Source organism: Zalophus californianus, chromosome X (assembly GCF_009762305.2).
Source record: "Zalophus californianus isolate mZalCal1 chromosome X, mZalCal1.pri.v2, whole genome shotgun sequence".
In the NCBI taxonomy this organism is placed as follows: Eukaryota; Metazoa; Chordata; class Mammalia; order Carnivora; family Otariidae; genus Zalophus; species Zalophus californianus.
The window spans coordinates 39,059,896-40,154,468 of NC_045612.1; the positions used below are offsets into that span (position 1 = coordinate 39,059,896).

Sequence of the window (1,094,573 nt, forward strand, 5' to 3'; positions counted from 1 at the left end):
ATTTGATGATCATTTGGGAGGCTGGAAGGGTGACCTCTATACCAATAAGGTAAATGGAGGCATCTTACTTGATTAAAGGTGTTGAAACTCATATGGCCTTTGAGATCTTTCCCTAGGTCTAACTCCCTCTTTTCCATGTTTATCTTGAGTTGATAGTCATTCTGCCAGAGTTTGTTTAATTGCAAATGGGAAACTGAATGGAATTAGATGCAAATATTTTATACTTTCTACCCTTTATGAAATAGATTCCATGTGACCAAATGAATTTCATCCAGGTCTTAATGGATAGAGACAAAAGTAAGAGAACTTTCAGAGGAAGCTGCTCTGATACAAAGTTGAATAGACAGATATCACTGGGTGGCCCAAGATGTCTGAGGACTATTATCCTAGAAGCCCGTTCAAAGAGCTTTGTAGGGTACATGGGGTTTGTTTTACCAGACGCTTCACAGAAATGGACAAGTATGAAAGAAACAATTGTCATTTAGATTTAACGATGAGAAAATATACGGGATAAATATACATAGTCTGGGGATGGAGCATGGGTTTGGGATCAAGGGTATTCAAATGACATTGGACTGGGGCTCATGAACTTTTACACTGTGACCATAAACAGTATTGCTCCAAGAACTTAAAGTTTAAAGGGGAAAAAGAGATGAAGTTAAAGGTGTCAATGTGTCAAATGTTAGATAATGTTAAGAAGTAAGGATGAGGGGCGCCTGGGTGGCTCAGTTGGTTAAGCGACTGCCTTCGGCTCAGGTCATGATCCTGGAGTCCTGGGATCGAGTCCCGCATTGGGCTCCCTGCTCAGCAGGGAGTCTGCTTCTCCCTCTGACCCTCCCCCCTCTCATGCTCTCTCTCTCTATCTCATTCTCTCTCTCAAATAAATAAATAAAATCTTAAAATAAAAGAAGTAAGGATGAAGGATGACTCCATAATATTTACTAAGCATCTATTATGTTCCAGATTCTTAAAATGTATAGTTCCAAGGGGTGCCTGGGTGGTGCAGTTGGTTAAATGCTCAACTCTTGGTTTTGGCTCATGTCGTGATCTCAGGGTGGTGGGATGGAGGCCCATGTCCAACTCCTCACATGGTGTGGAGTCTGCTTAGGACTCTCTCCTTCTCCCTCTGCCCCTCTGGCTCATGATCTTCTCTTTCAAATAAATAAATAAATAAATAAATAAATAAATAAATATATATATATATATATATCTTTTGAAAAATGTATTGCTTCAAAACAAACCTATAAACTAAAGGTTACTTTACCCATTTTTAAAAAAGATTATTTGCTTAAGGAGGGAGGGGTAGAGGAAGCAGGAGAGAGAGAATCTCAAGCAGACTTCCCACTGAGTGTGGAGCCTGATGCCAAGCTCCATCTCATGACCCTGAGATCATGACCTGAGCCAAAATAAGAGTCGGATGCTTAACCGACTGAGCCACCCAGGTGCCCTGTTACTTTACCCATTTTAACGATGAAAAAACTGAGGCTCAAAAAAGTAGAGTAACTTGCCTAAAGATACATAACTGTAGTTGGATGAGCTAGGATTGAACAGAGATCTCACTGACTCCAAAACTCATGCTTTCTGTTAGTATATTAAGCCACTCTTTAAGGATGGGTTCTTCTTGGTATGTACATAGAGAAAAATAGCTGGAAGAAAAGTGTTTTTAAAAAACAGTTAATAGTCTGAAGGAGGAAGACTTAAGTATGTGGGCAGCAATAGGATCCTAGATTGGTGCTGCCAATGACAGGGAATGTTGGAGGAGAATTAGGTAGTGTTTTGAACAGAGATTATAAACTAGTGGCCCGTTGGCCAGATCCAGCCAATGCACATGTTTTGTTTGGCCTACACCGTGTTTTCTAAAATATCAAATTTATTGCCAGTATTTGAAAAGGAATTTTTCACATAAAAATTCCAGTTTCTAGCTTCTCTTAAAAAATAAGATCTGGCAACATGGGGCCTACAGTCCTGCATGGCAAAATCAACTGGAGCCAGGTTGCACATATACTGGGTACTTGCTTTCCAGTTTTCCAAAGTCTTCAGCACATTCTACACTTGAGCAGCTTTATGCATCAAGTTATCTGCCTAGTCCCTATAAACATTTTGATTTATGACTAATAGTTTAGATGGTCATACTGGATGGCTCCCTGTTTTCTCTGAAGAAGGTGCCATCTTCTGGAAGAGATAGCAATGAAAGCAGGGCAAGACACTTTTCATGAGGTGACTCAAAGTGCTGAGATGTCTATGTGGTTCATTTGATTAATGTCTGAAAGGAGCTAGAACCATTGTGGTGTAGCCATCAACCTTGCTGGAGGTTGGTATGTTCCTCTTTAGTTGTTCAGCTATTTGGGTACAGGAGTGGGGGTATTATTTTTTTTTTTCTTGTTTGTTTGTGATTTTGGATTGGACTGTAAAACAGTTTTCAGTTAGCAGGAAGAGTAGACAGTGAAGACATCCACTGTCTTTGATAAGGTGGACCTCAAGATACCAACAGTAGGGCCTCTCATCCATTACAAAGAATCAATGGTGGTCAGCGGTGTTAATGTCTTTCTGAAATGGAGGCAGCAGCCTAAAAGTAGTAAAGGTGTCAGAAAGAAGATTGCTTATTAGGTGTTGGGAAGAAACGTGGAAAATAAAATAGTGATCCAGGAGGATTTTATTAATTTTTTTAAGATTTCCTTATTTGAGAGAGAGAAAGAGAGAGAGTGAGAGAGAGAAATTGCAAGCAGAGGGAGGGGCAGAGGGCGAGAGAGAATCCTGAAATGGACTCCTCACTGAGCATAAGGCTGACACGGGGCTCAATCCCATGACCCGGAGATCATGACCTGAGTTTACTAAGAGATTTGTATGTAGAACTATTACAGCTCAATAATAAAAAGAAAAATAGCCCAATTTGAAAATAAGCAAATGATCTGAATAGACATTTCTCCAAAGAAGATATACAAATGGCCAATAAGCACATGAAAAGATTCTCAACTTCATTAGTCATTAGAGAAATTTAAGACGAAACCACAATGAGATAACATTTCACACTCATGAGGACGGCTTTAAGTGAAAAGACAGATAATAACCAGTGTTGCTGAGGATGTGGAGGAGTTGGAATCTTCATTTATTGCTGATGGGGTTGTAAGATGGTGCAGCAGTTCCAGAGAACAATCTGGTAGTTCCTTAAAAGGTTAAACATACAGCTACATATGACCCAGTAATTCCATTCTTAGGTGTATACCCAGGAAAAATGAAAATACATGCCCACACAAAAACTTGTACATGAATATTTATAGCAGCATCATTCACACTAACCAAAAAGTGGAAACAACTCCACTATCCATCAATAGACAAAGGACAAACAAAATGTAGTATATTCATACAATGGAATATTATTCAGCAATAAATAAGAATGAGGTACTGGTAATGCTACAATATCAACAAACCTTGAAAACATATATGCTATGAAAGCATATATGCTAAGTGAAAGAAACCAGATCAAAAAAAAGTTGTATGTAAAACAGACATTTCTCCAAAGAAGACATACAAATTGCCAACAGGTATATGAAAAGATGCTCAACATCATTTATCAGGAGAATGCAAACCAAAACTATAATGAGATAGCATCTCATAACTATTAGAATGGCTACTATTAAAAAATAAATATAAGTATTGGCAAGGTTGTGGAAAAATTGCTAGGTAGATAATGTAAATGTTGGTAAGAATGTAAAATGTTATAGCAGTTATGGAAAACAGTATGGACATTCCTCAAAAAATTAAAGATAGAACTACCAAATGATCTAGCAATCCCACTTCAGGGTATATATCAAAAAACTGAAATCAAAATCTCAAGAGATATCTGTACTCCCATGTTCATTGCAGCATTATTCACAATAGCCAAGATATGGAAACAACACAAGTGTCCATCAACAGAAGAATGAATAAAGAAGATATATACACATACAATGGAATATTATTCAGTCTTTAAAAAGAGAGAAATACCGCCACTTTGAAAACATGGATGAACCTGGAGGACATTAGGCTAAGTGAAATAAGCCAGTCATAGAAGGACAAATAGTGTATGATTCCACTTATATGAAGTATCTAAAATAGTCAAAAACATAGAATCAGAGAATACAGTAGTGGTTGCCAGGGACTGGGGAGGTGGTGGGAGAAATGGGGAGTTGTTATTCACTGGATATAAAGTTTCAGTTATGTTAGATGAATAAGTTCTAAAGATCTGCTATGGTCAACAATATGGTATTGTGCAGTTTAAAGTTTATTAAGAAGGTAGATCTCATGTTAAGTGTTCTTACCACAATATTGTGACCACAAAAGGGACACAAGGAAACTCAGGGAGTTGTTGGATATGTCTATTATCTTGATTGTAATGGTGCTATCATGAGGTTTACATTATATCAAGCTCATTAAATTGTACACATTAATTATGTGCAGTTCTTGTATATCAATTATACTTCAATAAAGCTGTTAAAATGCTATATGAATCCATCTATATGAAATGTCTAGAATAGGTGAATCTGTAGAGACAGAAAGTAAACTAGTCGTTGCCCAATAATTGGGAGAGGTTTTGGAGGGAATGGGGAATGACTGCTAATGGATATAGTTTCTTTTTGGGGTAATGAAAATATTCTAAAATTAGATAGTGTTGATGGTTGCGCAACTCCATGAATATACTAAAAGCCACTGAATTGTATACTTTAAATGAATGAGTTGTATTCATTATGTCTCAATAAATTATATCTCAATAAAGCTGTTTAAAATATGGATTTATAAAACAGACATAATTGTCTGCATTTCATTGTTTCCCAAATTGGAAAAAGAGAAAAATTAAAAAGACTCTGTCCCATGAACATAACATAATAAAATAAAATTAAAAAAAGAGACTCTGTCCCTAATTGGATCCTCTATTCTTTTTTTAACTCCTGAAGAAGCCTTTAGGCCACTGCCCCTCAGGAATTCAGCTTAAGTAAGTTAGTAAAGAAGCCTGAATATAGTTGCTCAGCTCAGACCTTCCTTTCAAATCGTGTGTCCATCTGAAGTCTCTCTTGCCTCAATGCTCATTTGTATGCTCACCTCATCTTTTACTCCTCAGTATATCCGGTTTCTTCTTGAGTATAGTTGAAGACGAACATCACTGAATACAAAAACTAACCAACTAAGCAACCCAAAACACCACATAGAATTCCCAAAGTCTAGTATTGGAAAGGACCTTGAAATGAAGTATATTCTAACAATCCTTTACAAGAACATATGTACAATGAAAACAATTTCATAGTTTCTTTTGATATGGGGTACAGTCAGTCTCCCTGCATATCTGGCAGTTTTTTCTATTGTGAAACTTAAATACAGTACTGAGAATCCTCAGAATATCTGAAAGAGGAACTCTGGGCCTCTAGGAAAAGGCCTGATGGCTCTAAGAAAGCAAGTGGGGTGGAGAAAAGAATGGCTATCTTTTGGGGATGGAAGGGACTTATCATTACTGAAGACCTTATAAAGAGCTCTAAAGAGTCAGACAACACTTCACCTCTAAGACCACAAATAAATAACCCTAGCTATGATAAAAAGCTTTTCTACTGATGTGGAAAAACAACTTTAAAGTGGAAACTCCTTAGGCAATTCCTAGTTTTATCTAAGACTTCCCTTTCTCCATTTGAAACTCAACGATTTCCTCCTGTGGTTTTATCAATGGGCCAGAGGTCTGATAAGATTGCTTCCTTCCTGCACTTGGAACTCTGCCATCTCACTTGGAAGAGGTAATACACTTGCCTTTTTGGCTGGGCTCAGAGCTCAGTGGAACAAGAGGCACAGGAGATGTAGGGCCACAAAGAACATAAGCGATGGTATGACTAGCCCATGGGTAGACTGGAGTGGACTTGAGTCTTCTATCTTCACCTCTGTGAATGGCAATCATCTTGCTTTGCCCAGCTAGTCTGTGAGCTGAATCAAGAGCATAGTTTTAAAGTGACCATTATTTAGGCATGCTTCTGGGAAGTAAGCCTGGCCCAAGAGTCTATCTTTTCTGTCATTGGTGTTCTCGTTAATACAGCTTTAGAAAATTTAGTCAGCTGAGTGTATGCCGTGGCAGGAGATAGCCATTGTAAAAGTTCCTGGAGAGCAATTAGACTAATATGGTAGTAAGTAAAACTTCCATTGGCTCTGCCCTCTCTTTTCCTAACCAGTTTAAAAGAAATCACAAGGTAACCTTCCAGATTTGGGAAATATCCCTAGTGATCTGATAGTGCTATCCTCATGCCCAAGATCAGCCTTTTCCAGAAGGAGAATAGGCAGATCTCCTGTGCCAGAGACATCATTTACAGTCATGCTTATTATTCTGTCATTTGAGGGCTATTCCTTTGGTTTAACCACTATAAAAATGCAATAGTCACACAAGGGAAGAGTGACACATTAAGCCATCAACTTTATTTAACATGTTTGTAAGACTTCACTTGCTGTTTAGCAGAAGGAAAAACAGGTCCCTGAGGGGTTAGGAAAAGGCATGCAGTAGAGATATCTTGAGCCAGGGGGCTGGAAAGAGGGAATCAGGATCAAGGAGGACAAGGGTGTTAGAAGGACAGGTAGAAGGATGCCAAGACAGCCCTGCTGTAGTAGGACTTGAGCTCAGAGGAGAATCTTAGAAAAGGGATCCTTCTGCCCTTCTGGCTCACCCAAGAGAATGGAATGACATGATTGCAGAGAATAGCATGGCAGCAAGAGATTCTGCAACAAAAGGGATCTACTTGCAGTGTGGTATCTTTGTCAGCCACTAAAAGATAGGTGACAGCTGGCTTTTAACCAAAAAGGGATTTGACATGTCTTGCTGTTTATGGATGTGTGGGGTTTGGTTACCCTGACAAAGAATATAGGGAGAGTAAGATAGAAGGAACAAGAATAAAGGTGCAGTGAGTGGGGAGTGGGATGGAGAATGGAAAGCTCCATGGCATCAAAGGCCCTCATTTGAGGCCCTCTGAGAAAAGCTTTGCTGTTTCTTTTTCTCCTTTGTCCTTCCCTTCTTTCCTCTCCCTCTTCTTTGTCTGCTCTCTTGCTCTTATTCTCCTAGGACTTCCTGCCTCCTCCAGACTTCTCCCCTAGCTGTGTGTTTTAAGAATGCCATTGGTCCTCTTGAGTCTGCCATTGCCTCTGACCCTATCCCAGTCCCAGCTGGTGTCCCTCAGGACTAGAGGCTGCTGGCAGACATTGTTTTCACAAATCAACTCACATATTGGGCCCAAAGTCTACATACGCAGTGTTAATTATCAGCCCATCAATTAATGGTGAGCAGCTGTATGCTTTGTGTGTTTTTCCAGAGCGGCACAGGGAGCCCTGGTAGCTGCTCACTGGCTTGGGCTTTGGTTCCCAGTGGAGTTGGAAGGAACAATTTGTTTTGGCTGTGGGTGATCTGTTAGAATAGAATTTCTCTGCTTCTCCTTGGTGTCCAGACTGTTTCCTATTACCTTGTCTGATAGTCAATAAGGACTTCTCCAGCATAGGATGCAGCTTTGATAGCAACCTGAACAAAGAGGATGGGAGCACAGAAGGAATCTCACCTTACCCAGCAGTCCCTTCCTTTTATTTTTTTAAAGATTTTTTATTTATTTGACAGAGAGAGACACAGTGAGAGAGGGAACACAAGCAGGGGGAGTGGGAGAGGGAGAAGCAGGCTTCCCGTAGAGCAGGGAGCCCGATGCGGGGCTCGATCCCAGGACCCTGGGACCATGACCTGAGCTGAAGGCAGACGCTTAACGACTGAGCCCAGCAGCCCCTTCCTCCTTCCTAGGCATCGACCTCCTCTTCTCACTCCCCATAATACTAAGCTGTTTTTTGTTTGTTTGTTTTTTGTTTTTTTGCACAATAAGTTACCTCCTTGTGGATTATGGGAGGTTAGGGGAGCCATGCCTTCCTTTGTACCCAAGAGGTCACTGGGAAGGGGATGTGGGTAGAAAGACTCCTTATCTGTAGCCTCTTCTTTCCCCTCCCAGATACTGGAGTAATAGGTAGAAAACACTTTGTCATATATGTTTCAAAATTCAGGCATTAGGGCACCTGGGTGGCTCAGTTTCCCTTCTCCCTCTGCTTGTGTTCCCTCTCTCAGTCTCTTTCTCTCTGTCAAATAAATAAATAAATAAAATCTTAAAAAAAAAAAAACTTCCATTATTAAAAAAAAAAAAGTCAGGCATTTCCTTGAGGCTTCAGAGTACCCTGGGTCTTCCTGCCTCCTTTGGCTGTTTCATTTAGGAACTTTGCTGCTGTCAAAGCTAACATCTGGCATGAAGAGGCGGAAGGGGCCAGGGAATCTATTGGTCCCCATGAACTAAACAGTGTTCTAGTAGTTGAAGGAGCTGGAAAGAGGTAGTGGGAGGTCGGTGCATGGGGAGGAAGAGTAGAAGGCCTTTCTGAGACTACTTCAGAAAGTTTAATGATCTCCACACATTCTACATGTACTACTTCAGCTTCCTGTGCACATGGTAGGTGCTCGAGAAATGCTTACTGAATTGAAAGGGAGAATGAAGTCTTTGAAGTCACCACCTAGCTTTCATTAAGTCCTTACAGACTTCTTGAAGAGGGGCTAGAAACAGCTTTGTATTGATCTATAAGACTTCCCAAATCACATTGTATATGGGCTATAGCCATGATAACACGTCGGAGAAAATCCTCTTTTGACAAAAGCAAGTACCATTTGTAACATGTGTTAAACCTTAAATGACTGATGGATTGTTTCAGATTCAGAGAGATGAAGTAACTTATTGAGCTTCTATGGTAGGACAAAGAGGAAGGTGAAAACATAACTCAAATATTCTAACTCATATTACTAAAAGAATAACTTTTATCGCCCTGGTTACAATGGTGAGAATGGAAATTTTGTTTAACAGTTCTGCATATTGTTAATTTAAAGATGGTCAGTTCACCATAAGCAGGAAGAGGGAAGTAGAAATATGTTGACTCATCAGCTGCAAAATGCTTACCCCCACCCTTCCCCCAACTAAATTGTATTTCTAAGCACTTCATAAAGAGTTGTAACACTGCTAATTATAGTAATACTTTGCATATGTTCATGATTATGATCCTTCAATGTTTCACCTCTTATGTGTTTCCATGGCACATTTCCCTTTGAATGCAAGTATCTTTTTCATTTTACGTAATGCTAAGTACTACAATGGTTCTTTTTGCACATTCATTTCTCTTTCTTGAAAAAAAATTTTTTTAAAGCTTTCATTCACTGATTTATAGAAGCATGCTTTACTTTTAATGACACTGTATCTAAGTTGCTAACCAGACCTTAATTATGTTCCTGTTTTTTGTCCCCCCTTCCTTTTTTCTTTCTTTTTTTTTCTGTCTTATAATTATAAATAGTGTAATGTTCAACTTGACTGGTTTGCATTTAGCACTTTCCCCAAAGACCCTAGCAGAGGACCTGGGGATGAGCCAGTATTTCACAAGTTTGGTTTGGACATGTACCCCAGAGGTTTCCCAAGTCTCCAGTCTGCCAAGTTGGCCTAACAATCTCCCCAAAATCACTTCTCCCACTGTGCTCTACCCCTTGGACTTCCAGGGGATCTATTCAATTGCGTCCTTGTCTTCTAAGAGCCCCAGGTATGCCGGTATCTGAGGCATAGCTAAACAAACCTAGCAGGGAATGGGGAGCTGCCTGTGTTACCATCATCATAAGAGCCATTCCCCTAATTCATCTTTCATCACAGTTCCCAGCAAACATTAAGCACTTGGTTGCAGAGGAAAAGACACATTCCCTGGACTCCTGGGGCTCCTGTTCTGTGAGGGCTAGGGACACCCTCAACTAACAAACACACAAAAGTGAACAATATGCCTGGGAAATGCTGAAGGGGCAGCACTGAAGAGTGGTGTGTGTATGTGTATATGTGTCCGTGTGTCTGTGTTTCGAAGCTATATAAGTTGAGGCAATTTTTCTAGGTCTTTTGTCCATTTGAGATAATTTGGGGCAGGAATGTCCATAATCTAAATGGGTCTCTTACCCAGTATTCTTCTAGGCCCATGTCTATATATTCCCTCTCTCACCATCTCTTTCTTAAGAAGGGAAAGAAAGTCCTGTAGCAAAGCTGTGTGCCACCATATTTTTATTTAGTAGAGGCAGAAACATAACCATCTTAGTTACATGTGTTGTCCCTTCTCTCCTATCTTTTCTTCCTCTTTCCAGTGCCTTCTCCAGCCTTTCCCCCCTAACTTCTCAGTCAATCTGCTCTCCTCTCTTCCTTTCTTCACCCCTAAGAGTATCTCTTCTAGAGATTATAGCTGGAGAGAGAGAGAGAGAAGGGAAGGGAAGGGAAACGAAAGGAAGAGAAGAGAAAAGAAGAGAAGGGAAGAGAAGAGAAGAGGGAATAAGACAAGGGTAGCTGAGAGCTTTATAGAAGGGCAAGTGTTTCTCCAGTTCTAAGCATATAGCTTATAGATTCTCTGGCTTCCTTTCATTTTCAAAGACACTAATAACAATTTGTACCATACAATGAATACTTATTATGTGCAAGTGCCTTTGATACATTATTTTATTTCATTCTTATAATAACTCTGCAAGTGGGCATCATTGTTCCCATTTTAGAGGTGAGAAAACTGAGGTTCATCAAGGTTAATCAAACAGAGCCAAACAACTGGGGTTTGAATCCTGGATCTGCTATCTACTAAGTAAGTGAAATTGGGCATGTTGCTTTCCTCTCTGTGTCCTGATTATCACAATTTCTCTATTCTAGAAAGTCACATAGCCTATATTGCACTTGCCAAGAGCCTGTACTTTACTCATTTGTTAAATTCCTAGGTACCCATTTGCTAATTGGAGAGAACCAATCTAGATGTACCCCAAGACTCTCCTTCTCTTCCCATGGGTTTCATGAACTAAGCCAAAAACCTTCAGAAAATTTGATTGGTGGGCATTTCAGGCCACTCATTTTTTGCACAATTAAACAAATGAAAAAACATACCTACTTGGTGTTAGCAATGCCAGGTGCAGAGGATATAGTGGTGAACAAGAAGACATGGTCCCTGTTCACATGGAACTTTCATTCTAAAGGTGAAGGCAGACATTAATTACATTATCACACAAATACATGCAAAATTGCAACTGTGGTAACCATTATGGTACTATAAGTGAGGGAAGCAGGGAAAACTCTTATTGAGAAGTGATCATGGAGGCAACAATATCTGGAAAAAGATGGGGAGTTAATTCTCAAGAATAGAGAAAGAACTTGCCAGAAAAGTAAATTATTTGTACCTTGTAACAGGAGACAGTGGGGCAAATATGAAGAACTGAAGGCAGGTGAGTGTAGCCAGAGTGCAAGGAATGAGCAGTGTGTGGTAAGGTATAGTCAACATGTTAGGCTAGTGGGCATTGTTTTTGGACACACAGGCACAGGTGGCACCTTTCCATTGTACTATGGTGATGGCACATCAAAGATTTTCAAGGGCATTAATGAATTCAAATATTCCATTGTGTTGCTGCCATAAGCACGTTCATAGCATCAGTTCACATATTCTAATTTATCATTTAAAGAATATGGTAGCTGTATGCATTCTCAGTTCCCTGCGTCATGTCTACTTTGTGGGATAAATGGGTTGGCCATAGGAAGTTTCCAAATAATGAAGGGGGATTAGGGATTAGTATACCATGAAGGAGGTGGAGGCACTGGCTAGATATATTTATCATTGACTCTTTATCACATATTGATCCCCCTTTCTGTTTTCCAACCTCCTACCACCTTGAGGGGAGGAGTTTCCTGGGACAGTAGTTTGAATTGACCAGGGTAGTGACATAGAACTGTAAGGAGCAGGAAGACCTAGGGAATGAAGGCAAGCCTGTTCTTAGAGAGCACTGAAAGAGAGTCAAAAGCTAAGCATGGAAAGCCTAAAGGGTGAATAATGCAGGGCCACAAATAGAAGAGAGTTCCAAGAAGGTCTGGAGCCAGGTATGCAAAGGAACAGAGCAGGAAGTAAAGAGGAAGGGTAGGAGTGAAGTAAGAAGGTTTAAGGCAATGCCTCGAATGAGGCCCTGAGGTCTGTGACTCATTTTCTTTGGCCACCTGCCACACAGTGTGTGGGTGAGTTGGCCCAGTATAATGGCATGGGGCCGGGACTTCCCCTGGTTTGCCCAGTGAGAAGTTATGACTTGCTCAGGAGCATTCCTGAGGTGGGAGGCTGGTTCTCACCAGTACTCTGTTAATTCACAGCCTTCTTCTTGCACCAGCTCCTGCAGCCGGCCACTTAAGAGCTGAGACTTTGAGCATTTCCTCTTCTCACAGTGCCCAGTTGTCATGAAAGGGCATGGGCCCATAGGGAGGGATATGGGTAGACTGGGCTTGACCCAGAGTACTGGAAGCCACCTACTTACTATGAGGGCGGGGTTAGTAGAAAAGAGAAGTCGAATGTGTTCACAATTTCTTGAACTGTAAATAGGTCCAACAAGTTCTTCAAACACTTAGTAGGGCGGATATAATGTAAACTGGGAACCAACAGTGTTCAGTAGTTAAAAGTGTGGGATTTAATGGCATACAGACTTGAATTCAAACCTCAGCTCTGCCATGTGATAACTGTGCAATCCTAGGTGAGTCACTAAAGCCTTCTGTGGCTCAGTTTCCACAGTTGGAGAATGAGGATAAAAACACATAAGACTGTTGAACAGCTTAAGTGAGGCTATGCATGTAAACTATTTAGCGTTGTGCCTGGCACATAATAAATGTTTAATAAGTAGTAATGATTATTTTTTAAAGATTTATTTATTTATTTGAGAGAGAGAGGAAGAAGGGGAGGAGAGAGAGAATATGAGCGGGGTGGGGGTGGCAGAGGGAGGAGAAGAGGAGGAGCAGACTCCCTGCTGAGCATGGAGCCTGACATGGGGCTCAATCTCAGAACCCTGAGATCAGAAACCTGAGTAGAAACCAAGAGTCAGTCGTGGTAGTAATGATTATTTTATTGGGAAGAAAGCTGGATCTGCTATCTGATTTTTCACCCCAAGTACTTAGAATCTATGGAAGTTAGGGTGGTGCTTAGTGATGCAGAAAAGTGGCAAGGATGGAAATGGCCATTGCAGTGGTTGAGTTAAACGTGCATTCCAGATGTAGAAAGTTCCAGAATGGGAACTCAATGGTAGTAAACTGGGAAAATCGGTTATATGGCTGCACAGCATGTGCTCTCAGAGGTTTAGTCTGATGGCCCTTGGCAGTGGCCCAAAGCTGCCTTATTGGGAGCTAAGTCTGGGGTTTGCCTGATTAGGGAATAGCTAAAACAGCCGGGGAGAGGCAGAACAAAAGATAAATGTTAACCTTTGCCTAGGAAGCACTGAGATGGTCAAGTGTGGGAGAGCTGTATAAGGACAGATACAGCCTAGAGAGCCAAGGTCAGGAGGAAATTACCCATAAAGACCAGTTTAGAGTGAATGAAGAGCCAGAGCAAAAGTAAAGTGAGTGAGTTCAAGACAATTGCCATAAAAAGGCCCTGAGGGCTGGTATTTGGCTTTATTGGCTGCCAGCTAAACAATGTGTGGGTAGGTTGACTTGAATTGTTTGGTATGGGCTGGGGCAGACAGTAATAACAATCCTGCTAGGTAGATATAATTTCTATTTTATAGGGGAGGAAACTGAGATTTAAAGATGCCCAGCAATTTGTCTTATGTCACATAGCTCATCACTGGCAAAGATGGGAAGGTGGGAATGATCCCTAAGAGGACAGATGAGGTAAAATGAAAAGTAAAACAAAGTTTCTTCATGGAGGGTGCTGTGGGGGCAGGAGCCATAAGTACAAGAGAATGTTGGCAGTTGTTATTCTCTCTGAGACTGTTTTGATTAGAATTGCCACATCATAAGAGATGCAGTATGATTTTGTGGTTAAGGAGTACTTCTGGAGCCAGACTGCTTGGTTTCAGAACCTAGCTCTGCTACTAGTCAGCAGTATGACCTGGAGCTAAAATTACTTAACCTCTCAGTCCACAGTTTTTTCATTTGTAAAATGAGCAAATAATAGTACCTACTTTCTAGGGTTGTTATGTAATTTAATTAGCTAATATAGTTAAACCACTTAGAAAGTTCATAAAAAGCACTATCTGAAACTTAACTATTAGTATTAATAATAATAATAGGGTTGTTGCAAGAACTTAGATAATACATAGAAAATACTTAGCACAATGCCTGCATGTAGTAAGTGCTCCATAGATGAATTATTATTATTACTATAAATATTTAAAAACACTTAAGATTATGTAAGCATTGGCCTCAGAAGGACTGAAGTAGCTTCACGAAACCCACCGTGGAGACTAGCTTGATGCTAGAAATCTGAGAGGTTCCCATTCCTCTCCTTGCAAATACCACCCCTTCTCTCTGATACACTGTTGTTGTTTTGTTGTTGTTGTTGCTGTTTGATAGGAGGAGGAGAAGGGGCAGAGGGAGAGGGAGAAAGAGAATCTTAAGCAGGCTCCACATCCAGTGCAGAGCCCGATTCTGGGCTTGATCTCACAACCCCGAGATCATGACCTGAGCTAAAATCAAGTCTGATGCTTAACCAACTGAGCTACCTAGGTGCTCCTCTCTGATACACCTTTTTAATCACAAAAAGTGAACTGTCTTAGGAGGCAGAGTGCTCACATCATTGCAGACACTGAAGCATCATAGTTTGGCTAACTGCTATTCAGGGTTGCTGAATACGGAATTGACAGATAATAATGATAGTTAACAGTGATATAGGTACTCTTATTATCCCTCTTTTACAAGTAAAAAAACTGAGACACAGAGCAGCCAGGCTCTTTGCCCAAGATTATATAGCCACTAATTGGCAATGGTCCCTTCTAAACCCCGGACATCCTCCTGTGAGACATAGCAGATTCAGTACTAACACTGTAATATGAATAAGATTATTAGCTCCCCTTTTCTTTTGGCCAGGAAGAAGGGGAATGGTGGTGAGTTCTGGATTAGAGGATTTAAAATAGGAAAAAAATATATAAAAACCCAGTAAGGCTGGTGGGACCATTAACACAAACTTGGTCATCTCATAATTTTCTTTGGGGCATCCTTAAGCCTTGAATCTAACCTTGTGAGATTAGCACTGCCTGCATTCTCTCTCCCAGGAGTCCTTAGAGGACCTCAGGATCAGAACTGGCCCAAGTGCCCACACAAAATTGTTCTGTCAGATCTGCAAGAAGGTAACTTACATTCTGCTTGCTGAAATGGGCTCATTTCAGTCATCAGTTTGATCTCCTGCTAGAGCTGGGTTCACAGAGTAGGGGGAGAGAAAGAGGGGATTCCTGGCATGTAGGACAGCTCAGAGACAGAAGCAAACAAATCATATTTACTCACTCAGAAAATAACATTGTTTGGGTGGAACAATGAGTTCAATCGGACAGTAGCAAGAACTGAAGAAAGTTCAGTAAGGAGGGGTTTGTTAGAACTTTGACACATAAGAAAGTTAAACTTTCTGTGAGTGGTGATTATCTGTGCAAGAGGATGACATCAAAACACTCTAGAAAGATTCTTACTGACCTACACACACTGCAGTGAAGGGAGGTAACACAGAAGTTCAAAGAGAAGACTTGGAGATGGGGAGGCTGTGTAATAGCTCAGCCTGAAGGGAACTTGACATGGGACTAGATAAAAATGGGGAAAAGGCCACAGGAAAAGAACTGGCAAAAAATGGATAAGAATTGATCAATACCAAGGAAACTTCTGTTTTATTTCATCACATCTTTACTAAAGATAAGTCTTCGGCCTGGAATCCACTTCCTACCTTTCTTTATTTTATGCACACTCATCTTTGTAGACTTAATCCATCCTTCAGATTGTATTAAAATGATTTGTCCATGTATCTGTTTTCTCTACTAGATTTAGAGCTTCTTGAGGATAATATCTATGTCCATCCTTTCTCCCTCTCTCCCTCTCCCTTCTCTCTCTCTCTCTTTTAAGTAAGCTCCATGCCCAGTGTGGAAACCAACATGGTGCTTGAACTCACCACCCTGAGATCAAGACCTGAGCTGAGATCAAGAGTCAGATGCTTAACTGACTGAGCCACCCAGGCACCCCACTCTTTCTTTCTTTTTTCTTTTCTTTTCTTTTCTTTTTCTTTCTTTCTTTCTTTCTTTCTTTCTTTCTTTCTTTCTTTCTTTCTTTCTTTCTTTCTTTCTTTCTTTCTTTCTTTCTTTCTTCTTTCAATAAATATTTTTTGAATACCAACTACAGTCCAAGGAAATCAAAAACAAACTTGGGACAGACATTCTACCTGATTCTGAGCTTAGAAATTGATGTGAATTATGCGAAGCTGTATTAATGACTACGAGAAAAAAATGAAATCTTCTGCTGTCACCACCATAAAGGGTGTGGCATAATGAAAACATATATTTGGCCAAAAAATAGAAGAGAGGGAAACTCTTCCAAACACATTTTATAAAATCAGAATTACCTTGATACCAAACCAGAAAAGAATGCCACAAAAAAGAAAATTACAGGAATATTCCTGATGAACATACGTGTAAAAATCCTCAACAAAATAGTAAACCAAATTCACTAATACATTAAAAGGATCATATGCTATGATCAAGTGGGATGTAATCCAGGGGTGCAAGGATGGTTCAACATCTGCAAATCAGTCAATATGCTATACCACATTAAGAAAATGAAGGATAAAAATAATATTATCATCTCAATAGATGCAAAATAGCATTTGACAAAAGTCAACATCCATTTATAATAAAAACTCAACAAAGCAGGTATAGATGGAATGTACCTCAACATAATAAAGGCCATATATGACAAGCCCACAGCTAACATCACACTCATTGGTGAAAAACTGAAAACTTTTTCTCTAAGATAAGAACAAGATAAGAATGTCCACTCTTGCTACTTTTATTAAACATAGTATTGGAAGTCCTAACCAGAGCAATCAGTCAGGAAAAAGAAATAAAAGCATCTGAATTGGAAAGGAAGAAGTAAAACTGTCACTACTTGCAGACGACATGATACTGTGTATAGAAAACCCTATAGACTCCATCAAAAAATGTTAGAACTAATAAACAAATTCAGTAAAGTTTGCAAGATACAAAATCAATGCACAAAAATTTGTTGCATTTCTTTACACTAATAAACTATCAGAAAGAGAAATTAAGAAAACAATCCCATTTATAATTGCCTCAAAAAGAGTAGAATATGTAGGAATAAATTTAACCAAGGAGGTGAAAGACCTGTGTATTGAAAACTATAAGACATTAATGAAAGAGATTAAAGAAGACACAAATAAATAGAAAGATGTGCACGTGGATTAGAAAAATTAATATTGTTAAAATGTCCATACTACCCAAAGCAGTATACAGATTCAATGCAATCCCTATCAAAATTCCAATGGCATTTCTCACAGAAATAGAATAATCTTAAAATTTGTATGGAACCACAAAAGACTCTGAATAGCCAAAGTAATTCCAAGAAAGAATGAGGCTGACTTCAAACTATATTACAATGCTATAGTAATTAAAACAGTATGGTATTGGCATAAAAACAGACACATAGATCAATAGAACAGACTAGAGAGCCCAGAAATAAACCCACACATGGGGTCAATTAATCTAGGACAAAGGAGCCCAGAATATACAATGGGGGAAGAACAGTCTTTTCAATAAATGGTGTTGGAAAAATTGGATAGCCACATGCAAAAGAATGAAACTGGACCACTATCTTACACCATACACAAAATAAACTTAAAATGGGTTAAAAACTTGAATGTAAGACTTGATACCATAGAACTCCTAGAAGAAAATGGGTGGTAAGCTCCTTAACATAAGTCTTGGTGATGATTTTTTAAATCTAATACTAAAAGCAAAAATAAATAAATACACACATCAAACTTAAAAGCTTCTGCACAGCAAAGAAATAAACAACAAAATGAAAAAGGCAACTTAGCGAATAGGAGAAAATAATTGCAAATCATCTATCTGATAAGGTGGTAATATCCAAAATATATAAAAACTCATACAACTCAAAGCAAACAAACAATTCAGTTGAAAAATGTGCAGAAGACCTAAATAGACATTTTTCCGAAGAAGATACATAGATAGCCAACAGGTACATGAAAATATACTCAACATCATTAATCATCAGTGAAGTGCAAACCCAAACCACCATTAGATATCACCTCACACCTATTAGAATGGCTATCAAACAGACAAGAAATAACAAGTGTTGGTGAGGATGTGGAGAACAGGGAGCATTGTGCACTGTTGGTGAGAATATAAATTGCTATAACCACTATAGAAAACGGTATGAAGTTTTCTCAAAAAATTAAAAATAGAATAATTTTTTGATGCTGCAATAGATCCAGCAATTCCACTTCTGGATATTTATCCAAAGAAAATCAAAACACTAATTTGAAAAATATGTGGACCACCATGTTCATTCCAGCATTTTTACAATAGCCAAGGTATGAAACAACCTAAGTGTTTATTGATGGATGGATGGATAAAGAGATACACACACACACACACACACACACACACACAATGGAATGTTATTCAGCCATAAAAAGTAATGAAATCTTGCCATTTGCAACAACATGGTTTAACATTATACTAAGTAAAATAAGTCAGAGAAAGACAAATACAGTATGATCTCTCTTATATGTGGAATCTAAAAACAAAAACAAAAATAAAAACAAAACCCCAAGCAAGTTTACAGATACTGAGAACAGACTGATGGTTGCAAGAGGTGGGGGATTGTGTGTGTGGGGTGGAATAAATGTGTAAACTTTTTTTACTTTAAATAAATTGAATAAAATGAAACATACATATGTATTTATCTTTGTCCCCTGTTCTTGGCACAAAGCTTTAAAAACCCTTGGAATTTTCAGTGATAGGAGTGTCCTTGGTATGCTCATGAGGTGCTTCCCTGGTGAGGTGGACTAGTTTAAAGATGGGAGGCTGGTTGCCAGGAAAACCAGCTTTGTGATTAGAGAGGTGGAACTTTCAGTCCTAACCCCTGACCTTCCAACTGGGAAGGGGGCCTGAGATTGCGTTCTGAAGTCCCATATAAAAACTCTGGAACTATGAGTTTCAGAAACCTTTTGGGTAGGAGAACACATTAATATTCAGGGAGGTTGGCATGCCCAGATTCCACAAGGAGAACCTATGGAAACTCTGTTCCATCCAATTCCCTAAGGAAGACCTTGCCCCACATATTTGCTCATTTGACTAGTTCATTTTTATCCTTTATAATAAAATAGTAGTAATAAGTTTAGCGCTTTCTAGGAAATTATTGAACCTGAAGGAGGGTTGTGAGAACTCCCAAATTTATAGTCAGCTAAGCAAAAGTGTGAGTAGCTTGAGGATATCTGGCATTTGCTACTGGCATCTGAAGTGGAGGCAGTCTTGTGGGACTTTGTCCTTAACTCGTGGGGTCTTTGCTAACTCTAAGTAATGTCAGACTTGAATTGACTTGTAACACATCCAGCTGGTGTCAGAAAATTGGTGTAAGAACAGTAAAGGGCAGTTCAAAACATGTGTATTATTGAGTTCCCTCACAAGGCTGTATAGATAAAAGGTCCAGAATGGAGACTTGGTTAGGTGGTGATGGAGGCAAGTGGTGAAGAAATATATCCACAATTTGAAAAGGATCCAGATGTGAGTTTCCAGTGTATTGATCCTCTTTCAAGCCCAGTTTCAGTTGCATCTTATGGTAGGCAGAATAAAGGCCTCTCAAATATGTTTTTTTGTCCTACTCCCAGAATTTATGAGTATGTTACTTTATATGGCAAAGGGGAATTAAGGTAGCAGATAGAAATATGGTTGGCCTAAAAAAAGGGAGAATATCCTGGATTATCCAAGGTGGGCCCAATATAATTTTAAGGGTTCATAAATGTGGAAGAAGTAAGCAGATAAGTAAGGGTCAGAATGATGTAACGTGAGAATGACTCAACTGGTCATTGCTGCCTTTGAAGTAAGATAAAGAAGACCATACCCTGTGGAATGTAGGTGACCGCTTGAAGCTGGAAAAGGAACACAGCTCTGCCAACTCTGATTTTATCCCAGTGAGCCTCATTTCAGGCTTCTGTCCTCCAGAATAGTAAGATAATTTTGTGTTGTTTTAAGTCACTAAATTTGCAGGGATTTTTTTGCAGCAACCATGGAAAACTACTATAGACTTAAACCCTCTTCCTTGTCCACTCTTACTCACACTGGCTTATATTTTCTCTGCACATAGTGAATTCAACTCAATTTATCACCATATTATTCATGAAGCATTTCACTGATATGCTTGTCTTCCTAGCTAAATTGTGAACTCTTGGAAAGTGGGAATCATGTACTGATGGCAGGAGTTAATATTATTATTCTCATACAATAATAATAACGATAAGAAGAAGAACAATAGAAACAGCAAGTTGAGCTAAGCACTGATTATTATAAGCACCGTACCCATATTAATAGCTCATGTAATCCTCACAGCAGTCTTCTGAGGTGTGTACCATTATCATCTTAATTTTATAGATGAGGAAGCCAAGACACGAAAAAGTTAAATAAGTTGTGTAAGATCACACAAGTAGCAAATGGAGGAGAAGGATTTAAACCCAGGCACCGTGGCTGTAGAAAAATGCAATTAACATCTACACTACATTAAATGCAAATTTAAACAAATATATGTAAAAAAAGAGCCTTCTTTTAGCTTTTATTATATTAAAAAAATCTCAGGTATTAGAAAGTATTTAAACTTAGATGCCCAACCGAGATGGAATAGCAGGTCCAGACTTACCATACCACCTAACTCAAACAAATAGAAGAACAGAAATAAAAGGAAACAACAGTTTCAGGATATTGGACATAAGGCAATGAAGGATAGTAATTCCTGAGAAACAAAACAAAAGTGGTGAGCAAGAAGATTTCCTGATCAAGAGCTTACTGCTTGAGAGTGTTACCAGGTTGTAGCTCAGGGAGGGGAACTCAGGTGGAGCCATCAGACTTCCTGAATTGAGAAGATAGAGTTGAGAGTCCAGGGAAACCAAGGTATCTAGAATTTGTAGGACAGAGTACCACAGAGGGGAGAGATGCACAAAAAAAGAACTCCAGAGATTTGTGAAAGTTTCCTCTCTAGTACTCAGCAGAATACTGATTAGCACATGCATGTGAGGAAACCACTAGATGCTGATAAAAGACCCATTCAAAAAGATTAGGAGAAACAGTACTCAGCACTCACACAAGGCTGGAAATAAGCTTATTTCCAGCAGCCAGATTAGAAAACCTTATAATTTGTAAGGCATTGTTTAGAGTTTTTAGAAAGGATCTTTCCTCAGTAGTAGAGAATAATTAGTCCTACACTAAACACTGACTGCTCTGGACCAGCCTAACAAATCTTTTTTTTTTTCTTTACCTAAAAACTTTTATTTTATTTAATTTTAATTTTTTATCATTATGTTCATTTGGCCAATGTATAGTACATCATTAGTCTTTTATGTAGTGTTCAACGATTCATTAGCAGCCTAACAAATCTTAAAAACAAGACATGAAAGATCAAAGTATTGTCAAGTAACAATTGCATCTCAGAACAAAGTTCAAGAATGTTTATTGTTATATAAAAATATTGAGGAAGAATGACATCAGTAAAATGGCAGAATAGGTGTTTTACTGTCTTGCAAAGGACACCAATTTTGACAATCACCCATGACAAGAATGCCTTTGTGGAAGTCCAGGATTCCAGCACAGAAGTTCAGCACACTGTTGTAGCAAGGAAAATCTGAGATTGGACATACTGAAGAACACAAGAGGAATAGTTTCACTTCACCCACCTCACCCTTGCCCCAAGGTGGCACAGCTCAGTGCCAAGAGAGATCTTCTTGGCCTATGATTTTTTCCACGGGGAAAGTGAGAGTGTGTGATCGAGCATCTGGTTTCTCCAACTGTGTGGGATGCTGTCAAAGAGGTGTACTCCTGTCTTGCACCATCCAGAATACTGAGGTATGTTGCACAACTGGGGGGCAAGGAGGAGCTTGGGAGAACAGCAGCCAGGACTTTCAGAGGATTTCAAAGGAATGAAGGTGTTACTAACTGCTTCATGAACTCCATCAAGAAGCCTACGTCAGAGGCAGTGGGGAATACCTTACCTGTGGATTCCCCAACTGGCCCAGTCAGCCCCAGTGCTCCACACACATTCCCCACCTTGTGGTCAGCTCCTGGGGCACATGAGGGTGGCAAGTATGAGCCTTTACAGATGGCTAGTGGGCATACACAAAAAGCCAGCCTAACTTTGTGGGATTGAGAGAAAGCACACAGAAAGCATTCAGCACTGCCCTCAAGAAAGCATACATCAGGCTATCAGCACCTGACCTGGCTTTGCAGGATTGAGAGAAGGCATAAAATTTTAAGAATCTCCCTCCCCTTCAAGAGGGACAAGAAGTGTGGAACAGGTGTATCCATAAAAAATGTCTGAGAAAGCCTTAGAATCCCTACAGGGTAATGGAAGACATTTCTCTCTTAAAGCTGCCTTCCAGTTAGTAAAAACTGGAGAAGGTCAATTCTACCTCAAATACAAAGACAAGACACAAGACTCCAAGGAGCATAAAAATCAAGGAAATATATTACCAAAGTAACCCAATGTTCTAGAAACTGCCCTCCCAAAAATAGAGATCTATATTTGTCCAATAAAAAATTCAAAATATTTTTTGAATGCAATCAATGTTAGGTTGTTATCCAGTTAAAATATACTGTTACATGGAATATTACTCAGCCATCAGAAAGGATGAATACCTATCATTTACATTGATATGGCTGGGACTGGAGGGTATTGTGCTAAGTGAAATAAATCAATCAGAGAAAGACAATTATATGGTTTCACTCATATGTGGAATATAAGGAATAGTGCAGAAGATCATAGGGAAAGGGAGGGAAAACTGAATGGAAAAAATCAGAAAGGGAGACAAACCATGAGAGACTCTTGACTCTGGGAAACAAACTGAGGTTTGCAGAAAGGGAGGTGGGTGGGGGAATGGGGTAAGTGGGTGATGGCATTAAGGAGGGTATGTGAGGTGATGAGCACTGGGTGTTATACACAACTAATGAACCATTGAACATTACATCAAATAAATGATGTATTATATGTTGGTTAATTGAATTTAAATAAAGAAATAGACTGTTATAACTATAAACTATTTTATGTGAGCCTCATGGTAACCACAAAGCAAAAAACTACCATTGATACACAAAAGATAAAGACAAAGGAATCAAAGCATGCCAGTATAGAAAATCATCAATTCACAAAGGAAGACAGCAATAGAGGAAGAAAGGAACAACAAAAAAGCCAGAGAACAATAAAATGGCATTAGTAAGTTCTTATATAATAAAAAATTACTTTAAATGAAAATAGATTAAATTCTCCAATCAAAAAACATAGAGTGGCTGAAAAAATAAGAACCAAATATATTCAGCTTTGAGGGTACATACAGGTTCAAAGTGAAGGGATGAAAAAAGATATTTCATGCAAATGGAAACCAAAAGAGAGCAGGGGTAACTATACTTCTATCAGACAAAATAGACTAAGTGAAAAATTATAAAAAGAGACAAAAAAAGTTATTATATAATGATAAAGGAGTCAACTCATTAAGAATACATAATTATAAATATATATGCACCCAACATTGGAGCACCTAAATATATTAAGCAAATACTGTGAGATTCAAAGGGAGAACTAAACAATAGTAAGGGACTTCTATACCATACTTTCAACAAGGTATAGATTACTGAGACAGAAAAATCAATAAAGCAACATTGGACTTGAACTATACTGTAGACCAAACTGATCTAACAAACATATACAGAACATTCCATCTAACAGCAACAGAATACACATTCTTCTCAAGTACATACAGAACATTCTCTGGGACAGATCATATATTAGATATCAAAACAAGTCTTAACAAATTTAAAAAGACTGAAATCATACCAAGTACCTTTTCCAACCATGCTGGTATGAAACTATAAATCAATAACAGAAGGAAAACTGGAAACTTCACAAATATGTCCACACTCCTGAAAACCAATGGGTCAAAGAAGAAATCAAAAGGGAAATTTAAAAAGTCTTGAAAAAATCAAAATGGAAACACAACATACAAAAACTTATGGGATGCAACAAAAAGTCTAAGAGGGAAGTTTATAGTGATAAATGTTTATATTAAGAAAAAAGAAAAATCTCAAAAAAAAACCTAACTGTATATTTCCAGGAAATAGAAAAGGAAAAATAAAAAACCCTAAAACCAAGGCTAGCATGGAAAAATAAATAACAAAGATTGGAACAGAAATGAATGAAATAGAGATTAGAAAAACAAAAGAAAAAATCAAAACTAAGAGCTGGTTTTTTAAAAAGATAAAATTGATAAACCTTAACCTAGAGCAAGAAAAATAGATAGAACACTCAAGTAAATAAAATCAGAGATGAAAGAGAGACATTATAGCTGATATCACAGAAATACAAAGGATTATAACAGATTACTACAATTATATACCAACAAATTGGATGACTTAGAAGAAATGGATACATTCCTAGAGACATAACTCCTACCAAGATAGACTCATGAAGAAAGAAAATCTGAAGAGATCAATAATGGGTCAAGAGATTGAATCAGTAATCAAAAACCTCCCCAGAAATACATTCCAGGACCTGACAACTATATTCATGAATTCTATCAAACAAAAAAATAAATAAATACCAGTCCTTCTCAAACTCTTCCAAAAACTGAAGAGGAAGGAACACCTCTAAACTCATTTTACAATGTCAGCATTACCCTGATACCAAAGCCAGACAAAGACACTATACAAAAAGAAAATTACAGGCCAACATCTCTTATAAATATAGATGCAAAAGTCCTCAATGAAATACTACCAAACCAAATTCAACACACCTTAAAAAGTATCAAGTGGGATTTATCCCTAGGAAATAAAGATGATTCAATGTACACGAACCAATAAATGTGATTCACAACTTTAACAAAATGAAGGATAAATATCACATGATCATCTCCATAGATGCAGAAAACACCTCAGGAAATTCAACGTCCTTTTATGCAAAAAAAAAAATGGTATAGAATGTACCTTAACATGATAAAGGCCATGTATGACAAGCCCAGAGTTAACATAGTCAACAGTGAAAAACTGAAAGTGTTTCCACTAAGATCAAAAACAAGGCAAAGATGTCCACTCTTGTGACTTATATTCTAACACAGTACTGAAATTACTAGCCAGATTAAGTAAGCAAGAAAGGGGAATTAAATGTATTCAAATCAGAAAAGAAGTAAAATTGTCTTTGTGTGAAGATTACATGATCTACTATATATATAGAAAACCTTAGAGACTCCACAAAAAACTCTTAGAATAAATAAACTCAGTAAAATTGCAGGACACAAATCAATGTAGAAAAATCAGTTGCATTTATATACACTTGCAATGAACTATCAGAGAGAAATAAGAAAATGATTTCATTTACAATAGCACCAAAAACAATAAAATGCCTAAGAATAAATTTAACCAAGGAAATGAAAGACCTTTACACTGAAAGCTATAAGACATCAATGAAAGCAATTGAGAAAGAAAGAAATAAATGGAAAGATACTCTGTGTTCATGGATAGGAAGAACTAATAATATCAAAATATCCATACTACCCAAAGTGATGTACAGCTTCAAGGCAGTCTCTATCAAAATTCTACTGGCATTTTTCACAGAAATAGAAAAAAAGAACCCTAAAATTTGTAAGGAACTATGGAAGATCCTGAATAGCCAATACAGTCTTGAGAAAGAAGAACAAAGTTGGAGGCATCACACTTCCTTATTTCAAACTTTATTACAAAGCTAGAGTAATCAAAACAAGCATAAAAACAGATGCACAGACCAATGGAACAGAACAGAGAGCTCAGATATGATCCCACACGTATATGGTGCACTAGTCCTTGCCAAGAGTTCCAAGAACACTCAATAGGGGAAGTGTAGTCTCTTCAGTAAATTGTGTTGGGAAACTGTATATTCACATGCAAAATAGTGGAACTAGACTCTTAACTTACACCACTCACAAAAATTAACTGGGTTAAAGAATTAACTGTAAGACCTGAAATTATAAAACTCCTGGAAGAAAACCTATTTGCAAACCATATTACTGATAAGGGGTTAATGTAAAGAACTTATACAACTTAATAGCAAAATAATAATCATCATCATCCAATTTAAAAATGGGCTAAGAGCTTAGACATTTCTCCAAAGAAGATATACAAATGGCCAACAGGTACATGAAAAGGTATTCAACATCACTAATAATCAGAAAAATACAAATCAAAAGCACAATGAGATATTACATCATGTCTGTTAGGATGGCTTTTATCAATAAAATAACAAAGAACCAGGGTTGGTAAAGATATTTTAAAAAGAGAACCCTTGTACACTGTTGGTAGGAATGTAAATCAGTATAGCCATAATGGAAAATGGTATGGGGGTTATTAAAAAAATAAAAATAGAGCTATCTCACTTCTGGGTATATAGCCAAGAGAAACTAAATTAGTATGTCAAAGAGACATCTTTACTCCCATGTACATCTCAGCATTATTCACAATAGATAGATATGGAAACAACCTAAGTGCCCATTAACTGATGAATGGATAAAGAAGATGCGGTATTATTCAGCCACAAGAAAAAATGAAATCTTGCCATTTGCAACAACATGGATGAACCTAGAGGACAGTATGCTAAGTTAAATTGGCCAAAGACAAATACTGTATGATCTCACTTATATGTGAAATTAAAAAAAAAAAAAGCTAAATTTATAGAAATAGTAGAATGGTGGTTACCAGGGCCTAGAGATAAGGAATCACTGTTTAAAGGATAAGAGACTTCAGTTATTAGATTAATAAGCTCTGGGGATCTAATGTACATCATGGTGACTATAGTTAATAATACTGTCATGTGTATTTGAAATTTGCCAAGATAGGAGACATTAAGCATTCTTAGCAACTACAACAACAAAAAATGGCAACTATGTGAGGTGATAGATGTGTAATTAATCAGACTGTGATCATGATTTCACAAAGTAAATCATTTCACATGTCAAATCATTGTGCTTTACATATATAATTTTAAATATCATAAAATACAATTGTATGTATCAATTATACCTCAATAAAGCTGAAAAAAATCCAGTACAAAACAAGATAAAATTCACAATGTTGCACATCCAATAAAATAATTATCAGGCATAAAAGAAGCAGGAAAATACATCCATAATGAGTAGAAAAATCAACAAATCAGAACAAATCCAGAACCGATAGAGATATTAGAATTAACAGACAAGAGCACTAAAATAGCTATCTTAATGCTATTCCATTATTATTACTATATTCCTAATGTTTAAAAAGATAAATAGAGATATAGAAAAATCCCAAGTAAAATCTAGAGATGAAAGATACCATGTCTGAGATGAAAAATATACTGGATAGTATAATGGCATACTAGACATTGCAGAAGAAAAGATTAGTGAACTGAAGACATATTGATAGAAACTAAGAAAAATAAAAGTCAGGGATAAAAACCAAATGAAAAGAGCATTAGTGATTTGTGGGACTACTTAAAGTGGCCTAATATACATGCAGTTGCAGAAGCGGGGGCAAAAATTTCAAGAAAGAGTCGCTGAAAATTACCAGAAATAAAGAAGGCTATCCCATAATGATAAAGATTTAAGTTCATCAAAAGCACATAACATCCTAAATGTTTATGTCCCCAATAACACAGATTCAAAGTACATGAAGAAAAAATAATAAAACTGCAAGGAGAAATAGAAAAATGCACAATTACAGTATAAGATTTCAGAATCTTTTTCTGAATAGCTGATAGAATAGAGAGAAAATCAGAAAGAATATATGCAACTAATGAATCATTGAATACTACATCAAAGACTAATGATGTACTATATGTTGACTAATTGAATTTAAATAAAAAAATAAAGGGTAAAAAAAAGAAAGAATATAGTAGAGTTGATCAATGAAATCAACCAACTTGACCTAATTAACATTTATAGAACACTGCATCCAACAACAGCAGAATACACATTCTTTTCTAGTGTAAATGCTCATAGGACATTTGGCAAGATAACCCATATTCTGGGCCACAACAAAAATCTGAATGTATTGCAAAAATCAAAGCAAAAATCAATGGAACAGAAAACAAAAACAAAATAGAGATAAATCAATGAACCAAAAGCTAATTCTTTACAAGACTAAGAGTACTAAGAAACCTCTAGCCTATCTGATCAGGAAAGAATAAAAGAAGAAATAAATACCAATACTGAGAATGGGAGAAGTAACATCACTACAGATTATACATACGGTAAAAAGATGCTAAGGGAATATTTTGATAACTTTATGCTAAGACATTTGACAACTTAGATAAAATGAACAAATTCTTTGAAGAATGCAGCCTAACAAAGCTTAATAAAAAATAAATAGAAACATGAGTAGTCTTATAATTATTAAGGAAATTGAATTTGTAATTAAAAACCTTCCCAGAAAGAAAACTCCAGGCTTAGATGGCTTCACTTGTGAAGTCCATTAAATATTCAAAGAAGAATTAATACCAACTCTTTACAAACTCTTCCAAAAATAAAAGAGGAGGGAATACTTCTCAAAGTATATGTTACCCTTATACCCAAACTAGAAAAAGGCATCATAAGAACACTATAGACCAGTATCTCTTATGAATGTAGATTCAAACATCCTCAGCAAAATACTAGCAAATCAACTTCAGCAACATATAAAAATAACTATACACCATGACAAGTGGGACTTATCCTAGGAACGCAAAGCTGGCTCACATAGTAAAATCAATCAGTGTATTACACCATGATAAGAGGACACAGGACAAAAGCCATATGACAGTCAATAGATACAATTTACAAAATTCAATAATCATTTGTGTTAAATACACCCATAAACTAGGAATGGAAGGAAACTTCCTAAATCTGAGAAATGGCTTCTATAAAAAACCCCCACAGCTAATACCACATTTAATGGTGAAAGAGAATGATTTCCCCCCTAAGTTAAGAAATAAGATGGATGGGGGCCCCTGGGTGGCTCAGTCAGTTAAACATCTGACTCTTCAGAGCATGTCATGATCTCAGGGTCGTGAAATTGAGCACTGCATGGGGCTCCATACCAGGCATGGAGCCTGCTTAAGATTCTCTCTCTCCCTTTACCTCTGCCCCTCCTACCACTCTCTCTCCTAAAAAAAAATAAAATGGATGAATGTTTGCTCTCACCACTTCCACTTAACATTGAAAAGAGGTTCTGACCAGTGTAATCAGAAAAGAAAAAGAACAAGGTACAGAATGGAAAAAGTAGCTTTCTTTTCATTCATAGATGACAGGATCTTCTATATAGAAAATCCTAAGGAATTCACAAATGAATTATTAGAGCTCCTAAATGAGTTCAGCCAGAATGCAGGATACAAGATCAATATTAAAAAATCCTCAATAGCCAGACTATGGAAAGAGCTGAGATGTCCATCAACAGATGAATGGATAAAGAAGATGTGGTATATATATACAAGGTAATATTACTCAGCCATCAGAAAGGATGAATACCTACCATTTACATCAACATGGATGGGCTGGAGGGTATTATGCTGAGTGAAATAAGTCAATCAGAGAAAGACAATGATCATATGGTTTCACTCATATGTGGAATATATGAAATAGCACAGAGGATTGGAGAAGAAGGGAGGGAAAACTGAATGGGAAGACATTAGAGGGAGACAAACCATGAGAGACTCTTAACTATAGGAAACAAACAGGGTTGCTAGAGGGGAGGTGGGTGGGGGGATGGGGTAATTGGGTGATGAGCATTAAAGAGGGCAAGTGATATGATGAGCACTGAGTGTTATATGCAACTGATGAATTACTTAACTCTACCTCTGAAACTAATGATGTTCTATATGTTTGCTAATTGAATTTAAAAAAAGAAAAAATTAACTGTACTTCTATATGTTAGTAACGTGAATAGAAAATTAAAGTATAAAAATAAAATTTAAAATAGTATAAATATATTACATATTTTGTGATAAAGCCAACAAAAGATGCACTAGGCCCACACTGTGAAAACTACAAAATGCTGCTGAGAGAAATTGAAGACCTAGACAAATGGAGAAATGGATGTTGTTCACAAGGCCAGAACCCTAAACATTAAGATGCCAATCTTCCCAAAATTGATCTATAGATTCAATACACTATCAACCAAAATCCCAGAAGTCTTCTGTAGAAATTAATAAGCTGATTCTAAATTTATATGGAAATACAAAGGCCCTAGAATAGATAAAACAACTTTTAAAAAGTTTTTATTTTATTTTTAAAGAAGTCCTAGCCACAGCAATCAGACCACAAAAAGAAATAAAAGCCATCCAAATCGGCAAAGAAGTCAAACTCTCACTCTTTGAAGATGATATGATACTGTATGTGGAAAACCCAAAAGACTCCACCCCAAAACTGCTAGAACTCATACAGGAATTCAGTAAAGTGGCAGGATATAAAATCAATGCACAGAAATCAGTGGCATTCCTATACACCCACAAAGAGACAGAAGAAAGAGAAATTAAGGAGTCGATCCCGTTTACAATTGCACCCAAAACTATAAGATACCTAGGAATAAATCTAACCAAAGAGGCAAAGGATCTGTACTTAGAAAACTATAAAATACTCATGAAAGAAATTGAGGAAGACACAAAGAAATGAAAAAACTTTGCATGCTCATGGATTGGAAGAACAAATATTGTGAAGATGTCAATTCTACCAAGAGCAATGTACACATTCAGTGCAAACTCTATCAAAATACCATCAACTTTTTTCAAAGAAATAGAGCAAATAATCTTAAAATTTGTATGGAACCAGAAAAGACCCCGAATAGCCAGAGGAATGTTGAAAAAGAAAAGAAAAGCTGGTGGCATCACAATTCCGGACTTCAGGCTCTATTACAAAGCTGTCATCATCAAGACAGTATGGTACTGGCACAAAAACAGACACATAGATCAATGGAACAGAATAGAGAGCCCGGAAATGGACCCTCAACTCTATGGTCAACTTATCATCAACAAAGCCGGAAAGAATGTCCAATGGAAAACAGTCTCTTCAACAAATGGTGTTGGGAAAATTGGACAGCCACATGCAGAAGAATGAAATTGGACCATTTCCTTACACCACACACAAAAATAGATTCAAAATGGTTGAAAGACCTAAATGTAAGACAGGAGTCGGTCAAAATGCTAAAGGAGAACACAGGCAGCAACCTCTTCGACCTCAACCGCAGCAACTTCTTCCTAGAAACATCGCCAAAGGCAAGGGAAGCAAGGTAAAAAATGAACTATTGGGACTTCGTCAAGATAAAAAGCTTTTGCACAGCAAAAGAAACAGTCAACAAAACCAAAAGACAACCGACAGAATGGGAGAAGATATTTGCAAATGACATATCAGATAAAGGGCTAGTATCCAAAATCTATAGGGAACTTGTTAAACTCAACACCCAAAGAACAAATGACCCAATCAAAAAATGGGCAGAAGACATGAACAGACATTTTTCCAAAGAAGACATCCAAATGGCCAACAGACACATGAAAAAGTGTTCAACATCGCTCGGCAATCAGGGAAATCCAAATCAAAACCTCAATGAGATACCACCTCACACCAGTCAGAATGGCTAAAATTAACAAGTCAGGAAACGACAGATGTTGCCAGGAATGTGGAGAAAGGGGAACCCTCTTACACTGTTGGTGGGAATGCAAGCTGGTGCAGCCCCTCTGGAAAACAGTGTGGAGGTTCCTCAAAAAGTTGAAAATAGAGCTACCCTATGATCCAGCAATTGCACTACTGAGTATTTACCCCAAAGATACAAATGTAGGGATCCGAAGGGGTACGTGCACCCCAATGTTTATAGCAGAAATATCCACAATAGCCAAACTGTGGAAGGAGCCAAGATGTCCATCAACAGATGAATGGATGAAGAAGAGGTGGTATATATATATACAATGGAATATTATGCAGCCATCAAAAGGAATGAAATCTTGTCATTTGCAATGACATGGATGGAACTGGAGGGTATTATGCTGAGCGAAATAAGTCAATCAGAGACAGACATGTATCATATGACCTCACTGATATGAGGAATTCTTAATCTCAGGAAATAAACTGAGTGTTGCTGGAGTGGTGGGGGGTGGGAGAGATGGGGTGACTGGGTGATAGACACTGGGGAGGGTATATGCTATGGTGAGCACTGTGAATTGTGTAAGATTGTTGAATCACAGACCTGCACCTCTGAAACAAATACTACATTAAATGTTTAAAAAAAATAGAAGAAGATAGCAGGAGGGGAAGAATGAAGGGGGGGGAAATCGGAGGGGAGAGATGAACCATGAGAGACTATGGACTCTGAGAAACAATCTGAGGGTTCTAGAGGGGAGGGGGGTGGGAGGATGGGTTAGCCTGGTGATGGGTATTAAAGAGGGCACGTTCTGCATGGAGCACTGGCTGTTATATGAAAACAATGGATCATGGATCACCACATCTAAAACTAATGATGTAATGTGTGGTGATTAACATAACATAATAATAAAAAGATTTTATGTATTTATTTGAGAGAGAGAGAGCAGAAGCTGTGGGGAGGGGCAGAGGGAGAGGGAGAAGTAGACTCCCTGCTGAGCAGGGAGCCTGATGCAGCACTCGATGTGGGGGCTCAATCCCAGGATCCAGAGATCATGACCTGTGATGAAGGTAGACGCTTACCCAACTGAGCCACCCAGGTGCCCCTAAAAAGTTTTTATTTTAATTCTAGTTAGCATATAGTGTTATATTAGTTACAGGTATACAATATATTGGTTCAACACTTCCATACTTTACCCAGTGCTTAATCCCCATCACCTATTTAACCCATCCCCCCTACACCTCTCCCTCTGGTAACCAACAGATTGTTCTCTATAATTAAGTCTGTTTCTTAGTTTGTCTCTCTCTCTCTCTTTTTTTTCCCTTTGTTCGTTTTCTTTCTCAAATTCCACATATGAGTGAAATCGTATGGTGTTTGTCGTTCTCTGACTTATTTCCCTTAGCATTTTACTCTCTAGATCCATTCATGTTGCAGATGGCAAGAATGCATTCTTTTTTATGGCTGAATAATATAATATATAACATATATTATATATATTTATTATATATATATATCTCACATTGTATTTATCCATTCATCAATTGGGCTGCTTCCTTATCTTGGCTATTGTAAATAATGCTGCTATAAACATAGGGGTACATGCATTCCTTTGAATTAATACTTTGGTATTCTTTGGGTAAATACCAAGTAGTGCAATTGCTGCATCATAGGGTAGTTCTATTTTTAACTTTTTGAGGAACCTCTATACTGTCTTCCACTGTGGCTGCACCAGTTTGCCTTCTGCCCAACAGTACAATAGGGTTCCTTTTTCTTCACACCCTTGCCAACACCTGTTGTTTCTTGTGTTGTTGATTTTAGCCATTCTGACAGAGGTGAGGTGATATCTCATTGTGATTTTGATTTGCATTTCCCTGATGGTAAGTGATGATGAACATCTTTTCATGTCTGTTGGCCATTTGTACATCTTTGGAGAAATGTCCATTCATGTCTTCTGCTCAGTTTTTAACTGGATTATTTGTCTTTTGGGTGTTGAGTTTGATAAGGTCCTTATAGATTTTGGATACTAACTTTTTATCAAATATGTCATTTGCAAATATCTTCTCCCATTCTGTAGATTGCCTTTTAGTTTTGTTGATTGTTTCCTTCACAGTGCAAAAGTTTTTAATTTTGATAAAGTCCCAATAGTTTATTTTTGCTTTTTTCTCCTTGTCTCAGGAGACATCTAGACATATTGGGCTATGGCCAATATCCAAAGAAGTTACTGCCTTTGTTCTCTTTTAGGATTTTTATGGTTTCAGGTCTCACATTTAGGCCTTTAATCCATTTTGAATTTATTTTTGTGTGTGGTGTAAGACAGTGGTCCAGTTTCTTTCTTTTGCATGTGGCTGTACAGTTTTCCCAACACCATTTGTTGAAGAGACTGTCTTTTTCCCATTGGATATTCTTTCCTGCCTTGTCAAAGATTAATTGATCATATAGTTATGGGTCCATTTCTGGGCTTTCTATTCTGTTCTCTTGATCTATGTGCCCATTTTTATGCCAGTATCATACTCTTTTGATCATTACAGCTTTTTAATATAACTTTAAGTCCAGAATTGTGATGCGTCTAGCTTTGCTTTTCTTTTTCAAGATTTCTTCAGCTATTTAGGGTCTTTGTTGTTCCATACAATTTTAGGATTGTTTGTTCTGGTTCTATGAAAAATGTTGGTATTTTGATAGGGATTGCATCAAATGTGTAGATTGCTTTGTGTAGTATAGACATTTTAACAATATTTGTTTTTCCAATCCATGAGCATCTTTCCATTTCTTTGCATCATCTGCAATTTCTTTCATCAGTGTTTTATAGGTTTCAATGTACAGGTCTTTCACCTCTTCCCTTATGTTTATTCATTTAGGTGTCTTATTATTTTGGGTGCCGTTGTAAATGGGATTGTTTTCTTAATTTCCCTTTCTGCTACTTCATTACTAGTGTGTAGAAATGCAACAGATTTCTGTACATTGATTTTGTATCCTGCAACTTTTACTGAATTTGTTTATCAGTTTCAGCAGTTTTTTAGTTGAGTCTTCAGGGTTTTCTATATTTAGTATCATGTCATCTGCAAATAGTGAAAGTTTTACTTCTACATTACTGATTTGGATGCCTTTTCTTTTTCTCTTTTTGTCGTCTGCTGTAGTTAGGACTTCCAGTACTATGTAGAATAAAAGTAGTGAGAGTAGTTATCATTGTCTTGTTCCTGACCTTAGGGGAAAAGCCCTCAGTTTTCCCCTTTGTGGATGATTTTCACTGTGGGTTTTTCATATAAGGCCTTTATTATGTTGAGATATGTTCCCTCTAAATCTATTTTTTTGAGAATTTTTATCATGAATGGATGTTATACTTTGTCAAATGCTTTATCTACATCTATTGAAATGATCATATGGTTTTTATCCTTTCTCTTATTGATGTCATGTATCATGTTGATGGATTTGTGACTATTGAACCACCTTTGTAATCCAGGAATAAATCCAACGTGATCACCGTGAATTATTTTTTAATGTATTGTTGGACCTGGTTTGCTCATATTTTCTTAAGGATTTTTGCATCTGTGTTCACCAGAGATATTGGATTGTAGTTCTCTTTTTCTTGTGTGTGTGGTGTCTTTACCTGGTTTTGGAATCAGGGCAATGCTGGCCTCATAGGATGAGTTTGGAGGTTTTCCTTCCTTTTCTATTTTTTAAAATAGTTTGGGAAGAATAGGTATTAAGTTTTCTTTAAATGTTTGGTAGAATTTGCCTATGAAGCCATCTGATCCTGGACTTTTGTTTTTTTGGGAGTTTTTTCATTACTGATTCAATTTCTTTGCTGACTCTTGGTCTGTTCAAATTTTCTATTTCTTCCTGTTTTAGTTTTGGCAGCTTTTATGTTTCTAGGAATTTATCCATTTCTTCTAGTTTTTCCAATTTTTTGGCATATAGTTTTTCATAATATCCTCTTATAATTGTTTGTATTTCTTCATTGTTGTTATTTTTCCTCTCTCATTTGTGATTTATTTAGTTTCTTTCTCTTTTTTTCTTGATAAGTCTAGCTAGAGGTTTATCAATTTTATTGATTTTTTTCAAAGAACCAGCTCCTGGTTTCATTGATCTGTTCTATTATTTTTTTAAAATTTCTATTTCATTTATTTCTGCTCTAATCTTTGTTATTTCCTTCCTTCTTCTGGCTTTAGGTTTTATATGTTGTTCTTTTTCTAGCCCCTGTAGGTGTAAGATTAGAGTGTTTATTTGAAAATTTTCTTGTTTCTTGAATAGGCCTGCATTGTTATAAACTTCCCTCTTAGAACTGCTTTCACTGCATCCCAAAGATTTTGGACCATTGTGTTTTCATGTAATTTTTTATTTCTTCTTTTATTTCCTGGTTGACCTATTCATTGTTTAGTAGCATGTTATTTAACCTCAATGAATTTGTGGTCTTTCCAGCTTTTTTCTTGTGGTTGATGTCTAGTTTCACAGCACTGTGGTCTAAAGCAACTTTTAAAAAGAAGAACAGGACATGTGTGGTGATGAGCACTGGTGTTATATGCAACTAATGAATTGTTGAACACTACATAAAAAACTAACAATGTACTATATGCTGGCTAATTGAACATAATAATAAAAAATAATAAAATAAAATTTAAACAAGCTTTAAAAATGAATAAATAAATAAATCTGTAAAAATAATAAAGAAATTAAAAAAATAAAAGGAAGAACAGGGATGCATGGGTGGCTCAGTTGGTTAAGCATCCAACTCTTGATTTTGGCTTCAGGTCATGATCTCAGGGTTGTGAGACTGAGCCCCACGTGGGGCTCTACACTCAGTGGGGAGTCTGCTTGTCCCTCTCCTTCTGCTCCTGCTCCCACTCTCTCTATCTCTCTCTCATGGAAATAAATAAATAAGTAATAAATAAATAAATAAATAAATAAATAAATAAATAAATAAAATCTTTAAAAAATATAAAAAGAAGAACAATGTTGGGAGACTAACATTACCTGATTTCAAAAATTATCATAAAGCTACTGTAATCAAGACAGTGTGGCATTGCCATAAAGATGGATAATAAATTAATATAACAGAATAGGGAATTTAGAAATAGACACACACATATTAACAACTGATTTTTGACAAAGATGGAAAAGTAATTTGTTGAAGAAAGGAGACAACTGGATATCCAAATGCAAAAATATGAACTTTGATGCTTATCTGGCATAATATGCAAAAATTAACTCAAAATGAATGACAGACCTAAATGTAAAATCACAATTTTTAAGATGTCAACAGAGGATAAAATTATCATGTCCTTGGGTTATGGAAAAGATCTTGTATATGGCAGCAAAAGCAATCCATAAAAGAACAAATTAATAAAGTAGACTTCATCAAAATTAAAAAGTAAAAATTTCTGTGAAAGACACTGTTAAGACAGTGAAAAGACAAGCCACCCACTGGGAGAAAATCTTTGTAATGCTTATATCTGATAAACAACTTGTATCCAGAACATATAAAGAACTCTCATAACCTAACAATAAGAAAATGATCAACTCAATTTAAAAAAATGGGTAAAAGTCTGAACACATATTTCACCAAAGAAGATACACAGTAACAAATAAGCACATGAAAATATAAAGATGTTGATCTTAATTAGTCATTAAGGAAATGCAGATTGAAACCATAATGAAATACCACTACACAATATTAGGATGGTTGAATTTTTTAAAAATATAGCAGGTGTTGGAGAGGATGTGGAAGAACTAGAATTCTCATATTTTCCTGGTAGAAATGTAAAATGCTTCAACTAGTTTGGAAAACAATTTGGCAGTTCCCTAAAAAGCTAAATCTACACCTACTTTATGATCCAGTCATTCCTCTCCTGACTATTTACCCATGAGAAATTAAAGCCTATGTCCATGCAAAGATTTGTATGTGAATGTTTATAGTAACAAAACTGGAAATCAACTGTCTATCAATGGGTAAATGAAAAAAAAAAACAAATTTAGTGCATCTATACACTGAAATACTACATAGCAATAAAAATGAACAAAGTATATAGATACACGCCACAACATATTCGAATCTCAAAATAATTATGCGTAAGGAAACCTAACCAAGAATAGTATATACTCTATGATTTGATTTATATAAAATTCTAGAAAATGTAAACTAATTTGTATTGACAGAAAATAGATTAATGGTTGTCTATGGGAGGAGGAGCATGAAGGAAGGATTACAGAAGATCAAGAGCAAACTTTGGAGGATGATGGATATGTTCAACATCTTCATTGTTGTGATGCTTTCATGGAGATTACATATATATTATATATACACATAATATACACACATATATATTTGTACACTTTAAATATGTGCAGTCTACTATACATCAATTATATCTGAATAAATCTTTTTAAAAGATAAAGGAAAAAAGCAAATGAAAATAGTTAAATTGCTGATATAACTAGAATTGTACAACCTTCATAGTCCAAGTCAAACATTTACCTATATAGCTCCAGCATTAATTAGCAGGCAATATTTTTAAGGTCTCAAATTACTGCTACTCTTTACCTCTGTGAAAATATAACAAATCAAGATTATGACCCAGCCATGTTTTCCAGGGCTAGACAGAACCTCAAACACTTCCCTTATCTCTACCCCGCCCTGCCCAGTTCCATAGCTTTTCTTTGTCTACAAATATTTACTGAGCATCTACCATGTGCTAGACACTGCACTAGGCAGGAGTGGGGGTGAGGGCGTCAGATACGAAAGTGAATAAGACATAGTCCCAGAGCTTAAAAAGCTTTAGTGGTAAATAGGACAAAACCATATCCAACATCTAAGTGTGAAATCAGCAATACGTGTTTTCTAAGCTCCAGGGAACTGCTTTCTTCCTCATTCTCCTTATTAAAGAAAAGATTGATCAAAACCTCTCTGACTCTTGCCTGAGCTCACAGATTTTATTGGAACCCTGGCTCTCAACCTGCCTGAAAACATGAAGATCCTCTGGATCCAGAGTCCATTGAAAACTCCACCTGGGTTTTCACCTCTCTACCTATCTGGCTTCTAGTCCCATAAATACAAATCAGAGCTACCACCTCTCCCTTCACAGGCCTCCCCTGCCCTGGCTTTGAACTAACCCCCCAACACCAATCTAGCTGAACCAGATGGCCCAAGATTTGTGCTGCTAGGAGTCCCTTGGATTCCCAGGGCTGGTCTTTCAGAATGAGGGACAAGGAGAAGCTGACTATTCAGACAGTAGTCAGGAAGGGAAGCCCAGGGTTATGAGAGAATATGAAGGAATAAGAAATGCCAGATGACTCAGCCCAAAGTCGAGGGAAAAAAGAAAAACTAAGCAATTCACTTAGCTATATATCAAAATTTAAGGAATTAGTCATTTATTTTTTTATTTTTTTAAAGATTTTATTTATTTGAGACAGAGAGAATGAGAGAGAGAGAGCACATGAGGGGGGGAGGGTCAGAGGGAGAAGCAGACTCCCTGCTGAGCAGGGAGCCCAATGCGGGACTCGATCTGGGGACTCCAGGATCATGACCTGAGCCAAAGGCAGTCACTCAACCAACTGAGCCACCCAGGCGCCCTGGAATTAGTCATTTAAATTGACTTCCTAATATATGCTTCCCAATGACCACAAAGCACAGTTATTTCTATGCAGACAATTCAATATATATACATCAAAATAACTTAGTTATAAGCTGCATTTGACCACAACAGCAAACTCTGTTCATAAATACTCAAGTTCCACAGTGGTTGCTTCTGTACAACTACTTGAGGACCCATATTTCTTTAAGGCACAAGGAAGTGGTGTTATACCCTGGTAATGTTGAAGAAAGAAACACATCATTTTTGAATGCTGAAAAGGTATGGTAAGCCCAGAATGTCTTTTCCTGGACATCTTCATTAAACAACTGTCTTTTGATACCATACAAAATGAGTGTGGAGACACAGCAAAATATATCTGCTTAATGCATTTTTGCACTTTGAAGGCCTTTCACCTTCCTATGATCAGGTTCTGCATCTCTTCTTAACATATGTACACCTTTCTAAATTGCTAAATCACCAGTTATCTCCACCTCCTCCTTGTGTTACAGTCATAACCTCAAAGCACACACCATGATCTGTGTGGTATCCCTAGGAGAAGGGTGGCCACCAAGGTACAAATGTATCTAGGCAAAAGAAAATCTCTTTCCTCCAAAGCTATTCCTGTCCCCTGAGCACCTTAGAAGATGTAGCTTACTCTCCAACTCTTCCTGATTCTTCTGGAAAAAGGGGTATCTGAAGAACCCCTGACATTGGGAGAGCTATCTCTCAACTGAAAAGGGGAGGGAAAAGTTACAATTATGTTTGGAGTGGAGTTCCCACAAAGGTGGGCGTTCTAGAAAACCCAAGCAGGTATGAAGCCACTGTATCCTGGGTTCTAGCACAGAGCCAACTCCTCATGCAGTCTGCTGTGTGCGTCCTAACTTGTAGGTGTCAGGGTAAAGTGCCCTTTGAGTGGAAATTAGGCTGCATTGAACATTTTGAGCCATTTATTTGCTCCTTTTTTAAAACCTGGTGTTTTTTCCCCTCCATTACATTATGTAAGTTTACTTGGGAAAAATGATTCTGGGCCTTTAAAAAGATTTACTAAGAAGGAGGGAAATACCACTGTTTTTTCACACTGTGCTATACCGAGCTGTAACATTTTCTAGAGTTAACCAGGACCAATGAGTTCCATCCCTAGACTTTGCATGCTTTCTATATTTAAAGTTGTTCAAAGAAGAAGCATCGCATTTTACTTTGGGAGACCCATTCTATTATTTTCCAAAGTTCAGTGCAGTACCGAGGATAGGGGAACATTGGCCTGGGGTTAAACTCTCTGAGCCTCACTTTCCTCATCTGTAAATCAAGAGGATGAAACTACATCTCTAAATTTCTTCTCTATGAAGTTTCTTCCATTTCTGACATTTGATGATTTTTAAATTCATTTACAGACTCACTTAGTTATTAAATATTTACTGAGCATGTAACATGTGTTAGACATTGTATTGGCAGGGGTAGGATGGGGGTGTCAGATACAAGAATGAAAAAGACACGGTCCCAGCTCTTAAAAAAATTCTAGTGGGTTTTTTCATGTCACCTTAAAGGTCCTGAGCCTTTTCTTTATCGGGGGATGAGGAGTCATTGATGAGTTTTTGTGTGTGTGTTGGGGGGGAATGGTGTTCGTTCACATTGAGAAAACCAAATCATCCAGTAGAAATCACTGAAGAGCTTGTTGCAGTGGGTCCTGACAGGGGTGAGGAGGGCTTGAACTAAAGAGGATAAAAAGGAAGAGACCCATTCAATAGCTAGCCAGCAATGTAAAATTAGTAAAATTTGAGGGCCATTTAAACACATAGCCTTGTTACCACTATAGAGCATGCAAAATGGTATGAGGGTCTGCCTTTGCCTTCATGGCTTGAGGAGACAGTTATACGCTCCCTTGGAAACTCAAGCAAAACAAAAATTTCACGGTGGAGTGACAAAGCTAGGAGAGATAACTTGTAAGACAAGAAGGTGTTTGAAGCCAATTGTGATGATTAATTCTCTTTTCAAAGTAGATACAAAGTACTGTAGGAGTTCAGGGGAAGAATGAAATCCGCATCAACTGGAGTGGTCAAGTAAGTTTTCCTAAAGAAAGAGGCTGGCATATGTGCAGTAAGGGAAGAAATACATGAAGGCAACAAGGCATAGGCTGGGAGTGCCAAGTGATTTTTTGTGGGAAAGCATGTGGTTCAGTTGGAGAGTAGTATGAGATAGATGGTTAAGCTATAATTATAATTAAGTTTAGATTAGATAAATGGGTATCAAATCTGGAAGTGTGCCCAAAGCCATGCTAGATAGTTAAGACTTTATTCCTAATGTAGTGGGAAGCTGCTGAAAATTTTGGAGCAAGAAGAGACAATCCGATGTGGGATTTAGGAAATGAATTTGATGGCAATGTGGAAGATGGATTGAAGAAAGGAAAGATTGTGGAGGTCAATTAAAAGGGCCTTGTAGTATAGTATTTCTGATCATTCTGCCGGGTTGCTTTCCCTCCCTACACACAGGCACACATACACACCAACTATTTTTCTATTCCCTGGGTCCTGATGAAGCAGGTCCTTTTCTGTCTGGGTCCTAGGTCCGATTTCAGCAGCCTCAGGTTGGAATCACCACTCCTGATCTTGGCACACAGAAAAGGTTTGTTTTGGTGCTGGTTCAAGCCTTCCCCAGCACCACTGAGTCGAACCTCCCATTGTGATAGGCACACAGCTCAGAGTGAAATACACATTTGCCTGGCATGAAATTCTTCTCTCAAACTAATGCCTTTCCCAAAATGCCCAAGATTTCCCTTTAACATTTACACAAAATATCATATCTGTAACTTCAGGTCCACTATGCCTAGCTGACAGAACAGGCCCACAGTGACTTCTGGAGAGAAGGTAGTCATAACAGGCATCTAAGAATTGGGGTGGAATTCTCACAGCTGGTTCAATTAGCTCAGGGTGGAGAAAATTCTCTTCCCCAGGGCAACATCTCTGATTTCCTAGAATGTGAGAGCTAATGGGTTCATTAGAGAGTATTCTTGCACAGATGAGGTGACTGAGACCCAAAGAGGATAAGTAGATTTTCCTAGATTACCCTGCTAATTAGTGACAGAACTGGGACTAGATGCAGTTTCTCAAGCTCCAGATCAGCTCTCTTTTCATTATATTCAGCACTCAAGGCGATGTTCTGATTCCTGTTGCTGCACCCTAGAGAAAAATTTGCTCTTATGCAGCCATTTTTCAGGAAATTGAAAATCTAAAGATAAGGAAGATTAAGAGACCTATAAGATTGATTAATCAGCTACTCAGAATTTCAAAAGAAAGTAATAAGAGGTAACACCTTGAAGATTACAGAGTGCCCAGGAGCATAACAGCAATGGCAAAAAAATATTTTAAAATATTTCTGAATTAGTAGAATACAATTCAGTGAACCTAATATTGTCTTTTATTTGTTGTTAGTGGTCATTCAACAATTCAAATATCTCTTTTAATTAAACTTTTATTTTTGAGGTAACTGTAGAATATCATGGAGCTATAAGAAACAATAAAGAGAGATCTAAATTACACTTTTTCCAGCTTTCTGTAATGGTAATATTTTGAAAAACTATAGTACAATATTGCAGGATATTGACATTAATACAGACAAGATATAGAATATTTCTGTCACCACAAGGATTCCTTATGTTGCCCTTTTATTGGCACACCTACTTTCCTCCTGCCACTTCCTCCCACCCAGCTTCCATAACTCCAGACAACCACTAATCTAATTTCATTTACATAATTTTGTCATTTCAAGAATATGTAAAAGGAATCTTACAACATGTAACCTTTTGGAATTGGCTTTCTTCACTAGGCATAGTTCTCGGAGAAAATGTTCATCCAGGTTATTTCATGTGTCAATAGTTTGTTTCTTTTTATTGCTGAATAATATTCTGGGTGTGGATGTACCACGGATTGCTTATTCATTCACCCCATTGAAAGACATTTGAGTTATTGCTAGTTTTTGGTTATTAGAAATAAAGTTGCTATGAACATTTGTGTACAGGATTTCTGCAAATATAAGCTTTCATTTTTCTGATATAGAAGCCCAAAAATGTGATTACTGGATCACATAGTAGTTGCATGTTTAGTTTTTTGAGAAACTGCCAAACCGTTTTCTAAGTGGCTACATCACTTTATATTTCCACTAGCAATGCATGAGTGGTCCAGTTTCTCTGCATCCTTACCAACATTTGGTGTTGTCACTATTTTCTATTTTAGACATTATTATAGGTTTTTAGTGATATCTTTTTGTTTGTCCTTTTATTTATTTATTTTTTCTGGTTGGAAGTGACAGTTATAACAGAAAACTGATTACCCCAGAGCTAGTCCTTTTTTTTTAGCGTTTTTAAAAATTTTATTAAGTTATTTTAATCACCATACATTACATCATTAGTTTTTAATGTAGTGTTCCATGATTCATTGTTTGCATATAACATCCAGTGCTCCCTTCAGTACGTGCCCTCTTTAATACCCATCACCAGGCTGACCCATCCCCCCACCCCCTTCCCCTCTAGAACTTTCAGTTTGTTTCTCAGAGTCCATAGTGTCTCATGGTGATATCTTATTGTGGTTTTAGTTTGCGTGTTCCTAATGGATAATGATGTTGAACATCTTTTCACGTGCTTATATTCCATCTGTATGTTCTCTTCAGTGAGATGTTTTGTCACCTTTTTTGGTCAGTTTTATAATTGGATTATTTGTTAGTTTACTGTTGATTTTAGAAAATTCATTATATATTCTGGTCATGAGTACTTTGTTTGATATTTTATTTGCAAACATATTCTTCCAGTTAGTGGCTTGTCTTTTCATCTACTTTACAGGGTCTTTATTTTTTCTTAAGAGTTTTTATTTAAATTCCAGTTAGTTAACATACAGTGTTATATTAGTTTCAGGTGTATAATATAGTGATTCAATACTTTCATACATCACCCAGTACTCATCACAACAACAGCACTCCTTAATCCCCATCAGCTGTTTCCCCCATCCCTCCACCCACTCCCTCTCTGGTAACCATCAGCTTGTTCTCTATAGTTAAGAGTCTGTTTCTTGGTTTGCGCTTTTTTCTCTCTCTCTCTCTTTTTTCCCACAGGGTCTTTCTGTAAACAAAATATTTTTACTTTGGTGAGGCTCAAGGTATCAATTTTCCCTTTTCTGAACTGGGCTTTTTTTTTAAATAAAGATTTTATTTATTTGACAGACAGAGCACAAGCACGGGGAGCTGCAGAGGGAGAGGGAGAAGCAGGCTCCCTGCTGAGCAGAGAGCCCAATGCAGGGCTCGATCCCAGGACCCTGGGATCATGACCTGAGCTGAAGGGAGACATTTAACCAACCGAGGCGCCCCTGAATAGGGCTTTTGGTGTCAATTCTACAAACTCTTTACTAAGCCCCAGATTCTGAAGATTTTCTTCTATGTGTTTTTCTAAAAGTTTTATAGTTTTACAGTGTACATTTAGGTCCATGAAACACTTTGAGTTAATTTTTGTATATGGTGTAAGACAGGTCAGGGTACTTTTCTTTGTTTTTTTTTGTCCATGGATGTCCGCTTGCTCCAGTACCGTGTGTTTAAAAAGAATCCTTCCTCCATTGTATTGCTTTTGTATCTTTGTTAATAATCAGTTTGGCATATATGTGTGGGTGGATTTCTGGGTTCTCAGTTTTATTTCATCATTCTGTGTACCTATCACTCTTTCGGTATCACAATCTTGATTATTCTAGCTATATACCGTCTTGAAATTGGGTAGAATGATTCCTCCCACTTTATTCTTATTTTTCAAAATTGCTTTAGCTATTCCAGTTCTATTGCTTTTCCAAATAAAATTTAGAATAATCTTGTCTATAAAAAATCTTGCTAGGATTTAGGAAGAATTATGTTAAATTTGTACATTAATTTGTGGAAGAAATGACATCTTTACTTTGTTGAATTTTTAATCCAGGAACACAATGTCTTTCCATTTGTTTAGATCTTTTATTGGCTTTTTATAGTTTTCAGTATACAAGTTCTGTACATATTTTGTTAGACTTATACTTAAATATTTCATTTTTTGAGCAACTGTAAATGGTCATGTATTTTTAATTTTGGTGACCTCATGTTCATTGCTAGTATATAGAAACTCTATAATTGATTTTAGTATGTTTGTGTTGTATCCAGTGATATTACTGAACTTACTTATTAGTTCTAGGAGTTTTTTTTTTTTTTTTGTAGATTTCTTGGGAAATTCTATATAGATAATCATGTCATTTTCAAAAAGGAAGTTTTGTTTATTCCAATCCATATCTTTTTTATATACCATTCTTGCTTTATTGCACTGTTTTTGAACTTCCAGCATTATGTTTAATGAGTGGTGAGAATGGACATCCTTGCCTTGATTTTAGGGGGAAGGCAGTCATTCTTTCACCATTCAGTATAATGTTAGCTCTAGGTTTTTTAAGATGCTCTTTATGTTGACGAAATTTCCTTCTGTTCCTATTTTTCTGAGAGATATCATGAATGGATGTTGAATCTAGTCAAATTCCTTTTCTGCATAGATTGATATGATCATGTGATTTTTCTTCTTTAGACTGTTAATATGGTGGATTACACTGATTGATTTTCAAATATGAATCAACCTTGCATCCCTAGAATAAATTTTACTTGGTTATGGGGTTTAATTTTTATTGCATATTCTTAACATTTTGTTAAGGATGTTTGCATCTATAGTCATGAGGAATCTTGTCTGTAGTTTTTCTTTTTGTACTTTGTCTGGTTTTGTTATCAGGATAATACTGGCTCCATAATATTCTCTTTTCTACAAGAGAATTTTAGAGTTGGTGTTAATTCTTCTTTAAGTGTTTGGTTGACTTCTCCAGTGAAACCATTTGGGTTTGGGGATTGCTTTTCAAGAGCTTTAAAACTAGGAATTCAATTTACTTAACAGTTTATGGGGCTATTCAAATTATCTATTTCATATTGAGTGAGTTATGGTAGTTTGTATTTTTTGAAGGACTGATTTATTGCATCTAAGTGTGTACGATTTTTTGTGGCAATTCTCTTATTTTCCCTTTGATGGCTACAGGGTCTACAGTGATATCCCCTGTTTCATTCCTGATGTTGGTAAGTTGCATTTTGTCCCTTTTCTATTTGTCAGTCTTGCTAGAGGTTTGTCAGTTTTATGGATCTTTCAAAGAGCCAAGTCTTTGTTTTATTGATTTTTTTCTATTTTTCTGGTTTTTAGTTGTATTGATTTTTGCTCTAATGTTTATTATTTTCTTCTTTCTGCTTCTTTTGTGTTTATTTTGTTCTTCTTTTACTAGGTTCTTTAGGTAGGACTAATATTATTGATTTGAAATTTTGCCTCTTTTCAAATGTAAACATTTAATGCTATAAATTCTCCTCTCAGGATTGCATTAGCTATGTCTCACACATTTGCATATTATCTTTTCATTTTCATTCAGTTCAGTATATTTTTAAATTTCCCTTTAAACTTGTTCTTTGACTCATGGATTATTTAGAAGCATGTTCTTTACTTTCCATGTGTTTAGATATTGTCCTATTAATTTGTTAGTTTGATTTCATTGTGGTTAGTGAGCACACTCTGAATTATTTCAGTTCTTTCAGATTTGTTGAGGTTTGATTTATGGCTGAGAATGTGGTCTAGTTTGGTAAATGTTCTGTGGGATCCTGAAAAGAATACACATTTAAAATATGTATTCTGCGGTTATTGAGTAGAGTGTGCTATACATGTCAATTAGATTTTGTTGATTGATGGTGTTGTAGAATTCTTCTGTGTCTTTGTTGATTTTTGGCCTAGTTGTTCCATCAATTGCTGAGAGAAGGGTGTTAAAGTCCCAAACTATAATTCCATATTTGTTTATTTCTTCTTTCAGTTCTGTCAGTTTTTGCTTCACATATTTTGTAGCTCTGTTGTGTGGTGCATGTACATTTAAGATTTCTACATCTTCCTGGTGGATTGACCCCTTTATCATTTGTAATATCCTTCTCTGTCCTTGGTAATTTTATTTGCTTTGAAGTCTACTATATGTGATATTAATATAGCATTTCTTGCTTTCCTTTGACTAATGTTAGCATGATATATCTTTTCCCATCCTTATATTTTCTGCCTGCATGTATTGCTTTAATTCATTTGAGTTTTCTGTAAATAACATATGGTTGGGTCATGTTTTTAACTTATTCTTCCACTTCTTAAAAATTGTATACTTAGATTATTTATAATTAATGTAATAATTGATATCTCAGGGTTTATGTCTGCCTATTTACTTTTTGTTTTCTGTTCTCTCTGTTTTTTTCATTTTGTCTTTTCCTTTTTCTTTACTGTGGGTTATTGGAGTAGACATTTATAATCACACTATACAGTGTTATGTCTTCAAAGATCAAACATAATTAGAAAACTCAAGATGAAAAGGAAAATGTATTTTACTCATATTTTGGTTCTTTCATTTGTTTTATCTTCCTGAAGTTGAAAGATTCTTTCATTTATTGTTTCTTTTCTGTTTAAAGATTTTTTTTGTGCCATTCATTTTTACAATAGGGCTCCTGGCAACGAACTCTCTTAGTCTTCCTTCACCTCAGAATGCTTCAATTTCTCTTTTATTCCTGAGTGATATTTTCACCAGATATAGGAATCTGGATTGACAATTCTTTTCTTTCAGTACTTGAAAAAGGCTGTGCCACTTCCTTCTGATTTCCATGATTCCTTATGAAAAATTTGTGTCATTCAGATTGTTTATCTGTTATAACTAAGGTGTCATTTCTCTCATTGCTCTCAAGATGCTTTTTTGTCTTTATGTTTTCAGAAGTTTCACTATAATGTATCTTGGTGTGGATTTCTTCGGGTTTTTCTTATTTGGGATTCAGTTAGCTTTCTGAATGTGTAGTTTTATATCTTTTGCCAATTTTTGCAAGTTTTCAAACATTATTTCTTTAAGTAGTTTTTCCATCTTGTCCTCTTTATTCTTTCCTCTAAGACTCTAATGACATGACTGTTAAATCTGAGACTCTGTTCACTTTTATCCCCAACTATTTTCTGTTGATTAGGCCCTAATCAATACAGACATTAGTAAAATGTCAGAACTAGAGTTCAGAATGAAAATTCTAAAGATAGCTGGGCTTGAAAAAAGCATGGAAGATACTAGAGAAAACTTTTCTGGAGAAATAAACTAAAATCCAACCAAGTCGAAATCAAAAAGGCTATTAATGAGGGGTAATAGAAAATGCTAGGATAAATGAGGCAGAAGAGAGAATTAGTGATATAGAAGACCAAATGATGGAGAATAAAGAAGCTGAGAAAAAAGATAAAAAAACCACTGGATCATGGGGCAGAATTCGAGAGATAAATGATACCATAAGATGAAACAATATTAGAATAATTGGGATCCCAGGAGAAGAAGAAAGAGATAGAGGGGCAGAAGGTATACTGGAGCAAATTAGAGGAGAAACTTTCCTACTTTGGGGAAGGAAACAGACATCAAAATCCAGGAGGCGCAGAGAACGCCCCCTCAAAATCAATAAAAATAGGTCAACACCCTGACATCTAATAGTAAAACGTACGAGTCTCAGAGACAAAGAGAAAATCCTGAAAGCAGCTCGGGGCAAGAGGTCTGTAACCTACAATGGTAGAAATATTACAGGGCAGCAGACCCATCCACAGAGCCCTGGCAGGCCAGAAAGGGCTGGTATGATATATTCAGAGCACTAAATGAGAATAGGCACCCAAGAATACTATATCCAGCTAGGCTGTCATTGAAAATGGAAGGAGAGATAAAAAGTTCCAGGACAAACAAAAACTAAAAGAATTTGCAAACACGAAACCAGCCTAAAACCACTAAGGAAATTGAAGCAGTCATCAGAAATCTCCCAAAAAAGAAAAGCCCAGGGCCAGATGGCTTCCCAGGGGAATTCTACCAAACATTTAAAGAAGAATTAATACCTACTCTTCTGAAACTGTTCCAAAAAATAGAAATGGAAGGAAAACTTCCAAACTCATTTTATGAGGTTAGCATTACCTTGATCCCCAAACCAAAGACCCCATCAAAAAGGAGAATACAGACCAATATCCCTGATGAACATGAATGCAAAAATTCTCACCAAAATACTAGCCAATAGGGTCCAACAGTACATTAAAAGGATTATTCACCACAACCAAGTGGGATTTATTCCTGGGCTGCAAGGTTGGTTCAACATCCGCAAATCAATCAGTGTGATACAATACATTAATAAAAGAAAGAACAAGAACCATATGATCCTCTCAATAGATGCAGAAAAGCATTTGATGAAGTACAGCATCTTTTCTTGATTAAAATTCTTCAGAGTGTAGGGATAGAGGGTACATACCTCTTTGTATGTACAAATATCATTCTCATTGGGGAAAAGCTAAGAGCTTTTCCCCTAAGATCAGAAACTTGGCAGGGATGTCCACTATCACCACTGTTATTCAACATGGTACTAGCCACAGCAATCAGACAACAAAAAGAAATAAAAGGCCTCCAAATTGGCAAGGAAGAAGTCAAACTCTCACTCTTTGCAGATGATATGATACTTTATGTGGAAAACCCAAAAGCCTCCACCCCAAAACTGCTAGAACTCATACAGGAATTCAGTAAAGTGGCAGGATATAAAATCAATGCACACAAATTAGTTACATTTCTATACACCAACAACAAGACAGAAGAAAGAGAAATTAAGGAGTCAATCCCATTTACAGTTGCACCCAAAACCATAAGATACCTAGGAATAAATCTAACCAAAGAGGCAAAGGATCTGTACTCAGAAAACTATAAAATACTCATGAAAGGAATGGAGGAAGATGCAAAGAAATGTAAAAACGTTGCATGCTCATGGATGGGAAGAACAAATATTGTGAAGATGTCAATGCTACCTAGAGCAATCTACACATTCAATACAATCCCTATCAAAATACCATCCACTTTTTTCAAAGAAATGGAACAACTAATCCTAAAATTTGTATGGAAACAGAAAAGACCCCGAATAGCCAGAGAAATGTTGAAAAAGAAAAGCAAAGCTGGTGACATCACAATTCCGGACTTCCAGCTCTGTTACAAAGCTGTAATCATCAAGACAGTATGGTACTGGCACAAAAACAGACACATAGATGTTTACCCCAGAAATGGACCCTCAACTCTATGGTCAACTGATCTTTGACAAACAGTAAAGAATGTCCAGTGGAAAACAGACAGTCTCTTCAAGAAATGGTGTTGGGAAAATTGGACAGCCACATGCAGAAGAATGAAATTGGACCATTTCCTTACACCACACACAAAAATAGACTCAAAATGGATGAAAGACCTAAATGTGAGACAGGAATCCATCAAAATCCTAGAGGAGAACACAGGCAGCCAACCTCTTCGACCTCAGCCTCAGCAACTTCTTCCTAGAAACATCACTAAAGGCAAGGGAAGCAAGGGCAAAAATGAACTATTGGGACTTCATCAAGATAAAAGCTTTCTGCACAGTAAAGGAAACAGTCAACAAAACCAAAAGACAACCTACAGAATGGGAGAAGATATTTGAAAATGACATATCAGATAAAGGGCTAGTATCCAAAATCTATAGGGAACTTGTTAAACTCAACACCCAAAGAACAAATGACCCAATCAAGAAATGGGCAGAAGACATGAACAGACATTTTTCCAAAGAAGACATCCAAATGGCCGACAGACAGATGAAAAAGTGCCCCCAACATCACTCGGTATCAAGGAAATCCAAATCTAAACCTCAATGAGATACCGCCTCACACCAGTCAGAATGGCTAAAATTAACAAGTCAGGAAATGACAGATGTTGGTGAGGATGCGGAGAAAGGGGAACACTCCTACACTGTTGGTGGGAATACAAGCTCGTGCAGCCACTCTGGAAAACAGTATGGAAGTTCCTCAAAAAGTTGAAAATAGAGCTACCATACGACCCAGCAATTGCACTACTGGGTATTTACCCCAAAGATACAAGTGTAGTGATCCAAAGGGGTACGTGCACCCCAATGTTTATAGCAGCAATGTCCACAATAGCCAAACTATGGAAAGAGCCTAGATATCCATCAATAGATGAATGGATAATGAAGAGGTGATATATATATATATATATATATATATATATATATATATATATATACACACACACACACACACACACACACACAATGGAATATTATGCAGCCATCAAAAAAATGAAATCTTGCCATTTGCAATGATGTGAATGGAACTAGAGGGTATTATGCTAAGTGAAATAAGTCAATCAGAGAAATACAAGTATCATATGATCTCACTGATATGAAGAATTCTTAATCTCAGGAAACAAACTGAGGGTTGCTGGAGTGGTAGGGGGTGGGAGGGATGGGGTGGCTGGGTGATAGACATTGGGGAGGGTATGTGCTATCGTGAGCACTGTGAATTGTGTAAGACTGTTGAGTCACAGACCTGTACCTCTGAAACAAATAATACATTATATGTTAAAAAAAAAAGAAGAAGATAGTAGAAGGGAAAAATAAAGGGGGGAAATCGGAGGAAGAGACAAACCATGAGAGACTATGGACTCTGAGAAACAAACTGAGGGTTCTAGAGGGGAAGGGGTAGGGGGATGGGTTAGCCTGGTGATGGGTATTAAAGAGGGCATATACTGCATGGAGCACTGGGTGTTATACACAAACAATGAATCATGGAACACTACATCAAAAACTAATGATGTAATGAATGGTGACTGATATAACATAATAAAATAAAATTTTAAAAATAAATAAATAAAATATCTATCAGGTAATTCTAATATTTCTGTCATCTTGGTACCTATTGACTGTCTTCCTTTAAACAGATTTACTGAGGTGTAATTGATATACAGAGGGCTGTATATATTTACTGTGGACATTATGATGAACTTGAGCATATGTAAACACCTATGATACCATTTTGTTCAGTTTGGGATCTCGGTTCTTGGTATGATTGGTGATTTTTTAAACTGAAACCTGGATATTTGGGGTATTATTATATGAGAGCCTGGATCTTGTTTAAATCTTCTACTTTGCTAGCTTCTCACACTCCTCTGGCAGAGAAAGGGAACACACCTTGTTACTGCCGGGTGGAGGTAGAAGTCCAGTTTCCCACTTACTTAGCCTCCTTTGACACTCAGGTGAGGTGGGATTCTCATTATTGTGGGGGGGGGGAATTTTTGGTTTCCTACTACTGATATCTCCCTGGCTAGGAGGAATAAGAGTGCCTTATTATGCTTTCCACATGGCATCTAATGACACAAAAGGGTGGAGTGGTCTTATGACTGCTGGTTAATGGTGAAAGCTCTTACTCTCCACTAGTTCCCCTTTGATACCACCACAAGCAGGGAGGGTAGAAGTGCTTCATTACTGCTGGGTGTGGGTGAAAGTTCAGTTTCCCCATGTAGTCTCCCCTGACACTGTGGGGGGATGAGGGTTTGACCTTGTTATCAGCTGGCAGTGATAAAAGTTCTAGTTCCCTATTTGGCCTTCTTTAACTCAAATCTGGTGAGGGTGTTATGCTGGTTATAGACCCCTGAGAGTTGTAGATTCGCTACTTGTCCTTTACTGGCATGGATAGAGGTAGGGCCACCACTTTTTCTGTAGTGTTTAGCTGAAATAAATCAGTTATTACCTAAAATGCTTTCTGTCTTGCAAAGCTGTCCCTTTCCTGGCCATTTGGCTAGAGAGAGCACGCGTTTGTTGGGATTTTTTGTTGTTGTTGTTTCTACCTGTAGGCATTTCCCAGTTGGAGACGTCTTTATTCCCATGTCTATGATATGTGAGGCAAAAGGAAAACCCAGAAACTCAAGAAACTCACCACTATGTCATTCTTTGGGTCTTAAGTTTCCTAGCCAGTCTGCTTTCTTCTCTCTAACTTTCAGAGTCTTCTCTTGTTTGTTTTATACATGATGTCCAGAGATTTTACTTGTAGTTTATTGGAAGGAATAGGAGAAAGTAACTCTACTCCATCTTCCCACAATCAGAAGTAATCAAATATCTCTTTTAACAAAATTAATTTGTGTGTGTGCACATTCACACAAACACATGCCTTTTTTTCCTTTTGGTGGATTTTCCTGGGCCTCTGGCCATCCATGGAGTGTCCTGGATTTCAGTGGCCCTATACTAAAAAATTGTCTTGTATCTGAATTAGTACAACTAATAATTCTAATTCTAAACAAAATCTTGTTTACTTGTCCAAGAAGGCATATTACATTGGCATAAGGCAGTATTGTGCAGTGTTTAGGAATACAAACTTTGGAGCCAGACACCTTGGGTTTGAGTCCCAATTCTGTTGCTGTGTGAACTTGGGAAGGTTACTTAATCTCTCCATACCTCAGTTTCCTCATCTCTAATATGGGGATAATGACAGGACTTATCTCAAAGATGGGAGTCAGAACTAAATGAGCTAATAACTGTAAAACATTTAGAACAGTATCTGCTTTATTATTAGACAAAATAATATATAAAGTGTTGTGCTTGCATTCTATACCATTCTTTCCCTCCCAAGTTCTGAACCTTGCCCACCTCTCCAGTATTATCTCACACCATTATCAATTAGTTCTCTATACTCCAATTGCCCTGGGTATTGTTCAGTTTCTTAAACAAATCACATGCTCTTTCAGCTCTGGGCCTCCATACTATATCCTACTCACTCTTCAGTTCTCAGGGAGGCCCTTTCTTGCATTACAGAGCAGTTCGGGTCTCCCTGCTTTGCGCTCCTACAGCATCTGGCACTTCCTCTACCATTTATGCTTCTGACCTCAATTAGCTTCAGACCCAGCAGAGAGTGAGCTCCAGTCCCTTGTGGCCCCAACTCATGGCCCATTATCAGCAGTTTGTGATAATAACAATTCTGGAGCTAGTGGGGCTGAGGCTGGGACACTAGTTTGAAAAAGGTTTGAACATAGCTTTGAGTATACAAATTTGCACAGGAAGCTGGGGAACAGAGCAAAACAAAAGAGAATATAAAAGGAACCTCACCAAATCTGCTTTATAATTTCATTTTAAATGCAGCTTCTTAGTCTTTAAACTTTTAAAGAGAACTTCACATGCAACAACAGTTTAGTTATACTGAAAGAGAGTTTTTAAGTGGAGAAATTTATTATTGGCATGCAAAGTCTGAAATTGAGTGAATAAATGCTGACTTGGCAAACCAATTCTGAAAGGTTGCCGACCTCTGGCTTAGATGCCAGAAGGCCCAGCGTGTGGCCTTCCGTTGCTGATAATCACCATTGCCTTATGCCTCCCAACTTAGAGGTCGGGTGCACCTGACCCATTTTTTTTTTTCTTTCCCCAGGATTTTTCTCCACTTCTTTCCTTCACCTGTAATCTTTCTGCCTGTTAGTCTACCTGTGTTAGACTTTTGATAAATATCCCATCCATCTTTCTTTTGTTTCCCATACCCTTCCAAGGTCTATCTGGCTTTTTTTTTTTTTTTTTTGGATGCATGCTGGGGGCAGATAAAATATGCAGCAACTGTTTATTATCATAGCTTGCTGATTTTTCTCCCTTAATATCTCCTGCATATGACATTGGATTCCCACCATCAGCACAATTGGTCAGGCCCCCTTTAGCCAACTGCTTTTCTTGCCTCCAGTATCTACATTCTCCAGTGTATCCTGATTGCCATTGCCAAATCATTTTCCTACATGGCACCTATTATCACACCATTTTATCCTTTTGCCTCCATGGTAAAGGCCAAAAGCCTTAATCTGATTTCAATTCCCACCACAATCTGGTCCCAATTCATTTTTAAGCCATATCATACACTACGTCCCTACCCAGAGCATGAACCTGGAAATGGTATAGCATTTTCTTCAGTTCCCTACAGAGGTTTCTAAATTATATCTTTTAAAAACCTCACTCAAAACCCTCTCCTCTTTAAAAACCATTCTGTATTTATCACCTCCTCACCTTTTTAATTGCCTATCCTCCCTTCCCCAATGTACAAATACACACGTTCATTCAGACTTTTGATACTTAACCTACAATGCTACTCCAAGTCCCGCTCTCTCTCCTGAATGTGGCTGAGACAGTACTCACAAATACTCCTGACTCCCTTGTATTTCTTAGACTTCCTTGCAATTATTGGGGGCATGTAAATTGTATTGACCAATGAACTGTGAGCTGAAATGACATATGTTACTTCTGATCTGACACCGTTAAGAGCCAGTAGGCCTTGTCCATCTCTTCTCCTCCACTGCTGTTAACAACCTTGGAAACTATGTGTTATATTGGCAGGATTTCAGCAGGAAGGAGTTTGAATTTTAAGCCATTTGATGGAGGAGAACCAACCCCTACCAACCTGCTCCTGACTCTACATGAGGGCAAAACAAACCCTTGTATTGTAAATCTGCTGATATTTCCTGGTTTATCTGGTGCTAAAGCTAGCATTAGTTGTTCTAATTCACTGGGTAACTTCAGAAATGTAGCCTTATGATTTCTTGAGCTCACTTAGTTCCAACAAATATCACTTCTGCTTCACTTTAGCAAGTCTGTAACCACATCCTAGAGCTTGTCATCTTGTAAAATTTGTCTATCTCCAGAAACTTTAATTCAGTTATCTCACCCTCTGATCAAAGCATCCTAATCTTCCTCCTCTCAATTTTCCCCACTCCCACTAAACTTGTTCTTCAATATCTTTGAGGCTTCTAAATCTTTGAACCTTCTCTGTTGTCAGAGTTGCTCACTCCTTGCTGGCTTCATGTTCCATGCAAAGCTGGAGCAAATTGTCATTCCTTTTTCTACACCCTCACTTTTGCCCTTAATTTCTTTACCTACTTATCTTTCCATCAGCCCTGCCCTGCAAATATCCAAAATTAGATGCACATAAAGATCCATTTTCTTTACTTTTAATCTTAGGTTGCAAAGCGCTACTGCAGAAAATAGCACAAGCACACTGGTAGGCACCATTTCCAAAGTTAAGCTTTCTTTTTTTTTTAAGATTTTATTTATTTATATTTCAGAGAGAGAAAGAGAGAGACAGCAGAAGCAGGGGGAAGGACAGAGGGAGAGGGAGAAGCAGACTCCCCACTGAGCAGGGAGCCTGATGTGGTGCTCCATCCCAGGACCCTGAGATCATGACCTGAGCCGAATGCAGACGCTTAACCGACTGAGCCACACAGGCACCCCTAAAGTTAAGCTTTCTAATCTCACATGTACTCTCAAAATTGCGGACACTTCTGCTTTTGTTCTAATGAGTTTTCTTTCATTTGTCACTAATGTCTGTGACAAATTTATCCTACTATTCTTAAAACCCCTAAGTGCACTTCTCAGATGATCTTGCCTCCTTCACAGAGAAATTAAAAGCCACCCAGAGGTGCCCTAAACTAACCATTCTGTATTTATTTCCTTTCCTCTTGTCATATAGGAAGAACTGCTCTTACCTTTTCCAAGACAAATCATTCCACTCATGATTTGCGTCCACAGAGTCATTACTCCATCAATTAGCCCCCTTACTTTTTCTATGTCTTTAAGCCTTTTTTTTGCACCAGCTTTTCCCATTTTGCATACAAACATGCTCAAATACTATCTTAAATAAATCACCTTCCTTCAAGAATGTCTCTTCCTCAAGCTATCACCTTATTCCCTTAATTTTCTTTGCAGCTAAGCATCTTGAAAAAAGCTGTTTGTACTCAACGACTCTATGTCTTTGTCTCTGACTTATTACTCAATCTACAGCAATATGGTGTCTGCTTTTGTCTGCTGAAACCGCTCTCACTAGAGGCACTAATGAATTAAACCAAATCAAATTGCCTCTTTTCCTCAAGTAGGATAAACTACTTGACCTCTCAGCAATATTTAACACTGTTTATCACTCTCCCCTGGAAGGTCTCTTTTCTGCTTTCCACAATATTAGTCTCCTGGTTCTTTGACATCTCTGACTGCTTCTCTTTCTCTGTCTGATCCTTACATGTTGATACTACCAAATGGTTCCACCTTTGGTTCTCTTCTCATATGAATAGACATATTCTCCTTCTGCCCTATCTACTTTTATGCCTTCGACCCTATCTATTTGTGAATGATTCCCAATTCCATCCATCTTACTTCCATCACTTCTCTGCCTGGTTGTTCCACAGGAACTTCAATCTCAATATGTCCAAAACTATATCCCCTAAGGTGGTGTTACTGCTATTTATATCTCAGAATGATATCAATTCAATATTCCCCCTTTTACTCAAGCCAGAAAACCGGATATGATTTTCCTCTTCTTCAACATTCTCATTCTCCCTTTTCCTATACTCCTCAAAATCCTTGCACCAAATAATGTCAGTTTCACTTGAAAATTTTTTGAATTTGCCTTTTTAAAAATCCACTGCCCAAGTTTGGGCTTTTGTCCTATTTCACCTTGACGTCTCCAAAGCCTCACAAATTATCTCCCTGAATTTGATATCTCCTGCCTGCAAATCACTGTCCATCCAAATTGGCCTTTCAGAAACACTAATCCAATCTTGTCAAGCACTCATTCCAAAAGCTTAGGTTGTTTTCCATCACCCATAGGATAAGGTTCAAAATCTTTAGCATAGTATATGAGGTCCTTCTTGATTGACCCAAACCTAATTTTATAATCTTATCTTCCAGCATTTTCCCTCCTCTCTCTATGCCTCTAACCACATTGAAATATTGCCATTTCCCAAACACCTCATAATCAAAACTACTGTGCCATTTGCTTATATTATTCCTTCAGTTTGAACATTAATGAACTACTCTTTATTAATCCTGTTTCACTCTTTATTCTCTCTGTGCTTCATTTTTAAATTTTCTGTTATCTCTTCAGGTTCACTTTTTTTTCTATAGTACCTAATCTGCCCTTACTTCCATACAGTGATTTTTTCAGACTTTGTATTTTTCAGCTTTATAATTTTCATATGTTTCTTTTTAATAATTCCATTTACTTTCTCATTATGTTCATGTATACCCCTAAACCATAACCATATTTATAATAGCTGTTTTATGTTACTTCCCTGCTAATTCTATCACCTCTGTAATTTATGGATCTATTTCTATGGAATGATTTTTCTCCTAGTTATAGGTCACATTTTCTAACTACTTTGCATGCTTAATAATTTTTTTATTGGATGATGGAATTGTGAATATTACACCGTTGAGTACTGGATTTTCTTGTCTTCTTTAAAGACTATTCATCTTTGGGGTGCCTGGGCGGCTCAGTTAGTTAAGCATCCAATTCTTTTTTCTTAATTTAATTTTGTTTTATTATGTTATGTTAGTCACCACACAATACATCATTAGTTTTTGATGTAGTGATCTATGATTTATTGTTTTTGTATAACACTCAGTGCTCCATGCAGTACGTGCCCTCTTTAATACCCATCACCAGGCTAACCCATCCTTCCATCCACCCCTCCCCTCTAAAACCCTGTTTGTTTCTCAAAGTCCATAGTCTCTCATGGTTTGTCTCCCCCTCCGACTCCCCCCCTTCATTGTTCCCTTCCTTCTCCTAATGTCCTCCATGCTATTCCTTATGTTCCACAAATAAGTGAAACCATATGATAATTGACTTTCTCTGCTTGATTTATTTCACTTAGCATAATCTCCTCCAGTCCCATCCATGTTGATGTAAAAGTTGGGTATTCATTCTTTCTGAGGACTGAGTAATATTCCATCGTATATATGGACCGCTTTTTCTTTATCCATTCATCTATTGAGGGGCATCTCAGCTCTTTCCACAGTTTGGCTATTGTGGACATTGCAGCTATGAACACTGGGGTGCATGTGGTCCTTCTTTTCACTACATCTGTGTCTTTGGGGTAAATACCCAATAGTGCAATTCCTGGGTCATAGGGTAGCTCTATTTTTAAGTTTTTGAGGCAAATCTACACTGTTTTCCAAAGTGGCTATACTAACTTGTATTCCCACCAACAGTGTAAGAGGGTTCCCTTTTCTCCACAACCTCTCCAACATTTGTTGTTTCTTACCTTGTCCATTTCTGCCATTCGAACTGGTGTAAGGTGGTATCTTAATGTGGTTTTAATTTGAATTTCCCTGATGGCTAATGATGATGAACATTTTTTCTTGTGTCTGTTAGCCATTTGTATGTCTTCTTTGGAGAAATGTCTTTTCATATCTTTTGCCCACCTTTTGACTTGATTATTTGTTTTTTGGGTGTTGAGTTTGAGAAGTTCTTTATAGATCTTGGAAATCAGCGCTTTATCTGTAGTGTCATTTGCAAATATCTTCTCCCATTCTGTGGGTTGCCTCTTTGTTTTGTTGACTGTTTCCTTTGCTGTGCAGAAGGTTTTTATCTTGATGAAGTCCCAACCTAGCCTTTGCGGACGTGTCTTGAAAGAAGTTGCTGTGGCTGATGTCGAAGAGGTTACTGCCTATGTTGTCCTCTAGGATATTTTTTAACGATTTTTTTTTATTTATTTGACAGAGAGAGGCACAGTGAGAGAGGGAACACAAGCAGGGGGAGTGGGAGAGGGAGAAGCAGGCCTCCCAAGAAGCAGGGATCCCGTTGCGGGGCTCGACCCCAGGACCCTGAGATCATGACCCGAGCTGAAGGCAGACGCTTAACAACTGAGCCACCCAGGCACCCCTCCTCTAGGATTTTGATGGATTCCTGTCTTACATTGAGGTCTTTCATGCATTTTGAGTTTATCTTTGTGTGTGGTGTTAGAGAATGGTCGAGTTTCATTCTTCTGTATATAGCTGTCCAATTTTCCCAGCACCATTTATTGAAGAGACTGTCTTTTTTCCATTGCATATTTTTTCCAGCTTTGTCAAAGATTATTTGACCATAGAGTTGAGGGTCCATATCTGGGCTCTCTATTCTGTTCCATTGGTCTATATGTCTGTTTTTGTGCCAGTACCATGCTGTCTTGGTGATCACTGCTTTGTAATATAGCTTGAAATCGGGCAACATGATGCCCCCAGCTTTGTTTTTCTTTTTCAACATTTCCGTGGTGATTCAGGGTCTTTTCTGATTCCATACAAATTTTAGGATTGTTTGTTCCAGCACTTTAAAAAATGTCACTGGAATTTTGATCGGGATGGAATTGAAGGTATAGATTGCTCTGGGTAGCATAGACATTTTAACAATGTTTATTCTTCCAATCCATGAGCAAGGAATGTTTTTCCATCTTTTAGTGTCTTAAAATTCTTTCATGAGTGTTGTGTAGTTCCTAGAGTTTAGATCCTTTACCTCTTTGGTAGGTTTATTCCGAGGTATCTTATGGTTTTTGGTGCTATTGTAAATGGAATCAATTCTCTAATTTCTCCTTCTAGAGTTTCATTGTTAGTGTATAAGAAAGCAACTGATTTTTGTGCATTGATTTTGTATCTTGCCACATTACTGAATTGCTGTATGAGTTCTAGTAATTTGGGGGTGGAGTCTTTTGGATTTTCCACATAAAGTATCATGTCATCTGCAAAGAGAGTTTGACTTCTTCTTTGCCAATTTGAATACAATTTATTTCTTTTTCTTGTCTGATTGCTGTTGCCAGGACTTCTAGTACTATGTTGAACAATAGTGATGAGAGTGGGCATCCTTAACGTGTTCCTGATCTTAAGGGAAAGGCTCTCATCTTTTCCCCATTGAGGATGATATTCTCTGTGGGCTTTTCATAGATGGGTTTTATGAACTTGAGGAATGTTCCCTCTATCACTATACTTTGAAGAGTTTTAATCAGGAAAGGATGCTGTATCTTGTCAAATGCTTTTTCTGCATCAATTGAGAGGACCCTGTGGTTCTTCTTTCTCCTCTAATTAATGTGTTCTATCACATTGATTGATTTGCGAATGTTGAACCACTCTTGCATCCCGGGGATAAATCCCACTTGGTCATGGTGGATGATCCTTTAATGTATTGTTGGATCCTATTAGCTAGGATTTTGTTGAAAATTTTGGAATCCATATTCATTAGGGATATCAGTCTGAAATTCTCCTTTTTGATGGGGTCTTTCCCTGGTTTGGGGATTAAGGTAATGCTGGCCTCATAGAATGAGTCTGGAAGCTTTCCTTCTGTTTCTATTTTTTTGAAACATCTTCAGGAAAATAGGTATTATTTCTTCTTTGAATGTTTGGTAGAATTCTCCAGGGAATCCATCAGGCCCTGAACTCTTGTTTTTTGGGAGGTTTCTGATCACTGCATCAATCTCGTTACTGGTTATTGGCCTATTCAGGTTGTCAATTTCTTCCTGTTTCAGTCTTGGCACTTTATAGGTTTCCAGGAAGGCATCATTTCTTCCAGGTTGCTTAACTTATTGCCATATAGTTGTTGATAATAATTTCTAATACTTGTTTCTATTTCCTTGGTGTTAGTCATGATCTCTACACTTTCATTCATAATTTTATTAATTTGGGTCCTTTCTCTTTTCTTTTGGATAAGTCTGGTCTGTGGTTTATCAATCTTATTAATTCTTTCAAAGAACCAGCTTCTAGTTTCATTGATCTGATCTACTGTGTTTCTGGTTTCTAATTTGTTGATCTTTGCTTTAATCTTAATTATTTCTCTTCTAATCCATGGCTATGCATAGTTTGTTGCTTATTCTCTAGTTCTTTAAGGAGCAACGTTAGTTGGTGAATTAGGGATTTTTCTATTTTTTTTGAGTGAGGTTTGAATGGCTATGTATTTCCCCCTTAGGACCACCTTTGCAGTATCCCATAGGTTTTGGACCGATGTGTTTTCATTCTCATTAGTTTCCATGAATTGTTTAAGTTCTTCTTTGATTTCCTGGTTGACCCAAACATTCTTGAGCAGGGTGGTCTTTAGCTTCCAAGTATTTGAATTTCTGCCAAATTTTTTCTTGTGATTGAGTTCCAGTTTGAAAGCATTATGGTCTGAGAGTATGCAGGGAATAATCTCAATCTTTTTGTATTGGTTAAGACCTGATATGTGACCCAGTATGTGCTCTATTCTGGAGAAAGTTCCATGTGCTCTTGAGAACAATGAGTACTCTGTTGTTTTAGGGTGGAATGTTCTGTATTTATCTATGCAGTCCATCTGGTCCAGTGTGTCATTCAAAGCTCTTGTTTCTTTGTTGATTTTCTGCTTAGATAATCTGTCTATTGCTGAGAGTGGAGTATTGAGGTCTCCTACAATTAACGTATTATTATCAATATGACTCTTTATTTTGCTTAACAGTTGCCTTATGTAGCTGGCTGCTCCCATGTAGGGGGCATAGATATTTACAATTGTTAGATCTTCTTGTGGGATAAACACTTTAAGAATGATATAGTGTTCTTCTGTATCTCTAACTACAGTCTTTTTTTTTTCTCCCAACCCCCTCCCCTCTAGAGCCCTCAGGTTGTTTTTCAGAGTCGATTGTCTCTCATGGTTTGTCTCCCCCTCTGATTTCCCCCCCTTCATTCTTCCCCTCCTGCTATCTTCTTCTTCTTCTTTTTTAAACATATATTGTATTATTTGCTTCAAAGGTACAGATCTGTGATTCAACAGTCTTGCACAATTCACAGCGCTCACCATAGCACATACCCTCCCCAATGTCTATCACCCAGCCACCCCATCCCTCCCAACCCCCACCACTCCAGCAACCCTCAGTTTGTTTCCTGAGATTAAGAATTCCTCATATCAGTGAAGTCATATGATACATGTCTTTCTCTGATTGACTTATTTCGCTCAGCATAACACCCTCCAGTTCCAACCATGTCATTGCAAATGGCAACATCTCATTCCTTTTGATGGCTGCATAATATTCCATTGATATATATACCACCTCTTCTTCATCCATTCATCTGTCAATAGACATCTTGACTCTTTCCACAGTTTGGCTATTGTGGATATTGCTGCTATAAACATTGGGGTGCACGTACCCCTTCAGATTCCTACATTTGTATCTTTGGGGTAAATACCCAGTAGTGCAATTGCTGGAAAGTATGGTAGCTCTATTTTCAACTTTTTGAGGAACCTCCACACTGTCTTCCAGAGTGGTTGCCCCAGCTTGCATTCCCACCAACAGTGTAGGAGGGTTCCCCTTTCTCTGCATCCCCGCCAACATCTGTCATTTCCTGACTTGTTAATTTTAGCCATTCTGACGGGTGTGAGCTGGTATCTCACTGAGGTTTTGATTTGGAATTCCCTGATGCCGAGCGATATGGAGCACTTTCTCATGTGTCTGTTGGCCATTTAGAAGTCTTCTTTGGAAAAATGTCTGTTCATGTCTTCTGCCTATTTCTTGATTAGATCATTTGTTCTTTGGGTGTGGAGCTTAAGAAGTTCTTTATAGAGTTTGGAAACTAGCCCTTTATCTGATATGTCATTTGCAAATATCTTCTCCCATTCTGTTGGTTGTCTTTTGGTTTTGTGGACTGTTTCTTTTGCTGTGCAAAAGCTTTTTATCTTGATGATGTCCTAATAGTTCATTTTTTCCCTTGCTTCCCTTGCTTCCCTTGCCTTTGGCGATGTTTCTAGGAAGAAGTTTCTGCGGCTGAGGTCAAAGAGGTTGCTGCTTCTGTTCTCCTTTAGCATTTTGATGGACACCTGTCTAACATTTAGGTCTTTCAACCATTTGGAGTCTATTTTTGTGTGTGGTGTAAGGAAATGGTCCAGTTTCATTCTTCTGCATGTGGCTGTCCATTTTTCCCAACACCATTTGTTGAAGAGACTGTCTTTTTTCCATTGGACATTCTTTCCTGTTTTGTTGAAGATTAGTTGACCATAGAGTTGAGGGTCCATTTCTGGGCTCTCTATTCTGTTCCATTGATCTATGTGTCTGTTTTTGTGCCAGTACCATACTGTCTGGATGATGACAGCTTTGTAATAGAGCTGGAAGTCCGGAATTGTGATGCCACCAGTTTTGCTTTTCTTTTTCAACATTCCTCTGGCTATTCGGGGTCTTTTCTGGTTCCATACAAATTTTAGGATTATTTGTTCCATTTCTTTAAAAAAAAGTAGAGGGTATTTTGATGGGGATTGCATTGAATGTGTACATTGCTCTAGGTAGCATTGACATCTTCACAATATTTGTTCCTACAGTCCATGAACATGGAACGTTTTTCCCATTTCTTTGTGTCTTCCTCAATATCTTTCATGAGTATTTTATAGTTTTCTGAGTACAGATCCTTTGCCTCTTTGGTTAGGTTTATTCCTAGGTATCTTATGGTTTGGGGTTTATTTGTAAATGGGATTGACTCCTTAATTTCTCTTTCTTCTGTCTTATTGTTGGTGTATAGGAATGCCATTGATTTCTGTGCCTTGATTTTATATCCTGCCATTTTACTGAATTCCTGTATGAGTTCTAGCAGTTTTGGGCTGGAGTCTTTTGGGTTTTCCACAAAAAGTATCATGTCATCTGCAAAGAGTGAGAGTTTGACTTCTTCCTGGCCAATTTGGATGCCTTTTATTTCTTTTCTTTCTGATTGCTGTGGCTAGGACTTCTAATACTATGTTGCATAGCAGTGATGATAGTGGACATCCCTGCCATGTTCCTGACCTTAGAGGGAAAGCTCTCAGATTTTCCCCATTGAGAATGATATTTGTTGTGGGTTTTTCATAGATGGCTTTTATGATCTTGAGGTATGTACCCTCTATCCCTATACTCTGAAGAGTTTTTATCAAGAAAGGATGCTGTACTTTGTCAAATGCTTTCTCTGCACCTATTGAGAGGATCATATGATTCTTGTTCTTTCTTTTGTTAATGTATTGTATCACGTTGATTGATTTGCGGATGTTGAACCAACCTTGCAGCCCAGGGATAAATCCTGCTTGGTCGTGGTGCATAATCCTTTTAATGTACTGTTGGATCCTATTGGCTAGTATTTTAGTGAGAATTTTTGCATCCATGTTCATCAAGGATATTGGTCTGTAATTCTCCTTTCTGATGAGGTCTTTGTCTGGTTTTAGGATCAAGGTATTGGGGGCCTCATAAAACGAGTTTGGAAGTTTTCCTTCCATTTCTATTTTTTGGAACAGTTTCAGAAGAACAGGTATTAATTCTTCTTTAAATATTTAGTAGAATTCTCCTGGGAAGCCATCTGGCCCTGGGCTTTGTTTGTTGGGAGATTTTTGATGACTGCTTCTATTTCCTTAGTGGTTATAAGTCTGTTCAGGTTTTCTATTTCTTCCTGGTTCAGTTTTGGTAGTTGACACATCTCTAGGAATATCTAACTACAGTCTTTAACTTAAAATCTAATTTGTCTGATATAAGAATTGCTATCTCAGCTTTCTTTTGAGGTGTTGGTATGGAAAATAGGTCTCCATCCCTTCACTTTCAGTCTGGATGTATCTTTAGGTTCAAAATGAGTCTCTTGTATACAGCATATGGATGAGTCCTTTTTATCCAATCTGCAGCCCTCTGCCATTTTATGGGAGCATTTAGGCCATTCACGTTGAGAGTGATTATTGAAAGATATGAATTTATTGTCATTATGTTGCCTGTGAAGTCCTTGTTTCTATAGATTATCTCTGTAAATTTCGGTTCTATATCATTCTTGGGGTCTTTTTCCTTTTATAGAACCCCCCCTTAATATTTCTTGCAGGGCCGGCTTAGTAGTCACATATTCCACCAGTTTCTGCTGGTCCTGGAAACTCTGCCTCTCTCCATCCATTCTAAATGACAGCCTTGCCAGATAAAGTATTCTTGGATGCATGTTCTTCTCGTTTAGTACACTGAATATGTCTTGCCAGCCCTTTCTGGCTTTAAGCGTCCAATTCTTGGTTTGGCTCAGGTCATGATCTCATGGATCATGGGATCAAGCCCTACATTGGGCTTTGTCCTCAGTGGGGCGTCTGCCTGAAGATTTTCTCCCTCTGTCCCTCCCCCCATGCATGCACAAGCGTTCTCTAAAATAAATAAATAAATCTTTAAGAACTATCAAGACTGTTGAATTTTGTTTTGGGAGACACTTGACTTACTTGTGTATCAGTATGATCCTTTCAAAGCTTTTAAGTTCATGAGATAAGTGTAGGATAGTCTTTACTTCTGGGTAATTTAGTCCTACTCAAAAGGCATGATGCTTCTTGGCTCCCTACTACTCCTGAGCCCTGGGTGCTAAATAGTCTCCTTACTCTCGCTGGTAGGAACTTAAATGTCTCCAAGTTCTATGTGAACTCTGAGAATTATTTAACTCACAGATCCCTGATCATTCATTGCCCAGAATTATACAGTTTTGCCTAATGCATGCAGGGCTTATTATTTTAGCAACAGACTCCAGCAGACCTCTAGGCAGACTTCTAGAGTTGTTTTTATTTTTCTGTCTGTAGTTTCCTCTTCCCCAGCTACCTCAGCCTTCTTGAATACTGATCTCTGTTCTCAACTTGGTGAAATCACTATGCTCTACTTGGATTCCTCTTCCCTGCAGCATGGTCTGGAAAGTGCCTCAAGGCAGAAAGCCAGGGTTCACTTCATTTGTTTCCCTTCTCTCAGGAACTATAATACTGTACTTTCTGTTGCTCTGTGTCTGAAAACAAATGTTTCTTTCTCTTCCTCATTTCTACTCTTTAGGACTTGAGAAAAAAAAGTCTCTTCAGTAGTTAAGTCACCTGACTGCCTTAGCAACAAGGTCATATGGTCATGCCATTCAATTTCCATCCTTTGAGTCCAAAAAGCAGTGTTGAGACATTAGTTTCATGTATCTTCAAAAATCTTTTTTCCCAGATAAAAAATATTCAATTGGAGGGAATTAATATTTCTGCTATTCCCATACTCCTGCCTTCTACTACACGTTTGCAGCAGACCGTGTTGAGTATATTCATCTAGGGAAGCCAAAGTCTGAGAAAGAGAGAGACAGAGAGAGCTATTTGTCCCACTTGTCTTTAATCAGTACCTTTTACAGATGAATAATCAGGATTTTATTTCTACTATCCTTACCAGATCCAAGTGATAGCCATGGATGGCTCATGGCTAGACATGTGTTGTTTCATGGTACAAAATCATTTAAACAACCATGGCACAAGTCCAGCTGAAAAGATAGATGCCATGATGCAGAACATCTGAGCAGCAACAGCTCAGAGGGGCTCCAACAAAGATCACAGAAAAGGTATTTGGTGGCCTGTGCATAGTATTGCTAATCAACAGTCTAACTTGCCTCCTGCTAGATTGACAATGTGCTTTGGTTGATAATGAGACTTCTCAAAGCCAAGGAGATTTAGAACAAGTTGTACTGGCAGGTTGCCATAGTACTGAGTGATCTTATTCTTGTGGGATTTCAGAGTTCACAGACACACCAAGTCACTTCTCAATGATATGACAAATGTAAAAAAAAGATTGAAAATGTCAGTCTTGACATTAAATGAAGATTTTAAATTAGTATGCAAGAGAAACTTTGTTTACAATGCAGATGTGATCTACTAAAATTGGATGACAACTACCTACCCTCTCCATCTCTTGCTCCCTACATTTTTTTCCTTCTCTCTTAATTCATCTATTCTTTACCCTACCCCCAACCCATTTAAAGTCAGTCAGATGAGAGTTGTGGCATGTTTAGTTTTTGGACTTACTGAACTTCCATCAAGTTGATGGATGACAGGGCCAGGAAACAGAATCATAGATGCTTTAGCTTGCGGGGCAGAGCCCATACTCATCATCTATCTTGATTTGGCAGGTGAAGTAAGGGCCAAAAACAATTGAGACGATCCTGTCTCCCACTTAATACCCCATCTGCTGCTACTGGCTTCTCGCTAAGTTCCAGAACATGTTGCTTAAAAAAAGCTAGAAACCAGACAAAAAATATATACAAATACATAAAATGAACTAAATCCAAAGTCAAAACAAATCAACCAAACTAACCCCCCAAAAGAATGAGAAGAGTAAAATGGACAAAAAATTCACTTTGTCTATTTAAATCAGGAGGAGAACTCCTGTTCCAGAAACGCTCTGATTTCCATTCAGCAAGTGATAGGCTTTATGTCCTCTGAGCCTTGACAACAAGAAACTGTGTCTTGTTGAACTTAGAGGAAGGTTTTGTTGGAGTAATTGCTGGGCACCTATGCACTACTGTTGTAATTTGATAGGCAAAACTGACATTCCACTGCCAATCAATAAAATATTTACTTACTCAGCACAGTACTAGGCTTTCCCACAATTCCCCCACTTTCCTGGATTGTGGCCTCCATTTCCTTTTTTTAATTTCAATTCCACTCTAGCTAACATATAGTTTTTTTTAAATCGGTTTCATATGTACAATAGTGATTCAACAATTCCATATATTACTCAGTGCTCATCAACATAACCGTACTCTTATCTCCTTCACCTATTTCACTCATTCCTCACCCACCTCCCCTGAGGTAACCTCTGTTTGTTGTCTACAGTTAAGATTTTTTTTGGTTTGTCTCTTTTTTCCCCCTCCTTTGTTTGTTTTGTTTCTTAAATTCCACATATGAGTGAAATTATATGGTATTTGTCTTTCTCTGACTGACTTATTTCACTTAGCATTATACTGTCTAGATCCATCCATGTTGTTGCAAGTGACAAAATTTCATTCTTTCTTATGGCTGAGTAATATTTCATTGCAAATATATACCACATCTTCCTTATCCATTCATCTAGTTTTAAAAGATATTTATTTATTTATTATTATTATTTTTAAGTAGGCTCCATGCTCAATGTGAGGCTTGAACTCATGACCTTGAGATCAAGAGTCACATGCTCTACCAACTGAGTCAACCAGGTACCCCATCCATTCATCTATTGATAGACATTTGGGCTGCTTGAATAACTTGGCTATTGTATATAATGCTACAATAAACATAGGGTCCATATATTCCTTCAGATTAGGGTTTTTGTATTCCTTTGGTAAATACCCAGTAGTATGATTACTGAATTATAGGGTAGTTCTATTTTTAAATTTTTGAGGAACCTCCATACTGTCTTCCACAGTGGTGCACCAGTTTGCATTCCCAACAGTGCTCAAAGATTCCTTTTTCCGGGGCACATGGGTGGCTCAGTTGGTTAAGTGACTGCCTTCAGCTCAGGTCATGATCCCAAGGTCCTGGGATTGAGCCCCACATTGGGCTCCCTGCTCAGTGGGAAGCCTGCTCCTCCCTCTCCCACTCCCCCTGCTTGTGTTCCCTCTCTCGCTGTCTCTCTCTCTCTCTGTCAATTAAATAAATAAATAAAATATTTTAAAATAAAAGATTCCTTTTTCCCCACATCCTCACCAACACCTGTTATTTCTTGAGTTTTTGATTTTAGCCATTCTGACAGGTGCGAGGTGCTATCTCAGTGTCGTTCTGATCTGCACTTCCCTGATGAAGAGTGATGCTGAGCATCTTTCCATGTGTCTGTTGGTCATCTATATGTCTTCTTTGAAGAAATATCTGTTGATGACTTCTGCCCATTTTTAATTAGATTACTTATTTTTTGGTTGTTGAGTTGTATAATTCTTTATATATTTTGGATACTAACTCTTTATTGGATATGTCATTTGCAAATATCTTCTCCTATTCAGTAGGTTGCCTTCTACTTTTTTTTTTTTTGAGAGAGAGAGAGAGCACACATGGGAGTAGGGGGTGGGGACAGAGGGAGAGAGAATCTTAAGCAGGCTGTATGCATAGCACAGAGCCCCACAAGGGGCTCAATCTCACGACCCTGAGAGCATGACCTGAGCCAAAATCAAGATGACTTAACCAACAGAGCCACCCAGGCACCACAGTTGCCTTCTATTTTTGTTGGTTGTTTCCTTTACTGTTGGTAGCAGAAGCTTTTAATTTTGATGTAATGCCAATAGTTTATTTTTGCTTTTGTTTCCTTTGCCTCAGGAGACAAATCTAGAAAATGTTGTTATGGTCGACATCAGAGACATTACTGCCTGTGTTCTCTTCTAGGATTTTTATGGTTCCAGATCTCACATTAAGGTCCTTAAACCACTTTGAGTTTATTTTTATGTATGATGTAAGAAAGTGATCCAGTTTCTTTCTTTTGCATGTAGCTGTCCAGTTTTCCCAACACCATTTGTCAAAGAGACTATCTTTTTCCCATTGGATATTCTTTCCTGCTTTGTCTAAGATTAATTGACCAAAGAGTTGTGGGTTTATTTCTGGCTTTTCTATTTTTTTTAGAGAGGGAGAGAAAGAGGGGTGAGGGGCAGAGGGAGAGGGACAGAGAGAATTTTCAGCAGTCTCCACACCCAGCATGGAGTCTAATACGGGGTTCACCTCATGACTTGAGCTGAAATCAACAGTTGGACACTTAACTGAATGAGCCACCCAGGTTTCCCTGGGCTTTCTATTCTGTTCCATTGATCTATGTGTCTATTTTTAATGTCAGTACCATACTGTTTTGATTACTACAGCTTTATAATATAACTTGAAGTCCAGAATTGTGATACCTATAACTTTGTTTATCTTTTTCAAGATTGTTTTGGCTATTCAGGGTCTTTTGTGGTTCCATACAAATTTTAGGATTGTTTGTTCTAGTTCTATGAAAAATGCTGTTGGTATTTTGATAGGGATTCCATCAAATGTGTAGACTGTGTTGTGTAGTAAAGACATTTTAACAATATTTGTTCTTCCAATCCATGAACATGGAATGTCTTTCCATTTCTTTATGTCATCTTCAATTTCTTTCATCAATTTTTTTTTCCGTCAATGTTTTATAGTGTTCAGTGTACAGGTCTTTCGCCTCTTTCCTTATGTTTACTCATTCATAGGTATCTTATGATTTTGGGTGCAATTGTAAATGGGATTGTTTTCTTAATTTCCCTTTCTGCTGCTTCATTACTAGTGTATAGAAATGCAACAGATTTCTGTACATTGATTTTGTATCCTGTGACCTTACTCAATTAATTTATCACTTCTGGTAGTTTTTTGGTGGAGTCTTTAGAGTTTTCTATATATAGTATTATGTCTTCTACAAGTAGTGCAAGTTTTACTCCTTCCTTACCAATTTGGATGCCTTTTATTTCTTTTTGTTGTCTGATTACTGTGGCTAGGACTTCCAGTACTATGTTGAATAAAAGTGGTGAGACCAGACATTCTTGTCTTGTTCTTGACCTTAGGGGAAATGTTCAGTTTTCCCCATTGATTATGATTTTCACGGTGGGTTTTTCATATAAGGCCTTATTATGGTGAGGTATGTTCCCTCAAAACCTATTTTGTTGAGGATTTTTCATCATGAACAGATATTATACTTTGTCAAATGCTTTATCTGCATCTATTGAAATGATCATATTATTTTTATCCTTTCTCTTATTGATGTGATGTATCATGTTGATGGATTTGTGACTATTGAACCACACTTGCAACCCAGAAATAAATCCAACTTGATCATGGTGAATTTTTTTTTAATGTATTGTTGGACCTGTTTTGCTAATATTTTGTTAAGGATTTTTGCATCTATGTTCACCAAAGATATTGGCCTGTAGTTCTCTCTTTTTGTTGTTGTTGTTGTTGTGTCTTTATCTGGTTTTGGAATTAAGGTAATGTTGGCCTCATGGAATGAATTTGGAAATTTCCCTTCCTTTTCTGTTTTTTAATAGTTTGAGAAGAATAGGTGTTAAGTTTTCTTTAAATATTTGGTAGAATTCACCTGTGAAGCCATCTGGTCCTGGGCTTTTGTTTTTTGGGAGTTTTTTGATTACTGATTCAATTTCATTGCTGACAATTGGTCTGTTCAAGTGGGCTCCATTTCTGCTCACTGTTTTACTTATTGCTCTTAAGGTGATAAAAACTGTTAGAGACCCCAGGTGTTGCGCTCCTATTATCAAAGTTTTCCCAACTTCAGTTATTCACATATCACTTCTCAATTTTTGTCACAACAGCATAATACCAATACTTAATATTTATCTAACATATCTTTTACTATCAACTCAATTTTAAAAACAGTTTCCCCAAGTTATAATATAATTATTTATTTTATAATTATATATGTATATATAATATATACATATTTGTGTGTATGTGTACACACACATATAATTTGACTTGTGTAATTGTGTACCACTTAAAACCATCTCCTGTAATACCAGCAACACATGGGGTATATATGTCTTAAACTTTGGGAAAAATTGCTTTAAGGAATAGTTGAAAGGACTGAATGAAATAAAATGCAGCAGCCCTTCTCTTAAGTCACCTTGAGACTGAGGAACTTTGTGTTAAAGACTGCTCATTTGCCACCAAAATCCATCCTTCCCTTCAATAATGTGCATTTGTAACTTGAAAGCAGCTGCCCATCCAGGACTTCTTGCATCTAAATGTATGTGGTTTTATGAGTATTTATTGCCAATGAATGTGAACAAAAATGATATGGCCACTTCCAAACCGAAGCTTGTAAGAAATAGTTGTAACCTCTTTTACATTTTCTTTCCTTTCCTCCAGCTGGATGCAGAGATAACGAGGAAGTCCTGGGGCAAATGTTCTCTACACTGGCTATAGGTTAGAATCACGAGAGGGACTTTTTAAAACATACCAAGTTAATCTTAGGAAACAAACTGAGGGTTGCTGGGGGTGGGGGGATGGGGTGGCTGGGTGATGGACATTGGGGAGGGTATGTGCTATGGTGAGCTCTGGGTGTTGTGTAAGACTGAGAAATCACCGACCTGTACCCCTGAAACAAATAATACATTATATGTTAATTAAAAAATAAAATAAAATATACCAAGTTCCATCCCAAACCAACTACACCATAATCCCTAGAGATAGAGCCCAAGTGATATACCAGGGTTATGGATTCAATGTCTCAATGTTGTTAAAAAGTCAGTAATCCACAAATTGATCTTTACAGTCAATATGATGCAAATTAAAATTCCAGCAAGGTTTTCTTATAGAAATTGACAAGCTAATTCTAATATTTACACAGAAATGCAAAGAACCGAGAATAGTCAAAGCACTGTGGAAAAGGAAAACAAAATTGGAGAACTTTACCACATACCACTTGATTTCAAAACTTATGATAATGCTACTTTAATCTAGACAGTATGGCATTGCCATAAAGATTGACATGTACATCAACCAAACAGAATAGAAAGTATAGAAATAGCCCCATACATGTATGGTCAATTGATGTTCATCAGAGGTGAGAAGGGATTTCAATGGGGAAAGAAAATTCTTTTCAATGAATGGTGCTGGAAAAAAGCAGATGTCCATATGGAAAGAATGAACCTTGATCCTTAGCTCACACCACGCACAAAAATTAACTCAAGGTGGAACATAGACCAAAATATAATAGCTAAGACTATGAAATTTTTTAAAGATTTATTTATTTGTTTGTTTGTTTATTTATTTGAGAGAGAGCACAAACAGGGGGAGGGGCAGAGGGAGAGGGAAAAGCAGACTCCCTGTTAAGCAGGTAGCCCGGCATGAGGCTCCATCCCAGGACCCTGGGATCATGACCTGAGCCAGAAGACAGATGCTCAACCAGCTGAGCCATCCAGGCACCCTAGACTATGAAATTTTTAAAAGAAAATATAAGAGAGTATCTTTATAACCTGCACACAGACACAGACATGGAGGGCAATAACCAAAACCAAAATTATTTATAAATTAGACTTTGTCAAAATTTAAAACATCTGCTCACCAAAAGACCCTATTAAGAAAAAGAAACTGATGACTGTGCTAGTCACAGTATGGGTGAAAATATTCACAAGACATATCTGACAAAGGGCTTATATCCAGATTATATGAAGAACCCTTAAGACTCAATGATAAGATAAACAACTTATTTTCAAGGGCAAATATTTGAACAGACAATTTATAAAGAATATATACAAATGGCCTATATATATATATATATATATATATATACACACACACACAAATAAATGATCAATAAACATGAAAATATTCTCAGTATCATGAGTCATTAGGGAAGTGGAAATTAAGAGCACAGTGAAATATCACTACACAGCCATTAAAATGCCTAAGATTATAAAGCTTAGCAGTTCCAAATGTTGGTGAGAATGCAGAGCAACCAGAACTCTCCTACATTGCTAGTGGGAATGTAAAATGGCACAGCCACTTCAGGAAAAATCTGACAGTTTCGTTTAAATTAAACATACATCAGGGTGCCTCTGTGGCTCAGTTGGTGAAGCGTGTCTGCCTTCGGCTCAGGTCATGATCCTAGGGTCCTGGGAATCAAGTCCTACATCAGGCTTCCTGCTCAGCAGGGAGCCTGCTTCTCCCTCTCCCTCTGCCGCTCCCCCTGCCTGTGCTCTCTCTCACTCTCTCTTTCTCTCAAAGAAACAAATAAAATCTTTTAAAAAATTAATTAAACATACATCTATATGACTAGCAAGTCCACTTCTAGGTAATTACTCAAGAAAAAAGAAAAAAGAAAACTTGTTCACTGAAACTGTTGTACATGAATATTCATTGAAGCTTTATTCACAATCACACACAACTGGGAAAAAAGCCAAGTGCCCATCATTAGGTGAATAGATAAATAAATTATAGTATAGTTCTATAACAGAATACTACTCAGTAATGAAAAAAAGAACAAATTAAGCACACAATGGCATGGATAAATCTGAAAAAAAAATTATGCTAAGTGAATAAAGCCAGGAATGTATGATTCCATTAATGTAAAGTTCTGGAAAAGTCAAAATAATCTATAATGATGGAAAGCACATCAGCTGTTGCCTGGAGATGGGCATGAGCGCCATTGACTGTAAAGGGGCACATGAGCACTTTGTGATAGAAATAATCTATATCTTGATTATGATAACTACGTGGGTAAATACATTTTTTAAAACTCATAGAAACGTACACTTTAAATAGGTGCCGTTTATTTTTTATAAATTACGTCAACAAAATTGATATTTAAAAAGTTCACCAGGGGGCGCCTGGGTGGTGCAGTCGGTTAAGCATCCAACTCTTTGTTTGGGCTTAGGTCGGGATCTCTGGAGAGTGAGGTCGAGCTATCCGTCGGGCTCCTCACTCAGTGCAGAGTCTGCTTAAGACTCTCTCTCTGTTTCCTTCTGCCCCTGCCCCCCCCTCAAATAAATAAATAAATCTTTTTTGAAAGTTCATTAGGCCACTGTTATGTACAGTCAGGTTTGATAGCCATTGCTCTATGGTCTTGCTTCTCAAAGTAAATTCCTTAGATCAGTAACGTCTGATTCCTTGGGAGCTCATTAGAAATGCAGAATCTCAGGCCTCCTCTCCCCCACCTAGAGCTACAGAATCACAATCTGCATTTTAACAGGATCCATGGGTAATTTAAATGCACATTAAAATTTGGGAAACATTAGCCTAAGGAATAATAAAATCTTGAACTGGAGGCAGCCTGGCACCTGAATCTCTACATGGAGGAAAGCCACCTGCTGACCAGGAACACTCACCTTATACTCTAATGTGAATAAGGAATAAACTTCTCATGTAGTTGAGGCATTTTAATTTTGTGTCTGTTTGTTATGGCAGGATAGCCTATCTAACTATAACAAGACTGAAATTGATTCCTAGAGGGTCTAAGGGCAAAGCACAAAGTGGTCTCAGTGGAAAATAACTTTGAAGTCTCATGGTCATGCTTCATCTTTAAAACTCACTCAAATCCCTTTCTATTCCATGGTGTATTTGTTGTTTGAATGTAATAATAATGTTTTCAATTATGTATTAATTAAATTACTTCACTTTCTTCCTCTAAATCTGGAAGTAAAACTGAAACTCCAAGAAGATATGCCATATCTATCCTGTTGCTTTCCTTTCTTCCAAGGGTTAAATGTTCACTGTTTAAGAAGCATGGGATTGGATAGAAAGTATATGGCACAGAGAAGAAAATAAGTGTTTTTCTTGTTGTCACAGGTAGGATGGTCAAATTTGAAAGAGAATTGTCTGCAAATAGTACTTTAAACAGTAGGAATAACTCTCTGGTCATCTGACTCTCTAGTCTCTAGTATGCTATTTCAGACTTTAACAGGTTCAGCAAGGAGAGGAAATCATGCATACTCTATACAATTAAGGGCCATAAATACTTCTGTATATTTATAAAAGTTGGTGTGAGGATCCATAGCTAAACCATTGAGCCCTTACTATACACCAGATCCTATGCTGGGCACTTGCCTGCATATGACTTTATTTGATACTAGTCACAGCTTTAGATATAGTATTATTTGCCCCTGATTTTGAATGAGGAGAGTGAACATCTGAGGCATCAGGTAGCATGCCAAACCTCACAGTGAACTGAATATTAAACTGTCTGACTCGAGCACCATCCTCTTTTTGCAACAGCATAGAGCCCTGGGCAATCCCTTATCTACCTTTTTATCCTTCTGTATTCCCATTTATAAAAGAGATGGGGCCCTGAGACAGAAAGAAAGATCAAGAACCAGTGAGCCAGGGGCGGAGCAAGATGGCGGAGGAGTAGGAGACCTGGGTTTCGTCTGGTCTCAGGAATTCAGCTGAATAGGGATCAAACCATTCTGAACACCTACGAACTCAACAGGACATCGAAGAAGAGTAACAACACTCTGAACAGAAAAGCGACCACTTTCTGGAAGGTAGGACGTGCGGAGAAGTGAATCCGAGGCGATATTCGGGAGGATAGACGGCGGGGGAGGGGGCCTCCGTCGGCCGCATCTGGCAAGTGATAGAGCCGCGGAGCACAAAATTGGAACTTTTAGAAGTCGGCTCCGCTGAGGGATGTCGCTCCAGTGGCTAAGCGGGAGGTGGAACCCTCGCGGGACAGTGGGGTCTCAGGACCCTCGGGGTCACAGAAAGACCGGAGGTGCCTGAGTGCAGCAGAGCTCCCAGGTATTGGAGCGGGGAAGCCGGCTGCAGAGATGGAGCCGAGGCGCGGGCACTCAGCTCGGGGTGGCCATAGACTGTGATCCGCGGCCCAGTCGGGCCACTGCTCCTCCAGCAGGGACCCAACAAGCGGCAGATCCGGGGAGACTCCCCTTCCTCCCCGGGAGGAGCGGCGCGGGAACGCACCACAGGGATCTGCTGGGTTTGGAGACTCCACACGGGGTCGGGTGCCAGAGATAGAAACGCTTGGTCACAGGCCAGGTGAGCACGCAGTGCAGCCGGAGACCGGGGAGATGGGAGTGACTGACTGCTTTTCTCTGGTGGCGCACTGAGGAGCGGGGCCCCGAGTTCTCAGCTCCTCTGGGCGGAGATTGGGAGGCTGCCATTTTCACCCTGGTCCTCCAAAGCTGTACTGAGAGCTTGCAGGGAACAAAAGCTCCTGAGAGCAAACCGGAGCAGCTTGCTTAGCCCGGACTCACAAGGGCGGGGCAATTCCGCCTCCGGCAAAGACATTCGGGAACCACGGCAACAGGCCCCTCCCCCAGAAGATCAGCACGAACAGCCAGCCAAGACCAAGTTTACCGATCAAGGAGAACGGGAGAACTCCAGCGCTAGGGGAATACTGCACATAGAATTCATGGCTTTTTTTACCATAATTCATTAGTTTTTCAAAGTTAATTTTTTAACTGTGTTTCTTTTTTTCAATTTTTCTTTTTCCCTTTTTCAAACAACATCTTATCAAACCCTTTTTTAAAAAAACATTTTTTATTTTTCATTTTTAGAGTCACATTTTTATCCCTTCATAGTAGTTACCCTTATTTTTGGCATAGATATATAAATTGTTCTCTCTTTAAAATTTTGAGATACAATTTCTTCTAACAGATAAAATATACCCTAAATCACTAGTGTATGGTTTGTTCTATTCTCCTGCCTGATCACATTCTCTCCCTTTTTTCTTCTTTTTTTTCTTTTTTCTTTTGCTTTTTAAACCTTCTTCTTTCTTTTTAAAAACAACTTCTTATCTTATCAATTCCTTTTATAAAATCTTTTATAATTTTCATCTTTACAGTCATCTGCCATCCCTTCATTGTATCAACCCTTATTTTGTACATATATAAATCTTTCTTCCTTTAAAATTTTAGCAGGCACTTTCTTCTAACAGACCAAAATATGCCCAAAAGCTAGTGTGTGGCACTGATCTATGCACTAGCCTGATCATATTTGATCATATTCTGGTTTTTTTGTTTTGTCCTGTTTTTGTTTGTTTTTTTCTTTTTCTTTTTCCTTTTTTTTTTCTCTTCTTTCTTTCCCTTTCTTGTTCCCTGGTTTCAGGTCTTTTCTGATTTGTATAGAGTATATTTGCTGGAGACGTTGTTAACCTGGTAGCATTCTGTTCTCTCATTCATCTGTTCTCCTCTGGACAAAATGACAAGACGAAAAAAATCACCTCAGCAAAAAGAACAAGAGGTACTACCGTCTGCCAGGGACCTACTCAATACTGACATTAGTACGATGTCGGACCTAGAGTTCAGAATCATGACTTTAAAGATACTAGCTGGACTTGAAAAAAGTGTGGAAATTATTAGAGAAACCCTTTCTGGAGAAATAAAAGAACTAAAATCTAACCAAGTCGAAATCAAAAAGGCTATTAATGAGGTGCAATAAAAAATGGGGGCACTAACTGCTAGGATAATAGAGGCAGAAGAAAGAATCAGCGATGTAGAAGACCAAATGATGGAAAATAAAGAGGCTGAGAAAAAGAGAAACAACTACAGGATCATGAGGGCAGAATTCGAGAGATAAGCGATATGATAAGATGAAACAACATTAGAATAATTGGGATCCTAGAAGAAGAAGAAAGAGAGAGAGGGGCAGAATGTATATTGGAGCAAATAATAGAAGAGAACTTCCCTAATGTGAGGAAGGAAACAGGCATCAAAATCCAGGAGGCACAGAGAACCCCTCTCAAAATCAATAAAAATAGGTCAACACCTCGACATCTAATAGTAAAACGTACGAGTCTCAGAGACAAAGAGAAAATCCTGAAAGCAGCTCGGGAGAAGAGATCTGTAACCTACAATGGTAGAAACATTAGACTGGCAACAGACCTATCCACAGAGACCTGGCAGGCCAGAAAGGACTGGCATGATATCTTCAGAGCACTAAACGAGAAAAATATTCAGGCAAGAATAATATATCCAGCTAGGCTATCATTGAAAATAGAAGGAGAGAAAAAAGCTTCCAGGATAAACAAAAACTAAAGGAATTTGCAAACACAAAACCAGCCCTACAAGAAATATTGAAAGAGGTCCTCTAAGCAAAAAGAGAGCCTAAAAGCTGCATAGATGAGAAAGGAACACAGACAATATACAGTAAGAGTCACCTTACAGGCAATACGATGGCACTAAATTCAGATCTTTCAATAGTTACCCTGAATGTAAATGGGTTAAATGCCCCAGTCAAAAGACACAGGCTATCAGATTGGATTAAAAAACAAGACCTACCAATATGCTGTCTGCAAGAGACCCAATTTAGACCCAAAGACACCCCCAGATTGAAAGTGAGGGGGTAGAAAACCATTTACCATGCTGATGGACACCAAAAGAAAGCTGGGGTGGCAATCTTTATATCAGACAAATTAGATTTTAAAACAAAGACTGTAATAAGAGATGAAGAAGGACACTATATCCTACTTAAAGGGTCTATCCAACAAGAAGATCTAACAATTGTAAATATCTATGCCCCTGACGTGGGAGCAGCCAATTATATAAGGCAATTAATAACAAAAGTAAAGAAACACATTGACAACAATACAATAATAGTGGGGGACTTTAACACCCCCTAACTGAAATGGACAGATCATCTAAGCAAAAGATCAACAAGGAAATAAAGGCTTTAAATGAAACACTGGAACAATTGGACTTTACAGACATATTCAGAACATACCATCCCAAAGCAACAGAATACACATTCTTCTCTAGTGCCCATGGAACATTCTCCAGAATTGATCACATCCTAGGTCACAAATCAGGTCTCAACTGGTACCAAAAGACTGGGATTATTCCCTGCATATTTTCAGACCACAATGCTTTGAAACTAGAACTCAATCACAAGAGGAACATCGGAAAGAACTCAAATACATGGAGGCTAAAGAGCATCCTACTAAAGAATGAATGGGACAACCAGGGAAATTAAAGAAGAATTTAAAAAATTCATGGAAACCAATAAAAATGAAAACACAACTGTTCAAAATCTTTGGGATACAGCAAAGGCAGTCCTGAGAGGAAAGTATATAGCAATACAAGCCTTTCTCAAGAAACAAGAAAGGTCTCAAATACACAACCCAACCCTCCACCTAAAGGAGCTGGAGAAAGAACAGCAAATAAAGCCTAAACCCAGCAGGAGAAGAGAAATCATAAAGATCAGAGCAGAAATCAATGAAATAGAAACCAAAAGAACAGTAGAACAGATCAACGGAACTAGGAGCTGGTTCTTTGAAAGAATTGACGAGATTGATAATCCCTTGGCCAGCCTTATCAAAAAGAAAAGAGAAATGACCCAAATCAACAAAATCATGAATGAAAGAGGAGAGATCACAACCAACACCAAAGAAATACAAACAATTATAAGAACCTATTAGGAGCAACTCTATGCCAGCAAATTAGATAACCTGGAAGTAATAGGTGCATTCCTAGAGACGTATCAACTACCAAAATTAAACCAGGAAGAAATGGAAAACCTGAACAGACCTATAACCACTAAGGAAATTGAAGAAGTCATCAAAAATCTCCCAACAAACAAAAGCCCAGGGCCACATGGCTTCCCAGGGGAATTCTATCAGACATTTAAAGAAGAATTAATACCTATCCTCCTGAAACTGTTCCAAAAAATAGAAATGGAAGGAAAACTTCCAAACTCATTTTATGAGGCCACCATTACCTTGATCCCAAAACCAGACAAAGACCCCATCCAAAAGGAGAATTACAGACCAATATCCTTGATGAACATGGATGCAAAAATTCTCACCAAAATACTAGCCAATAGGATCCAACAGTACATTAAAAGGATTATCCACCATGACCAAGTGGGATTTATCCCTGGGCTGCAAGGCTGGTTCAACATCTGCAATCAACGTGATACAATACATTAACAAAAGAAAGAAGAATCATATGATCCTCTCAATAGATGCAGAAAAAGCATTTGACAAAGTACAGCATCCTTTCTTGATCAAAACTCTTCAGACTATAGGGATAGAGGGTACATACCTCAAGATCATAAAAGCCATCTATGAAAAACCCACAGCGAATACCATTCTCAATGGGGAAAAGCTGAGAGCTTTTCCCCTAAGGTCAGGAACGCGGCAGGGATGTCCACTCTCACCACTGCTATTCAACATAGTATTAGAAGTCCTAGCCACAGCAATCAGACAACAAAAAGAAATCAAAGGCATCCAAATCGGCAAAGAGGAAGTCAAACTCTCACTCTTTGCAGATGATATGATACTGTATGTGGAAAACCCAAAAGGCTCCACCCCAAAACTGCTAGAACTCATACAGGAATTCAGTAAAGTAGCAGGATATAAAATCAGTGCACAGAAATCAGTGGCATTCCTATACACCAACAACAAGACAGAAGAGAGACCAATCAAGGAGTCGATCCCATTTACAATGGCACCCAAAACCATAAGATACCTAGGAATAAACCTAACCAAAGAGGCAAAGGATCTGTACTCAGACAACTATAAATACTCATGAAAGAAATTGAAGACACAAAGAAATGGAAAAACGTTCCATACTCATGGATTGGAAGAACAAACATTGTGAAGATGTCAATGCTACCTAGAGCAATCTACACATTCAATGCAATCCCCATCAAAATACCATTCACCTTTTTCAAAGAAATGGAACAAATAATCCTAAAATTTGTATGGAACCAGAAGAGACCCCAAATAGCCAGAGGAATATTGAAAAAGAAAAGCAAAGCTGGTGGCATCACAATTCTGGACTTCCAGCTCTATTACAAAGCTGCAATCTTCAAGACAGTATGGTACTGGCACAAAAACAGACACATAGATCAATGGAACAGAATAGAGAGCCCAGAAATGGATCCTCAACTCTATGGTCAACTCATCTTTGACAAAGCAGGAAAGAATGTCCAATGGAAAAAAGACAGTCTCTTCAACAAATGGTGTTGGGAAAATTGGACAGCCACATGCAGAAGAATGAAACTGGACCATTTCCTTACACCACACACAAAAATACACTCCAAATGGTTGAAAGACCTAAACGTGAGACAGGAGTCCATCAAAATCCTAAAGGAGAACACAGGCAGCAACCTCTTCCACCTCAGCCACAGCAACTTCTTCCTAGAAACATCGCCAAAGGCAAGGGAAGCCAGGGCAAAAATGAACTATTGGGATTTCATCAAGATAAAAAGCTTTTGCATAGCAAAAGAAACAGTCCACAAAACCAAAAGACAACCGACAGAATGGGAGAAGATATTTGCAAATGACATATCAGATAAAGGGCTAGTATCCAAAATCTATAAAGAACTTATCAAACTCCACACCCAAAGAACAAATAATCCAATCAAGAAATGGGCAGAACACATGAACAGACATTTTTCCAAAGAAGACATCCAAATGGCCAACAGACACATGAGAAAGTGCTCCACATCGCTCGGCATCAGGGAAATCCAAATCAAAACCTCAATGAGATACCACCTCACACCCGTCAGAATGGCTAAAATTAACAAGTCGGGAAACGACAGATGTTGGTGGGGATGTGGAGAAAGGGGAACCCTCCTACACTTTTGGTGGGAATGCAAGCTGGTGCAACCACTCTGGAAAACAATATGGAGGTTCCTCAAACAGTTGAAAATAGAGCTACGATACGATCCAGCAATTGCACTACTGGGTATTTACCACAAAGATACAAATGTAGGGATCAGAAGGGGTACGTGCACCCCAATGTTTATAGCAGCATTGTCCACAATAGCCAAACTGTGGAAAAAAGCGAAGATGTCCATCGACAGATGAATGGATAAAGAAGTGGTATGTATACACAATGGAATATTATGCAGCCATCAAAAGAATGAGATGTTGCCATTTGCAATGACGTGGATGGAACTGGAGGGTGTTATGCTGAGTGAAATAAGTCAATCAGAGAAAGACATGTATCATATGACCTCACTGATATGAGGAATTCTTAATCTCAGGAAACAAACTGAGTGTTGCTGGAGTGGTGGGGGGTGGGAGGGATTGGGTGGCTGGGTGATAGACATTGGGGAGGGTATGTGCTATGGTGAGCACTGTGAATTGTACAAGACTGATGAATCATGGATCTGTACTTCTGAAACAAATACTGCAATATATGTTAAGAAAAAAAAAAAGAAGAAGAAGATAGCAGGAGGGGAAGAATGAAGGGGAGTAGGTCGGAGGGGAAGACGAACCATGAGAGACTGTGGACTCTGAAAAACAAACTGAGGGTTCTAGAGGGGAGGGGGTGTGGGGGGGATGGGTTAGCCTGGTGATGGGTATTAAAGAGGGCACGTTCTGCGTGGAGCACTGGGTGTTATGCACAAACAATGAATCATGGAACACTACATCAAAAACTAATGATGTATGGTGATTAACATAACAATAAAAATTATTTAAAATAAAATAAAGATGCCAAGAAAAAAAAAAGAAACCCTGAGCCAGTGAGAGTTCTTTCCTGTATAGAGAAGGAGCAAGGGAACCAGTTAAAAACAGATGGGGCAGCCCCCTCATCACCCTCCCCACTTCCCACCATTCTGAGGCTCAATGCGCCTCACACCTGTCTCCTCATTCTTTCTTGCTCCTTTTTCAGTCTCAACACCCTGCCCTCTCTGCAATCCCTAGGCTTTTCTCCCTTGTCTCCAAGCCACCTCATTTCTCTTTCATTTCTTTTGATTCCTAACCACTGGCACCAGGACCCCACCCTCTGTCACCATCCTTTGCACTCCCACCCCCACTTCCTTTACTCCTTCTGCTCTCTTTGCTTCTTTCTCTTCTGCTCAGCTTTCAAGGCCCTATTAGAGCCCCACCATTGACTCTGCTCTTACAATGGCTCAGTGGTTTTGAGATGAAGTAAAACGTCACTAATTTGTTCTAATTGGGGGGAAAGGTCAGTCTGCCTTAAATGAAAAGTATGAGTGATAGGATATTTGGTGGGAGAAAATGCAATCTCATTACTTTCAAGTACATAAAGTAATCCCAGTGACCAAGACAAGAGGATAAAAGGCAAAGCTATATGTTTTTGGAGATCTGTAAGTGTTTGACAAATAAGTGTGGCTCATTTATAATTAGGATATTCAGTTTGGGGATACAAATGCTGCTGCTGAGGTCTTTGAACTGAAGTAGGCTAATATTTCTCTGGTTTACACAATTAGTTTGTGAAGAGTGCTTTTTCATTACAGATACAGGTACAATCTCATTAGAAGGATCAGCATTTTAGACCCACTTCCTTATGTCACATGGTGTGTGGGATGAGTGCTTTGTTCTGCTAATTCTCCAAAAGGAGTAATGGTGAACAACAACAAAAATATTCATTTCTCTGGTTATCTTCTATGCAAGAGTTACTATCAATGATAATAATAAAAAAAAACCCAAGCCTGTTTGGGGATGAGGATTAGGAGGTGTAGGGAAAGAACTGAATAGATATAAGCAGAGCCAAATCTCAAATGATCTTAGTTTAGAATCTATTAATTCAGAATTAGTGAAAATTGAGGAAACAGCCTACTTTATTTTTATGCTCTAAGAAGCCAATTTGCTAAGCTAATTATAATTGTAAACAAGATTTTCCTGCAAAGATTCATAAAATTCCTTAAAACACCAATTTTCCATGCATTATCTAATACTTTGAAAGTACCCCCTTTGCTTATGTGTAATTGTTAAGCTAATTAGTTGAACTTTCTACCAATCTCTGGAAGCAGTTCCCTAGAGGAAGTCCTACAAGGAAACCCTTCTTCAGCTTATTTCATTTCATGATATATGAAAGCAAACAACCATACTTAATTTCTTTTTGAAGAGTTTATAATTAAAGTTTCCTGACAATTTGAACGAGCCTTCCCCCACCTTCCTTTATCATGGCTCAGCAATATTTTCCCCCTGGGCAATAAGCAAGAATGGGAAGAAAGGGGGCTAAGTTCTTTCCAAAGTCTCTCTGAACCATTCGGAGGCCAGGATCTGTGAACTCCCATAAATCCTTATCCTCTATCTCTGACAGCGTGGAGAAAATGTGGGTAACTGGCAAAAAGGAACATTCCACCATAGTTTACCTTACAGCCTTAGAGGGCTTCTCTGCCACTCTGAATAGAGCTATGCCTTGGTATAGAAACATAATATGATATTTGTGGAGATTTTCTTCAGTTACTAGGAGAATCAATTGATGTGAAACTACTACTTTTCCGAAAACCGTAAACTAGGAACTACTACTTCTTCCAATTGTAAGATTTTTCAGCTTTAAATTAATAAAAGGATTCATGGAAGGGTTCCTTGCAGTTGTTCAGCAAGCCAAAGCTAGGGAGATAAGGGAGCAGCTTTTATTTACAAAACGATTGGAAGTAAATTTGAAGGGAATAACTTTGAAAGTCACTAAAATTGCTGAACAAGGTTATGAGGCTACTTCAAACTAGTCTGGATTTTGTGCTTTAGAGTTCCTACAAACACCATTCTTGGAAAGGAGCAACAGAAATTATTCACTAGCAAAGTGTATTGAATGGGATGAAGGTATTGGATTCAGAAATAGTGACCCATACCTGGCAACTTTCAAGGCATGATCAGAAGGAAAGCCATTGCCTGGAAATTTCAAAGGGAAGTATTCTAGAGACTATTAAAAATGAGAATATGATGGCTTCTATTTGTGACTTTGGGAAGATAAAAAGGTCCGACGGCCCCCCTCTATTTTCCCAAGTGCCAAATTAACAGGGTATTTTAACGGTGGCACAATCAAATTTAATGTAGTATAGACATAAACCAATATTTTTCAGAAAAGTGTTTGCTTTTAAATGAAATCTGGGCTGCATTCTAAATGTATTTTGTTCATATTGGGGTTCCAATGTTTTCTGTGGCACTTTTGACACTAGAATACAACTCAAAGGGAAAATAGAATTTTGTTTACAAATTTCTGCTTACCAGTCTGTATGAATAACTGTAACATGACTGAGGGTCAATTGAAAGATTTTAGAAGAGTATATCAAAATTAGTCAAATACACAAATTGAAGAATTACAGACTAACAAAATCATTTGGCATCCTTTCCAAGCATACGTTTTCTTAAATGAGACACACCTAATTTCTGGAGATAGTCCCATACCTTTGGGCTTTAGGGTTAGAATCAGAGACATTCTGACTAATAAGGAAATTTAGAGATTACCTAGTGAGTGCAGTAATTTTTTTCAAATTTCTTTTCTTTGAGTTTCTTCAATCAAAATTTTGCTTGAAAACCCAACATAGGAACCTGGTAAAAGAGGAAAGTCTCTGATTAAAGTAGAGGTCAAGGGGCCTTAAACTTAGTCTATTTCCATACCATTCCTTCCCCCACATTTTCTGACTGGAAAAGCTGAGGTCTACAGAGAGTAAGTGACTTCGTCAAGTTCACTCAACAAGTGATATGGATCTCCTAATTTTCTTTCATCTTCACTTTCATTTTCTACCCCCTTGCACCTCTAATAAAAGAAACATTTCTGTGCATATGCACACACATGCCCCATCCCAGGTGGTCAGTAGGAGCTTCTCTTGGCTCTCACAAGCTACTAACACTTCATTGTGAATATCTTTATTGTAATCTATCCCAGGAATATTTGAATTTACGAAGAGAAAAGTGGGAAGAAGGCAATGGTGGAGCTAGTGAAATAAATGACTTAAGATAGCATGACAGCACTGTGGCAAATTGTGCTGTGTGTGGGCTTCCTCGAATCACACTCTATAGGCATTCTCATATTTCCCCAATATTTAAGGCTAACCCTACTGGCTTATTTAAAAAGAGTGGCCTCAGTCAAAACCTCAATAGGAATTTGCATTTAGACCATTTTGATCTTGAGATTTGAACAAACAGAATGAGGGTGAAAGGTACTCCCATTCTTATTTAGTGGTTTCCATTTTACTGCACTTCTTTCTGAATAGGTGCAATGTTCCAGAATACTTTGCTTTGTTTTCTCTATGGCTAGCAGACCGCCCTGTGTGTATGTGTGTGTGAGCGAATGAATATGTGTGGTTTGAGGGAGAGATAGAGACACTCATAGAAAGGGACACATACAAAGAAACAAATGCCAACACATAGAGACACAGAGAAAGACACAGAGAGTGACTGACATTCACACATACACAGATATACACACACAGAGGGGGAGAGAGAGAGAGAGAGAGAGAGAGAGAGAGAGAGAGAGAGAGAGAAGAGATAAAGAAATACAGTAACAGTGACAAAGAAAGACAGCAAGACAGAAACAGTGACACACATATTACAGAGTGAAACTGAGAAAGGATAAGAATGAGACTGACAAATTGAGAGAGATCCATACAAAGAAATAGAGTGAGAGATATACAAAGAGAGACACACACAGAGACTAAAGAAAACAGCAGAGAGGGAGTGACAGAGAGACAGAATGATGGAGAAAAACTGAGGAAAATAATGGTGATAAGGGAAGAGAAAAATCACCCTCATTTTTTTCTTCCCCATTGGAAGCTTTCAATGTTTGTTTCTTTTGTGTTCCATAAAAATTGGAAATTAAATTTTAGTATCTCCTTTTCAGAGGCAACTACTCTGAGCAGTACCTGCTGCTCAGAGGCAAATACTTTAATCTGACTATAGAAAATATATTTTTCCCATTATATTTACCAAATTTAATTGTTTGGGAATCATAGGAGCATGGGAGCTGGAGCTGACATGGGATCGACATGATGAATTGACCAGCAGTTTTCCAGACCTCCAATGCCTGACATTCATATTCCCTTGACAACCCTGCTGTTCTATGTGCTTTCTGGGCTTATTCCCCATGTAAGGCAGATACAGGGGCTGGATGTACCCCATTTCTAGTGTCTGTATGCCTGGCACTCATTGCAGTCTTAAGATCTTCTCTATGCTCTTGGTGGGGGGTGCTCACCTCAGCAGGAAATTCTCCATCTTGCCTATTCTGCCAGGAACTTTCCCACTGCTGTCTAACACTGGATGCTGTAATAGTTTCCATGTAAAAATGAAAAAAAAAAGAGGCTCAGACAGTCTCACAAGTCCACACACTGTAAGTGGTTCTGACGACCAATCAGATCTAATAGTCTGCAGCCACTATTCACACACACACACACACACGTGCACCCATGCATGCACACACACATACCAAAGAAATGAATGCTTATATGTACCAAAAAATGTGTGCAAAAATGTTCAGAGCAGCTTTTCTCATAATAGCTCCAAACAGGAAACCATCCAAATATACATAGTTGGGCGAGTAAATAAATTATTGATAACTAATTATATATTCATACAGAAGAATACCATGCAACAATAGTGAATGAATTACTGATACATAACATGGTTGAATCCCACGAACAGGAATTATGAATGAAAGAAGTCAGACACAAAAGAGTACGTATTGTATGCTTCCATTCATATGAAGTTCAAGAACAGGCAAATGTAATGAATGGTAATAGAAGTCAGAGTGATGGTTACCTCTGCAGGGAGGGTATTAACTGGGAAGGGGCTTGAGGGAGACCTCTTGGGGCTTGAAATGCTTTGTCTCTTGATCTAAGACAGGGGTCAGCAAATTATAGCCTCGGAGCCAAATTGGGCCACCACCTAGTTTTTGTACATCTGGGAAGCTAAGGATAATTTTATATTTTAAATATTTGGGAAAAAATAAAAAATAGAATATTTCATGACACGTGAAAATCATATGAAATTCATATTTCAGCGTCCCTAAGTGTTTATTGGCATATAGCCACACCCTTTGTTTACATATTGTCTAACACTGCTTTTGTGTTACAAAGACAAAGTTGAATAGCTGTGAGAGACCATATGGCCTGCAAAGCCTAAAATATTTACTCTCTGGCCTTTACAAGAAAAGTTTGCTGACCCTTGATCTAGGTCATAGTTACTAGGGTATAGACATATGGAAAACCTCATTGAGCTGTGCATTTAAGATTAGTGCACTATATGCACTTTACTGCAAAGAATTTTTTCAAGATATAGAGAAAGGGAGATTAATAAAAGGCACTGCTCAAATGCTTGATGTACATTAGGTTCAAAAAAAAATGCCAAATTCAGTTCCTTCTTTACTTTCTTTCTGATAGATGAGAATTACTCCTTTATACTCCTTGTTTATGACCAAGGTATTATGTGAAGCAACAGGAGAAGCAGCTTTGATATAAATTAACCAATCAGGAAAGTTCCTTCAAATCATGAAACTTAGAGTGATGTCTTACAAGTAGAAAAAAATATAATTAATATGTCATTTCTCATTATTTTTTAAAGAATAAAATAGTAAAATGGAAAATTGTTTTGGCAATAACAGAACATCTGACTCTCATTGGTGGTCCACCTCTGAGTCATTTATTAAATCATTGTTAAAGGTCATCATGACTTGTCTGAACAGGCATTTGTGTTATTAACTAAAGAACTGCTTTAAAAAAAATGCTACTCTCTCAAGAAAATATCTGTTACTCTGAAGAGCCCACTGTAATCCAAATGACAGTGACAAATGCTCTATTAACATTTCTTGTTGAAAGCTTGAAATGATGCAATTTCTTTACATTGTCAAATTTGCTCCTAACTTTACTTTCATATTTTGGCTGTTTCCAATATTTATAAATTATAATGTATGTCAAGGAGTACATTTCAGTGTGAAAAAGAAAAGGAGAGCTGGAAAATATATCTACAACCTGGCTTTAGGGTGGAAATGCATTTGTTTCTAAAAGGCACAATATAAGTTTAAAATTACAGGCTGGCAGTCCCACAAGCCAGTAGACAGCCTTTTCATTAAATCTTGGCTAAATTGTATAGTTATGCTGTTGTTGTAGTTGATACTATTGTTATAACCACAGTTGTAAACCAAACAATATGGGAGTGATTCAAATAGAGTGGCAAGACGATGCAAGTCGATTTTGTTAATCAGCTGGTGTTCCTTTTCCTCCTATTAGTGGCATTTTATATTCACCTCAAATCTGCATTCAGCCTCCAATATTCCAACCAAGCATATATCACCTGTGTTGAACTACCTGGCAGCTTTTAAATTTGGGTTGCAGGACTTCTCGAGTCTATCTCTGATTTCTTTCTTGTGAACCCTGATCCCATTTCTTGAAGCGATGGGAGGTTTTAGCTCCAATTTGAAGTCTGCCTAGCTTTAGAAATTCATTTTTACATAGGAAATATCCCACTATGGTGCTGTTGGAAGATTAAAAGAAATAATGTATGTGAAGTTCTAGAGCACAGTAACATTCTATAATTGATACTGATGTCAACTTTGTAAGAAATCCATTGGTCTTTACACCTAATTTGGTGGTAGTTGGATCTGAGCAATGGAGTGGGGCAGAGAATGGAGCAAGAGCAGTGCTGTTTAATAGAACTTTCTGTGATGATGGAAATGTCCTGTATCTGTGCTTCAGTAGCCACTAGCCGTAAGTGGCTATTAAGCACTTGAAATGTGCCTAGTATGACTGATGAAGTGAATTTTTAATTTAATTTTATAATTTTATTTAAATTTATTAATTTAAATTCAAATGTAAATAGCTGCATGTGATTAATAGCTACCATACTGGACTATACAGCCTTAGGTCCACTAAATTTTACTTGTTAAAGTAGCTTTGGGTTCGATTTTTTTTTTTTTTTTTGAAGTACCATGGGCCCTTGGGAAGTCTGGTGAAAGTACTGGACAATTTCTTGTCTGGTAACCATCAGTTTATTCTCTATAGTTAAGAGTCTGTTTCTTGGTTTGCCTCCCTCTCTCTTTTTTCCCCATTATGCTCATTTGTTTTGTTTCTTAAATTCCACATATGAGTGAAATCATATGGTATTCGTCTTTCTCTGACTTATTTTGCTTAACATAATACTCTAGCTCCATCCATGTCATTGCAAATGGCAAGATTTTTTTGTTATGGCTAAATAAGATTCCATATCCCATATTCTTTATCCATTCATCAGTCAATGGACACTTGGACTGTTTCCATAATTTAGCTACTATAGATAATACTGCTATAAACATCAGGGTGCATTTATTTGCATTTTTTTTTGCTTTTAAAGATCAAGCCAGTAATGCACAGTAGGATCAATGTGTCCACTGCTTTAGAAAACTGCTTCATGGGGCGCCTGGGTGGTGCAATCAGTTAAGCAGTGGACTCTTGGTTTCCACTCAGGATGTGACCACAGGGTTGTGAGATGCAGCCCTGTGTAGGGCTCCACACTCAGCAGGGATTCTCTCTCCTTCTTCCTCTGCCCCTCCCCCTGTGTTCTCTCTCTCTCTTTCTCAAATAAATAAATAAATCTTAAAAAAAGAAAGAAAACAGCTTCAGGAGCCATGCACTCTTTTCTTGATTGCAAACAGGGGCCTCATAAGTCAAGCTTCTCACCTCCTCATCCTTAGAAAAACCTTGAATCGGTGGAATCATGTACTACAAATGGTCACGGAAAAAATAACTCTCAGGAGTGGGGCAGTCCACAGAATTTATACTTTAGAGGGAAAACTGGTTGAGAATGGGGTAGAGTTGGGAGAATGGGCAGTTTTATGTGGACGTCGGCAGAGATAAATTTAAGAAATTGACTTACAGTGAATTACTTTTTGACAAGTTGACAATGAGAAGGTCTTATGGTCAGAAAGCTTCTTCTCTACCTCCTAATGTAGGGTCCAGAAAGTCTAAAGGGAGTGGAAATGATCATCAGTCCAAGTCAACAGTTGGATCCAGCAACAATGCATCCCCTCAACCCCAAAGAGGAAAGGGAAAAAGAAGTGAATTTGGAAAACCCCAAAAAAGGAAAACAGAACGTGAAGTTAAAGAATTCACCACAAATAATTCCAGCGATATAATTTTTTCTCTGGACCCACAGAAAACACTCCTTATCATCATATCTGAGAGTTTTCAAAGACTTTTTGTGTATGAAAGATTCTTCTGTTTTTCCTGCTAAATTTCTATTTGTAATTGGAGGCTGTGTACAAGGACATGTGTTTTGAGAAAAATATTTCTTGCAGTGGTCTTATAGACAAAAGGTAAATTTTGTCATCCTTTTCTTCTACTGAGAGGGCTTGATTAACATTTTTACCAACTACTATTGATGTTGGTCTCTCTTACTTGTGTGTCTACAACCCCTGTCCACATTTATCATGAGTTACTTCAGTCACAGATCCCTTTCCCCAAAAACATGTTTTATTATTTTTACTGACATCCAAGAGAATACTACACACACACAAAAAACTTTATCAATAAACAGTGTGTACTGCCCCCAAAAAACACACCAACTACTAGGCAATTTCTTAAAAATCTTTTTTCATTTCTTTTTAAAAATGGCTTTATTGAGGTTTAATCCACATACCATACAATTCACCCTTTTAAAAGTGTATAATTCAGGAGCGCCTGGGTGGCTCAGTCGTTAAGCGTCTGGCTTCTGCTCAGGTCATGACCTCAGGGTCCTGGGATCCAGCCCCGCATTGGGCTCCCTGCTCAGCAGGAGGCCTGCTTCTCCTTCTCCCACTCCCCCTACTTGTGTTCCCTCTCTCTCTCTCTGTCTCTCTCTGTCAAATAAATAAAATCTTTTTAAAAAAGTGTATAATTCAGTGGTTTTTAGCATATTCACAGATACATGCAACCATTACCACTGTCAATTGTAGAACATTTTCAACACTTAGAGAAGAAACCACATATCATTTAGCTATTATCCCCTGTCCCCTCACCCCTGTCTCTAGCCCTAAGCAATGAATAATCAACTTTCTGTCTTTATAAATTTCCCTATTCTGGATTTTCACATTGTTAAGGGTTGAATTGTGACTCAAAAAAAAAAAAAAAAAAAAGGTCCTAGCCCCCAGTACCTAAGAATGTGACCTTATTTGGAAATGGGATCATTGCAGATACAATTAGTTAAAAAGAGGTCATCTAGAGTAGGGTGGGTCCCTAATCTAATGTGGCTGGTGTTTTTATAAGAGGGAAATTTGGACACAGACACATACAGAGGGAAGATGATGTGGAGACACAGGGAGAAAACAGCCATGTGATGATAGAGGCAAAGATTGAAGTGGTTCAGACCAAGGAATACAAAGGATGGCTTCCGAACGTCAGCATCTATAGGAAGCAAGGAAAAATTCAACTCTGCATGTTTCAGAGGAAGTATGACCCTGATGATAACCTGATTTTAGACTTCTAGCTTCCAGAACTGTGAGACAATAAATTTCTGTTTTAAGCCACCCAGTTTGTGGTACTTTGTTATGGTAGGCCTAGGAAATTAACACACATATAAATGGAACCGAATAATATGTGGTCTTTTGTGACTGGTTTCTCTCACTCATCATAATATTTTCATAGTGCATACATTAGCATGTATCAGTATTTCACTCCTTTTTATGGCCAAATAATATTCCATTATATGGACATATCACCTTTGTTTATTCATTTGTCCTTTAATGGACATTTGAGGGTTTTTTTTTTTAATTTTTTGGCTACTATGATTAATGCTGCTATAAGCATTTGTGTGCAAGTTTCTGTGTGGACATATGTTTCATTTCTCTTGAATATATACCTAAGGGTGGAAATGCTGGGTCATTTGATAACTCGATATTTAATCATTTGTGGAACGGTCAAGACTTTTTTCCAAGGTGGCTGGACCATTATCACGAGTGGAATATGAGGGTTCTGTTTCTCCATATCATTGCCAACACTTGTTACCTGACTTTTTGATTCTAGCCATCCTAGAGGATGTGAAGTGTTATATCCTTGTGGTTTTAATTTCCATTTCTTTAATGACTAATGATGTTGAGCATCTTTTCATGTGCTTATTGGCCATTTGTATATATTCTTGGAAGAAAAGTCTATTCAGATCCTTTGCCCATTTTTAAGTGGGTATTTGCATTTTATTATTGAGTTTTAGAAGTTCTTTACATTTTCTAGATAAAAGCCCCTTATCAGCTACATGATTTACAAAATTTTTCCCTGTTCTGTGGGTTGTCTTTACACTTACTTGATGGCATCCTTTGACATAAAAGTTTTTTAATTTTGGTGAAGTCTAATTTATTTTCTCTTTTTGCACCCATGCTTTGGGTATGTGAAAATCTGCCGGCAAATCCAAGGTCATGAAGATTTACCCCTATGTTTTCTTCTAAGTGATTTATAGTTTTTGCTCTTATATTTAGGTCTTTGATCCTCTTGAGTTAATTTCTGTATATGGTGTGAGGTTAGACATCTAAATTCATTATTTTACATGTTGATATCTAGTTATACCAACAATTTGCTGAAAAGACTATTTGTTCCCCAGTGAATAGTCTTGGCACCCTTGCTGAAAATCAGTTGACAACAGATGTATGGGTTTATTTTTGCACTTTCAATTCTTCTCCATCGACCTATATTTCTATCCTTTTGCCAGTATCACAGTCTTGATTACTGATGCTATGGAGTAAGATTTGAAATTGGGAAGTGTGAATCTTCCTACTTTCTTCTTTTTCAGGACAGTTTTGGCTATTCTGGATCCCTTGCCAGATTTTAGAATCAGTGTCAGTTTCTATGAAGAATTCAGCTGGGATTCTGACAGAGATTGCACTGAATCTGTATATCGCTTAAGGAAGCATTGCTGAATTAAAAATGTTAAGTCTTACAATCCATGAGCATGGCATATTTTCCCATTTATTTGGATCTGTAATTTCTTTTGATAATACTTTGTAGTTACCTAAGTTTTGCCCTTCTTTAGTTAAATTTTCTCCTAAGTATTTTTTCTTTTTATGCTCCTGTGGATAGAATTGTTTGTTTGTTTTTTTTTATTTTCATTTGCAGATTGTTCTTTGCAAGTGGATAGAAATACAATTGATTTTTGTATAATTCGTCTGTATCCTACAACCTTGTCCAACTCATTTATTAGTTTTAACAGTTTTTTTTTTTAAAGTGGCTTCCTTAGGATTGCCTATATATAAAACCATGTGATCTGTGAATAAACAGTTTTACTTCTTCCTGTCCAATCTTAATGGTTTGTATTTCTTTATCTTGCCTAATTATCCTGGATAGAACCTCCCATATAATGTTGAATAGAAATAGCAAGAATGGACATCCTGGTCTTATTCCTGTTCTTAGGGGGGAAAGCATGCAGTCTTTAACCATCAAGTATGTTAGCTGTGGGGATTTCATAGATGCTCTTTATCAGGCTGAGGAACTTTTCTTCTATTCTTAGTTTGTTGAGTAATTTTTTTTATCATGAAAGGGTGTTGCCTTTTGTCGAATGTTTTTTCTGTGTCTACTGAAGTGATTATGCAATTTTATTCTATTTATGTGATGTATTTCATTAATTGCTTGTTGGATGTTAAAACAATCTTGTATCCCTAGGCTATATCCCACTTAGTTTTGATGTTTAATTCTTTTCATGTGTTGTTGGATTCAGTCTGTTAGTATTTTGTTGAGGATTCTTGTACCCATATTTATAAGAAATATTGGTCTGTAGTTTCCTTGTGATATATTTTTCTAGATTTAGAATCAGGCCAATACTGGCCTTATGGAATGATTTAGAAATTGTTCACCACTATTCTACTTTTTGGAAGAATTTGTGTTGAATTCGTATTAATCCTTCTTTGAATGTTTGGTAGAATTCAGTAGTGAAGCCATCTGGGCCCGGGCTTTTCTTTATGGGTAGTTTTTGATTACTGATCAATCTCTCCCTTTGTTATAGGTATAGTCACGTTGTCTTTTTTTTTTTCTTGAGTCAGTTTCAGTAGTTTGTATTTCTAGGAATTTGTTCATTTCAGCCAAGTTATCCAATGTGTTGGCATAAAATTGTTCATAGTATTCCTTTATAATACATTTTATTTCTGTAAGTTTGGTAGTAATATCCACTCTTTCACTTCTAATTTAGTAGAGTCTTCTTTTCTTTCTTAGTCAAACTAACTAAAGTTTTGTCAGTTTTGCTAATCTTTCCAAAGAACCAGCTTTTGGATTCATTAATTTTCTCTATTTCATTAATTTCTGCTCTACTCTAACTTTTTCCTCCTGCTTGCTTTTGGTTTAGTTTGCTCTCTTTTTTTTCAGTGCCTTAAGGTAGTAGTTTAGGTTATTGATATGAGAACTCTTTTATCTCTTAATGTAGGCATTTTAGAGCTATAAATTTCCCTCTAAGAACTGCTTTAGCTGCATCCCATAAATTTTATTAGTGTTTATCTTGATTTTTATTCATGTCAAAGTATTTTCTGGTTTCCCTTTTGTTTCTTCTTTGATACATTGGTTATTTAGAAATGTGCTGTTGATTTTCACATGTTTGGGTTTCCCCAAAATTTTCCATATATTGACTTCTAATTCCATCCCATTGTGGTCAGAGGACATAATTTATATTGTTTTTAACCTTTTTAATTTATTTAGGTTTGTTTTATGGCCTAGCATAGGATTTATTCTGGAGAATATTTCATGTGCATTTGAGAAAAATGTATTTTAGGTTATTGTTCACTAGGTTGTTCTATAGATATTTGTTAGTTCTAGTTGGTTTGCAGTATTGTTCAAGTCTTCTATATCCTCATTGATCTTCTGTCTTTTTGTTCTATCCATCATCAAAAGTAGGGTATTGAAATCTCCAACCATTATTGTTGAATTGTCAACCTTTCCCTTCATTTCTGTTGGTTTTACTTCATGTATTTTGGTGCTGTTATTTCGTGCATATATGTTTATAAATGTTACATCTTTCTGACAGATTGACACTTTTGTCATTATAAAATGTCCCTCTTTATCTCTAGTACATTTCCTGTTTTAAATTCCATTTTGTCTGATGGTAGTATAGTCACCCTAGTTTTCCTTCATTTTGTGTGTATGTGTGTGTGTGTGTGTGTTTTCTTTGTTTTTTTTTAAGATTTTATTTATTTGAGAGAGAGAGCAGAGAAAGACAGAGAGAGAGAGCAAGAGAGTGCATGAGCAAGGGTGAAGGCAGAGGGAGAGGGAAAAGTGAACTCCCTGCTGAGCAGGGAGCCTGATGTGGAGCTCGATCCCAAGATCCTGAGATCATGACCTGAGCCAAAGGCAGATGCTTAACCAACTGAGCCACCCAGGCACCCCCCAAGTTTTCCTTTATTGCTATTTGCATGATATATCCTTTGCCATTACTGTCAATCTATTTTGTCTTTGAATCTGAAGTATGTACAATGTAGACATCATATAGTTAGATCATGTTTTTTAAATTTATTCTGACAATTTTTGCCTCTTTTTTGAATTATTTAATTTATTCACATTTAATGTTGTTGATGATATTGTTGGACTTAGATCTATTATCATAATTTTTGTTTTCTTTTTCCCTCTCTATTCCACCTTTACTGCTTTCTTTTGCATAGAGTGAATGTTTTCTACTGTAGCATTTTAATTTCATGAATGATATGTTTACTTATTTTTGATATTATTTTTACTGGTTGCATCTTAAGTTTTCAAAAGCTGCTTCAGATTTATACTAGCTTAATTCAAATAATGCATAGAAATATTACTCCTGTATAGCTCTTCTCCACTTTTATCTCCTCTTGTGACATTATTCTTATACATGTTACATTTAACAATGGCTATGAACAGTACAAACACACTCATACATTGTTATAATTGTTATTTTACCATCTGTTGTCATTTCTTTAGCCCATTACAGCTTTTTCACCCACCTCCATTGTGCTGTTTTGGTAAATATATTACACAGTATTACATTTCTGTATGTCATAGGTCTAACGACACATTATATACACATTATTTTACACAATTGCTTTTTAAATGAGTTATGAAAAGAATGAATAAAATGCATTAATTGTCTTTTGTAATTACATAATTACCTTTACTGATGCTCTTTGTTTGTTCATGTGGACTTGAATTACCATCTGGCATGACTTGCTTTCAGCCTGAAGAACTTCCTTTAGGATTTCTTTCTCTCGTTTTTTTTTTAAAGATTTATTTATTTATTTATTTTAGAGAGAGAGGGAGAGAGAGAGTGAGCATGAGTAGGGGAAGGAGCAAAGGGAGAGAATCCCCAGGCAGACTCCCCACTGAGCACGGAGCCTGAGGTAGAGCTTGATTCCATGACCCATGGAATCATGAACTGACTTGAAACCAAGAGTCAGACGTCCACTGACTGAGCCACCCAGGTGCTCCTAGTATTTCTTGTATGGTGATTCTACTAACAACAAATTATCTTAGTTTTTGTTTATCTGGGAAAGTCTTTACTTCACAATCATTATTGAATAATGGCTTTTCTGGATATGGGGATCTTTGTTGACTGTTTTTTCCTTTGAGCATTTTGAATATCTTATCCCACTGCTTTCTTGCCTCCATTGTTTCTGCTAAGAAGTCAGATATTATTCTTATTGGGGCTCTTTTGAAAATGATGTGCCATTTTTCTCTGCTGTTTTTAAGATTTTCTCCTTGTCTTTGAATTTCATCATTTTTACAATAATATCTCTGTTTGTATGTCTCTTTGAATTTATTTTACTTGGAGTTCATTGAGCTTCCTGAACATGTAGGTTATGGTTTGATCAATAAATCTGGGAAGTTTTCAGCTATTATTTCTTCAAATATTTTTTTCTTTCTCTCTCTCTTCTCTGGTATTCCCGCTACATGTATGTCGATGTGCTTCATGAGGTCCCACATTTCTCTGAGATGTTATTTTTCTTTATTCTTCTTTCTAGCTTTTTTTTTCTTTTTTGGCTTACATAATCTGTACTGATTTATCTTCAACTTTGCAAATTCTTTTTCCTGTCAGTTCAAATCCATTGTTAAACTCCTCTAAAGAATTTGTTTTTGTTTCAGTTAGTTTGCATTCCAGAATTTTCATTTGGTTCTTCTTTAAAATTTCTATCTTTTTATTGATATTCTCTATTTCATGCAGCATTGTCAACATATTTTGCCTTACTTCTTTAATCAAGCTCTCCTTTAGTTCTGTGAACATATGTATAACAGCTACTTTGAAACCTTTTTCCATTAAATTGACATCTGGTCACACAGGCTTTCTGTTGCCTGCTTTTTCTGGTCCATAGGTCATATTTTTCTATTTTATTAATTTTTTATTGTTATGTTAATCACCATACATTACATCATTAGTTTTTGATGTAGTGTTCCATGATTCATTGTTTGTGCATAACACCCAGTGCTCCACGCAGAATGTGCCCTCTTTAATAACCATCACCAGGCTAATCCATTCTCCCACCCTCCTCCCCTCTAGAACCCTCAGTTTGTTTTTCAGAGTCCATGATCTCTCATGGTTCGTCTCCCCGTCCGACTTACGCCCCTTCATTCTTCCCCTCCTGCTATCTTCTTCTTTTTCTTTTTTCTTAACATATGTTGCATTATTTGTTTCAGAAGTACAGATCTGTGATTCAAGAGTCTTGCACAATTCACAGCGCTCACCATAGCACATACCCTCCCCAATGTCTATCACCCAGCCACCCCATCCCTCCCACCCCCCACCACTCCAGCAACACTCAGTTTGTTTCCTGAGATTAAGAATTCCTCATATCAGTGAGGTCATATAATACATGTCTTTCTCTGATTGACTTATTTCACTCAGCATAACACCCTCCAGTTCCATCCACGTCATTGCAAATGGCAACATCTCATTCATTTTGATGGCTGCATAATATTCCATTGTGTATATATACCACTTCTTCTTTATCCATTCATCTGTCGATGGACATCTTCGCTTTTTTCCACAGTTTGGCTATTGTGGACATTGCTGCTATAAACATTGGGGTTGACGTACCCCTTCGGATCCCTACATTTGTATCTTTGGGATAAATACCCAGTAATGCAATTGCTGGATCATATGGTAGCTCTATTTTCAACTGTTTGAGGAACCTCCATATTGTTTTCCAGAGGGGCTGCACCAGCTTGTATTCCCACCAACAGCGTAGGAGGGTTCCCCTTTCTCCACATCCCCGCCAACATCTGTCGTTTCCTGACTTGTTAATTGTAGCCATTCTGACTGGTGTGAGGTGGTACCTCATTGAGGTTTTGATTTGGATTTCCCTGATGCCGAGCGATGTGGAGCACTTTTTTATGTGTCTGTTGGCCATTTGGATGTCTTCTTTGGAAAAATGTCTGTTCATGTTGTCTGCCCATTTATTGATTGGATTACTGGTTCTTTGGGTGTTGAGTTTGATAAGTTCTTTATAGATTTTGGATACTAGCCCTATATCTGATATGTCATTGGCAAATATTTTCTCCCATTCTGTCGGTTGTCTTTTGGTTTCGTGGACTGTTTCTTTTGCTGTGCAAAAGCTTTTTATCTTGATGAAATCCCAATAGTTCAGTTTTGCCCTGGCTTCCCTTGCCTTTGGCGATGTTTCTAGGAAGAAGTTGCTGCGGCTAAGGTGGAAGAGGTTGCTCCCTGCGTTCTCCTTTAGGATTTTGATGGACTCCTGTCTCACGTTTAGGTCTTTCAACCATTTGGAGTCTATTTTTGTGTGTGGTGTAAGGAAATGGTCCAGTTTCATTCTTCTGCATGTGGCTGTCCAATTTTCCCAACACCATTTGTTGAAGAGACTGTCTTTTATCCATTGGACATTCTTTCCTGCTTTGTCAAACATGAGTTGACCATAGAGTTGAGGGTCTACTTCTGGGCTCTCTATTCTGTTCCATTGATTATGTGTTTGTTTTTGTGCCAGTACCATACTGTCTTGATGATGACAGCTTTGTAATAGAGCTGGAAGAGCGAAATTGTGATGCCGCCAGGTTTGCTTTTCTTTTTCAATATTCCTCTGGCTATTTGGGGTCTCTTCTGTTTCCATACAAATTTTAGGATTATTTGTTCCATTTCTTTGAAAAAAGTGGATGGTATTTTGATGGGGATTGCATTGAACGTGTAGATTGTTCTAGGTAGCATTGACATCTTCACAATGTTTGTTCTTCCAATCCATGAGCATGGAACGTTTTTCCAATTCTTTGTGTCTTCTTCAATATCTTTCATGAGTATTTTATAGTTTTCTGAGTACAGATCCTTTGCCTCTTTGGTTAGATTTATTCCTAGGTATCTTATGGTTTTGGGTGCCATTGTAAATGGGATCGACTCCTTGATTTGTCTCTCTTCTGTCTTGTTGTTGGTGTATAGGATTGCCACTGATTTCTGTGCATTGATTTTATATCCTGCTACTTTACTGAATTCCTATATGAGTTCTAGCAGTTTTGGGGTGGAGTCTTTTGGGTTTTCCACATACAGTATCATATCATCTGCAAAGAGTGAGAGTTTGACTTCCTCTTTGCCGATTTGGATGACTTTGATTTCTCTTTGTTGTCTGATTGCTGCGGCTAGGACTTCTAATACTATGTTGAATAGCAGTGGTAATAGTGGACATCCCTGTCGCGTTCCTGATCTTAGGGGGAAAGCTCTCAGCTTTTCCCCATTGAGAATGATATTTGCTGTAGGTTTTTCATAGATGGCTTTTATTATCTTGAGGTACGTACCCTCTATCCTTATACTCTGAAGAGTTTTGATCAAAAAAGGATGCTGTACTTTGTCAAATGCTTTTTCTGCATCTATTTAGAGGATCGTATGATTCTTGTTCTTTCTTTTGTTAATGTATTGTATCACGTTGATTTATTTGCAGATGTTGAACCAGCCTTGCAGCCCAGGAATAAATCCCACTTGGTCATGGTGAATAATCCTTTTAATGTACTGTTGGATCCTATTGGCTAGTATTTTGGTGAGAATTTTTGCATCCATTCCATCAAGGACATTGGTCTGTAATTCTCGTTTTGGATGGGGTCTTTGTCTGGTTTTGGGATCAAGGTAATGGTGGCCTCATAAAATGAGTTTGGGAGTTTTCCTTCCATTTCTATTTTTTGGAACAGTTTCAGGAGAATAGGTATTAATTCTTCTTGAAATGTCTGATAGAATTCCCCTGGGAAGCCATGTGGCCCTGGGCTTTTGTTTGTTGGGAGATTTTTGATGACTGCTTAATTTCCTTAGTGGTTATAGGTCTGTTCAGGTTTTCTATTTCTTCCTGGTTTAATTTTGGTAGTTGATACATCTCTAGGAATGCACCCATTACTTCCAGGTTATCTAATTTGCTGGCATAGAGTTGCTCATAATAGGTTCTTATAATTGTTTGTATTTCTTTGGTGTTGGTTGTGATCTCTCCTCTTTCATTCATGATTTTGTTGATTTGGGTCATTTCTCTTTTCTTTTTGATAAGGCTGGCCAGGGGTTTATCAATCTTGTTAATTCTTTCAAAGAACCAGCTCCTAGTTTCGTTGATCTGTTCTACTGTTCTTTTGGTTTCTAGTTCATTGATTTCTGCTCTGATCTTTATTATTTCTCTTCTCCTGCTGGGTTTAGGCTTTATTTGCTGTTCTTTCTCCAGCTCCTTTAGGTGTAGGTTTAGGTGGTGCATTTGAGACCTTTCTTGTTTCTTGAGAAAGGATTGATTTGCTATATACTTTCCTCTCAGGACTGCCTTTGCTGTATCCCAAAGATTTTGAACAGTTGTGTTTTCATTTTCATTGGTTTCCATGAATTTTTTTAATTCTTCTTTAATTTCCTGGTTGACCCATTCATTCTTTAGTAGGATGCTCTTTAGCTTCCATGTATTTGAGTTCTTTCCAACGTTCCTCTTGTGATTGAGTTCTAGTTTCAAAGCATTGTGGTCTGAAAATATGCAGGGAATAATCCCAATCTTTGGTACCGGTTGAGACCTGATTTGTGACCTAGGATGTGATCAATTCTGGAGAATGTTCCATGGGCACTAGAGAAGAATATGTATTCCATTGCTTTGGGATGGAATGTTCTGAATATGTCTGTGAAGTCCATTTGGTCCATTGTGTCATTTAAAGTCTTTATTTCCTTGTTGATCTTTTGCTTAGATGATCTGTCCATTTAAGTCAGGGGGGTGTTAAAGTCCTCCACTATTATTGTATTGTTGTCAATGTGTTTCTTCGCTTTTGTTATTAATTGCCTTATAAAATTGGCTGCTCCCATGTTAGGGTCATAGATATTTATAATTGTTAGATCTTCTTGTTGGATAGACCCTTTCAGTAGGATATAGTGTCCTTCTTCAACTCTTATTACAGTCTTTGTTTTAAATTCTAATTTGTCTGATATAAGGATTGCCACCCCAGCTTTCTTTTGGTGTCCATTAGCATGGTAAATTGTTTTCCACCCCCTCACTTTCAATCTGAGGGTGCCTTTGGGTCTAAAATGAGTCTCTTGCAGATAGCATATTGATGGGTCTTGTTTTTTAATCCAATCTGATAGCCTGTCTTTTGATTGGGGCATTTAGCCCAATTACATTCAGGGTAACTATTGAAAGGTATGAATTTAGTGCCATTGTATTGCCTGTAAGGTGACTGTTACTGTATATTGTCTGTGTTCCTTTCTGATCTATGCTGCTTTTAGGCTCTCTCTTTGCTTAGAGTACCCCTTTCACTATTTCTTGGAGGGCTGGTTTCATGGTTGCAAATTCCTTTAGTTTTTGTTTGTCCTGGAAACTTTTTATCTCTCCTTCAAATTTCAATGATAGCCTAGCTGGATATAGTATTCTTGGCTGCATATTTTTCTCGTTTAGTGCTCTGAAGATATCATGCCAGTCCTTTCTGGCCTGCCAGGTCTCTGTGGATAGGTCTGTTGCCAATCTAATATTTCTACCATTGTAGGTTACATATCTCTTCTCCCGAGCTGCTTTCAAGATTTTCTGTCTCTGAGACTCGTAAGTTTTACTATTAGATGTCGGGGTGTTGACCTATTTTTTTTTATTTCGAGAGGGGTTCTCTGTGCCTCCTGGATTTTGATGCCTGTTTCCTTCCCCACATTAGGGAAGTTCTCTGCTATTATTTGCTCCAATATACCTTCTGCCCCTCTCTCTCTTTCTTCTTCTTCTGGGATCCCAATTATTCTAATGTTGTTTCATCTTATCGTATCGCTTATATCTCGAATTCTGCCCTCGTGATCCTGTGGTTGTTTATCTTTTTCTCAACTTCTTTATTTTCCATCATTTGGTCTTCTATATCACTGATTCTCTCTTCTGCCTCATTTATCCTAGCAGTTAGTGCCCCCAATTTTGATTGCACCTCATTAATAGCCTTTTTGATTTTGACTTGGTTAGATTTTAGTTCTTTTATTTCTCCAGAAAGGGTTTCTCTAATAACTTCCACGCTTTTATCAAGTCCAGCTAGTATCTTTAAAGTCATGTTTCTGAACTCTAGGTCCAACATCGTACTAATGTCCGTATTGAGTAGGGCCCTGGCTGACGGTACTATCTCTTGTTCTTTTTGCTGAGGTGATTTTTTTCGTCTTGTCATTTTGTCCAGAGGAGAATAGATGAATGAGAGAACAAAATGCTAACAGGTTAACAACGTCCCCAGCAAATAAACTCTATACAAATCAGAAAAGACCTGAAACCAGGGAAAAAGAAAGGGAAAGAAAGAAAAAAGAAAGAGAAAAGAAAGAAAAAGGAAAAAAAACAAAAAGATAAAAACAAAAACAGAAGAATACCAAAAAAGAAACAGAATATGATCAAATATGATCAGGCTAGTGCATAGATCAGTGCCACACTCTAGATTTTGGGCATATTTTGGTCTCTTAGAAAAAAGTGCCTCCTAAAATTTTAAAGGAAGAAAGACTTATATATGTCCAAAATAAGGGTTGATACAATGAAGGGATGGAAGATGACTGTAAAGATGAAAATTATAAAAGATTTTATAAAAGGAATTGATAAGATAAGAAGTTGTTTGTAAAAAGAAAGGAGATTTAAAAAAAAGGAAAAAAAGGAGAGAATGTGATCAGGCAGGAGACTAGAACAAAGCCATACACTAGTGATTTAGGGTATATTTTGATCTGTTAGAAGAAACTGTATCTCAAAATTTTAAAGGGAGAACAACTTATATATATATGCCAAAAATAAGGGTAACTACTATGAAGGGATAAAATATGACTCTAAAAATGAAAAATAAAAAATGTTTTTTTAAAAAAAAGGATTGATAAGAAGTTGGATGAAAAAGGGAAAAAGAAAAATTAAAAAAACAGTTAAAAAATTAACTTTGAAAAACTAATTAATCATCGTAAAAAAAGCCATGAATTCTATGTGCAGTATTCCCCTAGCGCTGGAGTTCTCCCGTTCTCCTTGATCGGTAAACTTGGTCTCGGCTTGCTGGCTCTTCTGCTGATCTTCTGGGGGAGGGGCCTGTTGCCGTGGTTTCCATATGTCTTTGCCCGGAATTGCCCCACCCTTTGTCCCTCCAGGCTAAGCAAGCTGCTCGGGTTTGCTCTCAGCAGTTTTGTTCCCTGCAAGCTCTTGGTACAGCTTTGGAGGGCCAGGGTGAAAATGGTGGCCTCCCAATCTCCACTCGGAGGGGCTGAGAACTCGGGGCCCCGCTCCTCAGTGCGCCACCAGAGAAAAGCAGTCACTGCCGCCTCCCCGGTCTCCGGCTGCACTCAGTGCTCACCCGGCCTGTGACCGAGCGTTTCTATCTCTGGCTCCCGACCCCGTGTGGTGTCTCCAAACCCAGCAGATCCCTGCAGTGCGCTCCCGTGCTGCTCCTCCGGGGGAGGGAGGGGAGTCTCCCCGGATCTGCCGCTTGTTGGGTCCCTGCTGGGGGAGCAGTGGCCCGACTGGGCCGCGGATCACAGTTTATGGCAACCCCGAGCTGAGAGCCCGCGCCTCGGCTCCGTCTCTGCAGCCGGCTTCCCCGCTCCGATACCTGGGAGCTCTGCTGCACTCAGGCACCCCCGGTCTTTCTGTGACCCCGAGGGTCCTGAGACCACACTGTCCCGCGAGGGTTCCACCCCCCGCTTAGCCACTGGAGCGACGTCCCTCAGCGGAGCCAGCTTCTAAAAGTTCCCGATTTTGTGCTCCGCGGCTCTAGCACTTGCCAGAAGCGGCCGGCGGAGGCCCCTCCCCCGCCGTCTATCCTCCCGAATATCGCCTCGGATTCACTTCTCCGCACGTCCTACCTTCCAGTAAGTGGTCGCTTCTCTGTTGAGAGAGTTGTTGCTACTCTCTTCTTTGGTCTCCTGTTGAGTTCGTAGGTGTTCAGAATGGTTTGATCCCTATTCAGCTGAATTCCTGAGACCAGACGAAATCCAGGTCTCCTACTCCTCCGCCATCTTGCTCCGCCCCCATATTTTTCTATTTCTTTGTATGCCTCACAAGTTTGTGTTGGAAACTGGACATTAGATAAAATATTGTAGCTACTCTGAGTACTAGCATTTCCCCTTTAGGGCTTGTCATTTTTCTTTGCTTGTTTATTTGTTTAGTTACTGACTGAATATTTTAATGGAGTCTAGTCCCCCCCTCCCGTTCCACAGTGTTAATTCTTTTATATTGCTTCTCAGGGAATCACAGCTTTGGCTCTGACAACAGTCATCCTGGGAACATAGTGTAACTGGTAGGCTCTTTTCTACCCTTTCTCTGACCACACTCAGCTGTTAGGCTACATACTCAGCTGTTAGACTCCAATTGCCTGTTGATTGCTCTACTAGCCACAACAATGCCCTGGGGCATGAATTCCTTTGCAAACTAATCTAATCAGAATAACTTCTGAGGTGAGTACTTAATATTTGTTCTGACCCCATAAGATTTCCTCCCAGCTTTCTTCTTACCCTGATGTCTCCTGCAAACTAGCTGACCTATAGTCAAGACTATATCAACATTAGATTCACAAATCTCCCACTTCCCTTCACCACAATGTCCACTTGTTTTTAGATTTAAATTTCTTCATGCTCTGTTGCAAAGGACATCAGTTCCTAAAACAGAAGCTATCTGCTTTACAGACTGCTTCTCCCCTTCTCTCCCTCCCCTCAGGAAAATCTATGAGCCTGGGCTCTAGACTGGTGGTGAGAAAAATGGTAAGCTTCTCTTTGAGTGACACTGCCAATCTAGAAGATGAGTGCTCAGTGGAAGGGGGTGAGCAATCTCAGGTCTTCTTGTCTTACCTTCCTTTGTATGGAAACACCACCTCATTAACTGGGTCAAGAGCTATTGAGACCCCAGTATTCTCAGTGTGACATACTCAAGGTAGAACCACTGTTATATAAGTGGAGGTTAAACAGAAGAAGTGAATCACCACCTCTTGAATGCACTGTCCAGGACTTAGTCTCAATAACAGGCAGCTGGGGGCAATATGAGAAACACTGACATCCCGTTCCTCTTGGAAAGAAAGTTCTCCAGCTGAGAATTGCAGAGAGAGGGAGCCCTGTGCTGTTGGCTGCAGCAATCTGGAGTGTAGTCTTACATCACTGAACTGAGAAGGCAGAGGGAGAGGCACTCTTGGCTCAAATACCAGACTTCCTTAATAAATTTCCATAGATTTTCTTGAATATATATTTCTTTCTTTCTTTTTTGCCCTTATGACTATTTCCAGAGGCATTAAATGGAGGTGTGTGTATGTGTGTGTGTATACATATTTTTCCCCCATTTTAATAGTGAGTGGCTCAGTGGAGTTTCTCACACTGTCACGCCAGAGGTTGACCTTCTCTAAAAGTCTCTTCAAATACATAAAATTAAATACATGGGATTCCAAAAGAAACTAAGCATTTGAAATACAGTTTTAAAAATTAAAACACAGTATATTACTATATGTACTTTTCACTTTATTTTATTTTTAAGTTTTAATTCCACTGTAGTTAACATACAGTGTTATATTAGTTTCAGTTTCACAGTATAGTAATTCAACAATTCTTTTTTTAAGATTTTATTTATTTATTTGAGAGGGAATGAGAGAGAGCATGAGAAGAGGGAGGGTCAGAGGGAGAAGCAGACTCCCCACTGAGCAGGTAGCCCGATTTGGGACTCGATCCCGGGACTCCAGGATCATGACCTGAGCCGAAGGCAGTTGCTTAACCAACTGAGCCACCCAGGCGCCCGCAATTCAACAATTCTATATATTACTCATTGTTCATCAAGATAAGTGCACTTTTAATCCCTTTCACCCATTTCACCAGTCCACTCAACTCCCCTTCGGTAACCATCTGTTTTTTTTTTTCTCTATAGTTAAGAGTTTGTCTTTTGGTTTGTCTTTTTTTTTCCTTTGTTCATTTGTTTCTTTTTTCTTAAATTCCACATATGAGTGAAATCATTTGGTACTGGTTTTTCTCTGACTGACTTATTTTCCTTAGCACTATGCTATCTAGATCCATCTGTATTGTTGCAAGTGGCAAGATTTCATTAATTTTATGGCTGAATAATATGTATGTATATATGTATACATACATATATATATAGCTCACATATTCTTTATCCATTCGTCTATCAATGAACAGTTGGACTGCTTCCATAACTTGGCTATTGTAAATAATGTACAGTACACATAGGGGCATATATTCTTTTGAACTAGTGGTTTTGTATTCTTTGAGTAAAAATTCAGCAGTGTGATTACTACTGGATTATAGGGTAGTTCTATTTTTAAATTTTTGAGGAAACTCCATACTCTTTCCCACAGTGGCTGCACCAGTTTGTATTCCCATCAACAGTCCAAGAGGATTCCTTTTTCTCTACATCCTCACCAACACTTGTTTCTTGATCTTTTGATTTTATCCATTCTGACAGGTATGAGGTGATATCTCATTGTGGTTCTGATTTGCATTTCCTAGAAGATGAGGGATGCAATGAATCATGGAACACTACATCAAAAACTAATGATGTAATGTATGGTGATTAACATAAAAATAAGAAATTTTTAAAAAAGAAGAGGGATGCTGGGCATCTTTTCATGTGTCTGTTAGGAATGTGTATGTCTTCTTTGGAGAAATGCCTTTTCATGTCTTCTGTCCATTTTTAGTCAGATTATTTGGTTTTAGGGTATTGAGTTGTATAAGGTCTTTTTATATTTTGGATACTAACTCTTTATTGGATATGTCATTTACAAATATCTTCTCCCATTCAGCTGGTTGCCTTTTACTTGTGTTTGTTTCCTTTGCTGTGCAGAAGGCTTTCATTTTGATGCATTCCCAATACTTTCTTTTTATTTTCCTTGCCTCAGGGGACCTATCTAGAAAAAAGTTGCTATGAATGATGTCAGAGAAACTACTGCCTGTGTTCTCTTCTAGGATTTTTATGGTTTCAGGTCTCATACTTAGGTTCTTAATCTATTTTGAATTTATATTTGTATATGGTGTAAGAAAATGGTCCAGTTTCTTTCTTTTGTGTGTAGCTATCCTGTTTTCCTAACGCAATTTGTTGAAGAGACTGTCTTTCTCCCATTGGATATTCTTTCCTACTTTGTCAAACATTAATTGACCATAAAATTGTTGGTTTATCTTTGGGTTTTCTATTCTGTTCCATTGACCTATATCTACTTTCAATGCCAGTACCATACTGTTTTGATTATTACAGGTTTATGATATGACTTGAAGTCCAGAATTGTGATGCCTCCAGCTTTGTTTTCCTTTTTCAAGATTGCTTTAGCTATTCAGGGTCTTCTGTGGTTCCATACAAATTTTAGGATTGTTTGTTCTAGTTCTATGAAAAATGCTGTTGGTATTTTGATAGGGATTGTATTAAATGTGTAGATTGCATTGTGTAGAATAGACATTTTAATAATATTTGTTTTTCTAATCCATGAGCATGGAATGTCTTTCCATTGCTTTGTGCCATCTTCAGTTTCTTTCATGAATGTTTTATAGTGCTCAGAATACAGGTCTTTCACCTCTTTGCTTTTATTTCTATACATTGATTTCATATCCTGTGACTTACTGAATTTGTGTATCACTTCTAGCAGTTTTTTGGGGGAGTCTTTAGGGTTTTTCTATATATAGTATGATGTCATCTGTGAATAGTGAAAGTTTTTCTTTTTCCTTACCAATCTGGGTGGCTTTTTTTCTTTCTGTTGTCTTATTGCTGTGTCTGTGACTCCAGTATTATGTTGAATAAAAGTAGTGGGAGTGGACATCCTTGTCTTGTTCATGGCTTAGGGGAAAAGCTTTCAGTTTTTCCCAATTGAGTATGATGTTAGCTGTGGGGTTTTTATATAAGGCCTGTATTATGTAGTGGTATGTCCCCTTTAAACCTACCTTGTTGAGGGTTTTTATCATGAATGGATGTTGTACTTTGTCAAATGCTTTTTCTGCATCTACTGAAATGATCATACAGCTCTTATCCTTTCTATTATTGATGTGATATATCACCTTGATTGGTTCATGAATATTGAGCCACCCTTGCATCCCAGTAGCAAATCCCATTTGATCACGGTGAATGATTCTTTTAATGTATTGTTGGGTTTGTTCTGCTAATACTTTATTGAGGATTTTTGTATCTATGTTCATCAGAGATATTGGCTTGTAGTTCTCCTTTTTTGTGGTGTCTTTATTTGGTTTTGATACCAGGGTAATGCTGGCATTATAGAATGAATTTGGAAGTTTTTCTTCCTCTTCCATTTTTTTGAGTAGTTTGAGAATAGGTATTAACTATTCTTTAAATATTTGGTAGAATTCACCTGTGAAGCTGTCTGGTCCTGGATTTTGTTTGTTGGGAGATTTTTGATTACTGATTCAATTTCATTGCTGGCAATCAGCAAATTCAAATTTTCTGTTTCTTCCTGCTTCAGTTTTGGGAGGTTATATGTTGTTTCTAGGAATTTATCTATTTCTTCTAGTTTGTCCAATTTGTTGCCATATAACTTTTCATACTATTATCTTATAATCTTTTGTATTTCTGTGGTGTTGACTGTTATTTCTCCTCTTTCACTTCTGATTTTGTTTATTTTTTGTCTTCTCTCTCTCTCTCTTTTTTGATGAGTCTGGCTAAAGTTTTATATATTTTGTTGATTTTTTAAAAAGATTTATTTATTTATTTGAGAGTTAGAGAGAGAGCATGAACAGGAGGGGCAGAGAGAGCAGGAGAGAGAATCTCAAGCAGACTCTGCACTGAGTGCAGAGCCCAACATGGCGCTCAATCGCACCACCCTGATCACAACCTGAGCCAAAACCAAAAGTCAGACGCATACGCAACTGTACCACCCAGGTGCCCTTATTGATCTTTTCAAAGAACCAGCTCCTGATTTCATTGATCTGCTTTATTGGGTTTTTGTTTGTTTCTGTTTCATTTATTTCTGCTCTAAACTTTATTTCCTTCCTTCTGCAGGTTTTAGGTTTTGTTTGTTGTTCTTTTTCTAGCTCCTTTAGGTATAATGTTAGATTATTCATTTGAGATTTTTCTTGCTTCTTGAGATAGGCCTGTTGCTATAAATTTCCCTCTTAGAACCACTGTTGCTGCATCCCAAATATTTTGGACCATTGTGTTTCATTTTCATTTCTTTCTGTATATTTTTGGATTTTATCTGATTTCTTGGTTGACCCATTCATTATTTAGTTACATGTTCTTTAACCTCCATGTATTTGTGCTCTTCCCAGATTTTTTTCTTGTGGTTGATTTCTAGTTTCATAGTGTTGTGGTCAGAAAAAAATGCATAATATGACTTCAGTTTTTTTGAATTTGTTGCAACTTGTTTTGTAACCTAATGTGTGATCTATTCTGGAGAATGTTCCATGTACACTTGAAAAGAATGTGTATTCTGCTGTTTTTGGATGGAATGTTCTGAATATATCTGTTAAATCCATCTGGTCCAATGTGACATTCAAATCTATTGTTTCCTTATTGATTTTCCGTTTATATGATCTGTCCATTGATATAAGTTGGTATTATAGTTCCCTACCAGTCTTGTATTACTATCAATAACTTCCTTTATATTTGTTACTAATTGCTTTATGTGTTTGGGTATTCCCATATTAGGTGCATAAATATTTACAATTGTTATATCTTCTTGTTGGATTGTCCTCTGTATGATTACTATAGTGTCCTTTTTTGTCTCTTTACAATATTTGTTTTAAAATCTGTTTTTTTTTTAAATATAAGTTTTGCTTCCCTGGCTTTCTTTTCACATCCATTTGCATGATAAATTCTTCTCCATCCCTTCACTTTTGATCTGCATGAGTCTTTAGGTGTGAAATGAGTCTCTTGTAGACAGCATATAGATGGGTCTTGTTTTGTTTTTTTTAATCCACTCCATCTCTCTTTGTCTTTTGATTGGAGTGTTTAGCCCATTTATATTCAAAGTAATTATTGTTAGGTATGTACTTATTGCCATTTTGTTACTTATTTTATGGTTGTTTTTCTAGTTTTTCTCTGTTCTTTGCTTCCTTTGCTCTACTCTCTCATGATTAGTTTGCTTTCTTTAGTGATATATTTGGAATCCTTTCTCTTATTTTTTGAATATCTATTTTGGTTTTTGATTTGTCATTACCATTTGGTTTCCACATAACATCTTCTGCATCTAGCAGTCTATATGAAGTTGGTGATTGCTTAAATTTGAACCCATTCTTCACGCCTCTCTCCCAACCCCACATTTTAGGCATATGGTGTCATACTTTACATTCTTTTATTTTGAGAGTTCCTTGACTGATTTTTACAGATATACTCATTTATTGCTTTTGTGCTTTCTACTTTCTTTTTCTTTAAAGTTCTTATTTAAATTGCGGTCAGTTAACATACAATGTTATATTAGTTTCAAGTGTACAATATAGTGCTTCAACACTTCCATACAACATGTGGTGCTCATCAAAGTGTACTCCTTAATCCCCATAACCTATTTAACCTATCCCCCAGCCCCCTCCCTTCTGTTAACCATCAGTTTGTTCTCTATAGTTAAGAGCCTGTTTCTTGGTTTTCCTCTCCCCCCCCTTTGCTTGTTTCTTTTGTTTCTTAAATTCCACATATGAGTGAAGGCATATGGTATTTGTCTTTCTCTGACTGACTTATTTTGTTTAGCATAATACTCTCTAGCTGTTTCTAAGTCATTGCATATAGCAAAATTTTATTCTTTTATGGCTGAGTAACATTCCATGAGATATATCATGTCTTCTTTATCTATTCATCAGTTGATGGACACTTGGGCTTTTTCCATAATTTGGCTATTGTAGATTATTGTAGATAATGTTGCTATAAGCATTGGGGTACATGTATCCCTTTGAATTAGTATTTTTGAATTCATTGGGTAAATACCTAGTAGTGCAATTGCTTCCTTTTTTAAAAAGATTTTATTTATTTATTTATTTATTTATTTATTTATTTATTTATTTATTTGACAGAGAGAGACACAGTGAGAAAGGGAACACAGCAGGGGGAGTGGGAGAGGGAGAAGCAGGCTTCCCGCTGAGCAGGAAGCCTGATATGGGGCTCAATCCCAGGACCCTGGGATCATGACCTGAGCCAAAGGCAGACACTTAACAACTGAGCCACCCAGGCTCCCCAGTGCAATTGCTTCTTATTCTTACTTATGGTCTGTCCTTTCCACTCAAAGAGTCCCCTTTAACATTTCTTTCAGGACTGGCTTAGAGGCCATGAAATCCTTTAACTTTTGTTTGTCTGGGAAAATCTATCTCTCCTTCTCTTCTGAATGATATCCTTGCTCAATAGACTATTCTTGGCTGCAGTTTTTTTTCTTTCAGCACTTTGAATATATCATGCCTCTCTCTTCTGTCCTGCAAAGTTTCTGCTGAAAAATCCACTGATAGCCTTGTGGGGTTTTCCTTGCATGTAACTGTTTTCTTTTGTCTTGGTACTTTTAAAATTCTCTCTTTATCATGATTTTTTGCCATTTTAATTGCTATGTGTCTTGGTGTGGACCTCCTTGGGTTGGTTTTGTTGGGGGCTCTCTGTCCCTTCTAGACCTGGATTTCTGCTTCCTTCCCCAGATTGGGGAAGTTTTCAGCTATTATTTATTCAAATAAATTTTCTGCCCCCTTTCTTTTCTGTTCTCTTTCCTGGATCCCTATAATGTGAATGTTGTCACACTTGATGGTGTCACTGAATTTCCTAGGTCTATTATCATCTTCTATTATTTTGTTTTCTCTCACCTGGTTGGTTTGATTGCTTTCCATTACTCTCTCCTCCAGATTGCTGATTCATTCTACTGCTTTCTCTAGTCTACTATTTATTCCATCTAGTGTATTTTTAATTTCATTTATTGAGTTCTTCACCTCTGATTTTTTTTTATGTTTTCTATCTTTTTTTAAGGGTCTCACTGATATCCTCCACTCTTTTGACAAGTCCAGTATGTATATTTATGATTATTATTTTAAATTCTCTATCAGCATATTACTTGTCTCCATTTTGCTTAGGTCTCTTGTGGTTTGGTACTGTTCTTTCATTTGGACATATTCTTCTGTCTCTTCACTTTCTCTAACTCTCAGTGTCTGTTTCTATGTGTTAGGAATGTTAGCTACATCTTCTGCTCTTGAAAGTAGTGGGTTTATAATGAAGAGGTCCAGCAGTGCCCTGCAGTGCAGTGTTCCCTGTTCACCATAACTTGGAGCTTCAGGGGTGTCTCCTATGTGTGTTGCATGCATCCTTCTGTTGTTGCTAAGTTGCATTTGTCTTCAGTCTAGTCATCGGTGGTGGATGACTGCATCTTTGCCTGTTGTGCACAGTGTTTGGCCTCTGTGGTGTTTGTGGGCCAGTCAGGGGTCACCTTGGGCTTGAGTTAAGTTTGACCAGGCATTTGCCAGAGATGCAGTAGCACCAAACTGCAGGGCACTTTCACTGTGTTGTCTCCTGAGAAGCTTTCACTGGTGGGTGAGGCCATGCAGTCAGACCAGCTCTCTGCCCCCAGCCCACTGCTGGGGCTGCAGTCTGACTGATGTGTGGGTTCTCTCCCCCTCACCCAAGGGCGGGAGTCACTTTGGTGGTGCTGGCCCCTGTCAGGGTTGCTTGCACACTGCAAAGCTTGTGGAAATGCTTTGGATGAGCTTTGGCCAAGAGTGTGTTAGAGGGGGTGGATCTGCAAAGCTGTGGGGCTGGACATGTGTTGTTAGCAAGGTTTGCACTGGTCCTCTGGAAGAGGGGACCTGCAGCTGTTGGGACTGAGGTAAGCTTGCCTAGAAGGGTTGGATCTGCAGAAGTGCAAGGGGGGGCATGTTAGCAAGTTAAATAGTGAGTATGGGCACTGTTTTGGTTCCCACAGGTGTCTGTGTGTCTAGGCTGAGGTTTGGGGGAGAGAAATGACAACTGCCAGCTCCTTTGTTCCTGGAGAAGTCTTGCAATGATCCCTGACCTTCCAGCACATGCTCTGAGATTAGTAGACATATCTCCCATATACTCCAGGCATTTTTCAAACTGCTGCTTCTATGCTGTATTTCTGTGTGCTGTTTGTTGTGCTGTCTATATAAGGGTGAGAACTTACTTTCCTCTCACCCTCCTGGCTCTCCCTGAGCCAAGCCCACTGATATTTAAAGTTCCAGGTTTTAAGTCCTGCTGGTTGTAAGAACTCATGAAATTAGGCCCCTCTGATTTTCAAAGCCAAATGTTATGGGGACTCATCTTTCCCATGCTGGCTTCCCAGTGTGAGGGTCTGTTTCTTTCCCCTCTCCACATTTGCAGCATCCCTCCCTCCTGCAGATGGCCCATGGTCTATTTAGCTCCTGATTATGGGTCTGCCCTCCTTACTCTCTTCAATGTGGCCTTTTCTCTACATTTAGTTGTGGAGTGTGTCCTAGTAGTCTTTGGGTCATTTTCTGGGTTATTTGCACTGATCTGAGTGTTACCTGGTTGTGTCCATGGGATGAGGTAAGCTTAGGATCCTTCTATGTTGCCATCTTCTCCAGAAGTCTCCCTATATGTACTTTTTAATTAATGCATTAAATAATAAGATATAGTGATGTCTAATAAATGCCATAACTTAAAAATAGCCATGAATATAAACTGTATTCCAAAATATCTGGTAAAACATTAATATAATATATAAGTATCTATGGGGCACCTGGGTGGCTCAGTCAGTTAAGTGTCTACCTTCAGCTCAGGTCATGATCCCAGGGTCCTGGGATCAAGCCCCATGTCAGGTTCCCTGCTCAGTGGGGAGTCTGCTTCTCCCTCTCCCTCTGCCCCTCTCCCTGCTTGTGCTCTCTCTCTCTCTCTCACTCACTCTCTCTCTCTCAGATAAATAAAATCTCTTAAAAAAATGCAAATATCTGTGATTATTATTAGTGTAGAACAATTATAGGGATGGTTAAAACTACTATAGTTTTTCTTTCGCCTGCATTCATAATTAAAGGAAATGCTACATTTTCATTAGATATTAGTGAAAACAAAGATGTAAATTTTTTCCCTACAAATTCATGGGCTCCCTGAATTATATTTATGGACTCTTTGGGCAGTCCATTGGCCAAGGATTCAGAACCCCTGCTCTAACTGTTCCCTGAAATAGGGAGAAAGTGTTGAATCCTAAGAAAACTCATCCTGTTCCATAATCAATAAAGAACTACTAAGGCACAACTAAGATTTAGGCTATGGCAAAATCTAAGTGTCTTTTCTCACAGTTTCCTTAATCTCCATTCCTTCTTCATCTAGACAGCTGAAACAATGATTTATATTTTTATCATTTCTTTCTCTGTTGTGTTTTCTCTCCTTCATATCCAATCCGTCTTCACTTTCTGAAATGGCTCAAAATGTTTTTGTTAAAATTCTCTTCTGTTCTTGTTACCATGGTCACCTTACACAAACCCTCTTCAAACCTCTTCACTGACTCCCAAATTGCTTGCTATCAAGAATGGGACCTTATTATCTTTATCTGAAAAGCTCACTGTCAAATCACTTTGCTTCCATCTCTCATTTCTTCTCCCACAAGGATTGGCTCAGGATGTGACATGTGCTGTGGCTGAAGGCACTCATCATCTTATAATGTTTTCAATGGAAAGTCCTAGCTTCAGTTTAACTAGGATCCAAGGGGAATCTGGTTCTGTCATGTCTCAAGGAGATATCACTCTGGACAAACTCACACTGCCATTTTTGTTTGTTACTTTGGGATGCCATTGTTATTTGGAGGACTATTTTTCCAATCCTCTGCCAAACCTTTGTTCATCTAACCTGCTTCTTCCCTCCCCCCTTTTAAATCTTGCCTTAAAATGACTCTGATTTTTAAGGTATTTCTTCCTTTTTCTTTCACTTCTGGAGAAAATCAGTGATTAATTCATAAATCCAGCTATCAACACTGATCTCCAGAACATTTTTCTGTGCAACAAATAATTTCAACTTTTAGAAGCATATCCTAGTCTCGTTCATAAAATTGTAAACTACATAGAAGTCTGCACATATGTTCTGCTTATTAAGGCCATTTGATTACACATCAATCTCTTAACCACACACTTTTACTCTTCAGCTAGGTTCTGTAGCAATTGTATTGGGGAGCTATCATTAAATAGAAAAGATAATATGCATAGGCAAGTGATGGAAGAAAAGAACAGAACAATAAGCAATTCTGTTTGGCTCTCAACAGGTAGGGTTATTCTTTTTTTTTTTTTTTTTGGTAAAAGCTTCTACAGGCAAAATATGGCTGTATAACTATTGGGTAACAGTACAATGGAACCATTTCTGTGCCTGGGTAGATGACCCATTTAATATTACTTTGTTTATCAACTGGTTATACAAATTCTCTACAATGATAACTTTGTACAAAAAGACTCCCCCTACCTGTGATAGTCTTTTTCCATAATAAAAATACCTGATTCTATGCTTTTTTCATTATGTTCAATTAGCCAGCATATAGTACATCATATGTTTTTGATGTAGTGTTCAACGATTCATTAGTTGCATATAACATCCAGTGCTCATCACAACATGTGCCCTCCTATGCTTTTTGCACTATGTTGAGAAGAGGAAGAGAGTTAAACTGAAGAAGGCTCTTCAGTGCTCATTTGTTTTGGTATCAAGTAGAAATTTCTGCTCAATTACTCTTCTTGTGGAATTCTTAAAATATTTCTGACTCACCCTCCCCCAAAACCCAGCCTCCCAAATCACTGAAATAAGACAAAACAAATTTTGAGATGGGTTTCATGTGCATAATGCTTTCCATATTTTCTTCTGGTATTTGTAGGCTAGGATAGGAATAGCTAAAGCATCAATAAAGCAAAATTCTGATCTAATGAACTAGTCAGACTGAACTGTATATAACAACATAAAGTCAACAGGTGGGAAGAGGAAAGAGTCAGAGTGGCAGGTTGCCAGTTTCTTTTTGGACATATTAAGTTTTAGAGTCTGGCATAATATCGTGGAGATGTCCAGCAGGATGTCAGAAATTCAAGTATATTTTTATTTCACAAGTTTTATGTTTTACACCAAACACCCAACTCACACTCTAAGATATTTACAGTATCAAATGGACTTGAAAGCTTTACTTAGACAACTTCTCTGTGGTAATAGAAACAATATGTGAAAAAATGAATTAATGAATTTATTATTATTTTCTTGGTTCAGTCTTTGGTCCTTAAAACACATAAGTCTTGGGAAAAAAATGGCTGTATATAATACACCTTTAGTCCTCACACTGTTTTACATAACAAAATGTTGACTTACATCCATATTATTATGACATCATGAGCACCCCATTTTGCATTCTATTTTCCAGAAGCAACAATTATTATCTCTATTATTTCCTTCATCTAAACATTTCCTCTGAGCTCTAGAGTTCAGCTACCTTTCCAGGAAGTTGAAATCTGAAGGCTGGCCTCTTACAGATAAAGAGAAGTATGTTTAATTATCTTAGAGAATTAAGCACATTGTATTTCTAATGACACTAATAAAGTCAATAAAATTAAATAATCTAATTGTCTCTCACCTGAAAGAAATGTCCCTAGCACCCTATTTATATATCTACCATTACCTAGGTAATTTACGCAAAAAGCTTCTGCTTTTATATGAATTACTTTAGATTGTTATGTGGTTGTTTTCAGCCTGAATTGTCCAGATTGATATAGTGTAGGTCCATGAAAGAAAAGCAGGCTGCCTTCAAATAGATGTGGGAATGGGATTTTATGCATTAGGTGCATGTCATTCATCACTGCTACCTTTGATGTTTCCAAAGAATACCTTTTGTGGAGTACACAGAAGACATGGTACATAGAAGCACTTAGGGATCTTTATACCCAAATCTAAATGATAATAATGGAATATAGATTATTGTATAGGCTTTGATGAAGAAGTGCACAGCCTAGACCAAATATTTGAGTGATGTTAGCTTTACTCTTATGCTGGTTACTTTTTGGGATCATATTGAATATCTTTGCAACAGACATTTTGCAAAATGTCAGTCAGGGAAGGAAATTGAAAGTGAAGCTGGTTTAATACGTTGATTTAAAATAAGATGATCAGATGACCCATACCAATCCAGTCTATACCATCTTAGTATGGGGAACCATTAAGTGAATTGTCAAGTAACCATAAAAGTCCCACATTTGGGTTCACTCAAGAGTCATGTTACCCTGAATCTAGTTAAAGACAAACCATGAAGGGCTTTAGAAGGTTTTGTAAATTATAATACTTAAATCAAGAAGAATATTATTGTGAACAACAACATGTAAACAAAAAATTCACGAGTATTCTTTATGGGTTTTGAGCCCCTGATCCTGAACTTGCCAGGAAAATTTGGAGACTTAGACCAAGATTGGTGTTCTCTCTTTAGACTGGGGTTAGTGGTGAAAGTATGAGCAGAATTCTCCTGGTTACCTTGTCCTGGCTGCAGCAATACTCTCCCCTGACTCTGTAACACTTGCCAGACTCAACCTGGAAACCGTATAAAATATTAAGGAATTGTCCTGTCCTGTAAATTTAGCCCATGGTGATTGGTCCACAACATGATGGCTTAAATTCAAGAGCATTTGTATTTTCTGTGTGCTTCCACATTACTAACAATTCCATACTTGATAAACCAAAGCTTATGAATTGTAATTTTCAAATGCACACACATCTCTCAATAATGTTATGCTAGAGAGTATTAATTACAGTCAACCAATAAATAGGAATGACCTCAGCAATATAGAGTTAGTTGACACCAGAAACCATGATCAATATTGAAAGCAGTAGTCAAATCTGGCCTTGGAGTATAGAAGGACTCCAATAAGTAGTTATTTGAAGAAGACTTTTCATGACAGGAAGAATGGCATTTTCTACATATATAAAGTATATTATATACATTATATATATACATTATAATCCTTAAACGTTATGCTGAATAGTTATTGAAACAATTCTCATTTTGTAATATTTGATGGATTAAGCATCTCAGCATTCCTTACTGAGTATATGATAAAATACATATACAAAGAATGATATTTTCAAACCAAGCTAAAAGCTGAATCAGGTTGGAAAATGTAAAAACATTCCATCTACCCAGGTCTTCCTAGAGATTATCAGCAATAGTTATAGCAATAAATAGGGAGTCTACCACTAGGGTCACATGATATGCTAGTTAATTTTTATTTAAAGTGAATGACACTGGGGGCACCTGGGTGGCTCAGATGGTTAAGCGTCTGCCTTGGGCTCAGGTCATGATCTCAGGGTCCTGGGATCGAGCCTTGCATCAGGCTCCCTGCTTGGCGGGGAACCTGCTTCTCCTTCTCCCTCTATTGTTCCCCCTGCTTGTGCTCTCTCGCTCTATCAAATAAATAAATAAAATCTTAAAAAAAAAAAAGTGAGTGGCACTGTTCATAATCATCCACATTTCTGAGATAGGCTCTGAAGTCCTGATGAATGGAATCTTGGCTTATGGTGATCTGTTAAGAAAAATTCCAGCAGCTGCTTCTAATATTTATAAAAACATCAATGTGGGAAAAGCAAAAATAATAAGCATGGCCAACCCCATCATTTCTTAGGAGTGGAGGTACCCATGTTCAGGCTTGGACACTGAAGTAAGCTGATGGAAGAAGTGCTTCAAAATGAAGACTTTTCAGAACTATCAAGAGGAATCACATAATTTTATATAGTATGGTTTTAAAATTATTTGCCCTATTACTCAACTGTCTTTTGTGGCTTTTACACGGTCGATTCAATTTGTAACTTGTTTACTATATGTGGCCTTGAGCTTTCAGAGGAAATTGAAGTTCTCTACGTTAACTTCTCAGGTTTTACTTACTGTGATAATTAATTTTATGTGCCAACTTAATTGGGCTACAGGCGCTCAGATATTTGGTCAAACATTATTCTGAGTGCTTCTGTAAGGGTGTTTTTGGATGAGATTAATGTTAAATCAGTACACAGGGTAAAATAGATTATTCTCCCTAATGTGAGTGGCTCTCATTCACTCAGTTGAAGGACTGAATAGAACAAAAATCTGACTCTCTTTCAAGTAAGAGAGAATTGTTCCTGTCTTACTGCTTTTGAACTGGGACATTGGCTTTTTCCTGCCTTTAACATCAGCTCTTTCTGGGTCTTGAACTTTCTGGGTTTCAGACTGGAACTATGCTGTCAGCTATCCTGGATCTCAGGTCTCCAGACTCAGACTGGAATTACACCAGCAGGTCTCCTGAGTCTCCAGCTTGCTAACTTACCCTGTGGATCTTGGGACTTCAGCCTCCATAATTGCATGAGCCAAATTCTTATTATATAAATATATACAATAAACATATTTTGTTTAATATAAGGATTATAAATCCTTATTATATATGTTTATATATGTATATATATATTCCTATATATGTATATATATGTTTATTATAAGGATTTGGTTCATGCAATTATAAAGGTTGAAGTGAAAGATAAGAGACTTGGAAAGATAAGAGAATAGGCATGGCTTAAAAAGCACTGGGAAGTGTATTAGTCAGGGTCCTCCAGAGAAACAGAACCAATAGGAAATATATTACCAGTCCTTTTTGAGCCATGCCAATCTTCTTATCTTTCCAAGTCCACAGAAAGAGAAGTTCTTTTATCTAAGCCTAGACCCTCCATTTAGACCCTTTATTTCTTTAACATCTCCAACCTCTCCCTCTCCATTGACTACTTTCCATATGGCTGCAATCATATTTGGTCTTTCCTATCTAAACAAAAACCATGCTTGAGACTTCCCACACTCCACCCACATGCCACCTTATTTCAGCTCCCATCTTATGGCCCTCTTCTTCACTGCTAAATTTCATGAGAAGGTGTGTCTCTGCCTTCAAACCTTCATTGCCCACAGAATACTTAATATCCTGCAATCAGGCTTCTGTCCACACCCAACAAAAGTGGTTTTTCAGGAATTTTTCTAATTACCAATTTACAAATCTGGATTTTGAGGACAGAGTCAGACTGTCGTAGACTGAGTATCATATGGGAAGTAACGAATTAGAGACAGCAATGGGCTATTCTCTTGAGTGTTGAACAAGGAGAGAAGAAAGGGAATGAAATCAAGTGGGGGACACCAAGTCGGGTGGAAGCTTGCTTGCTTCAAAGGGAAGAACATGAGTAAGAGTGCAGAGAAAACACAAAAGACAGGATAATTGATAGAGCAAGAACCAAGGGAACTTGACAGGGGAGACAACCACTTTGCTATTTTTTAATAAATTCAATTAATTAACATATAGTATATTATTAGTTTCAGAGGTAGAGTTCAGCGATTCATTAGTCTTATATAACACCCAGTCCTCATCACATCATGTGCCCTTCTTAATGTCCATCACCAGTTACCCCATTCCCCCACCCCCTTTATTTAGCAACCTTCAGTTTGTTTCCTATGATTAAGAGTCTCTTATGGTTTGTCTCCCTCTCTGATTTCATCTTGTTTTATTTTTCCCTCCCTTCCCCTATGCTCCTCTGTTTTATTTCTTAACTCCATATATGAATGAAATCATATGATAATTGTCTTTCGCTGACTGACTTATTTCGCTTAGCATAATACCCTGTAGTTCCATCCACATTGTTGCAAATGGCAAGATTTCATTTTTTTGATGGCCGAGTAATATTCCATTGTGTCTATATACCACATCCTCTTTATACATTCATCTGTCGATGGACATCTTAGCTCTTTCCATAGTTTGGCTATTGTGGACATTGCTGCTATAAACATTGGGGTGCATGTGCCCCTTCAGATCACTACATTTGTATCTTTGGGGTGAATACCCAGTAATGCAATTGCTGGGTCATAGGGTAGCTCTATTTTAAACTTTTTGAAGAACCTCCATCCTGTTTTCCAGAGTGGCTACACCAGCTTGCATTCCCACCAACAGTGTAGGAGGGTTCCCCTTTCTCCGCATCCTTGCCAACATCTGTCGTTTCCTGACTTGTTAATTTTAGCCATTCTGACTATTGTGAGATGGTATCTCATTGAGGTTTTGATTTGGATTTCCCTGATGTCGAGTGATGTTGAGCACTTTTTCATGTGTCTGTCGGCCATTTGGATGTCTTCTTTGGAGAAATGTCTGTTCATGTCTTCTGCCCATTTCTTGATTGGATTATGTGTTCTTTGGGTGTTGAGTTCAATAAGTTCTTTATAGATTTTGGTTACTAGCCCTTTATCTGATTAGACATTTGCAAGTATCTTCTCCCATTCTGTCAGTGGGAGACAACCACTTTGAAACACCTTTTATACAGAGTGAACAAATTAATGGTGCCTGGAATATCACTTTTCCTACAACTGATTTTCCTAACCCTTTTAATCAGGAAAAAGGGAATCCTATATTCTTCTGTAAGATTGTGGGATAACTTGAATACCAGTTGTGTTTGACCATATAAGTAAGGCTCTAAATTCCAACTAGATGTGGTTAAAAGAGCATTATTACTCTCTTCAGCTATACTACAGGTGTAAATAGGCTTTTATAATCTAGTTTGGAGATTGAACTACCACTGTTTTGATGGGGGAAACTCTTTCTCTAGCTTCTCTAAAAGTCATAGTATCCAAATTGGGACCTGCCTGTTGATAGCTGGGAGGATGTCTACCTATTCCATTGACACTAACATTGGAAAAAGAACTTGGCAACTCATGTAGAGAAATTGCTTTCAAATTTGTCTTCCAAACTACTTAGGAAAAGCAGCCTTATTGATTTTTGGGCACACCTCAACTTAACCCAAACGTGCCATTACTCAGCTTGCTTGGCTTTCTTATTTACCATCCTTGGCTTCAAATGTCTCTTAACTGTTCCCTGAAATTCATTTCACCCTCTCAGTGGAAATATTTTTGGCCCCTAAGGAAATTCCAAAAAGTGGATCACAGACTTTGAAGGTAGTATTGAAGATGATTTCCAAGGATCACTTTGAAGGTAGCCACTTCAGAATAAGTTTACTCCAATGGTACACCTTGAAGTTGTGAGAAATCATTTATTTTAAGTTTTGATATATTTGTTTGAACTTTTCAAAAAGCATAGACTATATTTTAGAGGGTTTGCTAGTTGGATTTTTCAGGGATTGATTCCTTTTCTACCCAGCTAGATCATAAGTGCTAAGAGCAAGGGGCTATAGTTTCTTTGTAGCCTTATTTGTAGTCCAAATCATGCATTGCAAAGAATTGATGTTTAGTGAATGTTTTAGATTGATAATATGACTCATATTTTCTTGAGTCTGGTATTTATAATCTAGGCATGGAAATAGTAGTAAATCTCATCTTGCCTGTTTTTGAACAGAACATAGTACATGTAATAGAAAAAACTTGCAAAAAATTTGAAAGAACATATAGAATGGATGATGGCACAGTGCCAAAATTAGCTTTTAATAAAAACCAAATGGAAGAAAACAAAGAAGACCCTAGAAGATGGAAAGATAAATCTCACTTTTTGAGCATAAGAACAGAACTACATATTGAAACTTACAACTCAATCTGACAACTTGGGCATAACTCTCATTCTACAAACTACTCTACCTTTCTCCCTCAATTCTTGAGCCTTCCCAAGCCCCCTCCCCAAGTCCCATACTGTTGACTAGCTCACCTCTGATATTTAATTCTTTAGCTCTTACTTCATTTCTTTGCTGAAAATTGCTCCAAATCTCAAAAAACAAACTTATATTTTAAGATTTTATTTTTATTTATTTTTTAAGGATTTTATTTTTAAGTAATCTCTACACCCAACATGGGGCTCAAACCCACAATCCTGAGAACAAGAGTCACATGCTCCACTGATTGAGCCAGCCAGGCACCCTTCAAAAACAAACTTATTATCTTATTGTTAATTTCTGTAGTTTGTTTCTAAATTGTCCTGAATATATCCTAAAGAGTGACATTTTCCTCAATTTATAAAAGTACACCAAAATGCAGGTTAATAAAACTAGTACCTTAATGAAAAAAAATTCCACAAATTGATATTTTAATACCTATATTATATCCTTTAAAACATGCAAATGAAATCTGAATTGTTATTGAAGAGATAAAAAATGAAAAATGATGATGTTGGCAAGAACAAGAGTACGAATATTCATGAATAAGGACAAGCATATATTTCCCTAAAATGTAGTGCTCTCCTTCCCAGGAGAGGCCATCTGGCCTCTTTGATTGCTAGTTAAAACCAATTAGCACAAAACGGGATACTACCTTATTGGGTTTCACCACGAGCTTTCTGGTTTCATCCTTAATCTTATGGTTTCCTCTTAAATGTTTTCTGTTAATGGTACAAATTGAAAACAACAACAGCTACAACTTATGTTTAAGCTGAGTACAGTCTACCAGGACTCAAGCAAACACTCCTCATTAATATCTATAATCATTGCCTTATCCCAGAGAGGCAGAGATGATCAAGCTCAAGCCTGCTCACACACACAAACTGTTCTCTTGGCCATTGAACAGCCAGGCAGCCAGCTAACTGCTTACTCTTTGTCTATGCTGCCAGCACCTGAGGTTCTGGGAGTCTCTCAAGTAGAGTGGCAGTAGTGTCAGAAACACTGATGACCCTGATTTCACACATATTTCCTCAAAGTGAGTCATGGTAAAATTGGAGTGAAAGAAGCTGGCATTGCTTTACACTGAACACAAGAATAATAGTGACCCAAGTTAGCTACACATAATAATCACAGATACGTAATTCCAAGTCCCTCAATAGTGCCTATTTTCTCAGTGTTTTGGCCCAAGCTTCCTCCCTTTAACTACTTACCAGTGAATTCTATTCTCTCAGTCTAAATTTTCTTCTTAATAAAACATTTCCCCCCTGGTTATTTTCTATTAGTCACTTCTCACTTTTTCTTATATCTGGACTATAGCCACTTCTTTAGATAGTCCTCACTACTTTGCAAATTAATTTATTCTTCTGGAGAAGATAAAAAGAGACAGCACCTAACCACCCAAGTTTTAATCAGATTTATCCACTATCAAATTTGCATGCAATTTTGATAAATTAACTATATACAAATAGTATAGAGTAGATCAGTGTTTCCAAAGAATGACACGCATACCTTTTGTGAGATGTAAGATGATTTTAGGTGGTACATGGACCAATATTTTTATGATAATACTTATATATTTTATTTTATCAATATACACTAACACACATACATATATATGGCTAGTACTAGAAAACTGTGATTATTCAGATTCTACTGCCTAGGATAAAATTAAGGTTTTTAAAGAGGAGGTAAGCTATTCTTTAAAAAAAAAAAAACAAAAACAATAAATAAGGGCACCTGGGTGGCTCAGTTGGTTAAACGTCTGCCTTTGGCTCGGGTCATGATCCCCAAGTCCTGGGATCAAGCCCCACATCGGGCTTTCTGCTCAGTGGGGAGCCTGCTTCTCCCTCTCCCTCCTGCTCTGCCTACTTGTGTGTGCTCACTCACACTCTCTGTCAAATGAATAAAATCTTAAAAAATTTTAAAACAAGTAAATATGTTAACACAAATATGGCAAAATCATGAAAATGGTACCACAAAGACCAAAGTTTGGGAAACATTTGTGTCGTGGTTAAGAACTCTCCCACTCTCTCATGTTTGTTTTTTTTAAGAACTCCCCCACGTTTAATGCCCTGCTCTGCAGCACTTTACCAGCTGTGTGACTTTGGGCAAGTCTTCCTCATTGAGTGCCAGTTTTCTCATTCATGAAATGCATTGGTAAAAGCACATCTTACAGGGGTGAAAAACAACAACAACAAAAAACCCCATAACCTTACATCCTGAAATAGATAGATACACCCAAATTTGGGATTGAGCCTTAAAATTGGTCATTGAAGATAGTGTGAAAGGAAGGGAAACTATAGTTAACAGATAAAGCATAGCAACATCTTATAGCATAGGCATGAGGGAGCAATTTGAAGAAGGATAGTAGAGGCTTTGCTCAATCTCCTAGGACATCAGAAACCATTTTTTTGGTAGAGTTTGAAAGAATAGGTTAGGTTGCATAACAGACTCCCATCTGGAATAAGAGACTGCTCTTCAAACAACCTTTGCATACCTCTGCACTTACCATATTGGTTTAAAAGTTATATGTTTCTTTTTTTTCTTCCAAATGTCTATTTAAATTCTAGTTAGTTAACATATAGTGTAATATTGGTTTCAGGAGTAGAATTTAGTGATTCATCACTTACATATTATATGTTTCCATGCCTGTTTCCCCCATCAGCTTGTGAGCATCTTTAGGACAGCAACCACATCTATTTATCTTTGTATTCCATCATCTAGCACAGTGTTTGACTCAATATAATGGCTTAATAAATGGCTTTTAAACTGAAAATAGTAAGGCCGATTTTGTGTTTTTAAAATTAAAACCCTTAAAACCCTAGTAACTTTATGACATAATGTGCTATGTGTTGACTTACATGTTAGTGAGAACAGAGATTCCCTTCTTAACTTTTAAATGGCCCCAGAATACTAGAGGAATGTGTGTTTGTGATTGAACCCAGATATAATGAAAATTGAAAGACTCCTGGGTGAATATAAAGACTGAGATGGTGAATATAATGAAAAGGAAAACCACATTATTCCCCAAACAAAATAAGTGCTTTGAGAAATGCCAGAAATCCTTGGGGAAAGAAGAGAAAACTTTGCTACCCGTAGATGACAGACTCCATATCCCATTTCTACAATTTACTTTACTGATAAGAATAAATTTCTATCATTTCCTTAATGTAATCTGGTAATTGAAGCATGATGCCCAAAAACATTGTGCCTTCCCATATAAACTGCTCTACTTTCCCTTCTGATTTAAGCTAATGAGTAAGAAGGGGAAGATAATCTTTATCATTGCTAACTAATAGAGAAATATATCTAAAGATTGAAGTACTGTTTTCTTATATTTGGAGTTAGGAAACAGATCAATTGCTCCATTATTTTCCCAAGATTTTTTGGCACAATTTCAATAGGTTTTCTGCTTGCTTAGAAGTAGACAATTTTGAGGGATAAAAATAGCACCTAAGACTACAAGATCCCTTTTAATATCAGGTTTCTTAGAACCTTAGCCTACTAATTATTGAGAGCTTTAACAAACACCGGCTAGTGATTGTGGCTTGCTAGTGTGAACATAAATTTATTAAAATTATATTGAGACATGGTGACTAACTTATTTCATATGTAAAATTAACAACAAAAGATCTATGCTATAGGAAAGACAAATATTTTAGACACTATTTATTGAATTGTGGCCAAATTAAGGATATAGAGATAAAAGTCTAGGTACTTTATCATCTATTTAAATATTTCCTTCTTTCATATAAAAGCATTGATATATTTACTTAGGAGAGATATAATACATAAAAAAGACCTGGGAGGCACACCTAAGAAAGGGTTATAATAAGATTTTCTGGTCATCTCAGGTATAAAATGTCACAAACCCCTGGGATGTGGTTCTGAATTTTATGCTATGGTAGGTGCCAGACTGTCTAAAAACAAACAAACAAAAGTCCAAACTTGAGGCATCCCAATGACAATCCTCTTCTTAACTAGACGTGGTTGAAAGAACATCTTTTTGACCTAAGTTATCACCTCTGACATTTTGAAAAGCAATAAAAGGAACAGAGTGGGAGGCAGTAGGCCTGGATTCTAATACTTAGCTGTATCTTTAACTTGTTTTACCCTGTCTTTTGACCTTTTTGAAACTTGTTTTTTTCCCATCAGCATACCAAAAACATCTGCTTCACAGGATGGGCTTGAAAATTAATGAGATGATGTCTGAGAAGTACTTGAATATCAGGTGTTCTGTGAATTCTAGGTACTGTTATTCAATATTAAAATTCATTGCCCTTCTCAGAACCACCTAACTAACCCTCTGTATCTGTGATCTGATCTCAGCACATAGACGTAAACAAGAAAACGTCAAAACTGGATGCCATGTTCTTCTCAGTTTAACCAATTATGGTCAAGTTTCATTAGTAACTAACAGATTTTACTTCCTTGAGTTTTTTATTCAGAATGTTGAACAAGTAGAGTTCATTAACAGTGCATGGCCACCATAGATAAGTATTTTGCAAATTGGTTGTTCTTCAATGTGAGTTCTTAGCAATACTAAGGATGAAGGATTTACACATGTAATTTTGAGAAAGTCTACCCTTGACCAATTTTTTCTCTCTGCAGAGGAAAAATGTGTATTTCCAATATCTAAGCATAATCTCTTACAGTAACTAAAATATCATGAAGGAATAAATATTACAGGGTTGAAGTTGTAAATTAATACAATAAAGACCCCAATTTTATAATTAGATAATTTTCCTAGTAGTCTTGACCTGGACTTGACAGTTCCCTGGAGGAATGTAATTTTTTATTTTAATAAACTAAAAACTTGCATCCTGAAATAATGACAATAATGATAAATGATTTTTAAGCAGGTACGTTTTAATATATTATTTCATTTGATACATGATAAAAACATTTCTATGAGAAAAATGTTACTAGCCTGGTTTTCAAATATGGAAACCAAGGCTCAGGAAGGTTTGCTACCTTGCCCAAGTTCATAGATTTAGTGAGTGACAGATCTAATATTTAACCCAAATTATCTGACTAAAAATTTGATGTATTTTCCATTATACTGTGGTAACTGAATATATAGATCTTCCCGAGCTCCCCCTCCAATCTTTTACAGTGAATCTGTAGCTCTTCTAGTGAACCAGAATTCTATTCAAATGACTTTCACCAAGGATTTATATAGGGTTACCTAGTTTGTTACCCAATCTGCCTTTCCTTTATGAGTCTGTCTTTGATTACCTTCTTCAGAGCTAGGATTGTAGAACATTAAGGAATACAGCTTTCAAGAATGTTTCCTGTTGCTATGCATAAACAGCCTTCCAGCAACTCAATCACATTGCTTTCTTTGTGCTTCTCCCTCTTCTCTCTGTATTTCTTTTTCTCCCTCTGTTTTCACAAATTCTTTTGATTGTTTTTCCTCTCAGGCCCTGTCCCTAGCAAAGTTTCCACTTGAAGTGTAGCTATTTCCTATAAGAAATTCCAGGATATGTACAGTCATACCATCAAATACCATATGCTGTAGCTCCAGCAAAAAGATCTCACAAAAAACAGTGTTTTCACTTCTAACAATGTCCCTTCTACTCCAGGAGCCTAACTCCTTCACGTATTGCTTTTTTTTCAACTTTAGTCTATATTTCCTTTGTCAATAGACTCTTGTTTCCTCTTTTTTTGGGAGGGGGGTGAAGACATGTGAAGCAAGAACTTCTGGTGAAAAAAAAGGCAAAAGTTAGCCAACTAACTGAACTAGGGGAAAGTTGAAGGGGAAAGACTTTAAGAAAACATTCTTAGTATGGATGGTTAAGTAGCAACAGGGGATAAATGTAGGACACAGGTGGTCAGCATGTGTTTTGAGTAAAGGCAACATTATCCAACAGACAGCAGAATTCTTTTAGAATATTGCCATTTGCTATATAGGCTCAGAGGGTTAGAGGAGAGATTGTTAGAAACAATCCAGGCAATTGTTTCTATTGTGTCAGGTTGCATTACCCCAAGCAAAGCCTGACTAAAATCCTGTCTGGTCTGTAACAAGACTGTATTTTAATTCCACTGCCACACCAACCAGTCCCTATGAGTCTGCAATCATAACTCAGTCCAGGGAACAAAAACACTGCCTGGCACAGTGCCTCCTGACATACATCACCCACATCCTCCTTCATCTAAAATATCATCTTTAAACTGACAAGGGAGATCTGTTGTGGATATCAGCTGTTGTATTATTCTAGCAAGTGTAGAAATTCTGGGTGACTCCATTTTGGCCATCTCAGGAGCTAGAAAAGAATTACTGTTTTCTTCATTTTGTTGTTCTGATGTGTCCTCCAGAGGTGGTAGCTAAAAAATCAACAGATGACTCTAGAAAAGATGAGTCTAGTGGTTTGGCTGTTAACAAATCTCCCCAGGAAGATTATTAATATTGATCATTATGGGGCGCACCTGGGTTGCTCAGTTGGTTAAGCATCCAGCTCTTGATTTCAGCTCAGGTCATGATCTCAGATTTGTGAGATCAAGCCCCAAGTTGGGCTCCATGTTGGGCATGGAGGCTGCTTAAGATTCGCTCTCTCCCTCTGCCGCTCCTCCCCCCTCTAAAAAAGTATATTTGTCATCATGGTAATGCCACACCTGCCTATGTGACTCTGCACTCATATGACCCAAGGTCTTTTACCTAAATTAGCAGAAACTCACCTTGGTTCAGCTCCTAACCTACTAGCAGAGACAAAGTCTTATGGTACAAATGAGTGCTGTGTGGCCACATAGCCATTCATTTATTTATCATCTAACATTTATTAAATGTATACCATCTGTTAGTATGTTGTTCTAGGTGCCAACAGAGTGGCATATGGAATTTGAACTTTTAAGTCCTCATCTAAGTTTGGACACAGGGCAAGGCTTGAGATGTCATACCATTAGTAAATCAACAAGCTTGCCTCATTACGTTGAACATGAAATGACAAAAGAACCAATTAAAGACCTAGCGAGTACTGGCCAGTCTCCTTGAATAATCCACTTCAGTGCATTCTTAGTTGTCTTCACGATTCTTTGATCATGACTGTTTGCTTGAGGGTGTTGAGGTGTAATGGTAACAGTTCGGAAAATGCTTTTGACCACAAATTTCTTATACTCAGTTGCGGAAGGTGTTCTGGCAAAAGACGGTGGACTGAGCACATGTATTTACTTCTCCTCCTTTCCATAGTCTCATTGAAATGATAGAAAACATATTTTCAAAATAATTAAACCAAAACAGGGCTAGAAAACAAAAAAGGCATGCAGCAAGAGCTTAGAAAGTTTGAGGAAATCCCTTAAAGATAGAAAGCAGATGGGATCTGATTAATGGAGGAAATAGAAGAGGGAAAACTGCAACCGTAAACTACCGTTGTAAGAGTACTTTCTTCCAAGAGAGCTCCAAGAAGTGCCAAGCTCAGAACCAGGAAACACAAAAGCATAAGTGGGCATTTTTCAGGGCAATTAAAGAACTGCTTTTAGGACAGCTAGGCCAATAGAGCTCCTCTTCCTTCCCATAGCCCTCTCTCCCATTCAGAGCAAACTGGCTGGCAGTTTAGATGCCTCCAGGATTAAACCTAAAAACTGCATCTGCATTAGAAAGAGTGTAAACTACCTGCCTAGAGTGGAGAGACTCCAAGGGGGTTGGGGCCTGAAGAGGGTTTGAGGTAATTTAAGATCCCCATAACAGGTATCTCTGAACCAATGATTCTCAGCCCTGCTTTCATATTAGAATCATGTAGGAAGCAGTCAAATTGAAATCAACTGCTCTAAAGCAATCTTCCTAAACTTTAATGTGCATATGAACCACCTGGGGAGCTTGTTAAAATGCAGATTTTCATCCTGCAAATCTGAGGTAGGGCCTGAGATTATGTATTTCTACCAAACCCCCAGGCTCCCTAATTCTAAGGATGTTGGTGGAAGGACCACACTTTGAGTGGCAAGAACCTAAAAGAATCACAAATCTTATAGTTTCAAAAGAGAATGTAAATATTATCTAACTTTATCGTATGAAAGTAAAGGTATAAATATAAATTGCGAAGTGGGAGGAGGATGGAGGGTGGAGATAAGTAAAAGGATGTTAATTTCATTATGTTTTATATCTCACCTTTTATATCTTCACCTCTCAAGAGACACTGTCTAAAGTTAAAAAAAGAAATATAGATTTAATTTGTTATTGAAATCCATTTTTAAAACCCTAAAAATATCATAAATATGAGGGAGTAGAATGGAAATAAGAAGCCATGAAAGTGAAATAAAATTTTTCTCTCAATAAAAATAGTAACATTTACTGAATTCTCAGTAAATATTAAGCACTATTCTACACATCTTTCTTATATCAACTCATATAAACTTCACAACAACATTGTGAGATAGGTACTATTATTACCCCCATTTTTTTTTTTTTTTGGATGAGAAAATGAAGGCCCAGAGAGATTAAGGAATTTGCTCACAGTCACAAAGCCCGGAAGTAACAGGGCCAGGATTCAAACCCATGCAGTCTTGGCTTCAGATTCTATGCTCCTGAAATGAAATGAATCCCTAGATGCTCTTTAAAAGACCAAGAAATAGAAGAATGAGCATATTATTTAATGCTAAATTTGAAACCATCTGAAGAATTACATACCTAAGTGGTATCTCTATCTGAGGAACTCAAGGGCACTAGGGGGAATGGAGTTGAAGATACGGTTTTACGTTTAATTTTAGACACTTTTGAGTTGCTTGGAAGTGTTTTGTCATGTGCAAAGTTATTGAATTTTTAAAAACTAGTTTAATACTTTTTAATGTATTGAGAAAATAGGGAAGAAACACCAAAATATTAATGGTAATTGCTTTCTGAGGGTGAGTTAGGGCTGGGATTTTTTTTTCTCATTTTTTTCAACCTCTTTGTGTTTTCAAAATTTTCCAAAGTTACTTTCATCTTCTAAATAGTGAAACAAATTTATAAAATCTCAATGTGCAGGCCACATTGTCAGAGACAGTAGTACATGTTAATTCATATATTAAAAACAACTGGCACAACAGAAGTTGGAGGTGGTACTGGGATCCCTTTGGGACATTTTGAGAGGGAGTCTAGCTCAATAAAGAAATTATTATCTTAGAATGGCTCTCCAAAATCAATACGCATTCTTATCTAAGTCATCTTGATCCCTCTGCTTCTCCACTCTGCCCCCCAAATGGAAAAGTAGGTACCTTTAATAGGTTATGCTAAGTAGCTTGTCACAGGCTACACTCTTTTACAGTCTTTTAAATATCAGAATCAATTCCAGGACATCAGAAATAGCTTCTATCTAAGGCTTTCATGTAAACAGATCCCGGATATGCTACATTTAGCGTGGCCAAGATAACAAGAAAGCTGCCTTCTTGAAAAATGCTACAATTCCCCCATACAAGGCATTCTTTATGGACAGATAACTCATCTTGACAGCTTTGAAGGTCTTAAATTCCTTGGGTGGTTCCCTTATGGATACCCCCTTCTGGTCTAGTTCAAGACCCTGGCTAATCTGAGATCCTTTGCAGTTAATTATGCAATTTGATCAGCCTAAAGAGCTGAATCTGGGAGATCTTTCAGCATCAAAATTTTCAATGGAGTTGGCTCAGTATAATCTAGAATTCTCAGGAACAGACAGCTCAGGATATCAGCATTTAACCAGCATAACTAGGAATTCAGCTAGGCTCTCCAAACTTGTTAACTAGTCACTTGATACAAAGCCTATCTCCTCCTGATTTGAAAAGTAATCCCCAGAGAGAGTTGTGATTAGTACAAATAGTAAAGAAACAGTCATGGAACTACTTGTGGTTCTTCTTGATTTCTATTACAACAGGGTTGCTTTGACAATTTGTGCAGAATTCTTATGTATCGATAATATTGCTCTTAAGTTGAAAGCAAGTGGAAATGTTGGTGTAATCTAAGCAGAAGTAGGAGGAGATGGCTGATGATGACCCACCATTCTAGCACACACATAGAAGCCAATGATTTCCTTTTTTTTTTAAAGAAGCCATTAATTTCTTGACTTAATTTGAAAAGTGTACATATTCTGATAAACCAAACCACATATTTTTTCTTGTTTCCTTCTTTTTTAAAAAAGATTTTATTTATTTATTTGAGAGAAAGAGCACATGCGAGATAGAGAGCATGAGGGGAGTGGCACAGAGGGAGAGGGAGAAGCAGGCTCCCCGCTGAGCAGGAAGCCCAACACAGGGCTCCATCCCAGGGCTCCTGGATCATGACCTGAGCAGAAGGCAGATGCTTAACCAAGTGAGCCACCCAGGCGCCCCCCACATACTTTTTTTTCTCAGTAGACAATGAGGTGACTCAGAAATTCTTGACTTTTGTAAAAGAAAAACACAGTAGGGATTGAGTTGCCCCCAGGGAGGATTATAGATCTTGCTAGTTTAAAGGAGAGGATTCCCCTGCATCTCCTTTTGCTACAGATGGGTAGGATGGGATAGGGCTGATACCAGCTGCCTAAGAAAGTAACACTGAAACAATGGAAGTTTACTTTCCTGTTTCTTGTGTTTAATTAATCAAGTTGAAATAATGCCCTTAGATATCACTGAAATACATTACCACACCTGGAATCATGAGATAGAAACTTTATGATACTTTATGAAACACTAAAAAATTCCAAAGAAGATGGAAATTCAACTCATGACAGGTACTTGATTCAGAAGGCTCCTAATGAAAATGGTTTTATAGGTATCCTCAGGAGTATGATCTCGTGATGCTTGATTCACTTAGAAAAGGGCATTTTGCTGAGACTTTCCCAGTAGCAAGAATATTAAGGAATTGCTTGACTCCTAGAGCTGGCTGCAGGGGTGGGGATGGGGTAAGTGCCTTGTTCACAGGGCACTTATAGTCTCTGTACAGTATTGCAGGGAAAACACTTATAACTGTTACAAAAACTTGATGAAATGTTCAATTTCTTACTTTTGTAACACTCAGAATAAAAGTCAGGGTGAATTGGTGTAATGGCTAGAACTACATTGAGTAACACTGGATACTTGAAAGTTCCCAGGTCTTTGGAGACTATCTTGAGAAATCTGTTTTACAGCTTACTCTAGTTAAAACATCCTCATTTTATAAATGTCTTTGACACTGATTTGTGTGGGTATGAGCCAATTCCTTCTCAAGAGGACTTTGTACCATTCAGATGCTTCCCTGACAAAATGCATAAAACAACAGTTTTCAAGCACTTGATAGTGGATATGCACGTCTGCTATACTCAAGAGAAGAGAAGCATTTAAGTTGAGGTCTACATACTCCATAGCTTTCTGCCTGCAGACAATTTCCAAACTGTAGTGCAGAGAAGTAGAGCCCAAACAGAAAGTAAAAGTCTCATAGGGGTGAGGAAAGAGAGATCAGAGTTATGAGTTGCTACACTGACTGAAATCTACAGGACAGTTACTTGAAATGAGGAGGTTACAGGAATCTTTGTAGGAGTACTCCCCCATTCCTTGGCCAAATCCTCAGCTGAACAAAGATTTCAGAACTCACACAGTACAGAGGATATATTATTAGAATTCTGACCCATCCAGAGTAAAAAGACCTTGGTTAACATACCAAGCATTCCCTTGAAACCTGAGAAAGACCACACTTTAGGTATAAGAACAACAAACTAGAAATAAAGACTATACCTTGGGACTGGAGGCAAAATAGAAATAGCCCCCCTCACCCAAACAAAGCCTAAAACCAGGCCTTGACAGGATCAAGATGATTCTCTAGTAATTTAACACCTTTTCAAAACAAAACCCAATAATCTTTGAGAGAAGATAACATAATCCAGAGTCTCTCTAACATATCATTCACAATATCCAGTATACCATAAAAAATTAATAGACATATGAAGAACCAGGAAAATGTGAATCATAATACTAAAAACAAAATTCATTAGGCAGAAATCTAGAAATCATCTAGCTACTGGAATTAATGGGGAAAAGAAGAGTTTGAAATAGTTATTATGTTTTAAAAGGTAGAGAAAATATGGGAAGAGTGTAAACAGATGTGAGAATGCAGCAGAGAAAAGATATCTCCAATAAAATCAGATAGAAATTCTAGAGCTGAAGAATGCAATATCTAAGATAATTAATTGGAATCAAAGAGCGAACATAACAGAAAGGGACTGGTGAACTCAAAGATCAGAAATTACCTAAACCAAAGCAAAGAGACAACAACAAAAAAAAGAAAGGAGAAATAAACCAGAACAGAATATCTGAGACCTGTAGGGCAGTATCAAATGATCTAGCATATATATAAAATTAGAGTCCCAGGAGGAAAGGTTTGAGAGAACAAAGTGTAAAAATATTTGAAGAGATAATGAGTAAACATTTTTTGAAAACTGATAAAATACCAACCCATCAATCTAAGAAGCTCAGCAAGCCTCAAGCAGGATAAATATACAGAACACACTTAGGGAAATCATAGTCAAATTCTGAAGACCAAAAGTAAATAGAAAATCTTGAAAGCATCCAGAGAAAGAAGTAACATTTCATATAGGAGAGCAATGATAAGAATGATAGCTGCTTTCTTATAAAAAATAATAAAGGCCAGAATACTGTAAAAATATCCTTGAAAAATGAAGGTTAAATAAAGATATTTTTGTACAAAGCTGAAAGATTTTGTCTCCCACAGACCTGCACTAAAAGACATACTGAAAGAAATCAAATAGGCTGAAGGGAAATGTAATCAGATAGAAACCTAGTTATGCAAGAAGAAATAAAAACCATCAGAAAGAGTAAATTGGTCAGTAATATACATAACCTTTAAACATTTAATCTTATTTTTAAATATATATGTGTTATTAAGTTTATTTAAAGACTGTTGGATATTTAATATGAACATAACAATGAAGGAATATGAAGTTTACAGCTTATGTGAAAACAAAATATATGACAAGAACCCAAACGGTGGGAAAGTATTGTTACAAAATTATTAAATAGTTCATCAAATAATATATTTTGAATGTATAATGTGATAAGTTAAAGATATATTTATAATTTCCATCATAATCATTAAAACAACACCAAGAAAAATAACTAAAATATCAATGGGAAATATACTGAAATACTTAACAAATTTGATTAATCCAAATGAGTTGAAGAAAGTAGAAACAAAACAATAGAGAACAGGTGAGATAAATAGAAATCAAGCACCAAGATGGTAGGAATAGACTAAATACCCCAATTAAAAGACAAAATTGTCAAATTGGATGATAAAGACCCCACCATGTTTCTTCCTTCATACACACAATTAAGACAAAAAAAAAAAAACACTGAAAATGAATAAAAGAAAAAAGATATTTCACACAAACCCTAAGCATAAAAAAGAATATATATATACTCAGCCATAAAAAAGATGAGATCTTATTTGCAATAACCTGGATGGACCTAGAGGGTATTATACTAAGTGAAATAAGTCAGACAGAGAAAGACAAATACCATGTGACTCCACTTATATGTGGAATCTAAGAAACAAAACAAATGAACAAAGAAACAAAACAGCAAACAAACAAAAAGATTCTTAAATATAAAGAACAAACTGGTGGTTGCCAAACTGGAGGTTGGATGGGGGGATGGGTGAAACAGATAAAGGGCATTAAGAGGCACAAACTTCCAGTTATAAAGTAAGTCAGTCACTGAGATGAAAAGTACAGCATAGGAAATATAGTCAATAATATTGTAAAAATGTTTTTTGGTGACAGATGATAACTATACTTACTGTGGTGAACACTATGTACAGAATTGTTGAATCATTATGCCATACACCTAAAACTAATGTAACACTGCATGTTAATTATACTTCAATAGAAATATGTTATGGCTATATTAATATCAAATAAAATAGAACTCATGATGAAGAGAAATACTAGAAATAAAGCAGGACATTTCATAATGATAAAAGGGTTAATTGATCAAGAAGAGATTACATTCCTAAATTTGTTGCACCTAATGAAAAGTCCTTAAATATATGAAGCAAAAATTGTCAGAAAATAAAGTATAGACAAATCTACAAACATGAAGACTTTAACACCATGTTCTCAGTAATTGATAGAACATGTAGAGAAGCAGTCAGAAAGAATATAGAAGACTTAAACACATCATCAACCATTTGACCTAATTGACTTTTATGAAACATCAGACCCATTAATAGCAAAATACAAATTTAGTAAAGAACATTCACCAATATAGACCACATGTTGGGTCATAAAACAAGTCCCAGTAGATTTCTAAGGACTGACATCTGACAGAGTATATTATTCTCCAACCACCTAGGTATTAAAATAGAAATCAATAACAAGATCCATAGACATTCCCCAAATATTTTATATTTCTTGTAGTAAAATCTTAATGATTATTTTAAAAAGATAAATCCAAGGATAAATCCAAAAGGTTGGACAATAGACAATAGGAGTTCCAGAAACAATAGAGAAATGGAGGGAAGGAAATTATTTAAGAAACCATGCAAGAAAACTTCTTAGAACTGCAGGACACTAATTACTAGATTGAAAAAGCCCATCAAGTTTCCAGATTAGTAAATGAAAAAGAAACACACACGCACACACACAAACACACTAAATCTTATAATAACAAATTTTCAGAATACCAGGAACAGAGAAATTCCTAAAAATTTCAAATTAAAAGGAATAATTTTTAAATGATTTTATTTATTTATTTATCTGAGAAAGAGTGAGTGTAAGAGATGAGGGGAGAGGCAGAGGGGGAGGACGAGGAGGAGGGAAAGAATCTCAAGCAGACTCCACGCACTCAGGGCAGAGCCTGAGGTGGGGCTCCATCCCACAACCCCGAGATCATGACCTGAGCCAAAACCAAGAGGCAGATGCTCAACCAACTGAGTCACCCAGGTGCCCCCAAAAAAGAACAATTTAAAAATAAATGAATAGGGTGCCTGGGTGGCTCAGTTGGTTAAGCGACTGCCTTCAGCTCAGGTCATGATCCTGGAGTCCCAGGGTCGAGTCCCGCATCAGGCTCCCTGCTCGGCGGGGAGTCTGCTTCTCCCTCTGACCCTCCCCCCTCTCAAGCTCTCTCTATCTCATTCTCTCTCTCAAATCAATAAATAAAATGTTTAGAAAAAAATAAATAAATGAATAATGCTAACCAAATAAGTCAGTCAGAGGATGAGAAATACCATATGATTGCATTCATATGTAGAATTTAAGAAATAAAAATGGGCAAAGGGAAAAAAAAGAGAGTGAGAGAGAGACAAACCAAGAAACAGACTCTTAGCTATAGAGAACAACCTGATGGTCACCAGAGGGGAAGTGGGTGGGAGGACGGGTGAAATAGGTGATGGGGATTCAGGAGTGCATTTGTCATGATAAGCACTGAGTAATGTATAGAATTGTTGAATCATTGTATTGCATACCTGAAACTGATATAACACTATATGTTAACTATGCTGGAATTTAAAATAAAGTAAAAATGAGTGAAAAAAATGAGACTCAGGATGGCTTTCACTTTCTCTATAGTTTTGAATACTTGAAAGATGATAGTGCAATACTTTCAAAATTTGGAGGGAATATTATTTTCGACCAAAATTTCCATATCCAGCCAAACTGTTAATCAAATGAGATTCACCCTCATGCACCTTTTCTTTTTTAATTAATTAGTTAATTAATAGCTTTTGGCTTTTCTTTCCAGTTTTTATTTAAATTCCAGTTAGTTCACATTTAGTGTAATATTAGTTTCAGGAGTAGAATTTAGTGGTTCATCACTTTCATACAATACCCAGCGTTCATCACAACAAGTGCACTCCTTAATACCCATCAGCCATTTAACCCACCCCACCCCACCCACCTCCCCTCCAGCAACCCTCAGTTTGTTCCCTATAGTTAAGAGTTTGTGGGGCTCCTGGGTGGTTCAGTCGTTAAGCATCTGCCTTCGGCTCAGGTCATGATCTCAGGGTTCTGGGATCGAGCCCTGCATCGGGCTCCCTGCTCTGTGGAAAGCCTGCTTCTCCCTCTCCCGCTCCCCCTGCTTGTGTTCTCTCTCTCGCTGTCTTGCTCTCTGTCAAATAAATAAATAAAATCTTAAAAAAAAAAGAGTTTGTTTTATGGTTTTCCTCTCTTTTATTTTCCCTTATGTTCATCTGTTTTCCACGAACCTTTTCTTAGGAAGTTAGCTGAGAATGAGCATTAGCAAAATAAATAAATAAATAAATAAATAAATAAATAAATAAAAATGAACAGAGACAATAGATATGAGAGTCGGGAAGTGGTATATCCAATCTAACGAAACAGTCAAGGGTGACAGCTATGGGGAGAGTAATTACACAGTTGAATGCAATTGGACAGAGGGTTTAGGAGGATTTTTCCTGGAAAGATGGGGGTTAGGATAGAAGACCTGTTTCGAGGAAGCTTTGGGAAATAAAACAGGAAGACATTTTAAGGAAGACATTGCAAAGTGAAAAGGGAGAAAATTAGGAACTCTAGGAAAATAGCTGCTCAGCCCCTACTATATTGCTAAGCTTGCCTCTGAAGTGAAAAATATTTGAGTAATCCAGAAGAATGTAAACACTGTTTTTTGATTTAACTAAAAAGAATGCGATAACTACAGAAGGACACTGGGGACCTGAAGTGGCAGTAGAGGAACAGAATGAAATCCTCATATGTCATTATCTGGAAATAAATAGGTGCTATCTAAGACTAAAATATTAAAAAAATAATGGTCTAATTTCTTCATCGATCTACAGCCATTTGGACTTTTTTTTTTTTTTTTTTTTGGCTTGTTCAGGGCTTTCTTACCTGAAGGTGTCTCTACTTTAAGGCTGTTCCCTTTGCCCTGAGTGCCCTTCCCCAGACCTTATCCAGGTTGGCTCCTTCTCATCATTCTATTTGCTCAAATCAAAATGATCTTCCCTGATTTAGGATCCCATGATTTTAGGGTCAGATCAGACACCTTCCCTGACTAGTTTCTCTAAAACCTCTCACCAGATCTCTGTATCACATTACTCTATTTTCTTCCTAGAACTTAATACTCTCTGAGATTGCCTTATTTATTTGTTGCCTTGTTTATTATTACTAGACTGTCCTTTTGCTATTGTGCCCTTAATACCTATCTCTTCCACTTATTCTTTTCTCTATCATGTCCTTAGTGCTTAGAATAGCACCTGGTGCAGAGCCCTCTAAGTGCTAAAAAACTACTGGTCTGGGGAGGCAGGAATGCAAAGAGAATGGAATGGGTTGCAGTAGATAAGAGACTTCAACAAATTTCTGGAAGCCAAAAAAGCAGATGAAGGAATGGTAACGGGTAAAGTAGAAAAGAAAAAGGCATAGCCTAGCACAGGAGAGGAGCTATAGTGAAGTTGGGCAATCTTTTCATGAAAACTTTAGAGTGGGAGTGAGAAGTAAGCTAAAAATGGGGAAATTGATGCAGGTCTCTATATGGAAATGTTGACCTCTGGCCCACACATTTCCCATTCCCCCACATAGATTGCCATGAAGCTGAGCATTTACCCTCAGGCAGAGACTGCCTGAAAAGAACCTAAAGAGCTAGTGTGAGAGTTTGCATTTAAGAATAAACCCTCCTCATTCTGGCTTCTAGGGTTCCCCAGCATACCAGCTAATTCACTACCTGTTCACCCAAAGCAAGGCCTGACAGACCATAAGCCCTGCTTACATATACTGAGCTTCTAGTCAGCCTTTCTATTTTCTCATTCATGAATATTGATGGATAACCACCTATCACAGGACAACTGAGGAAAACCTCTAACCTAAAAGAAAAAGATCTAAGTCAGAGGGGGAGACGAACCATGAGAGACGATAGACTCTGAAAAACAAACTGAGGGTTCTAGAGGGGAGGAGGGTAGGGGGATGGGTTAGCCTGGTGATGGGTATTAAAGAGGGCACGTTCTGCATGGAGCACTGGGTGTTATGCACAAACAATGAATCATGGAACACTACATCAAAAACTAATGATGTAATATATGGTGATTAACATAACAATAAAAAATTTTTAAAAATGATCTTTGAGGAAATAGAACATGTGGAACTGAAGATAACCCCAAAATAATAACCACCATCATAAAATTCCAAAACACCAGGAATAAAAAGAAGATTCTAAGAATTCCTAGTGAAAAAAAAAGTTTACCCCCAAATGAACAAGAATCAGAGGGTGATAGAACAAAACCTACAAAGTTCTGAGGGATAGTTATATTGAGCCTACATTTTTTTTAAGATTTTATTTATTTATTTGAGAGAGAGAGAGTGAGCATGAGCGGGGTTGGGGGGAGGAGCAGAGGGAGAGGGAGAGGCGGACTCCTTGCTGAGGGGGAGGGACTCCCGGGACTCCAGGATCATGACCCGAGCTGAAGGCAGTCGCTTAACCAACTGAGCCACCCAGGCGCCCTGAACCTAGAATTTTTAACCAAGCATATGTATCAGCTAAGTAAGATGATAGAATAAAAGCCATTTTCAGATATGAAAAGACTGAGAAAGTTGGCCTCCAAGGCATCCTTTCTTAGACATTACTTGAGAATTGTTACAGCAAAATGAAAGAGCAAAGAAAAAGAAAGTTGTGGGATCTAAGAGAAAGTAGATCTAAATCAGAATAGTAAGAAAGAGAAATCCTAGGACTGTCACTGTGCAGGGACCCATATTGGGAGATAGAAGATAGAAGAGGACTCTGGGAAAACAGTCACTAACATTGGCATACCAAGGGCCAGGGCAGTAGGAGTCATTTTCTCTGAGTGTAGCCAAGAAGAGGATGCATTTTTTATAGAGAATTAAAACACCATAATGAAACTGAGTAAAAGTTGGTCAGCTTTTTGTTACCACCATGTATCAGCAATTCCAAAAAATGTCAGTGATAAAATACTCCTCCCTAAAAACAAACAAAACAAAACAAAACAAAACCTGTGGGTGTAAAGTTGTTTAATTGTTGCAGTTACTGTTGAGTCATGGTGACTGCTCCCACCACCCTGTGCTTGGTATGTCGATAGTATCCAGGAAAAAAGCAGGGCACTGATGTTATGACTGAATGTTTATAATGACTTGAGGGTATGATCACGGCAATTGAGTGGAGTATAATAGTAAGTGAAACTATTTGAACTTGATCCTCAGATTATTCTCCATTGAATGGGGTACAGAAGCATAGCATTGGCCCTTTAGAGTAGCAATTATAATTCCAGCACACAATGTAGTTATGCTGTGAATAATATAGTTATAATCATGTAAACAACTGCTTGTTGGTATTCAATGTTTAGAACAATTCATCTGACAAATTACAAGACATTTAAATATGGTCACCTAACAGAATGTGAATGTTATCAACCTTAATGATGTAAAAATAAATGTACAGCTGACAGTGATTAAAGGGTAGGAGATGAGCAGGAGGAGTGAAAGGAAGAGTAGGAATGTTAATATCTTTATCTTACAAAGTGGGGAATCATGAAGCATGGAACCAGAGATGGAAACTTCACCATAGTTAAGATTTCAGAGGTAACTAGTGGTAGAACTGAGAATAGGGATATAAATTATAGTGGGAGAAGGACAGTTGGGCAGGGATTTATGTAAACTCCCCACATCCTCACCTAGCTTAGCATGATGTCAATAAACCGTGCCTAAAGTCACTTAAGAAACAGCAACATAAACATATTACCAAAGAGATAGGGAGATTATATGAGAAAAATTTAAAATATTTGAAAAGGTTAAAAGTGATTGCCATTGGGGAGCAAGGTTGAAGGTGGGCAAGGGAGGATTACCTTTTTCCCCATATAAGCCCTTCTCTGCTATTTGATTTTTTAACTATGTATTTAACTCTATCACTGTGCTATAATTTTCTAAGGTCTTAAAAAGGAGTATCTTTGAAGGATTTGACAATAAACTCTCTATAGAGAGAACCTACTCTATATATTCTACCATGTTAGCTATGAATTCTTTAAAATTGTCTTGTTAAGGTAGCACAGCTCTACAACTAATGTAACAATGCCCTTGCCAGACTATTATAATTCTGTTTGTTTCAGTCACTGAATAATGATTGATGCTGAAGAGCAGTGAGCTCTCCATATGACAAGCAAGATAGCAGTGAGAGTGGCGTATGCTGTGCCACCATCAATGTTTAGAAGGACGCCATGTTTTTCTTAGGCCTTGGGAAAAGAATGTACCTTAGCATGTAAATCTTTGGGAGCAAGCTAACTTTGAACTCTTTAAGATAACTCCTATCAGCCATTTTATGTAAAGGATTTGTTTTTTATTTTAATATAGAGAATCTTCATGTATTTATTAGTCTTACTAAAGTATTTATTAGTCTTACTAAAGAGTCTTATACAACATACGAATGCCCAGATTTTTAAAAATGGGAAACCAGAATGCCATCCTCAGAACCATAAAAATGTTGGTATTGAGGACCACTAAGGCAGGCTGTGGACAAACTGTTAAAAAGAACAGTTTTTATAGCTACCAAACTATTCTCTTTATTTAAGTTTATTTATTTATTTATTTTTAGTAATCTTTACACCCAATGTGGAGCTCAAACTCATGACTCTGAAATCAAGAGCCACATACCCTTCTGACTGAATCAGCCAGGTGTTCCTATACCTACCAAACTATTCTGAAACTAACTGTAATCTGTTATATAACCATAGTCACTAAAAGGAATGGAAACAGTGACAATCAATGCATGTTCACCATTTCATGGGTGAGGGTTTTACCCAGAATATCTGAAATCTGAACTTTAAAAAAAATTAAATAATGCTTTTAATTCATTCTTTATATTTAAAACTCTTGGGCATAATTCATCGTCTTGCTATTATAGGATGATAATCAGAATTGTTGCTGGCTATTCCTTCCTTATGTATTTCTCTTCACCTTCCTTCTTTTTCATCTTCATTTTCAACTGCCTCACTTGTTTGCTCTTTTCTCTTCTTCTACCCAAGTCTTAGGCCTACCACTGGCACCCAGTGGCACCCCATGGCATTGCTGATTGCACTCCACAATTTTAAGTGATTCTTGACCACTATCATTATTTCTTTACTAAGAAAAAATCTTTTGCTCTTTTAGTTGGATATTAATTTTTTTCTTTAATTTTCAGATTTAATTTTTCCTCTACTATAACATATGACTTTGTCCTATAACACATGACTTCGTTTCTAGATGTCACTGCTTGGTTGTCTCTTTTACTAACACATTTTCCAGTACATGATTACCACCTGTCTTCATTCGAAATTTCTTTAACATGGTTAAAAACATCAGTCCACTTACCCTTCCCCCCCGAATCAGAGTCACATAAGTCTTTGGCTGCCCTTCGAAATACTTATCTTCTCACAAATTTATTTTTTAGGCATGAGAGGTGAGAAATAATGCAGTAGCTTAAGAAAATAAACTTGAAAGTCTAGCCATACCTTGGCAAACAAACTCCAAATGAGATGCTTATTAGAAAAACCCAGTCCTTCAAAAGTGAGTTGCCAATGAGGCGAGGAAATGGGTCTCTGAGCTAAAGGAGCCTGCTAATGGAAATCAACACTAGTTTCTAGTTTCTGTTTGTAGAGGCAGGTCAGCAGGATACCTTGAGAACTCCCATTCTGGTATCTACTTAGTGCACTTCTGAAAAGATACTGGGCATTTTTCAGCTACTTCTCTGAAAAGATAACTTGTAGACAGCTCAAGTACACCGACCAGATTTACCCATTCCTACTTTCATTTTATATCTGGCAGAAAAATTGCCCATATGGATGTCATTCTAAGTGCATACTGATATTTATTTTATTTTCCAAAACTCAGTCACTGAAGAAAATTTAAAAATAAGATTGGTCTTCCTACTACTCTATTAGTACTTATCTCCCATTGTACTGAATGTTTTCCTCAGAGAAATGTTTTCTTGGCTGATAAATACAGAAAGGTAACATAATACCCTCTCATGATAGACACCTCTGACAGAAAAGAACATTGTGCAGTGCAGTCCAATTCTTAATTAACCAGGGTCATCGGGAACAGGCAAAGTATGGATTAAGTGTAATTCTACAGGTAAGTCCTACAGTTCATTTTTATCCATTAATTTCAATCTCTTTCCTAATCACAAGTTTTATCAGAGCTCTTGACAATTAAGTAAATGTAGAGATTTGTGTTTCACTTCCTTTCTTATCCTTGTCTAATGAGTAGGGAAATAGAGAGTGGGGAACAAGGGGAAGAGGTATTATCTTCTAATATGATAATCAGTCACTGAATCTGAGAGTAGTCTGTTGGCTCATTATATAGCCTTAGTTTTTCCTGATGTTTCTGTTTTTTTTTTTTTTTTTTTTTTTTTTTTTTATTAAGACTGGACCCTGGGGCAGCTGGGTGGCTCAATCGGTTAAGCGTCTGCCTTCGGCTCAGGTCAAGATCCCAGGGTCCTGGGATTGAGCCTGCATCGGGCTCCCTGCTTCTCCCTCTCCCACTCCCCTTGCTTGTGCTTGCTCTCTTGCTTGCTCTCTCTCTCTCTCTGTCAAATAAATAAATAAAATCTTTAAAAAAACAGACTATACCCCAAATCAGGAACCAAAAAAACAAAGCAGAGGTCAATTAAAAAAAAAACAGAATTGTATCAAATGTGTGAAATAAAGCCTCTAGATATATAGTTCTGGCATCTAAAACTACCAATGTTGGCAATTTCAATCCTAGTCCTAGTGCCACTTTTGTCTTTCTGAGCAATTTTTCTATTCCCAGGCTCTAATTTCCCATCTGTGAAACAGGGATTTCTCCAGACTACTCTAGGTTTATTTGAAGAAAAACTGATCATGAGTAAAGAGCATATTTGGTGTAAAAAAAAAAAGAAAAGAAAAAAGCATAATCGATGTGATTGTCAGTGAGCTGAGTTCTAGAAAGACTTTGGTTCCAGCAGGCTACCTTGGGAGAGTATGACTAGCTGAGGATCCATAGAGTCTCTGAGTCTCATCTATGTGAATATAAATGTGGGCACAGGTCACTGCAATCTTCTGTGGGTGTTGTGAGTGATCCCAGGCCTGTGTGTTGATCTCCCCTTCCTGGAACAAACAAGCAGTCAAAGCGATTGTATATGTGAACTGTGTGCTAATAAATAAGATAGCTCAAAAACAGGAGTATTTCTCCCATTTCTGCACACACACACACACACACATGTGCCTGTAAGCGCACATACACACAAACCCTTACTTAGTCTGGAATTTCCCTCTCTCTTGACCTAATTCACTCCCTATCTGTAAAATGAGGAGGTTGGACTGGATGATCTCTAAGTTACCATCTAGCTCTATGAGTCTGTGCTGCTGCTTATAAAAACTTGTAACTGCCCTTTTTCTTCTTTACTTTGAGCCTTGCCCTCAGCAGAAAATCAAAAAGTCAGAAGTCAGTTCAAGCTGTATTGCTGCATAGGGAAAAAAAAGAAGCATAGCTTTTTCTTTCCTCTTTGGATGCTCTTATTATACTTTGAAAACCAAAATAAGTATTGAAAGTAATGTGGGTGTAGACTATAATTTCTATGCTCTAGTTCAGTTTCTATGTTTGGCAGTTTAACAAATTTTACCAAGGTGAGCCCATATGTTAAATGAAACTGGAAAGAATAAAATACTACTTTACAGTGATGACCCAGTCTGATCTTGATAATAAATAAATAACACTTTTTCAGTTAAAAAAATGATGTTATTCTGGTTTAAGGAGACGTTACATGTTTGGAAAGAATGGACCACTATCATCCAGTATTCCAGAATAATATAGGCATATATATATGTATGTATGTATGTGTATATATATATATATATATATATATATATATATATATATATATATAATGGACACCAATTGGGAATGATTTTCTTAAGCTAGTTTGCTAGAGACAAAAAAAACTTGTAAATAGGTAAGTGCACAAAATATGTCTACATATGGCATAGAGGGCATCATGAAAGTGTAGGTGATCAATTTGAACTAAAAGCAGAGGAGGTGGCTAGGACAGAGGGGAAGATGGGAAAGTAAGTTTCAAAAGCCAGATCATGAAAGACCTTATAAATACCAGTAAAACTTTTTGGCTTGATCTCAAAGACCAGTGTGCCCCAAAGTGTGCTATATATATGAGGAATGGTATATGGTATATTTTTAATCATTTGGCATTTATTTTAAAGTGTATTAGGAAAAAAATTAAACCTTCAAACCCAAGGTTTGCTCAGGACAAAAAGCTAAAACTTTTTTCAGTGAATATATTTAGATAAAAATATTACCTAAGTAATAGTATAGATGGTACACAGACAGATACAGCAAAAAATTGTGAGGGTGATGTACAAAATGACAGATAATTGGGAATAATGTCTATGTGAGCATTATTGAAGGGTTTTAGGCAGTGGAGTAAAATTATTACATTTATTGTTAAGGAAGATCAATCTGTGTGCAGCATGGAAGACAGATAAAAGAGGAGCTAGTTAGGAGAGTACTGTAGTAAAGCCCGAACTAGGGCAGTAGCAGTGAGACTGGAAAGTACAGACAGATATGAAAGATGTTAAGGAGACAGCATTTGTAATGCTTGGTGAATGAGTGCCTTAATCCATGGTCCAAACAGGAAGAGAGAAACCCCTCTAAGTAACACAAAAGAAATTATATACAATAATAGGTTACATTGATGACGGAAGAACTGAGATGACACATGGGGTGTGTTTTTTAATTTAAATTCAATTAGTCAACATATAATACATAGTTAGTTTTTGATGTAATGTTCAAGGATTCATTCGTTGTGTATAACACCCAGTGCTCATCACATCACGTGCCCTCCTTAACATATGGGGTATGTTGAAGATATACAAAGATTAGCAAACAGCAGGAAGCCCCTACCACTCCCAAGGCTGAAAGGACAACAGGAAGGGAAGTTTTTACTAGACACCAAGAGCAGAGGTCACCCCATGGAAGCTGGGTATGATGGAAGCTTGTCTAGTGTTAGCTGAAGATGTGGAGAAGACGCAGCTGCTGCCAAGAAACACTGGATTCCCCTTTTCTCCTATCCTGCAATTTCCTATTAGTGTTTCCTATTGGCTGAAACCAATCAAAGCCTCCTAACATGGAAACTTGGGAAACACAACCTGCAGGATCAACCCCTCTGCAAAAATAGCAGAGCAAAGAAAGGTGAAGAATGGATCCAAGGGAAAACAAGTCTATGATTGGCACAATGTGGATGGAAAGTGAGAAGACAGAAACATCTAAGACAAAACCTAGGTTTATGGCTTGGTTAGTGTTACTCTCTGAGATAAGAAATATAGGAGTAGAAAAAAGTCTAGGGGTAAGATGAGTTCATTTCTTTTTTTAATTTAAATTCAATTAGCCAACATATAGTACATCATTAGTTTCAGATGTAAGATGAGTTTCATTTCTTAACCTTTGAGTTACCTTTGAGGTATCTGTGGAACATCCAAGTGGTGAAGACCAAAAGTTGAAACACAGTGGGAGAGCTAGCTAGTTATGGAGATTTAACCATCTTATGGATGGTAGTTACAAACATGAAGATATATTACATAGATTAAGGAGACAAGAGAGCAAGGAGGATGCTTTAGAAAAAAACTACCATTAAAGACAATAGACCAAAGAAGAGAAGCCAACAAAGGACCCTGAAAGGTAGGATTAAAAATAATTTCCCAGGAGTCAAAGCAGGACAGAGTTTCAAGCAGGGAGTCTTAAAACAATGCCAAATTCACCTGGAGTGATCAAGTAATATGAGAATCAGGAAAGAGTCTATTGGCTCTGGCTATTAGGAGATCCCTAGTGTCCTTTACAAGAGCAGTTTCAATGGAGAGTTAGGGCTAAATAGCAGTTTATAATGGTCTGAAGAGAAAAATGGGAAATTAGGAAGGAATTGGAAAGAGTGGTGTGGATCACTTTTCAAGAAGCTTGTGAAAGAAGAAAAGGGGAGAGAGAGGGTAGAAATTGAGGGAGATGCAGAGTCCAGAGAAGGTTACTGAATTTTCAGCATGGCAGCACTTGGACTTGTTTCTATGTTGATAGAAAGGGATAAGATATATTAAAGACACAAAGAAGAGAGAGAACAGCTGATACAATGAAGTTCTTGAAGAAATATTAAGAGATAGGCAACAAAGCCAGGTGGAGATATTAAACTTGAATAGGAGAAGGAAAACTTCCTTCTGAGACCAGAGGGAAGGAAAGGAGAGTGGACACACATAAAGATAATTTTTAGGTGTGGGAAATTTAAAGAGTCCATCCATAATAAGCTCAATTTTCTTTGTGAAATAAGAGTTAAAATAAGCTTCTAAAGAGAGTGGAGAGACCGTGGGGAAGGAAGTTTTGGAATTGTCACTATAAGGTTTGAACAAAGGTAGTGAGTGACCAGAAGTCAAACTGGAGAACACAAATTTGCTGTAATGCCAACTTGCAAAGCTGTGCGGTTTCCTCTAGCAGACTCAGTATTACTGGTTGTAGAAGTTGAGAAGCGGGTATTTGGAATGATCCAAAACTAAGGTTTAGCAAAGTAGTTACGTCAGAAAAACAAGAAGTGGAAAACATGGAAATTTTTCATCAAGACAGAGGTTTCAGTGAAGTACTATGAAGTCCAGGCTCAAAATGGAAGGGATTAATGCAATAAAAGAAACTGGAGACTCAATTATTGGACAAAGTCTTCCTCTAAAATTTATAAATGTGACACTGGTACAGTGTTGGCTTCATCTTGGTTTATTCTATTTTAGTTTTGTGGCCTAAGAAGAGGAAGAAAATAAATGAATTTGAGAGCTAGCTATGTGGTATGTCCTAGCTACATAAAATACATTATTTTAGTAATTTTCACAACTATTTTATGAAATAGATATATTCATTATGCAGAGGACACAACTGAAGCTCACAGAGGTTGAGGAAACTTGTTGAAGTTAACCACAGCTAGTTATTAGCACAGAAAAGGTTCAAGTTCAGATCTGTCTGATTGAACATTCAGTACTCTTTCTACTATTTCCTGTTGTCTCTCTACCAAAAAATGAAGAGAAGAAAATTCTAAGTTAATTTACTCTATGATCAAATAAGCATGAAGTACTCTTGGAAAGCAACACTTCCCAAAATGGAGCAACCAAATGGGGCTACCAGGGTCTCCAAAGGTTATCCTGAGTAGGTCCATCAATTGATCTCTTTTAGTGTTGACTAACACTAGTCAACTAGTCCACGTAACAACTTGGAGTATGACAAGGCCTCTACTTTGGTTTCCGGCATGAACACATAATTCACTTATGATATTTAAACCAGACATCATCTCATTGGTGTCTCTTTTAAAGTAGTGCCAGGCTTCCCATTAGTTTTAAGGAGTTTTGGTATTGTTTTGGGGGTTTTGTTTTTTGTTTTTGCCTGTGGCAAGGAAGAGTTGGAGGTGCAGGTGATCCACTGAGGTTTTACCACTGGAAGAGGTCCACAGACTGAAGCAGATGGAAAGCCATTACATCAGTGTCCTGGAAGCTGTGGCCTGCCCTCAGGGCTTAAAGAGGTGACTGTGTATTTGAGTGAGGTAATGTTTGACACTCAGAATCTTTTTTTTTTTTAAGATTTTATTTATTTGCCAGAGAGAAAGAGAGAGGGAGAGCACAAGCAAGGAGAGCTGTAGGCAGAGGGAGAAGTGCTCCCTGCTGAGCAGGGAGCCCGATGTGGGACTCAATCCCAGGACCCTGGGATCATGACCTGAGCCGAAGGCAGACGCTTAACCGACTGAGCCACCCACGTGTCCTAGCACTCAGAATCTTGACTAGAGTCAGTAAGACCCTAGAGTCAAAAACACATTAAATTAGCATAGCATTCAAAGCTGGAGATCCAGAATCCAGCATCCTCTCCCCAGAAATCCTCCTGGTCCCTGGCTTTGAGTTTCAGTGAACATAAAACAGCTGACTCCTCTAGGCTCCAGTGATCAGTACTAAAAGCAGGAAAGAGTATCCTTTTCTCTTCAGACGTAGAGACATCCTCACCCTGGGGAGAAAAATACATTTATAATTTTAATATGATGAATTAGGCAGTAGACACTTTGGAATATATCAGCGATTCCCCTCTTCCACTGAAATAAAAAGAAGCAAATATTTATTGAACACCTAATGCATGCCAGGCACTCATTGTATCCTCATCATAAAACCCTTTGAAGCAAGCATGCATTATTACCCCATTTTACAGTTGAAAAAAATGAGACACAGAGAGCCAAATTAAGGTTCTTTAAGTCAGGTAACCAATAAACAACAGAAGTGGGACTTGGACTTACATCCACATGACTCCAAAACTCCTTATAACATAAGGCATTAAGTAATAAGAAGAAGGTAGACATTTCTGATAATGATCTAAGCAAGGAGACTGTAGCTTGTCCATCCTGGAAGCTATTTATAAACAGGAATGCTACACATTTACCTGAAATCCCTTGCAAGAGTTCCTAACATTTTTTGTGTGTATGTGCCATGGACCCCTTTAGTATATGGTAAAGCCTATAAAACACTTTTTAAATGCATAAAATAAAATACATAGGATTACAAAGAAAACCTGTCAAAAAAATTTAGTTATCAAAATTTTTAAAACACTCATATGGCAATATATGTACTTTATATGGTTTTTTAAAGATTTTCTTTATTTGGGAGAGTGAGCAAAAGACAGAAAGAGAGAGAACACAGCAGGAGGAGGGGCAGAGAGAGAAGGAGAAGCAGACTCCTGCTGAGCAGGGAGCCCGACCCCAGGGTCCTGGGATCAATGACCTGAGCCGAAAGCAGATGCTTAACCAACTGAGTCACCCAGGTGCCCCTATATGGTTTTAAATACAAGATCTAATGGTCGGCCTACCTATAATTTCAAAGGACATTCACAATCAAAGGAAATGTAGACATTCACTTGGAGGTTAATGAAAATAAAGATGTAATTTTTCTTAGAAGTTTAAAAAAAAAAAGCCTAAATTCTAATCATGGGCCCCTTAACACGCTCCACAAGAAATCTACATCATGTTGTGTTGGAGCTAACATGAAGTGGCTTGCAAGAAATTATTGTTGAATTTTCAGGCAGTTTGGCTGTTTGCTAAATGCAGCTATTGTTAATCAGTAAGTTATACAAATTTACAATTCAATAAATCATATTAAGAAAAGTAAATAAACACTCAAACCTCATCACTTCTTAATTATGTCACTGCATTCTATTATTGTCTATGTTCTTAAGGTTATTTATTTACATCTATTTTATCTGTATGGCAAATTACTATATAACAGCATATTACCATGCCATCTTTTTCCAACTCCATATTTGGTGACATCAGGCTTGAAACTTGAAATTAGACATGGAAACCAGCAAATGCTACAAACCAGGGCTTTTAACCAGCAGAGCCAACTATTAGATATTTAATAGCACACTACTGTGTTCAGGGGGCTCTGAGTTAAGAACATCTGGTAGGACAAGTAATACTCAGGAAGATCTCTAGGGAACTCTTTCAAATCAAGGATTCTAGGATAAGCATAACAAAGAATTTTTAGATACAACACCAAAAGCATAATCCACAAGAGAAAAGAGAAAATACTGGCATTCATCCAAATTAAGAACTTCTGCTCTTCAAAAATACTCTTAGAAGAATGGAAGGACAAGTCAAGGACCAAGGAGGAAATTTTTGCAAATCACATATCTGATAAATGATTTATATCTAAAATACATAAAGAACTGTCAAAACTCAATAAAAAAAACAACCAAATAAATGAAGTGGACAGAAGATTTAAACAGACACTTTGCCACAGGAGATATATGGATGACAACAAGTAAGCCCATGAAAAATGCCCAATATCATTAGTCATCAGGGTGATAAAAATTAAAACCACAATGCAATGCCACTATGCATGTACTAAACTGGCTAAAATTAAAAACATTGACTATACCAAGTGTTGCTAACCAAGGGGAGCAACTGAAATTTTCATACATTGATGGTGGGAATGTAAAATGGTACAACCACTTTGGAAAATAGTTTGGCAGCTTTTTTTTTTTAAGATTTTATTTATTTGACAGAGAGAGACACTGTGAGAGAGGGAACACAAGCAGGGGGAGTGGGAGAGGGAGAAGCAGGCTTTCCACGGAGCAGGGAGCCCAATGCGGGGCTTGATCCCAGGACCCTGGGATCATGACCTGAACCGAAGGCAGCTGCTTAAGGACTGAGCCACCCAGGCACCCCTTTGACAGCTTCTACTAAAGATAAATATACACCCGCCATATGACCCAGCCAGTCTAGTTCTGGGTATCTACGCCAAGAGAAATAAAAGTATATGTCTATACGAAAACTTATACATGAATGTTCATAGCAGCATTATATGTAATAGCTCCAAACTGGACACAACCCAATTGTTCCTCAGCAGATAAACAAACTGTGGTAAAATTATACAATTGAATACTACTCAGTAATGAAAAGGAATAACCTACTGATACACGTAACAACTTGGATGAATCTTAAAAAGAAATTATGCCAAGTGAAAGAAGCCAACCAGAAAAAGAGTACATACTCTATGATTTCATTTACAGCAAATTCTAGAAAATGCAAACTAATCTGTCATGGCATAAAGCAGATCAGTGGTTGCCTGGGGATGGGGAAAGATGGGGAAGGGCATGAGGGAAGGATTACAAAGGGGCACGAGGAAACATGTTCATCATCTTGATTGTACTGATTGTTTTGTGGGTGTATACATATGTCAAAACTTATCAAATTAAACACTTTAAACAGATGAAGTATATTTCATGTCAATTACTGTCCAAAATCAAGCTTATTTTTAAAGAGTAGGACTGATCCTACTAGCAAAAGTTTTAAACAGACATTTCGACAAAGAAGATAATATGGATGGCAAATAAATCTATTAAGCAGAGTTATTTTTCCCTAATTAATGTTTTTTTTTCTGCTCATCTGCTCTTTATTTTTTTTTATTTTTTTTATTGTTATGTTAATCACCATATATTACATCATTAGTTTTTGATGCAGTGTTCCATGATTCATTGTTTGTTCATAACACCCAGTGCTCCATGCAGAACGTGCCCTCCTCAATACCCATCACCAGGCTAACCCATCCACTCACCCCCCTCCCCTCTAGAACCCTCAGTTTGTTTTTCAGAGTCCATCATCTCTCATGGTTCATCTCCCCCTCTGACATACTCCCCTTTTCTTCCTCTCCTGTTATCTTCTTCTTTTTCTTTTTTCTTAAAATATGTTGCGTTATTTGTTTCAGAAGTACAGATCTATGATTCAACAGTCTTGCACAATTCACAGCGCTCACCGTAGCACATACCCTCCCCAATGTCTATCACCCAACCACCCCATCCCTCCCACCCCCAACCACTCCAGTAACACTCAGTTTGTTTGCTGAGATTAAGAATTCCTCATATCAGTGAGGTCATGTGATACATGTCTTTCTCTGATTGACTTATTTCACTCAGCATAACACCCTCCAGTTCCATCCACGTCGTTGCAAATGGCAAGATCTCATTCCTTTTGATGGCTGCATAATATTCCATTGTGTATATATACCACTTCTTTATCCATTCATCTGTCGATGGGCATCTTGGCTCTTGCCACAGTTTGGCTATTGTGGACATTGCTGCTATAAACATTGGGGTACACATACCCCTTCGGGTCCCTACATTTGTATCTTTGTGGTAAATACCCAGTAGTGCAATTGCTGGATCGAACGGTAGCTCTAATTTCAACTGTTTGAGGAACCTCCATACTGTTTTCCAGAGGGGTTGCACCAGCTTGCATTCCCACCAACAGTGTAGGAGGGTTCCCCTTTCTCCACATCCCCGCCAACATCTGTCATTCCCTGACTTGTTCATTTTAGCCATTCTGACAGGTGTGAGGTGGTATCTCATTGAGGTTTTGATTTGGATTTCCCTGATGCCGAGCGATGTTGAGCACTTTTTTATGTGCCTGTTGGCCATTTGGATGTCTTCTTTGGAGAAATGTCTGTTCATGTCTTCTGCCCATTTCTTGATTGGATTATTTGTTCTTTGGGTGTTGAGTTTGATAAGTTCTTTATAGATTTTGGATACTAGCCCTTTATCTGATATGTCATTTGCAAATATTTTCTCCCATTCTGTCGGTTGTCTTTTGGTTTTGTGGACTGTTTCTTTTGCTGTGCAAAAGCTTTTTATCTTGATGAAATCCCAATAGTTCATTTTTGCCCTGGCTTCCCGTGCCTTTGGCGATGTTTCTAGGAAGAAGTTGCTGCGGCTAAGGTCGAAAAGGTTGCTACCTGTGTTCTCCTTTAGGATTTTGATGGACTCCTGTCTCACGTTTAGGTCTTTCAACCATTTGGAGTCTATTTTTGTGTGTGGTGTAAGGAAATGGTCCAGTTTCATTCTTCTGCATGTGGCTGTCCAATTTTCCCAACACCATTTGTTGAAGAGACTGTCTTTTTGCCATTGGACATTCTTTCCTGCTTTGTCAAAAATAAGTTGACCATAGAGTTGAGGGTCCATTTCTGGGCTCTCTATTCTGTTCCATTGATCTATGTGTCTGTTTTTGTGCCAGTACCATACTGTCTTTATGATGACAGCTTTGTAATAGAGCTGGAAGTCCGGAATTGTGATGCCACCAGCTTTGCTTTTCTTTTTCAGTATTCCTCTGGCTATTCTGGGTCTCTTCTGGTTCCATACAAATTTTAGGATTATTTGTTCCATTTCTTTGAAAAAAGTGGATGGTATTTTGATGGGGATTGCATTGAATGTGTAGATTGCTCTAGGTAGCATTGACATCTTCACAATGTTGATTCTCCCAATCCATGAGCATGGAACGTTTTTCCATTTCTTTGTGTCTTCTTCAATTTTTTTCATGAGTATTTTATAGTTTTCTGAGTACAGATCCTTTGCCTCTTTGGTTAGATTTATTCCTAGGTATCTAATGGTTTTGGGTGCAATTGTAAATGGGATAGACTCCTTGATTTGTCTCTCTTCTGTCTTGTTGTTGGTGTATAGGAATGCCACTGATTTCTGTGCATTGATTTTATATCCTGCTACTTTACTGAATTCCTGTATGAGTTCTAGCAGTTTTGGGGTGGAGACTTTTGGGTTTTCCACATACAATATCATATCATCTGCAAAGAGTGAGAGTTTAACTTCCTCTTTGCCGATTTGGATGCCTTTGATTTCTTTTTGTTGTCTGATTGCTGTGGCTAGGACTTCTAATACTATGTTGAATAGCAGTGGTGATAGTGGACATCCCTGCCGCGTTCCTGACCTTAGGGGAAAGGGTCTCAGCCTTTCCCCATTGAGAATGATATTTGCTGTAGGTTTTTCATAGATGGCTTTTATGATATTGAGGTATGTACCCTCTATCCCTATACTCTGAAGAGTTTTGATCAAGAAAGGATGTTGTACTTTGTCAAATGCTTTTTCTGCATCTATTGAGAGGATCATATGATTCTTGTTCTTTCTTTTGTTAATGTATTGTATCACGTTGATTGATTTGCGGATGTTGAGCCAGCCTTGCAGCCCAGGAATAAATCCCACTTGGTCATGGTGAATAATCCTTTTAATGGACTGTTGGATCCTATTGGCTAGTATTTTGGTGAGAATTTTTGCATCCATGTTCATCAAGGATATTGGTCTGTAATTCTCTTTTTTGATGGGGTCTTTGTCTGGTTTTGGGATCAAGGTAATGCTGGCCTCATAAAATGAGTTTGGAAGTTTCCCTTCCATTTCTATTTTTTGGAACAGTTTCAGGAGAATAGGTATTAATTCTTCTTGAAATGTCTGATAGAATTCCCCTGGGAAGCCATGTGGCCCTGGGCTTTTGTTTGTTGGGAGATTTTTGATGACTGCTTCAATTTCCTTAGTGGTTATAGGTCTGTTCAGGTTTTCTATTTCTTCCTGGTTCAATTTTGGTAGTTGATACATCTCTAGGAATGCACCCATTTCTTCCAGGTTATCTAATTTGCTGGCATAGAGTTGCTCATAATAGGTTCTTATAATTGTTTGTATTTCTTTGGTGTTGGTTGTGATCTCTCCTCTTTCATTCATGATTTTGTTGATTTGGGTCATTTCTCTTTTCTTTTTGATCAGTCTGGCCAGGGGTTTATCAATCTTGTTAATTCTTTCAAAGAACCAGCTCCTAGTTTCGTTGATCTGTTCTACTGTTCTTTTAGTTTCTAGTTCATTGATTTCTGCTCTGATCTTTATGATTTCTCTTCTCCTGCTGGGTTTAGGCTTTATTTGCTGTTCTTTCTCCAGCTCCTTTAGGTGTAGGGTTAGGTTGTGTACTTGAGACCTTTCTTGTTTCTTGAGAAAGGCTTGTATTGCTATATACTTTCCTCTCAGGACTGCCTTTGCTGTATCCCAAAGATTTTGAACAGTTGTGTTTTCATTTTCATTGGTTTCCATGAATTTTTTTAATTCTTCTTTAATTTCCTGGTTGACCCATTCATTCTTTAGTAGGATGCTCTTTAGCCTCCATGTATTTGAGTTCTTTCCGACTTTCCTCTTGTGGTTGAGTTCTAGTTTCAAAGCATTGTGGTCTGAAAATATGCAGGGAATGATCCCAATCTTTTGGTACCGTTTGAGACCTGATTTGTGACCTAGGATGTGATCAATTCTGGAGAATGTTCCATGGGCACTAGAGAAGAATGTATATTCTGTTGCTTTGGGATGGAATGTTCTGAATATGTCTGTGAAGTCCATTTGGTCCAGTGTGTCATTTAAAGTCTTTATTTCCTTGTTGATCTTTTGCTTAGATGATCTGTCCATTTCAGTCAGGGGGGTGTTAAAGTCCCCCACTATTATTGTATTGTTGTCAATGTGTTTCTTTGCTTTTGTTATTAATTGCCTTATATAATTGGCTGCTCCCATGTTCGGGGCATAGATATTTACAATTGTTAGATCTTCTTGTTGGATAGACCCCTTCAGTAGGATATAGTGTCCTTCCTCATCTCTTATTACAGTCTTTGTTTTAAAATCTAGTTTGTCTGATATAAGGATTGCCACCCCAGCTTTCTTTTGGTGTCCATTAGCATGGTAAATGGTTTTCCACCCCCTCACTTTCAATCTGGGGGTGTCTTTGGGTCTAAAATGAGTCTCTTGCAGACAGCATATTGATGGGTCTTGTTTTTTAATCCAATCTGATAGCCTGTGTCTTTTGATTGGGGCATTTAGCCCATTTACATTCAGGGTAACTATTGAAAGGTATGAATTTAGTGCCATTGTATTACCTGTAAGGTGACTGTTAACTGTCTGTTGTCTGTGTTCGTTTCTGCTCTTTGCTGCTTTTAGGTTCTTTCTTTGCTTAGAGGACCCCTCTCAATATTTCTTGGAGGGCTGGTTTCATGTTTGCAAATTCCTTTAGTTTTTGTTTGTTCTGGAAGCTTTTTATCTCTCCTTCTATTTTCAATGATAGCCTAGCTGGATATAGTATTCTTGGCTGCATATTTTTCTCGTTTAGTGCTCTGAAGATATCTTGCCAGTCCTTTCTGGCCTGCCAGGTCTCTGTGGATAGGTCTGTTGCCAGTCTAATGTTTCTACCATTGTAGGTTACATATCTCTTCTCCCGAGCTGCTTTCAGGATTTTCTCTTTGTCTCTGAGACTCGTAAGTTTTACTATTAGATGTCGGGGTGTTGACCTATTATTATTGATTTTGAGAGGGGTTCTCTGTGCCTCCTGGATTTTAATGCCTGTTTCCTTCCTCACATTAGGGAAGTTCTCTGCTATAATTTGCTCCAATATACCTTCTGCCCCCCTCTCTCTCTCTTCTTCTTCTGGGATCCCAATTATTCTAATGTTGTTTCGTCTTATCGTATCACTTATCTCTCGAATTCTGCCCTCGTGATCCTGTAGTTGTTTCTCTCTCTTTTTCTCAGCCTCTTTATTTTCCATCATTTGGTCTTCTATATCGCTGATTCTCTCTTCTGCCTCATTTATCCTAGCATTTAATGCCCCCATTTTTGATTGCACCTCATCAATAGCCTTTTTGATTTCGATTTGGTTAGATTTTAGTTCTTTTATTTCTCCAGAAAGGGTTTCTCTAATAACTTCCACGCTTTTTTCAAGCCCAGCTAGTATCTTGAAAGTCATGATTCTGAACTCTAGGTCCGACATCGTACTAATGTCCGTATTGAGTAGGTCCCTGGCTGACGGTACTACCTCTTGTTCTTTTTGCTGAGGTGATTTCTTTCGTCTTGTCATTTTGTCCAGAGGAGAATAGATGAATGAGAGAACAAAATGCTAGCAGGTTTACAACGTCCCCAGCAAATATACTGTATACAAATCAGAAAAGACCTGAAACCAGGGGAAAAGAAAGGGAAAGAAAGAAAAAAGAAAGAGAAAAAAAAAAAGAAAAAAAAAGATAAAAACAAAAACAGAACAATACAAAAAAAGCAGAATATGATCAAATATGATCAGGCTAGTGCATAGATCCGTGCCACACACTAGATTTTGGGCGTATTTTGGTCTGTTAGAAAAAAGTGCCTCCTAAAATTTTAAAGGAAGAAAGACATATATGTACAAAATAAGGGTTGATACAATGAAGTGATGGAAGATGACTGTAAAGATGAAAATTATAAAAGATTTTATAAAAGGACTTGGTAAGGGAAGTTGTTTGAAAAAAGAAAGAAGATTTAAGGAAAAAAAAAAAAGGAAAAAGGGAGAGAATGTGATCAGGCAGGAGACTAGAACAGAGCCATACACTAGTGATTTAGGGTATATTTTGATCTGTTAGAAGAAACTGTACCTCAAAATTTTAAAGAGAGAACAACTTATATATATATGCCAAAAATAAGGGTAACTACTATGAAGGGATAAAATATGACTCTAAAAATGAAAAATAAAAAATATATATTTTTTTTAAAAGGGATTGATAAGATGTTGGTTGAAAAAGGGAAAAAGAAAAATAAAAAAAAAAAACAGTCAACAAAAATTAACTTTGATGAAATAATGAATCATGGTAAAAAAAAAAAAAAAAAAAGCCATGAATTCTATGTGCAGTATTCCCCTAGCGCTGGAGTTCTTCCGTTCTCCTTGATCGATCAACTTGGTCTTGGCTTTGCTGGCTGTTCGTGCTGATCTTCTGGGGGAGGGGCCTGTTGCTGTGGTTCCCAAATGTCTTTGCCGGAGGCTGAATTGCCCCGCCCTTGTCGGTCCGGGCTAAGGAAGCTGCTCCGGTTTGCTCTCAGGAGCTTTTGTTCCCTGCAAGCTCTCCGTACAGCCTTGGAGGACCAGGGCAGAAATGGTGGCCTCCCAATCTCCACCCGGAGGAGCTGAGAACTCGGGGCCCCGCTCCTCAGTGCGCCCCCAGAGAAAAGCAGTCACTTCCGTGTCCCCGGTCTCCGGCCGCACTCTGTGCTCACCTGGCCTGTGACTGAGCGTTTCTATCTCTGGCACCCGACCCCGTGTGGTGTCTCCAAACCCAGCAGATCCCTGCGGTGCGTTCCCGCACCGCTCCTCCCCGGGAAGGAAGGGGAGTCTCCCTGGATCTGCCGCTTGCTGGGTCCCTGCTGGAGGAGCCGTGCCCCGACTGGGCCGCGGATCACAGTTTATGGCAACCCCGAGCTGAGAGCCCGCGACTCTGCTCCGTCTCTGCAGCCAGCTTCCCCGCTCCGATACCTGGGAGCTCTGGCGCACTCAGGCACCCCCGGTCTCTCTGTGACCCCAAGGGTCCTGAGACCACACTGTCCCACGAGGGTTCCACCCCCCACTTAGCCACTGCAGCGACGTCCCTCTGCCGAGCCAACTTCTAAAAGGTCCGATTTTGTGCTCCGCGGCTCTAGCACTTGCCAGAAGCGGCCGGCGGAGGCCCCTCCCCCGCCGTCTATCCTCCCGAATATCGCCTCGGATTCACTTCTCCGCACGTCCTACCTTCCAGTAAGTGGTCGCTTCTCTGTTCAGAGAGTTGTTGCTACTCTCCTCTTCGATCTCCTGTTGAGTTCATAGGTGTTCAGAATGGTTTGATCCCTATTCAGCTGAATTCCTGAGACCAGACGAAATCTAGGTCTCCTACTCCTCCGCCATCTTGCTCCGCCTCTCCCTAATTAATGTTTTTGAGGCACCTTCATTATGTTAAGCCACTGGAAGCCAATTATTTGAGGAGATAACCATTTCAGATTTGCTAGATGGTTTCCTCATAAAAGTCTAAAATATTCTGTCTAAAGTAAGTCACATACTTTCCCCTGTATTTCCTACTTATTAAGTGAATGTATGCAGAAGGAGAAAATAGAGAGTGTTTTCCTTTACAGGTGGGAAAGCTGAGACAGAGATACTAAGCAACATATCTTAGGTCACTCAATAGGTCAATGGCAGAAATGAGACTAAAATCTGGATCTCCATCTTCTTAGTCCAATAATTAAGGAAAAGTTCTCTGTTGGAAGAAAGAGTCTTCTGTGTGGCTCCACAGGGTGATTGGAATTCATGGCAGGTTACTGAAAGGTAAGCCTGACTGTTGGAGGAATCTGTGTTCTGTTCAATTTTAATACACCCTTGGGAGAGATTTCTGTATAATCAAACAAACTTGGTGCTCTGAAATGTTTAAAGCACGCTTTAAGTTTGGTAGCATTTTTGCTTCTTAATCAAAAGGTCTCTTATCAATATACTATTGCTTGATACTGCTAATCTGTCCATTTAGTACACAGAAGACTCACATTCATCCACAGATCCAGGAACAATATCTGAGCCAACATTTCATTAACTTGTATATTTTTCCCAAACCAATGATTGGTTGTATCCCCCCCACTCCCCGCACCACCCCCTTTCCCTTCAGATGTTGCTGTGGAGATTTTGGCACAGCCTAGGAAAGGGAGGAGGGAAATGGTAGGAAAAGGGGGAGTTCAAGGGCGAGTTACCAGGGGCCACTTCTCTCAAAACAGACAAAAAGGACGAAACACAAGAGAGGGAAAAACCCTTCTCTCAGAGTCAGGGCCTCCTTATGTGGGAATCCTGCCAGAAAATTTAAGGTAGCACTGAGAAGGAAGGCAACAAAGGATTAAGGATGTTCTTACACTTCTGTTTAAGGACCATTTACGGGGTATAGGCAGCCTATTACACCCAAACCCCTATTCTTCAATGGAAGACACACACAGTCACTCACCCATGCATACACAATGGTAAACAGAGACCGTAGCAACTATGAAGACACGTGCACACTCTCGGGCAGAAACAAAGGGACAAAGGGACCACATCCAGAAAAGCACACATTTTGTAAGCCCTCAAAAAATTTAGTTAGGCACAGAGTACAGTTAGGGGAGAAAGAGTAGGGAAAGCCATAGGTGGTAGGTGAGGCAGGGGTAGAGGTGAGAGACTGGATTAACGGTTAAGTGTGAAAGAGAGAGCGTAAATGAGTTAGTCTGATTCCATAGAAACCCCACCTAAGGGTGGATTAGAACAGAATGAGACACAAATCTCCTCAAATACTAGTGTTTCAAAACTAGAATTTTCTCTCAAGCCTCTGCAGTCCCCACACTAAAATAAAATCTAATCACTTTTTCCAGTGATTTTTCAAGTGATAGATACTACTTTCTCTAGTAGATTCACTTCCCAGCATAATTGTGCAAGTGCAAAATGATCATATTAGCACATACATCTTTAGATTTATTTTATTTAAATAGTCTAAGCCTTTAAGAAATATATTTCTAAGGAAATGAGCATGTGTCTCAGGTGATAGAAGGCAAAAAAGGTAAAGGTAAAATTAGACAAAGGGAATAAAAAAACCTATCTTTTTTCTTTTTGAATTGTTTTCAGCATTGGCACACATTCGAAGGCACACATACAGACATCTAAATCAATGCCCAATATAATCTCACTATTGTGAGTCACTGGAGGCAGGGCTAAGCTGTAGTAGTGGAAAATCTGAAATACACAATATTTTTAAAGCCATGCATTTTTATTACTTTCAAGTGCAAACAGTTACTCCAACTACGTTAGGACAATTTTGCCTGATACAAGACCCACTTTCCACAAAGAGTTCAGAATTTATTGTTTAGTACAATTGCAATTGCCTTGAACTGAGCCATAAGAGTTTTTCTTTTTTCTTTTATTTTTGCATCAAACATACTTTTTTTTTTTTATTATGTTCAGTTAGCCAACATAGAGTACATCATAAGTTTTCAATGCAGTGTTCAACCATTTATTAGCTGCGTATAAAACCCAGTGCTCATCACCACATGTGCCCTCCTCAATACCCATCTCCCGGTTTCTCAATGGAGCAGATTCTACCTAGACACTTCATCTTTTGGAGAAATAACAATAACTAATGTTTATTGAGTACTTCCTATGTAGCTGGCAAGCACTGATCTAAGGAGTTTACATGGATGGTCACATTTATTTCTCACAATTACTTTGTAGGTGCTAGTTTACTTTAAAGTAGGTTCGATGGCTATCCCCATTTTACTGATGAGGACACTGAGACTTAGGGAGAGTAAGTGTCTTTCTCAAAATCATACAGTTAGTAGAGAGTTAGAGCCCAGATTTGAATCCACATAAGCTGACTCCAGAGCCTGTGCTATTAACTAGGGTACTGTGCTGCCTCAGATAAACAACCTTTTGCCTCAGGTAAAAAATCTGATATCAGGGATTTATTTTCAACACGAAAGAAACTTCCAGAGTATGTTTTGGCATCAGCACACACTGAACCCTCTCTTCTACATCCTCCAGTCTCTGCAGCTACATATGGGGTTCCAAACAAAGATCACTGACTTCCAGAGTCATTAGCCTCGGGGACTGCAGGATCCTCTGGCATCGAAGAAAGAGCCAGTTATCTTCAGGAGACTGTATTGCTAAAGCAGGCAAGTAAACTAGCACCTTTCAGAGGAAATTTGTAACACGGGTTGAAATATAAAGGTTTTCTGCTTAACTTTCGGTTAACCAGGAAAATAAATTAATTACAACCTCCCATCCCTGAGCAGTCGTATGCATATGAATACGATTTAAAATTCGCACCTCAATTGTGTCTGCTTAGCAAACTTTTTTCCTTTAGTACAGAGATGAGATTTGGTCCAGCCTTGCCTTATCACAATGCTCAAAGATCATTAATTAGTGGAGTCAGGATTATGAAGATTTATGTATTTACCTTTGATGAAAAATACTTAGTGACAATCTAATATAATCATTCAATGCTTTTATTGTGTAGGGAGAAATAATGCCATGTGAACTGGGAACGGTTATGACTAGAGACCAAAAGCGCAGAGGAAGAAAAATTGAAAGAAAACTAAAGAAGTCATCTTTTGATAGGTTGAAAAGTTAAAAAGCTGCTGGGCAAGTTGCCATGGATACCATGTCCTGAATGTAATACTGGGCTTTTCCTCACAGTTAAAGACTAAAGGCCTGACTCTCCAGCTGCACACATCCTTTCTGTGCAGAGAGTGGCAACTACTTGAAATGGAAATTCTGTAGTTTGATGAATGAGAATGCAATGGGAAATTTCCTGTGCGAGAATCCTAATCTGCTGAAAAGGTATTTGAATAAGATTAATTTCAAAAGCATTTTTATCCCATTTCTATATTACCCAAGCCTTCTAAATCATACTGCACAACGACCTTTACAAATCTACAGTAAAGAATCAGAAATCAGGAACTGGTCATAACCACAATAGACCTACATGGCCCTTTTTCATCAGTGGCACTTGCCACCCAATGGCACACATTCTTACTGCCCATTTATTGAAGCTGTATGGGGTCTGAACAGAACAAATAACATGGCAAATCGGGAGTCCCCTCCATAGATCATAGAAACACTATACCAGAAACCTATACCAAAATAAGTTACTGTGTCAAGAGTTCACTGCTTTCTTCATATTCTTTGGATTTTACAAAATGACTCAGACATTTCTGTCAAATTACAGAGTAAAAAATGAGCACGTAAGAGGGCTCATAGAAAAAAATCAAAGAAGGAGCAGAAGGAGCCCTGTGTGTAGCGCATGGGTTATAGGGTAAAACAGAGTCTTATAATAGGTTTAAATCCCAGCTCTGTCAACTTTACTAGCTGACGACCTTGGGTAAATTACATAATTTCCCTAAAACTCCATTTTACTAACATTTCTTTCTTTCTTTTTTTTTTTTAAAAGCAAGCTCCATGCTCAACGTGGAGCTTGAACCCACAACCCCAAGATCAAGAGCTTCATGCTCCACTGACTAAGCCAGCCAGGCGCCCCTTGTTTTACTAATTTACAACATATGGACAATAATAGTACCTACACTATAAAGTTACTGTGAGGACAGTGTGAGTCATATATGTAAAACCTTAGAACAGTGTTAATTCTTTACTAAAGGGCAACTTTTAATATTATTCTCCCACAACTCCAAAGCATTTATTTCATTCTGGCTATGGAAAAAAATACAAGTTTATGGTGGTGCTAACATCCAGTTTTCATATTCTGGGAAAGCACTGGCAAAATCCTCATTGCTTACCTCCTTTTGCATGCACATTTTACATTCTCTCCCTGACATCCTGCCACCTCCACCCTGCCCTCCATCAATTTATCCATTAATTTACAAATCTCCAGGCTTTCTGCCTTCCCACCACCCACCCCTACTTCTCCTGGCAATGCCTTTTATGTAGCTCATGTTCTTCACTGTCCTTCTCTGTTCCCTGAGAAACAGAACCTGCCTTTTGTGTGGCCCTGTATCTTCTCTGACATTGTTATATCAATTAGTGATATTTCACAGTTTTTGAGAATTTATCTTGTTTTCAAATTCCTGACTCACTGTCCCTTATTTTTATTTTGCAAACCCCCTGACTAATCCTAAATGATCCCCTCTATCTCTGGGGAACATCCCTAACTGTTTTTGCTTATCCATTCTATCCTACCTCTCTATGAGCCTTGTGAGTTGCTTCTTTCAGAATCTTCATATACTGTAAGCAAGTCTTCTATACACTTGAGAACATAGACGCATAAATCCTAAATGAAATGAATTAAATTTTAAGAAGTATGATCAAGAAAAATAAAAGAGAAGACACAAATAATATAAACCACAAACCAAAAGAGAAAAACTATAAATAACAATGAAATTATAAAATTATAAGATAATACTACATATTACTTTATATAAGTTAATCTGAAAACTTAGATAAAATGGAAATGTAAATAAGATGACCCAAATTGTCCCAAAAGATATAGAAAATGTGAATAGACCAATACGTACAGAAGAAATTTAAACAGTAGTCAAACATATATTCCCTAAAAAATACATGAGGCCCAGATGGTATTATGGGCAAACATTCAAGAAACATAATTTTTATCTTATACAAACTGTTCCAGAGCACTGAAAAAGATGGACACTATCCAACTTATTTTTCTTATCTTACGTTCCTAGAGAAAAAGATAGCACAAGGAAAGAAACTATAAGGCTAATATCACTTATTTATTTATTTAATTTATTGTGTTCAATTAGCCAACATACAGTACATCATTAGTTTTTGATGTAGTGCTCAGTGATTCATTAGTTGCGTATAACACCCAGTGCTCATCACAACACGTGCCCTCCTTAATACCCATCACCTGGTTATCCCATCCCCCCACACAAACCCCTCCCTTCTGTAACCCTCAGTTTGTTTCCTGGGGTCCAGAGTCTCTCATGGTTTGTCTTGATGGGAAAATCCCAAATAAAATATTGGCAAATAGATATCAAAATTAAAAAAAAAAATAGTATCTTCTCTCCCCCGCCATTGTAAAGCTGTAAGTATATGTGACAATGGATGTGTTAACTAACCTTATTATGGTAATCATTTTACAATATATACATATATCAAATTATCCTGTTTTACACCTTAAACTTACAAAATATTATGTCAAATATATCAATAAATTTGGGGAAAAAGGATAGTCTGTCATGATAAATGTTAGATAAATTCTAGAAAAATCTAACAGTGAAATTTACATATTAACTAATTGCAAAGGAAAAAATGTCATAAAATCATCAATAAATTTGGGGGGAACAATAAATAAAAGTCAACATATATGCATCATTTTAAAAAAATTATAGAAAATTAATTAAAGCTTCCTTAACTTCACAAAGGATATTTACTAGAAACCTACATCAAGTATCATACTTAACTGTGAATCGTTAAAACTCTCCCCATTAAAATAAAAAACAAACAAGGAGGCCGGCCATTAGTATTTTATTCAACATATTACTAGAGTCTTAGCTAAGAAATGATAGTGAAATGAAATGAAAGGTACAAAGTTTGGCAAGGAAGAGGAAAATGATTATGAAACACTCTTTTTTTTTTAAAGATTTTATTTATTTATTTGACAGAGGGAGACAGCGGGAAAGGGAACACAAGCAGGGGGAGTGGGAGAGGGAGAAGCAGGCTCCCCACTGAGCAGAGAGCTCCACATGGAGCTCCATCCCAGGACCCTGAGATCATGACCTGAGCCGAAGGCAGACGCTTAACAACTGAGCCACCCAGGTGCCCCGATTATGAAACACTCTTAGGGGGAAAAATGTCATTATTTGCGGAAATATTATCTACATAAAAATCCTTAGAGATAAAAATTAACAAATGAATTCAGCTAAACAGAGAGTGAAGAAAAGAAGTAGCTGTAATATTGGCATATAGAAACCAATCTTTCATGCCAGCAATAACCTATGTAAAAGTAATGGAGAGACAGAACAATGGAATAGAATAAAAGTTCAGAAATAGATAAAATCATCTAATCACATTTGTATGTGATAAAGGTGGCATTTCAAATCTTAGGGACAAAGATGGGCCTTTTATTAGTGTTGGGAGAAATAGATAACCATTTGGAAAGGAAAAAATTGATTCCATACCTCACACCATAGAGAAGAATAAAATTCAGCAGATGAGAAATTCTATGTAAAAAATTGAGATTATACAAGCTGAGTATGGGGAAAGACTCTCTACCATGACTCAAAATCCAGATGCAATAAAGGAAAAGATTAATGAATTTAACCATAATTTTTAATGCACAACATAGAACAACATAAGAATAATCAAAAGACAAATTACAAACTGAGAGAAAATATTTTCAGCATATGTTATAGTATCTCTACTACATAAAGAACTTGTAAATTAGAAGGAAAAAATACCAAAGCTCAATTTTAAAAAACAGGTAAAAGATAGGAACAGATAATTTTAAGTGATAGGAATGGCCTTTGAAGATATGAAAAGATGTTCAATTTTACTCATAATAGAAGACATGCAAATTAGAACCAATCCAGGATATAATTTCCAAACTATCAGATTGGCAAAAGTTCAAAGGCTTAATAAAACATTGTTGAAGAGGCTGTTCATAAAAGTCACTCCCATACATGGTTGGGCTGAATACAAAATGATACAACTTCTATGGTGTGGTGAGGGATTTCACATTATTTAACAAAATTACAATTGCTTTTTACTCAGCAATTCCACTTCCAGAAACTTACTCGGACGCAAAAACCCCAACACAGTTCTTTATTGGGGTATTAATTATAAATGTAAAATATTGGAAACAACCAAATACCCATAAAAAGGAAATTGATTCAATAAAATACAGTACATCCTCACAATAGAGTATTATGAAGCTATAAAAAAAGAATGCAAAAAATCCCTATAAACTTGTAAAGAGTGATTTCCTGGATAAATTGTTTTCCAGGGTAAGTTAAGTTTTTTTTTAAAGATTTTATTTATTTAATTGACAGAGAGAGACAGAGAGAGAGGGAACACAAGTGGGGGGAGTGGGAGAGGGAGAAGCAGGCCTCCTGCCCAGCAGGGAGCCGGATGCGGGGCTCGATCCCAGGACCCTGGGATCATGACCTGAGCCGAAGGCAGTCGCTTAACCAACTGAGCCACCCAGGCGCCCCCAGGATAAGTTAAGTTTAAAAAATATTTTAAAGCAAAGTGCAAGCAAGTGTGTATATTGCCCTGTCTTTTGTGTGAGAAAGAAGGGGAAATAAGAATACACACACATACACTCTGGGTTTTGCAAAAGGAAAAATAGAAACTAGTGAAATTGGCTGCCTACAGGAGGTGGGTAGGAACTGGGTAGAATGTATAGAGAAGAAAGTGACTCTTCTCTGAAGATAATTTTTGTATAGTTTTGACTTTTTGAATTGTGTTGTTTTACATATTCCAGAAATAAAATAAATAGGCAAGAATGGCAAATAAACTAAAAGAAAATCCAAGCAGAAACAACTGAGCTTAACTGTTTATTAAACTGATACCATAATCACACAAAAGAAAAAAATGAAGAGCTAATTCATAAAAATGTTGAGCATAATACTTTGAGTACATATCTTCAGTCTAAAGACAAAAACTGCTATGAAATTTTGAACTTCACTTGATGTGTTTATTTTGTCCAGGAATTCTGAAACCTTTGTGTGTATGCACGTGCACTGTAGGGTCGAGCAAATAAGTAAATATACTAATATATCCATGATACTGGCAGCAAAGCTTCTCACTGTGGGAAAGAGATATAAATACGTACATATATAAAAATTGGAAAGAAAAGAATAGACCTTGTGTTGTTGGGCTGTGGCTAGAGGTGTTAGTTGAACTCAAATTATAAACATAGTATTTTGGTACAAATCTTAGTCAGTGTAACAGTAATATAAAAAAATAAAATGTTTAATGATTGGAAAGGAAGAAAAACAAGTGTCATTATTTTCTCATGATATGATTTTGTACATAGAAAATTCAAAGAACCTACAAACTATTAAATTTAACAAATAAATTAAGCAATGTGGTTGGAATCAAGGTTAATATACAAAAATCTATTTTATTTCTATATACTTCCAGCAAAAGATTGGGAAATAATTTTTTTAAAAATACCATTACAATAGCATCAGCAAATACAAAAGAGTTATGGTAAGTGTAACAAAAATATGCAAGTTCTTTGCACTAAAACAAAACATTGCTGAGAGATACTGAAGAAATACCAAAGATATAAGTGGCAAAGCCAGATACAACCCAAATGTTCTTCAATGAATGAGTGGATAAACAAACCAGTAAATCCATAAAATAAAATATTACTCACCAATACAAGGAACAAACTATTGACACACAGAATAATATAAGTGAATCTCACTGCTAAGTGTGAAAAGTCAGGCTTTTCTATTTATACGACATTCTGGAAAAGGAAAAAAACAATAGGGACAGAGAACAGACCAGTGGTTGCCAGAGGTTAGAGGGAGAGACTGAGTAAAAAGGTGAAGCACGAAAGAAATTTTTAGGGCATTGTAAAGGTTCTATATCCTATTTGTGGTTGTGGTTATAAAAATTTATGAATGGTGAGTTGTTAGTGTTCTTTAATATTCTGGATACAAGTCCTTTATAAGATATGTGGATTATGAATAATTTCTCCCTGTCTAAAGTTTTATTTTAAACTTATTTGTCTTTTGAAGAACTGAAGTTTTATTTGTTTGTTTATATTGAGGTAAAATTGGTATATAACGTTATATGTTTCAGGTGTACAATATTATAATTCGACATTTGTACGCACTACAAGGTGATCACCACTAAAAGTCTAGGTACAATCCATCACCATACATTTTGCCCACCCCTATCCCTTTCCACTCTGCTAACCACCAATCTGTTTACTGTATCTATGAGTTTTGTTTTGTTTGTTTGTCTTAGACTTCACATATGAGTGAAATTATATGGTATTTATCTTTCTCTGTCTGATTTATTTCACTTAGCATAATATCTTCAAGGTCCATCCATGTTGTTGCAGATGACAAGATTTCATTCTTTCTTATGCCTGAATGGTATTCCAGTGTTGTGTGTGTGTGTGTGTGTCTGTGTGTGTGTGCGTGTGTGTGTGTGTGAGAGAGAGAGAGAGAGAGAGAGAGAGGGAGAAAGACAGACATCTTCTTTATCCATTCATCTTTTGATGGACATTTAGGTTGTTTCCATATCTTGGTTATTGTAAATAACAGTGCAATGAACATAGGGGTGCACATACCTTTTCAAATCCGTTTTTTCATATTCTCTGGATAAAACCCAGAAGTGGAATAGCCGGATTATATGGTAGTTCTATCTTATTTTTTTGAAGAATCTCCATACTGTTTTCCATAATAGCTGCACTACTTACATTCCCACTAACAGTATATGAAGGTTCCCTTTTCTCCACATCCTCTACAAAACTTATTATTTCCGTCTCTTTGATAATAGCCCTTCTAACTAACTGGTGTGAGGTGATATCTCATTGTGGGTTTTTTTTTAAAAAAGATTTTATTTATTTATTTGACAGAGAGAGAGAGACAGAGCACAGGTAGGGAGAGCAGCAGGCAGAGGGAGAGGGAGAAGCAGACTCCTTGTTGAGGAGGGAAGCCCGATGAGGGGCTCGATCCCAGGACCCTGGGATCATGACCTGAGCCGAAGGCAGACACTTAATTAACTGAGCCACCCAGGCGCCCCTCATTGTGGTTTTGATTTGAAAAAAAAAAAAAAGTAATGTGAAACATCTTTTCATGCACGCTTTGGTCATCTGTATGTTTTCTTTGGAAAAATGTCTATTCCGATCCTCTTCCCATTTTATAATCAAGTTGGTTTTTATGTTGATGAATTGTATGAGGGGTTGTGTTTTTTGTTTTGTTTTGTTTTGTTTTGTGCTTATGTGCTTATATTTTTCCTTTTCCAAACTTTTATTTAAATTCCAGTTGGTTAACAGTGTAATATTAGTTTCAGGTGTAGAATTTTATGAGTTCTTTATATATTTTGGACATTAATCCCTTGTTGGTTATGTGATTTGCAAAATCTCCCATTCAATGGGTTGTCTTTTCATTTTGATGATTGTTTCTTTTAAAGTACAGAAGCTTTTTAGTTTGTTTGTTTGTTTTTGCTTTTGTTTCTCTTGCCTTTAGAATCAGATCCACAAAAATATTAAGACTGATGTCAAGAATCTTACCACCTATGTTTTCATCTATGAGTTTTATGATTTCAGGTCTTACATTCAAGTGTTTAATCCAAGTTAATTTTTGTGTATGGTGTAAGACAGTGGTCTAGCTTGATTCTTTTGTATGTGACTGTCTAGTTTTCCCAACACCATTTATTGAAGAGACTTGTCCTTTCCACGTTGTATGTTTTTGGCTGCTTTGTCATAAATTAATTGTCCATATATATGTGGGTCTAATTCTGAGCTCTCAGTTATATTTTTTTTATCTGTGTGTCTGTTTTTGTGCAAGTACTATACTGTTTTGATTACTATGGTTTTGTAGTATATTTATGCAAAGAAAATGAAAACATTAATTCAAAAAAGATATATGCACCGCTATGCTTATTGCATCATTATTTACAATAGCCAAGATATGGAATCAACCCGTGTCCATCAATAGGTGAATAGATAAAGATGTGATGCATATATATGCATATATACCTCTCTATATATACATATATATACATACATGCAATGGAATATTATTCAGCCATAAAAAAGAATGAAATCTTGCCATTTGCAGAAATGTGGCTGGAGCCTGAGACTATTGTGCTAAGTGAAATAAATCAGTCAGAGAAAGACAAATACCATATAATTTCACTCATATGTGGAATTTAAGAAACAAAACAAATGATCATGGGGGAAAAAAGAGAGGAAAACTAAGAAATAGGCTCTTAATGTATAAAGAATAAACTGATGCTTACCAGAGGGTAGGTGGGTGGGAAGATGTGTTAAATAGGTGGTGGGGATTAAGGAGTGCACTTGTGATGAGCACTGAGTATTGTATGTAAGTGTTGAATGACTAAATTGTACAGCTAGAACTAATATTACACGGCATGTTAACTAACTGGAATTTAAATAAAAACAATAAATAAATAAATAAATAAATAAATAATAAAATGTAAACATCTGATAAGCCAGCAGTTGCATTTCACAATAGAGAAATACTCATGCACATGCTCAAGCGGGCATATATGAGGATATTTGTTCATTGTAACACTGTAGTCGTGAAAAAAAAATGGACAAAATCTAAATGTTTCTCAACAACAGAATGACTAAATATACCATGGCATACTTATGACTACCTTGCAACAAGTGAAATGATGAAGTTGGGATTGTTTGTACTATTATGAAAAGATCTCAAATACACTCTTGAGTGGTATGGAAGCAAGTTTAACATGTACCAAGTGATATTATTTTTATATTTTTTAATGGGAACATTTTCATCAATATAAAAAATAAATTCCAGGTGAATTAGGCTTAAAGTTAAAACAATTTAAAACTATTAGAGGGAAATTTAGCAGAGCATTTTTATTACCCAGGGTATAAAATTGGTAAATATAAGTACATCAAGATTTCAAACTTCTGTGTGGTAAAATGTCTATCAATAAAATTAAGTATAAATGAAATGTGATGTAGTTATATGATGGAATATAGGGCCCAAATTATGTATTTCATCTGATGCAATTAATCTTCACCTATCTTCTGGGCTTTCAACCATCTGTTCAATGGAGAACTGGGCTAAGTGATGGCATGACCTCCATTGCACCTCCTGAGGTAAGAACTACAGCAACTTCAGGACCTCCTGAGGTAAGAATTACAGCAACTTTAATACCAAGGCATGATCCAACTGGATTCATGGAAGTTCTGGCTTTTGCCACCACTTTCAGATTCATATGAATTTGAATGCAATGGGGCATGGGATCTGGCTTCTCCAGTATCTGCTGGGAAAGTCCAGATGACAAAATGTGGAAATATTTGTATAGAGGGCCACAGGGATAACACTTTCAGGAACAAATATAGATCCATAAAAGACAGCAAATAAATTCCTCCTTCCCCCCCTTTTGCTTTCCTTTTCCTCGCTCTTGATGTCTTGGGATTTCACTTCCCAATAGCCTTAGTGGAAAACCTTTGCCTCAGGTTATTTCTAGGAACAGAATTTAGCAACTAAAGAGAATGAACTAAGAATTTAAGGATAAGACAGAATTTATCAACTAGGAAGAATAAACTAGAGCTATATCAGTGTGGATAGATCTCAAATATATAATACTAAGTTAAATTAGGAAGATATAAAACAATATGCTTCATATCATTTATGTAAATTTAAAAACATACATAATAACACAAAGTATTATATATTAGTTATAGATAAAATATGTATGTATAGAAAAAGAATTATAAAGATATGTATCAAATTCTGATAGTAGTTTCCCCTTGGCAGATAAATACATGCAATACAAATGGAGGTGGTCCTTAAAGGAGATTTTAACTACATGTAATTTCCCATATATTTAAAAAAGACAGAAGACCAAAGGTAAATATTGCAAAAGGATAAGAGTTATTAATTTTGAGTGGTGGGAATATGACTAATTGTTCATTTCTCTATATTCTTTTTTAAAAGATTTTATTTGAGAGAGAGAGAGAGAGCATGAGTGGGAGAGGGGTGGGAAGGGTCAGAGGGAGAGGGAGATGCAGACTCCTGGCTGAGCAGGGAGCCCGACATGGGGCTTGATCTCAGGACCCTGAGATCATGACCTGAGCCAAAGGCAGGGTTGCGCTTAACCAACTGAGCCACCCATGGTCCCCTCTCTGTATTCTTTTTTTTTCCTGAAGTACAAAGTGAATTGCAAATTTAAAAGGAAAAATGCATTTTCTGGGAGAAGACTTAACTTCTCTTACCTTCTAAGACAAAATGAAAGGTAAGTAAATTAACCTTACTCTTAAATTTTAAAAACATCTTGGAGCTATTTAATGAGGACTTTCTCAATGAGTCTATAGAAAGATAGAGTGACATAATGGTATAGACTAGAAGTCAAGGGACCAGGATTCTAGAGACCTGGATACTCAACATTTCTCTGGGTTTCAGTTTCCTTTCTTTAAAATAAGAGACTCAAGGGCGCCTGGGTGGCTCAGATGGTTAAGCGTCTGCCTTCGGCTCAAGTCATGATCCCAGGGTCCTGGGATCGAGTCCCGCATCGGGCTCCCTGCTCCTTGGGAGCCTGCTTCTCCCTCTGCCTCTCTCTCTCTCTCTCTCTCTCTCTCTCTCTGTCTCTCATGAATAAATAAATAAAATCTTTAAAAAAAAATAAGAGACTCAAACAAGATGGTATTTAAAATCTTTTCTCAGTATAAAAATATATATGCAACAGCATATATGCAACAGCAATGACCAATAAAAGGGAGAATATCACTAGATGTGAATTTATAGGCCAGTATCTTCAAAAGGGTGAAGCTCTGGGGAGAAGAAAATAAGGAAAGTTGGCATGGTCATTCAAGAAAGGTGTATCAGTTAATGCTTTTGATTTCCAGCAAGAGAAACAGGCTATAATTAACTTAAACAAAAAGGGTATTTGTTGGAAGATCATCAGGAACTCAGGTTAGGGAAGTTTTTCACCATTATTTCTTCAAATAAGTTTTTTGCCTGCCCTCCTTCTTACATCTCTATAATATAATGTTAATATGCTTAATGTTGTCCTAGAGGTCCCTTAAATTACTTTTATTATTTTTTTTTTCCTTTTTGCTGTTCTGATTGGGTGGTGTCCACTATTCTGTCTTCCAGGTTGCTGATTCATTCTTCCATATTATCTAATCTGCTATTGATTCTCTCTAGTGTGTTTTTCATTTCAATTATTGTATTCTTCAGCACTGATTTTTTTTTCTTGTATTTTCTAACTCTGTTGAAGTTCTCACTGTGTTCCTCCGTTATTCTCCTGAGTTTGGTGAGCATCTTTATGACCATTACTTTGAATTCTTTATCAGATAAATTACTTCTCTCCATTTCATTAAGTTGTTTCCCAAGGTTTTATCTTATTCTTTCATTTGGAATATATTTTTCTATCTTCTCTCTTTTTTTTTTTTTTTTTTACTTTCTGTGCTTCTATGAATTAAGAGGAAAAGCTAACTATCCCAGTTTTGAAAAAGTGGCTTTGTGTAGCAGCATGCCCTGTGTTGACTGCATATGCCTGGTGGCTTTGGCAGGCCATCTAGAGCTGGAGCCAGCACAGGCTGGGGGGAGGTTCCTGAGGCATGCTGCATCAAGATTACCTTGGTGGGACAATTAGAGTTGGCATAGGTGTGGACTGAGAAGTTCTGGGGCACCTTAATGGGATAGCCAGAACTAGAGCAGGCATGGGCCAGGACTGTCCCTGGGCATGACATACCAGGGTCATCCCAGCTGGATGGCAGGAGCTGCAGTGGGTACAGGCTGGGACCCTGAAACACTCCATGCCAGGGCTGCTCCAACAGGATGGCTGGGTTTGGAGTAGGTACACAAAGAGGGATATCAGGGCACACCATGTTGGGTCTGCCTCAGCAGGATCGCAGGAGGTGAGTGAGTGTAGGCCATGGGGTCCTGGGATGCACTATGCCGGGGTTGCCTTGGCAGGATGGCTGGATTGAGCACAGGTTGGGGGGTTCCTGGAGTGAGCCATGCAAGGGCTGCCTTGGGGATACAGTTAGAGCTGGTGTGGACTAGGGGCCTGGAGCTTTCTGGGGCAGCTATGGCAGGTTGACTAAAGCACCTGGACCCTGCTCTCATCTATGTTATCAAGGTGAAGGGGGAATATAAAAAGTGATGCTCACTGGCATCTCTAAGCCCAGATAGAGTTCCAACAGTTCCCCACCCATTTGGTGGATGCTTTAAGGTTAGTAAATGGATTTTCTTCATTGATATTCTAGTTGTCCTTTAAGCTGCTGTGGATTTTTTTGCTATACTCTAAGACAGGCAAGCCTGCATGCAGACGCCTCAGTGATATCCCTCCCTAAGGCAATACACTGCATTGAGGGTGGTGTTTCCATTGTTAACGTCTCTCTTTTACCCTTCTTCTATGTGGTCCCTCTATCTGTTGTGCAGAGGTGTTCAACCAGCCTTCAGTTCTTCATGAGGAATTGTTCTATATGGAGATGTAGATTTGGTATATCTGTGGGAGTGGGTGAACTCAGGGTCTTCCTACACTGCCATCTTGGGCCATTTCTCTTCAATAAATAATTTCTTTGTTTTTCTTGTGTTGAATTTTTTACAATGAGGATATATTTATATATTACTTTTGTAATGAAAACATAAATTTAATTAAAGAAAAAGTCTCCTGGTAAAAGAGTGAAGTCAAGTTGTTAGATGAACATTTTGGGTAACTACAGGTCAAGTGCTATGTCTTCGAGGACAGCCTCAGCATATAAACTTCATCGGAAGATAGCCAAATTTGAGATGCTAAAAAGACCATGAACTCTATGGTGGAGTAAATCAAGATGGTGAAAGAGGGTCCTGGGAGATATACTCAAAGGGATTTAATGTTAAAGTTTGAAGAGTAATAGTAATTACTAAGCCTAGTTAAAAAAAAAAAAAACTAGGCTTGAGAGAGTGAGTGGGGAGAATGGAGTGTATGTTAAGAGGAGAGAAACATAGGAGAAAAGATATGAAGCCATGAGTAAGTATCTGGCATGGCAGCACACATGATAAGAATTGGTAAAAATAAAAATAAAGCAAAACAAAGAGTGTATCATTTAGAGTTCTTAGCTGAAAACAACAAACCCCACTCTATTTAAAGCAACAAAGACATTTATTAACAGATACTAGATGGCTCACAGTATCATTGGGAGGGCTGAAGAAACAGGCATAAGGCTGGGCTTCCTGGAATAATACCCAAAACTGCACCACAGAACTGGTCTGATGAGTAGGAAATTGCCGTCTCTGCCAACGCCAAACACTAAGTGCTAGAAACAACTTGACTGCGACTGTTGCTGCTGCCAGGACCAATGACACTTGTGTGTTGCTGCTGCTCCTGAAAGTTGGATACTTCTTGTGCCAGCAAAATGAGAGCTTTACATAGAGCCAATTCCTTCATGTTACTCACTTGCAAATCAATGTCTCATGAGTGTGCTTGTTTGGCTGATCCTAAATTAAATGCCTGCTTCCTAGCTGCAAGGGAGGCTAGAAATGTGAGTTCTGACATCTGTAAAGAGTAACCTTAATTACATTGATGTTTTTCTAAATATAGAAAACCCATTCAGAAGATGAGTCAGGGCAGGTAGATCAGTTGGCAAAGTATTGCAGAGAGATAATAATAAGTAATGGAGAGGAGAGGGATCTCCGTGCTACTATGGAGTGGAACTAATTAGAAGTGAGTGAGGGAAAAGAGATCAAAGGTTGCAGTGAGTTTTTTATCCTGGATGAATGAGAATGGTGTTACTCACCCATTTGACTAATTAGGTAACTTCAACTTAGGTAACTGGGTACTACCTAATTAGGTAACTAATTAGGTAACTTCAACTTCATCCTCTCACCAGGAAAAATATTTAGTGATTGTTACATAGACAAAGACAAAAAGTTGGAACAGTTACTTAGATAATTTGAATGGAAAAACATGCCTTTAAGGGAAAAGGAAAATTTTCATACCTAAATTGAAGAATTCCATCATCTAAATCACTGAACACTTTTTATCATAATTACGTAGACAGAGCTGTGTGAACTCATGACAAATGAGGAACCATATAACATTATTTCCAAAATTCCTCATTCTTCACTAATTAGTAACATATTATATGTTATTACAATAGGGTATTTAAGTTTTATAAAGACAAGAACTTTGCCTGTATTGTTCACTGCCATAACAAGACGTCTACCATGACAGGAAAGAAAAGTAGAAAGAATGCAAAAGGAAGGAAGGAACAGAGAAAAAGAAGGTAAGAGGGAGATAAATAAAGGGGAAGAAAGAGGGAAATAAATAAGAAGGTGAAAGTAGGATGAAGGATGAATGGTAGATAAGAAAGAAAATAAGGATAAATAGCAGAGTGGGGTAGGTGAGTTAGAACATGATGAAAGGAACTACTTGAGGGCATTCTCCATTGACAGAAAACAAAGCTGAGAGATTCAAAACTGTAATGTGATTACTGTCAAGGACCAATTTTCTCTAGAAAGTGAAGTCAGCAAGATGGCAGAGTAGGAAGCCCTGGAACCCTCCTTCTTCCCATAAACACACCGGTTCAGCAACAATTCGTGAACAAATTATCTTTGTGACAAATCAAAATCTAATTGAAAGTCTCCTGCACCTTGGGTGAATACAAAACCACCTTCACTGAAGCTGGTAAGGAGATTCAATACATCCTCTCACCAGAATCTCTGTCCCCGGTGAAGCACCATACAATTAAGAAGAGACCTAGCTCCCAGTTTCACCCAGGATTGGTTCACATGTCCAGCATCCCAACTTTTCTAAGGGGGATTCCGAGGGGACTGATTTCATCTTTCCAGTCTTGGAGCTCTGATGGGTCTGGCACAACTAGCCTCCTATGGGAGAATGGAGGTAGCATCCTGGGCTGGTAGACACCATAGCTCATCCCTTCTGTCCCCTCAGCACAGAGCAAACAGACAAGAACTACAGCTCCCTGCTTTTCCCTGAGGATTGAGAGTTGGTAGAGGCCTCCAGAATCTCTGGCAGAGCTGTGCTGTGGGTGTCTTCTCCTGTATGAGCTCAGTCCATGGCCCTTTCTCCGGGATAGATAACATGCTAGGTCACAAAACAAGTCTTAAAAAGTTTAAGAAGATTGAAATCATGTCAAGTATCTTTTCTGGTCACAATGGGATAAAACTGGAAATCAATAACACATTGAAGGAAAACAAGAATCACGAATCTTTATAAATTAAACCACACACTCTTCAACAACCGTTTGGTTAAAGAAGAAAAAAGAGAAGTTAGAAAATACCTTGAGACAAATGAAAATGAAAATACAATATACCAAAAGGTATGGGATGCAGCAGAAGCAGTACTAGGAGGGAAGTTCATACTGATGAATGCCTACATTAAAATAGAAGAAAGATTTCAATATACAACCTAACTTTACCCCTCAAGGAATTAGAAAAAGAAGAACAAACTAAGCCCAAAGTTAGTATAAGAAAGGAAATAACAGGTTAGAACTGTAATAAAAGAAATAGAAGATAGAAAAAAATAGAAAAAGTCAAGGAAACTGAGTTGGTTGTTTGAAAAGATAAACAAAATTGACAAACTATTAGCTACCCTAAGAAAAAGAGAGAAAATTTGAATAAAATCAGGAATGAAAAAAAGACCCATTACAACTGATGCCACAGAAATAAAAAGGATCATAAGAAACCACTATGTATAATTTTATGCCAACACACTGGGTAACTCAAAAGAAATGGATAAATTCCTGGAAACATACGTTGTACCACACCGAATCATGAAGAAATAGAAAGCCTGAACAGACCTGTAACTAGTAACTAGTATGGAGATTGAATCAATAATCAAATCCTCCTAACAAATAAAAGCCTGGGATTACCTGGCTTCATGAGTGAATTCTATAAATCATTTAAAGAACAATTAATGCCAATCCTTCTCAAACTCTTCCAAGAAATTGAAGGGTAGGGAACATTTCTTACCTCATTTTGTGAAGCCATACTTACTGTTATACCAAAACCAGACAAAGACACCATAAGAAAAGAAAACCACAAGCTGATATTCCTGATTAAGATAGATGCACAAATCCTCAACAAAATACTAGCAAATAAAATTCAATTGCACATTAAAAGGGTCATACACCATAACCAGGTCCAAGTGGGATTTATCCTTGATATATAAGGATGCTTCACCATATGAAAATCAATTAATATGATATATCACATTAACAAAATAAAGGGTAGAAATCACATGGTTTTATCAGTAGAAGCAGAAAAAGCATTTAACAAAATTCAACATTCTTTCATGATAATAACTCTCAACAAACTAGAATTGAAGGAAATTATCTCAATGTAATAAAGGCTATATATGACAAACCCATAGCTAACATCATACTCAATGGTAAAATAACTGAATGTGTTCCCCTAAGATCAGGAACAACACAAGAATGCCTGTTCCCACCACTTCTATTCACCATAGTACTGAAAACCCTAGCCAGAACCATTAGGTGAGAAAAATTAAAGGCACCTAAATCAGAAAGGAAGAAGTAAAATTCTTCTTTGTTGCAGATGACATGATCTTATATATAGAAAACCCTAAAAACCCCATAAAACTTAGAACTAATCAATGAATTGAGTAAAGTTGCAGAATACAAAATCAACATACAAAAATCCATTAAATTTCTATATGCTAACAATAAGCTATATGAAAGGGAACTTAGGAAATCAATCCCATTTACAACAGAACTGAACAAAGTAAAATACCTAGGAATAAACTTAACTAAGGAGGTGAAAGATTTCTATACTGAAAACTATAAAATATTGAAAGAAATTAAAGAAGACACAAACAAATGGAAAGACATTTCATGTTCATGAATTGGAAGATTAATATTTAAAATGTCCACACTATTTTTAACTTCTTGAGGACCCTCCATACTGTTTTCCAGAGTGGCTGTACCAGTATGCATTCCCACCAACAGTGTAAGAGGGTTCCCCTTTCTCCGCATTCTCCATAGGGAAAGGCTTCGAAGGGAAAATAAGATGAAAATTGAGAGGGAGCAAACCATAAGAGGCAGTGAACTCTAGGAAACAAACTGAGGGTTGCTGGAGGTGGAAGGTGGGTTGGGGGATGAGATAATTGGGTGATGGGCATTACGGAGGGCAGTTGATGTAATGAGCACTGAGTATTATATGCAATGATGAATCACTAAATTCCACTTCTGAAACTAATTTTTTAAAAAAGGTCCATACTACCTGAAGCCATATATAGATTCAGTACAATCCTTACCAAAATTCCAAAGGTGTTTTTCACAGAAATAGAGAAAACAATGCTAAAATTCATATGCAACCAAAAAGACCACAGATAGCCACATCAATCTTGAGAAAGAAAAACAAAGCTGGAAATAGCACAATTTTTATTTCAAACTATATTACAAAGTTACAGTAATTAAAAAAGTATGGTACTGGCATAAAGACAAACACATAGACCAAAAGAACAGAATAGAAATCTTAAAATAAATCCATGCATGTACAGGCAACTGATCTTTGACAAGGCTATGAAGAATATACAGTGAGGAAAGAATAGTTTCTTAAAAAAATGGTGCTGGGAAAACTGGGTGTCCAGATGCAAAAGAATGAAATTCAACCCTTTCTTACACTATACACAAAAATCAACTCAAAATGGATTAAAGGCTCAAACTGTAAAACTCCTAAGAGAAAACACAGGGGGAAAATCTTCATGACATTGCTTTTAGCAAGTTTCCTTATTTTCTTGTTATTTTCTGTGATTTTGATGTCATATCAATGAAATCATTGCCATCATCCAGGCTGCTATAACTAAAGACTGGGTAGCTTTTAACAAAAGACTGGGTAGCTTATAAAAAACAGAAATTTATTTCTCATAGTTCCGGGAACTGGGAAGTCCAAGATAATGGCATGAGCAGTTTTGGTATCTGGTGAGAGGTTCCTGGTTCAGAGATGGTCATTTTTTTTTCTTCATCCTTATTTGGTGGAAAGGGCAAGGGATCTTTCTGGAGCCTTTTTTTTTTTGAAGATTTTATTTATTTATTTGACAGAGAGAGACACAGTGAGAGAGGGAACACAAGCAGGGGGAGTAGGAGAGGGAGGAGCAGGCTTTCCGCTGAGCAGGGAGCCCGATGCGGTGCTCAATGCGGGGCTCGATCCCAGGACCCTGAGATCATGACCTGAGCCGAAGGCAGACGCTTAATGACTGAGCCACCCAGGCGCCCCATCTGGAACCTCTTTTATAAGAGCACTAATCCCACTCATGAGGGCTCTTCCCCAATGACTTAATCACCTCCCAAAGGTCCCACCTCCTAATCCCATTTCCTTGAGGTTTAGGATTTTAGTATATGAATTTTGGGGAGACACAAACATTCAGACCATTGTAGGGACTACATCAAACTAAAAAGATTCTGCACAGCTAAGGAAATAACCAATAGAGTGAAAAGGCAACCTATAAAATGGGAGATAATATTTGCAATCCATGTATCTGAAAGGGATCAACCTCCAAAAATATGGCGCTCCTACAACTCAATGGTAAAAAAAAAAAAAAAAAAAAAAAAAAAAACCAAGTAACCTGATTTTTAAATGTGCTAAGGACTTAGAGATTTCTACAAAGAAGACACACAAATATCCAACAGGTATATGAAAAATGGTCAACATCACTAATCTTCAGGAAAATGCAAGTCAAAACCACAATGTGATATCACTTTGCCCCTGTCAGGATGGCTATTATAAAACAAAGACAACAATTGTTGAAGATGTGGAGAAATTGGAACTCTTTGGTAGTGGGATGCAAAATGTTGCAGCTGATGTGTAAAACAGTATGAATGTTCCTCAAAAAATTAAAAATAATGCTGCAATAGCCAAACTATGGAAAGAGCCCAAATGTCCATCAACTGATGAATGGATAAAGAAGTGGTGTATATATGCAATGCAATATTATTCAGCCATCAAAAAAAATGAAATCTTGCCATTTGCAACAACATGTATGGAGCTAGAGTGTATCATGCTAAGCGATAAATCAGTCAGAGAAAGACAAATACCATATGATCTCACTCATATGTAGAATTTAAGAAACAAAACAGGTGAACTTACGGAAAGGAGGAATAAAAGGGAGAGGGAAACAAACCATAAGAGACTTTTAAGGATAGAGAACAAACTGAGGGCTGATGGAGGGAGGTGGGTGGGGGGTGGGCTAGACGGGTGATGGGTATTAAGGACCGCACTTGTTATAATGAGCGCTGGGTGTTGTATGTAAGTGATGAACCACTGAATTCTACTCCTGAAACCAATATTGCACTGTATATTAACAAACTGAAATTTAAATAAAAATTTGAAAAGAAAAATAAATTAAAAATAAAATTACTATATGATCCAGCAATCCCACTTCTGGGTATTTATCCAAAAGAATTTTAAAAGATCTTGAAGAGATATTAGCAATTATAAGTTCATTGCAGCATTATTTATAATAGCCAAGGTGTGGAAACAACCTAAAATGTTCACTGACAGATGAGTAGATTAAAAAAATGGGATATATACATAATATGGAATACTACTCAGCCTTAAAAAAAACAAGGAAATTCTGAAATATGAGACAACATAGATGAATTTGGAGGACATTATGCTAAGTAAAATAAGCCAGTCACAGAAAGATAAATACTTCATGATTCCACTTATACAAGTATCTAAATTAGACAAATTCATAGAATCAAAGAATGGAATGGTGGTTGTCAGGGGCTGTGGAGAGGGTAAAATGAGAAATTACTAATCAATCGGCATAAAGTTTCAATCAAGATTAATAAGCTCTAGAGATCTGCTATATAACATTGTATCTATATTCAACAATAATATGTTGTACACTTAAAATGTTAAGAGGGTAGGTATTGTGTGTTCTTTCCACAATAAGATAAAGTAATTTTCTCTAAAGATAGGAAATCCCCTCTATCCCATAAATAAGTAGCTATTTAAGACATCATGGGGAATTTGAAACTAATAATAGAATCAATAAGGATAATATTCTAATTCACTATGCTACAGAGTATAACTTATCCAAATCTGTCTCTGATAGGGTTTGCTGAATGTATTAACAGGAAGTTGAGTTTCTTACTTCATTAACTTGTGTAGGTAATACTAGTTTGATGTTTCTTGCTTTAAGATTCCTCAAATATCCACTAGCTTTAACTACAGCTAGGCATCTGTGCATACAGGGTCACAGCCAATCAGACTTCAAAGTTCTCCTCTTATGAGGAGTACGATGTCTCCAAGGAAACAACACAGGACAATTGTACCAGCTGCTGTTTGGGTTCTTGAAAAGCTCTTGGAAATAAATTCTTTTAAAATTGAGACTTTATTGAACTTTACTGTACATTTTTCTCCAAGGACATCAGCAGGAGCAGCACTTTATAAGCAAGATCATTATTATCTGAGAGTGGGTCAAAAGCACTGCACATTTATTTGATTCAATTTTAACAGTCCCCTTCTGCCCATCCATCTTCTTTTTCTTTTCAAGAGTAGTTGTGGTGTTCTTGTTTGTGCACAGTAGGGCATGTTTACTAAATTTTAAATAAGGATGATACTTTATACCACTGTAGAACTTCCTATGGAATGGATCAAAGTGTTTTTTAGGAAAAACTTGCTGATGTTGCCATATTCAAAAGAAATTATACAGGTTGGTTTTCTTTTGCACACTTTAAATAGCTTCTGTAATCAATAAGGAATGCCAGTACAAATAAATGGAAAATAATGAGAATAGTTGAAAAGGACTCCAGGCTACATGCTTAATTCCAATGGGGAAAGAAGGGACCATGAGATAAGAGGTTGCTTCTTAAAACACTTCAATAAATAATAATATCTTGTTTCAGATAAGCTCCTTGTATTAATTGCCTTTACAACAATTCATTAATTAATTGAACCTCATAGATTCCTACCAGGTAGAGTAGGTATTAACCCATTTTCAGATGATAAGCTAGAAACAAAGATGTTAAATTATTTGCCTGCTAGCACATGTGCAAAGAATACCAGAACCAACCATGGGTCTCAGAGCCCTTATAAAACATATCAGTGATTCTTTTAAATATTTTATTGAAGTAGAACACACATGCACAATAGTGACCAAAAACCTATTTTTAGCTCAGTGAATTTTCACAAATTGAATGCTCTCATGTAACCAGCATCCAGATTAAAACAAACAAACAAAAAACAGAACAAAACTAGCATCCCAGAAACCCCTCTCAAGTCTTCTTCAATCACGCCGTCATAAAGGGTAACTACTATCTGGACTCATAACATCATGTATTAGTTTTGCCTATGTTTGTACTTATAAAGAAGAATCATGCTGTATATAAACTTTTGTGTAGTGTTTTGGCATACTATAAAGCATTTATCCTTAGTGTTGATGAACATTTGAATCCAATGTTTACCTGTTACAAATAGTGCTACTCTGAGCATTCTTTTTTTTATGTTATGTTAATCACCGTACATTACTTCATTAGTTTTTGATATAGTGTTCCATGATTCATTATTTGCGTATAACACCCAGTGCTCCATGCAGAATGTGCCCTCTTTAATACTCATCACCAGGCTAACCCATCCCCCCACCCCCTCCCCTCTAGAACCCTCAGTTTGTTTCTCAGAGTCGATAGTCTTTCATGGTTCGTCCCCCTCCGATTTCCCCCCTTCATTCTTCCCCTCCCGCTATTTTCTTCTTCTTTTTTTTTAACATATAATGTATTATTTGTTTCAGAGGTATAGGTCTGTGATTCAACAGTCTTACACAATTCACAGCGCTCACCATAGCACATACCCTCCCCAATGTCTATCACCCAGCCACCCCATCCCTCCCACCCCCCACCACTCCAGCAACCCTCAGTTTGTTTCCTGGGATTAAGAATTCCTCATATCAATGATGTCATACTCTGAGCATTCTTGAATATGTCTTATGTTAATCAAATAAGAGCACTTAGGTTGGTTTAGTACCTAAGAGTGAACTTGCTGGGTTATAGCACATACATATACTCAGCTTTAGAAGATAATTTGAGAGTTTTCCAGAATAGTTTTCTGAATTTATGCTCCCACTAGAGTGTATGAGTTCCAGCTGCTCTTGATATCCACTGTCTTTCTCATTTTAGCCATTCTGACTTTTGTGGTAGTATGTCATTGTGGTCTTAATGTGCATTTCCCTGATTACTAATGAGATTGAACATCTTTGGATATTTATTGACTATTTAGCTATCCTCTTTGGAGAAGTGTCTATTCAAATCTGTTATCCACTTTTCTATTGGGTATACTGTCTTTTAAAATTGATTTGTTGGTGTACATTATATATTCTGTATGTGTCCTCTGTCAAATATATGAATTGCAAATAACTTTTTTTTTTGCAAATAACTTTCTTATTTTGTGGCTCACTTTCACAATGACAGATAATTGTTAAACATCAATAGTGCCTTTTTAAAAAGACACTCTAAATATCTAATTTATCCTCAGCCAGCCCTTTCAGATAAGCAGGGGAAGGAAATTCTGTCCATTTTCCAGATAAGGAGCACCAATGGCAAAGTTAAGACATTAAAGCTGGAACTGGAATCTTATTACTCTGCTTCTGTTGGTGTTTCATTAATACCAGATTTTATTTTAGATTCCTCTGTTTTCAGCAGTTCCTTCATCCCCTCCAATGACCACATGTCTACATACAAGTTGATTGCACATTTGATTTCCTCTTGGAGAAAGACTAATTTTGATGTCAACTGTAACCAAAATCAGTTTCTGGTTCTCTATTCCACTGTATGTTTCCAGAAAGATTACACAATCATTAAACCAGTCACCAATTAAACAAATGTATAATAATGTTAAACTGGAATACTGGCAGAAAAGTGCCTCACACATTAAAAGTACAGTAACTCTTATTTAATAACAGAACATTCACACTGGAATTTTAAGTTTAGCTGAGGCAAGAGACAAAGATACACAGATCTACTTCTGAGGAAAAAAAAAGTGCTTTCAAATGCTTGCTCAATATTCATCAAATGTTAGAAATGAAGAGAGGTTTGCTTTGTATCTGAAGGGGCCCTAGAAGACTATAGGTCTTCAGTAGGACACATTTACTCACACCATAATAAAGAACAATCCTTCAAACTTTGACAAGACTTTTTGTCAGAGTGGGAAAAAATGTATACCATCACAAGGAGGTGAACCCAATATCCCGACATCCATGCTCTTCACCGAGGACAAGGCTGATAAAAGTCATATTTATTGCCTTCTAAACCAATGAGTAATTTCACAGATCTAAGGAGCATCCATTCCACCTCAACCAGGCATTTGGCCATCATCTGGTTGAAAATACAACCAAAATTTTTATTTTCTACTTTAAGTTTTTAGCTTTATTAAAATTAAATTTGGGTTTGTGGCGCCATAGTATAAGGAACATTCTTTGAAATTCTTTCAAATACTTTCCTGAGAACAGATTTGGATGAGGAAAAATATGAAAGGAAAAGTAACATATTTATTGGAGGCCTCTAAGATACTGGGGCTTAAATTGAAGATAGAGATTTCAGTAAATCTTTTGGTTTAATGTAACTTGTTCTGTGTCTAGGCCCCTTCTAGGTGAGCTGTGGTCCAAGTTTGATTCTATACTCTTTTCCCAGTTTCAGTTCCTTCCCATGTCATTACCGTCAAGGACATATTGTAATTTAATGTAAGCTAATGAAATCTGTATCCTAAGAAAAGTCCTTAAGGAAATCTGCTTTAATGAAAATAGACAAGAATGATTGTTAATTAGGATATCAATTATTTTATATAAAACCCTTTAAAATTTTTCTAGGGTCCTTGAATACAGTAACTATTATTTTGCAAAAATGAAGAGAGCAATTTCTAACCCAGGTAATCTTGATGCTGGTTCATCTGGATTATCTCAATTTCTGAATTAGTATAATCAGAATTTATGAGGTTTCAAATGTCTAGATTATGTAAGTACCTCATGTCTGATTAGTTCATAATACATCCTGTACAATATCCAGTGCAGTGGGCACTTAATAAAAATGATTTACATTTAGGAGGACCTGTTTATTAATCCATTTTATAATTATTATTCATAACATAATGTATTCATGTTTTAAATAACAAATTAAGCACCTATTCCAGGCACTGTTCTAGGAACTGAGGTTATAAAATACATCATTCTTGCATATGAAAGCTGACAGACTACTGTGGGGGACATTCATGTAAATAAATCATTGGAATATAAATTGAGAAATTCTACAGTTTTAGCAAAACATTATAAGATCACACACAAAAAATCCACTATTTTGGGTCTAGGATCAGAAAAGGCTTCTCAAGGAAAGCAACATTTGGGGTGGTTCTTTTTTTTTTATGTTCAGTTAGCCAACATATAGTATATCATTAGTTTTTGATGTAGTGTTCAACAATTAATTAGTTGCCCATAACACCCAGTGCTCATCACAACACATACCCTCCTTAATACCCATCACCTCCTTAATACCCGTCAGGCTACCCCATCTCCCCACCCCCTCCCTTCAGAAACCCTCAGTTTGTTTCCTGGAGTCCATAGTCTTTCATGGTTTGTCTCCCTCTCTGATTTCTTCCCCTTCAGTTTTCCCTTCCTTCCTCTGTGGTCCTCCGTGCTATTCTTTATGTTCCACATATGAGTGAAACCACATGATAATTGTCTGCTGGACTTAGTTCACTTAGCATAATCCCCTCCAGTTCCATCCATGTCGATGTAAAAGTTGGGTATTCATCCTTTCTGATGGCTGAGTAATATTCCCTTGTATACATGGACCACATCTTCTTTATCCATTCATCTGTTGAAGGGCATCTCAGCTCTTTGCACAGTTTGGCTATTGTGGACATTGCTGCTATGAACATTGGGCTACATGTGCCGGGGACTGGGTTGGCTCTTAAAGGAAGAGTAGAAGTTGGTCAAACTGTGAAGGGAGTGGGAAGTAATTGTGTAAGCACTGACACTAGCATTGTTAAAGGCAGTGACAAGTCTAGGAATTATGTATAGGGGAACTTGGGACAATAATCTAAATGGTACGAAGGTCTAGGGAACTTCTCTTATAGTGACAAAGCCACTTTTTCATAGAAGACACATCACTTTGAAGGGTTGCTGGAGATTATGGAAGCTCTAAAGCTCTCCAAAGTTCTACCTACATTAAAGCATATATTTAGGAAATAACAAAGAATTGGTTTATTTTGGCAGAAGCATTTAGGTGTGGTGGGGTCAAGGAAAGGTAAAAACTCCCCTTCCCAGTAGAAAGGACAGGAAATGAAGATTTCAATACAGCAAACCAACCCTGAAGGACAAGGAACACATTCATAAATAAGGAACAATCTCCCTTTTTACAACTAAGACCATTCATTTGTTTGATTTTAGAAAGAGAATCTGCCTTCATTTAAGTCATTAATTCCTATGGTTAAAAAACAGCATGTTTAAAATTTATATCAATATTTGAAGTTCATGTGTCTTATATTTCATAGAATAGGTAACAGATTCCATCAGTAATTTTATATATTCATTATAATCAAGGCATAACAACTAACTTTAGCTAATAAATGATTATTTTTCACATTACAAGTATAATCTGAACTCCAAATCATAAATTTACTAATTGTTCCTCCCTATGGAGGACATGAACTCCTGTCCATGACTATCATCTGGCTATCTATAAATCAATACACCTTAGTCTAGGTTGACCTACCAAATTCATATAAGTACAGATCTTTCAACTGGAGTATTTTCTCCATTTTTCTATATACTACATGATATAATCAAAGATAAGAGTAGCAATTAGGGCCTTTGTTATTAGGTATCATTTTCTTCCATTAAATTGCCAATATTAAAGCAGAACATGTTAACCACTTCATTTTTTTTCTTCTCTTGAATGAGTCAGATCTGTATTGGGAGAGAATACAAAAAATACAAGAAAAGACCAGGGAAGTAGCAGAAATAGCATAAGGTGTGACTGATATGCTTACCAAGATTTACTATGGGGCACAGAGTTAGCTTACCTGTCCAATTGGGAGCAATGAACCAGTGGTAGATAGGCAAGTATCAAACAGAAAATTTAGGGATAAAAACTTAAGAGGGTTGGTTAATAGGCAAAAGCAGATACATAAGCAGAGACACATTAGCATGGTAGGCAAGGTGGGAAATACACCACAGATAGGAAGATAGTTGAAGAGGTAAGGGCATACTAATTAGCTAGAGATTGTTACAGAAAATCCTGGAGATAAGGATTAGTGAGTTAGACATGAAGTTCTGTCATCAAGAACTCAAGAGCTATAAAAGATGCAGAAGTGAGTGATGATGTCCAGGCTGGAAAGGGAGTCCAGCAAGGCATAAAGAGAATCAGCGATCTAAGTGAAGTGAGTATAGTCAGAGCAACTGAGTATTAGTGAAATCAGAGAGCTTGTTATGAAGATTGTGATTTGAAATAGATCCAGGCTGAATGAAGTTTTATTATTGTTGGTGAATGGCAAATGTTGCATGAAGGCAAACATTAACAAAGTTTAGAAGAGCAATGACTCATCTGTCTGTGGCATCTGACAGATCACCAACAATAAATATTGATGGCTAGACTGTTCAGCATAAATTTTGCCAACAAAATGGCAAAGGAAGAAGTAGAGGGGGAAAAAAGGATCTTCTAAGTACTAGTTATCCACAAAAGAGAAGGTGATAAAAGGTAGAAAGGGCAGAAGTGGGTCCAGGCTACCATATTTATGATTCATATATGAATGAACCTTGATATATACACAGATTAAGTAAAAACCTCTGGGCCTCACATTTTTTCTCTGAAGAATGTGGTGTGGGGAGGGTTGGACTAATAATCAGTAAGGTCCTCATTTAGCTTTGCTACCTCATGGTATATGTTCTATGATGAAGCTCTGAGTGTGCTACCACAAACTTCCTCAATTCCAGTGACTTGAAAGGATCTCCGTTGAGTTGAAAAAGACCTCCTTAGTGAGTTAATAACGACATCTGGGTTTGCAGAAGAGAGCCAGAGTTCCACTCTGGTGAAATGTACTAGAGAAGTAAGAGGAAATGGGTTCTAAGATTTGGTAGGAATTTGGGGTTGTCCTGCATAATCGATTGGAATAAAGAGAGAGATGATAAAGAACAAGGATGGTTTCAGGGATGTAGTAGAAGAGTGCTATGGGATTATTAGGTTTAAAGAGTGGACCTCAGTAATGAGAGGTTTGAAGTAGGAACGATAACAATACAGAAGAGGGATAATGGAGGGACTTTATTGAATAATACAGTAAAGATCAGGGGTCAGGCAGGCAGAAATAGTGAACTCAGGAACACAGGAGGGATATTAGTTTGAAATGAAACAAGTGATCTTTCATTCTCAGCCTTCTCTTCTAGTTCCTTTTCTTCCATCTATAAGCACAAACACTTGACTTCTTCATTTCTCTAAGGCAATATGGCATAGTGCAACACAGGAGCATTAGAGCCAAACAAGTTTGGTTTGAATACAGCTGTGCACTAGCTAGATGATCTTGAGTGAGTTACTTCAGTGCTCTGTACCTTATTTTTCCTCAGCAGCAAAATGGCCATAGCTCATACATCGCAAAATTGTTGTTAAGCCTAAATAAGTTAAGACTCACTAAGTATAAGGCTTCTGTCCTCTCCTCCAACCTACAACCAACCAGCTCCCCACAACTGCTACCTGATGTTACCCCTGTGCCCAAAGTAGGGTCCTAAAGGATAAAAGGCCGGTGGGTCACAAAATCCTGTTAAATGTCCTGTGGTCAGCCTCTTGTAGTGGAATGCACGCTACATTTGGAATAAGACAGAACTAGGTTCAACTCCAAGTTCTGTCACTTATAAGCTGTTTTAAGCTTGCATGAGTTACTTAACTTCTCTGAGCCTTAATTTCCACACTTTTGTTGTGAGGAAGAAATAAGATAAAAAATATAAAGTGGCAGGCACATAGTAGGCATCAATAAACTTTAAATCCATGTTTCATCACCAAATTTCTGAGTGAGTTGTTAATAATCCCGTGTATTAAAAATCTTTGGACTTGCCTACCCTCAACTTGGCTTATTAAGGTCACTGAAAACCTCAGTGCCACATCAAAAGATAGTTTTTCTTTATCACATCTACTTCTCTGCTGCTGTGGATACCATGAATAACTACATAATCCTAAACACCCTCCCCAATCTGGGCCTCAGGAATATTAGTCTTCATCTGGCTTGCATCTCATATCTTTGGCTTCTTCTATAGTATCTCTTTCCATAATTCCACATCAAAGTGTTTCCCACTGGCCTCAAGACTCCCATTTGGGCTTTTCTATTACTATACAAATGAGGCCCTGTCTGTTCTTGGAGGAACTGTTAGAGACCCCCAAATCACTTCACTACGGGAAAAGGAGAAAAATTAGTTATTCTAAAAGATGTCAACAAGGGAGATGGAGGTACCTTTTCCTTGACTGAATTAGTTAATTGGCCAAGCTAAAAGTGCTATCAAAAGGGATTAGCAGTTGCGTGCTGATTGCCCATAGCACTGGCTTCTGCTGAAATTATGAAACCACCAAGTTGCGCAATTCTGAACATGGTGGGTTTACTGTACCAGGGTCAATACCATCTGTCTCCTGGATTCAATTATCGTCTCTGTGGATGACACACAAATCTACTTGTCTGCGCTGAGCTTAATCCCTGGGTTCAGTCCTGTATAACTAAGGCAACCATATTTTCTGCACCAAAAATCAGGAGACACATGCATGGCCTGACGAAAGCTTTTTTTTCCTGATCTGTGAATTATTCATATGAAGACTTTCAAAGATACAAAAATTCAATCACATTTAGTTGTACTTTTAATGAATTTATTTTACCGAAAAGATATCTAACAGATGTCTATCGGTGTCATGATCAGCGTGAGCATGCATTTATTCTTTGTGGCTTCCTTCAGGCTAAACTTCTCTATCATAAATAGGAAATTTGATCATTGTTTTATATCCCGAGTGAGGTAACTTAGGGTAATGTTTAACTCCTCTAAACCCTTGCTGCATACACTTAATCGGTTTTCAAATGATCACTTTTTTGGGAGAAAAATGCTTTTTTCTCACTACCTCATTCTTCCTAATTCTCATACAGGCTGGTGGTTCCTCACCTTATATGTGCACCAGACACAACCGGGGAAGCTTATTAAAATGACAGATTCCTGGGCTCCACCTCCACCAAGATTGATTTGATAAAGCTGCAGTAGGGCCCAGAGATTTGCAGTTTTTAACAAGCTTCCAGTTGTTTCTGGTGCAGGTGGTCCAAGTACCACACTCTGTGTAACACTGTTCTATGTGAACTATCTACTGGGTTATTAGTGTTTGAATTCAACTGTTTTAGCAAAGTCTTATATTTTTGACCATAAAAAGATACTGAGGGGGAAACTAATGTCTTGATAATAAAACATGTGCCTTGTAGATGTACTCATAAGACTGTGGACAAAGTCCCTGATGAAGACAAAATAGCCCCTTGAGGGCTAAGACTGCATATCAAGAATCACAGCATTATAATGGTAATAGTACAAGCAAAACTTACAAAATGGACACATGAGAGCCTGATTGCAGCTTGTTTTCATTTTTATTTCAGTCTTACTTGAGACCTTTTTAATATTATTAACAAACTGCCCATGTTCAATTAATAGTGACTCTGGGTCCCTGCGAATGTGCATCCTAGTATACAAATGTGCATAGAGGCCACAATCTTTATACGGTACACTTCCTCACCTACCATGGTGGGGACATCCAAGGCCAGAGGAGAACTGGATGTTTGTGAGCCTCAGTTATAGAGAAATATGAAGTAATCTATTGCTCCATCTCAGGCTATCTTCCTAGACTTCCTATAGACTACCTAGACACTGCCTACATATCAATTACATCTGCACAGGACCACACTTCAGGAAACACTGGTCCAGGTTCTCCTGTATTGTCTCCTCTAGTGTAGGACCTATACTCTTGAAATCTTCCTACTCAGCCTCAGCAGCTCCTGCAGTATCTCCCAGTGGTAGGCAGGTCCTTTTCTACCACTATCCAGTTGTGTCCACTGCTTACATTTTACCTTGTTTCCCCTGTAATCATTGCTTACTCAGACATACTCTGTTTAGTTCTGTAGGCATCCTTGCAAAAGTAATCCTTTACTATCATTATACTTGTAAATGTTTCAAGATAAAGTAAAAATCTTTTTGATGCTTCTTGGCTCTGGTAGGTTATGTTTTCCAACTCACAGGCATGCTGAGGCCCTTTGTCACCTCCTTATCTTATACAAGATGAACAATTTGTCCTGTGAGGTTATCATTCTGCTCCTGTACTTTTGGTTTGGAGAGAAGAACGACAGATATAGTCTTCTTAAAATTTTCTTTCTCTAAATGATAATATACCATACACAATATTCTCTATATTGCTTATTTCACTTAATCTATCTTGGACATCTTTCCATATCAGTAATAGAGAGCTGCCTCTTTCTTTTAAACTACTGCCAGGTATTCCACCGTAAATATGTACAACAACTAATTTAGCCAATCCCCTAATGAAAGATGTAAGGTTTTCTTCAATCTTTTGCTATTACAAACAGTGCTACAATAAACATTCTAGTATACACATTATATGCACATGTGCCCCTACAATATGGAACCACAGGATATGTGCATTTTTATATGGATACATATGGCCAATTTACTCTCCACTGAGTTTACATCCCACTGATGTTTTAAAACTAACGGTAAAAAGTTCTTTCCTTACACACACACAAAAATCTTCCTCACACTACATTATTTTAACATTTTGATTTTTTTCAAAATTAATATAGTCTTCCTTTAAAATTAAAAAAAAAATTAGAGTAAGCTAACTCCCCTTTTACCACCATTCCCAAATCAGGTCTAATCAGTCCTGTCCTCAAAGCAATCACATTTTGAGTGTGCATGTCATGATGTGTATTCCTCTTGACTCTTTTCTGTGCATTGGCAATAATATACATTAAGTGTAACTATAGAGGATATATAATTACTTTGTGGTTTGATTCTTTTACATAAATGGTATATTATGTATATCATTTTGCATGTTTTTTAACTTAGTAATTTTTTGAGTTCTCTCTACATTGATTGATGACTGAAAAAGGTATTATTTTTTGCTCAAGATGCATGTCCATTGAGGGTTAGAGAGCTCTGCTCATTGGACTTAGGGACCCAAGGTGCCGAAGCAGTCACCATTTTGAACACTGACAGTTTCCATGGCATAAGGAAAGAGAGCTCTTCAGAGTTTCCCAGTTGACACAGAAGTAACAACTCACTGACCAGAATTACACATATTGGTCTAAGCAACCATGGGAGAGAGCCACTGAATGCTGTCCTACTGTGTGCCCAGAAGGCAAGGTGAACAGTGAATAAGACTAATTACTCTAATAATCAGTAAAACTGATGACTTGCAGGACATACACATTTCCCATGTTAATATACACTCCCAAATTATACTCCAAAGTGGCTATACCACTATCAGACTGTGAGCATGTGTATCTCTCCATATTCCTCTCCACACTTGTTATTAACATTTTTTTTCAAAGTTTTCCAGTCTGATGAGGGGAAAAATGATGCTAATATAATTTGTATTTTTTTCTTATTGTTAGTGTAGTTGAGCATCATTTCATTTTCATCGGTCTTCTGTACTTCTTCTTTCTGTAATTTACATGTCCATGTCATTGGCCATTTTCTATTAAGTTGCTTTTAAGTATTCTAACCAATTTGTAGAAGTGCTTTATATATTATGGATATGAATCCTTATTGTTATGTAGGTTGCAAATTTTTTTCCCAGATTGTCATTTAAAGTCCATTTCCTTTTTATTATCCTCCATGGGCACAGAAAGCAATACTTTGCATCTCTCACATAAAGTCCGCTGAAATATTTGAAAATAGTCATCAAGTCACCCCCTAGTTTCCTCTTCTTTGGCCTAAATAGTCCGAATTCCTTTAACCTTTCCTCAGAAGACTGATATTTCAATTTTTTAATCACATTTCTACTTTGTCCACACCTTAATACTATAGTGGCTTACTATAAACACCATACACTTCTAAACTGTGTAACTGGCCTGATTTTTTTTCTTTCTTCTTCCCTTTTTAATTAGCAGCTAGTAAGCTTAAAGCTAAATTTGCTTTCCACCAATAGAAAGAACATATTTCTTCACAATTTGCATTTTGAGCCCCATTCCTAGTCTTCTTATATCCCCATACTTGTTTCTCTCTCTTATTTGCCGTCTATTTTTAAAATTTACATTATATTTTATGTGTCATTAGATGACTATTTTTCTGGTAAAAGGAGAGGTATAAATAAGTGGGTAAAGGGCAGAGAAATAATGAGAGAGCTCTGAAAAATTTATAATATAAAAGCTCATCTCCCAGACGTATTTTATCTTAATTTTAGCCTGGTATTTGGTTGGATACTTTTCCCACAAGAGCTTTATGTTATAGATTCTGGTAAATTCTGATCCTTTAAACTCTACTCGCTTTTTTTTTTTTTTTTTGACAGAGAGAGACACAGCGAGAGAGGGAACAAAGCAGGGGGAGTGGGAGAGGGAGAAGCCGACTTCCCATGGAGCGGGGAGCCCGATGCGGGGCTGGATCCCAGAGCCCTGGGATCATGACCTGAGCCAAAGGCAGACGCTTAACGACTGAGCCACCCAGGCGCCCCTCTCACTTTTGTTTCTTTTACACAGGTACCTAACTATCAGTCCGTCCCAGAAGTAACAGCCTGTATTTTTCCCTTTTAAGTTTTATCCTGTATCTGTAGGGGCATTTTCCCTAATTAGTCACAGTCATTTTGAATTAAATGCTGTCCTTGAGAACATTTAGCAGCCCCTGTGTCATTTAGCATCATATGCAAACTTGGCGAGTTTTCCTTCAAACATGTATCTTAGGCATAATAAAATTACATACTTAGACTATCATCATCTTGATAGTTTGATTAGAATTTCATTGTTTTCTGATTGCTGAGGATTTCTAGTGGCACGGCTATTTATTTCAATCTTAGTTTGCACCATCAAGTGGTGTTCCTGCTAAGCAGGATCACCAGAAATACAGTGCCCCTTACAAGATAATGCACCCAGGCCTGCTGAGAACAACTGGGGATCCCAGACAGATCTCAGATGAATTTCTGTGGCTTTGTCCCTTCTCACTCCAGGTAGTGCCTGGGTCAAATACCTTAGAAGTTATTGTGCCTTCTTTTCAAAAACTCATTATAGCCATCACTATTGCTCCTTGTCTATGTCATCACCAACACTTTGTGCCATGGTTAATTGCTTAGTTTCCTTTATACTATGAGATCACTATGTAGTAGAATGCCATCTTGTTCAGTGTTGTTCCCGTAAGATGAAAATTAAGGCAAGCAGATTTCAGTTTGTTGTAAGCAAAAACATTCTTACAATCGGAGCCTTTCCAACAATAGAACAGACTATTTCTTAAAGTAGGTAGCTCCTGAACCTCAGAGGTATTCAAGCAGAGGTTGGAAAGCTCTCATTACCCACGCTGCCCCCGCAAATTATACCATGTCATCATTAAAATCAATTAATTAAATTTTTAAATGGAAATATCTATTTTTTCCTGAATATCCATGAACCTTTAAAACATTAAAATTGTATAGAAAAGATCACCCTGGTGCAGAGTAGAGCTCCTGTTGAACAAGGTAAGAGGTGATTCAGGAGAAACATTTAGGAGGTGTGCCAGTCATTAAGTTATGGTGTCTTAACTGAGACCTACTCTATACTATGCAATGTGATGCTGAGGCTGGGAATCAGAAAACTACATTTCTACATTTGACAACTGGATTCACATCAGGCTCTGCCAATAGCAAGTGCTAGAAAGAGACTGCAAGCTGAAGCAGGAAGAGGGGATTTGCTCATTCTTGTCTGTTCCATTTAGCAAATTTCAATTATACAATACAGTGTTACCAACTATAGTCACCGTGTTATACATTAGATCCTAAGACCTTAAACATCTGATAAATGAAAGTTTGTGCCCTATTACCAATGTCTCCCTATTTCCCCCACCCCCCAACCCCTGGCAACCACTTGTCTACTCTCTGTTTCTATGAGTTCAACTTTTATTTTTTTAGATTCCACGTATAAGTGACACCATACAGTATTTGTCTTTGGCTAATTTCACTATAATGCCCTCCAGGCTCATCCATGTTGTTAGAAATGACAGGATTTCCTTCATCTTTAAGGCTGAATAATATTCTGTGATACATTATCACACACATATATATATATATGATATAGATATATCACATTATCTTTATCCATTTATCTATCGATGGACAGGCACTTAGGTTGTTTCCATATCTTGGCTATTGTGAATAAGGCTGCTATGAAGATCTGAGTGCAGGTACCGCTTCAAGATAATGATTTGGTTTACTTTGGATATATACCCAGAAGTGAAACTGCTGGGTCATATGCTATTCTATTTTTAATTTCTGGAGGAACCTCCATACTGTTTTCCATAGTAGCTGCACTAATTTACATTCCCATCAACAGTGCACAAGGGTTCCCTTATCTCCATATCCTCACCAGTACTTATTATCTCCCATCTTTTTGATAATAACCATCCTAATAGGTGTGAGGTGAGAGCTCATTGTGGTTTTGATTTGCATTTCCCTAATGATGAGTGATGTGGGGCATCTTTTCATGTACCTGTTGGCCATTATTCTGGTTTTGTTTCTGAAAAATGTATATTTAAAAACACTTTTTCCAGTTTAACTGAAAAATAATTGACATATATCACTGTATGAGTTGAAGGTGTGCAGTGTGATGGTTTGATTTACATATAATATGAAATGGTTACCGCAATAAGTTAACACCTATCATCTCATATAGATACAATAAAAAGAAAAAAACTATTTCTCTTTTTGATATGAACTCTAGGATCTACTCTCTTAACTTTCCTAATATATCATACAGTAGTGTTAACTATAGTTACCATAATGTACATTACTTCCCTAGTACTTATATGTCTTATAACTAGAATTTTGTACCGTTTGACCACCTTTTTCCAACTCCCCACCCCCACCTTTGGTAACCACAAATCTGATCTCTTTTGCTCTGAGTTTGGTGGGGTTTTTTGGGTTTTAGGTTTTACACATAAGTGAGATGATACAGTATTTGTCTTTCTCTGACTGATTTATTTCACTTAGCATAATGACCTCAAGGCCCATCTATGTTGTTTCAAATGGTAGGATTTCCTCATTTTTTATGGCTGAAATATATATACTATATATGTATATTTTATATAAAACACATATATAATATACATATAATAAATATGTATTATATACATATACTATATATATAAAATACATATATATCACGACTTCATTCGTTCATCCATCAATGGACACTTAGGTTGTTTCCATGTCTTTTTACCATTTTTAAATTAGGGGTTTTTTGATATCGAGTTGTATAGGTTTCTTATATATTTTGGATATTAAACCCTTATCAGATATATGGTGTGCAAATATTTTATTCCATTCTGTAGGTTACCTTTTCATTGGGTTGATGGTTTCCTTTGATAAGCAGAAGCTTTTTAATTTGGTATAGCTCCACTTGTTTATTTTTGCTTTTGTTTCCTCTGCTTTTGTTTTTGGTATCAAATCCAAAAAGTCATTCCTAAGACCAATGCTGAGAAGTGTACCCCCTATGTTTTCTTTTTTTTTTAAGATTTTATTTATTTATTTGACAGAGAGAGACACAGCAAGAGAGGGAAAACAAGCAGGGAGAGTCGGGGAGGGAGAAGCTCCCTTCTGCCGAGCAGGGAGCCTGATGCGGGACTCGATCCCAGGACCCTGGGACCATGACCTGAGCTGAAGGCAGATGCTTAACGACTGAACCACCCAGGTGCCCCCCTCCCATGTTTTCTTGCAGGAATTTTATAGTTTCAGGCATTACATTCTTTAAACCATTTTGAGTTGATTTTTGTATATGGCGAAATGAGGGGTCCAGTTTCATTCTTTCACACATCTCTTTAATTAGATAAAATTCACATACACTGAAATACACAAATTTTAGTGGTACCATTTAATGAGCTTTAACAAATACATACACCCATGAAACCCAAGCCCCATTGAGATAGTCACATTATTTCAAAAATTCCTGCTGCATGCTATTTTGTAGTGCACTCTTTTTGCAGTTAAAACCACATTGGAATGATCATTTGTTGTCTATAATTGCAATGAGCACTGGGTGTCATATGCAAATAATGAATCATGGAACATGGAAAATAAATAAATAGAAGTGAGATAGATAGATGATAGTGTTTTCTTTTATATTGTAAATGTAAAATATGTCCATGCTGTAAATTCAAGTGGTCTTTTTCTCCCAAGTGGTAAGAACGTATAAACAATACTGTTTTGCACATTGGTTTTACTTTTATCACAATCATCCCCCTGTTAGTGAACATTTGAACTATCCAATTTTTCACTATGACAACCAGGGTTACAATGAAAAACTGTAGATATTTACCTTCACCCTTGTTTTATTTTATCTAAGAGTCTCAGAAATGGTATAACAGGACTTTTAGGTAGAGTTCATTCTCACACACATCTGCACACCCTGAAAACAGTGTATGTGATTTCTATTATCTGAGTGTGTGTTTTTCAGGCTTTTAAAGCTAGGAAGATAAAGCTTATATTCTAAGAATGAGGAGTCAAGTTAAGGATCAAAGGATGGAAAAACAACCTGGGGCTTCTGGTCTAGGAATCCAAGCATTATAAAGCACAGGGACAAGGGAGCTGGAACAGTCTTTTTATATAATAATAATTGTTAACACCAGAAAACAATATATCATTATCCCCATAAAGGAAAAATTGAGGAAGGAAGATAGGTGATTATCCAGGGAATTTATGAAGTTCAGAAATGTAGAGCAGTAGTTCGTTTTCAAACTTGAATTCACTCAGAATCACCTGCAGGGTTTGTTCAAAACACAGATTGCTAAGCTTCACCCCAAGAATTTCTGATTCAGCAGGTCTTTGGTGGGACCTAAGAATTTGAGTTTCTAATAAACTATCAGGTGATATCAATGCTGCTGGGGCAGGGACCTTTCTGAGAAGCACTTATCTAGAGAGTAGAGACTAGAAAGATAATTCTTCTATTTCAATTTATATCAGCCAAAATATTGTTCCAATTTTCATTTAGTTCACATAGACAAATTCATGTAGGTAGAGATGTAGTGATAACTATTTCTTCATCTTTTGTTTGGATCTCCTTTTTTTTCTGTGTATAAAACAATGTCAGTTCCTCTTTAATCTCTGCTCCCTTAATGTTCCATATCTCAAAATCTTTATTACAGGACTGATATTAGAAATTTAAAATTTGATGAAAAACATGTTCAGTAACTGAATTTATCAAGTGACCACATCTGAAATGTAGGAACAGATCTTTGTCACATATGCCCGCGTGGAGACTGCCTAGAAAAAATGCACAGATTTAATATTTCTACTGGAAAGTTGAATTAACTACCTTTCTCTAGATGTAGTGTGTATTAATTCCATTAATTTATAAGACTACATGCCAAAATCAAAATCATGTTGAATCAGAAAAAGAAAATTACAACTATGAATACTTATGTATGCATGTACACGTATTTCTTAGGGCTATTTAACTTTTGACACATCAAATTTACTAGCTTTTCAGGAACATGCCATCTCCATATGTCATAAAATTTCCTGTAAATCATCTATATCTATCTATCTATCTATCTCTCTCTCTATATATATAATAAATGCAAGATTACATGCCTCATTCTGCTATTTATCTTATTTTCATGATTGATGTCCTAAATAAAACTAAACTTCACTTCTAAATAAAAAGAGTAGCCAAAGTAATATCAGATTGTGTAGTTCAAAAGCACTTATGTTTCCCACATTTACTGAATACCCACTATGTAATATTTAGTAGGTGCTAGGAGTACAAAGAGATGAGAGTTTCTGCCCTTGGGTGGTTCACAGTCTGGTGGGGGCAACAGATATAAATAAATAACCACAAGGCTATTTAGAAAGGGCTATTATAGAGGCATGAATACAATGTTGTGGAATCACAAAGGAATTAACTGCTATTTTTTTTTCTTGAGGAATCAGAAAGGTCTTCATAAAGATTATGACATTTGAATTGAGTCTTGAAGGAGTTGCCTGGTGAAAAGATAAGAAAGACAATTTTGGGGGCACCTGGGTGGCTCAGTCAGTTAAGCATCTGCCTTTGGCTCAGGTCATGATCCCAGAGTCCTGGGATTGTCCTGAGTCGGGCTCCCTGTTCAGGGGGGAGTCTGCTTCTCCCTCTCCCTCTCCCCCTGCTCATGCTCTCTCTCTCTCTCTCTCTCTCTCTCTCGTACTCTCTCTCTCAAATAAATAAATAAAATCTTTTTTTAAAAAAACAAAGAAAGAAAAACCATTTGAGCAAAGAGACTTATGCACAGGCAGAAGTTTGGAGGTATGAAAGAAATTAATGTGTTCAGGGAAGTGCAAAAAATTTGCTATGGCTGGGTTCTAGGTGATAGGAATGGAAAGGGGGGAGATGAAGCAGAAAATATGGGCAGGAACTAGATTATTAAGAACTTTGGAACCCATGTTAAGAAGTTGGGACATTTTAGTGAATGGTAAACCTTTGAAGGAAACAGTGTTTTTCTGTTAGAGCTAAAACATCTCATTCCACCTGTCTAAGTGCTTCATTCATTTACTCATTCATTCAACATATATTGAGAACCTACTAGATGAAAAGCACTATCCCAGATCACTTTGAGAACTACATAAATGAATCAGTCAAGTAAAACGCTCCCTAATCTTGTATCCTAGTGAATTGTTTTGGACACACACACACACACAACATGAGCAGGAATAGGATAGAGACCTATGGACTCAATTATCTGCCCCAAAATTCATATGTTGAAGTCCTAATCCCCCATGTGACTCTATTTGGAGATAGAGCTTTTAGGAGGTTAAAAGAGGTCACAAGGGTGGGGTCTTAATCCAATAGGATTGGTGGCCCTTATAAGAAGAGGAAGTAAGAGAAATTCTGTCTCTCCAGGCACATGCATGGAGGAAAGGCCACGTGCAGATACAGTGAGAAGGTGGCCATCTGCAAGCCAGGAAGAGAGCCCTCATCAGAGTGTGACCATGCTGGCACCCTGATCTCAGACTGCCAGAACTGTGAGAAAATACATTTATTTTTGTTATTTATGTCACCCAGTTGATGGTATTTTGTGATGGCAACCTGAGCAGACTAAGATGGAGAGAAAGGGTTTTGCCGAATTGATTTCGCACAAGAAGTCATGATAAAAACTTAAAGTAAGTCAAGACCTCTGAACTCATCTAGACCAAGTGTCCACTGAGTGCAAGAATCAATTCTACAGTATACCTTGGCTTGAAGCTATCCAGTGATAAAGGATTCATTACCCAATGAGGCAGCCCATACCATAATGGATAACTTTGGTCATTTGAAGTCTTATACCAAGATGCAATCTGTCTTCCTCTAATTGCTGTTGTTTTCTCCATTTTGCTCTCTAGAGCCACCCAGCACAGATTGATAACTTTCAGATTGCTAGCTCTAAGAAGCAGCAGGATTCATTTTAAAAAGCTGAGATCCCTTTACATTTTTACAACTTTACATTTACAAATTGGCCTGAGGTTGAAGATTTGTGCTTGCCCCAGGAACCATATTTGGAAAATGTACACTGACTAGGAATTCCTATCAGAAAATTTACTTTAAGTCATTTACCTGATATCAGCAACACGGATTCCTCCAATAGGTGCTGCTGCACCCAAGCTATGTCCTATCTGATTTTAACACATGGGTTGAGGTCCCCCCTGGCTGAAGTTTCTCTAGCTCTTTAAGAATTCTCAGTGTTGCCATAGCATGCTGTAGCATGCAGGCATTCTGTTATTACAACAAATTCCTTTCTTTGTACATAAAAGACTAGAAGTTTGATTGGATTATAAAGTACAATCTAATAGAAATACCCTAAGTTATTGTTCAGAAAAACTGGGCCCTCTCTTTGTATTCAATTGGAAATCACTACTTGGAATGGGGAAGTGTCTAACACTTCTGTGCCTCAATTTTTTTTATTTCTAATACATGAATATTATTTCCCTTCCATTATGAGTATGTAGTGAGAATAAATTGAAAATTTCTTAAGAAATAGTCTACACTGATTTGTTCTAAAACCTCTTCAGAGACTTATTTTTCTAAGAAGGTGTAATGGACATACTTTTCTCTATTTCTTCTACCTCTGCTAAGTTCAACTTTATATATGGAATATACATAGTTGTATATGTATACATTGTGTGTATATGTCTATATATAGATATACACACAAGAAAGGAAGACAGAAGTCAGACTGACTAGATACCTCAGGATCTGAAGAATATCATGATGGTGAGTTCCCTAGGTTTTCTTTTTGCCTCATATATCCCAGAAGGTGCTAGAGGAGCCAGCAACCCAAAAGCCCCACAAAAATATTGCATTCTCTAGCCAAAGGGTCAGGAAAGAGACAGCCTAGTAAGACAAAAAACTTTTAGACAACAAACAGTCTATGCTAGCCAAACACCACAGGAAAAAGCTGTGGTCACATACACACCAGCAAAGGCCAAGTAGGAAGTCAAGTTTTCCATGCTAGCCAGGCTATAATGAAGTGCCTCAAAACCCTTGCTAGGGTGTGGTCACAGAAGGCCAAGCAAGGAGCTGGGACTTCATCCCTGCTGGGAAGTAATGAGGCTCCTCCTCCCCACCACCTCCTGACTCTTGCCACCTCAATGTCAGTGGAGACCATGTGGAGAACCTGGACTTCTTCCTCCACCTGACAATAAGAAGGTAACACTTCCCCTCCTCACTTAGGGTGGTGTCAGAAAAGGTTTAGAGAAGAGTCAAGACTTTCACCACCACCAAGTGGTAAGGAGGTTATCATCTGGTGGTGTCAGTGGATAACACTTGGGAAAAGCAGTAATGAGGAACACCTAATCCTCCCATTCAGGTAGGTATCACTGTAGGCCTAATGGGGAAGACAAAACTTTACCCTCTTAAAGAAGTAATGAAGAGCCTCCTTTTGGGCATCAAAAAAGACCAAGTAGGGAAATGACTTCTACTTCCACCTGGCAGTAATGAAGTGGCATTCCCACTTCCTCTGATGGAGTGATCTTAGAGGAGGCCAGGTGAAGTAGAAGATTTAAATAGAAAGCAGAGCCTCATAATCCAGGTTTCAATCAAAAGTCACTTGTAGGGGTGCCTGGGGAGCTCAGTCAGTTAGGCATCTGACTTAAGGTTTCAGCTCAGGTCATGATCTCATGGGTTGTTGGATTGAGCCCTGCATGGGGCTCCACACTCAGCAGAGAGTCTGCTTGAGATTCTCTCCCTCTGCCCCTCCCCCACTCATGCTCTCTCTCTCTCTCTCTCTCTCTCTCTCTCAAATAAATAAATCTTTTTTAAAAGTCACTTAATCAAGAAGATGACTAACTAAATAAAATAAGACAATGTGTAGATGTCAACATGAAGATAAAAGAAATATCAGGATGATCTGACAAAAGTTTTAGAGTAGCTGTCATAAAAATGTTTCAATAAGCAATTATGAACACATTCAAAACAAATGACCAAAAAGAGCCACAGGAAATAAAAAGAATATCTCAGCAAATGGAAAGTATAATAAAGAACCAAATGAAATTTAGCAAAGTTGTAGGGTAAAAGATCAACACAAACATTATTTGAACATCTGTATACTTGCAGTGAACAATCTAAAAAGGAAATTATTTCAAATTTTCACTTAAAATAGCATCAAAAATAGTAAAATACATAGGAATAAATTCATTTATAATTACCAAATTTCAAATTCCATTTTTATTACCAAATAAGTACAAAATATATACAACTAAAAATTATAAAATATTGCTGAAATAAATTAAAGGAGATCTAAATAAATGGGAAAACATTCTGTGTTCATGAATTGAAAGATTTAATATTGTCCAAACGGCAATACTCCTCAAAGCAATCCACAGATTAAATGCAATTCCCAACAGCCTTTTTTTCCACAGAAATGCTAAAGCTTATGCTAAAATTCATATGGATTGCAAGGTACCCAAATAGCCAAACAACCTTGAGAAAGAACAAAGATGGAGGATTCACACTTCCCAATTTCAAAACATATTACAATGCTACATCAATCAAAGCAGTATGGTACTAGCATACAAATAGACACATAGATCAATAGAATACATTAGAGTCCAAAAATAAACAGTCAAATTTATGGTCAATTGATTTTCAACAAGAGTGCCATAACTATTCAATAGGATAAAGCTATCCTCTTCAATGAATGATGCTGGAAAACTGGATGGCCACATGCAAAAGAATGAAGTTGCATATACTTCACATTATGTACAAAAATTAACTCAACACGATCAAAGAATTAAACATAAAATTCTTAGAAGAAACCATAGGGGTAAATCTTCATGACTTTGGGTTTAGCAATTGTTTCTTAAACATAACACAAAAAGCACAAGCAACAAAAGAAAAAATAGATATATTAAATTTCATCAAAAGTAAAAACATTTATGTACCAAAGGACAACAAAGAAAGGGAAAAGACAACATATAGAAGGGAAGAAAATATTTATAAATAATATATCTGATAAGTGTTTCATATCCAGAATATAAAAGAACTCTTACAATTCAACAACAAAAAGACAACCCGGTTAACAATGGGCAAAAGACTTGAATAGGAATTTCTTCAAAGATATACACATTGCCAATAAGCACACAAAAAGATGCTGAGCATCTTTGATGTAAATCAAAACTGCAATGAAATATCATTTCACCCCCACTTGGATGGCTATAATAATAATAATAATAATAATAAACAGAAGGAGTTTTGATCCAAGATGGTGACATATGAGGACCCTGAACTCACCTCCTCCATGGGACATACCAAATCTACACCTATTTATGGAGCAATTTTTCCTGACGAAAAACTGGGGGCTAAGTGAACAGCTTCTGTAAAACAAAAGATAAAGAAACCATATAGAGAACAAAACAAATGGAGACATGGTAACAAAAGGAACACTCACCCCTGACATTGCAAACTGCAGTGGGGAGGGATAGTATTGAGGGACCATGAGTAGATTCATCTGCCCTGGAGCACAGAAAAAAAAAAAAGATGTGTTTAAAAGGGCAACCAGAATATAAAAAATCCAGCCCTAGAACCCTGCCAAACAGTGCAAGAGCTGCTGGAACTCTCTCCAGGTCAGAGAGGCTGGTGAACATCATGGTAAGCATACTTTCAGCCTCCAACTTGATAGCATAGACAGGAGCAGGTTCCAAGCATTCTAGCCAGCCTACTGCCTCAGTAAGCCTGGGAACCCTAGCCCACACCAGCCCCAGCCATCCCGCTAAGGTAGTCCCAGTGTGGCACACATTGGGACAACATTGGTGAGGGCTCACTATAGCTCCAGCCATCTCACCAAGGTGGCTCAGGTGTAAAGATCCAGGCCCACATCAATTTGGCTCCAAACAACTTTCCAGGGTACCCTGGTATAGACCACACTGGGAATACCTGTCTTCAGCTTCCCCACTGCCCACTGCATGGAAAACCCCAGGACTCCTGCCTTCTGGTTCACACCCACCTTGGCTGCAGCCACCCCACCAGGTGCCCCATGTGTGGAGCACACTGGGACCCCCCCGCACCTGCACTGTCTAAGCTCCTGCTGCCCTGCCAGGGCACCCCCTGTGCTGGGCACTCTGGAACACACCAGCTTGCACCCACTTCATCTTCAGTCATCTTGCCAGAATGCCCTCTGTGTGAAGAGCCCCAGTACTCCTCACCCTGTACCCACTTCACCTTCAGCTGTGCTGCCAGAGTGCCCTCTGCACTGGGAACCACCCCAGTCCAGGTCCACTTCAGCTTAGGTCATTCCACCTGGGAAGCTCCAGCACAGAATGCCCTGAGAACACCAGCCCATGCCAGCCACAGCTCCAGCTAACCAGCCAAACCAGGCACACACAGTCCACACAGGGGACAACAATACAAAAGACTATTCCTTCAAGTTAGAAGTAGTTGTTCCACTTAACTCATAGAAACAAACACAGAAAGTCAAGAAAAGTGAAGAGACAGAGGAATATGCTCCAAATGAAAGTACAAGACAAAACCTCAGTAAAAGAACTAAATGAAATGGAGAAAAACAATCTACCTGAAAAATAGTACCAAGTAATGGTCTAATGGTCATAAAGATGCTCAGAAGACTGGATGAACTCATTGAGAACTTCAACAAAGAGATAGAAAAATATAAAAAAGAACCAATCAAATTTGAAGAATACAGTAACTGAAATGAAAAACATACTAGGAATCATCCTACCTAATTATCCTACCTAATCTACCTCTAGTAGATTAAAGGATGCAGAAGAACAGATCAATGATCTGGAAGACAGAGTAATGGCAAGCACCCAAGTTGAACAGCAAAAAGAAAAAAAAAAGTTTTTAAATGAGAGTAAGTTAAAGGATCTCTTGGAACACATCAAAAAAAAAAAAAAAAAACCCAAACTTTTGAATTATAAGAGATCCAGATGGGTAAGAGAGAGAGAGAAGCATAAAACTTATTTGAAGAAATAATACATGAAACCTTCCTAACCTGGAGAAGAAAACAGACATCCAGATTCAGGAAGCCCAGAGTTCCAAAAAGATGAACCCAAAGAGGTCCACACCATGACACATAGTATTTAAAATGTCAAAAATTAAAAATAAAAAAGAATTTTTTTAAATTTTATTTTATCATGTTATGTTAGTCACCATACAATACATCCTTAGTTTTTGATGTGGAGATCCACGATTCATTGTTTTCATATAACACCCAAGTGCTCCATGCGGTACGTGCCCTCCTTAATACCCATCACCGGGCTAACCCATCCCCCACCCCCCTCCCCTCTAGAACCCTCAGTTTGTTTCTCAGAGTCCATAGTCTGTCATGGTTCATCTCTCCCTCCGATTTCCCCCCCTTCATTTTTCCCTTCCTTCTCCTAATGTCCTCCACGCTATTCCTTATGTTCCACAAATAAGTGAAACCATACGATAATTGACTTTCTCTGCTTCACTTATTTCACTTAGCATAATCTCCTCCAGTCCCATCCATGTTGATGTAAAAGTTGGGTATTCATCCTTTCTGATGGCTGAGTAATATTCCATTGTATATATGGACCACATCTTCTTTATCCATTCATCTGTTGAAGGGCATCTCGGCTCTTTCCACACTTTGGCAATTGTGGACACTGCAGCTATGAACATTGGAGTGCATATGGCCCTTCTTTTCACTACATCTGTGTCTTTTGGGTAAATACCCAGGAGTGCAATTGCTGGGTCATAGGGTAACTCTATATTTAATATTTTGAGGCACCTCCACACTATTTTCCAAAGTGGCTGTACCAACTTGCATTCCCACCAATGGTGTAAGAGGGTTCCCCTTTCTCCACAACCTCTCCAACATTTGTTGTTTCTTGCCTTGTCAATTTTTGCCATTCCAACTGGTGTAAGGTGGTATCTCACTGTCGTTTTGATTTGAATTTCCCCGATGGCTAATGATGATGAACATTTTTTCATGTGTCTGTTAGCCATTTGTATGTCTTCTTCAGAGAAGTGTCTGTTCATGTCTTCTGCCCATTTTTTGAGTTGATTATTTGTTTTTTGGGTGTTGAGTTTGAGAAGTTCTTTATAGATCTTGGATACCAGCCCTTTATCTGTAGTGTCATTTGCAAATATCTTCTCCCATTCTGTGGGTTGCCTCTTTATTTTGTTGACTGCTTCCTTTGCTGTGCAGAAGCTTTTTATCTTGATGAAGTCCCAAAAGTTCATTTTTGCTTTTGTTTCACTAGACTTTGGAGATGTATCTTGAAAGAAGTTGCTGTGGCTGATGTCCAAGAGGTTACTTCCTATGCTCCCCTCTAGGATTTTGATGGATTCCAGTCTCACCTTGAGGTCTTTCATCCATTTTGAGTTTATCTTTGTTTATGGTGTTAGAGAATGGTCGAGTTTCATTCTTCTGCATGTGGCTGTCCAATTTTCCTAGCATCATTTATTGAAGAGACTGTCTTTTTTCCATTGCATATTTTTTCCTGCTTTGTTGAATATTATTTGACCATAGAACTGAGGGTCCATATCTGGGCTCTCTCTTCTGTTCCATTGGTCTATATGTCTGTTTTTGTGCCAGTACCATGCTGTCTTGGTGATCACTGCTTTGTAATATAGCCTGAAATCAGGCAACGTGATGCCCCCAACTTCGTTTTTCTTTTTCAACATTTCCTTGGTAATTCGGGGTCTTTTCTGATTCCATACAAATTTTAGGATTGTTTGAAGATAAAAAAAAAAATATTTTAAAGGCAGCAAGAGAGGAGCAATTAGTTACATACAAGGAAAAACCCCATAAGGCTATCAGCTGATTTTTCAGCAAAAACCTTACAGGCCAGAAGAGAGTGGCATGATATATTCAAAGTGCTGAAAGGGAAAAACCTACAACTAAGAATACACTACCAGGAATGGTTATCATTCAGAATCAAAGGAGAGATAGAGTTTCCTAGACAAATAAAAATTAAAGGAATTCATCACCACTGAACTGGTCTTATAAGAAATGTTAGTTATTTCTTTAAGGGAAAAAAAGGCCATAATTAGAAGTAAAAGAAAAATTATGAAGGTAAAAATTTCATGAGTAAAAGCAAACACACAGTAAAGATAGAAAATCATTTATAAAGCTAATATGAAGGTTAAAAGATAAGAGTAAAATGAATTATATCTAAAAAATTAGTTAATGTGATTCACAAAATAAAAAGTTATAAAATATGACAACATATGCATAAAAAGTGGAGGGAGGATAAATTATTTTAGAATGTGTTCAAACTTAAGTGACCATCAAATTAATATTAACTGTTATATACTCAGGATGTTATATATGAACCTCATGACAAACCAAAACCTATGACAGATACACACAAAAACGAGAAAGAAAGGAAAGCATAACACTAAAGACAGTCATCAATTACAAGGAAACAGAAAGAGAAGAAGAAAGGAATATAGAAAACCTCAAAAACAATTTGAAAACAATTAACAAAATGGCAATAATTACATACCTATTAATAATTACTTTACATATAAATAGTCTAAATGCTCCAATCAAAAGACACAGGGTAATGGAATGGAAAAAAAATACCCCTCTATATTCTGCTTACAAGAGACTCACTTCAGACCTAAAGACACACACAGAATGAAAGAAAAGGGATGGAAAAAGATATTCCATGTAAATGAAAGTGAAGGGAAAAGAAATCCAAGGTAGCAATACGTATATCAGACAAAACAGACTTTAAAAGAAAGAATATAACAAAAGACAAAGAAGCACACTACATAATGATAAAGGGATAAATCCAACAAAAAAAGATATAATAATTGTAAATATCTATGTATACAACATTGAAGCACCTAAACATATAAATCAAATATTACATACATATAGGGAGAAATTGATAGCAATATAGTCATAGTAGGGGGCTTTAATATCCCACTTATATCCATGGAATAGATCATATAGGCAGAAAATCAATATGGAAATAATGTCTTTCAATGACACATTAGACCAGATGGACTTAATAGATATATACACAATATTCCATCCAAATACAACTGAATACATATTTTTTTCAAGTACACATGGAACATTCTCCAGGATAAATGACATGTTAGGTCACAAAACAAGTCCCAATAAATTTAGGATTGAAATCACAGGGTAAGGGAGGGAAAACAGAATGGGAAGAAATCAGAGAGGGAGACAAACCATGAGAGACTCTGGACTCTGGAAAACAAACTGAGGGTTACAGAAGGGAGAGGGATGGGGGGATGGGGTGATTGGGTGATGGGTATTAAGGAGGGCACATGTTAGGAAGAGCACTGGGTGTTATGCGCAACTAATGAATCGTTGAACACTACAACAAAAACTTATGATGTACTATATGCTGGCTAACTGAACATAATTTAAAAAAAAAAAAGAAATCATATCAGGCATCTTTTCTAACCAGAATGGTATAAAACTAGAAATCAGTTATAAGAAAAAAAACTGTGAAAAAAAACAAACATGTGGAAGCTATATAACACACTATTAAGCAACCAATGGGTCAACAAAGAAATCAAAGAAGAAATTTTAAAAAATACATGGAGACAAATGAAAATGAAAACACAATGGTCCAAAATCTTTGAGACAGAGTAAAAGCAATTCTAAGATGGAAAAAAATTTATAGTGATACAGGCTTAACTCAAGGAACAAGAAAAATCTCAAAAAAACAAACTAAACTTACACACACACACACACACACACACACACACACACACACACACACAACTAGAAAAAGAAGAACAAACAAAGCCTGAAGTTAGTAGAATGAAGGAAATAACAAAGATCAGAGTGGAAATAAATGAAATAGAGATTAAAAAACAATAGAACAGATCGATGAAGGGGCACCTGGGTGGCACAGTGCGTTAAGCACCTAACTCTTAGTTTCAGTTCAGGTCATGATCTCAGGGTCATAAGATCGAGCCCTGCATTGGGCTCCATGCTCAGCACAGAGTCTGCTTAATACTCTCTCTCCCTCTCCTTCTGCCCCTCCACCACCATTCTTTCTCTCTAAAATAAATAAATAAATATTTTTTTAAAAAGAAAAGATCAATGAAATCAAGAGCTGATTCTTTGAAAGGATAAACAAAATTGATAAGCCTTTAGCCAGACTCAACAAGAGAAAAGTATAAAAGACCCTCAAAAATAAAGGAAAAGAGTAGAAGTGACAACTAACACCATAGAAATACAAAAGATTTTGAGACTAATAGAAAAAATTATACGCCAACAAACTGGACAACCTAGAAAAAAAATGGATAAATTCCTAGAAACATATAATCTTCCAAAACTGAATCAGAAGAAATAGAAAATCTGCACAGGGCAATTACTAGTAACAGAATTAAATCAGTAATAAAAACAACTCTCAACAAACAAAAGTCCAGGACCAGATAGATTCATAGATGAATTCTATCAAATATTTAAAGAACAGTCAATATCCATTTTCCTCAAACTATTCCAAAAATTAGAAGAGGAAAGCAAGTGTTCAAATACATTCTACAAGACCAGCATTACCCTGATACCAAAATCAAACAAAGACACTACAGAAAAAAGAAGAAAGAACAATATCCTTGAGGAACGTAGATGCAAAAATCCCCAATAAAACATCATCAAATCATATTCGACAATACATTAAAAGATCATTCACCACAATCAAGTGGGATTTATTCCAGGGATGCAAGGATGGTTCAATATTCACAAAGCAACGTGATATACCACATTAAAAAAACAAAGAATAAAAATCACATGATCATTTCAATAGATGCAGAAAAGGTATTTGACGAACTTCAACATCCATTCATGATAAAAACTCTCAACAAAGTGAGTTTATAGGGAATATACCTCAACATAATAAAGGCCATGTATGACAAATGCACAGTTAACATCATACTCAATGGTGAAAACCTGAGAGCTTTCCCTCTAATATCAGAAACAAGGCAAGGATGTCCACTCTCACTAGTTGTATTCACGTAGTACTGGAAGTCCTAGCCACAACAATCAGACAAGAAAAAGATATAAAAGGCATCTAAATTGGCAAGGCAGAAGTAAAATTGTCACTACTTGCACATGGCATGATAATGTACATAGCAAATCCTAAAGACTCAACCAAAAAATATTAGAAATAATAAATGAATTCGGTAAAGTTGTAGGATGTACAATTAATATACAGAAATCTGTTGCATTTCTATATACTAATAATGAAATAGCAGAAAGAGAAATGAAAAAAATTCCACTTATAATCGCAACTAAAAGAATAAAATACCTAGGAATAAACTTAACCAAGCAGATGAAAGACCTGTAATCTAAAAACAATAAAACAGGGGCGCCTGGGTGGCTCAGTTGGTTAAGCAACTGCCTTCGGCTCAGGTCATGATCCCAGGGTCCTGGGATCGAGCCCCACATGGGGCTCCCTGCTCGGCGGGAAGCCTGCTTCTCCCTCTCCCACTCCCCCTGCTTGTGTTCCCTCTCTCTCTGTCTCTCTCTGTCTCTCTGTCAATTAAATAAATAAAATCTTTAAAAAATAAAATAAAATAAATAAAAACAATAAAACATTGATGAAAGAAATTGAAGATGACACAAACAAATGAAAGATATTCCATGCTCATGGATTGGAAGAATTAACATTGGTAAAATGTCCATATTACCCAAAACAATCTACAGATTTAATGCAATCTCTATCAAAACACCAGTGGTATTTTTCACAGAACTAGATCAAATAATTCTTTTTTTTTTAATTTTTTAAAAGATATTATTTATTTATTTGACACAGAGAGACACAGCAAGAGAGGGAACACAAGCAGGGGGAGTGGGAGAGGGAGAAGCAGGCTTCCTGTAGAGCAGGGAGCCCGATGCAGGGCTCGATCCCAAGATCCTGGGATCATGACCTGAGCAGAAGGCAGACACTCAACGACTGAGCCACCCAGGTTCCCCTAGATCAAATAATTCCAAAATTTATATGCAACCACAAAAGACCATGAATAGCCAAAGCCCTCTTGAGAAGAAAACAAAGTTGGATGTATCACATCCCAAATTTCAAGATATACTACAAAGCTATAATAATCAAAACGGTATGATACTAGCATAAAAATAGACACTTAGATCAATGAAACAAGATAGAGAGCCCAGAAATAAAACCACATCTACATATTCAATTAATCTACAACAAAGGAGGCAAGAATATACAATGGGGAAAAGACAGTCTCTTCAGTAAATGGTTCTGAGAAAATTGGACAGCTATATGCAAAAGAGTAAAACTAGACCATTTTGTCCCACCATGCACAAAAATAAGCAAAATGGATTAAAGACCTAAATGTAAAACTGGATATCATAAGACTCCTAGAAGAAAACATAGCCAGTAATCTGACATTGGCTTTAGTAGCATTTTGCTAGGTATGTCTCCTCAGGCGAGGGAAACAAAGGCAAAAATAAGTATTGGGGCTACCCCAAAATGAAAGCTTTTGTACAGTGAAGAAAACCATCAACAAAAGAGAAAAGCAACCTACTGAATGGGAGAAGATATTTGCAAATGATATATCTGATAAGGGTTTAATATCCAAAATTTATAAAGAACTGATACAACTCAACACCAAAAAATCATTAAAAAATGAGAAGACCAGAATAGACATTTTTCCAAAAAAAATATACACATGGCCAACAGTCACAGAAAAGATGCTCAACATCACTAATCATCAGGGAAATGCAAATCAAAACCACAACGAAATATCAATTTTTGCCTGTCAGAATGGCTACTATCAAAACGTCAAGTAATAACAAATGTTGGTGAGGATGTGGAGAGAAAGGAACTCTTGCACTCTGTTAGTAAGAATGTAAATTGGTGCAGCTACTGTGGAAAGCCATACAGAGTTTTCTGAAAAATTTAAAAATTAAAAATACCATACAACCAGTAATTCCACTACTGGGTATTTACCCAAAGAAAATGAAAACACTAATTTAAAAAGATTAGTGTGCAGCCCTATGTTAATTGCAGCATTATTTAAATAGACAACATGGAAGCAACAAAGGTGTCCATCAATAGATAAATGGATAAATAGATAAACACACACACACACACACACACACACACACACACACACACACACACACACACACACTGGAATATTACTCAGCCTAAAAAAGAATGAGATCTTGTCACTTGCAACAACATGGATGGACCTAGAAGTTATTACGCTAAGTGAAATAAGTCAGACAGATAAAGACCAATATTGTATGATTTCACTTATATGTAGAATCTAAAAAACAAAGCAACCCAACAAACAAATCAGAAATAGACCCATAAGCACAGAGGACAAACATGGTTGCTAGAAGGTGGGATGGGTGGAAAGGGGAATGAGCAAAATGGGTGAAAGGCAGTGGGATGAATGTTATGGAATGAATAATTCACAGAGATGAAAGGTACAATATAGGGAATGGAATACAGTCAGTGGTATTGTAATAGTGTTGTGTGGTGACTAGTGGTAGATATGCTTGTGGTGAACATGGCATAGCATATAGAGTTGTGGAATTCCTCTGTTGTACACCTGAAACCAATGTAACATTGTGTGTCAACTATACTTCAATTAAAAAAGAGGATTATAAGTGTGACAATGTGGGGATATGGAAAACTTCATTCATTGCTGGTGGGAATGTAAAAAGGTGAAGCTCCTGTGGAAAACTGGTGGTTCCTCAAAAAGTTAAGCATGGAATTATTATATGATTCAACAATTCCACTCCTGGATATGGTCCCCAAAGAATTGAAAACAGGTGTTCAAAAATATATACACAAATATTCACAGCAGTATTATTCACAATAGCCAAAAGGTAGAAACAATACACATGTCCATAAATTATCAATTTGGATGATCAAAATGGATAAACAAAATCTGACATATCTATACAATGGAATATTATTCAGCTATTAAAAGAAATGAAGTACTTATGCATGCTACAACATGCATGAACCTCAAAACCATTATGCTAGGTGAAAGAAGCCAGACACAAAAGGTCGCATATTGTATTATTCCATTTATACAGTATATCTAGGCAAATCAATAGAGGAGACAGAAAGCATATTAGTGGTTGTCTGTGATTTAGTGGAGAGAGGAGTTTTAAGTGACTACTTAACGGTTAAGGGGTTTCTCCTCGGGGTGATGAAAATGTTCTGGGACTAGATAACAGTGATGGTTGCACATAGTGAATATATGAAATATCTCTAATGGTAAAACTTCTGTTATATGTATTTTATCATAATTAAAGAGATAGAACCAAATTGAAGTTTTAGAGCTAAAAATAAATACAATAAACAAAATAAAATACACAATGGATAGACTAAAGAACAGAATGGGGAGACAAAAAATAGTGAAATTGAAGTTAGAACAATAAAAATGACACAATTTGAACATCAGAAAGGCAATACATTTTTAAATTGAACAGAGTCTTGGAGGTCTGTTACACAGTAATAAAAATTCTATGATTTGTCTCCCTGGACTACTGGAAGCAAGAAAGAGAGCAGTGCTGAAAAAATATTTCAACCAATAATGACTGAAAACTTGCCATATTTGGCAGAATACATAAACCTGCAGATTCAAGAAGAGTTTCACATCCCAAACAAGATAATCCCACAGAATCTACACCAAAACCTCATGGTAAGACTTCTGAAAATTAATGAAAAAATTAAATTGGATAGCAGTGAGAGAAAAATGACAGTCTGCCTCTGAGGAGCAAATAATTCAAATGATAGTAATAATATCTTCATCAAATGTAAAAATGGTCTGATAACATCAATTAAAAGATATGGATTGACCAAACCATTTGCTGCTTAAAAGAAATTCATGTCAAATATATATACATAGGCAGGTAGAAAGTAAAGTAATGAGAAAAGATGTATCATATGAAAATTAATAAAAGTAAAGCAGGAGTAGTTATTTTAGATAAAGTGGACTTCAGAGCACAGAAAATTACCAAAGGCAGAAGGGACATCATATAATTAAAGGGTTAATCCACAAAGAAGACATAGCAATCCTTAATGCATAGCCACCAAATATGGAAATATGCAAAATATTTAAAGAAAATACTGATAGAACTGAGAGGAGAAATAGTCAAATTAATAATTATAGTGGGAAACTTAAACATCCTTCTCCCAGCAATGGATATAACAACTAATAGAAAATAAGCAAGTATATAGAAGAACTCAACATCATCAAAGCTGAAAGGATCTTAGAGACATCTACAGAACACTTCATCTGACAATAGGAGAATACATACCCTTTTCAAGTGCCTACGAAATATGTGTCAAAGTAGACCATAACCTGGACCATAAAACAAGCTTCAACAAATTTAAAGGAGTTGAAGTCATAAAGGTGTTTTCTCTGACACAATGGGACCACATTAAAAATCAATATCAGAATGATAACAAGAAAATCTTCAGACACTTGGAAGTTAAACAACACACTTCTAAATAATTCACAGGCCAAAGAATAAGTCTCAAGTGAAACAGAAAAATACATTGAAGAATAAAAATGACATATCGAATTTTGTAAGCTGCAGCTTAAGCAATGATAAGAGAGATATGTATAGCACTAAATGCTTACATTTAAAAAGAAGCAGTCTCAAGTCAATAATGTAAATTCCCACCTCAAGAAACTAGAAAAAGAAGAGTAAAACAAGCCAAAGCAAGAACATAACAAAGATATGAGCATAAATCAATGAAATTGACAATAAAACAATGAAAAAGATGTTTTTTCAAAAAAAATGAATAAAATTGACAAACCTCTAGCAAGATTGACAAAGAAAAAAAGAAGACATCAAAAGGATAAGAGAATAGTAAAAACAACTCCACATAAATCAGTTTGACTACTTAGATAAATTGGACGAATTCACCAAAAAATACAAACTACCACAACTCATCCAAAATGAAATAATTTGAATAACCCTATATTTATTAAGGAAATTAAATTCTTATTTTAAAATCCCCCCTCAAAATTTCCAGGCCCACATGGTTTCACTGGAGAATTCTACTGAACTTTTAAAGAACAAGTTTTGCCAATTCTACACAGCCTTCCAGAAATTAGGAGGAAATATGAGAATTATTTTTATGAAGCTAGTATTACCATGATATCAAAAGGAAATGCCAGTACAAAAAAAAATTTCGGGATGCGTGGGTGGCTCAGTCAGTTAAGCATCTGCCTTCCGCTCAGTCATGATCCCAGGGTCATGGGATGGAGTCCTACATCAGGCTCCTTGCTCAGGGAGCAGCCTGCTTCCCCCTCTGCCTGCCACTCCCCCTGCTTGTGTGCTCTCTCTCTCTCTCTCTCTCTCTTACATATAAATAAATAAAATCTTTTAAAAAAGAAAATTTCAGACCAGTAGTCCTTATGAATATAGACACGAAAAATCAACAAAATATTAGCAATAACATTCACTAATATATAAAAGGATTATCCACCATGACCATATAGAGATTATTCCAGAGATACAAGTCTGGTTCAATATCTGGAAATCAATCAGTATAATCTACCATATTTCCAGGCTAAAAAAAGAATTGCATGATCATATCAATCAGTGCAGAAAAATAATTTGACCAAATTCAACATTTATTCATGATTAAAATAAACTCTCAGATGGTGGAGTAGGAGACCTGGATTTCGTCTGGTCTCAGGAATTCAGCTGGATAGGGATCAAACCATTCTGAACACCTACGAACTCAACAGGAAATTGAAAAAAAGAATAGCATTAACTCTCTGAACAGAAAAGCGACCACTTTCTGGAAGGTAGGATGTGCGGAGAAGTGAATCCGAGTGATATTCGGGAGGATAGACGGTGGGGGGGGGGGGGGGGCTCCGTCGGCCGCTTCTGGCAAGTGATGGAGCTGCGGAGCACAAAATCGGAACTTTTAGAAGTCGGCTCCGCTGAGGTACGTCGCTCCAGTGGCTAAGTCGGGGGTGGAACCCTCGTGGAACAGTGTGGTCTCAGGACCCTCGGGGTCACAGAAAGACCGGGGGTGCCTGAGTGTGGCAGAGCTCCCGGGTATCAGAGCAGGGAAGTCAGCTGCAGAGACGGAGCAGAGGCACGGGCTCTCAGCTTGGGGTTGCCATAAACATGTGATCCGCGGCACAATTGGGCCACTGCTCCTCCAGCAGGGACCCAACAAGCAGCAGATCTGGGGAGACTCCCCTTCCTCCCCCGGAGGAGCCACGGGAGGGCACCGCAGGGATCTGCTGGGTTTGGAGACTCCACACGGGGTCGTGTGCCAGAGATAGAGACGCTTGGTCACAGGCCGGGTGAGACAGGAGTGATTGACTGCTTTTCTCTGGGGATCACTGAGGAGCGGGGCCCTGAGTTCTTGGCTCCTCCGGGGCGGAGATTGGGAGGCCGCCATTTTCACTCTCCTCCTCCAAAGCTATACGGAAAGCTTGCAGGGAACAGAAGCTCCCGAGAGCAAACCCGAGCTGACTCCTTAGCCCGGACCAAGGGTGGGGCAATTCCGCCTCCGGCAAAGACATTTGGGAACCACGGCAACAGGCCCCTCCCCCAGAAGATCAGCAAGAACAGCCAGACAAGACCAAGTTTACCAATCAATGAGAACAGCAGAACTCCAGCGCTAGGGGAATACTGCACATAGAATTCATGACTTTTTTCCCATGATTCTTCAATCTTTCAAAGTTAATTTTTTTAACTGTCTTTTTTTTTTTGAAGTTTTCTTTTTCCCTTTTTCAACCAATATCTTATCAATCCCTTTTTTAAAAAATATTTTTATTTTTCATTTTTAGAGTCATACTCTATCCCTTCATAGTAGTTACCCTTATTTTTGGCATATATATATATATATATATATATATATATATAAGTTGTTCTCTCTTTAAAATTTTGAGATACAGTTTCTTCTAACAGATCAAAATACACCCTAAATCTCTAGTGTATGGCTTTGTTCTAGTCTCCTGCCTGATCACATTCTCTCCTTTTTTTTTAAATCCTCTTCTTTCTTTCTTCAAACTACTTCTTATAAATTCCTTTTATAAAATTTTTTATAATTTTCATTTTTACATTCATATTCCATCCTTCCGTCATATTAACCCTTCTTTTTGTACATATATAGGTTTTTCTTTCTTTAAAATTTTGGGAGGCATTTTCTTCTAACAGACCAAAATACACCCAAAATCTAGTGTGTGGCACTGATCTATGTACCAATCTGATCGTATTTGATCATATTCTGTGTTTTTTTTGTTTTGTTTGTTCTTATCTTTTTCTTTTTTTTTTTTCTTTTTCGTTTTTCTTTCTTTTGCTTTCTTTTCCCCCGGTTTCAGGTCTTTTCTGATTTGTTTAGAGTATATTTTCTGGGGACATTGTTACCCTGTTAGCATTTTGTTCTCTCATTCATCTATTCTCCTCTGGACAAAATGACAAGATGGAAAAAATCACCTCAACAAAAAGAACAAGAGGCAGTACCAACTGCCAGGGACGTCCTCAATACAGACATTACTACAATGTCAGAACGAGAGTTCAAAATGAACTTTTTAAAGATACTAGCTGGGCTTGAAAAAAGCATGGAAGTTATTAGAGAAACCCTTTCTGGAGAAATAAAAGAACTAAAATCTAACCAAGTCGAAATCAAAAACGCTATTCATGAGGTGCAATAAAAAATGAAGGCTCTAACTGCTAGGATAAATGAGGCAGAAGAGAGAATTAGTGATATACAAGACCAAATGATGGAAAATAAAGAAGCTGAGAAAAAGAGAGCTAAACAACTACTAGATCATGAGGACAGAATTCAAGAGATAAGTGATACCATAAGACAAAACAACATTAGAATAATTGGGATCCCAGAAGAAGAAAGAGAGAGAGGGGCAGAAGGTATATTGGAGCAAATTATAGCAGAGAACTTCCCTAATTTGGGGAAGGAAACAGGCATCAAAATCCAGGAGGCACAGAGAACCCCTCTCAAAATCAATAAAAATAGGCCAACAACACAACGTCTAATAGTAAACCTTACAAGTCTCAGAGACAAAGAGAAAATCCTGAAAGCAGCTCGGGAGAAGAGATCTGTAACCTACAATGGTAGAAACATTAGATTGGCAACAGACCTATCCACAGAGACCTGGCAGGCCAGAAAGGACTGGCATGATATCTTCAGAGCACTAAATGAGAAAAATATGCAGCCAAGAATACTATATTCAGCTAGGCTCTCATTGAAAATAGAAGGAGAGATAAAAAGCTTCCAAACAAACAAAAACTAAAGGAATTTGCAAACATGAAACCAGCCCTCCAAGAAATATTGAAAGGGGTCCTCTAAGCAACGACAGAGCCTAAAAGCAACATAGACCAGAAAGGAACACAGACAATATACAGTAACAGTCACCTTACCGGCAATACAATGGCACTAAATTCATACCTTTCAATACTTACCCTGAATGTAAATGGGCTAAATGCCCCAATCAAAAGACACAGGCTATCAGATTGGATTAAAAAACAAGATCCATCAATATGCCGTCTGCAAGACACTCATTTTAGACCCAAAGACACCCCCAGATTGAAAGTGAGGGGATGGAAAACAATTTACCATGCTAATAGACACCAAAAGAAAGTTGAGGTGGCAATCCCTATATCAGACAAATTAGATTTTAAACCAAAGACTGTAATAAGAGATGAGGAAGGACACTATATCTCACTTAAGGGGTCTATCCAACAAGATCTAACAATTGTAAATATCTATGCCCCTAACATGGGAGCAGCCAATTATATAAGCCAATTAATAACAAAAGCAAAGAAACACATCGACAACAATACAATAATAGTGGGGGACTTTAACACCCCCCTCACTGAAATGGACAGATCATCTAAGCAAAAGATCAACAAGGAAGTAAAGACTTTAAATGACACACTGGACCAAATGGACTTCACAGACATATTCAGAACATTCCATCCCAAAGCAACGGAATACACATTCTTCTCTAGTGCCCATGGAACATTTTCCAGAATAGATCACATCCTAGGTCACAAATCAGGTCTCAACTGGTACCAAAAGATTGGGATCATTCCCCGCATATTTTCAGACCACAGTGCTTTGAAACTAGAACTCAATCACAAGAGGAAAGTCAGAAAGAACTCAAATACATGGAGGCTAAAGAGCATCCTACTAAAGAATAAATGGGTCAACCAGGAAATTAAAGAAGAATTAAAAGAATTCGTGGAAAACAATGAAAATGAAAACACAACTGTTCAAAATCTTTGGGATACAGCAAAGGCATTCCTAAGAGGAGAGTATATAGCAATAGAAGCCTTTCTTAAGAAACAAGAAAGTCTCAAATACACAACCTAACCCTACACATAAAGGAGCTGGAGAAAGAACAGCAAATAAAGCCTAAACCCAGCAGAAGAAGAGAAATAATAAAGATCAGAGCAGAAATCAATGGAATAGAAACCAAAAGAACAGTAGAAGATATCAAGGAAACTAGGAGCTGGTTCTTTGAAAGAATTAACAAGATTGATAAACCCCTGGCCAGACTTATCGAAAAGAAAAGAGAAATGACCCAAATCAACAAAATCCGTCCATCAATAGATAAATGGATGAAAGTGGAGAGATCACAAGCAACACCAAAGAAATACAAACAATTATAAGAACATATTATGAGCAACTCTATGCCAGCAAATTAGATAACCTGGAAGAAATGGATGCTCTCCTAGAGATGTATCAACCAGCAAAACTGAACCTGGAAGAAATAGAAAACCTGAACAGACCTATAACCACTAAGGAAATTGAAGCAGTCATCAAAAATCTCCCAAGAAACAAAAGACCAGGGCCAGATGGCTTCCCAGGGGAATTCTACCGAACATTTCAAGAAGAATTAATACGTATCCTTCTGAAACTGTTCCAAAAAATAGAAATGGAAGGAAAACTTCCAATCTCGTTTTATGAGGCCACCACTACCTTGATTCCCAAACCAGACAAAGACCCCATCAAAAAGGAGAATTACAGACCAATATCCCTGATGAACATGGATGCAAAAATTCCCACCAAAATACTAGCCAATAGGATACAACAGTACATTAAAAGGATTATTCACCACGACCAAGTGGGATTTATTCCTGGGCTGCAAGTTTGGTTCAACATCCGCAAGTCAATCAACGTGATACAACACATTAAAAAAAGAAGGAACAAGAACCATATGACCCTCTGAATAGATGCAGAAAAAGCATTTCTCAAAGTACAGCAACGTTTCTTGATCAAAACTCTTCAGAGTATAGGGATAGAGGGTATGTACCTCAATATCATAAAAGCCATCTATGAAAAACACACAGCAAATATCATTCTCAATGGGGAAAAACTGAGAGCTTTCCCCCTAAGGTCAGGAACGCGGCAGGGATGTCCACTATCACCACTGCTATTCAACATAGTATTAGAAGTCCTAGCCACAGCAATCAGACCACAAAAAGAAATCAAAGGCATCCAAATCGGCAAAGAAGAAGTCAAACTCTCACTCTTTGCAGATGATATGATACTTTATGTGGAAAACCCAAAAGGCTCCACCCCAAAACTGCTAGAACTCATACAGGAGTTCAGTAAAGTGGCAGTATATAAAATCAATGCACAGAAATCAGTGGCATTCCTATACACCAACAATAATACAGAAGAAAGAGAAATTAAGGAGTTGATCCCATTTACAATGGCACCCAAAACCATAAGATACCTAGGAATAAATCTAACCAAAGAGGCAAAGAATCTGTACTCAGAAAACTATAAAATTCTCATGCAAGAAATTGAGGAAGACACAAAGAAAAGGGAAAACGTTCTATGCTCATGGATTGGAAGAACAAATATTGTGAAGATGTCAATGCTACCTAGAGCAATCTACACATTTAATGGAATCCCTATCAAAATACCATCCACTTTTTTCAAAGAAATGGAACAAATAATCCTAAAATTTGTATGGAACCAGAAAAGACTCTGAATAACCAGAGAAATGTTGAAAAAGAAAAGCAAAGCTGGCGGCATCACAATTCTGGACGTCAGGCTCTACTACAAAGCTGTAATCATCAAGACAGTATAGTACTGGCACAAAAACAGACACACAGATCAATGGAACAGAATAGAGAGCCCAAAATGGACCCTCAACTCTATGGTCAACTAATCTTTGACAAAGCAGGAAAGAATGTCCAATGGAAAAAAGACAGTCTCTTCAACAAATGGTGTTGGGAAAATTGGACAGCCACAGGTAGAAGAATGAAATTGGACCATTTCCTTACACCACACACAAAAATACACTCCAAATGGATGAAAGACCTAAATGTGAGACAGGAGTCCATCAAAATCCTAATGGAGAACACAGGCAGCGACCTCTTTGACCTCAGCCGTAGCACCTTCTTCCTAGAAACATCGCCAAAGGCAAGGGAAGCAAGGGCAAAAATGAACTCTTGGGACTTCATCAAGATAAAAGGCTTTTGCACAGCAAAGGAAACAGTCAACAAAACCAAAAGACAACTGACAGAATGGGAGAAGATATTTGCAAATGACATATCAGATAAAGGGCTAGGATCCAAAATCTAAAAAGAACTTCTTAAGCTCAACACCCAAAGAACAAATGATCCAATCAAGAAATGGGCAGAAGACATGAACAGACATTTTTCCAAAGAAGACATCCAAATGTCCAACAGACACATGAAAAAGTGCTCAACATCCCTCAGCATCAGAGAAATCCAAATCAAAACCTCAATGAGATACCACCTCACATGGGTCGGAATGGCTAAAATGAACAAGTCAGGAAATGACAGATGTTGGCGGGGATGCGGAGAAAGGGGAACCCTCCTACACTGTTGGTGGGAATGCAAGCTGGTGCAGCCCCTCTGGAAAACAGTATGGAGGTTCCTCAAAGAGTTGAAAATAGAGCTACCATACAACCCGGTAATTGCACTACTGGGTATTTACCCCAAAGATACAAATGTAGGGATCCAAAGGGGAACATGCACCCCAATGTTTATAGCAGCAATGTCCACAATAGCCAAACTATGGAAAGAGCCAAGATGTCCATCGACAGATGAATGGATAAAGAGGATGTGGTATATATAAACAATGAAATATTATGCAGCCATCAAAAGGAATGAAATCTTGCCATTTGCAACGATGTGGATGGAACTGGAGGGTATTATGCTGAGCGAAATAAGTCAGTCAGTGAAAGACATGTATCATATGACCTCACTGATATGAGGAATTAATCCCAGGAAACAAACTGAGGGTTGCTGGAGTGGTGGGGGGTGGGAGGGATGGGGTGGCTGGGTGATAGACATTCGGGAGAGTGTGTGCTATGGTGAGCTGTGGGAATTGTGTAAGACTGTTGAATTCCAGACCTGTACCTCTGAAACAAATAATACATTATATGTTAAAAAAAAAAAAAAGAATAGTATAGCAGGAAGGGAAAAATGAAGTGGGGGAAATCGGAGGGGGAGAAGAACCGTGAGAGACTATGGGCTCTGAGAAACAAACAGGGTTCTAGAGGGGAGGGGGGTGAGGGGATGGGTTAGCCTGGTGTTGGGTATTAAAGAGGGCATGTACTGAATGGAGCACTGGGTGTTACACGCAAACAATGAATCATGGAACACCACATCAAAAACTATTGCTGTAATGTATGGTGATTAACATAACACAATAAAATTAAAAAAAAAGAATTATCAGCAACTATATGCCAATAAATTAAGCAACCTGGAGGAAATGGATGCCTTCCTGAAACCTATAAACTACCAAGACCGAAACAGGAAGAAATTGACAATCTGACTAGACCAATAACCAGTAACGAAATTGAAGCAGTGATCAAAAACCTCCCAAAAACCAAGAGTCCAGAGCCTGATGGATTCCCGTGGGAATACTACCAAACATTTTAAGAAAATAATACCTAGCCTCCTGAAGCTGTCTCTAAGCTTTTCATGATGAGGCATTATTATGGTTCTCAACCAAACTAGCAGAGAAAGCTGCTGCTGAAATCTGAGAGATCCCCAAAATCTATCAAGAGAGGCAAAAGGTGGAAAGCATGACACTAGCATTTCAGGCATGAGGGTATGGGAGCATCGTAACTCAGTGTTAACCAGATTGGACTTTGTGATAAACCATAGGGTGTATCTGACCACTAGATGATATCTTTAGAAGAGATTCCTATGTGATTCTTTTTTCAGTTGTTCTGCAACCAACTAAAAGCCTCATCATCGTGTGCAATTAAGTGCATGTCTCAATTTTCATGCAAACTGCATTAATCTCTTATGCTTTGCTTTAATTTTTTTCTCACAGATCTAGGTGAGTCATAGTTTCTGATTATAATTAAATACTTCAATGCTAGGCATCAATTTTCAACATTATTTTTACCCAAATTTCATTCATAAAATGAATTGACTATGAATATGTTATATTCATTATACCACACCCCAAATTCATGTACTCTAGATGCTTTGAGCATCTGTATATAATTTGGTTAATATACAAATATAAGCATATTAAGGATCCATCTCTACCCACCATTTACCTTGCAGGAGAGAGATGGCCAACTATAAATATCTCTCATCTACCCCAATTTCACGGTAATTACTGATATCAGACAACTTCCTTCCAACCAGCATCACTCTGTTCTCAGATTTCTTCAGCTGCTGGGCAACTGCTGCAGATCCCTGTTCATGGCATCATCACCGTCTTTGTTTACTCTCATTCTGAGTAATGCCTGCAGCTACAGGAGCTGGAAATTTAGGATGTTCGAAAGTTTTCTCCTCACACTCACTATTAAGAAATCTTTATCAAAATATTCCATTGAAATCATTACATCCAGAGGGAGCTTCAGGGTAGATTTGTAAGCACGAAAAAAGGACAACTAGGTTTTCTGGGTGATTTAAATCAGCCCCAAAGATCAAGCCATTCAATCTTCATGTAAAGTGAGCAAAAGGAAAATCATAGTTTGATATTTGGATGAAGTCAACTTTATATCTCTTTCTGAGTAGAAACAACACAGTGGAGACTTATTTTTGTATGTATTATAACCATCTCATTTCCCAGATCATCAGATTCACTTATTAACTTAATATTGGTAACATTAATAGTAGTGATTAAAATGTATTGAGCACTTACTATATGCTATGCATTGTTCCTAATATCTACATGTATAGTGTCAGGCGCTCTTATATTTTATGAATCTCAAATAAGTACAACACAAGGTATAGTGAAGTATACAAGATGATTAAAGATAAGTCCAGGGGCACCTGGGTGGCTCAGATGGTTAAGCGTCTGCCTTCAGCTCAGGTCATGGTCCCAGGGTCCTGGGATCGAGCCCCACATCGGGCTCCTGGCTCAGGGGGGAGCCTGCTTCTCCCTCTCCCTCTGCCTCTCTTCCTGCTCATGCTCTCTCTCTCTCTTTCTCTCTCTCTCTCTATCTCTCTGTCTCAAATGAATAAATAAAATCTTTAAAAAAAAAAGAAAAGAAAACCCAGGACTTAAAAAAAATAAAATAAAAAAATAAAGATAAGTCCAGTTTTTCCGGACAAAATTTAGCATCTACAATTGTAAATAGAATATAAAACTAAAAGATTCCAAATGGCAAAGACAACTTAAAAGACACAGCAAACAACCAATGAGAAAAAATATTTGAAACATATATGACAGACAAAGGGTTAATATCCTTATTTTAAAAGTAGTTCTTTTAAATAAATAAGAAATAAGAAAAATAACACCTTAATGGATAAATGGGCAAGGACATGGATTAATTTACAAAAGAAGAAATACGAACGCTTAACAAAATACTAGAAGGGCACGTACTGCATGGAGCACTGGGTGTTACACGAAAACAATGAATCATGGATCACCACATCAAAAACTGATGATGTATGGTCACTAGCATAACATAATAAAATAAAATTTAAAAAATACTAAAAGTATATACATTCTCAATAATATTCAAGGAGATGTAATTTTAAATAGCTATGAGATAACTACTTCCCACACATCAGATTCACCAGGATAAAAAAGGATATACTGGGGCACCTGGGTGGCTCAGTCAGTTAAGTGTCTGCCTCTGGCTCAGGTCATGATGCCACGGTCCTGGGATCAAGCCCCGCATCGGGCTCCCTCCTCAGTGGAGAGTCTGCTTCTTCTCCCTCTGGCCCTCCCCGCCCCCGTCCCTGGCTCATGTTCTTGCTCTCATGCTTTCACTCTAGTGCTCTAGCTCTTGTGCTCTATCTCAAATAAATAAAATCTTTTAAAAAAAGGATATACTCAGTGATGCCTGAGTATGGAGAAATAGGCACACTCATATATTTCTGGCAGGCGTATAAGTTGTTATAACCCTTTAGGGATGGCTATTCGACAATAAGCACCAAAAAAAGAAATCAAATATAAAAATTTATCATAAGAAAATAATATAAAAATTTGCAAGGCTATATATACAAGAATATTCATCCCAGTTTTGTACATAATACTGAAATATTATAAACAAATGTTAAAACAGGGAATCCACTGAATACAATATAGTGTATTCATAGAATATTATATAGTCATTAAAATATTTTGTCAATTTATATTTCTTGGAATAGATAGACATTCTCAATGAATGAGGTGAAAATCAAATTTAAAACAGTATGTCTTATATGTCTATAAAATACGTGTCTACCTATGCATGCACATAGAAAATACAACACAACATACACATCTAAATGCCAACCGTGGTTATAATTCTTTTTCCATTTTAAGTCAACTTGGTTAAAGTATAGTTTTCTGAAGATAAAATATATGGATTTTAGGTAAAAAGTTCAAGGAGTTCTTAAACTCCTTTTTAGAATAGCTTTAATTGGCATATACTGAATATACAATAAACTGTACATTTTTAAATTGTATAACTTGGTAAGTTTTGACATATTTATACACCCATGAAACTATCACCACAAATGAGATAATGAACACATTCATTATCCCAAAAAGTTTCCTCATGCTTCTTTGTAATCAACCCATCCTACCTCTCCCACCATCCTACCACCATCCCAACAACTATGACCTGGTTTTATGTTACTATGGATTAGATTTTCTAGAATTTTATATAAATGAAATGTATTGTTGTCTGCCTTCTTTCACTGAGAATAATTATTTGAGATTCATTCATGCTATTGGGTTATCATCCCCTTTTTTCTGACTTGTATTTCCTTCTATAGACAAACTAACAATTTGTTTATGCATTTCTCTGTTGATGGACATTTGGGCTTTTTCCAGTTTTTACCTATTACAAATAATGCTGCTATAAATATTTATGTATAAGATTTTATAGGGACATATCCTTTCCTTTCTCTTGGATAAACTTCTAGGAGAGGAATAGCTAGGCCCATATGGTAGGTGAAATAGTTGCCTTTTTAAGGAACTGTCAAACTGTTTTTCAAGTGACTGCATTATTTTACAATACCACTAGCAATGTCTGAGAGTTCCAGTTTCCTCCATCTTCACCAATATTTGATATACTCAGTGTTTTTAATTTTAGCTATCCTACGGCATAAGTAGTGATATCGCATTGTGGTTTTAATTTTTATCTTCCTATGACACATGATATTGGGCATTTTTTCACTGGCTTATTTACCACCCATGTATCTCTCTTGGTGAAGTGTCTGTTTAAATCCTTTGCCCATTTTGAGGAACTGAACAGACAGCTTTCTAAAGAAGACATACAAATGGTCAACAAGTACATGAAAAGATGCTCAACACCACTAATCACCAGGGAAATACAAATCGAAACCACAGTGAGGTATCACCTCACACCTGTCGGAATGGCTAGCATCAAAAGACAAAAGATAACAAGTGTTGGCAAGGGCATGGAGAAAAGGGGAACCCTTGTGCACTATTGGTGGGAATGTAAATTGGCACAGCCACTATAGAAAACAGAAGGGAGATTCCTCAAAAGATTACATATAGAACTATCATATCATCCATCAATCCCAATTCTGGGTATATATCCACAGGAAATGAAAACAGGATATTAAGGAGATATGTGCATTCCCATGTTTATTGCAGCATTACTCACAATTGCCAAGATATGGGAACAAGCTAAGTGTCCACTTATGGATGAATGGATAAAGATGTGATTGATCACACACACACACACACACACACACACACACACACACACACACACACACACACATTGGAATATTATTCAGCCATGACGAAAAAGGAAATCTTGCCATTTGGGACAACTTGGATGGAGCTTGAGGGCCTTATGCTAAGGGAAATAACTCAGACAGAGACATATATGTTGAGAGTTTTTATCATGGAAGGATGTTGAATTTTGTCAAATGCTTTTTCTGCATCTATTTAGATCATCATATGATATTTATGATATAAATAAGATAAATAAGAATAATAGCACCTTAATAGAAAAATGAGCAAGGACATGAACAATTTGCAAGAAGAAATACAAATGCTCAAAAAATATTACTTATTAGCATTTCCCTTTTGCTGAAGAATTTCTTTTAATACTTTTTTTTTTTTTAAAGATTTTATTTATTTATTTGAGAGAGAGAGAGAATGAGAGAGAGAAAGTACGAGAGGGAAGAGGGTCAGAGGGAGAAGCAGACTCCCTGCCGAGCAGGGAGCCCAATGCGGGACTCGATCCCGGGACTCCAGGATCATGACCCGAGCCGAAGGCAGTCGCTTAACCAACTGAGCCACCCAGGCGCCCTCTTTTAATACTTTTAGAGAAGATCCACTGGAGAAAAATTATCTCTGATTTTATTCACTAAAAAATGTCTTTTTTTAATTGTCATGTCTGAAGATTCTTTTTTGATGGATGTCAAATTCTGGATTGACAGTCTTTTTGTTTGTTTCTCTCATACAATTCCATATACTTTGGGCTTGCATTGTTTCTGGTGATACATCAGTCCTTTTTTATAATTTTTTTCCTTTGTGTATAACTTTTACTGCTTTCATTTTTTTTCTTTATTTTTATTTTGGGCAGGTTGTGATGAAACTAGGTGTGGGCTTCTTTGTATTTTTTTATTCTTTGAGTTCACTTAGCTTCATGGATCTGTAAGTTGCTAAATATCACCACCTTTGAGGAATTTTCAACCATTATTTCTTCAGATATTTTTTCTGCTTCATTCTCTCTCTCTCGTCTCCATCTGGGATTCCAACAGGTCACTGCAACTCTGTTCATTTTTTTTCCTCAATCTTTCTCTCTGATCTTCAGATTGGCTCACTTCTATGGTTTTCTCTTCAAGTTCACTGTCTCTTCCTTCTTCCATGTTCAATCTGCTATTAAATTCATCTAGCTTATTTTCTTATGTTCTATTTTTTACTTTTCATTCCTAAAATTTCCATTCTGCTATGATTCCTCATCTTTATGTCCATTAAGATCATATTTTCCGTTGTGTCTTTGAACATATTTAAAATTATTAAATTAAAGTCCTTAACTAATCTTTTACAATATCTTGATTATTACAGAGTTTTTTTCAATTGACAGCATATAGGGTCTTCATTTTGGTTATATTTCCTGCTTCTTCATATGTCTCATGATCTTTTTTTATCATCTGCCAGTTATAGTGAATGATACATTTTGAGGAGTCTGGATTTTTCTTCTGTTAGAGTGATGGCTTTTGTTCTGATATGCAGTTTATTTAGTAGTAGTTCTCCTTTAACCTGTAGAGGCTTGATTTTAAGCTTTTTTGTGTCTAAAGTGGCCCTACCTCTAGGCCATAGTCTTTACTCTTCAGAAATGGCCTTTCTGAGGCCTATTTTGTGTGGCTAGGTTTTAACAAGGTCTCTCCACTCTGGCTGGATCAGAATTCCAACATCTCCCCACATTGTGTGACCTCTAGTATTTCCTTTCTACTCACAACCTCTAACAGCCACACTCTGCTAGGTCTCATGGTAACATATTCTGCACTTGGGCAGTTCAGACCTCAGCCAAACAACTGAAGGAAACCCTTTCACAAACTCTGGTCTCTGTGTCATTGTTGGAAAACTGTTTTTAGGTAGAGAGATGGGAGAATGTGAGGCTTACATTCTCTGAGAATTACATAAATTACATTTATCTCCTTTTCTCAGAGTTCGTATTTCTGTACTGCCTGTTGTTCAATTCCTGAAAATAGTGTCCTCAAATATTTTTTCTAGTTTTATTGCTGTTTATAGCAGGAGGCAAGTCCATCGCCAGTTACTCCGTCATGGTTGCAGAGGATATCTGGTTATTATTTATAGTTTTCTAAAGTTTTAATATTTTATTATGAATATGTATTGTTTCAATAATCAAAAGAAAGAATAAAGGCAATTTTTTATTTTTTAGAACCATAATAAAGTAAAATATAAGTCACAGAGAAAATACTACTTCTAAATCAAAGGTAATATTAGATCTCTATGTTATACCTTCTATTAGCAAAATGTTGTTACAGATACAAAGATGGAAAAATACAAATAATTTAATTCTTATGTTAGATTGTTGATAACATTGCTTCATTGAATTGGCTGAATACTCAAGCTGAAGAAAAGTATAAAAACATATGAATGGAAGGTTTTGCATGCAAGTCAGTGTAACATAGAAGATTCCTGGACCTTTGAGAGTATTTATGGATGCATGTACAATGTGAGTGTGTAAAAGGAAAGAGATATGATTGATGTAACAAAAGAAAACATGGGGAAATGGAGGCAAGATGTACATTGAGGAAATAATGCTTTTAAAAGTAGAAAAAGAATACAGATAAGTCTAGAAGATATTACTCTCCTTATTATGTGTATTACATATTAATTTATTCACAGTATTGTCATTGATTTGGGGCAGCTGGACACACAATAGGGACTTAATGAGAATATATTGGTGTAATATTTCATTCATTGTTTCTAAAATCCTCTACTATTGTAGCCTAGTTCTTCAACATCACTTACTCAATTAACAAAGAAAGGTATTTTTTTTGTAAATGAGTGTGCTTGACTGTATTAACTACCTAGGAAGGAAGGGTTAATAGCTGATGGATGCAGGGAAGCATGAATTGAGAATGATTTAGACAGTAGGAATAATAATTAGACTCTGAGGCCCAGGAGGCCCAGCTAAACAATGGATGGAAAGAAAAGCTTGGGACCAGGTGGGGGAGTGAAAGAGAGTGGGTACTAAATGAAAAAGTCAGTTAGGGACCCATGAATTAGTGCAAAAGTCAGTAGGCTTCTCTCACACTGCTTCTCCTTTTATGTTTTTGAATTCTCTGTCTCTGGCTCCTCCAGCTTTCCTTTTTCCTCCCTCTTATTCCCTCTGGCTTTCTCCCAAAATCCAATTACTGCCCCCCACCCATTCCCCTTTGTACTTACTCCTTTAGGGGAGTTCATCTATTCACCCAATTTTGGCTACTCCTTGTATACAAATGAATGTAATATGTCTAACACCAGCACTGACTAACTCTATTTTCTTATTTTCTTTCTTGTATTCTAGCTTCAGTTACCCAAAATATATTTTTCCCTTGGGTTTCCTTCTGTCCCCTGAAACTTAATATATCAAAATTTTAATTACTCTCCCTTCTCACTCTCCTGACCCTTTTCAAAACAAGAAGTCCTCCTAGCCTCACCATTACCATCAAAGGCACCATTCAGTTTCCAGTGTCTCATCCTTGAAACTGTGGAATATTTTTGATTCCCCTCAAATAAAATAAATAAATAAATTTAAAAATAAATAAATAAATAAAATTTGTTTTAAAAAAGTTAAAAAAAAGTTTTGCATGTCCAAGATTTCACCTTTGGAACTCTTCTCTCATACTGTGCCTCCATAGTGTCTTATCTACTACCACCTGTTCAACACATTCAGATATTTGGATAACTTTGACACCTAGTTCTAGGCCCCTAGAAACCTCTCCGAAATGCCTAACATGCATTTCCAACTTAAATATACCTTCCAGTATGTACTTTCTGTGATTCTCCTTTGGGGATAAATGAGAGCAGAGTTTGGAGGGACATGGATAGAGAGAGAGTTGAGGTAAGGTACTGAATTCTAAGCTGAAGAGTTTAATTTGATAAGGTCAGCAGACCAAAGGGATTCTGAGAAGAAGAGTAACATGATTTGAATTTAGCATCTTGGAAGGATACGCTAGAACAAAGAGAAGCTGAGCAGAGAAGCCATATAAGAAGATAATTATGAAAATTTTGATATTATTTGATGTGATTCTAGAAAGAAAAAATGAATCTAAAATCCAAGGAACTTTATAGGGAAAGGATTAGAAAGCCTTGGCAGCATACTGGATGTTATACCACATCCAGTTTCTCAAATTCCTCATATCAGTGAGATCATATGATAATTGTCTTTCTCTGATTGACTTATTTCGCTTAGCATAATACCCTCTAGTTCCATCCACTTCACTGCAATGGCAAGATTTCATTTTTTGATGGCTGCATAATATTCCATTGTATATGTATACCACATGTCTTTATCCATTCATCTGTCGATGGACATCTAGGCTCTTTCCATAGTGTGGCTATTGTGGACTATAATCATTGGGGTGAAGTCCCAATAGTTCATTTTTGCCCTTGCTTCCCTTGCCTTTGGCGCTGTGTCTAGGAAGAAGTTTCTGTGGCTAAGGTCAAAGAGGCTGCTGCCTGTGTTCTCCTCAGGGATTTTGATGGATAACTGTCTCATATTGAGGTCTTTCATCCATTTTGAGTCTATTTTTAAGAAAGCAATAGGAGGAAGACCCAGCAAAAATGATTTTAAAACTCAGTCACAGGGGCGCCTGGGTGGCTCAGTCAGTTAAGCGTTTGACTTTTTGATTTCAGCTCCGGTCATGATCTCAGGGTCATGAGACTGACTCCAGCGTTGCACTCCATGTTGGGCATGGAACCTGCTTAAGATTCTCTCTCTCTCCTTCTGCCCCTCCTCCACCTGCTCATGCACGCTCTGTCTCTCTCTCTCTCTCTCAAAAAAAAAACCTCAATCACAAAAGGTGGGGGGAAATGACTTAATTAATCCCTATTACATACACAATGAGTGTTAAAGTGCATTTCAAGAAGAACCTATTCTCAAACTACTCCAAAAAATATAAAAAGAAGGGAAAAAACTTCGCGCTGAGCAGGGAGCCCAATGCGGGGCTCGATCCCAGGACCCTGGGATCATGACCTGAGCCGAAGGCAGACGCGTAACGATTGAGCCACCCAGGCGCCCCTTGTTAACCCCTTTTTAGAGATAAGACAACAACAACTACAACAACGGTGGCTCAAAAAAAAAGTTACATAGTAGCAAGGTGAGTGTCCAAATCCACATTGGTTTTGATCCAAAATCTGTGCTCTTTCACCAAAACCTATTACAAAAGCCAAGATTGAAGAGGACTAAAAATAGGCTTTTGGATTTGGTGAGAAAGAGGATGTTAGTAACCATCCTGAGTTCAGTTTTACACAAAAATGAAATTGGAAGTCAAATTGCACGTGGGTTGAAACAGAAAAAGCAACACGACTCTCCTATGAAATTTGATAGAGGAGAGAGATGAAGCTGTTGCTTGAGTATGTAGTAGGGTTAAAGGAAGGTATTTTATGGTAAGGGAGGCTTGTGCATACTTGTCCCCAGAAGAGCAGGAGCCAGCTGAAAGGAAGGGTTTGAAAGGGTTCTTGCATGCAAGAAAGGGAATCAAGAGAGGAAGAGATGGGAATAAAAAGCACAGGTAGAGAGGAATCAGCCTTGACAAGAAGAGAGAAATAAGATTTTCTTAAAGATGGAATATAGCCAAGAGAGAGAGGAGGAAGTCAAAGATTTTGAAAGAGAAACTATGGAAGTCTCTCTGAATCTCTTTACACTCTTGAGAAGTCCAGCCAGAGGGTACTTAAGGAAAGTAGGAAGGAACTGAAGAAACATTCCACAAGGGCCTATAATTTCCAAGCTCCTTATACATGCTTTCTCTTTAAACCTGTAGAGCCCTATTTATTAAGTATTTTATATAAGAGGTAATCACAATGAAGGTAAACAACAGGCAGCAGAGGGAGGATAAGAAGTGTATGGATAAATCTTCTCTCCACCTCTCACCATTCCCTTTCTGGATCGCATTTTCTGGTAACAGTTCACTCTGTTCCAGCTCCTGCACATCTTCCCTGGGCCTTAAAAAATGTCAGGCATGCTCCCACCACAAGACCTTTGCACTAGCTATTCTATGTGCTGCAAAGCTCTTCCCCCTATCCCTTGGAATCTGCATTATTTGCTCTCTCAGCTCCTTCAAGGTTTGGCTTAAATGTCACCTTCTTTGTAAGGGCAAATCAGACTACCCTGCTTAAAATTGCAATTTTTGACACTGGACTGCATATACTCCCAATCTCTATTACTGTGTTCTACTTCATCACCTTCTAACACAGTATATCATTCACATGCTCTTTATGTTTCCTGCTGGTTATCTGTCTCCCCACATTAGAATACGAGCTCATGGGCAGAAATCTTTGTCCCTTTTGTTCACTGATATATCCCTCACGTCAGGAACAAACAGTAACTGACACATGAATATCCATCACTAAATATTTGTTGCATGGATGAATGAATAACTGAATGAATATGAGGGTATAGTAAGGGAGACCAAAATTCAGAGTTTGGGAAAATCATGGAAGTAGAAGAGCTATGAGTGGTAACAAAACCTGAAGGCTTGGCCTTCCCTGAGCAGGCTGAGGGAGCAGTGAGGAGGGTCACTGGAGTAAGGAAGCCAGGTCACTGTGGTGTCGGGGTGTTTACAGGGGCACCAGGGAGACAGTTTGAGAATTACCTGAGGAATTACATATCCTAAAATTGCTGGACTCACCGAAGAAGACTACTCTCTTCCTTACTGTCACCTTCACAAGGCTTTTTCCTCAGGTTTCCCTCACTGACTCTTCCTTAGCACCTAGTAGGGTGCTGGGCACATTTCCCAAAGGTGTTTTGACTTAATCATGAGTGAGTATTCCCGTAAGGAAAAACTGAGAAGGCTATGGATGGAGAAGAAAAGACGGGATTAAGACATAACTGGCTGAGGATTGAGATTTTGCTTTGAAATCAGAAAGAAAATAAAGAAGGAGGAGGTGGAGGTAAGGAAAGAGAAGGAGGAGACAAAACAAAAGGAAAACATGGTGAGAGAGAACTCAAAGATCTGTATTAGGAGAGAAGTGGGGCTGAAAAAAGATCTCGCAACCCCATTTTGAGAATTACTAATGTATAGAGCACACATTCTTTCTTTTTCTCACATACACACATACAAATCACACACAGCTCTATACTCACAGAGTCAAACTGCAGTTTTCACAGACTCTCTACCCTTCACGCAATTGTTTATACAGGTTCGCTCATACATAAAATATGCCCGTAACCATAAAAGACTCGGATCTCAGACACGTACATCCTGACACCTATATGCTTGCTGACCTAAACACACATGCAGGTATTACCATGCCTTTATCCACACAGACACACAGCCAGACTCCCTTATGTAGGCTACTATACATACAATCCTCTGAAGTCCTCCTCCCTTGTATAAGTGCTTACTAATAGACAGCCAGGGATGTGTGCACAGACACACAAATACATACATCTACATGGCTCGGCTCCAAAATAACTCATCTCCACTTCCCTCTCCTGTTTAGCATCGGCAACGGAAAGAACTCACAATCTTTATAAAGGAATAACTATTAAATAGATAGGGACCTGAGAAAGCATTTATTGTACATTATCGTTAGCAATTTTTGGTAACCAGACCAACAAAGCACTGGTATAATGGACCATCTGCAGTGACATGGAAATCAGGGCTATAAAGAACTTTTGTAATAGGATTTTACCTGTAGCTACGAAAAGAGGTCTCCTACTAGATTCTGCGTACAGATAAGGGAACTAGCCCATTTAAGAGTGAGGGCCTTAAGAACTGCATAATAATGCTAATTATATCTCTTTGTTAGAGCACTTATATGACTCTTAGTTAGCAGTATTACTGGATGTACTTGAAAGTAAAACAATTATATTTCTTTCCAAATGTTCTATTACTTCGATTTTTCATTAATTCAGACTGACCTTAACTCCGCCCTTTCTCCCACCCGTAACTCCCCTTGACAACTGGGATGAATTAGAGCAGTTTCAGTGTATGTAAGGATTTAAGGTTTTTAGCCTTTTCTGCCTTGTCCTAGAAGGAAGGAAGAGAGAGAGCAGAACATCAACACTGAGGCCCTGGAGGGGAGAAATCTGGGAGGTCTGAGCAGATGGATCAGAAGGAAGAAAAACAGGAGGGGGATTAAGAGGGAAGGGAGGAGAGTGGGAGAGAGGGGTCCAGAGAATTGAAGTGTTGAGAACAGGACACAAGAAGGGAGGGCAGCAGGGAGAAAGAAGCTGAGAAGGAAAAGTGCTGAGGACCTGAAGCAGAGGGAAGCGGGGAACCGGGAAGGGGGCAGGGAAAGCGGGAAACCCTATAGGAGAGGTGAGGAACAAGGGCTGCAGAAGGAGAGGTTTGGGAAGGCAGCAATGAAGGGCATTCAACGCTGGTCTGCTTGCTAAATTCTATGTGCCTCTAGGAATTTTACACACACACACACACACACACACACACACACACACACATTTTACTCACATTTGTTTGGCTCGGTTAAAATAGAGGTAGACCAAAGAGAAATTGTGCCTCCCTCACCATTGTGTCCGAGATCAATTGTGCACATAAATACAGCACACAAACACTGCCCCACCTCTTCTTGGGCTTGAGAGAGTCTGCAATCACTCTGCTACCTTGAGCAGACTGAAACCCCATGGCCTAGTTGCCTGTGACCATATATACTCCACTTTCATCTCCCAACATTACAGCAATTGCTTAGGCACTACCTCGCTGACTGATCTGTTTTCTCTTCATGTTTCTCCCACAACCCCCCTGCAACCTTCCCTCCAAATTCTTTCCGCGCACTCAATCCTCTGAAGTAGCCAGATGACGCTCCGCCCCTGCCCTGGCCTCACAGCAGAAGCCGCTGGTAGCTTGTGGGTGTGTCAGGGCCCAGCTGTGGAGCTGCTCGAAAATGTGCCATATCCTTGGGGTCGACACAGAGGCAGCAAGCTGAAACTACTCTTTCTGTTCCTGGCCTGAGGTGGGGCAGATAGATACTCACCTCGCTAATATTTCCAATTTTTCCTGAGGCTCCTAAAGGGTAATCTGCTTTGTAGGCTCACAGTCCCCTCTGCTTAAGGCCTTGGGACAAGCTGTCAAGAGCTGGGGTGGACTGAATTTTACCTACTAAGTGCTCTTCCTGAAAATGAAGTGAGCCGGGATGTACTCCAGAGCTCTCAATACTCATCCACCTCTGGGTAAAATCCTTTCTCATTCTTGACACCATGACACGCTCCCCCAGAAGGTGGAAAGTAGGGGACGTCTTTTTGTCCTCTCTTTGACCTACAATATTAATTTCATTGTCCTATAGCCTGACCACTGGTCCCCAAATCCTCTTCACCATTTACCTCACACAGGGCTGGTAGTCCTGATACAACTACACCTGCTAACAACAGTTGGTCATGAAGGAAGTAGGGACGGGGGGGTGAGATGAGTACCTGCCTCCCTCTCTGCATGCCAACCCAGGCCCTCACTATATTCTTCTCTGGAATCCCCACAATCATCCAAACAGGCACAGGGAAAATAAGGAAGTGCCTAGTAGTCTAAATAGGGCAACCAAGTCACTCCAAGACTTGGTTCCCGGGATGGAGCAGGCTTCCACATGCCAAGCACTCTGGGCTCTGTGGGTGACAACATTTCCCGGCCTTGTGCACCAGAGATAAAGATGTCTGCCAAGTTACAGGTAATACGGTTTTCCAGCTGCTTTGCCCCAGTACCTCTGTCCTTAGGACTACCTTCCTGGGGAATTTCCTCAACCTAGCTCCCTAGTTTCCTTGAGTGCTAGTAAAGGTGTTCTGGGTCGGGCTCTTTCAGAGCCTGAGAGGCCCTATCCCAGATCCCCGGCAGCTAGGCGAGGGAACCAAAGACTTCAATAGTGCATCTCCAGCTGCAGGTTCAGTGAAAGGGGTGGGGAAGAAGAGATTCTTAGAGATGGATGAGGAGATGAAAACTGTGAAACCCTAGATTAGCAGCATCTCCAGTGACAGAGACAAATGGGCACATACTTATGGGGTGAGAGAAAAACCATAAACATGTCTTTTTAAAAGTTATTTATTTCAGGGAGTGTTCCCCTGGAGACTTCCTCAGTACTGCAAGTTTTCACCAGGTGCAAAATGCTCCATGTCCTGTCAGCACTGGCACCTGAGCAGCAGATGAACAAGCTGGAGTCACCTGGGAATGAGAGGTGCCCCTAGCTCATCAATCCCCTGGGCAAATAAGCTTTGGGGAGGACCATAACTGGCAGGCAAGATGCCTGAACCTGAGAAGGTTGATGTCACTGTTGTTTGAAAGAACTCGCAAAGCAAACCCACTCTTTACTGTCTTCATATCTCAACAGGGCCAGGACTAGGGTGAGACAAAAGGAATGCCAAAGACACAAAATGCAAGACGGCGTTCACTCTCAGGGTCATGCCATTGCCACCCATGTACTCCCATGACCCTGAGAATGAGTGCCTCCTTAAATTTGCACCCTGACTGCCTCTCTTAGCTCATCCTATCCCTGGCCCTGTATTTCAGTCTAAAAAGCAAACCTCAGAAGGCCACATCTGGAGCAGAAAAAACAGAAAAGAAGTCCACTGCCTGGTCTGCATCAGATCGCACTATGTAGCTTGCACAAGCAAAGGAACTTGAACAAAACACTGGGACCACACAACCAAGAATTAAGACAGGGCACATTTTGTTGGGATGTTATTTACTCTGCTTTATTCCTTCCCACCCTGGAGAGCTCTGAAGCTGCTGAAGCTGCTGAAGCAACTCATTCCATCTTTGGTCAGTTCTATTAGAAACATCTTCCATTACTAAGCAGTAAATCGCCCCTTTCCAAGGCTTCTACCCATTAGCTCCTAGTTCTAACACACAGAAAAGCTCATCCCATCTTCTATAGGACATTCATTCGAATACTTGAAGAGAAGTAAAATATTCATGCATCCTTACGTGTACACAGAGTTGCCATTTATTACACACCTACTAAGCCCCAGCACTGGGTGCCAAGCCAAACTTCCCACATGCATCGTGTACCATCTCATTTCATCCTCACAGTGATTTTTATCAGGTAGGTGCTATTATTAACCCCATTTTACTGGTAAAGAAACTAAGACTCCATAAGGGCAAGGACTAGGCTTGTTTACATCACCATCATAGACCCAGTGCTTAGCCCAGTGCCTGACATATGGCGGGAGTTCAGTAAATATTCATTGATTTGAATGAATGAGGCTCAGTGCCCAAGTCACACAGCCAGTAAGTGGCAGAGCTGAGATTCAACTTCCAAGTCCAAAGCCTGTTGTCCTTTTGTTATTCCCACATTTCTAATTCCTTCTTCTGATCTTCATAAGACATTTTTTTTAGTCCCTTCATCCCGATGACTCTCCTCAAACACAGGTCTATATGTATTTTAATAATGACTGGTGGAATGTTAACTAACTGGAATTAAAATAAAAATTAAAAAACAAAACAGAATGAGGGGGAAATCACAGTTGGTGGAACTGACCAGAGAATTCCAGCAAGCTCTCCCTTTTGACAGCACAATTCACAAATTTTCAGACAGGTGTACATAGTATTGATGTAACTTTGCTCCAAGACATCTTGCAGTAGGCTTTCCTGTTAGCCCTCCACTCCAAATTCCAGCCAGAAGTTCTATTCCATCCCTGTCTCAATGATACTAATGAGTTCATGTTTAGTGTGATTTGTTCTATTACAAATTTCACTTTATTACACATACTGTGTCTGGGCATTAGCTTTCTCATGTTAATCACCAGTTAACTCCTAAACTTTGTTTTCCCTTTCCCGTCATACCTGCTATCCGCCATTATAACTAGACTTTGAAGTGTATCTGGGCATTTTTCTGTTATTTGACACAATCTACCTCACCAGGCAGCTGTCTTCCAGATCTTGTTTACACTTCTTCCAAAGGCCCAACCTTCGAAAAGAAGAAATAGAAAACCAAACCAAAAAGAACCTGTGTTCCTAGGTTCCCGGGCCCTTCAATTCACTACCTCAAATTCCACAATCTTTAAAGATATCTCCATGATCTTCTGATGGTGTCAAAGAATCACCAGGAATAGGTAATAATCAACAGCTTTGGTAAGTTTCTGCAGGCTCTATGGCACATCCCAGATTAGGGTTGCCCATATTTGATTTACACTCAACTGCCTCTGTCCTTTCAATGAAAAAATCCTAGTGACCAAGACCTTGAGGGTTTGTAGCACACACCCTTGCTTCTAATCATGCTCAGGAATCCTTATAATTTATGCTTTTCAAGACGGTCTGGTTCACTCCATTGTGATTAGAGTCACATATCTATTATGTTTCACACATATTTATGTCTGTATCTATTTACAGTGGTACAGTGATTCCTCTCCTCTTCTTCCTTTTTTTGTGAACCCTTCTCCCACTGCCCCCCCATGACTCTGTCTTTGATACCTTCAGCCATGGCATCTTTGTCCTATGGATCCTCAGATGCTGCTGCTTCTTTAAAAAAATGAAATCTTGCCATTTGCAACAACATGGATGGAACTAGAGGGTATTATGCTAAGCGAAATAAGTCAATCAGAGAAAGACAAGTACCATATGATCTCACTGATATGAGGAATTTGAGAAACAAGACAGAGGACCATAGGGAAAGGGAGGGAAAAATGAAACAAGATGAAACCAGAGAGGGAGACAAACCATAAGAGACTCTTAATCTTAGGAAACAAACTGAGGGTTGCTGGAGGTGAGGAGGGTGGGAGGATGGGGTAACGGAGTGATAGACATTGGAGAGAGTATGTGTTGTAATGAGCACTGGGTATTATATAAGAGTGATGAATCACAGACCTGTATCCCTGAAACATATAATACATTATATGTTAATTAAAAAAATCAAGCCTCATGCTCGGGATAAAAGGCTTTACACCTATTGCACATGTTATATACCTCACTGGGTCAGGGTGGTTTATTTCTCTTTTTCCTCATCTGCGACACATTCAACTAAAATACAACTTGAGCAGGCCATTGTGTTAGGGGCTGTGGATACAAATCCATAATTGCTAAAATTAGAAAAGCTGGCAATCTTGCCTAAGCTTTGAGTTCTTTCTATGTTATTAGAATCTAAAACTCCTTTGTTTTCTCTTATTAATATTGCTTCAATTGTTGTGGATGCTTTTCACCCTCCCTGATAATATGAACTCCACAGAGATGTTCTGTACAACTTTTGCCTACTCCACAAGCATGGCAGCTAGATGGCTTTTGGTAGTGCAGCCAGTGTTTAACTCTAGAGAGAAATATACTCCCTGCAAGTTACTAGAGAAATCTAAAGGATTTTCTCCTCTCATTTTGGGTTGAGAGTCTACATGAATCCTCATCGTTTATGGGCACCACTGGTAACCAACTCACTCAACAACAATAATATGCCACGTTTTCTGTTGCCCTGGTAATATGAGCTTCTGCTCAGTACTTTGTAGGAAAAAAAAATGTTTTTTTAAATAAACAATTAATTACACACATAAATACACAAGTAACATGCAATTTTATACAAAAGTTCTATAAGCACATAACAAGCTGCCTTGTTGAGGCAGGAATTACTGAGGATAGTGGAGATCTTGAAGTTGAGACTGCATGACTTACTGTAAGGGGTATTATAGTGGAGATTTCTACATGGAGTTGGAAGCTAGTCTAGCTAATCTCTAAGATTCTTCCAACCCTAAGGTTTCATGTTCAAAAACCAATCCTTAAAGTGTATACTTCATGCTATATGATCCAGAGCTAAAGTCCTAGGCTCTGGGGGCCCTCTGCATGTGTTGTAAGTGTCTGGTATTCTTGGCATCCCTGATACTCTGAACTCTGGGATAGCATTAAGAGAATTTCAGGGCTGTGCAACTGAATACACTGTTCCTAGGTGGGCTACATCTTCATATTCCCCCACCAAACTAAGTACAGTCACACATAAAGTAGGAATAGAATGAATGCTGGTTGCATCTGAATTTTCAGATCTAAAGATGTCACCGAATACCTACTTTCTGCCATCCTTGAAAGTCATGGTGGCATGGTGATGACACAGGTCATATCCACTGGCCTGGGCAATTTGCAAGCATGTGCCCCTCTATCATGGCATTCTTTAGGGTGGCATGAATCCAAGAGTCATCCAGAGGAGGAACTCATGAAGGAAATCACACCATGTGCTTCCACCCAACCTCTCTTCATATTCCTAAACCTACTTAGAGTAAAATAAGATTCCAATGTCCATTGGAGATAACATTCGATGAAGGAAATAAAATTTTAAAAAATATGTTGGAAGTGAGGAGGAGTAGTCCAGTTACTTCACAGTAGAAGTAACTGGAGATTTTATGAGATTAATTTTTTTTTGTTTTAAAGTCTCAAATAATTTTAGTGCTCATGAAAGGAATCACTTCTTCTCCCTCACTACCTAGTCCCTTGTTTGGCGACCCGGACAATTTTAAATTCACAATGCCAAAAGGGAAAACTCTGCCCCAAAATCATTACTGATTTTTTATTCAGTTGCTAGGATGTTGAGTTCTTTCCAGCTAAGATCCTAGGTTACACCACTTACCAGTATGTTTACTGGTAGTGGTGAAGTGATAACTTCAGTTGTTTCAGATGGAATATGGTTTGGTGGGAAGGTAGGTAGAACAAGAATGGAACAGATGAATGGACAGGTAAATGGAAGAATAGCACTGGAAAGAATGGTTTTGTAGGTAGATGACACAGATTAGTGTGGGCATCTTAAAAAGGTCACCCTTTCCCTGCCTGAAATCTGTATCTATTGTGAAATAAGAAAAAACACTGAGTTTTTATTACTGATAAGAGATTAATCAAGTCCAACTGTTGCTCCCAAACCCATTAACTGTGTCACTCCACCTCTCATGGAGAGGAGTAGTAAAAGATGGAGAGAGGCCAAGTACATCACAGTGACAGCCATCTCTCTACATGATAGGAAACATCAGGAGTAAAGAACAAATGTATTACATACCCCCATAGCCCAAGGTGGGCTTTTGGGGAGAAAATTAGTGGTTAGGAGTGACCATAAAATATTAGCCATTTGTGCTGTTTGAGAAATACTCTTAGCAAGATCCACAGCGTGCTATTACTTCAACCTACAATTACTTATCTGAATTCAATTAACTCAGTAATTCAGAATTATATACTACAGTGATGAAAAAGAAAGGCCTGGACACATTTAAATATTATCTATGATCTAGAATCCACCTTGCCCAGGGTGATTTTAGCACATACATGATAACAACTTTTGCCCATCTTAATAAGAGATCCAAGGCCCAGAGTGGAAATAAAACATCAGTATGCATAGAAAGTGGCTGCCAGTGATAATGGATTCCAAATATCTAAGAAACTTGTATAATTAATACCTGAATTCCTCTGAGACTGATCCTTTACTGACAAGCACATGGGTAGGCCAAGTTGTCCCTTGAATTTTATAACAACAATCATCTATCCTAGAGGTTGATAGGAAATTAATATTTTTCATTATCCTAAGAGAGCAGCCACACCAACAAGACAAAACTTAATAACCTTGTCTATCAATCAGTTTTCAAAGATGGGCAACCCAGTATTGGGCTTAAAATTGTGAAAGAGGATGTTAGAAAGAATTGCAAACAACACAACAAAGATTTAATAATATTGCCTGAATTATGAACCAATCTCCATCAGCATTTTTAGGATGAGTTCTGGCTGGAAGCTATTACTTTTAACATGGTTATTTTCAAATTTTAAATTAAAAATATATTTCCTTAATCACTGCACAGAATTATCACTGCATTATTCCTCTGCAGGTTTAAAACATGGCATGCAATGTAAACCTAATTTAGCTAGAGACAAAACTGATATTGATATCAGGCAGAGACTAGTTTATAGTAGAACACACATATTATGTGCCATGCCGATTCTGATCCTCTCCACAATGACTAGGCCTCTTTCTTCTTAGATTAGATCAAACTTCCAAATGGAACAAATGGAAAAGATGACTAGGAGCTTTCTTTTGATTACTACAGAAGCTACAATAAAGACAAACCATTGATGAGAGAAGCAATTAAAAACATCACCATTAGTTGAAAGTTATACTCTCGCTCCAAACCTCCAACACCCATGAGGAAAACCAACAGCATAAAATAATAATAATAATAATAATAATAATAATAACTGTGAAAAAAAGATTAGCTTTAATGTTGGTAATTAACAGCTGATTTTTAATTACCTTCTTGAGTTTCTAGGAAAATCAAATCAAAATTGAATGCAAAGGGAATTTATGTGAAAACAAATGATTTTCCATGTAGTTAGATATGTGGTATTCTAGATGCTGTGATTTGTTGGGTACAATAAATATATTTCCTCCATGGACGACTAAAATTCCACTCTTTTCTTTGGTTGTAAGAACTCCCTTTTTGGCTTTTTACTTTCCATTAGTCTATAAAGGCAACAAATATTTATTGAATGCTGACTGTTCCAGACAGTGTACAGGTTGCTGGGGTTACAAAGATGAATAAGAGCTATTCTCCACCCTCAGGTAGTAAAAATACTCCTCAGAGAAGTATCTTTAAATCCCTACCACCTAAGTGAGAATTAGTTTTATCGATTCCTTCCTGCAAGAGACTCTGAGGGATGAAAAGGTAGTTGGAGGGTACTAGTGTTCTGGATTTGAAAAGACAGGGAAAGGAAGAATTTTGAAAGGAGCGTTTGGAATGCACTTCCTACTAGCATTAATGCATGCTTTCCTTCAGAGTCATTAATCCCTTTCAATTTTATCAAGAATAAAATTTAAATACATGAAATAAAACAATAATTATATAAAATCTCTAGTTGCCCCAGTAATACAAAATCCTATTTCTTTCAACCACTGGATGGAAGTAGGTTCTATGGCCACACTTAAATTATCAATAAAAAATGGGTTTGGGATAAAGTGATGAAAGCCCTTGCTTTAGAGGCAGAAAGGCCTAGGTTTCAATCCTAACCCCGCCATTGACTACCTGTGTGATCTGAACCTCTTAATGGCCCTGAACCCTGTCTCCTCGCCTATAAAATGAGGATAATAATAAATAATGTATGCAAAGTACTAAGCACAGTGCCTGGCTCATGGTAGGTATTTCACAAATTCTGTGTCTTTTCCCCTATACCAGTAATATAAAATTGCTGTTCTCAGTGTGGTCTGGGGATTCTTGAGTGTCTTTGATACTTTTTCAAGGGGCCCATGAGATCAAACTTATTTTCACAAAAATACTAAAATGTTATTTGTCTTTTTTACACTCATCCTCTTAGAAGTTTACAGTAGAGAGGGATATCACAACAGCTTGGATGTGGATATAACAGCCCAGCTGTCTTCTATTAAGCCAGATATTAAAGAGATTTGCAAAAACATAAAATAATGTCACTTTTCTCATTTTAAACTATTATTTTTATAGTTTCTGAAAACACAGCTATTTTTTACAAATATATATTATTTTATTATTTTTTTTTTAGAGAGGGTGAGAGAGAGAAAGGGAAGGAGAGGTGGGGGGAGGGGCAGAGGGAGAAGGAGAGAGAGAGACTCTCCAGCAGACTCCCTGTTGAGCATGGAGCCAACACGGGGCTCAGTCTCACAACCCTGGGATCATAACCTGAGCCGAAATCAAGAGTCAGATGCTTAACCGACTAAGGCACCCAGGTGCCCCTACAAATATATATTATTATGTGAACATATATTGTTCATTTTAAATGAATTAAGAAATAAATATTTTAATCTTTCTCAGTTTTAATTTCCAATAGAGTAGATATTAACGGATGTAATTCACATGAAAAAAACTTTTTGGGCTCTCCTGTTTCAGAACCACTGGGGATAGATCATTGAAATCCGTAGCATGCCCCCAGAATCTAATTTTAGACCTTGGTTTTCTGATATTTACCTCTATACTTTCCATAATTAATAAGTATCAACTGATTTAAGGTTTTACCCCATTCTCATTTAACCTCCATCACTCTTTGGCAGAAGCGTGAATTCTCCAGTAACCAACCAAAATGTGGACAAGAAGAGAAGCCAAGGACCTAGAAATTTCACCAAATGGTTAATCATCCTGGACTAATTGTTCACTGTAGTGGTTAATTTAGTATCTTGCAGTGTGTTTTATTAAAGGGAGATTTATTGAGATACAGTGAAATTTACCTTTTTGGTGTACTATTCTATGAATTTTAACAAATGTCTGTGGCTGTGGAACTACAATCATAATAAAAAATATTCCCTTTTTAGTGAACCCTTCCCCTCTCCCTCAGCCACTGGTTTGACTTGTTGTTCTTATAGTTTTTCCTTTTCCAAAATGTCATATCAGTGGAATTAGACTGTAGCATTTTGAGTCTGGTTTCATTCACTCAGCAACACAAATTTAAGATTCATCCATGTTGTTGCATATGTCAATAGTTTGTTCCTGTTATTATTGAATTTGTATTCCATTGTCTGCATGGATCAATCAGAGTTTGTTTCTCCGTTCACTATTTGATGGATATTTGGGTTGCTTTCAGTTTGGGCAGTTATGAATAGAGCTGCTATAAATAGTTGTATACAGGTTTTGGTATAAACATGTTTCCCTTTCCCTTAGGTAAATACCTACTAAGAAATATTCAGACTACTTTCTAAAGTAACTGCAACAGTGACTTTTTCATCGTGTATGCCATTGATAAAAGATTTTAAGATTTCAGTAATAAAAAAGTCTATCTCCTATTGGAGAGCTATGTTTGTAAACAGTAAAGGACAGACACTGGGAAATATATATGCATTTTGCTTCTCATCTTGAAATTTATTCTGAGAAATGGAGTTAACATTTCTATATATCATTCCGCTTTTCAGCTTTTGTTCATTACAGATATGTTGTTTTCATTTGATTATCCATAAAACATTTGATGTCTCTCTTTTGTCTCTCTGTCACCATAAAATATAAAACAAAACATGGGGGGAAACATTCCCTTTCACCTCCAAAAAAGGGAGTGAACACAGAAGAGTTATTTCTTATTTAAAATTATGAACCTAACAATGTGGCCTTATCCATAATTTTCAGTAAAACATTAATAAGCCATTCAGAATCAATGTTTAGACAGTGGAATTATAGTTTTCTTTGCTCTTAAAACCACACAGAGCCAAAGGGAATTATTCCCAAGATAGGAAACCTGAGACCTGGGGAAAGCCAAATTTTTTAGAATTTAGGGGTTTTTTTTATCAGTAGCTAGAAATTTGTTTTTTTTTTTTTATTTGCTATTAGAAGAGAGATACTCAAAAACTCATAAGCTGCCTCGAATTGCAAATACCTCTTTCACATGCTTCAAGACCTCTAGTTTCTGTATTAAAATATTAGATTGCAAGACTACTACAGGACATACTGCAGTCAATCATGTGCCTCTTTTGTTAATGGCAGTTACAAATGTAGCTTCAGAATCACGTAATGATGATTTGCATCCATAAGAGAAATTGTCTTTTGAATAGCCACAATAAGGTTCTAATCACTTGGTTTTAAGATAACTATCAGTGTTCAAGCAAGCCCATTTAGGTATATTAAATGAAATCTGAGCTCTGATAATATGTGTATAGAGGAAATTCCTGCTTTAAAACCATTGATTGTAAATCTATTCTCTTCAGTTGCTTTGGCAGATGTAAACCTATCTTTTCAAAATTTGAAAGGCTCCAACATTTGCCATTCCTGAGATACCGTTAAGCTTTGAAATCTTTGAGCCAAGATTCAGGCAGCTATCCGTATTCATTTTGTATGGTGTATCAGTTAATGTGTCAGAGGAAACGAGGCAGGGAGGTTTGGATGTCCACTAGGGCTAATGGCAAAATTGCAGATTATGCCAAATTGGTTTTGATCCTTCTCATCTTTTCTGATCCCCACCAGCACTTCCAGTTAGACTCTCTTCACCACTATCCATGGCCATTGTATTATCCCATTGTCTCTGTAAGTTCAAAGCAACCCAGGATGTCCTCCTTGAGAGTGATTTATACTAAAAATAATCTCCTTCTCACTCTTCCCCCTCCTCAAGATCTTGTTCTCTCAGCTGACTAGCCAAAAAGGAAATAATTCTGCTAATTGAATAAAATAATTGATGTTAATTAGGGCAGGAATGATTGATAAACTCAAAAGTCCTGAGGTAACCATTTTCTATAGTACCCCCAGATCCATTCCCACCCTTTTCCATCCTGCTCTATGGCCTGAGAAACTGGGCTTTCTGGGCTGCATCAAGTAATCTTGCCCTCTGGCTTCCCAGTAGGTTTGGCCAATGGGGGATACTAGCAGATGTTTGAAGGGCATCATAGTGAGATCAGGATATTTATTTCCCAAGTTCCTTCTCTTCTAGATCACCAAGGCTTGTCTAAGTCAATCGAACAAAGTCCATACCTTCCATCAGGCAGCCTTTTCATACAACTTTTTATGTACTCTGGTCACAGTGCAGGCCTCTTGCCCCTCTGGGCCTATAGGCCCCCCACTGTTTCTAGTTCTAGGATCTTGTACCATCCTTTGTTGGATTTTCCCAACCCTGCCCACACCTCTGCTAACAGCACCTTTAATAAACTTTCCTCAATTACACCATTTAGGCATGCCATCTCTTGCCTAGTAGGACACTGACTAGGTCTGCAGGTTATTTACCTTGCTTTCTTCCTGCTCTGCCCTTCCTCCCACAAACAGAAATTAGACACCCAGATTCTGAAAGTTATGAAACCTAGATGTGGAAAGAAACCTCTGCTTCTGGGCCTATTGATATGTATACCTTTCTTAAAGATTTAAGGAATGTATCTGAATGTCAATCGAGACAATAAAGAAAAGAGCTTATAATGATAGTTCACATCAAAAAAATGATAGTTTACATAATTTGACCCTTTGCTATGCCCTAGGCAATCTCTATGAATTACACTAATTAATCTTCATAATGACCCAATGTTTATTATCTCCATTTTAGTTTTTGGAAGTTTACTTATCATGTATTTTGACATGGATTTATTTAGGTTTATCCTGGTTGGGATCCATTCAGCTTTTTGAATCTATAGTTCTATGTCCTTGGCCAAACTGGGGGAGTTTTAAGCCATTAGTTTTTCAAACACACTCTCAGCCTCACTTCCTTCTCTTCTCCTTTCTGGGACTCTGATGATAAGACCGTTGGATATGTTGTTTTCTTTTAGATTTTATTTTATTTATTTGAGAGAGAGAGAACAAGCAGGGAGGAGGGGCAGAGGGAGAGGGAGAAGGAGGCTCCCCACTGAGCAGGGAGCCCAAGGCAAGACTCAATCCCAGGACCCTGGGATCAGGATCTGAGCTGAAGGCTGTCACGTAACTGACTGAGCCACCCAGGCACCCGGCTCTGTTTTTTGTTGTTGTTTTCAGTCTATTTTCTCTCTGTTGTTCAGGTTAGGTGATTTCTATTGGTCTATCTGCAAGTTCACTAATTCCGTTTTCTGTCATTTCCACTCTATAATGAGTTCATCCAGTAAGGTCCCCCCCCGCCCCGCCCCAAGGGAGAGGGGAGTCTCAGGCCCAGGAGATCAAAGGACTACAGACCTGAACACATTTTGTGGTATGGTCCCTCTTGCTGGTGTCATCCATCTGCCCAGGTGCCTCTGGGCAGTAAAAGGAAGTCTCTGGTCTGTAAGGATAAAAAGGCTTCCCAAGCCAGACCACTTTTAGTGGTGGGGCCCCTCTTGCAGGTGCCTGCCACTCCAGTATTTCTCAGTGGTAGAGTAGAATTTCAGGCCCAATCTCAGGAGGAGAACACTTCACCTGGCTGCCTATTGTCAGCAGGACTGTCAATCAGTTAATCCTCCTTGCTTTGGCTTCTGGGCTAGCCGGGTCTTGGTGGGACTTCTGTTTAATCAGAGAATAAATAAGCCTACCTGGACTGCCTTCTGTCGCTAGGGTGAGAGTCAGGAAATTCTGCACTTGGGTCACCTTCTTCTGTTGGATGGTTGTACATACTGTCCCTATGTTGTTTCTCTAGTCCTTAGGTCCCAAACCAATTCCTCTTCCTCTTACCATTATTTAGAATTATCGTTTTGCATTATTTCCTGGATTTAAAGTGGTACTTAGTGGGGAGGATCAAGGAGACAAGTCTATGCCATCTTGTCCATACTGTAAATCCTCATTCCTATTTCATAGATGAGGAGACTATATCACAGAAAGGCTAAAGTTGTAAAGCTAGTGAATGGCAGAGGCAGGACTCAAATCCAGGTAGGTTTTTTCCAGAGTCCATTTTGTCACCTTCAGATTTGGGGAAACTCATCAAATAACCAAGGCATAGAGACTAAAATATCTCCTTTATTGTACATGGAGGGAGTGAGCCCTGAATATAATTGCTTATCCTACAGTATGATCTAGGGGATGGTTTCAGTTCCTTCCAAGAGTATAGTTCATAGAAAAGAAGAATTTGAAGGCATAGAGTTAAGAAATAATGACTTTGATTTAATTGAACCATTTCTTCCCTTCAATGTGCACTCTATATAAAAAAGAGGAAAGACTGGATCATTTTATAAACAAGATCCCAGTACATAATTATTAATTCTGAATGGATAAGCAAACATATGCTTCCCACATGAGAATCTGGGGAAAGGAAATTTTATTAGTTTTTCCCCACTTCTGAACTATGAGGGCATTTTGCTTGAAGCCTTCCAGGTATTGGGGAAGACCACTTCTTATTTCCAGGAATCTTTATTGGTAGTCATTAAAAGTTATCAGGAGGGATTAGCAGACATTCCACGTAACAGCCTATCTATTTCCACCCCCTTCCACAATTCCTTACGTAAATTATATACAAAGGAGGTAATTTGTTTTATCTCAGCCCTATTCACAAACGTGCAGTTCACTTTACATAACCATAAATTGCCAGCAACTGTTTAAATCATGTGATGAAGTTCACACACTCACCCACTTTCATCCATGTGTTTATGGGATAGTTCCCCCTTATTAACTGGTTTTAATATTATCAGCTCCTGCTCATAGTGCTAGTGTTTACTGGAGAAGGGATCAAGGAGAAAATTGGTCACTGAACTCAATAAAGTTTCCAAACCTCAAAGGATCAGGCATGCAACTTCACAAATAAACAGGTTCCATGGCTTTCAAATTATGAGTTATTATGCCATAATTTAAACGTGATGATAATATGCCTGTATTGCAAACTACAAATAAAAAGTGTCCTTATGATCCTTCCACCTTCCTGCTCACTCTACATGATGTGACCTTTCCTAATCAAATATAAAATCTATATTTGATTTATAATTTCTTCTCTTTTTCTTTTTTGATGTTAAAACGTGGGGCCACAAAATTTCAATTTAGCTATGTAATGATGTACAGCATTTTCCAAATGTATTCACCTATCCATTATCTTTATTTTCTGCTTCCCTCCACCCTAGTCAACAACAATAAAAAAAAAAAACCTTCATCAGGCAACAAAAGAAAACTTGAAGTCCCCATGTATATTAACTCATGCAAATAGTTCCCCTTAAAGGTATTTAAATCTACAAAGACTGGTTTTGTAGCACACATTGGTTCTACAAACTACAATCCACTTTAGGTAGAAATAGAGCACCCAGCTGCATTTATAATAATGAGACAGTTGGAGGCAACCTAAATTGTCCAATCACAGGGAAAAGTTTAAATAAATTATATTTCTATATTCATACAGTTGAATAATATCCCGCCTTTGAAAAGAAAATAGTACTAAAAGGAAACAAGGAGAGAAATGGCTGATTTCAGAGATGGGGCAGATTTGGTAGAAGCAGAGCCTTATACATACATTGTTATGCCAGAAAGTAAGGAAGTGCTTTAAAGAGATGATGGGAGCATGTCAAAAGTACATAGGAGCCAACTTGAAGGAGATACCACTAGCCAAATCTAGAACAAATTAAGGATAGAAAAAAAAAAAGGACAGTGATTAATTATAAAACATTGAAAAATAAGGGTCACCTGGGTGGCTCAGTCCATTGAGCATCTGACTCTTAACTTTGGCTCAGGTCATGATCTCAGGGTTGTGAGATCAAGCCCCGCATCAGGCTCCATGCTCAGCAGGGAGTCCGCTTGAGATTTTCTCCCTCCCTCTCCCTCTTCGCCTCCCCCCTGCTCGCTCATATGTTCTCTCTCTCATAAATAATTCTTAAAAAAAACAACAAAACATTGAAAAATAAGAATCCATGAATCCACACTGATAACAACTAGATCAATAAATAAATCAGAGAGGAAGGAGGTCTCTTGCTTACCTAGAATGCTGAATGTCAACTGGTAAATGTGAAAGGAATGACAGAATTGGAAAATTACGATTTTGTAATCATTATGATAAAGATTGGTCCAAGCAGGAATCATCAATGGATGCTAAATCTAGGGAAAATGTTTAATGAGGGGGATATTTTCATGTTCTGAAAGTGTCTTCCTATGCATTGCTCATTATTTTCAAGGGGAAATACTAATTACACTGTAGAAAATCATATAACATCTCGACTAGATGACCACAAGTAACATCACCAAGGAAAAACAGATGGGCATTGTATGCCCCCACATATGGTATCTTAAGTAGGACATAGCATCACTTACATACTATTCTGGCTAGGAACGCATAAACTGAATCTAATTATGAAAACATATCAGAAAAAAAGAGAAACCACCTATTAAAAAAGAGAAAAGCGGACTATATTCTTCAAAATTGTCAGTGTCATCAAAGACAAAAATAGTATCATAGCTAACTGCAATACCTGATCCTAAACTGGCTCCTCTAGTAGAAGAATAAATGCTAAAAGGGGTAGGTATTTTGGGGTCAATTAACACAAACATGATATGGCTGAGCCATTAGGAAAAAATACCGTTTTGATGTTATATTTACTGAAGTTGGAAAGTGTACTGTTATATAAGAGAATATACCTATTCTTAAGAAACATACAGTGAATTATTTCTCGGAGTAAATGGTCATAATGCAACTTACTCCAAAACTAGCATGGTGGGGGTACAGAAATAGAAAATAGAAAGAGTATGCACAAATGATAAGAGTAAGTGGAATACGTTGTTAACAATCAGTGAATCTCTGTTTGGCTAAAGAAAAAAAATGAGAACTCTATACGCTGCCATGGAAAGATATTCACCATATATTGTAAGGGAAGGAATGCAGAATGTAATATATAACTAGTATCCCACTTTGTAAAGAAAAATATGTATATATGAGTTCATATAGGCATAATAAAAATCAGGAAAAAATAAAATAAAATTACAATTCTGAAAAAATGTATATATAAGTTCATGTAGGCATAAAAAATATAGAATATACACAAAACAATTAACAAAGTTTCTTTTTGAAGGGTGGGAATCATGGAGACTTTCACTTTTTACTTTATACATTTCTGTACTGTTTGTATTTGTATAATGAACATGAATTACTTTCCAGAATCGTAAAAATATTTTCCACCTAAAAGAATTCACATGGGTAAAAATCTTCTGAATTCCAAGACAAAGAGCAAATCACTCACAATGAAGTTTGACTAGAAATATAAGAAACTAAAATCAATTCAAAATACACATACAATAGAAAAGCATAGCATAGATATTCAAGCTATCAGTGATAACATTGTAAATATCAAGTTGCAGCTGGATTTTCTTGCAAAATAAATCCAGACCAAATCCAAAGCGAGTCATTTTTTCTAGTCAGAGTAAAACTAAATATTTTTGAGTGTGTTAAGGACCTTTGTGAATAAAACCACAAAACTTCACTGAGAAACAGAAAAGACACAAAAGTAGACTTGAATGGAGAGATGTATTATGTTTCTCAATGGAAAGACTTAATAGTATAAACATGTGACCATTCCTTTCCTCTTGAAACACATTCCTCTCCTGACATTTATGCTGCAACCTTCTCCTGTTTTTATTTCTACCTTACTGCTTGATCTTTTTCAGTCTCCCTCTGTGGGTTCTCTTGCCTGGAACCTCTGAAGGAGTTTGTCCTTAATCATCTTCTCTTCTTTCCAAATGAATTCACCCTCTTTGGTAATTTCAAATACTATTTATATATTGATGACGCCAGCCCTGACATCTCCCTTGACTGCCAGAGTCATTTTTCCAACTACCTACTTGACATTGTCTCACTGATGAATCAATCTTGGGCATATCAAACTTGAAAGGTACAAAACAGAACTCTTGATTTTTAACTTCAGCTTGGGATACTTATCCTCCAGATCTTCAAAAGGCTCCTTCTCATCACTCAGGTCACTTAAACTGTGTCAATTCCCCAGGCCACCTACCTAAAAGACCCGTCTCTGGGGCGCCTGGGTGGCTCAGTTGGTTAAAAGACCCGTCTCCATTTGCTGAAACAGATATTCATACCATATTGCCCTATTAAATGTTTTTCATGGCATTCATTCTTTTATTATTATTATTATTATGTTATGTTAATCACCATACAATACATCATTAGTTTTTGATGTAGTGTTCCATGATTCATTGTTTGCGTATAACACCCAGTGCTCCATGCAGAACGTGCCCTCTTTAATACCCATCACCAGGCTAACCCATTCCCCCCACCTCCCTCCTCTCTAGAACCCTCAGTTTGTTTCTCACAGTCCATAATCTCTCATGGTTCATCTCTCCCTCTGATGTCCCCCCCTTCATTCTTCCCTTCCTGCTATCTTCGTCTTTTTTTTTTTTAACATATAATGTATTATTTGTTTCAGAGGTACAGGTCTGTGATTCAACAGTCTTACACAATTCACAGCGCTCACCATACCACATACCCTCCCCAGTGTCTATCACCCAATCATGGCATTCATTCTTATCTGAGCTTATCCTGTTGTGTATCTATTTACTTATTTATTACCTACTTTCCCACCACCACTACAAACTAAAATGTAAGCTCCTCAAGAGCAACGATCTTCTTGTTTGACTTGCTGATTGACTTGTTCACTTATTCCCAGTATGTATGACAGTGTCTGGCACATAGTAAGTTCTCAAATATTTATAGAATGAATAAAGGGAAAATAATGTATAAATTTAAAATCATTTCAATCAAATCCCAGTAGTACTGGGGGAAAGGGTTCTTAACAAAGAGATTATTCAGTCTTTTGGAAAAAAAGGAAGCATAATAGAATAGTTAAGAAATTTTTGATACCCATCACCAGGTGTTAAAGAGGGCACATATTGAATGGAGCACTGGGTGTTATACGCAAACAATGAAACATGGAACACTAGATCAAAAACTAATGATGCGATGTATGGTGATTAACATAACATAATAAAATTAAAAAAAAGAAATTTTTGAGAAAAAAAGAGAAAGAAGGGAAATTTGCCACAGCAGGTATTTTTTTAGTGTTAAAAATTTAATAATGACTAATTGAAACAGTATTGTGCTGGTGAGGTATTGGAGCGGTAAATGCATAGAATACAATAGAAAGTCCAGGCCACAGCCGAGGATATATAAACATTTAATATACAACAAAGGCAGTATCTTGCATGAACCGTGGCCAGTAGTGAAAGGTAGATTATTCAATGAATAACGTGGAGATAACTTGTTAAGTCTCCCTTTCTCCTGTGTACTGCAACCTCCCTGGAGTGATACCAGTTTCTTATGTATCTTTCCAGAGATCACCTCTGTACTTTCAAAGATTTTATATTTATTGATTCCTTTTGCCCCACACAAATGGTAGCATACCACAGTGCTCTGCATCTTGCTTTTTTCAGTTAAAATTATCTTGGATACCTTTCCATATAACTACATATTGAGCTGCCACATTCTTTTTAGTAACTGTAGAGTGTTCTATTATATAGATGTACCATAATTTAACTAGTTCTCTGTGATGGTTGTTTCCAAAATTTTACAAGTACAAACAAGGCTGCAATAATTATTCCACTCAAATGTGACTACATTTGTAGGATAAATACTTAAGAGTGGAATTTCCAAGTCAAATGGTTTGTCCCTTTTTATTTGTGATATGTTATTTTCAAAATTCCCTCCATTGAGGTTGTGCCAATGTGTTTTTTCCCATTTTATTAGGATATTGTTGACATATAACATTGTATAAGTTTAAAGTATGTGACATGATTTGATGTATGTATATACTGTGAAATGATCACCACAATAACTCTAATTAACATTCATCATCTCACATAGTTACATGTTTTTCTTGTGATGAGAACTTTTAAGATCTACTGTCTTGGCAACTTTCAAATATACACTACAGTATTATTAACTATAATCGCCATGCCATACATCACATCCCCAGGACTTATTTATCTTATAACTAGAAGTTTGTACCTTTTGATCATGCTCACCTATATCCCCCATATCTCAATTCCTACCTCTGGTAACCACCAATCTGTCACAAATCTGTTCTGTTTCTATGAGTTGTTGTTTTTGTTTTGGATTCCACATATAAGTGAAATCATACAGTATTTGTCTTTCTCTGAATTATTTCACTGAGGGAGTACCAATTTAAAACTCACATCAGAAATGCATGAGACTGCCTGATTCCTCTGAGAGTTTCCAATACAGAGCATTCATAAACTTTACCAATATGATAGGAGAAAAATGTTATCTCACAGTTGGTTAGTTTGCATTTCCTTTATAATAAGTGAGTTTGATATATTTCCATATGTTTAAAAGCCATCATTTTTATTTCCTTTAGAGAGGGGAATGGGGAACTATTGCTTAACAGGTATAGAGTTTCTGTTGAGGATGATGACAAAGTACTGGAAATTGCGAATGTACCTAATGCAACTGAATTGTATATTAAAAAATGGCTAATATGGCAAATTTTGTGTTATGTATATTTTACCACAATTATAAAAAGCAGATTGCAAATAACTATGTATAACATGATCCCATTTTGTGCCTACTGTATGTGTATATATTCACCGAAATGTCCAGTTGATTAAATACCATCATGTAAAGAGTCTGGTGGTGGTTTTTTATGCGTGATGCTATTTTATTTTTTCTATCTACATTTCTCCATATTTTTTTCTTTCATGAATGTGCAATATTTGTGGATTTTTTTGGTTTTTTGTTTTGCTTAATAGCTAGTTTTTTAAAAAAGTTTTTATTTAAATTCCTGTTAGCATACAGTGTAATATTAGTTTCAGGTGTACAATATAGCGATTCAACACTTCCATACAACACCTGGTACCCATCATAGCAAGTGTACTCCTTAATCTCCATCACATATTTAACCCAACCCCCCACACCGCTCCCCTCTGGTAACCATCAGTTTTTCTCTATAATTAAGAGTCTGCTTCATGACTTCTCTTTTTTCCCTTTGTTGTTTGCTTTGTTTCTTAAATTTTACATGAGTGAAATCATATGATACTTGTCTTTCTCTACTGACTTATTTTTCTTAGCATAACACTCTCGAGCTCTATCCATGTTGTTGCAAATGGCAAGAGTTCATTCTTTTTGATGGCTGAGTAATATTCCCTTGCGTATACATACCACATCTCCTTTATCCATTCATCAGTCAGTGGACACTTGGGCTCTTTCCATAACTTGGCTATTGTAGATAATGCTGTTATAAACATTGGGGTGCATGTATCCCTTGGAATTAGTATTTTTGTATTCTTTGGGTAAATACCTAGTAGTGCAGTTGCTGGATCATAGCATAGCTCTATTTTCAACTTTTTGAGGAACCTCCATACTATTTTCCACAGTGGCTGCACCAGTTTGGATTCCCACCAACAGTGTAAGAGGGTTTACCTTTCTCCACATCCTTGCCAACCCCTGTTGTTTCTTGTGTTATTGACTTTAGCCATTCTGACAGGTGTGAGGTGGTATCTCATTGTAGTTTTGATTTGCATTTCCCTGATGATGAGTGATGTTGAGAATCTTTTCATGTGTCTGTTACCCATCTGGATACCTTCTTTGGGAAAATGTCTACTCATGTCTTCTGCCCAGAATATGTAATATCTGCATCAAATATTTTTAAAAAGTAAAAACTGATAAGAAATATCTGATGGGTGAAAGTACAGATTTAAAAAGCAGAAATCTGCAGACGTTTGGGAGAAATAAAAACCAAATATAATTCTTAGTTAACTTACATTTTCCAAACAACAGAGTTTACTCTGTACTAGCCTTTGGAAGTGGGTTCTCCACTCTGTGTTTACAGGCTCTTTATTAACCTATATAAATCTTTCCAAGTAAGTCTTAAGGTTTTATTTCCTTTAAAAACACTACTAAATACTACTTTAAGAAGAATGGCTAGCTTCTGCAAATTTTTAGAAGCAAGAAAAAGCTTGAAAGCTTCAGATCTAGTAGTGAGTGAGGAAGAACATAGCTAGAGTGTAGGAAGGGAATGAGGAGGAAAATACAGATGGAGAGACTGCAGCCAGATCATGCAGGGCCTTTTTGGCATAATAATACTCTTAAGCTCAATACGAAGCCATTGCAGGGGATGACATAATCAATCATACCTTTTTAAAAAGTCACTTTCCAAAACTTCCTTTGCTGTAGTTATAGCCACTAAGTTTTGTGGGAGCACTTGAAAGTTTCCAAGGCCTATCCACACATGCCATCTTTCCCCATCCTATTTGGTAGAGATCACTTTCTCCATTTTACTTAGGAGGAGACCTAGGTTTACAAAATGATAAGTGAGCTCACTAAGATCATGCAGTTAAAGGGCACAATTGTGACTGTAGTTCAGGTCTTCTGACTCCAAATCTTATACCCTCTATTACCCTACTTTGAATAATAATAAATCACTAGTATTTAATTAACCACAGCATCTTTTCATTAGCTTTATAGAAATTTAATCTTAAAAAGATAGGACAAGACAACTCTTTGAGATCCACTTAATTTTTCAAATAGGAAAATAAAGTCCCATGGATTTGGAAAAACTTCAGTGCTCCACTTAGGGGAAATCCAGATAATAGGGAATTATTTGTACAAGATGAACTGCCCTCAATATGGCTAATGCTTTTTTCCAGAAATTTGATTACGAGACATGAAAAATATAATAAAAAAATGAAACAGAAAAAGGTTAAGGCAGATGCACACCAAATAGGGTACAATAGTTAATGTAAGTAAACACTGCAAAATGGAAAGCACTTACCAGTAACTCAAATGTAACCAATTATTAGAGAATGTTTTCCATAGAAATGGTTTTAATAGTAGCTATAGCTAAATAAAAAGATACATCTTCAAAAACATACCTAAACTATGGAGCATGATTTGGGTACATACAGATAAGTACTATTTATCAGCAAGGCTGTATCTATCTGTAAGCGCACAATGAACGAACTGAAGTCTAGCCAATCCATTTATTTTGGTTATCCTCATGATTGATGTGGAGATCCAAATGATTGAGTGAACCAGAGAAATCAGCATCAATCTTGAGGATGACCAGAATGAACAAAGTGGTTGCACCTAACTCAACAAGTCAATAAGTCAAGTGAACAAGTGCTTGTATACACTGGCTGTATGCCCAGAAATGTTCTAGATGCTGTGGGAGCTATAGTTAGAAGACATAGTCTGAAAAAAAGAAGACATAGTCTGTGCCTTAAATGAACTTATAATTTTGTTGGAGTCACAAGTTCTAAATATATATAAGTACCAAAACAGTATAGCCCAAGTAGAGTACACAATATGGTACATGCTATATGGCTTCAGAGATTGGTATGAGACAGTGAACAAAATTAAGTTAAACATCAAAGAAAAGATAAGATTTGAATTGTTGAAGAGAAAGAGAGGGAAACTGTAGCACACTTTTGCTGACTGCCTCCAAAAAAATCTTTATCTCCTTTCTCCTGGCAACAGCACTGAATTCTTGTTTGGGAAACCATTCCATCCGCAATTCTCAGCCAAGTGCTTTAGGCAGAGTTGACTCTAGCTCCAGGTGTGCATCATAATTGTCTTAAGTCAATCAGGATATTCTATCCTCCTGGCACTAGTGACTGCCTTAGGGACAGGCATGTAACTCAAGCCTAAATGAATTACTGCATTTTATTCTGCTGGGCCCAGTAATTAATTTAAAGTAGATACTGAAAGGATCATATCAGAGTAAATTTCTGTGTGTTTTCTGGGAATGCTGGAATACAGATTTTGTCTTCTACTGGATAGTATATTGTGAATATTCAAAGCTTCTAGCCATTTAAAACCAAATAACATGTGTGTCGTGAAGAGATACTGGAGTTACCAAAGATCTACTATCTGGACCCTGTACAGATACAGTACTTATCTGTATGAACACCATTGAAAGCAGAGTAGAAGAGATTCAGAGTAAACCTGGATCCTTGGTAACATCACTAAGATGCTAGATTAATCTTTGCCTGAAGCCAGAATTATCTCTGGATTTTTTCAGTTATATGAGCTAGTAAATTCCCTTTATTTGGATGAGATTATGTTTTGTCCAACTATTCACCTGAATAGAGCAAAGGATTCATACTGGTGAATAGTGGACAATTATACTGGACAATGAATAGAGCCCATATTGTAAAGAAACTCAAGTTAACAGAGCTAGGATTTGGGACTTGACTTGATGGACAATTAGGAATTATAACTTGTTCTTGAAAAAAGATAATGATGTGAATAAAATGGTGGCCTAGGAATATTGATCAGACCAAGGTGAGAAGAATGGATTGCAGGAAAAAGAATAGAAGGCAGGGAAATCCTTTAGGAGGAATTGAGGCCCTGGCCTATGGTGGTAATGATGGAAATATAGAGAAAAGGATGGAGGAAAGGCAATAAAGTATATTGGTTAATAATATGAGTTCTGGAGACTGATTGCCTGAGTTAGAATTGGGAATCTGCTATTGCTACTTATAACCTATATTACCTTATTTTGAATACCAATCATATCATTTCTATTCAACTATGCATATCATTTCATTATGTTTGAAACTTTTATCATAGGAAGATTACATATCTTCTGGTAAATTACTTAGTCCTTTATGCTCCTCAATTTTCTCATCCGTAAAATGGGGATAAAAATAACCCCCACATCTTGAGTTATCATTATGACTAAATATGAAAATACATAGAAAATACTTAGAAGAATGTGTAGCACATAGTGATTGTCAATAAATGTTAGCTATTATTCAAACACTTTTTCAAGGCAGACTCTATAGTACCTGGTGACTGACTGAAGGAAACATAAAAAGCAAAGAGGACCAGATTAGGACACTTGTATTATAGTTCCAGGTCTGCCACACCAGCTGTTGTGAACCTGAGCAACTTTCAACCTTCTTGGAGACTGATTAGTCATCTGTAAAAATGTGTATTTGGATTAGATGATCTCTAAGGCTGTCTCCAGGTTTAATACTTTATGTGTCTATGAAATCTAAGTTACAAAAATATACAGTATTATAAATACTATATATTATATGCTATATACAATATAATGGATAGCATTAACATATTAGCATATATTTATATGTAGTTATATAGTAAACATTTATATAATACTTTGAATGCATTAATTAATTTAAAAGCCAGTAGTTGGGGCACCTGGGTGGCTCAGTTGGTTAAGCGTATGCCTTCAGCTCAGGTCACCATCCCAGCATCCTGGGATTGAGCCCCACATTGGGCTCCCTGTTCAGCAGGGAGTCTGCTTCTCCCTCTCCCTCTGCCTGCTGCTCCCCCTGCTTGTGTTCTCTCTCTCTCTCTAAAATAAATAAATAAAATCTTTAAAAATAAATAAATAAATAATAAATAAATAAATAAAAGCCAGTAGTCACAACACTTTTAAATATGAAGACAAGAAAATACAGTCTTGGAGGCCAAACTTCGTGCCCTAGAAAAGAAATTCCAGTCCAAAATCTCTATGTTGGTGCTTTCTAAAAAGCATCAGTTCCATGCAGAGTTAAAAAAAAAAAAAAAAAAGGTGGACACTAGAAAGTCTCCAAAACCCAGAACAACTTTTGTTGTAGGCCACACAGGAGGGCTAGGCTCCTCTTAAACAAAATGTCACCAGGAATCTTGTATTAAAAAGGGAAGACCATGAGGCAAGTTATGAGAAAAGCATAATATACAGACCAATGTAGATCTCACTGGAGTAAAAGAAACTAAACAAAGTTTGAACACGGGTCAGGGCTATGACAGTGGTATAAAGAAAATTGAGGGCAACTTAGGATGCCAACCTTTTAAAAAGTGCAACTGACATATGTAGGAAGTGGTTAAAATTAAGCAAGAATGTAATATACATACCTGTATTTTTACACATTTTCTAGAAGCTTTAAAAGGAAAATAACTAAATTGGAATGTGGGCCAGCATGTGAGGATATATAACTAGCCTGACAGCAATTTGGTAGAAGGAGGAAAACCAACCATTTACAATGCCAAGTTACAGACTGCGGAAATGCCCAGCTTGAGCTCATAGGTAAGTACGCTGCTGTGTGCATAAGGGCCAACATACATAGTATAAACAGAATATTTGAACAAGGAAAGAGCACTAAAAATTTTGTGAATGCAAAAATATCATTTAAAAAATGTAAAATATGTTAACAAAGTTAGTAGAGTATGTCTACTTTACAAAAGACTTGACCAGAATAATACAATTTTCTCCCCAAAATAGAAATTAGGCAGTTATAATTTTGGAGATTTTTAGTTATCTACAAATAAATTCATAAAACATTTCATTGAGATGAAATACAGAATTAAGAATTGCTAAAACAAATGACCACTTCATATAATGAGATTTCTATGAATCTAAATAAAAGAATATGATTTTGAGAGGAAAGAAATTGAAGAAGACAAAAATAAGTGGAAGAACATCTGTATTCATCGATTGGATGAGATAACATTGTTAAAGTATCCATGTTACGCAAAGCCATCTGTAGATTCAACACAATCCCTATCAAAATTCCAATGGCATTTTTCACAGAAATAGAAAAAGGAATCCTAAAAATCATATGGAACCACAAAAGAGTCTGAATAGCCAAAGCAATCTTGAGAAAAAACAAAGCTGGAGGCATCACACATCCTGATTTCAAACTATATTACAAAACTATAGTAATTAAAACAGCATGGTACTGACATAAAAATAGACACATAGATCAATGGAACAAAATAGAGAACCCAGAATGTATGTAGAGGAAGTACTTGAGACAATCTTATTTTAAATGTGTGATAGTAAAAGGTTGTCAACATTCAGGGAAACATGGAAGCCATGTGTTGAAGACTGGTGTGTTTTCTCAGCTAAGTCTTGAATGACAACGTAGAGAAGAGCTAGTCCACCAACGTGAAAAATCTCTCACAACTGTTAAAAGAGAAATAAAATATTTATACAGTGCTAATGTGATGAAATTTGGGGATCTATTTGTTACTGCAGCCTGGTATATCATGACTAAAAGGAAGGAGCCTGGGGAAGTAAGATAAAGCTTCACAGAGAAAGTAATATTTCAGCTGGGCCTTGGAAAATTAATGGGTTATCTTTGTGTCAATGAAGGGAATAGAGATTCCAGGCAGAAGGAATAGCATGTCCAAGTGCATATAGGCACAATGTGATGCGGGAATTGCAAGATGTGTATAGCTGAAACATGGCAGAATGAGAGAGACACAGAGAGAAAAGTGATAAGAAAGGAGGCTGAAGAGCAGATAAGGACTAACTTTGAAGGGTCTTTTATGTATGTAAGGAATTTAGCTTTATCTTTTGAGTACTGAGGAAAGAGTGAATATTTTGAAGCTGGGAAATAAAACAATCAAGGTAGTAGTTGAGATATGTAACTAGAGGCACCAATGATGATTGATTAAGCTTTGGTTGCATAGAGGATAGAACTCTTTAACTACTCTGCCTTCAAGTTTCAATGCCATAATTGAGATCCGAGATTTGTTAGAATTATACCCACTACTAAAAAGAAAACACATGCATATTCAAAAAGATCTGAAAAAGAAAGGTTCAGCATAGAGGCAGAAGAATTAGAACTCTAGTTTAAGGTCTACTTAAAATGATATTCTTTTTTTATTATTTAAATCCAATTAGCCAACATATAGTATGTCGTTAGTTTTTGGCGTAGTGTTCAATGATTCATTAGTTGCATATAACACCCAGTGCTCATCACATCACATAAAATGATATTCTTATTACACATTAAAGATGATTATATTAATCTGAATAAGGCTTTTCCCCCAAATTCTTAATATTTTGCAAATTCCATAATTATTGAATATTAAACTTTTGGTTTTCAGGAATATTAAAAGCGTCAGTTAACACTGTACATACAGAGGCTGGCAGAAAAAAGTACAAAGTTTATTTCATCTCTCCCATTGTATAAATTATATAATAAGAGTATCTGTTTCAGATTTAGAAATCCTAACTTTGATATTTTGATCATTAAATTATCCTTTTTAAATTTACTCCTTTTATGTCTAAAATAGCATTTAAATGAGTGCAGTAGATTCCATTTCTGTTTAATATTATAGCTAGCCACAGATGTCAAAAAATTATTCAGTTACCTGTCTATAGAGAGCAACTCTTTATTTGTAGCATAAATTGGCAGAAATTTTAGAAATAGTACATAAATACTTTTCCACAGTGTAAGGGCACAATAAAAGCTTTTATTAAAATTTAGGGAACTCAGTATAAATATAAAAGCAGGGAAATGTCATAAATTCAGAAATTGTGAAGATGAACTGAGGATAACTTTTTCTACTTCAAATTATGGCTTTGTTTGACAAGCTCAGGACAAATTAACTCTTTGCTTCAGAAATTCAGGGTTTTTCAAATTTTATATCACTAAAGAATACTATACCACAAGATAACTGTAAAATGTAAGCCATTTCATATTTTTGTAGTATCACTGACAAAAAAAAAAATAGATGGTTCTCCTCTAATCACAAAGACATGGGGATTTCTTTTTCTTTTTTTTAGATTTGTTCATTTATTTGAGAGAGAGAGTGAAAGAGGGGAGCAGAGGGAGAGGGAGAATTTCAAGCAGACTCTCTGCTGAGCACAGAGCCCAATGTGAGGCTCAATCTCACAAACCTGATATCATGATCTGAGCCAAAATCAAGTCGGACATTTAACCAACTGAGCCACCCAGGTACCTCAAGACAGGGGGATTTCTAAAGATGTGACATATATCATTCAGTAATCACAATACACCTTCACATGTTGAAAGACTGGGTCCTTATAATCCACAGAAATTGCCAAGATGTTGTAATATGGCTTTCATTCAGATTTATCACAGCTATGAAGAAAAATAACACGAAAGATTTTGATAACCTAACTTCAAGTACAGTGGTAAGAGAAGATGCATTTAAAGACTTTCTCTTAAAAAATGAAGCAACGAATAATGCCTAAAGGTTTCAGTTATCTTTTATAATCTGTTTTTCAAGTAGAAGGAAATAAAGTTGATAGTAATGATTATAAGATAATTTATCTCCTTTTAATTATTGATATGTTGTTTCCAGTCCTTCAGGATCAACTGTATTATCAATCATGACTACCCTAAAATAAAAATATATCTTCAAACCAAAAAATAGTGGAATATATTTTTGTTGCACACAAAACACAGGAAAACATAAAACTATCTTTTCTGGTTTCTCAGAAAGGTTCCATTTTCAGCAACAAAACAGACTATGCCTAGAATGATCCTCCATCTGAAAACAACAAAAATAATGGTCAAATATTTTTAGTGCATTTTAGGGTCTGACAAAAGATGAGGAATAGTTTTGCTAGGTATTAAAAAATATGCCATCCATGTATAGAATTATTGAATCACTGTATTGTATACCTGAAATTAATATAACTGTACATTAACTATACTGGAATTAAAATTTAAAAACTTAAAAAAATAGCTTCCCAGAAAGTTAAGTAGAACACTGAATCTTTCATCTTAATAATACTCACCAAATTGGGTGGAATTAAGCATTACTTTTTACATATTTAAAGGACACAGAGAACAGAAGACAAAGTCCAGGGCCTCTTCAGGTATGGAATCAACCAAAAGGTCCTTATACAAATCTTGAACCCCCAATTTCTGAGGCAATTTAAAAATAATCTAGAAATAAATCTGCCTTTTCAATAACCAAAAGGAATATATTGCCTGTCTTGAGATTTGGAGATGAACGATGATGGAAAAAAGAGAGAATATAGAGGAAGAAAGCACCTTACATATAAAGAAGCAAGGATAAGAATTATGTTGACTTCTCTTCAGAAACTACAAAGGAAGAAGAAAGTAGATTAAAATACTAAAGTGTTAAAAAACAAATCATCATTATCTACTTTTTGCTGAGTAACAAAATATCAAGATTCAGCTGTTTGTGCACCAAGAACATATCCTATTAGAATGTAAAACTCCAAATAAATCAACTGTAAAAAGACATTTATAATACAAACAAAAATTTGAAGAAAAACAACTGACTGAAGATTAGATGATATTAAGAAATCATTATTAAATGTTTTTAGGTGTGAATAATGACATTGTGGTTATGTGAAATAAAAAAGAGAGACACATCTAAAAACAAACAAACAAAAAACACAATCAGGATTCTGTGCCCTGTAAAAAGGATTCTTCAGGGTGCCCGGGTGGCTCAGTCGTTGAGCTTCTGCCTTCGGCTCAGGTCATGATCCCATGGGATCAAGCCCCACATCGGGCTCCCTGCTCAGCGGGAAGCCTGCTTCTCCCTCTCTCACTCCCCCTGCTTGTGTTCCCTCTCTCTCTGTCTCTCTCTCTGTCAAATAAATAAACAAAATCTTTAAAAAAAAAGATTCTTCAAAAGTGAAAGATACTTTCTCAAACAAAAATTGAGGGAATTTTTGCTACTAGATCTGCTTTGCAAGAAATGATTTTAGAAGTTCTTCAGAAAGAAGAAAAATTACATAAATCAGAAACTCAGATCTACATGAAGAACAGAAAAACATTAGGAGCATTAGGAATACATGAAGGTAAAATAAAACCTTTTATTTCTCTTATACTTAATCGATCTAACAGGTAACAGTTTGTTCAAAATAATAGCGACAATGCATTCAGGGATATAGCTTATGGATAAGTGAAATGAATGACAACAATGCTATGAGGGACAGCAGGGAAGAAATGGGAATACTTGGTTATAAGTTACTTGTACTATCCATGTAATAGTAGACCACTATTTGAAAGTAGACTTGAATTAGTTGTAAATGTATGTTGCAAATGAGTGGATAACCACTAAAAAGTAAAACAGAAATGTAATTGATATGCTAAGAAAGTAGAAAAAATGAAATCATGCAAAATACTCAAAACCAGAGAAGACAGAAAAACAGTAGAAGACCAAATAATAATAATAATAATAATAAAGAACAAGGGCAACTAATAGAAAACAGTAACAAATGTGGTTGGTGTTAATACAACTATATCAATAATCACTTTAAAAGTCAATAGATTAAATATACCAGTTAAAGACAAAGACTGTCAAAATGGATCAAAAAACAAAAAACAAGACCCAGCTATATGTTGCCTACAAAAAAGACACTTTAAATATAAAGACATATATAGATTAAAAGTAAAGGGATACAGAAAAATATAACATGGCAATAGTAATCAAAAGAAAGCTAGAGTGGCTTTATTAATATCAGACAAAACAGACTTCAGAGCAAGGAAAGTTATTAGGGATAAAGAAGGGCATTACATAATGATAAAAGTTTAATTAACCAGGAAGACATAGCAATCCTTAATGTGTATGCAACTAACAACAGTGTCTAAATATGTGGGCAAAAGCTGATAGAACTTCAAGGAGAAATAGATGAATCCACTGTTACAGCTAGAGATTTCAACATTCCTCCACCAATAATTAATGATCCAGGAGTGCCTGGCTGGCTCAGTCAGTGGAGCATATGACTCATGATTATGAAGTTGTAAGTTGGAGCCCTACGCTGGGTGTAGAGATTACTTAAAAATAAAAATTAAAAAATGAACAGATCCAGCAGCCTGAAAATTTATAATGACATTGTTGAATTGAACAGTACCAACAGTTAACTGGAACTAACTGGTATCTATTGAATACATTATCTAACAACAGCAGAATGCACATTCTTCTCAAATTCATACAGAATATTCACCAGGATAGACCATATTCTAGGACATATAACACAACTTAACAAATTTAAGAGAAGAGAAGCCATACAAAATATGCTCTCAAGCTACAATGAAATTAAACCAGAAATCAATAACAAAAAGATAGCTGAAAAAAAGACCAAATACAACATACTTCTAAATAACATGTGGTTCAAAGAAGTCTCATGAGAAATTAAAACATATTTTGACTGATGAATGGATAAAGAAGTTGTGGTATATATATATACAATGGAACATTACTCAGCCATAAAAAAGAATGAAATCTTGCCATTTGCAATGACATGGATGGAGCTAGAGTATTTTATGCTAAGCAAAGTAAGTCAGTCAGAGAAAAACAAATACCATATGATTTCACTCATGTGGAATTTAAGAAACAAAACAGAAGAGCATGGGGGGCGGGGAAGAGAAAGGAAGGCAAACCATAAAGCAGACTCTAAACTATAGAGAACAAACTGAGGGCTGCTGGAGGGGAGGTGGGCAAGGGGCTGGGCTAAATGGGTGATGGGTATTGGGTGGGGCACTTGTGATGAGCCCTGGGTGTTGTATGTAAGGAATAAGTCACTAAATTCTACTCTTGAAACTAATATTATACTATCTGTTAACTAACTGGATTTTAAATAAAAACTGGAACCTACAAAAAATATTTTAAACTAAATTAAAATTAAAATTATAAAATGTGGGTATGCAGCAAAAGCAGTAATTAGAGAGAATTTATAGCATTGAATATTAGAGAATAAGGACCGAAAATCAATAATTTAAGCTTCCACTTTAGGAAATGAAAAAAAAGTAGAATAAATTTTAAAATAAAAGAGCAAATTAAATACAAAATAAGCAGAAGAAATAATAAAACGTAGAGCTAAAATCAATAAAATTGAAAACAGCAAATCAGTAGAGAAAATCAGCAAATCCAAAAGCTGATTCTTTGAAAAGGTCAATAAAATTGATGAATTTGTACTTAGCTTAACTAAGAAAAAAAAAGAGAGCACACACAAATTTGCTAAAATTAGAAATGAAAGAAGGACCATCACTACTGATCCCACAGACATTAAAAGAACAATAAAGGAATATTAAAGAAAACTCTATGTTCACAAATTAGATAACTTAATTGAAATGGAACAATCCCTTGAAAGATTCAATTTACCAAAACTCACAAAAGAAGAAATAGACAATCTTAATAAGTCTGTATCTATTAAAAATTAAATCAATAATAATAATAACATGCCAAAACAGAGAGCAACAGGCTCAGATGGTGAAGTTTACCAAGGCAAAATCTACCAAACATTTAAGGAGATTATACTAAACCTCTATAAGCTTTCCTAGAAAATAGAAGTTGAGGTAATACTTCCTAACTCATTCTGAGGTCAGCATTACCTTAATACCAAAATCAGACAAAGATATTACAAGAAAGGAAAACTACAACCAGTGTCTCTCATGAACATAGATAAAAAAAATCCTCAAGAAAATATGAGCATTTTAGAGGGTCATCAGCTCTGCCTCTTCTGCTGATGCTTGCATGTTTGTGATGGGCATGGACCATGAAAAGTATGACAACTCCCCAAGATTATCAGCAATGACTCCTGCACAACCAACTGCTTGGCCCCTCTGGCTGCAGTCATCCATGACAACTTTTGCATCATAGAGGGACTCATGACCACAGTCCATGCCATCACTGCCACGCAAAATGTTGTGGATGGCCCCTCTGGAAAGCTGTGGTGTGATGGCCAAGGGGCTGCCCACAACATTATCCCTGCTTCTACTGGTGCTGCCAAGGCTGTGAGCAAAGTTATTCCTGAGCTGAATGGGAAGCTCACGGGCATGTCCCCACCCCCAGTGTATCAGTCATAGATCTGACCTGCTGCACGGAGAAAGCTGCCAAATAAAATGACAAAGAATGTGGTGAAGCAGGCATTAGAGGGCCCCCTCAAGGGCATCTTGGGCTACACTGAGAACCAAATTGTCTCCTAGGACTTTAACAGCAACACTCACTCTTCCACCTCTGATGCTGGGGCTGGCATTGCTCTCAATGACCATTTAGTCTGGCTCATTTCTTGGTATGACAATGAATTTGGCTACAGCAATCAGGTGGTGGACACATGGCCTCCATGGACTTAGAGCCCCCTGGACTACCAGCTCCAAAGAAAGCACAAGAGGAAGACAAATTCCTTCAGTTACTGGAGACTCCTTGGCCCAACTCATCCCTCAACACACTGAGAATCTCCCAGCATCAATACAATTTCAAACCCAGACCCCCTGTAGAAGGGGAAAAGTTTAGGGAGTCCTACCTTGTCATGTATGATCAATGAAGTAGACTGTACACAGCCAAAAAAAGAAAAAGCATTTGATAAAATCCAACACCATTCATGATGGAAACTTAGCAAAGTAAGAGTTGAGAAGAACTTCCTCAACTTGATAAAGAACATCTACAAACAGCTTATGGCTGACATATTCCCTAATGGTAAGAAACTAGATGCTATTCCCCTAGAATCAGAAACAACATAAGGATGTCCATCTCACTATTCAACATCATTCCTATTCAGCATCATACTGAAAGTCCTAGATAATGCAATATGGCAAAAAAAGGTATACAGATTGGGAAGGAAAAAATAAAACTGTCTTTGTTCACAGACGATATGATTGTCTCTGCTGAAAAACCCAAAGAATCAACCAAAAAAACTCCTAAGAAGCAACTATAACAAGTTTACAGGATATAAGGATAATTCACAAAAGTCAGTTGCCAGTTGAAAAATTGGAATTTGAAATTAAAAACAATAATGGGTTGCCTGGCTGGCTCAGTCAGAAGAACATGCTACTCCTGGTCTCAGGGTCATGAGTTAAAACCCCACATTGCAAATAGAACTTACTTAAAAGAAAACAGTATCATTGTTGTATATAGTGTTATGCACCTTAAAATATGTTAAGATGATATGTCCCATGTTAAATGTTCTTACCAAAAACAAAGCAAAATATGAAAGAAAACTGTGAAATTTTTGGAGATAATGGATATGTTTAATACCTTGGTTGTGGTGATAGGTATCACAAAAATATTTATATGTCCAAACTCATTCAAGACATATACATTTGATGTGTGCAATTTTTTTGTACCAATTAAACCTCCATAAAGCTAAAAAAGTATTTTAACCACAACACCAGTTATATTAGCACCAAGAAAATGAAATACTTAGGTATAAATCTGACAAAATATGTACAAGATCTATATGAAGAAAGCTATAAAATTCTGATGGAAAAAAATCAAAGACTATCTAAATAAATGGAAAGATAGTCCATGTACACAGGTAGAAAGAAACAATATTATCAAGATATTAATTCTCTCCAACTTGATCTATAGATTCAATGTAATCCCAATGAAAATTCCATCAGTTATTTTATGCATATTGAAAAATTAATCCTAAAGTTTATATGAAAATGCAAAAGTCACAGAATAGCCAACACAATATTGAAGGAGAACAAAGTCAGAGGACTGACACTAACTGGCTTCAAGACTTACTATAAAGCGACTTTAATCAAGACAGTGTAGTATAGGTGAAAAAAGAAACAAATGGATCAATGGAACATAACAGATACCAGAAATTGACCACACAAATACAGTCAACTGATCTTTAATAAAGGAGCTAAGGCAATTCAATATAAAAAGGATAATTTTTTCAACAAATAGTGCTGGAACAACAGGACAGTCACATGCAAAAACATTAATCTAGATGCAGACTTTAAGTCTTTCACAAAAATTAACCCAAAACGGGCGCCTGGGTGGCTCAGATGGTTAAGCGTCTGCCTTCGGCTCAGGTCATGATCCCAGGGTCCTGGGATCGAGTCCCGCATCAGGCTCCCTGCTCCTTGGGAGCCTGCTTCTCCCTCTGCTTCTCTCTCTCTCTCTCTCTCTCTCTCTCTCTCTCCCTCTGTCTCTCATGAATAAATAAATAAAATCTTTACAAAAAAAAATTAACCCAAAATGGATTATAAACCTAAATGTAAAATGCAAAACTACAAAACTCCTAGAAGATAACAAGAGAAAACCTGTGTGGCTTTAGGTTTGGCAAATAATTTCTTAGACACAATACCAAAAGCACAATCCATAAAATAAAAACTTAATAAGTTAGACTTCATTAAAATTAAAAACTTCTGGTCTACAATAGTCACTGTTAAAAGACAAGCCACAGACCGGGAGAAAATCTTTGTAAAACACATATCAGATGATGAACTGGTATCCAAAATAAATAAAGAACTCTTAAAATTCAATAGCACAAAACAACACAATTTTAAAATGGGCAAAAGATCGGGAGAGACACCCCACCAAAGAAGATATACAGATGGCAATAAGCATAGGAAAAGATGCTCAATATCATTAGGGAAATGCAAATTAAAACAACGAGATACCACTACACACCCATTAAAATGGTCAAAATTCACAACACTGACAACAGTAAATGCTACAGAGGATGTGGAGCAATAGGAACTCTCTTTCATTGCTAGTGGGAATGCAAAATGTTACAGCTACTTTGGAAGAGTTTGCCTGTTTCTTACAAAACTGAACATAATTTTACCATATTTTCCAGCAATTGTACTCCTTTGTATTTTATCCAGATGGGTTGAAAATTTATTTCTACACAAAAACCTGCATACAGGGGCGCCTAGCTGGCTCAGTCAGTAGAGCATGTGACTCTTGATCTCAGGGTTGAAAGTTCGAGATCCACAATGGGTGCAGAGATTACTTAAAAACATAAAATCTTTAAAAAAAAAACCTGCACACAAATGTTTATAGATTTATTAATAATCGCCAAAAATGGAAACCATCAAGATACCCTTCAACTATGAATTGAATGAATGACTAAACAAACTATAATGAATAACAAACTATAATGAATAAACAAACTATAATGAATCCATACAATAGAATATTATTCAGAGATAAAAAAAAATGAAGTATGACATGAAAAGACATGAAGGAACCCTGAGTGCATATTGCTAACTGAAAGAAGCCAACCTGAACAGGCTATATACTGTGTGATTCCACCTATATGACATTCTGGAAAAGACAAAACTATTGAGAGAGCAAGAGGATCACTGGTTGCCAGGAATTTGAAAGGGATGGCTGGATGAATAGTTGGAGCACAGGAGATTTTTAGGGCAGTAAATTTTCTGTATGATACTACAATAATAGATACGTGTTAATATACATTTATCAAAACATGCAGAATGTACAACACAAAAAGTGAACCTTAATGTAAACTATGGACTTTGATAATAATGTGTCAATATTGGCTCATCATTTGTAATAAATGTACCACATGAATGCAAGATGTTAAAAATAAAGGAAATTGCAGGAAAGTGAGGAGCACATGGGAACTCTCTATACCTTTAGCTAAATTTTTTCTGTAAACCTACAACTGCTCAAAAAAGAAAAGGTCTATTAATTATAATTTTTAAAGAAAGAATGAAGAAAACCTCTGAACATTAGTTCCAGGATATACTGTTAAGTGGATGGAAAAAGCAAAGTGTAAAAGTGTATTGTAAGTTATCTTTTCTGTAAATAAGAAGGATAAATATAAAAAGATATATACAAATGTTCATTTATGCAAAAGGAAACATAGGAAATAAAAAGCAGAAATAATGAGATTTGTACCTATGGCAGGGTGGAGGTGCAGGGTAGAAAGGATGGGATGGGAAAGGGGAATAGAGGATGGAGGTAATTACACTTTTCTGAATACTCTTTTGTCTATGGTTCTGACTTTGGAACCATGTCAATGTTTCACATACAAAAAAAATCTAAAATAAAAAAGGATGGGGAAAAACATAAAATAAAATGGAAACAGAAACAAATGAATCTAACTTACAACAAAGCTGAAGGAGGGGACAGAATAAACCCAAATAATGTTTGAACATACTGTTTTGATGTCCTCAGCCTAAAGACTAAAGAAAAATATAAAAAAATATTGAACTTGAGTTATAGGTTTGTTTTTCACAGTGAAATGGGTTAGCAATAATAAAACTGCTTTCTGTGCACTCTAGGATTGAGCAAATGAGTAAATATATTTTGGATAATGAGAGCCAGATTTCTCACTGTTGGAAAACAGAGTCACAACTGTGGAAAGCAGGAAGGCTAGAATCAACTCTGTGGTGTTGGAATAGAATTAGAGGTATCAGTGTGAACTCTTGGATTTTTACACATACATACTATTATATATATAATAGCACATATTTAATGTTATATAATAACATAAATTAAAATAACAAATTTGCATTTTATGTCTATAAACAAACATAGAAATACATACATACATATATATGTATATATGTGTATATATATATATATATATATTGGCCTATATACATATAGAGGGCTTAGAAGCAAGGACACTGCAGTAGCAATGAACACACATAGTACCCAGGACTCCTTGAAGAAATGGTTCATTAGAGAGCTGGAGCTGGGAAATTAAAAGATGAGTCTGGAGTACCTTTTAAAATCAGAAAGTAGGGAAGTACTCAAGTAACAATAAGCACATGCCAAAGGGATATAAGTGTCTTATCAAAGGGCTTTCACTGGCCAGATCTTAGACTATTTGAGTATCAAAATATATAATGATGGTAATAAGTTATAACCTATCATATAAAATAAGAATACATGAATGCATACTACTGTAAGTAAATAAATACATAAAGAGCAAAATATCTTTTTACATTGGAATGCCAACTAACAAATGTAGAAGGAATTATGGGGTTAAAAAATCAAAGTCTGGAAACCAAACTATCACAATAATAATTGACTCAGACAAGAATTTCCACTGGATACTAAAACAAGTGGGTAAAAGTTTGAGGAGTAGGATATTTATATAATTTCAAAGTATCTATCCCTAAGATATTTGTTACATACAAATTAAAAAATTGGAAACTTACAGTGGAGAAACTTGGTAGATTCTACCTTAACCTGTAAATCAAAATTAATATCAACAGAAAGGGACAAATCAACATTGTTGATTCCTCATATAGGGCTCTGAGAAGGACACAATATTAATTCTGGGGTACTCCTACCAAAACATGTAGTCTGATCTAGTCATGGAAAAACAAATCAACACAATTTGAGAGTGTTGTACAAAAATAACTAGGCTAAACTCTTCAAAAGTATCAAGGTCATTAAAGACAAAGAAAGGATAAGGAACTATTCTAGATTAAAGGAGTCTAAAGAGATATCACAAATAAATGTGATGTGTGATCCTGAACTGGAACCTGGATCAAAAAACAAAAATTGTTTTCTATAAATGACATTATCAGCATAAATGGCAAAATTTGAATGGAGTTTGTAGATTAGATAATAGTAATGAGCCAGTGTTAATTTCCTGATTTTTATAATTGCAGTGTGGTTATGTAAAAAAAGAATACACACAAGTATTTAAGGATAAATAGTCATTATGTCTCCAGTGTTCTTCCAAAGAGCTCCAAATATATATATCTTAAGAAGTTAGTAAAAGAACAGCAAAATAAACCCAGATAAGAGAGAAACAAATGATAATTAATAAAAGCATAAATGAATGAAATAGACAAAAGCAAACAATAGAGAATGAATGAAGACAAAAGATGATTCTTTGAAAAGACCAATAAAACTAATGAAATTACTGTCAAGAATAAACAAAGAAAAATAAGATAGAAGACAGAAATAAACAATATTAGGAATGAAATGGGGTACCAAATTATAGATACTGCAGACAATAAAACAAATATAAAATATATATAAAATTATGCCAACAAATTGTATCAATCTGTATAAACCAAAGATAGATAGACCTTACCAAAATTGAACTGGAAAGATATAGATAGATGACAGATGATAGATGACAGATAGATAGACAGAGATAGAGATATATCTTACCAAAATTGAACTGGAAAGAAATAGAAAAACTGAGTAGTTTTATAACCCTTAGGTAAATGAATGATTATTCAAAAATATGTCTACAGGAGTGCATGAGTGGTTCAGTTGGTTAAGTGACTGACTCTTGGTTTCAGTTCTGGTCATGATTTCAGTGTCATGAGATCAAGCCCTGTGACCAGCTCTGGGCTTAGCACAGAGTCTGCTTAAGACTCTTTCTCCTTCTCAAAAAGAAAAGAAAAACGACCCAAATAAATAAACTCATGAAAGAAAGAGGAGAGATCACAACCAACACCAAAGACATACAAACAATTATAAGAACATATTAGGAGCAACCATATGCCAGCAAATTAGATAATCTGGAAGAAATGGGTGCATTCGTAGAGACATATAAACTACCAAAACTGAACCAGGAAGAAATAAAAAACCTGAACAGACCCATAACAGCTAAGGAAATTGAAGCAGTCATTAAAAATCTCCCAACAAACAAAAGCCCAGGGCCAGATGGCTTCCCAGGGGAATTCTACCAAACATTTAAAGAAGAATTAATATCTATTCTTCTGAAACTGTTCCAAAAAATAGAAATGGAACGAAAACTTCCAAACTCATTTTATGAGGCCACCATTACCTTGATCCCAAAACCAAAGACCCCATCAAAAAGGAGAATTACAGACCAATATCCTTGATGAACATGGATGCAAAAATTCTCACCAATATACTAGCCAATAGGATCCAACAGTACATGAAAAGGATTATTCACCACGACCAAGTGGGATTTTTCCCTGGGCTGCAAGGTTGGTTCAACATCTGCACATCAGTCAATGTGATACAATACATTAATAAAAGAAAGAACAAGAACCATATGATCCTCTCAACAGATGCAGAAAAAGCATTTGACAAAGTACAGCATCCTTTCTTGAACAAAACTCTTCAGAGTGTAGGGATAGAGGGTACATACCTCAATATCATAAAAGCCATCTATGAAAAACCCACAGCGAATATCATTCTCAATGGGGAAAAACTGGGAGCTTTTCCCCTAAGGTCAGGACCATGGTAGGGATGTCCACTATCACCACTGCTACTCAACACAGTACTAGAAGTCCTAGCCTCAGCAATCAGACAACAAAAAGAAATAAAAGGCATCCGAATCAGCAAAGAAGTCAAACTCACACTCTTTGCAGATGATATGATACTTTTTGTGGAAAACCCAAAAGACTCTACCCCAAAACTGCTAGAACTCATACAGGAATTCAGTAAAGTGGCAGGATATAAAATCAATGCACACAAATCGGTTGCATTTCTATACACCAACAACAAGACAGAAGAAAGAGAAATTAAGGAGTCGATCCATTTTCAATTGCACCCAAAACCATAAGATACCTAGAAATAAATCTAACCAAAGAGGCAAAGAATCTGTACTCAGAAAACTGTACAATACTCATGAAAGAAATTGAAGAAGACACGAAGAAATGGAAAAACGTTCTGTGCTCATGGATTGGAAGAACAAATATTGTGAAAATGTCAATGCTACCTAGAGCAATCTACACATTTAAAGCAATTCCTATCAAAATACCATCAACTTTTTTCAAAGAAATGGAATAATCCTAAAATTTGTATGGAACCAGAAAAGACCCCAAATAGCCAGAGGAATGTTGAAAAAGAAAAGCAAAGCCGGCGGCATCACAATTCCAGACTTCCAGCTCTATTACAAAGCTGTCATCATCAAGACAGTATGGTACTGGCACAAAAAGAAACACATAGATAAATGGAACAGAATAAAGAGCCCAGAAATGGACCCTCAACTCTATGGTCAACTAATCTTTGACAAAGCAGGAAAGAATGTCCAATGGAAAACAGTCTCTTCGACAAATGGTGCTGGGAAAATTGGACAGCCACAGGCAGAAGAATGAAACTGGACCATTTCCTTACACTACACACAAAAATAAACTCAAAATGGATGAAAGACCTCAATGTGAGACAGGAATCCATCAAAATCCTAGAGGAGAACAGAGGCAGCATCCTCTTCGACCTCAGCCACAACTTCTTCCTAGAAATATCGCTGAAGGCAAGGGAAGCAAGGGCAAAAATGAACTATTGGGACTTCATCAAGATAAAACCTTTTGCACAGCAAAGGAAACAGTCAACAAAACCAAAAGACAACCAACAGGATGGGAGAAGATATTTGCAAATGACATATCAGATAAAGGGCTAGTATCCAAAATCTATAAAGAACTTATCAAACTCAACACCCAAAGAACAAATAATCCAATCAAGAAATGGGCAGAAGACGTGAACAAACATTTCTCCAAAGAAGACATCCAAATGGCCAACAGACACATGAAAAAGTGCTCAACAGCCCTCAGCACCAGGGAAATCCAAATCAAAACCTCAACGAGATACCACCTCACACCAGTCCAAATGGCTAAAATTAATAAGTCAGGAAACAACAGATGTTGGCGAGGATGCGGAGAAAGGGAAACACTCCTACACAATTGGTGGGAATGCAAGCTGGTGCAGCCCCTCTGGAAAACAGTACAGAGGTTCCTCAAAAAGTTGAAAATAGAGCTACCCTACGACCCAGCAACTGCAGTACTGGGTATTTACCCCAAAGATACAAATGTAGTGATCAGAAGAGGTATGTGTACCCCAATGTTTATAGCAGCAATGTCCACAATAGCAAAACTCTGGGAAAGAGCCTAGATGTCCATCAACAGATGAATGGATAAAGAAGAAGTGTTATATATATATACAATGGCATATTATGCAGCCATCAAAAAAACGAAATCTTGCCATTTGCAATGATGAGGATGGAACTAGAGGGTATTATGCTAAGCAAAATAAGTCAATCAGAGAAAAACAGGTATCATGTGATCTCACTGATATGAGGAATTCTTAATCACAGAAAACAAACTGAGGGTTGCTCAGTTTGTTTTGAGCACTGTGAATTGTGTAAGACTGATGAATCATAGACCTGTACCTCTGAACAAATAATGCATTATATGTTAAAAAAGAAGAAGAAGAAGATAGCAGGAAGGGAAAAATGAAGGGGGGGAAATCGGAGGGGGAGATGAACCATGAGAGACTATGGACTCAGAAACAAACTGAGGGTTTTGGAGGGGAGGGGGGTGAGGGGTTGAGATAGCCCAGTGATGGGTATTAAGGAGGGCACCTATTGAATGGAGCACTTGGTATTATACACAAACAGTGAATCATGGAACACTACATCAAAAACTAATGATGTATGGTGACTAACATAACATAATAAAATAAAATTTAAAAAAATAGAGTCTCTCTCCTTCTCCCTCTGCCCCTCCCCCTTCTCTCTCTCTCTCAAATAAATATATGAAATCTTCAACATATAAAAAATTAAAAATTAGCATATCACAGAAAAAAGGTATTTATTCAAAGAGTAAAAAATTTGCTGTTTTTATGCCAAATAAAGTAATGCACCCTTACCGGCAGTTTCACTTTCTGTACTTTCAGTTACCCATAGTCAACCACTGTCGAGAAGCAGATGTTCCTCCTTCTGATGTATCGTCAGAAGGTCAAAAGTAATCCAGTACTACATCACAATGCCTATGTCATTCACCTCACTTCACCTGATCACACAGGCATTTTATCATCTCACATCATCACAAGAAGAAGAAAGGTGAGCACAGTACAGGAAGATACTATGAGAGAGACCACATTCACATAACTTTATTATAGTATATTGTTACAATTGTTCTACTTTGTTATTAGTTATTGTTAATCTCTTACTGTGCTTGATTTATAAATTAAACTTTATCATAAGTATATATGTATAGGAAAAACATAGTATATCTAGGGTTTGGTACTATCTGCAGTTTCACACATCTGCTGCTGGTATTGGAATGTAACCCCCAGAGATAAGGGGGAACAACTGTAAGGAAATGCACTGCATCAAATATTTAAAAAGAAAAACAAAATGATCATCTCAATAGATGTAAAAAGAACTTGATAAAATTCCACATCCATTTATAAGAAAAATTCTTAGAAAACTGAGAGTAGAAGGAAGCTTCTGAACCTGATAAAAGGGTATCTACAAAAATTCTTTGGAAAAGAGTAGACTAGTTCATCAAAAAATGAAGACATTCCCTTTAAAATCATAAACAAGACAAACATTGCCCATTATTACCACTTCTATTTGCCACTGTACTAAAGTACCTAGCCTAAATAGACAAAAAATTTAAATAAAATAAAATGCATAAGGATTGAAAAGGAAGAGACAAAGTTATCATTATTCACAGATAATATCGTATACCAGAATATGCAAAAGAAACTACAGATAAATCATTAGGATAGATAATATAGTTTAGCAAGGTAGCTGAACACGAAATCTATAAAAATTAATTGTATTTATATAACCAGAAACAAACAATTGAATAATGTTTATTTTATTTTTATTTTTTTAGTAATCTGTACACGCAATATGGGGCTTGGACTCACAACCCCAAGATCAAGAGTCGTATGCTCCTCCAAGCACCCTTGTGTCCATCACCTGATGAAAAATGTTTTTATTTTATTTATTTTTTCATTTTTTTTAGATTTTTTTGTTTATTTTAGGGGAGGAGGAGCAGAGGGACAGACTCTTCAAGCATGCTCCTCTCTGAGCTAGAGCCAGATGTAGGGGCTCAATCTTACAACCCATGAGATCATGACCTGAGCCTAAATCATGAGCCACCCAGACGCCCCTGTTGAACATCTTTTCATATGCTCATTTCTCATCTATATATCTTCTTCAGTGAGATATCTGTTCATGTCTTTTACACATTTTTTTTTTTGACTGAGCCACCCAGGTGTCCTGAGTCTTTATTTTATTTATTTTTTAATTTAATTTTATTATATTATGTTAGTCACCATACAATACATCATTAGTTTTTTTTTAAGATTTTATTTTATTTATTTGACAGAGAGAGACACAGCGAGAGAGGGAACACAAGCAGGGGGAGTGAGAGAGGGAGAAGCAGGCTTCCCGCTGAGCAGGGAGCCCAATGTGGGGCTCGATCCCAGGACCCTGGGATCATGACCTGAGCCGAAGGCAGACGCTTAACGACTGAGCTACCCAGGCGCCCCCACATCATTAGTTTTTGATGTAGTGATCCATGATTCATTGTTTTTGTATAACACCCAGTGCTCCATGCAGTACGTGCCTTCCTCAATACCCATCACCGGGCTAACTCATTCCCGCCACCCGCCTCCCCTCTAAAACCCTCAGTTTGTTTCTCAGAGTCCATAGTCTCTCATCGTTCATCTCTCCCTCCAATGTGCCCCCCTTCATTTTTCCCTTCCTTCTCCTAATGTCCTCCATGCTATTCCTATGTTCCACAAAGAAGTGAAACCATATGAAACTTGATTTTCTCTGCTTGACTTATTTCACTTAGCATAACCTCCTCCAGTCCCATCCATGTTGATATAAAAGTTGGGTATTCATCCTTTCTGATGGCTGAGTAATATTCCATTGTATATATGGACCACATCTTCTTTATCCATTCATCTGTTGAAGGGCATTTCGGCTCTTTCCACAGTTTGGCTATTGTGGACATTGCAGCTATGAACGTTGGGGTGCACATGGCCCTTCTTTTCATTACATCTGTGTCTTTGGGGTAAATACCCAGGAGTGCAATTGCTGGGTCGTAGGGTAGCTCTATTTTTAATTTTTTGAGGCACCTCCACACTGTTTCCCAAAGTGGCTGTACCAACTTGCATTCCAACCAACAGTGTAAGAGGGTTCCCCTTTCTCCACACCTCTCCAACATTTGTTGTTTCTTGCCTTGTCCATTTTTGCCATTCTAACTGCTGTAAGGTGGTATCTCAATGTCGTTTTGATTTGAATTTCCCCGATGGCTAATGATGATGAACATTTTTTCATGTGTCTATTAGCCATTTGTATGTCTTCTTTGGAGAAGTGTCTGTTCATGTCTTCTGCCCATTTTTTGACTTGATTGTTTTTTGGGTGTTGAGTTTGAGAAGTTGTTTATAGGTCTTAGATACCAGCCTTTTATCTGTAGTGTCATTTGCAAATATCTTCTCCCATTCTGTGGGTTGCCTCTTTGTTTTGTTGACTGTTTCCTTTGCTGTGCAGAAGCTTTTTATCTTGATGAAGTCCCAAAAGTTCATTTTTGCTTTAGTTTCACTAGCCTTTAGAGATGTATCTTGAAAGAAGTTGCTGTGGCCGATGTCCAGGAAGTTACTGCCTATGTTCTCCTCTAGGATTTTGATGGATTCCGGTCTCACATTGAGGTCTTTCATCCATTTTGAGTTTACCTTTGTGTATGGTGTTAGAGAATGGTCGAGTTTCATTCTTCTGCATGTGGCTGTCCAATTTTCCCAGCACCATTTATTGAAGAGACTGTCTTTTTTCCATTGCATATTTTTTCCTGCTTTGTTGAAGATTATTTGACCTTAGAGTTGAGGGTCCATATCTGGGTTCTCTATTCTGTTCCATTGGTCTATATATCTGTTTTAGTACCACTACCATGCTTTTAAATGCTATTTCTAATGTATATAACAAAATTTCAAATAGCTGAGATCACATTTAATAAAAGATGTATAAGAGCTCTATGATGAAACAAACTGAGGGTTATAGAAGGGAGGGGTGTGGGGGGATGGAGTATATCCGGGTGATGGGTATTAAGAAGGGCACATATATTGTGATGAGCATTGGGTGTTATACACAACTAATGAATCATTGAACACTACATCAATAACTAATGGTGTACTATATGTTGGTTAACTGAACATTAAATAAAACCTAAGAACTGAAAAAAAAAGAGTTCTATGATGAAAACTATGAAACATTGCTGTGAATAGACATAAATGAATTGAGTTATATGATGTTCATGAACTGGAATTCTCAACATTGTTAAGATATCAATTCCCTTCAAATTGAACTATGAATATATTTTAATCCAAATCAAACATCCAGGAAGAAATTTGTGGAAGCTGATAAGCTAATTTTTAAAACATATAAAAATGCAAAGGACCTGGTATTACCAAGACAATCTTGAAGAAGAACAAAGTTGGAGGATTTATACTACTAGTTTTCAAGATTTACAATAAAGCTACAGTAATTAAGAGTGTTATTGGCAGGAAGATAGACAAAGATCAATGAAAGAGAATAGAATCCAGAAATAGACTACCTTGATGACTATCTCACACCACAGAAAAATTAAACAAAATGGATCATGTTTCTAAATGTAAAATGAAACCAAAAAAGCTCTAGAAGAAAACATAAAGGAATACTTTATGACACTTAGATAGACAAATTCTTAAATAGGACACAAAGCATACTAATAATTTAAAAATTACAAGCTAGGCTTTATTGACATCAAAAACTCCTCTCGTGTTTGCTAAAGTACCACTATTACAATCATCAAAAAGTAAAAGCTTTTGTGTATGAAAGGATACCATGAAGAAAGTGAAAAGACAATCTACAGAATCGGAGACATTAGTCACATATCACATATCGAGAGAGACTTGTATCGAGAATGTATAACTATTTCTTACAACTCAATCATAGAAAAAGAACTCAATTACATATGGGCAAAGGATTTGAATACACATTTCTCCAAAGAATACATCTAAAGGGCCAATAAGCATATGAAAAGATGTTCAATATCATTAGTTGTCATTGATATACAAATCAAATCCACAATGAGATACCACTTAACACCCACTAGGCTGGTTATAATCAAAAAATACTGGACAATATCAAGTGTTAATGAAGACATAGAGAAATTGGAACACACATATATTGTTAAGGGAGACGTAAAAATGGTGCAACCATTTTAGAAAATGCTCTGGCAGTTCCTCAAACAGTCAAACATACAGTTAAAATATGATCCAGCATCTTTACTCCCAGATATATTCCCAAGAAAAATTAAAACATATGTCCATGCAAAATCATGTACTATGAGGGTTCATTACAACATTATTCATAATATCCAAAGAATGGAAGCACCCTAAATGTCCATCAACAGATGAATGTGTAACAAAAATGGTATATCCATACAAGGGAATATTATTCAGCCATAATAAGGAAAGAAGTACTGATACATACCATATGGATGGACCTTGAAAACATTATTCTAAATGAAAGGAGCCCATTCCAAAAGACCACGAGAAGTGACTGCTAATGGGTAAGAGGTTTCTTTTTGGAGTAATAAAAATATACTAAAATGTATTGTGTTAATGGTTGCACAGCTCCAAAAGCTATTAAATTGTACACTTTAAATGAGCAAACTGTGTGATCTGTGAATTATGTCTCAGTAAGGCTTTTAAAAATATAGATTTAATAAAATGAAAAAGCAAGTTAGAGTATGGCAAAAGATATTTGCAATGCATAAATCTGACAAATGATTCATATCGAGTTTTTTAAAAACCCTACAAGTTAATAAGAGAAAGAAAACAATAAAAACATGACAACAAACTTGGAGAGACATTTTAGAAAAAAGGATATACAAATGACAATTAGCATGTGAACAGGTGCTCATCAGCAGTCCTCAGTGAAATACAAATTAATGCCACAGTGAAATACTAACCACCAGACTGGCTCTAATTAAAAATATTAATAATTCTAACTGTTGGGGGAGCCTGGGTGGCTCAGTTGTTAAGCGTCTGCCTTCGGCTCAGATCATGATCCCAGGGTCCTGGGATCGAGCCCCGCATCAGGCTCCCTGCTCAGCGGGAAGCCTGCTTCTCCCTCTCCCCATCTCCCTGCTTGTGTCCCCTCTCTCACTGTGTCTCTTTCTGTCAAATAAATAAATAAAATTTTTAAAAAATAAATAAATATTAAAAATAATAATAATAATAATTCTGTTGGAAAAGATGTGGGAGAACTGGAACTCTCATACATTACTCCTCGAAATGAACAACTGCATAGGCACTTTGGAAAACCAAGAGTATTTACCAAAGCTAATCATATGCCTACTTAATGATCCATGACCTAGCCATTTCACTTCTGGGCATATATCCCAAAGTAATGAATGCATATATTCACAAAAAGATGTGTACAAGATTGCTCATAACAGCTTTATTTATAATAGCCCAAACTGAAATAAATCCAAATACTCATCATCGAAAAAATTGTCAAAAATTGTGGCATAGCTGAATAATAAAAAAAGCCGAAATCTTGCCATTTGCAATGATGCGGATGGAACTAGAGGGTATTATGCTAAGCGAAACAGTCAATCAGAGAAAGACATGTATCATATGATCTCACTGATATGAGGAATTCTTAATCTCAGGAAACAAACTAAGGGTTGCTGGAGTAGTGGGGGGTGGGAGGGATGGGGTGGCTGGGTGATAGACATTGGGGAGGGATGTTGATTTTTACTTTTTCCATCAACTGTACAAATACTTTTCCATACACTCTCTTGTATGTATGCTAATTTTCAAAATTAAGAAAAACATTAAAAAGTAAAACTATTACCCTACAAAGGAAAAAACATATTAAAGTATATTACATAAAGTTGGTTCTCTAAGAATTTGGTTCATGTTCTAAGGCTGGATAAAAACATTTTCTAAAAGGAAATACTCAGTATGTTAAGGTTATGAAACATTTATCCAGGTACATCAAATATTTCCATAATTGAATTATAAGAGTAATCAGATAAATTGTGTATAGCACTGGCAAAAGAGTTTGAACCGATAATACACCAGAAAAGTGAACTAGCCCAGTATTCTTTCAATGTATTTCCTCCTTTACAGTATTCGTTGAAGTGTTGTTTACAATAGCAAAATTTGCAAGCAACTTATATCTACCAGTTAGGTAAGTTACAGTGCATCCATTTAATTAAGTACTCTGCAAACTATTAAAATGAATATGTAGGTATTATACACCTGTGTTGTCCAATACAGTAGCCACTAGGCATATGCAGCTATATAAATTTAAATTAATTAAAGTTAAATAAAATTTAAAATCCAGTTCCTTAGTAAAACGACCACATGTGGTACATGGCTACTGTATGTAGTGCAGAATAGAACACTTCCATCATTCCAAAAATGTTCTACTGGACAGCGGCTCATAGATGTCTTCAGCAGGTTGTGTGTGTTATGCAGTTAGAAAATGAGTAAGTTCTGGAAATCTAATGCACAGCATTGTGATTATAGTTAACAATACTGTATTATATACTTCAAAGTTACTAAGAAACTATATCTTAAATGTTCTCAACACACAAAAAAGGAAAATGATTAATTACGTGACATGATGGAGGTATTAGCTCATGTTACAGTGGTAATCATATTGCAAACATATAAAGGCATCAAATCAACACACTGTACACCTTAAACTTGCATAATGTTAGATGTCAATTATATCTCAATTTTTTTAAAAAAAGAAGTGAAAGTAATAAGAATAGATTCATTTTTAAATCTGTATTTGTATTTGTGCACATTTGTGGAAGGACACACCAAGATGCTAACAGTGGTTATCTCTAGGACTAGGTTGTGGGATTATGGATGATTTTTACTTGCTTTCTCCTACTTTTTCTCTACTTACTGAAAATTTCTACAAGCATGTATTACTTCTACAACCAGAAAAAAAATTAATAAATTATCCTATTTTCTGGAAGAAAATTATACAAGCTGTTTGTCCTCTTTGGTAGATTTCTTCAAATGTATTCTAGGGGAATGATCAGGAATGCAGACAAAAGTTTAATCACAAAGCTATCTGCTGCAACATTACTCATAATAAGGGAAAATTGGGGTGGGAGTAACGCTACAAATCAAATAATAGTAACATAGTTACATAAATTTCTTGTTTGCTTCTATGATGAAATATTATGTAGTTGTTAAAAATAAAATGATCTGATACTCTTACCTTATTTTTTCAGCTTTGTTGAGGCATAATTGGCAAATAAAATTATATATATTTAAGGTGTACAATACAATGATTTAATACATATTTTAATATACAATATACATGTACATATACATTTCATATACAAATGCATTATAAAATACATGTACATATATTATTGAAACTATTACCACAATCAAATTAATTAACACATCCATCATCTCACATAATTACATTTTTTATGTGTCTGGTGAGAACACTTAAGATCTACTCTCAGTAAATTTTAAGCATACAATACAGTATTAGTAACTATAATCACCACGCTGTACATTAGTTTACTCATCGAATAACTGAAAGTTTGTACCTTTGACCAACATTTCTTCATTTCACCCACCTCCCCACTGCTGCTTAACACCATTCTACTCTCTGGCTCAGAGTCTGGTTTTTTTAGATTCCACATATAAGTGAGATCATGCAGTATTTGTCTTTCTCTGCCTGGCTTATTTCACTTGGCGTAAGGTCCTCCAGGTTCATAGATGTTATGGCAAATGGATTTACTTCTTTTTATGGTTGAATAATATTCCATTGAATATAAATATTACATTTTCTTTATCCATTCGTGCACAGAAAGACACTTAGGTTGTTTTCATATCTTGGCTATTGTTAATAATGCTGCAATGAACATGAATGCAGATATGTCTTCAAAGTACTAATTTCATTTCCTTTGGATATATACCCAGTAGTAGCATTGCTGGGTAATATGATAGCTCTAGTAATAAATTTTCAAGGAAACCCCATACTGTTTTCTATAATGACTGCACGACTTTACATTCCCACCAACAGTGTACAAGGGTTCCCTTTTCTCCATGCCCTTGCCAACACTTGTTATTTCTTGTCTTTTTAAAAGATTTTTATTTACTTATTTGAGAGAGAAAGAGTATGAGCAGGGGGTAGGGGCAGAGAAAGAGGGGGAAGCAGACTCCCCACTGAGCAGGGAGCCCAATGCGGGGCTCAATCCCAGGACCCTGAGATTATGACCTGAGCTGAAGGCACACACTTAACTGACTGAGCCACCCAGGCACCCCTATTAGTTGCCTTTTTAATAATAGTCATCCTATGACTTGGTATGATCCATTTTATTGGATCAATTATATTATCACATGGTGGTTTTCATTTCCTTCTTCCTCATAACTAAGGAGGTTGAGCAACTTTTCATATGTTTATTGATCATTTAGATGTCCTCTTTTTGGAAGTGCATGTTCATGCTCATTTTTCTATAGTTTTGTAGGCATTCTGGTTACAGGTTCTTTGTCAAATAGATATTTTGCAAATACGTTCCATAGTTTCACTTTTCCCTCTCTGGATACTTTGCTGAATAAATGTTCTGAATTTTATATTATCAATATTTTTTTTCCTTTAGTACTTTTCTTAATCATGTTTAAGAAATATTTCCCTACTCTGAGTGGAGCAAGATGGTGGAGGAGTAGGAGACCTGGATTTCATCTGGTCTCAGGAATTCAGCTGGATAGGGATCAAACCATTCTGAAACCTACGAACTCAACAGGAGATCGAAGAGAAGAATAGCAGTAAATCTCTGAACAGAAAAGTGACCACTTTCTGGAAGGTAGAACGTGCGGAGAAGTGAATCCGAGGCGATATTCGGGAGGATAGACGGCAGGGGAGGGGGCCTCCGTCAGCCACTTCTGGCAAGTGATAGAGCCGCAGAGCACAAAATCCGAAATTTTAGAAGTCGGCTCCGCTGAGGGACGTTGCTTCAGTGGCTAAGCGGGGCATGGAACCCTCGTGGGACAGTGTGGTCTCAGGACCCTCGGGGTCACAGAAAGACCGGGGGTGCCTGAGTGCGGCAGAGCTCCCAAATACCGGAGTAGGGAAGCCGGCTGTAGAGACGGAGCCGAGGTGCGGGCCCTGAGCTCGGGGTTGCCATAAACCGTGATCAGCGACACAGTCGGGCCACTGCTCCTCCAGCAGGGACCCAACAGGCGGCAGAGCCGGGGAGACTCCCCTTCCTCCCCCCGGAGGAGCGGAGCGGGAGCGCACCGCTGGGATCTGCTGGGTTTGGAGACTCCACACGGAGTCGGGTGCCAGAGATAGAAACGCTCGGTCACAGGCCGGGTGAGCACAGAGTGCAGCCGGAGACCGGGGAGACGGGAGTGACTGCTTTTCTCTGGGGGCGCACTGAGGAGTGGGGCCCCGAGTTCTCGGCCCCTCCAGGGGGAGATTGGGAGGCCACCATTTTCACTCTCATCCTCCAAAGCTGTACGGAAAGCTTGCAGGGAACAAAAGCTCCTGAGAGCAAACCCGAGCAGATTCCTTAGCCCGGACGGACAAGGGTGGGGCAATTCTGCCTCCGGCAAAGACGTTTGAGAACCACAGCAACAGGCCCCTCCCCCAGAAGATCAGCACCAACAGCCAGCCAAGACCAAGTTTACTGATCAAGGAGAACAGAAGAACTCCAGCGATAGGGGAATACTGCACATAGAATTCATGGCTTTTTTACCATGATTCATTAGTTTCTCAAAGTTAATTTTTTAACCATTTTTTTTATTTTTCTTTTTCCCTTTTTCAACAAACATCTTATCAATCCCCTTTTGAAAAAAAATTTTTTATTTTTCATTTTAGAGTCATATTCTATCCCTTCATGGTAGATACCCTTATTTTTGGCACATATATATATATAAGTTCTTCTCTCTTTAAAATTTTGAGATACAGTTTCTTCTAACAGATCAAAATGTACCCTAAATCATTAGTGTATGGCTTTGTTCTAGTCTCCTGCCTGATTACATTCTCTCCTTTTTTTTCTTTTTTTTTTAAATCTTCTTTCTTTTTTCAAACAACTTCTACTCTTATCAATTCCTTTTATAAAATCTTTTATAATTTTCATCTTAAAGTCATCTTCCATCCCTTCATTCTCTCAACCCTTATTTTGTACATATATAAGTCTTTCTTTCCTAAAATTTTAGGAGGCACTTTCTTCTAACAGACCAAAATACACCCAAAATCTTCTGTGTGGCACTGATTTATGCACTAGCGTGATCATATTTGATCATATTCTGGTTTTTTTTGTTTTGCTCTGTTTTTGTTTGTTTTTATCTGTTTCTTTTTCTTTTTCTCTCTTTCTTCTTTCTTACTTTCCCTTTCTTTTACCCTGGTTTCAGGTCTTTTCTGATTTGTTTATAGAATATATTTGCTGGGGACATTGTGAACCTGTTACCAGTTTGTTCTCTCATTCATCTAGTCTCCTCTGGACAAAATGACAAGACAAAAAAAATCACCTCAGCAAAAAGAACAGGAGGTAGTACCATCAGCCAGGGACCTACTCAATACGGACATTAGTGTGATGTCGGACCTAGAGTTCAGAATCATGATCTTAAAGATACTAGCTGGGCTTGAAAAAAGCATGGAAGTTATTAGAGAAACCCTTCCTGGAGAAATAAAAGAACTAAAATCTAACCAAATCGAAATCGGAAAGGCTATTAATGAAGTGCAATCAAAAATGGGGGCACTAACTGCTAGGATAAATGAGGCAGAAGAGAGAATCAGCGATATAGAAGACCAAATGATGGAAAATAAAGAAGCTGAGAAAAAGAGAGATAAACAACTACTGGATCATGAGGGCAGAATTCGAGAGATAAGCGATATGATAAGATGAAACAACATTAGAATAATTGGGATCCCAGAAAAAGAAGAAAGAGAGAGAGGGGCAGAAGGTATATTGGAGCAAATTATAGCAGAGAACTTCCCTAATGTGGGGAAGGAAACAGGCATCAAAATCCAGGAGGCACAGAGAAACCCTCTCAAAATCAATAAAAATAGGTCAACAACCCGAAATCTAATAGTAAAACTTACAAGTCTCAGAAACAAAGAGAAAATCTTGAAAGCAGCTCGGGAGAAGAGATATGTAACCTACAATGGTAGAAACATTAGATTAGCAACAGACCTATCCACAGAGACCTGGCAGGCCAGAAAGGACTGGCATAATATCTTCAGAGCACTAAACGAGAAAAATATGCAGCCAAGAATACTATATTCAGCTAGGGTGTCACTGAAAATAGAAGGAGAGATAAAAAGCTTCCAGGACAAACAAAACTAAAGGAATTTGCAACCATGAAACCAGCCCTACAAGAAATATTGAAAGGGGTCCTCTAAGCAAAGAGAAAGCCTAAAAGCAGCATAGAACAGAAAGGAATACAGACAATATACAGTAACAGTCACCTTACAGGCAATACAATGGCACTAAATTCATATCTTTCAATAGTTACCCTGAATGTAAATGGGCTAAATGCCCCAATCAAAAGACACAGGCTATCAGATTGGATTAAAAAACAAGACCCATCAATATGCTGTCTGCAAGAGACTCATTTTAGACCCAAAGACACCCCCAGATTGAAAGTGAGGGGGTGGAAAACCATTTACCATGCTAATGGACACCAAAGAAGGCTGGGGTGGCAATCCTTATATCAGACAAATGAGATTTTAAACCAAAGACTGTAATAAGAGATGAGGAAGGACACTATATCCTACTTAAAGGGTCTATCCAACAAGAAGATCTAACAATTGTAAATATCTATGCCCCTAACATGGGAGCAGCCAATTATATAAGGCAATTAATAACAAAAGCGAAGAAACACATTGACAACAATACAATAATAGTGGGGGACTTTAACACCCCCCTCACTGAAATGCACAGGTCATCTAAGCAAAAGATCAACAAGGAAATAAAGACTTTAAATGACACAATGGACCAAATGGACTTCACAGACGTATTCAGAACATTCCATCTAAAAGCAATGAAATACACATTCTTCTATAGTGCCCACGGAACATTCTCCAGAATAGATCACATCCTAGGTCACAAATCAGGTCTCAACTGGTACCAAAAGATTGGGATTATTCCCTGCATATTTTCAGACCACAGTGCTTTGAAACTAGATCTCAATCACAAGAGGAAAGTCCGAAAGAACTTAAATACATGGAGGTTAAAGAGCATCCTACTAAGGAATGAATGGGTCAACCAGGAAATTGAAGAAGAATTAAAAAAAAAATTCATGGAAACCAATGAAAATGAAAACACAACTGTTCAAAATCTTTGGGATAGACCAAAGGCAGTCCTGAGAGGAAAGTATATAGCAATACAAGCCTTTCTCAAGAAACAAGAAAGGTCTCAAATACACAACCTAACCCTACACCTAAAGGAGCTAGAGAAAAATCAGCAAATAAAGCCTAAACTCCGCAGGAGAAGAGAAATAATAAAGAGCAGAGCAGAAATCAATGAAATAGAAACCAAAAGAACATTAGAACAGATCAACGAAACTAGAAGCTGGTTCTTTGAAAGAATTAACAAGATTGATAAACCCCTGGCCAGACTTATCAAAAAGAAAAGAGAAATGACCCAAATCAACAAAATCATGAATGAAAGAGAGATCACAACCAACACCAAAGACATACAAACAATTATAAGAACATATTATGAGCAGCTCTATGCCAGCAAATTAGATAACCTGGAAGAAATGGATGCATTCTTAGAGATGTATCAATGACCAAAATTGAACCAGGAAGAAATAGAAAACCTAAACAGACCTATAACCACTAAGGAAATTGAAACAGTCATCAAAAAATCTCCCAACAAATAAAAGCCCAGGGCCAGATGGCTTCCCAGGGGAATTCTACCAAACATTTAAAGAAGAATTAATACCTATTCTCCTGAAACTGTTCCAAAAAATAGAAATGGAAGGAAAACTTCCAAACTCATTTTATGAGGCCACCATTACCTTGATCCCAAAACCAGACAAAGACCCCATCCAAAAGGAGAATTACAGACCAATATCCTTGATGAACATGGATGCAAAAATTCTCACCAAAATACTAGCCAATAGGATCCAATAGTACATTAAAAGGATTATTCACCATGACCAAGTGGGATTTATCCCCGGGCTGCAAGGTTGGTTCAACATCCGCAATTCAATCAACATGATACAATATATTAACAAAAGAAAGAACAAGAATCATATGATCCTCTCAATAGATGCAGAAAAAGCATTTGACAAAGTACAGCATCCTTTCTTGATCAAAATTCTTCAGAGTACAGGGATAGAGGGTACATACCTCAATATCATAAAAGCCATCTATGAAAAACTTCCAGCGAATATCATTCTCAATGGGGAAAAGCTGAGAGCTTTCCCCCTAAGGTCAAGAATGCGGCAGGGATGTCCACTCTCACCACTGCTATTCAACATACTATTAGAAGTCCTAGCCACAGCAATCAGACAACAAAAAGAAATCAAAGGCATCCAAATCGGCAAAGAGGAAGTCAAACTCTCACTCTTTGCAGATGATATGATACTTTATGTGGAAAACCCAAAAGACTTCACCCCAAAACTGCTAGAACTCATACAAGAATTCAGTAAAGTGGCAGGCTATAAAATCAATGCACAGAAATCAGTGGCATTCCTATATACCAACAACAAGACAGAAGAGAGACAAATTAAGGAGACGATCCCATTTACAATTGCACCCAAAACCATAAGATACTTGGAACAAATTTAACCAAAGAGGCAAAGGATCTGTACTCAGAAAACTATAAAATACTCATGAAAGAAATTGAGGAAGACACAAAGAAATGGAAAAACATTCCATGCTCATGGTTTGGAAGAACAAACATTGTGAAGATGTCAATGCTACCTAGAGCAATCTACACATTCAATGCAATCCCCATCAAAATACCATCCACTTTTTGCAAAGAAATGGAACAAATAATCCTAAAATTGGTATGGAACCAGAAGAGACCCCAAATAGCCAGAGGAATGTTGAAAAAGGAAAGCAAAGCTGGCGGCAGCACAATTCCGGACTTCCAGCTCTATTACAAAGCTGTCATCATCAAGATAGTATGGTACTGGCACAAAAACAGACACATAGATCAATGGAACAGAATAGAGAACCCAGAAATTGACCCTCAACTCTATGGTCAACTAATCTTTGACAAAGAGGAAAGAATGTCCAATGGATAAAAGACAGTCTCTTCAACAAATGGTGTTGGGAAAATTGGACAGCCACATGCGGAAGCATGAAACTGGACCATTTCCTTCCACCACACACAAAAATACACTCCAAATGGTTGAAAGACCTAAACGTGAGACAGGAGTCCATCCAAATCCTAAAGGAGAACACAGGTAGCAACCTCTTCGATCTCAGCCGCAGCAACTTCTTCCTAGAAACATCACCAAAGGCACGGGAAGCCAGGGCAAAAATGAACTATTGGGATTTCATCAAGATAAAAAGCTTTTGCACAGCAAAAGAAACAGTCCACAAAACCAAAAGACAACCAACAGAATGGGAGAAGATATTTGCAAATGACATATCAGATAAAGGGCTAGTATCCAAAATCTATAAAGAACTTATCAAACTCAACACCCAAAGAACAAATAATCCAATCAAGAAATGGGCAGACGACGTGAACAGACATTTTTCCAAAGAAGGCATCCAAATGGCTAACAGGCACATGAAAAAGTGCTCCACATCGCTCGGCATCAGGGAAATCCAAATCAAAACCTCAATGAGATACCACCTCACACCAGTCAGAATGGCTAAAATGAACAAGTCAGGGAACGACAGATGTTGGCGGGGATGCGGAGAAAGGGGAACCCTCCTACACTGTTGGTGGGAATGCAAGCTGGTGCAACCCCTCTGGAAAACAGTATGGAGGTTCCTCAAACAGTTGAAATTAGAGCTACCATTCGATCCAGCAATTGCACTACTGGGTATTTACCACAAAGATACAAATGTAGGGACCCGAAGGGGTACGTGCACCCCAATGTTTATAGCAGCAATGTCCACAATAGCCAAACTGTGGAAAGAGCCAAGATGTCCATCGACAGATGAATGGATAAAGAAGATGTGGTAGATATACACAATGGAATATTATGCAGCCATCAAAAGGGATGAGATCTTGCCATTTGCAACGACGTGGATGGAACTGGAGGGTGTTATGCTTAGTGAAATAAGTCAATCAGAGAAAGACATGTATCATATGACCTCACTGATATGAGGAATTCTTAATCTCAGGAAACAAACTGAGTGTTACTGGAGTGGTTGGGGGTGGGAGGGATGGGGTGCCTGGGTGATAGACATTGGGGAGGGTATGTGCTACGGTGAGCACTGTGAATTGTGCAAGACTGTTGAATCACAGATCTGTACTTCTGAAACAAATAACGCAACATATTTTAAGAAAAAAGAAAAAGAAGAAGATAGCAGGAGAGGAAGAATGAAGGGGAGTAAGTCAGAGGGGGAGACGAACCAGGAGAGATGATGGACTCTGAAAAACAAACTGAGGGTTCTAGAGGGGAGGGGGTAGGGGGATGGGTTAGCCTGGTGATGGGTATTAAAGAGGGCACATTCTGCATGGAGCACTGGGTGTTATGAACAAACAATGAATCATGGAACACTACACCAAAACAAATGATGTAATATATGGTGATTAACATAACAACAAAAAATTTAAAAAAAAGAAATAAAAGCCCTTATCTCTACAAATATTACTTCAGTCCCATTCTCTCTTTCATTCTGAAATTGCAGTTACATATATGTTAGACCTTCTCCATGCATTCTCTATGGTTACATTCTCATTGATTTTTACCTTTTGTTCATACTTCATTCTGGTTATTTTCTTCTGACCTTTCAGTTCACCGAATTACTCTTCTGCTAGGCTTAGACTGATGTTAAAGCACATCCACCAAATTCTTTTTTTTTTAAGATTTGTTTATTTATTTATTTAAGAGAGAGAGAGAGTGCGCGCTGAGTTGTGGCAGGGGCAGAGAGAGAGAATCTTAAGCAGGGTACCTCCTGACAGTGGAGCCCAATGTGGGGCTCAATCCCAGAGCCTGAGTTCATGACCTGAGCCAAAATCAAGAGTCAGACACTTAATCAACTGAGCCACCCTGGCGCCCCTCATCCACCAATTTCTTAATTTCAGTTATCACAGTTTTTCGATTCAGTTTTAAAATGTCCATGTTATGATTTTTCAAACCTCTTATGTCTTTTTTAGAACAGTTTTTAGTCTTCTACCAAAATTCTCAGTCTTGTTTTATAGCCCCTTGAGCATGGTAAACATACTTATTTTAAAGTTATTCTAAAATTTGTGTGTGCATGCACCCCAGTGTTTATAGCAGCAATGTCCACAACAGCCAAAATATGGAAAGAGCCCAGATGTCCATCAACAGATGAATGGATAAAGAAGATGTGATATAGATATATATAATGGAATATTACTCAGGCATCAAAAGGAATGAAATCTTACCATTCACAAGGATGTGGATAGAACTAGAGGGTATTATGCTAAGCGAAATAAGTCAGAGAAATACAAATATCTTATGATTTTACTCATACAAGGAATTTAAGAAACAAAACAGATGAACATAGGGAAAGGGAAGGAAAAATAAAATAAGATAAAAACAGAGAGGGAGGCAAACCATAAGGACTCTTAACTCTAGGAAACAAACTGAGGGTTGCCAGAGGGGAAGGGGGCTGGGGGGATGGGGTAATAGGGTGATGTGCGTTAAGGAGGGCACTTGATGGGATGAGCCCTGGGTGTTATATGCAACTGATGAATCACTAAATTCTACATCTGAAACTAATAATACACTATATGGTAATTAAATCGAATTTAAATAAAAATAAATAAATTCGTGTGTGATTTTTCATATTTCTGGATCCCTTGTTGATAGGTTGCTATTGCCTATTTTTTCCCCTGGTTCTTGTTTGTGTTAGATTTTTTATGATTTCAAAAAGTTTTTTTTTAATTTCTATTATGGAAGTATAATTGACATGCCATGTTATATCAGTTTCAGGTGCACAACATAATGATTTGACAATTCTATACATGTGCAGTGCTCACCATAATAAGTGTAGTCACCATACAATGTTTTTACAATATCATTGACTATATTCCTTATGCTATACTTTTATCTCCACGACTTATTTATTTTATAACTGGAAGTTCGTACCTCTTAATTCCCTTTACCTCTTTCACCATTTCTCCACCCTTCTCCCCTATGGCAACCACCAGTTTGTTCTATCTGTGAGTCTGTTTCTGTTTTTTGTTTGTTTATTCATTTGTTTTGGTTTTTAGATTCCACATATAAGTGAAATAATCTGGTATTTATCTTTCTCTGGCTGACTTATTTCACGGCATAAGATCCTCTAAGTCTATCCATGTTGTTGCAAGTGGCAAGATTTCATTCTTGTTTTACGGATAATGGTCCACTGTATGTATACCATATCTGTTTTATACATTCATCTACTGATGGACACTGAAGCTGCTTTGATATTTTGGCAATTGTAAATAATGCTGCAATATTCACAATTTTTTGTCTTCTGGTGTGATTTTAGTGTATATTAAACTTTTTAATTATAAGTGCTTATAGAAATAATTTGAAATTAAGAATGATGTTATCTGCAGAGAAAATTTACACTAACTTTTGCCAAGCACCTATGGAAAATAACAATATGTAATCACTATACTATAATTTCAGGGACAGATATGATTTGAAGATGGGCTGTAATCCCTGTCAAAGTTAATCTAGTTTAAGGTTACTCTTACTTCTATGGTGGAACCCCATACCCAAAATATATGGGATTACCCATGCCTTCTGCCTCTTAGCAGGCTTTGAATTCTTTTGCCCCTCTAGACTTTGTATCTTTGTCATGTCTTGTAGAATTGGCAACATCCAAGGGGAACAGCAACCCCAAAAGGGCAGCTTGTATTTCTGGATCTCTATCTTCTTCAATGCAATTCCAGAGTTTCTTCACTATCTTTTTTATTCTCTAGTCCGCTGATGATTTTAAGAAATATGTCTTTTCTGTGTGGTTGCCCTCAGTGGGAAAGTTAGTATAATTTACCAAATCTGTAATTACCAGAAGTAGAAGTCCCCAGTCAACATTTTAGTTCCACAACCTTGAAAATGAGCCAACAACCAATAATAACCGGATAACTTTTTTTTATGAAGTCAACAACCAAAAGAAACTGAAGAGATCAACTTGGAATAAACAGACTATGCTGTGTATTAGATAGGCTATAGATTCAACTTCATGTAAAAAACGTGTTACCTTCCTCTCCCTACCCTAACCTCAAAGCAACAAAATGGTGGAATGGAGATACGATAAAATACAATAAAACTTCCATTCAAGCAAAGTACGAATGAGAACATGTGGTAATCACTGCCCAGTAACATTTATCAAATCCTGCTAAGCATGACTGAGATGATTCCCTCCCTACTTTAGAAGTGAAGGAGTTTACCCTTTGGAAGTCTCTAGTTCTGCTCTACGGTGACAATTCTCTTATCTATTTGCTTCATATTCCCCTGGTCTATACTTTCATGGTTCTTCCTTGACTATTTTCTTTAATGGGCATATAGGAGGGTCGTAGATAAATAATATGCTCTTCTGTGGGGGCTGGAGAATTTTATTTCCTGTGGGCAAAAACATGGGAGTGCAGGAGCGAGGCTAAAGAGTTAAATACAGGATATTTCTAGCTCCATTTCCTCCCTATCTTTTCATTGTGGAATAGTTTACAAACAGTAAAATTTACTCGTTTTGTTGAACATTTATATATGGTTTTAAAAATGCATACAGCTGTGTAACCACCACCACAATCTAGTCTTATGGTGTTCCTTTATAGTCAGCACCTCTCTCCAACCCCAGCCCCTGAAAACTACTGATTTATTATCTGACCCTAATGTTTTGCCCTTTCCAGGATTCATATCAGTGGAATCATGCCATATGTAGCCTTAGAATCTGGCTTTGTTCAGTTAGCATAGTGAATTCATGCTGTTGTTTACATCAATAGTTCATTTTCTCTTACTGCTGAGATATATTCCATTGCAGAGATAAAGCAAAAAGCAAAGGATTTTTTCCTTTACTCACCAATTTAAGGACATTTGGATTGTTTCCAGTTTTGGGTAATCATGAAAAATGAACTGCTATGAACATTCACATGCAAGTTTTTGTGTGAACATAAGTTTTAATTCCCATGGTGAAATACTTATGAGTAGACAGAAATCTGTTGCATTTCTATACACCAATAATGAAGCAGCAGAAAGAGAAATCAAGGAATCAATCCCATTTATAATTGCACCAAAACTATAAGATACTTAGGAATAAATCTAACCAAAGAGATAAAAGATCTGTACTCGGAAAATGATAAAACACTGATGAAAGACATTGAAGAACACACAAAGAAATGGAAAAACATTCCATATTCATGGATTGGAAGAACAAATATTGTTAAAATGTATATATTACCCAAAGCATTTTACACAGTAAATGCAATCACTACCAAAATACCAGCAGCATTTTTCACAGAGACAGAACAAACAATCCTAAAATTTGCACGGAGCCCCAAAAGACCCTGAATAGCTAGGGGAATGTTGAAAAAGAAAACTAAAGCTGGTGGCATCACAATGCCAGACTTCAAGTTATATTACAAAGCTGTAGTGATCAACACAGTATGGTATTGGCACAAAAACAGACACATAGACCAATGGAACAGAATAGAAAACTTAGAAATGGACCCACAACTATACAGTCAACTAATCTTTGACAAAGCAGGAAAGAATATCCAATGGAAAAAGACAGTCTCTTCAACAAATGGTGTTGGGAAAACTGGACAGCAACATGCAAAAGAATAAAACTGGACCACTTTCTTACACCACAGACAAAATTAAATTCAAAAAGGATTGACGACCTAAATGTGAGACAGGAAACCATTAAAATCCTAGAGGAGAACACAGGCAGTAACATCTTTGACATTGGCCATAGCAACTTCCTACTACAAGGGAAGCAAAAGCAAAAATAAACTATTGGGACTTCATCAAAATGAAAAGCTTCTACACAGTGAAGGAAACAATCAACAAAACTAAAAAAAGCAACCTATGGAATGAGAGAAGATATTTGCAAACGACATATCTGATAAAGGGTTAGTATCCAAAATATATAAAGAACTTACCAACTCAACACCCAAAAAACAAATAATCCAGTTAAAAAATGGGCAGAAGACATGAATAGACATTTTTCCAAAGAAGACATGCAAATGGCTAACAGACACATGAAAAGATGTGCAACATTGCTCATCAGGAAAACACAAATCAAAACTACAATGACACCAGTCAGAATGGCTCAAATTAACAACAAGGAAACAACAGGGGTTGATGAGGATGCCAAGAAAGGGGAACCCTCTTACACTCTTGGTGGGAATGCAAACTGGTGCAGCCACACTAGAAAACAGTATGGAAGTTCCTCAAAGATTTAAAAATAGAAGTACCCTATGATCCAACAAAGAATATAAAAATACTAATTCAAAGAGGTACATGCACGCCAATATTTTTAGCAGCATTATCTACAATAGCCAAATTATAGAAACAGCCCAAATGCCCATCAACTGATGAATGGATAAAGAAGAGATGATGTATGTATATATATACACATATACACAATGGAATATTATTCAGCCACCAAAAAGAATGAAATCTTGCCTTTTGCAATGACTTGGATGGAGCTAGAGAGTATTATGCTAAGTGAAATAAGTCAGTCAGAGAAAGACAAAAAACATATGATTTCACTCATGTGGAATACAAGAAACAAAACAAAAGAACATAGGGGCAAAAAAAAGAGGGAAACCAAGAAACAGACTTCCAACTAGAGAATAAACTGAGGGTTACCAGAGGGGAGGAGGGAAGGAGAGTGTTAAATAGTTGATGGGTATCAAGGAGGGGACTTGTTGTAATGAGCACCAGGTATTGTATGTAAGTGATGAATCACTAAATTCTAAATCTGAAACTAATAATACACTGTATGTTAACTAACTGGAAGTCAAATAAAACTTGTGTAGAAAACATTAAAGTACAATGAAATTTTGGACCAAAAAAACCCAGAAGGAACAATTCAATATCTATATACAGAGCATTTAGAGACCCAAATCCCCTCCTTGCCTCAGCTCAGTAGATGGCTGCCATGTCTATTTTTACCCAGCTGAAGTCTGGGGTTTAATTCTCTGGAGAGGTCTCCAAAATGCATAATACCAGGCACATACCATAACCCTAACCCTAATCCTAACACTAAACAAAACTGTAACCCTTAACCCCTAACGTCTAACCCCTAACATCTACCCTAAACTCTGGAGAGGTTTCTGAACTGCAGGGTACCAGGCACATTATCTTTACCCCGGCCCTAAATGTAACCCTCCCCTGTCCCTAACCCTAACCCTAACACTGGCCCTAATCTGAACCCTAATCCTAGATCTGAGGAAAAAAAAAAAAGGAAGATGTGGTATATATATAAAATGGAATATTACCCAGCCATAAAAACCATGAAATCGGGTGCCTGGGTGGCTCAGTCGTTAAGTGTCTGCCTTCGGCTCAGGTCATGATCCCAGGGTCCTGGGATCGAGTCCCACATCGGGCTCCCTGCTCAGCGGGAAGCCTGCTTCTCCCTCTCCCACTCCCTCTGCTCTCGCTGTCTCTCTCTGTCAAATAAATAAATAAAATCTTAAAAAAAAAACATGAAATCTTTCCATTTGCAATGACGTGGATGGAGCTAGAGAGTATTATGCTAAGTGAAATAAGCCAGTCAGAGAAAGATAAATACCATATGATTTCACTCATATATGGAAATTAAGAAACAAACAAATGAACAAAGGGACAAAAAAAGAGAGCCAGGCAAACCATGAAACAGACTCTTAACTGTAAAGAACAACCTGGTGGTTAGCAGAGGGGAGGGGAGTGGGAGGATGGGTGAACTGGGTGATGAAGATTAAGGAGAGCACTGTCCTGATGAGCACTGGGTGACGTATGGAAGTGCTGAATCACTATATTGTACACATGAAACTAATATGACACTGTATGTTAACTAGAATTTAAATAAAAACTTAAAAAATACCTATGAGTGGGATTGCTGGGTTGTATAAGTGTATGCTTAACTTTGTAAGAAATTGAACAAGATGTTTCCAAAGTGGCTATGCCATTTTGCATTTTACCAGCAGTGCATGAGTTTTCCAGTTGCTCTGCATCTTCACCGACACATTGTGTGCCTGTATTTTATTTTATTTTAGCCAATATGAAAAGTGTGCAGTGGTATCTCACTGTGGTTTAAAATTGCTTTTCACTAATGACTAAGATGCTGAGCAGTTTTTCATGTGTTTCTTTGTCATTTGTTTATCTTCTTTGGTGAAGTATCTGTCCAATTTTTTTTACTCCTTTTATATTTGAAATTTTTTATTGAGTTTTGAGAATTCTTTAGATATTCTGGATGCAAGTGCTTGATCAAGCATAAGCTTTCAAATATTTTCTCCCATTCTATATCTTGTCTTTTTATTGATGAAGTCAGATTTATCAGCATTTTCCTTTACCAATTGTGTACATGGCATCATAGCTAAGAAATTTTTGCCTAACTGAAGGTTAACAGAGATTTTCTTCTATGTCTTCTTCTAGAAATCTTACAGTTTTCAGTTTTACATTTAGATCTAGGGTCCATTTTGAACTAATTTTATATAGAAGGCAAGGTATGGGTCAAGGGTCTAAGGTTTTTTTTTTTTTCCTTTTCTTTTTTTTGCATATGGACGTCCAGCACCGTATTTCCAGCACCATTTGTTGAAAGGGTTATACTCTTTCTCCTTTGCACCTTTGTTTCTGGATTCTGTCTTTGGTCCCATTAATCCATAGTCTGTCCTTTCAGAAAAACCACACTGCCTTGATTTCTGTACCTTTATAGTGAATTCTGAATTCAGAATGTGTGAGTGCTCCTACTTTATTTTTTTCAAACATGATCCCAGGGTCCTGGGATCGAGCCCTGCATCGGGCTCCCTGCTCAGTGGGAAGCCGGCTTCTCCCTCTCCTGTTCCCCCTGCTTGTGTTCCTTCTCTCGCTGTGTATCTCTCTGTCAAATAAATAAAATCTTTAAAATAAATAAATAAATAAATTTATAACTAGTATTTCATGGGGCTTTTTTGTATTACATGCTTTTGAAGCCTTGCTTTGTAGGGTTTTTTGGTTTTGTTTTGTTTTTTGCAATTCACTACTGTCAAAAACTTACAGGCTTTTACAGAAATAAACTGCCACATATACAGTCAACTAATATTTGACAAGGGAGCCAAGAATACACAATGGGGAAAGGGTAGTCTCTTCAAAAAATGGTGTTGGGAAAACTGGATAAACACATGCAGAAAAATGAAATTAGATTCCTATCTTACACCACTCATAAAAATTAACTAGAAATGGATTAAAGATTTAAGCATAAGACCTGAAACCATAAAACTCTTAGAGAAAACATAGGAAAAAATACTCTGTGACATTGGTCTTGAATGTGACACCAAAAGTACAAGCAACAAAAGCAAAAAAAAAAAAAAATCATTAAGTGGGACTACATCAAACTAAAAGCTTCTGAACAGAAAAAAAAATTCAACAAAATGAAAAGACAACTTACAGAATGGGAGAAAATATGGGGTTTTGCAACCACATATCTGCTAAGGGGTTAAAATGCAAAAAACATAAGAAACCAATAGAACTCAGTAACAGAAAACCAAGCAATCTGATTTTTAAAATAGGCAGAGGAATTGAGTAGACAATTTTTCCAAAAAAAAAAAAACATACAAATGGACATCAGTTACATGAAAAATACTTGACATCACTAATAATCAGTTTATTGCAAATTAAAACCACAATGACAAGATTGCACCCCCTCTGAGGAGCAGTATCAGAGGCTTAATACTGCAGAGAGGGAAACAAAATAGACTTCGCTGATATATTTCAACTGATCACTAAGCAAATAAGCAAGCAAGAAACAAAAATAGGTCCAGAAAGGGTGGGGGACCGGGGGCAGGACAGTACTTAGAGCTGATTATTATCTACAATGTCTAGTTTCTAGCAAAATGTTACAAGAAAAGTAAAACCAGGTAGATGTGACCCACCCATGCTAAAAGACAAACAAAAACAGGTAAAATAAACTGGGAATAAAAGCAACCAATATCAGATTTGACAAAGATTTCAATGTAGAAATTATAACTACTTTTTTAAACTAGAAGAAATTATGATTAAATAAGTAAAGGGAAGATGACAATGTTACATCAAATAGAGAATATTAATACAAATATACAAATTATATTAAAAAGAACCAATAGGAAATTCTGGAATGAAAATGTACAACTAAAAAGAAATATTTAATAAAGCTCAACATTTTTTAAAATTTTAAAAAATAATAAAACCACAATGAGCTATCACCTCAAACCTGTTAGAATCGTTATCATGAAAAAGACAAGAGCTAGGGGCGCCTGGGTGGCTCCGTCAGTTAAGCGTCTGCCTTCAGCTCAGGTCATGATCCCAGGGTCCTGGGATGGAGCCCCACATCGGGCTCCCTGCTCAGCGGAGAGCCTGCTTCTCCCTCTCCCTCTGCCTGCTGCTTCCCTTCTTGTGCTCTCTCTCCCTCTCAAATAAATAAATAAAATCTTAAAAAAAAAAAAAGACAAGAGCTAAATGTTGGCGAGGATGTGGAGAAAAGGGAACCCTTGTGCACTGCTGGTGAGAATGTAAATTCTTAAAGCCATTATGGAAAATAGTGTGACAGTTCCTCAAAAATTAAAAATAGACCTACCATATGATCCAGCCATCCCATTTCTGGGTATATATCCAGAATATATAAATATATTTTTGTATAGACATTATTATATATATATTATATATTATTACATATAATCATATATATTATATATATATATAAATAAAACATAAATGAAAACAGGATAGAGAAGAGATACATGCATCCCCATGTTCAATGCAGCATCAAAACAGCCAACATATGGAAACAATGTAAGTATCCATCAACAGATGAATGGACAAAGATGTGTTATATATATACAATGGAGTATTATTCAGCCATGAGAAAGAAGGAAATTCTGCCATTTGAGACAACAGAGATGGACCTTGAGGGCATTGTGCTTAGTGAAATAAATCAGGCAGAGAAAGACAAATACTGTATGATCTCACTTATACAAGAACTCTACAAAAACCAAACTCATAGAAACAGAGTAGAATGATGGTTACCAGGGACTGGGGGAGGGGCTATTAGTCAAAGGGTACAAACTGCCAGTTAGGAGATGGATAAGTTCTGGGGTCTAATATACAGCATGGCGAATATAGTTAACAATATTGTATTATATACTTAAAAGCTGGTAAGAGAGTAGATCTCAAGTGTTCTCACCATGAAAAAGAAAATGGAATTATGCGACTTTAAAGGAGGTGCAAGCTACCACCACCGTGGTAATCCTATTAAAATATGCAAGTGTATCAAATCAACACATTTCATACCTTAGACGTACACAATATTATATGTCAATTATATCTCAATAAAGCTGGTAAACAAGTAAACATCAACCAAAAAAGCTTCTAGACTTCTAGTCTCATTACTTCCAGTCAGCCCCACGGAGTAAGCACATACAAAGATCTTTCCAGACTTAGTTTTTAAAATCCTGTCCTTGGTATTTTTCTTTAATTTTTTTATTGTTATGTTAATCATCATATATTACATCATTAGTTTTTGGTGCAGTGTTCCATGATTCATTGTTTGTTCATAACACCCAGTGCTCCATGCAGAACGTGCCCTCCTCAATACCCATCACCAGGCTAACCCATCCCCCTACCCCCTCCCCTCTAGAACCCTCAGTTTGTTTTTCAGAGTTCATCATCTTTCATGGTTCGTCTCCCCCTCTGACATACTCCCCTTTTCTTCCTCTCCTGTTATCTTCTTCTTTTTCTTTTTTCTTAAAATATGTTGCGTTATTTGTTTCAGAGGTACAGGTCTGTGATTCAACAGTCTTGCACAATTCACAGCGCTCACCGTAGCACAAACCCTCCCCAATATCTATCACCCAGCCACCCCATCCCTCCCACCCCCAACCACTCCAGTAACACTCAGTTTGTTTCCTGAGAATCCTGTCCTTGGTATTTTATTTATTGGCCTCTGTTTTTTTGGCTTGACCCTTTCTATCTCAATCTGATGGTGGATAGCTGGAGGCTATTTAAAAATAGGTTTGAGTGGGAAGGAAACTCCCTCACTTTAATTTTTGTTGGAGCCCATTGGCAGGAAGAAAAGTCTTAAACAGAGCCTCCTGAAAAATACTTGGAGGCAAAACTTTATCTCCTGCTAATACTGTCTTATTGATTACCACCACTTTCTTTTGGAATATTCATAGTGGTCGGTTTTTTTCAACCCTGAAAGTTCTGCAAATTATAGGCATCTTAGTAAAATTAGATTATAAACCACTAGCATAGCATGCTTCCCTTTGGCTATCTCTGGACTGCATTGTCTCCCTTGTAAGGCAACTCAGTAGCTAAAAGTAGCACAAAGCAAAAGACATACCAATGTTCTGAATTTTTAAAACCATTTCCTGTAACACTGCAGTTTCAATCAGCTGCATGTTGTCTGACTTCCAAGATATCCTAGGTGACTGTGTCACCTTTAACAAAAGTCCACCGGCTTTCTGGTCTGAAAAATCTTCCCTTGCCACCTGCTGCCTAACCATTTCCATTTTTTGAAGATATTAGGAGGCAATGAATCTTCTCTGCCACATGCAGAGAGAATAATTATAATTATAATCAATATCCTCAGTGATACTAAAGAAGACAACACAACCTTGAAATAATAATAGGATGTTATTTTATTTTTTAAATTTTATTTTTAATTGAAGTATAGTTCACATATAATATATTAGTTTCAGGTGTACAACATTGTGTTTCAACAATTTAATTCATTATGAAATGCTCACCATGACAAGTGTGATTAGGATGGTATTTTAAAAGGAACATTTAAGGAATGAAAAAAAAGCTGCTGGAAAATTTTTTTAAGGAAAGGAGAAACGGAAAACTCAATAATAATGAGTAAAAAATATGGAAAATGCGACAGCAAAGAAAATGCAAGGATTTCCTGTATCCAAACGAATTAAAAGCATTATTTAGAAACTAGGTGGAAAACATATGAGTGAGCTTTTTATTTTTTAGCTCATTGAATTTATTCATAAACTCATCACTGGCAGTATATTACATCCAGGAGACGTTAGCACATTCACCAGAAACCAACCAACCAAACAAACAAAAGGCAATGGGAGAGAAGATGCCAATAATATAGACTGCTAACAACATAGAGAATTCAACAACCACAGAAATAATTACTAATTCCAAGGAAAGTACAAAGTTGTAGAGGATACTGAAAGTATTATACTAGCTGTTTCACCAGTTAATTGCATTTACATAGTCAAAACACTGAAAACACAGTATATTTATAATGGGAAAATGAAGGAGTAGGAAGAGGGCATGTGTATGGTATGGGTACGAGTGTGTATGTGAAGAAAAGCAAAATCCTCTTATGCCAAGAAGTCAACGGATGTCTAAAACTGAAAAATCAAGGCATAGCAATAGAGACATCTAGTTCAGAAATGAAGAGATAAGTATCAAAAGATAAAGATATAGGGGCGCCCAAGTGGCTCAGTCGGTTAGGCGCCCAACTCTTGATTTCAGCTCAAGCCCCACGTCAGACTCCGAGCTGAGCGTGGAGCCTGCTTCAGATTCTCTCTCTCCCTCTGCCCCTCGTCCCACCTGCCACCCCTGCTCGCATGCGTGCTCCCTCTCAAAAAAAAAAAAAAAAGATAAAGATACAAAGGTTAAATATGGCTGCCTCTGGTGAGGAGTAAGTGGGTGAAGAGGACTGCTGTGTTTATAACAAGCTTTGTAGGGATAGTTAATTTTTTTTAAACCACGTGCCCAAATGCAAGAACATACACATAACACACACATAGCAAGAACATACACATAACCCTGCCAGGATTCTATAACCTAAGAATAGTTCCAGATTAAACAGAAGCACTAGAATCTGGCCCTCCATTTTTTTCATGGCTATCAATCACAGACTGCTATGGAGTGCCTGAAAGCCTTTTGGACTTTGTCATTAGTGTCTTCTATGAGTCCCACTTAACTTTAAATGGCAAGATAGAATCTTGGCAAAGTAAATAAGCAGGATGGATGAAAGCAGGCATAGTGATCTTCAGAGAGGAAATAATAAACCAGGAGAACAGAAGAAGCATTACAAGGGCATTCTGAACTTAAACAAACAAACAAACTACACAAACAATGTAGCATTCTCTGTTCAGCTGAAAAATAACAGCAGCAGAAGGCACATCAGTTTGGCCTATGAAGCTATCGGAGATTGAATGACTGTTTCCAGAATAACACCACTAGAATCTGAAAAAAATGGTTATCATAAAGCTGTCACCCATCTTCATATGTGTAATGGTTTGTGCAACAGAGCCTTATGGTTCTAGCCAAACATGAAGACAGCCACAGTTAGCTCATATCAGGTATATGACGGCATTAGTCGTGAAGCGACTTAATAGTACATTTAAAACTAAATAGGACAAAACTTCCTCAATGTCTTCAAGGTGCTCCACGCACCCAACCTCCTTCAACCTTGCCTCCAGACTTGCATACTATTAAAAATAAAACATTTTACAATTAAATGATGTAGTTACCTAGTAGGCAAAGGTGCTTAATAAATATTTGGTAAAGGTGAAAAATAGGGGCAAGTAATGTACTATTGGCCCTCAAATTAAAGTGGCAGTGTTTTTAAAAAATCGATTTTAAGATTGGGGTGGTAACAGGAATAATAACGGGAAAGAATAAGAACGATATAGTCTTGCTGAAAATGACGAGGATTGAGGATTGTGGATCATGTTGATATATAGATTTATTTGTTTGAAATAGTGTTAACTTAAAAAATAACATCCAACAGGGGCACCTGAGTGGCTCAGTCGGTTGAGCGTCTGACTCTTGACTTCGGCTCACGTCATGAGCTCAGGGTCCTAAGCTCGAGCCCCATGTCAGGCTCCAAGCTGGGCATAGAGCCTGCTTAAGATTCTCTCTCCCTCTGCCCCTGCCCCCCTCCCTCTTTAAAAAAAAATAACATCGAACAGTTCAAACATTTTGCTTCACCGATTATAGTTATACAAAATCATATAAGCCTACATTAAAAGATGGGAAAAGAAATGAAGTCATACAGACCTTAACGTTAAATGGGTTCTACTTTCTGTAAAAGTGTTCAAGTTTATAATAACTCCACTAAGCCCGTTCATGCCAACCACCCAGGAGTTACGTTTGATTCATCCCTGTCCCTCACACCCTAAATAAATTCGATCCTGCAGCTTCTGTAGACTTTACCTCCAAATGATATCCCAACTTTGTCCCCGTATCTCCAATTCCACCACTATCACCGCTGTCTAAGCCACCTTTACCTGGAGCCCTAAAATGTTCTCCTAGCTGGTCTCTCAGCTTCTACATTTGGTCCCCATCAATCCAAGTGACAGCTGGAGAGTCCGCTTTAAAATGTAAATCAGATCATGTCACTCTCCAGTTTAAACCTCTCCAATGGCTGCCCACTGCACCTAGAATAAACTCCACCCTCCTTACCTTGACCTACAAACCCCTCCCTGATGTGGCCTTTGACTCTCTGACCCCACTGTGTTCCAGTACACTGTCTTCTTTCTGTTCCTCCAACACTCCCAGCTTATGCCTGCTTTTATGCTGTGTACTTTCTGTTCCTCTACATGGCCTTCCTTCCTTTGATCTTCACATGGCTACTACTTTCTTGGTATTTGCATCTCAGCACAAATGTCCTCTCCTTTGAGAGCAATCTTCTCAGACCACCCAACACACTTATATTCTCTATATCACTGAATTCAGTTTTTAAAACTGGACTTTCCACTACCTGATATTTTCTTAGGCCTTTATTTATTTGGCTCCCCCCGACCAGAATGTAAACTCCATGTAAGTAAAGATATCATGTGTCTTATTCACTGTCAGAGCTGCAGTACCGAAATCACTAACTGGAACATATCTGATTTGTGATAAATATTTTTTAAGTATATGAATAAAAAAGGGGGAGCACCTGGGTGGCTCAGTTGGTTAAGCATCTGCCTTTGGCTCAGGTCATGATCGTGGGGTCCTGGGATCGAGTCCTGCATTGGGCTCCCTGCTCAGCGGGGAGTCTGCTTCTCCCTCTCCCTTTACCCCCTCTCTGCTCATGCTCTGTCTCTCAAATAAATAAATAAATAATCTTTAAAAAATTTAAATAAATATATATATATGAATAAAAAAAGGGGATGAAGGGGCGCCTGGCTGGCTCAGTCAGAAAAGCATGGAACCCTTGATCTCAGAGTTGTGAGTTTGAGCCCCCCACCTTGGGTGTAGAGATTACATACATACATACATACATACATTTTTTTAAAAGGGGGATGAAAACAAATTTGCGTTTATTAATTTAAGGAGATGTTCAACTGCTAAGACGTTTGTTCTGAAGGCACAAAAGAGCTTTCTCTCTGTGTACAGTTCAAAATAAGGAACAATATGAGTATACAGAAACTGGAAGGTATATGTTTGTCCTCTCTCTCCCTGTTTTGAAAACATTAGATAACACTTGTCTGTAACCCCTCATTTTTTAAAAGGGTAAACAAAGATAAATAGGATTAAATGATCAGACAGCTCCTAAGTGGCAGAAATGGGACTAGAACCCACCTCTCTGGAGTTCCAGTACAGTATTCTTTCCACACTTCTCCTATTACTAAAAATCAACATTTTGTTCATTATCAAATACTGGTTCTATTATGGCATAACACAACTTAAAAGGCAATGCTAATTATTGAGGAGAAGTGATGAATTAAAGAAAGTTTTACTTATGAGTATGTGGTTTGCTATGGGCAAGTATTTGAAATTGTAAAACAAAGATAAATCACACACGTACAATCCTCGTGAACTCCTAACACTGAACAGAAGCTGAACGATGACATCTAGAAGTTAGAGATGTATTGCAATACAGTTGCTTAAAGTAATTTGTAACATTGCAAAATGTCATAGATGATGGTTAAGTTTTAACATATTAGACTTTCAATTCCCAGAAAGATTGTGTAGAGTAAATCAGTTTCAATTTCAAGTAATATAAAATTAAAGAACTATTTCTCAACAATTGGGTCATGTTTTTGTTTCAGGCATAAACCTGTGGTTTTAGTAAGTTGATAGAGCTTTTTAAAAATTTCTTTTATTATTATGTTCAATTAGCCAACATATAGTACATCATTAGTTTTTGATGTAGTGTTCAACGATTTATTAGTTGCGTATAACACCCAGTGTTCATTACCACACATGCCCTCCTTAATACCCATCACCCGTTTTTTTTTTTTTTTTAAACTTAGGGTCACAATACCAAAAAGTCAACTTAACCTTATGTCAGAAAACTTTCAAAATTGCTTTGTAGAATTAATAATATGTTAAAAGATTTTCAGATCACACCATGCTGTCGCATTTATATTTCCATCATTTTAATTGCGCAAACACCTTAAAACTCACAACCCCCCACTCCATGGTTGTAATCACCACTACTCTGCCTCCAGATCATACACATTACAAGAGAGGAGACTGTGAGCCTTATAGTCTCCAGCTTTCTTTTGGGTATAAAACAGATGAGACAAAGGAGTCACAAGCTATCAGAATGTGACATGTATGCATTTGCAAATCAAGCGAAAGTATTAGGTGACTAACACAGAGCGAGGCCAGGCAGGGAACATGAAAGACAATAGATTATCCCTGGCCTCAGGAAATTTACAATCTGGTTGATGAGAAACAAATTTACATGAAAAACCACAACTCTGTGGTACACACATACACACAGAAGGTGAAATTGTAGAAAACAGACTTTTAGAGAAAAGTTAAGTCTTCCCTGTAAAGCAGTTTGTACTATTAGGTGCTGTGAATAGGGTTTCTCAGCTTACACGGCTCACTTTTTGGAGTGCTCTTAGCTTTGATTCTCTAACACCCCAAAGATTCCACAGAAGTACTGAACCATGTGACAAAAGTTTTCAGGTAAACCTGGAAGCAATCTTTAAAGAAATCTCTTGATGTAGGCAAGACGTTTTATTTTGCTTGGTTTTTGTTTTTTAATTCTGAAAGCACCAATTTTATTTTCCAAGGGACACCTCTTTTCAGATGCAAATGTAACTATTTCTTAAACACTCTATTCAAATGTTAACATTATTCCTTTCTGAATGCTAATTAACAAAAGGAAGGAATGATTTATATTTACTTGGTTCTGGATTTTGAATCAATGTGAAATACTGACATGTTTCCTTCTTGGACCACATTTTTCTTTAAGGTATCTTTTATTTGATTGGAAAATATATGTACAGACGAGTGTATAAAATACCTATGTGCAGTTTATTTATTTTTAAAGATTTTATTAAATTACTTATTTGACAGAGAGAGACACAGCAAGAGAGGGAACACAAGCAGGGGTGTGGGAAAGGGAGAAGCAGGCTTCCCGCTGAGCAGGGAGCCCGATGCGGGGCTCGATCCCAGGACCCTGGGATCATGACCTGAGCTGAAGGCAGACGCTTAACGACTGAGCCACCCAGGCACCCCTGTGCAGTTTAAATAATAACTACGTACTGAATGCCCATGTAACCATCACTCAGGTTAAGAAATAAGATCCCAGGTGTTTCCAATGCCTTATTACAGAAGGAGGGAGCAGTTTACTATGAGACAGAGTCTAAATTTCCTTGTTGTTCCTTGATCAGAAATGAACGTTTTCCCTCCTCATTTCTCTTTTGGCTCCTTAGTGCTGAATTTGGAAAAGATCCTAAGGTAAAGAAGCACAAATACCTTCCTTCCTAACTCCTGAACTCAAATTATTTGCATAATAGTTCATAATTCTCCCTGATGATGTATTTAAGAGAAAGAGGGAACATGTAATTAATGAAAACGAAGTATTTTAAACCTAATTATAAAAGAATTATAAAATTCTTTTATAATTATGATGTGCTGTCCTGGATTGTTGCTATTTTTAATAAACCCCCATGTGAAAAGTTTTGGCAGGAAGGAGTGATTACCAAGCCTAAACAAAATGTAGTCTCTAACAGGACTCTCAAGTGCAGTGGCCCTAAATACTGAAGAGTGCATTCAATGACTGATGTCTCATCTTTTGCAAAATGTCATACATTGTCTTCTGGGCTTATCACCTTATGGAGTATTTTGCATTTAGGTAAAATCCTTCATTCAACAAGTAGCTCCTGAGTACAATGCAGTACTAGGCACCATGAAGGGATGAACAAAAGTGGAAAAACATAATCCCTGCCTTCAGGGGGGCTTACAAAACACTGGGGAAGATAAAGCAGCCACTAATGAGGCAACTGAAAAGTACTTTACAATCCATAAACAATTGTCTGACAGTAAAGCACAGACTGAATACAGAAACTCACGGAACTAAAAATGGCTGTATTTCAAAAGCAGTTTGGAAGGCGGTTGTTTTGAACTTTGAACACATTTTACCCACAGAAGCGCTATTAAACAAATGTTGGCTGGATTTATAGGTTTGCCCAAAGAAACTCATTTAATTCACAATATGTGGAAATTCTGTCCGTATATTGGCTACGGGAATAGAGTAGAAAGCACACTAACCATTAGATAAAAATTAGAAAATAAAAACAATTATAAAATAGGTTTATAAAATGTATCAGGACATATTTTGCATGTGAAAGAAAGAGCATGTTTAATTAAAGCAGGTAGATGAAGCCTTCTTAGAGATTCTGAAAAGGATCCCTATCAAGAGCACCCGTGGTCCATGAGGTATCTCCATTTTAACGTCAAAACATATATTTTTCATTTTTATTCACTCGTTCAGGTATTTATTGAGGATCTTTCCTATGTGTCAGGCACAGGGAATACACGGAGAACACACAGGAATCCACGGAGCTGACATTCTAGTGCGGGGGGTGGTGGCAGAGAAACACAATGGTGCCAAGAAGTGGAAAGTGCTTTTCCTTGATAGAGGTTTTATGATCACCATGACTCTATGTTTATGACCAGCAGTAACTGTATATTCATCACCCTACATGATCGGGGTAGGAAGTTCTCTTTGTTCCCAACTGGAACTAAAAAAGGGGGGTGGGCGGGAAATAGGGTACAGACATTTTCCAAGGTTTCTGACAACAACTGCAAGATGGGAAAGGGATATGTGTGGGGGAAAAAATTTAGCTCAGCTATGATGAATGAGAAGAAAAAAATGGGCATGATTCCTTTGAGGAGGAAGAGGTGTTACATCACGCAGAAGTCACCAAGCCTTGCCATCACTCACCAAGAGCTTGGGCATTGTTAAAACAAAACAAAACAAAACAAAACAAAACAAGCAACAACAAATGTTGGCATGGACATGGAGAACAAGTAACCCTCATGCACTGTTGGTGGGAATGTAAATTGGTGCAGCCACTGTGGGAATAGTATGAAGATTCCTCAAAAAAGTAAAAATGGAAATACCACATGATCCAATAATTCCACTACTGGGTATTTACCCGGAGTAAACTAAAACATCAATTCGAAAAGACATATGCACCCCTGTGTTCACTGCAGCATTATTTACAATAGCCAAGATATGGAAGCAACCCAAGTGTCCACAACAGATGATGGGTTAATAAGATGTGATATATATATATAATAGAATATTATGCAGCCATAAAAAGGGATGAGATCTTGCCATTTGTGAAAACATGGATGGACCTAAAGGGTAGTATGCTAAGTAAAATAAGTCAGACAAAGAAAGACAAATGCCATATGACTTCACCTCATGCGGAATCTAAAAAACAAATGAACAAACAAATAAGAAGCAGACTCAGACTTATACATACAGAGAACAAACTGATGGTTGCTAGAGGGGAGGGGTGCGGGCTGGGCAAAACGGGTGAAGGGGAGTGGGGGATACAGGCTTCCAGTTATGGAATGAAGAAGTCATGGGAATAAAAGGTACAGCGTAGGGAATACAGTCAATGGTGTTGTAATTGCGTTCTGTGGTGACAGATGGGAGCTGCACCTGTGAGCACAGCATAACGTATAGAGTTGTCAGATCACTGTGTTGTACAGCTGAAACTAATGTAACATTGTGTGTTAAATTTAAAAAACATTATCTGGAGGAGGAAGTGGTCTGCATTGACCATTTATGCTATCTTAGACACTTCTTTTCTCCTTTCCCTTCCTTCCTCCTTCCCTTCCACCATGCTTCCCTCCGGTCCCCTCTTTCCTCCCTTCCGTCCCTTCTTCTTTCCTTTCTTCCATCCCTCCCCTTCCTCCTTCCTTTTCTTCCTTTTCCTACCCTCGTTCTTTCCTCAAGGTAAACATCTACTGGTGATTTCCAGGCACCATACTAAGCGTTAGGGATACAAAGATGAATATGGCACAGTCCCTGTCCTGGTCCTCAAGCAGTTTATAGTCGACAACACTGTTCCTAAATCAGGGGTTAGTCATAATCTCAGGGTAGTATTTTTAATTACTTAAGAGCCTGTGTATCGCAAGCCTACCAACCAGAATGTATGCCAGTCGAGGCTCTAGAGTAGGGTCTTGGAAATCTCCTGCTGTACCAGTAGTTAACTTTGTAGTGGCTAGATACTGGAGACATGGGAGGTCCTGAAGGAAGGACTGAAGAAGCCAGGACAATGGGTGGGTAAGAGCACTTGGGGAGGGGAGGTAGTTCCGAGGGGAGTAGCTACGTGCCAAGTAGGAGAAAATTATTAGTCATTCTAACAGTGACTGTCCTTCACCAATGATACGACTGTATCGACAATAGGAACTAAATCCTTAGCTCTACTCGATATTCGATGCTTAGGAAAACTGGGCACTGATTGTAGTAAGATTATGTGAGTGAGCAAAGCTTTCCTGAGTGAGTCTTGAGCTTAGTCTTGAGGAAGGTGACTGGCTTTCATCGGTAATTAGGAAGGACAGGACATCACTCAGAAGTGAGTGATATCCTAACAGTGGAAATGGATAAATCATATACAGAACGCAATAAAGAGACCAACCTAACCAGTGGTGTGGGCAGTGAGAAGGTACTGTAATAGAACGAGGAGTGACTTTGGGAGAATGGGTCCCGTGCAGTCAGGGGATGAGAAAGCGGGTTGGCTGTGGTGTCAATTGGGAAGAGAGAAACTTAGAGGTTAGGAGTTCAGTTCCGACACTGCAGTCGGAAAAATGGGGATGCTCTGTACATCCTGCAGCAAGGAATGGTGTGATGAAAGTGACATATGACAGAAAATACTCTGTTGACCATCTGGAGACTGAAGAAGGGTAAAGCTAGTTTAAGAAGCTGCTTCAGCAATGGCTAGTAAGAGTTGATTAGGGCCTGGACCAGGATGCTGACTACGGAAACAAAAGGAAGGGTTCCATCTGGCCGATACTGCAGGCCCATGCGAGGAGTGGAGAAAGAAGAATCAATGAGGAGAATAATACAAACGACACCTTAAATAAGACAAAAGTGGACGGGTAAACATCCAGAGGAAAATGCACGTCTCTAACACTTAACTCTTTTCAAATAGCAAATTTAGCCACGTGACGATGCTCTTTACTTTATAAAATAAGGAGTCTAACTTCTGAAGACGAGGCAGTAGGAACTGATAATCTCGCTGATGCTAAGAACAAGGTTGCCGTAGGATACCAATGAGGGATAGCATTAGGCCAAATGTTTTATTGTTCATTTATAGTTACATTAAAAGAAACGTATGCAGTGCGAAATCTTTGAAAGGTATGTGAAGTATCTGCTCGATTTCATTGTTCTGATGTTTACTTATTAAAAGTCATTTCCAAATGAGTTTTATCTTCCGAAGGTGGAGGGAAATGCTTGATTTTTAACTGAGTTAATTTTCAGTTGACTCTTAAGATAACAGGGAGGCTTTAGGAGCCTAATTAAGCCATGTATTTGCTCTAATTACTTTAGCTGCAGAGTGCGAGGAAACAAAAGCGGCAAACAGACCTGTTCTGTGTGCAGCACTCAGGCATTTGACGGTTGTTTGCTCCAGCAGAGGTTTTGAGTAGCATAGAAGTAAAGAAGCCGAGACCAAAGCCATCATCTGCAAGCGGTGGCCGCAGCCACAAATCAGGGGGCAGCCCTTATCCCCGCGTAATACAGAAAGCATCATTCATTGTGCATGGCTTCATTTACGTCCAAACACAGAGAAAGCAATCATCATTGCTAGCACCCGTTTTTAATAGCAAGGGTGGCCCCACATTTTTATCAACATAATTGGACATTAGCTCACAAAGACTATGGAGCTAATACTTAGAGGGAAAAAAATTATATATTGGGCAAGAATAATAGTGCTTTTATACTGGTTACTTTTTCCTCTTAGCCTTTCTTCTCTTGAACAATGCCCATATTTAATGCAACAGTTTAATTTTTAAGCTAAGTAAATCCACATTTCTATTATCCATTTTGATTTCAGCACAAGTGGAGTTTAGAATACTGATGATCGTGTTTGTGAGGAAAAAGGCTGATGAGTTTTTATTGTAGCCACCACTCAATTCAGTCAAACAACTGCTTTCTGAAAACAGGATTCACAGGAAATTTCTTCTAAAGGCAAACCCCATTAAAGGCGTATTTCTTCATGAGATAGAAACTGTTTTAGAGGCACCGTGGCTGTGCTCATCCAGGTACACCTGACTATCGAGGTGTAAAACACCAGCTGAAATGGTTGCATTTCCCCCTCCCTCAGCTAAACTGGCAAACAAGAAATAGTGGCAGTGTTCTTACATCTTCATCTGTTGTTTTTAAAAATCTGTGTTCGCGACTCTGGGCTCAGAGTCCAGCCTCTACAGAAATTATACCTGGATATGGAAAACAATCTCTTTCTGGGATAATCTGTCATGCATATGAAAACAAAAGCAACAGCAACAAAAAAGAGGCAGGAATCTATAACCAAAGAGGAGCAGAGCACTAAAGCACCCATCTGGTGAGTCCAAGCCAAACACAAAGTCTCTCCTTTTTGCCTGAACCCTCTAGATGTCCGTACCACCCCTCTGCTTTATTTTGCCTACGGAAACCTGACCTAAACTAAACAACTATCCTATATCATTAAGTTGTCCAGGAAGATGAAAGTTTAAATACATGTCGGACAAGCAGCAGCTTCTGGTGCAAGTCAGTAATGATGGTCTCCCCCAGAGAGCTTCAGTGTTGGCACAACTTTTAGAACTGAGGCGATCTGGTTGACTTATGTAAAGAAAATAATGGTCTTCTAGCCACACATTCTCCCTGTTCACAAGTAGTAATATTTGCCCCCATCTTCTCCCACTGTAGGAAACAGACAGAGTAAAATCCCTCCCTGCAACATCTCATGATATCTGTAACTCCATTTTGATGCAGCCAAATAATAGACTTTGGATACAAATGATCAGCCTTGGTAATCTTGCACTGTAATTGTGTAAAAAATTTTTTTTCCATATTTCTTTCTTAACACATTATTAGTCCTAAGGGGTCTCTGCCAGAGTAGAGAATAATGCCTGACAAAGAACTGTTTAAGAGGACCACATAAAATTTAACAAGTTTAGATGCTCTCCTATAGTCTGTTGATAAGAGAACAAACTTAGTTGTCTCTTTAAAAGACCATATAAGCTTAGATATATGAGATTGTTTAAAAGAAGAAATGATCGTGGTGATATTTGTGTGTGTGAATCGCTCTCTCCTACGCAGCACTACAAACCTCACTTACCAGATCTACACACCTCTCAAAATAGAATAGAATCAAGTTTAAATGCAATGTTTTTCATTAATAGACTGGTGAAAAAACTTACAACAAATAGGATGGAAGTTTTAATATCTTTATTATGTAAACAAGTGGCACAAGATAAGGAAAAAAAATACTAAGACTCCAAGAGATAAAGCAAAGGGCATAAAAGACACTTTACAGAAGATAATCTACTGTCAGCAAATATATGTAAGTTTTTTTATCTCGCTAGTAAACAAAAATGCAAATTAAAAAACCAGTCCAATACCATTTCACCCATGTATCAGTGATTTTAAAAAAAAAAATAAGAATGCCCAATTCTGCCAATCAGTATGGTGACATGGTAAACTGATATAATATTTTTGAAAAATAATGCATCGCATGTTCATATCTTTCACTCAGTAATTCTACTCCTTGGTTTCCACCCCAAGGGACTAATTCTAAACATTAAAAAAAAAAAAAGCTATAGGAACAAGATGTTTGTTGCAGCATTATCTATAATATTACAAAACAAAAAACAGCCAAACAGCGCAAAGCAGAGGGATTCTTAAGTACATTAATACACAGCTGCCTAGAACACTTTGCAGCGTTTTAAATGACGTTTAGGCTGATCCATAATAATACAGGAAAATGTTACCTTGTAGCATTGAAAAGAACAAGATACAAAATGATGTACAGTGTAAGCCTACTACTCTATGCCAAAACTCTGTAAGGACATGAGGATTTAAAAATCTATTATTTTCAGTATTTTCCAAACTTTATTCAGGATGCCACTTAATGTCTTTCAATACATTCTAAAATGTCATGTTTTTACTCACAGTACTTCTAAATGCATTGCCTTGTTTTCAAAACATTTCTATCTAAAGCAAAACCCTACGCTTGCAAAGACTCATAAAACATCGTAATACCTATGATAAAAATTTTATTTTATTTTATTCATTATCATTTGGGTTGTAAGTGTAGGAAATCTTCTATGTATGTGACCAGGCAGCTGAAACATGTAGGGAGCAGCTCCAGTCAGGGCCCTCTGAGCATCCACACTCATTGTGCTTCTGAGAGCCCCTTTCAGAAACCACGGCTGTTCGGAGCACCTGTGAATATGCTGTGCTTATAAGCCGGCGGCAGCAGAGGGAACGTTAATGTTTCTAATATTTTGGAGACAACCAAAACCAATTTCTTTTTTCCCCAAGTGGGAGCGTCAAAAAGGAGCCCTTCACCCAAATATGTTTATTCTGCTCCTGAGAGAGAACAAATTCTTAAAAGGACGGGGATGGGGTTTATTTTTATGATGTATACACTGCTTCGTTTACTGTTAGATTTTATAAATAATGCCCTTTGCAGCATCCACCCTAGGGCAAAGGTGAACCGACATTCCATTCTTTCAGAGAGAAATATCATTCGTCTCCCCCAAATCCCTCTTTGCACTTGTGGTCACTCCTTTGATATTTTAATGTAATACTGACCCATCTCCACACTTAGGAAGCTGAAATCCTAGTAAAAGACAAACTGAGAAAGAGACAGAGAGAGAGAGAGAGAGAGAGGAGAGGAGAGGGAAGAGAGAGAGAGGAGAGGGAAGAGAGAGACTTAAAGAGGTTGCACTTACACTCCAGCAGTTTTTCCAGAAACAAGGGAGGCAGTAGTTCTTATTTTTGTGATGTCAAATTGTAGACTGAAATTCAGCAAAAATCTTTTCTTGACGCGAGGGATGTGAACTATATTCTAGGATATGTATTCGGTGTGATCCTTTGTTCTGGGTACAAGCTTTTCTGTTTCTAAAGTTTTTCGGTCTCGCTCAAGGAAAGGGAAACAATATTATTTTGAGATTCCCTTAAAGGCGCCTTTCGAAACATCTCTCACGGGAAAATACCACGACAGCTCATCTCTGGCGTATTTCAGTAAGCACCGAGTCCGAGTTTTTTCAACATGGCTGTATACTTTGCAGGCCCCCAAATTCGTGCTCTCAGAGACATCACTAATCAAATAGCCAGAAACCGCATCTTTAGCCAACCTGCGTTTCGTGGACTAGAAATGCGCTCTGATTAGAGAGCGTGATCATTTTAAAGGCATAGCTGTGATTCGGATGCCTGAGAGTCGCGGGCTTTTGTCAGGGCTGGAGCGGGCTCGGAGTGCCTGCAGCGCGGTGGGAGGCAGGTCTGAGGGCCCCGGCCGTTAACACGTTTCCAGGGGGTGCCCACACTTTCTCCCCGAGACGCCGAGCTCGCGGCGCGCGGCGGGAGCCAGGGGACCCGCCTGTGACAGGAATAGAGGATTTCTAGGAGGGACAGGGAGAAAAAAAAAGAAAAAAGAGGGCGCCCGCCGCCGGCCCCCGGGTCACCGCGGCTCAGGGATCCGCACGAGTTTTAGCACTACCATTAACAGCTACTTGCAGAGGGTTGTTTACCGCCCGCGTGCGCGACAGCCACACGGCAGAGTCCACTCCGGGACCCAAGCCCCGCCCCCCTCGCCCCTCGGCTCCCCTCCTGTCCCCCAAACTAATTAATTCAAGGCTGCCTCCCTGCCAGACACTCCCATTGGCTCCCTTCCCGTCCAATGAGAACCTGGCAACAGTTTCACCTGGCTCCCGCTCCCTAAATAAACAAACAAACTGTCCGGCGGCAGTGCTAGCTCTCCACCCCGGCGCCGCCCGGGACGGGCTGCGCTCCGCCCCCGCCGCCACCTCTCACCCCCTCCAGCCAATGGAGCCCGGGATGTGGCGCCCCCGCCCGACCCGGATCGCGGGCCGCGCTCTCCTCCGCCCCTCCCCGCCTCCTCCTCCCGCCCCCTCGTGCCTTCGTGGACTCCTCGGTAGGACCAGCGTGGCCGGGCAGCCCCGCCTCCTCCCGTCGGTCCTCCCGAGGCCCACAGGCCCAGAGCTTCACTGAGCGTCTAGGCCGGGGAGGGCGCGGCGGCCCCGCCTCTCGGGCCCGCCGCCCCCTCCCCTGCACACCTTGGCTGGCGGCGGCTCGCGCCCCTCCACTGCGCTGGTAGCTGGAGCCGCAGCGGCCGCCGCGTGAGGCAGCGGTCACGTGTTGTTTTGCCCGCCGCCGCGCGCTTTGAGTGGAGTGGGCGGGGGCGGGGCCGAGGCGGGAGGGGGCTGGGGCGGGCGGACAGGGGTAGACGGCCTCTTCCCCCAGCCCTCCCTTCCCCGAGCCCCCCCTCCCCCTCGCTCACCTTAAAACCATCGTGCATCACCATGGCGAGTGGCTCCTTCGCTCGCGACCAAGCGACAAGGAGACTGAGAGCTGCAGCAGCGGCAACGGCGGCGGCTCTAGCTGCGGTGGCGACCACCCCACTTCCTTCCTCGGGCCCCCCGACCGCACTCATTGGGACCGGGTCGTCTTGTCCGGGAGCCATGTGGCTCTCCACGGCCACTGGCTCCCGGTCAGACTCGGAGTCCGATGAGGAGGACCTCCCCGTCGGGGACGAAGTCTGCAAGCGCGGCTACCTGCGGAAGCAGAAGCACGGGCACCGGCGCTACTTCGTGCTCAAACTCGAGACCGCCGACGCCCCGGCTCGGCTGGAATACTACGAAAACGCCAGGAAGTTCCGGCACAGTGTCCGCGCCGCGGCCGCTGCGGCGGCGGCGGCGGCGTCCGGCGCCGCGGTCCCCGCGCTCATCCCGCCGCGGCGCGTGATCACCCTGTACCAGTGCTTCTCCGTGAGCCAGCGAGCCGACGCGAGGTACCGACACCTCATCGCCCTCTTCACCCAGGACGAGTACTTCGCGATGGTGGCCGAGAACGAGTCGGAGCAGGAGAGCTGGTACTTGCTGCTCAGCCGCCTCATCCTCGAGAGCAAGCGCCGCCGCTGCGGCACGCCCGGCGCGCCGCCGGATGGGGAGCCGGCCGCGCGGGGGGCTGCAGCGGCGGCGGAGCCACCCTTCTACAAGGATGTGTGGCAGGTAATAGTCAAACCCAGGGGGCTGGGGCACAGAAAAGAGCTGAGCGGCGTGTTCCGGCTCTGTCTTACCGACGAGGAGGTGGTGTTTGTGAGGCTGAATACCGAGGTGGCCAGCGTGGTCGTCCAGCTCCTGAGCATCCGTCGCTGCGGGCACTCGGAGCAGTATTTCTTCTTGGAAGTCGGTAGGTCCACCGTCATCGGTCCCGGCGAGCTGTGGATGCAGGTCGATGACTGTGTGGTGGCCCAAAACATGCACGAGCTGTTTTTGGAGAAGATGAGAGCCCTGTGTGCAGACGAATACCGAGCCCGCTGCCGCAGCTACAGCATCAGCGTCGGCGCCCACCTGTTAACCCTGCTGTCCACTAGGAGGCACCTGGACACGCTGCCGCGCGAGCCCGGCGGCTGGCTGAGAAGGTCCCGCTTTGAGCAGTTTTACCACCTCAGGGCCATCGGTGACGGGGAAGAGGAGATGCTCCTCACCAGGCGCTGCATAACACCCAGCGAACCCGTGCCCCCCTCCAGGCGAGGAAGACTGCACCTGCCCAGAGCGCGCAGGTCCCGGAGAGCGATTTCAGTGCCCGGCAGCTGTTTTCGCCGCCTCCCCCGCAGCCCGGTGTGTGTCCCGCCTGCCGCAGAAGTCCCGAACGACAGAGCTTGCCTGTCTCCGGGAGCTTCTGGCTCCGGCAGCTCTGGGGAAGAAGGCAGCCCTCGGGGCCCAGAGGGTCAGGAAGGAAACGGAGGTGACTACATGCCCATGAACAGATGGGGCTCGGGAAATGGCCGGGGTTCCGGAGGTGGCCAGGGCTCCAGTGGCCAAGGCTCCAGTAGCCAGGGTTCGAGAGGAAACCAGTGCTCGGGCGGGGGGCAGGGCTCCGGAGGAGGCGGCCAGGGCTCCAGCGGTGGCCAGGGGGCAGGAGGAAACCAGCGTGCCGGCGATGGCCAGGGCACTGCAGGTGGGCACGGCTCGGGTGGTGGCCAGGGAGCCCGCGGCGGCGGACACGGCTCAGGCGGTGGGCGGGGAGCCGGAGATGGCCAGGGCTCAGGCGGGGGCAAGAACCCTGGAGGGGGCAAAGGCTCAGGAAGTGGGAAAACCTCCGAGGGCAATGGTGAGCGCGGAAAATCTCTGAAGAAAAGGTCCTACTTTGGCAAATTAACTCAAAGCAAGCAGCACATGCCGCCGCCTCCACCGCCTCCGCCCCCACCGGCTGGAGCAACTGGTGGTAAAGGGAAGTCCGGGGGAAGGTTCCGACTCTATTTTTGTGCTGACAGAGGAGCCCCAAAAGAACGCAAAGAGGCCAAGGAGGTCAAAGACTTAGAGACCCCAGAAGGGGCAGCGCGGGGTCCCCACAGAGCCAGAGCTTTGGACGAAGATGAGGATGACCCGTACGTGCCGATGAGGCCAGGGGTGGCAGCCCCTCTCCCAAGCTCCAGTGATTACATGCCAATGGCTCCCCAAAACTTCTCTGATTCAAAAAAGCGCCACTCTCGGTCACCTTTTGAAGATTCAAGAGGGTACATGATGATGTTTCCCAGAGTGAGCCCACCACCTGCCCCAAGTCCCCCCAAAGAGCCGGATCCTGAAAAGGAGGAGGAGTCAAAGGACAATGATAGCGAGAGTGACTATATGTTTATGGCTCCTGGAGCCGGTGCAATTCCAAAAAACCCCCCAAATCCTCAGGGTGGCTCTTCCTCTAAAAGTTGGAGCTCCTACTTTTCCCTGCCAAATCCTTTTCGGGGCTCCCCGTTGGGACAGAGTGACCACAGTGAGTATGTACCAATGTTACCTGGAAAATTCCCCGGGAAGGGCCTAGACAAGGAAGCCTCATCGAACGGGGGCCCCAAAGATGCCCTTTCAAAGCCTTCAGTCGAGGCGTCATTCTCGAAGCGTGGAGATGGGGGGTCACCCTCAAAGCCTTCAGATGATGGGCCCCCCAAGAACAAGGCTAAGAGACCTAACCGCCTCTCTTTTATCACAAAAGGGAATAAAATCAAGCCAAAATCACAAAAGCCCACACGTGAACAGAGAGGAGCTGACAGCTCTCGTGACTACGTCAACATTGACTTCACCAAGAGAGCGAGCAATGTACCAGCCCCCTTTATCCACGGACTGCCAGGTTCGTGGGGCATCATTGCTGGCCCCAGACCGACAGCCTTTTCTAACTATGTGAATGTGGACTTCGGACTGCCATTTCCAAACCCAGCACACAGGCTCTCGAATCTTTTAAGAGCCATTCCAGGTGCCAACCCCCTCTTTCTGGAAGGTGCTAGGTGGCCACTTGCGACTCTTCCTCCCAGCGCTACAGGTGGTAGTGCGAATGAGGAAGAGGGCGACTACATTGAAGTGATTTTCAATCCAGCAATGACACCGGCCGTGCCTTTTGGTGACAGTGCCATTCGCTATGATGCTGAAACAGGTCGCATCTATGTGGTCGACCCGTTTTCTGAGTGCTGTATGGACATTTCTCTCTCCCCCAGCCGCTGTTCCGAGCCACCGCCTGTAGCTAGGCTGCTGCAGGAAGAACAGCAACTAGAGCGAAGACGCCCGCAAAGCCGTTCGCAAAGTTTCTCTGGGGCCGCCAGGGCCGCCGTCTCGGCTTTCCCAACGGACAGCCTCGAGAGAGACCTCTCGGCCTCCTTTGCCTCGGCCGCCGCCGCGTCGGCAGCTGTGCCAGCCTTAGCCTTGAGTCGGGCGTTAGCCGCCGCCTCGGCCCTGGCCGTGGCCCCGGGCATCGGGGCAGCAGCGCGGGGCTTGGAGGCCGCCGCTCGGTTTGACTCCGCCTCCGTCCGCTGGTTCCAACCTGTTGCTGGCGCCGCTGCGGCCGCCGAAGCGGCCAGGGGGCCCCAAAATGTTGCCGGTGGCTCGAGTCCGAGAGACCCCAACCCGTCGGCAGACCTAGCCGGAGGTGAGAACCGGGCCGCCGCGGCCGCCCCCCTCCCACCGCCTCGCCGCCCGGTGCCGAGTCCCCCGGAGCGAGAGGAGCCTGACGACGAAGACGACGACACCTACGTGAGAATGGACTTTGCCAGACCTGACAAGAAGTTCGGCTCTCCCCGCAGAGGTGGGTAATTTTGGAATCCATTTCCCGAAGTTAATGGTTATTGCTTAATGAATCGATGTCTACGGCGGTAGGAAAAAGCGAGATAACATTCCATTAACTGGTGCCTATTTAGCACGAAGAGTAGAATTCAGTTTTCAGTGTTCGTGCCATACCTTGTGATCTTTGCAAAAAACTTAAGTTTGGATCCAGTCATAAACTTCTTTATCTGGGGGGGGGGACCCTATTATCATTTAAACACTGGTTCTACTTTTTAGGAGTAAAGCTTAAGAATAGATAGATAGATAGATAGATAGATAGATAGATAGATAGATAGATAGATGCTTTCAAATCCTTCCCTGACACTTTAATGACTTATGCAGACAGACACCATGCATTGGATCCTATCAACTTTTCAAATCAACAGGTAAAAGCAACTTTGCTACAAATACCCGTATTTGGTTACAAGAATTTTAAAGAAGAGCACCGAATATTAAGCAGTAGTCATCGACCGTAACTTCTGGGGGAGGTACCCTTTCTCCTTCGGGAAAGTTACTTTTTACAAAAGCAGTCATTGTTGTGCTAGTTGGCTGTGATTTACCGAGAAGGTTAAATCTCCATTGTTAGCCTGAATGTCTGGGGGGCACAAAACAGAATCTGAAACAACAGGTGATTAAAAGAAGAGCGTGTTTGGCTCGGGAATGTGTTGTTGTGTTGATTTGTTTGGTTTTTCCACAGGATGCATTGCCAGAACCCTTGCTGGTTCCTTGCCTGTCACTAGTATTGACAGGCAAGTCACCTTCCCTGTGCCTCGTTTTCTTCATGTACCTCCCCCCAAAGAGGGACTGGTGACAACTTGATAATGGGTATGAATATAGTTTGAAAGGGTTAAAAAGCTTTGAAAACATCTACTTGGTGTGTCTTCTGGGGAATCCAGTAAAGCAAGATAATAAGGCGAGGCGGAAGACCTGACCCCAGGGGACAGCCTACCCTGGAATAGTGGGTAGTTTGTAAAGGGTTACTTTTCCAAAGGAAGAAATAGGGAGAGTGGGAGCTGTCAGACTTGAAAGGGAGACTTGGAGTAAATCTACTGTGTACGGTATGCAATGTTGTTATCAGTGCGCCTGCAGACGTTCTCAGGAAATGATTTCCGAAGATGATGTCTCCATAGTCCGTGCCTTCCCTCGTCAGTAAGACTGTGCTGCTTCCCCAGTGAAGGGAAGGGATGGACCCCAGGAGTTTTCATTCCAGTAGTCAGTTTAGTGAAGATTTTTGCTTTGCTTGCTTTGTGGAATGCTTTTGTGATTGGATCTCTGCCCACTGTGCTTGATCAGGCAGAACAAGTCGGGGACTTGATCACAACAGTCACCTAACAAGCTCCCTATTTAGTGCAGGTGTAGCCCCCTCCCCCCTCTTCTCCCCCTGCTTTAGAAAACTTGCCATACAAAAACTCATATTTGCAGCACGGACACACTAAAGAGCGATCATTAAGACGACAAAAGGATGCTTTGGCTTGCCAGGGGATTCAATTCAGAGCTCCTTTAAATTTTGACACCCCCCTCAATACACACACACACACACACACACACACACAGGATCACCACTACTAGAGCTATGTATAAAATATGTAATTATGTTTTCAAGAAATTGACTCACAGTCAGCTTTTCAGGAATAGATCTGTTTTAGTCTGTAAAGTACATCTGAAAATTGGTCTTAAGCTACTGCTTGAACCTAACTGCTGAAGCTACCATTTGTGATATTGACGTATGCGTGCCAAAGCTGCCTGTTTGCCTGTGGTTCTTTGGAAAGGACACGTTTTCCGAGACGTTTGTCTCTACTTCTCATAGTCTTTGTTTAAACAAAGATTATAATTAGTGAAATCTTGTTCCTGCAATAAACCTTGACTTCCCAAGGATTATCTAGATCCAATTATCATTATTTTAGCCTGAGTTGCTGACTTACAAATAGCTTCAGATGACTTTGTAGCTATTTGGGAGGTTTGGTGTTGTCTAAATGTATTGCTCATTGAGGAAATTCCTGGCTTTATTGAGTAACTAGAGAAAGGAGGCTGCATCTGACAGGGAGGAAGGTGCTTAGGTTAAAATAAGAGAATGAATGTAGAAGCATTTGGGGATTTGAAAGCACTTCACAAATATATTTTTATTTTGTGATTGGATTAACACCGAAGCAAAGTTTCCACAGTTTAAACTGATGATTTAGCTTCTTGCAAAAGTAATTGGTCCTGAGAGTGACTCAGGCACATAAATTGCTGAGATATAGATATAAAAGGGAAGCTATATAGAAAGAACATATTGCAGGAAATGACATTTGTTTCCATTTTAATGTAAATTGATATGGTAGGATGTTGTCTGTGAAGTGCTAAGAACAGGGCAGATAATTCTGATAGGTTTTTGGTTTTTTTTTTTTTTTTACTATAAAGCTATAGAATAATTATCACCCATTGCATCTCTCTTCGTATCCACATTAAATATCTGTGTATATATTTAGCATATATATGTCATGTTAGAAGAGAAAAAATATGCTTTCACAAAGGAGCAAAGGCATAGTCTTTATCGGGAGTTATGTATCTCAAAGGGTAATTTTAATTTATGGCAAGCGCTTAGGACAGTGCCTGGCACGTAGTAAGTGGTGCACAAGAATTATTATATAAACATCACTGTTGTCATTGCTGTTACTGTTACTATTACGTGTAGAAGCACAAAGTTCTCTGTCCCCAAATCCCACTTTTCAGTTCGTCTTTACTTTCATTTAAAATGGTTTACGTGGTTGTTCAGGGTTGGGGGTCTTTATAGTTGGGATCTGCCTATAACAAGTAACATGAAGTGTGATTCTAAAGCACTTTGTTCATATAACACAAAATTAATACATAATCTCATTTACCTACAGTTACATTGCACGTAATTAAGTACTTTAAAGCCATTTGTTCAAGACAATAGGAAACACCCAGAAATATAACCTGGACTTGACTTTTTTTTAACACATTACATAATTTTTAAGGGGCAGAGTCTTCACATTTTAAACACATGGGCTGTAAGCAGTAGCATTTAGGAGGAGAATGTAGTTTCTTACTTGGTTTAGTCTGATTCTTGACTCATGTATGCATTTTTGCCTCTTCTCCTGCTGGGTCTGAGGTAGAATTCATAGTTTAAAGGGACTTAAGGTGAAAAATTCAGATTTTTCCATTCCAGAGATAGGAGGATAAGGGCAGCTCCAGAAGGGGTGAGAGAATTGATCAGCCAAAACCAGTCATGTTGTGATAGCACTTGGTATTAGAAAGCAAAAAAAAAAAAACAAAAAAAAAACAAAAACAAAAAAAACAAAAGAAACAAAACAAAAAATCCATAGTAGCTAACTTTGGACAAGTTTGACACTGTTATTAACATGAAGGAGGTGTAAGCTGCTTTTCAGTATGCGACTGCCAAATCCTCTTGCTATAAATTACAGGTGCTGAGAGCAAATTGCTTTTGTTGTATTGGACTTATTTGTTATAAATTACTAGACTAAAATCTCCATATAGCAGAGATTTTTTCCATCACCATTGACGGGTCGCTTATTTTAGGCAACATTTAGCCCCACCCCCTGGAAAAAAAAATGGGCAGTTCTTTGGAGTAGAGGTAGGTGACCTATAACACTTAAAGAGGACTTCACTCAATTAAAGTTAACTAAGGTCGTTGGCAGTCACTATGCGTTTGCATTCATCCTAAGAGTGATGCCTCCAGGGCAAAAATTTCGGCCACTAGCAAACCATCTTTAAACAAGGACTAGGACTTTAACTGAGCACAGCCAAATATCACACGTGCATAAAAACGCAAACAAGATCTCTTGCTTTCCTGTCCTCTCCCAGATCACCAAAAATGAACCCAAATACTCTAGAGTCATTGGAATACAGCTGTTTGGGGTAACAAACTCAGACTTCTTTAGAATGACACAAAAATCTTCATGTTGGAATAGGTGAGAGTAACCAGTACAGGAAGAACTTGATAACTGTGTGTGATTTGAATAGCACTGTTGTTGAATTGTCAACTTGTTGCTTGAGGGAATGTTTAACAGTTGCATACTGCTTTGTAATCTGCAAAACACATTCACATTCATTATTTTGCTGGGGGACAGTAGGTCCTGGAACTGAAGCCTGCTGTTAAGAACTTTCCCATGGCCAAAGAGGTAAGTGACAGAGCTGAAAATCAAACCCGTACATCTGATCTCAAGTCCAGCACTCCACCCAGCCCATCACATCGCCCTCTCATCGGATGTTCAATCTGTCATTTTCCTATTGATGAAAGATTATTATATAGGCAAGGGTTGGGAAAAAATTACAAGTTTTCTTGAATTTAATAGTAGCAATGGGGGGGGAAAGTAATTCATTCAGGGTGTTACAGCTGTGAACCATCTGCCAGAGCGTGGGTAATTTTCATCGCGTTAAACTGTTTGCCATGGCTCCCAGAATAAAAGAATTTGACCTGTACTGGAATTGAATCTTTTAAATCTGGTTTGGGGAGGAGTTTGCTAATCTTTACCTCCTCAACACAAATAGTGTGTGTAGCTATTTAGGTCCCAGGGAAACACTTGAAAGGAACGGAAAGTGAGATGGGGGTGCCTTCCCTAAACTGCCATTAATGGTCATTTCCTTAACTGAAGTCAGATAGCTTTGGTTTTCCTAATAATCCATTGGCATTTGCCAGTTATAGCCAAAAGTCTCTTAATTTCATGTTTCCATATGTATCAAATCTGATGTTCTAATCTAAACCATCACAGTGGGCACAACAGGATAAAGTGAGACAGGTGGAAGCCAAAGGGTGGTAGAAATAGACGCTCTTCACTTGTTTAAAAAGCAAACTGGCTTTTGGCAGTCAGGCAAATAGATTTTAGAAGCCTTGAAAATGAAATCCTCGGGACATAAAAATCCTTATTTAAAATTAAATTCACTTTCTTTAGCACCTTTTTTTTAATGCTTTAAGACTATGTAAAAATAGCCCAGACGTTTTATTGGCACTATTGGAAAATAGCTTTTGTAAAATGCTTAATTAAAGCCTGCAGTATGTTTTGTCTAAGAGGTGCTGCCAGGCTCTTAGATGGTTAGGATCATTCACTGGAAAACATTGCTTGGTCCTGAGTGAGAAATGAGAGATTAAAAACGCATCCTTTTATAATAATGAAATGAATACATTGCAACACATTCAGTTTTTACCACGACTATCAGCTTGCTAATTTTAAAGCTATTGATAACATTGCCAAGATACTGTGCTTGCCATATGAGCTTAAAATATAGGCTGTAGCGATTCTGCCTTGGTTATTGGTCATACAGCTACAGGTCCCACATTTCCATCTCCTTTTGGAAAAAAAGAATCTTCTTCTGGAAATGTGGGCTGAACGCTGGAAAAATAGACTTTTTCAAATGTAGACATCTATCCTATTACAGGTTCACATTCTTTTCGAGGGTACCTTATCATTTCTTTTTTTAAAAGATTTTATTTGAGAGAGAGAGCGCACGCAGGAGCAGGGGGAGGGGGAGGGACAGAGGGAAAAGCAGACTCCCCGCTGAGCAGGGAGCCCATCCCAGGACCCCGGGATCATGACCTGAGCCAAAGGCAGACGCAAAACCAACTGAGCCACCCGGGCGTCTCAAGAGGGTCCCTTCTAATTTTCTGGTTGATTCCTTTTAGAGTTAATGGGAAAATATGTACTTACATAGTTATTTAGTGAAATGAGAAAGTTACTCTTCCTCACTAGCTTCATGACATCCCTTTCTTATGGGCTAGGGTTGCACCGGTTGTACTATGTGAGTCTTGCCCTCACGTGCCTTTTGCCAAATGTGTGTCCCTGATTTGGGGAAACCATATCCTGTCCTGGCCTCTCTCTGGCTGAAAGGGTGAGGACCGCTCTGGGAGTCGTGTGGGGCCCATGGAGGACTCACCCCCCCTCCCCCACCAGATGTCGCTTCTTCTGACCCCACAGCCTGTTGGGACTTAGCTTGCAGGAACAACCTTCCTTGAAGGGGTCCTTGTTTTGCAGGTCCCGGGCGGCACTGCCTGCCCCACTCTCACTTGTTGACACAGAGGCAGCTGGGCCAGTGCTTAAAGCTATTTTCATGGTTGGATTGACCACAATATGCCTGATGCTAGCCAGACCTTCTGGATTTACTGAATATCCAATTCCCTCCCGAAATGGTCATCACTTTAGCTAGTTTTCACAATTTATATAATTTGCCTTTCTATAATCACTAATTTTCTCCTTGTAGGCCTGAACCTTAGAGAGAATATCAATGAAGTCTATCTTGAAAGTCATTCGCATGTGTGCCCACGGGCGCCCTAGAAAGTCTGACCAATACACATGATGGTTAACTCCTGCCTTTGCCTAGTTGTGCCTCCAGACTGCAAGGCATACCAACACTGTCCTCCCCCTCAGAGCCCACCCACTCCCCACTTATGCCAGCCACTGGGTTTAGGGGGACACTCTTCCTCTTGCCATGGGTCAAAAAGATACTTCCCCAGAGTCTTAAATTGAAGCAAACACATCCTCCCACAGACATGAGGTTGTAAGTGATGGTTGGGTATCGTCCAAGTAGCTCCTCTGTTCGCTCAAGAACTGCATAGGTTAATATAGGCATGTGTTAGATGAGCCTACGAACCTATCCACCATTTATTTGCAACATTGCTTCTGCGGGATAATTTATTCTGAGTTTCAACTAAACAATGAGCCTTGGTATATGCCTCTTTTGTAAATTGGAGACCGCCTATATGAGAATTCTAGTAACTTGCATTCTTTAAGTCCACAGTAACTAGGCAGCAGAGTGAAGTGGCCCAAGTGTGTGTTGGGAGGTAGTGGAGAAGCTGACCCGGGATAAAAATCCCCAAATAGTTTGTATCCAGATAATCAAGGCTGGAATGAACATGCCTACGTGGTCCAGGGCCTGCTAGTGAAGGGCAGGTGTCCCACGATTGAAACTGTCCTTTGAGGAGATGGAGGTTTACAAGTGTCATCAATTTCCCTTAGAGATCCTTTTGACTATTCTGTAACAAACCCGTTACCCCCATGGGGAGAAGCATTTGCTCTTCTGGCCTAAGAAGGAGACAATAGTCTGGTATGATTGGTGTTGTAAAGATTAACAGCAGTTAGTGCCAGTTTTCACCTTTGGGGGACAGCATTTTGATTTTTTATCAGTTCCTAGAGAATCACCCTCCTGTATGTTCACAGGACACAGAAAGGTGTGATGATCTGTTCTTATTGGGAAAAAGAGAGAGAGAGACAGAGAGAGAACTATATATAAGCCAGAGGCAACGCCAAGCTAAATAATATAATTGTGTTATTGTACATTCATCTTTGGGGTCTCTGCTTCCATTTCTCTTCCTTTCCTTTCATTTGTTTGCCTTTGACACTTTGCTTGGTTGCCCCTGTTTGTGTGATCACCAGTTGATTGCAGGGAGAGCGTGTTGACGAATAAGTGGAATGAGGAATGTTGGGAAGAACTAGAGAAGTAGTTTTTTGAGTTCTGGGCAAATTGGAGTTGAAAAGATAACTAAGGCAGTGAGATGGGAGGAGAGTGGGAAGAGAAAGAATAACTGGATATATTGTTATAGTTTTGACTCTCTCTGGGCAAGGGAACCATTGCTGCTTTGGACTTCAAACTGTAATAGAGGCATGTTTATGATTCATATAAAGAGGTCTGGAATGCCCTGGAGGAACGGCTTTCTTGGCTTGCCCTACAAATTTCCAGGGATATTGAAGTCATGTGTGCTTTATTAGTGTATTAAAGATTAATGTTCAGGTTTATAGCATTATACAAATTGAAACAGAAAAGTTTACTTCATTTGTTTTTGAGAACAAAATAATACTTGCCAGGTTTTGGGGGGCAGGAGTCGGAAAATGTGTTGACCCATCGGAGTCCAATGAGTTTTTCTCCCTTATAGAGAAAAATTGCTTGAAGAATACACCTCCCATTAAAAGGGTGAAACTAACTCGTCCTTAAAAAGGTCTCTGATTAATCAGAAAGTAAGAGTATCCAATAAGGTCATCATTTGTAACCTGTCAGTATCTAGTGGCAATAACACAATGAAAACATGCCACAGTATTCAGAACATCACCGTTTACCTTTCTGGTGGTGAAATGACCTCAAAATGAACGAGACCCCCCCCCCCCCAAAAAATGAACAAGAGACGGAACTCAGATGTGATTATCAGCCTTTTGATACTCATTTCGCAGAGTGTTTCTGGTGGAGTTTTAATCCTGAAGTGCTTTCCTTTGCCTCCCGGCAAGCTTCCGAGTTCCTGCTTTCTGCTCTTCTTTGGAATGTGCTCAGGGAATGTAAACTCATTTTAATATTGGCCTAAGTAAAACGGGATTACAAAGGTAAATCTGTGGCTCCAGTTCCCATAGTGCATTTCAAAAGCAAATTAAATTATTTTGGGATTATCTTGTTTTGGATAGCATTATTCATTTCTACTAGTGTAGTTAATCAGGAGTTGACAAATATATTTTGTAATGTAAACTTGAAGTCACACCATTATTTTCTAGGTTTTAGTATGTTACCAAACATTCAGTTAGTGTTGGCTTAGGTGTTATCGGAAAGCAATTGAAATATGAATCAATTTTTTAGTAGAGTCTCATTTAAACAAGAGTAAAGAAGAAAGTGAAACAACTCAAGTGGTGACAAATGCCCCTAATTTCGGGCTCAGTATAATTGTTGATGTGGTTGTCATAAGAGGCTTAATTTGTATGTTTCTAGAAAAGATACAAAATGTGGTGTATTATATAGGTTAGTTAGAAGTCCCTTTTAAAGTACATGCAGTGTACTTTATATTAAAACATGTTTTTATATTAAAACAAAGTAGCACACGAAATCAGGCATGATGCCTTTCTAACCTTAAATTTCTGTCAAAAGTAGCTGAGAGTTTGTGCAAAAGTCAGTGATGCTCATTTTGCAGCAGATAATTGCATTGCTCCTATGCTCTCTCATGGTGAGCTCTCACGGACGCCTTTCATCCTGTGTAAACTTGATAGATCCACAGAACCTAAAATTTCCTAAACCCACTGCTGACAGGAAAACTTAGTATCTTTACTAATCTAGGGGGTTAAAAAAAAAAACACCTTTTAATGTGGAGGAACAGCCCTATATAATGAGTTATGACTAATAGCCGCAAGTAGGTGGAAGGGGATGATGGAGACATTTGATGCTTCATCCACCTGCAAGTTTGTTACATTGTTCAAACCTCCACGGAAAGAATAAACTGTTATAATGTATACTGCTTTAATACAACCTCTTGTACTTGAAGCCTACTCAGGTGAGGCTTTCCATGGATTCTTTGAGATTGGTTGTAATGAAACGTGGTACTTTGGTGGGAAGATCTTAAAGGAACACTAGCATCCCATAATCCATTTACTAACCATTTATCCCCATCCATCCCCTCTCCAGCCCAGTGCCTTCTCCAGTGTACCAGACCCCCCCTTCCTGTTGTCCCACTCCCCATTTACGCACCCTCTCAATAAGCAGAAGGCCAAGAGAGTAATGCCAGAGCTGCCTTTTATTAGACAGATGAGGATGTCAACCAAATCTCCTTTACAGGTATGACGTTGCTCTATTAGAAGAAATTCAGTGACCAAGCCTGGAGACTCTCGCCACGGCTGTGCTCAAATCCTTTGACTATGTGCCACATGATCTGGTGAGGGCATAGTCAAGCGTGTAGGAGAAGACAAAAATTCTCCTTGTCCACCCAATGCCTGGCTCACTTGCTGGCCGCACTCACTGGGAGGAAGTAGAACAGTGCACGCACAAACGAGGTTGCCAGTTGCCGATCGCTGTCCACCGGAAGTGTCAGGGTGACAGCCTGGGGGCAAAAGGAGGAACTGCCCTTGAGTTTTTGCCCGGCTTGCTTGCACTAGCGTTTGTCACAGGTGGCTGACCCAGTTAGGCATGTCCACGCCGAGCCAGTCTCCTCAGTATGGCTCTCAAAAACTACTAGATTTCCTTTCATTTTAGAGCCAGGGGTGGGGGGGGGGTGGGGGGGTAGGTTGTTGGGCAGGGGTGGCGGGAGTGGGAAAGGACTTCACACTTTAATTCCGAAAGTAACTTTTTGTTTTGTCATCTTTTTTTTTTTTTCTAGAGTGATTACATTGTCACAAAAACACACTTTGGAAGAAAAGTGATGCTTATGGAGTTTCATCTTTGTCCACTCCAGATCTGCCTAAAAGAAAGAAAATTCAGAGGCTTCTGAATAGAAAACAGCCTGAATTTCTAAAAGCTGACAAACGGATGCTGGCAGGTGAATGATCCTAACATAGATCATTCCTCCTGCTGCCTTATGGATCAAGTAATTGTGCATTAAGAAATTCTCACTGTACTTTGCTTTTATTTTCTGGTCCCCCCCCTCCCCACCAGTCTCTTTGAAAGGAAACATATGCTATAATCAACACCCATTTCACCGATGTATAACACTTAGGTTTAGTTTGGAAGCTGAAAATCCTTTACACAAGAGCAGAAAAAGAAAAAAAAAAGTTACGTTTATGAGAAGGTAGGTATGATCTGGAATCTTTTTCTTCTGAGTAGTACATACATAAAACATTTCTTGATCCAAGGAGTTAAATGTCAACTGAACTGATATCTTGATGGGACATATTCAGTATCTTAAAGACAGGACCAAAGGACAGATTACCGCAGTTTTTGCTCATGAACAAAACTGCAACCTTCTGTCCACATTAAATGTCAACTGAACTTATATCTTGAATGAGCATTTTCAACATTTTAAAGGCAGAACTGAGGAACAGATTATTTGTTCATATACAGTTCTGTGGTGTTCTGCCTGCCAATCAATTGAGCATCTCCAAAACCATTTTTTTTTTTTTATTTTGAAACCTACATTTTCCCCCTTTAAAGAAGCAAAGTTATTCAAAGTCTCCTCACGAAGCCCCTCTCTGCCTCTCTGGGCCTCCCGCCCCCCCCCCACCAACCCCCCATTCTTCCTCTCTCTCTGGCTCTCTGCTGGACACACACTCTCCCTCCCATGCCCAGGGCTCCTATAAAGAGATCAGTTTCCCATATTCAAGAAATTAGTGTATATGCATCAATGAGTATTCTGAAACTTAAGCCAAAAGGAACCTCTTATAAGGTCTTGTTTTCCTTATGGATAATGAGCCTATATAAGATGTATAAAAAAAAAAATCAGAGCAAGCTTCCTCCTCCTGTTTTTGCTTGCCTCTGATGGAAACTGAAGTAAGATTTTAGGAACCTGGACCTTTGAGAACATGACACTAACAGGTGGTGATCACAGAGGATCGGTACAAAGGTCTTGAAGCTTGCTTAGAGCTTTGTCCCGTGATGGCACACACACTGCGGCTCGTGCCATGGCTGGCAAACCTCATCATACACAGATGGGCGTGAGTGTAGAAGTGTGTGAGTGCTAGTGCGTGTGTGCGCGTGCATAATTGTGTGCGTGCGCGCCTCTGTGTACATGTGACTGTAGGTGTACCTGTGTGTGTAACTCTGTTAAAAAAAAAAACTGCTTCGCATTTAATGTGCAACTTTGAAGTCGTGTACTATTCACCTGAAGTTTCTCGCCGCTCGGTTTTGATGTCTTTGAACGTGTACTTCTATGTTCAAGCAGGCTTTATAGTACATGTTGCTAAACTAACTTTTCCGAAGAGCCGAGTTGACGTCTTTTTTTTATTCCTTGCCTACCAACCAAAGGGATGGAGGGGGCTCTTTTTTTCCCTTGTGAATGGGGCCAGGGAGAGGATGTAACCGCGGTCCCAGTCACTCCTTCGGTGACTGGTGGCCGCGAGGGCAGTAGGTTTCGTCAGTTCCTTCAGACTCTTCTCTTTTCCCAACCTAATCAAATAGTGCAGTATGGCTTTTGTTCAATATGGTAACAGTGCACTCTATAGGCAGCCTTTCTTCAAGTCTTTTATTTTCAAGTAAGTTTTTATTTTTATTTTCAAGTAAGTTTTAAGTCACAATCGTTCAGAATTGTGGAAAGCAAAGATGATTTGGGGGAAAAATGCTCTATTGCTTTATTTGTATATTAGGTTCAGGGGCTGCCAGCGACAGGGTAGAGCACAGGTGTAACACTTGCTGAATAAATGGGTGGGAAACCTGCTCTACAACAGTACAAACACAGAGTCACAGGGACGGCCTGACAAATATGCGGTCTTTCTGACACTACTTCTTAGTTTACAGACACAACTAATTTATTCAGTATTGTGCTGGAAGAATCCTTTTAGCATATGTGTACCAACATATCACTTACCTTCCAGCTACCGGTTTATGCTGCTGATAAGAAAAACTAGTGATGGAACGATTATTATTATTATTTCTTTTTTTCTTTTCTTTTCTTTCTTTCTTTCTTTTTTTTTTTTTTTTTTTTTTTTTTTTTGGTGACCTCTACATTTAATTTGGTATCAGACATAGTCACTTGGTCAGTAAAAACAAAAACGTTACAGTTCCAGTGGTTCATTACATTTGCTCTTTCTGCTTCACAGATCTGCTTTGAGTTGCTCTGGCTTTGTCTTCCTTTGTAAATACTCTTATACTCTCATTTCTTTGTAAACATCTCATTTGCAGTTTTGGGAGACAACCTTGCAACTTTGTATAGTGTTTATATATATATCTGACTTGCCTTTCCATAGAGCTACTCGCAATAAATGTGTTCACGGAAGTTACTATGTGTGGAGACTCTTTTCTTAATAGCATCATCCCCTACTCCATTATAAATATATATATTTTTTCCTGCTCTGTGGAGGCACTGACTGCCTTTTTCAGAAAAAGCCGCTAACTTAGGATTTGGGTGAAAGTCACTGTGCTTAGAAACACCAGGCTTCTCGGTGATGTTAATACATTAACTCCTGAGTCTCCAAATGTGGAGGTAGTACTTGCGTAGAGCTTAGCTGAGTTTTCATGTTGACCGTGAGGTATGAATTATATATAGAATCGACCACTCAGTGAGGGTAAGGTAATCATTTACAGTTTTCTTTCCTCTCCTTCCCTTGCCACGTACTCTCGCCCTTTAACTGACTCCCTTTTCATTCACAGTTGACCCCTGAATAGCACAGGGCTTTAGGGGCCCCGACCCCCTGCACAGTCTAAAATTCACATCTAACTTTTGACTTCCCAAAAGCTAACGACTAAGAGCCTGCTGCTGACTGGAAGCCTTACTGAGAACAGAAACAGTCCATTAGCACATACTTTGTATGTTATATGTATTACATACTGTATTCTTTAAAAAGACATTATTACGACAATGACAATCGTGAAGAAGAGAAAATACATTTATCGTCCTGTAGTGTATTTATTTTTTAAGAGAATCCATGTGTAAGTGGACCTGCACAGTTCAAATCTATGTAGTTCAAGGGTTGAATAGGCTTATTTTTAACCATCGGGAAGGCAAATATGAGTGCATAAAAAACTCACCGACGAACAGACAGAAAACGGTTTTGCATTGATGGAATATAGAAGGATGGATGGGTCAAATATCAAGAACTTATTAGTAAATTATATTGCCGGCCTTGTCAGAAACCAAAGATTGAAAGGAACACTAGAAAAATAATTGCCTCTCTCACTGGTTGCCTTACCAAATCGCCCTTGCCACACAGAAGGGCAGTGAAAGTAAAGATTTGGGGACCAATGCTCGACCAAGGTTCAATGGGTGATGGGGGAAGGACCTGTGGAATCAGATGGGGAACAGGGTAGGGAGTCGGTTCCCACATTATGTGCATAATCCACAAGCTACATTGTATATTTGCAGACAGTTGAGCTCATTGTGCAACTTGACCTTAGTTGTGGGTAAAGAATATCACAATGGGAGGGTGTAATTAGACTGCCTTTATCATTAGAAACTGTCCACAACAGAGACCATCTTTAAAAACAATTTATATATCGGGGGGCCTGAGTGGTTCAGTGGTTGAGCGTCGGACTCTTGGTTTCAACTCAGCTCATGATCTCATGGGTGTGAGATCGAGCCCCGCGACATCATCAGGCTCCGTGCTCAGCGGGGACTCGGCTTGAAGATGCTCTTCCTCTGCCCCTCCCCCCACTCACACGTGTGCATGTGTGTGTGTGTGTGTGTGCGCGCACATGTACGCTCTCTCAAATGAGATAAACCTAAAAACCAATTTATACAGACACATATATATATTCATTCACACATTTTAATGTCACAGATTATATATGAACTCTAGCCCTAGTCCTCACTTTAAGAGAGGCAATCTGTATTTGTCAGGACACAGTCCAAATGTATTTTCTTCGTCCCAAACAGCCCCTCAAAGACATGGGCACATCTGTGCTTACCAAGACTACACGATCTCTGTGTACTCATTTGGTGGTTCACATCTTTTTTTTTTATTGTGTTATGTTAATCACCATACCTTACATCATTAGTTTTTGATGTAGTGTTCCATGATTCATTGTTTGCGTATAACACCCAGTGCTCCATTCAATACGTGCCCTCTTTAATACCCATCACCAGGCTAACCCATCCCCCCCTTCCCCTCTAGAACCCTGAGTTTGTTTCTCAGAGTCCATAGTCTCTCATGGTTCGTCTCCCCCTCCGATTTCCCCCCCTTCATTCTTCCTATCCTGCTATCTTCTTTTTCTTCTTCTTCTTTTTTTTAACATATAATGTATTATTTGTTTCAGGGGTACAGGTCTGCAATTCAACAGTCTTGCGCAATTCACAGCGCTCACCAAAGCACATACCCTCCCCAATGTCCATCACCCAGCCACCCCATCCCTCCCACCCCCCCACCACTCCAGCAACCCTCTGTTTCCCGAGATTAAGGATTCCTCATAGGTGATTCACATCTTAATGGGACTTGAACTCCTGGAAGAGTAGTCATAGCCAGTGTGGCTGTTTCAACAGTCAGCCGAACTCATTAGCTGGAAAGATCTACAGAACTTCAGCGGCTCCACTCCCCTGGTCTCCTACATATTAACCACATGCTCACTATAGGATGTGAAGTGGTACTGTTTCTTTAAAGCATAAAATCTATTCAGAAAACTTATCAGGTAAAACATGCACTAGTACACACTAGTTAAGCACCTCCAGTGACTGTTTAGAAAAATATTACTAGGTGCTAATTGAACCCAAAAGGCATCTTGGAAATGCACCTAAATGCTTTTTTTTAATGTTTTGAAAACAAAACTGCCCAAAGGCAGAACCTGGAAAATGTGAGTATGAGAATTTGTGTGGGTAAGCCAGATCAGGACCCCTAATTTATAAAATGTGCAAAAGAGAAATTATGCAAAATCAATGCACAGAACGAGGTTGAACTGTATTCTGTTTGAGAAAAACCAATTCATTTTCCCTCCAAGACATGCATGTTAATGGGTGCTGGTTTTCAGGCAGCTACCTTAAGTCCCAGTTTGCTGCTTAAGTGTACTTCAGAGATAAGAAATGCAACGGAGCTGTACAAAATGAGACAACTTTCCTCCTGTCTCTTGTGCATGATAAATGCTAAAGCAATTAGGAACCACTGTTGCATGTTACATTGGAATTTGTCAGTAACATCAGTGGTGTGCTATATAAATGGAGGAAACTTATTTAGAATAAAGTCCCGAGAACCTAAGAGGAGATCACTGGTTTAATTTAATATTAAACATTTGGGTCCATAGAACTGAACTAGAAGCAATCCCCTCCTTCATTTTTTCAATCTCAGAATATCTATTACAGTGTCTTCTGTATGGCAAGCATCTGAATTAGCATTTCAATAACAAAAGGAGCAAAGAAATATTGAAATGGAAAGCGGATTCTTAAATGTCTACAGAAAAATGTGAGACTTAGAGTTCATTTTGTAACTCCAAGAATCTTTTCAACATTTTTGCACTTTCTGCATCATTTTCAGGGAATTGAATACATGTAGGCCTATATTCGTGCTCATATTTTTGTTACTGTTTCTTTTAACTTTCTTAGAAGCAGTTTAGGAACCATCTGTCTGACCTTGCTTTCTTATTCTATTTTTTTTCTTCTTTATGTTAGTTACGATTCTGCTGATTCTAGGAAGGTGGTGCTTAGACAGTGCTTAGAATTATAGTTAAATATATCACATTAATTACACAGTAGATATAACCCATGTAAGATGTCGATACTGCAAAAAATCTCTTTTGCAAGACTACTATGTCTTTTTGTGGGGGTGTGACAACAATACTTGGTCAACATTGGAGTTGTCAAGGGTTCTAATCTGGTTCCTTAGCACCTTAGAAAACTATAGTTGACTCTTGGTTGGTATAGAGTTGACATTCTGGAATTGGGTTTAGAACTACAAGGGATCTTATACATGGTGTAGACCAAGCCCTACCACCCTTCCAACTATTTATCTATTCACCCACTTGTCTCCCTTGGAGAAATTATTTTAATTACCCTTCCCATCTATTAAAGTCCCGATAAGAAGTCTGGCAGGAGGATAGGATAAAATGATTGGAAATATTTCTTTCTAGTCTAGAGTTTATGACCCATGATACTCCATGGAAAATGAGAGTTTGCCACATCAGTTTTGAAAAGAGAATCTTCTCTTCTCCCTCCCTGTCCAGCTCCACCAAGAAATTCTCATTACACCAAAGGTGCTCATAATATTTCAATTTGTGGATTCAGAATCTTAAGCCAATTTTCTACTTTCCCCACTTATGATAAAGTAAAACTTTATCTTGCCAGAATTAGCGAGAAAAAATCTTATCTGAAACTCCAATTGCTAAATCACAACTGAGACAAAAGATCAGCCTATCCTAATACAAATAGTCATATTACAAAAGGCATACTAGATGACCCTACACTGAAAGCCCTATGTACCACATAGTAAACAAAATCCTCTAGACTGATTTTGATGTGTTACTGTAATGAATTTATACTCTGAGCTGGCACCAAATCATTGTAAGTAATGAGATAGAAGACTTCGACTTCTGGCCAAGACAGACCATATTTATTCTCCCACCTGAAAAAACACAAAATAAAAATCCTTCAAAATATGAAACAAGGATTTTCAAGATACCAGACATCAACTAATAAAGATCAGTGATCCCTCAGAGGTGAGAAACAAACTTGGTAAGCCCTACAATTGCCCTGTCTTACTACTTTGAGAGCAATTTCAGACCATGGTGCAGGGGTGGGAAATCTAAGCCAACCCCTTGAATTAAAGAGATGGACTTCTAAGCACAAGGAGGTCAAGATGGCTAGAATTCATGAGATACAATCCCATAGAGGAAAGATCTTCACAGAGAACTCCAGAGGTGTGTAGAGGGTCCTCCTTGAGTATTCAGCAGAATACTGATCACACCAGGGATGGGAGGAAATTATTTGAGGCCATAGGAAGAACCACCTGAAAGGATTAGCGGTAACAGTGCTTGGTACTCACACAGGCTTAGAAGTAGGACATGTTCCTATCAACCAGAATGGAAAACCTCAAGATTTATGGGATATTGGATAGAATACTCAGAAAGGTCTTGCCTCAGTATTGGGGAAAATTAGCCCTAAACTGAGTAATGCTCCAGACTTACCTAGGGAATCTTACAAATAAGATCTGAAAGGAACAGCTTTTGAATAATTTAACTGTGTTCCAGGAAAAAAAAAACCTAAAGAATATTTATAAGATAACAAAATATCCAACATTCAACAAAATATGATCACGATGTCTGGCACCAAATAAAAAAATTAGTGGGCATGCAAAAACACAAAACATAAATAGAACCCATAATGAAGAGTAAAATTAATGGGAACCTATCCAGAAATGACACAGATGATAGAACTAGTAGACGTGGCCATTAAACAGTTTTTATAACATATATTAAAAAGTTTATTAGAGAAAGGGAAGATATATAAATGACACAAATGGAATTGCTAAAGATGAAAACTATAATTTTGGAGATGAAAAAATATATTAGATGGGATGAGTGGCAAATAAGATATTGTAGAAGAAAAGATTGTTCAACTTGAAGTCATAGCAATAAAATTAATTCAACATAAAACAAAGAAAAAAGAGAAGTAACAAAAATGACCAGGGCATTAGTGAACTGTGGGACAATTTCAAATATGCTAGTATACGTGACTGAAGTCCATGCAGGAGGAGGGGGAGGTGGGAGACCAGAAAAATATTTTCAGTAATAAGGGACAAAGTTTTTTTCCAAATTTGATGAAAACTATAAATTCACGGGTCTAAGATGCTTAATAAAAACAAAACACAAGAAACACGAAGAATTACACCAAAACACACCGTGATCACATTATGTGCAGAGGAACAAAGATAAAGATGATAGCAGCTTTCTCATTAGAAATTACGCAAGTGAGAAGCCACCAGAGCAACATCTCTAAAGTTCTGATAGGATTTTTTAAAAAGTCTACCTATAATTCTATACCCAGTGAAAAGAGCTTTCAAAATCCATGGTGAAATAAAGACTTTTTCAGATACATAACAGCTGAAAGAATGTGGCACCAGTGGACTACTCTTTAAAGAAAGGAAGTAAAAGGCGAAAGATTTATGCGATCTGAAGAGAAACAAGAGTTTCTAATGCTTGGAAAATTAAACAAGATGGAAATAGAGATCTACACAAAAGAATGAAGTGACTGAAAATGGAACCTCTATGGGTAAATTTATAAACTATTGTTCTTATTATGTAAACGTCTTTAAAGGATGCTTGAGAACATCAGTGGGAATATAAGGACCTCTGAAATTTGTTTCCCCAATAAAACCAAGGAGTAGACTGACAAAAATTGTCAGAATCAACTTTTTTAGAACTCTGAAAGTTAACCAAAGATTTGCAGCAATCCAGGAACTGTTTACTCAACAAAACAAAACAAAACAAAACCCACAAAAACCAGTTGAATCTTGGTAAGAACACTGACCTTTGTGGTTTTTTCACTTGCCCTATTCCCATCTCCCTATGCTCAGCTATGTGGTAGCCTGGAATACTAATAGCCCTCAATCATTGTGAAATCCAGCCACTTGGCAGCCACTGGAGTGTGCAGAAAAGGGTAGGAGCTCCTTCAAAGCCTCATTCCCAAATGACTGCCATTACTGACCAGTTTGGTGGTTCCCAGGATGAACGCACTCACAAAGCTTGTCTATATTTGACCTAACACAGAGGTGTGCCAGTGCCAATGAACTTTTCCCTGGGGGCATTTGTGAAAATCAAACAGTATTAGTTGTTTAATATGGCAACTGCCTCAGACTGTAGATAACAGTTGAGATAAACAATAAGCTTACTAAAAAATCTTAAAAAGAAAATCTGGAAGATGTGATGTCCATAGGAGGCTTTGAAAGGCTCTGAAATGTTTCTGTGAACCTAGAAGAAACAGAACAGGTAGTGATGGGAGCATGCCCAGGGCTGTGCACATGCTCATGAGAGACCTGAAAAGACAAAGGTCTCACCACTGCCTAACCTGTCGGATTCTATACCAGCAGGAGGAGAAGGCTTAAAGAGGGTTGTGAACTGCCTGGCTGAGAGTTGAAGCTGTGCCCCAAGGAGCTCACAGAGCCACTTGGCAATGGCTGGGAGATTTACTGGTTCCAGGCATTTAAGGAAATTTCTGTAAAGTAATTATCTGGACACTAATCTAAGTGAAGCAGAGACTTTAGTGGCTACACATGACAAAAAAATACAAATTTTGACAGAATTAGTACAGAAACATCATTAAACAAACAAACAAGCAACGACAAATAGCTACACCAACAAAACTTTTGGGGGGCATTTGATATGCAAAGTCCTCACGTTATTATTTTAAATTTCCAATTTTCAAGAAAAAAATTTTGAGACATGTAAAAAAGCAAAAGAGTATAACCCATATACAGGAAAAGAAGTAGTCAACAGAAACAATTCCTAGAGGAAGCCTTGACTTCGGACTTAACTAGACAATCACTTTAAATCAGCAATTTCAGTTTTCCCAAAAGTAAAGGAAACGATGAGAATATGAGAATGATGCCTCACTAAATAGTGAATGTTAATACAGAGATAGAAATTATTTAAAAAGAACCAATAAGTGCGTTCACCTTGGCAGCACATATACCAAAATTGGAACGATACAGAGAAGATTAGCATGGCCCCGTGCAAGGATGACACGCAAATTCATTAAGCAGTCCATATTTTTACTGGAATTTAAATAAAAATTAGAAAAAAAGAAGAAAAAAGTAAACAAGTACTTAAAAAATAAAAAGAAGAACCAATAAGAAATTCTGGAGTTGAAAAGTACAAAAACTGAAATGAAAAATTCACTAGTGGGGCTCAACAATACATGTGAACTGGCAGAAGAAAGAAGCAGCACACTTGAAGATTGGTCAAATGAGATTATCCAGTCTGAGGAACAGAAAGAAAAAAAGAGTAAAGAAAAAGGAACAGAACGATCTGAGAACTATGGAGCACCATCAAGTGAACCAATATCCATAATAACAGGAGTCCCAGAGGGAGAAGCGAGAGACAAAAGGGCAGAAAGAATATTTGAAGAAATGGTAACCAAAAGCTACCAAAATTTGATGAAATACATTAATCTGCACATCCAAAGAGTTCAATGCACTCCAAATAGAAAGAGCTCAAAGAAAATCTCACCAAGATTACATTAGAATCAAATTGTCAAAAGTCAGACAATGATAGCATCTTCAAAGCAGCAAGGCAGAAGCAATTCATCATGTACAAGGGATCCTTCATAATATTACTAGGCAATTTCTCATCAGAAACCAAGGAGGCTAGAATTATTGGGACAATATATTCAAAGTTCTAAGAGAAAAAAAAACTATCAACAAAGTATCCTATTGTCATAGAGCTATCCTTCAAAAATGAATGAGAAAGTAAGACATCACCAGATCAACAATAACTGAGAAAATTCACCATATGGAAATAGAAGAAATATATATATAAAATATTTTATATAATATATATATATATATTGGGGCGCCTGGGTGGCTCAGTAGATTAAGCGCCTGCCTTCAGCTCAGGTCATGATCCCAGGGTCCTGGTCGAGCCCCACGTTGGGCTCCCTGCTCGGTGGAGAGCCTGCTTCTCCCTCTCTCTCTGCCTGCCGCTCTGCCTACTCGTGCTATCTCTGTTAAATAAATAAATAAAAATCTAAAATATATATATATTTATATTTATACATAAATATAAATAAGAAATACTAAAAGGTATACTTTCAGCTGAAATGAAAGGGCACTAGACTGTAACTCAAATCCACATGAAAAAATAAATAATACTAGTACAGGTAACTGAATAGGTAAATACCAAAAAGAGGGGATGCTTAGGTGGCTCAGTCCATGTTAAGCGTCTGCTTTTTGCTCAAGTCATGATCCCAGGGTCCTGGGATCAAGTCCAGCATCAGGCTTCTTGTTCAGCAGGGAGCCTGCTTCTCCCTCTGCCTGCCGCTCCCCCTGCTGGTGCTTTCTTTCTCTCTCTGTCTCTCATTCTGATAAATAAATAAATTTAAAAATCTATAAAAAAAGAGTATATATGTATATTTTTTGTAACTCTTTTTTCTCCTAATTTAAAGGACAGTTGCATAAAGCAATAATTATAAATCTGTGTTGATGAGCATGCAAGGTATAAAGATGTAATATGTATTATAATAAAAGCACAAAGAGGGACAGATAATGAAGTTATATGGAAGCAAACTTTTTGTATACTCTTGAAATTGAGTTGCCATTTATCTGAACTGGATTGTTATCATTTAAGATGTGAATTGTAATCCACACGGCAAACAAGAAGAAAATAATTCCAAATAAATGGAATTTAAAAAATGACAAGGGAATGAAAATGCTTTTTAACACAAAAGAAGGAAGTTACGGAGAAATGTAGGAACAAAAAAGACATAGGATATAAAAAACAAGGAGCAACATAGCAGTCACAAGTCCTACATTATCAGTAATTACATTAAATGTGAATGGAATTAAGGGGCACCTGGGTGGCTCAGTTGGTTAAGAATCCAACTCTCGATTTTGGTTCAGGTCATGATCTCAGGGCCATGAGATCCAGCCCCACATCAGGTTCCATGCTGGTCATGGAGCCTGCTTGGGATTCTCTTTCTCCTTCTCTCTCTGCCCCTTCCCCCACTCTCTCCCTCTCAAAAAAAATGTGAATAGATTAAACAATACAACCAAAAGGAAGAGATTGGCAGAATGGATATAAAAATCATGGTCTATCTTTGTGTTTTCCACAAGAGACACACTTTAAATTCAAAGACACAAATAGATTGAAAGTCAAGGGATAGAAAAAAATATACCATGTAATGAGTAACAAAAAGAGAGATGCACTGGCTATACTAATAACAAACAAAATAAACTTTTAAGACAAAAGTTGTTACTAGAGACAAAGACATTTTATAAGAATAGAAAGACATTGTATAAGAGTATATGGATATATATATATATACATATATATATGTATATATATATATATCACAACAGAGTCCCAAAATACATGAAGCAAAATCTGACAGAATTGATGAATAGACAATCTAACAATAATATTTGGATACTTGAATACCCTAATTTCAATAATGGATAGAACAACTGGGCATAAGAGCACCAAGAAAATAGAAGACTTGAACAACACTATAAATCAACTATATCTAATAAACTTCTATAGAACACTCCACCCAACACAGAATACACATTGCTCTAAAGAGCACATGGAACATTATCCAGGATAGACCATATGTTAACTCATAAAAAAGTCTTGATAAGTTTTAAAGGACTGAAGTCATACGAAGTCTGTTCTCTGACATCAGAATGAAATTAGCAGCAGGAAACTTGGGAAATTCACAAATACATAGAATTAAATACATCCTTAAATACCTAATGGTTAAGTGAGAACATAACAAAGTAAATTAGAAAATACTTGAAGATGAATGAAAACGAAACCAGAACACTCCAAAACCTATGGAGCATGACTAAAGTGGTGTTTAGAGAACAATTTATTGCTGTATATGCCTATATTTTAAAAAAAAAAAACAAAAGATCAAAAATCAATACCTAACCTACTACCTTAAAAGGTTACACAAAGGGGTGCCTGGCTGGCTCAGTGGGCAGAGCATGTGACTCTTGGTCTCCCGGTCATGAGTTCTCGCCCCACGATGGGTGTAGAGATTACTTAAAAAAAAAGTCTACACAAAGAACAAACTGAACCAAAAGCAAGCAGAAGGAAAGAAATAATAAAGATTAGAGTGGAAACCAATGAAGTTGAGAGTAGAAAAACAATAGAAAAAAATCAACAAAATCAAAAGTTCTTTGAAAAAAATTAACAAAATGCAAACTTATAGCTAGACAGACCAAGACAAAAAAAGAGAACGAAGTCTCAAATTATTAAGATCAGGTATAAGAGAAGGAACATTACTACTGACGTTGCAGAAATAAAAATAATTATAAAAGAATACTACAACTATATAAAGAATAAAAATAACTGACATTACAGACTAAAAATAACTATAAAATAATAAACAACTGTATGTAGACAAATTAGACACACTAGATGGAATAGACAGATCTCCAGAAGAACACAAACTACCAAAACTGACAAGAAGAAATGGAAAAACTGAAGAGATATAACAAATACAGAGATTAAATAGTTAAAATTTCCCCACAAATAACAGCCTAGGACCAGATAACTGATGAATTTTAGCAAGTGTTTAAAGAACTAACACCAATCATTCACAAAATTTTCCAAAAAATGGAAGAGGAGGCAAAACGTCCCAATTCACTCAATGAGGCCAATACTTCATGGATACCAAAATCTTGTTACCAAAACCAGAGAAAGGCATCACAAGAAAAGAAAACTGCTTATTAATATAGATGCAAAAATCTTTAAAAAAAACAACAAACCACTAGAAAATCCAATTAAGCAACATATAAAAAGCACAGGAGCAGATATCTTCACTGGTGAATTCTACCAAACATTTAAAGAAGAATGAACACCAATCCTGCTCAAACTCTTACAAACAATTGAAGAGGAAGGGACACATTCCAAGTCATTCTATGAGGCCAGTGATATGCAGATAATAAAGCCGGACAAAGACACTACAAGAAAACTCCAGATCCATATCTTTTATGAATACTGATGCAAAAATTCCTCACATTCAAAAACACACTAAAAGGATTATACACCACAGTGAAGTGGGATTTATATCAGAATATGAGGTTCATTCAACATATTAAAGCCAATCAGTGTAATACACCTAATTTATAGAATGAAGAAAAAATACCCACGAGATTGTCTTGATACATAAGAAGACTCTGACAATACCCAACAACCCTCCATGATAAAAACACTCAACAACTAGGGGTAGAAGGAAAATTCCTCAATCTGGTAAAGGGCATTTATGAAAAAAACCACAGCTAACATCATACTTATGGGTGAAAGCCTGAAACCTTCCCCCTTGGATTAGAAACAAGAAAAAGATGTCCACTCTCATCATTTCTATTAAATATTTAGCTAGGGTTTCTGTCCTGATCAATTGGGCAAATAAAGTAAATAAAAGGCATAAAGATTGGAAAGAAAGAAATAAAACTATTTCTTTTTGCAGATTACATGACTTTATGTATAGAAAATCCTAAAAAATCCACTAAAAATTATTAGAGCTAACAAATCCATTCAGTATAATTATAAGATATAAGATCAACATCCAAAAAATTATATTTGCATACATTAGCAATGAACAATTTGAAACGAGAATTAAGGTAACTATTCCATTTACAGTAGCATTAGAAAGAATAGAATACTTAGGAATAAATTAAACAAAAGAAGTACAGGACTTGTACACTGAAAACTATAATACATCATTGAAAAAAATTAAAGAGACCTATATAAATGGAAAGACATCCAGTGTTTATGGTTTGGAAGGCTTAATATTGTTAAAATACAATATTCCCCAAGTGATGCACAGATTCAATGCAATCTATCAAAGTCCCAGCTGACTTCTTTGGGTTTTTTTTGTTGTTGTTTTTGAAGTACGTGACAAGCTGATCCTAAAATTCATATGTAATCACAAGGGACCCTGAATAGCCAATCCTGAAAAAGAAAAAGAACAAAGTTGGGGCACCTGGGTGGCTCAGTCGGTTAAGCGTCTGCCTTCGGCTTAGGTCACGATCCCAGAGTCCTGGGATCGAGTCCCGCATTGGGCTCCCTGCTCTGCAGGAAGCCCGCTTCTCCCTTTCCCACTCCCCTTGCTTGTGTTCCCTTTCTCTCTGTGTCTCACTCTGTCAAACACAGAAATCTTAAAAAAAAAAAAAAGAACAAAGCTGAGAGACTCACTCTTGATGATTTCAAAACTTACTAAAAAGTTGCAGTAATCAAGACTGTGTGGTACTGTCATAAAGACAGACATATAGATCAGTGGAATGGAATTGAGAGTCCAGAAATAAGCCCATACATCTATGGTCAATTGAATTTTCAAAGGATGCCAAGACATCAATGGGGGAAAAGAATAGTCTTTGCAACAAATGGTTCTGGAGCAACTGGATAGCTACATGCAAAAGAACGAAGTTGGACCCTTACCTCACACCATGTATAAAAATTAATTTGAGTGAATTAAAAAATTAAATGTAAGAGCTACAACTATAAAGCTTTTAGAAGAAAACAGGGGCAAATCTTCATGACCTCGGTGTAGGCAATGGTTTCTTAGATATGACAACAACAGCAAGAACAACGAAAGGATAAATAGATAAATGGAATTCCACCAAAATTAAAATCTTTTGTACGTAAAAGGGTACCATCAAGGAATTAAGACAACCCTCAAAATAGGAGAACATATTTGGAAATCATACATCTGATAAGGGACTAATATTCAGAATATATAAAGTACACTTACAGTTCAACAATAAAGCAGAAAATAACCCAATTTAAAAATTGGCAAAATATCTGAATAGACATGTCTCTAAAGAAGATATGAGTGGCCAGCAAGCACACAAGAAGATATTCAGCATCATTAATCATTAGGGAAATTAAAATCAAAACCACAATGAGACCACTTCACACACATCGGGTGGTTATAATTTAAAAATGGAAAAATAAGTTTCAGAAGGGATGTGGAAAAATTAGAACGTCTGTACATTGCTGGTGGGAATGTAAATGGTGCATCTGCTATTGGAAAATAGTCTGACAAATTCTTCAAGAAATTAAACATAGACTTACTATATGACCAAGCAAACCTACGCCTTGGTATATACTCAAAAGAATTGAAAACGAGGATTCAAACAAATACTTGTACAGGAATGTTCATAACAGCATGATTCACAATCACCAAAAGATGGAAACAACCCAAATGTCAATGGATTAATAGATAAACAAAACATGGTATATCCATGAAATAAATTATTATTAAACATAAAAAAGACTGAAGTATTCATATGTGGTATATAATGTAGTTGAATCTTGAAAACACAATGCTAAATGAAAGAAACCAGACAAAAAAGGCCATACATATTCTATGATTCCATTTACATGAACATCCCGAATAAGTAAATCCACTGAGACAGAAAGTAGATTAGTGGCTGCCAGGGGCTTTGGGGAGTAGGAAGTAACTGCTCAATGGGTATGAGGCTTTCTTTTGGGGATGATGAAAATGTTTTGGAACCAGATAGATGGGGTGGTTGCATATATTGTGAATGTACTAGATGCCACTTGAATTGTTTGCTTTAAAATTACTAGTTTTATGTTACGTGAATTTCACCTCAACTAAAAAAAATAAAGGAATGAAGTATTGACGCATGCTACAACATGAATGAGCCTTGAAAACATTAGGGTAAGTGAAAAAATAGGCCCAAATATGATTCCATTTATATGAAATGTCCAGAGTAGGTAAATCTATTGTATTTTATTTTCATTGAAGTGTAGTTGACATGCAACATTACATTAGTTTCAGGTGTACAACATAGTGATTCAACAAGTCTATATGTCATGCTATGCTCACCACAAGTATGGCTACTGTCTATCACCACACAAAGCTATTATAATACCATTGACTATATTCCTATGTTGTACCTTTTATTCCCATGATTTATTCATTCCATAACTGGAAGACTGTACCTCCCACTCCTTTTCCCCCATTTTCCCTAAACCCCCCACCCCCTCCCCTCTGGCAACCATCAGTTTGTTCAGAGTACGCAAATCTCTAGAGGCCAAAAGGAGATTTGTGGTTGCCTTGGGGTAGAGAAGGAGGGAGAAATGGAGTAGAGAAGGGGGGAGAATAGGGAGTGACTGCTAATGGGTATGGAATATTCTGGAATTAGTGATGATTGCCCAGCTTTGTCAATATACTAAAAACCATTTAGTTACATACTTAAAGATAGTGAATTTCATGGTATGTAAGTTATATCAAATAAAAAGGAGAATGAACTGTTTAAACAAAAATAATAAGGATGTAGTATGGGGTTTATAACATTAAAGCTACAGTGTATGAAAATAACAGCACAAAGCTCAGGAGGGGAGAATTGAAAGTATACTATTTTAACATTCTTAAAGCATAAGTGAGGTGGTATTATATAACTTCAATGTAGATTGTGATAAATTAAACCCTAAAGCAGTCACTAAATTAATCAAACAGAATGTTATAGTTAATATACCACAAAGAAGATAAAATGAAATCAGAAAAAACACTCCGTGAATCCAAAACAAGGCATTAAAAAGTGAACAAAATACAAATGAAACAAATAGAAGACAAATAGCAAGATGATAGATTTAAACCTAACCATTTCAATAACCACATTAAATCTGGTCTACTAAAGGACAGATTGGTCGATGTATAAAAAAGCAAGATCCAACTATCTGTTTGCTGCCTAAAAGAAATGTACTTCAAATATACAGAGAGAAAAAAGATGAAAAGTAAAGTGATCGGAAAAAAATATACCATGCTAACACAAAGAAACCTGGATGGCTATATTGCTATCAATGTAGATTTCAGAGCAAAGAGTATTAACATTTTCTTCACCATATTACCATTATCATAACGATAAAGGGATTCATTTCATCAACAGGACATAACAATCATAAATATTTATGCACCTAGTAACAGATCTTCGAAATAGATGAAGCAAAACTGATAGTTGCAAGGAAAAAAGCTGTATAGCACATTGTCTTGTGCCCATGGCTGCTTCTGCTAGGTCGGAGAGGTCAGAAAAAACATACTGGTTTCTCAGACCAGGAGAAGGATGTGTTTCTGAGAACGGCGTTAGGCTCTTATCTCTTTGCACTCCGTGGAGAGGGGGGCAGCTTTCTGTACTGCTGCTGGCCTTAAGATGGGCAACAGTTGCACATCTGAAAGTACACAGTCAACTTTAAGAACATATTCAAACCTAGTAATCTCAAAGTCTGGCTTGCTGCTATACTGATTACTATAAACTAAGTAGGGCCCTATTTTAGCCTAGATGTTTTCCAACTTGTCTTTAACCTTTCCTGCCTCTCTAATCTGATAAATAACCACATACTGCTTGGCCCACTTGGCTTGATGTTTGTTCATCTGATTCGCAGTCTAAATTTCCGCTGAAGGGAGTCAAATAAGGAAAGCTACTGCATGTGAAACATGACCAATGGAGGTTATAGTTAGTGAACTCAAGTTGCTTCTCTGTGTGTTTAGTGTATATTAAAGTAAATGAAAAATGACAAACTTTCCTGTTGGAACTAAAGAAATTTTCCTCTCCGAGGAGTACGTTCTGCATTGTCTATAACAGAGGATAGATGGTATCTGCATAGTCTTAGGTTTACATAGCAATCAAGACACACTGGTTCCTACTTGAATAGTAGTAGCGCTGGAGAGTTTGCCGACTAGGGCATTCAAATTCCAGGAGCTTGTCTGGATTCAAGAGTCCTGAAGAAGCTCAAGTGAGGTGGGCACCAGGCCAGACTCACAAGGTTTTCTTTAGCTGCAGAGGCTTAGACCAGACAGACAAGAGTATCGTGAAGTACAGTGAATTCACTGTAAGTCCCTTGTGCCCAAGGGCTAATTTTAAGGGACCTCAGTTGCTGTGAAAAACACTCATCCATAACTGGGAACTGAGGTTCCCAAAACATGCAGCTTATAACTTCTCATGCGACAGAAACCTCTGTAGTGCCAAGAGTCTCCACCACACGGATTTCTGATTTTTTTGACACAGGTATTTTCATGACTAGAAGGTGATGATTAGGTTTTGAGTGAAAAAGAACTTAGTAACCTGTTCGGTGACCTCAGGATAGTCACGTAATCTTTGTAAGGCTTGGCTTCTGCATCTGTAAATGGAAACTACTCCTTGCACTGTTTGAATACATCAGGGTTGCTGAGGCTCAGATGAAATGATGTGTGATGAATGACATTTTAATGAGAACTATATAAATGTGAGGTGTTACTTTTGCTGCTACTGAGGCATCAGGAGGAGTCTTCCTTAGAGCCCAAGCAAGGGTCAAATTATTGTGTCAGAGAATGACAAAGATCTGACATCTGGTTTACTGTTGTGGCTTGTGATAAACTGGCAATAGCAAGCACTTTACTGGCCCTGAGGAAATCAACCAGAAAACACTTTTACTTCAAAAGAAAGTATCGCCTTTAAAAAGTCACCTTTTGGTAGGCTCCATCTGGCCCTGGTTGAAAGTAGCGAGGAATCTCAGACTGCCTTTGGCTTTAGAGCTGGTCCCATCTTCTGTAATCTCCAGTCTAAGCATTCACTCTCGCACCCTTGATGAACAGAAGGGAAGCAGATCTGAAGTACTTCTGTAGGCTCACCTTTCACAGAGGCTCTTGAGGCTAGGAAACCACTTATTTTAGGTGGTTTAAATTGTTTATTTCTTGGCCTAGTAACACTTTGGAGCATTTTTATTGACTGCAGGCATGTACAACTGGCTTGGCAAATTTCTCTGGTGGAAGTAACACTACCAGGAATTTTCTTTCTGGGGCTTTCAAAGATCAGTTAACAATGCTTAGGACCTCGTCTGCCAATGGGGCAACTGAGATTCTTCATTTGGAGTAGGATGGAGCAAGGCGAATGACCACCTAGGGGGAAGTCAAAATGTATGTTTTTTAGAGATTCAGTGGGGCAATATTTGGGAAAAAAACCTAAATAATTTAGGGCCATAATGAACATATTTTGCCTCATTTCACCCTAACAACCTTGGAATGCAGCCTTCAATAAAGCTTGGTAAGCTCGGTCTTAGGTTAAGTAATGTTAATTCACATTTCTGCTGGTCTATCCCTCAGTTCAAAGTGGAGGATGCTACTCATGCTTGCCATTTTATCAATCCACCCTCATTTTCCCACATATAGAATGAAGCACCTCCAGCAGGTTTTGGAAACTAGAAGCTGTTGTAGGCTGCTGCCAACTTGTCATCATAAATCTAGACCCAAAGAGATGAGAAGATACTGGTTCCCGGAACCAGAATGGGAAATAATTTAAAAGAACAGATCATCTTGAGAGGAGCAGGGACATTCAGTTGAGGAGCACAAGCCAACCTGAGGTCACTACATGTGCCCCACGAAAATAAAATACCCTGACATCAGTCTCGTCCTTTGCTCTTCTCTCCTGCTGGGGGCATTCCATTGGTCGAACTCAACCAGAAGCCAGAGGGCACAGGAACCCTCTGGGGGCAGAAAGTAGGGCAAAGAAGGCCATGTGAATCTGGAAGAGGAAAACAAAAGAGAAAATGCTCTAATGTCAACAATTTGTCATCCTGTTAGGTCATGCTTTGGGCATGCTATCCACTCATAGAGAACCCGAGAGTCAAGGTTACATATGTGTGATCTTAGCCTGTCCACGTGTTAGGGAACAGCTTGGTGAGCCAGCTTCCTCTGGATAGCTACTGCTGGCAAAAAGCCTCCTGATCTCTTCTAGTCTGACCTAGAATTAGTAAGGTTTGGTAGTCAAGATGGAAAAGCATACCTCTTCTTAGGAGTATGTATTATAATGACTATATATCTTTCAGGTTGAATTGATTGTGGATTCTTATCTGTCATGGTACTCTACAGCTAATAAATATCTAGTGAACATTTGTTGTTGAACTTGGAAGACAGGCCTATCTGGATTTATTCCTTTAGTGTCCCAACTTATGAGTACCTCCACCATAGAAACCTTCCAAACAACCTAACTATACTCTAGAAACCACTGCTTTAAAATAAATGATGTATGATTTATAAATATTATTCAATTGATTTTGGAGCTGCCTAGGGATGAGGGTGTTTGTATAGTGCAGCATGAGAACAGAGCTTCTCTGCTAAAGAAGCCAACTGAAGTGTTGGCCAAACAAAAGTGATTGCACTTTGCTTCTGTGTTGAGAGGCATGGGAAGTACTACAAGAGCCAGTTCCTAATCAGGCTCTTAAGAAAATCTTTCATAGCAAAGCTGTCCCTTCTTTTGGATGCAGACATTGGGAAACTGGGACACCTCTTAAAACACTTGCTGTTGATCTTTATGAGGAAGAAAGAATACATGAAGCTTAAAACAAGAATCCGGAGGCAGAGCTTCAGACAACTTCACCACCACCATCAACAATGAGCTCAACAAATCATTACACATGCTTATTTATTTTTATAGGCAATAGTGCCCTCTTGTGATTAACATATGAATAAACCTTCTGATGGCTTGGTATAACCAGTGAGTTTTCAATTAACCATGCCAATTGAGGCAAAGAACCTCACGGACACCACAACAAAAAAAGGGTTCTTCGAATTTGGACAAGTGAGAAAATACACGATACAATCACAGACTGTCCAACAGAACCTCTTTGGAAGCTTGGAAGTGATGATTGTAACACCAAAAATATGTGTATCACTTGGTTTGTAGATGTACAAGAATTCAGGACTTGTATCTGGTTAAGGAAGATACAACTACTTGTATCTGGTTAAGGAAGAACAGCTCATCCATTGCCTGCTTACATGGGAAAACCATTAGGCATGTATGACTACAAAACTCGCTACAGGTAACTACTAGAGCAGTTACATCAGAATAATCGTTGACTATTCAGTGGCAAGGGAGGGTCAGCAACATTAAGGTCCTGGAATGGATTGAATTCATGTACTTTAAACAACAAAGCAGGACTGGGGATAGCTGGGGGGTTAAGAAACACATAGACTACCTACACATTCAACCATTAAAATGTTAGGTTCTTGGAACACTACATCAAAAACTAATGATGTAATATATGGTGATTAACATAACAATAAAAAAATTAAAAAAAAATGTTAGGTTCTTTCTGAGGCAAGGTTTTCAACCAGATAAAAATGAGAGGGAGAGCAACAAATAGCAAATTCTCTGAAATTAGTGCTTGTAACTGTAACCTCAGGAACAACCTTTAAGGGTATTCCTCATGCAGAAAAATCTATGTGATGCAATATGGTGTTTTCATTTACAATTACCCATTAGTGTTTTCAGTCACATGGCTATATGGAAAAGTAAAGTTAGAATTTGCACATGCCTAGCCTTGAAATCAACAGTATTATTAAGTACTTATCATTGTTTAGAATCTAACTTCTATAACTACAGACTCTAAGCTTTAGCTTTTACATGGGTTTGTATAAGGGTCTAAAATTCTCAAAATTATTTTGGTTGTTTCATATTTTAACTGAAATACAAATTTTATTGTAGAGTCTTTTAATGCCTCTTACTTTTAGCAAGTTCTCAACTAGAGAGCTACATGTGTTCATTCTTAATCATCAGGAATATTAACTCACTAATCTGCTTTTAAACATTATTAATGAATTCTTCCCTAAATAGAAAGTAGTTCTGCTTCCTTTCTCAGCCACCAATACAATATTGTTAACACATTTATTATTGCAAAAGTACTTTCCAATGGGTTGTTCTGTATATTAGAAAACGTTTACACTACTCTATGTCTTCTATCAGCTATGAGTGATCAGTCTGCAGAAACCTCTTTGGAACTGCTCTAAATGATTCTCTGAGAAGGGACTATTTGCTGATGTGCAGATGTGTAGTCTATCTGTAAATGAGCAGATTTTACACATAGTCTGAAGAGATACACAACAATCCATTCTTACAACATAGGATATCTTTAATTAAATTGATAATAGTGAGTTAAAAAACATGAAGTGAAAAGAGGACAACTAGGGAAATAAGGTATTCTAGGACTATTTATAATAAAATGTTTAAAATAAAAAAAGAGGATGAAACATCAATTGGCTTTGTAACTGAAGAGAGAAGACTAACCAAGTATTGTCTTCCCAGTTCTTGTACAAGCAGAGACCACAGGAGAATAATTCTTACAGAAGAAGCACAGGGAACAAATTATCTTTTTTTTTTTGCGTATTTTTGTTTCTCAAAATTATATGGGAGGACTTTGCCTAGTTAGGGATGAGCAAAAACAAGATGTAAGAAACATTAAAAAGGGGGCATCTGGTATTGAGGATCTTGAAGAATATAGCAAAAGAGAAATTGTTCTATTAGATATTATAATTTGGTATGTAACATGACCATTTAAAATTCTGATTAAAGTGACTAAAATGACCTATTTTTTTAAAAAAGTCAAATAAGAACTTAGGGGACAGAACTCAAAATAAATTTACTCTCAGTAATAACTTGATGCAAGAATATAAATTCTTTCACTTTGATAAACATGGATACAAAATTTTGTTGTCTGTATTCTAGGTTTGCCTAGGTTGTCTTTAAAGAGTGATACATGTCAGGTCACACCTAAATGAGTCAACACTTTGAACTAAAAGGCTGTTTACACAATATACACATTCTTTACTTACAGAGCAAAATAAGCTTAACACTTTTATATTAAAAACCTGGGATACAGTAGGATTAGTAGCACCATGAAAAATAATTCTTCCCCCAAACTGCAGTCTTTTATTTTACTCAGTGTGATTCTTCTCTTAACTGAATTTTTAATGTGCTGTTTTAAGTTACTGGGCAAAATATATAATCTTCATCTTATAATCCTTGGGGAAAGTCATTCTGGACCCAAAAAGTAAATTCATTTCCTTATTTCATTCATAGAAAACTAATAGAGAACTCGCTCTGGCATATTGTTGAGGTACATCTGAATCTCCATGGTTACTAGTCGGCATGTCCTCTTGGCCATATATAGTAGCACCATTGGTGGCAGTAGTGGTAAAGTTGGGAGGAGTGAGACGTTGCATCCTGGGAATTTTATATATATATATATGTATATATATCACATTTAAAAACACACAAGGAATTCTTCAAAATGTTATGTTCTCTTCATGCACACTTGACATCGGCTAATACGTGTCCTCAAGTCTCCTGCTTTCAGCGTTTCTGACTGAGGTTTGCTGGGAAATAAGAAACAGGATGATCAAATTAGCCTTTTCTGGATTTTCAATTCTATTATTGGTTCAAATTCACACCCAAACATCCTATTTGTGCTTAAGTAGCTCTCCTATGACTTAATGATTAACTTTTGAGCAATGTGATCTAGCGCAGTAACTGGTATGGCCAAAGAGCCATTAGTGGTCATAGTTAATTTTGTGACTCTTCTCTCTACTAATATTACCTTTATTTGTCTCTTCCTCTTTTATCTCTTACACATTTCTCTAACAGTCCTAGAATGAGGGAGATCTGGGCAACTGATGATGAATAAATGATAAAACATATGCATATGAAATGCAAAAAGATAATTGTAAGAAAAATATCAATAACTCAAAAGAAGCAATATATAAAAATTAATTTAAACCAAAAAAAAATCCAATAGATTGAACTATCCTGAAGTACATATACTATATGTGGTCTTACTCGTTCAGACATTTGGATGAGAGCATTGAAAACATCCTGGGAAAGGGGCACCTTCATGACTCAGTTGGTTAAGTGTCCAACTCTTGATTTCGGCTCAGGTCATGATCTCAGGGTTGTGAGATGGGGCCCACATTGGGTTCTGTGCTGGGCATGGAGCCTGCCTAAGGGTCACTTTCTCCCTCTCCTGCTTCTCCCCCTCCCCTTCCATGTCATGCTTTCTCTCTCTCAAAATAAAAGAGAAAGAAAGAAAGAAAGAAAGAAAGAAAGAAAGAAAGAAAGAAAGAAAGAAAGAAAGAAAGAAAGAAAGAAAGAAAGAAAGAAAGAAAGAAAAAGAAAGAAAGAAAAAGAAAAAGAAAGAAATAAACAAAAAGAAAGAAAGAAAGAAAGAAAGAAAGAAAGAAAGAAAGAAAGAAAGAAAGAAAGAAAAGAAAAAAGAAAAGAAAAGAAAAGAAAAGAAAAGAAAAGAAAGAAGAAAACATCCTGGGAAAAGAGATCACTGGACTGAGGCAGGGATCATAGATCACAGCTTCAATCTTTAATTCCTGGAGTGGCCTCAGTCTAGTTGAGCAGCTCACTTATTGTTGAGCAGGTCACATAACCTTTCCTTGCTTTGTGTGTTTGCTACCGAAGGATTACTACTACCAAGCCATCTGAAAGTACACATACCTAACGTTAGCCAAGTCTGTTTTTCTGTCCTGAGTCAAGTATATGAAAAGAACAAGCACAAATAAAAAACACAGTCCACTAAATCGTTAACATTTGTCGGGTATAAACCATCCATGAATTGCTTCTCTCTTCCCTAGTACTTCTGAAGGAAGCTTAGGACTGAACTAAAGCCATAAGTACCTTACCTGAACATGTCTGACACATCTACAGTTGCTAGCCAAAAGCTGTAGGAGTTGGCATAGTAGTTGCAGGTACCCCGCCCATGACATTCAATGAAGGGAGCTGAACGAAACTCTTCCAAGCAGGAACCAGGGGAGGCCAAGGCTTGACCTGAGCCCTCTGCTCCTGCGCTTGTGTGCTAGAAAACATAAGGGAAAAAGTACCACTGATACCTTAGTGAATACCCAAAGATACATGCTAAATACGACCAAAAATTCAAATCCAGTGAAGGATCTAGGGCAAGAGATAAGAGAACACTATCAACACCAAGGGTACTCAACAGAAGTGACAGGCAGATTATGAAAATATATTCCAGAAAATATGTGAAGGGGGACACAATCTTTGGACAGAAGCTATTTGAGGTTCATGCACATGACAGGGATTCCTTGCATTGGGAAGATACACAGATATCATGGACAGCCAGCTACCATGACAAAGACAAGGAAGAGTATTTCATACCATCATGAAGGAATAGCCGATCCAAAGAGAATCCCATCCCTGAGGACAATGGGGAATCTGGATGGTCTGACTGTGAACTGCAATCACCACGGCTGGAGCTTCACATACTGCACATCTGGTAAGGGGAAAGGAGGGGGACACAATCTACACAGTGAGTACGTGGGAACTAGCAGTCCCTCTTCTTTCAAAGCCTTCCTGGTATAGAAGCCCATTAAGGTGTCTTCTATGCTCACAAAAGCTGGAGAAAAATGCACTTCAAGAACTGCTTTTTCATAAGCCCTGTCTCCCAATAGACTTAATAAAGTTATAAACAACAACTGTAGGCCTTTTTTTAAAGAAACTACACAACCAATGCCATAGCATTTTCATTTTCCATTCTGCCTTAAATTTGTATTCATACTTGCTATAGTCAATGCCATAATTGCTGTAAGAGCTCGGCTTCATGTATTGTACATACTACTTGCTGTCAAAGTGCCCAACTGGATGGTAGACATTTATTTAGTAATGCTGAAACTGTGGTGACAACAATGTCTGGTGAACTGGAAAAGACAAGAAACAGATACTTTCTCAATCCCCACCCATTATTTTTGGTCCAAAGGATATTTATTAACCATTTGGCCATATCTAGAGAAATATAGCATTTGCAGAATGCTGGGCAGCTCCCCCGGCATGTGGAGATGTGGCTTAAATCTATAAAATCAAGTAAAGCTGCAACACAGTAAATACAGCTGAGTCTACCAAATCTTTAATAAATATCATGAAGGGACCTTCTGACATATGACTGAACCAATTTGGTGAAGTTTATCTACAAAACAGGAAATACCTTTAAAGGATCTTTTACTCCCAAGAGTTGGGACTGACAAGAATCACAAAAAATAAATTCCCCCCAAATCTGGGCAAATGTACTAAAAAGGGCACCATGAACTTGCTACTAAGAGAAGTTGAACTAGGTTTAACCTTTATATTCAATGTCAAAGAAACTAGAATTTCCAATGACTCATCCTTTATGGTTAGTGGACTCCTAAATCAATTGGGTCATGATCAGAATGAAAATGGCAGTATCTCATATGCCTAGGAGATTGAGTTAAACTAGAGTTCTAATGTGGCAAAACTCTAGGAAGTCTCTCCTAATGGTACCTCTCTCCTGTTAGTTACTCATGCTCCAAACCTCAGCTATCATTTCCTCTGTCTCATAACTAATCAACTGCCAAATCCTGTCTATTGTATTAAAGTGATACATGTCCCCCACTGACAGTTCCAATCCATTCCTACCGGGACTACAGCAATACCTTCAATCTAACTGATCTCTCTATTTTAGGACTATCTCCTCTGTAATCTATGTTACATGTCGATGGCTCTGTAATTTTTCCCTGAAGTGTAGCTCAAACACTTTTGGAGGCTCCCCATTATATACCAGATTAATTCCAAAATAAAACCTGATGCTGAAAACCTTCTACAATCTGGGTCCAAGTTAACTTTCCAATCTCTTCTCTCTATGCAACCTTTACAAGCTATATTCTAGACACATCAACTACTACCTATTCCCATGTTCTCTGTCTAGTATTCCTTCCCTCCTTATAACTACCTGTATCTCAAGTCCTTCCCATCCTTTAAGGACTAATCATGTCAAAATACATTTCTTCCATATAGTCATCCCAAATTTATCCAATTAAAATTAAACATTCTTTTCCTTATGCTTTCATAACATTTTATTAGATCTATTGTAACACTTAGCCAAGACTGATATATATTATTAATTTACATATATTTGCCTAATGATTAGTCTGATTTCTTTATATATTACACTATTTCTATTATAGGGTCTGGTCAAAAGCAAATCCCCACTTAATACAGCTTAAACTAAATACCTAACTGAATATTATGAAGGCACCTCTGTCCTACCCAACCTGGGAAGAATATGATCAAATTATTAGCTTTAGACTCATTTCTGACTAGCTAAACTAACTGGGGATTGGTAAAAGTCAAAGCTACACCAATGTCTCACCGACTAATAAATGGCTGGATGCTCCGGCCCTTCAGGGGCTCCATGTTCATTGGCATAGGCTCTGGGGTGGACAGCCAGTAAGAATAGTCATTTCTTGAAGCAAAGTTGCAAACATTATTGATGTTGCAGAACATGAAAGGCATGGTACTGAAGCGACGAAGGCAGCTGCCAGCCGTCCCTAGGAAGAATTGGGGAGAAAAGGATGAAGGACTATACTATGATGATACTTTAGTTTCTTTTGAAACCCTAACAAACAACCTTTCAAGGAGAAATATGCCCACATTTCTTAGATAATAAATATACTTTGTTTTAGATCTTCAATTATAAGATGCACATTTACTTACATTTTTAACATTTCTAAAATCAAGATATATGTTATAATTTATGTAGACATTTATTGTTGCAGTTCATTATATATTCTCCAACAGTGTTTTTACACTGGTGATGTACTTACAAACATAATAAAATATTATGGAGAATATTGAGCAATTTATTGTGAACAAGTGAAGGACACACACAGTTTCTATATATCTAGTTAGTACTTCCTCTCCAGGCTACCATCTCTTCTTCCAAGACATCCTCAGTATGTATATTGTTTGTTTTTGCAATCTCTTTGAGCCTAGGGACAACGGTAGTGCTGACCAATATGCACAGCAACCATGAACAGGTTTGGAGGTGAATAATAAAAAGGAAAAAAAATAAGAGAGAAAGGAAGGATGCAATGGGAAAAAAATTCAGGACTGGTAAGGGCAATAGAGGATATCTATCTATCTATCTATCTATCTATCTATCTATCTATCTATCTATCATCTATCTATATCTCTATATATAACTCTAAAAGTTCTCTCTTTTATTCTTATTTATTTACCAAAGAATGATGAAAAATGGTGTACCCCCCATTTTTAAGTTTAGATATAAAACTTTTCATCAGAATTTTAAATTGATACTATGCCAGTTATTAAGGTATTGGTTATTGTCTCTTGGCTCCAAAGCTACCTTTCTATACTCCACTTTGTGATACTAGAGCCTGGGACTTTTGCAAACCACATTTCAAATGTTACCAGCTGTCATGTCTAGTGTTTTGTGAATACTTATATTTAAAAACAAACCTTTTCTCTCTTTTGAATATATCCAACATAATGATTTGAAACTTAACAATAAACATTTTTTTAAAGTAAACTCATCTTTAACAAGTGGAAGTCATTCAATGCTCCTTTTGCATTCGGAAATTATATGTCCATTCCACTTTTCTCACACAGTTTTATCCTAATGTGTTTTTTATTTTTAGTTTTTTATTGATTATCCTATCATATTTCTCTGAAACAAAAATGTATAATAACTTTAAGAAACTTTCTATGATCGTAAGGTTTACATGTTAAATATTTTTTGAATTGTCATCATTATATTGGGAATTTATAAAAATACAGATACTATAAATTTATATATAATTTCTAAACACAAAAAGTAAACTTTTGTTGGAAATACATTTCCTAATGAGATGGATTGAATTATAGAGCCTCAATTAATGGAGACTTTAACAAAACCATTAGTTTGAGTTGTCTCTTTGAATTTGTGCCCCAGAGGTTTTCACACTTCAGGGCAATATGCAATACTATGATTCTTTCATAGAGTGGGAGATGGGTGATAGTGAAAGGGGATGTGGGAAACAGGATTATCCAAAGCATATACACAGGCAGTTCAAATTCAGGAGAAAGTACATATGAAAGTTGAGGATTTGAAACTTGATTCCTTTAAAATTATGCCTGTGTAGCTCTTGGAAATTCCTCATGTATCCAAAGGAATATGCTTATCTCAGACTGAAGATGATTTTTTTTTAAGATTTATTTATTTATTGAGAGAGCGATAATGAGAGAGAGAGAGTGCATGAGAGGGGGGACAGTCAAAGGGAGAAGCAGGCTCCCTGCTGAGCAGGGAGCCCGATGCGGGACTCGATCCCGGGACTCCAGGATCATGACCTGAGCTGAAGGCAGTCGCTTAACCAACTGAGCCACCCAGGCGCCCCTCAGACTGAAGATGATTGATAAAAGACCAATACTTCTTAAACCTAGTGGATCGTCATAATCATTGGGAATTTTTACATAAGAGGTTTGGGATGGGTCTAGGAATCTTTTCAAAAGCTCCCCAGGTTGAAAATCATTGATTTAGCCTAAATAATTCTTTTTTCAGAGGAAAAAAACTGGCTCAGAGAAAGGTGACTAACTCAAGGTCACGTGAGAGTGAATGACAAATTGGCATAATTGAAAACGGATGGATTTAGCACTGGTAGGTGTTGGGATTCAATTCTTATCTCTACTGAGTGCAGAGGTTTGAATTAGTCACTTAACCTCTTAGCCACTTTTATTGTGTATAAAATATAAGAAAATAATACTTGTCCTATATCTTTCTTGATCATAGTTGTGAAAATCAAATTGGAGAATGGAAATCAAAGTTCTTTTTATTTATAAAGTAATTTAAAAATAAAATATTACTGCCTAATTGGGGACAGGGTTGGAAATATCCCTGGTCTCAGAAAGAAAAGGAAAAGGTACATAAAAGGAAGGCCCATAATGATGAGAACAGGGGTGTTTGGTTGCATCTATGCTTTAGGCTGCACACAATGATGCAGAATTCTGTATTGTCTCCAAATTTTCAGAGAAAATTTCAAAGAAAAATCTCATGAATTCTCAATGCCTCCCATTTTCTAAAACTATAAGGCTTTAATAGACTAATTATTCTTAGTATTTTTTTCTGCTCCTATACAGAACAGTTTTAGCATTCCATCTGTTACCTCCACCCTCTTTTTTTACACACCATAATCCTTTCACTAATCCACCATAGACTGTATTTATTTGATCAGGTGATTGTTTCTTATAGCTGTCTCTATTCTTTGCTTAGCCATCATGCTCTCTCCAGTTTGATCCCTGTGTGAGCCATAGAAGAAACTCTGCAATCTGGGATCACTCTTGGGATCTTGGGGCCTATATCATGGCCTTCCCATGTCTGAAGCCTATACCGTACCTGAGTCAGGGCCAGTTTGTAGCCTCCATGTCTGAATGCATAGTATGACAGCCCTTGTTTGACCAAGTACGTGCATTTTTAAAAGTTAGTGACATACTGGATTGCAGATTCCATTTTTTATTTGAATTCCATTTTTTAATTTCACAGTGCTCAAAAACTTCTAAAGTTTCCTGACTATCAAGTCAGGGATTTGAAGTATATAAGCTCGATTATAGGTATAAGTTAAGACTCTGATAGTGAAAAAAGATGGCCTAAAAGGAGAAGAATTTTATGGGAGGAAGACTAGAGAGATTTATGTAAAAGATAAGAATATTTTCACCATGAAGATTTGTCAATTATAAAATCAGAAAAAGAAGATGCTACCTAAAGAAAGTAAATGTGGGAAGGAAAAATAGCAGAGGAAAGATGAAAAGGAGACAAAGAAAAGTAAAAGTGGGAGAAGAAAGTTGGTGGGCAAACTCCTCCTATATTTGACTTCATTAAATGACCTGTGACTCTTGGCTTCCGTGTCAGTGGAGATGCCGACTCCGGTGGGCCAGCACTATCTGGCAGGTGTGGCCATATGCCCTGGGAATAGAGTGAGTACGGAAGACCTCTGGAGGTCTCTGTTGCTGCAGGACTGTTTTCACAAAATAGCCTAGCTAAAGAGACCTCAGGAGGCCTCTTACTATAGACACCCCAGAAACTGGGAGCCCAGACTATCTTCTTAAATGTCTTTATGGAGACAAAGAAGGGGATAATGATCCCTAAAATTGGCAGCCGCAGGTCACACAATGGGGCTTTGAAATCCAAAGTCAAAATTCCACAAAAAGAAATGTTGAGGATTGGAAGATGTCTTGAGAATCATCCGGTCCAGTCTCATCCCATCAACCAATCTGCCCACCACAGTATAGAGAAGATGCACGGGAAACACATTAAATGAAGTGTGTTTTATATAGAAATATGGTGCTTTGCATAGTTTTAATCTACTCTGATAATACTTTACAAAGCTAAGACACTTATTTTAGGAACTATAAACTAGCATAATTAAGAAATGACCTTAATTTCTTTGATTAGAAATCAAGATTCTCTTCAGAACTTACCTTTCAACTTGATGAAGACCAGTGCCAGAGAAGAAAAAACTATCTCTTATGAATCAACACTGCCCACTCAAGCGACTGCTATACCGTAGAGAGCCCAGGGAATCTGTTGTCTTAAGAGCTAACAAAGAGTACATGTGGCCTTTCCCAAAATGTGCTGCTTTAGGCCAAGAATTGTCCCTCACACTAGCTAGCTAAAGCTTTTAGAGTAACGTGTTATTTATTTAAAACTTACAGTGAATATATTTAGCTGCCCTTGAGATGGTCTTCAATTTGGAAGCCCCCCACCCCAAATAAGAGAGATATACTTTGTCCAAGGTTACTCCAGAACCCAACAAGATTTTCAAAACAAAACACATAGTAAAAACTAAGATGCCAGATATCTCACCCAAGTCTTGACCATGAGCTCTTTTATTTCCTTGAACATACAGGAGAGAAAAGCCTTCATAAATCTGGGCAGTTCCATGTGGGCATTGTGGTGCATCTGTTGTCTGGCTGTGACGTGTGATGAGGAATCCATGGGCGATAGAGGAAGTTCCTGGAGGACCTGGGGGACCTTGCATTCCATCTGGTCCAGGGGGGCCATCCAAACCACGAGTACCTATTTTCATGGAATCGTCAGTATACAAAATTTAAGTGAGCTCTGATGCTACTATTATGGCTATTGACAAAACATTATGATCTCATTTGATTCGTTAATTTAGTCAATATTTACAGAGTGCCTATTAAGGTACTGTCAGATATCACGGATTTGGAGATAAATAAAATATGGTCCCTGCCCTTAAAGAGATTTAAACATATATTTTTTTTTAACGGAATTGGTTGACATTGGGCATTAAATGAGTACTGGGCAATGGAACATTAGATAGGAAGAAGTGATGCTTATTTGGGAAGTCTGTGTGTTATCTAGTCTCTTGCTCTACTAAAGGAGTCCAAACCCCATGACGAAATTTCAGTCTGCTGTTTTGTTCATCAACAAGAAAGGAAGGGTGTGTTTGCCATCAGTCTGCCAGTTTCAGTGCTGAAAAACATTTTCCTTTGAATCTGGGGAGTTATTCTCAGGCATACCTTTTTGTTTAGATAATAGGCAGGGCACTACTAAAGCAGCCTTTTCAAAATGTCTATTTTCAATTTACCAACGGTTCCCTTTCTCTGTTTAGTCTCTTGATTTGAGCCTATTTTAAAATTCTCTTTATATACAGGCCTTCTGCCACTGTGTATATGCATTTTCATTTTGGGGAAACTTCACAGCAATGTCCATATACGGTGAAGATGACACTAACTTGTTTCTTCCCTGATATACAGTTAATGAAATGGCAGAGTATCGGTTCCAGGAAGGCTATAGGTATTACCAGTCTGCCTTGCTGCCACTGATATTTATTTGCCAATAAATATTCTTTATGTTTATATTATTTAGAGTTATATTTATATTGTCTAGAGTTGCTAATACATATTAAAAATCTACTGAGTTTATGATCTTTTATTTCTATTTTAGCAATCTTACTTCAGTGTGTTTTTGAATTTTAATATTTTTTATTGAAGTATATAGTTAATAAACAGTATCATATTCATTTCAGGTGTACAATATAGTGATTCAACAATCCTATACATTACTCAGTGCTCATCATGATAAGTGAGCACTCTTAATCCCCTTTATCTATTTCACTCACCCCTGACACGCCTCCCCCCTCTGGCACCCACCAGTTTGTTCTCTGTATTTAAGAGTCTGGTTTTTTGTTTGTCTCTTTTTTCCTTTGTTTGTTCCTTTGTTTCTTAAATTCCACATATGAGTGAACTCATATGGTATTTATCTCTCTCTGACTTATTTCACTTAGCATTATACCTTCTAGGTGCATGCATGTTGTTGTAAATGACAAGATCTCATTCTTTTTTATGGCTAATAGCTATATATATATATATATATATCCCTCTTCTTTACCCACTCATCTATTGATGAACACTTGGACTGCTTCCATATCTTGGTTATTGTAAATGATGCTACAATAAACAAAGGGGTGGGTATATCTTTTCGAATTAGTGTTTTGTTTCCTTTGGGCAAATACCCAGTAGTGAAATTACTGGATCATGTGGTAATTCTGTATTTTTAATTTTTTGAGGAGCCTCTATACTGTTTTCCACAGTGGATTTACCAGTTTGCATTCTCATCAATAGTGCATGAGGGTTCCTTTTTCTCCACGTCCTTGCCAACACTTGTTATTTCTTGTCTTTTTGATTCTAGCCATTCTGATGTGTATAAGGGAATATCCCATTGTTGTTTTGATCTGTATTTCCCTGATGATTAGTGATGCTGGGCATCTTTTCATGTGTCTGTTGCCATCTGTATGTCTTCTTTGGAAAATGTCTATTAAGCTCCTCTGTCTGTATTTTTTATTGCAAGGTGACTCAAATTCTATTTGGAAGTAGCTTGAGAACATACTGGAAATCTAGTAGATACCAGATTCAATATTATCAGGAGCACCTGTTAATGAATGAACTAAAAACCTGAAAACCAATTTGTCATCTCAGTATAAGATGCCGCTCTGACTCTCAAAGCTCTATGGGGAGCGCTTTAAACTTTACAAACCTTACAACTGTATTACTGAATTTTATGGGGGAAATTACACTCTGTTGTCCTATTTTCAAATGTAGAAAGATTCACAATAGTTTCAAGATGGTCATGGGATTTAAATTAACATACTGGAAATTATCAGAACAGGTAAGTACAGTGAATACCTGGAAAAACCTCATCTTGAGGAAAAACTGTTTTCCAGTACTCTAAACACATAAATAAAAACAAGCTTTCTATGCTTTTCTGTATACTGGCAAACCTCCTTGTATTTTCCCCCAGCAACAGATTTACCAGCTAGCTATACTCTCCTAAGAAAAAAAACTCTCACAGCTCCAATTGGACGTCTAGAGGTCTCTCAGACTTGAGACTACTATCAACAGCAGTGTTTTACTTGTCTCACCTGGCTGGCCTGGCAGACCTGGGTCTCCTTTGCGCCCTCCTGCACCATCAAAGCCAGGGAGTCCATTGCGTCCCGGATCTCCTGGAGGGCCAATTGGACCTACAGGGCAAAAAATAGGGTCTTCAAATATGGGTATAATAATTCCATAACCAGACAGATTTAGGAAACTTAAGGTTTTTGAGTGTCACTAAATTCATAGTCTGGTCTTGTCTTTAATCCAGATACAGAAAGGAATAGCTCAAGCCCGGGACAAAGAAGCAGACAAGGATTTAGCTTTAGTTTTAAACAATAGATTTGTGTCTGTGAAGATTCCCATAATATGGCACTTGTGTTCTCTTTGCCTCAGAACAAAATAGGAGTGCAAGGCCCAACTTTTGTTATCTGTCCCACCATAGGTAAGGTTGTTACTGCCTGGTACACTTAGTTCATGGAAAGATTAACAACCAATCACTTAATAAGCGAGAAAAACTGAACTTAGTTTCTAGCTTTCTTGTATAATCAAAATTGGCTGCAGGCATAGAGTCAAATGGCCAACTAGACGGGAGTTAGTTTAAAAATCACGAGGCCTCACAGTGGGGAGCTGATGGCTGATCAAATTAGCTTTCTATCCTTCTGGTGGTTGGGATAGAGAAAGCATCAGATCTGAAATGCATATTAATTTCATTACAAAGTTTTTAATAACATTAGCCTAATCATTCAAATTAAAATAGCCAGAGGAACTGGCTAGAAGAGATTAGACTGGGCCTACAGGAAATTAGGGCATGAGAAATTAACATTTTTAAGAAAAAAGGAAATGGGATCTGTGGTGGTCTGGTATTCTACTAGTTGTTGAGACTCCTCTTCTCAGAGACAAACTATGACAAGTAAAATGAGAACTAGGGAAATGCTCTCAAATAGATAAGGCTTAGAATGATGATCTGCAAAGGCACCTGGTAAGCCTTGAGGTCCTGGTAGTCCTGGCAGACCTTTTAATCCAGGCTGGCCTGGGATCCCTGGTGGACCAACATCTCCTTTGATTATAATACTCTGTCCTGAAGGACCAGGTAATCCAGGGGGACCTAAGAGGCAAAACACACAAATTGGAAGGTAGGAAAGAGAAAGGCCAGAAGGAATGGATGCCAAAGTGTCCTAAGGTCAGAATAAAAATTGGTGCGAAAGAAACAAGTTACATGTGTTGAAATGTTGACATGTCCAACAGAAATCTGTTTGGGAAAGCCATCATCTCACCCAGAAGACTGAAAAAATGAATAATTTCTTTAGGGTCAATGGAAAAATTAGGCCTATTGTCCCTATTTTCGAGCCTTGAAGCATGACTTGGTTACTAGAAAGTCTAATGCATTACAAATCTGTGAACACTGGTGTCAGGGGAAGACAATTCTATTTCCTGACAAGTCCATTCTGATTCTAACATCATTTGCAGTTCTTGTTTGTTGTGCTTGTCAAGTGTCCCACTGAACTTGTAAGGGAATTTAGCAGATGTCCTATTTCAGTTTACAGGAAACTTCTCTAAGTCTCCAGCAAAAAGAACTATTTTTATATTAAAAATATTTTCAATTAAAAATGACTTGCTCTCATAATCTGTTCAACTGAATATGGGAAAGTTAGTATAAAATCTAATAAAAATCTTAATGAAGCATTCTTGTTAGTCCTGCATCCATCTTAAACTCAAAAGATCTGGTCTTGGGGTGCCCGGGTGGCTCAGATGGTTAAGTGTCTGCCTTCGGCTCGGGTCATGATCCGGGTCCTGGGATCGAGCCCTGCGTCGGGATCCCTGCTCAGTGGGGAGCCTGCTTCTCCCTCTCCCTCTGCCATTCCCCCTGCTTGTGCTCTCTGGCTCTATCTCTCTGTCACATAAATAAGTAAAATCTTAAAAAAAAGAGAGAAAGATCTGGTCTCAATATTTCCTTAATAAAATAGACAGGTTGAGAGATCAGTAAATAGAGGGAGAGTTTTGCTTACTTGCTCTCAGTTGTTGGGGATTGAGACTCTAAAAGTTTAGTTCAAAAACAGAATGCAAACTTTCAAATTCTTCAATGTGTTTAAGAACCTGATATAACTCGCTCCTGGAGTAATTCTTACCTGGGGGGCCAACAAGTCCTGGATCCCCCTCAGGGCCAGTTGAACCAGGTATTCCACTGGGTCCCTTCATGCCTGCAAAGAAGGTACATAAAATGGCACCGCAAAGTAACAGGGCCATAGCGTTTGCCAGTCAAATCAGAAAATGGGTATCTTATCCCAAAGGAGTTTAATATAAAAACAACCCTTCAAATACCTGGAAATCCTGGAACACCAGGGAGACCAGGATCTCCTTTCATTCCATTGAGACCTGGTCGGCCAGGATTACCCTAAATAAATAAAATCATTAATTTTAGAAAAGAACTGAAGGGGAACGGAATGAAATTATACAGTATTCATATTCACTGATAGCACTTGCTCTAGAGTCAAACTTCTAGGATTCAAATCCCAATTTTGCCCCTTACTAGCTTGTGTAACCTTGAGTTGATTTTTTAACCTCTTTGATTCGTAGTTTTCTCACCTCTAACAAAGAGAAAATAATAGTATCTACTTCATGGGTTTTTTTTTTTTTTGTGAGGATTAAAGGAGATAGCTCATATTAAGTACTTAGAAAACTGATTGGCATGTAGTGTGTACTTAATAAATGGCAGCTATTATTTTATCATCATGAACAAAGGCACTTTTTTTTTAAAGTATAGCACTGAGGTGATAAATGCTTGGGTTAGAATCACATGTACAGAAATGCTGAAGTCTGCAAGACTTAGCAACAAATATAGCAGGGCCTGTTAATTAATTGGGTTTGAGGGCCAGGAAAACTATGGGAAAAAAAAGAGTTGAGAATAAGTCTAGAATGCACCTAAAGGAAGAATAAATGTGGGACAATGAAATTTTATCAGTAGGCCTGAAAAAGGGGCAAACCTGGAACATATTTCAACATGTAAGAAATGGCTAAAAAGGAGGGCATGTTAGAAAGACAGGATCCAGCTTGAAGAAGTTTCCAAATCAATGATAATTTGAGCATCGGAATAGACAACAGTTTAAAAAAATTATATCATTAAAAAAAATTTATGAGTCCATACTAATAATAAATAGATAATACATGGAAAAGAAGGGAGGTTTTGCTTACCAAAGGGCCAACTGGTATATGTGGAGGTAGCACTAGAGTTAGAAAATCATCATTTGCCAATATTCACTATATTCAACCACTATATTGGTTGGTTGAGGCAAAAATCATAAACAGATATTAAATGGGGAAATTTTGATGAGGAGCAGTATATTTGCATGATCTTAATGTATCTTTCCACAGTTTTGCTTATTAGTTACAGGGAAAGAATAGTGACCATGCAGTGGAGAAACCAAATAACAACTTCTTGGAATGATCAAAATTAAGATCATCAATGAGGGGCAGACGGACATTGTGGGCCTAAATATCTGATGGAGGACACAACATCACTCATGTAGTATTCCAGCTGCGGATGCATAACTAGAATGAATAAATAGCAGAAAAAAAGAAGGAACATTCTGTTTTAAAAAATAGTGGAGGGGGCACCTGGGTGGCTCAGTCTGTTAAGTGCCCAATTCTTGATTTTGGCTCAGGTCATGATGTCAGAGTTGTGAGATGAGCCCTGTGTTGGGCTCCACGCTCAGCACAGAGTCTGCTTGGGATTCTCTCTCTCTCCCTCTCCCTCTGCCCCTCCCCCATCAAATAAATATATAAATCTTTAAAAAATTAAAATAAAATAAAAACGAGAAGGGGCTACATTTCTTCAACAATGTCAAGATCGTGAAATTAAAAAAAACATTGTTTAGCGTGGCGCCTGGGTGGCTCAGCTGTTAAGGGTCTGCCTTCAGCTCAGGTCATGATCCCGGGGTCCTGGGATTGAGCCTCGCATCAGGCTCCCTGCTCGGCAGGGAAGCCTGCTTCTCCCACTCCCACTTCCCCTGCTTGTGTTCCCTCTCTCGCTGTGTCTCTCTCTGTCAAATAAATAAAATCTTCAAAAAAAAAAAAAATAAAAAACATTGTTTAGCAACTGTTTCAGATTGAGGGAGCATAGAGTGCTATGACAGTTAAATACAATGCATAATTTGGTCTATACTGGAGGAAAACAATGCTATCAAGGACAATTACTAGGTCAACCAACACAATTAGAATATGCAAAGTAGAAATAAAAGTTTATATTAATGTTTAGTTTCCTGAAGTTGATAACTGTTCTGTTATTACATAAAAGAATATCTTTAACTTTAGGAAATCTCATGCAGTGAAGTATTTAATGCTAAAAAGACATGATAGTTACAACTTATTCTCAAATGCTTCAAATATATATATATATATAATTATATATATACACATAACATATGGGGTAAAACATTAACAACTAGTCCATCTGAGTAAATGATACATGAAAGGTTTTTTTTTTTTTTTACCATTCTTGGAATTTTTCTGTTTAATGTTATTTCCATTAAAAAATTAGAAAAGGTGCAAATGTAAGAACTAACTTGCACAAAAGAAAATGAATAAAACTTGATAATACTAGATTTATAAAATGTTGCTATCAGGCTTTAGTCTTGAATCAGGCATAGAGACATATGAACTAGGAGCACCTGGGAAATGGATGAGGAGGGACTAAGTAGAGAATGAATAAAGAGAGGACTCAAAAATTAAGAATATGTGTCTAGAATAGTGATGACATGAGGAAAAAAGGTTAGTTGTTGGAAAGCTTTAAGGACTACCGTTTTAGATGTTTTTTTATTTCTTTTTTCTGCTATAAAGCAGTCATCAGAGTTAAAAGATTGAGCCAGGTTGTGTTGGTTGTGAGATCTAACAACAATCTTCCTGAATGAATGCAAGAAGTGTTAATGATCCATAAAGAAGCATGTGACTTTCTGGGTCACTCAAACCAATGTGGAAAGTACATGAATACAAATGTGGGGATATGTTATGCCCTTTTTACAGGTGAAGACAGAAACTTAAAGTGTCTGTCTGTGTTCCTCATAGACGCAAAGCAGAAGTGTGCAGTGGAGCTGAAATTTGACCCTAACTCTATCTAATTTCCAAAGCCTAAAATATCCCCACTCAACTATAATTACTTCCTTATGAATGGTCTCATCCACATGTAATGCTCTGATATATGCATCTTCTTTTCTGAATTTGCTTTTACTGAAATGAAGGTTTCTCAAACCTAAATAACATACATATCAATGACTCCAGGTAAAATGTCTTCTGAGGAACCCTTTAACTATAAAGTAGCTAAGTCCCTTTAGTTGGAAGAAGATAGAAAACTTGCCTTTTTCTTCTTTTGTAATTCACCAGTAAGGCATGCATAGAGCCTTGACCAGTAAATACTAATAAAAATAATGCAGCTTAGAATTCTCATTTTGAATGCAAACACCCACACCACTTTCTCATCAAATTTCTACTCTCATTTCGTACCTGGAGTCCTGGTGGTCCTTGATCTCCTTTCAAACCAGGCAAACCAGGTTGCCCAGGTTGGCCTGGGTTTCCTCTCTCTCCTTTAATACCTCCATTTCCAGGGAGACCCCGGGGACCTTCTGGACCTGGTAGACCTTGACAATGCACAACAAATGGCCATATTTCAGTATAGCATAAGAGTAGTATAAAAGCCAGGCTTCTAAAATACCAGTCTTCTAAATCCTATTAGTTTGCAGGATAAAATCAAGACTATGTCAAAACATACAGACCTATGCTAACTCTCTTTCTAATATAAATTGGGCTGGGTTCTTTTTGTTATCAACACTGGTCTGCAGTCCTTTTTAGTTTGCATTTTATTAAACATTAAATCTCATAAGCTCATATTTGAAGACAGGACTCAAGACATAAAAATAAAGACTGCTTCTGTAATCCCTAAGTGTTTCACTTAAGTGAAAAGAAACAAACACCATACATAGGGCACTGTTCTCAAACTGAAGCATACATCAGAATCCCCTGGAGAGTTTGTTAAAACAGATTCCTGGGCTCACCCCCAGAGTTTTGGATTCAGAAAGGCGGGGGGGGGGGCCCACAAATGTGCATTCTAATAAGTGCCCTCTAACTAAAGCTGCTGGTTCCAGACCACACTTTAAGCATCACTACTGTAGGGCAATCAGGGATTCAAGCCATTTGTCTCATTGTGATTAACAGTAGATGGCTTTATTTTTTAAAAATATTTTATTTATTTATTTGACAGAGAGAGACACAGCAAGAGAGGGAACACAAGCAGGGGGAGTGGGAAAGGGAGAAGCAGGCTTCCCACGGAGCAGGGAGCCCGATGTGGGGCTCAATCCCAAGACCCTGGGATCATGACCTGAGCCGAAGGCAGATACTTAACGACTGAGCCACTCAGGTGCCCCAGATTGCTTTACTTATAAGTAGTTATTTTGTAAGTAGTATTTGTAAGTAGTTTTATTCAGCTTCTATTACTATGCAATTAAGATAGTTACTTAAACTGTTTAATTTCATTTTAGGGACATGCTTACTAATAAATGGTAATATTTTAGTGTCAGAAATTTATTAATTCAATATAGTACTTTTGAATTTATTTTAAACATGTTTTCATATTCTTTGCATTTTAAATATTTCTGAAGAAAAATTCTGCATATGTCTGGTGAATAAATAAAATTATTTAAAATAGGATTTTGCTAAGTTCTTTTCCTTATACTATGTTTTTAACTTTTCATTCTAAATAAAGATATCAGGTCCATTAAACAACCAACAAGATCTTATCAGTGGCCACACCTTTGGTCGCTAGATGGGAAATAGCTGTTACTTGCTTGCTAAGCAGTGGCTGAAGCTAAGACCAACGAGTTCTGCCTTAAGAAACTAATTATGAAGCACTAAATGATGAACAAGCAACAGTTAGCACTTACACATTTTCTTCTTTGGTAACCTTAGTTTTTCATTGGTTTCAACAAAAAAGGAAGGTATGTAGTGATTACTTTTGAAGGAAATATTATAGGCAAATGAATTTAGAATACTTGAGTTCATGTTTACCTATGGACAAAGGGTCATCTTTCTGATCTGAGATAAAATTCAGACTTTAGTTCCCTTCCAATACTCTACCCAGAATCAATGACTACATGCTAACAAGGCAGCATGGCATATGGATTAAGAATGCTAACAAGGCAGCATGGCATATGGATTAAGAATGCTGGACTCTGGAGCTGGAATGCTGGGTTGGAATCCCAGCTCCAATAATTATTAGCTGTTAGACCTTAGGAAATTTATTAATCTCTTTGGCCTCAATCTCCTCCTCTTTAAAATGGAAATAAGAATAGTACATACTTCACCAGGTTGATCCAAGGATTAAATAAGATAATATGTATAAATTACTTAACACAGTACCTGGTACATAGTAAGAACTTTGTAAGAGGTTTTTAAAAATTGTTACTACTACTATTACCTTCATTATTAGTAAAACTGGAAGTAAGAACATACCTTTAAAATATGAGTCCATTTTAAATCTTTCAGCTATTTCTATGTGATTTCATAATATAACACTATTCTATCTGGCACATGAGAAAGAGGAAGCATGTCCACAACCATATAACAATTGTTTTATCTTTAAACAGTTTAAATTATATAGTCACCCAAGGCCAGCAACCAGACAGACACACTTAGAAATTCTCTTCCCAATCATAAAGAAAGGGTTGGAGTATTTTGCACTAAAATAAACAAACAAGAACAACTGCTGAGCTCACACCCCTAGATAGGGTTTTCTAAGCACAATTATTAGTTTCATCTATAATGTATAATTTGGACTAGAAATCAGGTAGTAAATCATCTTATTGGGGAAAAAAAATAAACTATCTGTTAATCAGCCTAACAATGAGGAAGTAAGATTAAGATGGGGAAAAAAAGGAATCTTTTATGATCCTCTTCCCCGGTCTGAAAAGTTATCAGAATATTTGAAAAAAAAATTAGGCATGTTATGGGCATTGTTATTTCTGCAATTAAAAGAAAATATTGGGAAATTTACATGTTATTAATTCAGACCTTCCATTGTGGAGTCCCTCAAATTTAAATTAATGACTTGCTAATGACATAAGGGACATATACATTTTATTTTTAATAGTACTCAATATTAACCCTCTTCCATTTTTTAAAATAGCCACATAAACACATATCAGAGCAATGTTATGCAACAAAAATCAACATGCAGAGGTTACAAATAGGCCAGATGCCTACCTAAAAATCTTAATGCAGTCTTAAAAATAACAAGTGTATATCCATTTAAGAATCAACATGTCTTCACATATGGATTACCTATTATGAAGCTACAAAGACCTAATGTCATTTCAAACTTGATTATAAACAAGTCACATTACCTTTACCAATATGTTAAATACCAGAGCAGGTAGTATTTGAGGATAACAGCCCTCTTCAATGACTTCTGAGTTACAGCAAAAAAAAAAAGTGCATTTCTCTTATCATACATACAAAACATTTAAAAAAAAAAAAAAAGAAAAGAATTGACCAGTGAAGAGTCTAACCTTGAAAACCTGGGAAGATCAGAGTTCACCAAAGCCCAAAGATCGATGTTAGCAGTATCAGACATCACACAGTACAAAATAAGATTATGAGTTAGAAGTGGTTCACATTATAGCACAAGTTAAACAATAATCCTCTTTGCCAGCATTTCTCATATCTACAGCGTAATCAGTATGCAAACAGAACCATACAGAAGTGTAGACAGCCAAACATTTTCAAATAGAGCTTATTATAGGAAATAAGCTGCTCGCTTTCATTAATCCAAAAAATGGAAAACTCTACTAAAGATATCATGTTAACACTGCTACTGTGGCTTTCTGAAAGTTAGCATCTCAAACATTAAAGTTGGTAAGGCAGTACCATTTCACTGATTGCCTTCCATTCCCTTCACAAAGGGATAATTTTAGAGAAATGCTTACATGTATCTTGGCCTCTGCCTTCCTTTAGTAAAAACTCAAGGTGCAAATTTCTTGATATGTTCAGACCACCTCAAAGAGGTACAGTTAACTTTAAAGGCCTCATTAGACAAAAATACAAAGATCACAGGTGACTAGAGAAATTAAAATATAAGTACACAATGGCTATTACCAACTGTACTTCTATTTGCCTTCTTTGAAAATCATTCTATGAAGCCACATTCTGATTTTTTTCATAATTCATCAAGAAGCTTTCTTCTGTGAATTATTACTTATAACAAGTTATTTAAAGAGAAAGAGCCCATATGTATTTGTTCACCACTGAATGTTAAAATAAAGAGCCAAATTTTCCAAAAATGTGAAGACCATCAGTGAAGGGGTACATTAAAAATATTTTGACATGCAATATCCTACCCCAAAACACAGAAAATATCACATTTACTTTATTATTTTTCAATGCACATATTAAATCAGGCTATTAACTATTAAAAAAAGGATCATTAAATAAAAAGATAAAAAGCCTATAAATAGGACAACTCTTGGTTAATGTTAATCAACTATAAACACAATTTCCTTTCCTTAGAAGTCTTGCTATGATTTATAAACACTGAGCTTAGCAGAGAGAATAAATTGTGCTAGAGCACTGAATCCTAGGAATTAGAAGACCTAGGGTCTGTTGTTGGTTCTACTATTTACATCTATGGGACTGTGGACAATTCAGTCTCTGAGCTTGTTTTCTCACCCACATTATAGGAACAGTGTTATCTGCCCTAACCTCCCTCGCAGAGTTGTTTTAAAGGTCAAATTCCATTTTAAAAATATAGACCTGATATCTGCCATGTGCAAGGTGCTACAGGGTACACAAAGATTAGCTATACCAAAACTCTGCCTTCAAGGAGCTCTTAATAAAAGTACATTATATGATGTAAATGGTGGCATGTCACATAAATATAAAACATTATTATTACTTCCAGGTAATAAACTTTTAAAGCATTTGATAATTTGAAATTCAAAAGGCTAAAAATCAGCTTCTGTTTGTTTAAAAGGTTTCTAAACCACATACAACAAACTGACTCAAGATGACAGTTTGAGTCTGGCCACACAATTATTTAAATAAAATAGAATTCCTACCTAAGATAATTCTGAATTTGAGTAAAGACATTTTATATATGTATTTGCTATATAGAAGGTCCAATAACAAGAATGCTTAGAAAAATGTCACTGAAATATGTATTTCAGTCTGAGTAACTAACAAAGAAAACTTCAGATCATATCATAGCAAAACTTCTAAGATCTTTATTTCTAAGAGATAAAATTTTAATGAATTATATGCCAAGTCAATTTTGTACATGAAGTGCTTGATCCATTATTTCTCAAATGACCTAACAAAGTTTAACTGAAAAAAATAAAATAAAAATACCTAAAGTCTTGTACATAAGTGGTAATAACTAAAGATAAGCTGATGAATTGATTGGCAAATTTTATTTTATTTAAATTTAATTAGTCAACATATAGTACATCATTAGTTTCCAATGTAGTGTTCAATGATTCATCAGTTGCATATAACATCAATTTTAAATCCAGTTTCCACTTAAAGTTGTAGTCTTCAACTGTTGCAAAGAAGAGAACACTGTAGATACCAGGTTCCAAAAACTATGTAATTTAGAGTACATCTGGTAAATAAGATGTCAAGTTGGTTTTAAAGTGATGTGGCTACTTCCCCGTTTCTTTGAATATAATCTAGTGCCAGGGAAGAAAGCAATCTTCTAGCCAACACCGAAATCGGGAAGTGATCAAGGCACCAGACTTCTATGCAAGTCAGAAAGGGGAGTACTCAAAATTACTTCAAAGTATACCCTAAGTTTTCTCTTTATCATGGTGATAGTTAAATAGTATGCATTTGTCTTAATCTTTTTGATGACATCCATTTAGGAAAAACACAAGAAGCAGTTAATAAGGATTGGTGGAACTTATGAGGTAACAGAAAACAAGAGAGTGGAGGCAAGGTCCAGTCTGCTGTAACTAAGAGTCTCCTAAAATGGCAAAAGCAGCTTTACTTCATCACTTATTATATATTTTTTTAAAGATTTTATTTATTTATTTGACATAGAAAGAGAGAGAGAACAAGCAGGCACAGAGGCAGGCAGAGGGAGAGGGAGAAGCAGGCTCCCCGCCAAGCAGGGAGCCCGATGCGGGACTCGATCCCAGGACCCTGGGATCATGACCTCAGCCAAAGGCAGACGCCCAACCGACTGAGCCACCCAGGCGCCCCTTTCACTTATTATATTTATAACTAGAATAAGAAGCCAGATCATAAGCACTGAGCCATACAACTGCCTTTGTCAGAGGATGATATATGTTACTAGTAAAACAGACAACAGAGCACTGGGAAGCCCTAAGTCAGATTCCCAACTATGCCAGTGACTAACAGTATGAACTTGAGCAAGCTTAACATCTTTGGACCTCAGTTTTCTCATATGTGATGAAGATTCTCCCCTTGACTAAACTTTAGACCGGCTGCCCTGACCCTTCTTCTCAACTAGGCCTCATTCTTCGGCCCTGTTCTTGGTATGCTGAAGTCTAGTTTTAGCAAGAATCCTTGAGCAAGTCAGTTTACGGAGAGTCCCCCCACTGTTGATATCTGATCAAGTGCCTTATCCCCCAACCTTGATGTCTAAGTCTTTGGCCTGACTAGCAAGAATTCTATTAGGCCAGTTTAGCAAGAATCTACCTACCCTTGATGTTTCATGTTAGTAACTTTTCATCTACTGACTCCCTCACTCTGCTGGTTGACTATAAATCCCCATTTATCCTTGTATTCAGCTGAGCTCAGTTTCTTTCCTGTATTGCAACTGTCTCTCCCCTACTGCAATAGTCTTAAATAAAAAGTGTCTTGCCATCTTTAACAAGTGTCTGGTGAGTAATATCTCTGAAAAGTGTAAAACTTAGGTCACTTCTAGATCAGATACTCTATAGCTCTATGAAATTATGGGTTTGTGGAAGGAGTGATGTAGTAAGTAGGAATAGGTAACTAGGGAACCTGTTCAGATAGATGGCTTCCTAAAAAGAATCTTGAGAAATTACAAATTTTTAATTCATAAAATTTCCTGCCATTTCCAATAGTCAGAACTCAGGAATACACTTTTTCCCCATTTTAGTTCCTCCTTAGAAATTTAAAAAGGTCTATTTATCTTGAAATAATAAACACAATCAGATATTTGTGGTTCCTTTTACTCCTAGTTAGGTTAACATCTCTCACTGTGAAGCAGCAATTTTCCATTGGACAGCTCCCAATAACTATTCTTCAGTGTGTAATGTTTTTATGTGTATGATTCAAATAAGAGTAAGAGGCTTCTAATCTGTGTTGGTTGTATGGAATTTTTTTACTCTATACCTATTAGTTCATTTTCATAGCAGGAGAATTTAAAACTTTGTGACAACCCAAAATGTGAAAATGGGATGGTTTGAAAAATTACAAGAGTTGTGGCAAGTCAAGAATTGCATATTTGCAGGATCTGATAATACATATTATTGTTTTAAAAAGAATGCCTTCTCAAGGATTTGGAGAAAGGGGAACCCTCCTGCACTGTTGGTGGGAATGCAAACTGGTGCAGCCACTGTGGAAAATGGTATGGAGATTCCTCAAAAGTTAAAACCAGAACTACCCTATGATTCAGCAATTGCACTACTAGGTATTTACCCAAAGAATACAAAAATACTAATTCGAAGGAATACACGCACCCTGATGTTTATAGTATTTTATCTACATTATCTATAGTAGCCAGATTATGAAAAGAGCCCAAATGTCCATAGAATGATGAGTGGATAAAGAAAATGTTATATATATATATATATATATATATATATATATATATATATAATGGAATATTACTGAGCCATAAAAAAGAATGAAATCTTGCCATTGGCAACAACATGGATGGAACTAGAGGGTATTATGCTAAGGGAAATAAGTCAGTGAGAGAAAGACAAATACCATATGACTTCTCTCATATGTGGAATTTAAGAAATAAAACAAATGAGCCTAGGGAAAAAAAGACAGAAAGAGACAAACCAAGAAAGAGACTCTTAATTATAGAGAACAAACTGATGGTTCGTGAAACAGGTGATGGGGATTAAGGAGTACATTTCTTGTGATGAGCACTGGATATTGTTTGTAAGTGTTGAATCACTAAATTGTAATTGAAACTAATTTACACTGTATGTTAACTAACTGGAATTTAAATAAAAAGTTAAAAAAAGAATGCCTTTTTGAAGGATAGTTTGATTTCATTTACATTAATAGATATAAAATAAAAATAAGAAATTACTCTGAAGGTAAAGGTAAAATATTATACAACACACTTTTGGGTACTATAAATTTTTGACTAAAAATTACAAAAAATATATTAATTTTAAAATGTTAGTTTTCCTAACTAGGTAATTTTGGGTTATTCCAATAGATAGAAACATTGGACTCTTACAATTCTTTCAGTTTTCAGAGACAGACCAACATGTAAGAACTGAATTGGCATATATGCTCTTAAAATACATTCAAGCACTTGAAAATATTAGGTAGAGGTATATATATATATATATATATATATATATACACACACATATATATGGAGAGAGAGGAATTATATATAGAATTATATACTTATACACACATATACATATATGTATACATATACATGTATATATGTATAACTATATATACACACATACATATAAATATATATAAAAATTTAAGAAAAGTTTCAAAGTTCATGCAGTTACTACTTTGGAGTTAAGGAGCTAACCTGGAGGACCTGGATAGGGATCAAAGTTCACCAAGGCCCAATGTCATCATTAACAAAAAGGAAAAATATCAAAATTGTTAGCAATATCAAGAAACTAAAGCATTACACTAACTTCTTTCAAGTTAAACTTTAATTCAATAAAAGAATACTCTGGAAGTTCATATTCATGCACCTGTAGATAAACCAAATTATTACCACTTAGCATCAGCACTAAAATAAAGACAGCACATGTGACATATTTTGAAGGGCAAAAAAACCATTTTTATAATAATCGTTACCATGAGCTCAAAAACAACTAATTCTAAGATCAATTGGGTTTAAAACTCCATTTTAATTTGCAGTTTATGAACAAACTGAAATGTCACAAACTACTCATGAGGAAGGTATTCTTCGTACTATTTAGAAACAGTAATTTTTTAAAAGCACCTTTGTGACTAATGTCTTTACATTGACACATTTCACAAAAATGTTCCACAGTGAGCTCCATTACCAGTAAAAAACAAATAATCAGAGTGCTGATTAAAACATAACAAATGATAATAGTTTGGTTTACTTTGTAATTATTGCATGCATAACCAAGCAAGACATTGGTGTCAATTCTTCACATGCAAGAGTTAATATGGCTGAGGTGATTTTCACTGGTTTTCTTCAATAGTAAAACAAGGTAAAACTCTGAACACCCTCTATAAACAGTCAAGTCAGATCAGATAAAATCTGGTTTTGAAATGATCCTCTGAACAAAGTATGTGACCCCATTTGATTCATGTTTTCAGAGCATATCTTATTAAAATTAACTCCAATCACTTCAGGGTTTATGGTAATCTAAATGGAGATTTTTATTTTTAAATACATTTAAAAAATGAGTCAGAGACTTTCAAAGGCTAAAAGGACAACTGTTTTGTTTCTTTAACCTTAGATTTCTCTTATTATTTTAAATCAATGAAGGCCAAGTTTTTACTTTCTCAAAATATAAAACATGAATATCAAGTCCCAAAAATCTGTTAATAATCTGTCACCAGTGGTTGGGCTCAGCAACATTAATCCCAGATGAAAACAAGCATTTACAAACAGCAAAATGAAGTGACACAGCACATACACAAAATGAAAAGCGAACATTGGATGCAAATTTGAGACTATAAGAGCAGTTAACACAAGCCAAATGAGGTACAGACATGAAGCTGGTATGAAGAGATCGCTATTCAATTTAATCATGCTGTGATGCTGAAGATAAATTTGATTGCCTAGTTCCTAGAGAAGATAAAAATTTTTTTATTGTGCTTGGTGACATTTGCTGATCATATGAGAGAACCATAGCAACACTTTGGTATGGACCACAAGCATCTATGGGGTGATCACTAAAATGATTTCTGTGATGACATGCTGAGAAGCTCACATTAAAAATGCAGATGGCATTTTGCTGCCAGGTTATCAGTATAGTTTTATGTTTTTATTAAAGACTAATAAATCCACTATTTCCTTTTTTCCTCCAAGTTGGTTTGTTTTAGTTCAACTTTAAGTAAATGATGAAAGGCGTTACTGAAAAGAATTATTAGATGCCACAGAAATGGATGGAGCTAGGTATAAACCAGGCTATTTACTTGTAAGAAGTTCTCATAGAGTCCTAAGTCCTAAAAACTGAATAACCTGCCAGCAAAATGAAATGAATTAATGAATAAACAGACCATTCCCCTACCACTCATGTACATACCTGGTCTCCCAGGAGGACCCTGGGGCCCAGGGTTGCCTTTAGGGCCTTCCAGAGCTGGACCTGGAGAACCAGGAGGGCCTGGGGGACCCTGCACACCAGGGAAACCCTGAAAGCCTGGTTCTCCCTTTGGACCAGGAAGGCCAGGGTTTCCTGGAATGCCAGGTAATCCTCCATCACCCTTTTGACCTATGAAAGCAAAGTGACATTAGGAAACAAATTAGATACTGCCTGTATTAGGCTTGCCTATAAGGCTAAATCTATTCATTCTTACTAGAAAAAGTGATGGGATTTGCTAGGATCATTTTTGTCTCCCACCAAATTCCTCACCCGTCCAAAAAACCCATTCGTTTTATGAAATATATTCAACTGCTTACAGAAATATTTATTAGAGTATGTACAGAAATATAAAAACAATAATAGCTTGGATCCTGAAAGATACCCTTTGTATTAGGACACGGAGCAAAGATCACATGATCAGTAGCTGCGAGAAAATAAAAATCGAAAAAAAATAGAAAGGTTTAAAGTATTGGCATGAACAGGTTAGAGATGGCTGGGGGAAATTCCTTAAAGAAATATTTTGAGGCTAATGAAGATATTGATCTTCAGTTGTTGCTGTACGTCCCTGAAGACAATTCTATTCAAGATTTAGAATCCCAACCCAGACAAACTATTCTCAACATTTTTTTCTATACCACCAACATACCTGAAAGCGATGTAATAGTGGCACATTAAAGTAGTAATTTTGACATTGGGATCATGGGAAGGATATAGGAATTTCTAGGAGGTATGTCTGTAGTTTGAAAAAAACTTCCATAGAATAGCTAATGGTCACTTCAGAACATAAACAGGCACATCTGTACACACAATCAGTCATTCAATTAACGCTTTGGTGCTTACAATGAAAAGTAAGAACAAGTGAGGGCATGTAGATGTATATGAGCACATACCCACCCAAAATGCAAGATGTATATTAATATGAAGTTTTCCATTTTTGTTATTGGTACATATCTCTAAAGAGTTTCCTTACATTACCTTGGTTTTGTTTCCATGGGGAGAAAAGAGTATTTTTTTTTCCAGCTGAAAGACTTAAAAAATTTAGTGAAATCTACCTCTTTCTACAATTTTGCTTTCTTTATCATTCCCTCAGCAGTTACTTATGAAATTAACAAAGGGATATTTATATGTAAATTTCCTTAAGAATGCATTTTTATATAGCACAACTCTTTCTACTAAATTGTTAATTAAGAACTGCTTTAAGATACAACTTTAGCTTTGAGTTTTCTGGGGTTGTATGTGCATTTTATAACAGTAAGTGGTGAAGATGGAAAAATAAATGTACTGGAGCACATTCTCTTTATATGGACTGATCTAGTATGTTTTATGAAAGTTTACCAGAAAGTCCTGGGAGTCCAGGGGGTCCTGGGATTCCAAAGCCCGGCTGACCTGTCAGAGCATAAATCCAAACTCTCAAATAGATAATAATAAATGAAACAAGGACAAATTATTTTGGCTCATTCAGTTTTTTACTGAAACATGCAGGAGATTTATTTCCAACATGGAACCACAATTCAAACATGAGAAAACTATAAAAACATATTCTACTTGTGATAAGTGTTAAATATATATATACATACAGATCTATAAATGGAATATAGATTGCATAGTGAAACGAGGTCATCCAGAAAGGATAAAAACAGCTGGGTAACTTCTTCACATGAAAAACTGGGCAAGAAAGGATATGGAGTTTTTTATAAGAACGAGGCAACCTGACTGATAAACGTGAAGTAATATTCTCAGTAGAGTGCAAGAAGGTACTTAGGAAGGGGAAAGTGTATAGCAGCTTAGAGGTTAACAAAGAAGATATAATTTCATTGTGGGTGAAAAAGGGCAAAAGTTAAAGAAGACAAGGAAGAAATTAGAAAATTAGGAACAATGAAAAAATATAGCACCTGGTTCACCCTTCTGTCCAGCTGGTCCAGGAATACCATCTTGACCTGGGTTGCCTTTTTCACCTGGAGGCCCTGGTGGCCCAGGACGACCTCCACCACCTAAAGCACAGGGTACAGCAGGTTATACCTATCCTCCCAATTCCCTTTCCTTCCATATTCCCCATTCTCTCCATACTAGCTTCAAATAGTTCTATCCAAATGACACAAAGTACCCCTGAGACACTCCTTCAAATGACGAAATCTTGTGAAAAAGAAGCACAGAAGGAATAAAGGCTAATAAGGAAGAACTTTATCATTCACTCAGTATCCAAAAACTTCCAGTTTCTCATTTTAATCTAGCTTTAGAATATCAAGGAGAGTAAGGTGTGGGGGTGGAATGGGGTGCTATTATAGGCCTCATATGTGGGGCCAGAGAAGTGACTTGCTTTAGAACTCAGTAAACAACAGTGCTACACTTTGCCATTCTGAAAAACAACAGAGCTTCCACTAATTGTAGGATATTTGAAATAACTCTCCCTGGAAAGAGCCCCCCCAAATAAGGTTCCAAAGTAATAATTTTTTTTTTTTTTTTTATTTGACAGAGAGAGAGACAGCGAGCGAGGGAACACAAGCAGGGAGAGTGGGGGAGGGAGAAGCAGGCTTCCTGCTGAGCAGGGAGCCCGATGCGGGGCTCGATCCCAGGACCCTGAGATCATGACCTGAGCCGAAGGCAGACGCTTAACGACTGAGCCACCCAGGTGCCCCCCAAAGTAATAATTTTAAGTAACTTTTATTAAGAGTTGTTCACTTAAAAAAAAAAAAAAAGAGTTGCTTACTTTGTACCTAACAAGTAGAAGTGAATGATCACCATGTTTCCTTGTCTTAAAACTGTTCACAGCTCCCAGAAATGATTTGACTTTCCCAAAATGAATATGAGCCTTAGTTTTACAACTAATCCTTAGGTTTCATGCTTACCTACAGGACCAGGTTCTCCTGGAAGGCCAGGGTTCCCAGGAGGACCATTAATACCTTTTGCTCCAGGAAGTCCTGGGGTTCCTAGAATAAAGAGTTCAATTTAGTAATAGAAGAAAAACTGCATTGCTTTAAGAGTTACAACTCAAACCTACAATTTATAGCGTTAGCATAGAAACAGTGAAGAATAGGGGGAAAAACAAGGAAGATGCTAGTATTTGCTCAATATTTTTAAGAATAATTTTAAGTTTTAAAGTGATTTATCCAGAGGCTGGCATTATTATATATTCATAATAAAAATAATCACCACAATATTACATTGGTAGAACTGGTAGGATTCCACTGTATGGATATACCATTTTTTTAAATCCATTCATCTATTGTCGGACATTTGGGTCATTGTCAGGTTTTAGGTATTATGAATATCTATTCTATTTACGGAGATCTGTTCTACTTCCAGTTTTTAGCTATTATGAGTAACACTGCTATGAATATTTCTGCACCAGTATTTTTGTGGATATATGTCTTAATTTATCTTGGATAAATACCTAGATAGGAATGGAACTGCTGAGTCAGAGTAGGCATATGGTGCATCTTATTAAAAAGAAAAAACCTGCCAAACCAACTGACACTTGCAACAATGTTTCAGAATTCCAGTTGCTTCAGATCCTTGTACAACATATGGTGATATCAGTTGTTTTAATAATAACCATTCTGGTAGGAATGTAGTGCTACTTCATTGTGGTTTTAATTTGCATTTCTTTGATGGCTAATAATACTGATCACCTTTTCATGTACTTATTGGCCATCCATATACCTTCTTTTGTGAAACGTCTGTTCATAGTTTTCCCCATTTAAAAAAAGTGGATTGTATATCTTATTATTGAATTGTATAAGTTCTTTATATATCCCAGATATCAGTCATTTGTCAGATACATGTTTTGCAAGTCTGTGGCTTCCCTGTTCATTTCCATAATGATGTCTTTTGATGAGCAGAACAGAAGATCCCAGGTTCTTTAAAAGGAAAAAAAAAAACCAGTGTGGAGCAATTGAATATCTGTTTGAAAAGAAAATGAACCTTGACCCCTACTTCACACCATAAAAATATTTTTATTCGAACAAATCATAAACCTAAATATAAAAGCTTAAACATTAAACATTACAGACAAAATAGAAGAATATTTCCATAAACTTGAGTAGTCAAATATTTTATAATAGGACACAAAAAACACATACTATGAAAGAAAATTAATAAACTGGACTTTATTAAAATTAACTTTTGAAAAAAAATTATCAACTTTTGTTCATCACACAACAGTATTAAGAAAATGGCATCACACAACAGCATTAGGAATGAAAGGCAAATTTGAGACAGAAAGGACATATTTGTCATACATGTATCTGACAAGGACTCATGTCCAGAATATATAAAAAACTGCTCTGAATCAATAAGAAAAAAGGGTAAACAATCCAACAAATGTGAGCAAAGAAACATGGAGCAGGCATTTCAAAAAGATGCTATCCAAATGGCCAATAAGAATATGGAAAGGTGTTTAATATTGTTATTCATTTAAAAATGTAAATTAACACTTCAATGAGACACTTCTATGTACCCACCAGAACAGCTAAAATTAAAAAGGCTGACAATACCAAATGAGGCAAGGACATGGGCAATTGGACATTTAACAATACAAAGTACTAACCACAATATAATCACGACAAGCCATCAGGAACATTTCACAGATTGCATGTGAGACTGTAATTTATAAAACCACTTTGGAAAACTGGCACCATCTACTAAAGTTAAACGTATACCTACTCTATGATTCAGTAATTCTACTATCAAGTTATTGTTTAAGAGAAATGAGTATGTATGTCCACCAAAAGACATGTCAAAGAATGTTAATAGCATCTTTTTTAAATAGTCTCAAACTGGAAACAACCCAGAAGTCCATCAACAGGTGAATGGATTATTGACTATTATGTATTTCTTCAATGGACTACTACAGAGTAATTATAAAAAAAAAAAAACTACTGACACATGCAACAAGACAAATGAATCTTACAGGCATGAGTGAAAGAAGCCAGACAGAAGGATATATACTGTATGATTCCATTTATATGAATTTCAAAAACAGGTGAAATTACTTGATGGTAATAGTAGTGTTACCTTGGGGGGGTGTGGTTTCACTGTGAAGGGGCATGGGTAAAACTTTATGGGGCAAGGGAACTATTTTATATCTTGATATGTGTGGTGGGTACATGTATATATATATATATATATATACGGGTAAAAACTCATCTATAGTCTTGTACATTTTACTCTACATTATACTTCAATAAAACGTTAAGGAAAAGATAACCAAAGGCCCACTCTATCCATGCCATTGTGCGATCCAAAAGACAAACAAACGGGCAAAGTAAATACTAGCATAAACAGAGCAGATAGTATAACAGTGTAGTTCAGGCTACCTACTTGACTATAATGCTAAGTCCCTTTGCTTGCACGACTCAGTCCTTGTCATATAAAAGAAATGAACAGTTGTCCTACCAAAAGCCACCACCCAACTGTGTGCGGGAGCACAACTTTTCTAAGAGAAGCAGCGGCAGGCTAAGATCTGGTAGTGTATATTATCACCTACAAAAATAGTAAGGCCTCTTAATTGACTTGTGGTTAGCAGTCAAAGAATGAAAAATGCTCTACCAGTTTTTGCCCAGAGGATATTGTCCCGCTGAGTTGGTAATACTCATTCCCATTTTATACAGAAAGAAATTTGGGCAAAGCAAAGTTAAAGAGCTGGTTCAACATTATGTTGCTCATCAGTATCTCATTGGGAAACAGAATAGCAGTCTGCCAAATAAGTTGCTCTGTGGTTTGGGTTAGAGTAGATAGGAAGGAGAGAAGGAAGCATTTAAGAAAAGGAATATTACCAGGGAATCCAGGAAGGCCTGGCTGTCCTTTTGCTCCAGGGGTCCCTGGTAATCCAGGCAAACCAGTATCTCCCCTAGAACCTTTGATTCCAGGGTTTCCTGGGTATCCGGGCAGACCAGGTTCACCCTAAAACCACGAATAAGAAGATAAAACGGAGTCTCTACATGACTTAGATTGTATAACAACATACCATTATTTATAGAGCTTTTATTATATGTCAGGCACTCTGCTGAGTGCTTTACATAATATGCTTTGTTTAATCACTTGTAGAAATTTAACTTGAAAAGGCTTTGTTTAATCATCACAACAGCTCTTTGAGTTAGGCTTGATCATCTCTGTTTATAAATGAGAAAACTGAATCTTGGAGAACTCAAGTGCTTAATGGCTCTAGCAAGCAGCAGAATTAGAATTTGAACTAAGTCTGTCAGACTCCAGAGTTCATGCTATTTCTAAAATATGTAAATGTATTATTTCATTAATCCTTAACAATTTGGTTAAGAAATACACTATCCCGTTTTACAGTGTTGCAACTAATAAGTTGTGGTGTCTGCATTTGGATCCAAACAGTCTGATTTGAACCTGTGATTGTTATCCCTAGTACGCTACAAATGAAATTCACTGCTTACAATAATTATGTCAAACAATAGTTACAGTAGGTTCTACTGCAAAAAGTAAATTTAATCTTAACATGAATAAGTCTAGCAATTCTTCAGTGAACATCTCAAATCCCATATCCTCCATGAAGCCTCCTAGGACAAAGAAAGCTTATGCTAAGAATGTAGGGAAGGTTCTTATTCTGTCAAATCAATAACGGTTTCACATATGCATGTCTTGACTCTTCAGCTACACTGAACATTCCTTTGGAGTTAGAGACAATTCATATGTAACCACTTTTGCTCAGTGAACTTTTGCATTATGTTTCCTTCTAATAGAGCCTTAGAATTCATACCCACTTTCACAAGTTAAAACAAGTTTTCCCCAATAACAATGAGAACATGCTGTAACTCTAAATCTATCAGTGTCCACTGCTTTGCTCATGAGGATCATGACCTCTCCAACAAAGTGTCAGTGTTCAACATCATCTACTGAATACCTCCTTCTCCATTTAGTGCTTGTGCTTGTCTAGGTGAATAAGATCATCTATTTGTGACTCAAATGATTCTGCATTATGGCAAAAGCTTTTTCAACTAATTCCTTTTCTCCTTACATCCCACTGGGCTGGGAATATATGTATTTTGGTCCGAACCCTTATAAATCAAACATCTAGCACATTTTTTAAAAATTTTATTATGTTATGTTAATCACCATACATTACATCATTAGTTTTTGATGTAGTGTTCCATGATTCATTGTTTGCGTATAACATCTAGCACATTTTTACACACATAATAGGTATACAATTAAATTCTGGATTGAACTGGTTCCATCTTAGATATTTACACAGAAAAGCTTTGAATAAACTATCATAATTCTTCTTGTTATTCATGAACCAATGACATTTATATATCAAAATGAAAAACAAGAAGAAAATTCCAATAGTCTGCTAATGGTAAACTTGAAAGGCAATAAACAAGCTCCTGGTGATTTATGATAAAGTATGTTAAGTTCTACAAACAACCCTAATCTCTTAATTTCAACTAGCACTTGGTTCCCCACTACAGTTCTCACCACTCTATGGCCCTATTCTAAATTGTATAAAGAAAGTAAATATTTCACCAGGGCTTCTGAAAAGGACTACAATTTGCTAGTTTAAGTTTTATCTAAGTTTTTATCATTCATACACTTTCAGAGAAAACAACAAGCTTCCAAAAAGGTAAGCAAGAAGAAATAAAAAATAAGAAGAGTGTACTCAGAACATCAACAAACTGGCCAGAAATCTTGTAAATCACTCTGAGAAAGGAAAATTCTATTTACAAAGCAAAAGCTTGATAGGACTTGAATAGACTTAAGCCACAAATATCTACATTTGTTCAAATGTCAACCTTTGATAAATTCTTTTTTTATTAAGATAAAATTGACATATAACATTAGTTTCAGGTATACAACACAATTTGATATTTATATATATTATAAAATGATCACTACAATAAATCTATTTAACATCCATCACCATACATAGTTATAAAATTTTTGGTTCTTGTGATAAAAACTTTTTTTTTTTACTCTCTTAGCAACTTTCAATATACAATACGGTATTAACTATAGTCACTATGCTGTACATTACATCTGATGACTTATTTAGTTTATAGCTAAGTCTGTACTTTTTAACCCTCTTCACCCATTTCACCCACCCTCCAATATTCCACCCCCATATCTGGCAACCACAACTTTGTTCTCTGTATCTATTAGCTCATTCTTTACAATTTTTTGTCTATTTATTTATTTTTAGATTCCACATATAAATCAGATCATATGGTATTGGTCTTTTTCTAACTTATTTCACTTAGCATAATGCCCTCAAGGTCCATCCATGTTGTCACAAATGGCAAGATTTCATTCTTTTATATGGCTCAGTAAAACCCCCTTGTATATATATATCCCACATTTTCTTTATCCATTCATATTACCAATGGACACTTAGGTTGCTTCCACATCTTGACTACTGTAAATATAGTACAATGTATATGGGGATGTGTATATCTTTTCAAGTTGGTGTTCTCATTTTCTTTAGATAAATATCCAGAAGTTGAACTGATGGATCATATGATAGTTCTTTTTTAATTTTTTTAGGATCCTCCATGCTATTTTTCATAGTGGCTGTACTAATTTACATTCTCACCAACAGTACACAAGGGTTCCCATTTCTCACCATCTTTGCCAACACTTGCTAAAACTTGTCTTTTTGATAATAGCCATTTTAGCAAGTGTAAAGTGATATCTCATTGTGGTTTTGATTTGCATTTCCCTGATGATTAGTCATGTCAAATACCTGTTGGCCCTTAGTATGCATTCTTTGGAAAAATGTCTATTCAGCTTCTCTACCCATTTTTAATTGGATTCTTTGTTTCATTTTTAATGACTGTATGAGTTCTTTGCATATTTTGGATATTAACTCCTTATCGACATATGATTTGCAAATATTTTCTCCCATTCAATAGGTTGTCTTTTCACTTGGCAACTTCCCTGGCTGTGCAGATTAGTTTGATGTAGCCAAACTTGTTTATTATGCTTTTATTGCCTTTGTATCTGGAGACACATCCAGAAAAACACTGCCAAGACCAATGTCAAGGAGCTTACTGCCTGTTTTCTTCTAGGAGTTTTAGGGTTTCAGGTCTTACATTTAAATCTTTAATCTATTTTGAGTTCATTTTTGTGTATAGTATAAGATAGTAGTCTAGTTTCATTCTTTTGCCTGTGGCTGTAACTTTTCCCAACACATTTATTAAAGCAACTGCGCTTTCCCCATTGTATATTCTTGCTTCCTTTGTCATAAACTGATTATATTTGTGTGGGTTTATTTCAGGGCTCTCTATTCTATTGCATTGATCTGTGTGTTTGTTTTAATGCCAATACCATATTATTTTGATTACTATAGATAGTTGTATAATATTGTTTGAAATTAGGGAGTATGATACCTCCAGTGTTGTCGTTCTTTCTCAAGATTGCTTTGGCTAGGGGTGCCTGGGTGGCTCAGTCATTAAGCGTCTGCCTTCAGCTCAGGTCATGATCCCCGGGTCCTGGGATCGAGCCCTGCATCCAGCTCCCTTCTCTGTGGGAAGCCTGCCTCTCCTCTCCCACTCGCCCTACTTGTGTTCCCTCTCTCACTGTGTCTCTCTCTCTCTGACAAATAAATAAATAAAATCTTAAAAAAAAAAAAAGATTGCTTTGGCTATTCAGAATCTTTTGTGGTTCCATACAAATTTTAGGATTGTTTCTTCTATTTCTTTGAAAAATAGCATTGGGATTTTGATGAGGATTGCAGTGAATCAGTATATTGCTTTGGGTAATATGGACATTTTAACAATATTAATTCTTCCAATCCATGAGCATAGAATAATTTCACATTTATTTGTATCTTCAATCTCTTTCATCAATGACATACTTTTCAGAGTATAGGTCTTCCATCTCCTCAGTTAAATTTATTCCTAAGTATTTTATTCATTTTGATGCAATTATAAATGGGAGTGTTTCCTTAAATTCTCTTTCTGATAGTTGGTTGTTAGTATATAGTTATGCAACAGATTTCTGAATGTTGACTATGTACCCAGTGACTTTCCTGAATTTATTAGCTCTAACAGTTTTTGGTGGAGTCTTTAGAGTTTTTTTTTATAAATATAAAGTATAAATATACATACACACATATACATTTATTTGTCTGCAAATAGTGAGTTTTTACTACTTCCTTTGCAATTCGGATGCCTTTCATTTCTTTTTCTGGTCTAATTGCTCTGGCTAGGATTTCCAATGCTATGTTGAATAAAAGTGGCAAAAGTGGGCATCCTTGTTTTGTTTCTAATCTTAAAGGAAGAACTTCCAGCTTTTCACAACTGAGCATGATGTTAGCTGTGGGCTTCTCATGTATGACCTTTATTATGTTGCAATACATTCCCTCTATATACCCACTTTGTTAAGAGTTTTTATCATAAATGGATGTTGAATTATGTCAAATACCTTTTCTGCATCTATTGAAATGATCATATGATTTTTATCCTTTATTTTATTAATGTGATGTATCATATTGATTGATTTGTAGATGTAAACCTCATCTGTGCATCTCTGGAATAAATTTCACTTGATTGTGGTATATGATCCTTTTAATTGTTGTATTGTTTAATTTGGTTTGCTAATATTTTGTTGAGGATTTCGGCATCTATGTTGATCAGGGATACTGGCCTGTAATTTTCTTCTTCTTCTTTTTTTTTTTTTGTGGTGTCCTTGACTGGTTTTGCTATCAGTGTAATGCTGGCCTCATAAAATGAGTTCAAAAGTGTTCTCTCTTCTTCAATATTTGGAAAAGTTTGAGAAGGATACATATTAAATCTTTAAATGCTTGGTAGAATTCACCAGCGAAGTTGTGTAGTTCTGGACTTTTGTTTCTTGGGAGGTTTTCTGGATTAGTGATTCAATCTGTTTACTAGTAATCGGTCTATTCAGATTTTCTATTCCTTCATGATTCAATCTTGGAAGATTGTATGTTTCTAGGAATCTATTCATTGCTTCTAGGCTCTCCAATTTGTTGGCATATAATTATTTATAACAGTCTTATGATCTTTTGTGTATCTGTGGTGTCAGTTGTAAATCCTTCTCTTTCATTTCTGATTTAATTTAATTTTTTATTTGAGCCCTCTCTTAGTGAGTCTAGCTAAAGGTTTGTCAATTTTGCTTATCCTTTCAAAGAACCAGCTCTTAGTTTCACTGATCTTTTCTATGTTTTTTTTTTTAGTCTCTATTTTATTTATTTCTACTCTGACCTTTTTTTATTTCCTTCCTTCTACTAACTTTGGGCTTCATTTGTTTTTCTTCTTCTTGTTCTTTTAGATGTAAATTTAGTTTGAGATTTTTCTTGTTCCTTGAGGTAGGCCTGTATCACTATGAACTTCCCTTTTAGAACAGCTTTTGCTTCACACCATAGATTTTTGAAAGTTGTATTTCCATTTTCATTCTTCTCAAGGTATTCTTTCTATTTTTCCTTCAATTTCTTCTTTGGCTCACTGGTTGTTCAGTAGCATGTTGTTTAATCTTTATCCATTGATGTAAGTGAGATATTAAAGTCCCCTACTATTAACTGTATTGCTGTCAGTTTTCCCCTTTAGGTTTGTTAATATTTATTTATTTAGGTGCTTCTATGTTGGGTGCATTGGTATGTACAAATGTTATATCCTCTTATTAGATTGATCCCTTTATCATATGTAATACCCCTGTCTTTTAATACTGTCTTTGTTTAAAAGTCTATTTTGTGTGATATAAATATAGCTACTCCAGCTTTTTTTTTTTGGGGTTTCCATTTGTGTGGAATATCTTTTTCCAGCCCTTCACTTTCAGTTTGGGTGTGTCCTTATACTTAAAGTGAGTTTCTTGTAGGTAGCCTATTAACTGGGTCTTTCTAAAAACCCAGTCAGTCATGCAATGTCTTTTGACTGAAGAATTTAGGCCGTTCACACTTAAAGTAATTATTGATAGGTATGTACCTACTGTCCGCTTGTTAATTTTTTCGGGCTGTTCTGTAGTTCCTCTCTGTTGTTTCTTCTTCTTTTGCTCTCTTATGTTGTGGTTTGATGACTTTCTTTAATGCTATTATATTTTCTTATTATCTTTTGTGCATCTGTTATAGGTTTTTGCTTTGTGGTTACCAAGAGGCTCACAGATAACAGCCTAGATTAAAATCTTTCTTAAGTCGATAGTAACTTGAGTCTGAACACATTTGAAAACTACACTTTTACTCCCCCCTCATTTTATGTTTTTGATGTCACATTTTACATCTTCTCATTTTGTGCATCCCTTAAATTTTATTGTACTTAGAGTTACTTTTACTTTTGTCTTTTAGCTTTCATACTAGATTTGTAAGTGATTAATCCACTACTTTTACTATAGATTTACTTTTACCTTTGAAATTTATACATTCATATGTTTTCTTGCCACTAATTAATGCACTTTCTATTCAGCTTAAAGAAGTCCCTTTTTAATATTTCCTGTAAGGCCAGTTTAGTGGTCATGAGCTCTTTTAGCTTTTGACTGTCTGGAAAAGTCTTTATCTCTCTGTCAACTCTGAATGATAACCTTGCTGGGGAGGGTATTCTTGTTTGGAAGCTTCTTCCTTTCAGGATTTTGAATATATTGTCCCATTCCCTTCTGGCCTACAAAATTTCTGCTGAAAAATCTGCTTATAGTCTTATTGGGGTTCCCTTGTACATAACAAGGGGTTTTCCTCTTGCTGCTTTTAAGATTCTCTTTAACTTCTGACAGCTTACTTATAATGTGTCTTAGTGTTGATCTTTTTGGGTTCCTCTTATTCGGGTCTCTATGGTCTTTCTTGATCTGAATGTTTTTTTCCTCAGATTAGAGAGGTTTTCAGCCATTATTTCTCTAAATAAGTTTCCTTCTCCTTTATCTCTTCTCTTTCTGGGACCCCCTATAACGCAAATGTTATTGAGATTTATGTTGTCTCACAGGTCCCTTAAGCTATCTTTACTTTTTAAGGTTTTTTTTTCTTTTTGATGTTCTGTTTGGGTGAGTTTCACAGTTGTCTTCTAGATCACTTTCTTCTGCTTCATGTAGTCTCCTTTTCAACCCTTCCTGTGTACTTTTCAATTCAGTTACTGTATTCTTAAGCAAAATAGCTACTCCCCCCAGTCTTGAAGAAGTGGCGTTGTGTAAAAGATGAAATTTATCCATCAACCTTAGACCTAAGTTCCTTGTTGTCTCTCAAACCTTTGTAATTGTCTAAGCAGCCTAATTTATTCTTGATATGTCCCAGTTGTTGAGGGTGTGCCAAGACCTGTCAGTGTTCTAAAGGGAGGAATCTCCATCAGTACCTAGTTTCAGGCTGATTGGAAGCCAGATCCTTAGGTAGCAGTCTAACAGTATGCAAATATATATAGTCCTGTGGTGTCAAAATAGTAAACCTTGCGGGCCTGCAGACTAGGTGGATCTGGAGGTGTTGAAAAACTCAGGGCTTCAGACAAATGTATCAAATCCTTTCTGGGAGGTACCAGCAAGCTGTAGCAAGGCTGAGGAAGAATGCAAAGATGGCATACTCCAGCCTACATTCCCTGAGAGCACCCCTGTAGCCTCTAGATGTATGCCAAACTTTAAGTCTGCCCCTCAGGCGGAAGCTCCAAGACAAGTAAATAGGCCTTTTTCACAGACAGACTGGGGATTTGTTTCAGTATGCTGTCTGTGTAGTGCTCTGGGGAGGGGGTGGTAGCATGCCAAGAACTGTCTCTCTGATTGTTACAGTCTTGTGGGATGTAGGAATGCAAGCCCCCTGGCCACCAGAGCCTGATGATTAAGGAGTGACTCCAGTATGGACTGCATGCACCTGCTGGCTTTTGTGGGGGCCACTGGAGAGCACAGAACTGGTATGTGGCTCTTTTGCAGGGCAACAGGAGAATCTAGGGCTGGTGCTTGCCTGCCATCTTTAGTGGGGCAATGGGAGAGTGCAGGGCTGGTCACACTTGCCAGTATTATCAAGATAAAGGGAGAGTACAAAAATGGTGCTTGCTAGCACTGCCAACTCCAAAGAGAGTTCCAACATACTCCTGCCCCTCTAGCAGATGCTTTAATATTAGCAAATGAATCTCCTTCACAAATAGGACAGGCACTTTCAAACCGCTGCTTTTGCACTGGTTCCTGAGGTGGGTGAGTCTGCATGCAAGCCCTTTAAGAAATGCATCTCAGTTCCCCACAGCCCTTTGGATGTAAGCCCCTTTGGTTTTCAAATCAGATATTTTGGAGGATTGTCTCTCTGTTACAGGTCCCAGGGATTAGGGTGCTTGATGTGGGGCATGAACCCCTAACTCCTCAGGGAGGACGTCCAGATTTGTAAGATCCCTTCTGATTGTGGGTAGTGCAGGTGGGGTTTTGGATGAGACCATATTTCTGCTTCTGCTACCCATTGATGTTGCCCTTTTATTATTTGTTGTGAAGGAAGCTGTTCAGTTAGTTTTCAGGTCTTTTTTCAGAGTGAATTAATTGTTCCCTATGTAGCTACAGATTTGCTGTGTCCATGGGAAGAGGTATGTTCAGTATCTTCTTATGCCACCCTCTTGGACTGCCCCACCACTATCCTTCTTTTTAACAACTCACTAATTATAGAATTTTTTCTTATGCTTGACATCCTCCAATCATACTATTATGTCTTCTGAAACTTTAATTCTACTCTTTCTATAATATAAGCAGTCTCACTTTGCACAATAGTATGGAACTATAAAAATGAAGATGCAAGCTAAAACCATGTAAAAGAGATCTTAATAATGAGAAAAATATGATTGTTCCATGACCTTTAAAAGTTTTCCCCACAACTTTAAAATCTCTCTTCATGTAAGTTATACATGTATAGAGAAAAGTCATATATTGCTAAGTTTGCTTTCACTAACTTCCTTGTCTGCACCTCTAAAGTCTCTCAATAGTGGCAGTGTCAACATTCCTATGGTTAGCTATTTTGTCTGTAACCCTATTTATATTAGCTTTAAATGTCACTTCCAGTATTATCACTTCCGATGTTTTTTGCACTTTCATCTTTATTGGTTAATTTTCTGAGTATCCATATTTTTAAAATTTCACATTGGTTTATCAATGAGACAAATAGGCAACACAACTACATGCTTTGTTATAAGGGCATTAAGGGAATAACATTTTCACGGTGACTAATCACTGACACAATTTGAAAGAAGTGAAATAATCATTCACTGATCATGATACACATGTATACAGTGATTTATGGATTTATGGTGATCATGATCTGTGAAGAGCTAATATACCATGGTAACTTAAGTTTGAACTATGTTGTTGTGGACTGATGTTATTTAACTAAATTGTGGTAACAAATTTGTGTATATCAGAACAGTGCAAAGTAAGAACTGAGCTATAAAATCTTATTTTTTTCAATATGTCACCATTATATGATAAAACAATACCATCTGAAAGAAACAACAGACTACTTCAAATACATGATTTCTCTGTTTTTATCAACTTTGCAAGTATCTAAGTTTAGTGTAGAATTTGCTTCCTGAAATATACTTGAAGGCTGCATAGAGAAAGAAACTAAGTTAGCCTCTTGGTTGAAGAGTTGAATATACTGTGGCTATTTGCCGATTGAAATATGTTTTTTTTGGCTGACATTCATTATAAATTCAGATATGAGTTATGGTAATTTAGTTCCATTATATAAAGGTTAACATTTGCTCAGTCCTTGGGGCGCCTGGGTGGCTCAGTCATTAAGCGTCTGCCTTCAGCTCAGGTCATGATCCCAGGGTCCTGGGATCGAGCCCCACATCGGGCTCCCTGCTCCGCGGAAAGCCTGCTTCTCCCTCTCCCACTCCCCCTGCTTGTGTTCCTGCTCTAGCTGTGTCTCTCTCTGTAAAATAAATAAAATCTTTAAAAAAAATAAAAAAAACCACATTTGCTCAGTCCAGAAAAAAACATATATGAAAAAATTTAGAAAAAATTTTAAATGGAATTTCAAATCAATGAGTAAAGAATGGAATCTTTAACATATGGGGTTGGGTTATCTGGATATTTATTTTGAAAACATGATATTACTTCCTCACCTCACACAACATAGAGAAAAAGCCCATGGAATTAAAGATGCAAATACAAAGAACAAAATCGTGAAAGTACTGGAAGAAAAGACATAGGTCTCTTTTTATAATATTAGGATATAGAAGTTTTTATAACAATCAGAAAATTATGCTCCTGATCTTTCCCACCAAATCTGCTTCCCCAAATCTTTCCTATCTCAGTATGTAGCAACTCCATTCTCACACTTGCTCAGGATAAAAACTTTAGAGTCATCCATGGTATCTTTCCTCTCATAGTCCATGATATCTCTCCTCTACTATTCCATAAAGCAAATCTTTCTGGCTTGACCTGGAAAATATATTCAGATTCTGAATGTTTCTTATCACTTCCACTGCTACCATCTTGATCCAAGCCATCAAGATCTCTGGTCTGTATTATTTAAATAGTGTCATAAGTGGTCCCACTGTTTTCATCCTTATTCCTCTACGATCTAGTTCCAAAATAGAAGCTATGATATATTTTTAAATTTAAGTACAATCATGTTACTCCTTCAAGTCACTCCCCATTTCACACAGGGATAAAATCCCTTACTATAATCTACAAGGCTCTAGATAATCTATCTCCCATTACCAACCTGATCTCATCTCTTACTTAGTTTCACTTCACTCACTCTGCTTAACCCACACTAGCCACCTGTACGTTCTTCAGAAGTGTCAGGTATGCTCCCACCTCAGAGTGCTTGAATGACTCATTCCCTCACTGCATGTCACTAGATCAACTGTATTCAAAGCAGCTTTCTCTTACTACTCTATTTCAAAATATAACAATTCTCAGCATTTCCTATCCCCAAGCCTCACTTAACTTTCACCATATCTTCTAGAACACTATAAACATATTTATTTTATTGACTAGATGCAAACTCTGCACAGGCAGTGAGTTTGTTTCATTTGTTTTCTATCTCCAGCACCTAAAACAGTACCTGGCACCTCATACATTCATTAGGTATATTTTGAATGAATGAATACTAACATTTGCCGATGTAAAAATTTTATACTCTACATAATAAATGCACAGTAAACAGGGTTATAAGACAAACAAATGACTGGGAGAAAATATTTGCAACATATATAATAGATAATGGATGCATCTTTATGAAGTACTTCCATAAATCAATAGGAAATACATAACCAAATCCCCTCCTAAAAATGAGGCAAGAGTATGAACAGACAATTTGTAGAGGAGATATAAGCATAAGAAATCTCATTCATAATTAGGAAAATTCAAATTTAAACAATGATACTCTATTTTTCACCCATTAGACTGACAAAATTAGAATGATTAATAATACCCAATATTTGTAAAATGAGGAGAAAATAGAAAATTTCTGATACTGATCAAGATAGTATGAAGCAGCAGAGATATTTAAGAGAAAAATTAGTAATTATCAATATTAAAAAGGCATATATATGATGGGTTCCAGCAACTCTACTCAGAATTTATTCTATGGCAATATTTACCAAATAATCTTAAGATACATATGTAAGATATGGGTAAGAATCTTCAGAGCAACATATGTTTATAATCATGAAAATATAGAAACAACTCAGTGTTTGTAAGAGGTTAAACTATTTATGGTTAAGCCATACATAAAATACTATATAATTATGAAAATGAACGAGGCATTTATTTATGGGCTGACAAAGAAAGTTTGCTAAGACTTACTAAGTTATGATAGCTAGGTCCAGACCAAATATATAGTATGATTTTATGTGTGTAAATAAAAATACAAGATACCTACATTTGGAAGATGCAGCATCATTTCATGAATTAGTAACTGAAGAAAAATGCTTCCAATTATAGTTGTAAGATGCTTTCCATTGTAAGATGCACCTCAATATCAGAGATTTTGAATGTAAAAAAATTGAGTCTTAAAATTGATGAAATATCTATCATATATTCATGTTTATATACACATAAAATATCTTTTGTGGACAACTACTAAAAGTGGTTACCTTGGGGAAGAACTATGAATTTAAGGTATGTAAATGTGTGGAAAAAAGGCTTCTCATTTTACATTGTTTCATACTGGTTGTTTTTTTTTACATTTTTAAAAATTTTATTATGTTATGTTAATCACCATACATTACATCATTAGCTTTTGATGTAGTGTTCCATGATTCATTGTTTGCGTATAACACCCAGTGCTCCATTCAGTCCATGCCCTCTTTAATACCCAACACCAGGCTAACCCATCCCCCCACCCCCCTCCCCTCTAGAACCCTCAGTTTGTTTCACAGAGTTCATAGTCTCTCATGGTTCATCTCCCCCTCCGATTTCCCCCCCTTCATTTTTCCCTTCCTATGATCTTTTTTTTAACATCCAATGTATTATTTGTTTCAGAGGTACAGGTCTGTGATTCAACAGTCTACACAATTCACAGCACTCACCATAGCACATACCCTCCCCAATGTCTATCACCAAGTCACCCCATCCCTCCCACCCCCCACCACTCCAGCAACCCTCAGTTTGTTTCCTGAGATTAAGAATTCTTCATATCAGTCATACTGGTTGATTTTTAAAATCAAGTTTACTGGTCACTATTGATATAAAAACTTTAAAACACAGAAACCTAAATGTACTTATCTTTTGACCCAGACATTTCACTTTTAGGAATCTATACAGCATAAATAATTATACATGTGTCCACAGATATGTCTAAGAATATTCATTACGATATTATTTACAACAATAGAATATCATGCAACTATTAAAAATAATGTACAGTGTTGTGATGAGTACTGGGTGTTACATGCAACAAATGAATCGTTGAACACTACATCAAAAACTAATAATGTACTATATGCTGGCTAACTGAACATAATAAAAAAAATATACAGTGACAAAGAAAATTGTCTAAGATATAATAAAATAGAAAGATTAAAAGATATAAGTAATAAAGCAAATACAGAATAGTGTCTATTCTATGACTCTACACATATACAATACATGTAGGAAACCCAAAATTTTGTATATATACATAAAAACATGTATGGCAAGGGATTCAAATTTATACATTATTATCAGTAGATCTCTATAGTGATGGGAATGGAATAAAGAAGATGTTATAAAGGAGATTTTCACTTTTACCTTTGATATGTCTGTATTATCATTTTTTTAATGTAGTCATGTATTACTGGTAAAATTTAAATAGAACAGAAAATATTCAGCATCATTTCAATAGACTTTACACTGTTAATTTGCAGTTAATATGCAGAAATTTCTCTTGATTATCTCTTACAATAAGTTGATTGACTACGCAAACTAAAATCTTTTTGTATACTATTAAAAAGAAATTATCTTTAAAACATTATTCAAATTTCACGAGTTAAATCATTGAACAAAAAAAAAAGACAAAGCAAGAAACAGACTCAACTATAGAGAACACACCGATGGTTACCAGGGGGAATGTGGGTGGAGGGATGGGTGAAAGAGGTGATGGGGATCAAGGAGTGCACTTGCTGTGATGAGCACTGGGTATTGTATGGAAGTGTTGAATCACTATTTTGTACACCCGAAACTAATGTAACATTGTATGTTAATTATACTGGAATTAACATTAATAATAAAATATTTTTTTAATTAAAAAAAATAAAAATGACAGCTTAAAAGGAAAAAAACCCCACATTATTCAGTACATTCTTAGTGGGAATTTTCATTAATTCCATGGAAGGTTAGTAACACCATTCTTTTCCTAATACTTCCTAGCTTTGTGGTCTGACTGAATGATTAAACAATATTATAAGACAAATGATTAATTAGGAGAAAATATTTGCAACATATATAATAGACAATGGATGTATCTCTGCTAGTTAAAAAGTACTTCCACAAATCAGTAGGACTTACTACCTTTTTACATGGAATTAAGCAGCTACTAAATATTTGTTGAGTCTAATGATTCTAAGATACATTCTAAATTTGATTGATTGAGAAACACTACCAAAGTTTTCACACTGACTAGGGGCATGGAGGGACATGTAAAACGGTTTTAAGAGAACTACCTCAGATATGCAGTTAGGAATACTACTGCATCTTCATTAATTGTATAAATTACTTTGTTTATAAGTCTCTTTATATTAGTTAATAATAATATTAGGATAAAGATCAACATTCCACCACCAAGACGGAAAAAGAAAACCAAAGCCAGGCAGGAATTTACCTTTGGTTTACTGAAATATACTCAGAGATAAAGGTAGAGGGAAAATAAAGAAATCAGAATGTTTCCCCCAGACACACCTTTTTGGATTGGCTACAAACCCTAAAACATAACCCCTTACAATATAAGAGAAAACAGGAGGAATGAATGTCCAGAATATACCATGTCATTGTATAGTTCGTTTAATGAAGAATTAGGAATGAGCACAGTATTTTAAAAAAATCACATCTGCTCAGGTATATGCCTAGAGTAGAGGGTTACCTTTGGGCCGGGAAGACCTGGAAGACCAATGCCTGAAACACCAGGATCACCTTTTTCTCCTTTCTGTCCAGGTAATCCTGGGGAGCCAGGTTGTCCAGGAACTCCAGGAGGTCCAGGAGACCCTTTCACACCCTGAGGGCCTGTTGAAAACACGTAACATGCATTTTTTTACAAAATTTCTTTATTCATGGCATGTCTATGATGCTTATGACTGAGGGAAACGGTTTAAAAAAAGAACTCTGCAAATTCTGAATTATATAATGATCTTTTACAACTATTTTTCAAGGAAGTTTAAGAGAAAGGGGTACAGTGAGAGAAAAGATACATGTTTGTGCATCCTTACTCTTAAGGTTTCTAAAACTCTGTCCCTTAATCCCCACTTCAAATATTTGTGTGATGACAGAGCTCTATCCACTGATTACCTTAGTTATTGTCTGTTTGATTCTATCAACACCAGTCTCTATTTTGATAACAAAAAGAATGAACCATCTGCCATTAATGGTATTAAATATATGGGAGATTTCCATCACTGACCTGGAAAACCCATATCACCTATGCTTCCTTTAAGTCCAGGAGGTCCTGTAAGTCCTGGCTTCCCAGGGAGACCAGGGTTACCTTTGGGACCTAGAAAAGTTAAATTGGTTAAATTAAGACAAGTCAGCAATATTGAGGTTGCCTGATTTCTTGGAGTGCATTGTAATTATAATGTAAGCATGGGATTAGATGGATGAAATCTTAATACATGATTAAGTTCCACAGATCTAACTCAGCATAAAACAGGCAAAAGGTACCTATGAAATCTCCTTACGGACATATTACAATATAAACATAGTAACAGAGGTCTCCTAATACAAATCAGTTTTTAGAATGCAAAATTTTTACCAGGACACCTTGTTTCTTGCCCTAAAACAATCCTGTTATGATATACTCCCAGGACATTAGGCCGGCGATAGATAAAGGTTGAGGGAGAGGTACTATACTGTCACCCCCAACAGTCACGGCTGCTGTGCTTATACATTCTTCCTAGAGCTCAGGTGCATGAGCTGTGGTGTTACCTAGGGATTTTCTAAGGACCACAATGTTGCCTTAAACTTTTTTTCTTTTATTTTTTTCTTTCACACTGACTTCCAACTTGGAGAAGAGAATGCAGAAGATGTGAGGGATAGAAAGGAACTATATATCAAGGCAATGTAGTACAGAGTCTAGAGCAGAATAACTGACCTGAAGGACTCCTATGAGGATGGAGACCAGCTGCTCTTTATTCCTTTGGGGCCTAACTAAAAGAAAATGGCTTAAGAAGCAGCAAGAGTTTTATTAGAAATAAGAAAAAAAATCCATGTTGACTCTAAGGGTGATTAATGCTGAAACAGACTACCAAGGTAGGCTGTGAAATTTTCATCCCTAAAAACTTTGTAAAAAATAGAATCAGCAGCCATCTTTACATGGTTTAATGACTGACCTGTCTGAAGGCAATAACTAAAAAAAGGTAAATTTTTCGGCACCTACCAGATAACTGTCTCATTTATATGTGTTGCAGTGTATGTAAATAAAACACACCACCTTATTTGGATGTACTTCTTATTCTGTTTACATCCTGACTGCCAGAAAAAAGAAGAAACTGAGCAAAGCAAAATATCCTACAAACTTAAGTCAGTTGACGCTTGGGCCAAATGGCAACATTTTTGCTAAAAAAGAGCACCACATCTCAGTAGCTACTCAAGCATATTGTCATGATCAGATCCAAAACATCATCACACATGATAAATACATAATCACTTTTCTAGGATCTACGATCAGCCATTCAATTGCTACAGGTGGTCTGTCATACTTACCTGATGGTCCTGGTAATCCAGGTTGTCCACTCAGTCCAGGTTGCCCTGGGTCTCCAGGCAAACCCTGGTAACCTTTTGGCCCTGAAACTCCAGGAATACCTTCCAAGGATGAGTATAAGGAAGACAAGTTAGGTTGATATCAGTAATCCATTAAAAATAATTTGGGAAAGCAAGCAACCCAAATTCTGAACTACGAATGAAATGCAGGAACTCATGATATTCTGATAGAGTATGAACCAATAGCACTGGACACACATTAAACTCCTCCACTTTTTATTTAGCTACCATTAAGAAATTCAAAGCACTCAATAACTAAGTCATTTTCCTCTTTGGGCCTCAGTTTTTTACACTGTAAAGTGAAAGAATTGGGGCAGATTATCTTTAGGCTATCTTTTAGATTCTACAACCATCTTTAATAATCCTATTATAATATAGATTACTGCCTCTATTTTACAGAAGGCATAATTGAAAGAGAAGACTTGTAAGGAGTAATTCAAGAAAGATATCTCATTTTAACAAATAATAAAAAATTAGGTATCCCTACCTCTTTTGTGATGACATACAAAACTACAGTAATGTCTTAAACTCTTTTTTGAGGAAAAATCCCACCAAGTCCTGCTCATAGGGAAACATAGTATCTGTGTACACACATATACCCACACACACTCACAGGCACACATGGGCTGACAATATTAATGGTTACAACACAAAAAGAGTCACAAACTTTACTATAAGCTGCAAATAAAGATAGTTAATTTTAAAGTTCCATGTTGTTTGAAAGGCTATACTATATAGATTGGATTGTAAGCACTTATTAATTTGTGCTTACCTACATTTTTGATGTTTTGTTATGTTATACTTTTTTTTTTAAAGATTTATTTGAGAGAGCGAGAATGAGAGAGAGAGTACATAAGAGGAAGGACGGTTAGAGGGAGAAGCAGGCTCCTTGCTGAGCAGGGAGCCCGATGCGGGACTCGATCCAGGGACTCCAGGATCATGACCTGAGCCGAAGGCAGTCGCTTAACCAACTGAGCCACCCAGGCGCCCCTGTTATGTTATACTTTTATAAAAAGAAAAAAAGATTTTTTAATTTAAAAAGTCAGTGTAATACTTCATATCTTATTTGTTTCTAATAAAATAACTATAGTAACACAGTTGTTCCCTAAAACTACTTTCAGCAACTTCCCCCACAGCTGAGCTCGCCCGGCTGTTCATAGTCCAATACTTGTTTATTCTGCCAAGGCAGAATAGTAATGAACTGCATTTAAAAGCCAAGTATGATATGTATATCAAAACATTGCAGGGCAATAATGTACTACTCATCCCCATCCAGTCTCAAGGGAAAAAATTTAAGGGACCAGCAAATTTCCCTAACACTGAAATCTGTTTTCCAAGTGATTCTGGCTATATATCCATTCTCTCAACCACATCCTATATTGCTTTCTGGAAAGCTTGAAGGTGACTGCCTTAAGTCTATTTTAAGAGTTCATAGTTTGCAACAGATTAAACTACAAAGAAAATACTTAAATAAAACTTGATCACTGAAACAATACAACTCAGGTGAAAATTTTCATTACGAAAAATTTGAAATGCCTTTTGTTGGTGACTCTTACACTACAAATCACTTTTCATGCTATTTAAAATGAAACTCGAGATAAATCAGTAAATACATTCACAAATAAATGCATTACTCACCTGGTAAGCCAGGGTCCCCTTTCTCTCCTTTTGAGCCCAGCAGATCTGGATCCACTGGTCCAGGAGGGCCTGGAAGGCCAGGCTCTCCTTTACCACCTTTTTCTCCTTCAGGGCCAGGAGGTCCTGGCTGACCCTGCAAGCCATCATCACCTGAAACCAACATGTGTGGGGAGGACACAACAGATCAGATTTGTCCTTCCAGGATTAACGCATATAAAGATTATTCATATGTTCCATAATTTAGTAGGCCACTGACCATCCAAAACACTTACGCACTACTGTTATTGTCTATGAGTAACTTGAACTCACACACATTTTTACACTCAAATAACACTCCATTTTCTGGGGTTCTTTGACAATTATTGAAACTCTATTTTGTTATTTTGAGCTGAGCATTTACCACATTTCATGGTATCCAAACTGTGTATGCACCAAATCGAAAATAGAATGTACTTAAATGCCATGTCACATAAGTGATGAATCACTGAATTCTCCTGAAACCAATATTACACTCTATGTTAACTAACTAGAATTTAAATAAAAACTTTGGAAAAAATGCCATGTCACCTAGAAACAAAATATAAGTAAGCTTTGCTCATTTTAAAGCACTCAAATAAAAATATTCTATATTGACCTAAAACAATGTTTAATTTTCTCTCTTATATGCATCTACCAGCCAACTCTGAATATTACCTTTGAGACCAGGAACACCACTCCTGCCAGGAATTCCCAAAGGTCCTGGTGGGCCTGGAGGTCCCATCATACCCATTTCACCTTTGGCACCTTTGAACAATAGCAATAATTAATTTTTACTTTTCATTGACCTTGGAAAAATAAAAGATAACTTTTTTTAAAGATTTTATTTATTTATCTGTCAGAGAGAGAGAGAGAGCACAAGCAGGGGGAATGGCAGGCACAGGGAGAAGCAGGCTCCCCGGTGAGCAGGGAGCCTGATGCGGGACTCGATCCCAGGACCCTGGGATCATGACCTGAGCCGAAGGCAGACGTTTAACTGACTGAGCCACCCAGGTGTCCCAAAAGATAACTTTTTTAAAAAAGATTTTATTTATCTGAGAAAGAGCTAGAGTGACAGCAACAGCGAGTGAGCGAGCGAGAGAGAGAGAGAGAGCACGTGGGAGCAGGGGGAAGGGTAGAGGGAGAAGCGGGCTCCCCGCTGAGCAGGGACCCTGGGATCATGACCCGAGCAGAAGGCAGGCGCTTAATGACTGAGCCACCCAGGCGCCCTAAAACATAACTTTTAAGATGTCAACTGGAAGACTATTGAGTGTTGGAAAGAAGGCACTAAGTTTTACCCCTTTTTAACTGTTGTAAACTTAGCGACCACTACTGTTGATATGTATGAATAAAAAGGTTCTGGGGCGCCTGGGTGGCTCAGTCAGTCAATTAAGCATCTGACTCTTGATTCTGGTTCAGGTCATGATCTCAGGATCGTGGGATTGAGCCCCACATTGGGATCAGCACTGGGCGTGGAGCCTGCTTAAGATTCTCTTTCTCTCCTTCCCCCTCTGCCCCTCCCCACCCCTGGGCTCACTCTCTCTCTTTCTCTCAAAAAATAAAAATAAAAAGACTCACTGTGGTAGCTAATCTCCAAAGATGGCTTCACCACACTTCCCAGTATACACACCCTTGTGCAGCCTTCTCTCCTTGAATTTGGGCTGACTCTGTGCCTTGCCCCTGACTAAATGACACTGGATGACTCTCAAGGCTAGATCATAAGAAGTCTTGCAGCTTTCACCCGGGGCTTTTAGAACACTTGCTTTTAGTTTGGGGGATCCTCTCTTTTGGAAGCCAGCTGCCTCTAGGAGGAGAGCAACTGCCCTGACTTTACCATAATGTAAGGATTCCAAGCCATGTTGAAGGGGCATGGATAATGAGAGACCATATGAAGAGGCCATAGAAGACACAGGTGTCAGAGAAGTGCCATCCTGGAAGTAGATCTTTCATCCCAACCACTCCAGTTGGTGCCATGTGGATCAGAGATAAATGACCCCATCAAATCATGCCTTAATTCCTGACCCACAAAATCTTGAACAAAATAAAAAGGTTGAATTAAACCATTAAATTGTGGGATCATTTTTTATATAGCAGTATGTGACCAGAAATCTCAGAGAAAAAATGTAATGAAAATAGCAAAGTGAGTTTCATGCAAAGACATTTAACACTTTTCCTTAAGGGACAGTGTCAATCCAGGAAAGTACAACAAGAAAATAATATACCAGAATTATATTAGTTTTAATTTCCTGAATCCAAAACCAGAGAAAACTTTAAATGAATTACCTGGAAATCCAGAGGCACCTGCTTTTCCTGGAAGCCCTGGTGTTCCTGGGGGTCCCATAGGACCAGGTGCTCCAGGAATCCCTGGACTGCCTCTCTCTCCAGGGAGTCCTGGAACATCAAACCCAGGAGGCCCCGGATCTCCCTTCTCTCCTGGTATTCCATGCAGGCCTAGTTAATACAACACCAGTATTAACAAGTTTTGAAGTAGTTTTAAAAGATGTATCTGATTATTTTTCTAGCAAACAAGTGATAGACTCCTGTGTATAACAAACCTAACAGTGAGTCAGAGATACTTTTGGTATCATGCATATAAAATGACCCAACAGGGCGCCTGGGTGGCTCAGTTGGTTAAGCGACTGCCTTCGGCTCAGGTCATGATCCTGGAGTCCCAGGATCGAGTCCCAGGATCGAGTCCCACATCGGGCTCCCTGCTCAGCAGGGAGTCTGCTTCTCCCTCTGACCCTCTTCCCTCTCATGCTCTCTATCTCTCATTCTCTCTCTCTCAAATAAATAAATAAAATCCTTAAAAAAAATAAAATGACCTAACGATCAAACTTTAGGATTTTCAAGCATATTTCTCTATGAAAGTGCTTCTCAAATTATTTCCAGTGAAAGACCAATATTTTCTTAATTCCTGGTCCACCATGGACTAATATTTTCATAAAACACAATAAAAATTACTAAAAAAACTAAAATAAAAAAACCAAAGACATACATTACTACCTTTTGGTTATTATATTCAACAAATACAATTACACTGTCAAATTATCATATAAGTTTCTAAATGCTTACTCTCAATTTCTTCTAATTCTAATACAGACTGGTAACAAGCAGCTTGTGATTTGACACTGGTCCGTTGACGGCATTTGGATTTGCACTGCTCTAAGGTACTATGGATTATTGGGATATATTTCTATAATCCATAAAAATGATCAATTACTGAATAAGCCCATTACGTGGATCTTTTTGACTTTATTTTAGCTTCATTTTACATGTTATTTTATTTTATTTTTTAAGGAATTTATTTTATTTTATTTTTTATTTTTATTTTTTTAAGATTTTATTTATTTGACAGAGAGAGACACAGTGAGAGAGGGAACACAAGCAGGGGGAGTGGGAGAGGGAGAAGCAGTCTTCCCGCAGAGCAGGGAGCCAGATGTGGGACTCCATCCCAGGACCCTGGGACCATGACCCGAGCCGAAGGCAGACACTTAACGACTGAGCCACCCAGGTGCCCCTACATGTTACTTTAATAATACATTACACCATCAGTTCTTGTTGTTAAATTTTGCTTCTCAGTATACCAACCAGGACTTTACAGAAAAAAATGACGCTGAAAAAATATTTAACCTTAATAAGTTTTGTAAGACTGAACTACTCTGAGACAAAATGGTTAAAAAAGAATATATTTTAGGGAAAAGAACTGCTCTACAAACATAAGGCAAGTTCCCACTCCAATTCCTATCAGGTATGTGACTTAGTGAGTCACTTAATATTGTTGATCTACATCTGCTGAATGGGGATACAACTGACTGGAAGCTGGAGGCTGAGCCAGGTGACGCCAGGTGACCATTCCAAAGTGTCCCTTCGACAATAAGACCTAATTTTATTGTTGAAGATTCACAGGCAATTATTTTTATAATAGAGCAAGATGCTGGGATTTTAAGATTTGTTTGATGTCATATACCAGCATGTCCTTAAACTGATAAAATTTACTTTGAAGATTTGAGAAATTCCATTTAGTTGGCACAGTGGTAATGGTTCCAATGCTGTCATTTCATTGAAAATACTATAGAAAGGGGAGAGATATTTTACATTATTATATTTGTGACGTACGATGAGATACCTAATAATGAGCACTATTATAGCTCTATCTGGATCACTGCTTACTATTATAGCCCAACTAGTTTTTGATAGCTGAGTTTTCAAGATAATTAATTTGTCCTTTGAAATATGCTCTACAAAATAATGGGAAAAAAAAAAAACAAAGACTTAAACCTGGACAAATCTTGTTTGTTTTTCATGTTTAAAGCTTTACTTTAAGATCCAGCTTTCGAGAAATAACTACTGTACCTGGTAGACCTGAAGTTCAAGAAGCAGGAGTTACAGTTCAGTAGCAAGATGAACCACCCAAGCAGAAACAAGTTGCAAAAAGACTGATTAGGTTAGGAAACAAAACTAAGCATGTCAAGATGAGAACAAAAAAGTCTACAAATAGAAGTTATTAGATACTGATTCAAGACTATCATATGTTAGTAGTAATGAGTAAAGAACTTATTTTAGGAATTCATTCAGATGTTCATATAGCAATATTCTATAACTGAAATGTATTCCCCAATAGAAGCACAATAAAGTATTTACATTTACAAAAAGTAATGCTTTTTGATGAAGATCAGCTTTACACTCTTGTCTCTGATCCTTATATTGCTTTGAATAATCCTTTTGGAACTTGACCTCCTAAAGATAAGTTAGAACTTAAAACTAAATTTGATTTTATACTATAACAGCTTAGGTACAGAGAACTCAATAATTATTAGCAGATGAGTATGATTAAACAACCTGCATGTACTAGCAAAGATTTTTTAATTGTTATTTGTAGTAGTAACAGATATTATGCTGTACTTTTCACAGCATAGATTTTTTCCATGAATACTGTCAGAAATAGGCATCCTGGTAAGATCAAGAATGAAAACAGTCAACATAAATTCAAAAGCTCTGCTGAATCTCCTTATATAATAGGAATTATATGGCTATATCTATAGAGGGTAAGTACATTAGGGGTGTGTAGATGCTCTAAATTTATTGGCAGCCAAATGGGACTAGTGAAAAAAGTGGAAAATTCCAAAAACACGTATTATCGTGAGAACTTTTACACACTTACACACACACACACACACACACACACACACACACACACACACACACACACACACACCCCAAGGGTTTGATAGCTGGAAAAAAGTTAGAAAACTTCATAGATGAAAATGGGTTAGGAAACTTCATCTATGAAATGACATGACTAAGTCCTTGTTTCTTTGTTTCACATTAGTGGGGATGAGGTTGAACTGATTGCACTTTTTCCTGAGACTGTGCAAGAATTACAGTACATTTGGCTCAGGTTAGGGTATGATCTGTGGACACGGAATTGAGTATATTTAACTGACCTCTTAAAGATTCACTAAAGCAGCAATCTTCTAGCTAATAGCCAGATCAAATAGCAAGAATCAACAATTTCCATTTCTGCCTGGATTAGTAGGGCATGGAATGAAAAGCATTTTGCTTCTTATCCTTTGGCATTTTTTTTTCTTTTATTTCCCTGCTGTCAAATGAGGACTTGATATTCAACAGTTCCTTAATTTATAAACATGCGTTAAACTGTGTATCCTGCCTTGGAAAAGAGAATGAAAAATAGTAAAGCTTAATTAAATTACAGCAGAAAACTGGAGTCAAAAAAGCTTGAAAAGCATCATGCAAACATTTATACTGGAGAGATGACCATATAGAATACTTTGCATTAAGTTTTCTATTGCAAAATGAAACACAAGTATATTAAATAAGCTTATTTAAAAAACATTGGTAGTTAGAATTTCAGCCATGCAGTGCAAGTCAGGTATATCAAGGTATTAGTAACAGTCTTGCTGATCACCCTTTCATTGAGATGGATGAACAGAAATTACAATTTTTTTGAAATAGGCTAAGATAATCTGATTTGGTGATATAAATAAATTTATATAAAAAGTGAGTATATGGGCTAGTATTAAATATAAAATGTGATCTATCCTGTAGTAAAAAAAATTGTGATTTGATAACATATTTATATTAATAAGCATTCATTCAATACATTTTCATGCCAATTGCTGTTAACTTCATTTGTTGAACCATATTAGTTAAGATCTTGAATTTTATGGCAAAGTATATATTTACAGAGAAAGAAATGAGATTAAATTCAACACCATTACTTTTCCCCTGTCCATCCTATCTAGACTTTATAAATTAATATACCTATATATCCATCCGTTAAAAAGACAGAGAACATTAGATGAATGAAACATTTAGAGTACTAGCTAAATTTGAAAAAGCATAAAGTACAAATAAATGTACGCTTATTTTGTTCAGATTGGTATTAACAGTAGTTTCTTTTCATTCTTGCTTAGCTGTGATTTAAGAATTCAAAATGCTTCCAAAACCTCATGTAATTTTGGGAAATAAAAGAAATGACAAAACATAACAGGAATGATAAATTCATTTTAGCCATCTTTGTAGAACAGCAGGCCAAGACTATAATGACCAAACCTAAAAATTGTTTTTTCTCAAGATCCCTTTGCTATGCTAGTTGAACAGAATGGTTTTTTTCTTGAGTGTTGACGCAGCTACTTTTTAACAACCTGGGTAACAACCTGGTTCAAAGCAACACTGTAAGTTTTCTCATTTTTAAATCAGTAGTGACATGTTAGGGGATGTTTAAAAAAAAAGGTACAATGGGCCATAACACAAAATTTTAAAAAAAGAACACAAGCAAAAACAACCTTTACTTTCCAGGCTTTTTATATTGTTAACTGGTGTTTCCAGATTTTTAGCATAATAACTAACAAAGTATTTATTGCTATTTAAGGTCAGAAAATATATTTCTACTGTTTCAAAATCAATGTATGTACATCTGAACTGTGAGTTTAAGTCATCTGACATATTCATGTAAATTAAGGAATGATTAAGTTTTCCATATTTGTTCTAACTTTTGAATTATTACATTGCCTTGTAATAACATACTAGCCCGAGAGTGGCCCTTAGTGAGCCTCACCAGATGGCTCAGAATCCACAAAACTGAAGTAAGTTCTCAGACAAATGTAGAAGAACCATATGATTCTTTATTAGGTTACAAGCTGACAAAACTTGTTTTGCATATATTTTGTTTGTTTTTGTTTTGCATATCTGTATAAAAAAGAAATGTTACGAGGTTTCAAAAAGATCTATTAATTCTGTACAGCTACTCAGGTCTGAAATAATCAGCACTGCAATTCTTAGTTCTGTGATTCCAAGACTGTGACTAGCTCAGTGATTGTATGCTGAGGGAACATACTGCAATTGTGAAATTGCATTTGTTAATAGATCAATTTTAAATGAACAGGGAAGGAAAGTATCAGGGATTAAAGAAACTCTTATGCTGTGATCTATACTTTTTCAATTTTACAAAATTATACAAGGAGACATGTTACCTCTGAAATCTGTTTTCTGGAAAACAGGTTTTCCTGTTGTAGTTTACTGATGAACTAGCCATCCTCTATATAATGAATGCTACAAAAATGCACACTTATTTACTCCAATCTTACCAGGTTGGCCTATTGGTCCAGGAATCCCTGGTGGCCCTGGTGGTCCCTGAACACCTATTCCTGGAAGCCCAGGAGGTCCCATTGGCCCAGGTTGTCCATTTGGCCCAACATCACCTTTAGGGAAATAAATATAGTTTAGATATTAAAAACAACAACAATAGCTGAGTCACTAGTCATTAGGAAGCACAATACCTATGTAAAAGGCACATAAAATTAAGCAGGGATCTTGAAAAGCTATCCAATCACTGAGCAAGAGAAGTATGCACAAATACCCAGAGCAGACTCAAGAAATACATTAAAAGTTACAGACGTATAACTTATGCTGAGCACTCAACTTCAGTACTTAAATCAACCTCACAAAATAGTACATAAGATTACAAACCACACGTTTCCTTTACTTGCAAATCATCTTGAGCAAGTATCTCTAAGTTTAAAATATATTTTCAAAAAAAAAAACAATAAAGGTAGATAACCTTTAACATCTTCGTATTTGCTAACTTGGGCCCATGTCCTATAAACATGCTAAAGCCTCTCCCACCATCAGTAAAATGCCTTTTTGATCATGGAAAATTCACTGTCCCTCTATCTTCTGTCTCTTATTCTAGAAAATTTTACATATACTAAAATTCTCTTTTTCTAATATACTTTGATGAGTTTTGACATATGTATACAGTCATATAATCACCACCCAAATCAAGATATATAAGATACATATACAGTTCCATCAACCCAAAAGGCTTCTTGTACCTGCTTGTAGTCAAACCCTCTCCACACCCTAATTCCCTGTCAACTGCTTGATCTGTTTTACCTTACATTTTTTTTTCCTTTTCCAGAATGGCATATAAATGCAATTATACAGTAAGCAGCCTTTTGAGTATATCTCCTTCCCCCTAACATAATGCATTCAGATTCATCCAAGTTGCTGTAACTATCAGTAGTTTGTTACTTTTTATTGCTGAATAGTATTCCATTATGCAAACATGCCATAATTTGTTCATCTATTCACCAGCTGAAGAACAAACAGACTATTTCCAATTCTTGGTGATTATGAACAAAGCTGCTATGAACATCGATCTACAGGTTTTTGTGTGAAGTTTCACATTTTTCTTGGATAAATAACTAGGAGTGGGATTGCTGGGTCATGTGGTAAGGGTATGTTTATAAGAAATTACCAAACTGTTTTTCTTTCTTTTTAAAGTTTTTTTTTTTTTTAATTCCAGTTGGTTAACATACAGTGTAATATCAGTTTCAGGTGACAATATAGTGATTCAATACTTCCATGCAACACTTGGTGCTCATCACAAGAGCACTCCTATTTCACCCATCCCCACCCACCTGCCCTCCGGGAACCATCAGTTTGTTCTCTATAGCTAAGAGTTTCTTGATTTGCTTCTCTTTTTAACCCTCACTATGTTCCTTCATTTTGTTTCTTAAATTCCACATATGAGAGAAATCATATGGTAGTTGTCTTTCTCTGACATATTTTCCTTAGCATAATACTCTCTAACTCCAACCACGTTGCCATTTCATTCTTTTTGATGGCTGAGTAATATTCCATTGTGTGTGTGTGTGTGTGTGTGTGTGTGTGTGTGTGTGTGTGTGTGTGTACACACATATCTATTACCCCCTCTTCTTTATCTATTCATTAGTCGATGGACACTTGGGCTGTTTCCATAACTTGACTATTGTAGATAATGCTGCTATAAACATCGGGGTGTATATATCCCTTGGAATTAGTATTTTTGTATTCTTTGGGTAAATACCTAGTAGTGCAATTGCTGGATCATAAGGTAGCTCTATTTTTAACCTTTTAAGGAACCTCCATACTGTTTTCCACAGTGGCTACACCAGTTTCCATTTCATCAACACCTGTGTGTTCCCTTTCTCCACATTCTCACCAACCCCTGTTGTTTCTTTTGTTGTTGATTTTAGCCATTCTGACAGGTGTAAAGGTGATATGTCATTGTAGTTTTGATTTGTACTTCCCTGATGATGAGTGATGCTGAGCGTTTTTTCATGTGCCTGTTGGCCATCTATATGTCTTCTTTGGAAAAATGTCTATTCGTGTCTTCTGCCCTTTTCTTAATTGGATCATTTATTTTGGGGGTATTGAGTTGTATAAGTTCTTTATACATTTTGGATACTAACCTTTTATCAGATATACTATTTGCAAATATTTTCTCCCAAACTCTTTTTCAAAGTGGCTCTACCATTTGAATTCTAACTAGTAATGTATGAGAGTTTTAGTTAATCTGCATCTTTGGCAGCACTTGGTATTGTCAGTTTTCTTTCTTTTTTGAAGCCTATTCTGACAGGATAAGACATGCTATCTTCTAGTTTTGACTTGCATTTCCTAGATGACTGATTATATTGAGAATCTTTATATGTACTTACTAGATATTCAGATATCTTTGGTAAAGTATCTGTTCAGATCTTTTGCCCGTATTTCCAAATTTAAATTTGGTTGTTTCCTTATTATTGACTTTTGAGAATTTTTTTAAAGATTTTATTTATTTATTCGAGAGAGAGAGTGAGAGAGTGGCAGAGGGAAAGGGAGAAGGAGAGGGAAAGAGAGAGGGAGAAGCAGGCTCTTCACTGAGCAGGCAGCCCAATGTGGGGCTCAATCCCAGGACCCTGGGATCATGACCTGAGCTGAAGGCAGATGCTTAACCAACTGAGCCACCCGGGTGCCCCAACTCTTGAGAATTCTTTATGTATTCTGACCATAAGTCCTTTTTGTCAGATAAATGATATGAAAGTACATTTCATTTCCTTTTAATGAAGTCCAATTTATCAATTTTTAAATGTATTTTTGTTTTGTTTTTTAAAAACTCCTGGTTCCAGGCCTTTTCAGAGGTCTTGTCTTTTTTTTTTTTGCATTTTTTTAAAATTTTATTTTATTATGTTTTAGTCACCACACATCATTAGTTTTTGATGTTTTGATGTTTTATCTAACAACTCTGCCCAACCTACAATCACAAAGATTTTCTTCTATGCTTTCATCTAAAACAGGGGATAAAGTACTACCCATGGGCTAAATCTGGACTATAGCCATGTTTTTGAACTGCCTGCGAGCTAAGAATGGTTTTGACATTATTAAAGGTTGTTAAAAAAAGAAAAAAAGAAAGATTATATGACAGAAACCATAGATGGCCCATAAAAACTAAAATATTTACTATTGGGCCCTTTATAGAAAATGTTTGCCTGCCTCTGTTCCAAAAGTTTTTTTTTTTTAATCATTTTAGGTTATACATTTAGGTCTATGATCCATTCTGAGTTAATTTCTGTACAAGGTGTGAAGCATGGTTTGGGGTTTGTCTTCTTTTATTTTACACATGGATGACCAATTTAGCACCATTTGTTAAAAAGACATTCTTCTATTGAAATTGCCTTTGCAACTTTGTGAAAAATCCAATTGTATAGGTCTATTCTTGGGCTCCCTATTATGTTCCATTGATCTATATGTGTCTATCATTTCACATATACCACACTATTTTAGTCACTGTGGCTTTACATTAAGTTTGGAAATTAAGTATTACAAATCCTCCCACTCTGTACTCTTTCTCAAATTACTTTGGCTATTCTAGGTCCTTTCCCTTTCTAAATAAATTTTTGAATAAGAAACTACTGCAGAGTTTTGCTAGGAAACATGTTCAATCTATGAATAAACCTGTAGAAAACTGTTAACAATATTGAGCATTCCAATTCATGATCACAAAATATCTTCCCATTTGTTTGGATGTTTGATTTCTATCGTTAAGTGTTTTATAGTTTTCCACATACAGATCCTGCACATATTTTGTTAGAACTATACTTAAGTACTTCATGTTATTTGATGCTATTTCAAATAATACTGTTTTTGTCTAATTTTCATTTCTAGTTGTTCATTACTAACATAGAGAAATACAATTCATTTTTGTATATTTGCCTTGTATTCTATGATCCTACTAAATTCAATTCTTCGTTCCAGGAGTTTTTTTTTTTTTTTTTTTTTTTGTAGGTTTTCAATTTTCTATGGAGAAAATCAAGTCACCTATACAGACAGTTTTATTTCTGCTTTTCTAATCTGTATGCCTTTTATTTCTTTTTTTTTTTTTTTGGGAGGGGGTAGTTTGTGATGAGTTTTTTTTTTTTATTTGAACATAGTTGACACACAATGTTACATTAGTTTCAGGTGTAGAACATAGTGATTCAACTTCTCTGTATGTTAGGCTATATTCACCACACGTGTAGCTACCATCTGTCATCATATTATTTCTATTTCTTGCCTTATAGCATTTCATTGCTTTATAGGACTTATGGTATGATAATGAAAAGGAGTGGTAAGAAAGGACATCTTTGTGCTGTTCCATATATTCAGGGAACAGCAGTCAGTCTTTCACCACTAAATATAATGGATCAAGTTTTTTGTAAATGTTCTTTATCATGCTAAGGAAGTTCCCTTTTATTCTTAATTTTGTGAGAGTACTTTTTCAGAATAAATGTTGAATTCTGCCAAATAATTTTCAGCATCTATTAAGATGTTAATATAGTTGTTTTTTTTTTCTCTTTAGACTGTTGATAAAGCAAATTACACTAATTTTTCAAATCAGCCTTGTATTCTGAGGATAAACCTTGCTTGGGGTAGCATATAACCTTTTTTTATATATTGTTGGATTTGATTTGCTAATATTTTCTTGAGATTTTATATATATATATATATTCCTGAGAGACACTGGTCTATAACTTTCTTATAATGTCATTGCCTGTTTTTTGTTTTGGCCTCATACAATTGCTGGGAAACAATCTATACACTTCTATTTTTGGAGAGAGATTGTATGGAAATTGTGTTATTGCTTCTTTAAATATTTGGTTGAATTTACCAATGATGCCATCTGGATCTGTAGCTTTCTTTGTTGATAAGATTTTAATTACATACCAAATTTCTTTGATAAATATTGGATTATCTATTTCTTCTTCAGTGAGCTTCAGTAGTTTGTATCTTTTAAGAACCTCATCCATTTCATCTAAGCTGTCAAATTTACAGGCATACAGCTGTTTGTCATACTCCCCTGTTATTCTTTGAATGTCTATAGGGTCTGTAATGATGCCCCCCCTTTCATTACTAATAATGGTAACACAGGTTTCTTCCCTTTTCTTGGCTGGCCTGGCTAGAGGTATATCCATTTCATCGATCTTTTCAAAGAACCTCATTTGGTCTCATAAAATTTTTCCATTGTTTTTAAGTTTTCAATTTCATTGATATCTGCGCTTATTGTTATTTTCCCCTATTATTACTTTTTTAGTTATTGTTACTTTCCTTGTCTAATTTCTTAAGGTTAAAAGTTAGATAATTGATTTTGATTGTTCTTTTTTTCTAATAAAAGCTTTTCATATATGAATTTTCTTCTAATCACTTCTTTATCTGCATCCTACAAATTTGATATGTTTTATTTTCATTTTTATTAAATTCAATATACTTTCTAATTTTCCTGGCGATTTCCCTTTTGATTCATGGGTTATTTAAAGTGTTTTGATTATTTTCTGAATATGTCAGGATTTTCCCAGATAGCTTTCTATTACTGATTTCTTGTTAAATCCAGTATGGTAAAAGAATCTACTGTATGATTTAAATATTTTTAATTTGCCAAAGTTTGTTTTAGGGCCTAGATTATGGTCTATCATGATGAATATTCCACGTGCACTTTAAAAGAATGTGTTTTCTGCTCTTACTTGGGGGAATGTTCTATAAATGTCAATATCGAGGAGTTACATTGAGAAGAAACTCTTAACACTGCCTTGCTAGAATACTGTACATCCTATCCTTATACACCCTATCTTATATCCTTCTACATGAAGCCAATGCAAAGTATGGCCCATGCTTGAATGAGCATGACAAGTCTAGGTGGACTAAAGACCACCTGATGTTGGGCATTACAATTTCCCAGTTTTCTACTTGTAATTTTGTTTTCTCTTTACTAAAGAAATCTGCCAAAATTGTATAATCTTAAGGCACTACAAAAATCTCTTTTCCTGTCTTCCACATTTTCTTGTAATATTTTTAAAATTTTACTTTACTTTTTAAAAAAATTTTATTTATTTGACAGAGAGAGAGAGAGAGCACAAGCAGAGGAAGCAGCAGAGGGAGAGGGAGTAGCAGGCTCTCTGCTGAGCAGGGAACCCAATGCGAGGCTCAATCCCAGGACCCTAAGATCATGACCTGAGCTGAAGGTAGCCGTTTAACTGACTGAGCCACCCAGGCGCCCCAAAATTTTACTTTTCATATTTATGATTTTAAACATACCATGCATCAGAAATTTATTTATTTGAGACCATTTACTCAATACCAACTTTTAAGGATCTATTCTTCCCCTGCTAATTGATGACATTTCTCTGTATACACATGAGTGTGTGTGTGTGTGTGTGTGTGTGTGTGTGTGTGTGTGTGTGTGTGTGTGTGTGTGTGTTCTGTATATACATGTTTCTTAACTCTGTTATATTGGTCTATTTGTTCCAGCACTGGTTCACAATGCTGTAATTACAAAGATACTGAAATATATCTTAGTATATGTTTGGTAAATGTTAAGTTTCAGAATCAATTATGTCAAGTGCTTCCAAAAAACTACTTCAATTCTCACTGAAAATGCATTATATTTAGGCAAATTTGGAAAGAGCTGACATCATTCAGCTTTCCCATGCACACATATGATTCATCAACCAATTAATTTTACCTTTTTTCAAGTTGTTAATAATGAAGTTTTAATTTTTTCCACAAATCATTAGGCATATTTTATTAATTTCTAGATATAGAATTTTTTTGCAAATTATAATTTTTATTTCTTTCTATATTTCCATTTCTGTGCCATTCTATGTGTCACAATACTTTTGCATGTTATTCCTGCTACCTGGAACATCCTTCTATAAGGATACAGCTCAAGTCTCACCTCCTTTATGAAGTCTCCCAAGGTACCTTAGATGAGGCCCTGAACAAAAGTAACATATGAGACAAACTGAATGTTTCCAAAGTCGTCATTTTTTTTCTTTTTTGTTTAATGTGATTCCAATGTTGAGTCTTAAGCACGTTTTCATCCTCATATCGTTCTTTACTGATGGGTATTAGCATATTTAATTTATTATTGGTCACTATTTTGCTTGGAAAGTGCTCTATCAATCTCTCCTATTAGGAAAGATTACTAGGTCCTAATGCCCAGCCACTGGTATAAATGTGTCTGGTAGGTGAACTTTTATTGTGAGCTGCTTACTGAGTTCTGACTGTGGTTTAGTGACCCAAAACATTAGTGATACATTTTCATAAAAGTTTCAGATGAAATAACCACTATCATAGTGATACCACCTAGATTTTCTTACAGTAGTCAGAAAACAGACTCTATGCCTTTGTATTCCTAGTGACTCAAGCAGTAACTGGTACAGAATAAGAACATAATGTTTGAGGAATGAGGAATTACATGGCAGGATATCCCAAATTCTTCTTCTTCTACCACCTTAGGAACTGTGCTGGGGCTTTAATATTTGAGAATGGTTCTTATTAGGATATGGGGATCTTACACTTCCTTTCGAAGATTAGGAAAATAAATGTCTAATAAGACATTGATGTTTAAAATAGGCTTCAGGGATGCCTGGGTGGCTCAGTCAGTTAAGCGTCTGCCTTTGGCTCAGGTCGTGATCCCAAGGTCCTGGGATCGAGTCCCACCCACATCGGGCTCCCCCTGCTCTGCAGGGAGCCTGCTTCTCCCTCTGCCTGCCAATCCCCCTGCTTGATCTCTCTCTCTCTCTCTGGCAAATAAATGAATACAATCTTTAAGAAAATAAAATAGGCTTCAATCCATTTCTTCTTAACCCATCTCAAGGACATTTTAATAAACAAATTATCATGAGTGAGCAATTTCCATATGGAGACTGTTTGACACATAGCTTATCATTTGGAATGTCTCTATCTGCAATTTTGGGGTCACATGTCTAAGCTGGGGTAGACGGTTGGTGGGAAACACAACGAGTAACTTTGAGTGTTACAGTTTACAGCTGGCCAGAACTGTTTACTTGAAAACAGATAGGTATTTTTAAAAGAGCTTATCTAAGAAGAATTTGTATTGGGCTAGTTTGAGGCTTTTGCTGGCTGAATCTAGGCTGGCTAAATTGGGCTATTATGTCATATTGCTTTAATGGGAATCAATCCAACATGCTTTAGGAGTACAGAGCTGTTCAGATTATTCTCTGGGGGTCAAAATATTGACCAGGAGAGTCCCATTCCTTACAAACCAGTAAGGAAAAAAACAATTGCCAAACCAGCTAGGCTAATTCTATTCCTTTTTATAATTAGGGGAATCAGAATTAAGGGGGCAGAAGAAACCAATGGAGAAATGAGCAAAGGACATGAGCCGTTCACAGGGAAAATATGTCCCTTAAGCATATGAAAAGATGTTCAATTTTATTCATATTAATGGAAATACAAATTTAAACTATCCTGAGAATAAAGGCAAAGGATATAGTATATCAAAAGAAATTTTTTAAAAAAGAACAAACTTGGAGGACTTACATTACCTGACATCGTCTTATTATAAAGCTACAATAATATAAATAGTTGGTACTGCCTTAAGGATAGTAAAATAGATAAGTAGATAGTAGAATTGACAACACAAAATAGACCTAGACATATATAGCCATCTGATTTTTGACACAGGTGCCAAAGTAATCCAATGGGGAGGGAACTATTTTGAACAAATAATGTTTAATAAAATTATTTGAGATGGATGATAGTCTTAAACATAAATGCTAAAATCATAACATTTATAAAATAAAACAGAAAATCTTTGCAACTTTGGGAAAGGTTTCTTAGACAGAACACAGAAAATAATAATTATATAAAGAACAGATAAATGAAACATCAATGACCAAAACTTTTATTCATTAAAATACACTGATAAAAATGAATAGGCAAACCAGATAGGGATAAAATACTCATAAACATATATTTCACAAAAGATCAGTATGCAGAATATATAAAGATCACTTCCAACTTAACAATTAAAACAGAAACAACCCATATTTTAAAATGGGAAAAATATTCAAATGTGTAAATAATCCACGAGTACAAGTAAAAGAGCTCAACATCATTAGTCATCAGGGAAATGAAAACTAAGACCAAGATATGTTACCAACACACCTACCAAAACTCAAAAATGAAAAGACTGATTAATACCGAATGTTGGAGAGAACGTGGAACAACTGAAACTTTCATACCATATTGGTGTGAGTTTAAAATGGTACAATCATTTTGGAAAAAGGTCTAGTAGTTTCTCATATAACTAACATACACCTACCTTATGACCCAACAATTCTACTCTTAGGTATTTAACCAAGCAAAATGAAAGCACATATCCACAAAAAGATTTGTGAAAGAATGTCCTTAACAGCTTCACTCATAATAGCCAAAAACTTAACATAGTCCAGGTGTCCATCAACAGAGAATGGATAAACAAACTCTGGTATATTTATACAATGGAATACTCAATAATAAAAAATAAAAACTCTTAATAAACGCAACAACATGAATGGACCTCAAAAACAATATCCTGAGTGAAAGAAGCCTTACAAAGAATGTACCCCCTGTGTGATTCCATATGGAGTTTTAGAACAGGTAGAATTAATTTACAAGGAAAAATCATAACTGTACAGTTGTCGCTGTGGATATTGCTGTAGGGACTGAGAAAAGGAGCAAAAGGGAAATTTCTGAGATTGTATCTTGATAGGGGTTTAGTTACACAAGTGCATGCATTTGTCAAAATCCAGCAAATGTCTCTGTAAGATATGTGCATCTCACTTAATGTGAATTTTATGTCAAAAGGAAAAAAACCAAGCATAGAATTATAATATACATGCTAAAGTATTTAGGGAGAAGTGTCCTGCTATTACAATTTACTGTGAAATGCATCAAAAAATAAGTTAATATTTTTAAAGAAAGGGATGAACTGATATGTGACAAATCATGTATAGTAAAATGTTGATAATAGAATATCAATAATGGGTATATAGTAGTCACTGAAAATTCTTTCTACTTTGCTGTTTATATGAAATTTAAAAAAATAAAATGTTGACAGAGATGAAATGTTAACTGTGGAATCTTGATGGTGGATATAGGAGTTTTCACTGCACAATTTTTAATTTTCTATGCATTTGAAAATTTTCATAATAAAATGTTTAAAAACTACACTGATACCTACTTCTATCAGACTGGCAAAAATTAAACAAGTTTGTCAACATACTTAGCAAGGCTGTGGAGAAACAAGTACACTCATTCATTGCTGGTAGGAGTATATGGTGCAAACAGAGAGGAATCTGACAATATCTAGAGATGCATTTAGCCTTTAATTCAGAAAATCTATTTTCATTACTCTACTGTACTATTACACCTGTACACATATGAAATAACATGCATGCAAGACAATTCACTGTGACATTATTTCTAATAAGAAAAGATTGTAAAAAACCCAATATAGTGACTAGCAACTGGTAGAATAAGCTATGGTAAACCCAAGCAATTTAATACTAGGTAGCTATTTTTTAAAAAGCAAGATTTTGATGTACTGACATAAGGTGATCTAATGCGCAAAAAGTCAAAAGGTAGTACACTATCTTTTAAGAAAGTTAGGAAATACAAATATATATTCTTATTGGCTTATTATTTGTATGAAGGAACACTAGAAGGACAAATAACTCAAAAATTGGCTACATATGGGATGGGGAAAACAGAGTGGATGGAGAGGGGGTAAAAGGAAGACTTCTCAGTGCTACTTTTATACATATATGATTGAATCATCTGTTCAGTGAAATGCAAAAAAAAATCAATGGAAGATTAAAAAAAAAAAAAAAAAGCAGTGACCGAGTGAGACCATAGGCTTTCAGTTAATTGGACCTATCACCCATAAATTTTCCCAACAGTTTCAATTTCTATAGAAGTTAAAAACAAATTGAGAAGTAGCAGTAATTTCTATACCTTTTGGTCCAGGGAGCCCATCCAAGCCAGCATGTCCTGGAAGACCTGGAGGTCCTGGGAAACCACGATCCCCTTTTGGACCAAGTGTTCCTTTGAAACCTGGGAGTCCTGGGGGTCCAGGTGGCCCAGGCAGCCCAAGTCCTGGTTCTCCCTTAAGCATACACATGAGAAAACACAACAAAACCTCCCATGATTTTCTTGGTGTTAATTGTTTACCATGGAGAATTTAAAGCAGAAATTACAAGGTAATACCTTTTTTTTCCCTATGGGGGAGGGAATAGGATAACTAAATGAAAAATAATTGACATACTGGAGAGAGTATCTGGAAGGATGAGAAACAAATTAAAGGATATGGTTTCAGGACAAGAAAGAGATTAACTGAGAGAGCATAAGATTAAAGAACAATTGTTTTTAGCTGACTAAATGTGATTACAGACTGAGTATTAGATAATTATTTTAAATTTGACTAAGTGTGATAATGACAATGTGGTTTTTGTATGAAATGTCCACTTACTTAGAGATGAATACTTAAGTATTTATAGGTGAGATAATATGATTTTGAGATTTGAGTTAAAATACTTTAGCAAAGAAAAAAGGAATAGATGAAGTAAATATGAAATCTTGATCATGTGGAATATGAGTAATGGATATATGAAACTTCATTGTATTATTCTTTTTACTTTTGTGTTCATTTGAAAGGTTCATAATAAAATAAGAACAATTAGACAATAGAGTAGTTTCTCATGAGAGCTGGAGTCATGGTCAATTGTTCTTCCCATGGAAGAAATAGCAATGATGAAAACACAAAAAGTTTAAATTAATTAAATGCAGAGAAAATACAGAAACAGTCAGTATAATTATATACCACAGCAGTTTCCTGAAGGTTGACTAAGGAAAATTTTAGATTAGCTAAGATATAATAAAAAGAATGGAAAGTAACTCAAACACAGTATTTTTTATAATTATCATATTCCTATTATTACTAAGCTAATAACAGTGGCTTATATTATGTATGTGGGATGGAATTGGGACTGGGAAACAGTATGGGAAGTTCTTCACATGCTATTTAAACAATCATCACACAGGCATGGACAGAGGTTAAATGGTATGCTGATACTACAGAGAAGCACAGGGGGAGCTGATGATTGTATTTTCTCATCTAATCTCATCTCATCAGATAACCTTTCACTCTAAAACAGTTTCAGAAATTTTCTGTTTGCTTCAAATATGACCTCTTGGACAATGAAAGACTGTTTTGGGTTAAATATGGGGCTCAAACATATGACCTGAGATTAAGACCTGAGCTGAGATCAAGAATTGGACCCTTAAACAACTGAGCCACCCAGGTGCCCCAGGTTAAATATTTTTAAGTGAAAATACAATCAGCTAACTGTATTTATATAGTGAAGACTTGGGATAATAATGTCTATATCAAAGCAGAGAGCTAGGGCTAATAGAAATAGGAAAAGGGGAAAGAATAAATTAAAATATCCCAGACCTTCGGTCCTGGAAAGCCTGGTGGCCCAGAAGGGCCTTCTAGACCAATTCTTCCAGGTGTTCCAGGTGCTCCTGGAGGTCCCGGAATTCCAGGAAAACCTGTGAAATGATTAGTCATTTTTTAATCTCCAAAGAGAAGACACTTTAAGAAAGATACCTAAACTCCCAAACCCACATTTTTACCCTGTCCAATCATGCTTAGTGACTACAGTGAGATGTGAAAAGTACACTGAAATTCTAGATGACTACTCAGGATCAAGCCTTACAAACACCTGATATTCCCTCTCAATCATGTTATGGTCCTGCCATTTTCATATAGAGCTAATGTGTATGGAAGATATACTCTTCTAAAGGAAAATGAGTTATTACTAATGAGATAGAACTAAACATAAGGAATGACTCCCACACAAATGCAGAAAACTTCTATTCTGCTTATATCTGGATATAGTAAGATACAAGGCCTACCATATAATTCTGGAAGTGAGCTAAAAACAATTGTAAATATTACACAGAAATATACACATAAGTCAAATCTGACTCTTTTGAAGTCATTTAGTATAAATGAGTAAGGCCATGTTTAAGTACTGTTCTCAGACCAATGTGCATGCTTGCCACTCAAGAGAATAAATTCTGCGAGAAAAAAAGCAGAACTCAAGCAACAGCCCTAAAAAATTTCAGTAAATCAAGAGAATATGATTTAGGATAAAACATTACTTGGATACATATGTGTAATAAATATGTTTTCTGCTTAGTACAATCCATTCATTCAACAAGTATCTACTGAGTGCTTACTATGTGCCAGGAATTTTTCTAAGCCCTGAAAATACAATGGTGAATACAAAAGACAATAATTCTGTAATTTTAAAAGCTTATATACCATTTTTGCATATCTATGATTTAGATATTTTCTTGTCTGGACTGTTTTAGATAAAGGCAATAAAATTATAGTGCATACATGCTGTGCCTTTTCACTTACATTACTAATGGTACCTAGAAAAGAAGCACAGTTAACTTATTTTATTTGTTGAGGGAACTATATCAAAGAATAATGTTATACTAACTAGTTAGATTAACCTGCCTGCTGCTCAGTCCTACATACCTTTGGGACCAGGTGGTCCAGGAAGCCCAATTCCAGGGACACCTGGTTCTCCTTTACTACCGGGTATTCCTGGCAAGCCTGGCTGGCCAGGAAGTCCAGGGTCACCTATGGAGAAACAGCAGTTTTTTCAAAGGGATACTTTCAAAGAAAGAAGCCAGTGAGTGTTAAAGACATGGCCAAATAAATTCCTCACACACCTGGAAGACCTACTTCACCATCTCTGCCTGGATTACCAGGCAGGCCAGGCTTCCCTGGCTGGGTTATGGTCTGACCTGGATCACCTTTAGGACCTAAGAACAAGAAGGAATAAACAGTGAATGAGAAGTGTTCACTTGACTAAAGATCTCCTTTAATTAAAAGCAAAACAAGAAAGTATCTATAATTTTTTGAAAATGCACACTAACAAGAACCCACAAGAAAAATAACCCCATATTATATATTCAAGGAATAAACCAAACAGAAGAATAAACTTTCAAAAAGAAAAAGTAGATGACAGTTTTAAGAGCTTCCAGGATTGGGGCGCCTGGGTGGCTCAGTTGGTTAAGCATCTGCCTTCGGCTCGGGTCATGATCCCAGGGTCCTGGGATCAAGCCCCACATCGGGCTCCCGGCTCAGTGGGGAGCCTGCTTCTCCCTCTCCCTTTGCCCCTCCTCCCTGCTTGTGCTCTCTCTCTCTCTGTCAAACAAATAAATAAAATCTTTAAAAAAAAAAAGAGCTCCCAGGATTGAAGATGGCATCTATAAAAATATTTTTAAATGTAGGTCAAAAGAGCCTAACAAAACTCAAACTGCAGTAAACAAGAAATATTCATTTTGGTTAATTGATGGTACCTTAAGGTTTTATGTGCGCAAAGTCCTGTACACCTACTTCTCATTAATTAAAATAAGGACTTGAAATAGGCTCAGGACAAAGGTGGATCTCTAAAACCTGACATAAAAAGCACTAACCATGAGAGAAAAGATTGATACATTTGACTACATTTAAACTGATTTCTGTTGATTAAAGACACCATATAGAGAGTGAAAAATGGCAAGACATAGTGAGTGAAAATTCTGCAGAATAGATAACAAACAACTAATACACAGAATATATATATTAAAAAATCCTAAATCAGTAATAAAAAGAAACAATCCAGTAGAAAAATGGTCAAAAAAACACTTGAATGGGAATTTCAGAAATGGAAATTGAAACAGTCAATAAACATATGAAAAGGTGCTAAACTTTAATGTAATCTGGGGAATGTAAAATAAAACTGTCATGAGATACATCACACTCAGCAAACTGACAAAAATGTAAGAAATCTGGCAATACAAAATGTTTATGAGGATGTAGAACAACAAGAAATCTCCAATACTGCTGATGAAATTGGTACAATTGCTTTGAACATTATCTAGTAAAGCTGAAGATGCATTTATTCTATGCTTTGAGAATGCTCATCTTAAATATATACTCTAGTCCGGGGATTGGCAAAGTTTTTCTGTAAAGGACTGAACAGTAAATATTTTAGGCTTTGTGGGCCATATGGTCTCAGTAGCAACTACTCAACTCTGCAAAATGTTGAGTCTATGTGTAGGAGTGCAAAAGCAACCAACAGACAATAGTGAATAGGTGCAGATGTATTCAAGTAAGTTTCATTTATGACAAGTAGCGGGCCAGATTTGAATGCTGTGTCATAGTTTGCTGACCTTGCCTCAGAGAAGTATGTGCACATGTACACCAGGAGATAGATATGTATATATAATATATATATAATATATAATATATATACATACAAGGATGTACACAGAAGCATTATTCATAATACACCTGAACTATAAATAACCCAATTGTCCATCAACAACAGAATGGATAAATCAATTGTCACACACACACACACACACACACACACACACACACACACACACACAATGGGATACTATACAGCAATGAAAATGAATGTACTATAGCTATACACAAAGTTAATATAAAGAATACTTACCCTATGATTCCATTATTATGAAGTTCAAAAAGAAGCATAATTAAAGTACTTTGTTTAGGGATCCATATCTAGGTGATAAAACTAGGGGGCAAATGGAAGGAAATTATGCAAAAGTCAGGACAGTGGTTACCTCTGAAGAAATGGAAGGTGATTATGGTCAGAAAAGGACAGAGAGAGGAAGGTGGGGGTTTCTAGGATGATGGCAAGCTTCTGTTTTTTGGCATGTGTGGTAGGTACATGTGTGTTTCCATTATAATTGTTAAACTTTATGTACCATGTACTTAAAAACAACAAACAACAATAACAATGAAGACAGAAGAAATTTAAAGAGGGAACCTCCCCCCCTTTAGAGAAAACACATACACTGAGCTCCCTTGCTAAGGAGCTCTGAAAAGCCCAAATATAAATGGCCAGGGAAACATCCCTCATGAAAGGAAGCCAAGAATGGCCAAAAGATAATACATTTCTGCTTTTAAGTGCCAAATTAAAAACAAAACAACCATAGTAAACTCACCTGGTATTCCTGGCTGGCCTGGATTTCCTGCCACACCTTGTATGCCTTTTTCACCTACTGGGCCTGGAGGGCCAAAACCCACAGGGCCCATAGGCCCTCTATTCCCTGGGAGACCTGGCAAGCCTGGATTCCCAGGGGGACCTCTTTCACCCTTAAAAGCAATTCCACCCTGAAAAGGGAAAAATTTAATACAGAAACATATAGATATAGGTTGGTATGTTGGTATTACTGAATACAACTAAAGAAATGATACAGCCATAAATAGTTCTTAAAAGCTGTATAAGTGTATGTTATTATGTGATGGGATGTGTGATCATTCTACTTATTCATTATTCCTTCAACAAATATTTTTTAGTTCCTAATATGTGTCAGGGGCCGGTGATACAGCAAAGACCAAAAATAGGCAAAAATCTCTGCCCTTCATAAAGCTTACATACTAGCAATAAGTCAAGAAGTTTGTAGTCCAGCTACCACATGGCCATCTACTCACACTAACCTCTAAGCTTACTATATATAAAACCAAATTAGACTTCTGTTCTCAGGTCCAAATAAACCCAGACAAAGATATGTAGTATAAGAGAAGGGGAAACTCACACTGACCCATAAGCATCTTAACCTCCTGCCCACCTATTCACAGCCAATATTACTCAATAGAGTAATGGGTTAAGAAGATAAAACAACTGAGAGAAAAGAGTGGTAAAAAACCCCTACATAGTCAATAACAATGTACCATTACTACATACAGTTACAGTCTTTTAAGCACTAATTGGGTGTTCATCGTAGCACCAGGCCCATCTTAGGAAATATCCCTAAGTAACAATTTGACATCACAGAACCAAGAATATCAAACCAACTCACAGGTTCTCCTTTGGGGCCAGGAAGTCCTGGCAGTCCATCCTGTCCAGGGGTACCGGGTAACCCAGGAAGCCCAGGGGCTCCTGGGGAACCCAACTCTCCTTTGTCACCCTTCATTCCTGGAAAAGTGAGGATGTCACCAGGTTCACCTTTAGAGCCAGGAAAGCCTGGAGGACCTGGAGCTCCTGGTATGCCCTGAAGGAAGAAAAAGAAAGAAGGTAAAAAGAAGAGAAAAAAATCAGTTTCTTTTTTTTCCCAACACATTTCTCTCTCCAGTTTATCATATCAACCCACCCAATAACATTTAGTGTACAAAGCTAAGAACAAAGTGAGGCATGTGAGTCAGGGAGAATCAAGGAATGAAAAACAACACAAATTAATAGAAGAACTAAATTTCTTTTATTATATATATCCACAAGAGAAAACCAAAGTGTAAATGGATTTCTTCTAGTTTTTTTTTTTGTTGTTGTTGTTTTTCTATAATATACTCAAAACTTACTGTTAATCCTTTGGGACCGGTTAGACCAGCATGTCCTTTTTCTCCCTTCTGTCCAGGGAAACCAAGAGATCCTAATACATGCACATACATACACACACACACACACACACAATAATGTGAACTTTGACCCTGAGCCCCTGACAAAGCTCATACAAAAATCAAGTCAGGAAGTCAAGTTTTAAAATAAGAACCCCATTCAATCACATTTAACAAGTCACATTTTTATTTTCCTATTTTATGCTCTCAAAACGAGCAAATCATCCTTTCTTTTAGGTGAATCTATACAATATTATATCCTTAGGTGTTTCCAACTACAATGCCTCTCACAGCTCACAGTGACCAATTGCTAGGCACAGAGGTGCTAAGGCTCCTATAACCATCCTAATGCCAAGCGGAGAAAGAGATAAGGACACAGTCTGAGTCTCTTTCTTTGTTCTGACCTAAACAAATTTCCCAGATCCTTACAAGTCCTTTCTTTGGTTTACCACTTCATAAAATTTGGTTTATGAGAAACATTTGGTGCCTAAAGACTAAAGGAAATATAACTAAAGAAGTGGTTCTCAAAATGGGTCCCTCGATCAGCTGTATCAGCATTACCTGAGTACTGGTTAGAAATGCTAATTCTTGGGCCCCCACACCAGATCTACTGAATCAGAAACTTTAGGGGTGGGACCCAGCAATATGGGTTTTTAACAAGTCCTCCAGGTAACTCCGATGTACTCCCAAGTTTGAAAACCACTAGACTGGAGGTACAAGGCTTGATTATTAACTTCCAGTGGCAGCTATAAGACCTGTTAAAAATCTATTTCCAAGTGCTAAATGAATTGGTTTCTTTGGCAGACATACTAGACAGAAAGGTAAGAGATCTGTCTACTCTCAGCCCTGACACAAACATAAAGTGTGATTTCAAGAGAATATAATATTAGGATATCCCAAGAGGCACTTGAGAGAGTTGTGGGTCTGATGGATATCAAATATAATTTTGACTGGAAACAGGGAAGGAGGAGTTATATATAGAAAGAGGAATATGGGCAGCTGGTTGCCAAACTACAGTAGAAGCCCTGTCCCTTAATGACAACACGTGATACATCCCCAAAGACTAGAAGCTCTGCCACTGGAAACTACACTCAGGGGCCAGATATTATGAGCTTTTCCCCCAGCTTTTTGGAAGAAAGAAGTTTGACTCTGTATGAGTTATTTTCCTCACCATATGGAAAACAGGGAAGATATTTTTCTTGGAATAATATTGTCAAAATGCTTTAATGGAAAATATTGGTAGCTTCAGGTGTTAGAAACAAGAGCATAATTTATTTTGTAACAGACAGAGGCATTTCATATTTAATTATTTATGGATATGAGAGACTTGCTATAAAATGAGAAACTGTCATCATTATAAAACTGAGCTCACTAAAATCTAGCCAAGAAATATTTTTACAAGGTTGCCCTGAGGCAGAATGTTTTACCTGGAGGACCTGGAAGACCTGGAAGGCCAGGCTGACCTGGAGGCCCTGAAACACCAGTTCCAATACAGTTGAAGCAGGTGTCACCTTTGTCACCTAGAGAAAAGCATATTGAGGAACAAATTTTACTCAAAGGGGTATGTCTATCTCCTTTAGATAGGTTCTAAAGAAGTTAGCACCAAGGAACAACATTCCTACCCAACAGTGTAGTTAAGAGAAGCCTATATTAGAATCAACTCATTTGATAAATATTTGCCAAGTGCTTATTATTTGCCAAGTACTGGTTCCAAGTATCTGTGATATACTGGTAAACAAAACAGACAAAACAAAACAGGCAAAAATCCATGCCTTCATGGTGTTCATATTCTACCAGTGGAAAGGGATAATAAACAATGAAGGTAGCCAAGTATTTATATATATATATCAAAAGGTGTTATGTTTATAGAAAAAAATACACCTGGGTAAATGCGATTAGACATGCTAGGGATGGGTGGCAGTTTACAATTTTAATAGGGTGGTCAAATGAGATGATGATATATGATAAAATCTTAAAGAATGTGGCATGTGCCTAATGAATGTAGAGGTACTCTAGGAAGAAAGAATAGCCATGTTTGGCCTACTCAAGAAACATCAAGGAGACCAGATTGCTGGAGTAGAGAGAGGAAGGGGAAGCAGATCAGACAGTTCACAGGTTATAATGAGTGGCATATCATAAAACGTCACATAGGCCACCATAAAGCCTGGCTTTTACTATGAGTGAAATGAGAATCCAGTAAAAAAAATGTAAACAGAAAAGCAAGATGATATGACTTAATTTTGAAACAGATGTCTCTGGCTGCTATATTGAGAACAGAATGGACGTGCAATGATAGAAATAGGGTAATCATTTAAGTGGCTATTGCTGTAGTAATCTAGGAGAGATGACAGCTCATCCCAGAGTTACAGCAATGAAGATGAGGAGAGTTGGTTAGATTCTGGGTATATTTGAAAGTAGAGCTCATGGGATTTTCTCATGGATCATACACGGAATACAAAAGAAGAGAATCAAAGATGACTCCAAGGTTTTCAGCCCATGCAACCAAAAAGCTAGGGTGGCCTGCATTTAAAAAAGGGAAGACATAAGTGGTAAAATTATGGGAGAGGAGGTAGCAGAGATCAGGACTTTAACTTGATCAAGATGTCAAGTTCAAAATGTCCAGTAGACAGTTGGATATACTAATCTGGAGGAAAAGACTTAAATTTGAAACTGGAAGTCACTGGCAAATAGGTGGTATTTAAAGTCACGAGACTGACTGAATTGAGTTCAAATACAGAAAAGGAACAAGGACTAAAATACTTGGGGCATTCCAAAATTAAACGTTCGGTAGATAAATTTAAAATACATATGGAAATGCAAATTAAGCCAAGACTTACTATAAGGCTACAATAATTTAGATTGTCTAGCATTGGTGGAAAGAGAAACAAATAGAACAATGAACAAAACAGAGAGGTCGGAAACAGACTAATACATATAGTGTCATAAGATTTATAAGAAAAGTGCTAATGCAACTCGTTGGAGAAATGACAGTCTTTTGTACTACAATATTGAGTCAATTGGATATCCATGAGGGAAAAAAACTTTGATGCCCACTTCAAACTATACACAAAAATTACTTGAAGACAGATGAAAGATCAAAATATAAAAGTCAAAATAATAAAGCTTCTAGAAGAAAACACACAGAAATATCATCAGGTTCTTGGGATAAGCAAAGATTTCTAAAATAGAACATAAACAACACTAACCATAAAAGAGGACATTAAAGATTGGATTTCTTTAACTGCCATTTAAAAATAAGAAAAAAAGCACTTTACAAAGAGAATACATGAACTGTAAGAAAAGAGGCTCAGCATCAGTAACTCATCAGGTAATTGGAGACTAAAACCACTTTGGAAAACTGTTTGGTGATATCTATGGAAACAAAACCTGCACCTACCCCTATAACCCATCAATTCCATTCGCAGGTATATACACAACAGAAATTTATGTCCTACAAAATATATGTATAAGAATGTTCATAGCACCTTTACTTATAATAGCCCTAGACCAAATGCCCATTAACATTAGAGTATTTAGGTATATTGATACAATGAATACCAAAGAACAGTGAAAAATATTGCTACAAACAAAAATATAGGTATATCCTACAGACATAATATTAGCAAAAGAATCAGACACAAAAGAGCCCATACTGTATGATTCCATTTATACAAAGTTCAAGATTAGGCAAACCAATATATGATAGAGGATAAAATAGTGGTTACCTTTGGGAGTGCTGACTAGGGGGCACAAGAGTCTTCCAGAGTCCTGGAAAAGTTCTATATTTTGATTTAGATGGTAGTTACATGGGAGATTATATAGATACATTGAGAGAGAGAGAGAGAGAGAGAGAGGGAATGAGACATATGAGAGAGAGGGAGAGAGAATGAGATATATAGAGAGACAAATATACAGAAAGATATATATAGACATGTCTATCTCTATCACTACCTCTATATCTAATATATATATAATAGTCCAAGGAGGTATGAAGAAAACCAGGACAAGTGAGGGAAGTGTTTAAAAATGGAAAAATAGAGTAAAAAAAAAGAACTGAGACTTGATATTTGGATTAGCAGGGTATAGGCTGCTGGTGACTTGGACAAAAACAGCATCTGTGGAGTGGTGGATTAGGCAGTAAAATTTTGATTGGAGTGAAGAGTATCCACAGATAGTGAGTAGAAAATCCTGGGGTTTTGCAGCAATGGGAGCAGAGGAATAAAGCAGGATCTGGCAGGGAAAGTGGGATTATAATAAGGTATGTTTTAGATGGGTGAAAAAAGGTATATTTGGGGCGCCTGGGTGGCTCAGATGTTTAAGCGTCTGCCTTCGGCTCAGGTCATGATCCCAGGGTCCTGGGATCGAGTCCCGCATCGGGCTCCCTGCTCTGTGGTGAGCCTGCTTCTCCCTCTGCCTCTGCCTCTGCCTCTCATGAATAAATAAATAAAACATTAAAAAAAAAAAGGTATATTTGTATGCTGCCAGGAGTGATCCAGTAAAATGGAAAAACTGACAATGTGGGAGAGGCAGGAATTTCTGGAATGAAATCCTTGGGAACATAAGAGGGAATGGAATCCATTGTTCAAATAGAAGAACTGGCTTTAGATAGGAGCAGTGAGAGTAATAGGCAGGAAGGCAGAGTATATGTGCACAGATGCAAGTAGGTGGGTAAATGTGGTAGTAGTATGTGAAAATTCTCTTATTATTTCAGTTGGTCAGTAAAAGAGGAAGCAGGTCCAAATCTTAACATGAGAATGGAAGAGGAGGTGTTCAAAATTTGAGGAGGGAAGAGAAGGTGTAGTCTCAGAAGATGTGATAATTCGGAATTATCAAAACTAGGCTTTTGTTCCAAGTGAGTACAATGAAGTGAGAGGAGAGCGAAGGAGGCAAGGGTTTATACACGGGATTGTTTACAATGATTGATCCTGACATTTATAGGTTAAGAGGGAAGAAAGGACATCAAAAGGTTGAGGGAGAGTCAAAGTTGGTAGGGATCAGTGAGGTTGAAGTAATACTGGAGTCAGGTTATCAGAGGTAGTGAGCTAGAAAGGATACAGTGGTCGGAAAGTGGGACTCATAAAATCAAGATTATGGAAGTGTGCATTACAGGTGATGAGATGGCCTTGGGAGGAAGACCATGACAGTGAGTGACTGAGGTGGAGTGGAGGATATAGGGCACTTGGCTGAAGATCTGAAAGAAGGAAGGAACGACTATGGGGGTCAAACCTTTCACTCCTTGTTCTCCTTGGAGTCCCCTATCACCTGGAGATCCCGGAGGGCCTGGAGGGCCGGCTTCACATATCTCATCACCTGAGACAAGATAAAGGATAGCAAGCTAATTGTTGTGAAATATCCAGAAGCCTAAACAAAAAGAAAGCTTGACAGGCAAGGAAAAAAAAAAAAAAAAAGATCTATCTTCAGTTACTTCTCTGCAGTAATACCACTACCTATAAGCAAAAGGAAGATATAATAAGGGTGCTAATTTGAAGGGAAAATTTAAACATCAAGGAATCACCAAAAATCAAAAGTAGAAACGGTACAATAATGCCAACCTTCAGCTGGATTCACCTACAAATGAAAACAAAACGAAACCCACAGAACTTAAGGAGAAAAGGATAGCTTACTAGGAGGGATGTGAGGGCCAGGAGGGCCAGGAGGCCCTGGAAGGCCAGGAGCCCCAGGCTGTCCATCAAGTCCAGGAGATCCAGGAATAGAAATTCCAGGTGGACCTTCATCACCTTTCTGGCCCCTTTCTCCAGGAAAGCCAGGGGGGCCAGGAGGACCGGTAACCGAAGTCCCTGAGATAAAAAAAAAAAAAATTAAAGTGATCAAAATGATCTGACTTTAGAGATATTACTTTAGTTCTCAATGAGAAATAATAATAAGATCTTCCTTTAACGTATAATGCCAGTCATATTCTTATTTTTTCTATGAGAATCGACATCTGGAAAAGCAGGAAAAGTTTTAAATAATGTAAGTACCAGTTTGAGTGTAAGAAAGAATAATTTAAGGTAGCTGTACTACTTTTGGAAATGTACTGATAACCCTCTACCTGCTCTTCTTTGATGCTATGACCTTTTTTTTTTTGATGCAATGATCTTTTAATCCAAGAAATACTAGAAAGCCATTAGCAAGAGAAAAAGAGGCATCTAAAGTTTTCATGCAAACATGGCTCTATTTCCGGACATTCTTCCGCACTATTTTTCTATCATGAACACATCTTTTTAGAATAATAAAAATAATCATTATAATTATAAATGATTTGAATAATGTTTTCAAAACTGCTAAGGAAAATATACCCATTTTGTTCCTTTTAAAAACCATCTTTATAGGGGTGCCCGGGTGGCTCAGTCATTAAGCATCTGCCTTCGGCTCAGGTTATGATCCTGGAGTCCTGGGATCAAGCCCCGCATCGAGCCCCGCATCAGGCTCAAGCCTGCTTCTCCCTCTCCCACTCCCCCTGCTTGTGTTCCCTCTCTCGCTGTCTCTCTCTCTCTGTCAAATAAATAAATAAAATCTTAAAAAAATTTTTTAAAAATAAAAACCATGTTTATAATGATGTACTATAAGTGGGCTAATTGAATTTAAATAAAAAAAGAAAAGAAAATGCTTCTATCTTCATGAAAGATGTTAGTTGAAAAAATAAATAAATAAAAACCATCTTTACTACATTTACAAATTTATATTCTAAATGCATTTTAGAATCAGTTTGTCAGCTTCATTTCAAAAAAAATACTGGAATTTTGAATGAGATTAATTTGAATTTAAAGATTAAATTTTGGTAGAATCACCTGTTCATAATATTGAGTTCTCATATGAAAAATTAAGTGTATCTCTCCATTTATTTATTAATTTTATATTATTTAATGATCTCTTACAGAATTCTGAAAAAAGGTCTTACACATCTTTTGTTTGGTTTACTCATGGGTTAATTTACTACTGTGAATTTTATTGCTATTACTACTGTTAACTGGAATTTTTTTTCTTGTATGTTTAATTTTTTTTACTGCTGGTGAAGAGAAAGGCAAATAATATTTAAGTATGCAACTATCATATCTGGCCACCTTGCAAACATTCTAAGTTCTGTTAATTTGTCATTTGATTCTTTTAGGCTTTCTAGGTAGACTATGATAGGGTTTGTGAATAACTAAACTTTGGAGTTTTGTTCCATCCTTACACCTCATTTTTCTTCCAGACCTAGTGTACTGGCTGGTCTCTCCAGTGTAAGGACAAACGGTATAGGCAACTCTGAGTATGTGTATCTTATTTTTTATTTGAATGAGAATATTCCTGATGTTTTACCACAAAAGTATGACATTTCCTGTACAAACCTGTACTTGGTATATGAAGCAGATAGCTTCATCAAGTTCCCTTTTAAACTTAGTTTGATAACTTTTTTACCTTTTAAAAATTGAATGGGAATTTTATTCACTGTTTTCTTTGCAAATACTGGCCTATTCTCTTTTAATCTGTCAGTGTAGTAGTCAATTACAGTAAGGTTGAAACATCCTTGCAATCTTAGGGTAAAATCTAGTTGGTCATCTCATCATATTATTTAATATAGTTCTGAATTGATTTGCTGGTATTTTATCTAGGATTGTTGTTTCTACATTCATAAATGAGATTGAATTATAATTATTTCTAGTGCTATCTCCTTGGTGGTTTGGTATCAATGTTATTAAATTAAATGTCCTGGGGTGCCTGGGTGGCTCAGTCATTAAGCGTCTGCCTTCAGCTCCAGTCATGATCCCAGGGTCCTGGGATTGAGCCCCGCACTGGGCTCCCTGCTCAGCAGGAAGCCTGCTTCTCCCTCTCCAACTCCCACATGTGTTCCCTCTCTCGCTCTCTCTCTCTCTGTCAAATAAATAAATAAAATCTTAAAAAAAAAAAAACAAAATAAGGGGCGCCTGGGTGGCTCAGTTGGTTAAACGACTGCCTTCGGCTCAGGTCATGATCCTGGAGTCCTGCATCGGGCTCCCTGCTCGGCAGGGAGTCTGCTTCTCCCTCTGACCTTCCCCTCTCTCATGTGCGCTCTCTCTCTCTCATTCTTTCTCTCAAATAAATAAATAAAATCTTTAAAAAAAAAACAAAATAAATTAAATGTCCTTTTTAAAAAAAAATGTTCTAAAAGTTTGTAAAATATCAGAATTACTCACCCAACAACTTAGTAGAATTCATCCACAAAACCATATAACCACCCATAAAATGTTTTTTCATGGAAATCCTTAACATTACCAAATCTTCCAGAGTAATTAATCTACTTAGGTTTTTTTACTTTCTCAGGAAAATTTTAGTAATTTGTGTTTTTTCTTTCATGAGGAATGCGTATTTCATTTAGAATTTCCAGTACATTGATAGAGTTTTATAGTTTTCTTGTAATTAAAAAAGTTTAATTGTATTTATGGTAATAATATTTTCTTTATTGAATTATTTGTGCCTTTTCTTGCTTTTCTCTTGATCATATTTCATTCTTATTTTTAGCTTTATCAAGTTGTTCCTTCTATTTTGTTTATGCTTATTTCAGTTATTATTTTTTCAAATTACCTCATTTACTTTTAGTATTTTTAATTTTGTAATACAATTAAGGGTACCACTCTGGTTATTGTTTAATAAGTTTTGATATAAGGTTGTTTAGCATTTAGTCATTTCCATTTGTTTCTTCCTTACCTCCAAAGTTATTTACATATGTGCATTTTAATATACAAATGTAAAGATATTTGGTGCTTTCTGTTGTTAATTTCTAACTTCGTTTCCCTGTGGTCACAGAGCATAGCCTGCATATAATTTTAAAAGATTTTTTCTGGGGGCGCCTGGGTGGCTCAGTCAGTTCAGTTAAGTGTCCAACTCTTGGTTTCAGCTCAGGTTGTGATCTCATGGGTGGTGGGATCCAGCCACACACCGGGCTCCTGCTCAGTGGAGCGTCTGCTCCAGTCTGCTCTAAGATTCTCTCCTTCTGTCCCTTCCCCTACTTGCGCCACTGTGTGTCTGTGTGTGTGCACGCACGTGCACCTCCTCTCTCTCTTAACAATAAATACATAAATCTTAAAAAAAAAGAAAGATTTTTTCTGATCTAGTAGAGTCAATTTTTGTAAATGTTTCACGTAAGTTTGAAAAGAATGTATATTCTCTGCTGCACACAGCTTTTCTTTCTCCCACAAATGCAGCTTGATTGTGTTGCTCAAATCATTTATAACCTGATTTATTTTTTACCTCCTTAATATGTTAGGGATTTACCAATTTATCACTTGTAGTTTATCAGTTTTTACTTTATATATTCAAAGCTGTATTTTTAGATGTATAAAGTTTCATGACTTTTACATCATTGTGGTATAATTTATCTATATCTATGAAATGTCCATATGAAATATCTTTTTAATGTACTTCTTGAATTGAATTCTATTTCATACTATATTAGAATTGTTAAACCAGCTTTCTTTTAGATAGCAGTTGCCTAATATCTTTCAACTACTTTATTTAAAAAAAAATTATGTCCTTTTACTTTAAATAGGCCTATTATGCACAGTATATATTTTTTATTTCAATTTTATTTTAGTTTTTGTCTTTTAATCAGTGCTTAGTCTTTTCACATTTATCGGAATTACTGATTTACTTGTGACTTCTTGTCACCTTATATTTTATTTTCTATTTACCAAAGGATGTGTAAGTCATGCATTTTATTTATATTCTTCTCTAGTGGTTACTACTAAAATTTTGACCTATGCATTTAAACTTACATTTTTCTAAAAACTTAAGAGTTAATAATATTAGTATTCTCTCTAATAAGACAAAAAAACCTATGATTGACTTTCCCCTCTTCTCTCTGTATCACTACATCAATATGGTAATAATGTATATAATTTTAGTTCCACAAAATATCTTTCCTAACCATTGGTTCTTGTATCTTACCCATTCCCACCCCCAAGTTCATCCTGAATTCATTTCCTTCTTCTTAGACTAAACCCTCCAGTAACTACTTTACAGAAGTTCTGGAGGTGGTAAATTTTCGAAGTAGCCTATCTTCACACTACAATAACAGTTTGATGTAATACAGAATCCCAAATTCATAGTTATTTTCCTTTATCACTTTGAAACTGCTCCAATATCTTCTTCTGACTCTCATTGCTTTGTAGGTGGCCTGCCTTTTCCCTCAGAGAGTTTTTAAGAGCTTCTTTTTATCCTTAAATTCTAAAATGTCCCTACAATATGTCATCATGTATTTGTGTATTATTATTATTTTACTCTTGTTTGGTAATTCATACACCATTTCATAGGGGCTCATGTTTTCTTTCAATAAATAGAAGTCCTCAGTCATTAATTTTGCAAATATTGCCTGTTGTCCCATTCTCTCCTCCTTGAACTCCTTCATGGTAAATTTTGGAACTTCTAGGTTTATCCTTTTTCTCTTAATTTTTCTTTCATATGATCCAATTCTATAATGCTGCATCCTGGGAGAATTCCTTATCTGAATTTTCTAGACATAGTATGTGTTTAGTCTACTATCTTGAAATTAGAAATTCAAAGTACATACTTAGAATGAAATAGGACCCACATTTATTCTTTCTCCTTGGGGGATCACTGAGTCACTCATCTCATAATGTTAATATTTCATTAGTCAAATATTTGAAGGGTAGGGAACAATAATTTATTAAACATATATGTTTGCCAGGTGCTATGCCAGATGCCTTTTCATATTTTACATAAATCCATACTATCTCTTCATTTTAGAGATCATTCAAATAAACATGCTAGACAAGGATGTTACTCAGTCTATGGCCAAATTAGAAATGCTCTACTGTATTGTGTATCTTCAGTAAGGGAATGATATGATGCTCAGTACTGAGTCCCCAAATTTTATAGCAGAGCAAAATCACTATGGGGATTTCTAAACAGGTATTTCTGGAATTCTAAGTGGATAGTGCCATTTACTATTTTAATATATGAAATCTTATCAAACTAGGCATTATTAGAATAGCATTCCCTTCCATAGCAGAATAAAAAATGTAATGATTAATTTTGGGATCACAGAAACATTGGGTGTAGTTTATTAATAATAAAAGGTAGAAATGGTATTTTTAGTGTAAAAGGGAACTATCAAATGGACTTGGCTTCTTTTTTTTAAAGTACAGGTGAGTTTTTTGGGAAAAGATGGCAGAAGAGTAGGGGACCATATTCCAACCAGTCCCTGGAATTGAGCTGGATATCTATCAGACACTCTGAACACCCACAAAATCAGCCTGAGATGTGAGAAGATAGATCTGGATCTCTACAAACAGAATATTGCAGGCTGTTGGTTTTGAGGTACGAAGCAGGGAGCCGTGATTCTGCGGGCAGATATTGGAGGATTAACAGAAGGGGTCAGAGCCAGGCCAACAGGATTCTACACCACCCAGGAGCGATAGCCTCCGCGCTGGGGACTGCGCACAGACTCACACACCGGTAGTGGTGGGAAAAGGACTTTAGGGCAGCCCCCAGGACAGAAACCTGGAGGGCAGGGCCGCTTGTGCTAACTGGGGGCAGCTGGCGGTTTTAGAAGCACAAAAGGCAGAGACATGCCCCGACCTGGAGCTGAGGACTGGGAGCGCTGCTGAGGGGTGCACAACCCAGGATGCTGCAGTTTATAGCAGCACAGACAGAAACGGAGATAGTATGGCCTGGAGAAGAGACTGCGACCTCTCTGCTCTGAGGCAGAGGGTTGGAAATGGTCTCTTCTGCTCTGACTCTCGGAAGAGACGCAGAAAGCTGCCAGAGAACAAAAGCTGCAAAAAAACTGGTTTTCACTGAGCCACCACAGGGGGGAGGGCAACTCTGCCCAAACAGGGTTGCCTGAGTAACATCGCAACAGGCTCCTCCCCCAGAAAACAGGCTGGGAAAACAAGAGGCCAGCAACCCTAAGGTCCCTAGAAAACAGGTGCATCTTGCTTGGGTTCTGGTCAATAATTTGGACTCTATACATTCCCTCCACCACTCATCAACAAAATAACTAGGAGGAGGAACCCCCAAAATAGGAAAGACTCAGAGATTATGACTTATGCCACAGATTTACAAATGGATTCAGATACAACCAAGATGTCGGAGACGGAATTCAGGCTAGCAATTGTGAAGACAATAGCTATAATGGAGAAATTAATTAATGGCAACATGGAGTCTCTAAGGGCAGAAATGAAAGCTGAATTGGCAAAACTTAAAAATGCTATCAATGAGATCCAATCTAATCAAGATAATCTAACAGCTAGGGTAAGCGAGGCAGAAGAACGAATTAGTGACCTAGAAGACCAATTAATAGATTAAAAAGGGAAAAGAGGAGGCCAGGGAAAAACAACTCAGAATCCGGGAAAATAGGATCAGAGAAATAACTGACACCAAGAAACGTCCCAATGTCAGAATTATTGGAATCCCTGAGGGGGTGAGAGAGAGAGAGGACTAGAAGATATATTTGAGTAAATCGTAGCTGAGAACTTCCCTAATCTGGGGAATGAAACAAACATTCGTGTCCTAAAGGCAGAGAGGACCCCTCCCAAGATCAAGGAAACCAGGCCAACACCCTGGCATGTAATAGTAAAACTCGCAAATCTTAGAACCAAGGAAACCATCTTAAGGGTAGTTAGGGGGAAGAGATTCCTTACGCACAGAGGGAAGAACATCAGAATAATGTCAGACCTATCCACAGAGACCTGGCAAACCAGAAAGGCCTGGCAAGACATATTCAGGGTACTAAACGAGAAGAACATGCAGCCAAGAATACTTTATCCGGCAAGGCTGTCATTTAGAATGGATGGAGAGATACAGAGCTTCCAAGACTGGCAGAAACTGAAAGACTATGTGACCACTAAGCTGGCCCTGCAAGAAATATTAAGGGGGGGGGGGGGGTTCTATAAAAGGAGAAAGACTCCAAGAGTGATATAGAAATGAAATTTATGGGGACAATCTATAAAAACAAGGTCTTCAGAGGCAACACGATGACAATAAATTCGTATCTTTCAATAATCACTCTCAACGTGAACAGCCTAAATGCTCCCATAAAATGGCACAGGGTTGCAGATGGGATAAAAAGGACCCATCCATATGCTGTCTACAAGAGACTCATTTTGAACCTAAAGATACATCCAGACTGAAAGTGAAGGGATGGAGATCCATCTTCCATGCCAATGGACCTCAAAAAAAAGCTGGGGTAGCAATTCGTATATCAGACAAATTAGATTTTAAACTAAAGACTGTAGTTAGAGACACAGAAGGACACTATATCATTTTTAAAGGGTCTATCCAACAAGAAGATCTAAAAATTGTAAATATCTATGCCCCTAACATGGGAGCAGGCATCTACAAAAGCTAACTGTTTACCAAAATAGAGTCATATTGATAACAATACGTTAATTGTAGGAGACCTCAATATTCCACTCTCAGCAATAGACAGATCATCTAAGCAGAAAATCAACAAAGAAACAAGAACTTTGAATGACACACTGGACCAGAGGGACCACATAGATATATATAGAACATTCCACCCTGAAACAACAGAATACTCATTCTTCTCGAGCGCACATGGAACTTTTTCCAGAATAGACCACATACTGGGTCACAAATCAGGTCTCAACTGATACCAAAAGACTGAGGTTATTCCCTGCATATTCTCAGACCATAACGCTTTAAAACTGGAACTCAATCACAAGAAAAAAATTGGAAGAAATTCAAACACTTAGAAGCTAAAGACCACTCTGCTCAAGAATGTTTGGGTCAACCAGGAAATCAAAGAAGAACTTAAACAATTTATGGAAACCAATGAGAACGAAAACACATCAGTCCAAAACCTATGGGATACTACAAAGGCGGTCCTAAGGGGAAATACATAGCCATCCACGCCTCACTAAAAAAATAGCAAAATCCCGAATTCACCAACTAACTCTACACATTAAAGAACTAGAGAAAAAGCAACAAACAATGCCTAAGCCACGCATTAGAAGAGAAATAATTAAGATTAGAGCAGAGATCAATGAATTGGAAACCAGAAACATAGTAGATCAGATCAATGAAACTAGAAGCTGGTTCTTTGAAAGAGTTATAAGATCGATAAACTACTGGCCAGTCTTATCCAAAAGAAAGGAGAAAGGACCCAAATTAATAAAATTATGAATAAGAGGGGAGAGATCACGACTAACACCAAGGAAATAGAAACAACTATTAGAAATTATTATCAACAAGTATATGCTAATAAACTGAGCAATCTGGATGAAATGGATGCCTTCCTGGGAAACCTATAAACTGCCAAGACTGAAACAGGAAGAAAGTGACAACCTGAATAGGTCAATAACCAGTAAGGAGATTGAAGCAGTGATCAAAAACCTCCCAAAAAACAAGAGTCCAGGGCCTGACAGATTCCCTGGGGAAATCGAACAAACATTCAAAGAAGAAATAATACCAATTCTCCTGAAGCTGTTTCAAAAAATAGGAACAGAAGGAAAGCTTCCAGACTCATTCTATGAGGCCAGGATTACCTTAATCCTCAAACCAGGCAAAGACCCCATCAAAAAGGAGAATTTCAGACCAATATTCCTGATGAATATGGATTCCAAAATCCTCAACAAAATCCTAGCTAATAGGATCCAACAATACATTAAAAGGATCATCCAGCGCAACCAAGTGGGATTTATCCTCGGGCGGGATGGCAAGGGTGGTTCAACATTCGCAAATCAATCAATGTGATAGAACACATTAATAAGAGGAAAGAGAAGAACCATATGGTCCTCTCAATTGATGCAGAAAAAGCATTTGACAAAATACAGCATCCTTTTCTGATTAAAATTCTTCAGAGTATAGGGACACAGGGAACATTCCTCAAGTTCATAAAATCCATCTATGAAAAACCAACAGTGAATATCATCCTTAGTGGGGAGAAGCTGAGAGCCTTTCCCTTAAGATCAGGAACACAACAAGGATGCCCACTCCCGCCACTATTGTTCAACACAGTACTGGAAGTCCTAGCAACAGTAATCAGACAACAAAAAGAAATAAAAGGTATTCAAATTGGCAAAGAAGAAGTCAAACTCTCTCTTTTCGGAGATGACATGATACTTTATGTGGAAAACCTAAAAGACTTCACCCCCAAATTACTAGAACTCATACAGCAATTCAGTAATGTGGCAGGATACAAAATCAATGCACAGAAATCAGCTGCTTTCTTATATACTAACAATGCAACTGTAGAAAGAGAAATTAGAGAAACAATTCCATTTACAATAGCACCAAAAACCATAAGATACCTCAGAATAAACCTAACCAAAGAGGTAAAGGATCTATACTCTAGGAACTACAGAACAGTCATGAAAGAAATTGAAGACACAAAAAGATGGAAAAACGTTCCATGCTCATGGATCGGAAGAATAAACATTGTTAAAACGTCTACGCTACCTAGAGCAATCTATACCTTCAATGCCATCCCAATCAAAATTCCAATGACATTTTTCAAAGTGCTGGAACAAACAATCCTAAAATTTGTATGGAATCAGAAAAGACCCCAAATCACCAAGGAAATGTTGAAAAAGAAAAACAAAGCTGGGGGCATCACATTGCCCGATTTCAAGCTATATTACAAAGTAGTGATCACCAAGACAGCATGGTACTGGCACAAAAACAGACATATAGACCAATGGAACAGAAGAGAGAGCCCAGATATGGACCCTCAACTCTGTGGTCAAGTAATCTTTGACAAAGCAGGAAAAAATATGCAATGGAAAAAAGACAGTCTCTTCAATAAATGGTGCTGGGAAAATGGACAGCCACATGCAGAAGAATGAAACTTGACCATTCTCTAACACCATACAGAAAGATAAACTCGAAATGGATGAAAGACCTCAATGTGAGACAGAAATCCATCAAAATCCTAGATAGAACATAGACATTATCCTCTTGGACGTCAGCCACGGCAACTTCTTTCAAGATACATCTCCAAAAGCTAGTGAAAAAAGCAAAAATGAACTTTTGGGACTTCATCAAGAGAAAAAGCTTCTGCACAGCAAAGGAAATAGTCAACAAAACAAAGAGGCAACCCACAGAATGGGAGAAGATATTTGCAAATGACACTAGAGATAAAGGGCTGGTATCCAAGATCTATAAAGAACTTCTCAAACTCAACACCCCAAAAACAGATAATCAAGTCAAAAAATGGGCAGAAGACATGAACAGACACTTCTCTGAAGAAGACATACAAATGGCTAACAGACACATGAAAAAAATGTTCGTCATTAGCCATCAAGGAAACTCAAATCAATACCACAATGAGATACCACCTTACATCAGTTAGAATGGCAAAAATTGACAAGGCAAGAAACAACAAATGTTGGAGAGGTTGTGGAGAAAGGGGGACCCTCTTACACTGTTGGTGGGAATGCAAGTTGGTATAGCCACTTTGGAAAACAGTATGGAGGTGCCTCAAAAAATTAAAAATAGAGCTACCCTATGACCCAGCAATTGCACTCCTGCGTATTTACCCCAAAGACACAGATGTAGTGAAAAGAAAGGCCATATGCACCCCAATGTTCATAGCAGCAATGTCCACAATAGCCAAACTGTGGAAAGAGCCGAGATGCCCTTCAACAGATGAATGGATAAAGAAGATGTGGTCCATATATACAATGGAATATTACTCAGCCATCAGAAAGGATGAATACCCAACTTTTACATCCACATGGATGGGACTGGAGGAGATTATACTAAGTGAAAAAAGTCAAGCAGAGAAAGTCAATTACCATATGGTTTCACTTCTTTGTGGAACATAAGGAATAGCATGGAGGACATTAGGAGAAGGGAGGGAAAAATGAAGGGGGGGAAATCAGATGGAGAGATGAACCATGAGAGACAATGGACTCTGAGAAACAAACTGAGGGTTCTAGAGGGGAGGGGGGGTGGCGGGATGGGTTAGCCTGGTGATGGGTATTAAGGAGGGCACGTACTGCATGGAGCACTGGGTGTTATACGCAAACAATGAATCATGGATCACTACATCAAAAACTAATGATGTATTGTACGGTGACGAACATAACATAATACAATTAAATTAAAAAAAATAAAGTACAGGTGAGAAATTTGGTGAGAAAGTCTACAGTATGAGTTGAGAAGTTCCCGTCATTTAAAAGATACTCATGTCTTCTACTGCTATGCTCATCCTGGAACCAGTACGATAATACTGGACATGTGAATTAGCAAAGATGCTATAAACACAAGAACATTAAGTACAGTCTCTTTTACCTGGAGGTCCAGGAAGGCCAGGTGGACCCTGTATTCCAGGAAGTCCTCGCTCTCCTTTTTCTCCAGGCAAGCCGGGTAACCCAATGTTTCCTTTTTCTCCTACAGTTACACCAGTCCCAGGCCTAGGAATTACCTTTATTATGAAAGAAAAAAATTAAGGAACTCAAAGAGGAAGAGGCCTGTTCTCCTAAAAATAATCTAGCAGCTACATACAATTACAGTGCCATCATTTTCACAAAGCTCCGAATGCAAAATCATCAAGACTACTACACAGATTATCACTCACATTCCGTATCACTCGTATCCTTCAACTAATTAGAAACTGTTTAATACCAGCAATAATATTACCACCCTCCTGAGCCCCAGGCTTACAGAGGTAGAATTATTTTTGAATTCTCTTATCACATTCAATTCATTCCAGTTACCTAAGCCTAATAATTCTTTACTGAAAATGTGTCTCTAATTTGCCTCCTTCTTTCCTGTTGCCACAGCTACTATGCCCATCTCACACTTGGACTAACAGAAGCACCTTGGAGCTTCTCCCCTTCAATCCAAATCTACTGCTAGGATATACTTCCTCAAAAATCAATTTCTCTGTGTTAGCTACCCTATTTAAGGACTCAAAATTGCTCACTACTTCTTACTATGTCTGATGCTACTTTTCACCCTGGACTCTGTCAAATCTCTTCTCACTTCCAAGACCTCTCTCACCTATTTCATCTCCTATTATTTCTAGCAGTGAAGTTTTAGGAGAGTGAGGTCTGTCTGATTATGACCACTTCATGCATCTTGCACATTCTTGCCTTTCACTCTGAATATGCCATTTCAAATATCTATAATGCCTTTTCCCAATATTTCCCTTTAACAACCCACATTTCTTTCTTCCTCTAAACAAAATGAAACAAACTCATCTCTTTTAGGATGGCTTTATTGATTAGAATCAACTAATTGATCATTCCTTTTCTCTTGGTCTTCTTAGAATCTCAGTGTCTAAAGAATTTCATGTTAAGTACTTGAAATATAAAGAAAGTAATCTCATGGAGCTATAATGATAATTAAGCTTTAGACTTAAGAGACTGTTGGACTGAAGAACAAATCAACACCTACTGGCAAAGTGCAATATTTCATCCTGGTTCTATTGGATAGAAGAAATATTCAGACAAAAGGAGACTGAAAGTTGTGGGACCTAGAATGGAGATGATAGTTCAAAAGGGAAAGTTCAAAAGCTGCTGGATAGGACTGCATTCTCAAAATTTTCATTTCTTCTGTTATTTATCAAAATGTTATTATCTCATTTTATAAAGGAACTATTTCTCAGAGAGCTAAGATTCTGATTTTAAAATGAAAGTGAATAAAAATTGTCTAAGATATTTAAGTATATCCTCATTAGATTTGTTAAGCACTAAGTATCAATATCTGAGACTGACTATAGACAGCAAGAATTAATGTTACTCAAACGTCTGAACATACAGACGCTATGACACTTGCACCGTTGCAGATTCAATGCAGTATAAAACCCAGAGTCTTACCAAATTTCAACCAAAGGAAAGCCAGTATGTCAAACTGTAGCAATGATATTTTATTCTTATTATGATTGGAAATATATTTGACTTAAATTCCATGGTGAATGCAAACATGGTAAAATCTGTAAACCTCCTAATTAATTTTTCATAGAGCAGTTTCCTACATTTGATTAAGAGCCCCTAGAAAGCACATACCCAAGGAAGAAAGAGGTGTGAATCAGACAATTACAAATTGAGAAAACCTATTAAGACCAAACCCATCTTTCCAGAGCTCTGCAGGGAAAAGGGCCAATCCCTTGTTTCCCAAGTTTCTTTTATTGAACCCTTATAAGCACCACCTGCACCACCTGCTGGTTACTTGAGAAATAATTTAGCAATCATGATGCAAAACAACCCAATGCCATAATTTTGGATCTTTACTATGGAGAAGTAATATACAGGCAGAACAATACAAAGACATTGAGGTCAACATTACTGAAGTTTTTAGATGTAGACTTTTAAGCCAGTAAAAGTTACTAATGACTTGGAATTTTGTGTTTTACGAGGAAAAGGTACAGAGGATATTAAGGCACAAAAATAAAAATGCATTCATAAATCTGATAAATGAAGACTAAAAAAAAACTTACAAGTCCAGGAGGCCCAGTTGGGCCAATGTCACCTTTTTGGCCCTGTTTAATACAAGTGTAAAGTAGATTAGTAAAAATCACATGAAAACATCGATTTCCTTAAAAACATAGCAGATAACTAAGTTTCATAAAGACCCAGGAATCCACAATAACATATCTCAAAGAGAAAACAACGTGAGGTAATGAGATGGTACTGAAATAAGCGCAGGAAGACTGGTGATGTTGTCTCAGATTTACTAGCTACACGATCTTGATCAAATCAATGAATTTATCTGCCTTATATATAAACCAGACTTCTAAGGTATTTCTAGATGCAACATCCTTTGATTTTAAGATTCCTATGTTCTAACAAAGTATAAATACTCTATAAAGAAGATACTGAAAAAAAATTGGTACCACGAGAATCTGTTAAAATTGTTATATTTTTTACATATAGCCATGTTTCTTTTAACAAAACTTGTCAAGGGCATAAATTTAGTGTTATTTCCATTCGTGACAGATATGTTAGAGCTGATGGACTTAACTACAATCAGCAACAGCTAATTAATTATAATTGCTTTTGTGGGTTACCTCTTAGAAACTAATGAAAGACAAATTCAGAGACAAAACGGTTACTCTAAACCAGTAGCTACAACAGCATGAAAAACACAGTACGCAACTGTTATTCTACTGACCAAGACCTAAGGATAGATGTCTCTCTCAGACCTCTATTCTTGTTCTAGGCTTGTTCATAGGAACTCTTCATCTATCTAAAAGCTTCATTTAGTTTAAAGAATTACTCAGTCCTATCACTTCACTTACTACTTGAAAAAAAAAAAATCTTGTTCTCTGAGTATTTATTATCTTCCTTTATTCTGGCTGTGCCTCCTAGTCCAAGCTTGAAGTTGGATCTAGGTTAGAGAAAAACCACCATTAAAACATGCACCCTCTGGGTACATTCAAGTTTGTAGCACCTTTTCCTCCTTGCCCTGCAAAACAAAGCTTTTCAGTATTGGTTTTCACATAAAGCATTTAGAGACCACAGAGATCGGAAAACTGGATATTTTTGTGGTCTGCTATAAATAAGGGAAATGTGGGCTTCACACGTTCTTTCAAAGTCACTTTTTTTTTTCAGAGTCACTTTTTAAAATAGATGACTAAATAAATGACCTTCAGTCAGACTGTATCGCCAAATGGAAAAAAAAAAAAGTGACAAAGAATTAGCCACAGACTTTCAGACAATAATTGCACAGAGAATGGAAATGTTTAGTGGAGACATTCTAAATTCACAGCTACGAGCCTTTTTAGTATGAGGACCTCACTAAAATAGTGCTGAATCCACTTTCTAGAGAATAAAAGTTTTGCCGATACATGCTCAAAATGAAGGCACCAACTTTTCACAATGGAAATGCTAAAGTTAAACGATTCTTCATGTATTTCCACCACATGTATTGGGATTTAGGACAATGAATTAAAATTCAGAGGAAATGATACAAAAGAAAAAGGAGCAACACCAAAAGAGGAATAAGGAAGGTATGTTTTGAATATAAAAGCTAAGTTATTAAGAACTTTTTCATTTAGAACTCAAACTTGGGAAAGAAAAGGATTATGTTAAGTAGAATAAAACCGGTCACTTCAAAGTATTAAAATTCTTACCTTTTCTCCATCCCTTCCTGGTTCACCAGGGTAACCAGGATCACCAGGCAAACCCTTTAAAATATAGAGATCAGGGTGACATCAGCAAAAATGGTGGAGTAAGGATGTCTAAACACCCTCTCCTTCATAAAAGCAACAAAGAACATTGGCAAAAATGGTCAGAGTCAACTTTTTTAGAACACTAGAAATTAACCAAAGGCTTATCGCAATCCAGGAAGTATTTGTTGGGGAAAACAAAATGACTTAATCTTGGTAAGATCACAGAGCTTTGTAGCATTTTATCTTGCTCTAGTCCCATCACCCTTCCTCAGTCCCTTGAATGATATCCTTGAAAACCAACAGCTCACAATCAAGGTGAAAACCAGCAGCCTAGTAGCAAATGGAAGGGAAAGAACAGGGATGGAGCTTCTTCGAAGACCTAGTCCCAAAGAGTTGTTATTATTTGACCTGTCTGGTGACTATCTTTATTTGATCTGACTTGAGTTTTTCCAGTGAAAACAGAGAACAGTCTTTTCCCTGAAGATATCTGTCAAAAACAATCAGAGGCAATTATTGACCATCATGGCTGCCTAAATCATGAAACAAAGACCAATCTGTCAGGAGGTAAGGCCCTAAATTTACCTCCTTACGCCATTTTATGTTAAAGTAATTTGTGATTATAGAGTTTACAAATTGAGGACTACCTGTTTAGCAAAATCATCTGGAAACCAACTTATCTGATTTTAATACTTTCAACTTCTAGCTTGTTAAGAATTACTGTTTTCCTTCAGAATGGTCTCCAAAATTTCATCAAATTTTCTGTCCTTGAAAACCTCTTTTAACATCTACTGTGCATACTCTTGATACTGAGGCTGCTTGAAATAATGTTCCTAGACTTGCATGTTTAAATTTTCCTCTTTATTTTTTAGTAATTAGAATGATCTGTCAAAAACTTTTATTGAAAAAACTTATGTTCACACAAAATACTGTATGTGAATGTTTTGAGCAGTTTTATTCATAATGGCCCAAAGGAGAAACAACCAAAATATCCTCCAGTGGATAAATGGATAAACAAACCTTGGTACATTCCTACAATCAAATACTACTCAGCAATAAAAGGAATGAACTATTGATAAATAGTACAATGTATTATGCTATGTGAAAGAATCCTGATTCAAAAAGCTATATATAATATGACTCCATTTAAATGACAATCTGGAATAGGGAATATCATAGGGATGGAGAACAGATCAAATGCTGCCAGGGGCTTTGGGTGGTAGGGGAGAAGATGACTACAAAAGAACATTGGGGGAACTTTTGAGGGTGATGGAACTGTTTTTGATTTTAAAGCTGGTTATACAACTGTATGTGTTTGCCAAAACACATAGAACTGTATGCTGAAAATGGTTCATTTTACTGTATACAAGTTATAGCTCAATAAATCTGACTTAAAAAACCTGAACTTTGTTTTTTAACAAAGAAATTTTCAATTCATATTCAAAAGAGAAGGTATAATTTCCATTCATAGTAACTATTTCCAAACCCAAGCCTGTTTGCCATCCTGCTTCTCTACAACCACATACAAATGTTGCTATTTGGGGGCAGGGAGGTGAAGGGGACGGGCTTTATCTACTCACTGGAATTCCTGGTTGGCCATTCTCTCCATCTTTACCCGGTTTACCCTATAAGATTCAAAGAAATGCAAGAATATAAATTTGTTATTTAGGAAGTATGAGATTAAAGAATATAATAAGCTTTATTCCTGCCTTGGACTATTAAGTAGACTTTTCAGACTTCAATATTGTAATATAAATAAATGAATATGACATTTTGAGACAAAGAAAGTAGGATTTAAGAGGAAAGAATAAAATTACACAAACATGCATTTAAAATCTTTTGCAAAAAGAATTAGGGGTCATAATACTTACTCTTTTGCCAGGCTCTCCTTGCTCACCCTTCTCACCTTTCATACCACCTGGAGGACCCTGTACAACAAAAGTAGTTTTACACTGGTTCATGGAGTGCTATGTATCAATACCAATTTACATTAAATGACATTAAAGAATTTTAGGTAACTTACCGGAGGACCACGTATCCCTGGAGGTCCAGGAGGTCCTCGGTCACCAGGAAGTCCCTATGCAGTAGTAGGGGAAAGGAAAGCAACATTAATACTAGAGCTAGCTAAGAATACTTTTAACAAACTGTACTATAGACTCAGGCAGTATAACTAAAGATGACAGGATGTTTCTTTTTTTTTTTAAGATTTTATTTATTTATTTGAGAGAGAAAGAATGAGAGATAGAGAGCACGAGAGGGAAGAGGGTCAGAGGGAGAAGCAGACTCCCTGCTGAGCAGGGAGCCCGATGTGGGACTCGATCCCGGGACTCCAGGATCATGACCTGAGCCGAAGGCAGTCGCTTAACCAACCGAGCCACCCAGGGGCCCCGATAACAGGATGTTTCTAATTCAAAGTTGAAATCTGCTAAGCAAAAGAACCAAGAGCCATCTTTGCTTACTTCAGTTCATTTCTAATGTATGTACAAGCTGAGTTTTGAGGTAAATAAAAAGACAACACTTAAAATTAAATTATTAATGATACATTTTATAAAAAGCAAGAATACCTAAAACTAGGAGATATAGGGGCCATATAACACACATATATTTGGCAGAGAATTAAATGACCCAAATCCATATTGATGGTGGAGTTTCAATACAATTTGTCCTTTATTCTTAACTTTATTATTAGCATTTAAAGTGAAACAACAATGTACACACTTTGTTCAAGGGTGGGTCACTATGCTATAAAAGATATGTATGATCTCATCTACTCTAGTAGAAGCAAGGTACTACTTCTAAACACAAGGGTTTATAGAATAATACTCTTTGTATATCAGTGAAATGTAGAGAAGACAGTCATCTAAGACAATGACCATCGACCTTACCATGACCTAATTTTGTACATGAATGCATTATTCGTAACAGCCAAAAATGCAAACAATCCAAATGTCCATCAACTGATAAATGGATAAACAATATGTGGAATATTCACACAACGGAACATTATTCAGCCATAAAAAGAAATGAAGTATAATATATGCTACAATATGGAAGAACCTGAAAACATACTAAGTAGAAGAAGCCAGAAACAGAAGACCATATATTGTATGATTCTATTTATGTGAAGTGATCAGAGTTGGCAAATCTACAGAGCCAAAAAGTAGGTTAGTGGTTGCCTAGGGCTAAGAGTTTGGGGAGAAATGAAGAGTGACAACAAATAGGTATGGGGTTTTGGAGGTTGGCTGATGAGAATGTTCTAAAATTAGATTGTAGTCATGGTTTCACTACCCTGTGAATATACAAAAAAAATAGAACTGTACACTTTAAATGGGTGAATTGTATGGTATGTAAATTATATCTCAATAAAGCTCTTTAAAAATTTAATCATCTCAAATTCTTGTTATTTTTAAAGTACCTTCACATATAAGTATATTTCAACTTATAATGAATGCATTTTAATGAAATGCCACTGTTATAGCAAAATGTTCATTGATTTCCTCTCTACATACTCACCTGATCTCCTTTCTGAAACTCTACATCAATTGGTCTTTTCTGTTCACTGATCTGCCCAGGTGGCCCAGGGGGGCCCTGAAGACCTTGCTCACCCTGTTTGCAAGATTTAATAAGAAAGTAATATTTCATAATTTACACAGACAATAATATAAAATGTAAGCTAAGTCAGATGCAAGAAGCAAAAAGATGAGCTCAAATGACGAGGAAAGGAGAAAACTGAGGGCTGAATAATCAACATTTTTCTTTACTCACCTTTTCACCCTTGGGTCCCTGGAAATTTAAGCCCATATTCCCCTGAAGAGAGAGGTTTTAGTTTAAAATCTCATTGACACTAACAGAAAGAATTCACACCAAATAAAAAATGTGCATAAAAGAAAATTACCTTTGGTCCTGGAAGTCCTGGTGGACCAGGAGGGCCCTAAGAATAGAAGACACGGAAAAGGAAAAAAGGGATATATTAATAAGTTTATTAAAAAATTATTCAGTTTTAAAATAATTATTTGGTTTCATAAAAAGCAAGGACAAAGCCCTTCAAAATAATATTTTCCTGTTTTTTTTCTCACATTCAAATTGATTTTAACAAACCAGATGAATGTGGAAACTTCCTGTGACAGCATACAAGTGGGCAGGGGAAGAAATACAAGGATATGTAGAGGCAGAGGGTTAACACCCCAGTGCCAAAAACCAATACAAAAGTTAATCTCAACAAACATATAAAATTTCTCATGTCAGAATTATAGGTAAGAAATTTAGGTGTCATAAGGCAATTAACTCTCTAGTTCTAAAAAGCATGTGTTTACTTCTTTAGCTCAGTTTTATTTTTATGTGACCTGACTTTGTAATGTTTCAAGGCTTGAAAAGTTAAATAGGCATTTGTTTGCCCAAGTGTATCACCTCTTTGATCTCAATGGATCTATTCATTTACATATTGTACCCTGGTGGCATTTCTAAGACTTCGCTTCAACCTGTTGAATCAGGGTTAATTGAAGGAACATTCAGAAGTGCAGAGTGAATCAGTTATATAGCCACAAGAGTTGAGGAAATTCAAGAAGTAACACACCTAGGGTATACTGATGCTGTAACAACAGAGTTAGGAAAAAGTGCCATAGTCCAGAGTCTCATGTTTTGCAGGATGTCTACAACTAAAATAGACTAAACAAAGGGGGTTTTCTAATCCTCGTGTAGATATTTCCAGGAAAGCAGAAATCACAATCTTTTCTGGTAGATTCTTTTAGTATTTTCCAAATGTTATTTCCTTCATTCAAAAATAGAGGACCAATTGTCACAAGCAAAATTGTGCCATCTATAAAGGTATAATGAAAACTGTCACTTAAATATATGGTAGATGAGAGAGTGGCTATATGGTAGATGAGAGAGAGAGTGGCACATGAGAAATTACTTTTACGGAAGTACAATTTTCTTTCCCTTTTAAAAGGCAAAGCTCTAAGTCCAAAACATGACTTGAATGAAATCGAAGTATTTCAGGGGCAAAAATACTCAGAATTTAATTACAGTAGAAAATATGAGTGACCATAGAGGTAGTAAAGCAGAACTAGCTGCATAGTCAAGTCTTTAGAAGTTTTTGCTTCTTTCCTGGGGTATACAAATCCTTACCCCATTGCAGAGTGATTTACTACCCTCATCAATCCTACTGTTTTGTCACAGGCCCCTCAGAAATGAGAGCCAATATTTTTTTCTGAATACCCATTTTTGTTCCTCTTAAACAGAAAACTGCAGTTTGAAGAAACATATTTCATCAAGTGACTAGAGAACTGCCCTAGAAGACTGACTGCAATGGCTACAACTTTAACACTGACACATCAAGAGGTAACCAATGAAATATTTTATTTTAAATCTTTCTTTGTGTGTACCTCATTTTCCCCCAATTATAAAATGAAGCTATTACTTAGCACATATATTGTTCACCATAGCATTGTAAAATATCCTGCAAATAAAAAAATATATACATAGGGGCGCCTGGGTGGCTCAGTTGGTTAAGCATCTGCCTTGGGCTCAGGTCATGATCCTGGAGTCCCGGGATAGAGCCCCGGGTCGCGCTCCCTGCTCAGCGGGAAGCCTGCTTCTCCCTCTCCCACCCCCCCCACCCCCGCTTGTGCTTGCTCGCTCTCTCTCAAGTAAATACATAATATTTAAAAAATAAAAATAGGGCTCCTGGGTGGCTCAGTCAGTTAAGTGTCTGCCTTCAACTCAGGTCATGATCCCAGGGTCCTTGGCTCTCTGCTCAGTGGGGAGCCTGCTTCTCCCTCTGCCTGCCGCTGCCCCTGATTGTGCTCTCTTTCTGTCAAATGGGTAAATAAAATCTTTAAAAAAATAAAATAAAATAAAAATATAGATCATAAACATTGAAAATGCATTATACTTTCAAATAGTAGAAATAATATTACTATTCCTGAGAGAAAATTTTTTTAAAGTAGGAGAAATGAAATTACAGAAGCAAGCTTACCATCAAACCTGGTGGTCCTCGGGGACCAATTGGCCCTGGTAAACCAGTAGGACCAGCTGGGCCCTGTTATAAAGGAAGTGAAGAAAACGATGAAAAAAAAAAAAACCTCTCACTGTATCATGCAAAGAATTAATGAATGAAATTTTAACTTAAGTAATTGCCAGAATTTGGTTACACAATTCTACAATTCTGCAGTATTATAAGCAGAATTTTAAAATGTATAAGAATAAAAGGATTAAGTAACTATAAAGAAATTCAACTAAAAAGAATGGCTACAGCTTTTAGAAAACTGATGTTTTACAGTGGCAGATAACAAATGTAGGACAAATACACAGTAAGGAAGTTTTACAAAATAAAGTGATAAAGATGGGTGTTTAGTGGGACTTTTATGCTACAAATGGGAAGGGAAGGACTACCAGTTTCCAGGTGGCTTCTCTGTTTTAAAATAAAAAATAACTATGTATTTACCCAAAGAAAGTGAAAACACAAATTTGAAAATGTATATGAACCTCTATGTTTATTGCAGCATTATTTACAATAGCCAAGATACGTAAGTAACTCAACTGTCCATCCATAGATGAATGGATAAAGAAGATGTGGTGTGTGTGTACACACACACACACACACACACACACACACACACACACACACACTGGAATATTACTCAGCCATAAAAAGAGTAAAATCTTGCCATTTGCAACATGGACAGATCTAGAAGTTATAGTGCTAAGCGAAATAAGTTAGTGAAAGATAAATACCATAGGATTTCAGTCATATGTGGAATTTAAATTAAGAATTTAATTTAATCAAAACAGAGAAATTAAAGAGACAATAAAAAAGAACAGATTCTAAATAAAGAGAACAAACTGATGGTGCCAGAGGGGAGACAGATGGAGGAATGGGTGAAATAAGTGAGACAGATTAAGAGTACACTTATTTTGATGAACACTGAATAATGTACAGAACTGTGGAATCATTATATTGTACACCTGGAACTAATGTAACATTGTATATTAATTATACCAGAATAAAAAATTTAAAAAAATTTTTAAAGGATGCAAAAATTAATTAAATTAAATAAAAAATAGATTATTAAGACAAAGAAGGAAGTGAGAATAACTGGGACAACAGATAAAGGAATGATGCAAATTTTGTGGAACACAATTTGGCATCTTCAAAAGCTGAAAATTTGACTTCAGTGAAATCCAGCAATTCTATATCTAGGTATAAATCCTGGATTATTTGGTAATTTAAAAAAATTCCCAAACAACCAAATATTCAATAATAGGAGATCAGAGAAACAAACTGTAGTATGTTCACACAATGGAATGTTATATGGGAGTGAAACTGAATGAACTACAGTCACATACAATAATATGGATGTATCTTAATATAGCTAGTGGAAAAAGTTGCAGAACTATATAAATGTTATGTTATTTTAAAAGCAAAATTAAACACTCTTGTTTAGAGATATATGTATTTATGACAAACTATCTTTAAGGAGCAACAGAAAACTCAAAATGGTACTTATATCTTCGTAGAATGCAGAAGGATGTGACTGTCAAGGAAACCCCAGGTTGACTCAAAATTATTTGAAATATTCTAGTTCTTAAATGTTATTTTGGATTCATAGGTGTTCATTTGGTAGTTATGTTTCATAACATATATTTTGCATGTATTCTGCTGCATTTTCAAATATTACATAACAAAAAATTATAAGGGATAAAGGGCAAGATTGAGAGTACTTAAGACCACAAGGATGGCTTTTGTCAAGCATGGAATGAGTTGGTAATTAATGAAAAAATTCCCCAACAGTGTATCTAAGTAATCAAATATTAGAAAGTACTGACTTTATTTTGGCAAAGGGATCAATCTTTGTGAAATATAAACCTCAGGAAGTTGACTACCTGATCTATAAATACTCAAAAGATACTGCTGTCTTTATGCATGTTATCTATAGGCTAACATAACTTTTTTCCCTAAGATTATACTTGATGTTCACGATGCATAAATGTTATTCCTTCAGCCTTCAAAATATGTTCATATATTATGCATAACTAACAGTGTTACAAATGATGTCTTCTAATATCTTAAATGGGAGACCTGCAATTTTTATTTTTAATCAGACCATTTACAATTATCAGGACTACTCCTACCACCTACTGATCCTCACAGCAGAAGAATAAGAATACAGAAGTGTATTTCTGCTGCCAAACCCCAAAACAAAAATTTCCATGGAAACTGCATAGAAAGATAAAAGAATAAAGCAGTCCTCTATAAAATTCTCCCTGGTCCAGATTGCTTTTGTTTTCAGGTATGAGGTACATGCAATGTCTATCAAACCTCAGATAATTTCTGTAACTAAAATAGAAGGAACTAAAGGCTGAAGAGAGAAAAGTGATGCTGTGATCTGTTTTAATTAATATAGTGAAGAAGAAAATCACTGGATACTTACTTGTATTCCAGGAGGACCTGGATATCCTGGATTACCCTTTGGTCCTGGCAGTGATGACATAATTATACTGCCTGGTTCTCCCTGAAAGAAATCATCCGTGGAAGTTCTAAGTAACAGTTATGACACATGAAAATGGGCAAGAGCACAAAAAATGATCTGAGAATTAAATGTGTCATATAAATGTTCTGAAGATTAGGCAATCTCAGTAATTAACATGAATAAATTTACCTTTTAAAGGGAAATGGGGAAGTGGCCAGAATACACTGAAGTACAATCAATTTATTAAGGGCCTATGGTACTGTCAGTTACTCATTCATTACAAAACATTTATTAATTATTACTATTTTCCAAGAACTTTGTTAGGCTCTGGATACTCAGTAGTGAAGGAAATAAACAAGACTTCTGTCCTCATGGTGCTAACAATGTACTGGTTTTGAAATGCAGATCATAACATGTAAACAACTAAGACGACAAAAGGTTCAGTTAAAGGCTATGGAGAAAAACAACGTGGGACATGATAAAGAAATAGTGGAGAACTAAAAAGAAGTGATAATTATGTGACATGATAGAGGCACTAATTATTACAATGGCAATCATAATGTATAAATGTATCAAATTAACATGTTGCATACCTTAAATTTATAGTGTTATACATCAAATATATTTCAATTAAAAAAACAAATAGTGGAGGAATTAGTTTGGGTAGTCAAAAAAGGGCAATCTGTGAAGGCAACATAACATTCAGACTGAGATCTAAAGGATAATCAGGAGTCAGCCAGGTAAAAATGGGTTAATTAAGAGTATCAGGTAGTTGAAGTAGCATCTACAAAGGACCCAAAAAATGAAGAGCTTGGTACATTCAAATAACTTAATGCAGACCAGTGTGATCAGCGAGCCAAGGGAAAAGTGGTTTAAAGAGAAGTCTGGAAGTGTAGGAAGGGACCAGAACATGCAGGTCTTACAGGCCTTGAAAAAGAAAGTGGACCTTATCTCAGATGCAGTGGGAAGCCCTTGAAAGTTTTTAAGCAGGGAGATTGAATTACTGATTTATGTTTTTAAAAGATCATTCTTGACTACTTAATCTAGAATAAGTCAGGCTGGGAGGTGAGGGGGTAGTAGTGGAAAAAAAAGACTAATTAAGAAGCTATTATAATAGTCCAGATGAGACATTATGGTTAGTGTGGTGGCGGTGGAGATGGAGAAAAGTAGATGAATTTAAGATATATTTTATAGGCAAAATTAACAGTATTTAGTAATAGAATGGAATGAGGTGTGTGAAGGAGTAGAAGATGTAAATACTAACTCTCAGGTTTTAAGGGTCTGGGTTAACTTTGAACGTGCTAATCTGAATGTCTCAGAGATACTGGAGTAGAGATGTCAGGGAGGCAGTTTAATACATGCATCTAACTCAGAAGAAAAGTCTATTTTAGAGATATAAATGTGGGTATTCAGTAGCTGTATTGTAAACAATACATGAGCTTTAACAACATTGCTAGGCATAGAAGAGAAAAAGGGGTCAGAACTGTGTCCTGATACCTGCTACATAGAACAGAATGAGCTTGTATAGAAGACTGTGTGATGACCAGAGAGATACAGAAGAAAAACCATGAAAGCGTAGTGTCACAGAAGTCAGGGAAAAGAGCATTTTTAGAGAGAGAGCAGATGGTCAACTCTAACAAAATGTAATGGGAACTGAAAGTATCAGAAACTTGAGGGGCACCTGGGTGGCTTAGTCGGCTAAGCATCTGATTTCAGCTCAGGTCATGATCTCAGGGTCCAAGGATTGAGCCCCACATGGGGCTCCCTGCTCAGCAGGGAGTCTGCTTCTTCCTCTCCCTCTGTCCCCCCTTTTTTAAAAAGATAAAATCTTTTTTAAAAAAAGAAAAAAGAAACTTGAGTCTGATATACACATTTACAAGTGTATCAGCACATAGAAGATACTTCCATGGAACAACGGAGATTACTTAAGGAGGGCTTGTGGGTATCTGCACAACTTCTAGAAACATCTACTTTAAGGCAGAAGTCAAGAGACATTATCTGATTGAAGTTGCAAGCTTTCCGAGTATCTTATTCAAAATGTTTACTTTCCTAGCATGAGATGCTTACCTTCATACCTGGGATCCCAGGAGGTCCCTATTTTTAAAAAGGAAAAAATTATTTTATATATATGAGAGGGGTGTGAACAAAAGAACACACTGCTTTCCAAATAGAGTCAATTAAATAGACTACTGTAGGGTCATTCTAAGTAAACAGTATCTTAGGATACTTAGAGATGACATTTATATTAAATACAATAGAATCCTTGCTTTTACCCAGCACAGAGCTATACTACCAACTTCTTTTTTTAAAAAAATCTTTTTATAGTTTACTAGTTTTTTTTTTCTCATTAAACTTTTGTTTTAATGGGTCTCAAAATTCTGTGACAGATTTTTGGTCAAGTTGTTTCCATTAAAAAGTACTGATTTTAAAAACTAATAACTTAAAACTGCTATACACACACACACACACACACACACACACACACACACACACACACACACACACACACACACACACACACACACACACACACACACACACACACACACACACACACACACACAAAACAAATGGTCCACAAAACATTCTCCTTTCCTTCTGAAGGTTTTACGATGCATTGTTATCATTAACCAGTCTTTTACTATTAAACTTAAATGGCCAATTGACACAAAGGGTTCTGAGACCATTCTTCCACCACTGATTAAGACTGGGGTGGCAGGTATTGGGGATAATATTCATTTAGCCTTCTGAGCTTTCTGGGCAGACTTGGTGACCTTGTCTGCTCCAGCTGCCTTCTTGTCCACTGCTTTGATGACACCCACAGCAACCGTTTGTCTCATATCACCAACTGCAAAACGGCCCAGAGGAGGATAGTCAGAGAAGCTCTCAACACACATAGGCTTGCCAGGAACCATATCAACGATGGCAGCATCACCAGATTTCAAGAACTTGGGACCATCTTCCAGCTTTTTTCCAGAATGACGATCTATCTTCTCCTTCAGCTCAGCAAACTTGCAAGCAATGTGAGCTGTGTGACAATCCAGCACAGGTGCATATCCAGCACTGATTTGGCCTGGATGGTTCAGGATAATCACCTGAGCCGTGAAGCCAGCTGCTTCCATTGGTGGATCATTTTTGCTGTCACCAGCCACATTGACACCACGAACATCTTTTACAGATAGGTTCTTGACATTGAAGCCCACACTGTCCCCAGGAAGAGCCTCACTCAAAGCTTCATGGTGCATTTCAACAGACTTTACTTCAGTTGTATAATTTACTAGTTTCAAATGTACTACTTTGCTCCACATGAATGCACTGAGCTCACTTTCTACACTTCTGCACCTTCTGTCAATTCCTGTGTTCATTATAATCCCAAATTGTATAACTTACTGGAGGACCCTGTAAACCAGGAAAACCGGGACTGCCTGGGAATCCACGTTCTCCCTAGGAATTAAAAATAAAAGATGGAAGAACAAGAAACAAAGCATAACTATACCAACAAACAATAACTTGTTGAAAAGATTTCTGTAAAAACCATTCAGAAACATGCCAGATTGCCAAAAACTCATTAGCCTTCCCTTGCCAATTACTTCAATATCAACGCTCATATCAGTTCAGCCTTCTAAGATACTTTTATCCCTACTCATCAGTCCTAATCAGAAATAAAGAAAAAATCTTCTACCCCAGTCATTTTCTTCTGACAAATCCATTTTGAGGCGATCATACCACAGATTCCTGGCCATCATCACATTTAATAGTTAATGATTTGTCTCAATTTCCTGCCCATGCATTATATAGATTCTTATTTTAGCTGCCCTATTGCATTTTTCTTTTATTGTAAACTATTTCAAATTATTTTTGTAAAGAGGAAAAGATGGTGAGAAAGAATGCCATTAATATCACCAAGAGGACAATAATAGCAATAGTTCGAGCAATTGCAGGTCATTACGTTTGCTAGACACCCAATTTTTCTCACTCAGTATTGTGAAGTACTAATATGGACATTTGGTTTAGAAAACAAAAGTAAAATTGCTGTAGAAGAACCCCAGTGCAACCTCCTTTCTAATACCTACATGCCATGGTAATCCTAGAGACATTCTTCTCAAAGGTTTAAAAGGGTAAGATTATTACAGCTGTGGGCCTTTGAGTTACCTTGTCCAGTACTCCTCTCTCCATCACTTTTTACATATGGGAAAAATAGGCCCAGAGAGAAAGGAAATGGCCTGTACATCAAGTTTAGAAGACAGAAAACAAAAGAACCCATATATTCTGATTCCATCTCTAGGGCTCATGCTATTAGTTAAATAGTAAGAAATATTTTAAAAAAACATTTAATCTGAAAGTATACATAATAAATTCCATTTAAAAATTTGTTGCTCACATAATTGGGGGCCTCACACATAAACTAATCATGAGATCTACTAAGGTGCTACTTTACAACAAGAAAGAAAAAGATCTCTTTCATCATATAGCATACTATACATATTGTGGATACACTGGTCTTCAAATTTAAAAACTTTGGCTAGTGGTCTTTCTGTTGCTCAAGGCATGCTGGCAAACAAACAAATAATCAGAATGGCACAAGAATGTAGCCCACTTTAAAAACAATGTTCCATGCAAACTACTCCACATTGGTCCCATCACTGTAAGGCTGCCCCAGCTGAAATGAAGAACTCAAGTAAGCCTCACAAATCCGCACCCCCTGCCAAAAATATATTGTTGTTGTTGTTGTTGTTACTGGCAAGAGTCACACTGACTGGGAGAAATATTGGAGGTAAAAATAATTTTATTGCCTTCAAGTATATACTACAATAATTATCACAAAATATAGCCTTCATAATACAAAATAGTTTGTTCAAGTTATTTTAAATATGTACCCTAATACAAAATCTGACACATGCCATTTAGTTAGAAGGATCGAGGCTATTTTATGAACAGTTCCACAGAATATCACATGCAGAATGGAAAATGCCAAAAGGATATACAGAAAATAATAACATATTGCATTAATAGATAGGAAAAGGAGAAAAGTGAGGGAATAAGAACAGAGGCTATGATAAACAAACGGTCAAAAAAGCAAATTTTCCTCATTTTTTATCCTTGCTATCACTTTATAATAAATCCAAACAGTTGAAGAAAGATAAGAAAAGTGGGCCAGGAAAAAATGTTTTTCATATATAAGGTTTTATTTTTCTTTTTAAATTGTTAAATTCATCATTTTAGCTGATGGAGAAGAGTTTCCGTTTTCATACTAACAATTTATAGTAAAAATTAATGTCCTGTATTGCAGGTAGATTTTTAGGATTTTTCTTAAGAAAGTTATTAGGCAAGGTAAAAAAAAATTCAAAAACATGAATTTTCGAAAACTTACCTTGTACCTAGTTTTTAAAAAGGCAAAGCTAATGAATGACAGTCATTAAGTATTACTCTTAACAACTTATATAATATTTGAAACTTACATATCCTAATTCCTTTTTAACTTTCATCCTACTTTACACTAAAGTCAAAATAGGATTCAGGGGCGCCTGGGTGGCTCAGATGGTTAAGCGTCTGCCTTCAGCTCAGGTCATGACCCTAGGGTCCTGGGATCGAGCCCCACATCGGGCTCGATCCTAGGGTCCTGGGATCGAGCCCCACATCGGGCTCCCTGATCAGTGGGGAGTCTGCCTCTCCCTCTCCCTCTACTGTTCCCCCTGCTTATGCTCTCTCACTCTCTCTGTCAAATAAATAAAATCTTTAAAAAAATAGGATTCAGTAAAACCTTCAATCCAATGTAATATCTCAGCTGATTATACATGTCTAAAGAATTATTGATGTTTCAATATTGAAAATGTTAACTCAGAACATACCCTATGTATGTCTTAGACATGAAGCTACTATATCTCTAACATTCTTCATATTGATTTCCTTAAACTTTAAAATCTATTACTATCAGGGGGTGCCTGGGTGGCTCAGTCATTAAGCGTCTGCCTTCAGCTCAGGTCATGATCCCAGGGTCCTGGGATCGAGCCCCACATCAGGCTCCCTGCTCTGCGGGGAGCCTGCTTCTCCCTCTCCCGCTCCCCCTGCTTGTGTTCCCTCTCTTGCTGTGTCTCTCTCTGTCAAATAAATAAATAAAATCTTTAAAAAACAAAAATAAAAAAATAAAATCTATTACTATCAGGCATATTGCCTAAGATTAAGTTGAAAAAAAATCTCACCTTGGTTCCATTGCATCCAGGGATACCTTGAGGTCCTGGGGCCCCATCATGGCCTGGCATTCCCTTTGAAAAGGGATATAACACATGTATAATATTTCTTAGATTACTTTTGCAGGAATTTTCAATTAAAAAGCCAAATTCTACTTACAGGAAGACCTGGTGTCCCTGGAAATCCAGGAAGTCCAGGAGGACCCTATAATAAGAAATAAATTCCTTGAACCAAACAACAATCAGTAAGAATAAAATTATATCCTACCTAAGGGAATTATGGAAAATTACATTTAGAATAGCAATGGACAAATGTGTCTCATTGATGATTACCATTCATTCTCTCTATAGAAAAAATAAAACCTCCTACACGTGTTTAAAAGTCTCTTTTATAGGAAACTATAGAAGAAACTCCTATTTGAGGGAACACTGTCTTCATTGCACGTAAGCAGGAGCAGGCAAATAAGGGGAAGAAATGTCTTTTCTAAAAGATAAAGTGGTTCTCTCAGGTTTGTGATGAATACTGAATTTAGCAGGGGATGGGGAAGTGGCAAAAATATCTGCTCCTAAGAACATCAATGTGATCACTCCAAAAATTCTTCAATCAAATTTCCCTGTCAGAATTGGCAAAAATACAAGTTTGACAATATTCTCTCTAGGTAAGACTCTGGGAAAGAGGTACTCTTATACACAGCTAATAGGAATCAAACATCATGGAGAGAAATTTGAAATATCTAGCAAAATTACACGTTTTTACCCTTTGAAGCAAACCATTTCTAAGAACCTACCCCAAAGTTACACTAGAAATTATGAAACAAAATCTGAATTTCAAGGTTATTGATTACAGCATTGTTGTTACTAAAGTTTAGAAATGACCATATAGGGACACCTGGGTGACTCAGTTGGTTGGGCGTCTGCCTTCAGCTCAGGACATGATCCCAGGGTCCTGGGATCAATCCCTTGTCGGGCTCCCTGCTCAGCAGGGAGTCTGCTTCTCCCTCCCCCGCTCATGTATTCTCTCTCTCTTTCTCCCTCCCTCCCTCTCAAATAAATAAATAAATAAAATCGTAAAAAAAAAGAAGTGACCATATAACCACAATTATAGCTAAACACTAGAAACAATAGGGGCATGACTAAATAAATTATGGTACATCCACAAAATGCAAACCTATGTAGCCCTTAAAAACAATGAGAAAGATCTCTGTGCACTGAAATATGTAGTAATCTCGAGGACATAATGTTGTAAGTACAAGAAACAAAGTGTAAGTAGCATATATAATATGCTACACTTTTATAAGAAGGGTGATGATACAAAACAATGAAAAGATAAACAAAAAATAATAAAAATAATTATGGCTGGGGGAAAGAGGTAGGGAGAAAGAGGCAAAAGAATGGGGGAATGGCAAGAATGGATGGGAAGCATCTCTGACTATACCGTTATTAGAGAACAATGTAAATATTTTAAGTAATTAAAAATAAAAAATTAAGAGGTAAAAAGAGAAAACTACTAAAAATTGAAAACAAACTAGAACCAATGAACTTAATATATATCTGGTTGTTGACATAAACCATACAGAGAAAGAAATTACTTCAAGTGCCTTTAAAACAGATATTTTAACTGCATTTTCTTAGTGAAATCAGTCAATTCAAGGAGGAAAAAAGAACAGCAAAGAAATAATGGCATTTAAGAATTCTATTATTAATTATTAAAATTGAAATTGTTGTTTTGTTCAACTGTAAATTGCTCTTTTGAAGTTATCATAGGTACATTGTAGGATGAAGAAAATAATAAATTATATTAGTGTCATTAGGAATCGATTTTCACCTTAGGGAGGGGAAGGTGGCAGAGGAGAGAGAAAGTATACAGAACTCTTTTCATTTTAAATTTCAATTGGAAGTAATAGTATAAACTCATGATATTTTTTCTCTTTAGAAAATAAATTTTTCCTAATTCTGTCAACTGAAAAGACATCAAAATAATTGACTAACAGTAGCAAAGAAAACCCCTATCATTAGACTGTGGTAACTAAATCACATTTTTCACTAAAAAGAGCCTAGAATCAGATACATGGCCAATTTCAGATCTGGAGAGGAAATGTACAAAATGAGGCTGAGGAATCTTGTATCAAAAAGCAAGGAAGTTATCAAAGATCAATATGGTTTTTTCTTTTTTTTTTTTTTTTTTTAAAGATTTTATTTATTTATTTGAGAGAGAGAGAATGAGAGAGAGAGAGCACGAGAGGGAAGAGGGTCAGAGGGAGAAGCAGACTCCCTGCTGAGCAGGGAGCCTGATGTGGGACTCGATCCCGGGACTCCAGGATCATGACCTGAGCTGAAGGCAGTCGCTTAACCAACTGAGCCACCCAGGCGCCCAATATGGTTTTTTCAAAAGGACACAGGACAGGGGCCAATTTAAAGGGGCTCCCACAAGCCAAAGATAAGATAATTTTGGCTTCAACAAGAATAATGAGTACAATTGATTGGATCACATAAATTCCATGTGTTTATAATAATAACAAATTCTTAAAACCTTCCTGACCATCACTCAAAGTTGCTGGTGTACTAACTCATTACCCTATTAGAATTTCAGCTGATAAATCAGAATTCTAGCTAATAAATGAAGGATTTATAGAATTTTAAAAATCACCCTTCTGCAACTCTGAACAAAAAATGGATCTGGGCAATGATCATCAATGAATACTAAATCATTAGATGAAAGTTGATGGGGAAATTCTGATGGCAAAATCAGGCCCATATACCTGTGATCACTAATCAAACCTAACATCAAAAAAGTGGGATAACAGATGTCTGTGCCATAAGATGTAATTCAGTAGTAAGTATGCAGCACTATGTACACAGTATTCTTTTTCTATTTTTCTTTGATATTTTGCAGAATAATTTATATATAGTATAAAGCACAAGTCTTAAGTATACAGCTCTTTCTATATCCCCAGAAAGTTCTCTAGTGTCTCTTATAAGGCAACCTCCAGTCTGTAGGAAATATGGGGGACAGACAAACAATTTAAATGACATCATGAAGAAACAGATCCATAATGTAGAATGAAGTACAATACAAATGACCCAGTTTCTCCAATAGCATAATAAAAGAGGCTTAAGAAACATAGCAACTAAATGCAGTATGTGGAACTTGCTTGGATCCTGGTTTAAACAAACCAATTGTTAAAGGACATCCATCGTGGAAATCTGAATAAGGCCTGAGTTTTAAAGTATATTTGAAAAATTACTGCTAATTTTTTGAGGTATAATAATGGTAAACTGGTTATGTAGTTATCAGAGACATTCTGAAGTATTCATTGGTGGAATGAATGATATGAGGGATTTACCTAAAAATATTCCCTCAAAATAGTGGTGGGGTATAGATGAAACAAACTTGTCAAAATGTTGCTAACTTTTGCAGCTGAGTGATGAGCACATGGGGGGGTTCACTGTACTATATTCACTGTACATTTGGGTACGCTTAAAATTTCCATAATAATAAGTCTTAAAATTTGCACATCAAGACTGCCTCTGGGCTGAGACGCAAGGATTCAGGAACTATCCGGCTACTTATTCCTCTGCACTTCTGAAGTTCTAGTTGAGGGACATGGACTACTCAGGCACTTGCAAATGGGAATTGAGAGAATGGACGAGTTTTTTTTGTTGTTGTTGTTTTTTTAGTTTCAGCAGTGCTTATGACATAGTTAATGGTAGCTATAGCTATTATGCGATACATTATGATTCTTATGAAGAGCTTTAATAATATATTGATATCCATTTATACAAAATAACACACAGACATGTCTGCTAATAAAACCGAGGGTTTTGCGTTTCTTTCCTGCTTCTCCAGTTCGTTAAAAAACACCAGGCATTTGCAAATAACACTACAGATAAAGGGCTGGTATCCAAGATCTATAAAGAACTTCTCAAACTCAACACCCAAAAAACAAATAATCAGGTCAAAAAATGGGCAGAAGACATGAAAAGACAATTCTCTGAAGAAGACATACAAATGGCTAACAGACACATGGAAAAATGTTCATCATCATTAGCCATCAGGGAAATTCAAATCAAAACCACACTGAGATACCACCTTACACCAGTTAGAATGGCAAAAGTGGACAGGGAAAGAAACAACAAATGTTGGAGAGTTTGTGGAGAAAGGGGGACCCTCTTACACTATTGGTAGGAATGTAAGTTGGTACAGCCACTTTGGAAAACAGTGTGGAGGTGCCTCAAAATATTAAAAATAGAGCTACCCTATGACCCAGCAATTGCACTCCTGGGTATTGACCCCAAAGACACAGATGTAGTGAAAAGAAGGGCCATATGCCCCCCAGTGTTCACAGCAGCAATGTCCACAATAGCCAAACTGTGAAAAGAGCCGAGATGCCCTTCAACAGATGAATGGATAAAGAAGATGTGGTCCATATATACAATGGAATATTACTCAGCCATCAGAAAGGATGAGTACCCAACTTTTACATCAACACGGATGGGACTGGAGGAGATTATGCTAAGTGAAATAAGTCAAGCAGAGAAAGTCAAGTATCATATGGTTTCACTTATTTGTGGAACATAAAGAACAGCATGGAGGACATTAGGAGAAGGAAGGGAAAAATGAAGGGGGGAAATCGGAGTGGGAGACGAACCATGAGAGACTATGGACTCTGAGAAACAAACAGGGTTTTAGAGGGGAGGGGGGAGGGGGGATGGGTTAGCCCAGTGATGGGTATTAAGGAGGGCACGTACTGCATGGAGCACTGGGTGTTACACGAAAACAATGAATCATGGATCACTACATCAAAAACTAATGATGTAATATATGGTGATTAACATAACAATAAAAAAATTAAAAAAAAAAGAATAAATAGTCTTTTTCAAGTGTTCAAAAAAAAAAAAAAAACTAATGATGTATTGTATGGTGACTAACATAACATAATAAAATTCAAAAAAAAAAACCAGGCATGAGTAGCACATAAGGCAAGCTATATGTTGTCAAAAGTATACAACAAACAATGTTTTTAATGTTTATGTAAAATTTGTACATCTACTAAATTTCTGGAGATCAAGGGATCAGAATGTTTAACTGTCTCTGTCACATAAATAAACATGTTATGTCATCACCCGTGTACATTATACTCGTATTAAGGGGCCTCATCAATCTATGAACACAGAATTTTAGAGCTAAAAGGCACCTTGGAGATTATATTGTTTAACTCTCTAATTTGACAAATGAAGAAACAGAGGCTCAGAAAAGTTAAATATGAGTTTCCAAAAGCCAGGACTATTTTTAAACTAGTTTCCCCCCATTCCAAAACACACTGAAAGATATATGTCAACCTAAAAGCTTTGCAGAAAAATTACACTAAATGTGCACTTCCATTTTGAGACAAATCCTGGTTTTCAGAACATTAAAATGAAAAACTATATATCTTAGAATTGAGAAAATGTTGTATACTTCCAAAGTAGTTACTTTTTAACACAGTGATTTAAATTAGTTCTTTCCAAACTGACTCTCTTCAAGATATACAAAGAAAATGATAATATTTGTATATGGTAAACTGGGAAGTGTACACAGCCTGAGGTGATTGGCCCTCTGAACCCAGAGGACTGAGATGATCACATGGTTGGGAAGTTCTGGTTTAAATCATTTGTATGATACATATTTTTAATAAACTGACAAATTGTTGGAATTTAGCACTTTATTTCTTATCCATAAACTAATTTAAAATCTTCTTACATTAGTTTAAATAGACATTTGGATATATAAAGATAACTACCAAAATACTAAAGAAAGGCTAATTGTAGACATACCAACTCTTACATTTAACTTTTTAAAGACTGTATTTTTCTTTTTGCATGTCTCATAACACTTCATTTGCAGTTGTCTCATAACACTTCATTTGCTTTTTCTCTGTTTTGACCAACAAAACATTTGATATCCAGCAATTATCACTTACTCTGATCCCTTTTGGTCCTGGTGGCCCTGGAATTCCATCATCACCCTGAAAAATACAACACATTTAGTTCTTGTTCCTCCTAAAATAGCCCTCAAATAACTAATTTTACATTATAACAATAAGAGACTTAATTTTTTGTGAATCTTTGTGAAAGTGAGAAACTTACATACCCAAGGAAGAAGCATTTATCATCGAGACTGAGCACTGAGGTAAGTTATATGATAAAAAAAATAAGAAATGTCTTTATTTACTGAGAAGAAAACTGCTGACATGTAGCAGAAACTTTGTACCTGTAAAATGAATTATGAAAATCATACAAAACAAAGATGAAATAGTGGTACTGATACTCCTCAAATCATTTATGCATAAGCCAAATAAATGCTGAAAATCTGGGCAGTTTCTACATTGTGTCAACCTACTTGCCACGCTGGTAATAAATAGCATCATTTCTGAGCCCAAATATGTGCTGCTCTTGAGTCTGCTGTTTTAAACCTTTGCTTTGTTTTATAAGGCCCTTTCTATTGGCAGAGCTCAGCAAAGAAAAGACAGAACCATAGACTTTCCTTTCTAAGCTTCTTCTGTAGACTCCATGCAAAAAAGGCTGCCCACATGTGTGTTAATCTATGTACCCATTTTTAAGTTACAATTGCATTGCTGAGAATTTTAAGTTTTGCCTCACTAAGTTTTTATTAACTAGTTTTTTTAAAATGGAATAAAGAAAACCTAATTCTGCTCCAAGAGACGGGAATTTCAGTGGACCATACAGCTAGTAGGCCACCACCTGAGGCTTTAGATAGGTTTTATTAATCTGGGACATCTTGCTTTACACAGTGGTTTCTAAATTACACAACTCATAACCTTAAGAGGTTCCACTGGAGGTTCCTTGAAGCCTATGTCACAGTCCTCCTTCCAACAGTGCAGCTCTATTTTTATGTTTTATGTGGAGCTTCCATAAAAGTTTTCATTTGTAACAAGGGTTACCTGGTATATTAGTTTCTTATGCTGCTGTTATAAATTACTACAAACTTAGTGGCTTAAAACAACACAATCTTATAATTCTGGAAGTCAGAGGTATGACAGTGGTCTCAGTGGCGAACCCTGTTGCTTTTTGGAGGTCCTAGGAGGAGAATCCATTTCCTTTTTTCCAGCTTCTAGAGTAGCCAGCATTCCTCAACTCATGGGCTTCTTCAATCTTCAAAGCCAGCAATGGTTGAATGAATCTAACATTGCGTCAATCTGACACTGACTCGTCTGCCTCCCTCTTCCACATTTAAAGGACTCTTGTGATTATAATGGCCATACCCAGATAATTCAGAATAATCTTTTTACTTTAAGACCAGCTGATTAGCAAATTTAATTCCATCTGCAATCTTAATTTTGCTTGTCTCTATAACCTAACATATTCACAAGTCCTGGGGATTACATCATGGACATCATTAGGGGTAGACATTATTCTGCCTACTATACCTTGCTTTTCAAAAAGTTTAATAATCAACACTTTCCACAACACATGCATCTCTAAGGAGATTAAAGTAAATCTAATTCTATTGTAAAACAACCAGAAGGCCGTTTGCTTAATGAATCTTTTTGTGCCTTTCCACGAAAGGCAGAAATAAGACAAAGATTTACTGGTTGCCCTAACCAACATGGTTAAATAAGAGGAAAACAGAGGTATAAAAATTGGGAAGGATAAGGCAAAACTACCACTACTTGCAAATAATATGATTGTATGCAAGGGAAGCAAAGAAAATCACATGAAAAACTACTATAATCAGTAAGGTAATTCAGGAAGATAACTGTATAACTGTATATAAAATTAGTATGAGAAAATCAATAGCTTTCTTAAATACCAACTACCAGTTAGAAAACATAATGGAAGAAAATATGCAATTTACAATAGCAAAAAAAGATAAAATATTTAGGAATAAACTTAATAAGAAATGTATAAGATTCATAAGAAGAAAAGTTTAAAACATTTCTAAAGTTCAAAAAGGAAGATGAGAACAAATGGAAAGGCATTCCATGTTCTTGGATAATAGGAGTCAACATAAAAAATAGTCAATTCTCAACAAATTTAGTTAAAATTGGACACAATAAAAATAGAAATAACATGAGTTGCTTTTTTTTTAAACTGGATAAGGTGACTCTAAAGTTCATATGGAAAAATAAACAAGCAAGAACACCAAGGAACATTCTGGAAAAAAAAAACCAGTAAGGGGAAACTAGCCCTGTCAGATATAAAAATACAGCATAATACATCAATAATTAAAATAGTTTTGTTCTGATATTTGAATAAGCATATCATTGAAAGAGTATGGAAGGTCTAAAAACAAGTCCATATATTCACGTGAATTTGGTTTATACTGAAAGCGGCACTGCAAATCAATGGGGAAATTTACATTGGGACACATTTGTGAGGACATCTGGAAAAAAATAAAGGTGGAACTTATATAACAAACCACACACCAGGATGAATTAGAAATAGATATTTACATGAAGAAATTAAACTATAAAATACTAGAAGAAAAAATGGGAAAATTATTTTATAATCCTACAGTGGGGAAGGCATTTCCTACTCAAATCCAAAAGCCATAAAGGACCCCTGAAAAACACACAGAGACACATAAATACACACACACACACACACACACACACACACACACACACACTCAGCAAAGACATGACAAACTGGGGGAAATAACTGCAACTCACAACACAAAAGGTAATCACCCTAATATATAAATAGCTCATTAACATATAAAACCACCAACAGTACTGTTAGAAAAATGGGAAAATGAAATGTTATAGAAGACAGTTCATAGAAAACACAACTGAATCTTTGACCTATGAAAAGATGTTTAATCTCACTCTTAATAAGAGAAATGTAAACTAAATGCATTGAGAGACCATTTTTCATCTATCTGATTGACAAAAAGCCAAATTTCCTAATAGGGTTGGTGAAGCTATAGGGAAATTGCTCTTCTTGTATATTGCTGAACCAAGGATAAATCATACAACTTCTTGGGGGGCAATTTGGCAATATCCATAAAAATACATAAATACACGTACCCTCTGAGCTAGCAATATCACTTCTAGTAATCTTACAGAGATAATCCCTTATTGGGGAAAGGAAGTCTATTAAAATTATACATTTTAGCAGCGCTGTTTGTAGAAGAAAAAAACTGAAAATTATCTAACTGATCAATAGGGGACTGGCTTAAAAAATTAGTTTATCACACAATGGAATACAATGCAGTTATAAAAGATAATGAGGAGGTTCTTTGTATACTGATATGAGAGATCTACAATGTGTATTATGTGAAAAACGAAGATCAAACATGTTGAACATGCTACCACTTTATAAACAAAGGGTGGTAAAAGTGTGTCTTTGTGTATTTAAGCATGTATGTGCATGTATATATTTGTATCTATGTGCATATTCATAAAAACTAGTGAGCATATTCACAAGAAAGTATTAGAAATTGGTACCTCTTAGGGACATGTAGAACTCAATGGCTAATGTTCACAGGTGGAAAGGAAATATTTTTCACTATATACCTTCTTATGTTAATTTATTTTCAATAAAATGAATATATTATCTATCAAAAATTAATTTTATTTTTAAGAATAAAGAAATCTTTTGGAAAATTTTATATATACATTCCTATATATGTATTTGTTTTATATATCTTTACTTTCATATATAAGAATATAAAGATTAAAGAACAATCCTATAAAATTTTTGACTGGGCATATATGTTAACACATATATGCATGTACTAGAATACCCGATCACATAAAAAGTATAAATTCAGCTATGCTGGGAAGCATGAAGTCATATCGGAGATAGAGGCTTCAAATTTAGAATCCCATTATATAGATACTGAAATGGAGTCAAAGCAAAAGTTTGGACTACTTTCTAAATCTAAAATGCATACCACCACACCTTTAAAAAATTATCATACTATTGTACAATAATTCTAGTTAATGCTAAATTATTTCAAAGGGATTCAGGTGCAGTTAACTTTTTTTAAGCTGCCACAAATCTTTATTAAAAGTGCCACCTCTCAGTAAGCATGGTGCATAGGAAACTCAGCCCCTAATCCTGGGTAAACTCAGGTGCAAGAAATGTCATTTTATTTTCCTATGGTTCAGCTTAATTTCTATTTCAAAGCACCCACTTCATTAACATGATTGAAATTTAACTTCAGTCGATTGGGAGTCCCCACCTCATTTTCATAAGGTTGTGCCTAAATTATGGAGAGCTTAGGGAGTTCCAAGTTGTTGAAGATTGGGACAGTCCCGTCCAAGCTGGAATTCACTGAGATGTCCCATGCCAGTAGTATGTATGGATTACTGCTGACTTGGTGCTCAGTTCCATCCACTTGACTCTTTCAGATCTCTCTGCTATTTCTGTGCCACTCCTAGGTGCACAAGAAACATTCTGCTGTTTTTACACCTCATTAGCCCTAGGAAATTCTGTTAAATGTCCCATCTACTTAACTTCTATGCAGTCATTTAGAGTCTTGCTTTTTCCTTAGCATAAAGTTCTACTCAAGAAATTTTAGCACAGGTCCCTTCTGCTCTTGAATCTAACAAAACTACCACGATGTACTGTCACCTCCTCAGAGATCATGCCCAAGCACTCACCCCCAATCTCGGTTCTGATATAGTTAAGTGTTTAAAAGTACTTATGTATTTAAATTAATTTCCTCCTTTATTGGAAAGACTACCTGATGAGTATCCATTTGATCTCCTTAATACTCTAATAACATAATGTACCACTATTACGTGAAATAAGATTAGGAAGAAAAGGTTTTTAGACTACTTTTGCTTTCCAGGCAAATGAACAGAACTGGCCCTTTCGTTATCAGTTCACCAGTCCACCTATTACAGATGGTAAAGGGCAATCAACCAAAAGAACTATTTTTAGAAAACCGAGAAACTTCTCTGAATCTTAATATTCACTATTATCTCTTCCCATTCCCTACCTTAACATGCACATAAGATGCTATCCTCGATTATGGTAGAGGAGAGACTGCCTGTGCTGCAGTCAATGGGGAAAAGTCTTCCCGACTGATAGGACAACTGCACCTTTGGATCCATGAGCCTGGGTACAGGAAAGAAAGGCTGCATGGATCTATCCTTTCATCTTTCTCTCCCACAGCACAGCCTGTGTGATTTCTACCTCACCAAATTCACTGCTATACCTGTCCCAGGAAATTCCGCCACTCTGAATTTGACAAACTGTTGAATATGTCACCCACCATTCAACCCCATAGATAAATACCTGACTGCTATGCCACTGAATAAAACAAATCGACATTTCTCTAAACATGGAACTTTTTACTACCTCAGGTACCCCAACCTTATTATACTGGACCTGATGTTCCCACAGATGGACTCTGAGACTACAGAAACAAAATGCCTCCTCACAGGTAATATTGTTCTTGTCTGTGATGGGATCTGAACCATCTGGGAAAAGGGAAATGGGATCTGCCACTGGGCCTATTTTGACCTCAGTAATGGTGGCCTCCTACTCCCCATACCTGTGCCCACCTTACACAAATTTTCCAATTCTACTCAAGTACTCTACCTACCAGAAGGGACTTCTGGCTTGTTGACCCCCATGGTAATAAATGGTTTTTATACTACCAGCACTGTGTGTATCTCCCCTGGGGTATTATTTCTTTTGTAAAAGCCAGGCCTTCAACATTCTTACCAGTGTAACATGTACATATGGGGGCATTGATAAGAGACTGCCACATATTCAAGACAGCCCCTCCTATTGAGCATATCAAACTAAACAGAGTTAAGAGGAGAATTCCAAAACCAGGTACTCTGGTTACTGAGGAGAACTGTCATGTGGTATTACCAATTCTACTTGTGTATGCTCCAGGCAACTATTCCCACTCATGGTCATTCAATTCCAAAAAGTTGTGTGCAACTTTGTTCGAGTTAAGTCAAGGTACTTAACTCATTAATGACACTACTTCAGTTTTAGAAGCAGAACGGACTAGCCTCAATTCCTCGGCCCACATAGTGTTGGATAACAGCACAGCCCTTAACTTCCTGCTGGCCAACCAAGGCGAGGTCCACACTGGTACTGTCCATGGGGAAAAATGGAACATTGGGGAACTTGGTGCTTTTTCTGGTTAAACATTTTGCTTATTACACTGTCACAGTAAAAGGCTTGACGGTTCCTTTCATTTTGGCTTGTTTTCTTAATCAGCTACTCTGACACTTGGCAGTTTAGCTCTCTCCAGCTCAGCTGAGCTCCTAACAAAATTTAATTTTTGTTAAGGATCCCAATAACCACATCCAATTAACAGCATCTTCCAAAAACATTTGAATATGGCAGTAATATTCAGTTTTTTAAAAAACCAACAATAAAATACAGACTCTTAGCTATTCTATTATTTTATTTAGATATTAATTTCTGGCTATAATTCAGTAACTTCTTAGTTGATTTGACACCTAGTCCCACATTTAAGATGGCTTCATGCTTCTAGTATTACTGGTTGGCAACCTGGCACATACCTTTTGTCCCCGAGGCCCTGGAGGCCCTTCTGGACCTGGAAATCCAGGCAAACCTGGATGGCCTTCCAAACCTGGAAATCCTCTCTCCCCCTGCAATTGAACAAGAGTGAATGTTATTTGTGATGAAGTTATTTGTGAATTTTCAAGCATGGGTATGGTTGAGATTCAAAAAGATCAAAAGACTATCTAGAGAACATTAATTTAATGATACTAAATTCATAATATCCACTAACATGAGAAAACCTACAAGATATAAGTGGAAAATCATAAACCATTCTGAATTTATATCATATATGGTAATGTAGTCTCTTGCTTTCTTATAAAAGTAAAAAGCCTATCAGAGATGAAATGAGGTTTAAACATATTGACATCAAGAGTTTAACAGGGAAGATGGCAATAAACTCAGGAAACCAGGTCTGTAGGGGTTACATAAAATAAGTATGGTACAGGGATGAAGAAGTGTAAAAGAAAACCATCTGATAAGTTTTCAGATTTGTTCCAGAGTAGAACAGTTACAGGATTATCCAGAATGGCAATTCATTAGCTAATGACATAAATTAGTCAGAAAAGGGCTCTAGAACATCAAAAATTTTATATTTCTTCTGATCGTAAAATTAATACAAAAAGGAATACATGGTTATTTTAGAAGAACAAAAATCATATAAAGAAAAAAAACACCAGCAATTTCTCTACTCAGATTATTAACTGAACTGTAACTCAAGTCCCAGTTCGGACCACAGCACTTACAAACACCAGCATAGAAGGGCTGCCAACCTACAAGTAAGGTTTCCTACATTTTATCAGCATCTATACAATAAGGTTGCCTGATGTGCATATCTGCACAGATAGGTGGGCGTGTAGAGCTGCCATCTATACTAATATATCATTATATCAACATGTTAGGGTTAGTTAACTTGCATATAGCCAATTATAGAAAGAGTATGAGCCCTGAAACCCTGGGAGATCCAATCACAGAAAGCAAATTCACCACTATTAACTTTAAGAACCCTGAGGGCTCACTGCTCCATGGCTTGTGCTCCCAACTGCAGAGCTGCAAACAGTTCCTCTCCTTTTCTAAGTCTTGAAGTCCGAGTCTCTGGACCTCATTCTAGGAACGCTTTCACCAGATCTTATCCACAGTGACAGCCTAGGCAGCACCTGAGAAAGAGAAAGCATCCGTATCTACAAGGCAACTGACTAATGGGCCATTGGAGGCACATGCCCCTAGAGGTTGTGCAATTGTTGGGTCATAGGGTAGCTCTATTTTTAACTTCTTGAGGAACCTCCATGCTGTTTTCCAGAGTGGTTGCACCAGTTTGCATTCCCACCAACAGCGTAAGAGGGATCCCTTTTCTACACATCCTCGCCAACATTTGTTGTTTCCTGAGTTGTTGATTTTAGCCATTCTGACTGGTGTGAGGTGGTATCTCATTATGGTTTTGATATTTGTACTTCCCTGATGCCAACTGATGTGGAGCATCTTTTCATGTGTTGGTTGGCCATTTGGATGTCTTCTTTGGAGAAATGTCTATTCATGACTTCTGCCCATTTCTGAGTGGATTATTTGTTTTTTGGGTGTTGAGTTTGGTAAGTTCTTTACAGGGTAAAGAACTTGGATACTAGCCCTTTATCTGATGTGTTTCTTGTCAGCAGGAGTCTAGCAAATTTTGTTTTTAGCAGTGTGCACTTGGACACATTTCTTTGGCAGAATTGACATATTTTATTATTTGTGTGTTAAACTTACTTTTTAAAAGCAGTTTTAGTGAGGTACAATTAACATACAATATACTGCACATATTTAAAGCATACAATTTGAAATTTTTTTTCACATATATAACAATCAAAATAATGAACATATCCATCACTCACAAAAATTCCCTTGTCTTTTCAACAAATGTTGCTCAGTCATCCATATGCCAAAAAAAAAAAACACAAGAATCTAGACAGAGACCTCATACTCCTCATAAAAATCAACTCAAAATGGATCATAGATGTAAATACAAAACTATAAAACTCCTAGAAGACAGCATAGGAGAAAATCTAGATGACCTTGGGTATGGTGATAATTTTTCAGATACAGCAAAGGCACAGTCTATGAAAGGAATAACTGATAAGGTGGACTTCATTAAAATTAAAAACTTCTGTGTGAAAGACAGTGTTAATGGGAATGAGAAGACAAGCCACAGATTGGGAAAATATATTTGCAAAAGACACATCTGATAAAGAACTACTATCTGAAATATACAAAGAACTCTTAAAACTCAACAATAAGAAAACAACCTGATTTAAAAATGGGCCAAAGATTTTAACAGATACCTCACCAAACAAGATATACAGATGGCAAAAAAGCATATGAAAAGATGCTCCATTTAATATGTCATCAGGGAAATGCAAACTAAAACAACAATTACATACCACTACACACCCATTAGAATGGCCAAAATCTAAAACCCTGACAACAACAAATGCAGACAAAGATGTGGAGCAACAGGAACCCTCATTCATTGCTGGTGGGAAGGCAAAATGATACAGCTACTTTTGAAGACAGTTTGGCAGTTTCCTACAAAGCTAAATATATTCATATGATCCAGCAATGTTTCTTGGTATTTACCCAAAGGAGTTTAAAACTTATATCCACACACACAAAAAACTGCAAATGGATGCTTATAGCAGCTTTATTCATCATTGTCAAAACTTGGAAGCAACAAACATGTCCTTCAGTAGATGAACAGATAAAGAAACTGGTACATCCAGACTATGGAATATCATTCAGCACTAAAAAGAAAAGAACTATTAAGCAATGAAAAGACATCAAGGAACTTTAAATGCATATTACTAAGTGAAAAAAGCCAATCTGAAATGGCTGCACACTCTGATTCTAACTATATGATATTCTGGAAAAGAAAAAATTACGGAGACAGTATGAAGATCAGCGGTCACCAGGGATGGGAGTGGTAGATGAATAGGTGGAGCACAAAATATATGTAGGGCAGTGAAAATACTCATATAATAATATAATGATGGATACATGTCATTCATTTGCCCAAATCCACAGAATGTACAACACCAAGAGTGAACTCCAGAGTAAACTATGAACTGCGGGTGATAATGATGTATCAATATAGGTTCATCAATTGCAACAAACGTACCACTCTGGTGGGGGATGTTGATAGTTAGGGAAGCTATGCATGTATGCATGTGTGGGGCCAAGGGGTATATGCAGAATCTCTGTATCTTTCAATTTTGCTGTGAACTTAAGACTGCTCTAAAAAAATTAAGTCTTTAATTAAAAACAATCTTGAAGTGAGCATCATAAATATAAAAAAATTTTGTGTTCCCTTTTATAATATTTTCCTCATGCCTCTATTCATCTCCCCCAGGTGATGACTGCCTTACTTTCTGTCATTATAAATTAATTTTCTTCTTCTAGAATTTTATATACATGGGATCATACAGAATGTACTCTTTTGTGTAACTTTTCATTGAGCATAATTATTTGAGATTTAGACATGTTGTGGTGTATGTCAATAGTTCTTTCCTTTTTATTGCTGAGTAGTATTCCACTCTATAAATACATTACAATTTATTGATTCACCCACCTGTTAATACTAATTGAGTTGTTTCCTGTTTCTCGTTATTACAAATAAAGTTACCATGAACTCATGTACTACTTATATATAGATATATGCTTTCAATTCTCATAGGTAAATGCCTACGAAAGGACAGTCATCTGATAGGTTTACACTTACCTTTTAAAGAAACTGTCAAACTTTTTTCCTAAGGGTTTGCATCATTTTATATTTGCATCAGCAATCTATAATAGTTCCAGTTGCTCCCCATCCTTATCTATACTTAGTATGGATATATTTTAATATTTAGACATTCTAGTAGGTTTATAGTGGTATCTTATCATGATTTTATTATGCATTTCCCTAATTAATAATGTTGAGTAACTCTTTATGTGTTTATTTGCCATCTACATATCTTATTTTGTGAAGTACCCTAAAAGCTTTTGTCACTTTGTTTCTAGTTTAATTTTATTTTGGGATGTTTGTTTTATTAATGAGTTTTGAAATTTCTTTACATATTCTGTATATAAGACTTTTTATGAGATATGTGATTTGCAAATATTTTTTTCCTAGACTGTGGGTTGTATTTTCATTCTTTAAACAATGTCTTCAGAAAAGAATAAGTTCTTAATTTTGATGAAATACAATCTATCAACCTTTTCTTTTATGGATTATGTTTTTGGTGTCCTAAGAAATATCTGCCTAACCCAAGATCATAAGGATTTTCTCCTATGTTTTCTTCTAAAATATTTCTAGATTTAGGTTTCATATTTAGGTCTATAGTTTATTGAGTTAGGTTTCATATTTAGGTCTATAGTTTATTGAGTTAATTTTTGTATACAGTGTAAGCAATGAGTCAAAGTTTATTTCTGTGCATATGCACATCTAATTGTTCCAGTACTATTTGTTGAAAGAGAATCTTTTCTCCACTCAACTGCCTTTGCACTTTTGTCAAAAAAATCAATTCATTATATATTTATGGACTCTCTAACTCTGTTCCATTCACCTATATATCTATTCTTTTGCTATTAACACACTATCAAGTTTACTATAGTTTTATACTGTCTTAGAATTGTGTACTATATTGTGTATTTCCTTCTTTTTCTTACTTTAAATTTGATTTATTTGTCCTTTTCTACCTTCTTAAGTGGAAAATATAGGTCACTGATTTTAAATCTTTCTTATTTTCTAATATAGGTATTTAAAACTATTTCCCACCAAACCCTGCTTTAACCCCATCCTACAATTCTCAGTATGCTGCAGTTTAATCATTATGCAACTTGATGTATTTTCTAATTTTCCTTGTGATTTCTTCTTTGGTCTATCAGTTATTTAGAATAGTGTTTTCTAACTTCTAAACAGTTGGGAATTTTCTACATATTTTATTATTATTGATTTCATACTCATTCCATGTGGTCAGAGAACATATACTGATGTTTCCAATCATTTGGTATTTATAGGGCCTCATTTTATGGCACATCATATGGTCTATCTTGGAGATAATTCCATTTGCCTTTGAAAAAAAACACATTCTGTAATTGGATGTAGGACTCCATATATGTCAATTAGGTCTAGGTTGTTAATAATGGAATTCAAATCATCTGTGCCTTTACTGATCTTTTTTTCTAGTTGTTCTGTCAATGACTAAGATAGGTGTGTTAGGATCTATCAACTATGATTGTGGATTTTTCTCTTTCTCCCTTTAATTCTGTCACTTTTGCTTCATGTATTTTGAAGCTCTGTTGTTATGCTTTAAACAGTCTTCTATCCATCACACAAGATCCCAAATAGCCAAAGTAATCTTGAAAAAGAAAAACAAACCTGGAAGCATCACAATTCCAGACTTCAAGTTATATTACAAAGTGGCAGTAATCAAAACAGTATGATATTGGCACAAAAACAGACACATAGATCAACAGAACAGAACAGAAAACTCAGAAGTAAACCCACAAGTATGCAGCCAATTAATCTTTGACAAAACAGGAAAGAATATCCAATTGGAAAAGGACAGTTTTTTCGAACAAATGGTGTTGGGAAAACTGACAGTGACAGGCAGAAGAATGAAACTGGACCACTTTCTTACACCATACACAAAAATAAATTAAAAATGGATGAAAGGCCTAAATGTAAAACAGGAAACCATCAAAATCCTAGAGGAGAAAACAGGCAGCAATCTCTTTGACCTCAGTTGCAGCAACATCTTGCTAGACACAGCTCCAGAGGCAAGGGAAACAAAAGCAAAAATGAACTGTTGGGATTTCATCAAGATAAAAAGCTTCTGTACACTGAAGAAAACACTCAATAAAACTAAAAGGTAATTGATGGATGGGAGAAGATATTTGCAAATGACATATCGGATAAAGGGCTAGTATCCAAAATCTGTAAGAACTTGTCAAACTTAACACCCAAAAAATAAATAATCCAGCTAAGAAATGGGCAGAGACGTGAACAGACATTTCTCCAAAGAAGACATACAAATGGCCAACAGACACATGAAAAAGTGCTCAACATCACTCATCATCAGGGAAATCCAAATCAAAACCACAATGAGATACCACTTCTCACCTGTCAGAATAGCTAAAAGTAACAACTGAGGAAACAACAGATGTTGGTGAGGATGAGGAGAAAGGGGAACCCTCTTACACTGTTGGTTGGAATGCAAACTGGTGCAGCTACTATGGAAGACAGTATGGAGGTTCCTCAAAAAGTTAAAAATAGAGCTACCCTATGACCCAACAATTGCACTATAGCAGCACTATCAACAATAGCCAAATTATGGAAAGAGCGCAAATGTCCATCAACAGATGAATGGATAAAGATGTGGTGTATATACAATGGAATATTACTCAGCCATCAAAAGGAATGAAATCTTGCCAATTCAACAACATGGATGGAACTAGAGTGTATTATGCTAAGTGAACTAAGTCCTAGAAAGACAAATATATGATTTCACTCGTATGTGGAATTTAAGAAACAAAACAGATGAAAAGGGGAAGGGAAGGAAAAATAAAATAAGAAAAAAACAGAAAGGGAGGCAAACCATAAGGGACTGTATAGTTAAGAGAACAAACTGAGAGTTGCTGGTGATGGGTATTAAATGGATATTAAAGAGGACACTTGTGGAGATGAAAAAAATAAAATAAATAAAATTAGCTGTTATTTTTTTAAAAATGGGCAGAAGACATAAACAGACTTTTTCCAAAGACATCCAGATGGCCAAAAGACACATGAGAAGATGTTCATCATTATTTACCATCAGAGAACTGCAAATCAAAACTACAAGCTATCACCTCACAACTGTCAGAATGGTTAAAATCAATAGCACACAAAACAACAGGTGTTGGCAAAGATGTAGAGAAAAAGGAATCCTCTTACATTGTTGGTGGGAATGCAAGCTGGTGCAGCCACTCTGGAAAACAGTATGGAGGTTCCTCAAAAAGTTAAATACGGAGCTACCCTACGATCCAGCAATCACACTACTGAGTATTTACTGAAGGAATACAAAAATACTAATTCAAAGGGTTACATGTACCCCTATGTTTACAGCAGCATAATTTACAATAGCCAAGATACGGAAGCAGCCCACATGTCCACTGGTTGATGAATGGATAAAGTAGAGGTGGTATATATATATATATATATATATAGTGGAATATTACTCAGCCATAAAAAAGAATGCAATCTTGCCATTTGCAATGATACAGAAGAAGCTAGAGTATAACGCTAAGTGAAATAAGTCAGGGAAAGACAAATACCATATGATTTCACTCATATGTCAAATTTAAGAAACAAGACAAATGAACACAGGGAAGAGAGAGAGAGAGAGAAAGAGAGACAGATCAAGAAACAGACTCTTTTTTAGAGAACAAACTGATGGTTACCAGAGGGGAGGTATGTGGGGGGATGGGGTGAAATACATGATGGGGATTAAGGAGTACAATTGTCATGATGAACACCAGGTGATGTACAGAAGTGCTGAATCACTATATTGTACAGGAACTAATATAACACTTTATGTTACCTAAATGGAATTAAAATAACCCCCAATTTGTTCTTTGTATTTAAGAGTCTGGTTTTTGTTTCTCTGTTTTTTTTAATGTATATTTTCATTGTATATAACAATTGTGTTGGCAGATTTTTCAACTCTCTGATGTTTTTACGTTGTTATACAGTATTCATTCTCTTGGATGAGAAGTCTGTCATCATTCATATTATTGTGTCCCTGTATGTAATGTGTATTTTTTCCCTAGCTTCTTTCAAGATTTTCTTTTAATCTGTTTTTTTTTCAGTAGATTCATTATGATGTGCCTAGGTATAGTTTTATTTTTATTCTGCTTGTGGTGTGCTGAATTTCTTATATCTGTAAATTTATATTTTTTTCACCAAGTGTGTGAAATTCTTGTCATTACTACTGCCCCTTCAATTATTATTCTTTTTTCTCCCCTGTTTACTTCTCTCCCCGTTGTTATAGGACTCCATTTACATTTGCATTAAACCATGTGATATTGTCCCACAGGTCAGTGAGGCCCTATGCATTTGTTTTCTTTTTTTCTTCAAATTGTATCTTTCCTCTGATTCATCTTTAAATTCACTGACCCTTTCTTCAATCATCATTGATTCTGCTGTTAAAAGCCTAACGGGTGAATTGTTCTTTCTCATATTTTGCCTTTTAAATCTAGATTTTCCTCCTTTTTTTTTTTTTTTTTTTTTTTTAGTTTCCAGTGCTCTGTTGTGATTCTCTATTTGTTCACTCATAGGAGCACATTTCCCTTTAAATCAACAAATATATTTATCTTATCACTTTAAATCTTTGTCTACAAATTCTAACATCTGTGTTATTTCAGAGTTAGTTTTCATTCATGAGTCAGTCTTCTTGACTATGGATCTCTTTTACCTGTTACTTCTTATGCCTAGTAAGTTAGTTTTAGGAGCAAATGAGACATTGTATATTATAGTCATCCTAGATTTTTTTATCTTCCTCTGAAGTGTACTGAACTTTTGTTTTCGGAAATAGTTAACTGAACTAACACTTAACTTTGTTTTCCCTTCAAAGGAGAGCAGTTAAATCTATGTTCAGTTATTGCAGACTTCCAGCTATTCCTTTTGGTGGGTTGTGTGACTCTTCCCCTATACATACAAAGTTCAGGGTTCAACCAAGAATTTGGGTGGAATTTACAAACAAATTTTTGGGCTGTGCTCTCTGTGCCTCCCTCTATTGCAGCATTATCTCCCATCACTTTCCAGTCATTCTGGCATCCTCAGCTCTGTCCTCTTCTTAAGCCAGTAAGACTGTGGCTTTTTGTCTGGGTTATAGCCATCCTCTGCCATGCAGACTGAAGGATGCACTCAGGATGAAAGCCCATAAATGCAAACTTGCCCAGTGTACTTCCTTTCTTCCAAGGGTAGAATCCTCTCTACTTTTTTCCTGCTTTTCCTGTGCCATTAAGTAGGTGTAAATTTTGTCTGCTTCTCCCTCTCCCTCTCCCCCAACAACCCTCTCCCCTCCACTCACCCCCCTGGCTCATGCTTCCGCGTGCACACTCTCTCTCTCAAACGAATAAATAAAATCTTTAAAAAAAAGTCACTCTACCAATATCAGAAATGAATCTCTTTTGGTCTTTTTACCACTACAGAAAGCACACCCTTACTATAAAACTACTCCCCTCAAACTAACGTCACTTAAGTAGGTGTTCTAGTTAACACTAGTCAATTATTATTAACAGGCGCTCTGTTAGGAAGAAGTGAGTCAAATGGAGCTTGGAAATATAGCATTGCAAAACAAGTAGGTTTCTTTACTCCAGGACAATGTGCTAGTAGACCTTCTATATCCCTAAATGGAATATGTTCCTGAGATACTATCCTAAACTTTTTCATATATAATTAGTAAAATGCACTGATTCATTAAAAAATATTTGAGCCCCAGACAGTGGAGACTAGAGTATGAACCCCTTTCTCGTAGCATAATTCTCTTTAGGCCACTATTCGTTATCCCTTTTTAATCTTCTAATTTCACTGTCAGTCACTGACTCAGAGGGGCTAGGTTTATGCTATTTAATCCTCACCAATACTTACTGTGTAATTATCACATGTATACAAAAGGGGTGCTGCTATGGGAAAAGTGAGATAAAAATAGAGATACACCAATCATTAACTTACACGGACTAGATAAAAATATATGAAATTGCCTAGCATGATACCCAATACAGATTAGTAGCCTGATGTTAGGTTCCTTCCCTCTTTTGCCTCTTCAGTCAGTGAGTTCAACCAGATTGATCATAGGTTGGCAGACTACAAATCTCAGACCAAATGCAGTAATAAGTCTGTTTTGTATAGTCCAAGAGCTAAGAAAAATTTTTATACTCTTAAAGGGCTATTTTAAAAATGAGAGAAAAATGTGTGACACAAACCTTATGTGGCCCACAAAGCCTAAATTATTTACCCTATAGTCTTTTACAGAAAATGTTTGCTAATCCCTGAGATATAGTCTAATCCTTACAGCAGTCTAAAATAAGCAGTATGGTAGAATTCATTTTATTTACTTAGATGTGCAGTAGAAGCCCTGTTTTTTTTTAAAAAAATATTAAAACACTATTTTACTGGTTTTACTAAGTTTTCAAAGGCTCATTTCAAAACTTACCTTTTCTCCTTTTACACCACTACAGTCACATTTTGATCCTGGAGAACACCCATAGCAAGCCTGTAAGGAAGAAAAAAAGGGAGGAAAATGATTAATATGAACCTGAAAACCAGTCTCTGACTTATCCCTCAACTAAATTCAACAATCCAAACTTATAAACCAAATAGCAGAAAAATATTTGAAAAAATACATACCAAATTGCGAACAGTGGTTACCTCTGGCAAAGCTTGCACCCTTTATGGTACACACTTCCATTTCATCTTTTCACAATGAGCAGATGTAATTTTTATAATTTTAAAGTGAAAAATATCTTTTTTAAAAGATATTAAAAACTTAAAAGAATTCAAACAACTTCCCTGTAATATGATTTGCCACTTGTCCAAGCTCTTAGGAACTCCTTCTTTTTGTACTAACATCACATGCAAGAAAGGACCTTTCAATCTATATTAGCAATGACCTTGGCAACTAGCCAAAGATGTCTGCCGGTTGAAGTTGCTTGCATCTTGGCATTCATGAGCAATCACAGAGCATAAAATACATAATGCTATCTTTTACCAACTTTTTAAAATTTGCTTCCACTCTCTCATTACTAGTAGCTCAGTCTATAATGATTCCAACAGTTTTACCACAAGTGTTCCCACAGCCTAGATGTTCTAAAGAGCCACTACTAAGTTCATTAACTCATATTAAGAATTGAGGTCTTGAAGCCAGAAAAATATCCTCCTCTAAAATAAGAACCCATAAGCGGGGCACGTAGCTAGCTCGGTCAGTGGAGCAACTCTTGATCTTGGGGTTGTGAGTTTGAGCCCCACATTGGGTGCAGAGATTACTTTAAAAATAGTAATCCTTAAAAAATGAAATAAAATAATAAAATAAAATAAAAACCTATAAGAGAAAAAGACAGTTGATGACTTCTGACATCCAGATCTACCCTATACTCTGGCATAAAGCTGAACTGCTTAGAAAAACAAATTGTAATTAGTTTAACATATGTAGATAGCTCACCATTTATATACAATATGGTAGTATGCTTCTCATTAAATAAGAGAAATTTTTATGTGATGTAAATACCAAGTAATGTGTATCAATGCTCGGCCTTGGAAGACTGTGACTTAAAAAGTACTTAGCCTCCTTCTCAACATTCCATGTGTTCCTTTACTCCAACTACTACCAGAATACTTTCCCAATTCCTTATCAAACTACTGACCTCATCCTTCTAAACTCATAACTCCTAACCCATTCAGCTGCAACTAGAAGCCAGCCACATGTTCAAACTCCTTTTCCTGATAAAAGCAAACAACAATGGCTTGATGTTGGAAGTTAATCTCTTACTCATATTGCAAGATGTTGTTCCAGTAAAAAATGCTTCTGACATCTCTAATCAAAAGTCTGTTATGCAGCTGTTATTTGTCATACATATGGGATTAGGTTATACACTGGTTTTAGTATTATACACCAACTACAAGTTAAATGGACTTATACAGACTTACTCATCAAACATGAATTGGGCATGATTAGAGGCCAGAAAACTTGTTAGGCACTACAGACAAATAAGACACAGCTCCTTCCAACATATAAAACTAACTCAACACATACTTATTGATCATCTGTTATGTGCCAGCCACTATGTTATGTTAGGTGCAGATGGAAGATGCAAAGACAGTACATATTGCTCTCTAATAGAAAGGATAATTCCATACAGAAAAATTACATTACAGTGTGTCAGGAACAGAGGTTAATTTAAGATATATAATATTGTTTTGTGCAAACATGAATTCTAGATTTCAAAGTACAAACTTACTAATTTTAGAAGCTACTGAATCACAAGACAAAAACTGCCAATGGTCATATTCACTGAATTAGATTGTGCAGATTATCAATAATCAGTTACATGCATTAATGGAGGAGTAAAGGATAATGGTAATTCAAAATGGCCGTACATCTAAAAGTAACATTTGACTTTGGAATGTATGTCTACACTTTAAATGTAAACATATGAGCATCGTTTTCTGGTGTTACAAGTAAAAGATGGTGTAACTTTCCATTTTCATCTTTCACTAAGAAATTTTTCTTTTTTAAAATATAAATTAAGTTCCTGAGAATAATGCAAAGACAGGATTTTGTTAATATGGAGAAGATACTATGTGAATTTTCTTTACAACTGTATTTCTGGCTTCTCAGTATCCAACAAAATCCTCCAAATCCTAATATAATTTGTAAACAAGCAATATAACTTTAAATATGTGTGCATGTTATTTTGGAAGTAATTTTATACAGTAATTTTCTTTAAAATTAATTAATTTCATCTTTTTGTACTTCTTTATTACTTAACATGTAGCTATACTTTAGAGAGGTTGCTACTTAAGACATTTGATATCTGTTTGAATTCAATTTAAAAATTTAATTTATATTCTATTTATTCCACCTACATGATAATGACACTGGTCCTGGGGGGAGGGGAGTGTTTAAAGGCATTGTAATACACACACCGACCACTAGATGCCACTTTCCATACAGTTATAACAGTGATGCCCACAAGGAACTAGTCCCAATTTGACATTTGGTTTTTTACCAACAGCCACTACTATTAATTAGGTGCCCAATAAGTACAAAGCACAATATTAGGGCTATGAGTCATACCAAAAAACGTGTAGACATGAGTGCTGCCTTAAACTTCCAATCTAGTTAAAAAAAAAATCTATGCCTAAATAAAAATAAAATTTAAATACAATGGAATAATGATGTAGGAGACAATGGTAATAGAATCAGTTCTAAAATATAAGAAATATATTCTGAATTTACCTCAACAATTGAATCATTAGGAGACCATAAACAAGTCATTCCCATGCCCTAGGACTCAGTTTTTTCTCTTTGGTAAAATGGCAAAGATGGACAATATAATCTCTTTAGGAAGTTTCCAGTTTTTACAGTCTGTGATTCAGTAGGATTTACCAAGTAAAAATGAGTGGTATAGTCAATAATTGCTGTCAAAATTAAGAAAGGGAGTTCCCTTGAGCCTGGGAGTGTTCACAACAGCTCTATAGAGAAAGAAGGTAAATAACTTGACATCAATTTTGAAGGATGGGCAGAAAGATTTCTAGAGGAAAAATGGCCATGGCAAGTTCTAAGATTAAAACACAAAATTTTTGTGGGCAAAGAGCCAGGTAAAATAAACATTAAGTACCTCAGTCTAAGGACTTCTTAAGTCCATGTGAAAAAGGTATAGTAGGAGATAAGGCCAAAAAAAGAAAGTTCTTTTAAAAACTGGAAGAACTATTTAATTCTGCAAAGTCATTGAACACCGTTAAAGCAAGAAAATGATGCAACTGTAGGAATGTTTTAAATGTTTTAGGGAGAAAATACTAAAAAGTATGGAAGATTTTTTATTATCACATAGTAAAACACATCATGAAACTACAATAATTAAAACAGTATGGTCTCATTCAAAGAATGGGCAGCTGGATGAGCCATAATAGAAAGGCCAGAAACACACACACACACACACACACACACACACACACACACATTTACTATATGATAAAAGTTGGCATATCAAATAAATGTGAAAATAATGGATTGTTCAACATATGGTGCTAGGACAAGTATAGAAAACAAATTTAGATCTCAGACTCCTACAATTAAAAAAACAGATATGAGAATTAAAAGTACAAATAAAAGCAAACTTCAACATGCATTAGGATCACTTAAAGAACCTCACAAAAATTCAGATACTAGGACCCCATCTTAGAGATGCTATTTCTGTAAGCTTGAAATTGGCTACAAGATTCTTAAATTTTAATAAACATCTCTAGGTAATTCTGATTCAGTGATTCAAGATATATACACTACAAAATAATGGCATAGAAAAATAAGAAATATTGCAATACATGGCTAATTAAGTATTCTGACTGATATGACTGCTTAAAAAAAACTAAAAATGCTTTTAAAATGTAAAAATATCTTAAAGCATCAAAAAAAAGCACAATAGGATTTATCAGGCAAAAATCTAGAGGAAAAAAAACCCAGTAAACTGACCAATGAAACTACTTTTGCCCTGAGGGCATTTACCAAACTTGGGAGAATTTGAGATTCTCATTTCACACTTTTTCAGGTTAAAGGTGTTTCATACATAAAAAAGTACCGCACGATCGCACCCCCAGGAACTTTTTTTATTTTCAGGAAGATTTTAAATTTTTTATTGTTATGTTAATCACCATACATCATTAGTTTTTAATGTAGTGTTCCATGATTAATTGTTTGTTAATAATACCCAGTGCTCCATGCAGAACGTGCCCTCTTTAATACCCATCACCAGGCTAACCCATCCCCCCACCCCCCTCCCCTCTAGAACCCTCCGTTTGTTTTTCAGAGTCCATCATCTCTCATAGTTCGTCTCCCCCTCCGATTTCCCCCCTTCATTCTTCCCCTCCTGCTATCTTCTTCTTTTTTTTTTCTTAACATATATTGCATTATTTGTTTCAGAGGTAAGGAACTTTTAAGAAAGATATCTTGGCACTCAGCAGAAAAGTACAGGGGAAAAACATCTCTGAGAAAGTATAACCACAAACTGGCCTACATACAGATTTACAATCTAAATTAGCATTTAGTTGGGTGGCCCAGTAACCTCCAACAGCAAATTTGCTTAGAGTAGACTCAAATTGCTTTGACCTCCCAGAGGCTGGGCAGAAATACACACAAAGCCTATGTAGAAGAATATACCTTCAGAGTGAACTTCAAAGAATTCTAAAAAATTTTTTTGAAAGGAAAATAAGATATCCTACTCAAAAATCACTAAGCATACAAGGAAGCAAAATATCATAAGCAAAAACCAGGAGAAACATCTGACAGCAGAAACTGCTTGGCAAAAACTTCAGATATTAGAATTACTAGACACAAAATATATAACTATTTTTGCAATTATGAAAGATATTTTCAAAACTTGAAAATAATAAATGAACCAAGAAATTGTAAAAGAAAAAAAAAAGAAAAGGTAACATGGCTGAATTGAAATAAAATAAAAATTTTGGAAGTAAAAATTGTGAAATTTAAAACTCTGTGGATGAGCTTTACAGCAGACTATATATAGCTAAAGAGACAGTAAAGTTTAAAACATGACAAAGTTAACAGAAATTGTCTATAATATATTACAGAGGTAAAACATGGAAAATGTGAAATAATAGTTAAGAAGTATGGAAGAAAAAGTGAGGAAGTGTATAGCATACAGGTAATTAGGTTTACAGAAGAAGAGGTGAAAGAGAGAAGGTGGCAGGGACAAGAGTTAGACAATGGCAAAGAGTTTTCAAGAAATAAAGATATCTGTAATTGAAGAAGTCTAACAGATCCAATGGAAGTAAAATCAAACCCCAAACTAGACACAAAATAGTATAACCTCAGAACATAAGACCAAAGACAAGACTTTAAAAGTATCAAGAAAGACAAGAGAGATTGCTTTCAAAGGAGTGACAATTACAGATTAGTTCTCAGAGGTACAATGGAAGCCAGACTAGAATGACATTTTTAATATACTGAGAGAAAACTGTCAACTTATATTTTTTACCCAGTAAAAATACCTTTCAACAACAAGGTAAAAATACAGACATTTTTAGACAAATAAAAACTGAGACAGTATGCTCCCAGCAGGACTACACAAAAGGAAATTCAAAACTTTTGAGTATCTTCTGACTTTATATGAAATGAAATGAAATTGAAATGGAAGGTCTAAAATACCAAAAGTAATGGAGAAAAAAGTGGTAAATTTGTGGGTGAATTTAAACAAACAGTAACTATAAAACACAATTATAAAAAGAGCTGTGGGGTTCAAAAATACAGAACTAAAAGAAACGCAGTGATAATACAATTTAAGTCAGGGGAGGATGAGTGAAGTTAAAGTATTCTTAAGGTAATTGTAATTGTGCAGAAAACGGACATGGGTATTGATTACTTTAGACTTTGATAAGGTAAACATACAACTTAGGTATTCTAATTCCTAGGGTAAACCTTAAAAGAAGGTAAGTGAGGTGTTAATTCCAAAGGAGTGGAGTGGGACAATACTCAATAAACCCAAAAAAAGGCAAAAGAGAGAAAGAAAGTGCTATCTTAAAATAGATAGGAAAAATAAAAGAAATATATCAGTAATTATGTCAAGTATAAGTAAGTGTAAAATGACATGATATAAGGAAATAATCAGACAAATGTGGAATGTGGTATATACGAAGGACAACTATCATGGACTCTTCAAAAAGTCAATGCCATGCCGAGGCTTTGTGAATAACAGCTTGAGGACCTCTGCGGATCATCTCCCTAGCAAAACAACAATAGCTGGTGACATTTAGAAACAACAAATTTATGTCTCTGGATATTGCCCTAAGAACCTACAGCAAATGAAGAAACAACCATTCAACAAAATTTACTAAATCTCAGTATGAACAGCAAGAATCTATGGCATTTTAGCCATGTCCCACTCCCTTCCTCTCTCCCTTCCCTGTCCAGCTTGACAAAAGCTCCACACAAGGTGGAAGCAGACCTGAACCCAGAGCTCCTTCTCCCTCCAGCTCCCAGCTGAGCACTAGAGCATCTCACTGCAACAGGTCATCAGCATTTCTCATTCTCCCCCTTGCCCAGTTCCAAGTTGCAGAAGCTCTATTCCAACCTAAAACAGCTGAGAATTCTAAGGCTTTTGTTTTCCACACAGCCTCAACTCAGAGACAAAAGCTCTACCCCAGGCATGGCCGAATGAGAGTACTGTGCTCAACTGCCCCAACCACAGCTCACCCACGAAGCACAGGGTTGATGCTAGCAGAAGCAAGCTGAGAAGACCAAATGCTGCTGTCCTTCCCTGTGCCCCTGCTCATAAAGCAGAGGGTCACTTCAAGAGAAGCAGGTCACTGTTCCTGTCCGCCTCCCACTCTGGAACACTGTCACAGAAGTTTTACCTGGGTGGTGGTGGATGGGGGGACCATAAAACCAAAGAGATCTGAAGCTCTCCCTAAGGGACCTGAGTTTACTCGGGACACTCTAATTATAACAATGTATTTCTAAGTTTGTAACATACATAGAAGTAATATGTATAACAATAATAGCATAAAAAGGAGAAAAATGGAATAGAGCTTCATAGGAGTAATATTTCTATATCTTACAGGAATTAAGTTGCTATAAATCTTAAGTAGATTCTGACGGGTTATGATGTCCATGGTAAGCACTAGAGCAACCACTAGAAAATAACTCAAAAGATACAGTGGAGAATATCATTAAAGGAATTAAAATATTTAACTAAAAAAATTCATTTAATAAAAAAGGAGACTGTAAAGGAGGAACAGAACAAAAAAAGCATGAGAAATACATAAAACAAAAAAGGCAGACAAAAATCTATTTATATCAATAATAACACTGAATGTGACTGCATAAAAAAGCTAATCAAAATTCAGAGATTGTCAGACTATATAAAAAAGCAAGATCAAATGATGTCTATAGGAGAACACAATAGCTTAAAATATACGAAAAGCTTATAAATAAAGAATGGAAATAATACAGTCATGCAAACAGCAACAGCAAGAGACTAAATGTTTGTTCATCCCCAACACCTCCCCCTACTCCTGCCAAATTCATATGCTGAAATCTTAATCCCAATTTCATGGTATTTGGAGATGGAGTCTTTGGGAGGTTATTAGATCATGATGGTATGGCCCTCAGAGTAGGATTATTATCCCTATGAGAAAAGGCCAAAAAGTTACCTAGGCCTCTTTCTGGCATGTGAAAATATAAGAAATCAGCAGTCTGCAAGCCGGAAGAGGGCTTCCACCAGAAGCTGACCATGCTGGCAGCCTGATACTAGAATTTCAGTCTCCAGAATTGTGAGAAATACATTTCTGTTGTATATAAACCACCAAATTTGTGGTATTTTGTGATAGCAGTGTAAACTGACTAAGATAGCAACCATAAGAAAGCTCGAGTAGATATACTAATAGCAGACAAGATACATGCAAAACAAAAGTATAACTAGACATAAAGAAGGACGTTTTACAATGATAACAGAGTCAAATCACCAGGAAGGCATAACAAGTATAAACACAGACGTACCTAAAAGAGAGCCAGCCCCAAAATACATGAAACAAAAAGTGACTGAATTGAAGTGAGAAATAGTTCAATAACAATAGTTGGTGACCTCAATACCCCACTTTTGATAATGAGTAGAATGGCAAGACAGAAGATCAACAAGAGGATAGAGGACTTGAACCACAGTATAAACCAACTAGACCTAACAGACATTTATTCAATACTCTACCCAAAAACTGCATAATATACTTTCTTCTCAAGATTGTATAGAACATTATACAGGATAGATCATATGCTAGGCCATAAAGTAAATCTTAATAAACTTAAGAAGGATTACAATCATACAAAGTATGTTTTCCTATAACAATGAAATGAAATCAGAAATCACCAACAGGAAGAAATTTGGGATATTCACAATTTTGCAGAAAATAAACAATTTACTCCTAATTAACCTTTGGGTCAAAGGAGAAATCACAAGGCATATTAAAAATTCTTTGAGAAAAAATGAAACTAAACCCACAATATATCAAAACATATGGGATGCATTTAAGTATTGCTTAGAGGAAATTTATAGTTGTAAATGCCTATGTTTAAAGAAGATGTCAAGTCAATAAACTAATCTTTAACCTTTAGACATTAGAAAAGAGAGAAAACTAACCTAAAGCAAGTGGAAGAAAGAAAATAATACATATATGTGTTGAAATTAATTAAGTGGAAATAATTTAAGTGGAAAATAGAAAAATAGAGAAAATCAAAGAAACCAGAAGTCACTTCTTAGAAAAGATTGACAAAATTGACAAGCCACCAAGAAAAAGAGACACTCAAGTTAATAAGTTTTACTGAAAGACTTCTTGATTGAAAGACTCAAATTATTAAAATCAAGAATGAAAGAGGGGACATTACTACCAATATAGGTAGGAATAGCAAGGAACTTCCTCAGGCTGATAAAAGGCACCTACAAAAAACCCTTGGCTAACATCATAATTAATGGTGAAAGACTGAATCCTTTCTCTACATATCAGGAACAAGACAAGGATGTCTAGTCTGTTACTTCCTTTCAGCATCATCCTAGAGGTTCTAACCAGGGTAATTAGACAAGAAAATGAGCCACTCATATTAAAAAGGAAGAAGTAAAGCCATCTCTATTCACATACAACATAGTCTTGTATATAGAAAATTCTATTAAAGCTAATAAATAAGTTCACAAGGTTACAAGGTACAATATATACAAAAAAATCAATTGTATTTCTATACACTAGCATGAAATTAAGCAAAAATCCATTTACAATAGTGTGAAGAAGAATAAAATACTCAGGAATAAAGATAACTAAAGATATATAAAATTGATACAGAATTTACATGAAATTGCAAGGTACCTCAAAAGTCAAAACAGCTTTGAAGAAGAAAGTTAGAGAATTCAGACTTCTCATTTTCTAAACTTACTTCTTCCTCACACCATACATAAAAATTAAATCAAAATGGGGACGCCTGGGTGGCTCAGTCAGTTAAGCGGCTGCCTTCGGCCCAGGTCATGATCCCAGGGTCCTGGGATGGAGTCCTGCATCGGGCTCCTTGCTCAGCAGGGAATCTGGTTCTTCCTCTCTCTCCCTCTGATTGTGCTTTGTCAAATAAATAAAATCTTAAAAAAATTTAAATCAAAATGGATCATAGATTAAATGCAAGAGGCTAAAACTATAAAAAACCTTAAAAGAAAATGTAAGTAAATCTTCCTGACCTTTGGTTAGTCAGAGGCTTTTAGATATGTTATCAAAAGCACAAATGATAAAAGAAAAAAATAGGTATGTTTTATTTTTTTTAATTTTTTAAAGATTTTATTTATTTATTTGACAGAGAGAGCGAGAGAGAGAGCACAAGCAGGGGGAGTGGGAGAGGGAGAAGCAGGCTCCCCGCCGAGCAGGGAGCCCAATGTGGGGCTCGATCCCAGGATCCTGGGATCATGACCTGAGCCGAAGGCAGACGCTTAACGACTGAGCCACCCAGGCGCCCAAAAATAGGTATGTTTTAAATCTCATAGAAATTTATTTTTTAAATTTTCATCAAATTAAAAAAATTCTGCTTTGAAGAACACTATCAGGATAGTGAAAGACAACCTATAAGGTGGAAAAACATTTGTAAATCGTGTACACGATAAGGGGCCTGTATCTAGAATATATAAAGAACTCTTATTAACTTACTGACAACCCAGTTTAAAAATGGGCAAAGGTAGCAACCAAAGTGTCCATCAATAGATGAATGGAAAAAGAAGATGTGATAATATACACACAATGGAATATGACTCAGCCATAAAAAAGAATGAGATCTTGCCATTTGCAACGATATGGATGGACCTAGAGGGTATAATGCTAAGTGAAATAAGTCAGAGAAACACAAATACTATATGATTTCACTCATATGTGGAATTTAAGAAACAAAACAAATGCACAAAGAACAAAAGATACCAAAAAAATCCCAGACTCTTAGATACAGAAAACAAACAGGTGGTTGCTAGAGGGGAGGTGGGGATTAAGAGGTACAAACTTCCAGTTACAAAATAAGTCACAGAGATGAAAAGTACAGTATAGGGAATATAGTCAATAATATTGTATAAACATTGGTGACAGATGATGACTATACTTAATGTGGGGAACACTGTATAATGTACAGAATTGTTGAATCATTATGTTGTACACCTGAAATTGATACAACACTATATGTTAATTATAATGTTCTAACTTCTACATAAACAAAAAAAGAACAGAAAAAATGAAAAAATAAAAAAATGTTTAGAATTATTGGTAATTAAATCAATTCAATTTTGAAACATTTCTTAAGTATATACAGATTAGCAAAGATTAAAAAAAAATCCTAGTGGTAGGGTAGGAAAGACAAGGCAATGTCATATGCTGGTCTTAGGAAAATGAATTTGTATATCTTTATGTGTAAATTCGGAAACATTCTCATATCCGATGAGGAGGTTAATTAAGAAACTGGGTTAAAAATCAGTGATATGATGAAGAAGGTTTTTTTTTTAAATGGTAACAAGAAAAATAAAGATAAAATCTTCAGAAAAAATCTATAAAAGAAAGTTATGTTCCAAATTGGAAACAAATCAAATGAATCTATAGGACTACATTTGACTATAATTCAAGATTCTTCTTTGAGCTCCACAGGTTTTGTGGCTTATAATTATAAAATTTTTGTCTCTGAGTCCAATCATAATATGAAGTTCTAGGTGTGACTGATACTTACATAATTATATTGCTATCCATTTTTTATCAAATTTTAGATTAACTCTGAAAGCAAATCCTAGGAGAATTAATTATCATGATAGAACAGCATGTAAGAGTTATAATCTCTGATAGCAAAATAATGACATAGCTGAGAGAAATTGGCAGGAGGAGAATGCAGGAGAGTAATATAGGAACCCTTTACCATAAAAAATACAATAAAAATAAAAATGGGCAAAGGAATATGAATTGGTATTTCTCAAAACAAGATATACAAACGTCCATTAAACACATAAAAAGATGCTCAAGATCATTAGCAATCAGGGAAATGCAGATCAAAACTACAATTAGATATAACTTCCCACATAGTAGGATAGCTATAATAAAAAATAGACAACATCAAGTGTTAACAAGGATTCCAAAGCAATTAGAACCCTCATATATTGCTGATGGGGATGCAAAATGGTACAACTGCTTTAGAAAATAACCTGGTAGTTTCTCAAGCATGTGACCCAGCAACTCTACAATTCCATATCTAGGTATATAAGCAAAATAAAAACCTATCCACACAAAAACATATAGATGAATGTTCACAGTATTACCCAGAGTAGCCTAAAAAGTATAAAACAATCCAAATGTCCATCAACTGATGGGCTGAAAAACAAAATGTAGTATATGCATGCAATGGAATATTATTCACCAAGAAAGAGCAATGAAGTACTGATTGACACTATACCATAGATGAACCTTGAAAACATTATGCTAAGTGCTAAAAACCAGACACAAAATACTACATGTTGAATGATTCTATTTACATGAAATGTTCAGAATAGTCAAACTTATAGAGAAAGCAACTAGATTGGTGGTTGCCTAGGACTGGGGTGCTGGGGGGACATAGGGATTGACAGCTAAGGTTTTCTTTTGGGGGTTGATCAAAATGTTCAAAAATTGATATTGGTGATGTTTTCACAACTCTAAATATTCTAGAAAGTATTGAATTGTGAACTTCAAGTGGGTGAATTGTATGTAAATGATATCTCAATGAAACTGTTAAAAAATCAGTGTCATGAAAAAAATGTGGGAAGACCATTCTGTCAAGAACAATCAAGGTTCTAAGATTTTTCCCTAGTTGGAAGCTAACAAGTTAACCTGCCATAGTTTCATGGATACTGGCAGAAAATACAAGATGTTTTGGCCAGACAATAATTCATTATTCACAGCAATATCCTTGGCTTCCCTGATCCAGTTTCCACAGGGTGACATGAAGAGGACAAGGTAATGCCTTCACATACACATTATTGTTAAAGTAGATTAACTGAATGTTTAGGAAACCCACATATTTTATAATGGGCAGTAAGCTTGCTTGACCTTTGTTCTGAGATGTTATCTTTATTATACTGGGCAATAAACAAACCTGGTTTTTCCTCCAAATAGAAATATTAGTTCTATTTTCCAAGTTGTTCACTACACAAATACACTTTAAAAGATAGTCCAGACCAAAGAGCCAGCTCCACTCCTCTCAAGATATACAGAGACATGAGAGACCTATAGTAAATTTTCTTCCAACATATTCCAGATTTTTAAAAATTTAAGGAAGCAAAACAAATGTAGTATATGAACAGCTATAAAAGACTTTTAAGGACCATTAGGGACATCTGAATATGCCTTGAATATTAGATTATACCTTAAAATCATTGTTGGGGTGCCTGGGTGACTCAGTCGGTTAAGTGTCTGCCTTTACGACCCAGGTCATGATCCCAGGGTACTGGGATCAAGCCCGGTTTTGGGCTCCCTGCTCAGTGGGGAGCCTGCTTCTTCCTCTCCTTCTGCCCCTCCCCCCACTCATGCTCCCTCGTGTACTCTCTCAAATAAATACATCTGAAAATAAAAATAAATAAAATCATTGTTAATTTTTTCAAGCATGATAATGATATGTTTACATATAGTATAATGTCCTTTTCTTTTGGTGAAGCATGATGCATGCGGGGGTATTTAGGCATTTAACATACATGATGTCTGCAAATTACTTTTAAATGGCTTAGCAAAAAAGAAGTGTATATACACATACAAATACTTACATAATCATTAAACTTGCCCACACACAGACACTGGAGAGCAAAAGACATAAAAATATAAAGCAAATAGGGTAAAATGCTAGCAAGTGCTGAATCTAGAGGAACCATACAGTGGTATTCATGAAACTTTCTTTCAATTTTTGAAAATATTGTCACAAAAATGTTAGGTGGGTAACTACACTGATAAAAGTGCTTAAGAGCCAAGTATCCTCAGACTGCAAAAAAAAGGGCAAATTGCAACATGTATATCATTTGCCAGAGACATCAAAAACATAAGGTTACATGCAGAGATTGAAATGAAAGATGAAAAAAGTTGTATCATACACATAATAAACAAAGAAAACTGGTATCACTGTATTAATTTTAAATAAAATAGACTTCAAGGCAAAAAGCATTATAAAAGATAAAATAGGGTCACTTCCAAATGATAAAAGGTTTGGTTCACAAGAAATACACTTTTTTTTAAAGGTTTTATTTATTTATTTGAAAGAGAGAGAGTGAGGGATAGAATGGAGCAGGGGGAGGGGCAGAGGGAGAGGAAGAAGATTCCCTGCTGAGTAGGGAGCCTGACATGGGGCTCTATCACGGCACTCTGGGATCATGACCTGAGCTGAAGGCAGACGTTTAACCAACTGAGCCACCCAGGTGCCCCAAGAAATACACTTTAAAAACACCTGAAGTTGTATGTACTAATAACATTCTCAAGTACACACAGTTAAAAGTACCAGATCTACAAGGAGAAACAGACAAATCCACAATCATAGTTGCAAATTTTAAAGAGATCTCTGATTACTGATAGAACATGGAGACAAAATAATCTGTAAAGATGTAGAAAGATTTAAAAATGATTACAAACTTGTTCTAGTAAACATACATAAAACAGTGTACCAAACATGAAGAACACACATTTAGATCAGGCACACGCTAGATATTTATAAAAACTGACCATATATACACTGGGCTTTACAGTTAGTCCAAGCAAATCTCAAAGGACAGAATTCATGCAGAACATGATCTCTGATCATAATGCAATTAAGTTAGAACAAATAATCTAAATATAATCAAACTCTTCCAGAGAACAGAAGAGGAGGAATAAAACTAACATAACCATGATGAAACCATGACCATAACCATAACCAAACTGAAATAGGACTGAGTACGAATGGAAAATCAGAGGTCAATCTTACCAATGAATTCAAGTGCAAAAATTCTCAATAAAATGTGACAGGGTTAGATTAAACTTAGGCCCTAGCCATTGTTGAAAGGAAAGAAAAGGCTTGAAAAAAGAAAGAAAAATGCCATTCACAAATGATATGATTGCATAGAAAGACAATTTAAAAGAATATACATAGAATTTAGAAATAATAAAATTTAGCAAAGTTGCTGGGTATGAATCTAATATATTAAAGTGAATTATATTTTTATATGCTATCAGAGAATCAAAAATAAAAATAAAAAAAGAGGGGAACCTGGGTGGTTCAGTCGGTTAAGTGTCTGCCTTCGGTTCGGGTCACGATCCTGTAGTCCTGGGATCGGGCCCTGCATTGGGCTCCAGCCCTGCATTGGGCTCCCTGCTCAGCAGAGCCTGCTTCTGCCTCTGCCCCTCACTCCACTTGTGCTCTCTCTCTCTCACTTGCTCTCTCTCAAATAAATAAAATCTTTTAAAAAATTTTTAAAAAGAGACAATGGTGTCCCTAGTGCAGTCCCCCAGGAAAAAAAAGTAAGGGAACTAAATATGATGAGCATTTGAAAAAAACAAAGTGTATGAAAAATGCACGTTAAGAACACATGAAATGTAATTAGAGACTCGGTGGGAAAGATCAACATCAAAAAAATAAAAAGAAATGTAATCATTGAGTTTTTATCTGGCTCTACCATCAGAAACATATTCATAATATTCACAATTTCCAAATACTGTAAACATTTCTTACTGATTTAACTGAAAACAGCATGACATACTAAGAGAAGGTAGGAGAGATAAAGATGGTAGCAGAACGAGCACTTCATCTGTCCTAACACAAAGTAAGTAGATAATAATAAGTTTTTCTTATTTGATGGGGTGCTTGGGTGGCTCAGATGGCTAAACATCTGCCTTTGGCTCAGGTCATGATCCCAGGATCCTGGGATCGAGTCCTGCATCAGGCTCCCTGCTCATTGGGGAGCCTGCTTCTCCCTCTCCTTCTCCTGATCCCCCGGCTTGTGCTCTCACTCTCTGTCAAATAAATGAATAAAATCTTTAAAAAAAACCTTATTTGCAAGTTTTTATTTTTAAGGAACTGATCTAGGAAGTCAAAATGGATGAGGAAAGCAACATGTTTTTTTACTATGAGTTGTACTTTTTAAGCCATATGCACACAATATAGTACTATGCCATATTATTACACAATGGCTAATCTCATGAGTCTCATAAACTCTTGGAAGATACTAATTTAAATTTAACATTTCAAAACAGAAGTCCTCGTTAACCTGCCAACTTTTAACACAGAACCTCTGTTTTGGAGGGCATGAATTCACCATCCTTTAACAGTTCAAGGCTAAAAATTTTACATATCTTTTGTTACATCCTTTATTTGATATCCTACCACAATCCATAAACAGATCATGCTATTTCTTCCTAAAAAAATGCTAACAACAAAAGAATGTTAGCAGAGTTGAAAGAGGTCTTAGAAATTATCTAACCAATTCCCCTCATTTTAAACAAGAAAGAGAGGGCCAGTGGATGACGGAGCCAGAGCCAAAGCCAGAATGAGTTCCTTGACTTTTCCAACACTTTAAACTGATTCCCGTTCACTTCCCAAATCTGAGCAAAAGCCAAGATATTTTGCCAGATTTTCTATGAAAACATTTTCTATCATAAAAGTATTTCTTAAAAAATCAAATTACAGATGAACACATTAGTCAGTTTGAAAGCCTTGTAACTAATGCAGCAGCTGCCACTTTGTACAAACCCAGAACTTAAAATATGAAGAGACTCAATAAAATGATGACTATAACGTTATTATTCACCAGTACTAACATTTTTTTTAAAGATTTTAGTTATTTATTTGACAGAGAGAGACACAGCGAGAGAGGGAACACAAGCAGGGGGAGTGGGAGAGGGAGAAGCAGGCTTCCCACCGAGCAGGGAGTCCGATGCGGGGCTCGATCCCAGGACCCTGGGATCATGACCTGAGCCAAAGGCAGTCGCTTAACCAACTGAGCCACCCAGAGGCCCCCACCAGTACTAACATTTAACGTTAGTGATTTTCCTTGATTAAAAACATAACAGTTTTTAAGACAACTAAAGAATAAAGATACACTCATTTAGTTTTCAAGAACCTATTTTTTTTCCAATGGGGATAGAAGAAGGTTGGGGAAAGGAGGTGACACGTCTAAATAAAAAGGTACCAAGCAGATGTATGCAGGACTGTAAGTTTATGCTTATAAACTAACATTGTTCAAAATGAGCACAAAGATTTGAAGTCATCAGTTATCAGACACTGGTATCTAATCTGGACAAATCACCAAACATGTCATTATCAGAAGTACTGTAACCTTAAAAATCCATAAACAAGTTAACTCAGATTAGCCCTAGTGATTTTACATTTAGGATGAGGAAGCAATGCCTATTTTGGGTAAATTCTTTATTTCTGAGTACTTTTGGATACCATTTGAAAATATGTGAAATGGAGAGTTTTTAAATAATTGGGTTACTAGATGCTTTTAATGGCATTTGTGTAAATGGGATTTTTACATTACAAAGTTACCCTAAATCAGAATGGCATTTTTTTAAATTTTATTTTATTACGTTATGTTGGTCACCATACAGTACATCATTAGTTTTTGTTGTAGTGATCCATGATTCATTGTTTTCATATAACACCCAGTGCTCCATGCAGTACGTGCCCTCCTTAATACCCAACACTGGGCTAACCCATCCCCCCACCCCCTCCCCTCTAAAACCCTGTTTGTTTCTCAGAGTCCATAGTCTCTCATGGTTCGTCTCCCCCTCCGATTCCCCCCCCTTCATTTTTCCCTTCCTTCTCCTAATGTCCTCCACGCTATTCCTTATGTTCCACAAATAAGTGAAACCATATGATAACTGACTTTCTCTGCTTGACTTATTTCACTTAGCATAATCTCCTCCAGTCCCATCCATGTGGATGTAAAAGTTGGGTATTCATCCTTTCTGAGGGCTGAGTAATACTCCATTGAATATATGGACCACATCTTCTTTATCCATTCATCTGTGGAAGGGCATCTCGGCTCTTTCCACAGTTTGGCTACTGCAGACATTGCTGCTATGAACACTGGGGCACAGGTGCCCCTTTTCAGAATGGCATTTGTTAAGAGTAGTTTCTATGATTGGCAGATAAGAAAGAAACCAAGTATAAGCTACTCTAATTAGGAGCAATTTCCCCCCAATTTTAGGTGTCAGTAACCAAAAAATAAATTTGAGAAGTTCTTATTGAGTCTGGCTCTGTACAAATTAATATGGGATGTATGGAGATTATTAAATATCTTATCTCCCCGGAAGATTTTATAACCTAAAAAGGGGAATTTGAGAAATAAGCAAATAGTATTTATTAGAATGAGATAAATGACTTAAGATGAACATAAAGTATTAAAAGAGAAAAAAATATTTAGAAAACTGGTAACAAACACAAAATGTATTTTTCACATGCTACTCAAGTAGATTTTCTCTAGCAAGAATTCCCAAAGTTTTTAAGTAGAATAAGGAATATTTGAAGGAAATAAGTATATAGACACATCAGTTATCTAAATTTGAAAATAAACACAAGTAAGCATCACAACCTAGAAGAATAAGAAGCTTTTCAGTCCTCAGCTCTACATGATCTATGATATCCGCCTAAAATATTTCTAGCCATCCAGTCTCACCTAGTGTACATCTCTAGTGATGATGAACTCACAAGGCAGCCCATGATATTAACATTTAAGACACTTCTGTAGTAAGATTTAACCTGCTTAAGTCCCTTATAAAGAAAATTCAACAATGGGAACTCAAGCAAGTAACAGATTAAAATAATCTTAAAATGAGATCAACCCAACAAATCACTTAATATTGTTTCTTAAAAGATATAATATAACCATCAGAAGAAACATTTATTTTCTGTACTTAAATTGAAGGCAGTTATTTTACTTTGGGGGTATAGGGAGATGGGTAGGGCTTTATACATAAATGGTTTCTGCCATAATGATTATTATCATTTTTAATATGAACCTTTGGTAAGAAAATCTGGTGATATATACATTTTCATCAATAAAATGAAACACACATTCTTAAGTGATACCATCATATCTAACCTGCAACTATGGGATTATATGTATGCCATAGATGTATTAAAGATTTGGGGGTGAAAGGGATGCAAAACAAGAAAAATGATGAATGGCATTTGTGCAGTTCTTTATAATTTACAAATGATATAACATATATCATATTTGGTCCTCTCAGTAATAATGTTGTGATATATGCAGGTATATTTGTGCTTTCAGATGTAGAAATTGAGGTTTAGAGAGTTTAAATGACTTGAATTAGGACCACATAGTAAGCTAACAATTGAACTCAGATTTTTGTCTTTTGCCTCTAAATGCCATTCTTTTCACTACTAACTCCAAAAGAAAAGTATTCAAAACTTCCAACCAAAAATTAGTGGTCCAGAAAATGATGGGATGATAAACATGAGGAGCACAATAAAACCACTGGATTTTAAGTTATAACTTATTTCTGGGTATTATGAAAACTTCCAACACCATTTAAAATGATTTCTTTTTGGTTAAATGAGTTAACCACAGCTACAGCTTCACTGGGAAAAGAAAACTGAGAAGATAAACCTTGATTTTGTGGCAAGAAGGTTTTTACAGACTGGCTACCAACAGCACTGTGGCTTTACATTCTACCAGGCCTGTACAGACATATCCTGAGTTTCAACATCTTTCTTAGGATTGCAGTAAAGCAGTTCCATAAATGTAGAGATTAGCACAAGTTGAACTTATCTGTAGTTATTTGTTTTAAGTTGGCCTTAGAAAAGTACTAACATCACAGATAAAAGAAACAAACAAAAAGACCACAGTACCATGATAATAAGAATAAAAACTTCTGAGTTGTGTTGAGCATAAATATGTCTGGAATGACTCCTTTATAAGCAGTCAAAACCTGTGTTCTAAGTGCATTTAAGACTCAGTGAGTCTAACTCCAGGGCTCTATGCCAGTGCAAAAATGCACTAACATGCCCTAGGCCTCCTTGTTGCCTGCTGGCAGGAAGGTAAGAAGAAAAAGTTGCTTTTAGCCCTTACGCCGAGTAGACCAACATTTCCTGTGCATTTCTAACAGAATTACTGGCTGATCATCTCAGCAGCTGGTATTCATGGTAGGAGGAGCTAATGTGATCTTTACTTCACAGGCAGCAAACCAGGAAATCCTGCTACCACTTTCAGTAAAGCAAGTGTTCTGCATGAAAACCTCCATGGTATTTTCCAACATGGGCAGAAATCAGGAAAACCCTATTTTAGTACAATTGCAAAAAGCAGGAATGCTTCAGTTTTGGCTGTTTCACTTATAATCAACAGGGGGAAAAAAACAATGCTTTCTTAATAATGTTCCTGATTTTGGACCACTGATTACAAAGAATCCCTTATGAAAGGTGGGAAATAGTAAACCATCACCATCACAGCCCCTCCAAAATCATAAGAGCCCCAGCTCCATGCAATAGTGTGGTAATTGTGAAGTCAGTATTTAGAAAACTTACAACTTCCACTAATATTAAAACTGGCAGTCCTTTTTCAATCTTTGTCACTCAAATAGAGCAGTTATTTCCAAAGCAGCTTCAATTTATATACTACTCAAAATTTATTGTTACTTTATGCTCTTGTCATGAAAAAAATCTGTCCTTTACTTAGCCTCATCTTAGGCAGACTATAGGTAAGAAAAAGATTTAACAAACATATCTGGGAAATGAAGATTAAAAAATCCCTTACAGGCAGAAACTGTCCACAATATACCTTACATACATAGAGTCCATCAATGAGCTTTTATTTTAATAAAAATAGCAACAACCTGGCAATGTGCTATTTAATAAAGTTTGTTAATGTGGGATTGTACCTGAGTTCTATCACCAGCCCATTTCTAGTGAATGAATACCAAAGTGCTGGGTGAAAAGCTTTAAGAAGCATACATAAACTAGCAAAAATAACTTTAAAAATCAAAGTCTACCAGGCTAGTCATCCAAACATACTTCAAGGCAACACTGAATTTGAAACAAAAAGAATGAAATAAATACCGCATACCAGAAAATCATAAAAGGACATTCAAATGGTACAACTGGTAGAACAAGAGCTACACATATGTGAGTAGACAAGAATGAAACAGAATGTACACTGTCTTGATTTGTGGCTAGATTTTTAAAAATGTAATGTCTCTTTATTCTTGAGGGAATACTGACCACATTCCTAGTTAACTAACCCTCTGCAGTATGTAGGCACATCAACAGATGGGTTGTATGCAACTCAATTCCGTAAATATTTTTTGCATGCTTTCCTATCTCAAAAACCAATGAGAACGGCTGGGGATGCGGAAAGATGGCACAAAGATGAATATGGTACACAGAATCTGCCTTCAGAGACCTGGCAAGTTAGTTGGAGAAACACAAAGCAAATCAATTATTATAATATAATAAAAACAATAGGAAATAAAAATACTATGACGGAAGTGTAAATAAAGTGCTATAAAAAGATAAAGGATTAATTCTAATTAGGAAGAAATTATGACAAATGAACAATCAAAAGGCATTTTCTATAGCAGACATTAAAGGAAAATAGTATGAACAATTATTTATTTGGACCTGCTTTGTCCAATACAGTAGCCACTAGCCACATGTGCCTATTGAACACTTGAAATGTGGCTAGTCCAAATTGAGATGTTCTATAAATGTAAAATACACACGGGCTCCCAAAGAGTATAAATATCTCATTAGTAAATTACGTATTTATGATATATAGCATGTTGAAATGATAATATTTTAGAGTGGGTTAAATAACATGTTACTAAAGTTCATTTCACCTGTTTTTTATGCTTTCTTAATGTCACTTCTAGAAAATTTAAAATGATACACATGACATGCTGTGCCATTTCTATTGAATAAAGCTGATCTATAAAGCAAAAATGATGACAATTGTGATGGTTTCTTACAAAATATATTTGGGCTATAAAGTGTAAAGAGTTATTCTTCTAGAGAACAAAACAGTCTTAGCCAAGATAGAGAACCCAGAAAAAAAGAATAATGAAGAGTGGGTAGAAAAAAACTCTCTCATGATAACAGGAGATATTAAGAAGATGATAATGAATAAACAAAAATAAATCTCATCACCTGGATAACAGAAGTAGTTCTGTACAGCTTCCTTTTCCATTACAACAGTAGTCCTAAATCTGACTGCCTTGTCCCCAATCCAGACCAATTAAGTCTTATGTGCACCCAGGGCTGAGAACCAATGTGTTTTAAAAAATTGGGAAGACTCATAGCCTTGAGAAGATGGCTGAAATCAAATTATTTCCAACAAAAGCATTCTGGACTTTAAGCCTGAGGAGTAGAGTTGAATTGATTGACATTTGGCAGTAAAAGGAACCTAAGGATGAAAAACTGTAATGTCAGATTGGGGTTGTTAATAGGAAGGGAAGAGAAAGCTGAGTACAGTCAACTGTACACCCTGTATACTAAAAAGTCGATTTTTGAAAGTTCAAAATTATAACTGCAATTTCATGACTGAAGACTCTAATGGGAGAGTGATTATGGGCAAGTCTAAAAAGTAAAATTCTATCAAAGAAGCATGAGAACTCAAGGAGAAAGTAAATAGAGATGTGTGAATAAACCAGAGGTACAACAGTCAACTGTATTGATTAATTGATTTATTTGTTAATTATTATGATGATACCACACTGTCTTAATTACTGCATATGTATACTAGGTCTTGAAGTCAAGAACACCCTTACCAAGATTAAGCAAAAGATCTAATAAAGAAAAGCAAGATTTTAACTAAGTTATGATAAATGTCTTCATCTTCCTGATAGAAATGATGATTCACTTTGAGTATTTTCAAGTTGGTTAAATAAACCACTATAATTTTCAGAAAGTCACTGCTATTTACTAGGGAAACTACTCTAGTGATATGTGTAATTTTGGAGTGTAACTGGGAGTATTTGACCCTAGCATTAGTAACCTTTCCTGAAACTCTAAGTAGGACTCAGGTATCAAGAACCACTGCACTCACCATAGCACACTGTGAATTGTGTAAGACTGTTGAATCACAGACCTGTACCTCTGAAACAAATAATACAATTATATGTTTAAAAAAAAAAGACGATAGTAGGAAGGGAAAAATAAATGGGGAAAATCGGAGGGAGAGACAAACCATGAGAGACTATGGACTCTGAGAAACAAACTGAGGGTTTTAGAGGGGAGGGGTGTGGGGGAATGGGCTAGCCTGGTGATGGGTATTAAAGAGGGCATGGACTGAATGGAGCACTGGGTGTTATACGCAAACAATGAATCATGGAACACTACATCAAAAACTAATGATGTAATGTATGGTGATTAACATTAACATAAAAAAAAAGAACCACTCCACTAGTTTTGCATTGTTCACCTCCAGGGGGCGCCATTCACACCGGCATTGTTACTAAAAAAGTAAATAAAAGCAAGAAAGAGATTAGAACAGAGGAAAAGATGGTGGTGCCTGGGTGGCTCAGTCGTTAAGCGTCTGCCTTCGGCTCAGGTCATGATCCCAGGGTCCCGGGATCAAGCCCCGCATTGGGCACCCTGCTCTGTGGTCCCCTCTCCCACTCCCCCTGCTTGTGTTCCCTCTCTTGCTGTGTCTCTCTCCGTCAAAAAAAAAAAAAAAAAGAACAGAGGAAAGAAGAGGAAAAGAGATAAGAGAAATACATGTGGTGTAAATGGTAGGTCATCACATGTCTGGTTTCCTTTAGATAGACCAGAAGTGTCCGTCTCAATCATCTAAGTCTTGAAGAAATAAAGCAGATAGGGGTGCCTGGGTGGCTCAGTCCGTGAAGAGTCTGCCTTCCGCTCAGGTCCTGATCCCCAGGTTCTGATCCAGCCCCACGTGGGGCTCCCGGCTCAGTGGGGAGTCTGCTTCTCCCTCTGCTCCTCCCCCTGCTTGTGCTTGCTCTCTCTCTCTCTCTCTCTCAAATAAATAAATAAAATCTTTAAAAGGAAAAGAAATAAGCAGATAAAAGTAGAGCTTCTCTGGCTATCGGATGCTTGTGTAAGATGACCAGAGCTCATTCCATTCACACCTCTGCTTCTTCCACCCACAGTCCCTAAAGTTGAAATCCAGCATATAGGGCTGTTATGTTGCTTTTTGCAGTTTAGACTTTGAGAAGTTATGGTGGTGTGAATAAAAAAAAAAGTATTGTGCTGTGTACCAAAGTGGAAACTATATGTTTATAATTCTTTGAACTTTTTTTTTGCCTTTAAAGCAATTAACAGTTGCGGGCACCCGGGTGGCTCGGTTAAGCGACTGCCTTCAGCTCAGGTCATGATCCTGGAGTCCCAGGATCGAGCCCCACATCGAGCCCCACATTGGGCTCCCAGCTCAGCAGGGAGTTTGCTTCTCCCTCTGACCCTCCCCCCTCCAGTGTTCTCTCTCTCATTCTCTCTCTCTCAAATAAATAAAATCTTAAAAAAAATAAAATAAAGCAATTAACAGTTGCCTTAATAAAGTAATTGTCTCCGATTATTGCATATCTGATTTGACCACTGGGAATCTTGTGTATAAGATAGATTTATTTAAAAACATACATATTTGAGGTTGCTAACATCTATCTAGTTAAGTTTAATGTAGTGAATAAAGTACAGTTTTGTATATACATTCACAAATATTTTCTTTATTTCTCCATTTCTTCCAATTCCTTTCCATATTCTGATAACTAAAGGATGCTGAAAGAGTTAATATCTGCATAATCACCTCAATCAGAAACTACGACTTTCTCCTAACAGGTTCAAAATTTAAAACTGTCATTTGTTCCTATTTTATAAGTGGGAGAAGGTAGAGCGATTTGCTTATTTTTATTACTGTTGATACGTATTTTTCTCTTCGTTGGGTGTTTTGGCAGGTCAACTATACCCATGGAGGTATACTGCAAATGTTATATTCACTGATAGCATTGCAGGTGATAACATCATGCTGGTTTTCAGTAGAGCAGTAATGATTTGGCTGCTTAAGTTGAATACCAATGAAAATGAAGAGTTCACGCTCTTTGATAGTAATTATCTTGATGATATATTATAAATAACAGATCTGGTATTAGAGTAAATATAAACATAATTTAAAGGAACTAGCCATCCTATTAAGTATGTGTTCAAGAAACTAGACTGAATTAAGTGGATCAATAGCACTTTAGTGAAAAAATAGTTGACTCACATATACTTAGGTTTATTTATTTTCTCTAAATCATGAAAGTCTCTTTGAAATGGTGATGCCCATTTTTTATGGTTTTCATTACAGATTTCATCTGGCAGTCTTTAATAATTTTGTTTTAGAATTGTCACCATGTTTTCTGAGAATGTTAGAGCCTTCAGTAGGAAACTCAGTTTCAATAACTTGGCTAGTTCAAAGAGGTATCATAAACTACAGAGAAGCCAAAAAAGCAAGGAGCAACTTCAGATTGCATTGAAGGTCTGACATCTGTGAAAGAACGGGGGGAAGAAAAGACTGAGTAGGAAGCATGTCAGACTACAGTGCAGTTCTAACAAATTTTAGCCAGGCCAATGGAGAGTCCTTGAGCCAAAGTCACCTATTCATGGAGTCTCTTGTCCTATAGGAATGGATCTGTACTAGAATTCCTGCTATGCTCAGTTGTCCGGGAGCAGTCTGGGTGAAGCATGGGCTTGTTCTGAGCATGTTCTTGGACTGTATATTAACCATTACCCCACATTTCCATGTGTTGCACATATCCACTTCATGCAGATTTGGGGGCAGTTTGTCAATGCATGGTGCCTGTGGTACTGTATTCCTGAGTGGCAACTTAGAAGACAGAGGTTAGTCGGATGAACCATGGTCTCTCCCCGCCACACAAACACGCAGACCACATAAAGATGAGTATTATGAAGAAAACTAAGAAATAGAAAATGATGGTTTTGCTTTTCTAGATAAAATTATCAGAGAATTCTATGAAGAAATAATATTTGAGCTGATACCTGAATGAAATGAGAGAGTGAGTGAGCCAGGCATGTGCATATATGGAATTTGGGAAGCAACAGCAAGAGCAAAAGCCCCAAAGCTTGAACATGAACACTCTTTGACATGTTTGAGGCAGAACATGAGGTTAGGCAATAGGACAGTGTAAGAAATAAGGTCAGAAAGGTAGGAGGGGAGTCAGATGTTGTGGTCTATGGAAAGGACTTTAGGGAATCCATGTGATTCAATTCAGATTTCATCTAAGCAGGGGGGCGGAGCAAGATGGCGGAGGAGTAGGAGACCTGGATTTCGTCTGGTCTCAGGAATTCAGTTGAATAGGGATCAAACCATTCTGAACACCTACGAACTCAACAGGAGATCGAAGAGGAGAGTAGCAACAACTCTCTGAACAGAGAAGCGACGACTTACTGGAAGGTAGGAGTAAGTGAAGTAAGTGAAGGTGCAGAGAAGTGAATCTGAGGCGATATTCGGGAGGATAGACAGCGGCGGGGGGGGCCTCCGTCGGCCGCTTCTGGCAAGTGATAGAGCCCCGGAGCACAAAATCCGAACTTTTAGAAGTCGGCTCCGCAGAGGGACGTCTCTCCAGTGGCTAAGTGGGAGGTGGGACCCTCGCGGGACAGTGTGGTCTCAGGACCCTTGGGGTCACAGAAAGACCCGGGGGTGCCTGAGTGCAGCAGAGCTCCCAGGTATTGGAGCGGGGAAGCCGGCTGCAGAGACAGAGCCGAGGTGCGGGCTCTCAGCTCGGGGTGGCCATAGACTGTGATCCGCGGCCCAGTCGGGCCACTGCTCCTCCAGCAGGGACCCAACAAGCGGCAGAGCTGGGGAGACTCCCCTTCCTCCCCTGGGAGGAGCGGCGCGGGAACGCACCGCAGGGATCTGCTGGGTTTGGAGACTCCACACGGGGTCGGGTGCCAGAGATAGAAATGCTCGGTCACAGGCCAGGTGAGCACGGAGTGCGGCCGGAGACCGGGGAGACAGGAGTGACTGCTTTTCTCTGGGGGCCCAATGAGGAGCGGAGCCCCGAGTTCTTGCCTCCTCTGGGGCGCAGATTGGGAGGCCGCCATTTTCACTATCGTCCTCCAAAGCCGTACGGAAAGCTTGCAGGGAACAAAAGCTCCTGAGAGCAAACCCCAGCAGCTTGCTTAGCTGAGACTGACAAGGGCGGGGCAATTCCGCCTCCCGCAAAGACATTTGGGAACCACGGCAACAGGCCCCCTCCCCCATTAGTTAATTTTTTAACTGTTTTTTTAATTTCTCTTTTTCCCTTTATCAACCAACAGCTTATCAATCCCTTTTTTTAAAAAAAACTTTTTTTATTTTTCATTTCTAGAGTCATATTTTATCCCTTCATAGTAGTTACCCTTATTTTTGGCATATATATATAAGTTGTTCTCTCTTTAAAATTTTGAGATACAGTTTCTTCTAACAGATCAAAATATACCCTAAATCATTAGTGTATGGCTTTGTTCTAGTCTCGTGCCTGATCACATTCTCTCCCTTTTTTTTTTTTAAATCTTCTTCTTTCTTTTTTCAAACAACTTATCGTATCAATAACTTTTATAAAATCTTTTATAATTTTCATCTTTACAGTCATCTGCCATCCTTTCATTGTATCAACCCTTATTCTGTACATATATAAGTCTTTCTTCCTTTAAAATTTTAGGAGGAACTTTTTTCTAACAGACCAAAATACGCCCAGAATCTAGTGTGTGGCACTGATCTATGCACTAGACTGATCATATTTAATCATATTCGGTTTTTTTTGTATTGTTCTGTTTTTGTTTTTAATCTTTTTCTTTTTTTTTTCTTTCTTTCTTTTCTCTTTCTTTTTTCTTTCTTTCCCTTTCTTTTCCCCTGGTCTCAGGTCTTTTCTGATTTGTATAGAGTATATTTGCTGGGGACGTTGTTAACCTGTTAGCAGTTTGTTCTCTCATTCATCTGTTCTCCTCTGGACAAAATGACAAGACAAAAAAAATCACCTCAGCAAAAAGAACAAGAGATAGTACCATCAGCCAGGGACCTACTCAATACGGACATTAGTACAATGTCGGACCTAGAGTTCAGAATCATGACTTTAAAGATACTAGCTGGGCTTGAAAAAAGCATGGAAGTTATTAGAGAAACCCTTTCTGGAGAAATAAAAGAACTAAAATCTAACCAAGTCGAAATCAAAAAGGCTATTAATGAGGTGCAATCAAAAATGGGGGCACTAACTGCTAGGATAAATGAGGCAGAAGAGAGAATCAGTGATATAGAAGACCAAATGATGGAAAATAAAGAGGCTGAGAAAAAGAGAGATAAACAACTACAGGATCACAAGGGCAGAATTCGAGAGATAAGCAATACGATAAGATGAAACAACATTATAATAATTGGGATCCCAGAAGAAGAAGAAAGAGAGAGAGGGGCAGAAGGTATATTGGAGCAAATAATAGCAGAGAACTTCCCTAATATGAGGAAGGAAACAGGCATCAAAATCCAGGAGGCACAGAGAACCCCTCTCAAAATCAATAAAAATAGGTCAACACCCCGACACCTAATAGTAAAACTTACGAGTCTCAGAGACAAAGAGAAAATCCTGAAAGCAGCTTGGGAGAAGAGATCTGTAACCTACAAAGGTAGAAATATTAGATTGGCAACAGACCTATCCACAGAGACCTGGCAGGCCAGAAAGGACTGGCATGATATCTTCAGAGCACTAAACGAGAAAAATATGCAGCCAAGAATACTATATCCAGCTAGGTTCTCATTGAAAATAGAAGGAGAGATAAAAAGCTTCCAGGACAAACAAAAACTAAAGGAATTTGCAAACACAAAACCAGTCCTCCAAGAAATATTGAAAGCGGTCCTCTAAGCAAAGAGAGAGACTAAAAGCAGCACAGATCTGAGAGGAACAGAGACAATATACAGTAACAGTCACCTTACAGGCAATACAATGGCACTAAATTCATACCTTTCAATAGTTACCCTTAATGTAAATGGGCTAAATGCCCCAGTCAAAAGACACAGGCTATCAGATTGGATTAAAAAGCAAGACCCATCAATATGCTGTCTGCAAGAGACTCATTTTAGACCCAAAGACACCCCCAGATTGAAAGTGAGGGGGTGGAAAACCATTTACCATGCTAATGGACACCAAAAGAAAGCTGCGGTGGCAATCCTTATATCAGACAAATTAGATTTTAAACCAAAGACTGTAATAAGAGATGAGGAAGGACACTATATCCTACTTAAAGGGTCTGTCCGACAAGAAGATCTAATAATTGTAAATATCTATACCCCGAACATGGGAGCAGCCAATTATATAAGGCAATTAATAACAAAAGCGAAGAAACACATTGACAGCAATACAATAATAGTGGGGGACTTTAACAACCCCCTGATTGAAATGGACAGATCATCTAAGCAAAAGATCAACAAGGAAATAAAGACTTTAAATGACACACTGGACCAAATGGACTTCACAGACGTATACAGAACATTCCATCCCAAAGCAACGGAATACACATTCTTCTCTAGTACCCATGGAACATTCTCCAGAATAGATCACATCCTAGGTCACAAATCGGGTCTCAACCGGTACCAAAAGATTGGGATTATTCCCTGCATATTTTCAGACCACAGTGCTTTGAAACTAGAACTCAATCACAAGAGGAAAGTTGGAAAGAACTCAAATACATGGAGGCTAAAGAGCATCCTACTAAGGAATGAATGGGTCAACCAGGAAATTAAAGAAGAATTAAAAAAATTCATGGAAACCAATGAAAATGAAAACACAACTGTTCAAAATCTTTGGGATACAGCAAAGGCAGTCCTGAGAGGAAAGTATATAGCAATACAAGCCTTTCTCAAGAAACAAGAGAGGTCTCAAATACACAACCTAACCCTACACCTAAAGGAGCTGGAGAAAGAACAGCAAATAAAGCCTAAACCCAGCAGAAGAGAAATAATAAAGATCAGAGCAGAAATCAATGAACTAGAACCCAAAAGAACATTAGAACAGATCAACGAAACTAGGAGCAGAATCAACTAGAATCAACTAAGATTGATAAACCCCTGGCCAGACTTATCAAAAAGAAAAGAGAAATGACCCAAATCAACAAAATCATGAATGAAAGAGGAGAGATCACAACCAACACCAAAGAAATACAAACAATTATAATAACCTATTATGAGCAACTCTATGCCAGCAAATTAGATAACCTGGAAGAAATGGGTGCATTCCTAGAGATGTATCAACTACCAAAATTGAACCAGGAAGAAATAGAAAACCTGAACAGACCTATAACCACTAAGGAAATTGAAGCAGTCATCAAAAATCTCCCAAGAAACAAAAGCCCAGGGCCAGATGGCTTCCCAGGGGAATTCTATCAGACATTTAAAGAATTAATACCTATTCTCCTGAAACTGTTCCAAAATAGAAATGGAAGGAAAACTTCCAAACTCATTTTATGAGGCCACCATTATCTTGGTCCCAAAACCAGACAAAGACCCCATCAGAAAGGAGAACTACAGACCAATATCCTTGATGAACATGGATGCAAAAATTCTCACCAAAATACTAGCCAATAGGGTCCAACAGTACATTAAAAGGATTATTCACCATGACCAAGTAGGATTTATCCCTGGGCTGCAAGGCTGGTTCAACATCCACAAATCAATCAACGTGATACAATACATTAACAAAAGAAAGAACAAGAATCATATAATCCTCTCAATAGATGCAGAAAAAGCATTTGACAAAGTACAGCATCCTTTCTTGATCAAAACTCTTCAGAGTATAGGGATAGAGGGTACATACCTCAATATCATAAAAGCCATCTATGAAAAACCTACAGCGAATATCATTCTCAATGGGGAAATGCTGAGAGCTTTTCCCCTAAGGTCAGGAACGCGGCAGGGATGTCCACTATCACCACTGCTATTCAACATAGTATTAGAAGTCCTAGCCACAGCAATCAGACAACAAAAAGAAATCAAAGGCATCCAAATCGGCAAAGAGGAATTCAAACTCTCACTCTTTGCAGATGATATGATACTGTATGTGGAAAACCCAAAAGACTCCACCCCAAAACTGCTAGAACTCATACAGGAATTCAGTCAAGGAGCAGGATATAAAATCAATGCTCAGAAATCAGTGGCATTCCTATACACCAACAACAAGACAGAAGAGAGACAATTTAAGGAGTCGATCCCATTTACAATTGTACCCAAAACCATAAGATACCTAGGAATAAATTTAACCAAAGAGGCAAAGGATCTGTACTCAGAAAACTATAAAATACTCATGAAAGATATTGAAGAAGACACAAAGAAATGGGAAACCGTTCCATGCTCATGGATTGGAAGAACAAACGTTGTGAAGATGTCAATGCTACCTAGAGCAATCTACACATTCAATGCAATCCCCATCAAAATACCATCCACTTTTTTCAAAGAAATGGAACAAATAATCCTAAAATTTGTATGGAACCAGAAGAGACCCCGAATAGCCAAAGGAATATTGAAAAAGAAAAGCAAAGCTGGCGGCATCACAATCCAGACTTCCAGCTCTATTACAAAGCTGTCATCATCAAGACAGTATGGTAGTGGCACAAAAATAGACACATAGATCAATGGAACAGAATAGAGAGCCCAGAAATGGACCCTCAACTCTATGGTCAACTCATCTTTGACAAAGCAGGAAAGAATGTCCAATGGAAAAAAGACAGTCTCTTCAACAAATGGTGTTGGGAAAATTGGACAGCCACATGCAGAAGCATGAAACTGGACCACTTCCTTACACCACACACAAAAATAGACTCCAAATGGTTGAAAGACTTAAACGTGAGACAGGAGTCCATCAAAATCCTAAAGGAGAACGCAGGTAGCAACCTCTTCGACCTCAGCCGCAGCAACTTCTTCCTAGAAACATCGCCAAAGGCAAGGGAAGCCAGGCCAAAAATGAACTATTGGGATTTCATCAAGATAAAAAGCTTTTGCACAGCAAAAGAAACAGTCCACAAAACCAAAAGACAACCGACAGAATGGGAGAAAATATTTGCAAATGACATATCAGATAAAGGGCTAGTATCCAAAATCTATAAAGAACTTATCAAACTCAACACCCAAAGAACAAATAATCCAATCAAGAAATGGGCAGAAGACATCCAAGTGGCCAACAGACACATGAAAAAGTGCTCTACATCGCTCGGCATCAGGGAAATCCAAATCAAAACCTCAATGAGATACCACCTCACACCAGTCAGAATGGCTAAAATGAACAAGTCAGGAAACGACAGATGTTGGCGGGGATGCGGAGAAAGGGGAACCCTCCTACACTGTTCATGGGAATGCAAGCTGGTGCAGCCACTCTGGAAAACAGTATGGAGGTTCCTCAAACAGTTGAAAATAGAGCTACCCTACGATCCAGCAATTGCACTACTGGGTATTTACCACAAAGATACAAATGTAGGGATCCGAAGGGGTACGTGCACCCCAATGTTTATAGCAACAATGTCCACAATAGCCAAACTGTGGAAAGAGCCAAGATGTCCATCGACAGATGAATGGATAAAGAAGAAGTGGTATATATACACAATGGAATATTATGCAGCCATCAAAAGAATGAGATGTTGCCATTTGCAACGACGTGGATGGAACTGGAGGGTGTTATGCTGAGTGAAATAAGTCAATGAGAGAAAGACATGTATCATATGACCTCACTGATATGAGGAATTCTTAATCTCAGGAAACAAACTGAGTGTTGCTGAGTGGTGGGTGGTGGGAGGGATGGGGTGGCTGGGTGATAGACATTGGGTAGGGTATGTGCTATGGTGAGCACTGTGAATTGTGCAAGACTGTTGAATCACAGATCTGTACCTCTGAAACAAATAATGCAAGATATGTTAACAAAAAAGAAAAAGAAGAAGATAGCAGGAGGGGAAGAATGAAGGGGAGTAAGTTGGAGGGGGAGACGAACCATGAGAGACGATGGACTCTGAGAAACAAACTGAGGGTTCTAGAGGGGAGGGGGGTGGCGGGATGGGTTAACCTGGTGATGGGTATTAAGGAGGGCACGTTCTGCGTGGAGCACTGGGTGTTATGCACAAACAATGAATCATGGAACACTACATCAAGAACTAATGATGTAATGTTTGGTGATTAACATAACAATAAAATTTTTAAAAATAAAAAAATAAATAAAAATAAATAAATTTCAACTAAGCATATTTTGCCATTTTATCTGTGAGAATATTATGTTTGCCTTGTTGAAATTGAAGTCACTATGCTATTCCATTTCCCTTATCTAAAAACTATTCTTTTATCCATTTGTCCTATTAACTTTTCTGTAGTTTCTGTAATTCTTCTCTTTTTAACAATACTGAAAATTTTCCAATTTGAGTCATCTAAATATCTTAACTACTTTACATACATTTAAAATTTTTCCTAACACTGGTTATGAGAAAGTTTGCATTGGCTTAGTGCATAATTTATTTGACCCTGGAAACATGCATATATTCAACAGTTATGATGTTGTCTGCCCTTAAATAGAGTCTCAACTCCTTTCTAGTTTGAAGACCACCTTTCTTGGTGGAGATAAAGAAAACCAAATGTTCCCCAGATACCAGACCAACCACTTCTCTGCTACCTTTGTTTTTCTAAGCATTTTTTCCCCATAAGCTTTGGTTCCTTTTAGGTTTTTAGTTTTCTTGTGATTGTTCTTACATGTTTACATTACTCATTTTTGCTTGTCTTCATTTTGTTTTCCCCTCTATTCATCTTTCACATGTTTTAAAAGTCTGACTTAGTTGGAGTGTTCCCTGTGTTGTACCTCTGGTTTATTCACACATCTCTATTTCCTTTTTCCTTGAGTTCTCATGCTTCTTTGATAGAATTTTACTTTTTATTTTTTTAAAGATTTTATTTATTTATTTGAGAGAGAGAGAATGAGAGATAGAGAGCACGAGAGGGAAGAGGGTCAGAGGGAGAAGCAGACTCCCTGCTGAGCAGGTAGCCCGACACGGGACTCGATCCCGGGACTCCAGGATCATGACCTGAGCCGAAGGCAGTCACTTAACCAACTGAGCCACCCAGGCGCCCCTAGAATTTTACTTTTTAGACTTGCCCATAATCACTCTCCTATTAGAGTCTTCGGTCATGAAATTGCAGTTATAATTTTGAACTTTCAAAAATTGACTTTTTAGTGTACAGGGTGTATAGTTGACTATACTCAGCTTTCTCTTCCCTTCCTATTAACAACTCCAATCTGACATTACAGTTTATTTGTAGTATATTTGATTTTCCATAAAGGTATCACAGCAATCTAATAGGGAAAAAATATTCCAAAAAAATGGTGCTGGGATACTGAATATCTCTATGGGAAAAAAATTAGCCTCAATCCCTACCTCATACCAAACACAAAAATTACTTGAAATGGATCATAGACAAAAAACATAAAAGCTAAAAACCACAAAGTTGTTAAAGGAACAACGTATCATTATGATTTGAGGTTAGGCAAAGATTTTTTTTTTTTTAGACAAGACAAAGAAAAGAACAACCATAAAAGAAAAACTGACAAATAAGATTTCATCAAAACTCAAAACATCTATTCACTGAAAGACAGCATTATCATTATGAAGAAGCAAGCCAGAGAATGGAAGAAGATATTACATATATTTGACAAAGAACTGGTATCTTAAATATAGAAGGATCTCCTACAACTCAACAATAAAAATACAAACAACCTAATGGAAATAGAGGCACAAGATTTGAACAGATATTTTACAAAAGAAGACATACAAATGGTCAATAAGGACATGAAAATGTGATCAACATCATTATTCAGCGAAATGCAAATTAAAAGCACAATGAGATACCACTATACAATCAGCAGAATGACTAAAAATAAGATTGACAACATCAAACACTGTAGGGGTGTAGAACAACTGAAACTCTCATACATAGTTGATGGTAATGTAAAATGACATAAGCACTTTGGGAAAATCGGCAGCTTTTCATGAAGGTAAGCATATGTCTTCCCTATGACCCAACAATTCCTCTCCTAGGTATTTATCCAAGAGAAATAATAAAAACATAGGTTCACAAAAAGGCTTGTGATAAAATGTTTGTTGCAGCTTTATTCATAATATCCAGACACTGGAAAGAGGTTAGGTATGTATCATTATGATAATGAATAAACAATCTTCGGGCCTGGGTGGCTCAGAGGGTTAAGCTTCTGCCTTAGACTCAGGTCATGATCCCAGGAGAGTCCCGCATCAGGCTCCCAATGGGCAGCCTGCTTCTCCCTCTCCCTCTGCCCCTCCTCCCCGCTGTGCATGCACACACATTCTCTCTCTCTTCCTCAAATAAATAAATAAAATCTTTAAAAAAACAGCATAGTGAGTGAAAGTCTTATGTGATGCCATATATATATAAAATAGTAAAACAGGCAAAATGATTTCTGTGGTAGAAAAAAATCAGAATAAAGAACAAAAGATGCCTCTTGTAGGGTGTAAGAGAAAATGGACTGGGAAGATGACAGGAGGGAACCTTCTAGGGGTGATGTTAATATTCTATAACATGATAGAGGAATGGGTTACATAGGGGTATGCATCTGTCAAAACTCAGTGAATACACACCTAAGATTTATGCATTTCACTTTATTTTTTTAAAGGTTTTATTTATTTGTTTGACAGAGAGAAACACAGCTAGAGAGGGAACACAAGCAGGGGCAGTGGGAGAGGGAGAAGCGGGCATCCCACAGAGTGGGACCTGGGATCATGATCTGAGCTGAAGGCAGACACTTAATGACTGAGACACGCAGGTGCCCCTGCATTTCACTTTATATAATTTTACAAGAAAAATCTGTAAATAAATATTGAATATATACTAATAATATATGTTAAAATATTTAGAAGGAAATGTACCTGTTTCTGCAATTTACTTGTTTTTCTCTAACAGCTTATTGAGCCATAGTTTCTGTATAGTTCAATGATTTTTTTGGTATATTCATAGAGTTTTGCAACCATCAGCACAATTGTGCACAATTTTAGAATATTTTCATCATCCCAAAAAGAAATCCTGTAGCCATTAGTCACTCTTGACTTTCTTCCAACCCCCTCCCAGCCCTAGGCAACCACTAGTCTACTTTCTGTCTATACGAATTCATTTATTCTGTACATTTCATATAAAAAATTTTTGAATTAAATTTTGTATATGGTGGAGGTAGGTTCCAACTTTCTTTTGCATGCAGACCCAACACCATTTGTTGAAAAGCTTATCTCCTTTCCTCCATCTAATTGTCTTGGCACCCCAGTGAAAAATCAGTTGACTGTAAAAATGAGGGTTTACTTCTGAACTCTCAATTCTATTCCATTGATCTATATGTCTCTCATGTCAATATCATATAGTCTTGATTACTGTAACTTAATAAGTTTTGAAATTGGGAAGTGTGAGTCTTCCAAATTTGTTTTTCTTTTTTAAGATCCTTCTGGCTATTCTGGGCCTGTTGTATTTCCATATGAATTTTAGGTCAGCTTCTCAAATTTCTGCAAAGCCAGCAGCGATTTTTATGGGGACTGCACTGAATCTTTAGATTAATTTGGAGAGTACTGCCGTCTTAACAATATTAATTTTTCTGATGCATAATCATAGGATGTATCTCCACAATTTCTAATTAAATGAGTCAAATAATTAGTATGAATTAATGAATTAGTATGAATTAACAGGTAATGAAATGAATAAACTGACACACAGATAAAACAACTACAGCAAAACTTAATGGTAAAATCTAGGTAGTAGCTACATGAGTGGTCACTGTAAAACTCTTTCAACTTTACTCCAATTCCACTGCCAGACCTATCATGTTGACTTGGATCTTTGCACAATGCCTCCTACCAGCTACCCTGGTTCTTGTACTCAACTCACCTGTAAACATTACCTATCACACTCAACCATACTGTCTACACAGATAACTGGACAAACAAACTGCTTACTGCTAAAACCCACCTCCTCTCCCAGCTCTGGTCTATATTCTCTATGTCCTGTCCATGTTCATCACACATCTGGCTACAAAATAAAACAAAGGTGATACTTCAATTTGTCCCACCACAGGAGCTCCAGTTCCTTCTCCTTTGGCCTCCTACCTCTCAAAGAATCAAAGGGAAATATGGAAACACAAATAACCCAAGACTTGGATCATTGCCTAATGGGGAAAAAAGAGAAGACAGAATGCTTTCCAGAAATTTTCAAATGCTTTCCATAAACTTTCAAACTACCAAATCCTCAAATTACAAAAAGCACTAAGATATGTAATGTCCCAAACAAATTGTAGTAATATGCAACTAGAAGGTCATTTACACAACTATGTCATGGCTAAAGGTAACTTTCTCATACTACTTCACTTCTATCACAATCATTCACAGATAGCTTTCTGGTTGGGTTCATTCTGACTAAAAATACATACATACATACATACTATTTACAACTTCACAACAATTAAAGTGTACCTAACAATGAGCAGAAGAAATAAGCCACAAAGAGTATAGCTGTCCAGCAGGCAGTTGCCTAGGCTCACTGACATACTAAGTGACCAGCCCTATACTGGCTAAAGGTGCACTACTCAATTTGGCACCTCGGCAAAACAGTGAACAGCTATAAGCAATATACTTTTAGTTCAGTACTGAAAAAAGGAGTGATAAGACAAAACAATTTTGAAATAAGTGACATCTATTCCAGATGAAGGAAATGATCCACATGTGTGTTTAAGGGGATGGGGTGATGGGGTAGAAAAAGAGGAGAGTTATGGATTAGGACACTATGGGAACAAGTCAGCCTTATACACTAGAGAGCAGTGGTTCTCAAACTTTCCTGTGCTATGAGTCATCTGTGAAGCTTGTTAAAAATGCTGATCCCAGGTTCAAAGCCTCAGAAATAACTTATGCTTGAAGTGGGGTTCACGACACCATTAGATTCTATTTAGCTAGCGTCCCAAGTGATGCAACTGTGAGTAGTCTTCAGACTATACATTATGAAATACTGAGCTAGAGAAATAGGGCAAATAAGATTTTACTCCTATCCTTCATTCTTTCTTCATCTTCTTAACCTCATTATTTGTTCCTAGCGTCATTTAAACCAAGGCTGATGTAAAAATAACATATTTTAGGTATAGATACTGATGGGAACATCCTGAAATCATACAAATTTCGGAATTAAAAAAAAACAAAGACAAACTTCTTTACCCTATGCCCAATACCCATCTGGATTTTTCTCTACTTTGTTTCCAGTTTTTCTCTCGAACTCCCAACCAACTCTCATCCTTCCTTGGTCCTCTGGTCCCATTCCTCCTGCTATACTCATCCTTATCTGTCATGATTGCTCTGAAACAGCCTATATAATCTTAGACTTCTGATGATTTTATCTTTCTTTTCCCAGTTTTGTGGAAAGGAGGGGTGGGTTAACACTCGATCTCTGCCTATATACATGCACCTTTTAAAAAGCTCTCTATTTTTCTTTCTCTCAATGTTTCTTCTAAAACTTATAAGCTGTCACATACCTTTGTACAAGGCCAAATAAGAAGTCGAAGAGTTTAGGTAACACTTCTTTTTTTTTTTAAGATTTCATTTATTTATTTGAGAGAGAGAGAATGAGAGAGAGAGAGAGCACATGAGAGGGTGAGGGGGGGAGGGTCAAAGGGAGAAAGAAGCAGACTCCCTGCTGAGCAGGGAGCCCAAAGAGGGACTCAATCCCGGATCTCCAGGATCATGACGTGAGCTGAAGGCAGTTGCTTAACAAACTGAGCCACCCAGGCGCCCCGAGTTTAGATAACACTTCTAAACTGTCACCCCCTAATCATTCTACAGGCACTTGATGAAGTAACCGTATGTTTTTTCCTGATATTTCTTAAGATTGAGCAATAAAGTTTATTTCTTAATTGTCCTGAAAAACTGTAGCAGTCACAATGAATTACGTGTTCTAAAGCTTTTACTTTATCCTATCACTGGTCACATTAAACCAATTGGCTGGGTAATTCTTCAAAGTAATTCCTTTCATCTCCCTTCCCCTTTCCAAGCAACTTTAAAACTTTAAGCCAAATTCTTCTGGTGTCTCCTGATACTGGGTAGCCTTCCATGCTGTAAACCAAATGGAACAACAACAACAAAAAGCTATTTGCTGTGAAGATTTTCATTTCTTTAAGACTTTGAAGAAGAAAAACTAAAAGCTGGACCTATTCCCAAAGAGCATAAGTGCCCTCTTAATCATTTGGCAATTCCCATGGGAGCCTGAAATACTACACTGACTCTGACATCATTTAACGTTCTACTGTTGGGGGAAAAAAATCTCTAATATGAACACTGCCAGAATTTTAATTACCATATAGTATTTTAGTAATTTCTCAACCTGTCTGTAATAGCTTTAAAACAGTCTACTTTTTTTCTTTCCTGCCTAATTATGAAATGACATTGTCAGTCCGGAAAAAAATATATAGAAATACTGAAAACTATGAAAAGAGCACAAAAAAAATTCCTGAACTCCCAACATCTAAAGTTGGACTGTCTTAACGTACTGATGTATCTAACACCAGAGGAGTTAAACTGCTCCTCTCTCTTAGCGTGTGTGTGTGTGTGCATGCATGTGTGTGTATCTATTTTTTATACATACACATATATTTATTATATATAATGTATGTAATATACTCTAAGTTTTATATGATATACAATGATATACATATTATATATAAATATTCATACACATAGATGTATGTTTCAGAGAAAAGAACATCATAATTTAATTGTTTCATTGTTTGGTAATAAGAGATCAATGAGAGAATATATTTAACAACCAAAATACCCAAATGCAGGGGACTAGTTACATCCATTACAGTATATTTATTCAAATAAATATTATACAACTGCAAAAAATCTTGTTTTTGAAAAATATTTAATGAAAAATGAAAGTTTTCATGATATAATGTTAATTAAATAAGCACAATATAAATATAAAACTGTATTATAACATAAAGAAAAATATAGGCCCAGATGGCTTCATTAGTGAATCTGCTCACACATTTAAGGAGAAAAATAATACCTATGCTACAAACACTCCCAGAAAATGTTAATAAGAGAAAATACTCATTTAGAAGACCTCTATTACACCTTGATACAAAAACTACACAAATGAATTACAAGAAAATATAATTGAAGACAAATATCCCTCAAGACACAGATGCAAAAATATTTAATAAAATATTACCAAATCAAATACAATAATATATAAAAAGGATATTGCATCTTATTCAAATAGAGTCTGATTCCCAAAATGCAAGACTGGCTTAGCAATCAAAAATCAATAAATACAACCATATTCATCAACAGATTAAAGGAGTAAAATTATATGGTCATTGGACAAAATTCAACACCATTCATAATAAAAATTGTCTCCAAACTAAAAATAGATGGGAATTTCCTCAACCTGATGATTTGCATATAAAAAATATATATCTAACATTATAGTTAATAATGCAATATCAAAGACGTTTCTTCCAATAACTAGGAACACATACAAATGTCTTCTCTCATCACTTCTATTCAACATTGTGCCACTGTGCCTAGCCATTGTAACAAGAAAAGGAATAAAAAAGCAAAGTGATAGAAAAGGAAAAAACAGCACGGTTTTTATTTGAAGATAACATGATTGTTAAATGTAGAAAATTCCAAGTCATCTGTAAAACTACTATGAACAGAACAACTAGAACAGAGATCAGTGAAACTGAAAATAGAAAAACAATAGAGAAGATCAATAAAAACAAAAGCTGGTCCTTTGAAAACATCAATATAATTGATAAACCTCTAGCCAGGGTGACTATAAAAAAGATACACCTAAATTATCGGTATCAGAAATCAAAGAGGAGACATCATTACGAATCCAAGAGACCTTAACATGAGAATAAGGGAACACTATGAACAACTTTATGCTCATAAATTTGACAATGTAGATGAAATGGAACCAATTCCTAAAAGTTTACAACTTACAAAACTCACCCCAAATGAAACAGATAACTTTAATTGTCTTATAACTATTAAAGAAATTAAATTCATTGTTTAAACCTCCTGAAAAAAAAATCACTAAGCCCAGATAGTTTCATTGGCAAATTCTGTAAATATTTGAAGAAGTAATAATAACAATTCTATATAATCTCTTCTGGGAAATAGAAGAAGACAGAACACTGCCCAATTCATTTTGTGAGGCCAACATTAGGCTAACACCAAAGCCACACTAAGTACAAAAAAAGCAAACTACAGCCTCATGAAATAAATGCAAGAATCCCCAATAAAATATTAGCAGACTGAAGCTAGCAACATACATAAAGAATAATATATCAGGACTAAATGAGGTATGTCTCAGGAATGCATGGCTAGTTCAATATTTGAAAATCAATCAGTGTAATCCTACAAATTAACAGTCTGAAGAATAAAAACATCATGTAGTAAAAGCATTTAACAAAATTCAATACTCAATCATAATAAAAACAATGAGCTAGAAATATAAGAGAAATTCTTCAACCTAATAAAAGGCACCTATAAAATATACCTATGTAGTGGAGAAACACTGAATATTTTGGAAAGAAGAATCTCTCTCACTCAACACTAAGCTGGAAGTCCTAGCCAGAGTGGTTAGAAAACAAAAATATAAACCATACATATTGGAAAAGGAGAAATAAGAATGTCTTGATTCACAGATTACATGATTTTCTATGTAGAAAATCCCAAGGAAACATCTCCTAGAATTAGTAAGTGAATTTATCAAGTTGTAGCATAAAAGAATAACATGCAAAAATCAATTTAAATTGAATGTATTCCTATATGCTAGCAAGTTGCAATTGAAAACTAAAAAGGAAACATCATTAACAACTCTAACAAAATATTTTAGTATAAATCTAACAAAATATGAGCAGTTTTATGTGATTTTTTTTTAGCATTTTTACAACAAAATACTCATAGAGGAAATTGAAGACAATATAAATGGAGATGCATATTGTGTTTGTGGATTGAAAGATGCAATATAGTAAAGATGTCAATTTTACCCAAAATGATATATACATTTGGTGTAATTCCAATCATAATCATAGCAGTAATTTTTGTAGACATAGAAAGGTTAGTATTAAAATTTATATGGAAAAACAAAGTAAGTAGAATAGCTAAAACATTTTTAATACAATAAAGTGGAAGAAACTCATTAAAGGATTTTGAGACTTAATGACAAAGCTATACTAATCAACACAGAGTGGTAGTGATGAAGAGATATACACATAAATTAATGTAAAAGTAGTCAGGAAATAAAACCATGCAAATGTGGTCAAATGATTTTTACCAAAGGTACAAAAGCAATTCAATGGAGAAAGAATGGTCTTTTTAAACAAATGGTATTCAAACTGAAATCCATAAAAACATGAACCTTGAATGAAATTCCAAATCTTACACAAAAATTAACACAAAATGGATGATATATCTAAATTTAAACTTTAAACCTATAAAGTTTTTGTAAGAAAATAGAGGAAAAAATCTTCCTTAGGCAAAAAAATTCTTAGAAAATAAAATTTGTCTTACACACACACACATTCTTGGAGACATGACAAAGAAAGCACATTCTATGGAAGAGAAAAATGATTAATTGGACTTCATCGAATTTTTAAATTTTTAACTTGAAAACACTGTTAAGGGAATAAAAAGAAAAACTATAGACTGGGAGAAAACACTGTAAATCACACAATAAACAAAGTACTTTTATCCCAAGCATATAAAGAAATCTGAAGAGTTAGCAGTAAATAAACATCCCGATTTAAAAATTGGCAAAGGACTTGGATAGATACTTCACAAAACAGAAGTTATACATATAAGCATATGAAAAGACATTCAATGTCATGAACTATAAGAAAATGAAAACTAAAACCATGATGAAATATCACTACAAAGGAGAAATAATATATGAATAATTCAGTTTCTCTACGTCATTGTCAGCATTTGGTAGTGTCACTATCTTCTATTTTCACTATTCTTATAGGTATGTAGTGTCTCATTGTGGTTTTAATTTGCATTTCCCTAATGGCTCATGATGTTAAACATAATTTCATATCATCTGTGTATCCTTTCACATGAAATTTATGTTCATATCTTTTATCCCTTTTTAATGAGATTCTTCTAATGATGAGTTTTAAGTTTTTTATATATTTTAGATACTAACCCTTTGATGGACATGTGTTTTGCAAATATTTATGCCCAGTCTATAGCTTGTATTTTCACCCTTTTAACAAAGACTTTGATAGAACAAATGTTTTTAATTTGGATGAAGTCCAATTTATTAGTATTTCCTCTCATCAGTTAGCATTTTGTTATCAAGTGTAAGAACTCTTTACCTAGTACCAGGTACTGAGAACTTTCTTAATTTTTTTCTAAAAGTTTTAAAGTTTTATTTTTACATTTCTGTCAATGATTCATTTGAGTTAATTGTTTTAAAAGTGTGAGGTTTGGGTCAAGGTTCACCTTTTTGTCTATGGATATACAACTGCTCCAGCAACATTGGTTGAAAAAGCTACCTTTCCTTCATCGAACTACATTTGTTTCTGTGTCACAAATTAGCTGGGTATATTTATGTAGGTCTGTTTCCTGATTCTCTTTTCTGTTTCATTAATTCATGGGTCCACCCTTCGACGATTACCATAGCTAAGTTTACTAACTGTAGCTATATAGCAGGCCTTAATATCAGGTAGTGTGATTCTCCCATCTTTATTCTTCTTTTTAAAGACTCACAACTGAGTTTTTACACATCTTGATCTAACCCAGAGTCTGAACACATGGACTGTATGTTTAAGTACTCAATGTCTAAGTACTCATCACCAAAGACATGAAATTCAATCATGGGACTAGAGAGAATGAGAGAATGGAAAAGCTTAATTTGATGTTGTCACAAAATCAGCGTTATTTCTGCAGTGTAGAATTTGCCATGCATATATCTTAATACATATAAGTCATTTTGAGAACATGTGGGTGACTCACTGGATGAATATTTATAAAAACAATCATTTCCACATCAACCTCTCTCTACATTATCTATGCTATAAATGCACTGAACAACACATCTGAAAAAACATGTGTTTAATTTATAATGACAGGCCAAAGTCCTTCTGGAAATATATGCTTATCGAATGCTGAAACACAAATTAAGAAGATAGCATAAATGTATTGAAACTAGAATATTTTCTTGTCTATAAAAGATTTAGCATGTCAAAACAGAACCAAATGGGGGCACCTGGGTGGCTCAGTCGTTAAGCGTCTGCCTTCGGCGCAGGTCATGATCCCAGGGTCCTGAGACCGAGCCCCGCGTCGGGCTCCCTGCTCGGCAGGAAGCCTGCTTCTCCCTCTATCACTCCCCCTGCTTGTGATCCCTCTCTCGCTGTGTCTATCTCTGTCAAATAAATAAATAAAATCTTTAAAAGAAATAGAACCAAATGTCCTCTTACCTCCTGCCTGCTGTACTAACTGCAACTGATTACATCTTTCCTTAGGGACCTTTCCTCCTATTTTGCCCTTCCTATCACCCATTTGCCATAAGGATCCCTTATATAAAATGTTGACCTATAAGAAAATCCATGGGTGAAAGTGAAATTTTTCTAGAATAATCATTTCAAGCAATTCAATAATGGGTCCTGTTATACCTCGAAGCAGCTTCTTTTATGCAGTCTCCATGCTACACCTGTTTGGATTTGCAGAGAAATTCTACAAAACTACACAGAGAGTTCAGTATTGTAATTTTCTCAGTCAAAAACAGCTTTAAATATAAGCCTTGTGCTTAAAATTAATTTATAAAAATAAGAAAGAAGTATTGTAGGCTTAAATAGTTGCAGTCTATTTTCTTATTGAGATTTTTTATTATTTTCTGAGTATCAGGCAATTATCAAAATAAATCACAATGTAAACAAAGCATAGTCACAATTTAACATTGTATTTTAAGGTGCTTCAGTTACATCTTTACAATCCTGTAAAAGATTCAATGATGTTCCATACTTGTGCAAAACTCATCAATCCATTTGCTCACAGGAAATAGCTTAGCTTCTATATATCATAATAAAAGAACAATAATTAAAATTTAATTATAGGTTATAATGCAATAAAAATGGCCAGACATTTTTGGAATAGCTTTCAATCTCTATAAAAGCATATTTTACTAATAAATAGGAATTCCTCCAGTTGTGTTAAATATTTTATTTTTATTTACCCATTTTACTCATCCAATTAGCTATATATAGTAGGTTAAATCTTTCTCACTCTACCATTTCCATCCTTCCTTTCAGTCTTTCTTGATGAATGCTACATTATATTTAAAAAAATAAAAACAACCTCAAAATGGGCCAAAGACCTAAACATAAGAGCTAAAATCCTAAAAACTATTAGAAAAAAACATGAAAGAAAATCTTCATGAATTACATTGGATTTAGCAATGATTTCTTAGACAGGACACCAAAAGCACAGGCAACAAAAGTAAAAATAGATAAATTGGACTATATCAAATGTAAAAGCTTCTGTGAATTAAAGGACACAATCATCAAAGTGACCAAAATACATACAAATCAAATCTGATAAGAGATTAATATCCAGAATATATAAAGAACTTCTACAACTCAACAATGAACAACGTGATTAAAATAAGACAAAAGACTTGAATAGATATTTCTCCAAAGGAGATATAGAAATGGCCAAGAAGTACACAAAAAGATTTTCAACATCACTGATCATTAGGCAAATGCAAATTAAAAACCACAATGAGACAGCACCTCACACCAATTAGGATGACTACTATGAAAAAACTATGTGTTGGTGGGGATGTGGAGAAACTGGAGCTCTTGAACACTGTTGGTGGAAATGTAAAATGGTGTAGCTGCTATGGAAAACAGTTCCTCAAAAATTAAAAATAGAATTACCATATGATCCAGCAATTTCACTTTTGAGTACTCAAAAGAATTAAAAGAAGGGTCTCAAAGAGATACCTATATACCCAAATATTTTCAGTTGATCTTTATTGTTTGTTTGTTATTCCTTGCCATGGGAGGCAGTGGTTAATATATTTGCCTTTATGTTTTCCACAATGCCCCCCAAGTAGCTACCTCAGCCTTGGGAGAGTTCTGAGTTAGGCAAAATAAGGGCAAGTCTTTTGAGCTAGTCCTTCAGGGAGCCACCAAACTGGTCAAAATAAATGACCACAATTCTTTAAGAATGAGGGCATTTGAAAGCTTCTGCCAAACTAGAGAGCAGGGAATGGAGACTAGGTAAGTTAAAATGCCACAAAGCTCTCTTAAAAAGTAACTGCTTTTTCTTTGATTAAACATTTGCCTGGTTGCTGTAATTTTTTTTATTAGTTTCCAGAATGCCAGTAAGTTGATTCTGATAATATTTGCTAGTTTTATTTGCTGCTTTTGTGGAAAGATGGATTTTTGGCATTCTCTACTCTGCCATGTTCATTGGAACCAAGCCTGATTACATCTAAACACATTTCCAAGCCAAAAAAATTAGCATAGCATCTAATAGGTAAAACGTGAAAAACGATTAATGCATGAAGTACCACACTTTGATATGGGCAAAGAGGGCCCCATAATTTAGCAGACCCCACACTAGCCATTCCTCAGCTGCTCCCAGTTCTAGGAGAGAAGATTCTGCAGGGCCAAAGGGAAAGAACCACCAGAAGCCTGTGCCTCCCCCTTCTAGATCATAATTTGAGTACCCAAGATCTTGAAATTCCCTGCCCAAATATCCCCAAGCCACTTTCATGAGCCCACACAGAACTCTTCTTCAGGTCTACTCTCCACCAGCCTTTCTCAGCCCACTAGTCTTTCTTTTCTTTTCTTTTCTTTTTAAGATTTTATTTATTTATTTGACAGAGAGATCGAGAACACAAGTAGGCAGAGAAGCAGGCAGAGGGAGAGGGAGAAGCTCCCTGCTCTGCAGGGAGCCCGATGCGGAACTCGATCCCAGAACCCTGGTATCATGACCTGAGCCGAACGCAGCCGCTTAACCAACTGAGCCACCCAGGCGCCCCCACTAGCCTTTCTTAAGCCCTAAAGAAAATTATTCATATAACCATTTTGCCCATTCGCTCAAATATGGTACAAGACTGGTAACATTTTATTATTTTTATCCAATGAATGCCTTGGGGTATTATGGCTTAATTCGCTCTTGGAACCCATTTTGAAGTGCTGCTCTGGAGGGAGGATCTTGCTATCTATGTGCCTACTGTTAGGTCCAAAGGGTTGTCAAAGGAAGCTGGTGATAGGGACCATGGACAGAGCTTGTATACATAGGCTGGAAGGAAACAGAACATTACAGTGAGGCCCCTCAGGCAAGACAGAATCAGGTATTGAAAAGAGGAGGCCAGCCAAGGACTAGGAGTCAGATTTCCCAGGGAATCATATTCCAGTGTTAAACTGTGAGGAGTTTGAGAATTCTAAACTTGAAACCTAACCTTCCAGTTCATTATAAAGTCATATGTCAAAATGTGGGACTACAACATTATTTTATTTAATAGTTTGTTAACTTGGTTTAAAAATTTTTTAAGTTTTACACATATGGTATGAACAGTTGCATTTGTATTCTTGGCTCAGTCTACACAAATGTTGACACAGGCCTGAATAGATAAACCAAACCAATTAGTTATCTCTGTAAAGTTAATGAGGTTCAAAATAGATAATGAACTAATGGTAGAGAGTATCCAAATGATTTACATATTGTCATATTTCGTTTTTTTTAAGATTTTATTTATTTATTTGACAGAGAGAGACATAGCAAGAGCAAGAACACAAGCAGCGGGAGTGGGAGAGGGAGAAGCAGGCTTCCTGCGGAGCAGGGAGCCCGATGTGGGACTCTCTCCCAGGACCCTGGGATCATGACCTGAGCCGAAGGCAGACGCATAACGACTGAGCCACCCAGGCGCCCCATTTTGTTATATTTCTACAACATACATAAATATCATAAGATGAAGATCTGAAATTTTGTCTGTTTTTCTAAGAGTAATATGTGCAATGTAAACTTTAGGGTATCAGCCACTTTCTAAAAACAAGAACTAAGACAACTCCGAATCAACATTATACCCCAGATAACTATAATACAGTATAGATATTCTTCTTAAAAACTGTCTTTTAGGCCTAAATAAACCTATCTGAATGTAGCATATTTTCATAAACTATCCTTTATTATTATTAATCATAGTGACAACGAAAGTCCTTGCTAAGTGAAATGGTCCCGACCACTGTCCCTACACAAGGGCAGCCACAGGCAGTCATGTTTTATACTACATGATCCAGAATTCCCATGCATGATTATAGGTAATTATAGAACAGGAAGGAGCAAGGTAACTCAAAAACAATCAATCCTTTGGCTGGCCAGTAGACTAGGAGGGGGCCAGCATGAAAAAACAAACATACCAAACAGATTGATTAGATTTCCTCCCATGAGTTTGAACTACAAAACAGCAAGAGATTAACCTAGGTAGCAATAGGAATGAAGCCAAGAGGTCATGATAGAGAATGGCCTCAAAGGCTATGTTGGCCATATGCAAGCCGATATTAAGAGGGAACAAAAAGTATGAGGACGAGAAAAAACAAAATAAATACAAATAGATAATACGGAATCCTGAAGCTCAAAAACAAATTATCTTCTCTTTGCTGCCTCACTTCTTGAATGCTCTGGAAGTTCCATTCTACAATAACCAACCCACCCATATCTTGGGGTAGACTGGATATCTACATCTCATAACCCAGAATATTCCTACACTTTCCTAAAATAAACAGACTGTTTCTCCAATCAAGATTCAAACAAATAGGGGTGCCTGGGTGGCTCAGTCTGTTAAGTTTCTGACTTCAGCTCAGGTCATGATCTCAGGGTCCTGGGATCAAGCCCTGCATCGGGCTCCCTGTTCAGAGGGGAGTCTACTTGCCCCTCTCCCTCTGCCCCTCCCCCTCCTTGCGCTCCCTCTCTTTCGCTTTCAAATAAATAAATAAAATCTTTATTTTAAAAAGAAAGATTCATGGGGTGCCTGGGTGGCTCAGTCAGTTAAACGTCTGCCTTCAGCGCAGGTCATGATCCCAGGGTCCTAGGATTGAGCCCAGCATCAGGCTCCCTGCTTGGCGGGGAGTCTACTTCTCCCTCTCCCTCTGCACTTCCCCCGACTCGTGCTCTCTCTTTCACTCACTCTCTCTCTCAAATAAATAAAATCTTAAAAATAAAGATTGAAACAAATCACACTGCATTCATTAATTTGTTTGAAAAAACTATATTTTGGGGTGCCTAGGTGGCTCAGTCAGGTAAGTATCTGACTCTTGGTTTCAGCTCAGGTCATAAACTCAAGGCGATGAGATTAACCCCCCTCCCCATGCCCCCGCAGCTCTGCCACTCAGCTCAGTCTGCTTGAGATTCTCTCCCTCTCCCTCTGCCCTCCCCACTCCCATGCTCTCGTGTTCTCTCTAAAATAAAATAAATAAGTAAAATATTTTTTTGAATTTTTTTTTAAAAATGTTACTGATCTATTTGAGAGAGAAACAGAAATAGCGATAGAGGGCACGAGTGGGGAGGAGAGAGAGAAGCAGGCTCCCTGCTGAGCAGGGAGCCTGACGCGGGGCTCCATCCCAGGACCCTGGGATCATGACCTTAGCCGAAGGCAGACGCTTAATTGAATGAGCCACCCAGGTGCCCCAATAAGTAAAATATTTTTTAAAAATAAAAAACAGTGAAAAATAAACAGTTGTGCTCTAACAAATGAAATGTACAAAGGAATCAATGGTTTCAAATATATAATCATTCCCAATATTCCTATTAACATGCCATTCAATCTAAAACATATTTTATAGTGGGTTTCAACTGTAACATGTCAGGAAGCATACTTATTTTGCTTTCCAGGATATGTATTTTATTAAAGATTTTATTTATTTGAGAGAGAGAGCACGAGAATGGGGGTCAGAGGGAGCGAGAGAGGGAGAAGCCGACTCCCCGCTGAGCAGAGAGCCCAATGCGGGGCTTGGTCCCAGGACCCCAGGATCACGACCGAGCTAAAGGCAGCTGCTTAACCAACTGAGCCACCCAGGCACCCTGGAGGGTATCTATTTTAATATGAACTTTACACAGGCTCCTATAGACTCCTTGATCTCATGAATGAGGAGGAAAATACAAGGCAACTCATATTTTTAACACTATCAGCCACTTATTTATGTCAGATTTCTCATACCAAAGGTTGTATATGCCTTTCCTTTTTTTTTATTAAAGGATTTGTTTATTTTTAGAGAGAAAGAGCGTGCACAGTGGGGAGGAGCACAGAGAGAGGAAGAGAAATCTCAAGTAGACGCCCGATGAGCAGGGAGCCTGACATGGGGCTTGATCTCAGGACTCCAAGATCATGATCTGAGCTGAAATCAAGAATCAGACACTTAATCGACTGAGCCACCCAAGCACCCCATGCCTTTCTTTTTGACATATATTGCCAATCATCAAATATATTTAAAATGCTGTGTATTAATGGCTTAGAAAACACCTATTTAAGTCATAATTAATTCATTTGCCAATCAAATCAATAACTTCAGATATGTAGATTTCAAAACCTTAAAAAACAGTAAAATCAGAAATATCCCTGTAACTTGAAAACTGATATACAAGGTTGGTATTCCTTTTTGTACTGGCTACTAATATCTGTAAATAGATGTATTCAAATAATAAATTTATCATACCATTTACCTGCTGGAAAAAATCTATAGATGCTGTTATTGCTATATTATATATCATATTACATTATAAATTCCATGAACTCAGGGATCCTACCTTTTTTTTACCTTTTAGACTGCTTTATTAATTTCATATTATGAAAATAATAGTTTTTCCTTAAAACTGGGTGAAATTGCCCTACTGGACAGAAAGTTTTACACTGAGACAAAACAATATTTAATTATAAACTTCTAAGTGGAAATACCAAAAAGGTTACAGAGAAAGTAAATCACAAAACTACAATCTTATAGAGCAGAGGCCACATTATTAACCTTGGGGAAAACCTTAGGATTCAAGATATAAGGCAAAAGTCATAATGATTATCAGGTTCAGGAGTTTGGAAGCGCTTATGATGCCTCATTTGCTGCTCCTTAGTCTTTCTCCTGATTCCCATCATCTGCCCTATGAACTTCTCCACATCATCCCCCACTTCACTGTAGTCAATATTCCTGTTAGGTATGGCTCATTGAAAATTAGAGACAAGCCTCTCATTCACCCCAGCCTGACATTTCCTCCAGGCTTCTGGCCTTCACCCTCCTCTCCAACTGCATGATTCCTTTACATTCTGCATGGGGCCCTGTTCTCTTTCCTTTTCCTGCTGGGCATTTTCCACATTGAGATTTTTCACTGCTTGTTTCTCTTCGGACGCCACGGCTCCTGGGCCTATCCTTGCATTCTCCCCCTCCCATTTCTCTCAGCGAGTACACGGCCAAGACACAGACCTGCACACGTGCTCTCCCTCCGCCTATTCTTTGGGGCTGCCCCTGGCCCACATGCCCTCAGGACCGCTGGGAGCAGGTACTGAGAAGGGAGCCAGTGACTGCTGGGTCTTTGGATACTGTCTTTTTAACATCTATATACCGACAGGTCCAGACAAAATGCAGAGAAAGTAGTAGGGGCTCCATAAATACTTGTTGAATGAATACTAAACTCAAGAAAACTCAAGCAAAATAGTTACTCCTATTTCAAGGAAGAGTTATAAATTTACCTAAATGTTTGCACTACTCCATAAAAGGAAATCTCCAGCATAGCCCTCATATTTCCATTCTCTCCTAAATAACCACTTACTCATACCTCCTGAGTTGACTCGCTCCATACCCTCAATTTCTTTCGATTCTGGGGTTAAAATTGCCAAATAAGAAATTTTTCAAAGAGTACACCCTCCCTCTGATAAGTCCTATTCCTTTAGTCAGTAATCCCTCCCTCAGCCCATATTTATTTTGTGCCAGAGATAAAAATCTTTACAGTAAATATCATTACAAAACTTCCTTAGTCTATATTAATGTCCTTTCTTTAGTACAGTCAATTTCTCATTTATTTACAGGGTTATAACCTTTAAAATCAATATTAATACTGTAAAAATATATTATCTCTTAATTGCAATGGAGCAAGATAAATATATCTGCATTGTGAATGAGTGAATGAATGAATGAATAAGTAAATAAATAGTAAATGAGTATTAATGAGTTTTATCATTCTCAGCAAGCCTAAAAATTTGAAATCCAGGTTAATGTATGCACTTTCATCCGACATCAAAACAAGGAAAACACAAAAGAGACTATTATGGGTAGAAAAAAAAATCTAAATAATGGAGTGCCATACCATGCTCATGGATTGGAAGACTCTACATACTAAATATGCCAATTCTCCCAAATTGATCTGTAGGTTTGATTCAATTCCAATTAAAATTCCAGCAAGGATTTATAGACACAAACTAATTATAAAATTTATATAACACAGGTACTAGAATACCTAAAACTACCTTGAGAAAAAAGAATAAAGTGGGAGGAGTCAGTCTGCTTAATATTAAGGCTTACTATATAGCTAACAGTATGTTATTGGTGAAAAAATAGACATCTAGATCAATGGAACAGAGTAAAGAACTAAGGAATAGATTCACACAAATAAACCCAGGTAATTTTTTTTTTAAAGAGTTTATTTATTTGACAGAGAGAGACAGCGAGAGCAGGAACACAAGCAGGGGGAGTGGGAGAGGGAGAAGCAGGCTTCCCGTGGAGCAGGGAGCCCGATGTGGGACTCGATCCCAGGAACCTGGGATCATGACCTGAGCCGAAGGCAGACGCTTAAGGACTGAGCCACCCAGGTGCCCTCAGGTGATTTTTTGTTATGAAAGTATAAAAAGCACTTCAATGGAGAAAAGACAGCCTTTTCAACAAATTGTACTGGGGAAATTAAAAATGGATCATGGACTTAAATGTTAGAAATGAAACTATAAAACTTTCAAAATATCTTTAGTATCTAGGGCTAGGTGAAGAGTTCTTAGATGACACCATAAGCACAACTCATAAAAAGAAGATATTGAATAATTGGACTTCATCAAATTTTAAATCTTTTGCTCTGCAAAAGATCCTGTTTAGAAGATGAAAAGACAAGCTACAGATTGGAAAAAAAATATTTACAAACCACATATCCAACAAAGGACTAGAATCTAGAATATATAAAAAAACTCAAAAACTCAATAGCAAAAAGAAGAAACAAACAGTCCAATTAGAAAATGGGCAAAACACAATGAAGAGCCATTTCACTGAAGAGGATATAAAGGTGGCAACCAAGCACATCAAAAGATGTTCAACATCATTAGCCATTAGAGAATCACAAACTGAAGCCAAATTAAGCTATCACTACACACCTATAAGAACAGCTAAAATAAAAAATAGTGAGAACAGCATATGCCAGTGAGGGTGAGGAGAAACTGGATCACTTATTTAGGATAAGAATGCTACTCTGTGGGTGCCTGGGTGGCTCAGTCGGTTAGGCGTCTACCTTGGACTCAGGTCATGATCCCAGAGTCCTGGGATCAAGTCCCACATCAGGCTCCCTGCTCGGCGGGAAGCCTGCTTCTCCCTCTACCCGCCACTCCCCCTGCTTGTGCTCGCTCTCTCTCTCTGTCAAATGAATAAATAAAATCTTTAAAAAAGAGAGAATGCTACTCTGTGACACTTTGACAATATCTTAGAAAAGCAAATATGGAACTACCATATGACCCAGCAATTATACCCCCGGTCATTTAGCCCAAGAAATGAAAATTTCTGTTTACACAAAAACCTGTACAGTAATATTCATAGCAGCTTTATTTGTAATAGCCCCAAACTGGAATCAACCCAGATTTCTTTCAATATGTGAATGATTCAACAAACTGTGGTACATACATAACATGGACTATTACTCAGCAATAAAAAGGAATAAACTATTGATAATCAGAAGAACTTGGATATAGATCTCCAGGGAATTATGCTGATCAAAACGCTAATCACATAAAGTTACACACTATATTATTCCATTTATATAACATTTTTGAAAGGACAAAATTTTAGAAATAGAGAATAGATTATGGGTTGCCATGAGTTAGGGTAGTGGGGGTGGGGCATGGGGGTGTGTGTGGTTATAAAAGCACAATACAGATATCCTTGTGGTGTTGGAACTGTGCAGTATTTTAACTGTGGTGGAGGATACGTGAATCCATATATGTAATAAAATTGTACAGAACTAAAACACACACACAAATGAACACAAGTAAATATGGTGAAATATGAATAAACTGAAATTTCGTGTTAATATTAACATCCTGGTTGTGATATTATACAATAGTTTTGCAAGATATCACCACTGGGAAGAAATAGGTAAAGTGTACAAAGGATCTCTCTATATTATTTCTTAGAACTGCATGTGAATCCACAATTATTTTAGTAAAAATTTAAGTTAAAAAAAGCCATTTGAAAAGTTGTTCACTCTGTTATAGAATCTTCTAAATTAGTTAATATTAGTAATGACCATAACTTTATTTTTTCTTAAAGATTTTATTTATTTATTTGACAGAGACACAGCGAGAGAGGGAACACAAGCAGGCGGAGTGGGAGAGGGAGAAGCAGGCCCCCCGCCGAGCAGGGAGCCCGATGCGGGGCTTGATCCCAGGACCCCGGGATCATGACCTGGGCCGAAGGCAGACGCTTAACGACTGAGCCACCCAGGCGCCCCTGACCATAACTTTAATTTCACATTTCAAATTGCCTACATAAATTGAGAATCTTAGCGAGATCCATCAATGCATATACCTTACCACAATGTCCAATCTACCCACCACTGTCCAGTAAATATTTAGAACTGCCTGTGGTTAGAATTAAAGTTGGACTTTGATGGAAGAAAATGAAGAAGAGTAAGGAAATATGTACAATAAAAAAATCTACCTCTTCAATGCTATTATTAGAGAAGCACTTTGGTAATTATTTTCAATACAAAGTCAATAATATTAGCAGAAAGGAAACTCGAGCAGCATTAGAATAAGACATTACATAAAAATGAAATTTAAAAAATGTGGAAAAGTGTTTTTAAAAATTCAACCTCAGGGGCGCCTGGGTGGCTCAGTTGGGTTAAGCGACTGCCTTCAGCTCAGGTCATGATCTCAGGGTCCTGGGATCGAGCCCCGCATTGGGCTCCCTGCTCCGCGGGAAGCCTGCTTCTCCCTCTGACCCTCCCCCTGCTTGTGTTCCCTCTCTCGCTGTCTCTCTCTCTGTGTCAATTAAATAAATAAATAAAATCTTTAAAAAAAAATTCAACCTCAGAACCCCAATGTAAATGTGATTCAATTCAATTCAACAAACATTTTATACATATGGAGTTTATGAAAAGCTATAAGCTAATGCAAAGGGGGAATGCAAATTATATCCTCTAGAAGTTCACAATCTAGTGAGAAAGGCAGACACATAAATAATGATGATACATGGCAGACATTGATAAGTGCTATAATAGAAGTGATATACAGTGCCACAGACAAAACTCTGAGAACAATTTGTTGTATGATGCAAGAGTCCAGCGCCATTTATGAATCAGCCAACACATATAAATATACAGTGAACTTCTAACCTTCCTATAATGTGTCTTAGGCATTGAGAAAGGAAAACTGCAAACACTTATTTCAAATGAGAACATATCATAATTTTAAATAATTCTCTGTAAATTCTAACACATTGGTAAGTTTCTAAGTAAAGAATAATTCTATTTTTCTTAAGATATAAAAATTTTTTAAGTACAATATATAAGAAGTAACAAAATATTGACTTAAATTTCTAATGAGTAATTTACATCATTTCAAATTATGAGGGGATGTTGGTTCAGCTGTTTGTCAACTATGATATGTTAGCTGTACAATGAGTTAATTGTAAAAAGCTAGTGATTTTTTATTTTTTATTTATTTATTTATTTTAAAGATTTTATTTATTTATTTGAGAAAGAGAGAATGAGAGACAGAGAGCACGAGAGGGAAGAGAGTCAGAGGGAGAAGCAGACTCCCCGCCGAGCAAGGAGCCCGATGTGGGACTTGATCCCGGGACTCCGGGATCATGACCTGAGCTGAAGGCAGTCGCTTAACCAACTGAGCCACCCAGGCACCCTGAAAGCTAGTGATTTTTTAAAACACATAAAATGTTCTGGCTTAGAGTTTATTTGACCTAAAGGTGTTCTTTGGAATTACCCTTGTTCTCTTATGTAAAAAACCATGCCCATAGGTGTAAGTTAAGGAGAAAAGATATTATGCCATCAATCCAGTAGCAGACCAACCATCATAAAAAGGGAATTATTTTTTATAAACATCACAGGGTCTTAAATATATGAAAAAATGCTCACCTTACTCAGAACATAAATGCAAATTAAAACCACAATGAGGTATCATTTTTTCACCTATCATTAGCAAAGATATAATGTTTGATAGCACAATGTGTTGGCGAGGGTTGGGGAAACAAGCACTTTTATCTATTGCCGGTGTAAGTGTAAATTGGTACAACCTCTATGGAGGACAATTTGGCAATATCTATCAAAATGACAAAGGCACATACCACCCAACCTAGCAATTCCATTTCTAGAAATTTATCCTACAGATAGTACACATCTGAAATGACCTATTACAAGGTTATTCGTTGCAGAAATATAATAGCAAAAGTCAGGAAACAAGCTACGTATTTCTCAATAGAGGATTGGTTAAATAAATTATGGCATATCCATACAATTGAATAATACTACACAGCCATCACTCTTTATGTACTAATATAGAATGATCTTAAGCAAAGTACAGAAAATGTGTAAAAACAAGGAAACATAAATAAATGTGTAAAAATAAGGAAACATAAGTAAGTGCATGTATGTTTGTAAGCGCCCATGCTTATATATGCATGAAATAGCTCTAAAAGGAAAAACAAGAAAAGTTAACACAGGATGCCTCTGGGAAGGAGAATTATGTGGCTGGGCACAAAGAGGGGGAAACTTTTAATTGTATAGACTTTTATAACTATCAAAATTTGAACTACCTGAATGTATTACCTAATCAAAAATAAATGCAAATGGAGTGAGAGGTGGGGAGGGGGAAGAAAAAGAAAAACAATCCAAAGCAGCACAACACATCTTCTTCTGCAAATTATTACAGCTAATTTCTCCTGTCTAAAAAACACCTTGGGGCAGGGTATGAACCAAGGGAACCAATTTATTTCAGTTACAAAATCAGCAGTTAATCAGGCTGATGTTTGTTTCATGGTATTGTAATTTTTCAAGTTATTATAAGTATTGTTAACTATTCTACACATTCTAAGTATTTCCCCACTGAAGTTTTCCGATTAGCTATATGAGAGCTTTACCTTTAGCAGCTCCTCCAGATCCAAAAGAGAATACTTGGTCAGAGAATTGACAGTTTGGAATAAATAAATCAACACTGTGGACATATGATGCAACTATATTATAATACTGTGAGGGTGATTAGCTTTGCATTAGTCTATATAGAATAAACAACTTTGATTTACTTATTTTTCCTTTAAAAACGATCAGTTAACTCTTTTCTCTCTGTCTCTCTCTCTCACCCTCTCTTTCTCCCTCCCCCCATGCCTCTGTCTTACACACACACACACACACACACACACACACACACACAGAGTTTTAGAACTCAATATAGATAATTATTTTGTTCTGTGCTCTATGTACAATTCTACTATTACACTCATCATGCCATATTGTAATTTGTCTCTCAACAGAACTGTGGGCTTTTTGAGGGTGAGGAGATTATGTACTAGAATGCAAAAGTTTGATGACTGTCTCACAAACCTCCTCCTCCAAACACTTTCTAATGTAATGATCATTTGCTTTATTCTGATAAATTTAAATCAGAAAAAAATAACAGTGATATCATATTCTTCCACATTTTCTTGTTCTGAAAACTTTGGGAAATCCTATATGAATCTTAGAAAAAATAACAGTGATATCATATTCTTCCACTTTTCTTGTTTTGAAAATTTTGGGAAATCCTATATGAATCTTAGACATTCCATTTGAATATTTGCATATAGGACTATTTAGATTTGGCATTTAGACCAAAGGATATTAAAATGAAAATATTTTCAAGGTATCTTTTTTGAAAGCATAAATAAAAAATTTTCTTGGTGTAGCCACTCTAGAGGTTCCTCAAAAAGTTAAAAATAGAACTACCCTATGATCTAGCAATTGCTCTACTAGGTATTTACCCAAAGGATCCAAAATACAGATTCGGAGGGAATGCAATAGCTAAACTATGGAGAGAGCCCAAATGTCCATCAACAGAAGAATGAATAAAGATGTGTGTGTGTGTGTGTGTGTATCTATATATCTATCTATCTATCTATCTATCTATCTATCTATCTATCTATCTCTCCAATGGAATACTACTCAGCCATCAAAAAGAATGAAATCTTGCCATTTGCTGCAATGTGGATAGAGATAGAGCATATTATGCTAAGTGAAATAAGTCAGTCAGAGAAAGACAAATACCATATGATCTCACTCAGATGGAATTTAAGAAAACAGATGAACATATGGGAAGGGGGGAAAAGGAGAGAGGGAACAAACCATAAGAGAATCTTAATGATAAAGAACAAATTGAGGTGTGATGGAAGGAGGTGGGTGGGGGATGGTCTAGATGAGTGATGGGTATTAAAGAGGGCACTTGTTGTGGGGCACCTGGGTGACTCAGTCTGTTAAGCATCTGACTCTTGATTTTAGCTCAGGTCATGATCTAAGGGTTGTGAGATTGAGCCATGCGTCAGGCTCTGTGCTGGGAGTGGAACCTGCTTAAGATTCTCTTTCTCCCTCTGCCCCCACCTCAGAAAAAAAGAGGGCACCTGTTGTGATGAGCACTGGGTGTTGTATGTGATGAATCACTGAATAGTACTCCAGAAACCAACATTGCACTGTACGTTAACTAAATAAAATTTAAATTAAAAAAATTTTTCTTATGCATGGTGTACTGGTTTGACTAGTCCTCCCAAAATTCGTGTCCACCTCATCACCTCAGAATGTGACCTTATTTGGAAGTAGGGTCTTTGCAGATGTAATCAAGCTAAAGTGAAGTCATATCGTGTAGTATTTTCCAGCCCAATTGTAATGAGATAATCAACAAAGGCATAAAAATTATTTTCCACATTTCCCAATGTGAGACTCTTTGAGTGAGTTTAGTCACACAAATCCCAAATAAGTCAAGTGCATTTCCATGATCCAGATTTTGATGCAAGATCCAGATCCAGCTGTCTACGAACCAGGAAGGGGGACTTCACCAGACACTGACTCTGCCAGCACTCTGATCTTGGATTTTTTTTTTAATTTATTCATTTGAGACACAGAGATACGGAGAGAGAGAGAGAACATGAGCAGGGGGAGAAGCAGAGGGAGGGGGAGAAGCAGGCCCCCCGCTGAGCAGGGAGCCCGATGCGGGGCTCAATGCGGGGCTCGATCGCAGGACCCTGGGGTCATGACCTGAGCCGAAGGCAGACGCTTAACCATCTGAGCCACCCAGGCACCCCTGATCTTGGATTTTCCAGCCTCCAAAACTGAGAAATAAATTTTCCCCCCGTCTGTGATACTTTCTTATAGCAACCTGAATGGACTAAGATAATAATTCCCTCTATAAATACAATAAAAGAATAAAATACTATATAATCATCTCTGTAGATGCAGAATTTTAGTAGCCATTTTTGATTAAAACTCTCACCAAACTAGGAATAAAAGGTAACTTCTTTAATCTGATAAAAGGCAGCCCATAAAACCCACAACTAACACAGTTACTCAGCAGCAGCACTATTGACATTTTGGCCTGGATGCTTCTTTGTCATGCAGACTAGGTGGGTGGGGGTACTGTGCATTGTGGGATGTTTAGCAACATCTCTGGCCTCTACCAGTAGATGCCAATAACAGCCCCCAATCATAACAACCAATAATGTTTCCAGACATTGCCAATTGCCCTCTATGGGCAAAGTTTCCCCAACCAATTGAGAACCATTGAACTGCCATCACATTTAATGGTAAAAAACTGAACGCTTTCCTTCTATTAAGCGGAACAAGGCATAAATGACTAATCTCACCACTTTGCTCTCCCTGCTTCTACTGAATATTGTACTGGAGGTCCTATCCAGAACAGGCAAAGTAAACAACTAATAGAATGAAAAGGGAAAAGTAAAACTGTCTCTTTTCAAAAATGGCATATAGGAAATCCTGAAGAATCTATAAAAAGTTACTACAAAAAATAATAAAACTGGTACACTGAAATGTAAATTTTTTCATTGCCAAGAAAAATTAAATACCTAAAAAATAAATATACCATAGACATGCAAAGATTCAATATTGTTAATGTCGATTAGTCTACAGATTAAACACAATCCAAACAAACATCCACTGCCTGATTTCAAGCCTTATCATAAAGCTACAATAATCAAGACAGTGTGATATTAGTGTAAGGATGGGCAAGCAGATTAACAAAATAGAGTAGAGGGCCCAGAAAGTGAAAAGTAGCTCAATAGGGAAGGGATTGTGTTTCCAAAACACAGTGAAAGAACGTATTAAAAATTTTTTTGGACATCAATGAAATGGTGGAGTAGGAAACTCTAAGCACCTGTCCCTCTGCAGAAACATCAAAAAATTAAGAAGGAACTGTCAAAACCAAATTTGTCAGAACTCTGGAAAATGACCCAAGGTTTACAACAACCAAATAAATGTTGAATCAAGAAAAATACAAATTAAAAGTGGTAGAAAAGGTCCGTGGTGCTTTTGCTTGTCCTTACCCAGCTTCCTCCCAGGCTCAGTGGCACTTTTCAGAAGGGTAGCCACATTCACTTGTGGGACCCTTGTCCCTGGTACCAGGGACGGCAGAGCAGATTTCATTCACAAAGAATTGTTTGTCTGTTCTAACCTGTCTGGCGACCACCTGAAGGACCGATGCAAGGCATTTATCTTTGTTTTATCTAACCTGGAAAAGACACAGGACAGTCGAGCTGTAGGCATTGTGAAAAAACAATGTAAAGTAAATGAACAAACCACAGTTGCCCGGGGCAAAAGACTGGAGGTTAGGCATATGGATAAGATGCCAAAAGCCTGGGAGGAAAAGCAGTGGAGCTTTTTGGAAAAAATAGGGCATTGAAAAATGCCCATGTATACTGAGGAATTTAAAAAGCCAGGTATATGCCCAGGGGAGGACCCACGCTCAGGAAAGACCTAAGAAAAACTTGAGCTTTCACTCTAGCTGATCTCCAAGCACAATATAAGCAGGGAATGAAAGCTAAGGCAGAGTTGCAAATGGCCTGGCTAAGTCTTAAAGGAGTGCCATAACACAGAGCCAATGCACAGAGACAGGAGATATTTTTTCTTCCTTCTGTTTTTTTTCTTTTGTTCTCCTTTTCTCTCTCTTTTATTGGTTCCTGGCATTCAGAGAAATATCTGTCAAAACACTATCTGAGCACAAGTTAAAGGAACACAGATTTCAGTACCATACGTGACTACGGATAGAGGCTCTGCATAAACAGGTTGTAAAAGCCACTAAACAAATGAATAACGGCAGCCCTCAACAATAAAAACAAGGAAACTCTGGTAAAAGGCAAAGTCTGATTTCCAGTTACCACATTTAAAATAATCAAATTCTGCTTTCAACCAAATATGACAAAGTAAAAGGAAAGTGTAGCCCATTTAAGAAAAAAAAAATAACTGACAGGAATTATCACTGAGAAAGTCCAAATGCTGGTTATTAGACAAAAATTTTATTTTTATATATTTTTTTCTCATTAAACTTTTGTTTTAATGGGTCTCAAAATTCTGTGACAGATTTTTGGTCAAGTTGTTTCCATTAAAAAGTACTGATTTTAGGGCGCCTGGGTGGTTCAGTCAGTTAAGCGACTGCCTTCAGCTCAGGTCATGATCCTGGAGTCCCTGGATCGAGTCCCGCATCGGGCTCCCTGCTCAGCAGGGAGTCTGCTTCTCCCTCTGACCCTCTTCCCTCTCGTGCTATCTCTCATTCTCTCTCTCTCAAATAAATAAATAAAATCTTTAAAAAAAATAAAAAGTACTGATTTTAAAAACTGATGACTTAAAATTGCCATACACAAACACACACACACACACACACACACACACACACAAATGGTCCACAAAAAATTCCCCTTTCCGTCCAAAGGTTTTACAGTGCATTGCTATCATTAACCAGTCTTCTACTATTAACTTAAATGGTCCATTGACACAAAGAGTTCTGAGACTGTTCTCCCACCACTGATTAAGACTGGGTTGGCAGGTATTGGGGATAATATTCATTTAGCCTTCTGAGCTTTCTGGGCAGACTTGGTGACCTTGTCTGCTCCATCTGCCTTCTTGTTCACTGCTCTGATGACACCCACAGCCACTGTCTGTCTCATGACACCAACAGCAAAATGACCCAGAGGAGGATAGTCAGAGAAGCTCTTAACACATATAGGCTTGCCAGGAACCCTAACAACAATGGCAGCATCACCAGATTTCAAGAACTTGGGACCATCTTCCAGCTTTTTTCCAGAATAACAATCAATCTTCTCCTTCAGCTCAGCAAACTTGCAAGCAATGTGAGCTGTGTGGCAATCCATCACAGGTACATATCCAGCACTGATCTGGCCTCTATAGTTCAGGATAATGAACATCTTTGACAGATACATTCTTGTTTTTCTTTTTTTGAAAGATTTTATTTATTTATTTGACAGAGAGAGATCTAGCAAGAGAGGGAACACAAGCAGGGGGAGTGGGAGAGGGAGAAGCAGGCTTCCCGTGGAGCAGGGAGCCCGATGCAGGGCTCGATCCCAGGACCCTGGGATCATGACCTGAGCCGAAGGCAGATGCTTAACAACTGAGCCACCCAGGCACCCTGACAGATACATTCTTGACACTGAAACCCACATTGTCCCCAGGAAGAGCCTCCCTCAAAGCTTCACGGTGCATTTCAACAGACTTTACTTTAGTTTTAACATTTAACATCGACTGGTACAAAGGTGATTACCATGTCAGGTTTAAGAACACTAGTCTCCACTCGGCTTACAGGGACAGTACCAATACCACCAATTTTGTAGACGTCCTGGAGGGGCAGACGCAAGGGCTTGTCAGCTTGATGAGCTGGTGGCAGAATGCAATCCAGAGCTGCAGTGTGGTTCCACTGGCATTCCCATCTTTATGGGTGACTTTCCATCCCTTGAACCAAGGCATGTTAGCACTTGGCTCCAGCATGTTGTCACCATTCCAACCAGAAATTGGCACAAATGCTATTGTTTCAGGGTTGTAGCCAATTTTCCTAATGTGGGTGCTGACTTCCTTAACAATTTATTCATATCTCTTCTGGCTGTAGGGTAGCTCAGTAGAATCCATTTGTTAACACCAACAACTAACTATTGTACACCCACTGTGTAAGCAAGAAGGACATGCTTATAGGTCTGCGGGTTCTTAGAGATACCTGCTTCAAATTCACCAACACCAGCAGCCACAATCAGGACAGCATAGTCAGGCTGAGATGTGACTGTAATCATGTTTTTGATAAAGTCTCTGTATCCTGTGGCATCAATGATGGTCACATAATACTTGTTGGTCTCAAATTTTCAATGGTGATATCACATTCATGTTCAGCTTTCAGTTTATCCAAGATCCAGGCATACTTGAAGGAGTCCTTGCCCAACTCAGCAGCCTCCTTTTCAAATTTTTTGATAGTTCTTTTGTTGATTCCACATCTGTAGATCAAATGACCACCAGTAGTGGTAGACTTGCCCAAATCTACATGTTCAATGATGACAATGACAATGTTGATATGAGTCTTTTCCTTTCCCATTCTGGTTTAGGTTTAGTGGTGGTTTTCATGACACCTGTGTTCTGGTGGCAAACCCATTGCAAAAAAGCTAGACAAAGACTTCAAAACAATTGTTTTAAATATACTCAAAGACCTAAAGAAAACCATGGACCAAGAACTAAATGAAACCAGAAAAACAATATGGAACAAAAGGAAAATATCAACAAAGTCAGAGAAGTACAAAGAGGAACCAAATAGAAATTCCAGAGCTAAAAAGCACAATATTTGAAATTAAAATTTCAGTAGAGGTGTTTAACATCAGATATCAGCAGGCAGAAGAAAAAAAGCAATAAACTTGAAGATACAAAAATTGATATTATCCAGTATGAGTGGCAGAAAGAATGGAGATAAATGAGCAGAGCCAGGAGATCTATGGGACATTCATCAATCTGAACAAAATATACATTTTAGAAGTACCAAAGAAAACAGAAAAGAATATTTAAATATTTTTTTAAAAATATTTTTATTTATTTATTTTGAGAGAGGGAAAGTGCACTTGAGGAGGGTAGGGAGAGGCAGTTGGAGAGAGAGAGAGAATCTCAAGCAGGCTCCACATTCAGTGCAGAGCCTGACGTGGGGCTTAATCTCACGTCATCTGAAATCATGACCTGAGCCGAAACCAAGACTCAGACACTTAAGCAACTGAGCCACCCAGGTGTCTCTAAATATTCTTTCTAAGAATATTTTAAGAAATAGTAGCTGCAAAATTCCCAAGTTTGATTATACATGAATCTACACATTCAAGAAGTTCAATAAACTCCAGGTAGGATAACTCAAAGAGATCCAAGACACATTCTTATCAAACTGTCAAAGACACAGACAAAGAGAATCTGTAAAGCTGCAAAAGAGAAGCAACTCAACACAAAGAAGAGATTTTCAATAAATAGTTGATTTCTCATCAAAAACCATGGCGGCCAGAAGGCAGTGGAATGACATATTTAAGTACTAAAAGTAAAAGAACACTGAAAATAAAGAATTCCCTATCTAGCAAAAACCATCCTTCAAAAATGGAGGTAAAATTACGACATGCTTAGATAAATAAAACCTGAGGGTGTTCATTGCCAGTAGAACTGCCATACAAGTAATGCTAAAGGTTCATGGAACACTACATCAGAAACTAATGATGTAATGTATGGTGATTAACATAACATAATTGAAAAAAAGAAATGCTAAAGGAATTTCTTCAAGCTGAAATGAAAGGACACAAGACAGTAACTCAGAGCCTTATGAAGAAATAAAGATCTCTGGTAAAGGTAGCTATAGAGGTAAATATAAAAGCCAGTATATTATATTTTCAGTTTGTAACTCCTTTTTATTTCCTGTATAATTTAAAAACCAAATGCATAAAAAGGTATTTATAAATATGTTATAGGGCACACAATGTATTACAGATGTAACCTGTGAGAAGAACAATATGATATCAATTCAAATCAGACTGTTATAAATTTAGTCAATTAATTTTATTTTATTATATTTTTAAAGAATTTATTTGAGAGAGAGATAGCGAGAGATAGAGCAGGAGCAGGGGAGAGAGGGAGAAGCAGGCTCTCCACTGAGCAGGGAGCCCAATGCAGGGCTCGATCCCAGCACCCTCGGATCATGACCTGAGCTGAAGGCAGACGCTTAACCAACTGAGCCACCCAGGTGACCCAGTACATTAATTTTAATCTCCAGGGTAACTACTAAGAAAATATGTAAAAGGAATAAACAAAAGGAAATGAAAAGAGAATAAAAATGTTACAATACAAAAAAATCTATTAAACACAAAAGAAGAAATGAATGGAGAAAATGAAAGGCAAAAAGGGTGTAAGGACATACAGAAAACAAATAGCAAAACAGCAGTAGTAAATCCCTTTTATAAGTAACTATGTAAAATGGAAATGGATTAAACTCCCTAATCAAAAGGCAGAGATTGGCAGAATGGATTCAAAGTTAAAAAAAGAAAAAAGATATTCCATGTAAATAATGACCAAAAGAGAGCTACAGTGGCTGGCTATAATATCAGACAAACTAGACTTTAAGCCAAAACCTGTTACAAGACACAAAGAATGACATTATCTTGTACATATTTTTTAAGTTAATGCATCAATAATTTATAACAGTTTTAAACATACATACCAAACAAAAAAGCCCCAAATATATGAAGCAAATATTGACAGGCTTAAAGACAGAATTAGATAGTTGTACAATAATAGTTGGAGACTTCAATAACCAAGTTTCAAAAATGGACAAAACATATAGACAGAAGATTAATAAGAAAATAGAGGTGTTGAACAATACCTTAAACCTAGACCTAAAAGATAAATATAGGACACTTCACTCTAGAGCAGAATACACATTCTTCTCAAGTGCACATGGAACATTCTTCAAGACAGAACCTATACAGGCCACAAAACCAGCCTCAATAAATATAAAAATATTGAAATCCTACAAAGTATATTCTCCAACCACAATGGAATGAAGCTAGATTTCAATAAAAGGAGAAAAACTGGACATGAAAGTCAAACAATGCACTCTTTAAAAAAAAATATTTTATTTATTTATTTGACAGAGAGAGACACAGCAAGAAAGGAAACACAAGCAGGGGGAATGGGAGAGGGAGAAGCAGGCTTCCCGCAGAGCAGGGAGCCCTGATGCAGAGCTTGATCCCAGGACCCTGGGCTCATGACCTGAGCCAAAGGCAGACGCTTAAGGACTGAGCCACCCAGGCGCCCCTCAAACAATGCACTCTTAAACAACAAAAGGTCAAAGAAAAAAATCACAAAGGAAATTAGAAAACACTCAGAGAAGAATGAATATGAAAATACAACATACTGCAACTTATGGGATACAGTAAAGGGAGTGGTGACAGGGAAATTTATAGCAGTAAATACCTACATTAAAAAGGAAGAAAGATCTTAATCAGTAACCTACCTCTGCACCTTAGAAAAACCAGAAAAGAAGAGCAAACTAAATGCAAAGCTAGCAGAAGGAAGTAAATTCTAAAAATCAGAGTGGAGATAAGTTATATAGAGAATAGAAAAACAATGGAGAAAATCAATGAAACCAAAACTGGTTCTTTGGAGAGATCAACAAAATCAAAAATTAGAGAAGATGTAAATAACTGAAATAAATAATGAAAGATGTAACATTATTACCAACCTTATAGAAATAAAAAGGATTATAAGAGAATACTATAAATACTTATACACCCAAAAAATTAGACAACTTAGATGAAATGAACAAATTCTTAAAAACACAGACTATCAAAACTAATTCAAGAAGAAATAGAGATGGAGCTAGAGAGTACTATGCTAAGCAAAGTAAGTCAGAGAAAGAAAAATACCATATGATTTCACTCTTATGTGGAATTTAAGAAACAAAACAAGTGAACATGGTGGGAAAGAAAAGAGAGAGAGGCAAATGAGGAAACAGGCTCTTAACTATAGAAAACAAACTGATGGTCACCAGAGGGGAGGGAGGTGAGGGGATGGGTTAAATAGGTGATGGGGATTAAGAAGTATACTTGTTATGATGAGCACCAGGTATTGTACAGAAGTGTTGAATGACTATATTGTATATCTGAAACTAATATTACACTGTATGATAACTAGCTGGAATTTAAATAAAAACTTAAAAAACTAGTTGAATGGATAAAGAAGATATGGCATATAGAATAAAATATTATCAGCCATAAAAAAGAATGAGATCTTGCCATTTGTGCCAGTGTGTATGGACCTAGAGGATATTATGCTAAGTGAAATAAGTCAGAGAAAGACAAATACCATATGATTTCACTTATATGTGGAATCTAAAAAACAAAACAAGTCATCAAATAAAAGCACAAACAGGGCGCCTGGGTGGCTCAGTTGGTTGGGCGACTGCCTTCGGCTCAGGTCATGATCCTGGAGTCCTGGGATCGAGTCCCACATCGGGCTCCCTGCTCAGCGGGGGTCTGCTGCTCCCTCTGACCCTCTTCCCTCTCATGCTGTCTCTCATTCTCGCTCTCTAAATAAATAAATAAATATTAAAAAAAAAAAAAAAGCACAAACAGACCCTTAAATACAGAGAACAAGCTAGCAGTTGCCAAAGGGGGGGGATGGGCAAAATAGATAAAGGGGATTTAAACATACAAACTTACAGTTATACATAAATCTCAGAGATGAAAATAAGCATAAGGAATATAGTCAATAATACTGTAATAATGTATGGTGACAGACAGTGACCACACTTACAGTGGTGAGCACTGAATAATGTAGAGAATTGTCAAATCACTATGTTGTACAACTGAAACTAAGATAACATCTTATGTGAATTATATTTCATAATTAAATAAAATGAAAAGAAATAGAGAATGTGAACAAGCTGTAACAAGTAAAGAGATTGAATCAGTAATAAAAAAACTCACAACGAAGTAAAGTCCACAATCAGATAGCTTCTACTGGAGAATTCTACCAAATATTTAAAGAAAACTTAACACCAATTCTTCTCAAACTCTTCCAAAAGTAGAAGAGGAGGTAACACAACCTAACTCATTCTATGAAGCCAATATTATCCTGATAACCAAAGCCAGACAAAGACACTAAAGAAAATTACAGACCAATACTCCCTACAAAAAACAGATGTAAAAAATCTCAACAAAATACTAGCAAACTGAATCCAAAAGAATACAAAAAGGGTTATACACCATGACCTGGTGAAATTTATCCCAGAAATGCAAGAGTGGTTCAACATAAGAAAATTAATTGATATAATAGGCCACATTAACAAAACAAGGAGAAAAAGCCACATTAACAGAACAGGGAGAAAAAAACAAGTAATCATCTTAATTGATACAGAAAATACATATGACAAAGTCCAACACCTTTTCATGATAAATGCACTCAGAAATTAGGACTAGACGAAAACTTTAACATGATAAAAAGTACTTATGAAAAACTCACAGCTATCTCAATACTCAATGGTGAAAGATTGAAAGTTTTTCCTCCAAGATCAGGGGTAAGACAAGAATGCTTGCTTTCATCATTTCTATTCAACATGGTACCAGAAGCCTTTGCCAGAGTAATTGGGTAAAGAAAAGAAACAAAATATATCCAAATTTGAAAGGAAGTAAAACTATGTCTGTTTCAGATGACATGATCCTCTCTATATAGAAAGTTTTGAAGAATCTACAAATAAAACATTAGAGCTAAAGAATGAGTGCAGCAAAGTCCTAGGGTACAACATGAACACAAAAAATCAATTTGGTTTCTATAGAATCATAATGAACAATCTGAAAAAGAAATTAAGAAAACAATTCAATTTGTAATACCATCCAAAAGAATAAAATATCTAGGAATAAATTTAACCAAGTAAATGAAAGACATGTACAGAGAAAACACTGATGAAGGAAATTTTAAAAGACCTAAATAGGGGTGCCTGGCTGACAGAGTAGAGAATGGCTCAGTTCGTAGAGCATGCAACTCTTGATCTCAGGGTCATGAGTTCAAGCCCCACATTGAGGCTAGAGTTTACTTGAAAAAAAAAAAAGGAGGGGCGCCTAGGTGGCTCAGTCATTAAGGGTCTGCCTCCAGCTCAGGTCATGATCCCAGGGTCCTGGGATTGAGCCCCGCATCGGGCTCCCTGCTCCGCGGGAAGCCTGCTTCTCCCTCTCCCACTGCCCCTGCTTGTGCTCCTGCTCTCGTGCTCTCTCTCTGTCAAATAAATAAATAAAATCTTTTTTAAAAAGGGGGAAAAAAAAGACCTAAATAAATGGAAAGACAACTTTTGTTCCTGAATTGGAAGACTCAACAATATTAAGATGGCAATGCAACCCAAAGCAATCTTTGGTTGATTCAGTGAAATCCTTATCAAAATTCCAACAGCCTTTTGAGCAAAAATGGAAAAGTTGATCCTCAAATTCATATGGAATTGCAAGGGGCCCCAAATAGCCAAAATAATCTAGAAAAGTTAAAGAAAGTTGGAGGACTCACACACCCCAATATCAAAAGTTACTATAAAGCTATGGTTGGTACTGGCATAAGGACAAACAAATAGCTAGTGGAATAGAATTGAGAGTCCAGAAATAAACCCATACATCTGCAGTGAATTGATTTTTGACAAAGGTGCCTAGACAATCCAATGGGAAAAGAATAGTTTCTTCAACAAATAGTGCTGGGACAACTGTATATCCACATGCAAAAAAATAAAATTGGCTCTCTAACTCATGTCATTTACAAAAACTAATTCAAAATGGATCAATGACCTAAATATAAAATCTAAAACTATAAAAATCTTATATAAGAAATCACAGGAGTAAATCTTCATGATGTTAGATTTGACAATGGAATCTTAGATATGACACCAAAATATGAGCAACAAAAGAAAATAGACAAATTGGACTTCACGAAAATTTAAAACTTCTGTGCATAACAGGATATTATTAAGAAAATGAAAAGATGACCTCCAGAATGGGAGAAAATATTTGCAAATCATGTATCTCTTAAGTATCCAGAATATATATAGAAGTCTTATAACTCAACAAGAAAAAGACAAATAGTCCAATTAAAAAATAGACAAAGGCCTTGAATAGACATTTTTCCAAAGAAGATATACAAATAGGGAACAAGCACATAAAAAGATACTCAACATCATTAGTCATTAAGAAAATGCAAATTAAAACCATAATGAAGAAGTACTTCATTAACAAACTAAGATGGCCATAATACAATGATAATAGTAATAACAGTAAAACAAAATAAAAACTGTTGGAAGGAGGTGGGGAACTTGAGATGCTCAGGCATTGCTGGTAGGAATTTAAAATGGTTCAGCCCCTGAAGAAAACAGTGTGGTGGCCCCTCAAAAAGACAGAATTACCATATGGCCCAGTAATTCTACTCCTAGGTATATACCCCAAAGTACTGAAAACAGGTACTCAAATAAGTATATATATGTATGTGTTCATAGCAATGTTATTCACAATTGCTTAAAGGTAAACAACCCAAATGTCCATAAATGGATATGGATAAACAAAATGTAGTACATTCATAAAATGCAATATTATTTAACCATAAAAAGGAATGAAGTACTGATAGATGATATGATGGGGATGAACCCCAAAAACATCATTCTAAGTAAAAGCAGCCAGACACAAAAGGCCACATAATGTATTATTCCATTTATATGAAATATCCAGAATAGGTTAAATCCACAGAGAGAGAATGCGGATTGGTGGTTTCTAGGGGCTGGGGGTGGGGGTTGGAAACAGAGAGAAACTGCTTAAGTATGAGGTTTTATTTTAGAGCAATAAAACTGTTTGGATCTAGATAAAGGCAGCAGTTGTATAACATGGTGAATGTACTAAATGTAACTGAATTATACATGTTAAATGGTTAATTTTATATTATGTGAATTTCACAATAAATTTTTTAAGGAACTGAACCAGGACCCTTATGTACTATACACAAAATAACTCTAAATGGTTCAAAAGCTAAAAGTATCAAACATATAGAAGAAAAATAGGCAAAATTAAAAACTTTCATGTAGTTAAAGGCTTCTTATACATGACACAAAAAGCAATAATGATAAAAGAAAAAACTGATAAACTAGACTTCATCAAAATTTTAAAAAATCTAATTGAAACATACTGTTAAGGGAAAGAAAATACAACCCGTAGAATCGGAAAAATACTATGTGTGTGTGAGTGTACATATGACAAAGAATTTGTATTCAGAATATAAAAATTTTCAATTTAAGAAGACAAGCAATACAATATTTTTAAATAGGCAAAGATTACAGAAGACACTTCACAAAAGATATCTGAATGGCCACTAACTACATGAACATATGCTCAGCATCAGGAAAATCAAAATAAAACAAGATACCCCCTCATATCCACTAGGATGGCTATAATTAAAAGGATCCCAAACACTGCTGGTGGGAATGTAAAATAGTATAATCACTTTGACATATATTTCAGCAGTTTCTTGTAATGTTAAATATATTATACACTCCATTCCTTTGTATCTACCCAAAAGAAATGAAAAATATGTGTACAAAATGACTTGGACATAAACATTCACAGTGAAAGATAGATAGCAGATCAGTGGCCTCCAGGGTACAAAGACAGGGCAAGATTTTACTGGAAAGAGGCATAGGTGAACTTTCTGGGGTAATGAAACTATTCCATACTTTAATTATTGTGGGTGTACACACTTGTCAAAATGCAGTAATTGTACACTTAAAATGGATGCAGTTTATTGTATGTAAACTATACTTCAAAAAAAGTTGATTTAAAAAAAATAGAAGGGAGGGGAGCCTGAATCCTGAATTGGAACTTGGACCTCTTCAGTAAGATTTCCACAGGCAACTCCCATGAGGGACGCTTCATTGAGGTCCCTGTTTGCGCCAAGGAATGCGGAGGCAAAACATTGTTGGAATAGCTATGTTATTCACTTGTTCCCTTAAATTTACTAAATGGCATGCTGTATTTCCTGAAATATTCCAAGTATTTATTTAAATTTCCTTTGGGTAGAAAAGAACCCCTCAAATCAGTTTAGGAATAATAAATTTACATATATGTAACATATGTATATGCATACCAACATACATACCTATACTGTAATTATCTAAATATTTAGTTTCAACCCAATAAGTAATTTAATAATTAAAAACCTTAAGAAGCTTCTTAGGAAATCAAAATGCTCAAGGTAGTTTTAACAGTTATCCCCTATGGATACAGATAAACCTGTTTTCTTGTTGACATTTAGTTTTAATTTTCTCTTTACAACTACTTCCACTCCCCCATTTTCCTGTCTCTCTTTTGGTCCTTCTCATCTCTAGTCAAATAACACTATTTAAGGAATTGTATCTGTATTTTTAATGTATCAAATATTGGTATGTGCATAACTGACATGTCTAGCCAATACCTTTAGAAATAAACTAAAAAAGTTCTTTTAAGTCATCTTTCTGCTTTATGGTAAAGACCAAAGATGAAGAAAGATAATAAAAAAGATAATAAAAAAAACAAATTATTATGCCTAAGGAAAGGCAATTAGATTTCACTGAATTATATTACAAGAGACTACAGATCCTGTGGAAAATCACAGTTATCATTTATTTAACACTTACTATGTGGTAAACATTAAGACACTTTAGGTTAATATTAGCCTAATTAGTAGGTGGAAGAGTCATGGCTTAAACTAAGTCTGATGTCAACAACCATGCTCCACAACAAACCATTACACTACAGTAACTTTAGAACCAACCATTACAGGGGCTCTGTACTGCCATAAAAAGAGAGGAATTTGTTCTACTTACTGCAAACACCAAAATGCTAAAGCAGTACATCATTCTAATTCCAGGCCCTTTGGTGTCCAGGATAAACTCTCTCAGCATTCTCTCTCTACCCCAGTTCTGAAGTGTAACCTAACTTCCAAATCCCACTCTTTCCATAATTTCCTCTGATAAAGTGCTACATTAAAGCAACAATGAGAGGGGCACCTGGGTGGCTCAGTTGGTTAAGCAACTGCCTTCGGCTCAGGTCATGATCCTGGAGTCCCGGGATTGAGTCCCGCAACACCCGCATCAGGCTTCCTGCTCAGCAAGGAGCCTGCTTCTCCCTCTAACCCTCCCCCCTCTCATGTACTCTCTCTCTCTCTCATTCTCGCTCTCTCAAATAAATAAATAAATCTTTAAAAAAAAAAGCAACAATGAGAAGGAGCAAAATGTACCTTCTACACCACACTTTAACTACCTGACAAAGGAATGACTAAGAAATGTGCAGAATCTTTAAAGAAGATGGATATAACATGCCTAATGGCATGCCACTCTCATTGTACCCAGCTGCATTCACCTATGCCATCTTCTAGACAAAATCAGAAAATCTACATCCTCTCAGCAATAGAAACCCTAAAAGTGTATCTTCCTTCCACAACACCCTCTGTACTGGCTAGGTTATGGAGTCAACTCTCAATCACTGAGGTTGACACAATGTTCTTCTTTAGGGAAAATATAACTTGGAGGTGGGTATCGGGACAACAACAGGAAATATTATTCAATATTTTCAATTAATATTGTGAAAAAGTGTTAACTAGTTAAAAATGATTTTATTAAGACTTTGGAACACATTATAGAACTTACAAGTAATTAAAAACTAAGACACTTTTTTGAAGTGTTTATTAAAGAGTTACTACATATTCTACAAATCCCGAATATTCCTAACTCAACTACAAAACACTCAGTTAAAACATAAAGATCTGGGATTCTTTTTTTTTTTTAAGCAGGCATGGAGCCCAATGTGGGGCTTGAACTTACAACCCTGAGATCAAGACCTGAGCTGATATCAAGAGTTGGATGCTCAACCAACTGAACTGCCCAGGCACCCCTGAAATTATTTTTTACCAGGAAGGAATTTATATTTTAAAGATTTATTTTTTATTTATTTGACAGAGAGAGAGAGAGAGAGACAGCAAGAGAGGGAACACAAGCAGGGGGAGTGGGAGAGGGAGAAGCGGGCTTCCCGCTGAGCAGGGAGCTAGATGCGGGGCTTGGGGCTCGATCCCAGGACCCTGGGATCATGACCTGAGCCAAAGGCAGAAGCTTAATGACTGAACCACCCAGGTGCCCCAGGAATTTGTATTTTATAGCAACTTTTCTGTCAATTTATCTAAAGATTTTGGGTACATTCACAAGAACCTAAAATAAAATCATAGGTTTCATATATACATTACATATTTTGCTCCAAAGATAAGTGAAAAAGTTGGATCCAACGTTCAAAATATCACTTTTTTTAGCACTGACAAGTAAAAGTGGAAGGGTGTTTGTTACTCAGTGGAGGGAAAAGATAAGGAGAATACGTGTTACACTTTACATGAAAGAGTACAAATTAAAGATGACTCCTCTTCACTGTGTTAAATGACAGAATTATTACTGCTATTAGGTTATTGTGTCAGCCTCTGGAATTTTTTACTTTAAAAAAGACCCATGAAGTTCTATTTTAGAAAAGCAGGTAAAGGAAAACTCTAAAATTAACCTGAAAGGTTTATTAAGATAATAAAATCCTGTTTTAGTTTCTTTCATTAATTCACCTATAGTTTTTTTTCCTTTAATAATGATGGCATGAAAATAGTTAACTGTAAAATATGTTGTTAAATTGTTTAAATCCAAAAAAGTTGAAATATACAGTTGTAAACTAATATGCAATATTTTTTAACATTTTTATTGCAAAAGTAAATATTTACTATAGATAAATGAGGAAATACAGATAAGAAAAAAACCCTATAATTTCATTGTCATCCTCTTGTCTTTTTTTCTCTATTTAATTTTGAATAAACATTTACCATGGAGATGAAATGTTAGGCCCTCGAGTATTCTACCCAAAATGAACCAAGTTAATGTCCCTATGAGTACACATTTCCATTAATTGTGATTTAAAGAGACCCTATGTCGATACTCTTGTTTTCTATAACAATTTATATTTCTACTAATGCTTAAACCCAATAAAAATCTTTACAGATTTTTTAAGTACCCTGAGGTAAGAATACCGATGAAAAACTAGACATGTAAGAAAAACTAAGAAAAAGATTATCATCTGAAATAATTTAATCCCTTTTGCCTCTTGAATATTTTCAGCTTTGTTCAGATTAAATTAGGGCCTGATTTGAAAACGAAGCCTGGGTATGCTAAGTGAAATAAGTCAGACAAAGACAAATACTATATGATTTCACTCATATCTGTTATCTATAAAACAAAACAAATGGATAAACAAACAAAAAGCAGAATCAGACCTATAAATACAGAGAACAAACTGATGGTTGCTAGAGGAGAAGCGGGTGGGGGATGGACAAAATGTGTGAAAGGGAGTGGGGGATACAGGCTTCCAGTTATGGAATGAAGTCATGGGAATAAAAGGTACAGCGTAGGGAATATAGTCAATGGTGTTGCAATAGCTTTGCATGGTAACAGATGGTAGCTACACTTGTGAGCAAAGCATAACCATAAGAGTTGTTGAACCACTATGTTGTATACCTGAAACAGATGTTAAACATTGTGTGTCAACTACACTCAAATAAAAACAAACAAAGGCTGGGTAAATAAGGTTTATTTACAATGCCTCTTGAAAATCAGAAAGACCTGATTTTGAACTCACCTTTTTTTTTTAGCATATTGACAAATTCAAATTATAATGATTTAACCATCTGGAGAAAAAAAATATTTCCCATTCCCTATATGTATATCATGGAGTGGAGGGAAGAAGATGAGAATATAGGTGTGAAAATCAACTAGGAAAGAGATAAGTTTTATAAGCCTATGTTTTTAATATAAGGGTTGTCAATCTGCAAATTCAATTGTGTCAGTCAAACTAGTCAGGAAAACAAATCCAAGCCCCTGAAGACAAAGCGCTTTTCCAGCCTCTAAGAAAGGTGACCTTTTTCAGTTTAGTCTCATTTGTTATTTTACAACATTAGTCTGTGGTTTTTTCCATTATACAGTATACACAAATGAAGGCATGAAGGCAGTGATAAGGTCTAATAAGCTTGTGACATAACAAAAAGAAGTCTTTATTGCAACTATGGAGAAAAATGAAATGCCCAAATGGGCTGTAAAAGATAAGCAAGCAAACAGAACTGAGAGAGGTGACAGCAAAAAATGAATTTATCTACTGTTAACCAAATTACTATAAACTGAGTATACTCACTCTGAAGTAAAATCATCTTTAAAAATTAAAAACCCAGGAACTGACCATAAGAACTGGAAAAAAAAAAAAAGCTGTTATTTTTCTTCTTCCAAAATGTATCTAGTATCTCCAGGGAGCAAGGGGAATGGGAGATGGGGAAATCCACAACCTGTGGAGATAAATTTTGCCAGACAGTGGAAACTTTCAACATACCACAGGTGAAGAAAATGTAGAGCTTATTTTACAAATCACAATGTAAGAATTGACTCTTTCATTTTGAAAGAAAACAATGAAAATTAACATGACCTCAAAGCTAGGGTAAATTGGCTCATTAATAGCCAGCTAGGAAAACTACTCAGAAGGGATACTAAAGCTTAATAAATGCTTCACATTTCAAAAGGCTTCCTGAAACCAAATTAACTCAAAATGGGTAAGGCCATTGTTCAAGCATTTCTCCTACAAAGTCAAAATGAAGGAAGGTAGAAAAAGAGTCTTCCTCATTTCAAAATAAATGTATTCTTTAAATATTTTTATCAATGACCAAATCTAAGACCTATTATAGCTGAATTCTTTTTTTCCTACATTATCAGAGAAATAAGACTGTTAAATGAATAGAAAATAAAAACTACCATAATGATCCCAGTTTCTCTTCCCTTAAACTTCACAGGCAAGATCAGAAATATCTCTATCCTATGATTAAAGGGATGTTCTGAGTATGAGAAAATTAATTAATCCTAAACACTAAACACTAATCCTAAACACTAAACATTATATGAAAGGTTTTCTGCCAGATGATGTGAAGTATAGAAGTAGAAAATGATCATTGCTCTTGAAGTAACTCTCATATTACAGGTTTAGGTAGTTATATGGATGGATAGATAGATATGTAGGTAGAGACATAGGTATATAGACGGCAATATAACTAAATGAGTCAAAAGCTAAAACTATAAAAGCAACTTTTAGAAGCAAACGTGAGAGAAAATCCTGATGAGTTTGGGGGTACTCAAAGATTTCTTATAAAGGACACAGAGGTGATAAAACTGGATTGTGCCAAAATTAAACGTTTACTCTCTGAAAATACCAGTTACAAAATTGAAAAGGCAAGCTACCAAATGGGAGAACATATCCACAAAACATGTATGTATTAGATTAGACAAGATGCTGTATCCAGAATATATAAAGAGCTCTTACTACTCACCTATAAGAAAACAAAAAAGAAATGGCCTACTAAAGCATACAACATAGATGGATTGCAAATGTATAATGTTAATGAGAAAAAACCTAGACTCAAAAGGTTATATACTGGATGATTCAATCTATATGACATGAAAAAAGGTAAAATCACAGGAAAAGAAAATAGATGAGTGATTGCCAGGAACTGTGGGTAGGTTGGGGGAGGGGCCTCACTATAAAGGGGCAGCATGATGATGTATTTTGAGGTGATGGAACTGCTCTGAATCTTGATTATGACAGTGGTTACAAGATTGTATGCTTTTATCAAAACTCATAGAATAGTACACCAAAGACAGTAAATTTTACTAAATATAAATAAAAAGAGAACTATATGAAAACTACCAAGTGATTACAATACTCAAGATACCAAAATGGTTAAAATAACTACAAATGCAGGAAACAGGGAGGAACAACTAGACCTTTCATACATTAGTGGAATGTACAATGGTACAACCACTTTGGAAAACAGGTTTTAATTTTCTTGTAAAGTTAAAAATAGACTTAGGATACAATCCAGCAATTCCATTACTTGATTATTTATCCAAGAAAATGAAAGCACATGTCCACACAAACACCTGTGGCAACGTTCATAGCAGAGGAAGTGGGGGAAAATTTGAAGACACTTTTCTCCATTCTGACTCAGTACTCAGTACTTTTCCACTCCTATTCTTTCTCTTCTTCTGCCTCTGGGCCCCTAGGTCCATAAAACTGTGAGCTTTTTCTTTGAGGCTTCTTCATCAGTGAGATGAAGTAAGCAATGAAAGACTGGACTCTAATTTTCATTTTGGCTTGTTTTAGTCGGCTACTCAGACTTAAGAGCTCAGCTGCGCTCTGGACAATATGATCATTTAAATTGGTGCAAATTATTTCTTGATGAAATTTAACATTTTTTTTAATCTCAAGAAATAGGAATGGAAAAGCACCTCCTCAATCTGTAATGATGAAAAACTTCAAGCTAAAATAAGGGTGAAATACTGAATATCCTCCCCAAAAGACATATTGCAAAAATGGTTATCTTCTCTTAGCACTTCTATTAAACTTGTACTGGAGGTCCTAGTCAGTCCAATAAGGCAGCCAGCACAAAAAGGCATAGGAATTGAAAAGGAAAAAGTGTAACTCTCTTTACTTGCCGATGTATAATTATGTACATGGAAAATACAAAGTAACTACTAGAACTAATAAATAAATTTAACAACTCTGTTCTATAACTTGATTATAGATTACCCTTACACTATTGTATGGATCTATCAAAACTCACAGAACTGTGCATAAAATCAAACCCTAGAAAAGAAAAAAGAAAAAACGAGTAATATCTTAGGATAAAAAGTTCAATATAAAAGTGAATCATATGTCTGTATCTTAGCAACAAGCAACTGAAAGTACAACTTTTAAGTAATAGCATTTACTATAAAAACAATCATATGCATAGGAAGAAAGTGAGCAAATGCTGTGCGTGACTCTATGATGACCCAGTTAAAGAATATCTAAATTAATCAAGAGATGTACTGTGTTTATGGATTGGAAAAATCAGTAATTTTAAGATTTCAATCTTCCTATATTAATCCTCGGAATTGTTGCTATCCCTATCAAAAATTCAAAAGTTTTTTTTTTAGCAGGAATTGACAAGATGAATCTGAAATTTATATGGGGTTAAGAAACAAAACAGATGAACAGGGGGAAAAAAGAGAGAGAGGCAAACCATAAAACAGACTCAACTACAGAGAACAAACTAGGGTTGCTGGACAGGAGGTGGGTAGGGGGATGGGTTAAATGGGTGATGAGTATTAAGGAGGGCACTTGTGATGAGCACTGGGTGTTGATCCCAAAACAAAAGACCCCACCAAAAAGGAGAATTACAGACCAATATCCCTGATGAACATGGATGCCAAAATTCTCACCAAGATACTAGCCAACAGGATCCAACAGTACATTAAAAGGATTATTCACCATGACCAAGTGGGATTTATTCCTGGGCTGCAAGGGTGGTTCAACATTTGCAAATGAATCAATGTGATACTCTACATTAATAAAAGAAGGGACCAGAACCATATGATCCACTCAATTGATGCAGAAAAAGCATTTGACAAAATACAGCATCCTTTCTTGGTTAAAACTCTCCACAGTGTAGGGACAGAGACAACATGCCTCAATATCATAAAAGCCATCTACGAAAAGTCCATAGCGAATATCACTCTCAATGGGGAAAAACTGAGAGCTTCTCCCCTGAGGTCAGGAACGTGACAGGGATGCCCACTCTCAACACTGTTGGTCAACATAGTACTAGAAATCCTAGCCTCAGCAAACAGACAACAAAAAGAAATAAAAGGCATTGAAATTGGCAAAGAAGAAGTCAAACTCCCACTCTTCACAGATGACATGATACTGTATGTGGAAAACCCAAAAGACTCCACCCCAAAATTGCCAGAACTCATACAGGAGTTCGGCAACATGGCAAGATATAAAGTCAATGCACAGAAATCAGCTGCACTTCTATACACTAACAATGAGACAGAAGAAAGAGAAATTAAGGAATCTATCCCATTTATAATTGCACCAAAAACCATAAGATACCTAGGAATAAATCTAACCAAAGAGGCAAAGAATCTGTACTCAGAAAACTACAGAATACTCATGAAAGAAATTGAGGAAGGCACAAAGAAATGGAAAAACGTTCCATGCTCATGGATTGGAAGAACAAATATTATGAAAATGTCTATGGTACCCAGAGCAATCTACACATTCAATGCAATCCCTATCAAAATACCATCAACATTTTTCCACAGAGCTGGACCAAATAATCCTAAAATTTGTATGGAACCAGAAAAGACCACAAATAGCCAGAGGAATGTTGAAAAAGAAAACCAAAGCTGGTGGCATCACAATTCTGGACATCAAGCTATCTTACAAAGCTGTAATCATCAAGACAGTATGGTACTGGCACAAAAACAGACACATAGATCAATGGAACAGAGGAGAGAACCCAGAAATGGACCCCCAACTCTATGGTCAACTAATCAACAAAGCAGGAAGGAGTATCCAATGGAAAAAGGACAGTCTCTTCAATAAACAGTGCTGGGAAAACTGGACAGCCACATGTACAAGAATTAAACTAGACCTTATACCATACACAGAGATAAACTCAAAATGGATGAAAGACCTCAATGTAATACAGGAATACATCAAAATCCTAGAGGATAACACAGGCAGCAACCTCTTCGACCTCGGCCACAGCAACTTCTTGCTAGACAGGTCTCCAAAGGCAAGGGAAACAAAAGCAAAAATGAACTGTTGGGACTTCATCAAGATAAAAAGCTTCTGTACAGCAAAGGAAACAAATCAACAAAACTAAAAGCAACCTATGGAATGGGAGAAGACATTTGCAAATGACATATCAGATAAAGGGCTGGTATCTAAGCTCTATAAAGAACTTACCAAACTCAACACCCAAAATACAAATAATCCAGTCTAGAAATGGGCAGAAGACATGAACAGATATTTCTCCAAAGAAGCCATACAAATGGCCAACAGACACATGAAAAAATGATCCACATCACTCAGCATCAGGGAAATACAAATCAAAACCACAATGAGATACCACCTCACACCAGTCAGAATGGCTAAAATGAACAAGAAAGGACACAACAAATGTTGGTATGGAAGTGGAGAAAGGGGAACCCTCTTACACTGTTGGTGGGAATGCAAGCTGGTACAGCCACTCTGGAAAACAGTATGCAGATTCCTCAAGAAGTTAAAAATAGAGCTACCCTATGACCCAGCAATTCCACTACTAGGTACTTACCCCAAAGATGAATGTAGTGATCCAAAGGGGCAGCTGCACCCCAATGATTATAGCAGCAATGTCCACAATAGCCAAATTGTGGAAACAGCCGAGATGTCCATCGACAGATGAATGAATAAAGATGTGCTATATATACACAATGCAATATTACTCAGTTGTCAGAAAGGATGAATACTTACCATTTATATCGACATGGATGGAACTGGAGGGTATTATGCTGAGTGAAATAAGCAATCAGAGGAAGACAATTATCATATGGTTTCAGTCATATGTGGAATATAAGAAACAGGGCAGAGGATCACAGGGGAAGGGAGGGAAAACTGAATGGAAAGTCATCAGAGAGGGAGACAAACCATGAGAGACTCTTAACTATAGGAAACAAACTGAGGGTTGCTGGAGCAGAGGTGGATGGGGGGATGGGGTAATTGGGTGATGGGCATTAAGGAGGGCATGTGATGTGATGAGCACTGGGTGTTATACGCAACTGATGAAATATTGAACACTACATCTGAAACTAATGATGTTCTATATGTTGGCTAATTAAATCTAAATAAATTTTTAAAAAATGAGCACTGGATATTATATGGAAGTGAGGAGTCTCTAAATTCTACTCCAGAAACTAATATTACACTATATGCTATCTAACTGGAATTTAACTAAAAACTTGAAACAAACAAAAAAGAAACAAAAAGTAATAAAAATTCAATATTAAAGATCAAAAGATAAAAATATATAAAATTTATATGGAATCAATAGCCAAGACAATAGTCAAGACAGTCATGAAGAACAAATTCAAAGGAGTCACACTACAAAATTTAAAGTTATTATAATGCCAAAATAATGAAGACAGGATATTGGCGTAAGGATATACAAAAAGATCAACAGAACAGACTAGTGAGTTCCATCCAAGACCTGTACATACACATTCAATTGATTTTCAATAAAGCCATCAAAGTTAATCAATTTAAAAAGGAGATTTTTTTCAATATATGGTACTGGAATAACTGGTTATCTACATAGAAAAAAATGGGCCTAAGGACAAAATCTGAAACTATGAAGATTCTAGAAGAAAACATATGATAATATTATTGCAACCTTGGAGTTTAAGATTTCTTAGAGAAAACACAAAAGACACTGAAAGGTAAGGGGCAGGAGGGAGCTTGGGGTAATAGAAAAAGTTCTAGATCTTGACCTGCTTGGTTACTGTGTATACAATTGTTAAAAAAAAAAAAAAAAAAAAAACAGTTGAGCTGGGGTGCCTGGGTGGCTCAGTCGCTTAAGCATCTGGCTTTGGCTCAGGTCATGATCCCAGGGTCCTGGGATTGAGCCCCACATCAGTCTCCCTGCTCAGCGGGAAACTTGCTTCTCCCTCTCCCACTCTCCCTGCTTGTGTTCCTGCTCTCACTCTCGCTCTGTCAAACAAATAAATAAATAATATTTTTTAAAAATTGAGCTGTTCACCTAAGATCAGTGCATATCACTTTTTGTAAATTACTCTTCAATAAAATAACTGTTAAAATGCAAACATTAGGCCGCGCATGCCCCTTCCTTTCCAGCCCCGGCCCCTGATGTAGCAGCCGCCGAGATGTTGATGCCCAAGACGAACCGAATTGCCATTTATGAACTCCTTTTCAAGGAGGGAGTGATGGTGGCCAAGAAGGATGTCCACATGCCCAAACCCCCTGAGCTGGCAGACAAGAATGTGCCCCACCTTCACGTCATGAAGGCCATGCAGTCTCTCAAATCACGAGGCTACATAAAGGAAGTTTGCCTGGAGACATTTCTACTGGTACCTTACCAACGAGGGCTTCCAGTATCTCCGTGATTACCTCCACCTGCCCCTGAAGATTGTGCCCACCACTCTGTGCCGTAGCCGCCCTGAGACTGGCCGACCACGGCCCAAAGGTCTGGAGGGAGAGCAACCTGCAAGACTCACACGAGGGGAAGCTGACAGAGACACCTACAGACAAAGTGCTGTGCCTCCTGGTGCCGACAAGAAAGCTGTGGCCAGGGCTGGGTCAGCAACTGAGTTCCAGTTTAGAGGCGGATTCGGTTGTGGACGTGGTCAGCCATCTCAGTAAAGCTGGAGATGTTTTGTGTTGAATACATTTGTAGCCGGAAAAATTTAAAAAAAGAAATGCAAACATTAGGTGCCTGGGTGGCTGAGTTGGTTAAGCAACTGCCTTGCTCAGGTCATGATCCTGGAGTCCCAGGATCGAGTCCCGCATCGGGCTCCCTGCTCAGCGGGGAGTCTGCTTCTCCCTCTGACCTTCCCCCCTCTCCTGCTCTCTCTCTCAAAAAAAAAATCTTTAAAAAAATGCAAAGATTGAAATGTTCTTAGCAGCTTTACCTATAAAAGCCACACACTGTAAACAACCCAAATGTCCGTTAACAGATAAACAGAAAAACAAAATGTGGCATATCCATAGGATGGAATACTACATAGCAAGAAAATAATGACCTACGGATACACACCATAACATGGGTAACTCTCAAATGCTGAAATAAAGAAGACAGAACAAAGAAAGTGTACATACTGTATGATTCCATTTATATAAACTCTAGAAAATGAAACAAATGTTAAGAAAGCAGATCAGTAGTTACTTGTGGGTGAAGTATGGAAGTAAGAAGGGAGGGAGGGACTATAAAGAGGTATGAAAATCTTTTCTGGCGATATGTATGTTCATTATTTTTAATGTACCAATGTTTTCACAGGCATTTACACAGGTCACAACTCCTCAAATTGTATACTTTTTTAAAAAAGATTTTATTTATTTGACAGAGAGCAAGAGAGCACAAGCAGGGGGAGCAGGAGACAGAAGGAGAGGGAGAAGCCGACTCCCCCCGCTGAGCAGGGCGCCCGACGTGGGCCTCGATCCCAGGACCCCGGGATCATGACCCGAGCTGAAGGTAGACACCCAACCGAGCCACCCAGGAGCCCCTCAAATTATATACTTTAAATATGTGCATTTTCCTTTGTGTCAATTGTATCTCAAAGTTACTTAAAAACTATAGAGGCAGACTTGAGCTCAATAAGAATTTTCCTTCTAACAACCAGAACAATAGAATTTTACAATTAAAAGACACTTTCTGTGTATTTCTAACAAGGTAGCATACATTCCCTATTTGAGCACTTTTAGTAATGGGGCATTTCCATTATTAAATAGCTTAACTGTTAGAAAATTATTGATACCAAGAGTTCCTGTAATTCATTATATTGATTCTAGGTCTTGTCTCTGATGCTATTTAAATCTACCTTCCCCCAAATTCAAAATTCATTCAACCATTAGCTACTGAGAACCAACTATATGCAAGGAATCAGTCTATTATACTGTGATGAATACAAAGATATGTAAGACAAGGATCCTGATGTCATGGATTTTCCAATTTAGTATCTAAAAATAACTAACTCCAGCTCATTGTCCTTCATCATTGTCTCCTCTGCTGTGGTTTATACAGTGAGAATTTTTTTGACTTGGCAATTGGACTGAAGATGGTAGGAAAGATATACGAGTACAATCTAGTATCACCATTTCTATTTGGTTGTTTAATTGTGTCTACTAGGATGAATAAAATTACAAAATCATATTAACAGCTCACCAATCCCTAAACCAAAGTCGTATACTGGAAAGAGGACTAGAATAAGATTCCTGTTCTGCTTCTGCAACTAACTAGCTGCATCCTTTATTAATCATTTCACTTTCCTATAAAATGATGGAGTTGGTCTCCACAGAGAAGTGGTTTTCAAACATTTTGGTCTCAAGACCCTTTTACTCTCTTAAAAATCATTGAGGATTCCAAGAGCTTTTGTTTAGGTGAGTTATATCTATCAAAACGTACCATATAAAATAAAACTAATATTTAAAATACTTATTCATTCTTTTAAAAGTGACAATACCATTGTGCTGTATGTTAACTAAGTAAAATTTAAATAAAAAAATTTTAAGCGACAATAATGAACCCATTACATGTTAACATATGTTATGCATTTTTATGAAAACTAATTACATTTTCCAAAAGTACAAAAAAAGTGTGAAGAGGAATTGTCTGGATTGTTTTATTTTATTTTATTTTATTTTATTTTATTTTTTGGCAAGTCTCTTTAATGTCTGCCTTGATAGAAGACAGCCTCCTCATATCTGCTTCTGCATTCACTCTGTCGCAATATGTTGTTTTGGTTGAAATAGCTGGATCTTCGTATCTGCTTCTGCATTCATTCTGTTGCAATATGTTGTTTTGGTTGAAATATATGAAGACAATCTGGCTTCATAAAGTTATATATTTGGAAAATTGAGTATTTTAATAGCCTTTTAAGAGAATTGTGGATATTTTTTGATACTATGACAAAGCTCTATAAGTGGTAGACTCTAAGGTTAGTTGCAACACAGAATCGGAAACCTCATCAATTAACTATACTCAATTACATTAAAACTCAATGATCTATCTTGCCTCTGAATGGATCTTTTACCCATGCATGATATTGTAACATCATGCATTAGTCATCTGGAAAATATTAGTTCACTGATATTTGCACAACTTCCAAATGTTAACACATTTCATTACACAAAATCATATACATTAATATAATTACTAATCTCATTAGAAAACATTAAGATTTGGGAAGCTGTCAAGCTCATAGTGGCAGATTCAAATTCTAATTCTAATTCTTACTTGAAAAGTTCAAGTTTGTTTATTGGCAACAAATACTGCCAGTAGTTTTCCTTTAAGTGATAGAGTCACTTTGCTCATTTTCGAGAAAATGCCTGCCAAATACCCAAGTCTGAAAAACCATAGTTTGTCTCAGTTGTTCTTTCAATAAAAATGTGTTCCATGCAAAGATCAGCTAGTTCAACCTACAACTCAATCAACTGCACACGTGCTTTTCCTGAAAACAATGACCTTACTTCAACATACAGAAGTGTTTTGTGTATACTTCCCATTTTGTCATACAGAACATTAAAAAGATGTGCACTCAAGGGTCAAGAATTAATAAAATTAATACTACACTGAGACCATTCTTAAGTAAAATTGGCTTTTTATCCCGAGTATATGAAGAATACAACTACTAGGACAATTTGGTACACTGCACTAGCAGTTTACCCACCATCAGTGCAAATGCCAACACAGTGAAAAGGACAAAAAAGTCTTCATACTCTTGTTAAAATAGTCCTCATGTTCCTCCTGATAGAATCTTAGGAATCCCAAGGGTCCAGAGACCACACTTTGAAAACTACTGACCTAAAAGATTAATGTCCCTCCTAGCTCTAAAATGTCCAAATTATGTAAATACTCAACATCTTTCATTTATACAACTCTAAAAAACATTAGTTTACCTATTAAGAAATGCATCTTACATTTAACAAATACATCAATTTCTTACAAATCTGTTATTCAACTAATCCTGGGGACAAGCTCATGAGGTCATGAAACATGAACTATTTCTTCCTTCCTAAAGGAACCTTGCTTTTATTTTTTTTTAAGGATTTTATTTATTTATTTGACAGAGAAGGACACAGCAAGAGCGGGAATACAAGCAGGGGGAGTGGGAGAGGGGGAAACAGGCTTCCTGCCACCAAGCAGGGAGCCCGATGTGGGGCTCAATCCCAGGACCCTGAGACCATGACCCAGGGCCGAAGGCAGACACTTAATGACTGAGCCACCCAGGCACCCCTAAGGACCTTGCTTTTATTCAGATTTTCCCACCCTCCAACTTTTCCAGGCACCAATGTGCTTTGGAAGCAGGGGTGTTAAGTCACTAGTCTAACTACTTTTATGGTCCTATTTCACTTGCCAATGTACTAGTAGAAATATATACATACAAAACAATTCTAACCAATGAGATGTAAGGGGTGTTTTCAGGGTGGAGGTATGGGACACCTGATAAAGTTTTCATTGCTGATAAAAGAGGACACAAATGAGTTCGTACTCTTCTTTTACTGGTCATTTTGGTATCTTCATGTGATCTCTGGAACTGCAGCAGCCATCCTGGTAGTAGAAGGGCACTAATCTGAAAGTAAGCTGTTAGGCAGAGTATGACAGAATAGAAAGTGGGAGGAACCTATGTCATTTATTTGGCTGAATTGATTAACCTTGGAGATACTCTACTTCAAAACTTCTTGTTAAGTGAGCTAAAATTTTCCTTTATTGTGAAGACAGCTGAATTTCTGTGTTTTCTACCACCTGTAACAGAAAAAAACTTATCTGATATAAACAGGCACTGTTATGCCTATCTTTCATATAGGAAATGTTTTACTACATCAATTAGATTGTGAGATTATGGATAGAGAAGGGCCTCTCCTCCATGAGCAAAGTCCTAGAGAGCTCAAAATACAGACTACACTAAACAATTTTTCCCTAGTGTCCCACTCTTAGTGCCATTTTCCTCCTCAAGTTCCAAGATCTCCTTCAATATTCCATTAGTGTCATATATACCATAAGAAAATTTGGAAGCAATTCAGTCAGTTCTCCTAACATATAGGAAGAGTGTTATTTGACTTAATTTTAAGATGATGTAAATGCTAATAGAATTTCTTACAGTCTTATTTTAGTACTGTCATAAAACCAATTCTCTTAACCTGACTAGCACTGGCTCATAAGCGTTGCTTAAGTCTCCAAGTTAATAAGTTAAGTGTAATGTTTACATCAGATTCAATAAAATTAAAAAAATAATAAATTAAAAATTGAATTTAGCAAAAGCCTGTTTCCTTATAACATTTGCTTTGGTTGTCTTTGGTTAGCAAATAGCAAGGGATTTAAGGTTCCCATTTCATCAGGGTAGCAAGTACCATCACAAACTACACTTTTGGTTAAAGGCCAGCAGAAGCTGCTAAAGGAACAAAGGGCAGTTGGACCTGGATAGATTATGAAGGTAAATAAACTCAAGCATTGATGCATAAAATGAGAATCTGGTTTGTTAAAATTAAAGGAGCCTATGTATCAGAGATCACACTAAAGATGCCTCTCCAAAAAAAACCTCAAGAATTACTGCTATTAAAAATAAATCTTTGTAATGAAGATTTAGTTAAGTGGCTGGGTGGTTCATTTATAATGTTAATTAGAGAGAATATATTTTCAAAAATTACTTCTGTTCCATGGTTGCTATCGTCAGAAGGGGATGAGATAATGGAATCATTACATTTTAAAAAGAAAATCATTAGAGGATAGGACCAAATCAACCAACCAACTGGCAATCAATTGAGCATCAATTCCATAGTCACTGTACTAGACAGAAAAAAATTATTAAGGTTGTCTCATAGGCACTCTTACACACTACTGATAGGAGTATAATTGGTAAAATCATTCTGGAAAGTAATTTGGCAAGAGCAGATCTCTATCATTCAGAAGCTTAAAGTTCAGCTATTCAAATGCCACCTGGAAAAGCCATAATGCGTAACAGTTTGTGATTTTACAGAGGAATACATTTGAATTGCACAAGCTACAAGGCTGGCATAAAGGCAGTAAAGTCTCTTAGCTCATGAGGAAACACAAGAAGAAGGTAAAGTGGAAGTGGTACCAAATGGATGGGGGACCTCTGATTCCATGTATACTGACAAGTTTGTTTCTTAAAAGAGGAGATGGGGGCTGGAATAACATCACCCCAAAGTGAGAAAAACAGATTAGCAATTAATGGGGGAAATGTCCTGGAGTAACACTAAGGGAAAGATGAAAGCAAGGGACAGCACTAGACAAAGACACAGCCATTTAAGTGTAAGCATCATAGGCAGCTATGGGGTAGGGACTGGTGAAGAGAGTGAGAAGGGAGAGCAGAAGGTGCTCCCATTTCAGATGCATTCCACAACTCTGCTAGGGAAGGGGGAATGTCAATGGGTTTGGGGTATGTTATATCCTTGTTACTGCTAGGAAGAGGTGAGGGTGGTATTCATGGAGGGCAGGCTCCACCTTCTGTCCAGGGGAGAAATGCAGAGGAATGCATGGTTTACTAAATTAAAATTTAGGCCCTTGAGGATGGATGGCCTAGGCAATTACAGTAAAGAGTTATTAAAGGATGGGCCAAGTGGTGAGTGTATCTTTAAAATCAAGTCAAGTGACCAGTCACAGGAAGGGGTTATGGACAGGGCAGTGGGAATTATTCAACTTTTCAACATGACTTTATTCTTCTGTATTATCTATCATGTATGAAACAGGAACTGAGGAAAATCTCATGAGCAGGTTTTAGAGCCAGACCGTTCTGATTCAAATCTTGGCCCAATTATTTACTAACTGCACGACTTTGGACAAGTTATTTAACTACCTTGTGCCCACAAGATTCCTTATACATAAAAATGGGAATAGTATTATCTACCTAACAGGTATAACATAGTAACCACTAAAAAATGTTAGCTATCATAATTTATCTGTTGATATCACCTTTCTAAATGTCAGGGTCTGCTGCATGTACCAAAGACTCTGAAAATACTAATGGCTTTTAACCCACTAACTCCCCATAAGGGAGGCAGTACTAATACAAGAATACAAAATATGGAATAAGAATTATTCATGGCAGTTTTTCTTACAATGGCTTTCAAAACTTGAAATTTAAAAATATATTCTATAAGGGCACCTGGCTGGCTCAGTCAGTAGAGCATGTGATTCTTGATCTTGGGGTTGTGAGTTTGAGCCCCATATTGGGTATAGAGATTACTTAAAGAAAAATCTTTAAAAAAATATTCTATAAAAGTGAATAAGGGAAGGAAAACTAAAATAAGATAAAGAAAGAGAGGGAGACAAACCATGAGAGACTATGGACTCTGGGAAACAAACTGAGGGTTTCAGAAGGGAGTGGGGTGGGAATTTAAATAAAATTTTGAAAAAAAGAACAAAGTTAATAGGTAATTTAATTGTGGTATGTATAAATTATATACAGTCATTTAAAACTAGTATCTTTATTTATTTGAGAGAGAGCATGAGCAGGAGGGGCAGAGGGAGAAGGAGAGAGAATCTCAAGCAGACTTCTTGCTGAGCATGGAGCCCGACATGGAGCATGATCCCAGGACCCCGAGATCATGACCTGAGCTAAAACAAAGAGTCGGACACTTAACTGGCTGTACCAACCAGGTGCCCCTAAAACTAGTATCTTTAAACCAAGAATTTTAATAACATGGGAAAATGCTTAATAAGTGAAAAAAGCATTACGATATACAACTGTATATAAAGTAATCCCAACTTTTAAAAAATTTAACCAATTTCTAAAGAGGAAAATCATTAAACAATAATTGGGGTTATTTCTATGCTGTTAATAGAACTGTGGACATGTTTTTATTTTCTTCTTTATAATTTTCTGCATTTTTCAAGTTTCCAATACAAAGCATGTATTACTTTTGCTATTAGACAAAACCAACAAGTAAATTGGTTGAACAAATGAACAAATATACAGTTCTTGCCTATAATCTAATAGGGAGAACAGATAAAATCACATGAAACAAAATGCTTGTAAGACCAAATACATTTGGATACTAGACAGGAAGAGGCTAAATATTACAAACGTTCAAAGAAGACCAAAATCAGCCATTGATATGTAATAGTAAGGGAAAGTTTCACAGAAAGACTACTCTCACTAGCACGTAAACTCCATGGAGGCAAGAAACCTATCTTACTTAGTTTTATCTAGTGTCTAGCACAAAATGATTCTGCGAACAGAACATATCCAAGAGGGTGGAAATAAAACAACATATACAATTCTTAAGTACTTACAAGTTGTTGAATAAATATCTGCTGGATGAATATAAACATCACGCTGAAACTGAGCAAAGATTTGGATCAATAGGATTCCAATCAAAATGCAGAGGCAAGGGGCGCTTGTGTGGCTCAGTTAAGCATCTGCCTTTGGCTCAGGTCATGATCTCAGGATCCTGAGATGGAGTCCCACGCATTAGGCTCTCTGCTCAGCGGGAGGCCTGCTTCTCCCTCTCCCTACTGCTCTGCCTACTTGTGCTCTATCAAATAAATAAAATCTTTAAAAAAAAATGGAGAGTGGGGCGCCTGGGTGGCTCAGTCGTTAAGCGTCTGCCTTCAGCTCAGGTCCTGATCCCAGGGTCCTGGGATCGAGCAAAAAGCAAAACTTTCTTCAAAATAATCATCCACCACAAATTATAGTTGTTTTATAAATCTAACTTTTTATATGTGATTGTATAAAATCACACCTGCAACACGCAATTGCTTCTAGATTGCTTTTAAATTATCTCTCTATATGCAGACATATGTACAGAAATCAAACTGATCTCTATTATGATCTCTTATTCTAAGTCCAAAGCTGTTTCCATTATATGATGCTACTTCTCCTAACAACAAGCAGGAAGAGATGTAATCCCCATTACCATTTCCATTTCACCTCCTGTGTCTCCACCACCAAAAAAAAAAAAAAAAAAAAAAAGTAGCAGAGATCCAAACACTCTGAACAGCAAATAAGTCTCTATAGACCATATACAAAGGAGGTAGTATAGTACAGTCATTGAGGGTAAAGAATTTGGAGTCAAACTGTTCCAATTTCCAGCCCCACAACTTAGTACCTATGTGATTTTTTGGAAGTTACTTAATCTCTGTGATTCATAGCTTCTTGATCTGTAAAGTGGGGGATAACAATGGTATATATCTCACAGGTCTGTTGCAAAGACTAAATATGATAATGTACTTTGCCATATTAGCACAATGCTTGGCACGTAGTAAACACTCAAAAATTAAAGTTATGATCACAGTGTCAACAAATTCTTCCTATGGAGCAGTAAATTCATAGTATACTTCAGAGGAAAATTTGTTCGGGTCACAAATGACACTATTACCCTCAGTGAGTTGTTGCCACTGGTCACAAGAGAGATGGTACATTTAAATTAGAGAAACCTCTCCACTTCACTGCACAAAAAAACTCACATTTGTATTGTAGGGGTAGTACAATTTTACACACAGTATCCATAAATCTAAGTGCATATCCTACTGGTAGTATGGGTATAATTACCTTTCCATAAAAATGTTATTTCTACCACTAGAAAAGACCTTTACAAACTAAACCTGCCTTTTTCTCTTACTGCCAACCTTTTCAGCATAAAGATTATTCTATTCCACCTAATTAACACTCTACCTAAAAAAATCTTCCACGTATTTATGATATCCCAATTTGGCATGACTTCAGAGATAAATCACTTAACTATGAAAAATTAAAGCAATTCTTATAAATATCAATGTTCTTCCTGATATATAAAAGTCCCAATACCAAGACTACTTCAGTCAACAGTCAACTCCACTACCATCCATTTTACTCTGGAGAAGGTCACCAATATCCCTAGCACTAATACGGAGAGAAGATACCATTCATATCTTTGAGATAATTAAAACATTTCACGTAATGAGGATATTGATGTGTGAAGCAGAAAAAACAAACCCCTGGCTTTATTAGAGGCACAATGTGCTCATGATGGAGAAATGGGATATAAAATGTTCTTTTAAAATTATACAGAAAGAAAAAGGAAAAAAACTGCATGGTATCTTCTGTAACTACTTCATGAACACTCAATCATTAGAGTCCAAGAAAATAAGCTTGCTCCCAAGTTTTGTCAACCATAAAAAGAAATCTCACTTTTGATTTTATTACAAATTGATGTATAGTATTGCTATACATACCTGTATGACTGGTATTGGGTGCACATTTACTAATAGCAACATCAAAGGAAAAAAATTAGAAATATTTGAACATCCACAAAACCTTTGCCCCTGGGCCAAATGCCTTAAGCAGTAAGCACCAAGATGTTTTTAAAAAGTAACTTATTTTCCTGATGGAGGGCATGTATTGAATAGAGCACTGGGTGTTATATGCAAACAATGAATCATGGAACACTACATCAAAAAATTAATTAATTAATTAATTTTTTAAAAAGTAACTTATTTTCAACAACACAATTGTAGTTTTATCTGGAGGCCTATAAGCACTACTGAGTGGCAAAACCTTACCCCATTAAGATGCTCTGCATCAAAAAAAGCAATTTTAACTCATCTCTAATGTTTCAGACAAAAAATTACAAGTGTAGTTAATATTCATGGTTTTTCAGCAGACCTGCTATCATAATGAAGTTGTGCTTAGAGTAATATGAAAGTTAGTTTTCATACCTTGGGTACACATGTTCTGGAGGATAAAAGGACAATGTAATCTGAGGTATGCTGAGTGTATAGAGAAACCAGACAGCTAACTTAAAAGTATCCAGATAAGCCATAACATAGCAGCTGCATATATAAAGAACTGATAAGTCACTCAACCACGGAAGGCCTAAGCCATGATCTCACATTAAAGTGTTTTTAAAACCACCCATTATGATCACTCAAATATAACTTTTAAATAATTTGTCGCATACTTAATTCTTTCAAGGTTAAGCGAAATGAAGGATGATGGGCTTCAGGCTGGAGAACATTTTCTTTAACAAAGCCATTCATTCCTTTACATCTGCCTCATCCCCGGAAAGATAGTGGGTGGGACTACCCAGAGATCCTTCTAGGAGATATATTGGAGTTTTAATTCTACATTCCTAAAACTGAGTGGAATTTTTGCGCTGTCATTTCACAGGTGCATCCTCCCCCACTGTCCGTTAAATCAGAACACTCATTCTCCTTTGAAAAGAGAATTCTTTTCCTTTAAATAGGTGATGGGCATAGTTTCGATTTGTTTAGGTGCCTTAATAAGATTTTTTTTAAGTAAACAACAAACAAAAACCCAGGACTTAAAAAAAAAAAAAAAACCCACGACGCCGAAAGACCTGAAGCCTGAGGCCATCCGTCTTTACCTCCTTCTTCTTCCGTGTGTTACCTGAGCGTTTGCCATAAGGACGTCAAAAGGGGGACACGGTCTCTACAGGGGCTTCAGTGGCCAGAGGTGAGGGTAGGTTCGTGTGGCCTAAGGAAGGGGCAAAAGGGAAGGACTTCCTGGGCGCGCCCAACATTCTGATGGAAGCTGGATTTAGAAAAGGCAAAATATTCAACTACAGACCAGGTTTAAAGAGTGCGTGGGCTGGGTACAACTAGTGTAAAGGTTAGCCGGCAGGCAAGGGAAACAACCCGAGGGCGGAGGGTGGGGAAGAAAAGTTTCAAATACCCTCCAGAGCCTAGTGAGCTATTAACGTGCGTCCCCCCACCCCGGCTCCGCTCTGGCCCCCCCAGGGCAGCTAGCTGCTGCAAAGCCCGCAGCCCGATTTTTTAAACGTAAACCTCTCCCTTGGGCTGGAGAAGGCTTGAGCTACCAGCGTTGTAAATAATGTTTCCTCCTAAGCAAGTGAGGGCAGAGTGGAATTCCCTAGCCAAGGCCGAGGAGAAAGGAAGGTAAAGGGACAAAAAAGTAATTTCTGCCTGAGAGTGAGATGACGGGGGTGGGGGGGGAGTGGGGGGGGGGGTAGAAGGAAGGACTTACCGCAGCCTCTGCAGGCTGCCCCCAAAGACTCAGGGCCAGTAAGAACAAGCCGGCAGCCAGGCTGACTCCACGCAGTTTCATTCTTCTCCGGCTCCCGCAGCTCCTTCAGCACCCGCACGAAATCCCTGGCTAGCTCTGACCAACTGACATAATCTTGAGTTTATGGGGAGAGAGCTTAGAGGCGGAGAGGGACAGCGAGGGTGTCCCAATTGTGCCCGTCGGCTTAGGTGAGGAGGAAGCTTTTTAAGAGTGTTGGGGGTGGGAGAAAAAAAAAAAAGGAGAAGCTCTTCTTCCCTCCCCCCCTCCCCTCCCCAAAGCCGGTCTCTCGGGAGCACTTTTCCCTTCTGTCTGGACTTGCAAACTTTTTCCTCACGCAAGTCCCACAGCTCAACTTTCCTCCCTCTCTCCTCCCGCACCGCCCCCTCCCCACCAGCTACTGGGGAATTTGAGGATCACTCCGCCACCGCTTCAGACTGCACCAGCAACCTGCGAGGGAGTGACGCTCAGTTATTTGGGGGAGGGAAACTTCCAGATCAGTTGGCTGAGCACCATGAGCACCGGTTGGCCGGGAAGCTTTTCTATTCGTTCACTTGCACCTTCCGTTGGTATTACTCTTCCCTGCCCAGTCCCACTCTCATTGGTGAGAGCACCAAAGCCAATTACAAATAGACCTGAGCTGGGACTATTTTTTTTAGCGGATGGATCTTAGAGGAACTGAGCTTTTTATTGTTAATGGTTAGAAACAAATTTTGGTCGCCGCTCCCTGGGCTGCTGGTGTTCTTTGCCTTCCACCTGCTCGCAGGACAATTTCTACATACGATAAAATATGTGAAAATATTAGAACTGTATAAATATATTTACATAATTAAACATATTCTTACAACCGAAGAATTAGGAAAACGAACCTACTTAGGTGTACGAAGCCTTTATGCGTGTTTTAAACATCTAAGATTGAGGAGCATTCAGTAGATATTGGTAATTATTATATGGTTGGATGCTATTGTAATACAGTCCTATCTTTTTATTTAACTACATTGTTAAATGCTGTAATTTTTACCTTTTGTGTTGAAGTAATATAAAAGGTATTGACTCCCATTGCGGCTGTTTCAGAAGGATTTAGTACAGGGAATTAAATAACTTTCATGACATTTTCTTTAAAACTAACACAAATACCTAATTGGGAACATTTATGTAGAGTTAATGGCAGTTGAATTGATGTTTCCGAAATAAAGTGGACTTGAGCATTACTTTGGTAATCCTGATCTACAGATTTGTTAAAGTACCAACAGGCCCAGAAAATATTTTGTGTGGACTCCTTGGAGGGTCTTTCAGGGATTTGCTCAAGAATTCCTCAGAACATTTCTGTTATCTCAGAACCTAGAATTTGCCACTTGAGAGTCTTGCAAGACTTTGGACCTATTCATGGGGGCCCACTCAGCCTTAGGTTCTACTCAGCTTTGGGTAGATTTACTACTCCAGAAACCACCACCACCACCACCACCCTACCCCACCCCACCCCACCCCACCCCACCCCACCCCCAGGAGCTTAGTAGACGATCAGAAGAATGAGTGTTGTATGCATTTGGGCAAGCGTGCAAGGGCACTTTGGGGCCCATCGGTAGGAGTCCTGTGCCTTAAACCTATTTATGTGTAACAGTTAACGGTGGTTTATGGAAGTGTATGCTGCATAGTTGCTTAGATCTTAGTGTAGAGGTCTCTATGGGCCTGCGCGTGAAGCTATGGAGATGCGTGGGAATGTTATGCGCAGAGGTGCCTGAAAGTGAGAAAGACGCCGGGCTGCCCAAGGTAGGGGGGGATGATTGACAGCAGACAGCCCCGCCCCTTTCCCTCCATTCCTTCCTCTGCTAGTGTATGGAACTATCTTTTGAGTGCGGCAAGTTGTAGCGGACACCGCTGACTGTTTCCCTTTGGGGCACTTCTTATCTAGAAGCTGAGTTTAGTTTCTTCCGAAGTGAGCCACTTCGCCCCCCCAGCCCGTCCTCCTGAATAAGGAAGCAGCCGCCAAGCATCAGCGGAGCCCTGATGAGCCGGGGCTGTGGAGCCGCTTAGCTGTCTCCCGGGACCCAGCTCCGGAGGAGCCGCAAGCATGCACCCTGGGTGAGCTGTTGCTGCCCTGAGCTCCCCTCCTTCTTTCCTACTTCGAGCTACTTTGCCGGACCGGGACTATACTTGTACTTTATGTCATTGCAGAGAAAGTGGGGGGCAGGCAGCCAAAAAGGGTCGGGGACTATGGACAGACGTAGGACCCCGGAGCCTTGAGAGCCCATGTTACTCACCCTTCCTCCTGTTTCAGGTTGTGGCTGCTCCTGGTTACGTTGTGCCTGACCGAGGAACTGGCAGGAGCCGTGAGTCTCTTTTCCTCCCCGACCCTTTTCCCTCCTCCTCCTTTGACCCCCTTCCCATTCCACCTCTTGTGTTTGTGTTAGGGGGTTACAGAAGGTTGCCCTGCGAAACAGAGTTCACATCACTCTCCTTTCTAGTGGGAGTTAATGGGGTTCTTAGGAATAGCACAGCGTCACGCTTATGCCTTTGGGACTGAGGCATCTTTCTGCCCCAAAACTTCGTAACGGGTTGGGAAAATAAAAGTAGAAGACGCGAGAGACGCACATTTCTGAGCCTATTCCCAGACGGCTTTAAGATGACTGACATCTGATGCTCTTCTCTGCATCTATCTCCAAGGCAGAAGAAATGTAATTTTCCCTGGTCTACAAGAACATGAATTGGCACACAAGTTTGAGAGTGGGAGGAGAGCCCAAGGAGTGGGACTTGAAAGTGCCACGAAATTTATGGAAGTCAACTTGCTTGTGATCCTTTGACAGTACCAGATGACAACATCTGAACTCTTTAACTACCTGAACTGAACTAATACCACTAGATGATGTTCAGTTTCTGTCTGATGTTTCCTTTCACTGGTTTTCTGTGTCATCAGAAAGTTTAGAATAGAAAAAAAATCTGAAAGTTATCATTTCATAGGCTGTTTAGATTATCATCCATCGAATCAGCTAGGGACTGCAGGCAAAGGAATTTCTGTAGACATCTGGTCAAGAAAAGTTTAATGGATCCCAGAAAGTAGAGAGACCCCCAGTGTAATTACTAGGATAATTTACCAAAGGAGGAATGACCCGAATAATGAGAGATATTGCAGTTTTCCAGTCTCACTAGCTACTACTTCTGCTGGCAGAAATAAAGTTAGCTGCTGAGTTCAAATATGAAGTTGTTTGACTATTGAGTACAATTTCACTGCTCTATTTAATAAACTGTTAATAGCCAAAGTCACACACCATATAGATGATAGATATTTACCTTGTGGGTTTGACAATTTAAAGTGATTGGCTGTATTTTTAATACTTGAAATATTTGTAAATACTTGTATGGAGCCATGTATGGAGCCATACTTAATTCAACCCAGTAAAATCAACTAATATGTTTATGGGTGGGGGGAAGGATTACTTTGTCTTGGCATATATCTTTAAGAAAATATCAGAATGAAGTGCAATGATTTCTCTTAAGAGAATGATGCCAGAATACCTGACTTTTAACATCTTGTGACACCCCACCCAACTCAGAACCTCAGCTCTTATGTAAGTAAATTCAAGACTTTGTAAACAGGAGTATTGATCTACGATTCTGTGTACTTCTCCATCTGATTCCTCCAGTACACAAGTTTAGTTATGTGTTACCTTGAGGCTCAATACTACATTTATTGAAAATGCCAGGTTTTGATTAGTTAACAATTTGTCCGGGAATCTCGCCACTTGTAAAAATGTTATGCCTGGGCAGCAATACCCTCCAGCAAAACCTTTATTTTCAGACTCTAGCTGATTGTATTCAGTGTACTTTTGGGGAAAGGCATTAACAAATCATTCTAGATAGCTGGAGACTTCCCAAACACTGCATTTTATCACTTGATATACATAAAAATCACTGGAGGATTATGCTTTAATTTTTAAAAGTATGGAAGTGTGTCTCTAAAATCAAGCCCTGCTTTGGTGTGTGGATTTCAGATTATCATTGTTTTACAATGCCACCTGCTATGTCAGTGTGAGTGACCCCGGTAAGACTAAAATAAACCTTGAGATACACTGACAATATTGTTTTTTAGCTGATTTACATCCAGAGCTGCTTCCTTCACTGCTGTTTACTTCTGCATATTATCTTTGGCAGTGTAAAGCTATTTTTTTTCATTTGGGGGGAAAATGGCAAAGAAAAAGAGGAGAATCACAGGATAAGTTCTCAAAAGGTGACTTTTCTGAGGGGAAGTTTTTTGTTTGTTTTTACTCTTTGTAGTGGATTCTCATGTGTATTGGATGGTTCTCATCTCTTCTCAATTCCAGTTTATCCTCTGGGTTTGTAATGTTTTTCACCTTTCAAATGGTTTTAGCTCTTTGAATTCTCTGTACCTTGACTAATATTAATGAAAAATAACATTTAAATAGATTGACAAGGGACTAGGTTGTGCTTCTCTATAAGAAAGTTTGTTCACTGTGAGAGTTAAGTTGCCAATAACAGAATCTTGGTGACCATTTGAGATAGGGTCTTTTAGGTGCTTTTGATTTCTCTTTGTCAGTTTATAAAGCAGTGCTGTTTAAAGGGATGGAAAGCTAAATGTTAAAACCTGGGATTAAAGAATGAGTTTCCATTAAATTTCTTTTAAAAGAGTGATGATCTTCATTGAGGTGAAGTACTTGCACAATTTATCTGAATGAGAAAGAGCCTAGGATTTCAGAATATCCATAATCATTTTTGGTTATTAAGTGCCCGAGGCACAGCACACAAAGATTTATTTAAACATAGTCTCTAACTCTCTAGAATTTTACTTTCTCAGACAATGGTGGTCATTATGTTCCTTAAAAGATAGGATACCTAATGATAAATTATTATCTGCATGTACCTGCATTGTGTTAAAGAAAAGAATAGGAAGATTCATATCTCACCATAGGCCAACATATCTAGCAGTTAAAATACAACAAAGTGACTGGATATGAAGCGAACAAAGTAGTCAGGGTCCTTATTTTTTCTTCCCAGTTTGCCTCAAATCTGCTTTTGTGAAAAGCTCGAATACAACCAAGCATATTTAAAGTCAAAGCCTAGCGAGAGTTATTTAGATAGAAAACAGGCAAAGGGGAGAAAATATATGTCTGGTTGTCCCCTTCTGCAAAGAGCATAGGTAAATCAAGGTCTGATTGAAATACAAACTTCTTTCCTTAAAGTTGTAACTTGCCCAAGTTGGTCCTTTCCACTGTGATGTTCAGCCCTAATTGCAGCCATCAAAGTATGAATAGAGTGTTCGGGATTTTCAGAGATGGAGAAAGTTTCTTCCTACTCTAAGGATCAAGAGGAGTATTTGCCTTATTTGGGGCTGTGTCTCTAAGAATTCTTTAAATAAAAAAACCAACTTTATTGAGATACAATTTAAATACCATAAATTCACACATTATATATATTTATATAATTCAATGATTTTTAGTAAATTTACCAAGTTGTGCAACTATTGCTAGTTTTAGAACATTTTCATCTCCCCGGGAAGATCCTTCATATCCAGTCACAGTTAACCCCTAACCCCAAGTGAGCATGAATCTACTTTTCTACCTCTATAGATTTGTCTTTTCTGGGCATTTCATATAAATAGAATAGAATCATATAATATGTGATCTTTTGTGTTTGGCATCTTTCACTTAGCATAATGTTTTTGAAGTTCATTCATGTTGTAGCCTGTATCAGTATTTTACCCTATTGGTGTTGGCATTTAATATTGATATTCCATTATGGATATACCCCATTTTTTAAAAAGATTTTGTTTACTTATTTGAGAGAGAGAGAGCACGAGATGGGGGAGGGTCAGAGGGAGAAGCAGACTCCCCACTGAGCAGGGAGCCTAATGCAGGGCTTGATTCTGGAACTCCAGGATCATGACCTGAGCCTAAGGCAGTTGCTTAACTGACTGAGCCACCCAGGTGCCCTGGATATACCCCATTTTGTTTATGCATTCACCAGTTAATGGACGTTGGACTCTTTCCACTTTTTGGCTATTATGAATGAAGCTGTTATGAACATTATCATACAAATCTTTGTGTGGACATTCAATTTACATTTCTTGAGTAGATATGTAGGAATAGAATTGCTAGGTCATATGAAAAATTTCTATTTATATTTATTTAAATCTTTTGCCCATTTTAAGATTGGGTTGTCTTATTATTGAGTTGTAAGAGTTCTTTGGATATTCTGGATACAAGTCCTTTGCCATACATTACAACTTGCAAGTATTTTCTTCCAATCTGTGGCTGATGGCTGGTCTTTTCATTTTCTTAATATGAAATTTTAGTCTTCTGCTTTGCCTGCTAGCAAATGTCCTATATCAGCTAGCTGTGACCAATCACAATATATAACATATAGATGTGTGTGTGTGTATGTACCTAGAATATATATCTTGGGATGACTAAGGATACTGATACATATATTTGAGTATATCATCAAAGGAATCTTCAAATGACTACATAAATGGATAACACATAGGTGATAATGTAGCTACACTATTGACAGGTCAAATACAAACATATTTTAAGACAGGAGAGGAAGAGAAATAGGTATTATTTAATGTGCTACTAAAGAAGCAGGTAGATAATTCCATATCACAAATTTGTCTTGTTATATGTTTTGATTATTATATTTCAATATGATTGGTTTCCACTGTAATCCCATGTATTTTATTGAATACATTTAAAAAACTATTCCGAAAAGGAGTCTGTGGGCTTCACTAGACTGCCAGAGTAATCTGTGACATTAAAAAAACCCTAGTTACACAGTTTGTTTTTAGAATAAACAAGTTGTCACTTTCTAAGGCTTGTTCAGGGATGAGGGCATTTGCATTGACTACAAATACCAATAATCTGTTAGATTTTAGGCATATTACGTAGTCCCCAGTAAATATGCCCCTAGGTACTATAATCTTATAATCAAGCCAGATCACAGGAGCAAAGTATGCTGTTTCCCTAATGACTTCATTAATATAAGAATGAAACAATACAACATTGTATTGTAAGTCCTAGCCAGAGAAATTAGGCAAAAAAAGAAATAAAGGCATCCAGATTGGAGAGGAAGAAGTAAAACTGTCACTATTTGTAGATGACATATTATATATAGAAAACCCTAAAGACTCCATCAAAAAAAAAAAACATTAGAACTAATAAACTCAGTAAAGCTGCAGGATACAAAATTAATACACAAAAGTGTGTTGCATTTCTTTACACTATTAATGAACTATCAGAAAAAGAAATCAAGAAAACAATTCCATTTATAAGTGCATCAAAAAGAGTAAAATACCATTGAATAAGTTTAACCAAATTGAAAGACTTGTACATTGAAAACAAGACATTAATGAAAGAAATTGAAGAAGACACAAATGAAACATATTCAATGCTCATGGATTGAAGATAATTAATATTGTTAGAATTTCCATATAACCCAAGCAGTAAACAGAGTCAATGCAATCTCTATCAAAATTCCAGTGGTATTTTTCACAGAAATAGTACAAACAGTTCTAAAATTTGTATGGAACCACAAGAGACCTCGAATAGTCAAAGCAATCTTGAGAAAGAAAAACAAAACTGGAGGCATCACATGTCCTAATTTCAAATTATATTACAGAACTATAGTAATTAAAACAGTATGGTATTGTCATAAAAAACACATAGGTCAATGGAACAGAACAGAGAGACCAGAAATAAACTCATGCATATATGGTCAATTAATTTCTGACAAAGGAGCCAAGAATATACAATGGTGAAAGGACAGTCTCTTCAATAAATGGTGTTGGAAAAATTGGACAGCCACATTCAAAAGAATGAAACTGGATCAATATCTTAGACCATACACAAAAATTAATTCAAAATGGATCAAATACTTAAATATAAGACCTGAAATCATTAAACTTTTAGAAGAAAACGTAGGCAGTAAACTCCTTGACATAGGTCTTAGAGATGATTGTTTGAATCTGACATTAAAATAAACAAGTGGGACTCCATCAAACAAAAAAGCTTCTGCACAGCAAAAGAAACCATCAATGAAATGAAGACGCAACCTACTGAATGGGAGAAAATAATTGCAAGTCATATATCTGATAAGAGGCTAATATTCAAAAAATATGAAGAACTCATACAACTCAATAGCAAAAACACAAGCAGTCCTATTTAAAAAAAATGGGCAGAGGATCCGAATAGATATTTTCCTAAAGAAGACATACAGATGGCCAACAAGTACATAAAAAGGTGCTCAATATCATTAATCATCAGAGAAATGCAAATCAAAACCACAAAGGAATATCACTGCACATCTCTTAGAATGGCTACTATCAAAAAGACAAGAGATAAGGGTGCCTGGGTGGCTCAGTTGGGTAGGCGTCTGCCTTCGGCTTATGTCATGATCCCAGGGTCCTGAGATCAAGTCCCTCATCGGGCTCCTTGCTCATCAGGGAGCCTGCTTCTCCCTCTTCCTCTGCCTGCCACTCCCCCTGCTTGTGCTCTGTCAAATAAATAAATACAATCTTAAAAAATACATGACAAGAGATAACAAGTGTTGACGAAGGTGTGGAGAAAAGAAAACCCTTGTACACTGTTAGTAGGAATGTAAATTGGTGTGATCACTGTGGAAAACAGTATGAAGGTTCCTCAAAAAATTAAAAATAGAACCACCATGTGATCCGGGAATTCTACTTCTGGGTATTTACCCAAAGAAAATGAAAACACAAATTTGGAAAGATATATACACCCTCATGTTCACTGCAGCATTATTTACAATAGGCAAGACATGCAAACAACTTAATTATCCATTGATAGATGAATGGATAAAGAACTTTTAGTGTGTATATATCTACAATGGAATATTATTCAGCCAGAAAGAATGAAATTTTGCCATTTACAGCAACATGGGTGGACCTCAAGGACGTTATGTTAAATGAAATAAGTCAGACAGAGGGAGACAAATACCATATGATAAATCTTATATGTGGAATCTAAAAAAAGAAAAACCAAGCTCATAGATACTGAGAAGAGATTGGTGATTGCTAGAGGCAGGGAGTAGGGGGTGGGAGAAATGGGTGAACTGTTTTTGTTTTTTTTTAGTTTAAATAAATTGAATAAAAATTTTTAAAAGAATGAAACAAATAGATTAACATCAATTATCAATATGTATTGGTTTTTACTTGCCTCAGTTATGTGGATAGTTCCATAATTTCACCACCATGCTTAGAGTATAGACTTGTCCTATCCTCTGTAGATTTCAGGACATACACATATAGAAAGAACATATTAGGAAAGTGACGTCCTGTATTAAACTATCAAATCCTTTTAAGCTGATGAAATGTCCCAGTGAGGTAGATCACAGGGCCCTAACTTGTTTTAGAATCTAATTAAATGTACATAAAAGACCCAATAAGCATGCTCAAAGGAAAACCGAGATGGGAAAATTAGCTAAGAGCAATTATCTGCTCTCTTACCATCTTTAATCAATCCCTCTCCTAGGACTTCTTTTCTGTTCTACAAACAATACTAAAGTCTCCGCCATTATAAAAATAAATAATAATAAAAAAACCATACCTTTATTTTTCTCTGTACCTCTAACCCCCTCAATCCTATTACCACCAAATTCCTGCTCATTGTCTACTCTTCTTCAACAAACATTTACCCCTAAGCCTATTACAGTCTAGACTGAGGCTACTCTCCAAAATTGCCCTCTTTCAAGTTACCAACAGCTGTCTAACTACCAAGCCCATTGGATTCTTTTCATTCTATCTGACTTACCATTGTTTTTTTTTTCCCCCGGTTTATTGAGAAATAACTGACAGAAATCACTGTATGACTTTAAATCATACAGCATGATGATTTGATTTATGTATGTTGTGAAGTGATTACCACAATAGGTTTTAGCAAACATACATCTTCTCATATAGATACAGTAAGAAGAAAAGAAAGAAAAAACATTAAAAAAATTTCTCCTTGTGATGAGAACTCCTAGGACTTATTCTCCTAACACCTTTCCTATATACCATACAGCAGTGTTAGCTGGAGTCATCATATTGTACCTCCCTAGTACTGATTTACCTTATAACTGAAAGTTTGTGCCTTTGGAACACCTTCCTCCGATTCTCCCTCCCTGCATCCTCCACCTCTGGTCTCTCTACTGTAGTGTTTTGCATTTTCCAGTCATTCTGAAACTGCCTTTCTTTTTTTGACTTTCAAGACACTGTGTCTCATTGTTGCTCCTTAAACTTCTCTGATATTTTTATTTTATCCCTTCAACATTTATTTATTGAGCAAGCACTGTATTCTATATAGTATGCCAGGCTCTGATGACACAGTGGTGAACAAGTCAAGTGTGATCTTTGCTGTCATGGAGCTTATCATCTTCATTACTCTCTGCTCCTAAAATGGTGCTCTTTTTTTCTCAGCGTTTTATCGTTTGCCTTCTTCTTGCCTCAACAGTTTTAACTATGACTGCTATACACTGATGACTATCAATTTATATTTCCAGCTCAGACATGTCTTTTGAGCTCCAAACCTATACTTCCAATTACCTAGTCAGCTCAGATCTCAATTAGTTGATACATACAAAGCACTTAAAACAATGCCTGGGGGCACCTGGGTGGCTCCATCGGTTAAGTGTGGACTCTTGATTTTGGCTCGAGTCAGGATCTCAAGGTCCTGAGATGGAGCCCCGCATCGGGCACAGTGCTTCGCATGGAGCCTGCTTGGGATTTTCTCTCTCCTTCTCCCTCTGCCCCTCCCCCAGTGCTTGCTCATGCATTCTCTCTCTCTCTCTCTCTCTCAAATAAATAAATTAATTAAAAATATATATATACTAAACAATGCCTGGAGCACTCAACCAATGCCAGCTATTATTATTTTCTATTGCCTCAAATACAATGTGTCCAAAAATGAAACTGTTTTCCAATCCTTTCCATGACACTCCAACCTCTTGCTCTCATTTTTTTTATTTGTTAAATATCACCATCTACCCGGTTTCAAGCAAGAAACTATAGAATCAGCCACTAACTCTCACTATCTCCATCCTTCTCACCAAGCTCCGTTAGTTTTACCAAAAATCTGTAGAATCTAGATTGGTTCCAAACCTCATCATCATATATCAATAGCCTCTTAACGAGTTTTTCTACCTCCTGACTCCATTCTAATCTCTATACGGCCACCAGAGTTATTTTACTAACAGTAAATCCAACTATGTTATCTCCTGATTTCAAACCTTTGTTGGTTTCTTGGTTCTTCCAGTATTAAAATACATGCTCCTTAGCTTGGCATATTTAAGGGGCTTCATGATCTGGCCCCATCTACCTGTCCAGCCTCGTGTCTGTGTGTTTTTTCCTGCCAACCCTCCTTCTCAACCTCATAGTGTACATTACTCTTCATTCAGATTGAACATCTCTCCATTTCTATACTACCTTATGTTCTTTCCTATCTCTTTGTGTTTGTATATGCTGTCCTCCTTAGCTGGAATGTCTCTCTCCATTATTTACACTTTCTCTTTTACCTAGTGAACTCCAATCTTTATTTTTTTTAATACCCAGATAAAATGTTATTTTTTCTATGAAACCATCCCAGACCTCTTCAGAAAGAATTCATTCTTCCTTCCCCTGTGATTCTAAGGTTCTTTGGGCCTCTTTGATAGCACCTGCCATGCAGTCATGAAAGTTCTGTGCTTGTATGTCTGTGTTGTCCTCTTCAGCCTTGTACGTACAATGTCCAGGGTACGGCCAAGCAGTTAGTAGCTGACCGACAGATGACTTTTGAATGAGTAAGATTTATTCCTGCCTTTTCCTTGTCTATCTGAACAATTACTAATATTAACTCTAATAACAATTGCCTCGATGGCAAAATAACCACCTTTTTCTTTTTTTTTTAAAGATTTTATTTATTTATTTGAGAGAGCAAGAATGAGAGAGAGAGAGAGAGAGCACATGAGAGGGGGGAGGGTCGGAGGGAGAAGCAGACTCCCTGCTGAGCGGGGAGCCTGATGCGGGACTCAATCCCGGGACTCCAGGATCATGACCTGAGCTGAAGGCAGTTGCTTAACTGACTGAGCCACCCAGGTGCCCACCACCTTTTTCAATGGTATAATGTTTAAGAGAAAGGACTCTGGAATTAGACTTTTGTTTGAATGCTGCCTCTGCCCACTGGCACTTCCTAGCTGGGTGACTAAGGGCAACTCATTTGACCTTTTGGAGACTCAATTTTCTCATCAGTAAAAATAGGATAACGCTTTCCTCCTGAGAGTGTTGTGCGATTAGAAGAAATAACAAGGTAGGTAGTGCTAAATGCCTACTCTGCCCCCCCACAGGTATTCTTTATTTCTTTTATTGCTGAGAGAAAATTTAAAAAAAGATTCCCCAATTTTGGCAACTGATATATAACAAGGTGAGAAAAAGAGAGATGTCAGAGAAGACTCTCTCATCCATAGATTGTACGTCTGGAAGGATGGCTATGTTTCTCAATTATCCCCCTTATCTCTTTTTCTCTCTTCCACCTCTTTAATAATGACATATAATTTCTAGTGCTTTAAGTTTACGAAGTATTTTTCTCAATTATATTAATAGCTGCTCAGAGTGACCCTGTGAAATATATAGGGCAAATATTCTCAGCCCGGAGAGATGAACTGATTTATCCAAGATCACAAGTCCAGCCAATGGCAGAATTAGGGTTAAAACCCACTATACTGTGCTGTCTCTCGAATTCAGGCATTTTATCATCTCTTATCTGGACTCCTACAACAGACCTGACTGTCCTTCTGGTTTCAGTCTTCTGCTGCCTCCTACCTTTGTTCCTGATAGCCATCCTCTCTGCAAGCAAAGGACCTACTCTAAAGCACAAATGTGATCGTGCCGCTCCAACATTTGTGAGAGCTGCCTGTACCCATCATCATCTGGCCCTGCCTACCCATCCCACTCCATCTGCTATTACTGTTCTCGTACTGATGTTTAGATCACAGTTATACTTTTGGTGTTGGCTCAACATGCCATGCATCGTCACTCCTCCTGCTTTTCCTTCTGTTTGAAACACCCTTCTCTTCTCCTCCCCTGTTTTCCTCCTGTGTCTGCAGATGGACATATTATTCTTCCCTTCAGGCCCACTTCAGTGAATAATTTTCTGAAGTGTCTCCTTTCTATTTTTCTGTCCCTCCTGTTTTTCCTCCTTTCCTTCCTTCAAAAAAATAGGTATTTCATGCCTACTATGTGCCAAACACTGTGGTCGTCCCTGTGGTTTGAAGGACCATGGCAAGCACTAAGCCAGTGTGGCTAGAGCGGGGGGAGGGGGAAGAGCAGGGAGGTTGGCAGAGCATGGTGTAAGATGAGGCTGGAGGAACAGGAAAGAGCGAGACCTGCTCTGCACTCTTATTTGCTCCCTGACTCCCCAGAGCATTTACCTAATACTTGTGGTAAGGTATATTTCTCTAGATGGGGGATGATAGGCATTATGGTTATTGCTGACCACCTACTCTGTGTCCAGCACTGACAAACTCTTTATGCATGGAGGGCTCACTTCTGTGGCACACATCTGCACGTTCCTGGTTTATAAAATTTAGGAAAGCCACGAGGCATGTGTCTTTTCTTGAGCTCTTTTTGGGTTCCATGTTTAAGTCTGGAGGTCTATTTCCTGATTTTTTTTTCCTTTAAAAAAATTTAAAAACTCCAGATCTGGAGCCAAATGCTCCTAGGTTCAAATATAGTAGACTCCAACACTAACTATGGCCTTAGGACAAATCCCTAAATATATTATTAGCTGTAAAATTATTACTATGGTCATCCTTCTCTGATCACTCACTGTGACTGCCTGTGTACCAGAAATGAGTGGTGAGCCCATTTGGGGGACACATGAGAGCCAATTGCTTAATTATTTGTTGAATTTGTTTTTCAAGCTTCCTAGGAGAGAAGAAGAGTCAGAATTGTTACACTTGATCCAGTTTCCCCAAAGTCACCTCTACTTCTGCTGCCCTACTTTTGTGACCCCTTGTGGAGACCAGGGTCCCAACTGAAGATTATGTCTGAAGGGAGCTCCCCAGGCATCTTTGAAGTCCCAGTTCCCTTTTGTCTAGCAACAATAGGGTTAGTTTGCCAGTATCTTTCGATCCGATTCACTTGTACTAAGGGGGGAGTTGGTGCTCTCCAGTGGAAATTTCCCTGGCCATAAAGCTCTACAAGATTTGCCTCCTAGAGATCGGGCTTTCCCAGAAATGTCTGGGACTGCTGGTCAGGAGGCTGAATTGGTCCTTTGGGAGACAGATTTTCTGTTGAGGAGGGAATGAAAGTTAAATGGTATTTCTCCTTGCTCTCCAAAGCTTTGAGTGACCATTTTTCCTTCCCAGAGAGAGGAGGGTTGGCAGAGAAAAATCTAAAATGCCTAGAATCTCTAAATTCTGTTTGTTGAGTGTAGCAGATCCTTAAAGATGAGGATTAACTTTAGATTCATAAGATTTATGTGACCTTGTCTTGGAGATAAGATAAAGTTGCATAAATACTTACCAGCACCTAGCATGCAACTAGATATCCAGAGCATGTTCATAGATAATAATGTTCATGTTGATGTTGATAATGACGAAGAAAAAGAATTATTAGAGCATTTTTCAAAATTTACAGCAGTAGACCCTTTTCTCCCCAAATGAAATTTCATATGATCCTCCATAGAGAAGCCAAACCAAAATAGTCGTTTTGCCAGTAAGCCAAAGTTTTTTTTTTTTTAACATTTATATATTTGTAAAGTCAGTAAGAAGGAAGAGACTAAGAAAAAAACATAAAAATCTGAAATTGAGAGCTATTAGCGGTCTTCGTCTCCAGTTTCTGTTTTATTTTGGTTATATAGTGTGGAGAAAATACTGATGTACCCAAATAAATAGTGGACATTGTGGGGTGAGGGCTTTTTTGTTTAACACTCGGCCTTGCTATGTCAAGTGCTGTTTAACAGTTCAGTTAAACAGATGTAGCAATAAAATCTATATTTTCAGGTCTACAGACACTACTTTCCTCTCTGTCTTCTCTCTCTCACACATGCACATAAATACACAGTGTTAACTTGGCAACGCATATTAACACAACTGGTGGTTTCCGATGAGTTAATGTTTGGTACGCAACCCATTTGAACTCTGTATGCTGTGTTTTATTTCAGTTTTAAAATAGTTTAAAACGTATTTTTCAAATGAAATTAAAATCAGACGTTGCGGAACTGTCAAGATACCTCCATGATTTTAAAGCACCGAATTACATAATAATTGGGCGTTAAACTTCATAGGACAGAATGAGGTGCTATAGAAGGTGAAAGAAGAAAGAAGTCCGTATGGGTTGTAGTTGGGGAAGGTTTCACAGAAGTAGGATTTGTGCCAGGCCTTAAGGGACTAGTAGAAAATGAGTGATAAAGGCAGGTACTGTATGTTCTCCATGTTCAGGGACATCCCTGATTGCAAGCTTTCTTCTCTAGGTCTTTATAAATCTATTTGTCAGGAAAGATGATTCATCTTTGATTTAAAAAGGTAGCCTGTTGAATCATCAGAGAGACAAACTGATCAGAGCATGAGCAAAAATATGGAGGAGGTATCAGTGTACAGAATCTTTGAGGAAATTAGGTAAAGGCCCTTTCCTCCAGGCAGGCATAGCTCCCTGCCATGTCTCACTCCTTGCTGAACAGTGAGCCTGTCTGGATTCCAGTTCCCACTTGTGCCCACAGTCAAGTTTCCTTTTGCAGGTGAATCATAACACAGTGGCCCCAGCAGGGATGAATATGGTTAAGTGGGGGACAGTGAGAAGAGCTACCTGGCTACAGCACAGCAGTGGAGGGAAATGACTATGGATAATTGGAGCAGGGTCAGGCCATGGAGGCCTTAAAAGCCAGGCAGAGAGAAGAAACTGGGCTACAAAGCACTGTCCTGAATTCTATCAGTAGATCTTTTGCCCATTCTTCTTATGCCAGACAATTTGCCTGTACATATAACTCCCTATATACTATATATCAAACATAAATACACATACCAAGAGTCTTCTTTTTTATTTACATTTTTATTATAAAGACAAATACTAGCTTTAACCAGTTTTTTTTTTTGCCTTTAGTTTTCTTCCTCTATACACTATGCTCCTAAATCACTACTTTTATCCTTCCCCTGCTTAGAAAGTTGTAACATTGGAAGTGAAATAAGTCAAGCAGAGAAAGATAATTATCATATGGTTTCACTCATATGTGGAACATAAGGAATAGTGTGGAGGACCACAGGGGAAGGAAGGGACAACTGAATGGGAAGAAATCAGAGAGGGAGACAAACCATGAAAGACTCTGGACTCTGGGAAACAAACTGAGGATTACAGAAGGGAGGAGGTGGGGGGCGTTGGGGTAACAGGGTGATAGATATTAAGGAGGGCACATGTGGTGATGAGCAGTGGGGGTTATAGGCAACCAATGAATCATTGAACACTACATCAAAAACTAATGATGTATTATATATTGGCTAATTGAACATAATAAAAAAAAGTTGTAAGATCATGACGCCTGGGTGGCTCAGTCGGTTAAGCATCTGCCTTCAGCTCAGGTCATGATCCCAGGGTCCTGGGATCAAGTTCCACATAAGGCTCCTTGCTCAGCGGGGAGCCTACTTCTCCCTCTGCCCCTCCTACCACTCATCCTGTGTGTGTGTGTGTGTGTGTGTGTGTGTGTGTGTGTGAAATAAATAAATAAAATCTTTAAAAAAGTTGTAACTTCACCCAGATGCCTACTCAATTAAAAAAACTCTATTTCTCCCCCCACACCCCAAATCTCTCCCCACCGGACTACCAGAAGAATTGAAGGCACGGTGGTCAAGTTGGAGGAAATCCATAGCTTTTTCTGGTTTGATGCCCAGCACCTGTTTTGAAGCCTTCAGCCTGAGCTCTCCAGTCTTGAAGCCATGAGAGAAGCTTGAGGCTCCCAGTCTCCCTGATGGCCAGGAGAGCCAAAGGTGCTGAGAGAGATTGCTGCTGCTTTGCCCACTGCCTCCCAGTTTACACTCTCCCAGTCAGAGTATGAGTCAGTGGAGAAAAGAGAATTCTGACAAAAAAACTTTGTTCTTTAGAGCCAAATGGATAGCTGTTCCTTTCTCTATTTTGAAGGATCACTCAGTGCATTTCTATGTGTACATTTGTCTGTAAATTTGATTATGCCCTCTGTATACCCGTGAGAGTATGTCTTTATTTAAGATTTTTTGTTTGTCAGTTTTGTTTTGTTGTTTTTTTTTTTTTTAGTGTTAAGTGTCTTTTAATGTCTTTTAAAAAAATTCTGAAACAATCTCAGCATTACCGAAAAGTTTCGACTATGGTACAAAAACTGATTCTTTAACATTTTGAGAGTAATTTGCCAACATGATGGCACATCACTCCCTAATACTTCAGTGTGCATTTCCTACAAACAAAGATATTCTTCTATATAAACATCTTTTTCTATTTAAAAAGTTAGTAACACAACAACAAAATGCTTTATATAAAATATTACATAAAACAATATAATGAACATTCATAATAATGTAATGGACATAACATAATGAATATATGGGCATCACCTAGCTTAAGAAATAAAATATTACTGGGGTGCGTGGTGGAGCGTGTGACTCTTGATCTCGGGGTTGTGAGTTCAGGCCCCACATTGGGTGTGGAGATGACTTAGAAATGAAATATTAACAGGAAAAAGAAATAAAATATTACCGGTGCAGTTGAAACCACCTGTGTATCACTCCCAGAGGTCCACCTGCACCATCTTAAGTTTTAGTATATATCATTCATTCCTAACCTGCAGTTTCATTGTGGGTTTCAGGTGGGTATATGAGTGCCCTGAAATTGTATGTAAAATTAGATATGTATGTGCATTTTTCTGAGGCTAAGATCCATAGTTTTGACGAGATTTACATGGATATAGGTAAAGTGTGTGCGAAGTATGGTATTTCATTAAAAAATACAGTTAGTGCACACACTTCTTTGCTACTCATTTATTCTTTTGCTCTTTGTATTCTGGCTTTCTTTCCAACCAGCTCACTGAAATTAATTTCTTAAAAGTCACTTCTTAATCACCAAAACTGAACTGCTTCCCTTGAGTCCTTCATAGAACTACCAGTAGCATCTTACTCTTGACTCACTTGTCCTTCTAGACTTTCTCCTTCTGCACTTTATTGACATTCTTTTGTCTCCTCATTTGAAAAATGTCATAGCTACCTCTTATGGTGGTGAGGATTAGCTGTAATGTTCATAAAGTGCCTCATTGTTGTATGTGCTTCAATAAATTATAGCTACTACTGGCAGTTCATTCTCATAACGCTGTGGTGCAGCTCATCATCTCCCAGTCCCCCACCCCACCCCCATTTAAGCTGTTGTTAATGGACAGAGGTCATGCCAAGAAGACAGCCTGTAATTACCGCCAGCTTCCTGCGGTGCTGTTCACTAGCCTTGTTGTAGCCTTATACCTATTAATAGTCCTGGTTAGGGCAGGATCCGTGATCCCTAGAATCTTCAGGAGAAAATAATTTAGATGGAGGCTAGTTAGCCTTACATTACATGAGGATATACTTTTAATTTCATCCCCCAAAGTTTGTAATACTCTTCTCAGCCTGGTTACCTTTAAGGGCCTCCAGTGATGAGAAGGTAGTTCTTTCTTCCTTGTTCATTCAGGTTTTTTTTGCCCACTCTGCTACTAAATAGACTGACAAATGAAGGTGCCAAGTCTATTACAGAGGACACCTGCTGGCTTCAAACTGGCCTAGAGCCTGTTATTCTGGATAGGCCACTGAAGAGCCATATGACTTTCAGTCACTATTTACTTGGAACAGAATGAGAGGAAGGATTTATATCAAGTTACCAGTCCCTTGAGCCTGCCCTGTCCTGAGTTGTCCTCTTTATTTTTCATGCCCACTATTAGCTGCCAGTAACAGTGACATACTTCTGTTCATGTCCATAATAGAACCTTACGATATTTCAGGACACAAGCCTCTGAGAAGCACCAAGACCCGTAACTGAGGCTCGTCTGCTGCGAGAAAAGCCCCCAAGCTCTTTCCCGCCCCCCCCCCCCCCCGTTAGGAAGAGCGCTTGACCTCATAACTGCCATCCCTTCAGTCAGGATAGGATGGGTTATGTTGCTATAGCAAACGACTGCCAACATCAGAGTGGCTTAAAATAACAAAGGTTTATTTTTTGTTTACACTGCATATCCATCATGGGTCACATGGGGGACATTATATGGTCCTCAACCTCGGACCCAGGTGGAGCAGCCACCATCTGGAATGCTGCTGATTGTTGTGGCAGAGGGAAAGAGAGCTCTGAAGGTCTCATCCTGCACTACCAATTAACTCTTTTTTTCTGCAGCGGACCCATGTCACTTTTTCATTCATCATTGGTCAGCTTTGATCAGGGGATCAAGTGGAGGCCAGAAAGTGCAATCCTACTGTGTCCGCTGAAGGTGGAGAGATGGAAATAGTCAGTCACACTCTTACTTCATGCGCCCTGTGGAAAGACATCGCTGGTCCCACTAGCCCGGTCCCCTTTCCCTGGGATCCTCTTGCGAAATCGCTTCCTTTAAATTTCACTCATTCCTGTTTTCTTGCTTCTGCAGAAATCAGCCTACTTCTTATGAGTTTGATCATTATCATCCAAACTGTAGGCTGCATTGTTTAAAGCAAGGTGTTGTTTTTTTCCCCCCTTGATTTGAATCCCTTCTGCCTTTTTGGTGTTCCTGTAGCTGTATGCTGCAGTGGTATACCAAGGTGTTAACCTAGAATAATTTTGTTTCAATAAAAGGCTCTCTTTTGTTTTTTTTTATTTCTACTTTATTTTTTAATTAACATAGAATGTATTATTGGTTTCAGAGGTACAGGTCTGTGATTCATCAGTCTTGCAGAATTCACAGCGCTCACCATAGCACCTGTCCTCCCCAATGTCCATCACCCAGCCACCCCAGCCCTCCCACCCCGCACCCCTCCAGCAACCACAGTTTGTCTCCTATGATTAAGAGTCTCTTATGGTTTGTCTCCCTCTCTGGTTTCGTCTTGTTTCATTTTTTCCTCTCTTCCCCTATGATCCTCTGTTTTGTTTCTTAAATTCCACGTAGGAGTGAGATCATATGATAATTGTCTTTCTCTGACTGATTTATTTCACTTAGCATAATACCCCTTAGTTCCATGCACTTCATTGCAAATGGCAAGATTTCATTCCTTTTGATGGCTGTATAATATTCCATTGTATATATACACCACATCTTTACCCATTCATCTGTCAATGGACATCGTGGCTCTCTCCATAGTTTGGCTATGGTGCACATTGCTGCTATAAACATTGGGGTGCATATGACCCTTCAGGTCACTACATTTGTATCTTTGTGGTATATACCCTGGAGTGCAATTGCTGGGTCCTGGTAGCGCTATTTTCAACTGTTTGAGGAACCTCCATACTGTTTTCCAGAGTGGCTGCACCAGCTTGCATTCCCACCAACAGTGTAGGAGGGTTCCCCTTTCTCCGCATCCTTGCCAACATCTGTCGTTTCCTGACTTGTTAATTTTTAAAATGCTCTAGTCTGGACTCTTTCTCGCCTTTTGCTGTTTACTGTTAGAGTAGAACAGCTCTAATTCTGTGATCCTCTGACCATGGGATGGGGTTAAATGACTTGCTCGAGGATAGGTAAGTAGTTGGTATTAGAGGAGCCTGAACTAGAACTCAGGTTTTCTGACTCAAAGCCTGTTTTCTTTTTATTACACCAGGTCCTATTATAAAGAAAGTTGTATAACTGGTGGCTGTGTAATTTACTCCCAGAGAGGACTGGTAACAAAAGAATCTGGTCTTTAATCTTGAACAGAAGGAATTTTCCACTTAAATGTCTCCTTTTGAGTGTTTTGATGGATTCCATGTCATAAAATTGGATTCCTGGGATTACTATGCCAATACATTTGTATTCTTTCTTTAAGCAAACAAACAACTGGCCCTGAGTGAATCAATGACACAATCCTGACTATCTGTAAAACTCAAACAAATGAGGACTTTTCAGCACCCCTGCTGCATCTCAGTCTAGAATAAGGCATTGCATACATTGTGTTATTGCAGGTTTGTTTCTTACTAGTATTAAGAATGTGAGACAATGTTCAAGGATTAAAACTACAAAGAGCATCAAAAACCTAGTGAGAGCACTACTGCTTTTGCTGTGTCTGCTTGTCTCAATTTAGAGGTCATTTTAAAAAAAAAATTTTTTTTTAGTTTTTTTTTAGTTTGCCATAAAGCTCTTCAATAATGCTTCTTGTTTTAACTAAATTTACTATTGCTAATGGCTTAAGAGAAGGCCCTAGCCAATGAGACTGTCACTAAAAATCATAGATGATAAAGGAGACATCTCTAATATAAAGACAAATCTTAACACACACACACACACACACACACACACACACACACACAGAGTTCTTGTCAAGATACCAACCAAATAGCACATGGGTGGTCTAGAGTATCTGCAGGTACTACAAACCTCTGCCTGGGCTTAGTAGAGGAATAGACAATTGAGTTTGTTTTTTATTTTTTTTTAAGTTAAATTCTATTAGCCATTAGTTTTTGGTGTAGTGTTCAATGATTCATTAGTTGCTTATAACACCCAGTGCTCATCACATCATGTGCCATTGAGTTTTTATAGACTTTCAATAATATAAATTGTAGGTTAGGAAGAAAGAACCTATTTAGAGTGCCACACGGAACCCGTTAGAATGATATTCTGAACTATTCCAATACTTTGTCTTCTGGCATCAGGTGATCTTGATTACTCTTCTGACACTAAAACCTGAGATTATTGTCATCAATAGAAGCACAAGGCTAGATATCTGAGGACAATAGCTGGTAGTGCAAGTCAAAGTCAATTTCACTCATGGTATGTCTGTGGTGATAGAATATCTTCCATAATATTTCTTCACAGTCTTTTGCTGTGGTCATTTAGCTAACAGGTCCATTGTTATCCTTATGGAAAATGCCATACACAAAGCAGAGCGAACAGTATAATGTGACTGTGTTCCTATCATCCACCTTCAACAGTTATCACCTCATGGCCAATCTACTGTGAGACTGTGATGAGGATTATCCTAACCATTTGCATTTCATGGCTGTGAACTGTTTCTTAATGCCTTTTCACTTTTTATGGCAACTGTAAGTGTAAATATTAGGTTTTTACAAAAAGAAAGAATTTATTCACACCAGTAGAAAATAATATCCAAAATATTCATGTCACTAGAATGGCTCAACCACAGATGTTATCAACCAATTTCCTACAACTTTATTATTAGTATATAGAAATACAACAAATTCCTTTGTATTATTTTTATGTCCTGCAACTTTACTGAATTCATTTATCAGTTCTAGTAGTTTTTTGGAGACTTTAGCATTTTCTATATATAGTGTCATGTCATCTGCAAATAGTGAAAGTTTTACTTCTTCCCTACCAATTTAGATGCCTTTTATTTCTTCTTCCTGTCTGATTGCTGCGGCTGAGACTTCCAGTACTATGTTGAATAAATGGATAATGAAGAGGATGTATATACACAAACACACACACTACAGAATATTACTTACCCACAAAAAAGAGTGAAATCTTGCCATTTGCAACAACATGGATGGATCTACAGGGTATAATGCTGAATGAAATAAGTCAGTCAGAGGAAGACCAATACCATATGATTTCACTCATATGTGGAATTAAAGAAGCAATAAAAATGCACAAATTAAAAAAGAGACAAACAAAATAACAGAGTCTTAAATACAGAGAACAAGCTTGTGGTTGCCAGAGGGTGAGTTGAGGGATTGGTGAAATGTATATAAAGGGGATTAAGAGTACACTTATCTTGATGAGCACTGAGAAGTGTATAGGATTGTTGAATCATTATGTGTATACCTGAAACTAATATAACACTGTATGTTAATTATACTGTAATTAAAAAAAGAAAGAAATTCTTAGACCCAGCATCTTTCTATTAGGATCTATCCATTATATCAAATTGCTTGAAAGCTGAAAAAGTACTGTTGCTTCTCATATTGTGGTCTATCAACCTTTGGGTGTCAGCAAAAGTATTCTTGGGGATCTACAAGTTCTTAAGATTAAGAAACATTCTTCTAATGACAAAATGGTAATAATCCTTCTGAGTGTTCACTCTTGTACTCATGTTGAATTCATTTACCAGTACTTGTCTTTTTTATTATTTTTTTAAAGATGTATTTATCTATTTGAGAGAAAGAGAGCAAGCATGAGCGGGGACAGGGGCAGAGGGAAAGAATCACAAGCAGACTTCCCACCGACGAGGGGCTCTCTCTCACAATCTGAGATCGTGACCTGAGCAGAAATAAGAGTTGGACGTTTAACCAACTGAGCCACCCAGGACCCCCACCAGTACTTGTCTTTTAAAATGGCAATGCATTATCAGAAGGCTTTTTTAATAAAATAAGATTTAACTTTCTTATGTCAGTGTTTCTCAAATAGATCCATGAATCCATTCTAGAGTTCCTTGGCATTCTGAAGGATGAGAAATACCACTCTAAAGGAAGAAGATAGAGTTTTATCAACCACGTTGCCATGGAAACAAATACATAGGCCCTGAGGTTTATACTAGTTGTGCCCCCAGTAAATAGAATGTGGACGTTCTGGTGAAGCTAAAAGCTTTCCAAAGAATATGGGGTTGAAAGTTGTGGAAAATAAGATTAGAAAGGTATATTGGGACTGGATTATTTAAATCAAAACATGACATTTTACTATAAAGTTGAGGAGTCTGCACTTTTGTATTTTCCGTCAGTATGATACTGTTTTATATGAGATTAGGGTTGTTGTAAATGTGGATTCTATAAACTTGATAGGTTTGGTAGGAGAATATTTTGGAAGTCATGTGCTGCTCTGCGTGTACAGAGTAGAGGCCTGCTTCAAAAACCTAGGTAGGATTCTGTACTGGGTTTTAATAATTGTATAAGTAAAATAACATTCACTTTATTTTTGTCTCCATTAATAAAGCATTGAAACTGACAACAAGGAAGGCTTTAGTCCTTTTTTATCATCCAGAACTGACCATTATTTTATTTTATACCTATGTTACAGGGAACAATAATCAGCTAGGGGGAGGACTCCCCTCTGCTGACACGCAAGTTACTTAGTGGCAGTCTAGAGGATTCCAAGCAGGCTTTGGAATGGAAACTTACAAGTGCTTTTCATTTCTCACTACAGAGCTCTTAAAAACAAGGCCATAGCTTAAACTGTTGTATGCAAATGCCTACTACTACTACTAACAATAGCAAAACGAAGATGATGCATATGCCAGTCATTGTACTAAGAACCTTATTTATGATTTTATTTCATAATAAACCCAAGAATGGTAGGGTGATAGGATTTTCCTTCTTTGTTTGCTTGAGGTGCTGTTGATATCTGATAATATACGTTAGTGGAAGCCCCTAGAGCTCATCTGTTTGTATTTCATTCTGGCAGTTTCTCCTTTCTCATCTTCCAGCGTGGGTTGCTACTTCCATAATACTCACTCCCATATCACAGTATGAGATTTTTAGCAGCATCTAATATTCATATGAAGTTAACCAAATCTCTTTTTGTGTACTATCTCATTTGATCCTGGCAAGAACACTGTGAAATAAGAAAGAAAAATTTTATGGACTATTACACCCATTGTGGATGAAAAAATGGAGGCTCAGGTACTTTTTATTTGCTTAAGGTAACAAGTCTTCATCACATTACCTTCTCCTAACTGTTACACTCAATCTTGACCCTTGACTCCATTTAAACTTTTGGAAGTATATTCATCTCTCTCTCTCTCTCTCTTTTTTGCTTAAGAGGGAGAAAGAAACTCATCTTCATTTACTATATCCTTCACCCAGCATGATGTCAGGCATACAACAAGCACTTACTAAATGCCTGTTGACTTGGCCTGTTAGATTTTATATTTAAATGGAGGAAGGGCTAGGAGAATAAAATAAACTTTAGGTAAGGCTTGCTGGTAGTATGTGACAGTTTATTCAGCTGAATAATCTCTAAATATTCCTAGGAACTCTCTACTATGCAAGGGTCCCAAATATTTTACCTGCCATTTATTACACTCTGTCGAAAATTAGACTATTATAGAACCATTTCTTTGGCCACCGATACTCCTAAACATTATCTTAATATATATCTAGAAAGTGTAAGTCATTTACACATTAGTACAAAATGGCTTTTTAAATCCTTGCTGAGGATCTGGCCAGAGTCATTTTGAAAGAGGTAAAGGACCATTTTGGAGCATGGATCACTACTGGGGAGAGTTGTGAGAAGTATATTAAGAAATTGTTTATTATCTACTATAAGAGCTAATGTTTATTTATAATTATAAGCAATTATAATTCTAATAAATGTTTATTATCTACTATAACAATTATCTACTATAATAACTAATACTTGTTGAGAATAAACTGTGTGCCAGACTCTGCCTTCATTACTATTATTACCCCATTTTACAAATGAGATACCGAGAGTCAGAAAAGCTGAACAACTTGCAGAGGGTCATAAAGCTAGCCAGCGGCAGAACAGGGATTTAAACTGAGGTCTGGCTAACCCAAATCTGCCATTCTTAATCATTACTCTGCACTACCTAATCAGTGGGAGTAAAGAGAGGCAGGGAAGAAGAATGGAAAAGGGTATATAAGTGGTTGCTAGGAAGATACCCAAGCCCACTGCCTAAAGTCACAACAGAGACTGTAAATCTGTGGACTTAAGTCTTGCGGCAAGTGTCTTGGCCTGGATGTCTGTAGGTAATCACCTCCCTTTCCTTCATCATCACTGGCTACTTTGCTTTTATTTGCACTTATTTGGTTACCCTCTTTGTTCTTCACTGTTGTTGTTTCTCAGGTGAAACCTGAACAATATAGTCAGATCTCCTTTGTAGAAGTCTTAACTTCAGTGCGCAGCTCAAAATGTGTTACTTATAAATTCTCATCATGCGAGGCTACCAGGAACAATGAATAATACAGAATAAGAGTTGCTTTTTGCAACTAGTAAATTGAAAGGTTGATTATTCTTTCAGAGTGAACTTTAAACAACCCATTCTCACAGACTGAAATGGTGAATAATAATAATGATGATGGCATTGCCTTCACACTTCCATTAAGAGTTTTCATGTTATCTGATTTGAGCTACTCACCAGTTATATGAGATAGGTAGGGATTATTATACCCATTTTACAGATGGAAGGGACTGAGGTTTATTGATTTTAAGTGGTCATCTGGCTGGTAGGTACAAAAGCCATTTACAGAGCCACAGCCTGAATCCAGTGGTCATCCAACCATCCCACATTTGCTTTTCTGCCCATCCTGTGACTTTGATACATCCCATTTCACACAAAGATCTGCTATTTTATTGCAAGCCTCTCTGTGAACTAAATAAATGGTACAGGCACTTGAGTTCTAGAGTAGGCAGTTGGGGTGGTTGAGGGGAGAGGTCATTTGGGAAGAAGGTAATCAGGAAAGTTTCCTTGGAGGAAATGAAATTTGAGTTGTAGGATGGTTTATCAAGTTCCCTCCTTCTTTGATAAATCCTGTACGTGGGAAAAGGATAGGTTTCCCTGATTCTAAATCGATGGGGTATATGTATGTGCTGATAGGGAATGTTGAATGTGTGTGTGTTGGGGGGTAATGTTTGTAGACCTTTCAAAAGTAGGTTTACATGAAATGAAGTAGTTGGAGAGAAGAGAAATCTTACTCATAGGCCAAGATCCATTCGAATTGTATTACCTTGGCAAAGCATGCTATAACCATTCTTACATCTGAAATTCTCTAATAACTGCAGCCTAGACCAGAGGTTACGAACTAGTGATCCATGGTTCAAATCTGGTTCAAAGGCAGGTTTTGTTTTCACCAGGGTTGCTGTATGCTAGTTTGTAGGATTTTATTGACTTTCTTGGAGAGGAGGGCAGACCTTTGAGGTCACAGGTTTGCCATAACACCCCCGCCCCCTTCAACAAGGCCGTCCAAATGCTCTGGTGTGATGAAATGCAACTATACCAGGATATTCAGATTTCAGCAGTTTGTAGCTGAGGACTCGTGTGGTTCACTGAGCAAGATGACCCTCTTCTTCCTCAGCATTGATATAGAATATACTTGGGAATGGTCTCAGCATTAGTGTCTTCCCAGTTGGAGAGAAAACAGAAAATGGCACCAAGCTTTCTGAGAGATTAGATCACTGTCCTATTATATTTCTTTCTGCCTCAGAGCATTTTCCACTGAAATTGATTAAAGTCTTGTAGTTAACAGGCAGATTGAATATAATCTTTTCCTCCTCAACCTATTAGTCACTGACTACTGAGCATAACTTTGAGAGGTTTGATTAGAGAGTTCTATTAAAAATCATCATACACTGCATTTTCCATGTCTCTATGAATTTCCCTTTGCTCAGTGCAGTGGCCATAGACTTAACCCTCAACCCATGTACTTTGTAGCAAATGAGATGGGGAGAGAACGAAACCTTTAATTAATGTCTCTTGATAACGTGATGGTTCTGAACAGCTTTGCATAGATGAGAACCACTAGATACTATCCACACTGTTCCTGAAAACTGGTAGTCACAGATGTTTAACTCCTACACTGCCTTCAGTCTTTGTGAACCTCCAGAGTGCCCTGGACCTAGGCTGGAAAACCAGTTCTGACTGGACTATACAGAAACCAGGCAAAGCCAGTGCATCCTAATTCTAGCAAAGCAGTGGAAACTGCCTAAATGCTGCTAGAAGCATGGCAGGTCAGGTTATCTCTTCCCTTTGGGATTCTGCAGAGCATGCTGAATCAGTTCAGATGGACTAGACTGACCCTAGTCCCAGTGTTATGATTAACTTGGTAAGCCAGGCAATCCAGTGACTCATTTCCTTCAAAGAGATCATTTTCCTTCTTTTAAAACGTGTTAACATTAAATCTATCATCTTCTTACACCTGAATTTTAACATTAATACTTTCATTTGGAGAGTCACATTTTTACGCAGTAATTTTGTGTGCGTTTGTGATGCTGACTCTCTAACGTGACGATCCGCAAATAAAACCCTTTTACCTTGTGTTACTTTAATGGATGTAGCAATCCTCCTGTGTACCTGCCATTAAGGCTACTAAACATTCCATGTATATAATCTACTCTCCTAAATTCCATAATAAGGTACTACCAACCTTCAGCTTTCCCCAAATAAGAGCTAATGGGTCAAATAATAGACCACCCAGCAATGACTAACAAGACCTTTCAAAAGAAAGTCACTTTCTTAGCTTTGCATGCCCTCCCCAAATCAATTTCACAGCACTCCAGGCTGTGCTGATGTTTTGATTGGGACAGAATTTTGTTGAATTCACTGTACCATGAAATTCAGTGTGTTCTTTCCTGGATCAGGGAACTGCCCTATTGTGCGTGGTCGTTTGGCTAACAGGTGTGTACCCACTTGAATCATTATATGCTGGTTGCCAGAATCCCGGAAACTTTCCTATGTCAACTGGGCTCCCTTTTCATTCAGTGGTGTTGGTCCCTGAGCTGGTGGGGTACCAGAAGGCCACAGGAAAGGCAAAGGCATTCAGTGGTTTTGTTAAATTAGTGGGGGCAGGGGTAGGGTGGAGCGATCTCCTCTCCACAGATCTACAAACCAAAAATGGCCCCTCAAATGGCACATCATGATGATGATGCTTACTGACCTCTCACCTGTCCTTCCTCATTCCTTCTGAATGTATGGCCAGCCGTCTTGGATTTAGTTGAGTGCTCCTTCATACACTAGGCTTAAGATATGTTAAGCAGTGAGAAACTATCTCTGTTTTCAAATTTCCAGTGAGAGAGACAGAGAAACTCTGGCCGGTGTGTTGCACTGCATCTGATATTTCTGAGAGAAGATAAATCTTTGCTTGTCCTATGTTGTGCCAGATCCTCTAACTAATATAATTAGAGTCAGTAGTAATAAATCAGTATCTACATACAATAGTTGTTTTGGGAAAGCTAGATAAGCCTACGAATCTACTGACACCATCTCTCATTCCTTTTACTGGGCAGGCATTTTGGATGGGCCCCAAAACACATTTCCTGCTTTTCTATTAAAACAAACACTAATGTTATTCCCTGTGAGTCTTTTCTTTTTCCCTGATAAGGCTTATCTCTTGCTCCTCTTCATTAAGATCTAGGTATGCTCTTGTGAAAATGCCTATTTTAGCATGTGAAATGCCCAGCCCCCCAGCACAGCAGGCCCTCCTTATGGCCTCCCTTGCAGGGGCTCCTTAAGTCTCTCTTCCCTCTGATCCCACCCCAGTCATCAACAGGGAGCATCCCCCCCTCCAAATAGCAGTAGAGGGGGGAAATGAAATTAAGGAGATGCACTTGAAATGCCTACAGCTTTTAAAATAAAAATGCTCTAAGCAATCACCTTTGGCATGCACAAGTGCCCTGGATGTACAGGTCTCAGATATTTACAGTTTGAAGGCAGTCAAAGTACTTCTCACTCTGTTTCTCCTGCTGTTAAATTAGAATATCCTGGATAAATCAAATCCACAGGTGACCTAGTACTATGATCTAACCCTTTGTTTTGAGGAAATAGGGGTAATGGAAACTCATTGGGTACCAGTTGGAGGACTTCTGGCCAGACCACTGTGGCCTTAGGCAAGTCACTTCAGCTCTTCCTGAGTTGCTTCATTTGCAAAATGGTGATAATAGTATCTGCACGGCACACCTCACAAAGTTTTTGGCAAGTTTTCACCTAATAACAGATACGGACACAAGGCTCCACAGAACTTTAAAGTTATATTATTTCAGACACCTCCCTTCCCTGTCAGAGAGGAGACAAAATTGCATACCATTTCTTATCAACTGGCAGCTGGAAGAAATTAAAGGGTAAACTTATTTTAATCATCAATCTTTCCCATAGTTTTATTATATTTTTAAGGTCCTGTCCACTTGCCAAGGAAAAGGTACCTCCTCAAAAAGACTTTATGATCCTGGTAGGTAGTTATGATTTACTGGCAAGATTTTTAAGAGGAGATATTTATTAGTGCCTGCCTTGGCCCACCCCTGGCTTATCTTTCTTGTGCATTAATCACCATATTGAAGTACAGTTTATTTATTTTTCATACACCTTTGCTGTGCCCAAATTCTTCATCTTTGCAGATGTTGATTGTTTTACCCTCTGACAGCTTTTTTTTTCCTTTTTCAGTATGAGTTGATGTCTAGACAGATAACAGTTATTAAAAATTTGGGAAATGATTGTTGTCCTAGGTGGGCTGGCATATGGTTTGTTTAGGAGAAAACACTCTCTGTTTAAGCTTTGAAAAAACACCTCTTGGTTGTTATTCATACAAGATGGAAATTGAGTTATTGGTGCAAATGTCACTTGAGAAATGGAAATACGGGGTAGTAAAGTGACATGAATGGCTAGAGTCTTACTGGGGAGGGTCCAAAGCAAGCTTTTGTTCACCCCCAAAATGGTGATAACCAGTTGTTGAAGTGATATTTATTGATCAATTATCTTAATTATGCATGTATTCAGAACCTTCAGAGAACATATTGATCACTTCTAAAACACACTCCAGACATGCTGCTTAACTTGAGAAACTCTTTCCTGATTTTCAATTTCTCACCTTCCCCAAGGAGCTCTCTCCTGGATGATAAAAGGAGGATCCTGGAGAAGACTTCCAGGGATAGGCATGGAATAAGCTGCTTGAGATACGCAGAAAGGCTGATCATGCCCAAACTCAGGAGAAACCTTGTTGGGGGACAATCCCATTAGCCATTCAGTGAAGAAATGAAGACCATTCTCCACCCTTGATCATAGAGTGCCACTATTATCCTTGAGAAGGGCATAGCTCTCCACAAGAAATTTGGCATTCAACCCATTTTCTGCCTGATGCCATCTTTTCCGACTACTTTTAAGGGGTTTAAATTAAAGCGAGCTGCATACTGGAGTTTCTTTATAGCTAACTGGGGGCAGCGGGCGATTTGCCATAGTGGTTAAAAGCAGAGGGGGTAGTGCTGGACAGACCTGAGATCCATTCCAATTCTTCCTCTTTCTGACACAAGTGACGTAGCCCCTTCAGACTTCCCCAACCCTGCCTCTTTGCATTGGTAGAATAGAGATAATAATAGTCCCTGTGTACCAGGATTGTTTTGAAGAATAAATGAGATAATACATTTTTTAAATCACTTAGCATAGTAATCACTTGGTTACTGCTAGTAGCTGTTTCCCGATGTCATAGTTTCATTATAATTATTATTATAATATCTAACAACTTCCTATCTTTGTGGCCATTATGGAGGGTCTCTAGGAAGCTCTGTTAGCCACAGCTTAAGAAGAACAGCTTGCTAGATTCCTCCCCTCACATACTCTGGCCAAGTCACTTGAACTGTGTTGTTCAAGGATCACCTGTATGATTTTCAGTGCACAAAATGAAACCAGTGCTATGGATGACAGTAGTAGTCTTTTATCAGTGTCTATAATAGAATTTGTTTTTGCCTTTTTTCTATACAGTAGCATTTAAAATGTACAATTCACATAGGTGTGGTAATTGTAAATGGCTGCGGGGTTGGTTGGTTTGTTTTAGTAACTGATCCAGAAGCTTAAAAGAATATTAATGGAAAAGATTTGTGTGGCCTTGTATAAGCTACTTAATTTCCCTGAGCCTTGGTTTCCTTATTTGTATAATAGTGCCTATCTCAAAGGGTGATGTGGGTTAAGTAAGACATTGTATGTAAAGTCTTCACAGGGTTTTGTAGGCTGTTCAGAATGCCTGGCACATAATTAGTAATCAGTAAATACTAACTGGCACTCTCGTGCTCACTACCATCACCACCAGCCGCAGCAGCAACATCAGCTTGAATTGCTGAAATCACACAGTGATAGAATTTAGTCAATACATTCCTTGGCTCTTTGCTGTTGGGTGGGAAACACTTTTTCAAATGAATTTTACAACATTGTAAAATGCTTAACCTTAAATGCTCATCTCTTGTCAGATACTAACTTTAGGTTCTGTCGTACACAATTTGGAAACCACGGTGTAGATATCTGCCACAGGTCCTGCAAAATCCTTGCCTGGCAGATTATGAGCTCTTTGAGAGCAGGGTCTCTATTATATTTATTTGTATATTCTTTGCAATGCCTGGGACAGTAGATGTTCAAAAACTACTTCATGGATTATATTCAAGTCCTCTGGATTTCAAGGAAACCTCCCATTATCCCTAGCCACCTTCCCATGTAAAAGTAAATTTGCTTCTTGGTCCCCCCTCACCATTTTTTTTCTAACATTGCTATAAAGTTTTGTTGTTGTCTCCAGAATTGAGGGTCTCAGCCTTTTATTTATTTATTTTTTAAGATTTCATTTATTTATTTATTTATTTGAGAGCGAGAAAGAGAGAGAGAGCATGAGAGGGGGGAGGGTCAAAGGGAGAAGCAGACTCTCTGCCGAGCAGGGAGCCCGATGCGGGACTTGATCCCGGGACTCCAGGATCATGACCTGAGCCGAAGGCAGTCGCTTAACCAACTGAGCCACCCAGGCGCCCAAGGGTCTCAGCCTTTTAGTAGATAAAGAGTTCCTCAGTTTCTCAGCTGGAACATCCAGATTTTGAAGGCCTTAATATCCTCTAAATAAGGAAAATAAGGTACTATTGCCCAAAAGTGAGTGAAATATCACTGGCCCGCCTTCTCAGATCACAGTTTGAGGCCCGTCTGAGAGTTTGTCATTTGGCGTTAATCTCTCACAGGAGAGGCAAAAACATTTTATTTTCGACTTGACAGTTTCTAGTTATAAAAGACTCTTTTAGCAGTCATAGCAAAGCCATTTGATTACATATAATTTGCTCCCAGAATTGAGGTTTCCAGTAGTAAAATCACAGATGCCATAAAACCTCAAGAGTTGTGTATTAATAAATACAACCTGTCCTTACGATCCAGCAGGCAAATTTAGACTGACATTGCTTAGAGTTAGATAAATCCTGCCTTTCTGCCTCCCTTTCTGCCTTCCTTCCACAAACATTGTGTAAATAATCACCACCACCACCATCAGTCCTTGGTCTAGGAGTAAAGAGTCTAGCAGGAGAGACAGATACAGAACAGATTTCCTTTACATTTATTGCATGACATTCTTTTTTTTACGATTTTATTTATTTATTTGAGAGAGAGAGAGAGATAGTGAGAGCAGGAACACAAGCAGGGGGAGTGGGAGAGGGAGAAGCAGGCTTCCCGCGGAGCAGGGAGCCCGATGCAGGGCTCGATCCCAGGAGTTTGGGATCATGACCCGAGCTGAAGGCAGACGCTTAACGACTGAGCCACCCAGGCGCCCCTATTGCATGACATTCTAAGTGAGATTTTCCTTTACATTTATTGCATGGCATTCTAATTGAAATATGCAAAGGATATTGTACTAGCACACAGGACATCCTGAAAGATAGGAGTTTCCCAGGGAAAGGGGTGAAGATGAAAAAGAAAGACTATTTAAGGCAGGGGTTGCATGCACTGAGTGTAAAACCAGGGCAAGAACCAGCACGGCGTGTTTGGAAAACTCCAAGATGTTAGAGAAGCACAATGTGCCAGGTAGGAATCAATGCAAAACAAAGTTGGAATAAGCAGGCACAGGATCAAGGACCTTGGGTACTATAAGCCTGGAATGTATCATGTAAATGATAGGGATCGACTAGACTAGTATAAGGGTGGATACTGGAAGGCTCATAGAATGGTTTGGTGACAATTTTTCCAAATAACCCAGTGAGTTGGAGGCGATAAAGGCAGGAATTAGGGCAGGGATTGTAGAAGTGGAGGTGGAAAAAAAAAAAACAGATTCAAGAAATACTTAGGAGATGTAATTGGCAGGATCCTGTGATTTAATGCACATGGGGTCAGAAAAGAGGGAATTATTAAGGAAAACTCCTGTCCTGGGTATCAAGCTTAGTGATGATAATGACTGCTATGGACAACGTGGTAAGAAGAGACTTAGGAGGAATTCAAGCTGACATCACTGTGGAAGTGTGAGATGCCCAACCTCCCTCCCTTGGTTTGCCAGTGGAGAGAACCATAAGGCAGGTGGAAATACTAGTTCTTGGTAGAGGTTTGGGCTAGATATAAATATAGGAAGGATGGATATTTTGATGGCAATTAAAACTATGGTCATAGATAGGCTTACTCAAGGAGAACATGTGGAAGAAAAAGAACAGAAATCTAAGAATAGACCCATGCCACCACACCAATATTTAACAAATATTTCCTAAGTGTTTATGCTGACAATAGGAGGAATGTCTGTGCTGAATATAAAGTGTCCTGACTTCAAGCACATTACAACCTAGTTAAAGATGATACCGAAATTCAGACAGCTTCTCAAAGTGCCAAGGTCCTGTGGAGCTACCATCCAGGCAACTACATGGGACAAGAAAAAGGCAGAGCAGCCCTCTCAATCATACTAGAACGTGCTTCCTTAGAAGCATGCTTAACTTCTATGTGTATGTGTGTGTATTTTTTTTTTCATTGTAAGCTTGGCTTGGATGGAGGTGGGTGAGGAGAACCCTACTGTTAAAAAAAGAGAAATTTGGCACCCAGCTCTCTAAAAGACTGATTTAAATGCAATTGAAACCCAAAGTATCTGAAGTTCAAATTCTACTTTTGGTGAAAAGAAAGGGATGATATCAATGTTAAAAAATTACTAATGATGCGTGGCTGGTGTTCTGTTCTATTTTATTCACTTCAGCATCATTAAATCATCACATATTGCTAACTGTAAATTAATGTGTGGGAAGGTGGAATACATATTTGTTAGGAGGTACTTGCCAGATGAGGTATGGGGTACATGAGACAGGCCAAGTAATGTAGATTCTTAAAAATTACACTATTGAATTTGGATATGATCAGATGAACAATTAGAAGCTTTTGTTCTCCAGGGGGATTCTGCCTTAGGTGTGTTTTAGAATGATCAGCTTAACTTTTTCACTCACCACATATGATACATGAGGTAAATTGACAATTACCATTCCTAAATGATTAAATTTCCAGAAACTAAAACTTCTGCTGGAATGTTAGTCAATGTTTCTATTGAAAACCGAGGATGAACTATATATGCAGGTGATAGTTTCTGTCTCCTCTCCGTCCCACTCCAGTAATTAAGCAACAAGATGTATATCAGGTTTATGATTTATCAGCAGAGGAAGTAAATCTCTGGAAATCAAACAGTTAATCAGTGTTTTTGATTTTAGCCATTCTGACAGGTATGAGGTGACATCTCATTGCAGTTCTGATTTGCATTGCCCTGATGATGAGTGATGTTGAGCATCTTTTCATGTGTCTATTAGCCATCTGTATGTCTTCTTTGGAGGAATGTCTATGTCTTCTGCCCATTTTTATTTTTTATTTTTTAAAAGATTTTATTTATTTATTTGAGAGAGAGAGAGAGAGATAGTGGGAGAGCATCAGCATGGGGGAGAGGGAGAAGCAGGCTCTCCAATGAGCAAGGAGCCCAATGTGGGGCTCGATCCCAGAACCCTGGGATCATGACCTGAGCCGAAGGCAGACGCTTAACCGACTGAGCCACCCAGGCACCCCTCTTCTGTACATTTTTAAATTGGACTATTTGTTTTTTGAGGGTTGAGTTTTATAAGTTCTTTATATATTTTGGATACTAGCCCTTTACTGGATATGTCATTTGCAAATATCTTCTCCCATCCCATAGGTTGTCTTTTAGTTTTATAGTTCTTTGATAGGAATGAATTAATTAAGTTTGCATATGTAAAAAGTGAAAAATTAAGTAGTTATTGCCAAGCCTTTACTTTTGTTTATTAAAATGAGGTATAATTGATGCATTGAAAAATAAGTGTGCTTATTTATTACATTATTATCATGAAATCTTCTAGGCTTCCCTCCATTTGTGGAAAACCTGTATTCTAGTCAGTTTGATTGTGAAATGTGAAATAGATCAAACATTGCAGCAGGGGTGGAGGGAGAACTTGAAGGGGGCCATGAGGAGGAGGGTGGGGGAAAAGATCCGCTCTCAGCAGCTGAATAGGGAGACAACTTTTACTTGATTAGATTTAATAAGCTTAGAACAAATAACTTTTATATGACTCTCTGCCAAGTCAAATATTCAGGTAAGGCAGATGACATTTGTTGCTGAGTTGTCAATTCTTTAAGTTTAATTATTCACACTAGGTTAAGGGAAGACAAGTTATGAATTTTAGAAGATTATTAGTGGTCCAGAATATAGTAGTTTGTAGTAATTTATCTGAGCCTAAGAACCAAGGCTTTTAATATAGTGATGGGGCATAAAAATTTACATTGCCTACACATTTCTTCTCCCAGCCATATGATGTAATAGACATTGGGAGTATTCTCTAACTAGAAAACAATAAGATCCTGGATAAAATATAGTTTTATGCATTTCTGGGGTCAGAGAAAGTAAATGGGGGATTCCAAGAACCACCTCAGTTCCCTAAATTGAAAAGAGCAATAAGAAAGCCAGACATATGGAAATTGCCCTACATATATTAGTTCTGCTTTGGTTCACTAAGACTTGGAAGAGCAGCAATGTTGGGGGCACAGAGAGGGGGCTCTGAAGCTAAGACTCCCTCATTAAAATGGGACACTTGAAGGGACCAACATGGTCCCAGGTTAGTAGTGTTCTTCCTCCCAGGAAAAACGGACAAGAATCCCCTTTGAAAAATCCCCCAGTTTAGGCCTGAAGTTCTACAACACGTTATAGACAAGCATATATGAGTTCACAATGATCAAAGATCACCAGGCACCTGACAAAACAAGACACCATAAGCAAGAGTCAGCAGAAACAATAATGAGCAGATATATATTCCTAAAGACTGAAGATATTCAGAATCCCTATGTATGAAATGTTTTTAAAAAGTAAGGAGGGCGCCTGGGTGGCTCAGTCGTTAAGCGTCTGCCTTCAGCTTGGGTCATGATCCCAGGGTCCTGGGATCCAGCCCCGCATTGGGCTCCCTGCTCCGCGGAAAGCCTGCTTCTCCCTCTCCCACTCCCCCCGCTTGTGTTCCCTCTCTCGCTGTCTCTCTCTCTGTTAAAAAATAAATAAAAAATCTTTAAAAAAATTTAAAAAATAATAAAAAGTAAGGATATATCACAAAGATGAACAAGCAATAAGAGACTAGTAGTTACCAGGAAATTTTGAAAAATAATTAAATGGAACTTTAAAAAATGAACAATGCATTTATTGAAATAAGAAACATAGTGAATTGGTAAAACAACATCTCAGACCATAGGTGAAGAGACAATTGGTGGACTAGAAGAAAAATCTCGAAGAATTATCTATAATGGAGACTAAAATGCAAGGAGTTGGAATGTAAACAAAAAATATAAGAGATATGGAGTACAGAATGAGAACACTTATATCTGATTAGAGCCCCAGAAGAAGAGAATAGAGGGAATTGAGGAGAGGCGCTATTTGTAGACACAGTCACTGAGAATTTTCCAGAACTGATGAAATACGTGAATCTTCAAATTCAGGAAGCACAACATACACCAAACAGGTTGAGAGAGGTAGAGAGATACAGAAATAGACTGAGAGAGAGAGAGAGAGAGAGAAGCCTAGCCTGGACAGATGTAATGAACCTTCAGGACACTACCAACAAAAAAAAAATCTTGAAAGCAGAAAGGCAGATCATTTACAAAGGAGCTACAGTTAGACTGATAGCAGACCCCTTACTAATCAAATGGAATGCAAAATTTAATGGTAATGTAGGCAGAAATTCATAAATTTAACATTTTATAGGGAGATTTCAAAATACTTCCCTAAATTATTGATACTTAAAGCAGATAAAAACTTAACAAGGCTATAGAACATTTGAATAACCTAATTAACAAGCTTGATATGATGGATATTTATAGAACACTGTACCCAACAATTAGAGAATACACATTATTCTCAGGCACACATGGAACATATGTAAAAATTGACCACATATTGTGCCCTAAAGCAAATTATAACAGAATTCCAAGAAATTCTTATCCACAGAATGTGTTCTCTAGATGCACTGAAATTTAGTTAGAAGCCAATAACAAAAAAAATAATAATTTTGTAATCCTCATACATTCAGGCATTAAAAACACATTTAAAAAGGAAATCATAATGTAAAGTAAACATGAGAGTTGAATGATAATGAGAATTCTACACATCAAAAGTGTGAGATGTAGTGAAAGGTATACATTGAAGGAAATCTATAGTATTCAATGCTTATAATAAAAAAAAATGAGAGCCTGAACATTAATCATGTAGGCATTCAGCTTGAGAAGTTAGAAAAAGAAATATAGAATACATCTAAAAGGTTGAAGAAATTAAAAATAGGAACAGAAATTAATGAAATAGAAAATAAACAGGCAGTGGAGAGCATCATTAAAATCAAAAGTTGGTTCTTTGAAAGGAATAATAAAACTGAAAAGCCTCTGGCAAGGAGAAAAGGTCACAAATAATCAATATGAGTAAAAAGATGATGTAACTACAGATGCACTAGATATTAAAAATATAATAATAGGATGTTATAAACAACTTTATGCTGATAAATTTTGATCCAAATGAAATGGACAAATTCCTAGAAGACTAATTATTTTTAAAATGACTTCTGTAGTTAAAGTTTTACCAAATCGTCATGAAACAGATTATCCCAATCTTTATACAAATCCTTCCAGAGAATAGAAAAAAATTGGAGTATCCCCCCGATACCCAACTCACTCTATGAGATCAAGATAAACTTTAAGGGAAAAAAAGAAATAATGGCAATGAGAGAGCACAATTACTGGTTAGTTTCTTTCATGAGCATAGATGTAAACATCCTAAACAAAATATCAGGAAATAAAATCCATCAGGATATAAAAAAGAAAAATCTCACATGTTCAAATGATTCCAGGAATGCAATAGTATTCTTAACATTAGGACACATATAAAGTAATTTACCATAATAGTAGATTAAAGGAGAAGAAAAATTATCTGCTCCTTGCAGTAGAGAGATTTTCATACAACAGTACATGTGTAACTCCCTGACAATTCATTTGACCTTCATAGAAGTTGAAACGTTTTTAAAGCAACAAGCAATAAACTTCATGTCTCAAATTTCAGTTTGGTTACTCTCTGTCAACATGTAAATACTGCAAATTTTATTTTATTTGAAGAATGAAACATAATTTCCTGCTTGCAAAATAATATATCTTTGCTATAGAAAATAGGAAAATACTAAAAAGCGCAAACAAGAAAAATGAGATCACCCAAAATTCCACAATCCCCACCATTTTATTCACATGAATGTGATCCTAACTGTACATACTACTTTGTTATAACCTCTTATTTTCATTTACCAAAATCATGACTATTTTTCATATGATATCCCTAATGGTTTTTATACATAGTCTTGTAATGAATATATTGTATCATATTAAATGGCTATACCATAATGTTTTCAGCTACTCTCCTATTTTTAGACATTTTAGATTGTTTTCAATATAAGTTCTCGTGGATAATGTTCTGATTAACATTTTCTATAGCTGAGGCTTTATACTTACCTATGATTTTCCTTAGGATACATAACTGCAAGTAAAATTGCTAAGTCAAAGGATGTGCACATTTCTTTTTTTTTTAAGATTTTATTTATTTATTTGACAGAGAGAGAGAGAGAGATTGTGAGAGCAGGAACACAAGCAGTGGGAGTGGGAGAGGGAGAAGCAGGCTTCTGGCGGAGCAGGGAGCCCGATGCAGGGCTCGATCCCAGGACCCTGGGATCATGACCTGAGCCGAAGGCAGACACTTAACGACTGAGCCACCCAGGTGCCCAGGATGTGCACATTTCTAAAGACTCAAGAAATTACCAATTTCAGATACATATCCAAGTACAGATATGAAGGTAACATCTCAAATCAGGTTTTTGGAGATAGTTGACTAATAATTTTGAAAAAGTCAAATCTGTATTGTGTACTAGGATATTACAGTGCACTAGGATATATGTCAGGTAAAGTTTTAAATGTAGGAGATAAAAACTGCAAAAATCCTAGAAGAGAATGTAGACAAATGTTCTCATAAGTGTAAAGTAGGGGATAATTACTGTCATAAGATCTGAAAGCATAAGGGAAAATATTGATATATCTGATAAACTTTTTGTTTCACAAATATATCATGAAAAAATTAGTAGACAAATGCCACATACCAGAAAACTTTTACATGTGCAAAAGAAAAGCTTAATTTATCACTATGTAACGAGCTGAAGGCTACCTATTGTTTATATGTTTGTGTGTGTGTATGAATATAAGCATATACACACATACAGACACACACACACACACACACACACACACACACACACACACACGCACACTTGCTTGGGTCTTTTCCAAGAAAGAAGTCAGAGCTTTCTCTTTTGGCCTTTTTTAGGCTGGGAGCTGGAAAATAGACTTTTCTGAGACCAAATGGAAATTACAAAAGGTTTTTTACTCTGACATTCTGGAGAAGTGAGGCATAGCCGTCTCACCCTGCTATACTTGAAGCCCAGGTACAAGGTATATTCCTTTCATCATTGCTCCGAGATGCAGCTCTGGTCTTGAGCTAAGGGCAAAAATAAGTGGACTGTGAAAACCTGGGAGTGACTATTTTAATGCTGATAATCAAATTAAATTATTCCAAGCTAAAATGAGCAATGAGACAGTACCACCTCCTATGTGATTTGTATGGCCAAAGTCTTTATACACTATGAGAAGTCTTATATTTTAAGGCACTCCGAAGGAGAAAGGAGAAGAGAAAAAGAGAGGAGGAGAGCTGAATCAAATTACAAACCTAGAGACTCTAGCCAGGCAGTAAATGTGGCAGAGAAACCATCTCTTACAAAATTGTCTTAAACACATTTTCATGGCAAATACTAATCTTTACTAACCTTCACCTTATAATAAAGGAGGCTTAGTGTTGGTCTTCAGAAAAGAACTGTTTTATTGGCAGCCACGTAGTCTGGATAGAACATCTTATAGAAATCATAAAGCATGCCTTGACTGGTAGTAATGATGACAAAGATAGAATAGCTTTCAGGCACTGAAAAGAGCACAGTAAACTCCCTGAAATTAGCCATCTCCACTAATTTACTCAGTGTGAAACTGACTACCCCTAACTTCCAACTCAGCGCGACCTCTATGTTACAGAAGTAGGAAAACAGAGTGGGCTGGGAAGTTTGGAAGCTTCTCAATTACCTGGGTTTATATACGTGGATGGACTTTTCCACAATCCTTTTTCATTATCAGACTCTCAAAATGGTTAATAATGAACGATGTTACGGTGAATCACTGGGCTATTCAATGGTTATTAAAATCTGCTGGCTTCCCTGGGTGTCTCATCTTCTATCCGGCCCTAACATTTTCTGTGTTGAAAAGAACATTGCCTGAAGGGGAAACACTTGGACAAACAGTATGCTTGGAAACAATCCAACTAAAAACTTTTAGGCATGTTCCTGACCCAAATAGGAGCATATCCTATTGTCTTTTTGCCCCAGTCTTGTTTGATTTGTAATATCTAAAGAGTTGGAGGGTTTTTTTTTTAAGATTTTATTTATTTATTTGACAGAGAGGGAGACAGCAAGAGAGCACACACAAGCAGGGGGAGTGGGAGAGGAAGAAGCAGGCTTCCCGCCGAGCAGGGAGCCCGATACGGGACTCGATCCCAGGACCCTGGGATCATGACCTGAGCCCAAGGCAAACGCCTGACGACTGAGCCACCCAGGTGCCCTAAAGAGTTGGAGTTTTGAATAAATTGCAGTCTAACTTACACCAACCTAGAATGTAAATGTAATTTGGCAATTTACAAATTAGACAGGTCTAGTACATATGAAAGGCACAAAGCAGAGAATCTTAGAGGCTATTTAAAACCAACCAGGGCAGAATCTAGCATAGTACATTGAACCTAGTAGGCATTTAGTAAACGTTTGCTATATTTAACTGAATGAATTCATAAAACCGCCTTCTCTCTTAGTGTCTTGCTAAAAAATCTTTAATGCTTTCCTATTAATAAGAAATCTAAGTTCAGGGGCTCCTAGGTGGCTCAGTCGGTTAAGTGTCTGCCTTCGGCTCAGGTCATGATCCTGGAGTCCCAGGATCGAGCCCTGTATTGGGCTTCCTGCTCAGCAGAGAGTCTGCTTCTCCCTCTCCCTCTGCCTGTCTCCCCCCACTTGTACAATTTCTCTCTCTCTCTGAAATAAATAAATAAAATCTTTTTTTAAAAAAAAGAAAGAAGGGGCGCCTGGGTGGCTCAGTTGGTTAAGCAACTGCCTTCAGCTCAGGTCATGATCCTGGAGTCCCAGGATCGAGTCCCACATCGGGCTCCCTGCTCAGCAGAGAGTCTGCTTCTCTTTCTCACCCTCCTCCCTCTCATGCTCTCTGTCTCTCATTCTCTCTCTCAAATAAATAAATAAAATCTTTAAAAAAAAAAAAGAAATCCAAGTTCAAAATCCTCTTCCTATTCCATACCTAGCAGTAGTCACTGGCTTTATTTCATACTGCCTACTGGCATGCCTCCTTCACCATGACCAAACAGATACAAAGTCTTTCAAGCCCTTGACTAGCCATACTACAAGAGGAACACCACCCCTTTCAACTTATCCAAACACTTCACATCCTTCCATTTACAGCATGGATTCCACATCCTCTACTACTTCTGCCCCAATACTCTAGCTCCAAAGTACTTATTCCCACTTTTCTCTTTTGGCTTTTCCTCTCGTTTGACTCTTATCATGTGTACTTATTGGTTTCTTCAATTTTCAGGTTTCCCGGGTTTTTTTTTTTTTTTGTTCCCCCTCAGCCATATTATTAACTCTTAAAATTGAGGAGCTCCTATCTCGTATCTTTTTCTATACCCCACCTCTTTTTTCTGGGTTCTTAACCTAGAGGCTCCCTTAATCGTCTGTGGATAGAACTGTATTCCAGTGTGACAGATTTCTTGGTAATGCTATGTATTATTTATTTCTGAACTTTTTCATGGAAGTAGAACATGCATCCATAAAAAATGCACAACCCATAAATGTACAGCTCAGTAAATTTTACAAGGTGAGCGTAACTGTATAATTAGCATCCAGAACAAGAAACACAAGTGTTGCCTGCGCTCCGGAAGGCCCCCTCGTGCCTCCTTCCAATAGGAACCCCCAAGGGTAAAACCTTGACTTTTGACACTATAGATTAGTTTTGCCTGTTCTTGAAAAAAATTTGTTAAAGATTTTATTTATTTATTTGACAGAGAGAGAGACAGCGAGAGAGGGAACACAAGCAGGGGAAGTGGGAGAGGGAGAAGCAGGCTTCCCGCTGAGCAGGAAGCCCAATGTGGGGCTCGATCCCAGGACCTTGGGATCATGACCTGAGCCGAAGGCAGTCGCTTAACGACTGAGCCACCCAGGCACCCTGTTCCTGAAATTTAAATGATAGGAATCACTTTTGTATGTTTTAGTTTATGCACTTAAAAACATTATCCTAAGAAGTTGTCCAAAGCCTTTGCCAGACTGCCAAAAGAGACCATGGTGCATGTGTGTGTGTGCGTGTGTGTGTGTGCACACACAATTGCAGAACCCCTGGACAATCTTTTAGCCTTCCTAGCTCTAGAATTTCTAAGAGTCTGATCTTTACATAAAATGAGGTAAAATTTGCAGAACTAATTGCAAAAGCAAAGTGACTCAGAATCTGATAATACCTAAAATAGATGGGCAGTGCCTAAGGTCTGAAAAGGTTGATTCATCCTTAAGTCAGTTCTCGCTGTGAGGGCAGGGTGGGGAGAGTACTTTTTGACTGAGCAAAATGAGCTTTATTTAACTATTTTATCATATATTGCTCATGGCTTTGTGTGTTTTTCTCTTTCAAAATGATTTTAAGAATAGTCGCCTGTTTTGTGGCTATTCCAACTAGCCCAGGGTCTTCCATGTAAAAGGAGCTCGATAAATATCTGATTATTCATTTTGTGCTTCAGTTGGCCATCTTGAAACAAAATGTCAGCCAATTAAACTTTTCAAAAAAGTACAACTTGTCTAATTGGCAGGGGTTTTTTAATTCTTTTAAAAAATTTTTTAAAGATTTTATTTATTTGACAGAGAGGGAGAGCACAAGCAGAGGGAAGCCGCAAAGGGAGAGGGAGAAGCAGGCTGTCCGTGGAGCAGGGAGCCTGACGTGGGGCTCAATCCCAGGACCCTGGGATCATGACCTGAGCCAAAGGCAGACCCTTAACCATCTGAGCCACCCAGACGCCCCAGCAGTTTTTTTGTTTTTGTTTTTAACAAACTTCAGTAGAATTTGTTTGCTTGTTGTCAGTTGTAGGGAAATATGTTTGCACTGTGGATGGACCTCTAAGTATATGCGGACTAATTTACCTGATCAGGAAATGCTGCAAATGAGCCTCAGTTCCCTGCAAAGTCTTTGTGACATGAATACATCCCTATACCTATTCATGTGTTTTGCTTAGAGAGCTCCTATCTGCATGTTCTTTTTGCTGAGCATTTTCGTTGTCTTGGACATCTTCCATGTAATCAATGCCATTTTTAGAGCATTTACTATGCACACAGCACTGCATTCAGGGGCTGTGGCAGATGCAAGAGAAATAGAATATCCTGACCCCAATCATCCAGTAATTTAATAGCTAGTTTGAGAAACAAGATATAATAATAATAATAATAAAAGCTAAAGGAAGGTACAAGGCTGACTACATTTAAGCAGCAACAATAAATGACAAGAAAATTGTTGAATGTTAAGTAATAACCTCTTTTTCGGGAGGTTGGAGAAGACCTCAAAGAAGAGATCCTCACCACTGTGGCTATTTCAGACCTTCTATATAGGATAGGCTCAGGGGGTAGCAGTCTGATTAGAAGGAAGGGCTACGGGGCGCCTGGGTGGCTCAGTCGCTAAGCGTCTGCCTTCAGCTCAGGTCATGATCCCAGGGTCCTGGGATCAAGCCCTGCATCGGGCTCCCTGCTCGGCGGGAAGCCTGCTTCTCCCTTTCCTACTCCCCCTGCTTGTGTTCCCTCTCTCACTGTCTCTCTGTCAAATAAATAAGTAAAATCTTAAAAAAAAAAAAAAAGAAGGAAGGGCTAAAGGGCTTGGCTTGAAGCTCCATTTACATTAGCAAACACATTATTCTTATGTGGACTGTATGTTTATTTGCAGTAGACCTTGAAGACTAGATAGGGGGTCTGGCTTAGTGAAGGAGAAAGGCTCTTCTTGGTCGAGGATTCAGAATCTGCTAGGTGTATAACTGTCTCTGTGGAAAATATGACTTCCATACATAGGAAATCATTGAGAATAGAAGGAATTTTAAAATAAATGCCAAGTTCAGGCAATAAGTGATCAAAAAAGAGAAAGCACCCAGCATTTGCCTTGGTGGTCAGTGAAGGCTTCCCAGATCAGGTGGAACTTGAGCTAGGCCTTGAAATCGACATGGAAATTGGATAGGCAGAAGAGGGAGCCCAGGCTGAATTACCTTGATTGTCTTTTCTGACTTCTCAGTCAACATTGAACTCTCTTCCCTGTGACTCACCTTCTGAATGACATCATTTTCTAAAAATTAAGTGAATAGTGCCTTGAATTGTTTTTGAAGCCTGAGCCTTATTTCCCCCAACCAGCCTGTTGAATGATGATTTAGCAGTGAGAAGTAGTGCTGGATCAGACTTTTCTGTCCTGAAAGAGTTAACAGGGCTCCTATAGGTATCTCCCTGCCAGGATTTCAGGCACTGGGCCACAGACTTCAGATAAGAGAAATGCCTTTGTGCTGGAGTGCACTTCACTAAGAGAGAGCACCTCTGTCCCGACACATTTGATGAATTCACTCCATTTGGGAAAACCCAAGCCACGGCACAGACGTTAAGATGAGTAAAGAAAAAGCTCCGTTCACCTACTTCATTCCAACGCTGTGAATTCATTCTTGGGAGGCCTTGAGAAGGGAGAGTGGAAAGAGTAGGAGGAGGAGGAGAGGTGCAGGGTACAGAGTTTCTGACCTGAATTCCACAACAGAGGAATGTGTGAACAGTGAGAGCACAGGTACAGGCTAGTGCTCTCACATACCTGGGAAAGCAGTTTTCACCCAACTCTCATTCCTCCACAGACAGTTGACAGTTTGCTCTCAAACATTAATCCTATTTTCTGCTTTTCCCGCAGAGTCTGGGGACTGCGAGAGGGGTGCTATGAAAAGGGAGGAGAGAGAAATAACATTTTTTAAAAGATTTTATTTAGTTAGTTATCTGAGAAAGAGGGAAAGAGAATAAGCGGGGAGAGGGACAGTGGGAGAGGGAGAGGCAGACTGCCCACCGAGCAGGGAGCCCGATGCGGGGCTCGATCCCAGGACCCTGGGATCATGACCTGAGCCGAAGCCAGACCCCTTAACAGCTGAGCCACCAGGTGCCCGAGGAATAACATTTTAAAACAGTTATAAGTATCTCTAGAATGACTACGTGGATGGCTTAATGCTAGTTAAAGCTGTCCTGGATCCGCCATATTTAAATGAGGAATATGAGGCACACGGCCAGTGTTTATTCTGATTCATCATAAAACTGCAAGTTGGTAAACTGGGAGAGAAAATGAAGTCAAACCCCTCTTATTATGAAATCCTTTGGAAAAGCTAGAGCAATGTATTTTGAACTGTCCTAGTGAGAGACTCTTGGGTCAGGAGTTAGGTTTAGAAAAGGCAAAGTGTCTGCTAGCACAAGCATAGTACGTTTGTTCTCGTTGCCATGCAAACTGTAAGGGTAAATGCAAAATATAATTCAGGGCACAAAAGAAAGGTAAAGGAAATGCACAAAGTGCTTAATCAGACCAACGGGATAAACCGAACTCAAGTCACTTCCATTTTATCAGATCAAATGATGTCTAGATATCGGGTTAAGGAAAACTGTGAGATACCTATGGTTATAGCATCTGCTGACTGTGATTTTTTTCCTTCCAGAGTATTTTTCTTTATGGATGAATACTGTCAGGGGGGCTTTTGCTCCTCCCATAAGGACTGATTCTTTTTAGCTGAGGGGCCACATTTCATAGGGCACGCAGGATCTGCTGCCACTGAGAATAGTCTCCCTTAACCCCCAGATGGACGTTCTTCCCACTTTAAACCATGAGTCAGAATCTGATGTTCCAAAGGTAGCATGCAGAAGGCCAGGCAGTAACACATGGTTAGCCTTTGATGAAAGAGCTGTTCACAAATTTTGCTAGTAAAGGGCACCCTTGTCCTTAATTTTTTCTGTAATGCATTAAGAGACAAAGAGAAGCAATGGTAAATTGGATGATGTTGAGGTGGGATGGTGATAATATTAATATAAAAACAAGCTTCAGGGCGCCGGGCTGGTGCAGTTGGTTAAGCATCTGATTCTTGGTTTCAGCTCAGGTCCTGATCTCGAGGTCGTGAGATAGAGCCCTGCATTGGGCTCTGTGCGCTCAGCATGGAGTCTGCTTGGGATTCTCTCTCCCCCTCCCTCTGCCCCTCCCACTCATGCACTTGCTCTCTCTCTCAAATAAATAAATAAATCTTTAAAAAAACAAGCTTCACTCAATAATCTACATAAATATACCTTTCTAAAGAAAGTGGTGTTTAGCAACATCGAAGCCCAGAACCTGTATTCATATATGGATCATTTTTAGTGTCAATTTTTTGAGGAATAATACACATTCAGTGAAGTATGAAAACCTTAACTGTTCAGTTCAATATATAAAACAACCACCTAGATGAAAATATAGAACATTTCTAGAATTGCACAAGACTCAATTCTATTTAACTTCTATCACCATAAATGAGTTTTAACTGTTCTTGAACGTCATAAAAATGGAATCATACAGTGTGTACTTTTTTATGTCTCACTTTTGGTCTCATCAGGTCTGTGAGATTCATTCATATTATTGTAAGTAGCATTTACTACTTATTTTAATGCACATCAATCAGTGAATAATTCAGTGATTTTACAAGTAGATAATAAATACCTTTTATATTCCAGGCATTGTGCTAGGTGCTAGGTGCTAGAAATCCGTAGCCCAGATATATGTGGCCCCTGCTTTCAAGGAACTCAAAGTTTTAGTCAGTAAGACGGACAGGTTAAAAATGATAATATAGCCACACTGGCTTTCTTGTGATTAGTATTTGCAAGGGAGACCTTTCCCATCCTTTTACTTTCAACTGACCTATGTCTTCATAGTTGCTTGGTAAGTTTTATTGAGGTATAATTCACATAAGAGCATTCTACTCACTTATTTAAAGTGTGCAATTCAATGGTATTTAGTATATTCACAAATACATGGAACCACCACCACAGTCAAGTTTGAAACACTTTCACCATCTCAAAAAGTAATCCTATACCCATTAGGAAGCACCTCCCTATAACCTCATCTGCCCAAATCCTAAGCAACTACTAACCTACATTCTGTCTCTAGAAATTTGCCTATTCTAGACATTTCATATAGATGGAATCATACAGAATGTGGTGTTATTAACTAGGTTCTTTCACTTAGCATAAATATTTTCAGGGTTCATTAATTTGTAGCATGAATTAGTACTTGATTCTTTTTTGTGGTTGAATAATATAACATCATGTGGATATACCACATTTTGTTGATCCATTCATCAGTTTAAAGACATTTCAATTTTTTCCACTTTTTGACTATTATGAACAATGTCGCTATGGACATTCACATATAAGTTTTTGTGTGGACATAGGTTTGCCTATCTCTTGAGCATATACGTAGGAGTAGAATCGATGGGTCAAATGATAACTCTATGTAAACTTTTTAAGGAACTATTAGACTGTTTTCCAAAGTGGCCACACCATTTTACATTCCCGCCAACAGTGTATGAAGATTTCAATTCTCACATCCTTGTCAGCACTTGTTATAACTTTTTGATTACAGCCATTCTGTGGGTATGAGGTAGTATCTCATTGTGGTTTTGATTTACATTTCACTAATAGCAAATGATGTTGAGCATCTTTCCATGAGCTTATTGGCCATTTATATATTTCCTCTGGAGAAATATCTATTCAGATAACTTGTCCATTTATAATTGGGTTATTTGTTTTCTTATTATAGAGTTGTAAGAGTTCTTTACACATTCTAAATACAGGGACCTTATTAGATATATGATTTGCAGATATATTCTCCCATTATCTGGGTTGTCTTTTCAATTTCTTTCTTTTTAAAGATTTTATTTATTTCTTTGACAGAGAGAGACACAGCGAGAGAGGGAACACAAGCAGGGGGAGTGGGAGAGGGAGAAGCAGGCTTTCCGTAGAGCAGGGAGCCAGATGCAGGGCTCAATCCCAGGACTCTGGGATCATGACCTGAACCGAAGGCAGATGCTTAACGACTGAGCCACCCAGGTGCCCCATGTCTTTTCAATTTCTTAATAATGTCCTTTGAGGCACTAAAGTTTTTAATTTTGACAAAGTCCACTCTATTTTTTTTCCTTTGTTGCTCATTCTGTTGGAGTCATCTATAAGGATCCATTGCCAAATCTGAAGATTTATCTATTTTCTTCTAAGAGTTTTATAGTGTTAGCTCTTACAGTTAGGACTTTGATCCATTTATAGGTAAATTTTGTATTTGGTGTGAGGTAAGGATCCAACTTCATTCTTTTGCATGTGGATACCCAGTTGTCACAGCATTATTTGTTGAAAAGACTTCCTTCCCCTTTAAATGATCCTGACACCCTGTCAAAAATAAATTGACTCAGATGAGTGGGTTTATTTCTGTAGTCTCATTTCCATTGATCTATATGTCTATCCTTATCCCAATACTACACTGTCTTGATTACTGTTGTTTTGTGGTAAGGTTTGAAATCAGGAAGTATGAAACCTTCAACTTTGATCTTATTTTTCAAAACTGTTCTGGCTATTCTGAGATCCTTGCAATTCCATGTGGATTTTATTTTTTTTATTTTTTTTAAAGATTTTATTTATTTGACAGAGAGAGAGAGACAGTGAAAGAGGGAACACAAGCAGGGGGAGTGGGAGAGGGAGAAGCAGGCTCCCCGTGGAGCAGGGAGCCCGATGTGGGGCTCGATCCCAGGACCCTGGGATCATGACCTGAGCCGAAGGCAGATGCTTAACGACTGAGCCACCCAGGTGCCCCTCCATGTGGATTTTAGAATCAGCTTGAAATTTTCTACAAAGAAGCCATCTGGGATTCTGGTGGGAATCAAATTGACTCTGTAGACCAGTTTGGGGAGTATTACCATCTTAAAATATTGTCTTCTGATCGTTGAACATGGATGTTTTCCCACGTATTTAGTTTAAAAACTTTTTTTACATGTTTTACTGATTTCAGAGTATAAATTTTACACTTTTTATAGAATTACTTCCTATGACTTTTATTATTTTCGATACTATTAGAAATGGAATTGCTTTCTTAATTTCACTTTCCACTTATTCATTGCCAGTATATAGAAATATAATTGGCTCTTGTGTATTGATCTTGTATCCTGCAACTTTGCTGGACTCCTTTTTAGTTCTAATTGTTTCTTTTTACCATTTTTTTTTAAGTAGCTTCCACACCCAGTGTGGAGCCCAACATATGGCTTGAACTAACAACCCTGAGATCAAGACCTGAGCTGAGATCAAGAGTCAGACACAACCAACTGAGCCACCCAGGCACCCCTCTTTTTTACTAGTTCTAATGGATTATTTGGGATTTTTTACATACAAGATTATGTCATTTGTGAATAGAGATAATTTTGCTTCTTCTTTTCTAATGTGTATGACTTTGATTTCTTTTTCTTACTTAATTGCTCTGGCTAGAATTTTCAGTACAGTGTTGAATAAAAGTGGTGAGAACAGACATCCTTAAAAAAAAAAAAAAAGACATCCTTGTCTTACTCCTGATCTTAGGAGGAAAACCTTCAGTCTTTCCCCATTAAGTTTCATGTTAACTATAGATTTTTTCTAGATATCCTTTATTAGATTTAGGAAATTTTCTTTTATTCCCAGTTTGTTGAGTGTTTTTATCATAAAAAGGTGTGGTGTTTTATCAAATGCTTCTTCTGGGTCTATTGAGATGATTGTGTGATATAGTAAATTACATTAATTTATTTTCAATTTTGTTTGCTCTTCCTTTTCTCATTCCTTAAAATACAAATTTAGATTATAGACTTGAGATTTTTCTTCTTTCTTAATATAAGCATTTATAGTTATAAATTTCTCTTTAAGCACTGTTTGAGCTGCATCCCATAAGTTTTGGTAAGTTTTATCTTTATTTTCATTTATCTCAGAGTACTTTATGATCTCCCTTATTATGTCTTCTCTGATCCATTGGTTATTTAGGAGTGTGTGGTTCAATTTCCACATATTTGTGATTTTCCCAAATATTTTCCAGCTGTTGTTTTCTAATTTCACTACATTGTAGTTGGAGAACATACATTGTATTATTTCTATCCTTTAAAATTTACTGAGGTTTGTTTTGTGGACTAGCTTATGGTATGTCCTAGAAAATGTTCCATGTGCACTAAAGAAGAATGTACATTTTGCTGTTGTTCAAAGAAGTATTCTATAGACATCTGTTAGGTCTATTTGGCTTAGAGGGTTGTTCAAGTTCTCTATCTTCTTACTGATCTGCCTACTTGTATCCATTATTTTTATTATTTTTTAAATATTTATTTACTTATTTGAGAGAAAGAGAGAGAGCACAAGTGGGAGGAGCAGAGAGAGAGAGAGAAAGAATCCCAAACAAGCTCCATGCTGAGCGTGGAGCCCGACACAGTGCTGGATCTCACTACCTTGAGATCATGGCCTGAACCAAAACCAAGAGTCAGATACTTAACTGACTGTGCCACCCAGGCACCCCTTGTATCCATTATTGAAAGTGAGGAATTGAAGTCTCCAACTCTTATTGTCGAATTGTTTAATTCTCCATTTCTGTCAGGTTTTGCTTCATGTATTTTGGTGCTCTGTTAAAATTCATATATGTTTATAATTGTTATAGCTTCTTGAAGGGCTGACCCTTTTATCATTATAAAATCCCCCTTCTTTATCTCTAGTAACACTGTTTTAGAGTCAACTTTACCTGCTTTTCTCTTTATTTAAAGTATGGCTCTTTATACTAAAATTGTGACTCTGTAGTTGAGTCAAATGGGTCTTGCTTTTTATCCATTCTGACAGTCTTTTCCTTTAAATTGCAGTGTTTAGTACATTTACTTTGAATGTAATAATTGTTATGGTTGGGTTTAAGTCTATTTACTTGCTATTTGTTTTCTATTTGCTACCCCACCCCCATTCTTTGTTCCTTTGTTTTTCTATTCCTGTCTTCTTTTTAATTAATCAAGGATGTTTTTAAACTTTGCTTTGATTCCATTTTATCTCCTCACAATGTTCACTTCTTAGGTATGGCTCTTGGTTACTGTGGTTTTTAAGGGGGAAGTTGTCATCAGTGCTTGCTTTAGGGATTACAGTTCATCACAATATACATTTTCATGAGTAGAGAGGTATGGAATAATCTGGCATCTTTGGAAACTAAGATGTTCCTTGTAGCTGGATCTCAGAGATTAACATAGAGGTTAACATAACCATTAATCAGATTGGACTGATGATAATATTTCCATTTATCAAGTACTTATTATGTGCCAGGCACTGTGCTAACTGCCTTATACGAATTAAATTAAATCATTTAATCCTGACAACCACCTAATGGAGTATATATGAGAAAACTGAGGCTTGGTAACCTTCCAACATTCACATGGCAAGTTAAGAACAAGTTCCAGGATCAAAACCCGGTGGACTAGTAGAGATAAAAGACAAGTTATATACTATTGTTGGGGTGCATTGGAAGATTTCTGAGCAGAGGCAAGATGTGAGCAGAATTGTATTTTTTTTAAGATTTTATTTATTTAGTTGAGAGAGAGCACCAGGCGGGGGGAGCCCAACTTGGGGCTCCATCTCACAACCCTGAGATCATGACCTGTGCTGAAATCAAGAGTCGGACGCTTAACCAACTGAGTCACCCTGGTGCCCCCAGAGTTGTATTTTAACAGTCACTCTGGCTGCTGATTGGAAGTGAATTGGAGGGTACCACACCTAAGGCTGAGAAACCAGTGAAGACACCACTGTTACAACCTAGGTGAAAACTGATATGGGCCTAAAATCAGACAAGAAGAATGGAGGTGGAAAGGAAAATTCACATTCAAAAGAAAAGGAGAAATGTATGCACTAGAATCAACATGACCTGGTATTGCATTAGCCATAAGGAGAGAGAGAAAAGAGTAAAATCGTGAATGAGAAGTCCTTACTTTGTGCCTAGTACTGTGCTAAACTAAGGAAGAATAAGTAGTAATATCAATTATTAATTGCAATACGATCAATTGCATATGCTGACATATATATGTTACACTCTGTACCAGTGCTGTTGACATTAATAACATTATTGTTGCTGTTGTTAATGATACTCTTGTTACCAAGAACTTTTTAAATGAATATGATAATGATTAACATTTACTAAGTGCTACCAGTGTGCTAGGTACTGTTCTAATGGTTTTCTTTACATACATTACCACATTCATCCCCATAACAGCCTAAGAGTTATGTACATTATTCTCATTTTGCAGTTGTGAAAGCTGGGGTACAAGGAGGTTAAGTAACTGCCTAAAGTTACACAAGCTAGTAAATAGCACAGCCGAATCTAGCCTGAAGGTGTAGCTATCTTTTATTTGGTCGGTACAAGTTTTTGAATTAATTTGGTTTTACAATGTAAATGGACAGACAATTCACATTTTTTTTTAAAGGTACAGATTGTTCAGCTTCTTTTTGTTTTAAAGATTTTATTTATTTATTTGAGAGGGAGAGAATGAGAGACAGAGAGCACGAGAGGGAAGAGGGTCAGAGGGAGAAGCAGACTCCCTGCTGAGCAGGGAGCCCGATGCGGGACTCGATCCAGGGACTCCAGGATCATGACCCGAGCCGAAGGCAGTCGCTTAACCAATTGAGCCACCCAGGCACCCCTGTTCAGCTTCTTTTTTAAAAATAGGCTAGAATCTAGCTACACTTGGCTTGCTTTCCCACATGGCAATGTTCAGCCGGGCTTAATGAGCTTCCCCTTTAGACAGGGCATAAGCTCTCATAGACGTCAATGCCCACCCAACCTGCTCAACTCATTTATGTTACTTGACTGTTCCTCTGGGGAAACGAGTCACGAACCTTAAGGTGTTTGACCTCACCTACAGTTCTCAGGGAATTTTGGGGTAGACAAACGTGGATAAAACAAAAATGAAAAATACACCTTCAAATTTAATAATACACTCATGATTGAAGGTACAGCATTTTAAAGGGATAGTGATGAAGTGGGCATTTTAATAGCAGATGGCTTACATCGAAGAGTGGATGAAAATAGAACCATAGGTGGAGTTGATCTACTTTATGGAAAGTAATACTATAATAATAATATTGCTCACCATGTCCCAGACATTGTAAATAAGTGCTTTATATGCGTATATCTCTTTGAATCTTATCAACAACGCTATGAAGTTGATGATTATTATCCTCTTTATATAGAGGAGTAAACTATATAGAGGAGTAAACTGGGGTGCATACCAGTTTGGCGATTTGTTCAAGGACACACAGCTACTTAGTAACTCAAGAACCCTGAACTCCTGACTTCTGGTTCAGTGTCCTTCATAGTATAGTTTCAGAAAGAGTTGAGAATCTAGACAGTTTCCCCATTCTCTCAGGACAGTTTGTAAACTGAGGAGGTAACAGTGTTGCAAAGAATTTGCAAGTAGGATTTGCCTCAGGTGTTCAAGAATTGTCTCTAAATTTCTTTCAAGGAACTGTTGAATAAAAGATGAGACAGATCAGTAGTGGTGAAAGAGATCCCAAAAGTTAATCAATACCACAGATTGTACTGGATTGAAATTGATGTTATTGCCTTGTGGAAAAGCTCCTAGGCCCAATGTGTATCTAATCCTCTGTCCATTATAAAGCTCAGTAAATAACCTGTGGGCCAATGGAGACCTCACTATTCACTCTGGCCAGTGCACGATCGATGTCTCTAGCTCTGAAGAAATCCAGTTTCCAAAAAGTGATTCAGTTAAACTTTTTTTCTTAAATAGCAGTTCAGCTATTTATGCACTAGTTTACTGAGATAATCTCCTTAAGCTGTAGCGAGCAATTTACATAGAATATCAACAATGGTCTTGATTCACAGAAGTAAAAAATAGCCTTCTTAAATTTAATCTATGTTAATTAAATATATTAAGTTATCCATTAGCTTGTGTTCTGGAAACAGACTGATGGCATTACCTGGTTAACTGAGTGTAAAGCAGAAACTTGTCTACTGAAAAATCTTAATAATGAATAAACCCAGGAGATTCCATGTTGAATCTTTAGTGTGTTGGGTCAGTTAGTGGATTCTTGGGATCATTATCAGATATTGGTGGCAGAGGGATTTATAGGACAGACCATCAGTTTAAGCCTTTTGAAGATCTCTGAAGAACTCTGGTTGTTGGCAATAATGAAAAGAGAGGTCAAGAAGGACGTTTGCAGAGTAAATAGAAGACTCTGGATCTCCGACTCCTGGTGAAATGTCTTTCTTCATATACCATCCAGCCTTGAGAGCTTTTTAAAAATATTAATTTATTTTAAATGTGATATGGAGACAACTCTAGTATTTTTTCACTTGTAAGTGCTATAATACTACTAGTGTGTCTCCATCGGCTCTGAGGTGTACTTTAAGTAACATACTAATAATAACATACTAAAATTTGTGATTCTTTGATATAAATAAACCAGACTCAGGGCTATCCTTTGCATCAGTCAGTATCTCAGCCGAAAGCATACTCAAAAGTGTGGGCATTCTCCCTGGGCACAAAACGTAATAGAAAAAGCTAGAAAGTCTATATGGAGAGACAAGCAGAATATCCAGTACAGCCCTTAACTATATATTAGGTCAATTGTAGTAACAACAACAACAACAAAAATTTCAGGGGCTTAACATAATAAAGGTCCATTGTGAGTCCGTGGAGGAAACAGGTGCCTTGTCCCAGGCAGTCAGTCATTCAGGGACCCAGGCACCTTTCATCAAGTTTGTCCCATGGCCCAAAGCAGAGGTTAGCAATCTTTTCTGGAAGGGACTACATAGTTAATATTTTAGGCTTATAGGCCATAGAGTCACTGTCATAACTACCCAGATCTGCTGTTGTAACATGAAAGAAGCCATAGATAAGACTTATCTTACGTGGCTGTGTTCCAAGAAAATTTTATTTACAATAATAGGCGGGCAGTTGGACTTGACCCATGGACCATAGTTTGCCAACCTTTGCCATGACGGTCTTCCTTGGAATCCTCTATATATACAAGCACAATAGATCCCAATAGATCACAATCTATACAAGCACCTCTATATATATGAGGGCAAATAAGAAGAGAGTATGTGGAAGATTGCATGAGATGCTTTTATGATTCACACCCAGAAGTGGCATATAACAATTCTACCCACATTCCATTGGCTAGAACTGTCACGTGGCTGCACCTAACTTCAAGTGAGGCTGGGGAATGTAATCTAACTATGTTTCTGGAAAGAAAAGGAAAAACTTTGGTAAACATCTAGCCAATCTCTACCACTTATGACTTCAAACGTGCTCTAAACCAATATTTCTCAAAGGGTATTCCATACACGCAACACATACACTGGAGACTTTCTTAGAAAAAAAAAAATGAGCCTGAGGCCATAAGAGTTTGGGAAATATATTTACTAGGGTCTCCTCATGCATTGAGATTTACAATGCATATTAATGTATCAAAGGCTCTGAAAAGGCCTGTAGAGTATCACATTTTTAAAACGTTGGTAAGAGCTGCTTTATAATGCAGTCAGAGGTGCTCACTTGCATTCTGAATGGGAGATGAAAAGAGTAGGGTTACAGGTAATGCTGGGGGAATTATTTGCAAACCCAGATATACTCATGGGAATTCTTTATGCATGAAAACTTAAAAAATTAACTGTAAAGCCAGTACATGCATAGTTAAAAAATAAAAGTATCATTCTTTCCAATCCTTCCCTACCATCTGTGTCAATAACCTGCTTAGACCTATTGCTGTGCTCGGCTTCGTGCTTCTGGGGCATGCTGTCCTTCATGCCACCTTTACCTTCAGCTGTCCCACTGGAAGATAAATTACATGATTCCAAAGACGTTTGTTTGTTTCATCTACCCCTGTGGTATCTTCAGTGCCTACAAGACTGCCTGACACGTAGTAGGTGTTCAGTAAATGTTGCATAAATAAAATCTTGTACTGCCCAATAGACTAGATTTCCTCTTGGTACCCACAGCTAGAGAAAGCCATGTATTTTTTTTTCTTTTTTTCCATCCAATAATCAATTCTAGTTCCAGGCATCCTCCAGTTAGGACAGGCCATTTAGGGTATCAAAGAAAACTTCTGTATTGTTCAGAGCAGTGATTCACAAAGCTGGATAATTAAAAAAATCACGTGAAGAGCTTTTAGAAGAATGTAGATTTCCAGGTCTCCAAAATCCACATTTCTGATGGTGGGATCAGGGCCTCTGGAACTTTAAAAAAAAAACTCAATTATTACACCTTCAAATGCACAAATATTTAATTAAACATTATTGAGTGCCAACAGGGGACAAAATAGACTAAGTTCCTTATTTCATGGAGTTTGTATTCCAGTGGGGGCGAGGGAGTCAGCAAGGAAAATAATTAACAAATAAATATATAACGTGTCAGTTTGTATTAAGTCCTGTGAGGAAAAATAAAAGAGTCATGTGGTATAGAATGGCAGGAATGCATATAATATTTTTAAGTGTGGGGTGGCCAATGAAGGGTGCTGGTTGTTTTCTGCTATGCACCACCATCCCACATCCACCAGTTCATTGTTCACCCTTCTTTGTTTTGTTCTGTGCCTATGGTAGCCAGTCTCCAAGATGACACACAGTGAGTCTCAGCTCCTGCTATTCACAACCTTGTATGGTCATCTCTCACATTGACTCAGAATCTGCGTGACCAACAGAATATGGCAGAGGTGACAGTGTGTGATTTTTCCAGGCTAGGTTATAAAAGACATTGCAGTTTCCCCTTTGACCTCTTGGATCCCTCAGTCTGTGGGAATTCAGGTGCCATGTCACAAGGACAGTCAAGCAGTCCTGCCGAGAGGCCAGCTTGGGGAAGAACTGAGGTCTCCTGCCAACAACCATCATCCGCAGATCAATCATGTGGGTGAGCCACTTCGAAAGTGGATCCTCCAGCCTTCAGATGATTGCAGCCCCAAGCTGACATCTTGACTGCAGTCTAGTGTGAGACCCAGGGCCTAAACCACCAAGAAAAGCTGCTCCCAAATTCCCGACTCACAGAAGCTATAAGAGAAAAGAAATTTTTCTTGTTTGAGAAGAAACTCAAGCGACTCTGATGCTGAGTTGGGTTTAGAAAACCCCAGGATTTAAGCTTTCTTCTCATTTTTCTTCACAAGCCATGACATCCAGTGAAAATTCATACGCATAACACATAGAAATTTTTAACAGTGGCTAGTTCTGAGGAAGGTGACTGGAATGTGCCTGTGGGAAGGGTAGGAAACTTTGTATATTTTTTAAATTATTTTTTAAGTAATCTCTACCCCCAATGTGGGGCTTGAACTCAACCACCCCAAGATCAAGAATCACGTGCTCTATGGCTGAGTCAGTCAAGTGCCCCTATATATTTTATATATGTATATAAGAATATGTATGTATTTTATATATGTATATAAGAATATGTATGTATTTTATATATGTATATATACACCCCAGGGTTCATGATTCCAACCCTACAAATATGAGGGTACTAAGTTAAGGATATACTAGGAAACTCAGGCAACATGAACAATTCAGGGAGGGATCCAGTTTCCATTATTAACAAAGCTACGAAGTGGTGATGGGGTCTCTTCTGGACTTTCATAACACCCTGAGCATAACTCTAGCTCTGAACACGTGCTGATATTATAAGGTTACATGTCTGAAACCTGACTAAGCTGAGCTGTCTCCAAGGCCCAACTAAAGTACCCAGCACATGATAGATACTAATTAAAGCTTGCTGAAGTGAACTGAATAGAAGAGCCATTGAATTATGAGGACCAGAATACAGAGTTAGGGCCAGACCAACAATGATGGTGATGTTGCATTGAGTGTTAGATTAGAGTTGAATTAGACCTCTTTAAATACTCCCCCTCTGAACTATTATTTAGATTTATCTGAGGAGTTGGAGCATAGTTGAGGCAGCAGGTAGGAATCAAGTGGTCCCCAAAGTGAGGACTGAGAAGGCTAGAAACCAGGTAGGGGCCTGACTGGATAAGAAAAGGTAGGGCTGGAGTAGGTAAGGGAATCTATTCTATACCAGCATATGAAGAAGGGTATTAAAAGCAAGTTGTTGGAGGCACTAGGGTGGCTCAGCATCAGACTCTTGATTTCAGCTCCGGTCATGATCTTGGGGTCATGAGATTGAGCCCTGCATCAGGCTCCATGCTCAGGGCAGGGTCTGCTTGAGATTCTCTCTCTCTCTCTCTCTCTCCCTCTCCCTATCCTCTCTCTCAAGTAAATAAATAAAATCTTTGAAAATAATTTTTAAAAAGCAAGGTGTCAGTACCATTTTCTAAGAATCCCAGATAATCATGTGAAGTTTCTCAACTCTTACTGATTCTGATTATAAAATGTCTCTTCCCCAGGTAGCTCAGGAAAAAAAAAAACACAAAAAAAACAAACAAACCTTTGAGGATAATACTATTTTCTTTCATCTTCCAGTCAGGTGATTCCAGATTCTTGAGATCAGCAATTTGTAGTCCTTGAAATGTTAAGGAGAAGCTCACCAGGCACATCAAATTAGTGGTGCTTACCAAAGAGGTAGCTTATAACACCTACCCACACAGATGAGCAGCTTTCATTAAATAACAAATTTGGAGGAAAAAAAAGCTTAATTCCTGAGACAAGCACCATCAAAATGATTGAAAAAGCTACAGTCCAAATCATTCAATTCTTAATCCCTAGAGATGCTCTTCCACTACAACCTAGCTGAGTAAAGAAGGCACTTCCCTGGAGATGGCAATTAGATTAGAAAGCCTGGAGCCTTCCCCTTGATTACTTAAAACGATACTAAGTCCTTGAGCTAACGTAGATGGATGGTAATGGTTTCCATGGGACAGACAACTCAGAAAAGACAACTTCATTGCACTTCCTTTCCAGTTTACTTACTTAACGCTTCGGAAATACTTCTGTAAATTTTATTAAAGAGGCTACAAGCCTTCTTAAAATGGATCAGAGAGCTCTCTCCTGATTTCAAATAGCTGAATGAAATTCTGCCAAGTGCCGATAATAACAATCCTTCTGTGTCATGGATGGTCAACCCTTACTCCCACCCTTATAGTGAGTGTGAAGTTCTAATCAGTATAATGAAGTAGTTATTAACATCTCAAAAATACCCGAAATTGCTGCTCTTTTGTGAATTATATTGGTAGATTCTAGCTCTTTTTCTTTGGTCAGACTGCTCATCCAGGGACTTGGTGATTAAAAAGCCTGGAGGTTATTTAACAAATGGATAAATGAGGGGGTTTTTTCTTTACTAAAGAATTCACTTGACACTGGGAACATTCTTTACATATTGAAAATAGGATTTGATTTATACCCCTTTGAAAATTACCTTTGAAGACTAAAATGTGAGGCACACCTGTATTTTAGGGACAATCCTATTTGTGGTTTACAAACAAACAAATGTGTAGAACATCCGTTTCAGGTATGTATACCTTGGACAACTTTAGGCCCCTAGAGATCACTTAGCCTGGCTGTCTCAGTTTCCCCGTTGTTTAGGTGTGATAATAATAACTTTCCTACCTCAGGGAGGTGTTTTGAGAATTAAGCAGTCAGTGAGCTGCTTTTAAGATGAACTACCATGTTTTTGTAATCTCTTTGCTTCTAGTCTGGCTCAGTTGCTACAACAGCTAAACCTATAATGTCGTAAATATGCCATGTTGGGTTTTCATATAACCCTACTCTCTTGAAAACAAAATTTGCTCAAAATATTTTCCCACTTCTCTGCCTTTGGTCTGTGTGGGGCTTGGGGTTAATTAGCATCCACAGGCTCTTATCTAAGCCTTTTTGGAGGGCTAATTAACTAGTGTATACTTTGTCAAATTCTAATGAGAACTGATAAGGAGTCTCCTTACTCAGTTTTATTTTCTTCGAGGGAGGATATATTATTTTAGCAAACGTTTGTTTTTTTTCAAAGAGACAATATTTGTTAATTTAACTAATGTTTACTAAGCGCCTTTAAGGCCTATGGGGGGAATACAAAAGAAGAGAAAAGAGAAAATTTTTAAAGGAGATGATGGATGAGGAAGTTAAGCTAGTTACAAAAAACTGTAAGCCACAAACATTATGCATATGTGTGAAGGGACTCTCCAGCAAATGAGCATTGAAGTGGGCTTAAGGTGACAGGCTTGACTGATGTAGAGGCCTTGCTTTGGATAGTAATGAACAAGATGAAGTGCATAGGATGGACTTGGTGGGGGAGATATAATGGGCTTAATCAGGGAAAGAGAGCTTAATCAAGGAAGAGGGTGGGGAAGCAGGGAGTGGGAGGCTGTAGGGGTAACGAAGCACTGGACTGGGATTCAGGAGACCAGAGTTTAGCCCTGAGGCAAACTTCACCATTCTGCAGCTCTTTGACCTTTGGCTTGTCACTTCCCCTCCCAGAACTTTAGGTCATCGCCTCCACAATACAGAGGTTGGAACTGCATAAGGGACTCCCAACCAGGGTATTCAAGGATTTGAAAGCTTCCTCTAAAGAAGTGAGTTTTTAATTTTAAATCCAGTCAGGGGCTTGAGTTCGCTATAGGTCTCACGGCTCAAGAGAGACGAAGATTACAGGTGAGAGAAATGAACCTTATGATGGCGCCTCCCTTAAAACCCAGGAGTAGAATAAGGAAAGCCAGTCATGGGCCAAAAACAAAACAAAAGAAAACAAAAAACACATGAGGAGAAAATTCTGTATCAAATGCATTTATTCAATAGATCCCTTGGCAAGTAGTATCGTGTAGTAGAAAGAACACAAGCTTTGGAGTGGAATACATATGGCCAAGGTTTGAATCCCAATTTATCCACTTAGTTGGGATTTCTGGCAAGTTCCTTAACCTCTCTAAGCCAGAATTTTCATAACTATTAAATCAGAATAAGAATACTATCTACTTAATAGGGTTGTTTTGAAAAGTAAATTAGTTAATCTGAGCAAAGCAGGTTGCACCCACCTTGCTTTGCCATAAACACTCAATAAAATAGCTCCCAATTACTGGAGCCCTGGTTTGTCTTGACTGTTTTGCTAGACAAGTTAGATTACATAAAGGGGCCTCTTTAGCTCCTCCTTAGCTCCTTCCTTAGAGCTTTTATCATCTTTAAATTGAGGGCCTCCGTGTCAGCTTACACAGCAGCCCCCCTCCCCCAACACTATCTGACTCCCTCAGCCCCCCTCCCAGAAGACAAGTTTTGAGGCAACCCTGCTATTGTCGGTTTGTCAGTATCTGGATCTGCCTGGTCCCAATCCAGATGTAGAGAGTCGGACTGTTTCCTTGTTCTCCAAATGCCTGTGGGTATATCTGATGTAATTCCTATCAAATATGTAAAGAGTTTTCACAGAATCCTGAGGAAGCTGTTTCCCATAGCCAGACAGCCCGACCACCCTTCCTCTCATTCACAGGGCCTTACTGGGGGCCTCTGCTAGGGTAAAGACTTCGGCTCTGTTACTCAGATATGTCAGGCAAAGATCTGTTTGGTGATTAGTTTTGATTAGATAGGAGTTCCTCACAAAAGGGGGCTTGTATACTTATTGTCGTTACCGAGATTAAAGGAGCCAGGTACTGCTGTGGGAAGCTGCCTTATTGAAAAGAGAGGCCATTCTTTGATGTTGAGAGGCCCAACCTTCCCCAATGAGGAAAAAAAAAAAATGACTATTAGTTTCCTTGATTTTGCAAAGCACTTGAAAAGCGCTTTAACCAACTCCCTAGCTCGGATAACGCTTGTCTGAGGGTGGGGATCTAAGTCTGTGCAAGAGAGGCGAAGTGGAGATTTCAGATTCTTTTACTCATTTCCCATGATCTCAGTAGCTGCTCAACTGACATTTTTTTCTCCCGCTTTTGCTCTCTCTCTTTTTTCCCCCCATCTTTTACACTTGGTCACAGGCTCTTCTTCCCTGCCTCCCATGCTGGCCTTTCCCCCCTCCCCCAAGTAGCACCTCTGTTATGGTCTACATTGATCTACCCAGTTCCTCTCCATAAGCACTCATCCATTTTTTTTTTTTGACACAAGCAACTCCTGTTACTGTACACACTCCTTGCACTCCCCCAGCTCTTATTCTCTGTACACTTTGTTGGGTGATTAGAAGAATTATGGGACGCCTGGGTGGCTCACTCGGTTGGACGTCTGCCTTTGGCTCGGGTCGTGATCCCAGGGTCCTGGGATCAAGCTCCACGTCAGGCTCTCTGCTCAGCAGGGAGTCTGCTTCTCCCTCTCCCTCTGCCTGCCTCTCTCTCTCTCTTTCTCTCTCTCTCTGTCAAATACATAAATTTTTAAAAAATCTTTAAAAAAAAAGAAGAGGAATTATATAGATGATCCAAAAAGTATATAGGTTTGCCTTTGGGTGCTGTATTGAGCTTTAATATCAGAATAGCGGTGCATCCGATTTTGAAACGGCCACCTAAATAAATTCAGAAGACATGCTATGAGGAAGCCCTAAAAGCATGAAAACCTGGAAAGTGGCTCACTTTGCCTTCTCCCTTCTTTGTTCTCTACTTGGTGGCGCTGGACAGTGTCAGCCCTCAAACTGACTCTAAAGACAAGCTTAAGCTAAGTGGAGCCACTCTCTCTCTCTCCCCTGTCCTGTTCTCCTTCTCCCTCTCATTTCATCATGTATGGGAAGAGGCTTGGCCCTGAGTCTGGCATATGGGAGGTGCTCAGTCAATGATAGCTAAACCAACCCCTGCCGGATCCCCTTATAACACTAGTCACCATCTGCCATACAGTATATTTTAGTTAGTTTCTTTATTGTCTGTGTCCTTTCCACTCTCCCCACCCCATACACACACACACACACACACACACAATGTAGGCTGCACAGAGGCAGGAGTTTGGGAAGTTCACTGCTGTACCAGTACTATTAGCACTTAGGATTATACCTGACACTTAGTAGTTGCTCAATACATATTTGTTGGACACATTAAGTAGCTTTTGTCTGCTCTTCTCTGGGACATTTGATTAAGTGGCTACTAGTGAGGAACCACATTTCTCACTGTTGGTGACAACCAGACCCACAAGAAGGTGAGGAATCACCCACCTCAACATCCACAATGACAGTGACAATTCAAAGCTATGGAGTCACCTAAAAGTGCATCGCCCTCAAGCGCAGGCTCAAGCGCAGGATTTTGTTATTGAGATGTCAAGATCAATTGATAAGATGAGGGGCGCCTGGGTAGCTCAGTCAGTTAAGCGTCCAACTCTTGATTTCGGCTCAGGTCATGATCTCAGGGTCTTGAGATTGAGCCCTCTGTCGGGCTCCACACTGGGTGTGGAGCCTGTTTAAGATTCTCTCTCTCCTTCTCCCTCTGCCCACCTCCCCCCCACCCCCTGCTCGCATGAGTGTGTGCCCTCTCTCCTCTCTGTCTTAAAAAAAAAAAAAATTGGTAAGATGAGACATTTCCCTAGAGAAGATTGATCTTTTCCCAGAAGATGCATGATTCGGGACAGATTTGGGGGCTGGCTGAAACAATGGTCCAGAAACCTAAGAAGGCAATCAGCTAAGCAAGGTCAGGAGAAGCTCAGAGAAAGCTGAACTCTTACTTCAAATCTGAGTGATTTCAGCTGCTCCTGCGGAAGAAGGGAGTGTTTTTCTTGTACAGAATCTCTAATCCTGCATCTGGCCTTACTACTCTGTCTTGCTGTGCTTTGGCTCAGAGATGCTGCTCTGAATGGAAAACTTTCTCTTTGAATGGGCTTTCACTTGAAAACTTCCGATTTGGTGGGGCCAATTGTTGAAATATCACAAGATATCAGAGTATCTCAAGGTTGAAAGTTTGAGAGGGTATTTAGTGCAGTGGTTTTCAAACTGTACTTCATGGATGTAAGTTAGGTACAGTCTCTTTCTTTGGCAATTAAAATGTTGGCTATTGCCAAGTGTTGTTAAGAGTGTGGGAAAATGGTCACTCTCATACCTTGCTGGTGGGAGTGGAAATTAATGTAGCCTTTTTGTGGGGCAATTTGGCAACATATGTCAAAAATTTAAATTCATGGGGCGCCTTGGTGACACAGTCAGTTAAGCATCTGACTCTTGGTTTCAGCTCAGGTCATGATCTCAGGGTCCTGAGATAGAGCCCTGCATTGGGCTCCATGCTCAGCGGAGTCTGCTGGAGATTCTTATTCCCTATACCTCTGTCCCTCCTGCTTGTGCATGCTCTCTCTCTCTCTCTCTCTCAAATAAACAAATAAATCTTTAAAAAATATTTAAACTCACACATTCTTTGACCCATCAATTCCACTCAGACTATTTCACAAATATACCATACTTCATCAATTCCGAAATGTACATTTATTTTATTTGTTAAATTTTTTTTTTTAAGATTTCATTTATTTACTTGTCAGAGAGAGAGAGAGTACAAGCAGGGGAAGTTGCAGGGAGAAGGAGAAGCAGGCTCCCAGTGAGCAGAGAGCCCAATGTGGGACTTGATCCCAGGACCCTGGGATCATGACCTGAGCCGAAGGCAGACGCTTAACCAACTAAGCCACCAAGGTGCCCGTCCAGAATGCACATTTATCTTAGATATGTATTTTATGCACATTTTAGTATCTCTGAAATTGGGGTGCATTTTTTTCATTCAATATGGTACTTTCCTATATTCACAAAAAGCTACTATACGGATTTTAATTGCAATGTCACTTGTAATAGTAATATCGAGAAAATCATAAATGCCCACGGATAGGAGACTGGTAAAGTAACTTACATTCATCCCAAATAATACCCTATGGAGCTACATAAAAGAATGAAATTGATCTGTGATAATTTAAAAAAAAGTCTGAGATATATAATTAAGTACAAAAATTAAGTATAATTAAGTACATAATATTGTGTTCAGAAAAATCTCTTGTGCAAAAAAAACCTATTTCAATAAGATCTGATATATATATATATATATATGTTCTGAAAAATACAACTGTTTTTCTGGTAGGTTATGTAAACAACTGTTATCAAAGATTTCTTCTTGGGTGAGGGTTGGCTAGTGGGAGACCCTTACTTTTCATTTTGTACCTTTTGTACAGTTTGAATTTTCTTCCATGTTTGTATATTGCTTTATTTTCTTTAAGACTAAATGAGGTTTCTGGGAGATGAATTGTGGTCCTCTTTTTTCCCTTTTTATACTTTTCTGTATTAAAAACACACAATAGATGTTATTTTACAAAGGAAACCAATAAGACAGCCCCTGTCTCAGTAGAGTTCTTAGTGTGATAAACCAGAGAACAGATGCTTTACTAGGTCCAATAATAGAGATTTGAACAAAGTGCTGGGCGGGGGAAGCATGGAGGGGAAACTGTGTGACTGCTTCAATGTCTGGATCCGGTGTCTCCAGAGGCATCAGGGAAGTGTCATAAAAGAGGTGACATTTGAGCCGAGGCTTAGCAGAGTAGAGGACACATGGTGGGAAGCAGTCCAGAAAGAATAGGCAGCACATGTAAAAGCAAAGTGGTGTGGAAGCGCATTGCTTGTACTGGAAGTGTTGAGAGGTTCGGTATGGTCAGAGTGTGTGTCTGTACATGAGCATATGCTGGAAAGTGGTGAGTAACAAAAACAGATGAATGCTTAATTCATTGCATTAATGCAATGTCTAGGTGCTAGACACTGGGCTAAGGGCTTTCAGCTTTTTACCTCCGATCCTTAGAAGAGTGTTCAGGAATCTGTGGCCTTGAGAACAGAAGTAGTGGTAAAAACAGCCCACGGTTGCAACATGGACCGAATTCGGTTCCAATTCAAGCAATTTAATCTGTCTGGTTTTTTTGTTGTTTTTTTTTTTTAGAGAGAGCAAGAGTGTGTGCATGAGAGCTTGGTGGCGGAGCGCAGAGGGAGAGAGAGTCTTAAGCAGGCTCAATGCCCATTGAGGAGCCGGATTCTAGGACCCTGAGATCATGACCTGAACCAAAACTGGTTAAGCCTCTGACCCTTGTTTTCGGCTCAGGTCATGATCTCAGGGTTGTGAGATCGAGCCCCATGTCCAGCTCCGTGCTCAGCGTGGAGTCTGCTTGAGATTCTCTCTCTCCCTTTAAAAAAGAAAAAAAAAAGGGTTGGACGCTTAACCAACTGAGCCACCCAGGTCTTCCTTAAAGGGTTGTGATGAGGTTTTATGGAAGTTGTATATAATGTGCTCGGTGTATAGTCAGAACATATATAAGTTAGCTGCTATTAATATTCCCATCCTTATCATTCCTTCCCTCCTATATCTAGCTTAGTGCTGCATATGTACAGTTGGAACTCAATGAACCCCTGCTACAGAATGATTTGTGCGAGAGCTGGGTAAGGTAGGGCATGATATGACATAGCTCTCACTTCCTATCCCCCCATCCAGCCCTCGGTACCATAGAAGTCAGAACATTTTGCCAAAGAGAAACCGGTATATACTCTTTGTGAATATGTAAGGAGGCAGAACTCTAGGAACCTGAACAAAATTGAGGGATTTGTCCAATCTCTCTGTGAAGCTGATTACTCCCAAGGCTTTTAGACTACACAGATGACAGAATAAAAAGTAAAAGTGAAAAACTACCAACACAGATCAAATCTAAGGTAAAGTCCATTAGCGTCAATAAACAAGGCAGTGTAGTACCAACACTGGGACTAAAGCAGGCAGACCATCAAAGATGGCTGCCATGATGTTATGGGAATTGAAGGTTGAAAGTCCCCACTTGGTCATTTATTAGTGGTGTGACCTTGCACATGCCATTTGCCCTCTAGGGAAATAATCCTCTGTTCTCGCCTTTAAAATATAAGGGAGTTGAGTTAAGGTTGGATTAGTTAGATAAGGTCAGCACACTGCAGCCAAATCCAGTCTGCCACCCATTTTTGTAAATAAAGTGTTATTTGGAACACAGCTATACCTATTTGTGTAGGTATTGTCTATGATTGGTTTTGTACTACAACAACAGAGTTGAGTAGTTATGACAGAGACTGTAGGGCATACAAAGCCGAAAGCATTTGCTATTTGGCCCTTTGCAGAAAAAGTTTGCTTGCCGCTGATTAATGTGTAAGGTTTTTTCCACCTTTGACATTCTGTGATTATCTGTACTGCTAAAGGCTGGATGCATGAGACCATCCGTAATCATTAGGTTCACCTTGGAAACCTTTATGAAATTCAGAAATGTTTCAGAGGTTCCACTTATACATTTATTATTAATGCAGCAAAACTTTTTAAACCATTTGCTGCTTCCCCTGGACTGTGCTGGTTCTGGGGTGATGGGGAGCGAAACCAGACATGATCCTGGCACTCGTGGAGCTGACAGTTTACTGAAGGAGATAGTTTTTAGTAAAACCTCATCATACCTTTCACTTTGGAAGGCAAAGTCATCTAATTATTTCGTAGTAGGCTGATGGCTAACCAGGTTTACCTATGGGTTTATGAACACCTTTATTCATTCATTTATTAGTTTGTACATTCATTCATTCAGCATATATTTATGAAGTTCTTACTATGTGCCCAGTCCTGGGCTGGGCTAGAGGCTGAAATATACTAATGATGGACAGACATACTCACGGACTTCACATTCTATTGGGGAAGATATATATATTAATTCCCAAAACAGAAATAAATAGATAATTATTAACTGTAATAACTTCTGAAGAAAAGGAACATGATCATACAGTAGCATATAGCAAAGGAACATGCTCTAGACTGGAGAGATCAGAAAATGATTTCAGAGGAACCATTTCAGCTAAAATTTGAAGGATGAGTAGGGCCAATAATCTAGACAGTACTAGTGAGAACTGTTTCTTTTCTTGATTGATAGAAATGGAGTTTAGGGGCATCTGAAGCAGTATTTTTCCAACCGCAGGTTCAATGAAACCTGTTCTTATTTTTTTTTAAATCAATTGTATGGATCCTGACCAGCATTTTTTTCCCAATACAATAGAATGGAATGAACAAGACAGGAGTAGAATAGAATAGAATGAAAATTTCCAGTTGCATTACTGGAAATAATTGTTTTGTGAAACTATATAAAATGCATTTCTTACTGTGAATCTCAGTCCAGAAGGTGAGAATAACTGATCCAAATTACCTGCCTTGGCTGTTTACAGTTGATGTTTGAAAAACATGGGGTCGAACTCCCCACATTGTTTAGTGGTCAACTGTATAATTACAATTTATCAGATAACACCTCTGTTCTCCAGTTTCCTGTCTTTAAAGATAGCGGGATATGCTCTTTGGGTCTTTCTAAGTTTCCTTTCATGTTCTTTTCAGAGAAAGCGTGAGTGAGTGGGAGAGTACCAGCCACCATTTCCTGAGCACCTACCCTTCTTACTATGTGCCCAGTGCTGGGCTGCGCTAAATGTGAAATATACTAATGATGGACAGACGTACAAGCAGACTGTACATTCTATTGGGGGAGATATATATTAATCCCCAAATCACAAATAAATAGATAATTATTAACTGTAATAACTTCTGAAGAAAAAGAGCATGATCATACAGCAGCATATAATGGCAGTCCTACGAGAGCTACAATTCATCATCCCCTTTTGAGATAATGATATATTTGAGGCTCAGAGGAGTTAAGGGACTAGCCCAAAGTCATACAGCCAGTAAGGGTTTTTTTTTTTTTTTTTGCACTAATAATTAGGAAGAAGACAAACACAAATAACTTCAATTTGGTAGTCTAAACATTCAACAGACATGTTAGAAATTCATCAAATTTGAAACACTGGTTGAGAACCTGCTAGGTTTCTATCACCGGTTTGATAATACAGGTTCTATAGATCTTTAAATTGGGGTTGTCTTCTCTTTTCTCATTTCTCAAAAAAGCGTTTCCTAATTCCCCCGAGCTGCTTAGCTGGAATTTGGACCCGCTTAATTCCAATGTGACAAAACTCTGTTCTCTGCAAATGAAAAGAAAGCATCAGAAAGTATGACAGTGATGTCACACTATCAGTCCCCTCGCCCTCCAAATCTCCAGAACAGAATCTCTAAAGAAGGGAAGTTTGGGAAACCAGATTCCTGTAGGATCGTAACAGGCAACAACGGAGTGCTCACATCTCCAGGCTGGGAAAAACAAACAAAAGATGCATGGCCGGCAAAGCCACAATAGCAAGGCCTCTGGGAGGAGAGCCTGATTTTATTAAGAGACTCAGAGTGGTTTCTTTGAAATTTCTCAAACAAAATAGAGTAGCAGATGCCTCCCCATATTTTTACTCAGATAATTTCATTCTTCTTTAACATACAATAAGAAATAGGCAGAGAGAAATCCTTCAGTGACTAAATAGAAGGAAATTAATAGCCTTTTGGGTCAGAGAATTATAATTCTGAAGGCAGATTTCCCTTCGTCAGATAATGAGCTGCAGTTAAAGAGAAGATTGGAATAATGTGAAGATAATTTCACAAGTGCCCCTTTTAGGACCCTCTGGTTTAAAGTGGCAATCTGCAGCAGGATATGATGAAAAATTACTTCGGACTGGGAGTCCTAAAAACTTGGTGTGGATATTGTCTCTAATCCCAAGTTTGGGTAACCATGGGAAAGTAACTTCACCTCTGTGAGCCTCCGTTTCCTCGTCCTGTAAAGTGGGAATGAAAACAAGACACCTGACCTAACACTCTTGGGTGAGGATGTTGTGAGGATCAGATGACGATGATCCTTAGGAAAATGTGTTTTATAAACTGAACATTTCTACAATATACAGTGTGAAGATGATACATCAAGTTCTTGCTTAAGAATTTACAATGGAGGGCACCTGGGTGGCTTAGTCGGTTAAGCGTCTGCCTTCGGCTCAGGTCGTGATCTCAGGGTCCTGGGATCGAGCTCCACATTGGGCTCCCTGCTCAGCAGAGAGTCTGCTTCTCCCTCTCTCTCTGACCCTCCTCCCCACTTGTGCTCTCTCTCTCTCTCTCTGTCTCAGATTAAAAAAAAAAAAAAAGAATTTACAATGAGGGGCACCTGGGTGGCTCAGTCGGTTAAGCATCTGACTCTTGATTTCGGCTTAGGTCATGATCTCAGGGTCGTTAGAGCCCCGAGTCAGGATCCGCACTAGGCATGGAGCCTGCTTAAGATTCTCTCTCTCCCTCTCCCTCTTCCCCTCCCCACCTCTAAAATAAAAAAGAACTTACAATGAAAAGCCCAAACCCCTCAGAAGGGTCTTTGGTGTGGCCAATAATCTGGCCCTACCTAATCTCTCCAGCTTCATCAGGAATCATGCCCTTATAAGACCTCTCTGCTCGGTTTATATGGTTCCATTTACTCTCCTGCAAATAAAACGTTCTCTTTCTTCTGTTACTTTACTTTTGCTCTTCTTCTTGCTTCCCCTTTTTTTTTTTTTAACCTAAGACAGGTAGGAAATGCACCTAGCTTAAGAAGCGCCTCTTCCAAGAAAGCTTTCTACATCCTCGCTACTTCTCAAAGTACGGTGCTCACACCCACAGGATCAGCATCACCTAGGAGCCTATGAGAAATGCAGATTTCCAGGCCCTTCCCAGACCTGCTGATTCAGCTTTTGCATTTTTACAAATTCCCCACTGCACATCAGAGTTTGAGAAGTGCTGTCCTACCCAGCTCCAGTCTTCACTCCCTTCTCCCTTCTCTGAACCTCTAGAACACTTGGGCTTCTCTGCCTTGTTACTGAATTGCTATCCAGTTAAACTATTCAACTCTGACACTGTGAGTTCTTGGGGGACAGCTATATATTTCATGATTTTATATTTAGAAATCATTTGCTTAACTTGCTTTCAATCCCACAGAGGCTTATGGTGTGTTTGCTTCATATAAGCCCCTGTGGGTACAAAAATGAGTAAGATATTACTTACCCCTACTCTGAAGGAGCTCAAGGGCTAGCCAAGACAAAGCCTCTGCTTTCGAGCCTAGTGGAAATACATATACATAAGCAAGTAACTTTAACAAACGTTTGTTAATGCTCTAACAAGTGTTGCCTGAAGAATGCAGTTGAGTGAGTAATTTGAGAATTGAGGAGGTAGGAAAAGCTACAGAAAGAAGTTATGGCTAAATTCGGAAGTTGAGTTTGAGCCCCCAGGGACACAGGGGTCTCCCACACAAGGCACAGCATGAGTGGGTGCACCACATGCATGTGGACAACACACAATACATGGTATGTTTAGGAAATAGCAAGTAGTCAGTTGTGGCTACATCATGTAGAAAATGTGTGTGTGCTGGGGTAGGGGGCAGAGAAGTCTGGATGGCTGGACACAAGGCTCAAAATTAGGCTGGAAGGCATAATACAAAAGATCCCCTATATAACGTGCATCACACTAAGGAACTTCAGAGGTTCCCCCCCCCTTTCATTATACAGTGGGGATTTCTTAGTGATTTTCAGATATTATCTTGTAGCAAGTGCTCAATAAAATTTCCTCGAATTGATTGTGGAAGGAGAGAAAAGAGTCTCTTCAGGGATATAGGCAAAGTGTCCCTTAATTTGCTCTGGATTTTGCCATCTTGATTAGGATCGTCAAGACACTGGTGGGGAAGAAAATGTACCTGACTGAAGAGACCTCCCTATCGGAAGAGCGAAGTCAAAGCACATCTTTAAAGGCTCCGAAAAAGGGCACCTGGGTGGCTCAGTTGGTTAAGCAACTGCCTTCGGCTCACGTCATGATCCTGGAGTCCCGGGATCGAGTCCCACATCAGGTTCCCTGCTCAGCAGGGAGTCTGCTTCTCCCTCTGACCCTCTTCCCTCTCGTGCTCTCTATCTCTCATTCTCTCTCTCTCAAATAAGTAAATAAAATCTTTAAAAAAAAAAAGGCTCCGAAAAAATTGATCTGAATAAAATGTGGGTTACTATGTCATTGAAAGCCAGACAGAATGTCTGATGTGACTGAAGAGCCCTTCAAGGCCTCCTTTACCGGTAGCAGGCATACAGGTGTCTGGAAAGTGAAGGTGTGGGCACGTGAACTTGGTGTTGAGATAAGCTCACAGCTGTGAAAAGAAAGACTGGTGGTTTGGAGTCTGTACACCCAGCTTCCAAGCCTTGCTCTCCAACTTACTAGTGGTGTGATGTTGCCACAAGTTAGGCCTGTGCTTGGGGGCTGAAAGTAGGCCCCTGCTACTTTCAATTTTTATCACCTTCTTCCTTATTTGGGAAAGATCTTCCTGGATAGAACCACTGGGGCAGCTGAGGTGTTACACTACTAACTGGCCACTAACTGGCCACTGGATTTCCTTGCAGGAACTTGCTTTATTGACTCGACTTTTGAGGCCCCACTGAAGGGGTTCAGATCATCCCAGGTGCAGAGATTTATGAGAGATTGCAGGATGTCAGTTGAGTCATGGAATCAGACTTTCGAGGCTGAAAGGGAATAGGGGAAATATCGCTTTAGCCCACCAAACCCCCTCTACCATATGCCTACCACGTAATAATCTCATTCTGTGTTTACATTCTTCCAATAGACCCACATCACCTCCAGCTACCGTGCTCTCCTGTGCCACAGTAGTTCTCATCAGCTGCCCTGAGTTTGAGGAGGTTCACCCTTGTTTTGAGCTTCTGTAATATCACGTTGCATAAGTAGGAATAAACATAGAATGGTCTCGAGACCAAGAGATTTGATGGTCCTAGATTCTTCTGCAAAGTCTGAGGGCAGTTCTGGGCTGTAATGTTGAACACAGAAGTAAGGCAACTGATTTGGGACAGAAAGGTACAGGTGAAGGAACTGGAGCTGTTGTGACTGGAGAAGAGGAGACTTCTGGGACAGGTTAGCTGTCTTTAAAAGATCTGGAAGACTGTCCGGGGGAAGGGGATTCACCTTTTTCTGTATTGCCCCAAGGACTAGAGCTAGGGTCAATAGGTCGAAGCGCCAGGAAATAAATTGCAGCTCAATATGAAGAAAAGCCATCTAAGCATCCGAGCTCTCTAAATGTCTAATAGGCTACCTTGGGAGGGAAGGACTTGCCAGTCATGGCAGTTATTGCAACATTGGCTGAATTTCAGAAATAGAAAGGACGTTGTAGAGGACATTTCTTCATTGCATTGGGCCCCCTTGATAGACCCTGACATGCCCTCAAGGAACCTTGGTATTCCATGGAGTCATTTGAAAACCATTGGTTCAAGTGACCCCTACAACCAGTTGATCCCTGTGATCATACATCAATATACCTGGGAATTCTACCCATTTGTCCAAGTTCTACCCTCTTCACAACCTGCTCCTCTTTTTTTAATGTTTTCTTCAACTTGCTCTAAGTAGGGAGCTCTGTGCTGTCTAGTAGATTGCATTTCTCAGGTTTCCAAATGGGGACTTGAGCCAAATGACCTGTGATTACTCCACACAGGCAGGTAAAATAGTTACTAAAGTTATTAAAGTTATGTGGTACATTCTCTCTCCCCCCACCCCTACCCTACCTCCTCCTCCCCTTTTCTCTCTCTGTCACACACACACACACACACACACACACACACACTCTAGTTTGAGGAAATTGAGACCCACGAATGCCAAATGACTTGTCCAAGATCACACAGCTACTGAATGTTCATTAACATCCAGAAATGAAACCAGAACAACATGCTCTTAATTATTAACTGTGTGGCTTGAATTTCTGAAGAGATTTTAAACCCTTCTTCTCCCAGTATACTCCTACTAAATATTTATTGAATTAATTTATTTGGAAGTCTATGTCAGTAAGGTAAATCTATGGTTTCAAAATATAAAACCATATCTGATGGTATCTTAGACTTCTTTTACCTTAAATCAGTGAGGCTTCCTGAGCCGCTGAAGCTGCCTCTTAATGCATGAGACTTCAGATGACTCTGGACATGCCTGTTGCTCCCAGGCTCTCTCCCGTGAAAAGAAACTGGGATGTTCTTTATGCATGCTGTCCAGGTTTTATGACTTGGAAGTTCCATCCAGCTTCCTTTAAAATCCCTTGGCTAAAATCTAATGCTATCCCAGAAATGACTTAGTGCCCTGAGCCTGGGAGAGAGGGCTTCCTCTCTTGGATGGCTGAGCAGCTCCTTTTATCTATTTACCGCAAGTGTTCATTGCTCTGGGGCTCTGGGATTCTTCAGGATGAAAGCCCTCTATAAATATTTGTTATTGTTATGATAACCAGTATGGCTTCTTGAGTGAGATAAATTTGTCTTCTGGCTTCGGCTTCTCATAGCTTCCTTCCCTCTCCTTTTATTTCTCTCTCCGGATAATTTTTATGTTAGAGAAACAATCTATTTGTGCAGTTAATTAAGCTGAGTGCAATGGGGGATAGGTGTTAGCGACTTTTCAGGTTGTGAGGGCTAAGGGCCGGAGAAAGGCATTGAAGCGGGGGCTTCGTATCATAAATATATTATTTTAATCAACCGGAGGTGAAAGAAAGATCCCTGAAAACAGAATTAAAAGTGATAGCAGAAAAATTAAATATCACACAGAGAGGTCATGGGGACTAGTTTCTACAAAATTAAAAATGGTAAATCAATGTTTGCAATATCCTGTAGACTATCCTCATAATAGCTCTGGCTTTTGGGTTCCTATAGGATGACAGTCAGACTGTTTGCTGGGGACACAAAACCTCCCTGATCTGGCCTCAGACTAGTTTTCCAGCCGCATCCATTCCTTCTCTCTCCAATGACTCATTCTCATCCCTCATTGCTTATAAAGCCCTCCCCCATTTCTTAAATCACGACCTGGTGGTCCTTCAAGAATTCAGGTGACAACTCCTTCATGAAACTATCCTGACTATTCTTACCCCAAATATCCATCTCTCTGCCCCCTCTTCTGAAAGCCCAGATGCCTGTCTGCATTCTCATCTGGCACATCAGTTTAGGGCAGCAAATTCTAGTAATCTCATACGTCCTTCTTGTCTCCCAAATATTAGTGGTTTGTAAGCTTCTGAGAGATAGAGCCCATTGCTGCCTTTTATGATATGTGCTTGTATTCCCAATAGCACCATGTGCACAGTAGACACTAGATTAATAGGTTAATAACCTCATGTTGAGGAAAGAGTCATAGTTGAACAGAATAGAAAAGTGAGAGTCACAGGTGGATATTGGCATGAACGAAAGGATGTGGGGACCCTAGCAATTGAAATGAAAGAAAATGATAGATCTCTGGAGTTTGGGATTATTTAGCAGTTGGGTAAGGGCATTCGCTGGAGCCACAACATTGACTAAAACATCTGGTTGCCTCCAAATATGATTGACACAGCTGTTGGTGTGCTTAGAAATACTTTACTCTTGAAGTTAATGACTTTTGTCCAGCTGTGTCCAGTCTTCTAGCAGCTGCTCTGAATATAGCAGTTCTGGATTTCATCTGTTGACTCTACACAAGTAAGATATGTATATGGGCTTCTTTTTTTTTTTTTCTTATTTCCTTAACTACCAATATGTTATGCGGGTGGTATTTTCCTGAAACCTGTACTTCCCAAAGGCAAACGATGACAGCCTCTGTCCTTCAACTTTCTTGAACGTGTGAACATTTCAAATAAATACAGTACATTTGCTCATTCCTACCTACTCCCCACTGTCTTGCATTCCATATTTATATATTTCTCCTGCTTCGAGCCAAGAGCTTGCACCAAGTTCTGAAACACAGGGATGGACACCTAGGAGGCACTTAATAAATTTTTCCAGGTTTGGCTGACTGATTTAATTAAAGATCTCATAGAGTTGAAAGGCTGAACCATCTGTGTTTAATTTTAAGAGGAAATGCTCAGAGATAGACATGACCATGAATCTCCTGGTACAAGATAGAATATTAACATGGATAGTGTAGGCAGTTGTCCTCCATTACCTTGGAAGACAGGAACATAGGAACAAACCTGCAATTCCAACTGCCTTGAGTTAGATACAAAGGCAAACATTCACAGAGTGGTTAAAAACAAGGACTTTGGGATCAGACAGCTCTGGATTGGAGACCTGGATCTGGTCACTTACCAGCTGTGTAGCCTTGGGTAATTCACTTCATTCTCTGGCCCTCAATTTTCTCATTTCTAAAATGAGGATAGTGATATTGCCTACCTCGTGGGATTAGTTTGAGAATCAAATGAAATGATGCTGGAGATGTGCACATTTTGTAGGGGAAGGAGCCAGTAGAGAATGAGAGGCTGATGACATAGGAAAGGGAAGGAATCCCTGATGGCAAGAACTTGGAGATAACAATATCTTTTGATTGCAGCGGATAGATCTGCTTCCAGAATGGTTTCGGGTTCTGTTCTGTCTTAAACCATGTCAAACTGTATATCTCTAGTGTGGATCCAATCTCTAGGATTCTGAAGCTCTTTCCAGTTTATGCCCTCTCCACGTGCCAGATCTAGAAACACCACCCTCTGGAAAGGATCTGGAGTCCCAGCTTTCCATTTCAGCTGCTTTATCCCACCCATATCTTATCTTATGCTGTGTTGCCAGCTCATAGAATTCCAAAAAAAGGGATACTAAGGCAAGCCTTCTGCTCTATTATATCTGCAGCTTTCCCATCAAAAAGAGTATTGATTAAGTTCTATGATAACCAGAGGAATGAGAAGATGAGACAATTTCTTGAGAGTGATTGATCATCCATCGAACTTAGGGCTGCTTAGATGTGTAAGGTAAAATAAAGTGGAGTCATATTGGTCCTCAAAGGAATTTTTCCTATTTTCGTAGTTACTTTACCTATCAATGCTTATGCTCCCATTCAGCAAAGGCCTACTCTATACCACGTGCTGTGCCTGACACTGGAAATACAGAAATGAGTAATATATTGATTTGCTCTTGAGGAACTCATAGTCTAGTAAGGGAGACAGACAAGAAAAGTGATAGTGTTAATGCGGAGTGCAAAGTGCTAGGTACAGGAGGTACAGGGGTACTGTGGGAGTCTAGGGCACCCTAAATTGTGTGGGAGGTGTCAAGCAAGACTTCTTGCGGAACTTGAGTACTAGTGATATTATATGGGAATAACCTTGAATATGCTTTCGATCATTTGCAAACTTTTGCAAACTAACAATTCTTTGTAACAAATTATTTGGAGGGGCGCCTGGGTGGCTCAGTTGGTTAAGCGACTGCTTTTGGCTCAGGTCATGATCCTGGAGTCCCAGGATCAAGTCCCATGTCGGGCTCCCTGCTCAGCAGGGAGTCTGCTTCTCCCTCTGACCCTCTTCCCTCTCGTGCTCTCTATCTCTCATTCTCTCTCTCGCAAATAAATAAATACAATCTTTAAAAAAAAAACAAAAAACAAATTATTTGGATATAGCCTACAACTGATTTTAACAGATTGATGTGTTATGAAGATTAAAAGTATATAAGATACCTTTCTAACTAGGGACCTTCCCAATGCCTAACTAACCCTGTCCTGGACCATCTATACTTCACTACTAGAGTGACTCTCGGAAAAGTTCCCGAAGAGGAGTTGGCAAATTGGAGTTACCAGGAGAAGGCAGAGAAAGAAGGAGCACATTGCAGGGAGAAGTAACAGTATATGCAAGAGGAATGGGATGAAAAAGGGCAATTTTTAGGAGGTTGGTGAACGTGACAGGAGAAGGTGGTAGACGCAGACATAGAGGGCTTTGTATGCCACAGTAGGAAGTTCGACTTCATCCTCTAATGAGAAACCACAGAAGTGGTTTTGCATAAGAGGGACCATGTATGGGTTGCCATTGTCCTATCTCAATGGTCACTGAGTAGGACAATTGAGACAAGGGGTACAAGTGGAATTTTTACCAAATTCCAGGTTGGAATGACATTTTGAGGGCCAAAGTTGCTATGGAGTCAAGTCATTTTCTAACGTCTCTACTGAGAAGTCACCCAGCTCTGGGCTGTTGATCATGAAGCGGCAAGTAGAGGAGGCCTCGCCTATCCATTGCAGGTTTTTGGGTCTTGTCTAGTCCCATTTCCAAAGTGTATCATGATAAAATTCTGCCATATGTCTTCCAGTTCTAACACGCCTTTTGCTCTTGTCCCAGTTCTATGTATTTGCAAGCTCTCTGCCCATCATTGTAAGCATTCATTGAATGAAGTATCTATACTCGTCTGTTTTTATATATGTATGTATGTCAAGAAGATAATACTAAAAACCATGCGACAGCTAAAAAGGAATAAAGGGCAGTCTAGAATGAGTGGTGTGGACAAAAATATTTAGAGTTCAAAAATCCCTTTTTTTTTCCTCAAAGGGAATTGAAAAGACTTTTCTGCACTTTGTTGTTACATCATGAGGACAATGAGTCAATGTTTGCAGGCATTTTTCATTTTTTTCCGATGAAAGGTATTACTTCTGCTCTTATTATTTTAATAGATAAAGTGTTGCAGATGAAAAATTCCAGGGAAATGAAGAACGATGATTACACCCAAGAACCAACTGTCTGTATTGATGACATGTTGCCAGTTTCTTCACACTTATCTCATTTAATCAGGCTGTTTTTCTTGGAGAGCTCTTTAGGTAGGTGATGGAAACTTGGATTTATGGCTGTTGTTTATGGAGAGGGTTAATAATCCTACACTCTGGTATTTCCTGCCCTTTTTTCTGATGCTTCTGAACATTTTAAAAGAGTTTAAGTCTGGGTGCTCAGGCACAATTCCATAGATCAAAATTCCGTGTTTCAAATCTGATTCAATGTGGAATGTGTTATGTCAATGCTCCGATCTACCTGCTTCCTCGGTGCCCCATTAACCGGGTTAGCTCTATAACCGCCTCGCTTACTTTGTAAGACTTTTCAGTGTGCCTTATGCAAATTACAACCCTTAAGGATAGATTCTGGTATTGCTTGAACACTTCCCCACTATATGGTTGAGATACGGACTTCGCAGCAAGATTGTGCAGCAAGATTTCAGTCCTAGACCTGCCATTCACTAGCTATTAACTTTGGCTTAGTCTTGCAATCTCTCTTTGTCTCAGTTTCTCCCTTTGAAAACTGGGGTTATTAATAGTATGTACTTCTTGCGGTTGCAATGAGAATGAAATGATTTTGATATGCAGAGCATTAGAACCATGCCTGTCACATGGTTAATATTATTATTTGCCATTGAAACTCTGTATTTGCTGTTCCTTCTATCTGTAACTTTCTTCCCCAAGAGATATGCATGGCTGACTCTACTATCATGCCGATGTCCACTCCAATGTCATCCCATCAGGATGTGCTCCCCATGGGGTGCCTGTGTGGCTCAGTTGTTTAAGCGTCTGCCTTCAGCTCAGGTCATGATCCTGGAGTCCTGGGATCGAGCCCGGCACTGGTCTTCCTGCTCAATGGGACGTCTGCTTCTCCCTCTGTCCCCCCGCCCCCACACACACACACTCTTGCTCTCAAATAAGTAAATAAAATCTTAAAAAAAGGATGTCCTTTCCTGGTCACCTAAAATAGATCCCTCCCTGCCATGATCTATCACATCACCCTGTGATTTTCTTCACTGTTTGTATCCAGTCTCTGAAATTATCTGGTTTCTTAACTTATGTATTGTCTGAGTACCCTTGCCAGAACATAAGCTCCATGAGGCCAGGGACCTTGTTTGCCCTGTTCACCAGTGTATCCATATAGTAATGCATAGTCCATGGCAGTGTTCAATTAATTTGTGTTGAATGAATAAACAAACACAGTGATTCTATTTTCTGAACCAGAAACTGGGGTACTTCTTTTATCGGAGAACATTTATATGTTTGAAGGTGTAAGAAACAGTTGGAAGATATACTTTGGATCCTAAAACATTGAAATGTCTTGTACGTATTTGATGGTTCAGGTGGGGCTCGGCCTGAGAACATTAGCACTGACATCGAAAATCCAAGCATATGATCTCTAGCAATGCTAGTGTCTCCTACAGTGATCATTGCAAAATGGATACCTAATGATGTTGGTCGCTCCCTCTTCTGTTCCCATGGGTCTCCCTGGATAGATCTTGCTATCTCAATGGGTGCGACCTCACCATTTTTATGATAGTATCCCTAGAGTATTTAGCCCGAGATTTGCACGCAGCAGGAGCTCAGTAATTGACCACTCTGCTGAGGGAAGTTCACTTTTCTTCCACATCACGACTTTGCATGTCAGTGCGGCATGGGAAGAAGAGACCACTTGCATAGGAATTTCAGGAGTTAGGGCTTAGAGTTGTGGCTTAAGAAGTGGATTCACTAAAAACAGCCAACCTCTTAATAAGAGATTGTCTAACCCGGGCCCTAGAGACTTCTCGAAGAGATCATTGTTTGGTGATTTCAAGGTGGGCTCCCTCTCAGACTTTCAGGTTGCCTTAGAGATGGTGTGTTTTTCTTCCTAAACGATATTTGCTTGTCATCTCAGAAGTCTGTTCAGCAAATTAGCACAGGTGATTTGGGAGTGGGGAGGGGGTGCTTACGGCAGCTTGGAAGCCTTGCTACCCTATCAAAGGTCTAGTGTGTTAAATGAAGTGAAGAAAGAGAATCTAAAGACCATCCTACGAAAAAGGCTATTGTCGGGAAACCCTTCTTTTCCCTTTTGGTGATCGAGGAAGGATGAACATGAGGAAGCAGGAAGGGTTCTAGGTCACAGGGTTCAAACTTCAGGGCTGCAATGGGCCTGTGAGAGTTGTGGCCGCAGAAAATAATATTTGTGGAGGAAAAAAATGTGTGTTCAGAAGTTGTTCCAGTCAGTGTCCTATAATAAAACACTTGTAGTACTGTGCTAAGCCGTATAGAATCATTTCATGGTGTTTGCTGGTTTTAGTTTATCTGAGTATATGTTGCTTCTTTTTTTTTTTTTTTTTTGAGTATATGCTTCTTGAGGAAAGAGAATATCTTAACACTCCTTTTGCATCCCGCATAGCACCTTGTTTTGTGTCATCTGCAAGGTTTTCTCTCCTTTTCCAACTCCCTGGTATCATCTTTCTAAATCACTTCTCCGATAGCATCACTTTCTATCAAAATATTTAATGGCCCTGCCCTGCCAATTGAATAAAGCCAAACCCGTGAGTGTGACACTAAAACCCTTTTGAGACCTCTCTTTCCATCGTACTTTCCCACCACTTCCATAATATACTGTAATCTCAGACATCCTGGAGTGCTTATCTTGCATTTCCTGGATAGGCCCTGTGCTTCTTCGGGGTCGATCTTTCCCACCGCCCCTTCCCCCACCAAATGTTTGCTTATGCTGTTCCTTCCCTCTGGAATGCCTCTCCCTCACCCTGTAATCTCTAGCTAATGAAATTCTTCCCATCCCTTAAAGCTCATTTAAATGCCACCTCAGTGGGAAGTGATCTTTTGGTCTTGTGCATTCTTCTAGCCTTTTCTCCTAATCTTCTTTTCATCCTCCTGAGGCTTAACACAAAGCCTCCATACAGATATTTGAATATGTGCGTAATCATACATGAACTGTAGGCTGACTCACATATATCCCAAAGCCATAGAGGTGGAAACTGTGGCTGTCCAGCAAGGCTGGCCGAGAGGGATGCCATGTACTGAAGCCTGTTTTCTCATCATCTCCCATGATGAAAAAGAGAAGATGAACTTGGAGATTGTTTGGGAGGTGATAGGCAGGCAAACAGAAGTAGGCTCACTTGACTACAACTGGGAAGGACTTTCTGAGGAGACCTGGCCTGTCACTTCACTGAGGAGTAGAACCCAGGCCTCAGGGGGAAGAGCATCGGGACCTAGAAACACTGAGGATTGTAGCCTTGTCTGGCCTTTCTTATTTCTTGCCCCCATTACCCTGTGTAGCTCAGCCACCCTGTCAGAAAACTTGGTGCCTTTACCATCACCTCTTCCACCAGTGGTGATGCCAAAGAGACTGGGATCCAGAAGAAGGGGATTGGTAAGAGTAAAGAAAATCGATATGTATCCCCTTAATTAAGACATTCTCAAAAGGAACCCCAAGTTCTAGAAAATCTCATAAGAAAATAGGCAAGAATTGCCTTGTTTAGAAGCAGTATGGCATAAGGTAAGGCCAGTGACAGAGGATGTAAGCACAGACCCCTCAGGGACCTTGGAAATTTGACTCTCCTGCTTTGTCTTAAAAATCAAGACCCATTCTGTAGCCTCCTCCATAATATAATTGTGTTTTTTGAGTACTTAAAATAATGTTTTAAGTTGAAGTTGATGCCCCAAAGATGTGTCCTAGGCTTATGCTGTGGCTTTTCCAAGGACTACCCGGCACACCACTGGATATTACAATATTGTCAACTCTGCTTTGGTGAGGAGTCAATGAGATAATGCATAGAAAGCACGTAGCCCAGTGCCAGACGCATACCAAGTGCTCTCTGCATGAGCCCCGTCTTTGGTTAATTCCTCCTAGGGTGCAGTGTTTTGCCCATTAAGCGATTAATACCTTCCTCAAAGGTTTGTTAAAAGTATTCTGTGGAGTATGTATACAAAGCACATTGACTCCTTGCTTCCCGGCAAAGCAAAAGCCCACTTTTGAGGAGAGGGCTTTACTGTTCGCAACTTCCGGAGTAAAATGTTGGGTTGTATTCACATTAAACACATGTTCAGCATTTGCTTCTTAGGGGTCAGGTGTGTCCCTTCTTTTCTGGCTGGAGATAGAGGAAGGGAAACTGAGGCAACAGCCAAGTGAGGAGCATGTGTTCATGAGTGTGCATGTGCACGAAGACACACACACACACACGCTTCATAATAGCCTCACCAAAACTCTTCCTAATGCCTGTGTTTACCTAACTCCAAAGCATGGACTGTAGGCTAGAGCATTCTGACCAAGATTCTTATGTACCTTGCCACACTGATGGGGGAAGAAGAGGTCTTATAATAGCATGGCAATTATCCAGGCAATTTGCAGAGGATATTTTATCTGCCAGTATGCTCTCTGACAGAAATGATCTCTGATTACAAGCCTTGTACGGTGAATATATAGATTGTTTCACTATCTTGCCTTTGTGTGTGTGTGTGTACGCGCGCATGTAACTCGTATGTTGTTTTTGTTTTTGTTTTTGCTGCCTGAAAAAAATACAGCTTCAGTGGTTTTTCTGTGCTCGTAACATCACTATTTATCCCAGTTGGAAATAACTTTATTTTGTTGTTCTTGTTATTCTCCCCTTCTTTCTGCCCCTCTACAAGCAAAGCATCCTTTTGCATCCTGAAAACACCTCACTTTAAGATCAAGGTACAGTCTTTTAAGAGTATTACCATCTGGGATCTGGCACAGGGGCCACCAGGTGCTTTAAAAGTATATCATAACCACAGGTTCTATTTGCTCGAGAGGTGGTTGTGAGAAGTCTTCCTAGCCACCCTTCCAACACACACAAACACACACACACACACACACTCACTCACACTCACACTCACACAGTCACGGACTTTTTAAAAAGACTGCTTCTTTTTTATGTTGAAAATTTAAATTTTAAAAATCAAATCAGACTCACTGCAGTCATTTATTTATTTATTTTTAAAGATTTTATTTTGTTTATTTGAGAGAGGGAGCGAGAGCACAAGAGGGGTTAGGGTCAGAGGGAGCAGCAGACTCCCCGCTGAGAAAGGAGCCGATGTGGGCCTCAATCCTGGGACTCTGGGATCATGATATGAGCTGAAGGCAGGCGCTTAACCAACTGAGCCACCCAGGCGCCCGCAGTCATTTATTTTTAAATTAAAAAAAACTGCAGATAAACATAAAGAAGAAAAGACCACCCCACCCCGCCGAAATAGCCATTGTTAACATTGATAACAGTGGCTATTATATCCTTCCAGAACACAAATTCATGTAATTTCATTTTAGTAATGAAAAGCAACTTGTCAATAGGGCACAGTTCTCTTGGGGATGACAGTCATGTAACTTGCAATGAAACAAAGGGTGTTTAGATGTGCACCTGAGAGCCGATTGGAACCCCTGAGGCTAACCTTGGCTCCAGCAGAATTCATTGTGGATAAAACAGAATTAAGTGCCAGAGCAGATGCCATTTCTGAGGGATTGACTGTCCTTGCCAAGGCTCTGCAGTGTAAGCAAAACTTCCCCTGCACATTGCTGGCTAAAACCTTGGGTTCTGGCTCTTGAGAAGGAAAGAGGTAGATTTTGACAGTCACCTGTCCCCAAACCAGAAACAAAGTCAACACTAAGCACCAAGGTCCTTTGAACATCATTTATTTTTCAGTAACCACTCTTTCAGAAAACTCAATTATAGGTGCTTTGTGGGAGAGTTAGGATGTGTGGCAAAAAGACATGAAACTCCCTGTTCTGCAAGATTGAGTTGTTACTTATAGAAAGATGAATGATTTAAATCTTTCTTAAAGTGGTAGCACTTTCAATATTTACTTAGAGTGTCACAACCTACAGCCATTCAGGGCAACATATTTATATGTAACGGTTTCTTTAGAGGCCTGAATCAAATTCATTTTTCCCCCATTTTTTCCACCTACCCAAACAACTCTGGTTCTCAAACTGTAGCATGCCTCAGAAGCACCTGGAAGCCTTTGGAGAAGGAGGGGGTTGCTCCTTAGGAGGGGGTTCCAACGTAGTAGGTTTGGAGTGGGGGGCCTGAAAATTTGTATTCGCACAAGTTCCTAGGTGATGCTGATTTTGCTCGTTTCAGGACCAGATTTTGAGAACCACTGCCCTACAAGACTGTATAGGAACAGTCCCATCCCAAAATATTTCAGAAAGATGAAACTGTAAAATTTTCAAAATATTATTCTCAATTTAGTCTAATTTTATAAAATTATTGGATTTAGCCACCACTACTCCACCACTCCATACCTATTGCAGATTGTATTTTTTAGATCTGTGATAGCATTTTTGTTCCAGAGTTCCTTTTTTTATCTACCCCTGTACCTTGTAATCAACAGAATTGTTTCGATGTTTGTGTTTCTGAAAAAAAAAAAAATATATATATATATAGTCTTCCAATACCTTCAGGTGATACGTGGGCTCATCTCTTTTGAAGAAGATTTCTGGCTCTGCCAATTATTAGCTGTAGATCCTTGAGCAAATTACCTAACATCTCAGAACTTCAGTGTCCACATCTGTAAAAAGGACAAAACCCAAAATAAACAGAAGGACACCTGGCTCCCACAGGAAGCATGAGCATTAGACAAGATAAAGGGTATATAAAAAACCTCACATAGGGGACAATGAACGTTAGGCCCCCATCCCCCCTTTTATTATCTATATTATGTTACAAGTGATTCTCTACCGTGATTTCCAGTGATGATTAATCTGTAATAGGTTATAAATATCTAACGGAGCCTGGGCAACATCTCAAAGATAATCATAGCTAATCAAGTTTTCTCTATAGTTTTAAGGTATTTTCATGTCAGGAACAAGCAAGAACAGGTTCAATGATGATAGCATTTACTGGTGCCTCCTACTATGATTGCTGAGAATGATCTCATCTAAACCTAGCAACAGCTGTGTAATGAAGGTATTATGATTATAATCATTATCTTCCAGATGAGAAAATGGAGGCACAGAGAAGTTAGGGTAACTCACCTGAGTTACCTGAGCCAAGATTTAAACCACGGGCTGTCTTCTCTCCAAAGTCTGAACATCTAACCACTGCCTCTTCAGCTGAGAATCATAAGTGGTCACTGTCTGGAAAGGACCTTAAACATCATTGTCTAGCCGTCCCATTTGTAGAGATGAAGGAACTCAGGCCCACAGTCCGGGGTCCAGGGGTGGCAAGAGGCCCCTGCTGATTAAATAGTAGAGCCAAGAGCTAAACTTGGGTTGAATCCAACCCCTGCAGTTTTTACAGCAATGTGGTTTTGCTTTGGTACAAATAAAAGTTTCACTCCCCAACTCAAGCATTGGACAAACAATGGCTCAGCTGAATTAGGAGGGGAAGTTAGATATTCCCATGTTTAACAGCCAGCTCCCTGTGAGAGGAGGGGAAAGCTCTGATTTGTAGCATTTGCCAATTTCCACAGTATAAATCTTCCCACCAAGGCTGATTTCAAGCTATCAATGTGATGTCACTGAATGCAGAGTTGGAGAAGAGACACACACAATCCAAAGCCTTAAACTGATGTGAGCTGGCCCTGGCATACCTCTGCCTCCATCTTTGTAGAGCATGACAAACCAAACCCTGAGTGTTGTTCCACAGTAAGATTCCAACGGTCAAGGAAGAAAAAAGAGTGTTTCTTACATATGCCAGGATTCTGAAAATTCAGTAGAATTGGTAACCTGGCCAATTCTTCTTTTAGAGTTTAGGACTGGCTCTTACTGAAATTGAGCCCCTGCCAAGGGCCTCTTGTGACTTATTTATAGAATCTTTATTTTCCCAAAGGGTACATGGATATATTGTGTCATGCTCTATCTTTAGAAATGCAAATCTCTTTTCTCAAGCGGTATCTTTGAGATTAAGGACAGATAAAGCACTCATGAAAAGTTGTTTGTTTTTATTGAAAACAACTCTACAACAACCAAAGACCTTTTTTATTAAAAAACTTACAAAACAACCTCAGGAATACACGTTTCTTTTATTTTTTTTTTAAGATTTTATTTATTCATGAGAGACACAGGGAGAGAGAGAGGGAGAGAGAGAGAGAGAAGCAGAGGGAGAAGCAGGCTCCCAAGGAGCAGGGAGCCCAATGTGGGACTCGATCCCAGCACCCTGGGATCATGACCTGAGCCGAAGGCAGACGCTTAACCATCTGAGCCACCCAGGCGCCCTACACGTTTCTTTTAGGAAATTTAGAAAATACAAGCAAACAAAACAGGTAAAAAAGAAGGAAGAAAGGAAGAAAAGAAAGAAAGAGAAAGAAAGAAAGAAAGAAAGATCATCCATTACTCTGCGATCCAGAGATAAACAGGTAAAAAGGAAGGAAGGAAGGAAGGAAGGAAGGAAGGAAGGAAGGAAAGGAAGGAAAGAAGGAAAGAAGGAAAGAAGGAAAGAAGGAAAGAAGGAAAGAAGGAAAGAAGGAAAGAAGGAAAGAAAGAAAGAAAGAAAGAAAGAAAGAAAGAAAGAAAGAAAGATCATCCATTACTCTGCGATCCAGAGATAGATGTTAACATTTTAGCGCGGATACTTCTAATATTTTTCTCTTCTTATATGCAGATAAAACAAAAAAAAAATTTTTTTAATGGCTCTACTGTAAAGGAAATCCATTTACAAATGAAAAGATTTCACAGATTATTATCCTCCTCGTACAGGTCCTGCCACCCTTTGTATTCACGGAAATGGTGTGTTGGCTATATTTATGCTGATGTTCTACACGCATTTGAAGATAATACTACTAATGGGGATTGTTATCTGTGAGGACAGATGGGGCTAAAAAGACCAGGGTGACAGTCTTGGCCCTTTCCAGTCCGTAGCCCACGGTTCACACAAAGACTGTTTTTGAGTCACAATTGCAGCTGTGCCGATATGGCGTTTGATTGGGACTCTGCCTCCGAGGCCTGAGGTCATCCCGGAGCTCAGAAAACAACCCCCTCCTGCACTCCCTTATTGCTGTAGCCAGCCTGGCCTGCCTGTTGCTAGCTTCCTGCTGCCTGCGGCTCGGCCCTATTGTTTGAAGTGGGGCCTCCGAGCCGCTTTAATGGGTTTTCTCCTGCCCTCCCTGCTCAGGGTTGCCTCACCGCAGTTCGCCATACAACAGTCTGATCTGGTGTCCTGGGGCCATCCATCCTTCACACATGTCCAGCCCGGTGGGGCGCTGTTAGAAACGGAATTCGTTCATTCCCTCCACTGGGTCTGGATTTTAGCGAAACAATACCCTGGAAAAATTTAACCGCCGGGATCACAAGGCTAGATCCCTGACTCTGGGAGGCGCCTGTTTCTTGCTGAAATGGATGCTCATTATTAAGTCAGGGAAGGGCCACCAATGGGAGTGGCCAGAAGGTAAGGTAAAGCAGCTTGACGTCTCTGTGGTCTTCACCTTGGGCTCCTTGGGCTCCTTGGGCTCCGGGTCTCAAATGTGGATTTTCTTGACAGATCCTCTCCTGCCGCATTTCCTGAGTGTGACTGCCTCCTTGGAGGCCCAAGATGAAAGTGCTTTGGGAAATTAACTCTTAATTAGGAGCTGCTCTAAGTGGTGGTAAACAGCGTAAATACAAATGGGCGCTATTGGGTGGCTGTAGGCTGACGTTTTTGTCATGATGCATCATGATTGGTGAGGGTGGACTGCCAGGCTCCCTCCTGAGAGAAGAGATGATTTGAGCAGAGAAAACCTGACAAAAGAGAGCCCAGGCCTGTGGGCACCTCGTGAAAGATCAATCAGGGTTTTAGTTTCAGAGCTGTTAGGAGTAGCTGTGTGGCCTTAGGAAAATGACTTCACCTGTCTGTGCCTTACTTTCCTCCTCAGTAAAAAGACAATAAAAATAACATGTCCCGGGGTGCCTGGGTGGCTCAGTTGGTTAAGCGTCTGCCTTTGGCTGGGATCATGATCTCAGGGTCCTGGGATTGAGCCCCGCATCGGGCTCCTTGCTCAGCGGGGAGCCTGCTTCTCCCGCTCCCCCTGCTTGTGCGCTCTCACATGAATAAATAAAATCTTTAAAAAAAATAATATATCCCTCATAGGGATATCATGAGGATTAAATGAGACAGAGTGCGTGAAGTGCTGCACACGCAGTTGCCTGCCACAAATAAATGCCCGCTCAAGGTTGGCAGTTTTCTACGAGGGGGTAGGCACTGTCCTCAAGCCCTGTCCCAAAGCGGGGAGTTCAATGTCAAGGCCATGGAGTATGTGTCGCTGGTCCCCCCCCCCCAGCTGTGTGACTTTGAATCCTTGTGAATCACATTTAGACCCGTGGTTCTCAAACTTAGCTGCGCATCGGAATGACCCAAGGAGCTCGAGGAGCTTTAAAAAAAAAATGCTGACACCTGGCCCTACCTCCTAAGTTCATCTGTGGTGGGGCCTGGTCATGGGGTTTTTCGAAACTCCCCAACTGATTGTAATGCACATCGAAAGTTGAGAACCACTTGATTTTCGGGAGATGCTACACATCTGTGATGAAGATGATGAAAATTAACATGCTATTGAAGGCAGCAGCGTGCCTCCACTGCCTCTCTACAGCCTTGATCGTGGATTCTTCCCAAATCTCTTGACCCAGGGCAATAATCACCAATCCACAAAATTTGCATTCGCCCCACCTGTGGTTACCAGATGTCACCTCTGGCCACGCTGTAACTCCTCTCCATTTAATGTATCCAATTTGCATGAGGGGCGATAAAAAGCTCACACCTGGCCTCATAATTAAGTTGAGTAAACGTATGACGGTAGTCTAAGAGTTAATCTCATTAATGCCGAGCTCTTATGCCTGGGCTGTTAGCTATTGCTCAGCTTTTATTAATTTAGGCTTCAACATGTATCTGCCTTGTCCACAATTCCAGATGGTGCTATAACTCATACCCTTCTGTCGGTTCCAGAAGATGACTACATGTGTTTTATTTAGATAAACTGTAATTATGCTGACTTTTCAACTGTTTTGGTAATTTGGGCCCATTTGTGGATGATAAGTGGTGAAATCCACCCTTCATTATTACGTACTAAAACTCACCTGAAAAGAGATTTGTTTGGTTAATGAAGTCTTATGGCATGGGGGATAGAGGAGAGGGAATGTAGTACTTGAGGTTTTAGTTAGGTATGGATTAGAAACAAGTAGGACAACTTTTGTTTGCTTGGAGGGCTCAAAGCCAGGCAACAAAAACCTACCTTGGGAGAGCAGCAGTTAGGAACAGGTCCCCACCCTATATGTCTTTGATGTATTCCACCTTAGTGTAGACACTTAATCCGGGGTGGGGCCTATTAGTAACATAGGCACAATCATTTCCCCACTCACCCTTCATGGTTAGTATTCATCTGGGTAACAAGCTCCGTTTACAGTTAATTTCTATGTAAAATGGAAATATAAATCATAACCACTCAAATACTGGATTCTTTCCTGTAAAAATCTCATTGCCCTTGCTGGGGGGAAATGGATATGGTTTGCACACAGGGACATGATTTATGAAGCAACACTCTGAACCCCAAAGAGCCTAGTTTCAGATAACTTTATCAATATGAAATCAAAGGATCTTGGATCAGAAACAAATGATGGCTGATCACACAATACTGTATTAATTTAAAGCCTTCTTTTCTCATAAACATTCAATGGAAATGAATTATCAATAATATGGGGTTTTTTGATAATATGGTTTTTAACGTGTGACTTCAGTTGCTGAAGAAAAGTTAAAACTATCTTTTTGAAATGTTAAAAAAAAAAATGCCTTCCGGAAGGGCCTTAGTGCTGAGCCTCAGCAAAATTCAAGTTTTCTCTTAAGCACAGATCTTTTATATTCCAAAATCTTCCCCCAGACTCTGAGATTTTGCCAAGTAGGATGAAGAAAGCAGAAGGGGAAGATAGTTGGGTTTGTTTTGTTTGTAAAGCTGTTGCCTTCTTCTTGTTTATTCTTGGTGGCCAGGAGAGAGGTCCTGCGCTGCTTTGTTCTTTGGCTGGGATCACTGTTCTACCAAATGAAGGGTTTTGACATCTTTAGTCTGCTCCCTTGAAGTGAAAGGCAGAGTCGACGTCGCCTCTAAGTTGATTCTAAGTGGAAACTCATGTTTTGGGTGTTTCGAGGAGCTAACTGGAGACCAGAGTCCCGCCTTGGAATTTTTCATGCAGATCTGAGCCTTCAAGAAGCATTACTTTTTGGAATGGAGTTGATTTTATTCTTGGAGTGGGATAAAAATGCATACAGTACTTACAAGCACAATTGGCAAAGTGGATCTTTATAGACAGAACATTCATGAAAAAGAAAACAAAAATCAAGCTATTGTGTTTTATCCCGACCACTTGATAAGAGGCAGTTAAGGTTGTCTAATCAATTTCACTGTTCCTGCTCTTTCATGCTGATAGGGCCACCTTTGGTTAATGGCTACATCCGGTTAAACAGCAAGCAACTTAACTCTCCCCTGTCCTTCCTCCCGCTCTCTGACCCCCCACCCCGCGCCTTTTTTGGCTTTTTGCCTTTGCAGCCAAAAATAACTGGTAAATTATGTTCATTTCATCCTAATTTGGAATGGAAGGATAAAACCAACGTTTTACTGCAATCTCTTTGGTGCCTCAGTCACTTCTGGTGTCCAGTCACTCTGAACATTTATTGAGAGTATGGATAAGGAATGCTCTGTTCTCTCTTTCAAATAAGAGTTAATCTGTGAAATCAAATCTCAAATTTAAGGTCCCTTCCAATCTCCAAATCCAGTTCATCTCTGATCCCAAACCTATTGGCCACTAGGGCTAAGAATGCTTATTCTCCTTAGGTAATGTTTGTTTTGTTGTTATTTATTCTTGAAAGAAAGGGGCTGTTTGAAAAACAGCGACTTTCAGTGTGTAATTAGACATCCCATCCAAACAAAAATGAACCTTGAGAACTTAAACCAATTTTTTGCCACCCTAGATTGTTTTCTGTATGTCCCAAATCTTGCCACACTGCTGTCCCCCTGGTTAATATGGCATGAAGATGGGAGCCACATTTTGGTGGCTTCCACATAGCAGATGTTTGTTAAATTGAATTTAGTCTACCTTGTATTCGATGGGTACGTGGTCAGTCCCCACTTTGCACATACACAGGTGCTCAATAAACCTTGCTGAATTGAGGTAATTCTGCACGTTTGAACTGGAATAGGGTAGAAATTAGAGAATTACTTTGGTTCGAATATAATTGTAAATAAGCATATGTACTTAATGACGTATCATTTGGGCCATATATGCTTTGCCAGAAAACCAGATTACTGCTGAAGTATTCATATTCTTCAATTTAAAAGTATAGTGCAATTTAGATCAAAATATCCAATAACAAAATTTTTTCATCTTTAAATATTTCAGTACGCATCTGTTAGCCCTTTTTATCTAACTACAGTAGTATTACCACAAAAATTAACAGCCATATATTTTAAAAGCTACATGTTCTTTTTTTTTAAAGATTTTATTTATTTATTTGAGAGAGAGAGAATGAGAGATAGAGAGCACGAGAGGGAAGAGGGTCAGAGGGAGAAGCAGACTCCCTGCTGAGCAGGGAGCCTGATGCAGGACTCGATCCCGGGACTCCAGGATCATGACCTGAGCCGAAGGCAGTCGCTTAACCAACTGAGCCACCCAGGCGCCCAAAAGCTAGATGTTCTTAACTATGTTCTCAACTATTTCTCATAGTTCCCAGCTTCTCCCTTTATTTTGCTTCTTCTACTCTGTTCTTTTGCTTCCCCAGAAAAGAGTCTCTTGAGGTTTTTGGAGGAGTATAACCGATGCTTCTCAATCACCCATTGTGGGGTCCTGGGCTTAGATATGTTTTTCAGGCAGATTTCTTGGGGACAGGGAATATGAGCTTTCTTATGCATGTATACTGGGCCAGGCACATGAGTTGCTTCCTTTAATCCTCACATTATCCCTGCCAAATAGATTTTATCAACAAATGCCTGACAGTTGAGTTTTGTAAGTCACCTTTGGACACTGGATATGAGTCTATGCAGGTGACCTGGACAAGGCAAAAAGAGGAGGAAAAGAAGCCAATGAGCGTTTATTGATCACTTGCTATGGGCCAGGCACTATGCTATGGGCTTTTTATGTATTTCGTTTAACTCAAATAACCGTAGGGCCTAATTATTCTAATTCCCAGTTTATAAAAAAAAGAAACTGAGATTCAGCGATATTAAATATTTTGCTTGGTTTTTTTTTTAGACCTTTAGTTAAAAAATCTGAAGATCCTCAAGGCATGAGATATGGGTAGAGTTGTTTAGAATGAGAAAGGAACTAAATGTTCTAGGCCCACCTCTGCATGATTCATCACACCTTCTCACCAAAACCCTCTATGTGTGATATGTATCATTTATCCTCAATTTAAAGATTAGGCTCAGCAAAGTTAAATCACTTATCCAAGGCACAGCAGGTAATCAAGTAGCATAAGGGGAACTTGGACCCAGGCCATCCCTAAACTTGTGCTAGTCCCCTTGCACTGCACTGCTGTTTCTCCAGTTACCACGAACTCTAAACACACAGGCTTGTCTTTGCACTTTACTTAATTAGCGTGTGTTATTAACATGTATCATTTCGTATTCTCGTATGTGTATTATAGCTAATCGTATTCTCAACTGAATGTAAACTCCATGAGGGCAGGGATCTGGGTCTACTTTGTTCACTGACAATATCCCCCAGGCCTAGGACAATGCTCGATATACAGTAGGTGTTAAATGAATAAATGTTGGACGAATATGTGTAACTTCTCGGGGGTAAGTGAATCTCGGCCATCTAAGACAGCACTAGTACAGTGCCGTGCACCTAATAAGTAGCCAGTAGTAGTGCCTTGAAATTGGGCTTTATACTTACTAAAGTGTTATCATGTGTGTTAACATGAATGGAAAACCCAAGGCCAAGATTTATAGAAGATGGCAGAAGTTGGCAAAAGGTGGTCCCCAGAAGAGGCTGTGAGCCTCTACATGAGGGAAGGGAGAAAAGGGACAAGTGCCAAGGAAAGAGAATGAGCTTCTTTTCTTCTGGGGAAACCAGTAAGGGTTAGCAACTTGTAAGTCTTACACAGGCTTGCCTTGCACAGGCAAGGCTTAGGGGTGCCACCAATCCCTATGTGACCTATGGAAGCAGAGAGGGTCTGATCTCAGCCTGAGTGCCCATAACCTCACCCTGTCTAGACCCTCACTCCCCCCCCACCCCCTGTGACTTTGCCAGTGGCTATGGAAAGGAGATAAATATTTCCTGCCTGCTTCCAAGATTTGGTGGGTACTACAGGGGGAGCTGGGGAAGAAACAAACTTCAACCCCATTTCGGGGTCTTAGAGGGAACCAGTCAGCTCTTTCAGGTCAGTTCCAACAAGGTAGGCTCAGAAGCTGCTAGCAGAGAAGTTACCACCTCCTCACAGTCTTGCAAGCCACCACAGGGGAGAAACATGGTAGTCAGTACATGGTAAGGGGATGGTGGGTGTGGTGCGCTGTAAAGGATAATACTCCATTGGAATTCTCATGGTCCTGATGCAGATCTCTCACCTAATATTTGTGTGTACTGTGTAATATTGTGTTAATTATGCCTCTTAGTGCAACTTGGTGGGAAAAAAATCAAGTGTTTATATTTCAGACATCCCCAGAAATGCTGAGAAAGGAAGGCCGGCCTAGACCGATCTGACCGTATTCCATGAAAGTAATGTCAAATTGCATGGATGCAAGACCTAGACACATTCGGCATCTAATTTGATCTTCATGCTAATCCTGTGAACCAGAGCATTATTCTTATCCCCATTTTCTAGATGGATAAGCTGGGTAACTAATTGGCTTACCCAGGAACATACCGTTATGCATTGGTAATTCTTCTGATTTTAATTATTTTGTTCTTTCCCCATCATTTCTCAGTATATATTGAATAATTTGTTTGTAGGAGTATTAATCTGGTTTTGGTATAATGGATATAAAGGAAAAAAGGAGAGTCAGAGGGCAGGGTGTTATCGCCAAGCTACTGCAAGGATCTAGGTAAGAGATAAAGAGCCTGCACTATCATCAAATAAATTGTTCCCAAGCCCAACGGTAACTTTTGTCCCTCTTATTTTTTTAAGATTTTATTTCCTTTAATTTTTTTAATGTAGTCTCTACTCCCGATGTGGGCCTCAAACTCATGACCCCGAGGTCAAGAGTCTGTGTGCCCTGCCGACTGAGCCAGCGGGTGCCCCGTGCCTCTGATTATTGGACCCCTCAGCAGCACTCAACAAAGCTGTCTATTCTCTTCTTTCCTCTCTGGAAGTTCTTTCCTATTCTACTTTAGTGGCTTAGTTTCCTCTGACCTCTAAATGTTGTAATCCCCCAGGGCTTGGCCCTAAGCCTTCCCTTTTCTTTGTATCCTAGTCAATCTTAAGCATTTCCATGGCTGGCATTAGTGATCTCATTTATGCTGATGACTTCCAAAGTTATACCTCTAGTCCAGAACTTTGTTCTGAGTTCCAGATCCACTTTTGCTTTCATTCATTCAGCAAATATTTATCAGGTGCCTGCTATGTACCAGGCACTGTTCTAGGCACTTTGGTTTCATTATTAAATAGAACTGACACCAGGTCGTATTTCATTTACATTGAGGGAGAGAACAGACAGTACATATAATAAGTTATTTGGATAGCATGCCAGAAGGTCATAGGTGCTATGGTAAAAAGGAAAGTAAGGTAAAGCAGGTTGAAAGTGCTAGAAAGAAAGTAGCAATCTTAAAATGGTGGTCAGGATAGGCTTCACTGAGAAAGTGTGATGTGAGCTAGCACTTGAAGGAAATGAGAAAATTAGCCATGTGGATCTCTTAGAGGAAAAGTGTCCCAAGCAGAAGGAAGAGCCAGTCGGTGCAAAGGCCCCCACAGTGGGAATTTGGCAAGGAGGCCAGCATGAGTAGAATGAAGTGAATGGGAGGTAGAGTTGTAGATCAGGTTAGAGGGCTAAAAAGAGAGTGTGTAAATCATGCACAGTCTTGTAGGCCATTGGAAGGATTTCAGCTTTTACTCTGAGAAAAATGAGGAGCCTTGGAGAATTGGGAGGCAGAGGGCAGACATTATCCACATATGTTTTCAAAGGTTGAGTGGCTCCTATAGAGGGGAAAGAACAGATGAAGGAAGACCAGTTAGGAGATTATTGCAATTGAATTGTCTACTTGATAGCTCTTCTTGCATGTCTCAAAGGTATCTCAAACCCAACAAAAGACACCAGCCTTCCCCATCCCCACAAAAACCCATCCTGGCCCTCCTCCATTGTTCTTTATCTTAGCGAATGGTTCAACCATCCACCCAGTTGCTCAAGGAGAAACCTGCTTATCATCCTTGATTCCTTTCTGTCTCCTACACCCCCAAACCCGTTCTTCACTGAATCCTGTTGATTTTTATCTCATATTACATTTCTCTAACCTGTCCCTGTCTCTTTGTCTACACTCATTTTTCAGACCACCATCATCTCTAGCTTGAATTACTGCAGCAGCCTCTTAGTGGTCTTCCTTAGCCACTGTTGTCTCCCCATACATTCTCTACAGGGCAGTTAGAGTGATCTTTTTAAAATGCAGATGTGCCATGGAACACTACATCAAAAACTAATGATGTACTGTATGGTGACTAACATAATGAAATAAAATAAAATAAAATATAAAAAAGGTAAAATAAAATGCAGATGTGCTCAAGTCAGTGTCACTGCTTAAAAGTCCTCACTTGCTTCCCACAATTCTCAGGATGACCTGCAAGATTCTGTGTGGTCTGGCTCTGCTTCCATCTCCGGGCTCAACTCAGCTCATCCCTTTCCCTCACTTTTACTACATTCTAGCTATACTTTCATTTCCTCCACTATACCAAGTAATTTCCCAACTCAGGACCTGCACATTGTTTATTCCCGTTGTCTGGAATGTTCTTTCTCCCATTTGTTTCTATGGCTAACTACTACCTCGAGGCTCAGCTTGACTGACGTTACTCAGGGAGGCTGATCATCCTTGAGTACTCATCTCATTTAAGCCCCATCAGTAATCCTCCTCCTAACCTTCTTCCTTTTTCTCCACCGTGTTTATTACAATTTCTAAGTATATAGATTGATAGAAACTGCATGTCTACATACAGAGAACACTGCTGCTTAGTACTTTTCTGTATGTTTGGAACAACTCTGTGCGTCATGTAAGTTCCATGAGGGTGAAAGCCACATCTGTCTTGTTTTCATATATCTCTGGTATATAATATAGTGTCTAACACATATCAGGCACTCTTAAATATTTTTATGAATAAATGACCAAAGTCCTTTTCTTCTCCTTAAACCAACCCCATATGGCTGTCCAACTATACCATTTAGAGGGCATGTAGAGTCAGTTTCATTCCTTAAGTATCCATCGGGTGCTTACCTAGTCAAGCACTATGCTCTACCCTATTGTAAGCCCAAAGAATTTAGCAAAACATACCTACCCTTGAAAAGCTTATGTTTAAATAGGGATGCAAGGCACACCTAACCAGCAAGACCTCTGCCTAAAATTATCCATAATATGTGCCATTGCTTTTCCCACTCAATGAACACAGTATATTTTTTGTTCAGAAGGGGTGATAGCATAGGAGTGTTCTCAGGGTAAGGTTAAATGGCCCTTTGGGTGGCCCCTTGTTTAGTTCCTCACATTTCTGAATTTGGCTCTAAGCTTTGCCTACTTGGGAAATTAATTTTGTCAACCCAGAGGGAGTATATCATTTTCTTAGGACACACCCACACTACCCAGGTTCATAAGATGTAGATGCCTAAACCAGAATACTAATTTATTGATTTAGCATAAGCAAAAATAACTACTAAGGACAACCAAAGAATCACAGGAGTGAGTCTTCAGGCTGTAGGACAATCCATGTAGGAAGCCAACAGATAAGAGGTACCACAGCAAAGGTGATTGGTTGTATAATCCCAATATTGGCTGGGAGCCAACTCTAATGGGCTGATCCATCCATTTTCAGGATGGGGATGTGCTGACCTCAGTAAATGGAAAGTAGATTTCTTGAGCCAGAGGTTCTTCCTAGCCTTGGACGTGCTGCGTTGCCAAGGATTTCCTTTTGAAAATCCCCATTTTCACTCTTTCCAACTGACTTTCTTCCTCCCAATGGACTCTCTTTCTTTAGCTATGATAAAACATTGATTGGGTTACTGTCTGGACTGGCTCTCGGGCCGGGAACCTCTGCGATTTCTTTTAAGGTGACTTTGCATCTCACTGGTCTTATCTAACGTTCTTTAACTTTACTCCTCAAATTCTTAGAGTTTGGTGGGTGCTCTGTGGATTCCTAATATAATTTAGTACAACTCTTAATTGGGAGGGCAAAATGCATTTCTGACCCAGGAGTCACTGCCATTTTTTTTCAGGTAGAAGAAAGATTGTTAAGTGGTAGGGGCAATTAATTTTTATCTTGGGCAGTTAAGCAAAGCTTTCCAGAAGAGGTGGCGTGAGAACTGACTCTCAGATTAGAAGCTTTGAGGGTGGGGTGGAGAATATGGTAAGTTCAAAGTAGAGAGAATGACTGGTATCAATGTTATATGTTATATATAATGTATATAAATGTATAAGTGTTCTTGCATACCTGTAAGGCGCAGTTACATATTAGGGTAAATAAAACACAGCCCATTGGGAGTTTAGATAAGTCCAATGGCAGAGAACTCAGAGCATCTTCTGTCCCATGGCCCTCAGTCAGCCTTACAAACCCTGTAACATAGCAACTATTAACTGTTCTGCTTGAAACACTGTGCACCAGCCAAGTCTTGATACTGGAACTGTCAAAATCTATTCTAAGTATGCAATGACAAATATGAGAGTCCTTTCCCTATAAGCTTCTAAATATTTTTCTCTTCTCATGGTCTTTATAAAGTATGGTTATTTCTGTAAATATACAAATTTGACTTGCCCTCCTGTCCATCCCCCCTACCAGGAGACTGTAAGTCCCAGAAAGAGAAAGAACTTTATTTTTTAATAAACTAGTTCAGATATTTGTCATTCCTATGCATGTCTTTCTACTTTTACTACATTCCTCAAGAACGTAGAGTATTGCTTGACGTGTTATAAGCTTTAGGTAAATGATGTAAGACATAGCATTCTCCAGCTTGGTGTTTTCATTCAACATGGTGTTTTAAGATTCATCTATGTTATAGTTCTCTTTCTTTCATTTTAACTTTGCTATAGTATTCCATTGTATGCATATAATCACAGTGTGTTTATTTTTTGTGTCTCTTATTGGATATTTAAGTTATTTTTCCATTTTGGGGGTAACACAGATAACCATTTTGGAAAACAATGGGCAATATCTAGTAAAGTTGAAAATGCAGATGCTCTTCTACACAAGCAAGTCCATTCCTAGATAATATACACTAGATCTACACTTTGCAACATAGATAGCCATTAACCACATGCGGTTGTTTAAATTTTAATTAATGGAAATTAAGGAAAATGTAAATATGAACCCCTCTGTTGAACTAGCCACATTTCAGGTGCTTACTAGCCCCATGTGGCTGGTGGCAACTGAATTGAACAGCCCAGATACAGAGCATTTCCTTCCTTACAGAAAGTTCTATTGAGCTCTCTAGTGTTGCCTCAGAGAATAACTTCATTTGCATATTTGCAGTATACCATGAATGCAAAAAGCACTTGTTATCTGTGGAATGAATGGACATAAAAGTATTGCATCATGAGGCTGTATCTGATACGTGTTAGTTGAGTTCCAGGAATAATAGCTAACCAAAGTTCGAGGGGGGTGGGATTTGAGCAGAGTTTCAGGGTCCTGTGCATGAGTTCAGAGTCGAGTGAGGTGTTTATCCAGGGCAGTCAAGTGCAACATAGCAAGAAAAGGAGTTGGAATCATTAGTGTGGAGGAAATCAGATAGTCCCCAAGCCGAGAAACTATAGCAAGAATCAGATCCAAGGCAAGACTGGGAGTGGGGAAAATGAGTCATGAGGTCAGAAGCCGAAAAGATTAAAAGGAAGCCAAGAGGTGAAGTCAAGGCAGGTCGGGGAGAACAGTTCGGGACAGAGGCTGTGAAAAATGTGAAGCTCTCTGAGGTCTGTGCTCCTGGCTTTGAGATCAAAATCTGTTCATTGCCTAAGCAGATTGCCATCACTCACAAGAGGGGGAGGCCTGTCTACTTTTAGTGGAAGCTATGGTGAGGAGAGGGTTATCTATAAGAATGAGGAGGAAGATTAGGATTTGGCTCCCAAACAAGGAGCTGTGAACATTTCGAAGGGTGAGGGTCGGGCCTGGACTAGGCTGCTAAGAACTGCGTTTCTGAGAGAGTAATTACTCTGGGAAGAGTAAGAGCCAAGGGGGGGTGGTGGGAAGCAAGTGTAGTAAAAGAACAGATCAAAAAGGAGAGGGGGACCAAGGGGGCAAGGGTCAGATGAAGACAGAATGCAATGAGAGAGGACATTATATATGTCTTAATATTGGTTTTCAGATCACTATAGAGGTCTTTCAATAAATTAAAAAAAAAAAAAAAAAGCCAACCCAGCAGGAATGTGGTGTGGGATTCAGAAGCCATGGGTCCGATTTAGTCAGAAAGTACAGTTCTAGCCCCAGGCTTTTGCCCAGCTCTGGAGCTGCTCTGTAGTCCGTTCCTGGGTTTTCTGAAAGCTTCTCCAGCCATCCCCCACCCCCACCCCACCCCAGCACCTCCCCTGCTCCGATAACTTCCACAAGTCAGAGGTAGTGATTTTAAAATTCTGGTTCATTTTTCTTTGGCAGGGAGGGGACAGGTGTGGGGCCACAGGGAAATTTGGGGATGAGTGGAGAATCAGAGCCAGCCATTGTAAAGTGCACAAGTCAAGAAAGATATCCTCTGTCATTCTCTGATATCTTGTGAAGCTTAGCTTGACAATAAAAATCCTCTCTCTCCTGGCCACCTCATACTACAGACTGTCCAAACTCAGTTAAGATTCCAGTTACTATTTTCAAAACTCCTCAATCAGAGTCGTGCCTACCTTCGAGAGAAATAAAACCCATCCTAGTACCAGACAAAATGTAGCTGTTTATTTGCTTGCTTATAAGAGTGCAACCTTGTTTCTTTTTTTTTTTTTTTTGCATGACAAAGTCTTTACTTTCAAATGATTATCAGTACACCAAGTAAGAACATGTATACAAGAAGTTCTTGAATTCTACCATCTAATAATTTTGGGTAAGAGAAACTAAGAGCAGCCCGAACAATATATACTAGTATTCGCTGTTCCACCCTTAGCCGAGAGGACTTAAGGCCAGCTGCTGCTTCACACAAGTTACAGTAACTATTTACTACTTTTTCATAGAGAAAGCCCCTGACCTTCAAGAAAGCTTTAGGGAAAAAAAATATTTAATCCCTTTCTTTCTTTAAACAGTTTTTTTTTCCTACATCTAAGAAAGAAAAAGTATTGATACATATGTTGCTTGAACTAAAAGGCATAGGAAAACAGACAACGTATACACATTAAATTTCTAAGAAACATGAGGTAAAAGGAGAAAATCTTTGGATACGCTCTACGTTTGTACAAAGAAGCTAGATTTGCTATTCTCCAAGAAGTGAAGGGACCTACTACGTGATACACAGAAATAATTTAATGCCTTTTCACAAGGATGTAACTACTCAAGCTTTGCTGAAGCTTCGTATTCCATGAAGGCATCTAACATGCCAATCTGCACGCAGAGCTGCTCCTTCCTCCCCTATCCATTTATGCGGTAGTTTTCATGGATTTCTGGCCGGATGTCACAGACAAAGGCCAGCAGGTTATCCAGGACTTCATTCCTGTTCTGCTGGAAGTAGGCCTGGAGGATGGTCATCTTCTCCTGGGTCTCCTTCTCCACTTCGGTGCTGCAGCTGCCATGGGATCCCAGAGCCGCAGCTTCCTTGGCCTTGAACTCCTTCTCTCTTTGCAGACGGTATTGTTCAATTTCAGCCTGAGCTGCTTCTTTGGCCTGCTTCAGCCTCCGGTTCTTTCGCTTGCGGGCCTCCGACACTTTCTCGGCGGCCCGCTTTCTCGGCCTGCAGCAGCTGCTGAATGCCCTGCGACTGGCTGGCCATGGCTGCGGCGACTCTAAGGCCGCGGGACGCGGCCTAAATCGGTTCGAGACGCAACCTTGTTTCTAACCATGTCTTTTGAACACCAAGGGCTAGAAGGGCTAGAGATAGTTCACCCAAAGGGACAAGCAAACCAATCTGACCTTAGGAAAGTAATCATTCCAGTGGAGATTGTGCATTATGAGAGTAGCCAACTGCCTACCTGAAATCTTTCCCAATGGCTTTCTATACCGTCTAGGGATACTGACAGGGGTTTGGATTCGGTTTGGATTCCCGAGCAAGGCCAATCTGAAAGAGGTGTGTGTGTGTGTGTGTGTGTGTGTGCATTGCTAATTCTTTACAAAATTACAGCCCTTCAATTCCCAAGGCCATTTCTTGTTCTGACTCCCTTACTTCTTTCCAGCTCATGTCACTTCACTCTTCAGCCTCGAATTCCTGTGCCCAGGCATGAGCCAGTCTACTGAAAGGTGGGCAACTGTCTTGGCATGCACGGGCAATCAGATGTTTGGAGAAAATTGATGAATAACCATGAGTCCAAGAGATCCATAGGGATTAGGAAATTAAAAGGCTTATTCTTGTGGTTAAACACTGGGAATGCCATCTCATTCCCGTCCACTGATTTCTCTATTATCAGCTGGTAAGCCACAAGCAGATCCCTTGTTCATCTGCCAGGATGCAAACTAGCCCTTCTTTCAAGTCCCACTTTTGTTCTCAGGCTTAGGAGCGCCATAGTTATTCCAAAAGGAATCTGGCTGGCACAGTTAATTGGACTTATTAGGTCATAATTACAGTATCACAGCATCAGCCTGCATTTTCCTGGATTTGATTACTGAACCTTCCAAATCTATATCTTTGGGTCCTGATGCCATCAGTTAGGACCCAGTGGTTGAACCTAACATACTATAAACGACTAGGCTGAATGCTTCCCTGAGCCCTAGGTTGATGAATACACTGTTTCCTCTGCAAGGAGGTTTAGGAAAGCAATTGATCATCACAAACACTAACATATGTGGAGTGCTTGGTGTGTGTCTGACACTGTGCTTGCATTATCTCATTTAATATTTGCACAACCAACCAAAGGCAGGTACTATTATTAATGTCCCATTTGCAGATGAGGAAACAGAGGGGTAAGATACCTTGCCCAAGATTACACACATAGTAAACACAGCATTGGAGTTTACCCCCGTGTCTGTTTTGCTTCAGAACAAATGCTCTTAATTACTACATCATTTTGCCTCTTGGAAAGTGGCTGTCTGCTCCTTGCTTCACTAGTAAGAGCTCATCTGATTCTCATTTGTTAGAAACTGGAATATGGTAAACAGATGTTTCCTTTCTGATGAAGTGATGGTTTCCACTGTCCTGTTTTACATGTTAGCAGTGGCAGGTGTGAGAAACAGGTATTACCATCAAGAAGCAAGTGTCTTACCAGAGAAATAGGGCTCACCCACAGGAACCTCTCCCAAACACATTTACATGCATATAAAATAAGAAGCCAACTCATGTGAAAACTCTAAGTGCTATGGGAGACAGCGAGGTGTTAATAGAAGGGACCCTAGCCCGAGAAGCAAAAGATGTTGTTTTAAGAAGCAGCTGTGTAATGGTAACTTTTAATGTTAATTTAAAAATAAAATGGGCCTACCTGGGTTATTTTGGGTTTCTTGATTAGACGCTAAAGAGAAGAAATAATCAGGGACGTCCTCGTGGGTGAGCTGGGCTATGAAGGATGGGTAAAATTTGAAGAGATAGGGAAGAAGGAAGAGAGACTCCAGGTCCAAGGAGGACTAGGGAAGGGACAGTAGGGGGATGGCAGAGAGCAGGGGAAATGAGCCTAGAGTGTTTATGAGCCAGCAGAAAGGAGATACTTGTAAATGCTTTGAGGAGCAAAACCCACAAAGTCAGGCATAAGGAAAATCAGGGACCATTGGGCTGATTCATTGTTGACTGATTGATTTTTATTGTGGTAAAATACACGACATAAAATATATCATTGTCACCATTTTAAAGTGTACAATTCAGGGACATTACACTCACAATGTTGCCCGACCATCACTACTGTCCAGTTGCAGAGCTTTTTCAACACACAAATGGGAACCCCATACCCATTAGTCAGTCACTCCCCATTCCCACCTCTCCCTAACCCCCTGGCAACCACGCAACTCTTCTTATCTCTGTGGATTTGCCTATTCTGAATATTCCATATAAACGGAATCAAACAATATGTGGCCTGTGTCTGGCGCTTAGCACATATTTTAAAAATTCATTCAGGTTGTAGTAGGTATCAGAATTTCATTCCTGGGACACCTGGATGGCTCAGTCGGTTAAGGTCTGCCTTCGGCTCCGGTCATGGTCACAGAGTTCTGGGATCGAGTCCCGCATCAGGCTCCCTGCTCAGCGGGGAGCCTGCTTCTCCCTCTGCCTGCCCCTCCCCCTGCTTGTGCTCTCTCTCTGTCTCTGGCAAATACATAAATAAAATCTTTTAAAAAGAGAATTTCATTCCTTTTTGTGGCTAAATCATATTTCATGGTATGAATGTACCACATTTGGTTTACTTATTCATCTGTTCATAGATATTTGGGTTGTTACCACCTTTTGGCTGTTGTGACTGGAGCCTCTATGAACATTGGTATGTAAGTTTTGGTTGGAACACTTATTTTCAGTTCTTTTGGGTGCATAACTAGCAGTGGAATTGCTAGATCATATGGTAGTTCTATATTTAATTTATCGAGACAAAGCCATGCTTTTCTTGAAAATCTAGCATAGTGGTTAAAAACAGGGCTTGATGTTTTAGTTGAGTCCTGGCTGTGGTACTTACTAGTTGTATGGCTTTGAGCAAGGGATACAATTGCTGAGTCTCAGTTTTCTCATCAGCTGAATAAGGTTGTTTTGGGGATTACCTGACATAATGCGTAAAGCACTTAGCACAGTGCCTGGCGCATAGAAAGCACTAGAAAGATACATGGTAGCTCCTAAGGAATACCCTATATCAGTCTCATGCCTAAATGTGACATATAGTCAATATCACAGAGAAGTAGAGGCCTAGGCCTCTTATTGACTTTACTAACTACCCCCGCCCCACCTTGCAGAACTCAGGAAGCGATCTCAATTTCTAGAAAAATGAGCAACCCCGGTTCCTTAGCCCCTCCATTTTTAATTATTTAAACTGTGTGCATATGTGGGAGCATATGTACACACAATACATATACAAAAGGTTCTTCAAAATGTCAAAAGCCTGTGTGTATATGTGTGTGTGTATATGTGTGTTTTATAAAAGAGATACTTTCCAAGAAGAGGCAGTTTGATGTAGTAGTTAAGAACCTATGTTCTTGTCAAAACAGGCATGAGAGTAAATTCCAATTCTCTGTTTACGAGCTGTGTAATCTTCAGCAAGTTACCTCATCCCGCTGAGCCTCATTCTCTTCATCTGTAAACATGGGATATGAATAATAGTACCTACTCTTATTGACTTATTGTGAGTATTAAATGAGATAATGCAAGCCTGGTGTAAGGCATATAGCAAGCACTCAACCTTCTGTTTTGTGGGAATACCCATAGCTTTGACCTTCCTTGCTTTCCAGCATCCCCACAAAGCCATCAAAGTGGCCCATGGGAGTCAAAGAGCTAAGGGACTTTAGCCAGACCTGAAAGAATGCCAAGTGGCCATAAATACTCTTTCCAAATGACATGAAATTCCACCATAACAAAAGCAGCTCAAGACTTTGTAATCTCAAATGTATCTTTTGAGTTTCCTGCTTATGATTAGTCTCTCTGTTGGAAGTTGTATTTTTCCAAGACGGATTAACTTTCCACCTACACAGAACAGAATCATATAGTATTTGAGCTGAAAGGGGAAGGGGCAGTGAAAGGAATTAACATCTATTGTACCCTGTGCACCCAATTTGTCTTATGTGATCTTCAGAACAACCCTGTTGTGAGATAAGTATCTGTATTTCCATCTTGCAGCTGCAGAAATGGGCTCAAAAGTCACTCATGTAGAACTAGTAGCTGTCAGAACCAAGGTTTGAACCCAGATTTTTCAAAAGCATTCAATTTATTATACCACATTTGCTTTAAAGAATTTCTGGGATCTTGTTTTGCTGTTGGTGAAGCAGAAAGGTAAAATGAGTTGCCCAAGGTCACTTAGCCAGTTAATGATAAAGCAGGGGCTAGAAACCAGTTCTAAGCATGCCAGCTCATGTTGCTTTGTTGCCTCTTAGTGGATGAATAATGTGGTGGTTCATCAGTTAAAAAAGTTTCAGAGATTGGAGCGAATCTGGAAATAAGTTTCATCTGTACCTTAATTATTTCCAATTCATGTTTCACAGGCTTAATTGAAAAATGTTTTTCTAGTCAGAAATGAACCAGTGCCCTGGTGTTCCCTGATGTTCGTGGGCCCACTGTATTTGCTACTTGATGTTCAGAAGTAGTACATAAATTCAGGCAGTCCACAGTTGATTACAGTTCTTTGTCCTGATCAGATGTTAATGACTGTGGGGGCACCTGGGTGGCTCAGTCGTTAAGCGTCTGCCTTCGGCTCAGTTCATGATCTCAGAGTCCTGGGATCGAGCCCCACATCGGGCTCCCTGCTCGACCGGGAGTCTGCTTCTCCCTCTCCTCCCTGCTCGTGCTCTCTCTCTCTCTCTCTCAAATAAATAGTCTTAAAAAAATGTTAATGACCATGGTGGTTAATTTTATGTGTCAACTTGGCTAGGCTCTGGTGCCTGGATGTTTGGTCAAATACCAGTTTAGATGTTGCTGTGAGGGTATTTTTTACATATGATTAACATTTAAATCAGTAGACTGAGTAAAGTAGATTACCGTCTATAATGTGGGTGGGCCTCATCTAATCAGTTGAAGACCTTCTGAGAAAATGACTGAGGTCCTCTGAGGAAAAAGAAATTCTGCCTCCAGACTGCCTTTGGACTTGAGACTGCAATGTCAGCTCTTCCGTGGGTCTACAACCTGCCCTGAAGATTTTGGACTTGCCAGCCTCCCGTTGTGTGGCCAGTTCAAATCAATCAAACAATCAATCAAATAAGTGTACACATACATATCCACTTAGTTCCATTTCTCTGGAGAACCCTGACTAATACAACCACCTACTAATATACCAGGCACAGTGCTAGGCTGTGAGGATATAGAGAAGAGGTCTCTGTTCAGAGATTTGTACAATATGGCAAAAAATGAGAAAGCACATTGACGAAAGTAGGACAAGGTGAGAAACAAAGCCACAAGGAAAGCATCAAGGTGTATTTCCTGATGCTCTTTACACTTGCTAATAATACTAATGATACTTGGGCTTCATCTGTAAGGGGACACTTGACTTAATTCTGAAGGAGAGACCTTGACCTGAGGCAAAAATTGATTCCCCTCCTCTCAGGCTATCCTGAGAGTTTAAATCTATTGATTGAATTTATTAATTCAGTCAACATTTATTGAATCATGGCTTCGTGCATGGTGTGTAATAACAAAGTGGTGATGGTCTGAGGAGCCTCAAAGTTACTAGGGCCCCTTCCTGATCTTGGCTTAATCTCTGGTACCCAGGCTAGGGATGGAGAAGTTGCTTGATGTAGCTGTGGAGTGAAAACCGGGCACATAGAAGCTCCTGATCAGCCCTCTTGTCTCTCTGGCAACTTGATTTGGGCCCATCTAGACAATGCACCTATGACCTGGGGCAGTAACCTGTCCCCAGCCTCCTACCTCCTGGTTTCTAGCACTGCCTCCTCAGTTTTCAGGCCTTATCAGCGCCTACTTTGCATGAACCACCCATCAAAAAGGCTGACCCTGGGTATTTTAGGGAAGGCTTATGCCGTTTTTTTTTTTAAAGATTTTATTTATTTTTGACAGAGAGAGTGTGTACAAGCAGGGGAAGCAGCAGACAGAGGGAGAGGGAGAAGCAGGCCCCCTGCCGAGCAGGGAGCCCAACGTGGGGCTCGATCCCAGGACCCTGGGATCATGACCTGAGCCGAAGGCAGACACCCAACCATCTGAGCCACCCAGGGGTCCCAGGCTTATGCCTTTAACATGTGAATTACACTTATTCCCCAAAACACCAGTCTTCTCTGGCTCCCTGCACTGGAGTCACATACAGTCTTGTGAGAGGGAAGATTAGTTAATGCCCATAGAATACTTAGAGAACCATGCAAGACAGCATATGAATATTTTCAAAATTCTGTCTTCTTTGTCCAGTACCTGGGCCAGTACCAGGCCTATGGAGCTTACCTGAATGGGTCTCCCTGGCTAACACGTAAGCGCCACAAAGGCAGAGTCTTTGTCCGATCCTGCTTTGTACCCCTACAATTTGGGGCCCGCTTCTGCTGCTTACATCTTTAATGTGGGTGTTCCTCAGTCCTCTATCTCAGGATCTCTTCTCTCTCTGCCCAGTGTCATCAATTCACAATTCTTTGCTTCAGTCCAAATCTCTCTTCCAAGCTCCAAGTCCACACATAGCTAACTGCTGAGACGTGTCTCCCTGGCTTTTCACAGTACCTCCAATTCATTGTGTCCCAAACTGAATTCATTCTACACACACACACACACACACACACACACACACACACACACACACACACACACTGGTCCTAGTCTATGCTTCCCCATCTCAGCAAATGTCACTACCATTCTCCCTGTTGCTCCCTGTTGACTCCTTTCTCCTTCACCTTCCACATCTAATCATTGACCTTCATCCATTCATTCAGGTTTGAATTCTTTTTCTAAAATGATGTTTTCTAGAAAAGTTCCAAATACAATAGTGCAATGAAACTCCTCCCATATACCCATTGCTCAGCTTCAAATTTACCATTTTATAGAAAACCGTGTTTCGTCTGTCCCCACGTCTCCCCACCCTCAATTATTCTGAGACAAACCCCAGAGATCATTTCATTTCATCTACGTTTCATTATGCATCTCTTCAAAGTTACAAAAACGTCCAGAATCCCATTACCGCACCACAACTGAAATTCACAATGATCAAATATCCAGTCGGTGTTCAGATTTCCTCATTGTTTTATAAATGAGGTTTTACTTCTTCCTTTCAAATTACATTTGAATAGCTTTCTTACATTTGAATAGCTAAATAAAGCCCCCCACATTGCAACTTGATAAGTCTCTTAAATCACTTTAATCTAGTTCCCCCCTTATTCCTGTCTTTTTCTCCTTGCCATCTTTTGCTGAAAAAAACTGCCATCATTTATGCTCTAAGGGTTTCCCACAGTTTTGATTCTTGATTGTTATTCCCCTGGATTTACTGTAACATTATTGTAAAATATTGGTTGTTAGCTTTAGAGACTTGATCATATTCCAGTTCTCTTTCTCCAAGACTATTTCATCAGGCGGCTTTATTCTTTCAACATGAGGCACAAAATGTCTGCAATGTCTGCTCGTTTCTCTTTCTGTGGTGTTAGCAGCTGTTAATATTCATCATCTCAGTCCGTTACTTCACAGGGGCTTGCAAATGTTGATTCTATACTTCTGTCTTTTCCTCTAAGAGAAACACCCCTTCGTTGATTTCTATGGTTACCCCAAGTTCATTCAGGAAAGGTGGGATAAATGCTTGACTCTGCCACCGCTCCCTTTTTTATTTTTTATTTTTTTTAAAGATTTTATTTATTTATTTGACAGAGATACGAGAAGCAGGCTCCTTGCAGAGCAGGGAGCCCGATATGGGGCTCACCGCTCCCTTTTTTAAACCAATTTTTAAAATAGTTATTTCCCTAGCATCCTCCAAAGATGACCAGTGAAGGGTTTTTTTTGGAGGTGGGGTGAGGGAGGGAGAGTTACTGTTACGAACTCACGGAGTTTTAAATATTTTAAGCATCTCGTTTTTTTCAGTTATCATTACCGATGATCATATCACCACTTACTTGGCCATTGGCTGTTAAGTCCTTTTGAGTATCCTATTAGTTTTTTGTAACAGCTCTATTGAGGTATAATTGACATACAATACACCACGCATATTTAAAGTGTACGGATTGATAAATTTAGACATATGTATACAACCATGAAACCATCACCGCAATCAAGATGATGAACATATCCATCACTCCCAAATGTTTCCTTATGCCCTTTTGTAATCCTTCCCCTCACACTGTTCCACCACTCCCCATCCCTGGATAATAACAAATCTGCTTTATGTCACTATAGGTTAAATTTCATTTCTCAGACTGCTATGTAGAAGGAAATATAGAACATATATGTGCTTTTTTACTGGCTTTTTCCCCTTAGCATTATTATTCTCATATTCATTCATGATACTGCCTGTATTAATAGTTCCTTGTGATATGTGATTTGCAAATATTTTCTCCCAGTCTTAGCTTGTCTTTACATTCTCTTAAAGATATCTTTCCAAAATTACAAGGTTTTAATTTGGATGAAGTCCAATTTCTCAATTTTTTTTCTTTTTTACATAAAGTTCTTGGTGTCGTATCTAAGAAATCTTGGCCTAATCTAAGGGCACAAAGATTTTTCTCCTGAAACTTTTAAAGTTTTGGGCTTGCGTTTAGGTCTACAATCCATTTTCAGCTAACTTTTGTATATGGTGTAAAGTGCAGATCAAAGTTCATTCTCTCTCTCTTGCATGTGGATGTCCAATTGTTCCAGCATCATTTGCTGAAGACTGTCCTTTCTCTGCTGAATTGCCTTTACAACTTTGTTGAAAATCAGTTGACCATATTTTTATGGGTCTATTTCTGGGCTCTCTATTCTGTTCCATTGATATATTTGTCTACATTTACACCAATAACACATTGTCATATTAAGTCTTTGAAGTCAAGTCCAATAGGTCTTAAAGCTTTGTTTTTCCATTTCAAAGTTGTTTTGGCTATTCTAGGCTCTTTTGAATTTCCATATGCATTTTAAAACTGCATTGAATGTATGATGATCAATGGGGGAGAAATGGGTTTCAACAATAGCTTTCCATATTTTTTTAGGTCTTCTTTAATTTTCTCAGCAATTAAGTTTTCAGTGTACAGGTTTTATACATGTTTTGTTAGATTTATCCCTAAGTGTTGCAAACATTTGATGCTATCATCATGGTATTTTTAATTTCAATTTCCAATTGTTATTAATATATAAAAATATAATTTATTTTGTATATTGATCTTGTATCATCAAACATTGCTATACTTATTTATTAGTTCTAGTAGCTTTTTTGTAGATGTCATATATTTTTTACATTGTCATCTGTGAATTAAGACAGTTTTACTTCTTCCTTTCAAATTACATCTTTTCCCTGCCATGCTTTGTCAGACTGGCTAGAACCAGCAGCACAATGTTGAATAGATGTGTAAATGTGGTATCTTTCCCCTGCTCCTAATCTTAGTGGGGAAAGCATTCGGACTTTTATCATAAGATACAATGTTACCTGTAGGATTTTTCAAAGATACTCTTTAGCAGATTGAAGAAGTTCCCCCTTTTTTTCTAGTTTGCTTTGAGTTTTTATCAGGAATAGATGTTGAATTTTGTCAAATCATTTTTCTGCATCTATTGAGATAATCATGTTTCTTTTTCCTTTTTGGTCTGCTGATATGGTGAATTATACTGATTGATTTTTGAATGTTAAACCAACCTAACATCGCTGGGATAAATTGCACTTGGTCATAATGTACCATAATTTTTTATATATCATTAGATTCAATTTTCCTAAATTTTTGTAAGAAATTTTGTGTCTGTACTCCTGAATGATATCCTGTAATGGTAATTTTGACTCATAAAATGAGTTAGAGAAACTCATGAAATGAATTTCAATTTTCTGGAAGAGTTTGTGTAGGACGGGTATTATTTATTCCTTAAACATTTGATAGAAATCACCAGGGAGACTATCTGGCTTAGGAGTTTTCTTTGTGAGGAGATTTTAACTACAAAAAAGTTTTTATAAATCGAGATAGGACTAGTCGGATTATCTATTTCTTCTTCAGTGAGCTTTGATAGTTTCTATATTTCAAAGGAATTACCAAAAATGTAGTTGAGTCTTTGCCACAGATGAGCTCTCTGAAATCAGTTTTTCATTTCATTTTGCCTAGAAACAAAAAGAAAAGTAGATGAGTTTCAAAGCCATGAAACATAGACTCAGAGACAGAAACACTTGACCACTCTTTTTTGCTTGTGGGCTTTGGCTAAGGCCAAAAGGTTTGAACTGGAGTTTGAACTTCACTTGTGACATATAGTGCTGTATTTTTTTTTTTTTTTGCATGATCCTTTTTAAAGTCTGTTCCCACCAACCAAGTAGACTACTTGACTAGTTTCTATTTTCTGCATATGAGAAGGGATTAGGTCTGTTTCTCCTAATTTTAGAAATGCAGGCATACGTGACAAGTTGGTTTGTCTTGTTCACCCTGCAAGCAAAATTAAAATTAACTTCTGTGAAAGGATTTACAGCTTAAAATTGCGGCCATAAAATTAGGTAAAAGTAACATGCTGTTCTTGGCAAATGAAGACAGAGATCCTGGTCTGCTATTTACTGGGTTTTGGGGGGAGGGGGTTTGCCTCTCAGTTTCCTTCTAGTCATGAGGGATGGATTTGCTACAAGCCATTCTTTTTTCCTGGTTCAGATCCTCCTCCTCATGTCATCTTTCCTCATCTCTGAGCAAGGCAAAACATCTTTAGCCTCATCTACATCAGTGGGCCTTAGGGACAGAAGTCAAATATCTAGCTACATATTATCTTTAAGGAAACAGCCTGTATTTGTCTCGTATTTTGTCTCCTTCTCATAGTTGCCACTGCTGGTGAACTCCACATGGACTTACTGTCCATTTTAGCTGGACATTTGTTAGACTCCCTTCCCCTAGTACAAAATACAGAAATGGCAGTGTTCTTGATCATTTGGACTCTATAACAGATGAGTTGGTCTGTCAAGATATTTCTAACAAGATGCAGCCCCTGTCCTGGAAGGCCCAATCCTTCCTATAGCCATAGGTTCAAATCTTAAGAGAGCTTATTCACTCTTCCCTTCTAACTTAGGCTACCAACCAGAAACCCTAAAGGATTTTGTTTTCAAATCCTTGGAATGATTTTCCTAAAGACATATTATAAATGAATGATAAGGCTCTGGGCCAAGCCACTAAAGCCCATGACACTGTATACCTAAAATCTAATAGCAAGAGTGGGCGCACAAAAAGTAGAAGGACATGCAGCCTCACCATGCATTGCACAGCTGAGGAAACAGGCTCAGCCTAACCACTCAAAATAATCTTGCATATTATTATTAAAAAAAAAACTGTCATCACAATTTATCTGAAGTAGTCAAAAGGGAAAGCTGTTAGAGTGGGCAATGAATACCATACGAAAATAGTGCTATTGTTGGAAAAAAGAGAAGGCAACATTTAAGAAAGGATGTGTGAATGTATCATATATGGATTATATCTCAATAAAATTGTTACAAGAAAGAAAAAGAAAGGATGTGACTAGAATTTCCAGAGAAATGGATGGAATATGAGAAGCATTCCAAGAAAATGGACCTTCTGGTAAATAGACCTCTAGGAGTAGAATATTCGAGGTGCTAGGTGCGTCTGCAATGGTAGGTTGAGCCTGATTTAGAAGGACCCTTAAAGGTTATACTTGGATTTTGAACTTTGCCACTTTTCAGGTAAGAAGGAGTCATCAAAGGTTCTTGAGAGAAGATAGAATATAACATAGCATCTAAGTTCTAGAAGTATCTCTTTACCTTTTCCAATGATACTTTTCACTTTCTTCTTTTGATTATAGTTATCTCCTTCATTAGGTTTTAAGTTCTTCGAGTGCAATAAATGTTTTCTAAATATTTGTCTTTTTCCATAGCATCCAACATAGTGCCTTGATACACAGCAGATGTGCATTAAAGTTGTCCTCAAATCAGTGAAGTGGATTTGGTGTAAGAAAGCCTCAGTTCTAGTCTTGTCCCTTTCTGGCCAGGCCCCCTCTATTTAATTATGTCTTAGATCCACTCACTCCTCCCCATCCAACTTCCATGACCCTTGTTCGGGCCACCATCACTGCAACAGTCTCTTAATTGGTCTCCCACCCCACTACCCACCCGTCTGTCCATTATCCTTACTGCCATTAGAACATTTTTCCTCAAATATCAATCTGATCAAGTTATTCCCTACTTAAAATTATTCAGTGACTTCTTGTTGGGATAAAAACGAACCTCCCTAACATGGCCAATGAGATCTCACACGAGCAGGCATTTCCCTGCCTGTACATCATCATCTCATGTCACTGTCCTCTCTGCTTTCTTGTTCCAGTCACTCTGGCTTTCTTTAAGTCTCTCCTATGTGCCATGCTCTCTTTCACCACAGGGCATATGCCTATATTGTCTCCTCTGCCTGGAAGATTCTCTGCCTCACTTCTGTCCCTTGACTTAGTTTATGCCACCTCATTCTTCAGACCTCAGTTAAACTCTACTTCCTTGGATAAACCTTCCCTGATCCCACCATGGAGGCCAAGTGCCCCTGGCATATGCCCTCATCTCCTTCTGTTGGTGTCCTTTGTATCATATAACACAATTGTAATTAAAAGATTATCATTTACTCTCCCAATGTCTGTCTCCCCTACAAGATTTTACAGCAAAGAAGCAAGTCTATTTTATTGAATGGTATACTCCCGGGGTATAACCCAGTGCCTGGCACAAAGTAGGCAGGCATTCAATAAGTCTTTGTTGAATGAAAGAATAATGTTTATGTCTTTATGACTTAAATATTGTAAAGTTTCCTAGCACCCTGTGTTTCTCTGTCATACTTTTCACAATTATTATTCTTTAAATATTTGTATAATTGATCTGTATTCCATATGAGAATGTAAGCTCCCTGATGGCAGGGACTATATTTATTTTTTAAACTGAATTATAGTTTACAAACAATGAAAGATACAGATTATAAACATATACTTTCAGGTGCCTGGGTGGCTCAGTTGGTTAAGCGTCCGACTCTTGATTTTGGCTCAGGTCATGATCTCAGGGTTGTGAGATCGAGCCCCACATCGGGCTCCAGGCTCAGCAGGGAGTCTGCCGGAGACTCTCTTCCTCCCCCTCAGCCCCCTCCTTGCTTGTGTGTGTGTGTGCACGCACACTCTCTCTCTTCTAAAAATAAGTATCTTTAAAAAATGTTTAAAAAACGTATAGTTTCATGACTTTTGACAAATGTGTACACTCATAAACATCACTCCAAACAAAATATAGACCATGTCTGCCATCCCAGAAAGTACCCTTCTACCTCTGAGTCAACTTCACCTCTCCCCCGCCCCCCCCGCAGAGATGACCACTATAATGATTTCTTTTTTTTTTTAAAGATTTTATTGATTTATTTGAGAGAGAGAGAGAGAGAAACAGCATGAGAGGGGAGAGGGTCAGAGGGAGAAGCAGGCTCCCCGCTGAGCCAGGAGCCTGATGTGGGACTCGATCCCAGGACTCCGGGATCATGACCTGAGCCGAAGGCAGTCACCCAACCGAGCCACCCAGGCGCCCCACTATAATGATTTCTGTTATCTCGGACTTGCTTTGCCTATTCTAGAGCTTTGTATAAGTGGACTCGTACTAAATGTACTCTTACGTGGGGCTTCTCGAATGTCTGTGAGATTCATCCATGCAGTCACGTGTATCACTAGTTTGTTCGGGAGCACCCGGGTAGCTCAGTCGATAAGCGTCTGCCTTCGGCTTGGGTCATGATCCCCGGGGTCCTGGGATCGAGCCCCACATCAGGCTCCCTGCTCAGCGGGGAGTCTGCTTCTCCCTCTGCCTGCCGCTCCCCCTGCTCGTGCTCTCTCTCTCTCACTGTTCAATAAATAAATAAAAATCTTTATAAAAATAATTTGTTCATTTTTTTATTCTTGAATAGTGTCCCATTGTACAAATATACTACAATTTGTTTATCCATTCACCCATTGGTGGAAATTTGAGCTCTTTCCACTTTGGGGTTATTATGCATAAAGCTCTACGAACATTCCCATACAAGTCATATTCAATGTTTTTATCATCATATCCCCACCACCTAGCACAGTGCCTGGCACTCAGTAAATACTCGTTGAGCAAATGAATAAATCTAATCCTCACATTGTCAGTTATAACTCTACCTCTCCTTCCTGCTTTGGATATTAGGATGCAAATGAGGAAGAGTGACCCAATTACAGAAACTCAACTACCCTCTTAATTTTCTAAAAAGTAGGTTGCAGGGTTTGTACTTTAAATATTACTAGCCATTCCTTGAACACACCTCACAACCAAACTTGTCACACAAGTGTGTGATGTCATATGCCACTGGTTGGATTTCCAGATTAAAAAATAGGACATAGAGTTAAATTTAAATTTCAAGGGGCACCTGGGTGGCTCAGTCAGTTAAGTGGCTGCCTTCAGCTCAGGTCATGATCCCAGGGTCCTGGGATCGAGTCCCGCATCAGGCTCCCTGCTCAGCGGGGAGCCTGCTTCTCCCTCTGCCTGCCTCTCTGCCTACTAGTGCTTCTATCTCTCTGTCAAATAAATAAATAAATAATCTTTAAAAAAATTTAAATTTCAGATAAACAACAAATGGATTTTTCCTATTATAAGTGTGTCCCAAATATTTATGCTAATTTGGGACACACTTATAAAAAGTGTTTCCTTGTTTTTCTGAAATTCAAATTTAACTCAGCTGCCTGCATTTTTGTTTGCTAAATCCGGTCACCCTATGTGTGAACTGTGGGACCTCTCGTCCTTAGGCCCTTTCCAGCCTTAAAGCTTAAAGATTCCTCACCTGCTCCCAGTGACTGACCCTAGGAAATGCTGTTTTTTCATAGCTGCTCAGTAAGTACTTACTGGCAAGGGAGAGGGAGGTATCTACTTTAAGAACATTATGGGTAACATTTAGTTTGTCTCTTTGTGTGCTAAGCATTTGCTTCGCAAATTCATTTTAAGGTCTCACTGAACAGTACATCCCTGTGGGCCCTGGTTCATTCTGGCTGGCTAGGGCTTTTCCAAGTGAAATCCAGCATGGCTGTTCTCCTCCCCACCCCCTGTCGCCATCAGCTGTTTGTGGATGTGTGTGAACACAGACAGATGTCGGATGGAAATGCCTTCCTGAACTACTCAGTAATGTCTGGTATCAGCGTCATCCTTAAAATAAAGTGTGGGTGACAAGTTCCACCTGGTAAGGAGCCAGCTCCCATAGATCACTTCCTTCTTTCCCCAGAGCCTTTCATTCATAAACTCAGAGGGAGCTGTTCTTAAAAAGCAAATGCACATTGAACACGGAACAAGACTCAGCTTGGTTTAATGTGCATATGTGTGTAAATTTCAATGAACAGGTTTTGTTTTAAAATTGCTCAAAGTGAAGCCAGACTCTCTGTATTATTAGCCTGAAGTTCGGAAACCTAGACGGATGCTAAAGGGGCGTGGCTTGTTAGGGGAACGCTAGCCATGGTCATGAATGTGGCCCCAGGAATAGTTCTGATTCAGCCAAAGAGGCCTCTCTGGGTTTCTGGGCCCCGAGACCACCCGCAACTGATAAAATGGCATCTCAGCATCTTGTATCACTTTTCCCTTTTAGAAGTTTAGCTGTGCACTGAAAAGAGAAACCCTGACTTTGAGTCTTCGCTTTGTAATTTAACTAGCAAGTGACACCAGCTCTCTGAGTTTCAGGTTTGTGTGGGGCTTTTATTCATCTGAAAAATGGACATATAAAAATTCTTCTTTTGTATGTTCCAAAAAGATTTATGAGAATCATATATGAAGGTTGTTTAGAAAGTGTAGAAATGATACAAGTAGTATTATTATAAGGCAAGTAGACCAATGTTGATTAAGAAAATGCAAAAGAAGAAAAAGCATACCTCTCTCTTGACCCTTATCTTTCTTTTCCTGACTCCTCAATTTTAGGCTAATTCCTGGAACTAGTGGCAGTGGTTCTGATGGAAAAACAACAATAACAACAACAAACAAGAGACAGAGAGTGAGGATACCGGAGTTCCTATCCCAGCTCTGACACTTGAACTTCCAATATGGAAGAAGTCACTGACAGCTCAGCCTCCATTTCCTCATCTTGGAAATGCAAATCAGTCACTGAGTGGGCCCCTGTGAGGTAGGGCAGGCACAGTGCTAGATGCTGGAACTATAAATAATACCAGCTAGCATATGTTGAGCATACCAGATGTGCCAGGCATTTTGCTAGGGACAGTATCCCTAACCTCATGAAACCTATGAAGTAAAATTTATACCTATTTTATAGTTCACAACATCGAGGCTTAGAGGGTTGGTTTTAAATTGATTTGCCTTATGGTGCATAAATCAAAGTCTTCAGTCTCAGAGGAACTTACTGTCTGGGAGGGTAGTTGAAGATAAAAAGAAATCATTGAAATATTGTGTATGGGTGTATGTTCCTACACATACCTGTACGTCTGAAATACCCATTTCAGACTTGTCGTAGGAAATCCAATGAGATTTGGTGTGAAAGGTGTTTTGAAGAAACCTCAAGTTACCAAAACGGAATAGTTCTGTTACGTTGTATGAAATCAGGATTGAACAACCATTTCAACCATTTACCAAGCTACTTCAAGGAGAAATTATTCTATTCCATTCTATCTCATTTTGCACTATGTAGAGTAGTAACAGGTCCTAGCCTCTCTATGGCATCACCTCTTCTTTCTTCCAAGATCCGGTCACAACTCAGAAACCCACACATTTCTTCAACTTCGCCAGAATCCATCATCTATTATTCTATTACGCTTTTCACTGCCTCTTACCCACTGCCTGCCTGTGCTCACTTCCCCCCTTAGGAAGCCTAGATTCCATGGTCCACCGTTACAATTCCTTTGTTCTCTACACCTTTGAATCCCTTGCCTTTCTTGTCCTTTAGCACTCTCACCTAACAGAACCCAGCTTTGATTAAATCCATTTCTTCCGCTAATCTGCATCTATACCCACATGGCTGAACAAGGCTAAAGAAAACCTCACAGTGTTGATAACTGGTGTTCCTTTAAGTTCATGACCACTCACCTCAAGTGGGCCCTTAGAGCTGCCTTACAGTCCTACCATGTTTCCCTGGTTCTCCTTTCTGAAATTGCTGTGGTCCAGATTGCCACATGGCTAAATCAGTTGGTGTGTTCTCATCCCGCATTTTGCTTGACTTATCAACAATTTAGCACAGTCTGTCACTCTTTTCCTACATTTCCTCCCTTGGTAGTATCATCTAGTCTTATGGCTTTATATACATACCCATGGTGGCAGAGACGGTGCTCACCAGATAATCCCTGTTCTCTCCTACTTTCCATGCTCTTAGGTCATCCACCGTGTCTAGTTCTTGCAAAGGGCAATATGAGCACATCAGGGGGGATTTCAGAGAAAGTATTAGCATCTGAGGGAGTGGAGTTGCTACACAGATGCAGCTTGAAAATCCAAGTCACCTTTGGGGGGGAGAAAAAAAGCCACTAAGGAGACCCACCTCTCCCTCATTGGATCGTGACATGAATAAAAAATAAACCTTAGTTGTTTTAAACCACTGAGATTTGGGGTTTGTGACTATAACAGAGTCGAGTCTGTACTGACCAAAGCACTACGTGTACATGTCCAAGCTAGTCATTCTCCCTGGGACTCCAGATTCCATAGCTAGCTGACCTACAGAATCTACTAGCCATCTGACTTCTCCACTTAGATGTCTGTTAGACATCTCAAAACCAGAATTCTCAAACGTATTTTTTAAGATTTTATTTATTTGCGAGAGAGAGAGCACAAGCAGGGGTGGGGGGAGGAACAGAGGGAGAGGGAGAAGCAGATCCTCGCTGAGCAGGGAGCCCGACGCCGGGCTCGATCCCAGGACCCCGAGATCATGACCTGAGCCAAAGGCAGATGCTTCACTGACTGAGCCACCCAGATGCCCTCAAAACCAGAATCCTTGACCTCCCTTTCAAAGTTGCTACTCCAACAGGAGATGTCACTCCTGGGCTCAAAATCATTTTTTAAAGTTTTCCTTTATAGTCCAGTTAGTGAACATACAGTGTAATATGAGTTTCAGGTGTACAATATAGTGCTCCAACACTTCCCTGCATCACCCTGTGCTCATCAGGACAAGTGCCCTCCTTAATCCCCATCACCTCGTTCCCCCATTCCCCCACCCACCTCCCCTCTAATAACCATCAGTGTGTTCTCTAGAGTTAAGAGTTTCCTTCTTGATTTGTCTCTCTGCCTCTCTTTTTTTCCCCTTTGCTCATGTGTTTCCAAAGGCAAAGTTCTTACAGTGGTCTCTAAAATCTTTCACGATCCGGCTCCTATTACATCTCTGAACTCATCATCATTTCTTTCACTTTTACTCCATCCCAGCACTCTGGCCTCCTTGCTGCGCAGCCAAAACATCAAGCATGTTCTCTCATCTCCCCCCTTGGCTCTTGCTCTTCCCTTTGCCTGGAACACTCTTTCCCCAGATTAACTACTTAGCTCACTCCCTCATTTTCTCTAGCAGGAGTCCTCAAACTTTTCTGTGCAGCAGAATCACCCAAAGTGCTTGTTAAAACAATAGGTTGCTAAGCCCCACTCTGAAGTTTATGATTGATTAGGTCTAGGAGGGGGCAATGATTTACATTTCTAACAGGTTTCCAGAGCTAATGACACTGGCCCAAGGGCCACGCTTAAAGAAATACTATTCTCTGCTCAGAAGTTACTGTATGAGGGCACCTGGGTGGCTCAGTCGGTTAAGCGTCTGCCTTCGGCTCAGGTCATGATCCTGGGGTCCTGGGATCGAGTCCCGAGTTGGGCTCCTTGCTCAGCGGGGATCCAGCTTCTCCCTCTCCCTCTGCCTGCCGCTTCCCCTGGTTGTGCTCTTTCTTTCCCTTTATCTCTCTCTCTCTGACAAATAAATAAAATCTTAAAACAAAACAAAATAAAATATTAAAAAAAAGAACTTCTGCCAGAAATCACTGAGAGGGAAAAATTGGCGCTGGGTCGGGGGTGGGGGTTGGAACGGGTCTTCACCAAGACCATGGTGTTTGAGCTGGCTTTTGAAAAATGCGTAGAAGTTTGGTTTGTGATAAATGGGAAAAGGGGGTAGGGAAGGCATTTTGGACAAGGGAACCAGCATCAGCAAATGGATAGATGTGATACTGGTGATAGATAGATACTGGTGCTATTAAAAATAGTACACGATCAATTATATGCAGACATCAACAAATCCAAATGGATGTCCTAACGAAGCTGAGTAGATATCAGCTGTAGACAAACTGGCATGGATATATCATTGCATCCCACTTGACTCTCAGCTCCAGAGGGAGGCCAGGGTGTTACAGAAATGCGAGAGTGTGGCATAGCTAATATCCATGTAATAATAATAACTGACACTGAGTGCTCACCATGAGCCAGGCACTGTGCTTTGCATGCTTTATCTTTTTTTTTTTTTTGGAAGATTTTATTTATTTCTTTGACAGAGAGAGACACAGTAAGAGAGGGAACATAAGCAAGGGGAGTGGGAGAGGGAGAAGCAGGCTTCCTGCTGAGCAGGGAGCCCGATGCGGGACTCGATCCCAGGACCCTGGGATCATGACCTGAGCCGAAGGCAGATGCTCAACGACCAAGCCACCCAGGTGCCCCCGTGCTTTATCTTATTGAATCCTCCAACCAACCCCTCGACGGCAGATGTTGTTGCCATTTCCATTTGACATTTTAAGTCACTTGTCTCAGATCAATCCCAACTAGGCTGGGATTTAAGCCTCTACAGATTCACTCCAGAGCTTATATGCTTATCCAAGGTACACTGTCCCAGGTAATGGCTAGAACGTAGGTCACCCCTCTAACACTATGGGAACACCCAGAGACGTAAAAATAGGTTGACCTTTCCCTTATCAACATCACTGTTTGGTTGAGGAAACAAGACTCAACCATGCAACCTCAGAAACATTGCAAGGACTGTCCCTCAGCAACATGTGACACTTGCCCAGTGGGTGGGCCTGCTATGTCATTTTGCTGAGCTGGAGTGCTCATGGAAGAAATGGAACTTGAACTTGGCCTTGAGAGGTATGGAATAGTGGGAAGAATGTGGAATTAGGATCTGAAGTGTGAGGGTTCACTCGCTAACAGTGTGATCAGGACCAAAGTTCTTTCCTTCAGGGTTCTTATCTGGAAAATGAGTGATGTGGATTAGACTACTAGTTCTTACCAGAAGTACCCTACTCCTAGGAGGTATTTTGGAAATTGTGAGGGCAGTTTTGGTTGTGAAAATGATTGGGGGGTGGCTCTTAGGTAGGAGCCAGGAATGGCGGGTGTTCGGCACACTATGAAGAATTGTCTTCAATTGGCTCAGTCGTTAAGTGTCTGCCTTCGGCTCAGGTCATGGTCCCAGGGTCCTGGGATCGAGCCCTGCATTGGGCTCCCTGCTCAGCCGGGAAGCCTGCTTCTCCTTCTCTCACTCCCCTGCTTGTGTTCCCTCTCTCACTGTGTCTCTCTCTGTCAAATAAATAAAATCTTAAAAAAAAAAAAAAAGACTTGTCTTGTATCTTGCCCTACCTTTAGAAGACCTCTGGACATTCATGAAAGTGAAAACTCTGTTTATAATTATCTGAGCCTAGAACATAGCATTACATCTCAAGATGAATTTTTCATGGTTTTGTTTTTACTGATTAAAGCTACACAATAAACAAAGGAAGTATTGAACTTTTTTTCCCCAGAACTTTACTGTGCATTATTACCATGGTAATAGCAACTGTATTCATGGTGCTTGAGTCACTGATACCACATCCCAGGGTCATTCTGCTTCAGCTGGCTGTCCCATTCGTAGTGATCCTGCACTGAGCTGCTAGCCTCTGACAGCTTCATCACGTCTTCTACCAAAGTGACGTATGGACATTTACAGATTAGAATATATATTGTTTCATTATAAACGACTTTCGTTTTTGCTTTACAACAGAGTTATGGCATAATATGTGCTATTTAAAGTACTGTTTACATCTTCATTATCACTGATTCCGATGAATTTCTTTTCAGGATAGCAAGAAAAGACAAGGAATACTTACAGTAAAAAAAAAAAAAAAAATGGTGCGCCAGTCTGATAGAATGAAGATCATCCTGTATTTGATGATCTCTCAGGGCCCTTCCAGTTCGAATTTTCTGTGGATGTAGGGAGGGGGTTGGGTTTGGAGAGGAAGCAGAGAGCATTCCAGGACGGGAATGACACCAGTGATGTGGCCTGGTGGAGCAGGGGTTGGAGGGTCTGCAGACAAGCCAGGAGAGGGAAGAAACTTCCTCAGAGCCTGGTCTTGTCATGTTCCCTGGAAGCCACTCCTTTCATTCCTCCCCGCCCTCACTGTAACTGAAGACTCCTGGGGGAACTGCCAGGGCCAGAATTACAGGAAATTGCCTTGTGGCCAGTGGGGCTTCTCTGGTTACTTCCCTCAGCGACCGAGGGCAGTGATGGCTTCCTGTCTGTTAGCTGGGTGTCTTTGCCTACTTGTTCGGCCGAGTTCCCAAGAAACCTTAGCTTCTGTCCCTTCCATTTTTGCCCAGCTCCCATGAATAGGATTTTATCCCCTGTCTTAGCCAGCTCCCTTGCTCCATACGAGTGATCTGGAAACGTTGGGTCCGTGACAGACAAATTTTGTGGGACACCCAAAAGGCATTGTTTGGACATAGGCCCTGTGTAGCTCCAAACGGATATCCAAACAGCTCTGGCAATGCCTGCTGAGTCCTCTCCCTTGAAGGGGGTGACTTGCATCATTTAGTAACATAATTGCTTTTCTCCTTACCAATTATATATGCTTGCTGAAGATGGCTTGGAAAATACAGAAATATATGTGGAAGCAAATACAAATTACCCATTACCCCATGAAATATAGTTCTCGGCAGGAGACAAAGGTGACAGCACAGGTGAAGGTCTGTCCCTCTGTTCTTTATGGTACACCAGCCCCCCCAACTCCTTCCCCCGCCACAGTGCCTCTTGATCTCACCCTTATGAATACTTGCCTGTCCTGTATACTATAAAATGGAAGGCAAACTGGAAAGTGTACAATAACACTTACCATGTCAAAGGCATATAAGAGATAAAATATCTCATATCAAGAAGGTGTTTGGAATCTAAAATAGCAATATTTTGTCAGAGCTCTGTCACCACTACCTTATTACTGAGGTGTTGCAGTGATAACGTGTTGTGGGAATGTCTAAAGAGATAAAAAACCATCTGAGAAATTCACAGTGCTCCCTGGGAATTAGGAAAAGACACAGTACAAAGAGGCAAGAATGATTAAGTATGAGGCAGGGCTCGTAAATGTGCCTTTCTCTTTTGAGAAAAAAAAAAAAGAACAGCCAACATTTAAACAAAAAAAGTTGGATGATACTAAATCCATCCCAGAGATAAAGCTCTTATTACAGATAATAGTTAGAATTTATGTTTTACTCCCTCCCCCCAAGGTGGATAGCGTCAGAATGGCAGTTTCCTTATTTCTGAACCCTTGCATTGAGGCTCTGGTAGACAGAGGACTTAGAAAACTCTAAGGCCAAGGGTTAAGGTCAGGGCTTTGGAGTTAGTCAGACCTGGGTTCAAATCCCAGCTCCATTCAGATGGTCATCAAAACGTTCGATGTGCCATCCGCTCTTTTCGACATTGGGGATATAACATTGGACAATATAGATAAGGTCGCTACTTACATGGAGCTTACATTCTAGTGGGGGCAGGAGAGAGAATGTTAATGTTGAAAAGAGAGCACAGTGATATGATTGGAAGGAACTGGGGTCTGCCTTAGGTTCAGTAGTCAGGAAAGGTGTCTCCGAGAGTAGACAATTGAACTAAGACCTGGTTGATGAAAAGAGGCCAGCAATAATAATAATAATAATAATAAAAAACCCCAACATCTAGGGGAAGAGCATTCCAGGCAGAAATAACAGGAAGGGCAAAGGCCCTGAGGCATAAACAGGCTTAAGTTTTTATAGAATGAAATACCAGTGTGATTGAAGCGGAGTCAGCCTGGGAGAGAGTGAGGAGATGAGGTTAGAGAGAGTCAGTGCTGGTCAGGTCACGCAGGGGCTTTGTAGAAATTCAGCTAGTAATCATCATCATCATCCTCATCATCAAGCAGATAAGAAAAAAGGAAGTTGAACAGTTGAGGGTATACTGTACGGTACCAAGTGAGGCATTTGGATCTGACTAACTGGGGCACAGGGGTGTTACTGTAAGGTTTGAATGATGTGTTGAAAGTAGAGCCTGAGGAGGACAGTTCCAAGAGCAGAGTACAGGGTGGCCATTTTCATCTATCATCATGTTTCTAGCACTCGAAATTTCTCTCAAGTTCTCTGCTATAGCTACTGCTTTCTCCATGAACACCAAATACACAAATCCAGTGTGACTCATGACGCCGTCAAATGAGATGATTAAGCCACTCTAAATTTACTTGGTTAGGAGGAGTGTAGCTAAGGGTTAGGTTCCCTGGGGCTACATCGCTTCTTTGTTCGCATGGTTTACTAACTTTTCTCTTTCTCTCTCTCTCTCTTTTTTTTTTAAATAGGGAGAGAAGAAGTCCTATGGAAAGCCATGTGGGGGCCAAGACTGCAGTGGGGGCTGGAAATGCTTTCCTGAGAAAGGCGCGAGAGTAAGTGGCTTCTTCCATTGCTGAAAGACACACAGTCAAAGGAGTTGTGATCTGACGTGTGCGTGTGCGTGTGCGTGTTTTCTTTAGAATTAAACTGCTTAGAATTTACTCTTGTGAATTCATGGAATAAGCAAAGTGATGAGGACCAGCTGCAAGGAGCTTTGCTAACCAGATGAGAGGCAGAACTAGGTTGGTCAAGGTCTCTGAGGGAGCAGGAAGAGGTTTCCTCCATTGACTTAATGCCAACGTTTTCTCAAGGTTTCATCTGGAATATTTCCAAAAGCCAATTAGGTTGTGAAGAACCAGATTATGTTTGTAGATAGATGTACATTTTCTTTTTTTTTTTTTAAAGATTTTATTTATTTATTTGACAGAGACAGAGACAGCGAGAACAGGAGCACAAGCAGGGGGAGTGGGAGAGGGAGAAGCAGGCTTCCCGCGGAGCAGGGAGCCCGATGTGGGGTTTGGTCCCAGGACCCTGGGATCATGACCTGAGCCGAAGGCAGACGCTTAACGACTGAGCCACCCAGGCACCCTAGATGTACATTTTCATAGCTCATTTTTAGCCACTTGGTCCTTCTCTCTGGGGAACAAGCAGTCCACTGGTTATCTACACAACGGGGATGTGAGCACTGCTTAAGCTCCCTCTCTCTCTCTGACAAATAAATAAAAATCTTAAAAAAAAAAAAGTTTCCAAGGTAGCCTTAAAGCCCAAAAATCCAGGTGACTGCCCATAAAAAATGATTTGTAGATATTATATTAGAAGCTAGGATTTGTTTAAAAACGTTCTGGGATATATTCAGTGTCTTGGTCCTTATTGGCAAATTGCAGGGAGTACAGTGTGTTAGCAGAGTGTTTCCATCAGCCCTTGTGTATGCATATGGGAAGCATTGCCCCAGATGATTTGTACCCCTGACTCTCACAGAATAAACTGACATCTTTAGTGTAACTCGGAAAAAAAGCATTCGAGGGGGTTCCATTTTTACAAAATGAAATATAATCTATGTCCCCGGGATTTATAGCCATCCTGTAGAATTCAGATCTTCTGACTTGCAGCATTGTGTCTGCACTCTGATCACATTCAAAAACGCCTAAGAGCTTACACTGTCAAAGGAAGGGAGCATAAATAGGTCAACCAGACCCTCAAAAACATGGCCAAACAGGAAACAGAGTGGCCACTCCACCTTCTCTTTCATTATCTTCCATTTGGAGTAAAGTGAAATATCAAACTATGCCAGAATTTGAAGGAAGAGAAAAAGCCATCTCCTCATCAAAAGGGACCAGACCCATTATACATTAAAGGCATAGACTTAGAGAATCCTAAGATATCAGAAAGAGACAGTGTCTTAGTGAGCTTCTCATCTTATCCACTGATTGTATAGAGAAAGCAGACTCTGAGAAGGAAAATGAATTCCCGGGGTCACACAGCAAATTGATGACAGATTCAGACTATTACCCGGGTCCTTTGATTTCTTGCCTATTTACTTTTACCCACTGTTGCCTCCCGGAGAAGTCATGTTCACTATAGCCACCAAGGCGCATGCCTCTGCCTCTGATCTTCAACCAGGAAACACTTTAGAAGAAAGATAGTTCTATAATAAATATATGAATACATTCTTAAACAACATGCAAGCAATAGAAGTGAAGCAGAAGTGTCCTTTGAGACTCCAGTCCCCCTGTTGTCTTTCCGGTCTTTTCCTGGACATAATCAGAGATACGTAGAAATATGAATAAAAATACTTTCATTTTCTGGTTTGTTTGTTTGTTTTTTCCAAACTACAATCATAAGTATATATTCTGTGCCTTGTTTTGTTTTGGGTGTTTTTTTTTAGCCATTTAATATGTCCTTAAGATCTTTTTCTCTCCCCCATTGTTTAATCCAGCCATTCATTCCCCTTTTGATGAACACTTAGGTTGTTTCCAAATGTTTCCTGTTTTAAAAAGTGGCAGTGCCCCAGTGGAAATCCACAAACAGACCTTCTTGTACTTATAGGATCAGAATTTCCAGATACAAGGTAATAAAGATTTTTAACTCTCAAAGCTAGTGCTCACTTACCCCACAAAAAACTCCAATTTACACTCCCATCAGCACTGTACAGGAGTGCCCACCTGTCTATGCCCTTGCCCACATTTGATATTCTTGCTAATATGGGTGAAAATCCTCCCGATTCCCAGACTACATGTGAGTTTAAGCGTCTTTTCCCATATTCATGGAACATGTGTATTTCTTCTGTGAATTTCCTGGACATGTCCTCTGCCCACTTTCATAATGAGTGATTCTGACTGACTTACCTTTCCTCTGCAAAGATATCATAAATAAAAAATAGCCCAAGTGGAAGCGGATGAGATTTGCAGTTTGCTGCAAAAGGGCATTTCCTGGCAGATTGTAGAGGACAGGAGGCAAGTCAGTCAGACCCCGCCACCAGGGAACTGCGAAGCAGATCCGGGCTGTTGGTTGGGGGTGCAGAGCCTTTAAAAGTAGAAAATCTTATTATATATCTGAACAGAAGTTAGTCCCACACCAGACAAACATGCCAAAGATGACCACATTGTTTAACCTCTGGCTGAGAGTTTGATCTTTGAAGATGGAAGGCAGTGGATTTCCTCAGTAAGGAGCTTTCATTTGGCTTCCAAGCATCTGGAGCCCTCGTCTGTCTTCTCGTTTGGAAACATGAGTGGCTGAAGGGCTGCAGGACTGGGGAAAATAGAATATCACTGCACTGATTCTTTTTTCTCAATATTTAAAAGGTTCAGAGCCCACCCAGTTAAACGTTAAACATGATCCTAGAGTTTGTGAAGTCTGTAGTTGCTGGGAACGTTTGTCCAGGTTACTGAACCAGACCAAGCTGTAATTCATGAGTCAAGACCAGGGATGTCCTATTTCCCAGATAGATCAGGAGGCCGGTGCGCGTGAGGCAGACCCTGTGAGCGCGGATGCTTGAAGCTACCCCGGCCACCGGGTCCCTTTGCGTCATTCTCTCTACCCCCCTGCGTTCCCAGGGCCAAGCAGGATTGTTTAAACTGGCTCTAGCACTGTTGACCCTGCAGGACAGCCCCTCAGTACCCCTTTTGTGCAGATGTCAGAAAGATTTGAGACTGTTTTCCTTAGCTGAGCAGCGGGCCCCATTTAGATTTCAAGCTGTTCCCTTCGAGCTCTGCGAGCTGGGAGGGGAATGGAACGTCGGGGTCACCCCTGAGATATGCCGCAGCCCTTGGCAGGCCTGCCTCCTGCCTTGGGGAAACATCAAGTACATAGCTTGCTGGGCAGTGTGTACTTTTCCTTTGCCAAAGGCCTCTTGAACTGACTAGGACATTTACACAACACCTAATGCTCCTGCACAACGGCAAACCAACCCCCTTCTGGCTTACGTGCTCTCGAACTGCCTCCTCGAGGGTTTGCCCTGCCTGGTAAAAGGCCTTTGCTTAGGGGCGCCTAGGTGGCTCAGATGGTTGAGTGTCTGCTTTCGGCTCAGGTCACCATCTCCAGGTGCTGGGATCGAGCCCCACGTCGAGCTTCCAGCTCTGCGGGGAGTCTGCTTCTCCCTCTGCCTCTCCCCCTGCTTGTGCTCTCTCTGTCTTTAATAAATAAAAAAATCTAAAAAAAAAAAAAAGCCTCTGCCTAACATTGGTGTACTGCTTTGGTACTTTTCCAAAGCATCTTCTCTCAGGGTCCGTATTATCTCTATGCCGCAAGTGTCTTGGCCAAGCTCACTAGCCTGACAGTGGCGAAACTTACTTAGCCTCCCTCAGGAGAATGTCAACTTTAAAAGATAGCATACCTGCTAATGTTAAAGAAAGGGTTTCTTTTCTTCTCCCTGGACACTGAAATTTGGACTTCACGATTTGATTTTCAGTTTTCTTTCTGGGCAGGGGGTGGGGGTATGTTTTATTAACTCGGAGAACCATTCTTTGGAGTTTTTCTCTTCCCTAGTATATTTTTTTGGTGGGGGTGCATTAGATTGAACAAAAAAATACCCCTTTTCCATCTCCACCTCTTCCCATTTTTTTCCCTACTGGATTTGCAAGTTGTCTCTGCATTGTACTGCATCGGTGTGTGCTTGAGTTGGGAGCTGGTGGGACTGTGTGTTTTGTTCCAAGCCTGCTGTATTCCTTAATACGATTTCAGACTTTTCCCTGTTTTTGCAGTGTTCTGGCTGGCATTTATATACAGCACGGTGAGCTCCAAATTATGCATGCCACCTAAAGGAGCATTGTCACAGATAATCCCAAACCGTGGGGAATATTGGGATTCCCCCCCCTTCCCATAAAGGCTGTTTGTCCCTCTTTTACCGCTGTGTCCTAGCTAGAGAGTTTCACGTGAAACACCCCAGGTCTTTTATCTCCTCATCTGCAGCCTGCTTCCTGCTTCTCCTCTGTAAAAAAACTGTGTGTTTCCCATGAATTCCAGGCCCAGATGCATTGACCACTAGTTTTGTTTCTTGGGTTTGGTTTGGTTTGGTTTAGTTTTGTTTGACTCTCCTCCTGCAAATAGCTGGCGTTCCCCGTGCCAGCAGACCGGTGCCATAGCTACCCGGAGGCCTTTCCATTGGCTCCTGATTTGGGCAATTTTGGTGGCCATCTTTCCCTTCTCCCTGTGTGCCCACCCCCCGACGCCCTTACCCTGACCGACCACTACCATGCACACCAGTGTCCTTATCCTCCACCGCTCCCAAGGCGAAGCTTATGTTGCTCGTGAGCTCCTTGGGTGGCCGGGCCGTGCTCCAGGCGCCTGTACTGAAGCCGATTGCCTTCATTGCCCACCCACTCCTCGGCTCTCCGCGGGCTGGCCTCGCTGCGAACACGGGGCCCCAGTAACCTGCTGGTTGCCAGATCCAAATGGACATTCTTCATTCTTTATCTCCCGTCGCCTCTCTGCCGCCCGAGACACCTCCTTCCTGAAACGCTCTGTTCCCTTGGATCTCATGATGTTCTTCTCTCCTCGTGTTTTTCCTACTCTCACTGGGACCCCCCAGGGTTTTGTCCTCATCCTGCTACTCTGCTCATGAGAGGCCTCTCTTAGGGTGGTTTCATAGATGCCAGGGATTTCCTCTGCCACCCATGCAATGATAAATATTAAATCTCTACCTTTAGCTCACACCTTTCTCCTTAGTTTCAGGTCAGCATAGTCAATTTCTTTTTTATTACTATTATTTTTTTAAAGATTGTATGTATTTATTTGACAGGGAGAGAGAAAGAGAGAAAATAAGCAGGCAGAAGGAGAGAGAGAAGCAGACTCCCCGAGGAGCAGGGAGCCCGATGCGGGGCTCGATCCCAGGACCCTGGGACCATGACCTGAGCCGAAGGCAGACGCTTAACTGACTGAGCCACCCAGGTGCCCCTGGTGTGGTCAATTTCTTATTGGCTATCTCTACTTGGGTTTTTACTAGCACCACAACCATGTCTCATACAGAATTCCGCTATCACCTCCCACCAGACATGCCCCTTCCTAAGTCTTAGCTGCCTTCTCTATCTCAGCAAATGGCACCACCACGCACTTTATTGCTCAAGCCAGAAACCTTTCTCCACCGCCACCTCCAGTTCATCATCACATCCTGTCCGTTTATCTTCCGAAACAAAGCCCAAATCCATCCACCCGTCTCCATACTTATTTGTCCAGTCCAGGTCCGTATATTGTCTTGCCTGAATTACCCTATGAGCCCCCAGACTGGTCCTCCAACCACCAGTCTCACTCTCTCCCAGCTGTTCGCCACTCTGCTGTTATAATCTTTCCAGAACATAAATAATGATCCTGAAACTCTTGCTCAAAATCCTTCAGTGGCTCCCGGTAGATCTCACAGTAAAATCTTAGCTCTAGTAGGCTTAGGAAGTCCTCTGTGGCCGGGTGCTTGACTGCCTCTCCCACATCAGTTCTCACCACCAGGAGCCTCCTCCTTCAGAAAGCACAACCAAACCAGACACATGAACCGAGCTCTTTACAGTTCACAGAACCTGCTATGCTTTTAAGCAGGGCTCCGGGTTTTATACCTGCCACTCCATTTCCATGTACTCTCCTTCCACTGGGTCCGCCCTCTCTCTGCTGGCTTGCTTCTGTTTACCCATCCTTTGAAACCGAACGCAGGCTTCACCTCCATGTGGAGCCTTCTGTGATCTGCAAGGCTGAGGTTATCTCCTTTCTCACTATTCCTCTCATGCTGGACCATAGCTGAACCATTGACTTGTCTGTTCTCCACTAGCTTAGGAACTCCTAAAGGGTAGAGGCTGGGTCTTTTTAGATTCTGTGGGGCCGATAGACACTACAAACTGTTTTGTGAAGGACTGACCAATTGACCCACCAATGGGGTTGGGTAGGGGTCCAGCCTTACTCTCCACAACCTGGATTAGCTGTGAGGTTGCTGTGAAGCAGATGAGAGTCCCCTGTCTCAGGGGGAGTCCCTTCTGCTAAAAGAAGGCAAGGAGCCAGGGCAGTCATTTCCATATTGTTTCTAGATCCTGTTAGCTGTAAGCTGCCCCCCACCCCGCACCCTGCTCTTTCCCACACTCTGGTTCCTATAGCTTGCTTTGGGGTTTTGTTATTTAGGTGCAGGATAATTGACGATAAGGTTAAAATGTAGTGTCTCTGCACCAAATCAAGGTGCACTCATAGCCCGGCAGATGTTTGTGGTTATCTTAATCCCTTCTTTGATCATTCTGGGGCAGTATGGGGTTTGTAGAATATATTATCCATACTAGTGAGGGAGGCTTCTGTTAGAAAGGAGCCAAGGAGCCAGAGGAGGAGATAATACACAGTCGTGGAGTCAAGAGCACCCCTTTAGATATCCAGAGACCCCAGTGCCAGGCCGGAGTTTTGCTAACTGGGTGACTTGGGCTGATGCTTCCCCTTCTCAGGGTCTCAGTTTACCTCTAAGTAAAATGAAGGGTTTGTGCTGGGTAATCTCAAAGAACCCACTGGCTCTGATCATCTAAGTCAGACACCGTTACTATACTGCACCGTGACAGTCCCTTGCCCCCGGGGTGTCTTATCATGCTTTCTAGTGTTGCAGGGAGATATGGAAGGCGATGTCTGACAGTGCCCTACCCTTTGGAGTGGTGTCTTGGCAGCTGCCTCTGATGTAAATCAATTGCTGGGGCGTTTTACTGCCGATGCTGGAAGCTTCTCACAGCTGAAGCTGCACTCCTGCGGGAATGTGCGGCCCTCCCCGCTCCTTGGTCATCTGACTGGTGTGATTTGAAGAGAACCACAGGGATGTCTCCTCACCACCCATGCCCCCCAAATATCTTCCCTGCCTTGCCCGGGAATTCTTTCTTCCCACAGTTCTGGCTTCACGGACTCACTCTTTAGCTTAAGCATTGCTTGATCCTTGCACTGCTTGAATACATTACATATGCCATTCTGATGAAAGGAAGCAGGGTCCCCCCTGCATCCCTGGGGAGGAGTTGTGAGCACAGATCTCTAGAGACCGCTCGGTTTTCCTTGGACTGGCCCGCTGAGCCATATGTCAGAGACATTGGCTGTCAAGACATGGGCAAGCATCCTGCATGCCAGTGTGTGACATATTGTCTCCTCGTAGAGTCTGCCATCATCTTCCCTTGCCAGCTGGTTACCCTTTTCCTAACTTCCTCCTTTGGCCATCCATGCTTCCCTCCCTCTTGCTCCGGCATCTCTAGCTCTCCATCCCTCCTTCCTGTTGTCCCCGCCATGGCGTCCTCACCCACTTCCTCCCCTCTGCTTTCAGGTGCCTAGGATCACTTCCTGTTTCACTAGTCCATTTTTGGCCATCCATCAAAAGGCATGTCCTCATGCAGGATATTAAAACTTGGGATTTGTTGGGGCGCCTGGGTGGCTCAGTCGTTAAGCATCTGCACTTGGCTCAGGTCATGATCCCAGGGTCCCGGGATCGAGCCCCGCATCAGGCTCCCTGCTCAGCAGGGAGTCTGCTTCTCTCTCTGCTGCTCCCCCGGCTTGTGCTCTCTCTCTCTCTCTGTCAAATAAATAAATAAAATCTTTTTTTAAAAACTTGGGATTTGTTTAAAAACATTATGGGATAGGACGCCTGGGTGGCTCAGTCAAGGGTCTACCTTCAGCTCAGGTCATGATTCCAGAGTCCTGGGATCGAGTCCCGCGTCAGGCTCCCTGCTCAGTGGGGAGTCTGCTTCCTTGTCCTTCCCCTGGCTTGTGCTCTCTCTCTCTCAAATAAAGAAATAAAATCTTTTAAAAATCATTATGAGATATAGTCAGTGTCTTGTTCCTTCTTGGCAAATGGCAGTGAGCACAGTGCACTGGCAGAATATTTCCATCAGCCTACAGCAGCAGGATGTCAGAAAGAGTTGCTGTGATGGACTTTATAGAAGCATACCCACTTATCCAGAGATTCTCACGCTCAGAGCCTGGATCAGTGGGCTCCAAAATTGGGGGAAGGAGGGAGTGCCATGTACACAAGTTAGTCCATTGGCAGTTTAAAAGAAAATACTACAACTCCCCATTTAAATTGAGAATGTCTAGAAAGCAATTAAGATTTGGATTGAATTATTTAATTTATGTAAAGTGCTTACAACAGTGTGCGGTACACTGAGCACCATGTGAGTGTTAGCCATTATTACTGCTATTATGAAGCCTGTCGAATATGTGGTGCATATACTGTCCCCGGCACCCTCATCCGGTGGGTCCATCTTTGGCTTTCCCGTTGCATATGCCCCATAAGGTATTCTGAGGGAAGAGTGGGAGCCCACAAGACAGGAGTGGTGATGCTGGGGCCCTCACATTTTTTTCCCCTGGACCTATACCAGAGATGTTGCTACTTCCTTGGGCCCAGTTAAGTGGATTTATGGATTATATTCTCTAGCTACATTAACCCTTACAAAATGGGTAAGTGGCTTAAGAAAATTCCTGCAAATAAACCATGTCTTAAAGATAAAACTAATAACGTGAGCATGTGAAAATGGCAGGGCTCACACTTCTACTCCTAGACTGAGTTTTTCCATCAGCCTCATTATAAGGTAAAAACCACGACAATCTAATTATACCCGGCCAGAAGGTGGCAAAAAAAGTAATGCAGGAATAATCAAGAAGACTATATAAAATATGGATTTACACCCATTCTCAATAATGAAAAATCTTGTCCTAAGTGTATACTGTGCCTTGAAATGTTAGCTAATAATATAAGGAGGCCATCACAACAGGACATTTGACATGAGATCTGTTTCATCTTTTTACATGTTCTGTATCTTATGTGTTTCATTATATATATGTGGGGTAGGACATGTATATAATTTAAATAATTATTAATAATATATCATATTGTGTGTATTATATACATAAAGAGAGAGAGACAGACGGAAAGAGAGGAAGCATGCTCACATTTTTTTTTCACTGAAAAAGGTAGGCAATCAGAAATATTGGGAGGCCACTGACCCAGACCATACTTAGAATAGATGGGGACCCACAAACAGAGGCAAAAGAACTTTGAATAAAAGAAAAATAACTGCCCTGAAATCTTTTGCTCTTTCCCTATAGAATGGCCACGCCATCAACTTTAGAGCTTCACCTTGGCAACTTTACAAAAAATAAAGCAATGAGAATCTCAGGAGTTGGGAGAAGTGAGACAGTAAAGAAATGTAAAAATCATAAAATTTCAAGCCTAGAAGGTTGGATCCAAGCCCCAAGTGGCATATTATTGTTCATAAAAGGCTTTCCTAGCATGCCTCTGAAAGCTCTTACCCTCACTTTAAATAGGAAGACTTGTAGAAGAAACAGCTTCAGAGAGGTTAAGAGGCTTTCCCAAGGTCCCTTGTAAGTGGCATCGCTGAGATTTGAAACAAGTATTCCACCCCCCTGCCCAGTGTTCTTTCCTGTCTGCCAAATGGCCTCTTTATCCCATGACCATAACCAGATGAGCTCACTTGGGTTGGATTGTTGTGAAGAGAGGGACACTTGTGGTGGAGAAAATCTGCTAAGACGTAGACCAGACACCAGTAAATTCATAGTCCTTCCCCTGCCTCAGTGAGAAGTAACTCCTGCTTGCATGTATAGCATCTGTTTACATCCTTGTCTGGGTTTTAAAATGTTTTCCTCATACTCCTGTCTTTTAAAAACTAAAGAGGGGACGCCTGGGTGGCTTAGTCGGTTAAGCGGTTAAGCTTCGGTTCCGGTCACGATCCTGGGGTCCTGGGATCGAGCCCCACATCGGGCTCCTTGCTCAGTGGGGAGCCTGCTTCTCCCTCTTCCTCTGCCCCTCCCTCCTGCTTGTGAGCTCTCTCTCTCTCTGACAAATAAATAAATTAAATCTTAAAAATTTTTTTAAAAATAAAAACTAAAGAAATAAAATGCACACATTAGGAAAGCCTGGGTTGTGTCCGTGACTACAGGTTTTGTGAGGAGTCATGTCAGTTGTTAGAGTTCTGGTGCAGGGCTCTCCCTCTATGTAGGCCACTCATTGTTATGGCAGTTCACTGCAATGGAGTTGGAAATGTGTGTAGATGAAATTCCCAAGTGTATGTCAGGGAAGTCATTTGGTGTCTATTCTGTGAAGACTTGCATTAATGGAAATCTTCCAAGACTGTTTAAGAAAATTAATTGCACGGCATCTCTCTTAAGCTATAGTAGAAGTCAATGGGGAAAAAATGTGCATTGCGTTGCAGAAATTTGCTTCACTGTCATCTCTTCAAAAGAACTTTTATTTTAACAAATGGGGCACGTGACCATTTATTTAATGGCCACCTTTATTTATAGAGGTAGAGGTCCCAGACTATGTTCTGTATTTTCTTTTTCTCATTGTATTGTGTGAGGTTCGAGCCCATTAGACATGATTTAAGAAAGCAGCACTCTGGGGGCTAAATATTGGTGCAGGCACTGTGGGGAATGCAAACATATTACAAGGACCAGACTTCTATTTAGGGAGACTACACACACACACACACACACACACACACACACACACACACACACACACTACAAGGCACTGTATCTGATTGAAAGTCTGAAAGGCAGAGCACAGGTCCTCAAAAGGAGATATTAGTATGGACTAGAGTGATTAAACAAAGTGTTTTTTTTTTCTTCTTCTTTGGTGGCCCGTAGGGGGAAACAAAGTGTTTTTTTAACGTTATGACAAAAAAAGTTTCTTTCGGAGCATTAATTTGGTGGGGGTCGTGCAGGGCAGATTGGAGTAGAGAGACATGAGAGGCAGGTAGAATGTGGCCTATTTTTGAGAGGTTAAGTGGCCTATCCCAGCTCCCCTAGCACCATAGAATGGAAAGTGTGCATCGTTTTCTGCTGCTCAGATCCTATGTTTCTTTCAATGATTCTCTCCAGCCTTGAACACACAGCACAGACACACATCCACATTCACCTAAAACAGTGATTGGATAACGAGGGCTTCATTGTAGATGAATGTATCACCTTTTTATTTATTTTTTAATGAGCTGGAAGACCGGCCTCGCTCCTTTTCCCCCCTCACATTCCTCTAACTCCTTGGAGATGAGTATCTCCACTTGTTAGTCCCTACTGATCCCAAAGGAGGAAAATTCATCCCCAAACCAAGTAGAATCCGCAGCACAGAGGTGACCCTTGTCTTGATTATAGGGGAGACTGTGTGATGCTTTTCTCCATGGGATGCTAAGAGCTCCTGCCATCAGTGCAGGGCCCAGTGAGAAAGGCCAACTCACTCAGTGGGTTCTGAAAGAGCTTCTGTTTCCTAATTGACACATTTTGTTACAGGAGTTATGAGCGAAAGGTAGGGCTTGGGAATCATGAAAGAAGGAAGCCATTGTTTCCCTTAAGACAAATTTGGAAGCGTGGTCAGCGGAGATATCTACGGCGTACCTCAGCATTGTGTCCTTATGCTGAATTACCAGCTGTGACCATGGCAGGCTCATTCCACAGACTTGACTGAGCGCCTGGCTTTGCTATGACAGCTTTTACACTTTTTAATCCTGTTTTACAAGCTTAGTTTTAGTCTTTAATTTTTGAAAACCCAAAGGAAAAAAAATGCTCATTCCTTTGGACCCCAGGGAAATTAATGTATATGTTTAGTTACTGTCCATACCAAAAAAACCCTGATCTCTGTCCCCATGCATGTCTTTGCTAGTTCAAGTAATTGTAGTGACTTGGCATTCCACTGTTTTAGTTGGGTTCCCTCTTGGAGCTGACACCAGTCACTGATTGCTGCCCCCTTCACATGTTGCTGGGGAAATGCCAGTAAAGCTATGAGCAAAGGAGGGAGGGAGCTGGGGAGAAACATGCTGTGGGGCCCAGAATGGAATGAGGGGTAACCAGGGTTCAGGAGCCAGGTTTCCCCATAGAGAGACAAAAAGAAAGCAAACAAAAGGAAGAGACAGGTCTAAACAGGCTCCCCAGACGGGGCCTCTTTGCTGTAAGAACAGAGCCTTAAACTTCACAAAGCTCAGGGAGGGAAGGAAGCCAGGGGTTAAACACAGTCTTTGCAATTCAGTTGAAGAATTATTAACTGAGTATACACAGAGAGAAAAGCCACACATGTTCACATAGAGCAACATTTATTTTTCTTAAAACCCATTCAGACACTCCATGAACTCAGAAATGTACCTAAACCTGTATATCCACATAGTGATCCCCCCAAACCTGAAAAGTACCCACCCGTACATAGATAGAAACATAGAGACTCAGAGAGGCTCAGGAGGGCAAAGACACCCGGAGCCCCACGATGGCTAACATGGACTGGGTTTTGAGACATGTGCTGGGGAGTTTAGTGACCTCATAAAATCCACTGTGGGAAGTGTGAGCCCGTGGTTCCAGTGACTGATAACCGGGGTAAGGCAAACTAACAGCTCACTGAGTTTTACCTTCCAAATTGCATCAAAACCTAACTAAAGCTCTGAGAGCAGGATGGAAGCCTGTCTCCTTCCTCCCTTGTGAAGTGAGGAGCCGGGCTTGAAGGCCTCCAGGGTTCCTCGGAGGAAGCAGAGCATGGAGTGTCACAGAGCCCCCTGCCAGGCTGTAAACGAGCCTAATGACAAAATGCCCCCACTCTGACCAGCTCCCACAGGGCCTCCACTGGGTCCCCGGTTTCCCAGATTCCTGAAGGGAACTTGATCTGGCCCAGGGGCCTGCACGGGCTCTTCACATCATCCCCAGAAGTCCCCGCTCCTTGGGACCCCCAAGCACAGAGCTCGCTTCCACACCCAGCCAGCCCCGCGGAGGCACGGGAGGCCGGGTCTCTGAGGCAACCTCTTGGGGCTCAGTCACAAGACTGCCACCCCCCAGGGAGGGGGCCCTGCCCAGCCCAGCCCAGCCCAGCGGGAGCAACAGAACCTCCTCTGCAGCCCAAGGGGGAGGCAGCCGCCCCACTTGAAGCAGCTCAGGGTGACTGTGAACCACTGATCGCTGCCCCACTGTGCCTGTGGCCCAAACCAGAGTGGCCCTTGGCTCTTTGCAATGGGAGAAATGGAAACAAACAACATAGCCTGAGAACCTTGGACCAGCTTCCAAACTCAAAGGTCCTCAAGTGTCCCTTGTCCCTCACGCCCCTCCATAAAAAGCATTTACCTCCTGAAGAAAGGGAGGACATTGAGACTCACAGGACATCAGAGCCAGAAGGCACTTTAGGAATCATCTAGTCCAACAACCATTTCCTCTTACGTAGGGAGTTCCAGAGTGGGGAAAAAAAACTTTCCTTGATTATGAAGGCCAGGGATGTGTGTGTGTGTGTGTGTGTGTGTGTGTGTGTGTGTGTGTGTGTGTGTGGTGTTTGGGAACGAGAAAGGGAAAGAGAAAGAGTCAGATTCAGGGACTACATGCAAGCCCAAACCACAGAACTTGTGAGCAGGAAGGCACTTACTCGGCCCAGTGGCCAGATACTCTTCATACTTCCCAGAAATCCGCAGGTACCCAGAAGAGGGTAGGGGAAATTTATCATCTTCGTAGTACAAATAAGTCCAGTGGTTGAGAGCACAGGTGTTGGAGCCAGATAAACCAATCTTTTAAGACCTGGCTCTGTTGTTTACTACATATGTGATCTTTACCCCATGGTTCACAACCAAGGGCACTCTTGTCCCCCAGGGAATATTTGGCCAGGTCTGGAAACAGTTTTGTTTTTTTTTTTAAGATTTTATTTATTTATTTATTTGACACAGAGAGAGACAGTGAGAGAGGGAACACAAGCAGGGGGAGTGGGAGAGGGAGAAGCAGGCTTCCCGCCAAGCAGGGAGCCCAATGTGGGGCTCGAACCCAGGACCCTGGAACCACGACCTGAGGCTTAACTGAGCCACCCAGGTGCCCCTGGAAACAGTTTTGATTGCTATAATTGGTGGCGTGCTACTGGCATCTAGTGGGTAGAGGACAAGGATGCTGTTAAACATCCTACAATGCACAGGACCCTTCCCCTACAACGTGAAATTATCTGGCCCAACATGTCAAGATGCCAAGGTTGAGAAACCCTACATCAAGCAAATGGCTTAACCATTCTGAGCTTCAGTTTCTTCATCTGTGACCTGGAGTGGTAGTAGCTATCTCACAGCGTTGTTATGATCATTGCATAGGCTAATTCATACACATAAAGCAATCGATGTCATGCCTGACACCAAGTGTTCCATTAATTATTAGCTGTTAGCATGATCAAACCCTCCCTTATCGTCATGTTCTCCTATAGTTCATCCCCTTTCTCTGCTTCCCTTACAGCATTACCCCTTGGAATAGCTGTTTATACTGAAAATCTTCACTTTTCCTGTTCTCTCTTGAATCTACTCTAATCAGGCTTTCATAGCCACCACTCCTTTCTCCTAAAGGTCACCAGTGACATCCATTGCTAATTCCAATGATCATCTCTCAGTCTACTTACTTGGCCTACCACCAGCATTTGAAATGGCTGTTCACTCTCTTGAAAAACTTACTTTGCTTGACTTCCAAGATACCACCCCTTGGATTCTCCTCCTACCTCGATGGAGGAAGTTTCTCAGTCTCCTTTGCTCTACATGGAGAGGGACTTGGTCTGATTTGTTTTGTTCTGTTGAATGAAGGAACAAGTAAGAGTTCTTGTGAGGATTAAATAAGGTAATGTATGTAAAGAGCTTAGCACACATTAAGCACTTAATAAATGATCATCATCATCACCACTACTACAGCTGTTATCACTGATGTTATTGCTATTATAATTATCATTATTCTCACCTACTGGGCTTTGAGGCCCTTGAACATGGGATCAGTATTTAGTTTGTCTTGATCTTCCCTTGTATAGAACTTTATTCAATGGAAGAGTATATATTCAAGCCTGGATATATATGCAGAAAACAGTTTGCCAGGGACAGGAAGAGTTGATGAGGGCATGAGACTGGAGTGGGACCTTAGAGGAGAAACAGATTTGGAAGAGCTTGACCCGGGTTGGGGGTGGGTGCCTAGAGGCTCATGGGAATCCAGAGCATCCAGAAGGGACTCACATCCTAGCCACTTTTACTCTCCTCTTCATAAATGATGGGACCATAAAACACAGGGAGTAGCAGTTCTCACCCATTAATCATCTCAATTCCTCCTATCCGAGGTATGGGGGAGAAGTGGAACTGTGGCCAAATGTTAGCATGAATAGAGCTTATCTGTTGGGTTTGACAGAGTAAGCAACATAAATCCATTTTACTCGCGGGACTGGTTAAACTTCATTTTCAGTCATCTTGAACTTTGAACAATTTTGTACGCTAATAGGCTCCTACGGCCATCTTTAAGAACTGGCAAGTGGCATATTAGACTGAGAATTTGGTCCCTTAGGGGTAGCCATTAGAAAAAGCACACAACTCAAATCTTGTTAGGAAACTTGTGAACATTCAACACGTCCGTTAGGTGTTGCTGATCGTTTTAATAACATAATTTGGCAACATTTGGAGTGAAAATGAGGTAATAATCAAATAGGCTATTTGCATCAAGTTTCTTTTTTTTCCACTCAAAATAGAATGTCTAGTTTTTATAATACTCATGCCATTGACTACTGCCAACTGTGGCATTAAATGATGGCTAGCCTTTCCTTTCTCTCTTTTACCACCTGCTTCTAGCAATATGTCCATAGCTTAGAACCTAAGAAATGCTATTCAATAACACCCACATGTTTCCAGTCCCTGACCACCCAAAACCTACACTCCTGCTTACTTGCATTATAGCCCATATGCGGTAACTAACCTGCTTTGCGGATGGGTCAGCCTATCTAGCTTACATAAAACTCCGAAGGATTTTTTTTTTTTTAACTTATAGAACCCAAATCATTGACTTCAAAGGGAATTATGTTAATGCAACTTTACTTTCAAATCAGCATTTATTTTCTTTGAGTTTGAACTTGCCATCAACTCAAAGTTCTTCCAAAAATTAACTTAGGTTTTACATTTTCTAAATTTTTCTCTTGACAACAGTCTTATTTTTAAGCCTTTCAGTAGGTGTTTAATAAATACACAAGACACATAAAGGTCACCATGATTTTCCAACTGGCTGGGCTGTTGGTGGCTTTTGGCAGTTCTGTTATTATTTGTCAAAAATCCTCGAGTATCCATCTGGGCCCACAGATAGCCAAGGCTCCTGAAAGAAGTGTTGATAGAGCCCAAGGGGGAAGTTGTAATTCATTCTGGAAAGGTGACCCAGCTGCCTGAGTCCCCTGGGCCTCCCATAGGTGCCAAATGAGCTCCTAGCCTCGTAATCCCATCTGTGATCTAAATGTATCCAGAAACGACCCACTCATCTCCTTCTCTTGACTAATGTGCTCATGGAGACGTATTCTTCCTACTGAGATACAGGGGTTGCCTTCAGAACTATCAGAGGTAGTGATTGTCATCTCTTTCACCATCATCATCATCATAAAAAGCTATAGGGATAGCACATAATAATGAGCTAAAAGTAGTTTTTACCATTTATAAAGTATTTACTCTGTGCCAGGCTTTGTGCTAGGTATCTTATATATATTGTATCCTTTAATATTTTTAATGAGATGTAAATGTCATACCACAAAGTTCACCATTTTACAGATGAGGAAGCAAAGATTTAGAGAGGTTAAGTGATTTGCCAGTTTCCCACAGCATGTAAGCAAGTGGTAGGAGCTCAGAGTCAGAGGCAGATCTCACTGGTCCCCAAACCCATGCATCCCTTTCGAGCTCCCTAATGGCCCTTTATGTGTCCCGTCCATTAACATTTTCACTAGTAGGGAAACCAAAGGGAAAATTGTAACTTTCTGTTTCTCTCTTCCACTTCCTGCTCCTTTGTCCCTCAAGGGATTGATGGCTTTGGTGTCCCTAGAAACCACTGTCTTCCTGCCCACACCTCCTCCATACACACACTAATATACAGTACACAGTTCCCCTGTCAAAATCTGCTCTCAGCTACTGACGTTAATTTGCACTGAAGGTCTAAAAGTCTTTTAGCTCCTTAATTTGTTATGCCATCTTAGGACTAGTTTTGTTTAATAAGAAGCCATTATTTAGCACAGTGACATGAACAAAATTTTGGCAGGAAGTGTGGAGTTTAAGTTCTGATCTGGTTTCCCTATGCTGAATGTGTTACTCTGGACAGCGAAGCTCTATGAGCCTCAGTTTTCTCAGCTGTAAAATGGAAATAATAATAGTCCATATACTTGTGAGGGCTAAACCAAATATGCATACTAAATGTATAATGCAATGCCTTGAAACAGAGTACGTGTTCAATAAATGCCAATAGTTCTTTTGGTGGCATCAGTGAATGAGTGGATTGGGGTATTATAGAGAACCCATCAAGCTGTATGGCCTTGAATCTCCCTAGGCAGCCTGCCCACCAGGCAAACTTTGATAAAAAAAAAAAATTGTTACATGAAGAAGTGAATGATAGTATACCAAGCAGTATACTAATCAAGTTAAATAGCTCTTGCAAATTCTTGCCAGTTTAATCAACTAAAAGCATAAAGATCACTTTTGGCATTAAATCTCCACCTGCTTTCCTCACAGCAATCACAGCATTTCCCTCTTTAAGAAACGACAATGATTCCCTGTTGTCATCTGAAAAGCAACACTTCACTGGCCCTGTAGGATACTGAGCATATCCAGAAGCTTCCTGGTATCAGGTTGGGTCTGACCCGCCCGAGATCACGTAGCCCCGCCAGACCTGTGTGGTTGGAGAGAGGTGAAAAGGCCCCAACAGAGTCAGCAGGTTGAGATGAGGATTTGGAATCTAGATTGCAAGCCCGGTTATCCGTTTAGGGCTTAAGTCGATTCCGACATCCTCTCCAAACATGGACCGGGTGAGCAATCAGCAGAGTTCCAAACAGAAGGATACCCTTACACATAGTAAGAGCAAACACCAGAGACCCGAACTTGACTAATAATAGGAGTCGCCATGAATTATTTACCATACACCAGACACTTTGCTAAGGACTCTCCTTTGCATTCATTATCTTATTTAATTCTTATAATCTTTAATAAAAGTAAGTAGTATTATCCTCCCCATTTTAAAGATTGAGGAAACCAAGGATTGCAGAGCTAAAACGTGGTGAGGCTGGGATTAGACGCCAGATCCATCTGGTTCCAACCGATATACCCTCAGCAGCTATACTATAATAATGCCCTCCCACAACACCAGAGTGCTGCTGGTAACCACAGGCCACACACTTGGAGACTTAGGCACAAGGATAAAATGATCCCAGCAATAAAGCTGACTTGCTGCTTGGCCAGAGAATTCTTGAAGTGAGGCTTATGGTATTTTTCTACTGTATGGTGGCAGGAGTTGGCCAAGAGTCTGAGGTGTGGCTGAGAAAATCGGGGAGGGACTGAGAGAGATTCTGGGTTGGATTGAGGCAGGTTCCTGCAGGGATTTATTTCTCTTGCAGCTGCACACAAGTTCACTGTGTTCTACAGACGGGTCCTGGGATTTTTGTCTTGAGTACCTCGTGTGTTCTCATTTTCAGGCGTCACAAGTAGAATGATAGCTTCTATCACTCTACATTTATTATCTGCTTCCCTTGATCTCTAAAGAAAGTGCAACAAGCAAGAGGAGATGGTTTTCTTCCTTAAAGAGCTCTGTAACCTTCTGGGGAATGAAACGACAGTTCTAAGAGGTGGCCCCAATTTGCAAGTATGGCGTCTGGGTGCTCCAGAAATAGCCTCAGCAGGAAATCGCTGAAGGGTGTGACAGTGTTAAGCAGGTGGCCTCAGTTGGAAACCACCTTGGTCCTTTTGGAGGATGGAGAGAACGCTGTGAGCTACCTCTGAATGTTTTCTTCCCTCTAGTGGTCAGTGGGAGGAGGAAAGAATGATGGTATATGCGGTTCCCCCTGTGTATTCTAAGTGCAATCCTAGAAGTAACATCCAAAGAAGATTGCTTCCTTAAGAACAATATTATAATTGGAGCTATATATCAGACCAAGGACACTGTATCAAATAGATTAAAAAATATGACCAACAATTTGTCATATTAGCAAAGATACAATTACAGTAGGACCGCAATAATTCTAAATAATCAAATTAAGGCAGATGCGTTATAAGGGGCATAGAGACACTGTACATACGATTATAAAAGGGGCCTCCTCTGTATCATCTTTTTCACCTAACTATAAAATGCCACCTAAAATAAACAAGACGAGGGCGCCTGGGTGGCTCAGTTGGTTAAGCGACTGCCTTCGGCTCGGGTCATGATCCTGGAGTCCCAGGATCGAGTCCCACATCGGGCTCCCTGCTCGGCAGGGAGTCTGCTTCTCCCTCTGACCCTCTTCCTTCTCGTGCTCTCTATCTCTCATTCTCTCTCTCTCAAATAAATAAATAAAATCTTAAAAAATAAAATAAAATAAACAAGATGATACACATTGACTAGACGTTTTATATACAATTTGTTTCACCTTTCTTAGCTTTTAACTTGAAAGTGCTTTCCAAAGTGAGTTCTCCCCATGGAGCCATTTATGAAATGAAGCCCCACAATCACCCAGATATTGTTCAAACCATTTCCAAATGTATCTCTAAAGTGAATACTGGCAATTTCCCTTCCCAATCGATTTTCTCTGCATTTTGGCAATATGTATCAATAGTCTTAAACATGTTCACAGCCTCTGACCCAGTAATTCCGCTCTTATAATGTCAATTGAGGGAAATAATCAAAGCAGTACAGAAAGATTTATGAATGAAGATATTCATCAGAACCCTATTTATTTATGTATGTATTTATTTTTTTAAGATTTTATTCATTTATTTGACAGAGAGAGACATAGCGAGAGAGGGAACACAAGCAGGGGGAGTGGGAGAGGGAGAGGCAGGCTTCCTGCGGAGCATGGAGCCCAACGTGGGGCTCAACCCCAGGACCCTGGGATCATGACCTGAGCCGAAGGCAGACATCCAATGACTGAGCCATCCAGGCGCCCCAGAACCCTATTTATAACAGTGAAAAAAGATGGGGAAAAAACTGAATGTCATACAATAGGGGAATGGTTAAGTAAAGAAATAAGGTATAGCCCTCGTGGTGGAATATCATGTACTCGCTAACATGATGCTTCCTTGAAGAACGACTTGGAAAAATGCTTATGATACAACGTTAAGTGAGAAATACGGAAAACAATTATTTGTACCATGTGATCACGAGTTTGTAATGAGAATAATTATAATCCATACCCAACTTTTTAAAAAGACTGAAAGAACATGAAAATTATAGGGGAAATGTTCAATAGGCAGCAGAGAGGAGCCCTCAGAAAAGACTGAGAAAGTATACAGGAATGAGGTGGCAACCAAGTAGGGTTTCTTGGCAAGAGGTCTGGGTCTATTCTGTGAATGAGAGGGAAAGTAGGGGGACCAGTCATTCTGGATTACCCAGGACTAAGGAGTTTTCCAAGACATGGGACTTTAAGTTAAAACGGGGAAATTGCTGTGCAAGCTGGGATGAATTGGTCACCCCAGACACAAGAAAACAGGCAGGGAGATTGGTAGTGTAATGACCAAAGTCACGCAGGAAGCAGAGCACTGAAAGGGAGTCCCAAAGGTTTAATTTTACTCCCTGCTTTGTTGCCTCTTAGCAAGATACTGACATTGAGCCTTAGCTAAAGCTATAAACACTTCTCTAGCTTGTTCACCATGTTGTTATGCAGACTAGATTCAATTATTCACAAATACAAGGGATTATCAATAACAATAAACATGTACTAGGCACATACTATATTGCTTTGGGCACAGTTCTAAGATCAGTTTCCTGATTTATTAATAATTCCAAATTTGTAAAATTGTGGTGAAGTAAGTCTAAGCGAGATTATATGTCTAAATACATGAGTACAATGTTTGTCTTCTAGTAAACACTTATTAAACATTAACCGACTGAGCCACCCAGGTGCCCCTCAACGCTTATTAAACATTAGCTCTGATGGTTGTATGTGATTGACTATGGGTCTCCGTTTGAAAATACAGATTACAGGAATCCCATACCACCTAATAGCAACTCTGTGAGATAGGTGCTTCTGCTAATGCTCCCATTTTACAGATGACAAAATTGTGGCTTGGAGCGGTTAATAGCCTTGCCCAAGTTTATAAAGTCAGTAAGTGACAGGGCCTTTGGTCTCCTGGTCCAGCACTCTTTTCCACTTCACTAAATTGCTGCCCAATAAAAAGCCACTTTGGATGAGGGCAGAGCCAACATTCTTTCCTTTTTACTGTAGACTACCTTCTTCCTACCTACATCTTCAGTTGAGTCAAAGCCTACTCTTGGGCTACATAGAGGCCGCCATTCTATGGGATATTTTGTTATCAATCCTCAGAGAACTTGAGGATTCTTCAGAAAGGCTGTAAAACAATTAGAGGGTCTGCAGGACACTTCTCACAGGGTAAGGATTTAAAGTCAGTAGTGTTCTGGTAAATGTTTAACCACTGGCTCTGGGAGAGGCGGTAGAGGCCATGTGCAGATACCCATGTGGTAAATATTTCCACCATGGCTGATTTTGAACTGCCAATGTGTTTGGCCCATGTGAACCAGGACTAACCAGTTTAAGCCAGTGCAGGCCAGTTCCAGCACACCACTAGAAGGAGAATATTAGCTTGGAGCCCGTTGCTTTCCTGAGTTTACATAAATTCAGTGAGAATTAAAGTATGGGCATTATTCAAAGAGCTTAGTTTTCAGATGTGAAAAAGGGAGGTGAAGGGAGTACAAGGTGATCGTTAGGATACTCCAGATGATGGGACAATTTGAGGGAAGGCCTAGAAGAACAGAGAAGCTTCTGGTTACTGTCCAAGTCTGGTGACAAGTCCAAGTCTGGCCTCTCATGAAACCTCTCAGCAAAGCCAAAGCTCATACCTATCACAGGGATTAGAGAAACTTTTTTCCTTTTTTTAGTTGTCACGAGCTTTTTATCTTCCCACCAACTTTCTATTTTGAACATTTTCAAGGCTTCAGAAAAGTTACAGTAGAACAATGAGCCCCTGTGCATATACCCTTCACCTAGACTGACCAGTTCTTCATATTTTTCCACATCGGCTTTTCCACCGTTTATTTTGATGAACCATTGGAGAGTGAGTTGCAGAAATCTTGACTCTTCACCCCTAAATACTTGAGCAAGAATCTCCTAAGAACAAGGGCACTCAGGAAGTATAACCCTGACACAATCTACAGGTAGAACGTCTGTATTCAAACTTCCCCAGTTGTCTCAATAATTTCCTTAGAACTGTGTCTTTTTGATACAGAATCTAATGCAATATTATGCATTGCATTTGGCTGTTGGTCTCTTTGGTCTCCTTTAGTCTAGAACCCCAGACCCCATCTTTCTTTCTCTTTTGTTTTGGATGACATCAACATTTTTGCAGAGTCTAGGCCAGTTGCTCTGCAGAATGTCTCTCAGTTGGATTTGTCTGATTATTTCTCTTGAATACATTGAGGTTAGACCTTGTTTTCTGTGACGTTATATCCTTCTCAGTGCCTCACAACCAGTGCAGCATGATGTCATTTTCCCCACTGCTGGCAACATTAAGCTCGATCATTTGGTTAGGTTGGTGTCCCGCCTATTTCTCCACTGCCATAGTAGTAAAGCTTGGACTCTGTGAATATCCCGTTCCAGGAGAAGCTTCTTTATGTGGAAAGTACAAATTATTTTATTACTGAAAATATAAATTACATGGTTCATTGCAGAACCATGGGTTGAGAAGGCATTTTCCCTAATTAAAAGAAAAAAAATAGAAGAGATTTATTTAAAAAAAAATGGCACTAAGCCTCTTAGCCAAATTCATGAGCTAGTCACATGACAAGAGATCTTATCTAAATAAGGGGTTCCTTATCTAAATGGTGAACTGCTGGTGGGAGGCTTATGCCCCATCTGTACATATATCCCTGGAACTTAGCCTAGTGCCTAGGCTGCAGTAGATGTTCAGGAAACGTTTATTGAATAAATTCCTCTCCAATTGTACTGTCTCCATGAATGAGAAATTAATCACACTAAGCAAAAAAATGTACTTTATTTTGTCTACTGGCACCAGCTGGAATTGATTTGGCTGCTTAAGCACCACTCTTCTCATGGGAAATGACAGAGCTTTCAGTTTTCATCCAGGTATTTGACCTTACTTAGGCATTATGCAAGTCTCTGGTTATTCTAAAAATCTTAGCTTCTCTATATTAAAGTCAGAAACTGTTCTAAATAAATCAAGGATCAGCCCTGTATTTGTTAGGATTAGACTTGGCTGCAAATGACAGAAAACCCAAAATAACAGTGGGTTAAACAATACAGCCATTTATTTCTCTCTGATGCAAAAGTCCCCAGTTCTGGCCAAGATGGAGTAACAGGGACCGGATTTACCCTCCTGCCTGAAACAAGTGGAAAACCAGACGAAATGAAAACAATAGTCTTCAGACATTGGACACCAGGCAACAAAGAACAGTGATCTCTGAGAGACAGGAAACAAACAAGGTAAGCCCTATGATTGCCCCAGCTTACTGCCTGGAGAGAGTTTCCAGGCAGTGATGCAGGGAGAGGGAACCCAGGCCGGGCCACGTGGATGAGGAGACAGAGCCGGGAGTCAGGAAAACTAAGGCAGCTAAAATTTGCAGGACAGAGTACTGGAGAGGAGAGAGCTATGTAGAAAGAGAACTCGAGAGATCTGAGAAGAGTTCCCCCTTGAATCTCTGGCTACATACTGATCAACACACACATATGAGGCCAGGAAAAGAACCACCCAAAAGGAGCAGAAAGAATAAAGATCACACAGAACCAGGAATAGTACCTGTCCCCACTAGCCAGAATGGAAAATCTCATAATTCATAGATCAGAGAACTCAAAAGGGTCTTGCCTCAGCCATGGTGCCAAATTAGCCCTAGACTCAAGGCTGCTCTAGACCTGCCTAATGAAGTTTAAAAAACAAGCCTTGAAAGGATCAACCTGTTTCCAAGTAACCTAACTGTGTTCCAGAACAAAGCTCAAGACTATTTATAGAAATATAAAGTATCCAACGTCCAACAACATAAAATTCACATGACAGCCAATCGAAAGCTACCAGGCATTCAAAAGAAGAAGGAAAATACAACCTATAATAAGGAGACAAATCAATCAAAACTGACCAAGAAATAACACAGATGATAGGATTAGTAGACAAAGACTTTTAAACAGTTATTATAACTCTTCTCCATTTGTTCAAGAGGCAAAGGAAAGATTGAGCATGTTAAGTAAAAACAAGGAAGACATTCAAAAGACCCAAATAGAATGTCTAGATATGAAAAACTTAATGTCTGAGATGATATAAAAGTCTGTATAGGTAGTTGAGGGCTTGCATGGCAGTTCCATGGTCATCAGGGACCCAGGCTCCTGTCTTATTGTTCTACCATCCTCAATATATAGTTTCCATTTTATGATCCAAAATGGCTGCTCTAGCTCCAACCATCATAGTCTGCGTTCCAATCAGCAGGATGGGAACTAGGTTGGAAAAGGGTATGCACCCCCACCCATTTAAAGACACTTAGAAATCACATGATGTCATTTTCCCTTACATCCTGTTGGCCAGAACTTAGTCCCAGGGTCACACTTGTCTGAAAGTGAGATCAAGAATTGTAGTCTTTATTCTGGGTAGCTTTGTGCCCAGCTACAATGTCAGAGTTCTAACACTTCGTGAAGAATGGGAGACCCAAAATAGGGGGACAGCTAACCACCACTTTTCAAGTTCAGAGCCTTATCAGGGCAAGAGAGGTCCTGATCCAGTTTGAATAAAATCATGACTCCTGGCTTAAAAATAATTTGAATGAGACTGCACCTAAGTGTTTTTGATACTCAAAAAATAAAAATCTGATTAATTTGTTTTGGGGTTGTTTGACTTCCAGCCCCCATACCTCCATCTACTTTTGAGCTGATCTCAAACAAACTGCCAGAGTTGCTCCGTTTCCCCAATCAGTGACACCAATCTGGAGGTGGAGTTTAACATTTTGTTTGACTTATGCCTATGTTTATCCTGGCCAAGAAACCAGGGTCATTCAGTCTGTTTTTGCTCTAGTCCTGAAACAGCTCAGTTTCTTTCTTTCCTAATAAAGTCACTAACACCTGCAGCTGAAACCAACTTTCACAGGGGCATCCATATTGCATGCCCTGGGACCCCAGTGCCTCCTTCCTCACGGAGAAAAATTTGGTACATGATAGATACGATCTTTTCTATGAGCCATATGACTCCTACCCAGACTTTCTTTTGGTTGGCCGTATAACTATTCCTAAATCTCACATAGCTTGGTGATTACAAGTCATTAATCCTTTTGAAGCCTTTCAGTATTTCTGGGGGTATTATTGCTCTCATAATGCCAAAATGGATGCCATTCTTTTTAAGGGATGGTAGGTGGGCATGCAATTGATCTGTTTTTGTCAGGAAAGAAAGCCTTGCTGGAAAATGGCAGTTCTTTCAAGGTGCCATACAAACCAAGTGTGTGACCAACTCACTGAGTGATCCTAAGGAGTATTCTACACTAGCTCTGTGTGCTATCTTGAGCAACGTAGATCAGAAAATCTGCAGGAAGTCAGGCCTGGGCACTTTCCAGTTGCTAATGGGCTTGGATTGCATTAACAACCTTCTGCTCAGACATTGCAGAATGACATATCTTACTTTCCACCCCATATAAGCTCCCTTCTCCTATAATCACACTGCTTGTCTATTATTAGCATCACCACCACCATTATTCTTTACATGTAATAATAGTAAATTTTGAGGTAGAATATCGATAGGGGTTTCATATAGCAAACTAACAACCTAGAGAAATGGTTTGGTGGAAGAGGTTGGGATGGAAGTTCCAGGGCTGATTTGGACCCCGCACTGTGACCTCAGGGGAAGACTCTTTTCCCCTGGGCTCTTCTATTGTGAACATGTACACTAAGGTTACAACGGAGTAGATTCAGGAAACACACTCACTGACCTTCTGTGCCCTGTCCATTGTGATTTCTGATTTGGCATCCAGTGGACCCAGAATATACTCTCTGGGCCACTTGGGAAAAGAGCAGATGCTGTTTGTCAGGTACGGTTTTGTTTGTAGTAAGACCTTGCTGTTGGGATGAAATGAAGGATGAGGGTGGAGAGTTGACTTAAAGGGAAGATAACTCATGGGATCAGGTGGGAGTTTGCCCCCAATAAAAAAATGGATACTAAGAGGTTAAGTTGTTTTCCAGGTGAAGGAGAGAAGTAAAACTTTGTTAGGCATGGAAGCATGCTATGAGCTCCCAAAACTGGAACTTTGTTCCATTTATTTTAACTAACCCCTCATTGACCAAGACTGTCAAAAGACTGAGGTGCACACTTGAACTGTCAATGGCTCTTAACACTGTAAATTGCAAACACTTGCTAGCTGAGTGCCTGTCCTTCTGAACCCTCTTTTTTATTGATTTGGAAAACATAACATTCTTTGAACTGGCTGGCTCCAGATCCGCAAAATGTTTGGATCCAAATAGTGAATTGCCCCAAATGAGGCAAATCAAAGATGTGTATGTGTGTGTGTGTGTGTGTGTGTGTGTGTGTGTGTTGTGGTCTTTAAGAAAAAAACTTGTTGAGAGTTTCACCTAATAATACAAAAGGACAATTCAGCCTTAGGTCTCCGTACCTTTCTTTTCAGTGGATTAAACCTAAAGCACAAGGGTTGTCTGTCCTCTACTAGTCAGTCAGGGCTATAGTGTAGTGTTAACAAATCAATAAATAGAACACTAAACCTGTCGAAGGTGTTACAGTTCTTTCTGCCTCTGTATGTGGGGGTTCTTCATCTTGCTCACATTTCTCAAGTGTGGCCCTTCATATGTTGTCTTGTATTATCAGAACATCTTTTCAAACAGCAAATTAGTATCTAACAATCTTCCTTCCACAGGGCCCTCCATTAAAGAGACTCTACCTTCTTCCCAGGCCCTTTTTTCTTGGGAGCGCATGTCTAATACATTCTTGTCACATTGTATGCCATTTACCGTGGTAGATTTTAACGGGTTTTTTGAAGTGTCTCAGCTATAAAGCACCTTGTCCCGCCATGCCCTGTAATCAAGGACATTAGATCCCACAATAGTCAGCAATAAGTAATGAAAAGAATAGAATGTTAGTCTTTGAGACTGGCTTCCCTCTCAAAATTTTAGAGGGTCACCCTATGCCCAAAAGCGGATGCTCATCTTTAGATACAGACAACCCAGGGCAAGCATTCTCTTTGAACCAACAGGTACGTAGCAAGTATTTACTGAACACCTGTTAAGCATTACAGCATTGAGCTAGGTACCGGAGTAGAGATGTAAGACGGTCACGGCATGGTCCTCATCTTGGATAATATTCTATTTTCCTCTTGGGGAAGGGAAACATACACTGCAAAGTCTAAAAGTAGACTGTCCAGCTTATGAACCATCAACTGTCAGACCTTTCGTTTTCACCTAGTACAACTGTGTCTTCAAACCATGGACCCTCATGCCCTAAGATGCAGCAGAGTTCTTTTCAAGTCTGCCTCTCTGCCCTTCTTGCCTCCAGCCCTTTCAACCAGTCCCACTGCTTTGAACTTCTATAAGATTTAGGGTAACAAAACTTCCATGGCTTTTGAAAATTTTCAAACCATAAATCTAGTCTGACCCTCTCATGTACAGATGAGGAACTAGAGCCCCAGAAAGGTAAAAGAATTCGGTTGAGGGTCCATAGCCTGTTAGAAGCTGCAACCCTCAGTTTTCTCATTCTAGTGATCTGCTTCCCCAAACCATCTATCACTGTAGCAACAGACACTTCTTCTAAATATCAGAGTGGCCTTCTATCTTAGGAAGAGCCACTTGACACAGGAACTGGAAGAAGTTGCTTTGGGGTATTCTGAGCCAAGTCCTTAGATCCTGAGTTACTCCAGGAGGCCAGAGAAAAAAGAGATCAGTGAAGAATATAGTTCAGGCTCCCATTTTGCTGCACCCAAATGGCTTCTCATCCTTCACAAGGGAATATAAGGATTCACTGAGATCATGGATACAAAGTATCTGGCACGTGGTAGGTGCCAAACAAATGATAAATCATAATAATACAGCTATTGCTTTGTAACATAAGGTGCTATCTTTCATCGATGTGTCTCTCAATTATTAAATAGGCACAGAAAATAAGGATTTACAAATCAGAATCCAGGTCCACAGTGAGTTAACCTGGTGTACCCAATGAATGCCAATTTCATAGATAGTTTGGTGGAGTCAAAGTATAGGCTTCACTTCCCAGGGAGCCTGGCAGAGCTTGGCAATCCTAGTGCGCCTCACTGTGCCAGTTCGGAGAGCTAAAACAGATGATGTGGTGCTCGGTTTCTTTTAAGCACAGGTCTGGAAAACACTATTCTTTGCTTTGCTTCTCATAATCTGACTGGAATAAATGGAGGAGAAAATTGTTGGGACGGTTGTTTCTCTTGGATGAATTCAATTTCCAAAAAAATCACAAATGAAATTTCCTCACTTGGAATTAACATACTCATACATCACTGCAAATAGGAAGAACTCTACGTTTTGGAGAAATGGCCTGGGAGGCATCATTGATGACATTGCCTGGTTTCATAGAGCATTTGCTTCCTCCTCTTTAGTGTCTGTGACTTTGGCTGGGGAATTTTCCAAGGCAAAGGTTATGCTTTGGCCTTGAACTTCAAAGCTCCACTCATTTGCACCCCCATCCCAGTCTCAGTCCTACACAGTTGATTTTCTTATAAAGGCATAGTGGTTTCTTTTGGGTTTCTGACTTAGATGTTTCAATTCCGTGTTCCCACTCTGATAGTTCCCCTTGGATTATGAATTAAAGCCTCTCCTCCCAATTGCTCTATCTTGTCTGAGCAGTGGTCCTGACTTATTAAAAGTTAAGCAATTTACCCCTGATCTCTTAGCAAGAATAGCAAGAGCCAAGTGTAGAACCTAGGCAATATAACAGAGTTTCAGAGCTTAACCCCTATCCTCTATTGCTCAGGGATTTCAAAAGCAAGAGGAAGCACTCGTGACTGGTGGGATCAAGAATTAGTTTGCAGAGGAGATAGCAGTGGGCCTTGAGGGATGGATAGGATTTTGACAGAAATAAAGCAATGCAGTAATGAGTGTGCCATACAGGTAGACAAGCATAGGCTAAAATGTGGGCCAGGGTACTTAGTTTGGCTTGAATATGGGATCATTTGAAGGGAGTATTGGAAGATGAGTCCTTGAACAGAGTTGGGATTATGTTATGGAGAACATGTTTGGATAGGATAGATTTGTACTTAGTTCATTAAGCAACTGAAGATTCTTCCTTCATCCCTTTTCCTTTCCTTCCTATTTTCCTTCCTTAACTCCTAAATAATACATGTGCTTTACAGAATAAAAATTTATCTAAAAAGAGAATACCACCAGAAAGCCCCTCAACAGAGATGATTCACACTAATATCCTCCAGACTTTGCTCCCGTGCAAATATATACATATAAATAATTCCATACCTTGGGAGGCATAGTTCTAAGATTCCTGCTACTTGCCTGTATAATCCCCTCTCCTTGAGAGTGGGCAGATGTGAATATGATGTGAGTCACTCCCTTGATTAAGTTAGGTTATTATGGCAAAGATGATGAGATAGTCATGCCTCTAATTACATTGCATTATATAAGAATTTTCATCTGGCTTTAAAGAAGAATCTTCATGGTGTGAGAGAGCCATTTGGCTAGGACCTGAGAGCAGCCTCTAGGAGCTGAGAGGACCCCCAATAGTCAGCTAGCAAGATATCAGCGACCTCAGTACTAAAACCACAAGGAACTCAATTCTTCCAATAAGCTGCGAGCTTGGGTCCGCAGCCCTGGCTGATACTGTGATTTCAACCTGGTGAGGGTATTAACTATATTTTCTGCATTCTTGATGCTGTGGCATCTGGGGAGAGATTGTCCCTCTCAGGTTTAGCCAATTTTTAGAGATAGCAAATGACTTTCCCAGGTGGGTACGTTTCATATGCAAACCAGCCAATCCAGACCCCATATCTGAACCACCTCCTCTATCTGGCTCTTACACTCTAGGAGGCAATATTCCCCTGCCCTAACCATCTCAGAGCCAGGTACCAGACAACCAATGATAGCTCCTATACCCCAGAGCCCTCTGAAATTATTCAAACTAGCCTAATCCTAAACCTGCTTACCCTGCTTGCCTTTTCCATGGAAACTGCAGTAAAGGCTCTCGCCCACGTTGTCCCCTTACTCCTCCTACCTCCTGACCAACGCTGGGGCTTCCCCTTGTGGCCCTGTGGGGCATGCTGTGCCCTCCTCTTGGGACCTGCAGTTACAAACTATCTTTCCAATGGCTGTCATCCTCTGATCTGTTGGCTTCACCATACTTGATTGGTAATAAAACCTACATTTTATTTTTAAGATTTTATTTATTTGACAGAGAGAGAGATAGCACAAGCAGGGGGGATGGCAGAGGGAGCGGGAGAAGAAGGCTCCCCGCTGAGCAGGGAGCCCGATGCTGGACTCGATCCCAGGACCCTGGGATCATGAGCTTAGCCGAAGGCAGCCGCTAAACTGACTGAGCCACCCAGGTGCCCCCAAAACCTACATTTTAAAACAGTGAGAGACCCTTAGCAGAGGGCCCAGTTAAACCATGCTCAGACTCCTGGCTCATTGAAACTGTGACTTAATGAATTTGTGTTGTTTTAAGCTGCTAAGTTTAAACTGCTGAATTTATGGAAATTTGTTATGCAGCAATAGAAAACTAGTACACATGTAAAAATGATATTTAAACATTTTGTATTCTAGAGAAGAATACAGAAATGAAAAAACCTACATTTATATATTCCATTAAAATATTTTGAGTAAGGGAATGAAACACTTGGAGCTGAGAATTTAAACGGCAGTGAAAAGTGGAACAGTTGAGAGAAGCAAGGGATGGAGAAAACCTGGCAGGAGATTATAGTACTCATCTGGATTGGTGGTGCTCAACATTGGTCTCCCCTAGAGCAATTAAAATACTGATACCTAGAACACACCACCCCCAGAGATTTTGAACTAATGGTCTGTGGTACAACCTGGGCATCCAGTGTTTTAAAAGCTCCCCAGCTGATTCTAATACACAGCCAAAATAGAGAACCATCAACAACAGACGGAGTAGAGAGTGCCATCTTGAATTTAAATGTTCTTATTGAAATAGAAAAAGAGGGATGTGTAAAAAAAGGCATTGCTGAAGAAGCCACCAATAACCCAGCAGCAAGAAGACTGGGAATCCTCTGGCTCATCTTGCTTTTGTTGCTGTTTGGTTGGTTTCTTCTTAATTAGATTTCCATTCATCTCATTAGTATTATTAGGAGAATTTTCATGGGGAGATAGAAATCTGAGGCTGGCTCTGCATACATGGAAGGGTAAGGCCGTTGAGGAGGTCTCAAGGAGCATTCTGGGCAAAGGAAATTGTTTGAGCAAAGTCTCAAAGGTGGGAACTAGTTTTCCAGGTACTGGCCTGAAGTTGGTGTTTGACACAGAGAGTAAAGTTTGAGTGATGGGACTGCCACACAGAGGCTTTGATACCATAAGAAACTAGGAGTCATTCTTGTTCTTGAAAAGAAGGGGAATTAACTGATTTTTCAAAATGGTAGGTGAGGAAGATGACCTGAGTGGAACAGGAAGAAAAGTTAGAGAAAACCGAGAAGCCAGGGAGCTTACAGGCTGTTAGAGGAATCAAAGCATGAGGAAACAAACCTTATTATAGGGCAAAACAATGAGAGGAGAGAGGAACAGGGCAAACCAAGAGATACTCCTGAAGAAAAGACCAATTTGAAGGACCTACTAGTTGTGGGAGTGAAGGACAAGGAAGGGTTGCAAGTTTGGGCTTGGTAGGCTGGTAGTAATGCATGTGATCCAAGGTATCTGTTTGGGCATTGTGGTTAAAGAAAGGGTAACGTGGTTGATGAGGTGTTGGGTGTTCTTGGGTGTCCCTGGATAACAAGGGAATTCATCCACTGTAGACTCACCGTCGCTCAGGGTGGGTGGATGAGGGATGGATTTCACAAGGGAAACATGGCAGGAATAAAGTGGTTTAAAGTAGTGTGTCTTCTTCTCACTCTGTATAAAGGAGGGAACTCCCTTTGGACAGTTGCATAAAGGGAGAACTAGCAATCCCAGCTGCCAATAGAGAGAGTGCAGAGGTTTTTTTCCCCCTTTATAGACCCCCAAGGTGGAACTTGCTGGGCTGTATCTGGTTGTGATTCATATCTTTGCCTGTGGTTCAAGCCTTGGCGTGGGATATGGAAGCTGGTTACTTGTAGCTGGAGCAGGAGATGGTCCATTCCTCCCTCCCTTAAATGGCTGAGTCTAACCTGAATCCTTAGGAGTGTAAATAATTTACTCTCTATTCCACTGAGCCCAGTTAATATTACTTCTCCAAATACCCCTGCCTGTGCTCTTATGTTTACTTATACTTTTCTTGCCAAGGCCTTCTAACTGTCCCTTCTGATATTTATTTTATTGGTGGAAATACTGGCCTGACCCAAACTCTGAAATAAATTGTGAAGGATAGGAGCATCTTAGTCAGGCCAATGGGACTTTTAAGTACAACTCTCCCCCTCCCTTGGGGGAGTTTTGTACCAGAAACAACCGTGTGAGATCCTGCTTTTCATCAAGGGTTTATTGGTTAATGAGGCCTGTGGCTGGTGTGGTTTTCCTGTGTTTAGCTTTTGGAACTCTCAGAGACAGTTACTTGGAATAGAGAGCTGACAGAATTATTGCCCAGCAAGCCTGCCGGCCACAGCCCACAAGATTCCACCAACGCCGATGAATTTTATGGCAGATTCAATGAACAGTGCAAGTATTTGAGGAGGCAGAGTGAAGAGCTGTTGGCATCCTGTCCTGCTGTCTGAAGAAGTCTGGGAGACTTCTCATTAAGTCATCTTTTTTCTATCTCATTTTACTCTAGGCTTTGTTGTCCTTCCTCAAGTGCCTGAACAGGAATTCGTGGGCAACGTGGTTTCGGGATGAGGTCACTGGAGTGGAACCTTGGGACTTGCCTCCCCTAGTTTTCTTGTGGCAAAAGGGACCTTTTCCACTAAAACTTGCAGTAACAGAACATGACCAAACTCCACTTGGCCCTACCATTCTAGCCCTTCAAGCTGCTCTTAGAACAGTCCATTACATTTGTATAAACTTTGGAAATTTTGGAAAAGTGCTTTCATATATTATCACAGTTGAGACTCAGATCACCTCTAGAAGTTGGCAAATCAATTAGCTTTCACTCTGTCATGAACCACCCCAAAACTCAGTGGCTTCAAACAATGTTTATAATTTCTCACCAGACTGTAGGTTTGCTGGGCCTTGGCCAGTCTAAGTTGGGCTCAATCATGAGTCTGGGACAAGCTGGGGGTTACCTGGTCCAGGCTGGTAGTGACTGCACTTCCCATGTTCCTCATCCTCCTAGAACCATGGGATAGGCTGAGCCTGCTATTTTCATGGTTGAGGCAGAGATGCAAGAGTGAGAAGAAACACTAATGCCTCTTAGGGCCTGGGCTTCTAACTGGCTCCTTGTTACTGCCACATCATCATCCAGTTTGCTAAAGCCAGTTACATGATGGAGTGCAGAGTCGATGAATAGGAGGTATACTCCACATATTTTACAGCAGAAATGAGTCAAGTGGGCACAGATAGAGGAAGGGCAAAGAATTGGGCTCAATAATGGAATCTTCCATAGGTAGGCACGGTAGATATGACTATTTTCATTTTGCAGATAAGAAATCTAAGACCCAGAAGGCTGAAATGATTTGCCCAAGGTCATACAGAAAATTTGGACATGGCTGGAATGCAAACTCAACTGTCATGGCTTCTAATCCTCTCAGCTTTTTACCACACTGAATTCCACGATTCCATAACATGTGCCCTATCAGTTAGTTAAAGGTCCATGACTCCTTTCTTTTGGGAATGAATTCTTATGGCCAGGTCCTTTTTTGTTCTCCCTTATGTCCCTGGGATTTGGCCCATGGGCCTCCTTCACAGTCATCACCATCTACTCTTCCATTTGGACCTACCTGGAGGTGCAGGCTAGCTCCCATCCCCACCCCACCCCCCACTAAAACACGCAGACACAAATTCTCCTGTCCCTGAAACAGACGTATGAACCTCTCCATTTTTAATACAAATAGATCTTTAAAACAAGAATCCAAACATCACATGATAGTTGGACCAGAGTGACCTCAAACCCCACCATACTCTGGTTCTTTGAAAAATGGGACTATTATAATTACCTGCATTCTGTCAACATGGTTATCACGGACTCTGAGCTGTGTTTAGATGTTAATAGGTCCAGTCTAGTTTCCTCTTAGCCCTTCCCTGACTGCCTTTGTACAGAGTTCTTTTAGTGGCACTCAAATCATGAATCTGCCCATTCCTGCCCAGTCTGGCTGGGTAGAATTTTAGTCCAAGCTGCTCAAACCTAGCCTGAAGAAATTTGAGCTAGTATCTCTGATAGAACCTGTGAGATTTTTTTCAGGTGTGAGTCTCCATGGTAACGCTGTGCTTCTGTCTTTCGATACACTAGCACTCCTAAATCTGGCTTCTAGCATCCTAAGGCACAAAGGTACCATCTGACCTTACATTCTCCTCCTCTGGGTTTCTGGTCAACATGCACTGACAGTGTGTTTGCCTCATGTGAATATTCTTGACAGAGGTCTCCATGACCTCAGTCTCTGAAAGCCCCTCCATTTCCTTTGGCATAGTTTCCTTTCCTGATTTTTTTTCTGTAGCATAACTTCCAGCAGCTGCTTGATATGGCTGTCTGGCTTTACCATTCAGGGTGGCTCCACCTAATCTCTTGATTCTAAGGGCTAATGTGGCTTAGTCATAGCAAGGAAACTGAGTTCTGATCTTTCTCCATACTTCCATGGAAGACTGGAAGACAGGTTACTTGCAGGGATTTCTGAAGGCAGAAGGTAAATGAGTGACCTTTATAGTGGTAGAACCAAGAGGAAATGATGGTTGTCCTTGAGCCTTCAGAGATGATAGCTAAATTCAGAGGGAAAGTAAGTAAGAACAAATGTGTAAAAAAAAAAATGCTGCTGGAAAGAAATAGCTGCTGCTGATAAAGAACGTCAGTAAATTCAAGCAGTGTCTGCTTTTGGTTCTTGATTATCTTTCTGGCTCATTGCTAGGGAGAGCGAGCTGTACAGCTACCATGTCAGAGGAGATAAGGAAAACAAAGAAGTCCGGTTAGGGGCATTGCCATAGATAGTTTGCCTTCTGCTTTGGAATGATCCATCATTGGACTACAGAAGAGGAAGGAAGCAAGGAAGCAGCTAGAGTGTGGTACCACATATTATGATTCCCGTCTTGCTGGTCAGGTAGTTGGCATAGTACAGTAGCAATAAGTGTGGGCTCTGTAGGTAGAGTGCCTAGACTTGAATGTCTTTTGATTCAGGACATTGGGCAACCCTAAATTTTAGTTATCTCATCTACCAAGTGGGCTTACTGCATCCTACTTCATACGGTTGTTGTGAGGATGAAATAAAATAATGTTTATAAAGTGGCACAATGCTGGGCACATAATAAGCACTAAATAAATGCTAACCGTTATTAATATTAGCTGATGCACCTTTGCGGGAACTTTCAAGAAGAGGATATTGAGATTCTGTGGTATCTACTGATTGTTCCTTTTTTAGTAAACTCTTAAATATAGTAAAAGCTCCCCTCACTGACCTCCATTTAGCTGACTTGGTGGACTAAGTTGATACTTTTCCTTCCTGCTGAAATATATACTGACCAATGCTCAGGGCACAAGGGAAGATCCTGGACAGTAAATTACACTCTGGTTGACCCTTACACTTCTGCTCCCATGTGTTGAGTTGACACTTACCAAAAACTAGTTGTTTTCTTGCCAAACGCATTTATGCCAGTTGTACTTGCTAATATAATTAGGTAACTTACTGTAAATTTATGAAATGTGAGTATAAAAGAGAAGCTATTGTTTCTCTGAAAAACAACGTCAATGCTTTGGAAAGATTTGATAAAGAAAAGTTACTTTTAAAAGCAGCCCTATTGTTGGGGAGCCTGGGTGGCCCAGTCAGTTGAGCATCGAACTCTTGGTTTCAGCTCAGGTTGTGATCTCAGGGTCGTGAGATGGAGCCCCGCATCGGCTCCACACTCAGCACATAGCTCAAGTTTCTCCCTCTCCCTCTAGCCCTCCTGCTCATGCTCTATAAATAAATAAATAAATAAATAAATAAATAAATAAACAAATACAAATTTAAAAATTTAAAAACCTGCTCCATTGTTAGAAAAAAAATAACCTAACCTGGAAATCAAATGAGATACATTAGGGATATAACCTATGCAAAAAAGAATCTGAAATTCCAGCTGGGGACTCACACTCCAGTAAAGGCCTTGGTCTTACATCATATCACCAGACTGGTGAATGAATGTACATTTGTATGTTTTAAGTTGAAATAAAATGCTTAAGGACTGTATGTATTCTTTTATATGATTCTTCACTTTAGCCAATTACCTATTCTGATAGTGTTATACAAGAGAGCTCTACTATACAGTCAATGTACTGTGTTAAGTAAATGGTATGCTCCCTTTGCAAGAAGGGAGCACTGTCCAGTAGAGTGTATTTACCAGTTTCATAGACGGAAGCTTGCAATAAGCAGAATAATGCCTCCCCATCCCAAAGATGTCCACATTCTAATTCCCAGAACATGTGAACATGCTACCTTATATGCCAGGGAGGAATTAAGGTTGCAGATAGAGGTAATGTTGCTAATCAACTGACCTTGAGATGGAAAGAGTATTCTGGATTTGCAGGTTGGCTCTGTGTAATCACACAGGTCCTTACAAGTAGTTGCTGGTTTTGAAGGTGGAGGAAGGAGCTATCAACCAAGGAATGTGGGCAGTCTTTAGAAACTAGAAAGGCAAAGAAATGAATTGTCTCCCAGAGCCTTCAGAAAGGAATGCCATTCTGCCAATATTTTGATTTTGGCCTGGTGAGACCCATTTCAGACTTGTGACTTACAGAAGAGGAAGATGATAAATTTGTGTTGTTAAGCTACTAGGTCCGTGGTCATTTGTTACAGCAGGAATAGTAAACTAATGTAGAAGTTGAGCCAAGTTGATGACAAACAGCAAAGCCTACTGGCCCCCACCCCCACAACTGTGCTTATGGGAAACCTAGACCCTTCATACTTTCAGGGCCCCTAGACACAAGATCCACACATTTAATATCTGGCTCTGGTATTAAGAAGTACCATATTTACTCAGTTTCTACCATTTGCCAGGCATTATGCTAAGTGTTAAGGCCACATTGGTGAACAGCAAAGATACAGAGTCTTTCTTCATGGAGCTCTCAAGCTGTTTTCATGATCTTCTCCCATTTCAAAGCCTGTACTTTGTGGGAAGGTGATTCCCAACATCTTCCTGTTCCTGGACTGAGGAACACCTAGTTTTTTGCTCATTTGTAAAACAGAATGTTTAAGCCATTACCAACTCTATTCTTCCTCTCACCATTTTCCTCAGATTACCTTTGATTTGTGACTCTGGCATCTCCACTTGCATCCATTCACCTATCTCACAAAGTGATTTTCCAGATTTCTATCATTATAGTCTTCCAACATCAAAATACCAGCAACAAAACATATTTCCACGAAGAAAAAAGATGGGGGGTTTTCTCATGTTTCATCTTCCCACGTGGCCATGTTCACTTTAAGGTTTCTACTCCACTCAGGTGTTTTCCTCCACCCGAAATGAACTACCCCATAACCAAGTCTCTCTCATTTATCAGGTCCAGGTCATGTCTGCCTTCCACAATGCCCTTCCCAACTACAGTGGCTCACCTTTGCCTCTATTGTACATAGAGTTATTTCTGAGTCATGCCTTTGTTCTGCTTATCATTTATGTCATTTTTTTTCTCTATTACTTGGGGCATCTGTGTTTTATTACTTCCCTGATTAGAAACCCTTTTAACAGTTCTCCACTGCACTCAGAATAAAGTCCAAACTCTTCATCATAGCAGCGTGGGACATTATGACCTGGTGGCTCTGTCTTCCTCTCCACATTCTAGCATTCTCCCCACCCCTCCATCTGTTTTAGTTCATTTGGGCTGCTATAACCAAAATACCATAGACTGGGTCACTTATAAGCAACAGAAATTTATCACTCACAGTTCTGGAAGCTGGGAAGTCCAAGACCAAGGTGCTGACAGACCTTGTCTGTCTGTCTGTCTGTCTGGTGTCTGATGAGAGCCTGCTCCTTGGTTCGTAGATGGCCATCTTCTTGCTGTGTCCTCACATGGTGGAAGGGGTGAAGTTGCTCTCTGGGGCTTCTTTTATAAGGGCGCTAATCCCATTCATGAAGGCTCTACCCTCATGAGCTAATCACCTCCCAAAGGCCCCACCTCCAAATACCAGCACACTGGGGGAGTAGGTTTCAACATATGAATTTGGCAGGAAAACAGATAATTTAGTCCATAGCACAATCCTCAGCAGTCATTCCAATATCCTCAAATGCACCATGTTCTCTTCAACTTCTGGGCCTTCAACATGCTGCTTCTTTCTGAAATGCTTATCATCAACTGTTTCTTCTTTCACTCCCACCCCCACCCTCTTCACCTGGTTTATTCATCCTCTAGTTGACAACTCAAATATCGTTTTCTATAAAAATCACCACTGTATTAGACCTGCCTTGATAGTATCCTCCCTTAGACACATAATCCCTTAGTGCCACACATTTCTTTGTCGTCCCATGTATTTCTTTGTAGTGCTTATTGACTTATAATTACTTGGATTTTTTTTTTCTTCCTCTAGATATAAGCATCATGTTTGTTGAAAAAGAGAGTGAGTGGGTGAATGAACTAAAGAATGGATGATTCTTTAGTCTCAACTTTTAAAATTGTTTACTATCTGTCTCTTCCAAGTAGAACATAAGCTTAGCAAAGGCAAGAAGCTTTGTCTATCTTATTGACTGCTGCTGTGGCTTATAATATATCCCAAAAAATGCTAGTTAAAAATGATTTTGGCATCTTTGTAGAATTCAGTCAAAACATACCTTTGTTAATTCTTATGCCACTTACAGATAGAGAAAAGCAATGAAGGCAGAGAAAGTTTCCTGTGTTTTCAGGATTCCCTCTGAACCTGGAATCCTGAAATTCTCTCCATTTCCTTTCCTGTCATCTAAATGATTTTACTTGATGCCACCTAGAAAGTGTGTAATGTTGTTTGCCTAGAGTACTTGTACACAGTTTTCCCCATATAAATTGTGTTTTCTGTGGGATAAACAAGCCAGATATGATTAGCCCTATTAATTATATAGATCAGTGGTTCCTTTTTATTTTTTATTTATTTTTTATTTAAATTCAATTTAGTTAACATATAGTGTATTATTAGTTTCAGGGGTAGAATTTTGTGATTCATTAGTTGCATATAACACCCAGGGCTCATTACATCAAGGGCCCTCCTTAATGCCTCCCTTTCTGTTTTTATCTTATTTTATTTTTCCTTCCCTTCCCCTATGTTTACCTGCTTTTCTTAAATTCCATATATGAGTGAAATCATATTTGTATTTGTCTTTCTCTGACTGATTGATTTCGCTTAGCATAATACCCTACTTAAACGTGAAGCAGAATCACCAGAGTATTTGCTAAAATGGCTTATTCCTAAATCGAGGCCCAGTCCTGAGTCTTTAGATCCAGAATGTTGCCTAGGAATCTGCATTCTAACAAGCCCTCCCAGGTCATTCTGATGCTGATCGTCCAGGAATAATCAATCCCCTGAGAGAGGCTAATATGGATTTTGAAGCAGTGTAGTGACCTAATCAAATAATAATATTAGCTACCCTTCATTGAGTGTTAGTGTTTGCTGGGCACTGATCTATTCTAAGAGGCTTTATAGAAAGCTATCACTGTCTAATTTAATCTTTTCCACTAGCCTAAGAGGAAGGTATTATTATAATCCTCCATTTTGTGGGTAAGATAACTGAGGCTAAGAGAAGTTAAGTAATTTGCCCCGAGTCACACAGCTAATAAGTGGTAGAGACATTGGACATATTCTGACTCCAAAGCGCCTCCTCTTTCCTTTAATGCCAGGCTGCTTGCCTCCCACTGAACTTTCCTCATTGGCAGACTTCTGGATCCTTGGCATGCTCAGTGTGCACTTAGTTCTCCAGTCCTAATCAGAATTAGGATCTGTGGCCTTTAAAGGTGCTTTATTGCAGTTTACCAAGGGAAAAGGCCCTGTGTCTTCCTGCAGTTCTTTGTTTTGCATTTGTTGAAACAACCGGCCCCAGAGAAAGAGGCCCTTCTTTAGAAGAAATAAATATGTTCTTTCTGCCCTCCTCACATACCACATTAATTATCAGCTACAGGAGAAACTGCCGAAACTCCTGGCCCATTTGGCCCTTCTTCTTCTCCAAAGCAGGAAGCAGCACAGCAAGAGAAGAGTTTCATTCTGAAGTTCAAGTGTTCTCCCACATACAGTAATCTGGGACAAAGGTTCAGCATGCTGGGTATGAGTCCTGTGATAAGACAACCACCAATAGGTGGAATGTTTATGGAAAGTGGATTGGGATGTACAAACAAGAACTCTCATCAGAGGTTCGAGGGAAATATTGAGTGAATTCCCTTTACACTTGGCCTTTCCTGTATACTTGATATTAGAAGGTCATACAGAGACCCTTCATTAACCCAATATGAAGAGATAAATTACTCTGCATAAGGTTTTCTACTTGCAGCAGAAGATGGAGTTGAAAGGGCTTCACTGGGTAGTAGGGGTAGCTAGAGGATGGATCTCTCTATTGCAGCCACCTCTGGCTTCCGCCTTTTCCTGCTTTGAAACAACAATCTGGACACTGAAATACTATACCTAGAAACAAAAGCCAGGAAGGGATCTCCAGAGCTTATTAGATTTCTGCCAGGCAAAATCTAAAATGGCAAACAGTGTGGGGCGCCTGGGTGGCTCAGTTGGTTAAGCGACTGCCTTCGGCTCAGGTCATGATCTTGGAGTCCCGGGATCGAGTCCCACATCGGGCTCCCTGCTCAGCGGGGAGTCTGCTTCTCCCTCTGACCCTCTTCCCTCTCGTGCTATCTCTCATTCTCTCTCTCTCTCTAATAAATAAATTTAAAAAAATTTAAAAAAAAATAAATAAAATGGCAAACAGTGGTTCTATGTCCACTTAAACACTATAAACAATGTAGTGAGAAGAATTATGAGGCCACATGTGGCCAGGAAAGAGTGCCAGAATCGATTAGTGATGTCTGCCATGGACATGAACATACAGAGAGCCAGCAAATGGGCTACTTTTTTTTTTTTTTTTTTTTTTTTTTTGCCACTCTTGCTCCAAGGTTTCTTAACCTGATTGCACACAAATTACTGGGAGCTTTTAAAGAAAATACTGGTACCTGGGGTCCACCCCAGACCAATTAAATCAGATTCTCTGGAAGTGAGATTCAGGCATCCGAGCATCCAGGGTTGATTGCTGAGGAGTTCTCAAATGTACTTCCTTCAACAAGAAACTGCCAGGCTGGCTGCATGAGAATTATCTGGGGAGCATGTAAAATTATGGGTTCATGGGGCCAACTCAAAATTTCTAATTTGGAGATATGGGGACAGGTCCCAAGAGTTTATTTTCTAAAAGTTCAAGGAGGATGTTGATGTACAGTCAGGTTTGAGAACCACTTTTATAAGCTCTTCTTAATGCTTCAGATGAATAAGAACTTTGAACAGAACCTTTTGCTCTAGGACAGTGTTTATCAACCCTGAGTGCACACCAGGATCTCCTGGTAAACGTTTTAAAAACACCAGTACCTGGGTCCAACTCTCAAGGGTGGAACTTGGATGATTCTAATGTGCAGCTACAACTGAGAATCACTGCTTTAAGAACTGGGATGCAGGAATCTCATGTGAGAACCTAATCAGGTGGATTTCATGTCTCTTTTCTTATGGATTTATCGCTGACCTAGTGTAGTGTTTTGGCGTGATGTTAGGTGGTAGAACTGCTTCTCTTCCCTAAACCTTGTTTACCCACTAGAATCTATCATTTATGATGGTTGTGGTGGTCTTATGGGTCTTCCTGGACTTAGTAAACATTGGCTACAGCCACTCATTTTTTTTTAAACAAAAAGCTACTGAATGTATCTGTGTTGATAAAATGTAGATTCCAATATCTTCTACCCCTGTAAACAAAGGTTTTTGATGATGGTTTATTTAAATTTTTTTTCAGATAGTCATGTAAAAAATAGAGCAACTGATGCTTTTAAGAGACAGAGTCTTTGTAAAGACAAAGATGTATTTTAAATATTTAAAGCTAGAGGCATGCAAATAGGCAGCCTAACTACCAATCCGTGACTGGCTCTTGTAGGGGAGGAAACGTTTTTCCTCAACCCTCTTAGGGTCCGTGTTCGGATCTGAAAATTAAACTGAAAGAGATAGATTAACAGGGGGAAAACACACAAATGTATTTAATGTGATTGTTACATGGCAGGGGAGTCTTCATAAGGAAATGACCCGAAAAAGTCGTTAGACTTGTGTATTTTTATGCTAGGTTTGATGAAGAGTGGGCAGCTGTATAGAAATATGATAGGTTAAGGAGTATGAGGTGGGTGTAATAAACTGGTGGAAACTTAGCAAGGCCTGTCTGTTCAGATTCTTCTCAGTGTCCCTTTGTCTTTGGATATAAGGATGCTCCTTTCCTCTGGGTATGGGGAGGGCACCTCGCACATGAGGTTTTTATGACCTGTTTTAGGGGAGAAGGGTGTGGGGCAGGTCAGAGTTACCTTCCTGCTTCTGCTGTTTTCTCAGATTCTTCCAGCTTAAAAGGGTCAATATGCCAAGGTGCCATATTTGGGGGTAGCAAGTCCTGTACCCTATCACCATGCTAGTGCCTTTTGAAGCAAACAGAAGGGATGTGATTCTTTCCTTTTAGAAGCTTTGCCTTTATGTTTACCTGCCTCCCATGAGTTGTGTAAGACAGTCGGAGAACCATAGACAGTCTGCTTTGCAGGGATGGTCCCACCAGAGATGGTGAGATTTGCAGGATATAGCAGGACTCCCCTTCTTCCTCAAAATGCATGTTAAAAATCACATCTGTTTCCTCACTTATGCTTGAATTTCCATCATTAGTGATTAATGTATTTGATTTAAACATGCCCTCGTTGGATCCTTGTTTTTAAATATGAACAAAACCCACACAGTAAGTCCCCGATACCTCCAATACTCTCAGGAGGGGAGAACCATGACTGTCTTGATGGAGAAATGACACCAAAGGAGAGAAGTAAAAAGGACATAAAGAGAGCCTGAGGCTTAGAAGACTAACCCCTCTTGTTAATGCAGATTACTTTGTCCTTGCACTTCCCATTTCAGGGCATCTTGGCAGAGGTAACCTGCTTTGAAAAGCAGTGTGAGTCCTGTAAGAAGTAGTAAACTGGGGCCTAGCCATCTCTGTAGGCCCAGCAGCAATTGGGGGTAGTTGAGAGAATGGCAGCCACGAAAACGTACCATCCTAGAACTGCTATGGGAGGTTTGGGATCCAGTCTCGGATGCATCCGATTGAGTCCCAACAGCCAAAGCTCTGGAGGACAGCCTAATTTTCCTTGTAAACAAGACCATTGCCTTTCCCCCAACCCATGTGAAACAGGACCCAGCAAACCCCTCACTGATGCAACATTCCCATGCATGTACTCTGAGAATAGACCATTGTGTTTTTGCCAAGAGCTCGTTTCAAGTGAATAATCTGTTCCTATACATTTACACTCAGTGCAGGGTAGCCTAGGACATGTTTATACTCAAGAAAGGTTAGTATTAACATTGTGTCAAGGAATTAATCCATTTTAATTGTAAATGCCAAGAACAAACTCCTGTCTTTGGGGCCCAGATGTATGACTTTGGTTAAATATTTATAGATCAGTTGGAATGTTTACTCCTAATTCTGGAGTAGGTATTTACTTGCATAATTGCACACTCCTCCCAACCTCCAACCCCACTTAGTGTTCTCCTGATGTTTTCTCTCTAAAATATAAGTGGATGGGGTAGGGGGAGACGATGGGAACATCTGGCTACTGGAGTAGAGCTGGTGACATTGATGGGCGCTAACCCTGAGCTAGTAGAATAACCAGGAAAATACTCTAGGTATATCAACAAGACCATGGAATGAGCAGGGGCCCCAGAATCAGACAGCCTGGATTCTTGTCTTAACTCTGCTACACATAAGCTCTGTGACCTTCTCTGGCTCACAGGTTCCTAATCTACACAATAAAGGTGATTAATTTGAATTTTAAAAAAACTCCTTCCAGTTCTGAATCTTCCTGGAAGCTTTCTTTAACCCATTTCAAAACTCCTACCACCTCTAGATGTAATTAATATACTTAGGCTCCCTGGAGCAGTGCCATTCAGTAGAACTTTCTGCAGTGTTGGAAATGTTCTATATCCATGACGTCCAGTAAGATAGCCTCTAGCTACATATAGCTACTGAGCACTTGAAATGTGGCTAATGTGGCCGAGGATCTGGATCTTAAATTTTATTTTATTAATTTAAATGTGATAGCCACTTGTGATTAGTAGCTGCTGTATAGGGCAGCATAATGCTAGATGATTAGCAATAGCATTGGCTAGCTCCTGCCAGAAGGCCATTATCTATGCTAGGGATGGCTTCTAATCTGGGGAAGATTAAAGAAGTGGTTGGTAAACACTGTTCAGTAGGAATGCTCTCTCTCTCTGGTGTGGAAGGTGGCATACAATCAAATATTCTCGATGTGTTGAGGTTTCAAAATACACAACTCCGGAGTTCTTATTAGTTCCACTAAAAAGTGAAAGGAGGTGGCAAGCCATTGAACTAATTTCCTCTTTTTTTTCTGTCTGAAATGTTAATATGCTTTTAGCTGCACTATGTTAAACTGGGGAAACAGTATTACTGTAGGGCATTCTAAGATATACGCAGCAGATTGCACAGAATCAACTGCCATCATTCCACATTAATTAAACATTTTTCATACAAAAAAGAGAGCTTGTTTACTTAATTTGCAAAATGTTTCTTTGCTATTTAATAGTTTATTGATCTATATCCCATAGCACTGGCTGCAGAGAGTTATTAATCTGTCTGAATTGAAAACAGCGGCAGGTCTTCATTATACAACTCATTGAGTTGAAAATCAGCTATGGCTATTCCTGGACTTGCCTTTCCCGCTTCCAAATTTATGATATTTGTCTCGATATAGTAAATAATATTAAGTATTATTATTAGTCATTACTACCAGCAATCATATACTTAAATAATAATAGCATTTATTCATCAAGGTATGGGTCTTAGAGAGCATATAGCACTCGTGATCAGTCTAAGAGTATTTGAAAGCATCCCTAACTCCAGTTCCATGGACTGGTTAGAATGGAGGCTTCTAAGTGGTATGATCCAGTTGCCCAAGTGGTATTGTCTGTGTCTGGGATGGTAAATCCATGGCTTGAAAGCTGTCATTTCCCACCCATTCCTTTGTCTTTGGCTTTCTTTTCCTGATAAGTTTGAACCTAGGTTCAGAATTCTTCTCAGCCAGGATCGAAACAGTTAAGTCAGGACGCCTGAGTGGCTCAGACGGTTAAGCAGCTGACTCTTGATTTTGGCTCGGGTCATGATCTTGATTTTGGCTCGGGTGGTGGGATTGAGCCCCACATCAGGCACTGTGCTCAGCAAGGAGCCTGCTTGAGGATTCTATCTCTCCTTCTGCCCCTCCCCCCCAAGATAAATAAATACATCTTAAAAAAAAAACAGTTAAGGCAATCATCCGACAACATTTAAGATGAAACTTTTTTCCCCTCTCTAATTTTTGCCATGGGGACATGATCAATTTGTAAGGAACAAAAATGAGAGCTCTAGAGCTGAAAGGAACCCTCAAGAGCACCCGCTCTATTCCCCTTATAGAAAGAAGAGAGGAGAGGTGTATGCAAGGTCACCAAGTCAGTTGGTGGCAAAAATGGGACCATATCCCAGCCTCCTGACTCAGACTTGGCAAGACACCACCTCGAACTCACTATGTGGTAATCATACCCTGGATGTTTGGTGCAAGATTTAATTGCCCTTGAACTTACTGGAAATGATGTCTACTTGCCCGGACAGTTGAGGCTGGATAGCCCTGGCTAGTAAATGGGGTCAATCCATTGGTTTGCAAGATGGCTACATGCAAACAGGTTACTTGGTATATCTTCCCACAAGTTGGCCTTACATGTTTTCCGGACATCTGTGTCCAGGGCCACCTGACTAGAAGGAAGAAATAGCATCCTGTTAGTTGAGAGGACCAAATCTAGCTTAGCACGACTTGCTGGAAATGTGTGGTACTGATTAACAGCTATGATCTTTACTGTTATCATTAGCAAATTCCTGGGTGTTTGCCTTTTTTTCATGTGTTGCTCTCCACCTAATAAGCTGTTCCTCTTTCTTATGGCCTGTGCCCTCCATAGGGGTTGCTCCTATGCAAAAATTGTTTATTAAGAAAAAATACTGTTTATTAAGTCTAACAACATTGATATCATTGTCAGGCAGTATCTAAGAGTGGAGCCCTCCCAGTTTCAATAGAGAAGCCTGCGATTCTAATAAGAGGCAATAGCAGGAACCCGTAAGTCTTGGTTATCAGTTCTTTAGATTGTCTTTATGATCCAAATGATCCTTTAGGTTGGAGATGTTAAATGATTTGCAAAGGAGGAATCACAATTATTTATTTACTCAATGGTATAATTACTATAAATGAACAATCAGGAGAAAGGTATAATTCTGGTTAATGGCATTATCCCTTGACTGCCAGGTGCATCTGTTTCTGACCAAACATTCAGTGCCTCTGTTTATAAAATGTGTTCATGTCCTAAAGTTTCCCTTGTGGTTGAACATTCCCACTACACAGCAAGTTGTATTAGAGTAGTTTACCCTCCTTTCTTTTTTTTTTTTTTAACTCTTTGTTGTGTCTTAAAGATCCCATTCTTGTTTTTGCAATTGGTTCCTTATCATTTTCTAAGTAGACTAAATTCCAGTGTGTCTGAGGTGCTCAGCTATTCTGGAGGCATGAGTAGGAGGGGCTCAATCCCCCAGTTCCCCCCCACACACACACACACAAACAACCTCACCCTTCAGCTCATGACTTCTACTTGTAATTTCATTTACGAGACTGACTTGGTTCTTGCCATACTCTGGGGTCTCGAAGAAGTGATCCAGTCACCCAGGGGTTTTTTTACAGAGAAGAGGGTGTGAGTGTCCTCCCCACCAGGGCAAAAGTGGAAAAGGTAGAGTTGTAAATATTTGGGATTTTCCCCCATAATATCTCAGCTTCTCTTTAAAGGAGACACCACAGCTCATCCCTAATGAATCTATTGCAATTGTTTCACGGATTATGTCCTCTAAGGTGTGGGATCCTAGGCTGTTACTTCTCCCAGGGATGTTTAGCCTGGGCGAGGCCACTCCCAAAGAGTGTATGTAGTAGAAGTGTACACTTTTAAAAAAGGAAAGTCTGACTGCCAACCTCAGCTTCTTCAACCTCTGAAAAATCAGGCATCAGTCTTCTTTTTCAATCGTGCTATCACCACCATCCTCATTTTCACATGGAATCAGATACCTTCCAGTTATTCAAGAGTGACGGTAACTCATCCCACAGTATGATTCCCCCAGATCATTGCTTCCTTGCAAACCACTAGGCCCAAGGCCTTGTGTCAAAGCTTTTCCTGTGGAAATCCAAGAATAGAGAATAAGACCAGCACAAAAGTGAATTTTACAAATACTAACTTGTAAATACCTGATATTTGTCTCTGTATTACTGAGGGAATCTGAATGAAGTGGGTCCCCTATTATAAAGGTCCAGGGTTAAGGTTATCAGATACTTTACTTCTACTCCTCTTTACCTCCTTGAATGTTTGCTACTCTTAACTTAAAAACCATCCAATCTCAAGATATTTTCAGAGTCCACATCTTCACTCATCCAGCAAATCATGGCTGAGGAAGAATCCTCTATAAAGCAGAATCCAAGATGGCATTTAGCTATACAAGAGATTTATTGAGGGGCACCTGGGTGCCTCAGTCAGTGAAGCATCTGCTTTCGGCTGAGGTCATGATCTCAGGGTCCTGGGATCGAGCCCCATGTTGGGCTCCCTGCTCAGTGGGGAGTCTGCCTCTCCCTTTCCTTTTGCTGTTCCCCTTGCTTGTGTTCTCTCGCTCATGCCCGCTCTCTCTCAAATAAATAAATAAAATCTTAAAAAAGAGATTTATTGAGTTAGGTGCCTGTGAGGCAAAAAGGGAAGGGATCCGAAGAGAGTAGGGGCTGCAGATGACAGTGCAAGTCTAACTCTTGTGAAGGGGGGGAAGAGGATTGTCCAATACAATCACAGTTCTAAGAAAGTTTCAGCCAAGCCATCAAGGAGTTCTTAAGCCAAAGTCACCCATCAGAGGAGTGCCTGTTTCATGCGAATGGGCCCTACCTTATTCTTGCCACATTCAGTCATTGGCTGGGAACTGCCTGTTGGAAGCGTATCTTCAGCTCCAGTGTAGTGATGGATCCAGAGGGCCAGCATTAAGGCCATCTGTCAATTATGCTCCCCAAGCAAGGGTTGTGAGTGGCACATTTTCCTGGCTGCCACAAAGCCCTAAGAATCACTGGGCTTGGTTCATTGGAAAATCATCTCCAGCTGCTACTCTGACCTAAAGCACTGTAAGTAAATATTATTTCACCCATGTCAATGTTGTGGCTCACAGCACTTCGACTCAATCACCTTTTCCTTGATCCGTTCCCTTCCACCACCACTAAATTCATCAGGTTTTTTGTTGTTGTTGTTGTTGTTGTTGTTGTTGTTTTTTGTCAGACAGGCAAGAAATCCAAAGCATCATCTTCTTCTTCCTCCCTGGGTCCACCTCTGTCTTTTCCAGTCCTCTGAAAGATAGGCATACTCATTGTCCTTTGTAACCCCAAGCTACTCTGCTTTCTTCCTCTTCTCAGTTTCTGTAATCTGGCTCTTTGCCTTCTGCTATCAGACATAGCCAAGTCTCTCCAATCCTGCATTTACCTTCACTCTGTCTCAATTTGCCATCCAAATCACTCTCCCATCATTCCACAATTGCTGCCATTGGTTCATTACAGCATAGTACATGCTCAGATGTGAGTGTGTGTCAGAAACACCTGTAGGGCTTATTAAAACACAGATTATTGGACTCTGCTCTGAATGTCTGATTCAGTAGGCCTGGAATAGAGACCTGGTAATTTGAGTTTCTAACAAGTTCCCAAGTGATGTTGATGCTGCTGGCCCAGGAACCACACTTTGAGAAGCACTGATATAGCAGTTAAAACAGTGTGGCTTCTGGATCTATTCTTCCTGAGTTCAAATCCTGGCTCAAGCTCTTAAATTGTGTCACATTAAACAAGTTCTTCGTCCCTTTATACCTGTTTTCTAATCTGTAACATAGAGATAATAAAGTGTCTACCTTATAAGGTTGTTATGAAATTACATGATTTAATATATACAATTCTTAGAACACTGGGACACGCCTGGCACATAATAAATGCTATAAAGTCTTAGTTGTTATTGTTTAATTGACCCAGAATTCTAGAGCCAGTAGGAATCATTTAGCCTGTCCTTCACTGAATCCAAGTCAAAATTTGCATAACGCCTTTACTCTTGCTATGTGTAGTACTTATTATTTTGCTAAGTGCTTTTCTTTAGTTTGGTTCTGCTTTTACCTGGCTACATGTATCTTAAAATGAAACTAGGTGGAAAACCAGTGTATTCCAAATGTAAGATAGAATATATATAAAATTACTAGAATAAAAATGTTTATCTATGTACCACCCCAAACCACCAGTGGTTTGGGTATCCTTCTTTGAAAGAGGACTGATTTCACTCACAAGCCTTCTTTTTCAAATAAGGAAACTGAGATCCAAAGAAAAGGAGGTACTCATTAAAGAGCACAGAGAGTTGATGGTAGAGCTGAGACCAAGTCTCCCTCCTCTTGCCCTTATGATGACCTTATAGTAACTGTATCTCTAGTACTAAAGATACCTCATTTTCTATTAAGCCTTTGCCATTTAACCTAATTTTAAAGGTTTTGTGATGGCATCTGTTGTTATGTCATAGGGGTTTGGGCCATGGTTGAGTGTTGTCCTAAGAGCTTAGAGTTGGAAGAGAGGCCGAATGTGCTGACTGCCAGATAATTAGGAGGAAGGGTGGAAAATGAACATGGGCAAGAAAAGGAGTCAGGGTTTGCTAACAGGGTGAGGTTGGCAGACCAGTGTGACAAGAGAGAACTGAAAAACAGATCCAGGGTACACACAGAACTTGGATTTAACAGAGTTAGGGGAAAGAGGGGAGAAGAGCAGGGAAGAGGAAAGAGCCTCCAAATGTGGTGTTGTTTGTGGTAGGCCTTGGGCAGGCTTCCTAGTCTCTTTATTGAACCATCAGCCCTTTCTTGAGTTCTTTCAGTTACCAAGGGTTTGAACCCCTAGCACTTTGATAAGTGCTGCTCTACATTTTAGAGTTACTTAAGTGTGGAGCGCTAACACAGATTCTCCTAGACAATGTAGACCCTCTCCTTGGTCCAATTCAAACAGCAAGCCATCAGAGCAGAACTTTGCAGACAGCTCTCTTCAGGAAGTAGCCCCCCCCCATTCTGGGGTGCCCTTTCTTTTTCTTTTTCTCTGAGAGGCTCAGGGGGGCTTGAACAATCAGCAAAACCAACACTGGGGGTTCTTTGTAAGGGCACTTTCAAGAGCGATAGAGGCTTCTTAAGGCTTCCAACTTTTGGAAGGCTTCCCTGACAGATCTAGGGAAGAGTTTATACAAAACTTGGTCAGCGTTTGCTTTTTCTCCGAGGCACCATTTTCCACTGTTTCTTTTATATCGCTGGAGTTAAGAAGTTGAGGATTTGCCTGGATAAGGTAACGTAAACAAAATGCTTTGCCCCACTGGTGGTTTCTTCAAACTTAACTTACCCTCTCTCCAACCACTCCCATGCTTCCACCACAGCCCCTGTGACCCTGGCATATACCCGCCTCTGACCCCTTTTCCATTCTGCACAATCCCCCGTGATAAGCAGTAATATTCAGAGTGCCCACTGGCATGACCACATCTATCGATACAAAATTTGGAGAAAGTGTGGGAGCTGTATAAAATGGACATTTCAGCCTCAAGTCAATGTGCATTTAACGTGTGCAATTGGTAGGTTTCACCTTTTTTTCTTCCCTAGGGAGGAACTAATTATCCCCTTGTGTCACATTCTTTGGCACTTGGAGTGTTTATCCAAACCAAACGACAATAGTCCCCTGGTATCTTCAACTGTCCAGGCGTGCTTTTGTTGAAACCCTATTTCAGCCATCTTAGGGAAGAAGATTATAGAGTGAAAATCATTTCCCTTAAAGTAAGTGTGCCCATGGGATTACAGCTATCCCACTGAAATGCTCAGTAAAATCTTGATAAGCCAGAACCCCTGCTATCTGGGATATCTGTGGCATTCTTCTTTAGGAAGAAGCGTATATGATAGGGAAATGATCTGAGAAGTCAGGGATATAGGCCAGAAAAATAAAGGAGCCTCCAAATAGCATACTGGGTTCTCTACTTATATACTTCTCTACATCTCTAACAACTACAGTCTCAGACAATGGAAAATGATCTACTGGAAAATAACTCAGAGCCCACCTAGTCCTCAAACAGCAAAGAAAGCTTTTCTATCATCTCCCTGTGACTCTATCTTGTGAGGCAGGAATGTTGCCTCTGACAATTTAGAAAGATTTGCATCAGTAAAGGTCTTCCCCTTAGGCCTCAGTGAACCAAACAATTCCATAGACTTTCATAGTCCATACTCTAAGAATCCCCATTACATAAAAGATTTACTGTAATCTCTAACAAATGACTTAATAAATTAAGGAGTTCTCTGAAAGATGGGACCCACAGGAACCCATCAATCCTAGAATAAAATTCCCAAGGGCTGAGGAAAGGTTCCTGAATCAGACAGTGCCTTCTCCAGCTTGGGAAAGAAGTGGGGGTTCTAGTTCTGCCCCAGCCTGGCCTGGACCCTGTGGAGCTAGATGCATCCTCTACTCTTACTTGGTTCCTGGGCTTTAACACGCAAATCATTCCATGGTCTCAGGACCTATGACAGGGTCCAGGATTCTCATTTCAACAAAAACTTATGACCACCTGGCTGAATTCTAGGGATACAAAGATGAGTAAGACATAGTCCCTGCCCTCAAGTGCCTCTCTACCCAGGGATAGAAGGAGCCCAAGAGATTAACAATCACAATTCAGAGAGATAAATATTATTATAGAAGTATAAACATAATGCAAAGTGAGTACTTTTTGTTATTTAACAGATAGTGGAAATAGCTATAAGGATGCTGCTTTCCTGTGCTGAAAACCACTTTGTTCTTGTGAGTTCAGATCAGATTTATCTGCTCTAGAAAATAAAAAGAAACATAATTAGCTCATGACTGTACATTATAGGGATATACGTTGACCAGTGTACAACTTCTTGCAAATATTTCTTGGCATGAGAATTCATGTTTGGGCCTTTATTTACTATGTAACATAACCTTATTTTTATATCTTTATCTCCTCTACTATAATGCGAGCTACATGAAGGCAAGGGATTTTTGTCTGTTTCATTCACTGCTGTATCTGCAGAGCCTAGAACTGAGCCAGTAAACATGTAATAAATATTCGTTGAACCAATGAGCGAATATAGATAATTAAAAGTTAGGATACGTGCCATGAAAGAAAATGAACATGCATGGTTAGAGATGACAACAAGGGGGTGGGATGTAGATCAGGGCCTCAAGATCGGTCTCTCTAAGGAAGAGACACTTGAGCAGAGACCTGAGGAGTGTTACCCTTCAGACCCCAGACAGCTCACATACAAAAGCCCCTGGAAATCTGAAGATGTCTGGGGTTTAAGTGACTCACATTTGCAGGTTACTGAGTTGACTTGTTAAGGAATAGGTTTGAAGTAGCAATTTGGGGGTTTTCTTGTTTAAAAGATTCTCAGAGTCTCCTAGCTCTACCTAAATCCTTGGGTTTAAAGGCAAGGAGGTGGACGGAGTTCGGACCCAAGTGTCCCTCCTGCCTCAGTCCCTTGGGTGGGATTCTGGATGGACTTAGCTCTGTGCATTTGGCCTCTTGAAATTCCTGTGACCCCTTTGTAGCTGGCACCACAGCTCGGGATGCTGTTCTTCCTTGGCTTGCCTGGCAAGAGATGGGTCTGCCATCTGTAGTCAGAGAAACAACCTGCCAGCCACCGAACAGTTCAGCCTGGGCCCTGGACAATGAGAATCGGGCAATAGCCAATTCCTTGTCTGCAATTTGCTGATTATCACACCCCAGGGTGTGGGATTGTACAGCCAGAACCGCTTTGCTCTGCCTCTCATCAAGGCAAAATGAACACAGATCCTGACAGGTCAAATCTTCCCCCAGACCTCAGAGGTTGCTGTACAAAGGACCAGGCTTAATCTCTGGCCAAGTGTGTAATTCATTTATCTGCACGGTCATGAATTCTGGGCTCTCAGGGCAGGAAGCGTGGGGCATTGTGACTGGTTCTACAGGCCCAGGGAGTCACTTAAGCCCTGATTGTATTGTGGAGGGAGGGATTTTGGAGACAAAGGCCTCTGTCCTCCAGAGATTGAGCAGATGCGAAAGGGGAGCCTATGCACACAAAGGAATGGCGCTTTAGGGAGAGGTTGACAGCCTTGTCATCAATGCCCGTGAACTTCTCTAGATCATGCAAGCGATGACAAGGGGGCTGGAATTAATTATTCCATAGACTTTAGCCGAGAGTAATTGAAATAGGTAAAGAGTTCATCTCAGGATGTTTGCCCAATGCACATCCGCCACTCTGTAGTGGACGGAAACTTTAAACCCCAAGAGCCAGTTTTTTACGTGTCCCCTTCTCAAGGAGATGTTGGGGGGGGGTCTCGATTTTCACCTCCAGCCATCAGGGCTCCTTTTCCCAAAAGACTTGACGTAAAAGGCAGCGCTCTATAGAGAGCTGGTACTTTACAGCTAATTGGAAATTGTTTGGAAATGTATGATTTCCTTGCTCAGCCAGCTGGTTCCCTTTCTGAGCCTCTGGACTTCCTGCTGAACAGAGATGGGAACGGGATGCCATTCTGTGTTCCTGGCGTTTCATTGGCACAGCTCCACAGCCTGAGGGGGAGACTGACCCGTTGCAATCAACGCAGCCTCAAATTTAGAGTTATTTGGATTCTGAAGTATTTCAAGCTCCGTGTCTCTCATGTCACTGCAACCTACACTGTACTGTGCAATGGAGGGCATTTTAATCACAAATTGTATGATTATATATATATATACATATATATATATAGACACACACACACACACACACAGCAGCCTCCAGAGAGGGTGGAGGCAGATTGTCATGGAAGGCTGTCGTGCTTACTCTGATCTCAGATAGGCACTTCACCTCTTTGTGCGGTGAAACATCTGATGTCCCATTTTTCCGCTCTCCCCCCCCCGCCTATTCATTTTTGGGGTGTGATGCGAAGGACCGGAGAAATCTCAAGCCCAGATCTCCCCTTCAATCCTGTTAGTGCCTATAACTGACAGTCTTTCATCACTCCCCCGAAGGTCTCTTGGTGCCACCATTATGTACGATGGGGTCAGGCATTAACTACATTATCAGTCATTAATACTTTGCCCCTCAAATACATTTATCAAATCAGCTTCAACAGGAATTTGGGATCTCTGGGGGAAATGGACTGGAAATATAAAGCTTTCTGGGGTGACTAGACAGGATTTTGTTTGCTTAGACTTTTTACCCCTTGATACCTGCTTTCTAGGTCATCCTCAGGGACTGAGAGTCCCTGCTTCATGTGAGTTCACTTCTTTGCCCAAGAGCCTTATCATTGGTAAGACCACCAGAGGACTCTATATCCCAGCGGCTTGTTGCGTTGGCTCCATTCAGCAAGTCTCTGTTAAGCATTGGTTCTAGTACTGGGCTAGGTCCTATCGAGGAGATGGAAAACATTTCTGTAATCTTCCTTCAATGAGCTTGCTTTCTGGTTGTTGGAGATAAGTCAGTAAAATCTACACATTTAAGAACCATCTGCTGGAGTGACATAATAAGCGCTCCAGAGAGTTTTCTAGTGATGGAACAGATGGATTAGTCAGAATGGGCTTCTTGATGGAAGCGGGACTTTTCCTGGAGCCTCAGAAAATGGATATAATTTTAATATGGAGAGGAGGAAGAGGGCAGTCTGTGGAGTTAAGCACATGAACCAAGGTCCAGAGGTGGGAATGAGCCTATAATGTATGTGGAGGGGTCACATAAAAGACACAAGGGCAGAAAAAAACAGCTTCGGACCAGAGAGCAAAGAGCAGAGGAATTTCGATTTGATTCTTTAAAGCAGGATTTTCAAAAATATCTGGATCATACACTCCTATCAAAGAAATACATTAGATATTTCCTGCTTGGGGTGCCAGGGTGGCTCAGTCAGTTAAGTGTCTGCCTTTGGCTCAGGTCATGATCCCAGGGTCCTGGGATGGAGCCCCATGTCAGGCTCCCTGCTCAGCGGGAAGCCTGCTTCTCCCTCTCCCTCTCCCTCTGCCTGCCGCTCCCCCTGCTTGTGCACACGCGCTCTCTCTGTCAAATAAATAAATAAAATCCTTAAAAAAAAGAAAAATACATTAGTATACCCCAATATATGTATATTTATTTATAAACTGTATACTTGTACTAATGCACTCATATATAATAAGGCATACACAAAAATTACAAAGGATGATGTAATGAAAATGTCAAAGTTCTGATATTTCCTTCTCACATGCCAAAGAATCATCTTGCACTCCCCCCGGGGGGCCTGTGCCCCGACCCTGGATGCCACTGTCCTAGAACATCAGCTGACCATTTTGGGACCGCGGAGCCCTTGAAGAATCTGATGAATGCTACGTATACTCTCCTCTCCCCAAAAATCCATGCACAGCTGCTTTCTCATACATTTCATTTCAAGGAGGGTAGGGCAGGCAATGAACGCTCTGAGGCTCATTCGTGGACCGCAGTTCAAGAACCCCTTTTCTGGGGAAAGAAAAGCACTGAAGACTTTCGAGGAGCTTCACGGCCCCTAGACTTTAATCTTTTAGGAAGTTGAATCTGCTCTTTGTGCCTAAGATGAATGGGCTGTGGCCAGGGTGGGCTGGGGTGGGGCAGGTTGGGAGAAGCAAGCAGACAAGTTGATAGGCCATTTCAAAAACCTTAGGCCTGAAATGCAAATGTCATGACAATCGAAGAGGGAGAAAAGAGGCAGGCAACATTTCAAAGGGAGTCTGGACAGGTCTCAGTGATCAATAGAAGATGAAGGGGAGGGAAGGGAATCCATGACAGCTCTGAGGCTTCAAGTCTGGGGTGGTCAAGGGAGGGCAGTGGCTACTGGATAACATACACTGGTTTGGATCACAGCCCAGCATCTCAACAGAAATGGCCTGAGGGCAGTGAGAAATGGGAGGGACGGTGTTGGTGAAGCTGGGGGCAGTGATCAGATAGCAGACACGGACTGGGGAGTTGAAACTTGGGAGGAGAGCAGCTGTGAGAAGAGACGGAATAACAATAGTAAACATTTATGTACCAGGCACGGTTGTAAGCACTTTATTACCCAAGTTGATTTGATTAACCCTTACGACAATCTCTGGGAAGCAAGTGCTATTATTATCATTACTCCATTTTCCATAAATGGGAAACTGAATGATTTTATAGGTGGGGAAACTGCTCCCAGGTCACACAGCTAGGAAGTAGCAGAGTAAGGATTCCAACCCATGAGTGCGGGGGGGCTGGGGGGGTGGGGAGTGAGTTACAGGAAATTCCACAAGGCATAGGGGAAGAGGGGGAGCAGAGGAAAGGCCTGGCCCCCACTGGGCACCCGCGTTGGATCAAGCTTGGTGCCCACACCTAGTGAGAATACCAATCAGCAGCAGCAGCATAGTTGAAACCAGCAAGAGCTTTCTTTCAGTGTGCAAGGCACCGTGCCAAGCACTTTATGGGGCAAAGGGAATATATGTCATTTTTCAATCACTCAGCACCCAGATGCCTTTTCTAGTTGGAAAGAACCTCTCATTGTGTGAGTCTTGTGGTGGGCCGGGGCCCTGCCTCTCCCTGGGGGAAGACAAAGGAGGCCAGACACTCTCTTTACCTGCTCCTGGGCAGCTAGGGTGTGGGCATAGGACCCATGCTGAACCAGTAGGACACTTCTCCAGCAACTTGCAATCTGGACCAATGGAAGACTAAGACAATGAGACCGAATTCAACCATGGTGGTAGTCAGTGGCTGTGGCCATGGCCCCCTGACCTGATTGCTCCTGCTTACCTAGGCCCTAAAGCCTCCTCCACCCTTCTGTCTATTCTGGAACTCTCTATGTCGCAGATGGGACAAACACAAAGGAAGCAAAATTTACTGGATTTACTGGAAGGAGAGAGAGCAGGAGTGGGCAAACATTTTCCGTGAAGGGCCAGGTGGTAAATACTTTAGGCTTTGTGGGCAGCTGTAGACAGCCTAAAACACACTTTAACATACACTGAGTTGATTTCTTGCCCTTCAGAGCCAAGTACTTTAACTGATAAAAATGAGTTATCTCATCTAATCCTTACCACAACCCAGACGAGTAGGGGCTATGGCTAACCTCACATCGAAGCTAAGAAAACGGAGACCCAGAGAAGTTAAGTCGTCGGCCCGGGATCACACAGATAGTTAAGTGCTGGTGAGCAACCCAGCAAAAATGCCAACCCAGAGTTCTCAGAGTCTCACACATGAAAGAGATGAAGAAAACAGAGATGAAGCACTTAGTAGTCTCAAAACCTCTTCTGGGATAACAAAAGAAAGAAAATTATCGCTCCCAGTTGTTCAGAGGCACCAAAGTGATCAGTGCCATGGAAACAGGAAAAAGGAATAGAGATGCGCAGTGGCTTTGGGTTTGATGTGTTTATCTCCTTCTTGGCTGCCTCTATGTAGTCTATTAGAATACTGGTTTGAGCCTCTGTCGAAAGGTTACACTGACCTCTCAGTTCTTGGAGCTCTGCTGGCCTTTTGCTTGCTGAGAAATCTAGAATGCATTTGAGTGGCAGACCCGAACTAGACTAGACTGTGGAGGTTGAATTCCCTCTTCAGGTCACTGGAACCTACCTGCACAGGATCCAGCTAACAGGAGCCAAAGTACCGCACTGTTGCCTCGGCTGAGATGCATGCCTTTTTGAGGACAGAGTATAAAGCTTGTTCACGAATGTCACCTGCCGATTGAACTCTGTGGTCTGTGCCCCTTTTGGAGGTGGCTCACATGCAGATGACCACCAAGCCCGATTTCACTGGCAACCCTCTGTCCTCTCCATGTGGCCAGGGCAGATGATCCCTTGCACACTGAGCTCGGCGGTCTGGAGCTTTTGCTCTTTGCTAAATGCAGAAGACAACGGCCCCAAAGCCACAGTTTCTCAGGGGTGGGCCAGAGAAGTTTTGGGCACATACATCTTTTCTGTCTTAACCCCTGGGCCCGGAGTTCCTTCCATGGGACTGCTGTGAATGCTTACAATAACATGGTGTTCCCTCTGCTCAGTGCACCATTTAATTGAGCTAATTAATGACAAGTAAACATCTCACAACAGTGAGCCTTCTGTTGGACGAGTTGGAGGTAGAATCAAAACGCAGACTAGTGAAAGAGGCTCCTTGGACCTGGGCATTCGGAGTGTTATTGGCCTGACCTGTTCCTGTGGGTGCATGCATGCGTGCACCCTTCTGTTAAAACTGTCTTTTTGAAAGCTCGTTGGGAAAGTTTGCAAGAGCATTTCTTTATTGTCTTGTCACATGTACTGATGGGAGTATTTTCCTCTGTGATTTTATCCCCAAACTTCTGTGACAGTTAAAGAAGAAAACCTTATTTCTGCCAAGCTGTGGGTTAGGAGAGAATTTGTGAGGGCCCGGTGTCTTTTTAGCACATAACTCGTCCCCCCAGAATGTCTTCTTTTTACCTTCTGCTAACGTGGCCAGGGAATACCTGAATGGTGTCAGAAAACAGACATCTCTTCACTGTGGATCAAATCCAGCCCTGTGGCTGTCCAAGCTGGTTTTATTTTTTTATTATTATTTATTTATTTATTTATTTGGATGAGTGCCTGGAGCTAAGTAGCATGAGTGAACTCAGGGAAGCCATTAGGAATTTCCATTATTATTTCTTGATTATTTGCACGTGGGAAAGGAATGGTGCTTAGGCTACCTAAACCAGCCTACCTACAGTTTGCTCATCCTAACCATTTCAGCATGATCAAACATTCTAACAGCCTCATCACCATGCTGGGATCATATTCACCTAGTGCCGAGTCCTTTTTCAAAGCACTTTCTCATGGAAGATTTGCATTTGACCCTCACAACAATCCAGGGGCAGTTCCACGATTAGGGGCTGCCCCATAGATCGGTTGGTCAAAACAGCCGTGCCATTTGGCAGGTCAAGTGCTTAGGTGTGTATTTCCCAGGTGCCCTGGGCCTGGGCCTTGGGAAACTCTGGTACCACTGGTCAGCCTAAAGAGAAGCAGAACCTAAAGCAAACCGAGCTCACAGTTGTGTGGTTTTGACTTGGTGACCCCCAGTGCACAGGAGATGACCAACAAAAGACTTTGATTCATCTCCCTGGGCCCTTTGATTTTGCCAGGAAGGTCTTTCAAATTAAATCTATTCTTTTCTGACCAAGCTTGATGTTGATTCTGAGCATTCTAACTCAGAAAATGTTGCTTAAAGGTGAGCACTAAATACCACATTACGCCAGTGCAGCCTTGCTTGGTATAATCAGAAAAGAGTGTTTAAAACTCTCCTTTCATTCTCCTGTGAAAGAAGCAAAAAAAAAAAAAAAAAAAAGTTGATGAACATAGCTGAAGAGCTCATTCTTCACAGGACTTTCCAGATGCCCACTCAGGTTAGAAGATCATAAGTCTTGGTTAAGGCCAGGAACGGAAAATACAAATCATTTAACGTTGTCTCCAGCCTTTCTCCTAAACAGAACTAAGAGAAAATACGACAGTTACCATTTTATTAAATGTCACATAAGCTGTCACAACTGTTAAGCAGGGCACTCATGTGTTTGATGGGTATGACTAAGCTGTTTGAGCAGGAGAGGGACTCCTGTCTGTCCTGTAATGAATCAGTGACGTGGGCTGGTAGTTCTCCAAGCATATGTGCTGGGGGGGCGGGGGCAGGGCGGGCTTTGTATTCAGATGGGTGCAAGGAAGATGCAAATTTGACATGCATTCACTTCAACTGCTATTTAGAGCAGAGGTTCTCAGCCTTGGCTGCGCATTAGTATCACCTGGGGAGCTTCTTAAACCTCCCAAAGCCCGGCCCACACACTATCTCAGCTTGGGCAATTGGAACAAAATATCGTAGACCGAGTGGCTTGAAGACAGCAGACATTTATCTTCTTACAGTTCTGGAGGCCAGAAGTCTAAGATCGGGTGTCAGCATGGTTGGGTTCTGGGGAGAGCTCTCTTCCTGGCTTGTGGAAGGCCACTTTCTTGCTGTGTCCCCACCTGGTGGAGAGAACTCTGGTGTCTAGTCCTCTTCTTACAAGGGCACCAATTGTCTCCATTCAGAACTCCACCCTTCTAATGATCTTTAACCTAAATCACCTCCTTAAAGACCCTTTCTCCAATACAATTACATGGAAGGGGTGAGGGCTTCAACATATGAACTTTAGGAGAACCTAATCCAGTCCATTGGATACCCTAATCTAATTCATTAAATCAGACTCTCAGGGAACATGACCCAGACAGACATCAGTAGGTTTTGGAGCTCCTCAGGTGGTTCCAACACGCGGCCAACTTGAGAACTAATTCAGAGCCTCGCTACTCAAAGTGCAGCCCACCGATTAGCAGCATCACCTGGGAGCCCATGGTTCTGCACCTGCAGAACCTCAGGCCTCGCTCCTGACCTACTGAATCAGAACCTGCATTCTAGTAAGATCCCCAGGTGATTGAGAGCATCTCTCAAGTTTCTACTCTAGGGAATCTTCCTCCTATGGTCAAACACTTGCAACAATAACCATGGGAGCTCTTGACATACTATAAGATTATCTCCAATTCCAGCTGCTTGACTGTGTAGCCTTCTGACCATTGCTTAATGGTACAGCGTCCATGAGGTGTGTGCTGGGGCTCGATCACTTGAGTTACTCAGGGGTCACACCCATTTTTGGGTAACTGCTAGGCAATGAGTGAAGTGACTGGTTTTAGGTTCTTTTCTGAGAACCGGGGTACAGTCTCCTTTTTCTTCCTGGTGACTGATTTGCTTTGGGATTGGTTGCACAGAGTTACCTCCTCTCAAAACCATCTGCAGCTGCTTGTTCAGGTTATGAGTTTCACTCCAATGGGTTGCTTACCTTTTTTTTTTTTTTTCAATGAAAGGGAAACTTTATTGAGGCCCCAGGCCCTTGGGGCTTGGGCAGGAAGCTGCCCTGTGGACAAAGGAAGAGCCGGTGGAGGGGCCTTATTTGACCTTCTTTTTGGGGCGCAGGTTGTTGGTGTGGCCGCACTTCTTCTTGCAGCAGTTGACAGCACGGGGGTGCAGGCGAGCGTAACACTTGCGGCAGATCATCTTGTCACAGTTGTATTTCTGGGCCAGCTGGCGGAGGGAAGGCTCAATGATGCCACCCCGGAGGCGAAGCACCAAGTGCAGGGTGGACTCTTTCTGGATATTATAGTCTGACAGAGTACGGCCATCTTCCAGCTGTTTGCCCGCAAAAATCAGACGCTGCTGGTCAGGCGGGATGCCCTCCTTGTCTTGGATTTTGGCTTTGACATTCTCAATAGTGTCACTGGGCTCGACCTCGAGGGTGATGGTCTTGCCCGTCAGGGTCTTCACAAAGATCTGCATCTCTGCGTCTGGCGCGAATCCGCAAGGCCGCCGCCACCAAACCACTCGACCACCTCGTTCGGGTTGCTTACCTTTTTATTGCCAAAGTTTTGTGTATTAATAGTGTATTGTATGGTGAGTAACATAACATAATAAAATAAATTTTTTTTTAAAAAAGAAGGTTTACCCCTAACCCCATCTAGATGTTTCCTATACGTACTGCTTATACTTAGCTATTTCCATGGTTTCCATGTAAATCAACCTCTCCGTCTGGTCTGGTACAAGGTAGTTGCTAATTGCATGGTTGTATGTGTTTCTCTCTGGCTCCAGCTACTCTGGACTATAGGTTTTCTTGGTTGTAAAAATGCATTTTACAAGTTTCAGTTGGGAAAGATGAAAAAGTTCTAGGGATGGGTGGTCGTGATGGTTGCACAATAATGTAAATGTACTTAATGCCACAGAATTATACACTTGAAATCGGTTAAAATGGTAAATGTAAGGTGTGCATTTTTACCACAATTTTTAAAATGTAATACATTTCACTAAATGTGATGATGTATCCTGGTTTGGCTCTTGGAACAGAGGAAGGGAATTCGTGTAAAAACTGATGAACTCTGAATAAAGTATGGAGTTTTGTTGATAGTATCATACCAATGTTAATGTTTCAGTTTTGATAAATGTACAATAATTATGTTAGATGTTAACATCAGGGGAAACCAGGTAATGGGCATGTGGAGTATATGGGAACTCTGCTCTCTTTGCAAGTTTTATATAAATCTAAGATTGTTCCAAAGTAAAAAAGTTTATTAAAAAAGAAAAACTGGGGGGGTACCTGGTTGGCTCAGTTGGTAGAGCATGTGACACTTGATCTCAGGGTTGTGAATTCAGGCCCCACATTGGGTGTAAAGCTTACTTAAAAAAAACTGATGGGGTGCCTGGGTGGCTCGGTCGGTTAAGCGTCTGCCTTCAGCTCAGGTCGTGATCCCAAGGTCCTGGGATCGAGCCCCACATCGGGCTCCCTGCTCAGCGGGGAGCCTGCTTCTCCTTCTGCCTGCCGCTCCCCCTGCCTGTGCTCTCTCTCTCTCCGATAAATAAATAAATAAATAAATAAATAAATAAATAATCTTTAAAAAGAAAAAAAATTGATTCTATTATGACCCATCATTTTGAAAAGGAGGTAGGAATGAGCAGTAGAAACAATCTGACAGAAAGCAGCACGATCTGGAACCCTTTTTTTCTCCAGAGGGTGCTTTTCTTTCAGGCTTCTAAATGGTAATACACACACACACACGTGCGTATATATATATATTATTTATATATATACATATATATGTGTATATATGTATATATATGTGTATATATGTGTATATATGTATATATATAATAATATGTTTATTATATACTTTTTATGTATTTTATATAATACATATTTGATTGTCTTTTATTTGGTTTATATTTTTTAAATATATAAAACATCACAATAGCACTATTTACTGAATGTCACTTCAGCATAGGGGTTAAGAGAGCAGAAACCTGGCTTTGAATAGGGCTTCTCCCACTTTCCAACTATATGACTGTGAGTAGTAGTTTAACCTCTCTTTGCCTCATTTCCCTTACATATCAAGTGTAGATGATAACAATATCTCCTTCATAAGACTTCCCCAAGCATTAAATGAGACCATCCTTAGGAGGTGTTTAGCACAAAGGTGACATACTGTAAATACTCAGTGTTATTATTATGTGCAGGCACTATATTAAGTGTTTTATATACATTTATATTACTCATGATAGTCCTGTAAATGTCGTTTTTTAAATTTTTTGTACTTTTAAATTACACATTATAATAAGATGTGCCCAAATCATAAGTGTACAGCACAAGGAATTTTTACAACGTGAACACCCCCATGTAGGCAACAAGCAGATCAAAATACAGAACGTTGTCCCCACCCAGAAGTCTCCCATGTATATGTCCCCTCTCAGTTATTACCCACCACAATTAACTTCCATTTGTTGGGGTTTCTATTCAGTTTCAAAGATCCTTCCCCCTCCCTCTTTCATAGTTTAATTTGGGTGGGATATACAAAACATTAACATGGTTCAAAAGTCAAAACTATACATTTGCAGTAATCTGTTTTTCCTCTTTCCCTCTCCTTCCTTCAGCATCTGATTTGAAGTAACATGGCGTTTAGTTTTAAGTGAGAGTCACATGGCATTTTTGTCAGAAAAATTACATGGATGGTAATTTCCAGAGCATTCTGAAGTACTTTGCAGTCCCCTCTATTCAGTTTAACTAACAACATTTAAGTGAGCACCTACTGGGGTGAAAGGTGAATCAAAGGCCTGTCTTCAGATGCCCTAAGCCCAGTTAGGGAAGGCCTTTGGACATGGACTTCTGGTTCAGCGCACACTCTGAATAAAATGACAGACATACGAAATTCTGTATATAAAATCACCATTCACAATAACAACAAAAAAGAAAACCTGTAACATATCTTTTGTTGTTAGTAATTCATCTAACAAAAAGGATATTAGACTTTTTATAGATAAAGTTTTTAAATTCTACTAGTAGATATAAAAATCTCTGACTAAAGGGTGGTAGACACCATACGGACGAATGGGATGACTTATCATTGTACAGATGTCAGTTTCTCCCAAACCTACCACTTCAGTGCCCTTCCAACAAAAATTCCAGCAGGATTGGGCGCCTGGGTGGCTCAGTTGGTTAAGCGACTGCCTTCGGCTCAGGTCATGATCCTGGAGTCCCGGGATCGAGTCCCGCATCGGGCTCCCTGCTTGGCAGGCAGTCTGCTTCTCCCTCTGACCCTCCCCCCTCTCATGTGCTTTCTGTCTCTCTCATTCTCTCTCTCTCTCAAATAAATAAATAAAATCTTTAAAAAAAAATTCCAGCAGGATGTTTTAATGAACCTGAAAAAACTGATTCTAGAATGCATATAGAAGAATAAACGTCTGTGAATATCCAAGTCTATTTTGAAAAAGAATAGAGACTTGCCTTTCTACAGTTTGAGACATGCTGCAAAGATAAAATAATAATAATAATAATAAATTACTGTAGGACTGGCACCGTAAAAGGCAAATAAAACAAAGGAATAGAATATAGAGCTCAGAAATACGATAATATCAATGCAATTTCACAGCAAGGGAAGGATGGATTGTTTGGTATTAGAAAGAGTGGATCACCGTGTGACAGAGCTTCTCAATCAGTGTGCCACACCGAAAGCCACACATGGATAACAGGAATGTAGAGCTATTATTGATCCCTTTGACCCTTCGGATGACCAGGCAGGACCTCTAACATGGCCAGAGTTCCCAAGCTGGAAACCTCCACTTCTGGCCATGAGCAGCCCCTTCAGTTTCCCACATTATGCCAAGAAAATACTATCATATTCTCTCTGTGCTATGACGTGAAAAGGTTTGAGAAGCACTGCTATGTGAAGAAAAGTAACGTTGGGTTATTACCCCCATATAACATACGAAGGTGACTTCCGGGTGGATTAAAAGCCTAAGAGTGAAAAGTAAAACTATAAATGAAGGAGACTTTCTTTATAGTTTGAGATGGTATAGGACTTCATAAATAAGACCCTGAAGTACAGCACAGAAGGTAAAGAAGTCATGAATTTTACTACATCAAACTTAAGGCTTTCAATTCAATCAATGACATCTTAGACAAAGTTGACAGACAAGTGCTAGACTAGGAGAAGATATTTATAATGTCTAAACCTGGCAAGGCATTGATATCTAGAATGTCCAAGGAACAAGAAAAAGGCAGAAAACACAACAGGAAAAAAAAAGGCAAAGCATATCCACAGAATGGACAGTTCACAGAAGGGGATACTGGATTGGCTAACAAGCATACGAAAAGATGATAGATTTAGCTTGTATTCAGAGAAATACAAATCAAAATAGCAGTGAGATATCAAGTTATACTCATCCAACTGACAAAAATTAAAAAGATAACACCAAGTGTTTATGAGCATGTGGGGAAAAAGGAATCCTCAGCATTGCTCATGGGAGTGTAAGCTGGTCTAGCTTTTTGAAGAGCAATGGGATGGCATGTATTGCTAGTAACAATGGATGTGTTCCTACAACCCAGCAACCTCACTCCTGAGTATGTGTCCTGGGGAACCTCTCCGGGGTTCTAAAATGGGATGCTTACAAGGATGTTTATCACAGAATCATTTGATTAGAAGCCAGAAAGTAGTTGCGCAAATATCAAAGAGATCTTGAAAACATTCTTGTGAAAAGATAAGAAATTCTTTTATAGTTACATCAACTTAAACACACACACACACCCCATCACCACCAAAAACAACGACAAGTATCTATCTATCTATCTATCTATCTATCTATCTATCTATCTATCTATATCCTGGACTTACATCTGATGCATTATAGAAGGTCCATGCGAGGGGACAAGAATGAAAATGGAGGTTTGGGTGAAGGAAAGTAATACAATAAAAGGAGGAACCTTATATGGACTAATGATAGTATTTTGCCATGAACTGAGGGGTGTGATTAACTCAGCTCTCTATAGCTGAGTTCCAAACAACACACACAAAAAATTTTTACGTGCTACGAGAAGGGAGATGATAACCCCAACCAGGGAAATCTGAGAAGTCTTTTGCAAAGAGATCAGATTTGAGCTGAGCTTTGAATGAAAGATAGAGCCTTGAGAGAGAGTTGTGGAAAAGAGGGGTATGTTTGACAAGGGAATCACTTGGGTGAAGCCAGGTGGTGAGCGAGTACAGGATAGATTTTCAGTATCATCAAGGAGACTCACGCCTGGAGTCTAGGGCAGCCAGGGGTGTTTAGTGGAAAATAAGCCTGCAAAGACAGGTGGGAGCTGAATGGTGAAAGGCTTTCAATGCCTGGTTAAGGAGTATGGGTTTTATTTTGAAAATAACAGGGGGGGATTTACAGTTTTTGAGCAGAAGAGCAATACGATCAGATCTAGGAAGATTACGGTCCAGTGTGTTAGATTGGCAGCAATGTTCGGATGCAGGCAGAACTCCAGAGGCTGTTATTATCCAGGTGAGAGCTAATGAGGGACTGAGCTAGGCTTTTGTTATTGATCCCTAAGGGGACCAGTAAGGGGAGTGTAGACATGGACTTGAGAAATTGACAGGGCCTGAGAAATAAATTAGAGTGGTGTCTCATCTTTATAGAGGAGATAGTAGAAGTTTCAGGAGGTGGATAGAATCACTGAGAAAGGAGCAAGAGCCTTGGGGCCAAAGAGAAGGGGCCCGTGAAGAGGACTGAGATGATAAAAGACCGGAGGACCCATAGTGTCATGCAGGGAAAGCCAAGGAGATGGTTGCAGAAGGGAAAAGAGTGTTCAGCAAGGACAAGAGCCACAAAGAAGGTCTATGGGATTCGAATTTACTTTCCAGTTTCCTGGTGACTTTCCAGAGGATGCTTTCAAGAAGGAGGCACTGGTAGGCTCAGACTGCCAGGAATTGGGAAGATTGGTAAGAGAGGAAGTGGAGGCAGTGAGTGTTGTCTAGTCTATCAAGAAGTGTGTTCTGGAAAGACACAGTGGTGGAGTCTTATCCATGGTTGAGGAAGGCATTGCTGCTGGAGGTGTAATGGACGTTAATACTGTTTACAAGAGGTGCTGAAGACCGCCCTCATCCACGATGGCCTAGCACGTGGAATTCGTGAAGCTGCCAAAGCCTTAGACAAGCACCAAGCCCATCTTTGTGTGCTTGCATCCAACTGTGATGAGCCTATGTATGTCAAGTTGGTGGAGGCCCTTTGTGCTGAACACCAAATAAACCTAATCAAGGTTGATGACAACAAAAAACTAGGGGAATGGGTAGGCTTCTGTAAAACAGACAGACAGGGAAAGCCCTGTAAAGTGGTTGGTTGCAGTTGTGTGGTGGTTAAGGACTACAGTAAAGAGTCTCAGGTGAAGGATGTCATCGAGGAATACTTCAAATGCAAGAAATGAACAAATAAACTTGGTTCTTGTTCCAAAAAAAAAAAAGACACAGTGGTGGAGAGATGGCGTTGGTCAGGGGGTGGGAGGAAAGATTTTTGTTTTACTTTTTGGCATCAGGCAGACCAGAGCATGTTTTGAAGACTGAAGGAAAGCAACCAGTCCAGAAGATATAAGGGGGAGGAAGGGTAGTTACTAGAGTAGGGTAGGATAGGAGGGCTCCCCGAGCCCCGGTGCCATCTACCTGGCAATTGCTCACTGAAAGCAAGCTTTGCTCTACACTTTGATTCAAACGTTCTCCTAGTCATGGCCCTTCACTTCACCCTTGGGAGATCTTCCTTCTCCCATACGGCCTTACTAGAGCTTCCCTGCATTTTGCCCCCCTCTTACTTTCTTTTCTTCTTCTGAGTTCCAGGGAATGGTTAAAACTGGACTAAACGCACCTCTCTTTGTCAGTCAGCAAGTCAAGAGAAGCATTTAGCTGCTGGGTTCTCAGGCCAAAGGACCTGAAGCTCTCAAAGCCTTGAAGGGGAAAGAAAGCACTTGAAGGTTTGTTTACCACTCAGCTTGAGGGGACAACAGTCACTATTCTTGGCTAGGACAGGCTTCACTGGGGACTTTATCTCTGCGGAATTCTCTGTTAACTTTTTCTGTGACGTTGCCAGCACCAGACCTAGAAGCTTTGAAAAACCTCATGAAACCAGAGAATGAAAAAAAAAAAAAAAGAAAAGTGGTGATGGATGGAGAGGTAAGGGGCCATAGGGCCTGTTGCCCCATTAACCTCCCCAGACCAGGCCCCTGGACTGGCCGGCAGCTTTTTAATCTCTTTTTCTACCTCAGGTCCTAAGGTTTGGCTAGTTTTGCTTCCCTCCCCAGTGTCCCACCTGGATTCCTCTCAGAAGAGTTTCCTGATTCATCCCTAGCTCTGCTTTCTCTGGGAAGCAGATCATTGCTGCAAGACATCGCTACTGTCACTAAGGGAATAGTTGGGCAGAGCATGATGTGACAAAAATGTAAATGACACTCTAGAGGTAGGGAAGGTATAGTGAGCTGTGAGCATGTGAGCTGCCTGCTTCCCCCCTTACGCATAGCGTGGACTCTGCATTGGCTAAAGCCATCGCCCTTCGAGTTGGGCGCTAGACCCAACTACAAGGTCTTCAGTCTTCGGTACATGTGGCCTGGCATGGCTAACAGTGGATTTTTCTCCACGCGTGAATCTCCAGGTTGCGCTCTCTGGCTCCCGATTTGTCCTGACGGCACTGACTCAAGTCCTCAATGCTCTCCCTAATTCATAGCTACAGCTAGTTCAGACTTCTCGCTTTGAGCAAAGCCAGCTTTTCTAGTCAGTAATTTGTTTATCAGGAATTGCTAGCTCGCTTCCAGATCATTCTCCAGCCTGGGCCCCAAGATCAGCGATGCCAACAAGACTCTCATGTTCTCCTATTGGACCTATCCCTCTCCCTCACCCCCATCTTCACCCCCAGTACTTCTGATGTCTGTGCCAGAGCCCAACCCTGGAAAACCCCCACCACCTGCTTTGCCTGCTCCAGCTCCTGGGCTGCCAAAGTATTGTTTGAGGAAAGCTTCCTCGACAAAAGCATGTTCTCTAAAGTCAGCAGAGCTCCCAGGGCTGCTTGGCAGCCCTTCACACTTTTCTAACAATTGACTTCCTGCCATGTCCCCCATAGCATCTCCTCCCGGCCCTCTCCAGCTGAGCCTCAGCTACGCTCACTCTTAATGTAACCTCGCTTCCGACATCGATTGTGAAAATGGAGGTCCATTTGAAATGGACTTTCTCCACTTACCTCTCACTTACCAAAACTTGGCCTGGGCCTTTTTTTTTTTTTTAATTCATCCTCCTCCACTCTGTCCTTTGGAGGAATAAAGGGCCCTCCTCTATTTCTAAGACAAACTTATCAACGTCCTTTGGTTGGGTTCAGAATCATATCCCCCCTGTCTTCCTCTGCCTTATGATATACTCATGTGTGTACATAACTCATCTTTCTGACTCAGACTGACATCTCCAGGGCAAGGTCCATGGTGTGTTTCTCTCTGCATTCCCAACATGTAATTCCGTGGCTGACACATAGTAAGCACTCAACAAATGTTTACTAAATTGATAAGTTATGAGGGGACCACGTAGATTTACTTGGGTTCTTTGTCCTTGGTGCATCTACTTAATGGGTTACTAAGGGTGCCACTGGGCACCAGGAAAGATGAAGGGAAGAATCAGGAGGATTTGATGAGGTCCAGAACGAGGGTTTTTGGTGGAGTTACATGACATGGTAGTGGGAATTTTTTTTTAACCTAGAATTGACCCGTCACTTTATGAAGGGAGTAGAGGAAAGAGCACTAGACTGGGAGTAAGAAGGTCTGGCTGTGCTGCTCATAATCTGTGTGGCCATGGACAAGTTCATTAACCTCTGGGCCTCAATTACTTTCTCTAGTTCGAGGACAAGGTTATTATGAACATTAAATGGAGTTGTGGATGGGCAAACACTTTGAAATCTGAATCACCTCTCCAATGCAAGCTTGCAGCTCTTATTCTTTTATTTTTAAGATTTTATTTATTTGAGAGAAAGAGAGAGAAAAAACGAGCAGCGGGGAGGGGCAGAAGGAGAGAGAGAGAGAAGCAGGCTCCGAGCTGAGCAGGGAGACCAACGCAGGACCCTGGGATCATGACCTGAGCTGAAGGCAGATGCCCAACTGACTTAGCCACCCAGGCGCCCCTTGTAGCTCTTATTCTTGATGCCACTATGCTTCTGGAGCTTCTACTTTTCAAATCTGTACCCCATCACCACTATGTTCATCGCCACTATGGCCCGTCTTTCCTGTTGCACACAGCGCTAGATTTCACCTCAGCTTCTAATTAACCATCACATAAAAGGAAAAGATACCAGGATTGTGGAACCCTCGCTCTCCAGACCCCCTTCCCATATCCTTTTTGGCTTGTACGTGTCTGTGTGGATGACTTTACTTGTCCTTAGGGACTACTGCATAGGTGGGGGAGAAGTAAATCATCCTAGCTTCTCCATGGCTGGCTGAGAGGTATATGGTGGACTATGCCAGAATACTAGCAAGCCCTGCCATTTTAGCAGCCTCCTGTGCCTACGGTCCTGTATATTTGGGTTAGAATGTGTATCTCTTTATCTGCATGGGTGTGGATCTGGATCCTCCTCTGGTTCTAAATGAATACAGGGGTGTGGCTCTGCCAGAGAACCACTGAGACTATGTGAGTAAGTTGTTCTCCCTTCCATGCTCATCCCTCCCCTTTCAGAGCTCCCTGAGCTCTTTGGCAAGGGTCCCAACAGGGAATTTCTTTGATCCTACCTTCCTTTTATTCTTCTGTTTAAAGAGCAGTAGTTGGTTACTCCATGTTCCCTCCAACTCCCAAACCTTGATGGCTTCTCATCAGAGACTTGGGGAAGCCAGCATTGATCCAGAAGCAATCCAGCTCACATCAACTCAGTATTGGACCAAAGGTTGTGCAGTATATCAATGGTGGGTAATTTATTGTGTCAGAGAAAAAGGCCACAAGCATTCCTTGTCTATTGGAATAGATACACTGCAGCAAAAATTGCTGTCAAGTGAGTTCCTGGCAAGTCCTGTTTCACTTTGATTTTTAGAATAAAACCATGGCTATGTTTTTGCTAGAAATGCTAAAAGAAAAAGATCGGCTTCGGGTTGTAATTAAACCATGTATTTTAAACCACATTTTAAAAAACTACAATAATAAGATGATAGTGCAGGTCCAATCATTTTTAAACTATAATTAGAATCCTGTGCTAGACAGTCAATTTGTCCCCACCTTTCTCAGCTTTAAATTCTGCTCTTCATTTCATTCAATTTTTTTTTTTTTTTCCTACTGAAACCTCCTCCTCGTGAGCCCTTTATTGATTTCAGGGCTTCATGCCTTATAAACCTAGCAAATGGACGTTTTTAAAAATTGGGAGTTTGGTTATTAGAGTTTTATTTTTCCCCAAAAGCAAAGCTTTGTCGATAGAATGAACCCTCAGCCCCTCTCACATACACTGTCTTAACTGATGCTCAAAGCAACCCAGGAAATAGGTGGGGCATATAATAGCTCTATTTTGCTGATGATAAAACTAAGGCCTAGAGATCAATTGGCTTTCTCAAGATCATCCAGCTAGAAAGTGAGAACGGGGAATAGAACCTAAACCTCAAGATTCTGCTTTAAACAGGAGGTTTTTCTGAGAAGCAATGACAACGTCAATCCAAGTTTACTAGAAGGCTTTCTTAAGAGCCCTGGGCCATCAAATCATACACAAGTTGCCTTCTAAATTCAAAGAAGGAAAACAAAATTATGGCAAAGTAAGGATTTCAAGTTTTTCCAACACGTCTATCAGTTTTAGGTGAAATTCGTCCCAAGAAGAGCCATATTTATTTTCTCGTGCAGTCCAGAAACTCAGTACATGCTCTGTAGTACACTGGGGCTCTTTGTATAGACTGTGTGTCCATTCAAAGGGGTGTGGGGGGCTCATTCAACTATCTGTAATGCTTACAGGAGTGGTTGTTCTGGTTTTTTTATGGCCTGTTATTGGTCATAGTTATAGTTTTATTTGATTTTTGGTTCTTAGACTTCCCAGTTACGATATTGACACAAAAGTCTGGTCTGGTTTCTGATGTCATTTTATGAGACCTGAAAATTCTTCATCAACTTATTTGCTTCTGTCTAGCAGACATCTCTGCTTCATCCTATTTTAACAATTATTGGCATTCCCCGGGGGCAAGGGAAACTATAACACGTTTAAAGACAAAACTCTCCAATTTCTGCTCAGCACAATGATCATCAAATTAGTATCTTGTGCCTCTATTCCCTTTTCTGCTCCTAATTTAATATGCTAGCATTAAGGGCTCATAGCACATCAGAATTTGTCTTCACAAGCCTAGTAAACTGTCCATAATCCACAGAGCAATTAAAGAGGCCATTTTAACTGTGGAACAATTAAAAAATGAAGAGGAAGAGGAGGAGGGGGAAGGAGAGAAGGAGGGGGACGAAAAGGAGGAGGTGGGAAGAAATTAAAAAGATATTCCCAGGGCGCCTGGGTGGCTCAGTTGGTTAAGCGACTGCCTTCGGCTCAGGTCATGATCCTGGAGTCCCGGGATCGAGTCCCGTGTCGGGCTCCCTGCTCAGCGGGGAGTCCGCTTCTCCCTCTGACCCTCTTCCCTCTCGTGCTCTCTGTCTCTCATTCTCTCTCTCTCAAATAAACAAATAAAATCTTTAAAAAAAAAGATATCTCCCCATTGTTTTAAAAAAATTCTGGGAAGTGTCATACCTTGAACTGCCTTTTAGGACTTCATTTATTAATTCCATTGAGTTTCTGTTAAATGTTACCTGTTCCAGTGAGAAATTTGGGCAAATTGAGATCAGTTGTTCTGCTAGCAATGCAAATGACAGCATTTTCCGCCCAGAGTAGCTCTCATTGCCCCCTTTCAAGTGAGTTTGGGATTCTACATTCAGAACATTATTCGATGCAGAGAGGCAATGTAGTTTGGTGGAAGCGGAGGCTTTTGGATCACCAAAATTAGCTTCGCCAGTTGTCTGATGTGTAACCTCAAGCAGGTTTCTTACCCTCTCTGTGTTTGGGTTTCAGTTTCCTCACCTGTAAAGTAAGTCTAATACCCACCCATTGGGGCTATTAGAGAGATGGATTAGAGGAGATGGGATTTAGTAAGTACTTGGTAGAAAGAAGGTCATTATTATGTTTTAGAAGAGGTATGTTAGGGGTGCCTGGCTGGCTCAGTTGGTAGAGCTTGCAATTCTTGATCGCAGGGTCATGAGTTCAAGCCCCACGTTGGGCATGGAACCTACTTAAATTTTTTTTTAAGTCATTCTTTTTTTTAAAGATTTTATTTATTTGACAGAGAGACACAGCAAGAGAGGGAACACAAGCAGGGGGAGTGGGAGAGGGAGAAGCAGGCTTCCCGCTGAGTGGGGAGCCCAATGCAGGGCTAGATCCCAGGACCCTGAGATCATGACCTGAGCCGAAGGCAGACGCTTAATGACTGAGCCACCCAGGCGCCCCCCAAAACATTTTTTAATTACAAAAATATAGAAGAGAAATGTGAATGAACATGTAGAAGGGAGGGATGCAGAGTGTTGCCTAGTAAGAGTTAACTTTATCACTCTGGGAGGTGTCTTTCCGAAAATTTCAACAAGCTCACAATAGCCACTGGAATGGGTGTGTGTCTTTGCAAACAAAACGTGTAGATGCATGTCTTCATGCCTGGGCTGGCTGCTTCAAACACTGATTATAGCTTAAGAACTAGAAAATAAATGTGTTTTCCTTTGAGTGTTGAGGGCGAGCCTCTGATACTGCTTCTTAGCTGTGGCAGACGCTAACAATTTGGGGGGTTCACACTTTGCTAGACACCAATCACCATTTATGTATATGTGTATGTATGTATGTATGTATGTAGATGGGCAGATTGCCGGCCAACTGTGGATGATGCTGTCCTCATCAAGCTGAACCAGGGCTTCCTTGGCTACAAAATGGTCTGTCTATCTGGATGATATGAGTCTTTGTCATACACTAGTCCTATTCTTCGCCTACTGGTGTTCTTTCTCTGTTATTTACTTCTGCACACGATGGTAGCCCATTAGAGCTAGTACTACTAGGAGAGTGGAGTGTAGGCCTCTGTGGAAGGCTATCCTACCTCCATATGTTGCAACAGAAGGAGCACAGAGTTGACTGGGGGGCCCTGATACCAGCTTTGCCACTGACCAACTGTATGACATTAGCAAGCCCAGCTGGCTAACTGCTATGCAGTTTGGTGCCCTCAGCCTACCACCCAGATGTATTGTGATCTTCCAAAGGAATGGTGAAAGGAAAAGCATCTGGAAGTGTCTTAAGTATTCTGCCCCTGGGGGTGTTATCATTAGTTTCTTTCTTACCACATATTTCATGGCTAGGAGCGAGACTGCCAACTACTCAGGCCAGAGTCTGGTAAGTTCTTGCATTTCCTCCTCCCTGGCCCCATGGTTAAGATGGGAATTCAAGTTGGAACGTAAGTTCAAGCCATCTAGTTCCTAGGCTGGAGGTCAGGGATCTCCACTTCATTTTCCCCAAAGGCCACTCAGGGCTTTTCCAGGATAACAACAGTCTTTTCATCTAATTTTTCCCCTAGCTAATGAGACTTGGGGGTGGCCTTCGCGAAGATTCCCAAGTGAACATTTAATTCTGTATTTCCATTCACTCGACAAGTACACCTCAAAATAGAGTGTCTACTCCATAACAGACACAGCATCTCTGGAGATACCATGGTAAAGGTGTCAACTGAGTGCCCTGCCCTCTCAGACCTTCGGTCTAGTGAGAGCAACAGGTGCAGAATATCTTCCTACATGGTCCCCAGGTATCTTAATCCCCACTTCCCCAAAGGTAGACTCCTCATCTTCCACCCAAGACTCTTCTTCCCCTAGGCTTCCTCATGTCAGTGAGGAGATCCACTCAGTTGCCCAATCAAGAAACCTGGTAGTCATCCTTCACACCTCCCTCTGTCTAACCCACCAATTCCAACCAGCACTACATTGTATGGTTTTTACCCTCTGAAATCACTCTTAAATCTCTCTTTTCCCTGTCTTCACTGCCATGAACCTAGTCCAGGTCACCGTTATTTCTCTTCAGGAGGTCACAGCCTCCTCACTGGGTTCCGTGTCTCTGGTCTTGCTGCCCCATCCTCTCCCTTCCTTTATATGTAGAGTTGATACTGTATGGACTTTGGTTAAGTTCCTTTCCCTTTCTGGGCATCAGCTTCTCCATCCTGAACGGGATGAGTTCCTAAGTCTTGAGCAGCAATCTTTTCTGCGGTTCTGTGATCAGATGGTTCTCGATTGCACTCTGGGGTGGCTATCTAGACTTCCAACGAAGTTATTGCTGTGCCTGACCACTGGCTTCTCAGTGTGCATATTCATTCATGCATTTCTCCATTCATTCAGCATTTACTGAGCTCCCGCTGTGTACTAGGCACTGTACTTAGCGCAGGTGATTCAATGGGGGAATAAGAACATGACCTGTCCTCAAAGGAGCTCAATCTGTTGGGGGTTATAGACACAAACAGGAGATCTAGCCCCTTCCGTGAGGTGGGAGTAATCATGGAAGGCTCCCTGGAGGAGCTGACATCTTTTTAAAATTTTTTTTAGAAAGAGAGAGCATGTGCGAGCAAACGAGTGAGGGGGGTGTGAAGGCTAGAGGGAGAGGGAAAGAGAGAATCTTAAGCAGGCTGCACCCAGTGTGGGACTCAATGCAGGGCTCAACACAGGGTTCGCTCTCATGACCCTGAGATCATGACCTGAATCGAAATCAAGAGTCAGGCACTTAACCGACTGAGCCACCCAGGCGCCCCTGGAGGAGCTGATATCTTGGAGCCTGAATGATAAATAGGAGCTAACTAGGAGAGCAGAGACATGTACAAAGGCCCTGGGACAGGATGCTAAAAGAAAGTAAAGCAAGATTGGAGGATGGCAGACCAAGAGGGAGGCTATGGCAACACTCTAGGGGAGACATGAGGAAGACCTGGACGAAGACCATGGGGATAGAGAGAAATGGACAGGTTTGAGTTGCATTTTGGAGGTGGAATTGACAGCCCTTGCTGGTGGATTGGATGCAGAAGATGAGGGAAGAGAGGTCATGGAGAACCCTTAGGTTTCTGGTTTAGTCAACTTTGTGGATAGACTGTCATTTGCTGAGTTAGTTCCATTTACTCAAGAGGAAGGAGCTGGTTTCGGGAATGGGGTTGAGGAGAAGATGATGAGTTCAGCTTTGGTCACATCGAGTTTGGGATGGTATATCCAGGTGGAGAGGCCTGGTGAGCCATTAGTTATACCATATATATTCTGGTATACTGAGAAGAGCAATCGGGGCTGGAGGTTCAGACTGGGGAGTCATTAGCATGTAGAGGAAGTTCCTTTAGGAGAATGAGCAGACACTGAAGAGCTGAGTGCCCAGGAGAGCCAAGACACCAACACCAAGAAAGGGGGGCAGTGCTCTCATAGATGTGGGGTGCTGGCATACATGCTCCCTCATTCCTGAGCACACATCCCTGCCCCAAAGAGAGTTTCTCAATGATATCTGTGCATCTCCCACTTAAACTTAAGAGAACGAACATTAAAAATACCCAGTCATGGGACGCTTGGGTGGCTCGGTCGTGAAGCGTCTGCCTTCGGCTCAGGTCATGATCCCAGGGTCCTGGGATCGAGCCTCGCATCGGGCTCCCTGCTCCGCGGGGGCCCTGCTTCTGCCTCTCCCGCTCCTCCTGCTTCTGTTCCTGCTCTCGGTGTCTCTCTCTCTCTGTCAAATAAATAAATAAAATCTTTAAAAAATATACTCAATCATAACTTTTCCATTTTACTGTAAATGATACCTAAAGAGGGAAGGGAACGGATACTTTCATGTTACCAGCCAGGCGTTCATTAACTCACTTAAATGCCTACAATAACCCTACACCAGAGCTATTATTTCTCAGCGCTCTAGAGACTCAGTGGTTACGTCACTTGCCCAAGGTCACCTAGCTATTACATGGCAGTAAGGAGATTTGACTCCAGCTCTGTCTGACTCCAGATCCAGCACCACCATACCAGGTAACAACACTACACCGCCTCCTGCTATAGAGCTGGATCCTCAGGAAAGCCTGCACATGCTCCCTTTTCCCTTCTGTTTCATAAATATCATTTGCATCCCCTAGCTTAATGCTTTGCTCTCCATTAAAATACAAATCCCCTTGGGGAGAAGTAAAGCTCTAAGTTGTTGTCAGTCATTTATGCCTCAGTGGCAATGAGTTTCAGTTTCTTCCATAGGCTTAAATTTTAATTTGATGGGAGAAGGACACTGGAAACTTCAGGAAGGGATAAAAAGACAAAAAGGGGGCTAATAAGGAAAAGCCACCCCCCCTCCATTTCACACTAGTGCCTAGTCTGAGGCATGTGCTTTTATGATTCTTTGAGGCTATTTCTGCGCCTGTGTACCACAACAGTCTCCCCTTCTCCACGGTTTTGCTTTCCGTGGTTTCAGTTACCCGTGGTCGACCATGGTCCGGAAGCAGATGATCCTCCCTCTGACCTATTCACTAGTAGCCTACCACTACGTCACCGTGCCTACGTCGTTGCCCTCATGTCATCTCACCACGTAGGCATTTTACCATCTCACATCATCCCAAGAAGGGTGAGTCCAGAACAGTAAGATATTTTGAGAGAGACACCACATTCACATAACTTTTTTTTTTACAGCAAATTGTTAATAGTTGTTCTGTTTTATTATTATTGTCAATCTTGTCCTGTGCCTGGTTTACAAATTAAACTTTATCCCAGGTATGTGTGTAGAGGAAAAATGATAGTATATATATATATATATTATATATATATATATATATATAGTTTGGTACTATCTGCAGTTTCAGGCCACCACCGGGGGTTGTGGTACACATACCCACGAATAGGGAGGGACTACTGTCTTTCATATGCAGACCCATTACTGGGTCTGTTACCCCAGTGATGTGGGGCCGGAGCTGTGGGTGTGGTCTGATCTAAGGTGACCCGAAACCGCATGCTAGCCCCAATGCCCTGTGGTCAGCAGGAAGCAGGCAGCCTGCGCATCAGTCAGGCACTGTCGTTCCTGGCCTCAGGCACAAGTCCCAGCTCAGTCTCTGGAGAATTCGACCCTGCTGCGCATATTTAAAATCCCTAGCAGATGGAGGCAGGAGAGCTTGTTGGAAAGACTGGGTGGAGTCCCTTCTGCCCTGTCTGGGTCTATTTGCCAAAATAAATGACATGTATGAGGGCAGGGCATTGGTCCAAGCCCATTGAAATTCTGCTAGCAGTCCCAACAGTGCTGGTGTTTCAGATTGGCTCTGGGAAATGATCAGAGTTAGGAAGAGAGAAATGATGTGTGAGCATCTGGCTGCTGCAGCCTACTGATGGGGACAGTCCCAGGGGCGGGCCCGGGGTAAGGGGGGCAGCCTCAAGGACCCCCTAGGACATCTGCCACTGGCGAACAGGGAAAGGGCCCCACACTGGCAGCCGGCAGTCTGGTTGGAGTCCCACGCTGTTTTCCTCACTAGCTATGGGACCCGAACAAGTCCTTCCCCTTCTCTTGGCTTCTTTTTTTCCCCCATGTATAAAATAGAACCTAGATGAAATGGTCTCCGAGGGCCCTTTCTGCTCGAACATTCTGTGACTTCTCTGACATGGGTTTGATTTCTTTTTATTTGTAGTGAGAGAGGCCCACCCACCCACCTGCTTATCTGCAGCTGCTGTGTTCTTACACTGACCTCTGCTGGCCATTATGAAAGGTGCCACCGATCGCTCCTTCGGAGGACCAAATTTAAAAAAAAAAAAAAAAAAAGGCAGTTCATCATTGATTTAGGGTTAAGCTTCATCAGTAGAGTGGGCACAGGGACAGGAACCCCATGCCTTGGAGACGAGCGAAAAAGGACATACAGCTGGAAGCACTGAGCAAGCATATCTGCAGATGGCTGACAAAACACCCCACAAAGCAAATGTGTCTCTCCCTTCTTTCCGTGGTGGTCGTCATCTGTTGGCGGTGCTGCGTCCCACTGTATGATGGCACCGCAGTGGGGAGGAAGAGTCCTCGTCTCGGATTCTATGATCCAGAAGGGCCTGGCACCCCACTGAGGAGGCAGTTCTAGGCTAGTGGTACCCCAGAAGCCTCGAGACATCCTGCAGGCCCCGCTTCTGGCCCTTAGGTGGGTCTGAGAGCTTTCTAGCTGGGGCCAGCCCAGAGGCTGTACCTCAGAGGTACGCATGCCCCCGAGGGGGGCCATTTCAGAAGGCCCTTTGGAAAAAGAACTAGAATCCAAAGAATCTACGAGTCCTTTAAGAGACTCACTCTAAGCTCTCTGTGGCAAATTCAGCATGGCTGGCCAGCCAAGAGAAAGGGAGCGGGCCAGGGAATCCTGCCTTTTCTCGATGGAATCAGATTTCCTGTTAAGTGCAGCCTTAGAATCACCTCACTCCTACGTCTCCTTGGTTACTCTTGCTGAACGTGTGCTCACAGAGGCAAGAGACCAGAGCTGGAGTGTGCCAGCCAGGCCCTGCTCAGGCCCCAGTGATGCGAGCAGGATGGGAACTGGGCCACACCACAATCTGCTCTCTCAGTCCAGTGGTTCATCGTGTTCTCCACCTCCCATCCCTTGATGTGAGAAAGCTTTGGGCAGTCCTCAGATTTGGGTCAAGCACTCAGTGCCCTGCCTGCGTCCTCTTTGCTAGTAATAACCTGGCCTCAGCAAGCCCATCCTGGGCCCCATCCTGGGCCCCATCCTCCCACCAACCAGTCCCCACCTTCCCCAACAGCTGGTTCTTATCTGTCTCCCTTGTTCTAGCCTCAGGCAGGCTGGAATTTCAGCCCTGAAATGCTGCCTTCCTCCCATTCGTCCCCTGTCCCCAAACCTCTGAGGGTTCCCTATGCACTCCTCCGTCAAGTCTTCAACTTTCCTTCTTTGCTTTCCAGGCCCGCCTCAGTTGGGGCCCCCTCAGCCTTTCCAGTGTGGGCCATGACTCCCCCCAGCCATGGACAGAACGTAAGCATTTCACAAACCCTCCATGGCCAACCCTTTCTTTGTGCTCCTGGACCACTTAGGCTCTGTTCTAGACCTGTACTGTTTGCTGTGGTTTTGTGGACATTAGTCTTGAAAGCTAGGCCTACTTTCTGGACTTCTTTGTTAATCCTCAACCCTCCAGCATTATTTTTTTTAAGTATTGGTATTGGTCTTTTTCTTTTTAGTACTGTTATTGGTCTTTTTCTTTATACACACACATATACGCGCACACACACACACACACACACATAAACTTACAAGAGTAATAAATAACAGAATCATTATAAACAAAATTCCAACAGTGGGAGGTAAGAGCATAAAAAGTGAAAGTTCTCATCCCATTCCAGCGTCCCCAGAAATAAGCCATTAAGCACTCCACAGCCTAGCACCCTTTAGAAGTTACATGTTGGGTGCTGGAGAAGGTTAGTGGTGGGTGGTACCCCCAGAAAATTGCATCTCCTTAGGAAGAACATCTTTGTACTTCTTTGGATGAGTTATTGGTCTTCGTGGGCCTAATTGACACTGGAAATTTTACTCCAAAGGCCCCGCACAGCTGGTGGCCAGTTGCATCTCCAGTACGTGACTCTGACCACTACCTAAAGCATCTGTCCTGTTTCCAGCCTTTTAAAAAGCAACCCTTGAAGGTGAATATTAAAGGGTACGTCTAATGGGCTTTCCTGAGTTTTTAGCAGATGTGTGGGAAATTGCAGATAGTCAGTAAAAGGGCCAAGAGGTGGAGATGGGAAACGTTCATGAAAATAGGCTCTCTACCTGGTATGGCGTGGTGTTCTCTGAGAGGTAATGCACATTACTAATGGTTTTCATCTTTCTGCCAAGAATATTCGGTACCTACTGGGATTTGTTCTAAATGATAGACTAGCCCGCCTGTGTTGCACCCACTTGGGTTAATTCTCTATCTCGGTCAGCTTTGAAATGTCAGCCTGAACTCTCAGACTTAATTGTTGCAGACACTTTATAACTAACGCATTCAAAATCCTCAAGCTGCTCCCTCTTGCTATCATAATTGATACTTAATGGATAGTTGCAGGCTTCTTGAATTTTACACATTCAACACTCTACAGATGGTGGGTTGAAGGGAAAGAGGGAGAAATAGAGAAGGAACAAGTAAACAGTGTGTGTGTGTGTGTGTGTGTGTGTGTGTGTGTGTGTGTGTTCCCTGTAAGCATCTGTTTCCAGTTGCAGTGATGGGGCCCTGGGATCTGTAAACAAAGATGAGCTTTTGCAGGTTGGTCAGCCTATGGGTTTCTGGGTTTTCCCCTCTCTGGATCTTTCTCTCCTCTCTGGACCCCACCCCCACCCCGAGGCAATGTTCTTTAGGCCTAGCCCTTTCTGGACTTCACTGCAAGTATGGGATTGGCCATTTGAATGTGAGTTATAAAATGTCACGATGCTCTCCAGCGTTCTGTTCTTTCACCATTTTGACAATCTGATGGATGGCCTGGCATCAACTAGAAAGAGGACAATATTAGCCCGCCTGAATAACTAATCTCCTAAGAAGTACAAAGTTGAAGGATCTTGGTGCACATGAATCTTATTAAATGCGCTTATAAAATATGTTCTATCCAAACAAGCTTAGCGGCCCCGAAAATAGCCTTCTCTGATCTGTGTCTGGAACTTTGGCATGCCTCACAGATCTCTAAGCCAAAATTATTCAGTGAAGCGATGACAGTGTTCTCTGTGCATGGGAAAATGGGGAGTGTTGATGTTGAGTCCTCTGTTGGCTAATTGCACCCGTTCTCTCCATCTTAGGGGCGACCGGGACCAGTCGGAATTCAAGGTCCAACAGGTCCACAGGGATCTGCCGGCCCTAGTGGTTTAGCAGGGTTGAGAGGAGAGAGAGGCTCCCCAGGCCCTCTGGGACCATACGGACCAAAAGGAGATAAGGTAAAAACACCAAAGCCTGCTTTCTCTTTGACTCGTGGACCACACGTATGAAGGCAAAAGGTTCTAAATCTCAGTTCTGTTCGCTTATGGAAATAATACTAATCCTGAGTCCCTCGGTGCCAGGCCACAGACTTTAATGAGAAACAGCCTGGACGGTATGCTGCCAATGGATCAACCCATTTCTAGAGAGACCCTGGATCAACCCATTTCTAGAGAGACCCTCATGGAAAGCAAGCCGTTAAAGCGCATGTGTTGGCTACTTGCTGGACACGTGGGCTTGCCGGGCTGGGATTTCAGGTGGGTTCGAGGTGGGCATGGGTCAGAAGTTCAAGCAGCTGGGCAGGAGAGGTCAGGAATCCAAGCAAGGAGACTGGGAAGCAGAGTGTCAGAATGCTGGGAAGCAGTCTGGGCCACAAAGGTAGGGAAAGAGATGCAAGAAAGGAGATTGATCATGTCATGGTAGCTGGCTGAGTTTAGCAGCTTAGTTTGTATTCCCTGCAGATTTTAATCACCTCCTATTCAGCCCACTGTTAAGGGAGGGATTCCCACCCTAGGGTTCTGAGGATGGCAGAAGACATGACCCCTGACCTCGGATGGAAGAGATTGGCATCAGGTTTATTAGTTACCTATACTCAACGGCACAGGGTAGAAGGACACCACACACCACGCAGGGCCACATGGTGTGTGGGGGGCTGCACTCTGGAACAGAATAAACCAGAAGGGGCTGTGAGAGGTAGCCTTTGTAGTGTCAAAAGGGTGAGGTGCCCTTTTGTTCCCGTGGGAGGATGTGGTTGGCTTGTTTGAATAATTTAATGAGCCATCAGGGACCGAAACCCACGACTCAGGGACAAGCAGGAACTGCACCTGCTCTGTTTGATAAGGAGGGCCATTTCCCTAGCAGACCTCAGACCTCCTCTATGGCAGCAGTGAAGACAGGGGAGCTTGGGGCTAGGCCTTTAGAGGCCCTCCCAGTTTTCCCAGATGTCAAAGCAGCATGTAATATTGAGCTATTATTTTTGGTCGGGCGCCATATTGCTCAAGATAAAAACTGGTCTCAGAACACAAACATATTTAACACCGTGGGTAGAGGCAAGTGACCACCTGGACCTGGAGTAGGGAGCAACGTGACACAATGTGGAGAAGGAGGTGCACAACACTTCTTAACTTAGGTCATGAATCACATGAAAGAACCCACTGAATCTAGTGGAGATCAATTAGATTGTCTCTTACACCTTCCTCTTCCTACTCCTTGTTTTAGGGTCCCATGGGAGTTCCTGGCTTTCTCGGCATCAATGGGATTCCGGTGAGTATGTCCCCAGAGGCATTTTTCAGCATCACTTCTAGGTCGTGCCTCACAGTGCACTCACCTTGGCCTTCACCACATCCTGTCTCACACAAGCGTGCTCCGGGTCAAGTGTTGAGATGCTTGATGTTCAGGCTTGAAGCGAAGTGGTCGCACACACTTTCCCGGGGATTTAGTTACAGGTAGCACTTAAATCAGCCAGGTGGGACATGTGCAGGCATAACTGTCAATACGTTAGCCAAAAAGAATTAGGTCTTGTGGGTTGAGGGGAGCTTTAACTGGAGATGATGTGTGGAGACACACATCAGAGCACATGCATACTCATTATAAGAAAATTAAGGAAAAAAAGAATATTTAGAGGATACATAAAATTAGGCAGAAAAATATTTAGTGTTATCTCAATACATTTCACTCCAGTAATTTGTTCTCTTCAGCCTTATCTCATTCCAGAGTGAATTTCCCTTTAGCTTTTACAGAGCGACTATTCCAGAGATCACACGGAGACGGCCCCTTCCCTTTATCCTGAGGACCTGGTTTTGCTGGAGATAAGTGAGGAATTTGGAGCTTACAGACATCTCCTTTTCCCATTTTATCTGGTCCGACCCCTTGGTTGCTCCGTTTTCACCCTGTATTCTTATTTATCCCACCACTGGAGAGTCCACGATTAACATTTAAAATACAGTATTTGCAACTTGCTGCTGTCATTTTTTAGTTCTGCCTTTTGGCACGTGTCTAGATAGCTAATCTGTAGCCTGGGCTGTGTTTTGTCTATAGCAATGGTTTTCAGCCTTGTTTCAGAGAAGACCCAAAGGTTGTGTGGAAGGAAGCTCAGTGTACGAATCAGGGAAAAGTAGAGCTTCTTTGTTTGAGGGAGGTTTTAGAGCCTGCTTTTATCCTTCCAACAACCTCGAAGGGCTTCTTCTGCACCATATCTAAGCACACTTTGGCAAATCCTGGACTTAACAGCTTCTTGCATTATACTGCGTTATCATCTAGTAGCAAGGAAGGGGGCTTAAACCTCCTTGTGCCAATCTGTAGGTATTTCTTGTACACTTGCTAGATGCTGTCTCTCTACTACAGGGATACAGAAAAAGCATATGGATCTACCCTCAAAGATATTATCATCTGGGGGCACCTGGGTGGCTCAGCCAGTTAAGCGTCTGCCTTCAGCTCAGGTCATGATCCCGGGGTCCTGGTATCGAGCCCCACATCAGGCTCCCTGCTCAGTGGGAAGCCTGCTTCTCCCTCTCCCTGCCTGTATGCTCTCTCTCTCAAATAAATAAAATATTTTAAAAAGATATTATCTGCTCAGTTGAAAAAAAATAATAAAAATATATTATCTGATCCATTTTCTTTCCAGCTCTAGTATACAGTTGTGGAGTTGGAGGACAGAGTCTTGTTTCCTTATATTTGTTATCTGTATCAACAAATCGGCCATCAGAATTCTGCATTTTATCCAACTGCAGAATCTGCAAAATGCCCAGAAATGGGCCAGCAGGGACATAAGTGGATGGGGTTAGCTGTCCTTTCATGACATCCTCTGGCATTTTCCCCTGGCTGTCTTCCTATCGGCACTTTATCCAGAGCCTCTGCTCGGATTGTGTGCCTTCTGGGAGCCAGGGGGTAAGGAAAACGAGAAAGCTGGAGAGCGCCTCTTCCATTCCTCCTGTGGAGCTGAGTGGGGGATTTGGAGCTTACAACAGCACTGGGCTCTTCCTCCTGCAGTCTCTTTTTAATGGGGGCTGGAAGGAAGCGAATCCTGTGACACAGAGGCTGATTTCAATTCTGAACTGGGACGTGCCCCAGAGTCCAGCTGGATACTTCTCTCTCCAGCATGTGGCCAGGAGAGCACTAGGGCTTGCAGGAATTGCTCGCTTCTCTCTGGGGCTTCATTACTTGGGAGAATGAGGTACAGGTGTACAGATTCCTCCAAATGAATGCACTGCTCCTGATAGAAGCCCCCACTCCCTTGGCCCTTCCCTTGACCAAAAGTTGCCTATGTTTGCTTTTGACCATTGATTACTTTAGCTTCAGGCTCCAAGACTCTCTTACTCAGTGAAATTATTCTCCCTTGTTCCTTCCCCCTCTTCCAGCAGTTCAAGATGTATTTATTGGGCACCTTCTGTTTGCTGCTTACCTCTCCCTTCCATCTCTAATCTCCTAGGGGTCCTCGGTGTCTAGCTCCTTATTACATGTGGCCCATGGTATTTATTAATTGTCTTATCTGATGGTCTTATCTAGCTTTCTTGAAAATGCAGAGTACATCTTCTGCTCCACTCGGAGGCCTCAGAGACCCCAGGGCTGAATTCACCACATACTAGAACGCTAGAAATATCTGCAGGACTGGTTCCAACCCTTAGTGCCCACACAAGCAACAGTTGTCAGACTGGCAGGACTCCCTCAGACACAGGAAGACATAGACACCCTTGGCCCAGCCGGACTAATTATTTTGCTCTACTTTCGGCAGCTGAAACCAACAGCTTTCCCAACACATCTTACTAAACTGGATCACTGCACAAATCTGATTCCCCGCTTAATATTGGCTGATCGCTAACATATGTGTCACTGGTTTTGGTCCCAAAACTCCATTGTTGCTGCCATGTAGGTAGTTTCAACATGAGTGAGCAAGTAATCATTTTATGATCATCCAAGTCTGTGCACCAAGGGGCACAGCAACCAGTTGGGAGAATGAACAAACAAGCATTCATCAAGATAGTCAACATTAGACTAACATAGACTCAGGGCGGTAGGCTTGTGGTTTTTCATGATATCACAGCTGTGCGTTGGAGCTGTTGGCACCCACAAGAAATGTATGTTTATCAACTGTTTTCAGTTCACATAAGGTTGGGAGCAGAAGTTTTCAAGTTGTCCTTTGCAATGTATGTTTAGCTTTTCTCCTGGAGTTAATCTCAAACATTTCCCTTCCTAGAGACTCGTAAATGAACACACCAGATTTATATCTTCAGAATGAACACACACCACTCACCAAACGGAAACTTTTCCCTTTGAAATCTGGGTTCTCAGGAACATTGCTTTTCTGAATTACAGCATATCTTCTTATCCTGTGTATTTGGCACCTTGCAGTTGTAGAGAATCATGGTCTCCTCTCTCAAAGAGCTACGTTCCCCTTGAAAGCTGACACACACATCTGTAAAATCATTAGCTAAAACCAGAAGGGGCCCATTGCCCGAAATGCTGTGGTACTACTGAGAATTCGAAGGAGATAGAACTTCAGCCCGGTGGCGTATCCTTGCTGACTTGCCTGGGAGAAGTAGACTTCCTGTTCATTGAGCTCCTATGTAGTAAACTTAGCCTCGTTTAATTGTAGCCATAAACTGTTCATTTCATTTTGATGTTGACAACAACCCTAGGAGGTAGTATTGTTCATCTCCATTTTTTACGGATGAAGAAACTGAGGCTCAAGCCGGGGAGAGGCAAAGCTGGGATTGGAACACAAGTCTCGCTGACTCAGAACGTGCTTTAGCTGTCACCTCAGCTGAACAAGACAAGGCTGACAGGTCTGAATCAAATGCCAGCGGTTAATTCCAGAGAATTCAGCTAAGGGGGCAAAGAGTGAACAGGTGCCGCCTGGAATCCTAATAGAAGATATTAGGAATTCAGGCAAGGGGAGCCTGGGTGGCTCAGTCAATGGAGCATCTGACTCTTGATTTCAGCTCAGGTCATGATCTCAGGGTCATAAGATGGGCCCCACGTCGGGCTCCGCACTCAGCGCAGAATCTGCTTGAGATTCTTTCTCTTCCTCTGCCCCTCCCCCTCATCGTGCTTGCTCTCTAAAATAAATAAATAAATATTTTTAAAAAAAGGAATTCAGGCAAGAAAACCACAGGATTGGGGCCCAAGTTAAAAAAAAAAAAGTAGATACCAAGGGATAAGAAGCCAGGAAGTTTTGGTGTCAAACACAACCAAGGCTCCAGGAGTAAGGTGGGTCCCTAGGACTGAGCCAACATATTGTCTTTGCCTTAACTCATCCCTGTTACCCAGCTTAGCGATAACCCCTAGCACATTTGGCTGGGATATTTTAAAGTGGCGATCAGGATCCCGGGAAGAAATAGATACTCCACCTGAAAGGATTAACTGAAGAGAGTGGCGTGAAGGGTATATTTAAAGGATGTAGGCATGATTCAGGGCAACAGCAATGGATTGCAAAGCCGCTGACACAAAAGCTTTGGCTGCCTCTAGGCCCAAAGTGGAAAGAAAGAACGGTGAAAGTGGAACTGGACACTGGACACTGGTCAGATCTGGAGCCAAGGAATAGTGGCTGCTCAACGAAGACTTGTAGAGAAATGTGGCCATTGTCCAAAATATGGCCAGGGAGGGAGGGCATGCGGGAAATAAACAACCTGTGCTCTTTCTCCTCCCGCTCTTTGATCTTCTGCCTGTGTCTCCCAGTGGCCAAAGACAACTGGGAGAGAGAGAGAAAGGGAGCCTAGGCGGCACCGTTCATAAAGTTCAGCCTCCCAAGGCACAGATCTGGGGAAGGTGGAGCGTGGATCTTCAGGGCAAACAAGAAGAGCCATTTCGTTTGGGAATAAAATGTTGACGACTTAGTAAGCTGTTCTCAGTGTCCCCAGCACAGCTAAAATTCATCACCTGAGCCTGAGCAGGTACAGACTGTAGCAGGTTTATTGCGAAGATAAGTTTCTTGACCATTCTTCTGTTCTTAGCATTCCATGAGTCCAGCAGTCTAGACTCATACTTTTGTATCAGACTATCTCGTACCAACGTAATAATAATGAAACTGTATCAAAATCCTATGGAGCATTTTCTCAGTAAGAATTTGATAAAAGCTCATTTCCCCTAATGATTCAAAAAGTTGAGTTTCGAATGTGTGGCACGTTTCCCCCAAATTATGAAATATCCATGGTTGGCTTTAAAAAGTGCATGTGGCAGGGTCGGAGTCAACCTTTTATTGACCCGTCCAGATTTCTGGGCTTTCAGGTCATCTCTTTGCTCTGTAACCCAACACACACCCTGCTTTTGACAGATTTTAAAAGATCTGTTCCCCACGAAAAGGTAGACTCTAAGCTCAACTCTGGGAAACTCTTGAATTCTGATCAATCATGTGAATGATTGCTAATCCCCCCGGCAAAACAACTGTCTCAGTAGCAAGTATGGAGAAGAGGCGAAAGCATAGAGGTGGTGCTGTGGAAACTGCTTCTGCTCTGTTGACCAACAGCCAACATCCTTTCCTAGGCAGAGCCATATTTAAAAAAAAAAGCCCCAGGCTTTTCCAATACAGACAGCCACACCAGGCTGCCCGGGTTCCGGTCTGTTCTGAGGAAGTCCCAAGGCCTGGCATGATTCCCTGATGGTAACCCTTCGGCTGCCAGCCAGCTAAGCCCTGTCTTAGTACATCTTTGTACCCCGGGAAGATGAAGTTGCACCACCCTGTGTATCCCATCTCTTTAGGCTTGGTCCCTTCGGTTTCAGCAGGGGTCTGATTAAAGCATCAATCCTTCAGGGAGGGGGCCCCCCTGGGTTGTCATCAGCTCCGTACACCTGAGTGTGGACGAAAGCTCTAAGAGCATAGTTCTCATAGGACAAGGAGCCAGCGATGGGCAGGACACTTGGTTTCTCTTCCTGTGGAGCTTGTCAGGGTAGGTCGGAGGCCTGCAGCTGATGTGATCCCTTCTTTTCTCTTGGAACAGGGCCACCCCGGACAGCCAGGGCCCAGGGGCCCACCTGGCCTGGATGGCTGTAATGGCACGCAAGGAGCTGTTGGATATCCGGGCCCTGATGGCTATCCTGGGCTTCTCGGACCACCCGTACGTTGCCGGATCTTTGTCCATTATCTCAAAAGGCATTCTTCACCTTTCCCTGCTTTTATGGAGACCTCGTTAAGCATCTGCATCTAAAGAATACCAGTTGCGGGGGGCGTGCACATGCTCCACTCCTCAGAGGGTTTTTTTTTTTTTTTCTTTTTCAAACAAAACTTTTAGAGTTGGGAAGGTTGTGAAGAGCCTCTAGTACATTTCAGAGCAAAGTATATATACTTGGGCTATTTGACATGTTCCCACATCAGATGACATTGGAAAATGCAGTACTTGGAAGGCTTACGTGGGATCATGGGAGCACTGACAATGACCCAAAGGGCTTGGCAGGCTTGGTCTAAACCAGTGATTCTTGGGGCACCTGGGTGGCTCAGTTGGTTAAGAGACTGCCTTCAGCTCAGGTCATGATCCCGGAGTCCCAGGATCGAGTCCCGCATAGGGCTCCCTGTTCAGCAGGGAGTCTGCTTCTCCCTCTGACCCTACCCCCTCTTGGGCTCTCTCTCTCTCACTCTCTCTCTCTCTCTCAAATAAATAAATAAAATTTTTTAAAAAATTAAAAAAAAATAAACCAGTGATTCTTGACCAGGGGTGATTCCCCACCTCCAAGGAACATTTGACAGTTACTAGTGACAGTTTTGGTTGTCACCACTCAGGGTATGCTACTAGCACAAGATGGCTTTCCTCCAACATCAAAGAAGTCATCTGTCCCAAAGTGTCCATAGTGAGAAAGAATTGAGAAATACTACTCTACACTGACATAGTTTGCCCCCATCCCCCCACAACCCACCCCCATAACCCTTGCTTCCCGGATTGGTAGAGCATTTTTTAGATCCTGCTCTCACCACTTTTATTTAATTCTATTCATCCAGGTAGGGCCCAGATATTTGGATCTGAAGGATCTCTAATATATACCATGCCCTTGCAAGGCTGCTTTTACAAGCGACTGGAAAGAGAAAAATAACACATTCAAGCCCATTGTCAACCTTACTTGAAATAATCTAAGCTACTAAGGGTACTGAGGTGATAGATTTAGCTAGAAATCACACTATTAGATTCCGTAGCTACATGAATTAATTGGCATTTTTTCAGTATGTCTTATTCCGGTGCTATCCCACATTCTTTTTCTTTGTTATAATTAGAGTATAATTGACATCTAACATCATGTTAGTTTCAGGCGTACAACATAATGATCCGATATTTGTATACATTGCAAAATGGTCACCACACTAAGTCTAGTTACCATCTGTCACCATACAGAGCGACGAATTTTTTTTCTTATGGTGAGAACCTTCAAGATCTCCTCTCTTAGCAACTTTCAGGTATGCAATAAAATATTATTTACCCTGGGGGCACCTGGCTGACTCAGTCAGTGGAGGATGCAATTCTTGATCTCGGGGTTGTAAGTTTGAGCCCCACATTAAGGTATAGAGATTACTTAATAATAAAATCTTTTAAAAATATATTATTGACTATAGTCACCATGCTGTACATGACATCCCCATGACTTCCTTATTTTGTCACTGGATATTTATACCTATTGATCCCCATCATACATTTCACCCATCCCCTTCCCAGCCGCCCCCACCCCCGCCAACCACCAGTCTGTTCTCTGTATCTGAAATTTGTTTTGTTTTGTGTGTTCATTTGTTTGGGTTTTGCTTTTGATTCCACATATCAGGGAAATCATACAGTATTTGTCTTTCTCTGCCTGGCTTATTTCACTTAGTGTAATGCCCTTGAGGTCTAGCCATGTTGTTGCAAATGGCAAGATTTCATTCTTTTTTATGGCTGAGTAGTATTCCACTGTGTGTGTGTGTGTGTGTGTGTGTGTGTGTGTGTGTGTATCACATCTTCTTTATCCATTCATCCATCGACAGACACTTAGGTTATTTCCATACCGGGGTATTTATACCAAGAAAACAAAAACACTAATTCAAAAAGATATATGCCCCCTATATTCATTGAAGCATTAGTTAGTTAGTATTTTATTGGAAGAGTAGCACCATTGGCTTCAGTGACCAAGTCGTGGGTGTGGGTATCCACATAAGAAAGTGAGATAGACGAAGCACAAGCCTCAGATTGGCAAAGAGGACCTTGACATCTAAAGACCAAACCAATATGCAGCGGGGGTGGGGGTTGGAGAAGGACGTATTACCAACATAGTATGAGCTTGTTTGAGTCACAAAGGCCTCCCAACACTGCCATGGCAACAGAAGAGGAGAACAAATCACATCTGTGTTTAGAGAATGGAAACCCAGCAAAGTGAGGAAATGCTGCCCCCAAGAGGGAGAAAAGAAATCTTGAGGTAATAAACATCCTGACAGCCAAAAGGACAAGGGTAAAACCTAATCCTGTCCCTAAGCCTCCCCTTAAGCCTAAATAGGAACTTGGGCATAGATTTTACTAAGCTGAACCCTTACTAACGCTGCTGAATCTTGAGTGGATATTCTGTCAAGCCTCTTTGATGAAAGGAGCGGCCATAAGTATAAGGGGAAACAGGAAGCGTCTGGAAAGAAGGTGCTTCGGGGACCCACTGTTCTTCTATCACACCTATGATCCTTGAGCTCGAGGAATCCATACTTCAGCCAACTCTTCAGTCCCCAAAGCTTAGTCCTACCTCCAATACTAATCCTGACTTCCCCTTAGATATAGGGACATTGACTTTCCCCAGGAGGACACACTTTAGCAGACATTAGGGGGACAGTAAAAAGTCTGGTTGGTAGTCAGGTTCGGCGTACTTTGAACTGTTCTCCATGTTAACAGTGAGACACACCAAGCCTCTTAGACAGGCGTTGAAGCTGAGATTTTGTGGCAGAATCACAGGATGGAGATGGTTTTGTAAATATCTCCCAACCTGGAGGGCCGCAGACTGGCCGGTGTGACCCATGACTGAGGCTTGGTTTGATATTTTTAAAAGTTTGTGTAGAATGAGAGAAGAATACAAGACAGAGCCCAAATATGGCCCACAAAGTCTAAATTCTTTACTATCTGGCTCTTTACCGAAGTTCTCTAAGCTCTGTCCTAGCCAGAGGCCGTGTCAGGGACATACCTGTGAGGGGTGGAGCAGATGAGCAGTAGGCTTATGAACATGTGTGTTATATGTGGATGTTCAGATCAGTGTTCTGAACAGAGTCGAAGTCTCCTACTTTCTCATCCCTTTACAGACTCCTGACTGGGGAGATGGGGAAGCAGGCATATATCTTGAGACTCAGCACCTGTTTGGGGGATGTACTTTGCCCCTTAGCACAGCCATAGAACAAACCACATAGTTCCAGAATCTCACTGTTGTGTCCTCTGTGTGATCAGATCATACTGTTGACAAAATTCTCTCTGTGTGTGCGCATTTCTTCACAAGTGTTTCTTATTTTACTCAGGGGCTTCCTGGTCAGAAAGGCTTTAAAGGTGAACCTGTCCTCACCCAAGGTCCTTTCAAAGGAATGAAGGTAAGAGCCCCTAAGGCAGACAGCTAAGTAGGCTGGCTATAAGTTGGGTTCCCCAGGATTGGGCCCCAGCTCCAATAAAACATTTCCAGAACTAGCATCTGTGTCTCTATTTAAGGAGCAGACCAAGCTAGATTTAAAAGGGATCCGGAGCTTTTTTTGTGATGGAAACACTGACAGAAATGTTTGCAACCGTACTGTCAAAGAGATTTGCTTTATAGGATCTAGACCAAAAATAGGAGACAGATCAGCAAACAAACAGTTTGCCTGGGTATCATTTTCTTTGACAAGCCAAGACATTTCCAGGAGGCAGATACCTTTTGTCTACCCTACAATCCTTGATGTCTGCATACCTTGGTATAAAGCCATGTTATGTCTCTGCCCATCTCGGCATGGCCACCGGCCCAAGATGATGGCCCCGCCCTTTCCTGTACCTGCACACCAGCCCATTACCCTCGCAGGGCCCCTGGCTGTCTGCAAAAATTGCCCATCAACTCTGCAGCTGGCTGGAAACTTTCATCTCTTCCTAGAATTGACAAGAACCTTCTGTATTCTTGTGACTGTACTCTTGGTGTATGCTAACCTGGAAATTCTGGTGCCCAAATGATTGACTCTATTCCCTTGCAGAGTGGGAGGTGAGCTCATCGTCCCCCTGGTAGCCGATGGCTTCATGTTGCTCATTTTACAGATAGAAAAACTGAGGTACACTGAGGCTATGTGCCTTGCTCAGACTCACATAGCCGGTTTACCGAAGAGCTAAAACCCAGGCAGTGCTCTTCCCATGCTGCAGAGAGCTGATTTTTTTTGACCAAACGGGGTTAGACTAGCAGGTGTCAAAGTATAGCCATTGTCATAGCAAACATTGATGAAACGGCTTTGCCAAAAATCACGGAGACCCTGGACCCAGTGGAACACAGCAATTTCCACAAGATGGTTATATTACAGATTCATACAGTGACTTAAGATGCTGCAAAGTAATTAAAACGTAATCAGAGACTGTATGCTCTGTTGATTCTCCCTTGAAATGTCTGATTTGCATTGTATTCATAAGGGCACAGATTCTCTGGGGATGAAGGCACACGGGAAGGTAGCTTCGCTTTCTTCCAAAAAGAGCAGGAGAATCACCAGCCCACAGAAGCAGTTTCTAATTGATGAGTTCCTAGCAAAGGTGAAAATTAATTACTCCAAGTAAAATATGAAATCCCGTTCAACCAAGGCTATAATATGTGTCTTCTAGAGTCCAGATTTTTCATAGGAAAAAAAAAAGTAAGTGGTTGAATAGGCCCAATTCATGCATTATTTAAAACACAAGACCTTGACAGAGGAGGCCCGAGCATCAGCAATGCGTTTTTCTGCCCGTAAAGCATAGGTCCGTTATCTATGAAATAATAGTGCAGGCTTAATTAATCTCTCCCGTGTCCTGCCTTTGTCTGTTTCTCAGGGGGAGCCTGGGCTGCCTGGACTGGATGGAATAACTGTAAGTTGTCATTTCTGGGTGGAGCGCCCAATGTTTGGTTGGCAGTCGCTGCGGGTCCTTTTGCATTCCTCCTCGCTACGGCGTTCGAAGGTCTTTGTAGACTTTCTCAAGGAAAATCCCGACAGTTGAGGTAGAGCGGGTCACACTGTTGATATTTTCCGGGTGAGAAAGTTCTGAGAGGGTCGGCTGTCCCCCTCAAGTTGCACAGGAGGTAGCCTTTCGGACCCTTAGGCCAGGGACCTTCCTACTCCCTGCGATGCATTCGGAAAGAATTTCGCCTTTCATTCGGCAAGTGTCTACTAACTGTTCTCTGTGTGTTCAGAATGCTGCGGGTTAAAACAAAAAAGAACACTCTTCTGTGAAAGCTGTTCTGTCTAGAAATTCCTTTGAGAGACTCCTAATATTTGGGAGTCCGTGCAAGGCCGTGAGTTGTATTAATAAAAACTTTCTGGGGCACCTGGGTGGGTGAGTCCGTGAAGTGTCTGCCTTCAGCTCAGGTCATGATCCCAGAGTCCTGGGATCGAACCCTGCATCGGGCTCCCTGCTCCGCGGGGAGTCTGCTTCTCCCTCTCCCTCTGCTCCCCCGTGCTTGTTCTCTCTCTCTCTCAAATAAAAAAATAAAATCTTTAAAAAAGTAAGAACTTTCTATTTCCTTGGGTTGCCACTTCGTTGTTGCTTTCCTTTAAAGTGGCTTCGGAAAAGCCCCTTCTTTCTTCCTTCTTTCCTATGTCAGGGTTCCTGCCTTTCATCTTTCGTTCCAGAACCACTATTGAGCTCCTACTAGCCGCAAGGTGCTATGAGTGATCCCCGAGACAGTGTAGTCAGGGTCTCTGCCCACCCCATACCCCAACACACACACCCCAAGATGTGAAAAACTAGTAGGACTGTGGCATACGAATTCCTCACCAACTTGGAGGAAGAGATGCTGTCCACCTAAAGCTACATCATGGGAGACTTTCTATCTAAGATGGAGAAGGTAACCTCTGAGAACTGCGGGTGATGTTTGGGCTGGCCCGCAATGGGAGGAAGCTTTCTAAACAGAGAGAGCCATGTGGGAAGAGGTAGGCAAGAAACAGGCTGCGTGCAAGCATGCACGCAAACAGAGGTGAGTGAAGACCAAGGGCATAAGGGTCCCCTTCACCAGGCAACACTGGCTTAGTTGGAGTGTTAACTACATTTGCAGAATCACACCCACGTTGTTGGCTGCCTAGCTTCTCCTAGGGAGTCATTGCTCTGCCCACAAAGGTACAAGTGTTCATCGACAGTATTCGCAGGCATGACAAAAAAAAATCATTTAGATCGAGGGAGGATGGTTTGGTGGCTGAATAAGAGATTTGTGATCAGTAAGGGGACCCCAGGTTATTTTGTCAAAGCAGGGTTCTGTTTCCTGGGGACCCTCTGAACCCCTACTTTCTTGTGACTTTGCTTAGCCTCTCCATCCCTTACCTATCACCTCATTACTGTCCCCCCATTTTCACTGGGCCATCCCTTTCCCCATAACCGTCTTTCTTTTCAGATTTTATTGTCTTGCTTGTAATACTGTCCTTAGCAATTCAGTTTCAAATAGTTTCTCATTCTTCTTCTGCGTTTCTCTTTGACCCACGGAAATGTGCGTTGTTTAATTTCCCGATATTTGGCAGCTGCCCAGCCATCTTTATGTGGTTGGTTTCTACTTTGATCTCAGTGCAGTGTGGGTGAACACTCTGTAGCGTTTCAAACCTTTTAAATCTGTTGAGGTTTGTTTCATGGCTCAGCATACGAAACGGTCTCGGTGAATGTGCCGTATGCTCTTAAAGAGAATATGTTTTCAGCTGCTTTGGGGTATAGTGATCTAAAAAATGTCCATCGGGTCAAGGTAAGTTGACAGTGTTGTTTAGATCTTTGTGTCTTTACTGATTTTTTAAAAAATCTAGTTGTTCTCTTAATTACTGAGGGAGGGATGTTAAAATTCTCCAACTCTAGTTGTGGATTTGTTTATTTCTCCTTGCAATTCTGTTTTGTGTATTTTGAAGCTACGCTATTAGATGCATATACATCTAAGACTGTTATGTGTTCTTGATGAATTGACTTAGTTTATCATGACAAAATGCCCCCTCTTCATCTCTAGTAATATTCTTTGTCCCAGAGTCTTCTTTATTTGATGTTAATATAAGTGTTTTACTTTCTTTTGAAGTTTTTGTTTTTTATATCACTTTAATATAAAAAAATTTCAAATATTAGAGCAAAGGGGAATGAATTTTGCTGTGAACACCTATACCATTAATATTTTACTATGCTTGCTTTATCCCACTTCTATCCATCTATCCATCTCTATCCATCCATCAATCCATCTTATCGTTGATGCATTTTGAAGTAAACTGCAGACAGTAGTACTCTTACCTCTAAATACTACAGCATGTCTATCATTAGCTAGACTTCAATATGTCTTTGCAGTTTTTCTTTTAATGTAAAAATTACGTGCAATGAAATAAACAAATCTTAAATGGAACATTTCCTGAGTTTTGACAAAGACATACTCCTATGTAACCCAAACCCATCTTAAGGTATAGAACATTCTCATCGCCTCAGAAATTTCCCTTCTGCCCCTTCCCAGTCAATCCCTGCCCCCACCCAAAGGAAACCACTGTGCAGATTTCTCGCCATCATAGTTCAGTTTTTCCCATTCTAGAACTTTTTATAAAGGAAATAATATAATATGTAGCCTTTGGGGATCTGGCTTCTTTCACTTCGCACAATGCTTTCAGGATTCATCCACATTATAACTTATCAGTAGGTTGTTACTTTTTATTGTTCAGTATTTATTCCACTGTGTAGATGTATCAGTTATTTATCAGTCCTTGTATCAGTGGACACCTGGGAAATTTCCAATTGTTTGCTACTATGAATAAAGTTGCTATGAACATTCTTTTGCCCCTCTTGCAGACGTGTATTTCCAATTTTCTTGAGAAACTCTTTTTTTCTGACCTTCGTAAAAACTTGCCTCTCTAGGGCCCACCAGGAGCACCCGGGTCCCCAGGAGCTGTAGGACTCATGGGGCCACCAGGATTGCAAGTAAGACCGACCTAAATCGACCACATGATCACAGTATTCCCATGAATCCTTTCCCAGCAGGGCCACCGATTAAATATAAGCCTGTGTAGGCTCTCCTAGTGGAAAAAGGCAACCTCCATTCTTGGAGGAGTCAAGTGAAGCCTGCTCTTATAAGGAGCTGATTGTTGTCTTTGTCAGAGTCTTTCTGACTCTGTGCTCAGGGATGGCAGCGCCTGGCACACCTATTTCCACCTTCTACCCCCCTCGCCCATGACGGACCCTGCTAATTAATCACACCTTCACCATGATCACCCACCCTGAACACAGAAGCAACTTCGAAATCCTCCACACTCCACCTTGGACAGGGCTACCTACCTACCTGTCTTTTGGATACCAAACATATTTGCCCTCACCGGTATGGAAAGAACATAGTCAGTTATCTCCACGTGGTTCTGGGAAAGGCGCCTTTCCAGAATGTTCTCTCTCTGGTGCATGAAGTCTCACCACTGATTACTTTGGTTTAGCTTTCCCCAGGGCCAGTATTTTTTAAATGTGTAGCCTTTTGGGAGGAATGATGCATGAATCTTTACCACCTTAGCATGAACATGGTTATCAGGTCAATTGGGGAGATTTCAAAGGAGATTTTAAAAAACGGGGTGGGGCACCATGGGAGAGGGAGCTAGAATCTGCAGTGCTAAAGCCAGACTATACTGAGGGGTTGGGAGACTCATCTCCAGGGACTCTCCATACGCCCAGGTTCTTTTTGTCTGAAACTAACAAGTGCATGTTCCTTTCATTTTTAATACAGGGTCCTCCAGGCCCCCCCGGCTTCCCTGGTCCTGATGTAAGTATACTCTGTCTTAGGGCACTTGGCCTCCTACCACTAAGTGTTCTAGTTTCCCCAGAGAGACTCTGGTTTGGTTAAACACACTTCCTGGTAAAATACTGCATTCCAATTTAAGTTCCTGGAGCTTGCTTAGTAATTGATTTTGTTTTTCCTCCCTGCAACCCTGTGCCCCAGGGGAATATGGGGTTAGGTTTCCAAGGAGAGAAAGGAGTCAAGGTAAATAGATTTTGGAAAATACAATCTGCCTTCCATGTGCTCCCAGCACCATCTCTGGCTGCACACCTGTGCTTGCTCATTTTAAGGGCACTTGGATCTTTGCCTTGGGAAATGAGCACTTCCCACTCCACGTGGGTCGTGTGGTGGGATCCCTGGAGGGGCTGCGTGTACACACGCCACACGTCGGCTCCTGGGGTCTTTTTCCTTCCAAATACTGTATGTAGTCTCCCTGCTTCTGACCTGTGAAATGTGCGTGTCTTACCAACATACTCTGTTGAAATCAATTCCCTCCTCCTCCCACCTGGGTATTTCCCTGATGTTCTGTATATTGTGTCACCTTTTCTTTCCTCTCCTTTGCTTCTCCTCTTCCCTCTGTCCTTCCTCTTCTGCCTCCTCCTCCTTCTCCTCTCTCCTCCTCAACCTCTCACCATTCTCTTTTACTTCCCTTCCCTCGTCCCCTGTTTCCATCTGCACAAACCGTACAGTGATTTTGGGAGGCTCGAGGAAGCCTGGGAGCTTGCCCTCTCCACCCTGCACGGCTGCATTTTGTAGATCGCACTGCCTCCAAGGAGCAAATCCAACCTCCGGTGTTCCAACACAGACATCACTGCCTCTGCCTTTGCTCTTGGCAAGGACTGGGCCAATCAGAGTCTGATCGCCATTGCCAAGAAGTGGCCATTCTCCTTGCTCAAAAGCCTTTTTTGCTCTCTTCTCAACACCCTTTGATGCATGACCCTGGCAACCGCGAACCTGTGGTTTCCTTTCACCAATCTTGCTTTTTCCCTCTGCAGTGCTGGTACAAAATGCATTTGGCCAGGCTTATAACTCTTCCCAGCCCCTTGGTACCGAGAGTTTTGCTTCCTCGCTGAGGCAAGGGTGAGGGTAAAGAGGCCAAAGGAATGGACAGTTTATTTGTGAATGACATCCAGAGGACAAACCTTTCTGCTTTGCTTAACATTCCCTTTGATCTTACAGGGAGATGTTGGCCTCCCAGGCCCTGCAGGACCCCCACCATCTACCGGGGAGCTGGAATTTATGGGATTTCCCAAAGGGAAGAAAGGATCCAAGGTAGTGAACATTTAAGCCTAGGAAATGCTAACCACCCTTTTCCTATTAATACCAAAGTTCAACTCTAATAACCAGACTCTCCTGGAAAGATAGAGGGTTCTGGATCATGCTTTTTTGTTTGGAAGTGAGGGTAAAACCTTCTTTGTGCTGTCCCCTCTGAAAAACTTCTAAAAAGTCCCTGTTTGGGTGCGTGGATAGGAGTGTGCCTGGGCTTCTGGGCATTTGTCCTATTTTCTGTGTTTTGGTTTTTCAAATTCAATTATCAAGATCCTGAATAACTTAAAACAAGTATTAAGTAGTTGGGTTTTTTCCCTCCTAACTTATTCCCTCTCAATACTTATGTTGTCCCCAAAGCACTTTGTGACAGAACACATATGGTATACATGGTTGCTTTTAAGTTATCTTTTTATTTTTTTTTAAGATTTTATTTATTTATTTGACAGAGAGAGACACAGCAAGAGAGGGAACACAAGCAGGGGGAGTGGGAGAAGGAGAAGCAGGCTTGCCGCAGAGCAGGGAGCCCGATGCGGGGCTCGAGCCCAGAACCCTAGGATCATGACCTGAGCCCAAGGCAGATGCTTAACGACTGAGCCACCCAGGCACCCCTAAGTTATCTTTTTAAAGAAGTTATTTGCCCTCAAAATTTGACCCTACAAATAGGGCATACTGTCACCAAGTGGCAGTAGATGCCCTGATTCACCTGATATGAACTACCGTGGCTGAAGCTGTAGACCTGTTTAACTGAGATATGTTACATTCTCTGTTTCAATGTGAGTGAGTATACACCTGGTAATACTCGAATGCCTGTATGCTGTTAAGGTGGGTAGATATCTTTAGTAACCTGCATTCCCTTCCTTTCTAGGGTTCCCTTAAGTGTTGTGATTCTGTGCCTATGGTCAAGGGACCCAGGCGGGGGAAGGTGTTTACTCCCATGTCTTCAATTTTGTCTTTGTGGAAGCAACAGCTCCAGGTCCTCTTCAGGTTTACAGAAAGCAATCATTAATTTGGGAACAGTTTGGGAGCATATGAAAGATTGCCTGCCTCCTTGATCATTCCCAAACCTTAGGGAGCCCTTCCATGGCACAACTAGGTAAATTAGCATATCGGAGAAGGACAGATTACAGTGTTATGGGTCCCCATCCAAACTGTAATTGTTACTCTTTTCCCCAAACTGTTGATTTCTTTGCAGCCTGGAATTTGCAACAGGAAATCACACTGAATGGCTTCTTCCACTAGAAAGACAGCAGATGATCATCTTTTCTGTCTCCCAATTAGCTTCAACATTTGAGATTCTGTTTTAGACAGTTTTCATTCCCTGCCATGGGCCTTGGTCCTTCCTATACCACAAGGGCTCCCCAAACTGATATCTTGGTGCAGGTATTAGTTGGGGCTCCTGGGGAATTTATACCACAGGATACCCCCTTGGTTGCCCACTGCCCAGCCCAAGCAGCTCACAGGAGCCATATCCTCTATGTTTACTGTTTCCTGCTGCTACTCACTAATTTTTGGCTCATTTTCCAGGGTGAACCAGGGCTTCCGGGTTTCCCAGGAATAAGTGGCCCTCCAGGTCTCCCGGTAAGTCTCCCTGTTGGGTCAACATGTATTCAAGGACCTGCTGGGACAAAAGCTATAGCAATAGAAGACTAACAGGAAGACCTCTTCCTGTGGTTATTGGAGAGCATTCTACCAATCTTCATTACTGGAAAACATTTAAGGAAATGTTCATGTTTCTCGAACCCATGGGGATATTAGCATGGCTCTTCATGAGGCTATATATCTTAGCAGTTAGTAGCTCAAGTTCTAGAATTAAAACAGACCTAGGCTTGACTTCTGATTTCACTGATTTCTAGCTATGTGACCTTGGACAAGTTTCTTAAGCTTCCTGAGTTCCAGTTTCCCTCCAAAAAGGGGGGGGGGTGATAATGGCATGGTTATGAGGATTAAATGAGATAATATGAATGGAAAGGACTTCGTACGTGCCTGGCATGTATCAGTTGTTCAGTAAATGGTAGTTAATCTTAGTAATCCTATCTTCACTCTCCTATCTGCCCTTGTATCTTAGCGTCTTTCACTCAACATACACATTTTGAGGGTGCCTAGGGGCCAGGCATTCTGCTGGACAACAGTAAATAACAGTCAAAGAAGTAAAAGTTCTTGTCCTTGAGGAGAGTTCATTCTAATGGGGGAGTGAGGGAAGGAGACAAAAACAAGTAAACAAATGAATCAAGAACAAGTTCTTATCATAATAAGTGATACATAGAAGGTTAAAGAAAGGGTAAAGTGATGGAGTGTGGCGTGAGAATAGGGTGGGCTACTTTGGGCAGAGCGGTCATGAAGGGCCTCTCTGAGGAAGTGCACATTATGAAGAAGCAAGTCCCACGAGGATCAGGAAGAGCGTTTTTGGCCGAAGGAAACGCTGAAGCAAATAACAGACTTATTTCAACATAAAAGACTTCAGTATTTCTAAGAGATAAGAACTTTTTAAAAACATAGTTACGGGGCACCTGGGTGACTCAGTTAAGCGTCTGACTCTTGGTTTCAGCTCAGGGTCGCAATCTTAGGGTCGTGAGATTGAGCCCCATCCAGGCTCCCCTGTGGCCTCACTCCCCCTTTTCCCAGTTCGAGAAACTGCCTTAGTTGTGCAGGTGGGTCTAGCCATCTCTGCTGGCTCGGCTGGGGCCATGGGGAGCCTGCTTGGGGTGGGGGGGGAGAAGCTTGAGCAGAGGGTGGCTGCAAGGTGGCCTGCCTCTCGGACGAGCATGCCTCTGAGGACTGGGCCACGGGGCTGACACCCCCTAGCTCCAGCCTAGTTTTCGAGGCTCGCCTGCTCCTCGTACCACCCGCCTCACCCCTGTCTCAGTGACTATGTTACCTCCCCCACCTTACTCCTGGCCACGTGACTGAAGTTGAGTTTTTGCAGAACTACTAATATCCTTGAACCAAAAATAGCAGGAGACCAGGGCCCTAGCCAGTAGGCCTAGGAACGACTGAGCTAGTGCTCTAAGCATGAGAGAGTTCCTGGATACGCTTCACCTTTTGCTTTGTTCTCTGAGTCATTCTATTGAATTCAACAAGGATGTATGGGATGACCTTGTATGGTGTAGCGTGCAGTAGCGTGTCTTGGAGGCGATGGAAGAGAGTGTGGTATAGACCTCCTGCTTACCAACTCTCCTACATGACCCATCTTAGTGCTGTTCAGAGTCTGGGGCAGTGCGGGCTGCCACAGCTTCCGTGGACAGGTCACGGTGCTTGGCTTCGGAGGCCCGGAGACGTGTTCCATCGGGCAGCAGCATGCCTTGGTTTCCAATTTGAGATGCAGCACTACGATTTCAAATAAGTTTGTGTTCAACTTGACCCTTTCAAATAGAAATCCTATTCAGCATGAGGTCTGAGCCATGTGCCACAGAACTAGAGATGGAGAAGAAAAGAAAGACAAGTAGGAACCAAAGTCAGCTTTGAACTAGACCCTTCACAGATGCACACTCCACCCTCCACCCCACACAAAAAAAGCCACACACACAAAAAAGCCCTACATTAAAAACAATAACAACAACCAAAAAACCCCACTTGGGCCTAGAAAGCTAAGGGCTATTCAGCCAGCTTTCAGTACCCATGGGAATGCTCTGAGTATATAAGAGGAAGAGATGACAGGAGACATGCCACAACATTTACTGTGTTTCACAAGCTTACATTCAAGAAAGCGCCCCTGCCTCCTTCACTCTTACAATAGGCCTAAATGTTGTTTGCCAAAACCTATGCTCCAGAAATTCCACGTTTAAACAATAACAACAAAATGGCCATGAAAGACGTTATCCACTTTGGTAGTGAACTCTTCTGTACTTCAAGGGCCCAGAATGTGCTTGCCTTGGACCCAGAGGGAAGGAAACTTTCTCACCCACTGTTTTTTGAATTTCTGCTTGTCCCTAGAGAGTCCCCAAGTCATGTCCATGGCTGCAAGCCCTCACCTCCTTTGATCAGGGCAAGAGGGGTTGAAGACCGTCTCATAGTGCCCTTTGGAGTACTGCTAGGGCCCGCAGGGGTCTAGATCACACCTAGATAGAAATAATCCTTCCCATCGAAGAGGATGATGCAGCCATCATGACTTCAAATGGCAAAAGTTCTTCCCACCAGTATTGACTCCCAAGGATTAACACAGTTCTCCATTTATGGGTCAAAGAAACGAGCTCCTAGGTGGTAGAAAACAGCCTGTTTCTCATACAAAAGGTCCTGGAATGGAAGTTTGAAGACCTGGCTGGCTCATCCATTCTGTAACCCATACAAGGTGCTGTACTGTTCTGAGTATTAGTCTCGCCATCTGTCAAACCAATGAAGTCAGATATCTAATCATTTCTATGCTGTTAGTCCATGTAGCTGTGAAGACATGCAATCATGTCCAGGGGGACAAGACATTACTTCTAAAACCAAGAGGGAACCTTGAATGAATGGTCCAAACTCTTCGAAGGCCCTATGGGCTTCTCAGGCAGTGACAAAAGACTCAGCATGGTGAGCCTCCCCAATGGCAATGGCAATGGCAATGGCCTTGATTCGAAGTTAGCTCCCTACTTTGGTTGGAGCCAGGAGACCTATCAGGAAATGGATGTTATAACTTGTGGTTTCTTTTTTTTTTTTTTTTTTTCCTCTAGGGATTTGGAACTGCTGGAGAAAAGGGAGAAAAGGGAATCCCTGGTTTGCCAGGACCTAGGGTATGAACCTGGAATGTTGCTTGCCCGGGTCTGTCAGGTTATCCGGTCCATCGGGTCCATTTTTTGGCCTGTTCGCATCTTTATGTTGTATAACTTGATGGCCACCGAAGCTTCTCTTATTTTTCTTCCTCGGCCCTCTGCCAGGTCCCTGAGACCTCCTCCTTTTCACTTTGCCCCCATTTTCTTGACTTAGTGGCTCCCTTGAATAAGGAATGGCTCCTCAGCCAACTTCTTTTCCTTGTTGTCATAGAGAATTGTCATCTGGGCTAATAATGGGGTGAGCGTTGTCTTGCCTTCACTACCTTCTAACCTGGGGGAACGTGGGCTAGGGTACAGATGTTGTAGTAATGGAAGAGGGCCAAGTATAATCTTTATAGGACAGAAACAAGTCTGGGATGGTCTAGAACATAGCAAATGACATTTGCAGTCAACAATTTCTAGTAATAACCCCTCTTCAAGTGGAGAAATAATTGTTAGCTTTTGTTATTCTAAGTGCTTCAGGCACTTAGGTGTTAGGCTATAAGCAATTGGCCAACCTTAGCCTTAAAGAGGTAACATTTAGAGAACTGTGATTTTGGCTTAGTCATAAAGCTCGTTAAGAATCCTTTGAGTGTTCAGCAATGTTTGCCCTTTACCCTGCCATTTATTTCTCTACTTTTCTCTACTCCCTTGTCTTGAAAAGACATAATCACCAGCAAAGAATGCAGTGGGGGTGAGAGACAAGAGGCCCTCCCACAATCTATTTAAAAATGTCATGACTTGGAACTAATGCAGACTAAGTATTATACCACCCAGCCTTTCTACCAAATTCCACCCAGTACTTAAAATGTTTCCATTTATTTTGCTCTTTAAAAATGCTCTGTGTGACTATTCAGCCTGATGGATTAGTGCTTAGAAAAAAGTCATTAAGCCAGGTCTAGGGACATTCTCTTACCTGATTTTAGGAACTGGCTAAGTCCTGAACTCAGTGGGAAAGCTTTGTTACGTAAGTCTATTGGCTTTTTCTAGTGTGGGCTATTAATCTTTCTAAGGTGGCTCCATTCTCTTTACAGGGTCCAATGGGTTTAGAAGGACGCCAAGGCCCTCCAGGGAGTCAGGTATTTTGGTTAATATCACTAAAAGCCCGCATGTAAAGTCCTAATCAAAAGGCCCCCTTGCTTTAGTTAACATGGCCACCGGTCCAGAGGGAGCCACTGCTTATAATACAAATTGTCTACCTCCTTTTGATGGGTATAATCTCAGCCGCTCTCTTCTTTTGTCTGAGTATCCAGCGTTGACCAATCCAGTGCCGTGCTATGGCCCTACTTCTTTATTTTGTAATCAGGGGCTAGAGAGGCCAGCCTGCTTGCCATCCCTAGCCTTGGGGCCCATATACCTCCTAACAGGCGCGTTGGCTACCTCATGCCATATTGCCTTCTGGAACATTGTATGCCCTCCCAAGTGGGGTAGAATCCATGCATACCCTGGAAGGCCAGCCAAGATCCCTGTGCCATTTGCCCTGGCCTCATCCAAAGACCAGTCCCTCCTATGTTCTTAGACATTTGACTAGTTGTAACTGTGTTTCTGTCACAGGGCAAGAAGGGGTCCTCAGGTTTCCCTGGGCTTAATGGATTCCCAGGAATTAAGGTAATGTTGCTGGGAAGTGAAAATCCAGGATTGGGGTGGTGGAAGGGTGAAGAATTCCCATAAATGCGCTTTAGTCCATTTGGCCACTCTAAGAAACTATCACACACGGGGTGGCTTATAAAAAAAAAAAAATAGAAAATTATTCCTCACAGTCCTGGAGGCCGGAAGCCCGAGATCAGGATGCCAGCATGAGTGAGGGTCCCCTTCCAGGTCACTTACTTCTCACTGTGTCTTCACATGGTGGAAGGGGCAAGCTAGCTCTCTTGGCCTCCTCTTATAAGGGCACTAGTCCCAATCATGGGGGCTCCGCACTCATGACCTGATCCCCTCCCAAAGGCCCTACCTCCTAGCACCGTCACTTCGGGCATTCGGTTGTCAGAATGAATCGGGGGCAGGGGGGACGCAAACACCTGGACCATAGTGAATGCCTACCTATGAGATGAAGTATTCTTTCGCTATTTTAACATTGTAAATGTTACTCTTTTCACATGAAGTGCATGAACCCTACTTTCAGCACACAAAGCCAATGAGCCTTCCTTAGATACTACTTGATCAGAGGTAGACTAAAGTCGGGGAGGTAGGGGGGAGGGCTGCAGGAGCAAATCCATCTCTCCAAGGAGGAATATTCTACTATTGACACTGCTTAGAATTGCCAAATTTTTGGTTTTAAGATTTTTTAAAGATTTTATTTATTTATTTGACAGAGAGAGACACAGCGAGAGAGGGAGCACAAGCAGGGGGAGTGGGAGAGGGAGAAGCAGGCTTCCCGCTGAGCAGGGAGTCCGATGTGGGGCTCGATCCCAGGACCCCGGGACCCTGACCTGAGCCGAAGGCAAACGCTTAACCGACTGAGCCACCCAGGCGCCCCAGTTTTATGATTGTTTTTAAGTTGTCTACAGAGAATGCATCCCCTTATCACCTGTTCCGGGGGCAGGCAGCTCCCACCACCCCACTGGGATAAGCCACTGTATCTGATTCTGATACCTGAATCCCCCTTTTGGGGGACTTAGGACTCCTTTGACTTCCTCTGCCTGAAATCATCCACTAACGAGGCCAGTGAAGGTAGCAGAGTCCTGGGCCCGCTTACAGTGGGAAAAAAAAGTTGAAACTGCCCCTTCCTTTGCACCTCTTTGGTGCAGCAACATTGTCTTCTCTTGGGATCTATGTCCCAGGCCCAGAAGCAGATGATCCAGGAATCAGGTTGCAAAATAAAATTGGGATCCCTTATTTTTGACAGGTTTGCAAATTGAGCGTCGGACTCCTGACATGCTTTGCGTTACCTTCATCTGAAATTTATTGGACTTCATAATTAACCTGTGCACTAGTTGGCCCTGGGAATCAGGGGTTGCAGAAGGAGAAAGCTTTCATTTTCCCAGGGAATGGCTTTGAGGGCACATAGAGCTTGAGTGATAAGGTCATGGGAATGTTTGTGTTTAACCAGTTGAATCTTTACAGGGTGAAAAGGGTGGCATTGGCCTGCCAGGCCCAGATGTTTTCATCGATACAGATGGTGCTGTGATCTCAGGTGCAACTTTTCATTGACTGGAGTGAAAAAGAAAGGACCGGGGGTGACATTCTAGAGTCCCTATAATTGTTAAGAGGATACTTTGTCAGCCACTGGATTGTTGCTGAAGCCAGCACCCTCAAGGGCCCCTCATGGGTCCTGTACTTGGGGAATGAAGCTAACTCCAATGTCTTCGGGCAAAGAAGCCAAGGCCTACACTCTGTGTTTGTGTTAGGTCCACCAAGACTAGGGTTTTGGTCGGACTGGGCCTGGACTTGCTGAAAGTTGTTCTCCTAATGATGCTTAGGGCAGGATTGATATCCTCCCCAGCTAGGCTGACTTTAGCCTGACACTGTGGGACACTTGGGGTCTCATATGCATGATCCCATGTGTGTTTGGGTTTGACAATCGCATAGGAGGTGGGAAAGTATCCACCTGTTCCCATTGCCTTCTCCAGTGTGTCTCCAGTGACTGCTTGCTTGAGCAAAGGCTTCTACTACTGTACCTCTTCTGCCTCGGTCTCTGAAATTACTTCTCCCCTCTCATCCTCTCTGGCCCACGCCCTGTCCAGTAAACTCATTGAAGCCAGGATGTTAATGATTGACAGTGGCTTCCTGGAAACCTATGGGCATAACATGAGTAGTAGACTTCAACACCTTAATCCCAAATGGTAGATACTTGAGGCATGACAGCAGGTTAACAGTAGTAGAAGAACCTTCCTAGTACTTACCAGATCTTACCATGGAATGTTAGCCCTGGCCAGACCGGTTCTGAACACTAGTGGGGCCTTAGCTCCAGTCAGCCCGTGATCACACGGGGCCATCAGCATCTGGGAGACCTGTGAAGGGCAAGAAAGAGACTTCTACCCTGAGGACATCTCCTTGCAACCCTTCTTAGGCATTCTGTGGCATTTGTAGGCCTCTTCTGGGTTTGCTTACTGCTTTTTTTTTTTTTTTCATCGCAATGCCAGGTTATCCTGGAGACCCCGGGATGCCAGGCCTCCCAGGACTTAAAGGAGACGAAGGTATCCAGGGCCTGCCTGGCCCTTCTGGCATCCCTGGCTTACTGGCTTTACCAGGTGAAACAAACTAACCCACTCCCTACATAGACATGCTGGTGCCCAGCATCCCCTTCTATACCCCTGTCTGGTCTGGGTACATACCTAGCCAAAGTCAAAGGAAAGGTAGACTATAGTCACTAAGTCCCCCACCACCAGCCCAAGGCTAATGTATATGAGGATAGGACCTGGGCAAGCAGCTTTCCTTTGGCCTGAATGATGTGGTGTTGCTAGACAGGCAATCCTTTTGGGGTTTGCAGCAACTAGAGGGGGCTGGCGTTGGACTGCTGGAGCCCTATCACTCTTCTATGGGTTTGCCATCCCAGCTGATGCTTGCCAGCAGGGGCTTACGGAAGCCTAGAGGAGAGTTTTGTACCCGGACCCTCACTCTCTGCTTACCTCAGGCACTAAATGGCCCAGGAGCCCATGACTGAACCCACCATTGGAGGAGCACACCCATTTGTCATTCTGTAGTAGTGAATAGAGAAAGGCCATGCCAGATTCTCAGAGGCCGTGATGAGCCAAATATAAAGCTTCAGAGAGGACTTTGAAAGGCATAAGTGTCTAAGTTCCTTGGAGATGGGCATCTGGACGGATCCCTATGCTTTGAAAGCAACCACTTGGAAGGGGTACAGCTGATCCCACCACCGAGGTTGAAAAATCAAAAAGGAGGAGACTGGACACCAGGTTTTCTGCTCAGGTTCTCCACCAAAAAGCTCTGCACCCTTGACCATGTTTCCCCATGTCCTTTGGCCTCAACTTCCTAGGAGGTTGGGCTAGATGATTCCTAAGGACCTTTCTAACTCTGATGCAAGAGAAGGGCAAATTGTCTCCCAAATTCTTCCCTTGGAGGGAGTTTCCAGCATATGCCGCTGATTGGAACACCCCTGGAAGAATAAGATGATGTGATTAGCATTATTGTGTGGGCTTATCCTTCCAGGTATCCCAGGTGCCCTAGGGCCCCAAGGAGTTCCAGGTCTGAAGGGGGACCGAGGAAACCCAGGCCGCACCACAGTTGGGACAGCTGGTCCCCCTGGCAGAGACGGTTTGCCAGGCCTGCCCGGCCTACCGGGCCCACCTGGTAAGTCGTTCATTTCCCTCTTTGGTCTTGAGACTCAGGTGTGATTGGGACTGCAGAACAGTTGTGATTCTTGAGGGAGAGAGCATTTCACAGGAGAAATAGCCGGGACACATGATGCTCCTGAGTCAGAGCCTTGCTGCTAGAGGTTAGCGACCAGAACGGTCAGAGCCTCATCAAGGAGCAAGCAAGCTAAGGCCACCTCGATGCCCAGACGCTACCTAATGCCTTCCAGTTTGTGTAATCATTTCATCCCACCCTCCGTTGTTCTCAGCCCCTCCACCTCTGGTCTCACAGCTCGTGAACAAGCAACGTTGGCTCTCTCAAGCTTCCCCTGGTCCTCAGGGCTGCAGTGGGGTGGAGATAGGAGCCTGAGACATGGGAAGCCAAGCCTGGATCCTCAAGACAGTTGCCCAAAGCCTCGACAGGGTTTATTCTTCTTATGTCTTCTACCTGAGCATGGGACCCTAGATTCTAAGAGAAAGGCTGGACACAGGCTCAGCATGTTTCGTTGTCACCTAAACCCCAAGAAGTGTCGTTGTCATCTAAACCCCAGGAACGCCATTTCCTCTGTTGTCCCAAGAGCACTTTCTGGGGTAGACATTAGGACCGCTGACTTACTGAAGCTGTCTTGGTCATTCCTGTCCCCTCAGTGTCCAGTCCGGTGCCTGGAACATAGTAGCCCTTCTGTAAGTCATAGTAGAGTGACGAGGGCCACCAGGGGAGAAGATTTGCCACAGACGTTGGGTCCCTGTCTCTGCTTTGGTTGCTGAGCCTCAAGGACACAGGCCTTAGCAACCGAGCTGCTGTGCTTAGTCATGTGTGATGCGCCTATCTTTGATGTTTCCCTTTCCCTGAAGGTCCAGCATTTGAGACTGGAACCCTACAGAATGCAGAGCCAGGCTTCCCTGGTCTCCGAGGAGAACGAGGTCCAAAAGGAAACCCAGGCCTCAAAGGAATGAAAGGTGATTTTTTTGTCGCCTTGGGTTTCTGTGTTCCCCCAAAATCCTTGCAGAAGGTTTCTGGGGCATGAGTAGACGCACAGCTTTGGGAACCTGAACAGAAGCAGCTGGGGGGCTTGATCAGGGATTTGATTATAGGATTCTTGGCAGTGCTCCACATTTAGGGCTCGGAGACTGAGGCTAGCAATTGAGGTCACATGGGACGAAGTGGCTCGTGGGCTCCTCTTCCTCTTTCTACCCCATCCACCAGCAGAAGCTGTGGCCAGCAGCCCCAGCTATTAGCCAGCCCATGCTGCACCCCTTCCCAGTGTGCAAGGCCAAAGGCCAGAAGTCACATATCATTACCTTCAGCCTGAAGGAAAGGAGTCTGAACAGGTCAAGACCTGGCACTCCAGAAAAGCCAACAGGCCCCAGGAAAACAACCTTGGGTCCCCACTGATGGTGAAGGGCTGACCGATTAGCACAGCCTTTGGCGGCACAGCTCCATCCATCATCCTGCGGCCTCTGGGTCATTCCTCTGTTGCACGCTCTTGAGGGCCAGATGCTAAAGTGCAAATAAATCAATTCATTTTAGTTGTGGCCCAGGCCAAGGTGGAGGAAGACGTGAGACTGCTGGCCGAGGAGAGGTTTGGGGATTGCCGAGGGGTTTCAAGTATCTGAGATCTTTCCTCTTCTCTCACAGAATGAGCAGCTCTCCTCGACCTCAAGCAGAATGGCCCTCACTTCCTTGTCCCCTTTCTCAGTGCCGCCTCCTAACATGTCACTGCTTATTAATGGAGCTGGTTTGGAAGTTTTTTTTTTTTACAAGTTCCATCTCTGTTGTTCAGCTCCAAGGAGGACTATTTGGAGGGAAAAGGAAGGGAATTGCAAGCTTTGACGTAGGATGTGAGCCTGAGCCCTTTCTTGCCTCACTACAGAGCTAGGGTACTTCCTGATACCTGTTACCAGGCCTTCTGATTCCCTCCATGGGGTTGTTCAAGGCACAGATCACCACGGTCATATCATCCTTTTTCTTGGAAAGGTGGCCCACTTTGTTTAACCATTGTCTTCTTTTTCCCCCAGGGGACTTGGGCTTTTGTGCCTGTGACGGTGGTGTCCCAAACACCGGACCACCTGGGGAGCCAGGCCTGCCTGGGCCACCTGGCCTCATAGGCCTTCCAGGCCTTAAAGGAACCAGAGGAGATCCAGGCTCTGGGGGTGCACAGGGCCCATCAGGGACTCCAGTAAGTCTTACCCAACTTTGGCCCCGAGGGAGGACTGGGAGCTCTCCAGGGTCCCTTACTCCTGCCCCAAGCACTTTTCTAAAACACAGGAAAGAGAGATGGGGATAAAACAAAGCTTCATGGTTCGGATCTGTAGTATGAAAAAGTCAGACCAGATGATGTCCAAAGTCCCCTTGTGCAATGACCTGCCTATGTTCCCTCCATCCCTCCCTCCCTTAATCCCTTCCTTCCACAAAATCATTTGTATTTGCTTAGCACCGCCCCAGGGCCCTGAAGATAAAATCAAACTAAGACAAGGTTACCATCCTCAAAAATTTCAACTTTGAGAAAGGTAAGAAAATAAATGGGCAATTGTGACCCAAGATGATGACATATTCAAGGGCCCAGAGCAGTGCCAAAAGGTACCCGAGGATCTGCTCCAGGTCAGACCTAGGCTAAGTGCCAGAGTCCTACCATGTCTGCATCTCCTGATTCTGCCCTTTTCTCTCTTTGTCAGGGTTTATTTGGGCTTCCTGGTCCTGCGGGCCCCAAAGGAGAGAAAGGGGAACCAACTCTCAGTTCAGGATCAGGGGTGCCGGGGCAGCAGGGTGATCCTGGCCCCCAGGGGCTCCCTGGGGAGACCGGAGCCCCAGGCAAGGAAGGAATACCAGGTTTGCCAGGTCTGCCAGGCCTCCCGGTAAGTTGATCGTTCCTGGGTGTCGAGCTCTATAAAGCCTCACGGCTGACTTTGGGGGTGGGGGTTCTGACGGCCACTAGACCATGAGACAGGGCAGAACAGAGTGCCCAGCATCTCTTCTGGCCTCTGCCGCTAACACTTTCTGCTCTGTGCTTCTCCTTTAGGTAAGATGAGAGTCTTTCCCTGGGCATGGGTCATTGTCTCAGTTGATAAATGCTCGTTAACTATCGACCCTATCGCTTAAAATGCTTCAGCTTCTCAGTAACTTCCCCCCGCCCCCCGCAAGTAATCCAGCTGCTTTCTGGGCCCCCAAGCACTGTTACCCTGCTCCTGTTTCCTGCCCCCCTCCCCACCACTGATCTAGAAGGTTTTGCATCATCAAATCTCCGAGGGTTGACTAGCTTCATTCCCATTAACCAAATCAGAGGAATTGATTGAGAAACTAGAGGGATCGAGGATTTTAGCCAAATGACCACACTGGTTACCTCTTTCTTATGGTCAGAAGCCTCCCCTGATCCATCTTTCAGTTGGGCTTTCATTCTTTCTTCTGTGTTGTCTAGGGTGACGGTGGACAGGGCTTCCCAGGTGAAAAGGGGTTACCAGGACTTCCTGGTGAAAAGGGCCACAGTGGTCCAACCGGCCCCCCAGGAATTGGGCTGCCGGGCTCTCCTGGACCTCGTGGGCTTCCTGGAGATCAAGGAATTGATGGATTACCAGGGCAACAAGGCCTCCCTGGGCTTCCCGGTGAGTCATGGAATCAGATGGTCTGGGACTTGAGAAACTGACCCTTCGTGGAGTGTGGCTCTGACCCGGGCACATGAAATGTGTCAGACGAAGAGACTTGGCTGATTATAATCACTGCTTGCAATTTCTAAGGGTTTTCATATGGAAAAAGGATCATAATTATACCATGGTACACCTACACAGAGCAATGTAGATTTCAGTCCTACTTAGTAAGAAAACTTCCTAACAGACCTGTCTGAAAAGGTAACAGAGCTGCCTTGGGAGCTTATGAGCTCACAGTCCCTGGAAAATTTCAAGCAGATGCCAGATGTCCATTTTGTTACAAGTACCACTGGAGTAATGAGCCGGAGATGGAATAGGTGTCCCCCCTAAGTTAGATGATAAGGTCATCAGCAGGGAAGAGCCTTTCCTTCATTCCTGAGGTCTCAGATTGACAACAGACCCTACTTGTATCTAGTCTCAGCTCTATTTCCTACCTTAAATCCCTCCCATTTAGAAAGCTTCTTTTTGTCCCTGAATTGCAGGAACTCTAACGAGTGACAGCCCTGCTTGTAGATGGCAAAGGTGCCATGCTAATAACTCGCCTTCTTCCAGAACAGCTCTTCATCCCAACTTCGGTTTCCATTAATCACACCACCCTACTTACGGTCATCTGAAGTTTGAAAACTCGAAATTCATCTCTTATTCTTCATTTGCAGTGTTTAAATTCTTTCCTTCCTCTTCTCGCTACTGAGCTCTTATCTCATGCCCAGCTTATCAAATATACCCTCCATGCCTGTTGGAATAAATGGACGGTTGGAAGGAAGGATGGGTGGATGGTTGGGTGAGTGGGTGAATGGTGACAACTTCCTACATGGTTTCTCCTCTCCTACCTCCAGACTTTCCCCCACTCAATTCTGCTATGAACACTGTTGCCGATGTAATATTTGTGAATTATTGCTATCATTGTGTTATGCCCCTAGGCTTGAAGCCACAAGGGGTGGCCTTTTTATGGAATGTTCTTCCTCTTCTTTCTGTTTCTGGAATGTTCTTGCTCTTTTTTCTATGCAATCAGGTTTTATCCATCTTTCAGGGTGCAAGCCCCACTTCACTAAGACTTCTCTTGACCTCCCCAGGATGTCACTGCCACTTCAATTATGTATTTTCTTCCATAAATGCTTTTGCTTTTCCCAACTGCTTTGTAAGCAGCTGGATACTAAGGAAGGCAATCCTTTTTGGCATTTCTCGATTTGCCTAGTACAGTGCAATATTCCTTAAGAGACTAACATACATTCACCGAAGAAAGGGGTTTCTCAATAACCAAAGGGCTATTTCTTAGACCTGTTTCTTCTCTTTCTACCTTGTCACCTTGAAGAATTACCAAAAAAAAAAAAAAAAGACAGAAACCAGGTCTTGTCAAATTTTATTTACCTTAAAATCTACTTGTGTGCATTGGTATAACGAGGATGATGGTACAGGTTAAGAATCGATGATTCAAGATTCTTAAAACCAAGTCAGTATTTCAGTTTACAAAGTCCTATGAAAGCTGTGAGGAATTTTTGTCAGACTCAGTCATCCTGCCTTTTGCAAGTCCTGGTGTCAGCCATAACTTTGCATCTAGCTCTGTTCCCAGAGACATTATTCATGGTCATTCCACTGCCCCTCTGCCAACTGGGTCTTTATTCTAGGCCAACCATTTGTGTAGACACTAGGTTTTTAAACTGAGTTATACTGAGACGGTCCATACATACTTACACACACTCAAATCTGGATATTATCAACATTCTGATTGTTTGACAATAAGCTGAGTCAACAGAAGGAGGCCCATGGGACCATTTCTACCCTAAACATCACTAGGCCCCAGACACAGAAAGTTCCTAGGAACATAGTCCTAGAGTAAACTCTAGCCTGGGAGATGCCTTATGCAGAAAATGGTCTTGTTGCAGTACCACGATTTTCCAAAAAATTACTTCAACTAAGAGCATCGGCTTTCTTTTTTCTCTCCATGGCAACCAAACACAGCTCCTCAAACCTAGCAATTTTATTCCACGCAATTTTAAGAACACATAACCTATGAGCTCTAGACATTTGCATTGTGGCCATTACTGTTGCCATGAAAACAAAAGATGCTATTCTATTATTTTTTTAAGAGAGTGTGTGAGCAGCAGGGTGAGCGGACAGGGGCAGAGGGAGAGAATCTGAAGCAGGCTCCACGCCCAGCGCAGAGCCCAACGCACGGCTCCATCTCATGACCCTGAGATCAGACCTGAGCCGAAGTCAAGAGTCAGATGCTTAACTGACTGAGCCCCCTGAAGATGCTATTCTTAATGTACTCACTCCGACCAGTGGTAGCCCAGGCTAGGATGGCTGCATTGCCAGAAAGGGAATGTAGTCATTAGAAGCCTTTCACCCAAGTGGTGTGAATTATTACAAACCTTGGACCAGCAGACAACTGGCTGTTTCCAAAGAGGCTCTGATCCAGATGCTCATAGTAATCCATCACCCTGGTTATTACCGAAACAGCTACTGTGTCCTTGATCCCATGTGTGTGTCAGCTCTCTCCCTTCAATCCAGACAGGGACTGTGATCGGTGGGCATACCCAGGCTGCAGGCCAGACTTCCCTTGGACCTCAAGAAACTGCTGTCCCGGTTTAATTTTCTTCTTTACTCGATTGGTCTAGGTGATTGCTGCTGCAGGGAGAACGTTGGTAAAGGACACTTAGTCACAGAGGGAGGTGAGAGCTAGCTCAGTGTCGAGGTTCTCAAACACCAGTGTGGGCAAAAGCTTCCTTCCTTTTCATTCACCTCTATCTCAGACACTCATGATGGCCTGAGCACTGCACTGGAGCCTCTGGTTGGGGGAAGGGGGTGATCCTAAGGCTGGGGCACAAAGCAGTAAGTGGGCATGCGGTCTCTGAGAGAGACTAATTTCCTTCACCATGCATGTCGATGGCTTGGCTGATGTCTGCCTGGAGCACCTTCATTTTGTGAACTTAACTGGGGCCATAACTTGCCTTGGGAGGTACCCGGAAGGATGCACACATGTCTGATGTTCATTCATGGGACCCAGAGTAAACGGAGATGTTAGAATCTCCAGAAGCAGAGGCACTTTTTATTCTGAAGACACATTCTGAAGACACTAAATTCTCATTAATTTGCTCGTGTGTTGCACTTATGAAACAGAAGGCAGAGAGAGCTGATTTCTGCTTTGTGGTGGGGAGAAGGCTCTGAATTCAGGGTTGGAAAGTAGAAGACAGAGGTGTAAAGTGAAAGAGCCAGGTACCAGGGTGACTTGAAGTTCTTCCCCCCTGAGCGTTTTGACCCTCTGCTCGCAATACACAAGTGTGCTGTGGCGCACAGGTCTGTCCTGGAGCCTTTCCAGATGCCTGTCCTTGGCCCCATCCTCTAAAGGTTTTTTATCTGGCTGTCACAAGTGAAAAGAATTTATGAAACTTATCTAATGAATGGAGTGAGGATGGATGTTCATGTTTGCAGCCAGTGCAGAGATATTTGGATTTTACCCTTTGTTTCATAAGATTGGAAGCAATGAAACGGCAGTGTTTGATACATTGGAGTCAACGGGCTATTGAAATAGCGGGGACATGAGAATCGTCTGCAGGGTCCCTCTTGTGATAGCATCCAGGGAAGCCGCTCTTCCGTCTAGTCCAAAGGACCAAGGCCCAAGCTGAGCACAGAATTGGCAGCCCTCACCCGGCCGAGCATCTTATCATGACGAGCTTACCCACAGGTTATATAGTTCTATAGTAGGGAGATGGCCCTCAGAAATAGCACCATCATCTCAGCACCTGGCAGGTGGGTGTGAGCACCTATGGGGAACGGTCAGGCCCTAACGCCCTCTCTCCAGCTGTAGAAGTATGACTCTCAGGACCTGCGGTCTAGAAGGCAGACAGTCCCTGCCCAGGCTATAGAGTAGTGTCGCTAACCGGACTAAGGTAGAAACCAGGGGATGGCCTTGGAGGAGCTCTTCTGAATACTCCTCCCTAAATAAGATGATTAAAAACAAACAAACAAACAAACAAACAAAAACGGCCATTTACTGAGCAACCACCAGGGTCCTGGGCACCCGGTGAAATGCTGCTAGCATCCTGTCTTGTCATCCTCACAAACACCGTCTAAGAAGAGTAGCTTCTGTTTTATGCCTGAGACTCAGGGAGGTTGAAGTATCTTGCCCCCACGACTAGTGAGTGTAGCAGAACTAGGAGGCAAGCTCAGGTCTCTCTGGCCTCAGAGCCCAAACTCTTAACCAATAAACTGTACCGTTCAATCCCCCATTTTGTTTTAGGACTAGAACACGTGGAGGAGGAATGGCAGCCAGTTGAGTGTGCAATCTGAATCATAGCTTGTATACATATCTGCAAGAAATGCAATTTGTGATTTCTCTTAAGTATGGGCAAAAGCTATCGCAGTTTACTAGAACTATTGGCTCTGTGGCTTTAGGCAGCCCTTGGGGGATTGTTTTAATGAATAGGCAAGACTAATTTTAATTAGCATAGCAGTTGTTTGTAAATGGCACTTGAGGGAGCCGACACACAATTTGTTCATCGGTATTTTATTAAACCTGCCCTCTGTGATCTTATATAGACTCTTTATTTGCACTACGAACGAGCAAGGAGGAATTTGCTAGGGAAGGGGCTCTGCCTGCCAATTTCAATGTCTTGAACCCTGAAACTGACTACTGCTTCTCCCTGAGTCGCAGAGTTGACATTTTCAAAGGAGGAGCTAAGGGAAGGGTCACTGTGTGTCATGGCCAAGAGCGTGGCCTTCAATGTTTGCCTAGTACAGCAATACAGCTACCTCAGACCCAGGGTCATCGTCAGTAGGTTTCTGTAGATCCCAAATGAGGTGGGGCAAAAGAACCCAGTGGGTTGTTTTCATTTCAAGAAAAGGGCGGACATGTGAACTCAAGGGGTCTTGGCTGCAAGCCCTCCAATCTAGTCACATGGCCATAATGGACCCTCAGGACGAACCCCAAGCCCCCATCCTAGGGAGAGGCTCCATATGAGGGTGGGGCGAGTAGGCAGTCGCCCTTTGGTGCTGCTCCTACATAAGCTACCTCTCAGAGATCTTGTTAGGGGACATCTCCTGCATAGATGACTGCCTGCCCACTGGACGTTGGTTTAGGAGGTGGCTTTCTGGCACTTGGCCCCTAGGGGATACTCTTATCTACAAGGAGTTGCACTGGGAGTAACTCCCAAGAGCTTCTGATGCCAGGATTCTTCTGCATGGGCTCCCAGCTGCTGGATGGGAAGAACTTGGTTGTGCCATCTGAGGGGATGGGAGTAAAGGAGCATGCTAGGGGGAAATCGTTCCTGACTTGGCAGGCTCACCGGATGCTTACGTGATACGTGATACCTCTTACAGGCATCACCTTGCCGTGTATAATTCCTGGGTCCTATGGTCCATCAGGCTTACCAGGAGCTCCCGGATTCCCAGGTATGGAATGAGTCCAGAGAAAGCCACTGAGCATACTCATAAGGGCCATGAGCCCAAGGAAGCGGGGCCCACGCTGGCAGCATTTGGGGGGGCACATTCCTCCCGAGAGGGTGGCCTTGAGCAGTGAGGAAATAGAATGGCTCCTGGAGCGGTCCGTGCGGTGGGGTAAGGCTAAGAGGCCCCCTGCCCTGCCCAAGAGACTAGGATTCTTGAGTGAACATCGCAAAGGTGACCAGGCACCCTGACTTTCCTTTCCCCTCACCGCTCATGTTCGGGTTCGCAGGCCCTAAAGGGGCCCGTGGCCTCCCTGGGACCCCAGGCCAGCCTGGACTGCGTGGAAATAAAGGAGAGCCTGGAAGTCCAGGATTGGTTCAACTTCCTGAATTGCCAGGTAAGGAACGAAGCTTTTCCTCGCCTGCTTCTCTCCTCCCCTGTGACTGTGGCTTTGAATCGTGGTTGCCAGCCATCCATTGATCCCAGGCAGTGAGGTTTGTGCTCTGGTGTGGGCGGGGTGGTTTTGATCTCGTACTCAGGTGAGACAAGGCTTCAAGCTAGAGCGTGGCAGTGAGTCAGAGTGGTCAGGGCCATCAGCCAGGACAAGCCCTTCACTTTCAGATGAAGCTCAGGTGGAAAGTGCCTTTGCCTGAGGTCACAAAGTCACTAGAGACAGAGCTAGGACTCCACCGCTTAGCTGACTGCCAAGCCTCTGGCAAGTTCCTGGATCGAATCCTTCTAGGTCACACAAAGATGTTCAGATGAGTCAGAGGGAAGTGGTTTCTTTCTATCCCTTTGCTCACACCCTGCGGCAAGCTTGTTCTCCACTGCCCCAGTGGTTCTTAAACTGTGTTCCCCAGAGCTGCAGCACCAGCGTCTCCTGGGAACCTGTTAATAACAATGCAGACTCTTGGCCCCTCAGCAGAGCTACTGCTCAGAAGCTCGGGGCAGGGGGCGGTGGTGCCCAGCCATTTGGGTGTGGCCTAGCCCCCCCTCCCCAGGTAGTTCTGACCCCCACTCAGTTTTTGAACCAGCCTGCTCTGCGGCACGGGGATCGTCACGGGCCAGACCCTCCATGGTTTATTTATCCAGCTTCAAACCCCTCCAACCACCCACGGAGGAGGGAGGCATGACAGCAGAGGATAGATGACTCCAGAAGAAATTGGGCCTTTGACGGAGAGTCCTGGGTATCACCTGGGCCCTTCGGCCAGTGGAGCCGCCCGGGGAGTGGGTTACTGGGCTCAGCCCCAGGCCTGGCCTCACTGAGCTAAAACCTTCTGCAGCTCACAGGGTGCAGTCCCCACCTCTGGGCATGTCCTCCCAGGACCAGAGGCTCTTGCCTTTCAAGAGAAGTGACACACATTATTGAAATGTTAGCTTTTGTAATAGAAAAACCCAAATCTGTCTCCGAGATCTCTACCCAGACCTATCCCTTCTAAACCTCCATGGCCTTTTTATTTTTTGCCTCTTTACATTTAGGATTTCCTGGACCTCGTGGGGAGAAGGGCTTGCCTGGGTTTCCTGGGTTCCCTGGGAAAGATGGCTTGCCCGGGGAACTTGGCAGTCCAGGTTTACCCGGTTCCAAGGGAGCCCCTGGTGACATCTTTGGTGCTGAGGATGGTGCTCCGGGGGAGCAAGGCCTACAGGGATTGCCAGGGGACAGAGGATTTCCTGGAGACTCTGGCCTTCCGGGACCCAAGGGTGAGTCTTTTTGACTCACTTATTTAACAGTCTATGGAAAGTCTTTCGGTGACCGGCATAGCCTTGCATGTATTCATGAATACACGCTTGAGCCTGGGGTGGTGGCTCCATGAGGGGGTGACACTGAAAAGTCATTTTGTTCTGTCTCTCCCTTCTGGGAACTTTTTCTTAAATCACCGGAGTCTGTTCTCCTTACTTAGTCAATCTGGAAGTGACCATGATGGAGAGTCCAGTTTCTGGTACAGCCTCTGATTTGCCGCGAGGGCTGGAACAGAGGAGGCCATAGCACGGGGATGTACCCTGGGCCATGCTCTTGCGCGGCAAGTTGCTTTGGTCACCAGTCCCTGCTGTCCATCCAGGCTGTTGATCATCTGCCCCTTCCTTTCACTAGGTTTGCTTGGGAAGTCGGGCCTGTTAGGCCCCAAAGGTGAACGGGGCAGCCCTGGCACACCGGGCCACGTGGGACAGCCAGGGCCCCCTGGGCCTGATGGTCTATTTGGCGTCAAGGGCAAACCCGGGCTCCCGGGTGCACCAGGCTTTCCAGGCCCTTCAGGTAGGTTCTTTAGAGGAGGAGCTCCAGCTTGACAGCCTTAAGCCGGGCCTTGGGCCCTGGCGCCCCGAGGGGCAACAGAAGGAGTGCACCAGGGGCAGGGTCTAGAAGGATCCTCGACTTTCCCAACCTCTCACAGTTCCCAATCTCAGGGGGCCCTGGCAGTGCCAAGCAGAAGAGATTTCTGTACTTTAGCTTCCAAAAGGGTAGGTAGCTCGCATCCCTCCCCACCCCTCCCCCATGGCCTCGCTCCCCCTTTCCCAGTTCGAGAAACCACCCTAGTTGTGCAGGGGTGTCTAGCCATCTCCGCTGGCTCGGCTGGGGCCCTGGGGAGCCTGCTTGGGGTCAGGGGGCAGAAGCTTGAGCAGAGGGTGGCTGCATGGTGGCCTGCCTCTTGGGCGAGCATGCCTCTGAGGACTGGGCCGTGGGGCTGACACCCCCCCCCCGGCTCCAGCCTAGTGTTCGAGGCTCCCCTGCTCCTCCTGCCACCTGCCTCACCCCTGCCTCAGTGACTATGTTACCTCCCCACCTTACTCCTGGCCACGTGACTGAAGTTGAGTTTTTGCAGAACCGCTCAACTGCTTTTTATCCCCTTTAGCCTTCTGTGTTTCTGGGGTCTTCCCATGGGCCGTCCAGGTGAGAAAACTATGCAAGCTCACAGGCTAACACCCCCACCGGCTTCGCTGCTCGAGGAATTCTCGGACTATATGCTAGAGCCTGGCAAGGCCAGGGGTCCCCGGACTCATGCTGGGGGGCTGGCCCCCATTGAATTTCCTTCCCTTGTTGTGGAATCCCCTTCCCAGCCCCCCATTAGAATCCTGGGGCTTGCAGCTCCTGGATGCTTTTCAATTCATGGAAAGCCAAGTCAGCCATTCATTGAGGTCCTCGGGGGCCCACATACCTCTGTCGTCACTGATTTAATCCTTTGGTTTTTTAATTTCCTTGCTTTGTACCTGAACATTCCACTTTGGCAGCAGCTCAGGAGGTTAATCCCATTGACCAACTTAAAGCCTGGTGAAAGAAATCCCAGAATACCTAGGAGACCAAATGGGCCTTGGGGATTTCTACAGGACTTGGCACTAGGGGGTCTTTCAACCTTAATGCCAAGGAACTGGCTGACTTAACTGCTTGCAAGAGGGATTAAAAGGGCAGCCCTGTATCCATGGCTCCCTGGGAGGCTGAAACAATGTCCGGCTTTAACCTCTGCTTCACCAGATTGGCTCAGGAAACAGTCATTGTGGCGTGGCTCAGAATGGACGTACCAGGGAGCTAGGGTCCAGTTGCCGCCCTGGCTTCCCAGAGCTCCATTCACAGGCGAAGATGTGAACCACATTCATAAAAGGGGGAAGAAGTTCTAATCGGAAGGGGTTTGCGCACCCTGCCAGCCACCGTGCCATGCTGAAAGTAATAGCCACTGGCGTGCGTGAGGCTCGGGGTGGTAAGCGCTAAGGCTTCAGCGAGCTGAGAAGCCTGCCAGTTAGCAGCCTGCACAGGGCCATTGTTAAGGGACCATTTCCAACACCCAGCCAGCCAGCCAACCAGAAGCCATGGGAACGGGCAGTGGCCCAGATCTGGACACAGCCTCCCTTGACGGCTGTCCTGTGTTCTCTCCTGTGCTAATTCAGGACATCCTGGAAAGAAAGGTGTAAGAGGCGAGACAGGTCCCCCTTCATCAGCTGGAAAGAGAGGCCTGCCGGGGCTGAAAGGCCTTCCGGGATCTCCAGGGCTGGTTGGCTTCTTGGGGAGCTCAGGCTTGCCAGGGAACACTGGGTTGCCAGGCCTGCCAGGTCTGAAGGGTAAGTAAAGTGGGTGGGACTGTTTGTGGTAAGAGCGTCGGGCGGAGCCGTGCTAAGGGAAGGCTCCCACCTAAGGTGAGTCACCCCCGCTGCTGGCTGGGTGGAGCGCTGGGCTGGGTAACGCTGTCAGGAAGGCCCAGGACAGTGACCGCCACGCTGGGTATACTCATTTGCTCCACCCCTTCCATGGGGCCCGATGGCTCTCCGTTTCTGCTAGACCACCAGAGGTTGGAGGGGAGGCGTCTCCATCTTATACAGAGGCAAATGACGGGCCCAAGGTCACACAGCCGATTAGCAACAGCACCTGGCTAGGGCTCACCTCCCTGCCTCCCGGTCCTAGGCTTTTTTTTTTTTTTTCCTTTCTGTGCCACCCATGAGCTCTAACTTGGCACATCGTAAGAGAGGCGCCCACCTCCTCTTTCCTTCCTGTTGCTTTAGTGCCACGTCCCTGTTCAGGGAAGTAGTATAATATGTAAACATTAACAGCTGGGGCTTTGGACTTAGAGAAATGTGGGTTGGAATCCCTTCTTTGCAACTGCCAAGCTGTGTGATTTGGGGTAAGTTATTTAACCTCTCTGAGCGGCCCATTTCCTTGTATGTCAGGCAGGGATAATAATAGAAGTTCTCGTTTCTCAACAGGTGAGAAGGGGTCTGTTGGGCTGGCTGGTTTCCCGGGGATGCCTGGTCTCCCAGGTATTCCTGGCGCAAGTGGATTAAAGGGCATTTCTGGGTCAGCCGGAAGAGCGGGACCATCTGGACGGGCCGGTGGTGCGGGTGAAAAAGGTGAGCTCGGGAACTGAATTCTGAACTTGCTAGCCCCGCTTCCCAAGGTACATTTTGTCCATTGACCTTGAAGCTGGTGTGGCTTATACCCATCCTGTGTTAGATAATGAGATTTGGGGCTTCTGAACCCCAAACCTTGGCTTTTAAACCAAAAGATCTAATCACTTGTGAGTTTTTTGCCGCATGTTAGAGGCCTCATGGTACGTTCCCAGACGCTCAGTGGAGAGGGGTTTGGAGTAGGCTTCAAAGTTGCTGGCCGGCTTGGGCCCGTCCAGGGAGAGGGCATGCACATAGGTGGGAAGCTGGGGAGCCAGGGGCGGGGCAGGGCCCGGAAAGGAGGCCTGGGGGTGGTGCGGGAGGAGCTGAGATGGAAGGTCAGCCCGTGCCTGACCCCGTGTCTAAGCTTCCTCTCATGAGGGTCTCACGATCTACTCCCCCCCCCCCCCCGCAGGAGACAGAGGCGACCCAGGGCCAGCTGGAATACCCAGCCCAAGACCGCCCACACTGAACATTCGGTTCAAAGGAGACAAAGGCTCGAGAGGCTCAGCTGGATCCACCGGATTTCCTGGGCCCAGAGGTGCCGGGGGCAGGCAACGGGCAGGAGAAACGCTCATCTTCAACTTCCCTCCTGAGAAAAGAGGCCCCGCAGCACAAGACGCCCCCCCGCAAAGTGGCAGTGTGGGTGGCGGCAGGCGGTCCAGGGAGGCTGCCTTCTCTGGGCCTGAGGGGTGTCTGGACTTCAAGGCTGCCACTTTTCATTGCCACTCTGGAACTGAAGTTTTGAACCACAGGCTGTGGTACCCCTGTTGTTCCCCCCGGAGAAGCCTGGCAGATGCTGGGGCATGGGCACTGGCAGTGTTGAGCCGGGGTGGTGCTGACTGGTGCCCCCTAAGGCTGAAGGCACCTCCCCCACCCACACCTTCACACCGTCCCCCCCCCCAGCTAGCCATCCCCAAGTCCCCAAGGCTACACTTTGTTTGCCTGTGATCCAGGGTCCTGCACCTTTGGGGAGCAGGTTTGCTCTTGCCCAGGATCTTTTCTCTAAGCCCTTTACTTCTTTCCCAGGTGACAAAGGAGAGGTCGGCCCCCCGGGGCCACCAGGATTGCCTGGAGCTCCCGGCTTCCCCAGTACCATCAAGGGACTCATTGGGAGAGCAGGCCTCCCTGGCTCCGCAGGACAACGGGGCTTACCTGGCCTGAAGGGGTCCCCTGGAATCACAGGTTTCCCAGGAATACCAGGGGAAAGCGTAAGTGCACCCAGCTCTTGGTCTCTGCACCAGGGAAGGACTTCTGTAGCAGGGGGACAGGCCCCTGCACCCCATCTTTCTGGCCCCAGCCCACTTCCCGGCCCCTTCCCCTAGCTCACCCTAGATGAAGCCCTCTCCCTGAGTCTGGCAGGTCTTCCCCCACCCCTTTCCTGAAGGTTCCTTCCTCTGGACCTTTGTTCATGCTCTCTCCCCCACAGGGCAGAGCCTCCTCCTCTGCAACTAACTGGCTAATGCCCACCCGTGCTTTGGGCCCCAGCCCCAGGCACCCACTCCCCCAGTAGTCTCGGAGCTCCCACCCTACAGGCATGCTGCACTTCTCATTGCTTATATGAATCCCAGTTGGTTCTGTGTGGGCCCGATTTCCTCAACGAGATTGTCAGGCCTTGAGAACGAGTCCTTACACATTCTTCTAGAAGTCCGCACCCCGCCGCCGCCCCTGCCCTTGAGCTAGGCACATCGTAAGACTTTGGTACAGGCCTCTTGACGTTGTGATTTCAGAAAGGTCATTGTTGACAAGTGGCAAATAACCAAATCAGCTTGTCTGGGTCCTTCAAAGGCAGGGCAACAGAATAGGCATAGGCACGAGATGGAGCTGGGTTCGGATCTCTGTCCCCCGCTCATCAGCTCTGTGATTCTGTGCATATTGCTTACCTTGCCTGAGCCTCGCGTTTCTCATCTGCACAAAACGGGAATGATCCTCAAACCTCCTTCGGGACAGCAGTGAGGATTAAACGCGCTAATCCACGTAAAGCGCTTAGCTTGGTATCTGGCAAATGGTGGGCTCTCCATAAGTAGTAGCCGTCATAGTAGCAGTACTGAAGGGACCGAATGAACTGGATCCCAGAATGCCTGTCCTCCCTGCAGGCAAAGTCCCTGTCCCTCTAAAAGCATCAGTCCATCTGATGGAGAGTGGAGAGAACACACACACACACACACACACACACACACACACACACACACACACACACACATCCCAGAAGCAACTGCAAAAGAAAGTATTCTTAGCTGGATGGTCCTGACCCCTCCTGCCCTAGGAGGGATGGAGTCAAAGTGGGAAAGCATTCTGGGAGGGGTCCCAGCATGAGCAAAGGCTCAGAATGAACAGATATCCCAAATGTGTGGAAAAAGCCAGGCAAATGGAGGGGGCATCCAGGGTAGGGAGGTCAGCGAACACAGAGACCCGGCCCAGAACTCAGATTCCCACGCAAGGCACTAGGTAGTGTATGTCTTTACTACGGATGGCTCCGCAACTCAAAACCACACCAACTTCCGGGGGAGTCACTGGACTGATGGCAGCTGACACGCCCATGTCCCAGACTCAGACAGAGTGCTGGACATGAGTCAGTCAAGGCAGTTTTTCCTGTGAAAATGGTCACATCAGCCCAAACGCAGACTCCAGGACCTGCGCACATCCAGCCTGCTACGTGGTTCCTTGCAGGGACCCGAAGCTTGCAGGACTCGCAGCTGAGGGCTGTCGCCCTGCCCGGTGAGGCAATCCTTTTCCTTGTGCGTTGTGGCTCCAGAGCTTTGGCATGGGTGCTGCTAGCTGACTGTCTGCAGAGCACACCACCAAGAATCCGGCCGGACGGTCACGTCCTGTATTTTCAAAGAGACTTGCTACAACAGCCATACCTTGATTTCCCAAGATTCTCATTTTGATAGCCATTGGGAAGTTATGAATGACGAGACCAGGATTAATTTGCAGATAGAGTCCCTCCCCTAAAAACCCTGACTATGTTTTTCCACCCTTGGCTCATCACCTTCCCTTCCGCAGGATGCCTCCTCCACCCACCCACCCCTGCCACAGCGTACACAGTAGACCTCTCTCAGGCAATGGTTTGTGGGGGGGGGGGCGGTGAGAGCGTGGGAGGCCCTGAGCTCCGGGCAGAAACGATTTCCATATTTTTCGAAGGGTTCAAAGGGTCTCAATGGAACTCCCGGACTCCCAGGAACATCTGGTCTCCCAGGTTCAAAAGGTGAGGAGCATAATCCCTTCCAGTTCCATCCATGTCGATGCAAATGGGGGGTATTCATCCTTTCTGATGGCTGAGTAATATTCCATTGTATAGATGCTAAGTGAAATACGTCAAGCAGAGAAAGACAATTACCATATGGTTTCACTCACATGTGGAACATAAGGAATAGTGCAGAGGACCACAGGGGAAGGGAGGGACAACTGAATGGGAAGAAACCAGAGAGGGAGAGAAACCATGAGAGACTCCAGGAAACAAACTGAGGGTTACAGAAGGGAAGGGTGTGGGGGGATGGGGTAACAGGGTGATGGACATTAAGGAGGGTGCATGTTGTGATGAGCACTGGGTGTTATACACAACTAATGAATCATTGAACACTACATCAAAAACTAATGATGTACTATATGCTGGCTAACTGAACATAATTAATAATTTAAAAAAAGTGAGGAGCATTTTCTCTTTTAATGGGTGTTTCCAGAGCAAGGTGGATTTCTAGCAGGCTCAGGGTTCTTGGGGAAGGAAACTCGGTGTTCAAGGGGAAGTGAATTGATTTACCTTTCCCCTTTGGCCAAGACCCCTTTGCAAAGGGCTTTGCTCCTCAAAGACGTGTGACAAACAGTGGTTTGACCCACTTGCCTTCCAAACTCAGCAGCAGAAGAGGGCCTCGGCTCAAGACAGTCTTTTTCCCTGCTGAGCCCAGCCCACGGGGCAGGAAAATTTCCCATACTTGCCATCATCATTGTTCCATTCTGGTGATGTTTTAGCACCCCTCCTCCCATCTTCTCTGCCCATACTGAACCTAGCGATGTCTTCCCAATGGAGATATGCTTCACGTAGCAGCATTTCTTGCCAGTAGCCTGATAACATCCCAGCCTTTTTTTGGTGATTGGTCACTTTTTACCCAATGCATAGTTTTGTCAAAGATCTCTGGCTACGTTGAATCTGAAAAGGTTTTGCCATCAAAAGATCTCTTTGCTGCAAAATGAGCTCTAGCTTCTCCTGACCACTTGGACAATATCTTCATATCCCCAGGAGATCAAGGTCAGACACTTGGAATTTCCGGTAGCCCAGGACCCAAGGGACAACCTGGGGAGTCTGGTTTTAAAGGTAAGTCTACTGTCCTTTTATCTCACGTGTCTCACAAGCTCCTCAAAACTGAGGATCGGGAGGAATTGGGGAGGTCAACCCCGAGTTCTGTAACTTCTTTCCAGTGCAAAGAAATTCCTACCCTGACACGTATCCACTCATAGGCAGCCCACGGTTTCCCCAAGCAAACCAGTCTACTTTTCCTTTGAGACTCATGAGTTAAGTCGAGTAAGACCTTTGGGATAATGGCATCCACTTCCTCCGTTTATAATTATCTAAACTGGTTCTCGAACATTTCCACCCATTTCCACCCACTGTTCCTCCTTATGGGGGCACACAGAGCACGTTTACTTACCTTAGCGGGCAGCACCTTGCAAATGCAAAGACAGGTCTTCTATTACCATCCTTTTCAAAGTTTTTCATTGGACCAGGCTCTCTTGACAGTTCAAGTAGCTTTCCTTTCCTGCTCCCCCTCCCCTGGGAAAAACACGGTGCCCGAAACGGGGCCTGACCACTCAGCATTTTTCTTGATGTTGTAGGTGAGAAAGGAACAGATGGATTCATTGGCGATGTGGGTTTCCCAGGAAGCAAAGGTGAAGATGGGAATGTTGGTATTTCTGGAGATGTTGGCCTTCCCGGCTCCCCAGGTACGGTGCCACCCAACGACTATATTCTGAAAAAGTGAGGGTCAGCTTCAAGCCGTGGCCCACTCTGAGCTCCTGCCTTGCTTTCACTTTCAGGACTCCCCGGGATTGCAGGCATGAGAGGAAATCCAGGGTTTCCGGGTTCTCCAGGCCATCCAGGGGCAACTGGGCCCCTGGGACCTTCTGGCCTAATGGGAACCAAAGGTATGTCTATTTGAGAGGAGGCCGTGGGGAAAGAGGTTCTTCCCTCAGAAAAAGGACAGCAGCTCCTTTATATTAGGAGACACTCTCTGGGGGCAAGCCATTTCCGGGGGAGTCACTGACTGGCCATGTGATAGATAACAGGAAGAGAAGAACAGGGAATCCATGGAGAGAAGAGTTAGCGAGCAAGGCTGTTGTCCTGGCACACATAGGCTTCCCCTGACTTCAGGGTTGGGTAGCGAGTCTCTGGGAGGTGGCAACTCACTGCGTCCTCGAAGAGACCTAATCATCTACCACCCTGCTCTTAAAGCTGTATGGGTCTCTAATGAGACTCAGGAAAAGCTAGGGTGGAGGTTAGGGAGCGGTCTGCTCCCCCTTAGGGCATTAAGTAAGGCCTCCAGAAAGACCATGACCTTTAAAATGAGGACTTTGGAAGGCCCTGGGGGGCAGGAACTTTGGCTGACCCTTCACGATTCCAAAGTTGCCAGAGCCATTTCTGATAACTCTGTCTCCTCAGGTTTCCCTGGACTTCCTGGTTTACATGGACTGAATGGGCTTCCAGGAACCAAGGGAACCCACGGAACTCCAGGTAAGGAAGACCCTCAAGGGCAAGGAGGAGAGCATCGGCTCTTCCAGAAGGCTGGCAGGGGGCTGGCCATGGGTTCTCAACTGTGGGGTATCCCATATCCTTCAGCTCACAGATCTCCTTGCCAGGCCCCCGATCTGAGGTGCCTTGATTTGTGGAGGAAGGAGGAAGGGGGAAGGAGTTTGTTCTTCTACCCAGAATGAGCTCTCCTTCCGATTACTTCAGTACTCAGCTTCTGGTGCGCGTCAGGCAGGCCCCCAGGGGCCCGTGAGCTAGGCATGAGGGCCTCGCCCGCACTGAGTTTTGTCCCTCTTCTGTCTGCATCTCCTCCTAGGACCTAGTATAACCGGCGTGCCTGGGCCAGCTGGCCTGCCCGGTCCCAAAGGGGAAAGAGGTTCTCCAGGAACTGGCCTCGGTACCCCAGGGAAGCCAGGCGTGAAAGGACAAAAAGGTGGCCGAGGTAAGTGAGCCCAAGTCAGGCCTTATAGAAGTTGAGTAAGGCCCAGCTGGGGAGCCAAGGTCGGGGCTCCTCAGGGCCACGTGGCTCACAGGGTTGAGCTGTGCATGTCTTCACATCTCTGGGGAGCTCGGAACCCAGTGGAACTGACTGCTGGGGGCGGGGGGGCCATGCCTAGGGCTTTCCCGGAAGGTGTGTCAAGGAGCAGTCCGGTGAGCTCCTTCTAGCCTCCCTATTCCCTCCTGCTCTCCCTTATTAACCCCAGGGGCTCTCTTGTGCCCTTGGCCAGGGCCTGACTTTAAAGGTCCTGAGGTCCAGGGCTTGTCCACTTAGCAAGAGATTTGCCGGAAGTTCCTCAGCGTCCAGGGTGGATGGCGCTCTACTCCCAGGGCTCTAAGACAGCATGGCTGCCGAAAGGAGCCCAAGACTGAGGATAAATGTCTCCCTAGGAGAGACACTCACAGGCACTCAGTTAGGATCTGTCGGGTTTACTAGAAAGCAGGTTTTGCCCTAATCTCGGCTCCTGACTCATGATATCAACTGAAGTCTCCTTCCGAGCTTTCCTTTCCCCACCTCTCAAATGGCGAGAATGAAATCTGAGTCTCTCCCTCTCCTTGCGAATGTTCTGAAGACCCAGATACATGGCACTCGATGTAAAACAGGAAACAGATTTAGTGTAGCATCACACCTAGGAGTATGGGCTCTGAAGTCAGACCACTGGATTCAGATTCCAGCTCTACCCCCTCACTGGCTATATGACCTTGAACAAGGAAGTGACTTGCCCCTCAATCCCCAATGGACCCTTCATTTTCCTTTTCTGTAAAATGGGCATAATAAGAGAGTCGAGAACACAGGTTTGGTGAGGAACCAATGAGGAGCGAGGTAATAGGTATAAAAGCACGTAGTGCAGCACCTGGCACATAGTAGGTGCTCAAGAAACATTGTCCGTTATATCATGATGTGTTCCCCAGGGCAATCCTATTTGCAAAATGTTCTGCTCCTCCATTATGGTTCTGGAGCTTGAGGTCCCCACGCATCTAATTTATGTGCATGTTTGTATAATGCGTGTCTGTTTTCCAGGAACTGATTTCTACATTAATTCATTTTCTGCTGAATTTTATATTGGTGCATCTGCTCTCTCTGTGTTTACTCTTTCTTTTGGTCGGGACCAACCTGTTCTTTTCTGAAAGCCAGCAGCTTCTTCCGAGTGGGGGCTCCCACAGGGTCTGAGCCCATAGGGAGAGAGTGTGGCTACTTTCACAGGAGGTAGAAAAGAGGGGACCCAGATAGAAGCAAAACCCAGATGGTTTCCCATCTTGACTATGGATGCCTGGTCATTAAATTATCCATTTCCTTTTGCTCTCTGAGGTAATAACAAAATCACAATGAAAAATGTAGTAAACAACACATGTGAAGATGGATACAGCTCAGGAACATGATGTTGATTTTAAAAAAACAAAAACAAAACCGTTGGGTATGATTCCACTGATTAAAGTTTATAAATAAATGAAAACAAGCAATATATCGTTTAGGGACACAGATATGTGTGGTCAAACTGTGGGAATGATAAACACAAAATTCAGGAGTGGTAGCCCCTCGAGAGGGAGGGAAGGTGGTAGGGATCTGCGAAGGGCATGCAAAGAAGTTCAAAGGTAATGCCATCTTTGTCTTAAACTGGGTGGTGGGAGCAGAGATGTTCATTGTTATCTGGGTGAGTTTTTACTTGCGATTTATAAATATTCTGTTGTTCTCAATATTTAATTAAAACATTGTTTTAAAAGTATACAGCAAATATCTTCCCCCCCCATAGAAACCTAACTCTGTTACGATCATAGAAATCAGTGTAAAATGAAGATTTACCCTGAAGCAAACTTCCTAAAGCAGTCCCTGTCCCTATAATACCTTTATCTAAATAACTTTGAATCACACCCTTCGTTGTCGCATTTGCACTAGATATTTAGAGGCTGCATTTGTGCATCTAAGCTTTTTTTAAGTCTCAGACACTGAAATGAGTTGGAAAAACATGCCATCGGGCATTTTCATGTGCTCCTTTAAAGTGTCTCATTCTTAAAGAAATACATGAGCTTTTTTTTTTTTTTAACTACTTGAGACCAGGAGGACCTTTATTTCAGTTTTAATGCTAGATTGGTACAATTCTAAACTCAAAAAACAGATAAAAAGAGAAGGCAGCTCCAAAAACTACTATGGGAGCTTTTTATACTCTGTGTGCTGCCCACAGCACCATCTGGTATCTTGTTTATTGCTTTTTGCTTCATTTCACCATATATATATTTTATATTTATATATGAAAATATATGTATGTGTATATATAAAGCTATATTTTCAGGAAAAAACACAATATGTCTCTCTGTTCAGATGTTTACCTTTGTGACAAAGAAAAATACTTGAAAGATTCATCAAGACATAACTGACCATACTTAAAAGTAACACCACGTGGCTTAACAACTTGTTTTTCTTGTTTTCTTTTGTTTCGTCTCCAGACCTATAATAATTGGAGTCTTTTCTTGAAATTTACTTTTTTATTCTTTATGTTCCCTCTGCATTCAGTTCACTAATGAGCTGTAAAAACCACCGGAATTCACCAGTCCGCCATCTCTCTTTATGCATTTTTATGGATTTACTATTTCTTTAACAGAATACAATAAGTTCCACATTAATATTTCTGGCTTTCTTCATCAGAAAAATAAAAATTCAACATTAGTATTTTTGGATTTTATTGTTACAAAGAAACAAAAAATCATCTCGACCACCAGAATAGTTTTCAACCAGTAGGAATCTATTTCTCGTCATTGGAATGTATCCTAGAATATGCCAAAATAATAAATACATTTCTTTCATGCTACAAGTATAAGATGGACTTTGACATTTTACATATGGCTTTGATGTGGTTTCCCATCAGGATTCCATGTATGTCTTCATATGCATATTCAATAAATCTTCTGTAATCAGTTGAAATTTTCTGGTTTTGAACGTTATAGTAGAAATCGTTCCACAAACAGAAAAGAAGTAAAAAATATCGGAGCAGACAGGTATTCTTTATCTACTCTAATAAATAGCTTTTCTCTTTGACCAAAAGGCGGGGGCGGGATGTGGTATAGAGAAATTTGTTCTATAGGCAATTAAGCAAGCAGCCAGCTGGTATCACCGATTGCCTGTCAAAGCCTTTCCCAGTTTGCCTAGAAGACCCAGAAACTAGCCCTACGAGACACCAGGAGCCGTACTGCCCTTGGGGCCTGCATTCGGACCCAGCACGCGGCTCTTCTGGCTGGAGCCCGTGCCCCACCTCGGCCCTCATACCTTCTCTGGGCAGCCCCAGACATAACTGGCTAATTCAGTGAAAATGTGCCCACAGGGCCAGAAGGTTTAAAAAACACTTTAAAGAAACTTCAGTTCCAGATGTTGCAGTCATGCCTTCTTTTCTTCCCCATTTGAGGGAAATCTGTCTGAAATAGTTCCATTTCCAGTGACACTGGAAGCTAGAACTTTCCAAAGCTCCCTCCCGAGGAGGAACTGCGGCACCTGCTGGGGGTTGGAGGGGGGTGCGCGGGGCGCGGGGTGGAACAGGGAGTCACTGTGACCTCGTGTGGGCTGTGCTCCTCGGCTGGCTGCAAAGGGAGACCAACCGACCGACGGGAGAAGAGCCCTCTGCTGGCGTTCGCCGGTCTGGCCCCTACCTAACCGCTTCCACTTTCTCTGGGAGAGCCTGGCCACACCAAGCCCATAGCGGCCCCTTTTTATTTCTTCTTTGCAGGTTTCCCAGGTCTCCAGGGCCCTGCTGGTCTGCCCGGTGCCCCAGGCCTCTCCTTGCCCTCAGTCATAGCGGGACAGCCTGGCGACCCTGGGCGACCAGGCCTAGATGGAGAGCGAGGTAAAGACAGGAAGCCCCCCGCAAGAGGTTTGGCCTTCACCTTTTGTCCGGATTTGGGAGAGGTCCTAATACAGTCCGGCCCCATTCCTACTGCTGGACAGGCATGGGCCTGCTTGGCCTCACATCCCTCCCCCAGCAGGGACAACAGGGGACTGGAACGGGCTGCATTTGCTCAGAGCGATCAGGAAGGACCAGGCCCTGGGACCCCACACACAGCAAGGGAGCATTCTCTGCCCTGGGAAACAGGCTTTGGCTTCCTAGCAGCGCTGAGGCCTTCAGCAGTGGCCACTTCCTGCTCACCGGCCCTCATTCCTCTTCTGATCTTATCCTTAGGCCGCCCAGGCTCCCCGGGGCCCCCGGGGCCCCCTGGGCCATCCTCCGATCAAGGTGACCCTGGAGACCCCGGCTTCCCTGGAGTTCCTGGCTCTCAAGGGTCCAAGGGAGACCAAGGAATTCCAGGTTTCTCCGGCCTCCCTGGAGAGCTAGGACTGAAAGGTATGGCTGCTCGGCCAGTGGTTGGGCCCTTTCCCACTCCACAGTTAGAGATGGCCCCTTCCCGCAGCCCCGTGAAGAGAGGCCCGCTGATCGTGCTCTTCCCGCCCTCAAATCTGCCTCGTCTTCACCCCACCACCCCTCACCCGCACCACCGTGCGAGGCCCTGACTTGCTCTCCTTTGGACTTTGCCAGGCGTGAGAGGTGAGCCTGGCTTCATGGGGATTCCAGGCAAGGTTGGGCCACCCGGAGACCCAGGACTTCCCGGAATGAAGGGGAAGGCAGGGCCCAGAGGTGAGTTGAGAGCACACGCCCGGCTGATCCTGAGCTCGAGGGACAGGTCTGGGGGTCACGTGCCCACAGGAGTTACTGCTCACCACACCAGGAAAGCCTGGGTGTCTGAGGCAGCAGCAGGAAGTTCCTCCAGGGACATACCGTGGTTCATGAGGTAGGAACCACAGAATTTGAAAAGAAGGAAGAGGCTTGGCCTGACCTTGGCCCAGTCCTGCATGAATGATGGGTAATTCTGAGGCTGAGTAGATAGGAGCAGTTTGCACCCAGAGAGTGCAGGGGTGAGAATATGAATCGCTGGCAGAAGCCCTAAGGTCTCCATGCCAGCTTCAGGTATGCCACAAGCGAGGGAGGGAGGTGACACCCGATTCCCGGGGGACAGGCCTTGGGGACATCTCTGCCTCCAGCAGCTCCTGGGACTGAAGGCCACTGCCACCATGGGGCCGGCTACTGATCTCCCCTCTGCATGCCTTCTGCCTTGGTGGGCACGTTCGGTTTGGTTTGCACTCATTGCCACTTACCCACGGGCTCAATTCTGGAAATGAAGAAGGACCCTTTCTATCCTTTACCGCCAGCCCCTCACGCATCCCCCACCTCTCAGCAAGCCCCGCGGGCTGCCTCCTCTTGATGCGCCTCGCATCTGCTCACCTCTCAGCACCTCCCTTGCTGCCACCCGGGTCCAGAGCACCGCTGGTTCTCACAGGAATCACGGCAGCCACCTGCTAACCGGCCTCCCAGCTTCCTCCCCCGTTGGGCAGCTCCCCCAACAATCATTTCTCCACGAAGCAGTCGGAGAGACCTTTTACGCCATAAGTCATCCACTGGCTTCCCATAGCAGAGCAATAAACTGTGGCTCCCAAAGTCCCAGGGGACACCTCCCAATTCATCCTCATCATCAGCCCTTCCTCTTTTCTGTTCCCCTTCTTTGCCACACCTGCCTCTTTCATTTAGCCAACCTGGTTGACCCCAGGGCCTTTGCACAGGAGAATTCTACTTCCTAGAGTCCTCTTGCCCTCCCCTCCACCCCCACTCCTTCTAACTCTCTAATGGTCTCAGCTTAAATGTCACTGCTTGTAAGAGGCCACTTATCCCCTCTTTCTCAAGCCGGTTCTCCACCCCAGAGCCCCCTCGGCTCACTGTCACCATCCGTGTCACTGCCACTGCACTGTTCATTTCCTTTGTAGCGCTTCTCACAACTGGCAGGAAGACGAACGGTATTTGTCAGGTTATGCATCTTCCATCTCTGTCAACGGACCGTAGTCTCCACAGCGGTCTGTCTTATTCACTGCTCCATCCCTCAGTCTACCAGGGTGTGGCACATAGTAGGCACCTGAGAAATATTTGGTCAGTGAATTAGTAAGCAGATTGGCTCATGTGGCTATGAGTAAACCGGCAGGCCAGGCTCAAGGTCCCAGGCCGTGGTGCCCACTAAACCTCCGAGGACGCCTCCCCTTGGCCTCCTTGGCGCTGTGCTCTGACCAGTGAGGGAGTGAACCAGCGACCCCAGCCCCGAACAAAGGCCCAGCCCAGCTCCTTTGCCACAGTCGCGTCCTGACTTGTCTACCATGTCCCAGGCCCTATGCCGGGCCCTGAGGAAACGCGATGAATGTAACCCATTCCCTGCCTTGAAGAAGCCACCAATTCACTGGGGAGGTAGGTGGGTAAAGAGGACATCATGTAAAGCACGGTGACAGTCATCCTGGAGGGATCCACTGGGGACTGTGGAGGCAGACAGAGGCAGAGGCAGAAAGCAGGCGATTGCCCGGTAGAAAGGCGGGCTTCTGGGGCCCCATGCCAGTTGCCTCCTTTGCCCCCACCTGATATTTCCATCTCCTCCACTTACCCCCCAGGCTTTTCTGGACCCCGAGGTGCTCCTGGACAAACACCAATTGCAGAAGCTGTCCAGGTTCCTCCTGGACCCATGGGTCTACCGGGCATTGATGGCATCCCTGGTCTTACGGGAGACCCTGGGGTTCAAGGCCCTGTAGGCCTCCAAGGTAAGGAGAGCACCAGTGACAGGGGACTTCTCGGGGGGAGGGGGAGCTAAGACGGCCTTGGCTGAGAGGCTGAAGCAAGTGGCTGGGATCTCCAGCTCCGAGGATGCACCTTCATGGGGCATTTCCTCCTTTCCTTCACAAAAGCCCCTGAGCTTCTTGCCGGGAAGGAGGGCCAGCAAGGTCAGCAGATGTACTTGGCTTTAGAGAATGTGTGCGCAGAGCAGAGCGACTACTCTGGGCAGCGCGTCCCTCTCTAAATGTGCTGCCCAGGGAAGGAGGGAGTGCGGTGGGGGATCAAGAGCCAGGGACAAAGCCCGGGGCTGGGAGGCCCGGGAAACCCAGCTTCTAATCCCAGCTGATGCACCAGCTCTGGTAAGTGAGTAGTCTCTCCGGGCCCAGGTGTCCTCATCTCTGACGTGGGACTCCGACAGTTTCTGTGCATTCTGGGCGTTGCTGGGAGGATGAGAGGAAGGGAGGGAGAAATAGGTGTGAGGGGGGCTCAGAAGGGCTAAGTGCAGAGCAGTGGTCCCAGGACAGATATGCCCGGACTCGGGACTCCAGCTAGGGACTAGCCCAGGAGGCTCAGCCTGAGTGCTCTAAAATGATGGCCACTGCGCCCTCTCCTGGTAAGTCCTGGGCATGACACACGAGTCCTTTTTTTCTCGGGGGCCTGTTCTCGCGGACCTCCCACACACGGTGTCTGAGCTGCCGGCCTTCTCCCCTTGCAGGCTCCAAAGGTTTCCCTGGCATCCCTGGCAAAAATGGTCTCAACGGACTCCCCGGCCCGCCTGGGGCTCTTGGTGACCCTGGTCTCCCCGGACTGCAAGGCCCTCCAGGATTTGAAGGTCTGGTGATGTCAGCCCCAGGGGGCAGAGGGTTTCCGTGAGGATGGGAGGCTTTGGAATGAGCCCAAATCTCAAATCTGAGAAACAGGAAACCGGGCAGTAAAGCTTGACACTACTAGGAGCCTGGAAGACCAGACTGCATTCCATTCGCTCCCACCCCACCTCTGAGCCTAGGAAGGATGAGACCCCCACCTTCTGGAAGGCAAAGGACTCCTTCCAAATCCTTCTCTGGGTTCTCTCCCAGCTCTCGGGAGAGCTATGACTGTCCTCTAGCCTGGGCCCTGGCCCTGCACCTCCCCTCTTCTACCCTGGGATTCTGACATGGATGGGAAGGGGGCGGTTCAAGGCATAAGAAAGTCTGAGATGAGGAATGGCTGCTACTTACCTCCCATTTGACAATGGAGATGGCAAATCAGTTGTCCTGCGTAGAGAACGGCTCTGAGGCTCAGTGGAAAAGGGGGGCGATTAATAAGCCACGTCTGCCATGGGCAGGAGAGTGGGTGTGATTTTTGCCCCGCTAGTCCCAATTCTGCTTCTGCTGCCTCTGATTCAGCAGGGTCTCGGTTATGTCCTGGGAGAGCCTGCAAGATCCCCTCGTAGAGGACCTGAGGCCAGGTGGCAGTGGGAGGGGAGCTGGGTAGCACACTTTTTCAAATAGGAACTCTGCTGCTGGATACACCTGAGTTGGCATTCCAGCTCCACGGGCTACGGCACTTGTGAGCCTGTTCCCTTATCTGCCAGCCGGGGTAATCATGTTGCTGTGAGGATCCAGTGAGCCATGCGGTGTGCCGCGCTCGGTGCTCGGCACGAAGTCTGTAGCTGCCCTTATGAGCGGCTCAGCCCCCTTTCCCGCTCTCTCCCTCTCAGGTGCTCCAGGGAAGAAGGGTCCCTTCGGGAGGGCCGGAGTGCCTGGGCAGAGCGTGAGAGTGGGGTACACGTTGGTGAAGCACAGCCAGTCGGAACAGGTGCCCCTGTGCCCCGTCGGGACGAGCCGGCTGTGGGTGGGCTACAGCTTGCTGTTCGTGGAGGGGCAGGAGAAAGCCCACAACCAGGACCTGGGTAAGTACTGGCTCTGACACCAGCCCTGGCCATCCTCCACCCCCCCCCCCCCCACCACCACCAAGGAGGATCAAGAGCTCCCCTCCTCGGTCCTCCCGGCCCGGGGCGGGCCCACCGTTGGGCAGCAGGGTTCGAACACCAGCTGTTGCATCAGGCGGATCTGGGTTTAAACCCTGGCTCTCCCACTTACAGGCAGGGGACCCTGGACAAATTCCTCGGCCCCTCTGAGCTTCCACTTGCTCCTCAAATGGAAACAAAGCTAATGCTCGTACCTATCTCAGAGGCACAAGGATCGTAAGGATTACATGAATCACCCAGCGGAAAACGCTTAGGACAATGTCTGGCATGTTAAGCATCCATTACACATTAGAGATTAGCAGGAGTAATAATAATAATATGACCTGTGGGGCAACAGCAATTACCCAGGAATTAATTGTATTGTCTACAGGTGTGCCGACTCTGAACCACAGACTCGCTCTATTAAATGCCGGTTTTACGCCACAGATTAATTAGGGAGTCGTTATGCGGCTTATACAAAGATTCCTTTCATTCTCAAACTTCCCTGGTGAGTTGAAAATAGGATTTGACCAACAGACGCCAGTGGACGTACCATGTGCCAGGCCTGGAAGGAGGGTCGTCCCTGCTCTGGGACAAGCGATTGGATGCCAACCCGGCCTGTCCAGCCCTAGTGGCGCCGGGGACAGTCTCAGCCCCGCCTCTCAGCCACACCTTACACCAAAGCCCCTGCCCACCTGCTCTCCTTCCAGGCTTTGCTGGCTCCTGCCTACCCCGCTTCAGCACCATGCCCTTCATCTACTGCAACGTCGACGAAGTGTGCCACTACGCCGGGCGCAACGATAAATCCTACTGGCTCTCCACCACTGCCCCCATTCCCATGATGCCCGTCGGCCAGGCCCAGATCCCCCAGTACATCAGCCGCTGTTCTGTGTGCGAGGCGCCCTCGCAGGCCATCGCCGTGCACAGCCAGGACGTCACCATCCCGCCGTGCCCCCCGGGCTGGCGCAGCCTCTGGATCGGGTACTCCTTCCTCATGGTGAGGCCCTGCCCTGCCCCCTTCCCTGGTGTAGAGGCAGAGGGCAGCGGGGAAGCGGGGGAAGCCCTGGGAGGGTCCCTCAGTCGGGCTCGCAGGCCCAGGTGACATGAGGTAGGAACCACAGAATTTGAAAAGAAGGAAGAGGCTTGGCCTGACCTTGGCCCAGTCCTGCATGAATGATGGGTAATTCTGAGGGTGAGTAGAAAGGAGCAGTTTGCACCCAGAGAGTCCCGGGGTGAGAATATGAATCGCTGGCAGAGGCCCTAAGGTCTCCATGCCAGCTTCAGGTATGCCACAAGCGAGGGAGGGAGGTGACACCCGATCCCGGGGGACAGTGAGGGAGAGGCTGTCCCCACTCAAGGCCGGACACACTCTTCATTGCCCAGGCTGGGCATGGGCGCCCCTCCTCTTCTGCCCACCGACCCAGGTCCCTCTGGCCACCTCTCATAACCTCCTGAAAGGCTCAGATGAGGGCACGCTGTGTTTCTACATCCTTGCTGGGATCTTTGCTGCTGCTACCCGTTGCCGTGGGAAGGCTGTACATCTTGCTAGGAAAGAGCTGAGAACGTCTGCAAGCCCAAAGAGGCATCAAGGCCCTCACACGCCATTCCGTGTGACTATCGGGGGGTGGGGTGGGGACATTCAATGAGTGAAAGGTCAGGTTTCAGGCCAGAATCGCTCCCAGGGAACATGAGGGTGGCACCCGCGGAAGTACCCTGTGTCGCCAGAGCTTCCTTGCTAAATCGCCGGGGGTGAGATGATGAGAAAGCGTCTTTGAAGAATTACCAAAGCCTTAGGCCTCCTCACATTGGTGTACCTGCCTGGGAGGAGGTACTTCCTTGTTCTGCTCTCTTGGTGGAATCGGGCCATTTATCCCCAAGTAATACGGAATCGCCTCACCTCTCATTCTGTCCCATCCACCACCCAGGCCAGGAAACGAGTCGAAAAGGCCCCTGAGCTTCCACAAGCAATGGTAAAAAAGTTGTACAAAATCGCATGTGTCTTGCTCCCGGGAGCACTCTTAAGTCCTTAGTCACAATCTCTTTACTCTTACTTTACACAGAATTCTAACATTCTAGAATATCCATATTTTCCTGAAAACCTGTAAGGGTGGGAATTTGGACTGCCTAATATGGCATCTTGGAGCTATAAGACATGCCTATAAGAAGGAGAAAAGAGAAAATGATTCAAAGGTGGCCTAAGAACTCTACAAGTTGTGTCCCTTGGTATGGGGACACAACTGCCCAACACAAAAAGCAACATTCCCAACAATAAGCCTGAGTCCTGCGCAAAGTGTAAAAGACGCAACGTCTGCCATTTAGCAAGGCAGGGAGGTGTGTCGTCTGTTCCGGAAAGTGTTCTGTCTGAGGATCCAAATGAGGAAAACTTTGATGTTTCATTTGTCAGGAAAGATCCCTTATAGGGAGACCAACCCTCCGGGAGTTCTGTAAAGCCAAGCCATCCCTGAGCGTCCAACTTGGGCATCTGTCCCATTGGCCATTTGCTGACCCCCGGGGGGTGGGGGATGAAGCCTCTTCCTCACCCCCTGTGGTCCAGCTGCTGTGAAGGGAGACGGGGTGGGGAGTGCAGAGACCCGGGACTGCTGTCTGTGGGTACAGTGACTGGCGACTATGGGCTAATGAATGGCACTGACATTGGATGCTGAAGGGGCCCTGACGGGAGGGCCGGGACACTAGGCCACATGCGAGGCCCTCTTGTACGAAGCAAGCAACAAACGCTCTCTGTTGCCCTGAAGGGTGTGGTACAGATGGAAAACGTAAGAAGTTCTGAGGAAGGTAACTGCAGAGCCAGCGCTATTCACAGATAGGCTGGGGGAGGGGCCCAGGGTTTAGCCACTTGGTGGGGTTCCAGGCGTGCTCTTTCTCTTCTTGGGGGGTCACCACCAAGGGCTTGGAGTAGACCAGGGCTCGGAGAAGACCCGCATCCTCAAACCTCCTGAGTCCGCCTTCATCCAGCCTTTCTCGGACTTACCTGCCCGCGGGGATCGGCAGGGAGCCCCCGAACACGCCTCGGAACTCGGCGGGACACCCACAGTTTGGCGGGGAGGGGGGGCACTCTGGCCGAGAGGTCCCCGCTGCCCAAGCGCGGTGGGTTAGGAGGACCCTTGGGGAGCTCGGAGGGGACGCTCCCGGCCCCGAGGACGAGCAGCCCCTGGTCCTGTAATGTGAGCTTTGGGGGTGCTGGCTAGATGCTGGGGCTGAGCCGAGGCGCCGGAGCTCCGGCGGGCGCACAGCCCACGCGCTGACCGTGTCTTGCAGCACACTGCGGCGGGCGCCGAGGGCGGCGGCCAGGCCCTGGTCTCCCCGGGCTCCTGCCTGGAGGATTTCCGAGCCACTCCTTTCATCGAGTGCAGTGGGGCCCGGGGCACCTGCCACTACTTTGCCAACAAGTACAGTTTCTGGCTGACGGCGGTGGAAGAGAGGCAGCAGTTTAGGGAGGAACCGGTATCTGAAACGCTCAAGGCCGGGCGGCTCCACACCCGGGTCAGCCGCTGCCAGGTGTGTATGAAAAGCCTGTAGGGTGGCACGTGTCCCCCTGCCCCCTGCCCGCCCCTCCCCCACACAGCGGGCCCCTCACAGCCCTGGACGAGCTGAAGAAGGAAGGCCCCATGCCCGGGTGCCCCTCTGTCAAGTCTCCCGCGGGCTGGGCTGCTGGGCACTGGTCAGCCCGCCCTCCTGAGGTCGGCTGTCCCACTTCAACCTGGTGCTGCCGCTGGATTCGGAGGTTTGCATGCTTATTCACGGCTGCCTCGGAAAGACCTGCTGGGCGACTGCTTTCTTAGACTCCGAGGTCACCACACATTCTTTGGCTTAAACCAGAAGCCGGTGTTTCCACGCTCAGAAAAGAAACTTGTCCGGCAGCCCGGGGTGCTCTCCGATTCCTTCGAGAGTGAGCGCGGCTGGGCCCCAGAGTGCTTCAGGAGGGGGCTCGTTAACTTCGGATGGTGCCCAACGAATCACTTCCTCCTTGCTGGCTCCCTCCCCAGCCAGAGACCTAGGACTTGGCCTGGTCCAGAGTAGAGCAGGGGAGGCATGGAATGCAGCCGGGGGCCCAGAAAGGGAAATGAGAACCACACCCCTTTCTCCCAGGCTGGGGGGCGGGGAGGGGGATGGGTAAGGAGGTGTGAATTTTGCTTTTGACTCCAGGAACAAAACGAGGCAAAACCCTTGTCCCAGTTTCTCAGAGGTCCCTGTTTATTCCAAATGCCATCCAGATGTGTGCGGTGGGGCAAGTCGAAGCCGCGGTGTGTCGGGTCCTCAGCGTTCTGAGGCTGTCGTTAGAGACTTGCCATTAAAATGTCCATCCAATTGCTCTTTTCACAGGCAGCCTGTTAAACTATTTTAATACTTTGTTAAACCTCATACAAATCTAGCACACTCCTCTCCTTAGCAGTTGGCAGACCTAAAGCAAGACTGAGTTGACTATAAAGTGTATTATATTCTCTGCAGGGGGATGTGTTTTAACCATTTCCTCTGATTATCAGTTTCCCAGAATACTTAGCTATGTTAACATGAGGCAACTCCTTCCAGGTGATTCTCTTTCCTTAAATATTATGTAAACCGGACCAACACAGAGAAAGCATAATCAGTATAATCTGAATTATTGTTACCTTCACCTCCTGAGTAATAAGCATGCTGCCAGCTTTGTACATTGCAAATAAAAGGAACCAAACATCAACATTTGACTCTTTTGACATTCTCTGATGAATACTTTTCTAAAGTCCATTTCGCTATAATTCGTGAGTCCCCCTCAGAGCCTGTTACTGCAAGCTGAGCTTTACAACACAACACTGAGGTGGGAAAAGTACAATTAAAGGTCAAAGGGCAGAAGGCAACAAATCCACAACTCAGTTTCAAAATCTGCCCACAACTGCTTTTAGCCCCGTCCATGCTAGAGTTCAAGAAACGGGTTTCCATACTTCTGGGGCTTCAGGATCTTTTATAGATAAATCGAAAGTAGAGAAATGTTGGGGCACCTGGGTGGCACAGTCAGTTAGGCGTCTGACTCTTGGTTTCTGCTCAGGTCATGATCTCAGGGTCGTGAGGCCGAGCCCCACGTCGGGCTCCGTGCTCAGCGTGGAGTTTGCTTGAGGCTCACCCTCTCCCTCTGCCCCTCCACAACCCCCCTCACGCGCACATGCTCTGTCTCAAAAATAAAATCTTTTTTAAAAACTAGAGAAATGTTGAGGTTGTTAAAATCAAATCCAAGGCATATATGCATATATTTGTATATGCATAAAACATGTCTTCTGGACGGATAAACAAGAAAGAAATGATGCTGGGAGTATTCGGGGAAGGTCACCGACCTGTGGGAGGGAGAGACATTTTCATCGCATACCATTTTGCACCTTTTGATTTCTGAACCACTGGAATATATTACCTACTGGAAAAAAAAAAAAAGAAGAAAAATGGAATTTAAGGAAATAAATGTTCTAATATTGCTACATATACAAATGAAACAAAACCAGCTTTGCTCTGGTGCTGGCTTTCAAGCTAATGGTTGCTGGCCTTCCTCAGGCCTTGGTGGAGGAAGGGGGTGAAATGCACCCACGTTAAGAGGGGAGGAAAGGAACACGGGAAGATGCCACTTAGGCTTGAGGTGCAGCCACACAAAAGAGGGTTTAGCAAAGCCAATTTGATGAAAATGTACTTTAAGATTTGCTATGTTGCTCATCCCGAAACGGTTTGGAATTGCATTTGCTGCACGGATTAAATGTCACCACGTGAATAATTTTTTCTAACTGTGGCTGTGAACCAATATGGAGTCAAAGTCAAACACCATTTTTTATTTCCCCCGAATCAACAATTTTAAGTCAGTGATTGGCAAACTTACAGCCTGCACGCCAAATCCAGCTCGCCACCTGTTTTTGTAAATAAAACTTTATTGGCTTATAGCCAGGCTCATTTGTGTGCCCGCTGGTGTTGGCTGCTTTTGCGCTTTGACCGCAGAGCTGAGTGGCTGTGACACAGGCCGCCTGGCCCACGAAACTGAAAGTGTTTACTATTTGGCCCTTGGCAGGAAAATTTGCCCACTGCTGATTTAAAGTGATCATGACTTGGGGCGCCGGGGTGGCTCAGTCGGTTAGGCGTCTGCCTTCAGCTCAGGTCATGAACCCAGGGTCCTGGGATCGAGCCGTGCGTCGGGCTCCCTGCTTCACGGACAGTCTGCTTCTCCCTCTCCCTCTGCCCCTCCCCCCAACTCATGCTCCCTCTCTCAAATAAATAAAATCTATTTTAAAAAGAGTTTTTAAATAAATAAATAAAAATAAAGTGATCATGACTTGATTGAAGGGCAGGGTGAGATCTGACAAAAAGATCAGTAAGGATGGTGACAGCGACCCATCAGACAGCAAGGTTCCCTCAGATAGGAATGAGAACAACCAGTGTGCATTTGCTGTAATTTCTCGGGCAGATTTTTGATCTGGATTATAACCATTTAAAATACATATCCAAATAACTTAATAAGACCTTTTTCTCCCTGATGCAATCACTTTATTTTTAGAGCAAGAGAACAGATGGCCTCTTAGTATTTAGCCCAAAAGAGGTCACTCCTGAAAGGGGGAAGAAGCACAGGGTAACCATCTCTCCTCTGCTGGTGCTTGAAGCAAGGTGGGAGTTGCTGTCTATCTGCTAGACATCCATCTCCTCGTTTCAGTAGCTGCAGACTCGCTGTGGCCAGGTAAGACAAGCTGGGAAGCAAGGGACGGCTCCTAACCTTTCTGCTCCTATGTTCCATGATTGTTCTAGTTCGTTCTGGGGAAGGGTTGTTATCGTTCGTTTTCTGAGAAATGGTAATTGGCTCAGTCATGATTGCTATCAAGTTCGTATGCTGTTGGCATATCAGGCACTTGCTGACTAGAAAAGTCTCATGTAATGGATTCGTGTTCTTCCGGTGCCGGATCGAAGACAGACCTCCAAGTCGTGTTTCCACTACCCTAGACGCTCAGGATCTCGAAATCTTCCTCCAGGTCAAACTCCTCTAGTTGTTCCGTGGAGTCAATGAATTCTATCGGAATATGGAAATGAGAAAGAAGAAAGCTTGATACTCGGGTTGAAGTGGTCAGTACAGTTACGCGGTAGTTAAGACTATTCATTTTTTAATGGTTTTGCTACAGAAAAGCTTCTGTGGAGGAGACTCTCAGGGGGAACCGCGGACAAGCACTAGAGATTCTTTCGAAAGAAGCAAAAACAATTGAGCTCATTACACGCTCTTATTCCCAGGGATGAGGATGAGGCTCTGGGGTCTTTGAGGTACCTTTTGAATCACCCCTGGCCCCTGATTTGGTTTTGGGGCCAGACCATGAATACACGTTCTCGTCATTTTTGATTTTGCATGGCCCTTTTGCATCGAGCTCATTTTCTTCAACTATCAGGCTTTGAAATTGGTAAAGATCAGTTCACTGGAAGATTAAAATCATCGGGGACACCACTCCTTGCTCAGGCCAGCTGAGGAGAAACTGTACCTTCCACGGAAAGCGTGAGCCACAGTCGCTTCGGTCTTGTGAAACAACCGCTACCCAAGAGCCCGCGAACAATGGCTTACCTGCCCCAGTGGTTGTCACTTCTGGCTTGGCTGGAGGAACAAAGGGAGGCCAGTGCGATGGGCGTTTCTGAACTAATTCAAACATCCTTAAGTTTTCCTTTAGGATTTCCTGAGGACACACAGAAACGGCTGTAAACATTTCACACTGACTACACATTTCGGTCCGGTTGTCCATCTGTGATCCCAAGCCCTGCAAGAGTGACCTGGTTGTGGAAAGGCGAGAACAAAGCCCTGGCCAGTGTGCCCATCCTCTACTTGATCATCTGAAGACCCAGCCCCCTTCAATTCTTGCGCTGGTCTGTGAAGGACACTGGAGGGAGTAGCTGACGGAAGGCCAGTTGCCTGCACCTAACTCAGTTCAGCATCGAGCTGTTCCTGATGTGTTGGCTCCAAGGAAATGTGTGTTAATTACGTGAAATCTGCCCCCCAGAGGATCCTGGGACATAGTGTTGGCGGGGTTTTGATTTTAGTCCAACACTTGTGGTGTATGTCCTAATTTAGATGGCAGAGTCTTACCAGAGAGCTTTCATTCAAACTTTACAGGGGGTGTGACTAGAGCTTCGCTGCATTCTGACAGATTAAGTATTGCCTTTAGAAAAGAATTCTCCATTTTGTCCCAGCCAGTGATTAACTGGGGCTGCAGAGTCAGCTAGGGACATTAGTGTCAATTACCTGTGCGCTTGTGAAGAAAAAATCTGCCCTCCTTACACTTGCAGGAGGCTCTGGGCTCCCATCTCCCCAAACTCTTTCTCTTCTTTTTCCCTTTTGTTGCAGATAGGAGAACAGCAAGTCTCCCGCCACCCCATCCAGGGCGCTTTTCAACTACTCCCTGTGGTCGCCCTTCTTTCATAAGCATTGATCAATGTCTCCCACATGCTTGGCATGTGTTAGAAGCGAGGATGCGGGGGGCAAATACCAAGACTGGTGAGCCAGCAAAACAGTAAATATCCTTTTACACAAAATACCGAGAAGAGAGAATATCTGGCTTGGGTGTTTACACACATTCCTGCAAATCGTGTTTCCTTTAATGGCAGCGTGCCTACACTTTATAGAAATGAGACAGCTAAGAGAAAGATAAGCCCCCTAAACTACATCATGGACTATATGCAACTGTAAACAGACCACGAAACAGAGAAGCAGTTTGGTTCCTTCAACCATCTCGGCGCTACGAACAGAATGAGGAAGGCTTTAGGCCAAACTACGTGAAGTTAGCATTTTTAAGTGAAAAGGGTGGAATATTCGTTGAATATTTCGTGTGACTTGTAGGCATAATCAGATGAGACATTATGTAGCTAAAAATATCACCCACTTGACATACTAAGCATATTTCAAGCAAAGGTTTTGCTCTGGTTCCCCCCAGAGTTAGGCATGATGCCCCACATCTTAGTTTTTCCCTTGCAATACAATCCTATCAGGCTAGACTCATGTCACTACGTGAAGCAGTCTTGAAAAGGGATCCTGTTGAATAACTTCTGCTTTTAAGACTAAGGAAAACACACGTCTTTACCTTCTGCACGAGGCTGCACCAGCTATCAAAGTCCTTTTCTTCTTTGCAGAAAAATCCCTTGGGGGGAAAAGCAAGAGAACATAACTTAGAACTGGTTAGGGGCACCGAATCAGGCGCTTTGTACTCCAAGATGGCGCTGCTGGCCCAGAGCTAGGATGGGGGCTGCTCTCTTTAGATGTGTCTCCTGACAGGAGCGAAACACACTGGCTGCATTGCCCCCTCTCCCGGGTCACTGCCTTACCTGGACACACACATTTACTCACTCATTCCATCTCTCCCTCTCCCTCTTTCTCTCATTCTCGCCCCCTCCCTTCCTCTCCCTCCCTGTCCCTCCCTGTCACCCTCCCCTCATACTGTGAGATACAGTAACGTGAAGACCAGTCTCCAAAGCATGGGGTCAATTCCATTACGCTCAGTGCGCAAATAGACACATCCATAGAGAACAGTCGATAAACCAACCAACAAAAGCCAGATAGTACTTTTAGCTATAGAGGCAGTGCACAACAAGATGGCTTTGACCTGAAGGAAGTGATCTGTTAGAATAAAGAGAACCATCCACCTCCTTCCCCATCCTCAGAGCCACCCTACAGTAGTGAAAGAATGGTCCGAAACGAGAGGAGGACTCATGTCCGCTCTCAGTCTCTGGTGCTCTGAGAATCGGGTTAAACTGGAGGAGAGGATGCAGACAGGCCTCAGAACCACCGGTAACTTCACAGGCAGCTGTTCCTTCAGCATGTGTAGATGGTCGGCATATCTCCAGGGGGAAAACCCTGCATCTTCCTGGATTGCGTGCCCAGGGAAATGAGTGCTATCCACCCAAAAGATCTTGCCCCCTGATCCCTCCCTAACTATGTCCTGCCTTATTCCGGGTGCCTGGGTGGCAATAATTAGGGCGCAAGAAGTAAAAGGGGAAAGACTGTAACACTAATGATAACCGACATTTACAGAATGCTTACAATGTGCCCGGCACTGTGCTGAGTGCCTTATGCATGGTATGCCTCCCACGACCCTGAAGGAAGTATTGTTTTGCTCATTTTAGGGAGGAGAAGGCTGAGGCTCAGAAAAGTTCAAGGACTCCGCATAAGTCCACAGCTAGTAAGTGACAGGGCCTGGATTCCAACTCTAGTAGTTTGCCTTCAGGGTCCAACCCTAGCCCCACTCTACCATGGTACCTCTCGGGGGGTGGGGCCTAGTGAGTGAACCTACTCTCGCTGTCCTACGTAGCAACCCGGAGAACTCCCAGGGAACCAATCTGTAACAGGGTGGCGTTGTATCTCTTGGCCCACCCAACCTTCAGATACCCACCAGCGCTACGGAAGGATCCAAGTTCAAGATGTTCATTCGCTGCGGGGACTGCAGGCAATGGAAAGTCTGGTCGTCAACTGTTCCATTCTCTTCGGTGTCAACAAAAGTCTGGGTTGTGTGAGGGTCCAAGAAAATGAGCTCATTGCCTGTTTGGGATGAGACAAGCTTAATCTAGAAAGAACCACTGGTCCTGGCCCCACTGCTGTCCCTCGGGAGGAGGCGCTCTGGTTTTCTTAACCCCTCCCTTTGGTGACAATGGGAATGAGATGACAGAAAGCCTAAATTTGGGTGATCATGCTTGAAGGAAGCCAAATCCAATCATTCAACGAGAAGACTAGCCCTAGCATTTACATCTCCTCAAAGCCCAAGACCAAAAATGGAGAGGGATGGGTTTGAGAAAATGTGCGAATGAGAGACCACAGATGACATGGCAGGCTCTGTGAGCAGCAGTTAGCAAAGAGGTGGTAGGTACAATCACCAGGGCGTGAGCCCAGGTGTCATTAGGGAGCTTTCTTCCTCTTTCCACAGTGGGAAGCATCTCGCTTCAAGCCATTGGTTCTCAGACCTGTGGTCAGAGAGCACATCTGGTAAGAAAAAAAAAAAAAAGGCCTTGGCCTTCCTTCCCAAAGAAATGGGAATGCTGACTCTGCTATGGATGGACTCTGACTTCTGGTCTCAATTAGCTAGCAAGTTAGCAATTCCCAGTGGAAAGCGTTGCCCTAGTCACTTTGATACCAGTACAGATACACCTCACTGAGGAAATGCACTTTGAGATGATGGGCCTGCACAGAGGAGAGAAAAACCATGCTTCATTAAGGTGAAAAAGCACAGCCCAATAATGACCTGGGAGGAGTCTGAGATAATAAAACTTGTACTTTGATATTCAAAGGGCTGAGAGGCCCTCCAATGCTCATCAGTGGCATGCTGAGTTGGCAAAGGTAGCACCCCAACCTCACCGTCTGGGCCTCGGGACCAGCTGAGCCTCTGTGTTGTGGACTGGGTTGGGCAACCGAAGAGAGATCTACCCAAGGCAGGAGGATGGGGTAGGGAAAGATGCCCCCCAAGACTCTCCCTGGAATGGTATCCAGGATTGTGCTGGGCCACATCTAAGTGCTTCTGTCAGCAGAGAACGTTTCTGATGCCTGATGAATAGCTTGTCTCTCTCACAGACATATATATTGACCCTAGACCACAGCTACGTGAGACCAGTTATACCCCCAAAAGCTTCAAGTCACAAAGAAAAGCAACAACCAGGATGTTCAGAAGGAAGCCTACTATGACCATAGACAAGTAAGAAGAAAAGGAAGTTGTGCACAAGAAAATAGAAATCCAGAGTGGGGTTAGGATAGAGCATTCTGCCAGAGTGTTTCAAGTTAAGGTGCTGAGAATAATTGGATAATAAGAGCATCCTCTGTGATTCTGGCCCTTTCCGTGTGTGTGTGTGTGTGTGTGTGTGTGTGTGTGTGTGTGTGTGTGTGTGTGTGTGTAGTGGAGCTTTGCAGGCTGCGTTGTTTCTGAGAGATACAGTAGAATCCCTAAAAGGTCCTAGAAGGGATGTGGGGACCAAACCAAGGTCTCTAATTAGGCCTGAGAACAAGAGGCTGTCTGGTCAACCACCTGCAATGGATCTCCAGTGGCAACCTTCACCCAAGTGCAGGGGACAAACATCTCCTGTCTAAGTAGGCAAAATAAGACAGCCAGACTCTCATCCTGGACATAGTGTCACACATCGAGAGCTTTTCCCAGCTTCCCACCAGGAAAGAGGGCCCTTGGGAAGCAATGTGGCATGGTAGGCAGAGATGGCCAAATTGGAATTGAATGCTGGCTTGGCTACTTTCTAGCTGGGTGGCCTTGAGGCAACAACCCCTCTAACTCTTAGTTTCACCATAGTAAGCTTTAACTCCCCGGGGTACTGTGCTATCCATGTCTCTACATAGGACTAGCTATCTATACCTATATGTGTATGTATGTTCCCTATCTATCTATCTGGGGTGGGGACTTTGCAGGGTCCCTGACACAACACAGCTGTGTCAGCAAATGGCAGTGCTCATCTGTTCCCTCCCTTCAGACATTCAACCAATCTGGAACCCCCAACATAATGCAGTAAAGGGGGTAAGTCAGAAAAGGGGATTCAGGAGGACTTTGGGGCCTCAAACAAAGGCGAAGCAAAGGATTTAAGAAAGGCAATGGGCAAATGGGAACGGTGCAAACCTCTCTCTGGGGAGCTGAGGGTTGCCCACACCCCTTTAATGAGTAGTCAACCTCCACAAAAGTCACCCTGACCCACTGGCCTCACGAAACAGAGGGGCTATGCTGGCTTGGCAAACTCTTTCTGGGTAATTTGGGGTAAGAGAGACCAGGATCCCCCGGGGAATCCCACACATTGTCCCTTGCAGTCCCTCCAAAATTATTTTCCAATCTGTTTCGGCCTTGGCCTCGAGCACAGAAAAAGAGAAAATTGATCTTTGCGACCTTTTCTTTGACAGGAACCCAAAAGCTTAGAAGCGGAAGGCATCTACATTTATAGGACTCCAAAGACTGGATTTTGTACTGAGAAAAATAAACGTCTCCTTGGTGTGCCAATGTTCCATCAAGCTGTGGTTCTCCGGCTTGACCAACAGATGGCAGCAATAGCGAGAGCTCAGGCCACCCTGTAGAAACCTCACCTTAAAGAGAAGAGTGAGGAGCAAAGCAAAGGCGGGTGTTGGGGGTCCAGAAGGGTGGGGCCACCTTTCACTGGGTGCGCACTATGTGCCCGGCTCTTGGCTGAGTGCTCTACTGTGAGGTGACAACACGGCGAGGCAGGGGTGAGCCCTATTTTCTTTTTTGTTTTTTAAAGTAAACTCTATGCCCAACGTGGGGCTCGAACTCACGACCCCGAGAGCAAGAGTCGCGTGCTCTACCCCTGACTGAGCCGGCCAGGGGCCCTGGCCCTATTTTCCACAAGAAGAAACTGAGACGAAAAGAGTGGATATTCTTTTCCTGCCATGACACAGCTAGCTGGCAAGTGGGAGACCACATGCAGGGCCAGGGATGTCTGTTTCCCAAGCCACCTCAGCTCTCTGAATCTCCAACGGAGTGGGACGGCGAGGGGTGCGAGCTCACTTCACCCTCTCCTCTGCGCATCCCTCATGCCACTCCCCGTGCCTGGTCTGGCTCCCCTTGCCCATCCAAGGCTCTCCCTTGTAATCCAAGCTCATATTCCTCAAGGCCAAGTTCCAGGCCACACCACTCCCTTCCCTGTGCTCTTCAGCACCAACCAGGTGTCTGGGCCCTTGGTACGCAATGTGTGGTGTTTACACGAGCAGCATCAGGCCCGCCTAGTTAGAAGTGCAGAATCTCACCCCGGACCTACTGAACCTGCATTTTAATCGGCTCTCAGGGTGATCTGTGTGCACATTAGAGTTTGAGAAGCACTGGGCTAGCTCGCCTGGTGTGCCAAGGGCCTTAAATGACTCAGATCACAGCTAGCCTATACGGTGGCTAGGGTTCCAGAGGCATCAGCCGAGGCAAGGGAATGCTGGGTTGCCTGTTAGGATCCGCATTAGGAACGTTAGTGGTTTTCAGGCTTAGCCCCCATTACCAGAAAAAGGATAGCTCTGTCTTTGCCTCCTCTCAGTTCTACCTGGTCACGGCTCTGAACGATGAGGCAGCAGGCCCAGCTGCGTGAGCCTGGGAAGCCAGAGGACGGGTCCTAGCCTGAATGCCCAAGCCCCAAGGAGAGGGGGATCCACAGTGCCAGGGGAGTGAAACCCTGCCACCCTGGGCCCCCACAGAAAGGAGAGAGAGATGCTAAAAAGATGCTGTGCCCCTGGGGTGGTCCAGTGGGCAAGCAGCCGTGGAACCATCTTTTCAAGAGGCAAGGCGGTGGCGGCACTGAGGGGGATGTGCTCTCCATCGGGCACCAAGAAGTGTTACTCTCCACAGATCAGGCCAGAGACAGGATGAGCTGACCAGAGGCCATGGCACCTCCAGGCAAGATGAGGGCCCCCTAACCAGAATTGCCTGGGCTCCCGTGCAAACCTTCTGCCCGCCCTCCCCTAGCCCGTGACGACTTACTTGTGAGTCCTCTTTTCTTACCTAAGAATCCTATGAAATAATAGGCGTTATTTGGTTTTCCTCCTAATGCCCCTAAAGACTGTGGCATCTTAAAACACTCCTAGAGGGAAAGAGAATGCAAGATTCTCAACTCACTTGTGGACTGCTGCTCACGGATCTCCGTGCTCACATGGCGGTGTGATGGGCAGGCGGCAATGGGCCCGGGAAAAGGAATGACTTACTTTGAACGCATCAACATAGACAGGGTTGATTTGGTTTATGCCCAGGCGAAGGGGCACAATGAGCAGCAGGGGTTTCCAGGTTGGGCAGCCCGCAGGGGTGCCCTTACTCTGGTTCGAAGCATTCAGAGTGTCGGCGGGGCTCTCACCCACTGTGTCTGCACTCAAGGGAAGGACACAGCACATTTTTTCTGGAAAGGGAAGACAAGAGAGTTGGGTCAAGGGGAATCATCATCCGAGATATGCCGAGGGCAAAACTGAGGGCCACCTCATCTCCTGCTTAGAAGCTCCCCCCGCCCCACCAGCAGGGACCAGCTTGCCCCGCCTCCCACAGGAAGCCCAGGCCACTCCTCCAGCCCTTACTTCTCTTCCTTCTGGCACCTGAGCACTCACCTCCTGCCAGATCTTAGGGGCTCATTGAGAAAATCTTATTTCTCAACTAGTCTGCAAGGGCCTCTGAGACAGGGGCTGTATCTTTTGGTTTCTCTAACCCCATCAGGGAGAGCACATGGCTGGGCAAATGGGGGCCTCGGCAGAAGACCTGTAGGTGATTTAACTGATTATCCTCACTCTGAGTATGCTACAGGGAAAGGGTCTGGGCCCTTCCAGAGAGAGAGGACCCTCTCATTGTTTTCTTCCTTTCAGAAAGCTGAAAGGGAAGAGAAGAAAAGGCACAGGGAGTCTTGTGCTCCCCGAAGTTTCCCTACTTTGGTGGAACAGGCCAGGGTCAGTGTCTGTCTGTCTGTCGTTCTCTCTCACACACACATACACACACACTTTCTGAATGTTGAGGAAGGACCTCAACCACCCACCAACCAGGAAGGTAAATAGGCGAGGGACTCACTGATATCTTCAATGACCACTGTGTTATCCATTGAAACATAAACAGCCAAGGAATTCCATTCGTCAAATAAAGCAAGTTTTCTGCAAAGCAATGCACAATGAGGTCAAAATTGGGGAAGAAGGCAACATCAGCAGGGAGCAGTACAATCTATGCCCCCTGTCCCTAAAGTCACCGAACACTAAGCCACAGAGAAGTTAGAGTTTGGGTCAAGCTCTGGCCCCCCTGACCAAGAGCTCTGGAACATTCCATGTCCAGGACCCTTGAGAATGCCACAGAGTCACTGTTTTCAAACCCTGAAAAAAAGAGAGCCCTGCTTTACAAAATGGAAAAATCTACCTCACAAGATGACGTCATTCCTGCTGGGTGAAAGAGAAAAGGTACCAACATTTCTGCTCCCAAGAGATTTTGTTTTCTCTTCTCAAATAAGACATTCTGACTTACCGGGTTTTTTTCCCCCCCAAAAAAGGAAACTGTCATAAATATATATATAAACATTTATATTTATATGTATACACACACACACACATTTGGGAGCATAGATAATACGTAGAATAAGGCCCAGGAAAATGCAGAGAGAGAGAGAGAGAGAGAGAGAGAGAGAGAGAGAGAGAGAGATCTCTTACACCCCTCCCCATGTGCAGTGCAAACACTGTTCGAGAAACTTGGGCTAAAGATGGCCTTGGTGTGGGGCCTCGCTGGTCAACAGCTGAAGACAGAGAGCATGCTGAATTGTGTGACTTTGGAAGGGGTTAGAAAGAAAACCCCTTTCACAGAGGGATCATCCATGGTCTGGGTAAAGCAGCATGACCATATCTCCCTTATGTTTCCCTGTCGCCCATCTGAAAGAAGGCATGTTTAACCTGAGTACTTCTGGGATTCTTGGGTAAAGCCCAGTCTCACTGGACAAAAGAAAAACAAAACAAAAACAAAAACAGGGGCGCCTGGGTGGCTCAGTTGGTTAAGTGTCTGCCTTTGGCTAAGGTCATGCTCCCAGGGTCCTGGGACTGAGTCCCGTGTCCAGTTCCTTGCTGGGGGGGTGGGGGGGCTGCTTCTCCCTCCGCCTGCCACTCCCTCTGCTTGTGCACACTCTCACAAAGAAAGAAAGAAAAAAAAAACCTCATTCTTTTCCTAACCAAAGTAACTCCCAGGAAGAGGTTAATTACCATTAAACTTTAATTTCATTCCTTTTGATATATTACCTTTCCTTGATATACTAATACTCTGTTGTTAACGGTAACAATAATAATGAATCAAGACCTGCTTAAGTTCTTTCTTTTTAAAAGATTTATTTATTTATTTGAGAGAGAAAGAGAGAGAGAGAGCATGAGTGGGGGGAGGGTCAGAGGGAGAAGCAGATTCCCCGCTGAGCAGGGAGCCCGATGCGGGACTCGATCCCAGGACTCCAGGATCATGACCTGAGCCGAAGGCAATTGCTTAAGCAGTTGAGCCACCCAGGTGCCCGACCCACTTAAATTCTTTTAAAAATGTATGTTTCCGGGGCACCTGGGTGGCTCAGATGGTTAAGCGTCTGCCTTCGGCTCAGGTCATGATCCCAGGGTCCTGGGACTGAGTCCCACATCGGGCTCCTGGCTCGGCTGGGAGCCTGCTTCTCCCTCTCCCTCTGCCTCTCCCCTGCTCATGTTCTCTCTCTGTATCTCTCTGTCTCAAATGAATACATTAAAAAAGTCTTTTTTTTTTTAAAGATTTTATTTATTTATTTGAGAGAGAGAGAATGAGAGAGAGAGAGCACGAGAGGGAAGAGGGTCAGAGGGAGAAGCAGACTCCCCGCGGAGCAGGGAGCCTGATGCGGGACTCGATCCCGGGACCCCAGGATCATGACCTGAGCCGAAGGCAGTCACTTAACCAACTGAGCCACCCAGGCGCCCCATTAAAAAAAAATCTTTAAAAAAATGTATGTTTCCATTTGTCTGTTGTTAAGAACTTCAAAATTTAGAAGACAGAAGCAAACTCTGAGGGACGTCACGTAAAAAACCAACCATTTCAGGCTGGGTCTGGGGCCCAGCATGGCCCTTCTGATTAATCTTCTATGCGTTCTACCCTGGCTTCCCATACCAGTTCCCGAAATACTGCCAGATCTTCACTCAGCAGAGTCAACCGTGCCGTCCAAAGGAATTATGGACTAAGGCAAGAAAGTGCTCTCAGAGGGGTTGAACCATTAGCTAGGAGTAAGGCCAAGATACCGATTTCACTTGGGTCCCCAGGAAATCCAGCCTACTCCCCTCGTGAGCATACTTCCAGAGCACTCTGGTTCAGAGAAGACTGGCTAATAACTGAAACAGTGCCCCCTCGGTACTTGTCATGGAGCAGGTCCCACCATCATCCTCCAGAGAGCCCAGGAATTGAAGAAGCAAGCTACACCCTGAGTCCAGATGGTTCCAACCTTCTGATGGCCTAAATCCGGCCCCAGATTCTGGATGCCATCTTCATTCATCCTTCAAGTATTTGTTGAGCACCTGTGGGTGCCAGGCAGTTTTATGTGCTAGTGTTACAGTAGTGAATGAAACAAATACAATCTCTGCCCTCACGGAGTTTGCATTCAGTGGCAGGCGTCAGGAAGGAGAGGGACAACAGGTGAGGGGCCCTGCAGGTGTAGGTGCTGATGCCACTCACCCCGTTCACTTCTAAAATGTTGGTCTTAGATTCTCCACCTTGCCCCTTCCTGTGGGAAGTGAGTTCGGTGATTTAACAGAACAACGGCAAAAGTACCACGCCGGGGTACCCGGAGTCTGCTAAGAGATGACAAACTGACCCCAAGACTCCCTCAGGGTTGGTCTCCTCCCATAGGTGGCGAGCTCCCCGAGGCAAGGACCGTGTCGAGTTTATTTCCATATACCCAGCACTTAGCACGGTAGAGCCACTCAGTAACTACTGAAGGAATGAATGGATGAGGCCTTTTATACTCTACAAGGTGGGAGTCTGGGTCTTGCGTAGGCTGCCTCAGCCTCCGCCGCCACTTAGTATTAGCCCTTTGGCTTCAAAGTGACCGTCAGGCTGATGGTTCTCTGGAAGGTGAGCACCAACCCAGAGAGGGAAGAGACACTGAAGGAGTCCTGAGGTGCCTCCCCATCTACCGGTACCAATGGCTACAACTCTGATCTACCAGAACAGATGTCCGCACGCACCCACTCAAAGAACTGTCTGAGCGAAATGGCACAGATATTTGGCAGCTCAGTGGGATGGCAAGAAGAGCTAGACTGATGGGACACGGGGTTAGCAGGAGAGGGAGGCACAGGAGACAGAACGGTAAGGCAGACGCCAGACTCTTTTACTTACTTTAACACCTGTGCAACTGTATTTGGTCCAAACCATTCGCCGATTGATTTCCCTTCTCCTACACCCATTTGTGCTGTTTTTACGTGGGGAAAAAAAAGACGTTAGCAAAAGTTCTTCCAGCACGCCACAGGCTCCTAGTTTTTTGCATAAATAATTAAGCAGATGGACAATTCACAGAGCCACATATAAGGCAGGGGATGAGAGCAGTGGGTACAGACATTGCCTTAAAACCACCGATGTGACCTTACCCATTTGATGGATAGAGTAGCAACAGTCCTTTCTATCTAAGAAGCACTGGAGGATCTGTTGGTATTCTTTGGGTTGTTCTTTTTGTTTCTCCCAGTTCCAGTCTTTTTAGGAAAAGAAATGAGTTAAAGTCATTTTTATAACTGCTTATTACCTCTCTGCACTCTTATCGTAACTACGAGGTTAGAAGGAAAACAAAGGAGTTGCAGCTAGAAGGCAGGGGCCGTTGGGTTAGAACATTCCTAAGTAAACTTCAATTTTGATGACAAAGACATCTGGAGACATTACTTTCAAAGTCTCAGTGGGTGTAAAGTAAAAGCAAAACAACAAGTTGACCAAGGAGTTGACTTAGCCCAAGGGCTGAAGCTAGATAAATATTACATGAAAACAACGTCAGAAAAGGCTTTTCTGGTCAGCTACTCTGTGAGCAGGAGGTCGCCACAAAACCCGGAAGTATATCCTTATATCACCCTGACGCCATATTGTCTCATCTCCATACAGACGGCAACGGCTTTGGTCTGTATATTTTGGCAGCATTGCCGAAAGAGTCTCATGGGGCAAGTGCTATTCGGACACTCAACAGTGCGCAGGGGATTAGACACAATTCACAACTAAGGAAGCTCAAAAAATTTGGCAAGCTGCCATTTTTACACAACTTTGAAAAAGTCCACACCGACCTTTGGAAAAACAAATGCCTTTGCTATCAAGTGTTCAAGGTTTCTTTGTGACCAAAACCCAAATAATTACATCTAGAGGAATCCCTTCTGCACCTTAGGCATGCCCTCCCCCCCAAATGCCACAGAGCCTATTTATCCCAGGACCCGGGACAACTGCAAAAATTCTCCCTAATCTCCACTGTAGATGATGTGCTTCTCCCATCCCCTCAGCTCTAGGAACTCTGTCTCTCTGGGGCTTACTTGGTTTCTGAGACACAAATTTCTTTCCTGAGATTTTACAAAGAGTTTAACTTCACGACTGAAGTCTTCTTGAAGTCAAAGGCCATTATGTCCAGAGTCTTCTGATCTCTTTGCTTCTAATAGTTCTGAAACCAAAGTTTTAAACCTTGTAGCCAGCACAGTCTTCAGAAGGTGAACCGCATCCAACTTTTTTTTTTTTTTTCATCATTTGCTACCAACTTGTCCAAGTTTGGGGAAATCCTGATTAGCTGGCTGCTAAGTACCACTAAATATTGACTGATGACAGTGATACGTGGGCACTCCACCTTAACAATGAAGTAAGTGAATAGGAAGCGCTCCAAAATACGTCTTTTACAAAATTCCATCTTTGAATTTATCTCAGCTGCAAGATCGATTTCCAAATTCTCCCTGCTGTTTGCTTTTCTGTTAAAACAACTCATACGGCTGACTGTGGGGTTTTATGTCTTCCTCACTTGCTTCCCACAAAAGTCACTTCCAGGAGAATCATCTTGCTGTGTTTTACACACGGGAAGTTAAAGAGAATGGATCTGCTCTGAGCCAGATGTGTACAGTGGAGACATCACTGCACAAGAAGTCGGGAGACCTGCCTTTGTCTATTCTCCAATCCATGCCTTCTCTTGGCTGTTTGACCCTGGGCAAGTCACCTTACTTCTTGAGCCTCAATTTCTTCATCTGTAAAACTGGAATTATGATACTCCCCAGGAGAAGCAGGTTCAGGTTATTCTAAACCCTGAAGAGAAGGCCTCAAAGCCCTAAAATCTCCCTGGATCTTTCCCATCTGCTCTGGCAACTGCAGCGGGATGCGTGAGGCTGCATGGGCGGGGTGGTGGCAGCCGGCGGGGGGGCGGGGGCGGGGGTTTGAAGGAATCTCAGGGAGAAACAGCCAATGAGCTCAGCAGGTACCTTCTCTTCCAAGGGGCCCTTTTCCTTCCTCATCCCCAGGTGAAACCCGCCTTTCACCCACCCAAGTGCCTGCACGGGCACCCAGCCAAGGTCATCCTCCAGATGCCCACAGGGAAGCACGCACATGGCTCAAGAAAGCAAGACTCAAGGGCTTCAACAAAGATGACCGGAAGGTTCTTAATGAAGCGGCCTCCTGAGAAATCTAATTTAAGGATTCCTTCGTCGCCCAGTGGACATTCTCAGCGAACCCAAACCAAAATAGCACCCGCTCCCTCATCAAGCACTTCCTTTAGGTCACTTCCATCCCTCACCAGGCAGACATTTTAAACGAGGTCAAGAAACAGACCACTCGCCACACCCTTCTTCCTGCTCTCTTTGTTATCTGACCTGTTTAAGGACTTGCTTGAACAATAGTGAAGATGGAAACTCTAAATGACACCACTCCCTCCCTGTTCAATTCTGTCCCAGGAAAATAACTCTGGGGCTGGATGAGTCACAAGGAAATGCCGGCTGTTTCCTTCTCGTGGGAGGCTTTGGTGACTCGTCCCCCCCCCCCACCGCCGCCCGCCACTGGGGCCTGCAGAGAGCACTGTAGGGCCTTCAGCTCTGTTACCGAGTGTTCCTGCCACTCGGCCCCAATGCTAAGCCACCAGCAGGCAGTGCTAATGCAGAGGGCTCCGAGGGAGGACCCATTTAACTCACCCCTTCCCAAGTGTCTGCAGATCAGCGCCTGAGCCAGCATCATTTGTCCGCAGCGTAGCATACATCCCCAGCCAGCATCTGATGAAGGGCCCGTTCCCCCTGTTGGCAAAACGGACGGGAATGACTGTGAGTTCCCTAAATTGCCCTCTCCCAAAACATCAGCGTACGTGGGAATCATCTAAGACAGACAGACAGACACACGGACTCTGAAAAGAGAGGCAAGAGAGACAGCCAGACAGCCAACAGGGTTTGTTAGAGGGTGGGACTTGCAAAGGTGACGCAGAGTTAACCGAAAGTTTCTATGGCCAAAGACAAAACCTACAAATGAACAAACCCTGCCCCTCACGCTTCCTGCTTGGAGACTTCTCGCTCGGTGTGCACGCAGTTGTGGTCGATGACCGCCAGGTATGACTACCAATACTAACCCACACCATATCATTATCTGCCTGACCAAACCTGGCTTTGCTTGGCTCACTTCTCAGGGAAGCCAGTCTTAACCTTAGTTAAGGAATCAGTGCCACCAAGGGGAATCATCGGCGTGGTCAAAGAGATCTGGAAGGCTCTTGACTGTGCTAAATATACATCAGGAAGATCTGAACAGCAAGAAGGACAATATAAAATAGAGGAAAGAGGGCGCCTGGGTGGCTCAGATGGTTAAGCGTCTGCCTTCGGCTCAGGTCAAGATCCCAGAGTCCTGGGCTCAAGTCCCGCATTGGGCTCCCTGCTCCTTGGGAGCCTGCTTCTCCCTCTGCCTCTCTCTCTCTCATGAATAAATAAATAAAATCTTTAAAAAAAATTAAAAATTAAAAAATAAATAAAATAGAGGAAAGAGTCCTAGATTAGGCATCAGAAGGACTGTCTCTAGATGCCTGATCCAAGTCTCAACTGTGGATTGGGAACAACAGCACATACCCTGCCTAGCATCGGGGGATACTGTAAACACTGAAGGAGAAAATATCTGTGAAAGAGTTCTACAACCCACTCAGGATGGTGTAAATATCTGGTGTTAAGCACATGGCCGTCATTAAAAACACTGCTAATACATGAGAAATGGGCCACATCTCTAAAAGGCCTAAAACCAGTTAACAAACGAAGTAAGACAATGGGTTCCACTTTAAGAATACCTGATGTAACGAAAACCCCACGTACGTGGCCAGCCTGAGCTCAATATCCTTTTTCGAGGTACCAGTGAAATCAAATAACTTGGACGGCAGAGGAGACATTCTGCTTTCATTGCTTTCCATCCCCCCAACATGGAAGTGGAAAACGATGCTATGAGCACCATCTCACCAGACTGACTTTAAAGAGGGTCACCAGCCTCATAAGACGGCCATAGGGGACCACCCTTTTCCTTTGGTCATGGGGACTGAAGGAGAGTTGCTACAGTAAGACGGGGAGGATTGAGCCAACCCGTCAACTGGAAGGGGGAGCCCTTTGGCTCTTGCTAATGGCGGATTATAGACCACATTAGTACAAGAAGGATGCAGTGAAGTTCACATAAAGAAGAGATCGTCTATTGCCAAAACATTGTCAGAGTTGAACTGCAAATGTTCTCAAGCCTTGTGAAGATCTCTTCACCTAGGGAAAGTTAACAGTTCCAAACCCCTGGGTACTAAAGATTGTTCTTGGATTGTTGTCCTGCTTGGGTACTCCTGCGGAGAGCAAACACTGCCCATGTAAACTTGGGTTTTGGGCACTTATCAGAAAAGAGGATTTCACTCCAGTTACTAGGTCCAGGCCTGCATCAAAACCAGTCAGACGGATTTTCTCTTAGGAGAACAGCTTCTATCATTTGGATTTGATGTACCCTTTTCCTACAGGGCCACGATACCGGGAATAGGCCACCCTACTCGCAAGCATTTTACGGATTTTCTCTAAAGGGAGGCTATTCGCTTAGCTTATTGACCTGTCCTGTTTTTCTAGACAGCAGCTGGTACCCTAACAGCCTATAATTAGTCCAAGGAAATCTATAATAATTCATCTTCCAGGGGCAAGGCGCTTTCATTTCATAGGGGGAAGACAACAAAGGAATTCTTTTCTTTCTTTCAAGGAATACTTGTCTTTAATGATCACGTAGCTCCACAAAGAAGTGGATTACAATTTAGTAAATATGACCCAAATTAGAAGTTTGACTTTCCTCGTGCTCCGGGAAGTAAAACGAGGAATACAATCTGGTGCCTGAACACTTGGAGTTGGACTCAAAAGTATGCTGGCGTGACACCTTAACGCCAAGGAACCATACACGATAAGGCACTTTGGCAATGAAACTTCCAAATAAAGTTTAAGACTTAGCTATTCCCCTAAAGCCTGTCCTTTGCCACAGTGAGCTGTTAATTCTGAGGTTTCTGTGAAGTCACTGATAACCTCAGGCAAGCTATCTACAAGGAAGAAAGCACAGCACAACAAATGATATACCTACCAATTGGTGAAAATTTCCTTCTGTATGTAAACCATAGGCGAGCACTTATATCAGACAACAGCTTAGATTTTTCTGTAATTAAATGTGAAATTACAATTAAATCACCATATCCCATCTAAAAATATCTGCCTTTGATTTCTGAGCCAGCAGCCAACTCATTTTCAAATAACCAGTCAATTCTATTGTAAGAGGGCAAGGGAAGTGCAGAGGAAACCCAATCTCATCTTAGCCAAGTAATTTCAGCATTCCTCCTCACCTAGGTTTGGACCAGAACTACTGGCTGGGTGGTTCCTTGTCTCCCTCTCACTGAGCAACATGGGGTCACAGCCAAAAGACAAGGAATAGGAAAAGCAAGGATAACCTACTAGCAAGGCAATCAGCCCCTGCCTGAATGATGACAGTTGGTTGGATCTCTCATCGGTACCCGCTGTCCATTATCTAAAACTGGGGGGGGGGGGGGGGGGCACATGTGTGTGCATGTGCATATGTTTAACTAAAAAGGAGAGATCCCTGCTAAGCAAATTAAGTGTGTAAAAGTGTGTCCACACTACCTATTGCAACTGGCATCGTAATCTAAATGGACACAGAACATCACAAGTGCTTTTGTGTCTTTCTTCAAAGCATTTTTTGCATTGTGATCAGCCCCTTCCTACTTCCTCCTCCATGCTAGGGCCTCCAAAGAGGATCTCTCCTCAGATAAACAGAAAAAGCAGGGTTGACTCTCTCCAAGCTCAGGCTTCATCTGGGTGCTGGGTTGTTAGCAGTGTTAGGTGAAAAGGTCTTCCCCAATCTCTAAGTATATAAGGGTAGGGAAGAAATATCCCAGCCTCTTTCCCATCTAGCTGCAGTGGCTAAAAGTTCTATATGAGGTCAGAATACACCGAGACAGTAACAGTCAGTGGAAGATCGACAACTACAAGACTCCTTAGTGTCTGAGAGTTTCTGACAGCCATGGGCTGATTAGAAGTCCCCTAGGTGGCAGCGTTTTGAATCTAGACAGAAAAGGACACAAGGGAATGAGAAGTATGTAGCCCAGGCATTGCAGACTAAGTACTGGTCAGTGATACTAGGAGTGGGTGCATGGTTTATGAAACCCAAGGCTTACAGAATTCAGGGGCTCTCCTTTAAAGAGAAGAATAAAAATATATCTGACTTTTTCAAATTGTACCAACACTTAGGACCACATGAACTCCCCATGAACTCTTGGGGCCTTGGAAGGGACCTATGCAAGCAAGGGGTCTGAGGCTTGAACTCCTCTGGCTACAAGGTACATATATCTGCCTAAGAGTGCCATTAATGGTGACCAAAGTAACGTTCCACCAACCCGACAAGGAAAAATGGATAGGACCTTAACCTCGGGCACCCACCTCATTTGGGTTCTCACAGACAAATGCTACCAAACCTTACCCGTTTTGAGGAGATGCTGTTTCCCCAAGATCCATACCAGCTCATCTGTATCTGGAAATTCTTCTAGGTAGTCAGCAAAAATAGTAATCTGGTTTTCATACTTAGATAAAACTGAAAGAAAAGGAGAGAAACTCACAGCAAAATGTAAAGGAAGGTTTGCTTCTGTGGCTTACTGATTATTACCTCTGTCCTGAAGGTGGAAGGTCATTGGCTTGAATCACATGGAAGCAAATCCTTTTCTTTAAGGAACAAAGATACTCAGGAGGCCTCCAAGTCCTTTAGTAGAGGGCTTTCCTTTTGACCAGCTATATCTTTACCTCCCCTTTCTCATCGTCCCATTTGGCACCATCTCTGAATACTTAGTCGCAGTCATTTCAGAACCTTCCCGTCATGGGGTCTTTTTTTGTAAATAGCCACTTAGCTAGCTTGTCCTAAGCAAGAGTGTGTCGAGGTAATACGATAACACCTAATGTTTTCACACCTAACTCCTGCCCACGTCACAGGAAACACTGTGAGGTTTCAAGCAGCCAGTGGCTTTGGAAGGGGCTGTGACAAACGTGAAAGATAACACAGCTGTGAAAATGTAAGATTTCAGCTGGAAGCCCAGATGTTTTCACAGTACTCTTGTTTGCCATTTTATTCACATATGACTTCTGCAAAGAGGGATCTTGAAGCTGAAGATAAAACTAACTTGTTCTTGGGATTCACAGATGCCTGCGGTTCTCTCTCAAAATAAACCAACTGAATAAAACATAATTAAACATTGCAGTTCATGGGCCAGACTCTCAGAACTTAGGAGCACATAATGTGGGATGAGGTAAAATTCACTTTTGTACCACCTGTGGGGAAAGAGTCTGCTAAAAGAGTTAAGACTGACTTATGAAGGGGTCCTATCTCAAAAGTTCTCTTTAAGCAATTTTCGGAGAGAAAATAATATTGTAGGTGGTAAATAAGTTTCCAAGCTAGCCCACAAAAACCTATTTTAACCTGTAACCAGAGAAATCAAATTGATAGTATATTTCATAGTTCATACTTCAATGCACTGCAAGTTCAAAGCTAAGACATCCAACACACGCCTTCTCTGAGCTCTTGGAGGCTCCCCGGCTCCTATGGGGAAGGGAGTACTCTCAGAGAGAGTAGGGGCCCTTTTGTGCAGCTCCAAGCAGCTGCGGGGACTCTCCCAAAGCCGTCCCTGAGAGCCCCATGGGAATAGTTTTCCTGTAAAAATGACATTGTGAGATATGTTTAACCCACTTCAAAGGAGGAATTGTTTTCTTTTGGCTTTGTTTTCTAAGGCAGGAGCATGTTGTTTTCATAGAAATAAGTGCTCCTAAATATAAATGTGTCCCATCTGATCATGAAAACAGGTTCACCTGCTCAAACTACTTGGTTGGAGGCTGAAGTTATACTATGTATAATTTGTGCAAATTGAAATTACAATTTGTTTGAAGTCATAATTTTAGAAACACACTACCCAGGGATACTGCTTTTCTCGAAACTTATTACAGAAGCCCAATCTTTCAGGGATTTAAGTAGCTTTTCTGCTCAGGATGTTTTTCATCATTAAGGTTAGAGGCTCCAGCAGTATTTCAAATCTAAAGAGGTTAGAAATGAGGCAGTCATTTTGTTCCCCAGCAAAAGCTCATCACTGCCGAATCTGCCAGGGAACCTGTGCCATCTTAGCCTTTCTTCCACTGGCCTCAGCCCCTGGCCCAGGCCCAGGAAATACCAGGCTAAAAATGACCACCCAGGTCAGGCCATCCCCAGGAGGTGGTGGACTGAGGTGGTGTAAGTCACACCATGTACCTTCCCACCCTACTCTCTACCCCTCACAGGCAGAAGAAATCAGGTCAAAATGAACATCCAGTGTAGCCTAGAAACAGAGTCAGAAAATAAGGAGCTTGAGAGGAGTGCAGGAAAGGGGCAGCCTGTCTGGCATTCCCTTGGTGGGGGTGAGGAAGGGCGGCAATGGATGAACGTACAGCATGTATGCATATAAGCCTTGGGTCTTTTTTTAGTACTGGCCAACAACAACAACAACAACATTTCTCTATCGCCGACCCTGTCTCAGTGAGTCATGGCCCAGCCATCTGGTCAAATTAGTACAGCCCCTTCAAGCCTGTGAGAACTGTGCTGCTTCATTTGGGATGGCCCTGACAAAAATGGTAGCCAGAGAATTGTCCCCTTGCTCTTCAGCATTTCTCGGGCCAGCAAGAAGGTCGTTACTGTCTCTATTCTTCCTGATTCTCCCCTTAGAAGATGGACTCCCAGAATGCAGTGTGTCAGGCTACAGCCAGCCCCAGGTGAAGCCACGTGGATGAAGCAAATGAAAGCCAGCACAGAAGATAAGGTTAACAGAAGCAAAGAACGGTAACATGGGGAGGGTATATCCAGGGGAATATACCCTAGGAAAGGGGAATAGGTCATCCACAAGGAGAACTCAGAGCGATGAAGAAGCAAACTGGGACATCACCGAGGTGCAGAAGTGAAGTCGCATTTCCAACAGAATCACTTCTGACTAACACAGTCCTTTTTAAAGGATAAAGGATATCTTTATCTTGTCTTAAAAACAAGAAACAAGACATCAGCCCCATCTGAGTTCCTGCCCTTTCAGCCTCTTGAAAGAGATAGGGACTATACAGGCAGAGTTACAAAGACCGCAGCTGGGTGGACCAAGAATCTGCTTCTACAAGGTCTGATGAACAACAGGCTTAACTCTGTTCCATTTTACTTTAATAATGATTATTGCACTGAAGTCTCTGCTGGGTTGGCTTAGTGGTCAGCTAATAAATGAACAAAGACTTCCTTAAACTCCTGGAAACAGCAAGTTTCCCAATCTTGGCCAAGAGGCTCTGTGTACATGTTGGGACATGCTTCAACACTCAGCCAGGCAGGTGATAACTGCCTTAGTCTTCCCTTGTGCAGAGTTTGGGATCAGCCAGAGTGAAAGCTTAGAGCCCCCTCAGGTCTTTCCTGAGCACGTACACAACACTGGGAATGCATGCAGCCCTGAGTATGCAGATAGTCTTCCAGATTCCCAGGGGTATGTCCAAATTTTTCAAGCTCCAAGACATGCTATTCCTTAGCTTTTTCTTTTAAGCTTTTTGGTTATCTACTGCCTCAGGCAGCCATGAAGTTAATCAGTTGCCTCTATAATGGTTTTCTTATTTTATCATTTTATTTTTAATTGAAGTATAGATGACATACAATATTATATTAATTCTAGGTGTACAACCCAGTGACTTGACAATTTATACATTACTCAGTGGTCAGCACAATAAGCGTAGCCACCCTCTGTCACCATATAAAATTATTACAATATTATTGACTATATTCCCTATGCTATACTTTCAGTCCCCATGACTTATTTATTTTATAACTGGAAGTTTATACTTCTTAATCCCCATCAACTATTTTACCCATCCCCTCACCCACCTCCCCTCTGGCAACCACCAGTTTGTTCTCTGTAATTATGAGTCTGTGCCTGGTTTGTTTGTTTGAAAGGAGGAATTGTTTTCTTTTGGCTTTGTTGTTGTTTAGATTCCACATTATATCATACCTGTCTTTCTCTGCCTGACTTATTTCATTTAACATAATACCCTCTAGATCCAACCATGTTGTCACAAATGGCAAGATTTCATTTGTTTTTATGGTTGAGTAATATTCCATTATACACACACACACACACACACAATCTTCTTTATCCTTTCATCTACTGATGGACAGTTGGGTTGCTTCCATATCTTGGCTAGTGTAAATAATGCTATAACAAACATAGGGGTACATATATCTTTTCTAATTCGTGTTTTTGTTTTCTTCAGGTAAATACCCAGAAATGGAATTACTAGATCGTATGATATTCCTATTTTTAATTTTTGAGGAACCTCCATACTGTTTCCCATGGTGGCTGCACCTCTAATAGTTTTATATATATATATATATAAAAAAAGCCCCTGCCCCTCCAAGTCAGGCAAATAAATACAGTCTTGCAAGTGGGGTCTTCCAAGGAACCATCAGAAAGATCAAATAATGACAGTTCTCTAAAAATGAGGCTTGGGGTGCCTGGGTGGCTCAGTTGGTTAAGCACCTGCCTTCGGCTCAGGTCATGCATGATCTTGGGGTCCTGGGATCAAGCCCCACGTCAGACCCCCTGCTCAGCAGGGAGTCTGCTTCTCTCTCTCCCTCTGCCCCTGCCCCTCCCCCTGCTCATGCTCTCTCTCTCTCTTTCTCTATCTCTCTCAAATAAATAAACTTTTAAAAAATAAAATAAAAATGTGGCTTTACAGGAACTTCAACCCCATTCTGTGTCCTACAATGGCTGTCAGGCTACTGGCTTTCCCTGTGATTGGAGGCTATACATTCTCAAGGCTCCTCTAGGGCTGGAGAGCAAGGGATGGGCATAGGGCAAGTGAAAACACCACAAAGCTCACTATTCTTACCAAAACGCAGCTGCTTTTCTTGAATAAATACTCCCCAGATCGTTGCAAGCCTTTGGTGAATGTCCACAGTTCTGAAAATGTTGATTCTGACCATTTTTGCCAGTTTTTTCCATTGTTAGACTGGATAGACTTTTCAGAGGCCCTCACTCTGCCATTTCTGCTATGTCTTACTTTAATACATTTTCCAGTCATTGACTAGATTTCTAAGGGTTATTTCATAAAATTGCAAGCAAATGAGAAAATGGCTTTGAACGACACATCTTCTAATAGGGCTTACCAGAGACACTTGTACATGACGGCTCCTAGATTCTGTGGGGCTTGTGTCCCACAAACCAACACAAATTCTCTAAACTGAAATGTCATGGTCACAGAATCTCAGGGCCAGAAGGGGCCGAGATACCACAGCATATCTTCCTTGTAGGCCACCTGATTCCAAAGGCATGCCAGAATACGGCTGATTCCAGAACAGCCTTCTCAGCAGTACATATATATTTAACATATCACATAACAGCTTCAAAAACATAAGAAAATGTCCGTGGAAGATGGGTATGGTAAGAGTCGAATATTCATTAATACATTCATTCCGTAAACTTTTACTGAGTACCTACTATGTGCACAGAGGCTAAAACATTACTGAGCTGTAGCATCCATCCTCCAAAAGCTTTTAATCTAGTGGAGAGGATAGGTCTGGGAACAACTAATAACAATAAGTACTATAATAAAGGAAAGTGATGTAATGTACAGCATAGGGAATATAGTCAATAATATTGTGATAATTTTGTACAATGACAGATGGTAATTAGCCCTACCAAGGTGATCATTTCATAATATATCAAAATATCAAAAAAAATCAAAATACTAGGTTGTACACCTGAAACTAATAGATTATTGTGTGTCAAGTATAACTCCATAAAGAAAGAAAGTGATGTGGAAAGCAACAAATGATTAATTCCAACTGGGGGTGAGTGGGCCTTCCACAACTTAGAGAAGGTGGTATCTGAGCTGAGCCCTAATGGAAATAAGATATAAGTGGGAAGGGGGAAGGGAAGAAATTCCTGGTTGAGGGAACATTAAAAGGATTTGGCAAGCAACTGAATGTGGGGTGGGGTTGGGGGGGAGAGAGAGAGATACAGGGAGAGAGGGAGGGAGAGAGACAAAAATAACTTGCAGTTTGCAAGTGTGGATGATTAAATGGGAGCAGAAAAACATGATGTGGGGTACAGAGATAAAGTGTGATCTAGCCAGAACCTGTAGGACTCATGGGTTTGGTTGATAAAAGGAGGGGGGTAAAAAAAAAAAAAAAAGTGGAGGAAGTCAACCTGCGTGGGGATTGTGACAAGGGACATGGTAGACAGCAGGTAGATTAGCAGAGCCTCGGGAGGCAGGTGGAATTCAAAACAACACAGCTCAGCCTAAAATGTGCCTTCACCCCCTTCCTCCTGGGTCCACTCAGTGTTCTGGTCTCGCCAGCCTCTGCCCATCCAGGCACACACCCTGCCCCATCTGCCATTTCTCTTCCTCCCACTGCCCTGCTTTCCTGATAACCAAGAACCTAGAAAACAGAGAACTGGACAACAATTCTCGTCATTTCAAGGGGGACTGTCATGTCCCAAACTGCAAGTTTTCTTGAATGTATTCAGGAAGTCAAATCCTAGCGATGCTGGGTTGTCAAATAGTGCGAAAGACGTGAATGATTTCTCTACAGACCAGTATAAACTCTGGCACCCCAAGAAAACATTTATCATTTTAGACTTACAATATAGAATCTTAACTGAAGGGTTAGGATTCAGCTAGACTTTATGACTTTAGGAGATTCTATTGAGCTGACTGGTGCTGGTGGTGGTGGAGTGCAGGAGGCCGCACCTCACAAATTTCAGGGCAAATTCAGCAAAGGGATAACCAGTCCAGTTGGCAAGGGACCATTGTTGAGTGACTGACAAATGATAGCACCCTTTACAGCTAGAAAAATCAACTGCGCCATAAATAACTTGGCCTCACAAAATACATTTCTTACAGATTTCAGTCAATTCATCCTACTGACAATGGCAGCAAGAATCCAGTGAAATGCAAAATTGGACTCTTTGGTTTTCCTTTAAAGTGATTCTTTTGGGGGCGCCTGGGTGGCTCAGTCAGTTAAGCGTCCAACTCTTGATTTTGGCTCAGGTTGTGATCTCAGGGTCATCAGATTAAGCCCCATGTGTGGCTCTGCGCTCAGTGGGGAGTCTGCTGGAGATTCTCTCTCTCCCTTTCCCTCTCTCTATCCCTCCCCCGCCGCTCTAAAATAAAAATGAGTAAATCTTTAAAGTGATTCTTTTGAAAAACTTGTTGCTTCTTTAAGTATATTTTTGTTGTTGTTCTCACTTAAGGACAAATTATTGTCTGCTATCTGCTGACTGAAATGCATTTAGAAACATCCATGAGGGAATGGGATTCCATGCACGAACTGGTAAGGAATGCACCTAACACACAGATCACTGCACCTCTAAATTGCTGCCCCTTTTTGCTTTTGATAAGGTAACTCTGCTCTTTTTGGAGAGATCTATTTTTCAGAAGAATAAAAAGATGCCATTTTGGTGAGGCTTATCTTCGTTGATAAGACAGAGAAGGCAGGACATTGGATGGATGGATGGATGGATGGATGGATGGATGGATGGATGGATAGATGGATGGGTGGATAAAAAATATTTGACTGGCTTTATAATTCAAGACTTGAGGCAACTATCCCACAAACTGAGGTGAGAATCACCTTGATTATTTATCAACAGGTTTTGTTGTTAAGACTCAATCTACTAAGTGCAAAGTGTGGTTGCCGTCATGCAGTTGGTCCAAAAAAAGTCCCTGTGGTATTGCATCTTTGATTTTGGACAGTTTCCAAACCAAAAGAATAGGAATACTCAAATATAGGGCTTATGATTCATGTAGGAAGCAAGATATCATGAAAATATTTAGCAAAAATGAGGAATATATCAAATAATTTTTCTCTAACATAAAAAAATGTGGAGCCACCTGGGTGGCTCAGTTAAACGTCAGACTCCGGATTTCGGCTCAGGTCATGATCTCAGGGTCGTGGGATCAAGCCCCAGGTTGGGCTCTGCACTGGGCGTGGAGCCTGCTTAATATTCTCACTCTCCCTCTCCCTCTGCCCCTCCCGCCCCCACACATGTGCATACCCTCTCTCTCTCTAAGAAAAAAATGTGGGTTTTTTTTTGGCAGGTGTAGAAAAGGAGGAATCACTCCTCACCACTCTTAAAAATAGCTCTAGCCTAGGAAACCTAAAGTTTAGGTTCTAGTCCTACCCTGCCACTAACTAGCTATGTGACCTTGAAGAACTTAACTGCACTTCTTTGGGCCTTAGATTCTCCATCTATAAAATGAGCAGTGTGTTTTTCAAACAGCACATTGTAACTCCTCAGCAGGCTGTGAAATCTACACAGTGGGTCGCAGCCAGCATTTTTTAAAAATGAAATTAAATAGAACGGAAAAATATTAGAACATATCACATGTAATAAGGATTAATATCATTTCATGAGACTTGTTTGTGTGTATATAAACTGGGTGGCAATATACAATATATTTCCCATTGTATTGTTGAATCAAAAAAGTTGGAAAGCCAGTGGTCTAGACCTACACTGTCCATACGGTAGCCACTAGCTACATCCAGCTGCTCACACTTAAACTGATTAAAATTAAATACAACTAAAATTCAAGTGACTCAGTTGCACTAGCCCCATTTCAAGCACTCGATAGCCACATGTGGCTAGTGGCTACCATAGTGGACAGCACAGCTATAGGATAGTTCCATCATCACAGCAAGTTCTATTGGGCTGACCTATCCTAACAACCTATCTATGGTTCTGGAGGCGGTAGAGGTAGGGTGGGTTGTTAGGAGGGGTACCTCAAGCTCTGGGGAAAGAAGATGGGTTTACTTGTCTCTTTCTTTTAAGAGAGTCTGTATGTGAATTTCTAAATAAGTGAGCCAACAATTACTTACTAACTTCTGTACTTGGTTCTGTGAGGGATACAGAGGATGTATCCTCAGAAACATTCACTAAATGTTAAATGAGCAATTGAAGGCATCATAAAAGCATAGTATCTAAAGATATGAGCCTTATGTCCATGAAAAATCTAACAATAAAAGGCAATGCATAAGCAAGTGTTGATAATAACTGAATGCTAGCAAAATCCAGAAGAGGGGGAAATCAATGAGCATTAGAGCTATCAGGAATGATTTCGAAGAGGACATGGGATTTTAACTGGTGCTTAAATGATTGCTTCAACTAGGATGAACAGAGATAAGACAGGAGAACATTCCAGATTAGGGGAATACTATGAAGTATGTGTGTGTCAGAGAGGGGGCTAAGTTCTGGAGAATACTGGGCAATGAGATTAGAGAGAGGCCCGGGACTGGATGGTAGAGTCCAAGTCGCAGCCAAGCAATGGACAGCTTTCAGAGCGCTTTCACATGATCCTTGAGGCAGCCTCTTGAGATCTTTGCCAGGGCAAAGATCATTACTTCCAGTTTAGAGTTGAAGGAACTGAGTTTCAGGGAGCTGATGAGACTTGCCCGGAGTCATATTAGCTAGTGAGCAGTATAACCAGGATTCAAACCAAGTTAACCTTTCCATCCGGTATTCTTCCCACTCTGCCTTGCTGTTAAAAGCTGCGTCCAAGGCGTTGGAGACAAGGGACAGCAATGAGAAAGTTGTTGTAATAATCCAGACATGAAGTGGTGAAGGCCTGGCCTAAGGTGGCAAGAAATCAGATGCTCTGGTTATATAACATACTATAAAAGAAACTGACAATGCAGTACCCACTGTTTATAGGGCAGAGTAAGTGTAGACAGTCCAAGGTTAGAAGAGTATTATTTTTTTAGTGTAATTATTTTTAACTGGAAGTGATCTAAACTACTCCGAAGGAATAAATATTAACAATATAATTCATATACTGTGTCCAGATTTTTCCAGACAGCTGAAGGCAATGTTTTGGACACGGTTCCTAAGCAAACAACTCTTTATGTGTCTATGCATTTTTATGAGCCATTTCTGTCTTGCTAGTGCTTCCTTCCTCCGTCAGTTTCAATGTTCATTTCTCAGAACTAATTGGTCATATGATCTCTTTACCTCATCTAGATTTCCAGTGAGAAAGGACTAGTGCAAAAAGGTCAAGGAGCTACAGGCCTTGAAGTTTTTCCACACTATTTAGTAAAAGTAATTACTGGCAATTAATTAATAATAATTTACTAAGAAGATACTAAAATACACAATTACCAGACTAATCTTAACGGATCTCTTCACTTTTGTCATTGAGCTGCTCAAGAACTTGCTCGGGCTTCCAAGATTGCTCCAACTGATAGGAATCAAATATGAACTCATTAGCCTGGAATTTAAGGCTCTCTCCAATATGGCCACCTTCTACATTTATATTTGTTCTCCACTGCTCATTATTCCTTCAGGAGATCTACTCTTTTTGGCCAGAAGAAACCATATGATACATTGGAGGCTCTCTGCTCATTCATGTCCTACTTATATTTCAGTCCCACCTCAAATGCTACTTTCTCTATGAACCCTTCTTCAATTTTCCCACCAAGAAGTACTTTTCCCTTCTTCTAAGCTTCTACAGTCCCTTATTTTTATCTCTTTTATGGCACTGGGCACTTTGTTCTCCAGCTTATTATTATTTGCAGGCACGTCATCTCTCTGCTATTGGAACGAACTCCCATGTCAGTCCACGTAGTGCTTATCTCCATATCCCCTAAAGCTCCAATCATAGGGCTTTGCAAAAAGGTGTCCCCTAAGGCCCATCAAATGTTTATGGAATGAATGGGCACACTGACAAAAGTCTAAAAGCTGGTTTAGGGGCGCCTGGGTGGCTCAGATGGTTAAGCGTCTGCCTTCGGCTCAGGTCATGATCCCAGGGTCCTGGGATCGAGCCCCGCATCGGGCTCTCTGCTCGGCGGGGAGCCTGCTTCTCCCTCTCCCTCTACTGTTCCCCCTGCTTGTGCTCTCTCTGTCAAATAAATAAATAAAGCCTTTTAAAAAATAAAATAAAAGCTGTTTTATACCTTTATACAAACATCAATTTAACAATCCTTTGCGGAGTACCTACCATATGACCGACATTGTACTAGGCCTTGCGGATGGTAACATGTGTTAAGCAATCCCAAGTCTAATGGGAAGAGAGAAAGAAAGAGAGTTCATTTTTATGCGGTATGGTCAGTGTTTGCACGGGGGAGCTAAGGAAGCACAGCAGAGGACCATCTCAGATGTTCCTAGGGTACAGAGAAGGCTTGGGGAAGAGAGGTGATGACAGGACAGCCTTAAATGGTCAGAGTTAAGCAAATAGGGTAGGGGAAGGATGTTCCAGGCAGAGGAGCAGCTTGGATCAAAATGCCAAGGGCTGAGAGACTGTGGAATGGTGAGGCCACGTGGAGACTGTCAGGGGTTGAGGCTGGAGAGGCAAACAAGCCTAGGAGATGTTGGCCTTGGAAGCCTTGCTAAGGCTCCTGGACTTAACCCAGGCTTCATGGAGCCCCTGAACGCTTTCAAACACTCAGGAGGAAGTCTGGGTATCTCACCATGAGCAGAATAGAAACAGGGCAACAAGTAATTGCCTGTAATGCCAATCTTAGCTGTTGGCTTGTAAACATTATTAAATTAACTTCTGTTGAAAAAAAAAAAAAAACAAACCTGAAGTGACCATCTTTGTCAGGGAAGGGGTTAAGGTGGGTCTCTGTCTTGGGGCATGCTCACTGGTACAGCACAATGGGAGAAACTCTCGAGTCCTTTCCAGGAACAGTAACTTCATTTAGGGAGGGCACTTGCCCAGTTTTTGCCTCTGTTTACAATCACCTCACCCGCTTCCAAGACCACGGGAATTTTCCCCATACCCTTTCAACATCACACTTCATTAGTAAACATTGCCAGCAGACATATGATGTTTAAAAATTCTTTACCTTTGATGTCATGTGAAATTATACTGCCAGAGTTAAGTTTTTGGATTGCATAAAATTATACATGTACCTTCACTTTCAAAACAAGAGTTGTATTCCAAGTTAACCCTAGGGCAAATTTCTGTAAAGTGTACTTCAGTTTCCAAAATTATTTTGTCATTATTTGAGCCACGTTGCCCCCCAAAAAAGACAGCTTTACTCCATCTAAAAAAGATGCAGCTTGCAATAAAATGGCTCCTCATCCCTGACACACGCTCTATGTACCAGACACCAGGAAAATAGATATCTATCTACTGAAAAGCATGAAAGACCCAGCCCACCAACCACAGCAAAAATACTCTCCAGTATCTGCCAGGCAGAAAAATCTTGATCTGCTAAACAAAACACAGATCCATTGTTAACTCCTAAAGTGGGGTTTCTTATAAGATGCTCAGCCATCAGTTCTCTCATTAATACTAAGTTAACTTATTCTAAGTTAAAAATGTCTTTTTATTGCACCTACCCTGGCGACTCCACTCCTAGGTTTATGGCCAAGAAAAATGAGTGCCGGTGTCCACTGAAATCTATGGTTAAAAATGCTCATAGCAGCTTTATTCATAATATCCCAAACCTAGAAACTATCCAAGTGTCTATCAATGGGGTGCTATTAACACAGTGTTAGTGTTCTCCCCAAATTCATATGTTGAAGCCCTAATCCCCAGTAAGATGGTATTTGGCGGTGGGCCCTTTGGAAGGTAATTAGGTCATGAGGATAGAATCCCCGTGAATGGGATCAGTTCCCTTAAAAGAAGAAACACCAGAGAGATGATCTCTCTCCATCGTGCGAGGACACAAGAAGAAGGTAGCCATTTGCAAGCCAGAGAGACCTCACCAGATACCAAACCTGCTGGTGCCACAATCTTGGGCTTCCCAGCCTCCAGAACTGTGAGAAATAAATGTTTGTTGTTTACGCCATCTGGTCTATGAAGTTTTGTTACAGCAGCCTGAACGGACTAAGACAAGGAGGATGGATCAACTGTGGTGAAACATTCATAATAATGGTACACAGCAACAAAAAGGAACTAATATTATGTACAAAACACAGATGAATCTCACAGACATGTTAAACAAAAGAAGCCAGACACAAAATAGTACATACGATATGATTCTGTTTATATAAAATCTGAAATCAGGCAAAACTAATCTATGATGATAGTGGTCAGTATAGTTGTTACCTTTGGGAGGTGGTGTTGGCTGGTGGGAGGAGGTAAAACGGAAACTTTGGAGCAGCAGAGGTGGGGGAAGAAGTGCTCTTTATCTTGATCTGGCTGGAGGGTGCACATACATAAAATTTCACTGAGCTGTATGCTTAAGATTTGTGTACTTAACTGTATGTAAACAATACCTCAATTCAAGAAAAGAGAAAAAGGTAAGTCTCTATACGGGATTTATTTCTGGTACAGATTGGCAGTACAGATCAAAATTATGCTAACAACAAAATATTCTTTGTTATCAGGAGCAGAGATATAGTAATTTCTCCCCTCCCCCCCCGCAACACACACACATCAAATCCAAGTGAAAGTATTTTGGGGCTTCAGATATTATTAAATGTAGGGCTAATTTACTGGATTTTTCAACTTCTAGCATTCCAAAATGCTCTCTATTTTGCAGGCTCACTTTGATTACAAATTCCCAAATTTATTAATTCTTCTTTTCTACTATAGCATTAGTTGGTCTTCATCTGAGAAATATATTGAATTTTCCCCCATCTTAGTGGAAGAAAGTATAGTAGACTGAAGAAAACTCTAGCTTATGAATTAGAAGAGCCAGGTTCTATTTCTGCTCTCCTTTTGCTAAGCAAGTCACTTTGGGTTACTCTTTTAAACTAAGATTCCCTTTCCTTACCCATAAAATGTAGATAATACCTTCCCCATGGGCTATAGTGAGGATCAAATGAGAGAATGGATGTAAAAGTGCTTTGTAAACTTTAAGTGAGTGTTAATAACCCCAAAGCTAAGTGTTTCATTAGAACTTGTGCCTGGTCGTGGCCAAGAGAAAATGTACTTAAATTTCAAAGCTTGTACTTTAGTTTCGCACATCTTACATTTCACCAGAGAGTTAGGATCAGCAAGTGCACTCAAATTCTAACATCTCTGAAAAGTTGAAACAATTCCATGATAATAAATACTGAAAATAGATGTGTACAGGGAAGTAGGATGAATAACTGTTTCTTTCCTTTTCCCAATTATGATTTTGAAGTGTATCTCTAGCCATGTAATTTCCATTATATTCAGTTCATACTTCTAGAACTTTGAACTGCTTCTGCAACGCTCATGCCATAGTTCCCCCTCTCTGTTATGAATTTCACAATAACTGTCCCTAAAGGCCGTTCCCATTTCTACTTTCTGCCATCCATCGTGACCACGATAGCAAAATTTAAAAATACTCCCCACTCTGAGCTCCTTGTCAGAGACCTGAGTACTCCTCGTCACAGAGCCCCAAATAGAAAGTGCCTTTTCTTAAGTGTCACCTTTTGATGTTTGTTCCTCTGATGACAGGAAGTGATATAGGCCAGAGTTGCCTCAAAATGCTTCCTGTCACCAACTATTCTTTCCAGCAGATCCAGCAGGAAATGTCTGATTGGAGAGTCATGCAGTGTGAAAGGAGCTTGACAGAAGGAAAAACCAGGGTGATTTGGTTTCAAGGGCCCCAGTGGTTCCTGTTCCTGGAGATTTTGTTCTTAGTCCCACAGTTAAGTTCTCCAAATTAGAGCAAACCTACAGATAAACAAAACAGACTAGAGAAGGTAAACCCTGAAGTTTTCAGGACCCTTGAGAAGCATTCCCTTCAGCTATCGAGTCCCAGTCTTTCGTGAACCTTCTGAGCTAGGGGATAAAAGCTGATTTTATAAAAGTAGATTGACAGCAGCAAGAAGGGCCAGCTGATAAGGAAACAGAGTATCATAAAAAGCTAATATGGATTCACATATACACACATACACAAAGACTAAATGGTCTGGGACCATGCAGTGCAGGGACAACCATTAAATCACATTTCAACAGGCCTTAGAATACCACTGCATTATAGCATATAATAACTTATAGTCATAACAATGATCCTCACTCAAAAAATTAGATTATGTCCATAAATGCTGTATAAGAAATCAGAGGAGTAAATTGCTTCTTGGTTGGGTTATTCCCCCCCCCTTTGGAAAATTCCATTCATGATTGTTAAAATGTTAAAGGCTTATGGTGCTTCAAGGGAATCATGAGCCATTTGGAAAATTGGTTACTCAAAATGCCTTTTTCCCAGAAAGAGTGAGGTAACTGAGGTTCTACTTTAGTCGGTAAGATGAGATGAATGCTGATGGTATAATAGACCCAAGTGTTATCAGGAGGTCAGAAAAAGGAGATGAGCCTGGGATAGCATAATCAGAGAAGGATTCATGGAGGAGGCAGGGCTCAGAGCTGGGTTTACTTTGAAGTCTCTCTCCATCCAAAGCCTGGTTCTGCCTTTTTTATGGCTACCCTTAAGCAGTCCTGCCAGGGTTTCAAGTTTAGAGTCACTAAACAAGACGGGCACGTACTGCATGGAGCACTGGGTGTTATGCACAAACAATGAATCATGGAACACTACATCAAAAATTAATGATGTATTGTATGGTGACTAACATAACATTATAAAAAAAAGAATAGTTTTAAGGGAAATGTAATGATAGTGAATAAAGAGAAAAATGGGATGCAGATCCTGTATCATAAAGGAGTTTGCTAAGGCTTCAACGTCTGAATAAGCAGAGCCTCTGGTACGGGCAGCAATTGCGGCAAGCAGCAAATAATTTGTGGGATCCACGGATGGGGTACCATCTGTACTCTGAAATTACTGGAAAAGCAAGGTGTAACAAAGAATTTTTACTTGATAGTCTACTTTTATTTAGTATATAGAAGTATACCAGTGGGAAAATAGAAAACATTACTGAAAGAAATTAAAGATGATACAAATAAATGGAAAGAGATCTGTGTTCATGGGTTGAAAGACTTAATATTGTTAAGATATCCATATTACCCAAAACAATCTACAGATTCAACACAATTCCTCAAAATCCCAACGGCATTTCTTGCAGAAATAGATAAATTCATAAGGAATCTCAAGGAATTCCAAAGAGCCAAAACGATTTTTAAAGAGAAGAACAAAGGATTCACACTTCCTTCATTCAAAACATATTTCAAAGATACAGTAGTCAAAACACCTTGATACTGGCATAAAGATAAACAAATTGACTAAGAGAATAGGCTAGAAAGCTCAGAAATAAACCGTTGTATATATGGTCAAATGGTCTTTGACAAGGGTACCAAGACAACTCAAGGAGAAAAGGACAGTCCTTTTGACAAATGGTAGTGGGAAAACTGGATATCCACATGCAAAAGAAAGAAGTTGGACTCTTATCATACACCATATTCAAAAATTAACTCAAAATGAATTAAAGACCTAAACATAAGGGCGCCTGGGTGGCTCAGTTGGTTGGGCGACTGCCTTCGGCTCAGGTCATGATCCTGGAGTCCCGGGATCGAGTCCCACATCGGGCTCCTTGCTCAACGGGGAGTCTGCTTCTCCCTCTGACCCTCTTCCCTCTCGTGCTCTGTATCTCTCATTCTCTCTCTCTCTCTCAAATAAATAAATAAAATCTTAAAAAAAAAGACCTAAACATAAGATCTAAAAGTATAAAACGTCTAGAAGAAAACATAGAGGAAAAGCTTCCTGACGTTGGATGTGGCAATGACTTCTTGGATATTACACCAAAAGGACAAGTAACAAAAGCAAAAAACAACAAACAAATGGGACTGCAGCAAACTTCAAAACTTTTGTGCATTAAAGTACACAATCATCACACTGAAAAGGAAGCCTATGGAATGTGAGAAAATATTTGCAAATAATATAGCCATTAAGGGATTAATATCTGGAACACATAACGAACTCCTACAACTCAAAGACAAAAATCAAATAATCCAATCTTTTAAAATGGACAAATGACTTGAATAGACACTTCTCCAAAGATGATATATGAATAACCAACAAGCATATAAAAAATGCCCAACATCATTAATCATCAGAGAGACGTACATTAAAACTTCAATGATGTGGAATAAAAGGGGTAGCACAGAGGACAAGCGGGGAAGGGAGGGAAAACTGAATGGGAAGAAACCAGAGAGGGAGACAAACCAGGAGAGACTCTGGACTCTGGGGAACAAATTGAGGGTTACAGAGGGGAGAGGGTTGGGAGGATACGGTAACAAGGTGATGGGCATTAAGAAGGGCATGTGATGTGATGAGCACTGGGTGTTATACACAACTAGTGAATCATTGAATACTACATCAAAAACTAATGATGTATTATATGTTGGCTAATTGAACATAATAAAAAATAAAAAAAAAACTTCAATGAGCTATCACCTCATACCCATTAGGATGGCTATGGAAAATAACAAGAGTTATCAAGGATATAGAAGAGTTGGAAGCCTTGTACACTGTTGGTAGGATTGTAAAATGGTGCAACCACAATGGGAAACAATCCTGGAGGTTCCTCAAAAAATAAAAAATAGAATTGCCTTATGATCTGGCAATTCCATTTCTGGGTATACATATTCAAAAGAACTGAAATCAGGGTCTTGAAGAGATATTTGAACATCCATGTCCATAGCAGCATTATTCTCAGTAGCCAAGAGGTAGAAACAATCCAAATGTCCATTAGTGGATGACTGAATAAACAAAATGTGGTATATATGTATAAATGTACAATAAAATATTATTCAGCCTTAAAAAGGAAGGAAATCCTGTCATATGCTTCAATATGGATGAACCTTGAGGACACTACACTCAGTGAAAAAAAAAGCCAAAGAAGGACAAATACTGTATCATTCTACTTTACATGAGATATCAAAACTAGTCAAACTCATAGAAACAGAAAGTAGAATGGTGGCTGCCAGGGACTAGAAAAAAAGTAAGTTGCTGTTTAATGGGTACAGAGTTTCAAATTTTTAAGATGAAAAAGTTCCGGAGATCTATTTCATGATAATTGAATATATTTAACAGTACTAAACTATACACTTAAAATAAGAGAGTAATTTTTATGTTATGTGCTTTTTACCACAGCGTAAAAACAGTCAAAAAAAAAAAAAAGAAGAAGAAGAAGAAGAAGTACACCATTGTGGGTAGGAGTCAGTGATTTTATCCATTCTTAACTAGGTTTTTACAGTGAGAAAGGCTATAAGTAACAGAATTCATGTTTTAAGTAACCCCTTATACGTCTTCTGGTTCCAAGAAAAGACAGAATAAACACTTTCTTTATTCTTCCCAATAAACATGGCTAAAACACTGAACATTATATATATAATATATACCGAACACTGGACATTATTTTATACATATATATATACACTATATATATATATATATTAATATCATTAATATCATGTAATATTTGTATATGATATAGCTTTGAAAGGTAGAGAGAAGATAGTCTGGCTAGGGACCTCAAGACCCAAGTAAGTTTTCTGGGTCTTGTTTTTGAGTAATGCATCCTGGACCCAGTGATGGAGAAGCCAGCCACCCAGAAGTACCAATGGGTCCAGACAAAAATAGACCCCAAAAAAGCTCTAGCCAAAGGAATACAAAGTGGTAGCCTAGCAAGATAAAAACCTTTTATTTTTTTTAAGATTTATTGATTTATTTGAGAGAGAGAGCGAGAGAGAAGGGGAAGGGGCAGGGGAAGAAGGAGAGAATCCTCAGGCAGACTTCCCAATGAGGCACAGAGCCCTGACATAGGCCTCGATCCCAGGACCCTGAGATCATGACCTGAGCTGAAATCAAGAGTCGGACACTTAATTGACGGAGCCACCCAGGTGCCCAAGGCAGAAACCTTTTAGATAATAACTTCTGTACTCTAGCCAAGCACCACAGGAAAAAAAAAAGGGGGGCCCTACCCCACACCCATCAGCAAAGGCCAAGTGCAGAGCCTAGACTTCCAACTTCATCTGGCAGTAAACAGTCACACACCCACCTGCCCCTCTCTTTGAGGTGGGTTCAGAAGAGGCTTAGTGGGCATCTGGTACTTTCATCCCTGCCAGGCAGTAATGAAGCCCCCAGAACATGATGGAGAAGGAGGCCATAAGCAATAGCAAGATGTTCTTCTCTCTCCAAGCCAGGGTTCTGTCAGCAGAGGTCTAGTGGGGAGTGTGAAATTCTACCCCTGCCCAGTAATAATGAGATGCCCCTATTCCTACCCTAGTATCAATGAATGGTGAATGGGAAACCTTGAATCCCACCTCCCTCTGGCCATAATGAAGCTATGCTCCCATCCTTTCATCAGAGCAGTCTCAGAGCAGATATGCTAAAACAGAAGACTGAAATAAGATCCAGAGTCTCATAACATAATACTCAAAATGCCCAGGATACAACAGAAAATTCCTCATACAAAAAGCCAGGAGTATCTCAAGTTGAGTGAGAAAAGATAATCAATAGAAACCAACAGTGAAGGGCGCCTGGGTGGCTCAGATGGTTAAGCGTCTGCCTTCAGCTCAGGTCATGATCCCAGGGTCCTGGGATCGAGTCCCGCATCGGGCTCCCTGCTCCTTGGGAGCCTGCTTCTCCCTCTGCTTCTCCCTCTGCCTCTCTCTCTCTCTGTCTCTCATGAATAAATAAATAAAATCTTTAAAAATAAATAAATAAATAATAAAGAAAGAAATAAAGAAACAGTGAGATAATACATATACTGGGCTCACCCAAGAAAAAATTTTTAATTAAGTTTTTATTTTAATTCCAGTATAGTTAACATACAGTGTTATATTAGTTTCAGGTGTACAATATAGTGATTCAACACTTCCATACATCACCTGGTATTCATCACAACAGGTGCACTCCTTGATCCCCATCACCTAGTTCACCCACCCCTCCACCCACCTCCCCTCTGGTAACCACCAGTTTGTTCTCTATAGTTAAGAGTCTGTTTCTTGGTTTCTCTCTCTCTTTTGTTTTCCATTGCTCATTTGTTTTGTTTCTTAAATTCCACATATGAGTGAGATCATATGGTATTTGTCTTTCTCTGACTGACTTATTTTGCTTAGCATAATACTAGCATTATCCTATACTCTAGTTCCATCCATGATGTTGCAAATGGCAAGATTTCATTCTTTTTCATGGCTGAATAATATTCCATTATATATACTAAACAAACATATACATGTATATACATGTAAAAAAATATATATATATATAAAATTTCTTTATCCATTCATCTATTGATGGACACTTGGGCTGCTTCCATATCTTGGCTATTGTAAATAATGTTACTATAAACATAAGGGTGCATGTATGCCTTTGAATTAGTGTTTTTGTATTTTGGGGTAAATACACAGTAGTGCAGTTACTAGATCATAGGGTAGTTCTATTTTTGACTTTTAAAAAAGATTTTATTTATTTATTTATTTTAGAGAGAGAGTGGGCAAGCAGGGGGAGGGGCATTGGGGATGGAGAGGGAGGGAGAGGGAGAGAATCATAAGCAGACTCCGCGCTGAGTGCAGAGCCTGATGCAGAGCTCAATCTTACGACCCTGAGATCATGACCTGAGCTGAAACCAAGAGTCAGACATTTAACCGAATGAGCCACCTAGGCTACCCTCTGTTTTTAACTTTTTGAGGAAACCGCTTACAGTTTTCCACAGTGGCTGCACCAGTTTGCATTCCCACCAATGGTGCATGAGTGTTCCATTTTCTCCACACTCTCACCAACACTTGTTTCTTGTTTTTTATTTTAACCATTTTGACAGATATCTCACTGTAGTTTTGATTTGCATTTCCCTGATGACGAGTGATGCTGAACATCTTTTCATGTGTCGGTTGGTCATATGGATGTCTTCTTTAGAGAAATGTCTGTTCATGTCTTCCACCCATTTTTTAATTGGATTATTCATGTTTTGGGCACTGAGTTTTATAAGTTCTTTATATATTTTAGATACTAACACATTATCAGAGACGTCATTTGAAAATATCTTCTCCCATTCAGTAGGTTGACTTTTAGTTTTGTTGATTGTTTCCTTCACTGTGCAGAAGCTTTTTATTTTGATGTAATACCAATAGTTTATTTTTGCTTTTATTTCCCTTGCCACAGTAGATAATATTTAGAAAAATGTTGCTATGGCTGATGTCAGAGACATTACTGCCTGTGCTCTCTTCTAAGACTTTTATGGACTAAGGTCTCACATTTAGGTCTTTAATCCATTTTGAGTTTCTCTTGGTGTATGGTGTAAAAAAGTGATCTAATTTCATTCTTTTGCATGTAGCAGACCAATTTTCCTAATACCATTTATTGAAGAGACTATCTTTTTCCCATTGGATATTCTTTCCTGCTTTGTCGAAGATTAACTGATCATATAATTGTGTGCTTATTTCTGGATTTTCTATTATGTTCCATTGATCTATGTGTCTATATTTGTACTAGTACCATGCTGTCTTGATTACTACAGCTTTGTGATATAACTTTGAGTCCGGAATTGTGATGCTTTCAGCTTTCCTTTTCTTTTTCAAGGTTGTTTTGGTTTTTATCATGAATGGATGTTGTACTTTGTCAAATGCTTTTTCTGCATCTATTGAAATGATATATAGTTTTTATCCTTTCTCTTATTGAGATGATGTATCACATTGACTGATTTGTGAATATTGAACCACTCTTGCATCCCAGAAATAAATCCCACTTGCTCATGGTGAATGATTTTTTTAATGTATTGTTGGAATCAGTTTACTAGTTTCTTGTTGAGGATTTTTACAAAGATACTGGCCTGTAGTTCTCTTTTTTTGTGTATGGTGTCTTTATCTGGTTTTGGTATCAGGGTGATACTGACTTCATAGAATAAATTTGGAGGTTTTCCCTCCTCTTCTATTTTTTAGACTAGTTTGAGAAGTATAGGTATTAAATCTTTACATGTCTGGTTGAATTTACCTGTGAAGCTGTTTGGTCCTGGACTTTTGTTTGTTGGGAGTTTTTTGATTACTGATTCAATCTCCTTGCTGGTAACTAGTCTGTTCAAATTTTCTCTTTCTTCCTGCTTCAGTTTTGGTAGGTTATATGTTTCTAGGAATTTATCCATTTCTTCTAGGTTGTCTAATTTGTTGGCATATAGGTTTTCATAATATTCTCTTACAATTATTTGTGTTTCTGTGGTGTTGGTTGTTATTTCTTCTCTTTTGTTTGTGATTTTGTTTATTTGAGTCTTTTTTCTTTCTTTCTTTTTTTTTTTTTTTTTTGAGGAGTCTGGCTAGAGGTTTATCAAATACTAATAGGTGGTTTTTTAAAAAGATCAAGAAAATTGACAATCTTTAGCTACATTAGCTAAGAAAATAGAATACCCAGATAAATAAAAGCAGATATGAAAGAGGAAATATCATAACCAATGACACAGAAATTAAAAGGATTATCAGAGACTACTATGAACAATTATAAGCCAACAAATTAGACAAAGTAAAAGAAATGGTTGAATTCCTAAATATATACAACTCATCAATAATAAATTGTGAAGAACCAGAAAAATCTGAACAGAAGTATAACTAGTAAGGAGATTGACTCAGTCATCAAAAAACTCTGAACAAATAAAAGCCTAGGCCCAGATGGATTCACTGGTGAATTCTGTCAAACATTTAAAGAAGAATTAACTTCTTTTAAAGTATTAACTTTATTAGTTTTAATTTTATTCATTTATCTATCTATTTATTTATTTATTTTAAAGAGAGAGAGTGCGCAAGCACGGGGTGACAGGCACAGGAAGAGGGAGAGACTCTTACGCAGGCTCTGTGCTCAGCACAGAGCCCAATGAGGGGCTCGATCTCGCAACCCTGAGATCATGACCTGAGCCAAAATCAAGAGTCAGATGCTTAACCAACTGAGCCACCCAGGTGCCCTGAAAGAATGAACTTTAAATTCATTCTTTAAGTTAAGAATTCTTAGCTTACAGAATTAACTATTCTTTTTAAAAAATAATTTCTGAAGCCAATTTTTCGTAAACTCTTCCAAAAAACTGAAAAGGAGGGAACACTTCCAAACTCATTTTGTGAGGCCGCCCTACCCTGATACCAAAACTAGAAAAGGACACTAGATGGAATGAAAATTGCAGGCCAATTTCCCTGGTGAATATAGATGCAAAAATCTTCAAAAATATGAGCAAACCAAATTCAATAACATATTTTTAAAAATCATATACCACAACCAAGTAGGATTTCTCCCTGGGATGGAAGGGATGAGCCAACATATGCAAATCAATCAATGTGATACACCACATTAATATAATGGGGGGTACATCACATGATAATCTCAATAGATTCAGATTAGGCAATTGACAAAATTCAACACCTTTTCATGTTGAAAGTTGAGTATTCTAAATTCAACAAACTAAGAATAAAAGGAAAACTACCTGAAAATAATAATGGTCATGTATAAAAAGTCCACAGATAACATCATACTCAATGGTGAAAAACTGAAAGCTTTCCTTTAAGATCAGGAATGAGACAAGGATACCCAGTGTCACCATTTCTATTCAATCTAGTACTAGAAGTCCTAGCCAGAGCAATTAGGCAAAATAAATAACATTTAAATCAAAAAGAAAGAAATAAAATTAGCTTTGTTTGTACATGACATAACCTTATAAGTAAAAACCCTAAAGACTCCACAAAAATTGTTAGAGTAAGTGAATTTAGCATGTACTCTAAATATTGTTTATAGGATACAAAATCAACATACAAAAAATCAGTCATATTTCCATATAATAGCAATGAGCTATCTGAAAAAAAATATTTAGGAAATGATTCCATTAAAATAGAATGAAAAATAATAAAAACGTTACAAGTAAACTTAACCAAGGAGGTGACCAACTTGTATACTGTAAATTATAGAAAGCATTACTGAAAGGAATTTAAAGGCACAAATAAATTGCAAGACATCCCATGTTTGTGGATTGGAAGACAATACTGTGCAAACATCCACATTATCCAAATCAATCTACACACTGGTTATCCCTATCAAAATCCTCGTGCCATTTTTACAGAAACAGAAAAAACTATCCTAAAATTCATATGAAACCACAAAGGACCTCAAATAGCCAAAAGAATTCTGAGAAAGAAAAACAATGCTAGAGGCCACATATTTCCTAATTTCAAAATATATTACAAGGTTATAGCAATCAAAACAGTATGGCACTGGCATAAAGACAGACACATAGACCAACGGAATAGAACACAGTGGCCAGAAATAAACTCACACATATATAGTCAAATGATCTTTGACAAGGGTGCCAGGAGTACACAATGAAGAAGGGATATCTCTTCAACAAACAGTGTTGGGAAAATGACATCCACATGCAAAAGAAAAATTGGGCCCTTATCTTACACCATACACAAAAATCAGCTCAAAATTACAGACTTCAACATAAGCTCTAAACTATAAAATGCCTTGAAGAAAACAGGGCAAAAGCTTTTTGACATTGGTCTTGGCAATAACTTCTTAAATATGACACTAAAAGCACAGGCAACCAAAGCATAAACAGAAAGGTGGGACTACATCAAACTAAAAAGCTTCTGTTCAGCAAAGGAAACAATCAATAGAATGAAAAGACAACCTACAGAATAGGAGAATATATTTTTAAACCATGTATCCGATCAGCGTTTAATATACAAAATATGTAAGGAACCCCTACAACTCAATAGCAAAAAAAATAAATAAATAAAATAAAAACCAAAATAACTACTTAAAACTGAGCAAAGAATTTGGATAGACATTCTTCCAAAGAAGACACACAAATAGCCAACAGGTATATGAAAAGATGCTCAACATCGCTAATTGTCAGGGAAATGCAAATCAAAACCACAACCAGGTATCACCCTCACACTTATTAGGATGGCCATTATTTAAAAAAAAAAAAAAGAAGAAGAAGAAATAACAAATGTTGGTGAGCATGTGGAGAAACCGGAAGCCTTGTGCACTGTTGGTGGGAATGAACAAATGGAAGAGCTGCTATATAAAACACTGTGGCAGTTCCTCAAAAAATTAACAAGGGAACTACCATATGATCCAGCAATCCCATTTTGGGGTATTTATTCAGAAGAACTAAGATCAGGATCTGGAAAAGGTATTTGCACTGCCATGTTCATTGCAGCATTATCTACAATAGCCAAGAGGTAGAAATAACCTAAATGTATATCAATAGATAAATGGATAAAGAAAATGTGGTATATACATACAGTAGAATATTAGTCTGCCATATAAATAGAAATCCTGTCACATGCTACAACATGGATGAACCTTGAGGACATTATGCTAAGTGAAATGAGCTAGTCACAGAACATCAGATACTGCCTCATTCTGCTTACATGAGGTATCTGAAGTATTCAAACTCAAAGAAACAGAACTTAGAACAACAGAGGTTGCCAGAGGCTTGCCAGAGAGAGAATTGGGGAGTTGCTGTTCAATGGGTATAGAGTTTCAGCCATGCCAGATGAGAAAGTTCTAGAAATCTGCCGTACAACATCATGCCTAGAGTTAACAATACTGTAATGTAGAATTAAAAATTTGTTGAGAGTGGATCTAATATTACGTATTATTTACTGCAAGAAAAAACATGTGACATGAAGCTAAACCACTGCTGAGCGGGAAATTCGTAGCACTAAATATGTACCTTAGAAAGGAGAAAAGTCTCAAATTAAAAAAATCTAACTTTCCACCTTAAAAAACTACAAAAAGAAGAGCAAAATAAACCCAAAGAAAGCAAAAGGAAGGAAATAATAGGTAGAGCAGAAGTCAATGAGATTGAAAAATAAAAATCAATGAAATAAACAGCTGATTCTTTGAAAAGGTCAATAAAATCAATAAACCTCTAGCAAGAGTGACAAACTGAAAAAAGAGAGAAGACACAAATTAATATCAGAATGAGATAGGGAATATCACTAGAGACTCTGCAAACTCCCAAAAGATAACAAGGGAATACTACAAACAAATGTACACATATAAATTTTACAATTTAGATAGATTGGACCACTTCCTTGAAAACCGTAAACACATACTCACCCAGTATGAAACAGATAATATGAGTAGCCCTATGACTATTACAGAAATTGAATCTGCACTTTTAAAACTCCAAAAAAAGAAATCTCTGGGCCCAGATGGTCACACTGGAGAACTCTTCCAACCACTTGACAGAGAATTAATACTGATATTACACAATCTCTTCCAGAAAATAGAAGAGTGAATACTTCCCAACTATTATAAGGCCAATATTTCATTGATACTAAGATCAGACAAAGATAGTACAAAAAATTAAATAACAAGCAATATCATTCATGAGTACAGACACACAAATCCTTAACAAAACATTAGCAAATAGAATTCTGTAATATATAAACAAATTTATACACTACATGACCAAGTGGGTTTATTCCAGGGATGCATGGCTAGTTCAGTATCTGGAAATCAATCAGTGTAATCTACCATATTATGACAAAATGAGACAACTAATAATGCTCATATCAACTGATACAGAAGAGCTATTTAACAAAATTCAACACTCATTTGTGATTTTAAAAAATGCTTAGAACATTGGAAATTGAAAGGAAATTGCCTCAGCTTTTTTTTTTAAGATTTGTTTACAGATCTGTACTTCTGAAACAAATAACGCAACATATTTTAAGAAAAAAGAAAAAGAAGAAAAAGAAGAAGATAACAGGAGAGGAAGAAAAGGGGAGTAAGTCAGAGGGGGAGACGAACCATGAGAGATGATGGACTCTGAAAAACAAACTGAGGGTTCTAGAGGGGAGGGTGGTAGGGGGATGGGTTAGCCTGGTGATGGGTATTGAGGAGGGCATGTTCTGCATGGAGCACTGGGTGTTATGAACAAACAATGAATCATGGAACACTGCACCAAAAACTAATGATGTAATATATGGTGATTAACATAACAATAAAAAAAAAGAAATCTGGGGAAAAAAAAAGATTTGTTTATTTGAGAATGAGAGAGGGTGGAGGAGGGGCAGAGGGAGAGAATATCAAGCTGACTCCCCAATGAGCATGGAGCCCGACATGGGGCTTGATTCCAGAATCCGTAAGATCATGACTTGACCTGAGCCGAAATCATGAGTTGGACACTTAACCCACTGAGCCACCCACGCACCCTTTACCTCAACTTTCAAACGAATATCTACAAAAGGAAGGGGGGGAAATCGGAGGGGGAGATGAACCATGAGAGACTATGGACTCTGAAAACAAACTGAGGGTTCTAGAGGGGAGGGGGGGTGGGGGGATGGGTTGGCCTGGTGGTGGGTATTAAGGAGGGCACGTACTGCATGGAGCACTGGGTGTTATGTGCAAACAATGAATCATGGAACACTACATCAAAAACTAATGATGTAGTGTATGGTGATTAACATAACATAATAATAAAATAAATAAATAAATAAATAGAAAGAATATCTACAAAAAAAGAAAGAAAGAAAAACCTACAGCTAACATCATACTTAATGCTGAAAGACTGACTGCTTCTTTGCTAAGATTGGGAACAAGGCAAGGGTTCAGCTATCACCACTGCTATTCAACATACTAGAAGTCCTGGACAGAACAATAAGGGAAGAAAAAATAAATAAAAAGCATATCGAATAAGAAGGAAGAAATATCATTGTCCCTACTTGCAGATGACAAGATGGTCTACAAAGAAAATTGAAGAAATCAACCAAAACAAACAAACATAAAACAACCACCTAGAACTTAGCAAATTCAGCAACATTGCAGGGTGCAAGATCATCATACAAAAATCATCTGCATTACTATATACTAGCAATGGACACATGGAAACCAAAGTTCAAAATACAATACCATTGAGAGTCACTCAAATAAACGAAATAGTTATAATTCTCAAAACATATGTATAAGACTTGTATGCTGAAAACAACACAATGCCAAGAAAAGAAATAAAAGAAAATCTAAATAAATGGAGAGACAGTCCCCATTCACGGATTGAAAAACTCAACACAGTAAAGATATCTGCTCTCCCCAAACTGATATACAAGTCTAATATAATTCCTATCAACATCATAGCAATTTGTTTAAGATATAGGCAAGATTATTCTAAAACATATAGGAAAAGGAAAAGAAACAAGCAATATTTAAAAAATAATAAAGTAGGAGGAATCACTCTACCCAATTTTTAAACTTATTACAGAGTTATAGTAATTAAGACTCTGGGGTGTGGCAGAACGACAGACACATAGATAGACACATGAGTCAGGACAGAAAACCCAGAAATAGGCCTATACGAATTCAGCATACTCATTTTTTTTTTTTTTACCACAGTACAAAAGCAATTCAATGAAGCTGAAGCAATTGGGTATCTGCAGTTTAGAATATTAATCTCAACTCAAACCTCACATTATATACAAAAATTACATGAAAATGGATTGTGGACTTAAATGTTAAATGTAACTAGAAAACTTTTATAAAAAATCCAGGAGAAAATCTTTGAGATACAGGGCTTGATGAAGAGTTAGTACAACAAAAGCACAATCCAGAAAAGAAAAAACAAATCAGTGAATTGGACACCATCGCAATTAAGTTCTTGCTCTGTGAAAAATCCTATTAATAAGATAAAAAGACAAGCCATAGGCTGCTAGAGAATACTTGCAAATTACGTATATGACAAACAACTTGTATCTAGACTATACACACAACTCTCAAAACTTGACAGTTTAAAACACACACACACACAAACCAAACCCAAACAATGCAATTAGAAAACGGGCAAAGTATACAAAGAAACATTTCTCTGAAGAAGATACGGGGGTGGCAAATAAACACATAAAAAAAATGTTGACTCTGCTTAGCCATTACAGAAATGCAAATAAAATCACAATAAGTTATTAATCACTGTGCACCTATCAGAATGGCTCAACTGAAAACAGTGACATTACCAGTACCAGCAAGGATGCAGAGAAGCTGGATCTCTCATACATTGCCAGTAGGGATATAAAATGGTAAAATTGTTTGTCAGTTTCTTTAAAAACTAAACATACACTTACCATAGGACCCAGCAATTGTCCTCCTGGGCATTTACATCAGAGAAACAAAAACTTAGGTCTACACAAAATCCTATACTCAAATGTTCATAACAGTTTTATTTGTAATAGCCCCAAACTGGAAATAACCAAAATGTCCCTCAATAGGAGAAGGGGTGAACTTCATCCTAATTTTAGTATATCCAAGGCATGGAATACCCAGCAATAAAAAAGAAGAAACTATTGATACACTTATCAACTTGGATGGATCTGAAGTAAAAGTATGAAGCAAAAAAATGGAAAAGTCACACACTTTTTGATTCCATTTATATAAAATTCTCAAAACGACAAAATTATAGAGAAGGAGAACACATTAGTATTTATCTGGGGTAAGTGGTGGGTGCGACCATAAATGGGTAGCTTTCTAGTGATGGAATATTTCTGTATCTTGATTGCCATGATGGTTACACAAATCTACTCATGTGATAAAGTAACACAGAACTGTACACACACATCATTCCAACATCAATTTCCTGCTTTTCATATTGTATTATGATTACATAAAATCATATGATTGGGGCAAACTGGATGAAGAATATACAGAGTTTTTCTGTACTATTTCTACAATGGGTGAGTCTTTTATTATTGATTTTTAAAAAGTTAAAAAAAAAGAAACCACTTACAGAATAACTTAGAAACAAGAATGTGGAAGCTAAAACACAAGGAAAAGTAAATAAAATGTTTTATTATAATAGTTGGTTGTACTAAGGGATAGATTTTAAATGGAGAAGGTGTATATAGGCCAGTGACATATACCAAAGACATTTATCCATAACATCAAAACATGTGCTTAAAAAAATATTATAACCACAGATTAAAACATCTCCTGTTAAACCAGGCAACTGGCAATTGTGAAGGTTTTGCAGTAAGCCACATAAATGAATTACATCTTCAAACAATGAATTATGAATTGCAAAACGTCTTCAGGCCAGTTGTTCAAACTTTATCCAGTAAGTGGTAGGGATGGAGGAGTTTCATTCTGGGTAACCCAGGACGTACTCCTGAGACTGTTACACAGTTTACTGATTTGCATTCACCCTGTGTAAGGTGTCCTCAAGTTTGTTTCACTATAGAATATATTCATTTCCAGTTGTGCGATGAAAAGAGTATTTGCATTGAGTAAAATATTTAGCAATGATTAGAAAGGGGCACATGAGGGGAAATTGCCTCTCTCTGCACTGTCCAAAATTATAACCATTAGCCACATGAAGCTGTTCAAATTTAAAATAATTAAAATTAAATGAAATTTAAAATTTAGTTCCTAGACACATTTCAAGCGCTCAATGGGACTAGTAGCTGTTGTGAAAATTAATAAAGGGAAACATCAGTAAAATGGAGTCAAGAGGCCAGAAGGGGGAACTCTCACACCTTACCACTTGTCAATTGCAGACCCCCAACAGGAAGAGACCTGTCTTGTATTCCCAACAGGAAGAAGCCTTCCTTTATTATCCCAGCAGGAGGAAGAAAGATTTTCTCCTTGGGTGGAAATGGCCCAGCCGATGAGAGACTGTCACAACTCAACCAGTAAAAAGCTACTACACTTCAAACTCCCAGTTTACTACAATGGGCTTTTTGCTTATAACAGGTCCTCCCAACTCCCCGCTTTCCTCTATAAAACCACATTCTTCTTTGTTCTCCAGACTTGCCTATGGTTTTGCTGTAGCTTGCACGTCCTGAATTGTGATTCTCTGCTATTCCTGAATAAACCCATTTTTGCCGTTAAAGTAACTGACAGTTTTATTTTATTTTTATTTTTTTATTTTTTTAAAGATTTTATTTATTTATTTGACAGAGAGAGAGAGAGCAGAGGTAGGCAGAGCAGCAGACAGAGGGAGGGGGAGAAGCAGGCTCCCTGCGGAGCAGGGAGCCCGATGCTGGGCTCGATCCTAGGACCCTGGGACCTGGGGATCATGACCTGAACCAAAGGCAGACGCTTAACTGAGCCACCCAGGCGCCCCAACAGTTTTATTTTTAAAGTTAACACTACCATACTAGACCAGCATAGATAATAGAACTTTTCCATCATCACAAAGAGTTCTATACAACAGCATTGCTCTAGAGCATGAAAAACATGTCATTTTCTTACTATCAGAGGTAGAGTTACAGCCTGAAGGAGCTGTAGGAATTAGTGTTGCCTTATCTGAGGTTTTCATTTATATATAATTTCATTTTCAGCAATATTGAGCACTATGTTGCAGTGGTTAAGTGCTAGGGTGTTAGGCACAGATTTCAATTTTAGCTCCAACTTTTACTAAATCGTGTGGCCTTAGGCATGTTAGATTGCTTCGATTCTCTGAACCTGCATTCTCATTTTTAAATAGGTGGGGACTGGAAGGATAATAGTACCTACCTCGTAGGATTGTTGTGAAGGATTAAATGAGATATAAGACCACTATCTGACACATGTGATTGATAAATGTTAGTTATTCTTAGTCCAGAAGATGAATCTGGCTTGTTCTAGGACCTAAAATCTAGGTGACCATGTAGAAAAGGCAACAGGAAACATTCAATCATATGAGCAACAAGGGAGTCAGTCCCTAAAAGGGGCCTCCTTTGACTCTTGATAGATAAACAGTCACCACCTTGTTCCTCCATAACTTGGGGCCAGAGACAAAAGAAACCTTCTCCCTTATAGATCTGTTTGTCTTTCAGCCTTCAAAAAGTCAAGGGTTACCTTACCCTTAGCCTCAGGGGACTCAGAATTGAAAGTTAACTGCCATATGGTAGCAAAAGAAAAAATAAAATAAATTTAAAAATTAAATAAAAATAAATAAAATAAAAGTACAAGACACCATCTACAAAAGAAGATAACCCAAACAAGTCACTCAGTAGGAGAGGTACTTAGAGTTGTTTTTCCAGCTGTTCTTAGCAATCAAATCCAATTCCTTGATGTATTATTAAGGTAAAATATTACTATATTCAATCCTGTGTGAATACCACACAACCAGCCTGCTGTATCTCTGTAATTAACAAGACATTTATTGAACACCTACTACATACAGGACACTCACTCTAGACCCACCACCAGCAAACTGCATCTGGCAGGCCAGATTAAGACCACTCATGTTTTTCATCTGAGAAACAAAGTAGGAATGATTTTTACATTTTTAAACTGTTGGACAAAATCAAACACTGAATGGCTCTGGAAATGAGCTTTCGCTGCAGACTTGATAATGTTTTTTAATTAATTCAATCTAAAACAACAAGGCAAAACAGCACTTCTTTGTGAAACTTACATTGAAGAAAAGTCATTTCAACAACTACCACTGTTTGAACCAAAAGTAAGGTCAACATGCTTTACACACTTCCCATAACAAGTCAAAACAACAAAATCACAATGATACACCACTTCACACCCACTAGAATGGCTATAATCAAAAAGACAGACATTAACAAGTGTTGGCAAAGGGATGGAGACATTGAAACCCTCATACATTGCTGGTGGGACTGTAAAACAGTGCAGCGGTTGTAGAAAACAGTTTGGCAGTTCTTCACAAGGTTAAAAAGAGCTGCCCTGTGGCCTAGCAATTCTACTCCTAGATATGTACCAAGAGAAATGAATACACATGTCTGCACAGAAACTTGCACATGAATGTTTATAGGAGCATTATTCATAACAACCAAAAGGTGGAAACCACCTAAATTCCCATCAACTGATGAACAGATAAAATATTGTATACCCATACAATGGAATATTATTCAGCTATAAAAAGGAACAAAGTACTGCTACATAGTAAAACTTGGATAAAGGTCAAAAACATGCTAAGTGAAAGAAGGCAGACACAAAAGACCACATATTGTGTCTGTTTGTATGAAAACCCAGAAAATGAAAATCCATAGAAACAGAAAATAGATTATTGGTTGCCTAAGGCTGGGAGTAGCAATGAGGAGTGACTGAAATGGGCACGAGGTTTCTTTCCAGCGTGATGGAAATCTTTTAAATAAGATTGTGTTGATGGTAACACAACTCTAAAATACATTAATAATAAACTGTACACTTTAAAAAATGTAAAACACCAAAAGCATGGTTCACAAAAGAAAAAATTATAAATTGGAACTCATCAAAATTCAAAACCTTTGCACTTCAAAAGACACCATTAAGAAAATGAAAAGGCAAGCAACAGGCTAGTAGTAATACCCACGTATCATATATCTGGCAAGGACTTGTATCTAGAAGGTATAAACAATTCTTACAATTCAACAATGAAAAGACAATAAAGATAATAACTCAATTCAAAAATGGGGAAAATATGAGAACAGACACTTCATCCAAGAAGATACACAACTGGCTAATAAGCACACAAGACGATGCTCACCATCACTAGTCATTAAGGAAATACAAATTATAACCACAATGAGTTATCATTTCACACCCATTTAGAATGGCTATGGTAAAAAGACAGACAATAACAAATGTTGGCAAGGATTTGGAGAAACAGAAACCCTCCTACATTGCTGGCCGAAAAGCAAATAGTGCTGCCATCAAGGAAACCAGTTTTGCAGTTCCTCGAAAAGTTAAACATAAATTTGCCCTATGTCCCAGTAATCCCACCCTTAGGTATCTACCAATAAGAAATGAACACATAGGTCCACGGGCCGACTTGTACACAAATGTTCTTAGCAGCTAACATTAGTAGTAATAGCCAACAATTGGAAACAACCTATGAACTACTGAGTAGACAGAAAAAGTGTGTTATAGCCATAAAATAGAATACTATTTGGAAATAAAAATTAATGAGGTACTGATACATGCTACAATATGGATGAACCTTAAAAATATCATGCTAAGTGAAAGAAGCCAGGCACAAAAGACCACATATTGTAAGATTTTATTTAGATGAAATGTCAAGAATAGGCAAATTTATAGAGACAAAAGGTAGATTAGTCATTACCTGGGGCTGGGAGTGGGAACAAGTTTTAACTATAAATGAGCACGAAGGATCTTATTGGGGGAGTGATCTAAGACTGATTATGGTGATGGTTGCACCACTCAGTAAAGTTACTAAAAATCATTTAATTATACATTTGAACTGAGTGAATTTTATGGTACATAAAATACATTTCAATAAAGCTGTTAAAAATAAGAAAAGAACAGTAGGGGAAACTGGGTGAAGGGTACACAGGAATTTTGTACTACCTTTGCAATTTTTCTATAAAGCTAAAGCTATTCGGAAATTTTAAAAATCAAATAAAAATTAACAAGAATATGCTTGTGGGTTGATATCAGTATTTGGCAGTACCTATCATTGTGAAAAGACATTTACAAAGATGAAATAAGAAAATCTCATTACAGATCAGCATTAACGGATGAACACTTGACATGATTTTTAAGATGGGGAACTCTGTGAGCCCCAATTAAATAAAATGTTATCCCCCCAAAAGAATTCCATTATTTCTACTAGTAGTCCTGTATAACAAAAAAAAAAGTACTCAACTATTGTTTTATTTTGGATTTCATCAATAAACATTTGTTGAAATTTGTTTTCTCTCTTGTTATATAAGTGCCTACAAATTATCTGCAATTTTGCCTTTTGGCCTGCAACGCCTGAACTATTTACTATCTGGCGCTTCACAGAAAGTTTGCCAAGCCCTGCTCTACACCATAACAGGATAAATATAAACATAATCAGTCTCTTTCTTGAGTGTATTCTTATCATTACCTAGTTTTGGCATAAAGCCCTCCTGGATATGTCCTATAAAGGATAAGCCTTGCATCTCTTTGGGATTTCCATAAATAGAAACGCTATTAGCTTAATATTTCTAGCAAAGCCTCGATGTCATCGTTATTATCATGACATTAAAGGGCCAACACCATACCACAGTATCAAGATGACTCTCATCAAGTTGTGATGTCACCAGGCCATGGACTCACCGAGGTCAATTAGATATCAAGTGGCTCCTATGGCCTCACACCCTGCCTTTGGCATCACCCTGGCACATCACCTTACTACGGAGTAATGCTATCACTGCTGTGACAGAATTCTGCCCTGATGCCACTCCGCCGAGATGTCAGAATAATTAACCCCTACTTGTTTCCACTCCTTTGGCGGCGGCAGGGAGGGGGAGGGTAGCCGCCGCCACCCGCACGAGCCCAGGAGGTAGTCCTCAGCTCCTACTGTTGTCCCTTCCGCCTGCCACTGCAGGTCAGGGCCCCCGTGGGACAGGATCCTCAGGCTCCCATAACTCTCTTGCCAGGACCCCGCACCCGTTTCTCGCGGCCGACTCAATGGCCCAACAGCGACCACCCACCCCGGTTCCACACGAAGCCGCTCCCCGTACCTGACTCCATTCTCCAGCTGTCATCCTGGGCCAATTCCACCGGCCACTTGACTACGGCGGCCGCAAGGGACCCTGGGACCTGTAGTTCCGCGCTGCTAGGGGCAGAGTCGGAGAGAGCAGCAAAGGCGCCTCCCCGCCCAGAACCGCGCTCAAACTGCAACTCCCAGAGGCTCCCCGGGGTGGGAAAGAAGCAAAGGAACGAGGAAGACCAGTGATTGGTGGAACTCAGTCGGCTCTTTTGATTGGCAGTCATAGCTGGCGACGTGAGGCGGTCGTGGGTCGCGCTTCACGGTGATCCTGGGAAAGAGACATGGAGGGGTGTGTGTCTAACCTAATGGTCTGCAACCTGGCCTACAGCGGGAAGCTGGAGGAGTTGAAGGAGAGGATCCTGGCCGATAAATCCCTGGCTACTAGGACTGACCAGGTAAAGCAGCGCTGGGGCCTCTCCGCAGGCGGCGGCATCGACGAGGCCTAAGGTGGCTGCCTGGCCGGGCCCAAGGGAGGCCGGTTCCGTAAGGGCCAGATCCCCGCCCCCGCCGCCCCATCCTTAGCCGGGGTCACCTCAGGACTCGGAATTGGGCGGCGGGAGCTAGCCCCGCAAACCTCAAATATTTGGGGGAGGAGGGGCGGTACTTAGCTCGCTGAATTTTGGGTATTTCTAGAACGTTTACCGCGTTTCTCAGAAATGCCCAATCTTTGAGCCACCCGTGGAGGAAAGCTTTTTTATTTTTTTTAATGGGTTTCTTTACTTCTTACTCGTCGTTTTATTCCATGAAACACGTGTAACCGAACGCCAATTCTGTGCCAGGCAGTTTGCTAGGAGCTGGGGATACAGTCGAGTGGAAGAAGCAGACGTCAATAAAGTAACCCCAAATCATACGTCCGGTAACAAATTGTGGTGACTACTCTGGAGAGAAGTTTACGTGGTGCTTTCAGAACACAGAATGGCAGGACCTGATTTAATCTCCCTTAGAAGAGCGAATGTTGTGATAATTGAAAAGGTTTCGCAAAGGAGGGAAGGTTGGTTAGATCTTGAAGGATGAGTGGGATTTTCCTGGGGCAGTGAACGGGCATTCCTAGGCAGAGGCAGAACAAAAGTGAATGGACTTTGGGAAGCTTTCTGCTCAAAGGGCCCTCATGCTTTCACCCCGAGTTTCTAGAAAGATTCACGGTGACCTCAGCAAGCCAACAAATATGTATAGATTGCATTCTTTATGACAGGTACCATGCTAAGCACTAAGCAATACAGTGTCAGGGATTTACAAATCTCCATTTTGTGTCTTTGGGAAGAGTAGAAGTCAGGAGACTGACTTCTGGGGCTTTTCTTTATGGCTCAACCTGCAAATGGCTTTACCTTTACCTAATTTACCTTCATGATGGTCTGATAATATTTAATACTTGAAATTTAAGTTAATGTCAAATTAAGATTTAATAATCTATTCTTCATTGAGTCAATGGAATAAAAAAGAGGGAAGCTATTCCAGGTCAAGTGACTTTAAGAACCAACAGTCAAATGCAAATTATGGGCCTTGTCTGGAGCCTGATTCAAACAAGCTAACTATTAAAAAACATTTGGGGGACAGCTGGGGAAATCTGAATACCAACTTTTAGATGTTATCAAGGAGTTAGTGTTAATTATGGTAGGTGTGATAATGGCCTCATAGCTCTGTTGGACAGCATCCTTATTCTTTAGATACTGAAATATTTAGGGATGAAAATCATGATATTTAGGATTTGTTTTTAAAAACCTCATCGAGGAAATGAAGTGAGGCAAATATGGCAAAATATTAAATCTAGGTAATAGACATATGGGTTTCTATTATAGTCTCTCTATTTTTATGTGTTTGAATTCTTTTGTAATAAAGTTTAAAATACCACTTTCTTTTCCATAGAGCTAAGAAATACAGCTGTCACTGCAAAAAAAAGAAATTCCCTTTGAGAAACACAACTAACTCCTGGCTTATTAACTTTTTAAAGTAATGTTGCTCTCTCATTTTGTGTGTGGTATGCTTTTTAAATGAATCTGTAGATAATCTCAACTAGTTTTATGAACATTTCTTGCCCATAAAGTTCGTTCATTCTTTCCAGAGCATCTAGAAATTTCAACGTCAGATGGGTTTATGGCCCAGTTTCACCATTTACTAGCTGTGTGACCTTGGACAAGTTGTTTAGCCTGAGGAGTCTTAGTTTCCTTATCTGGAAAATGGGGATGATGTCCACTGTGCAGGATCATGGAGATTAAATGAAACAATGACTGCAAAACTCCCAGCAGAGTGCCTGGCATAACAGTACATAAATAACGTCATAGTAAATAGCCGAAGGTGTATTTCTGCCAAAGCAGTGAAATCAGTTTCGTGCTCAACTGCTTTCGAGGCCGGATTCTGCCCAGAATTACATTCATCAATGGGTTCTCCCCCATGTTACTGAAACCTTGGTCTCTCTTACAACAGTAAGTAATGTGGTGTAAGTTTACCTACCAGAGGATCCTGTGCTCTCCATTTCTTGTTCCCAAACTATAGGCTTGCTGGCCCCAGTATTACTCTTTTTCGGCATTCTTTCCTTCCTTCTTCTGTTTCTCTTCAAGAATGTCGACCGTCTTGCTTCTCTTGTTTCCCATGCAGGACAGCAGAACTGCGTTGCACTGGGCGTGCTCAGCCGGACATACAGAAATTGTGGAATTCTTGCTGCAACTTGGAGTGCCAGTGAATGATAAAGATGATGTGAGTTCTAGGCAGAGTTGATAAAGGCCCGGTTATCTTTAGACTCCAGACTGGTGTTTACTGAGGACTGAGTATCACGCTCACAAACGAAATTGTAACCTTTATGACTAGGCAGTTAGTTATGGCAGGGCCTTGGTGACCTCACACAGGTCTAGTGGGTGCATTATTTTAGAATGTTGGTTCTGCCACTCGTACCCCATAATTTAAGGTTAACATGCAGATTAAGGCTACAAGACCACAAATCCTTTTTATTATGTTGGAAGGCTTTTTTTGTGTGTGAGCATTGCTTGAATACTCAGGGCCTGGGTATCCTTTTATTGTTGTTACACAGAGATTTATTGTAATGGTATTGGTTATATTAAGATAAAACTTGGTGAAGAATAAGGATGGAAATGTTTTGTAGGCAAAGATGCCTTTTCAAGGATGCTCACTGAAGGAATATTTATAATAGCAAAGAAATAAAAATTCAGTGTAGGATTGGTTGAATACAGTAGGCATAGCCATATTAATAAAATAATATGCAACCAATAAAGTCAAGAATCCAGAGAAGGGCGTAGGAAATTCTCACAACAAGACAAGAAGTGGACATTGTGGGAAATGCAACTCACAGAACTTTATGTCCTATAATCCCAACTGGAAAACACATTAGAATTACTCCTGTATCATTATTTCTGTGTTACGGGATTATGGGTGGTTTGGCATCCCTCCTGTATACATCTACTTTCCAAATGTTCTGCAGTGTTAAATGAGGGGAAAAGAAGGTTATTTTTTTTTAAATCATTCACACACAGCTCTTTGTAAACCCTACCTACATGTCAGCATTAATCCCTGTGCCTTCCCCACCCCCCACCCCCCGTTTTTTGTACCGCCTATCTCTTTCATAGGCAGGTTGGTCTCCTCTTCATATTGCTGCTTCTGCCGGCCGGGATGAGATCGTAAAAGCCCTTCTGGGTAAAGGTGCTCAAGTGAATGCCGTCAACCAAAATGGCTGTACCCCCCTACATTACGCAGCCTCCAAAAACAGGCACGAGGTAGGCTCCCGTTCCTTGGCTGCCCCTCTTGAGTTCTGAACCTGTACATGAACACAACTAGACGTCTGCATTGTTTTCTTCCCCGGGGTTCCAGATCGCTGTCATGTTACTGGAAGGCGGGGCTAATCCAGATGCTAAGGACCATTATGAGGCCACAGCAATGCACCGGGCGGCAGCCAAGGGTAACTTGAAGATGATTCATATCCTTCTGTACTACAAAGCATCCACAAATATCCAAGACACTGAGGGTAACACTCCTCTGTAAGTGACAAGTAGCGGTCATTTGTGCTCTCCTTGACATTAGCCTGCTTGCACTAATTCTCACACGTCGTTTCTTTTTTTTCTGCTTATAATCATAATACATGTGTATGACAAAAAATTTGGAAGCACACAAAAGTGTAAGGATAAAAGTTAAAATTGCCTCTGTACTTTTCATATATTTCCTCCCATTCTTTTGTATGCAAATATGCATATTTAAAGTTTTTTTGCAAAATTGGGATCATGCTATGTATGTAATTATATCCTATTCCTTTAACCTCATAGTATATTGTGAGCATTTTCCAATGTTCCTAAATATTTTTTTATTAAATGTTTTTAAAACATTTTTTGCATGGCTGTATACAATTCCATTTTATGGATGTGCCAGGATTTAATCATTCCTCTGACTGTATTGTTTAAGCTTTTTTGAGTTTTCCATGAATATAAATCATGCTACACTGACCAAGTTTGTACAAAAATCTTTGGCCATATTGTTGATTATTACCTTAGTATAGACTCCCAGAAGTGGGACTGCTGAGTCAACGAATACACACATTTTGAGACTATTGCTATATATCGCCACAGTGCTTCCAGAGGAGTTGTATCATTGGCCCCGCCTGACAGCAGGTTTGAGAATGCCTGTTACCTCACTAACACGGAAAATAGCCTTCTGTTATATCAGACGTATTTCAAGTTGTCGTTTGCATTTTTTTTATTATCAGCGAAGTGAAACATCTTTTAATGCCTCCAACTGATTAGATTTCTGCTCTAAATTAGAACCTTTTGTGTGTCCCTTTCTCTGCTTTCGGGGAATTAATTTATTTTTTGTGATTTTTTTTTTTCAAGTGCCCTTGACTTGACGTGCTAAAAATACTAACTTGCTGTGTTAGTCGAAACTTTTTTTTTCCCAGTTTGTCTTTTCATGTTCATTATTTTTTCTAAAGAACAGAAGTTTTTCAGCTTCTAAGTAGTCAGACCTATTAATCTTCCCTCATGACTGGAAAGTCCTTTCTCACCCTGAAATTAGTTAAATATTTACCTGTATTTCATTGTAGGCTTTAAAAAAAAAAAAAAGCAAACAAAGACATTGCATTGGTTTTGGTTGAGAGTTCCTGTTCTTCATGTAACTCAGATCCATCTGGAATTGATTCATGCCTATCACCTGAGGCCATCCTCTGCCTTGGTATTTTTTTCTACGGTACATGGCTACTTTTCTTCCTTAGTGAGTGGTGACTCTTTTGAACCAGAAATTCTGAGTCTCCTTTTTAGTCTAAAGTGAGATTCAGTCTTTTTCAAGTATTGTTTTCCTAACTCTTCGTTTTAAAAATCTTTTCTTTAGTCCCGAGTGACTCTGTTTAGAAAGACTTGCCCATGTGCTAGCCCTTTTCTCCATAAACAAGTAAGAAACCTAGGAGACAGGCGGGACAGGGTCCCGGGAAGAGCCTAGGATTTGGGGATAGCTAGATGCTGTTTACTCAGTTCAAACTCAGCCACTTAACCGACTATATTAAACATGTACATTAAGTAACTTGGAGAAGTAACTTAACCTTCCTGAGCCTTAATTTCTGCACCTGTGATATGAGGCTAATAATTCCTTCCTCACTAGACTGTTGTGAGGCTTAGATAACATGACAGGTAAAGTGCTTGATACCCTGCCTGATAAACCGTAAGTGCCCGCTGAGGTTTCCCCCTCAGTCACCGCCCAGCCCTGTTAACATAGGTAAGGACTTCGACCTCAGCCACAATTTCAGCTGTAAAGTGGGGATAATTACCACCATGTTAACTTACAAGGTGGATGTAAGGATCAAAGGAGATAACAACACCTTTTGAACTGCTTTTCCAAAATTCCAACCACACCAATTGCTGTTAGCAGATTATGAGCTGGGGCTTTTCTAAATTGTAGCCCCGAAGTATTGGGTGCCTTTGGGGCAGACTACTCTGATCTCCATAAAATATGGAAGCTGTTCTTAGGCTGGCATTTAGATCCCTTCTTCGATGGTCATGTGTCCAGAATTACGATACGTGATCTGGTACCATAAGGCTGTTCCACGGAATTTTAGCTTTACGAGTAGTCTTTCCCACGCAAATCGGTCTTTCCTTTCCTGACTAAATATTCTAATATTATACCACCTAGTAATAGGCAGTTCAGACCACCTATCAGGAAATTCTCATCGTTACATAGAATTGGTAGGGAGTAATCACTCTTTGTGGTCCTCAATTTCAGACACTTAGCCTGTGACGAGGAGAGAGTGGAAGAAGCGAAACTGCTGGTGTCCCAAGGAGCAAGCATTTACATTGAGAATAAAGAAGAAAAGACACCCCTGCAAGTGGCCAGAGGTGGTTTGGGTTTAATACTCAAGAGAATGGTGGAAGGTTAAGCAGCTTGGATGTATTCTTCCTGTGTATGTTTCTGTGGTTGTCCCCGGTATCCTGGAAACTCATGTCCTTGTGCACAATCCATCGTCCACGAACAATGAAGTGTTTTCGTCTTCAAAGTCTTAGAAACGTGTCGAATATTGTTCCTGCTGAGGTCTTTGTCATAAGCTTATAACTAGCTTGCCAGGCATTGAATAACTGTTGAGATTGTTCTACTCTTGTTGTATATTATGCCGTACCGAATTTGGGTTAATTTTGAGTTAGTGGGTTCTGTGGCTTTGGTGCATCTTTAGCACCCTCCCCTCTGAGGCACAACAACCCCAATAGCACCAGGCTGTTTGTCACGTGTTTCTAAGTAGGTTCTTGAATGTTCCACTGTCCAGTTGAAACACATCCTAACTTGTCTCTCAAGCTCACTCAGAGGCCTATACCGAAAATTTCTGTTTTTTCAACAATACGCTTCGATCTTTTTGTTTTGGGAGGAATACGTATATATTTTAAAGGACCAAATTTTCAGTTGGAGGCCATGCTATCCAAGTTCAGAATTCCTAAACACTAAAATAATGAAAAATAAGAGCCTGTGTACCCATGTGTCTTTTTAATGAGCTCTTTCCCTCCAAAATAAAATGTATTGTTTTTAAAACAGAAGTTTTAAAGTACCTACATTAAGTCATCCTGTATTGGGAAGAAATGTCAAACTTGTTAATGTGATATGTAACAAAAATGTATTTTGATTTGTATTTCAGAAACAAAAAATAAAATGTTGCGAGAATCTCCCAGTTTCCCTTTCAAATCGGTTAGACACCCCATGTAGTAAGCCTTAAAATCCTTCATAAAGACATTTCTCAGTTTTGCTAGCTCTAACGTCAATAAAATTAGCGAAGCTTGAGCTGCAGCTAAAATCTTTAAAAATAGTAATCTTCTGAATTGCTAATTAAATGTGAGCAAAGAAAATAAGTGTAACCTTGATCTCAATTTAGGGAAACAACGTAAATGATTGCTATTGTCATAAAATCTAATGAACTCCAAGTGACTCTTCAAATTATTTTTTTAATTTGAATCTCCTGCTGCAAATATTGCTTAAAATAAGTGATCCTAGTGAGCCCACAAACTTGCATTAATTGTGGGTCAGAGACTTAATCGCCAGTAGCTGAAATGAGTTCTGTAAACACGAATGGTGTCCTGTCGTTGATAATGTAAAACCTTTACATAAATATTTTGAGTGCCGATCTTTACAAATGTTAATCAGGGAAGCATCTTCTTATGCAACTAAACGTTTGTTTATTGAATGCCAGGGATAGAATTGATGACAGGGGAAATAATTTCTTTCCAGTGGTTTTTAGCAGTGAACAGAGTAAAGTCGTATCTCATCTAATCGGGCCTGTTAGGTCTGAAGGCATTTACTCTTCATAAAGTAAGACATTTCATAAACTCAGACATTTCTTGTCTGAGGTAATCGGCTTTTTGGGTGTGAAAGAAAACTGATCTTAGTTCTTTAATAAGAAACAGATGAAACCGAGCCTCAGTTAATTTGTAGGCTACTGGCATTTTATAAATATCAACTATATATTATAAGGATATTAATGGCCCTGGATACTGATCAGATTGTTATCTGTTCATATAGGAAACCCAGTAGAGATGAAGGTGATTCAAGGTCAGCAGGTTTTATAGTTGCTTCCAAATGACCTCAAGAAAGATGAGAATTTCAGTTGTAAAGCTTAACTGAATATAAGCTGAAAGATGCAGGTAAATAGGAACAGTGGGGAAAAAAAGTGTAAGTATCTCTTGGAGGGAATCCACAGTTTGAGGGAGTTTCTGTGATACTCAGGGTAAATCAGCGTCTTACTTCATAATCTTTGACTTAGCAGTTTAACTGAATGACCCCTGTGTTCTGATTTCCCCATTTCTTAACTGTGTCAGCTACAGTGAGGTCATGACATGGCTCTGTCTGCTGCTCTTTCCATACCGTGTCACGCTGTCGAGCCCCCAGGTCAGTCTGCCGGCAAGTGTGATACGGTGTGGGGGCTCTTTACTTTGGGTTCTATGGCTCCAGCGTCACAGTTCTGACTGCCTGAAATTGCAGACATCTGTATGTCTATTTTTCCGGGAAAAGCGTTCTTTCTGTAGCTTTTACCAGATTCTCAGAGGGATCTGTGACTCCCCAAAAGGTTAAGAATCTCTGGTCAAGAGAAAAAAAGAGTATTGAACCAATTAGCAGGGGATGTGGTTTTTACAACAGTACAGTTCTACCACACTATATAGTTTACAAACATTTATAATCCATTCTCCACTGCAGCCTTTAAGAAGGCAAAAACTCGTCTCCCATGTTACAGTTGAGAAAATACCCAGAGCCAGAGGAATGGAGCTTTCCTGGATCCTGGGCCATTTTCTGTCTGCCTCTAGTCAAAAACTGGACCAAATGGAAAGTACTGTGGCATTTTGATAATTACCTGGTAGTTGTAGCATCTTCGCCCCCCCTCCCCCAACCTGCTTTTCTTTACTTTGGTGGTTTGTTTTTGGTTTCCTGGAACCTTTGGTAACATCTCTAAGCCTTTGCTTTGTTTTGCCTTGTTGAAACCAAAGCTTCAAAGACAAGATTATTGACTGTTGATTGGTTTGAAGCTTTCATGAGACCCTCTGACCTGTTTTCCAGCACATAGACATTGTAAAACAATCTTTTATTACTACAACTTTGGGTTTGTTTCATTGAAATTAATTTGTTGCCGTTGAAAGAGCATTACACTGGGATCTAGTCCACTCGGTATAATGTCAGGCAGATAGATTATTTTCTCTCCTCACTCAGGGAGTCTCCTCTGGGGATTGGGTGCGGATAAATAGGAATGACCCAACTTTTTAAACGTTTACCCCTTCCTGTCTGCCTAACTAAGAAGGTAACTCTCTTATTATCTCCCGCCTCCACCCCATCAGAGTCAGGAGTGGGCCATTGTGTGTGTTATGACCCTCACGTGTGCTGCGGTTGAAAAAGGTTGAGTGCTGTTCTCCCAAAGCCCCCTCCTAGCTCTTCTAGCTTTTCTTAGTGAAAGCTCATCGAGCCCAAGTTACACAAAGGCCAGGGTAAGAGCTGCAAATATGAACTTCCCAGTGTGTATTGGGGGTAGAGGTCACCTGGTACTCTGAAGGCCACTGGAGGTATCAGTGCACGTGATTTCTTAGCTATTGGTCAAGAATCACTGTTTTAGTCCCTTTTTCTCACAGAGAAAGGAGGCCTATAATTTGGAGGCCTTCCCCTGTGCAGTACAAATTCCATCCCTCCTTGCCTGCTGTCAGTACACTACTGTTGATAACATGCAAGAAATTGTCATAGTTAGCGAGGCTGTAAGCTACTCGGGGACAAGAGGTAGCTCTAATGCTACTCATTGTGTCACCGGCCACAGTACCTGGTTCATAGCAGCCGTTCAATCCATTAATACCCAGCGGATGACTGAATAAACAGATGAATTTGAGGAGAATAAATACCTACAGCCAAAAAGCTGTTCTGTTGACTTTAGCATTTCCCAGTTGCTAAGTACAGAAACAAAGAGCTGAGGGAAGTTCCTGGAAATCTTTTTAGATAGTGAGAAGTGAATGGTTAAGAAACCTGGGATTTCATTGGGACCACCCACTTAAATTTTAACTCTCTATGGCAAAATAAACCCGGTAGTACCCTCTCTGAATGAGAATTATGCTGAAATAATTTGAAGTTTAATCAGAATGTGTGGGTAATGATCCATTCTATTACTTATTTTCTCATCTGCCTTTGCTTGGTTCCCTTGTTGGAAAGCTCTTTAACATGAGCCCACTTTCCTGCCCAAGTAAACTTTGGTGAAAATTTTGTTACGATTTCATATTTTACAGGGTCTCAGGATTTATTGCAAACAAATACATGGTGTATTATGGATATGCTAATAGAAGACTGAGGAGACCGAGATGAAACTTGCACTCACCCCGAGTGGCTTACAAGTAGGTAGCGTAGATGATAACCCACATGGTTTGATGCGAGAAGACTCCTTTTTCCAGAAGTAGCTCCCCTCGGGATTGTTCTGGTGCTTGAAATCCCACCATTTAGACTCTTTGGATTAAGGAATTCCCTGTGTTCAAGGGTCCCCTTTCAAAAGGTGAAATACTCAAAAAAGAGCTCGTTCATTATCAATCCAAATGACATCACCGGATGATAAAAGATCATGGTCACGAGACAAGAACAGGTCACACAACAACTGCTTTTTAAAATGGGACCAAGGGAGGGGGGCTGGAGGGCCCAGTCCGTTGAGTGTCCAACTCTTGATTTCGGCTCAGGTCATGAGCTCAGGATCCTGACACTGAGCCCCACATCCAGGCTCTGTGCTCAGCGGGGAGTCTGCTTGGAGATTCTTTCCCTCTGCCCCTTCCCCCCACTCGTGTGCAATCTCTCTCTCAAATAAATAGATAAAATCTGTAAAAAATAAAGCGGTTGCAAGGGTAGAGGTAGGTCCTGAGCAATGAATTATGCCTGAGGGATGCACAGCTGAGTGGGTCACTGAGCTAGTAGGTGCATGAGAATCCTGGGTGTTTAGAAACTAAGACGCCGGATGGCCAGGAGGGGCACTGAAAGGAGAGATCCAAAGATACCGCTTCAGATTAACCTCGCCTACTTCCCAGCCTTGCCCAGCTAAGGTTTCTTCATGGGCAACATGTACTCTATATTTTTAAATCTGGACTTTCCCTTCCATTCCTGTTTGATTTCAGCTTAGCTTCCGGGCTATCGAGATCGTTTTGAGTCCTACAACATAGTAATCATTCTCCCCAGGAGGAAGGCATTCACACATTTGTTAAGTGTCCCTTCTGTGTTTTTATCCAAGTCACTAGTTCTTAATCTTGGATTCAGGGAGTCTGTAATTTACCTAAAACAGTACATGACACTTTGTGTATATAAGCGTTTTTCTTATGGAGGGGGGCCTGAGTTTTCAACAGATTTTCAAGGTGATCCATGACCTCAAAAAAAGTTGAGAACCACTAAATCCAACTATTCATCAGTATTTTGACCAGAACAACGCTAATCAGGACAGAGTTCTGTAGGATCACCAAGAGTGACTTCCTTCCTGCTCAGTGCTGATCCATCAGAAATTTGGGGGTACAGCTATTGAGTATTATATATTAGTCTTTCTTGTGATTCGCCTCTATTATAAAAGTGGAAGAGAAAAGTGAATTCCAGCTACTTTGGTGTTCTGGTAATTGAGATTTTTACACTGCTGGTGTTTAGTTTTTAAACTTTAAATATTAGATCACTCTCAAAACCTTCATCATTTTGCTTACTGGACCCATCAGACAATGTGTATCATAATACTGTATTTAATGTGAATGGAATTATAGATGCTCCAAAAAATCCCTACAATTGGCTGAAAATCGACACATTAAAGAAAATACCTAAGTAAAAGCTTGTTATTTCTCTCCATGGCTCCAGACAAGTGTAAATGTTAAGTTCAGTCTACCTTAAAACCAATGAAGGCTCTACCTCAATTAGTGTATAGGTATGTTCTCTATATAAGGGCTTCGCAGCTTAAGAAAATGCCCTACATGAAAATCGGGATGTGATAAGTTAGAGATTCATTACTTCATTTAAAAAAGATTCACCTTGAAATCAGACACAAAACAAGGACAGACTGTATGATCGCATTTATACATAGTCCAAGAAAAGGCAAAGCTAATCTCTAATGACAGAAAGCAAATCAGTGGTTGCCTAGGGCGGGAGTGACGGTGGGATTGCACAGAGGGGCATAGGAAACACTTTGGATTGATGGAAATGCTGTATTTAAACTGTGGTGGTTTCATGGGCATATACGTCTGTCAAATCTCATCCAGTGGTACACTTGAAATGGGTGTGCTTTTATTGTATGTGAAGTATATGTCGATAATGTTAATAAAAGATTTACCTTAGGGTCATTCAAATACGATTTTATTGAGTATTGAGCCTCAAAATAAGATTTACATCTGATTACACAAATGAAAAAGTCTACCTATAAATTTCTTCAAGGTGGAATGTGGGGAAAATATGATCAATGGGAAAAACATTCTAGCATGTTAGTTAATATTTAGCATTTATACAAGAATGGTATGTATTAATGTGGACTATCTCACCAGTGAAACAGATTAAATAATTAGTTCAGATTATCTAAAACAGATCTTAAGTGTTCATTAATTCTGTGTTCATTAATTCATCTATTCTGGCCCTTCTAAAGTAGCATCAGACATAGTGATAACATCTCATTAAAAGCTAAATGGTACATCACCCATGATATCAACATTTTGTGGTCACCGAAGGAACATGTTATTTGGAATTGTTCGCCTGTACATTATCTTGCATTTAAAAATTAGGTGATTTAAAAATTTTGCTATGCTCAAGCAAACCCTATAGCAGGGTGGTCCCTTGGGAAATCTAATATAATATTAATTTTAATATTTTAAATAGGTACCCATTTTAATATGTACCCTTTACATATTCTCCTCTGGAATTTTTGAGGATTTTTTTTACCCCCAATCTCAGAGAATGCTGGCAAATTCTTGTCTTCGTGGCCAATGTGAAAATGAATTAGGGAAGCCCTGACCAACTGATCTTAGGAATAACACTGGATCCAATCAATGCCACCTTGTCATGTATGCGTGCGGAATGTAACAGAGTAGCTGAAAATAGAGAAATAAGATTTTCCAAAGTACAATGGAGATATTGCTGCAAAACGCTTTCAACCGAATTAGAAATCACTTGCTTTGTCATTAGTCACGCTTGCATGTTAGTAAAAGTGTAAGTAACGCAGGAACCCTTGCATTTATCTTGACTTGTTTATTTTGGATCCATGGTAAGGAGCACCTTGTTAGAAGAGGGCAGGTCAGAAGAGAGGGGCGTGGTGGGAGATTGATTAGGGCAACTCCAAATGCCAGTAATGGGTTTCTTACTGATGAACACTGTACTTAGGCTAGCAGCCTATGGCTTATTCACTCCCTTTTCCCTGTCACACAAGGGCTCCATTACAATCCCGGGCTCGGGCTCAGACTCCGGCTCGGGCTCGGGCTCGGGCTCGGGCTCGGGCTCGAGCTCCAGCTCTATCTCGAGCTCAGGCACCGGGGCAGGCTGTGGGGCGGGCTCTCGGACAGACTCAGGCTCGGGGATAGGCTCGTGATCTGGCCCCAGGATGGTATCGGGGTCATTCTCCCGGCCAGAAGATGGCAGAGTCGCTTCTAGTTGGAGAACGTGTTCGGCCGGCATTGCCTCGAGCTCTGTACTCTGGTTTATCTTTGTCATTGGTCTGCAGGAAGAAGGCCCAGGGAAGAACGAGTTAGGGTTCAGCATTTCACGTGGAGCCCTAGGCTCTGTAGCTTCAGTGACCACAGGTTCCAATCTGTTCAGGACCTCTGTGATGTCTGAGATTCTGACTCACTGTCACACCACGCGTTCGTCTTCGCTCCCGACCAGAGAGGTTAGGTCTCGACCAGAGAATGAGAGTCCGAGACAGAAAAACTAGGGTCCCAAAGCTGGTTAAAGGAGTTGAGAGACCTAGAGCTTAGAGCAGAGTCTGGCACATGGTGGTCGGGAGCTGGTAGCTGCCACCACCCGTCGTTTCTAGAAGCAGTGAGGGGAGCAGAAAGACACCTCTGATATGTTGGTCTAAAGGGGGCGCTGAGGAAGAGCTGGTGAATAGAGCTGCGCCCGACAAATGTCAGCGTTCAAGTAAAGACAACAAAGTAAGATCTTACTCAAGTTCTGTGCTGGTTTTTGAATTTCTCTTCCTCTCCTTCCCCTTTGCCTTGGCCTTTGCCTTGCTCCTTGCGAAGCATACAACAGAGATGATAATGGCAGCACCCACCAGGGTACCCACCAGCGCCCCAATGATGATTCCAACTTCCGGATCTAGAAGAAACAAGCAGCTGGTTGGTAAAGTGGAACATACTGTCTGCCCCACACGTGTGCATTTGTGACCAGTGTGGAATATCTGGAGCCCTCATACGGTGGGGGAAATGACTTGTATAGGCTGGAAACCCCTAGAACTCTTGCCAGTTGGACTCACCCTGGCTCAACTGTGGAGCTCACCCATTCACACTGATACACATAAAGAAGACATATGCCAACTTGGGGGAGGGGGGCGCGGGGCTCACTTTCAAAACAGGGCTGAGGGAAGTGAGTCTTCAATGGGCCTCTGCTTGATCAATGAAAGAGACACCACAGAGCTACAATCTGGTAACCGGAGAAAGGACTTCTGATACAGGCAGGGACATTTCACCAGGCTTATGCGGAGCCTAGGTGAAGTAGGTCCCTATAAACCTCTCCCTCGGATGCCATGCTCACCAAGGAACCTCAGGCATTCTGGCCACCGGAAAAGGATATGCCCATTTCCATAAACAGGCATCTGGTCTATTCGATCAGTCTTTGGAAAAACTCAGCGAATGTACGATGATCCAGCTGAGCACCAGACCTTGTGCTGTCCCTGGGAGACCTTCCCTGAGTTCCAGTGGGCCCATCCCCACCCGCCTTCCTTCAAACAAGGCTGCAAGGCTGGACATTTTATATTTTGAGATGAGAGGCTAGTTGAGTTGCCTGGTCATTCTTTCAACTTTTTATGGTTAAAGGAATCCGTGTGCATGATTTGGAAAGTCTACTAGACTTCTAGCAAAGAAGCAGCAGTCCCCGTCCCTGCTCCTCCCCATCTTTGTGTCCCATTCTCTAGAGGCGACCACTCTTAACTCTCTTTTTTTTAATCATCTGGTATTTGCCCCCATGTTTCTATTGTGCTTCTTTTAACTTTCCAATTTTTGTCATTTTTTTTGATGACATCCTCCCCTGGAACGGTGGAGATTGTCTTCTTACTCCACCCCACTCACACGTTCTGAGTTTATAGGTTCTATAGCACAAACCGTAGTGACATCAAAGTCCACAGGATTATGACCATGTAAATATCATTCACAGCTGCAGAACATAATACATCCTATGATTCTTGGTTTTTATTTAAGAAATTTTTTTTTTAAATGGTCTCCACGCTGGGAGCCCAACTCAGGGCTTGAACTCACAACCCTGAGATTGAGACCTGAGCCGAGATCAAGAGTCAGACGCTTAACTGACTGAGCCACCAGGCGCCCCCCCCCCCCATATTATTGTTCCTGTACATTTAAAATTTTTCGTTGAGGTTAATAATTGCCTCATTTGGGGATTTTTTTAAATGTATAACTAGTAACCCCCAACATTTTCACCAAAACTGTCAAAACTCCTTTCAGTAGATTTAAAACCATCAGATAATCTATTGGTTTCTTATGATTTTTTCCCTTGGAGACATCCCTTCTGGAACCCTCCATCCTCCTCACCCAGCATGGACTGGTTGCCCTCCTAAGCCTGCTGCTGTATAGTATCATCATCCGTTAGCTGCCTTTCACCTCCATCCCTGTTTTATAGATAAAGAAACAGGCTTTGCAAGTCCTTTCAAGAGCCAGCTCAAATAGCACTTTGTCAGTACAGCTGGCCCTGGCTTTATAAACATAATTAATTGTTTCTTCTTTAGGGTCCTAGGGACCCTGTACAGATGGCTATTCTAGCATTTAACACATTTTACTGTTTGTCCCTCTAGCTAAACTGTGAGTTCCTTGAGTGTAAGACATAGATCTTATTAATCTCTGTATCTGCATCATCTATGATAGTTCCTGGCATATAGCAGATGTCAAACTAAGGTTTGAAGGAGGGAGACAGGGAAGCAGGCGGGAAGGGAGGGAGGCAGGCAGGCAGGCAGGCAGGCAGACAACCAAGTGCCAACATCATTTAAAAAGAGTATTTGGGCGGAAGCAAGGCTCAAATACAACTCCTGAGTCTCTACAGGTACAGTATAACTACTGGAACGCAAAATGGGCCTGGGGAAGATACAGAGAGATACAGCAGAAATGATCAAAGGACTAGGGGGAGAATGAGCCCACAGACGAAGACCCAAAAGACATCTCTTCACCTTTGAACAGAAATTAGGTGAATGAAGAAGAAGCCTGGAATTGGAAAATGTTTGATTCGGGACAAGTGAAAGGAAGAAAGCTTAGCTTCCTAGGAGAGCAATGGTCCAAGGGAACTGGCCACCTGGATACGGTATGTATTAGTCACAGATTCAAAGTGAGTTAGGAATAATGAATAGATGACGTGATCCTAAGTGTTATTAAGGGATCATTCAAAGATGTGGCAAGGGGCGTCTGGGTGGCTCAGTCAGTTAAGCATCTGCCTTGGGCTCAGCCCCACAATGGGCTCCTAGCTCAGCGAGAAGCCTGCATCTCCCTCTACCTGCCGCTCCCCCTGCTTGTGCTCTCTCCCTCCCTCCCTCTGACAAATAAATAAAATCTTTAGAAAAAATAAAAAGGCATCCTGGCCCTGCCAGTCACTACCTGGATAACCTTGGGAAAGTCACTTATCTCCTTGAGTTTCAGTTTCCTTTTCAGCAAAATGAGGCTAACAATATATTGTGCCTCCTAGACGGGGTGGTTGGAAGACTGAGTGAGATAATGCTCACAGCACCCGGCCACGTGCCTGGCACATAATTTGTGCTCCACAAATATTAGCTACTGTGGTTGTAGGTACAAGTGTTATTATTACTATTATTAGAGGCAGATCTTAACAAATTGCAGAAGAACTGGAAAGTCTGTGAGCTCCATGTCCAACATAGATCGCCGGTTTCCCCCGGATTCACCAACAGCATCGCAAAGAAAATCCAGCCTGTTACTATCCATGGGGCTGCTGTTTTATTTATTAAATAGTAATATCTACTTTTTAGAAATTGTGTGAGGGTTAAACAAGAATTTTGTAAATGCTTTAGGGCAGTGTATGGCACATATTAAGTATCATGTAAGCATTTAGATATTAGGATGGTAATAATTCAGCATATCAACTTATAAATAAACCACCAAATTCACCAGAGAGGCAGGAAGGACTAAGCAGGGATCCTAATTAATTCACTTGGTTGGCAGGCCCAGGATACTTGACTTAAGGAGAAAGTGCGTTAAAGTTGGATGATCAACTCACGGGAAGAAGTTAGGTCAATTTCGCAGGAACTGTTGCCAAGGTTGTTGCTAGCCGTGCACTGGTAATAACCTTGTTCAAAACTGGTCAGATTTCCAATAACCAAAGTCCCAGTGGCTGGGTCTGTCAAAAACAGGATATAGACTTTTGAAATCTCCTATGGTGGGTACAGATCATGTCATCATAGCTGAATCACTCCGTGCCCACCCACTCCCTCACATTGGCCTCCCCTTTCTTGAGCTGTCCAGGGTCCCACTAGACCCCTCGGGACTCTTCCAGAGGTAGTCCACCTGGGAGCATGCCTCTTCCCTCCAAATCCACCACCTCTAAGTGAGCCAGAAACAGGCTTGACTACTAGAGGTTGGGAGTAAGACCAGACCACAGTCATCTTGCTAGGAGATCTGCTTTTTCCCCTCCCCTTCCCAGACGACTGAGCTCTAAAGACGAGCAACCAGCCACACACACGTGCCATCTGTCAGCCAACCACACACACCAGGCCTTGCCAGGGGCTGCAGTGGGCTGGACTTACTGAAGTTTTCTTTTACTGGGATGATGTCTCCAGCTTCGAGTTTATACCAGTAGTACACAGGGGAAGGTGTCCCAAGCACAGAGAGGCAAGAAAGAGATATCGGATGGCCAGTTTCTGGGACTCCTTGGATGCTGCAAAAGGGCTTAGAAGGTTTGACTGTAAGGCAATGACACAGAGTAAAAATGCTGCAGGGGGAGTTGAAACCTGTCACAATCAGCAGCCACTTCCTACTGTCATTTTGTAGCCTGCCGTGCTGGGTGCTCAGTTTTTGAAAGCTTTATGAACTTCCTGTGACCGTTTTCCGATTGTACCGCCAGGTGGGAGTAGAGCACTTCAGGTTCAAGGACCTGCCAGGCGCCAGGCCATTAAGATTCTAGCGGCATCTCTTCCTCTTCCGTCTGCCTGCCTCCCCAGATTCATGACCATGAATTTCCACATTGTGTCTTAAAATATGCCTTTATTAAGACAGCCAAATGTAAGCAAACACTAAATGACTAAGGACACAGTTTATACATTTGAAGCCCAGGTTTTAGGGGAAAATAGAACCTTTAGATACTTTGAGATTAAGTTGTTATTTATTCTTTTTACAACCTTTGTTTTATCAATGCTGTATCTTTCCTTTCCTTCAGGAATCACGTTTGGGCATTTGTATCTCTGGGGGTGGGTGACCCAAAATTATTGGAGGGTCTGAATTGGCCCGCGTCCCTCACCGGTCAGGGAAGCCCATTTTGGAGGGGGTGTGCTACGCAGTGCTGAAATCTTTACTCACCTTTCACCCCTTCTGTGTGCCTGGCACTGCACTAGGCACCGGAAGTGCCCAAGTAATGTCTGAAGTGGGAGATGAGGCCAGAGAGCTGCAGAAGCTACAGCTTGGAGGGCTTTGTATTTCATGTATTTTACACAGATGGCAAGGAGGACCAAGGAAGGAACTTAAGTAGGGGAAGGATGGTGGTCATCCTTAATGCTTTAGACGGTTGGCTCGCACGCTGAGGGTGCCTGAACCAAGGGAGAGGAGGAGGCAGGATCAAAAGGTCTCAAGGAAGTAGATTCGATGGGACTTGGTGGCCAAACGAATAGGGGGCATGAGGAAGAGGGCACAGGCGGTGATGGCTCCCAGGTTTCTGATTTGGACAGCTGGGTTTATCCCAAGATAAACAGGGGAGGGGCAGGTTTTCTGGGACGGAAGGAGGAGGAGAAAGGGGCAATGATACCGTCATTTGGGGACATACTGAGTCTTAGCTGTTTATGAAACATCTCTGTGGGAGGGGTCCTGCGGGAAACGGAAGATCTGGATCTCCTCATTCGTCTTACTGCTCACAGCTTGTTCTAAGCCTCGTGTTCCGTATAGACAATAATCTGAATTTCAGTACTTACCACCTCACCTTGCTTATCTTAACTTAGGTATAAAACCCTTTGGAGGCAGCAGTGAAGAGCACAGCGCTGGCTCCACCCAGACCACTGCCTGCAGTTTTACTCTGGGTGTGTTTAGGCAAGTACCCTCACCCAACCAAACCTCAGCTGACTCATCTGTATAAATGTGAACAAGAGGCCCGAACAAGAGACTGTCTGGCTTCTGACTAATCCACACACACTGAATTTAGATAAATAAAATGATGTCCACAGTGCCTCGCACACGGAATTGCTCTTGGCCACCGGCAGGACTAATTTCTACTGCCACATTTTATAGTTTTCTACTGAAGTTAATCTTCCGGTCTCAGACACTAACCCGCTGTACACAGGAGCGAGGAGACAGAGATGGCTGTAACTCTCTGAAACCCTGCACCATCCCTATCTTTTAGACAAGTGGTTTTAAATTAAGTATTTTTCAGAACGCCTGGGCGGCTCAGTCGGTTAAGCGTCTGCCTTTGGCTCAGGTCATGATCCCAGGGTCCTGGGATCGAGCCCTGCATCGGGCTCCCTGCTCCACGGGGAGTCTGCTTCTCCCTCTGCCTCTGCTGGCCGCTCCCCCTGCTTGTGCTGTCTCTGACAACTAACTAAATAAAATCTTTTAAAAAATTAAGTATTTTTCCCTTTAGCTCTTTATTCTCTTATCCTTACCATTGATTTTCTCGGATGGGGACATCTCATTCGGTTTGCTTCCCCTAAGCTAGGCTATTTAACCGGAAGTCCATTGCAAGCGTCACTAGATTTAGATACGGCCTGTTTAAAACCATGATGACTTGATGGCCTTTACAGAATTTTGAACAGAAATTAAATGGGGGTGTTTCTAGAGCCCAGAATCAACCCCAGACAGGCTTTTTTTTTTCTGAACACAGTTTCCTCCTTTTATTTTTTATTAACAAAACACTTAGCGAATCACTTTGAACCACGTCCCAAACCTATATATATTTTCTACAACTACTGAATCAGGATTGAATTGACATTTCATCCAGCTAACGACCCCAGTAGAACTTGGATGTTTTACTGGCAAAGCCATCGATCTACCATTTAGCATTATTGCTTTCAGCAGAATGGGGGTGGGAGCGAGAGGCTCACTGCAGAAAAATCAATGAAAATGAAAATGAAAATGCTTCTTTGCCCAAGCCTTCCCTAAATTCATCATTTTCTTTTTAGGTGCCAAATCACAGAAGGAATATGATGCTCATTCCAAATGCATACAAAATAATTATTCAAACTTCTACCTGGGTATTTTTCAGAGATGCATTTTCCAAGGCTGTCATACCTAATGGAAGCCTCTCAAATGAATGGTCGTCCAAACCACCTGGGCCTTTGCTCATAGCTGTTTCCTTTACCTAAGTCGTGCCCTGCCACCTCAGCCCCTATTCTCGAAACTTTTAGAGGGCTGAAACCCTATCTTTTACATCTTCCCATCTCCGTTGTGTAGCACAGTAACCAGATGTGTGTTCAGGATTTGCTGAATGAATTTATGCATGAAGGAGTGGGATCTACGTCCATCACTGCATCATGGAATGTCTCTGGGCAATGCACTGCTAGGAAGCGTGGTCACTAAGGAAATATCAACACCTCTCCCTACAGTTGGCCTCCCTTACCCCCTTGCCCCCACTATGCCCCAACCCTCAGTCAGGGCAAGCAGGACAGACACTCATAGGCCATAGAACTTGAGAACTGCAAACAGCCTCTGCGATTCTTTTGAGAAAATTATCAGTCTCAAGATTTCCAGAAAGCATGTATCTGTACAAGACCTTGGTTCTTACCCCAACTAATAAAAATAGAATTCTTGAGAGTTCCCAAACAAGATAATCCACAGATTCTTCTGCCTTTTACCTTGCCTGGATCCTGGATGCTTAAGGAAAAGTCATGACACAGTCATTGAAGGAACAACGGACCCAAAGACTCATGGGAAAGCAACTTGAAGAGGAAATGACTCTCAACTTCTTAGGATTCTCTGAGCTTTAAATGTAAGATTATTAACCTTCCTGTCTAACTTTAGCTCAGAGATAAAGAGGCTTGGCTTGGACAACCCAGAGCCAGGGAGCAGCAGGAAACCATGAGAGGACTAATCCCTCAAATGCTTTTAATGTGGAATCTCCAGTCTATCGTTTGATCCTCATAACAAACCTGTGAAGACAGGGCAGGAATTACAACTCCATCTCAAAATGGCCAGAGAAAAGTGGACTGACAGGCCCGAGGCCACTGAGTAGCAAAGTACGAACTAGAACCTAAGCCTTTGGACTCCTAGCATCTGTGCTTCATTGTTTAGTTCCCAGGTAAATGACCAGTCTTCCAAATTGGAACATCAACTCTCCCAGGAAAGGGTTTGTGTGTAATTCTCTTGTCTTCTCCCTGTACCCCAATACCTAGCATGGGGCTCAGCAAAATAAAGGCATGATTGAACTACCCCACTCTTAAAACTCAGCTCCTGACTACCTTTCCCTCCTTTCCAGATGAGGTTGGGGCGTCACCTGGGAGGCAAGCTCAGACAACTCTGGAAGGTTCTCCTAGGTGTGCACCTTTTACTAATTGCTGCTTTTCCAAGCCAGTCAGTTTTCAGGTCGCTGGTTTGATCTAGTTCCTCCTTTCCTGTGATGGATGTACACAGCTTGAAAAGAACAATGACTAGATCGGCTCCATTTGGGATCACTTAGAAATGGGAGAGCCCTCAGCTCAACTGGTTAATTGGTGAGGGTTGACAACTCTTTCCTCTCTCCCTTCAGTACTTCTGAAGGCCTGCAGATAAGACCTTGCTAGGCCTCCAGACAGGAGCAAAGCTCCCATTGTCCTCTCAGAGATTGGAAGGAGTGCTAGACATCAGCAGAAACCATGCCTCCATCATTGTAAACTTCATGGCTCCTGGCACAAAATAGGAAGCACTCAGTAAATACTGTATAAACGAACCACTCCAGGTGCATTTGAAAAGCAGATATGACTTGCCGAATGTCACATAATGATTATCTGTGCCCATATTCTCAACTCTGGCTTAACCTGTGGTCCTTTTTCCAGATAGTGCTAATATTTTTAAAAGGGACCCTCCTGCCTTTACTCAAAAGAAGGATTTCATGGTGGGAATTGTGGCTGGCTTAGGAGAGATCATAAATAGACAGTTATCTGCCCTAGGTAGGACTGGCTCTAATCGGAGGCTCCCGCCAGTTGCTAGTGATCATTTAGTGGGGATGGTATGTCATCCCATCTGTCCTCATTCCACCCTTCAGAGACACGAATCCCCGGAGATTGGGTCATCTTCTGCTGTCGTTTTGGCAGCACTTACAGTTTGGCAATTGTTTCAACATGTTTTGTGAGTGATTTCTCAGTGTTACTCTAAGGGTTGGGCTGGTGGTGTGTCTCTATTTCCCCGACAAGAAAAGGAGCAGGGAGGATATTTACCCCCTGGGACTTAATTAGCACCATAACTCACTGCCCTGGCTCATTGCAGGTCCTAAGTTGTTCCAAGAAGAGGAAAAAAAAAAAAAAAAAAAACAGAAAAAAATGCCCATACCTAACACATTGACTTGGAGGATGCCTTGATTCTTTCCGGCAAAGTCAGGGGGGTTGTTAACATCACAGATGTAGACACCACTATCTGCTGGTTGCATATGCGAAATGGTGATAGATGCGTTATCTGGATCGTTGGACCCTACAATTCGATCTTTAAATTGCCCGATGGCTACGGCTTGTCCACCTTCAGAATAGTAAATCTAGGACAGAAAAATGTCAGAAATGAGAACTGGAGAGTGTCCAGAGCTAAGATAAGCTACCTGGAAGCACCCTCCATCTGACATTACCTTTGTTGGCAAGAGGCAACATTCCCACCCACCCCTCCCGCACGGAACAGATCCCATGGCAAAGGGGGGGGGTCTCAATTCAGTGGGGTGTTTTAGCTTTCTCACAGCTGGGCACAACCACCTCCTCATGTGAGCGCGCAGCCCTTCTGTGATGTCATCAGAGCAGGGACGTGGGCCGATCTTAGAGATGATAAACAGCTGGAGCTGACAGGGTTCAACTGCTAAGCTTAGGCTAGATCAAGATGCTCACCTGAGGAGTCTACCTGGAGGAAACTCACTGTATAAAACACAAATGCCTGATGGGAAAGCCAAAACCATCACTTTTAACCCCACTTTATAAACTTTTTTTTTTTTTTTTTTTTTTTACTCAGTGGGACTACGGGACCATTCAGTTTCCCTAAGAGTTAGAATATTCGTACTCCTTTCATACACACCTACTCCTCTGGATAAGCAAACTCGGGTTTATCCTGTTTGTTAGAAGAGTCACATTTCAGAGCAGAGAGGCCCCTGAGTAATCATTTGGTCCCATCCCCTCATAGTGGCCTAGGAAATGCTTCGTCAATGGCGGCTCCTCCCTTTCTCCCCATGTGGCAGGGGGCAGAACTGGAATTATTCTTTCATTTGGGCAAATAAGGGCCCTCAAATCCAGAAAGATTAAATGACTCATCCAAAGTCACAGGCTTCATTTATTATTACTATGATTCACCACACTCGAGGAAGATCTGGGTTCTAGTCCCATCTCTAGTAAAGATCATGAATAGTTAGATCATAATGGCAACCGTGGGAGCAGCATGGTGAGGTGGAAAGAGGCCTGGTCTAGGAGTCAGATGACCTGGGCTTTAGCCACAGCTCTGCCTCTGACTGTGATATAGGGAAGGTGGGGCCTCCGGTCATGCCTCCACGGCAACCTGCTTTGTGATGAGAAACAATGTGATTTAAACTCTCCAACCTTTCGTTTCCACATCTGAACGAGGAGCCAGAGCAATGTCCTCCAAATTGAGATGTATTCCCCAGGTATAGGCACATAAGCTGATTTTAGGTGGTACATAAATGAAAACTTACTAGAAAGACACATATCTTGCATATTGCATCTGTGACTTCATGGGTATTATTGCTTAGGGTGACACTAAGGTAGATATTTAAAAAATTTTAAAAAACCAAGTCACTATAGAAAATGACATTAAATAATACTGCTGGTGACACACAATTATGACAAAAATCATAAAGATGAGACATAAAGGACTGAAGCTTGGAAATCACTGGACTAGGTGATCCCTGAGGTTTCTTCAACATACACACACATCCTACACACTTTGTTAGTTTCATATAAATGTGTGTCATTCAAGTGATGGTTTATTTTTTAATAAACTGGTATCGCCCTAGTCCAGTGGAACTAATTAAGGTTTTCATAAAATCTACTAAAAGGGCCTTATTCATTTAATTCACTCTCCTTACTTTCTAGAGGAAGCTGAAGCCCAGAGAGGTTAAAAAAAAAAAAAGACACACACACACAAAGTTAAGTGAGGAAAGGTCTAGAACCTGGTTCTAACTCCTTGTTCAGTGCTCTTTACCTTAATAGGATAATGAGAGAGGAAAGGCAATCAGCAAACCAAAAGATAACGATCAAGATAAATTCAGATATATTCTCCTTCAAATCAAAAGCCAATATAGTTTTAAGCGAAAGCAGAAAGGTAGATTCTGAGGGAAAATTCAAAGACCATATTTAAGGAGAAAAAAACTTGTCCCTCTCCTCTGGTTGTCTAACATCAACTAGCTTTCTTTCCTGCCCCAAATGAGCCATTTATAATTCAATTTGTCCATTCACACCTACTGAAATCACCAACGTTTGCCCCAAAGGGGTCTTGTTGGACTTATAAACCGGAAAGCCAATGTTAACTGAAGGTATTCAAGGGGTCCAGGAGGAGGTTCAGCTGGTCATAGGTCTATTGCCTTCCTCTGAGTTGACACCCAAGCTATCGGGCTTTCCATTTCACTAGCCAGCGTGGGGCTTATTTACTTGCTAATCAACAATCTGAGGCCCTGTGAACTCTTACCTGGAACACAGCCTGCAGGCCATCCAGGAAGCCCTTTTACAATGTAGACATCTGGCTGCTTCCCCTGCTCCCAGGAAGACTGGGGGGTAAGTCAGCCTGTTTTATGCTGAGGCTTGGCGACATCACAATGAGATACATCAGTCCTGCCTGTGGCCCACAGTGAGTGTCAGAGGGTCTGGGAGAAAAGACCTTGTTTCTGCCCAGAGCAGGGAGCCAAGAGAGTGTGTGTTTTAGGCCAGGACTAGAACATGCAAAGAAGCCACTGTAAAAGTCTCACCTTTGGTCATGAATTCAGGTGAAATGAGCAGATAAGTTATGAGGCCCTGGACTTGTAACTTCCCTCTAAAAAGGACCCTTCCCATCCCTTCTACCCTCACTCCTCACACCGCCCCCCCATATATCTTGCCCTCTCACAAATAATACTGAAGGGTGTCAGGGATAGGAATGGAGCTAAAGAGGGATAACAATGGACACCTAAAAGGGAAAGGCCTAGGCCTGAGAAGGAAAGTCCCCAGGGCTAGCCAGTGGCCAGACACACAGATGGAGGGACTTTCTGTTAGGGGAAGTCCAAGCTGTCACACTGTCCTTGTAAAGAAAAAAAAAAACAGAAATGTTTTCCTGAAACTGCTTATCTAATCACACAGGAAGTACTGAAACGTGGTGCCATTTTCCACAAAAGAATAACTCTTTGAAAAATCAAAGCTGAACAATGGCCAAGACTCAGCCCATGATCCTGTGGGACTTGTACCTTTTCAAAGAACGTATATTGTCAATTGAGAGATCAAAGCAAATGAGGTCCAGGAAAAGCCATGGATGTTCCATGGGCCAACACATCCTTTGGGGTGGGGGGACAGGGTGGCAAATCTGCTTAAAGAAAAATCCATCCAAGTGTTCCCTTAAGTGGTACTTGTTAATTTGTTGCCCACCTGCCCTTCGTGGCTGCCCTACTCCCCCCCCCACCCCAGGTACCCTCTGCTCCTCCGTGATGATAGAGGCTGATATGTAGAGTCATAATGACACATTAGTTACAAGACCCCCTTTGAGATCACCTCATTCATGGTTTCTAAGGTTGACGACTCTTCAGGAGCCAGATGGATATTAGAAATATGGGAAATAGCTGAGAGGGGCTGGTGGATGGTGGTAAGATCACAGAGGACAGCGGGGACCATGGCGAACTGGAGAGCCAATACAAACAAGGCTTCCAAACTGTAGAAACAAACAAACAAAATACTGGGCTGGTCAACCAACATGAATCCACCGGTCTATTCAGGCCCAGAGGCCGCCAGTTTGCAACCTCCGATTCATCCTCTTCAATAACAGAAAAGGACACTGAGGCCCCAATAGAGGAAGTGATTTGTCCAAGGTCACACAATTTATAACCAGACCTGGAATCCAGACCTCCTGATTCTCCCCGAATACACGAAAATAGCACTCCTAGTCCTGCTTGGCGGGGGGGTGGGGGTGGGGGGGAACCCTAGGTAATCTTTCCCAACCCTTTTCCTGCCGATTGCTACTATTCATTGGCATGGTGCTGCCCATGCTGAGTGGGCCTGCCACCTGATGCCTTCAATGTTTGCCAGCTGCGACAACAGCCTCTCCCCTCCTATGGTGCCAAGTTCCTATTCACATGAGGCCATGCAGCTGGGAGCCAGATTTGTCCAAAAAGATTTTTTTCCCCCCTCAGCTTTGTGACACAGTTCTCTAACCAGAGGCTGGAATATAAACAAGAAGGGTTGAAAGAATTCAGTCTGCTTTCTGTTTGAGTCTGAGTTGGAATTAATAAATGCATTTAGCCTCCAGAGCTGCTTTTGTGGGTTCCCCCCTTTTGGAAATGTGGAGGGTGTGGAAACCCACAGCAAAGCACCCATTCTTTCCCTTCAGCTTCTCGTTTTCCTGCACTACTCATAAAGGGGCTAGCTGTGGGAGGTGAGGAGGGGGGAGTGGCAATGATCTCAAGCCCCGCACTTTTTCTGGACGGTTCTTGGGGTGGGGGTGGGGAGCTGAGATTGCACATGGAAGGGAAAGAACACCAAAAGATAGACATCCCTGCCTTCAAACCACTCCCTTCCCAGCCTGCCATTTGCCCGAGGTCCCCACCATTTGAACTGCTTCTTTGGGGTGAAGGCATGGAACAAGTCTACACTTAAAGGATTTTCTTTGGAAGAGAACAAAATAAATTAGCATCACCAGTCCCTAGCACCTCAGCATTAGATTGATTGATCAGGTTTAGCAAGAAGATACACCTGAGGCCATGGGATACAGAATAGATAAACTTTGATGGGAGGGGGTGGTGGGAAGGGAAGAAAGTGGACAGTTTCTCCATGGGAGTGACACTGATATTTTGGGCAGACCGTTCTTTCTCCTGTGGGTTTAGCCTGCATATTGCAAGACATCTAGCATCTCTAGCCACCACCTACTACTAACTGCCAGCAGTGACTCTCATTTATAACCATTATACCAACATCCCCTTCATTTTCAAATGCATGTGAGGAGATGGTACACCCCCACCCTGCCAACATTTGGAAAGCATTTGATATAATGCTATCTGAAGAGGACAGTCCAGGTGGGGAGAATTTGAACAGCCAGAGAATACGAAGACACTAGGTTCTAGAAGGGAGTTGTCCACATTAAATGTATGCTGGGGAAGATGAAAATGGCAACAGGTTTCATCCACTACGGATGTTCTAGAAGAGTAAGTATTGTCTGCGAGACCCATGCTAAGTAGGATCAGTGCCAGTTCTGTTCATGGGCAGGTGAGGTCTCCTTAGTTTTACCAGTTACTGGCTGGGTGGAAGAGGAGAAAATCGGTGTGATCAGAGGGGCATCAAACTACCCAAAACTTCCATGCTAACCTGCCTGTTCCAGGGCCTAGAGTCTTCAGCTGAAAGTCCCTGCTGAGGGACTGATCATCTGAAACTGTCCCTGTCTTCTGAGAGGAGGGCTTCTCTAAGAGGAGGACCGTGCTAATAAACGTCCTGGCCCTCCTGGTCAGAAGACTTATGGGCTACTTCTGCAGTCCCCATTCACCAAAGGAACCCCTTGGAGGGGAGAGTCAGTAAGTGATAACACCCTCCCCTGGGTATGGAGAAACACTATGCCTTGGAGTCAACTGCTCCTTTAACACAATGATTTTTGGGGTGGGAGAAGAGTACGAGCCTATGGCAAGACCGGGCCCCTGCCCTGCTCGAGGCAGCAATAAGTCCCTGAGCCTTTTGGAGGAGGCTGAAAAGAAGTCCAGACATGGGCGTGAGAAGGCAAACTCAAGACCGTCCCAGTTTTGCCAGGAGCCTGTGCTGATTTGGACTGTTACCAAACTTGGACCATCCAACCCCACTCCTAAAGGTTGGTGCCATGGCCCTAGATATTGCAAACAATGAAGGGGTCCAGTAGTACACCAACTGGTGTTCTTACCTGAGAGGTCCAGCTACATCTTCCCCGAGTGTCTCTTGCATGCGCCATATTTAGACACTGACTGACTGCCTTTTCCTCCATACCCTCAGTATTGAGGCACGGGCCGTGCTGTGTTTGAGCAGAAATGGGTGGGTCTGAGAGCTGAATGCTACACGATATACTGCCACATCAACCCAGGAGTTGAATTGAATCACTCAGTGATCAGTCTGGCAACATCTTACTGCCATAAATCAGAGAATTGTCTCATAGCACAGCAGTCTCTTTTTATCATCCCCAAAATGCTCACCAGCCACCCCTAGATTAGCATACAACGTGCTCTACAGAATTCTGAATGCATGGAAGTACTCAAAGAAGAAACAAATTCGAAATAGAGGCCAAATCCCATTTTGAAAAATACCATCTCAACTGAAGATGTCTACAACTTCTTTGTTGAGTGGACTCTCTGTTCAGGGAGAGGAGCAGGCAAAGAAGGCTAACCCCTCCCTTCAGCCACGGAAACCTGGCAGGCGGTGAAACGGGAAACTAATCCTGGGCCAGGACTCCCCCAAGAGCTCTGTCCCAGCTGTTGAGCTATACTAAATGTCTTTGTTGGGCTGGATCCCTAAGCGCCCATGATGCAGGGAGTGTGGATGGGCTAGGGATTTTACAAAATCACCATTTTGTAAGTAATGATACTACTAATAATAGCTCACATTCATTGAATGGCTACTATGTGAAAGACTTCCCAGTGCTTTACAAGCATCATCTCATTTAATCTTCACAGTAAACCTATGAAGTAGGTAAGTAGCCCCACTACACAGATGGGAAAACTGACCCTCTGGAAGGTCAACTGGCTTGTCTAAGGTCATCCAGCCAGCAACTAAGTAGCAGAGCAAGGAGTAGAACCAATAACCATCAGGAAGTTTCCACTGGTGCTCCAAAACTACTCATCTGGAAAAGCGGAGAGAGAAGCCCATGCCTGCTGGGTATGGGGAAAAAGGTGAGAGCCTCCAGTTCTTTGGAGGTAGAGACCTAACGATGGTTGAAATGGGGACCTTGCTGGGGCAAGCTGAAACAAGATGGAAAAAGAGAAAGAAGAGAAAGCTTGGCTTTTCGGAGGTGGTTTTCACTGTCTCTAAGCCAAGAGCTAGACCACCCACCACCCACCCTGTCTCCTATGCAGCTAAGGCACAGGCATAACCAAGGTCTCATGCATCAGAGAAATATCTAAAATATTTTAAGATCAAGAAGCATGTTCTCACTGAATCAGCGGCTCAGTGCAGAGGAGCTCCTTTGATTTGGACATCTCAAAAGCTTAGATACCTTAAATTACTTGCCTTGCCTGTACCTGAGATTTTGAAGAATGAGGCAAATGGCAAGTAAAAAAGCTACTCAGTAAATACATACTTGTTAATAAAGTTTCTTTCCAAAGTGCCTCTAACAGATGTCCCGAGGTCAAGCCACACCCCGTTCGATCACCTACACCTTCTGTGCATCTCCAGGTCTAGAAAAAACTCATTGCTGGTCACAAGATCCTTCTGCCCTGCATCTCCCAACTCAGAACTACTTGGTTCAACCAAGAGATGGCCTTGTAAATTCCAGTGGCAGAGGAGGCGTAAAGAACAATTCGTATTTTTGACCTCAGGTTGGCCTGGCCTCACTTCCAGGCAGTCGAGGACATCTGGATTTGAGTACCACACATAAAAATCATTCAAAATATATTGGCAAGGCTTCTCTAATTTCAGCCCCTACTGGCTAAATGGGAAGGACTTCAAGCCTACAGATAAAGAATGCACTGAAAAGACTATTCAGGAAACTGAATTTTAAAAAGGAAGAAACTTCATGTGATTATTGCCATCCAAAATACAAGAGAGCAACCTGCAAAGGGATGATTTCTCAGTTGATTGCAATATGTGAGGTCTTGGGTCAGGGCATCTGGGTGACAAAAGGAGGTAAAATCACTGTTGTTGTTGTTGCTGCTGCTGCTGCTTATGATGATAAAGGTGTTTACAAGGGAGAAAACTTACAGGCCTTTGTATTTTTCCCAAGCCTTTTCACATGCAGCATGTCAGCTGATTCCCCATGAGATATATAGAAGAGCATTAGCATTCCACCATGTTTTGAAGAGAGGCACAGAGTGATTCAGACACATGTCTGAGGAAACCAGTGCTAAGCAAACATGTCGAACACTGACTAGAGGGTGGCATTAATGAAATCACCTCTTGAATGGTGTTTCCTGCTAAAAAAGTGTTCAGGACCTCTGGTAAAGAGAGGATCTAGCACCTCCGAAGGCCCAGAGATGGCTGAAGCCACACTGGCCAAGGTGTGGCTCCTCCAAGCTAGCAGCCTCCTTCTTCTCTACCCCTGTCCTTCAACCTCCTCTAGTCCATTCAGCTCGCTCTCCATTTTTCTACTAATCAAAACCCCAATTCAACTACATCCAACTATTCCAAACCATACTGATTTGTTTCTTCTCTGAACTCCTTGTTTTGGATCATATATCTTTTTGAAAATCTGATGAAAGCTATAGGCCTTTTCCCTTAAGGGATATGTGTTGGCAGACATGTTGCACACTCATGCAGAATTCTGCATGCCTTCTCTCTCTCTCTCTCTCTCTCTCTCTCTCTCACACACACACACACACACACACACACACAATTTTGAGTATATAATTTTTGTCCTTGGGCCAGATGAAGAAAACCTGAAAATAGACAAGCTTACAGGTAGAACATTCTCCTTTGACTTTCACCCACTTCCTTCTAGCAACCTCTGACCCTTAACCCCAGCCTATCTGCCTGGTCCTCCACCCTCTAGCTTCTTGTTGCCCTTCATTACTCAGGGTTCATCACTACCTTAGCCCCTCTCCAGCCATCTGGGAGTCTCATTCCATCAGGATTCATCTAGCACAATGAGCTAGCTCACCTGATGGGCAGATCCCAGATACTACATTTGACAGAGATCTGCAGATCAAGTAGGACGTGTATTTGAACTGGGGTCTTCTGGAAATAATGGGGAGATTATTTGGGGGGAGGAGGAGCCCTTTCAGAACTACTGCTTATTTCACCTAGGAGAAGGACCATTCCTGTCTACTCTAGAAAACACGATACACTGGATGCTGACCTACTCAGATTTGAGATAACAGGCTATAACTGATTATGAAGAGAGGACAAAGGCCACATCACATACATGATGGTCTTCCCTAAACAACTATCTTCAAACTCTTTGTACCTGAGATTCTGCCACTGTTGTCACTGGTTTACCACTCCTTCACACACTGACCCCAACAGTTTATGTCAGAACTACCACCGGGGAATAGTTGAGGAAAAAAGTCCTTACGGAAGCTGGCGGAAAGTCCTTCTTGTGGAAGAATGACCACTGGATTGAGAGCTTGTCCCGGGAGGCCACAGTGCTGGTGTAGGTGCAGACAAGTGTAGCATTGGATCCAACAGTCACATTCACAACACTGTTTGGGATGGTCACCTGCACCATATTAACTTGACCTGAAAAAATAATCATCAAAAAGAAAATGGTACACTCTCACATTCTGAGGACGCTCTTTCATTACAAAGCATTTTCTTTTTTTTTAATATTTTTTATTAATTTATTTGACACAGAACGAGAGAGAGAGAGACAGAGAGCAAGCACAAGCAGGGGGAACGGCAGGCAGGGGAGAAGCAGGCTCCCTGCTGAGCAGGGAGCCCGATGTGGGGCTCGATCCCAGGACCCTGGGATCACGACCTGAGCCGAAGGCAGCCGCTTAACTGACTGAGCCACCCAGGCGCCCCCATTACAAAGCATTTTCAATGACATCTTGTTTGAGGTATCCAGGGTGAGGAGGAGGAGGTAGACTGAACTGTACAGGAAAGCTGAGCCAGCAATTGGCGTGGGGGTAGGGGAGTTTCTAACAAATTACAATGTAATGAAACTCAAATCCTATGTGATGGTGAGGTAATAACACCGAACTGCTAATTCTTCTGTATAAGGATGGCCTTAAACAGAGGTTCTTAAAATGTTGTCCAGGGACCCAGAAAGGTCCATGAATATGGGGAAAAACTAATCCAGGTTGCCCAGGATTAACAGATTTCTTGGATGTGGAACTTTCAGGTTTTTTTCTTCCAAGTTTTTATTTAAATTGAAGTTAGTTAACATATAGTGTAGTGTTGGTTTCAGGAGTAGAATTCAGTGATTCATCACTTACATACAACACCCGGAGTTCAACCCAGCAAGTGTCCTCCTTAATGCCCATCACCCGTTTAACCCATCCCCCCACCCACCTCCCCTCCAGCAACCCTCAGTTTGTTCTCTATTGTTAAGAGTCTCTTATGGTTTGCCTCCCTCTCTGTTTTTATCTTATTTTATTTTCCTTCCCTTCCCCTATGTTCATCTGTTTTGTTTCTTAAATTCCACATAGGAGTGAAATCGTATGGAATTTCTTTCTCTGACTGACACATTAGCACATGGACTAGTTCTGTCCATGTTGTTGCAAATGGCAAGATTTCATTCTTTTTGACGGCTGAGTAATATTCCACTGTGTGTGTGTGTGTGTGTGTGTGTGTGTGTGTGTGTGTGTGTGTGTGTGTACCAACTCTTATTTATCCATTCATCAGTCGATGGACATTTGGGCTCTCTCCATAATTTGGCTATTGTGGACATTACTGCTATAAACATTGGGGTGCATGTGCCCCTTGGAATCAGTATTTTGGTCCCCATCAAAATACCATCCACTTTTTTCAAAGAAATGGAACAAATAATCCTAAAATTTGTATGGAACCAGAAGAGACCCCGAATAGCCAGAGGAATGTTGAAAAAGAAAAGCAAAGCTGGTGGCATCACAATTCCGGACTTCCAGCTCTATTACAAAGCTGTCATCATCAAGACAGTATGGTACTGGCACAAAAACAGACACATAGATCAATGGAACAGAATCGAGAGCCCAGAAATGGACCCTCAACTCTATGGTCAACTTATCTTTGACAAAGCAGGAAAGAATGTCCAATGGCAAAAAGACAGTCTCTTCAACAAACGGTGTTGGGAAAATTGGACAGCCACATGCAGAAGAATGAAACTGGACCATTTCCTTACACCACACACAAAAATAGACTCCAGATGGTTGAAAGACCTAAACGTGAGACAGGAGTCCATCCAAATCCTAAAGGAGAACACAGGCAGCAACCTCTTCGACCTCAGCCACAGCAACTTCTTCCTAGAAACATCGCCAAAGGCAAGGGAAGCCAGGGCAAAAATGAACTATTGGGATTTCATCAAGATAAAAAGCTTTTGCACAGCAAAAGAAACAGTCCACAAAACCAAAAGACAACCGACAGAATGGGAGAAAATATTTGCAAATGACATATCAGATAAAGGGCTAGTATCCAAAATCTATAAAGAACTTATCAAACTCAACACCCAAAGAACAAATAATCCAATCAAGAAATGGGCAGAAGACATGAACAGACATTTTTCCAAAGAAGACATCCAAATGGCCAACAGACACATGAAAAAGTGCTCCACATCGCTCGGCATCAGGGAAATCCAAATCAAAACCTCAATGAGATACCACCTTACACCAGTCAGAATGGCTAAAATGAACAAGTCAGGAAACGACAGATGTTGGCGGGGATGTGGAGAAAAGGGAACCCTCCTACACTGTTGGTGGGAATGCAAGCTGGTGCAACCCCTCTGGAAAACAGTATGGAGGTTCCTCAAACAGTTGAAATTAGAGCTACCATTCGATCCAGCAATTGCACTACTGGGTATTTACCCCAAAGATACAAATGTAGGGATCCGAAGGGGTATGTGCACCCCAATGTTTATAGCAGCAATGTCCACAATAGCCAAACTGTGGAAAGAGCCAAGATGTCCATCGACAGATGAATGGATAAAGAAGAAGTGGTATATATACACAATGGAATATTATGCAGCCATCAAAAGGAATGAGATCTTGCCATTTGCAATGACGTGGATGGAACTGGAGGGTGTTATGCTGAGTGAAATAAGTCAATCAGAGAAAGACATGTATCATATGACCTCACTGATATGAGGAATTCTTAATCTCAGGAAACAAACTGAGTGTTGCTGGAGTGGTGGGGGGTGGGAGGGATGGGGTGGCTGGGTGATAGACATTGGGTAGGGTATGGGCTATGGTGAGTCCTGTGAATTGTGCAAGACTGTTGAATCACAGATCTGTACTTCTGAAATAAATAATGCAACATATGTTAAGAAGAAAGAAAAAGAAGATAGCAGGAGGGGAAGAATGAAGGGGAGTAAGTCAGAGGGGGAGATGAACCATGAGAGACAATGGACTCTGAAAAACAAACTGAGGGTTCTAGAGGGGAGGAGGGTAGGGGGATGGGTTAACCTGGTGATGGGTATTAAAGAGGGCACAATCTGCATGGAGCACTGGGTGTTATGCACAAACAATGAATCATGGAACACTACATCAAAAACTAATGATGTAATATATGATGATTAACATAACAATAAAATAATTTAAAAAAAATTTATCCTTTGGATAAATACCTAATAGTGCAATTGCTGGGTCATAGGGTGGTTCTATTTTTAACTTTGTTTTCCAGAGTGGCTGCACCAGTTTGCATTCCCACCAACAGTGTAGGAGGGTTCCCCTTTCTCCACATCCTTGCCAACATCTATTGTTTCCTGAGTTGTTATTTTAGCCATTCTGACAGGTGCGAGGTGGTATCTCATTGTGACTTTGATTTGTATTTCCCTGATGATGAGTGATGTTGAGCATTTTTTTCATGTGTCTGTTGGCCATTTGTATGTCTTCTTTGGAGGAACTTTCAGTTTTAAAACCAGGTCTCAGGCAAACCATACTGATTTTGCTAGGATGTTCAGTGCTTAAATCAGGAAAATCTCAAGAAAACCAGGATGAGTTGGTCACCTTATCCCTAAGACCATTTTGAGAGGCTTTAAGATCAAAATGATATTACTATATATTATAATAAATTATTAAATTATTGTATTGGTAACTCATTGCCATTTATTGGTTAGGAGTATTCAATCCGTTTAACAATTCACCCATTTAGGGACATCTAGGTTGTTTCCAGGTTTTAGCTGTTGGATAAAACTCTGATGTACAGTTTTTTGTAGGAACATAAATTTCTATTTCACTGGGATAAATTCCCAAGAGTGCAATTGATGGGTCAGATGGTAGTGACATGTTTAGTTTTATTAAAAACAAAAACAGGGGTGCCTGGGTGGCTCAGTCAGTTGAGTGTCCGACTCTTGATCTCAACTCAGGTCTTGATCTCGGGGTCATGGTTTCAAGCCCCATGTTGGGCTCCACACTGGGCAAAGGTCCTACTTTAAAAAATACAAAAGGCAACAAACAAACAAACAAACTGAAATCCAGCCACATTGTTTTCCAGAGTGGCTATACCAATAAACATTCCCACCAATAACATATGAGAGGTCCAATCTCTCCACCCCCAGTCTCTCAACACCCCAATCTCTGGTGTTGTCACTATCCTCTACTTTAGTCATTATAATAAGTGGGTAGTAATATATCATTGTGATTTTAATGTGTCTTTCCCTGATGCAATTTAATGATGCTAAACAACTTTTTATGTGATAATTTGCCATTTGTATATCTTCCTCAGCGAAAGGCCTGTTCATATCTTTAGCACATTTTCTAATTGGATTGATTATTTAATTTTCAACTGGTGAATTTGGAGAGTTTCTTTATATAATCTAGATTCCAGTCTCTTCTTGGGTAGAGACAGTTTTATTTCTTCCTTTCCAATTTATATGCTTTTGATTTCTTTTTATTACCTTATTGCAGTGGCTATAACTTCCAGTACTTTACGTGTACAACATGTACATAACATAATTCAAAACATGTTAGCTGTTAGGTTATTTGTAGATGCTTTTAATCAAGTTGAGGTAATTCTCCTTTGTCATGGGTTAAATTGTGTCCCAACAAAAGATATGTACAAGTTCTAATTCCTGATATCTGTGAATGTGACTTTATTTGGAAATAGGGTCTTTGCAATGTAATTAATTTAAGGATCTTGAGAAGAAATGAATCTGGATTTAGGGTGGGCTTTAAATCCAGTGATTGTTGTCCCTATAAGAAAAAGGAGAGGGAGATTTGACACAGATACACAAAGAGAAAGGCCATATGAAGATAAAATCAAACATTGGAGCATTGTATATACACACAAAGAGACACCAAGAATTTCTAGAAGCCAAGTAGCAGAAAGGCATGACACAGATTCTCCTTCAGAGATTTTAGAGAGAAACAATATTGCCAAAGCTTTAACTTCAGACTTTCAGCCTCCAGAGCTGTGAGAGAATAAATTTCTCTTGTTTTAAGCCACCCAGTTTCTGGCAATTTGTGACAGCAGCTCTTGGAAACGAACACACCTTTTGCTTAACTTGCTGAGAGTCTTTATCATGAATGAGTATTGGATTTTGTCAGATGCTCTTTCTGTATCAATTGATAGAATCATTTGCTTTTTTCTTTAGCCAGTTGATATGACAGATTACACTGAATGACTTTGAGTGTTGAGCCAGCCTTACATACCTGAAATAAATCCCACTTGGTCATGGTGTAGAATTCTTTTTAAACATAGTAGGATTCAATTTCCTAGTGTTTTGTTGTGGGTTTTTGAGTCTAAGTTCATGAAAGAATTTGGTCTATAGTTTTCTATTTCTGTACTGTCTGGTTTTAATATTAGGGTAATACTAGCCTCATAAAATTAGTTGAAAGTGTTCCCTCCTCTTCTATGTTTTGGAAGAGATTGTGTAAAATTGTTGTTAATTATTTTTTTAAATGTTTGGTAGAATTATCCAGTGAAAGTATCTAGCCCTGGATATTTCTTTTTCAGTAGCCTTTTAAATTATGAATTCAATTTCTTTAAGGGTTTGGGGATATTCAGATTATCTACTTTATTTTGGGTGAGTTTTAGTAGTTTGTTGTTTTGGGGGAATTGGTCCATTTCTTCTAATTTGTCAAATATATGAATGTAAAGTTGTTCACAGTATTTCCTTATTATATTTTTCACAGACTTCAGGATCTGTGCTGATATCCTATATTTCATTTTTGATATTGGAGATTTGTGTCTTATCTCTTTTTATTTTTACCAATCTTACTAGAGGTTTGTTAATATTATTAATCTACTTTGTTCGAAGAACCAGATTTTTGTTTCATTTAATAATTTTCTTATCTCGGGACGCCTGGGTGGCTCAGTCGTTAAGTGTCTGCCTTCGGCTCAGGTCATGATCCCAGGGTCCTGGGATTGAGCCCTGCATCGGGCTCCCTGCTCCACGGGAAGCCTGCTTCTCTCTCTCCCACTCCCCCTGCTTGTGTTCTCTCTCTGGCTGTCTCTCTCTGTCAAACAAATAAGTAAAATCTTAAAAAAAAATAATAATAACTTTCTTATCTCAATTTCATTGATTTCAGCTCTTCATTACTTCCTTTCTTCTCTTTGCTTTGGGTTTATTTTACTCTTCTTCCAGTTCCTAGAAACCTCAATTATTGACTTGACACTTTTCTTAATTTCAAATGGAAGCATTCAGTGCTATAATTTTCTCCCTCAGCACTGCTTTAGTTGCATATTACATATTTCCATATGTTATGTTTTCATTTTAATTCAGCTTTATGTATATTCTTTAAATTTCCTTTGAGATTTCCTTTTTGGTCCATGGGTTATTTAGAAGTGTGTTGTATAATTCCCAACTGTTTAGAGACTTTCCTGTTCTCTTTCTGTTCTTGATTTCTAGTTTGATTCCATTGTGCTCAGAGAACAGATTCTGCATGATTTTAATTCTTTTACATTTGTGGAGGGTTTTTTTTTTATGGCCAAGCACATATTCTATCTTGGTAAATGTTCTGTGGGGGCTCGGGGAAACAAGTGCATTCTGCTATGGTTGGGTGAAGTGTTTTATACGAAGAGATATATTTTCAAACATTATGGGGACGCCTGGGTGGTGCCGTCATTTAAGCATCTGATTCTTGGTTTTGTCTCAGGTCATGATCTCAGGGTAGTGGGATCAAGCCCAATGTCAGGCTCCTTGCTCAGCATGGAGTCTGCTTAAAGATTCTGACTCTCTCTCTCTCTCTCTGCCTTTCCCCCATCTCTCAAATAAATAAATCTTAAAAAGTAACCCACTATGAATACTCACCAAGATAGACCACATTATGGGCCTTAAAACAAATCTTAACACATTTAAAAGAAGAGAAATCACACAATGTCTGCTCCCAGACCACAATGGAATTAAAGTAGAAATAAATTAACAAAAAGATTACTGGGAAGTCCCAAAATACATGGAGATTAAACAACACACTTCTAAAGAACACATGAGTCAAAGAAATCTCAAGAGAAATTTTAAAATATTTTTAATTAATGCAAATGAAAACACAACTTATAAAAATTTGTGGGTGTGCAACAAAAGCGTCACTTAGAGGGAAATTTGCAGCATTGAATGCATATATTAGAAAACAGGAAAGATCTAAAATCAATCACATAAGCTTGCACTTTAGGAAACTAGAAAAAAAGAACAAATTAAATCCAAAGCAGAAGAAAATAAATAATAAAAATTAGAGCAGAAATCAATGAAATTGAAAATAAGAAATCAATACAGAAAACCAATGAAACCAAAACTGGTTATTGGCAAAGATGATAAAATTGAAAAGACTCTAACTTGGCTAAGAAAAAAGTACAGTGAACACAAATTGCTAATATCAGAAATGAAAGAGAGCATGACTATAGATACCATGGACGTTAAAAGGATAATAAAAGAATACTAGGAACAACTCTATGCCTACAAATTTGATAACCTAGATAAAATGGGGCAATTCCTTGAAAAACACAACCTACTAAAACTCTCACACAAGAAGTAGACAATTTTGGCCGGCCTGTATCTACTCTATATCTACTAAAGAAATTGAATCAATAATTAATAACCTTCCAAAACAGAAAGCACCAGGCCCAGATGGGTTCACTGGTGAATTCTACCAAACATTTAAGGAAGAAATTTTAACAATTTTCTACAATCTCTCTCAGAAGATAGAACAGAAGAAATATTGCCTAACTCATCCTATAATGTCAACATCACCCTAATACTAAAACCAGACAAAGACATTACAAGAAAACTATAGACCAATATCTCTAATGAACACAGATGCAAAAATCCTCAACAAAATACTAGTAAATCAAATCCAACCATGCATAAAAATAATCCCACACCATGGCCAAGTGGGATTTATCTCAGGTCTGCAAGGCTGGCTCAAAATTTGAAAAAGAATTAATGCAATCTATCACATGAACAGATTTTTGAAAATCACATGATCATATCAGTATATGCGGAAAAAGCATTTGCCAAAGTCCAACATCCATTTGTGATAAAAACTCTCAACTAGGAATATAGGGGAACTTCCTCAACTTGATCAAGAACATCTACAAAAAAAACTGCAGCTAACATCATCCTTTATGGTGAGAAACTAGAAGCTTTCCTACTAAGATCAGGAGCAAGACAAGGATGTTACCTCTCATCACTCCTTTTCAACCTAATTCTGGAAGTTCTACCTAATGCAATAAGATACAAAAAGGAAATAAAATGTATACAGATTGTGAAGGAAATAACAGATGTCGTGATTGCCTATGTAGAAAAAATCCAAAAGAATCAACAACAACAAAGAAAACTTATGGAACTAATAGCAATTAAAGCCAGTGTTCAGGATACAAGATTAACGCACAAAAGTTAAATGCTTTCCTTATATACTGGCCATGAACATGTGGAATTTGAAATTAAAAACACAGTACCATTTACATTAGCATCCCCTAAAATGAAATACCTGAGTATAAATCTAACAAAATCTATACAAAAGCTATATGAGGAAAACTAGAAAACTCTGATGAAAGTAATTTAAAAAAAAAAAAACACAAATAAATGGAGAGGTAATCTACGTATCAATAGAATAGGAAGACTCAACATTTTTAAGATGTCAGTTCTTCCCAACTAGATCTATCAAGTCAATGTTATTCTAATCAAAATCCCAGGAAGTTATTTTGTGGATATTGGCAAGGTTATTCTAAAGTTTGTATGAAGTAAAAGACCCAGAATGGCCAACACAATATTGAAGAAGAAAAATTTGGAGGACTGACACTACTTCAAGACTTTCTATAAAGCTATAGTAATCAAGACTGTATAGTACTGGTGAAAAAAATAGACAAATAAATCAATGGAACACAATAGAGAGCCCTGAAATATACCCACATAAAACAGTCAGCTGATCTTTGACAAAGGAAGGAGCAAAGGCAATACAATGGAACAAAGATAATCTTTTCAACAAATGGTGCTAGAACAACTGGATGCCTATGTACAAAAAATGAATCTAGCCACAGACCTTACACCCTTCACAAAAATCATCTCAAAATGGATCACAGATCTAAATGAAAAAAGTAAAATATAAAACTCCTAGAATATAACATAGGAGAAAACCCAGATGATCTGGGTATAGTAATGAATTTTTTTAAAGATTTTATTTACTTATTAGAGAGAATGAGAGAGAGAGAGAGCATGAGAGGGGGGAGGGTCAGAGGGAGAAGCAGACTCCCCGCCAAGCAGGGAGCCCAATGTGGGACTCGGTCCCGGGACTCCAGGACCATGACCTGAGCTGAAGGCAGTCGCTTAACCAACTGAGCCACACAGGCGCCCCAAGTAATGAGTTTTTTAGATACACCACCAAAGGCACAATCCATGAAAGAAATAATTGGTAAGCTGGACTTTATTAAAACTAAAATATTCTGCTCTGCAAAAGACACTGTCAAGAGAATGAGAAGACTAAAGCCACAGACTAACAGAGACTATTTGCAAAAGACATATTTGATAATGGTCTGCTATCCAAAATATACAAAGAACTCTTAAAACTCATTAATAAGAAAACAAACCACCACATTAAAATGGATTAAAGACCTCAACAGACATCTCACCAAAGATGATATACAGATGGCAAATAAGCATATGAAATGATGCTTCACATCCTATGTCATCGGGGGATGCAAATTAAAACAATGAGATACTACTACACACCCATTAGAGTGGCCCAAATCCAGAACACCGACAACACCAAATGCTAGTGAGGATGTGGAACAACAGGAACTCTCATTCATTAATGGTGGGAATGCAAAATGGTACAGGCATTTTGGAAGACAGTTTGGTGTTTATTTACAAAACTAAACACACTATTATGATACTATCCAGCAATTATGCTCCTTGGTATTTACCCAAAAAGGTTGAAAATTTATATCCACACAAAAACCTGCACATGAATGTTTACAGCAGCCTTATTTCTAATTGCCCAAACTTGGAAGTAACCAAGACGTCCTTCAGTAGGTGAATGGATTAATAAACTGTGGTATATAGGGGCGCCTGGGTAGCTCAGTCGGTTGAGTGTCAGACTCTTGATTTTGGCTCAGGTCATGATCTCAGGGTCCTGGGATCAAGCCCCGCGGGATCCCCACTCAGTGGGGAGTCTGTTTGCGGATTCTCTCTCTCGATTTCTCTCTCCCTCTGCCCCTCTGCCCACTTGTGCTCTCTTGCTCTCTCTCTCCCTCTAAATATAAATAAATCTTTTTAAAAATACTTTTAAACATAAAATAAAAATACATAAACCGTGGTATATACAAACAACAGAATATTATTCAGTGCTAAAAAGAAGAGGTATTAAGCCATGGAAAGATATGGAGGGACATTAAATGCATATTACTAGGTGAAAAAAGCCAATCTGGAAAGTCTGTATACTATATGATTTCAATTCTGATATTCTGGAAAAGACAAAACTATAGAGACAGTAAAAAGATCATTGGATTCAAGGGGTTAGTGGGGAGGAAGGCATGAATAGGTGGAGCACAGAGGATTTTTAGGGCAGTAAATATATTCTACATGATAATATATGGCAGATACATGTCATTATACATTTGTCCAAACCCGCAGACATTTTGTCTATCATGTTAGGAAACTCCCATTTAAATCTGTCATTTTAGCAGACAGTCTCTTTTCTTTGGTTTCATGTTTTACCCACAGGGCTCAGCCTACTTTTGTGGGCTGGGATTCTAACGCTAGTTTAATTTCCAGAGTCTCTGCAGTGTTGTTTTGGTCTCTTTGGTTTATCCGCTATCACTAGGGCTTCTGTTTGTCTCTGATTCTTTTGCCTGAGGGGGTGGAAGGGTTTCCTCAGGTCAGGTTGCTGGGGGTCTCTCAGTGGGGGATCGGTATGGTAGGACACTCCTACTGGGAGCCCGGGCTACTCCTGTGTCTCGGGGGTGGGGAGAGAGTCTCAGAGCTTCTAGAACTGAGCATTTGCTGTGACTTCATTCCTCTTGTCTGTTCTACCCTCCCACCTCAGTATCTCTAGATGAAAGTGAGGAGTCTCAGGCCCAGTGGGGAAAAAGAATGCTTCCTTTGTCTACTCTTGTTAGGGTGGCTTCTGATGACTCACCCGGTGGTGTTGGGCTCACTTGATGTCAGAGGGACTCTCATTAGATCTGGTGGAAGAATAAGCTTCCCTAGGCTGCCCTCTGTTGCTAGGTTGGGATCTGGAAATGCCAGAACTGGCTACCCTTCTTCTTTGGGGTGGAAAGAAACAGGACACTTTGCCATTGTGTTATTCCCAGGGCTCCAAACCACTTTGCTTCTTCTTACCATCTTTCAGAGTTTTCTCTTGGTTGTCTCTTGCATTATTTCCAGGGAGGGTTTATACTTGTGCTAAGCAGAAAGAAGCAAGGACAAGCAGATCCATGCCCTTTTATCCAGACTAGCAATTTCCCTCAAGTTTTCAGAGTGTAACAGGGTCCCGAGGCCACCAAGTTTGAGAACTGGTGGCCTTCCAAAAGCGTGAGCTGCCCCTATGATTTGGAGGAACACCAAAGAGACCCCTACCCCAAAACTTGCTTCAAATTCTCAGGACTACGTAAGCATCTTTCAAAAGGGCTGTGATAGGGAACAATACTTTGGGTAACACTGTATAGGCACTGGCACATCTGATTAACTGGTTATTACCCATTGCAAGAGTATAGAAGTTCTCCAGGATGGAACATAAGACTGTCAGACCGGTATTAGAAGAAAAGGTCAAGTTTAAGAGACACTCTCCATGCTGCAGGGGAACCCGGGTCGGAGTTCTGGCTGCTTGCAGGGTTACAGATAAGAAGAGAGTGAAGACATAGAGATCATGGAAAGATCAGAGGAAATAGTACAGAAAGACAAATCCTGGCCCCCTTCCCAATTCTGCATACCCCAACACTTCCCTAATTTAAAAATTTTCTTACTTAACGACAGGCAAACATAACTCAGGGAATTGACAAACATTTTGAAAAATTAGAAGAAAAAGCAAACCATGTACTGAGACCCCTGGTTTTCCCTATTCAATAGCCAAGTTCTCTGTCACAGCCAAGCCACCTGGTCCAGCTGCTTCTCTGCCAGAGTTTGGGTGTTTATAGGGCAACCGATATGGTGATCAACTGAGAAAAGTGATTTAAGATAGACACCAATGCAGCACCTTCTGACTCCATGCAGTTTTCCTCTTCCCCATGTTCTCTCCATGCTCTCCTAGGTCCCATTTTGCCTCTCCAAAAAACAAAACGGATCCACAGCAAACAGCTACTCTTTCCAATGGAAGCTTTACTGGGGAAGGCTAAGTGGCTCTCTCCTGCCCTCAAAGACTGCATCTCATTTTTTCCTGGAAGTTAGACACATCTTTGGCTATGCTCAAATGATGACTTCCAAATGTCTTTTAAGTGTCCAAAATAAAAAGGACGGAATGGGCATTTGGTGGCCATTAAAGTTCCCAGAAACTTTCCCCTAAAAACAGATGTTGAAGGTATTATTTGGCCATCATTTTTGTCTTCTAGTTCAGGTCCCAGTGTCTGTTATGGGACTAGCTAATGGTGGGAGTTTATGACAAAGTAAGCACCTCCCCCCCCCAACCCAATACCCTTCAAAGGCTGCTCTCAGCAAACGCTGGAAGGCAAAGTAAGCACGGCTCTCACACAAGGCAAGCCATGCAAGAGGCCGTGCTGTCTACTAGCAAATACCTGTTGAGCACCTGTTTTGTGCCACATACAGTGCTAAACACGGGGCAATCAATGAACAAGACAGACACAATCTCTGCCCGCCCTATCAACGCAGCAGGAAGCCATTTAGAGCACAGACCAGAATGAGGGCAAATGAAAATCAAGGCTTTAGGAACTATAAATGTGATTTAAACATCTGCAACGTTTTTAAAAATAGAAGACATACAAATACATAAATAATTTGAGATCTGTAGAAGCTCGACAGTATCACCTTGGAATAAGGATGGTAACCTCCAAATCTACTGTGAAACTGTATTTTTTTTTTAAGAATACTACACATTGTCCTATAAATAGGTAACCGTTGGCCAGGCAGTATCTCTAGACCATCTTATTGTCCAGATTCCTAATACAGCACCACAATCAATCCTTAAATTCTGAAGAAAAGATGGTTTTCAGAAGTTGTCCCTCCCTAATAGACCAACAGTATGCTTCAGAACCCAAAGCTACATATTTCCAGATGAACTTTTAAAAAATGTCACCTGATTCCATTAGTGCACATTACTTAAGCCATGGAGATCAGCCTCTAGCCCATCCAACAGGATTTCCTGTGATGGTGTAAATATTCTATCTCTGCATTACCGTCCAATTCAGTAAGTCATTACCCACATGTGGTTGCTGAGCACGTGGAATGTGGCTAGGTGACTGAGGAACTGAATTTCTCATTTCATTTCACTTGAATTAATTTAAGTTGAGATAGTCACGTGTGGAGAGTGAAGAGTACAAATGTAACCTTCTGTGAGTGGCAGGTAAAAAAAAAAGTTCCCTCCCTTTGGATTAATTTACTCTAAATTGGGAAATTATTTTAAAACAGAAAAAGTCAGAAAAATCTCTGTATTAACAAGACGGTGAATGAATAGCAACCTGTAGATTAGTGCCTGAATTAAATAAAACTCAGAACTGCACTCTCCCTCACTGTCCTGGCTGGATGAGAAAGCGAAACAACACATATGTGGTTAAAATATGCGTGGTTGTTTTTAAAATTCAGTGGTGATTATTAAAAGAAACTAATCCGAACTCTATACACTTAAATTAATTGTTTTTAAAAGATGTTTTCTTTCATGGTTTGATAATGATTGTTCACTCGTGTACTTAATGCCTACAATATGGCAGGCACCGTGCTTATGGGGAATTATTCTCTTAATATACCACAGCAAAAATATTCCTCAAATAACCATACTTAACATGATGCATTTGAAGTGATTTAATTTCCAGCAACCTCGCATATAATTGCTTCATTTTTGACTTATAATATAACCAAGGGATCACTTTTTGGATTTGAGCATGAGACTAAAGCTCCAGTATATTACTGCTTTGAAGTGCTAGCCCATACAGCCAGAAAATGAAAATAACATTAAAATACCTTGTTAACAGGTGACTAACATATATTACAAGTATCTAAATGATATGTGTGAATTTTTGCAGAAGACATTTTTGATGGAAATGATTTTCCTGAAATGGAATGCAACCTAAGACTTCCTAAGAAGTCATCAGAAAGATTTTTTTGATCATATCAACTTCTATTGCAGTATAATTGACATATGCCATTATACAGAAAGATTCTGATTAAAATCTGTCTTGCTTAATTGTACAGAAAATTGATTTTAAATATGAACGTGAAAATTATTTCTGAATGCTTGGGGTTTGGGAAGGTAATTCATTCTTTTATTTTTCCAGCTTTACTGACATAAAATTGACAAAAAACAAAGCATGAGTGTAAGGTGTGCAATGCGTTGATGCACTTACATATTGCAAAATGACTACCACCATAGTGTGAACTAAACACCTCCATCACATCACATAATTACCATCTCTTTTTTGTGGTGAGAGCATTTAAGATCTACTCTCTTAGCAACTTTCAAGTATATATACAATATTATTAACTAGAGTCACCATGCTGTACATTAGATCCTCAGAACTTGCTCATCTTCTAACTGGAAATTTGTACCCTTTGTCTAACACCTCCCCAGCCCCTGGTAACCATCATTCTACTCTGTTTCTATGAGTTTGGCTTTTGTAGATTCCACTTCTAAGTGATATCCTACAGTATTTGTCTTTCTCTGACTTATTTCACTTAGCATAACATCCTCAAGGTCCATCCATGTTGTTCCAAATGGTAGCATTTCAGAAGGTAATTCATTCATTCTTTATTTTTTAAATCTTTTTTTTAAGATTTTATTTATTTATATGACAGAGAGAGACACAGCGAGAGAGGGAACACAAGCAGGGGAAGCGGCAGGCAGAGGGAGAAGCAGGCTCCTCGCTGAGCAGGGAGCCCGATGCGGGGCTCAATCCCAGGACCCCAGGATCGTGACCTGAGCCGAAGGCAGAAGCCTAACGACTGAGCCACGCAGGCGCCCCGCTAATTCATTCTTTCAACAAACATTTACTATGAGCCTACAATGTGCCAGGCACCGTGCTTGACACCAAAAAACATGACATTCTTCCTGATGGGAAACCAGTCCAGGTAGCACATCAAATTACGCCTCGATAAAAACATTATCATTGTTTCACAGACGTATTTGGATCAACTGAGTGACACTACCAATTCCAAGTATAGACTACGGAAATCTTCCTTTCTCCGAATTCCATACGGATGTAAGCACAGCAAACAGCAATATATTATACCATATTTCCATTCTACCTGCTAGACTGACACGACTGTATTTTCCTACGGGCCACCATATACGTATAGATACACAAGATATACACTATACCAACAAAACTGATTATATAGTCCTTGAAGAACAAAGGCTCTAAAGTATTTATTGGGTCACTCCGATTGGGCCTTGCTCTAAAAGTCACAATCAAATAAGATCCTGACGTCATCTAAGTAAGTTTTCAAACAATAGAAAACTGTATACAAGGTGGAAACCCAATTTTGCCATGATATATGTATACATACCTGTGAAGGAAAAAAATATATGTAAAAAATTCACTCAAATCTCTGAGTGGTAAGATTGCGGGTGATTTTTATTTTATTTATATGTTTTCATATATTCGACCTGTCCACAACACCCATACACTACATTTGTAATCAGTAAAAATTAGTTAGTTATGTTAAAAGTCATTCTTGTAACTATTCCAAAACTGGTGTCTAGTGTAAGCCTGCATAAGGCCTCACATAAGGAAATGGGGATTAACTACATGTGTGATTTTAGGGGGCTGGTGCAGAAGGCCCAGGGGCAACCCAATTAGCTAATGACTGGAAGCTCTTTAAGAAGGAACAAAGACTTGCACCGTCTAAAGTTAAAGTTTAAAATGAATATTCCTGGAGGCGGGGCGGCGGGGGCACTGTGACGTGTTCGCACCAGGATAGAAGCTGAGAAAGGTGGCTTGTTCCAGCTCTAAGTCCTAGTTAGATCACAGGATAAATACAATATTGCCTTCTGATGACTCCACAGAACATGTCTGTTTAAGCACTGAGAAACAAACATTTAGAGAACTATTACTGAATATCATGTAATTTTGAAAAGTCACAATTTTTAATTATGAAAATAGTATAATATTCTTTGTAGAAACTCCAGAAAATAGGGAAAAGCTGAGGAATAAAACAAGTCATCTATAATCCCATCACCCAGAGGCAATCACCATGAGCACTTTGGTATATAACCTTCTCACAATTTATTCTAGTCAAATGTGTGTATCTGCTTTTTCACTTAATATTTTATCCTGGACATTTTTCTTCTGTCATTAAATATGCTCAGTGACCCTCCTTCCAACGACTGCCTAATATTACCAATGGCTTAACTGTATCAGAATAACTGTAAACATTATTATTGTACCTACCATAGAGTTAACATCATAAAAAGAGATTCAAATGGATCTGGTATTTGAAAAAACGAGCCAAGGGATTTTCTGAATTAGTGATCTCTCCTGGGTCTTACCAACATCAGGATCTTGATTCTAAAAATGATTTTGTTTTGCTCCAATCCCTAAAAACACCCATATCGTGCACAGCAATAAATCACTCACATATTTTCCAAAATAAGGTCTTTGGTTTGGAAAACTGCAACTCCTAAAGAAATGTTACAGAGTAAAGCATAGCAGGCCCTCCAAGCCAGGCTCTGCTTGTCGTAACAAAGCAAGTGGATCACAGTGAGTTCCCTTAAAAGAATCACTAAAATAAAAGAGAGGGGGTAACTATCCTGAGTGCAAACTTCAGCTGCTGAGCAAATTAATCTGTTCACCTTCCAGATTAAAAAAAGAGAGAGTGAGAGAGAGAAAGAAAACTCCTGTGATTTTTGTGAGAAAATTTTAATTCAGAAGCTCCATAAAATTACATTTACAACATGGCCTATATTTGCTAAGCTAGAGCTCTGAAAATTACTTTATTCAGCAAAGTAATCATAATTCCTTTGAAGTGCAAGAGGAGAACATTCATGGAAAAATTCACGATTTCAGCTTAAGAGAAAACTCAGTCCCCAATCATCTTTGATGATTTGGAGATCCTTTCCTTACCAGCAAGGCAGCTTAGGATCAGAAAGACCTTCCAAAATGCGAACACCATTGTGTCAATGTTCGTCGAGCGCAGCCGAGGGCCGGTTGCTTGCCTGGGCTAGGCTGAGTCTCAGACTGCCTCCTTCAATCACACCGAGCTTGGCCAGGCTTATCTGCAGGCATCACGAAGCAAACAGCCTCTTCGGGCTTACTTATTGGGTACAGTCCTTTCTCAGAGCAGATTTGTGTTTCTTTGAAACACTTTTCATGGGGCGTGTTTCCTTTGATATATTTGCTACTGTGTTAATAATAAACCCATGCATTTAAATTCTTCAAGCTCTTTGTACACAGATTCTCTGAGTTTTAGCGTTTAAAATCAATCTTATTAAAAAGTTAAACTTGGGGGGGATATACAGTTGGAAGTGAGCCTATACGAATAAAAGCCGACAAGGCTAATTAATTTCAAATATTTCCATCGAAGCCTTCCAGCATGGATTCACCAACCTCCTTTCACAAATTAGGTTAGTAAATTGGTGCTCTAAGATTTTCTCAGGAGACAGGGTTCACAGGAAGGACACAGGGGTTAGGAAGCAAAAAGCATGCACTTCTGTGTGAACAAACTCTGGACACGCTACACTTTTTTTGAAGCTGTGGTGGTTCTCACCACTTTGGCGGTAGAACGAATAGCGTGCTTTGGTCTTCCGGGTTATAAACCCTATAGCATTCCCCCAACCGAACGCTGTGCCACCAGGTGAGTTGAATAAATGCTTTAAGACTTCCATTGGATGAGTCTCAACTTTTGCAGAATTAGGTTAATGAGTAGATGTAATGGGATTTCTTTGGAAAGGGGGTTCCCTAGAAGGGAATGGCAGGTTGCCTTGGTGAGAAGCCTTTGCTAACAAGAGTTCCTGTCACGTTTAAGTTGAGAGGCATGAAGGCCTCCTCGGGCTCTTCCTAGGTGATCTCTAAATCCTGCTGTTTTCACCAGTGCAATGGCTCTCAGATCTGTCCTTTCACCAATCTGCTGCTTCAACCCCAGGTTCTTAGGTCCGATGTTCCTACCCTGACCAAGCATCTTCAGTTAACACCACGACGGACTCCTTCCAACAAGACCCGAGTCCTTAATCTGGATTCCCAGCCTTCCAAGACCTGACCGTCCCCTCATCTGAACTTCACCCACCCGAAAAATGCTGTTGCAATTTCTTGCCTCACAGTGTTCAGTCACACGAAACATGGGCACGCTACAGTGATGTGTTTTATGAACTTTTTTTTTTAAGTTTTCATTGATTGAAGTAATCTGTACACCTGGCGGCAGGGCTCAAACTCATAACCTCGAGATCAAGAGTTGCATGCTCTTCCAACCGAGCAAGCCAGGCACCCTGTTTTATGAACTTTAATTTACAGGAAATGTTTGAGCCCCACTCACCTTAGCCAGGCCAGTTTCCCACTGCTTCCTGATTCCTTCCACAGCCTTTCCTGTCCATGCTCATGGCTGGTGCCAGACCTTGGCTCCAGGTGAATTCCAACACTGCTTAGAATTTTCTCCTCTATCTTCTTGCTGTCTAAGCAGATTCATAGGGCAGATCAGTAATGCTGTCTTATATGAAAAGCTTTATTTTTAAATTTTTAATGTTTACCACCCCTCTCTGGGCTCCACTTTGAATAGATTTGCATTGTACTTAGAACAAATACACTACAGTTGGCACTTGATTGTTTTCCAGTAGTTTCCTATTTATTAACTGGGTCTCCCCTAAATCCAATAGCTGTGAGCCCCTCCAGGGCAGAGACAAAGTCTTATAAGGCAGCCCCCAAGTTAAGAAAGGCTATATACCAAAATGTACTGGTAAGCCCATTGACTGAATCTAAGAGCACACATTCCTGCCAAAGCAGGATGCTTTAAACGGAAGACTCATTTCCAGACTTATGAGGCACATAGTCTACCACCGGTGTGAATTCTGGGTCCTGGGCCATACAGAGCAGGGGAAGAGGAGAAGGAGCAGCAGGGGGCCGAAAAAGAACATTCCTTTCCCTTCCTAGGATATGTGTTGAGCCCAAAGCAACATCCCCCCCCTGCAAATAACTACTGTATGCTTTTGACACCCACCTTCTTTTCTGTCCCCAACTCTCATGGCCCCCAGGACCCTTGAGTTCCTAGCTTGCCCTAAGGAAGGGTCTTACTCACCAGAATAACTCACGCTCCAAGACTACCTTTTCCTTTCTAACCTTATGCCTCCCAGAAATTCCCCTCTTCTGTATAAGCAGACAATCAGCTCCATGTTAGGAAGGGGAAAAAATTGCCATGAACATTCTTCAACCGGTTTACACTATTGAAAAGAGAATGCTTGCCTCCTCCACCCCAAATGAATCTCCCACCAGGAGTATCAGGCAATGCAATAAAGATAAATGGTCTGAGGGAGGAGGTTTTGCCGAGGAGGGCAATTTGGAGGGCAGCCCTCTGGAGGTCCACATCAACATTCTCAGCCTTGGCCCTGCCTTGACCTCTGAATCCATTAAGTCTCCAAAAGATCCATGAAAGTAGTACTGGCTTTTCCAGTGGTGAAGAGCTGGGATAGGGAAAGAGGTTTCTAAGTCAGGTGTTTGTAAGTCAAGGGCTTCCTATGTCTCCTTCCATGCCCCATAGGTGAGCATATAATTCATCATTAAACCTAGGACACTTTTGAGAGTGAATAGGCTGCTATTGGCATTACATGGGACAGACGGTGTAAATCATAACAGTCCCAGGTGAACTTGGATGTCTGGCCATCTGCTCATGGTGGAATGCTAAGCACAAAGCAAGGGCTAAGTAAAAGCTTTCTAATTAATCCGCTGCTGTCCAAGCTAGCTGGCCCTGAAGTGGGTGGGGTGGAAAGTATGACTTAAGGCTATTGCCAAAACCCATCTGCACACAGACTATCTCAGACAAACACAGAACTCTCTAGAACATTTAAGTAAAATGCCTACATTGCTGCTTACATCGCACCCAATTGGGACAGGAAGAATTCTGTGAAAACAAACTCAAAGAGATCATCTAAGTTCTCTTCTTGGTATTGAATTTTGATGTTATTGACAAAGAAGTGGGTCATTAACTAGCACATGAAGTACTGTTAAATATGCTTCATATTTTTACACGGCTTTATAACTTTTAAGCCGCTTTTCCATTTTATCTTCGCAACTGACTAAAATAAACAGGGGAGGAATTATCTCCGTTCTCTGTATAAAAAACAGAGGCTCAGAAACGTTGTGTCTTTCCCAAGGCCACAGAGCACGCATTAGATGCTGTCCCTCCCATCACAGTGACACAGTGGGACTGTCACGTATCAATCATGCTGTTTCCAGGAGTCTTTGGGAACTTTCAGAAATCTGCAGCCTCTGACTTATTTCTCATTTTTGTTAACTTAAAAATTACAAAAATAACACATTTTGATTGTAATGGGATTTCAAAGAACAAAAAAGAAGTACTCAGGGAATAAAAAGAAAGCCTCCATTCTCTTAACCACGGGTGTAATTGCACACCATGCGCACAAGCAATGGGAGTTTCATGTTTTTCTCAGAGCTTCTGCGAGTTCTCTCTCTCTCTCTCTCTCTCTCTCTCTCTCTCACACACACACACACACACACACACACACACACACACACACACATGCACGTGGTGGTGGTTTTTTGAATCATAAAGGTAATCGTACTATGCATATCATTCGATAGTTTGTTTTCCCCTTGAAAAAGTATTTTTATTGTCTCTTTGGGTCAGCATTTGCGACGCCACCTTAGAAGCTACCTTATGTGTTCGAAGGCTGCAGAGCATTTCACTGTACAGATGTACCACAACTCACTTAACCATTCTCTTGTTGGTCAATTCTTGCATTGCCTTCAGTTTGTCACTACTATTAACAACGGTGAAATGGATGTCCCTTTGCCTACATCTCCGCCCACTTGCATGATTATTTCTGTAGATTAGGTACCTAGAACTGGAACTGCTGAATCAAAGGAGACGGACGCTTTAAATTTTGGTAGAGTCTGCAATATTGTCCACTGGAAATCCTTTATAAATTGACACCTCCATTAAGAGTGTATGAGAGTGCCTGTCTCTCCACACCCTTGTCAATAGTGAAAAGTATACCATTTATTTTTACTAGTACCATGGGTGAGAACTGGTGTCACATTGCTGTTTTAATTTGTAGTTCTCTGGTGAGGCTGAGCCTTTTTTCATAGGTTTGCTGGCTTAATTGGTGTTCCATTCCCTGTGAATTGCCTATTTATGGCCTTAGGACACTTTTCATTGAATTATGTCTTTCAGTATCATTGAAGTGCTCCTTATACCTTAGGAATCTTAATTTCATACCCCATAATTAAGGATTAATTGATTGATTGATAACCAAGAATTAATTAAAAAGGAATTAAGTTTGGTGCATATATTATAAATATTTTCTTCCAGCCTAACTTTTTATTAAAAAATTTTACATCTTCCACCATAAAGAAGGTTTGCATTTTGTTCTAGTTAATCTAGCAATTTTTTTTTCTTCGTAGCTTCTGAGTTTCATGTCTTCCTTAAGAAAGCCTTCCCTGATCCCAGCCTATAGAAATGTTAATTTATATTATTATATAATATATATTAATATATAATATTATACTTTCTCTTAATGCTTCTATAATTTTGTCCTGCCTTTCAGTTATGGCAACTCTGTGCTTCCAGTTGCTCAGGCCAAAAGCCCTGGTGTCATCCTTGATTCCTCTCCTCCCCTCATGTACCACATCGAATCGTCAGCAAATTCTTTTGGGTCCATGTTCAAAATAGACCCAGACTCCGATGACCTTCCCCACTTTCACTGTTACCACCCTGGGCTGAGCTGCCACCATCAATTGCCAGGCTCACTGCAATGGCTTCCTAACTGGTCTCCCTGTTTCTTCCTTTTCCCCTTACAGTCTATTCTCATCACAGCAGCCAGAATGATCCTTTTACATGTAAGTCAGATCCCATCTCACTTTTGCTCAAGATCGTCCAATAGTTCTCAGTTTCTCTCACAGTAAAAGCCAAAGTCTTTAAAGTAGCCTATGGGGCACCTGGGTGGCTCAGTCATCTGTGTTTGACTCTTGGTTTCTGCTCAGGTCATGATCTCAGGGTCCTGGGATCCAGCCCTGGGTGGGGCTTGACACTCAGCGTAGAGTGTGCTAGAGAGTCTCTCTGTCCCCCTCTGTCTGCCCCTCCCCCCTCAAATAAATAAATCTTTAAAAATTGTTTTAAAGTTGTTCAGAAGACCCTATAAAATGATCTACCTCACCCCTTCCACCACCCGTCCAACCTACCTCATCTCCTACCACTCCTTCCCTCTCACCCTGATCCAACCACACTGTTCTTGCTGACTCTTGAATAAGCCAGGCACGCTCCCACTTTCGGGGGCGTTTACACTGGTGGTTTCCTCTGTCTGTGACCCTTTAAATCCAGGTATCAGCAGGTCCAACTCACATCTTCTTCAAGTCTTTGCTCGAATGTTAGTTTTCAACAATGCTGCCCCTGAGTACACAGTTTAAAACTGCAGATTTCTCCACTCCAGCCCTCCCAATCCCCTACTGCCTTTTCCTTATCACATAGCATTCATTACCTTCCAACATACTATGCTGTTTACTTGTGGTTAACTTTTCCACCCAGCTAGAATGTAAATTTCTCTCTCTCTTCTTTTTAAGATTTTATTTATTTATTTGAGAGAGAGAGAGAAAGCGAGAGAAGAAGTGGGGGGTGCAGAGGGAGAGAGAGAAGCAGACTCCCCACTGAGCAGGGAGCCCCGACACGGCTCAATCGCAGGACCCTGGGATCATGACCTGAGCAGAAAGCAGACGCTTTACAGACTGAGCCACCCAGGCGCCCCTAGAATGTAAGTTTCAAGAGGACAGGGATTTCCGTCTATTTCATTTACTATTTACTCCAAGGGCCTAGAACAGTGCCTTGCACATAGTAGGTACTCAGTATTTGCTAAATGAATGGATTTGGGAATCTGAATTTAACCCATTCAGATTTGATTTTTGTGTATTGTGTGAGATCAGTAGAAATGTTTTTTAAATGTCCTAGTGTCCTAAATAGGAACAGATCATTACCCTTTGAGGGAATTTGGTCTTTGGAAATAGCTAGGTCATTTCAGACTAATTTTATTAAATAAGGTAGGTGTTCAAGTTCATCAAAATGCTGTTTTGTGCCCAAGAAATGAGGCATAGGGGCACCTGGGTGGCTCAGGTGGTTAAGCGTCTGCCTTCAGTTCAGGTCTTGAGCCCAGGGTCCTGGGATGGAGCCCTACACTGGGTTTCCTGCTCGGTGGGAAGCCTGCTTCTCTCCCCACCTCTGCCTGCTGCTCCCCCCTGCTTGTGCGCACTCTCTCTCCCTCTCTCTCAAATAAATAAATAAAATCTTAAAAAAAAAGAAACGGCATAATTATAAAGTAATGAGCCTGCTGTCCTTGTGGGGCTTGGGAACCAGCTCAGTTGGCAGTCTTGGGTTTTCAAAAGACAGACTGAGACCATTCTTACTTATGGCACCAGCATGAGATCGAGACAGAGAGACAGATTTGGGAGTAAATTTTCTCATATATATTTTTTAATCCCTGAAATAGTCATCATGGGAAAATCAGAATTTATTGGACTTCCTTCTATATATTTTATGGTTTTGTAGGGACTTTTAAAATTCTGAATTACGTATAGAAGGGCATAATCTAGTCAGTGCTTAGAGTCTAAAGACTTTAATTCTTTCCTGTTGGAATGGTTCCAAAGAAAGTGTTTCAAACATTCTTTGTGCAATCACAGCACTATTGAGTCCTCATTGCTCCTTCTGACTCCCTGCCGGGCAACTCCACTTCTATGGCCCACTGGCGCCTCAGAGTAACTTCACACATGTCATCCTCTGGTCACCAAACCTGTGCCACTGCCCAACCACTGTTGCTGCACCCCCCCTTAGCTCTTCACTGGGGTACTCTTTGACTCTTACTTTGCTTACTCTGCCATTCCAGAAGGACCAGATCCTACTGAGAACTTCTCTTCAGCCCATCTTTTCTTTTCCATCTCCTGAGGCTTTGATGAACAACAGCTTTATCAGCAAGGAGGATGACTGGCAGCCATTTCCCAACGGGGAACTGGTAAAAATAAATAAATAAATAAATAAATAAATAAATAAATAAATAAACAAACGAACAAAATGGCTGCTCACGAGGGGTGCCTGTGGTGCAGTCCGTTTAACGACCGACTCTTGGTTTCAGCTCAGATTGTGATCAGGGTCGTGATCTCAGGGTCGTGAGATCGAGCCCCATCCCAGGCTCTGCGTTTAGGGCAGGGTATGCTTGAGATTCTCTCTCTCTCTGCCCCTCCCACTTGTGCGTTCTCTCTCTCTAAAATAAATACATCTTTAAAAAAAATAGCTGCTCACTAGATGTGTGCAATAAAGGATGGGGAGGGGGAGCAGGAGCAAATAGGTACTGCCCCATGAGGAGAACAGAAAACTGCCCAACTACATGTGAAATAGGATGTGGGTTATATAACAGGATTTTATATATATATATAGCTGAGGTCAGTTGAGAGAAGTGAGGATGACTCCTGTCATCCTCTAGTTCAGTCCCTGTTAGCTCTCATTTAGATGGTGGTGGTAACCTCCTAGCCCATCTCCTGGCCTCCAATTTTCCTCCCTCTCCAATCCATCCTAAACAATCCTGCCACCTAAGTTTTCCTAAAGTCTAATATCATCAGGTCATTCTCATACTCAAAAATCATCCACGACTCCCCATCACCTTTTTGCCACATAAGAATTTTTATCTAGCTTTCAATAGGTGTCCAACCTACCTTTGCTGCCTATTTTCTGAGATTTGTTTTTTTTTTTAAAGATTTTATTCATTCATTTGAGAGAGAGAATGAGAGAGAGAGAGAGCACATGAGAGGGGGGAGGGTCAGAGGGAGAAGCAGACTCCCCGCTGAGCGGGGAGCCCAATGCGGGACTCGATCCCGGGACTCCAGGATCATGACCTGAGCCGAAGGCAGTCGCTTAACCAACTGAGCCACCCAGGCGCCCTATTTTCTGAGATTTGTAACACCAAACAATGTCAGGGATGGCCGAAGTCTTACAAGTGATCTCCAAACAAAATTGAATACTCTCTTCCCTGAACATATGCCTCACTTTTCCATCCCTGTGCCTCTACAAGGCTATTCCCTCCTCCCAGATCTACCACCGCACCAAAGTGAATTGTCAAAAACCTACTCATCCTGTGAGCCTTATCACAACTGTTAACTCCTCCAGAGACTGTCTCCTGGTTCCCACATGATGTGATCTCACCTTAACAGCATTAATCAGTACCTTTCGCACAGCACTTAGGATAGCACAATCTTCATGTCCTGGTGCTCTTCATACCTCTAAAAATGCAAGCTCCTAAAGAGGATAAGGACCGTGTTTAGGTGATTTTACACACACACACACACACACACACACACAAGCTTGTTATTGGTCAGGCACTGTGCTAAGTGCTTTATATGCAGTATCTCACTTAATCTTCTTCACAGACTTATGAGGTAAGTAATAGTATTATCCCCATTTTATAGGTAAAGAAACAGAAGCACTGGGAAATGAAGCAATTTGCTCAAATCTCATTTATAGCAACACATAGACTCAGGACTCATTCTCCCCTCTCTCAACAGATCTCAACTATTCCTGTTATATAACCCACATCCTATTTCACATGTAGTTGGGCAGTTTTCTGTTCTCTTCACGGGGCAGTACCTATTTGCTCCTGCTCCCCCTCCCCATCCTTTATTATACACAGCTAGTGAGCAGTCATTTTAATCTTGCTCTATCAGTTCCCTGTTGGGAAATGGCAGCCAGTCATCCTCCTTGCAAATAAGGCTGTTATTGGTCAAAGCGTCAGTCCCTGGTAACCCCCTTATTGCTAAAAATGAGGCTCAGAGAGAATTTTTTTGAAGACCACATAAGCACCGGAGCCAAGACCTCAGCTCAAGTCGGCTGGCTCCAGAATATGTGCTCATAACTTATGGTATATTGTGACTTTAGGGACCCAGAGTAGTTATGTTTGGTGAATTCACTTTTTCAAGTATATGATACGTCAATGTGACTATTTGAAAGGGTAGCACTCATTTGGATGTGCATGATCTGGTGTATTTGTTGAAAAACAAACCTAGGATAACACCATTATCATCAACAACAACATATTTCCTATTCCAGGTTAACACCTACTTGCCTTGAAAACAGTAAAAAGAAGTGGCACATAATTTTACAGTTCTCCAAACGAAGAAGCTGGGAGTCCCAGACTATAGACTCTCATGTGAATCCTGTGATGGTGTTACACAGTGAAAGAGTTTCCTTTCTCCCTTCCATCCCCATGTGTAAGGACTGGAATTTTTCTCAACTGTTAACCTGGTGTCCTTAATGTGCTCTCAGGACACCTTACTGGGAGTCCTCCAGAGAACTGCCAGAAATGGCTTTTAATAAGACTGTGAAACAGGAGTATATCTAGGTAGGGCCATGGAGGTTCTCTCCTCTTAAATTTGGGAAATCTTTGTTTCCTGTCCTGGAGGGAAGAATCCTGCAGAAAGTTCTCCTTTGGCAAGTCATGTTTTAACAGTAAGTATGAGTCAGCTTGTGTTGAGTAGCCTAGGATTGCTTACCTAGCGATAGTAGGGAGTCTGGAAAGGGTTAGTACCAGGAACTCTATGTTAACTGATAGTGTGACTCAACCTGCTGTGTACATTAAAGTGTTTGGGGAAGCCTACTCCTAGGTGATTTGTGTTGACGCACTATACAAACACATGTCATAGGCTCTGCTTTGAAAAATTCACATGTATGTGTAGGCACAAGCATGCGCACATCTGCACACACATGTACCCACCTATTCAACCCAAAGAGGTCCTAGATCTTCCAATTCCTTCCAATTGGGAGAGGTCAAGCTTGACTTGAACCAAAAAAAAAAAAATTACATTCTAATTGTACAATTGTAGGGTCCTGGGTTTTTTGTTTGTTTGTTTGCTTGCTTGCTTGCTTTTTAGCCAATGCTTTTCAACACTTCCTAACAATGCCTGAGTGAAGTTAATCCTAAAAACCAGACATCTTTTTGGAGTCAAGAGATTGAACACCTTCACAGCTGCCAGAGCTGATTAATGGTACCTATGACATAGTAATAAAAGTTGTCAAATGCTAAGGCTTACTAGATGATAGTCAGGCCCCGGGTTAAGCATTTTATATGCATTATGTCTCATGATAATTTTATGAAAGAGGTTTGGAGAGATCATATGAATTGTCATTGGTCACACAGTTTGTAAGTGGCAAAGCCAAGGCTTGGGTCCAAGAGAGAGTTCTCCAAAGCCCATGCCTTTGCCGATTATGTGATGCGACTTCTTGGCACTGAAAAAGAGATGGTAGAATACATAGTCAACACAGCCCCTGCTTGTCTGGCTTACGCTCTTGCTGGGAAGACAAGATAAATACACACAAAACAGGGATTAATACTAAGAAGTATGTGACTATAAAAGACTGCATTATGCAACACAGAAACTAAATGAATATAAGTACAGAAAGAGAAATGTGGGCCATTGCAAGGGATGGCTGTGATTCCGCCAAATCTTCATTACAAAGTAAGTTCATGGGATCCACCTCCACCTGGCAGGTGACAGGGATTCTGGGAGGATTTGAGTAGAATTTTTGAAGGTAAAGATGGAGAATGAACAATGAAAAGTGAGAGGTCACATTTCAGAGAGCAAAACTGACAAGGCAAAGAGGCCAGTTTGCTTTATGAAAGGGCTGAAAAGAAATCAGTGTTGGGAATATCTAAAAAAGAGAGGTGTTAAGATGGGGATCAGGCATGAAGAAGCTTACAAAGAAGACAGACAACAAAAGCAGAAGAAAATGGCAGAGGTGTCAAATTCTGTTGGATTTGGTTTAAAGCGGAGGAAGCAAATGAAGGGCTTGTTTTGCATCTGCTCTCCTGTTTGGTTTTTGTCCTACATGGTGTTTTGTGTTTGCTGGGCTTTGTTTGCTCGTTTGCTAGTTTTAATGAGGCAGCATAACATAGCGACAAAGAGCATGGACTACAGAGTCAGGCAGCTTGGCTTTAAGCCCGGCTCTGCCACTTACCAGCTGAGGGACTGTGAGCAAGTTACTTAATTCCTTTGGGCCTCATTTTTCTCATCAATAAATGAGGTGAGGGAAGACCTACCTCATGAGGTTGTTATTGTTATAACAACTGGACAAGTTACAAGAAAAGGACAAGAATTGGCGCCTGGGTGGCTCAGTTGGTTGGGCGACTGCCTTCGGCTCAAGTCATGGTCCTGGAGTCCTGGGATCAAATCCCGCGTCGGGCTCCCTGCTCAGCAGGGAGTCTGCTTCTCCCTCTGACCCTCCCCCCTCTCATGTGCTCTCTCTCTCTCTCTCTCTCTCTCTCTCTCAAATAAATAAAATCTTAAAAAAAATTGGACAAGTTATTATTTGCAAAGTGCTTAGAACAATGCCTGCATATAGTAAGTGGTATTAGACACACTTGCTGTTATATACAAATGTAATTCCTTTTTTTAAAAAGATTTATTCATTTGTTTGAGAGAGAGGGAGAACAGGGGGAGGAACAGAGGGAGAGAAACCCCAAGCAGACTCCTGGCTGAGCGCAAAGCCTGACCCAGGGCTCAATCCATGACCCGTGAAATCACAACCTGAGCCAAAACCAAGAGTCAGAAGCCCAACGGACTGAGCCACCCAGGGGCCCCATACAAATGCAATTCCTTATCAACATGGAAACATGTGGGAAATTTCTAAAATCATCGTGTAAAGATCTTTCTCTTAAAAACAACTGGTAGGTAGGCCCCTCCAGGCGAATTTCAGCATGGCAACCGAGGACAGCTGAGGAGTGGTTGCTGCTTTCAGATGGGGCTTTCCCAGTCCCCACCGCCGACTGCTTATACCTGGCTCACCTCATGCGATCTTGTGACTCCTGGTTTAAAGTGAAGGGACATCCGGGTTCCTAATATGACCCTATATTTACAAAGAGAGCTCATAAAGGAAGCATTTGGGCCAGGAACCCAGGCCTGGCTGAGCTCATAGCACACTCTAACCCTAAGAGTCTAAGGGAAATATCTTCTCCTTCAGCTGGGGTCCCTTCTTGGCTGCAGGTATTGGGCCACTGGGCTGCAGCAGCACCCCCATCCCCCACAGCCTCCTCTACTGCTTCAAGCCTTCCTGTCTAGTTCGACACTTCTTTTTTAAAATTTCTATTTATTTATTTATTTGAGAGAGAGAGAGAGTACACAAGCATGAGTGGGCCGTGGAGAGGCAGAGGGAGAGGGAGAAGGCGACTCCCTGCTGAGCAAGGAGCCCAATGATGCAGGGCTTAATCCCAGGACCCTGAGATGATGACCTGAGTGGAAGGCAGACGTTTAACTGACTGAGCCACCCAGGTGCCCCATAGTTCGGCACTTCTGATGGGAAGGAGGACTTAGGGCTCCCACAGTCCTTTGCAACAGCAACTCTGGGGAAAGCACAGACCTGAAATCGGCAAAGCAGGAATGTGCAAGCTTCCTCTGAGTTACCAGGCCTTAACAAATTGTGTCCTCCTCCTTATGCTCATTTAGGGGGTTAAACTGTGCCTCAAGGTCTGAAAACACCACAGCTCAGGAAGACTTTACTCAGCAGCAAGCCCCAAACCAAGCTACAAGAGCGACCAAGTTTTTCTTCAGAGCCACCATCCATTGCAGCATTCCCAGGCAGTGGGCTTCTTGTGGTCCCTTGTTCTTCGTGCTTGGGAGCTGCTCAGAGCCACTCAGCAGGGAGCCTGGCCTGAGCCTTTGCCAGTGGTTTTCTGACAGTCCTGGAGCCTTGTGTCTCTCCTTTAGAGGAGATGTCCTTTCTTTCTGCATGCTAGGAAGATAGTTGAGTCCCACTTGGGCAGGTCGGGTGTATGGGCCTGCGGGCTCCCAGGTGTCACCTCTGGAGATGGCCTCCACCTTTGCTTGAGAGGAATGATTAATGGTGAGAATGTCAGGGTGTGCAGGAGAGGAGAAGCTGTGGGAGATGTTTGGGAAAAGAGACCTTGGGGCTTCAGTCAAACCTCACCACTTACCACCTCTTCTGAATAGGCAACACAGCTATGCTCACACCTGGGTACAGCTACAAGAAAAGGGTAATAGAAGGCCCACTTCTAAGGTTAGAAATCAGGTGGCTGAGGGGGCTGGGGGACTGGGGTAGCCAGGTGATGGGTATTAAGGAGGGCACGTGATATGATGAGCACTGGGTATTATACGCAAATAATGAATTATTGAACACTACATCAAAAACTCATGGTGTACGATATGGTGGCTAACTGAACATAATAATGATAAAAAAAAAAAGAAATCAGGTGGCCCATCATGCAAAGTCAAGACACAGGTGCAACATACAACACTAGAACATCAAGTCTCAGTCCTTCCTTTCACAGAGCACCAGACCTGCCCTAGCTCTCACCACCCATTGTGGAGGTCAAGCAGGAAGTAGAACATAGGTCTCCTGACTCTTTTGGTGTGACTTCCTGGGAGAGGAAAAGGTGTAGAAGTGGGAAACTCAGGACTTGTTCTAAACAGCAGCATATCTGATGAATAACAACTCTGGAGTCCTTTCCAACTGGGTGGAGGTGCACAGCCTGGTCCCAACTCCAACTAGCAGGAAATAACTTTGGCCAATCTCCACAGGTTCATGACCCTCCCAAGGCAAACAGGGCCTGGTCTCAGGTGGGACCTGCATCTGAGAGCCCTGTGGTAAAGACTCTGGGTAGAGAGGGCACTACGAGAAGCATATATCTGTGGGGGAAGCTGTTTTGACCTATGCATATCTCCCTGGCACTGCCACCACACATCCCAGCAAGACTGACATTCTTTACTCCATTATTCACCAAGATTTGTGTTCAATGGGTGGTTGAGAGGGGTGATGATAAGATGGTCTAGCCGTCCATTGCCTCTCTGACCTCACCTCCCATTGCTCTCGCCCTTGCTCACTCCTCTGTAGCCACTCTGGCCTCCTTGTTATTCCTCAAATATGCCAATCATGCTCCCACCCTTCCCCCAAACCTTTGGTCAAATGTCACCTTCCCAGAGATCCCTTCTCCAGCTACCCTATTGGAAAGTATACCTGTCACCCTCTAAGCCCTTACCCTGCTTTTATTTTCTTCTCTTAACATTTATCACCATCTTGCATTATATTACACATTTTGTTTAAAATATTACATATTTTAGTGTGTCTTCCCACACTAAAATATGAGATGTGTGAAGGCAGGGACTTTGTCTGGCATGTTCATTCTTGTATCTCCATCACCTAGAACAGTCCCTTCCATACAATAAGAGCTCAATAAATATTTGCTGGGTAAATGGATGAGTGGATAGAGAAGGGAACCTCTATATTTTTCTTAGTGCATGTTTACATATAACAAATGACATTGCAGACATATATTCATTCCACTTATTCTTTTACCAAACACTTATTTACCACATGCCCTTATGTCCCACACATAATATACTCAGACTTGTGGAAAAGATGACAAGTAGACAAGGAATGACAATACAGTGCCACTAATAGTTATCCAAGGTTTGGGGAAGCACAGGAAGGAGTGAGTGAAAGCTTCTCAAAGGAGATGGCTCTCAAAGAATCGGAGATGTTAGTCAGGAGAAGAAAACTGAAGTGGGGATGTGGAGAAAGGCACTTCAACAACCTGTGCATGAACACAGAGGTTCATCTGGGCAACAGTTTTACTGTGCTGGGCCACAGAGTGGCAGAGAAGGAAAGATGTAGGGAAAAACAAAGCTGGAAATGAAGCAGAAGTGCTAGCTGGGGGGCCTTGCTTGCTCTACTAAGTACAGAGTAAAGCCTCTAAGTTGTGTGGCACTTACAGACAAAGAAAACTGCATCCTGGGGCAAGACTATAGTCCTATACACTTCTCTTCTCCTCACCCTATGAAAACTCCACCTATTTCAGCTCAGGGAGTTACTGATGTCAAGGTACTCCCGGATGTGCCACAACTGAATAAAGGCTGTAACCTCTATTTGAGTCACTTTAACTATTTTTGTCTGTAACAGTCTGATGCTATAACTCCAGTTGGGTCTGAATAAGCCCCCAAACCTACTGAGATTTCAGACAAGAACACAGCAAGTCAAGGAATCTCTTTCTCTCTTCTCAGAGTCCCCTATTGGGTCAAATGGTAAGTCCTGTTCCCACTCATGTGCTCCAGTTCTTTGTTGTAGCATGAAAATTGCAGGCTTTGATTCTTTGAAAGGGTTAACCTATTGTCTGACTGAAGTCACTGCCTCTATTTCTTTTTGTCTTTGGGAATTCTCTGTCCCTCTATGTTCTCTGGGAGCAGAGAATGAGATCCTAAGGTAGAATGCCTTTCTCTCTTCTTCTATGTTGGATCTTTTATTATGGCCTAAGTGGAATGAATTTGAGGAAGGCAATTTTGAATTGCAGGGGTCCATTTGGGATTCTGGGAACACATCAAGACTCGTGCCTTAGAACAAAAAGGAAATAAAATGGCTAACTACCAACGGGCAGCTTTCTTTAACTGGTAAAGTGATGCTGAGAAAAGAAAAAGATCAGAAAGATTCCAATCTATTGAGTCTTAAAACAACCTCAGCCTTCTGCCTCCCTAAAGAACTCCTTCTTTCTAACTCTGTGTCTGCCCCTGATAACCCAACTCCCTCCTGGATTTTTACCTCTCCTGTTCTCTGTCCTTTGTTGTGCCCTCTTTCTCTTCCTCTTTCCCTTTTTCAGCTCCCTTTAACCTTTAAATCCCTACCTTCAGAACTCTCCAAGCATGCAAAAGCCATAGAGATAGAAGGCTGCATGAAGGAGGTGGTATCTGAGCTAGGTTTTGAGAAATGGGACAGGATCTCCCTGAGCAGAGACAGAGGGAAAGACCTTCTAGGCAATCCCTGAAGGTTTTCCCTCTTTCATTGACTGAGGAACAATCCAAACCTGTCAACAAGGGTGTGATGAATCTGTCTCTAATTTTAGGGACCCATTACAAACCACATTTAAGGAATACTCCGAGTTGGGTATCAATGCTAACACCCCAACCACAATCTGCACATCTTTTGTTAGTGGCCTTAAGCCTGAAATATCAGATGCTATTCATAAGCATAAAATAGGCTGGCAGGCCACACCCGTTCATGAGTTACAGCACTTTGAGTCCAGGACTGTTTAGTTCAGCATTTTGTGGGGAGCATAATAAACAAAGAAAAAGCCACACGCTACAAATTTATGCCATTATAACTTAAACAGCTTAAGGGAAATAAAAGGCCCTCCACAAATACAACACAGAGAGAGAGACATGAACACTTGTAGATATTGCAGAGGAAATGACAGGGGGCTTGCTACTGTCCTGCTTTGACCAGGAAACAAGACACAGCTAGGTTGCCAAATTTAGAAAATAAAAATATAGGAAATTTTGAATTTCAGATAAATGACAAGATGTATTAGCATGAGTATGTCTCATGAAATATCTGGGACACACATTAAAAAATGATTCATTGCATCTGACATCTAAATTTAACTGGACATCCTGTATTTTATCTGGCAACCCAACAAAGTTTGCTCCATCATAAATACAGTGATTCTGGAGAGAGATGCTGGGAAGATGGCAGAGTAGGAGGACTCTAAGCTCACTTCATCCCATGGGTACAATGAGATAACATTCACACCAGTGTAAATAACCCAGAAAACAACCTGAAGACTGGCAGAACAAGCTCCACAACTAAATGTAGAGAAGAGGCCACATCAAAGAGAATAGGAAAGTTTGAGACTCAATGGGGAGCTAAACAGACACACGTGACTGTCTGTGGGAGGAAAATTTGAGACTCAATGGGGAGCTAAACAGACACACGTGACTGTCTCATGGGCACTAAGAGGGGAGAGAAAGAGATGATCACACCAAGGAGCCTGCCCTGGGAAGACAAATCCCCATGACATTTGGCTTTGAAAACCAGAGGAACGGAATTGCATGAGTTCTTACAACCAGTAGGTCTTAAAACCTATAATTTTAAAAATCAGTGTGCTCGGCTCTGGAAGAGCTGGGAGCATGAGGGGAAACTGAGTGTCCACCCTTAAAGAGACAGCACAACAAACAGCCCACAGAGATACAGCAAAGCAGCAGCAGTTTGAAAAACAATTGGGTCGTACAGGAGTTAGAATTATTAAATTCAGAGTGTATCCTAGAGGGACAAAGATCATTGGGAGACTCCTCCAGAACAAAGGAGTCAGCAGGCTCCATTTCCCTCCCCTGTGGCCCAGCATAAACACACAACCATCTGCAGCAACCAGTGTGATGCCAAAACTTGCTACCTAACTTGCTAATACTACATATCCAGCACCTCCATGCTTGGTGGATCCACTGTCTCCAGCCAGGCCTGTTATAGTCCTGGTGCTGCAGGTCCCCTCCTCCAGAGAATTGGCACAAACCTTGCAAACACCACACCTCCCATTCCCACACCCCCATGCTTTGTGGATCTCCCCACTACAACCTGGCTGGCCTCAGTTCGGGTGGTGGTGGCAGGTGCCCTCTTGCAGAGGTCCAGCATTCAAACCTTGCTAATGCAGTACCTCCCTCCCCTCACACTTTGCAGATCTACCCCTCCAATATGCTCTTGGCCAGAGCCCATCCAAAGTGGCACCACAAGCATGGCAGTGTGCAAGCAGCCCCAACAGGGGCCAGCACCACTTCAAAGTGACTCCTGTCCTGGGAAGAGGAAAAGATAATCACAAACATCTGTCAGACTGCAGCCCCAGCAGTGGGGCTGGGGGCAGACAGCTGGTCGGACTGCAGGCCCCATCCACCAATGAAAGCTTCTCAGGGAACAAAACAGGGAAAGCACCCTGTAGTTTGGTGCTACTACATCTCTGGAAAATGACTGGTCTGACTCAATTCAACCCCAAGGAGGCCCAAGTCTGGCCCACTAATACCACAGGAACCAAACACTGCCCACAACAGAAAAAGAGAGGCAATGCAGACAACTGAATTGAAGGAAAAGGCTGCTCAGCCACAACAGTAGGGCATAGGCAACACATGTAGGAGATACCCTCGAAGCTCCAAGTTCTGGTGAACAGGGAACATTACACAGCAGGGCACTACAGGACCTCATCTTTCAAGAGCAAGAGATGTATCTGACTTTCCTAACACAGAGAAACAGACACAGAGAGGTAGACAAAATGAGGAGACAGAGTAATATGTCTCAAATGAAAGAACAGGACAAAAATCACAGCAAGAGACCTAGGCAAAATTGAGATAAGTAATATGCCTGATAGAGAATTTAAAGTAATGATCATAAAGATACTCACTGTGCTTGAGAAAAGGGTGAAGGACATCAGTAAGACTCTTAACAAAGAAATAAAAAAGGACCAATCAGAGATGGAGAATATAATACATGAAATTAAAAATACACTAGATGGAATAAATAGCTAAGGGGAGCAGAAGAATGAATCAGTGATCTAGAGGACAAAGTAATGGAAAGTAATCAAGCTGAGCAGGTGAGAGATTTCTCTGATGAGAAATATGTGAAAAATCCACAGCTAACATCACAATGAGGAAAAACTGAGAGGTTTTCCTCTAAAATAGGAACAAGACAAGGATGTCCACTCTCACCATTTTTATTTAGCATAGTACTGGAAGTCCTAGCCATAGCAATTAGACAACCAAAGGAATAAAAGACATTCAAATTGGTAAGGAAGATGTAAATAGTGTAAAACCCTATTTGCAGATGACATAATATTATATAATATTATATATAGAAAACTCTAAAGACTCCCCCCAAAAATTACCAAAACTGATAAATGAATTCAGTAAGGTTGCAGGATACAAAATCAATGTACATAAATCTGTTGCATTTCTAAACACTAATAATAGGGCAGCAGAAAGAAAAATTAAGAAAATCCCATTTACAATTGCACCAAAAATAATAAAATACCTGGAAATAAACTTAACCAAAGAAGTGAAAGATTTGTACTCTGAAACCTAGAAAACACTGATAAAAAAAAATTGATGATACAAACAATTAGAAAGACATTCCATGCTCATAGATTGGAAGAACAAATATTATTAAAATGTCCATACAACCTAAAGCAATCTACAAATTTAATGCAATCCCCATCAAAATACCAACAGCATTTTTCATAGAACTAGAACAAACAATCGTAAAATTTGTATGGAACTACAAAAGACCCTGAGTAGCCAAAGTAGCTCAGTCGGTTAAGCATCTGCCTTTGGCTCAGCTCATGATCCCAGGGTCCTGGGATTGAGTCCTGTATCAGGTTCCTTGCTCAGTGGGGAGCCTGCTTCTCCCCATGCCTGTGCTCTCTCTCGCTCTCCGACAAATTTTTTAAAATTTTAAAAAAATAAACAACTGATACAACTCAACACCAAGAAAACAAATCAAATTAAAAATTAAAAAATGGGCAGAAGACATGAATAGACATTTCTCAAAAGACACACAGATGGACAATAGACACATGAAAAGATGCTCAACATCACCATCATCAGGGAAATGCAAATCAAAACCACAATGAGATATCACCTCATACCTGTCAGAATGTCTAACATCAAAAACTCAAGAAACAATAAACATTGGTAAGGATGTAGAAAAAAGGAACCTTTGTGCACTGTTGGTAGGAATGCAAACTGATGCAGCCACTGTGGAAAATAGTATGGAGGTTCTTCAAAAAACTAAAAATAGAATTATAATATTATTATAATATGTGGAATTTAAGAAGCAATACAAATGAATGAAGGAAAAAAAAGAGACAAACCAAAAATCAGACTCTTAACTATAGAGAACAAACTGATGGTTAGCAGAGGGGAGGTGGGTAGAGGCATGGGAGAAATAGGTGGTGATTAACAGTACACTTACCTTGATGAGCACTGAGTAATATATGGGATTGTTGAATCACTATATTGTACACCTGAATCTAATAGAACACTGTATTTAACTATAGGGGAATTAAAATAAAATCAAATTAAAAATTTTTTAAAGAAAAAAATGATTCCCCTCCCCAACGAAAGCATCCTCCACTTTTCCCAATTGCCTTTGGATCAGCAAAGAGAAATAATTTTATGTATTCATAAATGATCATTCAATCTCATTTTTAGCAGACACTGGAGCCATACTCAATACCTTTAATTGCTTTCAGTTTCTCACCACACTCTGCCAGGTTAATAAAAAATCTCAGGTGGGCCTTACCCATTGAACACATTTTCTCTCTCTCTTCTAACCATTTGCTTATCTCTTAGGGACACTTAACTTCTCAATATGACTTTTGCTGCAGTCCTTCCCTTCTCCCCAACCTACTGAGAATGGACCTTTGGGCACAGTCAGGATCTACTATTAGGTGTGTACCCAAAGGCCTTTTTCTTGATCTCTTAGAGTCTGATAACCCAGTATGCCATCTTATGGTGGCTTCCCTCAACTACTTGAGTACCACCTAAAGCCTACTCCTGAGTCCCCTAAAAATTACTTCAGTTTTCTAATTTATCTTCTTCAGTACCCAATATCCTCTGGGCTTCCTCATCTACAGACATGGGAAAAATAAAGGACATAGAAAGAACTTTTACAAATCTCTACTGACCCCACAATGCCTCTGGCTGAATTGGCCAGTATCCCCTAAAACCTGAAGCACTAGAGGGAGTATGACCATTGTGGCAGATTTTATAGTTAAAGGCTTAATCATTCTTTGTACTAGTGCCTGCAAAACTCCTAACCATCCAGCAAAAAACAGACTTATGGACATAGGTACCACTTTGTACAAGACATAAGGATTATATATCATACGGTATTGCCCACATTTCCCTACAGTCCCCAACGCACACACTACCTTGGTTTCTATACTTCCAAATTCAACACACTTCCGAGTAGTAGATGTCTGTTTAGTCTTCTTTAGAGTTCCCTTACATCCTGATTCCCAATACCTTTTCGTCTTAACTTGGAAAAACAGCAATACACCTGGACTCTGATGCTACAAGACCTCACTGAAGCCCCTTCAGGGTTATCTTATCTCAGGTTCTCAATCATAATCTCCAAGAGTTATCTCAGGTTCTCAATCATAATCTCCAAGACTTACACTTTCTCTGTCCCTCTACCTAATCCAACATGCAGGTGAGTTGCTCTTAGATCCACCTAATCTAATCTCTTCTCAAGAGGGCTCTCTTTATCTCTTAGAAACTTGGACTATAAAAGGACATATAGTTTGTAAAGATAAATTACAATTTTGTTAGACTCAGATCCGCTGTCTAAGCCCTGATATATCCTAGGAAGACAAATCCCTCTAAGTAGATAGAAATACAGCCATTCAAAACTGCCCTCATCCTGTTACCAAAAGACAACTTAGCAGATTTAGAGGATATTGCAGGTGGTGGATTCCCAGCTCTTTGGAATTAACTTCCACCTACTATGACATGACTAAAATTGGCATCCCTGATCCTCTGCCTTCAGAGGTCACTACAGAGTTAGCCTTTGATGAACTCAAAGTTACTATCCACAGCCCTACCATTCTGAGTCACCCTCAGATTATACTATTTTTTTTTCTGTTTGTATATAAAAGAAATGGTTAAGTTCTTGGAGTTTTATCTTAGAAATATAATGAAAATCAGAGATTCATTCTCTCTGCTCAGTAGTTAAACATATCTCTACCCAATTAAACATATCTCAACCTTTCTCTCTACCCAGTAGTTAAACATATTTCTCTTGTCTAAGGGTAGTAGCTCCAGCTACATTTAATCTTGGGGTCACCTTTCTAACTAATGGTACCTCATGCAATTCAAACTCTTTTCACCAAAGCACTCAACATTTCTCTGCTTTCAGACTCACTTCCTATTAACTGCTGCTTTCCTCCTCAGCATATATTATCATCTATAGGAGCCATACTCTTTTTAAAAATTGAGATACAATTGGGGTGCCTGGGTGGCTTAGTCAATTAAATGTCTGACTCTTGGTTTCGGCTCAGGTCATGATCTTGCGGTTGTGGGATTGAGCCCCACGATGGGCTCTGTTCTCACTCAATGTGGAATCTGCTTCAGATTCTCTCTCCCTCTCCCTCTCACTTGTTCTCCCTCTCTCTCTCAAATAAATAAACAAAATCCTTTTTTTAAATGAGAAAGAATTCAGAAACCATAAAATTTATCCATTTTCAGTGCACAATTCAGTGGTTTTTAGTATATTCACAAAGTTGTGCAACCATCACCACTATCTAATTCCCAAAGATTTTCATCATCCCCCAAAGCAAAGCCATACCCATTAGCAGTCACTTCTTAGTCCCTCTTTTCCCCAAACATGGGCAACTGTTTTCTTCCTTCTATATCTATGGATTTGTATATTCTGGACTTTTCATGTCAATAGAATCAAACCATATGTGGGCTTTTGTGTCTAGCTTTTTTCACCTATTATGTTTTAAGGGTCATTCATGTTGTAGTATGCATCAGTACTTCATTACTTTTTCTTGCTAAAGAACATTCCATCATATGCCTGTATCACATTTTGTTTAACCATTCATCAGTTGATGAACATTTAGGTTTGTTTCCACTTTTTGGCTAATATGAATAACATTACTATGAACATTCATGCACAAGTTTTTGCATGGACATACATTTTTAATTCTCCTCAGTATATCCCTAGGACTGGAATTGCTAGATCATATAACTCTATATTTAACTTTTTGAGAAACTACCAAACTATTCCACAGTGACTATGCCATTTTACATTGCTACCAGCAATGCATAGGGTTTCCATTTCCACATCCTCACACTTGGCTTTTTTGATTATAGCTATCTTTGTGGATGTGAAGTAGTATCTCAGTGTGGTTTTGATTTGAATTTCCCTGATGACTAATGTTGTTGAGTGTCTTCATGTGTTTATTGGCCATTTGTACATTTTGGTGTCATATCTTATTTCCTCTTCCAGAGAGGGGAGAACCTCATGATTGTTTAAATTTAACCTAAGAACTTTACCTATCTCTCTTTCTCTCTCTTTTTTTATTTATTTGAGAGAGAGAGAGAGAGAGAGCGCACAAGTGGGGGGGGCAACAGAGGGAGAGGAAGAAGCAGACTCCCTGCCACATAGGGAACCTGACACAGGGCTTGATCCCAGGACCCAGGGATCATGAGCTGAGCCAAAGGCACTTAACCGACTGAACCACCCTGCACCCCTAGCTATCTCTTATTTCCCTGAAACATCTCTACAAAACCCAGACTAAGAATTCTTTGTAGATGAGTCATATCTTGAGACTAACCAAGTATATTCTCAAGTTGGGTATGCTGTCACTACTTCCCAACAGCTTGCTGAATACAATTTCCTTCCTGAAGTCAAGTTAGCACAACTAGCTAAATTTGCAGCCTACAAGGAGTCAAAAGACTAACATATACACAGAAAACAGATATGCCTTTGGTGTGGTTTGTTATTTTGGCATGCTATACAAACAACAGGGTTTTCTAACAGCTGCTGGTACTTCCAAAAAGCAGTGTGAGCATGTTCAAGCTTTACTAGATGCCTTGCTCCTCTCCATGGAAGTGGCTATAATTAAAGTTGAAACATACTAAGGAACAAACCCATGGAGCAAAAGGAAATGCCTTGGCCGAACAGAATGCTAAACAGAGTACTCTCACCCAAGCTTAACTGGTTCAGCAAATTAAAGATTACCTGATTATTCCAGATTACTTCTATGAAACCTTGAGCAAAATGCAGTTAAAGCATCAGACTGTGAAAAAAAAAAAGATAGTGAGAGAAATCTCAATGTTCCTACTATCAAATAGGCTACAGAGATACCAAGACTGTCCTTTGGTCTCTCCAGTCTTTCTGAAATAAAGCTTGATGAGAAATTTGCAGGCTATGATCCATCATAGTAAACAAACTTGAAAACTACTCTGGGACAACATTGTTGAGAAAATCTTAATCAGGTAGTAGCTGAAGTTGCCAGTGAATGTTTCATCTGCCAGATTCATAACCCCTGAAGAACTCTTAAGATGGGACATGGACAGGAACCATAGACTTGGGGACCCTTTGAACATTTACAATTGAACTTTGCACAACTCCCTCAGGGAGAGGGAGAGATCACAGGGATTTAAATATGTACTTACTATTGTCTGCCTTCACTCCAGATAGCTAGAAGTTTTTCTGGTCCTTGATTGTTATAGATTAGAATGTTAATTGTGATCCCCAGGGCAACCACCAAGAAAATACCTCAAAATATATATTAAAAGAAATGACTGGGGCGCCTGGGTGGCTCAGTTGGTTAAGCGACTGCCTTTGGTTCAGGTCATGATCCTGGAGTCCTGGGATCGAGTCCCGCATCGGGCTCTGCGCTCAGTGGAGAGTCTGCTTCTCCCTCTGACCCTCTTCCCTCTCGTGCTCTCTGTCTCTCATTCTCTCTCTCAAATAAATAAAATCTTTGAAAAAAAAAGAAATGACTAAGGAATTAAAATGTTACACTAGAAAATACCTAATGAACACAAAATAATTCAGTAATGAAGGAATTGAGGAACAAACAAAGAAAATAAATAGTGAAATGGCAGAAGGAGAAGGAAGTTCTTCCTTCTTGGTAATTATATAAAATATAAGTGGATTGAACTCTCAAAAGGCAGAGAATAACAGAATGGAAAGAAAAAACATGTTCCAGGTAGGTATGTGCTGTCTATAAGAGACTCATTTATAACCAAACACAAATAGGTTGAATATAAAGGATGGGAAAAGATATTCATGCAAATAAAAACCAAAAGGGAGCTAGAGTGGCTATACTCATATCAAACAAGTCTTATTTAAGACAAAAATTGTTGCAAGAGACAAAGAAGGATATATAATGATAAAAATGTAAAACTTTTGAAAATACATAACAATTATAAACACAACTTCCCCTAACAATAGAGTTCTAAAATACCTGAGGCAAAAATGGACAGAACTGAAATGAGAAATAGTTCTACAATAACAGTTGAAATTTTCAATACCCCACTAATGGATAGAACAAATTAAGAGAAGATTATCAAGGAAATAGAAGACCTGAAAAATACCATAAACCCTGAACAATACTATAAACTATATAAACTAAGTTTTTGGTGTACATTTCTTAATGGTATTCTCTCATAATCCTTTTTTTTTAATTTCTATAAGGTTGGTAGTAATGTATTGAGTTTGATTCCTGATTTTAGTAATTTGAGTCCTTCTTTTTCTTGGTCAGTCTAGGTAAAGGTTTGTCAATTTTGTTGTTTTTTTCAAAGAATGAAATTTTGGTTTACTTGATTTTCTCTATTTCCTTTTCTCTAATTCATTTACGCCCTAATCTTTATTATTACTTTTCTTCTTCTTCCTTTGCGGTTAGTTTCCTCTTGTTTTTCCATTTTCTTAAGGTGGAAAATTAGGTTATTGATTTTAGATATTTCTTCTTTTTTAATGTAGGTATTTTAATGCTATAAACTTCCTTATGAGCACTGCTTTTCCTGCATCCCATGTGTTTTCATCTTTTGTGTTTTCATTCATCTCAGAGTACTTCTTAATTTACTTTGTGATTTCTTTGACTCATTAGCTACTGTGTTTAGTTTCCACTTAATTGTGAATTTTCCATGTTTAATTCTGTTATTGATTACTAATTTCGTTCCATTATGGCAATAGAACATATTTTGTATGATTGCAGTCTTTTAAAATTTATTGAAACTTGTTGCCTAATATGTCGTCTATCCTGGAGAATTTTTTTTAAAGATTTTATTTATTTATTTTGAAGGAGAGAGAGAGAGAGAGAAAGAGAAGGAGCAGGGGAGGGGCAGAGGGAGAGGGAGAAACAGACTCCCTGCTGAGTAGGGAGCCTGACATGGGGCTAGATCCCAGGACCTGAGCCAAAGGCAGACACTTAACCAACTGAGCCACTCAGGCACCCCTATCCTGGAGAATGTTTAATGTGCATTTGAGAAGAATATTCTGTTGTTGTTGGGTGGAGTGCTCTCCAGATGTCTGTTAGATCTTATAGTACTGTTCAGGCCTTCTGTTTCCTTGATGAGCTTCTCTCTAGTTCTATAAAGGCATCCCATGTTCATGAATTGGAAGACTTAATACTCTTAAGATGGCAATACTCACTGGATTGATCTACAGACTCAAAGTAGTCCTTATCAAAATTCCAAAAGACTTTTCTGGAGAAATTGACAATCTGGTACTAAAATTCATATGGAAATGCAAGGAACCCAGAATAAAAAATACAATCTTGAAAAGGAAGAACAAAGCTGGGGACTAATACTTCCCAACTTCAAAACTTTCTACAAACCTAGAGGAATCAAAACAGTGGGATACTGTCATAAGGACAGACTTGTAGATCGATGGACAAAGTTTAGAGTCTAGAAATAAATTCATACATCTATGGGCAGTTGGTTTTTAACAAATATGGGAAGACCATTCAAAGGAATAGATGAATATCCACATTAAAAAAATAATGATAATTTGGACCCTTACCTCACATAATATGCAAAAATTAGTTCAAAGTGAATCCAAGACCTAAATGTAAGAAGTAACACTAAAAAACTCTTAGAATAAAACATAGGTGATATATCTCCATAGTTTGGATTAGGCAGTCATTTTGTAAATAAGATACCAAAAGGACGAGCAACCAAACAAAAAATAAACTGGACTCCATCAATGAAATGAACCCACAACTATATGGTCACTTGATCTTTGACAAAGCAGGAAAGAATAACCAGTGGGAAAGACAGTCTCTTCAACAATTGGTGTTGGGAAAATTGGACAGCCACATGCAAAAGAATGAAACTGGACCACTTTCTTCAAAAAAAAAAAGATTTATTTTTATTTATTTTAGAGAGAGAAAGAGCATGTGAATGTGAGCAGGGGAAAGGGCAGAGGAGAGAGAGGATCTCAAGCAGACTCTGCAAATAAGCATGGAGCCTGACACAGGGCTCGATCTCACAACCGTGAGATCATGACCTGAGACAAAATCAAGAGTCAGACGCTCAACCAACTGAGCCACCCAGGTGTCTCAAAACTGGACCACTTTCTTAGACCATACACAAAATAAATTCAAAGTGGATTAAAGACGTAAATATGAGACCTGAAACCATAAAAATCCTAGAGGAAAACACAGGCAGTAACCTCTTTGACATTGGCCATAGCAACTTCTTTCTAGATATGTCTCCTGAGACAACGGAAAGAAAAGCAAAAATAAACTATTGGGACTACATCAAAATATAAAGCTTCTGCACAGCAAAGGAAACAATCAACAAAACTAAAAGGCATTCTTTAGAATGGGAGAAGATATTTTCAAATGACATATCTGATAATGGGTTAGTATCCAAAATATATAAAGAACTTATAAAACTCAATACCCAAAAAATGAATAATCCAAATAAAAAATGGCAGAAGATATCAGTAGACATTTTTCCAAAGAAGATATACAGATGGCCAACAGACACATGAAAAGATGCTCAACATCACTCATCATCAGGGAAATACAAATCAAAACTATAATGAGATAGCACCTGACAACTGTTAGAATGGCTAAATCAACAACATAAGAAACAACAGATGTTGGTGAGGATGTGGAGAAAGGGGAACATTCTTGCACTGTTTTGGGGAATGAAAGCTGGCGCAGCCACTCTGGAAAACAGTATGCAGTTTTCTCAAAAAGTTAAAAATAGAACTACCCTACCATCCAGCAATTGCACTACTAAGTATTTGCTCAAAGAATACAAAAAGACTAATTCCAAGGGATACATATACCCCAATGTTTATAACAGCATAATCTACAATAGCCAAATTATGGAAACAGCTCAAGTGTCCATCCACTGATAAATGGAGAAGGAAGATGTGGTATACACTTACAGTGGAATATTACCTAGCCATAAAAAAGAATGAAATCTTGCCATCTGCAACAACATGGATGGAGCTAGAGAGTACTATGCTAAGTGAAATAAGTCAGTGAGAGAAAGACAAATACCATAAGATTTCACTCATATGTGGAATTTAAGAAACAAAACAAATAAGCAAAGGGAAAAAGGAGAGAGAGAGAGAGAGGCAAACCAAGAAACAGACTCTTAACTCAAGAGAACAAAGTGATGGTTACCAGGGGTAGGGGGTAGGGGGTGGGTGAAATAGGTGATAAAGATTAAGCAGTGACTTGTTGTGATGAGCACCAGGTGTTGTATGGAAGTGTTGAATCACTATATGGTATGCCTGAAACTAATATTACACTGTATGTTAACTAACTGGAAGGTAGATTAAAAAAAGAGGAAAAAAAAAACTTTTCTATGTCAAAGGACACCATCAAGTGAAAAGACAACTCACTGGATTAGAGAAAATATTTACAAATCATATAGTTGGTAATGGTCTAGTATACAAAATATATTAGAACACTTGCAACTCAACAATAAAAGGCAAACAATCTAATTTAAAAATGGACAAAAAACTTGAAAATACATATCTCCAAAGAAGATATACAAATGACCAGTAAACACATGCAAAGATCATTAGTTATTTGGGAAATGTGAATCAAGACCACAATGAGATACAACCATTAGAGTGGCTATAATCAAAGAAATGGAAAATACCAATGTATTGTCAGTGAGAATGTGGAGAAATTAGAACCCTCATACATTGCCATTGGGAACATAAAATGGTGCAGCCACTGTGGAAAAAATTTTGGTCGTTCTTCAAAAAGTTATGTTAGAGTTACTGTAGGACCCAGGATTTCCACTCCAAGGTATATACTTAAGAGAATTGAAAAGCCTATGTTCAGGGGCACCTGGGTGGTGCAGGTGGTTAAGTGTCTGACTCTTGGTTTCAGCTCAGGTCATGATCTCAGGGTCATGAGATAGAGCCCTGCATCCGGCTCCATGCTCAGCAGGAGTCTGCTTGAGATTCTCTCTCCCTCTCCCTCTGCCCTTCCCACTCATGCTCAATAAATAAATAGATAGATAAATAAATAAATCTTTTTAAAAATGGTTAAAATAGTGAAATTTATCTCAAAAAAATTGTTTAATCTTTAAAAAGAGAAAAACTGGGGCATTTGCAAGAGTCCTCACATCTAGAAGCCAATGTAGACGTAACAAAATAAGTTTTCTTTTAAGAGCAGCCTTTATATACACAGGATTTCTAAAATGGGACAGAAAATCTTCCCGGTATTGAACACTTCCTTTTGACCAAATGTGGCATGTTATTTTACCCTTGCTCTCTTCCATTATCAGTATTTTATAGAATGAAGACCACTCATTGGCTTCTGACTCCTCCACTTGTTTTCTATCAGGATTCCATACTAACTCCTGGTCCGGCAAGACCTTTTTCTATTGTCTCCAGTGCCACGTAGCATCTCATGCAACTGAGAAACAGCAGTCACACCAGATCCCCAGAACTCTGTGGGTCTGTGAGCTAAAGTTCAGGTGGCCTAGCTAGCATCCATGCTGACCAGCCTTTTTGGGCCCTCACAGCTCCTCACAGCCCCTTTTGTGTCCAAGCTACCGCCATTCCTGTTGACCCACCAAGCCTGTAGCCCAAAGGCACCATGTCCTTTGGTGGGCTGGGAGTCTGTTAGTTACAGGCGGGGTCAAGACCCACAGAAGCTGCTGCAGCCATCAGATCACAGGAGAGTGGGAGTGCATGGGGTCGCTACTGACACAAATAAGATTTTTTAAAAATTTTTATTTATTTATTTGAGAGAGAGAAATAGAAACAGAGAGAGAGAGTGTGTGTGCACAAGCAAGGGGAGCAGCAGAGGGAGAGGGAGAAGCAGGCTTCCCGCTGAGCAGGGAGCCTGATGCGGGGCTCGAACCCAGGACCCTCGGATCACAACCTGGGCCAAAGGCAGACATTCAACTGACTGAGCCACCCAGGTGCCCCACACCCTGATTTTTGACTCCACTTTGTTGCAAGCAAATTATAACCCAGTACTGGAGAACACTAATGCAATATACTCAGACTTATCACCAAGAGGTTCAAACTGCCTTTCTGGGCCAGATCCCCTGCTTTCATATGGAGATTTTCACCCCTAATTGTGTACCCTGGAGTTGAGACTCCTTATAAGGATATAAATAGAATGACTTACTGTGACTTACTTCCCTGTGGGGCAAGTCTCGATACATGGTCACTCTTGTCACAGCGTAATGATTAAAAGTGCCACTTTTACAGCCCACCTTCGGAAACCAAACTATAGGGTTACCATAACTACAAACCTTTTCACACTAACACTGATGGTATAGAGCAGAAAATCTCACAAGCACATGCAGCCCCTGGTAACCACATGACCACAGACACCCCCCGGAGAAAAAGGAGACAACATGGTTGCCACAGACCACTGCACATGTGCACAGAGGCTTGGGGGGGGGCAGCAACCTGTGCAAATGGGCCCTGGGAGATGTTTCCTGATCAGAGATTGGGGATGAGAGACTCAAAAGTTTTGTACCTGAGTTTGCATACTTAGAGTCAAAGTTGCTACAAATTCCAACGTCACCAAAACATGCCTCTGATGTTGGGGAGCAGGGATTGGACAGACTCAGCAGGAGTGGAAGCTGCCTCTTTGGCCTGAGGAGAACAGAAGGCTGCTGTAGGCAGTGAGGGAGGTGGGGTGGATGAGAGTACAACAAACAGGTCTTTGGGACCCAGGTCCCTCTGACTCCAAAGCCCATGTTCTTCTAACCGAAACCTTGCTCTTCGAGCCTGGCACATAGTAGTTACCAGTAAACATCGTTTGAATAAATAAGTGCACACCATGGCTTCTTTCTGCAAAATTCTTTCCCTTCACCTTTAGTGAAATCCTGCGCCTAGCTCCAGCAACCTCTTCCATGAAGCTTTCCCTGATTTTAAGCCTCCTCTTAACCCCAACAGATGTGACCTCTCCTACAGCTATGGAGTGGTAGGGGGATTTGGGGAGACATTAATGCTGGGAATGCCGAAGTGTGTTGGGTCCTCTGGGATGGGACAGAGCTGGACTGAAAGGAGAATCCTGAGTTTTGCAGATGGATTTTTGCACTTGAGTTTGTCTGTTGCAAGTAAGGTTGACACAGGTGATTTTATTTGGTTAACTCTATGACATAACAACTCATACTACTTTGGAGAAGTGCCTGGAAATTTTTATTTTTAACAAGTAGTTCTGGTAATTGTTATAATCAGGCATATTCTGGAATCTGTCCTCATCTAACCCTCTCAGCTTGCAGATAAGGAAACTGAGGCCCAGAAAAGGAAACTAAATTACCCAATGTCACATAGCCAGTTAATGACAGAACCGGGATAAAGCCTAATCAGTTATATCTTCTAAAGTAGCCTTATATAGGGGCGCCTGGGTGGCTCAGTTGGTTAAGCGTCTGCCTTCAGCTCAGGTCATGATCTCAGGGTCCTGGGATGGAGCCCCATGTCAGGCTCCCTGCTCAGGGGGAGTCTGTTTCTCCCTCTTCCTCTGCCCCTCCCTACCCCCCGCTATTGCTCTCTCTCTCCATCTCTCTTAAATAAATAAATAAAATCTTTAAGAAAAAAGTAAAATAAAAAATAAAATAGCCTTATATTAATTCCTCAAGAGCAGCGCTGTCTCAAACATACTAAGTCAGTCATTTGGCAAATATATGTATGAATGAATATATAAGACTAGCACTTGCCACCTTCCAGGATTCCAGGGAGGGGAATACTAGATGGGTACATTTTGATAGACAGAAAAAAGTGAAAAATTGGTCTGGAACATGAGACAGTACCCAGCTATGTGAATAAAGGAGAGAGCACAGGGAATAACATAGCATGTATTATAGTCCTTCAAAATCCTCAAGCCTTGGATATGGGAAGAGAAATTATGTTTAGAAGGTATTCTGAATAATAGCACATAGATAGTTATGTGACTCTATGAATCTGGACCTTGAGAGATCAAAGTCTGGCCTGGAAACATAGACCTGGAAGTCAGCAATACACAGGTTGAAGTTGAAGTCATGGAACTAGATGAGATTATGGAACTAGGGAGAGATGTTGAGAGGGGCAGAGATGAGGACAAAAGACTGAATGGATAGCTGTTTAAGGAATGGATACAGGAAGAAGAGTTTACAAAGGAAGCAGAAGAAAAGCAACAAGAGGGGTGGAAGGCAAATAAGCAACGAGGAGGATGGGATCAATGATCATTCTGTCACTGAAACCCCTTGTGATCTTAATCATGCCACCTCTTTCTCTAGTCCCTGTTAATCATCACTTGAATGTTCCCTACAAAATGTCAGAGCTGAGCCTTTAGAGGTTATTTATGCCAGGGAATCTCAACCTTGACACTATTGACATTTGGGGCCAGAAAATTCTTTGTTGTGAGAGTCTGTCCTGTGTATTGTAGGATGTTTAACTGCATTCCTGGCCTCTACCTACTTGATTTCAATGAGACACACACCCTCCACACGGCCACCAGCCATGACCACTAAAAATGACTCCAAACAAAATGGTCCTCAGTTGATAACCACTGATCTACACAATCCTCTCATCTCTGAAATTCCGGTAGGAGACATTCAAGTGGTGAACCTCAGGCAGATGGTTAGTAGAGTCTGGAACTCTAGAGAAAGGTATGGATGAAGGTAAAGATTTGACAGTTTATCAACATATGGTGGTAGTTGAAACCATGAGCATGGATGAGATCATCCAAGGACAGGGTTTAGCATCAGAAGAGAACAAGACCCAGGACAGAACCCTAGAGAGCACTGACATTTAAAGGGGAACCTAAGAAGAAAATTCAGAGAAGTCAGAATAATAATAATAATAATGATGATAATAATTTTACTAATGCTACTACTGTCACTTACTACCATTGCCATGTCCCAGTGACTGCTAAATGTTTCATCAGCATCGGCTCATTTCATCCTGAACAAAACTTTATGAAGCAGGCATTATCATCCTCTGAGAAGGAAACTGAGCCCCAGAGACATTAAGTCCAAGTTTATGCTGCTAGTCAGTGACAGAGCCAGGATTTAAACCCATATTTGGCTGCCTTTTCAGTTAACACCCTTGCTGCCAGGAAACCTAGAAACAGTGTGATCCTGGGACCCAAGAGATGAAGGAGTACAAGGAAGAACAGAGTAATCCATAATATAGTATCAACCAGGCCAACAAATTGGGTAGGTCAGATAAGTACAGAAAATATCCAGTAGATAAGCAAAAAAGATATCATGGGTAACCTTGGTGAGGATGGTTTCAGTAGGTGGTGGGAATTCAGGCCATATTGCAAACAACTGAGAGACTTGAGAGGGAAGAAATGGAAACAGTGAGTGGAGACTATTCAAAAAGTTTAGATTTGAAGGAAAAAAGAGATAAGGTGTAGCTACAGAGAGGGAATGGTCTAGTGTCTAGGGAGGTTTTTATCCTTATTACAAAATTTACATGTTTAATGTAGAGAATGTAGAAAATATTGGTGAATCAAAGGTATCCCACAAACCAGATCATGGGTAACATTTTGACATTTATCTCTTTGGCCCATCACTGCCTTATATAACACACACACACACACACACACATTTTTACAAGTGTTATCAAACCGTTCATATTGTTCTGTAATTTGTTTTTCAATTAAAATATATTATAAACATTTTGCCATGATGAAAAATGTGCTGTGCAAGCATCATTCCAATAGCTGCTTGATATTCCTACATGCTGTGTTGAAACATTATAGCTTACACTGTCAGCATCCTTCTTTCCTCTTCTCTTGTCTTCTCTTGTGTTTTCTTATCTTGTCTTGTTTTCTCTTCTCTTCCCATCCCTTCTCTTCCCCCTCCTTTCCATTCCTTTTCCTTCTATTATCTTCCCTTCTCTTCCCCCCAGCCCCCAACACAAGCTTTTGTGCAGTGGAAATGTAATTAATTCTGCCAAAATAGATTTTTGAATAAAATATCAGAGAAATATTTTTTTGACAAGAGAATTTGTTTTTTCCAGGATGAATGATATTTGATCTATTTATACCCAGCAGTGTATGTGTGTATGTGCGTATGGTGTGTGTGTGTGTGTGTGTGTGTGTGTGTGTGTGTGTGTGTGTGACAAAGGGAAGCTAGTAGAGAAGGAGAGGTTGAAGATACAGCTAGGGGACAAGAAGAGAGGGTTTTCAAACAATGGATCAAGTTCCTAAGAAGGAAGGAGGATACAGAACATAGATGTCATGCTTAACCTTAGACAGATGCCTATGTCTATGAGGGTTGTATCAGTTTGGGTGGCAGGAAGTTGAGGTTATTTCTGGCCTCTGTATTTATGGTAAAGTGGGAGTCCAGGTTATCTGCTGAGAGACAGGAGGAAAGGAACTTAGGAAAACTGATAAAGACCTGAACTTACTTCTTGGGTGAATGGAAGAGAATGCTGATGAAGGGCCCAGGAAGGATCCATGGCAGTGTGGAAAGCCCAGCTGAGACTGAAGTCAATCTCCATGCATAGGAGACAGACATTTTGGTTTGACCTAGGTTCAGGGTTCTGCTATTATAAGAGTACAATGGGTGGACTAGTGGCAAGGCAGTTTGAAAATATTAGTAATATAGTTGTCTGGGGTGGAAATGAAGAAGACAGGGCTGATAGATTGCTTGGGAAATAACGAAAGGGCCAAAGGACTAAAGAGTTAAATGAGTTAGAAGAGTAACTTCAGTGACAATAAAAACATAAAGACTAGAGAGATAGAAGGTGCTGGTCAGAAAAGTGGAACTGTAGCCACCAGAGCTACCACAACTCCAGGACACAAGGATTGAGACCTGAAGCCACCTCTTCTGGGACCAGTGACACTCCAGGCCATACCAATGCAGAAACTATAACCTCTGGCTTTGCTACCATATTAATCCAAAGAGGCAGAGACTATAGATGTTAGGCTGAGGGAACTCTAGCCATTAGGCTTGATTTCTATTCTCCAAGATCTGCTCAGACTAAATCCACTAAGTCTTCACCCTGGTTATCACTACTCTTCCTCCCCCAGCAGCTATTCCACCACCATCCCCATAATGTCACGTACTTCCTTGCCCCTGATTCAGTACTCCACTCCTCCTCCACCCCCAGAAATTTTCCTCTATACCCACAAACTGCCTCATAATATCCAGTAAGCCATCATATATCCTCAGACTCTTCAGTGAATCTGTTACATAAGACCTTGTGGCCACCACTACAGCCCTCTAGAGTAGGGTTAATCTTTTCTGTCCTCAAAGCAAGATGAAGAGTGAAATTGGTGTTCTTCTTGCTCCCCATTTCTGCTTTCAGATCATTACTTACCTATGCTCCTGAAACAAAGCCTAAAACTATAAAAACAAAATCCAATCCTTTGAGGCCATTTAATTTTATTCCTTCTTTCCCTCTTCACTCATCAAATTACCTTTGGGCCACTCCTTTTTATTTACTAATGACTTTGGTCCCTGATCCACAACTTTTCTTTCTGGTTAAGCCCTAGCCCTATCCTGAGTGATTTCAACATCTCCCAAACTAACCCAGCTGACATCTCAGTTCCTTGACCTCTTCATCTCAAAAGACCTTCTCTTTCCTCTTAATCACACATACCCATACTTACACCCCAGATCTTGTTATTACCTGAAATTGCTTCATTGCCAAAGCCATGAGTTCAAGCATCCCCATCTTCAGCAACAACCTCCTATTCCCAGTTTTTTCAATTAACACTATGATCACTCCTCAGCTCCTAAAGTCCATGGATCCATCTATTTCCTCCCAATCTATCAGGACTTTTTTTACTTCATTACTTAGCTGAGATGACATGGTTCATCATTTCAGTGACGTTCTTGGCAGTACTAAGCTTCCTTGCCTTAAACTTGTTTCGTAAAACGCTACCCTGCTAAATCCAATTCTGTTTTCTCTGTATCTTCACCCGAGCACGGTTAGGGAAGTTCACACAACCAGTTATACTGATTTACAAGAAATTCAAGATCATCAATCCTAAATGCACCCACATCACTGCCAGACAATCCTGGTGAATTTCTTTGGTCAACTCATTCTCCAGATAAAAATATTTCAATCCTTTTCCATCTCCTTAAATCCCAGTTCTCCTTCATATATATATCTCCCTCCTCCCTTCACATCCACCTTTGCTCTCAGCAGTTCTTGCAGCATCACAGAGAAAATTATCTGGTTCCATCCTCATCTTATTCTCTTCTGTTATATTAGAAAAAGGTGATACCACTTCTCTCCAATGGCAGTACCTCTTATGTATACTTTTGATCCCATTGTCTGCTATCTTTCAGGAGCCTTGTGTTATTAATGATCACTTCCCTCTCTTGTTCATTCAATTTTTCCCTCTCCATTGGATCCTTCTCAACAGGTTTAAACATGTTCAAGCATCTTCATTAAAAAAAAACACACAAAACAAAACAAACAAAAATTGCTTAACTCCACACTTCACTCAAGTTACCACCATTCCTTTCGCAGCCAAACTTCTTGAAAGAGTTGTCTCTTCTTACTGTCATTGTTTCCTTGCCTCCTACTTAAACCTCATCCCATTTCCATCCGGTTTCCAGCCCCTTAACTTATGGCAAAACAGCTCCTGAGGTCACAGTAACCTCCATATTGTCAAAACTGACGGGCATTTTTCATTTCTTATCTTTCTAGACTTCTTGGCAACATTTGACCAATCACTTACTCCTTCTTGAGATGTTCATTTTCCTTGGCTTTTTAAAAACTGAACTTATGATTGTAGAGTCCTATGCAGTTGTAAAAAATAAGACAGAGATCTCACCCTTCACCCAGCTTTTTCCAGCCATAACATCCTGCAAAACTTTGACAGCATATTGACAATGATAGTCAAATATATAGAACAGTTCCATTACTGCAAGTATCTCTTGCAGTACTTTTTATAGCCATAGCCACTTCTAAGTGTTCCCAGATCCTTGCTCTCCCCCATCCTTGCCCTTAGCCCCTAATATGTCCTCCATTTCTAAATTTTGTCATTTCAAGATTATATAAACAGAATCATAAAGTATGTAATCTTTTGAGATTTGTTTTTTTCACTCACAATAATTATCTGAAGATTCATCCAGGTCTTCACATGTATCAGTCAATATTTCTTTTTATTGCTGAGTAGTATTCCAGGGTATGGATGTACCATATTTTTTAAAACTTATTTACCTGTTCTCTAGTCATCTGTTGAAGAACATTTGTGTTGTTTCGAGTTTGGAATTATTAGGAATAAAATTCCAATGAATATTTATATATAGGTTTTTGTGGGAACATAAATTCACATTTCTCTGGGATAAATGCCCAGGAGTACAATTACTGGGTCATATGGTAGTTGTATGTTTAGTTTTATAAGAAACTGACAACCCGTTTTCCACAGTGGCTATACCATTTTATGTTTCCACCAGCAATGTATGAGTGATTGTTTCTCTGCATCGTTATCAGCATTTAGTGTTATTACTATTTTTATTTTTGCCATTCTGGTAGGTGTGTGGTGATATTTTATTGTGGTTCTATTTGTATTCTTATAATGGCTAATAATGTCTAATATTGGTTTGGGTGCTTATTTGACATCTGTATATCCTCTTCAGTAAAATGTCTGTTCATGTCTTTTGCTCATTTTCTAATTAAATTGTCTGATTTTTTTCTGTTGAGTTTTGAGAGTTCTTTATATATTTTAGATATGATTCCTTTGTTGGAAACATGGTTTGTAAACATTTTCTCCTGGTTTGTAGTTTGTCTTTTCATCCTCTTAACAGAATCTTTTGCAGAGCAAAAGTTCTTAATTTTTAAGTTTTATGTAGCCCTAGATCCAGAAGATTTTCTCCTATACATTTTTTTAAAGATTTTATTTATTTATTTATTTGACTGAGAGAGACACAGTGAGAGAGGGAGCACAAGCAGTGGGAGTGAGAGAGGGAGAAGCAGGCCTCCCGCAGAGCATGGAGCCTGATGTGGGGCTCGATCCCAGGACCCTGTGATCATGACCCGAGCCGAAGGCAGACACTTAACGACTGAGCCACCCAGGCGCCCCTCCTATACATTTTCTAAAGTTTTACCATTTTACACTTTATATTTACATCTGCAATTCATCTTAATTATTTTATAAGGTGTGAAGTTTAGGCTGAAGTTCATATTTTCTTTTGTGTGTGTGCCTATGAATATCGAATTTCTTATCAAATTTGCTGTTTGTTGAAAAGGCTATCACTCCTGTATTGAACAGCTTTGTAAAAACAAAAAAGTTGAGCATATTTGTGTGGGTTTATTTCTAAATTCTCTATTCTGTTTTAATGACCTATGTGTCTTTCCCTGTTCCAATGCCACACTGTCTTTATACTATAGCTGTATAGTAAATTTTAATAAACAATGCTTGTTTTGTTCACCACTGTATCCTCAGCCCCTTGAACAGTGCCTAGCAAATTGTAAATATACAACACATTTTTAAATATTTTTGAGGTGGAGCCGTTCTGGGTGAGAATGAAATTATGAGCTATGCTATCTAATAGAACTTTCTCCAATGATAAAAATTTTCTCTATCTGCATTATCTAATATGGCAGCCACTAGCCATGTGTGGCTATTGAGTACTTGAAATGTGGCTAGTGCAACTGAGGAGCTGATTTGAAATTTTTATTTAATCTTAGTTCATTAAAATGTAAATAGCTGCATGTGAGTAGTGGTTACTGTTTGGGCTGCACAGGTCTAGAGGGTAGCCATGAAAGAGGGTAAATAAAATGGAGGCATTAATAAATCATTAGGTTTTAAGAAGTCAAGAACTGCTAGGCCAAAGTTTTGGATGCATAAACCAGGTGAACAGTGAAGACCCCAGGATGATGACATGAATGTTGGCAAGAAAGGCTATGTGTTAGGAAGTGCCTGGGTGGCTCAGCCAGTTAAGTGTCTCCCTCTGGCTCAGGTCATGATCCCAAGGTCCTGGGATCAAGCTCCACGTCAGGTTCTCTGCTCAGTGGGGAGCCTGATTCTCCCTCTCCCTCTGTCCCCCTCCTTGCTCATGCTCTCTCTCTCTCTCAAATAAATAAATAAAATCTTTTAAAAAAGAAAGAAAAGAAAGGCTATGTGTTAGAGGCTAAAAGGCCAGGATTACTTTGAGGGCATGACCAGGATCTAGGCAACAGAAACAAGGTACGGTAAGTGATTGATTCCGCTGGCAGGTGCCTTAACATCGTATTTCCAAGAGGGCAAAGGAACAATGGCCTGGAAGCTTCCTCAGAAAAGCAGGAAGATGCAAGTCCCTCTTTTGGTCCCTATAGATGAATGTCCTTGGCAAAATGCCAGAGTCAGCTAGGACAAGGAGGAGCAAGTAGCATTTGGTGAGGAGGAAGAACATGTAGGAGAGCCTGTTTCTCACGTAACAAAGGATCTGGTGGACATAGTGGACATCTTTGTGAGGGAAGGATGTCATGGGAAGAAGAGCTGGGGAGAAGTAGCACAAAATAATATGAGAACGTGAGAGATGACTACAGCAAGGCTGCCTGCCCTCCAAACTGCTGAGGTGGTGGCAGAGCTGGTCTCTTGGGAAAAGGCTCTGTTGCCCTGATTATGAACTCCATAATAGAGTATTTAGCTTTTGGACATTTCTGAAGGAAAGTGACTTTCTGTAACCATGTGATATATATGAAACATTGCATAATGAATTGTTGAATGCTACATCAAAAACTAATGATGTACTATATGGTGGCTAACTGAACAGGGTAAAAAAAAAAAAGTCACCCTTCAAAAAAAGTCAACATTTTGTGTAATAGATGTTTTTTATTGTGGTAAAATAAACATAACATAAAATGTATCATTTTAACCATTTGAAAGTATACAGTTCAAGGGCACTTGGTACAATCATAATGAATAAATAATTTTATTTATTTATTTTGTCTGATCAATTGGATAGACTCTCCATTTTATTTATTTATTTTGGTTTTTAATTTTTTAATTTAAATTCAATTAGCCAAGGTATAGTACCTCATTAGTTTTTGATATAATGTTCAATAATTCATTAGTTGAGTATATCACCCAGTGCACGTGATATGATGAATACATAATTTTATTTTTTTATTTTTTTAAGATTTTGTTTATTTATTCATGAGAGACACAGAGAGAGAGACAGAGGCAGAGGGAGAAGCAGGCTCCCAGGGAGCAGGAAGCCCGATGCGGGACTCTGGGATCATGACCTGAGCCGAAGGCAGACGCTCAACCATCTGAGCCACCCAGGTGCCCTGAATACATAATCTTAAACAAAAAAGGGGGTGCATATATGATGATGGCCAGTAATGGGAATCTGGTGGCTTTCACTGTTCTCACAGTTCCAAATGCAATGAAAGTATAATGTCAGGCTGCTTCAGACTAGGTGCTGGCTGAGGTACATGTGATCTTGGAGCAGCTGGTGGCTCTTGTTTGTAGGCTCTGAGTTGGGTGCAGATCCCTTTAGTTCACTTGAAAAGGAGGCATAAGTGAATGTTCAGTCTAGTTCCCTCCTTCTGCCTCTAAAGAGGCCAGTAACACACTATTCTGAGCCATAGAAGTTAATGAAGCCTCTACTAGCCTTGTTTCCCAAACTATAAAATGTAGTAATAGTCCCAGAGTTGCCATGAGGAATATATGTGTGAAGAATGTATTTGCATAGTACCTGGTACATAGTATGTTCTCAATAATTGGTAGCTATTATCATTATTATGTTACGGTCCTGATCCAACTCTGCCTTCTATTAGATCTATTAGAATGGAGGATGTATCCCCTCTGTTCAACTGTAATCATGTTAAGTGCAAGGACTGTGTGTACTCATTTTTTATACCCTATAGGTCCAGCACATAATAGGAAGTGCATATACGTTTGTTGAATGAAATAATTATTCTTTTATGTCTACTTCCTTCTTTCTACAACCCTAGACAGAGTCTACATGAAGAAGTATGGTTGTTAACACAAGTTTTGGGGTCAGACAGGTTTGAATTTGGGCTCTGCCATTTACTACCTATGGAACCTTTGGCAAATTACTTGACAACTCTGCATCTCATATATAACATGAAGAAAATAAATATCTACTTCATAGAATTAAACAAGAAATTATAATACATAGAAAACCCTAAATATTCTACCAGAAAACTATTTGAAGTAACAATTCAGTAATGTTGCAGGATACAAAATTAATATAGAGAAATCTGTTGCATTTCTATACTAATAACAAAGTAGCAGAAAAAGAAATTAAGAAAAAATTCAACCTACAATTGCACCAAAAATAATAAAATACCCAGGAATAAACTTAACCAAGGAGGTTAAAGACATGTACTATGAAATCTATAAACACTGATGAAAGGGGCGCCTGGGTGGCTCAGTTGGTTAAGCGACTGCCTTCGGCTCAGGTCATGATCCTGGAGTCCCGGGATCGAGTCCCACATTGGACTCCCTGCTCAGCAGGGATTCTGCTTCTCCCTCTGATCCTCTTCCCTCTCGTGCTCTCTATCTCTCATTCTCTCTCTCTCAAATAAATAAATAAAATCTGTAAAAAAAAAAAAACACTGATGAAAGAAATTGGAGGCAACACAAACAAATGGAAAAACATACCATACTCATGGATTAAAATATTGTTAAAATGTCTGCACTACCCAAAGTAATCTACAGATTCAAGGCAATCCCTATTAAAATACCAATAGTATTTTTCACAGAACTAAAACAAATATTATTAAAATTTCTATGAAACCATAAAAGACTCTAAATATCCAAAGCAATCTTGAGGAAGAAGAACAAAGCTGGAAGTATCACAATCCCAGATATCAAACTATACTACAAAGCTGTAGTAATCAAAACAGTATGGTACCAGCACAAAAACAGACAAGTAGATCAAGGGAACAAATTAGAGAGCCCGGAAATAAACTCATGCCAAGATGGTCAACTAATCTATGACAAAGGAAGCAAGAATATACAATGGGAAAAAAGACAGTCTCTTCAATAAATGGTCTTGAGAAAACTGGGCAGCTGTATGCAAAAGAATGAAACAGGAGCAGTTTCTCACACCATACACACAAAAAAAACTCAAAATGGATTATGGACCTAAATGTTGAGACATGGTTTCATGTTTCTTCATAGAAGAAAACAGAGTAATCTGTTTGACATCAGCCTTAGCAACATTTTTCTAGATATATCCTTCCCTCAAGCAAGGGAAACAAAAGCAAAAATAAGCTATTGGGACTACACCAAAATAAAAAGCTTTGCACAGTGAAGGAAAGCATCAACAAAATGAAAAGGCAACCTACTGCATAGGAGAAGATATTTGTAAATGATATATCTAATAAGGAGTTAATATCCAAAATATATAAAGAACTTATACAACTGAACATATAAAAAACAAACAATCTGATGAACAAATGGGCAGAGAACCTGAACAGACCTTTATTCAAAGAAGACATACAAGATGGCCAACAGACACATGAATATATGCTCAAAATCATCATCAGGGAAATGCAAATCAAAACCACAATGAAATAAGTCAATCAGAGAAAGACACGTATCAAAAGACCTCACTGATATGAGGAATTCTTAATCTCAGGAAACAAACTGAGGGTTGCTGGAGTGGTGGGGGGTGGGAGGGATGGGGTTGCTGGTGATAGACATTGGGGAGGGTATGTGCTATGGTGAGCGCTGTGAATTGTGCAAGACTGTTGAATCACAGATCTGTACTTCTGAAACAAATAATGCAATATATGTTAAGAAAAAAAAAAGAAGAAGAAGATAGCAGGAGGGGAAGAATGAAGGGGAGTAAGTCGGAGAGGGAGACAAACCATGAGAGACGATGGACTCTGAAAAACAAACTGAGGGTTCTAGAGGGGAGGGGGGTGGGGGGATGGGTTAGCCTGGTGATGGGTATTAAAGAGGGCATGTTCTGCGTGGAGCACTGGGTGTTATGCACAATGAATCATGGAACACTACAACAAAAACTAATGATGTAATGTATGGTGATTAACATAACAATAAAAAATTTTAAAAAAACACAATGAGACGGGAGCCTGGATGGCTCAGTCTGTTAAGCATCTGACTTCAGCTCAGGTCATGATCTCAGGGTCCTGGGATCTGGCCAGCATTGGGCTCCATGCTCAGCGGGGAGTCTGCTTGTCCCTCTCCCTCTGCCCCTCCCCCCACTTGTGCATGCACTCTCTCTCTCAAATAAATAAAATCTTAAAAAAAAAAAACCACAACGTGGTACCACCTTACACCTGTCAGAATGGCTAGAATTGAAAAGATAAGAAATAACAAGTGGTGGCGAGGATATGGAGAGAAAGGAACCCTTGTGCTCTACTGGGAGAATGTAAATTGGTACAGCCACTTTGGAAAACAGTATCAAGTTTCCTCAAAATATTAGAAATAGAAATACCACACAATCAAATAATGCTACTACTGGATATTTATCCAAAGAAAACAAAAACACTAATTTGAAAAGATATATGCAGCCCTGTATTTATTTCAGCATTATTTATAATAGCCAAGATATGGAAGCAACCTAAATGTCTGTCAATAGATAAGTGGATAAAGAAGGTATGACACTACACACACACACACACACACAGCACAGCACACAATTGAGTATTACTAAGCCATAAAAAAGAATGAGATCTTGCCATTTGCAAACAACATGGATGAAACTAGAGGATATTATGCTAGGTGAAATAAGTCAGAGAAAGACACATACCATATGATTTCACTTATATGTCGAATCTAAAAAACAAATAAAAAAGCAGAAACAGACCCATATATACAGAGAACAAACTGATTGTTACCAGAGGATAGGGGGATGGGAAGGATGGGTAAAATGGGTAAAGATGAGTGAGAGGTACAGGCTGCCAATTATGAGATGAAGAAGTCATTGGGATGAAAGGTACAGCATGGGGAATATTGTCAGCGGGGTTGTCCTGGGGTTGCATGGTGACAGGTGGTAGCTACACTTGTGAGCACAGCATATAGGATGGAGAGTTGTGGAGTCACTGTGCTGTACCCCCGAAACTAATGTAACATTGTGTGTCAACTGTACTTCAGTAATAAAGAGTAAAGAACAAAAGAAAATACAGTAAAACACAATGCCTGTCACAACTAAGTGCTTGAACAGTAATAATTTCTATTACTATTATTAATTATTATCTGCTTCTTTTGGAAAAGGAGCCATACCTCCCCCACCCCTTCTGATGGCGATTACCGAATGGCTTGGGGAGGAGTGTGACACAGTCACACAGGGACTGGAACCTTTTCAAGGATGATTTCCTGGAGTTGGAAAAGCAAGAATGAGACAAGTGGGCAAAAGAAACCGAATCAACCATAAATAAAACTGGAAAGCGTGTGACATTTGTGATAGTGCCCTTCCTTGCCCAGGTCATTACCTCCAGTTTAGGCTCTTACTGATATGCCCAGACCAGGGCTGGTGTGTTGTTTGCCAATGCTCCAGAACCTTCCCCTCTCCTTTTCTCACCACCAAAGCTCACTTGCTCTGTATGTTCTAGACTCTTGGGAACAAATCAGAAACTAATTTACTAATCTGAGGTCAAATGTTAACAGGCTGCTACCAAGCTTCTTTTTCCTCATGAAGAGAGACTGACTTTGGTGAAAATTGCAGGACTGGGTTGGGGGGAAGGACAGGGCCGATCTTTGGTCAGAGAAAACTTTCCCATGCTCCATAGGACAACTGCCTACTCAGCTTTTGGAAGCCGTGAGCCTTGAACAGAAGAAAAGGAAAACCAAGAGGAATGGGCACATCCTTCCCAGTAAACTCCTTTGATGTCCTCAAAGTGCTAACAACCACAACGAACACTTCAAAGTTGCAGCCATCCCCTTTAGCATTCACACCCATTGTCACAGTCTTTTTTGATACTCTTTTGAGGCTTCCCCAACCCCAGCCTGCCTCTGTCTGTTGCCACCTGCAGTTGCCACCAGCTGGTAGACCAAACTCCAGAACTACCACTATCTTTGGGCCTCCATTCTAATTGTGGGCCTGCCTCTCTCCAGTCTCCTACCACCAATGGGCATTTCTCGATCACCTACCATACGTAAGATCCTGTCATTCCTCCTGGCTACTATTGAGATCGTGTAATGTGTGGAGCTTTAGGCACCGTGCCACTAGTTATCTCACAGAAGGAAATCTATTTGGGCTATTTCCCCAAGAAAAGAGAGAGTTTTCAATTGATTTACACACCTGGTTCCTTTTATTAAAAAAAAATGTGCAAACACTAGGATGATCAACCATCCTGGCTTGCCCAGGACTGAGGAGTTCCCTGGGATGTTCAGGAATCAAAAGTATAGACACACTGGGATGGCTGATTACCCTTAAACATTTATTGCCTGCCCACAATTTACCTAGCACAACTTTAGGCACTGATGGGTTGCCTTCTAGGCCAGCCTTAAATGAATCCCAGGGCAAGTAATGCTTCAAGGCAGATATGTTCTGGTAAATGTTTAACAACCAGATCTCTGGTGGGAGTGTGTGTGGGGGGGATCTCTATATGTAGCATTTGCTGATTTCTGTGGTGCAAACACTCCCACTGTAGCCAATTTCAAGCTATCAAGGTGATGTCATTGAACATGGAATAGGGAAGAGATGCAGAATAGAACACCATCATTTAACATTTCCTCCCCAAGATACAATAGACGTGAATAACCTCAAGAGCACAGATGATAGTAAAATGTAGCAAAATAATTAGGAAGTGGTGAGTTTAGAGTATTTATGATCTTTATTTTACTAAAAATTTATTTAATTGCAAGTTTATATCATTTAATTTCTAATAATGGCTTTAACAACTGACTTGCAAAATTCCTGAAAATGTAACCACCAATATTCATGAGTCAGTATGAGCCAGTTCCAGCAGTCATTGAAAGAATCCTGGGAAAGTCACTCCTTTTCACCATGTCCATGTCTCTTTCCCAGGGGTATACCACAAAAGATTGAAAATCCACCATTTAATTTGTTCCTTAATCTGAGCTCTGCCTTCGATATACTAAGAGCAAGACTAGGAATAAGGACACTTAAATTCTAATCCCAGTCTTAAGAATTGGCTGTGTGATCTTGCCCTCTTTGGACCCCAGGTTCCTTATCTGTAGAATAAGGGGGTTAGACAACTGGTCTTCTTAAATCTTTCAGACATGATTGTGGTGTGTGTGGGTGTGCGCACGCGTGCACACGCGCACATGCACACGTGTGCGTTTACAGCTCTATTAAGATGTAATTCACATACAATAAGCTAGACATATTTAAAAAGTACAATTTGATGAAACCACCACTACAGACAAGATAATGAGCATATCCATCACCTCCAAATATTTTTGTGCCCCTTTATAATGCATCTGCATCCCTTCCTCTCCCCAATTCTATTGCTAGGTAACCACTAATCATCTATTACAATAGAGTACTTTGAATTTTCTAGAATTTTATAAAAATGGAATCATATAGTATATATATAGTCTGTTCTTATATTTATTATTTCCTTTCTTCTGCTTGTTTTGAATTAAACTTGTTCTTTTTCTAGTTTCTTATTGTGGAAGTTGAAGTCGTTGATTTAAGATCTTTCTTTTCTAATATAGCTGTTTGGTGCTATAAATGTCCCTCTAAGCACCACTCTAGCTATATCCCACAAATTTGTATGTCTCATATTTTCGTATCATTCAGTTTAAAATACTTTCTAATTTTGTTTGAGACTTACTCTCAAGCCATAGACTATTTAGATATTTAGAAGTCCAAATACTCAGAGAATTTTCCATATATCTTTCTTTTACCGATTTTTAATTTAGCTCCATTGTGGTCAGAGAACGTATTTTATATGACTTGAATCCTTTAACTTTATTGAGACTTGTTATATCGCAGAGATGTGGTCTATCTTGGTAAATGTTCAAAGTGCATTTGTAAAGAATATGCTTTCTGTTGTTGTTGGGTTGAGTGTTGTGTAGGTGTCAATTAGGTCAAATTTATTATCTGTGTTGTTCAAATCATCTACATATTCTTGCTTATTTTCTGTCTCCTTGGTTTGTCAATTATTGAGAAAGATGTTGAAGTCTCTAAAATTGTGGATTTGTCTATTTCTCCTCGCTCAGCCAGTTTTTGCTTCATGTATTTTGAATGTATTATTTAGGTACATATATTTTTGGGATGTTATGTCCTCAGGATGAATTAACCACGTTATTGTTATAAAATAGCCCTATTTCTGGTAATATTCTTTGCTTGCAATCTGCTTTCTCTGATCATAATATAGTCACTCCAGTTTTTTTAAAATCAATGTTAACATGGTGTATCTTTTCCCTTTTATGTTTAACCTATTTGTGTTTTTATATTTACTTATTTTTTATTTTTTTTTGTTTTGTTTTAACGTTTAAAGTGGGTTTCCTATAGGCAGCATATGGTGGTTGTTTTTTTTTTTTAATTTTGTATTCTACCAATCTCAACCTTTTAATTGGGTTGCTATATGGTTCTGTTTAAAACTACCATCTTGCCATTTGTTTTTTATTTTTACCAACCCTGCCTGTTATCCAATGTCTGAAAACTGTCATTTCGTATATTTTGCCCATTTTTTGAGTTGTTAATGTGGGAAGATGAATCCATTCACTGTTATTTCATCATTGCTGGAAGTCCTTCATGTTTTGTTTTTCATAGATTTGTTATATTTACATGTGCCAAATATGTTCTTCCAGCTAATCACTAGTCTTTTCATTTTATTTATGTATTTTTCTCATAAAGAGATTTTTAATTTTGATGTCAAATCTTTCATTCTTTTCCTTTAGGCTTCTATCATGCTTATAAATGCCTGCCCTGTATTTTCTCCTAAATTGTCATGTTTGAAAAGAAGAAAAGTAAGTCCTCAGTATAAATCAGTGTTATTTTTAACATCAAGTTTACTAATTACAAAAATAATACAGGCCAGTGGTAAAAACATCAAGTAGAACAGAGGGCTATAGATAAAAAATGGAAAGTTTCTTTCCTCTTCTCTCACTGCCCCTGCTTGTCAAATTCCTCCTGACAGAGATAACTCCTGTTAGCAGTTTCTTGTACACATTCTTCCACACATATTCTAGACATATACATACACATGTATATTTATCCTTTTGGATACAAACAGGACATACACAAACACACATGCACACAGAGTTCTGCAATCTTTCATTCCATATTATATCCTTGAGTTCTTAATGTGACTGAGTTTTATCAGATGTTTACCAGACTGACAGAGGGACCCGGGCAGTTAGAGAAGATGGTAGGGGACGTGCACAGGAAAAGGCATATCCGTCTCTGTAAAGCCAACACTTGGCACAAAACCTGGCACCTAATAATTCTCAATAAATAAGTCTTAAATAGCTAAAGGGAAAGAACTTGAGAAAACTGGAAACAAAGAGCTGTCTTGGCCATTCTTCTCAGGCCAGATGTGGTCTCCTGACTGAAAGTTACCATCTCCCAGGTTTGCAAGGAACAACATGCGATGATGGATGAGAACACGAAGCAGCTGGACCTCTCACTTGCGGTAACTTCCCACTGTGCGTCTCTCCTGCTAGCTTTGCTGTCTCCAGCACACACAGTTCGTTCAAATGCGCAGTTAACACCGATTACACAGCAGGAAAATCTGGGAGCTCGAAGACTACACGGCTGAGTTATAGTACATTTCTACACTCCTACGAACAGCCACCATTCTAGGGCCTACTGTGTGGGGGCTGGCACCATGTTAGGAACAACAGTCCTGCAATATTAATGCCATTTTATCCCCATTTTACAGATGAGAAAACAGAAACTGTAAGAGTCCAAGTGACTTATTTAAGGTCACAGAGCTAGTCAAGTAGCTTCCAGAAACAACTCTGTACCTTAATCAGGTCAGCCTACCTTTCTGTCCATCCCACACCACATTCACTCCTATTTCGTGGACTTTGTGCTATTTTCTTTGCCTGGCATTCCCTCCCTCCACTTGTCTCGTCTGGTGTTCTGTGGAAGCTGGGCAGAGAGAGGACATGGGGTCGTGTAGGATCCATGCTGGCTATGTGACATGTTGTCAGGGGTGAGGAGTGAGTCGGCCACAGGAGTCCATGAACAAGAACACACAGGGTAGGTATTAAAAGTTCAGAAAGGGATCTGAGCCTGGGAACTGGAGAGCACCCTTAGGAGCCTAGGATGCAGACAGTGCTGCAGCTCAGGAAACTTTACTGCCGTCTGTCTCTCCCTAGGCGCTTTTGGTGAGCTGCTCACAAACACAGCCCCGTGCTATGCCCGCAGTCTGACAGCCATGAGCCAGTATATCTCCCCTGTCTCAATCCTGCTCATTCTCAAGGCCCACATCAAGCTGCACCTCCAGGAAGCCTTTCCCTATCAATCCAACTCATTCCTCTCTCTTTCTTTTGTGCATTAGAGTTTCACTTAAAATCAGCACCACAAGACAGAACACGGGTTTGTACACCCTCTTGCCCTTTAATTACTTCAAGTATCTTGTTCCTCTACGTTGACTCATTCATATCTTTTCTCTACTGTTTCCCTGCCCGGTCTGGGTGTTGTAAGGCCTGGCTAGATTCTAGTCCCAGTTCTCTCACTAATGAGGTGCATGACCTAGAGTTACTCACAACCTCTCGGAGCCTCACCTTCCTACCTTTGAGGATTTCTGTGGAAACACAGTAGACTGTATAACACAACATATGAATGTAAGGTATTATTGCTGAAGACATTTGAACTAAAGCGCTTCTGCCTTTCACGTCCTACTTAGTGTATGATTCTATGGAAGAAATAGCTATCACTGCCGCTTGCTTCACACTAGGGTCCTCAGCAAAGGTTAACAGGATTAGAAGAAGAATAATGCACAACTGTTAAAGATGGTGCCAGATTGGGGGGGGGGGGTCTATATGCTCCTTGGAAACTACCAGGTGATTCCGGGCTTGCTCATTTTTAAAGCTTCCATCTTTCTGAATGTTTCTTCGTGTAAATGATCCGGGTCAATGCTATGAAAAATGAAAAGAATCTTGTGTCAAGTCAAGCCAACAGATGCCCTCACTAGTTTTCCTATCCTCGAGGATGAGATTCCCATTCTACTTGCTCCCTAGCACCACTCAGTTACTTCACCCACTTAGCCATCTACCTCCTCCCTCAGCCTTGGCTTCTCTCCTTGAGAAAATGCTTCACTTCCTCTTGGACTCTCACTCTCGTCCCTCTCTGCCTTTGTCCAAGGCCTGCTGTATTAGCCCAGTAGCTCCTGCTCCTGTATATGTAACCTCTCCCTCTCTATGGGTTCCTTTCATTCAGCCTACAAATTCGCCTATCCTCAACAAGAAGGAAAAAGAAAACTCCCTCCTTCCCGCAGTTCCAAAAGTCCTCCCAGCTACAGCCCCAAATCTTTTCTCCTTTTCACAAACTTACTTACTCATTCATTCATTCATTCATTCATTTATGAGAGCGAATGAGCAAGAGCAGGGGGGAGCAGACTCCCCACAGAACAGGGAGCCTGACACAGGGCCGATCCCAGGACGCTGGGATCATGACCTGAGGCCGAAGGCAGATGCTTAACAGACTGAGCCACACAGGCGCCCCCTTTTCACAAACTTCTTGAAAGATTAGTCTCTGCTCTTTCTCCTCTTCCTCATCTCCAATCTCTTCAAGTCACAGCAGTCTGGTTTCCAGCCCCACCACACCACTGAAACAGCTCTTGACAGCGTCACCTATGGCCTCCTAATGACTAAATCCAATGGATATCTGTTTCAGGACTCATCCTTTTGGGCCCTCTCTGCTGCATTTGACACTGTTGAGCACTTCTTCCTTGAAACTCACGTTTCCCATAGCTTCCAGGACACCGTTTCTCTCCTGGTTTACTCCATGGGTTTTCCTTTCCATACCCACCTCTTAAAAGTTGGTATTGCCCAAGGCTAATTCCCCAGAGATGTTCCTCAGGGGTTCTTCTCTTCTCACTCTCCCTAGAGGATCTCATCCATTGGCATGGCTTCAGCTATCATCTCCGGGGCACACTCCTATATCCAACTGCCCACCTACTAGAAAACTTCCCACAGTGTGCAACAAGGACTTCAAACTCCACATGTGTGTCCCCAGTTAAAACCCATTGACTACAAAAGAAGGTACAAGCTCTTTCAAGTGTGTAGTGAGGTTAAGATTTTAGTTTTTACTGGATAGAAACTAATCTTTAGCAAAGTGAAATGAGTAACCCTGCTAACTATGAAACTGTAGGGTAAGTAGATATTTAATGCCATGAAAGTGTAACAAGACCTTGAGAATTTTTTTTGAGTGACTTAGCAAAGGTTGCCTTACCTCTTGATGTGTAGAGCTCACTGTTGGGCAAGAGGTGGGCCGATATGCTTAGGAAGCCCAGAGGTCTTCTGGGAATTAAGAGACCAATTACTCTCAACCCCTTCTTTCCAAATTTAGAATTAGGAACATGCATCAGGGTGAGTTTAGGGGCCTTTACCCAAGGCCCAGTGCCCGGGAAAGGCACCAAGGCCCATAAAATAAAATTATCTTGACGAAAGAAAAAGGCTCAAGTGGGGCCCCTGACCCAACTCAGGGGCCTACACCTTTCTGGGGCAAGGGCAGGTCTTTTATATATATATATATATATATATATATATATATATATATATATATATATATATATATATACACACACACACACACACACACACCACACACCTGTGGTTGATTCCGGGAGCTCCTCTAGACCCAACCACCCTGACACATATAATACTTTAGAGAACAATAGTTGCATGTTTATGTGTGGACTAATATATCTGTAACCTCAGAGCCCAAGTATGATGGCACTGCAGGGCTAGCAGGGATCCAGACCAGCCAGGGCATCACTGTCTAGTAACCAAACTTCTGTGGGACTGGTTAGGGTCAGTTCTTAAGATCAGCCCCCTGTGGCAGTGAGAAACAGAGCAGCAGTGGACTGACTCTCCAACCAACTTTGGAAGCAAAACTGGCTCTATCTTGGGGACCAGTTTTGGAAAGATGAGAAGAGGCCTCGAAATGGACCACTACTAGAGTATGTGAGAGAAAGAGAGCAATGACTGAGTTTTCACTCAGAATTCTGCTAACAGGTCTTACTAACCACATATGGCATACAAGGCCTTGCCCTACCCCCTCAGTCTTACTTCTTGACACACTCTGTTTTGTACTTCATGCTCCAGCAAGAGCAAACTCCTTGGATATTTCCCATCCTTTTCCCCATCAGGTACCATAAACCATGCAGCTTATTGTCTGGCTACCTTGTTCATGCTATCTTCTGAGCGTGGGCTACCCTTCTTCATCTTTACCCCCATTTCTCCTGGCTATTAATAGTCCTGAGACTTAACTCAGGTGGTCCTTCCTCCAAGAAGCTTTCCCTGACCCTCTTGGGCTGGGTGAGTTGTCTCCTGCCAGGACTCCCTTAAGACCACATGATCACCCTATTGTATTCTTCAGTTTCTGTGCCTGTCTCTACCACTAAGCCCCGTAGCCCCTGAAGAGCATAGACTGTCTTATGTCTTATTTACTCTTGTCTCCTAGCACCTGGCACACTTGCCTAGCACATAGCAGATATTCAGCAAGAATTTGTGGAATGAATGAATGGTGAGCCTCTGCCACTCTAAGGCCACAGCCTCTTTTATTCCTTGACCTTCTGAATGTCTAGACACTTAGTCTTTATTGAACATGTCATTAACTGTCTCCATTCCTTGCCTCCAGATGCTCTAAATTACTAATTGTGGTCTTCTATACGTATTTCCTATATGCAAAGCTGAGCAAGGAACTTTATGGTGTGGGGCGGAGAATACAATGAGGAATAAGATTCAGCCCCACACTCCAGCAACTCTTAGAAAGTAACCTTCTTCCTCCAGTCTTTGCAATTTCCAGCTGAGACTCCCCCTTTTAGAAGGCTCTCCTGGAATTACACCCCCTTTCAATCCCACCACAACATTAAATCATCCATAATTTCCTCTCACCTTACTCGCGGAAGTATATATTTCTATTAGTTACAGTTTGACTTCCATATACTCTAACAATCAAAATTGATTTGAGGTCAGTGAATGGTGTCTATTCTGTGTGTGTGTGTGTGTGTGTGTCCTTTATTTTGTATTCTGAGCTATTATTGCACACTGTTATCAACTTGTCAACTGACAAGTTATAAGGGTTTGAAGGTTGTCCTGAAAACACAATGGAAGCACATCGGTTAAAAGGCAAAGAGCAAGAGATACAGGAAATAGTGTAATAATTTACAATAAAAAGCAAATATGGCATTCCATCACAAAGTAATTTCTCCTCGCTGTCACTTAAGACCTTTGCTGAAGCATACATACTATAGAGTGCCACCACATTAAATTACTCAGTATTTGAAGAAACACTGGGATTGATCATTAAGCTTATTCCAACCTGTGGACAATATAGATGGCAGTTACCTCTTTTGAGAAAGACACCCCGGAATGGAGGTCCCTAAATCTCTGAGGCTCATCATGTCGTGAATGATTCTCTCTTTCTGGGCAGTAATCACCACACTTTCAAGCCTTTGAAACTAACATCCTTCACTTTGCTAGTAGAGAACCAGCTTCTCTTTCAGCCAGACTTGTAATCAGGCCTTTATGTTGTTTTCATTTACACTTCAATCCGTCAAATTGGCTTTGAAATGTGGAATTTTTGCACTCGGCCTTTATTTTCCATTATGTGTTCCAGTTCTGAATGCCAGAAATGAATGGCCATTTGGTCACTGGTTAGCTGCCAACAGAGCATAGCTGTATCCTAATTAAGAGTGACTTTGTGTGTCATGCCAGCCTGCTGAGCTGGCAGATGGACATTGACCAGAAAGGGTCAAGACCTCCACTTCCTATAATTGCATCATTACAGCTTCATTTCTTGAGTCTTGAAGACTCTCAAATGTAAATATTAAGACCCCTGGCAAGTATGAGAAGAGAAAAGGGAAAGAATCTAACATTTATGGAGTACCACCTATGTGTCAAAGGTTGTACTAGGTACATTTATAACTAATGTTTCACTTCATTCAATCCCCCTGTTAAACCAGATAGTCAGGTACTAGTATTAGCTCCATTTTACAGACACGGATACTAAAGTTCAGGGAGGTTAAGTAAGCATGGTTATGTAGCTAGTGATGCTAAACCCAGTATTTAAGCCGGACCTAACAGAATCTAGATCTGGTACTCTTCTTCCATGCTGCTCCTCTTAGCAGTGAGATCCAGTGCTGCCTGTTCTCTGCCTCTGGCCCTGGCCCTGCGTCCAAGGAGGAGGCCTACTGGTCACTTCACTTACTTTGATATTTTGCCTAGGCATGTCTTGCCCTCAGTTTTTCTTCTTTCCTCACCACAATGGGCTATGATCAAACCCCACATGTCTATCTTGACCCTCTCCCTCCCACCTCCCCCGCCTTAGTAACTTACTAGAATGTCTGTAGTTTACATATTGGCTGAATCAGTGCATCATACAGCATTTGCACTCCAAAATCCTTGAGGTCGTTTCCACTTAGGCCTAGCGATGTTAGGTTCTCATTTCTGTTGAGGACAGAGGAAAGAGCTCCACAACATGCATCTGTGAGATGACATTCTGCTAACCTACGGGGAATTGGGGATTCAAGAAAGTTCCACAATGACCCTCCATTTCATATAGAGCCTGGAACAAGAGCCCAGTGAGCAAAGAGTCACTGTGCACTTACCACAAGGTCTGCAGTTTGCAAGAGGGGTGTTTCAGCCCTTCACACAGCACCTGCATACCCTCGTCCCCTAAGGCATTATCACTGAGGTCAAGGTCTCTTAGGTACTCATTGGTGTAGAGTACATTGCACAAATCCTGACAGCACTCTCCAGTCAGGCGGCAGGTCCACCATCCGCCAGGAAGTAAGGTAGAGAAGGCTGGCATCATTTCATCTGCACTGAGTTACTTGAGGAATTCTGTTGGCCCACTACAAAAACACATTAGAAACTCAGAGTATCGTGTGAAAAAAAAATCCCTTGGGCCAGGGCCAAGCAGAGAGTGTGGAGAGGGGAACATTTATACTCCCTAAATTATTTGGTTCTTCATTTATTGCTTCCTTGGAGATTCGATCACCAGGCCAAAAAATACTCATTTAATTTTAAGAGTTGCTGAAACATCAGGAAACTCTGCCTGTGGCTACAGTCCATGATACTTATGCCAGATCCTTTAACTGACAGTCAGGCTGTTTTAATCCTTCACACAGCAATTTCAGTCCCAAGTCTTCAATTTTGTTATTAATTAGAAGCAGCCTTGTCAGGCTCTGGGTGGAGCTCAGGACGTGGGCAAGGGACTCACAACAAGCTGCAGAAAGGGAACATTCAGAAAGCCTGGAGGAATGGGGATACCAAGGTGGCCATTAACCATGGAGTCCCACTGAATCTCAAGTGCCAAGACCCGTGAGAATAAGGATAAGCAGACACTTACACAAGAGTCTTGAGAATACCCTTTGCATGCTGCAGACCTTCACAGAGATGCTGTAGCCCTGTGTCCCCCAGGGCACTGGCAAACACAAACAGCTCTTTTAAAGTCTGACTCACTTGCAAGAAAGAAGAGAGCTCCATACAGCTAGCATCTGTTAAGTAACATGTGCTCAAGCTACCAAGAAAAAAAGAAGTAAAATCAGCCACTGCTGTCTCTTAGCTTTCTGAGAATGTTTTCCTAGCCTCCCTTCAAGTTCCAGCTCCTGGCACACCTCCTTCACAAAGCCACTTCCTGAGGTCTCCAGCCCACAGTGACCTCGTACCTTTCCCTGGGCTCATCTGGCATTTCTAAATGATTCCACAGTGTTGGGCACTTCATTGCACATTGAACTGTGTTGTTCTCCAGTGGGTTCATATCTGTGTGTCCTTAAGGGCAGCCTTGTCACTTGTCCCTCTGATAACTCAACCCATATCAAGTGCTGTGTTGGGTGCACGGTAAATATTCTTAATATTTAAGTAGTGTCATTCCTGCAAACATGCAAGATGGCTGTATACTGGGAAGAGCGGGAGATCTGGAGACAGATTTTGGAGTCTCATCCTGACTATACCACTTTTGAGTGGTGTGACCTTGGACAAGTCACGTTTCCCTGTGATATTCAGTTTCCACATCTGTACAATGGGGATTAAAAAATCCATTTTATATGGTTATTGGAAGGAATGAATTGGGTGAAATAACTTCTGCCAAGCCCAAGCATAGATCCTGGCACATAGCAGGCATTCACCAAGTTCAACAGTCATAAGATGATGCCAGACAGTTCTAAGAAACTTACTCTAGCTTCTCCACTTTACAGTTGGAATGTCTGAGACCTTCACAAACATACTTCACCCCTGTGTCCCCCAGGGGATTTTCACTCAGGTCCAGCTCAGTGAGGTATGGACTGCAAATGAGAACAGAGGCAAGATACTTGCAAACAACCTCTGAGCTTTCAGGGAGAAAGCTAGCACACAACCTGGAGAGAAAGAGAGATGAACAGAGACAGAACGGGCTGCTTTATTGTCCTACTCACCCCCTACCCACAGTACCTCATGATCAAAGAAAATAAAGGCCCACCTATACAAGACTGCCAACCTTGATAACGTCACAGCCTCCAGGGGAGAATCATACTTTGCTCCCACAACACTGTGTCCCCCAGTAGCAACTCAGTAAGTGTTGACTGCCCCTCCAAAAAAGTGTTGGGAGGAAATATCAAGATGACCTAATCTTATTTTAACTCCCTGCATGAATTTAGAATTCTATCTCATAGCTTCTTTCAAGTCCCATGGGGGAAATGCTATAATATCTTTAATAAGCTTTATAGTCAAAAGATCTAAAAGTTCATTATTTATTAATTTTCCATCCTTGGAGACCCAGTCCACCATCATCATCCATGTAATATGCCGTCTTTGGGACAAAGAGTGGTTTTTACCGACCTTCCTGTCTTCTTAATCTTTGTTTCTCCATATTGAGTAGTCCAATTTCTTGAATCCCATCAACTTTTTCTTCCATTACTTTCAAGAATTTCTATGATATATACTACAATCTTTGAGTCCTCAATTTTCTCTTGAGTTACCAGGCTCCAACCTTAGCCTTGAAGAGGGCTCGTAAGTATACATGTCTATATCTCCCCAATTTAGAAATTTTAAAAAGAGGCATTTTGGGGGAAAAAAGGAGTTTCAAAGTGGATTTAGAAAGCTTTAATGTTAAAGAGCTTTTGCTTTTAAAAACCCCACATAGAGGGGTGCCTGGGTGGCTCAGTTGGTTAAGCGTCCGACTCTTGATCTCAGCTCAGGTCTTGATCCCAAGGTCATGAGTTCAAACCCTGCACTGAGCTCCACTGGAACTCAGTGTGAAGTCTACTTTAAAAAAAAGTAAATAAACCCATATATATATTGCAATGGTTAATTGTATCACATTGGCTAAGTCATATATCCAGATATTTGGTCAAAAATTATTCTAGATGTATCTGGGAAGGTATTTTTTAGATGAGATTAACATTTAAATCAGGGACTTTGGGTAAAGTAATTTACCCTCCATAATTTGGTGGGCCTTGCCTAATCAGTTGAAAGGTTTTAAAGAAATCGACTGACCTCCCGGGGAAGAAGAGAGAATTCTCACAAGCAGAATGTCTTTGGACTTGAACTGCAACATGAGCTTTTCCCTGTGTCTCCAGCCTGTTGGCCTACCTTGCAAATATTGAACTTGACAGCCACCCTAATCCACATGAGCCAATTCCTTAAAATAAATCTCTATACAGTTGACCCCTGAACAACACAGGTTTGAACTGCATGGGTTCACTTAAACACGAATTTTTTTTCATAAATGCAATACAGTACTATAAATGTATTTTCTCTTCCTTATGATTTTCTTAGTAATATTTTCTTTTCTCCAGCTTACTTTCTTATAAGAATACAGTATATAATATATATCATATACAGAATATGTGTCAGTCAACTGTTCATGTTATCAGTAAGGCTTCCACTCAACAGCAGGCTATTAGTAGTTAAGCTTTTGGAGGATCAAAAGTTATACGTGGATTTCCGACTGTGGGGGGTGGGGTTGGTGCCCCAACCCCCGTGCAGTTCAAGGGTCAATTTGTATATTTATAAATTATAAATTTATATACATCTTATTTGTTCTGTTTCTCTGGACAACCCTAATACATATATGATAAACTTTTTTACTAAAATCATTACCAAAGGGGCGCCTGGGTGGCTCAGTCGTTAAGCGTCTGCCTTCGGCTCGGGTCATGGTCCCAGGGTCCTGGGATCGAGCCCTGCGTCGGGCTCCCTGCTCAGCGAGAAACCTGCTTCCCCTTCTCCCACTCCCCCACTTGTGTTCCTGCTCTCGCTAACTCTCTCTGTCAAATAAATAAATAATCTTTAAAAATAATAAAATAAAATAAAATCATTACCATGGACTTTGAAGTCAGATACATGTGGGTTCTGAACTGTGCCTTGGCCATGTTATTTGGTCTTATGACCTTGGGTCCCTATTTCCTCATCTGCTAAAACGGACATAATAATCTGAAACCTCTCAGAGCTGTTTTACAATTAAAGGAAATCACAGATACAAAGCAGTCAGCACTATGCTCAGCACAAAGTGATTGTTCAGTAAGTGTGGGTTATTATCATAGTCATTGATGTTATTGTCACCTACAATGAAAATTCTTTTCCTAAACTTGTTGCATAGGAACAATTTTAGAGTCTGTCACTTTTATTCTTCCTCTCCATGATTCTTCAAAATGTGTTTTGATCACACAACATCCATCTTGAGTTGCATATTTAAATTTTTTTTTCTTACAGCAAGAAAACTAATAGTTACAACTTACTTGAGCTTCTGTAATTTGCAATTTGGATCTTTTAAGCCTTCACAAGCAATTTCAAAGCTGAAGCTTCCAGTTTGGTTTCACTAAATTCCAGATCAGTGAGCCACCGACTGGTACTGAGAACAGCTGCCAGTGCCCCACAAGGAGGAGAAATAAGGCATCGGTAGAACCTTCAGAGAAGAGAAGAATGACCTCATTATCTTGTTCATGCTCTGCCCATCCCTTCCCCCAATGCAAGTAGAAATTGACCAAAAATGAAACGAACACAGACAACAAATTCTCCGACTATCAGTTACCTCAATGTCTGTAAGATACAGTTTGGCTGTTTTAATCCTTCACACAGAAGCTTCATTCCTGAATCTTCCAGGGTATTTTTTTACAAACTCCAAATCTCTCAAATACTGGTTAGTTTCAAATACTAAAGAGAGGTCCCTACCACAAGAAGCTGTGAGGTGGCAGAAAATCAGTCTGTGTGGAGAAAAAGATATTTCAGAGAAGAAAGAAAATGGGACTCTCTTTAAAGGTATCTGTTCGTACCTTACTGATGTAATGAATTCTTTCAATACACTCAACAATTAACTTACTGGGTGCTTACCACTATGCCAGATGCTGAAAACACCAAAATAATTAAGACCCAGACCTGGCCTTGAAAAGTACTGCAAGTGGTATGCATAAGGTATCATGGGGACACAGAAAGGTAGCACAATTCTGCCTAGCTTGGGGTGGGAGTTGGAGGACCAAGAAATACTTATAAGAGAACGAAATATTTGAGTGCTGTTGTGAAAGGGGAAGAGAAATTGAACAGGAGTTAGGTGGATGAAGAGAATGGGAGCAGGGAGAACAGGAGGAGCCCAGGGACATGGGGCACTCATGGAGCAGCCTGGGCAAAGGCCATTAGACAAGTGTGAGGACGCTTTGTTTGAGAACCTGCCAATTACAGCTGACCCTTGAACAACTCAGGGTTAGGGGTTCTCGACCTCCACACATCTGAAAATCTGCCTATCTTCTGACTCCCCAAAACTTACTGATAATAGCCTACTATTGACCAGAAGCCTTAACAGTAAAATAGTCAACTAACACATATTTGTAGGTTATACGTATTACATACTATATTCTTACAATAATAGAGTAAGCTAGAGAAAAGAAAATGTTTTTTTTAACTAAGAAAATCATAAGGAAGAGAAAATACATTTATAGTACTGTACTGAATTTATTTTAAAAATCCACATATAAGTGGACCTCCACAGTTCAAATCCTGTGTTGTTCAAGGGTCAACTGTATTTACTATGGCCTATATTAAAAGACTAGATGAATATATATCAAACTATCACTAGTAGTTATCTTCTAGGTTGGGGAAGGGCAAGATTATAGGATGCATTCACATTATAGATATTTAAAAATTATTTACAATGATCACAAGTTATCAAAAAATAGTTAAATATTTTTAAAAAAAACATATGAATAATCTCCACAATAGAGAAAAATATAGTTTTTTTAGTACTATATTCCTACCACCCCCAAAATAACCACTGTTAACATTTTGGCACATGACTTTCAGATTTTTAATGCATGCATACATATAGAAATATATGTTTTTGTAACAAATGCAATCATAGAAAGATGTATTTTAAAAAGAGATAAAACTTTTTCCAAACCTCCTCTCCAGTTCCACTTCCCAGAGATAACCAATGTTAAGAGTCTAGTGTATACCCTCCCACTCCCTTCTTCAAGATCATAGAAACGTACACATACACACACACACAATTTGTATATTTTACAAAAATGCGATCATAGAAAACATTACATCAAATTTCCATGCACTTTGTTACTCAGTACTCACGGTAGGCCCATAGGTAGAAACTAAGATTCAATTATAGCAGAAGGTCATCTAGTAAGTGGCAAAGTAGGACTAAACCTTAAGTCCTGTTTTTTCCAGTAGGCCTCAGAAAGCCATTGGAGGTTTTAAACTGACATGCTCAGATCCCTCTGACGTCAGGGTAGGAAGGAGACAGACCAGGTATCAGAGGGCTGCAGTGGTCTAGGAAGATATACAGGTAGGGGGAGCTGGACTAGGGTGCCTGGCGTGTGAAGGCGGACAGATTCGAGAGATGGTTTTCGGGATGAAATGGCCAGAATTTAAGACGGGTTTACGGTGACTAGAATGTTCAGTGCTGAGCCAATGGGCGACGAAGCTGTTCCCAGGCTCCGCCCTCTTCCTCCGAGGAAAGCCAATGAGGGATTGGGGCTGCTTTGAGTTCTAGAACATTCCATCTCTAGGAGGCAAGGGCCCCTGGCGTGGGACAAAACCATTATGGAGGGGGTAGAACTTCCTGTACTTGATTATGAGTACTTCACGTTCTCGATTCTAAGTCTTTTCTAACCACTGTTGTTGTTTACCACCATCAGCGACTTTCAGCAATGTAGTGGGTTCTTTTAGGTCCTGGAGTTCGGGAGGAACCTTTCTCACAAATTCCCACGCACCCCCACTGTCTCTGGAAGTTGGAACAGTCCTAAAGTAAAAGCCTCGAGGGTTGGCCCCAAGCCTTCCTTTTCCCCCCGGAGTCCTAGAAGGGAAAGGTGCGCTCTCTCTTCAGGCTTCGTCGGTAGGCGTGGTTAGCTGGCACCCTATCTGGCCCCGGCGTTAGAGGTGAGGTTTGGTAGGAGGTGTATGCGGTGGGGCAAGCCAGTCAGGGGGCCTTTAAGAGGGTCTGAGGGGGGAAGGGAAAGGGCAGGGCAGCAGGTGGGTGGAGACTGAGGGCGGCGTGTTGTGGGGGGCTGGGGTGAGGGACGGGGGCAAGTGGGGGGGACGGCGGAGGGGAAGCGGGGGGGCGGGGGGCGGTGGCGGGGAAGGGGGGGGCGGGGGACAAGTGGGGGGGCGGGCGGCGGGGGAAGCGGGGGGGGGGCGCGGGGACAAGTGGGGGGGGCGGCGGCGGGCGGGGGGGGGGGGCGGGGGGGACAAGTGGGGGGGCGGCGGCGGGGAAGCGGGGGGGGCGGGGGACAAGTGGGGGGGCGGCGGCGGGGGGGGAAGCGGGTGGGGGGCGGGGGGGCGGGGGACAAGTGGGGGGGCGGGCGGCGGGGAAGCGGGGGGGCGGGGGACAAGTGGGGGGGCGGCGGCGGGGAAGCGGGGGGGCGGGGGACAAGTGGGGGGGCGGCGGCGGGGAAGCGGGGGGGGGCGGCGGCGGGGGAAGCGGGGGGGGCGGCGGCGGGGAAGCGGGGGGGGCGGGGGGGGGGGGGGGCGGGGGGGGGGGGGGGGGGGGGGAAGCGGGGGGGGGCGGGGACAAGTGGTGGGGGGGCGGCGGCGGGAAGCGGGGGGGGCGGGGGACAAGTGGGGCGGTGGCGGGGAAGCGGGGGGGGGGGCGGGGGACAAGTGGGGGGGCGGGCGGCGGGGAAGCGGGGGGGGCGGGGGACAAGTGGGGCGGCGGCGGGGAAGCGGGGGGGGCGGGGGGGGACAAGTGGGGGGGCGGGGGACAAGTGGGGGGGCGGGGGACAAGTGGGGGGGGGCGGGGAAGCGGGGGGGGCGGGGGACAAGTGAGGGAGGGGTGGCGGCGGGGAAGCGGGGGGGGCGGGGGACAAGTGGGGCGGTGGCGGGGAAGCGGGGGGGGCGGGGGACAAGTGGGGGGGCGGGGGACAAGTGGGGGGGGGGGGGAAGCGGGGGGGGCGGGGGACAAGTGAGGGGGCGGCGGGGGGAAGCGGGGGGGGCGGGGGACAAGTGGGGCGGTGGCGGGGAAGCGGGGGGGGGGGGGACAAGTGGGGGGGCGGCGGCGGGGGGAAGGGGGGGGCGGGGGACAAGTGGGGGGGCGGCGGCGGGGAAGCGGGGGGGGGCGGCGGCGGGGGGAAGCGGGGGGGGCGGGGGACAAGTGGGGCGGTGGCGGGGAAGCGGGGGGGCGGGGGGGGGGACAAGTGGGGGGGCGGGGGACAAGTGGGGGGGGGGGGACAAGTGGGGGGGCGGCGGCGGGAAGCGGGGGGGCGGGGGACAAGTGGGGCGGCGGCGGGGGACAAGTGGGGGGGCGGCGGCGGGGGGAAGCGGGGGGGGGCGGGGGACAAGTGGGGGGGCGGGGGTGGCGGGGGACAAGTGGGGCGGCGGGGAAGCGGGGGGGGGCGGGGGGGACAAGGGGGGGGCGGCGGCGGGAAGCGGGGGGGGGCGGCGGAGGGGAAGCAGGAGCAGGAGACGGGGGTTGAAGGGTCGGCAAGGGTGGCGGGGGGAGCGTGGGGCAGGCGGTGAGGGGGCCAGGGGGCAGGGAGGGACCCTGCAGAGTGGACAACTGGTTGATTCATCCCACAGGGACAGCCAAACTCCTAAGGTGCTCAGTCGTCATGTCCTTGAAACCTGATGACCCCAGTGCTGGGTTCCAGCACAACAGTGTGGTGGCCTTCATCAATGAGAAGATGGCCGGGCACACGAGAGGCCCTGAGTTCTACCTCGAGAATATATCCCTGTCCTGGGAGGAGGTGGAGAACAAGCTCAGGGACATCCTGGAAGACAGCGCAGTGCCCAGCCAGGCCAAAGACGCCTGTGCCTGGAGCAGCCTGGCCCTGGGCGTGCGCTTTGCCCGCAGGCAGAGCCAGTTACAGGGGCACAGGGTGCACTGGCTGCATGATTTTGCCAAACTGCATAAGTCCGCTGCAGAGGCCTTGGCCACAGACCTAAAGGAGTTCACAGAGCAGCAGGAGATGGAGCGCAAGGAGTCAGCCTTCCGGCTGCGGCAGACACAGGCAAACCTGGCGGAGATACAGAAGGAACAGAAGCTCCTGAGGTGGAAGCTCTTACAGGTTGTAAGATTATCTCTACTTGATCCCCACCCCATCTCCCTGCCCCGTCCCCAGAATGAGTCTCAACCCTGCTCTCCTGTCTCCCAACAGCTGGGGTGTACCAGGGAGCAGGGCCAAGCCTCAGAGGAGCCAGGCCTGGCCACCGCCAGTGGGGCTGGGACAGAAGGGGCCTGTGAGGAGGAGGAGGAATCCCAAGCTGCTGCTACCTCTGTTACTGCTGCTGGTGCCACAGGAAGAGAAAGAAGACAGAAGGATGCACTGGGGGCAGAAGCCGCAAAGGAGCTGGGTGGAGGCCTCATGCACCTGGTTGGAGCCATGGACCAGAAAAATTACACCACTGATGGGCAGAGGGAGGGAGAGCTCAGGTCAGTGGAAACAGCCATGTTTTATTTCTCTAGGACCAGAGTCACACCACCACCCCTCCCTGTCCAGCTCCCTACCTCATTCACATACCTACTCATGCCCTCATCCCCCTTCCCACCTGCACCCGCACCCACACCCGCCCGCACCTGCACCCGCACCTGCACCTGCACCCGCACCATCCCCACCAGCAGCAACATTCACAGCAGGAGCTCCATCTCAGACAACTCCCAAGAGGAGGCCCTTTGATGGTAGCCAGCGGTGTGTTGGGGGGTCCCAGGGAACAGACCCTCAAGAATCCCAAAGAGACAGGAGAGATTCCAAACCCCGTCAGCAGAGAAGACCTCCCATATCTCGCAGGCCTGGGGATTGGGACTGCCCTTGGTGTAAAGCTGTGAATTTTTCAAGGAGGGAAATTTGCTACCGCTGTGGGAGGGGAATCTGGCTGCAAAGCCCTCAGTAATTTTAGAAATGTGAAACCCCTGAACAAAAACATATACCAATGGGAAATCAATTTTCAAGGTTGGGGGGAGGTGAAGGAGGAAACTGGGTGGAGTGGGGGAGGGGATGGGTGGGAGGTGGGGTGGGAAGTGGAGAGGGTGTAGAGTGACAGGGAGAGACATGTTTTGATTGACCCCTTTGTGTTCCAGAGCATTAGCATTCCACACCCCAAAAGCACTGTAGCTTCTGTTTGTATGTGTCTCCCTCCCCAACCCTTGTATCTGGTGGACCTGAGCAGCCATGTATATGGCAACCCACCCCTCTCCCCACCTAGGCTGTATATGATTGGAGCAGGAGTGGCCACCTGACCCATCCTGAGCCAAACAGGTTCTCACACTAGAGAATGTGAACAGAGAGGCAGATTCCATAGTCAGGGTGGTGTTGGGTAAGGAAACAGTGGGTTATTTGGAGTTGGGGCCAAGCCTGGTACTGGTGGTTGTCAGGGAGCAGGACTGTGTGCTTTATAGAAGCCAAATGTCTTTTAGAGAATGCCAGAATGGGGTCCCAGGGAGCAGATAAGGCACAGAGAAGCAGCACAGGAGTTGATCCTGCAACCCTAAGAGTTGGAGAAATGGTAGCATGACCACTTTTCCATTCTCTGCAATAGTGCAATCGTGAAAATCCAATCTACACAGATCCCCATTTCTTTAAGCTAACTTGAGTGGGTTCCTGTTCTGGGCAACCAGGTTATTTCCAAGTCAGAAATTGGCACCAGAAGAGCAGTTACAAACCATAGATTGTCAAAGAAACTGTCAGAACTTGGCTGGGGAGGAGTATCAGAGAGTTATGGGTATAGTGAGGATTCCTGCATCCTCACTGTTTCCAGGAATGAATTGGACAGGAAGCTTGTTCATGTTCTGATCAAGTTATATTGTGAGAAATGATCTAAACAGGCCTGTAGTTAACCCTGGGCTTACAACACAGCAGAGATTTGCCATCCCTAAGAAAATCCTTCAGGTCTACAAACAGGGGACACCAGCACCAGTTGCAGACAAGGACTGCTATGGCTGTCTAGCTCCACAACAGGAGAACCCTCCCCAATCCCCAGTGGCAGAACTGGAAACTCCTGCCACTGCCTAAGAGGTGAGTCAGCAACTGATAGTGCCCAGAGCGTTTACTGGTTTAGACCACCGACCAGTGTGGTGCCATCCTGAGGGATTCTCTCTCCCAACCCACCACCAGAATAATACTGGGAGGGGAATCTGGCTACAAATCCCTCAGTGAATTCAGAAATGTGGAATAGAACATATCCCAAAGGGAAATCAATTTCCAGGGGGAGGGGGTAAACTGGGAAAGAGGGAGGGGAGAGGATGGTCTGTGTCTCCTTTCTCATGACTGTGAGTGGTGTTGAGGGAGGCTCAATGTATGGGTTAGCCCACAGATGGAAAGATGGTGAGGTTTCACACCTGGACCATAATAAGACAACTAGAAGAGCCCTGGATATTACCCAGGGACTCTCTTGACCTAGGGTCTGAAGCTGTCATGGCCCTGGGACATCTCTACAGCAGCTGGCTGTGACTCTGGGCTGTCTCCTATTGGGGCAGGTGTGGACAACCATCAGGGTTTGGGGCAAGAGCCCTAACTTGCATTTTCAGAAAACCTCTGGGCTCATTTATAGCCTTCTAGGGCAGGGCTCATCTATATCTTTCTAGGGTACTCTTGCCACTTGAGAGTGAGTAATTCTTTATTGCAGGGGGCTATCCAGTACACTGTAGGATGTTTGGCAGAATCCCTGGTCTCTACCCCCTAGGTGTCACAGCCAAAAATGTCTCCAGATATTGCCACACGTCCACTGGAGAGCAAAACTGCCACTGTTTGGGAACCATGGAGGCAGGGAGGTCCTTAGGAGCAGTCAGAACAGGGGGAAGGGAGATGCAAGTAGAGCATATTCTGCAGTGCCCGTGGCTGCAGGGGAGACCTTAAGATAGGAGGTGAAAAGTGTTCACTGGGTCTGCTATTCACTTTTGATCTCTGAGCAGATCTAGGCTGGGGAGGGGCAGAAGCCAAACCACAAGGACTGGGGAGTAAATAGGAAGCAAGGAAGTGCAGTCAGGGCGAGCTCTTCGAGTAGTTCTGTCTGTGAAGGGAAGGAGTGGGGTTGGATACAGGGCTGAGAGAAGAGGGTTCTTTGGAACAGGGGAGAAACTTGAACCATGGGGAAGGAGACAGCTGAAGAAAGCGGAGGAGACAGACCCCCGCATACTGTATTGGAGGCATGTCCACTGTACTGTTCAATGAAAAAAAAAATAAGCCAGTTTTGTGTGTGTGAAACAAAACCCCCCAAAGTTCTGTAACTCTGCATATGTATGATACGTATATTATAGATTTATATGTGCCTTTTGTTATTGATGTTATTGATTGATGTTTGACAAAGCATAGAAAAGGTCTGGAAAGACATTTAGCAAACAAGGTATTACCTGGGGAGGGTGAGATCAGGGTCAGGGGATGGTAAGCAGGAGGTGGGGTGTTGGGGATATAAAGTGGGGTGGGGTCTGTCTGGGACAATAGGGTGGAGGGCTTTTAGATCGTTATGTACTTATGTGTTGTGTAAAGTGAAATAAATGCTTACAAAAATAAAAAAAATGAATTTACTGGCTTGGGTAGGATTGGAAAGGCCGCCTCTTCCTCTGGGACAGAAGGGAAGGAGAGCAGACACTGATCTATGCGGTGAGGGGTTTGGAAACAAGGTTGGCTTGTGCCTGTGTGCTCCTGATGCGGACTGACAAGCTGACAAGACACCTGAGAGTGAGCAAGAAATGAAGGGCAGGGCAGGGGCGGGGAGATTCTGAGCAATGGTACTTTGGGGAGTAACTACAGGGGATGGGGGTGAGACATGGAGGGAGAGAAAAAGATCACTGAGCTGCATGGAATGGGATGGGACCCAACAAAGAAAACCAAGGAGGACGACAGTGGGAATCTGGAAGGAGAAGGGGGGTAGGTCCAGGAGGGGCACCAGACACAAATCTCTTAGATGCTTTAATCTGCCACCTACTCCTGCAGCAAAAATAGCACATACAAAAGGGGAAGAGGCTGGAGGGGCCAGCAGGGATCTGTGCCTGACTCTCTACCCCTTCTAGGTTCGTAGCATATCTTATCATTTGCTGTTCCACTGTGGAGAAGCTGAGCACTAGTTATATTTTGTTTTCAGGTCCGATCAGTGCAGTTTCTAGCAACCTCATCTTTACCTTGCAAATACCTAAGTGTTTAAAGCAAAGTTCAACTTACTTCAGGTCTTTGATTTTACCGTATGGATTACGCAGTGCTTGGCAGGGCACGTGTAGCCGAGACACTGGCAAATTGCACAGCTGGAAGGACCTAAAAGAGATGAAAGAGCAAAAATAATTTACAACAAAATAGTTAAAATTTTAAGTAAAAGGTTAATTTTGGCTTCTGTCACCCTACTAGTATTCATTCACCCCTTCCAAAATCCTTAAGAGGTATTACCCCATTTTGCAGATAAGGAAATTAAGGCACAAAAAAGTTAAGATATTTGCCTAAGGTCACATAGGTAGGAACAGAATGGAGGTTAGCACTCAGGTCTGTCTGACTTCAAAGCCCAAGCCATGTTACTGTGTGCCAGGTACCAAGGTAAGCACTTTACATAGACAAATCATCTTATCAGGTCCTCAACACAGGGATGGATATTTTAATCATTTTGCAGATGCTCAGAGAAGTCAAGTAACTTGCCCAAGCTATCTTTATAATATAACTATTTCTTGGTTGTCAGTACTAATAGAAGAATTAACTATAATTGAAAACTAGAAAAGTTCATATGGTACTTTTATTTTTAATTATTTTTTATAAATTTTTTAAAGGTTTTATTTGACAGAAATAGCACAAGTAGGGGGGAGCAGCAGGGAGAGGGAGAAGCAGGCTCCCTGCTGATGTGGGGCTCAATCCCAAGACCCTGGGATCATGACCTGAGCCGAAGGCAGATGCCTAATGACTGAGCCACCCAGGTGCCCCTTCTTTTTAATTTTTTTGAGGAACACCCAAAGAAAACAAACACTAATTCAAAAATAACATATGCACCCGTATGTTTAGAGCAGTATTATTTACAATAGCCACATTATGGAAGCAACCCAAGTGTCCATTGATGGATGGATGGATAAAGATGTGGCAAATACATACAATGGAATATTAGCCATAAAAAAGAATGAAATCTTGCCATTTTGCAACAACATGGATGGGCCTAGAGGGTATTGTGCTAAGTGAAAGCAAACAGAGAAAGACAAATACCACACAATTTCATATGTGGAATTTAAGAAATAAATGAACAAAGAAAAAAAGGCAAAAACAGACTCTTAAATGGAACAAATTGGTGGTTGCCAGAGGGGAGGTGGGTGGGGGATGGGTGAAATAGATGAAGGCGATTAAGAGTGCACTTCTGGTGATGAGCACTGAGTAGGGAATTGTTGAATCACTATACAGTACACCTGAAACTATGTCAATTATATTTGAACAACAACAAAAAAAACTAGAAAAGTTCAATAGTAAAATCTCAAGTCAACATGCTTATGAAAGGAATATTTTGGGTTAAATTTTGAAGAAAGTTTAACTCTGATAAAGGCAACAGGGTTAAGATAGGGACTCCCATCTAAGGCTGATTTTCTGGAAGTCTAGAATGAACCAGAAGCCCCTTTTTGTTTCCATCAGTGTTTAAAAATTCTCAGTGTATTTGTCCATTATTTTATTTTACAATATACATCTGGATTGAAACTGTCATGAATTTGTCAAGACACTAGACAAGGGCCTTTGTAATTCTGAGTCCATGTAACTTCTCTTACCCCTTCCACTCTAATCCCAAACACAACTCTTGCTGCACTTTCCTTCCCCCGCTCACCTCCCTTCAACACACATATCCCATGCTCATTTCTATCTCTATGCTACTGCCCAATGAGGAAATAACAACTATCAGAGAAAAGACGGGTTAACTCACTCCCCAATCTCTTCTTCTCAAGGTCCCCTACCCCTCAGCTGGTCCCACAACTAAAGGATTGCAATATCCTTTTTTTTTTTTTTTTTTTTTTGGAGAGAGAGAGCGCGCGTGCACAAGTGGGGCAGAGGGAAAGAGAAACTTTTTTTTAAAGATTCTATTTGAGAGAGAGAGACACAGCGAGAGAGAGGGAACACAAGCAGGGGGAGTGGGAGAGGGAGAAGCAGGCCTCCTGCCGAGCAGGGAGCCCGATGTGGGGCTCGACCCCAGGACCCTGGGACCATGACCTGAGCCGAAGGCAGACACCCAACAACTGAGCCACCCAGTCTTAAGCCAGCTCCACACTCAGCAGAGAGCTCGATCTCACAACCCTGAGATCGTGACCTGAGCGGAAATCAAGAGTCAGACGCTTAACCAACTGAGTCACCCAGGCGCCCCAGCACTGTTCATCTTAACCCAAGTATTGAGAAAAGACTTATGACCAGTGGCATTTTCTAGATAACACAGGTATAAATCTTCTTGGCTGCTTTAGTCAATAAGTCAGTAGAACTCTGTTTTTAGTATACAGAATCTGTATTATTTAAGTGGTTTACCGAAGCCTCTTTGACCTCCTTTGTGAAGGTGCAAGCTCTGGACCCTTTGTGAAGGTGCAAGCCTGATGGAAAAAGCCCAGGCTTTACGGCAATATACACAGGAGTGCAGTTCTGACCCTTACCAACCTGGAGCTCTTTGAGGTCTCAATGATAAAGTATATGTAGAGGAGAGTGATTCAGTGTTAAGTTTACCACCTTTTTAAGAATAGTCATTGACACCAAAATAGCAGAGTCCTCACTGATAATCTTGATTACTTACATGCTCATAACACTTTATAATTATAGAGCACATTCACAGAGTGACAGAGAAGACTAATACACACACATTTATAGTGGCTAGCACAGTGCCTGGCATATAGTAAGTGCTCAGAAATGTTAACTTTCCCTCATTGTCTACCGAAGCTAGTGTTCAATATGTGATAGATAGTCAATAAATCCTTATTGGGGTGACTGACATAAAATAGGGAAAGTGGAGATGATTCATTTATCAATAATGCTCAAAATGATCATGTGCCTGAATACTTGAAATAAACAAGAGGGCGCCTGTGTGGCTCAGATGGTTAAGCATCTGCCTTCGGCTCAGGTCATGATCCCAGGGTCCTGGGATCGAGTCCCGTGGAGCCTGCTCCTCCCTCTGCCTCTCTCTCTCTCTCTGTCTCTCATGAATAAATAAATAAAATCTTTAAAAAAAAAGAAATAAGAATGCCTATTTTTTCTGAAGGCCAAAATATTGGAGAAAATACATTCATATACTCACTGATTATCAAGCCTGGTGGCATGAATGCGGAGGCTCGTTCTTCCTCCTCAAATCCAAGTAGGTGCTGAGACTTCAGAGACACTGACAGGTGACTGTGACTGCTTTTTACACAGAATGACAGAGCCAGAATGTCCGTTTTTGTATAGGTAGGTTGAAGCAATGTAATTGACTAAATCATCAGTTATCCTTTTTGCATATTCTTCTTCCTGAATCTCATACAAACAGTGAAACAAGTCTATTGGCTCAATCTGTAACCTAGATTTATCCTTTATTTCTTTCTCAGTCCACTTCAATAACTCCTCTTGACGTCCTGGAGAGACTTTTCTTCCAAAAGTAGTTTCCACGGCCTTTCCCTTTCCTTTATGTAAGAGGCCAAATAAGAACTGTATCGTTAGTGATGAAAACCCTTTTCCATATTGTTGGATTATTTCTTGCCACGTTCTCCCCACTGGATCAAAAAACATCCAGTTGCTGTCATTCTTCAGGGCATAGAACACAGCAGTCAAGAACTCTTGGAAACTGAAGTGAAGGAAAGCGTAGATGTTGACACCTCCTTCAGTTTTTTTCAAAAAGTGATTTAGAAAAGTGCAATTGATATCATATACTCCTATCCCATGTCTCCTGAGGTCACTGACCTGAACTAGGACCTGCTGGTTCTGCAGTCCCTCTGCAGTCCCCCTGCAGCCAAAGAGCAAAGGCCCCACAGGCAACTTTGTCCTTTCCACACCCAGATGCCTGGAAGGGTTTTGAGGCACTTGGAAAAGTAGAACAGATACACATCAGTCATGGTCTGAAGTGACCTCATAAGAGTCCTGTCACCATCTCCCTGTGACTATAGGACCCTGCAAATCATCCAGGTGATGATGGGAAGAGAGGACATAATGTCAAGGCTTTCATTTTGTCGAAGCTCATAAAAGACCCTCGTTGCTGCATCGGCACCTGAAAACTGACCCAAGAAATACGCTCTCTTTTCAGCATCTGTAAACCATACAATCTCTGCCTGGGTAGGTTGTTTGTTAACAGAGAGTGGAGCTTCTTCATGGTTGTAGGCCGGGCAGTTATCAGCAGGGAAGATTTGGCGAACAGTTTTCTTCCTCACAAAACTACATAAGAGGGTCTCTACTGGCTTCTTCTCCTGGAAATTAGCACTAAGATCCCCTCTCTGGTTACCTACAGAGTACTGAAGCTCAGGGAATCCATCGAGAATGAACAGAAGCTTCTCTGTATATACAAGAATAATGTCCAGGATTGGTCCATCTGTATCTTGAAAAGTGTTAATGATCAGGTCGGCAGCACTCAGGTTAGCAATATGACTTATTTCTCTGCAGCGTACATAGATGAGATAGTCAGACCTGCCTGGAGTGACCATTCCTGACTGCCCAGTCGAACATGAACTTGTGTACTACAGCCGTTTTCCCAATCCCCGCACATCCCTGAAGAACCACAGCTTGGGAGGAGCTGGAGCCCTCTTCATCGGGAACAAATACATGTTCCATATCGATAAAATTATCTTGTTGAGGAATCCCACACGGTGTCTTTTCTGATATACCATGTTCTTTTAAAACAAGCAGTCATGACTCTATGTGTTTGCCACGGTGATAACATTTATAGACTCCTATGTTTAGGTATTTTTCTTTTAGATGTTTTCGAAATATTTCCTGGTATTCTAATGACGTGACACCAAGAGTTAGTAATCACAGAATCCGAGACAACAGTACAAACAACTGTAACACATACCACCCTCTCCACTAGGACATCTTAAAGGGTCCTCCAATTTTACATGTCTAGACCTGAGCTCTTGATTTCTACATGGCTGCCCCCCTCAAAAAAGAAAAAAAAAAAAAACCCTCCCCAGGCATTTCATCTCAGTTAAACGGTGCCACCAAGTTGCTCAGAAAAATGTTAGGAGTCATTCTTTATTTATTTTTCTCCTCTTGAATCCTCCATATTCAATCAATTAGCAAGGCCTATTATTTATACCTCCAAAATAAGCCTCCAATTCCTTTATTTATCTCTACATCCTCAAATACCACCCAAGTACAAGGCACTATCAACTCTTTCCTGGACTGCTGAAATAGCCTCCTACTCATCTACTCTAGCTTATCTATGGCTCCCCTCCACACAGCAGCCAACATGATCTTCTAAAAATACCAATTACATCATGTGACTGCCATGCCCAAAACCTTTCAAGAGCTTTTCATTGCAGGGGCGCCTGGGTGGCTCAGTCGGTTAAGCGGCTGCCTTCAGCTTGGGTCATGATCCTGGGGTCCTGGGATCGAGCCCCGCGTCAGGCTCCCTGCTCAGCAGAGAGCCTGCTTCTCCCTCTCTGCCTGCCTCTCTGCTTACTTGTGCTCTCTATCTCTCTGTCAAATAAATAAAATAAAATCTTTAAAAAAAAAAAAGAGCTTTTCATTGCACTTCATATAAAATCTAAAACTCTTACCTTATCTTACAAGGTATACCACAAATCACTCTCCTCAGACCCTACACTCAAGCCACATTAGCCTGCTTTCAGTTTCTAACAAATGCCAAGTTCTCTCCCACTTTAGGGCCTTTCCACTAGCTAGTGGTAAGAGTTGCTCTTCTTTTTTTTTTTTTTAATTTTTTATTGTTATGTTAATCACCATATATTACATCATTTTTTTTGATGTAGTGTTCCATGATTCATTGTTTGTTCATAACACCAGTGCTCCATGCAGAATGTGCCCTCTTTAATACCCATCACCAGGCTAACCCATCCCCCTACCCTCCTCCCCTCTAGAACCCTGTTTGTTTTTCAGAGTCCATCATCTCTTATGGTTCGTCTCCCCCTCTGACTTACTCCCCTTCATTCTTCCTCTCCTGCTATCTTCTTCCTTTTCTTAAGAGTTGCTCTTCTTGTGGAGAGCTTTTCCTCATCCTTCAGATCTCAACTTAAACATTACTTCCTAGAAGAGTACTTGCCCGACCACTCCATTTAAAGCAGATCCTCTCTATTATTCCCTTTCCCGGCACCCTGTTTTCGCTTTATAGCTCTTATCACAATTTATACTTGTGTTGTTCATTTTTTCACTGTCTTTCCCACTAAACAATAATCTACATGAAGACAGGGACCTTATTTGTATTCTTCACCATAATACCTTAAGTACCTAGCATGGTGCCTGGCACATAGTAGACACTCAATAAGTAATTATGGAATACGGCTATAAATGCTTTTGAATTAAAAACAAGTCACTTATTACTTCCTATTCTGTGCCAGACACTTTACTAGGCTCTTTATATACATTTCTGATTTAATTCTTACCATAGTCCCACGAAGTAGGTATTATCCACATTTTATAGTTAAGGACATTGAAACTTATAACCAGGGTTATGAGTTCATGGGTGTAAATCTGTGCACGGGTCTCGTGCTCAGAAGGAACCATGGGTGTAATGCTCTGCTGTTGCTATTTTGAAATTCTGAATACTTTTGAATAAGGGGTCCTGCCTTTTCATTTTGCACCACAGCCCACCAATTATGTAGCCAGTCCTGCTTATTGCATTAGATAAGCTGTCCAAGGTTCAACAGCTAGTAAGTGGTAGAGACTTAATTAAGATTAAGGTTTGTCTAAAGCCATGGTCTCTATGCTTAAATACCATACTACATAGCTTTTCACTTTCTGCAACTAGAAAAAATAATCCAAGGAGTCAGTTATCAAGTTTAAACTTCTGTTAGGTGAATGTCTAAGCTGTCATTTCCCAAATAACTGTTCCTTGGAGCACTATTTCACAAGATATTAATAAGAGAGCTGTGGAAAAGAAGTCCAGTGGTCAAATAAGTTAAGGGAATGCACCCTTTGTCTCCTTTTAGAGTTTCTCAATGCATGTTAGCATGTGAAAGGATCTGAAATGGCCTATGGTAAAAAAAGAAAAAAACAAAAAGGCTGTTTAATTTGGTTTAATCCAGCACTCTCTAGTCTTAAATGACTATAGAACCCTTTCCTAAGAGCGAAGTTATTATCTCCTGGACCACAGTGCTCTGTAGAACTGCTTGGGGAATGCTGATCCAGAGAAGTGGTGGCAAACTTCCTCTGTAAAATTCTGCAAATAGTTTAGGCTTTGGGGTCTCTGTTGCCCTTATTCAACTCTGTCATCTTAGCTTGAAGGTGGCCATAGACAATATGTAAATGAGTGGGCATGGCTGGTTCTAGTAAAACTTTATTTACAACAACAGGCCCCTGGCTTGATTTGGCCCACTAGCTGTAACTTGCTGGCCTCAACTTAGAGTCTGTTCTAGCCATAAAGTTCGTACATATGGTGCCTGATCACCATCAGTGGTCCTTCTAGTATTCAAATATCTACTCTATGTGATATAAAAGTCCTATTTGTTATAAGATATCAATGGTTGCTGTCCAGTGAATATGGGGGGGAGAGATGGGAATGGAATGCGGATGAGAAGCCAGGTTTATAGGAGGCATTTTTCACAAAACAAAAGGAGAGTAAATGAGAGAAAACATCTACCTGTGAGATCCTTCCATGAATATGGAGCCTGAGAATTTGAAGCAGCTGTGGGAGGAAAGAGTTGGTATATGTTAAGAAAAAAAGAAAAAGAGTAGCACAAATACACCTTCATATCGAAACACGAAATATACAGAAATTTAGCCACCCTGTTACAGCAATTCCCACTGTTCCCCAGACAGAAATACAAGGAAGTAAGTCACCTCACATCTATTCCAACCCACCCACAAAATTGTTTTATAACTAATGTGAGACCTTCACACACATATATTTAGGGTATAAACATTTACATTTATATGCTCTGTAAGGAAAATTTTAGGCATTAACTTAAAGAGGCATACATTATTTGAAGTGACTGTTTCTGGTATTTGGCTTTCCACTGAGCATTAGCCTATTGCTTTTGTTGAAGCTTCTGTTAAGCTGAACTTGTTAATGAGAAATAAGACATTGCTGATGTTAGTGTGACAGATATATACAATGACCTACAATTTAAATACGTATACACATAGACTCAACCCAAATACTTACATATATAGGTATATAGAGAGAAATACACAAAGGCAGACATGCATGCCTACATACACACACGCACGTGTGCACGCACACACAGCCCCCACATTTCTATAGGTTTTTAGTACTTGCATACCTTTTAAAAGCAAGAGTGAGATTTATACTTGGGAGAAGGTGTGACTGACGAGGTGGAGAGGAGGAAGCAGACTCTGGAGAGGCAGATATTGGAATGTCACAGAAATGGGCAGGCAAGTGAGTGGTCCGTTGAAGATAACCAATTTCTATTCCTCATAAGTAAATATTCCTTGGAGTTCAGGAATCAGCCACAAGGGAAGGACGGAAGGACTCCAGCAATCTTCGCTCTTTGCTCTTTTGTGCTGTCTCCTGTGAAAATCTGTGGTTACAGTAAAGGGAGAGATTTGAGGGTCTTTTAGGATTAAAAATGCTTTGGGGATCATGGAAAACAGTAGAAACCACAGTTGCCTCTTCTCTTTTCTTTTTCCTCACTTCGGAAAACACAAAAATTGTGGAGACATTTTCAAGAGATTATTAATGGGTAAATATCATATCCATGTAATGTCTCAATATATATACACCTATACACATGCAACACAATGTTAAAGATTCAAAAAAAATTCCTGAAGTCCATGAGGAGAAGTAGGAGAAAAAGAATGAACAGGATTAGCTAGATTATACCCTCTCTTACCTCATCCAGTTACTCACCTTTCTGTTCAGACAATAAACTCCAAGTACAAGCAGGTTCCATATCTTTTCTTTTCTTTTGACTGTTCATCCTAGCAAATCAAGACGACTGTAATCCAAAACAGAAAGGATGACTGAAAGGCCTAGTGGAGGCTCAAAGTAAAAAGGAACTCAAGAAAGATGACTCAAGGCGTTACAGAGTTGGGGAAGAAAGAAGGCCCAATAATCAAGTAGATTGCTAGGGTGGGACTATGGAGTCACAAGAAGATAGATCAAAACCAACAGTCTTTAACTTGAAGAGGAGAAAAACTAAAAGAGGGTAGAATGCCTGTAAACTTTTGAACAGTATGAATATGGGAAATGTGAAATTGGGCTCTGAATTGGGTTACTAAAGGAAGCACTGGATTTAGACAGTACACCTCTAATGTCTAGGGTCAAGATAAAAAAGAAGGACTGTGTCTTTCCACAGCATATTTTTGGTGCCATTAATAAAGAATTCTAAGACCATAGATTGGAATACTGTGGTATATAAGAGAAACAGTCTACAGTGTTAGGGGACATAGGCCCTAGTTCCATTTCTATAGCTATGGACCTATGGACCTTGAGTAAGATTCTTCTACTTTCTGGATCTGTTTTATTTTCACAAGGGCTGAGGGAATGTTAGCCCAGGTTTCTTCCAGGTCGAACACTGTAAGATCAGTGGTTCTCAGTCCTAGCTGCATATGAAGATCACCTTCATTATCACCCTCCAGAAATTTTTTGCACTATTACTATCACTTTCTAACACACTTGGTAATTTTCTTATGTACACCGCTTGTTGTTCATTTTTATTCTTTCCCACCTAAATTGAATTATTGGCCCCAATTTTCAGCCTTTGCCATGAACTCTGCAAGTCCACACAACAGAAGTGAGGCTTTTTTCCCCACCTCCCGTGCTTGAGCTCAGCCTTGAGACTTGCTTTGGCTAATGAAATATACACAGATGTGACTCAAGCAGGGGCTTGAAATATGCTTGCACAGTTGGACACGTCCCCTCTTGTGATTCTACCACTGGCAGGAGATGAGCCAGGAGAGACACAAGTGCCAACTAGTCCAGTGGTCTGAGGAGAAATGCATGAGGCAGAACCACACCAGTTTACTCACCATCCTGAAGCAATTAAAGTAGTCACTCCAACCTAAATCAGTTGCCCCACAAGGCCCTGCTTAATCAGCTGACTCCTGGCTGGACTCCAGAAATGTGAGAGTAAGTGCTTAATAAGTTCTTAGTTTTTCATGCCACTAAGATTTTATAATTGTTGCTACGTATCATTGTGACAATAGCTGACTGATACATCTTGCTAGGAAGTAAATGCCTAGGAAGTGTTTGGCATACAGAAGACATTAAATGTTTAGCGAGTAAGTTGGATGAATGAATAAAGGCTTTTTAAGAAAGAAATCCAAGGCCTAGTCTGCATTCCTGATAAATTAAATCAGAATATTTGATGATGAGGTTTGGCATCGATTTTTTTTTTAAGCTTCCCAGGTGATTCTAATACTCAGCCAGGGAAGAGAGCCACTGTTCAAAGATTCAGTTATTTTTGATAGAGGAGAGTGTACTGGTGATGCACACGGGCTTTGGGATCAAACAGAAGTGTTCAAGCCCTGACTCTACCACTTACTATGTGACAACCATTGAATTAACATCTCTAAACCTCAGACTCCTCAACTGTTAAATAGGAATAACAACAGTACTTTCCTTATAAGGTTATTATGAACATTAAATGAGATAATGCATATAAAGTCTTCAATACACTACATGGTACAGAGCAGAGGCTCAATAATCCTAAACCATGGCCAATATTGGCATTGCTCTATCATTTGATATGGAGTAGAAATGTCTTTGAATTCACGTAGACCTTACTTAAATTTCATTTCCACTGCTTTCTAGCAATATGTTCAGTAGATTGCTTAAAGTCTGAGACTACAGTAGCCCATCTGTAAAATATGGTGATAATAATAACAATTTCATTAATATGTTGTCAGGATTAAATTAGATGACATACATAAAACATTTAGCACTGGACCAAATGCAATATAAATAATATGAGATGGAAAATAAGCTGACATTTATTATAACTAACCGAAAGAAGTTACATTCCATTAAAATCTCCACGTAACAACTTCATTCTTACGAGATGGAATGTTCCCAGCACAGTGTTATAGTTCCATGCCCCAGACTCTTTTCCCAATTACTAGGAATATCATGCCCTCCACAACAAAGAAACAATCCTCCAATCACAAATTGCTCCGGTAAGTGTTCCGGCCCTCAGGTAATGATGCTGGAGGGATGCATGGCCACTTACACTCTTCCTGGGAAATTTCAACCATGCCCATTATTTCACTCATCCTTATAACCTCTAATTGTTTATCCCAGTCTAGCCCTCTACTCTGCAATCTACATTTATACATCTGAAGATTTATTCAACATCTCCACTTGGATGTTAACGTCCATCTTTTTCTATACCTCCTTTATTTGGTTTGTCCAGATTCTTTCACTGATCTGTGTTCTGGTAAGAAACCCTAGCCCTCTTAGATGAAATTATCAGATTCTCTGTGCCTGAATTTAAAAGCCTGAGGGGAGACTTATAAGGACTAAGTTGCTGTTACCCAAATACTCCAAGCTTCCTTAGTTCTGGACCTCCTTGAGTGCCTTGTTTTTCAGCATTTCCTTTGGTTTTGATCAACTCCAGTAGTCTTCCAAAAATCAGAACCAAGTTCTATTGCCTGCAGCTAAAAAAAAAATCCCTGACATAGAAATTATACCAGAGAGTGAGTTACAGTCAACAGACCTTTGGGGAGATTATGGGGGTATTTTATAACTGGTTATTAGACTGAGTAAAAGGCTGTGAGATTCCAGGATAGGAAAGCAGTATCCATTGTACTAGGATCTCCATTAGAACATATCACATCTTGGGGCACCTGGGTGGCTCAGTCGTTAAGCATCTGCCTTGGGCTCGGGTCATGATCCCAGGGTCCTGGGATCGAGCCCCGCATCGGGCTCCCTGCTCCGCGGGAAGCCTGCTTCTCCCACTCCCACTCCCCCTGCTTGTGTTCTCTCTCTCCGCTGTCTCTGTCAAATAATAAAATCTTTTTTCTAAAAAAAAAAAAAATCACATCTTTAAAGCAAAGTAGTACAAGATGCCCTCTCCCAGAAGACAAATCAAGGTAAGAGGTCTCCTCTGGGCAGCTGAATTACAAAAGGGTAAAATGGTGCTTCTTCTTCTGGGCTGAGTCAGTACTGAACTAGGGAACACAGGTTAGACAGCAGGATATGGGCTAATTTCAGTCCCCATTCAGACGCTTGGCTATGTGCCTCTTCAGTCAACAAACTACACAACTTTTCATGGTGACTCTACATGGTATGCATGCTGCCAAAAATAGGAGAGAAATGCTACAAATTTAAACATCAAATTTCAACTCCGGGCCTAAAATGAGACTCTGCTTTTTTTAATTGAGATTTAATTCACATATCATAAAATTCACCCCTTTAAAGTATACAATTCAATGATTTGTAGTGTCTTCATAAAGTTTTGCAACCATCACTATCTAATCCCAGAACATTTTCATCACCCCAAAAAGACACTGTGCCATTTAAGCAAACACTCCCCATTCTCCCCATCCCACGTTCCCTAGCAACCACAATTCTGCTTTCTGTCTCTAAGGATTTGTCTATTCTGGACATTTCATATAAACAGAATAATACAATAATGGTCTCGTGTCTGGCTTCTTTCACTTAGCGTGTTTTCAAGGTTCATCCATGTTATAGCATATATCAGTACTTCATTTCTATTTATAACTGAATAATAATCTATTCCAGATTCACTAGTATGGCTATAATTTTAAAAATGGTACGGATGTGGAGAAACTGGAACCCTCATTTATTGCTCATGGGAATATAAAACGGTGCAGCCACTGTGGAAAAGTTTGGCAGGACCTCAATAAGTTAAACATACAATTACCATATGACCTGGCAATTCCCCTCCCAGGTATATATCCAAAAGAACTGAAAACAGGTATTTAAACAAAAATTTGCACAAGGATATTCACAGCAGCACTATACACAAGAGCAGAAAGGTGGAAACAATCCTAATGTCCATCGACTGATGAACCAATAAACAAAATGCGGTATATACTTACAATGAAATATTATTCAGCCATAATAAGGCACAAAGTATTGATATGTGCTACAACATGGATGAACCTTGAAAACATGCTAAGTGAAAGAAGCCAGACACAAAAGGCCACATATTGCATGATTCCATTTATATGAAATGTACAGAAAAGGCAAATTCGTAGACACAGAAAGTACATTTAGTGGTTGCTAGGAATTGAGAGAAAGGAGGAATCAGTAGTAACTGTTAATGGTTACAGGATTTCTGCCTGGGATGCTGGAAATATTTGGGAACCAGGTAGTAGTGATGGCTGCACAGCATTGTAAATATACTAGAAATCACTAAATTGTACACTTTAAAAGGGTAGATATAATAGTACATACTTAAAATCAATATCAATTAAATAAAATCAATAAACCAAACTTACTGTGGCAATCATTTTGTAATATATACATATATCAAATCATTATGTTGTACACCTAAAACTAATAAAATATTATATGTCAATTTTATCTCAATTAGCATGGGCTGCCTGGGTGGCTTAGTCGTTAAGTGTCTGCCTTCGGCTCAGGTCATGGTCCCAGGGTCCTGGGATTGAGCCCCACATCGGGCTCCCTGCCCAGCGGGGAGCCTGCTTCTCCCTCTCCTCCCTGATCGTGTTCTCTCTCACTGTCTCTGTGTCTGTCTCTCAAATAAATAAAATCTTTTAAAAAAATAAAATAAAGTTCTCATCATAAGAAAAAAATTTCTGGGTGTAGGGCACCGTCGGCCACACGGGCCAGGCGGCAGGGTCTGCGGGCCAGTTGCTGGGCTCTTCAAGGTGCAACAGAGCCTATGAGGTGAAGATGAATGAAGGTTGTCCTGATGTTTTCCAGAAACTGTTCACAGGATGGCTCTGATAAAACCACTAGGAGCACAACTGCATGTAATGAGCATATAGGTAGCTACAGATGAATATTCAAGTGCAAAACTATCGTGGTTAAAATTCATTGCCTCAGGGCGCCTGGGTGGCTCAGATGGTTAAGCGTCTGCCTTCGGCTCAGGTCATGATCCCAGGGTCCTGGGATCGAGTCCCGCATCGGGTTCCCTGCTCAGCGGGGAGCCTGCTTCTCCCTCTGCTTCTCTCTCTCTCTCTCTCTCTCTGTCTCTCATGAATAAATAAATAAAATCTTAAAAAAAAAATTCATTGCCTCAAAGGCATGCAACTGGAAGGAAAAAAGAATTGGTCAAGAAGACATGAATTGAAACAGAAGAAGATTAATATTTAACATTGATCACCTCACAGTAAATTATGTAGAAAAATTTAAAAAAAGAAAAAAATTCTGCATGGTGATAGATATTAACTAGAATTATTGTGGTGATCATTTTTTTTATTTTTTAAAGATTTATTTATTTATTTGAGAGAGTGAGAATGAGAGAGAGAGCACGTGAGAGGGGTGAGGGCCAGAGGGAGAAGCAGGCTCCCCGCCGAGCAGGGAGCCCGACGTGGGACTCGATCCCGGGACTCCAGGATCATGACCCGAGCCGAAGGCAGTCGCCCAACCAACTGAGCCACCCAGGCGCCCTGTGGTGATCATTTTTACAATATCTACAAATACCAAATCATTATGTTGTACACCTGAAACTAATATGTTTGTTAATTACACCTCAATAAAAAAATAATTACTGAAATTGAAAGCAAACAATAAGAAAATAGAGTAGATCAATAAAAGGAAATGCTAGTTCTTTGAAAAGACGAATAAAGGGGTGCCTGGGTGGCTCAGTCGGTTAAGTCCTGACTTCAGCTCAGGTCATGATCCCAGCGTCCTGGGATGGAGCCCTGTTTCTGGCTCTGAGCTTGGCAGTGAGTCTGCCTGTCCCTCTCCCTCTGCCCCTCCCCCTGCTCGTGCTCTCTCTCTCTCTCTCCCTCAAATAAATAAGTAAAATCTTAAAAAAAAAAAAAAAAAGACTATGGGGTGCCTGGGTGGCTCAGTCATTAAGCATCTGCCTTCGGCTCCGGTCATGAGCCCAGGGTCCTGGGATTGAGCCCCATATCAGGCTCCCTGCTCAGAAGGGAGTCTGCTTCTCCCTCTCCCTCTGCTCCTCCCCTCCCCATCCCCACCCCCTGCTCATGCTCCCTCTCTCTCTCAAATAAATAAAAATCTTTTAAAAAATTAAAATTAAAAATGATAATAAATAAGACCAATAAAATGGACAAATTTTTAGCAAGTATGATTTCAAAAAGAAGGCACTAATTAATAAAATAAAAGGGAGCCAAACTAGAAAAACAGAGATTAAAAAATTATCAAAAAAGTACTATGTATAACTTTTATACCAGCAACTTAAAAAATCTAGGTGAAATGGATAATTCCCAAGAAAATAAATAACTAAAGTTGGCCTACAAAATAAAAAACTTAAATAAGCCAATTAATCAAAGAAGAATATGAAATAATAATAATCTACTTCAAAAGTCACCAGCCCAAAAAGCTTTGTGGGAGAGTTTGACCAACTGTCTAGGAACAGATTAATCAAACTTTATGTAAAATTTTCCATAGAAAAGTGAAAGAAGGGAAATGACACCATACAGTTATAAGGTTAGTATATCATCTTGATATCGAAACTGACAAGTAAAAGGAAAGAAATTACAGACCCACCTCACTTATGAACTTAGATATAAAAATGCATAACCTTAATATCAAAATCAAACAAGCATGAACTATAGGCCATCATTTTTTACAGGTGTGCTAACGGCGTTTTTTGGTAAGACAATTCTTCCTTTAGCATCCCTGGTCCTGATCTACTAAATACCAGTAGGACTGCCCCCACACACACCCAAGAAACTGACAACTAAAGCACTTCCAGACATTTCCAAATGCCCCACAGAGGGGTGGTTCAGCCCCAGGTTGAAGATTAATGCTACAGGCAATCTCGCTTGTGAACACAGATACAAAACTGCTAAATAAAATATTAGTCACTCAAATTCCATAGTACATTTAAAAAGATACATCATTAATCATAGATTAATCCTAGAAACACAGGGAAGCTTTAACATTTACAGATCTGTCAAAGGGTAACAAGGCACCAACTCCTTACTTGGAAAATTGGCAATTACAGGGAAAGAGTTAAGCATTTATCGTGTCTTTCCTATAGGAACTGTATTTTAGGCGTATCAAATAGCCATAGTAGATGAGAGAGAGTTCTTAAAGAGTGGTATGCTAGCTGAGAAATGCTGAAAGAATGATAGAATCATTACTTTGGAACCCTTAATGAAATAATTGATTCAGATAATAGTTATCAAAAGGATGGTAAAGCCATTAGGTGAAAAGATGATGGAGAACATTACACTGAAGGGATAAGACTATCACAATTTCAATTCTCTTTCAGTATCACTAAAAGTAAGATGAGCAATCTATGTAAAAGGAAGTACACAGTATCAATCATGAGACAGTCTCACCAAGTAATAATAAAGAACCTAAATCTAATCAAGTGTTTAGCTCTACCTTCCAGTAAACAGGAAATATGGGCAATACAAAAATAAGTAAAACAGCACCTCGAGGAAGTAATCAGCCAAATCCATATTGTGGGTAAGTCTACAGGACAAACGGACGTGTCTTCAACAAACCAATGGCATGAAAATAAAAAAGAGGAGGTATTGCTCTGTCTTAGTTTTTTAAAAACTTGAAAGAAACTTAAGAGATATAACCTAATACAACAAGTTAACCTTGGTTGGATCCTGATTGGAACAAACCCTAGTGGTAAAAACATATTTTAGGCAATCAGAAAAATCTTATACGTGCTGGGTAGTAGTGTGGTAGTGGCATTATGATTATACGAGAAGATGTCCTTTGTGCTATAATTTTTGTGATGCACACTGAAATATTTAGGAGTGAAGTCAGATGACACTCATGATTAGCCTAAAATATCCCAGCAGAAGAGCGGAGTGGGATAGCAGAACCAAGTACAGCAAATGCTGATGGCTACTGAAGTTGAATTATGGGTACGTGGGGTTTATTTAACTCTCTACGGTCATTTATGTTTGGAAATTTTCATAACTGGAGGTTTTTAAAACACTCTCAATGCACTTAAATGCATTAACTATTTAAAGGAGAAACACCTATATGGCCAACTTATTAGTAAAAAAGCAAATGACAAAATTTCATACCCATTCTTGCTTTTAAAAAGAAAGCCCCCCAAAAGTTAAGCATTAAAGAAAACTTATTTAATAAAGAGCAACTACCAGAAACCCACCGCAAGCATCATACTTGATGAAATTTTAGGAGCATTCTTATTTTTTAATTTAAAATTTTTAGTTATCATATAGTGCAATAATGGTTTCTGGAGTAAAATGCAGTGATTCATCACTTACATACAACATCCAGTGTTCATCACAAGTGCCCTCTTTAATACCCATCACCCACCTAGCCCATCCCACCCCACCTTCCTCCATCAGCCCTCAGTTTGTTCTCTGTCATTAAAAGTCACTTATGGCTTGTTTCCCGCTCTCCTGTTTTAATTTTCCCCTTCTCATATGTTCATCTGTGTTCTTTCTTAAATTCCACATGAGTGCAATCATATGGTATTTGTCTTTCTCTGACTGACGTATTTCACTTAGAAGCATATCTATTAAAGGGAGTGATAAGATAAGGATGTCTGAATGTAGGGGCCTGAAGGGGTGCGTGCACCCTGATGTTTACAGCAGCAATGTCCACAAGAGCCAAACTGTGGAAAGAGCCAAGATGTCCATCGACAGATGAATGGATACAGAAGCTGTGGTATATATACACAATGGAATATTATGCAGCCATCAAAAGGAATGAGATCTTGCCATTTGCAACGACGTGGATGGAACTGGAGGGTGTTATGCTGAGTGAAATAAGTCAATCAGAGGAAGACATGTATCATACGACCTCACTGATATGAGGAATTCTTAATCTCAGGAAACAAACTGAGGGTTGCTGGAGTGGTGGGGGGGTGGGAGGGATGGGGTGGCTGGTGATAGACATCGGGGAGGGTATGTGCTACGGTGAGCGCTGTGAATTGTGCAAGACTGTTGAATCACAGATCTGCACTTCTGAAACAAATAATCCAACATATGTTAAGAAAAAAGAAAAAGAAGTAGATAGCAGGAGGGGAAGGATGAAGGGGAGTAAGTCAGAGGGGGAGACGAACCATGAGAGATGATGGACTCTGAAAAACAAACTGAGGGTTCTAGAGGGGAGGGGGGTGGGGGGATGGGTTAGCCTGGTGATGGGTATTAAAGAGGGCACATTCTGCGTGGAGCACTGGGTGTTATGCACAAACAATGAATCATGGAACACTACATCAAGAACTAATGATGTAATGTATGGTGATTAACATAACAATAAAAAATTTTTTTAAAAATTAAAAAAAAGATAAGGATGTCTGATATCATTGCTACTACTCAATCTTATACAGGGTCCTAGCCAATGCATTCAGGCAAAAATGAAAAAAATGCACATAGTATACAGGTTGAAGACAGAGACAAAACTATCAATATCTGCACATAATCTCTTTGCCTACCTAGAAAATCCAATAGAATCAATGAACAGACTATCAGAAATAAAACAGAATTCAGTAAAGTTGTTGGACACACATGATTTCATACAAAATCCAATAGTTTTCTTATATACCCATAATTATAAAATGAAAGAAAAAATCCTGTTAATAGTAGCAACAAAAACTATAAAGCCTATAGAAACGACCCAAACAAGGTATGTTCAAGACATATTATAAGAAAACTATAAAACATTACTAAAGAACTTAAAAATTTGAGTAGAGAGCCATGTTTATTCATAAAAAGGAAGACTCAATGTAAAGATACAAATTCTCCCCAGTTAAATCTATAAATTCAATACAATGTCAACAAAATCCCCAATAAGATTCTATATGGGTATGATGATCTCACTCTAATATCCTTATAAAAATTAAATATGCAAGAATAACAAAAAAAATTTGAAGAAAAAAGAAGGCTCTTTCCGTGCCAGATATTAATTATAAAACTATAGAAATTAAAAATGTGGTGTGAATGCAGGTATAAATAAATGGATCAGTAGAACTGAATAGAGAATCCTGAAATAAACCTAAGTATACATAAAAATCTAGTATTGACTAAAGATAGCATTTAGAAGTAAGTAGCGAAAGGAAAGAGAGAGGCATGTACAAGGATTTACATTGCAGTGCGTTTTATATTAACAAAAAAGTTGGAAATAACCATGTCAGTGGGGAAATCGCTACACAAATTATAGCCTATGTATTCTGTAGAATACTATGCAACAGTGAAAAAGGACAAGTTAGATGTATATGTACTAACATGAAAATTTCTCAGACATAATGAGTGAAAGCAAGTAGCAAAGCAAGACATATAAGCACAATACAATTTATAGTGGTTTTTTTTTAAAGATTTTTTATTTATTTGCGAGAGAGAGAATGAGAGACAGAGAGCATGAGAGGGAGGAGGGTCAGAGGGAGAAGCAGACTCCCCGCCGAGCAGGGAGCCCGATGCGGGACTCGATCCTGGGACTCCAGGACCATGACCTGAGCCAAAGGCAGTTGCTTAACCAACTGAGACACCCAGGTGCCCACAATTTACAGTTTTTAATAACACTAAATAATACTATATATTCTGTGTGTATGAGGAAGAGAGAGAGAGAGGGAGGGAGAGAGAATGTTTGCAAATGAACAGAAAGAGTCTAAGAGAAGATAAGCCAAACAGTGAGTAGGCAGGAGGAGGGGCAGGGAGGAAATCAGTGACAGAAGCTTCTAGCCTTCCCTTTAAAACTCTAATCCTTTGAAAGAAAAGTGTATATATTCATGTGTCATATGTGAATTAAGTCAATAAATAAGAAATTTAAAAGCAGCATAACAATATGAATGACTCCAGTTACGTAAAAAATTCTATATGTGTATAAGTACTTCTTTTTTAATATAAATGCATGGAAAGGAAACCATAAGGATATTCACCAAAGTGTTGATGGTTTTGTTTTGTTTTGTTTTTTTGGCGGGATGGCAAATAGGGATGGAGCGAGAAAGGCAAGTTTCAAAATTCATTCTCTCTATACCTGTATATTGTTCTGATCTTTTACCATGAAAATATACTTATATATTACTGAGTAATTAAAAAATAAAGACATGGAAAAAGTCAAAGACACAGTTAAGTGGAAAAAGCCAGTTGCTATATTTTATATATATAATTATATTATATACAAATACAACAATGTATACTTGTATCATACGTGTGTGTATATACACACAAAAGTACAAACTAGATTTTCACAATTTACATACTTCTGTGTTTGATTATTTTGATTTTTTATAATGAGCATATAGTTATGCATTACTAAGAAATATTGTAATAATTTTCCAATATGTACATATATCAAATCATTATGTTCTACACCTTAAACAATGTTATATCTCAATCATATCTCAGTAAAACTGGGGGGGAAAGAATTAACATACAAATAGAGAAATCTGAGGGCGCCTGGGTGGCTCAGATGGTTAAGCGACTGCCTTCGGCTCAGGTCATGACCCCAGGGTCCTGGGACTGAGTCCCGCATCGGGCTCCCTGCTCAGCGGGGAGCCTGCTTCTCCCTCTGCTTCTCTCTCTCTCTCTCTCTCTCTCTCTGTCTCTCATGAATAAATAAATAAAATCTTTAAAAAAAACAGAGAAATCTGATTATGTCATTCACCTAATTAAAACCCTTTAATAGGTGTAGTCCCATTGCTCCTAGAATAAAACCTAAAATAATTAAGGAGGCCTGCTGCCTGCCATTCAGCCTCAGCTCCCCCCCATTGCTTAACATGCCCTAGTCATAGGAGATGCCTGTCAGTTCTTCAAGTCCCTTATACATGTTCTACCTTCAGGTCTCTCTGCACGTGCTACTTATTTCCTCTACTTGGGACACTTCCTCCACGCACCCCTCATCCGCCTCTATATACCCCAACTGATCCTTCAGTTCTCATCACTTCCTCAGGGAAGACTTCCCTGACATTTTGGACAGGGTCAGGTCCTCCTGCTTAAGCCCTTATATAAGCCCCCCCTTTTTTCCCCCTTTATAGCTCTTTTCACAGTCTGCAGTCTTCTATTTTTGGGTGGGATTATTAATGCCAATCATCACTCCCCCTTGACTGGAAGCTCTGTGAGATTAGGACTTTTGTCTGTCCTGTTATATCCTGACATCTAGCAAGAGCTCAGTAAATATTTGCAAAATAAATGACCGCTCCCTGTTCATCAGAGTGGACCTTGGCTTTGGCACTAGCTCCATTTTCCTCTCCATTCTGATCCCTGCCATCATAGAAGCAACCTCAATGACTATGGATGACTCACCCAACGCCCGAGCTTCACTGTCCCTTGATCTCTACTTCTGCAATCCCTGATCACATGTCACTTCACATGCCATTTCTAGCCATTAGTTTTCCAGACCACCTGTTAAACATGGGACTGTTCCTCTTCAGAATTCCTGAACTCCACTCTCTCAATCTCTGGCTACAAGCTCCCACCCTTATTACTTCTGGGTGCTCAGAATACCCACTCCTCATTCTCATCAAGATCTCCCATCCTATGACTTCTCCCATTTTCCTGCTCATTGCCACCTCACCCCTTTACTCCGTAGCCAGTCGAGACTCCATGGTATACCACTGCAACCACTCTCTCATTAGCAGCCTCACTGCTCTTACCATTTTTAATCTGCCACTTTACTGAGCAGTTACCATGGGCCACTCTGCATGCATTATCTCTGTAACTTCTCACAACTCCTAAATGAGGCAGGGACCACCACTGTCCGTCCCCTTTACAGATAAGGGAAAGGATTCTGGTTTGGTGTTTTTTGTTTGTTTGTTTGTTTGTTAAGGGAAAGGATTCTTAAATCCTGAAGTGATTTGTCCAAGATCACACAACCAGAAGGTGGTGGAGCAGGGTGGAGCTGGAATGTGAACCTGATCTGTCAGACATCAAGGTCAGTGCTCTGAACCAGGAGGTTATTTTGTCACTCAGAGGGAAAAGTAACTGTGACTACAACAGGGAGACCATGGGAGGGAGGAGAGCACATGTGAAGGCTTCAACACTAACGCAGCCATCCAGGTGAGAGCTGATAGTGGGCTAATCATTACCTACCTCAATGTTGCAAAGAATTCAAATTAAAGTCCCACTTACTTCAGGCGTGTGACTTTATGGAATGGGCTTGGTGGGCTTTGTATGAAGATGGCACAACCAAGTGTGCCTAGAATAGACCAAAAAGAAACCATCAGTTTAATACACTCTTCCAGAATAAAATATTTTAATTTAACTTCTCTGGAAATCTATATATTTCTACTTTTGCTGCCATTTATTGAATGCTTCCATGTGCTGGGAATTTATTGTAGTCTTGGTTACACTTCCAACAACCCCGTGGGCTACTACCCTGTTTTATAAATGAGGAAAGTGACACCCGGGAAGATAAGGACAATTGCTTCGTGTCCCACGGTTAGTTAATGGCAAAGATGGGATCAGAACCCAAGCCGGTCTCCCCCCCGCCAAAGCGCCAACTTTAGAGTCCTCCTTCCAACAGTCCACAGAGGCTGTCGAGACCCTGGGGTGGCAATCAAACAAGGGCGTGCTCCCAGGCCCTGCGCCGCCCCCTTAGCAAGGCACTCACCAGCAGGTCTGAGGCTAATGAGATCGCCCCCCACCTCCCGCGCCCCGGCTTCAGGGGATGGCCACGAGATCCCCTCCTCCAGTCGTTCACTAGGCGGGAAGGGGGGGTGATCCCGCCTTGTCACCCCTCTCCGAGGGCACCAGGACCCAGAGGCCCAGCAAACCCAGCCTCGAAGCGACGCCGAGCCGAGGCGGGCCCGCAGAGAGAGCAGGCAACAGCTCAGTCATCTGTCCCGTTCCTCGTTCCTCCTCTCACACAGTCCAAAGACACGATGGTAGATCCTAAAGTGACCAATAGGGGTTTCTCCCCACTTGAAGCCATGATCTGGGGACCACGGATGGCCGTCCACGGGCCCAGGAGCCCTCTCTGCTTGCATGCAACCCGTGTGCCTTTTTTTTTTTTTTTTTTCCAGGAGATGGTCAACAGTTTCCCCGGATTTTCAAAGGGGTCATGTGTTCCCTCCCTCCCCACCTCTGAAAATAAAAGTTAAGAGTCATGACTTTCGGCTCTGTCGGCCGGAGCTGCGCTGACATCTCGACCTCAGTCCCGCACGCACGCAGTGTCAGTCCCACCCCCGCCGTCAGTCAGCGGTCCTTCCCGCTCTCCCCTCCCCCTGACGCACGCCTACACGCACGTACCCCCACACGCACGCGCCGCCACTCTCCACGCACACCTCCACACACACCCCTGGAAGTCGCCACACGCGCGCGTGTGGCCCCCACACCCGCTCATCCCCGCACAGAGGCGCCTCCCCTCATCGGCACCTCTGCGCCCCTCTCCACACATGCGCATCTCCCGCTTCCAGCTCGGGCTCCGTGGCCCAGCTTCTCCGGCAGCGAGTGCCCGTCCCAGCGCGCTGAGCTCACCCCGCCCGAGCCTGCGGCGGCCCCTCCGGCCGGTCTTGACTGGGCCGCCACTTCCCTCCTCACATCCCAGGAGACACCGGGCGGGGCGGGGCACCTCCCACGCTCGGCCGCTAGGGCCTTCAGGCGGCAGGGAAGCCGAGCCTCCGGGGCTGCGGGAACTCCGACCATTTCCTGTCCCTCCGAACGGGGTGGGGGGAGGAGGGGGCGTTTCTCATCCGCTGGGAAAAGCGCTCACCTGGTTCTCAAAGCTAGTCGGCCCTCCCTCAATTTCCTGCCAGAGGAAAGGGCTCCAGAGAGAGAGCCAAGGTCTTTGGGGCGGGGAAGGGGAAATGACTCAGAAGAGGCGGTTCACAGGGAGGGGCCGGCCTGGAAAGGGGGGTACTGGGGGGGGGGTTACTGGGAGGAAAAAGAATGGGAAAGCCGTGGCGGGGCTGGTTTTGAGGGTGTCTGGCACAGTCCTGGGAATCCTTCCTGGTCAACCCCAAATCCTGGCGCCACTGGCCGGGATCATTTCTGAGGTGCTGGGCCTTAAACTCCTTTACCCCCGCGCCAGAGGCAGCTCAGGCCAGGAGCCTTGCTAGCTGCTCAGCAGGCACCACGGAATCTACCGGTCTGGGCAAGGGCACAGGGATTGACTCTTCGTGTTCTATGGACCCAATAACAGTCTTTAGCTCCTAGGGTTGCTGGAAGGATTAAATTAGTTACTACGTTTCAAATGCTTGGAATAGTGTCGGGGACATGTAAGCAATCAGTGGTAGCTCCTGTTATTACAAAGGTTCATTCATCTGTGGTCTGTCTCCCCTCTAGATTGTTATGAGTCTCATGAGGGCAGAGACTATGTGTTTCAGTCATCACTGAACCCCAGCCCCTGACACGAAGATTCAGTCACTAAACTATTCGTTGAATGAATGAATAAGTGAGTAATTGCATGATAAGTGCCAAGACTCTCTCTCTTCCATGTAAGGAGTATATTTGTGGAAGTTTGAGGAAGAAAGGCTGTGATTGGGGAAGGTGGCACATAGGACCCTTGTTGGTTTCTGTATCAAGTGTCCTGTTCTGCCTTTGGAAAGTGGAATGTCTTTGGCAATGTAGATTTCCTACGTGGATACATGGAAAACTGTCAGACAGCTGGCCTGAAATTTGAAACTCGGACCTAACTAGAGCAGGATCTGTATTTTGTACAGTTAGTGAATAAAACAGGGGAAGACGGCTGAAGTGGAAAGCTCAAAAATAATGGTCTCAAATGTAAGTGGGGGAGACTGGCATGGGAGTCTGGGTGAAAAGAAGTGTGTAAAAAGGAGTACAGTCACCTCGAAAGGGAGTCTGATGGAGCTCCCAAAGTGACCGCAATGTTATCTACCTTTCTGTTCTAGTCATAGGTTCCTGATGATCTACTCTGATTTCCCCACATTCTTGAGGTAGGTGTGCAGATTAGGCTCCTACCACTACCTTCAGAAAATTTGCATTTATGGAAATGCCCACTGTTAGAGCTAAAAGGGACCTTAGAAGTTACTCATACATTTCAATTCCTAGTTGAAAAACTAAGCCAGAGATAGCAAAGGACTTGGGCTTTGGGATTCTCTGGCCTTGGTACTGAACTTTGCTGGGTCTGAATTTGTTGTGTGTCCCGTTACTCCTTTAATCCCTGGCTCCACACCATCCTGACCTCAAAGGCACTGAGCGGAGTGCAAGGACATGAATGGAAGGTCAGCAGAAGGGAGGGAGCAGGGGAGTTCCTCAACAGACCCTGACTTTGCTTCCTTTGGCTTCCCACCCTCCCCAGGGAAGGTACCCGGCTGTTCAGCGAGCTGCTGTAGGAGAACAGCTCCTCCATTTGCACCCAGGCAGCCTCACGCTATCTACACAGGTCCTGCAGGCAAAGGCTTGAACCGTAACTAGTCTGAGTCTTGGCAGAACACCTGCGATCCTCCCAGGGCACTAGCGGACGGGAGGCCTACAAGGAGCTGCTTCAAGGCCACTGCTGCTTTTCTCCCACTGCCTCCTTATCCCCCCAGCCCCTGGAAAGCTGTCAAGATCTTGTTTTTCATCCCCTCCCACCTCCTGGGATCTGATGAGTTAAGAGACTTCCTGACTCATCCCTCTCAGAACAGAGCTACGTACTATAATTGGCTTCTTAGCAAAGGGATGTCCCACAACTACCACTGCAGTCCTCTGATCCCTTTTTTGGTGTCATCCTTTTTGGTGTTTGGGACAAGGACCACTAGGAGCAGGAATCTTGGACTACTCTTTCTTTCGTTGTGTAAATAATGAACTGTTTGAATCAAACAAATGATCCATTGTACCTTTACCTGCTGAATCAGCCAGGCCTTGGACTTGTGTGCTTGACAGCTGCTTGCTGTGAATTTCACATTCCTGGCCTAGCACAACACCCTCCCTTATCACCGAGGGAGTTAAGCTGGGCAAAAAGATGTGTAGATCATAATGGCTTTTTCCTGCCACTGGACATGAAAGAGAAAACCAGCCCCAATTCCATTTTCTGGGACTTCAGTCTGGCTGGAGAAGTAGCAGATCCTCTGCATTCTGTGAACAAGGCTAACCTGACAGTAAGTAGAGTTAAAGACAACCCAAATATGTCCCCTACAAGCCTGCCAGAGCATTGCTGGCTGACCCTTTCAAACCTGCAAGTCTACAGCTTGCCCTCCCCACCTTGTCCAAACCCCCAGATTGGACAACAAAAGCATTGTCCCTAGAAGGCTCTTGTTAACATTTTCTTATTTTCTGAGAAGGAAGGAAGAGGTAGAGTGGGAAGCTGGAAGAGGTGTGAATTTTCCCCATCCTCCTCCATTAGCACATTATCGATGGCTAATTTATTAGTTTTCTAGTTATTCCCTTTGAAGAAGACTGGCCTTAAAGAACGGTTGCCTGTTACAAAGAGGAAATTGTGGGGATGCTGGACCAGAGATATGTGCCCAAGAGGGATTATACAAGTGGTGCTGTGAGGTTCACCTAAGACAAACTTCATAGTGTACAAGGTGGCCTGCTTGTCATTCTGCTTACCAGGTTCTGTTTCTATTCAATCAGCATTTACTATGTATGTCTTAGGTACAAGTCTGGTAAGAGCTTCTACTCTCACCCCTGTGTCTTCTGTAAAGGCTTCCTTTTTCAGCTACCATGAGTAATTTGAGTTTGTAGGTTAAAAACTATCTGGGATGAATTATTGAATTGGATGCCCCACTAGATTATAAATGTTAGGAATACTTTTTCCATGTTAGTATGTCCCCCAGACAAATGAGAGGAATACTGGGAACACAATGAATGCCTCTTGAATGACCCATCCAGGCCAGTCACAGTTGTAATTTGCGTATCGTGCCCAACAGTTACAGGAAGACCGCCTTGATCCTCCACCCCTGGAAATTCACAGTGGAGGAGAGTCATTCTCATTAGCTATCATGCTGTATACATTTCCAATGTCCATGTAACAACCTACTTGATGGCCTCCGTTACTCCTAATCTTTATAAACAGATCACCTCACCCCCACCTACAGGCTCAGTTTCACTGGGACTCCAGGAGGAACCCTATTCCTAGGTAGGGGAACATAAAGAACCCCATATCTTCTCTGGCCTAGCCTATCAAATAGAACCAGACTTTCCAAATGTCACATCTCAATCTTAGCTGTGGGTAATAACCCCATATTTGGCCTTTGCCTAGGTTGCTCTCCAGTTAGAACACTAAGGCCCTGATATTCCAAATTCTTGTCTCTTTTATATTTTAATCTTCTTGTGTTGGGGCCATCATTTCTATAGGCCCTTGTTCTGACAACCTGTTTCAAGTCACTTCTGGCCCTCCTTGGACCTTAACCAATAGGTTCCAGCTGTGGGATTTTCTTTGTTATTCCTTAATTCCCAGTTTCTGCTTCAATCCCTAAAAAGTAATGTGCATGTCTCTTTGGGCCTTATACCTTCATTTCTTTACTCTTCCTGACTGTTGTCTGCTCCTGAAACCAGTCTTCATGATTGGATCCCAATTTCTGGACCCCCTGGATCTTCTCTGCCCAGATCTCTACCTTTTATATGATATCTGATTTCCCCCAAGTCATTTAGACAATTCCAGTAACCCATGGCCATCTTTCTTTTCATCTTCCCCCAATTTAAACTCCAGTGAAAGACAATCGAGAACTCATGAATACATATATATTTATTTAATTCATAATATAGCATTTTGGATGGCTGGGATATTTTAGAAGGATGAGGCTGTGTAATCCACAGATGCTCAGATTTCTGTCACTAGGAGAGACACTATTGGTCCAGAGCTCCCAGTACAAACAAGCCTGGGATAAAATATTTAATAAAAAATAGTCCGACAATAGTCTAATAAATATTCTAGCCAACAACAACAACACAGTATATGTCTGAAGCTGGCAGACCAGACCGTAAAAGGCAGTTTTACCTGCCCTGATGGCAGTCCACCTGGCCAACTTGTAATACACAGCCAAATACAGACAACGGCTCCAAGGCTGCAATTGGCTTCAGGAATTGAAATAAGCATGGGAGTGGTTCTTATCTGTCAGCCTCACATTTCCATTCTGTAGAGGAAAGGGTATCAAATATTTGAGCTTATCAAAAAGTCCATCCATGGATTGCTCCATCCAGGTAGTCATATATAAATATGTAAACCATGGAAGCTTAGAAAATTCACCTAGTGTATTTAAGCTGAAAAGAACATAAAAGTGATTTTGCTGAAATCTGAATTTCACTGCATCCAAAGTTACACAATGGAATTACATGATAAAAACACATACAGATGCAGCAATTCTTACTTACAAGTAGTCACAACTCCAATGTGGCATTAAAATTTCTGTCATATTCTCAAAACAGGTTTAACTTTATTTTGATTAATTTTGTGCTTTCTTCAATAAGACAATATAAAAAAGTGGAAACAAGCATAAATTGCAGACAGAAAGAATAATTTGCTAGCAGAAAGGACTGTAGGGGAATAGATTGAGTAGGGCAACAACAATGAAAACTGAGGGCGTCACCTTCCTTGAAGATGTTAAATACAGGTCCCTTTGTCCAACTGGGTTTATTTAGCTAGAGGCAGTCAATAAGGTCCCTGGCCTTGCCACTATCTATGAAAGCCTTGCAGTCTCCGGGACTCACCACACCCCCACAGGTGTACTTTACCACCATGTTGTTTCTTGGAAAGCACTGTTCATTATTTGGCTCAGAAACGTCATTGCTTACCTCAAACCCAGTTTAATTTCCTGCATTATTCAGTAGGTTAAGCTCTGAGTGATTTTTGGCTATAGCCCAAACTTAAATCCACCTTCAAAGAACGAAGTTTGAAAAGATTGGAAAGTTCTTGAAAAGAATAGTGCCACATGCTCTAGACAATTCCCCAAGTTAACTTCCAAAGAGCTTCTGAGGCAGACAATAGTCATTTATATGTGTGAGTCCTGGGACATTTGCAAAATAATATTAACATAGCCCAAATGGAGAAGTAACCAAGCTTTTCTGCCCAGGAAATAACAAACACCGGTATGGATATCAGAGTACAACAGGGAAACTTTGCTTATTCATTCGTCATTCATACATTCATTCAATAAACATTAGTCAGGCAACCACTCTGTTCCACGCACCATGCCGAGTATTAAAAAATACAACAACAAAAGACACAGTCCCTGCCCTCAAGGTATTCACAGTCTAGTAGGGAAGATGATTATTATACATTAAACTTTTGTGTGCATCAGAATTACCTGGGAACTTGTTCAAAATGTAAAATTCCACTTATGTGCCCAGATAGTCCAATTAAGTAGATCAGGAGTGGGGTCTAGGATCAATTGTTTTAACAAACACCAAAGGTGACTCTAACAGGCAGTCTGAGGACCACACTTCGAAAAACACTCTATACAAGGTGATTATTGCTGAGAAGGGGATGGGGAACGCTCAGGGTGCCATGAGAGCTCAGATGAGAACATACCCCAGGCTAGGGGCAGGGGGAGAGGGTCAGGAGTCAATCTGGTTGAGAGGGGCGGGGTGGGGAAAGGTAGTCTAGGCTAGGGTCAAATGTAAGGAGGGGAAATTGAAGCTTTGTCCCAGGCCACTAAAACCTAAAGGGCACAAAAAAATGAATAGCTGGGGAGCCCCGAGGATAAGGTAAAGGGAATTGGACTGGGGTGGAGGGGGTGTGTTCTGCATTTATAGCATTTTCACACGATTCCCTCAATGTCAGAACAATTCCTGTTCACTCTGGGCATCAGAACTGTTAGGAATGTTTCTATTCCAGGCCCAGAGAACAACTTGTATGAAGAGTTGACCTTGTCTAGAGTAACAAGTGGAAGGAGGAAAGTGGCAAAGGATGAAGCTGGGAAAGCAAACGGGGACCTGAAAGGCCAAACCCTAAGTAAATGGGACCTTCTACTGAATGCTATGGGAGCCAGTGAGAGGTTTTCTGAAGGGGGGGGGGTGGGGAAATCATTTCTTTTGTTTAAAAACTGGGGGCTGAGCCCTCGAGGAGAGACCAGAGTAACTGAGAAATGAAAGGCATCGTTTTAAAGCACCACTACACCGTACTGGGGCCGGGACCGGGGCCGGGAGGAGGAGGTTAATATTTCTTGCGCACTTCACTACATGCCAGGTGCTGTGCTAGGCAGTTTACATGTGCTATCTTTTGAAATCTTTGCAACAGCCTTGTGAGGTAGGTATTATTTTACAGAAGAGGAAACAGAGGCCCGAAGAAGTGAAGTGCTTACCCTAGGTCACACCGCTAGGAAATGGCAGAAGAACTAGGATTATGTTAGTCCAAAGGCTTTCCACGGCAGCAAGCTAGCTCCCGGCACTGCTGGATCTGACTGAGGTTGCTCCTTTCCTAATTAGCAAAAATGACATACAGTTTTTTCAACCAAAAGGCGGATGTTGCTGCTAGATAACGTAAGTTTGAGCCTGCCATCTGTATGCGCATCAGTCTTGCTTTCCCTGTTAGGTGAACAAACAATACAAAGCTGTTATTTAGGGGATTTATATAGATACTTTGTCTCTCCTACAGAATAGTAAGGCATTTGACAGCAAGGGACGTGTTTTTATCAATACATCAGCAGCAGAGTGGTACCCAGCATCTAGTAGTTTGTTGAATGAATGAATGAATGAATGAATGTCCACCGAGGTGGTCGGAAGGAAGAGGGGAGACGTTTTGGCATTGTTTCAAGGCTCGTCTGGTGGCTTGGGACAGCTACTGCTTTGTACAAAAGTAGTATTTTTGCAACTCCCGAGAAGCAGACTCCTTGAGGTGGACTTATCTCCTGGGAAGGAGAAAGCTCTGGTTCTGACATCCCCAGTCCCTGCAGTGGAACTGACAAAAGCACAGACCGTAAAACTTGATGCCCTTCAACAATAGCGAGGAAGACTGGGAGGGATGAAAGTTATATTTGCATTTGCCACTGAAGGGTCCGCTAAGCAGATGACTAGTGTAAACAAGATCGCAAGAGGAACAATTCTTCAACCTGTTTAGGAAAACAGACTGTTCTCCGGCATTCTGAAGCACTTCAGAAGTGTTTTATCCGAAAATACAAGCACATTTATATGCAAATGGTTGTTTGATCTAGAACACTCCATTCTTACTGATTAAGTAAATAAAGTTCCTAAAGAACAACCATTATGCAACTCTTTTTTTTTAGCCTAATTCTAGTAACTGTATGTATTTGAGAGTAATAAAACGGTATTTCTTTGAGACATTCTGTGACGGAATTTTTAAACAATTCAAAGGAACCTCCTCCATTAAGTAGCCTCAGTGAAACTGTGCTTCTGCTTGGATCAATTTTCTATCCAGCAATAGCATCTCTTGTGCAATCTTGTCCCCCAATCTCTCCTAATCCAATTTAGAGCTCTTCCCACCATCTATGTCATTATTGCACATGTGTGTGTGACAGGAGGGAGAAGGGGACGGATGAATGGAGGGAGGGAGGAAATGTTGCCTGATTTTGATGATGTTCCCTTTAGGGGACAAAAATGAATGATATAACTTATTTTTCCTTCCAGTATGTTTCTCACTCAAATGAGCAAATCAAAAAATTTATTATGTATATATAATTATAAAATGAATACATAACATATATTATTTATTCATTTTATATATATGTTATATATACACATACATGTTCTTCGTATAATAAATCCTTGATTGTAGGCTTTTTATCAAAAACTACATATAATATGTGATCCTTCGACACTTCAAAATTCTACTTGGCCAAACGGGCCGGTGCCAGAAAGGCTGACACCCTCCACACACACACCTTTCCGGCTGGCTAGCCCCTTGTTCAGAGCATCTTTCTACATTATTTACTTAGAATTATCCTAATTCCTTCCAATATCATCTATACTCCTAAATCACTGGGAATTTTTAATTCTCCAATGATAAGAGAGGTATTCTCTAAATTTCTCCTCCAATGGCTTGAACCCAGACTCCTCAGAGAATTCGTTCTGAGAGACTCAATACATTAATTCGAATACAAGCGTTAGTGCACGAAAATTAAATCTATAATATCTAGTTATTTTGGATGCTTCAGATGAACTTTATTTTGTATCTTGTATATTGGACACTAACTGAGGTTTAGGAGGGGAAGAACTGCTGGACTGGAGAGCCAGTGACTTATACACTCTCTGGAAACTTAATGGCAAGCTTTCATCCCGGAAACATAAGGGGATTCTTGAGGCCTGCAGTTGCATTCCTGCCGCTCAGGGTAATCAATAAAATCTGGGGCAGGCAAGCCGGACAGGATCATTAGGGATTTGTTCCAGATTGTGAATGTTGGGCAAACTGGAAGAATGAAGGTCACGTCAAAAGTATGAAGATGGAGAGAGTTAGCTGGGTCATAGAAAGACAGCATGTTGTTGTCGTAATCCAGAAGAACCCCGAGACGTTTCAACTGTGGGGGCACATCCACCAGCATTTCCTTGTTGTTATGTCTCACTACAAAGTTACTATTGCATCGAGAGAAGACCCACGAGGAGGCATTCTTGCCAATCCATTCATTCTTGGGAGCTGATTTGTAGGCAATACCAATTGCATACCTGTGAGACCGTTGAAAGGAGAGAGAAATAAACACTTATTAATGAGCTGAGTGGTGCTAGGCACCATGTGGGATATATAAGAAATCTGATGCATGCTTCTTCCTTTACTAAATAGTTTACATTTAGACCCATAATGTTGATAGCATGAGAGCTTTATGAAGTCAGCAGTTAGAGTGCTGGAGGAATTTCCAACTCCTGGCCCGGTGTATTTCACAAGATTTTATATTTTTGTTTTTGTAAAAGCTGGCCAATTTTTCTAGGCATGGTTTTCATCACCTGCCTCTTAACCCTGACCTACGGGTACTATGTTCGTGCTATGGACCTGGATCTCCCAGGAAACTAATGGCAGGAAAAAAGGAGGAGAAAAAATAAAAGTGGGATCCACTCACCAGGTGGAGGAACCCATGACCACCTCCCAGTAGTGGCAGCCACTGTCAATGAATATGTTTCCTGCTGCTCCATAGCAGCCTGTGCCACTAAACCTCTCCGGGGTATGGCTCTTCTTCAGAGAGCTCTCATCCTTCTCCATCTGCAGCCCATCATTGGAGATCTTCAACTTCTTGTGAGTCATTTTGGGATCCAGTTTAAAGGGTTGGCCTGAAAAAAAGTAAAAAAAAAAACAAAAAAAGACAATGCATGGGAAAGTATTTAAGAATGCCATCTCTGTCCTCCAGGACTATCGCTACCAGGGGATTCTTGATAGGATGATCATTCTTGGGCCAGTGCAAGTTGGCTGCTATTTGGATTATATTAAGGAAGTAGGGCCTGAAGCCACCATTTTCAATAAAAGAAGAATAAGCTGCCTCCCTCAACGGGTTATCAAATTAAGAGGGGGCTCTCAGGCTTTCATGTTCTCAGGTATGTTTTGTATTCTGCTTTATTTCAGTGGTTGGCTTGGGATTTGAGTAGGTCTTAGGGGAAGGAGTATTTGAGGTGAGACAAAGTGAGGGGAACTGATGAGGTAATTGCTGGTTGGTGGCAGAACAAAAAAAAAAAACAAGAAGAACTCAGTGAAGACCATCTTTCTACCCTCTTACAATGGGGTAGAAATGTTACAATTACATTGTAATCAATGTTACAAATAACATATGATTAGGTAACTTCGTTAGAGTGACTGATGCATCAGGAATGATCAGAGAAAACATTTGTTGTGTAGGATCATTCGTGACAGAGGATTCCTTATAACCAGATGATGAAACAAATGACTAGAATCCAACTGCTGGGTATGGCAAGAGCTGTATTATACAAAATGGGTCCATGGCAGACACTGTTGGCGAACACACTCCCCCGTCTCCTCTTTCACCATAGAGGCTAGAAAAGCGAAATATTCTAGCCTCTCTTGCTGCTAGGGGTGGCTAATAAGATGGAAGTAGATGGAAACAGAAGTCAGACAGGGTTGAGGACACTTGTGGAAAAAGTGCCAGGCTTTCCCCATAGACGAGAGAGCCATCCTATGCACCAACCCTCTCCCCCTCTTCCTATCTTAAAAGGAAATGTGGCATCTGGAGGTTGCAAGGGCCATATTGTGGCCATGTGACAGTAAGTCAATACCCAAAGGGAGAAGGAGCTTGGGTCTGTTACAACATCACGGAACTAGCTGCTGCACCAGCCCCGAACTGCCTACCTTCAAACTTCTTGCTATGTGAGAAAGAGAGAAAAAAAAAAATACTATTTGTTAAGCCGAGTTAGTTGGATTTCCAGTCACCTTAGGTCAGAAGCATTCCTATCAGGTATGGATGGCTTCTCTGCAGGAGTCTACCAGATTATTCCAAAGTACTGTCTTACACAACTGTTCCCCTAGCATGGGATGGGGTGCAGAGAAAAACCCTTTACTTTACTAACACCCTCCCCAAATACCAGCTACTACTACATATACTTTGTACATATCTTTGTGTTCATGTATTTCCCAAGGGCACCAACAAACCCTGTGCCCAAAGCATAAACTATTAAAGCTCCTCTACTCAGTGCCTCTGCTCTCTTGCACTGCTGTGAGTCCCTGCGGAGGGGAAAACGGAGCTCTCCTTTTGGAATCACCCCAACGTACTATTTGTTTTTAGTCGGGTGGGTTCACTGTTCCGGCTGCCTGCTTGGTTTATGGCTTTAACAATGAAGATGTAGCGGGTCCCGCTCTGAAGTCCATGCACTGTGTAGTGGTTCTGTTTAATGTTGGGCACAATCATCCAGCTATCCACTGAATTGTACAGGCCTGTGGAGGGGGATAGAGACAAGGACATTAACCAGGAGGTAATAGAGATAGGATGAGAAGAACATTGAAAATTCATCAAAAACCCCCCCGCCCCAACCTCCGCTACCACCACCAAAAAAAAAAAAAAAAAAAAAAAAAAAGTGAATTTCATTTTGTTTCTTTTGAGTCCCAGGAGACAGAGTGAGCTAAATATCTTCTGTCTCTTTCCTCCCACGGAGCTAGGCTTACACCAGGCTCCTTGCCTCTGGCAGTTGAATGCCACCACTAGTGAAAGTTAGGTGGCTTCAGTTTTCTGCCCGATAATATGGGAAAGGCCACTCTAGAAAAGTCTCAGAATCATCACTTTTATGGAGTCTCTGGATCTTTACAGCCAAGGTCCAATCCTCTGACAGCTGAGCCTGGCCTGGTATGGATGGAGAGGCGCTGGGCAGAGAGCACAGGAACATGGAATCTCAGAGCCAACAGGACACCTACACGCCCTATTTCCCTCATTTTACAAATGGGAAACTAGGATTGAGAGAAGAAAAGTGACTTGCCCAAGGCCACAGACAGATGGTGATGGTGCTGAGTATAACCCTGGTCTCTCACCCTAGTCCACTGCGCTCTCCACTCTGGGACAATTCATGAGGTGGACACAACGTTGCTTTGTCCCTGCAAGGTAGCGAAGTTTTCAGGGCTTATGGCTCATCTCTCCCACCCCCTCCTGGGCTCCGAGGTATCATAAGGAAGCCAAGGGGATGGCATGAGAACCAAAGCAAACATTACCGTCTCCTCACTTGACACTACCCATTTTTGCCCCTTCCTGGTTCTAATACCCATTTGAGGTTGGGTGGTCCAGGAACACACTGTTGCCTGGAACCTTCTTCCCTCCCAAACTCAGAGATCTAGGTTTCTGCTTTCGAAACTCTTTGGACCATAAACACTGACTTAAACAGAGAAAAATGTGCATAATTAAAAACATGTATTTGGCTAACTGTGAGTAAAAGAGGGGTTGACGTTCTGGTTTATGAATTATCGAGACTTCTCTGTTCTGTTATCTGCTCTTCAATCAGTTTACTGCTTTTTAACCACCATTCTAGCAAAGCATGCAAAGGAATGGGCAAGGAAAATGAGCAGTGAATTTAGTCACTTCTATGCAGCACTCGTAAAGGAATTAGTGAGGCTGAAAATTAAAAATAATCATGAGTGTTTTAGAAAAAAATAATAATCATGAGTGTTTTGAAAGAGATCTGATCATGAGAGCTTTATAATGAATTTGGTGGGAAGTTGAAAAAGCCTCAAATAAAACCAGAAAAAGAAGCATAATGGAGAGCAAACAGAGATGTTCTAGAAAGAGTAACTGGTGAAGATGCTCAGTCATGCTCATGAAAAGAGAAGAAAGATAAGGGCCAGGAATAATATTGGAGGGCTTGGTTATCCATGTACCAATTCACAGTATGAATCATAAACTACACACTGAATTTTAATACAAAGAGAGAAATAAATGGTCTTCCACATATGCTTCTAACAATACAAAAGACCGAACTTCACAACGAAGTACTATGTAGCTATGAAAAAGAATGAGGAAGATCTCAATTAACTGATATGGAATGATTTTCAGGGTATACTGTTAGTTGAAAAAAAGCAAATTGCAGAGCATGGATAGTATGCTTTTTTTTTTTAAGAAAGAAAGGCAAATAAGAGAACGTACATATATTTGAAGTTGGCGGGCAAAGGGAGAGCGGTAGGGGCATGGGATTAAAAAGAGAGGAGAGAGAAGGGTACTTGTTTGAATACACCTTTTCTGTCTCATTTCCCCTTTGGGAAACACCCTGTTGCCTTATGAATTCAGAAAAGCACAATTAAATCAATACGAATGGGAAGAGTGGGGACGAAAACTGAAGGGAAGTGAAACAAATGAACCCAACTGCACTTCAGATGAAAAACCACCACACCAAGGGGAAGGGGGAAGGAGGAGGACTGAAAACAAATCCTGAACTGTTGTTTGTTTCTGTCATGGTATGGGCAAAGCACTTCTGAAACTGTTAGATACATTACGGGATTAAGCAAATGAGCACGTGTGTTGATGTCGTTGGGAGCCAGGGTTCTCACTGTGGAAGTCGGAACGTACCAATATGGAACGGGGGAAGGCAAGAAAGAACCTGTGGGGATGGACTGGAATTGGAGGTACTGTTATGAACTCTTGAGTTCTATAGATGTGTGTGTGTATCCATATGTGCACGTACGTTAGGTGTGTGCGTCTGAATATTATGCGCGTGCATATGTATACATACACGGGTACATGTGTGTGTTTCTAGTACCCAGATCTTGTTCTCTAATAACATCCTCCCGTTAAAAGGAACCAGGGTTCCTTGGAAAAATGGCTGATTTCAAGGCTGGGGCAGGATAAGGTCAATAGGAGCCTAGAATCTTTTGTTCTGCTAGAAGTAAAGTGCTCAAGAAAATGATGGGAGAATTTAAGGACCCAGGAGTCAGCTTAAACGGTCCTTACTGGCTCAATCTGGACAACCTGAGCATCAAAATAAGCAAGGGCAGTGAAGAATTATAAACCACTAAAGAAAGAGAATTTATGAGTCCATACTGAGTAGTAGATAAATAGAGGGTGGGGCTTTTGCTTACAGTAGAATGCAGAGTGCCAACTAGTAAATGGGGGAGGGAACGTTCATTTGGAAAATCATCATTTTGCAATCATCAGAGTAAAGACTGGACCAGGCAGAATTTTTGACTGATGCTAAAACAGGAGTGGGGGCGGGATGGGTTTGATGAGGAAGCAGGACATTTTCATTATCTCAAAGTATCACCACATGACCACATGGACTGCTTATTAGTAGCAAAAAGAAAAATAGTAACTACGTGGTGAAGAAACCCAGCAACGCCTTCGACCAGCTGAACAAAATTAGCATCCCCAACGAAGGGCAAGTGGATATCACATGCCTCCAGATGTGACGTCCTAAGGAGGATGCAACATCTCCGATGCAGTCTTCCAGCCATGAATGCATAATTTGAATATAAATCGTGAGGAAACATCAGAGGGACCCAAAATAAGGGACAGTATAATAAAGAAATAAAAAGGGATTTTAGATGTCAATGTCGTTAAAGACAAAGAAAGGCTGAGGAAGTGTTCCAGATTAAAGGGGCCTAGGGATAATGACAATTTAAGTGCAATACCCGATCCTCGACTCTAAAGGACAATATCAGGTCCTTTATACGTTATAAAGGGTGTTATTGGGTCAACTGTCAAAACTGGAATATGAATGGCGGAATCAGAAAAAGTATTGTATCAAAACTCTTCAAGTTGATAACCACACTGTGGTTATATAAGAGTTTCCTTATTCTTAGAAAACCTACACTGAAGAATTTAGTGGTCAAAGGTCATGATGTATGCAATTTACTCTCAAATGGTTCAGAAATAGAGAGAGATGGGGACTTCTAGCAAATTATAAAGGAAATGGGACAAAATATTAACAACAGATGAATCTGGGTAAAGAGTATATGGGCATTCTTTGTGCTACTCTTACAACTTTTCTATAATTTTGAAACCATTTCTAAATTTTGAAAAGGTAAAAAGAGGATTTTTCTGGGTATCAATGGGACTTGGTGATATGGGGTTGACAAGTGAATTCTGGTAATGGAAGTATATACCTTGTTCAAACAGGAAAGACCACAATATGGAAATCCATGAACCCGAGTCTAAATGTGTGGTGGAGAACATTTGCATGGAAATGAAAAGGAGAGGAAACAGAAGTTTTATCTTTGGGGCAGTATGTTACAGGCTGCCTGGCCAGACAGAGGGTATAGCCAGTGCTTCCAAAATGCAAAATACAAAATTGAAATAGAGGAAAGATAGACAGTAATGGGGAAGACAATCAGCCAAACATCTGTTTGAATTCAGCTAACAGCATCATCGGAAACATTGGCTTGTGACCATTCCAAATCTTAGAGGAGGTGGGGAAATAGTTACAGATGAAGGGAGAAAGCTAAAAAAAGGAAGGAAGGAAGGAAGGAAGGAAGGAAGGAAGGAAGGAAGGAAGGAAGGAAGGAAGGAAGGAAGGAAGGAAAAAAGAGAAGGAAAAAGAAAAATAAGGGGAACAGCTTCTCCAGACAAAATTCTAGTCAGCAAGGAAGAAATTTCTGGCTAAAGAAAATGTGGAGTTTGATTATTTTAAGATTCCTCATATAAATGGTATCACGTAGTATTTGTCTTTCTGTGTCTGGCTTATTTCACTTAGCATAATGCCCTCCAGGTTCATCCATGTTGTCACAAATGGCAGAATTTCCTTCTTTTTTAAGATTGAACTATATTTTATTATATGGACATAACACATTTTCTTTATCTGTTCATCTGTTGATGGACAACTTTTTGTTGTATATCAGTGTATATCAACAAAGTGGTTTAAGAAGAGAAAATGTGGAAAAACCTCAAGGGAAAGTAACTCTCAGAGCCAAGGTTCAATCAACAGTGGCAGAACAGTGGTAGGCCAGACCGACAGATAAGGCTAGGACCTTGAATCTTCATGAATATTCCCAGTAAACTAGTCTCATCTTTTTTTAAAAGATTTTATTTATTTATTTATTTATTTACTTACTTACTTACTTACTTACTTACTTACTTAATTTGAGGGGGAGAAGTGGGACAAGCAGACTCCCTGCTGAGCTCAGAGCCCAACATGGGGCTCAATCCCAGGATCCTGAGATCATGACCATGAGCCACAATCAAGAGTCAGAGGCTCAACCTACTGAGCCACCCAGGGGCACCTGAAATAGTTTCGTCTCATCTGCCCATTGCCAGACGGAATTTTGCTCAGGGCTCTGTCCCTGTCCTATTCCACTTGACTGGAAGAAGACAGAGAAGGCAGGCTGGGAAGGCAGAAACTGGATTTAAAAGGATTTTGGCAGGCTGGAAAGTGAAGTCAAAGCTAACCAGACAAAATGTAACAGGGATGAATTCAAGGTGTTGCATTTCGGTTTAGACAATCAAGGATTTGAAAGAACTAGGGATTCCAAGTGACTACATGCTCAGTAGTCAATACTCAGTTGTCAATGTGACTACTGGAGTAAAAAGGTTCGGGGCTGGGGGGCATCAGCAAATGTATAAGAGAAATAATCCAGCTGTCTTCTGTGGTGGTCAGACCACTTTTGGAGTACTGTATTCACTTTTTTGACAGCACATTTTTTAAAGATTTTATTCATTTATTTTAGAGAGAGAAAGCACAAGCAGGAGAGGCAGGGGGAGAGAGAATCTCAAGCAGACTCCATGATGAGCACAGAGCCCAATGCGGGACGGGATCCCAGGACACTGAGATCACGACCTAAGCCAAAACCAAGAGTCGGGCGCTTAACCAATTGAGCCACCCAGGCGCCCCTTGACAGTGCATTTTATAAAGCACTTTGACACACAGGAGTGTGTTCCTAAAAAGGATACCATGACAGTAAAGGGCCTGAAACCATGTCACCTAAGGAGCGATTCAAAGAACTAAGGATGTTTAGCCTGGAAAGGAGAAAATTTAGACGGGACGTACATGCGAGCTACCTAAAGTTATCTGAAGAACTGTCATGGGAGAAATGGATCAGGTTCATTACTGAGGCACAAAAGGGCAAGATCGGGACTAATCAGTAGCTGTGGGTTTAATTCAAGAAACATTAAGCTTGAAGTCTGACAGGCTTGGGTTCAAACCTTGACTCCATCAGTTTGTAGCTCTGTGACCTTGGGCAACTCATTTCATTTGAACCTCAGCTTCTTCAGCCATAAAATAGAATTAGTATCATCTATTTCATAAGCCTAAGGCAGAACTCATGAGGACTCAGTGAGATGATGTATGTGGGAGCATTTATAAATGACAAAGCAGAATGCACGTATCAATTCTTATTGTCATTGTTATTTACTAGGAGGAAGAGTTAGGCCCTCCATAAGGAAGCCCTGACAATTATTTATAGCTGCACAACAACTGAATGAGTTATTTTGTTAGAAATGGGCTACCCATCCCTGGAACTGGAACTGTTCCAGTAGAGACAGGACAATCATCCACTGGGTGCCTGATAGAAGGGAAGAAGATTAGCCTAAAGGCCTTCTAAGGTTCCTTCCAATCCTAAGGTGCTATGATCCTATTGCCATTAAGAATTATCCTTTAAGTTCTTCTACAAAGGACTATATATCTTTGAAAAGGGAGAGGACAGCCTTTAGATCTTTGTTGCTTGGACTTATGTCTCAGCTCCCAGGAGACCACCGCCTTCCCCCTCTCAGGAAGGAGAAGCTCAGTTGCTGGCTGTAAGACTTGCCAGAGCAGGAGAGAGACAGACAAGGGCAGGAAAGCATGTCAGGGAGGCCTTAGAGTGTGTGACTCCGTAAGCTGAAAAAAACAAAAAACAAAAAACAAAAAACAACACCTAGGAGCACAGCTACTCAGGCCAAGTGGCTTAGGTTGGAGCTGCACGAGGCAAGTGTTTTTCGAGTGTGACCCCCAATGTCCTCTCACCTCCCCAGCCCACCATGTGGCCCAGCATTGGCACCAGACAGGAAAAGGAAGCCTATTTGAAGGGTTTCATTGGGAAAATTCCTCTCGTGTGGGCCTGCGAAGTCAGACACAGAAGCACAAGCACAAAGGTAAAAGAAAATACTACTTTGCAGCTCTGCGGACTAGGGCGGGGACCCAGGGTGCACCTTAGGGTGGGAATGGGTTCCGGTCTTGAAGCCAGTTTTAATTCTGCTTTCCAGTTCTCCCCCGCACAGGGAGGGGAACTCACAGCCGGGTCCCTCTTATCTAGCCATCGATGAGTCAAGTTTCTATTCTGCCTCGTCTTGCTCCAATTCATCAGAAGGTGAAACCATAACATGTGAGCTCAGTGACTGCTTTTTGAACAGATTTCATTTTGTGGCCCACTGACACGTTTTTTGTATTTGGTGTCATTCTCGGAGGGGGGGGGAGAGGGGGTACAGTGACAAAGGCAGAAGGCTTATCACTACAGTCGCTGACACAAATAGGTCCGGGGGAAGGAAGTAGTCATCCTTGAGCGTGATGTATTTTATCACGATAATGAAGTGGAAGAAGAGCCAAGGAGAGAGATGTTCACACACACAGAATCAGCAATGATGGTGGCGTGGCTACCCAGGAATGAATTCTTCGCTGGGTTCTGACTCAGGGTGAGTAGAGTGACATGGATGAACTGAGGAAAGGCCAAGGATTACATAAACAAATGGGAGTGGCCCCCGTGACTGCCCCAGCAAGGAAATACACACCTTGCTTGTCCACCCAGCAATATGGTCTTTGCAATGCCCTGGGGGAGCTTGCACTGTCTACGAGAAACACTATACTCAACAACCTAACATGTCTTACAAACACTTGCCTCGTGGCGCCCCGGCCAATCTTGAGCAGCTTACTGCTTCCTTACATTTCCTTATCTCTGGCCACAGGCCCCAACTACACCATGACTTACTGATGAAGTTAGCCTGGCCAGTGAATATGGTGTACTGAAGCTCATAGGAGCTGATGCTGAACTCATCATCCGAGATCCAGTGGACTGTAATGGTGTCATGGGAGGCAGTACAGAGTTCCTCTCGGATAGATGGTGGATTTGGGGCTGTAAGGAAAGGTGGAAAAGCAGGTGAGAAAGGCACACTCTCTGTTCTGAAATTTTAACAATTGTCACTCTTGCTGCCCAACTCAACATCTCGTGGCGAGGAGGTTCTCTTGGTAAAAAAGAAGCGTTCGATGGAAGCCACGTGCTGAGACCTCCAGTGGTCACGTGGTTTTCTTATTGCATGACCTTCGACCTGTTTCTCTTTATTTTAAAAAAGTTTTATCATTTATTCTGGGCAGGATGGCCAAGCGCAAATTAATATGTGTTCCCTCGTCTGTGAAATAAGGGATGATCATTACCTCACAGATTTGTGGTACATATTTATACTATAAAATTAATACACAGTGTCTGGCATAAAGTAGTTCAATAAGTGACAGTTATTTTAATATGTTAACAAAAATAAGACAATGCAAAGTTATTGTACATGTGTATTTTTCTCACGAAGTGGCCATTCAATAATCCTGAAGGTAGCCAGCATTTTTCATAGGCTGTTTGCATCCCTCATTTCCTAAAATTGTGACATTTTTCGTCCTAATCTGCCAGATCCTCAAATTTCCTTAAAACAATTTGAATGGTACCTGTACCTATGCGGGACATTCTTTAATAGTCCATAATTGCCACCTGAGTTCTAACCCCCTCAACAAGGAACAATATATTGCTGATAGGCTCATAAGGAGAAATCCATCAGCGATGTCTTGTTTCTTCTTGACCTTTAGGTATGATGGTATACCCGTCTGCCCCCAGAAATATTTGACACATCATCTTTCTTTTCTGTCACATGAGCTAAAATATATTCTATCTAAAAGGATACATGTATTGTCTTAAAGGTTCTAAAAGCATCTTCATTACAAATATTGTCCTTTTCCGATTACCTTAAAGTAAGAGAACACCAAAAGACAAGCATTAAAATGGGAAGGAAACCACAGTATTTTCACACCTGTTAAATAATCTAGCCCCTCCAGCAATTTCTTTTCTCTGGAAAAATCTAAAGCAAAGTTTTCAAAGGCATCATTAAAATTGATGTCTGGAATCAGAACTTGAGAAGATGCTGTTGCCATAGCGACCCTGGAAAAGAGAAAAAGTCCATCAATACACATCAAAATCGGTTTGCAACCTTTATCCAATGTTTGATTTCTGGCTCAACAAGGTGAAAATAAATGACTCATAGGGCTTAATTCATTAAGTGAAAAATATCATATCTGTGCTTTTCCAATGGAAACCATTTAAAATTCAATCATCAGGAACCAGCTAAGGGTTATACCATATTTATTCACATATGTTCACCCCTCAGACACACTCCCCCATCCTGTCTTAATTTTGAGAAGTAAATACAGGATTTTTTCCCTTCTGCATCATTTTCCATCTGGCAGGCAGCATCAAAACTAGACCCCTGAAGGCTTGGTAAGTGCAGTTTGAGAGATTTTTTTTTTCTCCCCCTCTATTTTTTTTGTGCTAATAAACAAGCCAGCATGCTGGGGCTGAGTTCAAGCCTTCACCTGAATACTGTACTTTATTCAGTCTTTTAAAACATTTGAATTTAATTTTATTATTATTTATTATGATTATATAATGCTATGCTAGTTTTATCTCCCCAGCTAGTACTAAGCATCTCAAAAGCAGGGTGTATATTTTGTACCTCTCATATCTTCCATGGTCTGTAACACAGTGTTGGACACATGGCAAGCAATTGTTGAATGAATAATGGAATGACTAAGAACAACACAGCTGCTAACATTTACTGAGCATTTAGTAGATAGAAGAGACCATGCATGCACTTTACGCACATTGCTTAATTTACCTCTTGCCATAATCCTGTGTAGTAAATGTTATTTACATTTTGTAAATGACAATGAGATATAATGTAAACAAGAAATGACACATAGAAAGCTTAAGTAACTTGCCTAAAGTCACACAACCTGTAAGGGTCAGAAAAAAAAAAGAAATATAACTGAATCCATGTTCATTGGATTCTAAGCTCTATACCCTGAACCAATTTAGACAGCTCTTTTAAAAAAAAAATTAGGTAAATTTTTTTGTGCTTCAGCAATTCTTAACCATGATTACACATCAGAATCCTCTCAGGGAGTTTTGACCAAAGCATACATGTTGAGGCCCTGTGACAGACCTTCTGAACCAGAGCCACTGAAGATCCTTGAACATGCAAATGACAGAATGGAAAGAAACATTAATTTGGCAACAATATGCAGGTAGAATGAAGGGAAGAGGCACTGAATGTAAGAAGGCCAGAGAGGAAACTTCCATGGTGAACTAGTTTTAAGGGGTTGAGGAGTTAAACAAACATATATCCTCATGCATGTACACCCTGCTACACTTCTACCAACAGGACCTCTTGGCTGTTTGTGAAAATAGAGATGATTCAGGAATGAACTGTAGGCCAGAATAAACAAATGAAAGACTAGCAGTATAATCTTCAGGTCTCACGCTGAATGGCCCCTCTTCCAGGATTTGATGAGTAAGAAGACAACAACCCCTAGAGGGCAAGAGTTAAGGCAGAAAATTGGCTCATGAAATTTCTTCCTGGCCTCCCCAATCTTCTTTCTTCCATCCATCCATCCATCCACCCGTCCATCCATCCATCCATCCAACACTCACTGAGCACAACCAATGTGCCAGGCACTGTGCTAAGCACACTGGAGACACACAATTGTGGTCCTTGCCCTCACAAAGTTCACAGTTCATGGAGGAGAAAGATACTAAATAGGCAATAGAAGTGCTGCTACAAAGGGACTGTAACATACACAAAACCCACCTGGCAGGGACTTGGGCACTAAGGGAAATCTCCCCAGAGGAAGTTCATTTTACACAATGACCTACACAGTGAGTAGGAGTTAGGTAAGCAGAGACTATGTGGATGTGTGCGCTCTCCCTTGCCCGAACGCTGGAGAATTAGCAAAGTCATGCAGGGTCTTGTGGGCCATATTGCAAGCTTTGCACTTTATCCGGAGAGCAGTGTGGGCCACTGAAGCACTTTAGGCAGAGAAGTGAGGCTCAAATTTATGTTTAGGAAGAGTACGCTGGCTGCAGGGATGGACTGGAAGGGGTCAAAACTGGGGGCAGAACAGATTTTAAGGTGTTTAGGAATGAGCAAAAAGGAGAGTAGTGAAAGGAGCATAGACAAATAAAACAAAAAGTTAATTCACACCACAGGAAAACAAATAGGGAACAAATATATTGCAAAGCCCGGGATGCCTTGGTGGCTCAGTCAGTTAAGCGTCTGCCCTTGGCTCAGGTCATGATCCCAGGATCCTCAGCAGGGAGCCTGCTTCTCTCTCTCTCTCTCTCCCTCTGCCTCTCCCCTGGCTTATGTTCTCTCTCACTCACTCACTCTCTCTCTCAAATAAAAAAATAAAACATCTTAAAAATATATTTAAAAGCCCAACTACATAAGGAATCAAATAAATGTAAATTAAAATGAGATAGCATTTAAGATTATAAATAATGACAATTATAGGAGCTTCTTAAAAATTTTTTGTTATGTTAATCACCATACATTACATCAGTAGTTTTTGATGTAGTGTTCCATGATTCATTGTTTGTGCATAACACCCAGTGCTCCCTGCAGAAAATGTCCTCTTTAGTACCCAGCACCAGGCTAACCCATCCCCCCACCCCCTCCCCTCTAGAACCCTCAGTTTGTTTTTCAGAGTCCATCGTCTCTTATAGGAGCTTTTTATGCCTGTATGAGATAATGCCTACATATTTTATTAGGACTGAAATTGATAACAGATTTTGGAGATCAATTTGGCATTAAATACCAATATAGATTAAAATGCAAATATTCTTTGACCCCACAGTTCTACTTCATACATTTTTTATTAAGGAAATAACTGAGGTGTAAGCAAAGATACAACTGTAAGGGCACTCAACATACCATATGTAAGCTACCTGTCTAACCATGGGGACTGAGCTAAGTAATGTGTTATACATCAAAAGATGAAATACTACTAGGCCACTGGAAATCAGGTTATCCAATAATATCCAATGACAGGGACAAGTTCATGATATATTGTTAAGTTTCAAACATAGAGTATAATGAAGTATATGCAGCATGACCTTCTGTTTGTGAAATATATATTATATCTAGGGGCGCCTGAGTGGCTCAGTCAGTTAAGTGTCTGACTCTTGGTTTTGGCTCAGGTCATGATCTCACAGTCGTGGGATCAAGCCCCAAATCAGGCTCCATGCTCAGTGCGGAGTCTGCTTCAGATTCTTTCTCCCTTCCTCTCTGCCCCTCCTCAGTCATGCACTCTTTCTCCCTCTCAAATAAATAAAAATCTTAAAAAAAATAAAAATAAAAATCTACAAATTGGGGTACTATACTCCCAAATGTTAACAGTGGCTGGGAAGTTAAGGATGAGTAAAAATGGCATCGGGGTATATGTAAGTGTGTGTTTCTATGTTTAATATGTTTAAGCAAAACAACATTAGTTATCTCTCAAGGACAATATGGTAAGTGTCATTTGTAAGGGGAAAGGAATACTCTCCCAGTGGAAATTTCATTTTAACTGAAGTCTTGGTCCATAATAGATTATTACAATTATTATTGGTGGGCAAGAATTTCAGACCCTGTGTGAAACCGCTGATGAAGATATTTAGGTTGGACAGATGATTCTCAAGAGAGAAGAGAATAGCCTAAAACAGAATCATAAAGAACAGCATTAAAGGAATAAGTCAAAGGTGATTTGCTCCCAAAGGCAAAAGAAACTAGGTAGGTAGGGAGAAAAGCAGGAGTGTTCATGGAAGCAAAGGGCAGAGAAATTTCAAGTAGGAATCATCGTCAGTAGGGACAAATGTTACTGAGTGATTAAGTAAGACAAAACAGTAAGATAAAACAAAGGAATGTCGATTAGATTTAGCAACAAGGTATCCATTTGGTGACCTCGGAAAGAACACTCAGGAAACTAGGCAGAAGACATTTCAGAGAGTTGAAGAGTGAGTGAGGATGATTAAATACAGTGGTTTAAATTTATGTTTTATCTCTGCTCTCATGAAATACCACTGAAATGACAGTCAAAGAATAAAATGTCATAAACCCACAAAGACAAAGAGAATGGAAAAAGACATGCCAGCAAGTGAGAGATTGTCAACAAATGTTTGGAAGCTAGAAAGGGCTGGGTGAGCGGTAACCAACAACAGACCAGAGAAAGCTGGGTCAGGAAGCCAACGACATCAAGCTGATTTTGTGCCGCCGACAGTTGAAAGTTTGTATGAAGAAGAGCTAGAGCCCAGATCCACTCGACCAGAGACTACTCCTCCCTCGTCCTGGCAGGAGATGTGAGGTTCACTTTCCGCAGAGCTTTGACGTTGTACCAAAAGCAGTCTTAAAACCCTCAGCCACTTTTCCTTGCTTGGCTCCCAGAATGGTGGGAGCCAGGCTTAATACCCCTCCTCCCCCGCCAGAAGCAGGAGATTCGTGAATTCCTTCCAGGGGAAACTGACTGAAGAGAAAACACAGAACTGACACTTGGGTCCCCTCGGTAAAAACCCAGCATTCCACCTTATTATCGTAGAGTGACATTCACCATGCAACAAGCTGTTCCCATCCCTTCAGATCTTGCAGTCACCTTCTAGTGCTTAAATTCAAACAGGCAGCCAAAAGCTTACCAGACATTCAGGGAAAGACAGAAACTAAAACAAGCTAAGAGAGAAAAGGAACTTGGAAGAGACCAAAACAAATGCAGAGTTTAGAAGAAGCTTTTTAAATGACTGTCCATGTCTTCAAGAAGATAAACAAATAGTTTGCATCCACAAAGCAAGGACAGAATGCTAAAAAAAAGAAGCCAAGATCAAGAAAGAGCTCTTATAAATAAAAATAAGAAGGCTGAAATTAAAATTTTAATAGACGGACTGATGAAAAATTAAGGAAACATCTCAGATAACAGAACAAGAAGACAGTGTCATGAAAACTAGGAAATGAAAGATTTTAAACATCAGAGAGAAAATCTAGAATGTCCAACCTCTGACTAATTAGAGTCCCAGAAAGAGAGAAAAGAGAAAATAACTGGGAGGAAATTATTAGTGAATAATGTAAGAGAATTTCCCAGAGTGAAAAGTCAGTAGGCTCCAGATTGGAAAGACCTACTTAGTGCCCAACAAAAATGAATGATAAAAGACCCACACCAAGGCATATCTCGGAAAAATTTCAGAAAAACTGGATTAAAGATAAGACCTAAAAGGCTTCAAATTTTAAAATATAGGTCACATTTAAAAGATCAGGAATCAAAATAGCAGTGGGTTTCTCAGCCCAACACTGGAAGTTAGGAGACAATAGACCATGCCTTCAAAACTATAAGGGAAATTTATTTCCAACTTATCAAATGTAACTTTCAAATACTTTTTAAACAAAAAGCTCTCAAAAACTTACTTCCCATGTACTCTTTCTTAGAAGACAGTGGGGAAAATTGTTCCAACAAAATTAAGAGAGTAAAATGGTACATGAAGGGGAGATCAGGCAGAGCCTGATGAAGTCTCTAAGAACACTGAGAGTCTGGGAGACTAAGTTGGCTGGAGTTCACAGAGCAGAGTACCAGAGAGGAGAAGGCTGCACAGAGAGAATTCTGGAGACCTTCAGAAGGTTCCCCTCCAAGTATTCAACAAAATACTGATCAACACATGCATGTGAGGAAACTGCCAAAGGCCAAGGAAAGAGCCCCCCCTAAAGAGACGAGAGGGAGGGGCACCTGGGTGGCTCAGTCCATTAAGCGTCTGCCTTCAGCTCAGGTCATAATCCTAGGGTCCTGGGGTGGAGCCCCACGTCGGGCTCCCTGCTCAGCAGGGGAGTCTTCTCCCTTTCCCTCTGACCCTCCCCCTTGCTCGTGCTCTCGCTCTCTATCAAATGAATAAATTTAAATTTTTTTTTTTTTAAAAAGGATGAAAGGGAACAATCCCTGGTGCTCACAAAGGATCAGGAAGAGTGTCTGTTCCCAAGAGACAGACTGGAAAATCTCATGACGCATGGAGCACTCAGGAGAGTACTCAGAAACGTCTTGCCTCACTAGTGTGGACAAATGTGCTTCAGACTAAACACTGCTCTGATTCCACCTAACAAATCTTAAAAACAAGACCCAAAAGGATCAAGCTATTTTCAAGTAACTTAACTGTGTCCTAGAACAAAGCTTAAGAATATTTATAGAAATACAAAAATATACAGCACCCAGTAAGATAAATTTCATTATGTCTAACATCCAAAAAAAAAAAAGATCAGATAGGCAAAGAAAGAAAATATAACCCATAATGAGGAGAAAAAGCAATCAATTGAAACTGACCCAGAACTGACATGGATGTTAGAATTAGACATTATGACAGTTATGATAACTGTATTCCATGCTCTGTCTACATTTTGATTCTAATTTTCTTTTGAGTATAGTTGACACACAATGTTAAATTAGTTTGAGGTACACAACACAGTGTTTTGACAAGTCTATACGTTATGCTGTGCTCACCACAAGTGTAGCTCCCATCTGTCACCATACAATGCTATTACAATGGCATTGACTATATTCCCTATACTGTGTCTTTTATTCCCGTGACTTACTCATTCCATAACTGGAAGCCTGTATCCCCCTCTACCCTTCACCCATTTTGCCCATATCCCACCCGCTTGCCCTTGGCAACTGTCAGTTTGTTCTCCATATTTATAAGTCTGATTTTGCTTTTTGTTTGTTTATTCATTTGTTTTGTTTTTGTTTTGTTTTGTTTTAGATTCCACATGAGTGAAATCATACGGCATTTGTCTTTCTCAGTCTGACTTATTTCACTTAGCATGGTCCATCCATGTTGTTGCAAATGGCAAGATCACATCCATTTTTATGGCTGTGTGATAGTCCTGTGTGTGTGTGTGTATATGTGTGTGTATTACATCTTCTTTATCTATTCATATATAAATGGACATGTAAGTTGCTTGGCTATTGTAAATAATGCAATAAACACAGGGGTGCATACATCTTTTTGAATTAGTGTTGCATGCCATATATTCAAAAGCTAGAGGAAAAGCTAAATATGTTAAGTAGAGATATGGATGTTATTGAAAGACCCAAACTGAACTTCTAGAGATGAAAACTACAATGTCTGAGATGAAAAATACACTGGAGAGATTAACGGCAGATTAGGCATTACAGAAGAAAAGGTTAGTGAATGCCAAGACATATTAGAAACTATCAAAATGAGGGGCACATGAGTGATTCAGTAGGTTAAGCATCTGCCTTTGGCTCAGATCATGATTTCTGAGTCCCGGGATCGAGCTCCGCATCGGGCTCCCTGCTCAGCAGGGAGTCTGTTTCTCCCTCTGCCCCTCTCCCCACTTGTGCCCCCCCCAACTAAATAAATAAAATCTTAAAAAGAGAGAAACTATCAAAATGAAACACAGAGAAAAAATGGCTAAAATATGAACAGAGCATCAGTGAGCTGAGACAAACTTCAAGCAGCCTAACATACATGTAATTGGAGTCCGTATAAGAAAGGAAGGGGATGGCATGAAGAATCCTTGAGGGGAACACCTGGGTGGCTCAGTCAGTTAAGCATCCAGCTCTTGGTTTCGGCTCAGATCAGGATCTCAGGGTCATGAGATCAAGCCCCACATCAGGCTCCGTGCTCGTGTGAAGTCTGCTTGAGATTCTCTCCCTCCCTCCGCCCCTCCACCTGCTCTCTCTCTCTCTCTCTTTCTCTCTCAGATAAAGAAATAAAATCTTTTTAAAATTTGAGGAAATGATGGCTGACAAATTTCCAGGTTTGCAGAAGTCAATTGTTAATGTCTAAAATTGGGGGGAACATAGCAATATAAGGATGCATTTAGAAATGTAAAGGTCATGTCAAAAGAAATACCTAACAGAGTTGAAATTGCTTGGCTTTGTTGGAAAAGTGTAGACTCCCTAGATTTGAATCCTGCCTCCATTCCTTACTAGTTGGGTGATCTTAGGCAAATCACATAACCTCTCAGAGCCTCATTCTCTCATTCTCTTATAAAATGGGGATAATAATAGCCTCTAACTCATGAGGTTCTTGTGAGGATTAAATGAGTTAACACAAGGGCTTAGAATAATGCTCAACACAGAGTAAATGCTCAATATTATTCTTATTGGAGAACAGAAATCAGTGGTGAGGAGAAGATTAATTAATTAATTAATATTATATTTTTTAGATAGGAGAGACGTGAGTGGGTTTAAAAGTGCATGTGGAGTCAACTAGAGAAAGGGAGAAACTGAAGCTATGGAAAAAAAGGAAGCATGTGGCCATAACACAAATGAAGGGACCTCTCTCTACTATAATCAAAAGGGAGGGGCGCCTGCGTGGCTCAGTCGGTTAAGCTTGATCTAACTCTTGATCTCAGCTCAGGTCTTGATCTCAGGATTGTGAGTTCAAGCCCCGCCTTGGGCTCCACAATGGGCATGGAGTTTACTTAAAAAAGGGGGGTGGAGGCAGAAGTCACAGATGTGGATGTAGGTATGCCCAGCATTTCGGTCTGAGAAGCTGAGAACTTTGTCCTTTCATACCTACCACTTTTTCTCTCTCTCTAAAATAGGACATGAAGTCATTTGCTGGGCATGAGCGGGAAAGTGGCAGGGTTGGAATTTTTGAGTTGAACACAGAAAATCTGAAATAGCCATTAGGGAGACAAAGCAAAAAGAAAGCTGACCAAAGCGACACAGAAGGATATGGGGGCCCCAGTGAGATTAGAAGCCATAAATGTGTGGTGCAGTAGTACCAACCTCTTTGGTTATGTGGTTTTCTCTAGCTGGGTTCTGCAACTCAAATACAGACATGAAAAAGGTGGGAAGCAGGGTGCCTGGGTGGGCTCAGTCGGTTAAGCGTCTGCCTCCGGCTCAGGTCATGATCCCAGGGTCCTGGGATCGAGTCCCACATCAGGCTCCCTGCTCAGCAGGAATCCTGCTTCTCCCTCTGCTCCCCACTCGTGCTCTCTCTCTCACTATCTTTGTCTCTCTCAAATAAATAAATAAAATATTTTTAAAAAAGAAAAAGAGGGCGCCTGGGTGGCTCAGTCATTAGGCATCTGCCTTCGGCTCAGGTCATGATCCCGGGGTCCCGGGATCGAGTCCCACATGGGGCTCCCTGCTCCGCGGGAAGCCTGCTTCTCCCTCTCCCACTCCCCCTGCTTGTGTTCCCTCTCTCGCTATGTCTCTCTCTGTCAAATAAATAAATAAAATCTTTAAAAAAATAAAAAAGAAAAGGTGGGAAGAGCTGGGATGATTCAGGGTTGGGGGTTCGATCAGGATGGTTGGTGTGATAAAAAGACAGTGGGGCCAGGAAAGTGGGTATATTGCAACGAGAGTGAGCAGCTGAAGTGAGAAATCACAGACCCTCAAGAGGCCAAAGAAAGAAGTAAAGACAGTAGGTAGCTGGTAGGTAGGAGTTGGGTCTTAGGGGTCCCAATGAAGTTGAAGACTAGAAGCTTTGGAAGAAAAGCAATCAACTGTAAATACAGAGGTTGTAGCTAGAACGTGGGGTGTTTAATTTATGATTTCAGCATAATTCTGAGTGACGGCGAGGTTCAGCATGGGAGTGGGTAGATGAAGGGGAGCAGAGGTGAGGGTCACTGGAGGAGGGAATGGCAAGGAGCCAGGAAAATGGATGGCTAGCGTATTAGATGGGGTCAGCCATGTGGATGCTGCCAGTGTCACCCGGAATGATGGCAGAAGCAACAGGAAGGAATACTGTGAACATGGAGCCAAAGCCTTCGGTAAATGAGAGAGAGATAGAAGGAGGTCAAATTCGCCTAATGAGTCTCTCGAGCCCCTTGACTCTACTGAGCAATGTTCCACTTTAGACTTCAGATTCTTTGCACATGGTATATAGATGGCCTTCAAAAGATCCACGAGTCCTCTGGGATCGTAGGCAAAATTCCACGTGTATATACCTAATATGCATTTTCCCCAGAGGGCTCAGGACATTCATCACGTTTTCAAGGGGTGACTGATTAAATAAAAGCCTAAGAATTACTGCTCTATCCATCTGTGTGAGAGATAACTAAATGAAAGCAATAAAAACTGCACAAAGACACACCTATCTCTGTGGCCAAAAGTCTCTCTGCCCCTACACTAACACCAACATAGAAAGCTCCAGCACATTGGGGCGCCTGAGTGGCTCAGTCGGTTGGGCGGCTGCCTTCAGCTCAGGTCGTGATCCCGGGGTCCTGGGATCAAGCCCCGCATCGGGCTCCCTGCTCAGCGGGGAGCCTGCTTCCCCTTCTGCCTGCCACTCGCCCTGCTTGTGCTCTCTCTCTCTCTCTGACAAATAAATAGATAAAATCTTTAAAAAAAAAAAAAAAAAAGAAAAACAACAAGAGAAGAAAACTGCAGCACTGAGTAGGCAGCGGAGAGCTAGGGCAGAGCCAGGTACGTGGTTGGCTGTGCACTGGGGGAAGTGGTAAAGCTACCCAGAGAGAAAGGTGCCAGAAATGCACAGGGCAAACGTACCACCGAGGCTTTAGTAAAACGATCTGGCAGCTGCCGCGTACATGCCCGAACAGATACAAGTGACTCCCGGCTGCACCCTTTACCTAAGGGCAGGCCTGGAGAAAAGAACAGAAGGAGCTCACCTCTCGGCAATATTTTTTGCAGACTGGAGAAACCGGGCCTGGTCATTTTCTTTCAGGATATGTTCAGCCTGGTTGATGAGGACCGTTGACCGCTCAAGACACTGGCGGCAATTAGCCACCTGTTGTGCCAACTTTCTCAGTTTCATAACCTTAAAGGAATGAGCAGAAGAAAAATGAGCTTCAGTATGCAGGGCTTAATTAAAAACGATACAACAACACAAAGGCGATCTACTGCAGTGATTCTAAAAATAAGGCCTATTAATATCCCATGGCCCCTGTGCAAACCACTCAGCTTCTCACCCTCCGGTCTATGTCTTGCCAGCCCCTCTTCCCACCTACAGGCCACTTACTTAGGCTGTGACACACCCCGTCATATACTCTCGGTCATCTACCTCCTTTTTATTGATAACCTTAATTTTTCCGATTAGAACAACAGTGCATGCTCACTATAGAGTATCTAGAAAACAAAAAGTATAAAAGGAAACCCTGCCACCCAGGGATCAACATCAATACATTTTACGGTCGATATATTTTCACAACCGTGTTTAATAAAAAGTACCTCCTTGTTCTTCATGAGGATCTACATTCCGATGTATGTATTTCTCTACGGATCCTTATGCACACCTGTGCGTTCACAGATCTGTGTTCTCAGTAATTTCAATTCCTACGTTAGCTGGCACCACCCAGCTTGGCACAAAGTATTGATCATCACTCCAGACTCTCATAACTCCTCACGTTGTATACCCAGCATTAGCTTATAATCACTACACTAACCGGCAGACCAATAAGCCTACAGATGCATGGAGGCTCACACCTGACCTTGACCATGCTTCTTCAGTTCCCAGGCTAAAAGCCTGGAAGTCTTCTCTTTCCCCTTCATCTTTTACAGCAGATCAGCCGATGATTCCCATCATTTCCTTTCTAGTAATGCCTGTTCTATCCTTCCCTTCCATTTGTGCTGGCATTTCCCTGGTTTAAGTCTTCATCAACTCCTATCAAGAATCATTCCATAAGCCTCTGAGATTGCTTCCCTGACTTCAGTATCATCCTATTTGGATCCATCCTGCATACTTCTGCCATATCAGTCTCTCCCTTCCTAAGAAACAAGAATGGTTTCCCAATGCCTTTTTGATTAAGCCCAAAGTCCTTATAATAGCATGCATGGTCCTTCCATAATTCTGGCCCACATTTCTACCATCACTTTTTTTTTTAAAGATTTTATTTATTTATTTGAGAGAGAGAGAGAATGAGAGATAGAGAGCACGAGAGGGAAGAGGGTCAGAGGGAGAAGCAGACTCCCCGCTGAGCAGGGAGCCCGACGTGGGACTCGATCCCGGGACTCCAGGATCATGACCTGAGCCAAAGGCAGTCGCTTAACCAACTGAGCCACCCAGGCGACCACTTTTTTTTTTCTTTTTGGATTGACATAACATACATACAGTAAAGCACCCACGTCTGAAATGGACAACTCAATGACTTTTTATTTTTTTGCACATATACACACCCATGTAACCGTCAACTAGGTCAAGGTATAGAATATTTCCAATACCCCAGAACTCTCATCATTTTTACCAGGTTTATAGCACTAGGCCAAACATCGCTTCTTCTTTGCCTCGCTCCCTCCAACCCCATTTCTTCTTACTTTCACGATCCAAGTTCAAACTGGAATCATCAGGATGAAACTCTGACATTTGTAAAGTCAACTCTGCCTTGGCCTCACTGAAGCTCCATGCTTTACCTTTGTCTCTTTGATTTTGACAGCGATCATTTGTTTCCTCTGCTGGATGATCTCTACCAACTCGTCACATTCTTCCATGAGTTTTGCCTCATGCATAGCAGTATTCACCTGCCAAGAAAGTCCAGAATATTACACAGTGATTGCTGCCTTTTTCCCCTGCTGGCTCTCAAAGGTTCGGATTGACAGCTAAGCATGCAGAACTTCTTCCATACCTCCCTCATTAGATCCTCTCCTAGAAGAAGGGTAGAGATGATGATATTAATGATGCAAAGGCATTGAAGCACCACAGACAGGAAGCTCTCCGGCCTCTGGTAGATCATGATGATTAATGGAAGGCTGGGCAGAAGGACAGATGAGATGGGGGCATGTTATTCCCACTGTACAATTCCCTTTACTCCAGCACCCTTTCCTCCTTCTGCTCTTTTGAAAAGAGGGTAAAGAGGGACGCCTGGGTGGCTCAGTCATTAAGCGTCTGCCTTTGGCTCCCAGGGTCCTGGGATCGAGCCCCGCATTGGGCTCCCTGCTCCACAGGAAGCCTGCTTCTCCCTCTCCCACTACCCCTGCTGTGTTCCTGCTCTCGCTGTGTCTCTCTCTGTCAAATAAATAAATAAAATCTTTTTTAAAAAAAAGAAAAGAGGGTAAGGAGATATAAGTATGTCAGGAAGAGAGGAGCCCTCTCCACAGGCACACCAATATTAAGATAACATTACAACAATCTATTTCTACCATCCTAAAAAAAATGTTTTTGATTTTCCTTGTCCCCTTCTCATCCTAAAACATACGAATGCACAGCTGTGACTTCACAGTAAATACACACATGTGTAGATATATTTTCATAGAGTTTTCATGATGTCTTGGTAGATATTTCTCATCTTCGGCCATCCAGCATCTGAATATCTTTCCTATTTTGGAATACTGACTACATCAAAATCTCTCTACTACAAAGTCAGAGTGGGGGGGGGGGTTAAAAAAAGAGCCACCATTTTTCATTGTCTTTCCTTATACTGATTTCTCCTTCTTCCCATCTCTACTACTCTTGACATTAGATGGGAGGAAGCCCTCAGAAGGGCTAAAATGAGAGCAGGGGTCTTTGGGTGGCATAAGTGTAAAGGCAAAGGAAGGGAGATGAACTTACATCTCTTAAGGACTTAATGTTCCAAGTGCTTCATAGATAAATTCTTTCCTGTAATTATCATAACAGAGGAGCCGTTTCTGTTCCCATTTCAAGATGGAGAAACTGAAGCTCAGACAATTTTAGTGACCTGCTCAAGATCACACAGCTATTAAGTGGTAAAACCAGAATTCAAACCGAGTTCTGTCAAGTGAAACCCCTGGGCTGGCTGGGTGGGCGGACGAGGTTCTGTTCCATCTGAGCAGCACACAGAGCAGTCACACAGGGAAGTACAATCATTCCAAGAGTCTATTCAAGGAGCACTCAAGTAGAGCTCTAGAAAGCTGAGGAACAGACAATGGGTTACTTGAGAGCATCCGAACTCCAGGGGCGAGATATGCTTCATTAGCAAAGTAGGGCTGCATTTCCAATTGCTGGCCCCCTTCAGGGGATCCCTTTACATACTTCAAGCCCAGCAAAATACTATCACTGGACCCTGCTGCCTGTTCGCTCATCCTGTAAGGTCCCTGCTGGCCAATTTTCTGTTTCTTACTTAACTGAAATAAAATATGCTTGCGGTATCACCGCCTGATTTTGTTTTAGTTCCGCTTGCCGGAGGGAATGCCATAATGAGAGTTCCCACTTATTGTGAACCAACAGTCCCACTCTGGCCATTCAAATTTTTTTCCCCCCTCAGGCTCCTCACCCTTTCCTTAAATTGGATCTACATTTCCAAGGCAGAGAAACTCACCCTCTCGAGAAACTCCAGCTCGTGTGAGAAGAGGAGATTCATCGAGTGCTCCCCGGATGTGTGCTTAGAGTATCTGGAGACTTAGTTCCCATTTATAGTTTCCTTTTGAAGCTGCTGAGGGAGTAGTACAAAATGGTGTAGTGCTCTGTTTCTTGCCATTTAGCCCTTGGGCTAACCTTTACATAACATTCACTAAATGCCAGGCATGACCCCAATCAGTTTACATATACTAGCTCTCTCAACCATGAGAGCAATCCTATGAGGCAGGTACCATCAGTCCCATTTTACAGATGGGAAAACTGAGCACAGAGAGACTAAAGGACTCACTCAAGGTCACACACCTAGTAAGTGGCAGAGATGGGATTTGGATCCAGGGAGTCTGACACTATAGTCCACACCACTAACCGTTGCACTAGATTGCCTCCCCAGGCTAGTGTAACAATTCCTGCCCAGTTTCTGACACCTGTCACCTCTTTTGCTCCATCCATCTTTATTCTGCATCCCACTCTCTTTAGTCATTTCAGATTACTAGACTGCCCCGCACTTCCGTGCCCTGTGCCTTCGCTCGAGACTTCTTTCACTTGGAAAGCCATTTCCCTATTTGTTCACTGAACAAACTTCTACTTTATCTTTCCAGGCCTTGCTCAAAACTCATCACTCCTGTAACTTTTCCTCACCTGCTTGGACACAATTCGTCCCCTATTTATATCCCCATAGCCTTTTATATATAATTCAATTATACCATTTACTACCTTATACCAGAGGAATTTATTATTCTGTCTTCCCCACTCAAACATGAGTCTGGAGGCCAGGGCTTGTGTCTTCTTTGACTGTCTCTCCAACATAGTGACTGGCATATGGTAGATGTTCAGTAAATATTTGTTGCATTGAATTGAACGGGGGTAGGGTGTATCTCACAGCTTGCTAGACGTGTCCACTTGGTTACTCAAGTTACCCTAAATTCAGTATGTCTAAAAACAAACTCATCGGGCACCTGGGTGGCTCAGTTGGTTAAGTGTCTGCCTTTGGCTCAGGTCATGATCCTAGGGTCCTGGGATTGAGCCCCACATCAGGCTCCTTGCTCTTTGGGGAGCCTGAATCTCCCTCTGCCTCTGCCCTTCCCCCTGCTTGTGCTCTCTCTCTCTCCCTCTCTGTCAGATAAATAAATAAAAATCTTTAAAAAAGTTTTTAAAAACTTCATCTCCCCTCTAAATCTGGCTTCCACCTCTGATTTCTTTCTTTTTCTTTCTTTCTTTTTCTTTCTTTCTTTCCTTTTTTTCTAATGCTACTATCATTATTGAAGTTACTCAGGTTCAGTTACTTCTGATATCTACCTCTCCCTCATCCCCCACATAAATTCACCGCAGTCCCAAACTCCTGCCCCTCCTTCTCTTTTCAAACTCACTAAAATTCTTCTGGCAATACAATGTAGCTCTGAGCCAAGGAATTAGTAAGTTGAAGCCCTTATCACCCTTTTGGACTGTGACTGTAAAAGCCTTATTAATTCACTCCTCTCCCTCCAGAATCTTTCCTTTGCCACTCACCCTCATAAGCCATCCTATACACACCCTGAAATCAGGAAAATCATCCCCGTCTTCATCAACAAACTTGTATTAAGCATCTTTTGTGTGTAATGCATTATGCTCAGGCCCTGCTCTCAATAAATTTGCAATCTGAATGGGGAAAAGCCACATGCATATAAAACAAACAAGTCAAGGCAGCATACCAATGAGTGATGTGGGATATAATCTACACAAACTGAAGGGAAAGATCGCTCTCGGTGGGGAAATGGAGAAAAGATGCCTGGATGAAATGGGACTTGATTCTTAAAGATAGACAGGACTTAACTTTCAAAGGTAAAAGGGAGGGAAATTTTGAACCAAGCTAACGAAATTGCCTTGTTGATTAGGCAATATGGCATCTTTGAAAAATATTTTTTTGGAGGGTTGGATGGTGAGAGAATGAATTTTTTAAATATATATATATTTTATTTGAGTATTAGCTGACACACAATGTTACATTAGTTTGGGGTGAACAACACAGTGCTGGGCTCACCACATGTGCATCGACCGTCTGTCACCATTCGACGCTATTACAATACCACCGACTACATTCCCTATTCTGTACCCTTCGTTCCCTGTGACTTATCCATTCCATAACTGGAAGCCCATACCTCCCACTCCCCTTCCCCCATTTACCCATTCTCCCTCCCCTTTGGCCCCTCCTCTGGCAACCATCAAGTCAACTTTTTTTTTTTTAAAGAGATGAACTGGGATTGATTCGATTGGGGGTAATGGTAAGCTGGGGGGCGCTGTTAGGAAACTATTGTGATGTCAACAGGGCCTAGCCAAAAAGAGTAACAGGAATCAAAAGGAAAGGTCAAATACGAGAAGCACTTCCTGGCTTGAAAATCTTCAATTAGACAGCAACCTCCTTGAGGAAAGTTTTGATGTCACTCTGTTGCTCCTGCCGTAAGAGGCACAATGCCTTACACACAACAAACATTTACTTAGTGATTTAGTAAAATGAAAAAGCCCAATAAGAATGACAAACATTAGAAAATGGACTATAGTAAATGCGTTTTGTGGAGAAGATGTAGATGGAAGTGAGGGGGTGAGGGAGGGGTTTGGACAGCTGCAGTGAGCAAAATCCAACAGCCAGGCACAAGCAATAGAGCAGAAATTTGGCTGAAGAGGCAAAATCCCAAACTAAAGGTAAAGCAGTGACATTAAAATTTTTCCATGTCAAGAAGCAGCCCAAAAGAGCAGATTCCTTGAGTGTTTTCTGAATAGGAACTACTCCAGGGTAAAACTGTCTTCATGATGTGAATAAAACATGTCAAATTGCTTGGAAGGTACTTGAAAGCCCTGGTATTTTCCTTGTCTGCAGTTTTCCTTGAAAACGCACTGATGTATTTCACTTGCTTATTAACCCTTAGTTGAAAACAACTGGCTTTATCTTGATAAGCATTTTTGGTTGATTGGTTGACAGGTTGGTTGGTTGGTTGGTTGGTTGGTTGGTGGAAGATTCCAGATCTTTATTCGGTCTTTGCTCTTTGGTTTGGGTTAGTGGGTTTGACAAGAAGCCTTTTTATCTGTGGAAAAATCAATCCTCTCTGAAAAATACCATTAGAGCAATCTTGGCAACCTACTTGTATAAAGCTCTCCACTCCCTAAAAAGGGCAATTTTTGTGGGGGCGGGGAGCAGATTCTGATGTCTAAGACTGAGTCTCAGCATGAGGCTTCCAAGGCCTGAGCACTAGGGAGCACAGACCTCCCCTGTCAGGTCTCTAGGTCCTCTTCTCTGCTCTGTCTCTTTTCTTTCTTCCCAAAGGCAGCAAGAATTTGACTTGCACGTTTTTATCCCACCGCCCACCCTACTGTTTCCCAAAGTTCCTTCCTACCTCCCAGCCCAAAGATTAAACCCATAGTCAGACCTAGTCTTCCTCCAATTTCCACCGTTCCCTGACACAGACACACACGTCTCATGAGAAGGATTTTACTGCTGGTCACTACAAGGAAATAAATACGTGGGAGTTCACAAAAGCCACAAGTTGCAGAGGCTTAAGAAGCCACAAAAAAGTAGGATTTTGGTAATTGTTTCTATTCCGTATTGAAATGTAAATGGACTAGACCTCTTTACCCTCAGCTGCTTTCAGAGAGCTTATTTGATAGTTTCTTGGGGGATCTCCCACATGCTCATTCTATAGGTCTTTTATTCTTGGGTTCAAAGTGCATCAGCCTTCCCTCCAACTCATCCCCATGAGAAACTTCCTTACTCATAGCCTCCCCTCAGCTCAGTCACATCCATCAGCCCTTCAGAGCACTGCACAGGAGTTCAGAAGGAACTGAGATTTCCTGGTCAGGTGGGACAATATGGATGAAGTAGCGGATGAGCTCTATAGCCAGAGTCAAGAGACATTCATTTATGCGGTAATGGACAGAACACCTCCTATGCATCTTCATCTCAGTATCCTCCACTCTACGGTCAATGCCAGCCTAGTTCATTCCCTGGGAATGTCCGAAGAGAT

At 39.8% G+C, this 1,094,573-nt stretch overlaps 9 protein-coding genes, 1 long non-coding RNA gene, 1 other non-coding gene and 5 pseudogenes across 30 annotated transcripts in view; 7 read left to right on the forward strand and 9 right to left on the reverse strand.

The window, feature by feature from the left end:
* The first annotated feature begins 325,866 nt into the window (after positions 1-325,866).
* On the forward strand, positions 325,867-342,263 carry IRS4 (insulin receptor substrate 4). Its single transcript, XM_027608418.2, has 2 exons — positions 325,867-329,632; positions 339,725-342,263. Exons 1-2 carry the CDS (start codon positions 325,867-325,869, stop codon positions 339,727-339,729), a joined length of 3,771 nt encoding a protein of 1,256 aa, XP_027464219.1. The 3' UTR covers positions 339,730-342,263.
* A 7,310-nt stretch (positions 342,264-349,573) lies between these two features.
* Positions 349,574-349,681, forward strand: LOC113931608. Its single transcript, XR_003522775.1, has one exon. It is a non-coding gene; the product is annotated as a U6 spliceosomal RNA (small nuclear RNA).
* Positions 349,682-362,529: 12,848 nt separating this feature from the next.
* Positions 362,530-592,511, reverse strand: COL4A5 (collagen type IV alpha 5 chain). Of its 5 annotated transcripts, XM_035725358.1 has the most exons (54): positions 592,133-592,259; positions 591,536-591,622; positions 497,608-497,667; positions 487,402-487,491; positions 480,862-480,906; positions 475,062-475,106; positions 474,914-474,976; positions 472,104-472,157; positions 470,781-470,807; positions 468,675-468,755; positions 466,220-466,282; positions 464,138-464,173; positions 464,008-464,049; positions 463,756-463,848; positions 462,266-462,319; positions 462,114-462,170; positions 461,823-461,867; positions 460,207-460,260; positions 458,572-458,613; positions 456,423-456,555; positions 444,809-444,982; positions 444,411-444,494; positions 440,612-440,704; positions 439,149-439,219; positions 438,653-438,844; positions 437,795-437,963; positions 435,500-435,592; positions 435,303-435,407; positions 434,205-434,302; positions 432,707-432,857; positions 421,717-421,830; positions 416,390-416,557; positions 414,785-414,874; positions 414,092-414,241; positions 412,397-412,495; positions 411,099-411,188; positions 410,565-410,704; positions 395,911-396,037; positions 392,983-393,063; positions 392,029-392,127; positions 391,472-391,522; positions 390,080-390,265; positions 388,372-388,380; positions 383,159-383,167; positions 380,103-380,236; positions 376,929-377,001; positions 376,736-376,807; positions 375,586-375,714; positions 374,657-374,755; positions 372,076-372,288; positions 367,591-367,768; positions 365,586-365,700; positions 365,093-365,265; positions 362,530-363,781 (listed from the first exon to the last, which is right to left on the reverse strand). In XM_035725358.1, exons 2-54 carry the CDS (start codon positions 591,548-591,550, stop codon positions 363,700-363,702), a joined length of 5,010 nt encoding a protein of 1,669 aa, XP_035581251.1. In that variant the 5' UTR covers positions 591,551-591,622; positions 592,133-592,259; the 3' UTR covers positions 362,530-363,699. The 5 variants fall into 5 exon arrangements, with proteins under 5 accessions (XP_035581251.1, XP_027465190.1, XP_027465191.1 ...); XM_027609389.1 differs by lacking the exon at positions 591,536-591,622 and having other exon boundaries at positions 592,133-592,511; XM_027609390.2 differs by lacking the exons at positions 388,372-388,380; positions 591,536-591,622 and having other exon boundaries at positions 592,133-592,260.
* On the reverse strand, positions 548,234-549,037 carry LOC113931181 (annotated as a pseudogene).
* Positions 559,429-561,067, reverse strand: LOC113931431 (annotated as a pseudogene).
* LOC113931432 lies at positions 580,337-580,832 on the forward strand (annotated as a pseudogene).
* Positions 592,260-861,242, forward strand: COL4A6 (collagen type IV alpha 6 chain). 5 transcript variants are annotated; one of them, XM_027609383.1, is made up of 48 exons: positions 592,260-592,359; positions 594,081-594,250; positions 594,447-594,498; positions 717,997-718,080; positions 800,461-800,595; positions 801,854-801,898; positions 807,568-807,684; positions 811,065-811,133; positions 812,572-812,607; positions 815,596-815,658; positions 816,446-816,481; positions 816,659-816,700; positions 817,676-817,768; positions 819,290-819,343; positions 822,412-822,471; positions 823,524-823,568; positions 824,044-824,097; positions 825,553-825,622; positions 826,572-826,679; positions 827,599-827,739; positions 828,597-828,701; positions 829,761-829,921; positions 830,418-830,597; positions 831,158-831,341; positions 834,002-834,055; positions 836,703-836,774; positions 837,058-837,165; positions 838,248-838,469; positions 838,861-839,022; positions 840,645-840,815; positions 841,455-841,598; positions 842,050-842,175; positions 842,664-842,845; positions 844,779-844,842; positions 845,872-845,946; positions 846,465-846,572; positions 846,666-846,773; positions 847,288-847,359; positions 847,691-847,816; positions 851,586-851,702; positions 852,036-852,197; positions 852,390-852,488; positions 854,336-854,482; positions 855,211-855,327; positions 856,195-856,386; positions 857,154-857,440; positions 859,720-859,959; positions 860,676-861,242. In XM_027609383.1, exons 2-48 carry the CDS (start codon positions 594,240-594,242, stop codon positions 860,754-860,756), a joined length of 5,181 nt encoding a protein of 1,726 aa, XP_027465184.1. In that variant the 5' UTR covers positions 592,260-592,359; positions 594,081-594,239; the 3' UTR covers positions 860,757-861,242. The 5 variants fall into 5 exon arrangements, with proteins under 5 accessions (XP_027465184.1, XP_027465185.1, XP_027465187.1 ...); XM_027609384.1 differs by lacking the exons at positions 592,260-592,359; positions 834,002-834,055 and having other exon boundaries at positions 594,013-594,250; XM_027609386.1 differs by lacking the exon at positions 592,260-592,359 and having other exon boundaries at positions 594,013-594,250; positions 859,720-861,141.
* On the reverse strand, positions 693,709-694,593 carry LOC113931436 (annotated as a pseudogene).
* LOC113931435 (ubiquitin-60S ribosomal protein L40) lies at positions 779,695-780,241 on the reverse strand. The gene has a single exon (XM_035725359.1). The coding sequence runs from the start codon at positions 780,183-780,185 to the stop codon at positions 779,799-779,801; it is 387 nt and encodes a 128-aa protein (XP_035581252.1). The 5' UTR covers positions 780,186-780,241; the 3' UTR covers positions 779,695-779,798.
* LOC113931434 lies at positions 785,735-786,132 on the forward strand (annotated as a pseudogene).
* Positions 861,243-862,937: 1,695 nt separating the features above from the next.
* ATG4A (autophagy related 4A cysteine peptidase) lies at positions 862,938-916,770 on the reverse strand. Of its 3 annotated transcripts, none has more exons than XM_027607415.1 (13): positions 916,622-916,770; positions 881,847-881,957; positions 880,440-880,511; positions 878,021-878,119; positions 875,480-875,581; positions 875,232-875,304; positions 871,938-872,017; positions 871,097-871,284; positions 870,897-870,975; positions 866,817-866,962; positions 865,512-865,568; positions 864,005-864,113; positions 862,938-863,467 (listed from the first exon to the last, which is right to left on the reverse strand). In XM_027607415.1, the coding sequence occupies exons 1-13, from the start codon at positions 916,629-916,631 to the stop codon at positions 863,397-863,399; spliced, it is 1,197 nt and encodes a 398-aa protein (XP_027463216.1). In that variant the 5' UTR covers positions 916,632-916,770; the 3' UTR covers positions 862,938-863,396. The 3 variants fall into 3 exon arrangements, with proteins under 3 accessions (XP_027463216.1, XP_027463217.1, XP_027463218.1); XM_027607416.1 differs by lacking the exon at positions 916,622-916,770 and adding an exon at positions 882,030-882,271; XM_027607417.1 differs by lacking the exons at positions 878,021-878,119; positions 880,440-880,511; positions 881,847-881,957; positions 916,622-916,770 and adding an exon at positions 876,395-876,520.
* Positions 916,771-916,887: 117 nt separating this feature from the next.
* PSMD10 (proteasome 26S subunit, non-ATPase 10) lies at positions 916,888-928,769 on the forward strand. 2 transcript variants are annotated; one of them, XM_027607425.2, is made up of 5 exons: positions 916,888-917,045; positions 919,243-919,341; positions 920,226-920,372; positions 920,467-920,633; positions 922,855-928,769. In XM_027607425.2, the coding sequence occupies exons 1-5, from the start codon at positions 916,932-916,934 to the stop codon at positions 923,006-923,008; spliced, it is 681 nt and encodes a 226-aa protein (XP_027463226.1). In that variant the 5' UTR covers positions 916,888-916,931; the 3' UTR covers positions 923,009-928,769. The 2 variants fall into 2 exon arrangements, with proteins under 2 accessions (XP_027463226.1, XP_027463227.1); XM_027607426.1 differs by having other exon boundaries at positions 916,890-917,045; positions 920,467-920,554; positions 922,855-922,992.
* A 150-nt stretch (positions 928,770-928,919) lies between these two features.
* On the reverse strand, positions 928,920-974,105 carry VSIG1 (V-set and immunoglobulin domain containing 1). 3 transcript variants are annotated; one of them, XM_027607419.2, is made up of 9 exons: positions 974,034-974,105; positions 972,681-972,825; positions 948,519-948,682; positions 945,204-945,311; positions 939,453-939,651; positions 934,538-934,693; positions 934,012-934,131; positions 930,729-930,882; positions 928,920-930,280 (listed from the first exon to the last, which is right to left on the reverse strand). In XM_027607419.2, the coding sequence occupies exons 3-9, from the start codon at positions 948,669-948,671 to the stop codon at positions 929,959-929,961; spliced, it is 1,212 nt and encodes a 403-aa protein (XP_027463220.1). In that variant the 5' UTR covers positions 948,672-948,682; positions 972,681-972,825; positions 974,034-974,105; the 3' UTR covers positions 928,920-929,958. The 3 variants fall into 3 exon arrangements, with proteins under 3 accessions (XP_027463220.1, XP_027463219.1, XP_027463221.1); XM_027607418.2 differs by lacking the exons at positions 972,681-972,825; positions 974,034-974,105 and adding an exon at positions 965,735-965,940; XM_027607420.2 differs by lacking the exons at positions 945,204-945,311; positions 972,681-972,825; positions 974,034-974,105 and adding an exon at positions 965,735-965,937.
* A 39,367-nt stretch (positions 974,106-1,013,472) lies between these two features.
* LOC113930234 lies at positions 1,013,473-1,044,979 on the reverse strand. 2 transcript variants are annotated; one of them, XR_003522490.2, is made up of 9 exons: positions 1,041,353-1,044,979; positions 1,040,710-1,040,754; positions 1,036,231-1,037,896; positions 1,033,170-1,033,259; positions 1,024,610-1,024,781; positions 1,024,317-1,024,483; positions 1,021,779-1,021,958; positions 1,019,938-1,020,048; positions 1,013,473-1,015,512 (listed from the first exon to the last, which is right to left on the reverse strand). It is a non-coding gene; the product is annotated as an uncharacterized LOC113930234 (long non-coding RNA). The 2 variants fall into 2 exon arrangements; XR_003522491.2 differs by lacking the exons at positions 1,013,473-1,015,512; positions 1,019,938-1,020,048 and adding an exon at positions 1,021,021-1,021,123.
* Positions 1,025,838-1,032,453, forward strand: TEX13B (testis expressed 13B). Of its 2 annotated transcripts, XM_035725373.1 has the most exons (4): positions 1,025,838-1,026,960; positions 1,028,596-1,029,083; positions 1,029,174-1,029,448; positions 1,030,872-1,032,453. In XM_035725373.1, exons 2-4 carry the CDS (start codon positions 1,028,628-1,028,630, stop codon positions 1,030,957-1,030,959), a joined length of 819 nt encoding a protein of 272 aa, XP_035581266.1. In that variant the 5' UTR covers positions 1,025,838-1,026,960; positions 1,028,596-1,028,627; the 3' UTR covers positions 1,030,960-1,032,453. The 2 variants fall into 2 exon arrangements, with proteins under 2 accessions (XP_035581266.1, XP_035581265.1); XM_035725372.1 differs by having other exon boundaries at positions 1,029,174-1,032,453.
* A 15,728-nt stretch (positions 1,044,980-1,060,707) lies between the features above and the next one.
* The window catches only part of MID2 (midline 2), a 97,547-nt gene continuing 63,681 nt past the window's right edge, over positions 1,060,708-1,094,573 (reverse strand). For 2 of the 5 annotated variants that reach the window (XM_027608258.2, XM_027608256.2), the window contains exons 4-10: positions 1,088,682-1,088,789; positions 1,086,944-1,087,092; positions 1,076,309-1,076,436; positions 1,075,228-1,075,371; positions 1,067,635-1,067,796; positions 1,065,980-1,066,187; positions 1,060,708-1,065,590 (exon numbers count right to left, since the gene is read on the reverse strand). In XM_027608258.2, the coding sequence (XP_027464059.1) occupies positions 1,065,188-1,065,590; positions 1,065,980-1,066,187; positions 1,067,635-1,067,796; positions 1,075,228-1,075,371; positions 1,076,309-1,076,436; positions 1,086,944-1,087,092; positions 1,088,682-1,088,789 (1,302 nt within the window). In that variant the 3' untranslated portion in view covers positions 1,060,708-1,065,187. Of the gene's footprint in view, positions 1,065,591-1,065,979; positions 1,066,188-1,067,634; positions 1,067,797-1,075,137; positions 1,075,372-1,076,308; positions 1,076,437-1,086,943; positions 1,087,093-1,088,681; positions 1,088,790-1,094,573 lie in introns of all 5 variants that reach the window. The other 3 variants (XM_027608255.2, XM_027608254.2, XM_027608257.2) reach the window with 2 other exon arrangements.

Coding starts and splice junctions, on each gene's coding strand:
- VSIG1 (XM_027607418.2), bottom strand. CDS start 965,783: ATGGTGTTCGCATTTTGGAAGGTCTTTCTGATCCTAAGCTGCCTTGCT. Junction 948,683..965,734: donor GATCCTAAGCTGCCTTGCTG/GTAAGGAAAGGA, acceptor TTATTTTTTCAG/GTCAAGTTAATATGGTGCAG. Junction 930,883..934,011: donor AATTGACCTAACTTCTTCCC/GTGAGTTGATCA, acceptor TGTTTCTTCTAG/ATCCGGAAGTTGGAATCATC.
- PSMD10 (XM_027607425.2), top strand. CDS start 916,932: ATGGAGGGGTGTGTGTCTAACCTAATGGTCTGCAACCTGGCCTACAGC. Junction 920,373..920,466: donor CCTCCAAAAACAGGCACGAG/GTAGGCTCCCGT, acceptor CCGGGGTTCCAG/ATCGCTGTCATGTTACTGGA. Junction 920,634..922,854: donor ACTGAGGGTAACACTCCTCT/GTAAGTGACAAG, acceptor CCTCAATTTCAG/ACACTTAGCCTGTGACGAGG.
- COL4A5 (XM_027609389.1), bottom strand. CDS start 592,213: ATGAAACTGCGTGGAGTCAGCCTGGCTGCCGGCTTGTTCTTACTGGCC. Junction 439,220..440,611: donor AGGTCTTCCAGGTCCTCCAG/GTAAAACATTCT, acceptor TGCATGTATTAG/GATCTCTTGGTTTCCCTGGA. Junction 414,242..414,784: donor TGGTGTTCCTGGTCTCAAAG/GTAATATTCAGA, acceptor TGTTGGTTTCAG/GTGATGATGGCTTGCAGGGT.
- ATG4A (XM_027607416.1), bottom strand. CDS start 882,054: ATGACCTTCCACCTTCAGGACAGAG. Junction 880,512..881,846: donor ACAGCATCTCCTCAAAACGG/GTAAGGTTTGGT, acceptor ATTTAATTACAG/AAAAATCTAAGCTGTTGTCT. Junction 870,976..871,096: donor TCTATGTTGATGCGTTCAAA/GTAAGTCATTCC, acceptor CTTTCCCTCTAG/GAGTGTTTTAAGATGCCACA.
- LOC113931435 (XM_035725359.1), bottom strand. CDS start 780,185: ATGCAGATCTTTGTGAAGACCCTGACGGGCAAGACCATCACCCTCGAG.
- TEX13B (XM_035725372.1), top strand. CDS start 1,028,628: ATGTCCTTGAAACCTGATGACCCCAGTGCTGGGTTCCAGCACAACAGT. Junction 1,029,084..1,029,173: donor TGAGGTGGAAGCTCTTACAG/GTTGTAAGATTA, acceptor GTCTCCCAACAG/CTGGGGTGTACCAGGGAGCA.
- COL4A6 (XM_027609383.1), top strand. Junction 815,659..816,445: donor TGGGGCCACCAGGATTGCAA/GTAAGACCGACC, acceptor TTTTTAATACAG/GGTCCTCCAGGCCCCCCCGG. Junction 844,843..845,871: donor TGGTCTCCCAGGTTCAAAAG/GTGAGGAGCATA, acceptor TCATATCCCCAG/GAGATCAAGGTCAGACACTT.
- IRS4 (XM_027608418.2), top strand. CDS start 325,867: ATGGCGAGTGGCTCCTTCGCTCGCGACCAAGCGACAAGGAGACTGAGA.